We start from the raw sequence: 919,513 nt of genomic DNA, 5'->3' as shown, positions 1-919,513 counted from the left end.
AAACCTATAATAAAAGTGTTTTTTGTCTTGTGACTTCATCTTTTCCAGATATAATGAATCCCCTATTTAAGGATCCAGAGTTCCTTACATCTTTTATTTCAAATATCGAGAGATGAGGAATTTGTGGGAGGTGAAACACCCTCAGTATTATGCTAAGCATGTGAGGAAGTCAACGCTGGAGAGACTTCTGGCCTTTGTCCAGGCGACCATCCCGGAAGCAACAATGGAGACATTGCTCAAGAAAATTGGGGTCTTGAGGAACATGTATAAGAGGGAGCATAAGAAGATCCAGGAATCAAGGAGATCAGGAGCATCAGCAGATGATGTTTATGTACCCAGGCTGTGGTACTACAATCAACTCCGTTTTCTGGATGACCAGAATGAAGCCAGGCCATCACTTTCAACCCTTCCCTCCACCCTTCCCTCCACCCTTCCCTCCACCCCAGCAGAGGCTGATGAGGAGCAAGCTGGGTCTTCCATCCTGGATGAACCAGATATGACCATCTGGAGTCAGGTAAATTATTTTAACAAATATTTACTGTACTAATATTAATGATGTTAACTGGATGTTATAATTGTCTAAAATAATTTGGCACTCAAAATTGGGTATACATATCAATTGACAGTAGTGGCTAAATATGTTTGGCACCTGCTTGAAATAATTAGGGTGTCTGATTAGACTCTTTTATTAAAGAGAAGTATTCACATTGAATTTGCTATTCATGAGAAGCAAACTGTGTGTCATTGATGAACCCCAAAAAATATACTCAAACTATTGTCCTTTTTTTATACACAGGATGAGTCCATCCAGGAGGAATGTGGGGAAAGTGGCAGGCAGGAGGAGACCGGGCCCATGGACAGCCTGGAGGAGGCCGGATTCACCATCATCCTGGAGGAGGCTGGGCCCAGTGTCAGGCAGGAGGTGGCTGCTCCCAGTGAGGTGGCTGCTCCCAGTGAGGTGGCTGGGCCAAGTGAGGTGGCTGGGCCAAGTGAGGTGGCTGGGCCCAGTAGGAGCCTGACCGAATCCCAAGTGCCTCCCCTCCACCTTCCCAAAAAAAGGGCCAGGAAGGGGATGGTCACACAGGACGCATCCCTGCGCCTCATGCAAGAGGCCACCCGTTTTTTAAGGAGCCCCCCCGAAGCGGAAGAATCCTATGGCTGCTACTTAGCCAGCAGGCTTCTTCAGATGAATAGGGAGCAGCGCCTCATTTGTGAGCGCCTATTTGGGGAAACAATCCATAAGGGGCTGCAGGGCACGCTAACACAAAACACCCAACTACATGAGGCAGCCCCCCCTCCTCCTCCTCCTCCTCCTCCTCCTCCTCCTCCTGCCACAACTGAAACACCAGAGCCACAGCCTCAAAAGAAGGCTACAGGGAAGGCTGCAGGGCAGCGTGGAGGAAAGGCTGCAGGGAAGAGAAGAAAATGATGACCTGGGTTCAGTCTGGTCTGACAGAAGACGCAGGCTGTTGTAGGACCACAGTCTGGGGACATCTAGATCATCTGCTGGTGCTGTTGATCTCTGGGATTCTTGGACCAGATTGTGCTCCCTCTTATATGGACTCCTCAAGATCCCAATTTTCTGGTACACCGACTTTTTCCAGCGTTGACTTCCTCTTTATTTTATTTTGACCATGAATAAATGGATATTTTTTGAGTTTAGCAAAAGACTTTATGTGTTTTCTTTGAAATCATTGATTTTACACACAATGTTAAATTAACAAGGGACAACAATCTCATTGAGTTTGAAAAAAAACACACCAAAAATACATTACTAATGTTAATAATGTTCAAGTGGTGAGTCTTGAAAATCAAAAAAATTACGTAACCAAAAACGGTGCTTTGGGTTAACTTTATCTAAAAACTAAAAAATAAACACTATAAAAAAAAAAATAATAATGGGTTCTTTGTGTTAACTTTACAAACCTAAAAAAAAATAAAAAAAAAAAAAAAAAGGGGGAAAAAGTATTATTAGTATGGAAACATTGTTTTAAAAAGGCATACTATATCATTCATGAGATCAAAGAGAAAAAGAATCCAGAAATCAGTTTGGGAGAACTCTGATTATGAACAGCAAAACACCTTCGTTCTTTAGAGCCTTCGTAAAGAAGAAATAAAATGCGCTGCATTGAACGATCACAGATTTTGCAGCGTGATGAATGTGCTACCTACAATACGAACACTAGTTTTACTAGACCGAGTGCTTCCGTTTAGTTTTTGCTTATGAGCATGCGTCGTTTTTTTGTCCGTCGGACTAGCATACAGACGAGCGGACTTCGGGGTCCGTCGTACTTACGACGTAAAGATTTGAAGCATGCTTCAAATCTAAAGTCCGTCGGATTTTAGGCTAAAAAAGTCCGTTGAAAGTCCGGAGAAGCCCACACACGATCGGATTACCAGCCAGCTTTAGTCCGTCAGCGTCCGTTGGACTTTTGTAGACGAAAAGTCCGACCGTGTGTACGCGGCATTATGCAGACTTGTTCTTGTGTGACCAGAAAGACAATAACTTTCTCTTGTATCAGTTTTCAGTTCAGAGAGTGTGCTAAATAACTTGAATAATAAAATCTTTCTTTATATCAGAAATGTTCATGCTTTACTGGCGTTCAGTGAAATTACAGCTTTTTAGCAAATTAATCTATTTATATATAGCAGCAGGATTAAATATTCCCTGGCACATTTTAGTACATGTCTACCTGAGAAATTCATGAAAGCTGAGAAAGCTTCGGTATTAGGTCAGGCTAGGCACAAAGAAGACCTTATTTCCTGTCCAAAACAAATTTCTTCATTTATTTGTAGACATCAAGCCCCAGACTCAAGCCTTTATGCCAAGAACTCCAGCGTAGTATTGAATTCCACGTTAGTGATAAATAAAAGTGAGCTTGCCATGCGGCAGATTGGCTTTTATGTACAGTCAATTACACGTGTAGACAGCAGAGGGCACATGTGCACGCAAGAGAGCCTAGATATGATTTTTCAAACACCGTAGTGCAAAAAAACACGTTTATCTATGTTTTTTGATTAAACAAATCTTCTCTGCATGAAGTTTGCCCCATCCTGTAAAATTGTGGTAGGCCATGCCAGTGCTCTTTCTCTAATTGATTGCTAAGTGGGAGTGTCAGCATTTGCTATAACCAAATGGCAGGTCTTAGTGTTGTAATAAGAAAAGCATACCCTAGAATCCCCTTGCAGGGACATTACTAAAATATGAAAATTCTAATCCAGGGAATGCCTATAATTTGATATCATGCTCTGTACGGGCTTCAGGGGAAAGCAGAGGGACAATCATATAGCCTACAGACTTTATGAGATTTATACTATCTTATTGAGATACATTTTTATACTAGGGACTCACATCTACCATATCACAGACGTTTTATATAAAAGGGCATTTATTGTAAGCATAAGGCAATTTGTTGTCTTTAGTGTATCTTGGCCAAGATTTACATTTTTTTGTCTTGTTTTATATGGTTTATTGACCAATAAAGTGTAGATTTTAATATTGCTAGTACATATATTACCAAAGTACATTATATTACCAAAAGTATTGGAACACCTGCCTTTACACGTACATGAACTTTAATGGCATCCCAGTCTTAGTCTGTAGGGTTCAATATTGAGTTGGCCCATCCTTTGTAGCTAAAACAGTTTCAACTCTTCAACTCTTCTGGGAAGGCTGTCCACAAGGAGTGTGTCTATGGGAATGTTTGACCATTCTTCCAGAAGCGCATTTGTGAGGTCAGGCATTGATGTTGTAGAGAAGGCCTGGCTCACAGTCTCTGCTCTAATTCATCCCAAAGGTGTTCTATCAGGTTGAGGTCAGGACTCTGTGCAGGCCAGTCAAGTGCCTCCACCCCAAACTCGCTCATCCATGTCTTTATGGACCTTGCTTTGTGCACTGGTGTGCAGTCTTGTTGGAACAGAAGGAGGGCAAACCCAAACTGTTCCCACAAAGTTGGGAGCATGAAATTGTTCAAAATGTTTTGGTATGCTGATGCCTCCCTTCACTTGAACTAAAGGGCCAAGCCCAAATTACAAAAAAAAGAAAACCCACACCATAATCCCCCCTTCACCAAATGATTTGGACCAAATCTCAGCCTAAAATGAGAAAGAAATTTGTTTTTTTATATATTTTTTGGGCGTATTTATTATAGCACAAAGTAAAAAATATTTCCTTTTTTTCAAAATTGTTGCTCTTTTTTTATCTGTAGAGGTGATCAAATACCACCAAAAGAAAGCTCTATTTGTGGGAAAAAAAGGACGTCAATTTTGTTTGGGTGCAACGTTACATGACCGCGCAATTGTCAGTTAAAGCGACGCAGTGCTGAATCGTAAAAAGTGCTCTGGTCAGGAAGGGAGTAAATTCTTCTGGGGCTGAAGTGGTTCATGTTCATGTGCGTGTAAAGGCAGGAGCCCAAATACTTTTGGTAGCTGTACGTCTGCTCTTTATGGCGCTTTAGCAGGCGCATGCGTGCCCACAGCGTGTCCCCGGAGCCAATGCATGTGCCCGGCGGGCGTGATGAGCGCCGGGCACCTGCGATCGCTTGTGACAGAAGGAGAACTGGGATCTGTGTGTATAAACACACAGATCCCGGTTCTCTCGGAGGAGACAGATTGTGTGCTCCTACTAAGGAAAGACACCAATCGGTCTCCTCCTCTAGTCAGTTCCATCCCCCCTACAGTTAGAACACACATAGGGAACACAGGTAACCCCTTGATAGCTCCTAGTGTTAACCCCTTCAATGCCAATGACATTTATACAGTAATCAGTGGCTATTTTTAGCTCTGATCGCTGTATAAATGTCACTGGTCCCAAAAAAATGTCAAAAGTGTCCGATCTGTCCGCCGCAATGTGGAAACCATAGAGGAACCCTATTTTTCTTGACTTCCTCCTCCAACAACAGTGCCCCTGCAGAGAGTGACCACCTGTCATAGAGAAAAAAGACTGCACCTGCCTACAAGAAGAGTTGGTTGGGACAGGTCAGTGTTCTGCGCTACTCGTCTCAAAATTATTTTTTAGTCAGTGCCAGGATAGTCACAGGCAGGACAGAAGACAGGGGCCTTCTGAGTGTGGGGCTCTGTGGTGTTTATGGCCTCTGCTAACCCAAACTAAGGCATTGTCAGTGTTACATTTATCCTAAAGTTCCCCAGTAGCCTCTAGGGGTGCTCTTATAACAAGGTGTCAGGACCTGGATCACCTCCTGCTGGCACTGTGGATCCCAGAGCTGAATGGCATAGTTCCAGTGGCAACTAGGGGGTGGGAAAGTGTATAATCCATTCCTTGTCTTTCATCAGTGCTTTGGTGTTTTGCCTGTTAGCCATATACCTGCTTGCTGATTTATCTCGATGCTGATTCCTGCTGTGATCCTGTTCCTGCCCTGTACCTGTACCCTGCTACCTCATATCTGCTGCCCTTGTTCCTGATCCCAGTCCTGGCTCCTCCTGATTGTTCCTTGCATATCTGTTTTACCCTGTTTGTATATATGGTATTAGTTTGCTAGTTTTGTTGTCACTTGGTTACGTTTCACTTATGTTTTCACTTTTGTATACTGTGTGCTGGGTTTGGGTGTGGGTTGGGTTTTGTTTCACTATTAGTAGATCCTACTTTAATCATTCCTAGTCTGGTTCCAGTTTCCTTGGGTATAGCCCCTAATCTCGTTATTCCTTTGTCCCTTGATACCAGCAATCAGCATCACTTACACAAGGACTTCTGACTTTTCTCCAACTTAGCTAATGTACATACTTGTTCCAGGTCAACTACTTGTAATCAATCCCGTAGGTCAGAATAACAGACAGGTTACACTCAGGACAATAGAGTTAAAGTGGTTGGAAAACCCACTTTATAATTTTCAGGCAATCCCCTGCGTTGGCTAATGCAATGTCTCCACTGTATATGATTTATTAAAAAAATGCCTCTGTATACCTTATTTCCGAGTGCAACTCGGCGCTCACGTGACCACCTGCCATCCCCTCACCCGATCTGAACGCTACAGTGGGAGTGGCTGAGAATACCCCGGTGACATCAGTCGGGAGGAGGGAAGGAGAGGAGGATAGCGGCCGGTGGTCATGTGAGCGCCAAGGGGTGCTTGGAAATAAGGTACACAGAGGCATTTTTTAAATAAAGCAAATAGAGTGGAGACATTACATTAGTTAACGCTGGGTATTGCCTGAAAATTGTAAAGTTGTTTCAGCAGCAGGAGTGGAGGGGCGGGCACTGTCACTAGCTGACAGGCAGGGAGGGGAGGGGGGAGAGAAGGACAGAGGGGAGCTGCGGATGACAGAGGCACGTAAATGGACCATGGTATCAGGGCTCAGCAGCCATAATAAACCGTGGTCAGTTTACAGGGGGGAGGGCAGAACCCGGCAGGATCAGCCAGGTATTTCAGGTGATACAGGGGGGCAAATTACACAGCACAAGTACTATGATTTTATTAAAGCGGGGGTCCACCTATCTATCATTTTTTTTTTTTGAGTTCATTCACAAACTTTTCTTCTCAGCATTACATACTCACATATTGTGTGTAATATGTCCGCCTGTGTCAGATTTCATCGAAAAGAATAACATATTATTCCCTGCAGGCGGTTTCCATCTTCATTGTGGGCATTTGAAGCCCACAAGCATTTATTTCCTGGATGTGGTGAATGCTGTGCTCCCAGCATTCACCGCTCATTCCCGCACATGCTCAGTGGCATCCTGGGAAGCCTGAGACTAGCTCCCAGGAGTCTGGGAGAGGCTAGAAACACGCCTACTCCCACGGGAGGAGAACCAGGAAGTGCAAAGAAGAATAGAAAAATAAAAGGTAATTACGGCGATTTAAATTTTTTTAAACGGCATGTCAGTATCTAGGCAAGGAAGAGAATACATACAGATATTGTTCAAAATTTGGGTGGAACCCCGCTTTAATGCTTTAGAGGAACAGGATACATTTTTTATTTATTTTTTAGGGTAACATACACTTTAAGGGACATTTTTATAAATGTATTGGAGTCAATGGAGAAGGCAAATTTAAAGTGGTATATAAAGGTTGACTGGGAGTTAAAGCAGTATTAAACCCAGAAGAAAACATTTATTATATTGCAGCTTACTAATTCTTAGCTGTGATGATTGCATTCATTTTCTTTTTTTTTTTCTTTTTTCTATCTTTCTTCTATTTTCACCTGGTGATCTGGCCAATAAGTCTGTTGTTTTTCAAAAGAACAAGCCAGATGTATCAGTTTACAGGGATTAGACAAATAATTTACCACAGACAGGGGTGCTTACGATGATCAACTTTTATTTGTTCATATAATACCTTTATCCTAAGGGGAAAAAATTAGCTGTAACTGCTTAGAAAGTGTGAGCTGGAGTCTGGCTTGTTTGTTAGTATGGAAAATTGTGTGGTCAAAGTCCAGTATCAAACATTTTAATATGTATGGCACCAACATCCCTTGTATATACGGTATATACAAAAAACAAGGATTTGAGGGATATGGGATTTTATAGGTGCACTGTAATATAGATATTAGCAATATATATATATATATATATATATATATATATATATATATATATATATATATATAAATAAGAAAGTCATAATAATTAATACGTGCTGTATAAACATATGATTGAAATTAAACACATGGGGAGTATCCCCAAATGTTGGTTCGGTAGGAATCAACCATTGATTGATCTATCCTGGACCTGCAGTCGCAAAGCACCGTGGCCTGGCCGACGTTGGGGGGGAGGGGTATGAGGTAAAACTGCAGCTTAGCCAGTCTGCTTTACACTGTCACAGCCTTGTGGTTGTATGGCATATCTTTAAAAATTAAAATTGTCCTGGTTGGCATGGAACCTTCAAAGCAAGTATATGGCAAACTAACTAAGAATCCTTAAAGTGTATTAGAACAGTGCAAGGCCCTGCCACTGTGAAAATGGATAGAAAGAGGACACAGTGTTCGCACATATGCAGAGTGCTGAACTCCAGGATATCAATTTTGAGTTGTGAAAACTAATTTTACAGCTCTCTCTGGGTTTTGGTATTCTCGGATTGGGCTCCAGAGTTTTGAGGTTTCAAAGTGTTTTGGGAGGGAGAAAATCTCCAACCCAGTGTCCAGGTCTCGCTGAAGACCAGAAGGATGTGTGTCCAGGTTCACAATAGGTGCCCCTAAAATGAAAGACTCGGGCATAGCTCAGTGATCCTATTTGGAGACAGGTGTGTTTTAGGAGACAGAGGTGCTCTACTCAAGAGACAGCACTCCATTCTGGAGGAGGGATTCATTGTCCGTTTGAATCTGTAAGTCACAGAGGAGTGAGAGAGCTTGAGGTGTCAGGAGAACCACTATTGAGTGGCCAAAAGTGGGTCCGTACAGCTGGCAGCTGTAACTACAGGCTGAGAGAGCCAGGAAAGCCCAGAGAGCCAGGAAAGCTGTGTGAGATGGTCTGAAGGACCAGTGTAAAAGAGCAGTGGTGCTGCTGAAGAAGGAGCCAGGTGGATTGGCATTTTCTGTTATGTTTTGCAGGTGAAAATCCCTGCGTGGGCAGCTATTTGTGGATTTTACTTTTGCTTTTGTTTAATAAAAGTGGGTTGGCAAGCCTTAAAACCACAGTTTGGACCAGCATAGACTAACTACAAACACTTCTACCACTGAGCTGAATGCCCCAATATCACAGTATCTAAACTTAAGTACAAAGGCTGATAGTATTTTAGCTTACCTTTCCTTAAATGTGGAGGCTGCTCTCATTTTCTTTTTTTACACTTTCTGCTTTCATTTTAACCTGGTAATCCTGCCAATAACACACAGCCTATCCCTAGGGTTAAAACCATATTGAGCAGCATTGTCACCCGAGGATAGGGAGTGTGCTAGGATTACACAATACTGTAATACTTAGGGCTACATAACACCACCCTCTCTACTCCATAACAAGGGAGGAGATTTGTAGTATACAAAGTCCAGAGACAGAAAGCAGAAGTTATCAGCTCACAAAATTTCTGGCTGGATGAATGAAGATTTTTTTTTTTTTTGCACTTGTCAAACAGATATAATCGAACACTTTCCATAGTATATTTAACAGACCAAAATGGAGCAAATAAGAAACATTTAGGCTGAGTTCACACTATTGCAAATTGGATGTGGATTTTCTATGCATCCAATTTGCATGTCAGGAGATTGTGACTGGCTCTCTATGGAGCCGGTTCACACATCTCTGAAGCAGCTCTGGTGTGAATTACACGGGAGTTTTGTGCATCTTTAGGTCCATTTCAGGTCAGAATTCAGCCAAAAATCTGACCCGAAACGGTGAACGAGGACGCACCAGACCCCTGCTCTGAGCCACTCCATGCTTTGGTGTGAACCCAGCCTTTTTGTTAGAGTTTACATACACCTTATTATAGTTATTTTTATAAATGTTCCTACTTGAAGTGTGCCTTCAAAAAAAGTGTAAAAAAAAAATGTTGTTTCCAAAAATTGTTACCGATCACACTGAAACTGAGCTATGGACAACCTTGACATTTGTTTCTTTGCACTATTTGGGTGCATTTTGGAAGCGCTGACATAAGGCATGCATATATCTCTTGTCTTATACAAATATTTATTCTAAAGGGGTAGATAAGCATAGTGTCAGGCTGCCTGGATTTGTATGCAACAGCATGTACACATACTTGTAATTTGCACAGAGGAGATATAGCAGTGTGATCAATGTTTCAAACTCAATACTGATGACGTAGATTTAGACAATTATACCTATTATTAGTATGTACTAAGCGCAGGGCTGGTGCAAGGATTTTTGACACCCTAGGCAAAACCTTATTTCGCCCCCCCTGGCTCCACCCCTGACTCCACCCCCTTTTCCCTGCCCATGTATACCCCACCTTTTTAATGAAGCGCCCATCAAATGCAGCCTCACCAGTACCCATCAAATGCAGCCCACCAGTGCCCATCAATGCAGCCTAATCAGCGCCCATCAATGCAGCCTACCAAGAAGGGAGGGGGGGACAGTGACAATATTTCACTCACCAGGTCTGGGGCTCTGCAGACTGCTCTGTATCCATCCGACAACCTGACCCTGCCAAGTGTGTGTGAGGAGCAATTTTAAACTCTGCCTGCCTCGGTGCCTCCTCCAGGCAGGTTCCACCTGTCATCAAACCTGAAGCTCCGCCGCCAGGCACTGTAGCACTTGAGTGATGCTGCCAGTGTTGTTCAGGATGGGCCAGGAGGGAGAGTGGCCTCTACGACGGGGGGGCGGGGCCAGGGAACACAGGATTAGGAATCACGTATGGGCATAGAGGCAAATCGGCTGGTCACAGACAGCAATCACAGGTCACTGATGACTGGTCAGAGGCGCTCAAAGGCACAGCAGGGGAGGTTTGCTCATTTGGGAGTCGGGACACAGACATAGTCCTCTGTCGTGTGAACAGAGTGGCGGCTGTCTGCTGATGCTGAGTCTTAGTTGCTTGCTGCAGAGAGAGGAGAGTAGGAACACCAGCAGCCGGGCGCCCTGGGCAGCAGTGCACCCTAGGCGGCTGCCTAGTTTGCCTAGTGGTAGAACCAGCCCTGACTAAGTGTCTACACGTTGAGACATACAGCCTGATTACTACCGGGATCAATTGTCTATCTGAGCCTTGACTACACTATGACATGAGGGGGTCTTGGAGAAAGAGGCACAGAGGATGCTGTTACAAAAATGGTAAACTGACAGACCAACCCATAATTATTACATTTAAGACCCCAGGTAAGCGTTTTTTTTTTTTTGGAACATCTGTCAGGATATTAATTCTATTTTGAACCCCACAGAAGGTGCTTTGCGTCACTGGTTCAGAAAAAGAAATCTCTCCTATGGGGACATACATTAGATGTCAATAAAATTACTTATTTCAGTAAAGTGGGGGTGGGGGGGTTATTTTTTGTCCATCTTCCTCTTGGTGAGGTTTATGCCAACTATCTGTGTTTAACCAGGATAGGATGTCATGGAAAATCACCCCAACACAGATACAAAGAGCAATAACACCTGTAAGAGGTTCTAACATGTCTATACTCATGTACACATATGTATGTTGGCATCCTACAAATGTGTCTGTGTATGCAAATTTTTAAATTGCAGCTAATCACAATCACAACAAACTGATCCACAGATACCAGCTGTAAATGTATTTATCATGCAAAAGTTGAAGGTACACCCATACAGGATGCGTAGATCAATATAAGAGAATGTAGTTATATTATAAAAAAATGTAATAAAGTATACAGTAAAATTTCCCATCATCCCAAACTCGGTGTTCACTACAGAGAAATTTCTATTATGTACATTTAATTGCCATATTTTGAATTTTTCACAAATCCACAATAACCATCATGGTATAAATAGCAGAAACATGTATAGGAAGAAACACTAACACAATAGGCAGGGGCAATTAAGGTGTAGCATCTCCTGTGTACGCTAGGTAAATTTAGTTGGGCTCCTGCTCAGTGGCGGCCGGTGCTCCATTTTTTTAGGGGGGCGCAAACAAAATCTCAACCAACCCCCCCCCCCCCATGTCACTCGCCCGTGACGGGGCCGATAGATAGATAGATAGATAGATAGATAGATAGATAGATAGATAGATAGATAGATAGATAGATAGATAGATAGATAGATAGATAGATAGATAGATAGATAGATAGATAGATATGCAGTTGTACAGATAGATAGATAGATAGATATACAGTTATACACAAAGATTGATAGATAGATAGATAGATAGATAGATAGATAGATAGATAGATAGATAGATAGATAGATAGATAGATAGATAGACAGACAGACAGACAGACAGACAGACAGACAGACAGACAGACAGACAGACAGACAGACAGACAGATAGATAGATAGATAGATAGATAGATAGATAGATAGATAGATAGACAGTTAGATAGATAGATAGATAGACAGTTAGATAGATAGATATACAGATAGATAGACACTTAGATAGAGAGATATGCAGTTATACAGATAGAATAGAGAGAGAGAGAGAGAGAGAGATGAGATGAGATGATAGAATGCACAGCATGATTGTAGGACGCAGTGCTGGGAGCCCCGTGATATACACATACAGGAGATGTGTAATTAAGGCTCCAGCAGATTGTCGGGTGAAGGGCTGGACTGGAGGTTGATTCCAGGCAGGGCAGAGGTGAAGCACAGCTCCCTCCACCCTCCGATCACATACTAAGAGTATAACACGGTGGACAGACAAAGGCTGATAGTAACACATAAACTTACCTTGCTTCTCCATTCACACCAGCTGAAACAGGAAGTGACACGCCGCCTGGTGACAGCACCGCCCATGAAGGAGAATGCCCCAATCAGCATCTAGAGGCGCACTGCACAGCGCCACAGGGCAACAAAAAAAACAGCAAATGAAGCATCTTGCCTGCAATCGCGGGATTGCATTGGCATGACGCTTCCATAGTGCACCGTGTCCGGCGCCCGCCCGGAACACAGTGCACTTCTTAAAGAAACTTTTTTTTTTTTAAAGGGACATTTTTTTTTTTTTTTGACTGGCTTTGGGGGGGCGGCGCCCATGCGCCCCCTATGGACGGGCCGCGACTGCTCCTGCTATAGCCAGGGTTTATTTGTTGTTATTTTAGCTGGAGGTGCTCAAAGGGCTGTGCCTCTGTTGCCTCCCCCTGGCTTCTAGATCTTAGGAAAGTTCCGGGACTTAAGGTGGAGGAGCAGAGATGAGGTCTGAATATTTATGGGATCTCTTCTAATCCCTGGGTGAGGATGGCCCAGAAGGTGGAGAGATAGTACTAAAGTATTTTGGAGTCTGGCCTTGTGGGAGCAAAGTCTGGGATCCAGGGGCCTGGAGGTGACCCATGTGCTGGGGGGCTCTGCCTCCAGGCAGAAGGGGCCAAAGAGGAACAGTACTGAGAGAGAGAGAGAGAACAGTGGAGGAAGCCCCACACCCTTCAGTCTCAGCTAGGCTTAGCTGAGTCACCCTGGGAGCCAATGGGACCTGTCCAGCAGAAAGTCACCATATGTGCTACAGGATATTTACAGGGGACTGAGTGAACGGCCTAAAATTTTCCACACCTCAAAGCCTATAAAGGAGAAGCAGCCAGGTGCAATACCTAGCTAGCGATCTGGAAGGGACAGCTCAAAGCTACTTAACCTACTACAGCTACCCTATACCTTTGCTTAGGGATCCTAAATTGAAGCCATGTACATTGGCATTTTGAAGACAGAGTACCTGCAATCAATAGTGAAGTTGATCTTTGCCAGTCAGGCTGTACAACTTGTCCCACGGGAACACAGCCTTAGGATCTTTGCAAGATCCTCAAGTTCTACCTTACCATAGTTCTGGGCATCCCATACCACCCTTTCCCCATCCAAGTTGATTCCCCTAATAAACTAATACCAAAACAAAGCCCTTGGACTGGTTTTCTGACTACAGTGTGCCTGCTGAAAATACATGTTGTCCGGCTGTGGATGCAAAGGGGGACTCAAAAATCAAGCAGCCGCTAAGGGGGTAGCACTACAAAGGTTTAATTTTAGTTTTGTTTAACCAGTTTACACCCATTAAGAGAATTTTATAGTTGAGGAAGACATATGTAATAAAACAAAAAATAAAAAAAAATAATAAATATGTGCATGTGTGTGTGTATACATGTACAATGCTGTGAAAAAGTATTTGCCCCTTTCTGATTTTTTTTTTTTTGCATATTTGTCAAACTAATGCCCTGTACACACGATAGGATTTTCCGACAACAAAACCGTGGATTTTTTTCCGAAGGATGTTGGCTCAAACTTGCATACACACGGTCAAGCAAATGTTGTTGAAATTCCGAACGTCAAGAACGCAGTGACATACAACACGTATGACGAGCCAAGAAAAATGAAGTTCAATAGCCAGTGCGCTCTTCTGCTTGATTCCGAGCATGCGTGGACTTTTGTGCGTCGGACTTATGTACACACGCTTGGAATTTTTGTTGTCGGAATATTTGAGAACCTGCTTTCAAACATTTGTTGGCGGAAATTCCGACAACAAATGTTCTATGGAGCATACACACGGTTGGACTTTCCGACAACAAGCTCACATTTGTTGGCGGAAAATCCTATCATGTGTACAGGGCATTAAATGACTCAGATCATCAAAAAATGTTATTATTACACAAAGATAACCCGAGTAAATGCAAAATGCAGTTTTAAAATGATGGTTTCATTTATTAAGGCAAAAAAGCTGTCCAAACCTGCTTGGCTTTATGTGAAAAAGTAATTGCCCCCTAAACCTAATAACTGGTTGTGCCACCCTTGGCGGCAACAACTGCAATCAAGCGTTTGCGATAACTGGCAATGAGTCTTTCACATTCCTGTGGAGCAATTTTGGCCCACTCTTCTTTGCAGAATTGTTTGCCACATTGGAGGGTTTTCCAGCATGAACGGCCTGTGTAAGGTCATCATACAGCATCTCAATTGGATTTAACTAGGCCACTCGAAAACCTACATTTTGCTTTGTTTGAACCATTTGGAGGTGGACTTGCTGTTGTGTTTCGGATCATTGTTGTTCTGCATAACCCAAGTGCACTTGAGCTTGAGGTCACAAACTGATGGCCGGACATTCTTCTTTAGGATTTTCTGGTAGAGCTCAGAATTCATGGCTCGATCAATTATGGTAAGTCGTCCAGGTCCTGAAGCTGCAAAGCAGCCCCAGACCATCATGCTATCACCACCATGTCTGTCTCTCTTTGTAACGGAACAAATGTTTGTCTAATCAGTCCACATAATATTTCCCTCAAAGTCCTGGGGATAATAAAGATGTTTTTTTGGTAAATGTGAGATGAGCCTTTGTGTTCTTTTTGGTCAGCAGTGGTTTTGGCCTTGGAACTCTCCCATGGATGCTATTTTTGCCCAGTCTCTTTCTTATTGTTGAATCATGAACACTGATCTTACCTGAGGCAAGTTAGGTCTGCAGTTCTTTAGATGTTTTTCTGGATTCTGGATGAGTCGTCATCATGCTCTTGGAGTAATTTTTGTAGGCCGGCCACTCCTGGGATTGTCACCACTGTTCCAAGTTATCTCCATTTGTGCATAATGGCTCTCTTAATGGCTTTTAAAATTTGTTTGATGATCTAAATAATTTAAGTGTGAGAAATATGTAAAAAAAAAAAAAAAAAATCAGGAAGGGGGCAGATACTTTTTCACAGCACTGTATGTATATACAGTATATAGTATACAGTGTATATACATATATTATATATTTTTTTTTTCAGATTGCCAAATATCTTTTTATAACTTGATCTTCTTCTGCTTATTTCTGTAAATGTATTTTGCATAACTTGAACACAGTGATGTTGTGTAAATTACATGTTATACCTATTTCCTTAAAAATATTGCAATTTAAATCACTAGATATCTTAGTCTAAGTACTGTGAACAAAACAAAATTGCAAATATCAAGTAGGATATACCCAGATGATTATAAGGGATACCATGTCTTCCCTCGTCATGCTTCAGTAATGTCCTCATTTCATCTAAGATTGGTACAAAGACTGATCCTTTCATTTTTGATTTACCGTTTCATATTTGTTCACATGCAGGAAGTTATGATGGAGAAATTGTTGTCTGGAATAACAATACAGAAAATGCTTCAAGAAAACTTCATCCTGACCCTGGTAGAGCTATGAGGTCAAAATCAGGTAAATATTTAATAAATATAAACAAACGTATCTATACCATAACTGAAATAACATTTAAAAATGATTGAACATCCCAGTATGTGTTCAAGGAGTATGTTTATAAAATGATATATACATGATATCGTCCCCAAGGACTATAGATTTCTTGAGAAAAAATGACCACGGGAATGAAAACAAGATCATCCTTGGAGAGACTGTAGGTGTTGGTTTCAAACGGTCAGCAACAATTCTTATATTCCCAGCATCAGTTAAACACACACAGCGCTTCCAGCATAAAAAAAAAACTATGCAATGTTTCTGCAGGAATAAAACATCAAAATAAACCCTAGCCTGTCCAGCACTAACTAAGCAATTCAAGTCCCTTTGTAATAGAAATTTGGACTTCATGTCAAAAGCTCTTTACATTTACAATACTGCCAACTCACATTGTCTCTCTTTGCAGGTTTCTTCAATAAGTACTACGAGTACTGTGTTGGCCGTTGCTTTCTCTATAAAAGCCAACCACAGCAGTGGCATAATCAATAACACATAAATACATCTTCTATAACAGCAACAGCATAAAATATCCCTTAGGCCCTTTCACAGGAGCATTCTGATCAGGTCTGCCTCTCAGTTTTTTTGAGGCAGACCTGATCGGAAGGTTCATGAAGCCCTATGGACAGGCAGAAATAAATGCACTTGTATCAGTTTACACCCCGTTACCTACAGGTCCGACCATGTCTGGTAAAAAGAAAACGAAAAAGGACTGTGCATCAGAGGTAGCCTGATGTAAAGGGACAGAGGAGTCAGTTTACACCCCTCTGCCCCTGTGTGCCTGTGTCTGCTCTGCATGCACAGAAAGAGCAAGGCTGTGACATTCGTCCCGCTCTGCTCTGATCAGCAGGAAATAATCCATATACCGTATATACTCGAGTATAAGTCGTTCCGAGTATAAGTCAAGACCCTAATTTACCACAAAAAAATGGGAAAAACTTATTGACCCGAGTATAAGACGAGGGTGAGAAATGCACAGCTACTGTAAGTGGAAAAAGAGGGTCAACAATGCCCATCTGCAGCTGTATACCTCCCTGTGTCCTGTGCATATGTGCCATGTGTCCTGTGCATATGTGTCATGTGTCCTGTGCATATGTGTCATGTGTCATGTGTCCTGTGCATATGTGTCATGTGTATATGTACCTGTGTCATGTACCTGTGTCCTGTGTATCTGTCATGTGTATATGTACCTGTGTGCATGTGTCTGTGTGTCTGTGTGTGTGTGTGCATCCTACCTGTGTCCTGTGCATCCTCCGTGCGCCGCTCTGCACCGATCACCGTGTAGTATTCGGCGGCCATTAACTGTTCAAAAGCCGCGCCGCCTCCTCGTCCAAAAAACTAAATTTCCCAGCAGTCAGCGTTCAGCCAATCACAGACATTCTCTCATCCTCATACCACGGACGAGGATGAGAGAATGTCCGTGATAGGCTGTACACTGACTGCCTATCACAGACAAGGAGGCGCGGCTTTTGAACTGTGAGAGCCGCTGCCGAGTAGATTGTATCACACGCTGGCCGCCGTCTGCCTGCATGACACGCTGATCATGTAGGCAGACGGCGGCGACTCGTGTATAAGTCGAAGGGGGCACTTTCAGCCCCAAAAAAGGGGCTGAAAAATTCGACTTATACACGAGTATATACGGTAAGTTAAAGTGTTTCCCTAGGTAATATCAATTAGTCATCAAACTATCAATAAGTACATAAAAAACATAAATCTATAAATAATGCAACTTCATATTAGAGAAAATGTTTTCATATACTTACCTGAATTTTCCTTTCCTGGATTATCCTCATGGCAGCATACTGCGGGTAAACTCTGCCCTCTTGACTACCCAGGAGCATCTTCTAACTGAAAATAAAACCCCACCAGTGTTCCATATCAAGCGTGACAGGACACCGTGGAGGGAACTATGCTGCCATGAGGATAAACCAGGAAAGGAAAATTACAGTAAGTATATATAAAACCAATTTTCCACATTCCTGGTTCGCCTCATTGCAGCATACTACAGGACCTCACTAGCTAACATATTGGGTTGGAAAAGGAACAATACACCAAGGTGTTGATTTACTTAAACTGGAGAGTTAAAAATCTCATTAAGCTGTGCATGGTAGCCAATCAGCTTCTAACTTCAGCTTGTTCAAATAAACTTTGACAATGGAAGCTGAATGGTTTCGCTGCAGAGCTGCACCAGATTTTGCACTCATCTGTTTTAGTAAATCACCCCCCAAACCAGTGGCGGCTGGTGCTCAAAATTTTTGGGGGGGGCGCAAACAAACTGAAAAAATTTTGAAAAAAACCCATCAATTGCAGCCACTGTGCCATCAAACACAGCCACTGTGCCCATCAAACGCAGCCACTGTGCCATTAAATGCAGCCACTATGCTCATCAAGTGCAGCCACTGTGCCATCAAATGCAGCCATTGTGCCCATCAAAACAGCCACTGTGCCCATCAAACGCAGCCACTGTGCCCATCAAACGCAGCCACTGTGCCATCAATGGCAGCCACTGTGCCGTCAAACGCAGCCACTGTGCCATCAAACGCAGCTACTGTGCCAAACGCTGCCACTGTGCCCATCAAACGCTGCCACTGTACCATCAAATGCAGCCACTGCACCATCAAACGCAGCTACTGTGCCAAACGCTGCCACTGTGCCCATCATATGCTGCCAGTGTGCCCATCAAATGCTGCCAGTGTGCCCAACTGCCCATCATATGCTGCCAGTGTGCCCATCAAAAGCTACCAGTATGCCCATTAAATGCTGCCAGTGTGCCTATTAAATGGTGCCAGTGTACCCCCCACCCGCTCATCATCTGCCCGGCACTTACCCTGTGTCTGTGGGGCAGCGGATGACGGGTCCTTCATGCGTCTCCTGCCTCCTGATAGGTGTCCAATAGTGGTGCCTGTCGTTTCAGCCAATCAGGTGGCAGGTAACAGACCTGATCACCTGATTGGCAGAGAAGCGGTTCAGTGTTAGGAAAGTGAACAGTCATTCGCTTTCCTAACACATCTGAGTGGACTGCGAGCACCAAGCATGGCGCTCGCAGTTCACCTATTTTGCAGCCTTACTTACCAGCTCCGCTCGGGCCGTGCATTCCACGGAGCTTCTGACGTCACTTCTGGTTTCCCTCTGCCACATGGAAACTGGAAGTAACATCTCATCTCGAAGAACAAAGCACCTGCCCATAGTGATAATATGGGCGGAAGTTGTTTGGCGCGATGGAATGCGCCACAAAGCAGGTAAAAATCCTGCAAATGAAGCGCCTCGTCTGCAATCTCACAATTGCATTGACGTGGCGCTTCCCATAGTGCACTGTGTCCGGCACCCAAACACAGTGCCCTTAAAGGAAATTTTTTTCTATTTTTAATTTTTTTAAAGGGCCTTTTATTTATTTATTTATTTAATGCGGGGGGGGCAGTGCCCGTGCGCCCTCTATGGACAGGCCGCCATTGTCCCAAACACTGGTGGGGAGTACTTCCTCTATTTTATTATTATTTCATTAGAAATTGTGGGGGGGTCAAAGGGGCCAAGTGGACCCGTAGTATGCTGCCATGAGGTGAGCCAGGAAAACATAAATAATCACATTTATATAGTGCAGTTCATTAAACCAAATTATTGTAAGTCCATACACTATCAGTGTTCATTTACTATAAACAAATAAGTAGGAAAAGCGCCTAATTCCTCTTACGCAAGCGCTTGTGGATTGGGTGAAAAAACAAATTAAAATAATCCTTATTACAGGTCTCCTATAGCCTAGATAAGGCTCAAGCTGCTACCATAAACCTAAAATAGGTCACACAAAGAGGTAAAAATATATACAAATATTGGCAGCGCTATGTATCCATAGTCTATTGCAGTAAATTATTTGTGAAAATCATCCAAGGTAAGATCAGGTCCTGCTTGCGTGATGATAAGCCGTCACCAACACCACCACTCCTGACAAAGCAGGGGGGCACTCACGTCCCCCTTAGTATTAAACTCTTACCGGATCAAAGATATATATAGGCAGAAATTATATATGTCTTTATGACGAATCTCCCAATTTGAACTGCATTAGAAGGGTGGGAATCACTATGGCAGGCTCATTTCAAACCGCATGGAAAAGAAAAAGATATTCTCCTAAGTGTAAACCAGTAAAAAAATGTATTAATTGAAATCCACAATACACCCCCTTTAGGAATTACACTTACAGAGAATCACATATAAGCATGCATAATATCAACAACAAGCTCCGTTTGCAGACCACAGCATGGATAGCACGGCATCTCCTACAGTCAGATGTCTTTTTCCAGCTGTAGCAGATCGGAGCCGGTGTACTAACAATCCATTGTTAGTACAGCGATCTCCCCTGCTGTTCTATTTAGTTCTGACAGGGGGACGCTGATTGGGAGCTAGTCGTCAGACCTTTTTTGGTCATGAGCCTTTGGTCAGCACAGACCGGCTGCAGTACACATGGGCCGAATGTCGACCAGTTTCTATTGAACCACCCAATTCCGCCTGACATTCAGCCTGTGTTTACAGGGCTTAAAGGGATTGTAAAGTCTCAAGGTTTTTCACCTTAATGCATTCTATGCATTAAGGTGAAAAACCTTCTGTGCTGCAGCTGTCCCCAGAGCCCCCCCTTTTTCTCACCTGAACCTGTTTCTGTCTTGATAGCAATCAAATCCAGTCACATGGGAGTGGGCTCGAGACCTGCTGTCTGTGTCAATGGACGCAGCAGCGGGACTCGTGAGTACGCCCGCGCGGGTGTTCCCATGGAAAGCGGCTCTCCGTGGGGGCACCCGATGTAGAGGAGGGGCCAGGAGCGCCACCTGGGCACCCTTGCACAGAGCAGGTAAGTATAACATGTTTGTTATTTAAAAAGAAAAAAAAAAATCTTTACCTTTATAAAAACCTTTATATTCACTTTAAGTTGACACCGTGTACTCATACATACTAAAGTATTACTAAAGGCAAGACTTTTTTTTTTTTAATTGCTGCCTTTGTCCCTATTAGGGAGATTAAATTTCTCTAATTATCTTCATCACCAGTGTCAAGGGCAATGAAAGTCAGTGTAACCTTGGTTCACACCTATGTGTTTTTTAGTGCATTTTGCACTTTGCAGAAACGCACTGCAGTCCATTTAACATGGTTTCGTATGGTACAAGTTCACATCTATGTGTTTTGCGGCTGGTGCGTTTTTGGAAAGGGTCAGGGACTTTTTTCCAGCGATTTGCGAGTAATAAACTTCAATGGAACCACACCAGAAATGCAAGTTTTGATGTGTTTTGCGTTTTTTATTTTAACACTGTATATAGCTGGTTGCTAAGCAGGGGGCTGGGAAGCCGGCCGCCATGTCCTCAACAACTGATGAGTCATCAGCTGTCAACTGAATGTAAAAAAAAAAAATTGTCTGCAAAAAAAAGGGCGTACCAGACCCTTATCTGAGCATGCTGCCCGGCAGGTCAGGAAAGGGAGGGGAGGAGCGAGCACCCCCCCTCCTGAACCATACCAGGCTGCATGCCCTCAACATAGAGGGGCAGGTGCTTTGGGGGGTCTCTGCCCCCCAAAGCATCTTGCTCCCATTTGATGGGGACAAGGGCCTCTTCCCGACATCCCTGGCCGGTGGTTTGTCAGGGTCTGCGTGCGGGGGGCTTATTGGAATCTGAAAGCCCACTTTAGGAAGGGGGCCCCCAGATCCCAGCCCCCCTATGTGAATGAGTATTGGGTACATCATACCCCTACCCATTCACCTCAAAAAGCAGTGAAATGTAAAAAAAAAAACAACAAACAGTTTTTGACAAGTCCTTTATTAATAAAATAGCTCTGAGCTGTCTTTTTCCTGTACGTCTTCTCCCACTGCTGTCTTCTCTCACCGCTGTCTCTCCAGCCACCATCTCTCCAGGTGCTGTCTTCTGCTGTCTTATTCCTCGCCGCTGGTTTACCGAAAAAAAAAAAAAAAAATACGCTCTTCTTCTGTGGCTGTCTTCCTCCTTTGTGTTGTCATCCGCTGTGTGGGATCTCTTATATAGGCATGGTTCCCTGCTGATGACTCATCAGTTGTTAAGGATGCGGCATCCGGTTTCCCGGCCCCCTCCTTAGCAACCAGCTATATACAGTGTGTTTTCAGTGCGTGAATGCATGAAAACTGCATGCAAAAAACACACGCAGGTTTAATAATGCTAAATTCGCTGCAAAACGTGCCTGAAAAACGCATCAAGTGCAGCTGCATAGATGTGAACCTAGACTAAATCAAAATCGTTATTTGCCACCACAACAGTAATAGATAGGACATGGGGACACTTGTTCCATTGACAACTGTCTAATAAGGTATTTCTCTCACATTGGAAAGATAGGTGTTTACAGGACAGGAAGAAAAGGAAAAACTCCATAATGAGACACAGATGTCCAAAACTGAAAAAATAAAATAAAAAATGTTGTCTTTAGTTAATGTTTCAAAACTGGCATATTTTTAATAGATTGGCTTCATAATGTACCAACAATATTATTAGACTGTTCAAATTGTTATATCTGTCCTTCTAAATTGCTGGCCTGATAAACTAATGTGGATAATATAGTAATTGTCTGCACAGGGGACCAAACAGAAAATCTATGTGTAGCCTACTGCAACCATTAAAGAAGGTGGAGTAATTTACAATCTTAAACCAATCCACAAAAACATAAAACATCTGTTTATAAATGTTTTCACACAAGAATCACACAACTTTCACCCAGGATTTACACCTTTTTTAAACTGAATCCAATTAAAAAACTGTGTGCATACATTTATAAATAGACCCTATAGATAGAATACTATCAGTGGAAAATGCCAAAGTTGACAGATTCACAATCTGGGCTGGCTAATGCTGATGCATTGACACATCCTGCAAGAATATTAAACACCCGGCCTAATTAATCAATAGTGTGAAAAATAACTGTCTCTGCTGTCTAAGATGAATCTGTCATAATGAAATATGCACTGCAAATGTAAGTAGGTTGATTCATGTGGGGCAATACAGGAAGTCCACGGTGCAGACACATTGGCAAATAGGGATTTCTAGTTCATTTTGGACAGTCTGTAAAAAATCTGCATGTTCATTTTTCTTTTTGGACTACTCTGTGTTAGTACAGTTATAACTAAGTTTTAATGCATGGTGATATACACTCACCGGTCACTTTATAAGGTACACCTGTTCAATTGCTTGGTAACACAAATCAGCCAATTACATGGCAGCAACTCAAAGCAGTTAGGCATCTAAACTTTGTGAAGATGACTTGCTGAAGTTCAAACCGAGCATCAGAATGGGGAAGAAGGGGATTTAAGTGACTTGGTTGTTGGTGCCAGACGGGCTTGTCTGAGTATTTCAAAAACTGCTGATCTACTGGGATTCTCACACACAACCATCTCTAGAGTTTATAAAGAAAGGTCAGAAAAAAAGAAAATATCCAGTGAGCCGCAGTTGTGTGGAGGAAAATGCCTTGTTGATGTCAGCGGTCAGAGGAAAATGAGCAGACTGGTTTGAGATGATAGAAAGGCAACAGTAACTCAAATAACCACTCTTTACAACGAATGTATGCAGAATACTACCTTTGAATGCACAACACATCGAACCTTGAAGCAGATGGCCTACAGCAGCAGAAGACCACACCGAATGCCACTCCTGTCAGCTAAGAACAGGAAACTGAGGCTACAATTTGCACAGGCTCACCAGAACTGGACAGTAGAAGATTGGAAAAACATTGCCTGGTCTTATAAATCTCGATTTCAACACCTTGTTGAATCTATGGCACAAAGAATTAAGGCAGTTCTGAAGGCAAAAGGGGACCCAACCCAGTACTAACAAGGTGTACCTAATAAAATGGCCGATGAGTGTATATGGCTATATATGTGCGTCGCTATCCATTTTACATGGTAGCCCAATGCACATATACAGTGAGAGAGAGCGCACCTGCACTAAACCACAGCACACAGATCTGAATGCTCTGTGCATTCCGAAAACATTACAATACATGTATGAGTGCGAATAGGCCATTTAAGTTTTCTGTATTACCTACAATACCCCATTTTGCACTAGGCATCATTGCACTCCACTCTTCTTTAAAATGTATAAAAGTCAACTTTTTTTTGTTTGTTTGACCTTTTTTTGTTATCTATTTAGTCCACCCTAGCCACATTCTTGCCTAGGCAAGAATGACATCTCCTTCTCTAAAGCCTCCTGGTCCTGGGATACGCACATCACAAATCCCAGGAAGCTGTAGAAATGGGGACACATAATGACCAGTGGGTAGAACTGGAATAGGCAGCTGGCCTTTCAGACCCATCAGAGAAGGAGATGGTGGTGCAGGACCCCTTAGAGAGTAAAAAGGGGTTTCTAAAAGAAAAAAAGGTCAGGAGTGAAGTTTCTCTTTAAGTGTCTGTTTCTGAGTGCCTTTGAATGAGCATGTGTGTAACATACATTTACTGTAGTTATACATTGTATAAATGCAACTCACAATTCAAGTCAAAGGTGGATTATGTTGTTCTGATTTCAGTCAGGCACTGAGCTACTCCCTGGTACGTAGTCTGCTTCCTACTTCCACAACCTAATTGAATAAAGGAGCTGATCAAGTACATTATAATTAATATAACAGTACTTCAACCTTAATTACAATGATGCCATAGAAAAAAAATCATTTGCATAGTTCGTCCATATGCAATGTATAGGTTTCTAGAATTAAGTTGATGTAATTAACAATCTCAGAGGCACAGATTATAATGGATGAGATACTTGTATTTTGCTAAAGAATGAAAGATGTAACAATTTTATGACACCAAAACTCATTATGTTATTAAGAAAATAAAATACCTGCTTAAATAATTGACTTCTACCAAGTACATTTTATTAGGTTAACTATAATTTAATATGTTCACTGCCTCAGTTCCCTGCAATTACATCCAGCAGATTGTGTCTATGGAAATATATTTCCTTGCTGTTCCAAAGCATTGTGGGTAATTGCTTGCATACAAACACAGCAGTGAATGATCACCTTACAGAGTCACCTTATGCACAGCTCTTCCATTACCATTGATTTTAACAGCACTGGGTTGAAATAACCATTCAGATACCAACTACGAATAAATTCTTATCGCTAGGGAATTCTAAGAATGTGCCTGCGAGTCATAACATTCTATTACGCTGGATCCCCAGCTTCTATCTTAGATGGTCCATTTACGTCTGTGATGAATAAAGTGAATCTGTGAGGGCATTAATATTGGAGAGGCCATTGCTGACTCATTCTTAAAGGTTCAGGCTCTGAGGTTATCATCCTGATCCTGGTAGAGAAGAGTAACTAGTCTGCAATCTGCTGATATTATATTATATTATACTGTAATTGTGTCCCTTGGAACCCTTAAAAGTCTATTTTCATATCCTTCAGCCTCCCCCCACCCTTACACCATTTCATAGAGCAGGCTTCTCTTCTACCCTCTGGTTAGTGAGTGAATACGGCAGTCAGCAATTTTTCGTTATGATAGTGTGCCACAGGGCATGACTATATTGGTGCCTTAAGGCCATGCACCCTGGTGTCATTGTGATGCAAGGCACCCACGAGAATATGAACTCTGGTTTCAGTATCATGCAGGGAACCTAATAAATCATGCACCTTGGTGTCATTTGTCATTTATCGCACCAATGAAACATTAAACACTGCTGTCATTATGATGCAAAGCACCCATGAGATCTCTGTTGTCGTTATGGTTGCAAGGCACCCAGAAGGCCATGCACTCGGGTGTCATTATGATGCAGTGCCCCTTAAGACCCTGCACCCTTGGTGTTATTATAATTTTGAGTCCACATCAGGCTATACACTGTGGTGGTAATATGACACAGGGCACCCAGAAGGCCATGCACTCTGGTGTCATGGTGTCATTATAGTTTAGGTCATCCATGAGACAGTGCATAATAGTGGTATTATGATGCAGAGCATCCAAAGGTCCTTGCACTCTGGTGTTATTATAATTAACAGCACTAATGAGACTATACACCCTGGTGCTATTAAGATGCAGGGCACCCAGAAGGTCATGCACCCTGGTGTTATTATGATGCAGGGCACCTATTGAACTATGCACTATTTGATTTGATTTGATATGGGATTTGTATTGCGCCGAATGCGCTCCGTTAGGGTATTATATGGGGTATTATGATGCAGAGAGCCCAGAAGGTCATGCACCCAGGTGACATTATAAGGCAGGGCACCCATTAGACCATGCATCTTGGTGGTATTATGATGCAGGGCACTCAGAAGGTTCTGAATCCTGGTGTTGTTATGATGTAGTGCGCCCACAAGGCCAAGCATTGTGCAATAATTTTATAGTAGGCAATCACCTTTTCCTAATGGCCAGACATCAGTGAGGGTGGGCAGGAGATCTCTACTCTGGAAAAGAGCACCATTTAAATTTAGCAACTGCTGCTTGGGACCCCTCATTAGTATGTATTTATTAACCTAGTTCCTATTTGCCATAATAATAGATACTTTTATTATACAATTCTGATCCATTCCACAAATACTGTTAGTCATAGACAATAAATATAATTCTTAAGAAACATGACATTAATCATATGCAATTATTATGTAAAGTAATCCTCTCCAAGGACTTACATAGGACTCAGTTTGAGGTAAATCCAGTGGATTTTGTTGTTTTTAGCACTGTTACAATGATTTCTAGCTAACATTAGCAACTCTTTAACTAGTTTCACTTCTTTGATGACTTTTCATTGGAAATTGCTTTTTACTATAAACAATTCATAGCACACACTACACATATATATCTCCTTGCCCCTGGAAGGGTGGAATTAACTCACTTTTGGGCCTTTGACGCATTTCCCTTCCCTTTTTTATTTTGTCCATTGATTGACTCAGGCAGTCAGTCAGTCTCTCTGTTCCTATTTTCCAGGCAATCGAGGTGTAGTGCTAGCCACTTTCCACTATAGTCAGTGTTCACGATTCCAGGTATCAGCTGATATTTTATAAAGCTGAGTAGGATACATTGTTTTTGCAAGAAGTTCAGAAGAGGAAGGCTCAGCCATGGTGCTAGGTAGTAACTTTTGGACATACCCATGTCTGCTCTTGACCACATAGCAGCGTATGATCCCACGTGATCGTTCCTATTCTGGACTTCTGCACTCTGCCAGCTGACACATTGAGAAAGCCTGAATCTCATTAGCACATCTCATTACTAACTATCTTGTGTACATGCATGTTTTTTGACAATAGGAGTATACAAATGTGTATGGGAAAACCTATGGCTGCTAAGCTCAAGTGCAGTAAATGAAAATTAGGATTCATTTGACAAAAAAATGAGGCAAGTGGACAGATCTCTCACAGAAGAAAAAAGTAAACTAAGGAACATAATCATGCTCATGGAAAATGTGTGGTATTTATATTAATGTAATCATTGAAAGGTGGTATAACCCTTTAAAATGTATACATGTAATCAGTGGTGCGTATTGCTAAGTCTATAAGCAGTAAGGGAGTGTCTTGCTTGATTTTGCAGTATAAAGCATAAATAAACCTTGACAACGTTCATTTATACTAAAAATGGTTTTCATTTCAGACTCTCAGCTACCCAGTGCTGGTAAGAGAAGTCTCTCCTCGTCATCCTCTGGAAGATATACACGCTTGCTGAGCGGCTTCTGCAACACAGACTCTGACAGCAATAACACTGTAACAAGATTGTTTTTCCTCGGGGTTAGAAAACATATCTCAGCAACAGGTGAAAGCTTTCCGCAGATTATATTCTAACACATTCCTATCACTGCGCAGATTGGCTACAGCCAGTTTTTTTCCTGCTGGCAGCCATATTATTTTTCTTAACAATTTCAGCCTGTTACTTCTTAAGGCACATCAGTTAGGTGTGAGGCATGAGAATGAGAGATGATGTCATTAATGAATTAAAGCGGATGGAAACCTTAAAGCTAAACTCTGGGAATGCTATTTATTGCATACATACACAGGGCCAGCTTGGCACAATATAGATATACATATGTGATAATTAATTAGCATCTGAGGAAGCTGTAAATGTTTGCAATTGCCGGAGCTACTACGCTACTACAGTTATAGCAGCAGTCTTCTGGGCGCCGTGCCAAGCAGCTGCCCTTCTGCATAGTAAACACGGGGGGGGGGGGGGGGGGTAAGCTTGGCACAGCTGCTTTTAAGAGAACGCCTTGCATTTTTCTCAATGAATACACAGAGATCTCTAATTGGAATAGGTGGAGCTTGTGATAGCACACTTCTCTTCCCCACCTCGTCCAAGCAGGAAATTATTTGCTTTTAGAAAAATGCAAGGTGTTCTCTAAATGGCAGCCGTGCCAAGCGTGTGACTCCTTGTGGTTATTATACAGAAGGGCAGCCACTTGGCATTGCACCCAGAAGATCATGAACATCACTTTAGTAGCTCAGGCTACTACAATGATTTACAGCTTCCACAAAGGCTGATCAGGTATTACATATGCTTACTTACATTGTGGAAAACTGGCCCAATGTATGTATAAAAATATATCATGATTGACTTTTAGTGTGCCAAAGTAGACTGTGGTTGTGTAACTTAAATGTTAAAAAAGCCACTTGTAGTCTCCTTCAGAAGCTTGTGCAAAGCAGGAGCACATTCGGGGGACAGGGACAAGGCATTGTCACCCTTCAACGGGAAGTGCCTGAACATGGACCTTCTTGGCAGGATAAACAGGTTTTATTTTCATGAAACTTGTAGATTTAAAAAACACTGAAAATGCCTTTTGAAATTACATTAGCAGGTTAAAGAAAAAGTATCTAAGTATTTATGACCAAATATATTTTTTAGGTTTCGGATAGAGTAGGAAAGGATTAAAAATAAAAATGCCTGTCAAGTTTTAAATGCTGACTGTGTTCCCTCTAGGTTGATTGTGGTCTCTATCTGTCCTTTATCTGACCGTTATCAGAAAGAATGAAAGTGAAGGGGAATCCAAATATTTTGATACAGAGAGCTTTTCAATTAACAACTGGATTTTCTCTTACTTCTTGTTGTGTCTTCATGACAAATGAGGGGAAATCTCCCCAGTGGGACACAGACAACAAAAATTAAACTGACAGGGATTTTACCAATCCCTATTCTACCCAAAAATAATAAAAACAAGTTTAGCTATACACACACTTTAAAGCATATGTGAGATTTTAGTGACTGGATTGATATAAATTTTAATAAGGTGTGTTTCTAATTCTAATTTGCATTTGTTTAATAACCAAAACTTATCTTTACTAAGAAAAAAGCAAAACCTCCACAGCCTTGTATTGGCTTATTTAAGAATGCATTGACAAATCATAATAGAAAAGGCCATGACCCATAGCAACCTATCAGAATACTCTTTGCTTCACTGAAATACCCCTTTTGTGTTAATCAGTAAAGAGTTCTGACTAGGGATGGGCGAACGGTTTGACCCGAACATAAGTTCGGGCCGAACTTTCGTTGTTCAGACGTTCGGAGAACAGCCGAACAAACGGGACGTTTGACCGTTTGTTCGCCCCCCCCCCCAACCGTCCAGAATGCATTGTGGCGTGGAACAGTGCATTGCAAGCCCTGATTGGCTGAGGCAGTGAAAGCTTCAGCCAATCAGGGCACAGAGCATGGTCAGAGTCATGATTGGACACTGTCATCATGACTTTATCCAATCATGGTTCATTCCCGCCCCACAGTATAAAAGTATTCTTTCAATGGCAGCCATTTTCAGTGTGATTTTGGTGTGGAGATAGATAGAACAGGGCTCTGTTCAGTGCTATTAGTTAGTGTGCTATACTGTGCTATTTTGCTTCAATTGTCAGTGTAGAATATTAGTTTAGTGTCAGTCTAGGGATAGTGTGAGTGTAGTGAGGAGGACCATCATTCAGTTTTTCATAGTGTGCAGCTAGAGTAGGGACAGCTCAGATAGTTCCAGTGTAGTGTAGTGAGACCGTGTCAGTAATCTTGACATTAGTATATAACTAGAGTAGGGACAGTTCAGATAGCTTCAGTGTAGTGACAGTTGAACACCGTATATTTGATTACGTTACTGCCAGTTTAACGCCATATCGTATTGCGTGCATTACTGACAGTTTAACGCCATATAGTTTTGCGTGCATTACTGCCAGTTTAATGCCATATAGTTTTGCATGTGTTACTGCCAGTTTAACGCCATATAGTTCTGGGTGCGTTACTACAAGTTTAACGCCATATAGTTTTGTGCGTTACTGCCAGTTTAACGCCATATCGTTTTGCGTGCGTTACTGCCAGTTTAACGCCATATAGTTCTGTGCAGTGTGAGTACTCAAATTTAAGGGCACCAAACATTTCTTTACATTGATTAAAGTGCATCTACGTACAGATTTTAACTTCTCCTTTAAATTTGCTTATAAGCACTGCCCCCTCCCTTCCAATAATGTCTGGGAGAACAACAAGGAGAGGCAGACGTTCCCTCGGCACTGTAAGAGTGCCAGCAACAAATGTGTCCACAGGTGGACGTGGTGGTCAGTCCTCAGGCAGGGCATCACTTCCTCTTTTTACTGAGTTTGCCCGTGCTATCCAGCCACAGCATGCAGAGGAGGTGTGGACTGGCTTACTAAACCTTCCTCATCCTCGTCATCCTCTGTCACACAAGCAGAGACAAGTGTACAATCCCCTGCAGTTGCCAGAGTGGATAAACCTGCCTCCTTGTCCACATCTATTCCTGCCATAGCCCTAACATCAGCCATTGGAGGAGTCAGCTGAGTTATTTGACCACAGCGTCAGCCACTTGCTCCTTGATGATGCCCAGCCATTACTGGATTCAGATGTTGGTTCTGAGGTTGAGGATGACAGGAACATGAGCCTAGAGAGAGGGAGGAACACTGGTAGACAAATTAATATTCATGTTCCCCAAGCTTCAGCGTATTGACAAGTTGTCTCCAGTGGTAATGAAGAAGATGAAGGAGATGGAGATGATGATGAGGTCACTGATGCGACTTGGGTGCCAGATAGAGCAGAGGAGGAAACTGAAGGTGAGGCGGCACAACCCCAAGGAGGCCAACATCAAGAAAGAGTAGAGAGCAGCCACCCTATTCCATCACACTCTGCAGCTGTTATCTCCCGGCCCACTCCCCACAGCTCAGCTGTCTGGGCCTTTTTCAGCACATCTGCAGCAGATTGCACTGTTTTTTGCTATCTGCAAACTGTGTCACAGGCACATCAAACGTGGCAAAAACACCAACCATTTGGGTACCACATGCCTAACAAGGCATTTAACATCCTACCACTCAGCCCGTTGGCAAGAGCACCTGAAAGCCACACAGAAGGGGCACAAATCTGTCCCTCCTCCTCCTTACCCACTTCAGTCTGCCCCTGCGATACCGAGTCATTACCTTTCAGCAGCCTCCACTGACAGAGATGATGGTATAGCACAGGGTGTCCAAGGTCCTAGCAGCTCATCTACCAGCAGCACACCACCAGCTGTAGACTGTAGCCGGCAAATTTCTCTGCCCCATCTTCTGCAGCGGAAAAAAAAATACAGTCCCTGCCACCTACATTCTTGCTTTCATCAAGATTATTTCTATAGGGTTACGGTGGGAAGGCGCCACCAACACCCAAAGATCAATTTTAACGCACCCGTTACTTCTATCCAAAGTCAAAGTGACACCAGAATGTATCCAAAAAATCTCTAATCTTGTTCCCAGTGCACTACATTGTGGCCTCATCATACTTCAGCTCCCCAGCTGTTGCTGAGCAATATAAAGGCAGCTTGCAGGAAAAATGTCATTTTTCTGGCTTTATAAATTAAATCATTGCTTCAGCAGATTCTAGACATAGTACATATCTGCCACTTTACACTTAGACTAAGGAGAACCCCCTGGCACTATATTAGAAGGATTTTTTCATTTTTAGGCTTTCACTTTAAAAATAAAAAAAAATCGCTGCTCATTTAAAAATGACGTTTTTCACAAACGTTTTTTTTTATTGACCCATGTCCCCCAGGGCAAGACCCGGACCCCTATAACCATTGTATGCCTAATTACATGCATTTAAGCCTTCAAAATGGGCACTTTTATTATTTAACGTTCGGTCCCATTGACTTTAATGGGGTTCGGTGTTCGGGTCCGAACATTGGCGGTGTTCGGAAGTTCTGGTCCGAACCGAACAGGGGTCCGTTCGGCCCATCCCTAGTTCTGACTCTCATTGACTAATTAATCAGTGATTCAGTGGTCCAAAGTATTAGAGCAAAGATGAGAAACACGAGCTGGCTAAAGATAGCCATTCTAGAGTGACCTAATATCCAACACCAGGCAAGACTTTTTTTTCTTTTTGTTAGAGTTAAGAAGGGTAATAACTGGACCAGATTCACTATATGATAAAATAGGTCTCTGCTTGCAGATGCCAGAGGGAAAGATTCACCTTTTACTCTGTATACTGTAGTCATCAGCTACACATTTCTTTTTTGTAATTAATAAAATCGCAGTCATTACTTATAGTTTTATTTACACATGACAAGTCCTGGGTTTATTTACACATTGTAGCATTATTCTAAATCAGATTAGAATCAATAAAACAATGACAAGGATACAACAAAAAAATAATAATTTGATGATAAAAATGATCATTATTATCATTTTCTGATTACAACTAAGCTAAAACATAAACAAAACACATCACTTTGATAATCTGTTAATCATATTGTGAAATTGGTAACAAAAAATCTCAGTTTAGAGAAATAAATGACCTATATAACTCATACACAACTTGTATACCAAAGCAGCATGCCAAATAACAGTTTTGTGATTCATTTATTTTCTGGAAATATAAAAATCTGACCCATGTTTTTAATTAATTTGCTTTGATATTGTTCACTTTGAAGAGAAAAGCATTCATTAAGTCAGAGGTACTTTCAAGATCTCTTAATTTTATTGATTTGAAATAATGAGGAAAGAATTTTAGTAGCGGCAGACACTGTGACTTTGCAAGGAAAACACAGCGGTGTACAATGACCGCACACACTGTGCATAATCTCATTTGTACAAACCTGGCTGAGCAGCCTTATTTTCAGAAGTGTATAATTGGTAGGTTTGCAGAAACACTGGAGACATACTGTCATAACACAAAAAACATGCACTGAAGAGGAATAAACAAAACTAAAACAACCAAAAAAACAGTCATGAAAATACATTATAAAAAGCTGTTTGGGTCAATTTTCTTAACCGATGAAGTCGATGATGAATGAAGTTTTTCCCTTTTTTTCACATCTTTTTATACAGTTTGTTTGCTTATGCAGCTTTTAGTGTTTCTTTTTGGCAATGAGAAACTCTAATTTAAAGGGTTCTTTTAAACAGTTTGACAATCCAGGACATGTCAATATAGAAAAGTTTGTTTGACATCAAAAACCCAAGACAATACATTTGTACATACGTTCGAATATAGCAGGGATATGCAATTAGCGGACCTCCAGCTGTTGCAGAACTACAAGTCCCATAAGGCATAGCAAAACTCTGACAGCCACAAGCATGACACCCAGAGGCAGAGGCATGATGGGACTTGTAGTTTTGCAACAGCTGGAGGTCCGCTAATTGCATATACCTGGAATATAGATATATGCGTCAACATACCCATCTACAACATGCTAGCTGTGCAATAATATAGTAATACTGTCCCATCCAGATTAAGGCCTCTTTCACACGGGGCAGATCAGTCATGATCCGCCCCGTGAACACACGCTGGCTCAGCGGGGATCGCTCCGCCGATCCCCGCTGAGCAGGAAGATGACAGGTGCATCGCTGCACGCTGTGCAGCGACGGACCTGTCAGAGCGCCGCTCTCCCCTATGGGGGGATCGGATGATGACGGTCCGTAGTGTCCGTCGTCATCCGATCCGATCCGAAAACGGAGGGAAAAGTAGGTTTTTCCTCCGTTACACTTTTCGGATCGGAGCGGGGTCGGATGTCAGCGGACATGTCACCTAAGACAATAACTCATAAGGTCAACTTAATTGAACACACTTTTATGCCCTATTCGGACACACAAACAATCTCTGGCATACAAGTTCCCATGGGCTGAGGTAAGGGGTATCCAAGCATGGTCCCCACAGTTTTTCTAATTTACTTTAGGCCAATATGGCTTTCTAAAAATAATGAATTACCCACAGATGACATCCAAGACTTATGCGTAGAGGATCCAGAGATTTCCTGAGTAATAGGATTAGCCTTTGAGCATGAAAGAGGGCCATTCCAATGGCTATCTAAGGGTGCTCCTTCTCCACAGCCCCCTCAAGTACATTCAAGAGACAGCATTTAAGATCCAGCAGGATATTCACCCTGAATACCACGTTTAATGTGTCTATTACTTGTCTCCAATAAAGATGTCATTTAGGGCAACGTCACAGTAAATGGATTAAATCACCGTGGTCTCTTTTACATCTATGACAGTGTGACTCAATACTGCTACCCATCTTGTAAACCTTCAGGGGGGTATAATGAGAGCGTAAAATAACGTAGAGTTGAGTTTCTGGACCACATTAGGTGAGCCTGTTACCACTGCCTGATATACCCCTTCCCACTGGTCACCCGTTTTCAGCCCCAGATCCCTTTCAGATTGCAATACCGCCTTCCCGGGGTTCCCTTTATGGAATTCAGACAATAACATGTTATAACATTGGGAAATGAATCCCTTAGAGCTATCAGCCATTTGAATTCAATTAAAGAAACATGTAGGAGATAAAAACCACTCGTGCACGTCACCATGCGCTCTAACTGCATGCTTTAATTATATGTAGTAAAAGTGCATATGTGAAGGTAATGAGTACATAGCCTACAAGGAGGCAAAGGGTAACAAGACGCCATCTTTAAAAATCTGCGACATATTATGTATCCCATATGCCTTCCACAAGGCACCATGCTCTAGTTTAGCTATCTCTGTATAGTTATGCCATATTGGGCTATACTTCGTGTACCCGGTAACATAAGTAGATATTTAGTCTTGTTCCATACTTTTTGGATGAGGCCATAGGTCGGTAAGAGTTTGTTTGGTTTATCAAAGCTTAGGGCTTCAAGACCCTCTGAAACTGAGCCTCTCTCAATATGAGCTAGTATGATGCGGGTCACGGGTGGGAGGTGATCCACTGTGGGATGAGTGGTGGCAAACATGGGGCCAATTAAATGCTGCCGATACATAATAGAGCCAGGAGTTGGGGAGGGCATGGCCCCCATAATCCTTAGGCTGTTGCAATTGCCCCAACTTAATTCTTGGTGGACGATTACCCCGCAACAGAGTTTTAAAAATTGAGTTCACCATCCTAAAAGTTTTTAGAGGGACCACAGTAGGCAAATTATGTAACGGGTAAAGGAGTTGTGGTATTAGTATTATTTTGAGGTTCGTCTTATCTGGAACTGACAATGGAAATTTATTCCAGATTTTTATTTTATCTCAAAATCTATTTAACAAAGGGAAAGGGTTAGTTTACCGTTGTAAAAAAAAAAAAAGCATCAAGAATCCCCAGTAGGTGACAAAAACTAAGAAACTTTAAAAAGCTTCATTAAGGTGCCTGTCATACCCGTAAGCCATTTGCACCCCCACTGTAGCCTGTCTAAAAAACTCCCAATATTCTGCATAGCTTCTTTCTCCTGTTGGCAGGGTGAGCCAGCCAATAGACACTAGCTTCCAGCAACACAGTAGCAAGTGCTGCCCTTATTCAGAGCTATGTGAATGCAATGTGCTCTCTGTTCTATTGCAGCCACTGGGCTCAGCCACAACAACACAGAGATGCACTGTGCATGTGCGTGGCCCTGAACAAGGATGGCACTGAATTTTGTGATGCTGAGGGCAAGCATCCAAGAGCTGGCTAGCCCTGCAAACAGGAGACAAAGAAGATATAAAGAATATTGTGAGTTTTCCAGACAGGACCGAACTGAGCTATTTAGAATATTGAGAGCTTTTTAAACAGGCTATGGTGGGGGTGCAAATGGTCCACAGATATGAGAGATATATTAATAAAGATTTCTTAAAGCTGCTTAGTTTATTGTTACCCACTGTGGCTTCTTGATTGCATAGGCAGGAGCCAGGGCTTCAGATGTGCTGTGATACTTAATGGCGGTTCCTGATCATCCAGTAGTGTGATTGGCTGCACAGAGCTGATATCATCGGGAGCTTGTCATACTTGGTCTTTGTCATCCTTGGTCTTTGCTGTAGGCTTTCTGTGACAGCTAGGCAACTGTCCTGGGGGTGCTGATGGAGCACATCCCAGAAAAATATAGTGACGCATATACTTACCTGCTAGACAATAAGGCTCACCCTGCCACCACATACTGTATATGCGAATAGCTGTTGCAAAAGCAGACCTTTTTCCCAGATACTAATGTTTTGTAAAAAGTTTTCTCTGCCTATAAATGTAACTAAAAGTGTCCATATGCTGGGTTTAGCTACTAATTGTCTGCTTCTTCTGTTGATGCATTCAGTTCTGAGAAGTACATATTTGGAAGCTTTTAGTTTTAACTACAAGTAGGGCATAGCAATATCTTGGTTTAAGGCAATTTTAAAAATGAGTACATTGTTTTAAACCAATTTGTTATTCTGATAAATACAGGCAGCAGGAAAAGTAAATATGTACTCTATTCTACTTCAGGCATATCTTGCTTGAGGAACAAATAAATTAGTGATACAGTCATTTTAAGTGTCAGAACAGTAGTCAGGCAACTAACTACAGAGGCTAATCCTACCTGATTTTTAGAGGAAACCTGTACTGAGGAAGTATTAAAGCTGAACTTTCCCTAAAACAGAAAGTTCTGCCCCCCCCCCCCCCCACCACCACCACCACTTTGGGAGGGAATTTGTTTTCCTGGGAGCAGGCATATAATTCTGACAGGTACCAATTCCCAATTCTACTTTTTGCCTAGGTGAGAAGAGCGGAAGTTTGGCCTCACGAATGCGCAGTGGAGGGCCAGCTGTGAAACAGTAGAAAGTCGCAGCTGACTTCCCACTAGCAAGATGGTGGCACCGGGGGCTCCAAAGACCAGCAAAGAACTAGTCTGGGTGATGACAGCGCTGGACTCCTGGATAAGTGTCTGTTTATTAACCGCTTGCCGACCGTCCGCCGCAGTTATACTGAGGCAGAATGGCACAGGCAGGCGAATCGCCGTCATGGTACGTCGGTACCATAGATGGCCACTAGGGGGCGCGTGCGTGCACCCCCTACTCGCCCACCGACCTGATGTGAGTGGCCGGTGGTCTCGATCACCGCCGGGCACCCGCGATCGCTCGGGGCACATGGAGAACTCGGAGCTGTGTGTGTAAACACACAGTTTCCGGTTCTCTGAGGGGAGAACTGACAGATCCTCTGCTCATACAGAGTATGAACAGGGGATCTGTTAGTTTCCCTGCACAGTCCACATCCCCCCTTCAGTTAGAACACTTCTTAGGACACACATTAACCCCTTCACTGCCCCCTAGTGTTAACCCCTTTACTGCCAGTTTCATTTTTACAGTAATCAATGCGTTTTTAATCGCACTTGTGACGAAAATGTAAGTGTAGGATAGTTTTGCCTTAACAAGATGTGGTGTGATCTGTAGAAGTAGTGTAATTGTAGATGTAGTTTAATTCTGGGTTATTAAAAATATAGTATTCAATGTCAGTCATGCACATATGTTCTTTCATTAGCATTTGAAAAGGACAAAGATAGTTTTTTCTAGGATCGAAGTGGCACCTAGATGCCAATAAAAGTTTCCATTAGAGTAAACAGATTGCCACCATCCTGAGGTTTCAAAGAAAACCGCTAGTCATTTTGGCTACATTGATCCGCAGGAGGCATTCGCAAGGCTCCGGATAGTCTTTAAACTTTGATTACTACCAACAGATCTAAGGAACCTATTTTATCTCTCATAAAAGATAAAATATTAGCGTCAGAGAGATGAAAATAATTCCTTTTGATCGTACACCTGATGGGTTATGTGTACATGTAACTCTGTATGTTTACCAGGTGTGGAATCCTAGAGAACCACACAAAACCGTTATATATGATTGCAGGAGGCAGGCAGTGATTGGTACTGTTGCGATCGGACTGATGCGCTGGTATCGGAAATCCTGTCCATGACCCAGCAATCAGCACCGTTCTGGGCCAATTTGACTCTGGTCATTTCAGAACACAAATCGTTCTGTGGGCTGAGACAGGAACACCCCCCAGGGCTGATTGGCCAAGGGCTAAAGTCCAGCCCACATCCATATTTCAATAAATTGGGTAGCCTGAGATATGGACATGGTTCTTCCACGAAGCCAGTTTGAAACTGGGGAGTTCCCACATGTTCCAGTATGCTTCTACTAACGGATAGACTTTGGTAAAGTTTATTTCTGTTTTTATTCCTTTTTATTTTCATAGCAATACAAAATAATCAAAACACTGCCCTTACTCAATTAAATAGCAGCTCACACGACAAACAAGGAGATTTGTAAAAGGTACAGGTGCATATATAGTGTAGCGCTAACTTAAATTACAAAGATTTTTAAATTGAAAAAAATGCATACACAAAAAAATGCATACACAAAAAACGCAAACGACTGCATATATCACAAATATTGATGTGAGATACTCTAATAGGCATCTATAAAAACAAGATTTTGAAAAAGGGTAAAAGTCCCATAGACATGATAGTGTTGTTCACCACATGGATAGCTGGTAAAGAAGTGACACAGGTATAATGGATCCCCCACGTAGAAGCAATGCAGGCTTACCAGAACAGTTGGACTCATACAAACATATGTCTCATGAGTCAGTAAAGCTTGTATTGCCAATAGGCAATGAAGTGGGATCTCCCAACCAAACGATATGGAATCCAAATTGCATCTAGGACTCTGGGCAGAGCTCTTCTACACGTAACTTGGTCTCGGTGTGATGACCTCAGATTCTGACTCCTTTCTGTCTCTGGATGTGCTGCCCTGGCTCCCTTGCTATGCTGTGTACTTCTGTGGATTTGATAGTCTGACTGTTTTTTTGTCTCAGACTTTTCATAGCAAATTGCCAATTTGTGTGTCTTTCTGCATTTTTTTGTATCTTTTTTGGTAAATCCTTTTTCTTTGTATATCTTATATGCACTGCCCACTTTCGGGATATTAAATGATAAAATGAATAAGTGACTTCTGTGTACTAAGCTAGGACTCATATCTCTGGAGAGGTTGTTGTGTTTTAGTGCCTAAGTACTCGGTCTAAGTTACGTGCCAATCAGTATGCAATTGCACTGTGTGTTGGCAGATTGCATGCAGATTGTAAGCTAACAGATCTGCCAGACAGAGATCTGTGTGTGTGGTGGCTCAGCAGACCAGTCTGCGGACAAACTGTTGGGTGGTGGCAGGCTATCGTTTATTGTGTGTCTGGTGTGTGGGTGTGGGGACAGTGGGAAGAGTGATTAACACAGGGGTTCAAGCTTGCAGGATAGCTGGAGGAACCCTAGAAGTGTGTAGTAATTGCTAGACGGCTCCCCAACCCTTAGAATGCACCAGATTGTATGTAAGATTTGTATCTGCCTGTGTGTGGTCAGCTAGCTGGATTGGAGTGGAGTCTCCCTCTAGTGGTGGCCAAAGGTAGTGCAGGCTGTGAAAATACTACAGCCAGTCTTACATGCTCAGTATAAGTTCCCCCTTATTCCCTTAGTTCCTCATATACCCCGGTCACGTAACGCTCGTCGCGGTTAGCTAGTCGCCGTGGGGTGTGGAATTTGTTACAGATTGGCGGCAGCGAGCGGGATTTGCTTAGTACATGGTTTATTAATTTAACCTGTGTACTAAAGGTTGGAAGTTTGTTAGAAGCAACTGACCTACAGAAGCTCACTCAGTGCATAATTTTTGTTTTGTAGAAGACATACTTGGCTATTTGCTCCCCACCCCTCTTGTTTTTCTTTTCTATCTTTTATTTGGGAAAAAAACTTGGAGATGGTAACCCACGAGATGATATGCTGGTACAAGAGGCAATCAGAAGAGACCGCGATTGAGCTCTGTGACCTAAGAGGCATCAGCACAGTTGGCAAGACAAGGACCCAGCTTTTATGTGCGTTGATAGAGGATGACCGAGAACAGCTCACCCTGGCATCTAAACCCAGAGACCATGCCACTCCAGATGACTGTGCAAGACAGCATGACTCTGTTCTCAAACCCTCTCAGCGGAAGAAATCACTACCGCAGATGAAGTAAAGAGAGAGAGAGCACAAACTGAACAGTACACAAATCCAGCATGGAAATGCAACAACACCTCCATCTGCATCAAGAACTACAAGAGCCAGACCTACATCTGTGGAAACCTTGAAGTGTTTTGTCTGTAACCAAGGTGGACATATTCAAACCTTTGTCCAAAGAGGAGGAGGCCTAGCTCACCAGCAAGTGTGAAAAGTGCACCCCCTACTGTGTTGCTTCATGGGGAAAATGTAGGAGACCGAGCGGATAACCTGCAGCCAGTTACCGCAAGTAACAGCGTTAAAGTCGGACTCCAAGGTATGGGATCAGGGGATGTCCTAGCTCTTCCAGGATCGAGGAGCTGTGAGGATGTGATCCCAGGGGAAGCCATGGTCATCACTGGAGGTGGAGGAGCCATCCCTGCCGTGCCTATGGCTTGTGTTTCGTTGAACCTGGACTCTGAAAGCCAAATGAATGAAGTGGGCAGAGCAGATCCCACGTATGTAGGAGGCCATGCGGATAGCCTGCAGCTGGTTACCGCAGGTAAAAGTGTTATGCCCCATACACATGGTCGGATTTTACGACGGAAAATGTGTGATAGGACCTTGTTGTCGGAAATTCCGACCGTGTGTAGGCTCCATCACACATTTTCCATCGGATTTTCCGACACACAAAGTTTGAGAGCAGGATATAAAATTTTCCGACAACAAAATCCGTTGTACAAAGTGCCACGCATGCTCAGAATAAATAAAGAGATGAAAGCTATTGACCACTGCTCCATTTATAGTCCCGACGTACGTGTTTTACGTCACCGCGTTTAGAACGATCGGATTTTCCGACAACTTTGTGTGACCGTGTGTATGCAAGACAAGTTTGAGCCAACATCCGTAGGAAAAAATCCATGGATTTTGTTGTCGGAATGTCCGAACAAAGTCCGACCGTGTGTACGGGGCATTACAGTTGGACTCCAAGCTATGAGTTTAGAGGATGTCCTAGCTCTTCCAAGATTGAGGAGCTGTGAGGATGTGATCCCAGGGGAAGCCATGGTTGTCACAGGAGGTGGAGGATCCATCCCTGCCATGCTTATGGCTTGTATTTTGTTGAACCAGGAATCTGAAAGCCAAGTGAAAGAAGTGGGCAGAGCAGATCCCACAAATGTAGGAGGCCGTGCGGATATCCTGCAGCTGGTTACCGCAGGTAATAATGTTTCAGTCGGACTCCGAGATACGGGATCCACGGATGTCCTAGCTCTTTCAGGATCGAGGAGCCATGAGGATGTGGTCCCAAAGAAAGCCACAGTTATCACAGGGGTTGGAGGAGTTATCCCTGTGTTACCAACAGCTGGTGTTGCTTTGCTCAGAGGATCAAAAAGCAAAGTGAGAGAAGTAGGCATAGCAGATGCCAGTAATGTATTATTGGGTACTGGGTGCAGTTGGCAGCCCGCTATGAGCCAAATTCAGCCCCCCTGGAACCTGCATCTCCACCTGAAGCCCCGAATTCACGTAAAGTACTGTTGGGTGACTCAGTGCACATTGGGAACTCTGGGGAAGGTCAGGGGGCTAGTGACTGTGTGCCAGGCCCTGGCCCTAATGGGTTTCTGGAGCCAAGGCCCAGACAGGAACCTAAAGTCAGAATGAACTCTGAAATTGAAAATGTTTTGTGTGATGTAAAAAGTCATGATCTGTGCCGTGCAGACATTCCCTCTGCTGCAGTGGTGAATCCCGGGGCCCACCGGTCTTCCCCGAACTGGGCATTTCCCACTGCTACAGAGGGACTGTCTGTGAAAGGGCCCAATCCAACTGGGTCGGACCCTTGTGAATTTGGACAAGCAGGCCTGAGGTCCCCTCACACTGTTGTCTCCCTGGCATCTGTGGCAGATCGCTCTGAGTCCCCTGAGGCTGTTAAAATTGACATCAGCCTGGAGGAGTACAGAGGTCTGGCTGACGGACGGTCAGTTGGGGATGGCGGGATGAGGGTGTGCGGGGAACAGGACTGTGACTCTGTAACCATTTGTAAAAAAAAAGGAATATTACAGGGTGACAGGGCAAATCTGGCCCCATCAGGGCCTACCACCTCAGCAGCTGCAGCTGACAACACCGAGTACTTTCTGGCTTATAAGTCTGATGTTGGCCCAGAGAAACTGAGGTGTTGTGCTGGCAGGCCTTCTGCTGAGGAGGACAGAGTAGGAGAGTGTGACACGGGTCAGAGGATGACCCCTTGCAGAATAAAGTGTTTTGTGGCTTTATCCTCTGTCCCTACAGCTATGAGTATCATGACTGAGGATTCGTTGCTGTGCATAACAGGCAAAGAACCACAGGATTATGGGGGAAAACTGACCCCATCTGAATCTGCTCTCTCAGAGGCTGCAGCTGATGGCACTGCGTTCCTACAGGCTGATATGTTTGGTGTCAGTGTAGAGGAATTCAGGGGTTGTGCTGGCAGGCCTTTTGTTGAGGCAGAATGAGAAAAAGTGGAGACAGGCCAAAGAGTGGAGGCCCTGGTACCCAGGTCATGGAACCAGGCCCAGACCACCCAGGGACGGCCTTATGCCAGGCTCAAACATCTGGATGTGGTAGCTAATAGAGTACCACTAGATGGCCAGGTCCAATGGCTGAGAATGCTGACAACACACAATGACAAATTTGCCCGTACCTTTTCAATAGGTAGTCAGTGGCCAGTAGATGAAGTGGATCCGCAGGGCAATCTGCTGGCCAATCCTGATCCAGACCCGTTAGGATCAGTCAGAGAGGGAAGCGGTCGCCCTCTCCTATCTGCAAGGTGACAGGCTAAAATGTCATTGGTGCCAAGCTTCAGTTGGGGGAACCTTCACCCCCAACCTAGGGAACCTTCCATACAGACGCGTTAGCTGACCCGTTTAGGCTGGAAGGGGGAGATGTGACGAAAATGTAAGCGTAGGATAGTTTTGCCTTAACAAGATGTGGTGTGATCTGTAGAAGTAGTGTAATTGTAGATGTAGTTTAATTCTAGGTTATCAAAAATATAATATTCAATGTCAGTCATGCACATATGTTCTTTCATTAGCATTTGAAAAGGACAGAGATAGTTTTTTCTAGGATCGAAGTGACACCTAAATGCCAATAAAAGTTTCCATTAGAGTAAACAGATTGCCACCATCCTGAGGCTTCAAAGAAAACTGCTAGTCATTTTGGCTACATTGATCCGCAGGAGGCATTCGCAAGGCTCTGGACAGTCTTTTAACATTTGATTAATACCAACAGATCTAAGGAACCTATTTTATCTCTCATAAAAGCTAAAATATTAGCGTCAGAGAGATGAAAATAATTCCTTTTGATCGTACACCTGATGGGTTATGTGTACATGTAACTCTGTATGTTTACCAGGTGTGGAATCCTAGAGAACCACACAAAACCGTTATATATGATTGCAGGAGGCAGGCAGTGATTGGTACTGTTGCGATCGGACTGATGCACTGGTATCGGAAATCCTGTCCATGACCCAGCAATCAGCACCGTTCTGGGCCAATTTGACTCTTGTCATTTCAGAACACAAATCGTTCTGTGGGCTGAGACAAGAACACCCCCCAGGGCTGATTGGCCAAGGGCTAAAGTCCAGCCCACATCCATATTTCAATAAATTGGGTAGCCTGAGATATGGACATGGTTCTTCCACGAAGCCAGTTCGAAACTGGGGAGTTCCCACATGTTCCAGTATGCTTCTACTAACGGATAGACTTTGGTAAAGTTTATTTCTGTTTTTATTCCTTTTTATTTTCATAGCAAATTGCCAATTTGTGTGTCTTTCTGCATTTTTTTGTATCTTTTTTGGTAAATCCTTTTTCTTTGTATATCTTATATGCACTGCCCACTTTCGGCATATTAAATGATAAAATGAATTAATGAATTCTGTGTACTAAGCTAGGACTCATATCTCTGGAGAGGTTGTTGTGTTTTAGTGCCTAAGTACTCGGTCTAAGTTACGTGCCAATCAGTATGCAATTGCACTGTGTGTTGGCAGATTGCATGCAGATTGTAAGCTAACAGATCTGCCAGACAGAGATCTGTGTGTGTGGTGGCTCAGCAGACCAGTCTGCGGACAAACTGTTGGGTGGTGGCAGGCTATCGTTTATTGTGTGTCTGGTGTGTGGGTGTGAGGACAGTGGGAAGAGTGATTAACACAGGGGTTCAAGCTTGCAGGATAGCTGGAGGAACCCTAGAAGTGTGTAGTAATTGCTAGACGGCTCCCCAACCCTTAGAGTGCACAAGATTGTATGTAAGATTCGTATCTGCCTGTGTGTGGTCAGCTAGCTGGATTGGAGTGGAGTCTCCCTCTAGTGGTGGCCAAAGGTAGTGCAGGCTGTGAAAATACTACAGCCAGTCTTACATGCTCAGTATAAGTTCCCCCTTATTCCCTTAGTTCCTCATATACCCCGGTCACGAAACGCACGTCGCGGTTAGCTAGTCGCCGTGGGGTGTGGAATTCGTGACAGCACTGATCGCTGTATTAATGCCAATGGTCCCAAAAATGTGTCAAAATTGTCCGACGTGTCCGCCATAATGTCGCAGTCACAATAAAAATCGATGATCGCCGCCATTACTAGTAAAAAAAAATGATTCATAAAAATGCCATAAAACTATCCCCTATTTTGTAGACGCTATAACTTTTGCGCAAACAAATCAATATACGTTTATTGCGATTTTTTTTTTACCAAAAATATGTAGAAGAATACGTATCGGCCTAAACGGAGGAAAAAAATAGTTTTTTTATATATTTTTTGGGGATATTTATTGTAGCAAAAAGTAAAAAATTTGTTTTTTTCAAAATTGTCGCTCTTTTGTTTATAGCGCAATAAATAAAAACTGCAGAGGTGATCAAATACCACCAAGAGAAAGCTCTATTTGTGGGGGGAAAAAGGACGTCGATTTTGTTTAGGAGCCACATCGCACGACCGTGCAATTTTCAGTTAAAGGGACGCAGTGCCGAATCGCAAAAAGTGCTCTGGTCTTCGGCCAGCCAAATGGTCCGGGGCTGAAGAGGTTAAAAGTCAGCAGCTACAATATTTGTAGCTGCCATCTTTTAATATTTTTCCAAAAAAGTGTAGCGCCTCTTTAAGGCTTCCATTGCTGACCTGTCATATTGATACAATGGCTTCAGAAATATATTAGTCACTGATTTGGAACAGGATACAGTATACAGGATCTGACAAGTATACAGCTCTGACCCAACTGACTTTTCTACAAGTTCAGGATCAGTAACTTTGTAAAGATTAATGCCACAGACAGCTGGGAAACTAGTATTTTCAGAATGAGATTAACAATGGAGGCCTCAGTGTTTCTCATAGTACATGTTTTCTTTAGCACAACAGCTCTTTTACTATTCCCATAGCTTACAAAACTGATTTACTATACCATCCAAATTACTGGGACATAAAGCACAACACTAACTAAGAGCACACTTCATTTAAAATCATAAAGGACAAACTTGCAATATAAAATTAGTAACATCGGAGAAGATCTTGACTACCATATAGCCTTGAGAATTAGGGATATCTATCCAAGTATCATTATTATAATGTGCCATCGGCTGGACAACCTTTTTGTACAGAATTGTATTTTGTAGTCGAATTCACATCCTGTTCTTACCTTGCCTCTGGCTCACCACTTCTTGCCAAATTGTTTTCTTCATGTCATCGAAACTTTCCTGCTTCAATGCCAACTTTTCTCCTTTTTGTTTTCCTTTCATGCAAACCATTGATTCCCCAGCTTTCTCGCTTTAATTAATGGCTATGCTGCATAATTTATAGAAAATATTCTGTTACTTAGCTATTTAGCTGTGAGACTTTGGAAACCAACTTGACTATAACTTACAGTACTTGTTACTACCCCACAACTGAAATATATATTTTATATATATATATATATATATATATATATATATATATATATATATATATATATATATATGTTTACATACTCCTTGAAGAATTTGTAAGATGTGGACCATTTTTTAAATGAAACATGGGTGATTAGACAACCGATTAGACAGATTACTTATTAAGCATTACAGATTAGTACAATGATTACGAAACCATAGCAATAAAGGAAATAGTAAAATGGTCCGGTTCAAAAGTTTGCATACCCTTAGTTCTCAATATCCTATATTACCCCCTTGATGGCTTGCAGTAAAGCTGCCGATTTTTCTGGGCAAAAAACCTCCAGGCCCTGTTAAATTTTTGTTGTCTGGCAACTACTATATGTTTGACCACCAAGGTGGTTCATTAATGCAGAGATCAGGAGGTTATGATGGTTACTCCAGAACCTTTACTTTTTTCTATGGCAGCCCCTGAAGGGTCAGCTTGGCCTTATGTGGCGGATCATTGCATAGGTGTGCGCAGCTTATTGCATTAGGGTGTGCACCCCAAAGCTCAAACACATATGCATGTGTGTGTATATATACGGAAGGTGTCAGGAGAGTAGTGAATGGTGTCATAAGGGCAGATACTGGTGGTGTCAGTAGGGCAGTTACAATACTATTTTAATTATTTTTTTGCAATTTTTTAGGAGAAAAAAAAAACTGATTTTTTAATTTATTTATTTGGTAAAATATCAGGGGTCTAAACATTGGAAATATGCACCACACGGGGTGATTAGGGTGTGCCCAGGCACACCTGGCACACCCTGTGCGCACGCCTATGGATCATTGTCATGTTGGAGGGCTTAAGTGCATCTTTTGGGATTATAAATGGAAATTTTATTTCAATATTTTCTGAAAATATTCTGCATTTATCTTGCCATCAATTTTGATAAAATTCCCTATGCCACGCATGCTTCACAGTAGGGATCATGTGCTATTCCAACACCTTGATGACTCCTTTCCAAACATTACAAAGTCTAAATAGAAGCCTCACAGTGATGGACCTATTATTGATGGGTGCTCGATGTACAGTAAATGTCACAGATGGTGCCATGACAGAACCAGATACAAAGATGCAAAGTTACCAGTACGCCAAATGAATGAATTTCATGTGTAGCACTAACTCACGGTGGAGCTGCTGGTTTCAAGTGGGTTGTTACCATCACCTTTGTTACCTCAATTTCACCAGAACCGGGTCTAGGGTCCCATTGAGTTTAATGCCGGATAGTGTAGACACCAGACTTGAGTATCTTTTCCAATGTTTTAATAACGAGTAACTGAAGGAAATAGCAGGAAAGAGGTAGAAAAAGGGTTGCAGGGAAGTTCAAATACCTTTTCTTGATGTAGTATTATGAACTGGAATCTTGTGGATGAATGTACTCTCCTTTTAGAGTTGAATCTTTGCCCGCCCGGATAGGTTTCTCTCACTAACCTAGCAACCGGTACGCAGCACTAACAAAAGTCTCTGCCACAGACTTGAATGGAATAGAAACCCGTATGATCCTCTGCCACAGGATGTAATGGTTTACGATGGATAGCAAACACAGCACTAGAACCTTTAAGCTGACCCGGCAGTACTATGTGGTAGGTTAACTTTAGGATGCGTCCTCCAACTGATTCACCAGGCCCCTCTCCAGACCAGCACTCTGCATGATCCTTCCATGAAGGGTCCTCCCCTGGGATCTTCTCAGTTGTCCAGCTTCTTCCCGTAGGACAGACAGCACAGGACCAATTTCTTCGCCGCTGTGATAGGCCCCGGACAGACTCCTGGGTCCACCCACACGCTGCAGCAGCGTGGTCCCCCCGGCCGGAGGACCATGCGGTAGTACTCCTAACACATACCTGTCGGCCAGGAGGGCCAGCAGGTGGAAAGAAACTAACCCTAAAACATGGCGTCTGTCCCATAAATACCCTCTCCCAGAATGCAACTCGGAGGACCACCTCCACCGAGTTATCTCCGGGACAGAAGAGCATCCATACGCTTCAGCGCATTGCCTTTCCAACACTGACCCATGGCGACAACGACACCCACAGGCACAGTGTGAAACTACATGCAACACAGCCAAACTGGAACAGAGGCTAAATCTGACTATGTATAAACAGATACCCACTAAATTTACCTATAAGCGGTACATACTCCCCCCACTAGAATAGACGTTGTCCTCAACGTCTGTCAAATAACTCCCAAGCCTGAGAGTAGGTATTTGAACTTGGAACTTGGATAAGGAAGAAGAAAAGACAGTATAGAAATATTACAGTTTTATACAACATGTTCACATCTGCAAAAGAAATCACATTAAGTCACAAACCCCCACTATCTATCTAGCTGAAAAGCCTAACAGCTTGATAGGAGATCCAATTGTTCCTGAAAAAAAAAAACAAAGTTAAACACACTCTAGATATGTACAGTATCATCACTAAACAGTTCAGGAGCAAAGCCTCATTCCAGAAGAAGAATGACACTCTCTTCCCACATATTTTCCTTTTAATGGAAACAAACTAAAGTACTGTAACTTGAAAAGGCCATCCCTATCTCTGAGTGGATTACATCCTTTCAATAAAGAAAGTCCAACTAGCGAAGAATCTTTGGGTTTGAAAATGCTGAGGTGAATATTATCTCTTGACCACGGAGATCTCTAGACACTGACACTTTCTAACTACACACCCCAAAGTTCTTTTTCATAATTACCAATAAAACCGAGGATCTGATAATGTCAGTTTCTTTCCTAGTTTATCCACGGTAGTGATAAAGTACACAACATCATCTTTTCCGTGTCTGCAAATGACCACTTTGTCAGCATAGATGTGCCGACCATAGTTCCAATGTAGGAAACATCCATTAAAGCATTCATCCATGGCAACAGAATACCCAGCTCTCCGGAAAGGTTTTGGCACAGACAAATAGTCCCAAACAGCTTCACTGTACCACTGTTCCCGGTTGGCCTCAATTTCCTGCATAATGTAACATAGGGAAATTCCAGACCATATTCTGTAGCAACTCGCTTGGTGAGCACTCTCTGTAAACAGGCAAGTTTAGGCAAAGATCTATTTTTCCCCAAACCAGGAGGCACACAAGAATTTGGTGATTTACTCACCATAGATCCGACGGGTGTCGGAAGCAAACTAGCAACTTTAGACAATGTTTCTTTGGTAGTACTGTGCAGCTCCACACAAGGTGATGTCTTTCCAGAATTCAGGGCTGTCCACTCTGAGAAGATTAAAACAGAAGCAACATCTTCACCCTGGGCCCACAACAGTTCCTGTGACATTGTTTCAAACACATCATCATCACCGGAGAGATCCAACATAGAATCTATCTCCGAGTCTCTCAACTCTTCTACTGGCAAATATTTACAAAGAATCCCAGATATGTTCCCCTTTGAACTCTCACCCGTTCCTGACGTGGACTTCTCCGGATCCATGTATTTCTCCGGCTCTGGTTTGGGTAGTCTCTGGGGTAGCCCCCACATGTAGTACTAACTTACGGTGGAGCTGCTGGTTTAAAGTGGGTTGTTATCGTCACCTTCGTTACCTCAATTTCACCAGAACCGGGTCTAGGGTCCCGTTGAGTTTAATGCCAGACAGTGTAGACACCAGACACTTGAGTATCTTTTCCAATGCTTTAATAACGAGTAACTGAAGGAAGTAGCAGGAAAGAGGTAGAAGAAGAGTTGCAGGGAAGTTCAAATACCTTTTCTTGATGTAGTATTATGAATTGGAATCTTGTGGATGAATGTACTCTCCTTTTAGAGTTGAATCTTTGCCCACCCGGATAGGTTTCTCTCACTAACCTAGCAACCGGTACGCAGCACGAGCAAAAGTCTCTGCCACAGACTTGAATGGAATAGAAACCCGTACAATCCTCTGCCACAGGTTTACGATGGATAGCAAACACAGCACTAGAACCTTTAAGCACACCCGGCAGTACTATGTGGTAAGTTAACTTTAGGATGCGTCCTCCAACTGAGTCACCAGGCCCCTCTCCAGACCAGCACTCTGCATCATCCTTCTATGACGGGTCCTCCCCTGGGATCTTCTCAGTTGTCCAGCTTCTTCCCGTAGGACAGACAGCACAGGACCATTCCCTCACCGCTGTGGTAGGCCCCAGACAGACTCCTGGGTCCACCCACACGCTGCAGCAGCGTGGTCCCCCCGGCCTGCCTTGCTAAAGAAGCTGAGGGTAAAGGTGAGGGACTGGCCAAGCATATCTCCAGACCTAAACCCTATTGAGCATCTGTGGGGCATCCTCAAACAGAAGGTGGTGATGTCGTCATGGAGGAGTGGAAGAGGACTCCAGTGGCAACCTGTGAAGCTCTAGTGAACTCCATGCCCAAGAGGGTTAAGGCAGTGCTGGAAAATAATGATGGCCACACAAAATATTGACACTTTGGGCCAAATTTGGACATGGGGTGTACTCACTTTTGTTACCAGCGGTTTAGACATTAATGACTGTGTGTTGAGTTATTTTGAAGGGACAGCAAATTTACACTTCTATACAAGCTGTACACTTATTACTTTACATTGTAGCAAAGTGTCATTTCTTCAGTGTTGTCACATGAAAAGTTATAATAAAATATTTACAAAAACGTGAGGGGTGTACTCACTTTTGTGAGCTACTGTATATAAATACTTTAGCGTGCATAATATTAGCTCACTTTAACCCCATGTCTACTAAGTCAACTCAAACATCCTGGTATTCAAAGAAAATAGTAGTTAAGGTAGTTAAAGAAAGCTCATGGCTGCTGCATTGGTTGCTAGGACGTAGGTGGCTTGGCCACACAGCATCATTTGTGGATACAGTGCAAGCGGTGGGGCTGCACAGTTTATTTGTTTGCTAAGATGCAGGCAGCCAGGTTGCACAGTGTTGTGGTACAGACGGATGTGGCGTCACAAGCCAATAGCCCCTCCAACACGTTTTGTCTCTATCTTGATGCCCTCAGGGAAGGATGGGTCTGGTGCATCCTCCACCCATTATATATATGCTTTACTCCAAATTAGAAATCCAATCTGCCCACTTCCTTAGTAGTACTTCACAGCTTTATCTAAGTATGCAGTCAAAGGCTCTAAGATCATGACTGGTAGAAGGGGTATTGTACATAGCTACCTGAAAAACTACATAGCAGCAGAGTACTTCTCCCAAGAGACCTCAGATCTGATGCAAGCCATGTGCTGGCTCCTTGGAGGAATTATGCAATTGTCCTATGCCTTGATGAGTAGGTGTCAGTCTGGAGAAGTGGGTGCTTATAGACAGGAGTTGCATGCAGATGATCTACTAGGCAATGCCCATGTGTGATGCTGAGCCTAATTATTGAAAGAACTAAAATCCAATGAATGAAGGGGGGCAGGCAAGGATCTCCAGCCAGGAAATGAGGCGGTTGTATCTGACTTGCTGCAGCTTCTAATGCACACTGTGAGAAACTCGTGGTTTGCAAGGAAATCAAAGTAATTTGAGTACAGAAGAGGAGCCTGAACACCTGCGCAGGTAAGGCTGGAGATTAGCTTTAAGCCTAACATTTTTTTTTTAGCTAGTGAGGAGAAGAGTTATAATTTCCATACGGTTTTTAGGTTGGGTATGTGACCTTAGGCCTAGGTTCACATTGAAGCAATTTGGCATGCAGTTTGACATGTCAAATCACATGCCAAATCGGCAGCTATTGCTGGCAATGGCACCGTCCGAATCGGTGCGACGCTGACTTTGCGGCGCCGCACCAATTCCCAAAAGTAGTTTCTGTACTACTTTTGGTGACTTCAGGGTGCGATTTGTATAGACATCTGTGCAGGAACCCGCATAGATGTCTCTGAAATCTCCCCCGGAGTAGGAACTGACATGCAGGAATGAAATCATCAAAACTTTCTGTTTCTATGACACATATTCAATAAAGGGAGGCAAGGTTGTCACCAGAGAGTGGCAAAAACATTGAATTTTAACCCTTTTTTGCTGAGCTTTTGTGCTTGTCTCCTTCCCCATTTTAAGCATTTCCCATCATTTCTTATCCTGATGACAAGTAATGTAGAAATCACATAACAGATTATAATAAAAACCCTGACAGAGTCTATTACCTTCTTCTGCCTTCTTCTCCTGTCATAAAGCAGTATTGACTGGAGCTAGGCTGTAACAATAAAGTATTGTTTGGAATTTTAGTTTAAATAACACACCATGAAAGTGAAGGGCAATAGTAAAAGACAAGCTCACAAATTAAGTGATGTTCTTTTCATTGTCTGGGCCAGAACAGTATGAAATGGTGAAATTTTTATGACATGCAACCAGCTATAAGTTTTCTGTGCTTTAACCTCTTTCTTAACTCTTTTGTTTCAGGTGGTGCAAACTTGGTGTCTTGTGGAGGATCTGGCTATGTTAGATTCTGGAACATATTTAGAAACCAGTTAATGGCAGAGTTTGTAGCTCATGAAGGAGCTAGTTTCATAGTTATGGCCATGGACAAAACAAACAATTATCTTATTACAGGCGATCTTGATGGGTGGATAAAAGTCTGGAACATCACGGTAAAGTAAAAAAAACAGTTCTGACTTTTTGTTCATATACAACATATAACAGCAACCTAACATATAACTTGCAGGCACTGCAAGGATACCAATAGGCACTTTGCAGGCCCATGTTGAGGATACATTTTGATTCCTTGGCATTGTGTTTGTGGGTGTGTGTGCCTTTCAGTTTGTTAGTCTTGTAAGTACATTGCAAGGAAATATATGTAGATATCCCACATTCAGCATTTTCTATTATGTTTTTCATAGTCCTTCCTGCATATCCTACATGCTGCATTTCCTAGTATTTTTTTAAATTGTACTGTGCCCCCCTACATGCAGAATTTCCTAGTATTTCTTCCATGGTAAAGTTCCTACACTGGTTGATATCTGGTCCCAGCTTTACAGAGACATCAATATTTTGGGGATTGTAAAGGACACTGCTATTAAGAAGAAGACGGGCACACAAGGTTCTAGGGCTTTAACTAAAAAATTGAGTGTTGAGACATAAGCCAATGGGGGTGACGGACAACAATAAAGTCCTAACAGAAGCACAAATCCTTTCCAGCTCCATCCAAAACTCTAATGTAAAAAATGGTATGGCTGCTAATAGCCCATATAATATACATGAGTACTTTGTACCACTATTTATTTTTCTTGGAATGTAACAAACCAGGTAAACGTGTCTGGCTCTAATATCTTCTGCTTTGATGCTTTTTCCATTGTTAAAAAGAAGGTAAACCATGATACATCAAAGATCATTTTAGATTCTGCCCATGGACATTGACATCTTTGATCAATTGTGGAGTGACAGCAAAATGGTTGAAGGGGCGCTTTTTTTTTTCCTTTTTTTTAAGAGCATGTTTTCTTAATCTTGTATCTGCTGTACTCATTTTTGTGATCTATTCTGTACTGTTGTTGTGGCCTGAAAGACTATAAAATACTGGCTACATTGACTGATGTTCTGTTATGTAATGCTGGCTGACCTTGAAAGAGGCATTCTAAAAATGAGCATGTACATTACTTCTTTATTGTTGTTATAAAAAACCTTGAACCAATAAGTAGGATAATGGCTGCTCGGGCATCTTTTCACCCATCTATGCAATTTCATAAATTATTTGGTAGTTTAGTATTTTTTTACATTTATAGTTTTCATGCAACTTCTAAAAACAAACCCGTATCACGTCATATTTGAAATTAATTCCATTTATTTAGGAAATAAGAGTTTCAGATTCTGGAGTACTACAAATATAAAGATTGATTGTGTATGTTTGTGCAAGTTTGTGTATTCATCTGTAGACAGTGTAAATCATGGATCCCTGCGAATAAATGTGATTTTGTTTTAGTTTTATCATAATTGCACTTAATATAGACATTAAGGTGAACATATTTACCTTAGCAACCAGTCCACTATTCTCTATTTCTAATTTCTGTTCTGCTACTGACTGCTAAAATATTTTTTTTTTTTTTATAATTACTATACCCATTTTGACTTGAACATAGGTCATTATTTTATAGTCTATTCACTGTATGTCATCCAATTCTATATGTTACAGGACTACTGCACCGAATACAGCGAACACAAGTGTGATGATCTCCCATCCTTGGTTTCATCATTTCAGCCTCATGACGACTGTGTCACACACATAGAAACTTGTACACACAGCCAGTGTCTCTTGATCATCTCTTCATCTGCAGACTGCAGTATATGTGTCAGTGATGTGTATGGAAATCTACTTGGAGTGCTTGGCCAGGTAAATATTCCTTCTTTTTTTTTTAAGAGTAGTTAAACAATATATATATATATATATATATATATATATATATATATATATATATATATATATATATATATATATAACAGGAGTGATCCATCTAAGTGTAGTCTAAGCGTATATACAGTGGGGACGGAAAGTATTCAGACCCCCTTAAATTTTTCACTCTTTGTTATATTGCAGCCATTTGCTAAAATAATTTAAGTTAATTTTTTTTCCTCTTTAATGTACACACACCACCCCATATTGACAGAAAAACACAGAATTGTTGACATTTTTGCAGATTAATTAAAAAAGAAAAACTGAAATATCACATGGTCCTAAGTATTCAGACCCTTTGCTCAGTATTTAGTAGAAGCACCCTTTTGATCTAATACAGCCATAAGTCTTTTTGGGAAAGATGCAACAAGTTTTTCACACCTGGATTTTAGGATCCTCTGCCATTCCTCCTTGCAGATCCTCTCCAGTTCTGTCAGGTTGGATAGTAAACATAGGTGGACGGCCATTGTTAGGTCTCTCTAGAAATGCTCAATTGGTCAGGGCTCTGGCTGGGCCATTCAAGAACAGTCACAGAGTTGTTGTGAAGCCACTCATTCGTTATTTTAGCTGTGTGATTAGGGTCATTGTCTTGTTGGAAGGTAAACCTTCGGCCCAGTCGGAGGTCCTGAGCACTCTGGAGAAGGTTTTCGTCCAGGATATCCCTGTACTTGGCCGCATTCATCTTTCCCTCAATTGCAATCAGTTGTCCTGTCCCTGCAGCTGAAAAACACCCCCTCAGCATGATGCTGCCACCACCATGCTTCACTGTTGGGACTGTATTGGACAGGTGATGAGCAGTGCCTGGTTTTCTTCACACATACCGCTTAGAATTAAGGCCAAAAAGTTCTATCTTGGTCTCATCAGACCAAAGAATCTTATTTCTCACCATCTTGGAGTCCTTCAGGTGTTTTTTAGAAAACTCCATGCGGGCTTTCATGTGTCTAGCACTGAGTAGAGGCTTCCGTCGGGCCACTCTGCTATACAGCCCCGACTGGTGGAGGGCTGCAGTGATGGTTGACTTTCTACAACTTTCTCCCATCTCCCAACTGCATCTCTGGAGCTCAGCCACAGTGATTTTTGGGTTCTTCTTTACCTCTCTCACCAAGGCTCTTCTCCCCCGATAGCTCAGTTTGGCCGGATGCCCAGCTCTAGGAAGAGTTCTGGTCATCCCAAACGTCTTCATTTAAGGATTATGGAGGCCATTGTGCTCTTAGGAACCTTAAGTGCAGCAGAAATTTTTTGGTAACCTTGGTCAGATCTGTGCCTTGCCACAATTCTGTCTCTGAGCTCTTCAGGCAGTTCCTTTGACCTCATGATTCTCATTTGCTCTGACATGCACTGTGAGCTGTAAGGTCTTATATAGACAGGTGTGTGGCTTTCCTAATCAAGTCCAATCAGTATAATCAAACACAGCTGGACTCAAATGAAGGTGTAGAACCGTCTCAAGGATGATCAGAAGAAATGGACAGCACCTGAGTTAAATATATGAGTGCCACAGCAAAGGGTCTGAATACTGTTATATTGGACCATGTGATATTTCAGTTTTTCTTTTTTAATAAATCTGCAAAAATGTCAACAATTCTGTGTTTTTCTGTCAATATGGGGTGTTGTGTGTACATTAATGAGAAAAAAAATGAACTTAAATGATTTTAGCAAATGGCTGCAAAATAATAAAGAGTGAAAAATTTAAGGGGGTCTGAATACTTTCCGTCTCCACTGTATGTCTCCATAGATGGTTGTTCTAGAAAATGAGGATGATATCAGCAGAGGTGCCCATAATGAAGCATAAAGCTTGAGAATGTTCATCAATGTGACATCAATATGGCCACTTCAATATATATATATATATATATATATATATATATATATATAGATATATATATATATATATATATATATATATATATATATATATATATATATACACACACACACACACACAAAATCCATTGGAGATAACTGCATACTGTTCAGGATGCACTGCAGCAAAGTAACATTTTTACATAAAAGAAAAATGGTAGAGGCACTCGTGCACAGTCATGTTGGAGCAGGAAGGGGCCCCAAACTGTTCCCACAAAGTTGAGAGCATTAAATTGTACAAAATGTCTTGGTATGCTGATGCCTTAAGATTTCCCTTCACTTAAACTAAGGAGCCAAGCCCAACCCCTGAAAAACAACCCCACACCATTATCCCCCTTGATTTGGAACAGTGCATAAAGCAAGGTCCATAAAGACATGGATGAGTGAATTTGAAGCGGAGGAACTTGACTGGCCTACACAGAGACCTGACCTCAACCCAATAGAACATATTTGGGATGAATTAGAGCAGAGACTGCCAGCCAGGCCTTCTTGGTCAACATAAGTGCCTGACCTCACAAATGCGCTTCTGGAAAAATGGTCAAACATTCCCATAGACACACTCCTAAACCTTGTGGGTAACATTCCCAGAAGAGTTGAACCTGTTAAAGCTACAAAGGGTGGGCCAACTCAATCTTTAACCCTACAGACTAAGACTACGATACCATTAAAGTTCATGCGCGTGTAAAGGCAGGCATCCCAATACTTTTGACAATATAGCGTATCTGTCTGAGTAAGCAATTTACATATTTAATCTTTTATCTATCTATGTATTCATGGCTCATCCCTTACTTATCAATTCCTAAGTTTTATGTGGTGTTCCTACACTGGTCCTAAAGAATGGCCATACTGATGCCAACACTATACAATCTACTATATAATATTTTTTTCTGTTGAGTTTTTAACTTTGTGTATATCTGTATATTTTGATCTCTCTCTCTCTCTCTGTTGTTGCTAGGTAGATTAGAATAATGATTCTTCTTTCTAATCTGCCTAGCAACGGACTGTCCATCCTAAAAATCATTACGACTGTAATTTAGAAACACGGAGTAACAGTTTCTCCACGTTTACTGGCTCTCTGTCAGTCCCCTGTTGTATTCAATAGAGCTCATTAGGACAGGCCGAAATACTGACCTGGCCTGCCTATTGAGCTCCCTAATTTGCTCCCTGCACTAGGGGGGTGGAGATCCGGCAGTTCCAGCCCCCAGAATAGGAGTCACTGAGGCCCAGCCTGTGTCACCATCAGCCTGGAGTAGGGGGAGCCCAGCCCCACCAAGTGACAGCAGCACCACTCCTGTCCCGTGATATGCCTATACAGTACACCCAAATTAGGAATACACAGGGTACCCCAATATCCATGACTTGCATTGGATAGGTAGACAGAAAAGCACCTCTAAGTGTAATATTTATTTAGCAAAGGGTAACAGTAATGATAATTAAAAACTCACAGGATGGAGGGAAAAATAAGGCTCATCTGTGGAGATAAGTATCCCGATGGAGTAGATGTAAACCACGCCAGTCCAAGTCTGCGTGACAGGAAGAGATGCCGGCTAGTTCAGTGTCGTTTCGGGTGAAGAGGATGGCAGGCAGCATGGTGCACAGCACCAAGGGTGGCGTGTGACGTCACCAGCATGCTGGATGCTGGTGTTTCCAGCATCCCTGTGACGTCGCATGCCACCCTTGGCGCTGCGCTCCATGCTAATATAGTTCAGTGTGATATAGTACAGTGTTGTCTCCACTTTTATAATACTGTGCCAGCTTCATTACTATTTATAGTGTCAGCTCCTCTCCTATAATATAGTGTATAGTATATAGTGTATATAGTATAGTGTATAGTATATAGTGTAGTGTATATAGTGTATAGTATAGTGTATAATATAGTATAGTGTATATAGTATTACACTGTACTATACTATACACTATACTATACACTATGGGCGGAATACAGGGGATGGAGTGGGTGGAGTATAAAGGGGTAGGGCTTATGAGAAGTGGGAAGGGTCAAAAAGAAAGGACGGGGGGCAATTAGGACATCTTCAGCTCTTTAGGATTTCCCTCACTTTAGAGAGATTTCATCTAATTTTCTTTTGTGTCTACACATATCAAAAACCTGATAGTAGTTTTACAAATGCCTACTCAATTCAAAATGGAAAAACAAGCTTTGGATTTACTTTAACATCTCTAAGGGCCCTTTCACACTGGGACGGTTTGCAAGGCGCTATTGCGCTAATAATAGCGCCTGCAAATCAACCTGAAAGTGCCGCTGCTTTGTCTCATGTGAAAGCCCCGAGGGCTTTCACAATGGAGCGGTGCGCTAGCAGGACGGGAAAAAAAGTTCTGCTAGCAGCATCTTTGGAGCGGTGAAGGAGCGGAGTGTATACCGCTCCTTCACCGCTCCTGCCCATTGAAATCATTGGGGCAGTGCGGCTATACCGACGGCAAAGTGCCTCTGCAGAGGCGCTTTGCGGTGGATTTTAACCCTTTCTCGGCCACTAGCAGGGGGTAAAACTGCTCCGCTATCGGCCGAATACCGACTGTAAAGCGCCGCTTACAATAGCGGCACTTTACCGCCAACGCCGCCCCCGTCCCAGTGTGAAAGGGCCTTAAAGGAAGCATATTTCCTATTGCTATTTTAGTGATAAATGTATTATTTACAGATATCTCAATGATTAATCATTTTTAAATATATCATTTACCTGTAAATTGATATGTCTTTGGTATATCTCTTAGTTTCTTATTAATGTTAATAAACCATTTACATTTTATATGCACTGAGAAATAGCAGTAATATAAGCTTCTGTCATTATATTGTCAATAATATATAGGGGGGATATACAATGATTAAAGACAGCTAACGAAAATTGTCTGCTTCTTGAAACTGAGGCAGGACACTTAAAGTTCAATGACCATGTTATGCAAATGTCCTACTTTGACTTGGATGTTCCCTCTTGAATAGTTATTTATATCCAGTAATTACACAGTACTCACAGTGCTTAACAGGGTACATAGAATAGGTTAGTCCCCCTCGTTAGGGAATTTGTAATGTTCTTATCACATTCATGCAAACACACACATCCACTCTCTTGGCCCTTTTTCACCCAATGGCTGTTCACAAAGAAGTGTGTTTTAGATGGTGAAAATGAACTAACGTTTCAGATATACTCTACTCACAAACATGGGGAAGGCATACAAAATCTGTACAGATAGTGCTATTGGTGAAAATTGAATGGGCAATCCTTGTGTTGCAAGGAAGGAGAGATGGGACCCTCTTTTCCCTATTTGTACAGACATCAAATTAAAGCTGTACAGCATTTCCTGTTTATTATATACATGAAATTTCTGAGAGGTGGTGAACAGTTTTGTAGGGATCATGGCCAATATGGGATTCTAATGAGTTATGAGCTGCTACTCATTCATTGGGCATGATTAAAAGAGTAGGACTTGAGGTTAGAGAATGCAGCATGATTATGTTGACTAATCCATGAAAGAAGGTCTGCACCCTTTTAAAATAACTGCATGTTAGCCTTATCTATAAAAGTCATTTTAAAATAATTACCCTCCTCCTAAATAACTGAAATTTGCTTTTATATTATAACTATTCATTTTTTATAAACTGTTAGCGGCTCATTCTGACTGTGTTGTCCACTGTAATTCTCAATCATTTTTAATTACATCACACTCCTTTGCCTCTTAGGAATCATCCATAACCCTGATGTGCTAGAACGCTGAAAACTCAGTTAGTTGTTGACCCTTCCAGTTGAAGAATTGCTAGTGATTCTTGTTTAAATCTAATCAATACAAACACGGTAAAGGTTTTTTTTTTTTTTATTTAATCTCTCCTTGTATCTTGTTGTCTAGGAGGAACACTGGAGAATTGAAAAATATCCTCCTCTACTTGTAGCAGATAATAAATTAGAAAGTGCAGAGGTAACAGCAGAGGGCTTGGCCTCTCCCAATAATGAAACAGAAGAGGAGCCTGTCTCTCATTTACAACATTTGCTAATTGAAGATAAAGAGGACTTGCCCTTCAAGTATGTACCAAATCATGTTTTTGTTTAAGGTTATTGGTGAGAACAATTAACTTACAGAGTAGTATTGTATATGTCATGAACTTTTTCAGCCATTATTGATTGTTTCCTGCTGTCACCTACAAATAAATGAATGTGATGTCCGTATAAACAATGTTGTCCATAGTTTTCTAAGCACTTTTAAAAGTCTTCAGTTGCTGAATCAATTGTTCCACAAGGGAGGTACCTGGAACATCTAGTAAAGTTTTTTAAAGTTGAAACATAAACAGAAAAGAAATAATACGTTGTGCCAAGCTAAATATTAAAGAGTCACTAAACCCACATTATAAAAATGATCAATAAATGCAGTGTTACATGCATTTCATACTCACTTAGTCACTATGGGATTCGTTTTATGTATTCTGCAAAAAAACCTGGTTGATCCGGCTGTTCTCTATCTCCACCTTCTGGGCAATTTCCCAGCTCAGCTAGGGATTTTGCAGCTGTAGTGACAACTCTGCACATGCTCAGTTTTCAGTGTTTTCCTATTCTGAACATTTCTTCCCTATCACATCTGGGCAGCCCATGTGACTATAGAGTCAAACATGTGGGTGTATACACAGTGGTAAATTACAACTCCTGGCAAAGGTGGGGCAATAACATGGTGTGGGCGAATTTCTGCCAGTTACAGGCTGTGTCATGCCCCTCCAACCTGTGTCTTAGAATAAGAGGGAGGTTAAGCCTCTACATGTAATATCCCTCCCCCTGTGTTTAGCTGGTTAGTGGACATGGAAGAGGAGGGAGGGAGTGGGTTGTACAACCCCTGGCAAAAATTATGGAATCACCAGTCCCTGAGGATGTTCCTTCATTTGTTTATTGTTGTAGAAAAAAAGCAGATCACAGACATGGCCAAAAACTAAAGGAATTTCAAATGGCAAATTTCTGGCTTTAAGAAACACTAAAAGAAATCAAGAAAAATAATTGTGGTGGCCAGTAGACATGTGCACACTGAAATATTTCGTTCTTGAATTTCGTTTTCGTCCGAAAAATAAATTTATTTATTTACTCCCAAAATTTGTTTTTATTTATTTCGTTTTTCGTTAAAAATTGCATTCGTCCGAAAATCCAAACTAAGGTTGAATCTGTCATTGAAGGCTCATGGTGTCTGTCGAATGTTCAAAGAAGATTCAACGGAGCAGCTAAACTGTACAACGCCGTATAGTTTACCTGCTCCGTCAAATCTTCTTAGAACTTTCAACAGACACCATAAGCCAAAGTACGTGTGTACTTAGTTCTAGCTTTTTTACTGCTCCTCCTCTTTGGTTACAATCAGCCAATAACATTCATCATCATCATTATTTTTATATATCTTTTCTCCCCTACGTCAAATCTTTTCTCCCCTACGTCGAATCTTTTCTCTCTATGTAGAATAATCTTGGACTAATAGAGTTAAGGTTAGGCACATTCGACCACAGGTTTGATGGACACAGATTGTTATTGTCATCATCATGTCGAATCTCCTATCTATATCGAAAACGAAAATAAAGCATTTGTTTATGTTGGATCTTTCGTTTTTCAGATTCTGCACTTTCGTTATCGTTTGTTAAAACGATAACGAAATACCTAAAATTCGGACGAAAACGAATGCACATGTCTAGTGGCCAATAACAGTTAGATTTATAGAACAAGCACAGGGAATAAATTATGGAATCACTCAATTCTGAGGAAAAAATTATGGAATCATGAAAAACAAACAAACAAAATAACACTCCAACACATCACTAGTACTTTGTTGCACCACCTCTGGCTTTTATAACTGCTTGCAGTCTCTGAGGCATTGACTTAATGAGTGATAAACAGTACTCTTCATCAATCTGGCTCCAGCCTTCTCTGATTGCTGTTGCCAAATCATCTTTGCAGGTTGGAGCCTTGTCATGGACCATTTTCTTTAACTTCCACCACAGATTGTCAATTGGATTGAGATCCGGACTGTTTGCAGGCCATGACATTGACCTTATGTGTCTTTTTCAAGGAATTTTTTCACAGTTTTTGCTCTATGGCAAGATGCATTATCATCTTGATAAATGATTTCATCATCCCCAAACATCCTTTCAATAGACAGCCATCTCCCCAGTGCCTTTACCTGACATGCAGCCCCATATCATAATTGACTGTGGAAATTTGCATGTTTTCTTCAGACAGTCGTCTGCATAAATCTCATTGGAACGGCACCAAACAAAAATTCCAGCATCATCACCTTGCCCAATGCGGATTCGAGATTCATCACTGAATATGACTTTCATCCAATCATCCACAGTCCACGAGTGCCTTTCCTTAGCCCATTGTAACCTTGTTTTTTTGTGTTTAGGTGTTAGAGATGGCTTTCTTTTAGCTTTTCTGTATGTAAATCCCATTTCCTTTAGGCGGTTTCTTACAGTTTGGTTACAGATGTTGACTCCAGTTTCCTCCCATTTGTTCCTCATTTGTTTTGTTGTACATTTTCTGTTTTCAAGTTTTCTGTCTTGACGCTTTGATGTCTTCCTTGGTCTACCGGTATGCTTGCCTTTAACCACCTTCCCATGTTGTTTGTATTTGGTTCATGTTTTAGACACAGCCGACTGTGAACAACCAACATCTTGTGCAACACTACATGATGATTTACCTTCTTTACCTACATACTAACAAGCAGATTTAATCTGATGCAGGTGTTAATGTTTGTAATGAAAATTTACAGGGTGATTCCATAATTTTTTCCTCAGAATTGAGTGATTCCATAATTTATTCCCTGTGCTTGTTCTATAAATCTAACTGTTACTGTTTTCTTGATTTCTTTTAGTGTTTCTTAAAGCCAGAAAGTTGCCATTTGAAATGCCTTTAGTTTTTGGCCATGTCTGTGATCTGCTTTTTTTCTACAACAATAAACAACTGAAGGAACCTTCCTCAGGGACTGGTGATTCCATAATTTTTGCCAGGGGTTGTACAACCCACTCCCTCCCTCCTCTTCCATGTCCACTAACCAGCTAAACACAGGGGGAGGGATATTACATGTAGAGGCTTAACCTCCCTCTTATTCTAAGACACAGGTTGGAGGGGCGTGACACAGCCTGTAACTGGCAGAAATTCGCCCACACCATGTTATTGCCCCACCTCCCAGGTGGGGGGTACAGAGATGTGCTGGGGGTTGAAGGTGCACAGCGGAGACCAGCCAGGTACAGGGGAACCTTTGGAAGGGGGGCTGATTGTCTGGGGCCTCTGGGAACACTGATGTAAGGGGGGCTCTCTGGGGACCCTAAAGTAAGGGGGGCCTCTGGGGACACTGATGTAAGGGGGGCTCTCTGGGGACCCTAAAGTAAGGGGGCACCTCTGGGGACCCTGATGTAAGGGGGGGCTCTCTGGGGACCCTGATGTAAGGGGGATCTCTGGGGACCCTGATGTAAGGGGGCTCTCTGGGGACCCTGATGTAAAGGATGTTCTCTGGGGACCCTGATGTAAGGGGGGCTCCCTGGGGACCCTGATGTAAGGGGGGATCTCTGGGGACCCTGATGTAAGGGGGGATCTCTGGGGACCCTGATATAAGGAAGGCTCTCTGGGGACCCTAAAGTAAGGGGGGCCCTCTGGGGACTCTAATGTAAGGGGGCTCTCTGGGAAACCTGATGTAAAGAGGGGCTCACTGGGGACCCTGATGTAAGCAAGGCTCTTTGGGGACCCTTATGTAAGGAGGGGCTCTCTGGGGACCCTGATGTAAGGAATGGGCTCTCTGAGGACCCTGATGTAAGGGGGCTCTCTGGGGACCCTGATGTAAGGGGGCTTTCTGGGGACCCTGATGTAAGGGGAGGCTCTCTGGGGACCCTGATGTAAGGGGAGGCTCTCTGGGGACCCTGATGTAAGGGGGGCTCTCTGGGGACCCATATGTAAGAAGGGGGCTCTCTGGGGACCCTGATGTAAGGAGGGGGCTCTCTGGGGAACCTTATGTAAGGAGGGGCTCTCTGGGGACCCTGATGTAAGGAATGGGCTCTCTGAGGACCCTGATGTTAGGAGGGGCACTCTGGGGACCCTGATGTAAGGAAGGAGCTCTCTGGGGACCCTTATGTAAGGAGGGGCTCTCTGGGGACCCTGATGTAAGGGGGGCCCTCTGGGGACCCTGATGTAAAGGGGGCCCTCTGGGGACCATGATGTAAGGGGGGCTGTCTGGGGACCCTGATGTAAGGAAGGGGCTCTCTGAGGACCCTGAAGTAAGGAGGGCTCTCTGGGGACCCTGAAGTAAGGGGGGGCTATCTGGGGACCCTGATGTAAGGAGGGGCTCTCTGGGGACCCTTATGTAAGGAAGGGGCTCTCTGGGGACCCTGATGTAAGGGGGGGCTCTCTGGGGACCCTGATGTAAGGGGGAGCTCTCTGGGGACCCTGATTTAAGGAGGGGCTCTCTGAGGACCCTGAGGTAAGGGGGGGACTCTCTGGGGATCCTGTTGTAAAGAGGGAGGCTCTCTGGAGACCCTGATGTAAGGGCGAATCCGCACTCAGATAAGTAACGATATTTTATATATATATATATATATATATATATATATATATATATATACACACACACACACACACACACACACACACACATATGTATGTATGTATGTATATATATACATATATATATATATGTATATACATGTGTATGCCCACCCGAGCGTATGACTTTCTTTACTTCGCTGCTATGGGCTCTAGCCCGAGATCTTTTGTAGACCTATCAACGCCCCTGGTGGGGGCCCTTCATGGTTTCTTGCACCTGGGCACTGAAGATTCTAGTTACGCCTTTGCCTGACAGGCAGTCATTTGATGTTAGTGCAGCAATTTCCCCCACTGTGCCTTTGTGTTCTGACAGGGGGACTACCCCTGCCAGATTGCCAGAACACACTGATCAGCACTTCCAGCCATTGGCTGAGAGCACTGATCGGATGCTGGTTTTTTAGCATGTCCCTTTCGAAAAAAGCCAGTCATTATACTGGTTTTTGTTGAAAAGATACCTATACACAATGACCAAATGTTGCCCAGTTCCTGCTGAACCGGTTGATATTTGTACCCAGCCTAAGTGTATTACTGGCCTGATCACCAGGTGAAAATAAAGGAAACTATGCCTAAAAACAAAAAATGATTGCAGTCACTTAAGATTGTCAAGTTGCAATATATTACATTTTAGTTTTTTTGGTTCAATACCACTTTAAGGCGATCCCATATATGGGGGTAGCTGCAGGGGATAGAATGGTCCCTGAATACCAGCCTTTAAATAAATAAAAAAAAAAACACTACAAATTAAGAAAAAAAAAAGCAGTAGAACAATTTTAAAGCAAGCTAATTTTCCTGTGCTATGGAAAGATTTCATATCACTCTTGTGTCTCTGGGACACAAAGTGAGGGGAAATCTCCTCAGCTGGTCTCAGATAGTGGTCTTAGTGGTCATATAGACAATCATGATGGTGTGTTTGGCAAAGACCTTTATTATGACCTGTACATGTACCTTGTTGCTTTTTTCTTTAAATTTGATTTTAATATAACACAATCTAGCTGTTTAATACATTGCAGTCAGAAGTATGAACACATTAAATTTAACACAGACTTTTTGTTTATGTAGAAACAGTCCATGGGAAAACACGATCTTGGGTAAAAAATACAGAGAAAATGCATTAAAAGAAAAGTTACATTCAAACTTCATTGGCGATTCAGTCCAACATATTGTTGGTAAGTGCAATGCCGATGACATTTTTATAATGCTTGATCTATATTAAATTTATGACATTTTTACTGTAGTACCGACCGCCATAAATAAAATATTAGCAGTCACAGTGCTTCTTAAAGGCAGCTTTTGATTTGTTCCCATAGAAAATCATTCATTAAACTTGCAAGGAAGCTTGAAATATGATGTAAAATACTGCCTACAGATTTGAACACAGTCCAATGAAAAGTAAGCAGATAATACAACAAACTTTATGAACAGAGATGTAAATTTAACACATTTTCAATTATATATTTTGAAGAGCAGAAAACTCAACCATCTGACAATTAGACATATTCTCTAAATGTTTGTATCTACTGTAGACAAAACCTTTAAAGGCAATCTGTTGTTGCCCCAATAAAATTATACTTATATTTCGGACACCCCCAGTAATATTGTACAATATATTTATTCATCTGTAAAATCCAAGGATTTGTATTTTTTTCAATTGACCGGGTATGTAGGGCAAATGGGGGAATGTCTGTATCCACAATGTTAAGAAGCCCCTGTGTGCTCATTAAAAGTAGAATTATTTTTATATACCATGTAGTAGGAGTGGGTGAGTGGGCAGACTTGGCGGGAGCTTATTATTGGACAGAAACAAAGGCAGTAAAAAGGTAAAGAATTAACACAAGAATTCATTTTCAAAGAAATAAAAGTTATGCTACCTTACATGCCATTTGCTAGATGGCTACAGTTCATCGTTAAAGGGTATCAAAACCCAAACCAAAAATGTAATATAATGCAGCTTACTAATCCTTGCTGTTTTTTGCAATGAGTTTTATCTATATTGCCAAGACCCGACAATTCATTACAGCCGCGATCAGTTTTAAATGACAATATTTCCTTTAGAAATGTCATTTTGCTGTGGTACTGTTCTAAACATGGGAAAAATGCGTCATTTTACAGGCATACTATAGACACCGCCCAGGCACAATATTTAAAGGAATATTTCACTTTTATTGTTTCACTTTAAGCATTAAAACAATCACTGCTCCCGAAAAAAAACGCCGTTTAAAAAAAAAAAATTGCATTGATACATGTCCCCTGGGGCAGGACCCAGGTCCCCAAACACTTTTTATGACAATAACTTGCATACAAGCCTTTAAAATGAGCACTTTTGATTTTTTCATGTTCGTGTCCCATAAACTTTAATGGTGTTCACGTGTTCTGCCGAATTTTTTGCCTGTTCTGGTGCGAACCAAACTGGGGGTGTTCGGCTCATCCCTACCAAAGGGTCCTGAAAGCCCTGATCTTGGAAAACTTCCGGGCTGAGGATATAGACCTGAGAGAGATTATCATCATGGTTCAATACTTCAATGATGAAAATTATTAAACTTAGCACTGTTCCTATGTAACAAATATCAAGCTATTATATAAAGTGCAAAATAAGGTGCAATGCATACAAAATCATATGATAGTAATGTCCATATCCAAAAAGGGAAACAAAGCACACAACAGAAAGTTCATATAAGAATACCTGTGCTGGAAATTCTGGAATGATAGAACACATCTAGGACTGAAAGCGGCAATATATTGCATTTTGCTCTTGGGTTTAGTTATTTTTAGATATTATATTACAGCAGCTATGCCGCCTTTTCCCTCTGTTGCCCATTTACATGTATTTTGTGAATGAGTTCACATAAAACAAAGGCTTATGTTTATGGTTGTAGTGGTGTAAGGTGTGATATACCAATGAAGAGAGAGATATATAGCGTAATATCGCTTGGGTTTATATATTCAATAAACCCAAGCAGTATTACGCTATATATCTCTCTCTTCATTGGTATATACACCTTATACCACTACAATGGAAACCTGACCATTGGAGAAGCAGGAGGGAGATATTCCATCCATTGAAGCAGGACAAAGACCTTTCCTTTTTAAAGCATATTGCTGGTGAGTGGGAACCCAGGAGGGGAGCACAGAGTGGCACTGGAATCCTCACAAGCAGGAATACTACGTTTGACTTTATATGCACAGATGGACTTTCACTTATGATGCACTATTATGAACTTTATGATTGCACTGACACTTTATATAATATAGAAAAACACTACAATCAGTGCAAACCTTATACTTATACTAAATAGAATAAATGAAATATGCCAGCTGAACACCTGGGAAATTCTAATAACACTCAAACAAAATAAGGTGCAGGGCATAGAAAATCATGTGATAGTAATTTCCATATCCAAAAAGGGAAACAGAAGCACACAGCAGAAAGTTCATTATAAGAATCCCAGTGCTGGAAATTCCGGAATGATAGAACACACCAGACTCCTTGTGCGATTGGGCCCACCACTGACACTAATACTGCTTCGCTCACATTAATATGTTGACCTCTATCACCACAGAAAGGTCAAGCACGCGGTTTTCCACTTACAAGGGGAGGAAGAGAAAGTGGATGGTAGCCGGTCTATGGTCTCTCAGATGTTAAAAAACGTCATCCCGGTATTATGCAAATAAGAAAAGAAAAGGAACACCCGGTTCTAGTGTCCGGGTAAGGGGTTACTGTGGCAACAGTGTTTAATTTGTGGTTGTCAAAAAATGCTGACTGTATTACCGAAAAGTATAAATCTATTAAATCATTAAAATACAATTCATCATCTTAGTGCAACAACCTTAGATTAAAACTATAGAATAGAATAGACGATTTAGGTCCGATAGAACCCAATTGCTGAATACATAATTTGATAACAGACTAGACAGAAAAACAAAACAATACAGGAGACAAAAAACAAATAACACACAACGAAGGTCAACGTCCGGGCGCTTAAGGATCTTGCTAATTGTCAACTGGTAATGAAGTACTAGGTATATTGAATATAATTTGTTAGTGGGATATTAATATCCCATGTGATCCGAAAAAACCGTTGGCAGCAAGAAAGATCCTGTAAGGATTGGTGGGGATGGATGGAGGGGAGAGGAGTTAAATGGTACTGCCTACTGCTGGTGAATAAACCCTAATTTTATGGCTAAAGAGAGATTGATAGCTTAATGGATTAAATGGGAACAGTAGGAGTCCACAAAATAGCAACCAGTCCCATAGAGTGATATTAGATGGGTTAAAGTTGTTATATGGCAGGGCACATGCGCGGCGAGATGCGGGACGGACGCGAGTAGCTTGAGCTCCGTCTGACCCGGACAACACAGGCTGATAATCCAGGGCCAGAGCGCTCGTTCCACGGCGGAAACATCACCCATACCTGGGTAACATACCCGTGCATGCCAGCAAGAAGATCCGGGCAATTTCGCTGCCCCCAACACAATCTTACCCACTATCTCCTGGACGCTGCAGGCAGACAGAACAGGAAGATGTCCCAAGATGGCGCCGGCACCAGCTTACATGCGGCCTCAGGGAAACAACTGCAATCTAACCCATCCAATCCCTCTCTCAGCAATGGGAACTGTGAGTACACTTCTCCCCTATCTAAAGCAGATCTTGATGCTAGCCTCACCTCCATTTTTGATAAACTGGTTAACAAAATTGAAAGTGAAGTTCACAAATCTACCACTGCATTATCTCAAGAGATTGCCAGCATAGGTAGTCGCACTGACATTTTGGAAACCAAGCACGACGAACTCTCACTTGCTCATAATGACCTGAGAAAGGATTATGAGACACTAGCTGACAGTTTTGCCTTCATGCAGGCACAAGTTGAGGACTTAGACAACAGAAACAGACGCCATAATATCAGACTGCGTGGTGTCCCAGAGACAGTTACAGATCTTATGCCCACTGTTTCCAAGATATTCCACAACCTTTTACCAGATAAACCACTATCAGCTTTTACATGTGACAGAAGTCACAGAGCCTTACGCCCCAAACCTCCACCTGATAAACCACCCAGAGACATCATCATGTGCATGAAAGATTTTCTGGTGAAAGAAGACATCATGCGTGCATCAAGAAACTCCCCAAATATTGCACTTGATGGCAAAAAGCTGCAAGTTTACCCTGATATTTCACCTGTCACCTTAGACAGAAGACGCAGGATGAAGGAGGTCACTAACATTCTACAAGCAGCAAGAATTAAATATAGATGGGGATTTCCATTTAAACTTACAATCCCACATAATGGCTCAACATACACAGTATACAACATTATTGAAGGGAAAGAACTGCTGGTTAAATTGGGTTTGCTTGAACCAGAGCCCCCAAATCGATTTCCCTCTACCCCAAGACCCTCTCCCATCTGGTCTACTCCATCTTCAAGACGCAATACCATGGAGCAAAGAAGATGACCATTTCAAGATCAAGCCACCTAACATCTACTAGCACCTTTGCCAATACTTACACTAAAAAAGAAAAATTCGATCAAAGTTTTCCATAATCTTTGCCGTATCTTTCTACTGAACTCAAATCAGCATCACATCTACAGTTCTCCCACAGCATCCGAAGGGATTTTTGCTAGTTTAGCAACCTCTCCATGTTTCCACATTAGTCTGAAATATCACCAAAACTTTTCCTGCTCCTGATCATCCGGAAGAGGAGGAGAAGACAGGGGGAAAGGAAGAAAGAAGAAAAGAAAAGAAGAAATGTTTTTTCCCTTTTTTTTTTTGTTTTTTTTTTTGTTTGTCTCCCCCCCCCCTCCTTTCTCTCCCACTCCCTTTTCCCCCCATTCATTTACCCTCCTCCTTCCTCTACTTCAATAACCATACTGTTGCCTATGTTGTTAGTTTCTAATAACAATATATGTACAAGGATCAGATATACTACTTTTAGAAAACAAAGATATTTTCTCTACTTTAATGGAGATAGATATGGTTGCCACTACAAATATTATTTTCATCTTAACTCCTGTTTTTTGGGCCATGTTTGACCTTTTTTTTTCTTTAGGCCCCCCTGGTATATATTGCTCTCACTTCAACAATAAAACAATAATTTGTTTAAGTTGCCTGTTATGTTCGCCGTCGCTGGATTGATCCCCCACCTGCCCATGTGGTCGACCGCGCTATCCCACTGTTGGTGGATTTTGCATTCGACTGTATGTGCAGATTTAGGACATATTTGTCCTCTGATGCTATGTTTATATTTTAGTGACAAGAATTTCCTTGTCCCTTGGTTTATACTATGTTTTTTTTTCTTACATAAAAATTTTGCCTATATGGCCAATGCAAAAAATTCAGAAAATTCTGGAAGTTCATTTGAAACTTTTCAAATAGTCTACTCCAAACAATGTCAATGTTCTCAAGGTTGTAACATTTTGATTGTTTGGTATGATGTACTAGTTATGACACCATTTCACCCCCCAAGGTATTTCCTCCACATACCCTTGAATCTAAAGAGATCCCTCCCTTGGCTCACACAATCAAGCTCTCCATATACACCTCAATTTATTTTATTAAGACAGAGATTTTTACACAAGCATACCCCAACAAAATATGACCAATGGTTTTGAAAATCTTATCCCATAACACTCAGGGTTTTATCTCTCCACATAAAAGGAAAAAAGTCTTTCAACATTACAAAAGATTAGGGGCTGATATTATTATCTTGCAAGAAACACATTTTGCTGACTCCAACCACCCAAATTATTTTGACAAAACTTATAATCAATTTTATTATACTACTTTTCAGAATAAAACACGTGGAGTCGCTATCTTCATCCGCAATACTATTGTCCTAGACATACAAAACTTATATAAAGATCCAGACAGTAGATACATTATCATTAAAGGACTATTAAACAACAAAGCTATTACCATAGCCTCAATCTACGCACCCAATGAATCACAATCCACTTTTTTTTCCAACTTTTTTGAAACACTAAACAGATATAGCTCCCCCCACATCATCCTTGGTGGTGATTTTAATCATACGTCACACCCGTCCTTAGACAGAAGTAAAGTGTCCCCTTCTTCCAAAGCCTTCTCCAAATCCCTAAATAGATCTATAAATAAACTTCAACTCATTGACTCTTGGAGGGCCCATAATATTGGTATCAGATCATATACACATTACTCACATCCACATGATGTATATACTAGACTTGACTACATATTCTGTACACCAATACTTCTTGCCAACTCATCCAAGGCAAATATTCACCCCTGCCCTTGGTCAGATCATGATATCACCTCATTTGAAACTTCTCACATAGGCCTTTCACCCTCTCCTTACAATTGGAGATTAAATGACTCTATCTTAACTGACCCCATAACAACACAGTCGATCACGACACATATTGATAACTACTTTACCGAAAATGTAAACGATGAAACCCCTACAACTACACTTTGGGTCGCCCACAAACGTGGTCACTTAATTAGCCTCACTGCGAATAAAAATAAAGAAAGACTTACTAATATCAAAAGTTTAACAAGAGATTTAAATAACTTATATAACAAAATACAGCACAACCCATCACAAAATCTCACTAAACAGATTCAAGAAAAACGTAATGCCTTAGATCTTATACTGTCAGCTAACACAGAAAAATCCCTTAGAATCTCTAAAGCCAAATTCCTTTTACATAGTAATTCTCCATCAACTATGTTTGCCAAAAAACTAAACCAGGAGTACAAACCCCCACATTCTTATAAACTTAGAGATCACTCCGGTAACATGATCACCCATCCTCATGGAGTTCTTAAAATATTCTCTACCTTTTATAAGGACTTACTTTCCAGCCCACAGCCACCTCTTGATGATAAATCTAAATCCTGGCTAGACGATATCCCCCTACCCCATCTTAGCCAACAACAAATAGAACACCTTAATGCCCCATGTACAGAAACAGAAATATTAAAAATAATTAAATCGCTCAAGACATGCACGGCACCTGGCCCCGATGGCTTCTCTTCATCATATTATAAAAAATTTGCCCCACTTTTAATCCCTCACCTAAAAAATCTCTTCAATCATATTCTTAATGGTGGTCACTTCCTAGACGAAATGCTCCTTGCCAACCTCTCACTTATTCCTAAACCTTTCAAAGACCACTCCCTTCCCCAAAATTACCGCCCTATATCGGTTCTTAATGATGATTTAAAAATTTTCGGTAGACTTCTGTCGGATAGACTGGCTACAGTTATCACAAATTTAATCCACATTGATCAAACTGGCTTTATCCCAAATTGCCAGATTGTGGATAATATCAGATTTGTAACGAACATAATACAAGATGCAAATCTATATTCTAGACAATTATTCCTTCTTAGCTTAGATATCCACAAGGCTTTTGACAGTGTCAGCTGGTCCTATCTTAACTATTTATTACCTAAATATGGGATTTCAGACAAATTCCTACAGGGCTTCAAAGCATTATACCATGCCCCCCACACTAGAATCAAAATTCCTGGTCATAACTCAGAATTTTTCCCCCTTGGCAGAGGAACCAGACAGGGCTGTCCCCTATCACCTCTTTTGTTTGCCCTCGCCATTGAACCTTTAGCCCATAAAATCAGAAACAACATGGATATAAAGGGATACACTAAAGGTAATAATGATTTCAAAATTAGCCTATACGCGGATGACGCTCTTATATTCCTCACAGATCCTCATACATCAATTCCCTCTCTCCTTAAAGAACTTAACTCCTTTCATTCCCTCTCAGGCCTTAAAATAAACACCAATAAATACTCAGCCCTACCAATCAACTATAACCAAAATACTCAAAATCTATTGTCTAACAATTTTCCATTTGTGTGGTGTAACAAATCTTTTAGATATCTTGGTGTCAACATAACCCCTATACATAACCTCCTATATAAATCTAACTACACCCCATTATTCTCTCAAATCACCTCCCTCCTCACTACCTGGTCCTCTTCCCACATATCCTTTCCCGGAAGGATATGTGCCGTTAAAATGACAATTCTCCCTAAACTTCTATATTACTTTCGAGCACTTCCTATTAATGTCCCAAAATCTAAATTATTATATATCCAAAGAATTATAAACAAGTTCATTTGGGCCGGAAAAAACCTAGATGCAGTTATGCTCTTATGCACAGACCTCAAACATCAGGAGGCTTCGGCCTCCCCAATATCTGGCTATATTTTTTAGCAGCCAGATTAACCCAACTTACTCAATGGTTCACCCCTTCCCAGGCAACCCCATATCCTCCCACTACATTTACAAGGAATACTATGGTCTAACATCACATCTTACAAAAGACTTATTAAATACAACATCATAGTTGCTCAATTCTTCCAACTATGGAACAAATACAAAGACACTTTCAAACTCTCCTCTAAAACTCCTCCCTCAGCTTCTTTTTTGGGAGACCCCAGATTCCCCGACGCATATAGTAATAGACCTTCCTTCTCTCTATGGATCAACAAGAACTTAACTACCCTTAGATCCCTCCAATTAAAATGGGAGTTTCCCCCATTTTCATCTTTACAATCCTCACATGGTCTACCTGCCTCTGAGCTTCATAACTACCATCTTATTAAATTCTTTGATGAAAAATTTTTTGCACTCACAACATCTCATATCAACACCACATTTGAACATGTCTGCATCTCTTTATCCAGTGATAGAGGTCTCATTTCAAGACTCTACCATTACCTCAATAATTTTGATGCACCAGACAAATCAACACCAATGCTTAAATGGGAGTCGGACATGGCGACTCCATTCAGTACTGAGGAGTGGTCCTCCATGTCTGAAAATCTTTGTAAATGTAATAAAGCCATTTCTTTCAGAGAAACCCCATTTAAATTATTCTCTAGATGGTATCTAACCCCCTCTAAACTTCATACATATTACCCTTCTGTCTCCCCAAATTGTTTTAGGGGATGTTCAGAACCGGGTACCCTTTTGCACACTTTCTGGGAATGCATATACATCAAACAAATTTTGCTCAAAGCCACTAACTTTATTGAATGCTCTTCCCAACAAATAATTACACCCACCCCCCCAAATATGTCTCTTATACGCAAAAATACCAAATACCCCCACACCATGCATGAGATTATTCCACTCATTGTGCAGTTCCATCCATTGGATGATTGCATATAACTGGAAGACAAAAAATTTGTCATGGCAACAAGTCACCACGAGAATGGAATCAATTCAAATTTCTGAATGGATTTACCACACTCTAAATGATTCAACACACATTCATAAAAAGAAATGGTCTTACTGGAATACGACTTAACTGATTTTATTGCAAAACTACATGTGAAACTGCAAAATGTATGTCTATTGCTATGTATATGTACTTGACTCGTCATCATACCTCTCTTCCACTTGTCACTGTATATTAATGTTTTATATATACACTTTGTAACCTAAATAACCTTTGTATTTTTGTTACTTAAACTTCCAAATAAAACTTTTGTAAACAAAAAAAAGTTGTTATATGGCGAAGTTCAAATTATTGTGACAATATACATAGATAGCTTGGCAAGAGTCACTTACAGTGAAGTAATAAATGTGAAGTAAACACTTTGGTTAATGAAGGTAAGGAACTTTACCATTTGTTGCTCTGCTTCATTGAAGATTGGACCTATGGACTTGGATCAGAGTTGATAGTGCATCATAATATCCACTTCATGAAGAGAGGACTGATTTTGGTGATGAGTACAGCTCCAAGTGCAGCGTCAATGGCTGGAGGGATGGCGGGAGATGGAACAAATCTCCCAGCTTCAAGTGCATCCCGAAAGGGGCATAAATCCACAGCAAGTGGGGGAGAGCGCTCAATCCTCTCGAATGCCGAATCGGGCAGATGGATCGGGCTGGCTCAGATCGCCTGAATGTCTGCAGCTGCCTCCTCGTAGTTCCTCTCATCCAAACTGCGGCGTCCGTGACGAGACGGCGTTGATGACGTCAACGCGTTTCGCTATTGCCTATAGCGTAGCTTCATCTTGAACGGTATTATGCAAACATTAAGAAATAAAATCCAAGTGCTCTCTGTATTAATGCGTGAACACACTTTTATTAAAATGCAACTTACAAGATCCTTTGTCTTGTGTGCAGCCTTTAAATTTACCGCCGGGTGGCTTTCGGTAGAACATGATCCGATCAGATGGCAGCGGGTGACGTCAGCAGAATGTGGCTCCTCCTCCCGTTCGCGTTAAGTCCTACGGGACTTCGTCAGTGGGAGGAGCCACGGTGTCACCCGATGGATATTTAAAGAGTGCTTGTCACTAATGTTTATTACTCTGCAGCTGTGCGGTTTACATAGACTCTGTCAAAACTGACCGGAAGTAGAGATTACTCCGCAGTGATGCTAGAGGTTTATTAAACAAAAAGACTTCTAATAAATATTAATTAGAGAGCAATGTTAGCCCAGCTGTATCACTACTCATACTCCTATAGAGCCAATCAAAATGAAATTTCATTATTAACATCACCCACAGCAATCCGTTACAATATCCCATTAAAAAGAAATGCAAATCAATAATATAATATAAAACCTTAATTACATAAACAAGAAAAGGAGAGAACCCTAAAAAAATAATTAATACTTACTCTACCTATCTGATAGACCAGTTAGTCTAACATCAATAGGGCTGACATTGCTCTCTAATTATTAATTATTAGAAGTTTTATTGTTTAAAGAAACCTCTAGCATCACTGCAGAGTAATCTCTACTTCCTGACAGCTTAGACGGAGTCTATGTAAACCGCGCAGCCGCAGAGGAATAAACATTCCTCTGCAGTTTCTATGATAACGCTCTCTTTTTATCCATCGGGTGACGCCTTGGCTCCTCCCGCTGACGAAGTCCCATAGGACATGATGCGTACAGGAGGAGAAGCCATATTCTGCTGACGTCACTCGCTGCCATCTGATCGGATCGTGTTATACCGAAAGCCACCCGGCGGTAATTTTAGGACGAAGGATCTTGTAAGTTGCATTTTAATAAAAGCATGTCCACACATACAGAGAGCACTTTAGATTTTATTTCTTAATGTTTTCATGATAACGGGATGACGTTTTTTAACATCTGAGAGACCATAGACTGGCTAGCATCCACCTTCTCTTCCTCCCCATGTAAGTGGGAAACCGCGTGTTTGACCTTTCTGTGGTGACAGAGGTCAACATATTGAGGTGAACGAAGCAGTATTAGTGTCGGTGGTGGCCTCACTCACACAAGGAGTCTGGTCTGGTGTGTTCTATCATTCCAAAATTTCCACCACAGGTATTCTTATATGAACTTTCTGCTGTGTGTGTTTCCCTTTTCGGATATGGACATTACTATCACATGATTTTGTATAGGAGCAGCGCTAAGTTTAATAATTTTCATCATTGAAGTATTGAACCATAATGATAATCTCTCTCAGGTCTATATCCTCAGCCAGGAAGTTTTCCAAGATCAGGGCTTTCAGGACCCTTTGGTAGGGATGAGCTGAACACCCCCAGTTCGGTTCGCACCAGACCAGGCAAAAAATTTGGCAGAACATGAACACCGTTAAAGTCTATGCGATACCAACATGAAAAATCAAAAGTGCTAATTTTAAAGGCTTATATGCAAGTTATTGTCACAAAAAGTGTTTGGGGACCTGGGTCCTGCCCCAGGGGACATGTATCAATGCAATTTTTTTTAAAACGACCATTTTTTTGGGAGCAGTTTTTTTTTTAATGCTTAAAGTGAAACAAAAAAAGTAAAATATTCCTTTAAATATCGTGCGTGGGGGGTGTCTATAGTATGCCTGCAAAGTGGCGCATTTTCCCCGTGTTTAGAACAGTACCCCAGCAAAATGACATTTCTAAAGGAAAAATTGTCATTTAAAACTGATCGCGGCTGTAATAAATTGTCGGGTCACGGCAATATAGATAAAACTCATTGCAAAAAAGAACATGGGTTCCCCCCAGTTCATTACCAGGCCCTTTGGGTCTGGTATGAATATTAAGGAGAACCCCGAACCAAAATGTAAAAAAGAAATGCGTGGGGGTCCCCCTAAAATCCATACCAGGCCCTTCAGGTCTGATATGGAAATTAAGGGGAACCCTGCACCAAATTTTAATAAAAAAGGCGTAGGGGTCCCCTCCAAATCCATACCAGACCCTTCAGGTCTGGTGTGGATTTTAAGAAGAACCTGTGCCAAAATTTAAAAAATAATGGCATAGGGGTCCCCCCAAAATCTATACCAGACCCTTATCCAAGCACGCAACCTGGCAGGCCGCAGGAAAAGAGGGGGGGACGAAAGAGCGCCCCCCTCCTGAACAGTACCTGGCCACATGCCCTCAACATGGGGAGGGTGCTTTGGAGTAGCTCCCCAAAGCACCTGGTCCCCAGGTCGCATACCCCCACAACCACTCTTACCCGGTGGTTGTGGGGGTATGCGAGCAGGTGGCTTATCGGAATCTGGAAGCCCCCTTTACCAAGGGGACCCCCAGATCCTGGCCTCCCCCCATATATACTGCATTCTTGTTCTAGGTTTAGTTATACTTTAACTGCCTCTATTCTTTAGTAAATCGACCACAATGATACACAATTGGTAAAGGAATAAAGTGCAAAGTGTTCATTTAATGTAGCCTTATTCATTCAGCTACAGTAATTTCAGTCATCTGTGCAAAATACATAAAAATATTTTCTACCTTTTATATCAATAAAGTGCACTAAAGAATATGCATGTTAGGATTCTAGCTTAACAAATAAAAGAGATGTAGTGCTACCCCTGTAAGAACTGCTGGTATTAACTGGTTCTTCCCCAACAAGTACTGGTATTTATCATTAGAAACCAGCAGTGTATGAAACGTGCTTGCCATAGTCAGAGCCTGCACATCTGCGTATTACCTTTCATGATATCCGTGCATTCTTCATGCAGTTTTGTTCCTACATGAAATGCACATGTAAAATAACAGATCTCACCTTAACCCAGTTTTTTTTTCCTGCCCCACATTGCCCATTCTCTTTTAGATACCCATCACTTAGCTAGTGTACATTTAGATGATGGTGTTTAAAGTCCTAAGCAAAACCATATTTGTTAGTGAATTTTGCCATATGTTTTCCGTGACTGGTACGTGTTTATCTGCATACATTCGCATGTACATTGTAAATACTGTGAGTATTTAAGTATGTTGTTCAGTCTACTCCACCTGCACATTGTTGCAATGGCATACACACATATGGTTATGAAGCACTATCCCCGTAGGGCTTGCTGGATGTTGACTTCATAGGCCTCTCTCTGGTTACCTGCAGCTGGTTGCTAAGGGTTTCTTCTTGTCCCACCCTTACTCCCGCTTGCTCGAAACTCAATGACCAGTACAGGGTATTTGTGTTTTTGTATTTTATTTTCAAACTTGGATGGGAAAAGGGTTTAGTGGGATACTCCAACTTAAAATATTCACAGTGGATAAGAACAACTTGCACTTGGCATCACCGCATTATTTGTGGAAGCAGTCCCACTGCTTTAACCATACTGCCACATGTATGGAGGGATTAAGTCTTCTTGCTCTCACTAGCAGCCGACTTGATGCACTACATAATCTTCAGGATACTTTCTAGTATGCCCTTTACTGACACCCGACCACTGACTCTTCTAGCTAAAGGGGTTGGCCCTCACTTGGCAGGCCTCATAGACACAGATCTGTACTCACAGTAGGCAGAATCAGATCCTTCCTGGTGTCTCCCTTCCAGTCACCTCTGCAGGACCTCTGGGTTCAGCTTTACTCTGACTTTCCTGGGCCCTTGGGTTGACCACTCAAGGCCATACGACCGCCTCCATGGAGGAGAGGACAGCCGCCCCCTCTCTCCTGGACTCTGCTCTCTGACTCAACTAACTCTAAGCACTTGTGTCCTGGGCTTTTATACAGTATCTCAGCATGAAATGCAGCACTTTTCCTCTGCTAATTGCCAGGACTGTAACAAAGTCTGTGCACTCATTTGTCAGGTCCCCTCCCACTGTCCAATATGCCTCCCTATTGGACCAGTGGGGGACAGTCAAACAAGCTGAGCTGCACCTAAGCACAATGAGCAGACCTAACCAATAGATTCTGCTCCCTGGTAGGCAGAGGGCACTCTAAGTTTTACCTGGCCATCTTCCTGGTAAGCAGAAAGACCAAAAAAAACGATACTCTCTTCTAGCACCTACCTCGGAGGATGCTTTAGTTAGTACAGTAGTTCTCAACCGCCAGGCTGTTGCCTCCCTCCTCCTGCACGTACAGATATTTGCAGACCCCCTAACCTCCTATAGCCCCCTAAGAGCCTTCAGTCCCCACAGTGCTTGGCTACCTTCATAGTGCCTCCAGCCCTTCATAATGCCCCCAACAATGCCCCAAAGTGCCCCCCCAACCCCTGCAATGCCCTCCAGCAGGCCCGGACTGGCCATAGGGCAGACCGGGCATTTGCCCGGTGGGCTGGGACCTCCAGCTCCATAGCCTGTTGATGATCAGGCCGCACAGCGGGAGGTAAGCGGCGCCCGCGGCCTGGACAGGGTTAACACAGGCCACGGCCGCCGCTCACCCACCGCTATGCGGCCGTGCCTGTGTCATCTCTGGGCTCCGGCGCAACTACAATAGCAGCTGCTTGGCTGAGCGGCTGAGCTGTGTGTCTCTCTCACACACAGCTCAGCCAACGCTGACAGTTTCACTGCTCCTCCTCTTCCCGCCCCTCTACTCTATCTGCTCCGCCCATACCCCCTGTGTCTGCCCCGCCCACACCCCCTGCGTCTGCCCCGCCCACACTCCCTGCGTCTGCCCCGCCCACACTCCCTGCGTCTGCCCTGCCCACACATCCCTGGTGGTGAATTAAGGAAGATTTAAAAGCTGCAGGCAGCCCGCTCCGGAGCCTCATCCTGGGGTGAGTAAGCTCACCCTCTCTCCTGCCTTCCATTGTGTATATAAAACTAATTTAAGGGGTGTTCTGTGGACTCTGATACAAGAGGGGGACTTTGGTGAGCAGAGACCCCCTTAATCCAGTGTTCCCCTTTACATTAGAGTCCACAGAGCTCCCCCTTACAGTAAGTGGGGGCTCAGTGCGGACTCTGATGTAAGGGGGCTCAGTGCGGAATCTGATGTAAGACACCTCTGTGCAGACTCTGATGTAAGGGGGCTGAGTGCGGAGTCTGATGTAAGACACCTCTGTGCGGACTCTGATGTAAGGGGGCTGAGTGCGGAATCTGATGTAAGACACCTCTGTGCGGACTCTGATGTAAAGGGGCTCAGTGCGGAATCTGATGTAAGGGGGCTCAGTGCGGAATCTGATGTAAGAGGGCTCAGTGCGGACTCTGATGTAAGGGGGCTCAGTGCGGAATCTGATGTAAGGGGGCTCAGTGCGGAATCTGATGTAAGGGGGCTCAGTGCGGAATCTGATGTAAGGGGGCTCAGTGCGGAATCTGATGTAAGACACCTCTGTGCGGACTCTGATGTAAGGGGGCTCAGTGCGGAATCTGATGTAAGACACCTCTGTGCGGACTCTGATGTAAGGGGGCTGAGTGCGGACTCTGATGTAAGAGGGCTTAGTGCGGACTCTGATGTAAGGGGGCTCAGTGCGGAATCTGATGTAAGGGGGCTCAGTGCGGAATCTGATGTAAGACACCTCTGTGCGGACTCTGATGTAAGGGGGCTCAGTGCGGAATCTGATGTAAGACACCTCTGTGCGGACTCTGATGTAAGGGGGCTCAGTGCGGAATCTGATGTAAGACACCTCTGTGCGGACTCTGATGTAAGGGGGCTGAGTGCGGACTCTGATGTAAGAGGGCTTAGTGCGGACTCTGATGTAAGGGGGCTCAGTGTGGAATCTGATGTAAGGGGGCTCAGTGCGGAATCTGATGTAAGACACCTCTGTGCGGACTCTGATGTAAGGGGGCTCAGTGCGGAATCTGATGTAAGACACCTCTGTGTGGACTCTGATGTAAGGGGGCTCAGTGCGGAATCTGATGTAAGGGGGCTCAGTGCGGAATCTGATGTAAGACACCTCTGTGCGGACTCTGTAAGGGGGCTCAGTGCGGACTCTGATGTAAAGGGGCTCAGTGCGGACTCTGATGTAAGGGGGCTCAGTGCGGACTCTGATGTAAGGGGGCTCAGTGCGGACTCTGATGTAAAGGGGCTCAGTGCGGACTCTGATGTAAGGGGGCTCAGTGCGGAATCTGATGTAAGGGGGCTCAGTGCGGACTCTGATGTAAGGGGGCTCAGTGCGGACTCTGATGTAAAGGGGCTCAGTGCGGACTCTGATGTAAGGGGGCTCAGTGCGGAATCTGATGTAAGGGGGCTCAGTGCGGACTCTGATGTAAGGGGGCTCAGTGCGGAATCTGATGTAAGACACCTCTGTGCGGACTCTGATGTAAGGGGGCTGAGTGCGGAATCTGATGTAAGAGGGCTTAGTGCGGACTCTGATGTAAAGGGGCTCAGTGCGGAATCTGATGTAAGACACCTCTGTGCGGACTCTGATGTAAGGGGGCTCAGTGCGGAATCTGATGTAAGACACCTCTGTGCGGACTCTGATGTAAAGGGGCTCAGTGCGGAATCTGATGTAAGACACCTCTGTGCGGACTCTGATGTAAGGGGGCTGAGTGCGGACTCTGATGTAAGAGGGCTTAGTGCGGACTCTGATGTAAGAGGGCTTAGTGCGGACTCTGATGTAAAGGGGCTCAGTGCGGAATCTGATGTAAGGGGGCTCAGTGCGGAATCTGATGTAAGACACCTCTGTGCGGACTCTGATGTAAAGGGGCTCAGTGCGGACTCTGATGTAAGGGGGCTCAGTGCGGAATCTGATGTAAGGGGGCTCAGTGCGGACTCTGATGTAAGGGGGCTCAGTGCAGAATCTGATGTAAAGGGGCTCAGTGCGGAATCTGATGTAAGACACCTCTGTGCGGACTCTGATGTAAGGGGGCTGAGTGCGGACTCTGATGTAAGAGGGCTTAGTGCGGACTCTGATGTAAAGGGGCTCAGTGCGGAATCTGATGTAAGACACCTCTGTGCGGACTCTGATGTAAGGGGGCTCAGTGCGGACTCTGATGTAAGGGGGCTCAGTGCGGAATCTGATGTAAGACACCTCTGTGCGGACTCTGTAAGGGGGCTCAGTGCGGACTCTGATGTAAAGGGGCTCAGTGCGGACTCTGATGTAAGGGGGCTCAGTGCGGACTCTGATGTAAGGGGGCTCAGTGCGGACTCTGATGTAAGGGGGCTCAGTGCGGACTCTGATGTAAAGGGGCTCAGTACGGACTCTGATGTAAGGGGGCTCAGTGCGGAATCTGATGTAAGGGGGCTCAGTGCGGACTCTGATGTAAGGGGGCTCAGTGCGGACTCTGATGTAAGGGGGCTCAGTGCGGACTCTGATGTAAGGGGGCTCAGTGTGGAATCTGATGTAAGGGGGCTCAGTGCGGAATCTGATGTAAGACACCTCTGTGCGGACTCTGATGTAAGGGGGCTCAGTGCGGACTCTGATGTAAAGGGGCTCAGTGCGGACTCTGATGTAAGGGGGGGTCTGTGCAGACTCTGATGTAAGGGACCTCTGTGCAGACTCTGATGTAAGGGGGGTCTGTGTGGACTCTGATGTAAGGGGGGTCTGTGCGGACTCTGATGTAAGGGGGCTCAGTGCGGACTCTGATGTAAGAGGGCTCAGTGCGGACTCTGATGTAAAGGGGCTCAGTGCGGACTCTGATGTAAGGGGGGGTCTGTGCAGACTCTGATGTAAGGGGGGTCTGTGCGGACTCTGATGTAAGGGACCTCTGTGCAGACTCTGATGTAAGGGGGGTCTGTGTGGACTCTGATGTAAGGGACCTCTGTGCGGACTCTGATGTAAGGGGGGTCTGTGTGGACTCTGATGTAAGGGACCTCTGTGTGGACTCTGATGTAAGGGGGGTAATCATTACAGTGCAGTCCCCTTTATATTTATATCAGTGTTCCTGCACATTACAGCGTGGAGGACCGATACACCCCCCCCGGTACATGGAAAAATTGGCTGCTCAGTCTAAAATGCCCGGGCCTATTTTTTGTCCCAGTCCGGGCCTGCCCTCCAGTCTCCCATATTTCCTCTGCAGAACCCCCAGCTTCCTAGAGAGCACTGTAGCCCCCTCTAGAGACTCCATCCACCACAGTTGCCTGCTGCTCTTTTTTCTATAGACCTCATCCCCTACAGGGCCACCAAGTCTACTGCAGACTCTTCTAACCCGCTCTAGAACCTTCATCTCCCAACCGTGACACCCAGCCCCATCCAGAGCCTTCCAGAATTTTGAATACATACAGTATTTTGTATTTCCATGCCTTTTATTGTGTGAGTATAAACTTTTTTTTTTTTTTTTAACTGTTTGGGCATGGAAAGTTTTATGGCTTTATGGGGCTCTGGTCTAAATAAGGTTGAGAACGATTGGTTTGTAAATCAGGACCACTATGTGGGGATTATTTAGATAGCTTTCAAGCTAGCACATTTTTTAATTGTGGAAGGAAACTGGAAAAGCCAGAGCAACCCACACAGGGAAAACTTGCAAATGCAAGTAGGATATTAAACTTGATATTGGTAATGTTTTGATTTACATCAAATGGAGAAAAATCTACACATAAATATTTATTATGTTTTTGAATTACTGCAGGTACCTTCAGCTTGTTGAACATAGATGCTCTGGAGGATACTTTAGAAATTAGTAAACCAGATTTTATTATAAATCCTGACAAATACTTCGGAGAAAAGACAGAAGATAAATGTCCTAAAGTTGTGGAAGCCCCTACATTCTCAGAAAGTAAGTATTAATAAAATTTCTATAGTAATACTGGAGTGTTTTTGGTACAGGAACTTAATTTAAAAATTTTCAAGCTGGACTTGAAACATGTCTGCCTTTATTTATCTCCATTACATGGTAGATTGGTGGGACTAGCAGTGGACAAAGATAGCATTGTTTTTCCCTACTTTTAGGCTCACAGGAAGTGGCAAATATTGAGATTATGGTATAATAAAGATATGTTTTTTGTTCTTTCCTTTAAAGTGGTTGTAAACCCTAAAAAAACAAAAACAAAAAAAAAACCCTGCAAGACAAAGGCATAATGAGCTAGTATGCATATCATACTAGCTCATTATGAATTACATACTTGAGATCGAAGCCATCCTCTTTCACCGCTCCAGTGGCCAACATCGCTCCCAGAGTTACCTCCGGGTATCGCAGACCCCGGCACTGTGATTGGCCGGAGCCGCGATGACTTCACTCCTGCACATGTGTGCAGGAGCCGCCGGTAACGGCACAGTCTAACTGCAGCAACGGCACATATTGCTTCAGTTTTCTTCAGTGCACATGTGCCGATGACCCCGGCACATACAAACACAGGGGATATCTCCTAAACCGTGAAGGTTTAGGAGATATCCAGTGTAGCTACAGGTAAGCCTAATTATAGACTTACCTCTAGCAAAAAAGTGGTTGTAAAGGGTTTACAACCACTTTAAGCTCACGGGAAAAGACAAAAACAAAACATTTCTGGCAAGATCAACAGGACCTTTCTGTATTTGCCAAAAATGTTCTTGGTCTGAAAATTAAAAAGGAATGCAGCCACTACCTAGATAATTGGCAATGCTAGTCTGTATATACAGTATATGTATATATTTATACTGTATATACAATGAAAATCTATAATATTATGACTGCTCACCATAAAATAACCACCCACCTAATACTGAGTAGGTCCCCCTTTTACAGCCAAAACAGCTATAACCGATCGAGGCATGGATTCCACAAGACTTCTGAAGGTATGCTGTGGTATCTGGTACCCAGCCAACAGTAGAAAATCCTTTACCCTGTAAGTTGAAAGGTGGGGCCTCCATGGATTGGTCTTGTTTTTCCAGCACATCCGATTGGATTGAGATCTGGAAAATTTGGAGGTCAAGTCAACACCTTGGGGAAACCATCTTCCAGTGCTCCATGGCCCAGTTCTGATGCTCATGTGTCCGCTGTAAGCACCTTTGGGGTGGACACAGGTCAGCATGGGCACCCTTGTCAGTCTGCGGCCCCATACAAAACAAACTATGATGCACTGTGTATTCTGACACCTCTCTGTTGGAACCAGCATTAACTTTCTCAGCAATCAGAGCTATAGTAGTTCTACTATTTGATTGGACTGAACAGGCCAGCCTTCACTTTCCACGTGAATCAGTGAGGCTTGGCCACTCATGACCCTGTCACTGGTTTTCCAGTTTTACTTCCTTGGACTACTATTGGTATGTCCTAACCACTGCAGGCTGGGAACATCCCACAAGAGTTGCAATTATGGAGTTGCTTTGACATTACAATTTGCTCTTTGTCAGAGTAGCTCAAATACTTAAGCTTGCCCATTTTGTCTGCTTTTTAGCACAGCAACTAAATCACTTGCTGACCGCCGAAAGTATAGTTACGCCATTCCTTTGAGGTTAAATACCATTGTTATGGCAACAGCTAACTGCCATAACCCTGGTATCATTTTTCACTGTGGGCTATTTTCTACAAGATAAAAGTGGTCCTAGTGGCAGATTCAGCACATAATAACTTTTACAGGCAGCAGGAGAGGTGCCCCCCCCCACCGCTTCCTGGTCATCTCCGAGCTTACCAGAACCATTGGTAAGCCTGGAGCTAATCTGATCCCTCTGATGCCTGGGCAGGAAGTCGAGTGAGGGTAAGATAGCCCCCACTCGGCTCTATGCCTTTGGAGAACTGGAGCAACGTCTGGCGTCACTTCCGTCTCTCAGGCTTAAATTTTTTTTTTTTTTTTGCTTTTAAGGGTAAATGAGAAATATGAGGTCAAAAAGAGGACCTGTCATGTTTATTTCTATTACAAGGGATGTTTACATTCCTTGTAATAAAAAACAGTGGGTGGCTATTGTATTATGGGAGAGCTAGCTGCTCCGTCTCTAATAGAATAGATTAATTGGAAAGATATCTCCCATGGGACTTTGTTGCAGCAATAGAAATCACAAAATTAGAACATATAAATAAAAATAAGAAATCTTTATTTAACAATGTTAAAAAATAGCTGGTCTATACAGTTCACTTCCTAATCTGTGAAATGTTCCTGCTAAAACATGCAAGGAGCAGGAATACGTTTCAACTTATGCAAAGTCTTCATCAGGGGATAAAAAAGTGGAAACAATCGTACATACATATAGAAACAAAGAAAAAAGGAAAAAAATACTAAACAAAATTTATTTTACTACATCAAATTAGATAATATTTTATCTCGTACAGTATTTATCAAAAAATATTTTACACTTACAGAATATGGATGTAACCAAATGTCCAGACCAGCAAGAATGGCTAAGTAGTGTGTGTCGCTCAGATATCAGCCTGAAACAGGCTCCAGGTCCCACAGAGGATCAACGGTCATCACAAAGGGACAATAGAGGCATATCACTCTAAATAGCCGAATCAAAAAATAGGGGCATTTCATTACTAAACAGTCATTACTAAACAGGCCAAATCTGCCCACAAGTACCCAGTGGGTAGGCATAAAGAGGGGGGTGCTCATCCCTAAGGACAGACACAACCCCCCATGTCTGTGCTGGGGGGCCTGGAAAACCCCAGGAGCCAACACTGAACAGCAACAACAGCACATAACCCATCCTGGAGTCGCAGCATTGCTGCCAAAATTAAATTGAATATTGCAAAATTACCTTGGAAAATGTGTGCATTAAATTAAGATTCTTCAAACTGAGAAAATAAGTAAATATTGAAAGTAACAATAATAACTACCTGAGCATCAAAAAAAAAAAAGAATTAGGTATATATTCAGTCCTTTTACCGCTGCAACAAAGGTTTAAAGGTGATCGTGTAATTTAGCCCTCGAGGGGAGGTGGCCTTAAATTTGTATATCCATCTCTGTTCCGTCTGTAACAGTATTTTATCCCAAGCCCCTTTTCCTTGCGGTATATGAATACTATCCAACGCTATGACTTTAATTTTTGTAAATTTGCCCTGGACCTTCGTAACGTGCCATTCCAAGTGGTAAATCTGGGTTGCATGTTTGCATGCAGCGAATTTGTCTATATAGATTTTGCCAAAGTTCTTGTTTGGTTTTACCAACATAGAACGATCCGTAATCACAAGTAATAATATACACTACCCCTTGTGTGCGGCAGTTGGCAAAGTGTTTAAATTTAAAGGTTCGCCACTGGGAAGAATTGGTTGACTTTTACCTAGCATATATGTGCAGTAGGAGCATCCACCAAAGAGGAATGTGCCACCTTGTCGACATGGATTGCTTTTCCCGTCACAAAATTCACTACTCACGAATTTGTCCTTCAATGAGGCAGCTCGTCTAAAGGTAATGGCTGGCCTTATATTAATAGTCTGATTACGTTGTCTTCAGCCAGGATAGGCCAGTGTCTATTAAGAATTCCTTTAACATTCCTTGTAATAGGAATAAAAGCGATCCAAATAAATAAAGAGACAGTGTAAAAATAAAAAATAAAAAGCAAAATAAAATAAGAAAAAAAAAAGTAAAGTGCCCCTTTTCTGTATGCTCGCACGCAGAAATAAACGCATACATAAGTCGCGCCCACATATGTAAACAGTGTTCAAACCACACATGTGATGTATTGCCACGATTGTTGGAGTGAGAGTAATAATTCTACCACTAGACCTCCTCTGTACCTCTAAACAGGTAACCTGTAAAAAACTTTAAAGCGTCGCCTATGCAGGTTTTTCAGTACTGTAGTTTGTCGCCATTCCACGAGCGTGCGCAATTTTAAAGCATGACATGTTAGGTATCTATTTACTCTTTGTAAATAGATACTCTCTATTTGAAAGACCGATGCAGAAATACAATGTGACATAAAATATTGCAAAGATTGCCATTTTATTCTCTAGGGTCTCTGCTAAAAAAAAAATTATAATGTTTGGGGGTTCTAAGTAATTTTCTAGCAAAAAATACTAATTTAAACTTGTAAAGAAAAAGTTCCAGAAAAGGCCTGGTAAGCATTAAGGGACAACATATTCACTTTGCTGCCTAATATATCCCACCCTCTTCTATGTGTCTCAGTCAATCAGGAGGGAGAGTCCCGAGTGCCCAATTCACTCGTGGACATCGCTGGATAGAAATGGGGCTCAGGTAAGTATTAGGAGGGCTGAGGGGGGCTGCTGCACACAGAAGGCTTTTTTATCCTAATGCATAGAATGCATTAAGATAAAAAAAAAAACTTTCTGACTTTATAATCACTTTAAAGTGGTATTAAAGTGATTGAAAAGTCTATTTTTTTTCTTCTTTAACAATAACAAACACATCATACTTACTTGCTCTGTGAAATGGATTTGCACAGAGCAGCCCAGATCCTTTTCTTCTCGGGTCCCTCTTCAGGCACTCCTAGCCCCTCCCTCCTATCAAGTGCCCTCACAGCAAGCAGCTTGCTATGGGGGCACCCGAGCCAAGCCACAGCTGTGTGTGTCCATTCAAACAGAGCCGTGGTTCGGCCCAGGCCCTCTCTCTCCTGATTGGCTAACTGTCTTTGACAGCAGTGGAGCCAATAACTGTCTCTCAGCCAATTAGGAGATAGAGTCCCAGACAGCCGAGGCAGTCGTGCATATTGCTGGATAGAGGTGGACCTCGGGTAAGTATTAGGGAGGCTGAGGGCGGCTGCTTCACACAGAAGGTTTTTTCATCTAAATGCATAGAATGCATTAGGATAAAAAAACCTGACTACAACCACTTTAAACCCAAAAGCAAACATTTAATATATTGCAGCTCACCAATTCTTAGATGTGATGGCTGTATTTGTTTCTTTTTTAGGCCTTCTTTCCTTTATTTTCACCTGGTGATTCTGCCATTAAGTCTGTTGTTTTTCAATAGAACAAGCTGTCTTGCAAATGTAGCAGTTGATGAGTGGAACAAACCATTTACCATTGACAGGGTTGCTTAGAACGATCAGCTTGTATTTAATCATGTAAAATCTTTATCCCAAAAGGAACAAAACTGTTGCTGTAACTGAGGCACCATTCACACCTAGGCGTTTTTGGGCGTTTTTCTGCTCTAAGCCTCAGCTCTAAAAATGCCCAAGACAAATCCCATTAATTTCAATGGCCCCATGTTCATATCTGAGCATTCTGTCACCTAAAGCAAAACTCCCGTTGTTCAAAAAAAGTACAGGAGTTCTTTTTTGGCAGATTACAGGCGTTTTAATGCTTTTACATTGGTGACCTTTTAAACTTCAAAACGTCGGTACAAAAACGCTGCAAAAACACTGCAAAAACGTCAGAAAAAACAGCCGAAAAACACCTGTAAAATTACAAAGTCTAGATGTGAACGGAGCCTTATACACACGATCCGAAAATCAGACGACAGATCGTCCGACTTTTTTCGCTTACTAGTCGTAGTAGAAATTGAATAGGTTACTAAAGTCACTGAAATTCTTGTACGACAGAAAAAAAAAAAATCAGAAGTGATGTCATGTGTTGTGGTGTATTTGTATTGTATTTTCAAATGACACTGACTAAACGAAAATCGTATGAGGAAAATGTTCACGCTTGTCCGATCGGATAATATCGGATGAACTGTCATGATCGGCTATCGAAAGCTCTGTACTAATGATCAGATTATTGTACGTTTGCATTGAAAGTGGTATTTTTCGTACAATTTTAGGATTGCAAGATAAGCAGCACAAGGAGTAATTTAGTTGTGCTGCAGTCCAAAAAGCATGCTGATAGGGGGAGAGAGTAGAGTGACAAAGTCTGCTACTTTTCCCTTCATTTTCCAGCTACAGCCTGGGGTCGTGAGAAGAACTGTAAGATTTAGGGCCCATATACACAGAAATTTACAGGAGTTGCGCATTTAGGGCATACATTCCTATATGCATATGGCCTTAAACATGAGTACCACTTGCAGCATTTTTCAGCCTATCATTGATTTTGACAAGCTGCTAACAATAGGCTGTATGCTTCACCTATGTCCTCTTGTGGTCTAAAACATTATATGAGCCAAACCACCCATATGCATTAGGGGTGTTGAATATAATCGTAGCATCAATGCCTCGCAATTTAGCTATCCATGATTCTTCATCGATGCTATGATCGGCCTAATCGATTGGCGGATGACGTCATCCGGACTTGCCCTATCTCTCCTGGGAGAGCGTTCCCAGCATACTCTACTTACACGTGTTAAACTAACTGTGTCTTATTGAATACTGTCTTACAGTACATTAGGTTCCCCACTGTTCATGCTTTTTAAAAAATATGTAGCTATATACTGCATTTCAGAGTGCCCCTCAGAGCTTATGTGACTGACCGGCCCGCCGATCTTCTCCCGTGGGCCGGGCATTCACATGAGCGCTGAGGGGCACTCGAAAATGCTGTATATAGCTACATATTTTTTAAAAAGCATGAATAGTGGGGCACTTAATGTACTGTAAGACAGGATTCAGTAAGACAAAGTTAGTGTACCACGTGTAAGAGTACATATGAGTTTGTACTCTACTTACAACTTGTTCTGGCTCCGTCCTGGGAGTTCTGTTCGGCTTTTCCGTTCGCACCTCTGTGTTAACTCCTAGTGTGCTGGAATGTGCAAACAGGGAACCCGAGCTGAACTCCCAGCACAGAGCCACTACGGTGAACTTCACAGGGATGGTTGGCAGCTGCAGATTCCATCACTCCTGTCCTTCCGACAGCAGTGTGTTTTTCTCTTTCTGAATGCATTGCCTGTACCCTGTAGTGCACCAGATTTTTTTGAGCGAGATTCTCTTTTTATTTAATAATATATGTTTATACGGAAAGCATTATGACATCCCCCACCCTGTACTCCAGGAGAAGACCATCACACCCCAACCCTGCCATGTACACAGCACGGGGGAATCCTCTACCTCTGATATTCTTCACCTGCAGGACTCCATGATGACCATCTTAACATCCTCCTCTTGATTCTTCCATCCTTCAGTCTCTCCCCCCCCCCTCACCACCACCATTTTTATCTCTGAACTCTTCCATCCTTCTGTTCCTATCCATGGATTCCTCCATCTCCATCCCCAGACTCTTCCATCCTTCAGTTCCTATCTCCAGACTCCTCCAGCCTTTCATTCTCTATCCAGGGATTCCTCCACTCCCATGCTTTTCCATCCTCCAGTTCCTACCTCCAGACTCCTCAAGCCTTCCATTCTCTATCCATTGATTCCTCCATCCTCAGACTCTTCCATCCTTCTTTTCTTATTTCTCTTATTCGTGGATTCTTCCATCTTTCATTTCCTACCCCTCCCTCGTATCCTGGACTCTTCCATGTCCTGCTACATGCAGAGTGTCCTTTTTTTTTTTTTTTTAAAGCAGATAAAATTAAAATAATGGAGTTCTTTTAAATGCTTGAATTTTTTTGATAGAAACCATCGGCAGCAATGGTGATGCATCGCGGAATCGAATTGAATCATTGACCAGATAATGCTAATCGAATCTTGAGACCAGTGAAGATGCGCACCTCTAATATGCATAAGCCTTAATAGAAGCACCAATTTCCCCTCCTGGCTGTGCTTTCTGGGAGGTGTATAGGTCACACGTGGCTGGACAGAATTACAAATCTTTGCTAGATAAGACAGATCACATTTGGGTATATTAAAGTGGAACTGTTTCCATAATAACTTCATAAAAAATATGTTCTTTAGCAAGAAACAGGCATTCCATATGAATAATTATGCTACCAAAACGAATGTGTGCTGTAAATTGTCTGCAGCATTATTCCTGTTTCTTCTTGCCAGAGGCTGTCATTCCTGAAGCCCAGAGTTCCTGAGCAGCAGTAAATCTTTAGGCTGTTAGCAGATCATCCTCTAGTGGCTCTGATATTTGGCACAGTACTGAAAAATAGAGAGCAACTGAGCATGTGCAGAGTAGGGTAAGACAGTGTATTACTGGATTTAACAGTATAGGCACTTATTTTCAACCTCTTCCCGAGGGCCGTATGCATATATGTAAAGCCATTACTGTGCTCTCCGATCATGTGACTGCTGTGACTGCCAATCACATCGAGGAAGAAAAAAATCATAAAAACCAGACTGAGCTCAACCTCAATATGCAAAAGTGTGATATATCCCTAATTGGATATATATGTAAGAGACCCAGCAAAATAGCTTGACGCATGTAACAATTAAAGAAAAAAAACACCTATAACATAGAACATACAAAAACCCACTATCTAACTAATCAAATCATAATTGACCTATTATTACAAAACCCAACCATGGCAGCTGCAATGAAATTGTGTGAGTAACCCCCCCCCCAAAAAAAAAAGGAACAAAATTGTGCAATTCAAAATGTTCATAGGTATGTATACCACAGTAGGGAGCACAGTCTATGTGAACAAGGTCACACAATTAAAGCCTCTCCTCCATATTGATGTTCAAGATTAGATAATTATATGTAACTGAATGTTATTCTGAGTTCCTGGAAAGATCCTTTGATAGGATGTGTTCCGGGGACCAACATGTGGCTGGATGTCATTCAAAGGTCACTAAGGAATTCTCCAATGAAATATAGAGTAGGAACAACCCACATATAAACGGTGTTGATGGGCCATACATGTGGCTGAATAGCATTTAAAGCAGTCCTTCAGTCATTTTTCAACTTTCCATCTATTAAATCTTCTGCCCTTGTTGTTTTAACTTTGGATGGTAAAACATTTTTTTTCTGCCAGTAAATACCTTATACAGCCCACTTCCTGTTTCTTGTCTGGTCATAAACCTAGGCTTATGACATCATGCACAGCACTCTCTCTCACTCTCATGAGAATTTGCCAGGAAGGGGGGGGGTAAATCATAAGAGGACCAATGAGAGCTGCAGGGCTGCAGAGCTGGAGGTGTGCCTCTGTGAGTCTTTGTAAATCCAGGAAATGAACAGGCAGCAGCTTCAGTTGCCCATAATTAAAATGGCTGTGGCCAGACTTAGTGGAGGGAGATTTCGGCAGTATATTTGGCAAGTACAGAATCACTATATATATATATATATATATATATATATATATATATATATATATATATATATATATAAAGTGGTTGGAGGGAAGCTTGAGAATGGCAAAGATGTTTTTATTACAAATTATGTAAGCATACAGCAGTTCCTCTTTAAAGTTCGTGAGGGTGTGCATTAATGAAATGTGTTGTAGGACCAACCCCCATATTAGCAGCATGAGTGAATTATGGCACCTATATCAAGCTTTAAGCATAATTGTAAAACTCCCAGGGAGAGGTGACAATATCATCACGTATAGCCTTCATATAACTTGTGGCATGGCACCCTATACCCTCTCTTTGTTAACTAGATCCACTTAGGAAAGTTCATTCAACTGTGTAGTATGTAACTCATAATTACCCAGTGTGGGAGCCATCAGTTTTGATCAGGAAAAGTTTCCAAGCCCTATAACACCCAAATAGATAGAGTAGTACTTAGCCATCTATGTGGGTCTTGGAAAGTCCAAGCTGTTCTTATAGAGAGTGATGGTCTATAAGTCCATATACAGAGGAGCCATGGTCCCTTAAATGGATGGATGAGATAGGGGAGGAGGGATCCCAAAAGCTGCCATCATGGGAGCAAGGCTGGAAGCCAATCACATTGGTCACATCATCGGAAAGCCCACCTCCGCCTCCTGGCATTTAGAACCTCCTAAAGGGCCGGACAGCGGGCAGGGGTTAATGTCTTACATTATTTCTGCCAAAGGGGCCAGCCTCAAGTGATATAGGAGGATTTAATTTTCTGACTAAAGTTCCACTTTAATGCCCCGTACACATGATTGGACTTTCCGACAACAAAACCCTGGATTTTTGTTCGAAGGATGTTGGCTCCAACTTGTCTTGCATACACACGGTCACACAAATGGTGGCCAACAATTACGAACGTAGTGATGTACAAGACGATATCTCTGTTACGAATGCTAGTTATATGTCCGGCTCGTGCTTGATTCCAAGCATGCGTGGACTTTTGTCTGATGGACTTGTGTACACACGATCGGAAAGTCCGACAACAAACATTTGTTGGCGGAAAATTTGAGAACCTGCTAGCCAACATTTGTTGGCGGGAAGTCTGACAACAAATGTTCGATGGAGCATACACACAGTCGGACTTTCCGACAACAAGCTCACATCCAACATTTGTTGTTGGAAAATCCGATCGTGTGTACGGGGCATAAGTGTAATTTAGCTGCTTGCTTGGAGTTCGGCTTTAATACTTTTATGTGTTCTAGATCTACAATTTTCTTTTCAGCTGCTATTGACATTGTCTGCCATCAGCCTCCTCCTGCCTCTATGGAAGAAAGAAGGTTAGTGCTGTTATAATTAGGAGAAGCAGACAGAAATGATTTACCAATTCAAAACTAGTTGTAACACTCACATCACTCACCAAGGGATTTAAATGAAGGACTGTGGTTGTATACGGCATTGATAAAAAGGTGACATGTACACAAATATTTTTAGGGTTTATAAGGCAATGATGAAAAGGCTGCAGTGCCTATTATTCTTAACTGCACAACCTATGCTGCCCATGCACAATGCAGCAATGTGACATATCCAAGTCCTAACTGTGACAGCTGAGCTGAGAAGTTAGTGATCGAACAACAACAAGTGCAACAAAGTGATAAAGATTGGTAGTGTCAGCCAGAGAAACTTTCAGTCTGTTGAAAAATTGGTCAAGTCATTTTTAATGCAGACACTACAAGACAGCAAAAACTAAGTGACAGATTGCTTTTAAAAGTTAATGACAGCGCACCGGCTCTAACAGCTTAGTCTATTGAACAGCACATGATAATGAAGCCTACATGTTTCACTCCCCTCCTCCCCGAACACAAGGTACTCTTGCTTGTTATTGAATTCAGTTTGATATATTTCTACACTGGTAACTGGTTGCAGAAGTAGATTAATTAATATAGTACTTTTCTCCCTGGAGGATCAAAGCGTTTTACCTGCTGTTAGGGCAGATGGTGAGGCAGCCACCTTGGGCACGCTCTGTAGACTATGCTTCTATAGGGAAATTATACACAGGAGCCAATTAACCTACCAGCATGTCTTTGGAGTGTGGGAGGAAACCCCCGCAACCTTATGGAGAACATGCAGACTCCATGCAGATGGAGTCCTGACCAGGACTTAAAGTGGTTGTAAAGGCACAAGGTTTTCTACCTTCATGCATTCTATGTATGAAGGTAAAAAACATTCTGTGTGCAGCAGACTCCCTCAGCCCCCTTAATACTGACCTGAGCCCCATCTTGATCCAGCAATGTCCACGAGAGCCTTGCTCTCCAGGAACTTGCACTCCTGATTGGTTTTTGGCAGCAACGGGAGCCATTGCTGTCAATCACAGCCAGTGAGCCAATCAGGACACAGAGGGGGCAGTACCGAGTCTTGGCTCCGTATGTGAGCCTGCTTGGGTGCCCCCAGAGCAAGTTGCTTGCTCTGGGGGGCACCCGACAGAAGGGAAGAGCCAGGAGCGCCAGCGTGGGACCCGAGGAGAGGAGGGTTCAGGCTGCTATGTGCAAAACCATTACACAGAGTAGGTAAGTATAACATGTTTGTTACTTTTTTTTTTTTTTTTTTTTTTTTTTAAAACAAGGTTTTAAAGTCGCTTTAAACTGAGGAAGAAGTGCTAACTCCTAAGCCACTGTACTGCCCTATGCAATAAAAGTAATACCTTCTGTGAACCCTCTAAATATTCCTCTGAAATACCACAGACAGCAATATCTGGTGGTTTCTTTACTTAACTGCTTCCCGGCTGCCATATTTATATGTACGTCTTTGTTGGGAAACAGTAGTACCAGTATCATTATAGCAGCTGCAGCCATGATCCAGGTATCATTTTTTAGAGCTGGCGATGGACTTTCTTGTAAAAGTGATCTGAGCAGCATGACCATTTCTACAGGGTGTAGCAGGGGGCCCCCATGTCCGCCTGCCGCCATTCCCCAGAACTCGGGTGCAATCAGAAAGCTCATACCACTGCTTTTTTTTGTCTGACTGAGTTCAGAGGAGAAGGAAGTAGATCTGTACCCAACCCACCCCTCCTTTGTGACAAAAAAAAACAAAACAAAAACAACAAGGATTTTGGCTTGGAAAGCAACTGATCAAAACTATCTCAGTTTGATCAGGTGCTTTTGAGAGCAGAGGAGAGATCTGAGGTCTAATAGAGCCCAGATCTCTCTGTAAAGAGTACATGTCACTGCCCATGCTATCACAAGGGATGTTCATTCCTTTTGATAGCAATAAAGTTGAACTTAAAAAAATGTAAAGGGACAGTGAAAATGTTTTAAGTATTATAAATAAATACATTCCAGGCAAATTTTAAAGTGCCCCCCTCCCCCCGTGCTCACACACTAATGCAAACACACATGTAGATTCTGCACGCATACCATATGTACACGGTGAGATTTAGTCGCAAATGTCAGAGTGAGAGCAATAATTCTAGTGCTAGACTTCCTGTGTAACTCATTTTTGTTTGGAAGTAGTTTAAAATACTTTTCTCTAAGGGATAAGATTCCTTCCTACCCCCTTCTCCAGTGGTCTGTGCTGGCAGAGCTGAGTACCAGCCTAACCCATTAGCACCTGTGTCCTCATACAGTATTATAGAGAGGAAGAGGATGTGTTTCCGACCAGGTCTGTATGAATTACTAAGAGTTCTGGTTCCTACTAGGTGCCTGTTAGAGAACCAGTTCATTTTGGACACTGCATGACTGCTGTAGCAAGAATATGGAGGTAATACTATCAAATTGGAGGTTTTTAGTTGTTTTCCTATCGTATTGCATATACAGTATATTTTTGTGAACTCAATTGGGCTAGAAACATTACCCAAGTTCCATTAACTTGTGAACAGTATAGTTTACAAAACTTTTAGAATTCAATTTATTGATAGACATCACTATATCTTAGATGTCAAAATCTATAGCCTTACATGGACCAGTGTTATATGCATCAGCAACTCTCTACTACCCCCAACATTGTTTATGGTTAGACTCTTTAGCTTTTGTATAGTGTGTCTCTGTGGTTGTCTATTAATTGACCATGTTCTAACATTGTCTGATATTTGTCTAGAGGAATAGTACACATGAAAAACGTTCTAGCAAAAATACATTTAAAGTGAAATTCAATTGAAAATGTTACTCATGGTGACTTATACTTATCCATTAGTTGGTTGGTTCCTGGCTGCTGGTGTTCACACTTTCCTTGGGAAATGTATTCTGGTCTTTCCCTGCTTATTGCGGGAACCTCTTTTCTTTCTTTTCTTTTTTTCTTCTCTATAATACACTTCTATTTTTCTTAGAGCCTGACAATAGCCTACTTCTAGCTTTTGGTAAACCACTAGGCTAAGTCTAGTTCTAATAGATTGTCAGTGATAACACCAGTAAGAAAATTGTAGTTTAGCTGGTTTCACTCTGCTAACTTCTACACGGCAGGTTTTGTTCGCCTTTTTACCAGAACCTGCTGCTGCCTAATATGTACACCGTTTCTTGTGATTGTTGTTTTTCTTATTTTTTCTTTCAACTAATCTTTATGACACCTTGAGGGTTAACTATGTAATGCAATGTACCTCTTTATAGGGATTGCCTTGTCATCTGTCTTTTATAAATTTGAACAAGAAAATATTACCCTGATAAGAAATTTCCCTCACTCCAACCCATTAAATCCCAAAGAACATTGTCCAACTAATCCACAGTGTTGCTCCACTCACACAAATGTAGTCTGTGATTTATTTTCTTGGGAGAAGAAAAGAGGTGATCCCTTATGCTACACATCCATGTAGTTCTACGATGGTGATGAGTGACAACATCAGCCTGGACTCCAACCAGGCCATGCCCCAATGCATTTTGCTCCTCCCCCCAGAGCTTAATCATGGGGATGGAAATCTCATGTGTGTGGGGAGTATTTAAACATCATCGGCAATCACTCAATTGTGTAAAGGGCTGGCAAGTGTGTGCAAACACTGGTTCTTGATGTTTGACTGAGAGTGAATAAAGTGAATGTGAAATATAAATAAAAAAAAAAAAAAAAACAAAACATATATATATATATATATATATATATATATATATATATATACACTGGTATATATATATATATATATATATATATATATATATATATATATATATATGATGAAAATGAGGATGAACTGTTAAGAGTGAAAAATAAAAATAAAAAACAATAAATAAAAAAATGAAATTAAAAAGGTAACTTTTTACGGCTGCCAGCACAGGGAAAACTTTTTCATACCAAAAAGAGTTTAGTGACCTGCTAGCCCTAGTTTCACTCCAATTTAAACTAATTGAGGGGAATAAAAATGTAGTGAACGCAAGAGACCCCACCTTTTTTTTTTAATACTAAAAGCGGACCTTCAGTCATTTTTTAAACTTTCCATCTATTAAATCTTCTGCCCTTGTTTTAACTTGGGGTACTAAAACATTTTGTTCTGCCAGTAAATACCTTATACAGCCCGCTTCCTCTTTCTTGTCTGGTAAAAAGCTTATGACATAATGCACAGCTCTCTCTCTCTCACTCTCGTGAGAGTTTGCCAGGAAGAGAGGGTTGGTGAGTCATAAGAGGGCCAATGAGAGCTGCAGGGCTGCAAAGCTGGAGGTGTGCCTCTGTGTAAATCCAGGAAGTAAACAGGCTTCAGATGGAGGGAGATTTCTGAAGCATATTTGGCAAGTACAGAATCACAGTATATGTAAAATAATATGCAAAGTGGTTGGAGGGAAGTGTCAGAATGGCAAAGATGTTTTTATTACAAATTATGTGAGCAGACTGCAGTTCCTCTTTAATGTTGCAATAAAACTTTTAACAAACCCAGCCTATATATACACAATTCAAAACAGGATTCAGAAGAAAGAATTATTGTGGTAAAACTTGCAGTCTCGGTGATCATTAAAAGAACAAAGAGTTCTCTGATTTTTAGATCTAATTGGCAAAAAAAAAACCTTTGTGTAGATGGATTATTGGAAAATCCACCTTGTATGTTTTTGTAAAAGTCATGTAAATGAGGATTCACATCTTTCTTAAAGGATAATCCTGCATATAAGTGTTTATATTACAATACATTCTGAAATATGTATCAGGATCAGTTGACTGAAAGTACACAGTAACTGTAGGTAGTCACTGAAAGGCTTTTCTCATTTGTAAATTGCTCCTGCCCTTGGTCTTATAAGAATGTCACATTGCCTAAGATAACAACGAGAGGGGAAAACAATGTAAAACTGGGTCACTTTAGCAATCGTCAGTGTTAATAAAGACTTTTTGGATACTTGCCAGCCACATGAATAATGTAAATGTGATTCTATCACCATTCTAGCACTGAAAGCTGTGTTTGACGAGGGGAGCCTCTTCCCAAGAGAAATTTTGGAACGTGAACTAAAAGCAAAACAACTAAGTGACAGAATGTTTCCAGAGCCCAGGATAAAGAGAAACAAGAAACCAGCAAGACAGAAAGAGAAATAACAGTCTGACAGGTGCTGAAACACACAGACAAACTGATTTGTGGGCAATTTACTAAAAACTGTAAATAAAATATTTCCATCAAACCAATTAGCTGTGTGTAACTGTAGTGTTTTTTGCTCCATTTTGGTCTGCTAAATATACCATTGAAAGTGTTTTTGTTACAGTATATGTGTTTGATAAATGCAAAAAATACCTGCTGATCCTGCCAGAAATCATGTGCTCTCTGCCTGTGCACAAGGAGGAGTTATGGAGATGAGGAAGGGGAGGAAGATGAGGAGTGGGCTGGTGTAATCCATCAGAAATGAAAGAGGTAGGGCTGACAAGTTGACAACACATGCTTGAAAATGCAGAGCTGTGTTGTCATATCAAAAATGGAGGGTAGAAGCATATGTTTATAATATATAATACATATTCTTGGCCCATCAACACATGCATAAATTATTATTTTGCCAGGTCCAAGCTGGATCAATGTACAGTGGGGAAAATAATTATTTGATCCCCTGCAGGTTTTATAAGTTTGCCCACTTACAAAAAAATTAAGGGTCTATCATTTTTATCATAGGTGTATTTTAACTGCTTCAATACCGGGCCAATTCTGACACTTTGCTCCTACATGTAAAAATCATCATTTTTTTTGCTAGAAAATTACATAGAACCCCCAAACATTATATATGTTTTTTTAGGAAAGACCCTAGAGAATACAATGGCGGTTGTTGCAACTTTTTATCTCACACAGTATTTGCGCAGGAATTTTTCAAACACGTTTTTTTGGGGAAAAAAACATTTTGTGAAAGATGAAGTTACGCCGAGTAAATAGATACCTAACATGTCACGCTTCAAAATTGCACACGCTCGTGGAATGGCGCCACTGTTCGGTGCTTAAAAATCCCCATAGGCGACGCTTGAAATTTTACTGGTTACATGTTTTGAGTTACAGAGGAGGTCTAGGGCCAAAATTATTGCTCTCGCTCCAACGTTCGCGGCGATACCTCACATGTATGGTTTGAACACAGTTTTCATATGTGGGCGGGACTTATGTATGCGTTCGCTTCTGCGTGCGAGCACATGGGGACAGCGGCGCTTTAAAAAATTTTTTTTTTTTTTATTGTTAATTATATATATATATTTTTCTTATTTTGACACTTTTTTTGAAAAAAAAAAAAAAATGATCACTTTTATTCCTATTACAAGGAATGTAAACATCCCTTGTAATAGCAATATAAAATATTTTACAGCGCACACATACAAGAATGACATTTCCTGCAGGGCTAGTTAAAAACACCTGAACACCTGAACATATTCAAAAAATACGGGGGTTTGGTCACACTATATGGTCATATAGTGCTAAGCCCACTTACTGCGACAAAGTACCCCGAATTAGTGGGTCCTACACTAGTAATAGAATGGAAGATCCTCTGTCTCAACCATGGGAGCTGAACTCCTCTATGTGGGAGAACTGAAAGGGATACATCCTAATCACTGGTGGCCACTATATAGGAGGTAATGAGGAGGGGGAGGGGTGCTCCAGCCCAAAAACCTGGTCAGGGCCTATTACAACATACAAGTACATATTTGGGGGGCACACCATATAATGCATTTAAATTCAAGAGGATGTATCCCTTTCAGTTCTCCCACATAGAGGAGTTCAGCTCCCATGGTTGAGACAGAGGATCTTCCATTCTATTACTAGTGTAGGACCCACTAATTCGGGGTACTTTGTCGCAGTAAGTGGGCTTAGCACTATATGACCATATAGTGTGACCAAACCCCCGTATTTTTTGAATATGTTCAGGTGTTCAGGTGTTTTTAACTAGCCCTGCAGGAAATGTCATTCTTGTATGTGTGCGCTGTAAAATATTTTGTACTGTTTATAGGTCTTACAGCAGCACCATCTTGAATTTAAATGCATTGTATGGTGTGCCCCCCAAATATGTACTTGTATGTTGTAATAGGCCCTGACCAGGTTTTTGGGCTGGAGCACCCCTCCCCCTCCTCATTACCTCCTATTTAGTGGCCACCAGTGATTAGGATGTATCCCTTTCAGTTCTCCCACATAGAGGAGTTCAGCTCCCATGGTTGAGACAGAGGATCTTCCATTCTATTACTAGTGTAGGACCCACTAATTCGGGGTACTTTGTCGCAGTAAGTGGGCTTAGCACTATATGACCATATAGTGTGACCAAACCCCCGTATTTTTTGAATATGTTCAGGTGTTCAGGTGTTTTTAACTAGCCCTGCAGGAAATGTCATTCTTGTATGTGTGCGCTGTAAAATATTTTGTACTGTTTATAGGTCTTACAGCAGCACTATCTTGAATTTAAATGCATTGTATGGTGTGCCCCCCAAATATGTACTTGTATGTTGTAATAGCAATATGACATGTCAGGTGCTTTTAATAGTGAGATATGGGGTCAATAAGACCCCATATCTCACCACTAGGCTGGGAAGCCTGAAATAAAAAAAAAAATAAAACGATCGCCGCTTCCCAGCCGAAGCGGCGCCGTTTTTTTGAATGGAGAGGCCGGGCGTGACGTCATAACATCGCGCCCGGCCTCCGACGATCATAGAGACTCCGGGGACCATCTGGTCCGCCGGAAATCTCTATGATCTACATCCGGCGCCGGCGGATCTACTCTCCGCCTCACCGATCGTAACGGTGAGTCGGAGCAAGCACCGGAGGGCGGCGGGAGGGGGGGACGTCCCCTCTCGCCTCCCATAGGAACGATCAAGCAGCGGAACGGCCGCTATGATCATTCCTATGGTGTAGAGATTCACCGGCTGAAACCGGCAATATCTGAATGATGTCTGTAACTACAGGCATCATTCAGATATACCTGCTCAAAGCCCAGGACGTCATATGACGTCCGTGGGATTGAAGTGGTTAAATGATAGAGACAGGATATCAACGAAAAATCCAGAAAAAAACTCATAATACAAATGTTATAAATTCAGTTGCAGTTCAGTGAGTAAAATAAGCATTTGATCCCCAAGCAAAACATGACTTCGTACTTGGTGAAGAAACCCTTGTTGGCAAACACAGAGGTTAGATGTTTCTTGTAGTTAGTTACCAGGTTTGCACACATCTCAGGAGGGATTTTGGTCCACTCTTTTTTTAACAGATCTTCTCTAAATCCTTAAGGTTTCTTGGCTGTCTCTTGGCAACTCGAAGTTTCAGCTCCCTCCATAAATTTTCTATAGGATTAAGGTCTGGAGACTGGCTAGGCTACTCCATGACCTTAATGTGTTTCTTTTTGAACCACTCCTTTGTTGCCTTGGCGGTATGTTTTGGGTCATTGTCATACTGAAAGATCCATCCATGACCCATCTTCTGTGTTCTGGCTGAGGGAATAAGGTTCTCATTCAAAATTTTACAGTACATGGCCCCATCCATTGGCCCCTCAATGCAGCAAAGTTGGTCTGTAGCAGAGAAACAGCCCCAAAGTATAATGTTTCCACTTCCTTGCTTGACTGTAAGGATGGTGTTCTTAGGGTCATAGTCAGCATTTTTCTTCCTCCAAACATGGCGAGTCCCCCTCCTCAAGAAGGCACATGTACAGTCATGCCAATGAACATCTAATTGATTCAGGGAAGGACTGGGAGAAAGTGCTGTGACCAGATGAGACCAAAATTGAGCTCTTTGGCATTAACATGACTCGCCATGTTTGGAGGAAAAAAAATGCTGATTATGACCCTAAGAACACCATCCCTACAGTCAAGCATGGAGGTGGAAACATAATGCTTTGGGGCTATTTCTCTACTAAAGGTACAGGCTTGACTTTGCCCCATTGAGGGGCCAATGGACCCTGTTCTCCCTCACAGCAATTCTGCCACTCATGAAATTCGTTTGAGGGGCAGATATCTTGCCATTCATCTTTCTCACAAAAACATCTGACCATCTATAGCCACTCTTACACTCATACACACTAGTCTTTTTTTTTTCGTTCAACCCAGTTAGCGCTTTCAGCCATTGGCTGAAAACGCTGATTGCAAGCTGATCGGCCTATTTCAGTCATGTCCCTGTGACCAAACGGCCTGCTTCTGTCAGATCGACTCCAGTACACATTGGCCAAATGTCGGCCGGTTTCTATCGAACCGGCTGATGCCGTTTTGACATTCGGCCCGTGTGTACTAGGCTTTACCCTAAAACACAATGTGAGAAAATGTTTGGAATCCTTTAGAAACTTTCCAGATTTCTCCATGGATGACTGCTAAACATAGTCTGATAAACTGTACATTTAAATAAAAATAGATAGACAATGTATATTATATAATGATAGACAAACACAATCAGCTGAACATAATATCACACAAATAATTGTACTCTTTACTGAACACACTGTTTAAACAATCAAAATTTCTAATGGAACAAGTTTGTGGATGCTTGTATTTAATAATCATCCAAAAAGGTAAACACCCAGAAAGGTTAAGTGTGCTTTCACTGTACTGTGTTTTGGGTTTGCAGTGGCCTATAGTCACCCACTTTGTGTAGAAGACACTGTGAACCTCCCCATCACAGGAAAGGTGTGCTCACAATGCACTGGGAGCAATTAGATAATTCATGCATCATTGACCATAGGATTAAAGGAACACTACTGCTTGTGTTTCTTAGTTCCATGGTGTAAAGAAATGTTAGTATAATTCCCAGTTTCTTGCTGTTCCACTTGGACTTCAAGGGTTAGTCCACCCAAAGATGACAACTGTCTCAGGGATTCCAAGTGCCAAAATATTGAGGCTTAAAATTCCAAATTTGCACACTACCTTATCCGAAGATCACTCTTGGACAAATGTAAACATGTTCTTTATATTATTTCTGTTGCACAAAGTGGCTTATCAGCAAAAGAGTGTCTGTTTGTGAACATGCTGAATATGCCAGGATGTATCACTGCAGTGGCAGAAGTCATAAAAGTGCGCATTGGTACAGTGACGGTGAGTACTGAGGCACAGGTTAGTCAGTGTCAGCAAGCATAGAGGATGACGTTGGTGCAGTGGCAAATGCGGGAGAGGTGGCAAGAGCAGAAGGTCAGGTGCTGTGAAGAGGGTGAGACTTGGTGTGCAGGTGTGGCACATGTGAGGTGGAGGATGGGGATCAGCTGTGGTAGTAAGAGCATACGAGATGGGGGGGGGTTGGGTATAGGTGAATGCATAGTGGAGAAAAGGGAAGTGCAGGCACCATGGTGACCAGGAGGGGAGGTGGGGGAGAGAAGATGCTAGTGCAGTAGTGGCGATAGAGGTGGTTGCAGGCTGGTGGTTTATCAGGTAGCAGGAGGGATTAGGGAGAGGGGTTGGTGGTGTAAGCTACCAGACTGGTGAAAACAGGGCTTATGTAAGTCACAGCAGGAGTCAGAGGTTGGGGAGGTGGTATGAGATGATGGGGTCAGAACATAGAAGGCCATGTCCCATTGCAATACAGACTCACCTGCAGAGACTACTTTGGATGTGCTTCCTGTTGAATATTGCTGTTGTATATGGCTTTGACCCACCTTTAAATATCAATGCTAATACGCAAGCATGGTAATATTGCAATGTTATTACCTTCCTGTCACTACTGCGCATGGCATAATTTTGGCTTATCTCATAGACTCTATGCTACCCCGAGTGCAGACCCAGCATTTCGTGGCAGGACCAGCCTTAAGCAATATTTGCAGATAGCGGCAATCAGTTCCCAGCACAGGAAATCTTCCATTACTTATAACTTATATGTAATTCCTACATGTCACATCCACTGAAGAGAGCTGCACATATGTTATTACAATGGTAGCCTTCCTGTTCTGGGAGCTATTTGTTGGTATATGTGGGGATCGCTAAATACTTGGTCTGGGTCCTGCTTCCTAGGCATGTGCAGTAGAACCCCATATCAAGCAAGCAAGCAAGCAGCCTCCATCACTGATTGATTGCATTTCATTTAAAAAATGTGCGCCTGGGAATGGGTGGGTGGTTGATGCAGGGTGTGTGCTAATGAGGTCAGCTGGTCAACTCTTTCTTGTGTCATGACCTAAAGTCTGATCAGGAAGAAAGACATTGCTAATGGAAATGTCTGGAAACGTGGATTAGGACAAGAAAGGTAAGTGTCTGTAGATTTAATGGAAAGCTTTGATATTTTTGCAAAAAAAGTACATGAATGCAATATTGGTGCATAGGGGAGCTGAAATTTAGAAGAAAAAAAAGTACAAAGGTGAACTTACCCTTTAAGCTGAATATACCATAGTGACCAGGTGAAGGTGGCACATTTTGAGACATATTTGAGCATGGTGGAATTTTTTTTTATGAGGATAATTGACCACTTGCCGACCGCCGCACACCGATATACGTCGACAGAATGACACGGGTGCGCAAATGGACGTACCTGTATGCCCCCCCATGCCTGTGGTGGTCTGATTCGTTACAGAACCAATCAGTTCTCAGTAGGGATGAGCTGAACACCCCCCGGTTCGGTTCGCATCCAGAACATGCGAACAGGCAAAAAATTTGTTCGAACACGCGAACACCGTTAAACTCTATGGGACACGAACATGAATAATCAAAAGTGCTCATTTTAAAGGCTTATAAGCATGGTATTGTCATAAAAACTGTTTGGGGACCCGGGTCCTGCCCCAGGGGACATGTATCAGTGCAAAAAAAAGCAGCAGTTTTTTCGGGAGCAGTGATTTTATTAAAGCTTAAAGTAAAACAATAAAAGTGAAATATTCCTTTAAATTTCGTACCTGGGGGGTGTCTATAGTATGCCTGTAAAGTGGCGCTTTTTTCCCGCGTTTAGAATAGTCTGACAGCAAAATGACATTTCTAAAGGGAAAAAAAAAAGTCATGAAGTAATAGCGGTGTCGGCTATAGTGAATTGTCTATGGAAGAAATCAAAAGTGCTAATTTTTAAGGGTAAATATGCAAGTTATTGTCATAAAAAGTGTTTGGAGACCTGGGTCCTGCCCCAGGGGACATGCATCAGTGCAAAAAAAGTTTTAAAAACGGACGTTTTTTCGGGAGCAGTGATTTTAATAATGCTTAAAGTGAAACAATAAAAGTGTAATAATCCTTTAAATTTCGTACCTGGGGTGTGTCTATAGTTTGCCTGTAAAGGGGCGCATGTTTCCCGTATTTAGAACAGTCTGACAACAAAATGTCATTTCTAAAGGGAAAAAAATAATTTAAAATTACTCGCGGCTATAATGAATTGTCGGTCTGACAATACACATAAAAGTTCATTGATAAAAACGGCATGGAATTTCCCCACAGGGGAACCCCTAAACAAAGTTTAAAAAAAAAATGCGTGGGGGTCCCCCTAAATTCCTTGTCAAAAGAAGTTTATTGAGTATACAATGTTATAAAGATACATAAAGTAAGTTTACAAGGATCTATAAAGTAAGCTCATTGTTTTACAGTAGGGTTTATATAGGTAAATATCATGAAATTTCAAATATTAAATATTGGGTTCACGTAAACCTAAATTAAAGATATTTATCATTTCCTTAGTTACTTTTGTAGGTATTTAAATGATTTATACCTACTATACATATTGTTTACAGGTAGAGTGTATATAGGTCAAATAAATTCTGATAATGAGCTTTAATCGTAAGGTGGAGAAAAGGAAAGAGAAAGAAGAAAAAGGGTTGAAAGGTAGAGGTATGGTCCACAAGGTTGTCCCGCTCGTCAGTTTATTATTCTTTTTAGTTCTCTTTGAAGCCTTAGAATGGGTGTCTCTGTAAGTCATTTAATCTGCTACCATGACAACAGGACAGAGTCATTGAAGTTTGACAGGAACTGTTGTTTTATCCAAGGATGCCAAAGTTTTTCAAATTTTGGAATTTGATTTTGATCGATGGCTACCATCTTAGCATGGGACATTGTATTATTCATTCTGTGAATTGTTTCTGCTAGTACCAATGTAGGAGATTTCCATGCCTTGGCCACTGTTTGTTTTGCAGCCGTTATTATTTGGATCATAAGTTTGAATTGAGAGAGTGTTAACCATTCCGGTTTTAGATTAAGTAAAGTTAAATATGGATCTGGTTGTATTATTTTTTTAAATATTTTAGATGCAATCACGAAGACTTCCTTCCAGAAGGTTTGGATTACTGGGCACGTCCACCATATGTGTAAATATGTGCCTATTTCTGGGCATCCTCGAAAACAAAGAGCTGAGGTATTAGGTGAATATTTTGCCACTCTAGCGGGTACAAGGTACCAGCGAGTTAGGACTTTATAATTTGTCTCCAGTGCTAAGATGTTGGGTGAAGATGACTTAGATGTGAGCCATATGTTAGACCAGTCCGTGTCTTCTAAAGTTCGTCCCAGGTCCTCCTCCCACCTCTGAACGTAAGAGGGTCTATTAAGATTTGCTACTCCATATAATTGATTATAAAGTGATGAAATTGTACCTTTAGCAAATGGATCTTTTGTACAGATTGATTCAAAAATGGATAATTGGGATAATGGTGTATCCCCCTTTAGGAATGGTGTATAGAAATTTTTGATTTGGAGATATCTAAATATCTCAGAGTTTGGTAGATCATATTTTTCTCTAAGCGATGGGAATGAAAGGAATGATTTAGATGCTATGAAGTCATTTAGTGTCTGAATGCCTGATGTTGTCCAAGCTTTAAAAGAATTTGGGTAGATCCATGCCGGATAAAAGGCCGGATTTCTGATAAAAGAAAGGAGAGGATTGTGTGGAGATTGTAACTGATATTTGGTTTTTAGTTTATCCCAGAGAGATAAGAAGTGTTTAGTTATGGGATTATGAATTTTAAAGCGGTCTTTAGGATCAAGCCATAATAAATTTGATATTAATAGAGGGTCATTTTCTGAAGCCTCTATAAATACCCATAATGGGATTTCCTGTTTTGCATGGTATTTGGACAGACTGGCCAAATGTGCTGCTCTGTAGTAGTTAGTAAAATTAGGGTATCCCAGGCCTCCTTTATTTTTGGGAAGATGTAGTGTGTGTATAGGTATACGTGGTTTAGAAGAGCCCCATATAAACGAAGTTGCTCTTTTTTGTACTATTCTCAAAAAATAGGAAGGAATTGAAATAGGGAGGACTCTGAATAGATAAAGCAATTTGGGTAGAATAGTCATTTTGATTGCATTAATCTTCCCTATCCAGGATAAAGGAAGTTGCGACCATTGTTTTATTAGATTTGTGATCTGTCTTAATACAGGAGGATAATTGGTTGAGAATAAGTCAGAATGAGATGCTGTTAAATGAATTCCAAGATATGGGATTGATTTTTCTGCCCATGTGAATGGGAGTGCAGCCCTAGCCGGGATCAATTCCATGTTTGTGAGTGAAATATTAAGCACTAGGCATTTCTTAGGATTAATCATAAGGCCGGATAGGGCTGCAAATCCATCAAGAGCTGGTATTAAGTTAGGACCAGAGACCTGTGGTGATGATAGAAAAAGTAATATATCGTCTGCAAATATATATAATTTGTGTGTAATACCTCCTACTTCAATGCCAGTTATAGTTTGGTTTGTTCTGATGTATTGGGCCATGGGTTCGAGTATAAGGGCAAATAATAAGGGAGATAATGGGCAACCCTGTCGGGTACCTCTTTCGATATTAAAGGCTTCAGATTTGTATCCAGCATATTTTATATAGGCTTTGGGTTTATTATATAATGCTTTGATCCATGTTAAAAAGTGGGGTCCAAAACCCCATTTTTGTAATGAATATTGCATATATTGCCAGGATACTGTGTTAAATGCCCTCTTAATATCGAGAGATAGAAAACATAAAGGGATTTTCCGTTTTTTAGCAATATGTGCCAATAACACTGCCCTGCGTATATTATCGCCTGCCTGTCTATTTGGCATGAAGCCTACTTGATCTCTATGTATTAATTTTCCTATAATGCTATTGAGGCGTTTTGCTATTATTTTTGCTAATAATTTAATATCGAGGTTTAACAGAGAGATAGGCCGATAATTCACACAGAAAGTATCATCAGAAAGGGGTTTTGGGATCATACAAACAATTGCCATTAGTGTTTCTTGCCGAAAAGAATGTCCATCTAGAAGTTTGTTAAAAATTTCAGTGAGAATGGGAAAGAGTATTTCTGAGAATGTTTTATAGTATAAAGCCGAGTAGCCGTCTGGGCCTGGTCTTTTGTTAAGTTTTAGGTCTTTTATGGCGTTAGCAACTTCATCTATAGTTATAGGCTCATCCAAACTGCTTTTTTGATTCTGAGATAACTCAGGTAAGGTTATTTTTGAGAAGAAGGACTCAGCCTCTGTAGGATTAAATTCATTGTTTGTCTGGGGTCCCCCTAAATTCCATACCAGGCCCTTCAGGTCTGGTATGGATATTAAGGGGAACCCCACGCCAAAATTTAAAAAAAAAGGCTTGGGGTCCCCCTAAATTTCATACCAGGCCCTTCAGGTCTGGTATGGATTTTAAGGGGAACCCCGTGCCAAAATGAAAAAAAAAATGGCATGGGGTCCCCCTCAAAATCCATACCAGACCCTTCAGGTCTGGTATGGATTTGAAGGAGAACCCCGCACCAAAATTAAAAAAAAATGGACGTGGGGTCCCCCCAAAAATCCATACCAGACCCTTTTCCGAGCATGCAACCGGGCAGGCTGCAGGAAAAGAGGGGGGGACGAGAGAGCACCTACCTGAACTGTACCAGGCAACATGCCCTCAACATTGGGAGGGTGCTTTGGGGTAGCATCCCAAAGCACCTTGTCCCCATGTTGATGGGGAGAAGGACCTCATCCCCACAACACTTGCCCGGTGGTTGTGGGGGTCTGCGGGAGGGGGGCTTATCGGAATCTGGAAGCCCCCTTTAACAAGGGGACCCCCAGATCCTGCCCCCCTGTGTGAATTGATAATGGCGTACAAATGTACCCCTACCATTTCACAAAAAGTATCAAAAAGGTTAAAACACACAAGAGACGGTTTTTTGACATGTCCTTTATTAATTTCTTCTTCTTTCCGCTTCTTCTTCCATCTTCTTTCTTCTGGTCTTTCTTCTGTGTTCATCTTCTTCCTCCATCTTCTTCTCCATCTTCTTCTTCTCCATCCCCCCGAAGTCCCTGTGCATCAGAGGAGGGCGGGGTCACTGGGTGGCCCCACCCTCCGTTATATAAGAAGTGTCAGAAGAACCGAAGCGTCACACGGCGGAAGACTCCCACTGAGGCGGATCATGCGGACGGAGCGGAGAAGAAGCAGGAGGAAGATGAGGGACGAGAAGAGCAGAGGAAGAAGAAGATGGAGAAGAAGAAGATGGAGAAGAAGAAGATAGAGAAGAAGAAGATGGAGAAGACGAAGATGGGGGAAGAAGAAGAACACCAAAGGAAGATCAGAAGAAAGAAGATGAAAGAAGAAGAAATTAATAAAAGACTTGTCAAAAACCGTCTCTTGTGTTTTTTAACCTTTTTGACACTTTTTTGTGAAATGGTAGGGGTACATTTGTACCCCATTACCAATTCACATGGGGGCGGCCGAGATCTGGGGGTCCCCTTGTTAAAGGGGGCTTTCAGATTCCGATAAGCCCCCCGCCCGCAGACCCCCACAACCACTGGGCAAGGGTTGTGGGGATAAGGCCATTCTCCCCATCAACATAGGGACAAGGTGCTTTGGGGGGCTACCCCAAAGCATCCTCCCAATGTTGAAGGCATGTGGCCTGGTACGGTTCAGGAGGGGGGGCGTTCTCTCATCCCCTCCTCTTTTCTTGTGGCCTGCCAGGTTGCGTGCTCGGGTAAGGGTCTGGTATGGATTTTTGGGGGGATCCCACGCCATTTTGTAAAAAATTTTGGCGCGGGGTTCCCCTTAAAAACCATACCAGACTTTTGAGGGGTATCCCCACACCATTTTTTTCTTCAAATTTTGGTATGGGGTTCCCCTTAATATCCATACCTGACCTGAAGGGTCTGGTATGGAATTTAGGGGGACCCCCACGCCATTTCTTTTTTAATTTTGGCGCGGGGTTCCCCTTAATATCCATACCAGACCTGAAGGGCCTGGTATGGAATTTAGGGGGACCCCCACACATTTTTTTTTAAATTTTGGTTCGGGGTTCCCCTGTGGGGAAATCCCATGCCATTTTTATCATTATAGCAGCGAGTAGTTTTAAATGACTTTTTTTCCTTACAAATGTCATTTTGCTGTCAGACTGTTCTAAATACGGGAAACATGCGCCCCTTTACAGGCATACTATAGACTACCCCCAGGTATTTAAAGGAATATTACACTTTTATTGTTTCACTTTAAACATTATTAAACTCACTGCTCCCGAAAAAACGCCTGTTTTAAAAATTTTTTTTTGCATTCATGTCCCCTGGGGCAGCACCCAGGTCCCCAAACACTTTTTATGACAATAACTTGTATATTAACCCTTAAATTTAGCACTTTTGATTTCTCCCATAGACAATTCACTATAGCCGACACCGCTATTACTTCATTGACTTTTTTTTCCCTTTAGAAATGTCATTTTGCTCCCGAAAAAAAAGGCCATTTTTAAAACTTCTTTTTGCATTGATACATGTCCTCTGGGGCAGGACCCAGGTCCCCAAACACTTTTTATGACAATAACCTGCATATTAACCCTTAAAATTAGCACTTTTGATTTCTCCCATAGACAATGCACTATAGCCGACACCGCTATTACTTCATGACTTTTTTTTCCCTTGAAAAATGCCATTTTGCTGTCAGACAATTCTAAACACGGAAAAAAGTGCCACTTTACAGGCATACTATAGACACCCCCCCAGGCACGAAATTTAAAGGAATATTTCACTTTTATTGTTTCACTTTAAGCTTTATTAAAATCACTGCTCCCGAAAAAACGGCCGTTTTAAAACTTTTTTTAGCATTGATACATGTCCCCTGGGACAAGACCCAGGTCCCCAAACACTTTATGACAATACCATGCATATAAGCCTTTAAAATTAGCACTTTTGATTTCTCCCATAGACTTTTAAAGGGTGTTCCGCGGCTTTCGAATTTGCCGCGAACACCCAAAATTGTTTGCTGTTCGGCGAACAGCCAATGTTCGAGTCGAACTCATGTTCGACCCGAACATAAAGCCCATCCCTAGTCCTCGGGTCCAGGCCAATGATTTCTGGCCTGGACCTGCTGATTGTTTCCTGCGAATGAAAATGCTTCCCCTGCCTGTAAGTGTAAACACAGGCAGGGGAAGTGATGTCATCTCCCCCTCTGGAAGGTACACTAGTGAAGAGGTCTACACATTTCTGAGCATGACAGATGAGAGTGAAGAGGAAGTCACCCATCTGTTAGATTCAGGCTCAGTATTCGAACCCGTAGACAGCAGCGGCACCCTGACAGATGGCTCTGATGATGGAGTAGGAGTCCCTGCCAAGGTCAGACGTACCTGACCCCATTCTTCTGCTGTTGTTGAGATGCAAGAACCGCAGGGCTCTTGTATGGAGCAGAGAGCCAGTACTAGTGCCGCTCATCCTTCCAGTGAACTGGCAAGCACCAGCAGCCTAGTATACCCTGGTTGTAGTCAAACCAGTACTGCAGTATCACTTGGTGATGTGGCGAGTCCCATAAGTGCAGTTCAAGCTGGTGAGGTGACTAGTACAAGTAGAGTCCCGCAGCCATCAAGAAGACAAAAACAGGCCCGTCTAACCCATAGTGCCCTTCCTGCTACATTTGCCAATCCTAATTGGGAGCCCACCACTTCTGCGGCAACCGCACTTCCCCCATTCACTGGCCAACCCGGAATTAAGGTGGAAACAGTTGATTTTACGTCACTTGATTTTTATTCGCTGTTTTTCACAGAAAATTTCTATAGATCTATTGTGGACCAAAGCAATTTGTATGCTGATCAATTCATCACCACTAATCCCCATTTGACCCTTGTCAGAGAATGGAAACCTATTACGGTTTCTGAATTTAGGACCTTTCTGGGCCTATCCCTCCCTATGGACATAACTAAAAAGAGTGAGTTGCGGTAATATTGGTCCACTGACCCAATTCATCATATGCCCGTGTTCTCTGCCTCCACGGCTAGGAATAGATACGAGCAGATCTTGTGGTTCATGCATTTTAATGACAATGAACTCTGTCGTCCTCGGGGTGACCCTGAATACTCCACAAAATTCGGCCCCTCGTAAACCACTTCAACCAACAGTTAGGCAGCCTTGTCTACTCCTGATCAAGTTGTCTGCGTTGATGAGTCCCTGATTACGTTTTCTGGCCGCTTGTCTTTCAAACAGTATCTTACGAGCAAACGTGTCAGATATGGGGTCAAGATGCATAAGCTCTGTGACAGGGAGACAGGCTATACATATAATTTTATGGTTTACGAGGGAAAAGATAGTCACATAGAGCCAGAGAACTGCCTGGACTACATAGGGAGTGCTGGTAAGATTGTGTGGGACTTGGTGTCACCCTTATTAGGAAACGTATGTGGACAATTATTACATGAGCGCACCACTTGTTTGATCATGGAATTGGCGCATGTGGCACCATGCGATCTAATCACCGGGGCTTACCCCAGCAGCTTGTAGATTCCCGTCTTAGGCTGGGGGAGGGACGCTGCTTGAGAAGTAACAATTTGCTCGCAGTGAAGTGGAGGGATAATCGGAATGTTTTCGTTCTGTCCTCCCTTCACGCAGACACGATAGTCCAAATTCAAACGGCGACTGGTGTTGTGGAGAAACCCCTCTGTGTCCATGAATACAACCTTAATATGGGAGGGGTGGACCTCAACGACCAGTTGATGCCACCGTACTTAATTGCCTGTAAGGCCAGACGTTGGTATAAAAAAGTGTCTGTGTACTTATTCCAATTGGCTCTGCTGAAAGCTTATGTGTTATACAAAGCATCAGGATGAACTGGATCCTTCCTTAAATTCCAGGAAGAGATCGTCACAGCCCTTCTGTTTCCAGATGGTGCTGTCCCCCAACTTCCCAACGCAAATGCTGTAAGCCGGCTGCATGAGAGGCATTTTCCGTATGTCCTCCCTAGTACCCCTACCCAACGGTCACCCCAAAGAAAATGTTGTGTCTGTAGTAAACGCGGACATAGGCGCAACACCTGCTATTATTGTCCCTCCTGTCCTGACCATCCTGGTCTTTGCATCGGTGAATGTTTTGAATGCTACCACACACTAGTGGAGTATTAGCGTAGTGTACAGCACTGCACAGACTAGGACACACTTTCACAGGGTCTCCAAAGATGCCATCTCATGTTTCGGCATATATTTTTTACTTTTTTTTGGCACAGAGGCACAGATTGTTGTTTTATTAAGTTAATGTTTTATTGTTACCATTGTTTGCTTTTTATGAACACCATTCAGCTGCACCACTGATTTATTTATCTTGACAGCAACAGCGTTTGCTCTCACAATATGTAAATCAGCTGCTCCAGCGCTGTAGAAAGTGATTTCATCACCACAGTTAAAAAAAAAATGGTGCATGTATGCCCATCATTAGAAGTGGGTGGATGCAGGGCGGGATTCTAATGGTGGGCATACCCACCGATTAATATCTTTTTTTCATGCAGCCCTCAGGCTGCTTGAAAAAAAAGAACATTACAATATATGTCCAACAAGGACCAGCAACGTACTGATATGTTGCTAGACTTTGAGTGGTTATACCAAAATGATGCCTGAGGTCGGCTGTCATGTAAAAGCAATCCTAGTGGCCAATTAGCGGCTAGACTGCTTTTACCACCCCCTCCCGTTGTCTTCCTTGGTTTGCTCTGGCTCTCCTGTTCCACCGGGGAACCTGATAATGCAGCCGTTGGTTCCACCAGCTGACCATAGAGCTGATCAAAGATCAGAATGGCTCTAATCATCTCTATGACCTAAGAAACCGGAAGCTACTAGCATTTCATGACTTTGGTTTCGCCAGATATAAACACCGCCATTGGGAAATTGGGAAAGCATCTTATCACACCGATCTTGGTGTTGTCAGATGCTTTGAGGGCAGAGGAGAGATCTAGAGTCTAATAGACCCATTTTTTTTTAAAACGAGTACCTGTCACTACCTATTGCTATCATAGGGGATAGTTACATTCTCTGTGATAACAATAAAAAAAATATGAAAGGAACAGTGTAAAAATAAAATATAAAAGCAAAATAAATAATAAAATATATGTAAACAGCAATTGCACCATGCATGTGAGGTATCACCGCGAACGTCAGATCAAGGGAAGTAATTTTCGCAGCAGACCTCCTCTGTAAATCTAAAGTGTGGTTGTGCGCAATTTTAAAGCATGTGGTATTTAGTATCTATTTACTTGGCATAAGATCATCTTTTATATTATACCAGACATTTGGGCAATATTGTGTGTCTTAGTGCATTTAAATTAAAAAAAGTGTTTGTTTTTTTCCCTGAAAACTTGCGTTTGAAAAATCGCTGCGAAAATATTGTGTGAAAAATTTTTTTTGCAACACCCACCATTTTAACCACTTGACAACTGGGCACTTAAACCCCCTTCCTAACCAGACCAATTTTCAGCTTTTGGTGCTCTCACATTTTGAATGACAATTACTCAGCCATGCAACACTGTATCTATATGAAATTTTTGTCCTTTTTTTCACACAAATGGAGCTTTCTTTTGGTGGTATTTAATCACTGCTGGGTTCTTTATTTTTTGCGCCGTAAAAGAAAAAAGACCGAAAAATCTGTAAAAAAATGCATTTTTCTTCATTTCTGTTATAATATTTTGCAAATTAGTAATTTTTCTTCATATATTTTGGCCAAAATTTATACCGCTACATATCTTTGGTAAAATTAACCCAAATCGGTGGATATTATTTGGTCTTTGTGAAAGTTATAGAGTCCAAAAGCTATGGTGCGAATATCTGAAAATTGATCACACCTGAAGTACTGACGGCCTATCTAATTTCTTGAGACCCTAACATTCCAGAAAAGTACAAATACCCCCCAAATGACCCCTTTTTGGAAAGAAGACATTCCAAGGTATTTAGAAAGATGCATGGTGAGATTTTTGAAGTTGTCATTTTTTCCCACAATTCTTTGCAAAATCAAGGTTTTTTTTTTACTTTTTTTTTTCCCACAAAATTGTCATATTAGCAGGTTATTTCTCACACACCACATATGCATACCACAAATTACACCCCAAAACACATTCTGCTATTACTCCCGAGTACGGCGATACCACATGTGTGAGACTTTTACACAGCGTGGCCACATACAGAGGCCCAACATGCAGGGGAGCACCTTCAGGCGTTCTGTAGCTCCCAGGCCAATTCTGACATTTCTCTCCTACATGTAAAAATCATCATTTATTTGCTAGAAAATTACATAGAACCCCAAAACATTATATATGTTTTTTTAGCAAAGACCCTAGAGAATACAATGGCGGTCGTTGCAACTTTTTATCTCGCACGGTATTTGCGCAGCAATTTTTTTAACGCGTTTTTTTTTGAGAAAAAAACTGTTTTGTGCTTTACAAAAACCAAAACAGTAAAGTTAGCCTAATGTTTTTGCATAATGTGAAAGATGAAGTTATACTGAGTAAATAGATACCCAACATGTCACCTTTCAAAATTGCACGCGCTTGTGGAATGGCGCCAAACTTTGCTACTCAAAAATCCCCATAGGCGACGCTTTAAAATTTTTTACTGGTTACATGTTTTGAGTTACAGAGGAGGTCTAGGGCCAAAATTATTACTCTCGCTCTACCGATCACAGCGATACCTCACATGTGTGGTTTGAACACGGTTTTCATATGTGGGCGGGACTTACGTATGCGTTCGCTTCTGCATGCGAGCATGCAGGGACAGGGGCGCTTTAAAAATTTTTTATTTTTTTTTATTGTTCATTTTACTTTATTTATTTTAGTTTGATGCTTTTTTCCAAAAAAAAAAATTTTTGACCACTTTTATTCCTATTACAAGGAATATAAACATCCTTGTAATAGGAATATGGCATGACAGGTCCTCTTTACAGTGAGATATGGGGTCAATAAGACCCCACATCTCACCTCTAGGCTGGGAAGCCTGAAATAAAAAAAAAAAAAAAAAAAAACGATCCTGGCTTCGATCGTAGCGGTGAGTCGGTAGAAGCGCGGGAGGGGGGGACATCCCCTCTCGCCTCCCGTAAGAACGATCAAGCAGTGGAACAGCTGCTATGATCGTTCTCATGGTGTAGGGAATCGCCGGCTGAAAAAGCCGATATCTGAATGATGCCTGTAGCTGCAACCATCATTCAGATATCTCCGCACAAAGTCAAGGACGTTGTATGATGGCCGGTGGGCGGGAAGTGGTTAAAACGCATTTTTTTTTTAACACAAAGTTGTCCATTTATACAATATTTCTACCACATAACATGTACATACCAAAAATGACACCCCAAAATAGATTCCCCTGCTCCTCCTGAGTACGGCGATACCACATGTGTGAGACTTCCACAGCCTGGCCACATACAGAGGCCGAGTACAGCTGAGCATGGCTCGGTATGGCGGGGTATTGCGGAGTATGGCGGGGTATGGCGGGGTATTGCGGAGTATGGCGGGGTATTGCGGAGTATGGCGGGGTATGGCGGGGTATTGCGGAGTATGGCGGGGTATTGCAGAGCATGGCAGAGTATGGCGGAGTATGGCGGGGTATTGCGGAGTATGGCGGGGTATTGCAGGGTATTGCAGGGTATGGCAGAGTATGGCAGAGTATGGCGGGGTATTGCGGAGTATGGCGGGGTATTGCGGAGTATGGCGGGGTATGGCGGGGCATGGCAGAGTATGGCGGGGGCATGGCAGAGTATGGCGGGGGCATGGCAGAGTATGGCGGGAGCATGGCAGGGTACAGCGGGGGCATTGCAGAGTATGGCGGGGGCATTGCAGAGTATTGCGGGGGAATTGCAGAGTATGGCGGGGGCATTGCAGAGTATTGTGGGGGCATTGCAGAGTATTGCACAGCATTGCAGAGTATTGTGGGGGTATTGCAGAGTATTGTGGGGGTATTGCAGAGTATTGTGGGGGTATTGCAGAGTACTGCACAGCATTGCAGAGCATTGTGGGGGTATTGCAGAGTATTGCACAGCATTGCAGAGTATTGTGGGGGTGTTGCAGAGTATTGCACAGCATTGCAGAGTATTGTGGGGGTATTGCAGAGTATTGCACAGCATTGAAGAGTATTGTGGGGGTATTGCAGAGTATTGTGGGGGTGTTGCAGAGTATTGCACAGCATTGAAGAGTATTGTGGGGGTATTGCAGAGTATTGTGGGGGTGTTGCAGAGTATTGCACAGCATTGCAGAGTATTGTGGGGGTATTGCAGAGTATTGTGGGGGTGTTGCAGAGTATTGCTCAGCATTGCATAGTAGTGGGGATGGCTGAGCATGGATGGATGGATGCCTGGATGTCTCTGTGCAGCGCTGTGGGCACTACACATACAGCCCACAGCGCTGCAGACATCCCTCCACCCCCCTCCCCGCTCACTGTGTACTGATCGGTACACAGGCGGGGAGGAGAGGAACCGGCGTCATCAGATGACGCCGGTCTGTTTACATGTGATCGCGCCGTCATTTGACGGCGCGATCACATGGTAAACGGCCGCGATCAGTGGCCATTTACCGGGATCCGTGATGCGCCGGGTCCTCAGGACCCGGCGGTCACGGATGTGTTCGGGTGCGCACCCCAGGGGGCGCGCGAGAGGGGAATTCTGGGAGGACGTCATAGTACGTCCACCCAGAGTTATCCAACCGCCCTGCAGCCGTCATTCGGCTATGGGCCGGTTGGTAAGTGGTTAATCTGTAGGGCCTTTGCTTTAAAAAAAATATATAATGTTTGGGGTTGAGAGTAATTTTTTAGCAAAAGAAAAATATTTTTTCATGTAAACAAAAAGTGTCAGAAAGTGCTTTGTCTGTGACCCCTTTTTGGAAAGCAGACACCCCAAGCTATTTGCTGATAGGCATGTTGAGTCCATGAAATATTTTAAATTTTGCCACAAGTTTTGGGAAAATGACAATATTTTTTTTTTCCACAAAGTTGTCACTAAATGATATATTGCTCAAACATGCCATGGGCATATGTGAAATTACACCCCAAAATACATTCTGCTGCTTCTCCTGAGTACGGGGATACCACATGTGTGAGACTTTTGGGCAGTCTAGCAGCGTACGGGACCCCGAAATCCAAGTACCGCCTTCAAAATTTCTAAGGGCGTAAATTTTTTTATTTCACTCCTCACTACCTATCACAGTTTCGGAGGCCATGAAATGCCCGGATAGCATGAAACCCACCCAAATGACCCCATTTTGGAAAGTAGACACCCCAAGCTATTTGCTGAGAGGCCATGTTGAGTCCATGGAATATTTTATATTTTGCCACAAGTTTCGGGAATATGACAATATATATTTTTTTTTCACAAAGTTGTCACTAAATGATATATTGCTCAAACATGCCATGGGCATATGTGAAATTACACTCCAAAATACATTCTACTGCTTCTCCTGACTACGGGGATACCCCATGTGTAGGACTTTTTGGGAGCCTAGCTGCGCACAGGACCCCAAAAACCAATCAACACCTTCAGGATTTCTAATGGCGCAAAATGGTGATTTCACTCGTCACTACCTATCACAGTTTCAGAAGGCCCTGAAATGTCAAGATAGCATAACCCCCCCCCCCCCAAAGACACCCCAAGCTATTTACTGAGAGGCATGGTGAGTGTTTTGCAGCTCTCATTTGTTTTGGAAAATGAAGGAAGGAAAGGAAAATGTATTTTATTTAATTTTTTTCAATTTTCAAAACTTTGTGACAAAAAGCGAGATCTGCAAAAATTTACGCCCTTAGAAAGCCTGAAGGCGGTGTTTGGTTTATGGGGTCCTGTACGCGGCTAGACTGTCAAAAAGTCCCACACATGTGGTATCCCCGTACTCTAGAGAAGGAGCAGAATGTATTTTGGGGTGTAATTTCACATATGCCTATAGCATCTTTGAGCAATATATCATTTATTGACTACTTTCTGAAAAAAATAAAATAAACTTTTTGTAATATTTCTGAAACTTGTGGCAAAATATAACATTTTCCATGGACTCAGCATGACTCTCAGCAAATAGCTTGGGGTGTCTACTTTCCAAAATGGGGTCATTTGGGGGTGTTTTGCGCTATCTGGGCATTTCATGGCCTCCGAAACTGTGGTAGGTAGTGAAGAGTGAAATCAGAAATTTACACCCTTAGAAATCCTGAAGGCGGTGATTGGATTTCAGGGTCCTGTACGCACCTAGACTGCCAAAAAGTCCTACACATGTGGTATCCCCGTACTCAGGAGAAGCAACTGAATGTATTTTGGGGTGTAATTCCACATATAACTATGGCAGGTTTGAGCAATAATTCCTTGGGGTGTCTTCTTTCCACAATAGGGTCATTTGGGGGGTTTGTACTGCCCTGCCATTTTAGCACCTCAAGAATTGAGATAGGCAGTCATAAACTAAAAGCTGCGTAAATTCTAGAAAATATACCCTAGTTTGTAGACGCTATAACTTTTGCGCAAACCAATAAATATACACTTATTGAATTTTTTTTTACCTGACACATGTGGCTGAATGTTTTTTGGCCTAAATTTATGACTAAAATTGAGTTTATTGTATTTTTTTATAGCAAAAAGTAGAAAATATAATTTTTTCTCAAAGTTTTGGGTCTTTTTTCATTTATATTGCAAAAAATAAAAATCGCAGAGGTGATCAAATACAACCATAAGAAAGCTCTATTTGTAAGAAAAAAAGGACGCAAATTTTTTTTGGGTACAGCATTGCGTGACTGCGCAATTACCAGTTAAAGCAGCACAGTGCCAAAATTTAAAAAAGTGCTCTGATCAGGAAGGGGGTAAATCATTCCGGGGCTGAAGTGGTTAAGGATATATGGATAAGGCACCATATAATTTTTTATTGAACACCTTGGATAGGATAGGATATATTGGAGATCAAGGAGATTTAAAGTACATAGGAGTAGTCGATAAAGCATGTGAAACATTGAAACACTTATTTTTTGAAAAAAAGTGCTATTAGACCTATACTGAAAAGTATGGTCATATTTACTAGGTGAGAGCACAACCTTATAGGATATAAAGTACGGGAGGAAAATTAATTATGGAAGGAGTTAATGTATGGACTATTGTATTTAAGCCTGGGTTCACACTTGTGCGATGTAGACACTGCATGTGATTTGCACAGGAATTGCACCGTATTCCTGTACATATCACATGAAATGTCTGTGCGGTGCGATTCTGACATACATTTTGTATGGCTGAAATAGCATCCACACCAAAATGGTGCAGGACCCTTTTTCCCCCTGCACCTGAATTGCGTCTTATGGGTGTTCACGATTCTGGCAATCGTAATTTGTTTTGCAATCTGTTTCAGGGTGGTGTTAAGATTAACGTTGACACCCGCAGCAGATCTCATGGACGGCGTATGATTGCAATGCGGTGTGGGAAACGCACAGGATTTGCTGCGTTTCCCGCATGGCATATGTGTGAACCAGGCTTGAAGAACTTTTTGGATTTTTGTGTACTAATATATGCACTCCAAATCTCACAACAGTGCAGCGCAGACAGCATCTTTTTAGTAAGATTTTTAGTACTGTACATTTCTCAGATCTCGGTGGAAGAAGGATGATGAAAAACAGGGCTATGCCAAGGCATAGGCAGGAGAAGCTCCTGCCTGGAACACTATGCTTAGGGGAGGCGCAGTTTCTGCATTGCATTTCTGTTTCTGCATCATGTTGTGCTTCCCCCAACTACAGGCTGGCACACAAGATCTCAGAATGGCAATCATATGAGGCATGCACATAAAACTCAATGAGCTAGCTCTCCCAGAAATAAACTTACACAAATCGCCTGGCAATGCTGAAATTGTCCAAGCTGTAGGAGAAGCCCAGTACCTCAAGCTGTAAATGGGGCTTTTTTCTTAAATTTTTTTTAGTCTTTTCTTAAGCTTCAGTTTTTCTTTTTAGTTTTTTTTTTTTACTTTTCTTTATTTTTGTAGGAAAACTTTTACAATTTGCATTTGTTTGTGTTTATAGCACTACATTTACTTTAATGCCTTTTTAAAAGGGACAGATCACTTAAAAATTTGTACTTTCCTAAATTATTAAGTACTTTAGTTCCCAAATGGAAGAATTATTTTACTTATGATAAAAAATAATTGGTTTTAACATGCTGATTATGAATACATTGCACTGGTTTAATCATGTTGCAACACTTCCCCCAACCTGTTGTCCTTGGACAGAGAGGACATAAACCTAGAAGCATCAATCATCAGTTGTCAGTTCTATTACCCTACACAAGCCCCACCACTTTACATGTGAATGTATAAGCTTCATGAGTCTCAGTTAGAGGACCTTTTAATGGCACTATTGAAAGCAAGGAGAACGGTAAGCATATTCCATAAATTTCCCCACCTAATTTAAAAAAAAAATGTTACGCTACTTTGTGCAAGGGAGAAGGGAGGGCCCACTTACAATGTTGATTTTGCATTTTAGCAGCAAGATAAGCGAGCCTTGACTGCTGGAAGCATGGCTATGCAGTGGGTGTTGACCTAATGGGTGTCTCCATCAGGATTGGCTACAAGAAAGTGAGGTGAAGGGCCACAGTTTGACCTGAGAAAGTTCAGCCTGCAGATCAGTTGCCCACCCACTTGTCCGCCCTCTCTGTGATAATTTGTCACAGCTTTATTGGCGATTGGACCTTGGCAGCGGTTAACATTGCTTTTATGGGTTATGCCTTCAATTCGAATTTTGGACCAGTCTAACGTCTGTCTGGTACTGATGGTAAGGACCGGCCTCTTAGACTGTGTCAAGTTATTGGTTACTGTTGCTCTCACTATTACTGTGACTAGCACTGGTAATTTTTTATGTTTGAAAATTTCAATAAAGTTGTGGCCTTGCCCTTTTCCAACCTAATCAGCCTCTGTGTCATTTTTGGACAAGGTATGGTTTTTAGTTGGTCATGACTAAGGGTACACCAGCCTAGTGCATTACCAGGGGGATTATTTAAAAAAGGGAAAACACAGACAATTGTGCTCACAAAGCTAGTTGAGTGTAAGGCACATAACATGAACTAGAAGGCGACTCCAGTGGTAGCCTCACGTTGTAGCTTTAAAATTACACCAAATGCAGAGTGCTAATTGTCTGTGTTTTACATTTTAATAAATGGTACCGACTGATAATGCACTAGGCTGGTTTACACTACCTCCTTGTTGTTGTCCAGTGTTTGGGATCTCCCTGCCCAATGAGGACTGTACCGCCTGGTGTCATGTACCTGGTCAGAGGCCAGAGTGCTGAAAAGGCTTCCCTTGCAGCTAAGTGCAGTGCACCCCTGAAGGTGATAAAAGAAGATGCTACGCCCAAAGATGCACAGATTGCCAGCTGCGTAGGGATGAAGTGCTGAGGTGATGTTCGCCGGATGATGGCTGGGCGAGCAAGATGGCCAGACGAGCAGTATGCGTTGCAGGGCAGAAGTCCCTCAGAAATACTTGGCAGTAGGGAGAGCCAGGAGCAGGATCAGGAGCCAGGCCAGTAGTCATGCACGGGAGATCAGCCAAGAGCAGAAGCAAGGAGCGGAATCTGGAACAAGCCGGGGTTCATACACATACAGCCAGGGGTCAAAGTCAGGGATGGAGACAAGACAAAGGCAAGCTGGGTCGGTAGCAGGGAATTCAGATTCAGGATACTTTATTGATCCCAAAGGGAAATTAAATAATATCCAGTAATAGCAAAGCAGAAACACAGGAACACATGAGGGGCTGACGATCATCCAGCAACTTGTAGATCAGACTGTCGATTTTAAATAAGCCACTGGGTGCCAGGATTGTGCATCATGCATATTCGCATGGGCAAGTGCTTGAGTGCCCGCAAACATCATCTGCGGCTCTGTGGAGTGTTGGCAGATGCTCCAGTTCTTCTGTGGACCATTCTCTGACAATTTGAGGCTAGCTGGTGACCTATGGAAAATTCAAGCCCACGAGAATACCTATTGAGTTGTGTTCTGCTGCTTGCCACTGTGATTTATTGCACTTGAGGATTGAGGCATTTTCTTAGTATTTACATTGTTTGAGACTGAGCCTATGCTATTCAGTAGTCAAGGAGAAATATATATGGCCTGCTATTGCTGACCTTTCCAGAAACCTCTTGTTGTCTGGAGGTCATGCAATGAATTAAACATGCACATTATAAATCAGAGTTTCCTATAATGATCACAGTGTGAAACTTTTAGTTTTTAGCACCAGTGCTTTGTAGTTCTATATATAAACCTAATCACACAAATCTCATAAATGTTAAAAAATACATTAAAGTAATTTCAAAAGTAATTTTCAATCAATTTAAGTCTGTATGTTTCATTAAAATACCCGGTGATATTTTCATGGTTATAAGATTCCAATACTCTATCCCTGTCTCCCAGTTGTGCTCCAGTATTACCACTGTAGCACTGACCCCCGAAGGAGCTGCTGAATTTTGATTGGACCTGTACTCTGCTCACACACCCCCTATAACTTGGCTCAGTCCCCTTGACACAGCTGTGGTGCAATGTTAGTGTGAAGCTAACAGTAAAGGATAAACCCACAATGTGCAGTATAACAATAATACACCTTTGTTATTACCTGGGTATCCTATGTTCCACCTGCTGGAAAAGGAAGAACACTCCACACCAATTGTACTTAACCAGGAACGTATTTTTACTGGAACTGATATAAAATAGTAATTACAGTATTTGCACTGTCACACAAACGTAATGCAACAGCATAATAGGTATTCACAACAATCTGTACACATAGGGTTTTCCTAGATCACCCCTGGAAGTGCGTTTCCCAGTGGGACTAGTGCTCAGAGCACAAATGCCTTAACTCTGGGCACCTTCCCACTTCCAGCATGCTCTGGTAACCACAAGAAGACAATGTTATTCAATAAAGCACAATACAATTCCTAGGTAGCTCCCCCTACTTTTATAATGCAGTTCCTCTTATCATTAATAGGATGCAAAGCCTTGCAATGAGAGATGCAGTCTTTTCGGTCTTCTGCTAGCTATTTATGTTGTACCAATTGTAATCCGACAGTTGAACAAAAGTCAAAGGAAAACGCATGCTAGAACTATTCTTGTAATGCAGTACACCTGCAACTGCCTCCGGATGCAATTTGGCTTTTAGTAACACAGTGTCAGTAGTACAGTGGAGGATAGGCTTGAGGCCTGTTCAAACTCAGTCCTTTTGCTTAAGATCTTCTCTGTGGTACTACAGGTCCCAGCAACGCTGTGTTTATATTCTAAATGTGAAAAGGTGCGGTACAAACATTCTGGGCATCAGCCCTCTCACCAATCTAGATCCAGACAGATGGATGCCTCCGCTCCACAGTATCTCAGTTCATTCGCTGTGGCCATGCCGTCACGCTGTTCCGTTTTCACAGACAACCGGGAGTCCTCGGTTACCTCCTTCAAGGGTCTTTGGAACGATCACACTGCTGCTCCAGCATGCTGTGATGTAAGGCAGGATCAAAGGGCTGCTCACAGATGACCGGGAGTCCTCAGTTACCTCCTTCAAGGGTCTCCGGAACGATCACACTGCTGCTCTAGCATGTTGTGATGTAAGGCAGGATCAAAGGCTGCTGTTCCGCTCCGCACGAGGTAGGCCGCAACTCTGTGGGACACACACACCCACAGAGCCCTGCTGGCAGGCCATGCATCCCAGGAACAAGAGAAAGAAAATGGCCGCGCAGGGCCTTTTATAACCTACCCAGCATGCAGTTCAGTGCTGAGTGTCCATGGGAGGTCACTTGGCATTGTGGGTAGGTTAATTCTTTGTGAAATATAAACAAACGGTCACTTCCTGTAACACCATGCTCTTGAAACAGAAAATAAATGAAATCCATTCTTAGTTTAGACCACTAGATAGTGCCAAATACCAATCAATGCATTGTCCATACTTTTAACATCACATTAGAAAGACAGGCAAAAATTTGTCAGCGTTACACCACAATATCACATGATTTTCTTAATGGGTATTACAAGTGTGTGGGTGGGGCTTAAGTCACCCTAGTGGGGACATTGTGGAACTGCACTCCACAATGCCTAAACTTTAGGCAGGAGCTGTGGTCACATGAAATCAACATTAAGGCAGAACTCCAAACTTAGAAGTGAGCAATACACTTGCATAGTTAACGCCTTGTAATCTGTGGCCATACTTCTCACACTGGTAACACTCAGCACTTAGGACAAAACTTCTGCTAGAGAACATCTCTCCCACCCAGTGTGCAATATTTCTGAACCAGTACTGCAGAGCATGTACTGGTCACCACCAACTTAGCAGTCTGGTCACCTCACTCGAAGTGACAATGTCCGTAGGTTACTATTGGACAGAGGAAACACACTTCTCTATAATGTCATGTAAGTAAATAAATAACAAGAGGTTATAACAGGGGTCAAGTACCTGTGAAGGGTGAGTGTGTACCTGTGTATTGTAAGTACACGAGTGCTGTGAGTGCACATTGGCTGTATTGAGTATTAGAGTCAGGTGGTACCTGTGTATTGTGAGTACCTGAGTGTTGTCTGAGTAGTGTGTGTGGATCGTTAGTACTTGTGTATTGTTTGTGTGCACGTGGGTCTGCGAGTGCACGTTGGTCTGCAAGTGCACATGGGTCTGCGAGTGCACGTTGGTCTTCAAATGGACATGGGTCTGCAAGCGCACATGGGTCTGTCAGTGCACCTGGGTCTGCGAGTGAACCTGAGTCTGCGAGTGCACGTTGGTCTGTGAGTACCTGTGTATTGTCTTGTTGAGTACCTGTGTATTGTCTTGTTGAGAACCTGTGCGTTGTCTTGTTGAGTACCCGTGTATTGTCTTGTTGAGTATTAGTGTCAAGAAGCTAGTTGTTAGGTAATTTGGACAGGGTATAATCCCCAATCCCCATTAAATTAGTAAGTATGATGCCCGGCGGGTGTGGAGATGTGACTCAGTGTACATCTTGCGGCATGTATGCGTTCCTTGATCATCCAATCGAGGGCGAATACTGCTGTGCAAAATGTAAGCACATTGTTTCCCTGGAAGCCCAGGTTCTGAATCTGGGGAAGCAACTGTCAGCACTGAGAAGACCCTCCATACTAAAGGAGAGCCAGGAACGTACACGGCAGGTGCCGGCTGGGGCCAGCACAGAGGCTGGTGAAGACAAAGAGGTGCAGGCACTAGGACAGAGCGGATGGGTGACAATCAGGAAGGGTAGAGGGGGAAGTGCCAGGGAGGCTGATCCAGGGCTGAAGCATCCCAATAAGTATGCTCCATTGAGTGACATTAGTGAAACCAGTCAGGAACCAGCACTGCTGGAGCTAAGGGACTCTCCTAGCTACCGGGAGAAGAACTCCTCCAGTGAGAGTGGGGGAAAGCGAAAGGAAAGGAAAGACAGATTCTGGTGGTAGGGGATTCAATTCTTAGAAGGACAGAGAGGGCAATCTGTCATAAAGACCTGAAGCGCCGAACTGTATGTTGTCTACCGGCGCTCGGGTTCGGCACATCACAGATCTGGTGGACAGATTACTGGGAGGGGCTGGGGAAGATCCGGCTGTCATGGCGCACGTTGGCACCAATGATAAAGTCAGAGGCAGATGGAGTGTCCTAAAGAATGATTTTAGGGACTTGGGAGCTAAATTGAGGAAAAGGACCTCCAAGGTAGTATTACCTTGAATAGAATACTAACGGTACCTCGAGCCACACCAGAAAGGCAGAGGGAGATTAGGGAAGTAAACAAGTCGCTTAGGAGCTGGTGTAGTAAGGGGGGTTTTGGGTTCCTGGAGGACTGGGCCGACTTCTCAGTCGGTCACCAGTACTATAGAAGAGAGGGACTGCACCTAAATGAGGAGGGTGCAGATCTGCTGGGAGTGAAGATGGCCAAAAAGTTAGAGGGGTTTTTAAACTAGGCGTTGGGGGGGGGGGGGCCCAGAGGTAGAGATAGTCCATGAGGAACATATTCCAGAGGGTAGTATTGGGGGCATTAGTGGTAGGTTTAGTAAAGCACATAAACCCAAATTATGTATAGTAACAAGTCATAGTTGCAATCTCAAAACACCCAATAAGAGGATAGTATGCGACCGGTCTAAACTACGTGGCATGTTTACCAATGCCAGGAGCCTGGCGGACAAGATGGGTGAACTAGAGATACTGTTGTACGAGGAGGATTTGGATTTTGTGGGAATTTCAGAGACCTGGTTCAACAGCTCTCATAATTGGCTGGCAACCATTCAAGGGTATAACCTTTATCGCAGGGATAGAGAGGGTAAAAAAGGGGGAGGGGTATGCCTGTATATCAAGAATAATGTACAAGTGAATGTGAGAGATGACATCACTGAAGGTGGTAGTGAGGAGGTGGAATCCTTATGGGTAGAGCTCCAGACAGATGAAGCTAAGGGGAAAATAATACTGGGAGTATGCTATAGGCCCCCTAACCTGAGGGAGGAGGGGGGGACGGATCTCCTGTCACAAGTTGGATTAGCAGCAGGGATGGGAAGTGTTATCATAATGGGGTGTTTTAATTAACCAGACATAGACTGGGCGGAGGGAACCATGCATTTATCTAAGGCTCACCAGTGCTTAAATGTCTTGCAGGACAATTTCATGATTCAGATGGTAGACACACCAACTAGAAATAAAGCATTACTGGATCTACTGATTACCAACATTACAGACCTGATCACAGGGGTGGAAATACGGGGCAATTTAGAAAACAGCGATCACAGGTCATTTGGCTTCAGCATAAATCACATAGGAAACATAGGAAAGGTAAGGGGAATACAAAGACACTGAATTTTAAAAGAGCCAACTTCCCTAAACTACGAACTTTGCTAGAGAGCATGAATTGGGATAAAATCTTAGGAACAAAGAACACGGAGGAGAGATGGGTTTGCTTTAAGAGCATATTAAATAAGGGCATTAGTCAATGCATCCCATTGGGTAATAAATTTAAAAGAGCGAACAAAAGTCCTGGATGGCTTAACTCCAATGTAAAAATGCATATAAAAGAAAAGGAGAGGGCCTTCAAAAAATACTAGGTTGAGGGATCATCATCAGCATTCAAACTTTATAAAGAATGCAACAATAAATGTAAGGGATATCGAAAGATAAATGGGACTTGCACTTTTTAGGCACAGTCAACAATGATCTAATACAAAAATTCTAATTTTATTTTAATATATACCGCTACTGTACAGAACCAAATATATATCAACAAGGAGACAAAGGGATGGATAGAAGTCATTCCATATGGTATATATGTCCAAGAGTGTGGTTCAAAGACAGATATGCGGTGTGATGATGTTAAGAGTAGTTTGCTCTGCTCTACATGTTGCGCGATTAAAACGCTTCTTCAGGAGCATATACATTAACTATCAAAGAGATGGAGGAAAAAGAACATGTATAAATATAACATTACAATATCATTAAAATATCAATAACATATATATACATGAAAGTGAGCTGTAATATCCGCATCCAAAGCAGCCAGTGACCAAATGTCTCAGATATAGGTAGAAAAGCAACAAACCAAAAAGCTATGGGGGCGTGCATAATATAATAGCATATATGAAAAAAAGTCACGTACAATAGTTGGCGCCCAAGATAAGTAAGTATAGTATGGAAGTTTTTGTAGGGCCCATGAAGGGCACCGACCTCGCAAGTAATTCAAATTTAGTTAATTATTTAAAGAAAAAATAATAATAATTAGAAAATAGAGAACTTACTTAATAATGTGGAGTAATTAAACGCATACAATTTTCAAAACAGCACGGTGTCGCAACTGTGGGGGTGCAGCAAACCATATGATGGAGTATTGGCAAAGCTAGTAAATCCTGACAAGGGGTAAAGGATAGCAAAGATGTATGAATAGACTAAAATAAAGTGTAATAATTGACAAGCATTACTATAAAGAATCCTTATTAGCTTAAAAAATAAACTGAACTAGACAGGTAACACCAGTAATCATGAATCTCACCAGGCTCATACGACGTGGCAAATGTAGATGCTAAGGGCATGGAAAAAGCCAGGGGGAATTGTAGTAGTATGAAGTATCACTATATAATGCAGTGAGTGCCAGGTAAGGTGGTGGACTCAATGTCTGATTGCAGCCCCAGATGCTATTAAAATGCCAGAGAATCTATGCCAGGCACTGATGATTCCTCAAAGAAGGAATCTGGATTTCGCAAAAGCATTTGACACAGTTCCCCATAAACGTTTACTGTACAAAATAAGGGCAGTTAGCATGGACCATAGGGTGAGTACATGGATTGAAAACTGGCTACAAGGGCGAGTTCAGAGGGTGGTGATAAATGGGGAGTACTCGGAATGGCCAGGGTTCTCTGCTGGGACCAATCCTATTTAATTTGTTCATAAACAACCTGGAGGATGGGGTAAACAGTTCAATCTCTGTATTTGCAGACGATACTAAGCTAAGCAGGGCAATAACTTCTCTGCAGGATGTGAAAACCTTGCAAAAAGATCTTAATAAATGAATGGGGTGGGCAACTACATGGCAAATGAGGTTTATTGTAGAAAAATATAAAATAATGCATTTGGGTGGCAAAAATATGAATGCAATTTAAACACTGGGGGGAGAACCTCTGGGGGAATCTAGGATGGAAAAGGACCTGGGGGTCCTAGTAGATGCAATGCCAAGCTGCTGCTAACAAAGCAAACAGAATATTGGCATGCATTAAAAAGGGGATTAATTCCAGAGATGAAATGATAATTCTCCCGCTCTACAAGACTCTGGTCCGGCTGCACCTAGAGTATGCTGTCCAGTTCTGGGCACCAGTCCTCAGGAAGGATGTACTGGAAATGGAGGGAGTACAAAGTAGGGCAACAAAGCTAATAAAGGGTCTGGAGAATATTAGTTATGAGGAAAGGTTGTGAGCACTGAACCTATACTCTCTGGAGAAGAGACGCTTGAGAGGGAATATGATTTCAGTTTACAAATACCATACTGGTGACCCCACAATAGGGATAAAATTTTTTCGCGGAAGGGAGTTTAACAAGACACGTGGCCACTCATTGAAATTAGAAGAAAAGAAGTTTAACCTTAAACTACGTAGCGGGTTCTTTACTGTAAGAGCAGCAAGGATGTGGAATCCTCTTCCACAGGCGGTGGTCTCAGCGAGGAGCATTGATAGTTTAAAAAAACTATTAGATGAGCAACTGAACAACCACAACATACAGGGATATATAATGTAATACTGACATATAATCACACACATAGGTTGGACTTGATGGACTTGTGTCTTTTTTCAACCTCACCTACTATTCAACTATGTAAGTAGTGAATTTTATACACAACTATATAGGTCAGACCAAAATGAGGGGCAAATGACGAGGGAAGAGGGACAGGGGGACTTTGTTCCGAATGAGGGACAGTCTCTCGAAATTAGGGACAGTTGGGAGCTATGATAAATATCCACAGGTTCCAGTCCCCACTGGGCCCCAACGACTAAGGAGGTGGTCCACTCTGACAGAGTAAAAGCTGCCCTTTGGCAGTCTTTCCATTAGCCAAACTCTGGGGCACATATTGAGTCCTTATTTATATGGTATGACCTGCAGGGGGCAGTAACCTTCCTGAAAAGAGTGGAAAACCTGGCCAGCAATGTTAACCCTTCCTTCTCAGACACCGCCAGCTCAGCAAGTCAACCAGCAGACACAGCACAACATTTACTTATTGTAACAATCTGCAACATGGTTGACCTGGTTAACCTGAGGGCAGGAACACACCAAAAGAAAATGTATAACCACTTGGAACCCTTTTGGAAGCAGTTATGCCCATGCACATGTCACCGACATGTTCCAGAGTTGTCACCATTAGGAAACCCACCCTGAGAAATGAAATGCAGTACTATCTGGAGTGCATGTATGAAATGTAAGAAAAGATGTTAGCAGGCCCTTTCGCTGCCAGAGCTGTTTTTGCCTTATTTTGTACACAGGTTAAAAAAAAAAAAATGTAGGCCTGAAAATAAGACTTATTGCTGTAACTTTAGTGCGTGCAGCAATATATAACATGTAGTGCAATCAATGTTTCCAACCTGTGTCACCAATTTTTTCTGAAAAGGAGAACTAACTCTTGAAGTATTCAGATATTTTTTTCTACAGGTTAGTTAGTTAGGAGGGGGCAGAGATATCTACTGTTCCTAGTGATCAGCAATAGCGACCTCTCTCTTCCTCTAGTCAGTACACTCCCCCCACAGTTAGAAACACCTCCCAGGGAACACATTTACCCCTTGATCACCATTTTTTAGTCGCAGTCCCGCTAAAAAACGCTAATCACCGCCATTGCGAGTAAAAAAAATAAAAATAAAATAAAAATGCCATAAATCTATCCCCCATTTTGTAGACACTATAACTTTTGCGCAAACCAATCAATTTCCGCTTATTGCAATTTTTTTTTAACAAAAATATGTAGAAGAATTCATATTGGCCTAAATTGAGGAAGAATTTTTTTTATATATATATATATATATATATATATATATATATATATATATATATATATATATATATTTTTTTTTTTTTATATATTTTTTGGGGGGATATTTATTATAGCAAAAAGTAAAAAGTATTTATTTCAAAATTGTCGCTCTTTGATTATAGCACAAAACATTAAAACCGCAGAGGTGATCAAATACCACCAAAAGAAAGCTCTATTTGTGGGAAAAAAAGGACATAAATTTTGTTTGGGTACGGTGTCGCATGTATCGCAAAAAATGGCCTGGTCATTAAGGGGGTAAATCCTTCCGGTCCTTAAGTGGTTAAAGCACTAAGGCCTGATATCCAAGCACTTGCATATAAAGCAATAGCAGCCTTGGTATTTTTTAGCACGGGGTCCTTTTCAGTTATACTGCTGCGTACCTGTAACTATGCACAAAAAATACAGAATAAAAAGACAAAATAAAAACAAATGTGCCTCTGATGAACTCTCAAATGAGCTGATTATACAACATGACTACACCAGATCATACTGTATAACTGAGAGGAAGCAAATGATATTAAACAAAGTCAGAATATTGGTGGCACAACACAAAAAGCAGCAACAGATATACTAAGTTAAAAATTACTAAATGCCAAACACTAGAGCACTAGAAAAAAAGATTGCAGTATTTCTTTGTACACTTTGGAAGATGCATGTATGAGCTCCACCTAGTGGCTGCACAGGTACCCACATCTAGACATTTACCTGAAAAGAGAAAGTGTAGCATATGCCATACAGTATTCTGTATTTGTTATCCTGTATCTTCCTGACTATGTGTGTTTACTTACATAGTGATACTTGCAGACCCCTGAAAGAATTCTTCTGAAAAGCAATTATTTTACCCAGCTTTCTTATTTTTCCCCTCTTTGAAAAACAGGACCATAATTGTCTTCTGCAGTCCCTGTCTGCATCCTGAACATAGTAACTGGAGTTAAAGCATCTTTGAACGCTTACCAAGTAAGCTGGAACTAGCTTGGGGAAAGGACTAGCCCCTTCTTCATTACATGTGGGTAATGTCCGTTGGTGTCCGAACTTCCGTATGGAGAAGACTGCTTTGGGATAGCAACGTTACTACTTCACCATTCACCAGCCCTTGGTATCCTATCTCCATTGCCAGTGAGCAACCTAAGCCTGTTTGACCCATATAGCGTATGCTAGGTGGGTCCCAACTTTCTGGTAAGCCTCCAGTCATCTCAGGTGGTGGTTTCGCACAAGTGTCTGTCAGCACATGTTGGATTATATTCAGAAATTTTCACGAGTATATGTTTTGGAATTCATCACCACCGCACCTGCATATTCAGTTTTGGACTTTATTGCCATTATTACATCTTGTCATCACTTTTGGTGACCCTAAGGCTTTATAACATGAGTGACTTTTATGTATGAACGTTCACAAAACATACAAAACACCATTTTTTTTTTTTTTTCACAATTTATCTTGCTATTTTATGTGGTATAGCAATATTTTCTTTCTTATTTTTTAGCGCTACACCTGGTTGTATATCATAGTATTGATGAGCCTAGTTAAAGTTGCCGATGTCGACAAAACGACAAACCGATTGGGTACAGCCGGACAGAACAAGTCTGCTATTGTGGCTATATTTTGTAACTTTTCTGATTCTCTTTAAACTCTACCCCCTACCCCTCCCTGCCCTTTGTGACATTACCCCCCTATAGTATCCTCCTGCTACTTTCCGGGTAATATTCTTCTCTGTAATGCTCTGTCCTGAAGTTCCCCTTTGGTGGTGGTGCAGCTATGCAAGAAAGTACAGTAGATTGGGAAGAATTTGTTTCAAGCTGGGAATCCCTGTCCCTTAGTCTACATTGGTCCTAGAGTTTACAAAAAAAAACCCTTGCCCATTAGGGGAGCTGGAAGGTAAGTTGATGTTATTTATTAGTGTGCAGGCAGTGAGGTTGAGCCCATTGTAAGATTCAGCTTGATCATTGTCATTAAGTTACTGCAGATTTGTGGCTACGGGGAAACCTCAGACTCGTAATTGAAGGAGCATCTCTCTTCCAACCTATGAGGTACTTTAAGTTTGTTGCGTGTGCCTTTTTGAATAAGCATTGTGTACACTGACATTTTTTATGTATCCAGGCTTTTTTATCATATATTCAAATGTCTTCATTCCTGACGCCACCATGGCAACACACTAGTGATAGAGCCCCGCTTCTTGACCACTCCCTCAGGACCAGTGAATAGCATAAATTAAAGGCCTAGTTAGGCCCAACCTCATTCTTCTTTTTTTCCTCATACCTCAACGCACCAGTGAAGAGTAAGTAGTACTATGTACCCACCTCTGCCTCAATGCAGTAGCCATCTGGGTTCAGCCTCTCCCAGTGTGAAGTCCCAGTGCTCAGGCTGCTAAAAGTGCTATAGCCTGGGAGCCCCTTCTGTGGGTCTCATTGGGGCCCCTGCAGTGTTTCCTCTTTAGGAACGAAATCTGCTTTTAAAATTGGTAACTGCAGCGCTTGTGGAATATGGGGGGGGGGCAGCTATGCTTTTTCTCTCTCTCGCTTGGCCTCTTCTGCCATACAGGGTCGCCTGTACCTTTTACCTATGTCTCCCTCTTTTCTCTTTCATTACCTTTCCCATTCGTTCTCTCTCTCCTCCAGCACTGCCTAGCGGGGGCTCTGTTCTTTGCTCCCTTTAGGGCAAGCGTGGCAGTCCAGCTCTTTTTTTCTAGGTGAGGGCGCACTCAGTGAGGTCATCGGAGTGAGCCAGTTCGCAAATGCGCTGTAACTGGCCAGACACCATTTTAACTGAGGGCAAATTATATCTGTTTACCATTAGTTAAAAAAAAAATGTCCTGAAGGAGGCTTTGTCCCTCTCCCGGGACAGTTAATGACCTCATTAGGTATTGGTGGCTGGGCTATGGTAGGACCCTTGACCATGGCTCCAGCCAGTATCTCTTTATGTTCCGTACACAGACACACTTCCTCAGGTGCCCCCCCCTGCTGTCCTCTGCAGGTGTGGCATGTGTGTGTGTAGGTATGTGTGTATATGTATGTATATGTCATATGGGTGTGTGTGTGTGTGTGTGTGTGTGTGTGTGTGTGTGTATATATGTATATACACACAAAAAAAATGTATGTGCATGTGTAGGTACAAATATATGTGTATGTATGCATATGTATATGTGTGTGTATGTATATGTATACATATATGTAGATATAGGAGAAAGGATTCCACTTTCCTTTTTATTTATCTACATATAAATATATATATATATATATATATATATATATATATATATATATATATATATATATATATATATATATATATATATATATATATATAGATAAATAAAAAAGAAAGTGGAATCCTTTCTCCTATATCTACTCCTGCTCCTTCTGTCGCTTTTCAGCTATCCTTGCCTCAGCGGGCCGTCCCATTTCTCCACAGATCAAGAGTCAGTTACTGCTCATAAAAAGACCCTCAGCAACTAGGGTGGGGACCACCATATTGGCAAATATAGCAACAGCCCGCTATTTAACAGACAGCTGGACATTGCCTAATCTGTCCACAATTGCCCCTTTCAGGTCATCTAAATAAGCCTTTTTTCATTCCAGCTGGGAATTATCAAGGGAAAGAGGTTACTGCCTGGATCCTAGCAGGCTTGGTTGTGCATATAGGACTAGGGGTCGCGAGCCTCAGTCAGCGGCGGCGGAACACTCTACCAGAGCAGTTGAAGCCTCATAGGCAGCACATTTAAGAGAATCTATGGTGTCCATCTGTAGAGGGGTATCATGGTCGTTCCAACATTCCTACTCAAACTTGATAGAATAGGCCCGGGGGCCTTGTCATCCGGGGACTTTGTAGGACGGACTATTCAGTCCTCTGTGTCATCCTAATTAGAAGATTGGTTTGACAAGTAGATCCCACCCAGCTAGTTATTTATCACTAGTATGCTGCCATGGTGGCGTCAGGAAAATGTAAAATTGTATCAAATACTTACCGTAATTTTCCTTTCCTGACGCCAAACCATGGCAGCATACAGTCCCACCCTTGTACGTTTCGGTATGTAGCTAATTGCATAGAATGGGGTGGGGCCTAACTAGGCCTTTAATTTATGCTATTAACTGGTCCTGAGGGAGCGGTCAAGAGGCGGAGCTCTATCACTAGCATGCTGCCATGGTTTGGCGTCAGGAAAGGAAAATAACGGTAAGTATTTGATACAATTTTCCGTTATCAATGCTACACACATTTGCAATTTTTATTTATTTTTTGTCATTAGCATTATAACTCATAGTCACCATTTTTTCTTTTTAATGCTCTATGAAGCCAAGTTGAAATTCTATTATATAACATTACTACACCTTCCTTTAATTCATTTGAAATATTTAGTCTGGCTGGTCACTCCTTTTTTACAAACTTTAAAGCCATGTAAAAATGTTCACATAGCTTTTTTTTTATTTTTAGAGATCTGATTGTTGAACAATTAGAATGAAGTATGTGTGAATAACATAAGGTCTATAAATATGAGATGATAACTCATCCCGCTAAAGCTTAAAGTGTAAATTCAATAAAGAGTAAATTCAGTCTGTATATGCAGTAAAGCATGCTTGTTATACTCACTGTGGAACCTAAGGGGTTAATCATCTGCATTGTGTAAAAAGGCTGTTTGATCCTGTCTTCTCTGATCCTCCCCTTCTTCCACTGTCCCCAATCCATCTCCTGATAAGAGCATTTGGAGTCACTCTGCACATGCTCCTATGGTGTGTATGGTGTGTATTGCTAGAGATTTTTTTTATTTTTATGGGAGGGTGCATGTGATCAGCACAGGGCCAATAAGCACTGTCCAGACAGAGGGTCAGGGGTTCTGCAGCCTCATTGGACAATCAGAGGAGAATGAAAACTCCTCCTACAAGCTTTAACCAGACACTGATATAAGTCACAGGACTGCTATATACTGCTGATGAGAAAAGGTATTTAGCAGTTTATATTTATATTTACTTTCATTTAATTGTTCTGTGTATTGTGGAAGACCAGATATAATGCAGGGTCCTAGGTTTAGTAACACCCTAAGGGGCATTGCGCCTCAAGTCTCATTATGGTAGAATGTGCAAATCTGGAACTGCCATCTATAAGTTACATCATTCAATTAATTCACAAGTAGCTTGGAACCCCTTGTTCTCACCATCATTATGCTGAATTCGGTGTGTGGATCAGGTGAACCATGGAAAGTTCTGTATAAAAACAAAAAATTGTAACATTGAGGCTTAAAGTGTTACTAAACCCAGTAATATGAAAATAGTTAATCTGACCCCCCCCCCCCCCCCCCCCCGTGCTCACAGCTTATAAATCTTCTTTTTACACTAAAATACTGCCACTATATACCCTTTTGGATGATCTGTATACCACAGTTACATGATAAACTGCACAGTTTCTCCAGTGCTCAGAGTTCAGGAAGGAGGTGATTTCCACTGCAGCCTGTATACACGCCCGCATGTGTGATGTCAATATCATGTGACCTGGCTGTAACTGTTCTCTTCAGCATAAAAGACACATCTGAGCATGTGCAGGTCGACTACTCTGCCTGTGTTAGCTGGCCTTCCCCAGATGGACAGTGCAGGGGGATCTATGCATACAGGATAAAACATCCTTTTTACACAATGCAGAGGATTAACCCCTTAAGTTCCACAGTGAGTATAACAAGCATGCTATGCTGCATATACAGACTGATTTTACTGTTGTGGGTTTAGTAACACTTAAGTTTGTGACTAAACAAAGCATATACGCTCATCTGTGCCCTCTTTGACCCAATGGGACCCATGGTACTTGTGAGAATTGCACTCTTACCCTCACCCTGCACAGAGATTTGAGTGATTGACTCCACAGTTACGCACACAAACAATAGCTGCCACCACATGTTTTAACGGAAACAGACACCCTTCACTGTATCTACTGAAACAATTCTGACTTTTAGGAAGTCTGTGACACTCACTGCCTCACAAACAGGAAGGAGAGAGAGTTTAAAATATGAAGCTCTTCAAAAAGGCAAGTAGAGAATCAGCTTAGCAATTTTTAGATGGTGCAAGAAAAATGGTAATACAAAAACAGACAAGAGAAATAAAAAAAATAAGATTAACAGTAAGAAAGTACTTAACAACAAAAAGTCTGGAAGGAAATAAAACGTGTTATGAAGCATGATGACTTCTCTATATACTCGCCACCTTGGGACAACATTTATTTTTATTTTTTATCTCAAATAAAGTTTTATTACTCAGGTTACACCAGCATTACAAAATCCATAACATATGCAACACATTTAAACATAATGTTCTGGAATCACCAATGCATCTCAATAGTAAAATGACAGAGTATAATAGTCAACCCTCAAAGAACAGAAAAAATAAAAAACAAAGAACAGGTACATAGTAAATCAGATATATATACCCCATTGCCCAAAGATACCATCATACCAGAAACATTATCATCCCCTACCAATTATCAGATGATCCACCAGGCCCAATGTGTCCAACCACGGAGCCCACAACTTATCAAATTTACTGAAGCTACCCCTATGCTGAAAGATGTGTTTTTCTAGCCAAAGGGTATCTCCCATTTGGGCTATCCATTTCATCAGAGTGGGGGGGTCAGTGGAAGTCCAGTGCTGAAGTATTAACAGGCCCGAAACAAAGCCCTAGCTATGGCTTGTTTAGACACATCCTTCACCGGGAGATCGCACAGAAATACCAATAGGCAAGATTTTGGTTCCTCAGGTACATGGACCTGGAACACCTGGTTGATAGACTTGATAACAACCTTCCAATATCGGTGCAGCTTTGGGCAATGCCACATAAGATGAATCAAATCCCCCCAGTCCCTGCTACTTCTAGTACATGTAGAGCTTTCTCTCATGCCCATGTGAATCAGCCTTGCAGGTGTATAGTGCACCCGCAGAAGCAGATACAGCTGCAAGAGGCATTGAGCCACATTCAGGGAGCTTTGTTTAACCGTTAAGAAAGCCTCTTCCCATTGCTCCTACGTCCTTCTTCCACCTAGATATCACATTAATGGGATGATCCCATTGGAAGCTGTTCAATAGCATAGAGTAACATTGTGATATGAATCCTTTATATAAGACCACCTCAAACCTGTAATTAAATATCAGGTAGGGTGATTGTATCCATTGATCAGGCCCTGCCTGTGCTTTTACCGTATGGTGAAGCTGCATATAATAGAATAGCATCGAGTCCAGGAGATGATACTGCTCCTGTAAATCCGGAAAAGAGCACAGCCTCCCATTGGCAAAAATATGACGCAAATGAGTGACCCCAAAGGGTTGCCACCTCGCACCATATTTTAGTTTTACCAGTTCTGGGTAGTACTCATTACTCCAGTTAGGGTTAAACCTTGTAAACTCTGTAGACTGTTGTAGCTGTCTAACCTTGTTCCAGGTTTTTTGCATTAGAGCATAGGTAGGATACAACTTGTTCAATTTGCAGAAAGCTAGCTCCTCTAGGCCACTCTCAATCCTCTCTATCCCCACTGTATGGACAAGTAATCTAGTGGAAGGGTCCCGTCTCTCTCCACCATCCCAGTAGAGGAAGACATGGAGCACACTACTACTACTACTACTATGGGAAGCCAAATAATAAAGCCAAGGGTTGGGCCTCTGAAATTGCTCCAATTTAACCCTGGGACAATGTATATTATGAGGAGTGGGCCATGTTAGAGGGGTCTGACTACTGGCACTCCGTTGGGGTGCAGGTTCTCCATCAACTACTTTCAGGATATACAGGAGGCATAAAAAAATTCCATCTTGATGATTTTTTCAGTACCTCCAAACACCCCATGCACTTACCTTCCTAGCAAGATCAGTAAACCTATCTTTCATTTCGACTCCACTTATTGAAGTTAAAGCCATGGGTAAAAAATGCCTAGTTTCTTCTCTGCTTACGCAACTCCTAGATAAACATTAAGATAATCTACCCCTCTCTGGTAGGAAAGGGTAGGAGGGAGAACAGTCTATTTGCCTTTAGTAAATTAACCACGTGTTGCAGGAAAGAAATTTGCAAGAATCCCTCCTGCCGTGCCATTGTCTTCTACTGGTGGGAGGACGGGGGAATCCATCCCCACCAGGAGAAGACCGTAATTATTGCTAGCGGCTATAGCAGCACATGAACTTGCTATATATTATACAGTTTATTTTTAAATTTGTATTAATACATTTTTTTCCCTATACAGTGCCTTGAAAAAGTATTCATACCCCTTGAAATGTTCCACATTTTGTCATGTTACACCCAAAAACGTAAATGTATTTTATTGGGATTTAATGTGATAGACCAACACAAAGTGGCACATAATTGTGAAGTGGAAGGCAAATGATAAATGTTTTTCACATTTTTTTACAAATAAATATCTGAAAAGTGTAGTGTGCATTTGTATTCAGCCCCCTTTACTCATATACCCCTAACTAAAATCTAGTGGAACCAATTGCCTTCAGAAGTCACATAATTAGTAAATATAGCCCACCTGTGTGTAATTTAATCTCAGTATAAACGCAGCTGTTCTGTGAAGCCCTCAGAGGTTTGTTAGAGAATCTTAGTGAACAAATAGCATCACGAAGGCCAAGGAACACACCAGACAGTTCAGGGATAAAGTTGTGGGGAAGTTTAGAGCAGGGTTAGGTTATAAAAAAAAAAATACTTTATCAAGGCACTGTGTATATATATATATATATATATATATATATATATATTTACTATCTTTTTGCTAGGCACACTCCAAGTTCTTCAGATTGATTTTTCTATATCCCTTGTGTCTTGGGACCCAGTGTTTTTGCTGCATGGCATCCTTGTCTGTCGTGTCTATGGACCTCTAGCATAACGTGAGATGTTTGCATTGTTTTGATCATGTAAGTCGAATAACTCTCCATCAGGATGTGACATGCTAGATTGGTTGTTGTAACTTATGTATGTGTACTTACCTATGTAAGTATTTTAGAGATCTTTCTGATGTGCTAACAACCGCCATCCCCCTGAGGAAGACTTGTTATGTTGACACGCACCGGGGGTCTGGGTTTATGCAATCAGGATCATCACTTCTCGCTTTGTAGTCCATTACCAATTACTGTTCAAATGGCATGTGATATTTTTATGCTATTACTATTATGATGTTTTTTCCATTTTCCCTCCAGAGTGTTTGTCTTGGGGTTATTTTATTGTCTACTTCAATAAATATTTGAATTTATTGGTATTAGTGTCTAACAGTTCTCTGGGTATCACAAAGTCCCTTCCCTATTTCCCACTTTTTCTCTTGTGGATTTTTTTTTTTTATTCTAAATCGGGGCTGATACCAAAAGTAGTTTAAACACAGCTACGCAATTGATGAATTAACAGCTGCTGGCAATAATCGAAGGTAAAACCTGGCATGCTGGTTGGATCGATCAACTTGGTACATTCAGCCTGCCTATACATGGTTCGAATTTCGGTTGGTTGCTGCTGAACCAGCTGAGATTTGAACCATGTATGTCCAGCCTCAGTCTCTAATCAAAGTATTAAATAATAAAAACTGTTGTGTAGCTTTATAGCTGTAGCTGTATAGCTGTATTCGTCTTCTGTTGTTTATTGGATAGTATTTACCCAGATCTGTTTCAGATGTTGTTAGATCACGGCCTTGTCATTATTGGGGGACCTGCATGACCAGGATAAATAATGGCTGCAGTTTGTGCTTATGTGGAGACCAAACTAAATACAACCCATCATTCTTATAGGTTCTTGGTGGTTAAGCCCAGGAATATCCATCCTTGGAAAGTAACAATGGATACATACATTTTTAGCAAATATAAATAAATAGAAGTGAGAGTCCAGTAATGAGCACTATTATAAAGGAAAATAGGATTTCCATCAGAAACTCAACATTGTCCTTAAAAACGGTAGTCTATGTAATGAGTGTTAGCTCCAATAAAGTTAAAACTAACCTCTATAAACTTTCTTTTCATTACAGCAACTGAAATTTGTTCAGGTTTAACAGTGTTTATTACATAATACAAGTACAAAATTTACACTTGCGTTCTAAAGTAAAATTTTAGCTTGGTTTTAAATGTTTCAAGATACCTATGTCAACAAACATACTCTGACATTTTAAAAATTAATCACTGGCCTGACAGATTAAACGGCTGCACTTGTTCCCTCTACATTCAGAGACATTTACTTTTCTTGTCAAGGGAAATGCTGAGCTGTTGTACAAGTGAGTATCCTATAATCCAAAAATATGTAGCCAAACGGATACAGAAAAGATTTCTAAAGTCTCATACTGTGCCTTATATTAAGCAAGATAAATGGGCTTACTCTGTATGGAAAAGTTCAATATACAAAGTAAAATAACCCATAGCGGCCAGCCTGCATTCGGCTTTTTCTGATCTGACGTCACCTAATGGAAGTTTGGTTAGTATCTGTGGGTGCACAGTATTATTGCTCTTTATGTTGCACTACTGAAGAAGATCAAATTTGTTAAATGTAATGTAGTGCCTTTTGACCAGTAAATACATAGAAGTGAATAAGTTTAGGCTAAAGCATGATTGTGAAATAAGGTAAAAACCAATATCTTTGCATTATATGTTTGTTAATATTCTTAAAATTTTTACGAATTTTATGTATGTTATGTATGTTTCATATAGCTATTAATGTATTTCTACTTAGGCATATTTAAAATGTTTTTGATATTGCAGGGTAAGTACACATTTCCGGCATTGTGCTCTATTGTAACCATACTGACAACAAAGTTACAGCTATGTACCTATTTTTTACACGGTGAAGATAGAATACAATGTATTCATGCATTGCAGAGCATAAATCACATCAAAATAATTCTAGATTGGCTATGATGTAGTCTATGGAAACACATAGGGGTGCACACATGAATAAAGCTAGTCATACAGTGCCTTGAAAAAGTATTCATACCCCTTGAAATTTACCACATTTTGTCATGTTACAACCAATAACATAAATATATTTTATTTGATTGGGATTTTATGTGATAAACCATCACAAAGGGGCACATATTTGTGAAGTGGAAGGAAAATAATAATTTTTTTTTTTTTGCAAATAAATATAAAAAACTAAAATCCCAATAAAATACATTTATGTTTTTGGTTGTAACTTGACAAAATGTGAAAAATTTCAACGGGTATGAATACTGTGAATGGGTAGAATTTAGGATGAAAACGCTTAAAAAAAAAAAAAAAAAAAAGAATGTTCTAAGAAAGTTAATTAGTTATTACAATCATTAGTAGGGTCAAATTGATGTTCATTTTCGACTGCAGTGACAAGAAACTTTGAAGGAGCAGCATGGAAAATGTTTCCACACTAAAGCCCCACACATACTATTAGATTTTCTGCAGATTTTTGTCTTCAGTTTTACCAAAACCATATAATATGAGGTCAAACCTTAAGGCCTCGTACACATGGTACGAAAATCAGAAGGGAAAAGTCATAAGACGAGCTATCTGCGGATTTTCAGATTGTTAGTACGGTGCTTTCGACAGCCGGTTTGACTTTTACAGACAAAAGCTGGATGTGCAGGCTATAACATTTTTGTCGGATGTGAACTCAACATTTGATTTTTTGGATGGTCAGTACAGAAATCGTCACACAAAGGTCAAAAGTACAAACACGCATGCTCGGAATCAAGGAACGAGCCAGAAGAGTTCGGTCTTGTAAACTACTGTTCGTAATCTAGAATTAACATTCGTGACGCGGCAGCTGATGAAATGTCAAAATGTAGCGCACATTCTCATCTTCTTTAATGGAATAATAATGAAGCTGCTTTGGTGGTGATACTGATGTAGTTATGCCAAACATATTTTAAAAGGCATTTGTTTTGTATGATCTGAAAATCGCGACTCAACGCTCACCAAAATTCTACTAACTTCTACTAACACAAAATTAGCAGAAGGGACGCAAAGGGTGGCACTTGAGAAATGAACTTCTTCTTTATACTCTTATAGTACGTCACTACGTTTGTGTTTGTCAAACGACAATTTGCGGATAGTTAGTATGCTAGACAAAATCCTGCACACACGCTTTTGACAAAAATCAGGTGCTCGGTCGTCCAACAATCAATCAATCCGTGTGTACGAGGCCTTAGAGTTTCAATTTGTATGCAATCAGGCAGGCCCTTGAACTACATGGTTTTGGTTAATCTGAAGACGAAAATCTGCAGAAAATCTTAAGCCTTGTACACACGATCGGATTTTCCGACGGGAATTGTGTGATGACAGGCTGTTGGCAGAAAATCCGACCGTTTATACTCTCCATCGGACAATTGTTGTCGGATTTTCCGCGGACAAATGTTGGATGGCAGGCTTTAAAATTTTCCGCAGGCAACAGTCTGTTGTAAGATTTTCCGAGTGTGTGTACAGAAGTCCGTCGGACAAAAGTCCAAAGTACAAAACACGCATGTTTGGAAGCAAGGACGAGCCAGCAGTGGTCGGTCTTGTAAACTAGCGTTTGTAATGGAGAATTAACATTCATGACGTGGCAAATTATGAAATCTCGAAATGCAACGCACATTCTCTTCTTCTTTAATGGGATAATAATGAAGCTGCTTTGCTGGTGATACTAATGGAGTTCTGCCAAACATGTTTTAAAAGGCTTTTATTTTCTTGTGATTTCAAGAATAATATTTTTATGCTTGTTTTATTTATTTATGTATTTTTTTGGGCAAGTTACCACAACACCATTATCCTGTAGTTTTTATGGTTCAATTAGTTTTTATTGATTTTAGACAGGTTTATAACAAAAGAAGAAATACAACAAAAATAGAGACCTGACATGAAATCACTTGGGTTACCCAAGTGCACTAATTTATAGAATTCAGACTAGTGCAATCAATTGCCCAGATCTAGATACTTTACATTGTTTCATTCTCTGTAGGTCCTGAGTATGAGACATGAGTCTGTAAGGCATTAAGTACCCTGGTCTAGGAAGCCCCAATGGGGATCTTCTGCTTCCACAGACTCAGGGTATTATGGAAAATAACTAAAATAAAAATGTGCAAACGTGATATCTGCCATAAAGTGCACATACTTGTAAAGTATAAGGAGAGTAAGACAAAAATAAACCTCCACTGATGGAGGAGCGGTTATTAAAATAGATTGCATTTATGTAGGTCTTATGAAATCTGGAAGAAGAAATTAGAAGTAAGAAAAGAAAGGAGAAAGAGGAAAGAACAGATACATTCAGTAGAAGAATAAAGAAAAAGGGGGGGGGATGGGGGGGGGAGACAGCGAGCCCCACTCTGTAGAACAAACCAATCATGGGATTCAACCCACGTTTTACTGGTATACCGTGTGTGACCATTAGGGGGGGTTCGTATTCTTCAATCTCAGTTTAAGTTTGTCTGAAGTGGAGTAATGCCTCCAGACACTCCAGATGTATGAAAATTTAGCTTGTTTGTCCAGGACATTGGCCTGCATTTCCTCCACTAGCATTATATTGTTTATTTCATTGACCCATTCCGCAATAGAGGGGGAGTTGGTAGATTTCCAGTGTCTGGGAATGAGCTGTCTCCCTGCACTCATAAAAAACTTCAAAAGACTGTTTTTCTGTGATTTTACAGCTCCGGGAAAAATAGACAGGAGGGCAATGGTGGGAGAAGGCATAAGGGGTTTATCATAGATCTCTGAATAAATGTGAAAAATCTGCGTCCAAAATGGTAAAAGCCTATCGCATTCCCACCAGATGTGCAAATAAGTACCTCTCTTGGAGTTGCATCTCCAGCACGTATCTGAATTGGCCGGGAACATCATCCTGAGTGTTGTGGGGACCCGGTACCACCCTGAAAGGACTTTATAGTTCTTCTCCTGCATGTAGCTCGAGATCGAGGTCTTGCTTGTGAAAAGAAAGGCCTTCCTCCAGTCCGCCTCAGATATATCAATTCCGATCTCTGCTGACCATTTTGTTGTGTAAGTAGGAAGGACATCGTGTATGTGTTCTAAGATTTGTTTGTGTATAAGTGATAAAGGGTGTCTTGGGGTTTCCGGTAGGATGCATAGTTGTTCAAATCCTGTTAAAGGTCTATGAGTTAAGTTAGAGTTGTGTAATTGTTTGCAGTATTCGCTTAAATGTCTACGGGTGAGCCAGGTCACCCTAGAGGTTGTATCTGGAGGGGCCGATGCAAATGTACCTAAGGTGGGGTCTACAAATTGTCGTGCGGTGGGCCAGTGCTCTCTAGAATAGTTGTCTATGGAGTTTATGGAGTGGCCCTCCGGAAATTTAGGGTTATCAAACAAAGGGGTGAGTGGGCTGGGTTCCGAGGATAGAGCGTAGGTGAGTTTCCTACGATACCAGATAGTCAAAGCGTCTCTTGTAAGGGGGGACAATGCCGCTATCGATTTAAATGAGTGGTCGTATCCCCATAGGAGGGCTCTGAGATCATGTATGGCTAGGTCTTGCTCCACAAATGTGGTAGCTTTGGTCATGGGTCGAGGAAACCACTCCAGGATACGGGAGATTACTGTAGATGTATGATATAGTTCAAAGTCAGGTAAACCCAGCCCACCTTTTGTAATAGGGGAGCTCAGGAGTTTATGCTTCAGCCTCGGGTGTCTGCCCTTCCAAACGAAACGGATAGCCATTGATCTTAGGGAGCGGAAAAAGGCAGAGGGGAGGACTATGGGGAGGGCCTGAAACAAGTATAGGAGTTTGGGAAGGATGTCCATTTTTAGTGTATTGATACGGCCCATCCAAGATACCGCTAATTCCGTTCGTTCTTCCGATAAGCGTCTGAGCTTGAGAAGGAGGGGGCCAAAGTTCAGGGCATAAATATCCGAAAAGTTTTTCGGGATGGCTGTACCTAGATAGGAAATGGAGTTCTGTTTCCATTGAAATGAAAAGTTTGATTGGAGGGTTGAGAGTGTGGGTTGTGATAAAGATATGTTTAGGGCCTCAGTCTTAGAGATGTTTAATTTATAGTTACTAAAGCGACCGAATCTGTCAATCTCTGCTAGTATAGAGGGTATGGATGTGGGGTTTGGTTACGTACAGGAGTAGGTCATCGGCGTAGAGAGAGAGTTTACAGTGAGATGAAGGGGTCTGGATGCCTTGTATGTTGGGGTTCGATCTAATGGCTTGGGCGAGGTGTTCTATGACTAGGGCAAACAGGAGAGGGGAAAGGGGGCAGCCCTGCCTGGTGCCGTTAGTGATCGTAAAGTTTTGTGATTGGGTGCCGTTCACCAGGACAGTAGCTGAGGGTCTAGAGTAAAGGGCCATAATGCGTGCCAACATTTTCGGGCCAAGGCCTATTTGGGAGAGGGTGGACTGAAGAAAGGACCAGCTGACCCTATCAAAGGCCTTTTCCGCGTCGCAAGAGAGAAGGCAGGTTGGTATACGGTGGCGCTGGGCAAAGGTGATTAAGTGTATGGTCTTGGTGGTGTTGTCCCTGGCCTCTCGGCCTGGGACAAAACCAACCTGATCTTTATGTATTAGGTTTGGTAGCAGGGGGGAGAGGCGGTTAGCAAGTATTTTGGCATATAACTTTAAATCAATGTTTAAGAGAGATATCGGTCTGTAGTTGGAACATATGGACGAGTCTTTTCCAGTCTTAGGGATGACCACTATTTGGGCTTGAAGGCTAGATGTGGAGAGAGCAATATTATCCTCTAGAGTGTTAAAAGCTCTCGCTAATAAAGGAGAGAGTTGTGTTGCAAAGAGTTTATAGAAACGAGATGAGAAACCGTCAGGTCCAGGGCTCTTACCATTCTTGAGGTTTTTAATGGCAGAGAGGAATTCCGTATCGGATAAGGACTCTTCTAGGTCTTGTGAATCTGATGTAGGGAGAGTTGGAAGGGCTGTCTCTTGAATATAAGAGGCTAAGTCAGGCGGTGAGGATGAAGATAGCGGAATCTGGGGGGTAAGGTTATACAGTGCTGAGTAGTACTGGCGGAATTCTTCAGCAATGGCCGAGTTCTGCCTGATTTTGCCTTTAGTGGGAGAATTTATGAATGGGATGGGTGTTCTCTTTTGGCGGGGTTGAAGGGTGGATGCGAGATGTCTACCGCACTTATTGGCTTGAGAATAATAAGTGAATCTGCCTTTGTCCCTAGCTATGAGAGATTTCTCTGCATAAATGCGCAGGAGGTCTCTCCTGGCATTGGTGAGGTCAATGAGTGTCGTGTCAATGGGATTTTGTTTGTGTGAGTCTTCTAGGGTGGCAATGGTAGTGAGAAGACGTTTCGTGTCTGCTATGCGCGCGTGTTTAAGTCTGGAGCCGTGCTGCATAAATTTACCCCTGAGCACACATTTAAGAGCCTCCCATTTCGTGAAAGGGTTAGTGGGGTCGCGAGTGTGGTCCGCCACAAAGTGTTTAATAGTCTGTGATATATCTTGAGAGCACACCAGGTCGTTTAAGAGATTGTCGTTAAATCTCCAGGACGAGTTTCGGTTGCGTGTTGGTGTGCGTCCCAAGCTAATGTGGATAGGGGCGTGGTCAGACCACAGAGAGATCCCAATAGATGCTGACGGCGAGAAGTCTAGTAGGGATTGTGAGATAAAGAGATAATCTAGTCTCCCGTAAGTGGCGTGTACGGGTGAGTAAAAGGTGTAATCTTTGGTGGAAGGGTGTAACATACGCCACACATCCACCAAAGATAAGTCAGTTAGGAGGGTTCTGATTTTGGTCAGAGAGGTTGGAGAGATCGAGGACTTACCGGTTGAGGAGTCAAGACGAGGTATCAAGGTGGCATTCAGGTCCCCTCCCAGGATCATGTTGGCTGTGCCAAATTTTTTCAGACGGGCGATGACGGAGGTGAGGAATTGTTGTTGGTTCTGGTTAGGAGAATACACGTTAATAACAGTGTATATAACATTTTTATATGACAATTTGAGAAAAATATATCTGCCTATCGGGTCGATATAAGAGTCAAGCACATCTGGAGAAAAGGATGCGTGAAAGGCTATAGAAACCCCTTTGGATTTTGCTGAGGGATTGGAGCTATGGAACCAAGTAAGATATCTTTTATGAGGAATTTGCGGGATTTTGTCTGACCTAAAATGGGTTTCCTGTAGAAGCAGGATTTGAGTCCGCATTTTGTGGAAATGAAAAAGAATTTGTCGTCTCTTCTCAGGAACATTAAGACCCCTGCAATTTAGTGAAGAAATTTTCAAGGCGGTTTCGGATGCCATAGGAAAATTGTGCTAATGGACAAAAAAAAACAGGTAGTAGGGAGGCTCGCTGTCCACCCAGATAAATAAAAGGGGGTTAGGGGAGGGGAAGGGGGACATCTAGTGGTAAGAAAAAGGAAAGAGTTGAAGTTGAGAGACTTGAAAGAGGAAAAGAAAAAGAGAAAAGAAAAAAGAAGACGAAGAAAAGAGGGCCAATTCGGCTTCACTAATGGTGTTGTCAGCAACGTATCAGCTAATACCCCGAAGGGCGCTGAGTGACCTAAATGGGGGAACAGTGGTCAACACAGGGGGGAGCCCACACACGCCGGGCTATAGAGTTTGCAATAACAAGAGTAACATGAAGGCTCTATATATTAACAAAAACTGGTAACAATGAACGTAACATTTCAAGGCCCTGCATGTCTAGATAGGTTAAAGACTGTACTGCTGACCTCTTAGGAGAGAATATCCCCCAAAGGTTTCAGATTAAATGTATTGCATACAGGGCTTTTACTCCAGCAACAAGGGATGAAGGGGAGGGAGGGGGGGGGTTGGGGGAGAGGGATGAGAGAGGATGGGACAATACATGAGGTTTGAAGGGCAGTGTCCTTGAAACGGAACACCGCACGTCAAAGATAACAGGGAACATAATCTGTAATATTAGTCCTGTAGTGAGGAAGGTAAACATATTGTGTTAGCTATTTAAATGTCCCAATGAAAATGTAACCGGGGACGCCGCCACCGATTAGGAACCTGTGGGAGAAATGGTAAAGAAAAAATGGAATGGTCAAGGAGAGAGTTCATCCTTCGGTCGCCGAAGAGAAGTCAGGCTTGGGTCGTTTGCTCTTCTTCGATCGTTTCTGCCAACCTGGCGCGGCTTTGAAACCTGGAGTGGCGGCATGAAGAGGCCAATCTGGGATGGAAATCTGTGGCAGTTCGAAAGTTCCAAGAAACTTAGGTAGATCACCTAATGTGCGGAAAGTCGCAGATTTTCCTTCATGGGATGCAGACAGGTTGAAGGGGAAACCCCAGCGATATTTAATCTGCTTGGCTTGAAGGGCCCCGGTGAGAGGCTTCAGGGCTCGTCGCATGTCCAGGGTCAATTTAGAAATATCAGGGAGGAGAGACACTGGGGTTTCGTTAAAGTAGATGGCAGCTTGAGCACGTGCAGCTTGCATGATGGCGTCTTTAACTGCATAGAAGTGTACTCTGCAGATCACATCTCTGGGGTGTTCCAGGTTTGGATTTTTGGGGCCTAGGGCTCTGTGGACCCTGTCTAGCTCCAGCGGGTCATCTTTATCCTTCTGAAGAAGGTCATTAAAGATGGCAGTGACAGCCGGCGCAAGGTCCTTGGTTTCAACCGATTCAGGCAGACCGCGTATGCGGATGTTGTTGCGTCTGGCTCTGTTCTCTTGGTCATCTTGATGGTACATCAGTTGCTGTATCTGCAGGGTATGCTCATGTAAAATAATGTCATGCGTTTGTAGAGTGGATGCGGTTTCCTCCATGGTGTGTTCTACCTCCTCAATTCTGTGAGTAATGTCTCTGCGGAGCTCAGACATCTCTTGTTTATATGAGCGCTCTAAGCGTTGCACATAGGCCTCAAAATCATGTCTGGTGGGGAGTGCTTTGATATATGCTTCCATGTCCCATCCTGTGTAAGATCTGTGGGATTCAGGGGAATGGCAGGCTGAGCGGGTGGATCCAGCTTCAGAATCAGGGGGAGATCGAGCCCTTTGCCTGGTTTTCATGTGTGGTGTGGAGCGCTGTGAAGCAGCTCCTTGTGAGGCAGCATGTGAGCCTGAGGTCCGGGCGGGCGCCATCTTGGACGAGGGGGGGCCGGAGCGGTTATGGCCCAAGTGTGTAAAGAACCGGTCTATGTCCCCTTCGGGATGTGGATCGGGGGTTCGGTGCCTGTCTCCCCCACCCTTCCTCCCCATAACAGACCTGGATGGCGGTGCTGGGAAGCGCTAAGAGCCTCGTTTGTGCCGGCGTGTGCGGGAGCTCCTAAGGAGAGCGACTTACTCCTCCATGCGTCAGGCCACGCCCCCATCCTGTAGTTTTTAAGATCAAAGATACAACTATGTTGGTGTCCCTTGTTAATTTTACATTGTATTTATTTTTCATGTAACTACCTTCTCCCAAACTGTCATTTGAAATAAAACACATAGCCAAGTATTATTCTACACATTTTTTTTATTTTGCATTAAAAAAAGAGAACAAATAAAATTAAATATGCTATCTACCAATAGAACTTAACCAAAAAGTGCATTCTATGCATTCAAAAATATAGAAAATATACCAACTCAAATCATTATTCAACCAAAAAATAAAATAAAAGCCTCATGCATGTGTCCTGCTTCTTAATATAGGGGGTCAACAATGCCAAGAGTTGGTGAAAGCAGGGGTCCGAAAATCATCCGGATTGTTCTCCTGGAGCTCCCGCAGCAAAGGGATATGACATATTAGGCCACAGTTAATAAAGCAACCAATTTTTGGTCCAGGAAATCCTCCTCCTCCTGTTCCTGGACTGGACTGGACTTTGGTCAAAGCAATAACTCCAAGGCCAATAATAAATAACACCTTATCTCCTCCGATTCTGCAACATGTCTGGTTGACGAACGGCCATTCAGAAATGAACTGAAGCGCAAAATGAAAAGCGTGAACTGAAAAGCACGAAATGAAAAGCACGAAATGAAAAGCGCAAATCAACACTCACCAAACTTCTACTAACGTGAAATTAGCAGAAGGAGATTTGAACTTCCTTTTTATCGGCTCGTAGTACGTCTAGTACGTCGCTACGTTCGTGTTTGTTGGCCGACAATTGCGTACCGTTTGTATGCAAGACAAAATCCAGACACACGCCCTTCTGACTGAAAAAGTCCGACGCTTTGTCTGCGGAAAATCCGATCGTGTGTACGAGGCTTAATAGTGTGGGAGACTTCTTTCCAGCAAGGTCCGAGAACGTCTGCCTGACCTTCACAGCGCATGCGCAACTGCACAAGTTTAGGAGATATTCATTTTAGCTACAGGTAAGCTTTATTATAGGCTTACCTGTAGGTAAAAATACAAAAATAAAAAAGGGTATACAACCACTTCAAATGAAGACTCAGACCCCATACACACTATACAACTTTTGTTGTCTGATTTCCTTTAGATTTACCAAAACCATGTAGTGCAAGGGCCTGCCTGATTGCATACAAATTGAAACTCTTAAGCTTTGACCTCATATTCTATGGTTTTGGTAAATCTGAAGGTAAAAATCTACAGAAAATTATATACTGTGTATCCAGCTTTAGACCTGTGACATGTATTTAAGGAAAAGCCATTTGTGCTTATGGGTATGTTTTTGTATTTTGTATGTAGATCCAACATTTTATTCTTGTTTATGCTTTATGACAATACAATTGCTTATTGAGCATCTAAGTATTTGGTATCCAACCTGTCTTTATAATTCTGTAGGCATTTCAGTGTTCTACAAGGCAACTATTACTGTAATCTCTAAGCTAATATTGCATGTCATTGTCTGCATCTCAATAAAAATTATTCCTGGTACCAGAAGACAAGCATTTATAACAGATAACTAGCAAGGTGAGGAGGGTAAAGTTCTCTTTTTTAAAGTAAATGTAAGCCCAATCACCCATATTTCACATAAGACATAAAATGCTAATGCAATTTAAAAAAGTCATTTTCAATATTTTTAAATCTGCAACTTTTAATAAAATATATTAAAATGTTATTAATTAATACTTAGGGTAACAATGTTTTATCCCTGTCTACTAGTTGATCCCCTACGTTGCCACCCTATTATTCAGGTTTCTAATGGAGACTCTAAGTGGCTGTTTAAACACAAGGCAGGTATCGTGAACTGTTGTCACCATCAGGAAACCAGCTTGAGAAAATTCATGCAGCTACTTATGGCATGCATATATGTAGACAAGTGGTGGCAGAAAACAGACTGCAGGAGACTAGCAGTAAGATGCAACAAAAGATGAAAAATTGTAAAATCAATGATTTTATTTGCAAAAAAATGCAATTGTTTATGATCCACGGTGCTTTACCAGACCTAATATCATTCCGTTAGAGTTTACATCTACTTTAAACTTGGCAAGTGTTTAGTGACAGAAAAGTAAACTGACAATCCTGAGCTACCTTTGCTTTTTTTTTTAACTGTGCACTTTTATTTTCAGACCCCAGAAGAGTAATAATAAATTGGATTACAATGAAGAGACCCCTTATACTCCTGTTTGCTGTGACTCTGGCTGGAGTTAGTGTAACCAGCGCAGCTCCAAGGCTCTGGGGAGACACTATTACTGAGTTTGCTGTGGATCTGCACCAGGCAATACGTTCAGTTGACACCGAAGAGAACATTATTTTTTCCCCACTTGGTGCTACTTTGATTCTAGGAATGATAAAACTGGGAGCGAGAGGAGCAACATCTGAACAAATAAAGGAAGTTCTAAAACTGCAGGGAAATCAAGAAAGTGAGTCTACATTTTATTAATCCCACATCCATACTTTCTGCATGCTGTTTGTTGGATACAAGAACGCTAATCAATGCTTCTTTATACTGGCAGAAAATAGGGTCAGCCCTCTCTAAAGTCAGGATTATTCACGTATTGGTGGGCTATTTGTGAGCACAGAGCTCAAGAGAGATGAAAAAGATGGGCTTGTAACTGCAACCTATTTGTTTTGCAATCATCTTTGGACAGGATATCAATCATAGGTGAATACATTCAAAAATTGGATTTAGTAATGGTCTTTGTGGGACTGACAGTACTATCTATTTACAGTCTTGTCTGTCTCTGATTACTGGCTGACTTCCTGCATTGAAACAAATAATGTATTTTTTTTACAAATTTGAAACATTGCTACAGGACATAGTACAACCCAACCTAGGTATAGCTGATTGAAATTAAAGAAGAACAGAATTGGAAAAAAACACACAAAAAAAACAAAAAAAAACCAGGAGGGCAAAGTACTAGTCTCCATGTAGCTAATCTTTTCCCTGTTACCTACTTACCATGCCTTGCTCTATGTCTCTGTGGCAGCCATCTTGATGGAGGCAGGGTTTTGCTTCCTCATTCATACCAGAGCCTCCAGCAAGGACAACAGTGAGCAGCACACAAGGGACATCACCACATCTCACTCTAAATCTCCTGACACTGGCAGTCAGAGTCATCAAGGCCTTAGATCTCACTTTGCAGATATACAGCTAAGAGGCTATAAGCACAGAAGTGCCTAGGCACACTCGCATAGCAGGAAGTGTCCTGCTAATTTTCAGAGGAAATTTCAGGCAAAAGGTACATTTCAGGGTACTGGGTACTAAGTAAAGTTAAGAATGCAGTCGCACCTGAGCAGAGTGTGTTCCTGGTGAATTGAAGCTTTTTTGGGGTGTCTTTAACCACTTGACCTCCGGAAAATTTACACCCATTCATGACCAGGCAGTTTTTTGCAACACAGCACTGCGTTACTCTGACAATTGCACAGTTGTGCGACGCTGTACCCAAATAAAATTTATGTTCATTTTTCCCCTACAAATAGAGCTGTCCTTTGGTGGTATGACACGTTTTTTATTTTTTGCATTATAAACAAAAAAACTCTGACAATTTTGAAAAAAAACAAAAAACAATATTTTTTACTTTCTGCTATAAAACATATCCAATAAAAAAATAAGAAGAAATCTAATTTCTTCATAAATTTGGGCCAATATGTATTCTGCTACATATTTTTGGTTGGTTATAGCGTCTACAAACTATGGGATATTTTTATTTATTTATTTTTTACTAGTAATGGTGATGATCAGCGACTTATAGCGGGACTGCGATATTGTGGTGGACATTCTGACACTGACACTTTTTGGGGACCAGTGAAACTAATACAGTGATAAACAAAGATTTGGGGGGCATGTGTGCGCTGTAATATTTTGTTCTACTAATACAGTGATCACTCAGTGCTACAAATATGCACTGACACTGTACTAATGACACTGACTGGGAAGGAGTTAAACATCTAGGGTGATCAAAGGGTTAAATGTGTGCCTAGCCAGTGTTTATGTGTACTGTACGTAGTGCTTTTACTAGGGGAAGTAATTGCAAGTAATTGATTTTATACCCTGCTTTGCAGGGAAACAAAATCTATTACCGTACTTTCCTCTGACAGGACAAGGACTCTGCTTTGTTTACATAGGCAGAGCTCTGTCCTGTGTGTGTCTCGGACAATCAGGGGATGCCAGCTATTGGCCTGCACCCACTGACCGACATCTGCTGTGTAAAATCACAGTAGAGCTGAGCCACCGGTGGCGCACGTGCACCCCTACCTGGAAGTGCCAGATCACGTCCTAACCACCGTATATCTAGATTATATGGTCGGCAAGCATTTAAAGCATTTTACAAGTTTTGTGCATTTGTTTTTTTTTTTTTTGTTTTTTTTTTGTTTTTTTTTTGTGGTGTTCCTCCCTTAAAATCTGTACTAGACCTGAAGGGTCTGACTTCCTGACAACCAACAGCCCTGAGCCTGATTTGTTACATTTGACAGCAGTGGTAATACTGCTTCTAAATGTTTCAGTTCTAGTTTTGTACATTTGGTAATTATTGAGTAACTAGACCACAGGATAATTACTTTTATTTTTGTGAATTGACTTTAATGTAATATCACGTTCAGTCTTCTCTCTAGTTGGAGATCCCCTTAAATCAGTATAATCTCCAAGAAGGAGTGTAACTCTTCCTCCTGGGGGAAACACGGCATAGCTTTGTGTTCCCCAAGACAGGGAAACAAATATCTCTCCTTCTCCCCAGCACGTTGACAACTGTCACTACACCACCATCTTCATCTACTCCCTCTGACTCCACCCCATTATTTATACCCCTGCTAAACTGCTCCCCTAATTGATAAGCTAACAACCAATCCCAAGCTAGGTGGATCCTATTTCTTAAAGGACACTTGCAAAGTAAGGAAAGGGATGGTCGGAACTCAGGATGACATTCAAAATAGTATTTCTTGAATCAAGTAAACATGTACAGAGCTGTAAAACTGCCTCCGCAATTCAGATGTTAGTCCTTAGTCATGGCTAAGGACTAACGTCCGAAACGCATAGGATGTTTTACAGCATTGTACATGTTTACTTAATAAAGAAATACTATTTTGGATGTCATCATGAGTTCCGACCATCCCGTTCCCTTGTACATTGGAGGTGTCAGCAGCCTCAAGGTCTGAGCACCAGGCGGAGCTTTTATGTGGGATGGATGTAGCACCTATACTCCTGTTTTCCTTGCACTTGCAATGATACTGGTATTTTTTTTTATAAGATTAAAGCCTAATGCACATTACTGCATTGATAACAACAGGTAAAGTAGCTCATGTTTAACTGATGATGCTTTTCACTGCTGTGTATAGAGGGGGTGTGCAGACCACTTCTGTCAAGGGGTTTCTGCACTGCTTGGCAACACTGTGAATAGGGTCAATAGAAGACCTTGGCAGTAGATAAAAGAGTCATTTTAAAAGAGGAAAACATCAACAGTTGTGTGAACAAGTCATACAGTTTTGTTAGACTTCTTGAGTGCTGATTCATTCATTACCTTTGAAATATTTTGTTGCAGAGATGAGTCAATAGTAAGCTTTTAAAGATATGGAACTACTTCTATAATAAAAAGTCCCTCCATGCATTCATTTTTAATATTTTAATCAGAAGGACATATTATAGCATATTTGAAATTCTTGACCGTTTTCTTTTCTTCTTTTTACATGTTGCACCTGCCATCTTACATGCAGCTCCTCTGTGGGATGCTTTCCCCACTTCTGCCTGTAAAGCTTCATCCCCAGACATAATAAAGGAAGACATCAGGTTTACCTGTTTATTCAAGCCTGTGGGATTCGTTAAGCATACCATTACAGTAACTTCTCGCATTTACTACATTTTGTAAAATAATTAAAAGAGAAAAGCTCTGTACAAATACTGGTAATAATATGACCACCAGTGAACCTGAAAAGGCCACATAGAGATGTTGGTCTCTCAGTGTTTTAGATGGCATACATATATTCATAGTCTCCTGACAGCCTTACAACCTTTGTCTAGGAAATGTATTAGAGAGAATAGCAAATTCTTCTACAGATGTGACAGATTGCCTGAATAGGTCAATCTATTCATTGATAGGTCACACTATTTAATTTTGTCATTAAATCACAAAATCAATACACTTTTGAATGATTTGAGGGACCTATCATGAGCCATAGATTGACTGGCCATGCTTGGAGCCCCTGTGCCTAATATGGCCTATTAATAAATGTTGTCATATGTTTGGCTTAAAGGAGAACTCCGGGCAAAAGCTATTTTACATGTCCTTGTTGCTGATGCCATCCATTTTGTTCTTAGCTCAGTAGTTGCTCTGTAATAGCTCTGTAAAAGCCTGATAACTTTCAAATAAAACCACTACTGCCCAGCGACTTCCTGTTTCTAAGACCAGTGGCTGCTATTCCTCCTATATCCACAGCCTCCTATTTCCCCAGCGGTCTTGGCACTTCCCATTTGTAGCTCTATTCACAGCAAGCAGGGATGTACTTCCATTCCTGCTTACTGTAGTGGGAGGATGGGACTGACAGACCCCCGTTCTGTACTACCCATTGGAGGTGATGTCCTCCTCCCTCTTCCTCTGCTCCCTGCCAGCACTAGCTCCCCCTCCCAAAGCCATATTCCCTCCCCCCCACCCGCCACCAGCCAGCCGGCCAGCCATCTGTCACTGCTGCCCAAAAATAACTGCATGGGGATCACAGAAAATTTGAGAGGATTGCTGGCCAGAGCACACAGAGAGCCGGACCTCATCAGTGCCCATCAGTGCAGCTTATCAGTGCCCATGAGTGCAGCCTCATCCATTCCCATCAATGCTTATCAATGCAGCAGGGATCACAGGGAGGAATCGGGAGGATTGCTGGCTGGATCACACACAGTCACACACAAACACACAAACATCGGCCATTGTCAAACAAAGTCCTGCCTCCCGGACTGGCTCCTATGATAAACAGCAGACTGGTTCAATGCCGGTCCAGGAGGTGGGACTTTGTTTGACAGCGGCCGGTGTTTCAGCTCCAAGCTGTGTTACAGCAGAAGATCCCCGCTCTGTGTGCGCCATCTGGCAATCCTCCTTATTCCTCCCTGTGATCTCTGCTGCATTGATGGGCACTGATGATGCTGCACTTATGGGCACCAATAAGCTGCACTTATGGGCACTGATGAAGTTGTACTTATGGGCACTGATGCTGCTGCACTGATGGGCACTGATGCTGCTGCACTGATGGGCACTGATGAGGCTGCAATTATGGACACTGATAAACTGCACGCATGGGCACTGATAAAGCTGCACTCATGGCAATGATGAGGCTGCACTGATGGGCACTGATAGGCTGCACTTTTGGGCACTGATATGCTGCACTGATGGGGCTACACTTATGGGCACTGATGGGGCTACACTGATGGGCACTGATAGGCTGCACTTATGGGCACTTGTGAGGCTGCACTGATTGGCATTGATGAGGCTGCACTGATGAGGCGGCACTGATGGCCATTGATGAGGCAGCACTGATAAGCTGCACTGATGAGGCTGCACTGATATGCTGCACTGATAGGGCTGGACTGATGAGGCTGCACCGATGGCCACTGATGAGGCTGACAGTCAGCAGCTCTCCTCTATGGGGGCTCTGTGAGAACAGAGCCATCGGCGGTGTTCGGTGGATTAGTTCTCAGTGCAGAGACGAGGTGGGACAGTTGCAGCATCGGCCTGACACTGCATCCACCTAGGTAAGTATACAGTTGTATGCAAAAGTTTAGGAACCTCTGACAATTTCCATGATTGTCATTTATAAATATTTGGGTGTTTGGATCAGCAATTTCATTTTTATCTATCAAATAACTGAAGGACACAGTAATATTTCAGTAGTGAAATGAGGTTTATTGGATTAACAGAAAATGCACAATATGCATCAAAACGAAATTAGACAGGTGCATAAATTTGGGCACCTTTGTCATTTTGTTGATTTGAATACCTGTAACTGCATAGCACTGATTAATTGGAACATACAATTGGTTTGGTGAGCTCATTAAGCTTTGAACTTCATAGACAGGTGCAATCATGAGAAAAGGTGGCCAATTGCAAGTTGTTCTCTTTGACTCTCCTCTGAAGAGTGGCAACATGGGGGCCTCAAAACAACTCTCAAATGACCTGAAAACAAAGATTGTTCTACATTATGGTTTAGGGGATGGCTACAAAAAGTTATCACAGAGATATAAGCTGTCAGTGTCCACTGTGAGGAACATAGTGAGGAAATGGAAGACCACAGGCACAGTTTTTGTTAAGGCCAGAAGTGGCAGGCCACATAAAATATTGGAGAGGCAAAGGCGAAGGATGGTGAGAACAATCAAAAACAGCCCACGGACCACCTTCAAAGACCTACAACATCAACTTGCTGCAGATGGTGTCACTGTGCATCCTTCAACAATTCAGCGCACTTTGCACAGGGAGAAGGTGTATGGGAAAGTGATGCAAAAGAAGTCTTTTCTGAACACACGCCACAAACGGAGTTGCTTGAGGTATGTAAACGCACATTTGGACAAGCCAGTTTCATTTTGAAATAAGGTGCTGTGGACTGATGAAACAAAGATTGTTATTTGGTCATAATAAGGGGCGTTATGCATGGCGGCAAAAGAACACAGCATTCCAAGAAAAACACTTGCTACCCACAGTAAAATTTGGTGGAGGTTCCATCATGCTGTGGGGCTGTGTGGCCAGTGCCAGTACTGGGAATCTGGTTAAAGTTGAGGGTCGCATGGATTCCACTCAATATCAGCAGATTCTTGAGAATAACGTGAGGAATCAGTCACAAAGTTGAAGTTATGCTGGGGCTGGATATTTCAACAAGACAACAACCCAAAACACTGCTCAAAATCTACTCGGTCATTTATGCAGAGGAACAAGTACAATGTTCTGGAATGGCCATCCTAGTCCCCAGACCTGAATATCATTGAACATCTGTGGGATCATTTGAAGTGGGCTGTCCATGCTTGGCAACCATCAAACCTAACTGAACTGGAGATGTTTTGTAAGGAGGAATGGTCCAAAATACATTCATCCAGACAGACACTCATTACAGGCTATAAGAAGCGTCTAGAGGCTGTTATTTCTGCTAAAGGAGGCTCTACTAAATATTGCTGTGATTTTTCTGTTGGGGTGCCCAAATTTATGCACCTGTCTAATTTCGTTTTGATGCATATTGCATATGTCCTTGAGAGAGAGAGAGAGAGAGAGAGAGAGAGAGAGAGAGAGAGAGAGAGAGAGAGAGAGAGAGAGAGAGAGAGAGAGAGAGAGAGAGAGAGAGAGAGAGAGAGAGAGATGGATGCAATCCCTACTGTAACACCTCCTTCTTTGGCAGAACAAATGCTGTTATCTTTTGAATAGGGATGAGCCGAACACCCCCCTGTTCGGTTCGCACCAGAACATGCGAACAGGAAAAAGGTTCGTTCGAACATGCGAACACCGTTAAAGTCTATGGGACACGAACATGAATAATCAAAAGTGCTAATTTTAAAGGCTTATATGCAAGTTATTGTCATAAAAAGTGTTTGGGGGCCTGGGTCCTGCCCCAGGGGACATGGATCAATGCAAAAAAAATTTTTAAAAAGGGCGGTTTTTTCAGGAGCAGTGATTTTAATAATGCTTAAAGTCAAACAATAAAAGTGTAATATCCCTTTAAATTTCGTACCTGGGGGGTGTCTATAGTATGCCTGTAAAGGGGCGCATGTTTCCTGAGTTTAGAACAGTCTGACAGCAAAATGACATTTTGAAGGAAAAAACTCATTTAAAACTACCCGCGGCTATTGCATTGCCGACAATACACATAGAAGTTCATTGATAAAAACGGCATGGGAATTCCCCAAAGGGGAACCCCGAACCAAAATTAAAAAAAAAATATGACGTGGAAGTCCTCCTAAATTCCATACCAGGCCCTTCAGGTCTGGTATGGATATTAAGGGGAACCCCGGCCAAAATAAAAAAAAAAAAATGACGTGGGGTTCCCCCTAAATTCCATACCAGACCCTTCAGGTCTGGTATGGATTTTAAGGGGAACCCCGCGCCAAAAAAAAAAAAAAAAACGGCGTGGGGTCCCCCCAAAAATCCATACCAGACCCTTATCCGAGCACGCAACCTGGCAGGCCGCAGGAAAAGAGGGGGGGGACGAGAGTGCGGCCCCCCCTCCCTCCTGAACCGTACCAGGCCACATGCCCTCAACATTGGGAGGGTGCTTTGGGGTAGCCCCCCAAAACACCTTGTCCCCATGTTGATGAGGACAAGGGCCTCATCCCCACAACCCTGGCCGGTGGTTGTGGGGGTCTGCGGGCGGGGGGCTTATCGGAATCTGGAAGCCCCCTTTAACAAGGTGACCCCCAGATCCCGGCCCCCCCCCCTGTGTGAAATGGTAAGGGGGTACATAAGTACCCCTACCATTTCACGAAAAAAGTGTCAAAAATGTTAAAAATGACAAGAGACAGTTTTTGACAATTCCTTTATTTAAATGCTTCTTCTTTCTTCTATCTTCTGGTTCTTCTGGCTCTTCTGGTTCTTCCTCCGGCGTTCTCGTCCAGCATCTCCTCCGCGGCGTCTTCTATCTTCTTCTCCTCGGGCCGCTCCGCACCCATGGCATAGGGGGGAGGCTCCCGCTCTTCTCTTCTTCTTTTCTTCTCTTCTGTTCTTCTTCATTTTCTTCTCTGGGCCGCTCCGCAATCCATGCTGGCATGGAGGGAGGCTCCCGCTGTGTGACGGCGCTCCTCGTCTGACAGTTCTTAAATAACCGGGTGGGCGGGGCCACCCGGTGAACCCCGCCCCCCTCTGACGCACGGTGACTTGACGGGACTTCCCTGTGACGTCACGGGGAATGCCACAGGGAAGTCCCGTCAAGTCACCGTGCGTCAGAGGGAGGCGGGGTCACCGGGTGGCCCCGCCCCCGTTATTTAAGAACTGTCAGACGAGGAGCGCCGTCACACAGCGGGAGCCTCCCTCCATGCCAGCATGGATTGCGGAGCGGCCCGGAGAAGAAAATGAAGAAGAACAGAAGAGAAGAAAAGAAGAAGAGAAGAGCGGGAGCCTCCCCCCTATGCCATGGGTGCGGAGCGGCCCGAGGAGAAGAAGATAGAAGACGCCGCGGAGGAGATGCTGGACGAGAACGCCGGAGGAAGAACCAGAAGAGCCAGAAGAACCAGAAGATGTAGGAAGATAGAAGAAAGAAGAAGCATTTAAATAAAGGAATTGTCAAAAACTGTCTCTTGTCATTTTTAACATTTTTGACACTTTTTTCGTGAAATGGTAGGGGTACTTATGTACCCCCTTACCATTTCACACAGGGGGGGGGCCGGGATCTGGGGGTCACCTTGTTAAAGGGGGCTTCCAGATTCCGATAAGCCCCCCGCCCGCAGACCCCCACAACCACCGGCCAGGGTTGTGGGGATGAGGCCCTTGTCCTCATCAACATGGGGACAAGGTGTTTTGGGGGGCTAACCCAAAGCACCCTCCCAATGTTGAGGGCATGTGGCCTGGTACGGTTCAGGAGGGAGGGGGGCCGCACTCTCGTCCCCCCCTCTTTTCCTGCGGCCTGCCAGGTTGCGTGCTCGGATAAGGGTCTGGTATGGATTTTTGGGGGGACCCCACGCCGTTTTTTTTTTTTTTTTTTGGCGCGGGGTTCCCCTTAAAATCCATACCAGACCTGAAGGGTCTGGTATGGAATTTAGGGGGAACCCCACGTCATTTTTTTTTTTTTTATTTTGGCCGGGGTTCCCCTTAATATCCATACCAGACCTGAAGGGCCTGGTATGGAATTTAGAGGGACTCCCACGTCATTTTTTTTTTTTAATTTTGGTTCGGGGTTCCCCTTTGGGGAATTCCCATGCCGTTTTTATCAATGAACTTCTATGTGTATTGTCGGCAATGCAATAGCCGCGGGTAGTTTTAAATGAGTTTTTTCCTTCAAAATGTCATTTTGCTGTCAGACTGTTCTAAACACAGGAAACATGCGCCCCTTTACAGACACACTATAGACACCCCCCAGGTACGAAATTTAAAGGGATATTACACTTTTATTGATTGACTTTAAGCATTATTAAAATCACTGCTCCTGAAAAAACGGCCGTTTTTAAAACTTTTTTTTTGCATTGATCCATGTCCCCTGGGGCAGGACCCAGGTCCCCAAACACTTTTTATGACAATAACTTGCATATTAGCCTTTAAAATTAGCACTTTTGATTTCTCCCATAGACTTTTAAAGGGTGTTCTGCGGCATTCGAATTTGCCGTGAACACCCCAAATTGTTCGCTGTTCGGTGAACTTGCGAACAGCCAATGTTCGAGTCGAACATGAGTTCGACTCGAACTCGAAGCTCATCCCTACTTTTGAATTACAGAGGTGACTTCCTGAAAATTCAGTTAGTCTTTTCTCTTCAATGCTAAGGAATTTCACAAATGTATTACCAGTTTAGAATGGCACTGCCTGCTAAATGTGAACTCTTGAATACATTTTGCTGCACCGCACGATTGCAGCAGTGTGTCCTAACATGGCTGCTGGTAACTTTCAGCTTGGCAGTCAGGGGCCCTCAGTCAGCCACACATGTAATCCAAGCCTTTTATCATATAATTGCCCATAGAATAAGTATATAAATACACAGAATATGGCCACCATAGACGGATCACAATTCAGCCAGTTCAGCAGGAACTAGAAGAATTTTGACCCATCTATGGGTTGGCTGGTTGTACTGAAGTTGACCCATTGATTGAGTTCAATACAACCAGCCTGTCATTTTTTTTCCGCGTGATCACTGGCTATAGCTGCCAGCTGTGGTCATTGTATTCTGATGGCTGGGAAGCCTCCTACTGTCAGAATACAATAACACAGCGTGAGGGATTCAAACTATTTTCTTTTCTTCAACCCGTGGTTGAATTGTGTAGCACCCTTCTTGATAGGTGTTAGGATTAGGTAGATTTAGTGCTGGCTCGTTGTGTTCAGGAGAGCTGTGTTTTTGTTGCTAGGTAAATTTATCTTGTCTCACTGTAACCAGTGTAGCTGTAATTGCTGTGTTAGGTAAATTTAGTTATGATTACTGTAATCAACATAGCTGCATGTGATTAGTTAGGTCTGCTCAGTGCTTCAGCTGCTGCTGGTTTGATTATTTCCTCTGTTTTCCAGAAAGCAGTAAAATCTTCTGGAACATACGTGTGGAGCAATGCAAATAGCAGCATGAATATTTATATAGCCCTGGTCAATCCCAGGGAGGGTGGCCTGAGGGGTGCTGGGAGTCTGTATAAATACTCTGAGACACAGATATTCTGGGTCTTTGCCTGCATAGGGAAAGTCCAGCCTGGAGGGCTGGCTGCCATGTGCTTGTTGTTCGTGAGGCCTCAGGTGAGCAACCTGAATGCTGAAGCTACAGAGAGCTGACTGAGGGACAAATGCAGCCACTTGTGCCCATCATATTCAGACACTTGTGCCCGCCAAATGCAGCCACTTGTGCCCGTCAAATACGACCACTTGTGCCCATCAAATGCAGCCACTTGTGCCAATCAAATGCAGCCACTTGTGCCCATCAAATGCAGCCACTTGTGCCCATCATATTCAGACACTTGTGCCCGCCAAATGCAGCCACTTGTGCCCATCAAATACAGCCACTTGTGCCCATCAAATGCAGCCACTTGTGCCCATCAAATGCAGCCACTTGTGCCCATCAAATGCAGCCACTTGTTCCCATCATATGCAGCCACTTGTGTCCATCAAATGCAGCCACTTGTGTCCATCAAATGCAGCCACTTGTGCCCATCAAATGCAGCCACTTGTGCCCATCAAATGCAGCCACTTGTTCACATCATTTGCAGCCACTTGTGCCCAACAAATACAGCCACATGTGCCCATCAAATGCAGCCACTTGTGCCCATCAAATGCAGCCACTTGTGCCCATCAAATGTAGCCACTTACCCTGCCAATAAACACACACACCCCCACTCTGGGCTTGCATCTGCTGGCACTTGCACCCCCCCTTGGGCTCGCAGCTCTAGACACCCCCGGGGGAGGTCTGGCACTTACCTGAAGATTCGCATCCTTTGTGTCTCCGTGCACTCTCCTTCTCTCCTCCACACTTGGGCAGCAGCAGCGGCGGAGGTGCCTGCTCCTCTCATGCTTCCTCTGCTTGCCAAAGCGTCACTAGGCATCCAATAGGTTGCCTGGTGCTTTGGCCAATTGGGAAACAGGTTTCACCTACCTGCCTCCTGATTGGCGGGGAGGCACTGTAGTGTGAAGATAGCGAAAATTCATTCGCTATGGTCACACAATTGGGTGGGATCAGGGCACACTCAAAAAAAAAACCACCCCCTCCCACCCCTGCCATAGGAATCCATGTGTCCGGCATCCTGAAAGGGGCCGGGCACATGGATAGGGAGGCGGCAGCAGGGAAAGGGGGGGTGGCGGCCGTGCACCCTCAATACACGGGCCGCCACTGGTTGCATGGATGTTGGAAGGAAGCAACCAAAAAGTGTCAAAAGTGTCAGTTAGTGTCCTGACTGTCAATTGCAATATCACAGTCCCGCTATAAGTCGCTGATCTCCGCCAATACTAGTAAAAAACAAATTAAAAAAATAAACAAATAAAAATATCCCATAGTTTGTAGATGCTATACCATTTACACAAACCAATCAATATATGCTTATTGGGATTTTTTTAATCAGAAATATGTAGCAGAACACATATTGGCCTAAATAGATGAAAAAATTAGATATTTTATTGGGTATGTTTTATAGCAGAAAGTTTTATATATATATATACATATACATATACATATACACAGTATGTGTTTTTATTTATTTTTTATTTTTTAATTGTTGGTCTAATTTTGTTTAAAGCGCAAAATAAAAAAAACGCAGAGGTGATCAAATACCACCAAAAGAAAGCTCTATTTATGGGAAAAAAGGGGAACAATTTTATTTCGGTACAGTGTCACACACTGCGCAATTGTCAGTTAAAGTAACGCAGTACCGTATCGCAAAAATGGCCTGGTCATGAAGGGGGTTAAATCTTCCAGAGGTCAAGTGGTTAACTACTTGTTAACTACTTCTACTAATTTGCTTGTGCAAGGAATTCTGCTTCAGCTTTACAGATAGGTGTTCACTGTCCTCAAGCTGTACATAGTTCTCTTTTTGGAGTATCCCACTCAATTCCTTCAACCCTATCGCAGTTATTAAAAAAAAACAACAACAACAAAAAAGAACACCCTAGACCAGCTGTCCCCAACCTTTTTGGCACTGGGGACCGGCTGTGTGCAAGAAAATTGTGCTAAGGCCTGGGGGGGGGGGGGGGGGGGGGGGTAAGCGATTTTTTCGCGGGCAATTTTTCAGGGCAATGGCTGGTGTTAGTGCTTCAATCATCCCGGGACCATGGTTGGTATGGTGTCAGGATGATTGAAACACATTATTTCTATCATTACATTGTAATGATTCAACTCACCATAATGTAGAATCATTGGGAGCCTTAAGTGTGTCACTTGCCACCATCGCTTGTCACTTGCCACCATCGCTTGTCACTTGCCACTATGCCTGCCACCAGATGAGGATGTCACTTGCCACGCTGCCTGCCACCAGATGGGGATGTCACTTGCCACGCTAACTGCCACCAGATAGGGATGTCACTTGCCACGCTGCCTGCTACCAGATGGGGATGTCACTTGCCACGCTGCCTGCTACCAGATGGGGATGTCACTTGCCACGCTAACTTGTCACTTGCCACTATGCCTGCCACCAGATGAGGATGTCACTTGCCACGCTGCCTGCCACCAGATGGGGATGTCACTTGCCACGCTAACAGCCACCAGATAGGGATGTCACTTTCCACGCTGCCTGCTACCAGATGGGGATGTCACTTGCCACGCTGCCTGCTACCAGATGGGGATGTCACTTGCCACGATGCCTGCTACCAGATGGGGATGTCACTTGGCATGCTGCCTGTTACCAGATGGGGATGTCACTTGTCACGCTAACTGCCACCAGATGGGGATGTCACTTGGCATGCTGCCTGCTACCAGATGGGGATGTCACTTGCCACGCTGCCTGCCAGCAGATGGGAATGTCACTTGCCACGCTGCCTGCCGCCAGATGGGAATGTCACTTGCCACGCTGCCTGCCACCAGATAGAGATGTCACTTGCCACGCTGCCTGCTAGCTACATGTAAAATCAATCTCCCCCCAGCATTGCAGAGTACTTGCAGCCAGGTACAACGCTGTCAGCCTCTCCTCAGCGCAGATACAGCTGCAGGTGAAACACAGGCACATGCGAGTGAGACGAGAGTGAGGGCGGTGAGAGATGACGTCATTCTGTGTAGAGCAGCCTTCGCAGCCCTGTAAGTAAGGGCGGAACAGCGGTGCGGGCAATGAGAGATGATGTCATCTCTCTCCCCCGCTGTCAGAGAAATAACAGAAACTTTGTTTGCCAATACCGGAATTTCCCTGTACGCCTGCGGGGCAGAATGGCGAATCGGCGCATGCGGGTACGCGATTCAGCGGACCGCGTAACGGCGCAATGGCACACATAGACGTGCGAGTCAGCGGGCCGCGACACGGCGAAACAGCGTAAGCACGTACGCATCTTAGCCGCACACGTGAGTTCCCCTGGTGGCTCTATAAAAGGCAGCCCAGCTCTCTGGCTTATTGCTGGTTTGTCATTTCAGCTCCTGTGTTCCTGTGCCTTTGTTCTGCTATTGACTCCTGCCTATTGTGACTCGGATTGCCTTGACCACCCTTGAACTTCTCCTGCACCTTGACCTCGGCTTTCTTAACGGATTCCTCTTCAGTCTGCTCCAGTGTTTGACCCCCAGCTTCTCTTTAAAGACTTCGCTACTGCCTGCTCCAGTGTTTGACCCCGGCCTGTCTTGGACTCTCCCATTTGATTGATTCCTGTGTATGACCTTGGCTTGTTTAAACGGACTTCCTTCCTACCGGCTTGCTGTGTTTGACCCCCTGGCTTCTCTACATACTTTGTTCCAGTTGTCTACTTCAGGACCAAGGTTTTGGAGCCCCAGTCTGCTTCCTCTGCCGATCACCGTCCGGGTGTACCCTGCACAGACTTACTACCAGACGGAAGTTCAACACGCAAGCCCCTACTAGTGCCTGGCGACCCGTGCCATTCTGTGCCCGATACCCTCTGTGCCACCTCCAGGGGTATAGCGCACTCAGCTGCAAGGGGAGCCGCTCTCAGCATCTCGGCCCTGGTGAGTACCCTGACAGTACAAACCAGCCATGTCAGAGGCCGACAGAGCTGGTTCTCCCCTTGAGGCACTCTGCCAGCAGGTGACAGCTCTTACTCAGGCTGTCCAAAGATTCCAAGATGGCTACTTTCAAATTGAGGGCCGTCTCCAGCACCTGATGTCTGCTCCAGCTCCTTCGGATACAGCCTCAGCCAGCGGCGTGGCCTCTCCCCAAGATCAAGTCACCCCAGCACCTTCAGTTGTAATGACTCTCCCTGAACCCAGAGTCCCCACTCCGGAACGATTTTCTGGAAACCGGAAGAAATTTAGAGCTTTCAAAAATGCTTGCCTATTATATCTAGCTCTTCAACCCAGGACTTTCCATTCAGAATCTGTAAAAGTGGGATTAGTTATTTCCCTATTATCTGAAGAACCACAATCTTGGGCTCATAATCTTCTTGAACAGAAGAGTTCTTTATTAGACTCAGTTGAAACTTTCTTTACCGCTATGGCTCAGTTATATGGTGACCCGCAACGCACAGCTACTGCTGAATCCATTCTACACACCCTTACCCAAGGAAAAAGACCAGTAGAGGATTACACCGTGGAATTTCGTAAATGGTCTGGAGACACCACCTGGAATGAGGCCGCCCTTAAATACCAGTACCGTCAGGGTCTCTCCGAGACACTTAAAGACGAATTAGCACGAGTGGATACCCCTGACTCTCTGGAAGATCTGATTCAACTCACCACTAAGCTCGACAGGCGCCTGCGGGAGCGCCGTTATGAACGCTTCCAGTCTTCCCGGCCTACCTGGATGTTACCCCGGGTTCCTCCGGTTCCTGTGCCTGTCGCGGGTCCCTCAGCTTCTACTGACAGTGAGCCCATGCAACTGGGACTGGTCCGGTCCTCACTCACTCCTGACGAGAAATTGCGACGTCGTCAAGCCAATCTTTGCCTCTACTACGGAGAAGCTGGCCATTTCCTACGTAACTGCCCTGTGAGACCCAGTAAGTACCGCTTATGGCACTCTACGAACTTTCAAGTTGCTAACTCAACCCAATCTCACCTTATCCTACCGGTCTCATTACAGGTGGCGGAAGAGGAAATTCGGCTGCTGGCTATCGTTGACTCCGGAGCATGCAGCTGTTTCCTGGATGCATCCCTTGCCCAAAGTCTGCACATCCCTCTTCAAGATAAGAAACAGCTCCTTCAGATCTACCTGGCAGACGGGTCTCTACCCAACTCAGGACCTATCACTCAAGAAACCAAGCCCATTCTTGTCTCCACAGACTCTGGTCATCAGGAATTTCTTTGCTTCAACATCATCAACTCACCCATGTTTCCCATTATCTTGGGGTTCCCGTGGCTAATGGCACATGACCCTCAGATCCTTTGGAGTAAAAAAGAAATTCTCTTCTCTTCAGCATACTGCTCCCAGCATTGTTTTGTGCCAACCTCCAATAAGACTGTCCCCTGTTTGTCCATACAACCAGTGCCAGATATGCTTACACATGTCCCTGCAGCATATCACAAATTCCTGGATGTTTTTGACAAAATAAAAGGCAGATAGTTTACCACCTCATCGGCATTATGATTGCCCCATCGATCTGTTGCCCGGCTCCGAGATCCTGTTTGGCTGAATTTTCCCCTTGTCGGAGACCGAGTTGGAAGCTCTCCGGCTCTACATTGATGAAAACCTTCTTCCTACCCAGCCGGGGCTGGTATCTTTTTTGTTGAGAAAAAGGATGGATCTCTCAGGCCATGCATAGACTATAGGGAGGTTAATAAAATCACCATCAAAAATCGATACCCACTTCCCCTCATTCCTGAACTGTTTCAGCGGTGTCGATCTGCCCAAATATTTACCAAATTGGATTTACGAGGGGAATACAATCTTGTTCGGATACGTGCTGGGGACAAATGGAAGACAGCTTTCAGGTCCAAATTCGGTCACTTTGAGTATCTGGTGATGCCTTTTGGGCTCTGTAACGCCCCAGCTACGTTCCAGCATCTAGTCAATGATATTTTCTGGGAATTCCTAGATAACTTTGTCATTGTCTATCTTGATGATATTTTAATTTTCTCTACTACTATAGAATTACATCGAGACCATGTCAAGAAAGTCCTCTCAGTTCTCAGAAAGCACAGCCTGTTCTTAAAGGTAGAAAAGTGTGAATTTGAAAAGACTACCATCCAGTTCCTTGGCTTCATCATCACTACTGAAGGGGTAGCCATGGATCCACAAAAAGTTAAAGCCATCCAGGAGTGGCCGGCCCCCTCAGACAAAAAAGGAGTCCAGCGATTTATTGGCTTTGCCAATTTTTATCGCAGGTTTATCAGGGGGTTCTCCTCAATTATCTCTCCCATCACTCAATTAACCCACCAAGAAGTCAAATTCCAATGGTCCCAGGAAGCTCAAGATGCCTTTGTCAAACTAAAGAATCTGTTCACGTCAGCTCCCATACTTCAGCATCCGGATCCCACTCTACCTTATGTACTTGAAGTTGATGCCTCGGAATCCGCCACAGGAGCCATCTTGTCTCAGAGAAGTGGTATTAAAGCACTTCTCCATCCAGTAGCCTTTCCCTCCCGCAAACTAAGTCCTCCAAAGAAAAATTATAATGTTGGTGATTGGGAATTATTAGCCATAAAGACTGCCCTTGAGGAATGGAGATACTTACTGGAGGGTGCGTCCCAGCCCATCATGATCTTCACGGACCACAAGAACCTGGAATATCTCCGAACAGCCAAATGTCTTAGGCCCCGACAAGCCCAGTGGGCATTATTCTTCTCCAGGTTCAATGTCCATATCTCCTATCGACCTGGTTCAAAAAATGGGAAGGCGGGCGTACTCTCCCGTATGTTTCCAGAGGCCAATGATTCAACAGAACCTGAAACCATCCTATCCTCTCACAATTTTCTTCATCACATTCAACCTAACCTTCAATCTGCTATTGAAGAGGCCTCTAGTCAATGCACGGAATCCGAGATATCCTCCTTAGAAAAAAAGAGATGGTTTTCTGTGGGCCCAGGACAAGGTTTTCGTCCCCTCCTCTGTAAGGCTTAGAATTTTACAGACTTTCCATGACCACAAAATGGCAGGACATTTTGGAGTACGGAAGACTTCTGAATTAGTTCACCGCTCTTTCTGGTGGCCGGGTTGGAGGCAGGACTGTAAAAAGTATGTTCAATCCTGCATTACCTGCCAACGCAGCAAAGGGTCAAACACTAAAGCTTGGGGCCTCCTTAGACCCCTATCTATCCCTGAAAGACCTTGGAGTGAGGTTTTTTTGGACTTTATTGTTGATCTACCTCCCTCTGAAAATTTTTCCACCATTTTGGTAGTGGTTGACCGCCTCTCAAAGATGGCACACTTTCTGCCCATGATTGGTACTCCTTCTGCTTTGGCTACAGCAAATGTCTTTATTAAAGAAATAATAAGACTCCATGGTGTTCCCCACAACATCACCTCTGATAGAGGAATTCAATTTACCTCAAGATTCTGGAAAGACCTTTGTAAATCCCTGGAAATCAAAACCTTTTTTTCTTCAGCATACCATCCCCAAAGCAACGGCCAAACAGAAAGCACGAATCAGACCTTGGAGCAATATCTCCGTTGTTTCTGCTCTAGCTCTCAGGATAATTGGTCAACTCTTCTCCCCTGTGCGGAGTTCGCCTATAATAATGCCACACATTCTGCCACCAATCAGACGCCTTTTTGGGCCAACTATGGGTTCCACCCATCTTTTCTGCCAGACTCCATCCCAGAAGTCTCAACCCCCGCAGTTCAAGATCGAGTAAACCTCATCCAATCTAATTTTTTACAGATCCAAAAGGCCATGAAGGAAGCTCAAGACAGCTATAAGAAATATTACAACAAAGGGAGAAGAAACAATCCGGAATTTAAAGCGGGGGTCCACCTATCTATCGTTTTTTTTTTTTTTTGAGTTCATTCACAAACTTTTCTTCTCAGCATTACATACTCACATATTGTTTGTAATATGTCCGCCTGTGTCAGATTTCGTCGGAAAGAATAACTTATATTATTCACTGCAGGCGGTTTCCATCTTCAATGTGGGCATTTGAAGCCCACAAGCATTTATTTCCTGAATGTGGTGGATGCTGTGCTCCCAGCATTCACCGCTCGTTCCCGCACATGCTCAGTGGCATCCTGGGAAGCCTGAGACTAGCTCCCAGGAGTCTGGGAGAGGCTAGAAACACGCCTACTCCCACGGGAGGAGAACCAGGAAGTGCAAAGAAGAATAGAAAAATAAAAGGTAATTACGGCGAATTAAAATTTTTTTAAACGGCATGTCAGCATCTAGGCAAGGAAGAGAATACATACAGATATTGTTCAAAATTTGGGTGGAACTCCGCTTTAAGATTGGAGATAAGGTTTGGCTATGTGCTGTCAATCTTAGATTACCCTGTCCCTCATGCAAACTTGGCCCAAAATTAATTGGTCCTTTTGAAGTAAAGAGGGTAATTAATCCTGTGGCCTTCGAACTAACCTTACCCAGTACTCTTAGAATCCATCCGGTGTTCCATGCATCCCTACTAAAACCAGTAGTTCCCAATTCTTTCTCAGGGAGGGAGGAAAATCCACCTCCACCAGTGGAGGTAGAGGGTGAAGAAGAATTTGAGGTGGAAGCAATTATGGACTGTAGAAAGAGGGGTAGGCAGACTCAGTATCTGGTGAAATGGAAAGGGTACCCACCGGAAGATAACTCCTGGGAACCTGCCAGTAATATACATGCACCTCGTTTGGTTCAGAATTTCCACAGGCGACACCCAGGGATATTAGCCAGGTTGGGCATCCGGAGGCTGCCCCTCGGGGGGGGGGGCACTGTCAGAGAAATAACAGAAACTTTGTTTGCCAATACCGGCACTTCCCTGTACGCCTGCGTGGCAGAATGGCGAATCGGCACATGCGGGTACGCGATTCAGCGGACCGCGTCACGGCGCAATGGCACACATAGACGTGTGAGTCAGCGGGCCGCGACACGGCGAAACGGTGAAACGACGTAAGCACGTACGCATCTTAGCCGCACATGTGAGTTCCCCTGGTGGCCCTATAAAAGGCAGCCCAGCTCTCTGGCTTATTGCTGGTTTGTCATTTCAGCTCCTGTGTTCCTGTGCCTTTGTTCTGCTATTAACTCCTGTCTATTGTGACCCGGATTGCCTTGACCACCCTTGAACTTCTCCTGCACCTTGACCTCGGCTTGCTTAACGGATTCCTCTTCAGTCTGCTCCAGTGTTTGACCCCCGGCTTCTCTTTAAAGACTTTGCTACTGCCTGCTCCAGTGTTTGACCCCGGCCTGTCTTGGACTCTCATTTGATTGATTCCTGTGTATGACCTTGGCTTGTTTAAATGGACTTCCTTCCTACCGGCTTGCTGTGTTTGACCCCCTGGCTTCTCTACATACTTTGTTCCAGTTGCCTGCTTCAGGACCAAGGTGTTGGAGCCCCAGTCTGCTTCCTCTGCTGATCACCGTCCGGGTGTACCCTGCACAGACTTACTACCAGACGGAAGTTCAACACGCAAGCCCCTACTAGTGCCTGGCGACCCGTGCCTCTCTGTGCCCGATACCCTCTGTGCCACCTCTAGGGGTATAGCGCACTCAGCTGCAAGGGGAGCCGCTCTCAGCATCTCGGCCCTGGTGAGTACCCTGACACCCGCCTCCGCACCGCTGACATTACCTGTCTCCTCTGCAGCCTGGCAGCAGAGGCACCATGGCCCGGTGTTGGGCCACGGCCCACAGGTTGGAGACCTCTGCCCTAGACTGTTTTTTTGAGGCAAAAAGTGACTGAGATTGTGTGCCTGACTGCAGGGCAATCAACCAGGAAAAGAACCTGGGCAATTTCCAGCTGCTCCTGCAGGGGTAGCGCTATACTTGCGTAGAGTGGAAGTAAACTTCCATCACTAAATTTTAGCTAGTAAGGCTTACCTACAGGTAGTGTAAATATCTCCTAAACGGGCACTATTTAGGAGATATTTACTGTATACGCAGCCAGTGACATAATTGGCGCATGGGCTCTTAAGGAACGGCATGAGCCCTGTACCGTGAAAGGCGGGCTCCCGCATGCATGTGATGTCATTGCGGCTCCGGCCTGTCACAGAGCCGGAGTCCGCTAACCCGGAAGCAAGACGGGTGAAAATGAAAGCAGCCTCCAGCGATGACATCACAGTGCTGGAATTCTTAGTTTTCAGGTAAGTTTCACATTATGATATTATCTTGCAAGCAAGAAAAAAAATAAAAATTGTCCAGCAGTTTAACGGCTTTAAGTGTGAACAAGATACAGATAATATTTTTTAACAAAAAAAAAAAAAAGTGCTCATTTTTTTCAAATAAAAAAAAGAAAAACAGCCGCACATTTATTGCTTAGTACATTTCTTTGATTTCTTTGATTTCATTTCATGGCGTTTAAGATAAAGTAGAATCCAAAGGGTAAGCTGCTCACCTACATAGTATGGACAAGGATCAAACATGTAGCTTTCAAACTTCTATGTGTTGCCAGCTCTCTATTACATCTGTACTGCGAGAATTCCTATTAGAAGGGCACCGGAATGGACAGTTTTTCTCACGGATTAATAAATCAACTCTTTCATCCCTTTACAGTTCAGTAACAGAAATGCTTTTCACTGTTCTCAATTGTGGTGCTACTCCCTTAGGAGACAGAGAGAGCTAATTGTATCTCTGCTACAGTAACAAACATTATTTTGTACCACCATATTTCTTACACAGCCAATTACCTTTAACACAAAACAATCCTCAGCTACATTGTCACATTGTGAAAGTAGAGCAGCATTTATAGAGAGTCAGCTATATTGTGTCATGTCAACGTAAGAGGAAGAGGACTCATCCTCATTAATATCCCTTAATTCGGAAAGTTTTCCTGTAAAATGTATATCATTATTTTCATCATTAAAATTTTACTAATACCCAAATCTCTGTCCTTAGGTGAGGAGTTTTCGGAGCTCCGAAAGCTAGTTTCTGTCATTTCAGAAGAAAATAAAGAATTTGCATTTAATCTCGCAAATGCCCTCTACCTTCAAGAAGGCTTCCACGTGAAGGAGCAGTATCTCCATAGCAACAGGGATTTTTTCAAGAGTGAAATAAAGCTGGTGAATTTCCAAGATTTGAAAGCATCTGCCAAAATAATAAGTGCATGGGTAGAAAGACAAACAAATGGTAATCTATACATTCTGTGAAGATAAATAAATAGTAGTTTTTTTGTTCTAGGTAGGCATTTTATTTTATACGAAATAAAATAGACTTGCAAAGCTGCATGAGCTTAAAGCAAAGCAGATTTTAGCATAGTAATACATAGTTGTTTGAGCTTTATACTATGCCTTTAGCATAATGCAAATCAAAGGGAAAAAAAAAAATCAGATACCAACCAATCAAATACTTGTTAACTGTTCCTACCGGATTAGTTGTTACTGTATTAGACCTAACATAGGAGTCTACTGGTTCAAGTGAAAAACTGCATTTTTAATGTTTTTGGATTATAACCTATAGCGACATTCCCTGACATGAATAATAGAGACAGGGCGCGAGATAGTGCAGATTAAAGGCTACATTTACCTTTTCCAGAAAATAGCCTATGCAGATATATAAGCCTAGTAGATATATAAAAAGAACTATTCAACTTTGTAACATGTTCATGAATCTTCTTGCCATACCAGTAGGCTATATTCGCCCTCCTGGAAGCCTGGCTGAAAAACTACGAGATCGCATTCCCAATGTCCTGCCCTGTTGCTAGAATGTGAAAACCATTGGATGCTCAACATTATAGAAGTGAAAAACATTTTTTCATGTCCTAGCAACAAGGTAGGACATGGGTATTGCTAATTGGGAATTTTTCAGCTAGGCCTATAGGTATGGCAATAAAATTTATGAGCAATTAACAAAGGTGCACAGTTTTTTAATTTCTACTGGGGCCTCTTAAAGCAGAACTTCACCCAAAAGGGGAAATTCCACTCTTCCTCCTCCTTCCTCCCTTCACATTTGGCACGTCATTTGGGGGGGGGGGGGTACCTGGCTTTTGACCCCCTCCATCCTCCATACCCTTCTGGAATATGTCACTGGTCCCAGAAAGCTGCGGGACCATTCAGATAGCTCAGAGCGGCTCGCTCATGGGCAGTGAGAAGCTGGCTGCGAAACCGCAAGCAGTCACAGCCGGCTGCCTACAGCTAATATGCCGGAACTGGGGACCAAAGCCCTGTGAAGAAACTGGCCGGGTCAGGATAGCACTGAATCATGGGACAAGTGAGTGTCTGTTTATTAACAGTTAGCAGATGCAGTTTTTGTAGTTGCTGACTTTTAATTTTCCACAGGTCACTGAAGAACTGCTTCACCTGCATAGGCTTTTTTTCTGGGATAGGTACACTTAGCCTTTAAACCACTTTAATAAAAAGAAAAAGTATAAAATTGCACTTACAATTAATTGACTTGATCAAGGCATGTTTCCAAAGTACAACCACTGGACCACCCAGTCACATCTCCAGTTGCTGAATATTCTCTCATTGTGAAGCCGACAATGGGAGAAAGAGTAATGCCCTGTACACATGACCGATTTTTGCCAGCGGAATAAACTCAGAAGGTTTCTCCGACGGAACTCTGACGGAATTCCGTTCAAGCGGTCTTGCCTACACACGGTCAAACCAAAGTCCGACCAAAGTCTGACTGTCCAGAACGCGGTGACGTACAACACATACGACGGGACTAGAAAAAGGACGTTCAATAGCCAGTAGCCAATAGCTTCCGTCTCGTACTTACTTCAGAGCATGCGTTGTTTTTGGTCCGTCGGAACAGCATACAGAGGAGCGGTTTTCCCGATAGGAATTAGTTCCGTCGGAAATATTTAGAACATGTTCTATTTCTAGGTCCGTCAAAATTTTCTAAAAAAAAAAAGTCCGATATGGCATACACACGATTGGAATGTAGGATGAAAAGCTTCCGTCTGACTTTTTTCTGTCGGACATTCCGCTTGTGTGTACGGGCATTAGGCAAGTTGGTTTCACTGAGGTAGATACCGGGAGAGCCAGAAAGAAGATAGATATAAAGATGTCACAAGGTGTCACAAAAGGGACCAAAGTTGTATACTTGGTGAAAATTGTACCTCCACTAAACACTGACATGTTTTTGAGGCCATGCCCTTCACATGCTTTCACCTCACTGACATGTCCTAACATTACTGTACAAAATGTATAGTTTCCAAGTGTCCCTCTTTCTGCAGGACTCAAGTTCCGTAGTGCCCAGCACCAGCCATGTTTTAGCAGGAAAGGGATATGGGCATGAGTTGCCATGGCAGGCGCAATGAAAAGAACCAAGTTACTGTTTTCCTGACACAGGAAAATGTTCTCATATTCCAGGAACAATGGCAACTAAGCATTGTTGCATTTTATACAAATTTAATGAAGTCTTGACTTTTTTCTTCTTTTGCTCTTTGTTTTGGTGGGTCATAATATAGTGCAATTTTATACTGGTGTGGTGTTTGTGAGCTATTCAGCCCCATGTGTGCATAGTATCAATGCTTGAAAATGATCATTTAACAAGAGAGCCCTCTGAATATCAATTTTTGGCACCATAAAGTTCCAGAAGTTGCCAGGCCATTCAAGTGTGTGATATGTGAAGCATACATGAGTATTGCTGTGTGGCAAGGTATGAGTGGTACAATATAAGCGTTAAATTGATGATAGAAGACTCCAAGTCAAGATAACTGATGAGAGGTGAGCAGTGAGGGATAAGTGGTGCAGAAGAAGTGACGAGCAAGAGATGATGAAGGATGATTATTAAGGGATGAGGAGAATGGTAAGTGAGCATGATAAATGATAAGTTAAGAACAAGACTACAGTAGCCGTTTTCTCAAATATATAGAAAAGAGAGCACATTTCCATGTTCTGTTATTCCTGTAAAATCTCTTGCTAAAGGTTGTTTTTGAAACCTATTGAGGTCAAGTGGTTTGTAAGTAATTTGGTCATTTTACAGATAATGGGCATATGAACTTAACAAGATGCTCCTTGTTTAAGGGACCTTTCATAAAAATAAACTATTTTTCCCTTAGCATCACACTCAGCCTTCATCCACTATGTGCAGTAACTCCACAGGTCCCATCTGTTCATTTGTATAACCTTTCACATAAGACCATGGAAAAATATCCTGGTAACCAAGTATTTCTCTCAATGCATCAGTGGTCAGTGAGATAAATCGAGCCCACATGTTCTCTTCTCACAATTACAGCTAGACATTAGTACATGCTGGGAGAGTTTACTTTGCTATTTTCAAAGCTGCTATCTTTCAGAATTCTAGAACTACATTACATGTGATAAAGAAATGGCTTTAATGCTTTCTCTTTATAATGTCTCAGCTACTGCATAGAGGATTGTGCATAAACAAAACTCTATATAAAATCCTATATAAAATATAGAAATAGTGTTTCTGGACAGCTGTGAGCCCTAGTTAAGAAGCAATATATACAGGAAAACCTTGGATTGAGAGTAACTTGGTTTGAGAGCTTTGTGCAAGACAAGCAAAATTTTAAAATAAATTTTGACTTGATATACAAGCAATGTCTTGATATACAAGTAGCGTCATGTCACAACTGAGTATAAAAGAGAAGAGAAGTGCCTCTAAGTGTAGCAATATGGTTACATTTAATGAAGATACAACATTTAGAAACATATTGCTACACTTATGCCGCATACACACGAGCAGATTTCTTGTCGGAAAAAGATATGACGGCTTTTCCGACGGGATTCCGCTCAAGTTTGCCTTGCATATACACGGTCACGCAAAAGTTTGCTGAACTTATGATCGTTAAGAACGTGGTGACGTACAACACTATGACAAGCCGAGAAAATGAAGTTCAATGCTTACGAGCATGCGTCAAATTGTTTCAGAGCATGTGTAGGAATTTTGCCACAGACAATTGCATTTTTCAGGAACTTTTCCTGACCGCTCTCAATCTTTTGCTGGCTGGAATTCAGCCAGCAAAAGTCCAAAGGAGCATACACACGGTCGCATTTTCCGGCGAAAAACTCTCATCGGTATTTTGTGGGCCAAAATTCCGATTGTATGTATGCGGCATTAAAGGTGCCTCTCTACTCTTTCATACACTCTAGCTCCTGCTGGATTTTTCTTCTAATCCCGTGGTGGAGGCTTCCATTTGTGGATGGACATTTTATGGTTAAACAACCTGGTCACATTGCTAAAGTCTTTTTATATGGACTAGAAACTGAAGGACCTATGAATAAATGGTTGTGGAACGAATCATTTGAGTGTTCATGATTTCTTATGGGGAAATTCACTTTGATATACAAGTGCTTTGGATTACAAGCATGTTTCTGGAATGAATTATGCCCGCAATCCAAGGTTTTACTATATTTATAAAGTGGTTGTAAAGCTCTGACGTGAAAAAAATTAACAAAGCCTATCCTTCTATTGAGTACTTGCTTCAGTTAAAAGAACTGTGATTTCTGTCTGCAGTCTTGTTCCTCTGCTATCTGCATGAGTCATTTCTCACTCACTCCAAGGGATTGAGGAGGATGGGGAGGGGAGTTCCAGCACAAAGCCTGTGATTGACAACCTCAGCTCTGCATGTTTCCCTATGCGATTGTGTAGAGGGGGGTGTGTCTCTTCCCTCCACTCAGGTCTCACATTACACTCAGTTTACCTTTCTGTGATGTCAGATCCCTGTCCCCTGCCTCTGGAAGCTCAGGGATGCTTTGTAAATTCTGAACTTTAAACAGATGTAAAGAAGAGATGGCTGCAGATAAAGAGGTACAACATATGTAAGATTTTTTTAATGTCTGTGTGTATCACCTAAGGCTAATCACTTCACTGGGTATGTGTAAGGCTACTTTCACGCTGGATGTTAGCGCTAAAGCGACCCTAGTTTTTGCTGTGCTTTAGCACTGTTTTAGCTGCGCTTTTGCAGCGCTTTTCGGCAGCTAGAGGAGTGCTCATTACCCAAAAAAATGGTAAAAAAGTCCTGTTTTGCCATGCTTTCAAAATGCTTTTAAGGCGCTTTGGAAGCGCTGCCCATTCATTGCAATAAATACAGCACTCCCAACCTGCCCCAAAGATGCTGCTTGCAGGACTTTCCATAATGTCCCGCAAGCGCACTATTCTAGAGATGTGGAAGCTGAACCTTCTTTTTTTTTTTTTTTTAATTTTACATAAAGTATTTGTACATAAACTTCCAAGGTAGTCATAAACTGGTTGAGTTGCTTGTCATTTTTAGTTTTGGCTGTGCTTTGTATGCACGAGAGAGAGGTCTTTAGTTGCCATGAACATGTCTGGATCTCTCATGTGTTGCTATATCTAAAAGTAGCTAAACATGTTCTCAATTATTGTGATTGCTCCATGTGGGCGGGGCAAGTAGGTTGGTACCCAACTTGTAACAATGGCACCCAAAGTCCAGAGAAAAATTGAGCAGTTACTATTTTGTTGAGTCGATGGTAACACAATTAACAAATTGAGCAACAATCGGCAATCACTAGCGCTAGTAATGTGGCTGTAGGAACTGCAGCAGAACACAGTAAGTAACAGTTCCAGACATGGCTGTTGTAGCAAACGTAGTACCACTGACAGTACAAGTGCAGTAATGGTGAAAATGGAAGGCACAGAAAAGCTAGCGGTACATTGGTAGATCTTCAGCTTCAAGGAGTAACACTTGCATAGCCTACATTACCAGAGCATCATCAACAAGAGGGGTGGCTGACACTTGGAAGAGCTGAGCGAGTCCTATGAAGTAGTACCTGAAACCGGAGGATAACAGAGCAGACAATTTTATCCCTAATCTCTCCCTTCCTGAGCAGGAACATTTCCCTAAGGCTATTGCACTGTCCCTAGCAAACATGGTTCCTTTCCCTACTCTAGCCACTGCTAATTATAAGCATTGCCTACACTAAAGAAGGCCACTATGGTCATCCAGTGTGGCAGTGTGCAATCGGACCATTACTCCCCAGGGTGTCACAATGTTCCTCTCATCCTCCACTTCATCTGTTTAGCGGCACAGCTACACAGTGCCACCTACAGAATGGTGACTAAACTGCACCTCTCTACATCTATATATCTCAGTGTTGGTTTCCTCACTAATTTTAATAGGAAATACACTTCACCTAGATGGCATCTTAATGGTAAGTTTCCACATATACCAGCAAACATATGCAACTAAGACCTCTGCTTTATTTACAGTGATCCTGACAGTGTCTTCCAATAAGTTCAATTTTCTGGGCAGTGGGATTGAGTGTTAGAGAATTTTCTTCTATGCACTTTTATAGTACTGCCCTTCCCAAATACACCTCTTCTTGTTAGTTATAGATTGATTGAAGCCTTAGGCGTTTTTTTTTAACGTTTTTGCAATAGAGTTTTTTAGCGTTTATTAGCGGTTTTTAGCGTTTTTCTGCATTAGCGTTTTTTAGCGGGGTTTTTTTTTTCAATATTTTTTTTTTATTTTTTCAATGGATCAAAAACGTTGGTGAGTGACGTTTTGAGCGTTTATCAGCGTTAGAGTGTTTTTACAGCTGAAAAACCTCTCTCAGAACCCACTGGCCCTGGGTTTTTTTTACAGCTTAAAAACGCCTATGCCATTTGCAGCTCAAAATCGCCTAAGTGGGCATGAAGCCATAGACTAACATAGAAAGGCGTTTTTAAGCTGCAAAAAACGCTCAAAAAAGCGGCTGTAAAAACGTCCGTGTGCATGAGGCCTTAAAGTCTATGAATAATTATTATGCCCTTAAATTTGAATAACCCTATTGACAGTTTGAGCAACCATGTTTCCTTTTTTAAATATAGCCAAGTAAAACTGTGTTTTATATAAGCTAGGTTTTGTGGAGTTTTTGCAGTTACTAAGGATTTTGTATGTATTTCTCTTTATTGTTATCAAGTAATTCAATTTCCTAAATGGATGATGGTAAAATCTATTAACAAAAATGAAACGAAAGACTAACATATTCAGAGCATGTCATCTTTTTACCCAAATGAAAGCCACAAGTTTATAAATGATTGCCATGAGCATCATATAAAAACCTTCAACAAAAGGTGCTTTTAGAATAGGGTTTACAGATGGCTCACACATCTATTCTGAATAGAACCAGTTATATTTTTCAATATTTTTTACCTTTTTTTTTGTACAGGAAAAATCAAACATATGTTCTCAAGTGGAGACTTTGAGCCACTCACAAAACTTGTTTTGGTCAACGCTATTTACTTCAGAGGAGAATGGAAATACAAGTTTAGCCCAGATGCCACTCATCCACAAGACTTCAGAGTAAAGAAAGGCAATGTAACCAAGATACCAATGATGCATCTCCAAACAGCAACAAAGATCGGTAATTCAAGTGTTCAAGAAAAAACATGTTCAGTATATAGTACACTTAACAAATTTTAATGTTGCTTTTAACAGATGGGACAGCAATGAAGCAGAAACACCCAAAAGCTATGTTTTCTATTTCATCCAATCTGTTCAAGGACAAAATGTAACTGCCTTAGACTACCCAGCTATTAACTAGAGAATCAATTCACAATCAAGCTCAGCTTTCTGGGTTTTGATATATTTTGCTACTATGTATACAAAAAAATCCATATAAATAGGTTCCTAGTTGGATTTGAGCTCAAACATAACTGAGAAGATCAGAGGACGTCAGGGTAGCCCAAAAATACTGTCAGGCACATCAGCTCCTTTGGTAAAAAAGACTCATCAAACCTGTCTGGGACTGACCCCATACTGTAAACATAATATAGCATTGATCTACTAAAGGGGTAGAGAATATTTACTTAGTTTAGTTCAAAAAGTGAAGTTGTGTTCACTTTGAATGTTCAGCCATAGGCACCGAAATTGTGCTTTGTGCATGACTGCATAACTGAAGTCAATACAGCTTTACTTTTTTCATTAAAGTGATTTTAAAGGAAAGATAAAAAAAAAAAACAAACAAATATGTTACACATCCTGCTCTATGCAATGGTTGTGCACAGAGCAGCCCTGATCCTCTTCCTTTTTGGGCCAACTGCTGGCGGTCCTGGCTCCTCCCCCCTGCCGAGGGCTCCCGATAGCTAGCCTCTTCCATTAACCCACAGAGCACTCTCAGCCTCATTTGCTCACTGTCTGAGATTGACAGCAGCAGGAGTCTATGGCTCCCGCTGCTGTGTGAGCCAATGAGGAGGAAGAGGTCTGAAAGAGCCGCAGCTCTCATACAGATCACTGGATTGAGATGGGGCTCAGGTAAATATAAGGGGGAGCTGTACCCAGAAGGTATTTTTCTTTAATGAATAGAGTGCTTTCAGGTAAAAAATCTTGAGCCTTTAGGAACCACTTTAACCGCTTGCCGACCAGCCGCCTCAGTTGTACTGCAGCAGAATGGCACAGGCAGGCGAATCGCCGTTATGTCACGTCGGTTCCTAAGGCGGCCACTAGGGGCACGCGCCCACTGCTCACCCCAGGAGCCGACGCGAGTTCCCCCATGATTGCTCAGTACACGGCGAGAACCGGAATCTCTCGCAGATCGCCGTCATTACTAGTAAAAAAAAGAAATAATAAAAATGCTATAAATCTATCCCCTATTTTGTAGACCCTATAACTTTTGCGCAAACCAATCAATATACGCTTATTGCGATTTTTTTACCAAAAATATGTAGAAGAATACATATCAGCCTAAACTGAGAAAAAAAATGGGGATATTTATCATAGCAAAAAGTACAAAATATTGTGTTTTTTTCAAAATTGTCGCTCTTTTTATTGTTTATAGCGCAAAAAAATAAAAACCGCAGAGATGATCAAATACCACCAAAAGAAAGCTCTATTTGTGGGAAAAAAAGGACGTCAATTATGTTTGGGTACAGTGTCGCACGACCGTGTAATTGTCAGTGAAAGCCACGCAGTGCTGAATCGCAAAAAGTGCTCTGGTCAGGAAGGGGGTAAAATCTTCCGGGGCTGAAGCAGTTAAACGAAATAAACATTCACTTTGATATGTAAATATTAAATAAATTGGAAAAAAAAACAAATCCATCGATTTACTGGTCTTTGCCAGGTCTAATTTTATATGAGCAAACAATGAAACCTGGCGATTGTGCCACTTTAGTCCTCATGCATATTGGACAATATTTTCCTGCCTCTAATTGCCCTTGAATGTGAGCTTATGTGTCCATGCACACATAGGTGTTTAGAGGAGTTTAGAGACCGGAGCGTTTAGAGGCAGAATAAAAAAAAACACTGCCAGTACTGCCAGGAGCAGTGACATTTTGACAGAGAAAACGCGTTACACATGTAATCGTTTCTAAAGGTGCGTTAGCATTAGGCACATTTAGTGCTTGAGTGTTATTTCATTTCAATGGCCAGAGTAAATTATTATTTTGGCCAATGAAATGAATTAAAACCCAAACACTTGATGCTGCTAAATACACGTAATTCGTTAAACATCTACCATCTACTGATGGTTTTAACCCAGTGCCTCAATTTTTAATTGTTACATATATGTTTTTTTTCCTCCTAAGATCTCCAACAATGGGTGGTCTTCAGTGATGCAAAGAACAGTGCTGAAATTATCAATATATTGTGAGTGCAGGATGATGTGGTAATGCCTCCTTAGGGCAAGTCAATACTCTCTGCACTCACAGCATATTCTCAATCTTCCAGGTTGAATGATGCTATGTATATGAGTGCTAAGAAGTACATTGTACGTTAAAAATCATCACATTTTAGTGCAATAGCATACACCCAGATTGCATTGCAGTGTCCTCTCATCCTAGGGTTTTTTACATTTGTTTCAGGATATTTTTCTGAGAATAATTTGAAATACAAGGTATTGGAACTTCCATACAAAGGAGACAAGGTCAGCTTAGTACTAGCGCTCCCAGAAGAAAATGTGGAAATAGAAGATCTTGAAAAAAAGTTGACAGAACCAGTACTAAGGGGCTGGAACACAAAGATGACAGAGGAAACTGTGGAAATTAGCTTGCCTAGGTGAGTTAACATTAAAATGCTTTTTATACTCTAACTTGAGATATACAGTATCCAGTTCAACTTAAACCTCAAGTTAGATAAAGATAAATGTGCCAATTCTGGTAGCATTTAGATTTTCATGGATTCATTTATGCCTGGTGATCTCTCTTATACCACCCTTTAAAATGGGTTGTGACACTTCATCAGAAATCATATCTCAACTTGTGGCTATTCAGAGTAGAATGTCACCAACATAGTTCAGTGTTACTAATCAGTCCATATCACCGGGGGGAAAGTCTGACCATGTCACAACATTTCATATAACCAGTACAATGTATATGTAGCCATTACAGATGAGTCGAACACCCACCGGTTCGGTTCACACCAAAACATCCGAACATGCAAAAAAGTTTGTTCGAACATGCAAACACCGTTAAAGTCTATGGGACACGAACGTGAAAAATCAAAAGTGCTATCAGCAGATCACACCATTGCTGTTTGCAACCTATGTCTGAAGCGATCAAGCATGGCCAGAACAGCAGCCGCTTGGGCACCACATGCTTGACCAGATATATGATGACCTCCCATGCAGTCTGTTTCCCGTATGCTATATTTGAGATTTAATATCTCTCAGATATGATTTGGGTTAAATGAGAGTTATTTGACCATGAGTGAAAGCTTTAACACAATAACATTTATTAGTGAGTAGTTGAAAGTCTAGCTAATACACAACCATCTATCTATAGTCTACACCAAGGAAGAAAATATTAGGTTAAAATAAGAGAATTACATGAAGGAATACAGAGTATATTCCTTAAAACATTAATCTACAAACATATTTAGTTACAAGTAAAATGCAGACCTTTCCCATAATTACTCTTTGCACCAAGGTTCCATTCTGATGGCTGCTCTCCCATAAAAGTGTGTGTTTCCCTCCTATCTAGTCTGTGTATATCATTACAGGCTGATGCCTCATTGGTTGGCATAGCGTGGCTCTGATTGGCGAGCTTCCCTATTCCTGGTTAAGGACTGGCTACATCTCCAATCCCTATACTTTGCATAAGTCAGCCCCCTTTAATGCAAATCCTTGTGACTATTCTGAGCAGGAGATTAACTTGAAGTTTCCAGGGAAGTTAAGTATTGATTACGGGTTGGCCTCCCTTCATTGCATATCCCAGCATGGGATCCTTTGAAGTGAGTATGTGTAAAACAATGAGGTTTGGATCCCATTGTTTGTAATGAAGGTATAGCAATAGGTGTCCCAAGTACTTGCAACCAATCTACTAGCAGTACACCACCATATGATTTTAGCAGGCAAATTTCCCTACCCCAGTTGCTAAACCATAAAAAGAAATTTGGTCCCAGCCATCCACATGCTCAGCATCTGAATGCTAGCTTGGCCAGATTTCTAGCACTGCAACTGCTGCCTTCAGCTGGTAGACTCTGCCCCCTTTCGTGAATTTGTGAAATGTGCTCTAACTCAGTGGTAGGTTCCAAAATGGCATTTCTTTTCACGGAAGGCCATTCTGGCTCTCTACCAGCATGTGGAAGGCAATGTTTTGGCCTCGTTGGACAGGGCAGTCAGCAGTAAGGTGCATATTACCGCTGACTCATGGTCTAGCAGGCATGGACAGGGATGTTACCTTTCCTTCACGGCGCACTGGATAACTCTGCTGGCAGCTAGGAAGGATGCAGGACAGGGTTCAGTATTGTTGGAGCTTGTTCCGCCACCACGCCTCCAAAATGCTAGTGGTGATTCTGCCACAGTTCTCTCCTCCACCCCCTCCTCCTCTTCTTCCTCTATGGCCTCTTCTGCAGATTTGTCCTCTGAACCAGCGGTGCTCTGTAAGCATTCAAGGGGCTACAGAAGCACTCAGGCAACAAGATGCCATGCGGTGCTTGAGTTGGTCTGCTTAGGGAACGGGAGCCACACTGGGGCAGAGATTCTGTCAGCTCTGCAGAGGCAGGTTTAGAGGTGGGTGACGCCATGCCAGCTTCAGCCAGGAATGGTTGTATGCGACAATGGCACCAACCTTCTCTCCACCCTCCGACAGGGACACTTCACCCATGAATCCTGAATTCGGTGGTGCAGCGGTTCATGAGCAGGTACCCAGGCTTACAAGATCTCTCTTAGGCAGACCAGAAAAGTCTGTGGTCATTTCCGCCGGTCATACAATGCAAGGGCTCGGCTTGCTGACATTCAAAGGGAATGCAACCTGCCCACCAACCGCCTCATTTGTGACATTTCCACCAGGTGGAACTCAACGTTGGCAATGCTGCAGCGGCTGCACACACAGTAGAGGGCCATCAATGAGTACCTGTGTGAGTATGGCACCAGGACAGGGTCAGGGGAGCTTGGCTTCTTTTCGCCACGCCAGTGGCTACTGATCAAGGGTGCATGCACTGTTCTGTCACCATATGAGGAGGCCACGAGGATGGTGAGCAGCGACAATGCATGCATCAGTGATACTGTCCCTCTTGTCTTCCTGTTGGAGCACACGCTTTGTGGAATAATGGACCGGGCACTTGAGGCAGAACAGCGGGAGGAAGAGGAGGACTTCCTTACCTCTCAAGGCCCCCTTTATCCAGACAGTATTCCTGCGGGCCCACCAAACACACAGGAAGAAGAGTAGGAGTAGGATTGTGTCAGCATGGACGTGGAGGATAACACTCAGTAGCAGTCTTAAAGAGATGGTTTTTAGTCCCCAGAAACCCAAGGAGTTGTACGTGGCTGGGAGGAGGTTGTTACGGATCATGTGATCCTTAGTGACCCAGAGGACTCAGAGCTGAATGCCTCTGCAAACTTACGCTGCATGGCCTCCCTGATTCTGCAAAGCCTGCGAAAGGACCCTAGGATTCGTGGTATCAAAGAAAGGGATCATTACTGGCTGGCAACCCTTCTTGATCCACGTTACAAGGGTAAGGTTGCAGAACTCATCCTGCCTTTGCAGAGAGAGCAGAGGATGAAACATCTTTAGGAGGCCTTGAAGAAAAGTTTGTGTAACGCATTTCCAGACCCTGGGAGGTTGCCATTTCCTGGTTGCTGGACAACATGTTTCTGAGGCTTCGTTCGGTCAGAGGAAGAGCGGTGGAGAAGGTGGACAGCTGACCGATGACTTTAAACAATTTTTCAGTCCTCAGCGCCAAGGTCTGATAGATTCCAGCAACCATTGCCAGCGTTTGCATTATATGGTGCATGAATATCTAGGGGCAAGAGCAGACTTGGAGACCTTTCCAACAGAGCATCCACTGGGTTACTGGGTCTTGAGGTTGGACCACTGACCAGAACTTGCTCAATATGCAATTGAGGTACTGGCATGTCCTGCATCCAGCATGCTTTCTGAACGCACATTCAGTGCTGCTGGAGGGTTTGTAATGGATCAAAGAGTGCGCCTGTCCACAGACTCCATTGATAGGATCACATTTATAAAAATGAATCAGTCCTGGATCAGCAGCTATCAAGCACCTGATGCTGATGTAACTGATTGAATTTGCTATAGATCTGAGATCCCTTGAACACTGCCTATGCTGCCTATCCTATACCTCCTCAATCATGATGATGTTCAAACAATATTTTTTATTTAGGGCACCACCACCACCACCCAAGGCCCAATTTTTCGACCCCTGTTTAACAGGGGCATGTAATTCCAATTTTTGAAATAATATTTCACAGCAGGGCCTGTTCCTGCACCCAACAAGAGTATCTGTGAGGGGTTACAGTGTTGCGGTACCACCAAAGGCCCAATTTTTCTGCCCCTGCCCCAGCAGCAGAAAAAAAGGACATGCTTGCCCCTCGGCCACCTGCAGAGGATGCACCATGTCCACGACCAGCACTTTTGACTGTTGACACAGAGCCTGCTTGCCCTCTTTTAGTGGCCTGTAAGAGTTTGTCTCTCCTTGGTATATATATATCAAATACACTGCCTGAAGTAGATTAGAAATAGTACACCACGGAATGCACTGTAGAATGTAGATACAGGCTACACTGACTGGATGCAAAGTATGTATATGTATATATATATATATATATATATATATATATACACACATACACACACTAGACTGACTGTATATATATCAAATACACTACCTGAAGTAGATTAGAATGTAGATATAGACTGGATGCAGAGTATATATATATATATATATATATATATATATATATATATATTAGACTGACTGGACTGTATATATATATATATATATATATATATATATATATATATATATATATATATATATATATATATATATACAGCCCTGAGGAGGAGGAGCAGTATAGAGTGCTGTAATGGGAAAGGAGCTCAGCAGCCGGGCATAGCATCCAGGGTGGAGGGGGTGGTCGAAGGGCTTTGGGGGGAGCGCAACTTAGATCTAGGGGGGGCAAAGCCACGTGACACTAAATCTGGAGCCTGCAGCCCCTCAGGCGGCCCTCAGGAGGTGTTAAGGGATTTGTTTTAGCAATTTCTGAAGGTTTCTCTGTCAGTGTTGGCAAGTGTTAGGGGAAGGTCTTTTCCCCAGTTGTCAGGTAAGCGCCTTTTTCCCAGGTGGGGGGTACAGAGAATCCCAGCTGGTGACTAGGAGACACCGAGTGGTGTCTTACCTCACCAGTGACATCAGTCCCATCGTGGCTACAGCACTCTCCTCCTCTTAACTCACTGAGCTCGGTTACCATTCCATGTTGTCAGCAAAAGCACAGACACCGGGCTGTTCTCACCGCATGCTCCTCTCCATTCAGGAAATGGCTCACAGCTTCTCCCCAGCCAATGAGAATGGAGGGGTGTGGACTGTGGAAGGAAAATTGGAAGCCCAGTGCTGGAACGTGGCTGTGGGGCGCTAGGGCAGATCAGAGCTGGACTTTGTGCAGGATATGATAATATGACAGGGAGGCTGCAGGGGTCCCCTGGAGCTAGGGGCGGGGTTGCGATTGTTACCCCTGCAACCCCTTATGCTATGCCCATGTGTGATGCCACAGAGTTATTAGTTATATTTAATTCTGTCCAAAGAAAAGGACAATTGAAGAAATAAATCAGGTATTTGATTGGTTTCTGCCTACTACTACTACTACTACTACTACTACTATGTGTGCTTTTGCAGTTCTCTTTAAAAAAAAAATTTATTATTATTTATTTACAGGTATGAAACAGAACACAGTAGTATGACATTACAGCACATTCTTGGCAAAAACTATCAGTGGTAACATGTAGACTATGGAAAATACAGAGGGTAGTAGTATCTAGACCATGTGACATACCCAATATCTAAACCGTAACATGCAGTAACAAACAAATCAGATTCAAGCTACTGTTAGGCAAAAACATTGCTAAAAGTTCTTGTGAGCAGTGTGGATAAATGCATAAATACACACCAACAATAAGTTCTGAAAGGCTATATAAGTGTGTCATTTGAATATTCTGTAATTTTTATCATTGCAGATTTAAAATAGAACAGAAGGTTGATTTAAAGCCTGCTCTGCTGAACCTAAAAGTGACCAATGTGTTCGACCAAAATTGCGATCTTTCAGGAATAACAGGTGACTTATACCAATGTTATCGAAAACATTCAGGTGCCTACAAAAATGATTGACCCAGATTCATTTAAAAATCATGTTTTACTCTTTAAATCAAAAGCACTCTTTGCTTCCTGCAGTTACAGGGGATAAAAAATACCATTCTTTACAGTGTTTTAATCCAAGGCCCATTACTTTTATGCACATGCTGAATGTTAAGCAGTCTACTTAAGATTTACTGATTAGGTCAGGTGTGCACTGCAGAGACCCAAGCTGCAGTGCTGAGAAACAACCAGCAGGTAGTGACTACCAAAGGCCGATTGTTACATAAGGATTGGAATTTTTCCAAGCTGTGGGTTTCAAAAGGTTAGAGAAATAACATTTGGTGTTGTTCCTGCACCTTAATTTTTAAATGGATTGTGCCCAAAACAATAAAAGCCCAGCACATCAGGCATACAGGCAGTGGCGGCCTGTAATGTAGGGTGCAGGGGTGCCGCCCCCCCTAATACATGCATCCAGCCCCCTAAGCTACATGCGGGGTGCCAGACGCATGGATTCCAATGGGTTTTTTTTGTTGAAGCACGTGATTAGAGAGCCAGAGGCTCTAATAGGTATTAAAAAAGGGCGGGTTTGGGGTGCAGAACACAGTTCACCCAGTTGTGTGACAATAGCGAATTGTTATTCACTATGGTCTTCCTGATTTTCCTTCTGGCCAATCACCCTATTGACCGAGAGGAAAAGCGATCCTATTGGCCAAGAATGAAGAGGGAAGAGACACAGGGGAAGCTGCTGTGAAGCACCAGAAGGAGGAGACACCGCCCGCCGCCCAGAGGAAGTGCTGACCGCGACCTAGACGGGGTAAGTGTGGGGCTAGTGACCCGAATGACTGACTGGGGGGTTGTGGCGGCGGATGGATTGTTTAACGCCCCCCCAAAAAAATATACCACCAGCCGCCACTGCATACAGGCTGGTATCCCCTTAGCTGGCAGGCCATGCTGTCATGTTGGGCATAACTATGGCTTCTTCAGGACGTGCTGGCAAGTGAGGAACGTCCCCTTTTAACATGGCCTGTATATCATCCAGTCCTGCTTAAAGGGTAACCTCCTCTAATAGTATTATATACTATAACATTCACACACATCATTAAACGATAAAGTTGTACCTTAGGAACTTTTAGCTATATATACAATCTTTGCAAATGGAGTGCTATTAGGGCATTACCGATTACCTTAGCGCTTATACAGCAGTATAATCATGGGAGGCAGGTGCTTAAAAGGTTGAAGATTTATCTGGTTTGATTATACTGTTATATAGGCACTGTGGTAGTAGGTAATGCCCTAATAGTGCTCCATTTGAGTAGATTGTGTATATAATTGCCAGCATGTCCTGATGAAGCTATAGTTACGCCCAGTTGGTGAAACGCATTGTCACTGGTGTGATGTCGGGTACCTTTAAGGCCACAACCACCTACCCTGGAAGCTGGTACAGCAATATGGGGACCTGGGGAGCAGTGGGACGCTCTGAAACTTGACAGGTGACAGTGGATTTGAATGCGAGCGGCCTTGATTACAGTTGGTGGGAGACATGGATGGAGCAGAGCTTTGATGATAACTGGAAGGTGGCAGGAGTGTGGAGTGGCTAGCCGTGTATGAGAGCCACACTGACTACTGTGCAATACATATGCTGTGATACTATACAACAGCTTAGAGAATGGTCTCAGTAACTAAACCAGCTGAGTGACTGTCTGCACTATTGCCTCTATCCTTTGTGCCAGTCTGCTTGCCTATGCCGACTGCTATAAATGCCGCTGCCTTCCTATCTGCTCTCTAGCTTCATAGACAGCCTGCTACCTGCTATATTCTGATATTTAACCTCTGCTTTTCTACAAATTATGATATTTACTTTTGGCATCTGGACATTTATTGCAGCTGATGGACCTAATGGCTACCTAGCACGTTTGAATTTCAGAGGGGAGCTATCGACATTTGAACAGTATAATTCACACATACTGTCAATTAAGCTGCAAAAAACTGATTGCCTGAGGGGTGTACAGTCAAGTTCACTGACATCCACCCCCCAATTGCTTGTCAGTTTGTGGGCTGTTTATGTCTAGTTGAGTCTTTTTATAATTCTGCTCACCAGCTGTGGGCAAAGTAATGCAGTCTTTATCATCATGCACTATATTGTTAACAGATTGATCTGACTATTAACTTTGCATACATTTGGTCTGTGGAAAAGGTCCGGACTGTCGGTCTGTTAACGCAAGACAACATTATCTCTTTTTTAATCGGTCTGTGGTGAAGGATTTGATGTTTTGGGGAGAGAGGGGTATCATTTACGTTATTTTTCACTACTATAATAATAATAAAGCTGTTTTTAATAGTTTTGCAATCCCCCTTCCAAAGTCCCATTTATTAATTTACTATGCTTAAACCACATGGGGAGGGATGAACCGCTGTTATCCCTGAGTCTATTCTCTTCTAGCCTACCTACTTTGATGCTGCGTATACACGATTGGAATTTCGGCCCGCAAAAGACCGATGAGAGTTTTTCGTCGGAAAATGTGACCGTGTGTATGCTCCATCGGACTTTTGCTGCCCGAATTCCAGCCAGCAAAAGATTGAGAGCATGTTCTTAATTTTTCGGTCGGAAAAAGTTCCTATCTGAAAATACGATCGTCTGTGGCAATTCTGATGTGCAAAATTCCTACAAACAATTTGACGCATGCTCGGAAGCATTGAACTTCATTTTCTTGGCTCGTCGTAGTGTTGTACGTCACCGTGTTCTTGACGGTTGTAAGTTCAGCGAACTTTTGCGTGACTGTTTGTATGTAAGGCAAACTTGAGTGGAATCCCGTCAGAAAATCCGTCATATCTTTTTCCGACGAGAAGTCCGATCGTGTGTACGCGGCATAAGTCACTGACTTGGAACAAGGATTATGACTTTGCTCCAGCTTTCCTTGGGGTTGACTTACTAAAACAGAATAGTGCAAAATCTGGTGAAATCAGCTTCCAGGTTTTATTGTCAAAGCTTTATTGAACAAGCGGAAGTTGGAAGCTGACTGGCTGCTATGCACAGCTGCACCAGATTTTTCACTCTCCAGTTTTAGTAAATCAACCCCGTTGCCTACTTTTTCTTTTTACTTAGAAACACAAAGTACTTAAGCCAGTTTGTGAATAGAAAAGCCAGATAATTAGCATTTTTAACAATAGCAGTCCCTACATCCCTACTTACTTTTTTTTTTTCCCCACAAAAGTTTTATTGAAAGTTTTTCATAGATGATACAAATAGTACCATAAAACATATAAGAAAGGTACAAGTGCATGGTTCCAACTAAAGGGAGGCATAGGGTTCAATGTTCATGGAAGCAAGAGCCAAAAGATACTGCCTCTAAGCACCATTAGTAAGAAGGCCGCATAAGGAAACTTATATTAGTAGGGAGAAATCTTTTACAGAAAAAACATTGCAGCGTACTACAGGCCTGTTTGACTCATGTTGGAATGGGAGATTTCAAATGAAGGTACCCAGTATGGCTTTTGGAAGTACTAAAGAACATACAGGAATTAGGAGTAGCATCCGACTACCATGTCGGCACTCGACTCCACATCCTTATTGTGAAATGAAACAGGAATACAAAGAAGAACGGGGAAAAAGAAAAAAAAGGAAGAGAGGAAGAACAGAATGAGGGAGAGGGGGAAGGGGCAATGAGGGAGGCACTGTAGTGGGAGTATGTGAGGAGGGGGTGGCATCACCGCCAGCTACCCTCCCCAGTAAACCCCCAGTGTTGTGAGAGGTATAGCGACCCTTAATGCACCTTTCAAGGGTTATCCCGGGATAAGTCCTGAAAGCACTGCAAGTTTCGGTATTCAAGATCCCTACTTACTGTTATTCTACATCACATTCTTGTTTCAGTATCTAGTAAAATACATATAGAAAAAATGGTTTCCAGTATATCACAAACACACTTAATTCAGCCAAAATTTTTCTTAGAGATGGGCAGATTTCAAAATTTCCCCCTCACTTTGTGTCGCAATTACACTTTTTTGACACCAGGACAAGAAGCGCATAAACTGGGAGTCACCAGGAGAGGAATGTCCATACATCAACAAAAATATAATAGCGGAACTCCAGTCTTATCTCCAGTCTTGCAGAGTTTCTTCCAGTGTGCATTAGAACCTGCAACAAGCCAGATGGAGCTCACCTTATTTCATGGCTGGCGGACGTCAAGCATTATCTATCATGTTCTTCTCATATTCATATTATTCTCCAGCCTTAAGACAGCCATAGAAAGCTTGAAATTAGGCCAGCTCTATGGGCAGGCTGGTTATACTGAAGTTGATCCATTGATTGACTTCAGTACAACCAGCTTTTTATTTGTTTTTTTACCCAATCAATGCCAGAGGCTATAGTCGCTCCCCACGCTCCCCATTGGCATGTAGGCAGGTTGAACTGTGTTTGGTTTTAGTCAGGGCCGTCTTTAATATTGATTGGACCCTGGGCAAACATTTTCTTGGGCCCCCCCATCCAATTTCACTCTCCACCTGCTCTGAGACATACAATAAATAGCAGCTAGACTTAAAATCAGTTTACTGTATCAGATCAAGCAGCAATTGTGATTGGTTGCCAGCGGTTACAGCATATCACTAATGCTTACTGACTGGTTGCTAGAGGTTACAGCACACCTTAGGGCTCACTGATTAGTTGCTAGAGGTTACAGCAAATGATTTATGCTTGTTAATTGGTTGCTAGAGATTATAGAGATTATAGAGATTGTACAGTAATACTGCTCACTGATTGGTTGCTAGAGGTTACAGCACATCATCTCCTCACTGCAGGGGAGCATGATATACATATGAATGCCGCCTTTATTTACCTATCAATGCCGCTAGCCACAGCTATTTACTTAGAAATGCCACTGCTATTTACATATGAATGACGGTTATTTACATGTAAATGCAGGGTCTGCAGGTGAGTCATCTGTACACAACAATAGGGCAGAGCTAGGCAGCATTAGTACCAGCACTTCACACTGAGATATCGAGACACAGCACAGGACTAAAACTTCAAGGGACAAGGGAATTTAAACTGGGATATTTGGCAAGTATGAGGCAACTGATCTGGGCCCCACAACAATGATGGGGCCCAGGGCAGCTGCCCCTTTTGCCCTGCCTTAAAGACGGCCCTGGTTTTAGTGAGTTAGCTGCTGCCCCAGGCCAGGGGAAGGGTTAACTTGTGAAGTTCTGTTCCCAGGCTTTTTGGTCTTTGCCGGCCCACCTGTTATATAAAAAGGGGGAAGGCTATGGTTGAGGTCTGACTCTCATCTTGGCCAGATCTTCTTACCTGGCTGGGTTCTGTCTGTATGTGGAATTGGGGCTGAGGACATCAGGACTTTAAGAGACATCCAAGCCATGGACAAAGCCATAATGGACTCTTGCCTCCCAGAGGTATGCCTGGGCAGCCACACTACAATAGAGTTAGGGGAAAGTCGTTGTTCATATTGAACTGTTATGCCACACTTCTTCAGAAAAGTTATATTAACTGTTCTGAGCCTGGTCTGAAGTTTTTTCAAAGGGGTGCATGTTGGTTCTGGCTTATCAAAACAACCAGGGTCTGTAAAGCACAACGGGGTATGAAGTAAGACCATGACAAAAGGGATAACTCAGCGAGTTAAGGAAGAGGAATGCCATTGCTAAAAGTAACCAAGCACAAGTTCAAGACACAAGCAACTAGTTGTTAGGCATGAAACCTGGTAAGGTGACAGGTCGGTATTCAATAGCAACCGGAATTGAACCCTCGTTACAGAGATCTATGGCCTGAGATTATGGGAAGGGGGGTGTTAGTGAGCATGCATGAGGTCTGCGTTATGTGCTCAGCGGGACCCCATTCAGTTACTGAGAGTGAGGTAACAGAGATACGCTGGACTGGTGGAGAGGGTGCAATCTTGGCATGTCCCTCCTAAAGCAACATCTACTAAAGTTACAGTGTGTAGTGACATTGGATACCATGTTTTCAGAGGAACTCTGTAAGTTTATTACTGGAAACAGTGAAGGATCATTTCTAAGTCGTGGAACTGCCCTAATGTTTGATCATAAACATGACCGCAGTCTCCACCTGGTCCCGGGCATTAATGTGCGTGCTCCGTGAAAAAGGTACTTCCGAATGCAGGTAGGCCCTGCCCACAGGCAGAACACAATAGTGCTGTGAGAGGGATTCCCTCATCAATACTGACTGTGCTGATAGGGGAACCCAGCAATTTTTTCTTTCCTTCAACCTGTGGTTGAAGGCAAGAGCATTACAAAAAGTTCCTGCCTTACTGTCCCTGGCCCAATGCTGTCATCCATTGGATTTCACTTCTTATGAAGGCTCAGCAACACATGTGGGTATTGCTTAGGGGGGTCTGCATGCAAATGCAATCTGCCTAGAAACACCCACTCCTCCAGACTGACACCTGCCCTTTAAGGCATTTTGATATTTGCATAACATCTCTCAAAAACCAGGCCATTGCTTGTATAAGCACTGAGACAGGATGTTGTGATCTTTTCATAGCACCTTGCTTATCCCGCCCACTAGTCATGATCTGCCTGCACTGCATTTAGAAGCACAGAGACCCAGAGATGTTGTCATTGGGTCTAAATTAGGGAAAGTAATGAACATCGAAAGATTTAACTTAAAAATTTCATTAGCATGTTGATGGGGAAGGCAAGGTATAAGCAGATTAAATGTAATTTTTAAGTAGGTTCTAATGTTTTCCCCACTGGTTTAAAAAAAAGGTGTTTTTTTTTTTTTTTTTTTTGCTTTCTCTGCCCCACTGGAGAAATTTCCCTTACATCCTGTTCCAATGATCCCCTTACACCAGACCAGGGAATCTCCTCAATCCTACTATCTAGAACCAAAGAAATGTTTTGGCTAGAGTTGAACTTTAAGAAAATCCATAAGTTATATCCTGTATTGCATGGTGGTTGCTCATTTTTGAATGTAAAGATCCTTTAAAGCCTTTGGAAAAAGGGACAGACTTCCATTCTGGATATATTTTTATAACATTCAGCTAGGTAACCTAATTGAGTATATCACTGAGTGTATTAGGAAAGAAATCAATGCACATATTGCTATGTGAGCAATTGCAGGGATAATTGAGCCCACAATTAGAATATAACTGGATTCTAAATATATAAAGAAGATTGTATGACACATTTCAGTAAATTACTTTCTAGCAGCTAGTTATATTGCTATTTGCAGTTAAGTATTCACTTTCCGACATCATACTTTGTTGACTTTCCAGATACTGTTTGTTGTGCATAATATGTACAGAGAAGGTTGAATATCAAGATTCTATGTAAAGCTTCTGTCGTCTGTCATGTTTTCTATTATTTTATTTTTGTAGATACATCAAACTTACACATTTCAAAAATGGTTCAAAAAGTTTCTATTGAAGTAAATGAAGCTGGGAGTGAAGCAGCCGCATCAACAGGTACAACAAAAAGATGAACATTCTTTATACTATATCCGTGGTTATTATTATTATCTGAGCGCTGCAAAATAACTACTGATATTAAAGTTTAGGTCTGGACAAAGTAATATTAAAAAACAAAAAAACATGTTTAGTACTTCTCGGCAATATATGCTCATTTTCCCTTTTTTTTTTTTAAAGATGCAGGTACAGTAAAATACCCATTGAGCCTGCCAGAAATCCAGTGAGCTACTAATTTCCTGTAGTGAGCAAACAATGCTGCCTCTGCTGCAGTAAAATTCTGCAAAAGTCCAAATTCTCTCCTGCTGGACTAAAAAAATCTCATTCTCTCCATAACATAAGGGGGGTGTTCCTTAATCTAGCAAATCAGAACTCTGCTTAACAGTGCTTAGGATTTCAGGGTAGCATAGGCAGCATTGTCAGCTGTCTATTGGAAGTTTACTTCCTTTCTTGGAGATGCAACAGGAAGTACAAGAAAATCTCTCCAAGGTGAGGGAGTTCCCATCTTAGACAGCTGTCACCAAAACATTTGTCCTCGGTGGAAAATTTCCTCTGGCTGGGTTCACATCTGTGTGGGGGTTCTCGCAGTAGCAACCACCCACACAGAAAAACACGCTATATGAGTGCGGGTGCCATTAATCCTATTGGCATGCTGTACGTACTGAAGATCGCCCCCCTCACTGAGAACTGTACTGAATTTGCAGTTGTGGGGTTGTTGTGGGCTGTGATTCCAAAAATGGTGCAGAAACTTTTTCCCTGCATTTCAGGAGGCATGGCAGCTCATTTAAATGGCTCGCAGAGCCGCATCAATATGAACGTAGCCTTAACCTTTGTTCTCATGAAAACTCAATCTAGTATTTCTATTTACTTTCTGGCTCAGTGACAATGGCCACCAAGTCACGTTCCTCCACCCCAAACTCCCTCATCCATGTCTTTATGGACCTTGCTTTGTGCACTGGTGAAAGTCATTAGGTGGAGGGGGGATTATGGTGTGGGGTTGTTTTTCAGGGGTTGGGCTTGGCCTCTTAGTTCCAGTGAAGGGAACTCTTAAGACGTCAGCATACCAAGACATTTTGGACAATTTCATGCTCCCAACTTTGTGGGAACAGTTTGGGGATGGCCCCTTCCTGTTCCAACATGACTGCGCACCAGTGCACAAAGCAAAGTCCATAAAGACATGGATGAGCGAGTTTGGGGTGGAGGAACTTGACTGGCCTGCACAGAGTCCTGACCTCAACTCGATATAACACCTTTGAGATGAATTAGAGCAGAGACTGCGAGTCAGGCCTTCTCATCCATCATCAGTGCCTGACCTCACAAATGCGCTTCTGGAAGAATGGTCAAACATTCCCATAGACACACTCCTAAACCTTGTGGACAGTCTTCCCAGAAGAGTTGAAGCTGTTATAGCTGCAAAGGCTGAGCCAACTCAATATTGAACCCTACGGACTAAGACTGGGATGCCATTAAAGTTCATGTGTGTGTAAAGGCAGGTGTCCCAATACTTCAAACAATAAAGTGTATATTGCAGCTTACCAATCATTAGATGTGTTGGCTGCATTAGTATTCTCTGTTTTTACCTGGTGATCTGGCCAGTAACATACCTCCTGTATTAGAGTCCCCCCACTCTGAATGAAGGAGCACAGGGGCAACATTTGGACAGGAGCATTGTCCGTCTGAGGGGAGGGGAGTGCTAGTTGGACTATCAGATTTAAATACACTAACAGACTGAAGCCAAACTCCAGCTCATACTTATTAGCAGTTACAGCAACAGTTTATTTTTGGGATAAAGGTTTTACATAAATAAAGCTGACTGTAACTAAACGTTCCACACTCCGCTTGAGTGCTTTCGTCATACACCGCTTACTCCCAGTCTGAATATGGATATCAGATATTCCAACTGCTGACAACAACAAAACAAGGCAATACTCCTTTGGTTGCTGAACGTGAACTGATTTATTTGAGATGAAACACAAATATATACAGCTGGCTGACAATACAAACTGTAACAAGAAACCTAAATAACATGAGCTAGTTATCTAATAATTTACCCAGACTAGGTGACTTAGAGATATGACCTTTCAGGGTAGACTTGCCGTCTCCTCACTCACAACGTACAATACACATAAGTATAAACACATCCCCCAGTTGTTTGCTAGGAGACAAAGGTGTGTTAATGAGCACAATAAACTATTGGGTGAAAGACCCAGGCTTTCCAGATCTCATTAATCAGCATTCCTTTCACATACATCTGTCTACTGAGTCCCAAGCTGGCAGAGACCATCATGGCCTCCTTAATAATGTCCTTTTGCATTACATAACAGAATATCTTCCTAAATGCTCGTAGCTCCCTCAAATCCTGGAGCCCATAGTCAGTAGGCAAGAGGCCAGCATTCAGTCACCTCCAAAAGCCTCTGCCCCGGGTGAGTCTGTCACACTAATCATTGTAAGCACCCCTGTCAGTGGCAAAAGGTTTCTTGCATCCCTGGAACTGATACATCTGCAAGAGAGCTTGTTCTTTTGAAAAACAATAGACTTACTGACCAGATCACAAGGTGAACAAAAGGAAAGAAAGCTTAAAAAGAAAACTAATGCAGCCATCATTTCTAGGAATTGGTAAGCTGCAATATAATAAATGTTTGCTTTTGAGTTTAATACCCTTTTAAGATAAAAGTATTCTTTAGCAAAAGATGATGTAGTCATTTAGCATGTTATTGAGGTCGCTGTCATCTGTGTTATTGTAGTAAACTATTGTATTCAGGGTATGGTATAACACATAGTGGTTCTAAAGCATGGTAGCAGTTTGATAGTGTCCTGATTTTAAAGGGTTATTAGAATGTTATTAGAATTAGAATGTGTCAGCACAATAACTTACACTGCATTCTGATTCAAGTTGACTATTCAGTTTTAGCAGTTATTTATTGCCACAAATGTAGAAAGAAGACGGAGATCTTTGCAGCTAGCTGATCCTGCTTCCGCAGGCACCAAAGGAGGTTTAGAGCAATGTAATTTGAACAACAAGTTCCACACTTTCACTGGGTAGCATATTTTTAATTAGATTGAGATGAAGACAGATGATGTGCCCAAGACATTTTAAACCAGTAAAAGTCTTATGTAACTCTTGCTATCTGATTTTTATTAATTAATGGATTCATTTTTAATTTTTTTTGTCTTTGCCTATAATTGATGTTGACACCTTTGCTCACCAATCTTCCACATTCAGGACCACCTGTGTCCAAACCATTATCCAATTCACTTGTGACAAACTGCCAATAGCCCAAAGCAGTAGTTGTCAACCATTGCTATGTGTACGCTGGGGAATAATTCTGATGGCCTCTGAGGGTGAAATAATAGCAGGATAATATTGTATATGTAGCACTACCCCCCGTAGGAGTTGCTGTAGTCAGGGTTCCCCACTACTGCACAGCCAGTCGCACAGCATTTCCTTCTTGCATCCATACACAGAAATCAGTCTTTTAGCTTGTTTTTGTTGTTTTAGTAGGGGATGATAACTTGGATGGGGTAAGGGTTTATGAGATGCCCAACTTGAAAATGTCCATAAACAGAACTAGGGACAACTTCCTCCCTGTTTATAGATTCCTCTTCTTCCTTCCTTCTGCACAAACCTGAGCTCCAGCCCAAAGTAAAACTCGTCCCTGGCAGGGGTCTCAACAGCCTCTCCTCAGCACTACTTCTCTATCTTCCACCTGACTCCCCTGCTGGCATGACTCACGTCTATTTAAGGGCGCCTTAGTTCCCTGCCAGACCCCCAACCTGGGGATTGCTAAAGGCCCCTAAATATTCAATGCAACCCATCCAAGCTTCCGCTCACTATTTTCTAGAATGTTCTCCAACATTCCAGAAACAGGAGGAGGCACCAGAGAGCTGCCAGGATGAGTCGTCCAACCCTGACGGCTAATAATCCTGACTCAGGTTTATCCCTGGGCCAGACTATAGTTTACCTACTCTCACTTCTAGTAACACTCATTAGAGGGTGCTACATATACATCTAATGAAAGTATGCTTATTAAATAAAGTGCTGGTAAACTTCTGAAATGAAAAATGTACAAAGCATATCCTTCTATAGTGTGTACGTGTCTCAGTTAAAAGCATCTAGTGCGATTCCTGTCTGCTTTCTATTTTCTCTGACATCTGCATGAGTCACTTCTCACAGTCTATGCCAGTGATGGCGAACCTTGGCACCCCAGATGTTTTGGCACTACATTTCCCATGATGCCCATGCACTCTGCAGTGTAGTTGAGCATCATGGGAAATGTAGTTCCAAAACATCTGGGGTGCCAAGGTTCACCATCACTGGTCTATGCCGACACCATACAATCTCAGAAGATCCCCCCCCAGCTCCAGCACACAGCAGGTGATTGACAGGGTCAGCTGTGCATGTTTCCTTATGAGAGTATATATATATATATATATATGTATATATGTATATATATATATGGGGGTGTTCCTTCCCTTCACTCAGCTCTCAGGTTACACTCTCCTCTCTGTGCTGTGCGTGACATCAGATTCCCTCCCCCGGCCTTCTGGAGCTGAGAATTGCTGTGTAAATTCTGTACTTTTATTACTTATGGAGGAGGGGGGGCTGCAGATAAAAAGATACAACTTACGTAGGAGGGATAGTTTTATCTCTGTGTATCACCTGAGACCAGTCACTTCACTGGGTGTATGGAAGGGTTTATGATCACTACATTCAATGCATTACTGCTGCATTCACACCTGAGCAGAGCGATTTTCAAGTGTATTTTTTCAATTGTTTTCAAATTTTTTGGTGCAAGTATGCAAGTGTTTTCTATGAGAAATGTAGACGTTTTACATGTATATTCAGGCTTCAGCCATTTTAGTTTTAGCCAATGGAAAGCACTAGTGGAGGATTCTAGTTTTTATAGGCTAAAAAACAGCTGACAAAGCATGTGAAAAAGCTGATTTCCCATTTAAGTCTATGGGGCCCAAAATGCCAAACTCTGCCTCAAAAATAGCTTATGTAGCTTTTGAAACATCAGGTGTCAAACCAAAGGCACCTGTGCGCTCACACGTGAACAGCTACTATTGAAATACATGCGATTTTGGAGCTTTGAGCAACAAAACAGTCAGATGTGAATAGGGCCTTAAAAGCATAACATTTTGCTGGTAAAACATTTGCACATATATAGTGGGTGCTGATAATATTAAGGGATACAACACTGACTTTTAAGAGTTATGAGCTTCAATAAAGTTAAGAATCTCTAGCCTAGAGAACTGAATAGAAAAGCTAATATGTTAATACTGCATTCTCCAGGAATACAGGTAGCTGCAATGAGCATTACCAATCACAGATTTGTGGCTGATCGTCCTTTCCTGTTTTTTATTCGGCACAATACATCAGGTGAGTTGACCTTAAAAAATACTAAATCGTTTTAATACTGTGTTCTTTATAAATCCATGTTCTAATCAGGTTAGTCCGTATACTATAAAACATTTATCGCATTAACAATGGCAAAGGCTGTTGCTTAACTTCATTTGCTATGCGCTATTGTGACATCTGATCTAGTTAATGGCTCAACAGATGACAACGGCAAATAAAATGATTTACTTTAAGGCTGACAGTGCATAGTATTCATTTGTCACTCAAAATCACACATCAGATTTTATTATTGGCCAAGACGCAGTAAACTGTGCATGAATAACAAAAATGCATGTATTTGTCTCCGCGCCATTTGAGCAGAATATCTAGTCTGTTTACTTAGATTAAATTAAGTATATCAGAAGAGTCTTGCATGCTAAGCTAATTTCAAACACAGATTTAAAGCTGATTTCCATAAATTCAGACACTTTGTAAAAAGTGAAGGCTCACTATAGCTGGACATAGATGGTTTGAATCTTGGCTGGTTCAGGAGCTTCGAACCATGTATGGGCAGGATGATTGTACCCAAGTCAATCAATAGATTGACATGAGTACAACCAGCATGTGCATTTCACATGCAATTATTGCCAGCGCCTATAGCAACTAGCAATAATTACTGTGCTCTCCTGGCAGGGGAATATTATTGCTATGCAGAAGGGATTCCCCTTTAGCACTGACTGTGTTGATGGGGGAATCGAATGATTTTCTTTCCTGCAACCCATAGTTACTGTAAAGAAAATCGCATCGTCTATGTCCTGCCATTAAGTCCAAGGAGCTGCATGACATCTCCTGGGCTTATTTCTGTTATTTACATTTAACAAGTTTATTGTCCTGCTGGAGAGACACTCCGGGGATCTGAGAAGAGAGAAAAAAAACAGAGCTGCTATGCCTTCCCCTCCCCTCTGCTGCCCATTCACAGAAGCCTTGGTATTTTGTGAATGTATTTGCATAATACCAAGGCTTCTGTGATTGGGGCCTTCCCCTCCCCTCTGCTGCCCATTCGCAGAAGCCTTGGTATTTTGTGAATGTATTTGCATAATACCAAGGCTTCTGTGATTGGGCAGGAGAAGGGGAGAAGCATGCATAGCAGCTGCAGCTACTCTCCTGTTCAAGATGTAGAGCTCTTTAAGAAGTACTAGAAAGCTGTCACGTATAATTAATAGAGCTAAGCCCAGGAGGTGTCATGCACCGTGCTGGACTTAACTCATAATGTACCTTCATTTTGTACAAAGGACTAAAATTTCTGGAATTCAGCTTTAAAAGGTAACTTTAGTCTCTTATAATATTGCTAAAGCCTAACTGGGCAGATCCTAAATACACCGAGAGAACTGCCATAAAATGACATGGCATCACTCTCTCTGCAGCATTCGCCTGTAAGCTCAGGGCTGAGAGGATGAAACCTTGGGCTCACAAAAAGTGTGTTAAATTAGTTGGGTATCCTTCAGCTCAGAAGAATAGTGGTAACATATTACTGGATTTATTAGTGTGCAGGGGACAGCACTGTAGATTGGGTGAGTATAACAGCTGGAGCTGCTTTTTGTTTCTTTAAATTAGCTGGTGGGGGCTGAAAATGTGTATTCTTTGTTTAAGCTGGTTTGGGGCTTTAAGTGAGCAGGATGTCAATGAAGATACCTAGTGGTTTCTTTTTATGCTTTTAGCCCTCTCCCTAGATGCTATGACATTCAGGATAGTATATAATGTAAATGTTGACTTCTGCTAGGAAGTCAAAGATGCGAAGGATCGGTGCTTTGCTCCACCTCTCCTGTCTTCTATATCATACTCTCCCATCACTGTCGTTATTAACTTTACTTGTGAAGAGAAATAAGTTTATTCACAGCAGATAACATTGCCATTATTTCAAGCATAAGCCTCATCCTTATGCACGAATATTTCTATTATTTTTGCAATGAGTGGGGAAGTGTTAAATTCCTGTATTGCTGTCTGGGGAGATGTGTCCTTTCTATATTTTATAGTGACCATTGTCACTGGAAAAAAAAGTTATGGGAAATGCAAACTTTCACAGTTGTCATCTTATAGAGAAGGAATCTTCTAGTGCAGATACATGTCTCCATTTTCCCTCACTTTGGAGAGATTCTCTCTCATTTCTAGTTGTGTTTCCAAGACTGGAAATAAGGGGAAATCTACTAGACATGTGCAATTCGCTTAAGTCTGATTCTAATTTCGGACAAATTTTGGGTAATTTGGAGATTCTGAGGTATCTGCCCCCCCCCCCCATGCACCTTGTCCCCATGTTGATGAGGAGAAGGGCCTCTTCCCCACAACCTTTGCTGGTGGTTGTGGGGGTCTGCGGATGGGGGGTTTATCAGAATCTGGAAGCCCACTTTAAAAAGGGTGCCCCCAGATCCCGTCTCCCCATGTGAATGCGTATGGGGTACATTGTATCTGTACTCATTCACCCAAAAAAGTGCCAAAAATAAATAAAAACACTGTCCCCCAAAGTAAATCCAACATAAATCATGATGAACGCCTCTGCCGCCCGAGAATAAAAAAAAAGGGGTCTGCATATGACGAAGGTTCCTGCCGTTCTTAAATATGACATCACGCGTGACTCTGCCCCCTTGTGACATCATCGACCCAGCATGCCCCTGGTCCATGACCATGTGGCTTGGTATGGTTCGGGGGGGGGCGCCCGCTCCCCCCCTTTCCTAACCTGCCGGCTCCATGCTTGGATAAAGGTCTGTTATGGATTTTGGAGGGGAGCCCAATAATTTTTTTTAAATTTTGGCATGGGGTTCCCCTTAACCTATTCCCGACCTGTGGCAGGTTGGCCCCCCTAAGCGAGCCATCGTAGCTGTACGTCGTCTGTTCAAGGCGCTTTAGCAGGCGTGCCCGTGCCTGCAGCATGTCCCTGGAGCCAATGTGCGTGCCTGGTGGGCACAATGACCGCTGGCCAGCATCCGCGATCGCTCGCAAGAACCAGGATCTGTGTGTGTAAACACAAAAATCCCGTTTTTCTCAGGGGAGAGGAGACAGATCGTGTGCTCCTACCGATCGGTCTCCTCCCCTAGTCAGTCCCACCCCCACCCCCCCCACAGTTAGAACACACCTAGGGAACACAGTTAAGCCCCTGATCGCCCCCTAGTGTTAACCCCGTCTCTGCCAATGACATTTATACAGTAATTAGGATTGCCACCTTTTCTTCAAGTCAAACCTGAACACTTTAGCGGTGCACAGCATTTTTTTTTTTTTTTTTATAGCATAAACTATACATACATTTTGCAATTAAATAACATTTATAATCATATGAAGTTAATCACAAGAGTCCCCCTTTTACATCTGAATCCACAGAGTTCTCCTTTTACATAGGAATCCGCAGAGATCCCCTTTTACATCTGAATCTGCAAAGTTCCCTTACACTGTAAGGCGGGACTCTGCAGACTCTGATTTAAGGAAGAACTCTGGAGACTCTAACAAAAGGGATGCTCTGGGAACTCTGATTTAAGGGGGAGTACTCTGATGCACGGTGAGGACTCTGATGTAGGGGGAACAATGTGGCTTCTTGTGTAAAGGGGAACTGTGATATAAGGGGTGCTCTGAGAACCCTGATTTACCTTAGTGTACTCTCTCAGAGGCAGGAGAGAGAGGGGGGAGACTTCAGTCACAGACAGGGATGCATGGTGAGCTCACTCACCCCTTGGCAGTCAGCACCTCTCATCTAGATGTATCTGAGGCTGCTGGACTTCAAATTTCCGGCCCCCCACTTCCCTTTTCTGAGGTACAGCGCTGGGGATTGGAGTGTGGGCAGACACAGAGGGGAATGGGGCAGGAGGAAGGGGAGCAGATCGAGCCCTCTCTCCTCTCCGATCTGTAGGTGGGGGGGAACTGTTAGTGCTGGCTTTGGGCAGTGTGAAAGAGAGTGTAACAGACACTCTCAGCTTAGACAACTGCAGCCAGCAACCCTATTGGGAGGCCATAGTCCAGTCTGAATAATGTGTCCAGGTTTTAGGCAGTTTGAAACCCGGACACATGATTCTAAACCCAAACTGTCTGGGTGAATCCCAGACAGGTGGCAACCCTAACGGTAATCAGTGGCTATTTTTAGCTCTGATCGCTGTATAAATGTCACTGGTCCCAAAAAAGTGTCAAAAGTGACCAATCTGACCGCCGCAATGTTGCAGTCACGATAAAAATCACCGATCATCGCCATTACTAGTAAAAAAAAAAATAAAAATAATAAAAATGCCATAAATATATCCCCTATTTTATAGACACTATAACTTTTGTGCAAACCAAACAATATAAAGCGATTTTTTTACCAAAAATATGTAGAAGAATACATATCGGCCTAAACTGATGAAGAAATTTGTTTGTTTTTATGGATATTTATTATAGCAAAAAGTACAAAATTTTGTGTTTTTTTTTCAAAATTATCGCCCTTTCTTTGTTTATAGCGAAAAAAATAAAAACCACAGAGGTGATCTAATACAAAAGAAAGCTCTATTTGTGGGGGAAAAAGTACATCAATTTTGTTTGGGTACAATGTCAGTTAAAGCGACGCAGTGCCGTATCACAAAAAATGGCCTAGTCAGGAAGGGGGCAAATCCTTCCGGGGCTGAAGTGGTTAAAATCCATACCACACACAAAGGGTCTGGTATGGATGGGGGGGACACCACGCTATTTTTTTTTTTTACTTTATTTTTCTTTTGTTGACATTCAGTTTTGGTGGGGAAACCGGCTGACAGCCAATGGGTCAGCTAATGGATAGGTCGATAAATTTTTGACCGCTTCAAATTGCTCTGAAAATTTGGAATTTGTTAAAAAATGAATAAACAAAATGCAACTAAACAAAACTAAAATAAACAAATTCCGAAACGAATCCATGAAACGGAATTAGTAACATAATGAATTTATCTGAAACTAAACAAAACAAAATATTTCCGCATGTTTATTCTTATTGGAATCTTGGTGGGTTTTGTGTTTTAAGTCCAGTCACTTCCGCTCTCTCCTTGTGCAAGGTGCCTGGTCTTGTATCTACCCCCCTCCTGTAGTTTTCTGTAGGCAACCTGTAGGCAACCGGCAGACCTGTTAGGTCTCTCAAACAGCTCTTCTCTCTGCACAAGCTAGGTGTAGAACAGTGATGATGTCACCTCTACTTATACAATCTAATAACTAGGTTTGCAAAGGCATTTGGTGCACACAAAGTGGATTTGTATCCTTTATTGAGGAATATATTCAAACAAAAGTTTTTGCATGCAAAGTTCAACTTTATATTAACCATTATATTATATTGAGGAATATATTCAAACAAAAGTTTTTGCATGCAAAGTTCAACTTTATATTAACCACTTGAGGTCTGGGCCATAGCTGAATGACGGCCACAGCGCAGATCTTAATTTCCGGGAGGCCGTCATAGGACGTCCTCCCCTGTGCACACGCCCCACACGCACCCTGCAGGGCATGCGGTGTGATCATCGAGTCACGGAGACTCAGGTGTTAACAGATCCGAGTAAGGGCCTGATCCCGGCTCCTTACCATGCGATCAGCTGTCAGCCAATGACAGCTGATCACATGATGTAAACAAAAGCTCGGTAATCGTCTTTTTTTCTCCTCACGCTGACAGTGTGAGGAGGAAAAAAAAGCCGATCACCGGCTTATGTTAAAGGGACATCGGTCCTGAAGAGGAAGGAGGCACATCTGCCTCATCTATGCCTGCCAGTGCCACCTGCCATTGCCCACGAGTGCCACCTATCAATGCCCACCAGTGGTGCTAATCAGTGCCACCTAGCAGTGCTGCCATCAGTGTAAGCAATCAGTGCCCATTATTGCCACCCATCAGTGCCCATCACTGCCACCCATCAGTGCCCATCACTGCCACCTATCTGTGCCTATCAGTGCCGCCTCATCAGCGTAAATCAATGAAGGAGAAAAATTACCTGTTTGCAAAATTTTATAACAAAATATAACAAAAATATAAAATTTAAAAAAAAAAATTCGGTCTTTTTCAATTTTTTTAACAAAAAATAAAAACCGCCGAGGTGATCAAATACCACCAAAAGAAAGCTCTATTTGTGGGAAAAAAATGATAAAAATGTCATTTGTAGTTCAGTGTTGTATGACTGCGTAATTGTCATTCAAAGTGCGTCAGTGCTAAAAGCTGAAAATTGGTCTGGATAGGAGGGGGGTTTAAGTGCCCAGTAAGCAAGTGGTTAAAGGCCCATTCCCTTTTAAAGATTGTGTTAGACACAAGTTGAGTCCTTTTTTTGTACAGTAGGTTTTTTAGTTTATGTTATATTCCATTAATTTTTATATTTTAAAATAAATATTAGTGTTATAGTTGCTTCTGTGCACAATTATAGCATGTAATGAATTGCCTACTACAGCAGCATGCTCATGAATTCCTCAATTGAGAAAAATTTATGATGTATGACAATGTCACCTGCAACTTTCATTGCCAAAATAGACCACAGAAGCTGATTTATTGTCTGTAAAAGGTAATGGCCATCATAACTGAGAGTGATATCTCATGGTTTCTTCTGCATTCAAGCTGGAAAGTGTGACGGGAGGAGGATCAGGTTAATGTATTATTTCATGGAAAAGCCAGTGTTGTGTGACCTCTTAAATATGTGAAATTAATTTAAGATCTATATCTTTCTTGCACATGCAAGAAATTTCATGGAACTGAAAATGACATAAGTTTCAGTGTCTCTGAAAAATGAACCCCCAACTCTAATGAACCCCCATTCATGATGGGAGACACAACAATTAATTATAGTAATCTCCACAAACATATTTCAATGGAACGATTATCTATAATTTGGAACAAACACAGTTGTTTATTGATTGCCATTGTTTCATGATCATCCTGTCAAATATCATTGCTTTCTAATGTATGGTTTTCTCCTCTAGGATCAATTCTGTTTATGGGAAAGGTGACAAATCCAGATCTGAGTGATGTAAGAGGTCGAGATGTAGAATCGTTATAAATAGAATAAACAGTCACATTTTTGGAGCAGCTCTCAGTGTCCAGCCAATGAAAATCAAAATATGTCAGCTATTTTCTTGACATTACATGTGACATATCGTATATTCACTGCCTTGAATGGTGAAGGGTTTGTAACATGACATATTAGTAATCATAAAAATAACCAAAAAAAATACATGTGCAGATGCCTCATTAGAAATGAAAGGTTAATGAGACATCGCTCCATCCTTGAACATGTTGTGTGTCTCGTTACTCTGCAATGTTCTTTTCACCATCCATGGCCAATATATGTTAGATTTGTACATGTGGTAAAAAGCTATGATTGGTAACTTTTCTCCATTAATAAAAGCATGATCAACTATAATTAACAGATTTTCCAGTCTATGATAATAGCTGATGATTGAGAGTAGGGATGAGCCGAACACCCCCCGGTTCGATTCACACCAGAACCTGCGAACGGACCGAAAATTTGCACGAACGTTAGAACCCCATTGACATCTATGGAACTCGAACGTTCGAAATCAAAAGTGCTCATTTTAAAGGCTAATTTGCATTGTATTGTCCTAAAAAGGGTTTAGGGACCCGGGTCTTGCCCCAGGGGACATGTATCAATGCAAAAAAAACTTTTAAAAACGGACGTTTTTTCGGGAGCAGTGATTTTATTGATGCTTAAAGTTTAAAAAAAAAAAGTGAAATATTCCTCTAAGTATCGTACCTGGGGGGTGTCTATAGTATGCCTGTAAAGTGGCACATGTTTCCCGTGCTTAGAACAGTCCCTGCACAAAATGTCATTTTTAAAGTCATTTAAAACTGCTTGCGGCTTTAATGTAATGTCGGGTCCTGGCAATATGGATGAAAATCAGTAAGACAAACAGCATGGGTACCCCCCAGTCCATTACCAGGCCCTTTGGGTCTTGTATGGATATTAAGGGGAACCCCGCACCTAAATTAAAAAAAGGAAAGGCGTGGGGCCACCAGGCCCTATATACTCTGAACAGCAGTATACAGGCAGTGCAAACAAGACAGGGACTGTAAGTTTGTTGCTAAGTAGAATCTGTTTGTAATTTTGAACTGGTACATTTTTAATGTGTTTAGCTCCAGCCAAAAAATCTATTTTAAGCTTTTTGGAAAACATAGGGAAGGGTTATCACCCCTGTGACATTTGTTTTGCTGTCTGTGCTCCTCTTCAGAAGATTTCACCTCACTTTTTGTCCCAATGACAAATGTTTTTTGAAAATTTGGGGTTTTTTGTGAAACAAGGATTGGTGATAAAGCATCAGTTGAAAGGAGACACGTTTTTCCCATATTAACTCTTACAGGAGAGAATTTCCCTTCCTAGGGGTAGATTTCATCTCACTTCCTGTTGTCTCCTTCCGTTTGCAAGTAGGAGTCGTTTGTAAGTTGGATGTTTGAAAGTAGGGGCCTGCCCTATATACTCAGCAGAAATTTGGGCCTTAGGTGTTGTTGTGGCCACAACACTGTAAGCCCTCACAGGGCCCTGCTGTGAAATATTAGATCAAGAATTGTAATTACATGCCCCTGTTGAACAGGGGCAGAAAAATTGGGTCTTTGGTGGTGGTGTTAGTGCCACAACACTGTAAGTCCTCATTCGCTCTTGGTGGGCGCAGAAATAGGCCCTGCTGTGAAATATTAGATCAAGAATTGTAATTACATGCCCCTGTTGAACAGGGGCTGAAAAATTGGGCCTTAGGCACTGGTGCTGGTGCCACAACACTGCAACCCCTCACAGATACTCTAGTTGGAACGCAGAAACGAGCCCTGCTGCAAAGTATTGCATCAAAAATTGTAATTACACGCCCCTGTTAAACAGGGGCTGAAAAATTGGGCCTTAGGCACTGGTGCTGGTGCCACAACACTGCAACCCCTCACAGATACTCTAGTTGGAACGCAGAAATGAGCCCTGCTGCAAAGTATTACATCAAAAATTGTAATTACACGCCCCTGTTAAACAGGGGCTGAAAAATTAGGCCTTAGGCACTAGTGCTGGTGCCACAACACTGCAACCCCTCACAGATACTCTAGTTGGAATGCAGGAACGAGCCCTGCTGCAAAGTATTGCATCAAAAATTGTAATTACACGCCCCTGTTAAACAGGGGCTGAAAAATTGGGCCTTAGGCACTGGTGGTGGCGCCCAGAACCAAAATGTTCTTACAAGCTATCAGCATGATCATTGAGGAGGAAGAGGATAATTACTCAGGATAGTCACTCAGCATCAGCATAGGCAGTCTTTGAAGGGATCTGAGATTTCAAAAAAAATTATTCGGTTACATCAGCATCAGGTGCTTGGTAGCTGGTGGTGATCCAAGACTGATTCATTTTTATGAAGGTCAGTCGATCGACCGAGTCGGTGGACAGATGCACCCTGTGATCGGTTACAAAGCCTCCAGCAGCACTGAATGTGCGTTCCGAAAGAACGCTGGATGCAGGACAGGCCAGTAGCTCAATTGCATACTGTGCAAGCTCTGGCCAGTGATCCATCCTCAAGACCCAGTAACCCAGAGGATTTTCGTTGGGAAAGGTGTCCAAGTCAGATCTTGCCCCTAGGTATTCCTGCACCATGTAAAACAGATGCTGGCGATGGTTGCTGGAACCTATCATACCTTGGGGCTGCGGACCAAAAAATTGTCTGAACGCATTGGTCAGATGGCCACCTTCTCCACCGCTCCTTCTTTGACTGACCAAAGCCTCAGCAACACGTTGTCCAGAAACAGGAGTTTGTAACCTCCCAGTCTCTGGGAACGCGTTGCACAGACATTTCTGCAAGGCCTCCCAAAGATGTTTCATCCTCTGCTCCCTCTGCGATGGCAAGATAAGGTCCGCAACCTTACCCTTGTAATGTGGATCAAGGAGGGTTGCCAGCCAGTATTGGTCCTTCTCCTTGATACCACGAATATGAGGATCCTTACGCAGGCTTTGCAGGATCAGGGAGGCCATGCAGCGTAGGTTTGCTGAGGCATTCGGTCCGGAGTCCTCTGGGTCACTAAGGACGACATGGTCCACAGCCACCTCCTCTCAGCCACGTACAAGTCCATGTGTTTCCTAGGACTGATCCCTTAAAGACTGCTGCTGATGCTTAGTGCCAGGCTCCACCTCCATACTGACACAATCCTCCTCCTCCTCCTCCTCGTCCTCTTCCTGTGTGATCAGCGGGCACGCAGGAACACTGTCTGGATAAAGGGGGCCTTGAGAGCTAAGGAAGTCCTCCTCTTCCTGCCTCTGTTCTGCCTCAAGTGCCCTGTCCATTATTCCACGCAGCGTGTGCTCCAACAGGTGGACAAGGGGCACAGTGTCCCTGATGCATGCACTGTCACTGCTCACCATCCTCGTGGCCTCCTCAAATGGTGACAGGACAGTGCATGCATCCCTGATCATGGCCCACTGGCTTGGGGAAAAAAAAACAAGCTCCCCTGACCCTGTCCTGGTGCCATAGTCCCACAGGTACTCATTGATGGCCCTCTGCTGCAGGTGCAGTCGCTGCAGCATGGCCAACGTTGAGTTCCACCTGGTGGGCATGTCACAGATTCTTGGGCAGGTTAAACTCCTTTTGGAGGTCTGCCAGCCGAGCACTGGCATAATATGACCGGCGGAAATGCACACAGACTTTCCTGGCCTGTCTCAGGACATCCTGTAAGCCCGGGTACCTGCCCAAGAACCGCTACCCAAACAGGGCACATGGATCATTTGTCCCTGTCGGAGGACAGAGAGGAGGTTGGTGCCATTGTCTCAAACCACCATTCCTGCCTTAAGTTGGCGTGGCATCAACCACTTCTGAACCTGCCCCTGCAGAGCTGACAGAACCTCTGCCCCAGTGTGGCTCCTGTCCCCCAAGCACACCAGCTCAAGCACCGCATGGCATCTTTTGGCCTGCATACTTGCGTAGCCCCTTGAACGGCTATGGAGCACCGCTGGTTCTGAGGACAAAGTACAGGAAGAGGCCATGGAGGAAGAAGAAGAGGAGGGGGTGGAGGAGAGAGGTGTGTCACAATCATTAGTAGTGGCATTTTGGAGGCGTGGTGGCGGAACAACCTCCAACATTACTGCACCTTGTCCTGCATCCTTCCCAGCTGCCAGCAGAGTCCCCCCAATGCGATATGAAACTTAGGTAACGTCCCTGTCCATGCCTGCTGGACCATGAGTCAGCGGTAATATGCACCTTACCGCTGACCGCCCTGTCCAGCGAGGCCAAGACATTGCCTTCCACATGCCAGTAGAGAGCCGGAATCGCCTTCCGTGAGAAAAAGTGGCATTTGGGTACCTGCCACTGAGGAACCGCACATTCCACAAACTCACGGAAGGGGGCAGAGTCTACCAACTGAAAAGGCAGCAGTTGAAGTGCTAGCAAATTTGCCAAGCTAGCATTCAGCCGCTGGGCATGTGGATGGCTGGGAGCAAACTTCTTTCGGCGGTGCAGCAGCTGGGGCAGGGAAATTTGCCTGGTACAATCTGACATCGGTGTACCGAAAGCAGATTGCCCACAAGTACTTGGCTGTGACACACCTAATTCTACACCTTCATTCCTCTCAGTGCAGGTCTCAGAGAGGACTGAAGGTATAGTGGGGTTGGAGATCTCAGCTGATGAGGAGCAAGGAGAGGTCCTCTTTGTTCTTTGGTGTGGGTCTTTTAGATACGCTTGCCAACGAACTGCATGGCAGGTCAACATATGTCTGGTCAAGCATGTGGTGCCCAAGCGAGAGATGTTTTGGCCACGCGAGATACGCTTGAGAGACATATGTTGCAAATAGCAGCGGTGCGATCCGATGCACTCGTCTCAAAAAAGGCCCACACCAAAGAACTTTTGGAATAATGCACAGAGACAGCAGCGCCCTGCACATGCGGAGCTTTGGGGTGTGATGCAGTCAGTGTGCTGCCCTTAGGCTGGCCCCTGGAGGGCATCCTGCCTCGTGGTGATGTGCCTCCTCCTCCTCCTCCCCTCTCCTATCAGGCACCCACGTTGAGTCAGTGACCTCCTCATCCCCTCCCTCCTCATCACTGGAGCAAACCTGGCAGTATGCTGCAGCATGGGGAGCATGACTGCCAGATTGCTGTCCTTCTTGGGCACCCCCTCTGTCCGTGCTCACGTTACTGCCTTCATCTAGCTCAGTATCATCATCAGAGCCTTCTAAACGCTGGGCATCCTCCTGGAGCATGTACCCAACACTGTGGTCAAACAGTTCGAGGAACTCCTCAGGAGAACATGGTGGGGCTAGGGAAGGAGTCACTGATGCCATTGAGCCGAGGGAAGAGGCCGCGTTGGCAGCTGCTTTGCCAGACAAATTACCCCGAGCATGGGTGAGAGAGGATGAGGAGGATGAGGACGGCTTGGTCATCCACTTGACCAACTGTTCCGCATGTTGCGGCTCAACGCGGCCAGCTGCCGAAAAAAAGGCCAAGCGTGTCCCACGGCCACGTGCTGATGAGGATGCACCGTCTCCACAACCAGCACTGTTGCCTCTAGACACAGAGCCTGCTTGCCCTCTTTTATTGGCCTGTGACTGTCTGCCTCTCCTTGTTGGCCTTTCAGACATACTAATGGCCTGTAGCTGCACTAAGCTGGGATATATATATATATATATATATATATATATATATATATATATATACTGATACTGCAGCTAGCAAAATCAACTGCCTGACTGTAGTATGAGAACACCACCAACCTTCGACAGGTAGCTTTAGGTGAACACTGTGCAGAGCTCGCAAAAAACTAACTTGTAGCTTATTTAGCTGCCTGCGGTAGTGATAGGATCAGGAAAACACCAGCAACCTTCTACAGGTAGCTTTAGGTGAACACTGTGCAGAGCTCGCAAAAAACTAACTTGTAGCTTATTTAGCTGCCTGCGGTAGTGATAGGATCAGGAAAACACCACCAACCTTCTACAGGTAGCTTTAGGTTAACACTGTACAGAGCTCGCAAAAAACTAACTTGTAGCTTATTTAGCTGCCTGTGGTAGTGATAGGATCAGGAAAACACCACCAAACTTCGACAGGTAGCTTTAGCTGAACACTGTGCAGAGCTCGCGCTACACTAACTTGTAGCTTTAGCTGAACATTGTTCAGAGGATGCACTACACTAACTTCTAGCATTAGCTGAACACTGTGCAGAGGTCGCACTACACTAACTTGTAGTTTTAGCTGAACACTGTTCAGAGGACGCACTACACTAACTTGTAGCTTTAGCTGAACACTGTGCAGAGGTCGCACTACACTAATTTGTAGTTTTAGCTGAACATTGTGAGGAGGACGCACTACACCAACTTGTAGCTTTAGCTGAACACTGTGAGGAGGACGCACTACCCTAACTTGTAGCTTTAGCTGAACACTGTGCAGAGGTCACACTAAACTAACTTGTAGATTTAAATGAACACTGTGAGGAGGACACACTACACTAACTCTAAATAGTCTAGCTGCCTGACTGTGGTACTAATAGGATCAAAAGAACACTAGCAATTTTATATATATATATATATATATATATATATATATATATATATATATATATTTATACACACACATATACAACACCTGGGATGCATATATATACACAATACACTGTAAGTGCAGCTAACTCACTGACTGTCCTGCCTAATCTAGCTAACTCAAATGAAATGACACTGTCTCTCTGTCTATCTAAGCATGCTGGAACACACTACACAGGGCCACCGTGCAGGCGGCCTTATATAGTGTGGGGCGTGTTCTAAACCCCCTGAGCCATAATTGGCCAAAGTCACCCTGGCTTTGGCCAATTACAGCTCTCTCTACTGACGGCGCTGTGATTGGCCAAGCATGCGGGTCATAGTGCATGCTTGGCCAATCATCAGCCAGCAATGCACTGCGATGCCGCAGTAAATTATGGGCCGTGATGCGCCACCCGAATTTGGCGCGAACGGCCCATAACGTTCGCAATTCGGCGAACGATCGAACAGCCGATGTTCGAGTCGAACATGGGTTCGACTCGAACGCGAAGCTCATCCCTAATTGAGAGCATTATGTTACTTATTCACATCCATGGATTTTGGTGCGCTATAATGCCAGTGTATATTTTACTTACTGTAGGGTATATGCATATAGGGGTGCCATTGAATAGCAGTGGATTAAAATGCACATATACTGTACTTGTGTGTTAACATATAGTAATGTGTATATGAGAATGGGCCCTGAAAGTGTAAAGCTGGGTAAACATGTACCGAAAGTCGAACAGTCATGGTGGAAAAACAGAAGAGCTAATAGCTGCATCTCTGATCAGCAGGGCCGGACTTACTATTGGGCTTGACTGGGCTCAAGCCCTTGGGTCCCGGTCCAATAGGGGCCCCGCGGCGCCCGCGCTATATCCGAAAGACGGCTACAGCGCGGACGCCAACTGCCGGGAGGGTGTCCCTGGACGTCCTCCTGTTTACTTCCCCTCTGCGCGCTGCCGCGGGTGTGCATCAGGGAAGTTCTGTGTTGGCCGTGTCCCTTGGACACAGCCAATCATAGATCGTGCTAAATGGCCAATCACAGCAGCCATTTAGCACTCGATCGGAGTGTCCAATGAGAGGTGATCTCATATGTAAACATATAAGATCATCTCTCATCGCTGGCTCTCCCTCCTTGCCATCTGTGCCCAGTGCCATCTGTCCCCAGTGCCACCTATCAGTGCCACCTGCCTCCAGTGCCACCTGCCCCCAGTGTCACCTGTCAGTGTCACGTGTCAGTGCCATCTGTCATCAGTTCCACCTGTCAGTGTCACGTGCCATCTGTTATCAGTGTCATGTGTCATCAGTGCCACATATTAGTGTCATCTGTCATCAGTATCACGTGTCATCAGTGCCACGTATTAGTGCCATCTGTCATCAGTGCCACGTATTAGTGCCATCTGTCATCAGTGTCACGTTTTTCAATCTTCAATCAGTGGTCATATAAATAAACGTTTTTTTTTTATATGTAACACTGTCTACGGTACCAGTCAACTTTTTGTTCTATTTAAAATAATGTATAGAAGGTAGGGCCCGAAAGTGACTCAAGCCCAGGGACCCCCACCACCCTAAGTCCTGCCCTGCTGATCAGTGTATTTTGGTGGTGGGGGGGGGGCTTTGGGAGCTACTACTGGCAGAATACAATAACCCAGTGGGAGAGATCCCTGGAAGCCACTGTGATGCAGAAGAGGAGGAGAGGACACAGGAGCCACTGCACACTGCCCGTAGGAGCGCTGCCTGCCCGCAACCCAGATGGGGTAAGTGCCGGGCTGGATGACCGACCAACCGACTGGGGAGGGGGGGTGGTTGTTTGCCTCCCCCCAAAAAAACAGAAAAACAACCAGCCGCCACTGCCTGCTTTAGTTCATCTTTTCTGAAAAAAAATGAAAACGATAGCCTACACCCTTCATCTCCCTCCCCTCGAGCCCTACAGTACTTACCTACTCACCCCCTGTGGGTGATGAGCCGTCAGTGCCCATGCAGCCAGTGTAGCAGTCTGGGGATTTTAAATCCCCACTCTTTTTCCCCTTCTTTCTCTAGGGCTTCCAAAATAGATTAGATTGACTCTGATTGTAAGTGCCAGTGGTGGTCCGTCCATTTTTTTTTTTTTTTTTTTTTAGAAGCACATGATTAGAGCTAAAGGCTCTAATTGACTTAAAAAATGGGTGGGCTCAGGGCACTGCGCCCTGAGCCCACCCAGTTGTGTGACAATAGCGAATAATGATATTCGCTAGTGTCTTCCTGATTCTCCTCCTGGCCAATCAGGAAGCAGGTGAGACTTGATTGGCTGAGAGGAGAAGCGATCGTATTGGCCACCACGCTGAGGGAAGAAGGAGGGAAGCCACCGAGGAGGAAGCCGTCGTGAAGTCCAAGACACGGAGTAGGAAGAAGCTGAAGGGTGGGCGGTGTAAGTGTGGGGCCGGCCAGCCGCCACTGCTCAGTGCTAATTGTCTGATTGGCACCGCTTTTGATCAGATTCACTCTAATCCATCCCAAAAGCCCTACAGAAAGGTGAAAAAGGGCAGCGATTCCAAATCCCTGGGCCATTACACCGATTGTGTGGGCAGCGGCATGGAGGTAAGTAGAGCGGGGGTGGTTACTTTTTTTTCTGAGAAAGTGGACTAATCCTATAAAGTGTTAGATGCTGATATTCTAAAGCAGGCATGTCAAACACAGGTGAAACAGCAGACCAAATTGAGAGGACATTTTCAAGGGAATTATACAGTACCCACTGTGGTTCACATTATGTCTACTGAGAGTCCCACCTACCTATAGGTGGACTTAAGTTTTTCATCATGCACTGCATGGAGCATGCTGGCATGCCAAGAATAGAGCAGAAGATGATTTAAATGCTATGCCCATCCACGCAAGTTATGTAATCAGTGGCTGTCCAATGGCTGAATAGGAATGCCATTGGAATTAGTGCCATTTGGAGCCTTCGCTGATGAAGGGCACACTGACAAAACTTTGTTTTACAATAATTGCATCTTAACAAAAAACCTGTAACAGTATTTAAGTCTCAGAAAAAGGAGCCACAAAACATTTCTGGAAGTATTTAGCTGTAAAAGTATGCAGGGATGTGTAATATCAACTGAAGAACAGCTGCATTTTCTATTTATCCTGTTATCCAGAGGTGGCCAACTTTGTGAATATAGGGAGCTTCAAAAGTGCCCCCCCCCCCCCCACCCCAACAAGTACAAAGGGCCACACAATTGCTTAGTATTTAAAAAAAAGGCAGAAGGTTTTTTTATCTTGAGCCGCGGCTCTGTGTCTGAATGGACACACAGAGAAGTGTCTCGGCTCGGGTGCCCCCATAGCAAGCTGCTTGTTGTGGGGGCACACGGCAGGAGCGAGCCCCGTACAAAACCACTTCACAGAGCAGGTAAGTATGACATGTTTGTTATTTTTAAACAAACAAAAAAAAAAAAACAAGACTTTACTATCACTTTCATGTCATATGGACCTTTACTAGAAAAATATTTTTCTCCTCTTTCATCCCCCCTTTTACCTGAACTAAGGCTGTAAGCTATTGATTATAAAAAATTCTTAGGAGTCCAAAGTCTTTATTGTTCAACTAGTTACAACAAGCAGGGCCAAGAACAGCCAACATGTTTCAGGGGTCACACAATCCCCCTTCATAAGGACTGGAGGAAAAGTTCCAAAGAATACACATAAACATGATGGTACAGAAGAATTGATACTAAAACTACACATGTATAAAATAAAAATAAACAAATTATGATAAAGGAAAAAAAACACATATCCTCAAAACCAGAGTGTAATACAACTTAACTATATAAAAAAAAAAGGAATAAAGGGATGCCACACTTTGCAGTAAAAACCACAGATGAACCTGTATGTATACACAGGTGATGGTCATTCAAAGGTACTGCTAGCTTCCTTGAGAGACATGAACAGTCATGAAGATCACAGTGTAACAAGAAGTAAGCAAAGATGTCTCTGGTGTGTGGCTGGATGAAATCTGGCGAAAAGGATACAAATGTTTCCACTGCTAGAAATGCATATGGTTACAGTGAGACAAACACAGACTCATAAAATTTGCTATTACTAAAAAATGGGGTTTACATAAAAGTAACCTTGTTCAATGAAACGAATACACTGTTTAGCATAACATTATGACCATCCACCATTACCCATTGAGGCACTCCACTAGACTTCTGCTGTAGTATCTGCAACCAAGCCTTTAGTAGAAGATCATTTAAAGGGGTTGTAAAGTCAGAAGTTTTATTTATCTTATCGCATTCTATGCATTAAGATAAAGAACCTTCTGTGTGCAGCAGCCCCCCAATATGTACCTGAGCCCCATTTTTGTCCAGCGATGTCCACGCGTGCCTTGGCCGACCAGGACTCTTCCTCCTGATTCGCTGAGACACTGCAGTGGTGCCATTGGCTCCCGCTGCTGTCAGTCAAAGTCAGTTAGTCAACAGGAAAGAGGGGGCAGGGCTGAACTGCGGCTCTGTGTCTGAATGAACACAGAGCAGTGTCTCGGCTCGGGTGCCCCCATAGCAATGAGGGAGGGGCCAGGAGAGCCTGTTAGGGACCCGAGAAGAGGAGGATCTGAGCTGCCCTGTGCAAAACTACTACACAGGGCAGGTAAGTTTAACATGTTTGTTATTTTTAAAGAAAAAAAAAAAACTTTAGTTTTACTTTAAGTGATGTAAGTTGCGAGGTGGGGCCTCCATTTATCAGACTTGTTTTTTTCAGTACATCCCACAGATGCTTGATTGTACTGAGATCTGGAGATTTTGGAGGCCAAGACAACACTTCAAACTAGATCTTGTGTTCCCCAAACCATTATTGAATTCATCAGACCAGGTCACCTTCTTCCATTGCACTATGGTCCAGTTCTGATGCTCACTTGCCATTGTGGGCACTTTTGCCTGTGGACATGGGTCAGCATGGGCACCCTGATCAGTCTGGAGCTACACAGCCCCATACACAACAAACTACAATGCACTGCATGTTCTGATACCTTTCTGTCTAAACCAGCATTAACTTGTTCAGCAATTTGAACTACAGTAGCTGTTCTATTGGATCAGACTACACAGGGCAAGCCATCGCTCCCCATGTGCATCAGTAAACCTTGGCCTCCCATGACACTGTCACTGGTTTTCCTTCCTTGGGACACTATTGGTAGGTCGACCACTCCAGACTGGGAACATCCCACAAGAGCTGCAGATTGGGAGTTGCTCTGATCCAATCATCTAGCCATAACAATTTGGCCCTTGTTAACCACTTGCTTACTGAGCACTTAAACTCCCCTCCTGCCCAGACCAATTTTCAGCTTTCAACGCTGACGCACTTTGAATAACAATTGCGCGGTCATACAACACTGTACTCAAATTACATTTTTATCATTTTTTTTCACACAAATAGATCTTTCTTTTGGTGGCATTTAATCACAGCTGGGATTTTTATTTGTTTCTAAACAAACAAAAAAAATTGGAAAATTTTGAAAAAAAAAAAAATTACCGTATTTATCGGCATATAACACGCACAGGCGTATAACACACACATTCATTTTAAGAGGGAAGTTTCAGGAAAAGAAACTTAAAATTTTAAATAAGGAACTTTGAAGCAAAATAAGGGTCAGTGCCCATCTGCAGCCTCACCATTGCCATCAATGCAGCCTGATTAATGCCCATCTGCAGCCTCACAAGTGCCATCAATGCAGCCTCACCATTGCCATCAATGCAGCAGCCTCGCCATTGCCATCAATGCAGCAGCCTCGCCATTGCCATCAATGCAGCAGCCTCGCCATTGCCATCTATTGACTTCCTATTACAGAGGCCGCCAAGTAAACAGGAGATTCTCGCTGTATGTAATCTGATGGCACTCGACCCCGTCCCCCATCCCCCCTGCCTCCGAGGCAGCTGAAATGGAAGTATTGGCGTATAACACGCACACGCTATTTGCACCCAATTTTCATGGTGAAAAAGTGAGTGTTATACGCCAATAAATACAGTATGTTTCATAGTTTGTTATAAAATTTTGCAAACAGGTAATTTTTCTCCTTCATTGATATGCGCTGATGAGGTAGCACTGGTGGGCACTGATAGGCTGCACTGGTGGGCACTGATAAGCACAGATAAGGCGGCACTGATGGGGACAGATAAGGTGGTACTGATGACCATTGATAAGATGGCATTGATGGGTGGCACTCATAGGTACCACTGATAGGTGGCACTGATGGACACTGGTAGGTGACACTAATGGGCACTGGTAGGTGACACTAATGGGCACTGGTAGGTGACACTAATTGGCAGCACTGTTGATGAGGCACTGATTGGTGACACTGATAGGTGGTACTGTGGGCACTGGTAGGTGGAACTGGCAGGTGGGCACAGATGAGCTGGCGGGAGCTCTTGTTGATCGGGACCGATGTCCCTCTAAGAGCCGCCGGTGATCGGCTTTGTTTTTTTTCTCACCTCACACTATCAGCGTGAGGAGAAAAAATAGCCGATTACCAGCTCTGTTTACATCACATGATCAGATGTCATTGGCTGACAGCTGATCACTTGGTAAGGGGTCGGGATCGACCCCTTATAGACTTGCTGATCACAGAGTGCGCCACGCTGCTCGGACGGGGGGGGGGGGCGTCTATTGACGTATTCCCGGCGAAGTAGGTCCATGCTGTAGCCGTCATTCGGCTATAGCGCGGATCTGAAGAAGTTAAAGTTGCTCAGATCCTTATGCTTGCCCATTTTTTCTGCTTTCAACTTCAGGGACAACATGTTCACTTGCTGCCTGTGTAATGAGATAATTAACGCCATTCACTTTACTTGTCAGTGGTCATAATGTTATACCCTTCCCTGTCTTAGTGATGAGTTGCCACATACAGGCCAATCAGGCTCCAGTAATGATTTGTCCACATTTGGATGACCCGTGAAGATGTGTGTCCATGCATTTCTAAGCAGGGTATACCAAGACACATGTACGCTGTGACCAGAGCCTTCAATGATTCATGGTTCACAAGTTACATAGCTCATTGCAGCTGCTGTGAAGACTCCCCTAGCAGGTGTAGGTAAACTCCCCTCCCTAACTGTTGTGGAACTACAAGTCCCATGAGGCATTACAAGACTAACACCCAAAGGCATGATGGGATTTGTAGTTTCACCACACTTGGAGTGCTGAGGTTGCCGATCGCTTCCCTACAATATACAACACAACGTCCTCGGATGTTTTATACTCGGAGCTAAACTCCAATAAAGAGAATTCCTTAGAAACGACAAGCAGCCATATCATGCCTCCAGTGCTAGCCATATACCCCATTCCCCTTCTTTCTGTATCGGTCACACACTGGCTGGCGGGAGCTGCTTCTGCAGGGGACGTGGATCTCTAACGTCAAGTAAGCAGGTGAGTTCCTGCCGACTGGGATAAATACAGCGTGCACCATGCTGTCCGCATTCACCAATCAAGAAACAGCCGAGGGGCGGGACCTCGGTGGTTCCTGTAGATGCGTGGTTGGTTGCCTAGCAACAAGAAACACAAGTTTGTCCGTGATGTAAACCGATTGTCCTTCGTGTGATCTAAAGCGCAGTGTTGAGTTTATTAGGTGGATTCCCCGATTGTGCCGGTGAGTGTCCCGAACACGTGTGTGGGGGAGATGGAGGGTGGTGGGTGTTCTGTGTACTCTATGGAGGGGATAGTTGTGTGCAGGATCATCTCATTTATTGATGATAAAGTCAGTGTCAGGGTGAGCTCAGCCAAGCTCTCACTATGTATCCCCTCACCGTGTATGGCCAGATCCTACACCACGGTACTGTCACATTGGGGAGATTTCCCTTCACTTCCTGTCCCTGAAATTTCACAGGAAGTGAGGGTCATGCAGGGGCGGAACACAAATAACACAATAAGACCGCATTTACTGACAATGAGCAGGTGTGGATGGATATACATTGTGGTCTACAGACATTCTACACAGGGGAGTCGTCAGTGTCTCACACTTGGCTGTCCATGGGAATAAAAAATACATAGGGCCTGTGGTCAGCAGGAGGAAGAATAGTGCCCCATCATTGGAGTCAGTGGGGAGGAAGAATAGTGCCCCATCATTGGAGTCGGTGGGGAGGAATAGTGCCCCATCATTGGAGTCGGTGGGGAGGAATAGTGCCCCATCATTGGAGTCGGTGGGGAGGAATAGTGCCCCATCATTGGAGTCGGTGGGGAGGAATAGTGCCCCATCATTGGAGTCGGTGGGGAGGAATAGTGCCCCATCATTGGAGTCGGTGGGGAGGAATAGTGCCCCATCATTGGAGTCGGTGGGGAGGAATTGTGCCCCATCATTGGAGTCGGTGGGGAGGAATAGTGCCCCATCATTGGAGTCGGTGGGGAGGAATAGTGCCCCATCATTGGAGTCGGTGGGGAGGAATAGTGCCCCATCATTGGTGTCGGTGGGGAGGAATAGTGCCCCATCATTGGTGTCGGTGCGGAGGAATAGTGCCCCATCATTGGTGTCGGTGCGGAGGAATAGTGCCCCATCATTGGTGTCAGTGGGAGGAATAGTGCCCCATCATTGGTGTCAGTGGGAGGAATAGTGCCCCATCATTGGTGTCAGTGGGAGGAATAGTGCCCCATCATTGGTGTCAGTGGGAGGAATAGTGCCCCATCATTGGTGTCAGTGGGAGGAATAGTGCCCCATCATTGGTGGCAGTGGGAGGAATAGTGCCCCATCATTGGTGGCAGTGAGAGGAATAGTACCTGGTATCAGTAAGAGGAAGAAATGGCCAGATAAAGGCAAACAGTTTGGAGACCACTGATATAGGCAGACGCTTGTCCTACTACATCTGGCCACCTATAGGGATTACATGACTCTGTATTTCCTCACATGATGGAGACAGACATGGGTAGGACATATGTGACATATGTATCTGTTGTGATCCAACCAAGAATAGAATGAGTCCCGGACCCCCTACTGAGATGGAGTGGTGGGTCCCTTTGAGAAAGGGACCTAAAGCTGCACTCTGTCCTAAGAGACAGCAAGTCATACTCGGGATTCTTTCAGCTGTACTCAGGTTGTGTTAGATGGTCTGACTTGCTTCTGACTACTTGTTATTCTCAGCTGAGTTTCTTTGTGGTTTTGCACTCACAGCGATTTGACTGGGGAAGCAATGCAGCTCAGACAGAAATTACCACAAAAACTCTTTCATTCCATAACGTGATTAATAATGATTGAAAGTACTTCACAAACATCCACTTTTAACATTGGATTTTGGAGCGAATGGACTTTCTAAAACAAAAAGCACATTCATTGTTAGAAATGTATTCAAGAAATATTTTAATCCTGCTCCTTTTTATTTTTCACATCACTGTGTTTGAAAAGTGGGAGCAGTTCCCCTCCCCATCCACCCCTGGGGACGGGGACCCCTTCTCCCCTGGGGACGGGGACCCCTTCTCCCCTGGGGACATGGACCCCTTCTCCCCTGGGGACATGGACCCCTTCTCCCCTGGGGACATGGACCCCTTCTCTCCTGGGGACATGGACCCCTTCTCTCCTGGGGACATGGACCCCTTCTCCCCTGGGGACATGGACCCCTTCTCTCCTGGGGACATGGACCCCTTCTCCCCTGGGGACGGGGACCCCTTCTCCCCTGGGGACGGGGACCCCTTCTCCCCTGGGGACATGGACCCCTTCTCCCCTGGGGACATGGACCCCTTCTCCCCTGGGGACATGGACCCCTTCTCCCCTGGGGACATGGACCCCTTCTCCCCTGGGGACATGGACCCCTTCTCCCCTGGGGACATGGACCCCTTCTCTCCTGGGGACATGGACCCCTTCTCCCCTGGGGACATGGACCCCTTCTCCCCTGGGGACATGGACCCCTTCTCCCCTGGGGACATGGACCCCTTCTCCCCTGGGGACATGGACCCCTTCTCTCCTGGGGACATGGACCCCTTCTCCCCTGGGGACATGGACCCCTTCTCCCCTGGGGACATGGACCCCTTCTCCCCTGGGGACATGGACCCCTTCTCCCCTGGGGACATGGACCCCTTCTCTCCTGGGGACATGGACCCCTTCTCCCCTGGGGACATGGACCCCTTCTCCCCTGGGGACATGGACCCCTTCTCCCCTGGGGACATGGACCCCTTCTCCCCTGGGGACATGGACCCCTTCTCCCCTGGGGACATGGACCCCTTCTCCCCTGGGGACATGGACCCCTTCTCCCCTGGGGACATGGACCCCTTCTCCCCTGGGGACATGGACCCCTTCTCTCCTGGGGACATGGACCCCTTCTCTCCTGGGGACATGGACCCCTTCTCTCCTGGGGACATGGACCCCTTCTCTCCTGGGGACATGGACCCCTTCTCTCCTGGGGGCGGGGACCCCTTCTCCCCTGGGGACATGGACCCCTTCTCTCCTGGGGGCGGGGACCCCTTCTCCCCTGGGGACATGGACCCCTTCTCCCCTGGGGACATGGACCCCTTCTCCCCTGGGGACATGGACCCCTTCTCCTCTAAGGGCAGGAATCCCATTTTCCCTGGGGCCAGGGACCCTATCACTAGACCATGCTGGCTGACAGGACTGGCGTCAGTCACCCTTGGGTGCCAAGATGGGGGAGGGGGCTGTAAAATCCAAATCCCCAGCCACATGCTCCCTCAGGGTGAACTGTCTTTGTATTAGTGAAGCACCTTAAAGTGAGGTAATCCAGTACTGCTGTTATTACTGTGTTAGGATTATTATTATCTTCATTTATTAGCAGGTGAATGCGGCCCTTAATTGGAAAAAGGTTTCTGACCCCTGCCCTACAACTTCCCTACCTTCACGTGTCCCTGCTGTACTTACCTCTGTGGGTGTCAGTGCCCATGCAGCTGATGTGGTGGTCCAGGGATTTGAAAGCCGCTTTTCATTCCCTTCTTTCTGTAGGACTTCCGAGATGAATCTGTGAGTGATGAGTGATTGTGATTGGTCAGAGCTGGCATGTGACCGCAATGACCAATCAAAATCAAATGGGTGGGGAGGGTATTAGTTTATTTTTTCATGTTTTATGAAAAGGTGAACCTACACTTTAAAGTGGAACTTTAGTCAGACAATACCATCCTGCTGGATCACTTCATGCTGGCCCCTTTTGCAGGTATAGCTATGTTAAACAAACGTAAACAAAAAGTGTCAATACTGCTTACCACTTATGGACTGCCCGCTGTCGTTATATGTCGGCAGTTTAAAGAGGAATATCATTGTTATGGCAGCAGATAGCTGCCATAACCCCGGTATCCTCTTCTTCAGCGGCTGGTTCACTTTCAGATAAAAGTGGCCTCAGTGGTAGATTCGCCGCAAGATCACTTTTATCGGGGGCAGGAGAGGACCCCCTCCTGCCACGCTCAGGTCATCTCCGCCACTTACCGGAGCCGTCGGTAGCAGCGAAGACGATCGCATCAGCTCTCCCCTGAGCCTGGATGCAGAATGAGGGGAAGATGGCCCCTGCTCGGCTCCATAGCATTGGAGGGCAGAAGCGACGTCAAATGTCACTTCCGCCCAATGCTCTTAAAGGGGAATTTTATTTTTTCAAATGACAATTTTTAATTGCATTTTAGTGTAAATATAACCCCAGATCTCATATTTAAGAGGTCCTGTCATGTTGTTTTTTTTTTTTATTATTACTCCAAAGACATGCTGGTAGGTTAATTGGCCTCTGTCTAAATTGGCCCTAGTATATGAATGTGAGTTAGGAACCTTAGATTGTAAGCTCCTTGAGGGTAGGGACCGATGTGAATGTACAATGTATATGTAAAGCGCTGCGTAAATTGATGGCTTTTTTATTTATTTATTTTTTAAGAAGAGTGTATAAATAAAAAATAAAAGGTAATATAAATAAGATTTTTTTTTTTCTATTACAAGGCATGTTTACATTCCTTGTAAAAGGAATAAAAGTGACCAAATTTTTTATTTTTTGTTAAAAGGACAGTGTCAAAATATAAAGTTAAATAAATAAGGAAAAAAAAAATAAAGCGCCCCGTCCCGCCGAGCTTGCACGCAGAAGCGAACACATACGTAAGTCGCGCCCACATATGAAAACGGTGTTCAAAGCACACATGTGAGGTATCGCCGCAAGTGTTATGCCCTGTACACACGGTCGGACTTTGTTCGGACATTCCGACAACAAAATCCTAGGATTTTTTCCGAAGGATGTTGGCTCAAACTTGTCTTGCATACACACGGTCACACAAAGTTGTCGGAAAATCCGATCATTCTGAACGCGGTGACGTAAAATACGTACGTCGGGACTATAAACGGGGCAGTGGCCAATAGCTTTCATCTCTTAATTGATTCTGAGCATGCGTGGCACTTTGTCCATCGGATTTGTGTACACACGATCGGAATTTCCGACAACGGATTTTGTTGTCGGAAAATTTTATATCCTGCTCTCAAACTTTGTGTGTCGGAAAATCCGATGGAAAATGTGTGATGGAGCCTACACACAGTCGGAATTTCCGACAACAAGGTCCTATCACACATTTTCTGTCGGAAAATCCGACCGTGTGTACGGGGCATTAGAGTGAGAGCAATATTTCTAGCCCTAGACCCCCTCTGTAACTCAAAATTGGTAACCTGTAGAAATGTTTAAACTTCGTCCTATGGAGATGTTTAAGGGTAAAACTTTGTTGCTATTCCATGAGCGGGCGCAATTTTGAAGCATGACATGTTGGGTATCAATTTAATCAATTTACTCGACATAACATTATCTTTCACAATATAAAAAAAAAATAATTGGGCTATTTTTACTGTTGTGTTATTTTTTTAATTTAAATGTTTTTTTTTTTTTCAAATAAAGTGCGCTTGTAAGGCCGCTGCGCAAATGCACTGTGACAGAATATTGCAACGACCACCATCTTATTCACTAGGGTATCTGAACAAAAATAATTAAAGTTTGGGGGTTCTAATTAATTTTCTAGCAAAAAAAAAAAATATTTTAACTTGTAAAAACACAGAGTCTGAAAAATACTCTGAAACACAGTGAAGACAGTCATCAAGTGGAGAAAATATAGCACAACAGTGACATTACCAAGAACTGGACATCCCACCAAAATAAGAAAACTGGTCACGGAGGTTGCCAAGAGGCCTACAGCAACATTAAATTAAAGGAGCTGCAGAAATATCTGGCAAGTACTGGCTGTGTGGTACACGTGACAACAATTTCCCATATTCTTCATATGTCTGGTCTATGGGGTAGAGTGGCAAGACGGGAAGCCTTTTCTTACCAAGAAAAACATCCAAGTCCAGCTAAATTTAGCAAAAACACATCTGAAGTCTCCCAAAAGCATGTGGGAAAATGTGTTATGGTCTGATGAAACCAAGGTTGAACTTTTTGGCCATAATTCCAAAAGATATATGTTTGGCACAAAAACAATGCACATCACCAAAAGAACACCATACCCACAGTGAAGCATGGTGGTGACAGCATCATGCTCTGGGTCTATTTTTAGTCGCTGGAACACGGGCCTTAGACAAGGTAGAGGGAATTATGAACAGTTCCAAATACCGGTCAATATTGGCACACAACCTCCAGACTTCTTATAAAAAGCTGAACATGAAGAGGAACTTCATCTTTCAGCATGATAACGACCCAAAGAATACATCCAAATCAACAAAGGAAATAGTTTTACCTGAAGAAGAATAAAGTTTTGGAATTGCCCAGACCTGGGGATATTTATGATCCCCAAAATATAAAAGGCTCACCATAGCATAAAATCCTTAATCCTAATCATAGCCCTTACATCAAAGAAAACGTATAATTCCCACTGACACCAACAATTAGTCATTATTCCTTTCACTGGCACCAACAGTGGTGCACTTTTCCTTCTACTGACATTAACGATAAGGAATTATTCTTTTTACTGAACTGACAGGGAATTATTCCTTCCACTGACACCAAAGATGAGGCACTATTCCTTTCATGATACCAGTGATGGGGCATTAACTTGCATGTCTAATGCCCCGTACACACGGTCGGACATTGATCGGACATTCCGACAACAAAATCCATGGATTTTTTCCGACGGATGTTGGCTCAAACTTGTCTTGCATACACACGGTCACACAAAGTTGTCGGAAAATCCGATCGTTCTGAACGCGGTGACGTAAAACATGTACGTCGGGACTATGAACGGTGCAGTAGCCAATAGCTTTTGTTTCCTAATTTATTCTGAGCATGCGTGGCACTTTGTGCGTCGGATTTGTGTACACACGATCGGAATTTCCGACAACGGATTTTGTTGTTGGAAAATTTTATAGCAAGCTCTCAAACTTTGTGTGTCGGAAATTCCTATGGAAAATGTGTGATGGAGCCCACACACGGTCGGAATTTCTGACAACAAGGTCCTATCACACATTTTCCATTGGAAAATCCTATCGTGTGTACAGGGCATAAGAGAACCCTTGGATGTTGCAAAGGCCCTGGCTGGGTATAAGCCGCAAGTGTCACTGACCCGTCATAGGAGGTTTGTGCAAGCTGGTAAGTGAGCACTTTTTCTATGGTGGTGGCGATAGTTGAAGGATCACACACTGTAAAGTGGTGGATTGTGTGGACACTGATGAGTATTTTTCTATCACTTTTGGACCTTACCAAATCACCTGTGTTTGGCATATTGAGTTGAATCTTATCAGTGCAACTTCGTATAAGAATACATGATATGGGACTGTATTATATCTCACAGTAGAGTTACTGCTTTAATGTTTTGTATGCATTTTAGGCTTTTAGCGCAGTATTTATGCTGTTTGAAATATGTTGACTTATAACTGGTGCAAACAGGGTAAATATTAACAACAAAAAAATGGAAGGTCTTCATGTGCACACTACTCATATAACCCCAACAGTGGGCAGGGTGTAAGCATTTATCTCCGAAAAACAAGCGCGCAACCATTAATTAATCAGTGAAGGTGATTAAACACAACCATACAAACTCATATAAAGATATATAGTATTGTGCAAAAGTGATACAATGCCTCCATTCCCAGTTGATGCCTTCTATGGAGAAACGCGTTGGGTGAAGCAGCTGATTCTGGTGTTATCACGTTTTATCCAGCTATTTGGTTTTGATCCTGAGCTGTTGCTTCATTAGTTTTTCAACTGTTTCTGTTTTCGTTTTTATGATTGCTAGCTTGCTGTGAACATTTGCTGGGAAGTTTTACTGAAGCTTTTTAAATTGCTGTGAGCTGCTGCGAAGTTTTTTTTTTTTTTTTTTTTTTTTTTTTGGAATAAAAACCCCTTTATCTGCACTATGGAGCTTTTGTTATATCTCCCTTGAGTATTAACCGCTGAGAGAATCCATGAGAAGAGATCTGAATCAAGGGTGATTATAACTGTTCCTGTGTGTGGATTCCAAAAAGAGAGAGGAGTTAGCTTCGGTCGTTGAGGGTGATTGTAATCACGATCCCTGGATTGAAAGACAGGTGGAGGATTTCGATGTCGGCAGGCTGATGCAACAGGCTCCCATGATCTCTATAATTTGAGGTCCAACTGATCTGGTAAGCGGCAATAATATCACAAGTTTTTGGGCTGCAAGAACATCTCATTCCCATCTCTCCTGATTACTGAGTTTCTCCATACTCACATTGTCATTTTTATGGACTTTGCTTATATATTTTTGATCACTTAGATACACTCACTTTAATGGATTTTGTATATATCAGAGTACTTTTGCTTTAGGTCCTTGTAACAGGTTGATGGTGCGCACCACCACATGGGTGTTTTTTGGTAGCATTTTTTGGTAGCATTTTTTTACTTTATTGTATCACTTTTGCACAATACTATATATATCTTTTATATGAGTTTGTATGGTTGTGTTTAATCATCTTCACTGATTAATTAATAGTTGCGCGCTTGTTTTTCGGAGATATGTTTTTGAGCTTTTTTGAATTTAGGCTTACACAAGCAGCTGCACTTTTTTCACTTAGCGCAGAAATTTCTTTTATAGCTAGGGTGTAAGCATTCCTTAAAAACGGCTACCCCTGGAAGTGGCTATAAAATACTGGTGCCTAATTATCAATGTTAGCCGGCTTACTTTGGGGCCCTTCTGTAAGGTGGTGCATAGAAGCTGTCCCTTAAAGCGTGTGAAATAAATGGCCAATAGGCTGCAAACTGTGTGTAGCGGAATTTGCAGATTTGAATATAGGCACTGCTCCATTAGGGATAGTTTGGGATGCCCTGAAGGCTTTTCTCCGGGGGATCCTAATTCAAAAAAATATCCTATACTAAGAAAAAATCACAGATAGAAGAACTAAAAGTCAAGGAGAGGGTTAGAAGGGCAGAAGAACGGTATGTTGAGGCACCGACCCCATCCAGATATGAGGCGTGGGAAGAGAGGCAAAATGAGTATAGTAGAACGGTTATGGAAAAGATGGGGTGGAAAAAGCTATTTCAAAAATGGAGGTTTGCCTGTGAGGGGGAGTGTGTGGGGAAGACTTTGGCCCTGATTATCAGGGCCAATGGCCTTCCAAAGTACATACCAGCAATTGAAGGAAGAGAGGGAATAATAAAAAACACTAATCCAGAAATATTAGAAGAGTTTAGAGAATATTTTAAAAATCTATATAGTTCGGCACAGGAAGACGTGACGGGAGAAATGAAGGCTTTTTTTGGACAGCTAAAGTTAACCCCGCTTGCGAAAGAGGATCGGGAAATGTTGGAGGCCCCTCTGACACTAGTAGAGTTACAAAGGGTTGTGGCAGATATGGCTAACCAGAAAGCCCCTGGCCCCGATGGTTTACCCATAGAAATTTTCAAAAAGTATGGGGAGATTTTGCTCCCCATGCTTTTGGAAGTACTAAACGGCACTAAGAAGGACGGTAATCTACCTGCGTCTATGACAGAAGCCATCATAATAATGTTGCTGAAGGAGGGGAAAAACCCGTTAGAAGTGGCATCATACAGACCGATATCATTATTATGTTCGGACGTGAAGATTCTGGCAAAGGCCTTGGCAACAAGGCTAAAGAAAATAATTTCAAAATTAATTCATATAGATCAAACCGGGTTTATCCCGGACAGAGCTACAAGTACGAACATAAGACGAGTATATTTAAATGTGCAGATTCCCACAGTAAACAGTGGTAAGAGAGCGCTCCTCTTGTTAGATGCAACCAAGGCATTTGATTGCCTGGAATGGCATTATATTTGGAAGGTGCTAGCGGAATTCCAATTTGGCCCAAGCTTTGCTCATTGGCTGAGTCTTTTATATGACAAGCCAAAAGCAAAGATCAGAGTCAATGGAGAATGTGCAGATTGGTTCCAATTAAGAATGGGCACCAGGCAGGGGTGTCCTTTGTCACCCCTCCTGTTTGCCCTGGCAATGGAGCTGCTGGCTGCGGCTGTAAGAGCGTCTCAGGAGGTTCAGGGGTTTAAAAGAAGGAGGGGAGAGGAGAAAATAGCAATGTACGCGAACGATATTTTGTTGTTCCTGGGATACACACAGGATTCATTAAGGACGGCCATGGGGATAATTGAGGATTTTGGCCAATTCTCCGGGTTAAAAATTAATTGGGAAAAGTCAGCAATATTACCCATAGACCCTCTGACGGAGCCCCTTCCGTACCAAATTCCACAAATTAAGGTAGTGAATCAGTTAAAATATCTGGGGATTAATATCTCAAGGGATCCGGAACAATATATCGCAGAAAACTTAGTCCCATTTAATGAAAAAAACTTAAACAGAAATGTCGGGTGTGGGGATGATTGCCTCTTTTGGTCGCCGGGTGCTGTAATCTGATAAAAATGGTTTGGATGCCGCAAATTCTATATATTTTACACAACTCACCTGTTTGGATCACTAAACGTTGGTTTAACAAAATGGATAGCCTATTTAGAGAGCTGATCTGGAAGGGTGGGGTAGCAAGAATCGGCTTGCAGACGCTCCGGCGACCGGGAGAGAAGGGCGGATTGGGAATGCCGGATCCGGGATGCTACTTCTTGGCATCTCAGGTCCAGCATATAGGAGGGTGTAACAGGCCCGGGAAATGGGTAGCGGGGAATAGTGTACTATTAAACGACACTAACTATGATACTATAGTAGAAGCGCTGGAGGCGGACTCCTTTGACACTTGATGTCCCACCACCCGGTTGATGTTCAAGAGTTGGACTAAGGTTAAAAAAATATTGGGATATGTGGATTTCTCTGAGTTTTCCCCATTGTGGGAAAATAGCAAGCTTAATGAGTTAAAAATAATGGGGAAGATTGAGGAATGGGATCGGCAGGGCATCCATTTTCTATCACAGCTTTACAAAGCTGGGAGATTAAAAACATTCCAGGAGCTAGTGGTTGAATTTGCGATCCCCAATCGATCATTCTACAGATACTTGCAATTAAGGCACGCCCTAGACGCACAATTTAACGGCAAGGAGCCACTATGGAGCGATATGATCTCTCTAAGAAAGCTGGTCGATGCAGATTCCACGAAAGGCTTAATTTCAGATATGTACAGTAGTTTGAGAGTTTCGGTCCAGGGGGTTAGGGCGGCAGACAAAAATAGGAAGAAATGGGAGGAGGAGGTTGGGTCAATGTCGGACAGTCAATGGGAGTATGTTTTATCATCTGGACCTAGGGTCTCCCTCTCTCCATCGCAGGCAGTGTCTCATTTATATCTGATATATAGGGTGTATTTTACGCCCCTAAAGATGTTTAGGATGGGGAAGAGGGTAGACGCTGGGTGCCAGAGGTGTGGAGGTGAGAGGGGAGATCTGTTTCATATGTTCTGGCGTTGCCCCAAATTGTACAGATATTGGAAACGTATAGTGGATAGGATTAATGCCATTTTCAAGACATCACTGAGCATGGGTGCCAGAACCTGTCTTCTGGGCCTGATGGAGGATCAACAGCCCGCGAGGGATATACAAACCGCAATAGTTAGGTGCCTGTTTCAAGGGAAAAAGCTTATAGCTAAGAACTGGCAGAGTAAAGAACCCCCGACGTTCGAGGAATGGGTGAAGGAAGTAAAGGAGGAAGTTAGTAGAGAGAAATATATATGAAAAGTAGTAATTATAAAAAAATTTGAGAAAATATGGAGGCATTGGGTGATGTGGGAGGAGCATAGAATGAATGGCGGTGTGGGAGAATGAGGTATAGGAGGGTTGGGGGAAGGGAGGGGGTTGTGTAGGGGGGTGGAAAGGGGGAAAAAGGGAAAAACTTTCGAATATCTCTCTGATAAAGGAGGGCATTCTATGGACGATCATTTTCTTTGCTTTCTACGTGGATTACTGTACAAATGTGATAAATTTAAGGACTGCGTAGATGCTGGATATGTCAGTCCCGGTTCATGTTTTGATCTGTTGTTTTTAATGTGAATTTTTTCGAAAAAAAAAAGGATTTAAGTAAAAAAAACTGTGTGTAGCAAGGAATTTAAAAGTTGCATTTATGCTCACCGCTCCTGGTAGTTGACAGGTCTGGTCCCATATGCTTGTTGGTCAGCTGTTCCAGAAGTCCCATTTCTCACAATCGGTTCCAAACTGACTCTCCCTGACTGTAGGTACACACAGCAATGGGTCCCTCTAGCTTTGGGTTCTGGTACACAGATACCCACAGCTCGCTCTGTCTCACATGGCCGGTAGTGCAGTGGTGGGAGAGCAAGCTGGTGGAACACAGAGGCGGCTGCACCCAGCTACATTAGTGTGCAGGATTACAGTTTGTTTGCATATTAGCCCTTGAAAAAGAGTGCTTTATGTTTCTGAATCTCACTAGACAGAAAACCATATGTGGCTAGATCTAGTTAATGTTGACCCCCCTCCCGCCCCCTCGGTTCTTTTCTACTCAGTACACACTTCTTAAATATGCAGAACCTGTATAATGATATTAAATTACCGTGAAAAAAAAAAACTAACAATCGCCTTTATTACTATAATGATTTAATGACAAATACAGCTTAATTAAGATAATACCTTTTTTACCAGGCCAAAATGTTCTGAAAAGGTATCACAATCTACTGAGCTGGCTTTTCTCCAGTAACAATATGTCTGCCGGCTTTTTTAACTGCCTCTTAGAGACTAACATAAATTGTAGTGCAATAAACCTTCCAGTGAAACTGGGCCTGAAGTTATGTATTGGTCTTAAGCTGTATTTTGCCATGATTGCTCTGCAATCTCTGAGGGGAATTCATTAAAATGTTATTCTTATTTGGTTGCACGGATAAAATTAATCCACTCTTGCACCTGACTTTACCAGATGAAAGTAATAGGATATTTGCATTGATCTGTCAGCTTATATTGTCATAGCTCGAGAACAGTACTTTGATGCCTTCCATCCCATAGATGAGACCTAGCAGGATCATTTCTCAAAGATATGGCACTGTCTCTCCCAGTAAAAGGAAAAAAAAAAATTAAGATTAATGTAAATGTATTAAAATCATCCGTTCTTTTCACTGTGACAAATGCAAATATGAACCTAGATCTGCTTTTTTTAGGAATATTTGCACAAATGTGCTTTTTTTTTTTTTTCTTCGTGGATTGAACGACTGATCGATTTTTGTCCCACATGAAAATACCCATTTTTCGAAGTAATTAGTAAGCCAGTGCTAAATGCTGTCACTATAAGCACAGTCGAGGTAATTGAAATCTGTTTGCGGGTTTTTATATGTTGCAGGTCATCATTCTCACTCTTTGCACTGCCTAATTAAAGGAATGTAAACAACAAAAATAATAATAAAATAACATTTTCATATTAACATTTTCCTTGGATCAAAATTCAGTCGCTTCAGCAGGGAATTTGTAAGGCCACTCTGTGTGTGGTGTGCTATAGCCGGCAACCCTAATCATCAATATTTTTTACTTTCTGCTATAAAACCTATCCAATAATTTTTGGTAAATTAAATCCCAATAAATTGGGATTTTTATTGGGAAAAGTTATATAATATTTATGGCTTTTTTTTTTTTTTTTCTTGTAATGGCGATGATCAGCAATTTTCAGTGGGACTGCGACCATTGCAGCGGACAGATCGGACACCTAACTAACACTTTTTTGAAACTTTTTTGGGAACCAGTGATCAGAGCTGCACTGACACCGTATAAAGGACACTGGCAGGGAAGGGAGTTAACATCAGGGGCGATCAAAGGGTTAAGTGTGTTCCCTGTTTGTGCTTTCTTACTGTGGGGGGGGGGGGGGCCTCACTGCATGGACACTGTGATCTGTGCTCCTGATTAGCAGGAACATAAGATCAGTATTCATGCCTGACAGCATGGCGGTCTGCCTTGTTTAAATCAGCAGGCCGCTCTGCTATCTCTGTGGGGAGTAATCTGTGGCCAACAGACATCGCCTCTACAGGGCCTGCTGAGTGGCTTCCCCTGTGTCCAATCAGGACGTGATCGCGGCTCTGGTGGCGTGCGCACACCCCCTGGTTGCGATTGAACAATAGAACTGACCTGCCACAGTATATATAAGGTAGGCAGTTGGAAACTGTTTACACAAAAATCATTAGAGGTGCACCGAAATTTCGCCCGCCAAAAATTATCGTCCGAAAACGGTGCATTTTCATTCGGCCAATGGAAAAAAACAGCCGATACCGAAAGGGGGCGTGGTCCACCACAGATGCCGCCCATTGCAGGAGTGTCACCCTGGTGCGCCCCAGTCCTCCACTCCCTCCTCCTCCTTGCTGCGATCTCCGCATGTCATGGAACTGAATTGTCCAGGCCGTAGTAACAACAATGTCTCACCTCCTGTGATAGGCGGGACATTGAATCAGTGTGACGTGATCACAGGAGGCGGGACATTGTTACTGTGGCCCGGGCAATTCAAACCCTGCTCCGTGACACACAGAGATAGTCACTCTGATCCGGGCACAGGCAGGTTGCATTTGATGGACACTGGTGAGGCTGCTGGGCATAGGCAGGCTGCATATGACAGGCATTGGTGAGGCTGCTGGGCACAGGCAGGCTGCATATGATGGACACTGGTGAGGCTGCTGGGCACAAGCAGGCTGCATTTGACGGGCACTGGTGAGGCTGCATTGATCTCCTGTATCATGTCTGCATTCTCTGACCATCTCCTGTATCATATCTACTAGAGGTGCGTCAAATGTACATTTTACTAATGCTAGCAGTGTGTTTAAGTTTAAGTAAAAGATTGCAGACATGATACAAGAGATGGTTAGAGACTGCAGACTGCATTTTTCTTGACCTTTCTTGCAGTAAAGGTGCCAATAATGGCAAACAATAAATTCATATTAATTTAGATTGATGATATTAATTGAACATAATCCAATTTTATATATAAAAATAATATACATTTTTCGGCCTAGTGCATCCTTCATTTTCGGTATGGCACCAAAATTTCCATTCAGTGCACCCCTAAAAATCATATGATCTGGTATCGTACGAGAAGCCTTTTCATGCTTGTCCCATCTTATAATATTGGCTGAACTGTTGTGATCGCCTCACGAAAGCTGTGTATTAACAATCAGAATATCATACAGTTGCTCAAAAGCGGCATTTTTTTTTTTGTAAGATTTTCTGATCATGTGTGCGGGCCAAAAAAAGCTGAACTTTTTCTTTATCAACATATCCCTTTCCAGCTGTCATATTTTGTTTCACTTGCACCTCCCCGTTTAGATTGTAAGCTTTCATGAGCAGGGCCCTCCTAACTCTCTTGTCTTGAATTGTACTTTAACTGTGCTGTCTCTCTGTCATGGTTATGCAATAGTTTTGTCTGTCACCTTACCTGTCTCCTTGTGTTCATCTCTAAAGACCAGCTGACTCTCACCTGACTGCTTTTATAAACTCTCCTCTAGCATGGCTCCACCCCAGCTCCTATCAGAGAACTCTATATTAACCTCTGCACTGCAGGCCAGCCCTGCTGATCAACCTTTGTGTGTTTTGGCTTCCTGTTCCTGCCTGCCGTGTGCCTTTGTTTCTGTTACCAACCTTGGCGTGTTCTCAACTATTCCTGTCTGCTCTTGACCCTGACCTTTGGCGTGTCCCCGACTATCCCTGTTTGCCTGTGACCCTGAACCTTGGCGTGTACTCTGTTGTCCTTGTCTACTTGTGGCCCTGACCTTGGCTTATTCCCTTACTATCCCTATCCTCCTGTTGCCTACTGTGGGTGTGAGCTGGGGGTCGCGACCTTGAGCCAGTTGCAGCCCAGTCCATCCTCACCACTAGAGGCTCTGGTGAACACCTGCTGGCTCTTAGACTCCGCGCCCCAGGGAATCTAACGCTCTAACCCTGGTGGGTTCTGTGCTGGTGTTCCAGCAGCCCTGCCTTCCTTACCACCCTGACTCCCATCCGCAGCAGTCAGCCATAGGGTTCACTACCTTGTGGTGCACTCCTGATCACAATGGTGTGCATCTGTCACCTAGCCTCAAGGTGACCTGACACTTTATTTTGTAGAGTGCAGCACAAACAGTTGCCGCTATATAAATCTTGTAGAATAATAACAATATTTGCTTCTATAATGCTTAATGTAGCCCATTCTTTAGAGAACTCTTTGGGTGATGGTTATAATTTCTGTCACACGGCAATGTTAAATAGTAGTAAGGAGAGACATTGTGTAACTAATATGCTACAAGATTAAGTTTAATGCATACATTCTTCCTTCTGCTGCTCTAAAGAGGCACTGCAACGGAATTAAACCTGACTCTGACCTCTTCTTGATTATGTGTCTGACATTTTATCACATCATGATTGGTAACTTTTTTTTTATTTTATTTTTTTTTTAGAACTACGCAAATGTGTTGCAAATGACCAGGATTACAGGAGCAGGGGTTGCAAACAAACAGTATAAGGCTGGGTCCACAACTATGTGAATTGGATGTGGGTTTCCCTGCATCCAATTCGCATGACAGGAGATTGTGACTGACTGTTTCACATTTCTCTGTTATGACTGCGGAGTGGTTGTGCGTCTTTGGCCCTGAAACTGAGAACAGGGATGCATGGGACCCCTGCTGCGAGCCACATCCGTCGGAGGTGTGAACCCAGCCTAACTGTTGCATAAACTTTGCTAAATTAGAGGAAGCCTGATTTGCATTTAATTATGCTCCTACTTTTCTTGATAAATGTCCCCCACTGAGTCATCAGAGCAGTGACTTATCCCTTATCGGAGGGCTCAGTAGGGGTTTTACACAGACTAAGGGAGATGCGAAGAAATAAAACAGTTTAAAAACATAAAACCCTAAAAAGGCAATTAAAATAAAATTGTCTAAAAGCAATTATAGGTTCCCATTAAAAAAACACATTTCAAACATTAGCAATGCAAACTGAGCATATGACAATAAAAATGCGTAATGAGAGCTTGACAAATAGATTAGTAGATTCACAGCTATCTGAGCTTCTATAAAAACCCACATTTTTTTCCTAGAAATTCACCTTTTTATTTTGGTCCTTCTGCCTCCCAAGCCTCCATTTTGGTCAGTGAGGCCCCACATCATTTTAAAGGGCCAAGACAGAGGAGGGAGTCAGGGCTAAGTTCAACTTATGCAGAAAAAGTTCAGCTGTCTAGCTCTGGATCTACTGATCATCTCTATTCATTTTCATTCCATATGCATATTCTTGTCATATGCTAAGTAGGAACCGGTCAGGTTTTTGATGAGTTTGATAAATGAGATTTGAAGCAATATAAGGCTAATAAAAAATTCCAAAGATGCAAATAGTTGGCGCCTGGTTTGTAGTCCAAAAAAAAAAAAACGCTCAATGATTTAAGGTGACAATAGCCTTCGCAAATTATGGCAGTATACATTAAACATGGATAGACTTCATTGCCAAAGAAGTGGTGGTCACAAGTCATAGCTCATCTACCAACAGACACTTACTTAATAGGATAGTTGATATATACCACAAAATTACAGCCTCCAAAATGACCACAGAATTGAATCAGAGCTTCTGGTACCCAGTTGCAACAAAAAAATATATTTTGGGCTTCGTAAAATTGAAATTTATGACAAGGTTGCCCTTCAGTAACCTCTTTTGTATCAAAGAGCAACACAGGAAACCACATAACTTGAGGTAGTAAGGCCCAAGTCTGCGTAGTTCATTGAGTAATATGAAACTATAACCAATAAAATAAACACAAAAAAAACAAAGCATAAAGAAAGAGAAGCAATTTCAACGGAAAATCAGGAAGAAAATAAAGACTTACTAATTATCATATTTATGTTGAAAATAAGCTTATAAACAGTTTGTAGATGAAATTGATAATGAGAAAGAAGAAAGAACTTGTGGAGAAAACGAGAGATCAACAATGACGTTTGGCTCTGTGGGTTGCACGGCAATACAATTGCTTGCATATGCATGGCTTGTTTACTCACTTTTTTATTTTATTTTTTAGTTTCCTCATTCAACAGTTCAATGCCAGAGCCTCAGAAATTGGCAGAGGCTTTCAAATTGGACTGTTAAACTGTGGGAATGCAGTGTGATTCACGGTCAAGTGGAAATTGAGGTCCTGTGTAAAGTGTACACCTGACTTGCTGTAGAAACATAGAAAGAGAGGTTAGATTGATGGCAGAAAAAAAAAAACCATGGCATGGAGCCCTCTTACTTTTTTTTTTTTTTTTGTCGTAGATGTGTTTAAATTCACTTAATGTTGACTGACTCACTACCTCTGCTGAAAGCCTCTTCCAAGCATCAACTTTTAGTAAAATAATACTTCCTAAGGTTAATTTTGACTGTCTTCCTAGTTTGGGGTCATGTCCCCATGTTCCTGATTTTAGCATCATATTAAAATTACTGCTCTCCTACGCCTTATTCACACTACTAATTTATTTAAAGTTTTCAATCTTGTCCCCCTTCTCTTCTTTCCTCAAGACTACCAATATTAAGTTTATGCAGTTTCTCTTGATATGTTTTATCTCTCGTATATATTCACCATATCTTGTTCTATCAGTATCTTTCTGTATGTTCTCCTGAACTGGACAGTTTTCTAAATAAGATCTAACTTAAAGGGTAACACCACTTTCGTGGTCCAAAAAAAATGGTAAATAAAGAAAAAATATAGCACATATAATTGTGACACTAATCATATTGTAATTAAATGTTATTAAAAATTACCTTTCCTTTTCAATCTGCAGCCACTGTAATTTTCTGAGAATATATTGCAGTATGGCTACATGGAGTTGTTCTGTACACAGAATGTGTACTGACCACCCCCCAGAAACATAATTTCCTGCTTGTGTGATTGGCTCACCAATGTTCCCAGAAGTCTGCCTAAGATACAAGTCAGATTTCAGGCATCCCCTGCAACCAAAATGTTTTTTTTTTTTTTTTTGGAGAGATCCTTTCAATAGGAACCCATCTAAAGGGATGCAGGTCCAGCAGATTTCCTCATTATTGCCCTGTAGCTGCACACCTGACAGTTAATTATGAAACCACTCCCATTAGACCCACTCAGTACAGAGGCACAGACAAACACACATGGATTTCTTCAGAATAACAAAAGGTAGGAATCTGCAACAAAGGTTGTTATAATCCTTGCAATGTACATAGATCGCCCAGAGGGGAATGTTTTTTTTTCTCAACAAAAGTGGAGTTACGCTTTAAGATCTATATAGCAGCTGCTGCGGTCCAAATGACATGAATGGGACAGCCTGCATGTGGATGCACAGGAACACCTGTGTACCCTATGCAGTCACACAGGGCCCTTACATGAATGTATGCTAATGTATGCCAGTGTAATTGAGGACTAAAGCTGGCCATACATTACTTTTCTTTCTTTCTTGCATTCAAGGTGGATGGGGAAATCCACCCGTCTGTGTCCTTGTATTCTGACAGCAGGATTCCCCCTCTGTCAGAATACACTGATCAGCACTGGAGCCCATTGGCTGCATGCATTGATTGATTGAGCAGAGATTTTCCAAGATTTCTTTTCAATCTTAGTTTATCTCAGAAAAAAAGATAAACATAATACAAATGGAAATATAACAGAGAGAAAAAGTTTGTTACATTGAATTCTTACATCACGTGAATACATGAATTGTGCATAAAAGAAGAAAATAATGGTACACAACTATACCATATATTAGCATCTGTATATAGTTTGACATAAAGTCTCTGGTTAAACAACGAAATATTCCATTGTAAACAAAGGTCTTTAGACACATGGGCAGTGTGTTATATGCGTGGGATCCAATATATGGTTACTCATGTGGTTTTGCATATTGGTAATATCGGAGGGATCTCCCCCTACATGATAAGCTGTCGGGACCTTTTTTGCTCACTTATCTAAGGTAATTTTGTCGTTAAACTAATCTAGGTATATGGCCTTTGTTCATATACTAGGAAAACCTAGTTCAAAACAGAGAGAGAAATATATTAAAGAAGGGACGAGAGAATCACTGCGAGAAAAGGTAAAGGATGATGAAAAAAAAGTGGGGAGCACCCCAGCATGGCTAGCCAGTAGATGATAATGGGGCATCTCTGACCCATACAGAAAAGTCGTCGGAATAACGAAACATTGCCCACGCGGTCCAGGTGATGGAAAATTGTTCCTCCTTCCCCATTTCCTGCGCCAACAGACGTTCCGGATCTCTAATCTGATCCATCTCCACAGCCCAGTTGCCCAAAGAGGGTACCACTGTTGTTCTCCAGTGACGGGGAATCACTGTCCTGACTGCGGCTAAAAAGTGGCGCAATATATCTTTTTTAATCGTTTTGAGGGGGCCTGGGAGCAGAGATAGTAGGGCTATCTCTGGAGTAGGTTCAATTGAGGTCGCCATCAGCCTGCCGTATAGATCAAAGACATTTTGCCAAAACTTCCTGATTGGAGGACATTCCCACCAGATGTGGAGCATTGTCCCTCTAGAGGACATGCACCGCCAGCAGGTATCTGACTTTCCAAGATTTCTGTTCATGAAAAATGTATTGATAGATCAACTTCTCATGAACGGGAATGGCCATACATGATACATACAGTGGAACCTCTGATTGTGAGTAACGCGGTTAACGAGCATTTCGCAATAGGAGCACTGTATTTTTAAAAATCGTAACTCGGTTTGTGAGTGTTGTCTCGCAAAACGAGCACGATTCAGGCCAAAGCGGTGTGCAGTACCGCGATTGGCCTGAGGTGGGGGGGGGGCACCGGAGCCGAGCAGAGCCGAACGTGACGTTCGGAAATGCACGGAAAGGCCCGAGTACAGCACAGCTGACCTTGGCAAATCTCGGGTAGGAAGTCTTTCCGAGGTTTGCCGAGGTCAGCCAAAGTGTCCTTGGGCCTTTTTGGCCGTTTCCGAGGCTCTCCGGCGCCCCCCTCTGGCCGTATGCGGTATTGCATCCCATTGAAGTCAATGTGGAACAAATTATTTTCGTTTCCATTGACTTCAATGGGAAAACTCGCTTTGATATGCGAGTACTTTGAATTACGAGCATTCTCCTGGAACGGATTATGCTCATAATCCGAGGTTCCACTATACATTGAAATTCAGCCAGTGCCTGTTGATCCGGGTGTATTTCAATCCTAGTATGGCTAGCTTATGACTAAGGTCTTAAAGATCAAATTGCAAAGCTCTCCATTGTGTATGGCAGTAAAAAGTGGCAGTGTTAAAGTACCAGATATAAAGGGGTACATATTTGTTCACCAAAACGCATCAAGTTAAAGTGGTGGTAAAGGCTGAGGTGTGGTGTGTGTGTGTGTTTTTTTTTTTTTTTTTTTGAGTGGTTGTAAAAACCCTTCAGTGTGCATCTCCCACTCAGCCCCCCCCCCCCCCCTCCCAATACTTACCTAAGCCCGATCCCGTTCCAGTGCATGAGACCTGAGGCTCTCTCGGGTCTCTCCCTCCCTCCCTATTGGCTGAGCCATTGGCTCCCGCTGCTGTCAATCACAGCCAGTGAGGTGGGAGTGGGGTGCCAAGCTGAGCCACTCTCTTTGTGTCTTATGGATGCAGAGAGCCAGTTCGGGAGCGAGCGTGCATGAGTGCCCCCACAGCATGCAGCTTGCACTCGGCAAGGGTGAGTGGGCCCAGTGGGGGACCCAAGAAAAGGAGGATCTAGGCTGCTCTGTGCAAAACCGTTCACAGAGCAGGTAAGTATGACGTGTTTGTTGTGTGTGTGTTTTTTTTTTTTTTTTTTTTTTTTAAATAAAACATTTATTTTATAATCGCTTTAAAGTGTACCTAACCCGCAGTTATTTTGTTGTGGATTGAAAGGGAACAGTTAGAACCTCCTTAAGGTTTTTTCTTGTATCTGTTTGCCAGTAGGGAGATTCATTCCATTTGCCCTGGTGATCATTGTCACTAGGGCTGAAAGTGAAGGAAATAGATTGGATATCTTCTATTGTGCACACTGATTCTGATGACAGCTGTCTGAGGGGAGTTTTCCATCACTTTGGTTACTAAGTCGCTAAATTGGCTTTCGCTCCTCAAAAGGTTGGGCACCCCTGCACTAAGTAGTTACAATGATATGTACAGTTTTACTAACACAGGTCAAAAATGCAAAATTGGGCTTGGGCATTAAGGTTTGTTTTGACCCTGGTAATGAAGGGGTTAAAATGACAGACCTATGAAAATTCACAGACTTGTGCAAACTTTGTTCCCTCCCCAACTTGTACTTTAATCTTTGGTTATTGGAAGTATAATATAATATAGTGTGGTGACTGTGAAAAGCGACTGTTTGCCTTTCTCTAGAGCTTATTAGTACAGGATAAAAAATCAGCTGTGTCATTTAAATTGTTACAGAAGCTGACTTGCTGGAACATTGAGAAAAGGCTAAAGAGAGTTGAAAGTAATTTCCTAAAGACAGATAGGCAAATAAACCATACCATTTCAAGATCAGAAACTTCTGGAAAAAGTCATTTACATGGCATACTACGAGTCATTGATTTATTTTTTTTTTTTTTTACTATACCTAGGGATTTTCTGCTTTTTTTTTTTTTTTTTTTTTTTTTTCTCATTGATTTGATAATTTTATTTGTTAAGAACTCATTTGATGATTTTGCCTATATTATTTATGACGTGAAATAGGAAGCGTGCGTTATTGCTGTGCATTCCCAGAGTCAGCATTAAAACCTGTCATCAGAAATTAAACAGTCCATTGATACAGCAGAACATGATTGTGATATTTTTTTTTCCACGTAGTTAGAGCTTATTTTTTCTGTACTTCTATGAAGTTTCCCTCATATGTATTTTCATGCAGGGCAGACACAACTTTTTCTTCTTGTTCAAAAGTTTTATTTAATCGTTTGTTAAATCTGAGCAAAAATCTAAAAAATGCCAAAAGTATTTGAGCGGAGCAAAGGGTACATGAAACATGTTGGATCCAGGAGTAAAGTAATCATCTCGTGGAGGTCCACATAACACCATCATACATCTTTTTGAGGTTGCCCATTTGGTGGAGTAGAGGACCCCCTAGTGGTGGATATCGGCACAACAGGATCACTTCTTATGTATGGGCTTAGATTGACACTTCGGGTGGTCGTGCATACAGTATCCGCTCACATAGGAGCAGGGCAGCAGATCTAAAGCAAAGTAGTAGGGGATGTCCAAGAAGTTATGGGCACCAAGTGCGTGGAGAGAGAAAAAAAAAATTAAGGTGGGGGGGGGGGGGTAGGAGATTCCCAGGGGGTGGAATGTTGTGGTCTCCATGTAGTCAGGAGTCAGAGATGGCAAAACTGCCATTAGGGAAGTACTAGGGATTCATCAAAATATGAGGGAAGGAAGTGGGCGACCCAAGGCTGCCTTATGCCCTGTACACATGGTCGGACATTGATCGGACATTCCGACAACAAAATCCATCGGATTTTTTTCTGACGGATTTTGGGCCAAACTTGTCTTGCATACACACGGTCGCACAAAGTTGTCTGAAAATCCGATCGTTCTGAACGCGGTGACATAAAACACATACGTCGGGACTATAAACAGGGCAGTAGCCAATAGCTTTCGTCTCTTAATTTATTCTGAGCATGCGTGGCACTTTGTGCGTCGGATTTGTGTTCACACGATCGGAATTTAAATGATCGGATTTTGTTGTCGGAAAATTTTATATCCTGCTCTAAAACTTTGTGTGTCAAATTCCGACGGAAAAAGTCCGATGGAGCCCACACACGATCGGAATTTCCGACAGCACAATCCGACCGTGTGTACAGGGCATTAGTGTTTCGTATTTGTGAACGTTGTCTAAAAATATAGTTTTGATTTTGGCGTGGATCATGGCCTGGGTGATTCTATTTTTAGCCTCCCTTTATACTGAGAAAAGGGTATTTCCAAGCCTTCACCACAGTTTGTTTAGCTGCAGTAGTTACGTGTAGTAGTAATTTGAATTGCTTGGAAGTCAATTCCGGGGGTTTGGGTGTTAGGGAGGGCTGTGAGCAGGTCAGGGGAGACTGTAACTGAAAACAGCCTAGTCCGTAGGACTTATTTCCAGAGCTGCAATGTTCTGAGCTGAGGATTTTGTGGTACTCCAGATGTCATTCCAGGACTCCATTCCCAAGGAAGTCCTAAGGTCTGCTTTCCAATGAGTTTTATAGGTAGGGGTATTGGAGTCAGGCTTAGTAAGCAATTGCATGTAGAGGAGGAAGATCAGGCCAGGGGTGTGTGGGTCACATTTACAGATGCTTTCAAACTGTCATTTAGTTCAAAGGTGTCCTGGATCAGATATAAGGAACAATGTGCCTAAGTTGCAAGTAGCAAACAATTTGGGAGCAGGTCATAGGTGTGCGCAGCCTATTGCATTAGGGTGTGCACCCCAAAGCTCCAACCCACATGTGAGTATGAGGCAAGGAGTGCCTATAAACAGCACTTCTGTGATTACGTGTGATCGGCTGTGATTGTACACAGCCGATCACATGGGTAAAGAGCCGCGCTATTGGCTCTTTATCGAGATTAAAACAAGATGTGATCCCGCGCTACAGCTAAACCACAAAATAAATAATATCACTATACGTAATACATAAACCTGCAGTGTCTAAAATAGAGAACCAAAAGTGTTTCTCTTATAATGTGAAAAAAGTAATAAACAAATCAATTCAAGGGCATGAAAAGTAATATTAGTCTCTTAATAATATCTTCAAAAAAATTATATATATATATATATATATATATATATATATATATATATATATATATATATATATATATATATATATATATATATATATATATATATATTATAATATGTGTATATATGTGCGTTAATCACAAGTGTCTGTGCAGAGAGATCACGCAAAAATAGTTCCAGTAAAGGCAGTGGGCAAGGAGAGGTATAAATCCAAAAAGTGAGCTCACAGAGCCCTCACCTTCATAGCTTGAAAAATCAGCATGTAATGGACAGGAATCAGTTGTGTTGTTAACACTTCAACCACCAGGGGGTCCTCCGTTCCACTGTATGCACGACCACCCGAAGTGTCAATCTAAGCCCATACATAAGAAGTGATCCTGTGTATGCAAGACAAGTTTGGCCCAAAATCCGTCAGAAAAAATCCGATGGATTTTGTTGTCGGAATGTCCGATCAATGTCCGACCGTGTGTACAGGGCATAAGGCAGCCTTGGGTCGCCCACTTCCTTCCCTCATATTTTGATGAATCCCTGGTACTTCCCTTCTTGCCATCTCTGACTCCTGACTACATGGAGACCACAACATTCCACCCCCTGGGAATCTCCTACCCCCCCCCACCTTAATTTTTTTTTCTCTCTCCACGCACTTAGTGCCCATAACTTCTTGGACATCCCCTACTACTTTGCTTTAGATCTGCTGCCCCGCTCCTATGTGAGCGGATACTGTATGCACGACCACCCGAAGTGTCAATCTAAGCCCATACATAAGAAGTGATCCTGTTGTGCCAATATCCACCACTAGGGGGTCCTCTACTCCACCAAATGGGCGACCTCAAAAAGATATCCCATCCAAATCCTCATCCGACCTCGTCACCTCTGCTTGAGGGGGGGGGGGGGGAGGAGAATGAGGGTAAAGGGCAAAAGGTAGGAGAGAGAAGAAGCTCCAATAGTGTAGTATGTTATAATATAAATGTTATAATATAAAAAGGTTTAATTCAATAAAACAGTTGGACTCCTGATGAAGTCACGTGATGACGTAACGCGTAGGGAGTGGCCGTAGGTTGAAAGTGCACCGGAAGTGACGTGAGAGTGGCGTTCGGACGCCTTATTTGCTGATTCATGCTTGTTTTTAACGTTTTTATTTTAAGAATCCAACTGTTTTATTGAATTAAACCTTTTTATCTTATAACATACTACACTATTGGAGCTTCTTCTCTCTCCTACCTTTTGCCCTTCACCCTCATCCCCCCCTCGAGCGGAGGTGACGGATGAGGATTTGGATGGGATATCTTTTTGAGGTCGCCCATTTGGTGGAGTAGAGGACCCCCTAGTGGTGGATATCGGCACAACAGGATCACTTCTTATGTATGGGCTTAGATTGACACTTCGGGTGGTCGTGCATACAGTGGAACAGAGGACCCCCTGGTGGTTGAAGTGTTAACAACACAACTGATTCCTGTCCAAGCTATGAAGGTGAGGGCTCTGTGAGCTCACTTTTTGGATTCATACCTCTCCTTGCCCACTGCCTTTACTGGAACAATTTTTGCGTGATCTCTCTGCACAGACACTTGTGGTTAACACACTTTTATTTATATATATATATATATATATATATATATATATATATATATATATATATATATATATAATATAATATAATATAATTTTTTTGAAGATCTTATTAAGAGACTAATATTACTTTTCATGCCCTTGAATTGATTTGTTTATTACTTTTTTCACATTATAAGAGAAACACTTTTGGTTCTCTATTTTAGACACTGCAGGTTTATGTATTACGTATAGTGATATTATTTATTTTGTGGTTTTGCTGTAGCGCGGGATCACATCTTGTTTTAATTTTACTGTGAGTAGATTGTGATACACTTTAGGTTCTGCTGCAGACAGCTATTATTTATTCAGTAGACTGCACCTTTATGCACTGTATACACCTTATTGGTGATTCACTTTTGATGTCTATTTTATATTAGTTTTTATATAGCACATTTAGTAGCGCGAAGGCTTTTCACATCTTTATTCTTTACCGAGATTGTGGTCGCACCGTGTCCCAGGGACACGGCGCGCCTGTAATTGCCGTGTGCGCGCGAGAGTGGTGATACTGGGGCAACGTCATATGACGTCCTCCCGGGACCAATAGGGGATCCTGCCGTCATTTTACTATATGGCAGTCGGGAGGAGGTTAACCACTTCTGGACCGCCGCACGCCGATATACGTCCTAACTTTGAAGAGGGATATGGCAGCAGCTAGCTTTAACACTCTTTAACAAGCAGATAATGGGGGTCTAAGGGCTCTTTTGTCCCTCAATGCTAATAAAGCACTAGCTGATGATATCTGTGGGCGGTATTGTCCAAATTTGGATTTAGGGCCCGATTTTATAGGCTGGGTTAGATTGCTGTATGAATCACAAGCAACCATAAGAATGTCTGATAGGATGTCACATGCTTGTCCCCTGTCTCCCCTGCTCTTTGCTATTGCAATAGAGCCTCTGGCGGCTTTGGTACGTGATTTCCCACAGATCAACGGGTTCAAATATGGTGACCTACATGAGAAGATCATGTTACACGCTGATGACATGATGCTTTTCTAGGGGAACGCCTCTGCTTCTTTGAGTCATGTCCATAATTTCAGACTTTGGGCACTTCTTGGGCCTTACCATAAAATGGTCCAAGTCAGCATTGATGGTGGTGGATGTTGAGCATGGGTTGACACTGCCTATATCATGTCCCATTCCAGTGCTCTCTTCTTTTTCGATACTTGGCTGTCCAAATATCTCCCAGGATTGCCAATTATTGCCAACTCCATGTATATCCCTTATTTTTGAATTGAATAGGCAATCTGTTAGTTTCCCTGTACAGTCCACATCCCCCTTCGGTTATAACACTTCCTAGGACACACCTTAACCCCTTCACTGCCCCCTAGTGTTAACCCCTTCACTGCCAGTGACGTTTTTACAGTAACCAATGCATTTTTAATCGCACTGATCGCTGTATTAATGCCAATGGTCCCACAAATGTGTCAAAATTGTCCGGCGTGTCCGCCATAATGTCGCAGTCAAGATAAAAACCGCTGATCGCCGCCATTACTAGTAAAAAAAAAAAATTATTAATAAAAATGCCATAAAACTATCTTCTATTTTGTAGACACTATAACTTTTGCGCAAACAAATCAATATACACTTATTGCGATATTATTTTTATTTTTTAAAATTTTTTTTTTACCAAAAATATGTAGAACAATACATATCGGCCTAAACTGAGGGGGAAAAAAAGCATTTTTTTTTTTTAAATATATTTTTTGGGGATATTTATTATAGCAAAAAGTAAAAAATATTGCTCCCTCCTTCTTTTTTTTTTCTCAAAATTATCGCTCTTTTTTTGTTTATAGCGCAAAAAATAAAAACCGCAGAGGTGATCAAATACCACCAAAAGAAAGCTCTATTTGTGGGGAAAAAAGGACGTTGATTTTGTTTGGGAACCACATCGCACGACTGCGCAATTGTCAGTTAAAGCGACGCAGTGCCGAATCGCAAAAAGTGCTCTGGTCTCTGACCAGCCAAATGTTCCGGGGTTGAAGCGGTTAACCACATAAAGACTAAGGCTTAATGTACACAGGACGTTTTACAACCTCTCCTGAACGATTTAACTTGACAGATAGTAACCCGTTTTGCCACGTTTACATGCCGCATTTTTTATTTATTTAGTCAAAAATGAAAAACACCTGTAAACGAAAGTGGCTGAACGCGAGTTATCACGTTTACAGGCTGTTACAGGTGTTTGGTGTTTCAAATGCCTCTGAACACTTGTCCTGAACGCTTTTTTTTTTTTTTTTTTTTTTTTTAATTTTGCTTCTAAACTCAGCTGCCTAGAACAACTCTAAACGACCCTGTGTACATGTACCGATAAGATGACATAGTGGAGAGTTCAGGGGCAGCTGAAAAAAACACCCAACTGCTCTTAAAATGTCAGTTTACCAGCAGCAGTGTACATGAGGCCTAAGACCCCTTTCACACTAGGGCCGTCCGTGCGTTAGTGGTAAAGCGCTGCTCATTTTAGCGGCACTTTACCGCTGTTTAAGGGCCGCTTTTCGTCTGCTAGCGGGGCGCTTTTAGCGGCATGGGAGGCAGTTTTCAGACGCTTTACAGGCACTATTTCTAGAGCTAAAATGCCTGAAAACTGCCTCAGTGTGAAAAGGGTCTAAGCCTTTTTTTAACACTTGTTGCTTACAAGTTAATCTGTATTTTTTTGCTATAAAATTGCTTAGAACCCCCAAACATTGTATATATTTTTTAGCAGAGACCCTAGAGAATAAAATGGCGGTCGTTGCAATATTTTATGCCACACTGTATTTGCGCAGCTGTCTTTCAAACGCAATTTTTTTTGGGAAAAAGTACAATGATCTTTATTCTAAGCAAAAAAATCATGAGTCTCGTTTTATCCAGAATCGTGCAGCTCTATACTAATGGTTGTTACGTGTTCCCAACTGTGCTTCCTCCTATCCAATCTAGTATAATTTGCTGTATTCAGTCAGTATATTTAGTAAAGTGTGTGTGTGTGTGTGTGTGTGGGGGGGGAGGGGGGGTATATTCTTGAGATGTCTTCACGTGAAAGGCATAGAATTGAGCAGTTTAAACCTAGAAGACAGATGATCTGCCATATCTCAGAACAATCAAAACGATTTGTGATAAGCTAATTCATTTTGACTTTGTGCTTACTTAGACATAATTCCCTTGTTCGCTTTCCAGGATAGGGTTTAAAAACCTAAAGTCTACGTGATCTAAATTCTGACTTTTAAGCAACTTCTTAAGACCAGTGACCTTCAGAAATCGGTTGGTGCCAAGATCATCAAAAACTGATTATATTTGACATTCATGCATTATGTATACTTCCTTTAGCAACAAATACACTGGCATTTAAAATCTATTTTGAACAACAGATTACAAGATGCATTGTTACTAGCTAGGCTGTTCATCACAGTTCAAAGGATGTTGCTACGTATTTGAAGTATGCAGGGGATTTAAAGGAAACTAGACTGTGTATTCAATGAACACACATTTTGTATATGTCCATCTGAGGCTAGATGGTACTTCAGTCTGGTGTTGCTTATGGAAATGTTCCGAAATGCTAAATAACAGCTGTCTGTCAAATATGACTCTTCTGCAGCTTAGTTTGGCTGCATTATCATGGTAACAAGCAAACAGTATGGAAGCACCCAGGACCAGAATAGGACCATGTGAAAGACTTTTTGCTGAAATGATCTTCCAGACATAATATTCACATCCACAAACTGGAACCAGCATGTTGGGAATAATACAATCTGTACCTATTATTAGGATGCTATCCTGGAGCCTTTGGCACTCTAGCCAATAAAGGGTCTCAAGATGAATTTTCCTGTAATCTGTATGAGAAAAGTAATGTCCACACACAGGTTTCTACAGGGACCACCAAAACCACACGTATGGTTTGCACATTACTCTCAGGTCTGCAGGTGGATTATAACCTGTAATCCTATAGTAGAAAGAAATGTTCACATGCAGATTCTACAGGGACCGCCAAAACCATATTGCTAGGAGCCCATTAAATAGAATCTGTTTGTAGATGTATAGATGCATTTTTAGAAAGATCGTTTGTAGAGCTTGTTTTTAAAAGATACAGTATATCTATGTTTTTAATGTTTAAAATCAAAAACGTGTAGCGATGTCAAACCATGCCCTTAATGATTAAAGTGCAAAAAAAATCTAATAAACGCAATAAAGATGAAAACGTGAAAAAATGAAAAATTGTTAATAGTCCAAGTGTCCCAATTCCACATTCATAAAGTGAACTCAAAACGTGCTGATCCAATACTCAATTTGCGAAGACACCTGGTGCTCCTCACAGAATAGACAGGGTAAGTTTATCTGCTTACCAGATTTTTAGACCCTCCAGGGTCTATATGCGGATTAGTGAGCTTTCACCCCTCACTATGGGCTCAACCGCATCCACTACCCAGTCTGCTTAATTGGATTCCACAGATGTATACCCCACAGTTATCAGTCAAGGAAACTTTACTTTGCTTGCTAAGACCTTACATGATGCCCATGTTGTCTACAATTGAAGTGAGTGCTAGCGATCGATCACATCACTAGCCTAACTCACTGGCAGTGAATTCAATCACATCACTAGCCTAACTCACTGCCAGTAAGTTAGGCTAGTGATGTGATCGATGGCTAGTACTCGCTTCAATTGTAGACACATGGGCATCATGTGAGAGGTCTTACCATCAGTCAAGGAAACTTTACCTTGCTTGCTAACTGTAGGGTATACATCTGAGGAATCCAATTAATCAGGCTGGAAATCTGATGTGGTTGAGCCCATAGTGAGGGGTGAAAGCTCACTAATGCGCATATAGACCCTGGAGGGTCTAAAAATCTAGTAAGCAGATACTTACCCTAATCTATCCTGTGGGGAACACCAGGTGTCTTCACAAATTGAGCACTGGATCAGCACATGTTTTGCGTTCACTTTATGGATGTGGAATTGGGATACTTGGACTATTAACAACAATTTTTCATTTTTTCACGTTTTCATCTTTATTGCATTCATTAGATTTTTTTTTGCACTTTAATCATTAGGGGCATGGTTTGACAGCGGTACACATTTTTGATTTTCATTTTTTTGTTATGAAGTGTACATTGTTGTGAGAGCTGCTGTCAGTCATGGATCATCTGTGTCGTTTATATAATTTTATTTACTTTTTATGCACTTAGCGCAGTATCTTCTAAAGAAGGAAGTAAACTCTGCACTCCTTATTCCAATTTTCATTTCATGTGATATGAAGACGAATTTGCAATCCTTGCATAGTATAATGCATACATATTCGCTGTTTACTTACTGTTTTTTAGTAGTTTGTAAAGAAAAAAAATTTCTTCAGGGATTCAGCAGTGCCATCTTGAGTACTGTTTCTAACTGATCTTTGGACATCATTTCCAGCCCTTTCTTGATTCCTCTGCTATAATCTCACGCATGCGCGATCGCTTATTATCCAAGCCTCTTTCTCAAGATGATTGCCGCTATAGGAGTCAGTTTACCAGGGCGGTTTACTCCCCCTGTGACATCAAACAGTCACAAGGGGAAAAATCAGGAAGATTAATGCCCAGTCTCGCGAGTCTGCAAAGCTGTGCCACAGACAGCGGAACACTCGTTAGCGTTATGCTGTGGATGGGGAAACGGCACACAGTGTGTGCCATGAATCGCAGGAAGTAAAGCGCATGCGCCGGTGACGTAATGAAACTTTATGGGACAGATTGTAAGCAAATGCAACAAGAATTTCACAGGCAGCAATCAATAGGTTTATTTATGAGGCGTACAATGTGCTAAAGTTGCTTTGGAGAGTTTACAACTACTTTAAACTGTTCTCCAAAAAAAAAAAGTTTGCTAAGTAGTTTGCTGCATATAGATATATAATTTTTCTTTGTTTTTTTATTTTATACTGTATTTGAACTTCAGTGGTAACTCTGCAATGTAGATAATTTACAATAGTGGTTTCTAGAGTTTTGCTGCGTTGGGCTCCAGATGTAGGTTTTTTTTTTCCTTATAATTTTACATGGAGTTTTCAATCAATTTTTATTATAAGTACATGAACAAAATATATGTAGTATAAATCCCAGGTTACAGTGTGGGAAAGTAAGTGTCTAGTTGTCACAGTTTAGTGTCACTTTAAGTGTATTTGTTTTTAAACTTATGATTTATATCTTTGTTTTACTGTATAACTATAAACTATTTAAGTTTTATAAAACGGATAATGAATACAAGACAAAGAATTCCCGGAGCACTATGTGCTTTCTACCTAGATATGGTTACCTGCACCTATCTTGTTAGCATTGGCCACCTTAAAGCGGAGTTCCACTGGTTTCTGAGTTTATTAAAAGTCAGCAGCTACAAAAAGTGTAGCTGCTGACTTTTAGTAAACAGCCACTCACCTGTCCCATGGTCCAGCGATGCAGTCTCCCCAAGCCTCCGTTCTCTCCCCCTCCTCTCTGGGGCACCGACATAAGTGTGGGCGCCCGGCTGTGACAGATTGCGGCTTCACAGCCGGGCACGCCATGCACATGCGCGAGCCACGCTGCGCTCAGTCAACGGCCAGGCAATGTTCTGGGACCTGTGATGTGTCCCAGAACATTGTCGGGAGGGAGGGGCCTCCTAGGGGGGAGAGGAGGAATCGCCTAGGCGGCCAGAAGGAGGAAGTCGGACAGGAAGTCCCACTCCAAATCAGGTACCCAGCCCCCCCCCCCACAAAAAAAATGACATGTCAATTGTGGCATGTCAGGGGGCGAGGAGTACTTAAAGGGGAAGTTCCACTTTTGGGTGGAACTCCGCTTTAATCTGCTGCTGGATTCTTAACAAAACCACACATTGCTAGTAGGGATGCACCGAAATTTCGGCTACTGAAACATATCGGCCGAAAATGGCCCTTTCGGCAAAAAAGCCGAAAGAGAATTTTTGCCGATACCGAACGGGGCGGGGCACTGGATGCACTACTGGGGACACTGGCTGCACTACCGGGGACACAGGCTGGCTGCATCTGACAGGCACTGGTGAGGCTGCAATGATCTCTTGTATCATGTCTGCAGTCTCTGACCATCTCCTGTATTATGTCTGCAGTCTCTGATCATCTCCTGTACCATGTCTGCAGTCTCTGACCATCTCCTGTACCATGTCTGTAGTCTCTGACCATCTCCTGTACCATGTCTGCAGTCTCTGACCATCTCCTGTACCATGTCTGCAGTCTCTGACCATCTCCTGTACCATGTCTGCAGTCTCTGACCATCTCCTGTACCATGTCTGCAGTCTCTGACCATCTCCTGTACCGTGTCTGCAGTCTCTGACCATCTCCTGTACTGTGTCTGCAGTCTCTGACCATCTCCTGTACCGTGTCTGCAGTCTGACCATCTCCTGTACCATGTCTGCAGTCTGACCATCTCCTGTAACATGTCCCCAGTCTCTGACCATCTCATGTACCATCTCTGCAGTCTCTGATCATCTCCTGTACCATCTCTGCAGTCTCTGACCATCTCCTGTATAAAAATATTTTTAAAAACAGTCACTTTCGATATCGGTGTTTCGATATCGGTTTCGGTTTTCAGGATCAAGGAAGATTTATTTTTGGTATCGGTTTCGGCACCAAAAAACCCATTCGGTGCATCCCTAATTGCTAGGTATAGGACAGAAGTGCACAATCCATTGGTGTCCTACAATGTAGTGCCTTAGTGACCTATAGCCAAGCTTGAGTTATGTCATGTTGTGCTGTTAACTTTATGCAAATGTCAGCCTTCATGAATTTAGGGGACCCCACATGCAATTCGTCACTAAAGGGGCTCTGCTGTACATTGTACATGGTTGGGTATTTAAAGTGGTAGTAAACTCCGTTTAGACACTTGTACCTACAGGTAAGCTTATAGTAAAGCTTACCTGTAGGTACAAGGAATATCTCCTAAACGTTCACTGAGTGGCATCATCACGGCTCTGGCCACTTATACAGCTGAAGCCCCTGAACCCGGAAAGAAAACCAGGTGAAGATGGAAGCCCTGATATTAGATCAATTTAGCCCCCAGAGTATCTATTATGCTTTATAACGAACGGTGGTTTGTACCTAAGATGCATGGGAGATTTATATAGGCTTGGATAATAGTATAACAGCAATTGAAAACTGCTTTACTTGTAACATCTGACTTTAGTGAACAGGAGGGAGAATGATTCCTTCTAGTAATATCAATCCCTATCATCCTCCTATCTGCTGTGAATCTGAGCAATGCCTGGTTAGAGTTTTAGGATAAGTTGTAAGTTATACTGGGTTATGCATTTTTTTGTGATACGGCACTGTGTCGCTTTAACTGACAATTGCATGGCCCTGCGATGTTGTACCCAAACAAAATGTATGTCCTTTTTTCACGACAAATAAAGCTTTCTTTTGGTGGTATTTGATCACCTCTGCGGTTTATTTTTTTGCGCTATAAACAAAAAAGAGCGAAAATTTTGAATAAAAACACAATATTTTGTATTTTTTTCTATAATAAATATAAAAAAAAAAACAACACATTTCTTCATCAGTTTAGGCCAATATGTATTCGTCTACATATTTTTTAAAAAAAATCGCAATAAGTGTATATTGATTGGTTTGCGCAAAAGTTATAGCGTCTACAAAATAGGGGATAGATTTATGGCATTTTTATATAATTTTTTTTTTTTTATCGGGACTGTGGCATTGTGACACTTTTCTGGGACCAGTGACATTTATACAGCGATCAGAGCTAAAAATAGCCACTGATTACTGTATAAATGTCATTGGCAGGGAAGGAGTTAACACTAGGGGGCGATCAAGGGGTTAACTGTGTTACCTATGTGTGTTTCTAATTGGTGGGGGGTGGGAGTGACTAGAGGAGGAGAGAGATCATTGTTCCTACTTGGTAGGAACAACGATCTCTCTCCTCTCCCCTGACAGAACCGGGATTTGTGTGTTTACACACACAGATCCCGGTTCTCGCTCTGTCACGAACTCTAAGTGAACGCGGGAGCCGCAGTACCACCTGCCAAATGCGACATGCTGTTTAATTTTTGCCACTGATTGAGCCACATTTTTACCCTAAATTTATGTAACATGTTCCCAAAGGTGAACTTATCCTTTAAGTTGTCCATCCCCCTTCCTCATGTACTCACAGTTCACCCCTTAATCTCAGTGCAGCGCCCACCAGCAATGAAGATGGTTTCTCCTTCTTCCCTTCTCCAGTCATGGGATATGTTGCAAGACAAGAGGAGACTGTGAGGCATTCTGCCCTTGCTCCTCAGCAGTACCGCATTGAGACTGAGATGTGTTCTTAGTCTCAGCACCAGTTTTCTTCCACCCACAGCAGGTTTGAAGGACAGAGCAGAATTCTCCCTCCTGTAGATATCGGCCTCTTCATACAGCGCACACCCTCCAACACTGCACCCGGGGAAGGTGCCCCTTCTGCACTCCTTTTGACATACACACACACACACGCACATTCCTCCAATGCCAGAACATATTTGATTGTCTGTTCCTTGGCAGTACCTACATTGCATAAGTCAGAATTGCAAGTAATGCAGAATGAGTATTAATTAAAGAAACATGAACAGATGTAAGACTGATGTTTTAGCGACCCATGAGTCCCTTTTTATTAAGATAGCACTGTACATTTTATCTTATTAAAAGGAAACAGTGTGCTAGCACACCTTTTTAATTTCAGTGCAGAAAGCATTTTTAGGAAGTATAATGTACAGATTTGAGAGTGATGATTTGAGAACTCATGTGTCCCGTTTACCAGTTATAACATGGTTCATATTGCCTTGATAAAAGGGAACTCTGTGTCCCCAAAACATTAGTATCATATAATTTCTTAAATCTTGCTTGAGTTAAAGCTCTTTTGAAATTAGATTTACAGTGTGATGGCTATTTTCTACCATGGCCCCATTACAAAAACTCTCAGACAAGATCTTGAAAAGTGTAGGGGAGGCATAATGGAAGATGTGTTACATAATGTTGAACAATTCCCACAGTATGTTATGTCCAACTGGGTCTGCCTATTGATCTATATAGAGTTTATATATAAAGGGCCAAACAATACATTTGCCCCAGACATGCTAGGATAGGGGTCCTCTCAAGAGTTCTAAATGAAAAATTGATAGGATTTCTGTAGTGCTTTAGGAAGTCAAGAAATTTGGCATGATCAAGGAGTATTTCATCTTTCACTTAATGAGTTTGGCGTGATCCTAAATATAATTTGTTTTGAGTGTAAAAAAAAAATATTTTTTAACAGAGTTAAAGGAGAAGTATAGCCAAAGCTTATTTGGCTGTATTTCTCCTATAGGTCACAGGAGTGCAATTCCCCAAAGCCTACTGTCAGCTGACGTCACTGAGCTGGTCCAGGCTTTAAAAAGATCCCGAACATATGGTCGGGATCCACCCAGAAGCCTGGACTGGCACCTGGCTCAGCCTCTCAGCGATCCTACCCCCTCCACAGTCCAGAGCTCCAGTGAGTGCTGGAGGGGAGTGCAGAGAGCTGCTGACTGACAGTCACCAGCTCTCTGCTCAAAGCAGAGGGGGAGAACTGAGCGATCAGTGGTGTTTGATTGCTCAGTTCTCACTACAGAACAAGCAGTGGACAGATGCAGAATCAGATTGATGCTGCATCCACCTAGGTGAGTATAATGACTCTTTATAGCCATACGTCCCTTTTAAGACTAACATTCTAAACTCTTTTATTAACCCCTTCACACTGACGTATCGCAAATATACAGGCCTTCGGCTTGAAGGGGTTGTACCAGGGTAATGCATGCAGCTGCATGCACCCACACCCCCTCCAGGTACCGCTGTTTAGAGCCGATGGTCGGCTTTCTTGTGATAACAACCGATGCAGCTAAGCAGCCGCTCGGCTGTTATCCCAAGCAGCGGTGTTCTCCCCTCTCCTGCAGCTCACCCGGGCTCTCCCATCCTGAGCGACCAGCTGGCATGTCCGCTGGCTGGCTGGAGACCCAGACGAAGCTGGAATCGGCTTCGATGGGGTCTCGGATCTAGTAACCCAGAAGTGACTTCATGACATCATCACTTCCGGTTTACTGAAGACTTAAAAGGGCCAAATTTAAAAAAATACAGCATTCAAAACAGCCAAACTTGGCATTTGGAATGCTTTTACGTGCAAAGAAGGGATTTGGGGTCTTATAGACCCCAGATCTCTCTATAAAGAGTACCTGTCACTGCTTATTACTGTCACAAGGGATGTTTACATCCTTTGTGACAGCAATAAAAGTGATCAGAATTTAAAAAAAAAATGTATCCTATTTCTTTTTACAGTCAATAAACAAACATATAACCAACAAACCTTAAACTATCTCATATTCATCCCTCAATACAGTCGCTTATTCATAGAAGAAAAAAAATAGGAGGGGGGGGGGGGGTGGTTTAGTGTCCCTTCTCTTCATGGGGAATGAAACTGTACTGTTCACTGTACTAAAATTAACCCATGGTTCCCCTTTAGCTTGGAACTCTTCCAGTCTATTACTTTTGGTACACAGCCATTTCTCATCTTCCATAATTTTGTTGACCTGTTTCACCCAATGTTCTATTGTAGGTACTTGTGGCTTTTTTCTAATAGACCGGAGTTCGCTCTTTAGCTGCATCCACAAATGTGGAACTATAAATTGTATTTGAGAGACAGCTGTGCAAATACAGTGTGACATAAAATATTGCAACAATTGCTATTTTATTCTCTAGGGTCTCTGCCAAAAAATATATATAATGTTTGGGGGTTCTAAGTAATTATAAATTTTCTAGCAAAAACTATGGATTTTAACTTGTAAGCAACAAGTGTCAGAAAAAGGCTTAGGCATGAAGGGGGGCTAAATTAGCCTTATTTTCTTAAAAATCTAAAATGTGTGTTTTAGGAGCCCACTTGCATTAACTTTGCCCTGGGCTCACTTAAGTATTACAGCAGCCCAGATTTAAATAGACACTGTGCAGACTTAGGGCTCATACACTTGTGCGGCCAGGGCACAGCAAAAGCAGGTGATTGAGCTGTAGTTTTACTGCTCCTCCAACTGCCCACCTGAAAAAGTAGATGCAGCCACTCAGGGCTGCTTATGCCAAGACAATGAGGCTTTGCTTTGTGGCTGCAGCAAAAATCAAACATGATGTTGCATTCTGCCATGCTGCAACTGTGTGCATTGCAGGCAGTTGGGATGCTGTGGTGCTGCATTTTCAGGGTTAAAACAGGCGGTGAAGAGGTGACGTATCCCCTCCTCCCCGCCTCTCAAACACCTCTAAAAAGCATTCCTCTGCAAACTGCTTTTCAGGACTGCAAGGGCTAGCGCATGTACTATATGAGTGAACCATTCATTTATGAATGAAGAGTATGGTACATCCATTTGGTGGGGTGTGGGTTGCAGGGTATCCACCTTGTTTCGCAGGTCCATAGTTACAGTGCCTTGAAAAAGTATTCCTTCCCCATTGAAATTCTCCACGCTTTATCATGTTACAACCAAAAACGTAAATGTATTTTATTGGGATTTTATGTGCTAAACCAACACAAAGCTGCACATAATTGTGAAGTGGAAGGAAAATGATAAATGGCTTTCAACATTTTTTACAAATGAATATCTGAAAAGTGTGATGTGCATTAGTATTCAGCCCCCTTTACTCCGATACCCCTAACTAAAATCTAGTGAAACCAATTGCCTTCAGACGTCACCTAATTAGTAAATAGAGTCCACTTGTGTGTAATTTAATCTCATTGTAAATACATTTGTTCTGTGAAGCCCTCCAAGGTTTTTTAGAGAACCTTAGTAAACAAACCGCATCATGAAGGCCAAGGAACACACCAGGCAGGTCAGGGGTAAAGTTGTGGAGAATTTTAAAGCAGGGTTAGGTTATAAAATAATATCTCAAGCTTTGAACATCTCATGGAGCACTCTTCAATCCATCACCTGAAAATGGAAAGACTATGGCAAAACTGCAAACCTACCAAGACATGGCTGTCCACCTAAACTGACAGGCCGGGCAAGAAGAGCATTAATCAGAGAACCAGCCAAGAGGCCCAAGGTAATTCTAGAGGAGCTGCAGAGGTAAACAGCTCAGGTGGGGGAATCTGTCCACCGGACAACAATTAGTTGCGCTCTCCACAAATATGGCCTTTATGGAAGAGTGGCAAGAAGAAAGCCATTGTTGAAAGAAAGCTATAAGAATTCCCATTTTCAGTTTGCGAGAACCCATGTGGGGGACACAGCAAACGTTGAAGGTGCTCTGGTCAGATGAGACCAAAATGGGACTTTTTGGCCTACAAGCAAAACTCTGTGTGGTGGAAAACTAACACTGCACATCACCCTGAACACACAATCCCCACTGTGAAACATGGCATCATGTTGTGAGGATGCTTTTCTTCAGCAGGGAAGCTGGTCAGAGTTCATGGGAAGATGGATGGAGCCAAATACAGGGCAATCCTTTGAAGAAAAGCTGTTAGTCTGCAAAAGACTTGAGACTGGGGAGGAGGTTCACCTTCCAGCAAGGCAACAATTTTAAACATACAGCTTGAGAATGATTTAGATCAGGGGTTCTCAAACGTTTTAAACAGGGGGGCCAGTTCACTGTCCCTCAGACTGTTGGGGAGGTCGGACTCCTTGCCATTACAGAGCCCCTCCATCAGACTCCCCCCCCCCCCCCCCCCCCCCATCACAGGCTTCTCTCCATCAGAGCCCCCCCATGTCAGAGCCCCCTCTCTCGCAGAGCCATCCATCAGAGCCCCCCCTCTCATAGAGAATACCCCTCTTACAGAGCCCTCCCTCTCACAGAGCCACTGTATCACAGAGAATACCCCTCACAGAGCCCCCCTCACAGAGAATACCCTTCTCACAGAGCCCCCCCCCCTCTCACAGGGCCCCCGTATCAGAACCCTCCATCACAGAGCCCCCCCTCGATGTTACACACTTCCATAAGATTGCAGCACTTGCACTCCCCCTCCCCTTCCCCTCTGCTACCTTATTCACGCAAGACAGGAAACCTGACAGGTCCGGACAAAGGGCGGGACTTTTTATGTTAAAGGCAGGTAGTATGAGGACCCCTGGTTTAGATCAAAGCATATTCATGTGTTGGAGTGGCCCAGTCAAAGTCCAGACCTAAAGCCAATTGAGAATCTGTAGAAGGACCTGAAAATTACTGTTTACAGACAATCTCCATCCAATCTGACAGAGCTTGAGCTATTTTGCTAACAATGGGCAAAAAATGTCACTCTCTAGATGTGAAAAGCTGGTAGAGATATCCCCAAAAAGACTTGCAGCTGTAATTGAAGCGAAAGGTGGTTCCACAAAGTATTAACTCAGGGGAGCTGAATACAAATGCACACCACACTTTTCACATAATTATTTGTAAAAAAATGTTGAAAACCATTTATCATTTTCCTTACATGGACCTTATGGTGGTATAAATATATATGTATAATATACTGTGCATTTGTGTGCAAAAATAGTCATGCCACCATATATTTTTTGAGCTGCTACTTTATGATAAAATGGCTTTGTAACTTGTGTCACACTATTTTCAGAGTTTTTATATTGTAGAAGAACATACGCATTGGAAACGAACTATTTTAAACCAGTATTTTTAATGCAAGACAATTGTCATTTTCCACATCGTACTTGGGGGTTTCATATACACCACCGTGCAAGCTATTTTGAGCTCACCTTTTAAGCAAGGACAAGGAAGCTTTGAGATTTTTATGCATACATGATTTACTAGGATTTTTTTTTTTTCGCTTTGCTTGAAAAATACAATAAATTAAATCAGCTGCTAGCGCTTCTTCATTATTTTAAAGGTTCATTTAGTGGTTAACACTACATTATCACAGCTTAGCTGACATTAGCAAGGGCACTTTTTGGTTTCTCAGGTTGCTGATTACTGTGCCAGAACAATGCATACATGATGAGAACTAAGTTCCTGCACCTTTCATTTTCTGTATGAGTCTTTTTTTTTTTTTTTTTTTTTTTTTTACAATATTTCACGAATTAATTAACTGCTTTCTAGTAAGTGGTTACATGAATTATTACTGATGCAGTGTGCAAATAAGTTCAAATAAAGAAAGATAATAAAAATGGTAAATGATTAACAAATGCAAATTTTGAGCAATAACATGGAAACTTTATAGCTGGGCTCCGCAGTCAGGTATTTTAAATGGCGTGCTTGGTTCATTCTGATAACACATGCCATGTGCTTCTTGACATTGGGGACAGAAAGAATTTACTGAACTGAGAGGCACAACACACAAGAGCAGACAGTGAAGCCTTCACTTTGCTGTTTGTTGCTCCGGGCTGAACTAAACCAAGGCTGTAGCATCTGTCTGCATTGACACAGCTGCACTTGTTCTCTTGGGTACTTCCCATGAGCAGCCCCTCTCCCCACTGAAGTGCAGCAGTCGTCAGTATTTATTTATGAAGTCTTGTATGCAGGAACAAAAATGAGCAAAAGACTTGGTAAAAAAACTGTCAAGAGAGAAATTTGTAGTTTGCCATTGTTGATTCTTTGAAAATGCTAGTTGTCTAGCTGCCATGCTGATGCCTTGCTTTTAGTAGTTTGAGTCACCCAGAACAAGTATAGCAATATTCCCTATCAATCCTTGGGTGATGCAGCAATGCCATTAGAAACCTGTATGACATATACAAGCACCTGCTGAAGGAATAGCCACCGATAAAACACAGGTCTCTAATTTCAGCATTGTTGTGCACGTTGAACTTGGAGAAAGGAATCTACAGTGAGTACAAAAAAACCTTCATTGGCTGAGAATTTTTATACTTCCATTAAAATGATTTTGTCCAAGTTTATTGAGGGCATAATGTTCTAGTTAGACCAGTGTTTCTCCTGGCGATAGCGAGAGAGAGAGTCTACTAGTGAGAGGGGTCTTGCCCTGCAGAGTGTTGTAGTAGGCTCGTCTATCTCAACTCTGTTCATCTCCAAAGGACAATAAACACCTACAGTTTTTTTTTTTTCCTTCCGATATTCTAGACCTTTATCACTGTAGGCCAGGGGTGCTAAACCCCAGATTGCGTGTGGCCCCTGGAGCCCTCTGATGTGGCCCATGACCTCAAACCAGGGAAGCTCATGCTCTGGGATGGCAAGCCCAGATTGTGATCAGCGGATAGCCAAACTGCCACCCCAGAGTATCCGAGTGCATGGAGCTAGCGCTAGCAGCAGAGGAAGCAGGAGCTGCATAAGCCGACAGGAGCCCCAGCTCCTGTCCCAAGCGTGATACCAAGTGCACTTCACCTGGGACATTTCTAGCAGCCTGGAGAGCGATGCCAGCAGAAGCTGGAAGAGGAAAAGGTCAGTCTATTAAACATCTGCACTTTTGCAATGGGCATATTAGCACATAATGAATGAATGAATGATTTGTAAAGCGCAGCAAATGCGAACTGAATCGCCTCAAGGCGCTGAGGTACATTCTCTGTTGTCAGCTTGTTAGAAGAGGAAGGTCTTTAGTTTTTTCCTGAAGGCCTGGTGGTTTTCTTCCATGCAGATGTTGGTAGGAAGAGCATTCCATAGTCGGGGTCCTTGGACTGCGAATCTTCGTTCTCCCTTTGCTTTGTAGCGGTATTTGGGAATGATAAGGAGGTTTTGGTTGGCTGATCGAAGACTGCGATTCGGTGTGTAGTGTTTTATTCTCTCCCGGAGATATAGCGGAGCATTTCCTTGTATACATTTGTGGTTGAGGCAGAGGGTCTTGAAAGTGATCCGATTCTTCACGGTTAGCCAGTGTAGGCTCTTTAGGGATGAGGAGATGGATTCCCAGGGTTTTTTTCCTGTTAACAGTCTTGCCGCCGTGTTTTGGATGAGTTGTAAGCGCGCAAGCTAATATTGGGGTAGTCCTACGTAGAGCGAATTTGCGTAGTCGAGTCGGGAATTGATGATTGTTCCCACAACTGCCGCTTTGTCCTCTTCTGGGATGAAGGGGATTAGTCTGCGTAGCTGGCGGAGGAGATGGTGGGATCCGCTCACCACTGATCCTATTTGTGCATCCATTGTCATTCCTGAGACAAAAATGACTCCGAGGCTCTTGGCTTTGGTGCTTGGAGAGATGGTCTGTCCGAGGATGGTGGGTGGTGTCCATGGAGTCTTTGTTGTGGAATTTTTGTTAGCTTGTAGGAGAAGAAGTTCTGTTTTTGAACCGTTGAGTTTGAGGGAGCTACTTTCATCCATTCATCTATTAAAGTGAGACATTTCTGTAATTGCTGATGAAGATCTTTTTGTCCGTTGATGCGAAGGTAGAGCTGGGTGTCGTCAGCATATGAGTGGAAGCAGAGATCGGTTTTCCTGATGATATTGAGAAGTGGGCGGATGTAGATGTTGAATAGTATTGGTGACAAGGGTGAGCCTTGAGGGACTCCACAGGAGACTGCCCGGGTTTCCGAGGTGAATGTTCCTAGTTTCACTGTCTGGGAGCGATTCTCTAAAAAGGATGTAAACCATTTTAGAGCAGAATCTGTAGCTCCTGCAACTTCAGTGAGGCGGACAAGTAAAGTATTGTGGTCCACTGTATCGAATGCTGCGCTGAGGTCTAACAGTACCAGGAGACTCGGTTCTCCGTCGTCTGCTGCTTCAAGGGCGTCGTCCCATATCTTCAGAAGTGCTGTTTCTGTGCCATGACGTGGGCGAAAGCCTGATTGCAGAGGGTCCAGGAGTTGGTGTGAATCCAGGTGGTGTTGTAGCTGCTGTACTACTGCTTTCTCTATAATCTTGGAGATGGTGTTGAGGCTGGTTATTGGTCTGCGGCAGTTAGGGTCCTTGGGGTCGAGATTGGGTTTCTTTAGCAGGGGTTTGACGATGCCTTGCTTGAGGGAGGTTGGCACAATCCCTTCTTTGAATGATTGATTTATGAGATGTGTTAGGGTAGGGGCCAAGATATCGGCACATTCTTTAAACAGTTTTGTGGGGATGATGTCGTTCGGTGATGTGCTGTCTCGAAGGCTTCTGATGATGTTTTTAGTCATGTCCGTGGTGATTGGGGACAAAAAGAAATTTGGCGGTTGAGTGAAGTTCGTAACGCTATCCTCTTTTTGCTTTGGTTAAGTGAGGTTGGTTGTTATTTTTTGATGGATTGATTTTCGAATGAAGTCGATTTTGTCGATGAAGAAGTCTGATAACTCATTGCAGAATTCTTGAGTATCGTTTGATGGGGGCTCTAAGCAGGACGGGTTCATTGACTGACTGAGCAACTATTTTGAAGAGTTCACGTGGGCGGTTTAAGGCGGATTAGATGGTGTCTGAGAAATGTTCTTTTTTGGCTTTGAAGATTGCCTTGTGGTAATTCACAGTGCGTGTTTTGTAGTTAGCATGGTTTTCCTTGGTGGGATTTCTTCCCCATGCTCTCTCAGCTCTTCTACGTTCTTGCTTGAGTAGGGTAAGAGTACCATTAAACCAACTGGAGTTTTTTTTGCGGATAAGTGTTCTGCGTTTTGGCGCCGCGGAGTCTGCTGTTTGTAGTAATGTATTGTTTAGGAAGTTGAGTGTTTGTTCGGTTGAGAGGTTTGAGTTTAGCAAAAGAATTTTGCTTGATAATATAGTTTTGAAGAGATCAGAGTGAAGTTTCTTCTGAGATCTATTCCAGTGAGTTGTTGTTGCGTGTTTCTGTTTTCGGAGGATGCCATTAGTGGTGATTATAAATTTAATAGCATGGTGGTCCGTCCATGGTAGTGGAGTGTTGTCAAGTACTTTGATGTCCATATTCTGTTTGAAGATGAGATCTAAAGTGTGTCCTGACCCATGGGTGGGAGAATTTATCAGTTGTTGAAGGCCGAGTTCTTCCCTTTGGTTGACGCAGGCGGTTGCGGTGGCGTCTTGGGCAGAATTTGCCCACAGGTTAAAATCCCCAAGTACCAGAAGGTTTTTGGTTTTCAAGGTGTGTATTGAGAAGAATTCAGTGAGCGGCGTAAGGAGATTGGTCTTTGGTCCTGGTGGTCTGTAGCATAGTAGTATTTGAATGGTGTCCTGAGGTGTTGTTTGAAGATGCAGTGAGAGTGTTTCCATGAAAGGCACTGGGTTCTGTAAGTTTGGTTTGGTGAACCCAAGATGTGATTTGAAAATCACTGCTAGGCCTCCTCCTTTTTTTCCGATTCTATGCTCGGTTAGGATACTGTAGTTCTTGGGCACCAGTTCAGTTAGGATGGTGTTGCAGTCAGGTGTTAGCAGCTTTCTCTAATGAAGAGGCAATCAATGTTATTTTCGATGACGAAGTCGTAGATTTCCAGCCTGTGCTTGACTGCAGATCTGGTGTTGATCAGGGCGCATGCTAGTTGTTGCGGTTGGATCGGTGTCTCCCTGCATTTCCTGGTTGATTGAGGGTTGGTCCTTAGTAATTGTTCTTTTTTTTTTTTTTAATCTTTTTTGAGTGGAGGTCGGTAAAGTTACGGCAGTGTTTCTCAGCCTGTGGAGGGTGTCTGCTGTGTATTTGAAGTTACACATGATGAGGAAGACGGCGTTGCTTGTAGGAAGGGTGTTCTGATGGTGGTACTGATGTGGTGGTGATGCACTTGCATGCGGATGGAGGGGTCCAATGACTACCCACTGCTACTGGAGCGGTGTGGTGACGGGCTGGAGTTGGTGCGGAGGTGCTTGAGGAGGTGCGGCTACCTACCCCCCTGTCGTTGATCCAGAGGAAGGCGAAAAACCCCTAGCATATAATAAAGAGTTATTGGGCTACTTTTCACACTGATCCGCAGGTGCAGCACGGTGCACCTGCGGCTTTGCTGCACTTAGCCGTAGACTTCTATTATATCCTGCAGGTTTGGTGCATTTTAACTATTTCAGCCCCAGAAGATTTGGCTGCTCAATGACGGGCCATTTTTGCGATACGGCACTGCCTTGCTTTAACTGACAATTGCGCGGTCGTGCGACGTTGTAACCAAACAAAATTAATGTCTTTTTTTTTCCCCACAAATAGAGCTATCTTTTGGTGGTATTTGATCATCTCTGCATTTTTTTTTTTTTTTTTGCGTTATAAACAAAAAAAGAGTGACAATTTTGAAAAAAACAAACAATTTTGTACTTTTTGCTATAATAAATACCCCCCAATTTTTTTTTTTGAAAAGCACATATTTTTTTTTTTTTTTTTTCAGTTTATGACGATATGTATTCTTCTACATATTTTTGGTAATAAAAATAGCAAAAAGAGTATATTGATTGGTTTGCGCAAAAGTTATAGCGTCACTGTGTTCCCTAGTGTGTGTTCTAACTGTGGGGGAAGGGGACTGACTATAGGAGATGACAGATTGTGGTTCCCAGCTATTAGGAACTCACGATCTGCCTCTCCTCTCCTCACAGAACAAGTGTGTGTGTGTGTGTATGTGTATGGTGCGCGCGCCTGCTATCCTGCGTAAAGGAGCCGATGGATCGTGCCAACCTGCCGCAGTATAATGACGGTTGGCAAGTGGTTAAGAGTGCACCACACCCTCAAGGTGTAATAGAAGTCTATGGCAAATCACAGCTAACCTGCAGGGGCATTGTGCTGCACCCGCGGTCCGGATAAAAAAGCAGCCCATGGTTCATTGTGGCCTGCGACCAGTTACAAAATCACTTAATTGACCCTCGCTCTTTAACCACTTAAAGACCGGCTCACGCCAATATACGTTGGCAGAATGGCACGGCTGGGCAAAGTAACGTACCTGTACGTTACTTTGAATTTCCTGCCGCGAGCTCCGTGACCGTGGACTCTATGTCCGCTGGGTCTCCGCGATCGTGTCACGGAGCTGAAGAACGGGGAGATGCCAGTGTAAACACAGCATCTCCCCGTTCTGCCTAGTGACAGGACACTGATCGTCTGCTCCCTCTCATCGGAAGCAGCGATCAGTGTTGTGTCACTGCTAGCCCATCCCCCAGACAGTTAGACTCACTCCCTAGGACACACTTAACCCCTTCCCAGTCCCCTAGTGGTTAACCCCTTCACTGCCAGTGACATTTTTACAGTAATCAATGCAATTTTATAGCATTGATCGCTGTATTAATGCCAATGGTCCCAAAAATGTGTCAAAATTGGCCGATGTGTCCGCCATAATGTTGCAGTCACAATAAAAATCGCTGATTGCCGCCATTACTAGTAAACAAAATAAATTATTAATAAATATGCCATTAAAACTATCCCCTATTCTGTAGACACTATGACATTTGCGCAAAGGTTAATCAAATGCTTATTGCGATGTTTTTGGTAAAGAAAAAAAAAGTAGAAGAATACATATTGGCCTAAACTGAGGAAAAATTATTTTTTTTTTTTAATATGTTTTGGGGGATATTTATTATAGCAAAAAGTTAAAAATATTGCTTTTTTTTTTTTTTTTTCCAAAATTGTCGCTCTATTTTTGTTTATAGCACAAAAAATAAAAACCGCAGAGGTGATCAAATACCACTAAAAGAAAGCTCTATTTGTGGGAAAAAAAAGGACGTCAGTTTTGTTTGGGAGCCACGTCGCACGACCGCGCAATTGTCAGTTAAAGCGACGTAGTGCCGAATTGCAAAAAGTGGCTTGGTCATTTGGCAGCCAAAATGGTCCGGGGCTGAAGTGTTTAAAAGGTTGAGCACCCCTGCTGTATGATTTTAAGATTCTCCACTAAAAAATCTTAAAAAATTTCTCTGTGAAATTGTGTTTCATGCCCTGCTATTTCAGAACGCCATTATTCAGCTGTGGAGAATTTTTTTAGCATCTTCATATCATCACCTCCGTTATGTTACAGGAAGATGGTCGGTGCTGAGGTGAGTTTGCTAGCAAAAATGAGTAATGCTTATTTGGCCAAGTCTGGCCAAATCCCACAAAGTGCCCCGGACATCTTGGTCAAAACCCTAGTGTCTATTGGAGTGTGCAGTAGTTAGGCTCACTGATCAACTGCTACAACTGGAAAGTGGTGGTAAAACCATGAAATCATAGGTTGTTGGTGCAATATGTGTGTGAGTGTTTAACTTTTTCTGTGACTTTAGTTGGGCTTCAAATTTTTGGTTACAATCTAATCTTTGTTCTTTAATATTAATGGACCTCTGATGAAATCCATTTTTTTTGTATCCATCATCCCCATTAGATCAAAATTCAATGAAGTCAATCTGAAGCCTTTGGATAATTACCATACTTCTACTATTTATTAGATTATCCTGGGAAACGCATTTTTACTGGGTTTTCAAGATAATGTCAAAACTAGTCATTTCAAAATGGCACACCGATACTTGGACTCTAGTCTTAAAAAATGATTCAGCATCTCTGATCCAAAACGTTAGATTGCATGGTTAGTTTCTCTATTCACAGTATAACGGAACACCACTTGCAGTAGCTGGTGCCCTCCGTTTTTTTTTTTTTTTGTGATCCATCTGTACTTTGCTGATTGGTGGGTTGGATAAGTGGCTGACTAAATGTGATCGGTGCCCAAGCTGTACCAATTTAATCATCCTTTATCCCAAGCAAGAAGCAGCCAAGTAAAAGGAATACAGAAATAAACTCTGATGTTTAAAACAATGGCTTGAGTCTGCATTTTGCTATATCAATGTTCTACACAGCAGGAGTGACAGCAGAGAGAGGTTTCATTTGCTTGTCTTCTCTTTAACTACAAATCATGCATCGGCAAATATATTGGAATACCGTTTTTTATGAGTAACCCACAGTGCTACAATCATTATTCTGCTATGTCTTTTGTCAGGCTCCTTGTGAAAGAAGTGACTTCTGCTGAAACCATGAGCAGCAATTTTGTTATACTCCCTCCTGCAAAGAGTGGGAACTCTGTCAGATTAAAAACAAAGTAAGTGCAATGCTTCATATATTATACTACTAACTGCTTATCCAGATTTTCATAGGAGGAAAAATTTGTAACCTTAATTGAGAAATTTTAAGTCATGGTATTTTTTTTTTTTTTTTCTAAGATGTGTTGTATTCTCTGTCAATGTAATGATTGCTATTTTGTTTCAATTTAATTGCTGTAATTATTAATTCTTGCCTTACCTGCACAATAGAGGCAGCCATTTTGTTTGCTGAGCGAATTATTTTTTAGAACACAAGTAGCTAATGACCTATCAAGACCTCTGTATGCTAAGCAACTATTACAGTACATTTTCTTTTGTCCAACAGTTCATGTGACCATTGGGTCTAAAAGGATGTTCGGGTTGGATTTGGCTTTGTAAGTGTGCTTTCTAAAGCCTAGTACACACGGGCTAAATATCGGACGGCATCAGGCCGTTCAATTGAAACCAGCCGACATTTGGCCCGAGTGCACAGCAGCCGGTCTGACATAAGCCATTCGTTCAGGCAGCTTCTGTCGAAGGGGCATGGCTGAAAAAGGTTTGCCGATTGGCTCTCGATCAGCACTCTCAGGCAATGCCTGAGAGCGCTGACCGAAATGTGTTCTTGCAGGGGGCCGTCCCCCTGTCAGAGCACAATAAAACAGCAGGGGAGATCGCTGCACTAACATTGCATAGTTAGTACACCGGCTCCGACCTGAGCTGTCAGTTTTTCTTTTTTTTTGCTCAGTCAGCTGGGTTGAACAAAATAAAACGAGTAGTGTGTACGAGGCTTAAGACACTGACAAATCTACATGTGTCACAGAGGTCTAGATTCTATATTGCCGTTAGGGTTGGATCTGGATCAGGTGTACAATCTTGTAACCTAAAGATGAGTTTCACCCTGCCCCCATTATTCATTCTTCTTTACCCCTGCTTACCTAATGCTGAGATGGCCGCAGTTGAGATACTCACACAGAGGACCCAACTTTGTCCTGCTGGGATCCTCTTCTCTGCAGTTGCCACTAGGTCCCACACTGCCATGTTCCTTTGTGATGTCCTTGGAAGACTCTGCCAGTTCTTCCAGGTTCTGGTGCAGGCTACCGATGATGTGATGCTAGGCCTGCCCCCCTCCTCAGTTGGTGTATGGGGCGACGTTCAAGGCTGTTGGTGCCTCCTGGGATATAAACTTCACACTCCTGGAGGTGCCGGGGCAGTAATATAATTCACCTAGGTGCATGACGGAAGATATTGAGGGGGGGTGGGGGTAGATGGCTGTATATATGACTGTTGTGGTGGGGTAGGGAACTGTATATAGAGCTGCTTTGGTAGAAGAAAACGATATAAACCTTCTTTAGAAAGAATTAGAGCTGATTATATCTGTGTTGTCGTGAGGAGGGGCAGATGAGAATTATGTATATAGTCAGTGGGGGTACACACTGTATACCAGGGATTTCCAAACTACGGCCCTCCAGCTGTTTCGGAACTACACATCCCATGAGGCATTGCAAAGCTCTGACATTCACAGATGTGACTGAGGCATGATGGGAATTGTAGTTCCTGAACAACTGGAGGGCCGTAGTTGGAGGACCCCTGCTGTATACAGTATATGGCTAATGTGGGGAGTGGTGAGATCTGTAAATATGGCCACTGTGGGAGGTGAGTACTGCATAAATGACTGATTTGTAGGGAGAGTCTATACATCAGATCAGAGCCACCTTGTTGCTGGCCACTAGGTTAAATTAACAAACCGGACTGCCTGAGAGTCAGACTTCACTTTTTTTTTTTTTTTTTTGCCTCCTCAGTGGGCAATGAAGCCCTGCAGAACTAATGTTCTTCAGGTCATTAGGATTTGAAATATAACTAAAGGCAAAACGTTTTTTTTTTAAAGTTTTGGATAGAGTACAGAGGGACTTAGAATGTATGTCATTTGTTGCTGTCTTTGCCCCCGTTAAGGAGATATACCCTCTCTATTTGTCCTGTTTAATATTATCGTTGAAAGTAAAAAAAAATCCCACCTTTTGGGTTGTCCCTAGAAAAGTACACAGATGGCAAAAAAAATCTGACAGGGGATATAACCTTCCCTTGCTCTATACAAAATGGAAAAAAAAAAGTTTTGCCTATAGTTCTACTTTAACAGCTACCCTGTGAAGGGACCTGTGAAAAGTAAGACATAGGAACCACCATTGCTAGTTTGTTTATGAAAGTGCAGGATCCGTGTCTATCATTTTGATTTTTGCATTACTGCTTAAGCCTCAATTCACACTAGGCCATGTGTCCTGCGTTTGCTCGGGCATGGCAGCCCATTCATTTGAATGGGCTGCTGTGCCATGTAAAGCACACAAAAAAAAGGTGCATGCACCTTTTTAAAAATGCGGCCACAGGGAAAATGCCTGGTCTTTTTGACCATGTGGTTCCTTCACCTGCGATCACACTGCAGGCTGAGATGCGTGGGGGTGGCATTCAGAATGAATGGCAGCCCCACGCATCACAAGAGCAGTGCGATCCGGCTGTGGGTGGTTGCTGGTGTGGGAATCGATTGCTGCAACCCAAACACACAGCCCGCACTAGTGTGAACCAAGCCTTATGGGGTTGATTTACTAAAACTGGAGAGTGCAAAATCTGGTGCATCTGTGCAAAGAAGCCAATCCGCTTCCATTTTTTTTTTTTTTTTTTTGTCAAAACTTAATTGAACAAACTGAAGTAATAGGGTACCACGCAGAGCTGCACCAGATTTTGCACTCTCCAGTTTTAGTAAATGAACCCCATGAGTTGCTGATGTGGAACCTACATGACTGAGGTGACTATATAAGAATGACAGTCCTGAAGCCTCCATCTTTGATGGCAGGAGTGGCAGATATCCATCTTTAAAGTGTTACTAAACCCAGGACCCTGAATTCACCATATCTGGTCTCCCACAGTACACAGAACATGGAAATACAATTACATACCTCCCAATTTTTGAGATGGGAATGAGGGACACCTATCAGAAAAAGTATGCAGGCATAGGACACACCCCTTGTCACGCCCTCTTAAAGGAGAATTGTACAAAAAAAAACAAGATTGGTTAAACCCACAAGTCCTTTTTTTTTTTTTTTTTTTTTTTACCACTACTATTTCTTTATATTGGCTTTTGGAATTTACAAATGTAGCAATTTAGAAATCAGATGAAAGGTTTAGCACTGGAAAACACTTTTTGATAGATAGAAAGTGAATTTTATATACAACTATATAGATCAGACCAAAATGAGGAGGAATGAGGGATAGAGGGATATTGCCCGAAATCAGGGACAGTTGGGAGCTATGCAATTATTTTAGTAAATAAGAAAAGTTATTTAGCAGTTTCTATCAGCAGTATATAGCAGTCTTATGACTTCTATCAGTGTGTGGGTGAGCACTGGTTAAAGCTTGTAGGAGTTTTCATTCTCCTCTGACTGTCCAATGAGGCTGCATGACCCCTGACCCTCTGTTCACATGCACCCATCCAAGAAAAAAAAAACTCGCAAACTAGCAATACACACCAAACTGAGCATGTGCAGAGTGACTCCAAAGGCTCTGTCTTATCAGGAAATGGATTGGGGACTGTAAGAAGGGGAGGATCAGAGAAGACAGGACCAAACAGCCTTTTTACACAATGTGCAGGAATACTGTTTCACAGTGAGTACAACAAGCATGCTTTACTGCATATACAGACTGATTTTACTGTTGTGGGTTTAGTAACACTTTAAAGGTCCAGTTTCTTGTGGCTGCTTAGGCAATATGGCACTAGTTGTTTCCTTGCATGCAGAATGTCTGTCTGAACAGGACAAAGGCAGTACACATTCTTTAAATGGCTGTGTAATGTTTATTCTTTGTTGTCTGTTTAGGAATATTAGAGAACTTCGTATGGAAACCGTACATCTTGAGATGCAGAATGAGGAAATGGAGCAGAAGCTGATCCAGTTGCGCCAGAGCATGAGCAGAGAGAAAGAGGAGCGGGAGTATGTGACTAATAACCTACAGCTTTTCCATTACTATCTACACACAGATACGTGCTGGAAATTACCAGTTGCTGTTGTACTTTGTTGCACAGACACATTGTTCTCACTCCAGTGTAAATAGAAACAATCGTTTTCTTTCAGCAGAAGGATTACTCCAGCAAGCAGTTGCTGTGGTAATCATCCCGCAGTTCATGTTTCACTGACTTGCTGTGCTATGAAAAAGATTTTCAGCCGGTTTTTTACTTGCAGATTTTGCTGAATATCTAATACTGCTTCTTGTCGTCTCTGCAATGATTCTTCCAGAGGATTTAGGATACAGCAGAGGATGGGAAAATGATTTACAGCAGGACTTCTCTCGATATCTTCTGACGGATATAAAGTATTTTTCATTACACGGCTAGCTCCAGAAGTGTGTATGCAGGGATGTAACTATAAATGACCAGGCTTAAAGAGGGTGATGGCTGTTGACCCTTCCGGATCTTATTAAATGCCACCAGTGTCAATCTAAAGAGATGCTGTAAAACCTCTTATGCCCTGTACACACGGTCGGACATTGATCGGACATTCCGACAACAAAATCCTAGGATTTTTTCCAAAGGATGTTGGCTCAAATTTGCCTTGCACACACGGTCAAACAAAGTTGTCGGAAAATCTGATCGTTCTGAACGCGGTGACGTAAAACATGTACGTCGGGACTATAAACGGGGCAGTAGCCAATAGCTTTCATCTCTTTATTTATTCTGAGCATGTGTGGCACTTTGTGCGTCGGATTTGTGTACACACGATCGGAATTTCCGACAACGGATTTTGTTGTCGGAAAATTTTATAGCCTGCTCTCAAACTTTGTGTGTCGGAAAATCCGATGGAAAATGTGTGATGGAGCCCACAGACGGTCGGAATTTCTGACAACAAGGTCTTATCACACATTTTCTATCGGAAAATCCGACCGTGTGTACGGGGCATTACAGTTTTCTACAACATATAATACATAGCATATATCATACATCTACATATATAGATATGAATATTTAAGCTGAGACTATGGTCTCATTTAGACTTGCGATTGGGAGGGGGCAGCAAAAATGGCAACTGTCCCCCTTTAAGACCCCTTTCACAGTGGGGCCACCCGTGTGTTAGCAGTAAAGCACTGCTCGTTTTAGCGGCGCTTTACCGCTGTTTAAGCTGTGCTTTTCGGCCGTTAGCAGGGCGCTTTTAACGCCTGTGTTGCGGTGCTTCTGAATCGCTTTTCAGGCAATTCAAAAGCGTTGCCCATTCATTGCAAAGATGCTGCTTGCAGGACTTTTTCGAACTTCCCGCAAGCACACCACCCCAGTGTAAAAGCACTCAGGCTTTCACACTTGGGCTTTCACACTCGGGTGGCATAGGGGGCAGTTTTCAGGCGCTTTACAGGCACTATTTCTAGTGCTAAAATGCCTGAAAACTGCCTCAGTGTGAAAGGGGTCTAAGCTGCAATAGGCAGTGAACAGGGATGTTTACATGCTGCGACCGTGATGCTTTGCTTCCGTCAATGGCAAAGTTAACCAGACCTGTAGCGCTCGGTTGGGCGTGTTGCCCGCTGAATACTGCACGTTTAAGTAAATGAGGAAATGCCACAAACGCCATGTAACCAGGTGCAATGCATATGGTTGCCGCATGTTTGCCAGCAAAAATGGGGTTAAAACAGGTGGTGAGTAGGCGTCACATCACTTCCTCGCCACCTGTCAGTAGTCTCTGGACAGTGATCCGAACACGGATTGGGCTTCAGAAGCAAGGGAGATTTAGATGCATGTCTAGCAGTCGCCCTACCTCTGCCATATGTGAACATCTGCATGTAGACACCTACATACAGTTTACACTCAGGCCCGGATTTACTCCCTTTGCCGCCCCAAGGCCGGGTCCTTCAATGCCGCCCCCCCCACACACACACACACACACACACACACACACACACACACACACACACACACCACCATTCTTGTCCTTTATCGATGACTGCTACAATAGATCAATTAAAAACATATCTCCACACACGAGAACACTGAAAATAACTGCCTTTAATTGTACAGACTAAAAATACTTCAGGGTAAGTGCGCGAGGGGTAAGGATTTAGGTGGTTGTTATGGTGTCAGGATGATTGAAACACATTACTTCTATCATTACATTGTAATGTAAAATGAAATGGCTCAACTCACCATAATGCAGAATCATTGGGAGCCCTGAGCATGTCACTTGCCACTATGCCTGCCACCAGATGGAGATGTCATTTGCCACTATGTCTGCCACCAGATGGGGATGTCACTTGCCACGCTGCCTGCCACCAGATGGGGATGTCACTTGCCACGCTGCCTGCCACCAGATGGAGATGTCACTTGCCACGCTGCCTGCCACCAGATGGGGATGTCACTTGCCACGCTGCCACCAGATGGGGATGTCACTTGCCACGCTGCCACCAGATGGGGATGTCACTTGCCACGCTGCCACCAGATGGAGATGTCACTTGCCACACTGCCACCAGATGGAGATGTCACTTGCCACGCTGCCTGCCACCAGATGGAGATGTCACTTGCCACGCTGCCTGCCACCAGATGGAGATGTCACTTGCCACGCTGCCTGCCACCAGATGGAGATGTCACTTGCCACGCTGCCTGCCACCAGATGGAGATGTCACTTGCCACACTGCCTGGCTGCCACCAGATGGGGATGTCACTTGCCACGCCTGCCACCAGATGGAGATGTCACTTGCCACGCCTGCCACCAGATGGAGATGTCACTTGCCACGCCTGCCACCAGATGGAGATGTCACTTGCCACGCCTGCCACCAGATGGAGATGTCACTTGCCACGCCTGCCACCAGATGGGGATGTCACTTGCCATGCTGCCTGCCACCAGATGGAGATGTCACTTGCCACGCTGCCTGCCACCAGATGGAGATGTCACTTGCCACGCTGCCTGCCACCAGATGGGGATGTCACTTGCCACGCTGCCTGCCACCAGATGGGGATGTCACTTGCCACGCTGCCACCAGATGGGGATGTCACTTGCCACGCTGCCACCAGATGGAGATGTCACTTGCCATGCTGCCACCAGATGGAGATGTCACTTGCCACGCTGCCTGCCACCAGATGGAGATGTCACTTGCCACGCTGCCTGCCACCAGATGGAGATGTCACATGCCACGCTGCCACCAGATGGAGATGTCACTTGCCACACTACCTGGCTGCCACCAGATGGGGATGTCACTTGCCACGCCTGCCACCAGATGGAGATGTCACTTGCCACGCCTGCCACCAGATGGAGATGTCACTTGCCACGCCTGCCACCAGATGGAGATGTCACTTGCCACGCCTGCCACCAGATGGAGATGTCACTTGCCACGCCTGCCACCAGATGGGGATGTCACTTGCCATGCTGCCTGCCACCAGATGGAGATGTCACTTGCCACGCTGCCTGCCACCAGATGGAGATGTCACTTGCCACGCTGCCTGCCACCAGATGGGGATGTCACTTGCCACGCTGCCTGCCACCAGATGGGGATGTCACTTGCCACGCTGCCTGCCACCAGATGGGGATGTCACTTGCCACGCTGCCACCAGATGGAGATGTCACTTGCCATGCTGCCACCAGATGGAGATGTCACTTGCCACGCTGCCTGCCACCAGATGGAGATGTCACTTGCCACGCTGCCTGCCACCAGATGGAGATGTCACATGCCACGCTGCCACCAGATGGAGATGTCACTTGCCACGCCTGCCACCAGATGGAGATGTCACTTGCCACGCCTGCCACCAGATGGAGATGTCGCCTGCCACCAGATGGAGATGTCACTTGCCACGCCTGCCTGCCACCAGATGGAGATGTCACTTGCCACGCTGCCTGCCAACAGATGGAGATGTCACTTGCCACGCTGCCTGCCACCAGATGGAGATGTCACTTGCCACGCTGCCTGCCACCAGATGGAGATGTCACTTGCCACGCTGCCTGCCACCAGATGGGGATGTCACTTGCCACGCTGCCTGCCACCAGATGGAGATGTCACTTGCCACGCTGCCTGCCACCAGATGGAGATGTCACTTGCCACGCTGCCTGCCACCAGATGGAGATGTCGCTTGCCACACTGCCTGGCTGCCACCAGATGGAGATGTCGCTTGCCACGCTGCCACCAGATGGAGATGTCGCTTGCCACGCTGCCACCAGATGGAGATGTCGCTTGCCACGCTGCCACCAGATGGAGATGTCGCTTGCCACGCTGCCACCAGATGGAGATGTCACTTGCCACGCTGCCACCAGATGGAGATTGATTAGTAACACAAATTGCTAATTGGCCAATCACATGGCAGCAACTCAATGCATTTAGGCATCTATATGTGGTGAAGATGACTTGCTGAAGTTCAAACCAAGCATCAGAAATGGGAATTTAAGTGACTTTAAACGTGGCATTGATGTTGGTGCCAGATGGGCTGGTCAGAGTATTTCAAAAACTTGGCTGATCTAATGGGATTTTCACACACAACCATCTCTAGAGTTTACAGAGAATGGTCCAAAAAAGAGAAAATAACCTGTAAGCGCCAGTTGTGTGGACGAAAATGCCTTGTTGATGTTGGAGGTCAGAGGAGAGTGGGCAGACTGGTTTGAGGTGATAGAAAGGCAACAGTAACTCAAATAACCAGTTTTTACAACCAAGGTATGCAGAATACATCTCTGAATGTGCAACACATCGGAGCTTAAAGCAGATGGGCTACAGCAGCAGAAGTCCACACTGGGTGCCACTCCTGTCAGCTAAAAACAGAAAACTGAGGCTACAATTTGCACAATTGGAAAATAGAAGATTGTAAAAAGTTGCCTGGTCTGATGAGTCTTGATTTTCAGCTGCGACATTCAAAAGGTAGGATCAGAATTTGGCGTAAACAACATGAAAGCATGGATCCATCCTGCATTGTGTCAACGGTTGAGGCTGGTGGTGTAATGGTGTGGGGGATATTTTCTTGGCACACTTTGGGCCCCTTAGTACCAATTAAGCATCTTTTAAACACCACAGCCTACCTGAATATTGTTGCGGACCATGTCCATCCCTTTATGACTACAGTGTGCTCATCTTCTGATGGCTCCTTCCAGCTGGATAATGCACCATGTCACAAAGCTCAAATCATGTCAAACTGGTTTCTTGAACATGACAATGAGTTCACTGTACTCCAGTGGCCTCTACAGTCACCAGATTTCAATCCAATAGAGCACCTTTGGGATGTGGTGGAACAGGAGAATCGCATCATGGATGTGCAGTTGACAAATCTGCAGCAACTGCGTGATGCTATCATGTCAATATGGACCAAAATCTCTGAGGAATGTTTCCAACACCTTGTTGAATCTATGCCATGAAGAATTAAGAGAGTTCTGAAGGCAAAAGGGGGTCCAACCCGGTACTACCTAATAAAGTGGCCGGTGAGTGTATATACGTTCTTGTGTAAATAGGGGCTGCCATGGCTCACCATCTTCTGAAATGCAGGTTGCCTTACCTACTTGCTCCAGTTCTTTCCATTTCACTAACCCAACACAAGCAGATTGGTGAGGGGTTAGAGCCATTGTCAGATTTTTATTTCTGTTTGTGTCCCTGCCGGGTAGATTCACTCTCTCGAACTGTCTTGATCACCAATGCCATTGGAAATTGAAAAAAAGGGAAATATAAAATTTTGAGTTACCACATAAACAGGAATAGAGGAGAAGTCTTACAGTGGAGACAAATGTCTCAATAGGGATATCTCTCACATTGGAAAGATAACCTCTTACCAATTATCATCTTATCCTCCAATTCGAGTAAATAGATACCAAACATGTAGCACACCCCCTACGGAGCTGCAAGCAGACCGGTATCCCCCCACCCTGTACAGCCAGGCACATCACATTTTCGCAGGCAATCCAGAGTCAGAACAGTCCGTGGCTTTATTTTTGTTATTTATTGAGGGTAATAACTTGGATAGGCATGGGATGTTCTGGGATGCCCGCTTGACTTTAGCAACAACTTCAGGGACAACTCTTCCTACATACAGTCTCCCTATATAATGCTCAACGTCTTCCTCCAACACTCACAGCAGGATCACTGAATATATGACAGTCACTTGGTCAGAATAAAGCAACGCCCCTTTACAGGCAGGAACCCGTTGTGTAGCAGAATTTCAGTGTCCAGCTTGCATTACACCTGTGGCTACTGATCTCAGCACCACCGCCTCAGGCACTGCCAACCCACCTGGCTGCAGCTGCCCCTTTCACTAGCCCTCCGGGCTAACTTTTCCGCACAGTCCTCCAGACTGACACTCACCAGCCCACCCGGCTAACTCTCGGGACATTTCCCAGACATGCTGACCTGTTCCTTCTATCGTCTCTCCTTGCTCCTGTGCCTCTAGGAAGTTCTTCCTCCATGTGTTTTGGTAGGATCCTTCCAGCACCTGAGCCCCTGCTTAAAATCACCCCCCTCCAGACTAGGGGGCACCCTCAAGGGCCACCGACAGCCTCCTCAGCACTCCATCTCCCACCGACTCCCCTTCCTGGCATGACTCATGCCTATTTATGCCTGCCCCCAGCCAGCCCTTATCTGGGGATTGCCTGAGGCCCTCATAAATATTCCAAGCAGCTCCTCCTAACCTCCACCCACTATGTTTGGATCATTCTCCAATTTCCCAGAAAACGGGGAGGCACCGGAGAAGCTGTTAGGATGAGTCACCCAACTCTGAGTCACTAAACCCTGACCCAGATTCATAGCTCAGGCTTAGCCCTGAGCCAAACTTAAATTTTCCTGCACTAATGCCGCGTACACACGACCGGACTTTCCGGCAGAAAAGGTCCGACGGAATCATTCCATCGGATATTCCGATCATGTGTGCGCTTCATCTGACTTTTTCTTTCGAAAATGCTGACGGACCTAGAAATAGAACATGTTTTAAATCTTTCAGACGGAATCAATTCCTATCGGGAAAACCGTTCGTCTGTATGCTATTCCGACGGACCAAAAACGACGCAAGGGCAGCTATTGGCTACTGGCTATTGAACTTCCTTTTTCTAGTCCCGTCGTATGTCATCGTGTTCTAAACGATCGGACTTTGGTGTGATCGTGTGTAGGCAAGTCCGTTTCAGCGGAACTCAGTCGGAAAAACCGTCAGATTATTCTGACAGAAAAAACAGTCATGTGTACGCGGCATTACAACCTAGCAATACTAGAAGGTGCATGTGAAAGTCAAAAAACGATGTACCAAAAATTTTCCAGGGGCCGACGCTTTGACAACCTTAACAGCTCATTAGTTATGAGTCAACAGTGAATGATGGCTCTAGAATTATTACGTGCGCAGCAATAGTTAATATGTGTGGATAGTTGTCATTTTATTGCGCATGCTCATCTGACACCCATGGTTGCATGTGTATGTGGTAGCTGAATAAGGGATCAAATCACACTCTTAAGAGCATAGTGTAAAGAAGTGCTGATCAACTTTCTTGATATAGAGCATCTCAAGTGCAGCCTCCAACATCTCAAGGAGTTGTGCATTCTATTTCGTGAATGTCATGCTACAGAAAGCTGTCAGATTGTGGATATGCAACAGGAGATGGTCAGCGATGGCAGACATGGTATAGGAGTTGTTGGGGATATGGAACATGCTTCAGGAGGCAGTCATAGACTGGATATACATTATATGAGACTGCTAGAAATCACTGCTATTAGCGCCCCTTTACAAATCGGTGCTTCCACATTTGTGCTCTCTACAGCCCCCTTAAAATTATGGGGGTTATTTACGAAAGGCAAATCCGCTTTGCACTACAAGTGCACTTCCAAGTGCAGTCGCTGTAAAACTGAGGGGTAGATTTGAAATGAGGGGAAGCTCTACTGATTTTATCATCCAATCATGTGCAAGCTAAAATGCTGTTCTTTATTTTCCTTGCATGTCCCCCTCGGATCTACAGCGACTGCACTTCCAAGTGCACTTGCAGTGCACAGTGGATTTGCCTTTCGTAAATAACCCCCTATGTGTACCACATTTGCTATTACTCACAAGATCCATTATAAAGGAAACAAGAAAAAACTAAACAGAGGGAAAAGTATGTACATCACAGCAGAAAGTCCAGTCCTTTAGAATCCAGTCTAAAGGATATTTTTTTTTAATCACTGCCATGAGTCAGAACCTAGCTAAGGCAAACAAATAGTTCAAAGAAAGGAACACCGCTCCAGGTAAGCAATCACTGCAATCCGGATGCGCTGGGCGCAAGCCGCGGCTCGCCACCGATGATCAATGAAAAAGAAAGGAAGACACAATGACACAGGACCCAGGAGGTGATGCGTTTTACACTGTCAACAGTCCTTCTTGGGTCTTGTGTCACTGACTTGGTGGCTGTCATTTGACTTTTTTTTTTTTAAATAAACTACGTTGGGTCGTTCCTTTTGTGCAGCCTTTCTTTTTCAAGAGTAACAAATGTTACCGTCTGTAGGGTCACTGAGAGCAACACAATAAGTGCCAAAGGTACGCATTCCTCTGAGCTACAGGATGGACACCAGGGGTGTAAAGGATTCTAGAAAACGTGTAGCCAGTGAACTCTGGAGTGCCACCTGTTGGTTGAACCTGTTCAAAGTGAAGTGCTTGTTTTGCAAATATACAGTATTTGCCTGAATAAAAAGAAATAAAAACATATTTTTTTTTTAAGTTTAAAGTTCAGAAATGACTAATTTGACATTTAACTGAAGAAATGTAAGCAGTTGCATTAAAGCAGAATCAAACCGATGAAACACAGGAAAAAAAAAAAACCTATTGGGGCCCCTAAAAGCTTTTTTGCAGTAATGTAAAAGTTAAATGCAGCAAGTTTGCACATTATGGTAGACTTGCCTAGCAAAGCAGCCTTTCTCCAGCACTGTGATACCTGCGCTCCCCTCCATTGCAGGTGTTTCAGTCTACTCCCAGGCATCTTTTTTACTGCAGTTTTTTTTGCCGCGACTTTAACCTCCCTGACAGTATTCCCGAGTGTGGCTTGGGGTTAAATTGCAGCACCATTAGCGATGCGATGTCCCCCCGCTGTGTCTGCGGGCTCTGTCCTCTGCCCGAAGCCTCTCTGTCGCGACGCACGGGAGCGGAGCCTGACGGCAAATTCAAATAAATATGTAAAAATCATAACACATACAGTACTGTAATCTTACAGATTACAGTACTGTATAAAATCATTTCACTTCCCTTTTGTCCCCAGTGCTTTGGTCCATGCCCTGCATGCAGTTTTATATTCTATATACTGTTCTTTCTGCCTGGAAACTTGAGATTGTCCATAGCAACCTAAAAGTGACCCTTTACATCAAAAGTGGCTTTAGACCAGCTAGAAAACAGCGATAGTAAATTAGAACACTTGCAGAATTGAGCGATAGGGAATCGTGGGGAAATTTTATTTTATTATTATATTATTATTTTTTTAAAATTATTTATATTTATTACATTATAAGTAATGATTTTGTGTTTCAAACGTCATCATACCCGGGATATCTACTGGACTCCTGGTGGACAGATATAAGTGTATTATTGCTAAGAATTACAGGCCTACAATATAAAACGCCAAATTTCTATGCAAAATAATTGTACCGCTTTGAGACGCAAAACTCTGAAATATTCATGCCGCCAGGGAGGTTAAGCAATGCCTGTGTAAACATGAGGTCTATGGACAGAAGTGAGAAATATGGTCTGGGAAGTGAGTGACTATACACATTAGATGAACAATATACACCCACCGATTCACTTTGTTTTAGTGGCTTTTGCTGACTTATAGTGACTTGTTATATGTGCTGACATATGGACAAGTGCTACTGGAGCCGTTTGTCTCCTTTATTTCCCATATAATTACAAACTCATGCATTTCTAAGGATATATTGATTTTGTAATGTAATGTAAATATTATATGCAGGTAATGGTCTATTGATTTGATCACCTCCTTCATGGATAAACCAAGACACAGCATTTTAGTCTTGCTCTAATGTGATGTGTAATGATGGTGATGGAGATAAGTCAAAAAGAAAAAGAAGAGTTTGGTACATGGGGTGATGTTGTACTGAGGAATTTAAGCAAGGAGAATCCACAGATCCAATAAAGTGTTTTTTACCAGTATGTGGATCCTAAAGCAGGAATTAGTGGCTCAGACTTTGATATGTGTAATGCCGCGTACACACGGCCGGACTTCCCGACAGAAAAAGTCTGATGAGAGCTTTTGTTTGGACATTCCGACCGTGTTTATGCGCCATCTGACTTTTTCTGTCTGCATTTCCGACAGACTTAGATATAGAACATATTCTAAATCTTTCTGTCGGAAATGCCGACGGAGTTTAGCCCGTTGGCAAGTCTGCTCGTGTGTGAGCGGCATTAGAAATAGCATTCCATATACACACTTGACTGATTGCAATGAAAACCAACAGTGGAGGATAAAACAGATTAGCAGAGACATGGCAGGGAATCGGTAAGACTGGAGCAGTCACAATCAGAGGCAGATGTGCATGGCAACCAATCAACTTCTACCTTTTAATTTTTAAAGCTTATTTGAACAAGCCGAAGTTAGAAGCTGATTGATTACTAAGCACGGCTGCTCCAGATTCTGTTTGCTCCAGTTTTAGTAAACTGCCCCCACTCAATAGAGAACCGCATTAAAGCAGAGATATTGGGTTGAATATTGTATTGTACTGTAAATGTTTCTTGTTCCTGAAAATATGAAATAATGGGATGCAAGTTGCCCACTTCTTGGTGTCCTTCATTGTCATCATTATTTCATAGCCCTTGACCCTATAAAGGCCATGGTGAACGTTTGCTGAACAGTTCTAGTCAACACTTCCTACTGCCTGGACACAGTGTTTTTCTAACTATACCAGGATGTTCTTCGCACAGAAGGAAGGTCTAATGCTTCCAGCATTGTTTGCCATGGAACCTCTTCCCAATAAATTGTGCTAGGAACAGCTCCATCGGTTGCACCCATGTGGAATCTATGTAGGATGATCAAATCATATGAATTTTCTCTTCTCAGTTTAATTGTGCACTCAATTTTACATGAATGATGTCCCTGAAATAAAATGACATTTTATGCATTTATCTTTCTCTTTTACAGACGATCAAATGGATATCATTGGAAATCTGGACAAATTGGAAATCAAACTCAAAACCACAAAAAGGAAAATGTTGCCAAGGTACGGACCTGTTACAATATATGTTAAACAGTAAATATAGCAGAAAATGTAAATGTATGATGAGTGGAAATACTGTTTATCTGCTTTGGGATTGATTTACTAAAGGCAGACTGTGCACTTTGCAAAGTGCAGTTGCTCCAAAGCTTAGAAGTCAGCAGAGCTTCTGCTCATTTACTATCATCCAATCATGTGCAAGCAAACATGCTTTTATTTTTTATTTTCCTTTGCATGTGTTTGGGTATTCTTTGCAAAGTGAATCTTTATCTCATTTACTAAGCTCTGGAGCAACTGCCCTTTCAGAGTGTTACTACACTTTGCAAAGTGCACAGTCCATTTGCCTTTAGTAAATCAACCCCTTTGTAGAATCTCTGTATTCTCCCATAGCAACCATTATGAATAAAAAATGTAATTCTCCAATTGTCATTTTTTTTGTGTGCATCTGAATTGGAATCACCACCGTTAGGCAAAACAGTCAGTTTATATGAAAGAAAAGTTGAGCAATGAAACCCACTGTGTTTGTGACAGCTGTCACTCATACTCTTTCTTGCTTCATTGATCTTGTTTTTCATTATTCACTTTATTTTGTTTATTTTAGGCTTCTTCAGGGAAAGTGAAGCTAAAAGTTCTCAAAAATCCAATTCCAGGTAAAAATGCTACATACTTACACAACAACCTCGGGCAAGAAGTAAATGTAGTCAATCGACTCTTATTTATAATTAAGGATACAATATGGCAGTGCTAGATTAAGAAAAAAAAATCATACTTAATTTGGGTTTTCTTAATAAAAATCCATTGCAACTAGATGTAGCAGCCCTCTTACAGTGCTTCTGGGTGGCACCGCAGTCCACAGGTTGGCATGTGAATTAGTTTACATTTTTAATTTGTGTATGTATTGTACCTTTCTGTGTTGCCTGTGCTTTTGTAGGAGACTATAAGGAGGATTTCTATAAGCATAATGAGCTACAAAGTGTCTATGATCCAAAAGAAAAAAAAACACCTGTGGTGTTCTCCAGAGTTCTCCAGTATAACAAGGTCCAGAAAGAACATGGGTCACCTGAACATTCATCAGTCCACCTACATGTTCCATTACAAGGACCTATATATTTTTTTCTCTTTGAAATTTAACACTGGCCAAGGAGCCGTTACAGAAAATATACATACAAGTATGTGGCCAATATGTAGCCCCACCTTTTATGCCAATAGACATTTTCTATTCAAAAACTTTTGAATCCTAAGTTGATTGTAGAAAACATTTTTAAAGTTTGCATCTTTCCAGTTCAGATTAGTAAACAAAAGGCGGCGCGTGGTTACAATGACCAACAAAGGTTTGCTTTTTCTAAAAGCGAAACTACACTGCATCTGAGCACCACAAACCAAATTTTTTAAAAAAAAAATCTGTTTTAATATTCAAAGTAAACTCACCTATCCATCCATGTCTCCATGCTTTGTTTTGCTGGGACATCACTTTGAAAAGCATCCCTTAGCATTTCTGTCTGTGGCTGTCTTGACTAAGGACAAATGATTCCTGTAACATTCATTTATTTGCTGGAATCCATCTGCCCTTAGCTCAGGCATGTAGGCAAGAGGGTGTGCTTAGCTAAGAAGACCCCTCCTAGCTATCTGAAGACTCCTGAGATGTATGACATCATTTGCCTATACATAGAATACAGGAAGTAGCTGAAGAAATGTAAAAACAAGTTTAAAGCCAGTGAATTTAATATACCTTTTTATCTATTTACTAATGCTAGCAGCATAAGGATTAAAGATAGCCAATGTTGATTGAGAGGGTGAAGTTCCACTTTAACCACTTCAGCTCTGGAAGGTTTTACCCCCTTCCTGGCCAGGCCATTTTTTTGCGATACGGCACTGCGTTGCTTTAACCACTACAGGCACTTACACCCCCTTCCTGCCCTGGCCATTTTTCAGCGTTCGGCGCTGTTGCACTTTGAATGACAATTGCGCGGTCATGCTACATTGTACCCAAATGAAATTTTTATCATCTTCTTCACACAAATTAGAGTTTTCTTTTGTTGGTATTTAATCACTGCTGGATTTTTTTATTTATTACTAAAAAAAAAAAAAAACAAACAAACAAACATTTTGAAAAAAAAATATTTTTACTTTAGTTTCTGTCAAATTTTGTTAATAAGTAATTTTTCTCTTTCACTGATGTGTACTGATGAGGCGGAACTGATGGGCACTGATAGGCTGAACTGGTGGGCACTGATGAGGTGGCACTTATGGGCACTGATTAGGTGGCACTGATGAGGCACTAATATGCCATACTTATGGGCACTGATAGGCGGCACTGGTGGGCATTGATGGGTGAAACTGGGCATTGATGGACAGTAGTAATGGGCAGCACTGACTGGCATTACTAATGGGCACTAATTGGTGGCACTGGTGGGCACTGATAGGCGGCACTGATAGTCAGCACTGATTGGTGACACTGTTGGCGCTATAATGTTGTTCCCTGCAAGGAGATGCCACTGATCGGCTCTCCTCGCCACACACTCTGTCGGTGTGAGGCAAATAGCGCCAATTAACGGCATCTCCGTGTTTATATGTGACAGGCTGTGATTGGACACAGCCGATCATATGGTTAAAGAGCCGCGGACGCAGGTCTTTACAGAGATCTAGCAACATGGTGCTGTCATTCTGGGACGCCGTCATATGACAGCGTCCCAGAATGAGAGCCGCGCCGCTCCACCGTCATTTGACGGTGGGCGGGCGGCAACTGGTTAACTGCGACGCTGTACTGAAATAAAATTGCTGTCCCCTTTTTTTTTTGTTTTCTTTCCGCCCCCCACAAATAGAGTTTTTTTTGGTGATATTTGATCGCCTCTGCGTTTATTTTTTGCGCTATAAACAAAAAAAGACTGACAATTTTGAAGAAAAAAAATATTTTTTTAACTTTCTGCTATAAAAGATTCTAAATAAAAAAAAAAAAAAAAATCGAATTTGTTCATCAATTTAGGCTAATTTGTATTCTGCTACATATTTTTGGTAAAAAAAAAAAAAAACATCCCAAAAAGCGTATATTGGTTTGCGCAAAAGTTGTAGCGTCTTCAAACTCTGGGATAGATTTATGGACTTTTAATTTTTTTTTTTTTTACTTTTTTATTTATTTATTTATTTTTTTATGTTTTTACTAGTAATGGCGGTGATCAGCTTTTTTTTTTTTTTTTGGCTGGACTGCGACATTGCAGCGGACAAATCTGACATTTAGTGAAACTTTTTGGGCACCAGTGACACAAATAGTGATCAGTGCTAAAAAAAAATGCACTGTATAAATGACACTGTCAGGGAAGGGGTTAACATCAGGGGCAATCAAAGGGTTAACTGTGTTCCCTATGAGTATTTTATTACTGTGTAGGGGACAGATGCACTCAAGGAAGAAAGACATCTGTATTCCTGATTAGCAGTAATCACCGATGTCTCTCTTCCTGTCTAACAGAACGACAGTCTGCCTTGTTTACATAGGCAGCCAATCGTTCTGTCTCTCCAGCGAGCAATCGCGGGTGGCCGGCAGCCATCGTGGCCGCCAGACTCGATGATTGGTTCCCGCTGTGTCCAATCACAACGGGAGCGCAGCACGCGGACCCCAGAGCCATCCGCCAGAATCTCGTACAGGTACGTGATTTTCTGCTTAAGGGCTGCCTTGCCACAGTAAATGTACGTGGGGTGGTCCCACTATAGAGGGATATGCTTTGTTCATATTTCATGTCTGAGGTTTACAACCAGTTTAAGTCCAATAATTCTTACTGTTGCATCTCTTGTTGGGTAGCCATTGCTTTCTTACGAAGGCTGTCATGATTATTAAACATTCCACGTAAGCAGTGCACAACTCCCTATGGAGCACAACCTCAGAATGTGAAGCCACTGGCAGTACGAATGCTACACTGCTGATGCCTCAAAGGGCAACTTGTGGTAGGTATGGTGGTGATAGTTTTTGTCAGAAAAGCTTTATTAGTTTTGTACAAACTTACAGGTTCCAGAACCAGTCAGATATCCAAATACATTTGTTACGTATAGTTACAATAACACAGAACAAACTATCAAAACTCAATACCAGTCAAGGATGTATGAAGTTGCTACCAACCGAGCTAAGCCATACAGCTCCCCCCAAAGTTTGAATCTACCAACTACAAAAAAATGCCATATAGAATTCCAGTAACATGGTTTAACCAGGCATTGCGATATATAAAGTACAGAAAAGAGCAGCACATTACCCCAGCAATCTATCCATGACTAATTTTATTGGAGCCAGACCAGGAATATCCAGCCACCCACCCCACACTTTCTCAAATTTGCCCGTATGATTTACCCATTCCCTAAGGGTGGGAGGGGAGGCACTTTTCCAGTGAAGCAAGATGACTGTGCGCCTAAAAACAAGGCCCTGGAGACAGCTTCCTTAGCAAAAGCATCTGGTACTACTTCATCTAGAATACCCAATAGACAACACTTAGGATATAGTGCACTGAAATGCTTGATTAATAGTACGAAGTATGGATTCCTAGTATCTGTAGTTTTGGACAGTGCCATAACACATGGATAAGATCTCCATGATCCCTACTACATTTAGGACAGGAAGGGTCAGGGACAAGTCCCATCTTAAGCAATTTGAGAAGGGTATAATGCACTCTGAACAAAATGTACAATTGCGAAAGGCGCTGGGATGTATTTAAAGAACCAGCATGTATTGCCTCTAGTGTCATCTCCCATTGCTCACTGGTTAATTCCCCCATATCGGGCTGCCACTGTTCCATAACCTTGCAGAGATGCACTTCCATGGTGGTAATAGTTGACCAACGAATAAACAGGCCAATGGGCAGAAGTGTAATCAGACAGGTAGGAGATCAAGGCAGGCAGCAAACAGAAGCAAGGTCTAACAAACAAGGAGTTTTTTTTTTTTTTTGGCAATAACAAATGCTCAGACAATGGTGTTTCCACCCTGACATGCATTTAATTGCTGCATTATATGGTAAAATCCCCTCTTTACCCTGTATATTGCCACATGAGTTATACAGTATTTTTCTGTCGCTATGTATCAATGCTTCTAGTGTTTTGTTTTTAGTGGTACCTGTTCTTTTCCAAGCCTGTCCTCCTTAATTAAAGAAAAGAGATATGCCACCTTTAATTGCGAAACAATTAGTGAACGTATGCAGTCATATTGCTGTCATTTGTCAGCCTCATTGGAGGTTTTATCTAATTTTGTCCTCTTAGTAAATTGGCCCCATATTTCACTTGCAGTTATGACTTCCTGCTTCCATTACTCAGATGCCCTGTGATTTATTCAATTTCCATGTGCTGGCCTCTTGTCAATAACCATACCTGTTAAATTAAACTAATGCATTGCTGCATATGTTAACTAGTGGCTTGTGAAGGAACAATATTGAATACTCAAGCTTCTGTTAATCGCAGACTGCACATTGAAGAATAATTTGTGACTGTGGATTGCCAGTAAGTGACGTGTTTCTGCCAGAGCACAGGACACCTAATATATTACAGGTGATTGAATGCTTTTCTCAGTCGTCCATGCTATTCTTTGTGCATGACTTGAACTGTATTATGTTTTCTCAAGAGCCCGAGAAACTGAAGACATCAGGGCCTGCAGATATGCCAACCACTGAGAAACCCAGATTAAAGGGGAAAGCTTGTGGACAGTGTGAAAATAAAAGAGCAATACTGGTATGTATAAAGAGTTTGAAGGCTTACTAAGTTACAACAGAGTGCAGTATCCACTACCAACCAATCATGTTCAATATTGATTGTTATGCGTGTCTACACATCGCTGCTATTAGGTTTACTAAGGTACAACAAAATGCAGTATCCACTTCCAACCAATCATTTTCAGTATTGATTGCTATGAGTTTCTGCACATCACTGCTATTTACTCTTTCTTAATAAATAACCCCAAACATCTGTCTTTCTATGGAGAACCTTTCTAAAGTACTTGACAGTAGAAGATACCATGGCGGGAACTTTACAGAATGCTTTAATAGGAAGATTGATTTTTTTTTTTCTATAACATACTAAGTAAGGTCATGGAGGAGAATTCATTTTAATGCAATTGCGTCCTTTTTACAGCTATCACAGCTTTCATTCCTGGGTATCCTGGTTGTACATCTTTGATTTGGACTAATATTCCCATGGTGTGGCTTCTTAAACGCCAGAGTAGCACCTAAATTGCAGCTGTTTATGCAAATAAAATGATTGCAAATCAGACGCAAATCATATAAGTGGTAAAGATCAGGTTTTAAATTAGCTCAAAATCTAAAAAAAAAAATAATAATTTATCATTTTTCATCAGTAAATGATTAAAGTGGTTCTAAAGGCAGAAGGTTGTTTACCTTAATGCATTCTCTGCATTAAAGTGTGCAGCTCCCCCTTATACTCACCTGAGTCCCAGCTCAGTCCAGTGCTGTGCCCCAGAGCAGCAGCTCTCTTCGCTCTCTCCATCTTTACAGGGCATATTGATAGCAGCCGGAGCCATTGGCTTCTGCTACTGTCAATCAAATCCTGTGACACAGGCAGCACGGCTTGGGATTTAACCTGCAGGTGTGCCACTATAGGAAGCCACTTTCTATGGTGGCACACCGAGAAGAAGAGGAGCTAGGAGCGCTGGCAGAGGACCTGAGAGGAGAAGTATCAGGGCTGCTCTGTGCAAAGCCACTGCACAGAGCAGGTAAGTAAAACATATTTATTATTTAAAAAAATGTACCCTTTACAATCACTTAAATGATATATATATATAGATTTACAGTATTATGTGCTTAGTATTTGCTATTATTATTTAAAAAAATAATATATATATATATATATATATATATATATATATATATATATATATATATATATATATATACACACACACACACAGTATCTCACAAAAATGAGACCCATCACATCTTTTTAAATATGTTAATATATATTTTCATGTGACAACACTGAAGAATTTACGCTTTGCTACAATGTAAAGTAGTGAGTGTACAGCTTGTATAACAGGGTAAATTTGCTGTCCCCTTAAAATAACTCAACACACAGCCATTATTGTCTAGACCGCTGGCAACAAAAGTGAGTGCACCCCTGAGTGAAAATGTGCAAATTGGGCACAAAGTGTTAATATTTTGTGTGGTCACCATTATTTTCCAGTACTGATTTAACCCTCTTGGGCATAGAGTTCACCAGAGCTTCACAGGTTGCCACTGGAGTCCTCTTCCACTCCTCCATGATGACATCACGGAGCTGGTGGATGTTGGAGACCTTGTGCTCCTCCACCTTCCATTTGAGGATGCCCCATAGATGCTTAATAGGGTTTAGGTCTGGAGACATGCTGGGCCAGTCCATCACCTTTACCCTTAGCTTTTTTAGCAAGGCAGTGGTCGTCTTGTAGGTGTGTTTGGGGTTGTTTTCATGTTGGAATACTGCCCTATGGCCCAGTCTCCGAAGGGAGAGGGGATCATGCTCTGCTTCAGTATGTCACAGTACATGTTGGCATTCATGGTTCCCTCAATGAACTGTAGCTCCCCAGTGCCGGCAGCACTCATGCTGCCCCAGACCACGACACTCCCACCACCATGCTTGACTTTAGGCAAGACACACTTGTCTTGTCTTTGTACTCCTCACCTGGTTGCCGCCACACACGCTTGCCACCATCTTGACACCATCTGAACCAAATACGTTTATCTTGGTCTCATCTGACCACAGGACATGGTTCCAGTAATCCATGTCCTTAGTCTAATTGTCTTCTGCAAACTGTTTGTGGGCTTTCTTGTGCATCATCTTTGGAAGAGACTTCCTTCTGGGACAACAGCCATGCAGACCAATTTGATGAAGTGTGCGGCGTATGGTCTGAGCACTGACAGGCTGACCCCTCCACCCCTTCAATCTCTGCAGCAATGCTGGCAGCACTCATACGTCTATTTCCCAAAGACAACCTCTGGATACAACGCTGAGCACATGCACTGAACTTCTTTGGTCGACCATGGCGAGGCCTGTTCTGAGTGGAACCTGTCCTGTTAAAACACTGTATGGTCTTGGCCACTGTGCTGCAGCTCAGTTTCAGGGTCTTAGCAATCTTCTTATATAGAGTGAGTGCGATAACACCAAAGTTAACACACCTGCTCCCGAGTCACATGATCATGATACTGGGGAGGGAAAATGGCTAATTGGGCATATATATATATAGTGCCTTTAAAAAAAAATTTCCACATTTTGTCTTGTTACAAGCAAAAACATAAATGTATTTTATTGGGATTTTATGTGATAGACCAACACAAAGTAGCACATAATTGTGAAGTGGAAGGAAAATAATAAATGGTTTTCCACATTTTTTACAAATAAATATCTGAAAAGTGTGGTGTGCATTTGTATTCAGCCCCCCTGAGTCAATACTTTTGTAGAACCACCTTTTGTTGCAATTACAGCTGCAAGTATTTTTGGGGATGTCTACCAGCTTTGCACATCTAGAGATTAAAATGTTTGCCCATTCTTCTTTGCAAAATACAGTAGCTGAAGCTCTGTCAGATTGGATTGACAGCGTCTGTGAACAGCAATTTTTAAGTCTGGCCATAGATTCTCAATTGGATTTAGATCTGGACTTTGACTTGGCCATTCAAACACATGAATATACTTTGATCTAAACCATTCCATTGTAGTTCTGGCTGTATGTTTAGGTCCATTGTCCTGCTGGAAGGTGAACCTCCTCCCCAGTCTCAAGTCTTTTGCAGACTCTAGGTTTTTTTTTCTAAGATTGCTCTGTATTTGGCTTCATCCATCCAGTATACAGAGCTGCTGCAGGGCTTTTTAGGTGGTGATCCTAAAGGGGTCCTGGACATTGTCAAGAAATGCTCTGATTACAATCTGTATGATGAATCCCCAATCTTCTCCTGAGGTGTTCTCATATTCATTACATCTGTGCTAAAATAGAAAGACATGTCTCAAGTGTGTTATACCCAGGAGGCGCCACTTGGGCCCCTGCTGGATCTTGGCTAGCTCAGTGTATGTGTTGTTTCCCCATAGTGGGCTATATACCGTGTACCCCTTCACATTCTGAAGCTGTTTAGCTTTGTTCCACACCTTCTAAAGGAGTGAGTATGTGGGTATTCTCTTGTTGGTTTTTTGAAACTGCTGGGCCTCTAGTCCCTCGGGGACCGACTCGGCTCCCGAGCCAAGCAACATGAGCCTGGCCGATTGGGCTCACAGGCAAGGGTGTCATGGCTCCTATCAGGTGCTGTAACTGTGCAGCCAGATAGTATATCCAAGGGTTGGGTAGGGCAAGCCCACCCCCTCTCAGGTATTGCAGCTGTTCCAGTTTGATCCTGGGGGGTTTGGTGTGCCATAATAGCCTGAAAAGAGAGTTGACCACTCTGAATATTTTCAGGGTAAGAACTACTGGTGTGTTGTGAAGCAAATATAACAGTTGTGGCATTAGAATCATCTTGATAAGGTTTGTTTTGCCTGCCAGGGACATTTTAAGTTTGTTCCAAATGTGTATTTTATCTCTTAAACCAGGTCAAGAGGGGATATATGTTCAGTTTGCAGAAGTCAGTCGCTATGGGGGACATATTAATACCCAGGTACTTGAAGGAGTGCACTACGGGAACCGGGCACGAGGGCCCTACATCAGGCCCAGGGGTCTCATCCAGAAACATTATAGCTGATTTGGACCAATTGATACTAAGGCCTGAAAAACGTCCAAACTTCGTAATAAGGGACATAACCTGAATCAAAGAGTCATCTACGTCTGCCAGAAAAAGGAGCATGTCATCAGCGTAGAGCATGATCTTCTTATGCAGCTCGCCATAACGGAAGCCCTTAACCTCTGGGCAATTCCGTACCTGAGCTGCAAGGGGCTCAATGACCATAGCAAAGTGCAGGGGGGACAGGGGACATCCCTGCCTGGTCCCCCTACCCAGTGCAAAGGCATGCGACATCCTATCCGACATGCGTATGGCCGCCTGCGGTGTGTCATACAGCAATCTCACCCACTTAAGAAACCTGGGCCCAAACCCAAACTTGGTCAGCACAGCCCACAGATACCGCCAGCCAATATTGTCAAATGCCATGTTGACAAGTTCTTTTTTAAAAGGCTGACTCCATTCAAATCTTGCAGCCTTGTGTTGTATTTTTCGGATCCGCTCACTTGCTGGCTTATCTCTAAAGAACACTAGTGGTAAGATTTCCCACCAGAATTCCTTGTTCAACTCCAGTGCTTGCAGCTATTACAAAGCCAAATGATCATATTACATTTCCAAATAGATTCCTTATAAAGGAGAATAAAACATTGGGCGGGGGGGGGGGGGGGGGTAGGGTACAAAAGGTTTATCATCATCATCATGGCCTTAACTGCTGTAGTTTCACCATTGAAACTGCCATTAACTATTATAACAGCAGATGCTTTTTTTTAACCCACCAATGCATATGCAGAACCAAATATTAATTTTGGGTTGAGCTAGCCGTTAAAATATAAAAATAAGAGTCTTGCCGTCCAAACTATAGGAATACAAACCTAATGCGAAGTGGTTGGTCTGGTATGCTATTAAGCGAGTACGTAAGGCTAAATTACTGCATCAGGTTGATTGAGCATTACTTACTGAGTTCTGGATGTGGATACACATGAGATAATCAGATCTTCTAACTTGATGTAAAAATTTCTATTCCCATATTAGTATACACTGTAAGTATATTTTTTATTATAATTGTGTCCTCACAAAGCACTTGTTTGAAATATTTACTCATTTTCCAAAGTATTTGTACTGATAACACTTGTGCTTTCAGGCGATTATCTGTGAGCTTGCTGTATAATTTAACACATGTATGGAATTCCTGGAACCTCTGGTCAATACAGTAATTTGTTTTTGTTCTATTCGATGCTTTTCACTGAAGATGTGTTTGGAGTGCGGCGAGCATTACTGTGCCGAATGCTTTGCAAAAATTCACCAGAAGGGGGCATTGAAGGTACACAGAACTACGCCCATTCAGGTACTTCCATTTTCCCATTTAGAGAGGACCATCTTTCTGCACTGCATTTTTTTTCTAGTTAAAAGTCTTATTTTTAGTAGTGTTAGTATCATTTTTGTTATTACCATTGTTTATTTTTGTTAGAATGCATTGCTCAAATGCTGATTTATCGTTTTCTGTTTAGTAATCGCACTAAAAACATTAGTCATTTTTAACGACATTCATTTTACTTTAACATTTGAAATTCTTGTGGCATTTACTCATGCATACATTTCTTAAAAAAAAAAAAAATAATAATAATCATGATCTACCACATGTATTAAGCTAGCCATGTGTAATAAATCATTATGGCTGTTGTAAAAATCACCTAAGGAACTTGGAGTCGATGTAGGAGTCAGTGATTTTAGTAATCTAATTAAACATTTCTGTTTGTTTATGAATAAACAATCAGGTATCATACAGGCTGTCACCTTAAAAAATCTAGATGCACCACAAGTGCCTTTTTTTTTTCTTTCCTGTACAACATTATTATAAGCAATGCCAATCATTCGCATACTGTATTGTTTATATTGGAATTAAAATTATTAATCACAGGAAACTGGGTTAACTTCAGCATCTCTGCTGGGACCTGCTACATTGCAGCTGCTCCTGACAGTCAAAGGGATATTACATCATTATGCATTGGTAGCGCATGACTAACGGTGAATTATTACTGGAGTCCATAATTATAATGTGTAGCAAGTACAGCTTGCCCTTCTTCTGTGTTGTCTTTGCATCAGTAATATCTGTGCAAACTATGATTTTTGCCAGGAATATTGTAAGCGCAGTTGCATTCATTTAAAGTTACACCACAGTCAGACATAAAAATGGTTGCATTTAAAGGGGACCTGTCTTTAAATTTTCCACTTCAATATATTATGTGTCTGCTTGATCAAATCAAATCTTAGCAGTGTTGCCAACCCTCAGTATTTTTACTGGCAGCCAGTAAAAAAACGGGCACTTTTCTCCTGCCAGTAAGAGGAAAAGGTTGCCAGTAAAAAAAAAAGTTCAGAACGGCGTATACGCAGAACAGGTCCGGAGCCGGCCGAGACCATCCAGGTGCCTTCTACAGTGTGTTTGGGTGGTACCGGGGGGGGGGCGCGTCTGGCGGAGGTGGTGCCTGAGCGTGTTGTGTGATCTCATGGTGCACGGGAGACAAGCGGAGCGGCCAGAGCCTCATGTGCAGGTCTGCGGGATAGGAGCAAGGCAAGCCGGGAGTGGGACTGTCAGTGCTGTTTGGACTGGAGTGGACTGAAGAGACCACCTGGCATGGAGAGAGACTGTCACTGTGACTCAGGAGGGGACATGTTGGTGATCTGTGCTGCTGCACACTGCTCAGTTTCATGTGTGTGTGCCTGTCCGTTCTAATTTCCTGCCTATGAGCCACTTACTATATTGAAAATAAAATAAGAAATATGCTTTTTTCTTTAATATGTACCTTAAATCACATTGCTAATTGCATATTGCACTTATTTGTAGCCCAAATAACTTTTTAAAATGCCAGTAAAAACGTGGCTGTGCCAGTAAATTTTGGGTGTTGTGTCAGTAAATTTCAATCTGGTAGGTTGGCAACACTGGTCCTTAGGCCTAGGCAAACTAGATCACATTATTTGTAGCTACTAGGAGCATGGATATTGTTTTCAAACTGACAAACCCTTAGCAGAGACTCCACATTAACCGATTTGGCATTGTTCAGTGTACATATAATATCTGTTTGGAAACAGTTTGTTTAAAGCACAAACCAATGCTTATAATGTTATTACATTTTGCAAATCTTCAGCCCAGGGCTCCCCCCCGAACAACTCTCACCCTCTCTATCCAATTGTTGCAACAATTTAACTGCTTGCTGATCAACACGCAGTAGATGTACTGCGAGCGGGAGGCACAGCGACATACCAGTACATCATGGTGTACTTCTCGGTTTTGCGGCACGCTTGCGCGCACCCCCTGCTAGTCCATGCTATGATAGGACACTGCACGAGTTTGCCAGCAGATTTCCGCCAATGATTTTAGCTGAAACCTGCTAATCAGCTGTGTCCAATCACAGCACAGAGTTTTGTCTTTACAAACATACAGAACCCTGTGTACAGTGGAACCTCAGTTTGCGAGTAACACGGTTAACGAGCGTTTCGCAAACCGTACACTGTATTTCTAAAATTCCTAACTCGGTTTGCGAGTGTTGTCTCGCAAAACAAGCAGGATTCAGGCTAAAAGTGGTGTGCAGTAACACTTTTGGCCTGAGGTGGGGGGCGCCAGAGCCGAAAGTTGCCGTTCGGAAATGCATGGAAAGGCCTGAGGACAGTTCGGCTGACCTCGACAAACCTCGAAAAGGCTCATGAACGGAGTCTTTCCGAGGTTTGCCGAGGTCCGCCAAAGTGTCCCTCGGGCCTTTTAGGCCGTTTCTGAGGCTTTCCGGCGCCCCCTCTGGCCGCATGCGGTATTGCATCCCATTGAAGTCAATGCGGAACAAATTATTTTCATTTCCATTGACTTCACTGGGAAAACTCGCTTTGATATGCGAGTACATTGGATTACGAGCATTCTCCTGGAACGGACTATGCTCGTAATCCGAGGTTCCACTGTACAGAGAACGGCTATCTGGCTGTTTCTTCTACTTGAAAAGCAAGGAGAAAAAACTGACAGATCAGTAAGTAAAAGCAGCACCCATCACACTTGTTAGGCATACAGTTAACCCATTCATTGCTCCTTGATATTAACCCCTTCCCAGCCAGTGTCATTAGTACAATGTACAGTTTTATCACTGATCACTGTATTAGTATCACTAGCGACATCAATCTCAGTTAGTGACCCTCCCAGCCAGTGTCTGTTAGCAGCAGATTTCCCGCCCATCCTATCACAGTCACACTAAGTCACTGATCACCGCCATTACCAGTATAGTGTCTATAGCCACGTAAATTCCAGTGTGTCTATATATACCATAGTTTGTAGAAGCTATAACTTTCACACAAACCAATTAATATACACTTATTGGTATTTGTTTTTAGCAGAATACATTCTGGCCTAAATTTGTGAAGATATTAGATTTTTTTTTTTTTTGGATATGTTTTATAACAAAGTAGAAAAAATTATTTTTCAAAATTTTCAATCTTTTTTTTTTTTTTTTGTTCATATAAAAACCGCAGAGGTGATCAAATACCACCAAAAGAAAGCTCCATTTGTGTGGAAAAAATGATTAAAAATGATATATTTAATTTGTGTACAGAGTTGTATGACCTCACAATTGGCAGTTAAAGTGGTTGTAAAACCTTACAGATCACTTTTTGCTACAGGTAAACCTATAATAAGGCTTACCTGTAGCTACCCAGGATATCCCCTAAACCTGCACGGTTTCGGAGATACAGTATCCCCTGTATTTGCATGTGCCGACATCATCTGCACATGCATGCTTAAGCAAACTGAAGCAATGGCACGTACGTGCCGTTTGCTTCAGTGAGTGCGCCGTTACCAGTGGCTCCTGCGCGCATTCGATACCTGGAAGTAACCCCCGGGAGTGATGTCGCCGGCCAGTGCTGTGTACGGGAACCGCGGCGAGGGCTTCGATCTCAGGTGAGTATTACATAATGAGCTAGTATGCATATGCATTATGCCTTTGTCTTGCAGGTGTTTACAACCACTTTAACCACTTCAGCCCCAGAAGGATTTACCCCCTTCCTGACCAGAACACTTTTTGCGATTCGGCACTACGTCGCTTTAACTGACAGTTGCGCAGTCGTGTGGCGTTGCACCCAAACAAAATTGACGTCCCTTTTTCCCCACAAATTTGGTGGTATTTGATCACCTCTGCGGTTTTTGTTTTTTGCGCTATAAACAAAAAAGAGCGACAATTTTGAAAAAAAGCAATATTTTTTTTCTTTTTGCTATAATAAATATACCCCAAAAATATATAAAAAAACAATCTTTTTCCTCAGTTTAGGCCAATATGTATTCTTCTACATATTTTTGGTAAAAACATCACAATAAACATATATTGATTGGTTTGTGCAAAAGTTATAGTGTCTACAAAATAGGGGATAATTTTATGGCATTTTTTTTTTTTTATTAGTAATGGTGGCGATCTGCGATTTTTTTTTTTTTTTTTTTTTTTTTTTTTTATCGTGACTGCAACATTATGGCGGACACATCATACACTTTTGACACTATTTTTGGACCATTGTCATTTGTACAGCGATCAGTACTATAAAAATGCACTGATTACTTTGTAAATGACACTGGCAGGGAAGGGTTTAAACACTAGGGGGCGATCAAGGGGTTAAGTGTGTCCTAAGGAGTGATTCTAACTGTGGGGGGGATGGGCTACTACTCGCATGACAGCGATCACTGCTCCCGATGACAGGGAACAGTGATCTCTGTCATGCCACAAAGGCATCTCCCCATTCTTCCACTCCATGACACGATCACTGACATCGAGTCCGCGGGACCCGTGGTCACGGAGCATGCGGCGGGCGATTGCCCACAATGCAGCATCTTAAAGGGGACGTACCTGTACACCCTTTTGCCCACCCGTGCCATTCTGCCGACGTATATTGGTGTGCAGCAGTCGGGAAGGGGTTAAAGTAGCACAGTGCTGAATAGCAAATAATGGCCTGGTCATGAAGGGGGGTAAAACCTGTAAGTTGTCAAGTGGTTAAGAAAATCCCAAACTAAATATTCCAAATACTCACCTAAATCTTGATTATGTGATGCGCTTCATGTGTCCATGCTATTGTTGGGTGAAATAGCTACTTGATATTGGCTGTCCAATGGGGGGTTCCTCATAGGTTTTGGAAACTTCAGTTGCAGTGTAGTGATTTTTTTTTAGAGATCTGCTTTAAAGTGGTTGAAACCTCTTACATATACCCATGTAGCGCTACCTCGTAAGGGCTGCTGATAGAATCTATACCCCACTGGTTGCCCCGACTCTGCAAATCCTCCTTCACCTCTAACACCCTGGGTTCAGCCATTTTTACCAACTGTCACCAATAATAAGAAACTTACACAATACCAGTGAAACAGTTCAAGTTTGTTTAATGTGGTAAAAGGGACACATAAAAGTGTAAAACATAACACTGTAAATCACAAAGTTATTTTTATCTGAACAATATAGCACTGTTTATAAACACTATTTGCAATTGGTAACCTTTTGGTTATAAAGAGAAATGCAAAGCATACAAAATGACCCAAATTGTGCCAGACCCTGTTTCTGTCACTGTGAACAGGTCAGCAGAAGGGAAGGGAATTGACACTTAATTTGCTATGTCAGGTTCACTCTCTTATGTTTCCTCAACTCACAAGTCATTAACATAAGTACAACATGACAAACATTATGCAAACTATTGTGGTTAAATTGTCTGGCTTCTTTAACCACTTGCCGCCCGCCATATAGCAATATGATGTCGGCAAAGTGGTTGCCATATCCTGACTGGACATCATATGACGTTGCCAGGATATCAAGCTGCTGCGTGCCCCCAGGTGCGCGCATTGCGGCGATAGTTGTTGCGGTGTGTCAGTCTGACACACTGCAACTGCGATCTAGGTAAAGAGTCTCTGACAGAGATTCTTTACCACGTTATCAGCCGTGTCCAATCACGGCTGGTCATGATGTAAACAGGAAGAGCCATTGATCGCCTTTTCCTCACTCGTGTCTGTCAGACGCAAGTAGAGGAGAGCCGATCGGCTGCTCCTCTGACAGGGGGGAGTCTGTGCTGATTATCAGTGCAACCCCCCCCCCCCCCCCCCGAGGATGCCCACACTGGACCACCAGGGATGCCAATCAGTGCCCACAATGGGCATCACTGATTGGCAGGCATTATTGTTTGGCGGTGATTTACATCCATAAGTACCATCCATTAATGTACATCAGCACCTATGTGCACCCATCAGTGCCACCTCATTGGTGCCCAACAGTGCCGCCTTATCAGTGCAGGTCAGTGCAGCCCCATCAGTGAAGGAGAAAACTTACTTATTTACAAAGTTTTGTAACAAACAAAAAGTTATTTTTTCAAAATTTTCGGTCTTTTTTTATTTAGCAGAAAATAAAAAAAATACCACCAAAAGAAAGCTCTATTTGTGGGAACAAAATGATAAAAATTCAGTTTGGGTACAGTGTAGCACGACCACGCAATTTTCATTCAAAAATGCAACAGCGCTGAAAGCTGAAAATTAGTCTGGGCAGGGAGGTGTATAAGTGCCCTGTATTGAAGTGGTTAAATAGAGTTCCAGAAAATGTGAGAGCAGACCCTTTGTGCTAAAAACCACTTTAGACACTTTAGCGAATAAAGAGAGGATAAAAGGGTTAAAGTGTTACTCCTTGGAATCTGGCAATTCTTCAGCTAGCCTTGATGTATTTAGAACAGGGTGATACTTGATGATGGGGTATAGCAAATTTGACTGATCTGTGGTGTATCTTTATTTTACCTCACACTTTTTTTCTTTGTGGCTGGAATATTATTGTATCCAATGAGATTGCTGATGATAAAGATGCGAACAGGATATAGATGTCTGCATACAGTGTTCGTTAGAGTATGTGAGCTAACTTCCAGTGGCACCAAGTACCAGAAAGCTGGGTTGAATAAGGGATGTCTATGTGCAGTGTCTAATCAGAATCTAAATGGGCAACTACCTGCTCACCACACTGGTTACAGAAGCTGCTGGCAGCGATGCAGGTGATGATGAAGGCTCTTTCAGGAACTTCCTCTGAATCCTGGCTCTGGAAATGGTGTCTGACCTCGTCACACCACGCCACGGCTTACCCGGATGTGCAATGCAGGCGTCGTTGGAGGATCTGGAACAGTCTCCTTTCCGCTGCATGTGAAAAGTAATGCTGTCTGCAGAGGTACCTCTGGATGCATCTGTACGATTCCCCGCTGTGTAGGCCACAACTCTGCAGCAGCTCACACTGACACAGAGCTCCTGCTGGCAGATCCAAGCTGGCGTCCTAAGAGAGCAATGTAGACCTAAACCAGCCCTTTTATGTCCTCTCCCAGCAGTCTGTTCTTCTTTCCTCAGCATTCTGGTAGTGGTAGTCCAAGCCAGTACCGCTGGAATTAAAACTTCAGCATTCTGAACTACACATCCCATGATGCTTTGCTCTGTTCTAGGTTTTGTCTGAAAGGAAATGAGAGTCCAAGCCAACACTAGAGGGAGACAACCCGACATTAATAATGCTGTACACTGTCCCTGAATTGCAGGCATAATAGCCAGCTCCTGGCTACACCCAATTAAATGACTATCGTCAGGTGATACACAGAAATGAAACAAATCCTTGTGTATATATATGTTGTGTCCATTTATCTGCAACCCTCTCTTATCTACAGGTGTTAAAAGTTCAGAATTTACACAGCTTGCCTGAGCTTTTAGAAAGCAGGGGGCAGGGAGCTGACGTTACACTCTGTAGAGCTCAGTGAGGAGAGCTGATTGGAGATAAGGACACCCCCCTTCACACAGGAACAGAGCTGAGGCTGTCAACCACAGGCTGTGTGCTAGAGCTCCCCCCGTCACCTTTACCTATTGGTGTCAGGAAAACTTGTCAGAAGTAACTCTGCAGAAAACAGCAAAATTAGGCAGGCAGATAGACACTTCGTGCTGTGGATTGAGACAAGTACGCACTATAGAGGGATATGCTTTTGTTCATATATCATGTCAGAGGTTTACAACAACTTTAAGTATAGCTTTACTTAACTGCCAATTTGTGTATCAGTCATTTTACCATTTGACTACCAGAGCCTCAGTGGAAAACCTAGTACTTCTAAGTATAATAAAACCTGTGACATTGCCTTCTGCCTTCCACAGCTCAGAGTTTGGTGCCCGGGTGGCCAATTATCAGGCTCAAGCATAAGGGCAAGGGAGAATGTGCTTAGAATGTACAGAAATTGCAGGTTCCTCCAGCAGAAAATGGTAATGTCAGAGCAGGCAATTTAGATTGTCTGTCTGTTATACAGCCCATCTCAGAGTACACATTCTGCTTGCCCAGTGGCTTTAATTTATTTTCATGCGGCACTTATCTTTTTACGTGGTTCCCCAGCTCACTACATCCCTGTGGTGGCCAGTGTCCTTATTATCTGGATGGCTCTGAATCTGAGCCAATAAAAATGTAGTCCAGTATGTTTCATGAGCAGAGACCTCTGTATTTATCAGAAAAGTAAACTACCAAGCACACAGCCATATGACAAGTGGTTTTAGTCTTACACAAAAGCAGTTTGAAACAAGTCTCAGTACTATGTCATAGATGCTATATTACAAATGATGGGTGATTTCTTCCTGATTTGTGGTGACTGAGTGGTAAGAGAATTGGTGGTGTTCCTGGTCGCTTCTGTTTCACTGGCAACACATAGCTTAATGTTAGTACTGTATGCTTGTACTAGAGCCAAACATTAGCTATAAGGAAAAAAAAATATATAGTGTGCTAGTATTGGGACACAACATGTGCTCCCTTAACAGTGCTAGTAAATTGCTACTGACTGTAAAACAGTAAGGTATGTGAATTGGTACTGCCATCTGTAGCAGTGGAATGCAGCAGGCATGTCAATTGGATTTGTGGACTGATGAGCGAATCTAATCCCTTAGGGCTCATTCACACTGAGTTTGAAAAAAAAAAAAAAAAGAGAATTTGCTGATTGCTTTCTCATCAGTTAAAAGCCAAATACGATTCTACAGCAAGCTCACCTGGATTCTGTATTATATGGGTGAATGCAAGTGCTTGCAAAGATGTTCTAATATGGCATTTGGTTTGCAAGTCAATAAGAATGCTAATCAAATGCTATTCAAATGCTCACCAAAGCATTTAGTAAGCAGTTAATAGACAGTCAAATAGCCTTATTGAAGGTCTTTAGTTACATGAAATGGCTCAGAAGTTTTGTGTCCGATTAATGGAAATTACTTTTTTCTTTTTAAAAATGTAATCGACTTTATTATCAGATGTAATAAACAAATCATAAACAACAAGATGCTTCATATAGTGTATGATCAAACTCGGTGCAATGGGTTTGATTTACTTAAACTGGAGAGTGCAAAATCTGGTGCAGCTATGCATAGTAGCCAATCAGCTTCTATCTAAAGCTTGTGCAATTAAGCTTTGACAATAAAATCTGGAAGCTGGTTGGTTTCTATGCAGAGCTGCACCAGATTTTGCATGCTCTAGTTTTAGTAAATCATCCCCAATATTACTCTCCAAATGACTATTCAGCAAAGCTTACTGACAAATGTTTGGTCTACATCTGCAATGACCTGGCATGTTCTTATATAACGCTAGATACCTTTAAGAAAAAGAGCTTTAAAGGAGCCAACAGTCTGTGGATTGTACATTTCCATTGTTTAAAGAGTAAAGTACATAAGTTCCTGGTGGGTATAAACAGTACGGAGGGGAGGTAAAGGAACACTGGGCTGGAACAAAGGGGAATAGGAATGACAGATTGGGTACAATGCATTGAAAAAGAAGAGAATTAGAAAAAGATTGCATGTGAAAGAAAAGAGTAAAGTATGGAGTGGGAAGAGAAAAGGAAGAAAGGGAAGAAGAGAGTTTCTGTCCATGTAATATTAACATTTATCATTGATGTTGCCATTATCACTGTATTGTTTATACAAATATTAGTCTCATTGTCATTTATTGTTAAATTCCTGACCATCAACTGGTGAAATAAAATATCAGCCTCACAGAGAGCTTGCCATTTTCAGTGCCACCTTACTGGTAAACTTGCATTGTGAGAAGTGGTAAGACTCAAATATTCTGCCCTACGAGGCTAAAAACAAAGTCTGGGTATTTTAGAAAGCAGATAAGGCATATAGATTTATAAACAAGATGTTTTTTTCTTTTAAAAATTGATACCCATTGTGATAGGAGTACTGGTTATCACAGTAACTGGTAGTTTAGGCGAGGAATCCAATTAAGAAGGGGTGATTTTGTAACAGGAAGTTTAGTTTTCTTGTGTGAAACCTGAGGTACTGGGGCAGTGATTGAAGTGGCTGAGGCAGAGTTACAAGTGTGACTAGCATAAGGCTTGATTTACACCTATGTGGCTCTACTAGCCACATTTTGTCAGGGCGCAGAAGCCCATTCATTTGAAAAACATGGAAAATGTCCCTGCAGCATTTTTGAAATTGCAATCTGCACAGGAACTGCAAGTGCAGTGCGGTTCGCGCTTTGGGTTCAATTTCCACTGCGTGTGGTTTGCCATTAAGATTTATGGCATCCGTAAGCATCCAGTGCGTTTTTTTTTTCTCTGCAGGTGGTTACAGCTGCAAGTATAGGGGTGGACCCGCAGTGGGAACCACCCGCACAGATGTGAACCTAGCCTAACACAGGTGTATTGTTACAAGAATACCCATGGCTCTGCTCCAGACTTGCTGCTTACATCCCATGTGGACAACCCAGGTGCTTTCTGCCATAGCCCGTCTCCACTCTGTCAAAGGTATGAAAAATAAAAGCTGCACTCCAGAACTTAGCTCTTCTTTCTGTGTTTCATTTGTCAAAAACAAAGATTGCATACATCGATGTGTCCACCTGAAACCAACTTTCCTTGGCGTATTTTATCACTATTGGCTTGCTCACAAGCAAATTTAACACAAAAAGAAGAGCCAAGTTCTGGAGTGTGGCTGATATATTCCATATATTTGACAGGTGTATTGTTGAGGTGCATGAGGGTGCCATTCAAAATCAATCCACAATGTACCAACGGTGCAGTGCCATGCTTAGCCGTAATGTTGTTTTTTTTTTTACCACCAATTATTGCATATAGTAGCCTTGCCTAGAAGAATTCATAACTTGGCCTTTTATATGCTTTGTGATGATCTGCACACAGCTGGGTACCTCGCACTGTCTGGACAATTCACCCCTGCACTTACACCCACATATTGTGTCAAGCATCATGGTGGATGCTGGCACAACAGCAGTACACTACAGGATGGAGAGATGTCTTCTGCTTTTCATTCACAAATGGGCATCTGTGGCTAATATAAGTAACTGTGGATCTTGCAGTGCTTCATTGGAATTGGAACCATATAGCATTAGAATAATTCCATATGCACTGCTGCAATTAACACTTCATAAATTTATAGATACTTCCAATCCAGTTAATTAAAACGATGAGATCAGGACAGCTGTAGTATAAAGCAAGTGAGCTATATACAGTGAAAGTGTTTCTTATTCTAATGAATGGATTAACAAAAATAAATTTAGAGTCAATTGCATTCTTTTAAAATTGTTCTAATTAAACTAAGAAAAGTTAATCCAAAGTGAGTCTTAAAGAAGCTTTGCAGTTAATATGCTGGCTTAATTCTTAGATTTAGCTAAATCCTAAACTGATTCTAGCTTGATGGTAATATACTCTTGCAGTGTTTCATTTGTGTTTGTTTTTGCATGACTGTGACCCAGTTGAAAAAGATTGTCTCTAATAATACATAGGAAACGTTATTTTTATATAAGTTAAGAGACTGATTGCTGGTTACAACATGCATACACTTATTTCTTGCTAAAATCGACATGTAGTAGGACAGTTCATCTAAAAATGGTGTTTATATTTGCAGACTTTTAATTCTAATGCTATATAAAAATTAGTATTTCATCAATAAAGGATATCATCTTAAATACTGCTATCCAACCTGCCTTGCTTCTTTCTGAGCAGTCGACATTCACATTCTGTACTTGGTATGAATAACATGCAAAATGCCTTCTCTAGAGGAGTGTGTAATAGAGTTCTGAGGATCAGCAAGTGCACTGCATTGTAAGCAGAGTCCATCTCGCAAAGCCAGAGGTCCCTACTGCAAGGCAGTAAGATGAAAATAACCAGTATAGCTTTGGAAAAAAGTATATTTTATAGTAACAAAGTGCAATCTTCATTGTTATATACAGATATGCACACATACAGGTATTTGAAACATAAATAGTATGAATATGTTTCAAACATTACTAATATAGAGATGTAGATATTTTAAAAAGGCTGTAATCATATTTGCCATTTTATGGTAGAGTTTGCAGGAAAAAAAAATTGTTAGTATAAAAGCATGTTGAAAAATCTGTAAAATAATTACTTCTGTTATGTTCGGTTTAAGGTGATATAGCTTATTTTTTTCTACTTCTGATGAATTGCCTTACATGGTATACTGCTCCCTAATCTCATCAAGCTTATCTTTCTATCCCTATCAGATTCCCCCCCCCCCCCTCCTAGAGCTGGCTGTAATATCTGTACTTGGGGTGGCTCCTTTCCCTTGGAGGGTCCTATTGAGCCACACTTGCACACACTTCCCAGCTTCCACCTACAGATGCTGCATGCATCCACAGATAACAGGGTGGCAAGCCATCCCGCTGCTCCCCCTTCTCCCTGTTCATCAGAACAGTAAATGTCATATACTCCTGGCCCACGCTCCTAGTTGGACTTTGGGGAAACACGCCTTGAGATCTAGAGCCAGCAGCGGTATATAGTTAGCTTGGTAAGTGTTTATACACATATACTGAGCTTATTGTAAACCGGGCAATGTTTAATAGAGTGTCATTAATACATTGATTAAGTAGTAATAAATTCAAGTAGAATATTCTTCACAGTGTTAAAATAGAGGCCATGCCATGAGACAAGATAACTCACTCAGAAACTGTTCCAAAAGCCCAAGTATGAAAGTATACTAAAAAATACTTGCATTTTTTAGTAACTAGAATGATTTTCATTATAAAAGTCTTTCAAAAATCAACCAACCTATTTTAGATATAACATCATATTAAAGATGGGCCCACTTTTCCCCTACTGCCTTGCCATCTCCCTCATGCCATCATCAGCAAGCGACCTCAACCAAGGGCAAATGTCAATTAGGCAGCTCATTTATTCTTTCTAGTAAGCATGCAGGTTGGGGAAGGTGTGTAATTAGACTCAATAGTAATAAAATAATCTTTGCCTGTAACTGAGAAACAATAGTATGTTAAAGTTGACGTGTAAGATCAAAAGCATGCATTTAAAAGATATCCAGTTAGCCACATGAAAGGTATTACCTGTATGTCTACTTTCCTACTATTTATGGTAACAAGGTACAAAACCTTACCACTAGCCATGGTTTCAGGTATAATGCAGAGATAAAGAAAGTGAAAACGGCTTGGGCTGTGAAGCAAGGATGTAGAAGGTGGATAGAGATTTGATTGCTTGAGTTATGAGGCAGGTATAAAGAAGGTGGAAGAGCTTACAGTCTCCTGGGCTATTACATAAGGATGTAGAAGGTTGAAGCGCTTATAATGTTTTTATTATTAAAGCAGGGATAAAAAAGGTTAAATAGGTTATAGCCTCTTGGGATATAAGATAGGGGTATAGAAGGTGGTGCAAATTATGGACAAGAAAAGATTACTCCTGCGCTTGTGAAGGTCTGTTTGGGTTTGAGAAAAGTAGTATTGTGAACTGTAGTAAAGCTAAAAGATGGTGTTGCATGTCCCGCTGCTCAGAAACTGACCTCGGGGTGGTCAGGTAAGACTATATGGAGAGTGATGGATGAAGGGTGCGTGATCAATTGCTCACATCAAAAAGTAAAAAATGTATTCATATAAAAACAAATAAGAGCAAATGAATAATACCAATACTACGTATCATGCAAACAGGTAACAAAATATAGAAAACATGGAAATTAAAAATGGGTTAAAAGTAACATAAGCCCATGTTGAGGCGGGTGTTTAGAGTCGGCTGACGCGTTTCGAGGATAACCTCTTCATCAGAGCCTTTGAGAACCAGGGCGCAGTCTCTATGGGCCAGTAGGCCAACATATGTACATAGACATGATGGCTAGTTGGAAAGTGTGGCCTGAAATGGGAGAGAGGAGATCTCTCCCATTTCAGGCCACACTTTCCAACTAGCCATTATGTCTATGTACATATGTTGGCCTACTGGCCCATAGAGACTGCGCCCTGGTTCTCAAAGGCTCTGATGAAGAGGTTATCCTCGAAACGCGTCAGCCGACTCTAAACACCCGCCTCAACATGGGCTTATGTTACTTTTAACCCATTTTTAATTTCCATGTTTTCTATATTTTGTTACCTGTTTGCATGATACGTAGTATTGGTATTATTCATTTGCTCTTATTTGTTTTTATTTTCATATGAATAAATGTTTTACTTTTTAATGTGAGCAATTGATCACGCGCCCTTCATCCATCACTCTCCGTATAGAAGGTGGTATAGTTGGCAATCTCTTGAGCTAAAAGGCAGGGCTGTAGAAGGTGGAGAAGCTTACAATTTCTTTGGTTATAAGAAAGGGATAAAGAAAGGAAAATGGCTTATAATCTTTGATGCTGGCTAAATGATTAGCAATAACTATTTATTGCTAATCATAACCTGTTGATCATAGATTTAAAAAGTTCTCAATCCAGAATTATTGTTTGATATAACAAAGCATTTGTTTTCTGAAATTTTTTTCCATACTTCTTTTGATAAACATAATTTGTTCTTTACCCATATTGTTGCAGCGACTTCCATTCAGAGCGTCTCACCCCTCGTGATAGGTCATGGCATGTCAGAATGGCACTTTCCTTTTGACTGGCTGTAAACAATCCAACAGCGATCCTCTGTCCTTTAGTGGTGCCTTCTCCCCCATAATGCCACTGCCAATCAAAGTGGGTTCTTCCTACAGCCTTGACTATTTCAGTTTGGTGCAGCTCTTGGCTCACTGTCTGAGCAATGCTATTATTAGCTAGCTGCTGTGCCCCCTTCTATCCAGTCTTCATTCTTGTCCACTGATTCCTTTATACTAACCTCTGTCTTGTTTCCAGATAATCTGTGTCTGCTGCCTGCCCTGATCTCTGGCAAGTTCTGGTAATTCATATGTGCTGCCTGCTCTAAACTTTGGACTGTTCCTGGCATCCTCCATCTTGTGGTCAGTGGTGCCTAAAGCAGCGTAGACCTGGGATCAGCAAACTGCAAAGCCTGACACTCCTGTGAGAGAATCCCTGGTGAAAACTCTGCTTGCATCTCCTGCCCTCATCTGGACTCATCCCATCCGTGTACTTCATTGAGTCCTGATCCAATGCCCTGGCTATAACTTTTCCTATGTGTTCCAGATCCAGTTTCTTCGACCTCCCTCTTCCAACACGGTTCCCCTTTTGTTGTCTTAACTCACAGGTCTAATCTATTTTGTGTTGCTCTGCTTTACCTTGTAGAGTTGGCTCCCAGTATACACTTCTCAGGTGAGCCTTCCACCTCCTATTGGCCATTACTTATCCTGTATCTACAGGATTCACTTCTGCTTAGCTGCCATCCTGACACTAATTACTACCTGTAGGCCAGCCCTCACAAAATTCCACTGGTCTGCTCACATTTTGGAAGTGGAATTTGAGAGCTGGAAAGGAAGGGCTGCCTGGGAGCAGGGGGGAGGGTGAGCACCGCTGGCAGCCTGGGTTGAATAGGAGTCCTTCTCCCAGCAATCATAGAGGGGAAGAGAGAGGAGAGCTGCCCAGATGATCAGAGCACGGGGAACACAGCGATAACTGCTTTAATTTCAGTTGCTATGTTCCTCGCCGCCACATACATCCCCTCCTTCTAGTCCCAGGGCTTTGATAGACAGCTCACCCGTCCAATCCTGAGATGGGTGATTTTTCTATCAAAGTTCCCCAGCCAGGAGGAGGGGTTGTATGTGACGGCAAGCGGCGGGGAACACTAATTGAAATGAAAGCTGTTACTGCTGTGTTCCCCATGCTCTGATCATCTGGGCGGCAGTCCTGTTCTTCTCCTCTCTTCCCCTGCACAGGCAGGCTGCATGGTGGGCACAGGCTGCATGGTGGGCACAGGCTGTATTGATGGACACAGGCTGCATTGATGGACACAGGCAGGCTGCATTGTTGGGCACGGATGAAGAAGTTGTTAATATTTATTTTTATAACTTATGAGATCATAAAATAATGAGATCATTTATGAGGGCATGTTTAGGGGTGGGGTTGGGTGGGGCAATTTGTGGCCAGTAACCCTTGAGGCCTGGCTAGTAGCTCAGGACTTGAAATTCTGAGCCCTGCTCTGGGCTATAAGAGGAGGTTCTCTTTAGCTGTCAGTGGAACGTGTGTCCTTATTAAAAGATTCCCATCACCCCGGTGACAGCTATAACAAACATATGAGTTTCTTAAAGCGGGGTTCCACCCAAATTTTGAACATTATCTCTATGCATTCTCTTCCTTGCCTAGATGCTGACATGCTGTGTAAAAAAATTTAAATCGCCGTAATTACCTTTTTTTTCTAATCTTCTTAGCACTTCCTGGTTTTCCTCCCATGGGAGTAGGCGTGTTTCTAGCCTCTCCCAGACCTCCCACAGTCCCCTGGGAGCTAGTCTCAGGCTTCCCAGCATGCATTGTGCAACAGCGTCATCACAACATCTCGGTGAATGCTGGGAGCACAGCATTCACCGCATCCAGGAAATACATGCTTGTGGGCTTCAAATGCCCAAAATGAAGATGGAAACCACCTTCAGTGAATTTTATAAGTTATTCTTTACAACGAAATCGGACACAGGCGGACTTATTACACAGAACATGTGAGTAGATAATCATGAGAAGAAAAGTTTGTGAATGAACTCCAAAAAAAAAAAACGATAGATAGGTGGACCCCCGCTTTAAACTTTTTGCCTGGCAGCGATGATCAAAAGGACAAATAAAGAGGGGGTATCTCCCCAGTGAGACACCACAACAAAAAGGTTAGAGTGTACAGTAGATACACATTAGGTTCTGCAGTAAGTGACATAGTGCTTTACTATCTTTTAAGTTGCCTGAATTTCAGCTTTCATTTTTCCTGAGCAGGTTAAACAATGAAAGCTTAAATCTGATACTGTTATTGATATCTCCTTTTTTTCCTTTCCTCCAGTTTAAATCACTTTAGTCTCAGTATATTTTTTCTTCAAAGAAGTTGTTTTTCTTCCTTTCTCTTGCAAATGGCATCACTATGATCCAAATCTATTGATGAATTATCATTTGTACATGATCAAGGATGAGAATATTCTTTTTCCATTAATGGGTCACAGTCCAGTAAGTTATATCAAAAACAACTTTTACAGTAAAGGAGTATTTTTTAATTTTTTTTTTTCTAGTAAAGGAGTATTTTATGCACATTTTTCACTTTTTCTGTGACTTGTCACACTTGAATGCAATGCTTTTTTTCACTACACATCACGTTGTTAAACTAGACATATTCCAGTATATCACTTTCATAATAAGAATGATGTTATGCAATGATAGCTCTTTTTTGCCTGTCTGTCTCACCAATAAAATTGATTCTTCGCATGTCTATGGCTGATCAGCTGCTCACTGTAAATCTGTTGAAGCAGAACAAAGTCTCATGCTGCCCCACTGAAGCTGCTCTGAATAAGCTGGTTAGGAAAATAGAACATGACGAGATTTTTAAATTTTCTGGTCTGTTTAACACTGCATCAACAGTAGCAAAACATGGCTAAAGTTTCATGGATTTTGCAACTGTTGTCAAAGAACAGACATAACAAGACCTTAATCTTGGTTCAAATTATGTAAACTCTCATGGTAGATAGGATTTGGTGTACACTTTGAAATTCTCTAGTATTTGGTCCCTGTTGAATGTGAAGAATGCAAACACAAAGTATGTTTATTAATTGCACTTTAAAAGCTACAGGATTTTTCCTTATTTTTTATTTATTTTTTTCTCAATTGAGAAAACAAGATTAAGTAGAATCCTGCTTTTAAGTTTGTATAAATAATGATACATGAACAAGGTAAACAAATTTTGAAATAAAAAAGCCCAGCACCAACTAGAACCTTCCTTCTTCTTTTTTTTTTTTTTTTTTATTAGCCTCGGTAGGAGTCAATACTTTTGCATCAAACATTAATAAAATGTGACTTTTGGGAGTCACTACTTTTTGGGAATTAACCACTTCAGCCCCGGAGGATTTTACCCCCTTCCTGACCAGAGCACCTTTTGCGATTCGGCACTGCGTTGCTTTAACTGACAATTGCGCGGTCATGCAAAGTTGTACCCAAACAAAATTGACGTCCTTTTTATTTCCCCACAAATAGAGCTTTCTTTTGGTGGTATTTGATCACCTCTGCTGTGTTTTTTGCGCTATAAACAAAAAAGAGCGACAATTTTGAAAGTGCAATATTTTTTACTTTTTGCTATATTAAATATCCCCCAAAAATATATAAACATTTTTTTGACTCAGTTTAGGCCAATATGTATTCTACATATTTTTGGTAAAATAAATCTCAATACGCGTATATTGATTGGTTTATAGCGTCTACAAAATAGGGGGATAATTTTATGGCATTCTTATTCTTTATTTTTTATTACTAATGGCGGCGATCTGTGATTTTTATCGGGACTGCGTCATTATGGCGGACACATCGGACATTTTTTACACTATTTTGGGACCGTTGTCATTTATACAGCGATCGATGCTATAAAAATGCATTGATTACTGTGTAAATGACACTGGCAGGGAAGGGGTTAACCACTAGGGGGCAGTGAAGGGGTTAAGTGTGTCCTAGGGAGTGATTCTAACTGTTATGGGGCTGGGCTTTAACGCACAAGACAGTGATCACTGCTCTTGATGACAGAAAGCTGTGATCTCTGTCCCGTCACTAGGCAGAACAGGGAAATGCTTTGTTTACAAAAGCATCTCTCCGTTCTTCCTCTCCGTGACACGATCGCGGACATCGAGTTCACGGAGATGGCGGCGCACCCACGCCTGCGACATTGCTTCTTAAAGGGGACGTACCTGTACGCCCTTTTGCCTACCAATGCCATTCTGCCAACGTACATCGGCATGCTCTGGTCGGCAAGCGGTTTAAGAGGAGATCCACCCAAAAGGGGAATTCCGCTTTAAGCACCCCCCCTCCTATGCCACATTTGGCATGTCATTTTTTTGGGGGGGGAGCATGTACCTAATTTTAACAGGGACCCGCTCCCATTTCCTCTCGGATTGTCCAGAAGTTCTCCTCTCAAAAACGGCAAATGCTAGCGCTTAGGAAACCGGCATGATGGCTCACAATCAATTAGATTCAGTGAAGGTAAATAAATAAAAAGGGGGCTGGAAGTGGATATAAAATCCAATTTTATAAAAACAATTATAAAAAGTCCACGGATAACAAGCAAGCACTAAGGGCAGCTCTTCTCAAGAGTGAAGCCAACTCAGGATATCGACATGAATAAAAGCACAGAAAAGCGCCTCTGAGTGCAATGTTTAATACAAAGTACAATAAAAGTATCCAACACTTACATGTGATTAAGTACAGGTGTGCTTGTTGGAGATTAGTATCTCACAATGGTATTGCTGGCATCAGGAGCGTGTCCAGAGGAGTACCAAGTCCGGGTTGTAAAAGCCTCAAGGAGCCAGAGAGGAAGCTGGCTGTTTCCTACTGAGGAGATGGTGACAGTCTGATTGTGGAACAGAGTGTGACGTCAGGGGGATCAGGGGAAACAAACGTGTTTCAGAGCATGCGCGAGGCCCGTATGGAGCATGCACGCTCCTTTCTCAACACTTGGGAAAGGAGCGTGCATGCTCTGAAATGCATTGTTTCCCCTGATCCCGCTGACGTCACACGCTGTTCCACGAGCAGACTGTCACCATCTCCTCTATAAGAAACAGCCGGCTTCCTCTCTGGCTCCTTGAGGCTTTCACGGCTCGGACTTGGTACTCCTCTGGACACGCTCCTGACACCAGCCATACCATTGTGAGATACTAATCTCCAACGAGCACACCTGTACTTACTCACATGTAAGTGTTGGATACTTTTAGGCTACTATCACACCGGGGTGGTGGGCATCGGCGATAAAGTGCCGCTATTTTTAGCGGCGCTTTACCGTCGTTTTAGCGGCGCTATATGGCCGATAGCGGGGCGCTTTTAACCCCGCTAGCGGCCGAAAAAGGGTTAATATCCGCCGGCAAAGCGCCACTACAGTGGCGCTTTGCCGGCGGTTCGGTGGCACTGCCCATTGATTTCAATGGGCAGGGGCCCTTTAGGAGCAGTGTGTCTACCACTCCTACAGCGCTGCAAAGATGCTGCTTGCAGGACCTTTTTTACCGTCCTGCAAGTGCACCGCTCCAGTGTGAAAGCACTTGGGCTTTCACACTAGAGTGAGAGGAGAATTTACAGGCGCTATGCAGGCGCTATTTTAAGCACTAGCGCCTGTAAAGCGCCTCCAGTGTGAAAGCAGCCTTATTGTACTTTGTATTAAACATTGTACTCAGAGGCGCTTTTCTGTGCTTTATTTCAGAAGTTCTCCTCTCCCCCTCCCTCCCTGCAATCTTCTGGGACACATCACCGGTCCCAAAAGATTGCCCGACCATTCGGGAGGCGCAGCGCGACTCGCACATGTGCAGTGCGCATCCGACTGTGAAGCCGCAAGCTGTCACAGCCGGGTTCCCACAGTTGTAATGCTGGCGAGAGGAGAGGGAGAGAATCGAGGGTTGTACATGATCCACATCGTTGGATCCTGGGACAGGTGAGTATGTGTTTATTGAAATTCAGCAGCTACACTTTTTATATCTGCTGACTTTCAATAAACACAACAACGAATGGAGTTCTGCCTTTAATAACCTTAATATACCTTTTATTCAAAATAAAATCTCAACTATCAGCTAGCTTCTACACATAAAAGCATCCATTTAATTTTATACATGTTAAAATTAATTAAAATGTAACAATATCCATAGATGAAACCAAACTATGGCAACCGTCCTTCCCTATCTTTTCCTTAACAGCGTCACTTTGAACATATTATTTATAGTGTGCCAGACCATTTATTTCAGTACATTATTAATATAGGTGGCAATCTTATACATTAGCTTTGCACATTCAAGCTTTAGTCCGGTCTCCACCAGTATGAAGTGGCTCATGATTTAAAAGGCAACTCCACTCTTGTGAAAAAAATGGCAAATAAAAAAAAAATATAGCATATGCAATCGTGACACAAGGCATATTGTAATTGAATGTTATTAAAAATTACCTTTCCTTTTTAAAACTGCAGCTCCGTAATTTTCTGTAAAATGCAATGCAATATGGCTACCTGGAGGTGGTCCGTATACAGAATGTGTACAGAACGCCCCCCAGAAACATTTCCTGCTTGTGTGATTGGCTCAATGATTTTCTCAGAAGTCTGCACTAAGATACACGTCAGATATTAGGCATCCTCTGCAACAAAAAATACCCTGCAGGTACAGCAGCTGATTGATAATGATGAAACCACTCCCATTAGATTCTCTTTCCACATGGACACAGGCAAACGTACAGCGATTTCTTCAGAATAACAAAAGGTAGGAATCTGCAACAAAGTTTATTAAACTCCTTGCAATGTACATCACTCAGAGGGGAATGTTTTAACTCTTTAATATCCTCTCGCTGTAAGATGGCACTTCGTGTATTAGTAGGAGTGTCTATAGGTTTCCATCGATCCCCAATCAGGGACCATCTGTAGTACAGCCAGGTTGGTTCCACATATCGGTAGGTTAAGTCCTTTCCTGAGACAAGCCCTTTAGGCTGGCCATACATGGTCAAATTTCAAAAGAATTTTCTTTTGAAAATTTAATTTTTGTGCGTTTTGTGATCCAATGGCGCCACCGTTGATTTCGAAATTCGATGAACCAAGCTATCAATTTCACCTCCTGTTGATGCAGAAAAGCAACAGGAGGCGCTTGTCCCGCTTCCCTCCCTGTCCCCCCCCCCGAGGCAGCAGTAATCTGAGGTGAGGTTGCAGATGGGCATTGATCAGGCTACATTCATGACAATGGTGAGGCTGCATATGGGCATTGATCAAGCTGCATTGATGGACAATTTAAGGCTGCAGATGGGCATTGATCAAGCTGCATTGATGGGCAATTTAAGGCTGCAGATGGCGATGGCATTTATCAGGCTGCAGATGGCATTGATCAGGCTGCGGATGGGCAATGGTGAGCCTGCATTGATGGGCACTGACTCTTATTTTGCTTCAAAGTTCTTTATAAAAGGTTATGTTTTTTACTGAAACTTCCCTCCTAAAATGAAGGTGCGTGTTTTACGCCTGTGCGTGTTATATGCCAATAAATACGGTATGTGACAGACTCACCCGGGATAGAGGCTTTTGGAGGGGGCTGAATGTGAGCCTCTTGCCTACAGATTATGGGCCTTGGCATTTGGAGTACCCTTGAGGTGTTGTTACTTTGGCTTCGGGTCCTTGTCCCCCAGGACACACAGACTCTGGGGACCCTGTATTTGCCATAGTAGCAATAGTGACTGAGTCGTACTGTTGGGACTCATACTGTGAGAAGATGCTAATGTCATCAACTCCACTCACCTGTCTGATGTCAGCTATAATGTGTTTAATGTAAATGAGTTTAGTCTGGCTTACCACAGGTTCTAAGGGTATTCAACTCATTGTTGTTCTAATTAACCCTGTGTTGATGTTTATGGTAATGTGTGTTGAATAGTCAATGAGCTAAGAGACGTAGTCACCTAGGCTGTATAAAGAATTAGATAATTAGCTCATGTTAATTAGATTACAGTTGTATTGTTACAGGAGGTTCCAACGGCATATAAAGTTTTGTCATTTTGATTCTAAATAAAACAGTTCATGTTAGCATCTAAGCAAGTGTCGCCTTGTTTTGTGCTTGGAAGCATTTGGAATATATGATATCTCTATCCAGACTACAAGGAAGTGGTATACTGACGGAAGCACTCAAGTGGAGTGAGGGACGTTCCGTGACACGGTAATTGCCAGATCATTGTTCCTAATTTTTACTGACAGTCTACTGACTGGAATGGTACCAGCTGATTGGAGAAAAGCCAATGTAGCACCAATATTTAAAAAGGGGAATTACAGACCAGTTAGCCTAACATCAATAGTATGCAAGCTCTTGGAGGGGATAAGGGACTATATACATTTGATTTTAGTAATGAGAACGGTATCATTAGTAAGAATTAGCATGGATTCATGAAGAATCGTTCTTGCCAAACCAATCTATTAACCTTCTATGAGGAGGTGAGTTGCCATCTAGATAAAGGAAGGCCCGTAGATGTGGTGTATCCGGATTTTGCAAAAGCATTTGACACGGTTCCCCATAAATGTTTACAGTACAAAATAAGGTCCCTTGGCATGGACCATAGGGTGAGTAAATGTATTGAAAACTGGCTACAAGGGCGAGTTCAGAGGGTGGTGATAAATGGAGAATACTCTGAATGGTCAGGGGTGGGTAGTGGGGTCCCACAGGGTTCTCTGCTGGGACAATCCTATTTAATTTGTTCATAAACAACCTGGAGGATGGGGTAAACAGTTCAATATCTGTATTTGCGGATGATACTAAGCTGAACAGGGTAATAACTTCTCTGCAGGATGTTGAAACCTTGCAGGAAGATCTGAACAAATTAATGGGGTGGGCCACTACATGGCAAATGAGGTTTAATGTAGAAAAATTTAAAATTAATTGCATTTGAGTGGCAAAAATATGAATGCAATCTATACACTAGGGGGAGAACCTAGTGTGGGAATCTAGGATGGAAAAGGGCTTTCAACAATGGAGGGGGGAGGAAGCAAACAAGTGGAGCTTCCCCTTTTGGATTGAGCTCCTCTTTAACTACAGTGGAACCTCGGATTGCGAGTAACACGGTCAGCGAGCGTTTCGCAATACGAGCACTACTTTTAAAATCGTAACTCGGTTTGCGAGTGTTGTCTTGCAAAATGAGCACGATTCAGGCCAAAGCATGTGCAGTACTGCGTTTGGCCTGAGATGGGGGGGGGGTGCCGGAGCCGAGCAGCGCTGTTCGGAAATGCACGGAAAGGCCCGAGGACAGCTCGGTTGACCTCAGCAAACCTCAGGAACGGAGTCTTTCCGAGGTTTGCCGAGGTCAGCCAAGGTGTCCTCAGGCCTTTCCGGCCGTTTCCGAGGCTCTCCAGCGCCCCCCACCTCTGGCCGCATGCGGTATTGCATGCCATTGAAGTCAATGTGGAACAAATTGTTTTTGTTTCCATTGACTTCAATGGGGAAACTCGCTTTGATATGCGGGTACTTTGGATTACAACCATTCTCCTGAAACGGATTATGCTCGTAATCCGAGGTTCCAGGTTCCGTCAGCCAGTAATCGGGATACTGGCTGATGACAGGATGTAAAAAACTATCATCAGCCAGTATCCCTGATCACTGCCACACCAGTCATATGATGACGCTGTACTGCACTGGTGACAGTATGTAAAGTAAAAAAAAAAAAAAAAGTTATTTTCTTAATTTTCCAAAAAATTGTCATAAAAAATTACAACTTCAAAAAACCCACCATGCCTTTTACTAAATGACTCAAACTGTCTACTTTCCAAAAAGGGGTAATTTGGGTGGTAATTGTGCTGTCCTGGCATTTTAGGGCCCCAAGAAATTAGATAGGCCATCAGTACATCAGGGTATATATATATATATATATATATATATATATATATATATATATATATATATATATATATATATATGTGTGTGTATGTGTATATATATATATAATATGAGAGAGATTAAAATGTCAGGTTTGTGTGATATAAAAAAATTAGACAAAGATAATTAATTTCAGAACTTTTTCAACCTTTTTAATGTGACCTGTAAACTGTACAACTCAATTGAACAACAAACTGAAATCTTGTTGGTGGAGGGAAGTAAAAAAAAAAACTAAAATAATATGGATGCATAATGCCCTGTACACACGGTCGGACATTGTTCGGACATTCCGACAAAATCCATGGATTTTTTTTCAACAGATGTTGGCTCAAACTTGTCTTGCATACACACGGTCACACAAAGTTGTCGGAAAATCCGATCGTTCTAAACGTGGTGACATAAAACACGTACGTCGGGACTATAAATGGGGCAGTAGCCAATAGCTTTCGTCTCTTAATTTATTCCGAGCATGCGTGGCACTTTGTGTGTAGGATTTGTGTACACACGGTCGGAATTTCCGACAACTGATTTTGTTTTTGGAAAATTTTATAGCATGCTCTCAAACTTTGTGTGTCGGAAATTCCGATGGAAAATGTGTGATTGAGCCCACACACGGTCGGAATTTCCGACAACAAGGTCCTATCACACATTTTCCGTCGGAAAATCCTACCGTGTGTACAGGGCATAAGTGTGCACACCTTTTAAACTAATACTTTTTGTTGAAGCAACTTTTGATTTTATTACAGCACTCAGTCTTCATGGGTACGAGTCTTTCAGCATGGCACATCTTGACTTGGCAATATTTGCCCACTCTTTGCAAAAACACTCCAAATCTGGCAGATTGCAAGGGTATCTCCTGTGCACAGACAGCCCCTTTCAGATCACCCCACAAATTTTCAATCGAATTCAGGTCTGGGCTCTGGCTGGGCCATTCCAAAACTTTATTCTTCTTCTGGTGAAGCCATTCCTTTGTTTATTTGGATGTATGATTTGGGTCATTGTCATGCTGAAAGACGAAGTTCGTATTCATGTTCAGCTTTCTAGCAGAAGCCTGAAGGTTTTGTGCCAATATTGACTGGTATTTGGAACGGTTCATAATTCCATCTACCTTGACTAAGGCCCCTGTTCCAGCTGAAGAAAAACAGCTCCAAAGCATGATGCTACCACCACCATGCTTCACTGTGGGTATGGTGTTCTTTTGGCGATGTGCAGTGTTTTTGTGCCAAACATATCTTTTGGAATTATGGCCAAAAAGTTCAACCTTGGTTTCATCAAACCACAACCTATTTTCGCAAATGCTTTTATGAGACTTCAGTCTGTGTTTTTGCAAAATTTAGTCAGGCTTGGATGTTTTTCTTAAGAAAATGCTTCCGTCTTACCCCATAACCCAGACATATGAAGAATACGGGAGATTGTGGTCACATGTACAACACAGCCAGTACTTGCCAGATATTCCTGCAGCTCCTTTAATGTTGCTGTAGGCCTCCTGGCACCCTCCCTGACCAGTTTTCTTCTCTTCTTTTCATCAATTTTGGAGGGACGTCCAGTTCTTGGTAATGTCACGGTTGTGCCATATTTTCTCGACTTGATGATGACTGTCTCCACTGTGTTCCATGATATATCTAATGCCTTGGAAATTCTTTTGTACCCTTCTCCTGACTGATACCTTTTAACAATGAGATCCCTCTGATGCTTTGGAAGCTCTCTGTGGACCATGGCTTTTGCTGTAGGATGCGACTAAGAAAATGTCAGGAAAGACCTACTAGAACAGCTGAACTTTATTTGGGGTTAATCAAAGGCACTTTAAATGACAGGTGTGTACTGACTCCTATTTAATATGAATTTGAATATGATTGCTTAATTCTGAACATGGCTACATCCGAAGTTATAAGAGGTCCCACAGCTGCAGTCTTACCTGTTGTGCCACAGAGGAGCTATGGAGTTATTGCAATGTTCTCCCAGCTTGATGCATTGCCTTGGACTCACTAGCTCCACCTGCTGCCAGCTGCGGACAATGTACAACGAAGAAGCCCATAAATAGCAGCATTTCCTGTTACTCAGTACCTGTTTGTTTGGACTAGCTGCCTGGGTGTATTGATAACTCTGTTTCGACTACGGTGTATTGAACCTCTGCCTGAATTCTTGACCATTCTCCAGCCTGCTGATTTGGTACTTCACCGCCAGCCCATGTATGACCTCCGCCTGTCTTACCTTTCTTTGGATTTTGATTTTGTACCGCTTTGCCTGATCTGTTGCCGACTTGACCTGCCTGGCTACGTTTTTGTCTGAATCCTCAGCATACAAGCTCCACTTCGGACACACCGGTACTTTACTTTACAAACGGCCACAATGGACCCTGCTGAGATTGTTAAGGTGATTTCGTGTCAGGGACAATTGATTGGAGCTCGTGAACCGCATCTCTCTTCTCTGGATGCCAAGTTAGATAAACTTTGTGCTATGCTTAAATCTTGCTTGCCTGGTCTCTCTGCATTGGTCCAGACTCTGGCTCCTACTCTTGCTTCAATCCAACCCGCCTCTTCTGTACCACCCAAACTTCCCTTGCTTGAAAAATTTGGTGGTGATACTGAGGACTGCAGAGCTTTTTTAAATGTTTGCCGTTTGCATTTCCGCAACAACCCTGGGACTTTTAGCACTTTGTCTGCCAAAGTGACTTGTAATTTCCTTGTTAAAGGAGAAGGCCCTGACCTGGGTCTCTCCTTACCTGGAATGCAATGATCCTGTGCTGCAAGACGCTGACACATTTCTGGCTTCTCTCCAGACTGTATTTGACAAGCCAGATAGAGCTTCTGCAGCTGAGTACTCCCTTTTGGACATACAGCAATGTACTAGGTCTGTGGCACAGTATGCTACTGAGTTCCGTACCCTGGCTGCTGAGACTAATTGGGTCTCAAGGGTGTTACGTGCAGCCTTCTGAAAAGGTATTACAGATTGCATCAAGGATGAATTAGTTTATAAGGATTCCTCAGAAGACCTTGAAAAATCCGTAGAGCTGTGTGTTTGTCTGGATGTCCGGGATCATGAAAGGTGCCAATAGAGACTTAGAACTCACAAGCTTCCTAGGCCAGTTTACCATTTGGCCCCTAATTTCCAAGCACCACATCAGCCAGAACCTGAAATTTCAGTTGAACCCCAGGCACCTGTGGAACCCATGGAAGTCCGCTGTCTCCACCTAACACAGTCAGAGAAACAAAGGAAACAAAGGAGGCGTGCATTGGACCTACGCCTGTACTGTGGACTTAAAGGACATTTGTTATCTGTCTGCGCTTCCCGTCAGGTAAAAGGCAGGGTCTAACCAGTGTTGGAGCTGGGTTAGACCTTACAGGTATATCCTCCAAGACCAAGATTACCATTCCCACAATTATCCATTTAGCCTCTAAACTTGTCTTCTGTGAGGCTTTTGTTAATTCTGGGGCCGCTGGCATATTCCTGGACTACATATTTGCTAAGCAGAATAACATCCCATTTGTACCCCTGAGCATCACCACCCTGAATGGACAACCATTGGGAGATGTCCTTGTAAAGTTTGAGACTACGACAATCACCCTTCAGGTAGGCGCACTCCACAAAGAGGAAATTGTCTTGTCTCTTATTGATTCTTCTCTTCTGCCCGTTATCCTTGGTACAACAACACAACCCTTCTTTTGATTGGGAAAATGGAGAACTAACCTCTTGGGAGGGCTGTCCTGTTTTCTAAACTGTCTCAATCCAAAAGACTTTCTGGTTGTCTGTTGGCTTCCATGGCCATCCCACCTACCTTGCCTTGTGAATACCATGAGTTTGCAGATGTATTTTGCAAGAAAAAGGCAGAGGTTTTACCTCCACATGTTTTTTGACTGTGCGATTTAATTGAATTCCTGGAGCACCTCTTCCCAAAGGATAGACCTATCCCCTGTCATTGCCCGAACAAAAAACCATGGAGGAATACGTGAAAGACAACTTTGAAAGAGGTTTTATCCAACCCTCTTCTTCAGTAGGGGCATGTTGTTTTTTTTTTTTTTTTTTTTGAGAAAAAAGATGGGGGTCTTCCACCATGCATAGACTATCAAGGGTTAAATCAAATCACCGTAAAAGACTCCTACCCTTTGCATCTCATTCTAGAACTGTTTAACTAATTAAGGGAGCCGTCTTTAAGCAGTCTCTGAGCTGGACCTCCGAGGGGCATATAATCTGATTCGAATTAGAGAGGGGGACAAGTGGAAGATAGCATTCATCATCCGCAATGGACCATTTGAGTATCTTGTTATGCCATTTGGACTGTGTAATGCCCCTGCTGTCTTCAAACGTTTCATGAATGACATTTTTCATGATTTCAGCAACGGTTTTGTGATCATCTACTTGGATGACATTATAATCTTTTCCAAGACTCCTCTAGACCACATGTCACATGTAAAGCCAGTATTTTACAACGACTGAGAAAACCACCTTTACGCGAAGATTGAGAAATGCAGTTTCCATCAAAGCTGCTGATTTCCAAATGGACCCTCAAAAACTTTCTGCTGTCTTGCAATGGCCCCAACCTATCACTTTAAGAGGGCTACAAAGCTTTGTAGGGTTCGCAAATTACTACAGACGCTTCATCAAAGGTTTTGCCTCCATTGCCACAAATTGCAAGGTGTGACCCTCAGAAGCGGAATCAGCTTTCCAGCAATTAAAAGACATGTTCAGCAAGGCTCCAGTTCTTCAGCATCCAAATCCTGATCTCCGGTACATTGTTGAGGTTGATGCCTCCGAGGTAGGAGCAGGTGCCGTGCTGTCCCAGAGACAGCCTAATGCCCCATACACACGGTCGGACTTTGTTCGGACATTCCGACAACAAAATCCTAGGATTTTTTCCGACGGATGTTGGCTCAAACTTGTTTTGCCTACACACGGTCGCACAAAGTTGTCGGAATTTCCGATCGCCAAGAACGCGGTGACGTACACCACGTACGACGAGACTAGAAAAGGCCGGTTCAGAACCAAGCGCGGCACCCTTTGGGCTCCTTTTGCTAATCTCGTGTTAGTAAAAGTTTGGTGAGAGACGATTCGCGCTTTTTCAGACTCGTGGCTTTCAGATCGTTTTCTGCCGTTCAGTTTGTGCTTGTGGGTTTGTATCTGCTCTTCAGTGCGTGCAGTCAGTTCGTATCGGAGTTTTCTGTGTGATCTTGCCTGCTCGTTGCTGTTTTTCAGGTCGCTCTTCACAGGCCTTGCTGTTCTTCAGTGCGTTCTGTTACTTCGTTCTGAGCAGCCGACCGTTTTCTAGCCATGTTTCGTATGCGTACTCCTCGTAGAGTTCGTGCTGTGCGGGGGCTTGGTGTTGGGGTCCTGACCTTGACACAAGTCCAGTCCATGAACAGGGTGGGGAGGAGTTCATGGACCAAGAATTGGTTGCTTCAGCGTGACCAGTTCTGTCATATGCCTTTGCTCCGTGAGATCCGTGAGAATAATCCTGATGATTTCAGGAACTTTCTCAGGATGACGGACCCCGTGTTTCACCGTTTGTTGGCTTCGCTGACCCCCTATATCAGCAGGCAGGATACCTGCATGAGGCAAGCCATCACTCCGGAGCAGAGGTTGGTCGCTACCCTGCGGTATTTGGCCACAGGGAGAAGTCTGCAGGACTTGAAGTTCTCGACAGGCATCTCCCCCCAGGCTCTGGGGATCATTATCCCAGAGACCTGTTCTGCCATCATTCAGGTCCTGCAGAAGGAGTATATGAAGGTAAGATTTTTATCCTTTTATATCCCATTTTATTGTATTTAATGTTTGATAATATATTGTATTTCTTCCCTCATTCCCTAATTACCATGATTGTAATATGCTGTGAATGTCCCCTTTTTGTTCTCATGCATGCTGGATTTTTAGGTAATTATTATTTTATGTCCTTCATACATATTTGCCCTTCAATAACCTCCCCAGCATGGTGTCTCCTGGCCTATATTCACCTCATGTAGTCACTTAACAATGTATTTTATCAGCTCCATATTAGTGCTTTACCCCAAACACCCCCTAAAATGTTTGGAAATGTTATTTTTGATTTAAATTCAGGCAAAGTGCCAGAGGCTTTTTTTTGTGGTGTCCCCAAATTTTTTTTAACCCTCCCCCCCCCCAACTGCTAAGTCAGCTGATCCCAATTCTCTATCTATCCTCAATCATCTATCTGCTGACTTTGCCAAACCCATACACACTATACCCACCTCTTTACTGGTCAGATTTAGGGATGAATTCCCCAAAGCATGTAGTGCAAGGGCCTGCCTGTATACTTTCCAATGGTACTGTTTAAAGTTTTTGTATCCTATTATTATCTTGATAGGTAATAGCAGAATGTTCAAATGTCCTCCAATGTGTACAGTGTGTATTTATATCTTTGTATTCAGACACTTCTTACCTGTCCAGTGGTCTGCCAATAGTGTAACTAAGGAGCGGCTGTTCCAAGTAATACCGTGTATTTAGGCATTCATCTCTCAATGAAGTGAAGAGGGTTACCTGTCCAAGAGTTCCCCCCCTATAATGTTAGAAATGGCCCATGAGAGGGGGGGAGGGGGAATATGATAGGTGTACCTTTATACTTTGGCCTTGTTAAATTCCCCTTAGAAAATGCTATCTGGAGGTTGCCCCATAATGTTTGTGTCTAATCTGCTTGCCATGTTTCTGTGAAAAAATAGTAAGGTTTATTTTTTTTTCCTCAACAGTTTCCTTCAACGCCACAGGAATGGCAGACTGTGGCCTCCCACTTTGCCGAGCGGTGGGACTTTCCTAACTGCGGAGGGGCAATTGATGGGAAACACGTCCACATCGTCCCACCACCCAACTCGGGGTCGTACTATTATAATTACAAGGGGTTTAATAGTATAGTGATGTTGGCGGTGGTGTCGGCTAATTACGAGTTCTTGTATGTGGACGTGAGGAAGAATGGCCGGATGTCCGATGTTGGAGTGATCGCCCAGACGGAGTTCTACAGGCGTCTCCAGAATGGCAGCTTGGACTTGCCACCTCCAGAGGACAATGTTGAAGGTCTCCCATTTGTGTTTGTTGCTGAGGAAGCATTTGCGCTGGGGGACCACCTGATGCGGCCATTCCCGATGAGGACCCTCACCCCGGAACAGAGGGTTTTTAATTACCGGCTGGCCAGAGCCCGAAGAGTGGTGGAGAACACATTTGGAATCCTGGCCAGCCGGTTCCGATTATTTCTGACACCCATCCATATGGCGGAGTATAAACTGAACCATATAATACTTGCCTGCTGTGTTCTCCATAATTTTTTAAGAAAACATTCAGCCAACTATGCTGGCTCAGTTGGGCCTGAGGCCGGAATCCCTAATCCATCAACACTGACGGCGCTTGAAAGTGGCCGTCCTGGCTTGCCCTCCCTGAATGCCCGTGATGTCCGGTTACGCTACCTGGAGTTCTTTGCGGGTAGGGGGCTATCAATATGCCAGACAATCTGTGACACCTTTTTCAAATAAAAAACAACCAAAAGAAATTCTTGGTGGACATTTACTGCTTGTGTTTGTTTTAGCTGACCCTGACAGAAATGTGTTGAGTGCAGAAAATGTCGTGATTGGGTAACCTTATAAAAAACAGTGTTGGCTGGTACTTCCTAAATGCAAAAACACATTTCACTACAAGTGCACTTGCAACTGCACTGAACCTGCACTTGTAGTGCAAAGAGGATTTGCCCTTAGGAAATAACCCCCATTTTGGCATAAAACAGCAATTACATCACCCCAAAAGTGTTGTAGTGTTGAGACAATAATCCACACATTCTTGAGTAAGGCACTTTTTTATACGTGCACAATCACATGTGCATTTCCCAAAGGTTTTTAAAACAAACCAACATGTTTGTTGTATAACAATGTTTGCAGTAGCATTATGAAAAATCAAAATATCCATTTCAGATAAAACAGGCCTGTGTAAAACCAACAAGAAAGCCAAAAAACTTGAACTTACAAAGTTCACATTAGGTAAAACCTGAAGGCTATATCAGACATCAGTATTTAGGAACTGGGTTTGATATAGCGTTCAGATGGGGGGAAATCACCCCTGGAAAAGCCAAATTTGGAAGATGCACACCAATTTACGAATGTCAACATGTGCTATCTGCCATCAGGGGGGATCAAGGGACGTGTTTGGGGGGAGCAAGCCCTTCCTCAACGCTACTTTATAATTGAGGAAGGGGTTGCACCCCCAAAACGCGTCCATTGATATCCCGTAATGGCAGATAGCACATGTTGGCACACTGTGTGCCTCCTCCAAATTTGGCTTTTCTAAACATTTAAAAAATTTTGGTACGATAAAACAGGTGATTTTGTGGGGTTTAAATTCGCCCCAAAACATCAATGATGTTATTATTTTTTTTTAATAACATCACTGATTTGTTGCTGGATGTTTTGCAATTGGAGATTACACCCCATGATCTCCCCGATCAGTATCTGGGCACTTTCAGATGTAAAGCGTTCTGGATCACGATCACCTAAAAAGAGATAAAGAACAAAAAAAAAGGTCTCAAAAATCTGCCACCAGCCATCTCTTTTACCTGAGTCTGTGGTCGCAGACACTCACCTGTTGTGGTGCCAATCTCCACCACATCTTCTTCTTCCTCCTGCTCAGCTTCTTGGGTTGGGGGTATTTCCCCTTCTTCCAGAGGGGGGGGGTCTCTGGTCTCCTGGGATGAGGGTTGTCCTCCGAGTCTTTTATCCCCTATGTAAAACAAAAATGGTATACTTAGCACACAGATATTTGATGGCAGAACTATGGAAATAGGAAACATTGCTCGGAAGTGGGGTACAATTGTCTATTTTAGCAGAGTTCCAAGATGTATATTTTTTATTGCCCTTTGTCAAGCTGCAATACTTTACCTGTTTGGTACAAGCTTCACAGATGTAACCCCCCCTATAGTATACACTGGAGCACCTGTGTGGCCCCCCTAAAAAAATGGTGTTCTTGTGTCCCACACTAGTGCTCCAGTGTCCAGATGTGAAAACAGCTGCTCAGTGTCCTCTCCTTACACACAATCTAGTTTGCATTTCATTCTAGTTACAAACCCATCTCCACAAACAAATATTTGGCATCCAAGTAGGCCCCCAAAAATGTGTGAAAATGCATATGGCCTAAACAATGGTGTTCTAGAGGCCGAAAGAAAAATGTTTGATACGAACGAATAATGTGCCCATGAACATTAAAGTTGACCTTTTGAAACGTTACAACTAATAAAAGCATATGGAGCAGAACGAACGTAATAAAGACAGAGAATAGGAACACGGCACAACTACTTACTTTTTTGCAGCACTCTCCGGATCTTTCGGTACTGCTCTGGCTCTCTCAACTTCAGGTCCGACCACCGCTTCCTGAGCTGATCTTTAGACCTTCGTACCCCGAAATTCCGCTCTAGACTCCTGACCACTTTCGCCATGATCTTGGCCTTTCGGATGTTCGGGTTGGGGTAAGGCCCATATTTTCCGTCATAGTCGGACTTCCTCATGATGTCGACCATCTCCAACATCTCCCCAAACGACATATTTGTGGCCTTAAAACGTCTCCTTCTGGATCGGGACGTGCCTGGATCCGCCCTTTCCTCCTCCTCCTCCTCCTCGTTGCTACAATTAGCCCGCACCTGCTGTATGTCTGCCATCATGCTCTTCCCCCACTGCGCCGAACGAAAAGGGGTGGGGAATACACTAGAAAGAACGTCAGGGGCGGGCGGAGTTACACGCATGCGCAGTGTATATAAAGCATAACACGCGTGCGTATTACGTTTGATCTGTGAGCGGAGGAAGGAGCATTGGACGCGGCGATCGTAAGAACGAAGGTAAGAGACAAACTTGGGCCTATACTGCTTCTAGATTGAGGTCTATATTGTAACAAGATTAGGAGAGTTTTGTGTGACATTAGGCTTTGTCTTGTGTTGTGTCTTGCAGTGAACATGGATATGGTACTGAAAGATAAGGACTTCATTTCAGTCTTCATAGAGATGCTAAGGGAGCTGCCCTGTCTGTGGGAGATTAAACACCCCCATTACAAGAACCAAGCAAAGAGGAAGGCAGCACTGGAGCAATTGTGTGAAATTGTGAAGCAGGTGATCCCCACGGCAGACATCACTTTTTTAAAGATTTTCATTGGTGGCCTGAGGAGCACATATCTGAGGGAGCGCAATAAAGTCCTGGATTCACAGAGATCCGGAGCAGCAGGTGACATCTATGTCCCCAGGATGTTGTACTACGACAGCTTGCACTTTCTGGCAGGCCAGACTGAACCCAGGCCATCCCTCTCCAGTCTTCCTTCCACGCTTCCTTCCCCCCCGGCTGAGGCTTCTGACGCCCAACCTGGGCCTTCCAGGCCACATGTGGAGGAGCCCAGATTGAGCCAGGTATAGCATTCCTCTAAATATTTCTGCTTGTCCAATCAATGATGTGAACTATATGTTAGTTGGGAGTACTAATTAAGGATTGTGATTGATGATGCAAAACATTACAACTATGTCCCTTTTTCATACACAGGGAAGTCTCAGCCAGGAGGTGGCCGGGCCGAGCCGGCTGGCTGATCTGCAGGTCCCTCCATCCCCCCTGGAAACAGAAAGTGGCAGTAGGAGGAGTGGCCTAGAGGAGGCGGCTATCAGATTCTTTTGTAGGGCTACAGAGGTCCTGGGAGCACCACACACCAGGCAGGAGAACATTGCTGCATTCATAGCATATAAAATGCAGAGGATGGAGGAGGGCCAAAAAGCCATGTTTGAGGCCCTCATATCTGTGGCTCTGGCGAAAGGTATGAGGGGCCAAATTACACCTCAAACACAGCTTTGGGATGGTCCTCCTCCTCCTCCTGCAGGTCCTACTCCTACTCCTCCTCCTCCTCCTGCCACATCTCCAACTGCACAGCCACAGCCCGGAAGGAAGTGTGAAAGGAAGACCAGAGAGTGATTGCCCTGGATCCAGTCTGGTCGGCCAAAAGATGCAGCCTCTTGTGGTACCACAGCCTGCGGACACAGATGTCATCTGCTGCTATCCGAGTCTCTGTGAATCCCGGACCAGACTGCCCTCCCTTACATATGGACTCCTCAGGCCACCAATTTTGATGTTTAAGAATTGATGTCTGCTGTGGGGGTCCCAGGCTTCACTAATTTCTGCTGTTGATCCAGTGTTGCCTTCCTCTTTGTTTGGTTCTGATCCCTTAATAAAGGATTTTTGTTTTGAATTATACTCTCCTATGTGTTTTACTTCAAAAATGACAGTTGGTTTGTGAGGATTCAGGTACATTTCTAATATACAATGTGAAATGAACAAGGGTCACCAACAACAAACAATCTCCTTGAGATTAAATAATAAAAGATATCAATGGTGTTGGGGTAACTTGACACACAAAACACACACAAAAATATTCTGGAGTAAAAATAAAAATAACATTGAACAAAGATCAGCCTTGGAAAAAATCCAAACATTAAAGAAAAAAGAAGGCTTAAAATCAAAAAAAAAAAACATAAAAAATATAAAACTGTCAGATGTGACAACTAATAACAATATATTCAGGGAATCCCACTAAAAAAACACAAATAAAACTTTGTGAGAAGTGTGTGTGAATATGAGCAGCAAAACTACTTCATTCTTGTCACATTATGAAGAAGAAGAGAGTGCGCTGTATTAAATCATTTTTTACATTGCAGCGTGACGAAAGTGCTGTATCCATTGCGAACGCTAAGTTTACCAGAACGAGCTGTCCCGTGTCGGAATTTCTTCTGAGCATGCGTGGCACTTTGTGCGTCGGAACAGGCCACACACGGTCGGAATTGACGCGATCGGATTTTGTTGTTGGAAAATTTTATCTCCTGCTGTCCAACTTTGTGTGTCGGAAAATCCGATGGAAAATGTCCGATGGCGCCCACACACGGTCGGAATTTCCGACAACACGCTCCGATCGGACATTGTCCATCGGAAAATCCGACCGTGTGTACGGGGCATAAGTCCTGTACAATCCATCCAGTGGCATTTTTTTTTTTTTTTAAGAAAGTTTTCTCCAGTGGAGATGAAATATGATGTTGGGAATCGAGAACTACTGGCCATGAAATTGGCATTGTCTGAATGGTGACATCTTCTGGAAGGGGCTCCCAAGCCTTTTTCTATCCTGACCATATAAACCTGCCATATCTTCAGACTGCTAAACGTTTGAATTCATGTCAGACTCGATGGGCTCTGTTTTTTTTTTTTCTCCCATTTTAATTTTGTTCTTTCTTATGTCCCTGGGCATAAAAACAAAAAAGCTGATGTTCTTTCCAGACAGTGCGCTACTTCTGAAGAAGATCGACCTATTGAGCAGTATACAATCCCACCTCACAAAATTGTCGCACAGATCTCTACGGCTTGTTCCCAACAATCACAAGAAACCCAGAATCATGTTCCCCAAGGCTTGAAGATACCATCAAGTCACCTGTTTGTAGCCCCTAGCCTCAGGAAACCTGTACTCCTCTGGGCACATGATGGTGTGTTATCCGTTCATCTTGGTGTCACCATCACTCTTAAGACCTTGCAGCATCATGTCTGGTGGCCTCATATGAAAAAAGATGTTACTGACTGTGGCTGCCTGTCCAACTTGTGCTGCTAATAAAGTACCCCGCACATTGCCTACTGGACTGTTAAAATCACTTCCTGCACCTTGCCAGCATTGGACCCATTTGACTATGGACTTCATTACGGACTTACCCAAGTCCGGGGGTATTGACTGCTACAGTGCCATGCAAAAGTATTCACCCTCCTTGGCATTTGTCTTGTTTTGTTGCCTCACAACCTGGAATTATTATGGATTGTTTGAGGATTTGCATCATTTAATTTACAGAACATGCCCACAACTTTGAAGTTTTTTTTTATTGTGAACCAAACAACAAATAGGACAAAATAACAGAAAAAGTCAATGTGCATAACTATTCGCCCCCCTAAAGTCAATACTTTGTAGAGCCCCCTTTTGTGGCTATCACAGCTTCAAGTCGCTTTGGATAAGTCTCTATGAGCTTGCCACATTTTACTACTGGGATTTTTGCCCATCCTCCTTGCAAATCTGCTCCAGGTCCTTCAAGTTGGATGGTTTGCGCTTGTAAACAGCAATCTTTAAGTCTGACCACAGATTTTCTATTGGATTGAGGTCTGGGCTTTGACTAGGCCATTCCAACACATTTACATGTTTCCCCTTAAACCACTCAAGTGTTGCTTTAGCAGTGTGTTTGGGGTCATTGTCCTGCTGGAAGGTGAACCTCCACCCTAGCCTCAAATCACACATAGAGCGGTACAGGTTTTGCTCAAGAATATCCCTGTATTTAGCACCATCCCTCTTTCCCTCAACCCTGACCAGTTTCCCAGTCCCGACTGCTGAAAAACATCCCCACAGCATGATGCTGCCACCACTACCATGTTTCACTGGATCGTGTTCTTTGGGTGATGTGATGTGTTGGGTTTGCTGCAGACATAGCGTTCTCCTTGATGGCCAAAAAGTTCAATTTTAGTCTCATCAGACCAGAGCACCTTCCTCCATACATTTTGGGAGTCTCCCACATGTCTTTTCACAAACTCAATGTGCCATTTTGTTTTTTGCTGAAAGTAATGGCTTTCTTCTGGCCAGTCTGCCATAAAGCCCAACTCTATGGTGCGTACAGCTCATTGTTGTCCTATATACAGATACTCCAGTCTCTGCTGTGGAACTCTGCAGCTCCTCCAGGGTTACATTAGGTCTCTGTGCTGCCTCTCTGATTAATGCCCTCCTTGCCCGGTCCGTGAGTTTTGGTGTGCGGCCGTCTCTAGGCAGGTTTGCTGTTGCATGTTCTTTCCATTTGGTTATGTATGTTCTTTCCATTTGGTTATGATAGATTTGATGGTGCTTCTAGGGATCATCAAAGATTTGGATATTTTTTTTATAACCTAACCCTGACTTGTACTTCTCAACAACATTGTCCCTTACTCGTTTGGAGAGTTCCTTGGTCTTTATGGCAGTGTTTGCTTAGTGGTGCCTCTTGCTTTAGGTGTTGCTGCCTCTGGGGCCTTTCAAAAAGGTTACATAGTTACATAGTAGGTGATGTTGAAAAAAGACACAAGTCCATCAAGTCCAACCTATGTGTGTGATTATGTGTCAGTATTACATTATATATCCCTGTATGTTGCAGTCATTCAGGTGATTATCTAATAGTTTCTTGAAGCTATCGATGCTCCCCGCTGAGACCACTGCCTGTGGAAGGGAATTCCACATCCTTGCTGCTCTTACAGTAAAGAACCCTCTACGTAGTTTAAGGTTAAACTTCTTTTCTTCTAATTTTAATGAGTGGCCGCGAGTCTTGTTAAACTCTCTTCTGCAAAAAAGTTTTATTTCTATTGTAGGGTCACCAGTATGGTATTTGTATATCGAAATCCTATCCCCTCTCAAGCGTCTCTTCTCCAGAGAGAATAAGTTCAGTGCTCGCAACCTTTCCTTATAACTAAGATCCTCCAGACCCTTTATTAGCTTTGTTGCCCTTCTTTGTGCTCGCTCCATTTCCAGTACATCCTTCCTGAGGACTGGTGCCCAGAACTGGACAGCATACTCCAGGTGCGGCCGGACCAGAGTCTTGTAGAGTGGGAGAATTATCGTTTTATCTCTGGAGTTGATCCCCTTTTTAATGCATGCCAATATTCTGTTTGCTTTGTTAGCAGCAGCTTGGCATTGCATGCCATTGCTGAGCCTATCATCTACTAGGACCCCCAGGTTCTTTTCCATCCTAGATTCCCCCAGAGGTTCTCCCCCCAGTGTATAGATTGCATTCATATTTTTGCCACCCAAATGCATTATTTTACATTTTTCTACATTGAACCTCATTTGCCATGTAGTTGCCCACCCCATTAATTTGTTCAGATCTTTTTGCAAGGTTTCCACATCCTGCTGAGAAGTTATTGCCCTGCTTAGCTTAGTATCGTCTGCAAATACAGAGATTGAACTGTTTATCCCCTCCTCCAGGTCGTTTATGAACAAATTAAATAGGATTGGTCCCAGCACAGAACCCTGGGGAGCCCCACTATCCACCCCTGACCATTCCGAGTATTCCCCATTTATCACCACCCTCTGAACTCGCCCTTGTAGCCAGTTTTCAAGCCATGTACTCACCCTATGGTCCATGCCAATGGACCTTATTTTGTACAGTAAACGTTTATGGGGAACTGTGTCAAATGCTTTTGCAAAATCCAGATACACCACGTCTACGGGCCTTCCTTTATCTAGATGGCAACTCACCTCCTCATAGAAGGTTAGTAGATTGGTTTGGCAAGAACGATTCTTCGTGAATCCATGCTGATTACTGCTAATGATACCGTTCTTATGACTAAAATCTTGTATATAGTCCCTTATCATCCCCTCCAAGAGTTTACATACTATTGATGTTAGGCTAACTGGTCTGTAATTCCCACGGATGTATTTTGGGCCCTTTTTAAATATTGGTGCTACATTGGCTTTTCTCCAATCAGTTGGTACCAATCCAGTCAGTAGACTGTCTGTAAAAATTAGCAACAACGGTCTGGCAATCACTTGACTGAGTTCCCGAAGTACCCTCGGATGCAAGTCATCTGGTCTTGGTGATTTATTGATGTTAAGTTTCTTAAGTCTAATTTTAATTCTGTCCTCTGTTAACCATGGAGGTGCTTCCTGTGTTGTGTCATGAGGATAAACACTGCAATTTTGGTTACTGAAACCCCCCAATTCACTCGTGAAGACTGAGGAGAAGAAAAAATTTAATACCTTTGCTATCTCCCCATCCTTTGTAACCAGATGTCCTTCCTCATTCTTTATGGGGCCAATATGGTCCGTCCTCCCTTTTTTACTGTTTACATACTTAAAGAATTTCTTTGGATTTTTTTTTGCTCTCCTCCGCTATGTGTCTTTCATGTTTTATCTTAGCCGTCCTTATTGCACCCTTACATTTCTTGTTGCATTCTTTATAAAGTCTGAATGCTGATGATGATCCCTCAACCTTGTATTTTTTGAAGGCCTTCTCCTTTGCTTTTATATGCATTTTTACATTGGAGTTAAGCCATCCAGGGCTTTTGTTCGCTCTTTTAAATTTATTACCCAATGGGATACATTGGCTAATGCCCTTACTTAATATGCTCTTAAAGCAAACCCATCTCTCCTCCGTATTCTTTGTTCCTAATATTTTATCCCAATTTATGCCTTTTAGCAAGGTTTGTAGTTTAGGGAAGTTGCCTCTTTTGAAATTCAGTGTCTTTGTATTCCCTTTATGTTTCCTATTTGTGTGATTTATACTGAAACTAATTGACCTGTGATCGCTGTTACCTAAATTGCCCTGTATTTCCACATCCGTGATCAGGTCTGTATTGTTGGTAATCAGTAGATCCAGTAATGTTTTATTTCTAGTTGGTGCGTCTACCATCTGACCCATAAAATTGTCCTGCAAGACATTAACCACTTCAGCCCCAGACCATTATGCTGCCTAAGGACCAGAGGACTTTTTCCAATTTGGCATTGCATCGCTTTAACTGCTAATTGCGCGGTCATGCAATGCTGTACCCAAACGAAATTTGCGTCCTTTTCTTCCCACAAATAGAGCTTTCTTTTGATGGTATTTGATCACCTCTGTCGTTTTTATTTTTTGCGATATTAACGGAAAAAGACCGAAAATTTTGAAAAAAAATGATATTTTCTACTGTTTGTTATAAAAAAAAAATCCAATAAACTCAATTTTAGTCATACATTTAGGCCAAAATGTATTCGGCCACATGTCTTTGGTAAAAAAAATGTCAATAAGCGTATATTTATTGGTTTGCGCAGAAGTTATAGCGTCTACAAACTAAGGTACATTTTCTGGAATTTACACAGCTTTTAGTTTGACTGCCTATGTCATTTCTTGAGGTGCTAAAATGGCAGGGCAGTACAACCCCCCCCCCCCCCAATGACCCGATTTTGGAAAGTAGACACCCCAAGGAAATTGCTGAGAGGCATGTTAAACCCATTGAATATTTTTTTTTTTTTTTGTCCCAAGTGATTGAATAATGACAAAAAAAAAAAAATTTACAAAAAGTTGTCACTAAATGATATATTGCTCACACAGGCCATGGGCCTATGTGGAATTGCACCCCAAAATACATTCAGCTGCTTCTCCTGAGTACAGGGATACCACATGTGTGGGACTTTTTGGGAGCCTAGTCGCGTACTGGGCCCCGAAAACCAATCGCCGCCTTCAGGATTTCTAAGGGCGTAAATTTTTGATTTCACTCCTCACTACCTATCACAGTTTTGAAGGCCATAAAATGCCCAGATGGCACTAAACCCCCCCCAAATGACCCCATTTTGGAAAGTAGACACCCCAAGCTATTTGCTGAGAGGCATGGTGAGTATTTTGCAGCTCTCATTTGTTTTTGAAAATGAAGAAAGTCAAGAAAAAACATTTTTTTTTTTTCTTTTTTCAATTTTCAAAACTTTGTGACAAAAAGTGAGGTCTGCAAACTACTCACTATACCTCTCAGCAAATAGCTCTACTTTCCAAAATGGGGTCATTTGGGGGGGGGGGGGGGTTTGTGCCACCTGGGCATTCCATGGCCTCCGAAACTGTGATAGGCAGTGAAGAGTGAAATCAAAAATTTACGCCCTTAGAAAGCCTGAAGGCGGTGCTTGCTTTTCAGGGTCCCGTACGCGGCTAGGCTCCCAAAAAGTCTCACACATGTGGTATTCCCGTACTCAGGAGAAGCAACAGAATGTATTTTGGGGTGTAATTTCACATATTCCCATGGCATGTTTGAGCAATATATCATTTAGTGACAACTTTGTGCAAAAAAAAAAAAAAAAAAAATTAGTCTCTTTCCCGCAACTTGTGTCACAATATAAAATATTCCATGGACTTGACATGACTCTCAACAAATAGCTTGGGGTGTCTACTTTCCAAAATGGGGTCATTTGGGGGGGGGGTTTGAAATGTCCTGGCATTTTATGCACAACATTTAGAAGCTTATGTCACACATCACCCACTCTTCTAACCACTTGAAGACAAAGCCCTTTCTGACACTTTTTGTTTACATGAAAAAAATATTTTTTTTTTTGCAAGAAAATTACTTTGAACCCCCAAACATTATATATTTTTTTTTAAAGCAAATGCCCTACAGATTAAAATGGTGTGTGTTTTTAATTTTTTTTTTTCACACAGTATTTGTGCAGCGATTTTTCAAACGCATTTTTTTGGGGAAAAAACACACTTTTTTAAATTTTAATGCACTAAAACACACTATATTGCCCAAATGTTTGATGAAATAAAAAAGATGATCTTAGGCCGAGTACATGGATACCAAACATGACATGCTTTAAAATTGCGCACAAACGTGCAGTGGCGACAAACTAAATACATTTTTAAAAGCCTTTAAAAGCCTTTACAGGTTACCACTTTAGATTTACAGAAGAGGTCTACTGCTAAAATTACTGCCCTCGATCTGACGTTCGCGGTGACACCTCACATGCATGGTGCAATTGCTGTTTACATTTGACGCCAGACTGACGCTTGCGTTCGCCTTTGCGTGAGAGCAGGGGGGGGACAGGGGTGCTTTTTTTTTTTTTTTTTTTTTTTTCTATATTTTTTTTGCTTTTTTATCTTATTTTTAAACTGTTCCTTTCATTTTTTTTTTTTTTTTAATCATTTTTATTGTTATCTCAGGGAATGTAAATATCCCCTATGATAGCAATAGGTAGTGACAGGTACTCTTTTTTTGAAAAAATTGGGGTCTATTAGACCCTAGATCTCTCCTCTGCCCTCAAAGCATCTGACCACACCAAGATCGGTGTGATAAAATGCTTTCTCAATTTCCCAATGGCGCTGTTTACATCCGGCGAAATCTAAGTCATGAAATGCTCGTAGCTTCCGGTTTCTTAGGCCATAGAGATGTTTGGAGCCACTCTGATCTCTGATCAGCTCTATGGTCAGCTGGCTGAATCCCCGGCTGCATTCTTAGGTTCCCTGTTGAGACAGGAGAGCCAGAGAAAAACACGGAAGACTGTGGGGGGTGGGGGGCATTCCCTCCCACTGCTTGTAAAAGCAGTCTAGAGGCTAATTAGCTGCTAGGATTGCTTTTACATGAAAGCTGACTGCTAGCTGAAAAGAATGATACCAAGATGATACCTAAACCTGAAGGCATCATTCTGGTATAACCACTCAAAGTCGTGAATGGCGTACCTGAAGACAAAAAAAATGGTTAACAATAAAACACAGTAAACGGTAAAGTATAAAAAATTGCATACCTGAAAAGCAAACATGATAAAACATAATAACAATAAAACATTGCAGAATAGAATACAGTAAAAAAGAGCAGAACAATAGAGAGAGAATAGAGAGAGAGAGAACAATAAAACGACAACTTTTTTTAAATTTTATATATAATATATATATATATATATATATATATATATATATATATATATATATATATATATATATATTTTTTTTTTTTTACACTTTTTTTTGTAACTAACTTTTATAACTGTAACCGGTTCCAGGTTCGGGTCTCTCAAAATGCGATGGCATCTTGGGAGACCCTGTGAAAGTGTGCCTAGTCTGTGCAATGCTGTACCCTACGCTAATACTCAACTAGTGTATGGTAGCGTTCAAAACATTCACCAATGCAAAGACCAGGATTGTCCGGACAGGAGGGACAATAATAGCGGGTGTCACGCCTATATATCCACGCTTGCTGCAGACACGACATCTTTTTTGGGGGGGTTCGTTGGGTAGGGGTACTCGGGAGGACATAAAGAAAATGCCTCTCATGCAGCCGACTGCATTTGGTTGGGGATGTGAATGGGGGAAGTACGGGTGCTGCAGAAGTGGTGGGTTCCCAATTAGGATTGGCGAATGCAGCAGGAAGGGCATGATGGCACGACGGGCCTGTTTGTCTTCTTCTTGGTGGCAGCGGGACACTACTTGTGCTTGCCACCTCACCAGCTTGAACTGCACTTATGGGACTCGCCACGTCACCAAGTGTTACTGCAGTGCTGGTTTGACTACGACCGGGGTGTACTAGGCCGCTGGTGCTTGCCAGTTCACCAAAACGCTACCAAAAAAACTGTTCGCAGAGTCAGGCCTGATCCCTGCAATCGCTAACGCTGCAGTTATGCGTTTAGTGTTTTGTAAGTGACCGTGATCGATCAATACTGCACTTGGGTGGGCTGGGCCGGGTGGAGGGGCAAAACGCAGGTGCTAGCAGGTATCTGGGCTGATCCCGCTAACGCTGCGTTTTCGGGAACCCTAAACTGCTGGGGACGCTAGTATAGATCTGATCGGATCAGATATTGATCCGTTCAGATACTATACCACTAAGGGAGGCGTATTCTGCGTGCGTGGGTGTTAGCGGTACTGGCGCTAATCTGAGGCTGCCTGGGGCGACGCATATCAACGCCGGGCGATCAGGGGGCTAAACCTTTATTCGGTAATAAACGGCGGGTGCCCTGACACTATAAAAAATGAACTAACCAGTGTCACCCGTAACGGTTATACGGTGATCAGTGGTGAAAGGGTTAACTAGGGGGCAATCAAGGGGTTAAAACATTTATTAGATAGTATATGGGGGTCCCTGACGCTATAAAACACTGACGGTGAACCTAAATATTTACCTCCCTAACTAGCGTCACCAGCGACACTAATACAGCGATCAGAAAAATGATCGCTTAGTGACACTGGCGACGGGGTGATCAAGGGGTTAAAACTTTGTTAGGGTTAGCCCCCTTTAGGTCTAGGGTACCCCCCTAACTGCTCTAACACACTAACTGTCACAAACTGACACCATGCAGTAATAAAAAAAAACAAACAAAAAAACTGCTTGGTGTCAGTGTGACGGGGGGGGGGAGGGGTGATCAGGGGGTAAAGGGGGTGTAACGTGTGCCTGGCATGTTCTACTGTGTGTGTGTGTGTGTGTGTTTGGTGCACTCACATTACAGTCTTCTCTCCTCGGCCCCGGAACGGAAACTGCCGAGCCGAGGAGAGGTGACATCACTTCCTCCGCTTCTGTTTACATTACAGAAGCCGAGGAAGTCTGTCATTGGCCAGGAGCGATCGCGAGGGGGGAGCCACGAATGAGTGGCCTCCCCCTCACCTTTGATCGCCCCTGACCTGAATCCGACCGCCGCTGGCACCGGGGGGGGTCTGATCGGACCCCCCACCCGCGGGAAGGCAAGGACGTACATGTAAGCCCTTTTGCCTGCCCGTGCCACTCTGCTGACGTACATCGTCGTGCGGCGGTCGTCAAGTGGTTAAGGAACTGGCGAGCCTTAAATGAATGCGCCGTTCCCTCCACCCAGTCTATGTCTGGATAATTAAAATCCCCCATTATGATAACACTTCCCATCCTTGCTGCTAATCCAAATTGTGATAGGAGATCTGTCTCCACTTCCTCCCTCAGGTTAGGGGGCCTATAGCATACTCCCAGTATTATTTTCCCCTTAGCTTCATCCCTTTGGAGCTCTACCCATAAGGATTCCACCTCCTCCCTAGCTCCCTCAGTGATGTCATCTCTCACATTCACTTGTACATTATTCTTGATATATAGGCATACCCCTCCCCCATTTTTGTCCTCTCTATCCTTGCGGTAAAGGGTATACCCTTGAATGCTTGCCAGCCAATCATGAGAGCTGTTGAACCAGGTCTCTGAAATTCCCACAAAATCCAAATCCTCCTCGTACAACAGTATCTCTAGTTCACCCATCTTGTCCGCCATGCTCCTGGCATTGGTGAACATGCCACATAGTTTAGACCGGTCGCATATTGTCCTTGTATTGGGTGTTTTCGAGATTGCATCTAGGACTTGCTACTATACTTACCTTGTGTTTTTGTGCTTAGGTTAACCTACCACTAATGCCCCCAATACTACCCTCTGGAATATCTTCCGCGCTGACTATCTCTACCTCTGGACCCTCCCCCCCCATCGCCTAGTTTAAAAACCCCTCTAACTTTTTGGCCATCTCCATTCCCAGCAGATCTGCACCCTCCTCATTTAGGTGCAGTCCGTCCCTTCTATAGTACTGGTTATCGACTGAGAAGTCGGCCCAGTCCTCCAGGAACCCAAACCTCTCCTTACTACACAAGCTCTTCAGCCACTTGTTTACTTCTCTAATCTCCCTCTGCCTTTCCGGTGTGGCTCGATGTACCGGTAGTATTCCTGAGAATACTACCTTGGAGGTCCTTTTCCTCAATTTAGCTCCTAAGTCCCTAAAATCGTTCTTTAGGACACTCCATCTGCCTCTGACTTTGTCATTGGTGCCAACGTGCACCATGACAGCTGGGTCTTCCCCAGCCCCTCCTAGTAATCTGTCCACAAGACCTGTGATGTGCCAAACCCGAGCGCCCGGTAGACAACATACTATTCGGCGCATCAGGTCTTGGTTACAGATTGCCCTCTCTGTCCTTCTAAGAATTGAGTCCCCTACCACCAGAATCTGTCTTTCCTTTCCCTTCACTGCCCCCCCACTCTCACTGGAGGAGTTCTTCCCCTGGCAGCTAGAGTCCCTCAGCACCAGCAGTGCTGGTCCCTGACTGGTTTCACCAATGTTACTCAATGGAGCGTACTTATTGGGATGCTCCAGTCCTGGATCAGCCTCCCTGGCACTTCCCCCTCTACCCTTCCTGACTGTCACCCATCTACTCTTTGCTAGTGCCTGCACCTCTTTGTCTCCACCTGCCTCTGTGCTGGCCCCTGCCGGCCCCTGGCCCCTGCCGGCACCTGCCGTGTACGTTCCGGGCTCAACTTTAGTATGGAGGGACTTCTCAGTGCTGACAGTTGCTTCCCCAGATTCAGAACCTGGGCTTCCAGGGAAATGATGTGCTTACATTTTGCACAGCAGTATTCGCCCTCGATCGGATGATCAAGGAACGCATACATGCAGCAAGATGTACAAAGAGTCGCCTCTCCACACCCGCCGGGCATCGTACCTATTGACTTTAGTGAGGATTGGGGATTATACCCTGTCCAAATTACCTAACAGCTAGCTTCCTGGCACTAATACTCAAGACAATACACAGGTACACAAGACAATACACAGGTACACAACAAGACAATACACAGGTACTCACAGACCTACGTGCACTCGCAATACACAAGTGTACAGTACACAATACACAAGTACTAACGATCCACACACACTACTCAGACAACACTCATGTACTCACACTACACAGGTACTATGACCCCTGTTATAAACTCCTGTTTTAAACTCTGGTTTTAACTCACCAGGTTTGTATATGTAATGACAGATCATGTGACACTTAGATTGCACACAGGTGGACATAATTTTTACTAATTATTTGACTTCTGAAAGTAATTGGTTGCACCGGAGCTTTTTATGGGCTTCATAACAAAGGTGGTGAATACATACGTACATGCCAATTATCAGTTTTTTATTTCTGAAAAATAGTTTTATATTTGTATATATTGTATATATTTTTTTCTAATTGTACTTCACCAACTTAGACTATTGTGTTCTGATCCATCACATACTGTATAATTCAGATTAAAAAAAAACATTGAACCAAAGGCTGTAATGTAACAAAATGGGTAAAAAAGCCAAGGGGGTGAATACTTTTGCAAGGCCCTATATATGGGTCATAGTGGATCGCTTTTCCGAAATGTCTCATTTTGTACCGCTCCCTGGATTACCTGCAGCGGAAGCACTGTCTACCCTCTTCCTGCCCCATATTGTGAAACATCATGGCATACCTACCAATCTCGTCTCAGACTGCGGATCCCAGTTTGTTTTCCCGATTCTGGAGAGCGTTCTGCAGGAAACTGGGAGTAACGCTCTCACTCTCTACCTCACATCACCCTCAGATGGTCAAACTGAACGCATGAACCAGACCCTGGAAACCTATCTTCGGCATTATGTCAATGCATTAGTCAAAATGGTCTGAGTATTTGCCTTTTTCTGAATTTGGCATCAACTCCCATTGGCACAGTGCTCTTCATACCACACCATTCTGTGCAGCCCTAGTCTATCACCCTCAGACTTTTCCCCTACTTCAGCCTTCTTCTGGTGTACCAGCAGCAGATCAGTGGGTGAAAAATATTATTCAAGACCTCCATGCCTCCTTTCCCGCTAAGCCCCGTTAGGCCCCCTGAGGGGTCCACTGGGGAGGGGGCTCTGTAATGTACCTGGATTTCTTTGAACCAGGATGTTCCTGGTCCCACAGCTGCAGTCTTACCTGTTGTGCCACAGAGGAGCTCTGGAGTTATTGCAATGTTCTCCCAGCTTGATGCATTGCCTTGGACTCACTAGCTCCACCTGCTGCCAGCTGCTGACAGTGTACAATCATGCAGCCCATAAATAGCTGCACTTCCTGTTACTCAGTGCCCGTTTGTTTGGACTAGCTCCCTGGGTGTATTAATAACTCTGTGATTTGGACTACAGTTTATTGAACCTCTGTCTGAATTCTTGACCATTCTCCTTCTTGCTGATCTGGTACTTCACCACCAGCCCATGTATGACCTCCGCCTGTCTGACCATTATTTTGGATTTTGATTTTGTACCGCTTTGCCTGATCTGTTGCCGACTTGACCTGCCTGACTAAGTTTTCGTCTGAATCCTCAGCATACAAGCTCTACTTCCGACACTACCTACCACAGGTACCTTACTGTTATGCAACCACATTATTTAATTTTTTTTTATTTTTACTTAATTACCCTAAAAAAAATAGTTTGTTTTTTAATTGAGTTGTACAGTTTATAGGTCACATTAAAGGTGGAAAAAGTTCTGAAATTATTTATCTTTGTCTCATATATTTTTTTACATCACAGAAACCTGACATTTTAACAGGAGTGTGTAGACTTTTTATATCCAGTGTGTGTATGTCTCTTATCTATCTATCTATCTATCTATCTATCTATCTATCTATCTATCTATCTATCTATCTATCTATCTATCTATCACCTCTCATAGTTTGTAGTCGCTAACTTTCACACAAACCAATTTAATATACACTTATTGGGATTTTTCGGTACCAAAGACGTGCGGCAGGATAAATTTTGGCCTAGATTTATAAGGAAATTTTACTTTATTGGATATGTTTTATAACAAAGTATAAAATCATTGTTTACAAATTTAAAGTGGCGCTATGCTTCAAAACTAAAAGAATGATAAGATTACATAAAGAATTGCAAACAGTAATATTACATGTGTCTGATCTCTAGGTACTGTAGATATTGAATAACTTTAATAATTATTCACGTTTCTCAAGTGTTGCATGACCGCGCAATTGCCAGTTACAGTAGTGCAGTGCTGAATAGCAAAAAATAGCCTGGTCATAAGAGCGATTAAAACCTTCTGGAGCTCAAGTGGTTAATGTATGGAATGTAAAAAAAAAAAAAAACTTCTGGCCTTAGAATCACTTTAAGAAACTCAACCCCAGTTTATTCACAAGCAGGATTATATAGACGCTTGAATGGTCTTTGACTAATGGTATATTTCAGCCCTAAGTAACATTTGTTAAAGGGTTGTATGACCCATTCTTTACTTCTCTAACAATAATAAAATTCAAGTGAAATTCATTGATGTTAGAGACTTGAACTACACATTTCCATCCTCTGAACCATGAACAAACCACAGAGGTTACCCATCTTGCTTCAGTTTCATCTTATCAAAGGCTGGCAGTATAAAAACCATCAATTGGACTTTACGTTGACTTTATTTCTTGGACTACCATAAATTGGACTACCTTTCATAAATTGAGGCAGTTGCCAACAAGAAGTTAAATAATTCAGCAGCATGGGAATAGATCACCTTTGTAGTCTAAAACATCTTTTTAGCTGATAGAAGGCTAAAGTCCACTGCCGGCTGATATCACTCAGCTGATCCAGGCTCTGGATCGATCCCGACTTTACAGTCAGGATCATCCCAGATGCCTAGATTGGCAGCTGGCTCAGCCCCCTAGTGCACCGCTGGCTCAGCCTCTCAGTGCACCACTGAGAGACTGAGGCAACTGTTCATGCCCCTTCCACAGCCCGGTGATCCAGCACTAGAGGGGCAAAACAGAGAACCAGTGACTGACAGTCACCAGCTCGCTGCTTAGTGAAGAGCGAGGACTGAGCTGTCTATACAGGTGACTACTCATTTGCCCCATGCTTGCCTTTTTTGTGGACACAGCTTTCACAGTTCAGTTCAGTTCATTTTTAATCTTGTGTTTCTTTGCAACAAACTGAAATCAGTGCGTTGTCAATGAGACAGATGCCAACAAGAAGGTAAATCAGCAGCATGGGAATACATCATCTTTGTAGTCTAAATCATAATCATTGTCTCTTTGCTACAATTTTTAGCATTTGTAAGAATATCAGGTCAGAGAAGGTAATGTCAATGATTTTATGTTGCCCCCTATCATCTGAAGTCTGAGCCAGTAAGTCCCCCTGGCACCAGGACATTTCTGTGATTTCTTCCTTGGCAACTATTAAGCAGCTACAACCTCTAAACTCTTTTATTCTGTCGGTGTGTGACTTCAGTGAATGTTTTTTCATTTAATAAATTCTAGCTCACATTTTTTACTGTTTTTCTTCTCCTCTTGCATTATAGTTAGTTTGATATTAAGCAGAGATGTGTCTTGTTTAGTATGGAAATGAACGTCTTAAATGTGCAGTCTTACATAAGTAACTGCCTCTTAAGATACACCTGCAGACCATATAAAAGAGCATTTTAAATGAAGCAGCGAGGGCTTTACTTTTTAATTTAATTGAACTACAACTGCCAACACATGCAAAGCTTAATGCCATAAAAATAAAATATGTCAAATCTGACAATGCCCTGCATTGCATTCCAATTTCAGCATAACCTGGACTTAACAGTGCCTTTTTATTCTTCGGTTTGAAAAGATAAATGTACTCAGAGCTGCAGAAGAGAATATTGCCGAAGAAACAATTCTGTTCATCTTTAGTAGTTTCCTTAAGTACACTTCTTCTGTGCCAATTTGCATATTTTTTAAATAATGAGCTAAGTGCAGACAATTCGACAAGAAATTTAGCTCGTACAGAAAGTACTGCAAAAGTGAAATGTCCACTGGAAATATCTGCACAACATACTGGGAGCCGGTGGGTTGCTAATTTAATGCATTTATGTCAGCAGTGAAATTGTTTAGTAATTCAGTTTACTTCTAATATTTCATATTGCAGGGGAAATCTCAAGATGGCAAATTAGATGCTTTGCATGCATTCAAAAAAGAACTGAATCTTGATGAGTCCAGTGGAAGACTTGAAAAAGACAAGCTTTTTACTGAGCGGACAATCTCAGCTGAATTTACTTCCTTTGAGGGGAAAGGAGCAGCTGGTAACGAGGTAAGTGTTCTGTATATATTGTTAAAGAGGAATCAATTCACATACACGCATTGATTAGGACAAAAAGTAGAGGAAAGGAAAGTATAAGGTTAAAACTGGTAAAATGTTAGCTTTTTTTTCTGGGCAGAACAAAAATAAAACACTGAATCTGATTGGTTGCTATGTGACTTTACTTATCAGATTTCATACATCAGTTCCATCGTGTATTGTACTGTCTGTACAAATACTAAAGACTGCCTGTACAAATATTAAAGGACAGCTAAACTTTAAATCTTCCATTTTTACATCTGGAAAAAGAGTTAAAATACTTGTTCAGCCGTCTCATGTTATGTTAGTGACTAGCAGCTCTAAAAAAAGTGGCATTAAGAGATTCCTTCTTCTACAGACAGCTGAGAACTCTTCCCTTAGTTTTAGAACACAGGACTTTGTCATTCATTTGTCCATGGCAGGTCCCCTGTGCTCTGGTATGCTGGTCGAATCTGACTTTATGTGGTACCAATACCAGTTTCTGCTTATGAGCGCATGTTGTATACAGTGGGGATGGAAAGTATTCAGACCCCCTTAACTTTTTCACTCTTTGTTATATTGCACCCATTTGCTAAAATCATTTAAGTTCATTTTTTCCTCATTAATGTACGCATAGCACCCCATATTGACAGAAAAGCACAGAATTGTTGACATTTTTGCAGATTTATTAAAAAAGAAAAACTGAAATATCACATGGTCCTAAGTATTCAGACCCTTTGCTCAGTATTTAGTAGAAGCCCCTTTTGATCTAATACAGCCATGAGTCTTTTTGGGAAAGATGCAACAAGTTTTTCACACCTGCATTTGGGGATCCTCTGCCATTCCTCCTTGCAGATCCTCTCCAGTTCTGTCAGGTTGGATGGTAAAGGTTGGTGGACAGCCATTTTTAGGTCTCTCCAGAGATGCTCAATTTGGTTTAAGTCAGGGCTGTGGCTGGGCCATTCAAGAACAGTCACGGAGTTGTTATGAAGCCACTCCTTCGTTATTTTAGTTGTGTGCTTAGGGTCATTGTCCTGTTGGAAGGTAAACCTTTGGCTTAGTCTGAGGTCCTGAGCACTCTGGAGAAGGTTTTCATCCAGGATATCCCTGTACTTTGCCGCATTCATCTTTTCCTCAATTGCAACCATTCGTCCTGTCCCTGCAGTGCCTGGTTTTCTCCACACATACCGCTTAGAACTAAGGCCAAAAAGTTCTCTCTTGTTCTCATCAGACCAGAGAATCTTATTTCTCACTATCTTGGAGTCCTTCAGGTGTTTTTTAGCAAACTCCATGCAGGCTTTCATGTGTCTTGCACTGAGGAGAGGCTTCCGTCGGGCCACTCTGCCATAAAGCCCCGACTGGTGGTGGGCTGCAGTGATGGTTGACTTTCTACAACTTTCTCCCATCTCCCAACTGCATCTCTGGAGCTCAGCCACAGTGATCTTTGGGTTCTACTTTACCTCTCTCACCAAGGCTCTTCTCCCCCGATAGCTCAGTTTGGCCGGACGGCCAGCTCTAGGAAGGGTTCTGGTTGTTCCAAACGTCTTCCATTTAAGGATTATGGAGGCCACTGTGCTCTTAGGAACCTTAAGTGCAGCAGAAATTTTTTTGTAACCTTGGCCAGATCTGTGCCTTGCCACAATTCTGTCTCTGAGCTCTTCAGGCAGTTCCTTTGACCTCATGATTCTCATTTGCTCTGACATCACTGTGAGCTATAAGGTCTTATATAGACAGGTGCGTGGCTTTCCTAATCAAGTCCAGTCAGTATAATCAAACACAGCTGGACTCAAATGATGGTGTAGAACCATCTCAAAGATGATCAGAAAAAAATGGACAGCACCTGAGTTAAATATGAGTGGCACAGCAAAGGGTGTGAATACTTAGGACCATGTGACATTTCAGTTTTTCTTTTTTAATAATTCTGCAAAAATGTCAATTCTGTGTTTTTCTGTCAATATGGGGTGCTATGTGTACATTAAGCTTAGCAAATGGCTGCAATATAACAAAGAGTGAAAAATTTAAGGGGGTCTGAATACTTTCCATCCCCACTGTATATGAATGACATTTATTGTGCATAATGAGATTGGTTCATTGGTGCTAATTTTAGAGGAGGTGTTGTCAGAGGTGCTGGTGATTTTATTGATGGGACAGTTGAAGTAAATTGTCCATTAAATGATGGCACTTGGCAAGAAAGGGAGACAAACGAGGTCTAAATGTTTGCAGACATAACATTTTGTTATTGACAAACTGGTCGGGTGGCACCATGATGATTAGTGAGGGATGGTAACAGGATACATGTAGACCTCAGGTTGGAGGCTTAATTCCCCCCCCCCCCCCAAAGCTTTACAAAGCCTCTGGACTCCAGGACCCACACTAGAACTTAATAAGCTTTGAGGAATATCCTGTTTTCTCTGTAGATGACGCAAACCCTGTCGATCCTAACCTAAGCTACTCCAATATTGTCCACACCTCTGTCAACCAATGTCACACCTGGTGCTGTGCCCATACTGCCTCTTCTTACAGTGACAGAGCACTGGCCTTTCACTATATATATATATATATATATATATATATATATATATATAATCAAGTCCTGTTCCATTTACTCAGACGTATACATCTACAGTATATACTCTGTATGTATGTACTTTTTAGCACATACTGCATTTACACGTATGTACATGTACATATGTAGTTTGTATATTTGCCATAAATACTTTTTCCATTTCCTATTAAAACATGATCAGTTTCACAAAAAAAAACCCCTCTAACATTTACTGGTTGACTGTGTACAAATATTTACAAAGCAGTGCTAATTTGTACAAAATATTCTCAAGCTCGATTTCAAACTTCTCCAGGGTTTTAGCTCAGAAGCGAGAAAATTGTATTTTCCGAACACTTCTGGGTCTTTGCTGCATGGAAGCTTTAATGAAGAGGAATCTGCAAAATATTTTAATGAAGCTTTATTGGAATGGAGAAATCAAACTCATTCCAAATCACAACCTCTCAATAACACTGAAAATGGCACAGGTAAGCCTTATTTACACAGAAGAATGTTTCTGGTATATCCTTATAGATATGCAAATTTGCTTTCTGTGTATTTCCATGTTTTACTCTTTAAACAGTGACATTTGTATTGAATTTATATATTTTTTTCATTGCTTGTGAGGTAGCAATACATTAAAGATCCCCTTTTATGTATAATATAATAGCCAATTTGTCAAATGCTTAAAGAGACCGTCATAAAAAAAATACATATAAAAATTGCTACAGGTATGTCACGGAACGTCCCTCACTCCACTTGAGTGCTTCCGTCAGTTAACCACTTCCTTGTAGTCTGGATAGAGATATCAGATATTCCAAATGCTTCCAAGCACAAAACAAGGCGACACTTGCTTAGATGCTAACATGAACTGTTTTATTTAGAATCAAAATTACAAGACTTTATATGCCGTTGGAACCTCCTCTAACAATACAACTGTAATCTAATTAACATGAGCTAATTATCTAATTCTTTATACAGCCTAGGTGACTACGTCTCCTAACTCATTGACTATTCAACACACATTACCATAAACATCAACACAGGGTTAATTAGAACAAACAACAATGAGTTGAATACCCTTAGAACCTGTGGTAAGCCAGACTAAACTCATTTACATTAAACACATTATAGCTGACATCAGACAGGTGAGTGGAGTTGATGACATTAGCATCTTCTCACAGTATGAGTCCCAACAGTATGACTCAGTCACTATTGCTACTATGGAAAATACAGGGTCCCCAGAGTCTGTGTATCCTGGGGGACAAGGACCCGAAGCCAAAGTAACAACACCTTAAGGGTACCCCAAATGCCAAGGCCCATAATCTGTAGGCAAGAGGCTCACATTCAGTCCCCTCCAAAAGCCTCTATCCCGGGTGAGTCTGTCACAAGGTATAAAGTACAAGCACCTAGACATGCCTGTATACATTATACCTACCACAATTTTTGATAACCTGCCATTATTGCTGATTCCTGGGGTACTCAGACTTGCAGGCAGTGTTGGAGCCTGCTGTTACCTCCTACTCTTTACACATTCATATTGTCCCAGGATAGTAGGAATATACAGGAGGCTTAAAGCCTAAGTTTAGACAAAATATAAAAAAAAAAAAAAAAAAAAATAGCACAAGAGACCATACTTACAATCAATGCAAAGTGTCCCTTGTACTGCTGGCTAAGGATTTCTTTGGTCCTCTGATCCCCCCCCCATACCCAAGCAGTAGTAATCTTCCAGTGCAGCAGCGTTTATATGAGCTGAGGGACCTGTCACAGACACTTATCAAGAGTGACAAGTATTCCTGCTCTTTTATCCACCTCCTCCATTCATAGAAGCTGTACTATAGCTTCTGTGCATGAAAAGTGATCTGTGAAAAGAGGAGGCAGACTGCACAGTCAGAAGACTGAAGATTTCAACTAAATGTGCAGCCAGCACCACAAGGGATGATTTGCATTGATCGTAACTTGTGTCTCTTGTGCTGATTTTTTTTTTTTTTTTTTCATGTTAAGACTAAACAGGCTTTAAATGATTAGGCTGGAAGTTTTAATTTATAACTAGCTTTTTAAAGTAAGGTACACATGGAAGGAGCTTTTCATGTTCACCTTACTTAACCACCTCAATACAGTGCACTTACATCCCCTTCCTGCCCAGACCAATTTTCAGCTTTCAGCGCTCTCACATTTTGAATGACAATTACTCAGTCATGCAACATTGTACCCATATGAAATTTGCGTCCTTTTTTTCACAAAAATAGAGCTTTCTTTTGGTGGTATTTAATCACTAGTGGGTTTTTTATTTTTTGTGCTATAAATAAAAAAGTCCGTAAATTTTGTGAAAAAATGCCTTTTCTTTGTTTCTGTCATAAAATTTTGCAAATTTAGTCATTTTTGTTCATAAATTTTGGCCAAAATTTATACTGCTACATATCTTCGGTAAAAATAACCCTAATAAGTGTAAATTATTTGGTCTTTGTGAAAGTTATAGAGTCTACAAACTATGGTGCCAATCACTGAAAATTGATCACATCTGATCACACCTGATGTACTGAAGGCCTATCTCATTTTTTGAGATACTAACAAGTCAGGAAAATACAAATACCCCCCAAATGACCCCTTTTTTTAGAAAGTAGACATTCCAAGGCATTAAGTAAGTAGCATGGTGAGTTTTTTAAGTTGTAATTTTTTCCCACAATTCTTTGCAAAATTAAGATTTTTTTTTTTTTTTACAAAATTGTCATATTTAACAGGTTATTTCTTTCACAGAGCATATGCATACAACAAATTACACCCCAAAATATATTCTGCTACTCTTCCCGAGTATGGCGATACCACATGTGTGAGACTTTTACACAGCCTGGCCACATACAAAGGCCCCATATTGAAGTAGCATCTTCAGGCGTTCTACAAGCATAAATGACACATCTCATTTCTCAACCACCTATTACACTTTTGAAGGCCCTGGAGCACCAGGACAAGGAAATTGCCCCCAAAATGACCCCATTTTGGAAAGCAAACACCCCAATGTATAATGGATGAGGCATAATGAGTCTTTTGAACGGTTCATTTTTTCCCAGAAGTTTTTGGAAAATGTGGAAAAAAAATGAAAACGCATTTTTTTTTTACACAAAGTTGTCCATTTATCCATCCAACACATAGCATGTACATAGCAAAGATGACAAAATACATTCTGCTACTCCTCCTGAGTATGGCGATACCACATGTGTGAGCCTTTTACACAGCCTGGCCACATACAGAGGCCCAACATCCAAGTAGCAACATCAGGCATTCTAGGAGCATAAATGACATATATAATTTCCTGGCAACCTATCATTTTTGAAGGCCCTTCATATTTCTAACACATAGCATGTACATACCAAGAATTACATTCCAAAATAAATGATATTGCGGAAAGGGTAAAAAAAAAAAGCATTACCTGTGCTTTTAGTAGTATCTGCAGAGGAGAGCATTGGTCCAGGCAGCAGGGGAAGGGATGTGCTTAGCCACAGCAATAGTAATTATCCAGGCAGCAGGCAGGAATATTGTCTATAGTCAGCACAAGAATATTGTCAGCACAGCACAGTCCATAGAAATTGTCCAGGCAGAGACAGCCAGCACAGCCATAATATTGGTCCTGGTACACTGTTACCTGCAGACACTCATTGTACCGCTCTCCAGCCCTTCATAAACAAACATACTGCCTCTTGCTACAGCTAATTATTTGCATAGTCCAGGTAGCGGTGTGGTCCGTTCATGCGGCAGGCAGAGGCATGATGGCAGTAAGTCAGCAACAGGCTGAGGGCCACAATCAGGTAAGACCTGTGCACAGGGGTAGAGGCTTCGACGCACCCAAATCTCCGGACTCCAGACCCTAATCCAGAAATTCCGAAACCCAGAGAAAACAAAAAAAAATTGTTTTCTCCATCCGGAAAAACAATTCTGGAGCCCCTCACATATGTGAGACCCCTGTGTACTACAGTAGCAGGGTAACAGATCAGTCCAAGCGGTAGGCAAAAGCATAGTCCATAAAACAGGCCAGGGTCAGTTCACGTGCAAGCAGTCCAAATGGTAGGCATTAGCGTAGTTGATAAAACAGCCCAGGGTCAGTTCACATGGAGGCAGTCCAAACAGTAGGCAGAGGCATAGTCACAAAACAGGCCAGGGTCAGTTCACGTGGCAGCAGTCCAAACGGTAGGCAGAGGCATAGTCAAAAAACAGGCCAGGGTCAGTTCACGTGGAAGCAGTCCAAATGGTAGGCAGAGGCATAGTCAAAAAACAGGCCAGGGTCAGTTAACATGGAAGGCAGTGGCATGGTTATTTGGGGAAGCATGGAAAATGGTCAGCACAGATGATGAAAATGGGGAAATGGTTAAAAATATGGGCTAATATTTTAGGGATGTATGATAAAGTTGGAAGCATTCACCAATACAAAGGCCAGGTTGGGAGGGACACTGGTAGATGGTATCTTTTTGAAATCCGCTTTTGGTGCACACCTGACATTTTTTTTGCCGTCTTCGGCCTGCTTCAGATGGTGGAATGTTGAAGGGGAAGTGGCGCTCATGAAGTCGGCAAACAGCCTCAGAACGAAGGTCTTCAGGGGGGGTCTTTGGTGATAGATGATGGACGTAACAACTTCTTCTATGCATTAGAATTATAAACGGCCAAATGTATGAGATAAATTGCTACCTTCTTGTACCAGAATCAGGACCTCCTTATCGACAAATAGGGCTGAATCATTAGATCATTGAAATCCACCCCCCCATGTAGAGATTATAATCTTGGACACATACTGGCTTTTCAATGGGACCTCTTCTTCTTTGAACCTCAATTGTAGTGTCGTCATGGATGGTGGACATCATGTGCACGTCCTTTTTATCCTTCCACCTCAAGGCCAGCACTTTGTTGCATCTCAATGCTGCTCTTTCCCCCCTTCGCAGCTTTTTGTTTGCTAGAGATTGTGGGAAGCCCTTCCTATTTTTTCTGGAGGTTCCGCAGGCCAGGGTTTTTGAAATGTATAGGTGTTTGAAAAGGGGCAGGCCAGTGTATAAATTGTCGAGGTATATGTGATATCCTTTGCTCAGAAGCAGGTATGCCAAGTCCCATACAATCTTTCCAGTTGTGCCCGTGTAGGCCGGGTACTCAGGGGGCTGGAGCTGGGAATCTATTCCTTCGTATATGCGGAACGCATACAAATATCCTGTGGCTCTCTCACGAAGCTTGTATAATTTTACTCCGTATCTGGCCCTTTTGCTAGGAATATATTGCTTTATTCCTAGCCGGCCTGAAAAGGGTACCAGGGACTCATCGACACATATATTCTGATCAGGGACATAGAGTTCTGCAAATTGTTGGGAAAAGAAATTTATCAGTGGGCGAAGTTTATATAATTTGTCGTAATTTGGATGATTGCGGGGAGGGCACTGGGTGTTGTCGCTAAAATGAAGAAAACGCATTATCATTTCATATCGGGACCTGGCCATTACGGCAGAATAAATGGGCATGTTGTGGATGGGGTTGGTGGACCAGTAGGCATGTCCTTTATTTTTTTTTGTAAGCCCCATGTTTAGGGTGAGGCCCATAAACAATTTGAACTCCTCTAAATTCAGATCTCTCCACTCAAATGGACAGGCATAGGATGATTGGGGGTTGTTGGCAATATATTGCTGGGCATATAAATTTGTCTGGTCCACAATGAATTGCAGCAAAGTGTCGGGCAAAAACAGATAAAAAAAAATCAATCGTTGTGAAATTTTGGGTGTTGGCCTGCACACCTGGCTGTGCTGTGAATGGGGGAATAATTGGTGATCCCGAGTCGGATGGCAGCCATGTTGGGTTGGCAAGACCATCTGGCATATATGTAGAGGCCCTGGCTCTTGGGGGACGTGACACTCCAGTAGTTGGGGAATTGAATTTCCTGTGCTGGTACTCAGGCGTGATGTGGCAGCACTGGTACTGGGTCTGGGCATTTGTTCCTGGGGCCTATTGCTGGCGGCAGCGCTGGTACTGGGCATTTGTTCCCTGGGCCTATCGCTGGCGGCAGCGCTTGTACTGGGCCTGGGAATTTGTTCTTGGGGCCTATTGCTGGTGGCAGCGCTGGTACTGGGCCTTGGAATATAATCCTGGTTTCCAGAGGGCCATGCCCTTTTAGGAGGGACCCATTCTTCCCCTGAATCATTTGCCGATTCACTATTGGGTTCAAATGCCGAATTTGATTCGGAATAAGAATTGGAATCTGATGAGAACTCCCCGTTGCTCTCATCAGTCATGGAGAGGATCTGGAACGCCTCCTCACTGGTGTATAATTTTTTGGACATGATGCTGATGGCTGTGTGACAGGTGGCAGGTGACGGTCACTGATGGGCTGTGAGATGGGAGGCAGGTGACGTTCACTGATAGGTGATGACAGTGTGACAGGCGATGGTCACTGATGGGTGATGGTCACTGACGGGTGATGGTCACAAACGGGTGACAGGCCACGGTCACTGATGGATGATGGGTGCACCGCTGACGGTCAGTGATGGGTGACGGGTAATGGCTGACGGTCACTGATGGGTGATGGGTAATGGCTGACGGTCACTGATGGGTGACGGGTAATGGCTGACGGTCACTGATGGGTAATGGCTGACGGGTAATGGCTGAAGTCACTGATGGGTGACGGGTAATGGCTGACCTCACTGATGGGTGACGGGTAATGGCTGACGTCACTGATGGGGGATGGGTAATGGCTGACGTCACTGATGGGTGATGGCTGATGGGTGACGGGTGGTGGCTGATGGTCACTGATGGGTAACGCGTAATGGCTGATGATCAGTGATGGGTGACGGGTAATGGCTGACATCACTGAGTGACGAGTGATGGGTGATGGCTGACAGGTGACGGCTGATGGTCACTGATGGCAGTCTTATGTGACAGGTGCACTTTATGGGGTGACTGTTGGGTGACAGATGACAATTGGGGGGGGGGGGCGATGGGACAAGTGTTGTGCTTGTGCAGTACAATGCAGACACAGATTGGTAACTCACTGCTCCTAGCTCATCTCTCCTCACACTGGAAACAGTGTGTGAGGAGGGAAGAGCTGGTAACAGGTAGTTACCGTTCTGTGTTTACATTTAGTGATCGGCTGTGAAAGGATCACAGCCGATCACATGGTAAACAGTCGCCGGCCAATGGCTGTTTACCATCGTCGGTGACGAGCAGTGTTCCCGGGAACACGCCGCCACCGACGTGCACGCGCTTGCGCGCTCCCGATCGCGCGCATGTGCTGTGCACAATGGGGCGGTACCAGCTGTCATTGGCCGTGACTTCATCACGGCCGATCACGTGGTAAACAGCAATGCCCAATGGCTGTTTACCCCCCTTGGTGGCGAGCGGTGTCTCCGTGACACGCCGCCACCGAGGGTACAGGGATGCGCGCGCACGATCGCGCGCATTCCCTGTTTGAAAGGCAGGGCGTCATATATTGCCCTCCCAGAACAAGAGCCACGCCGCCTCGCCGCCATATGACAGACAGCGGGCGGCAAGCGGTTAAGGAACCTACTAAAAAAATCAATTAAAGCAGTTGCCATTTATGTTTTACTTGCAGGATTTGTTGCAGGAACACGCTGGAGGTCTTCGACTGCTGTTGTGCTGTGCATGGATTCTGGTGTGCCCTTGCACCCATAAAGTGGAAGTTCAATTAAAATCTAACTAAGGCTAAACCTACTTCCACCCCCATTCTAAGATTATTATATCGACCCTGTGAAAGAAAAGATGCTTATAATATCCTATTCTAAATCCGTTATGGTCTGGTCACATGATCAGATCTCAGCACTGGCCTTAGTGTAGAGGAGGGGCAGCCGACAACAGATGCCCCATAGTAAGCATATGGATGGATGTCACCACACAAGCATTTGCAGCTGTTATTTGTGATCCCTCCTCTACACTGAAGTTGCTGCTAGGGAGAGCATGTGACTGGACTGCAGCAGCTTCATTTTCTTTCACAGGATAGATAGATTAGTCCTAGAATAAGGGTGGGTGTGGGGGAGTGTAGGATTAGTCTTAGTTAGATTTTGATCTTCCACTTTAAGGAGGAATGGGTTACCGTGAGGCATTTCTCCCCTGCTTTTCATATCTATGTGCAGTATCTCACAAAAGTGAGTCCACCCCTCATATTTTTGTAAATATTTTATTATATCTTTTCATGTGACAACACTGAAGAAATTACACTTTGCTACAATGTAAAGTAGTGAGGAGTACAGCTTGTATAATAGTGTAAATTTGCTGTCTCCTCAAAATAACTCAACACACACCCATTAATGTCTAAACCACTGGCAACAAAAGTGAGTACAACCCTAAGTAAAAATGTCCAAATTGGGCCCAAAGTGTCAATATTTTGTGTGGCCACCATTATTTTCTAGCACTGCCTTAACCCTCTTCGGCATGGAGTTCACCAGAGCTTCACAGGTTGCCACTGGAGTCCTCTTCCACTCCTTCATGATGACATCACAACGCTGGTGGATGTTAGAGACCTTGCGCTCCTCCACCTTCTGTTTGAAGATGCCCCACAGATTCTCAATAGGGTTTAGGTCTGAATATATGTTTGACCAGTCCATTACCTTAAATCTCAGCTTCTTTAGCAAGGCAGTGGTCATCTTGGAGGTGTGTTTGGGGTTGTTTTCATGTTGGAATACTGCCCTGTGGGTCCAGTCTCCGAAGGGAGGGGATCATGCTCTGCTTCAGTATGTCACAGTACATGTTGACATTCGTGGTTCCCTCAATGAACTGTAGCTCCCCAGTGTCGGCAGCACTTATGTAGCCCCAGACCAGTACACTCCCACCATAATGCTTGACTGTAGGCAAGACACGCTTGTCTTTGTACTGATCACCTGGTTGCCACCACACACGCTTGCCACCATCTAAACCAAATACATTTATCATGGTCTCAGCAGAACACAGGACATGGTTCCAGTAATCCATTTTCTTAGTCTGCTTCTCTTCAGCAAACTGTTTGTGGGCTGTCTTGTGCATCATCTTTAGAAGAGGCTTCCTTCTGGGACAACAGCCATGCAGACCAATTTGATGCAGTGTGGGGTGTATAGTCTGAGCACTGACGGGATGACCCCCCACCCCTTCAGCCTCTGCAGCAATGCTGGCAGCACTCATACGTCTATTTCCCAAGACAACCCCTGGATATGACGCTGAGCACGTGCACTCAACTTTGGTTGACCATGGCAAGGCCTGTTCTGAGTGCAGCGTGTCCTGTTAAACCGCTGTATGGTCTCGGCCACTGTGCTGCAGCTCAGTTTCAGGGTCTTGGCAATTTCTTCAGTGTTGTCACATGAAAAGATATAATAAAATATTTACAAAAATGTGAGGGGTGTACTCACTTTTGTGAGATACTGTATGTTCCAAGATGGAAGCTCTCTTAGATTAGAGCTATGGACCACACTACACGGAGGGCCTTTGAGGCAGTATGGCTGGCTTTCACTTATATTTGCAAGTGTTGTGCAACTAAAACCTCTGTTTATAACACAAATTGTTGAAACAATGTTAATTATGCTGGCTAGCTGGTAAACTTGCTGTTTTATTTTAAGTCTAGAAGCTTTAACTGTTAGAATGGCCAGGCATTTGGTCACAACAGCAAAGTGTTGGAGGCTGCTGGCATGGCACCATCACCTGCATCTAAATATATTACTTAAATCATGTAAAATTATGGCATGAAAATTACCTGTCAAATGCTCTTCCTTTTTCTATGGTATATCGAGAAGCTGAAGTGCTTGTGTGGTTGTAAGACCTAAATACAGTGAGGCACAGACTGTTAGCAAAGTGACTATTCACTTTGCAAGGGTAGGTTCACTGAGCTTAGTTAATAAGTAAAAAATATTTTCACTTTAAAAACCTAGTTATGTGCAAGGTAAATAAAGCAATATTTTTTTTCTGTTGTGTTTGTTTGGATAATTGAAGTAAACACATCTTCACCTTAATTACTAAGATAAATGAACATTCACTTTGCAAAGCAAACACTTTCTAATACTTTAGTTGACCCTATAGTGTTATCTGACTGTGTTCAACTTTTGGGGGGCATCCTAATGCCGCGTACACACGAGAGGACTTTTCAACTGGACTGATCCGACAGACCGAATCCGTTGGACAATCCGACAGTGTGTGGGCTTCATCGGACTTCCAAAGGACCTTTTTGGTTGAAAATCAGATGGACTATAGATTTGAACTCTGCCGGACCCAGTTCCTATCGGGAAGCACATCTGTATGCTGGTCCGACGGACCAAATACGACGCAAGGGCAGCTACAGTACCTGCTCGCGAGAATGTTTCCAGCGTGACCCTATCGCGCTGGTTCTCGGCGACAGGGTACTATACATCTCGCGCTCGCTGCAATAGGAAAAACACATTTTCCTATTGCAGCGAGCGCGAGAGGGAGGCGACAATGTCCCTTAGGTCTGGTATGAATTTTTTAAGGGGGACCCCTATGCCGAAAAAACGGCATGGGGGTCCCCCAAGAATCCATACCAGACCCTTATCCGAGCACGCAGCCTGGCCAGTCAGGAAAGGGGGTGGGGATGAGCGAGCGTCCCCCCTCCTGAACAGTACCAGGCCGCATGCCCTCAACATGGGGGGGTGGGTGCTTTTAGGGAAAGGGGGCAACCTGCGGCCCCCACCCTAAAGCTCCTTGTCCCCATATTGATGAGGACAAGGGCCTCTTCCCGACAACCCTGGCCGTCGGTTATCGGGGTCTGTGGGCAGGGGGCTTATTGGAATCCGGGAGCCCCCTTTAATAAGGGGGCCCCCAGGTCCCAGCCCCCCACCCTATGTAAATGAGTATGGGGTACATCATACCCCTACCCATTCACCTGGGGAAAAAAGTGTCAATAAAAAACACACTAGACAGGTTTTTAAAGTAGATTAAAATTGAGAGCAAATGGTGGGACTTTATATGAAGCACACAGCAGCACAAAAGGAAGTCAAGTGACTGGGAAACACTGTTTATTCATGTTGTATAATCTAACATACAACTTGATGGGTATATAACCTCCAAAAGCATTTGATCATTTACAACATAAGTTACATAGTAGTCCACAATCATTGAAACAGCATTAGAACAAACAATGGATATGTCTTATGAACATAGGCAAGTTAAAAGCAATACTGAATATAACGAAAAATTAAGAGAGGAGGGGGAAAAAAAAAAATTATAATAAACATAATTCATATACTGAATAATTATAAACATGAATAAAACCGTAGAGAATATAAGTTGGTCATTGATGGAATGGTAGTAAAGAGTAAAGCTTGACGCGTTTCGCGACCTTATAGCCGCTCATCAGAAGCATAAACCATGCAAAATAGCTAAAAACAAAAAATGTTAGTTCTAAATGGTCAAAAAGGATAAGGTAGGGGTAGGAAAACATAAAAAAAGGGGAGATTGCATATGAAGGTTTGTTACCAGGTTGCATATTAAACTTACATCTGCATCTGCGCAGTGGCATCAAAGTCGCCAAAAAATTGCAGGGTCTCATCTTCGGGCACCGTGGTCACCAAGGGGGCGATACCAACCAACACAGACAAATCGTGGGCCATGTGTGTGAGTGGACAACCCTTGTGAAGGGTAAAAGCAGTGAGACTAGATGGGAAACCTAAGATGCAAAATAAATGCATAAGAAAGAAAGGTGACTAATGTTGAATGTAAATAGGTTGTAAAGGTGAAGATAATGAGTGAGGTGAACGGTAAGTGGTGAGGGGTGTAAAGGAAGAAGAAAAAAAAAATTAAAAATACATAAAAGGTAGAAAATTAGAGCAGAAACACAGGGGGTAATAGTGAATAATTACCTATGAGTTGCAGATGAGAGGAATGATCAATGTAAGTGGAAGTGATCCAGGATGTGTGGAGTGAGAAATGTGCCTGTGAACTGACCCACAAAGGTGCCTAAGTAGCTGCATCTACCGCAGCCCTGCCCCAAGTGTCAATCGGACAGACACCATTCGAGAGAGGAACGCTTTCACCTGGGCGGCTCAGCTGTCGGGCGATTAGCACCTGTGCACCTCTCCCGTGTGTCCGCCAGTGGGAGACATTAAGACGGGGGTGGTGTGCCACTGTGTGCAGCGCGCCCAAACCGTGCAGCGCAATGCCAACATGTGGAGATGGTACGTCCTCCCATCCCACCTCCCAATGGGGTGGTGAGGGGGAGGGGAAGGACGTGCTGCACATCACAGCGTTCGTATCAGAGACCAAGACAAACAAATCGGTAACGCCAATGGTACACACACAGATGCATCGACGCAGACATGAGACATGCCAGCATGGATATACCAAATTAAGAAGGGTTTGTGGGAATACGTGATTCTCTCTAATATTGAGGAAAAGAATTTTAAACAAAAAACAAAAATGTTTTTTGACTAGAAAATGACAGGGCCATGGAAGTCCACGGCCGTGCATAAGTTTAAGGCTTTGTATAGACTGCTGCCATGTGCTTCCATCCCTAATTAGTTTATAATGAGAAAAGAAATGGAATTTTGGGACTTTAAATGAGGCAGGAACCAAAGGGGTAACTGCCTCCATCGCTAACATTGATTAAAATTGAGAGCAAATGATGGGTATATAACCACCTAAAGCATTTGATCATTTACAACATAAGTTACATAGTAGTCCACAATCATTGAAACATACAATGGATACGTCTTATGAAGGCAAGTTAAAAGCAATACTGAATATAACGAAAAATTAAGAGAGGAGGGGGAAAAAAAAATTATAATAAACATAATTCATATACTGAATGATTATAAACATGAATAAAACTGTAGAGAATATAAGTTGGTCCATGGTGGAATGGTAGTAAAGTGTAAGGCTTGACGCGTTTCGCGACCTTATAGCCGCTCATCAGAAGCATAAACCATGCAAAATAGCTAAAAACAAAAAATATTAGTTCTAAATGGTCAAAAAGGATAAGGTAGGAGTAGCAAAACATAAAAAACAAGGGGAGATTGTATATTAAGGTTTGTTACCAGGTTGCATATTAAACTTACATCTGCATCTGTGCAGCGGCAGTGCGGCATCAAAAGTTGCCAAAAAATTGCAGGGTCTCATCTCCGGGCACTGCCGGTCGCCAAGGGGGCGATAACAACCAACACAGACAAATCGTGGGCCATGTGTGAGTGGACAACCCTTGTGAAGGGTAAAAGCAGTGTGCCTAGATGGGAAACCTAAGATGCAAAATAAATGCATAAGAAAGAAAGATGACTAATGTTGAATTAAAGTAGTTTATTAGGCAGCTCCGGGGGTTTTCTTCCGACTTCGAGGGTCTCTTCCGATTTCTCTGGCCTCTTCTCCCAGTGTCCGGTTCTTCTCCCGCTCTCTGCTCTTTTGCCACTCTCTTGCTAGTGGAGGCCCGGTCTTCTCTGCCGTCTTCTTCCCTCTTCTCTTCTTCCGTTGTTTACACAACGCTCTCTCCCGCTGTAATGCTGTGTTCACGGTGCGCAACGACTTATATAGGCATGGGGCGTGGTCACTGGGTGATGCCACCCGGTGACCCCGCCCCTTATGATGTCACAGTCCCGGGGCATGCTGGGACTGTGCCATCATAAGGGGCGGGGTCACCACCCGGTGACTACCCCCCAAGCTTATATAAGTCATTGCGCACCGTGAACACAGCATTACAGTGGGAGAGAGTGTTGTGTCAACATCAGAAGAAAAGAGGGAAGTAGATGGCGGAGAAGACCGGGCCACTGCTAGCAAGAGAGTGGCAAAAGAGCAGAAGATAGCGGAGGAGAGCGGGGGAAGAACCGGACACCGGGAGAAGAGGCCGGAGAGATCGGAGAAGTCGGAAAAGACCCCTGAAGGCGGAAGACCCCTGGAGCTGCCTAATAAACTACTTTAAAAACCTGTCTAGTGTGTTTTTTATTGACAATTTTTTCCCCAGGTGAATGGGTAGGGGTACGATGTACCCCATACTCATTCATATAGGGGAGGGGGCTGGGATCTGGGGGCCCCCTTATTAAAGGGGGCTCCCGATAAGCCCCCCGCCCGCAGACCCCGACAACCAACGGCCAGGGTTGTCAGGAAGAGGCCCTTGTCCTCATCAACATGGGGACAAGGTGATTCGGGGTGGGGGGCCACAGGGCACCCCCTTCCCCAAAGCACCCACCCCCCCATGTTGAGGGCACGCGGCCTGGTACGTTTCAGGAGGGGGGGCGCTCACTCATCCCCACCCCCTTTCCTGACCGGCTGGACTGCGTGCTCAGATAAGGGTCTGGTATGGATTTTTGGGGGACCCCCAAGCCGTTTTTTCGGCGTAGGGGGTTCTCCTTAAAATCCATGCCAGATCTGAGGGCCTGGTATGCTCTGCGACGGGGCTCACAAGGTGTTAATCTCACCGATAAATGTGGCGAGATTGACCTCCTTTTCTAGTCCCGTCGTACCTCATCACGTTCAAAATGAACGGACTTTAGTCCATGTGTGGGCAAGTCCGTTCATTCGGAAGTCCGGCGTAACTCCGTTGAAAGTCCGTCGGGAAGACCGTCGGACCTATTCTGCCGGAAAGTCGGGTCTTGTGTGCGCGAGTCCGTTTGTTTGATAAGTCCGGTCGTGTGTACAGGGCATAAGAGAAATGGCAGTAGGATAGGTGGACAACAGACTTTAGTCTTATAGAAAATTTAGCTCAAAAGGGTAAATAGGTGGCCTGTTGTTCCACCTATAATACTCCAATGCCCTAATTTTTGTCAAGTTTGCTGATACAGCTTTAAACCTCTGACTCCTGGACCACAAACTAGTCCTAGCATGGGCACGCCATTTGCCATAAAACAAACAGACTCAGGTTTACATCTCCAATATGTGAACAACCATGAAGGATTGACCAATACTGTATTACATTTGAGGCTGCTTTAGAAGCTGGCATTTATATCAATAATCATTTAGCTACAGACAAATGGGTGCACAGTTTGACTACAGGCAATATTGTTTGCCTGGCTGGTTATATAATGCTATTATTATATCTTAGTCGAACTGTACAGGACACAGAGTATTCATAGACCATGGGTTATAGGCTGGTACTTTGAGATGATCGGCCACTAGCAAGCTTTTGAGGACATGACCCCCTGGACATCCCCCTTATGACCCTAGTCCACTCTGTGAGTCCTCCGTTTTTTGCTAGCACTCTAAGATGATGGACCTCTTCTCCCTTACCAGGGAATCACTCTTAGCTTAATTAGTTTTTTATTTTCTCTTTAGAGTTATCAATCAACTATTCAATAAAATATTCACTGCCTTCTAAAAAAAAAGGAGTAGTGCATCTGAAAAGGTTCAGTCTTGGTAAAAACTTTGGGAACCGCACCTGGACCCTGCATTGTGTAATGTTGCTTTGAGCACTGGATCTTGCTTGATTGTTCACTTCGGCACTTTGTGCAATGCATGTAGTTAACCACAAGGCATTATAGAGGTGCAAGGTCTTAGTCCATCACTACGGAACCCAGACCCTAAAGACCCTCCAAGGGTATGCCCACCATGACAGGCGATGCCAAGAACCCTATACAGGGACCAGCTATGTGAAGTTCTGACTGTTACTATAAAAACAAGGACCAAGAATGTTTTGAATCTATTAACTTAGCACTGTGAATTTTCAAACTTGGCACTAAAATTAAACCACTGAAAGCTTAGTGCCAGGTGGCTGTCCAGTCGTTACATTGCACACACACGTTACCTCCACTTATGCCTAGCGCCCTTTATAAGATACGCAGGCGTTTCCTCCTGCTCTTTCATCACAAGGACGTTTCTACAGGGTGGTATGCACTTAAGTGTTCTTTCTTGGACACGCTTACCTTATTTCCCATTGGTACTTCATAGGGGAATACCCTTATCTGTAGCAATGATGAAAACCAGGGGAAAGGTAGCCATTGCAAAAGCTCAGCCAAACATTAGCTCTGCTGAAGCCCCGAACGGAAAACAAACTCATAGTGACAAGGCTTCCCTTGCACTGGAGCAGGACTTGATTTTAACACGGGTTTCTGCATCCGATTCTAGTTCTATCTCAGGCATGCAACAAGTGACAAACCTGACAAAGGCAGTGTTTCCTGTAATCTTGTCACAATTCTTTGGACTAACAGCTTTAACACAGACATGAGTGTTAAGGGCTCAAACGCCAGGCTCCTGGAATCCCAGTACGCCCAGCCTAGAAGAAGCAGACATAGAAAGGAATGAAGAGGACCCGGTACAAAGAGACCTTTCCCATTCTTGAACAAATAAAATTCACCCCTTAGAAAATAATTGCTCTATCCAGTTGAAAAAGAGTTCACTAAAATGCAGTCTGTTCCAGTAGTAGATCCTGCTGTCTGAGTCTTAAGCAAACATTTCACTGTACCTATTGAATATGTTCATTTATTCAAAGATTCTACAGATAGGAAATTTGAGATTCTCATAAAGGCTCTCTTTACACTTGCAAAAATTAAAAGGATCTGTTACCAGACCACTAATATCATAGAGTTTCGTTTGACCAGTGGTCTATGTAGCAAAGAGGGCTATCTCTTCCTCAGAGTAAACAAACATATTCCACAATGTCCAGATTTTGGAGTATCGTTCACGTTTATGTTGTGCTGTAAGCACCAGATCTTCCATTTTGTTTGTCTTCCACCCTGTTAAACCAAAGGCCAACTGTCGGGGGTTATGGGTTTTTCCAAGTGAGAGGAATACAAGACTTGGCAGCATTAAGAAAGTTATTTCTAATAGATCGTTTGTAAATTTTAGCTGGGATATTGGATACATGTAGAAGAAAAAAGGCTGGGTCTACCGATACCTCGTAATCCATAAATAGTCTACCATCTGGGTCTACCGGATTTCTTTCCAAAATTGATCGAGTTTGGGGCAGGACCAGAAGATATGTAGCATCCTTGCCCGTTCCCCCTGGCATCGCCAGCAACAATCAGTAGTGTGTGGGAAGAATTTATGTAGAAGGGTTGGTGTATAGTACCATCTTGTCAGTATTTTGAAATTGGTTTCCTGTATCTTAGTACAGATTGAAGAAGTGCAAATCTGATAATATTGGTTTGCTGATCTGGAGTGAGCGTACAGATTAATTCCACCTCCATTTTAATTTACAGGGCAGCCAGTAGTCTTCCACTGTTGTGCTCTTTTATGTGGATGCCCTAGAACAAGTAATGATAGAAATTTCCAGAATGGCTCTGACTTCCATTCACATGCACAGAATCTTGTGGCTCAAAGCCTGGTCAGCTGAAGCTGCCTGTAAAACATGCCCCACACATACAGCATGACCTTTGAAGCAAGACATCTCTTTGGTCAGGCACTTGACTAATTCATTAACCCCTTCCCACCCACACTATAGCCGAATGACGGCTACAGTGTTGTCTTACTTAGCCGGGAGGGCATTTATTGATGTTCTCCATAATTGCGCCCCCTGTAATCGACGAGTCCTTCAGGCTCAGCTGATTACACATCGGGATAAAGGGCCAATCACAGCAGCCCTTTACCACGTGATCAGCTGTGTCCCATGACTAATCACGGATGTCAACACAAGCCGGTTATCAGCTTTTCATTCCTCACGCTGACAGTGTGAGGAGAGAAGGAGAAAGCCTATAAACGGCTTTTGTTAAAGGGAAATCCACACTGATAATCAGGGCACTGATTATCAGTGTCCTGATTATCAGTGCTGCCAGTTAGTGCCCACCAGTGCTGACAATCAGTGCCCATCCGCGCCTACTACAAGTGCCTATTAGTGTCTATCAGTGCAGCCTCATCAGTGCCTCCTCATCAGTGCAGCCTCATCAGCGCACATCAGTGAAGGAGAAAAATTATCGGTTTGCAAAATGTTAAACTATGAAAAATGTTTGTTTTTTTTTTCAGTCTTTTTTTGTTTATTTAGCAAAAAATTAAAATCCCAGTGGTGATTAAATGCCACCAAAAGAAAGCTCTATTGTGTGAAAAAAATGATAAAAATTTAATTTGGGTATAGTGTTGCATGGCCACGCAATTGTAATGGAAGGTGCGACAGCCCTGAAAGCTGAAAATTTGCCTGGGCAGGAAGGGGGTGAAAGTTCCCAGTAGGCAAGTGGTTAAAGATGTCACAGGAAGAAATAAAGAGCACCTCAGCACCATGTCTAGGCTTGCCCTAAGTTCAGCCCTTCCTTTCAGTTCAAAATTTGGCCCACAAATCTCTCCAAATAATCCTCAAAGCCTTTTTCCAAATGAAAGGGCACCCTCATTTCTAGAGTGAGAGGACATCTGTTAGTTTGTTTCTTTCTGGGTCACAGATGTCTCAGACTTGTAGGTTCAATCAGTGGTTTCAAAGGAGTACAAAATAGAGTTCAAAACTCCACCCCCTCATTGCTTTCTTCTCTTATATCAACCAAAATTTGCCAGTAAGTACAGTCAAATTTGCAGAATGCCCTGAACCATCACTTTTCAAACACTACACCACATAGTGTGTGTTTTCCTAGGGGGTAGTTGTGCCGGTACATCTACAGGACAGGTTCAAAGGCTTAAAACCTTCTCACAGAACGAAAAACCCATCGGGCATTTGTACTATCCTGAATCTAAAATCCCTAAACAAATACAGTAATTCCAAATTCCAAAAGTTTGCATTGGAATCCACAAGGTCCGTTATTACCTCTCTAACACACGGAGAATACTTAGCATCCATAGACAGACATCCAAGGTGCCTATCTACATATTCCCATTGATCTATCTCATCAGTGTTCTTCCATCCCTATATGATTCAGGGATGGAGACACATGAACTCTATAGCAGTCGTCTCATAAAGTCCCAACATTTTTTTTTTTAATAAACCCTTCCAGTTTGTCGCAGTGACGTTTGACCTATCCTCTGTCCCCAGAGTATTCACATAGGTTCTTGCATCTCTTCTTGCCCTTCTAAGAACTCAGGGTATCCAGGGTACAGGCTATCTAGATGACTTTCCTCTGAAGGATTCATCTCCCTTACAGCTATCAGCAGCTGTCCAAAGGACAATTCAGATGATTCAGGCTTTCAGTTGGGTGATCAGCTTCCAAAAACTTGTATTCTTACCTTCTCTTTACCTGGAATACTTGGGTTTGATTTGAGACACATCCTAAGCAAAAGTCTTTCTTTCTTTCAGAGAAGAAACTGCTCTGTCAGAATTCACCTTCGGGCTAGAGGTCAAAGAGATGCCCCTGTTAGATTCTCCATGAGAGTTCTGGATCTCATGGTGGCCTCCGTTGAGGCTATTCCATTTGCCCAATTTTATTTGAGACCTCTCCAACACAACACCTTGTTGGCATGGAACAAGCAGACTCCTTCTTGGCTTAATCATACTTCTGTCTAGCCAAGCAAGGAATTCACTAGCTTGGAAGATCTCCAATCCAGCCTTAACAATGGGGAAGCTGTTTCTTCCATATCACTGGAACGTGATTATGACAGATACCAGTCTTTCAGGCTGGGGAGGAGTTTTCCAGTCCCTCACAGTTCAAGGATCATGGTCTTTGGTGGAATCCAAGCTCCCAATCAACATCCTGGAGCCTAGAGTAATAAGTATTGCTGTGCAACACTGAACCCCCTTCTGCAAGGACACCCAATTAGTGCAGTTAAACAGTGCTATGGCTGTGGCTTACATCAACCACTGAGGGGAATATGGAGTTATGCAGCCTTGAAGGAAACAAGCCAGATCATATAAAGGATGGAGAAACACTGTGCAGCAAACTCTACTGTTCACATCCCAGGACACCCCCAACATCTTCAACCTGATATGTCAGAGATGAAGGACACTGGATGTGGATATCCTGACCTAAAGATTCAACAACATATTTCCTCTGGTTTTGGTCAGAACCAATGATCCCATAGCAGTGGCTGTGGATTCCTTGATAATTCCCTGATCTCCGTTCAGGCTTATCTGTGCCTTCCCTCCAGTGCAAATTCTGCCTCACCTGCCCTGCATAATTGAGCAAAAGAAAAAAATGGTAATTCTCATTGCACCAAATTGGCCCATAAGGTGTATAAACTCAGACTATTAGGAGACAACCCCTGGCTTGAGTATGTCATTCCTACTTTGTTAAAAGCAGGAAAAGCCACTTCCAGAAAGATTTACTAGTGTACCTGGAAATACTTATTTGCCTGGTGTGAAAACATGCACTTCAGTCCCAATGCTTACTCTCTGCCTCACATTCTGTCCTTCCTACCATCAGAACCTGAAAAGAACTTGGTCTTAAAGGACAGGCTTCATCTTTTTCCATTTTCAAAAACTTCTGGCCTCACTCTTGTCATAACCTTTATTCAAAGTGTATATTGGACCAGGCCTCCCTTACAGCGCCCCATGCTTTCTTGGGGCCTATATCTGGTTCTCTCTTCTTTGTAGAAACCACCCTTTGAACCCTTCTGGAAAATGCCTTTAGATGATCACTCCTGAATTAGTGGCTCTATCGCCCAAAGAGCCAATCTTTATGCTTCACTAAGAAAAGGTAGTTTTGCACCCAAAACCTTATTTTCTTCCTAAGGTGGTATTATTCTTCCAACTTATGAAGACACAATCCCGTCATCTTTGCACCCTGTTTCAAAGCACCCAAAAGGAAATTTCTCTTCACTTCATGAATGTAGTCTTAGCCAGGGTCAGTCTACCTCAAAGCAACAGCTTCTATCTGGAAGACAGACTCCCTATTTGTCCTACCTTCAGGACTTCAGAAAGAAAATCCTGCTGCCATGTCTACTATTGCTAAATGAATAAGACAACTCATCACCAGAGCTTACACTCTAAAGGACAAAACTCCACCGTTGCTTTTATGCTCTCACTCCACCAGGTCAGCTGATGTTTCCTGGGCATTCTGTCACAAAGCCTCAGTTGCCCAGCTCGATGGGGCCAACAGCTGGTTCTCTGTTCATTCCTTTTCAAAGTTCTACTGGTGGATGCAGCTTTTGGCCACAAGGTTTCTACAGGGGCACTCTGAAGTTGGGTCGGTTGACCTTTGTTGCTGGGCCTGTTGGCACAGTTCTGTTTTGCCTAGTTGTTTCCCACCCTTCTCATTCATTGCTTAGGGACATCCTAGGGTCCCTAAATACTCAGCCAGTGTCCTATACTGTATGATTAAGATAAAGCGAATTTTGACTTACCTGTAAATCCCCTGTCTTGGAGTACAGTACAGGACACAGGTCATCCTCTTTTATTCCTGGGATATTCTGCATTGCCTGCTCCAAAACGTATGAAGGGGGGAGTAAGTGTGTGTGTGGAGGGGGGTTCACGCTTTGCCAGTGTCCAATCACCTAAAGATACCAGGCTATAACTCAGTCTATGAATACTCCCTATGCCCTGTACTGTATGTCAAGATAGGGATGAGCCCGATGGGGTGTTCGGGTGTTCGCCGCACAGCGAACCATATGCGGTGTTCGCATCAAATTCGAAAGCTGGCGGAACACTGTTCGTCTATGGGACACTAACATGAAAAATCAAAAGTGCTAATTTTAAAGGCTTGTATGCAAGTTATTGTCATAAAAAGTGTTTGGGGACCTCAGTCCTGCTCCAGGGGACATGTATCAGTGCAAATTTTTTCTTGAAAACGGACGTTTTTTCCGGGAGCAGTGATTTTTTTTTTTAATGCTTAAAGTGAAACAATAAAAATTAAATATTCCTTTAAATATCGTACCTGGGGGTGTCTATAGTATGCCTGTAAATTGGCACATTTTTAGAACAGTACCACAGCATACATTTCTAAAGGGAAAATTGTCATTTAAAACTGATCGCGACTGTAATGAATTGTCGGGTCTCGGCAATATAGATACAGATAATTGAAAAAAAGAGCATGGGGACCCCCCGTCCATTACCAGCCCCTTCGGGTCTGGTATGAATATTAAGGGGAACCCCAAATCAAAATTATTTTAAAAAATGCATGGGGGTCCCCCTAAAATCCATACCAGGCCCTTTGGGTCTGATATGGAAATTAAGGGGAACCCCACGTCAAATAAAAAAAAGGGGTAGGGGAACCCTGCGCCAAAATTAAAAAAAAATGGCGTAGGGGTCCCCCCAAAAATCCATACCAGACCCTTATCCGAGCACGCAACCTGGCAGGCTGCAGGAAAAGAGGGGGGATGAGAGAGTGCCCCCCCTCCTGAATCGTACCAGGCCACATGCCCTCAACATGGGGAGGGTGCTTTGGGGTAGCCCCCCAAAGCACCTTGTCCCCATGTTGATGGGGACAAGGGCCTCATCCCCACAACCCTTGCCCAGTGGTTATGGGGGTCTGCGGGGGGCTTATCGGAATCTGGAAGCCCCCTTTAACAAGGGGACCCCTACCATTTCAGAAAAAAGTGTCGAAATGGTAAAAAAGATAAGACACAGCTTGGGACAAGTCCTTTATTAAAAAATAAAAAAGTCCCACAAAGCAATTTCACGCCGCCCGACAGACCGAAAAAGAGAAAAAAAACAGCCGTGACCGTCCCGCCTCCATGGGAGGCTCCCGCCATCTGACGCGCCTTCGCATTGACAGCTCTTATATAACTGAGGGCAGGGCCACCCAGTAACTACCGGGTGACCCCGCCCCCTCTGATGCCACGGGGACTTCCCCATGGCTTCCCCGTGGCATCAGAGGGGGCGTTGTCACCCGTTTACATCTGACACCATGTCTCTTGCTCCCCCAGTGCAGTGTAGTGGAGGGGTCCATTCCAATGAAGGTGTCTCCTTTAATCTCTTGCTTGGGCTAAGGAACCTACTGGCTTATTCCTGCTTCCTGACTACCTGTTCCGGGGGATATCTCATATTCTTGAAGCTCAGGAGTCTGATCAGTTCAGATTGATGATATTCCTGCAATAACTGGCTACATACTTTTATGAGCTCCAGGCTTCCCATAATCCTCTGGTATCACAGCCTTTTCTGCAGCAGGCTCTTGCTCCTACACCTACCTATCCCCAATGAGCCCCGGCCCCACATAGATATTGACTTTTTCACTGACCTTTCATACATCTCTGCTATTTGCTCTGTTCGTCATGACAACTGGGCCTCTCTCCCTCCATTGGCTAAATTCTCCCACAAAAATCATATCAGTTCCAGCTCTTGCAAAACCCTCTACTTTATGATCTGTAGGAGACATCCACAACTTTTCCCATTCCTTGCTCTCCTGATATTCGTGCTTTAGTTGTTACTTTAAGCTCTTTTAGTTCAATTTTGTCTGAAGTTGAAAACTTTGCAGACCTCCACAGATTCAAACCGCCACCTCTCTAGCCAGGGGAATGAGTCTAGCTCTCCATCAAGAATCTAGGACTCAATTTGCCATCTCTAAAATGTAATTCATTGGCCCTTATATGATCACCTCCAAGATAAATCATGTTTGCTTCAAACTTCAAATTTCTGAGAACCTCAAAATTTACAAGTCTTTTCATTTCTGTTTCTTAAACTCCTCAACACGTTTCCTCTGCCTGCTCCTGCTATTACTCCCATCTACAAAGACAACCAGGAAAATTAGTTAAATCTTGGACTCAGTCATCCAGAGGTACGCTCCAGTGCCTCATTGATTGGAAAGAAAGGATATGGCTCTGAGCAGTCTTGGATATCCACATTGGATGTCTTACCTCATGTTGTAAGAAATTACCTTTTTAAAGCTGGTTTCAGACATGTAGGGAGGCCTCCTAAGAGGGGGTTCTGTTAGCCTACTTACCCCCTACATTCTAGCATCATATCCACCCTTATAACACTTCCTGGTCTTTCTGTAATGCCTCTGCCAATCAGTGCAGCTTCCAACAACAGCCAACCAGTGTAGCTTCCTCCTTCCAGCCACAAGCAATCAGTGTGGCTTTCTGCTCCTGACCTACCTATTTAAACTTGTTGCAACCCATTTGCTCTCTGCATAAGCTACGCTTTACAAGCTTGCTACCACGCCCCTTTCTAGTGAGTTCCTTCTTGCCTGTATCCTGTACTTGTGTGACTTCTGTGTACTGACCCTAGCTTTTCTTCTGTTTATCTATGTCTGCAGCTTGCCCTAACCTGGTTATCTGTGTCCGCTGCCTGCCCTGACCTTTGGTTTGTATCCTGGTTATCCAAGTCTGTTGCATTTCCTGACCTCCCTATTGTATCATGATTATCTGTGTCTGCCTGCTCTGCTATCTTGTGTTTATCTGTTCATAGTTGCTCGATGCTTAGATCAAATTGGACCCAGGGGTCACAATCAGGGGTCAGCATGCAATGGAGTCCTTGTAAAATGTTCATGGCTCTTGGACTCTGCGCCTTAGGAGATCCACATTTCCTGCTTTTCCATGGGACCGTTCTGTACACCTTGAAAGACAGAGGTCCACTGAGGGTCTTTGCCTGAAGTTCTGTCCATCGGTCTCTCTCTGTTCCAGTGTGCTCCACTCTCCCAGGAACCTGCTGTCTGCCTATACCTCTAATATTTTATGTCTACTACTTGACACCCTATACAGTTTAGTTAGAGTGTCTATATTGGCTAAGGAGCCACCTTGACAGTCTAATGCCCCGTACACATGGTCGGACTTTGTTCGGACATTCCGACAACAAAATCCTAGGATTTTTTCCGACGGATGTTGGCTCAAACTTGTCTTGCATACACACGGTCACACAAAGTTGTCGGAAAATCCGATCGTTCTAAACGCGGTGACGTAAAACACGTACGTCGGGACTATAAACGGGGCAGTGGCCAATAGCTTTCATCTCTTTATTTATTCTGAGCATGCGTGGCACTTTGTCCGTCGGATTTGTGTACACACGATCGGAATTTCCGACAATGGATTTTGTTGTCGGAAAATTTTATCTCCTGCTCTCTAACTTTGTGTGTTGGAAAATCCGATGGAAAATGTCCGATGGAGCCCACACACGGTCGGAATTTCCGACAACACGCTCCGATCGGACATTTTCCATCGGAAAATCCGACCGTGTGTACGGGGCATATGACTGTAATATCCAGATGTGAGAACTTTCAGACTTTACTAGCTTTATGAAGGGCACTGTGAGTGTGCTGTTTAAATTAAACCAAGTACAATACTGGTGCATTAATATGAGAGAGTATTGTATAGGAGCAGACCAGGAAATGACATTACAGCTGAAAGATGCAACTGACACATTGCATCAGAAAATGCATTTTAACTTTGGGTACATTAAAGTGGATGTAAACCCAATGTCATCCTTTCTAAACTACTGCCATAGTGGTTATCTATAAGGATATACATGCCTCTTACATGTATCTTTACCTGTCAAATGTCTCCCCTCTGTCTGTTATGAGACCCGAAAAACTGCATATTCTGTGGGTGGGTCTGTTGTCTGGAGCTCGGTGGGTGGAGTTGAAATGTCAGTAGACTCCCCGCCCACCTCTACACTCCCCTTGTCAATATGCATTTTCTGCTGTGTATTTCTTACACTGAACTTCTGCTGTGATCTCTAACATCCAGTGAAAAGACAGGAAGGTAATAACATGACTTCAGCATGCCAAATCATACTGAGGTGTGGAACAGCCAATCCTTGCAGAGCTGCTGAAGAAAGGAGTGGGGGAGGGAATTAAAAAATAATGCCTGTGTCTTAGGCTAGTGCACGAGATGTAAATCACCTGTCACTCACAGCAAGGGGGAGGATTTGACAAAGTTTTTCTCAGTTTGTCAAGATTTTTCTCACTGAACAATAAAAGAGGATTGCTCAGAGATGGATTAACTCTGTGTGGCAAAACTGGGCTCAAATGATAGGAAATCTTATACTCTACAGTATGATATATATAAAAAAAAAATTTCAGGTTTACATCCACTTTAAGCCAGTATAAACACAGGAAATTTGAAAATGAAATAGAATGCAATATATAGCTTAAGTGTATATATGTTTATATTTAGCAGTGCTAGTAAGTAAGTCTATATTTATGTGCATTGACCCCATTACTGTACATTTTTTTTATTATGTCAGAAAAACTAAAATCGTTACACCATTTTCATTAAATGGTGTCCTTATGCTTCTACATGCCATATGAAGAAAAATAACTAAATGTTCCTCTGTATGCTCTTCCTCGGCATGTCATAGCTAAGGAGATGTGAGACAAGAAGTAAAAAGCTGGGTTGATATGATGCATTGGTACTTTTCCCTGCTTTTCTCTTGCATGAACTATACTGTCAGTCAACATGATGTAGTGGAAGGGATGAGCTTTATTTACATAGCTGTAAGGGTGACCGGGCCTAGAAAGCTGCTATTTCAATGTTAGCTGTTCTGGCGTCAGCTGGTTATATTGTTAGTGATTTAAAATATTTATCTTAATTGTACAGTACAGGACACAGGAATTGATTAATAGACCATGGGTTATTCAGGTTATTGGACACTGAGAAAAGCTTTGCTGGGACTACACTGGGACTCCCAGTGTATCCATATAATTCCGCCCACTCCATGAGGCTCCAGTTTTTTTGTTAGTGTTCTTGGGTGATGGACCCCTTCTGTTGAAATTTTTTTTATAATTTTTCATCAGTTTTTTTTTTTTTTTTGCTGCTTCGACTAATGCTTCTATCAAGATCTGCTTATTGCGTTATGGTTCACTAGCAGTTTCTGGATCAGTGACTTGGTGTATACCTTGGGAACTATACCTGGACCCAACTGCAGTCGAGTCAGTCTGTAATGTTTGCTTTGGTACTGTATCCTGCGTTTGCCACTCACCTTTGTATGTGATGCTATAAATGTAGTTAGCTGCAGGATGCTATAATGGTCCACTCATATGGCACCCAGACCTAGAAGGCCTCTGGGAGGTATGCTGGGCAAAGCCTGGACCCTGAACAGGACCAGTGATTTGGACAAGGTAAGACAGGGTTTCCCTGTTCCTTTGCATACCAGTTGCTGGCTATACATGTCTTTTTGGATCGTTCTCTGGAACTGTAATATGCACCACAGTGCTAAGCACATAAATGGATTTGAAAGCACAGGTTATGAGGTACTACACTTTTAGTATTTTTCCTTTAGCTTTTATTGTCTCACTTTATTCATCCCCATAGGTAACATTATTATAGCGTTTACCTATTTCAATTAGTCACTCTTGTGTTTCACCTCACTCCCGAAAGTTCCTCTTGCTAGTGATGTAGTGCTTATAAGATGCCAAACTGTGCACTTCTGACTACCATCTTCCGCTGAGGATGCAAACTCATCATTTGCTGTCTCACCTGTTGCCTGATACCTCAGAGACACGGGCACACTATCTTGGTTAGCATCTGGGTTATTGCGGTTCCCTCATATCAGATATGCCGAAGCCCTCAGTCGGCATCCATTCCATGATTCCCTGTCAGGGAAAGATCCTCTCTCAGCAATGGCGGAGTATAGGCATCTTGGGAGCAGAAGCACATGGGACAAATTGTAAAAATGTTGCTACAGACGTTGTGAAAATTCCAAGTTCCTCTCAGGTTGCTCCTTTGTTATGGAGCAAGGGCTTACACTGACACAGCTCCAGCCCACTGTACTTGAAGATATGGAATTCACAGGTATGTCAAAATTTCTATTGTTTGTTTTTTTTTTTTTTTGTTTTTTTTTATTAAGAATTGTGTTCATTATTAACAATGACTGTGTTTGGTTAATTCATGCCATCATATTTTCCAAAATTGCTAATAGTCGCCTTAGTTCAGGGCACCTGATGGAACTCACCCAAATCCCCAAATGGTCCTTTTTTCATCCTTCATTCTTGTATATTACAGTTGCATTTAAAAGATTTCTGCCACTTTCTTTCTTAAATCACTCTTAAGAGACTTGACTTATTATTCTTTAGCCCACTGAGAAAATGCGAGCACATCTTTATTCTGTTTAATCCATATACCATACAACATCTAACATTTCTTTGCAATTCAGATGATTCTTCATCATCAAAGGTTTGCACATTAGCATTTTGCATTTATTTTCTCACTAATTACATATTTTGCATCTGAACACTCACTTGCCAGCAAACAAACTCTGTTGATGCCTTCTGCTTTAACTATATTGGGATGTTAAAGCTCCAAAGTGATGAGTTCTCATTTGCAATATACTTGCAGTATCTGTCATATACTTTGTTTTACAAGACAAGAGTGCAGTCTTCTTACTCCAGATGCTGCTAAACTAAAAATGAAACCACCATTGCCTCTATTCTAGCTGGTTATATTTTGTACAAAAGCATTTGATCATTTATGTTTACTGAAAAACCATACCATAAAAAAGGACAATGACATAGTTTTGGTTCTTGTGGCAAGAACAAAGGAAAATTATAAAGAGGTTGGATTTAAAGAATATAATAGCTAAATGTCACCTTTACAGAGAGCACAATAGTTTGAGAAACCTGGATTATCTCTGGGTCACACTGATATGAATATGTGGATATTCACAACGTCATGCCATTTTTAGTTTCTGGTGATGTTTGTTGACCCATGCTTCCTTGCATGGCCTGCCATTTTAACCTATGTCTACCCGCAAGTCAGTAGTTAGTCTCCCAGGCAGACTGGTCAAGTAAGTTATTTATTAGTTGGCTGCAAAATACCAACCATTTTTTTCACAATCTTAAAAGACCCATGTCACTGTAAACTGTCAAACACAGTAAAGCGCATGTCACGGAACATCCCACACTCCACTTGAGTGCTTCCGTCAGTATACCACTTCCTCCCAGTCTGGATACAGATATCAGATATTCCAACTGCTCCCAAGCACAAAACAAGGCGACACTTGTTTCACTGCTAACATGGATTAACTTTTTATTTTATGTTATCTCACACAAATATATACAGCAGGATGACTAAAAGCTAACCTAATTAACATGAGCTAATTATCTAATCCTTTATCCAGCCTAGGTGACTAAGAGACATGACCTTTTAGAACAGACTTCTGGTCACCGAGCTTCACACAGTACATTATACATTATCATAAGTACAACCACAGAACATTTTCTCACAATAGCAGGAGCTAATTACAATTAACAATACAAACAGTGATCTCACCCCCTCCTCAGCCTAGTCATCAACAAACTATAGTAGGAGTAGACGGTTTGTCTCCTAGCCATTGACTATTCTATACACATTACCATAAACATCAACACAGGGTTAATTAGAACAAACAATGTGTGGAATACCCTTACAACCTGTGGTGAGCCAGACTAGACTCATTTACATTAAGCATGTTATAGCAGACATCAGACAGGTGAGTGGAGTTGATATTAGCATCTCCTCACAGTATGTGTCCCAACAGTATGACTCAGTCACTATTGCTAATATGGCAAATACAGGGTCCCCAGAGTCTGTGTGTCCTGGGGGACAAGGACCTGAAGCCAAAGTAAAAACACCTCAAGGGTACCCCAAATGCCAGGGCCCATAATCTGTAGGCAAGAGGCTCACATTCAGTCCCCTCCAACAGCCTCTGTCCTGGGTGAGTCTGCCACAGCGCATAATCCTTGCATCCAAGTATTTTATAAACTCACAAAGTTGAGAGAAGTTCTTGGCAGCAGTATAGCTACACTCCAGTACACTTAACATCTGTAATAATCCTTCCTCATGCCAGGAGCTTTATTTATACATACAGTATGTGGCACTACCTCTACAAGGGCCGCAGAGTTGTGTCCCAGGTTCTTCTCCCACTAGTGCAGTGGCAGCCAGGCAAACAGCAACATTCACTCCTCTGGCTCAAAAAACAGTCTAGGGGTTGCCTTTTTCCTTTTTATTGCAGATTAACTTGAATGGGGCTTAGGGAAGCTGTGGAATATCCAGAACACTGAACAAGAATGTGAGGACACTCTTCCCTTGCAGCTACTTCTTAATACAGTCCTTTGAGCAGTGGGACATAAAGTTGACAGCACTGAGACACTATTGGCAATGTTTCAGGCCAGACAAGCCTTCATTTAGTGCACCGGGGGTTAACAGCAGCAACAGTCACTAGGATCCCTCTCTCTAAGGTTTGTACTTGTAGTCCCCAGGACTTGAATGTTCCCCATGACTACGCTCAGGGGGGCAGAGTGAAATGTGTTGGGGCATGGCCTGGTTGGAGTCCAGGCTGGGGTTGCTACTCCACCTCTTCAAGACATCTTAGATGTGCGATTTCCAGGGGCTACCCCTTTTTTTCTTGATGGCTCACTTAGACTCAGGCAAACTGACTTCTCTGTGAAGCTTCCCAACTGGACTCTTGGTAAAACCCCTCTTCCAGCTCTCACAGGATTAGCAGCAGAACAGGCTTCCCAGCTATGCACAGCTGGAACCTCGATGAAACAGGAAGGACCTTCAGCTGGACTGCCATGAAGGGGGGCAGCCCTTCCTGCTAGGAGATTATCCTCCTGTGGAAGAACCCTACTCTCCCAGACCCTAAACTATTTATGCACTCTCCCAGCCACCATCTGGGCACTTTCCCATAGGGATTGGCAGGAGCTGCAGAAATATTTAAGGTGCGCATTTGATTCTCCCATTGACTATATTCTGGAAGCTTCTAGAAGACAGGAGGAAGCAATAAAACTTTGATAGCCCATAGCAGAACAATTAATGCCTAATTAACCCTAGAAGCCTGTCTGGAAGGGTGCTACTATTTTCATTTCTATGTCAGCTTGGCATAAATGTCATTCTGGAACTTTCAGTTCTAGGTGTCCTTGTCAGACATGCTTAGCCCTATTATTTCATCAATTATGATTTATACACTGAAATTCTCTCAAGTGATTAATGAAGATTACAAACTGTTAGAAGGTTGCAGATCCTTTTGCTTCAGTGTAGACAACACATGTTGGCAGACCAGGGATGAGAACAAGATAGGCATCAGGTTTTTTTTTTGTTTTTGTTTTTTCTTTTAGACTTTTTTCCTTTTTCACCTGTTGATCCTGCCAGTATTTATTTTTCAACAGACCAAGCTGTCCAGCAGAAGTGTTAGAGCTTGTTCACATGTGTGGCAGCCCTAGTTGGCCCTCTGAAAAGTGATCTACAGAGCATAGCTTTTTAGCGGCATTTGACAGTTGATATGCATTTGATATGTTGCCTCCTCAAAGTTTGATTTAACTCTGTATATGCCACACCTCTGCACCGTAATCATTCATATTGCAAAAGTTTGCAGAGGCTTGCTATGGGGAAACCCAATAAGGCGCTTTCCCTGTGTGTCCATTCACACACAGAGCCATGGATCAGCCCCGCCCCCTCTGTCTCCTGATTGGCTCACTGGCCAATGGCTCTCGCTGCTGCCAAAAGCCAATCAGAAGTGTGAGGCCCCAGCGAGCTAAGGCTCTCGTGGACATCGCTGAGGGGGCTTAGAGGGGGGTTAGGTAATTATTAACCACTTCTGGACTGCCCGCCGTCATTATACGGGGGTACTTTGAAGAGGAGTATCATTGTTATGGCAGCAGCTAGCTGCCATAACCCCAGTATCCTCTTCTTCAGCGGGCGGTCCGCTTTCAGATAAATGTGGTCTCTGTGGTGAACTCTCCGCAAGATCACTTTTATCGGCAGTGGGAGAGGGGCCCCCTGCCACTTACCGGAGCCGCCAGCGGAGGCGATCAGGTCCCATTCAGTGTTGGGTATGGAGCTGAGTGAGGGGAAGATGGCCCCCACCCCGCTCCATACCACTGCAGAGCCAAAGTGATGTCAAAACGTCACTTCCACCCATAGCTCTTAAAGCAACATTTTATTTTTTTATTTTTTTTTTTCCCAAACAACATTTTTTATTTTAATTTTTTTATTGCATTTTTGTGTTAATATGAGATCTGAGGTCTTTTTGACCCCAGATCTCCTATTTAAGAGGTCCTGTCATGCTTTTTTCTATTACAAGGGATGTTTACATTCCTTGTAATAGGAATAAAAGTGACATTTTTTTTTTTTCTTTAAAAGAACAGTGTAAAAATAAAAATAAAAGGTAAAATAAATAAGAAAAAATAAGCGAACGCATACGTGAGTAGCGCCCGCATATGAAAATGGTGTTCAAACCACACATGTGAGGTATCATCACGATCGTTACAGTGAGAGCAATAATTCTAGCCCTGACCTCTGCTGTAGCTCAAAACATGCAACCTGTAGAATTTTTTTAAACGTCGCATATGGAGATTTTTAAAAGTAAAAGTTTGTCGCCATTCCACAAGCGGGCGCAACTTTGAAACGTGACATGTTAGGTAACAATTTACTTGCTGTAACATCATCTTTCACAATATAAAAAAAATTGGGCTAACTTTACTGTTATTCAAAAAAGTATATTTTTTCCAAAAACGGTGCGCTTGTAAGACCGCTGCACAAATACGGTGTGACAGAAAGTATTGCAACAACCACCATTTTATTCTCTAGGGTGTTAGAAAAAAATATATAATGTTTGGGGGTTCTAAGTAATTTTCTAGCAAAAAAAAAATTTAACTTGTAAACAACAAGTTTTAAAAATGGCCCAGTCCTAAAGTGGTTAATAGAATAGAATGCATGAAGGTAAAAAACCTTGTGCCTTTACAACCACTTTAAGCAGGCCATAGGCGGTTTATCTCGACCAGTTCCTTTGATCGAACCATGTATGGGCACACTGAATGTACCCAACTCAACCCAAATCTACTCAACTCAGCTTGGGTACAACCTGCTAGATTTTACATGTGATTATTGCTATTGGCTGTCATAGCAGCTACCAATAAGCACTGTCTTCTCCCAGTGAGGGTGGCTTTCCCCGCAAGGAAAAGACAGTGGCTCAGCGGGAAGGATTCCCGTCAACGCTATCTGTGTTGATGGAGGAATCGAGCGAATTGTGATTGTAGGAAAGATATTCAAACTGTCTATGGCCTGCCTTACTGTTGCTGATTGATTTATTTTTATTTTTTAAATGGTATATGTCTTACAATATTCTTTGTCTGTGCACTGCCCTCAAAATGACCATACATTGCACTTTTTCTAAACAAAGTGATAAATCATACAGCCTATGATATGTATGCATGTTAGTACTATTACTGGGCACACACACAGATACAACAGTTAGTATCTCATAAAGATTATTCAGATATAACAACTTTGAATTTTTCTTCAATTTCTTTACACAATACAAAACATTTTCCTGGATTAGTAAGCTTCTTGCATTAGGTAATTGGATGAGATTAGGCAGCTTTACATTAACAGGGTGATGTTATCATGATTTAAAACATAACCGCAGCCAATGTTTTTTGTAAAAGTTTTTTTTAAGAGAGTAGGGAAAGGTTAGAAATTCTGTCTCTTAAGTTGGCCGCTATAGATGGTTTGAATCCTCACAGGTTCAGCAGGGACCAGCTGAGATTCAATCCATCTATAGGCAGGCTGTTTGCAAGACTTTGGTACAACCAGCATGCCTGATTTCTAGCATGCAATTATTGCCAGTGGCTATAGCCGCTAGCAATAATCATTGTGTACTTCTGGCAGGGATGGCTCCACCACCAGGAGAACATAATAGCTCCGTGGGTGGGACTCCTCCATCAACACTGACTGTGTTGATTGGGGAATTGAGCGATTTTTCTATGCAAATATCACATAATCTATGCCCTGCTTTATTGTTTGTGATCCTCTTGGAGAGATTTCAATGCACTTTTTGCCATGGTGACATTTGCCCAAGAAATCAATGGAATCAGGGTTTCCGGGACTGAAGGACACAAACGGCTATTAAAATCCAACACAGTTTTTAACCCTTCTCCGGTCTTCCTAAAAAATGTTTTTTTTCCGGTCTCTGCCATTGGAGACTTCCTGTAACTGGGAGAGGAAGTGGGGTAAATATTTCCATTAGAGACAAAGACAGCAATAAAACCCTAGACAATGTTCCAACGCTTTCCAAAACTAAGGGCTCGTTTAAAACCTGTTAGTTGAGCTGCACTGTTCTGCATTCAAGTATGGTGTATGATTTTGCCATTAGTTCTTATTTAAGATTAATAATGTTCAATCAGTTCAGTTAAAAGGAACCTTTATACATAGCCAATTTATGTTTTTGGGAGGAAGAGGACCAGAATTTCCTCTATTCACAAATATAAATTTCTATGCATGAAATTGGAAATTGGCTTTAAGAATGAATACTGCACGATCTTAATTTATAAATCATTTGCTCATGTGATATGGCATTGGTGTTCTGTTTTCAAATATTAATTTTTTTCCCTAGATTCTACTTGCAATTTAGCAGTTCAGACTGTTGTGCCTGGCTTAGGAAAACCATTCCAAATTGAATTTAAAGACAGTGGCTTAAGCTACCTAGAGAAACTGACGCTGAAGAAACACAGAAGGTATGGTGTGTTTAATTTCTACCTAAACGACTTTAGTAAGCTTACCAGTGTCTTTCATTCTAAATAAAGTAATCATTATTATAATACATTATTATTTAACTCTAAATCACAAAGGCTGCTTGTTACCAATTGGTTTCAACACAAAAGGTGGTTGCAGCACCACACACAAAGCAAAACAAATTAAAACAGTGAAGTAATGTGACCAAAAGGAGTCAGAAATAAAATGTATCCAAATATAATAAAAAATAATGATAAAATGAGAGTAGAAGCAGTGGTGGTCCATAGAACTAAACAATAAGGAACGAAATGTTACTATGAAGAAATGCTGCAGTCCCATACAATTACAATCTAATTGTCAACCATGGCCAACACAGGCCTCATGCACAATGGGCCTTTGCATGTCTCTTTTGGGCCAGTTCACACTATGGGGTGTCGTTAGGTTAACACTGAAACCTGCTTCAGATTTCAAGTGCAATGCGTTTTGAAAGCGGTGCAAGAAATGTGCACAGAATGCTCTATTCCTGTGACTCCTCTACACTGTGCAATCCAGGGTAGGCATTATCCGCCAGGGGAAGAACACCGGCTACCCGCCCGCTGTTTGTATTAAAGATCCTTCTGCAGCGGGCGGGAGTCGGGAGATGAAAGAGAGCTGAAGTCGGCTCTAGTACTACGTAAGTAATATGTACGCTATGTACCATACAGTACACAGCTAATGGGGACACTTTGATTGGACACTGATGGGACACTCTGATTGGACATTGATGGGACACTCTGATTGGATACTGATGGTGACACTCTTATCAGATATATAATATTTTAAAAACATTTAACCTACTGATGCCTCAATTAATGTACGGTAATTTTATTGGTATCTATTTCTATTTTTGAAATTTACCGTACCAGTAGCTGCTGCATTTCCCACCCTAGGCTTATACTCGAGTCAATACGTTTTCCCAGGTTTTTTTTGGTAAACTTAGGTGCCTCGGCTTATATTCGGGTCGGCTTATACTTGAATATATATATATATATATTAGTAGCGCTGGTAGATTTGCGATCTACCATCTGATAGGTAAATTTAGTAAATTGCTCGTTAGGGGAAGTTAGATTTGCCTCTGTTCCAGCTTGGCTGACGTTGCATGTGTTTCCATACTGGACCGGTGAGTGTCGTTGTTACTATTGGCTAGTATTGGAAAGGCAACGTGTCAAAGCACATGGATGCTCCTCTGTCCCGGAGACAACTCGGTGGAGGTGGTCCTCCGAGTGGGATTCTGGGATATTCTGGGTATTTATGGGACAGACGCCATGTTTTAGGGTCGTTTTACAGCCACCTGCTGGCCCTCCTGGCCGACAGGTATGCGTTAGAGTGCTACCTCGTGGTCCTCCGTTCCGGAGGCCCGCATCGCTGCAGCACATGGGTGGGCCCAGAAGCTTGTCTGGGGCCTACCACAGCAGCCGAGGAATGGTCCTGAGCTGTCTATCCAGAGTGAAGAAGCTGGACAACCGAGGAGATCCCAGGGGAGGACCCGTCATGGAAGGATCACGCAGAGTGCTGGTCTGGAGAGGGGCCTGGTGACTCGGTTGGAGGACGTATCCTAAAGTAACTTTACAGCATAGTGTTGCCGGGTTTGGCTTAAAGGTTCAAGCACTGTGACTGACATTCACCGCAAAACCAATACATCCTGTGGCAGAGGATCGTACGGGTTCATCCCAAGCAAGTCTGTGGCAGAGACTTTTGTTCATGCTACATACTGGCTGCTAGGCAAGTGAGAGAGGCCTATCCAGGCGAGCAAAGAGTGTGTCCCACGAGGGGAGCGCATTCTACTGTAATATTCAACTCTAAAGGACATTTGTCAAGAATCCTACAGAAAGGTATTTGAGCTTTCCCTGCAGTTGCCCTTCTGCCTCTTTCCTGTTACTTCCTTCGTTAATTGTTCAATAAAGCATTGAAAACGTACTCAAGTGTTGGTGCTTGTATCGTCCGGAGGTAAACTCAGCGGAACCCTAGACCCGGTGCCAGTGAAACAGAGGGAAGGAAAGTGAAGGTAACAAGCCCGCTTTAAACCAGCAGCTCCGCCGAGAGTGATTGCTACATGTGGGGGCGTCGTCCGGGATTTGTTGACCGTCAATTCTCGCAACCCAGAGAAGTGTTTCACCGGGAGTTTACGGTGAGAGCTGGACTTTGTCAAAATTTTGCAGGAAGAGAAGGGGTTAAAGCTGCAGGACTTTATTTCTGAGTGCGTAGGCGGCGGGCGCCAGTGAAAGCCCGGGAGCTACGTGATCAGAGGAACAAGTGGGAGGAGCCTACCCTACTTGATACTGCGTGGGACGCATGTATGTGTTTGGCGCCAGAGGAAAAGAGAAGCTTCGCGATCATGCTGAGAAGATCAGAGTGTGGCTATGTCTTTTCCGGCGATGCAGCCAATTGTGGGACTGAGAATGTTCCCTGCAAACACCATGTTGAATACTGTGCTGACCGGAACCCTGCTTACGGATACTGGAGTTCGTTTGAAGCCGCAGGGGAGGTTTGTTCTGTATACATCAGGAGATATTGAGGGACTGGGCATGATCTGCCATCGATTTGAAGGACTGGCCGTGCATCTTCGTCCGTTTGGCTGATGTCCGCAATGTGGAGAGTACTTGTTTGTGGTGGAGCAACCTACCATGTCGCCCCGTGCTTATTGGATGGATTGGGCAACAGGTATCGCCACAGTAGAAGCTGCTACTACTACAGAGAGAGAACAGCAGGCCACCACTTTGCCTGTTGTTACTGACAATGTTCCGGAGAGAGACACTGCTGTTGCCGTCTCATCAGGGGACATTACTGTGATTTCTGCGTCCACTACACCTACTCCTGTTGTACCTGTTCAGAGGAAGGTGGGATATGTGAAGGCTTCCCGCGGCCGTCGAGGCCTACCTCAGAGGTTACCTGAACCGGAGCTACCAAAGTCCACCTCAGGAACGGGTAAGCCACTGATGGGGAATGTATCTGGGACTGTAAATAAGTATCTGCCAGCGGAAGAGTTGGGAGATTCGGAAATAGAATCCATGTCGGATCTTTCTGGTGATGACTTATTTGAGACTATGTCACAAGAGCTGTTGTGGTCACAAGGCGAAGACGTCGCCTCTGCTATGACTTTCCCTGAATGGACAGCCCTGAGTTCTGGGAAGACGTCACCCTGTGTGGAGCTGCACAGTACTGTTACTGAGACTTTACCGAAAGTTGTTAGTTCACTACAGACACCGGCTGGGTCTATGGTGAGCAAATCACTGGATTTCTGTGTGCCTCCTGGTATAGGGAAAGACAGATCTTTGCCCAATTTTGCATGTTTGCAGAGAATGTTAAACAAGCGTGTGGCTGCAGAGTATGGTTTGGAATTCCCCTATGTGCCCCAGGATATAATGCAAGTGATTGAACTTAACCGAGAACTTTGGTACAGTGAAGCTGTTTGGGACTATTTGGCTGTGCCTAAGCCTTTCCGAAAGACTGGATGTTCTGTTAAAATGGATGAATGTTTTAGTGGATTTTTTATGCACTGGAACTTCGGTCGGCACATCTTTGCTGACAAAGTGGTCATCTGCAGGCCCGGAAAAGATGACGTTGTCTATTTCATTACTACAGTGGATAAAACGGGAAAGACACTAACCTTGCCAGATCCCCGGTTTTATTGGTGATTATGGACAAAAGAACTTTGAAGTTAGATAGTTAGTGTCAGTATAAAGAGATCTTCGTGTTCAAGATCTACATATTCTGCTCAGTGTTTCAAATCCAAGGACTTCTTTTTTGCTAGCCGGATTTCCTTCATTTAAAGAAATTATTATACAGGGATGGACTCCTTAAGATTATTTTGATATAGGTAAAAAGGAAGAGAGGCTCATTTAAAAAAAAAAAAAAATGAGGCTTTGCTCCTGATATTGTACGGTATATGTGTGTGTTTAATATGTTTTCCTTTTCAGGAACTATTGGATATCCTATCAAGCTGGGAGGCTTTTCAGCTAGATAGTGAGGTTATGTACAGTCATAGGATGGTTTTGTTTACGGACGTGAACATAATGTTTTGTAGATGTAAGTCTTATAATGTCTTTCCACTGTCTTTCTTTCTTCTCTGACTATCCAAGTTATTTAAAAGCTCAAATACCTACTCCCAGGCTTGGGAGTTACTGTCATTGTTTTTGGACAGACGTTGGGGACAACGTCTACTGTAGTGGGGGGAGTAAGTAGCGCTGGTAGATTTGCGATCTACCATCTGATAGGTAAATTTAGTAAATTGCTCATTAGGGGAAGTTAGATTTGCCTCTGTTCCAGCTTGGCTGACGTTGCATGTGTTTCCATACTGGGCCGGTGGGTATCGTTACTAATGGCTAGTATTGGAAAGGCAACGTGTCAAAGCGCATGGATGCTCCTCTGTCCCGGAGACAACTCGGTGGAGGTGGTCCTCAGAGTGGGATTCTGGGTATTTATGGGACAGACGCCATGTTTTAGGGTTGTTTTACAGCCACCTGCTGGCCCTCCTGGCCGACAGGTATGCGTTAGAGTGCTACCTCGTGGTTCTCCATTCCGGAGGCCCGCATCGCTGCGGCGCATTGGTGGGCCCAGAAGCTTGTCTGGGGCCTACCACAGCAGCCGAGGAATGGTCCTGAGCTATCTATCCAGAGTGAAGAAGCTGGACAACCGAGGAGATCCCAGGGGAGGACCCGTCATGGAAGGATCACGCAGAGTGCTAGTCTGGAGAGGGGCCTGGTGACTCGGTTGGAGGACGTATCCTAAAGTAACTTTACAGCATAGTGTTGCCGGGTTTGGCTTAAAGGTTCAAGCACTGTGACTGACATTCACCGCAAAACCAATACATCCTGTGGCAGAGGATCGTACGGGTTCATCCCAAGCAAGTCTGTGGCAGAGACTTTTGTTCATGCTACATACTGGCTGCTAGGCAAGTGAGAGAGGCCTATCCAGGCGAGCAAAGAGTGTGTCCCACGAGGGGAGCGCATTCTACTGTAATATTCAACTCTAAAGGACATTTGTCAAGAATCCTACAGAAAGGTATTTGAGCTTTCCCTGCAGTTGCCCTTCTGCCTCTTTCCTGTTACTTCCTTCGTTAATTGTTCAATAAAGCATTGAAAACGTACTCAAGTGTTGGTGCTTGTATCGTCCGGAGGTAAACTCAGCGGAACCCTAGACCCGGTGCCGGTGAAACAGAGGGAAGGAAAGTGAAGGTAACAAGCCCGCTTTAAACCAGCAGCTCCGCCGAGAGTGATTGCTACATGTGGGGGCGTCGTCCGGGATTTGTTGACCGTCAATTCTCGCAACCCAGAGAAGTGTTTCACCGGGAGTGCCGGTGAAACAGAGGGAAGGAGTGTGAAGGTAACAAGCCCGCTTTAAACCAGCAGCTCCGCCGAGAGTAATTGCTACATATATATATATATATATATATATATGTATATGTATATGTGTATATATATATATATATATATATATATATATATATATATATATATATATATATATATATTGTGTATATATAATATATATGTTACATAGTAGGTGAGGTTGAAAAAAGACACAAGTCCATCAAGTCCAACCTATGTGTGTGATTATGTGTCAGAATTACATTACATATCCCTGTATATTGCGGTCATTCAGGTGATTATCTAATAGTTTCTTGAAGCTATCAATGTTCCCCGCTGAGACCACCGCCTGTGGAAGGGAATTCCACATCCTTGCCGCTCTTACAGTAAAGAACCCTCTACGTAGTTTAAGGTTAAACCTCTTTTCTTCTAATTGTAATGAGTGGCCACGAGTCTTATTAAACTCTCTTCTGCGAAAAAGTTTTATCCCTATTGTGGGGTCACCAGTACAGTATTTGTAAATTGAAATCATATCCCCTCTCAAGCGTCTCTTCTCCAGAGAGAATAAGTTCAGTGCTCGCAACCTTTCCTTATAACTAAGATCCTCCAGACCCTTTATTAGCTTTGTTGCCCTTCTTTGTACTTGCTCCATTTCCAGTACGTCCCTCCTGAGGACTGGTGCCCAGAACTGGACAGCATACTCCAAGTGCGGCCGGACCAGAGTCTTGTAGAGCGGGAGAATTATCGTTTTATCTCTGCAGTTGATCCCCCTTTTAATGCATGCCAATATTCTGTTTGCTTTATTAGCAGCAGCTTGGCATTGCATGCCATTGCTGAGCCTATCATCCACTAGGACCCCCAGGTCCTTTTCCATCCTAGATTCCCCCAGAGGTTCTCCCCCCAGTGTATAGATTGCATTCATATTTTTGCCACCCAAATGCATTATTTTACATTTTTCTACATTGAACCTCATTTGCCATGTAGTCGCCCACCCCATTAATTTGTTCAGGTCTTTTTGCAAGATTTCCACATCCTGCGGAGAAGTTATTGCCCTGCTTAGCTTAGTATCGTCTGCAAATACAGAGATTGAACTGTTTATCCCATCCTCCAGGTCGTTTATGAACAAATTAAATAGGATTGGTCCCAGCACAGAACCCTGGGGAACCCCACTACCCACCCCTGACCATTCTGAGTACTCCCCATTTATCACCACCCTCTGAACACGCCCTTGTAGCCAGTTTTCAATCCATGTACTCACCCTATGGTCCATGCCAATGCACCTTATTTTGTACAGTAAACGTTTATGGGGAACTGTGTCAAATGCTTTCGCAAAATCCAGATACACCACGTCTACGGGCCTTCCTTTATCTAGATGGCAACTCACCTCCTCATAGAAGGTTAATAGATTGGTTTGGCAAGAACGATTCTTCATGAATCCATGCTGATTACTGCTAATGATATCATTCTTATTACTAAAATCTTGTATATAGTCCCTTATCATCCCCTCCAAGAGTTTACATACTATCGATGTTAGGCTAACTGGTCTGTAATTCCCAGGGATGTTTTTTGGGCCCTTTTTAAATATTGGTGCTACATTGGCTTTTCTCCATTCAGCTGGTACCATTCCAGTCAATAGACTGTCTGTAAAAATTAGGAACAACGGTCTGGCAATCACCTGACTGAGTTCCCTAAGTACCCTCGGATGCAAGCCATCTGGTCCCGGTGATTTATTAATGTTAAGTTTCTCAAGTCTAATTTTAATTCCGTCCTCTGTTAACCATGTAGGTGCTTCCTGTGTTGTGTGTGTGTGTGTGTGTGTGTGTGTATATGTATGTATGTATGTATATATGTGTGTGTATATATATATATATATATATATATATATATATATATATATATATATATATATATAATATATATAATTATAATTTTCACCTAAAACAAACTACATAATCCAAATATAGGTGAACAGTAGCGCTCTATAAATAACATAATAATAATGAACAAATTAGTGCACAACAGAAATGATAAAATACACCCAAGTGAAAGAAGAAAAGAGAAAAATTGTGTAAAATTTAGACCATACAGTAGTCTAGATCTAAATAAATTTATCATAATACACAACAAAATGTACTCCTTGGAGATGGTGATCTTCACACCATTGTGCTCCTTATACCTCTCCCCATAAGTAATGCACTCACCAGAACATCATGCCTCACACTCTCGTGTTTTGACAGACAAGCAGTGTAACCCAACTGGGTAATGGATCCAACAGAGCGGTCACAGCCTCCGTGATGTTAAACAGATGAATTCGTGAGAGGAGAAAAGGCGAGCTCCACTAGTGAAGTATGTCTCAAACATTGCAAAGTTTATTAAAAATCTTCAATCATTGCGGTTACATCAAGTAAAAACAAACCAAGCATTTGATAAAATCCTACAAACGACCAGCGATATGTCAAAGATCAGTAGGCAACGTCTCACTGTAGTGCCGTATAGCCACGTCCCATCGCTGGTCGTTCGTAGGATGATTGAAGATTTTTAATAAACTTTGCACCGTTTGAGACATACTTCACTAGTGGAGCTCTCCTTTTCTCCTCACAAATTCATCTGTTTCCCATCACGGAGGCTGTGGCCGCTCTGTTGGATCCATTACCCAGCTGGGTTACATTGCTTGTCTGCCAAAACACGAGAGTATGAGGCATGATGTTCTGGTGAGTACATTACTTATGGGGAGAGGTAAAAGGAGCACGTACGGAGTGGTGTGAAGATCACTATCTCCATAGAGGACTTTTTTGTGTATTATACATTTATTTAGAAAAGGACTACCATATAGACTGAGGTCTAAATTGTACACAATTTCTCTTTCCCTTTTTCACTTGGGTGTATTTTTTTATCATTTTTGTTGTGTACTCATTTATTCATTATTAATATTATGTTATTTAGAGAGCGCTACTATTCACCTATATTTGGATTATGTAGTTTGTTTTAGGTGAATTTTTAATTTTTATATAAATAAATAATAATTATTTATATATACTATAGTGTCAAAAGTATTGTGACACTTGCCATTACACGCACAAGATCTTTAATGGCACCACAGTCTTATGCCCTGTACACACGGTCGGATTTTCCGACGGAAAAAGTGCGATCGGATTGTGTTGTTGGAAATTCCGATCGTGTGTGGGCTCCATCGGACTTTTTCCTTCGGAATTTGTGACACACAAAGTTTGAAAGCAGGATATAAAATTTTCCGACAACAAAATCTGATCGGTTAAATTCCAGTCGTGTGTACACAAATCCGATGCACAAAGTGCCACGCATGCTCAGAATAAATTGAGACGAAAGCTATTGGCTACTGCCCCGTTTATAGTCGCGACTAGGGATGAGCTTTGTATTCGAATCGAACGCATGTTCAACTCGAACATTGCCTGTTCGGTTGTTCGCCGAATTCCGAACAATATGGGCCGTTCGCACCAAATTCGAGTGGCGCGTCGCGGCCCATAATTCACTGCGGCATTGCAGTGCATTGCTGGCTGATGATTGGCCAAGCATGCACTATGACCCGCATGCTTAGCTAATCACAGCGCCGTCTATACAGAGAGCCATAATTGGCCATAGCCAGGGTGGCTTTGGCCAATTATGGCTCAGGGGGTTTAGTACACGCCCCACACTATATAAGGCCGCCTGCACGGCGGCCCTGTGTAGTGTGTTCCGGCGTTGAGAGATAGACAGAGAGACAGTGTCATTTGATTTAAGTTAGAGTAGGCAGGTGAGTCAGTTAGCTGCACTTACAGTGTATTGTGTGAATATATATATATATATATATATATATATATATATATATATATATATACACATCCTAGGTGTTGTATGTGTATATACACTGTATTCAGTTTAGCTAGATCCGTTCCTGTTATTCTCTTCCTACTACTGACAGGCAGGCAGGTGTTTTTACAGTATTTACAACTACCTGAAGAAAACTGCTGGTGTTCTTCTGATCCTATTAGCTACAGTATTTACAGTTAGTGTAGTGTGTCCTCTGCACAGTGTGCACCTAAGGCTACCTGAAGAAAATTAGTGGTGTTCTTCTGATCCTATTAGTACAGTACCACAGGCAGCTGTAGTATTTACAAGTTAGGGTCCTTTCACACTGGGGCGGTTTGCAGGCGCTATTGCGCTAATAATAGCGCCTGCAAACCGACCCAAAAGCACGAGGGCTGTCACACTGGAGCGGTGCGCTAGCAGGACGGTAAAAAAAGTCCTGCTAGCAGCATCTTCGGAGCGGTGAAGGAGCGGAGTGTATACCACTCTTTCACCGCTCCTGCCCATTGAAATCAATGGGACAGCACGGCTATACCGCCGGCAAAGCGCCTCTGCAGAGGCGCTTTGCGGTGGTCTTTAACCATTTCTCGGCCGCTATCGGGGGGCAAAACCGCCCCGCTAGCGGCCGCATAACGACGGTAAAGCACCGCTTATAATAGCGGTGCTTTACCGCCGCCCGCCCCAGTGTGAAAGGGCCCTTAGTGTAGTGCGTCCTCTGCACAGTGTGCACCTAAAGCTACCTGAAGAAAATTAGTGGTGTTCTTCTGATCCTATTAGTACAGTACCGCAGGCAGCTGCAGTATTTACAATTTAGTGTAGTGCGTCCCCTGCACAGTGTGCACCTAAAGCTACCTGAAGAAAATTAATGGTGTTCTTCTGATTCTATTAATACCACAGGCAGGCAGCTACAGTATTTACTGTTAGTGCAGTGCGTCCTCTGCACAGTGTGCACCTAAAGCTACCTGGAGGCAATTGCTGTTGTTCTGCTCCTATTAATACCGCAGGCAGCTACAATATTTACAGTTATTGTACTGTGTCCTCTGCACAGTGTGCACCTAAAGCTACCTGAAGAAAATTATTGATCTTCTTCTGATCCTATTAATACCACAGGCAGGCAGCTACAGTATTTACAGTTAGTGTAGTGTGTCCTCTGCACAGTGTGCACCTAAAGCTACCTGGTGACAATTGCTGTTGCTCTGCTCCTATTAATACCACAGGTAGCTACAGTATTTACAGTTAGTGCACCGAGTCCTCTGCACAGTGTGCACTTAAAGCTACCTGAAGAAAATTTAGTGGTGTTCTTCTGTTCCTATTAATACCACAGGCAGGCAGCTACAGTATTTACAGTTAGTGTAGTGCGTCCTCTGCACAGTGTGCACCTAAAGCTACCTGGAGACAATTGCTGTTGTTCTGCTCCTATTAATACCACAGTCAGGAAGCTACAGTATTTAGTTAGTGTACTGTGTCCTCTGCACAGCGTGAACCTAAAGCTACCTGAAGAGAATTAGTGGTGTTCTTCTGATCCTATTAGTACAGTACCGCAGGCAGCTGCAGTATTTACAATTTAGTGTAGTGCGTCCTCTGCACAGTGTGCACCTAAAGCTACCTGGAGACAATTGCTGTTGTTCTTATACTAATAATACTACAGGCAGGCAGTTGATTCTGCTAGCTGCAGTATCAGTATATATGTACATCCCAGCTTTGTGCAGCTACATCTCACTGCAGGCCATTAGTATGTCTGGAAGGCCAACAAGAAGAGGCAGACAGTCACAAGCCAATAAAAGAGGGCAAGCAGGCTCTGTGTCTAGAAGCAACAGTGCTGGTCGTGGAGACGGTGCATCCTCATCAGCACGTGGCCGTGGGACACGCTTGTCCTTTTTTTCGGCAGCTGGCCGCGTTGAGCCGCAACATGCGGAAGACTTGGTAGAGTGGATAACCAAGCTATCCTTATCCTCCTCATCCTCTCTCACCCAGGCTCAGGGTATTTTGTCTGGCAAAGCAGCTGCCAACGCGGCCTCTTCTCTCGGCTCAATGGCATCACTCACTCCTTCTAGGGCCCCACCCTGTCATCCTGAGGAGTCCCCCGAACTGTTTGACCACAGTGTTGGGTACATGCTCCAGGAGGATGCCCAGCAATTTGAAGGCTCCGATGTTCGTACCCAGCTAGAGGAAGGCAGTAACGTGAGCCCAGAGAGAGGGGGTGCCCAAGAAGGACAGCAATCTGGCAGTCATGTTCCCCCAGCTGCAGCATACTGCCAGCTTTGCTCCAGTGATGAGGGAGGGGATGATGAGGTCACTGACTCCACGTGGGTGCCTGATAGGAGAGAGGAGGAGGAGGCACATCACTAACGAGGCAGGATGCCCTCCAGGGGCCAACTTAAGGGCAGCACACTGACTGCATCACACCGCAGAGCTTCGCATGTGCAGGGCGCTGCTGTCTCTGCGCGTTATTTCAAAAGTTCTTTGGTGTGGGCCTTTTTTGAGACGAGTGCATCAGATCCCACTGCTGCTATTTGCAACATATGTCTCAAGCATATCTCTCGTGGACAAAACCTCTCCCGCTTGGGCACCACATACTTGACTAGACATATGTTGACCTGCCATGCAGTTCGTTGGCAAGCGTACCTAAAAGACCCACACCAAAGAACAAAAAAGACCTCTCCTTGCTCCTCATCAGCTGGGATCTCCAACCCCACTATACCTTCACTCCTCTCTGAGACCTGCACTGAGAGGATTGAAGGTGTAGAATTAGGTGTGTCACAGCCAAGTACTTGGAGGCATTCTGCTATCGGTACACCAACGTCAGATTGTACCAGTCAAATTTCCCTGCCCGAGCTGCTGCACCGCCGAAAGAAGTTTGCTCCCAGCCATCCACATGCCCAGCGGTTGATTGCTAGCTTGGCAAAATTGCTAGCACTTCAACTGCTGCCTTTTCAGTTGGTAGACTCTTCCCCCTTCCGTGAGTTTGTGGAATGTGCGGTTCCTCAGTGGCAGGTTCCGAAACGCCACTTTTTCTCACGGAAGGCGATTCCTGCTCTCTACCGGCATGTGGAAGGCAATGTCTTGGCCTCGCTGGACAGGGTGGTCAGCGGTAAGGTGCATATTACTGCTGACTCATGTCCAGCAGGCATGGACAGGGACGTTGCCTATCTTTCACCGCGCACTGGGTGACTCTTCTGTCAGCTGGGTAGGATGCAGGACAAGGTGCAGTAGTGTTGGAGGTTGTTCTGCCACCACGCCTCCAAAATACTACTAGTGGTGATTCTGCCACACCTTTCTCCTCCACCCCCTCCTCTTCTTCTTCCTCCATGGCCTCTTCCTGTGCTGATTTGACTTCCGAACCAGCGGTGCTCCGTAGGCGTTCAAGGGGCTATGCAAGCACGCAGGCCAAAAGATGCCATTCGGTGCTTGAGCTGGTGTGCTTGGGGGACAGGAGCCACACTGGGGCAGAGATTCTGTCAGCTCTGCTGGGGCAGGTTCAGAGGTGGTTGACGCCACGCCAGCTTAAGGCAGGTATGGTGGTTTGCGACAATGGCACCAACCTCCTCTCCGCCTTCCGACAGGGACAACTGACCCATGTGCCCTGTTTGGCTCACGTCCTTAACTTGGTGGTGCAGCGGTTCTTGGGCAGGTACCTGGGCTTACAGGATGTCCTGAGACAGGCCAGGAAAGTCTGTGTGCATTTCCGCAGGTCATATAATGCCAGTGCTCGGCTGGCTGACCTCCAAAAGGAATCTGTGACATGCCCTCCAGGTGGAACTCAACGTTGGCCATGCTGCAGCAGCTGCACACGCAGCAGAGGGCCATCAATGACTACCTGTGCAACTATGGCACCAGGACAGGGTCAGGGGAGCTTGTTTTTTTTTTCCCCACGCCAGTGGACCATGTTCAGGGATGCATGCACTGTCCTGTCACCATTTGAGGAGGCCACGAGGATGGTGAGCAGTGACAGTGCATGCATCAGTGACACTGTCCCTCTTGTCCACCTGTTGGAGCACACGCTGCGTGGAATAATGGACAGGGTACTTGAGGCAGAACAGAGGCAGGAAGAGGAGGACTTCCTTAGCTCTCAAGGCCCCCTTTATCCAGACAATGTTCCTGCGTGCCCGCCGATCACACAGGAAGAGGAGAAGGAAGAGGAGGATTGTATCAGCATGGAGGTGGAGCCTGGCACTCAGCATCAGCAGCAGTCTTTAAGGGATCATTTACAGTCCCAAGAAACCCGTGGACTTGTACGTGGCTGGGAGGAGGTGGCTGCGGATCATGTCCTCCTTAGTGACCCAGAGGACTCCGGACCGAATGCCTCAGCAAACCTACGCTGCATGGCTTCCCTGATCCTGCAAAGCCTGCAGAAGGATCCTCGTATTCGTGGTATCAAGGAGGGGGATCAATACTGGCTGGCAACCCTCCTTGATCCACGTTACAAGGGTAAGGTTGCGGACCTTATCTTCCTGTCACAGAGGGAGCAGAGGATGAAACATCTTCGGGAGGCTTTGCAGAAAGGTCTGTGCAATGCGTTCCCAGAGACTGGGAACGCAGCCCCAAGTTATGATCGGTTCCAGCAACCATCGCCAGTGTCTGTTTTACATGGTGCAGGAATACCTAGGGGCAAGATCTGACTTGGACACCTTTCCCACCGAAAATCCTCTGGGTTACTGGGTCTTGAGGATGGATCGCTGGCCAGAGCTTGCATAGTATGCAATTGAGCTACTGGCCTGTCCTGCATCCAGCACTCTTTCGTGAACGCACATTCAGTGCTGCTGGAGGTTTTGTAACCGATCACAGGGTGCGCTTGTCCACCGACTCAGTCGATCGACTGACCTTCATAAAAATGAATCAGTCTTGTATCACCACCAGCTACCAAGCACCTGATGCTGATGTAACCGAATAATTTTTTTTGAAATGTCAGATCCCTTCAAGACTGCCTACTCTAAGACTGATGCTGAGTGACTATCATGTTATGCTGAGTGACTATCCTCTTCCTCATCAATGATCATGCTGATAGCTTGTAAGAATATTTTTGGTTCTGGGTGCCGCTACCAGTGGCTAAGGCCCAATTTTTTAGCCCCTGTTTAACAGGGGCGTGTAATTACAATTTTTGATGCAATATTTTGCAAGGAGGGTTTGTTGCTGCGCTCCAACTAGAGTATCTGTGAGGGGTTGCAGTGTTGTGGCACCAGTGCCTAAGGCCCAATTTTTCTGCCCCTGTTCAACAGGGACATGTAATTACAATTCTTGATCTAATATTTCACAGCAGGGCCCGTTCCAGCAACCACCAAGAGTAACTGTGAGGACTTAGTGTTGTGGCACCAGCACCACCACCACCAAAGGCCCAATTTTTCTGACCCTGTTCAACAGGGGCATGTAATTACAATTCTTGATCTAATATTTCACAGCAGAGCCTGTTCCTACTCCCACCAAGAGTAACTGTGAGGGCTAACAGTGTTGTGGCAACACCAACACCTAAGGCCCCAATTTCTGCAGAGTATATAGGGCAGGCCCCTGTTTTCAAACATCCAACTTACAAACGACTCCTACTTGCATATGGAAGGAGACAACAGAAAGTGAGATGAAATCTACCCCTAGGAAGGGAAATTCTCTCCTGTAAGAGTTAATATGGGAAAAACGTGTCTCCTTTCCACTGATGCTTTATCACCAATCCTTGTTTCACTGAAAACCTCAAATTGTCAAAAAACATTTGTCATTGGGACAGAAAGTGAGGTAAAATCTTCTGAAGAGGTGCACAGACAGCAAAACAAATGTCACAGGGGTGATAACCCTTCCCTTTGTTTTCCAAAAAGCTTAAAAATAGATTTTTTGGCTGGAGCTACACTTTAAAAATGTACCAGTTCAAAATTACAAACAGATTCTACTTAACAACAATACTACAGTCCCTGTCTTGTTTGCACCGCCTGTATACTGCTATTCAGAGGGCCTGGGGCCCCACGCCTTTCCTTTTTTTAATTTGGGTGCGGGGTTCCCCTTAATATCCATACACGACCCAAAGTGCCTGGTAATGGACTGGGGGGGGGGTACCCATGCCGTTTGTCTCACTAATTTTCATCCATATTACCGGGACCGGACATTACATTAATGGGAAACACACGCCACTTTACAGGCATACTATAGACACCCCCCAGGTACGATATTTAAAGGAATATTTCACTTTTTTTTGGTTCACTTTAAGCATCATTAAAATCACTGCTCCCGAAAAAACGGCTGTTTTTAAAACTTTTTTTGCATTGATACATGTCCCCTAGGCCAGACCCGGGTCCCCAAACCCTTTTTAGGACAATACCATGCAAATTAGCCTTTAAAATTAGCACTTTTGATTTTGAACATTCGAGTCCCATAGACTTCAATGGGGTTCTAACGTTCGTGCAAATTTTTGGTCCATTCGCATGTTCTGGTCCGAACCGGGGGGTGTTCGGCTCATCCCTGGGCCCGGCGTACATGTTTTACGTCACCGCGTTCAGAACAATCGGATTTTCCGACAACGTTGTGCGACCGTGTGTATGCAAGACAAGTTTGAGCCAACATCCGTCGGAAAAAATCCATGGATTTTGTTGTCGGAATGTCCGATCAATGTCCGATCGTGTGTACAGGGCATTATTCTGTAGGGGTTAAATAGCTATATTACCAAAAGTATTGGGACGCCTGCCTTTACACGCACATGAGCTTTAATGGCATCCCTGTCTTAGTCCGTAGGGTTCAATATTGAGTTGGCCCACCCTTTGTAGCAATAACAGCTTCGACTCTTCTGGGAAGAATGTCCACAAGGTTTAGGAGTGTCTATGGGAATGTTTGATTATTCTTCCAGAAGCGCATTTGTGAGGTCAGGCACTGATGTTGGAAGAGAACCTTTGTAGCTATTTGACTAGCAAAACTGCTGATATATTTGTTTTGTGTGAATGGGGGAAAATTGAATGTTCTCATTCTATTACTTCCTACAGGTCGAATTTTATTCATTCGAAAGAACAAAAGTGGTTCGGGAAAATACTGCTCCATCTTGTGGTCCTTATGTATTCATTTTACAGACCACTAATATCTGACCTATAAAGGGAATAGAAGGAGAACATTTCACACAGCTCTATTCACACAGAATGAATGTAGCAGCAGTTTCTTTGGATGAAAAGCTATTTTTTTAAATAAATGCACAGATACTTTTATAAATGAGCCCCAAAGCATTTAGATTTGCACTAATGACTTTATAATTAATATTGCTGGCAACAGTTCAAATGTTTTCACATGCTTTTGCTCAGTTCTGTTTATGTAAATAATACCATAGAACTAAGTTCATTCTTTATTTTGCGAACTGCGTTTTATTTAGTGATTGAACAAGGTCTTGCATTTAATTAGTACATAAATTGAACTGTTTGCTTATAACAGCTAGCTACAAATGATGATTTTGGCAGCATTGTGAAAGATGCCTCATGAAAAAGACATTGCAGGAAATCTTTAATGCTAAACATGTAAAGAATAGTCTGATTCGTGTAGGAATCCTCACATATGCACCAGTTATTTTTACACAAGTCTTGCTTGTTTTAATTTCTGCCTGTCCTGGCACAATGCCCACTCAAGCCCCTGTTTTTATATTCACATATGGATTATAGTGATAGTAAAAACCAACCAGGCACATAATAAGTCAAGCACCAAGCATGAAATCCAGGTTCCAAACAATACTGTATGTAATGCAAAGATGGCAGATAAAGGGATTTGCTCATGTAGGCAGAAACATACATGTTAGGTTATTAGTGTACTTCAAATTGCAAACACGTGGGATTCACTTTATGACCACAAGACATATAAAATTGAGTAGTATGGTGAGAGCACACACACCCACAGACACACACTTGAGGACCTTCATTAAACTTATTGTTTTGTTTGCCGTTGCCCTACTTTCATTTATAACGCAAGGCAAGAACATATTTGTTTTCTTGCACAATCTGCATATTAAATTAGCTGCTATGAAAGTGAACTTATCTGCGTGTGTTTAAAAAGTGCTCCTTGGCACTTCTAATTTCTGCAACAGTGCTCAGGTTAAATCTCATCACTAAATAAGTGCTCACAGTTGTGGCACAACAGAGAAAATCAGTGTACAGTCGTCATTTGGTTGCACCATCATACAAAACTAAAACTGTCACTTTGGTCACAAAGCAGACTCAAAGAATAATGCTAACAGTTGGGCAAGCACATTAATTGATACACAAGTTCTTTAACCACTTGCCGACCTGCTCACGCAGATATACTGTGGCAGGACGGCTCTCCTGCGCAAACTGACGTAGGTGTACGTCAGTCCGTAAAGGCAGGATAGCAGGCGGGAGCATGCCCGCGGGTCCCGCGGTTTTCATGTCCACTGGCAGGCAGGAGAGGCAAAACGGGGAACTGCCTATGTAAACAAAGCATTTCCCCGTTCTGCCTAGTATAATAACAGGGACAGGGATCTACTGTCCCCAGTGATCGGGAACAGTAATCTCTGTCATGTTTCAGTAAGCCCATCCCCCTACAGTTAGAACACACCGAGGGAACACAGTTAACCCCTTGATCGCCCCTAGTGTTAAAGCCTTCCCTGCCAGTGTAATTTTTACATAGATCAGTGCATTTTTATAGCACTGATCAATGTAATAATGTCACTGGTCCCCAAAAAAGTGTAATTTGGGGTCAGATTTGCCCGCTGTAATGTCGCAGTCCCGCTAAAAAATTGCAGATCGCTGCCATTACCAGTAAAAACTAAAGTCCCTAAATCTTTCCCATAGTTTGTAGATGCGATTAACTTTTGCGCAAACTAATCAATTATACTATTGCGATTTTTTTTTTTTTTTTTTTTTTTTTTTTTCTTTTTCACCAAAAATATGTAGAAGAATATAAATCGGCCTAAACTGATGAATAAATTTGTTTTTTCATATATTTTTTTGGACATGCATTATAGCAGAATGTAAAAAAAAAAAAAGAGTTTATTTTCAAAATTGTCTGTGTTTTTTTGTTTATAGTGCAGAAAATAAAAACCGTAGTGGTGATCAAATACCACCAAAAGAAAGCTCTATTTGTGGGAAAAAAAGATGTCAATTTTGTTTAGGTACAGCGTCGCACGACAGCGCAATTGTCAGTAAAAGCGACGCAGTGCCGTATCGCAAAAAATGCTCTGGTCATTTAAGGGGGCAAATCCGTCCAGGCTGAAGTGGTTAAGAAATGTCCTCTTCTATATTTTTCCTTGGCTTTGCATATTTTTCCTAAGTATTCCTAAAAAGCATATTAGTATTAATACAATTTTTCTGCAGATGTAGCATCCTGTCTGTCCCTGGAAACGGTCTTAAATTTAGGCACTGTGTTTTTGATACTTACATAAATCTGTGCGTGTCTGTTTGGGTGCTGATAGTTTTGGCACACAGTACTGCTCAGTAGTTTAACGGCCTCTTGCCTGACTGATCATTGTACAGGGCCAGCCCCGCTACCATGCGATCACTGTGACAAATCACAGCAATCACATGACATAGCTTTCATTCAAAGCCATTCATTGTGTTCTATTGAATTGATCTCTGTGATTAGTCAGTCTACCTGCCTGCAGGATCCCCCCTCCCATCCTAAAGTCCCTTGGTTAAACTGGGCTTTGCTCTCCCCCCACGGATTGGTGGGAGTCCCAGGGCAGGCAGCAGAGACCCGAGGAGATCTCCCCTGCCATTCCCCTTCTGGGTGGTGTGTACAGTGTGAGGTAGTGTGCAGTTTGGGGGTCCCAGTGCAGAGGGCACAGCATTGTCCCCTTAAATGTTCACCCTGCCTGTTGGAGTACAGTATCCTTTTTGGAAGGGGGTCCCCTTGCAGAGAGTGCAGCAATGTCGAAGGCACAGAGAGGATCCTGGCAGCATGCTTCAGAATGTCAAACAGCCGGCGGCCATGTTTGGGTGGTCCGATGACATTACGGCAGCCATTTTTCCTTGGTCTGGCTGGTCTCCGGCCGACGGCCATGTTTGTGTAGCCGATAATGTCACGGCACCCATTTTTCGTTAGTCTAGTGAGACGCTAGAGATGGCCGAAACCTCATGGAGAGGCCAGAGCTCCTCCTCTTCCTCCCCTATGCTTCTCTTCCTGTCCCGGGATATATGAAATGGACGCCGACATTGGCGTTGTTGGGTCCAAATTGCAGAGCTCTTCCGTTTGGTAGGGTGAGTCTTTGGGGGTTCTTGTGTATCTCCCTCTCTGCTGATAGGTACCCTGGCCATTGGGGTGTCCCTTAGTGGTGCCAAAGTTCCTTTGTACTACAGGGCCTTCTTCCCTATGGAGCCTCAGGGTCAAATCTCACTCATTGATCCCCTCATGGAGGTAGCAGGTCCCTCGGAACCTTAGCTACCCATGGATGCGCTGACGGCAGTCCTTGAATCATTAGTATTCCGGGTGGAAGTAGCGTGTGGGCAAAGACCCAGGAGGAAGCGCCCCCCACCTTCCCCCTGCTCAGTCTCTCATCTGATCCTGAGCCTGATGCCGCCGGGGACATGGCCCATCCAGGGGGGGTTTAATATCTCCCCCTTTCCTTGTACGATAGTGAGGAGGAGTCCTCTGCGGTCTCAGCAGCGAGTGAAAAAGCTCGGGTGGACGCACTTGTTACTGTGGTGCAGGAGACTCTAAAGATGGAGGATGCGGCTGACAGGCCACAGGTGTGGTTGTGTCCTTTGGTATGCATAAGTCACCTTGCACACCAAGGGTGTTTCCTTATCTGCCTTATTTTGATAGGTTTATCTATAAGGAATGGGAACAACCAAAGTCACCCTTTGTGGTCCCCAAACGTTTCTCAGTACGCTACACCTTTTGAAGAATCACTTTTCAAAAAGTGGACTACCCCACCAGTGGTGGACCCTCCTGTTTCCAGGTTGAATAAAGCAACCATGATCCCAGTAGAGGAACCCCTGTCCTATAAGGACCCACTGACAGAAAAGCAGAGGCTGTGGCACTCAATATGTTTACTATGGCTGGGTGAGCATTGCGTCCAGGCTTGGCCTTGGCCCGGTGTTGCAGACCCTAACTGAATGGGCCAAGCTTTTGCGCCAGGGTCTGGGTAGTGAACAGGTTCCCACTGCTTATGTTGATTTAGGGGACCAGTTGGTCCATGGGCTGCAGTATATTTGTAATGCAGCCTTGGATGCAGCTCCTGTGCTGTCCAAGCTCTGTTTCAGTGGTGGTGATTAGACTTGTGCTATGGCTTAAGAATTGGTCAGACCAAGCCTCTAAAAAATCTCTCATTGATCTGCCCTTTCCAGGCGACCGCCTGTTTGGGGCTACCCTGGATAACATCATTAGGGGGAGCAGGGGGAAAGAGTACCTTCCTGCCTCAATCTAGGAAAGGAGCCTTGTCGTAGACAGGGGCCTTCCTTCTCAGCCCATAAGAAATTCTTCTGGGCTTCCGGGACTGCAGATAAAGGAAACAGATCTCTCAAGTCTTCCCCGGGAAGTTCCAAGCAATCTTGGTCTGGTAAGCCTAGAGCAGGCTTCTCTGGATCCACTGACAAGACTCCATCAGCATGAAGGTCTGCCCTCACCCATTGCTGGGGTAGGGGGACATCTTCGCTGGTTTCCAGATTCATGTACCTCCTTCGTGAGCATCAAGGGGTTCCACCAATTTACCCTTTTGGGGGTACCAAAGAAGGGGGACAGAATTTGTCCACTTCAGGGGGCCTTGTGTCTCCTTGTGTTGGTATAATTCCTGTAAAGGTTCGGATGACGTCCAAACTACCCAAGGTCCCCTCTAGCCCTGTCCAGGAAATTGGGCTACCTGGGTCTGACTCTGGAGTGAATGCTGACCAGGTTAGTAGTTTTTCTTCTCAAACGTCGGCCCCTTCAACAGGTTTAGTTCAATGGGAAGTAACTGAGACTCATGGCAATCTCGTGAGTTCCTCTGGTAGATGCCGCAGTTATCCTAGTGCCACTGCGGGGCCAACACCTTCCTCTTCTGCAGTGCCTGCAAAGGACCGAGGGTGAAAGTCTTTTGGTGGCCATAAACGTCTCTTGGAAGCTACCTCTCAAAGAGGACCAGTTGTACCGAGGGCTGAGCTTCCATCCTGCTTTACAGTAACCGGTTTTAATGGCCTAGCCATTGAAATTTAGGTACTGACAGATAGAGGTCTGTCGGGATTGGTGATCCCTACTATGGTGAAGGCGAGGAATTTGGCTTCTAGTAAGATATACCATTGTGCGTGGAAAGCGTACATTTCTTGGTGTGAGTTGATTAGCTTTCATCCTCGATCCTCTTCTGTGGCTCGGATCTTAGCTTTTCTTAAACAGGGCATTGAGCAGAAGTTGGCTTTGAGCACCATCAAGGGCCAGGTGTCTGCCTTAGCAGTCTTCTTTCAGCGACCCCCTAGACACTCCCTTTTTAGTTCGTACCTTCATTCAAGGAGTCCGGCATGTGGCTCCGTCTGTATGTTCTCTTTTGCCGCCATGGGATTTACACTTAGTGCTATTGGTTCTCCAGAAACCTCCATTCGAGAATATTCGTGAGATTCCCTTACCTACATTGTCCCAGAAGGTGGCATTCTTGGTGGCTATTACCTTGGCCCTCAGGGTTTCGGAGTTGGCGGCATTATCCTGTCGTAGTCTCTATTTAGTACTCCATAGGGGGAAAGTGGTTATTCGTCCCTGTCCATTTCTGCCTAAGGTTGCCTCTGACTTCCATTTAAATGAGGACATTGTGTTGCCGCCCTTGTGTCCCAAGCCGCCTCATTCCAAGGAATTTGCTTTGCATATCTTGGATGTGGTTCGTGCGATTCGGGTATATCTGGCGGCAGCCACTGAGTCCTTCCGGAGGTCAGACTCTCTTTTTTTGGTTACACAGGGACCAAGGAAAAAGCTGGCCGCTTCTTCGTCTACCCTTTCCAGATGGATCAGACAGACTGTGACTGAGGCCTATTCTATTAAGGATCGTGTTCCTCCTTTCCCTGTCACGGCACATTCTTCTTGGGTGCTTAGTACTTCTTGGGCCTTCCGTCATCAAGCGTCAAAGTCACAGGTTTGCAAGGAGGCCATGTGGTTGTCAGTGCATACCTTCACTAAATTCTGTAAAGTAGATGTTTTGGCATCTGGGGGTGCTTCTTTTGGGCGCAAGGTTTTGCAGGCTGCTGTTTAAGAGGGGGGTTCCCTCATGAGGGGTGTTTTTTTTATTTTTTTATTTCAGATGGGGCTCCTGTGACCCGGTTAAGGCTCCTGTGTCCTGGTTAGGGCCCTTGTGGTTAGCCTTGGGTTATTTTGCCCACCCCTCATTTTTCTTTGGCACTGCTTTTGGATGTCCCAATGGTCAAGATTGAGGCGCTGTCCGTTGAACGAAAGAGAAAATGGGATTTTTGTACTCACCATAAAATCCATTTTTGAGTTCATCGACGGACACAGCACCCACTCCTCTATGGAGTTAGTGATACTTCTATTACTGCTTGCTACTCAACTGAATATCTAGAGCAGGGAGGGGGTTATACTGACTGAGGACAGCCCTTGGGCGTGGCCAGGTTTTTTTTTGCTCTGCCTAGTCCTACTCCTGCGGAGGCGATATAACCCAATGACCAAGATTAAGGATGTGCTGTGTCCGTTAAACTCAGAAAAATGGATTTTATGGTGAGTACAAAAATCAATTTTTTTTTTATTTTTCATTTTTATATACAAAAAAAAAAAAAAAACTACGGTGATTAAACACAACCACACGGAAGCTCTATCTGTCTCAAAAAATTATAACAATTTCATTTGGGTACAATGTTGCATGACTGAGTAATTGGTATACAAAGTGGGACGGTGCTAAAAGCTGGCCTTGGTAGGAAGGGGTGAAAGTGTCCGATATTGAAGTGAAACCACTGGGAAGAAGGATAAGGTAGATTAAAGTGTATAGAATTGAAAAGAGGTAAGGGGTTAGAACATTTATCAACAACTTAGCAGCACAGTTAGACAAAATTCAGACTGTCTGTCAGTTAGCAACATTTCCGTGACAGGTTTACGGCGTAATTGTGACCCCTGCGCCTTTTATCCTGGCAACAAAATAGTACAGATCTGCAAAGTTCTGTGATTTATTTCTGAAGATGAGACAGATTTTTATTCTAAACAGATGCATAATTAAGAAATGGTTGTAGTCAGGTTTTATTTGGTCACAGCGCTACTTTAGGGTCCATGCACACTTCTCTCTTGTGCGTTGCATTAATGCACAGGTGTTTTATTAAGGCAGCCCATTCATTTTAAATTGACTGACAACCTGCAGTAATGGACCACAAAATTTTAATGCAGCTTTTTTTTCAGGGGCAATGGCATTAAACCACTAGTGCATTATTATACATTGTGGTGCACTGCAGCACATTCACATAAAAACTGCATTGCCTTAGTGCGACAGGGTGCCATTTGAAAAATGACTGACTCTACAACATGCTAACATGCATTGCTGTGACATGCTCTAGATTCGGAATGCTCATCACTTCCAAGATTAGGTCATCAGAAGGTTGACTTAATTCCCTGCACTACAGAGTCCAGAAGAAACTTAAAGTGTTTGTTACCCTAAAAAAAAAAAAAAAAAACAAAAAAAAAAAAAACGCCCACCGTCATATGACGGCGGGACTGTGCAGCTGTATGACGGCGGCCCTTCCAGGTCCCCCAGGGGGTGCACGCGCGCCCGCCATGTCACTCGGGTCCCAGTGCGTGTGCCCGGCGGCCACGATGTCCGCCGGGAACCCGTGATTGCCCGGTAACTGAGCAGGACCGTGGATCTGTGTGTGTAAACACACAGATCCATGTCCTGTCAGATAGGAGACCGATGGTGTGTTCCTTGTACAGAGGAACACCGATCGGTCTCCTCCCCTTGTGAGTCCCCTCCCCCCACAGTTAGAATCACTCCCTAGCAACATGATTAATCCTACAGCGCCCCCTCCTGGTTACCCCCTTCCTTGCCAGTCACATTTATACAGTAATCAATGCATTTTTATAGCACGGATCGCTGTATAAATATGAATGGTCCCAAAAATGTGTCAAAAGTGTCCGATATGTCCGCTGCAATATCGCAATCATGATAAAAAATGCAGATCGCCGCCATTACTAGTAAAAAAAAAAAATAATAATAAAAATGCTATAAATCTATCCCCTTATTTTGTAGACGCTATAACTTTTGCGCAAACCAATAAATATACTCTTATTGTGATATTTTTTTACCAAAAATATGTAGAAGAATATGTATCAGCCTAAACTGAGGAAAAAATTTGTTTAAAAAAAAAAAATTGGATATTTATTATAGCAAAAAGTAAAAAATATTGTTTTTTTTTTTCAAACTTGTCACTCTTGTTTTGTTTATAGCGCAAGAAATAAAAACTGCAGAGGTGATCAAATACCACCAAAAGAAAGCTCTATTAGTGGGGAAAAAATGATAAAAATTTCATATGTGTACAGTGTTGTATCACCGCGCAATTGTTATTCAAAGTGCAACAGCGCTGAAAGCTGAAAATTGGCTTGGGCAGGAAGGGGGTGAAAATGCCCTGTATGGAAGTGGTTAAAACATGGTATACACCACAGTACTTGTGCTGTGTAATTTGGCCCCCTACTATATCACCTGAAATAACTGGCTGATCCTGCCTGGTTCTGCCCTCCCTCCTGAAAACAGACCATGGTTTATCATGGCAGCTGAGCCCTGACACTGGTCAGTTTATGTGTCTCCATCATCCGAAGCTCTCCTCTGTCCTCCTCTACCCTGCTTGCTCGGATAAGGGTCTGGTATGCATTTTGGGGGTGACACCACGTGACTGGCCGCCTCCTCTCCTTCCAACTGATGTCAGCAGGGGATTTTTGTCCCCTCCCACACTAGCTGTCAGATCGAGAGAGGGGAGAGGCGGCTGGTCACGTGAGCGCCAAGAGGCGCTCTGAAATCAGGTATTGACGGCATTTTTTTTTTTTTTTTATAAAACAGAGACGGGCATACAGGATTAGGAAACAGAGATGATTATATAAAGATATGACAGTGGCTTAACAACCACTTTAAGTATATTGTTTAACCCCCCATCCCCCTCAGTTTATGCTGCTCTTCAGTAAAGCTATGTTCACACTAGTCCACATAGTAAAACGCAGGGTTTTTGTACCTGTCAGTGTGAGGTCTGTCAGGGAGGAGTGCATTGCAACGCATGTTTCAAAGCATCGCTCTGCTTACTTTTTTTAATTATTACATAGTGACACTGCATTCATGCCTTTGCACAGCAATGAGGTGACATGCAGTGCTATCCATTGTGTTGGTGGTATTGCTGCACCACACATCACACCAGCTTTGTGTTGTGAACAGGGCACATAGTGGTGACCTTATGTTCTAAAGAAACTGAAAAAGGACCTAAGAAAAGCTACAACTTTTTATTTATTTTTAAATTTTTATTTATTTATTGAAACATTTTCTTTGCTTTAATTCCAAGTAACCCTAATATAAAAGTATTAATTACAAATGTTAAAAGCATTTACAGTTTGTTATTTCTTTATATTTGAAAGATACATCCTTTTTGCTATGTCATAGTGGGGCTGATTTTCCAAAACCGGAGAGTGCAAAATCTGTTGTCAATTGAGCTTTGCAAAGAAAAACCACCACCTCCATCTTTTCCATTTTTTTTTTTTTGTCATCAAAATCATTTTTTCAAGTTTTCACCATTTTTCTTCTCATTTCTTCATAAAAAAATTATATCAAAGAAAGTACCACATGTCCCCAAAAAAAAATATCAAGACTTGCTCGGTTGATTGCAAACGATTTATCATATAGGCATAGTTTCCTTGGGAGCAGCTACTGATGTGGCTGGTTCAGTGTAACTTGAAAGACTCTGTAGAAAACTGTCACTGAATAAATTGATAATGTTAATGAAGTTTCATCACTGCAAACTTAAATTTCACCTGGCTAAATCAAATGTTAGCGTTTCTGTAGTTGGTGATAGTTTGTCACTAAATGTAACCTGTTAACAGATTCATCTCTTTTTTGAAGCTGGCTCTTTTTTGAAGCTGGTGGGCTGCCAATACACAAATAAGTAGAATAAATATAAGCCATGCCGTGTTTGTTCTTGCCAGCTCCATGTCTTTACTGATACCTGACACACATGAAGGCATGCTGCTATTGGTTTGTGGTAACAGTGGGGTTTATTTACTAAAGCTGGAGAGTGCAAAATCAGGCTCACTTCTGCATAGAAACCAGTTGGCTTCCAGGTTTTATTGCCAAAGCTTGATTAACCGCTTGCCGCCCACCCACCGTCAAATGACGGAGGGGTGTTGCGGCTCTCGTTCTGGGACAACGTCATATGTCGTCCCAGATTGGCCGCTCTAGCGTGCCCCTGGGGTTGCGGAGCGTGGTAATTGTGGCCGTGCTGTGTTGCTAGGACACGGCGCGACCCCAATCTCTCTAAAGAGTCGTGGCCGCGCTCCTTTAACCATGTGATTGGCTGTGTCCAATCACAGCCGGTTTCATGTAAACACACGGAAATGATGGTAATCGGCTCTCATCACCTCACACTGTGGCGAGGAGAACCAATCAGGGGCATCTCCTCGCAGGGGACATCCAGACATGTAATCAGGGCACTGATCTTCAGTGCCCTGATTATAATACAGTGCCACCAGTGCCAGCAATCAGTGTCTACAAGTGCCACCAATCAGTGCCCATTAGTGATGCCAGTCAGTGCTGGCTATCAGTGCTGCCCATCAATGCCCATCATTGGTACCCATCAGTGCCGCCTATCAGTGCCCATAAGTGCGACATATTGGTGTCTCCTCAGTGCCACCTAATCAGTGCCCATAATTGCCACCTCACCAGTGCAGCCTATCAGTGCCGCCTCATCAGCGCACATCAGTGAAGGAGAACAATTACCGTACTTATTTACAAAATTTACTGACGGTAACTAAGAAACCTTTTTTTTTTTTCAAAATTTTTGGTATTTTTCTTTTTTTTTTTTTCTTTTAAGGAAAAAAAAAAAACAGCAGTGATTAAATACCACCAAAAGAAATCTCTATTTGTGTGAAGAAAATTATAATAATTTCACATGGTTACAGTGTAGCATGACCGTGCAATTGTCATTCAAAGTACGACAACGCTGAAAACTGAAAAATGGCCTGGGCAAGAAGGGGGTGAAAGTGCCCTGTAGGTAAGTGGGTAAACAAGCTGAGGTTAGAAGCTGATTGGTTTGTGTGCAGAAGTGAGCTAGATTTTGCACTCTCCAGCTTCAGTAAATAAACTCCAGTGTTTTTTTCTTGATTCAGATCTCACCTCTTAGGACAGGGGTGCCCAACTTGATTTGGCTCTGTGCATTCTGCTCTGGGATGGCAGACTAGCAAGCCCGGTTTGTGAGTTGCCTACCCGCCATGCCAGAGCATCATTGTTGTGGATTAATCTGGCAGTAGAGGAAGCAAATGGCTGTGGAGGGAGCAGAGCCACATAAGCAGATGCTTCCTCCATAGTGCCAGCTCCTGTCTCAGGCGGAGTGATACCAAATGCACTCTGCCTGGGACAGAAACTTTTTTCTATAGCCGGAGTTTCCTGCAAAAAATGGCGATTCCTGTAGATGCAGGATGTGAAGGAAGTTCAGTTTATTAAAATCAGTTTGGGCATCACAGCAATGAGCATAATATCAGAGTTTTGCAGAGTTTGGGCATATATGAGCAATAGTTTTGCAATGGTTATTAGGCTGCTTTCACACCGTAGTGCACTTGTAGCTTTCCTGCAGGTTAACTGCACTGAGCCATATATTTCTATTATATCCTGTTGGTTTGGTGCATTTTCTGAATGCAGGAGTTTTGGTGTGCTTTCAGAAAGTCACCACACCTGCAAGATATAATAGAAGTCTATGGCAAACCGCAGCTAACCCGCAGGAGCACTGCTCTGTACCTGTGGTGTGGGTAAATCGCAGTGCATCAGTGTGACAGCAGCCTTAGGCCCCTTTCACATGATCCGTTTAATCGGGTCCGCATGTACATTTTCTTTCTTCTTGTGATTGTGATTAAACAGTAGGTAAACATCCAGGGGTGATTGGTCCCACGGGAAATGATGATCCTGATTGTTGTGTAAAATCTTCATTGTGCTATTCAAAATAAAAAATTTGAAATTCAGAACCATTTCACTTTATTGCTATCCGCGACCGGTTACCAAATCTCTTAAATGGCCCTTGCTCTTCAAAAGGATGAGCACCCCAGTCTTAGGAGGACTAACAACAAACAGGTCCTCAGTTTTTATGGTCTAATTCATACACATATCTGTTAAGCCTCGTACACACGATTGGATTTTCCGACGGGAATTGTGTGATGACAAGCTGTTGACGGAAAATCCGGCCGTGTGTATGCTCCATCGGACAATTGTCGGATTTTATGCGAACAAATGTTGGATGGCAGGCTTTAAAATTTTCTGCGGACAAATGTCTGTTGTCGGATTTTCCGAGCATGTGTACAAAAGTCCCAAGTACAAACACGCATGCTCGGAAGCAAGGAAGTGGTCGGTCTTGTAAACTAGCGTTCGTAGGGGAGAATTAACATTCGTGATGCGGCAAATTATGAAATCTGGAAATGCAGCGCACATTCTCTTCTTCTTTAATGGGATAATAATGAAGCTGCTTTGCTGGTGATACTGATGGAGTTATTGCAAACAAATTTTCAAAGGCTTTTTTGTATTTTTAAAAATTTAACTGCCTACTCCCAAACTGTCATTTGAATTAAAACACAAAGCCAAGTATTATTCTCCACAATTTTTTTTATTGTGCAATAAAAAAAGAAAACAAATAAAATTAGCTATTAGCTATCTGCCAATAGAACTTAACCATAAAGTGCATTCTATGCATCCAAAAATATAGAAGATCTACCAAATCAAATCATTATTCAACCAAAAAATAAAATAAACACCTCATGCATGTGTCCTGCTTCTTAATATAGGGGGTCAACAATGCCAAGAGTAAGTGAAAGCAGGGGTCCGTCATCCAGGAGTTAATTCTGAAAATCATCTGGATTATTCTCCTGGAGCCCCGCAGCAAAGGCATATGACATAATTGGTCACGATTAATAAAGCAACCAATTTTTGGTCCAAGAAATCCTCCTCCTCCTGTTCCTGGACTGGACTTGGGTCAAAGCAATAATTCCAAGGCCAAACATAAATAACACGTTATCTCCTCCGATTCCGCAACATGGCTGATAGACGAACGGCCGTTCAGAAATGAAATGAAAAGCGCAAAATTAAAAGCGCGAATCGACACTCCCCAAACTTATACTAACTCGAAATTATCAGAAGGAGCCCAAAAGGTGGCGCTAAAGAGCTGAAAAACTACATAGTATGTCACTACATTTGTGTAGGTTGGCCAATATTTGTGTACCGTTTGTATGCAAGACAATTTTGAGGCCAACGCCCTTCAGACAAAAGTCCGAGGTTTTGTCTGCGGAAAATCCGATCGTGTGAGGCTTTAGAGGTATTAGGACCCAATATACAAAAAAACACTAAAACATTTTGCTTGGCTTTCTGCAATTACATTGGTGCTGCATGGGGATTTAAATACAAATTGTGCTTTGCCTTAGCACAGTCTTTTTTTGTTTTGACTGACTTTGGTGGCTTTATTTGATTTATGCTAAGTTGAGTTCTGGGAGAGGTAATTTTGTGAATTGGATTGTCCAGGCCAAACAGCCATTATTGAATATGAGGAAGAGCTGCCTTAGCAGTTCTTAGCCTTTCAATGCTTATAGAACCTTTAAAGAAATTAATTTTGCTGGTTTTCATTGCACAGCCCTGGAATTTACGGATTTATGGTTTAAGGTTTTTAATCTTTTTGCCCAGAGAATTTAGCTTAGTGGAAACTTATAGGAAATTGTCAAATAATTTTCTTCATAATTATCTTCTTTTCAGAACTCCAGTTAATCAGTTCCCAAGTAAACAGATGGATAAAATGATATATTCGTCCACAGTATCTGAGAATGAACTGGATGTGTGCAATGATTTGACAGGTTAGTATGCCCCTGCTGCATCATTATTGACTTCACTTAAGTGACTGAATGAAACGTTAATGCCATTGACTTTGCACTAATTCTTACCTGGCTGTTACTCTTTCAAGCTGAAGAAATGGAAGCTCGTGAAAATTATGTGGCTTTGTTCAGAGCAGAAGAACATGTCAGGAACGACATGATGCATGAACCTGCTTTAAAGATTGTAGAGCTGGATAAGGTATAGTGGGACCATTTAAACTTTGATTAAAGGGTGACAGAAGTAGATTGCTACTTGCAGTGTTTTGAGAAAGGATTTGGCCATTTCACCAATTTATAAAGGAAAAAACTTTATCACTTCATCTCTCACCTTTAATTCTGATGGAATAAAGTACAAATGGACCATTTCAGCACTTATCCCTTGATGTGTTGTGTCATAACTGTGTTCTCTATGTGGATATATTCACGTCTGTATTCTGACTGCAGTCCCAGAACAATAATGCAGCTATAGTTATTTATTGCAGTGATAGAGAAATACATCAGAAGCAGTTATACCACTGGTTTAGAGGGTGCCATAGCTAGTTGGGATCCTGAATTATAACCACTAAAAGAGATATGGAAGCCTTTACATATTGACCATTAAAAATAGCCTTTTCTTTACACACAATTCACATAATCATTGAAGCAATGTGGAGTATATATCATAAAGAAGAGTACATAGAGTGATGGAGTGTGACATATAGTATAATCCACAGCACATTGTACAGGGTAAAGGGTTATTGGAAACTGTTTTGCTGATGCTTTGCATAGCCATAGTGAATTTGTGAAATTTATTTAACCAAGAACTAAAAAGGATGCAATGCTTAGCTGTTTTTTTCATATGAGAAAGCAATGGCAAATTATAATATTTCAGTAATAACTATATTCCAAAGTTTAATGGCCTTTCAAAGCTATCTATGGGGGTGAAATGCTGCCCTCTACTTACTGATAACCTGCAGCTGATTTATTCTCTCTCTATATTCTCTATTCTGCTTTCCATAGTGCCATTATTAATTACTTTTTCTTGCTCGTTCATTGAGGGACACAATAATTCAGAGACTGTGGGACTATACTGCTGTCTACAGGAGGATTTGGACACTGGCAAACAAAACAAACCATGGCCAATTCAGTATAATAACTCCCATTCCCTATTAACTCCTAGTGTCCTAGGAGCAGGGATACCTTTTCACTGCCCTGCTTAGAAAAATTTTACCTTTTTTGGTCCCTATAGACAGCTATCTGGATTGGGAGCATCTCAGCATTAGCTTTTAAGGTTGCACCCAGACTCTACTGGGTGATTGCCGAGCTAGCCTGGAATATGATATTTTGGCACTGGGCTCTGCATTATGATGCTTTCCAGACTTGATTGTACTATGTTAGTTAGCTGCTATTTGTTTTCTGAGTTTGGAGACCCAGCAAAGCCCCAGTTTATCCTGTCCCTATAGACTCATTTTGTTAGTAGGTCATGTAGGCTGAGCATTTGCAGCTACTTTGTTACTAGGAATGTAGGAATGCTGGGCACTGTTTGGAATCCCTGCTGTCAGTGCCAGGACAAGGCCATCTGGTGCCCAGGGTGAAGATGGCAAACTGCGCTCCCCCCGGGTATAAAAAGAGTCCGTGTCCTTTCAAAACAAGAACACACTTACAACAATACAACACTACAATACTGTATATGTACTGCAGCGGGTCGGCAAATGGTTAAAGCGTAAGGTGAACTTACACTGGAACCCCTCCCCACCCCCCCTCCCCCAGTCCCGCTAACCTGGAGTCCGGTGATCCCCACACTGACAGCTCGTATCGCCGCTGTACCGATTTGGGGATTTGAAATCCCCGCGGCTTTCTCTCCTCTTTGCCCATAGTGACAGGACCGCCTACGCGGGTTCTGATTGGTCAGCGCCGCCCATGTGGTGGCGCCACCCAATTAGAATGCTCCTAAATGTGCCTGCTGACGAGGTACATTTTGGAGATTAGGCTGCAGGTATTGAAGGGGGGTGAGGAGGCCGTCCTGTGCAACTTCACCTTACAGATTTTTCTGTAAAGGTGAACTTGCCCTTTAATTGCCAATGGTATTTGGGTATTTTTAACATGTAGCATGAGGGTGTTCATGTATTGCCACTGGTCACTAATGCATTAATGACCAGTGTCAGTTAATTAACCCCTATGTGCTGCATTAGTGGCAGTGGTATCAGTGTTATGCTGCAGCATGAAGGGGTTAATGAACACTGATTCTGGTGCCACTAATGCAGCACAAACGGGTTAATTTACTGACACTGGTCATTAATGCATTAGTGATCAGTGGCAATACATGAACCCCCTCATGCTGCATATTACAAATACCATTGGAAAATTTTTAATCTCACCCCCCCCACCACCAGAGTTGGCCGGTTCATTGGTAGATGCCCATCTGCTTACTTTTTTATTGACTGTCTGGTTGGTTCCTCCTCTTGCACTCACTGCTCTGTCCACCATGCCCAGCAGCTCTCTATGGTCCTCTCTCCTCCCGGCCAGCCTTTCGGTGATGTCACGCCTCATTGAGACTCAGAATCGCCTGTCAGGCGGAGATTACTCAGCGGCTCCGCCTGACAGGGAAGGGAAAACTGGGTCCTTTGCTTGTGCCAGGTACAGGAGCGCACTTGGCACATCTTTGCAAGCAAGTGCAGCTCTGCAGTGTTGTAGGGGCGGCCGGCGATAGTCAGTCACTTATTGCCCAGAAAGATTAACAGCATACTGACCGCACTGTACCCCCCCTTCCTACAATAAATTGCTCCGCCCAGTGCATCCTTTTCTTTCTGCCCCCCCCCTTGTACTGGCCCCGCCTGCTGTCCATCAGTTTACTGCAGAAGGGGTTAGGCTGAGAAACTAAGCACTGACATCATTTACTGAGCGGGGTGTCATTTGTTCTGCATGTACTTTTTCCCACAATTCAGCATAGAGCAAGGGCTGCCTTGGCTGTGGATTCTGGAGTAGTATGCGGTCTTAACAAAGCCTTAACCATCTTTGTGGAGGATGGCAAACTCTGGCAGATTTGGCTAAGGCCATGAAAAAAGAAACAAAGGAAATTCCCCTAGTGGACTTTAAAGGCACATTTAAGAAAACATTTAGAAAAGTATATGAAGTAAATAACAGTTTATTTATTACAAAAAATCATCGAGTGAATATCACACAATCACGTAATTAAAAACAAGGAATGCAGTTCCATAGATACAAAACTAGTGATACCAATACATTTGTACCCGACGCGTTTCGGAGTTACTTATGCCTCCTTCTTCAGGGGTGATTGTAGGATTTGCAACAGAATTATCTATATGGGAAATGGTATATATAACATAAACATAGTAAGTACACAATGGAAATCATGAACAGGGAACCTATGATTGCATAAATCTGTATATATATATTTCTGTTTATACTTACATTGGTATCTATAGATATTGGTTTATGCATTCCAAAAAGGGTTTAAAAGAACATAGATGTATTGACACATACTGCCCATCAGACGCATTCCCTGGTCATAGTGTGTAGAACTTTAGTAGAGTATAACAAGAATATTCATATAGCCACTGTCGAGGTGGGAATGGATAGGTATGAATATATGAGGTAATTTATTCTTCCTTCCAATGGAAAGAGAAGCCCATTAGTCGAGGGCGTATAAAAGTTTAGATCTGAGATCACACTGGGGCCAAATGTGTATCCTGTAAGTCATGAAAATATATATATAAATGTGCATGCATATGAACAGCCAGAGTAGTACATGGAAAGTCCAAAAAAGTGTATCCTACCTGGTCCGCCTATAGTATGGAGGACAGTAGCTGATGGTGGGTGTGGATCAGGTAAGGCCCAGATCACTGGAGAGTCAACATGGAAATAGAAAGTATATCAATACCCTGATTGATAAAGAAAGAGGGGGAGAGGGGAGGGGGGGGGGGAAGAAAGGAGACAGAGACAAGAGGAAAGGAGGGGCAAGGGAAGGGGGGGAAAAAAGGGGGGGGGGAAAGGGGGGAGGATGAGAAGGGGAGGGAAAGAAAGAGGGGGGGGGAAGGGGACAAGGGACGGGGTAGGGGGGAAAAAAAGGGAGGGAAATGGGAAGTAGGGGGGGGGAGGGGAAGAAGGAAAAGGGGAGGGGGGGGGGGGAGAAAACCAGAAAGGGAAGGGAAATGGGGGGAAAGGGAGGAAAGGAAAAAGGAAGGGGAGAGGAATAAAGAAAGAAAAACAAAGGGAGAGAGATAGTAAATGAAGAAACAGAAAACAGGAGAAAAGTATAGGGCATCCAAGTAGCAGAAATGGCTTGTAGTTTCAGTAGAGAAAAGACTGGATCGTTAGGTGTATTGTAAGGGAAGAAAGAACCATAGAGCATAGCAGGTGACGGATGAAGTAAATAAAGCATGACAGGTAACAGATAGGGTTAATGGCTGGTAATATCAATAAAGAGATCTATGTCAATAAGTATGTAGTAAGTTACTAACCGTGTATCACAGCAGCTCACACCAATAGCGTCCTGTCTGCAGCAGATGACGCTTGGTGTGAGCTAAGACTGGATATATAAAGCCCTCCCCACCCATCAGCTGTTGATGGAAAGAGGCAACAGCTGATTGTGGTGAGGGAGGGACGGACACACTCTAGCTGGCCCCCCGGGTGGAGTGCGCGCCGCCAGGCTCCCACAGCGCGTGCGTGCGCAGACGTCATGAGGCGTGGCCACGCCCACTGCACCCGCCGGCACGTCTAGCTTCCCCAACGGACTGCGCATGTCCGTTGGGGTCGCAAGATGGAGGACAGTAAATACTGTACCTCACACAGCGCCGCCATGAGCCCAAACTCGCTCAGGCGGCTCTTTTCGTGCCGGGCGGATGGCAGATCGTAATATAGGACCAATGGAGAATGAGTTAAAGCACATATTATGTGCATCTAATAAAAAAAGATAAAAGTGATAATATGCTGAATTTTGTTGCTATAGCAGGGAAGCAGAACTGGTGGGCAGTATGATACGGGTTGGGAAGGTAACCTAATGGAGGGACATATAACAAAAACGGTAATCACATACAGATATAGGGGATGTGCAGCTGGAAGGCACGTTACATGGATAAGAGTCATAAATAACACCAGGTATACATACATATGGTCTAGACATTAATAACCTCAAGTGTCATATAATACAATATACAGAATAGATAACAACAGTTTTATTCATGACCCAGAATGGCACAATGTATAGTATATCGACTGTATGTCCTGTAGTACAATAGAGGTTTCCTTTCTAAGAAGGCTAAGGGGGGGCCAGTGTATAGTGGTCAAGCTCGACTGCTGCATAGGATGTTAAGTTTAGAGCCTTTCCTTACCTATAAATGGGTGTAGATAGCAAATGGGCGGGGGTTCACCAAACGTGTAGACGGCCATATGGCCAATGGTGGTGTCCCCTATATAAAGGGTAGTAATGGATGGAATAGGGATAGCCGACTAGTCTCTAGTCCATCCCTAGACGTGTGGTTGTCTATGGGGTGGTCTTCCCTACTGCTCTCTACCACCGGATGAAAAGCCTTCGAGGAAGGGTTTAAACCAAATGGTTTCGTTTAGGCCTGGGGGTTCGGTGGCTCTTAGATTGTATATCCACCGGGACTCTAATTGCAGCAGTGTCTTGTTCCAGTCCCCTCCCCTCGACTCTGGATGTACCCGATCCAAGATGAGAAATTTGATTTTTGGGCATATGCCATTATGTACTGTTAGGGTGTGTCTCCCCAGTGGGAGGTCCGGGTCACCAGTTTCCATGCTTACTAGATGTCTATATGCCCTCTTCCAAAATTCTGTCTTGGTTTTTCCTATATAGAAGCATGTACATTCACATAGAAGTAGGTAAATCACCCCGTAGGTCCTGCAATTGGCAAAATGTTTGGGGTGGAAGGATTGACCATTTGGAAGGATCGGGTTTTTAGTTGTAAGCATATATTTACAGTATCTACATTTGCCACACATAAATGTCCCCTTATACTTACAATGTGTCTTATTATTCCCTACCTTGAACTCACTAGCTGTAATTTTATCTCCCAGGGAGGTAGTTCTTTTGAATGTAAAAAGAGGTCTCTGTGGGACCAATGGTCCTAATGCTGGATCGCACTGTAGCATGTGCCAGTATTTTGTCACAATGTTCCTCACCTGTCTATGTTGATTGTTGAATTTAGTAATAATTCTAAGAGTATCGATATCATTCTTATCAGATTTATTTGCTTTTTTAGAGTATAGTAGCTCCTCTCTTGACTGCCTGAGGGCTTTTTTAAAAGAGCGTTTCAGAGATGCATGGGAGTACCCCCTTAGTAGTAGCCTATCACGTAGCTTATTTGCCTCTAATTTAAAGGTGTTAATGTCGGAGCAGTTTCGTTTTGCTCTCAAATACTGACTATATGGAATAGAGTTGAGGAGGGGTTTGGGGTGGAAGCTACTTGCATGTAATATGGCATTACTTGCGGTTGATTTTCTATATAGTTTGCTAGTGATATTGCCTTCCTCACCTCTGCAGACCTCTACATCGAGAAACGTAACGCACTGTTTGTCGAATGACATAGTGAAATTGAGGTTGAAGTCGTTGCGGTTCATCCTCAGTAGACACTCCCTAAGGAGGTCGATCGATCCGTCCCACACGATGAAGAGGTCGTCGATGTACCGGTACCAACACAATATGTGGTCCGTGTACATCGACAAGCCCTCATCATTGAGGAACATGGCCTCCCACTCCCCCAGGTACAGGTTGGCATACGATGGGGCACAACATGTCCCCATCGCAACCCCCTGCACCTGGAGGTAGTGGGAGCCGTTAAAAGCAAAAACATTGTGGTTAAGAATGTGTTCCAAAAGTGAGGTGATGAATTCACTGTATGTAGGGTCCAGATCTTGTGCTGTGCGAAGGACATGTTTTATGGCTGCTACGCCCTTCTCATGGGGGATAGAGCTGTAGAGAGATTCGACATCAATCGTAACGAACAAAGCATGTTCGGGGATTGTTTGTTGGTCGATAATTTGTAGAAAATGTACTGTGTCTTTTACAAAAGAGGGGAGGGCGTGGACAAATGGTTTTAGTACTTCGTCTATCAGCTTACTCGCATTTTCACTGATGGCCCCTATACCGGAGATAATCGGTCTACCGGGGGGATTTTTGATGTCTTTATGGACTTTGGGCAATGCATAGAAGACCGGTATACGTGGAAAGTCATTTCTGATAAATTGCCATAGGGATTTAGTGATAGTAGAGTTGGAATATGCCGTATCTATCAGTGTATAAAAATCCCTATTATATTTACTGACCAGACTCGCCGGTATAGGGCGGTACCACTCTCGGTTGTCCAATAGTCTATTGCACATCTTAATATAATCTTTATTGTCAAATACTACAATGTTCCCACCCTTATCTGCATTTTTAATCGTAATACTGTCATTTTTTGACAATAATTTGAGTGCTACCTTCTCATTTTTAGTAAGGTTTTCAGGGGATTTATTATAAATTCTTAATTTATCTAATTCTTTGCCAACTAACCTTAAAAAGGCTGCTGCGTTCGGATGGATACTTGGCGCAGGGCAGAAATCAGACTTCTTTTTAAGTGTGGAGGTATTTCCCTTCGGGGGTTCATTAGGTCTTTCGATGGAATCTAGTATTTGGGATAGATTAATTTCATCTATGAGATCAGTTGGATCGTTCTCGTCAAGAAGGGATACCAGTTGCTCTAATGCTTGGTGTTCCTGTGGCGTCAAATTAGTGGGTCTTTCCTGCTTATGGTATAGTTTTTTCAGAATAAGCTTACGTATAAACAGTTGGAGATCCTTATAGATCTCAAACTTGTCCAAATTTTGATTAGGGCAAAAGTTTAGGCCTTTTTGCAGGACATTGGTTTCGTCATGGGAGAGTTTATACGATGAAAGATTGATAATATTGAGACTATTGGGTTTCGATTCTTGATCAGTGTCAGGGACAGTTAAAGTGCTATTTGAGTGTAGGTATTGGGGTTGGATTGTGTGGGTTGTACACCCATCAGGATTTTCTCTAAAAAAGATGGGTCATTGGAAATTGTGTCCAATGTTGTGACTGTCGAGGGGTTTGATTGGGAATTCATATCCCTTATCGGGGTGTGTGTATTGCTCTGTGCATTAAGTGTTTTAGGAATTGGTTCCTGTGTAACTGTGGGGGAATAGGTTTTTTTAGGAATGTCAAGGGTTAGTTTCTTTGCTTGTTGCCCCTCATTGGGGTCACCCCGAAATGTGCGTTTAGTACTGTGTCCCGTGTTGGGTTTCTGGAGTGTTTGGGTGTGGGTTTGAGGTGGATTAGGGGTGGATTGTGAGGGGTTGATTTGGTGTCCCTGATATTGATGGTTTCTATTCTGATTAGTCCTATTTTGGGTCCATCTATAAGCCCTTCCATCTTTAAACGCATTCCTGTCACGGATGAGTTTCTGTCTTTTTTTGATGAGTACATCCTTGTTGAATGTTTCTAAGTGTGTTTTCAGTCTATCTTCTTTGTTGGTAAGTGGTCTCTGCATTTTTAATTGCTGTAGCTTGTTACAGAGAATTACAATGTCTGAGTCTAGGGTGTTGGATCTCTTTTTATATTCCTCGATCAGGATTTCCATCAGGCTTTGTGAACATGCCCGTAGTGCCCGTTCCCATTTGCTTTTGAATTCCGAGTCCAGGCCCTCCAGTGTCGGGAAGATCTGGACTCGCAATCCTGCAGGGTTAATGTCTTCTTTAATGTAGTCCTGGAATGATTTGACATGCCAGTAAAATAATGATTTTTTCTCCAGAGTTTTAGAGAGTCTGGAGAAAAGAGAAGATATCTCGGAGTCAACAGATTCCTTATCTCCAAAATCTTTTAGGTAGCCCTCCATCAGTGTTTCCCATCCATCACCCGTAAAGTTAGTCATTTTTGTCTATTAACAAATAGAAAAGTACTTAAGGAAAAGTGTGTAGTATTCTTAAAACTAAGAGGAATAAAAAATGGAAAGGTAGATTTTTGGCGGTCCAGAATACTCAACCAGAGTTCTGGACGGCCATGCACAGATAATTGTCGGTCTAGTGCGGGGAGCGGTATCTACTACCAATTAAATTAAGAACAAAAGATTTGATCGACCAATTATCTGCTAATTGTGCCACATCCTAAATTCAAATTTGAAACAAAGGAAATTCCCCTAGTGGACTTTAAAGGCACATTTAAGAAAACATTTAGAAAAGTATATGAAGTAAATAACAGTTTATTTATTACAAAAAATCATCGAGTGAATATCACACAATCACGTAATTAAAAACAAGGAATGCAGTTCCATAGATACAAAACTAGTGATACCAATACATTTGTACCCGACGCGTTTCGGAGTTACTTATGCCTCCTTCTTCAGGGGTGATTGTAGGATTTGCAACAGAATTATTTTTATGGGAAATGGTATATATAACATAAACATAGTAAGTACACAATGGAAATCATGAACAGGGAACCTATGATTGCATAAATCTGTATATATATATTTCTGTTTATACTTACATTGGTATCTATAGATATTGGTTTATGCATTCCAAAAAGGGTTTAAAAGAACATAGATGTATTGACACATACTGCCCATCAGACGCATTCCCTGGTCATAGTGTGTAGAACTTTAGTAGAGTATAACAAGAATATTCATATAGCCACTGTCGAGGTGGGAATGGATAGGTATGAATATATGAGGTAATTTATTCTTCCTTCCAATGGAAAGAGAAGCCCATTAGTCGAGGGCGTATAAAAGTTTAGATCTGAGATCACACTGGGGCCAAATGTGTATCCTGTAAGTCATGAAAATATATATATAAATGTGCATGCATATGAACAGCCAGAGTAGTACATGGAAAGTCCAAAAAAGTGTATCCTACCTGGTCCGCCTATAGTATGGAGGACAGTAGCTGATGGTGGGTGTGGATCAGGTAAGGCCCAGATCACTGGAGAGTCAACATGGAAATAGAAAGTATATCAATACCCTGATTGATAAAGAAAGAGGGGGAGAGGGGAGGGGGGGGGGAAAGAAAGGAGACAGAGACAAGAGGAAAGGAGGGGCAAGGGAAGGGGGGAAAAAGGGGGGGGGGAGGGGGGAGGATGAGAAGGGGAGGGAAAGAAAGAGGGGGGGGGAAGGGGACAAGGGACGGGGTAGGGGGGAAAAAAAGGGAGGGAAATGGGAAGTAGGGGGGGGGGGGGAAGAAGGAAAAGGGGAGGGGGGGGGGAGAAAACCAGAAAGGGAAGGGAAATGGGGGGAAAGGGAGGAAAGGAAAAAGGAAGGGGAGAGGAATAAAGAAAGAAAAACAAAGGGAGAGAGATAGTAAATGAAGAAACAGAAAACAGGAGAAAAGTATAGGGCATCCAAGTAGCAGAAATGGCTTGTAGTTTCAGTAGAGAAAAGACTGGATCGTTAGGTGTATTGTAAGGGAAGAAAGAACCATAGAGCATAGCAGGCCATGAAAAAAGATCCAAATACTATTTAAGCTGGTCTTTTACTTGTGAAATCTTTTTGTAGCTTAGGTCTGCAGCCTTGAACTATTCCACGGCTTGAGTTGCTTGAGATCACTTGTCTTATTTCCTGTATACGTCTCCAGTCAGTGAACATAAGAAGGACTCTTTGGCTCAAGTGTTGGACTGCACAAGCAGCAAGCAAAAAGTGCCTGCTTCGCCCCTATAAGGGACAGAGTCTCTTCTGAGCTTCCTGGAAACCCTTATTAAGGATGTCACCCAGGGGCAACTCTTCTTCCAGGGAGTACTGACCTTCCCTAACAAAAGAATCCTAAGGCTCAGCCTAGGAAAGTTTGTCCTTTGAAGGCCAAGAAGAGTTCCTTTCATTACTTCCAGGTGTCAACCTCCAAAGACAAGCCCAATCCTGGCACTCAATTTGCCCACAAATCCTAAACTTCCAAGTCCTCCCAGCTCTCACCATAGGTCTTCTTAAAGTGACAGTAAACTCTGGTTTAAAAATAAAAAATTCTATTCAAGTATGTATTCTTAACAGGATTGCGCAGCAATCGCGGCAAACCACACTTTTAAAAATCACGTGAAGCTTGTCACTGAAAAAGGAGCAGGAGCTTCTTTTCAGGTGACAAACACGCATAGGGCAGCCCATGAAGTGAATGGGCTCCCCTATGTGTGATACATGAAATTGAATGCAAATCACTCAACCAAAGTCATACGTGAGAACCCTTGTTCCCTCTGTGTTTTGTTTTTAGGGTTGTTATCCTTAACGTACATTGGAAACGCACATGTGATCCAAGTGCCTTGTATTTATCAATATGTGTTTTTGTGTTTTTTTTTTTTTTTTAATCTTAAAAAAAAACTACAGTGTGCTTGGGTGTGATAATTTAATTCTTTTTAGAAGTGAGTTGGTGGTATAGTGGTGGCTGGCAACCCTCAATGGAATTTCTTCCCCATTCGTGTCTTAGTAAGAACAGAGCCTGGAGTCAATGTCTGCTGCTGGGCATGATATAGCTATCTGCTGCATGTTGCATAGTTACATAGTAGGTGAGGTTGAAAAAAGACACAAGTCCATCAAGTCCAACCTATGTGTGTGATTATATGTCAGTATTACATTGTATATCCCTGTATGTTGCGGTCGTTCAGATGCTTATCTAATTGTTTTTTGAAACTATCGATGCCCCCCCTGCTGAAACCACCGTGAAAGGGAATACCACATCCTTGCCACTCTTACAGTAAAGAACCCTCTATGCAGTTTAAGGTTAAACCTTTTTTCTTCAAATTTTAATGAATAGCCACGTGTCTTATTAAACTCCCTTCCGCGAAGAAGTTTTATCCCTATTGTGGGGTCACCAGTATGGTATTTGTAAATTAAAATCATATCCACTCTCAAGCATCTCTTCTCCGGAGAGAATAAGTTCAGTGCTCGCAACCTTTCTTCATAACTAATATCCTCCAGACCCTTTATTAGCTTTGTTGCCCTTCTTTGTACTCGCTCCATTAGCCCTCAGGAAGGGCGAGTCTTGTAGAGAGCAAGTCTTGTAGAGTGGGAGAATTATCGCTATATCCCTGGAGTTAATCCCCTTTGTTAGCAGCAGCTTGGCATTGCATGTCATTGCTGAGCCTATCATCTACTAGGACCCTCAGGTAATTTTCCATCCTAGATTCCCCCCAGAGGTTCACCCCCTAGTGAGTAAAGGGCATTCATATTTTTGCCACCCAAATGCATTATTTTAAATGTTTCTTCATTAAACCTCATTTGCCATGTAGTTGCCCACCCCATTAATTTGTTCAGATCTTCTTGCAAGGTTTCCACATCCTGCGGAGAAGTTATTGCCTTTCTTTGTTTAGTGTTGTCCGCAAATACAGAGATTAAACCATTTACCCCATCCTCCCAGGTCATTTATGAACAAATTAAACAGGATTGGTCCCAGCACAGAAACCTGGGGGACCCCACTTCTCACCCCTGACCATTCCAAGTATTCCCCATTTATCCCCACCCTCTGAAATCGCCCTTGTTGCCAGTTTTCAATCCTTGTACTCACCCTATGATCCATGCCAACGGACCTTATTTTGTACAGTAAACATTTATGGGGAACTGTGTCAAATGCATTTGCAAAATCCAGATACACCACGTCTACGGGCCTTCCTTTATCTAGATGGCAGCTCACCTCCTCATAGAAGGTTAATAGATTGGTTTGGCAAGAATGATTCTTCATGAATTCATGCTGATTACTGCTAATGGTAGTTTTCCTTACTAAAATCTTGTGTATATATAGTGTGTATAGTCCCTTATTATGGACTCCAAGAGCTTGTATACTATTGATGTTAGGCTAATTGGTCTGTAATTTCCAGGGATGTATTTTGGCCCTTTTTTAAATATTGGTGCTACATTTGGCTTTTCTCCAATCAGCGGGTACCATTCCAGTCAGTAGACTGGCAATTACTTGACTGAGTTCCCTAAGTACCCTCGGGTGCAAGCCATCTGGTCCCGGTGATTTATTAATGTTAAGTTTCCCAAGTCTATTTCTAATTCTGTCCTCTGTTAGCCATGTGGGTGCTTCCTGTGATGTGTCATAAGGACAAACACTGCAGTTTTGGCTACTGAAACCCCCCAATTCCCTTGTGAAGACTGAGGAGAAGAATAAATTTAATACCTTTGCCATCTCCCCATCCTTTGTAACCAGATGTCCTTCCTCGCTCTTTATGGGGCCAATATGGTCTGTCCTCCCTTTTTTACTGTTTATATATATATATATATTTAAAGAATTTCTTGGGATTTTTTTTGCTCTCCTCCGCTATGTCTTTTGTGTTCTATCTTAGCCGCCCTAATTGCACCCTTACATATCTTGTTGCATTCTTTGTAAAGTCCGAATGCTGATCATGATCCCTCAGCCTTGTATTTTTTGAAGGTCTTCTCCTTTGCTTTTATATGCATTTTTACATTGGAGTTAAGCCATCCAGAACTTTTGTTTTTAAATTTAAATTATTTCCCAATGGGATGCACTGGCTAATGCCCTTATTTAATATGCTCTTAAAGCAAACCCACCTCTCCTCCGTGTTCTTTGTTTCTAAGATTTTATCTCAATTTATATCTTCTAGCATGGTTCGTAGTTTAGGGAAGTTGGCTCTTTTGAAATTCAGTGTCTTTGTGTTCCCCTTGTGTTTCCTATTTGTGTGATTTATACTGAAGCCAATTGACCTGTGATCGCTGTTTCCTAAATTGCCCCGTATAAGGTCTGTATTGTTGGTAATCAGATCTAGTAACGCCTTGTTTCTAGATGGTGCGTCTACCATCTGACCCATGAAATTATCCTGCAAGACATTTAGGAACTGGCGAGCCTTAGATGAATGCGTGGTTCCCTCCGCCCAGTCTATGTCTGGATAATTAAAATCCCCATTATGATAACACTTCCCATCCTTGCTGCTAATCCAAATTGTGATAGGAGGTCTGTCTCCCCCTCCTCCCTCGGGTTAGGGGCCCTATAGCATACTCCAAGCATTATTTTCCCCTTAGCTTCATCCCTTTGGAGCTCTACCCATAAGGATTCCATCTCCTCCTTAGCACCCTTATTGATGTCATCTCTCACATTCACTTGTACATTATTCTTGATATATAGGCATACCCCTCCCCCTTTTTTACCCTCTCTATCCCTGCGATGTTCAGACCTTTGATCACAGTGCCTTGCAGAGTCTTTGAGCAATGACTTTCTGTGCAATTCTGAGATGTTATGTGATTGAATGCATAGTTTTATAAAAGAAGTCAATGATGATCGGGGGGTGGAGTGGAGGATAGTGTTGGGTGAGCTGGAGCATGGAGATTAGTTTTAAGATGGCACCCACCTTGAACGTTGCAATTTCCTTAGTCCACAGGAAATTGTCCTTATTATGAAGGGGCCAGTTGGTTATGCGTGCCTCCCAGGCCAAATGATCCCAGTCCTCCCTTTCATGTGGGCAAGGTGTATGATACAAATCCTTAAATCTACTTTGGCATTTATGATCCTCCTTTCAGTGCATTACTGTCCAATCCACCTATTACCCACCCTGTTAGCTGCAGTGTTAGAACAATACTGTTTAGCTGTGAAAAAATAAAATAAAATACACCAATCGGCCATCACATAGTGACCCACCTAATATTGATTAGACCCCCTTTTGCCCCCAAAACAGCCCTGACCCTTCTCGGTATGGACACCACTAGATCTATGAAGGTATGCTGTGGGATCTGGCACCAAGCCATTAGTAGCAGAACCTATAAGTTGCCAGGTGGTGCCTTCATGGATTGGACATGGTTTTCCAGAACATCCCATAGATGCCCCATTGGATTGAGATCTTGGGAAATTAGAGGCCAGTTCAACACTTCAGACTCATTGTTATGTTCCTCAAACCATTCCTGAACTATTTTTTCCGTGCGGCAGGGTGCATTATCCTGTTTAAGGAGGTCACTGCCATCAGGAAATATCAATTTCCATGAAGTGGTGTACTTGGTCAGCAACAATGTTTTTTGTATGTATGTAATATATATATATCTCGTACCTTGTGATGACTGGAATGTTGTGCAGACCTCTCTTTCACCTCCTGCCCAACACTATTGAAGGTGGCGACAGAGTGTAAGGGTAAGGAGTGGCATGAGTGCCTGAGTAGTTGGCTGGCGAGGTCCACCCTGTAAATATATAGAGCTTGTAGTCGCAGGCCTCAACACAAGATGCAGGAGCAGCTTGGCACCAGAGCAAAAGACAGAAGAAGGACCAGAAAATTGGCAGTGGTCAGCAACAAGTCCAGGAGGTAGGAAGTTTAGTAACATTTAGGCGAAGCAGTACAGAATCAGCAGACGAAGACAAGTCCAGTAAAAAGGTAAAGAGTCGAGACAGGAGCAGAAGTGGAGTCCAAGGGCAAGCTAGGTCACACACACCTAAGCAAATACAGAGGATCAGGTCTCAGGAACACGGGAACAAGCTGAAGACCATTCAGCAACTGATAATAGTGATAGCCCAGTTTAAATAGGCCACAGGGCGTCAAGTGCTAATTGGTATGCATACGCACTTGTGAATGAATATACGATTGATGAACTGGCACAGTATATCTAACATTGCCCATTCACTCAGAAAAATGAGCATGTGTGCAATGTGCACGTGCATGAGTCTGCACTGGCTTTCTGGGGCTAGGAATCCAGTTTACCTTACAGATACACGTCAAAGTAACATGAATGGCAATACCAAAGTTTCCCAGCAAAACATTGCTCAAAGCATCACACTGCCTTTGCCAGCTTGCCTTCTGCCAATAGTGCATCCTGGTGTCAGGTCTTCCCCGGTATATGATGCACATGCACCCAGCCATCCAAATTAAGTAAAAGAAAATATGATTCATCAGACCAGGCTACCTTCTTCCATTGCTCCATGGTCCAGTTCTGATGCTTATTTGCTCATTTTAGGTGCTTTTGGCTGTGGGCACGGGTCAGCATGGGCACTCTGACTGGTCTGCGGCTACGTGTTTATTTGCTGCTGTCCTGCCAACTTTCAGATGCCATTGTAACAAGATAATCAGTGTTATTCACTTTGCCTGTCTGTGTTCTTAAAGTTATGGCTGATTGGTGTATACTGTATGTTTGTTTGTCAAAAAAAAGCTGAATGGATGTTGCATTTGGAAGCAAATCCATCATGACATTTGTAGTTTCCAGGCACAAGACAGATACTTTAGGTCAAAGAGCTGAGCAGAAGGAACTGTCTTAAGGAACTTCATGTGAGAGAAGTTTGAAAATGTGAATAGTAAATGATAAACTTGTAAATGGTGATGACCCATAAGACCATTGCAACTGAGCTTAGTATGAAACTTCCTTACTGTTCAAGGTGTTGCATTTCAGGCTGGTTACCACAAATGGAGAAGGCAGGTGCAGTGGGCACATTAAGGGTGTTCAAGAGTGTTAGATTATCAGTCCAAGGTTTGGGGGTACTAATGCTTCCTTATGGGACTGGAGTTTTGAATTTTGGGAATATCTGCCTGGGGCAGATATTGGGCTTTCACTAGTCAGGGGTTGACAGGGGACATTTTATCTGGAAGCAGTGTACATGAATTTGGCTGCAGTGGTAGCTACTAGGGATGAGCCAAACACCCCCCCCCCCCCCTAGTTCGGTTCGCAGCAGAACATGCGAACAGGCAAAGAATTTGTTTGAACATGCGAACACCATTAAAGTCTATGGGACACAAACGTGAAAAATCAAAAGTGCTCATTTTAAAGGCTTCTCATTTTAAAGGCTTATATGCAAGTTATTGCCATAAAGTGTTTGGGGACTCGGGTCCTCCCCCAGGGGACATGCATGGATGCAAAAATAAGTTTTAAAAACTGACATTTTTTCAGGAGCAGTGATTTTAATCATGCTTAAAGTGAAACAATAAATATTAAATATTCCTTTAAATATTGTGCCTGGGGGGTGTCCTTAGCATGCCTGTAAATTAGCGCATCTTTCCCATGTTTATAACAGTGCCACAGTAAAATGACATTTCTTAAGGAAAAAATGCCATTTAAAACTGCTTGCGGATGTAATGTATTGTCGGATCCTGGCAATATAGATCAAAATACCAAAAAAAATGGCGTGGACGTCACCCCCAAAATCCATACCAGGCCCTTCAGGTCTGGTATGAATATTAAGGGGAACCCCGCACCCAGTTTTTTTAAAAACTGCGTAATCTGAACAGCAGTATATATACTATACGGCCTGCCCTATATACTCTGCAGAAAATTGGGCCTTAGGTGTTGGTGGTAACAGAACACTGTAAGCCCTCACAGTTACTCTTGTTGGGTGCAGGAACGGGCTCTGCTGTGAAATATTATATCCAAAAATTGTAATTACATGCCCCTGTTAAACAGTTGCAGAAAAATTGGGAGGCGGTGGTGGTACCGCAACACTAACCCCTCACAGATACTCTTGTTGGGTGCAGGAACGTGCCCTGCTGTGAAATATTATATGAAGAATTGTAATTACATGCCCCTGTTAAACAGGGGCTGAGAGATTGGGCCTTGGGCGGTGGTGGTGCCACAACACTGTAACCTCTCACAGATACTCTTGTTGGGGCGCAGGAACAGGCCTTGCTGTGAAATATTATATCAAAAATTGTAATTACATGCCAATGTTTAACAGGGGCAGAAAAATTGGGCCTTGGGTGGTGGTCCCCTAAACCAAAAATATTGTGGGAAGCTAGCATCATCAAGATTGAAGAGGAATAGGATAGTCAGCATGGGCAGTCTTCAAGGGATCCCACATCCATAGCAAATTCAATCAGTTACATCAGCATCAGGTGCTACTGATCCAAGACTGATTCATTTTTATGAATGTGAGCCTATCAATGTATTCTGTGGACAGGTGCACTCTTTGATCCATTACAAACCTTCCAGCAGCACCGAATGTACGTTCAGAAAGCATGCTGGATGCAGGACAGGCCAGTAGCTCAATTGCATATTGAGCAAGTTCTGGCCAGTGGTCCATCCTCAAGACCCAGTAACCCAGTGGATGCTCTGTTGGAAAGATCTCCAAGTCTGCTCTTGCCCCTGGATATTCCTGCACCATGTAATGCAGACCAGGAAATTGTAACCTCCCAGGGTGTCTGGAAATGCGCTGCACAAACCTTTCTTCAAGGCCTCCTGAAGATGTTTCATCCTCTGCTCCCTCTGCGAAGGCAGGATGAGTTCTACAACCTTACCCTTGGATCAAAAAGGGTTGCCAGCCAGTAATGATCCTTCTCCTTGATACCACGAATCCTAGGGTCCTTTCGCAGGCTTTGCAGAATCAGGGAGGCCATGCAGCATAAGTTTGCAGAGGCATTCGATTCTGAGTCCTCTGGGTCACTAAGGATCACATGATCCATAACTGCCTCCTCCCAGCCACGTACAACTCCTTGGGTTTCTGGGGACTGAAAACCATCCTTTGAAGTGTTATCCTCTAGATCCATGCTGACACAATCCTCCTCCTCCTCCTCTTCCTGTGTGTTTGGTGGGCCCGCAGGAATGCTATCTGGATGAAGGGGGCCTTGAGAGGTAAGGAAGTCCTCCTCTTCTTCCCGCTGTTCTGCCTCAAGTACCCTGTCCATGATTCCACAAAGCGTGTGCTCCAACAGGAGGACTAGAGGGATCTCTTAGCCTGATTGCTTGTGTAGCCCATTGAACGCTTACGGAGCACCGCTGGTTCAGAGGACAAATCTGCAGAAGAGGCCATAGAGGAAGAAGAAGAGGAGGGGGTGGAGGAGAGAGCTGTGGCAGAATCACCACTAGCATTTTGGATGTGTGGTGGCAGAACAAGCTCCAACAACACTGAACCCTGTCCAGCATCCTTCCCAGCTACCCAGTGCACTGCAAAAAAAGGGTAACATCCCTGACCATGCCTGCTGGACCATGAGTCAGCGGTAATATGAACCTTACTGCTGACTGCCCTGTCCAACCAGGCCAAAACATTGCCTACCACCAGCCGGTAGAGAGCCAGAATGGCCTTCCATGAAAAGAAATGGCTTTTTGAAACCTGCAACTGAGATACAGCACATTCCACAAATTCACTAAAGGGGGCAGAGTCTACCAGCTGAAAAGGCAACGCTAGAAATTTGGACAAGCTAGCATTTTGATGTTGAGCACGTGGATGGCTGGGGCCGAATTTCTTTTTACAGTTCAGCAACTGGGTAGGGATATTTGCCTGCTAAAATCAGATGGTGGTGTACTGCTAGCAGATTGCCTGCAAGTACTTGGGACACCTATTACTATACAGTCATTCCTCTCAGTGCAGGTTTTTGAGAGGACTGGAGGTATAGTAGGGTTGGAGATACCAGATGAGGAGCAAGGAGAAGTCGGCCTTTTTCTTTGATGTGGGTCTTTCAAGTGCTGTTGCCAGTGGACTGCATAGCAGGTCATCCTATGTCTGGTCAAGCATGTGGTGCCCAAGCGGATGCTGTTCTGGCCACGCGTGATCCGCTTCAGACATAGGTTGCAAACAGCAACAATGCAATCTGCTGCACACGAAAATGGCCCACACCAAGGAATTTTTAAAAGTCTGCAGGGAGTCAGCAGCGCCCTGCACCTGCAGAGCTCTGCGGTGTGATGCAAATGGGATGGCTGCCCTTAAGCTGCCCCCTAGAGGACATCCTGCCTCATTGCAGGTGTGCCTCCTCCTCCTCCTTTCTTCGCTCAGGCACCAAGTACAGTCGGTAACCTCATCATCCCCTCCCTCCTTGTCATTGGAGCAAACTTGGCAGTATGCTGTAGCTGGGGGAACATGACTGCCAGTTTCTTGTCCTTCTTGAGCGCCCCCTCTCTTTAGGCTCATGTTACTCCCTTCCTCAACCTGGGAACAAACATCGGAGCCTTTCAAATGCCTTCCCTATCTATATACATTGACAATAGGCTTTTTCATACCAGCAATAAACATTGCTTTTTAAAATGTCCTTTTAAACCTGTAAAACTTTCTTGTCAATAGTTTGACACAGTGATTTATTTAAAAATTCATTTCAGACACAGTTGAAGAATTAGCATCTAGTTAATGTGAAAGTGATTTCCTTGCTCTCATTTTCTATAATGTAATTTGTTCATTTACTATGTATTCATCAATCATTGTATGTTGAAAACAAAGTTATAATGTCAATTTCACATGCCAGTTAAAAATGTGAGTAGCGTTTGGGACCTTAGATGGAATCCCTTTTATTGTGTATAGAGATGGTCTATTTACTTCAAATTTTCTCATTAAACAATTAGTATTAAGGTAAGGAAAGAGTTGCTGTTTGAAATGTGTCATATGCCCTGTACACACGGTCGGATTTTCCAACGGAAAATATGTGATAGGACCTTGTTGTTGGAAATTCCGATCGTGTGTGGGCTCCATCACACATTTTCCATCGGAATTTCCGACACACAAAGTTTAGGAGCTTGCTATAAAATTTTCTGACAACAAAATCCGTTGTATGTACACAAATCCGACGACCAAAGTGCCACGCATGCTAAGAATAAATTAAGAGATGAAAGCTATTGGCTACTGCCCCGTTTATAGTCCTGACGTACGCGTTTTACATCACCGCGTTTAGAACGATCGGATTTTCCGACAACTTTGTGTGACCGTGTGTATGCAAGACTAGTTTGAGCCAACATCCGTCAGAAAAAATCCATGGATTTTGTTGTCGGAATGTCCGATCAATGTCCAATCGTGTGTACAGGGCATAACAGTATCTCCACATTGCAGGGGACCAGGGCCTATTTGAATGTACACTACACATGATACTTTAGGGCATCTTGGGACCCTCCAGCTGTTGTGGAACTACATTTCCCATGATGCATTGCAAGGCTGGCAGTAACAATTACTCTCAGAGACATGATGGGACTTGTAGTTCTGCAACAGCTGGAGGGTCCCAGCTTGCCTACCCTTGCTTTACGGGCTTTCATATGTGTGGCATCTACTTGCCTTGTTTGCGCATGCTGCATTTGAATGGGCTGCTGTGCCTGCAGGAAAAAGTTCCCTGCACCCTTTTAAAATTGCAGCTGCAGGGAAATGGCATGGTGCTTTTCCAGGATATGTTAGAGTATACACCAGTGTTGGTATATCCATATGGGGCACAGGGGTGCTGCCCACCCTATCCATGCGTCTGGCCCCTAATCTACATGCGGGGCACTGGACACATGGATTCCAATGGGGGTTTTTTGTTTTGTTTATTAAGCATGTGATTAGAGCCAGAGGCTCTAATAGGCGTCAAAAAAGGATGGGCACACCCACTTGTGTGACAATAGCGAATTAATATTCGCTATTTCACACTGATTCTCCTCCTGGCCAATCAGGAAGCGAGGCATGAGACCCGTCACCCGATTGGCCTGAAAGGAGAGGCGATCTGAATGGCTGCCTAGGAGGGGGAAGCAGGACATGCACGGCGCAGAGGAGAGAGGAGATGCACGGATGTGATGCAGGGGAAGTTGGCGTGACCTAGATGGGGTAAGTGCGTGCCAGTGACCCGACCGACCGGGGGAAAAAAATATACCACCAGCTGCCACTGGTGTACAAATAATTAATTTAGGGGCTTCCATATTAGGCTAGGTTCACATATGTACATTTTTTTGCCACGTTTGTGTGGGCACAGCAGTCCATTCATTTGAATGGGCTACTGTACCTACAGGAAATGCAGGAAAAAGGTTTATGCACCTTTTTCAAATTGCATATGCATGTATTTCTCGCACCTAAAAATGTGCTGCATTTTCATATTTGTGCGGGAGGCCATCATGAATGCATGGCACCCCCATGGGTCTGCTATATACCAGCGCGTTTTGATGTTACCACACATGAGGGATTGTAGCTGCTCAAACAGTCATCTGCCTATATATGTGTATTATTTCAAGGTGGGATTTAAGTTTGCCCTGGAGAGGGAATAGTGATTGGAACCAGTGGGGATGTGAAAGGTGTGCCTTGTAGTGAGCTTTAATTGACCTTTCTCTGTGATTAAGGTCCATCCTGTGAAGTGAGAGTGGGGTCACGGTTGAACATTGAACACAATGAGGACACTGAAGGAGTGTGTGTCTGCATATTTGATTTAAGAGGAACTGAATTTAATAGAAGCAACAAGATTGATATTGCAAGCACCATTTTGTGGCGGAATAGGAGCATAAAAGAAAGCACATGGACACTTTGTAATATTGTGCATGCACAGAGCAAAACAGCAATATTGTTTTATGTTTATGAAATTGATATTTATTTATTATGATTTAATTTATAGCACAAATACACTTTATAAAATATATTATTCTATGTATAAAAAGCACAAGGACACTTTAAGATTCATTCTGTGGTATTTAATTATGCAATGGCCTAATTAAAGATGAACTGCAGTCTGCTCACATAATTTGTAATAAAAACATCTTTGCCATTCTGAATTTTCCCTCCAACCGCTTTGCATATTATTTTATATATACTGTGATTCTGTACTTGCCAAATATGCTGCAGAAATCTCCCTCCACTGAGTCTGGCTGCAGCCATTTTAACTGTGGGCAGCTGAAGCTGCTGCCTGTTCACTTCCTGGATTTACACAGAGGCACAGAGACACCCCTCCAGCTCTACAGCTCTCATAGGCCCTCTTATGACTCATCCCCCCTCCCTTCCTGGCAAACTCTCGTGAGTGAGCTGTGCATGATGTCATAAGTCTAGGTTAATGACCAGACAAGAAACAGGAAGTGGGCTGTATAAGGTATTTGCTGGCAGAAAAAGAATGTTTTACTATCCAAAGTTAAAAGACCAAGGGCAGAAGATTTAATAGATGGAAAGATGAAAAAAAAATACTGAAGGTCCGCTTTAAGCATATTGGTTGGTAATTCATGAGATAATTGATTATTTTTTATTGGTTATTATGTTTTTTTGTGTAATGTGGTGGAAGCGCTGCACTGTTATTTCTAAATGTATTAGTTGCAAATAAGCAGTTCTTTAAAAGGTAATTTATGGCTCCTGATTGGTCTCTTAGTTTATATGTATGTCATTATGCACTTCATGCATATTCCTACTCAATCTTTAAAGTGGAACTACATTGCATGTGAGCACTACAAGCCAAAAATGATTTTTAATCAATTTTTATTATTCAAAACAAACACCCCCATCCAATTCTCCATTGTATATTTTGCTGAGAAATCATTCTGAAAAACACCCCCTAGCATTTCTGGCTGTGGCCATCTTAAGTAAGGACAAATGATTCATGTAGCATTTACTTCCTGGAATCCATCTGCCCTTAGCTCAGGCAAAAAGACAGGAGGTTTTGCTTAGCTGAGAAAAACCCTCCTTCCCTCCTAAAGGCTCCTGAGATGTATGACATCATTTGTCTAGGCATGGAAACTTAGAAGTAACTGAAGAAATGTGAAAAAAAAGATTAAAAAAAGTAAATATAGTATACTTTCCTATTTATTTACTAATGCTAGCTAATGCATAAGGGCTTAAATAGTCAATGGTGATTGAGAGAGTGAAGTTCTACTTTAATTTCTGTTAAAGCAGTACATGATATTATCTTATCTAGTGAAGCAGGCTATGGCGTTTCTTCATTCTCTGCTGTCTCTATCACTAAGCTTTTGCAAGGACAGTTACAAGTGGGGAAGCCATTGATAACATAAGTAGGATGTATTTACTAAAGGCAACTAGGCTATTCACTTGCATAAGAAGTTGCACATTGCAAGGGAATTTGCCCCAGAGCTTAGTGAATGAGGTGAAGTTCAGTTCAACATCCGATCATGTGCAAGCAAAAATTCTGTTTTTTTTTTTCCTGGCATGTGATTGGGTAGTCTTTGAAAAGTAAAACTTCTCCACGTTCGCTGAGCTTTGGGACAAATTCCCATGCACAGTGAAACTTTACTTGCAAACTGAGTTGCCTATTTACCTTTAGTAAATCAACCGCCTTGCATTAGTACCTTTCCATGTATATTATAACTGTATTTTGCACTGGTAAAACAGCATTGGCAATAATTTAGCTGTGCGTAAAAATAACATGATTTGAAATTATGAAAGATCTACCTGTTTTATAATATAGCTTTACCTGTTAGACTTCAACTTAAAGGAATGGTCAGAGCATACACTTTAATTCTATAACATTAGCATTTTAATAGCAATAGTTATTATTGGCAATCCAATATAAGCTTACTTGAAAAATCTTCTTTCATGTTGTGAGTCCTGCCTGTCTGCTGGCCATTTTTTCCACTACTTCCTAGATTCCCTTCATGTTTTGCAGCGTCTCTTCTGCTGTTTACCTTTATTGTATAAGGACTACATATCCCATGGTACCTTGCTGCCTGCAAGCAGTGATTCCTGTGCTGACTCTACCTTTTGAAATTCCTCCTCTTACCACTTCTGTAGTTTAGAATTCAGGCTCTGTTAATTCTGTGACACAGCAGTGCATAGTAAACACGTGTCACATAGTTCCATAAAATAAATGTGTGCGAATCTTCACAAAGAAAGTTTAAAAATCTAAAGATGGTTCAGAGAAATAGGAGATGGCTGGACATAATTCAAATACTATGTGAAAATGAATATATGATTTTACATTTTGACCATAGATACACTTTAAGGAATTTGTGCAGGCAAACCAACTGTGTATAACTATTCATTCATCATTCATAAAGTTGTATAGTCCTTTACAGGTTTTGCAGGAATATGCAAAACCATGACTAAGCTAACATTAAAATGTGTGACATTTATTATGATTCCTTGCTAATTTAGTTAAAATGTGCCTGCATTACTTTGTATTACATGAGTAAAATTTAACTTTAAATGGGTCAGAGACTAGGAGAATAAATGCATGATCAAGCAAGTATAATTCCTGAATGTACTATCTGGAAACTGCTGCAGTTGCTAGGCTGCATTTGATGTATTAGTTTTAAAATGGAAAATGTTCTCCCTCTCCTGTGTGCCCCTTCTCCCAGTTACATCATATTAGCTTTTGTTCATATCTTAAATGAACTGTTTTTCTCCTGGACACTTCATTTCATGGATAATGAGTAATTATGAAAAATAAGTAATTTTATCCAGCTGAAATTGGCACCCAACCTTTTGACGCAAGAATGCTAAAATGCACGTGATTAATTCACAATTTTTTATATTCGGTGTTGAATCTTCATAATATTTTGTTTTCTACAATGAATGCTGATTAAGGCTTGATTTACTCTAATATGTTTTTTGATGCTTTTTGCACTTTGCAGAAATGCAGGGAATTTTTTTAACATGGGTTCCTATGGAACACGTTCACATCAATGCATTTTTGTGCCTCTGTGTTTTTGAAAAGAGTCGGGGATTTTTTCCCACAAAATGCAGAGTTTTTCATGTTATAGACTTCAATGGACCTGCATCCAAAACACAAGTACTGTGTTTTTACAGCGTTTTTGCAGCGATTTGCGTTTTTTGTGTCTTTTTCTTTTTTTTACATTCACTGTAAAAAAAATCATGAAAAAGACGATGTGGGGTCCCCCCAAATTCCATACCAGACCCTTTATGGGGCAGGGGGGCTGCTTTGGGGCAGTGGGGGCTCTGCAGGGGGGTGGGTGGGTGCTTTGGGGTGGGGGGGCTCTGCCCCCCCACCCCAAAGCACCTTGCCCCCATGTTGATGGGGACAAGGGCCTCTTCCTATCAACGATGGCCAGTGGTTGTCGGGGGTCTGCGGGCAGGGAGCTTATCGGAATCTCGAAGCCCCCTTTAACAAGGGGGCCCCCAGATCTCGCCCCTCCCCTATGTGAATGGGTATGGGTACCCATACTCATTCACCAAAAAAAGCAGTGAAATGTAAAAAAAAAGAGCCGGTTTTTGACAAGTCCTTTATTAAAAAATAGCTCTGTCTTCTATCCGAGGCGTCTTCTCGTGCCAAAGTGTATGAACCAACCAAAAATTATTTCACATTAAAGCTAAAACCAAACAAAGCAAGTGAGTCCTGGTGCAAAAAAATCCGTATATCCGTTAAAGCGGAGTTCCACACAAAAATGGAACTTCCGCTTTTCGGAACCCTCCCCCCCTCCGGTGTCACATTTGGCACCTTTCAGGGGGGAGGGGGGTGCAGATACCTGTCTAAGACAGGTATTTGCACCCACTTCCGGCATAGACTCCCATGGGAGTCTATGCCTCTTCCCGTCCCGACCGAGCTGTCTGCTGGGAACACACAGCTCCCAGGAGAGAGCGGGGACCACTAGGGACGCGCAGCGCGATTCGCGCATGCGCAGTAGGGAACCGGGAAGTGAAGCCGCAACGCTTCACTTCCTGATTCCCTCACCTAGGATGGCGGCGGCAGCTGCCGAGAACCGAGCGGGTTCTCGGCGTCCCCTGCCGACATCGCTGGACCCTGGGACAGGTAAGTGGCCATGTATTAAAAGTCAGCAGCTGCAGTATTTGTAGCTGCTGGCTTTTAATATTTTTTTTTTTGGCGGTGTGGGTGAACCCCCGCTTTAAGGATAAATTACTAAACAAAATTGTGAGACTTGCTGAACCAATCTAAAGTGCAATTGCAAATGATATGCTTACATAAAACTTTCCAAAGTACTAATTATTAAAACCACCCAACCAAGCAGATTTCCTAGGTCTGCATTTCTATAGTGTCCCTTATCCATGTAACAAGTGAAAAAAACATAAAAAAAACAAGACTGCTGGATGATGAAAAAATGAAAATGAATAAATGAAAATAAAAAATGAAAATAAAAAAGTAATGAAATAAAAATAAAAATATAGAAATAAAAATAATGATGATAATATTGGATTATAAAGTGCTCTTGTGCCCGTGAAGAAAATCCTCTTTCTAGTCAGATGGACTTTTCAGTGAGTGAACACACCGTGCATATCTTAATTCGTGTTCCTATTGCAGCTGCACTCACCAGATTCTTCTCTCCCTCCTGGGGTTAAAATCATCAACAGTATGTGCCACTGTGTAGCAATAGTGAAAGAAGACCGTCCTTAGTGCTGGCATATGCATTCCTCCATATACTCCTCTCCAGTGCAAGGATCTCCCGTTGGCTCAGACTCTACAAATGCTCAGTTTAGAGCCCCGCTTGGGCCTTATTCAGCTCTATTCGTACCTCCACATCACACATCATAACCAGGGACATCAGCAGCAGATAATGGCAGACATGGAAGAGCGGGCAAGGTCAAGGAGACCGGGGAACAAGCTGGGACGTTGCAGCAGTCGCAGGCTTTTACGATCGCGGTCGAGATTCAGGGATCTGATACGTCTCCTCGCCGTTCCAGCAAGCACAGACCTCTTAGCTCTGGGCACCTTCAGCTCCAGCGCAACCACTAACACAGGTACAGGCACAAACACTGCCCATCCATCCAGCTCCCAAAGAGTCTCCAACTCCAACCCTTCATTAACATTTAGTCCATTGCGTAGAGATTTTTCTCTATTTCTGTCTTCTCGTGCAGTCTTCTCCCAGAGCTCTCTTCTCCCACGCTACTGTCTTCTTCCTCGCCGCTGCTGTCTTCTTCCTCGCCATCGGTTACCCGCTAAAAATAAAGTCCACTCTTGTCCTGATGCTGTTTTACTCCATTGTAACGTCCCATGCTGTCTGACATCTCTTATGTAGCCATGGGGCGTGGTCATCCAATGACGTCACCCAGAGAGCCCGCCCCTTGTGATGTAACAAGGGAATAGGCTCTCCAGGTGGCGTCATCGGGTGATGGCTCAGAGAAGACAGAGCTATTTTTTTTTAAAAAAGGACTTGTCAAAAACCGGCTTTAGGGTTTTTTTTTTTTTTTTTTAACATTTCACTGCTTTTTTGGTGAATGGTGTACAGGAAATATTAAGCTTCTCCTTATAAGCAAATCATTTAAACAAGATTCTGCTTGCAGGACTTTTTTCCCGTCATGCAAGGGCACCGCCCCAGTGTGAAAGCACTTGGGGTGGCTTGAGAGGCGCTTTACAGTCGCTATTTTTTGCGCTAGAACGCCTGAAAAGCATCTCAGTGGGAAAGGGGTCTAAATGTGCTACTAATATAGGCTGGGGATGAAATTGTGTTGTATAAAAGGCCAGCAGAGGGCACCAAAAGAGATAGCGTGAATGAGTGTAATGTGTGGAACTGCATAGGAAAGGGAAAGGATTGATGGGAGCCGGTGCCTCTCAGCCAATACAGCTTGCTAATAGACAAACAGGCAGAGCTCCAAGGAAAGCGGAAGTTCAGGTGGGTAAACATTCTTCCCTCACATTTTAGTTATGTTTTTGTTTGTGGATAGTTTTTGTCACTGAAAACATGCAGCTAACAAAAACTGTGACGAAAATATTTTCATCAACAAAATTAACACTGTGAAAGAATTTTATTGATTGCTTCTGATCGATCAAGCAAATATCTGCAGGTGTGTCAGAGAACCACTCCTAAATCAGATCAATTTCACCACTTGTTGGCCAACATACGTAAATAAACTTCCTTTCAGCAAGTAGTTAATACCAGGATCATGGCTGCAGCCATGATCTTGATCACTTTTTTTCAGCCGCCACTGGCTTTCTTGTAGAAAAAAAAATCACCTTTTCAATGCTCAGAAGGTCCCCCCTTTTGCTGCTACCCCAGTAGTTCCTGCGCTCTCCCATGTCTTCGGGGAGCCCAGGACCACAGTAAGCAGCTAGGAAAGTGGCCTACAGAGGCAATAGAGCAGGGATATGCAATTAGCGGACCTCCAGCTGTTGCAAAACTACAAGTTCCATCATGCCTCTGCCTCTGGGTGTCATGCTTGTGGCTGTCAGAGTCTTGCTATGCCTCATGGGACTTGCAGTTCTGCAACAGCTGGAGGTCCGCTAATTGCATATCCCTGCGATAGAGGAACATCCATTCCCCAATATTCTCTGTGATGAATGATCCTGGAAGCGGCAAGGATTTCATCACTTCCAGTTTTAGAGCTGTCATTTCCTGGCTGTTACAGCCAGGGAAGCATCTAACCAAGTATGATCTGTGCTTGGGTAATTGCTTTGTTGGGCAGAGAAGACCATCAGAGGTCTAACAGATCCCTGATGTCTCTACGAAAAGTACCTGTCACCTTCCTCTTACAAAGTGGCTTGTTAACAAGTGGTTAAATTATATTTTTTAATGAATCATTTTCATTAATAATTGAGGTTATATTTGTGATTGATATTTTCAGTCAGTGTCAAAAGTGCAGGCCGGTACCTTATGGGTTTCACTGTGTGATAGTTTAAGCAATGTTGTATTGCTTGTTCATGATTGCTCATACCTAAATGAATTACAAATCACTTTGTGTGTATATTGTTTAGGGAATAGGAGTTTGACCTTTAACATCTGTTTTATTTAACCTAGACAAAGAAAGATTATTCTGTGTAATTGTTCCTTTATCCAGATTACATTTATCTTTCACTGACTGCTATAGATTCCATTACAGAACATAGATCTCATGTTGGGACTGATTTATAAAAAGAAAAAAGTTTGTGTGTGTTTGCATTTCTTTTAGCAGTTAGTCATTGTACATTTTTCATTTTGACAGAGCAGATTAAATTTGATTAGGTGGTATTGGCAGGACAGACATGTTCCTCTAATTTATAGAAACTGGGATAATTTTCAATTTGTGGGATCAGTTGCCCTAAGAATGCCATTACTTCATTACTTTTTGTAACCCAAGTGTTTTCTATGTTTATATAGGAACCAGAAGGACGTCTTGAAGAGACCAGACATTTCTTGGTGACATATGTAGAAACCAGTGAAAGGTATATATAGTGTATTGTTTTTTGTTTGTTTTTTTTTCAATTTCCTTATTGATTTTCTTTATATCTAAATATTTCATAAATTGAGATACAATTCTCGCCATTACCATCACATATTACAGAGATAAATTTCCTCCCCCCTCCTTTCCATCCCTCCCCCTCCTCTCTGACCTTTCTTTTCTGACCTCTAGCTGCCTGACATCTCCCGTATCTCCGAACTGCTCCCCTTCTTATACTCCCATCAATTCAGCAAATCTAATTGTCTGCTTAAACTTTATCCAAACTCTCCACTTCTCTTTGAAACCTTCCATTCCGTCCTCACCACTGAACCTTAGATATTCCATATTATAGGTTTTGTTTATTTTACTGCACCAACTCCTTGTTGTGGGACTTTCTAGCTGCGTTTTAATAACTGGGGGACTAATGTTCTCGTATATTGTTTGATTGGCATTCTAACCCCATGGAACAAATACCCCCATGGATCCTCTGGTATTTCTATACTGGTTATTTCCTTTGTAGGAATAGTGTATAGTATAGTGTATTGTTAAGCTGACATCCAGGTAGGTATAAAAGACAACTGAATTCAGCTCTGTATTCTTTAATACATCTTTAAATGTATTTTCTTCTAAATGCAAGCAGTGTAAGTACATACATTTCACTTAGTTTCGGCCTCTTGCAATCCCCTGTACACAGCATGAAAATGACCTCCAAACCAACCAATTAATGTAAACGGAGCCCCTAATAGAATAAAGCTGTCATTCACAATCTCCATTTCAAAGAAACTGCTAATAAGAGGCTATCAGGGATATTCAGTAATATTGTATTAAAAAACAATTAAAGAAAAACAACCAATTGTTTTATACAACCCATTTATTGAGACATCATACTAAAAACACACACTAATAGTAATATAAAATGTATGTGCATCTCTCTAGGTGCCAAAAGCAAACCAAAACTCCATCAAATATCTACACAATACTAGCTGTTGGCTAAAACCAAGGAGTCTGTATGGCATGGTAAAGGAAAAAGAAAAACAGCAAGCACACATAGGGGGTTATTTACAAAAGGCAAATCCACTTTGCACTACAAGTGCACTGCAATTGCTCTTGAAAGTGCACTGCAAGTGCACTTGGGAGTGCAATTGTTCTAAATTTAAAGGGTAGATCTGAAATGAGTGGAAGCTCTGCTGATTTTATCATCCAATCATGTGCAAACTAAAATGCTGTTTTTTTTATTTTCCTTGCATGTCCCCCTCGGATCTACAGCGACTTTATTTCCAAATGCACTTTCAGTGCACTTTCAAGTGCACCTGCAGTGCAAAGTGGATTTGACTTTAGTAAAGAACCCACATAGACTGATCGTGTACAGCCATGTACGTCTGGTACAGTTAACAGAGCATAGATACAATATTCCAGACCAACCATTGGACTAAGTCTAGTAATGACGATGAAAAATAGGGGCTGAGCTGGGTGCTGGTCCAGGCTGCTGGGTGGATCCCGACCATATGGCTGGGATCTTTTCAAAGCCTAAACCGACTCAGTGATGTCAGCCAATAGTAGACTTAAAGAGGGAGTCCCGCAAAAATGTTTTTTTCAAAAGTCAGCAGCTACAAATACTGCAGCTGCTGACTTTTAAAATATGGAAACTTACCTGTCACAGGGTCCAGCGATGTCGGCACCCGAGGCTGAACCGTCCCTCGGTCCTCGGATGCTGCCGCCGCCATCTTCGGTATGGGAATCAGGAAATGAAGCCTTGCGGCTTCACTTCCCGGTTCCCTACTGCGCATGCGCGAGTCATGCAGCGCAATCTGAATTGTCCGTGCTGTCTCTGGGACCCGCGTGTGTCCCAGCAGACAGTGTGGCGGGACAGGAAGAGGCATAGACTCCCGTGGGAGTCTATGCCCGGAAGTGGGTGCAAATACCTGTCTTAGACAGGTATCTGCACCCCCCCTCCCCCCAAAAGGTGCCAAATGTGGGGGGGGGGGTTCCGAAAAGTGGAGGTTCAATTTTTGTGTGAACCTCCGCTTTAAGCCCGCTATCAGCTGAGAATGGGTCACAGGAGTGCAGAAGGAAGTACACCCCTGTGATCCATAGAAGTTTAGCCAAAAAAGGTTTGGATATACTTCTTTAATATGAAGGAAGGGAACATCCCATCATAATAAGAATGTGCACATAAGCCTTATCAAATTTTAAGGGAAAATCAGTTAGGAAATATTATGGGATGTTCCTTTATACACTGCTTATTGAAGCCGGGCCTCCTAAAATTGATATAATTTCAAGGATGATATAACAATTCACTGTAACATCATTTCATTTCATTCATTAAGGCTTTGTTATAAGCAGAATCATTCCTACTCATAATATAAATGAGTGAAGGACGACCATATTTCCTGAGCAAACTTATTCCAAGACTATAGGCAATCCAAACTTTGCTGGTGCCTTCATCCCACAAGAAAAGTTATTTTTGATATTTACTGGGGACCACCAGGTGCTTTATAGTAAAATTTATAACAAAAAATAAAATAAAAAATACTGCGCTACCTATGTAGAAATTAGTGAAATACATTCATGTGGATTTAAAAAAACCCACTGCAACCTCTTGTGAAACACACACAATAATATACAATTCAAAAAGTTTTAGGTTGCGCTGATTAATAATTCTCTATGTGAAAATGCCATTTGAGTTAAATAAAAACAAAAAAAATGAACAATTGTGATACAATATGATGCATTTGGTTAAGAAAATCGCTATTGATTCCTTGATGGGAAAAAAGAGCCAAACAAGTTCATATGCTGAAAATGGTGCGTCAATAAATTCCTCCACGGTGGTACACAAGCATGACACCACAAGAAAAGTGCACTATAGGAAATAGGATAGTGCCTCCACCTCTGTACACACTGCCGCTTACCAGCTATTTGTGATCTCCTATTGCGGGAGATCAAATGCGCCTGTGGCTTATTCCCCTGCCTCGGGTCTCTATACAGTGGGCCAATGCTCCCAGTGTCCTCACCAAATGAAAAGCCTCATGTACAGATACATTCCATAGGTCCCCATGAAAAGACAGTGAAGGCTAACATAGTGTAAATCCTAATTTTATTATATTAAAAGAAGGGCAAGATTGCACTTACATTTCGGTTGTTTAAAAACAGCTTTTAAGAATGGAGCCGGCCGGCTCTCGATAGCAGCCCATTGCTTCCGGGATCTGCGTACACGTGGTGAGGTCAGCATGTCGCTCCTCCCTTTTTTTTAACGTACGTTTCGTCACACACCTGACGTTGTCCTGGGGCACGGGTGGCGTACTAAATCACCACCTTTTATACTTGTCACAATAACCACTTCCGCACTGTTACGAACTCCCAGTGTAATTAGTTCGTAACGAACGTAACGTAAACTACTAAGGTCACTTTTCTGCATGGGCCAGTTTCTGTAAAAGGTGAACCTAGCCTTTAAGATAAAAATGCAAAATTGAAAAAAAAAGCCTTTATTTCATTTGTAAATAACTTTGCAATCCTTGCACCAGAACCATAATATTAGTGTCCTTTAAATAGAACAAATTATTGAAAAAATTTATATTTTTATCTACAGTAACACTATTACATGTAAGACGTAAACAATAGATTTTTTTTGTTTCATGACATTTTTGTCTATAGATCTCATGGAGAAAAAAAATCATTTTTGCAAGACAATATTGGCAAAAAAAAGCCATTATTCTTAAATAATATGTGTATTACTATAATCTTAAAGTGACATTAAAGTCTTTTTATTTTTTTTTTTTTTGCTTAAAAATAACAAACATGCCATACTTAAATGCTCTGTGCAGTGGTTTTGTACAGAGCAGCCCTGATCCTCCTCTTCTTGGGTCCCTTTTTGGCTCTCCTGGCCCTCCTTCTTGACAAGTGCCTCCACAGCAAGCAGCTTTCTATGGGGGCACCCGAGCTGAGCTGCAGCCCTGTGTGTCCATTCTGGCACAGAGCTGTGACTAGGCCCTGCCCCCTCTCTCCTCTCATTGGCTTGCTGACTTTGACAGCAGCGGGAGCCAATGGTGCTCCGCTGCTGTCTCAGCCAGTGAGGAGGGAGAGTCCCGGGCAGCCGAGTCTCTCCTGCAACATTGCTGGATAGAGATGGGCTCAGGTAAGTATTAGGGGGCTGAGGGGGGCTGCTGCACACTTGAAGGTGTTTTATCTTACTGCATAGAATGCAGTAAGATAAAAAAAACCTTCTGCCTTTACAATCACTTTAATTTATGAAAAAAATGATTGCTGAATCAGTAGACCCATAGCAGAATTGTAAAAATTGCTCTGTGAGAGTGGAGTACAGGTTTACTTTACAGTTGACAGCAGAGAGGAAAACAGGATAACATATTTGTTAAAAAAAATGACTTTTCTCACTTTTACCTTTTTAGTCCTGTACAATTATGAGAGTGATATTGTACATAATACATATTACATCCTGAAAACGGCTGAAGCAATTGTTACCATTTTAGGTCTGTTCTGACATTAGCTTTTTCATACCTTTTATAATGTATGGTAGACAAAAACACACTGGAAACAGATAATGTATATTCAGAAAAAGTAAGTACTTCTAATGCAGGCTTTTAGGTTGCAAATACATTTTTAATTTGAAAACCGTCATATTTAATGACTGTGTACCTCATTTTAGAGGACCCAGGATTCTCCCCTGTTTGGAATTTTATTATTTTCTGCTGTATGGATTGTCTGTCAAACTAATTGGAATGCATTAGATGAGTTGAGTTCCCGTCTAAGGTCATACAGAATGAAGCCTATCATTCCCATCGCGCCAGCAGCATAATTTAAATATGCAAAATTCTCTACCAGCAAAACAAATACATTACTGTAATGTTAACATTATGTCTTCAGGTTGTTTAAACCTTTGGCAGCTTCAAGCATGTTACAATGACTAAGCTCACCTCATGTGATCTTAGCAGCGAACTTTTTTAACACTGTCTTTGGTATTTAGCTCTTAAGTTTCTCTTTGCACTCAAGCAAATCAGAGAATGTGTTTTCTCAGTCAAAAACACATAAATAGTACGGTAATTTCACTTCTATGAAAAATATGCTGACACGTTTCTGTTTCTTTATTTCAATGCCCCTTTTGTCACCTCAGTATATGCCAAAGTTCACTTTTTTTGACATTTGGAACTGTACCTGTAAAACAGTAGTTCCTGATCGCTAAAAGCTTGTGAGCCACATTCCAATCATTCTTAGTATAAGATGTCCAAAAAAATTGCTGTTAATTTAAGAATTTAATTTAGCCAGTTTCTGCTTAATTTCTTGCTTGTAGGAACTATTTGAACTCATTTATTTCATTAGGACCTCCAACAGTCTCTTGGTAAATGCTAGCTGTATCCCTGTCCTGATCTTTACATCATCACTGGACTACTGTCTGCATTCTTATGCCCCGTACACACGGTCGGACTTTGTTCGGACATTCCAACAACAAAATCCTAGGATTTTTTCAGACGGATGTTGGCTCAAACGTGTCTTGCATACACACGGTCACACAAAGTTGTCGAAAAAGTTTTAAACGCGGTGACGTAAAACATGTACGTCGGGACTATAAACGGGGCAGTGGCCAATAGCTTTCATCTCTTTATTTATTCTGAGCATGCGTGGCACTTTGTCCGTCGGATTTGTGTACACACGATCGGAATTTCCGACAACGGATTTTGTTGTCGGAAAATTTTATCTCCTGCTCTCCAACTTTGTGTGTTGGAAAATCCGATGGAAAATGTCCGATGGAGCCCACACACGGTCGGAATTTCCGACAACACGCTCCAATCGGACATTTTCCATCGGAAAATCCGACCGTGTGTACGGGGCATTAGGCTCCATGCACACTGGGCTTAAAAAAAACTTCAGTGCCCTTGGCAAAAAAAAAAAAAAAATGCTCATATAGAGTGTTTTTATACAGAGTTTAGGCGAGTTTACAAGAGTTTAGCATTTTTCTGCCAGAAAGCCATCAAAAACACAAACCCGAAGGGTTTTTTTTTCTGCCTCTAAACTATGGTTGCCGCCTCATACCTTTAAACCCGAACACATTACACAGGTTCTGTGGCTGATTAAGGTGGTAATTAAACTCGGTGCCTTATCTGCATTTAATAAGCCTCAGAACCTGTGTATTTATCTTCTTTTCAATCTTAGTTTATTCCAAAATAAAGGTATAACAGAAAGATAAAGTACTTTACAGTATAGTATTACATAAATTATACACAGAACAATAAGGAGAACCTTTACTATATACCTACAGGAATATATACTTTGGCATATAACTTCTGGTGAAATACTAAAGTATCACATTGTATATAAAGGACTATAATGTACTAGAAGAATAACATGCGTGTGGGGACCAACATATATCCACCTTTGTGATTTTGCGTGTTGGTGTTATCATGAGGTTCCCCCTAATCAGGTTGGAATGCTGTAGGGATCATTTAATCACTTATTATAAATATTCATGTTAATGAGCAATTCTGGATATATGATCTTTGTTTATATGTTTGAGTGATTTGTTCAGTACTTAAAGAAAGGGAGACAGAGAGAAAGATAAGAATGATAGCATGTAGAAAGATACGGGATGACAACAAAGGTGAGAAGCACTCCAGCATGGCTAATCGGTGGGTAAAGATGGGGCATCCCTGACCCATATGGGGAAGTCATTAGAGTAACGAAACATCAACCATGAGGACCAGGTGGTGGAGAACTGTTTCTCCATCCCTGCTTCCTGCGCCAACAGGCACTCCAGATCTCTTATCCGATCCACTTCGACAGCCCCGTCACCCAAGGAAGGCACATCTACTGTTCTCCAGTGTCGGGGGATCACTGACCTAACTGCGGCCAGAAAGTGGCGCAGTATGTCTTTTTTAATCAGCTTGAATGGGCCCGGAAGCATAGATAGTAGGGCTATCTCTGGTGTGGGCTTAATTGAGGTCGCCATCAGCCTGCTGTATAGATCAAAGACCTTTTGCCAAAGTTTCCGAATTGGAGGGCAGGCCCACCAGATGTGGAGCATTGTCCCACTAGGGGACATGCATCTCTAACAAGTACCTGATAGAGAAGGGTTAAACCGTTGGATAGTCACCGGGCATCTGTACCACCTTGTTAATAGCTTAAACCCTTTTTCTTGAGTCTTAGTTGCCAAAGAGATCCTATGCGTTAAGATAAAGCTTTTTTGCCAATCAGCAGGGGAGATGGAATGTTGTAGATCTGTTTCCCAGTTCTGCGTGTAGGTTGGCAGGTCAGGGGTAGATACCTTTAGTAGAAGGGAATATAACAGTGATACTACATGTGTTGGCGGGTCTGGTTGCAAGAGCAGCTCATCAAAGTCTGATGGGTCATCCAGTATTTCTGAAATGGGGGAGAAAGTATGTATGTATGACATTAATTGACTCCTTTGTAACCACATGATTGGGGGCCCAGGGCCCATCTGGGGGGATATGTCTGGTCTCAAAGATGGGTCAGCGCATAAAACCTGTGCTAAACGTCTATGATTATCCCTATTCCAGGGTCCAAATCTCTCCTCACCTTCAGCCGGAGGGAAAGCCGGAGTCCCAAAGAGAGGAGTCATTGGGCCCCGAGGTTTAGATAATTTACTCGTTAATAGCAATTGGTCCCATATCTGAAGAGTCTGACGAGTGAGAGCAGTAGAGAGGGTACTATCCCTACGCCGAGCCGTAGGTATCCACGGCAGGGCACAAAGATCAGCCTCGTTGAGATGTCTCTCCAATTGAACACAGAGCTTGGAGGAAGGGTGGTGAAACCAATCCACAATACGTGTGAGTACCCCTGCCTTATGGTATGAAGAGGCATCCGGGACCCCCCGCTCCCCCCCAGGCCTTCAGAAGAATCATTGTATCGTACTTTATCCTGGGGCGGTTTCCTTGCCATATGAATTTAGAAAAGATCTGACAAAGCCTTTTGAAGAACGAGGTGGGAATGTGAATAGGAATGGTCTGAAAAAGATAGAGGAATCGAGGGAGAACATCCATCTTCAAAACATTCACCCTGCCCAACCAAGAGAGCTGTTTAGATGTGTACGTGGTCAGATCCGCTTGTGTTCTAAGAAGTAGCGGGGTAAAGTTGCTGGGGAATAGTTGGGAAGCGTCTGTTGGGATATGAATTCCTAGATAATGAATAGATGTGGAGTTTGTCTTAAAAGGGACGGAAGACGCGAGCTGTTGTAGAGCTGCTTCTGTGAGTAAAATGTTGAAGATTTCTGACTTATTATGATTAACTTTAAAGTTACTAACATCTCCATATCTCTGATACTCCTGCATAATGGAGGGCAAGGAGACTTGCAGTTGGGTCACAAATATGAGCAAGACATCTGCGAATAGGGCAAGTTTAGTATGTATGGGGCCTATACTAATACCATGGATAGCCGGGTTGTTTCTAAGGGCGATGGCTAGGTGTTCCATAACAAGAACATATAGAATGGGGGACAAGGGGCACCCCTGTCGCGTTCCATTATGAATAGTGAATTTTGGAGCCAGAGAACCGTTTAGTCTAATCTTAGCGGAGGGAGAGGTATAGAGGGACATTATTCTGGAGAGCATGTTTTGACCTAGACCCAGTTGTTGCAGTGATAGGCGAAGAAATTGCCAGTCAACGCGGTCGAAGGCCTTCTCCGCGTCGACCGTGAGAAGGCACAATGGGACATTGTGGGTCCGAGCATAATCCGCAATGAGAAGTGTTTTGAGGGTGTTATCTTGTGCTTCTCGTCCACTCACAAAGCCAACTTGATCTAGGTGTATTAAGCGGAGTAACAATGGTTGTTAGGTCGCATACACCTTCAGATCTACCCCTATCAGCGAAATGGGTTGGTAGTTAGCACATATAGTTAGGTCTTTGTCTGGTTTTGGGATGAGGGTGATATGTGCCTCTAGCGTTTGCGGCGGGAATACTGATCGCTCAGAGATGGAGTTAAATACTTTTGTTAAGAAGGGAGTGAGAAGGGGAGCAAATTGTTTATAAAATTTCAGAGTGAAGCCATCAGGGCCTGGACTTTTACCAGATGGGGTGAATGCAATGGCGCGGGCAACCTCATCTTCCGACATCGGAGCTTCAAGGTCCTCTATCCTTTCGTCATCTAGAGTAGGTAATGCATTTTGTGCGATATATGAGGCTTGTGTGTCCGCTCTAGTAAAGAGGGGCTCAGTGGGGCTTGTTGTAGGTATGTTATAGAGGGATTGATAAAAGTCCCGGAAAACTTGTCCCAGCTCAGAAGGTGACGAGACGGTTTTCCCAGAATTGTCCCGTATGTGAGGTATAAAGGTGTTAGGTTGTTTGGTATGCAGGGTGCGAGCTAGTGATCTACCACATTTATCCCGGAATTTGTATTGGTGAAAGGCTAGTTTGTTTGCGAATGTACGAGCTGATGCCTCATATAATTCCCTAAGCTGAGAGCGAGCAGAAGAAACCTCCGCAAGCACTTCCACAGTCGGGGAACGTTTATGGGTAGTCTCTAGTGTCCTGAGTTTGTGTACCACCGTAGCTATCGCAGCAGAGCGTTCTTTTTTCACGTGGGCACCCATTTGGATAAAACTACCCCGTAATACCGCCTTTAATGCCTCCCATTTAATGGGTGGTGAGGTGTCATCAGAGGCGTGGTCTGTAAAAAAGTTTGAAATAGTCTCCGCTATCCGAGTATCAAACCCTGGCTCAGTCAGAAGTGAGTCATTTAACCTCCATGTCCATTCTTTTATTGGGGTAGAGGGTACTGCAAGTGTCAGGAATATAGGAGAGTGGTCAGACCAAACCATAGGATCTATTTCACAATTTGGGGACCAATCTAAGCAGCCGTGATCGACTAAGAAATAATCTAAACGACTGTATGATCGATGAATGTTGGAAAAGTGTGTGTAGTTTCGTGATTCTGGGTACAGTATCCGCCATACGTCTACAAGATGCATATTGTAAATGGCACGTTTCAGGCCCCATATTTTAGGAAAGGATATAGAGGAACGGGATGTCGATGAATCCAAGAGTGGATCCATGGGGGTATTGAAGTCCCCCCCGAGTATGAGCTTACCCTCTGCAAAACCCGCTAGGATCTTTAAATACTGCAAGGCCGATGGGACTTGGTGTGTGTTAGGCAAGTATAGATTAGCTATTGTAAATTTAGTCCCCCATAAAGAGATTTTCACAAAAATGTACCTGCCCTGGGGGTCTGTCATATGATCGAGCAGTTCAATAGGGAGTGTTTTATGAAACACAATAGATACTCCCTTAGATTTTTGTGTCGGATTGGTGCTGTGGATCCATCTATTAAAGTACCTACTGGAGCAGGAAGGGGTGGAGTCAGATTGAAAGTGGGTCTCCTGCAGCAAAAGCACGTTGACTCGTCTTTTGTGCATCTGATACAGTATTTGCCCACGTTTCGAGGCGTTTACATTGTATGAACAAAATTTCAATTGGGGGCGTGAGGTCACCGTGTGAGCCATGCCGGAGTGCTAGAGGCTGTATAGGAGAGAAAGCAATAAGATATAGAGGAAAAGTATGTAGAACAGTTCGGGGTAGGATGGAGAAGAGAGGTGAAATACGGAAGTGGAAGGAAAAGAAGAGAAAAGAAAAAGAAAGAAAAGAGAGAGAAGAGAAGAGTGTGAGGATAATGGAAGAAGTAAGGTGTAAATGAAAGGACACCTAAAAAATGTGTCCGGAAAACTAATGTATTCGCTAACGCAAAACACTGCGTGAAATATCACGCTTTAGGCACACACAGTGCCTGTCCTACTGTGGGGGGAAGGTCGAAATGAGTGGACCTGAGCCGTGATCCCGACAGCAAATCAGGCATGTATACAGTGTATGTGGCACACTGAACATTTAAAACGTATGTGAGGCATAAGGCATCTTAACGATAACAGATAAGAACAGTCAACTAAGTATAAGCAGTGAGTTTAAGTAGTTAACCTGGAATTACATAGAAAATAATTACAATTACATTGGCTCCCACTTGTAGAAAAATAATTTAGCGAAAACTATAGGATGCGCATCGGGGGAATAGGAGGAGCGGGGGATCTACTCAAGGAGGCACCCAATCGCTCCATACGTGGCGCCTTGTAAATTGCATCTCCTGAGGCAGAGATTGATTAAGACCGGAGGCCAAATCTCCCCCCGGAGTAGCATCCCCCACTCCCGCCACACCCCCCCATCGCACGCCACAGAGGGAGGGGGTGAGAAGGAACAATCTGAAACAAAGCAGAGCATTTTGTAAAAAAAAAAAAAGTTGGTGTATAGTAGCATTACCTGACGCCCTTCATAGTGAGAGTCCCAAGGTGACCATAAGCTATGTTCTCTCCCGAACCCCAGCCAAATAGTACATTGGCAAAGAGCAGGGAAAGAGCCAATAGGTCCGAACCCTGCTTTCACTACATCTTTTACCAAGTGTACTGGAAGTCCCGGGCTTTAGGGTAGAAAAGCACAGTTAAGGGATCAAAAGAAAAAACAAAACGTAACATGCCGCTCAAAAATGCGGCAAAGCTGTTGGGATCCCTCAAGAATGGAGGTAACTTTGTAAAACAAAACAAGCCGTCCGTCTCCAACCAGCTTCTTAAGTTAATCTTCTGGAGAGGTAGGTCGTCTCATCCCTGGGCCAGAAGAGACTGATCTAAACCTAGGTCGTCTGTGGCGCTGCGGGAGTGGACCAAGTCCCAACTGTCTCTATCTATCATCTGGAGGGTCCAGTCAGTTCAAGACGTCTACCGGTTCTTGTTCAATAAATAGGAAAAAGTCAGGTAGTTGGTCCGAATCGGAGAGCGTGAACCTGCTGTCTCCCCGTGTCACCTTGATGCTGAAGGGGTGATCCCGTGTATGGGAGGCTCCGGCTTGCCGTATAAGGTCAAGTAGAGGGCGCACCACTCGACGCATGTATAGCGTATTGTGAGACAAGTCAGTGTATAGGTGGATAGAGGCTCCAAAGAAGTCCACTGAGCCCATGCTCCATGCTTTTCGCATGATCTCCTCTTTTAAGGTGTAATAGTGGACCCGACATAGGACATCGTGGGGGGGGGCCCATCTCGGGCCCCCCCCGGCCCGCCTACCCTGTGAACATGATCCAATTCAATTGGGGATGCTGCCTCTCTTCCCAGCACTTTATTGAGGATAGATATGATAGTGGGTTTCAGTTCTGCTCCAGATGTTGCCTCAGGTAGGCCTTGCAGTCTGATATTATTTCTGCGACTGCGATTTTCGCTGTCTTCTATGCGGAGCTGCTGATGGCGTAGGCGACGGAGATGTGTCGCAGATGCAGATTCAAGAGCTGTTATACGTGCCTCATGGTCATCCTGAGCAGTAGTTAAGACTGATACCGCTTCCTCATTAGCTGTGACTTTTTGTCTCAGAGCGTTTAGCTCTACCTGTAGGGAATCCTCCATCTTGCTTGCCCATGATTCGAAATCAGTTCTGAAGGCAGAGAGGAGGGCTGCCGCTTCCGTTCTAATGGGTACTCCCGACAAGGAATGTGAGGCTGTCTGGGATTCCCCAGTGTCCGTGTCTTGCGATGTGACTGACCTTGTAGAGGAGGCTGATGTCTCTCCTCTGGAATCCTGGAGTTTCTCATTGTTGTCTTCTGTCACGCAGGCTGCTGCGGGAGTGGCGGTGGGTGGCTTGGTCTTCCCTGGGTTGCGGCCGGGCGCCGTCTTGTCTTTAGGGGTCCGGGGATCAGTCGGTGCTGTTCTAAGTAGATACCTCTGTATGGTGCCTTGTTGAGGGTCAGCAAGCTCCGTGGAGTGTGAGCTAGCTGCCGCCATGTAGGATAGCCTGTAGCTGTCGGGATGGCACGGGACTCAGGAGTGTGCGGCTTCAGCCATCCATGGTTGATCGCTCTCTATCAAAACCTCAGCCTCCACTAGAATGAGGGGGACTGTGGGGGGGGGGGGGGGGACAGGCCTGAGAGAGCAGTAGTGTCTCCCTGTCAGTGCAGGTGTAGATCCTGGGCACTGTATGCGCAGAGGTACAGGGAGGAGAGCACAGTCTAATTAGGGCTTATTACCTTAGAGTGTGGGCCCGTCTTGACTGTTAGGCCGCAAGATGGCGGCTGGTGCTGGATGTCCCCAAAATAACCTGCACCTGAGTCTCTGAAGTCAGTGAAGGGGTGCCCACTGTGTATGAGGATGGGCTGGGTGTCCCCTGTACCGCCGATCGCGATACTAGAGTCCGGTGGTGCTGGAGGCCTCACAGGCCTCGGATCTGCTGTAGGCTGCGGGTGTCCAGGGCCTATTTCCTTGGATGTTGCTGCAGGCTCCCGGGTCCCCTCTCAGTCCGGTCAGCTCCAGGGTCAGCGCTATTGGCTACAGGCCGGCCGATTGCCCTCCGCACCGCTAATCGCGGCACGCGAGTCCGGGGATGCTGGTCGGCCTGTAGGCCGCAAGATGGCGGCCGGCGCCTAGTGCAGGGCCGGCCGTGGCCTAAGGTTATCTCAATCTGCCGGCTACACTGTGCAATTGACCACGGGCGCGGTGCAGCCAGTACCCGGCAATCGTGGGGTAGATTTTGAAACAAATTTCAGGCTGTAGGTGCTCCAGATGACAATGGATTGCAGAGGGCTCTGCGGAGCTCCTCTGCAGCACGTCCAACCACCTCGACGTCCGGACACGCCCCCCCAGAACCTGTGTAATTCAAAAGTGTTCGGGTTTAAATGGATGAGGTGGCAACTCTACTCTAAATACTGAGCTCAAAATATGCCTCTAATCCTCCTAATGTGCATGGACACATAGGATAACATTAAGCTGCTTCTACAGGCAAAAGACAAAACTCCTAGAAGCAGCGATTTTTATGCCTGTGTGAATGGAGCCTTACAGATGCCAAAGATAAGCCAGGGTGTGTACTAAACTGTGCACAAAGGTACTAATTTAAAAACTGCCAAGAGAGGTGTGTTTTTTTTTTTTTTTAGGTAGAAGAGACATGAAAAGTTAAAATGTAAGTGGGGGTATTTATTGCAACAAAATTTTCTGTGTATTTACAATGCCTATGCCTGTAATTCTGGGCAGCCAACTGCAACAGATTTGCAAAGTTCTGCGATAGATTTATCGATTTAGATTAAACAAATATTCACTCTAAAGAGATGCACAGTTAAGAAGTGGTCAAGGTCAAGTTTCATTCTGTTGCAGTGCTAATTTAGAGTAGCTGAGGGAAGAATTAACAAGCTAAGCTGTTCACTTGTAGTAAATCTGTCTGAGAATGGCTGCTCCTGTTTAGTGTTTTCTTGCCTAGCACCAGAATTGATAAAAGTCCTCCAAGGTGTGTAAAGTCTTATAGTTCTTTTGATTTAGAAAGCAGCTACAGCCTTAGTAGCAAAGTCTATCACCTGCCTGCATGCTGAGAAGGACTCTTGCTCTCTGTGTGGAAGCAGTGATTACACAGCTAAGGTTCAACACACCCCCCTTAGGGAGTTAGGCGGTGAGTGTAAGCTTTGCTGATTGCTGAGCAAAAGGTTTAACTTAGCAGGGAGCCTGTCAGACCTTTTCAGAGAGACCTCTGTCCATACAGAGAGCAAAAGTCTTTCACTACTACATGCAGACAAAATGAAGTTATAGTAGATTTTTTAAAACTGTAAGAATATGAACAACTTTGGATGCATCTGGAATATATTAAAGTTATTGTAAATGATCGCCTTGTAAAAACAGCCATTTAGTGTAGGGCATCATGCACACTAGGTGTTTTTACAGCTGCTGTTTTGGGTGTCAGACTTTTTTTTTTTTTAAACTGCCTCTAAACTCCCCTGCATGTTATCCTATGTGTTCATGCAAACATAGGCTTTTAGCAGCCTTTTGTGGCAGAAGAAAAACCATCTGCCAGCAAGTTCTGTAGAACTCTCCAAAACTGCTGGGCACCGGCGTTTAGCAGAGTTTTTTTTTTCCTGCTGACAGCTGAATGTAAAACCATTGCCAGTAATAAAAAATTGTGAAAAAACGGTGTGGGGTGGGGCCCAATCCATACCAGGCCCTTTGGGTCTGGTGTGGATTTTGAGGGGAATCCCACACCAAAAAAAATAAATTTTTTTAAAAATGGCCTGACCTCCACCCCCAAATCCATACCAGACCTAAGTTTGGTATGCAATTTGAGGGGAACCCCCAGGCCAGAATTAAAAAAAAAAAAATGCCATGAGTCCCCCCCCCCCCAAACCCATACCATACCCTTATCTGAGCATGCAGCCTGGCAGGTCAAGAAAGGGGGAGGTGAGTGAAAGCCCCCCACAAACTATACCAGGCCACACACCCTCAACATGGCAGGGTGCTTTGGGGCAGGGGTGCCTCCCTTTAAAGCACCTTGTCCCCGTGGTTGTGGGGATCTGCAGGCAGGGGGCTTATCGGAATCTGGAAGCCCTCTTTCACAAGGGGGCCCCCAGATCCCAGCTCCCCCTATGGAGGAGAGGCATCATTACACTGAACATCCCAGTGAAAGGCTGTGCAGGGGGGACATGTCATGACAAGTCTGATCATTGGAGGAGAGCATATTAGGTTCCCAGCATAGATAGAGAACTGACCACTGTGTGCTCTCCTGCTTAGTGTGGTCAGTTTTTAATAGGAAAGTAGAGTGGCTGGCACCAGGAATTTCACACAAAGGATGCAATACAAAGAGAACAGGATACTTTTTCATACAAGTACATGGTACAGCAGGCACATATCAGGAATATTAAATGTAGGGTTTACATACTCTTTAAGCTAATTTAAGCAGAAAGTTCAAGTGACTTTAAAGTGTATGGCAAACAAATTTTTTTTCTTGTTTTCCCTAGTTTTGGATGGAGTGGGATAGACACCCTGTCATGTTTTACTGCTATCTGAAGCTAAATTACAGAGATGTACCTTCTATTCCTGTGGTGCTGACAACTTTTACCAGACTTCAGAGGAGAACTCTGAAATAGCAACACTGAAAAAAAGTAGAGAAAAGTCAGAACCCCTGTCAGATTTTGTCTGTGTCTCTATTAGGGATGAGCCAAACACCCCCGGTTTGGTTCACACCAGAACTTGCAAACAGGCAAAAAATTCGTACAAACACCGTTTAAAGTCTGAGACACGAACATGAAAAATCAAGTGCTGATTTTAAAGGCTTATATGCAAGTTATTGTCATAAAAGGTGTTTGGGGACCCGGGTACTGCCCCAGGGGACATGTATCAATGCAAAAAAATTTTTTAAAAACGGCCATTTTTTTATGCTTAAAGTGAAACAATAAAAATGAAATATTCCTTTAAATTTGGTGCCTGGTAGGTGTTTATAGTATGCCTATAAAATGGCACAGTTTTTCCGTGTTTAGAACAGTACCACAGCAAAATGAAATTTCTAAAGAAAAAATTGTCATCTAAAACTGATCGCGGCTGTAATGAATTGTCAGGTCTCAGCAATATAGATAAAACTCATTGAAAAAAAATGGCATGCACCCCCCTCTCCCCCCAGTCCATTACCAGGCCCTTTGGGTCTGGTATGAATATTAAGGGGAACCCCAAACCCAAATTTTTTTAAAAAATTGTGTGGGGGTCCCTCCAAAATCCATACCCGGCCCTTCCGGTCTGGCATGGCTATTAGGGGAACCCTGTGCCAAATAAAAAAAAAAAAATGGCGTAGGGGTCCCCCCCAAAATCCATACCAGACCCTTCAGGTCTGGTATGGATTTTAAGGGGAACCCTGCGCCAAAATTAAAAAAAAAAGACGTAGGGGTTCCCCCAAAATCCATACCAGACCCTTATCTGAGCACACAACCTGGCAGGCCGCAGGAAAATAGGGGGGTGAGAGAGAGCCCCTCCCGAACCGTACCAGGCCACATGCCCTCAACATGTTTTTAACAAGGGGGCCCCCAGATCCCAGCCTCCCCCCTATGTGAATTGGTAACGGGTACATTGTATACATTGTACCCCTACCACCACAATAAAGAGTGTCAAAAATAGTAAAAAAGACAGGAGACACTTTGGGAACAAATTCCCGAAGGGACAAACTCCAACATTTTTTTCTTGTACAGGAACAAAACAAACAATTTTGGTTTAATGTGTCTCATTTTTGTACGATTTTCATACAAGAAAAAATCAGAAAAGAGACTGCGCATGATCAGAAACAATGAACGACAACAAAAAAAGGCTCGTATGAGAATTTTCATACAAATTTTCGATCATCGGTTCCGATTTGCTGTGAAACAACGAGAAAAACTGAACGATTGTTTGCCTGATTTTCTTATAGTGTGCACCCACTTTAGGGTAGCTGCATATATACACCCGTAGGGAATGGTTTACTGTGCTAAAAAAAACACTCACTGCACTCTCCCAACACGTTAACTGGGAAATGTCATGGGAAACTCTTGATGCATACTTGCAAGTAGGAGTTTCTGATCATTTTACTGCTGTGATAGCCAATCACAACAGTCACATGGATGAATGCCCGCCTCCCGGCATTTAAATTCTCTTAAAATGCCGGGGGGGGGGGGTGGCAGGGGGATAGGGGTTAATCTAGCTACATTATGGTAGCACTACATCACAATTCAGTGACATAGTTTACCTGTACCTTTTGTGGCAGCACTGCCACCTTTATTATATGTGGCGGGCTAAACCATGTATAGTCTTGGTGTGCGACACTCCTCGATCTGCATCCACATGGACTGGGCTGTCACTCCTGCCCTCACACTGCAGCTGTCATCCCCCTCTTCCTGGCCACAAGTGAAGTGTATGGAGCAGCTTTACAGCCAGAGAGAGCGAAAGAAATGGATGCAGGCACTGTGACAGGGCTGCATTTGCAACCATAGCCACTGGAGGCCAGCCTGCCCACTCTCCGGGATACGAAGGACACTGTGATTGACTGCAGTGCAGCCTGGGGAAGATTGGTCGCACCTCCTTTGCCTAAGAACTGCTGACAGGAGCAAAGACTTGTAGGGATGGTAGTCCCCAGAGAGACTGGACTCAGGGTTGTAGATCTGTGTGGGACTACAAAGCCCAGAAGCTGTGAGGAGGAAAGGTAAGCAGAAGGCAGGCGCTCAGTGCAATCTCAGGGGAAAAGTAAAAGGTGACCATCAAAACTACCTGCTGGAGTGTTCACCTCAATGTTGGAGACAGGGGACATGTATCAATGCAAAAAAAAGTTTTAAAAACTGGCGGTTTTTCGGGAGCAGTGATTTTAATAATGCTTAAAGTGAAACAATAAAAGTGAAATATTCCTTTAAATATCGTGCCTGGGGAGTGACTATAGTATGCCTGTAAAGTGGCGCATTTTTCCTGTGTTTAGAACAGTCCCTGCACAAAAAGACATTTCTAAAGGAATAAAAGTCATTTAAAACTACTTGCGGCTGTAATGTAATGTCCCCCCCCCCCCCCCTTACCAGGCCCTTTGGGTCTGGTATGGATATTAAGGGGAACCCCACACCCAAAGTAAAAAAAAAAAGGCGTGGGGCCCCCATACTGGCGTGGGACCCTATATACTCTGAACAGCAGCAGTATACAGGTGGTCCCCAGGTTACAAACAAGACAGGGACTGTAGGTTTGTTCTTAAGTTGAATGGTATTTTGTAATTTGGAACAGGTACATTTTGTAAGTGTAACTCCAGCCAAAAAATCTATTTTTAAGCTTTTTGGATAACATAGGGAAGGGAGATAGATAGATAGATAGATAGATAGATAGATAGATAGATAGATAGATAGATAGATAGATAGACTTTATTGTCATGTTATACATACAACAACATTTTTCCGAGTACTCTTTACAGCAGCAATAAAACATTTCTCAACAAAACCACACATACATACTCCTAGCACATGCCCACATATCTATTTAAATATATCAAAATATAAAATGTTTTTGAAAAATAAATAAATAAAAGAATATTAGAATTCTACATAAAATTCCTAAAACACTGTACCTGATGGGATTATGGACAATACGGCCCTAGGGAAAAAAACTATGCTTTAAGCGATTAGTGTGCGTTTTACGTATTCTATATCTTTTCCCTGATGGCAATGGGACAAACACACTGTAACCTGGGTGGGTTGGATCAATACTAATAGCTTTTGCCCACTTTTTTAATCCGCTGGCATATGCTGTGTCCAAATTCGGTAGCTCTGTTCCTATGATCCGCTGGGCTGTTTTCACCACACGAGACAGGCACTTCTTATCCTCCGCCCTGCAGCTGACATACCACACTACAGCGCAGTGGAGAAGAATACTCTCAATGGTACAATGATAGAAATTGACCAAAAGCCTTAAGGGCAATCCAGCCTGCTTTAGACTCCAAAGGAAAAACAGTCCCTGCTGCGCTTTTTCACTAGAAAAAAAGTATTTTGAGACCATGACAACTCCCTTGTAATATGCACTCCCAAAAATGTAATAGTGTCCACCCTTTCCACCTCCTCACCACCTATATGAACCAGGCAATGATTGATCTTTCTTGATCTCCTATAATCCACTATTATTTCTTTAGTTTTTGCCGTATGGGGTATTACATCATTTTCTCTACACCACTCAACCAAATGTTGAATTTCCTGCCTATAAGCGGTCTCATCATTATCTTGTATGAGTCCCACTAAAGTGGTGTCATCAGCAAACTTCACTATAGTGTGTTAGACGCATGTATGGGAGCACAGTCGTGCGTGAACAATGTAAACAAGGCCGGACTTAACACACATCTCTGTGGTACCCCTGTATTCAAAATAATAGTGTTAGACATCTGATCTCCTATTCTCACCATTTGTGGACTGTCTGTTAGAAAATCCATAATCCATGAGTGCAGCAATGGACATAGGCCCAAGGCTTTTAACTTTTCCACTAATTTTTCAAGAACTACTGTGTTAAATGCAGAGCTAAAATCAGTGAATAACATCCTAACATATGTGTTTGGGTGCTCAAGATGTGTCAAGGCAGCATGCAATGCAATAGCAATGCATCATCTGTGCATCTATTTGCACGATAGGCAAACTGATACTTATCCGGATCAACAGGAATGCCTGCCTTAAGATGTGATAATATGAGCCTCTCAAAACATTTTATGATGATAGGAGTTAGGGTAACTAGGCGATAATCATTTAAGCATGATACAGCTGATTTTTTTAGGTATTGGGACAACAGTAGTAGATTTAAAACAAGAAGGTACTGCAGCCTGCTTCGATGACAAATTAAAAATATCAGTAAAAACACCTGCTAACTGGTCTGCACATCCCCTCAGTATACGGCCTGACACCCCGTCTGGCCCTGCTGCCTTTCTGATGTTAATCTTCCTCAAATTTGACCTGAGCTCATGTATTTTTTAATACCAATAAATGGTCGTCCTCCACTAGTTCTTTACTATGGGTTTCACATCTCATATTTTGACCCTCAAAGCGAGCAAAAAATTGGTTTAAGGTGTCAGGGAGCACTTTACAAACTGTGTATTCCTAGATTTAAAATCTACCATTGTTTTAATCGCTTCCACATGCTACAAGAATTTTGATTTTCAAAATAAGATTCCATGCGCTGTTTATATCTACGCTTAGCCTCCTTAATGCCTTTCTTTAACCACTTGACGACCGCCTCACGCCGATTTACGTCGGCAAGGTGGCACGGACAGGTAAAATCACGTACATATACGTGATTTGCCTTCCGCGGGTGGGGGGTCCGATCGGACCCCCCCCCGGTGCCCAAGGCGGTCGTCTTTTGTCCCACGGCGATCGGAGATGAGGGGGAGGCCATCCGTTCGTGGCCCCCCCCTCGCGATCGCCGCCGGCCAATCACATCATTCCTTTGCTGCTGTATGCTAAACAGCAGCAAAGGAAATGATGTCATCTCTCCTCGGCTCGGTAATTTCCGTTCCGGCCCGAGGAGAGAAGACAGGTATGTGAGTGCACCAACACTACACAACACAGTAGAACATGCCAGGCACACTAAACACCCCGATCCCCTCTCCCCCCGATCCCCCCCCAATCACCCCCCCCCCCCCCCCGTCACAAACTGACACCAGCAGTTTTTTTGTTTTTTTTTTTGTTTTTTTTCTGATTACTGCATTGGTGTCAGTTTGTGACAGTTACAGTGTTGGGACAGTGAATATTAGCCCCCTGTAGGTCTAGGATACCCCCCTAACCCCCCCTAATAAAGTTTTAACCCCTTGATCACCCCCCGTCACCAGTGTCGCTAAGCGATCATTTTTCTGATCGCTGTATTAGTGTCGCTGGTGACGCTAGTTAGGGACCTAAATATTTAGGTTCGCCGTCAGCGTTTTATAGCGACAGGGACCCCCATATACTACCTAATAAATGTTTTAACCCCTTGATGGCCCCCTAGTTAACCCTTTCACCACTCATCACCGTATAACTGTTACGGGTGACGCTGGTTAGTTTGTTTATTTTTTATAGTGTCAGGGCACCCGCCGTTTATTACCGAATAAAGGTTTAGCCCCCTGATCGCCCGGCGGTGATATGCGTCGCCCCAGGCAGCGTCAGATTAGCGCCAGTACCGCTAACACCCACGCACGCAGCATACGCCTCCCTTAGTGGTATAGTATCTGATCGGATCAATATCTGATCCGATCAGATCTATACTAGCCTCCCCAGCAGTTTAGGGTTCCCAAAAACACAGTGTTAGCGGGATCAGCCCAGATACCTGCTAGCACCTGCGTTTTGCCCCTCCGCCCGGCCCAGCCCAAGTGCAGTATCGATCGATCACTGTCACTTACAAAACACTAAACGCATAACTGCAGCGTTCGCAGAGTCAGGCCTGATCCCTGCGATCGCTAACAGTTTTTTTGGTAGCATTTTGGTGAACTGGCAAGCACCAGCCCCAGGCAGCGTCAGGTTAGCGCCAGTAGCGCTAACACCCACGCACGCACCGTACAGCTCCCTTAGTGGTATAGTATCTGATCGGATCAATATCTGATCAGATCAGATCTATACTAGCGTCCCCAGCAGTTTAGGGTTCCCAAAAACGCAGTGTTAGCGGGATCAGCCCAGATACCTGCTAGCACCTGCGTTTTGCCCCTCCGCCCGGCCCAGCCCAGCCCACCCAAGTGCAGTATCGATCGATCACTGTCACTTACAAAACACTTAACGCATAACTGCAGCATTCGCAGATTCAGGCCTGATCCCTGCGATCGCTAACAGTTTTTTTGGTAGCTTTTTATTGAACTGGCAAGCGCCAGCGGCCTAGTACACCCCGGTCGTAGTCAAACCAGCACTGCAGTAACACTTGGTGACGTGGCGAGTCCCATAAGTGCAGTTCAAGCTGGTGAGGTGGCAAGCACAAGTAGTGTCCCGCTGCCACCAAGAAGACAAACACAGGCCCGTCGTGCCCATAGTGCCCTTCCTGCTGCATTCGTCAATCCTAATTGGGAACCCACCGCTTCTGCAGCGCCCGTACTTCCCCCATTCACATCCCCAACCAAATGCAGTCGGCTGCATGAGAGGCATTTTTATGTCCTCCCGAGTACCCCTACCCAACGAACCCCCAAAAAAGATGTCGTGTCTGCAGCAAGCGCGAATATAGGCGTGACACCCTCTATTATTGTCCCTCCTGACAATCCTGGTCTTTGCATTGGTGAATGTTTTGAACGCTACCATTCATTAGTTGAGTATTAGCGTAGGGTACAGCATTGCACAGACTAGGCACACTTTCACAGGGTCTCCCAAGATGCCATCGCATTTTGAGAGACCCGAACCTGGAACCGGTTACCGTTATAAAAGTTAGTTACAAAAAAAGTGTAAAAAAAAAAAAAAAAATATATAAAATAAAAAAAAATAGTTGTCGTTTTATTGTTCTCTCTCTCTCTCTCTATTCTCTCTCTCTTGTTCTGCTCTTTTTTACTGTATTCTATTCTGCAATGTTTTATTGTTATTATGTTTTATCATGTTTGCTTTTCAGGTATGCAATTTTTTATACTTTACCGTTTACTGTGCTTTATTGTTAACCATTTTTTTTGTCTTCAGGTACGCCATTCACGACTTTGAATGGTTATACCAGAATGATGCCTGCAGGTTTAGGTATCATCTTGGTATAATTCTTTTCAGCCAGCGGTCGGCTTTCATGTAAAAGCAATCCTAGTGGCTAATTAGCCTCTAGACTGCTTTTACAAGCCGTGGGAGGGAATGCCCCCCCCCCCACCGTCTTCCATGTTTTTCTCTGGCTCTCCTGTCTCAACAGGGAACCTGAGAATGCAGCCGGTGATTCAGCCAGCTGACCATAGAGCTGATCAGAGACCAGAGTGGCTCCAAACATCTCTATGGCCTAAGAAACCAGAAGCTACGAGCATTTTATGACTTAGATTTCGCCGGATGTAAATAGCGCCATTGGGAAATTGGGGAAGCATTTTATCACACCGATCTTGGTGTCGTCAGATGCTTTGAGGGCAGAGGAGAGATCTAGGGTCTAATAGACCCCCATTTTTTCAAAAAAGAGTACCTGTCACTACCTATTGCTATCATAGGGGATATGTACATTCCCCGAGATAACAATAAAAATGATTAAAAAAAAAAATGAAAGGAACAGTTTAAAAATAAGATAAAAAAGCAAAAAAATAAAGAAAAAAAAAAAAAAAAAAAAGCACCCCTGTCGCCCCCTGCTATTGCGCTAAGGCGAACGCAAGCGGCGGTCTGTCGTCAAACGTAAACAGCAATTGTACCATGCATGTGAGGTATCGCCGCGAAGGTCAGATCGAGTGCAGTAATTTTTGCAGTAGACCTCCTCTGTAAATCTAAAGTGGTAACCTGTAAAGGCTTTTAAAGGCTTTTAAAAATGTATTTATTTTGTTGCCACTGCACGTTTGTGCGCAATTTTAAAGCATGTCATGTTTGGTATCCATGTACTCGGCCTAAGATCATCTTTTTTATTACATCAAACATTTGGGCAATATAGTGTGTATTAGTGCATTAAAATTTAAAAAAGTGTGTTTTTTCTCCAAAAAATGCGTTTGAAAAATCGCTGCGCAAATACTGTGTGAAAAAAAAAAAATGAAACACCTACCATTTTAATCTGTAGGGCATTTGCTTTAAAAAAATATATAATGTTTGGGGGTTCAAAGTAATTTTTTTGCAAAAAAAAAAAACTTTTTCATGTAAACAATGAGTGTCAGAAAGGGCTTTGTCTTCAAGTGGTTAGAAGAGTTGGTGATGTGTGACATAAGCTTCTAAATGTTGTGCATAAAATGCGAGGACAGTTCAAAACCCCCCAAATGACCCCATTTTGGAAAGTAGACACCCCAAGCTATTTGCTGAGAGGCATGTCGAGTCCATGGAATATTTTATATTGCGACACAAGTTGCGGGAAAGAGACAAATTTCTGCAAAATTTAGTGCAAAATACTCACTATACCTCTCACCCAAAGCTATTTGCTGAGAGGTATAGTGAGTATTTTGCAGACCTCACTTTTTGTCACAAAGTTTTGAAAATTGAAAAAAGAAAAAAAAAAAGTTTTTTCTTGTCTTTCTTCATTTTCAAAAACAAATGAGAGCTGCAAAATACTCACCATGCCTCTCAGCAAATAGCTTGGGGTGTCTACTTTCCAAAATGGGGTCATTTGGGGGGGGTTTGTGCCACCTGGGCATTCCATGGCCTCCGAAACTGTGATAGGCAGTGAAGAGTGAAATCAAAAATTTTCACCCTTAGAAATCCTGAAGGCGGTGCTTGGTTTTCGGGGCCCTGTACGCGGCTAGGCTCCCAAAAAGTCCCACACATGTGGTATCCCCATACTCAGGAGAAGCAGCTAAATGTATTTTGGGGTGCAATTCCACATATGCCCATGGCCTGTGTGAGCAATATATCATTTAGTGACAACTTTGTGCAAAAAAAAAAAAAAGTGTCACTTTCCCGCAACTTGTGTCAAAATATAAAATATTCCATGGACTCAATATGCCTCTCAGCAAATAGCTTGGGGTGTCTACTTTCCAAAATGGGGTCATTTGGGGGGGGTTTGTGCCACCTGGGCATTCCATGGCCTCCGAAACTGTGATAGGCAGTGAAGAGTGAAATCAAAAATTTACACCCTTAGAAATCCTGAAGGCGGTGCTTGGTTTTCGGGGCCCCGTACGCGGCTAAGCTCCCAAAAAGTCCCACACATGTGGTATCCCCATACTCAGGAGAAGCAGCTGAATGTATTTTGGGGTGCAATTCCACATAGGCCCATGGCCTGTGTGAGCAATATATCATTTAGTGACAACTTTTTGTAAATATTTTTTTTTTTTTTTGTCATTATTCAATCACTTGGGACAAAAAAAATAAATATTCAATGGGTTCAACATGCCTCTCAGCAATTTCCTTGGGGTGTCTACTTTCCAAAATGGGGTCATTTGGGGGGGTTTTGTACTGCCCTGCCATTTTAGCACCTCAAGAAATGACATAGGCAGTCATAAACTAAAAGCTGTGTAAATTACAGAAAATGTACCCTAGTTTGTAGACGCTATAACTTTTGCGCAAACCAATAAATATATGCTTATTGACATTTTTTTTACCAAAGACATGTGGCCGAATACATTTTGGCCTAAATGTATGACTAAAATTTAGTTTATTGGATTTTTTTTATAACAAAAAGTAACAAAAAATACCATCAAAAGAAAGCTCTATTTGTGGGAAGAAAAGGACGCAAATTTTGTTTGGGTACAGCATTGCATGACCGCGCAATTAGCAGTTAAAGCGACGCAGTGCCAAATTGGAAAAAGACCTCTGGTCCTTAGGCAGCATAATGGTCCGGGGCTCAAGTGGTTAATTCATTCCGATTCATACATTCTTTCCTATAGGCCATAGGGTCGCCCGATCTAAAGGCCACATCCCTTGCTCTAAGCTGAGCCCTTACTTTACCATCCAAAAAAGGCTTTTGGTTTGGGAATACCTTAATAGTTTTTGTAACTAGGAACATCTTCATACAAAAGAGAATATAAGCTAGAACAGATGAAGCATATTCCTCTAAGTCTGCATCCTGTGCAAATACATTCCAATCAGCTGATTCAAAGCACTCTTGCAGGAGTGAATTTGACTCCTCGCTCCAAACCTGTAAAGTTTTAATATCTGGTTTTGTTCCGCAAACAAGAGGCTTATAACATGGGATTATCATTAAAGAGGTATGATCTGATAGAAGATGTGGCAACAAAGTAGCTTTATATGCACTGGAAACATTTGTATATACTTGATCTAAAATATTGTTCTCCCTTGTTGGAGAGTGCACATTCTTATAAAATTTAGGAAAAACCGTTTCTAGCTCCACATGGTTGAAATCGCCAGCCACAATCACAACCCCCTCTGGATGTGCATTCAGCTGAATGTTAATAGCATCGTATAATTCCTCCAGAGCCAGCTTAGACTTAAAGCGGAAGTAAACCCATCCATAAAACAGTTTAATTTCCGGCACGTGCCGGAAATGTAACACTCCCATTGGTTCTGCTCTCAACCAAACTGTCAAACCATCCAATGGATGGTGTCATAACTGATCACATGTGCAGCATCATGGTAGTTGTATATTAAACAGAGGCAGAGATGGCAGCTTCCTTGGCTGAAAATGATAGGGGGGTTTACTTACACTTTAACCTGTGGTATGTACACAGCCACAATTATAACATTAGTAAATTCTCTTGGTATAAAAAAAGGGTCTACATTTTAGCATAAGATATTCCAAATCAGGTGAACAGTATGCCCCGACAATATTGATAGTTGTACTCCATTTATTGTTAACATATACACACAGACCACCAATCTATTTTTAACCACTTTCCGACCGGCTCCTGTACATATACGTCGGCACTTTGAAGAGGGATATCTCGGTAACGGCAGCAGCTGCTGCCACAAACGAGGTATCCATCTTTACAGGAGCCGGTCGTGTTTCCGATAATGGTGGTCTCCGCAGCGGATTTGCATCACTGTTGCAAGATCACTGTTATCGGCGGCGGGAGAGGTGCCACACGCCGCTCTCCCGCGCCCTCCGCCGCTTACCGGAGCCGTCGGAGATCGGGACCTGTCACTTCCTTGGTCTGGAGATGAGTGAGGCTAAGATGGCTTCCACCCGTCTCCATACCATAGGACGGCAGAAGCGACGTCATAACATCAGCTCCGCCCATATGTCTTAAAGGCATTTTTTTTTGTCTTTTTTTTGCATTTTAGTGTAAATATGAGATCTGAGGACTTGTGAACTTTTTCCAAAAAAGTCCGCTTAGAAGACCGCTGCGCAAATACGGTGTGAAAAAAAGTATTGCAATGACCGCCATTTTATTCTCTAGGGTGTTAGAAAAAAAACAATATATAATGTTTGAGGGTTCTAAGTTATTTTCTAGCAAAAAAACCTGTTTTAAACATGAAAATCCAAAACGAGGCTAGTCCTTAAGTGGTTAAGCTTTTTGGATAACATAGGGAAGGGTTATCATCACCCCTGTAACATTTGTTTTGCTGTCTGGGCCCCTGTTCAGAAGATTTCACCTCACTTTCTGTCCCAATGACAATTGGATTTAGAAAATTTTGGGTCATTAGGGAAACAAGGACTGGTAATAAAGCATCAGTGGAGACACCTTTTTCACATATTAACTCTTACAGGAGAGAATTTCCCTTCCTAGGGGTAGATTTCCTCTCACTTCCTGTTGTCTCCCTCCGTTTCTAAGTAGGAGTCATTTGTAAGTCGGATGTTTGAAAATAGTGGACCGCCTGTATATACTATACGGCCTGCCCTATACACTCTGTGGAAAATTGGGCCTTAGGTGTTGGTGGTACCAGAACTCTGTAAGCCCTCACAGTTACTCTTGGTGGGCGCTGGAACGGGCCCTGCTGTGAAATATTATATCAAGAATTGTAATTACGCACCCCTGTTAAACAGTGGCATAAAAATTGGGCCTTAGGCGGTGGTGGTGGTGGTAGTGGCACAACACTGTAAAGCCTCACAGATACTTTTGTTGAGTGCAGGAACAGGCCCTACTGTGAAATATTAGATCAAAAATTATAATTACATGCCCCTGTTAAACAGGGGCAGCAAAATTGGGCCTTAGGCAGTGGTGGTGGTGCCCTGAACTGAAAATATTCCTAGAAGATATCATCATAAAGATTGAGGAGGAATAGGATAGTCACTCAGCATATGCAGTCTTCAAGGGATCCCACATCCATAGAAAAATCAATCGGTTACATCAGCACCAGGTGCTTGGTAAAAACTATCAGAGGAATCCACGCTTAGGATGTTTAAAACTGCTGCCCCCCTATAAAAAGGTACAACCTAGGTGAAACCCAAACAAACTATAAAAACAAAAAATAGGGAATGGCGCTGTTCTATGTGAAAACAATTAGTCTAAATGTGTATAAATCATAGAGGTATATGTATATATGTACATATACACACACATTATATATATATATATATATATATGAAGATATAAAGTGACAAGTGCTAAGAATAAATATGTGCAAAAAATTATATATATACCTCAATATGCAAGTGAAAAAACAATCAATGAGTGTGCTACTCCACTGGTGTTACAATTTTTAGTAATGAGGTTTTTATGTGCAGTGATAATCAGTGAGTTCCCTGTTTAGAACTCTATTTTCCCACTATCCTCAATACACACAGTGAGTCCCTATATAGAACCATAATATAGTATTCTATTTTTATATCTCCAAGTGTATATATATATATATATATATATTTTTTTTTTTTTCAAACTACCCCTGAGAGTATCGGATTAGAGATTTATTTTTTAGAAAAGACACACCCTCTTCTTTTTTTATTTCTTGATTATTAATTATTATTTATTTTTATTGTTATTTCATTTATTTGTTATAGTATACTTTTATTAATGTATCCCTTTTGTATTTTTGTATTATTTAATTATATATGTCATGCCTGTTTTATGTAATTTATGAGTATTGGTGGGTTTAAGAATTAACATTGTTCTTGGGTATTTATTTTTATTTTTACCATATAATATCTGGATTGTACCGGGCTGTTTTTGTCACTGCTACTCTGTGTGAGCATTTTTTCCCTTTCTTTCCATGCCACCAGGTGGCGCCTAAGGAGGGTTTAAACTAGACCTATATATGTGGGGGGATTTCTCCTTTACCACTCTAGGTGGCGCCAGATGAGTATTGTTATTGGAGATTGGATCTCTCTGGTGGCGAATATGGGAAATTTTAGTTCGGTCTGCTTACTGCTTGTTAGCGGTACACAGCAGGTGATTGGCTGCAGTGACCACTACACCCGAGATATAGGGTGTAAGGTGTATCAAGATGGCAGCGCCTCAGATGATGTCCATGTAACGAAACGCGTAAGGCGGGACTAGCTTGATACGCATTACGTCATATCCAGGAGCTGTGGTTTCGGATACACGGTCGGTGGAACGCAAGCTCCGCTCCAGGATAGCGTTGCTTCCCCTCGATGTTTGGAGAGTCTGCGAGCTCCATCTCCCTTTTAACTATTATTCTTTTGATTCGTCTGCATTTAATTTTTAATAAAAGAAGTTGGACGGAGTTTCTTCTTCTTTTTTATAAACATACACATGTGGATACCTGGTCGAGAACTACGTTGCAGAAAGGAGACAGTGGAGTCCCCTCCCCCCTTTTTTCCGCCTGTGGACGGTCGGTTGCCCTGAAGCTAGGAACTAGAGGGATATTGTTACCCCGTGAACGGAATTAATACTTCACACCTGTACCCCTGCAGGGGTAAGGCGCTCTGGTGAGTGGAAACACATAAGGGGAACACAGTCACCAATGCCAGAACTTTCTGTTTATATTTTAAGAAGATTTTTCACTAAGTGGATGGAGCACTATGTCACCTTTTTATGGACACTTATTTACGAATTTTATTATTTTTTATTTTTATTTTTGATTAGATAATACCAACAGTATCTTTATACATGTTTATATATGCATTGCACAGCTTGTTAATGATGACCGACGAGCACCAGTAACACCAGTGGAGTAGCACATATATTGATTGTTTTTTCACTTGCATATTGAAGTGTATATATATAATTTTTGACACATATTTATTCTTAGCATTTGTCACTTTATATCTTCATATAATAGGAAGGATTGGCTCTTGTTGGCTATACACGTTTTTCACGATATATATGTGTATATGTACATATACCTCTATGGTTTATACAAATTTAGACTAATTGTTTTCACATAGAACAGCGCCATTCCCTGTTTTTTGCTTTTATACCAGGTGCTTGGTAGCTGGTGATCCAAGACTGATTCATTTTTATGAATGTGAGCCGATCAACAGAGTCTGCAAGCTCTGGCCAGTGGTCCATCCTCAAGACCCAGTAACCCAGTGGATGCTATGGTGGAAAGGTCTCCAAGTCTGATCTTGCCCCTAGATATTCCTGCACCATGTAATTCCGACGCTGGCGATGTTTGCTGGAATCGATCAGACCTGGGCACTGAGGGCTAAAGAATTATCTGAAGGCATCGGTCAGCCGGCCACTTTCTCCACCGCTCTTTCTGTGACTGAACGAAGCCTCAGCAACACATTGTCCAGCACCAGGAAATTGTAACCTCCCAGGCTCTGGAAACGCGTTGCACAAACCTTTTTGCAAGGCCTCCCAAAGATGTTTCATCCTCTGCTCCCTCTGTGAAGGCTGGATAAGTTCTGCAACCTTACCCTTGTAATGTGATCCTCAACCATCTCCTCCCAGCCACGTACAACTCCATGGGTTTCTGGGGACTGCAAGCGATCCCTTGAAGACTGCTGCTGATGCTGAGTGTTATCCTTCACCTCCATGCTGACACAATCTTCTTCTTCTTTCTTCTTTCTTCTTCCTCCTTCTCCTTTTTTCAGCCAGCCGAGCACTGGCATTATATGACCAGTGGAAATGACCACAGACTTTCCTGGCCTGCCTTAGGAGATCCTGTAAGCCAGGGTACCTACTCAAGAACTGCTGCACCACCAAATTCAGGACGTGAGCCAAACAGGGAACATGGGTCAAGTGTCCCTGTCAGAGGGCGGAGAGGAGGTTGGTGCCATTGTCAGATACAACCATTCCTGGCTGAAGCTGGCATGGTGTCAACCACCTCTGAACCTGCCCCTGCAGAGCTGACAGAATCTCTGCCCCAGTGTGGCTCCTGTCCCCTAAGCGGACCGACTCAAGCACCGCATGCCATCTTTTTGCCTGAGTGTTTGCGTAGAGGAGGGGGTGGAGGAGAGAGCTGTGGCAGAATTACCACTAGCATTTTGGAGGCATGGTGGCAGAACAAGCTCCAACAATACTGAACCCTGTTCTTCATCCTTCCCAGCTGCCAGCAGAGTTACCCAGTGCACCGTGAAAGAAAGGTAACGTTCCTGTCCATGCCTGCTGGACCATGAGTCAGCAGTAATATGCACCTTACTGCTGACTGCCCTGTCCAATGAGGCCAAGACATTGCCTTCCACATGCTGGTAAAGAGCCGGAATGGCCTTCTGTGAAAAGAACGTTTGGGAACCTGCCACTGAGGTACCGCACATTCCACAAATTCACGAAAGGGGGCAGAGTCTACCAGCTGAAAAGGCAGCAGTTGCAGTGCTAGCAATTTGGCCAAGCTAGCATTCAGACACTGAGCATGTGAATAGCTGGGACCGAATTTCTTTTGACGGTTTAGCAACTGGGGTAGGGAAATTTGCCTGCTAAAATCCGATGTTGGTGTACCGCTAGCAGATTGGCTGCAAGTTCTTGGGACACCTATTTCTATACCTTCATTCCTCTCAGTGCAGGTTTTTTGAGAGGACTGGAGGTATAGTGGGGTTGGAGATCCCAGCTGAGTAGCAAGGAGAGGTCCACCTTGTTCTTTGATGTGGGTCTTTTAAGTGCTGTTGCCAACGGACTGCATGAGAGGTCGTCATATGTCTGGTCAAGCATGTGGTGCCCAAGCAGCTGCTGTTTTGGCCATGCTTGATACGCTTCAGACATATGTTGCAAACGGCAGTGGTGCGATCTACTGCATACGTGTCAAAAAAGGCCCACACCAAAGAACTTTTCAAAATATGTGAGGAGTCAGCTGCGCCCTGCACCTGCTTAGCTCTGCGGTGTGATGCAATAGGGTGGCTGCCCTTAAGCTGTCCCCTGGAGGGCATCCTGCCTCATTGGAGATGTACCTCCTCCTCCTCTCTTCTATCAGGCACCCAAGTAGTCAGTGACCTCATCATCCCCTCCCTCCTCGTCACTGGAGCAAACTTGGCAGTATGCTGCAGCTCGGGGAACATGACTGCCAGTTTCTTGACCTTTTTGGGCACCCCCTCTCTCTAGGCTCAAGTTACTCCCTTCTCATCCTGGGTACCATCATCAGAGCCTTCAAATCGCTGTGCATCCTGTGAGCTCTGCCTCTCCTTCCAGGCATGCCGTAAATTTTGTTTAGCAAAACCGCACTACACCGTATTGTGTACTGTGTACACCACCAGAAAAGTAGTAGCAAGTGCACTATGGTTGCACAGTACTGAGTACACCAACAGTAGTGTAATAACTATGAGTGTACTGTGTACACCACCAGAAAAGTAGTTGCAACTGCATTATGGGTGCACAGTACTGTGTACTGTGTACACCGCCTGAAGTATATTATAAAAAATACGCCAGAAACGGACTGCAGTCAGATATAGCTAAACTGGATACAGTGGATGTAAATAGTTTATTATATCTTTTCATGTGACAACACTGAAGAAATGAAACTTTGCTACAATGTAAAGTAGTGAGTGTACAGCTTGTATAACAGTGTAAATTTGCTGTCCCCTCAAAATAACTCAAAAAACACAGCCTAAACTGCTGGCAAGAAAAGTGAGTACACCCCTAAGGGAAAATGTCCAAATTGGGCCCAAAGTGGCAATATTTTGTGTGGCCACCATTATTTTCCAGCACTGCCTTAACCTTCTTGGGCATGGAGTTCACCAGAGCTTCACGGGTTGCCACTGGAGTCCTCTTCCACTCCTTCATGACGACATCACAGAGCTGGTGGATGTTAAAGACCTTGCGCTCCTCCACCTTCCCTTTGAGGATGCCTCACAGATGCTCAGTAGGGTTTAGGTCTAGAAACATGTTTGGCCAGTCCATCACCTTTACCCTCAGCTTCTTTAGCAAGGCAGTGGTTAGAGGAAGAGGCTTCCTATGAGGCCACACCCATAAAATGAGGGGCTAAGCACCAGCAGGGAACTGCAGAAGAGGAGGTTCAGGCTGCTCTGTGCAAAAACATTGCAAAAAGCAGGTACATACAGTATTTGTTATTTTAATAAAAAATAAAACAAACACTTTAATAGTCAGACTTGTGTACAGTATGTAGGGATGTACAAATGTACTAAACCTGCTAGTAGTGGAGGGTTCCAGAAGTAAAGGAGGATGACCATGGATACGGTGAGAAAAGATGCTAGGTTATGGGGTTGATTTACTAAAACTGGAGGGTGCAAAATCTGGTGCAGCTCTGCATAAAAACCAATCTGCTTCCAGGGTTTATTGTCAAAGCTTAAAGGATATGTAAAGGTTTTGTGGATTTAAAAAAACAAACATGTCATACTTACCTCCTCTGTGTAGTAGGTTTTGCACAGAGTAGCCCCAATCTTCCTCTTCTGTGGTCCCTCAGTGGCGCTCCTGGCTCCTCTTCTCGAGTGCCCCATTGGAGAAGCACTCTCCCTTGGTGCACTTGTGTGGGCGCAATCCTGTGTCCTGCTGCTGCATCTATTGACACAGACACCTGGACTCGGCTCTGCCCCCAGCTCCCACATTATTGGATTTGATTGACAGCAGTGGAAGCCAATGGCTGTGCTGCTAGCAATCTATCCAATCAGAACCCGAGACAACGGCTGGAGCTGGTGTGTTCATCCCCATCGTGGGAAAGACCGGGTTCAGGTAAATAAAAGAGGGGTCCTGGGGCAGCTGCATTACAGGAAAAAGGGGAATGGGAATTGTGGGACTTTAACCCTTTCATGACTAAGCCTATTTTTGAAATTTGGAGTTTACAAGTTAAAATCCGTATTTTTTGCTAGAAAATTACTTAGAGTTCCCAAACATTATATATATATATTTTTTAGCAGAGAATCTAGAGCAGTGTTTCTCAACTCCAGTCCTCAAGGCGCACCAACAGGTCATGTTTTCAGGATTTCCACTATTTTGCACAGGTGATTTGATCAGTTTTCACTGCCTTAGTAATTACCACAGCCATTTCATCTGAGGGAAATACTGAAAACATGACCTGTTGGTGCGCCTTGAGGACTGGAGTTGAGAAACACTGATCTAGAGAATAAAATGGCGATTGTTGCAATATTTTTTATCACATGGTATTTGTGCAGCGGTGTTTTAAACGCAAATTTTTGGAAAAGGGACACTTTCATGAATTTAAAAAAATCCAAACAGTAAAGTTACCCCAATTTTTTTGTATAATGTGAAAGATGATGTTACGCCGAGTAAATAGATACCAAACATGTCACCCTTTATAATTGCACGCACTCGTGGAATGGTGACAAACTACGGTACCTATGAATTTCCATAGGCGACGCTTTAAAATTTTTTTACGGTTACCAGGTTTGAGTTACAGAGGAGGTCTAGGGCTAGAATTATTGCTCTCGCTCTGACGATCGTGGCGATACCTCACATGTGTGGTTTGAACACCGTTTACATATGCGGGCGCGACTTCCGTATGCATTTTCTTCACTGCACGAGCTCGCGGGGACAGGGGCACTTTAAAAATTTTTTTTTTTTTATTTATTTTATTTATTTTGTTTATTTTTTTACTTTATAAATTGTGTTTTAAAAAAAAAATTTTTTTTTTACTTTTATTGCTGTCACAAGGAATGTAAACATCCCTTGTGACAGTAATAGGTGGTGACAGGTACTCTTTATGGAGGGATGGGGGGTCTAAAAGACCCCCCATCCCTCCTTTACACTTCAAAGTATTCAGATCGCCGAAAACGGCGATTCTGAATACTGTGTACTTTTTTAAATTCGGCGCCATTGGCAGCCGAGTAAACGGGAAGTGACGTCATGACGTCGCTTCCGTGTTTACAACGAGAAGGCTGGAACGAAGCCACCCACAGCTTCGTTCCAGCCCGCCCCCAGCCGCCGAAGGTACCCGATTGGACACCGGGCCTCCCGATCGCACGGGAGGCCCGGTAACAGCGGCGGGAGGCGGCGGGGGGGGATGTCCCCTCCCGCTCCTCCGGTATAACAACCGAGCGGCTTTTAGCCACATCGGTTGTTATACATGGGTAGCCGATCGCCCGCTGTAAACAACGGTACCGGGATGATGCCTGCAGCTGCGGGCATCATCCCGGTATAACCCCGGAAAGCCGAGTACGCATATCTGCGTACGGTCGGCGGGAAGGGGTTAAATGAGGTCCATGTACAACGTAGAGGTAGATGGAATAAAAGTGCATATTTATTTGTCATAAAACTGCATCAGACATATCAATAAAATAACCACATAAGAAAAAACATTGTAATAAATGTCATTCCATAAATATTCATACACACATATGTATGTGCACATGCAATAAGGCATCCAGAATACATCAAATATGTTAGCTAGATGTCATATAGTGGTCTCAACTGATAGCTTAATACATACAATGAATACATATATATACACACAGAACAGCAGCACTTGGAGATGAAAAATATAAATAGTATAAAACAGTGGAATCATAATTGATTAACAGAAGATGTTCTCAGTTGATAGTATGATGTGAGCATGTATCTGTGTGAACAATTGTCCGACGCGTTTCGTGTAAACCACTCATCAGGGGCAAGGTGCTCAAGGAAATCTATAAGATGTGATAGAGTAAAAATGTATCTGTTTGTAACTAATTGTAACTGGGAGAGGTAAATGTGCCCTCCCCTTGGGGTACTTGCATGGAATCAATGCAGAGAGGTGTAGTAATTATCATCCTAAAAGTGTAGTAATTAGCATCCTAAAGGAACAATCGAGTGCTGTGGTGGAATATAACGTCAAAAGTTTAAGGCACCCAGACTGTGTGAGGAGAGGCCATATATACCCACCCCAACCACGTGCACGCTGGCTCCCACCAGCGTCATGCAAGCACGGCAAGTGCGGGGAGGGGCTCTAGCCAGGATAATGAACACCACCCATGGGAGACGCCCACATGACCCAGCTGACCGGCTACGATGGAGAACCTCGTGTCCCACGTGATGACGCCGGGTATGATGTCACACATGCGGCAGGGTGCGTGGCGCCGATGTGCTGTGGGCACCCGCCCATCCCCCGGCATGATTACACTCCCCCTCGCCCTGGATGGGGCGGAGGGGAGGAGGAAGGGATACGCAGAGCGCATCGCAGCTCCCGGAAGTCAGACAACAGGCCGGCCCTAGTGCTCCAGAAGCCGCATCTCAGTCCCAAAGTACTGATTTATCATGGCTGTGCTACATGATCTCATGGACACAAATTGATTGCGTCCATTAAATTTGCAAGACCCGGATATGGTACACTGCCATCCAGGGCTTGAAAACCTCTTACATGGGTGGCAGGGGAACACTGCCAACCCTGTACATGGACCTCCATCCATAATGCAGAAAGAGAGGGGGGAATTTGGGACTTTAAATGAGGCACATGTGTGGTGTGCCTCCATCCCTGGTTCAGAAAAAAGGGAATGGGAATTGTGGTACTTTAAATGAGGTCCATGTACAACGTAGAGGTTTTTCACCTTAATGCATGTACTGCATTAAGGTGAAAAACCTCAAGGGTTTATAACCCCTTTAATTGAACAAGCTGAAATTAGAAGTTGATTGGTTACCTTGTACAGCTGCACCAGCTTTTGCACTCTCCAATTTTAGTAAATCAACCCCTATGTTTTTAGTGGAGGAGAAGCAAACATAAAATCCAGATAATATAATGTAGATAAGGAATTTCTTCTTGGGAAGAAACAGAAGTATTCTAAATTCTGGAAACATAAAAAATAAATTGATCCTAGATTTGACCTCTTCCATAAAATGAGCAAAATGTTATACAGTACCTTTTTAGCATACGTAAAATAGAGGGGTCATTATGAAAAGCATCCAATTCTGGGTTCTTTAACATATTAAAATTACCACAGCATGCATTAGTGGATACTGATCTGAAAATCATCACATTTGCTGCAGGGGTTTACAAAGAGAGGGTATAATACATAGAGTACATTCCTGCTGCTATAAAACTGGACTGACCCTCTGGGTCAAATTAAGTTTTATATATTTCCCATGGAAATTAAAATACCCCATGGAAATACATATAAGTGATTTGCATTTCAAGTAGAAACTGCGCTGGAGTAGGATGTTTGCCATGAATGGCATGACTATTGAATTAGTAATTTCTACAAGGCCTACCATTTAGTTTGCTAAAGATATACAGCTAAATGACAGATTGTGACTGGTTTTAATCTTTGGAGAAAATAAATACTGAGTTTTATCTACAAGGCTTCTGACATTACATGTCATAAAGATGCGAGGAATATTATGTACTTTACCTCGTGGAATTGTTGCTAAATGGATGCCAGTATAAAATAAACATCTCCTTGCTGTCTTTTTTAAACACAATAACTGTACTCTATACTTGTAACATGCCACATTTTTAACCTCTTCCCCTGGCATAAGTCTGTCTAAAGATAGCATGGAAACCCTTTAACACTTGTGCCCTTCATATGCAGCCACTGTGCCCACCGACCCCCCCCCTCCCCCCCCGGGCTCTGGCAGCACCCGACCACCACCCCGCACGCCCCCTGTGGCAACACACCATCCTCCCCGTGAGTGCGGCTCTGCAGCACCGAACCCCCCCCGCGCGTGGCTCTGGCTGCGCACAACGCCCCTCCCCCACGAACGCGGCTCTGGCAGCACCGAACCCCCTCTGGCAGAGGGGACTTACCACAGCAGCTCCTCCAGCGTGTCTTCTCTGCTCCTCTTTCTAAGCGCCAGGCATCCGATAGGATGGCCTGGCACTTTGGCCAATCAGGAAACCGGTCTGCTGCCCTGCCTCCTGATTGGCGGGGAGGAAGGTTAGTGTGAAAATAGCGAAAATTAATTTGCTATCGTCACACAATTGGGTGGGATCAGGGCGCACTCTCTGCGCTCCGAGCCCACCCTATTTTGAAGACTATTACAGTCTCTGGCTCTAATCAGGTGCTTCAAAAAGTACCACCCCCACCCCCCCGCCATAGGAAGTAATGCGTCCGGCGTTATGAAGGGGGCTGGGCGCATGGATGGGGGGCGGCACCAAAAACACGACCTAGTTATACACTGAGTAGTGCGTATACATATGCTGTGGTGAGCTATATGAGTGATATACACTTTCTCCTGCTGAACATATGTACTTTTTCTAAAAAAAAAAAAAAAAAAAAAAAAATTTGACCTACTTTTTATTAACTTTCAAACTGAAGAAACAGAATTGTGAATAAAGGAGCAGTGATATCTTTGCTCCAAAGCAGGGGTCTCCAAACTTTCTATGCAAAGGGCTAGTTTATTGTTGTTCGGACTTAAGGGGGAAAAATGGGGGGGGGGGGGTTCGGGGGACCGTGGCCAGCGGGAGTGGAGATTTTCCTGGCATCAGTGGGAGAGAACATTACCACATTTGGTATAAGGTGGAAGACAAGTGTCCTATTATTGGGAGGAATAGTGCCTCATTGTTTAAACATATTTCGGGAAAAAAAAACTTTGTGGGACTTTTTCACAGCAACCAATATAATCAAGAAGCATATTTTATATAAAAAAATATAATTTTTTATTCTTCAAAAGTTTTAAAAATAAACCTTCATGAGGCTCATACCTTTCCATAAAAAACATCAAAAACAGAGCTGAGCTTAAATGGTGTACTCTGTGGTGATACCCAGTACCATAAGTGACTGTATATTCCCAATGGTTCAATAACAGTTTTATGTGTAGAGGGAAAACCCACGCTGAATATTTGTGGATATATTCATCAGGGATTTTTAACACCACCCTGTAATGTAAAGAAAGCTGACAGTAATTTGCTTTCTACATTCACCGTAATACATAATTTCCAATCTGTACTTTCATACATTGAAAGTTTTACTTCCATATATTAAACATCTGCCAATCTCCATACCATGCTAAGAAGCATGGTTTGGAGTGCAAGTGCAGCTGCCTCGCTTGGAGGAGGGCTTCTCAGCATAGTTAATGTTTAAAAACATAAAAGAAAAGGCAGAATGCACTGGCTCCTTGTGCAGTACAGTTTTATTGAATGACTAAACAAAGATTAAAAACAGGTTGCACTCACAAGGGTTGTGTAAAACAGAGCATTCATTTGGATAGTCACGGCCAGCATATAGGATGTAATCCTCCGGACGGTCGGAGAGCAAAGGCTGAGGAGAGAAGGAATCCAGTCTGCAACAGCAGACAGGCTGCGTGTGAGCCACTCCTTCTGGCCAGGGAGTCTGAATCCTCGGTGAGGCTGGTCCCACCTGGACTCAGAGCTGTGCTAGCTGCCAGGGAACGCTCTGAGGTTGCTATGATAATGTATTTCAGAGGGCGTGGCCTCCTTCTTCAGGTCTGCCCATTGCTCTCCCAGAGGTCCTTTTATCTGATATGGTTGGCGCCGGGATTATTACTCTAGCGGCGCCAACCGATGGACTGTCATTGGACAAATCGATCAATGAGGCTTGTTGTTCCACTTGCACCCAAAGTTTGGTCTGTGGGGTGGTGCAACATGACACCACTCTAGACAGATGTAAAGCTGGATAGTATGAGCTAGTATGAGATCAAGTCAGGCAGACCAATATGTTTACATACTTAAAGAATTTCTTGGGATATTTTTGCTCTCCTCCGCTATGTGTCTTTTGTGTTCTATCTTAGCCGTCCTAATTGCAGCCTTACATTTCTTGTTGCATTCTTTGTAAATTCTGAATGCTGATGATGATCCCTAAACCTTGTATTTTTTTGAGGGCCTTCTCCTTTGCTTTTATATGCATTTTAGATTAGATAGATATACTTTATTATCATTGTATACATACAACAAAATTTTTCCGGGTACTCTTTACAGCCGCAATAAAACATTTCTCAACAAAACCACACATACATACTCCTAGCACATGCCCACATATCTATTTGAATATATCAAAATATAAAATATTATTTAAAAATAAATAAATACAAGAATATTAGAATTCTACATAAAATTCCTAAAACACTGTACCTGATGGGATTATGGACAATACGGCCCTAGGGAAAAAACTATGCTTTAAGCGATTAGTGTGCGTTTTAAGTGTTTTATATCTTTTCCCTGATGGCAATGGGACAAACACACTGTAACCTGGGTGAGTTGGATCAATACTAATAGCTTTTGCCCGCTTTTTTAATCGTCTGGCATATGCTGTGTCCAAATTCGGTAGCTCTGGTCCTATGATCCGCTGTGCTGTTTTCACCACACGAGACAGGCACTTCTTATCCTCCGCCCTGCAGCTGACATACCACACTACAGCACAGTGGAGAAAAATACTCTCAATGGTACAATGATAGAAATAGACCAGAAGCCTTCAGGGCAATCCAGACTTTTACGTTTAAGTTAAGCCATCCAGGAGTTTTGTTTGCTCTTTTAACCCCTTCAGTCCCGGAAGGATTTACCCCCTTCCTGACCAGAGCACTTTTTACAATTTGGCACTGTATCGCTTTAACTGCTAATTGCGTGGTCATGCAATGCTGTACCCAAACTAAATTTGCGTCCTTTTCTTCCCACAAATAGAGCTTTCTTTTGATGGTATTTGCTCACCTCTGCAGTTTTTATTTTTTGCGCTATAAACGGAAAAAGACCGAAAATTTTGAAAAAAAAATGATATTTTCTACTTTTTGTTATAAAAAAAAATCCAATAAACTCAATTTTAGTCTTACATTTAAGCCAAAATGTATTCGGCCACATATCTTTGGTAAAAAAAATGTCAATAAGCGTATATTTATTGGTTTGCGCAAAAGTTATAGCGTCTACAAACTATAGTACATTTTCTGGAATTTACACAGCTTTTAGTTTGACTGCCTATGTCATTTCTTGAGGTGCTAAAATGGCAGGGCAGTACAAACCCCCCCCCAAATGACCCCATTTTGGAAAGTAGACACCCCAAGGAAATTGCTGAGAAGCATGTTGAGCCCATTGAATATTAATTTTTTTGTCCAAAGTGATTGAATAATGACAAAAAAAAAAAAAATTACAAAAAGTTGTCACTAAATGATATATTGCTCACACAGGCCATGGGCATATGTGGAATTGCACCCCAAAATACATTCAGCTGCTTCTCCTGAGTACGGGGATACCACATGTGTGGGACTTTTTGGGAGCCTAGCCGCGTACGGGGCCCCGAAAACCAATCACCGCCTTCAGGATTTCTAAGGGTGTAAATATTTGATTTAACTCCTGACTACCTATCACAGTTTTGAAGGCCATAAAATGCCCAGATGGCACAAAACCCACCCAAATGACCCCATTTTGGAAAGTAGATACCCCAAGCTATTTGCTGAGAGGCATGTCGTGTCCATGGAATATTTTATATTTTGACACAAGTTGCGGGAAAGTGACAAATTTTTTTTTTTTTTTGCACAAAGTTGTCACTAAATGATATATTGCTCACACAGGCCATGGGCATATGTGGAATTGCACCCCAAAATACATTTAGCTGCTTCTAAGTTTGAGGACTTTTTGGGAGCCTAGCCGCATATGGGGCCCCGAAAACCAATCGCCGCCTTCAGGATTTCTAAGGGTGTAAATTTTTGATTTCACTCTTCACTGCCTACCACAGTTTTGGAGGCCATGGAATGCCCAGGTGGCACACCCCCCCCCCCAATGACCCCATTTTGGAAAGTAGACACCCCAAGCTATTTGCTGAGAGGCATGGTGAGTATTTTGCAGCTCTCATTTGTTTTTGAAAATGAAGAATGACAAGAAAAAATTTTTTTTTTCTTTTTTCAATTTTCAAAACTTTGTGACAAAAAGTGAGGTCTGCAAAATACTCACTATACCTCTCAGCAAATAGCTTGGGGTGTCTACTTTCCAAAATAGAGTCATTTGGGGGGGTTTTGTGCCACCTGGGCATTCCATGGCCTCCGAAACTGTGATAGGCAGTGAAGAGTGAAATCAAAAATTTACGCCCTTAGAAAGCCTGAAGGCGGTGCTTGGTTTTCGGGGTCCCGTACGCGGCTAGGCTCCCAAAAAGTCTCACACATGTGGTATCCCCGTACTCAGGAGAAGCAACAGAATGTATTTTGGGGTGTAATTTCACATGGCATGTTTGAGCAATATATCATTTAGTGACAACTTTGTGCAAAAAAAAAAAAAAAAAATTGTCTCTTTCCCGCAACTTGTGTCACAATATAAAATATTCCATGGACTCGACATGCCTCTCAACAAATAGATTGGGGTGTCTACTTTCCAAAATGGGGTCATTTCGGGGGGGGGGGGGGGGTTGAACTGTCCTGGCATTTTATGCACAACATTTAGAAGCTTATGTCACACATCACCCACTCTTCTAACCACTTGAAGACAAAGCCCTTTCTGACACTTTTTGTTTACATGAAAAAATTTATTTTTTTTTGCAAGAAAATTACTTTGAACCCCCAAACATTATATATATATATTTTTTAAAGCAAATGCCCTACAGATTAAAATGGTGGGTGTTTCATTTTTTTTTCACACAGTATTTGCACAGCGATTTTTCAAATGCATTTTTTGGGGAAAAAACAAACTTTTTTTTTTTTTTTTTGCTGTTTACATTTGACGCCAGACCGACGCTTGTGTTCGCCTTAGCACGAGAGCGGGGGGGACAGGGGTGCTTTTTTTTTTTTTTCTTATTGTTTTGCTTTTTTATCTTATTTTAAAACTGTTCCTTTCATTTTTTTTTTTTTTTAAATCATTTTTATTGTTATCTCAGGGAATGTAAATATCCCCTATGATAGCAATAGGTAGTGACAGGTACTCTTTTTTGAAAAAATTGGGGTCTATTAGACCCTAGATCTCTCCTCTGCCCTCAAAGCATCTGACCACACCAAGATCGGTGTGATAAAATGCTTTCCCAATTTCCCAGTTTTCCCCCAATTTTCACTGTTTACATCCGGCAAAATCTAAGTCATAAATTGCTCGTAGCTTCTGGTTTCTTAGGCCATAGAGATGTTTAGAGCCACTCTGGTCTCTGATCAGCTCTATGGTCAGCTGGCTGAATCACCGGCTGCATTCTCAGGTTCCCTGTTGGGACAGGAGAGCCAGAGAAAAACACGGAAGACGGTGGGGGGGCGCATTCCCTCCCACTGCTTGTAAAAGCAGTCTAGAGGCTAATTAGCTGCTAGGATTGCTTTTACATGAAAGCCAACCGCTGGCTGAAAAGAATGATACCAAGATGATACCTAAACCTGTAGGCATCATTCTGGTATAACCACTCAAAGTCGTGAATGGCGTACCTGAAGACAAAAAAATGGTTAACAATAAAACACAGTAAACAGTAAAGTATAAAAAATTGTATACCTGAAAAGCAAGCATGATAAAACATAATAACAATAAAACATTGCCGAATGGAATGCAGTAAAAAAGAGCAGAACAACAGAGAGAGAATAGAGAGAGAGAGAGAACAATAAAACGACAACTATTTTTTTTTATTTTATATATTTTTTTTTTTTTTTTTTTACACTTTTTTTTTGTAACTAACTTTTATAACTGTAACCGGTTCCAGGTTCGGGTCTCTCAAAATGCGATGGCATCTTGGGAGATCCTGTGAAAGTGTGCCTAGTCTGTGCAATGCTGTACCCTACGCTAATACTCAACTAGTGTATGGTAGCGTTCAAAACATTTACCAATGCAAAGACCAGGATTGTCAGGACAGGAGGGACAATAATAGCGGGTGTCACGCCTATATCCGCGCTTGCTGCAGACACAACATCTTTTTTGGGGGGGTTCGTTGGGTAGGGGTACTCATGAGGACATAAAGAAAATGCCTCTCATGCAGCCGACTGCATTTGGTTGGGGATGTGAATGGGGGAAGTACAGGTGCTGCAGAAGCTGTGGGTTCCCAATTAGGATTGGCAAATGCAGCAGGAAGGGCACTATGGACACGATGGGCCTGTTTGTCTTCTTCTTGGTGACAGCGGGACACTACTTGTGCTTGCCACCTCACCAGCTTGAACTGCACTTATGGGACTCGCCACGTCACCAAGTGTTACTGCACTGTTAGCGATCGCAGGGATCACGCCTGACTCTGTGAACGCTGCAGTTATGTGTTTAGTGTTTTGTAAGTGACAGTGATCGATCGATACTGCACTTGGGTGGGGTGGGCTGGGCTGGGCCGGGCGGAGGGGCAAAATGCAGGTGCTAGCAGGTATCTGGGCTGATCCTGCTAACACTGCATTTTTGGGAACCCTAAACTACTGGGGACACTAGTATAGATCTGATCGGATCAGATATTGATCCGTTCAGATACTATACCACTAAGGGAGGTGTACGGTGCGTGGGTGTTATCGCTACTGGCGCTAACCTGACGCTTCCTGGGGCTGGTGCTTGCCAGTTCACCAAAACGCTACCAAAAAAACTGTTAGCGATCGCAGGGATCAGGCCTGACTCTGTGAACACTGCAGTTATGCGTTTAGTGTTTTGTAAGTGACAGTGATCGATCGATACTGCACTTGGGTGGGCTGGGCCTGGCAGAGGGGCAAAACGCAGGTGCTAGCAGGTATCTGGGCTGATCCTGCTAACACTGCGTTTTTGGGAACCCTAAACTGCTGGGGACGCTAGTATAGATCTGATCGGATCAGATATTGATCCGTTCAGATACTATACCACTAAGGGAGGTGTACGGTACGTGCGTGGGTGTTAGCGGTACTGGTGCTAACCTGACGCTGCTTGGGGCGACGCATATCACCGCCAGGCGATTAGGGGGTTAAACCTTTATTAGGTAATAAACGGCGGGTGCCCTGACTCTATAAAAAAATAAACTAACTAACCAGCGTCACCCGTAACACTTATACGGTGATCACTGGTGAAAGGGTTAACTAGGGGGCAATCAAGGGGTTAAAACCTTTATTAGGTAGTATATGGGAGTCCCTGACACTATAAAACGCTGACGGCAAACCTAAATATTTAGCTCCCTAACTAGCGTCACCAGTGACACTAATACAGCGATCAGAAAAATGATCGCTTAGTGACACTGGTGACGGGGGGTGATCAAGGGGTTAAAACTTTATTAGGGGGGGTTAGGGGGGTACCCTAGACCTGAAGGGGGCTAACACTAACTGCCCTACCACACTAACTGTCACAAACTGACACCAATGCAGTAATCAGAGAAAAAAAAAACTGCTTGGTGTCAGTGTGACGGGGGGAGGGGTGATTGGGGGGGATCGGGGGGTGATCGGGGGTGTATTGTTTGCCTAGCATGTTATATTGTATGTGTGTGTGCACTCACATCGATGTCTTCTCTCCTCGGCGCTGGAACGGAAAATACCGAGCAGAGAAGAGATGACATCATTTCCTCTGCTGCTGTTTACCATACAGCAGCAGAGGAATGATCCCATTGGCTGGGAGCGATCGGGAGGGGGGACCACGAACGGATGGCCTCCCCCTCACCTCCGATCAACCGGGGGACAAACGCCGACCGCCTTGGGCACTGGGGAGGGGGGGTCCGACCGGACCCCCCACCCACGGGAGGAAGATCACGTACAGGTATGTGATTCTGCCTGCCCGTGCCATTCTGCTGCAGTACATCTGCGTGAGGCGGTCGGCAAGTGGTTAAATTTATTACCCAATGGGATGCACTGGATAATGTCCTTATTTAATATGCTCTTAAAGCGAACCCATCTCTCCTCCGTGTTCTTTGTTCCTAAGATTTTATCCAATTTATATCTTCAAGCAAGGTTCGTAGTTTAGGGAAGTTGGCTCTTTTGAAATTCAGTGTCCTTGTATTCCCCTTAGGTTTCCTATTTGTGATTTATACTGAAGCCAGTTGACCTGTGATCGCTGTCTCCTAAATTGCCCCGTATTTCCACATCTGTGATCAGGTCTGTAGTGTTGGTAATCAGTAGATCTAGTAAGGCTTTATTTCTAGTTGGTGCATCTACCATCTGACCCGTGAAATTGTCCTGCAAGACATTTAGAAACTGGCGAACCTCAGACGAATGGGTGGTTCCCTCCGCCCAGTCTATGTCTAGATAATTAAAATCCCCCATTATGATGACACTTCCCATCCTTGCTGCTATTCTGATACCCCTAATTAAAATCTAGTGGAATTGCCTTCAGATGTCAACTAATTTGTACATAGTCCACCCGCGTGTAATTTAACCTCATTATAAGTACAGCTGTTCTGTGGAGCCCTCAGAGGTTTGTTAGAGAACCTTAGTGAACAGGCAGGTCAGGGATGAAGTTGTGGAGAAGTTTAAACACGGTTAGGTTATAGAAAAAAATATTCCAAGCTTTGAACATCTCACGGAGCACTGTTCAATCCATTAATGGAAAATGGAGTATGGCACAACTGCAAACCTACCAAGATATGGCCGTCCACCTAAACTGACAGGCCGGGCCAGGAGAGCATTAGCCAGAGAAGCAGCCAAATGGGCCATGGTAATGCTGGAGGAGCTGCAGAGATCCCCAGCTCAGGCGGGAGAATCTGTCCACAGGACAACTATTAGTCGTGCACTCCACAAATCTGGCCTTTATGGAAGAGTGGCAAGAAGAAAGCCATTGTTGAAGGAAAGCCATAAAAAGTCTGTTTGCAGTTCACGAGAAGCCATGTGGGGGACACAGCAAACATGTTGAAGAAGGTGCTCTGGTCAGATGAGAACAAAATTGAACTTTGACCTAAAAGCAAAACGCTATGTGTGACGGAAAACTAACACTGCACATCACCCTGAACATACTATCCCCACCGTGAAACATGGTGGTGGCAGCATCATGTTGTGGGGATGCTTTTCTTCAGCAGGGTCAGGGAAGCTGGTCAGAGTTGATAGGAAGATGGATGGAGCCAAATACAGGGCAATCCTAGAAGAAAACCTGTTAGAGTCTGCAAAAGACTTGAAACTGGGGTGGAGGTTCACCTTCCAGCAGGACAATGATCCTAAACATACATCCAGAGTTACAATGGAATGGTTTAGATCAAAGCATATTTATGTGTTAGCATGGCCCAGTCAAAGTCCAGACCTAAATCCAATTGAGAATCTGTGGCAAGACTTGAAAATTGCTGTTCACAGACGCTTTCCATCCAGTCTGACAGAGCTTGAGCTATTTTGCAAATCAGAATGGGCAAAAAAGTCACTCTGTAGATGTGCAAAGCTGGTAGAGACATCCCCAAAAAAGACTTGCAGCTGTATTTGCAGCAAAGGGTGGTTCTATAAGGTATTGATTCAGCGGGGCTGAATACAAATGCAAGCCACACTTTTCAGATATTTATTTGTAAAACATGTTGAAAACCATTTATCTTTTTCCTTCCACTTCACAATTATTTGCCACTTTGTATTGGTCTATCACATAAAATCCCAATAAAATACATTCATGTTGTAACATGACAAAATGTGGAAAATTTCAAGGGGTATGAATACTTTTTCAAGGCACTGTAGATACATATAGATATAAGACAGGCACTTTTTTGAGAGCCATTTAGAGCATGCTTGTTCTGGGTCTGTGATTCAAAAGTACTTACATCAGACACAGGTAGGCAACTAACATTTACTTTAGAAGGACAGCAATGGCAGCTCCATTCTTCCCTATTGACAGGTAGAAAAAAGGTATAGCAGCCATGGGTTTGTTTACATGCCGGTGCTGTGCTGACATAATAGTAAGGTTGGAGGCAGAAAAAGGATTAAACCCCTTACAAGGTTTTTTTTATTTAGTCCCATTGCTCTTTAACTTTCTTTCTCAAAAAACAACAGAAAGTGAGTGAAAATGTCTCCAATGTAAGACAAAATCCCTCTTATGCCGTGTACACATGGGCGGACTTTTCGATGGACTTGGTCCGGTGGACTTTTCAACGGACTTTACGACGGACTTTCGAATGAACGGACTTGCCTAAACACGATCAACCAAAGTCCGATGGATTCGTACGTGATGACGTACGACCGGACTAAAATAAAGAGGTAGACAGCCAGTAGCCAATAGCTGCCCTAGCGTCATTTTTTGTCCGTCAGACTAGCATACAGACGAGCGGACTTTTCGACCGGACTCGAGTCCGTCGGAAAGATTTGAAACATGATTCATTTCTAGGTCCGTCGAACTTTTGAGGAAAAAAAGTCAGCTGGAGCCCACACACGATCCAATTATCCGACGGAGTCCGGTCCGCTGGACCAAGTCTGCCGTAAAGTCCGCTCGTGTGTACACGGCATTAGACTGTTGTCATTGGAATAGTTCCCACTATTCCTGTTCCAGTGATAACTCAAACCTTTGGATCTTCCCTCCCTTTCAGTGTTGGCCACCATGGTCACTCAGACAGATAGAGGAGGTACATTTCTTTGAAGACATGGACAGCAATTGAAACCTGAGAGAAGTTCTAACCTTTTCCTACTGAAAATGGCTTAGATAAACTTTAAATGTTCTTTTCTTTTTAAGTGTGGATAAAATCAATTGTAAGCTCCTCAGCGGGCATCATATATTTTTGCCTGCCTCCCTTTCTGCTCTGATATTTGGACATCTATGGTGTGACAGGACAAAACGCTGTCACTGTGAAATTGGTGATTTAAAGGACACAGAGTGTGCACATTGGCTCAGTGCAGGACTACAGAGTGTAGCTGTGGAGTGGAGAAAACTGCTTTTGCAGCTTTCTCCAGATTTTGGTATACCTGAATGGGGCTCTGTAGTTGGGAGTTTCCATAGTGTCTTGGGTGGGACAGAATCTTCAACCCTGTTTCCAGGTTTTGTAGATGACCAGTATGGTGTGTGCTCAGCTGAGCACACTCCTTATAATAAAAGGTATGGGAATACCTCATGGCTCCCAGTTGGAGACATCTCCACCCAAGAGAGACAGGAGGTCTCGAGGAATAAGAGGCTGCAGGTGGCAGCCAGAGCATGTGTGTGTCTGCAAGAGGCAGTAAACGGCCTGAGGACTAAGGCCAGAGCGGAGCTGTGGGCGCTAGAGTAAAGCCGTCCACACTAAAGAATCCTGTGATCTGTGTGACCAGCATATAGAGCAGAGGTATTGCTAAAGCGAGAGCCAGGTGGGCTCTCTCTTTAGCAATGCTCACCTGTGTGTTGTCCCTCCTTGGGCCTGGCCCTAACAAACCCTGAGAAAGAAAGAACTGATGGTATTGGTAATGATAGAAATGGTGATTTATTACTGACTGTTAACCACTTGCCTACCAGGCCAATTCTGACATTTCTCTTCTACATGTAAAAATCATAATTTTTTGGCTAGAAAATTACATAGAACCCCCAAACATTATTTATGTTTTTTAGAAAAGACCCTAGAGAATACAATGGCAGTCATTGCAACTTTTTATCTAGCACGGTATTTGCGCTGCAATTTTTCAAATGCGTTTTTTTGGCAAAAAAAACAGTTTTGCACTTTAAAAAAAAAAACAAAACAGTAAAGTTAGCCCAATGTTTTTGCATAATGTGAAAGATGAAGTTACGCCGAGTAAATAGATACCCAACATGTCTTCAAAATTGCACACGCTCATGGAATGGCGCCAAACTTCGCTACTTTAAAATCCCCTTAGGCGACGCTTTAAAAATGTTTACTGGTTACATGTTTTGAATTACAGAGGAGGTCTAGGACCAAAATTATTGCTCTCGCTCTAACGTTCACGGCGATACCTCACATGTGTGGTTTGAACACCGTTTTCATATGTGGGTGGGACTTACGTATGCATTTGCTTCTGCGTGCGAGCTCACAGGGACGCTTTAATTTTTTTTTTTTATAGTTAATTTTACTTTATTTATTTTAGCTTGATACTGTTTTTCCCCCAAACATTTTTTTGATCACTTTTATTTCTATTACAAGGAATGTAAATATCCCTTGTAATAGGAATAAGCATGACAGGTGCTCTTTACAGTGAGATGTGGGGTCAGTAAGACCCCACATCTCACCTCTAGGCTTAGAAGCCTGAAATAATTTAAAAAAAAAAAAAAAAAAGATCACCGCTTCCCAGCCGAAGTGGCGCCGTTTTTTTGAATACAGAGGCCGGGCGTGACGTCATAACATCACGCCCGGCCTCCGAACGATCATAGAGACTTCGGCGACCATCCGGTCCGCCGGAAATCTCTATGCTAAACATCCGGGGCTGGCAGATCCTGTGTCCTACTCACCGATCGTAGTGGTGAGTCGGTACAAGCACCGGAGGGCTGCGGGAGGGGGGAGGACGTCCCCTCACGCCTCCCTTAAGAATGATCGAGCAGCGGAACAGCCGATATGATCGTTCTAATGGTGCGCAGATTCGCCGGCTCTAATAGACGATATCTGGATGATGTTTGTAGCTACAGGCATCACTCAGATATCCCCACTCAAAGCCGAGGACGTCATTTGGCGTACGGCGGGCGGGAAGCCGTTAATGTACATAATGGCCTTGATATGAAAATTAATAATTTCTTGGTAAATGAGCGTGATAAACAGATGTTGAGCTCTGGGGATTTGGTGGTCAAGGGTAACGGCAAAGGAGTTTTTAAGCCTAAGAGACCTACTGTGATGGGGAAAACGGGTACCAGTGAAGGAACAAGTGGCTCCTCATCAGGCATAGTGTCAGGAGCCGGTTCCCTACAGAACACAAAAAGTGTGTTGAAAAGCAAGGGACCACCAGAAAAGAAATGGGAGCTCAGGAACCCCGAGGACAGAGGGAGAAGGCTGTGGATACAAAATTGTAGGACCCCGTTGAGGTTCTGGCTAGGGTGTGCCTGGAAACACCCCCCCCCCCAAAAAAAATATTGGGCCTACGCAGTTGATAGCTGCCGCAGAGGTGCCCCAATCATGAATTCAGGCTGGTGTGTTCCGCCCCCTACTGGGTCAAAACAAGGGGGGAGGATATGTGACAGGATGAGATGCTGTCACTGTGAAATTAGTGATTTAAAGGACACAGAGTGTGCATGGGTAAAAGGTGGTAGTCTGGAGTTCAGTCCTGGTCATCCTCTCATGCAAGTTGTACATTTTGGCTTAACAGTCAAGCAACCACTTTAACCTCTTCCGTAATCCTTAAAGAGGAACTGCAGTCTGCTCACATAATTTGTAATAAAAATATATTTTCCATAAAGCTCTGAAGCTTTTCTCCAACCACTTTGCATATTTTATATATACTGTGATTCTGTACTTGCCAAATATGCTACAGAAATCTCCCTCCACTAAGTCTGGCTGCAGCCATTTTAACTGTGGGCAGCTGAAGCTGCTGCCTTTTCACTTCCTGGATTTACACAGAAACAGAGGCACACCTCCAGCTCTGCAGCTTTCATTGGCCCTCTTATGACTCACCCCCCCCTCCCTTCCTGGCAAACTCTCACGAGAGTGTGAGAGAGAGAGAGCTGCACATGATGTCATAAGCCTAGGCTAATGACCAGACAAGAAACAGGACATGGGCTGTATAAGATATTTACTGCCACAAAAAAAAAAATGTTTTACTATCCAAAGTTAAAACAACAAGGGCAGAAGATTTAATAGATGGAAAGTTGAAAAAATGACTGAAGGTATGCTTTAACCACCTCAATACCAGACACTTTCACCCATTCCTGCCCAGTTTTCACTGCAGTCACACTTTGAATGACAATTACTCAGTCCTTGCAACCCTGTACCCAAATGAAAGTTAGATCTTTTTTTGGAGACAGACAGAGCTTTCTTTTGGTGGTGGTTAATCAGTACTGGGTTTTTTTAAGTTAATTTTTTGCTACATAAACAAAAAAATTCAGACAATTATGAAAAACAAAACAAATTTTTCTTAGTTTCTGTTATAAAATTTTGCAAATAAATAATATTTCTTCATATATTTATCCATTTAACACTAGTAGGAGTGCTTACAATGAGCTTATTTATGTAAAACCTTTTTTCCAAATGGAAAAATCTGTTTGCTGTAACTGCTTAAAAAAAGTGAGCTGGAGTTTGACTTTGATTTGTTAGTGTATTTTAAATCTGCTAGTACTTCAGCTGACTGTGTCCATGCTCTGACATCAGTCCTTAGCTACAGCTAACTGCTCTGTGTGCAGCTACTTGTGAACAGCAGTATGACCTGGTCATTCAATGTGTCAATGTGATTGAAAAACCTGGTCATTCAATGTGTGGCATGTGTCCGGTTGGCTTTTTGTTTCTCCACTTGTTGTGCCATATTACAAACAATAGAAAGGCACATGAGAATGCCCAAACATTTGTAATTACAACAATTTCCTAGGTGTAGTAGTGCATTATCTGACAGAAATGTAGGGGTACAATATGTTTGGCCCTGACTGTATATACAGTGCCTTGAAAAAGTATTCATACCCCTTAATTTTCCACATTTTGTCATGTTAGAACCAAAAACGTAAATGTATTTTATTGGGATTTTATGTGATAGACCAACACAAAGTGGCACATAATTGTGAAGTGGAAGGGAAACGATAAATGGTTTTCAATATTTTTTACAAATAAATATGTGAAAAGTGTGGCATGCATTTATATTCAGCCCCCTTTTACTCTGATACCCCTAGCTAAAATCTAGTGGAACTAATTGCCTTCAGAAGTCACCTAATTTGTACATAGAGCCCACCTGTGTGTAATTTAATCTTAGTATAAGTACAGCTGTTCTGTGAAGCCCTCAGAGGTTTGTTAGAGAACCTTAGTGAACAAACAGCATCGTGAAGGCCAAGAATCACACCAGGCAGGTCAGGGATAAAGTTGTGGAGAAGTTTAAAGCAGGGTTAGATTATAAAAAAAAATATCCCAAGCTTTGAACATCTCATGGAGCATTGTTCAATCCATCATCGGAAAATGGAAAGAATATGGCACAACTGCAAACCTACCAAGACATGGCCGTCCACCTAAACTGATTGGCCAGGCAAGGAGAGCATTAATCAGAGAAGCAGCCAAAAGGCCCATTGTAACTCTGGAGGAGCTGCGGAGCTCCACAGCTCAGGTGGGAGAATCTGTCCACAGGACAACTATTAGTCGTGCACTCCACAAATCTGGCCTTTATGGAAGAGTGACAAGAAGAAAGCCATTGTTGAAAGAAATCAATAAAAAGTCCCATTTTGCAGTTCACGAGAAGAAATGTGGAAGAAGGTGCTCTGGTCAGATGAGACCAAAATTGAACTCTTTGGCCTAAAAGCAAAACCCTATGTGTGACGGAAAAGTAACACTGCGCATCACCCTGAACACACCATCCCCACCGTGAAACATGGTGGTGGCAGCATCATGTTGTGGGGATGCTTTTCTTTAGCAGGGTCAGGGAAGCTGGTCAGAGTTGATGGGAAGATGGACGGAGCCAAAAACAGGACAATCTCTAAAACTTGTTAGTCTGCAAAAGACAAGACTGGGGCGGAGGTTCACCTTCCAGCAGGACAATGATCCTAAACATACAGCCAGAGCTGCAATGGAATGGTTTAGATCAAAGCATATTTATGTGTTAGAATGGCCCAGTCAAAGTCCAGACCTAATTTCAATTGAGAAACTGTGGCAAGACTTGAAAATTGCTGTTTAGACGCTCTCTATCCAATATGACAGAGCTTGAGCTATTTTGCAAATAAGAATGGGCAAAAATGTCACTCTAGATGTGTAAAGCTGGTAGAGACATCCCCAAAAAAGACTTGCAGCTGTAATTGCACGCCAAATGCACGCCACACTTTTCAGATATTTATTTGTAAAAAAAATGTTGAAAACCATTTATCATTTTCCTTCCACTTCACAATTTATGTGCCACTTTGTGTTGGTCTATCACATAAAATCCCAATAAAATACATTTACGTTTTTGGTTCTAACATGGCAAAATGTGGAGGGGTATGAATACTTTTTCAAGGCACTGTATATATTTAAATACTGTCATCAGAGTAGTGCAATGTCACTGACACTGTTCTACTCTGGGAAGGTGATCAGGATTATTTTTATCTACACTGTGATTGCATGTTACAGTGATGATCACTGTAACAGCAATCATTTTAACTGCCGTGAATGGCTTTCATTCAGGACTTTTGTTTTACACTTTTTTATTATCGTGATGCTGTGATTGGCTACAGCTATCACATGGTAGATGGCTGCTATGATTGGTCCTGTAAACCAAGTGATCACTGTGACCATTCAGAGATCACAATAGTAAATAATGAAGCATAAATGGCTGCCATTCATGACAATTGCTGACTTGGTGAACATGTGATCGCTGTGATTGGGACACAGGGGGTACCAATCACTCAGTTCTGCTGTGTCTGGCAGACACCGTGGTTTGCAAATCGCTCCGCTTCTTGGGGCAGGAGCTACTGGGAGGAAGTCATATGGTGTTCATATGGGATAAAGGATAAAGGAACATCTGCCTGCCCTCATTTTAAAATAGGCTGGGCGGGAAGTGGTTAAAGCGGTATTAAACCCAAAAGCAAACATTTATTATATTGCAGCTTACCATTTCCTACATGTGATGGCTGCATACATTCTTTTTTTAAGCTTCCTTTCTTCTATTTTCATCTGGTGACCCAACCAGTAAGTATGTTGTTTTTTTAAAAGAACAAGCTACTTAGCAGAATTTATCAGACAGACCATTTAAAACTAGTATTGGTGCTTACAATGATAAGCTTTTACTTATTTGTGCAAAACCTTTATCCCAAGAGGAAAAATCTGTGGGTCCTGTAACAGTAAATCTGCTAATACTTCTAATGGGGCGTACACACGGTCGGACTTTTCGACCGGACTGGTCTGATGGATGCCGACGGACCAAATCCGGCGAACAATCCGATCGTGTGTGGGCTTCAGCGATCTTTCCAGTCGCAAATCTGACTGACTTTAGATTTGGAACATGCTTCAAATCTTTACGTCGTAACTCCGCCGGACCTAGAAATCCGCTCTTCTGTATGCTAGTCCGACGGACAAAAACCAACGTTAGGGCAGCTATTGGCTACCATCTCCCTTATTTTAGTTCGGTGTACGTCATCACGTACGAATCCGTCGGACTTTGGTGTGATCGTGTGTAGGCAAGTCCAGTCGTTAGAAAGTCTGTCGAAAGTCTGCCGAAAGTCTGTCAGACAGGCTGTCGGACTTTTGTAGCTGAAAAGTCCGACTGTGTGTACACGGCACAACACTCCTTTCCCTCCAAACTGACAATGCTGCTGTCCAAAGCTGCCCCTGTGCTCATTCATTCAGAGTGGTGTTTGTATAATACAGGAGATGTGTTACTTGCCAGAACACCAGGTGAAAACGGAGAGAAAAAAGGCTAAGAAAGGAAAACTGATGCAGCCACCACATTTGTTTTGTTTAGGGGTTAACCCCACTTCCTGTGTTGCAGCTGCCTCCAAAAGCCCCCCCTTTAACTTGCCTGAACCCGGTCTTTTCAATGACGGGGAAGAGAACACCAGCTCCAGCCGGTGTCTTGGGTTCTCATTTAATAGATAGCAGTAGGGGCCATTGGCTCCCGCTGCTGTCAATCAAATCCAATGACACGGGAGCCAAGGGGAGGCCTAGGTCCTGCTGTCTGTTTCAATGGACGCAGAAGCAGGACTCGGGAGCACGCTCATACGAGTGCCCCATGGAAAGCGCTTCTTCGTCGCACTCGAGAAGAGGAGGAGCCAGGAGCTGCGGAGGGACCCCAGAAGAGGAGGATTAGGGCCACTCTGTGCAAAACCCTTGCACAGAGGAGGTAAGTATGACATGTTTGTTATTTTTAAAAAAAGAGAGACTTTACAAGCCCTTTAACAATGTGGTTATGGCAGCCAGAACTTATACACTTGTATAATGGTTCATCTACCTAGTCCATGTAGGCTGGTTGATAGGTCATATTTGTGAGGTGCTGCTGGTGATGGGAGTGCATATACCTTCTTGAAATTCTGATCAAGTTCATCACAAATTCTCTGTGGCCCTTGTGTTCCAAATGACATTTATTCTATACCTGCTTTGTTATGGCAGGACGAGCTGGATACAAATGCTCCAAAAAGTTTGTGGCAGGGTAAGGTTTCAGAATACAAGCAGAAACAAGAACTTTGCCCTTGCATACATTGTAGTGTACTTGTGTGAACTTTTTTATAGGCTTTTGAGTTAAATTAAAAGTTACAAGGACACTTGAGTGAACAGACCAATATGAATCTATGCAGCTGTACACTCAAGTAGGTTAAACACAAGGTTAGAAAACATATAGATAAGGGATGCATCTCCTATCTGTTGGATGAACAGCATGGAATGTGGTATATAGCAATGTAAGACACCATGGAAAAGCAGTGTTATGATGTTCAGGTAAAGAAAGGATTTAGGCATCCCAGCAAGTCACATAATTCTTAGTTGAACTTTGTGACTTTGAATTTCATTGTGCAGGCTGTATATTTTATAATTCAATTTTACATTTTCTTGTGTATGATCACTCTTGCCGCTCAATTATAAACAAAATAGTTGACAAAGATTTTGTTGCTGTATCTGAAATTTTGACAGTAATTGAATAAGAGAACCAGCATACCTGTTGGCCAGTGTTAGTATTTGGCAGTTATGTTTAGCGGTCAGACTGATAGGCAATAGCATTTTTATTCATTTTATTTTTCAAATAACACATTTGCTTTAGGTTTGCTGCCAAAACCCTACATGTATTCATTCATATGTGTTAATTTGGCCTCAGGACTATTGTTCGTTTCTGAATAAATACATTTCTTAGACAGTTGGTTGAGGATATTTTCTAATAAGTCGTGCATACTGAAAGCGCTGTTAAAACCTTGAACAAGTCAATTTATTTATCTGTTGTCAGTTCAGACATTTTGATTTATGGTCTGAATTCTGATTCTTTTACAACACAGAAGTCAATGTGATTTGTTATTAACTGAACATCTGTCTATCAGGTGTCATACAGTGACAGACACGGGGCAATCATCTGCCAGATTAGGTCTAATTGGCAGCGAATCAGCATGTACCTAGAATGTATTCTATTTCTCTGCCCTGTTCTAATGTAAAAGTATGTGTATTTGTATGACGGTTCTACAAACATTAAACTGCAGACTGCTTTGAATGCATGCATTTCCTTTATGGTGTACATATACAGCATATTGGTGCTATATAAATTAGTAACCCAAAAAAATAAAAATTCACATAAGTATTATTTAAAGCCCAACTCAACCCCCATTTTTTTTTTTTATACCTGCTATGCAGTCAGGGAGCATATACAGGAATAAACATACTACTTTTTACCTATTTTTTTTTTTTATCAGCAAAGTGCTGAAGCAAAGGTTAAAAAACCCTGTTCTGCCAGCACATAGGGGGGTTAGACCATGGCACTCACACACCAGCTCTCCTGTAGTAAGACATGCTCCACTGAACTGCTTTGGAGTAGAAAATGACTTATGCCCCGTACACACGGTCGGACTTTGTTCGGACATTCCGACAACAAAATCCTAGGATTTTTTCTGACGGATGTTGGCTCAAACTTGTTTTTGCCTACACACGGTCGCACAAAGTTGTCGGAATTTCCGATCGCCAACAACGCGGTGACGTACACCACGTACGACGAGACTAGAAGAGGCCGGTTCAGAACCAAGCGCGGCACCCTTTGGGCTCCTTTATCTAATCTCGTGTTAGTAAAAGTTTGGTGAGAGACGATTCGCGCTTTTTCAGACTCGTGGCTTTCAGATCGTTTTCTGCCGTTCAGTTTGTGCTTGTGGGTTTGTATCTGCTCTTCAGTGCGTGCAGTCAGTTCGTATCTGAGTTTTCTGTGCGATCTTGCCCGCTCGTTGCTGTTTTTCAGGTCGCTCTTTACAGGCCTTGCTGTTCTTCAGTGCGTTCTGTTACTTCGTTCTGAGCAGCCGAACGTTTTATAGCCATGTTTCGTATGCTTACTCCTCGTAGAGTTCGTGCTGTGCGGGGGCTTGGTGTTGGGGTCCTGACCTTGACACAAGTCCAGTCCATAAACAGGGTGAGGAGGAGTTCATGGACCAAGAATTGGTTGCTTCAGCGTGACCAGTTCTCTCATATGCCTTTGCTCCGTGAGATCCGTGAGAATAATCCTGATGATTTCAGGAACTTTCTCAGGATGACGGACCCCGTATTTCACCGTTTGTTGGCTTCGCTGACCCCCTATATCAGCAGGCAGGATACCTGCATGAGGCAAGCCATCACTGCGGACCAGAGGTTGGTCGCTACCCTGCGGTATTTGGCCACAGGGAGAAGCCTGCAGGACCTCAAGTTCTCGACAGGCATCTCCCCCCAGGCTCTTCTTTGTGGACATTTACTGCTTGTGTTTGTTTTAGCTGACCCTGACAGAAATGTGTGGAGTCCAGAAAATGTCGTGATTGTGTAACCTTATACAAAGCACTGTTGGCTGTTATTTACTAAATGCAAAGACACTTTTCACTACAAGTGCACTTGCAACTGCACTGAAACTGCACTTGTAGTGCAAAGAGGATTTGCCCTTAGGAAATTACCCCCATTTTCTCATAAAACAACAAATACATCACCCCAAAAGTGTTGTAGCGTTGAGACAATAATCCACACATTCTTGATGAGCAATCTTTTTAATACCTGCACAATCACATGTGCATTTACCAAAGGTTTTTCTGACAAACCGACATGTTTGTTGTAGAACAATTTTTGTGGTGTCATTATCCAAAATCAAAATGTGCATTTTATAGAAAACAGGCCTGTGTAAAACCCACAAAGACACAAATCTTGATCTTACAAAGTTCACATTTGGTAGAACTTGAAGGCAATATCAGACATGAGTATTTAGGAACTGTGTTTGATATTGCGTTCAGATGGGGGGAATCACCCCAGGAAAAGCCAAATTTGGAAGATGCACACAAATTTCACAATGTCAACATGTGCTATCTGCCATCACGGGGGATCAAGGGACGTGTTTTGGGGGAGAAAGCCCTTCCTCACCGCTACTTTATTATTGAGGAAGGGGTTGCACCCCCAAAACGCGTCCATTGATCTCCCGTGATGGCAGATAGCACATGTTGACACACTGTGTGCATCCTCCAAATTTGGCTTTGGGAAAAATCTCAAAAACATTTTGCACATTGTAGCACACAAAAGAAGAAAGTGATTTGGAGGGGCTTTAAACTCGCCCCAAAACATCAATGATGTTTTTATATTTTGGAATAACATCATTGATGTTTTGCTTGATGATTTCCAATTGTAAATTATACCCCATGATCTCCCCGATCACGATCTGGGCACTTTCTGATGTGAAAGGATCTTCATCCACAACCTCACGATCACCTAAAAAGAGAGGAAACCCAAAATAAATTAGGTCTAAAAAAAATGCCGCCATCCATCTCTTATCGAAGCCTGTGGTTGCAGACACTCACCTGTTGTGGTGACTAGTTCCACCACGTCTTCTTCCTCCTGCTCTTCTTGTGTTGGGTGGATTTCCCCTTCTTCCAGAGGGGGGGGGGCTCTGGTCTCCTCGGATGAGGGGTGTCCTCCGAGTCTTTTCTCCCCTATGTAAAACAAAAATGGTATAATTAGCACACAGATATTTGATGGCAGAACTATAAAGATGAAACATTGCTTGGAAGTGGGGTACAATTATCTATTTTAGCCGAGTTCCAAGATGTAGCTTTTTTAGTGTCCTTTGTCAACCTGCAATACTTTACCTGTTTGGTACAAGCTTCACCGATGTATCCCCCCCTATAGTATACACTGGAGCACCTGTGTGGCCCCCCTAATAAAAAGGGTGTTCTGGGGTCCCACACTAGTGCTCCAGTGTCCAGATGTGAAAACAGCTGCTGAGTGTCCTCTCCTTACACACAATCTAGTTTGCATTTCATTCTAGTAACAAAGCCATCTACACAACCCAGTTCTTTGAAGACAAGTATAGGGCGTCAAAATGGTGGCCAAATGCATATGGCCTAAACAATGGTATTTTATCGTCCGAAATAAAAATGTGTGATCCGAACGAATAATGTGCCCATGAACATGAAAGTTGTCATTTTAAATTGTACAACAGTTCCTAAAAGCACATGGAGCAGCACGAACGTAATAAACACGAGAATAGGAACACAGCACAACTACTTACTTTTTTGCAGCACTCTCCGGATCTTTCTGTACTGCTCATGTTCTCGTAATTTCAGGTCTGACCACCGCTTCCTGAGCTGATCTTTCGATCGTCGTACCCCGAATTTCCGGTGCAGACTCCTGACCACTTTCGCCATGATCTTGGCCTTTCGGACATTGTGGTTGGGGTAAGGCCCATACTTTCCATCATAGTCGGCCTTCTTCAGGATGTCCACCATCTCCAACATCTCCCCAAAGGACATATTTGAGTCCTTTAATCTCCTTCTGGATTGGGACGTTTCAGGCTCCGGCCTTTCCTCCTCCTCCTCCTCCTCGTTGCTGTAATTAGCACGATCCTGCTGTCTATCCGCCATGTGCTCTTCCTCCACTGCGCCGAACGAAAAGGGGCGGGGAATAGAATAGAAAGAACGTCAGGGGCGGGCGGAGTTATACGCATGCGCAGTGTGTATAAATCGTAAGGCGCGCATCTTACGTACGATCTGTGAGCGGAGGAAGGAGCATCGGAGACGCCGATCGTGCTAACGAAGGTAGGATCTAAACTTGGGCCTATACTGCTTCGAAATTGAAGCCTATATTGTAACAAGATTAGGGGAGTTTGGCCTGACATTAGGGTTTGTCTTGTGTTGTGTCTTGCAGAGAAAATGGATGGGTTCAACGACCACAATTTCCTGCCCCTGTTCATTGACAAGTACAGGGAGCTGCCCTGTCTGTGGCAAGTGAGACACCCCCACTATAATCACAAACAGAAAAGGCAGGCAGCACTGGAGAAACTGCTGGAGTTGGTGAAGCCGGTGGTCCCCACAGCAACCATCCCCTATTTAAAAGCTAAAATTGGTGGCCTGAGGAGCACATATCTGAGGGAGCGCAAGAAGGTCACGGATTCCCAGAGGTCCGGAGCTGCAGCAGATGACGTTTATGTCCCCAGGCTGTGGTACTATGAGAGACTGCGATTTCTGTCAGACCACACTGAAGTCAGGGAATCCCTCTCCACTCTTCCTTCCACGCTTCCTTCCACCCCAGCTGAGGCTTCCGATGTCCAACCTGGGCCTTCCAGCCAGGAAGAAGTGGAGGAGCCCAGCTGGAGTCAGGTATAGCATTCTTCTACAGATTTCTGGGCAATAAATAAATGATGTTTACTAGATGTTATTATTGATCATTAATTGCTGATTAAAAAAAGTGTTTTACATATCAATAGACAGTAGTGGACACCCAAAATTGGGACAAGAATGCAAAATGCTGGGCTCAGAAGGATAGTCTGTTATATTTGTTAACATTGAATTTGCAGCAGTCAGGAGGTGAAAATTGTGTGTGATTGATGTAAAAAAAACTAAAACTATGTCCCTTTTTCATACACAGGAAGACCTCAGCCAGGAGGAGGCTGTGGAATGTGGCAGTCAGGAGGAGGCGGGGATTAGTGTCAGCCAGGAGGAGGCGGGGATTAGTGGCAGCCAGGAGGAGGCGGGGATTAGTGTCAGCCAAGAGAAGCCTGGGACAAGTCGCAGCCTGACTGAGTCTCAGGTTCCTCCCCTCCACCTGCCATACAAAAGGGCCAGGAAGGCCACTCCCAGTCCTGTGCAGGATTCAGCATACAGGCTGATCCAGGAGGCTTCTGCGTCCCTCAGAGCCTTCCCCAGTCCTGAAGAGGCCTTTGCCTGCATGGCTGCCACCAAATTGCAGGGCATGCAGGAGGGCCAACGCAAGATCTCTGAGGACCTGATTTATAAAGTCCTACGTAAGGGGTTGAGTGGGGAACTGACACCTAAGACGGATGTCATTGAGATCGACGATCCTCCTCCTCCTCCTGCTGCCACAACTCCACCACCACAGCCAAAGGCTGGAAGGAGGTGTGGAAGGAAGACCAAAGAGTGATGACCCTGGGTTCAGTCTGGTCTGACAGAAGATGCAGTCTCTCGTATGACCACAGCCTGGGAACACAGATATCATCTGCTGCTTTCCGGATCTCTGGGACTTCTGGACCACACTGCCCTCCCTTAGATATGGACTCTTCAGGCCACCAATTTTGCTTTTAAATAATTGATGTGTGCCCTGGGGGTCCAAGGCTTCGCCCACTTCTGCAGTTTCTACAGCGTTGCCTCCCTCTTTGTTTATAGTTGTAACCCCTTAATAAAATATTTTTAGGTAAATTCTACTCTCCTGTGTGTGTTTTCATCCAAAAAGGACAGTTTGTTGGTGAGGATTCAGGTACATTTCTAAAAACATAAAATGTGAAATTAACAAGGGACAACAACACCAAACAATCTCCTACAGATTAAATAGAACAACATATCAATGGTGTTGTGGGAACTTGTCACAAAAAACACACAAACATTTTCGGGAGTACAAATCAAAATCACCAAAAAAAAAAATTAAAAAAGAGAAACACAAAAAAAGATTCTACATTAAAGTAAAAAAAAAAAAAAAATATATGTTGTCAGATGTGAGAAATCAAAATATATTGAGGGAATCCCGATAAATAGTAACAAAAGAAGTTTGAGAAGTGTGTGTGAATATGAGCAGCAAAACGACTTAATTCTTGTCACATTATAAAGAAGAAGAGAGTGCGCTGTATTAAACCATTTTGAACATTGCAGCGTGACGAAAGTGCTGTATCCATTACGAACGCTAAGTTTACCAGAACGAGCTGTCCCGTGTCGGAATTTCTTCTGAGCATGCGTGGCACTTTGTGCGTCGGAACAGGCCACACACGGTCGGAATTGACGCGATCGGATTTTGTTGTCGGAAAATTTTATCTCCTGCTGTCCAACTTTGTATGTCGGAAAATCCGATGGAAAATGTCCGATGGAGCCCACACACGGTCGGAATTTCCGACAAAACGCTCCGATCGGACAATGTCCATCGGAAAATCCGACCGTGTGTACGGGGCATTAACCCTCCACCTACCATGGTCATTTTTTCATTTTGCGAGCACAAGCTACACATTTTTACCATCAAAACGCACTTGAAACACCAAAACATTATACATTTTCTGAATTCAGAGATCCTGTAGAATAAAACTGTGACTGTTGAATTTTTTATGTCACACAAACACAATATAATATCCAATTTTTTAGTCTCTAATCAATATCACTCGTGTTCACTGAGCACTGCTATGCATTTGAGCACCATTTGGGAGGGGAGCTGGATTGCTCCTTGTGTGCAACTGTCCAAATATCCTAGTGATGCCGCCACAGGGTTTTTCTAAACCTTGCTGCAGCACTTAGCAGATTAAAAAAAAATGTAAAAAAGAGGTGTGTTCATTAGGCCGGGTTCACATATATGTGGCTGCGGTTCACAGCATGGGGTCCAGTGCGTCCCTGTTCACCAGTTCAGGTATGATTCAGGTCCAAATTTTTGCCTTAATTCACACCTGAACTAAACCCAAAGACGCACAGAACCCATCTGCAACCTGGAATGCGACCTCCCTAGATCTGTGTGAACAGGCTCCATTGAGAGCCAGTCACACTCGCCTGTCATGCAAATTGGATGCCGGGAAACCCGCATCCAATTCACATATATGTAAGCCCAACCTTAGTGTTTTAGCATCACTGAATTGCAGTGATACATTTAGGAGGGTTTAATTGGGCTTTAATAATGTACGTAACAAGAAATAATAATTTATACGTCTCCTTAAGTTCACCATTGGTGACCTTCTTTTTTGCAATACTACTTGCCTGGCTGTCTTTTGCTATTTATTTCTCAAATGGCATGTTTCTTTTTAACTGACTTTTGCAAAATTAGCCTCTGGTATGGAGAGTAGACATGTGAAACACTTTATGCAGCTGCACATAATTATATTTTCCATAAAATCAGAGCAAGACTCTTTGAAGAACTGTGGGTGCATATTCTCATAAAGATATCTGTTTTCAAGCTGTGGTTTCCAGGAACTGGGGATAAACTCTGATCATGCCACTGGCATGCAAGTGACTATAATCATGTAATCGTGTCCATTGCCCTTACCTCCTTGTCTGCTATCCAGGTAATGTAATAGATCTTTCCCTGACAAATGGCTGCTGCAGAGAGTAGGGCAGGAAGTGGAAATGTGCCACAGGTGTTCTTGCTCTCCTCCCTGCAGCTCTTATACAATTATTTTACACTTCTTTGGAAGCATGAAGTGGTGTTGCAGCCTTTTACACTAGCCAGGGCACAATAATAAAAAGATTGAAGATTATTCATATCAAGATTAGGCTGATTCATATTAGTGGGACCCCCACATATATATAAAATGTGACTTGAGTATGCATCAGAATTATTTTTTGTTAAGGCTTAAAATGAATATGTGACCATTTAAGTATTTGCAGTTAAAAGTAAACAGGCTTCAAAACAAGTGCTCACTGACCTTTGCAGCTGCAGTAACTATGGAGAAATTCATCCTCAAAGTTTACAGCAGAAGGAAGCACTGTTATTCAAGATGTTTGCAGCTTCTGTCACTCTACTCCCTCCTCCCAAAGCTCCTGTTGTGTGCTTACATTAGAGATTAGAAGGCTGCGATGACTGCTGGAGTGGGGGAGAGCAGGACAAGCGGAGTTGCTAAAGAAGGGACTTGTGTAGCACTACCCCCCAGAGGAAACACTAAATTGTTTTGTGAATTCTCTGCACACCTGAAGATAACACACCTTGCTCATCCAGCATTTACCGACACACCTTGAGATAATTTATTAGGCCAAGCATAGCCTAAAAAGGAGGTTTCGCAAGTGTGCGTATATTAATAATCAATAAGACAGAGATATGAATAAACACCTGTAGTTTTTTGACAGTAATTAACAGAACTGAATTGTATTTACCTAGAAACAGTATAAAAAAACACAATCCTAACTTGCTATAACAGTCTCAGTTGTATCCCACTGGCCAGTAACTGATGGAAAAAAATGTTTGGCAAAGTGGGGACCCTTGAAGAAAAAAACAAAAATGCCCAGCGGACAACAGATTAACTTGTATGATGTTAGTCTCTTACCAGTCCTTTGGCACACTCTTGGGTTTACAGACACATGCTCTGATTCAGTAAAAGTCCAGTTCAAGTTAGAAAGGTATAGATGTTGCTGATCTTTCTCATTCAGTCCTGTTGAGAAAGTCCCTCTTTTCCTTCCTTACAAGTGGGGGGAGTGCTCTCTAGTATAGTCTGGTTTCACCAGGAATCCTAATCGCACCCTCCCAGGGAGAAGGATCTCAGTCACTTTGCTTCTCTGAGTTCTCACAAGATTGGTCAGCTATGGCAGGGATCTGTTCATCCATTGGCAGCAGCTGTCTTTCTTACACAACTGCTTGCTTCCAGGACCATCCCCTCACATGTGGCGATGCACAGAGTATGATGGCCACAGCAGTCTCAGATCAGCCCTCTTCTGGGCAGCACAGCATCAGATAGCTCTAGCAAACTCTGGCCACACCCCACTGTTTCCCCTATCAGTGTAGACTTGTGCTACTCTCTCCCAGATGCTCAGCACAGTAAAATAGTTGCAGCAGGACATGGTCCCCACAGTGGATTTCTCACTGCATTCTGCAGACTGGTGACGCAACTGAGCTCCCTTTCTCCACCAGCCCAGTTCAATCTCCTTGCTCTGTTGCATCAACCAATCACTGTCCTGTAGACCCATTTAAGATGGCTGCCCGCTCCACTAAGATAGGAGGTCCTTTGGGTAGGAATACCATGTTTTTTTATTTTATGGTTGGAGAGCTGCAGATTTTTTCTGTGTTAGTGCAATAAGCTCAGTGGCAAAAATAAACAGTGCTAAACTTCAGGCACCAGGAACAAATGTGCCATGTAAAGCACAGCACTAATTTTAATTGTGATTCTGAGGGGAGAACTAGAACATGGTGCTTGTGGTCCTCATTAACTCATTTGAAAAACAATTCTCAGGAACAATTTAATGAAAGTACATAACACAACACGTTTTAGTTCTGTATCTGGCCTGTCGAAGCTTTAATGTACACCTTTGTGCATTAAAAAAGCCTACTTTAGTTTTTTTTCATAAATAAGTTTGATGTATCTCTATAGAGTAAAACTTTACAGATTAAATGTATGTCCTGTTTTCCGGCTCATCTACATTTATTAAGAGTAAAGGAGTCAAAATGAATATGAGTTAGAGAAATGGCACACTAGTGTCAACTGCCTGTAAAAAGTGCCTGAGAGTTTGACTGAAAACTATTTGAAGTAGTAAGTAGGTGTTACATCAGATAAAAAAGAAATTGAGGAATGTGCACTGTTATAAGTTTAACACCACCATTGACATTCTGCACATTGTGAAATAAGCCTGTTTGAATTTTATATCTTGCATTTAGATTTTATGTTTGGTCACAAAATAGGTTTATCATCTTATCTCCAACTGATCCTGATAACAGTGCTTAATATTTGTCTTGTGATCATAAAAGATGTAAATAGCTTTTCCTGGGATTCTGCTTGGTTTATCACTTTCAAACATTTTATGCATTGGGGATACTTGGATAAAATGTCAAATAGCTTTATTTTTTTGTTGATTGCAGTTTTCCTTATTTGGTGATAATATTTATGACTAAAAATATAAAATAGGTAATGCAGTCCTACATTTTTGTGTTAATCTAGCCATGACAAGCATATTTGTAATTAGTATGGTGAGCATAAGAAAAGACACGAGTGCATCACTCAAGGGGACAAGGGGAACAGTCAGCTCTCTCTTGCACAAAGATTTTTGTGCTCCACATATGGTACATTGTTGTCACAGGTGAGGTTGCATGTAGCCACCCAAACATATATATTTAGTGAACTTGGTTATGTTGTGATAAACATTTAGAGGCTGCAGTGGTCATGTCACCTACAGTTAAATACTATCCCTCCACTTCTTAAATATAGCCTTTCATTGCTAATCATAGTTGCCATATTTACCTACTTTCTCTCTTGCCAGCTTGCCCATACTATTTTAAACTGGCCATGCCCTCTAGGTAAGCTTGTGTGCGAAACATGTAAGGGCGAGTGCTATCTGCATGAAGATCTCCAGCTTCCTCCCTCTTTTCTTAGCCACATGGTACTTTCTGTGAGCCAGTGACTTGATGGACACAGTAGAAGCCTGCACTGTGTTTTGGGTGAGATCCCGTGTTCACACATGTCTTTGCATAGATGGGCTTATAGCATTATTAGGGGGCACTGTATTTTGTGACTGGAGCATCATTCAGTATGTACTTACATAGATAGCCACCTTAAAGTTCAAGTTTACCTTTTGCATAAACTGGCCCATACAGACAAGAGGCACCAGTGGGTAAAAATACACTGTTTTTGTAAAAATATTTTTTGATGCAAATTCCATACATGTAGGCCTTTTCTGTTGCCCGTGAAGCCTGGCTAAGATACTCCCCATGTCAAAAAAGGGAATGGTCCCCCGTGTGGGGTTTTTTAGCAGCAAAGGGCTAGAAAAAATACTACATATGATTTGGAATTACTGAATTTTTTAATTGGTGACATAATATCAAAAAATTGACACTGATGGTTAGAATATGAGCTGTGATACAGGAGATATAAAGGCAACAACACAGAGACTGAACACAATTTACATAATTTTCTAGCGCTAAAAAAGTTGATAATGAATAGCGAAAGTTGGTGCGTTTCGACCCCGCCGGGTCATCATCAAAGGATTAATACGCTGTAAAAATATTTATACATATATCGAAATTCATAAGCATACTCACAGAATAAAAATGCCATAGTAATGAACATTTGTCAATCACACTGTATTATGCAATGTCTCCTGAAACGGAGGTCCTCTAAACACCCTCCTCCTCCACTCGATCCCACTGGAAAACCCTGGCAGGCCAGAACAACATCGATGAGGGCCTACCATTCGTGTGTGGCTTACGAGGAATCACAATAAAGGATAATCCCAAATGCCAGGGAGGGGCGTGGAGGCGAAAACGCAGCACCTGTGGTCAAAGCATCAAATGGCAATGCTATAAATACATTTATGTTTAATACAGATAAAAATGTTTCATAATTTCAATACGAATTTCTATGGCATTTTTATTCTGTGAGTATGCTTATGAATTTCAATATATGTGTAAATATTTTTACAGTGTATTAATCCTCTGATGATGACCCGGTGGGGTCGAAACGCGTCAGCATTCGCTCTTCATTATCAACCTTTTTAGCGCTTGAAAATTATGTAAATTGTGTTCAGTCTCTGTGTTGTTGCCTTTATATCTCCTGTAACACAGCTCATATTCTAACCATCAGTGTCAATTTTTGATATTATGTCACCAATTAAAAAATTCAGTAATTCCAAATCATATGTAGTATTTTTTCTACCCCTTTGCAGCTAAAAAACCCCACAAGGGGGACCATTCCCTTTTTTGAAATTTATCGGGGTGTGCGTCACCCTTCTTCTCTCATATAGTGTCTTCATTTTCGTATATACTCCCCATGTTTACTTTACTACTTTCTGGCTTGTTTCCAGGACATAGATTAAATCAAAATGGCTGATGATCCTTTTTCTTTGAGGACAACTAAAGTGATAATCTATTTAGTTGTCCTCAAAGAAATAGGCTCAGTACCCATTACGAGCATCCACTATGCTTATTGTTCCATGCTTATTTACTTACATTCAGTTTATCTACATCATGAGAGGCTCATCTGTGCAGCAGTGATCCATGTATATTGTGTAACCTAAGTGATGGACCTGTAAATGCTGTATACCACCCTGGTTATGTGCTAGAGGCTACTTCAGCCAAATACATACTTTCAAGGATTTTTCTATACGGTGACAGATATCAACAAGTTGTCCTTAGCAATGGATTTATTTATGCTATCCAAAAATTGCATGTTGTGTCTACATGAATTTTACCACACGCCACAATACAAGCTTCTGCAATATAAGAATTTTTTCCAGGATTCTCACTAGGATTGGGATGGATATTTTTTAAAGATCATACATGCGTCCCTTTGGTCAGATTGATGAGTTACTTGTATTGCACAGTACTACAGATCTCACCCAATGTCTCACTATCATTTGCGAAGTAGCATTGTGAATTTGTCTCCCAGCATATGGTTAATGTGACAGACCTAGCCGGGAGAGAGACTTTTGGAGGGGACTGTATGCTAGCCTCTTGCCGATCGATCGTGGGCCCTGGCATTTGGGGGAACGGTGTTCTTTGTGATCTGTATGCCTGGGGACCCTTGAGGTGGTATTACTGTGGATTCGGGTCCTGGTCCCCCAGGACACACAGACTCTGGGGACCCTGGATTTGCCATATTGGAATAGTGACTGATTCATACCGTTGGGACTCCTACTGTTAAATGCTAATGTCATCAATTCCAGCTACCTGTCTGTTGTCTGCTAAAATGTGTATTGTAAATAAGTCTCTTGTTCTGAGCTATCACAACTGGGTTAGAACGGCACATAGCTGTAGTTCTAATCCCAGAGCATTGGATGACCGAGTAATCAGATGTTGCGATCTGCAGTCTGATTCTATAGCAGCAGAGGAGTGTCGGGAGAGTGGAACCGAGCGAACAAGGGGCTTGTTACAGTTAATATGCATGCTTTGGTATACTTGTATAATCAACAATTTTACACTTGCAATGATCTCTCTTTGAGACATAATGATTGTATTTATATACACGTTTCAAGGTGATATATTATTCTGCAGTGATTCTTCTAGATGTATACCATGAGAAATACATTTAAAGTGTTTGTTAACCCAGTTCTACTAAATGCTGCTCTCCTCTCTGTACCATTCTAAGAGGTTTGCCTGTGTTCTGTAAAAAAATCTGCCCGATTGTACCTGTATGAGCTCTGCTCTGGGCACTCAGCTGATTTCTCTCCTGCCCTGTTTCTCCAGTTCGCAGCTGCAGTGGGCAGGGCCGAGCCCTCCCGCTGACGTCAGCTGGTGAGGAGGGGGAGAGATCGAGCGCCGCGAGTCAGCTGAGCGGCAGGAGTGGAGCTCATAAAGGTACAATCGGGCAGATTTTTTACAGAACGCAGACACAAGGAAACTTCTTATAATGTTAGAGAGGATGGCAGCATTTAGTAGCAGATTTGTCATCAGCGTGGGGGGGGGGTTGGGATTAGGACACAGGAGACACAGACAAGATACAGACACAAGAGAGCTGCTGCTGACGGAATCACCCAAACTGACCACGATGTCAGGGCTCAGCAGCCATGATTATTGTGGTCTGTTTGCAGAGGGGAGGGCATAGCCAGGCAGGATCAGCCAGGTTTTTTAGGGTATACAGGGGGCCAAATGACACAGCACAGGCACTGTGCTGTATAACATGCTTTAAGGGAACAGGATCCTTTTTCTTTTGGGTTAACAAATGCTTTAATCAACTCAGTCCTGAACCCACACATGATCGCATATTAGGATTTATTTACTAAAGGCAAATAGACTGTCCACCTGTCAAAACCAGGTTTTGGATCACCACCAGAAGTCCTTTACACCCCCCCCTTCCTGCCCCAGCCCTCTGGGACATGTCACAAGTCCCAGAAGGCTGCTTAATCATTCACAATGCGGAGTCGGCAGCTGGCTGTGAAGCCGCAAGGAATCGCAGCAAGTTGCCCACAATGCACATGCTGGTGCCAAGAACCCAAAGACTGGCAAAGAACTGGTTTAGATGAGCACAGCGCTGGACCCCTGGACAGGTGAGTGTCCTTTTATTAAAATTCGGCCGTTACAGTATTTGTAGCTGCTGACTTTTATTTTTTTATTTTTTATTACTACAGGGCAAAGATCCACTCTAATTAGGCCAGAGAAGCCTCAGTTTGGCAACATTTTAGTTTTTTTGTACAATTGAAATGCTTTAAACTACTTTATTAAGGATTCCATTTTATTCAATTAATAGTAACCGTTCTGTGTCCCCAAATCTTTTTCTGATTATATATTTTGCTATACTTTAAACTATTCCTTTTATGAAATGTATGCTTTTTTTGGATTGTTGCTCTTCATCACAGCCCAAGTAAAGGTTTATTTTAATATAAAGGATATGTAGATCATGATTTTGCACCACACTGACTAGGCTGTGCATTGAGGAATCTCTGTATATAAAAGTAATTTTTATTCAAGGCTGGGAAACCATGCTTCTTTCCAGAGAGAAAGATGTCAAAATGACCTAGCAAAGGTTTCAATACCACAATACATATTCACTTTGCTGCATAATGGACTGCAGGACCAGAATTGATGATTCTCTGGTGCAGCAAACCTGGACTAGTTATTGGACTAGGTAGACTATTCACTACCTCATTTTGCCAACAATGTAACGATGTATCGTAGAGGGTAAACATACTTGAAAGTGTCAATCCATTAAATTATTACACTATTAGTGATTGTATATTAGTAGGTCTAATTATAAAAGATTCAATATGACATTCAGCCAACATTCCCACAAAATCGGGCAAAATGTACCGTTCAACATTAAGCACAGTTCCATGTATATTCACTCAACATTTGTCCAAAAAATAAAGCATTCACTGATCTGGGAACATTTGTTCTTGCATTAGAAAGTCACTTTCTCTAACATTCTTCCAACTTTTTAATGGGTAAACATTTATGTAGCTCTTACCCCTAGAGAGGCCACTGGAAATAGGCAGGTTCTCCCACAGTAAGTACAGAGGCTGCTAGATCCAGAGACCGTTCCAAAAAAAACAGCTAACGCAGGCTTAGTCAAGGGGATGTCTTTTTATGGATTAATTGCAGAAAACCTGAACTGGAGAGGTGTACAGGTGCAGGATACTCCAAAATGTCAGTAAAAATTAGCAGGAGCACAGACTTATGGCAAAACCCTCTTGTAACAGTCTTTGCTAGGGGTAGGAGGGAATAGTCAGCTAATCTGGAACTCTATGCAAGCTTTCCCAGTCCTTACATCCCCAAGCAGATGCACACTCCAAAGTCCAAGGACAGCTGTGTGCCACACAGCTTCCATGCAACACCCTCAAGTGAGGAAAAAAATGTTCCTTTTTCAGACTTGTCTCCACAGGTGATACTCTCCATCAAATGTCTCTGTCAGATCTCCTTCAGCCTTTCAGCCAAGTACATACTGAGGCCCAAAAATCAACTCCAATACACAGGCTGCATCCCGGAGGTAGCAGCCCCCGGACAAAAACACTCTGAGCAAGCCTCCAAAACATTTATCTTCTCCCTCAGCCACCTTCTGGGTGCCCCTCCCAGGGATAGGATGAGAGCAGATCATTATTTGCAACTTCAGTGGCTGACCCTCCTACTGTATTCTCTGGAAGCTTCTTCCAGAGGCAGACAGGAACAATCAACCACTGAGCTTAGGAAAACCCAACCAGACCAAAAAAAAAAAAAACAGGTCACCACTCCACTGAGTACAGTAAAGCCAAAAAGCAAATTTAGCCTGACTAGGATGCTACATCAACTTGACATTTACTGAACACATTTAAATACAATTCACTAGATATATTGCCAAATACATGCATTTTAAATGTAACAATTGCCTTTGAACTGTTGAACCTGTGCTTTTAACACAGGCTCAACACTTATAGGGTTTTTATTTAACTAAAGTGGAATGAAAAAAGAAATCAAGCATATCCCTCTACATCTCTCGAAAGAACCAGTCTGGTACACCAGACGTACTGGCTGAGCATCCCCATGGCAAGGAGCAGTGTTCTGCCCCCTGGAATGTTCATACAAGTCTGCTGGCTCTTCACTATTGGGGAGGCTGTTAGAGATGTTCCCCAAAAATAGGGGTATCCTTCTCAAAGCACCAGTGCCTGCAAGGGGTGGCTTATTGCCAGCTACCTGCACTATAGGGGACAAGTTTGTCACCCCTCATTGGTGAACTGGAATACAAATAAATAAAAATACTAATCAAGGTAATGTTTCATGTTTACCAGTATGTACAAATATGGGCACTACATTCCTCATATTGGGACTAAAACCAAATATGGGCTGCTGTGTAAGCGGTTATTTACTGTATGTTCGTACCTGCATATAGAATGAGGAAGGGAGCGGCTTAATGCAGCCCCCCCCAATCCCACTATAAGAACTGTTTCTTTGGGAAGGTTTCTCCTATTTTTGTGGAACCTGCCTCAAAGTACCTACCCAATGCTTTAGGACATTCTGGTTGGTATCATTATCGCAGAGGGCTGCACAATCACTGTAAGTGCAGGCTGATTCTTTCTCATGAATGATGGGTATCCATTTTTTTCTTTTCTAACTTTGTTATTAACGCACTTGGTCTTGAAGCTGTAAAACAGTTTCAGCACCACGGAGAGCTCCAGATGATAAATTTGCTTGCCAGATTAAAAGGCGTTTTGACAGTTCACTGCAACATTTGCCGGATGTCTACATTTGCTTGGTGCACATTCACTCAATTATAAATAATCTGGGTATGAAATGCCAGGCAGTGTGCTTGAATTGGTATAAAATATTCACTGTCAAATCCCAGTAGAAACCTGTATAAGTAGACTCAAGGTTTGACACTAGATTGTTTGTTTATTTTCTGATTAAAATGTGTTATACTTCATTTTATATTATTATATTTGTTTTACTACTTTAGGCTTCCAGAGTCTGCAAATCAGAAACAGCCATTTGCTTCTGCCAGATTGTCTTCCAAGTCACCTGTTTGTTCTGTAGTGAAACAGAGAAGTGCACCTTTTCGATCAACTTTCTCTGTTGAAAACGAAGAACCTGTAAAGTTTTTCCAGGATAAAACTAGTGTACAAGGTAGTATATTGCTATAATATACATGGAATATTTTGTTTAAAAAAAAAAGTGCAGTTTGATTAAAAAAAAAAAAAAAAATCAAACATTTTCCTATGTATCTCATAAAAAATAGAGCGCTTCGGGCAGCCGTTGGGTATCTATGGTAACCCACAGCCCATTTGGCATCCTCTTGACTACCTTGATTCCAATGCAGTATAATTGCAGTTTGTTGAATGAATGAGAACAGTGGCAGAGATGTATGCCAGAAGATGGAAATCTGTTTGTTGAGAGCAAAATAATAGGAAAAGCAACACAGGTGGAGGAAGAAAAGTAGCAAGAGTGCAGAACACGAAGTGTGAAAATAAGCAACAGAGGATTGTGTCTTCAAAAGAGAAAGCCATACACCATAAAAAGTCTGTCAGAATTTATGAAAAGGAAACTGAGCAGTGAATCATTCCTACGCAAAGGCAGACTGTATTTTTGAAGTCATGATGATGATTTATTTTATTTTTTTTTAGCCTTTTATACCCCCCCGTGTCCACCCTAAAGCAATGATTAGTGAGAAGAGCATATACTTCCTTTATAAATTAGCAAAATTCAAAAGATTTAGCACATGTACAATACATCCAAATATTATCTTTTATCCATAGCTAATTTGGCAGTTCAGACTTTGCAAAAAGTTTAGCATAAAGTACTCTAAGGGCTCATTCACACGTGTTGATTATGAAGAATGAAGAAATTCTCAATAATGGTCCTATAGCATTTATGATGGGTTTTCGTTGCGTTTATGAAGCAATAAAAAAGCTTCATGAATGCTTGATAAATGCCCATTAAAGTGTTGCTTTTCTAGTGGGAAGGGCTTAAAGGGGAAGCCCTTCCCACTAGAAAATGGTCTGCTTTGAGGCATGTTTAGGTTGTGGTGTGATAGTAGACATTTTTTTTTAATTCTCTGTAAGATAGCTTTGTACAGTTTGATCTCTTTGACACTTGCCTTGGTCCAGCTCAATTTTTCTGACAAAAAAAGCTTTACCACTGAGAATAATGCTCACCTGGCACTGTCAGTATTGCTGGCTGGGTTGTAGCTTTTGCCTGCACACAGAAACAAATGGTGTTACCACCCAGCTGCTCTGTAAAACCAGGATGTGACTGGATCTGCTCTGTCCTAGTTTCCGGTCATTTCCCAGTGCATTCTGGGGTATAGGAACCTTCACTGCCTCTCCCCAAGTGCCCAGTTAACACTTTATCAATTTTTCACTAGCACACCATAGCCCTAGGTGCTGCTAAGGTGCAATTATAAAGCATAATAGTTGAAATCAAATGGAGGTGGCTGATAAGCATTGATACCATATGAAAGCAGAATGCTGTCTAATGTTTAACACAACACAATGCTACTGCTCCTATGTGAACAGCACTGTGTGGTGCCCATTGTAATATTTATGTCAGGCGTAGAAGGGCAGTTATAAGGCTTTAAAAACGCTGAACTTGTGCTGCATAAACACAGGGTATTGACACATGTGTTAATATATTTTTTGGCTAACACAAGTTTTTTATAGAAAATACAAGCATTAAATACAGCTTAGGTTTGTTTGTCAGGCATTATACAATACTGAGTTCAGTAAATGTAGCTGATTAATGCTTATCCAAAAAATAACTTTCAATTGTTAAAATGAGGGAAAAAAAGCACACAGTAAGGCCCCTTTCACACTGAGGCGCTTCTAAACTGCCAGTAAAACACTGAGCACTTTTGAAGAGCTTTTTAGGTGCTTTTGAAGAGTTTTTCAGTCACTTTTGAAGAGTTTTCAATTCATTTCAATGGAGAGGGGCGTTTTTTCACCGCCCTAGCGCACTGGTCCAGTGTGAAAGCATTCATTGATTTTAATGGAAATAGGTTTTTGTGAGCTTTGCAGGCGCTTTTTTTAGCGTGAAAGCTCCTGAAAAGCGCCTCACTGTGAAAGGGGTCTTATGATGCTACCAGGTGTTGTGCTTTAGTAAACTGAGCCTTTTGCAGGGTAAAATTGCTCATTCCGACAGTTACTTTCATACCAGATATCAAAATAGGGAAAGCAGTAAAAAATAATGTGAATACAATCACTGTATAACTGCATATGACTAAGCATAATGAGGATACATGGGAGGAAAATAATAACATTTTTTACTTCTCTAGTTTGTTTCTGGCAGCAGTTTTAAAAGCCCCTTCAGTTTGTAGTGATAACTATAACAAAGTCTATGCACCTGACCAAAGCTAGTGTACATTAGATAGGCATTATAGTGGTATAAGATAGGCAATATAATAAACCAGGAATGATTTATGTAGGTTTTAATGTTCCTCATATTACCTCTCAGAACAAGATAAAAGATTTTCTCACATAGGAGTAATTGAAATGTAATTGAAATGCTGTACTCTTCAAAATTCTACTTGTGTTTAAAAACTCCTGGGAGCACAATGCATAACTCCTCTGAAGCTTACATAGTATGTTACTCAAAGGAGCCATATTCTTGTCCTAAATAAACAGGCAATGTCCATAAACAACAATAACTAAGGCTCTGGGGAGTCATGCTGAAATGACATGTAATGAACAAACAATAGGGCAATCTTACCACTTCTAGAAAATGGAAATATTCTGCAGATATTAAAGGAAAAATATGAACCCGTTGTGCAAATCATATTCATAAAAGGTGAGCTACCTTGTCCCCACACAGACTTTTTCCTTGATGCTTCTGAACTCAGCCTTTATCTTATCTGTTATCAGTTTATTGCTGCCATTCAACATCATCCTGTGGGATACAATGCAATTCAATGGCCTCTCCATGCATGTTTGGCAAAAACAGCGGTAATAGCAGAATTTAAGGCTGGGTTCACACTATTGCAAATTGGAATGCGGTTTCCCTGCATCTAATTTGCAATAGCAGGAGATTGTGACCAGCTCTCTATGGAGCCAGTTCACATATCTCCACAGCGGCTCTGGTGAGATTTGCACAGGAATGCTGTGCGTCTTTTGGTCCATTTCGGGTCCAAATTTGGGCTGAAATCGGACCTGAAACCGTGAACGAGGACGCACCGGACTCCTGCTGTGAGCCGCTGCATGCTCATATGTGAATCCAGCCTCACAGTGGCCATTTGATAGTCAGTGGAACTTCTTGTCCTGGGAATCCAGTGGTGCTTTATAAAAATAAATGCATGCACAAGCAACATGCCTGCACCATTTGAGAGTATAGAGTTAACATAGTGTCCATTTTGTTTGCAGGATATATCACTGTACATCTACAGCCAACTAATTTTACACTGCAGAACATTAGAAAGATGTAATAATGCTTTGATCTTCTCCAAATCCAAGAATATCTGTTAAAAGGATAAGTTTTTACCTTTTCGGTCAGAATTTCAGTTTTCATAATAGAAGCTTTTTCTAATGCCATATCTGGCCCAGCCATCCCGATGTTCTTTTCTCTCACTTACCTCATCCACAGGATGTTTAGAATCTTGTCAGTTTTTTTTTTTATTTTTGAAAGAATTTTCAGATTCCAACAATTTTTCAGCTTTTACTTCCTGTTAAGCCATCTCGCAGAAGTCTTCACTTCCTTGTTGCATCACAGAAGAAGGTATGATAGGGTGTTTTGTTCACCACTCAGGACCATACCTCTCTCATTATAATACTACCTTGCACCCACTTCCTACACAATCTGATTGCACAATCTCCTTTAGATCTCTCATTCGCACTGTAGTACACTCTGAGAGCTGCGGTTTTATACACATGATGACTGTATGCTGTTACTAATTGTATCACTGACCTATTGACTGGATGACTACATTTACCCTGCCTTTGGAGTTCGTGATTATGTTGGCTTCATGGGAGCAGTGTCCATTACAAGTTGCGTTCTATGATTGGATTATTTTTAATTCACCATCAGTGTTTGCAGAGTGATGCTGTGATATGTTGTGATTAACACATGACTATTTATCATCACTTTCTGATAAGCAGATTGGATGCAAATTGGGTGTGGTGTGCCTTTCCATACACACTGAAGCTGGTTCCTTCATATATATCCCTTCTTTATTTATTATTGTTTGCCGATCAACAAACTGTGCTGGCTGCTTTTGTAGAATTTGTTTCTGTATAGTTAGCGCGGATGCACACCTTCTTTTTCTTATATCTGTAGGACAAGGGCCTAAACAAATTACAAATTGAATGGATTGGTCAGGTGTGTCCCCCTATTACCACCTCAATACAGGGCACTTGTACCCCCTGCCTGGCCAGACCAATTTTCAGCTTTCAGTGCTCTCACACTTTGAATGCCAATTACTCAGTCATGCAACACTGTACCCATATGAAATTTGCGTCCTTTTTATCATTTTTTTCACACAAATAGAGCTTTCTTTTGGTGGTATTTTAATCGCCATTGGTTTTTTTTATTTTTTGCGAAATAAGTGAAAGAGGGAAAATTTTGAAAAAGAAACACTTTTTTAGTTTCTATGATAAAATTGAGCAAATAAGTAATTTTTTTCATAAATTTGGGCCAAAATTTATACTGCTACATATCTTTGGTAAAAATAACCCAAATAAGTGTATATTTGGTCTGTGTGAAAGTTAGTCTACAACAGAGGTCTCAAATTGGCGGCCCTCCAGCTGTTGCAAAACTACAAGTCCCATCATGCCTCTGCCTGTGGGATTCATGCTTGTAACTTTTAGCCTTGCGAAACCACATGGGACTTGTAGTTTTGCAACAGCTGGAGGGCCACCAGTTTGAGACCCCTGGTCTACAAGCTATGGTGCCAATCATTGAAAATTGATCACACCTGATGTACTGATGGCTTATCTCATTTCTTGAGGCCCTGAAATGTCAGGAAAGTACAAATACCACCCAAATTACCCCAGTTGGAAAAGTAGACAATCAAAGGTATTTAGTAAGAGACATGGTGAGTTTTTGGAAGTTGTAATTTTTTTCCACAATTCTTGGGAAAATTAAGAAATTATTAGTCGATTAGTCCTGGGTCAGTTCACGTGAAAAGTAGAAACATGGCAGATAAACAATGCAGACGGCAGGCAGAGGCATAGTCGATAAACAGACCAGGGTCAGTTCACATGGAAGGCAGTGATATGGTTGGTTGAGGCACCAGGGAAATAATCAGCACAGAAATTGAAAACGGGGAAATGGCAGTTTAGTAGAAATTCGGGCTAATAGTTTACAAGAGTGTGATAGCGCCTGAAGCATTCTCTGATGCATAGGCCAGGTTGGGAGGGACATTGGGGACAATGGAAACTGGTGTCTTTCCTAACCCGACATTTTTTTTGGCATCTTCTTCCGGTTGCTGATGGTGGAATATTGTCAGGAAAATGGTGCTCATGCAGTCTGCTGACACAATCGGAGCGTATGCTTTCTGGGGGAGACCCTTGCTGATAGATCAGGGCAGTGACAATATCTTCAATAAATTTGATGAAGGGGTTGGATCTTTCCGTTGATTTTTGATAGGTGATGTATGCATTATAAATGGCCAAATGGAAGAAGTATATTTTATACCAGAAGAGGGACTTTCGTGTTTATAGATAGGGCTGCAGCATTTGATTGTTTAAATCCACCCCCCCCCATGAACTTATTGTATTTGTGGATACAGCAAGGCTTTTGAACAGGAATGCGTCTTCTGCAAAGTTCCACCGAGCTGTCATCGTGGATGGTGGACATGTAAAACATCTTTCCTATCCCTCCACTTCACGGCCAACACTTCCTCATTCCTCAGGCTTGCCGATTCCCCCCCCCCCTTTGTAGCCTTGTGGTGACTAGACGCTGTGGGAAGCCTTTCCTGTTTTTTCTTGCTGTACTGCAGGCCACAAGTTTTCTTCAGGTATAGGTGGCGAAAAAGGGGCAAACTGGTATAGTAATTGTCCATGTAAATGTGATACCCTTTTGGAGGAGTGGGAATGCCAACTCCCAGACAATTCTCCAGCGTATTCCCATGCACGTTGGACACTCAGGGGGCTGGAGCTGGGAGTCTTTGCCTTCGTACACATGAAAAGGCATGTACATATCTGGAGGAGCTTTCACAGAGCTTGTTGAGCTTCAATCCATGCCTCGACCCCTTACTGGGGATATAGTGCTTGAATCCCAGCCAGCCTGTGAAATGGACCAAGGATTTGTCCACAGAGATGTCTGGTCAGGGATGTAAAGTTCAGCAACCTCTTATTAAAAAAAATCAATTAGGGGGTGAATTTTATACAGTTTTCAAATTCCAGATGATTTTGGTGGGGCACTGCGAGTTATCACTGAAATGCAGGAACCGCATGATCATGTCATAGCGAGACCTGGACATCACAGCTGAAAAATTTGGCATGTGGTGTTTGTAAGCCCCATGTTGACCATAAGGCCTAAAAACAATCTAAGCTCCTCCACTGTTAGGGCTCTCCATTCAAAAGGTTGGGCATAGCATGAGTTGGGGTTGTTTTCTATATATTGATCGGCAAAAAGATTTGTTTGGTCCAGGATGCTTTGAAGTAACTCATCAGGGAAAAATAAATCGATTTCAGAGAAACCTTCAGTGTTGGCCTGCATACCTGGCTGTACTTTGAAAGGGGGGATTGTGGCTGACCTTGTGCTAGAAGGCAGCCACAATGGGTTTGCCAAGGCTTGTTCTGGACCTTTCCTCCTGGGGTCTAGCAGCGCTTGTACTGGGCCTCTCCTCCTGGGGTCTAGCAGCACTTGTACTGGGCCTTTCCTCCTGAGGTCTAGCAGTGCTTGTACTGGGCCTTTCCTCCTGGGGTCTAGCAGTGCTTGTACTGGGCCTCCCCTCCTGGGGTCTAGCGCCGTTGGAATTTGCTTATTGGCCATTGGGGTGTCTGGCGCTGCTGGTAGCTGCCTGGTGTTCAGACCGTCTACTTTTAGAACGGACTACTTCCTCCTCCGATTCAGATGTGCTGCCTTCGGCGGGCTCGTATTGCGAACCAGGATCTGAACTGGAATCAGAACTGTACTGGGGTAGTGAGAGCTCCCTGCTGCTTTCATCGGTCAGGCTTAGAATTTCGATATGCCTCTTCTGGAGTGTATACTTTTGTAACACTGATGGGCTGGATGACAGGGACTAATGGGCTGCATGTTAGGTAGAAATTGGCTGAGGAACAGGTACTCTGATGGGGTAACAGGCACTCCTGATGGGGTGACAGGTACTCCTGATGGGGTGATGACAGGTCCTCTTCGAGGGGGGTCAATCTGGGCACAGTAGTAATACACAGTAACACTGTAACTTGCTGTTCCACTTTCTCCTCCTCACACTGGATCGGTGTGTGAGTAGGGAAACCCGGTAAAAGCCGTTATTCCTGGTATGTTTACACTTGTGACCAGCTGTGATTGGTCATGAGGTAAAGAGCTAATTTTATTGGCTCTTTACCCTGATCAGGGATGGGCTGTCTCCTGCAGATTGTGTAAGTTTTCCCACTTACAAAGAAATGAAGGGTCTATAATTGCTATTATGGGTGTATTTTAAATGATAGAGACACAATATCAACCAAAAATCCTGAAAAAACACATGATACAAATGGTATAAATTGTGTTGGAGTTCAGTGAGTAATATAAGTATTTGACCAAAGAGCTGTCAAAGAATGTCAGGGACAAGATTTTAGACCTGCACAAGGCTGGAATGGGCTACAAGACCATCAGCAGGAAGCTTGGTGAGAAGGAGACAACTGTTGGTGTGATTATTCACAAATAGAAGAAATACAAAATAGCCATCAATCACACTTGGTCTGGAGCTCCATGCAAGATTTTGCCTCATGGGGTAAGAACGATCATGAGAAAAGTGAGGGATCGAGGGATCGGCCCAGAACTACACGGGAGGAGCTTGTGAAGGATTGAAATCCTGCAGCACTTGCAAGGTCCCCCTCCTCAAGAAGGCACCCGTACAGGCCCGTCTGAAGTTTGCCAATGAACACATAAATGAGACCAAAATTGAGCTCTTTGGCATTAAAGGGGTTGTAAACCCTCGCTGTTTTTCACCTTGATGCATTCTATGCATTAAGGTTAAAAGCATTTTTTTTAATGCAGCAGCGCTCCCAAACCTCCCTTATACTTACCTGAGCCCCGAAACTCGCGTACACACGGTCGGACTTTCCGGCGGACTTGGTCCGGCGGACCAGAGTGTGCCGGACAATCCGCCCGTGTGTAGGCGCCAGCGGACTTTTCCGGCGGACTTTTTCCCCAAAGTCCGCCGGACCTAGATTTGAAACAAGTTTTAAATCTTCCCGTCGGACCCAGTTTTGGGCGGAAAGTCCACTCGTCTGTGTGCTGGTCCGACGGAAAGCCCGCTCATGTGTATGCTGGTCTGACGGACCAGATACAACACAAGGGCAGGGTATTGCATCTCGCGCTCGCTGCAATAGGAAAAACAAATTTTCCTATTGCGGCGAGCGCGGGGCATACCAGGCCCTTAGGTCTGGTAAGGATTTTAAAGGAAAGCCCCTACGCCGAAAAGCCGGCGTGGGGTCCCCCCTAAAATCCATACCAGGCCCCGATCCGAGCACGCAGCCTGGCCGGTCAGGAAAGGGGGTGGGGATGAGCGAGCGCCCCCCCCCTCCTGAACCGTACCAGGCCGCATGCCCTCAACATGGGGGGTGGGTGCTTTGGGGGAGGGGGGCGCCCTGCGGGGCCCCCCACCCCAAAGCACCTTGTCCCCATGTTGATGAGGACAAGGGCCTCTTCCCGACAACCCTGGCCGTTGGTTGTCGGGGTCTGCGGGCGGGGGCTTATCGGAATCCGGGAGCCCCCTTTAATAAGAGGGCCCCCAGATCCCGCGCCCCCACCCTATGTGAATGAGTATGGGGTACATGGTACCCCTACCCATTCACCTAGGGAAAAAGTGTCAATAATAAAACACACTACACAGGTTTTTAAAATAATTTATTAAACAGCTCCGGGGGTCTTCCTCCGGCTTCGGGGGTTCCTCCGGTTCCTCTTCTCCCGGCGTCCGGTTGGTTCTTCTCCGCTCTCTTCTCCCGGTGTTCCAGTTCTTCGGCCGGCTCCTCTGCTGTCTTCAGGTAGCTCTCTTGCCAGCAGAGGTCCGGGCTTCTGGGCTTCTTCCCTCTTCTCTTCTCCAGATGTTGACACGACGCTCTCTCCGGCTGGACTGCTCCCTGAGGGCTCCGTTGTGACTTATATAGGCGGAGACACCGCCCCCTAATGATGTCACAGTCCCTGGGCATGCTGGGACTGTGACGTTTTAGGGGGCGTGGTCAACCAACCGGACGCCGGGAGAAGAGGAACCGGAGGAACCCCCGAAGCCGGAGGAAGACCCCCGGAGCTGTTTAATAAATTATTTTAAAAACCTGTGTAGTGTGTTTTATTATTGACACTTTTTCCCTAGGTGAATGGGTAGGGGTACCATGTACCCCATACTCATTCACATAGGGTGGGGGCGCGGGATCTGGGGGCCCTCTTATTAAAGGGGGCTCCCGGATTCCGATAAGCCCCCGCCCGCAGACCCCGACAACCAACGGCCAGGGTTGTCGGGAAGAGGCCCTTGTCCTCATCAACATGGGGACAAGGTGCTTTGGGGTGGGGGGCCCCGCAGGGCGCCCCCCTCCCCCAAAGCACCCAGCCCCCATGTTGAGGGCATGCGGCCTGGTACGGTTCAGGAGGGGGGGGGGCGCTCGCTCGTCCCCACCCCCTTTCCTGACCGGCCAGGCTGCGTGCTCGGATCGGGGTCTGGTATGGATTTTGGGGGGACCCCCACGCCGGTTTTTCGGCGTAGGGGGTTCCCCTTAAAGTTCCATACCAGACTTAAGGGCCTGCGACGGGGCTTGCAAGGTTTCAATCTCGCCAAAAAAAGCGGCGAGATTGAATTCCTTTTCTAGTCCCGTCGTACCCGAGTCACGTTCAAAATGAACGGACTTGTCCGTGTGTGGGCAAGTCCGTTCATTCTGAAAGTCCGCCGTAACTCCAGCGAAAGTCCGTCGGAAAGACGGGCGGACCTAGCCCGCCGGAAAAGTCCGGTCGTGTGTGGGCAAGTCCGTCCGTTTTAAAGTCCGGCGCACCTGGCGGACAAAGTCCGTCAGAAAGTGTGCCGGACCAAGTCCGCCGGAAAGTCCGACCGTGTGTACGCGGCATAAGAACACCATCCATACAGTCAAGCACGGAGGTGGAAACATTTTACTTTGGGACTGTTTCTCTGCCAAAGGTACAGGCTGATTTTGCCGCAATGAGCAGCCATTGGACAGGGCCATGTATTGTAAAATCTTGGATAAGAACCTGCTTCCCTCAGCCAGAACACTTCCAGGATGACAATGACCCAAAACATACCGCCAAGACAACAAAGGAGTGGCTCAAGAAAAAGCACATTAAGGTCATGGAGTGGCCTAGCCCGTCTCCAGGCCCTAATCCTATAGAAAATTTTATTGAGGGAGCTGAAACTTTGAGTTACCAAGCGACAACCAAGAAACCTTATGGATTTATAGTATAGAAGATCTGTGAAGAAGAGTGGACCAAAATCCCTCCTGATAACTGGTAACCAATTACAAGAAACGTCTTAGCTCTGTGCTGGCCAACAAGGGTTTCTCCAACAAGTACTAAGTCATGTTTTGCTTGGGGATCAGGTATGGACTGGCTATCGGGACTACCGGGAGATTCCCGGTGGGCTCATGGCTCAGTGGGCCAGTTTCAGAGACGGGAGGAGAGAGAGATACACAGCTCCAAATGTAGCATTAAAACAACTTTTATTCCACTTAAAGAACGTTACTGACAAAGTTAGTAGGGTGAAAGGCACTGAAACACTGTGCAAGAGTCCAGGCTTGTCATCAATTTGAATTAGGAGCCACCATCGGGAACCGATCGGGCCAGTAGATGCAGAGTGCATCGGTGTGTACTACTACTTCCTGGAGGCGGAGGAATGATGGCCTGAAGGATGCTTCACCTCCCACATCTTGCATCATTTCCGTATGATGACATCACGTCCACCCCATCATGCGTTCCACCGCTACCAGGAAGTAGTAGTACACACCAATGCTCTTCATCTACTGGCCCGATTGGTTCCCAGCCTTTCACCCTACTAACTTTGTCAGTAACGTTCTTTAAGTGGAATACAAGTTGTTTTAATGCTACATTTGGCGCTGTGTATCTCTCTCTCCTCCCCTGTCACATTGTGTGTTGGGGGGGTACAGAGCTTGGTTGGAGGTGCTCATCAAGTACTGTAGTAGCACTGCATCTGGTGACAAGTGACTTGGCAGGTGACAGGCGACGTGGCAAGTGATATGCTGCATCTGGTGGCAGGTGATGGTGGCAATTGACATGCAGCATCTAGTGGCAGGCGACGTGGCAAGTGACAAGCTGCATCTGGTGGCAGGCGATGGTGGCAAGTGACATGCGGCATCTGGTGGCAGGCGACGTGGCAAGTGACACACTGCATCTGGTGGCAGGCGATGGTGGCAAGTGACATGCAGCATCTGGTGGCAGGCAACATGGCAAGTGACATGCAGCATCTGGTGGCAGGCAACGTGGCAAGTGACAAGCTGCCTCTGCTGACAAGTGACGTGGCAAGTGATGTTTTGCATCTGGTGGCAGGTAACGTGGCAAGTGACATGCGGCATCTGGTGGCAGGCGATGTGGCAAGTGACACGCTGCATCTGGTGGCAGGCGATGTGGCAAGTGACATGCGGCATCTGGTGGCAGGCGACGTAGCAAGTGACAAGCTGCCTCTGCTGACAAGTGCTGTGGCAAGTGACAAGCTGCCTCTGCTGACAAGTGCCGTGGCAAGTGACACACTGCATCTGGTGGCAGGCGATGTGGCAAGTGATGTGGCAGGTGACACACTCAGGGCTCCCAGTGATTCTGCATTATGGTGAGTTGAACTATTTCATGTTATATTACAATGCAATAATAGAAATAATGCGCTTCAATCACCCTGACACCATATCAACCATGGTGCCGAGAAGATTGAAGCGCCAACACCAGGTGTTTGGAGTAAAGTGGGCCGGTCTGGATGAAGTCCAGGGCCAAATTTTTGTCCCAGTCCAGCCCTGTTGGGGATCAAATACTTATTTTACTCACTGCAACTCAATTTATAACATTTGTATCATGTGTTTTTTTTCTGGATATTTGGTTGATATTCTGTCTCTATCATTTAAAATACATCTATGATAAAAATCTTAGACTCTTCGTTTCTTTGTAAGTGGGCAAACTAACAAAATCTGCAGGGGATCAAATAATTTTCCCCACTGTACTTTTCTATCTATTTACTAATGCTAGCAGTATACGGATTAAAGATAGTCAATGTTGACTGAGAGTGTGAATTACTGCTTTCAGTGTCATGTTGCAGAGGTTGCTTGATGCAACAAATCTTTAGTTTTTAACCAAAAATGTTGAAACTGTTTAATTAGCCTGTTGTGCTTACTTACTAAGTAAGTGGTTCTCAACTCCCGTCTTCAGGGCCCACTAACAGGCCAGATTTTAAGTATTACCTTGGGGAGATGCAGACTAGAATACTGCAATCACTGAGCAGCAAATGATATCACCTGTGATGTATTTCAGTTATCTTGCAAACCTGGCCTGTTGGTGGGTCCTGAGGACCGGAGTTGAGAACCACTGTACTAAGTGGTTTCCAGGGGGAATTTTTGCACTTTCCACCCATCAATCTGGCACAACATCACCTCGCCTGTCTTCCCCATTGCTATTAGCCTCTCAATCATGGTGGTTTACACCCATACATGGTGCAATTGCTTCAGGATATAAACTCTCCCCATGGTCACTGGCACCCATACCAATACCCTTAGTCATGACTAAGCTCCGGGGGTGGAGTGAAACGTGTTGGGCATGTGGCCTGGTCGGAGTCGAGGCTGAGGTTGCTACTCCATTCATTGTAGCAGGATAGATGTGCGTCACCATAGATGTGCGATAGGGGTCACCCTTTCCTTCCTTGATATTCATAGACCCTGGGTTTTAGGCTGGTACCTTTTTAGGTGACTGGACACTGGCAAAGTTAATGAATATATGTGCCCTGGGCATCACCATATCCTCCATTTTTGCTAGTGTCCTAAGATGATGGACCTCCTCTCACTTATGGAGAAATCCCTCTTCTCTTAGCTAGTTTATTGTTTTACTTCAGATCCTTCAATCAACTCTTCCATCATCACTTCACTGTCTTCTAATACATCAATAAAATCAGTGTATCTGGTTCGGTGCAACCTTGGTGTAAAACTAGAGGTCGACCGATATATGGCCGATATTTGGCTTTTTTTACTTAATCGGCATCGGCCGATTGTGCTGATAAAAAAAGCCGATTATAACTTCAGCGGGACTTGCAAATGACTTCTGTAACAGAAGTCAATGCAAGTTTCCTGAAGTTATCTGTGGAGAGGATTCTCTCCTCCCTGGGCAGCCTGCCAAGTATGATAAGAAGAAACATTGTATCTCTTCAGATTCTTTTATCAATGAGCTGAACTCAGTGTGGAGGGGTTCTCAGTTTAACCATTTAAAGACTAAATCTTTTCTGACACTTGTTGCTTACAAGTAAAAATCCTGTATTTTCTGCTAGAAAATCACTTAGAACCCCCAAACATTATATATATATATATATATATATATATATATATATATATATATATATATATATATATATATATATTTTTAGCAGAGACCCTAGGGAATAAAATAGCGGTTGTTGCAATATTTTATGTCACACGGTAATTGCGCAGCGGTCTTTCAAACGCAATTTAAAAAAAAAAAAATACACTAATGAAATAAAAAAAAAATAAGCAGTAAAGTTAGCCCACTTTTTTTGTCCAAAAGTTTTGATTACCTGTTTTTGTGTATTTAATATTTAAGATATAGTTTTTTTTTTTTTAAATCTAAATTATACATACAAGTGAACTGATTGGAGGTTTGTTTTGTTTAATAAATGTTTAAATGTAAAAAAATTTCTGTATCACTTATTACTTAAGGTTGCTTTCACACTGCAGCGGACAGGCGTTGACGGTAAAACGCTCTCAGTTTCAGCAGCGCTTTACCGTCATTTTAGCGGCGCTATTCTGCTGCTAGCGGGGCGCTTATAACCCAGCTAGCGGCCGAGGAAGGGGTTAAATGCGCCCATGAAGCGCTGCTGCCGAAGCGCTTTGCAGGTGCTTCGGCAGCGGTGCGCATTCATTTCAATGGGCAGGAGTGGTGGAGAGGTATACACCACTCCAAAGATGCTGCTTGCAGGACTTTTTTTTTAACATCCTGCCATCGCATCACCTCAGTGTGAAAGCACTCGGGCTTTCACACTGAGACTGCAGGGGAGCCGTTTTACAGGCACTTTACAGGCGCTATTTTTAGCCCAAAAGCGCCTGAAAAACGCCCCAGTGTGAAAGGGGTCTAACTGTTAGATTTTATGAGATGAAGGGGGAAAAAAAAAAAAATCGGCCTAATATATCGGCCCAAAAAAATCGGCATCATATATCGGCCACCGGCCACCGTGATTTCTAAATATCGGCATCGGCATCAGCCAGAGAAAAACCCAAATCGGTCGACCTCTATGTAAAACCTTGGGAGCTGTACCTGGATCCCATCATGTGGATGGCCTGTAATGGTATTTCAGGTACTTGGTCCTGCTTGGGTGCTTACCTGAGCACTTGCTGCAATGCGTGTAGTTAGCCGCAGGGTGCTATTCGGGTCGAGGGCAGTGGTCTGTTCCTATGGAACCTAGACCCTAAAGAATAGGATGAATAACCCCATTGGGATTTGGTACCGAGAACAGGTTTAAATTTATTTGAACCTGTTTTGTCCAGGTACAGACACACCTACTCCCTGGGACAATAGATGTTGCAGGCCATTTTTGCAAATATGACTGTCCTTGAACAGCCTTTGGTTTATTTGAAAGAAGAAAGAAGTGAGGGGGTAGAATTTTGAACTGTATTTTGTACCCACTTGAAATCTCTGATTAAAGCCACATGTCTGAAATGTCTGTGACCCAGAGAGAGGCAAAATGTAACAGATGTCCCCCAGCTCTTAGGAGTGAAGACATCCCTTCAACGGGAAGAGTATTTTGGGAAATGTTTGCTGAGTTTTGTTACACAAGTCTTGTGCCAAAAGGAAGAGATAAACTTAAGTTTGGAAACAAAAGCCTGGGTAGGGCAATTAGGTGCTCTGTTTTGCAGAAGTGGAGGCTCCTGTGGAGGTTGGTTTTGGGATCTTCCACTGTGGAAGTAAAACCATTACTCCTGTGACAGCTTTTAGGATATGGTCAAGTGCCTCTTCTGGAAAAGGTATAAACTGAATGTGAGTAAATAAGCATGGAATAATACGTAAAGTGGATGCTCAAAATAGGCACCAAGCCTCCTTCTTTGAGGAAAACTAAAGAAATGATCACTTTAGTTGTCATCAAAGAAAAAAGATCAGCAGCCATTTTGTTTTAATCCATATCCTGGAAAAAAGCCAGGCAGTAGGAGAGTAAACATGGGGAATATTTTAAATGCATTGTAACATAACAATTTGTTAATGTGCTGTAACATGAAACAGTGCCCAATTGTCAAATCCAGCCCTGGTGGTTTTGTCTGGGCAGTGCAAGAATGTTGGAGCAGGAAGTCTAGGACATGGAGGATATTTCCAATGTCTAGAAGCAGTAGTAGAGCAGGCATAGGGCCCCTAGAAGCCTTGAGCTCTGGGCAGCCATGTGAATTGCCCCAATAGGAATGAGTTTCACATCATAAAAGGTAATTGCCCCATGCCACCAGTGTGCTGTAGTAAACCAGAGGGAGGGCACCATCAATTGAATTCAAACATAGACCACACATGTCCACAAGCTCACCTTTGGAAGGAAACATTCCTTATTATTCAGACATCAATGAGAAGGATTTTACCAGCCAATATTTCAGGACTGTGCAGGAAGGCAACACAGAAAGGGACCCGGCTCAATCCTGAAATGTTGCTTGGTAAAATAATTCTCACTGATGTGAGAGGCAAGACTTACTACTAAAATTATATACTTGGAAAATAATTTATGATCACCCAAATAGGGGATGGTCACTGACTCAATCCACAGTAGATAGATAAAGCGAGGCTGGCCAAATTTCTCTATCAATAAAATACTTATGCTCCATCATTGTTACATTTCTGTGTGATGGCTGCAGGCCCATGAAAGCAATTGAAATTGCAGCTGGAACCTTTCCTACACTCTTTAGTGCCACTGATATTGAATAAATATTTATGCATTTGACAATTGGTCAGAATAAGCATGTCTGAAAAAATCATTGAGAAACAAGATATGTGCTTGTTAAATGGTTTTATTAAATTTTCTAATCTTTTTTTCATTTTTAAACCAGCTACTTCCTTTAGAAGCACACGGTAACAATTGTTGTGTCAAAGAAGTCCATTTCCTTTTTTTTACTTTCGTGTAGTCAAATGAACCACAGGTAATAAACATTATATTTGAGAAAGTGAGCCAACGTAACTGTTACAAACACATTCTTTTTAATACACTAATTAGGGGAATTAGTTGTGCAGTGATGCAAACTGCTCTCTCTGTCTTTTTTTGTGTTTGACAGTAAGTACGGCAGAGCATCATTAATGTTCTGAACCAAAAAATAGAAGTTGCCAAATTTGTATTTGAAGTGTGAAAGTTTGTACATATTAATTGTTTTACCAATCTGCAAAATCCATTATTTTCATCCAGCACATTGCTCATGATAGACTGTGCTGTTGTCTGGGGAAAACACAAGTGTGGCAGGACAATTAAGCAGTTGACAGCTATGTATACTCTTTTAATGCATTCAATACAGATCATCTTCTTACAGCATCACATTCAGAAGACAGCAAATCAATGAAGTACAAAAGCTTTAAGGACAGCCAGAGCTCGGATGCAGCTTTAATGGTGAACGTGCCCCAGGTAAAATTACATAACATCTTTTCACTCTGTTTCTTCTCATATTTGTTGTAAATATGATGCTTGTAACAAAAATGTTTTGTGGAGGAATTGGAGATGCTGGTATTTTGTATTGTTTGATCGTTCTGCAGTGCACAGCTTGTTACAGGAACAATTCAAGTGGAACTAAGCACAGACATAGACTTATGCATTAAAATGAAAGTGATAAATGGGTATTATGTGCTGATTCCTTGTCCATTCATTGCACTTTCAAACTTTACTGGCAGGGTGCTGCCTTAATTATATACACCAGATAGGGCAATTCTATGTGCATATATTAGCAGCTAAACATATTTTTCCCTAATGTAAGCTTTTAACATATTTTTTATTGAATGATACAAGATAATACAAGTATATATAAATATAAATAATACAAGAATGCATAAAGATATACTCTAGTTTTACATTGCTTCTAACAGGATGGTGAGCTTTTTGTGAGACTTTTTGTTCTTTTCATACACAGTAGTGTACCATAGATTATATCTGCTCATAAACCTATTACTGTCCAATTCTGTCCAAGCCCTATACTCCATGTCCAGCTTTACATATCAGAGACTATTTCTAAGGCTCTGTTCACAACTAGGCATTTTTGGGTGTTTTTCTGCTGTAAGCCTCAGCTCTGAAAATGCCCAACAAGACAAATCCCATTCATTTCAATAGATGCCTGAAGCAAAACGCCTGTCACTCAAAAAAGTAAAGGAGCTTCTTTTTTGGCAGATTACAGGCTTTTCTGCTTTTTATATTGGTGACCGTTTGACTGTACAAAATCGTGGCAAAAATCGTGCGACTTTCTGCCTGAAAACAGTACGCTCAGGTTTGAATGTAGCCTAAGGGTGCAACTTGATACTTAGCAGCTTTAAAAATAAGTAAAATTGTCATAAACAATATTTCTCACTAAGAAAAAAAATGATAAGGACAATTTCTATACAAATTTTTACTACATTTTAGGGTGTAAAATAAGCTTGTAAAAAGTATTTATAGATGGATGATAACCATAGGTTATAAATCCATTACCTTTTTTTATATTAAAACATTTCCTGATAATTTTTCACTACTCCAAACAAAGCATTATCTTATTTAGTGGAGAAACAGAAGTGAATTTTTTCATTAACATGTCTATCTTTTTCCATTATCGAGCTGCTAACTGTTCACAGATATTGTAGTTGTTTGGCATCTTTACTCAAGCGATTGTGGCTAGTTTGTTTTAGGAAGCTTGTTGAGCTACTCATTTTGAACAAGCAGGAATATGAAAGTGTCCAAAAATTCAGTGCTAGACTATAGTGTTAAATTGCATTCAAATTAGACATTAGTTTTGTATGAATCGAAAATTCGTACATTCGGAAGCATCCAAAATACAAATTACTATGCTTGCGAATTTTATACGAAATTTTGTTGACGAATTTCGGATCCAAATTCTGTTACAACGGACACCCTTTAAAAGTCTATGGGAGAAATCAAAAGTGCTAATTTTAAAAGTTAATATGCAAGTTATTGTCATAAAAATGGATGGATATTAGGGGGAACTCCATGCCAAAATTTAAAAAAAAAATGGCACGGGGTTCCCCCCAAAAATCGGGATTTTAAGGGGAACTCCGTGCCAAAATTTAAAAAAAAAATGGCGTGGGGTTCCCCCAAAAATCCACACCAGACCCTTATCCGAGCACGCAACCTGGCAGGCCGCAGGAAAAGAGGTGGGGACGAGAGAGTGCCCCCCCTCCTGAACCGTACCAGGCCACATGCCCTCAACATGGGGAGGATGTCCCCATGTTGATGGGGACAAGGGCCTCATCCCCACAACCCTTGCCCGGTGGTTGTGGGGGTCTGGGGCGGGGGGATTATCGGAATCTGGAAGCCCCCTTTAACAAAGGGGACACCCAGATCCCGGCCCCCCCTATGTGAATTGGTAAGGGGTACATTGTACCCCTACCATTTCACAAAAAGTGTCAAAATGTAAAAAAAAACACAGGAGACAGCTTGGGAAAAGTCCTTTATTAAAAATAAAAAATAAAAGAGGAATCCTGCATTGCATCAGAGGGAGGTGGGGTCAACCGTACATGTCACTGGGAAACCCCGGCGCTTTCCCTTGTCAGAGGTCGGGGTCATGTGATGGGTGGCCTGCCCTCAGCTACATAAGAGCTGTCATTGGCTGGGTGCCTCCGGGGGAGGCAGGATCCTGTGCGTATTCTTCACTGGAGTCGCTGGAGATCATCCATCGCTGGAGATCGAGAATTGGATTACATCGCTGGAGTAGGAGCATGGATTTATTGGATTACATCTCTGGAATCTTTTTTATTTTTTATTTTTTTACTTTTAATTAAGGACTTGTCCCAAGCCGTCTCCTGTGGTTTTTTAACATTCTGAAACTTTCTTTTTGTGAAATGGTAGGGGTACAATGTACCCCTTACCAATTCACATAGGGGGGGCGGGAATTGGGTGTCCCCTTTGTTAAAGGGGGCTTCCAGATTCCGATAAGCCCCCCACCCGCAGACCCCCACAACCACCAGGCAAGGGTTTTGGGGATGAGGCCCTTGTCCCCATCAACATGGGGACATCTTCTCCATGTTGAGGGCATGTGGCCTGGTACGGTTCAGGAGGGGGAGGGGCGCTCTCTTGTCCCCCCTCTTTTCCTGCGGCCTGCCAGGTTGCATGCTCGGATAAGGGTGTGGTGTGGATTTATGGGGGAAACCTTTTTTTAAAAAATTTTGGCACGGAGTTCCCCTTAAAATCCATACCAGACCTCAATGGTCTGGTATGGATTTTTGGGGGGAACCCCACGCCATTTTTTTTACATTTTGGCACAGAGTTCCCCTTAATATCCATACCAGACCTTAAGGGCCTTGTAATGGAATTTTGGGGGACCCCCACGCATTTTTAATTTTTTTTATTTTTTAATGACTTTTATGTGTATTGTCGGGACCGACAATTCATTAACCACTTAAGGACCGCCTCACGCCGATGTACGTCGGCAAGGCGGCACGGGCAGGCAAAATCACGTACATGTACGTGATTTGCCTCCCGCGGGTGGGGGGTCCGATCGGACCCCCCCCCGCCGCCCAAGGCGGTCCCGTTTGGTCCCCCGGTGATCGGAGATGAGGGGGAGGCCATCCGTTCGTGGCCCCCCCCTCGCGATCGCCGCCGGCCAATCAGATCACTTCCTTTGCTGCTGTATGCTAAACAGCAGCAAAGGAAATGATGTCATCTCTCCTCGGCTCGGTATTCCGTTGCAGCGCCGAGGAGAGAAGACATCAATGTGAGTGCACCAACACTACACAACACAGTAGAACATGCCAGGCATACAAAACACCCCGATTCCCCCCCCCCGATCGCCCCCCCGATCCCCCCCCCAATCACCCCCCCCCCTCCCTGTCACAAACTGACACCAGCAGTTTTTTGTTTTTTTTTTCTGATTACTGCATTGGTGTCAGTTTGTGACAGTTACAGTGTTGGAACAGTGAGTATTACCCCCCTTTAGGTCTAGGATACCCCCCTAACCCCCCCTAATAAAGTTTTAACCCCTTGATCACCCCCTGTCACCAGTGTTGCTAAGCGATCATTTTTCTGATCGCTGTATTAGTGTCGCTGGTGACGCTAGTTAGTGAGGTAAATATTTAGGTTCGCCGTCAGCGTTTTATAGCGACAGGGACCCCCATATACTATCTAATAAATGTTTTAACCCCTTGATTGCCCCCTAGTTAACCCTTTCACCACTGATCACCGTATAACCGTTACGGGTGACGCTGGTTAGTTCGTTTATTTTTTATAGTGTCAGGGAACCCGCCGTTTATTACCGAATAAAGGTTTAGCCCCCCGATCGCCCGGCGGTGATATGCGTCACCCCAGGCAGCGTCAGATTAGCGCCAGTACCGCTAACACCCACGCACGCAGCATGCGCCTCCCTTAGTGGTATAGTATCTGACTGGATCAATATCTGATCCGATCAGATCTATACTAGCGTCCCCAGCAGTTTAGGGTTCCCAAAAACGCAGTGTTAGCGGGATCAGCCCAGATACCTGCTAGCACCTGCGTTTTGCCCCTCCGCCCAGCCCACCCAAGTGCAGTATCGATCGATCACTGTCACTTACAAGGCACTAAACGCATAACTGCAGCGTTCGCAGAGTCAGGCCTGATCCCTGCGATCGCTAACAGTTTTTTTGGTAGCGTTTTGGTGAACTAGCAAGCACCAGCCCCAGGCAGCGTCAGGTTAGCGCCAGTACCGCTAACACCCACGCACACACCATACACCTCCCTTAGTGGTATAGTATCTGATCGGATCAATATCTGATCCGATCAGATCTATACTAGCGTCTCCAGCAGTTTAGGGTTCCCAAAAACGCAGTGTTAGCGGGATCAGCCCAGATACCTGCTAGCACCTGCGTTTTGCCCCTCCGCCCAGCCCAGCCCAGCCCACCCAAGTGCAGTATCGATCGATCACTGTCACTTACAAAACACTAAACGCATAACTGCAGCGTTCGCAGAGTCAGGCCTGATCCCTGCGATCGCTAACAGTTTTTTTGTAGCGTTTTGGTGAACTGGCAAGCACCAGTGGCCTAGTACACCCCGGTCGTAGTCAAACCAGCACTGCAGTAACACTTGGTGACGTGGCGAGTCCCATAAGTGCAGTTCAAGCTGGTGAGGTGGCAAGCACAAGTAGTGTCCCGCTGCCACCAAGAAGACAAACACAGGCCCGTCGTGCCCATAGTGCCCTTCCTGCTGCATTCGCCAATCCTAATTGGGAACCCACCACTTCTGCAGCGCCCGTACTTCCCCCATTCACATCCCCAACCAAATGCAGTCGGCTGCATGAGAGGCATTTTCTTTATGTCCTCCCGAGTACCCCTACCCAACGAACCCCCCCAAAAAAGATGTCGTGTCTGCAGCAAGCGCGGATATAGGCGTGACACCCGCTATCATTGTCCCTCCTGTCCTGACAATCCTGTTCTTTGCTACCATTCACTAGTTGAGTATTAGCGTAGGGTACAGCATTGCACAGACTAGGCACACTTTCACAGGGTCTCCCAAGATGCCATCGCATTTTGAGAGACCCGAACCTGGAACCGGTTACCGTTATAAAAGTTAGTTACAAAAAAAGTGTAAAAAAAAAAATATATATAAAATAAAAAAAAAATTGTTGTCGTTTTATTGTTCTCTCTCTCTATTCTCTCTCTCTATTGTTCTGCTCTTTTTTACTGTATTCTATTCTGCAATGTTTTATTGTTATTATGTTTTATCATGTTTGTTTTTCAGGTATGTAATTATTTATACTACCGTTTACTGTGCTTTATTGTTAACCATTTTTTTGTCTTCAGGTACGCCATTCACGACTTTGAGTGGTTATACCAGAATGATGCCTGCAGGTTTAGGTATCATCTTGGTATCATTCTTTTCAGCCAGCGGTCGGCTTTCATGTAAAAGCAATCCTAGCGGCTAATTACCCTCTAGACTGCCTTTACAAGCCGTGGGAGGGAATGCCCCCCCCCCCCCACCGTCTTCCGTGTTTTTCTCTGGCTCTCCTGTCTCAACAGGGAACCTGAGAATGCAGCCGGTGATTCAGCCAGCTGACCATAGAGCTGATCAGAGACCAGAGTGGCTCCAAACATCTCTATGGCCTAAGAAACTGGAAGCTACGAGCATTTTATCACTTAGATTTCGCCGGATGTAAATAGCGCCATTGGGAAATTGGGGAAGCATTTTATCACACCGATCTTGGTGTGGTCAGATGCTTTGAGGGCAGAGGAGAGATCTAGGGTCTAATAGACCCCAATTTTTTCAAAAAAGAGTACCTGTCACTACCTATTGCTATCATAGGGGATATTTACATTCCCCGAGATAACAATAAAAATGATAAAAAAAAAAAAAAAATGAAAGGAACAGTTTAAAAATAAGATAAAAAAGCAAAAAAATAATAAAGAAAAAAAAAAAAAAAAAAAAAAAGCACCCCTGTCGCCCCCTGCTCTTGCGCTAAGGCGAACGCAAGCGGCGGTCTGTCGTCAAACGTAAACAGCAATTGCACCATGCATGTGAGGTATCACCGCGAAGGTCAGATCGAGGGCAGTAATTTTAGCAGTAGACCTCCTCTGTAAATCTAAAGTGGTAACCTGTAAAGGCTTTTAAAGGCTTTTAAAAATGTATTTATTTTGTTGCCACTGCACGTTTGTGCGCAATTGTAAAGCATGTCATGTTTGGTATCCATGTACTCGGCCTAAGATCATCTTTTTTATTTCATGAAACATTTGGGCAATATAGTGTGTTTTAGTGCATTAAAATTTAAAAAAGTGAGTTTTTTCCCCAAAAAATGCGTTTGAAAAATCGCTGCGCAAATACTGTGCGAAAAAAAAAAATGAAACACCCACCATTTTAATCTGTAGGGCATTTGCTTTAAAAAAATATATAATGTTTGGGGGTTCAAAGTTATTTTCTTGCAAAAAAAAATAACTTTTTCATGTAAACAATAAGTGTCAGAAAGGGCTTTGTCTTCAAGTGGTTAGAAGAGTGGGTGATGTGTGCCATACGCTTCTAAATGTTGTGCATAAAATGCCAGGACAGTTCAAAACCCCCCCAAATGACCCCATTTTGGAAAGTAGACACCCCAAGCTATTTGCTGAGAGGCATGTCGAGTCCATGGAATATTTTATATTGCGACACAAGTTGCGGGAAAGAGACAAATTTTTTTTTTTTTTTTTGCACAAAGTTGTCACTAAATGATATATTGCTCAAACATGCCATGGGAATATGTGAAATTACACCCCAAAATACATTCTGCTGCTTCTCCTGAGTACGGGGATACCACATGTGTGAGACTTTTTGGGAGCCTAGCCGCGTACGGGACCCCGAAAACCAAGCACCGCCTTCAGGCTTTCTAAGGGCGTGAATTTTTGATTTCACTCTTCACTGCCTATCACAGTTTCGGAGGCCATGGAAAGCCCAGGTGGCACAAAACCCCCCCAAATGACCCCATTTTGGAAAGTAGACACCCAAAGCTATTTGCTGAGAGGTATAGTGAGTATTTTGCAGACCTCACTTTTTGTCACAAAGTTTTGAAATTTGAAAAAAGAAAAAAAAAAAATGTTTTTTCTTGTCTTTCTTCATTTTCAAAAACAAATGAGAGCTGCAAAATACTCACCATGCCTCTCAGCAAATAGCTTGGGGTGTCTACTTTCCAAAATGGGGTCATTTGGGGGGGTTTTGTGCCACCTGGGCATTCCATGGCCTCCGAAACGGTGATAGGCAGTGAAGAGTAAAATCAAAAATTCACGCCCTTAGAAATCCTGAAGGCGGTGATTGGTTTTCGGGGGCCCCGTACGCGGCTAGGCTCCCAAAAAGTCCCACACATGTGGTATCCCCATACTCAGGAGAAGCAGCTAAATGTATTTTGGGGTGCAATTCCACATATGCCCATGGCCTGTGTGAGCAATATATCATTTAGTGACAACTTTGTGCAAAAAAAAAAAAAAAAAAAGTGTCACATTCCCGCAACTTGTGTCAAAATATAAAATATTCCATGGACTCAATATGCCTCTCAGCAAATAGCTTGGGGTGTCTACTTTCCAAAATGGGGTCATTTGGGGGGGGTTTGTGCCACCTGGGCATTTTATGGCCTCCGAAACTGTGATAGGCAGTGAAGAGTGAAATCAAAAATTTACACCCTTAGAAATCCTGAAGGCGGTGATTGGTTTTCGGGGTCCCGTACGCGCCTAGGCTCCCAAAAAGTCCCACACATGTGGTATCCCCGTACTCAGGAGAAGCAGCTGAATGTATTTTGGGGTGCAATTCCACATAGGCCCATGGCCTGTGTGAGCAATATATCATTTAGTGACAACTTTTTGTAAATATTTTTTTTTTTTTTTTTGTCATTATTCAATCACTTGGGACAAAAAAAATAAATATTCAATGGGTTCAACATGCCTATCAGCAATTTCCTTGGGGTGTCTACTTTCCAAAATGGGGTCATTTGTGGGGGTTTTGTACTGCCCTGCCATTTTAGAACCTCAAGAAATGACATAGGCAGTCATAAACTAAAAGCTGTGTAAATTCCAGAAAATGTACCCTAGTTTGTAGACGCTATAACTTTTGCGCAAACCAATAAATATACGCTTATTGACATTTTTTTTACCAAAGACATGTGGCCGAATACATTTTGGCCTAAATGTATGACTAAAATTGAGTTTATTGGATTTTTTTTATAACAAAAAGTAGAAAATATCATTTTTTTTCAAAATTTTCGGTCTTTTTCCGTTTGTAGCGCAAAAAATAAAAACTGCAGAGGTGATCAAATACCATCAAAAGAAAGCTCTATTTGTGGGAAGAAAAGGACGCAAATTTCGTTTGGGTACAGCATTGCATGATCGCGCAATTAAAAGTTAAAGCGACGCAGTGCCAAATTGGAAAAAGACCTCTGGTCCTTAGGCAGCATAATGGTCCGGGGCTCAAGTGGTTAATAACCGGCACTAGCGCTAGCACTTTTAAATTACATTTTTTCCTTTAGAAATGTCATTTTGCTCTCGGACTGTTATAAACACAGGAAACATGGGCTACTTTACAGGCATACTATAGACACCCCCCAGGTACGAAATTTAAAGGAATATTTCACTTTTATTGTTTCACTTTAAGAATTATTAAAATCACTGCTCCCGAAAAAACGGACGTTTTTAAAACTTTTGTTTGCATTCATACATGTCCCCTGGGGCAGGACCCGAGTCCCCAAACACTTTTTATGACAATAGCTTGCGTATTAACCTTTAAAATTAGCACTTTTGATTTCTCCCATAGACTTTTAAAGGGTGTTCCGCGGCTTTCGAATTTGGTATTTTTTGCTTTTTAAATTCATTATAACGAACATTCGTAATTGTTACGAAAAGTTAACGAACCTAACGAAAATTCGTATTTCATACGAATACAAATTGAATTTTGGACACAAATTACTAATTAATTCTAATACGAAATGGAATGAAATGAATTTATTGATATCGCACATGTCTAATTCAGATTACATATAATGGCCATAAAAGTCCATAAAACGAAGATGAAAGCCCCACACCAGCTTCAGTGTGATAGAAATTGCACACAACACCACAGTGTTTCCAGCAAGTCTCTTTACCAGAAGAGTTGGACCCTCAAATTATAGAATGGTCAAATGAGCATGTGAGATACAGTAGATGGATTCCACGACTCGGCACCGAGCATCAAGCAGAGTGGCTTACATCAGACATCAATGGGCTGTACATGTAGATTCAAACAGGCAGCTCCACGAAGATAAGAGTGTGCCAACCTCCTAATGATTTAGGGCTCATGGGTTAAGGATGAGTGTAAAGAAAAGCTCCCCTCCTTGAATGTTTTTATCAAGTTCAGTTGGCCCGCCAGGATTCTCTTTATAGAATATAGTATGAGTGAATAAACCACATGTTTGTCGAGGAAGAACCTCATTAAACATTCATTATCCAGTAGCTCAACCACAAGGAAAGAAAAGAACCATCCTTTTCTTTACACTCATCCTCAACCCATGAGCCCTAAGTACCTTCATGGAGCTGCCTGTTTGAATCTACATGTACAGCCCATCCATGTCTGATGTAAGCCGCTCTGCTTGATGCTTGGTGCTGAGTCATGGAATCCATTTATTTCACATGCTCATTTGACCACTCTATAATTTAAGGGTCCAACTTTTCTGGTAAGGAGACTTGCTGGAAACCGTGTGGTGTTTATTGCCATTATATGTAATCTGAATGCAATTTAACGCTATAGACTAGCGCTGCATTTCTGGAATTTTATATTTTCTTAATGTGGTTGTAAACCCTTACATACCACTTCACCTACAGGTAAGCCTATAATAAAGCTTACCTGTAGGTACTGGAAATATCTCCTAAACCTGCATGGTTTAAGAGATATTTGCCATATACGCCTGTGATGACGTCATCGGCGCATGCACACTAAAGAGAGAGCACGATTGCGCCGTTTCTACAGGGCCCATGCCGTGACTGTTGGCTTCCGGGCGTATGCGCGGGAGTGACGTTGCGCGACTCCGGCAAGTCACAGAGGGGAGGGGGAGATGGACACGGCCACCTGCGGGGACATTGGCGACATTGCTGGCTTCGTTTGAAGGTAAGTGGCACATAATAGGCTAGTAGGTAATGTGAGTGAGGTCCAGACAAGCTAAAATTGTTTTTAAAGAGAGAATAGTGCCCTAGGGCAAATATGTCAGAAAAGCACAGTGAGGTTTGATCCAAAAATTTGGGTCTTAAGACCAGGTGTAAGAGGAGGAACAAAAAGCTATACCTGAAGCACAATATGTAGCAGAGTTAAGGAGAGGTAGAGTATTTTCTGACTCGGGGAACTGGCCAAAGATGCAGGAAGACAAGTAAGACATTGAGCACAAAAAGCAAAGGCTGGTTAAGGATTGTATTAATAGAAAACACAATAGGAATAGGACAGGCAGAATACAACAGCAGGAACTCAGAACTATGTGCACCATTAGTATCTCTAACTGCATGCTACAGTGGTGAGCCAGAGTATTGAATGAGCTGCATTTAAAAAAAAACTGAGCTAATTAGAACATACTGTATGCTGTTGCACGTTGACATGCCCAGTGTTCCTGAGGGTATAAATGGATCTCTGGTGCACGTGCTGAAATACAGGAAGATGGCCTTGAGTGTGGGAGCTCGCAACTGAGGCCACAACAGGAGAAACAGCAGGAGTTGGAGCAACTTATGAGCAGCAAAGCCCAGAGAAGGCAGTAGAAGTAGTGAAAGCAGTAAAGGTCCCAGCAACACTAGAGGATGCAGCAGAGTAGAATGTGCCAACAGAAAATGCTTGGATAATGAGCAGCCAACAGTGTGATTAAAACCAATGGATGATCACTGAACAGACAAGTGGCTAAGAGGTAGCCAATTATTAGAGGATCACCAGGAAGGATGTTCCAAAATGTCACAGCTACCATAATTCTTAAACAAGAATCCAATAAATCCAAACAATTCCAGGAGCTTTAGGATATGTATTTGAAGTAACAAGTGGAACTACATTTCTGTTGGGAAATGTTCAGTCTGTTTTGCTGTGAGATTAAAGTGATTTTAAACCTCTGACATGAAATATGAACAAAACATATCCCTCTATGGTGTGCACATGTCTCAATCCAGAACACTAATGCACTGTACACACGATCGGGCATTCCGACAACAAAATCCATGGATTTTTTCCGACAGATGTTGGCTTAAACTTGTCTTGCATACACACGGTCACACAAATCTTGTCGGAGATTTCGAACGTCAAGAACGCGGTGACGTACGATGAGCCGAGAAACATTAAGTTCAATAGCCAGTGTGGCTCTTCTGCTTGATTCCGAGCATGCGTGGAACTTTGTGCGTTGGAACTGTGTACACACGATCGGAATTTACGATTTTGTTGTCGGAAAATTTGAGATCCAGATCTCAAATTTTGTGTGACGGAAAATCCGATGAAAAATGTCGGATGGAGCCTACACACGGTCGGAATTTCCGACAACAAGCTCCCATTGAACATTTTCCATCGGAAAATCCGGCCGTGTGCACGGGGCATAAGTGTCCTTTCTGTCTGTTGTTCCTCTGCTATCTGCATGAATCACTTCTGATATGTTGTCCTGACATCAAGAGCTAAAAAAGTGGCAGGGGAGGAAGCTCCAGCACACAGCCTGTAATTGACAACCTCAGCTCTGTTCCTGTGTGCTGGGTGAAGGGGACTGTGCCCCTTCCCTTGAATCAGCTCTCAGAGCTCCCCTCACTGAGCTCTGCCGAATGTAACTCCACACCCCCTGCTTTCTAAAAGCTCAGACAAGCTGTATTTCTGCACTTTGGACAGATTAAGAGAACAAAGAGCTGCAGACAAACAGGTACAACTTATGTAGGAGGATTTGTTTTATCTCTGTGTATCACCTGAGGCCAGTCACTTCACTGGGTATATGTAAGGGTTTACAACCACTTTACAACCGCTTTAATGCACATTCACATGAATCTCTAACATACTTTTAAGGAATGAGTTTATTTTACCTTGGTAATAAGGACTGCCTTGAAAATCCTGACATCCAACTTAACATACCTAAAATAACCATGTCAGAGAATGAATTGGGAAGGAGATTTGCCCAGACGAGGAAGTAAAGAAAGTATGGAAATATATATTGATCACCTTAACATTATGACCACCCACCTAATTATGAGTAGATTCCATTTATGCCACCAAAACAGCCCTGACCTATTCAGGCATGGACTCCACCAGACCTCTGAAAGTATGCTGTGGTATCTGGCACCAAGCCATTAGTAGTGTTTTATTAGGTTAGGGAGTCTCCAAACAAGACTTTCTAGATGAGATAGTGAGTCCAAATTGATGAAAGAAAAGGTGCATTAATTCACTGCAGTGGAGAAGATGCAATACGCAGAGACTCAGTTCATGTGAGCTGAGTGAATGAGGAAGCATCTTCTGCCTTACAAGCTCTAGGCTAAACAGTTTATAATCATGAATATGCACAAGATCTAGGCTTGATCATATAGTTGTAGTCCATATCTTCTTAAAAGCAAGCTAATAGTTAAATGGGTGTTTAACATCATGTGACTGACAGAAAAAGGGAACCCAGTAGTAGTCCGTCATGACAGTGGTTGGTTCAAACTGGTTCTGAACATAAGTCTATTCTTTGATCAAACAGGAAGGTAGATGGTCTGTTTTATCAGGCGGTGAATGTTGTCACGGGCTTAAACTTTGTTTCCTATAGAATAGAGAAATGCAAGTGCATATAAGCTCATATAAAATGACGATATATATATATATATATATATATATATATATATATATACACAGTATCTCACAAAAGTGAGTACACCCCTCACATTTTTGTAAATATTTTGTTATATCTTTTCATGTGACAACACAGAAGAAATGACACTTTGCTACAATGTAAAGTAGTGAGTGTACAACTTGTATAACAGTGTAAATTTGCTGCCCTCTCAAAATAACTCAACACACATCCATTAATGTCTAAACCGCTGGCAACAAAAGTGAGTACACACTTAAGTCAAAATGTCCAAATTGGTCCCAAAGTGTCAATATTTTGTGTGGCCACCATTATTTTCCATCACTGCCTTAACCCTCTTGGGCATGGCATTTACCAGAGCTTCACAGGTTGCCGCTGGAGTCCTCTACCACTCCTCCATGATGACATCATGGAGCTGGTGGATGTTAGAGACCTTGCACTCCTCCACCTTCTGTTTGAGGATGCTCCGCAGATGCTCAATAGGGTTTAGGTCTGGATACATGCCTGGCCAGTCCATCATCTTTACCCTCAGCTTCTTTAGCAAGGCAGTGGTTGTCTTGGAGGTGTGTTTGGGGTTGTTATCATGTTGGAATACTGCCCTGTGGCCCAGTCTCTGAAGGGAGGGGATCATGCTCTGCTTCAGTATGTTGACATTCATGGTTCCCTCAATGAACTGTAGCTCCCCAGTGCCGGCAGCACCATGACACTCCCACCACCATGCTTGTCTGTAGGCAAGAGACACTTGTCTTTGTACTCCTCACCTGGTTGCCACCACATACGCTTGACACCATCTGAACCAAATAAATTTATTTTGGTCTCATCAGGCCACAGGACATGGTTCCAGTAATCCATGTCCTTAGTCCACTTGTCTTCAGCAAACTGCAGGTTTTCTTGTGCATCATCTTTAGAAGAGGCTTCCTTCTGGGATGACAGCCATGCAGACCAATTTGATGCAGTGTGCGACATATGGCCTAAGCACTGACAGGCTGACCCCCCCACCCCTTCAACCTCTGCAGCAATGGTGGCAGCACTCATACGTCTATTTCCCAAAGTCAACCTCTGGATATGACGCTGATCACGTATACTCAACTTCTTTGGTTGACCTGTGAGGACTGTTCTGAGTGAAACCTGCCCTGTTAAACCACTGTGTATGGTCTTGGCCACCGTGCTGCAGCTCAGTTTCAGGGTCTTGGCAATCTTCTTATAGCCTAGGCCTTCTTTATGTAGAGCAAAAATTATTTTTTTCAGAGTTCTTTGCCATGAGGTGCCATGTTAAACTTCCAGTGATCAGTATTAGAGAGTGAGAGCGATAACACCAAATTTAACACACCTGCTCCCCATTTACACCTGAGACCTTGTAACACTAATGAGGCACATGACATTGGGGAGGGAAAATGGCTAATTGGGCCCAATTTGGACATTTTGACTTAGGGGTGTACTCACTTTTGTTGCCAGCAGTTTAGACATTAATGGCTGTGTGTTGAGTTATTTTGAGGGGGCAGCAAATGTACACTGTTATACAAGCTGTTCACTCACTACTTTACATTGTAGCAAAGTGTAATTTCTTCAGTGTTGTCACATGAAAAAATATAAGTAATTTTTACATAAATGTGAGGAGTGTACTCACTTTTGTGAGATACTGTGTGTGTATGTGTATATATATATATATATATATATATATATATATAAACATTTTTTAATTTTTTGCTCTATAAACAAAATAAGAGCGACAATTTTGAAAAAAATGCATTATTTTTTACTTTTTTTACTTTTTGCTATAATATCCCCAAAAAATATATAAAAAACATTTTTTTTCCTCAGTTTAGGCTGATCGCATTCTTCTACTTATTTTTGGTAAAAAAAATCGCAATAAGCGTTTATTGATTGGTTTGCACAAAAGTTATAGCGTTTACAAAATAGGGGATAGTTTTGTGGCATTTTTATTAATATATTTTTTTTTTTTACTAGTAATGGCGGCGATCAGCGATTTTTATTGTGACTGCGACATTATGGCGGACACGTCGGAAATTTTTGACACATTTTTGGGACCATTGTCATTTATACAGCAATCCGTGCTATAAAAATGCATTCCTGTGTAAATGACACTGGCAGTGAAGGGGTTAACCACTAGGGGGCGGGGAGGGGTTAAGTATGTCCTAGGGGAGTGATTACTAACTGTAGGGGGATGGGCTAGCAGTGTCATTACACTGATCACTGCTCCCGATGACAGGGAGCTGTGATCAGTGACACTTGTCACTAGGCAGAATGGGGAGATGCTGTTTACATCAGCATCTCCCCGTTCGTCCTCTCCATGAGGCGATCGCGGGTATCCCCGCGGCGATCGAGTCCGCGGGACCCGCGACCCGACTCACGGAGCACCCGGCCAGCGCGCACACGCAATGGCATGGCTGGAAATTCAAATGGACGTACCTGTAAGTCCATTTGCCCAGCCGTGCCATTCTGCTGACGTACATCGGCATGCGCCGGTCGGGAAGGGGTTAATAAGCCTTGGCTACCCATGATCCTGTCGCTGATTCACCGTTTTTCCTTCCTTGGACCACTTTTGGTAGGTCCCGACAATTGCAGACTGGGAGCATCCCAAAAGGTCTGCAGTTTTGGAGTTGCTCTAACCAGTTCTCTAGCCACTATAAATTGGCTCTTGTCAAATTTGCTCAAATCATTACACTTGCCCATTTTTTATGCTTTCAACACATCAACTTCAGGGACAACATGTTCACTTACTGCTTATTATATCCCACCCACTTTCAGATGCCATTGTAACACAATAATCAATGATATCTCCTTTACCTGTTGGTGGTCTTAATATTATGGCTGATCAGTAACATAACATTGGTGTTTTTTTTTATGTTTTAATGTGCTTCCTCCAAAGATATGTGGAAACAATCAACCAAGCATTTCCAGTCCTTCCAACTTTCATGTTCCTTTGAAATTATCTCCAGATAATTTTCACAAATACTGCCAATAGCAAGAATTACCCTACGAGAAGCCTTGATTGCCCTGTTTATTAATTTTGCGATACAGGACACTTTTCTGAGGCTGTCTGCAGTGTAATAGGATTGCTGTACAGTAAGGCAGCCCATAGATCAGGGGGCAGCAACCAGTAGATCGCTGACAGGTAACTGGTGGATCATGGTCTGGGCTTGCTGAGCTGCCATCCCAGAGCATCAAACAGAGTGCAATGCAGATGGACTACTTGTAACAGGGACGTCCAGTCAGGGGAGGGAGGTAAGCCATGAACATTTAAAAAAAAAAAAAACTGAGCTTCAAGGGTAGTAGCTCGGTGACCTGGAGTCAGAGACAAATTTGGGGGGTATGTAGCCTAAGTCCTACCTCACCACTGGTAAAAAATTTGGGGCTCCTACGACCTATGGTTCCAAAGATATGGGGCTCCTTGCACAGTCTGTCAGAAGCTACATACAGATCAGCCACTTTAAATACAAGCTGACACACTCTGTTTGCAGCAGACTGAGAGGTTGAGCTCACAGTGACTCTCACTTCTTGTCAGAGGCACTGAGCTCAATGAACAGCTTGGAGTCTTGGACCATGTGACCGTGACAATACGCGTTGGGACAGACAGGCACTAGAAGTGACGTCAGCGTGCGAGCTTTCCGCTCGTGGTGCATAGATTTTAACCTGTTTTTGAGATGTGAGTACCTTAGCTGCTTTTTAACCACTTCAGCCCCGAGCCTATTTTTCAAACTTGTTTACAAGTTAAAATCATTTATTTTATTTTTTTTGCTAGAAAATTACTTGGATCCCCAAACATATCTTTTATTTATATATATATATATATATATATATATATATATATATATATATATATGTATATATATATATGTGTGTGTAATAATTTTTTTTTCTAACACCCTAGAGAATAAAATGGCGATCGTTGCAATATTTTCTGTCACACCGTATTTGCGCAGTGCTTTTTCAAGTGTACTTTTTTTGGAAAAAATACACTTTTTTGAATTAAATTTTCTTTTTAAAATATATTTTGAAAGATGATGTTACGCTGAGTAAATTGATACCCAACATGTCACGCTTCAAAGTTGCGCCTGCTCGTGGAATGGTGACAAACTTTTACCCTTAATCCCCATATGCGACGTTTAAAAAAATTCTACAGGTTGCATGTTTTGAGGTCTAGGGCTAGAATTATTGTGTGGTTTGAACACCGTTTTCATATGTGGGTGCTACTCACGTATGCGTTCGCTTCTGCACGCGAGCTCAGCAGGAAGGGGCGTGTTTAAAACATTTTTTTTTGTTATTTTACCTTTTTTTTATTTTTTATTTTTACTCTGTTCTTTAAAAAAACAAAAAATTGTGTCACTTTTATTCCTATTACAAGAAATGTAAACATCTCTTGTAATTAAAATAAAGCATGACAGGACCTCTTAAATATGAGATCTGGGGTCAAAAAGACCTCAGATCTCATATTTACACTAAAATGCAATAAAAAAAAAAAAGAAAATGTTGCTTTAAGAGCTATGGGCGGAAGTGATGTTTTGACGCCCTGCATTGGTATGGAGCCGGGTGGGGGCCATCGTCCCCTCACTCAGCTTCATACCTAACACGGAAGAGGACCCAATCACCTCCGGTAAGCGGCGGGGGCCCCCTCTCCTGCTGCCGATAAAACCGAATCCACCGCAGAGACCACCTTTATCTGAAAGCGGACCGCCCGCTGGTGAAAAGGATACTGGGGTTATGGCAGCTAGCTGCTGCCATAACAACAATATCCCTCTTTAAAGTACCGACATATAACGACGGCGGGTGGTCCGGAAATTGTATATACTACACTGTCCGGAATCCCCCCTTTTTCTTTCATACACACTGTACATATATTAACCGGGAGATGGACGCCATTGCCGTTACTGGCTCCAAGTGAGCGGATATACATCGCCATACTGAGAGCGTCTCAACAGGATAAAGATGGTTCCCTAGATGTTTACTTTACAAGAAGCTATTATTGTGAATACTCACGATCCGTAAGGTAAGAGGCCATCTTACACCGAAGTGTGTTGCACAGAAGAGGACAAGTCATTTTGCACATTGTATTTATTTGCACAAATTTCTTGCACAGAAGAGGACAAGTCACTTTATATATTATATTTGCACTAATTTGTAGAGGGAATCCAGCGCCTGGCTTCATTGCCCCTCCCTCCTACACCTTCAAGACTGTTTACTTATTATTTACTTATCTATGTGCATTGTATCATGTGCACACTGCTACATCTAGCACTTAGCACTTTATGGATGGTTTATTTTCACTGTGATTGCTTCCAGTCCAAATATATTTGTTATGTAGCAAATAGTCACATTTGTTCTTAGTAATCTGTTTTGGTTATTTATTTCAGATAACAGCGCAGCACCGTCTATTGTATGATCATTTATTTTTCGGTTATCGACTGACCTTTTCGATGCTCGCAGCAATTAGTTATTTTGTTTAGTAGCACGGGAATACGTATTTATCTTTAATATATGATTATTTGTATATTACCCCCTTGCCACCCAGGCCAGTTTCCTCCTACATGTAAAAATCATATTTTTTTTGCTAGAAAATTACTCAGAACCCCCAAACATATATATATGTGTGTGTTTTATTGTTTTAGCAGATACCCTAGGGAATAAAATGGGGGTCATTGCAACTTTTTATGTCACACGGTATTTGCACAGCAATTTTTTAAATGCCAATTGTTTGGGGAGAAAAACTGTTTCATGAATAAAAAAAAAAAACACTAACGTTAGCCTGATTTGTTTTTGTTTTTTTTGTATAATGTGAAGGATGATGTTACGCCGAGTAAATAGACACCTAACATGTCATGCTTTAAAATTACGCACACTTGTGGAATGGCGCCAAACTTCAGCACTCTCCATAGGTGATGCTTTACATTTTTTTAGAGGTTACATGTTTAGAGTTACGGAGGAGGTCTAGTGCTAGAATTATTGCTCTTGTTCTAACGATCACGGTGTATGTAACCTGTGTGTATCTGGCTCTGATACTGGTCAGTGCCTCACCAGCCACTCACCTCACCGCACGTTCCTGACTTGTAAAGTTGGAACTGTAGTAGGGAGTAAGAGCCGGATAAGCCGATGCCTCCTCTGTAGTGCTGGCTCCTGACACCAACTGCACTCCACCTCTTATCCCGGCTAGTGGTCTCCAGAGTGGTGCCAGCAGCAGGTAAAAAGATCTTCAGGTCAGTGTGAAGCAATACACTGGGCATAATAGTATAGGGCTGCTTTCCTACTAATGTGCTGCGGATTACCCATATATCTGCAGCTTTCCTGTGAGTTTGCTGCGCTTAGCCATAGTTATATCCAGCAGGTGTGGTGCACTTTCTGAATGCAGGAGTTTTGGTGACCTTTTAGAAAGTGCGCTACACCTGCAGGATATAATAGAAGTCTATGGCAAAGTGCAGCTTACCCAGAAAAGTTGCAGATGCACTGTGCTGCACCCGCAGTGCAGGTAAACTGCACTAAGGGTTAATTTTCATCTGCAGTTTGGGGGTGGTAAAACCCCTTAGTTAATATGTGTTTTTATCAACCCCGCCCCAACCGCACCCCCTTTAGCTGCATTGGCCAGGGGTGTACAAATGTCACATCCGCAGCAAGAGTTATACACCCTGTCATGGTTGGTGGGTGTAGCACCTGTCAAGCATGACCCATTCAAGTGCATGAGGCCGCTCTGCAAGTGCCCTGCAACCTTGTGCAGGACAGTAAACAAGGGGTTAAAGCTGGCAGTGTTGTGTTGCTTTCTTGGACCCCGCAGAAGCATGCAGTTGCGGGGCACTTGCAGAGTGGCCCCATGTACTTGAATAAGTAACGATTGGCAGGCAGTAGCATCCATCAAAAGCAACAGGGAGCTTAAATTCTAAAGGATGTAGGGATTGGGGAACGGTAAAACCGCGACTCATCGGCAGGGTTTTACCACCACTCCAACTTTACGTGTGAACAAGGCCTAAGGGTGCTGCTGCCAAATGCAACTAAGGGCTCATTCACAAGTGCAACAGGCACTGCTACCACCCTTAAAAGTAATCCAGCAGGTTGAATGAAAAAAAAAGACCCAATCAGCACCGCTGGCTATAGCCAGCGGCGCTGATTGAGCAGTGGAGATCCGACAGGGCGGTTGTACAGAAATCAATTAGTAGACTGACAGCCCCTGCTGAACCAGCCGAATTTCGAGATTTCCAGAGGTAAACTCAACGGAACCCTAGACCCAGTGCCGGTGAAACAGGGGTGCAAAGAGTGAAGGTAACAAGCCCGCTTAAACCAGCAGCTCCACCGAGAGTTAGTGCTACATGTGGGGGCTCATCGGGATTTGTTGACCATCGATTCTCCCAACCTAGAGAGGTGTTTCACCGGGAGTTTACGGTGAGAGCTGGACTTTGTCAAATTTTTCAGGAAGAGAAGAGGTTAAAAGTTGCAGGACTTTATTTCTGGATGCGTAGGCGGCGGACGCCAGTGAAAGCCCGGGAGCTACGTGATCAGAAGAACAAGTGGGAGGCGCCTACCCTACTTGATACCACGTGGGACGCGTGTATGTGTTTGCCGCCAGAGAAGAAGAGAGGCCTCGTGATCGTGCTAAGAAGATCAGAGTGTGGCCATGTCTTTTTCGGTGATGCAGCCAATTATGGGACCAAGAATGTTCCCTGCAAGCACCGCGTTGAATACTGTGCTGACCGGAACCCTGCTTACAAATACTGGTGTTCGTCTGAAGCCGCAGGGGAGGTTTGTTCTGTATACCTCAGGAGATATTGAGGGACTGGGCATGATTTGCCATAGATGTGAAGGACTGGCCGTACATCTCCATCCACTTGGTCGATGTCCGCAATGTGGAGAGTATTTGTGGTGAAGCAACCTACCATGTCGCCCCATGCTTATCGGATGGATTGGGCAACAGGTATCGTCACAGTAGAAGCTGCTATTCACTTTGCCTGTTGTTGCCGAAAATGTTCCGGAGAGAGACACTGCTGTTGCCGTCTCATCAGCGGACATTGTTTTGAATTCTGAGTCCACCACGCCTGCTCTGTTGTGCCTGTACAGAGGAAGGTGGGATATGTGAAGGCTTCCCGCAGCCGTGCTCGCGGCCTACCCCCGAGGCTACCCGAACCGGATCCAGCAAAATCCACGACAGGAACGGGTAAGCAGCTGGTGGGGAATGTATCTGGGACTGTAAATAAGTATCTGCCAGCAGAAGAGTTGGGAGATTCGGAAATAGAATCCTTGTTGGATCTTTCCGGTGATGATGACCTATTTGAGACTATGTCAAAAGTACTGTTATGGTCACAAGGTGAGGATGTTGCCTCTGCTATGACTTTCCCTGAATGGACAGCCCTGAGTTCTGGGAAGACGTCACCCTGTGTGGAGCCACACAGCACTGTAAATGAGACTTTGTCAAAAGTTGTTAGTTCACTGCAGACAACGGCTGGGTCTATGGTGATCAAATCCTTGGATTCCTGTGTGCCTCCTGGCATGGGAAAGAACAGATCCTTGCCCAAACTTGCATGTTTGCAGAGAATGTTAAACAAGCGTGTAGCTATGGAGTATGGCTTGGGGTTCCCCTATGTCCCTCAGGACGTAATGCAAGTGATTGAAGTTAACCGGGAACTTTGGTACAGTGAAGCTGTTTGGGACTATTTGTCTGTGCCTAAGCCTTTCCGAAAGACTGGATGTTCTGTTAAAATGGATGAACGTTTTAGTGGATGTTTTATGCACTGGAACTTCGGTCAGCACATCTATGCTGACAAAGTGGTCATCTACAGGCCCGGAAAAGATGACGCTGTATGTTTCATTACCACAGTGGATAAACTGGGAAAGACACTGACCTTGCCAGATCCTCGGTTTTATTGGTAACTATGGACAAAAGAAATTTGAAGTTAGTTAGTGTCAGTATAAAGAGATCTTCGTGGTCAAGGTCTGGATATTCATTTAAGTGTTTTAAATCCAAGGACTTCTTTTTGCTAGCTGGATTTCTTTCATGTGAAAAAAAGAATTTATACAGGGATGGACGCCTAAAGATTATTTTTGATAATAGATTATGGGAAGAGAGTCTCATTTCTAAATGAAGCTTTGCTCCTGAAGTTGTACAGGATATATGTGTGTTTAATATGTTTTCTTTTTCAGGAACCATTTGATCTCCTATCAAGCTGTGAGGCTTTTCAGCTAGATAGATAGTGAGGTTGTGTACAGTCATAGGATGGTTTTGTTTACGGACGTGAATATATTGTTTTATAGATGTTAATCTCATAATGTCTTTCCACTGTCTTTCCTTCTTCTCTATCTATCCAAGTTTTAAGCTCAAATACCTACTCCCAGGCTTGGGAGCTATTATCATTATTTTTGGACAGACGTTGGGGACAACGTCTATTGTAGTAGGGGGAGTATGTAGCGCTGGTAGATTTATGATCTACCATCTGATAGGTAAATTTAGTGAATTGCTCGTTAGGGGAGTTAGATTTGCCTCTGTTCTAGCTTGGCTGACGTTGCGTGTGGTTCCACACTGTGCCGGTGGGTGTCGCTGTTACCATTGGCTGGTGTTGGAAGGGCAACGCGTCGAAGCGTATGGGTGCTCCTCTGTCCCGGAGACAACTCGGTGGAGGTGGTCCTCCGAGTTGCATTCTGGGAGAGGGTATTTATGGGACAGACGCCTCCTGGCCGACAGGTATGCCTTAGAGTGCTACCTCGTGGTCCTCCATTCCGGAGGCCCACGCCGCTGCGGCGCGTGGGTGGGCCCAGAAGCATGTCTGGGGCCTACCACAGCAGCCGAGGAATGGTCCTGAGCTGTCTATCCAGAGTGAAGAAGCTGGACAACCGAGAAGATCCTAGGGGAGTACCCGTCATGGAAGGAGCAGAGTGCTGGTCTGGAGAGGGGCCTGGTGACTCGGTTGGAGGACGTATCTTAAAGTAGTTCTACAGCATAGTACTGCCGGGTTGGCTTAGAGGTCCAAGTGCTGTGTCTGACATTCACCGCAAAATTTAATCCATCCTGTGGCAGAGGATCGTACGGGTTTATTTCAAGCAAGTCTGTGGCAGAGACTTTTTTTCGTGCTACGTACTGGCTGCTAGGCAAGTGAGAGAGGCCTATCCAGGCGAGCAAAGATTGTGTCCCACAAGGGGATTGCATCTGATTACAATATTCAACTTTAAAGGACATTCTCAAGAATCCTAAAGAAAGGTATTTGAGCTTCCCTGCAGCTTCCCTCCTGCCTCTTTCCTGCTACTTCTTTTACTTACTTGGTTCAATAAAGCATTGAAAACGTACTCAAGTGTTGGTGCTTTTATCGTCCAGAGGTAAACACAACGGAACCCTAGACCCGGTGTCGGTGAAACAGGGGTGTCAAGAGTGAAGGTAACAAGCCCGCTTAAACCAGCAGCTCCACCGAGAGTTAGTGCTACATATGCATGTGAGGTTAAGATTTGTTGGCTCTAAAATTTCAAAGCAGTATATTCTGTGCCTAGTTGTATTACTTTGTGAATGTGATATAACGCAACATAACTTCAAATAGACATGTTTTCATATTTTGAATGGTTGAGGCTTTTTATGTTTAGCAACTCCGTCTTTATCATCTCTTTAAACATTGACATGAGTATATATGGCAGTCTGTGACAAGGATATCAGCTGCAGCACTATAGATAGTCTGTGTGTGACAAATTACATTCATATTCAAATAGTTTCACTCTAAATATTGCTGGATTCTTACATCCTCTTATATACTTATTGGAGCGGAGGAATGGTAATGCTGTGCCCATGCAGCAAATAAAATAGTGACCTTAATTTCTCTGAGCCCGAGTGCTTCATTGTTCATTATATCTCACGTAGGAGATTCCATGTAGACATCGAGTGCCGCTATCATATAAGTGTTTTGTCAAAGAGCGTCAAGTCTTACTCTGTGTGACCTCTGTTATGTACAATTTCTGCACCAGGAGACCCACTGGTTTGGATAGTGTGGAGAAACATTACATACTTAGTTGGTTCAATGCTGCAGGGAATTGTAAGAATGTGTTATCAAGAATATCATGTCAAAAAAGTATATCTACTGCTGCTATATAAAAACTTATTTAAGATGAATGTGATATGTGTATTAAAGCTGAGTCCAGGCAAACAGCTAAATGCATGGGTGTAATACATACTACATACGTGAACAGTCAAAAACATCTTCTGACACTGGAAGTCCTGACAACAGCATATCCAGGCAAAAAAAAAACCGAATCCCGTCTTTCTAATTAGGCAGGAAAAGAGTATAACCACAGTGAAAACCCATCACTGCCCACTCTGTTCTTAACTAGCTCCTGGTGGTAAAATGCAATGATAGCAGGGAAATAATACACACTTTAGATGCATATTATTATTATCATTATTATTATTCAGGATTTATATAGCACCAACAGTTTGCGGAATACTTTACAATGTAGAGGGGGGCAGTACAATTACAATACTGTACAGTTCAATACAGAAGGGATGGGAGCTCGTGGAGCTTACAATCTAAGGGAAGGGGGAGTCTAAAAGTAGGGGGAGATACTGTATATACTGTACTTTTTTTACCAAATAACTAGTTTAAATTCTTCTTATGACATATATAAGGCTATTCCTTATTCTTACGGCACTAAATCACAAAAAAAAAAAAAAAAAAATGGGTATAAAGAAATATACAAATAAAAAATACTGAAATACTACCCACACCAAATGAATGGATGCCAGCACATACAAATCTACTAGACAACCCTCAGTGCATTAATCTAATCTACACCCAATTATAGGATAAAATATTATAATATCTTGTACATAAACCTGACATAAATGAAAAATTAATTCAAAGGATATTATTAAACATCCCAGAAGGGCCATTAAAGTGTTACTAAACCCAGGACCCCGCATTCACTATAGCTGATCTCCCTCAGTACACTGAACATGGACATGCAATTATTTGAGTAAATATTAATTGTTAAATACCTTTTCTCATCAGTAATACATAGCAGTCTTGTAACTTCTATCAGTGCCAGCTTAAATCTTGTAGGAGGAAGTTTCATACTGCACTGAGCTGTCCTATCAGGATCAAGGACCCCTGACCCTCTGTCTGGACAGTGCTGATTGGCCCTGTGCTCATCACATGCACTCTTCCAAGAAAAAAAATCTCTCTAGCAATACACACCAAACTGAGCATGTGCAGACTGACTCCAGTAGCTCTGTCTTATCCAGACATGTTTTGGAGTCAGTGGAAGAAGAGGAGGATCTATGCATATAGATTCACACAGCTTTTTTACACAGTGCAGAGAATTAACCCCTTAGGTTCCACAGTGAGTATAACAAGCATGCTTTACTGCATATACAGACTGATTTTACTGTTGTGGGTTTAGTCACACTTTAAGTGTGAAAATACACAAAATATACTAAGTAGCTTTCCTATTGTAACTAATATATTACAAAGTGTCAATTTTGCCAAACACAACCCACAGTCCCAGTCCATCTTCATACTGTGTTTTATTTTCTACTGTGACTTGATCCAAACAGTGCAGCAGGCCACCAGGTAAGACTTGTACATAAAGAGTTAAATATTCTATTGATTGTGTTTGGCTAAATGAAGTCTTTGTAATATATTAATTATACTGGGAAAGTTACTTAGTATATTTTTTGTATTTTCACACTGAATTTCTTTTGGGATGTTTTAACCACTTGAGCTCCGGGAGATTTTACCCCTTCATGACCAGGCCATTTTTTGTTATCTGGCACTGCTATACTTTAATTGGAAGAGCGCACAGGCTCTAGTGCAAAAACCTTTTATTGAATAAAAAATGTGTAAAAATGTATAAATGCACTCAAAGGCATAGATGTGTAAAAACATGTCATCCACAACAACAACCTGCCTGAAGCATGGCAGCAGCTGCACACGTACTTGCCTGATCCGGTCTCCCATCCATCCACCTTGAGCTCCACTGGGGAGGCATCCGATATACAGAGCTGTGGACTATATGGTTGTTGTGGGTGACCTGCTTTTACACATCTACGCTTGTGAGTGCATATATCATTTTTACATATTTTTATTTAGTAAAAAGGTTTTACACCAGAGCCTTCTGCGCTCTTCTTTTTATTTACAGTGCATTGCAAAAGTATTCACCCCCCTTGGCATTTTACCTATTCTGTTACATTACAGCCTTTAGTTCAATGTTTTTTTAACCTGAATTATATGTGATGGATCAGAACACAATAGTCTAAGTTGGTGAAGTAAAATTAGAAAAAATATATACATAAAACTATTTTTCAGAAATAAAGAAATGATAATTGGCATGTGCGTATGTATTCACCTCCTTTGTTATGAACCCCATAAAAAGCTCCGGTGCAACCAATTACCTTCAGAAGTCACATAATTAGTGAAATGATGTCCACCTGTGTGCAATCTAAGTGTCACATGATCTGTCATTACATATACACACCTTTTTGAAAGGCCCCAGAGGCTGCAACACCTAAGCAAGAGGCACCACAACCAAACACTGCCATGAAGACCAAGGAACTCTCCAAACAAGTAAGAGACAAAGTCAGGGTTAGGTTATAAAAAAATATCCAAATCTTTGATGATCCCTAGGAGCACCATCAAATCTATTATAACCAAATGGAAAGAACATGGCACAACAGCAAACATGCCAAGAGATGGCCGCACACCAAAACTCACGGACCGGGCAAGAAGCCCATTAATCAGAGAGGCAGCACAGAGACCTAAGGTAACCCTGGAGGAGCTGCAGAGTTCTACAGCAGAGAATGGAGTATCTGTACATAGGACGACAATAAGCCGTACGCTCCATAGAGTTGGGCTTTATGGCAGAGTGACCAGAAGAAAGTCATTAGTTTCAGCAAAAAACAAACTGGCACGATTTGAGTTTGTGAAAAGGCATGTGGGAGACTCCCAAAATGTATGGAGGAAGGTGCTCTTGTCTGATGAGACTATAATTGAACTTTTTGGCCATCAAAGAAAACGCTATGTCTGGCGCAAACCGAACACATCACATCAACCAAAGAACACCATCCCCACAGTCAAACATGGTGGTGGCAGCATCATGCTGTGGGGATGTCTTTCAGCAGTCAGGACTGGGAAACTGGTCAGAGTTGAGGATGGTGCTAAATACAGGGATATTCTTGAGCAAAACCTGTACCGCTCTGTGTGTGATTTGAGGCTAGGACGGAGGTTCACCTTCCAGCAGGACAATGACCCCAAACACACTGCTAAAGCAACACTTGAGTGGTTTAAGGGGAAACGTAAATGTGTTGGAATGGCCTAGCCAAAGCCCAGACCTCAATCCAATAGAAAATCTATGGTCAGACTTAAAGATTGCTGTTCACAAGCGCAAACCATCCAACTTGAAGGAGCTGGAGCAGTTTTGCAAGGAGGAATGGGCAAAAATTACAGTGGTAAGATGTGACAAGCTCATAGAGACTTATCCAAAGCAACTTGGAGCTGCGATAGCCGCAAAAGGTGGCTCTGAAAAGTATTGACTTTAGGGGGGTGAATAGTTCTGCACATTGACTTTTTCTGTTATTTTGTCCTATTTGTTGTTTGCCTCACAATAAAAAAAAAAAAACATCTTCAAAGTTGTGGGCATGTTCTGTAAATTAAATGATGCACATCCTCAAACAATCCATGTTAATTCCAGGTTGTTAGGCAACAAAGCACGAAAAATGCCAAGGGGGTGAACACTTTTGCAAGGCACTGTTTGTTTTACAGTTCCCAGTGCCCGCTGACATGGAGAGCTGCAAGGTGGTTCTTCTTGAATAGCATTAACTCTTTCTAAAAAGAACAATAATTTGTGACTTCTTTATATTGGACATTCTTGGCAAGTACTGACTATTGTGTGTATCTACTTTAATTGGTAATTACGCAGGCAAGCAACACTGTGTACATAACAAAATTTTTATCATTTTTTTGCACAAATGGAGCTTTCTTTTGGTGGTATTTGATCACCACTGGGTTTTTTATTTTTTGCGAAAAAGACATTTTGAAAATAAAAAAAACAATTTTTCCTTTTTTTATTTTTTACCTTGGTCAAAATGTTTTTTGTTACATGTTTTTGATTAAAAAAAAAATTCAAATAAGTGTATATTAATTGATTTGCACGAAAGGTATAGCACCTAAAAACTATGGTATAAATACTGAAATTTTTATTTTTGAATTTTATTTTATACTACTAATGGAAGCGATCAGCGACTTATAATGGGACTGCGATAGTGTGGCGGGTAATCTTACAATAACTGACTAGTTGCCACTGATATCACCAGTGATAAAACTATACACTGTCACTGTACTAATGTCACTGGCTGGGAAGGGGTTAACATCTAGGGCGATTAACGGGTTAAATGTGTTCCTAACTATGTGTAATGTGTGTAAAGTGTGCTGCTTTTACTAACATATCTCACATTTTCTCATCCCTGACAGATGGCTCCCCCTGTACAGAGCTCTGTTTTGTTTACCAACACAGAGCTCTGGGCTGTGATTGCACACAGCCAATCAACATATCCCAGGCATGAATCATTGGCTGGGACTTGCTGACATGTTCCCGTTGAGTACAATTACAGCAAGTGCCGGGCGGAGGGCTTGCATGCCCTAAACCCGAAAGTAGGCAGCGGAGTATCAGCACATCACTTTGCCTACAGTGGCCCGCAGTACATTGAGGGTGGGCAGTCCCCAAGTGGTTAATGTAGTGATATTCATTTTAATTTGTATGTTTCTTTAAATACTTTTATATTTTTATTTAAGTGATTTAATGCTGTAACCATAAAGGATAGCCTTATATATGTTATCTGTTGAGGGGTTGTCTTTATGGCAGCTTTCACGCTATACATAATATTTGGCTTGAATGGGGGGGGTTTGTATGATAAATTCTACTTATGCCTGACTTTCAGCTTTCCTCCAGCTGAGGACCCCCTCACTTAGAGCACTCCCCTACTTATAAATATGAGTTTCCATACTTTTTTTTAATTGGGTCTTGGAGAGGACTTTCTGTAGGGGTCTGCACCCTATAGGAGATGAGTATTGCAGTGAGAACTGCTTTTTATATTTTCTAACTTGCAAAGTCATTTTTATTTTTTTTCATAAAAACTAGAGTTCTTCTTGTATCATAGGAATTTCATAAAGTTGTCCTTAGAGAAAAAAATCAAGCATCAGAATACCAAGGTCTGAATGGATTTTTCACTCTGGAAACTGACCATAAAGAAGTGAAAGATAACTTCCATTCTCAACAAGTCTCTGAACACACAACTCATGAGTTTGACGTGGATGAGAAAAGCATGTGTACAGGTAAGAACAGATAGGCATGTAAATAACTAGTATGTATATAAATATGATGTTTCAACTGACATTCTTGTAATCATCCATCTCCCATAAATATTTGCCTGCTACAAAAATGTAGACTAGATCAGTGTTTCTCAACTCCAGTCCTCAAGGCGCCCCAACAGGTCATGTTTTCAGGATTTCCCTCAGATGAAATGGCTGTGGTAATTACTAAGGCAGTGAAACTGCTCAAATCACCTGTGCAAAATAATGGAAAGCCTGAAAACATGACCTGTTGGGGCGCCTTGAGGACTGGAGTTGAGAAACACTGGACTAGATAGAGGAATTCCAGGTATGCACATTTTATACATGGTTACTTCAGTCCAGCTTGAATGAATGTAAATATACACACATACAGGGCTTTTTTTCTGCCGGAACGTGGCGGAACGCCGTTCCGGCACCTATGGCAGGCCTCTCTGCTCTGACATGTCATATAACACAATAGCCAGTAGAGGAAGTTTTCTGCACAACTTACTTCCTCTACCGGGTTCTCTGTGCTAGCCCATGTGAGTCCTGCCCTCAATCGGGTCAGGTCACAGCACTGCAGCTGCTTGTGGCCATCCAAGAGGCAGCTTACATCCCTGCCTGCCGCCGCCGCTACTCTGACAGTTCAAATGGGCGGAGCTCTCCGATCATCACTTTACTGTGACGAATTTGAAAGAAAAGAGCCCACGCATACCATACAGCAGTGGCTGCTTTCCAGAGGAGGAGGTAAGGGGCTGTGAAAGGGGGGAGGGGAAGAGCTTTTGGGAGAGTGAACATGGACAGAGAGAACAGTGAAAGTGGGGTTTTGGGGAATTTGTACAGAGGAGAACTGGGGGGAGGGGGATTGATCGGTGCAATGAAGAGGGGATTTATGCAGATAGGGGAGCTGGGGGCAAATTTAGCAGAGAGGTGCAGGATGGGGGAGATTTGTGCAGAGAGGAGAGCAGGATGGGGGAGTTTTGTGCAGAGAGGAGAGCAGGATGGGGGATATTTGTGCAGAGAGAACTGGGAAAGGGGGAGATTTGTGCAGAGAAGAGAACTGGGAAAGGGGGAGATTTGTGCAGAGAGGAGAACTAGGGAAAGGGGGAGATTTGTGCAAAGAGGAGAACTGCGAGAGGGGGATTTCTACTTATTGCCATTATTTAGTGCCGCTGTACTTCTCTACCCTAAACAAGGCGTGGTTGGGGGCGGATTTGGGTGTGGTTGGGGGCGGGAAGTTGGCCAGGGCGGGAGAGTTCCTGCACCTTTTCTCTGAGAGAAAAAAAGCCATGTGTGTATATGTATGTGTATATATATATATATATATATATATATATATATATATATATATATATATATATATATATATATATATATATGTGTGTGTGTGTATGTGTGTATATATATATATTTATACTGTGATGTTTGGGGGCTGTTTAGCTTAGTGTAGCACTCACCAGTGAGTAGAGTCCACGCCATATGTGCCATTTAAGGGCTTGTATGCCCACTTTTATTAAAGAGAAAGAAAATGTCCAATAGCACAAACCTTTGCCCATGCAGGGGTTACCGGCAACAACACAAAACAAAGTAAGTTAGAGTTAGCCTCCTGGCCGTGTAACACAGCATTCCTGTGTACCTGTATGAATGCTGTACCTCTGTCAGCTCTTTTCCTCACAGCTTGCCTGCTGCTCTGGTCCTCAGGTTTGGGCCCTCTGTCTGTTCCTGTGCAGACATGCACACTTGTGGCTGCTCCCTTGCACCCACATGGACTCCTTGGGAGGGTGGAGCCCATAACCTTGGCCCTGACTTTGCAAAAAAGAACTGTACACACCTGCATAATCAGTGTGCTGGCTGTTTCCAAAACTTAAACCCAGGACTGGAGATTTCATCCCACCCCGATCACTACAAAATCTCCAGGCTCCAGGTCCCAAACCAGATATTACCAACCACAGAGGAAAGTGAAAAAAACTGTTTCTTCCAAATCAAAGAAGCATCCTGGATTCCCTCAACCTGCCTTGAGAATCCTGAGCAACATACACCATGAGATAGAGAACTGTACTGTCACAATACCATAAATCGGGATATGCAATTAGCGGACCTCTAGCTGTTGCAAAACTACAAGTCCCATCATGCCTCTGCCTCTGGCTGTCAGTCTTGCTATGTCTCATGGGACTTGTAGTTCTGCAACAGCTGGAGGTCCACTAATTGCATATCCCTGCCATAAATGGTTGATGCCCTGGAAGCAGGGAATAACTGAAGAAGACACTGCAACTCCTGTCATCTCCACTTACATCTGGGTCCCATGCTGAGCAGCTGAGCAGCCAGCGTGATACATTATGAACACAGGTGTAGAACTGCTTGGTAGATTGGTTTCTCTGTTCTTCTGTATCAACTCTGTTAGCAACCTTGGCCCATCTGACACACCATGTTAAGCAAATGGATACTGCAATACTATTGGGAGCACAGTTCAGAATCAGAAAGCAAACACCAAGCTGCTTAGTGCTAAAGGAAACCAATATATTGTCACGGTTGAAGTAAATGGCTGTATGTACATAAATGAGCAGGTAATGAATTGGGTCAATTACTGTTCACTAGGAAATATGATCACTAGAATGGAATGGAGTTCTATGCAGCTTAGAGTAAACCTGGTAACCCAAAAAATCAGCAATAAGCAATGGCATTTGGTAATCGGCAACGATAATCAATACCACGATAACTCCTCTGTAAACAGTGGGCTGTAACCACTATAAGCCTAGTACGGACTATTCGTTTTTTCTCATTCAACCCAGTGGGCTGAATGAAAAAACACTAAAGATCTCAGGAGGAGGCGCTGTAATAACTATGCGATGTTAGTACAGCAATCTCCACCGCTGAGCTCTTGTGTTTCCCAACCGCCCCCCCCCCCCCCCCCCAGAACACACTGGTCAGCACTCGTTGGCTGAGATAGCTGATCGGCAGACCTTTCTCGCTCATGCCCCTTCGACAGGAGACAGCTTCTTTTGGACTTGGGCCAAATGTCGCCGGTTTCATTTGAACCAGCCAATGTCACACTATTTTCGACCCATGTCTATGGCCCTTTAGCATGCACTCTATACAGTATATGAATGATTACAGTAAAATATAAGGCTCCCTAGCAAGGTACCTCTTACTATGTACAATAGGCGCGGCTCAAGAAATGGTACAAGAATGGTTTGAGGAACACAATGCTTCAAGGTGTTGACTTGTCCATCATGTTTTCCACATCTTAATTGATCAAGCATCCATGGGATGTGCTAGAAAAACAGGTCCATGAAAGCCCCAGTTCACAATTTACAGGACTTAAAAGATCTGCTACTGATGGCTTGGTGTCAGATACCACAGCATACCTTAAGAGGTCTTGTGGGGTCCATGCCCCATATACAGTATATATACATATATATAAAATATATATATTTTTTGCCAAAAATATAATAAACATGTAAGATCAAACCTTATACAGATTGATACCAGGAATATCATTGGGATACCAGATCAGAACAGAACAAACAAGGCTTGGGCAAGTCGGCACTGGGAAATAGCATGGCTGGGTAAAGGATCACAGGAGGAACAGGATGCTAAGATAGACAAAGGTAAATAGAATGCTAATCCCCAGCACTAATCCTAATCCTTAAAACTCAAATCCAACCAAAGCGTCATACTATGTTTTGGATCTAGCAGAGAACGCTAATGGGGCGTACACACGGTCGGACTTTTTGGCTACAAAAGTCCGACAGCCTGTCCAACAGACTTTCGACAGACTTTTGGCGGACTTTAAACGGACTTTTTAATGACCGTACTTGCCTACGCACGATCACACCAAAGTCCGATGGATTCGTACATGATGACGTACACCGGACTAAAGTAAGGAAGTTGATAGCCAGTAGCCAATAGCTGTCCTAGCTTCGGTTTTTGTCCGTCGGAATAGCATACAGACGAGCGGATTTCTGGGTCTGGCGGAGTTACGACGTAAAGATTTGAAGCAAGTTCCAAATCTAAAGTCCGTCAGATTTGCGACTGGAAAAGTCAGCTGAAAGTCCGGGGAAGCCCACACACGATCTGATTGTCCGCCGGATTTGGTCCGTCGGCGTCCGTCTGACTTTTGTAGCCGAAAAGTCCGACCGTGTGTACGCCCCATTACAGCCAGCGAGGCACCAGACAAAACACAAGTTCATTTTAATAGAGTAGAGAAGGATTAGAACTTCTGAAAATGATTTCTCAACTGTTTGTGCATTCCTGACATGGTGACAATCACATCCCACCATTTCTTTTTCTGGTTCCACAGGGATAAGAAATAAGATGAAATCTTCCCTGTTGGGTCACAAACAGTGTTATGCCGCGTACACACGGTCAGACTTTTCGACTGGACTTGGCCGACGGACCATCCGATCGTGTGTGGGCTTCACCGGACTTTTCCAGTCGCAAATCTGACAGACTTTAGATTTGGAACATGCTTCAAATCTTTACGTAGTAACTCCGCCGGACCCAGAAATCCGCTCGTCTGTATGCTAGTCCCATGGACAAAAACCGACGCTAGGGCAGCTATTGGCTACTGGCTATCAACTTCCTTATTTTAGTCCGGTGTACGTCATCACGTACGAATCCGTCGGACTTTGGTGTGATTGTGTGTAGGCAAGTCCGGTCTTTAAAAAGTCTGTTGAAAGTCCGCCCAAAGTCCGTCGGATGGGCTGTCGGCCTGTAGCTGAAAAGTCTGACCGTGTGTACGCGGCATTAGGCTTCATATACACTTGGCTGCCATTTACAGTGGCCATGGGAAAATGCAAAACGCGGCATAACTGCGCCACGATTTTGTCATGTTTTCCGGTTTCTCGCAGGCGGCGGTCAATATGTTCCTTTTCTGAACTCGAGTCAGGAGAGGCAGGTTGAACCTCACCTATATGCAGCAGCTCCTAAACTCTACTAAAAGCCTATGTGTACAATAACACATAGGCTTTTATGGAGTTGAGTTTAGGAGCTTTGGCAAAAAAAAAGCCAAAAGCTCTTAAACTCAAGTTTTAGAGCTGCTAGTGTACATGAAGCCTAAAAAGCCTGACCATATGTTTTTCCTACCCACTCTACTTCCCAAATAAACTGACTAGAGTAAGGCTCTAAATTGGATACTCAAAGTGATGATTTGTGTTCTCATAGGGATCATCCATCTAGAAAGGTTAGTTGTGGGAAAGCAATACCCTGAAAAATCTACCTTTTTGCTCTGAATTCCTCTTGAGAAGTAGCAGTGCATTTCCTCACATGATTGGCCTTATAACTTCACATCCCTGGCGTTCATCCAAAGCAAATCCTGTCCACCCTGTGATGACCGCTATTTTTATGAAATGAGAGTGAGATTTAGAGATGTCACTCCTGCGCTGCTCATTGTTCTGTTGACCTGTGGCACAAGCATTTTCTTGTTTCTGTTTCCTTTGTTCCACAGATCAGTGTTTTTTCTCTCCTTCTCCTACCCTCCTCCACAAAGAAACACTGTGCAAAACAAGGCATTCGTTAGTCAGTCCTGGTAAAATTATCAGCTGTATGGAGCCTACAGGCAATAACTGAGGCTGGTCTTTTGCCTGCCAATTGTCTTTTTGGGCACCACTGTTGATCCAGCAGTGTCACATCCTAATTAAACATTGACAATTCCTATAAAGGAGGCACTATTATTTAAGGAACCCAAAGATAAACTTTATTTCAGAAACGACATTCTTTCAAAACCTTGTATCCTAATCGTACAGTACAGGCGCTTGCCAGAATGTTTGCTTCTGGCACTGGATCAGCTGCTCACCCTGACCAGGTTGTTGCAACAAGGATAGTTAGCTGCAGGGTGCTATAAACGTGCAAGCAACATGCATATGGTTATATGGGTTAGACCAGTTCTGGACTATGGACAATCCACGGTAGTAATCTCCATTGTACATGTCTCTAATGCTTTTAGCAACACAAGTAATGTTACTTAGGTTCAATTGTGAAAAAAAATCCAAAATTAAATTTATCTTCCAGATGGTGACGCATTTGCAACATGCCTTATGGCTGACACACTCTCGTCAATCATATCTACTAAAAACATTGACAGTGCATTTAATGAGCTTCCTGCTACTATCTGCTACAGAGATACAGCAGCGGAATGCGGTCAATAGTAATAGGTGCTTTTATACATGCCTTTTGAATAGTGAATGTTTCAGGAATCCATTGATAAATTCAACAAACTGCTAAAAAAACTGGAGTCTTATAGAGTGGGCAGGGTTATATGAGCCCTATCAATATTTTGGTTTCTAGTGTCCAACCACCTGAATGTAGCCTGCATATAATCCATGGTCTGTGAATACAAGTCTCCAGGATCGAGAATTTACAGGCAAGTTAAAATTCCCCTTTTCCTTTGGAAGGCCCTTCATTGCAACTTGCCATGGTTTTGATGTTAGTCTGTCAAACATTAGGGGAATTAATTAAACTAATAAAAAGTGATCCAATTTCCATCACATAGGGGCTGCCCTACATCACTGTCTTATTTCCAAAATAAGTCTCCTTTCAGTGAACATGTAAAGAACTCTTTGGCTGAAATGTTGATCTGTGGAGCAGGCTTGCAAAAAGTGTCTTCTGAGCATGCCCTTTGTGGGTCAATATCCCTTTGCAGCCACATTGAATACACTCTCATCAAGGATGTCACTGGGGGTACTCATCTACCCCAACAGAAGAAGCTTAGGCCTCCTGCCTCTTTTCTTACCCCTTCCATGCTTTACCCTCTAAAACCACCCTCTTGCCAGGAGCCCAGTTCAACTGCAAATCCTGAACCTCTGCAGAACGTATGTCCCCACTTTGCATAGTGGGTGGATGTCTGTTGGCTGTTGTGGACCTCTGGACAGACAGCATCTTAAATGCCTGGTTACGAGAGGTCGTTTCCTCAGACTGCAATCTAGAATTCTGCTCTTAACCCTTTCCCCTGCTTCATGTCTTCCAAACTCCCTCTGCCACCATGCAGGTTAGCATACCGCTGGCAGCCTATTACAGGTCCTATGGATCAAGAGGTTATTGCCCCAGTTCTTGTTGTGAAAAGGTTTCAGGATTTTTATTAACTTTATTGCAGTATTCAAACTAGAAGAGGACATTTGTCTTGGATATCAAGGTTCTAAATGTCTTCATTGTAACCTATAAATTTTGTGTGGAATCTACCAGGTTTGCCATAGCCTCTCCACCAGGCAGACTTTCAAGGACATGTACTTGCACATCTTTTTTTCCAGCACACTTTCAGTGGTTTCTTTACTTTTGTGGGTCCTCTGCACCTTCAGTTTAAGATATTACCATTTGACCTCTCTATTGTACCACATGTGTTCACCAAGCTTCTAGCCCCTGTGCTTGCCTTGTTATGCTTTCAAGGCACCCCCTTTGTGGAATATCTGGACAACCTCCTGTTGAGGGCACAAGTCTTGACCGACAATGTCATGCAGGCTGTTTGAACTTTTAAAGGTCAGTGTTGGATCCAACTCCCACTTGGAGTATATGGGCATTATCCTTGACACTGTTTAGCTAAATATTTTCTGTACCAGGGAAACTTTAATCTTTGAGGCAGTAAAGCGTACCCAAAAACATGGCATGGCTCCAAACCTCCTCCAAGTGTTGTGCACGGACTATTTGGGTGCTAGCTCTTGCAGCCTATCTCGGCTCCAACATGAAAATGCAAACAACAATACCAAGATACCACACTCCCTGTACGTATTTCACCCGTAATGGTCTTGCCATTCTGTCTCGTTAAGGGTAAAATCTGTATATAGAGTGTGGTATGTTGGGTGGAGACAGTATGCATGCAGCTATTTCATGATTCAAACAATAAGAAGAATTTATGATGGAGTGTGACTCCTATGCCCTGTACACACGATCGGATTTTCCGACGGAAAACGTGCGATCGGATTGCGTTGTTGGAAATTCCGATCGTGTGTGGGTTCCATCTGACTTTTTCCATCGGAATTTCCGACACACAGTTTGAGAGCAGGATATAAAATTTTCCAAAAACAAAATCCGATCGTTTAAATTTCCGATCGTGTCTACACAAATCCGACGCACAAAGTGCCACGCATGCTCAGAATAAATTAAGAGACAAAAGCTATTGGCTACTGCCCCGTTTATAGTCCCAACATTCGCGTTTTACGTCACCGCGTTCAGAATGATCGGTTTCTCCAACAACTTTGTGCGACCATGTGTATGCAAGACTAGGTTGAGCCAACATCCGTCGGAAAAAATCTGATGGATTTTGTTGTCGGAATGTCCGATCAATGTCCGATCGTGTGTACAGGGCATTATCTTGTTTACTCCTTCAAGGCAGTGTCATTTGCCCAGTTCCATTCCACACCCCTACAACTCAACATCCTGTCATTGTGGGACAAACTGGTTCAGTTTAGTGACTTAGAAACCCAGCTTTGGATTTGAGAAAATCCTTCCTTTTGTTCTCCTGGAAGATCCCCGCAACAGATGTCATCCTGTCTGGCTGGGGAAGAGTCCTAAACACCTTATTGATGCAGGGGACTTGGGCCTTAGGCGAATCACATCTCCCAATCAATATTCTAAAGCTCCGGGATATTTGGTTGTTCCTAAAACACTGGACACCCCGGCTGGTGGGTCATCCAATCAGGATCCAGATGGACAACACTGCTGCAGCGGTGTACCTCAACATTCAGAAAGGAAAAAGAATTGCTACTATGGCAAGAGGGATAGGTAGAAAGGATTCTTTCCTGGATCTTGGGCAGAACGTCACCCTCCAGCTTTGTCCACCATTTACATTCCAGGTGTGGACATTTGGCAGGCAGACTTTCTCAGCCTGCAGCGGTTGGATCCAGAGGAATAGGCCCTACACCAGGAGGTGTTCCAGGATCTGTGTCATTGGACAGTTTGTCTTCAGATACAGAGATCGTCTTGTGGAAGCAATAGAAGCTCTGGTGGCTGTGTGGGATCACTAGAGCTTGATCAACACCTTTCTTCCCCTGAAAATCCTTCCTTATGTGCTCTGCAAAATCAAGTTGGAGAGGATCCCAGTGATCCTCGGTATTGGACTGTCCCAGGAGGATGAGGTACTCCAACCTCCTGGCAGATGCCTTTACAAATTGTCAGGATCTTCAATTTCATGGAACAGCAGCCCAAGTCTTGAGGCATAGAGGCCTCTTTGAATCAGAAATGACTACAAGCTAGGAAGTTCACATCCTGAAAGGATCTATAATTGCACATGATTTTGCTTGAAACTTTCATCCAAGGAAATATTCTGTGGATGTATCCTGACCTTTTTACAATCAGGTCTTGACCAGCATTTGGCCCATTAAGGGTCATTTGATCTTGTTCCAGAGACTGCTAGCGTGCTATTCCTTGAAAGACTTTTGTACAGGGTGTGTAGCTGCCTTGTACATTCACCCCTCACTCCATGGAATTTGACTTTGCTTTTTTGGTATATCAAAAACTGCCCTGTAAACCTAAAATAGATATTGCTCTTTCTATGCTTACTCACAAGGTTGCCTGCCTTGTTACTGTCATCTCTGCGAGGGGTGTGCCTCACAGCCTTGTCTTGTAAATAACCCTTTCTGCTCTTAAATAGAGACAAGGTAGCATTGGGGCATATAGCCTCTTTCCTTCTTAGGATGTTTTCAGCCTTTCACCTCAACCAGGACATTGTACCAACATCCCCCTGTCAGGCTCCAGTATATCAGAAGGAAATAACTCCTAATTGTCTGGATTTAAGTCTACTCACAATCACTACTTCAATTAGGAAGACAGATTGACTTTTTGTGATCTCAGATGGTTCCCACAAAGGGGAACCAGCTTCTCACTCAATATTTCTTGGTGGCTTAGACCGATAATTGTTCAAGCCTATGGTCTTAAGGATCGTGTTCCATCCTTTCCTGTCAATGCACACTCTATTAATTCTGTGAGTGCTTTTTAGTGGGCTAGTTAGCATTTTGTTTGCTGTGTTGCCCGCTCCTCAGTCAGAATGCCTTTCAACATCCCAAATCTCTCTGCACCCTGTGTCCGTGAATAAATGAAGAATAAAATAAGATTTTATTGCTCACCGTAAAACACTTTTCCTGGAGTTTGTTGAGGGACACAGGCCTTACCCCTCTGTTTTTTATAATCTTGCTGTTATAATTGCTTTGTTATAAAACTGAGGCATGGTGGGAGTGGGAAGGGTTATACCAGGCAGGTCACTGTTTATTTTTGCCAGTGTCCAGTCCTCCTGGAGGTGGCAGTGTACTCCAAATGTCTCTAAATCTTGTGTCCCTCAATGAACTGCAGGAATTTTTCAGTGAGTACAAAAATTACATTATTGTGAGTTAGAAGCAATTTTATTGAGCATTTGTTTCAACATCATTTTCGAAAATACATGCTGAGCACAAACAAAGCAAAACCTCAACAAATTAGCCCAAATGTATCTAGCCGGTGGAAAGCCCAGGATTTAACAAAAAGTCTTTATTTTTATTTGCTTATCTTTTTACTACATAAAAAAGTGTTTACCAGAAAAGCTTAGCCTGTACATTTATTCCCATTACAAGAAAAGGAAAAAGAGATTATATTATTGGATATTCTTTGTTTTTATGCTTTTCATCTTGTGTACTTTGTTTAAAGAGTATCTTCAGACAACAAGTAATATTTACTTAGTCAGCTGCCAGTTTTTGTCCAAAAAGGCATTTTCTGTATGCTTAACAAAGGATGTAGTATCTGCATGCCTTTATGTAAAAACAAAAAATCTCCCATGATATGTGGTCACCAGATTAAGCAGGGCTTAGACATTGTCCCATGGTTAGACTGCTTCTTGTTAGTCATCTAGTGCTGTGTAACCTTTCTCCTTCAGAACTACTTCTCCAGCAGACTGCAGTGGGGCAGATAAAACCATGGTGTGAATAATTTATGTCTGAATGATGAAAAGTTTGCATAGTTAAGATGGGTATGCATACTAAGATCATGCTTATTAAGATCTATGCTGCCTGTGTGCTTCAGTGTAACTCCTAATAGTGCATATGAGACTACCTGGCCTGCTTAACTCTTGGTCTGAGAACAGGGAGTCCCAGGTAACACCAGGTTATTAACCATTATAGTATTTTGCAAGATGCTCCTGCTGTTTATATGAAGATCAACAGCACTGGAAAGGTTGGATACACCTGTATGTTTTCATGCTACGTTTTATTGTTTAACTAGAGTATAGGCTTAAGTCGGTTTTCATCCCTGCTCTTTTCTAAGAATGTTGCAAGATATGATAAATCATTCCTATTTGTGGACACGACAGAAATAACTGTGAACAAAAGCAAAACATGGGAAAGGGGGGCATGCTATATCCAAACTAAAGCAATAATAAAATAACAGCAATCACAGAAATGAGTGATTTTTTTTCCCCTGTTTTCTTCTTTTGGCTAAAATGTGTGGTAATTAGGTCTCAAACAAGCAGCATGGGATATTGCTCCTTCAAAGTAACAAACACAAAACCTTTCATTTCTGCAAGAAAAAATAAATAAAGAATCCCAGGAAGTCTGCTTTCTGATACAGTAAAAATATTATAATGAGTGCTTTATGGGCACTGCTGTACCAATTACCCAGCTTGTTCTTGTGTTCTTTGAATGCCAGATTTTTAGTTCACTTATTATCTAAGCATAAAACCGAAATCGCTACTTCATACAATTTTAATTGTAAAGTCACTTTTAGTTTATTAATCTTAATGTGGAGTTGCCTTCCAATTTCCAGGTTAAGCTGTATTTTTACATGTTGTGCCCACAATTTTTTATTGACTAGATTGCCTATATTAATGCCCTTAGAGCACATCCAGTCTTTAAACGGCTGGCGTGATTGTGGATGAAAAATGAGCATGTGCATTTAAAGGAACCCACCAAGACAGATGTATGGACTTGTTTCTATAGGTTTAAGCTTCTGGGCTGTTATCTTTATGCTTCCTTGCCTAATTGGAGATTCACTGAACACGCATGTCGGTACCAGGAACTGGAACACCTGATATACACATGCATGTTCCAGGTCTGAAAAATGAAAAATGAGCATGTGCATTTAAAGGAACCCACCAAGACAGATGTATGGACTTGTTTCTATAGGTTTAAGCTCCTGGGGTGTTATCTTTATGCTTCCTTGCCTAATTGGAGATTCACTGAACACGCATGTAGGTACCAGGAACTAGAACACCTGATATACACATGCATGTTCCAGGTCTGTGACTCACAAAAGCTTTGATCCAGGTATGAATATAATGGCCCTGAAGCATGCAATTAGTAACACATTCGGGGAATTCATAAAGGGAGTCACAGTACCACAATTCAGTGTTGCCAACCTACCAGATTGAAATCTACTGTCACCACACCCAGAATTTACTGGCACAGCTAAGTTTTTACTGGCATTTCCAAAAGTTACAAAATTACAGTTTTAAATGCAAGTTTCGATATTTAGGCGACAAACAAGTACAATATGCATATAGCAATGTTATTTAAGGTGGATATTAAGGCAAAAAACATATTTCTTATTTTATTTTCAATATAGTATGCAACACATTGTAGCAGGCACTGGGATGGTCTCAACTGGCTCTAGACCGAGCGTTACAGCCATATTTTTTACTGGCAACCTTTTCCTGTCACTGCCATTTACTGGTTGACAGTAAAAATTACTGACAGTTGGTAACACTGCCACAAGCGTAGGTGTTTGTGCCCAATTCATGTACTTGTCACAGACAGGTAGATTAATTTGTCTGTGTTTTCACTGAGGAAGGAGTAATCACACTGGACACTCTGTCTCACTCCTGCTCTCTCTCCCCGGCTTCTGCACCTGTCACACTGACAGGCACTTGGCTGAGGAATTTTATACTAGAGGTGTTTGGAACCTGATGGGGGAACTGAGAGACTAGTTCATCATTATGTCCGCTCCATTTTTGATTGACAGTGCATGGTAGTGGGTGGATCCATAGCCGCTATTCAGTCCAATAGCAGTGTAACGAGCCCCTGCTCGCTCAGTTCCACTCTCCCGACACTCCTCTGTGGCTATTGAATCAGATTGCAACGTCTGATGGTTCGGTCATCCGATGCTCCGGGAATCGAACTACAGCTATGTGCCGTTCAAATCCAGTTGTGATAGCTCAGAACAAACACCAGGCAGGCTGTATGTAAGTTCAAACAGGAATCTCACTTTTATTGGATGCACACAACACAATTTTATACACAGCAGTTTGAACACCCTGCCCCCAACAACCACTTTCCTATTGGTCAATTGTAAAGTACACTTTAGTCTTCAATTAAGGTCCTCTTGGCCATGCAAATGAGGACTTGAAACCAGGTCAGCAGGGATTGGTCCGATAGCTTGAATAGGAGGACTCATATGTGTAATGACACAGAGAAGCCCCAGGGGGTAATTAAAGTACATAAACAAACAGTCAAACACAGAACAATGCCTTCCTTCCAGACCATGGAGCCGTCTGGAGGGGGTTAGCCTTAAAACAGGGCAGCAGATCCCCCCCCACTGTGTAATAGATTTAAAGGGAAATACTTCAGTATTCCAAGCTTCATGACAAGCGGCTTTTGAATCTGTCCACTGCTGAGCACTGTCATTCAAATTGATTGAAAACGAGTCTCTCAGTTTTCCATAAGACTCCGCCCACCCAGTGCCCATATTTGGGTAATGGCACCAGCTCTATCCTCTGGCTTTTGTTTTCATTTAGCTTTTGGCCGGTGAATTATCCCAGCTGACCGCTAAATGAGGCAGAGCTTCCATGACAGCTTCCCATCAAAGACATGCTTCTGTATGCCAGATCACAGTTCCTCTTAATTACCACCAGTTTTCTAAACAGAGAACTGGCGGTAATTCTTTAAGAATTAGTTGCTGCCACAGCAATAGTAGTTAGAACTACCTGAATTTGCCACACGTGTCAGTAATCCCAGATAGCAAGGATAACTTACCGCAAATTTGTGGCAGTGTTGAATTGTAAGCCTGTTAACAAGCTACATATTTTGAATGGCAAGTTGTACACTTGCAGAGCATTGAAGCACAATTCTAGTTGACACTTTTTTGCAAGAGCAAAGTTGCAGTGGTGAGTCTACAGAGCTCTTGCTCTGCAAGTCTACAGCATGAAAATTCAGCCACAGTGACCCCTGTGGTGGGATGACTGAACATCCCATAACTGAACCAGAACTTGCAGAATGTATGCAAAGAAAGTTGATCTGGAGTCATGCAATGTGGACTTGGTGCAACACACTTGTGAAGCCTGGCAAGTCTAGGAATAGCTTAGCAGGTCATTTTCAAACTTGCTGCACAATTGCTTGCTATCTGGGATTTTACTTGCTATCTGGGATGTCTGACACTGGCACAAATGCTTGCCTGAATTAGACTCAAGTAGTTCTTAACCACTTAACAACCAGCCCATAGCCAAATAATGATTACAGGGCGGTTTAATAACTCTGGGAGGGTGTACTATGATGTCCTCCCAGAATCGCGCTCCCGCGCGCCCCCTGGGGTGCGCACACGGGAGCATCCGTGACCGCTGGGTCCGGCATCACGGATCACAGTAAATGGCCCCTGACAGCAGCCTTTTACCACTTGATCACATGTAAACAAACCGGCGTGATATCCGTTTCCACTCTCCCCTCTCCATCCAGTGTGAGCGGAGAGGTGAGAGATCGGATGCAGCAGTGTTGTAGGCTGGATGTGTAGTGCCCACAGCGCTGCTCAGTGACAAATTCAGCCATCTATCCATCCCTCTGTATTAGCCATCCACACTCATCCATCCCGCCATCCACGCTCATCCATCCCACCATGCACACTCGGCCATCCCGCCATCCACGCTCATCCATCCACGCTCATCCATCCCGCCATCCACACTCCGCCATCCCGCCATCCACGCTTAGCCATCCCGCCATCCACGCTCAGCCATCCCACCATCCACGCTCAGCCATCCCGCCATCCACGCTCAGCCATCCCGCCATCCACGCTCAGCCATCCCGCCATCCACGCTCAGCCATCCTGCCATTCATACTCATCCATTCAGCTCAGCCATCCCTGTCATACTTATCCACCCATCCATGCTCAGCCATCCATACTCAGCAATACTCATCCATCCATTCATCCATGCTCAGCCATCCCATCCACCCCCAGCCATACCCAGCGGTACCCAGCCATGCTCAGCCATGCTCAGCCATACTGGGCCGTACCCAGCCATACTCGGCCGTACCGAGCTGTACCCAGCCATGCTCAGCCATACTCGGAGATACCCAGATGTACTCAGCCATACCGAGCTGTACTCAGCCATACTCAGTGATACCCAGCCATACTCAGTGATACCCAGCCATACTCAGCGATACCCAGCCATACTCAGTGATACTCAGCCATACTCAGCGATACCCAGCCATGCTCAGCCGTAGCCAGCCATACCCAGCCGTGCTCGGCCTCTGTATGTGGCCAGGCTATGGAAGTCGCCCACATGTGGTATCGCCGTACTCAGGAGGAGTAGGAGAATCTATTTTGGGGTGTCATTTTTGGTATGTACATGCTATGTGTTAGAAATATTGTATAAATGGGCAACTTTTGTTAAAAAAAAAAATATGTTTTCATTTTCTTTCCACATTTTCCAAATATGTGTAGAAAAAAATGACATGTTCAAAAGACTCATTATACCTCATAGATTATACGTTGTGGGTGTTTACTTTCCAAAATGGGGTCATTTTTGGGGCGTTTCCATTGTCCTGGTGCTCCAGGGCCTTCAAAAGTGTAAGAGGTAGTCAGGAAATTAGATGTGTAATTTATGCTCCAGAACACCTGATGGCACTCCCTGCATGTTGGGCCTCTGTATGTGGCCACGCTGTGTAAAAGTCTCACACATGTGGTATCGCCATACTCGGGAGGAATAGTAGAATGTGTTTTGGGGTGTAATTTGTGGTATGCACATGCTGTGTGTGAGAAATAACCTGCTAATATGACAATTTTGTGAAAAAGAAAAAAAAAACTTCATTTTGCAAAGAATTGTGGGAAAAAATTACAACTTCAAAAAACTCACCATGCCCCTTTCTAAATACCTTGGAATGTCTGCTTTCCAAAAATGGGTCATTTGGGGGGTATTTGTACTTTCCTGGCATGTCAGGCTCGGTTCACACAGGGGCAACACGATTTCAGTGCGACTTTGTACGGCGACTTCAACGCGGCTTCAACGCGACTTCAGCGCGACTTCAGCGCGACTTTAAGCAAATTACAACGCGACTTCAAGTCGCCTCCAGGACAGGCGACTTTGGCTGAGGCCAGTCACAGGATAATCAGCTCTCTGGGAGGGAGGGGTTTGCCTGGGCAAACTAAATTTTTTTCCCTGCAAAGTCGCTTGACTGTAGAGAGAGATCTGACTTGGAGGCGACTTCCATTGATTTCTATGGTACAGGTCGCCTACCAAGTCGGATCCAAGTAGTACAGGGAGTACGCTCTGAAGTCGGAGCGACTTCAGTAGTGTCTATTAAGACGCTCCCATTCACTGTAATGTGAATCTCTTTCTGGGGTGACTTGGGGCGACTTGAGGGCTTACAAGTCGGATCCCAAGTCGTCCCAGTGTGAACCGAGCCTTAGGGTCTGAAGAATTTAGGCTGTCAGGTGTGATCAATTTTCAGAGATTGGCACCATAGCTTGTGGACTCTATAACTTTCACAAAGACCAAATAATATACACCAATTTGGATTATTTTTACCAAAGATATGTAGCAGTATAAATTTTGGCCAAAATTTATGAAGAAAAATTACTAATTTGCAAATTTTTTTTACCGAAACGAAGAAAAATGCATTTTTTTACAGAATTTTCAGTCTTTTTTTCTTTTATAGCGCAAAAAATAAAAAACCCAGCGGTGATTAAATACCACCAAAAGAAAGCTCTATTTGTGGGAAAAAAGGACAAAAATTTCATATGGGTACAGTGTTGCATGACTGAGTAATTGTCATTCAAATTGTGAGAGCACCGAAAGCTGAAAATTGGTCTGGTTAGGAAGGGGGTTTAAGTGGCCAGTGGGTAAGTGGTTAAAGTGGTATTAAACCCAAAAGCAAACATTTGTTTTATTGGAGCTTACCGATTCTTAGATGTGATGGCTGCATTTGTTTTCTGTTTTAAGCTTGCTTTCTTCTATTTTCATGCGGTGATCCAGCCAGTAAGTCTGTTTTTTTCAAAATAACAAGCTCTCTTGCAGATGTATCAGTTACAGCAATGAGACAAACTATTCAAAACTGGAGGGTACTTACAAAGATCAGCTTTTATTTCTTTATGTAAAACCTTTATCCCAAAGCTGTAACTGCTTATAGTATTAGCTAGAGTTTGGCTTCAGTTTGTTATTGTATGAAAATCTGCTAGTACATCTAACACAACCACCCCCCCCGACTGACAATGGGCAGTTTAATACAGGAGGTGTGCTACTGGCCAGATCACCAGGTGAAAACAGAGGGGTAAAAAAGCCTAAAAAAAAAAATGTATGCAGCAACCACATCTATTGACTGGTAAGCTGCAATATATTACAATTAATTATTTTTGCAAACAATTATTTTTGGTTTGGGGTTTACTACCGCTTTAGGGAAACTATTGCCAGAAAACTGTCATTAAATCTGAACTTCAGAGAAAGATAAAACACAAAAATGCAGTTCTTTATACCTTAAAGTAGATTAATTCCTCTGCCTTTTTAAATAATGAATTGGAAGCCCTGTGATAAACTTACCCCAGCACATACTTTACTGTGAGGACAAAAACTTGTTTATTTGCAATGCACCGCCGTCCGCCCTAGGTCACGCAGCACAACTTTCCATTAACTTTCTGATTGGGAAGTATGAGGTAATTGAGGGACAGTGCAGGTTCCAGCAGCTCTCCTTCAATCAGCTTGGAGGAGGGAGCAGAAAGTGTAGAGGGGCTGTGTGTTTTCATTAACCTACACACCCTCCAGGAGTGGAAACGCTGGGTGGGCCCGACCATCAGATTCCACTGAAAACAAAAACCTGCAAAAGTACTGTATTTCAGAAGCATTTTTGTTATACAAAACAATCCTTTAGGCTGGGTTCACACACGTCCGGCTGCGGTTTGCAGTTTCTGTACACCAGTTCAATTGTGAATTTATGCCTGAATTCGCACCTAACCCGGACCCAAAAATGCACAGGACCCTTTTCAAAACCTCACTGCGGCCGCCTCCTCCATTGAGAGCCGGTCACATTCACATGTTATGCAAATTGGATTGGGTTAAAAAATGTACCCAATTCACATATACAGTATGTGAACCTAGCCTCAAAGTTACTTTAATACATTATTATGTAGCAAACAGATAATTCCGCTTTTGGTCGTTCTCCTCGTATCAGATTATTACTTTAATCTCTTCTACCCCAAAAGCTGTTGCTAATTATTTTTTTCGGGCCTACAGTTACCTTGCTTCCAGTGTCCATTCTAGGGGTACTCATCACTCGTTCAATTGAAACACTGGCTCCAACACTTAGTCCTTTTTTTTTCTCTTTCCAAGTTTTATTCAGTAACATCACACGCAATAGAAAGACAGAGGGTGAAAAAGGGATTCAGGTACCTTGGACGTTGCGGTCGGAGATAATTTCTACATCCAGCAAATAACACTTCCAAAGCTGGATTCAGCAATCACCGGATAGGCCCCTCTCACTGAACTAGCAGCCGATGCAATGCTCGAAGACGGTCTCTGCCACAGACCTTACGATTCTAGGTGAACAAATTGTGGATGATCTAAATGGCCTCTGCCACAGACCGTACAGTATTGAAAGAACTGACTGTGGTACTAATCCAAGATGCGTCTCTGACTGAGTTCCCAGGCTCTTCAGATACCAGCCTTATGCTTGGTCCTCTCCCGAAGAGTCTTCCCCTGGTCACTGCACTCCCTTGCTTCTTCCCGCAGGCCTGACAGCAAAGAGACCATCATGCCGACCCATAGGCCACTAAGATTCTGATCCTTCCTTTAGCAGCTAGGCCTTAGATCTGCCAAACTCAAGGCAGAACTTTAAGGATTCGTAGTCTCCAAGGCCAGGAGGGCCACGAGCCCAGGGAGTCAGGAAGCGCGGACCAACCAATAGCCAAAGAACCACGAAAGATGGCGTCTGTGCCTTAAATACCCCTACCCAGAAATGTCCGGTGTGTGAACCACTTCCACCGAAAAGCCTCTGAGCAACGAGTAGTCAGTGTGTCTGACCAGACTATATTTCCCAATCCACCAATGATGACAGCACCACCCATGGTTAGATGGAAATCTGCACAGTCCAGCCAATCTGGCACAGAAACCATTACATTTAGGCAATAATAAGTTGAGCCAAAACTGCAGCTACAACTAATGTAAATTTCAAAAGAATAGCGTCTGCTCTTCAGGAGCAGGGAGCTACAATTACATGCTTTTTGTACATGCAAGTAGTTTAGGTACCCTAAATTCACTTGGTATCAGCCTGTTGCAATTCTTGTAAAGCAGAGCTAAGTGGGAGAGGAAGAAGAAGCACAAGGAGTCAGTCAGTTCATGTACTGACATGAAGTATGCTGATAGGATAAAGCAGAGGGATGAGTTTATCACTGTGCTGCTTCTACTGACCATCTACAACAGCCTGTGGCTCAGGGTTGCAAACTGTCTATATTTGCACAGACAGTTTGTGAAGAAAAATCCTGATTTCTCCCCTCAGTGGACAAAACTATCCATGAAAATATGGTGGCTTGCTGTCAGTTCAGGCTGTCTGTGACCCTGTCTTCCCAGCATCATTCACCCCTGCATGAAAAGGAAAGAGGCTGGATCTGCTCCGCCTCCTACCCCATCCCATGTGTCCTTCCACTCGACATGCAGGGCTGTGCCTATAAAAGGGGCTATGTGGGTGTCAGATTGGAAATGGAGCACCAGCTCTAGATCCTGACTTGCTTCTTGCTGCTGCTGCAATTATCGGTGATATTGAGAACTGTGTTACCATAATCTGATTTTATTGAATATATGCCTCTCTATAGCCCTGTCTCTAGTGGGGAACCCCAGGTTGTGAAGACAAACAGAACAGTATACTTTGACTAATGCTGCATACACACGGTTGGAATTGCCATCAAAAAAAGTGTGATGGGAGCTTTTGGTCGGATATTCCGACCGTGTGTATGCTCCATCCAACTTTTTCTGTCTGAATTTCTGCCAGCAAAAGATTGAGAGCTGGTTCTGTATGTTCCCGACGGAAAAAGTTCTTGACGGAAATTCTGTTCGTCTGTATGCAATTCCGACGCGCAAAAAAACACGCATGCTCGGAAACAATTTGACGCATGCTCGGAAGCATTGAACTTCATTTTTTAGGCTCTTCGTAGTGTTGTACGTCACCGCGTTCTTGACGGTCGAAAGCTCAGAGAACTTTTGTGTGACTGTGTGTATGCAAGCCAAGCTTGAGCGGAATTCCATTGGAAAAACCATCCAAGATTTTTCCAATGGAAATTCCGCTCGTGTTTACGAGGCATAAGTGCCTGCTGTTTGCTAAAAGGTTACCCAAGGACCCTTTTCTTGACCGATTTACTCATCCACACATTTGCCTATGGGAGTCCGAAACCTGGGCAGGAACTTAGTTTGTGTCCATCTGGAAGTCTGTTTAATCCCTAAACTGGTTAGACACCCTGTGGATTTCTATCGTATTCAACAAAGCCAGCATACCACTCTATGGGCCATGTATATGTGAGTGGTTCTGAATGATGCAGCTGCTTTATGAATAGACAACATTGCCTTTTTTAACTCTTTAGCAAAGGTGGTGGTGGTGGGAATTTTACCCAGTTTTTTTGTATTACCATTTGAAATTTTGTATTAAAGGTCCCTTATTTAAGCTGCATGGTCCTTTTTTAAGCTGCTCTAACATCTACCTGATAAGACCAGGTAGCAGCCTTACAAATCTGATCCACAGATACCTGATGGCGAAAAGCCCAGGTTTCTACACCCCTGGTAGAATGATCTCTCACCTTAAAGGGAGGAGCCTTAAATTTCAGACCATAGACCTGAATGACCAACTGGCAGACCCAATTGGCTTTGGAAGCTGCCTGCCTCTTCTTGGGTCCTTTTGGTAAAACAAAAAAGGAGTCTGATACTTGGATCTCTGCAGATCTAGACAAACTCTGACTGCCCAGACAACATCCAAGGAATGCAGTCCTCTATCTTCCGCCGAACGAGGCTGAGAGAAAAAAGAAGGCAAAACAATGTCCTGATTTAAATGAAAGGCCGACACCACTTTTGGCAAGAAGGATGGAATAGGATGCAACACCACCTTGTCATGGTGAAGGATTAGGTATGGTTCCCTACATGAAAGGGTTGCCAATTCCGACACCCTTCTAGCCAAGATGATGCCATCAGGAAGGCTAGCTTGCGTGACAGCAAGACTAATGGAATTTCCTTGATAGGCTCAAATGGTCGTTTCTGTAACACAGACACCACAAAATTTAAGTCCCAAGGATACATCGGTGACCTAATGGGGGGAAGCAAATGAGTTTCCCTCTGCATAAAGGTTCGGACCAGCGAATGGGAGGCTAAAGGCCTTTGGAAGAATACAGACAGGGACGAAATCTGACCTCTGATTGTACTCAAAGCCAATCTGATTTCCACAGCCGACTGTAGAAAAGAGAGAATTCTCCCAATCACGTATTTCCGAGGATGCCATTTTCTGGCTTCACACCAAGCAATATAAGTCTTCCAGACCTTATGATAGATCTTCCTAGTGACCGCTTTCCTAGCATTCACTAGGGTAGACACCACTGGTCCTGAGATGCCACGATCCTTCAGCACCCTGGCTTCAATAGCCATGCTGTCAAATTTGGAGACTGTAAATTGGGGTGGAATAGAGGACCTTGATACAGTATCTCGGCGGGGTCGCAGAAACGTCCATGGCCCGTCTATTGCCAGTCTCACAATCTCCGGGGAACCAGGGTCTTCTGGGCCAGGCTGGTGCCGCCAGAATGACTGGAACCCCCTCTCTTCGAATCCTACGCAACAAATGTGGAAGGAGAGGGATCGGGGAGAAAGCATAAACCAAGGAATACTGGTTCCATGGAACTACCAGTTTGTTGTTGAACCTGGATACCAATAGATTGACATCGGGCCATCCCCAACGCTTGCAAATTTCATTGAACACCCTCGGGTGTAGGGACCATTCCTCCGGGCAGATCTACTGGCGGCTGAGATAATCTGCCTTCCAGTTCTCTACCCCCGGGATATGAACCACCGTTAAAACCGGCACATGTCCCTCTGCCCAGGCTAGTATGTTTACTTATTTCTGAGCTGAACGACTACTGGTACCGCCCTGGTCCTTTATATAGGCCACTGCAGTGGCATTGTCAGACTGAACCTTGCTAGGGCAGTCCTGAAGATCTACCGTCCAGGACCGTAGGGCCAGACGTACTTCCCACAACTCCAGGATGTTGATAAGCAGGCTTTGTCCTGCCCTTGACCATCTCCCCTGAACTGTGAGCCCCTCTAGGGTCACTTCCCAGCCCGAGAGACTGGCTTCTGTGGGTAGTACTCTCCAAGACACCGGGAGGAAGGATCTTCCCTTTCGCAGGTTCTGATCCTGCAACCACCAGCTTAGGCTTAAGCACACCCGAGGAGATAAGAACATGGGGTAATCCAGGGCTTGCTCTCTCCTGTTCCAAGCTGACAAGATGTCTTGTTGTATAGGCCTGGATTGGAACTGGGCATAGGGCACTGCCTTGAAGGAGGACACCATCCTACCTAGAAGACTCATACAGATCCTTACGGGTGGTAAAAATACCCTTGCCTGGACCGTACCTAAGATCAAACCTAAATACTTCAGACTTTAAGCTGGTCTCAAGGCTGACTTTGGTATTTTATGACCCAGCCCAGGCTTTCTAAATACCGCACTGTGCAGGCTATGCTCTGTTCTAGAGCCTGTAGTGATTGATCTCTGAGCAGGTTGTCCAGGTATCCGAGCACCAAGATTCCCTGGGCCCTTAAAAGACCCAGTACTGGTGCTAGGAACTTGTAAACACCCATGGTGCAGTGGCAAGCCCACAGAGCCACAAACTGGAAAGGACATTCCTCTACTGCAAATCGCAGGAACCTCTGATGAGGTTGAAAATAGGTAAGTGTTAATACGTGTCCTTGATATTGATGGGTGCTAAGAAGCCTCTCATCTGGAGCGAGGCTACTACTAAGCGGACAGACTCCATCTGAAAGGACTGGATTAATAGATGCTGGTTCAGAGATCTTAGATCCAAAATGGGCCTTGTGTCCCTGTTTGGTTTTTGAACCGTGAACAGGTTCGAATAAAACCCCACGCCCCTTTCGGATACAGGAACCTGTGTAATCACTTCTTGATGCACAATATAATCTAGTCCCTGAAACAATAAGTTTCTCTCTTTGGAGGAGCCAAGGGTACGCTGGATCTTAGAAACCTCTGAGGGGGAACCCCCATAAATCCAGCTTGTAATCGTAAGATATTGTCGAGGTGACCCACTCGTCCTGAACCACTGTTCTCCAAATGTCTGCAAAGTGCAGCAGCTTTTCCCCCACCTAATAGAGTGGGGGCGTTCCCTCAAAAGGAGGGCTTGGTGCCGGGTTTAGAAGACTTTTGGATCCAGGGTTTCTTCTGGCCCTGGCCCTGCGGCTTGCCCCTGGCTCTAGCGCCCTGTTGGCGGCAGAACTGCCTTGGTGCTGAGACACCTGAGGAAGTGGTCCCTGTGGTTTTAAATGAGGGGCGTCTGGTCCTTCTCTTCACAGGAAGTAGAGAGCTCTTCCCTCCGGAAATGTTTTGGATATATTTGTCCAAATCATCACCAAACAAACGTTTCCCATGAAAGGGGTACCCTGCCAATAACCTCTTACAAGGAAGCTCAGCTGACCAGTTCTCAAGCAATAAAAGTCTGCACATGTGTACAGACAGGAAAGCCAGAAACCTGCTGTATTGAATCCTTCAAGGCATCAACAGCAAAATGCAGCACTCGAGATATATCTGCTCTGTTTTCAGGATCATCCTCTTGGTTAGGCCTGTCAGGCCATCTGACCTGATCCTTTAAGGACTGGCAGACTCATATTGCTGCGACAGCTGGCTGAATAGCTGAACTGGCCAAAGAAAAGGAAGCCCTTAATAGTGACTCCAGTTTCTTGTCAACAGGGTCCTTCAAGACCTGTGCGTTATCCACCGGACAAGTTAAGTTCTTATTTAAAGAAGAGACTGCCGCATCTATGGCTGATATGCTCCACTTCTTAATAAACTTTTCCTCCATGGGATATAAAAGGGAAAACCTCCTAGGAGGAACGAAAATCCTGTCAGGATGTTCCCAATCAGCATACACCACCTGTTCCAACAGTGGGTGCAAGGGGAAAGCCTGAGGAGGCCTCACGGACCCCAAAGAAGAACAGGGGGGCTCAAAAACCTCAGCAGGAGGTAACCTAAAGGCAGAACGAACCATCCCAGGGATATCCATCCCTGGATATCTTCCGGCCCAGGCTCAGAAGCAGACTCAACTGCCAGGCCCTCCACAGAATCTGTGGCATTTAGCTCTTCCCCATCCTCTACCCATTCCTGCTCCAAGATAGGTGGCTCAGGGGAGGGGGATTGTCGCGCTTCTTACCACCCTGCGAGATAGAGGCAATCGTGCCAGCAATCCTGTCCTCTAACCCGGCTAGGGCTAAGGACAGATCAACCCTGGGGATAAAGGCTGAAGCAGCAGCGTTGACCACAGGCACAATCTCAGACAGGCGCAGCGGCTCAGATTGCTTGGAAGCCTCTGTTTTTTCAGGGGATACAACATTGGGTTTCGACTAGGCTCCTCAGGAGCTACTGACGACATAAATGTGCCCTTCCCTGTAGTGTTAGCCCAGCTCCTCTTTTTTGAAGACATTGCAAGCCACAAAAAGGATGTACCTGGGTTTAGTATTTACATACCCCAGAAGGGAGACCTTTTTAATAGGGCTTACCAAGACCCTATGCAACAATCCTGCTAAGCACCTTAGCCAGCCAAGCAACACCTGGTGACTCACAATACCTGGGTAAGGAGAAATGAACCACTGAAAATGACTGGTTAAGAGCCTGCTCTGTGTCCCACAGCTGTCTCCTGGAAGCACCACATGTCTGACATACTCGGCTTAAATAAGCTGGCTGTACGCTGGGACATTCCGCGCATACATGCGCATGCACATGTTGTGGCCCAGCGAATGGGCGCAGCTGTATTTGCATATGATGCAAATCTTTGCGTGACAAGATTAGGCTACAGTGCATGCACGGCTCCTGCGCACAACATCTGTGGTGAAACCGCATGCGCCATGGCTGCCAAATAGCCGCAAACACTCGTGCACTTTGGCGAACCAAGATGCGCAATGGCGCACCGTCGTGCGCGGACCATTCATAAGAAAAAACAGCCAAGACAACAGGAAACAAGGTACTCTTTGTAAACACCCACAGCTAGCCCAAACTCCCCCCTGTGGTTACCGCACACAGGTGCCCAGCCTCTAGCTAGCTTGACTGATTGTTAAAATCACTGGGCACCCCACAATAAGAAAATAAGGAGGTTTCACTTACCTGTCCAGGCGCAAGGCGACCTTAGAAACTAAGAGCCCAATCTTCACCCATCACAGCGGGTTCCATCACTTGGGGACCTTCAAGGACTGGGTATCCTTTCATGTTTTAGGATCCACTCCCTTGGACCTGTACAACACCCTGCAGGTATGCCTTAGCTCTGTGGTTTCCAGGATTGCACTACGCAGGGTCCAGCGCCCGATGGTTGCGTTACAGGCAAAACCTTGCAGGATCCTTGTGTCTTCTTTGCGAGGCTCGGGTACCATTTATTTAAGCATAAAAGCTTTTCTTCAAATGGATCCGATCGGTCAATACCTTGATTCATTTAAGGACCGTTTTTGGAACTAAAGACCTGGAGCTCAGAGAGCTCAACAAACACGCCCATCCACCTTTCAGACACTGGTTAAAAAACTGAAGTACTTCCTGTATGGGAGGGGTTATATAGGGGCGGACTTCCTGTCTAAGACTTTACACCTAGAGATGGCATATAACCCAGTAGGTAATGAATATTAGCCTAACTCTGTGTCCTGTGATGTATGATAAAGAAATGTAATGCAATATGGCTGCCTGGAGGCTTTCTGTATACAGAGGTGTACAGAACACCTCCCAGATATGTCATTCCCTGCTTGTGTGATTTTGTGCATCCCCTGCAACAAAAATGGCATTTTTGGAGAGATACTCCCAGAGGGAAATCATGTCTAAAGGAATGCAGACCTTTCCACTTTCCTCATTAGAAACCTGCAAGTGCAGCAGCTGATTGATAATTACACAAACACACAGGGATTTATTTTGAATAACAAAAGGTAGGAATCTGCAACAAAGTTTGTTAAAAATCTTTGCAATGTACATCGATCACCCAGAGGGAAATATTTTTTTTCTCAAAGTGGATATACCCTTTAAATACTACTTAATACTTTCTTTTCGTGCGGATGTGTTGCATTTTGAGCTATTCAAAATGAATGGGCTCAACTCACACCAAACAGAATCTCATATGATTTGCACAGGAATGCGGTAATATTCCAGTGTGAATAGGGGCTAAGGATCTTGTAATCACCATATACAGTAAGTGTTACATGTGCCTGGCATAAAGGACATTAGTTAAGATCAAGCGGCGTGACTGATGGGAATTAACTGATAAAATGTATTTTTAATCATCTGTTAACATGGCACATACTTGCAGAAGTCATGTGTAAGAGTAACCTCTAAATTATATATCTGTTGCTTTTACATCAGAGAGAATAAAATATGCGAGCTCTGCTCTTAATATACTTTATATTTTATGCATAGTTTTGTACAAAATGCTATAGACATAAATCATGTTTACATATATAACCTAATTATGTTTGCTTATTTTATTGTCTTGTTTTGTTGGCCCTGCTGTCATTGAACATTCCCGTTTTTGTGTTCGTATTCAGAGCAAATGTCAATATCCGAGTGACATCAGAAGGCTGTACTGCACCGTAGAAAGTACTAAGTGGCAATTATTTGAATTTCATGGTTGACATTTTAACATTAATAGAATTGAACAAATCTGCTGGAGGGTGCTCATGAACAGATTCACTAAAGCCATACAATCCGCTCTTTGCTAAATTATAAGAGAGTGTGTTCACAAAGAGAATTGAACACTTGTATATGCTTATAGCTGCAAAAATAATTGTATACTGTTCTGTTCTTCTAGTGCTGCCACAATGAGGGATGTGTAATTGTTTTTTGATATGGCATTCATTTGGAAAACATAATGAAAAGGAAAGCAGTTAAAAGAGAGATATAAAATGTAACCCTTTCACAGTAACACAAACATGGTGATTCATGTATGATTCAGCCCTCTGACTTGTAGCGTGACATATAAAACACGCAATGATTTGTAATAAAGAGACACCATTACTGTGCCTTCCTCTTATTGGGATTTCTGCTTTTAGCAAACCCGAAATTTGCTTCTACTTCCAAAAATGATATTCTCTTTGGACACATAGGGGGTTATTTACGAAAGGCAAATCCACTTTGCACCAGAAGTGCAAACTACAAGTGCAAAGTGCACTTGAAATTGCACAGAAAGTGCACTTGGAAGTGCAGTCACTGTAGATCCGTGGGGGACAAGCAAGGAAAATAAAAAACAGCATTTTAGCTTGCACATGATTGGATGGTAAAATCAGCAGTGCTTCCCCTCGTTTCAGATCTTCCCCTCAGATCTACAGCAACTGCACTTTCAGTGCAATTTCAAGTGCACTTTGCACTTCTGGTTTACACTTGTAGTGTAGAGTGGATTTGCCTTTCGTAAATAATCCCCAAAGAGTCTATTTACTTCACTACAACAACCTTATTTGCAATAAAAACCATTATGTTTCTCATTGAAGGCCTGTATGAAATTAAAATAATGGCTAAAAATAATGATCATTATGGTAAGTAAAACATGCGTCATATTGTAGTTCATTGAGCCTGCAGACACGACTACCCACACATCTCCATACAGCAGAGGTGCCATTACAAGCAATATGGCCCTGATGTAATATCTGATTGTGTCATATTTATGTACCTACCACAAAAGCATTCAGTCAGACCTAGACTAGCAGTGTGACAATAATGACATTTGATGAACGGGTGAGTGGATTACCTTAAAGGGGTTGTAAAGTCTCATGGTTTTTCACCTTAATGCATTCTATGCATTTAGATGAAAAAACTTCTGTGCTTCAGCTGCCCCCCAGACCCCCCCATTTTCTTACCTGAGCCCGATCATTCCAGCAACAAGCTCCAGCCGCTGCCTCGGATCCTCAGATAGATTGATAGCAGCAGGAGCCATTGGCTCCCACTGCTGTCAGTCAGATCAGGGACACGGAAGTCAGGCGGACGAGTCCTCCTGTCTGTGTCAATGAAAGCAGCAGCAGGAGGACTCAGGAGCGCGCCCGCCTGGGTGCCCCCATGGAAAGAAGCTCTCCGTGGGGGGCACCCGATGAAGAGGAGGAGCACCACCGGGGCACCCCAGAAAGGGGGGATCAAGGCTGCTCTGTGCAAAACCCTGGCACAGAGCAGGTAAGTGTGACATGTTTGTTATTTATATAAAAAAAAAACCTTTACAATCAAAATAAACCGATTCCCTCATTCACACATTTGATATGGATGGTGGAATGCTCCATGCTGTGCAATTGTGCTCTGACAGCAGGAATACTGAAGGATCTTTACTGTACCGTCCTGAAAAACAGGTGGCAAAAGTAAGAACTGCATTGTGGTTAAGTGGTTAATACTCATGCCTTGCAGTGTTTAGGTCCTTGAATGTATTCCTTCTGCATTTTGTTTGCACATTTTCCCAATGTTTGCGCAAGTCTCCTCTTTTAATCATAGAAAAAAAAAAGTTCTGGCAGTGTAAAAAAATGTAAACTCCTCTAATACATATAACTTTCTACAGAGAAAGAGCTAACACATTTTCTTTTGCACTCTGCCCATATAGTGAGTTTGACTGTGGTAGGGACATTAGATTGTTGGCTTTCTCAGAGCAAGGACTGTTCTTTGTGCTCTGTAATGTACTGTGAAAAAGTGTCAGTGTTCTAAAAATGTATTAAGGTGTTCTATCGGGTTGAGGTCAGGACTCTGTGCAGGGCAGTCACATTCCTCCACCCCAAACTCACCTATCCATGTCTTTATGGACCCTGCTTTGTGCACTGGTCCAAATAATTTGGTGGAGGGGGAAATATGGTGTGGGGTTGTTTTTTCAGGGGTTGGGCTTGGCCCCTTAGTTCCAGTGAAGGGAACTCTTAAGGCATCAGCATACAAGACATTTTGGACAATTTCATGCTCCCAACTTTGTGGGAAAAGTTTGGGGATGGCCCATCCCTGTTCCAGCATGACTACACACCACAAAGCAAGGTCCATAAAGACATGGATGAGCGAGTTTGGGGTGGAGGAACTTCACTGGCCTGCACAGAGTCCCGACCTCAACCTGATTTAACACCTTTGGGATGAGTTAGAGCAGAGACTGCGAGCTGGGCCTTCTTGTCCATATCAGTGCCTGAACTCATAAATGCGTACCTGGAAGAATGGTCAAACATTCCCACAGAGACATTCCTAAACCTAGGACAATGACAGTGTTTCCTGAAGCTGGGTTCACACACTATTGCGAATTGGATGCAGGATCCCCTCATCCAATTTGCAATAGCAGGAGATTGTGAATGGCTCTCAATGGAGCCGGTTCACATCTCCAAGGCGGCTCTGGTGCGAATTTGCACAGGAGCCCTGTGTGTTTTTTGGCCCGTTTCAGGTCTGAATTCAGCCCAAAATTTGGGACATGCATTACCTTCATGCAGTAAGATACTAAATTATACACAGCAGTTAAATCTGAAAAATGTTATATACACGCCGAGCTGCCCATAGCAAAAAAGGATTAAAAGCAAATGGGGCCCCAAGAAAGGCAGCAATTTTGGCTCATAAACCAACTGAGGCCTCAGAATGGAGCACCTTTCACCGTTCTTGTGTCCATATACTTTGCATATACATTATATCCTTAGATGTTTAGATCATGCAGCCATAATGCTTACTCTCTGTTCTCTGCTGTCATTGCTTTGGTAATTCCTGGACAGGTGATAACTAAAGCTGTCAGAGGAAAAAGAGAAAACCCCACTGCGCTGCTCGTTGGCTGATTTGAGGTGTGCTGGTATGGGGTGAGGAGGAGGCGCTGCTGATAGATGCTCTTTGATAGTGAAAGCCCAGGAGTAAGGATGGTCTCAGGCGTGTTTGCAACTCCACATGCTCGCACCCGCCAGGAAGCTGACACTCCGCAGCGCTAATCACAGGTAGTGAGACATTTTCTAATCTGTGAGCACATCCTTACCCAGGAGCAATGTCTTTTTCACTCTTCTTTTATCTGACCCTTTTGATGTCAGAGTTTGCCATCATATAGTGTAGAGATACCAGAGACTGACCGTATCCATCTCATCCATACCAGAAACTGGCAATTCACATTGAGCTGATATCACAGATTGACAATCAACATTCTGCAGATACCTGGGACTGTGAGTTCACTCCCAGATAATGCTAAGGACTCACAATACACACCTTATAGCAGCCTTTCTCAACCTTTTCAACACAGAGGAACCCTTGAAATAACTTTCTGGGCTCAAGGAACCCCTGCTACAATTACTATATCCACAAGTCATGATACATTAGTGTGATGGTCAGTGGGAAGAATGCTCCTTACACTTATGGTCATTCGGAAGAATTCCCTCCTTACAGATAGCTAAAAAGACCAATGGTGTCAGTGGGAACTTCTCAGAGAGACAGAAATTGCTCATTGCTTAAGGAACCCCTAGAAACTTCTGGAGGAACCCCATGGTTCCATGGAACCCTGGTTGAGAAATCCTGCCTTATAGATTCCAGTGATAGAAAATATGCTGTACTGATACCCGAGATTGACAGCACACACCCTACTGATACCAGAGCATGAAAAAAACAGACTTCATTGTGGCCAGGAACCGAAAATAGGCAATTAGAAATCGTATCTTGCACACCTTCCCAAAGTAATATAAAAATAATGGATAACAAGCACAGGGGTGCTTGCCAGAATTTATAGGGGCCGTTCCACCACCCCTATGACACATGAATAAATGTTTCAAAATAGAATATCAGCACACAAACATGTAATAAAAAAAAAAAGTTTGTCCCAAAAAAGTAATGATATGATACAATGGATATAGGACATGCAGCAAATGTATATATTATAATATGCATACAATGAAAAAAAAATGTCCAATCCAAGTGAAAAAGACAACATATAATGCATAAATAGCATACCAAGCTGTAAAGTAAGGGACACAGAGGTCAGGCAGACTAATGAGGTCCTAAAACTAACATTTTGGGGTAGAGAAAACTCTTTTCTCAGGGAGGGAATGAAGATTAGGGATGGGCCGAACACCCCCTGGTTTGGTTCGCACCAGAACATACCGAACAGGCAAAAAAATCAGCAGAACACACGAACACCGATAAAGTATATGGGACACGAACATGAAAAATCAAAAGGGCTAATTTTAAAGGCTTATATGCAAGTTATTGTCATAAAAAGTGTTTGGGGACCTGAGTCCTGCCCCAGGGGACATGTATCAATGCTATTTTTTTTTTTTTTAAATGGCCGTTTTTTCAGGAGCAGTGATTTTTTTTTTACTGCTTAAAGTGAAACAATAAAAATGAAATATTCCTTTAAATATCGTGCCTGGGGGGTGTCTATAGTATGCCTGTAAAGTGGCGAATTTTTCCCGTGTTTAGAACAGTAGCACAGCAAAATGACATTTCTAAAGGAAAATTTGTCATTTAAAACTGATCGCGGCTGTAATGAATTGTCGGTTCTTGGCAATATAGATAAAACTCATCGAAAAAAAGAGTATGGGATCCCCCCCAGTCCATTACCAGGCCCTTTGGGTCTGGTATGAATATTAAGGGGAACCCAAACCAAAATGTAAAAAAAATTGCGTGGGGGTCCCCCTAAAATCCATACCAGGCCCTTCAGGTCTGGTATGGATTTTAAGGGGAACCCTGCGCTAAATGTTTTTAAAAAATGGCGTAGGGGTCCCCCCAAGATCCATACCAGACCCTTATCCGAGAACGCAACCTGGCAGGCCGCAGGAAAAGAGGGGGGGATGAGAGATCGCCCCCCCTCCTGAACCGTACCAGGCCACATGCCCTCAACATGGGGAGGGTGCTTTAGGGTAGCCCCCCAAAGCACCTTGTCCCCACAACCCTTGCCCGGTGGTTGTGGGGGTCTGCGGGCGGGGGGCTTATCGGAATCTGGAAGCCCCCTTTAACAAGGGCACCCCCAGATCCCGGCCTCCCCCCGTGTGAAATGGTAACGGGGTACATGTACCCCTGCCATTTCCCCCAAAAAAGTGTCAAAATGTTTAAAACTACAAGACACAGCTTGGGGACAAGTCCTTTATTAAAAAATAAAAAAATAAAAATGTCCCATGATGTCCATTCATCTTCTTTTTCACGCTGCGACGGACCGAAAAAGAAAAAAAGAAAAAAAAAAACGATCCTCCTCTATAGGAGGCTCCCGCCATGTGACGCTTTATTGCCTTTGACAGTTCTTATATAACTACCCGAGGTCACCCGTTTACGTAACCAGGTGGCCCGCCCCCTCTGACGTCATGGGGAAGTCCCCGTGCGTCAGAGGGGGACGGGTCACCCGGGTACATCACCGGGTGGCCCCGCACTCAGTTATATAAGAACTGTCAAAGGCGATGAAGCATCACACGGTGGGAGCCTCCCATAGAGGAGGATCGTTTTTTGTTTTTTTTTATTTTTCGGTCTGTTGCGGCGTGAAGAAGAAGATGAATGGACATCGTGGGACATTTTTAAAAAAAAGGGCTGTATCTTGTCATTTTTATTTAACATATTGACACTTTTTTTTGTGAAATGGTAGGGGTACTTGTACCCCGTTACCATTTCACATGGGGGGAGGCCGGGATCTGGGGGTCCCCTTGTTAAAGGGGGCTTCCAGATTCCCATAAGCCCCCCACCCGCAGACCCCCACAACCACCGGGCAAGGGTTGTGGGGATGAGCCCTTGTCCCCATCAACATGGGGACAAGGTGCTTTGGGGGGGCTAGGAGGGGGGGTGCTCTCTTGTCCCCCCTCTTTTCCTGCGGCATGCCAGGTTGCGTGCTCGGATAAGGGTCTAGTATGGATTTTAAGGGGGACCCTACGCCATTTTTTTTAAAATTTTGGCGCAGGGTTCCCCTTAAAATCCATACCAGACCTGAAGAGTCTGGTATTGATTTGGGGGGGGCCCCTACGCCATTTAAAAAAAAAAAAATTGGCGCAGGGTTCCCCATAATTTCCATATCAGACCCGAAGGGCCTGGTATGGATTTTAGGGGGACCCCCACACAATTTTTTTTTAAATTTTGGTTTGGGGTTCCTCTTAATATTCATACCAGACCCAAAGAGCCTGGTAATGGACTGGGGGGGGGGTCCCATGCTCTTTTTTTCAGTGAGTTTTATTTATATTGCCGAGATCCGACAATTCATTACAGCCGTGATCAGTTTTAAATGACCGTTTTCCCTTTAGAAATGTCATTTTGTTGTGGTACTGTTCTAAACACAGGAAAAATGCACCACTTTACAGGCATACTATAGACAACCCCCCAGGCACAATATTTAAAGGAATATTTCATTTTTATTGTTTCACTTTAAGCATTAAAAAAATCACTGCTCCCGAAAAAACAGACGTTTTTTTTTTTTAATTTTGCATTGATACATGTCCCCTGGGGCAGGACCCGGGTCCCCAAACACTTTTTATGACAATAACTTGCATATAAGCCTTTAAAATGAGCACTTTTGATTTTCCATGTTAGTGTCCCTTAGACTTTAACGGTGTTCCGGCGGCTTTCGAATTTGCCCCGAACACCACATATTGTTCGGTGTTCGCAGATACCACAGACATCTAGGGACTAATAATACACATCTGACTGATACCGGACACTAAACATATGCAATCCACTGATACCAAAGACTGACATTACACATTCCACCAATACCAGGGGCTAATGATACATACATACCTGATACAAGGGACTCATAATACACACCCTGCTGATACCAGAAACTGGGAAATATACACCAGACTGATACCAGGAGCTGGCAACACACATTCAGCCCATACCAGAGACTGATAATACACACTCCACTGATACCTGGCATTTGCAATAGACACAATCTCTATACTAAGGCCTGCTAATACCAGGGACTGAATACACACTCGCTGATTACGGACATTCACAACACTGGAGTTGAAAAAGCTAAGTTGTTTCACCTGAGTATCTGAAGCTGAAATTAAAGGGTATGTCAAGTCAACTTTAATTATGGATAGAGTGGGCAAAGATTATAACTCCTGTCTGGTTACTACTGCTATCCAGGGTTTTGTTAGAGATTTCCTTTATCTTCCTGTCTTGCAGACCACGGTTTCACCAGATATGAAGCAAGAGAGACAGCTGAAGTTTATGTGTGTGTGTTTTTTTTTAATAGTTGTAAATATGCATATCTCATACCTGACTCAACCCTGTGTAAGCTGCACATCATTCTAGTAATTGGCAGAACTACACTGAAAGCAGTCTTCCTGGTCCAGTATCTTCAGGCTGAAAAATCTACATAGTAATCATAGGGGTTCACTTTTTCTGCAGTGCCATCATTCAGAGAAAGCCTTGTATTTTTTTCAATACATGTTCTCTCATTGGATTATTTTAAGAAGCAGGGCGGTCATGTTAAAATCTTCACCTTGTCCAATCAGAGAATGCTCCTCTTTTCACCTCTGTATTAGCTTCCAGGGCAGCTTCAGCAGGTTGACTGATAAAAACTTTCTCTCCCCACCTACCCATCCCACGTGACACAGTATGTAGTAACCTGTGTGACAAATAACAGAGGTTGTGTCAGAAGTTATCTGATGTCAGGACTGGGCTCAGCCCTTCCTTCTCAATGCTGGCCACTCAGCTGTTGGCTAATTGCTAGCTCCTTTCTGTCCACAGTGACTCACCTGTTGATGATATCCTGCTCATCAGTCCTGCCTACTTAAGCCGTCCAGCCCAGATGATCACTGCCTTCTTGGCCACATCTCTAGAGACACTCTCCTGTGTTCCTGTTAAAGACTTGCTTGGCTGACATTCCTTCTGGCTCCAAATCCTTCTTGCTGTTCTACTAAGCTCATCTCTGGCTCCCTGATGTTTTGGCTTGTCTGACTATCCTTTCTGGTTCCTGAACTCTGGCTATGTTTTGAATATGTTTACTCTGTTTACATTTTTATTATTATTATTAAACAAGTGTGATTTAACTGTACTACTATCGCAGTCTGATTCATGGTTTCTGACACCTGAATAGCTCTATCCACTGATCTCACACTGCAGTGTGAAGCGTGTTCTATAGAGTCATATGACTTTGATATCAAAACCCTTAAAAAAGGTATTTTGCAATATGGTATATTCATAATTTAAGATCTTTAGACTGTTAGTTGAATTATTATATGTGCTTATGATGCATAGGAAAATGTTGCTGTGGGTTTAATGGCGCTTTACATAACATAGCTTGATATGTGGCTCATTTTGTAGTAGCAAAACAAGTTTGCTTCAATAAAAATGTTTAATCAGCTGGATTACCATATTATTTTAACACATTTTCTTTGTAGCTGAATACATAATCTCAATGCTTGTCTTGTGAAAAATGTGAAGACATCCATTTCCACCTTTTCTCATCCTTCTTATACTATTTTCATGTTTGAAAGCGAGAAAATACGAGATGTTAAAGTTTTGTCAGTTTGTTTTATTATTATCCTGCATGAGCTAAATGTTTCACGTTTTTAATGCTAATTAAACCTAGACTGGCTCAGTATATTTATACCAAAGATAGAATAAAAAAAGAAAAATATGAATTTTCTGATTTACTTCTTTTGCAGTTATGAAGCTGGTACATAAGGTATAACAACTTTGATCAAATCTGAATTTGATACACACTTTTTAATAGATTTTTTTTATTTATAAACAGTAGTTTATTTTCAAATAATTAATAAAATGCGACTCCTAACATGCTGGTGTTTTTAACAAGAGAGCCAAGCACTGCATGGTTTTTGACATCCTGTGTGTAACTGACTAAGCCTGTTGGTCCTCTCTCTGATAGTTGGAAAATACATTTGCAAAAGATGTGAAGAATCACAAAAAGTGCTTAAAGCTTCTCACTATGACCAAGCAGGTTGTTTGCTGCCAATCTATATAGCCAGTATGCCTCTATCTGGATTAATGTCTTCTTAGAGTTCCCTGGTAATTAAACCTCCTTCAATACTAAATGCTGAACTCTTCATAAATTGTGTTTCTACTCAAAATAATGCTTTCAAAATGGAGTCTCTTGAATCTGTGGCTGGGCTATGATCATTCACTTATTTTTACATATTCTTAACAAGCCGTAAATGAGTTTCAAAACAATCCCTCACTGACTTTTGTTTCTGTAGGTACTGTGGAGCAATACATCATCAAAATTTAAAACAGAAGCACTGAAGTCATACAAATCCTTCTCTCAGACAGTTCATGTCACCCTGCTCCCCCTCATAGCAGTGGCCTTGCAGGCTTCCACCTTTCCACCCTTCTAATTTCTAATATTAACACAAAGCTGGTGGTCGGGGAGGAAGGAGCAGGGTGAGCAGAGCTGTTGAGTAATAAAGATGTTAGTGCTTCTGCTATAATCTTTGTGTATGAATTATTCTTTGGTGTCTTCAGCTACAGAGGTTATTAAGGACAAATTTTAAGGCTATTTTATTGATGGTTAATATATAATTATATTAAACTTGAATATCAATATCCTGGCCACACATTAATTAAAACCTCTGAAAAACATGTAATCCATCCATTTTACCTCTTCAACTAAGAAATTTAGAGCTCCTCTAATCACAACTCCCCCACCCACAAAAAAAAAAGAAGCAAAACATTAGCAAAAACCAAAGGAGTAGAGCATGTTCATTCTACATTGAATTATTACTTAATGACAGAGATAAAGCTAGGGAAAAATTCACGTGCAAGGAAATTAAAAAAAAATGGGATTTATGCTCACACATGATTGGATAATTGAAGTCAGCATAACTTCACCCCATTCAGTAAGCTAAGTGAAAATCCACGTTGAAGACTGAACAACAAGCTCCATGATCTTAGTAAATCAGCCCAATATTGTTGACATTCCAAAGTAAAGCTAAATAAAAAGGTAACCTTTTATGTGGAACCTTTACAAAAGTCAGCAGAGCTTATATCCCACCATTCTAACAAAAATAAACATCTATATAGCAGCAATAACCAGATATCAAATTACAGTGGTGTGAACTGTTAAACATAAGTACATTTTCAAAATCTGACATAAAGATATTAGCCAAACTATGCACTTATGACGCGTCTATCATATCCCCTCAGGTTTGTTAAAAAAAAGATGGTCAGGTCAAAAAACCTAAAAATATTGTCAAGCAGAGATTTATCAAAGATAAAAAGAATTTATGGAGAAGAAATTCTGGCGAAGTGGAGGTGAAACTAGGAGTACGCGCTCCTGTAAGCGTCCGCTATTGATCATGAAATGTGCTGGGCAAGAGTTCCAGGTGATGTCATATCCACTCTTTGGAGCACACACTGGGTACAGACAGAGCAGTGCTTCCTGATTACAGGCGGTCCCCGGGTTACAAACAAGATAGGGTCTGTAGGGCTGTTCTTAATTGAATCTGTTTGTAAGTCGGAACAAGTACATTTTTTAAGTGTAGCTTCAGACAAAAAAAATAATGTTTAGCTTTTTGGATAGCATAGGGAGGGGTTGACACCCCTGCAACGTTTGTTTTGCTGTCTGTGCCCCTGTTCAGAAGATTTCACCTCACTTTCTGTCCTAATGGCAATTGAATTTTGAAAATTTTGGGGGGTTGTGGAAACCAGACTTGGTGATAAAGCATCAGTGGAGGTACCTTTTTCCCATAATAGCTCTTACAAGAGTGAATTTCCCTTCCTAGGGGTAGATTTTCTCTTACTTCCTGTTATCTCCCTCTGTAAGTAGGAGTCGTTTGTAAGTCGGATGTTTGTAACTAGGGGACCACCTGTACAGGCAATTTATGTAGATCATTATGTGAGTGCATTTTTATTTTTATACTTTTACACATAATAAATAATTTCACTATAGAAAGTTTTTTTACTTTTTTTTTTTTTTACACCTCTGTAACATCATTCTCTGCATGCAATATGAGCAACTGAAGCTGTTTATGGAACAAAGGTGAAATTGAGTTTGAGTACCGAGAGTTTCTATCCCTGGGGGCCATTAAATGCTTTTTTGACTCGCTTACTAGTGCAAGAGGTCAAATAGTTTTGGTGAATACAGGAGAAGTTAGGGGTCACAAAGAGTGTGCATGAAGCATGTATGTGGATTTCATCACTAGAAATTTGGTGAATTTTACATGTTACACTATATGGAATTGTTTTGGAGCAGCATGCAGCACTGAGCACTTTGTGTTGGACTATACCACTACATTGTGTTGGACTTTATCACATTATCACTGTTATTTATGATATTAGTATATACTGTACATTGCTCATAGCAAATTATTACTAATCAATAGTGTTGTTCATAATGTATATCGAATAGCGATGTACCCAAAGGAGTTTTGTTTGTTTATGTAGCAGAAGAGCCTGCCAGATCTGATACTATTCGAAAGATCTGTTTAGGTTTGCCCTCCTATTACATAGTTTTGTTAAATCTGGAGGACATTGTACATTCATATTGTATAGTGCATGGTCAGCTTTAGAGAGCTCAATAGAATTAATATATCTTAAAAATTGGTTCCTAATACAGCATGGATTCTCTGAGACCGAGGATTGTAATCAATATCAATGTTCACTTCCAAAGGTTCTAGCCATGCATTAATTCCAAGAACATAACCAGTGTTTTAGGATAATCACGTATGATGGTTTTACATGAATTATATGATATTATTCTCAATAGAACAACAAACTTTTTCTTTCATCTGCCTAAAACATCATTATTTGCTATCCCTAGTCTGGCTTTGTATATCTTAAGTCTTTAAATCCAAGTAAAATCCAAATTAGGTGATGCATATTAGTGGTGCCAGTACAAGGTCCCAAAATCAGTTCTACATACTGTATGGTCATAAAAAAGTAGAATTTATTAAAAAGTATTTATATAGTGATGGCATTTTTTTACCCAACACTTTACATATTGTACACTCACATTAATCTCTGCCTTTTACAGAGCTTACAATCTATGGTCCCTATCTCACATGCATACATAAACACACAAGGTGCCAATTTAGACCATAGCCAATTAACCTACCAGTATGTCTTTGGATTGTGGGAGGAAACCCTCTGAAGCAGAGGGTGAACATGCAAACGCTATACAGGTAGTGTCCTAGTAGGTGTTCAAATTAAGGACCTCGTGCTGCAAGGCTGAAGTGCTAACCACTAAGCCACTGTGCTGCCCATATAAGAACAACATGAAACAAATTCAATGGACAATGGATTGATGCATAGATACAATGGAGCATATTACTAAAAAAGTTTGCTAACCCATTAGTTTAAAGTAATATAGTTTTGTCTGAATAACTGCCTATGAATTCAGACCTTGCATCAAAACACAAAGTACAACTATTAGTTAGCCACTGCCCCCCACTTCCCCATTTCCATTGAAAAATCTCACAGGAGAGATATTTATAGGGTATACTTGCCTTACCCTTTGCCTGCAGTACGTAGGAGGGGGCAGGTTATCTGGAGAGATCCTGGGAACTTTGAGGATCCCAATTTCTGCAAGAAGACAATCTATTGCTGTTTATTAGTATTAAATTAGGTATAAAGTAAGAACGTCAATGCTGACCAAGACCTGCATCTATGCTTTACATATTCAATCAAATAAATAGATAGGACGAGGTTTCTGCAATCTATCATATACATAAGGAATGTATTACTTATTGGCAAGTTATCAAATTGCTGAATATACATGAAATGAGACCTAATAACACATGTTTCTGGGGAATAGGTGCAAAATAATAAGGCAAAGCCCATATAATTTGATTATAAATGGTTGAGAAATTATGAAAAACTAAGCCAAAAGTGTTGTATATTCTGCAATGTTTAAAGTGGTGTTCCCGGCCGAAATTATACTTTTTAAATTAAAATACCCCTATAATACACAAGCTTAATGTATTCTAGTAACGTTAGTCTGTAAACTAAGGTCTGTTTTGTTAGTTTATAGCAGTAGTTTGTTATTTTATAAACTTACAGCAGGCCGTGGCTATCTTAAGTGTGGGCATCTGAAGCCAGACTGTATTTCTTCCTGGATCTCATCCTTGCAGATCTCGCACATGCTCAGTGCAGCACAAGCAGTGTAATAGGTTTCAGGTCCGGTTTCCATAGCAACGGCAGTGTCAGAGGAAGTTGCCGCCCCTTCCCAGAAGGCATTGCAAACAGGAAATGATGCGATGGGCCGCAGCCAGGGAGGAGGAAGTGAAAAATGAATACAGCAGATATACAGTAGGTGCTGAGAAAAAAAAAAATATCCAATTCATTTACAGTGCACAGTTTAGTGAGGGATGCTGAAGAGTTATAAAAGTGGGTGGAACTCCACTTTAATGAGTAGTGTGCTAACTTTACCATATTATTACCATATTACCATATCATAGTTTGCTCTGTGGAATGCTATATTAAATAATTATTTAGGAGTGTACATAGATCTTCCATGTATATATTACGTAGATGGTTCTCTATGAATCACTAATACATAAAATAGTTTCCTATTTGCCTTCCATTTAGGTAATGACTACTGGAGACCAGAAAGCAGCTTAAGCAGCTTTGCAGATGAAACTGTTGTTGAAGATATTGTACTTAAGGCTCAGGCTGAGTACAGCAATCGTATTGTAGACCGCTGTGCTACTCCAAGATATGGTAGCCAAAGAGTAACTGGTGGGTACACTTAAACTACTTTGCTTTATTAATAAATATGTGTACTTTATAGGTTAAAGAAATGCAAAAAAATCAGTTACTTAATTCTTCAAATATTATAGTTTTGAAAATGATGAATAATATTCATCGCTAGCATACAGCAAATAGTTTTGTTTTTTTCAGGATCAGTTACAGTACTTTGTCTCCCTGTTACAATTAATCCTAAGTAAATGCTAAAGTGCAATATATAGTTACTGTCAAGCATTCTTTTTATGAAAAATGTAGGCTGTAAAATCCCCCTACCTACTTTATACATGAAATGGCATAGTACTATATACATTCATTTGTGATATGGATAGAGAACAATTACTCTGGACTACAAGTCTATTCAGTGCCAATTTGCAACAGGTTGACATTCATACCAAGCAGTTTCAATAGCCCAAGGTACTTGCATAACTAAAATAAGCATTGCCTTTTATAAATGCTCTGGAATTGAATATTTACTTTTGCTTAGATACATTTGCTTAGATGATATCAGCTTCATGCAGACTGAGGGAAATAAAAGGAATATATAAGAAAACACCCTTCTTCTATACTCTTTAATACACTTTTTTTAATCATATGCTGTGGCTTTTGTGTCTCAAAATGTATTCAGTGGATAGTAACAGCTAACGCTTAACTTCAGGCAAGCAGCTAAATACACACATGAAGTATGTACATGGGAGCTGTTTACCTACCGAAGGATTTGTATTTCTGTTTATCCCGTTCTGATATTTACACAGCTCTGCCACAGAGCACAACCCAGTCTGGCAGACCTGGAGACCCTATTTTCTCTGCTGTAGTTCAGTAACACTTCTCCCTACCCTCAGCCTATGGTTCGACAGTGAAAAGAGAAGAAGTAGACCCTTGAGCTCATCTCTCTGTAACTTTGCTCTCTTCTCCAATCATCATGTTCCTCGCTCACACTGCAGTACAAGCGATTGGCTCCTTGAGTTGCTTCTTCCTCCACCACTCTGAGCTTTGCTGTGCAGGAACTGCATGAAGCCTGTACCAAGTAAAATACATTTACTTACTCTGCTTGCTTGCAAAAATATTTTAAGGTTGTATCAATGGCGTCTTTTTTTTTTTTCCCCGGAAAGCCCAGGTGCTGCATACAGGCATTCAAAAATTGATAAAAAATCTTCTAGGTCCAGGTCTGCTCAATACCTGCTTACATAATATGAATGAGTCATCAGTATATATCTAAAATACCACAAAACAAAACTAAAAAGCAGACTTTGACTCTAAGCTCCACCAAAAACACATGCCAGTGGGGAAAAAAAACTCCAGAAACGGATAGATCTCTTAAACAGAAATATCTTATATTACAAAATGTATTCATATCAACATACAAAGTGAAAACACACATTTAAAATGCTTGACCAAGTATAAGAAGCTAAAAGAAACAAACCAGCACCCTCATGTAAATTATCACAATTATACCACCCATTGTCCTGGTGTGTAGATCATCAGAAATTGTATTATATTAAATTGGATGTAACCCCCTGCCATTTCAGACATAGGCTTCGAGGGGCTTCGAGTTGCACAGTGTTCCATAAGCTCCCATCAAATGAAAAAGTAATGATATATATGGACTACATGTAACTCAACAAGTTGCACAATGTTCCATAAAGGTTAGATCCCATCCGTTGGAATAGTAAATAATATATTTGCACCTGGACTGCGTATCACTTTACTCGGTGTCCGACAGTTATATTTCATATATAGCTCTTCAGAGTGCATTAAAAGAATCCATGCAAGTGATATACAACTCCCATAAATGAACTGTGCTGTAAAGCCAAGTCTTCAACAGGTTATAGAAGATAAATCATTCACATGCGAATAAAGCTATACAGATACATGGCATGCACATTCATGGATCCATTAGCCCCAGAGAAGATACAAATCCAGCACTTTGCAGTCACCAAATGCTGTACACCCTTACATGCTTCCCACAGACATATCCATCAACTTGTGGGAGGTCAAAATTTGATGTGGGATAAATTAATCCACAGTAAGCATAAGTACAAGGTAATGGGGCTATATACAATGCGCCTCAGGATCAACTTGATATATAAACTCACCGGACACTTTATTAGGTAGACCTGTTCAATTGCTTGGTAACACAAATTGCTAATCAGTCAATCGTATGGCAGCAACTCAATGCATTTACAGTGCCTTTCAAAAGTATTCACCCCCTTTGCATTTTTCGTGTTTTGTTGCCTCACAACCTGGAATTAACATGGATTGTTTGAGGATTTGCATCATTTAATTTACAGAACATGCCCACAACTTTGAAGATGTTTTTTTTTTAATTGTGAAGCAAACAACAAATAGGACAAAATAACAGAAAAAGTCAATGTGCATAACTATTCACCCCCCCCTAAAGTCAATACTTTGTAGAGCCACCTTTTGCGGCTATATCAGCTCCAAGTCACTTTGAATAAGTCTCTATGAGATTGCCACATCTTAATACTGGGATTTTTGCCCAGTCCTCCTTGCAAAATTGCTCCAGATCCTTCAAGTTGGATGGTTTGCGCTTGTGAACAGCGATCTTTAAGCCTGACCACAGATTTTCTATTGGATTGAGGTCTGGGCTTTGACTAGACAATTCCAACACATTTACATGTTTCCCCTTAAACCACTCAAGTGTTGCTTTAGCAGTGTGTTTGGGGTCATTGTCCTGCTGGAAGGTGAACCTCCGTCCTAGCCTCAAATCACACTCAGAGTGGTATAGGTTTTGCTCAAGAATATCCTTGTATTTAGCACCATCCATCTTTCCCTCAACTCTGACCAGTTTCCCAGTCCTGACTGCTGAAAAACATCCCCACAGCATGATGCTGCCACCACCATGTTTCACTGTGAGGACGGTGTTCTTTGGGTGATGTGTTGGTTTTGCACCAGACATAGCATTTTCTTTGATGGCCAAAAAGTTCAATTTTAGTCTCATCAGACCAGAGCACCTTCCTCCATACATTTTGGGAGTCTCCTACCTGTCTTTTTCGCAAACTAAAAACGTGCCATTTTGTTTTTTGCTGAAAGTAATGGCTTTCTTCTGGCCACTCTGCCATAAAGCCCAACTCTATGGAGCGTACGGCTTATTGTCGTCCTATCTACAGATACTCCAGTCTCTGCTGTGGAACTCTGCAGCTCCTCCAGGGTTACCTTAGGTTCCTGTGCTGCCTCTCTGATTAATGCCCTTCTTGCCCGGTCCATGAGTTTTGGTGTGCGGCCGTCTCTTGGCAGGTTTGCTGTTGTGCCATGTTCTTTCCATTTGGTTATGATAGATTTGATGGCGCTCCTAGGGATCATCAAAGATTTGGATATTTGTTTATAACCTAACCCTGACTTGTACTTCTCAACAACATTGTCCCTTACTTGTTTGGAGAGTTCCTTTGTCATCATGGCAGTGTTTGGTTAGTTTTGCCTCTTGCTTAGGTGTTGCAGCCTCTGGTGCCTTTCAAAAAGGTGTGTGTATATGTAATGACAGATCATGTGACACTTAGATTGCACACAGGTGGACATCATTTCACAAATTATGTGACTTCTGAAGGTAATTGGTTGCACCAGAGCTTTTTATGGGCTTCATAACACAAAGGGCGTGAATACATACGCACATGCCAATTATAAGTTTTTTATTTTTGAAAAATAGTTTTATGCATACATTTTTCTAATTTTACTTAGGCTATTGTGTTCTGATCCATCACATATAATTCAGATTAAAAAAAACATTGAACTAAAGGCTGTAATGTAACAAAATAGGTAAAAAAAACAAGGGGGGTGAATACTTTTGCAAGGCACTGTAGGCTTCTAGACGTGGTGAAGATGACTTGCTGAAGTTCAAACTGAGCATCAGAATGGGAAAGAAAGGGGATTTGAGTGACTTTAAACATGGCAGGGTTGTTGGTGCCAGATGGGCTAGTCTGAGTATTTCAAAAACATCTAATCTACTGGGATTTTCTTGCACAACCATCTCTAGGGTTTACAGAGAATGGTCCGAAAAAGATGCGTGGATTAAAATGCCTTGTTGATGTCAGAGGAGAATGGACAGACTAGTTTGAGATGATAGAAAGGCAACAGTAACTCTAATAACCATTTGTTACAACCAAGGTATGCAGAATACCATCTCTGAACGCACAACACATCGAACCTTGAAGCAGATGGGCTACAGCAGCAGAAGACCACACCAGGTGCCACTCCTGTCAGCAAAGAACAGGAAACTGAGGCTACAATTCGCACAGGCTCACCAAACCTGGACAATAGAAGATTGAAAAACATTGCCTGGTCTGTTGATCCTCAATTTCAGCTGCAACTTTCAGATGGTAGGGTCAGAATTTGGAGTAAACAACATGAAAGCATGGATCCATCCTGCATTGTATCAACAGTCCAGGCTGGTGGTGGTGTAATGGTGTGGGGGATATTTTCTTGGCACACTATGGGCCCCTTAGAACCAACTACGCATCGTTTATACACCACGGCCTACCTGAGTATTGTTGCTGACCATGTCCATCCCTTTATGAATGCACTGTACCCATCTTCTGATGGCTACTTCCAGCAGGATAATGCACCCTGTCACAAAGCTCAAATCATCCCACGACTTGTTTCTTGAACATGTCAATGAGTTCTCTGTACTCAAAGGGCCTCCATAGTCACCAGATCTCAAACCAATAGAGCACCTTTGAGATGTGGTGGGAGATTCGCATCATGGATATGCAGCCAACAGATCTTTAACAACTGCAGCAACAATGTGAAGTTATCATGTCAATATGGACCAAAATCTCTGAGGAATGTTTCCAACACCTTGTTGAATCTATGCTACGAAGAATTAAGGCATTTTTATAAGCAAAAGGGAGTCCAACCGGTACTAGCAAGATGTACCTATTAAATTGATCGGTGAGTGTATATACAAGTGTTTTGTGATTCTTATTAATCCCAAGGTCTAAAACTTTAAATTTCAATACAATATTTTGTTCACCCTAGCATGAATTTTCGGTGTAGTTTATATTCATAGTCAGGTTTTTAGTTTTGCTTTGCTGCGTGTAGTCACCATTAGACATGAATGACTGTGCATGGCTGTGCTTATATATATATGGCTGTGCTATTGTACACTTGAGTATGGAGTACAAGTGTATGCAAAAATAGATAATTTTCTATTTCGTATATGTCAATATGTGAGCACCATACCCAAGCTGTTCATGTCTATGGGCCAGTGTATATAGCACCTGGGCTTTCCAGGAGGGGAAATATGCTGGCATTTACATGCTCTATCCTATCTATCTATCTATCTATCTATCTATCTATCTATCTATCTATCTATCTATCTATCTATCTATCTATCTATCTATCTATCTATCTATCTATCTATCTATCATCCATTTCTAGTCCATATATCTCTTTCTATTTAGCATGTGTGTTTATTTGTTTTTGCATCCCTGTCCAAACGTTCTTTTTTGCTTTGTTTTGTTTTTTTTGTTATATGGCATTCCCTGCTATTGTAATCTATTCATTTGGTTTCCAGCAAGCATACAAAATGTTTTCTTTGTAAAATGCTTGTTTTGTTATATACCTATGGTGCTATTGCAGAACTAATTACATTCCATATTCCCATAAAAGTTGCCAGTTTAGCATGAATATTTATAAGAAACGATGATGAGTTTTCACACGGTCCTGAGTATAGTTTATAGTCTCCATAAGTTCCATTTCAAGGGTGACCTTTGAAAATATTTGAAAGTATGATCACTTTAATATGTTTCTTCGCAATATACAAAGAATGTTAGCAGAACTGGTTCATGCGTATTTAGACCTTCAGCAGCAGCTAATCATTTTTATGCATTCATTTTGATGTTGGGAAACACCAAGACCTTAGGCTAGAGAGGAAAACACACATCCGCTCCCTTACTTTATTTTACTATAAAAACATGTCTCAAAGGTTCATTACTGTATTTAAGGAAGTCTCGTGGCTTGCTTCCAGCATGGATGACAATTAAAGTCGGCCAAGATAGCAAATATATTTCCTGCTGAATTTATTCACAAAGGTTGCAGGCCTTCATCAATTCTTTCTAGAGAACAGCAGCTACTGCGTTTTATGTTCAGCAGGCTGTGCTCAGCGAGGACCTTTTTATATTTAGAACCTTCATATCTCTTCTGGTCTCTTTCTGTTCTTTGTTTGTATACTTAATGTGACACCAAGCCAAGAAAATTAGTGCTTTCACTGTTATCTTCCCTCAAGAGTCAGAGTTTCACCGGAATATAACATAGCTTTGATAGAAGTACTGTTGGTCAAGTGCCATGTGTGACAGCATATTATAATGCCTGGGAGTTTGTATGATGTGTTTCCTGCTAGAGAAAGAAAGAATTCCTGGATTTTCTTATTCTTAGCCATTGTACTTGTCTGTAGTGATAAGTATTGTGATTTTGAGGTACTTGACCTTTCTGTAGTGATCTCTCAAACTAATTATAGTGCTCATTTTACAAGGACTTGTATGTGACTTTCAGAACCATAAATAAACAGTAATAATAATGTCAGAAAGAAAGGACACGGGAAAATCACAGAGGTTACCGTCATTAGTAACAAAAATGTGTACGTGTCAACATAATCTTGCAAACAATGAGTTTTTATAAAATGTGTTCAGTTTATAGAGGAATCCTGGAATGGGAAGTTTATGCAATCTGAACATTATAAATGTATTAATAATAAAAACAAGTCAAAGCTGAACTCCAAACAGAAAAAAATATAACATTGGTTAATTCAGTTTTGTTGAAATAAATAATGCATTTGAAATGCAACTTTTGTAAGTGTTTTAATCTTGCTTAATATCTGCCTCTTGTCACCCACTGTACGTCCGTCAGCACTAGGAGACGGAGAGGCAGCACTAAGAGCCAAACAAATGAGCAACATGCACATGTTCACACAAGGAGCATGCTGACAGGAGGAGACCAGAGATGAACTTATCTGTCTGCTGCTCCTTCTTCATTGTTCAATCACAACCTGTGGGGAAGGGAGGCGACCAAGGTTTATTGCTTTTTTGTAATAGAAAAAAATAAGGAAAAAGTTTGGAAAGAGTCTGGAATTGCCATTGTATTTGTTACAGGTCAAAAAGTTCAGTTAGATAAACCCATGTGATATCAGGGGCCTGACCTTTGTACATTAAATTGCACAATTGCTACACAATTGCAGACTCAACTGTGCAGGATCAACATGATTGATTAGGTGTGAATGCCACACTGATTTGTTGATGAATCTCCCCACATATATATACCTATTGGGGTTATCCATTTGCTACCCTTACTTTAAAATGGTGACACCTGGCATTATTTACAGTGGGGGTGCATGTGTTAGTATCATAGCATAGACCGGTCATTACCTTAAAGAAGAAGGCCAGCCTGGGTGAAAAAAATTAAAAGTCAGCAGCTACAAATACTGTAGCTGCTGACTTTTAATATTAGGGCACTTACCTGTCCAGGGAGCCCACAATGTCGACACCCCAGCCGATCTTCGGATCGACTCCGGGTGCTGCTGCCACCATTCCTGGTAACGGAACCCAGCAGTGTAGCCTTTTGGGGTCACTTCTGGTTCCCTACTGCGCATGTGCGAAGCGTTCTGTGCTTTCTAATTGGCCTGGCGGCGGGGGAAATAGGAGGGGAGCCGAACTTCCAGGAGATTGGGCCACGGCCTGTCTACTGGAAGAGGGGAAGGAGACCTGTCGGAAATGGGTCCCCCCCTCGAAAGGTGAAAAATGTGACAACGGAGGAGGGGGGGAAACTTATGGGTGGAACTCCGCTTTAAAGTGATGTTAAAGAATATATTTGATCTCCATAAAAAATCCATTCACATCCACTACTTAATGGCCCTGTAATCTGTTTTTCAAGACATTGTTTCTTACTTGGTTTTTCTGTCTCCTGGTGACATCATCTGTTAGTTTCTGAACATGTCCTTTTCACCCTCATTTTTGTTTGCTTGGAATGAGCAATGCATGTTAGTTGCGGTCATGTGCACTGCATGTAGTCCCTAATTCATCTTGGGAGTAAGCAAGACAGGGTAGCTACATTCCTACCTACAGTAGGGCTATGGAGCATGAATGCAGCCACCCTCTAACAGGAAGTCAGATAAGAAATTAGGATGTGGAGGAGGCTGAGAGCAAATAGAGGGTACTTTTTTGAGTTAAGAATACATATTTGAATATATATTTTTTTTAACTAGAGTTTAGCATCACATTAAAGGTGGTATGCTGTAATAGTAAGGAAAAAAATATAGACATATTACCCATATCAACCATTTTTCTAATCTATAGCAGGCATAACATGATTATAAACCTATAACAAACGTATTATACTTACTTGCTCTGTTCAATGGTTTTGCACAGAGCAGCCCAATCCTCCTCGTCTAGAGTTCCCTGCTGGTACTCTGTGTGCCACCATTGGAAGCTGCTTCCTATTGTGGCAACCCGTGGGCTCATTCCTGAGATGTGCGGTCTGTGTCTGTCTTCACTGACAGTGTGGCTCAGCCCCGTTCCCTTGTCACAAGATTTGATTGACAGCAGCACAAGCCAATGGCTCCTGCTGCTATCAATCTGCCCAGAGAGGAGAGAGCTACTGCTCTCAGGCACAGCGCTAGGGGTCGAGATGGGGCTCAGGTACGTATAAGTGTGTGTGTGTGGGGGGAGGGCTGAAGGGAAGCTGCACACCGAAGATCTTTTACCTTAATGCATAGAATGCCTTAAAGTAAAAAAAAAAAAACTTTTACCTTTTCAATCACTTTAGTAGTGCACTGAAGCTTTGTTGCTATGAGTTTCTTATTTTACCTTCTTTCATTATTATAGATTTGCATTCAGCATCTATACCATTACATGGAGTCTCACGATAGGTAATGGGGTGAATTGTATATTTAACAATTTGGGGATCACAACGCACTGTCTATGATGCCAACTGGTTTGCACCCACACTTGCACACCTCTTTTCTAACTGATGCCATCTTTTGTTAATTATTTAAGGAAGATAATGTATTAAAATATTAGTAGCGCAGTTACATGGTATTATGTCTTTTTGTAGCAAATCTTCATTTCTATACTGTCCTAAACAAGGCTCAAACTGTTCTTTCATAATAACTTTTTCACCACCTTATCCAGAGAGACTTCAACTTTGACAATTTTACCGCTCTGCTTCATTACTGCTGTTTTACTTACCATCCATCACTTCCTACACATGTTAATATGAAGTTAATATAAATCTGATGTATTTTTTTATTCCCTGTATCAGTCACTGATTTCCTGTCCTCAGTGTATTAGGCTGCTCTCAATTCCTCTCCTCCTCCCAGACATTTCAAATTATATGAACCTTCTCCCCCATGTCTAATGTTTTATATTTCTCCTGCCTACAGCATACAGAATAATGCACAGTCTTCCGCCCCCTTTGGTAATGACCCCAGAAGCCATGAAAGTTGTTTTAAAGAACCAACAGTAACAATATACTGCATAAATTATTGCAATGTAGTAAATATTAAAGTCATCTGTGTTTATACCAATGTTCTAATTGTACCAAGTATTACAACACAGTAAGGGTGAGCAAAGTGGAATTTAACCAAAGTACAAACTCTCAGTTTTGCTCACTAGTGCTTAGAAGAAATTAGCATAGAAAAAAATAGAGGGTGCTTCTTTTTGGGGGCAGGGAGATATGTGGGATGATTTAGTTGTATGTTTTGTAATTGTTATCCTTTTTTTTGTGTAGTTTAATTTATATTTGTGCATTGTCATTTTACTTTTTTTTGGATGTCTGTTTTTTATTTTAAATAATAAAAAAAAGTCACAAAATAATTAGGCTAATAAGGGGCTGTTTTTATGACACAAGAACAGTTCTAGTGTAATTGGAAATAACTTCTGCACCATTTTTGGTACTTTGGTACAAATGCGATACTTGCGCATCCTGCATTGAACATTGAATCTTTTATGCAAGTCATTTTCAAAATGGAGCCTATAGTCTGTTGTTTCTTTTTCAGTTACTTACTGTAGGGACAATTTTAGATGAAATTAACTAATCTCCAAACCTTTTTACTGCTGGAGAAAATAAAAATACAGAACCAAATAGTTACAGTGCAGGGCATATCATGAAATCAGTGGGCCCATGTGCAACATCAAAAGTGCCCCTAGGCATAGAGAAAAAAATAATGGTGGGTGTGATTTAAATTGCACTAAATATTGGGGCGTGGTTAAATAGTGTCTGAGATTACTTACATACTACAGTATGTCGTAATGTTAAATAGGTAATGTACAGTGCGCAGTGTATGGTGGTGGGTAGTATGTGCAGGAGAGGAGTATAGAGCCTATGGTGGTGGGTAGTATGTGCAGGGAAAGGAGTGCGGTTTGTATGGTGGCTAATAGTATATACAGGAGAGGAGTGCGGAGTGTAAGGCGGCAGGTAGAATATACAGGAGAGGACTATGGAGTATATGGCGGCGGGTAGTATATACAGGAGAGGAGTGTGGAGTGTTTGGCGGTGGGTAGTATGTGCAGGGAGAGGAGTGCAGAGTGCATGGCGGTGGGTAGTATGTGCAGGGAGAGGAGTGCTGAGTGTATGGCAGTGGGTAGTATGTGCAGGGAGAGGAGTTGCAGATGGTAGGAAAGTATATGGTCCTAAGTCATTGCTCCAGCACTACAGAGGCCACTGGGCAGTGGCATGCATGGGGCAACTTACGCTGACTACAGGCACACAGCAGCAGTACTGGCCTCCCACCATTCTGCAGACACTGCTCTCACCCTCTCCCTGCCTCTACCCCCTACAGTAGACATCTTTTTGTGGGCAGCACTGGAGCACACTAAGTGAGAGTGCTGGGAGAAGTGGAGGGAGGAAAATCCAGGCTTAGTGGCGCTGTATGTACTTGGTGACAGGCGCAGCTGTAGTGCCTCACACATGTCTCATCTATGGGTCCAGTGCATACGTTGCACCCAGGGATGATACTCCACTGGTTTAGAGGTTGATAACACATAGGCCAGTATACAACATTCCCAGTACAGACTCTCCCCCTAAATTACCCCCAATACAGACTTTTCTCCACTTCTGGCTCTCTCTAGTCTGAAGAGATGGTATAGGAGGACATGCTCTCTGTGACTTGGTTCTTAGAGCCCACTGTCTGGTAGAAACCTTCTGTTCTGAGTTGTTTTTTCAGCCTGCTACATGGATGTAAAAGGGTGGTCAAGTCAAAGAGGAGCCAGCAGGGAGCTATGGATCAAATACGTTCGCCGAGCGCCCCCCCCCCCCCCATTCCCAGGCTGCTGACCAGTTGTCTGTGCAAAGTTCTGGGCAGCCTGCACACGGACATTCTCTCCTTATCTCCACACACTCCATTCAGCAGCGTTGCTGATAAACTAAATGGCTCACTGCCTCCAGCACATACCTGTAATCCCTGGACACAGCAAAGTCAGTGTTCCTTTCACAGACTGGTTTGCAGCTGATGGATGCAGGTCACAAAGAATCGAACCTCAATTAAAGCCTGTGAAGTAAGACATCTTTTTTTGTGTTCAGTCATCACCCGGAGCAGGGAGCACTCACACTACTGGCTAGCTGTGAGCATACAGCACCACCAACGAAGCCCTGCCCCCTGGAGTCTCTGAGCTCTCAGAACTATAATGCAAGCATCGTAAAATGCGGCTCACTGAGTATCACCGGGAGGCTAGGGCACCAGAGGAGCAATGGCTTCGGAGAGAGTGTGAGTGTGTAGCTGCTCTGGGTCCTGTGCAAATGCAACTGTTGTCACCTCTGGCAACATTGGCAAGAAGTTTGTGTGGCCTGTAAGGGGTACCAGTGAGCACAAGAAATGCAGAGCTGCCCGATCCAGCATCGGGCAACACTCTGGGGGAGCACCAGGCTATGATAACAGCTATCTCCAGTGAGGTGAAGGTCCTTTTGAATGTATGGACCTCTCAAACATCAGTGAATGTTGCATTGCTAATCCCCCATCTCTCACACATCACCCATCTTGATATTAATTTACTTTTGTTAACATGACCCCTCTCTATCCAGAATGGACATTGTTATTAATTAAAATAGACAATTTTAATCAGTAGGAATAATAAAACTATTTGCAATGCAAGTCAAATTGTATGGATTAATGTCTACTTTACAATACACATTTACAGTATGAAAAATATCCCCATAATAAAGGTCATCTTCCTTAACATAAAAGACTTACCATGTGGTTGCTGACATGAAAAAGTTGAGAACCATTATAATAAAGGTAGGCAGCAGGAAATACAACATCAGATAAGTAATGCAAGGGTCATGCTGGACTGTACTGTAATGCAAAGCAATACTTATGGACTACAGTATTTCTGCACTGTACATTGCTGCCAACTAATCACTGAAATTCGCTTGCAGAGCTCTCATATTTATTGCTAAGTTATACTTCAGTAGAATTTCGGTCCAAATAAGTGTATATAAGTCATCTATGTCAACAAAACTTAATTTATTTTCAATGAGATGCAAACCATACCCCTGGAAAATTCAGTCTACTCATTTTGGCACTTTTCAGACAGCGTTAACCATGTTGCTTCTTCTGTGTAATTAATGCGGATGTCAACTATCGCTCCAACATCATTCCCCAGCACTACTGTATATTTATAATGGATACTTTTATGTAGAAGACAAATATTTTTGCATGTAATTATTGTTATAGGCAAAACTTCTAAATATGTGCATAAAGTTGATATAAATATGGTAATAAAGGACACCTAGCAAGATTTTTATTACATCTACACTGTCTTTGTATGTACATTATTTGTTAGAACAAGTATACATTTACTGTTACCTTAAAACAAGTTGTACTTATGATATATATCTGTATCTCCTTTAGAATTGCATGATTACTATTTTCACCTTCATGGAGAATTTGACATCTCCTTCTAGTGTCCTTCAGATATGCTGACTTAGTTTTGTATAGCCAACATGTCTACCCTACAGTGACATGTAATCCAGAACTAATATAGCTATTCTATAATCTCATTCACTGAAGCTGACATTCAGCATTTACTATTATGGGCACTGGGAATAATGTGCAAAGAAGACAACTAATTCCCCAGGCTTTTTGATATGTTTTGCACCAAAGACCCAGAGTCTGTGTGTTGTGTTAATGTACCCTATCTATCCTTATTAAGAGCTCAAAACTATCCTGTGTACATTTTTGTATATCAACCTCATTATGGCTTATGTGTTAACATGAAAATATAGGCAGACTGTCATGTGAAAAAACAGGGAGGATGCCATTGCAGACTTCTTATTCCCTGCTGCTATGCTGACCCCTTTGTTTCAATACTCAAAATTACTGACCTAGAAACATGTACATAAAAAATTCACACTTTAATATTGTTTTCCTGAACTACATACTAATTCCAGGTCAGTAGCTCAGAAAATGTCATTCCCCATATTTTTTAATATCATTAATTATTTAAGTGGAAATTTCTCTTGAAGTATAGTAACTAATTTTATATCTTTTTATCATGTTTTTTTTTAAGAGGAAAGACTTTGTACGATTGCCTGGGCAGCCCAGACTCATATAAAGCCTCAAATAATTTTCTCCCACTTCTAAGAGCTCAAACTACTGAGCTTAGTGGTCCTTTGCAGGAAAACAATTGCATCTGGGCGCTATACACTAGGGGTGCTTATATATTTTAAACAAAGGGCCAGTTCGGTGTCCTTTAGAATGTTGGGAGGTTTAGAATGTGACCAGCGGTAAGTTGAGTAAAAAGAAATGCCCTGGCATTGATGGTCAGTGGAAACCAAATATGCCCCAGGGTCATTGATCCCTGAGAATAAAAAAAACCCTGCATTTAAGCAAATGGAACCTGCTGCCGCTCTACATATACTAAGAAACAGCAAACAGAAGGCTGTATCTGGCCTAATAAATAGTTTGAGGACCACTCTGTACAGTCCAGTGGAATGTATGTAGAATGTATTTCCTAACTTAATGGAAATGGCAGAGAATCTCACATACCAGTCTTGGCACTTTTAGAATCTCACGTTGCCAGGTGATCGCAGTATTCCTTTGGCCTCATCAACATTAAGTACCATTTGACCTCCACCTAACTTGTCTATTAGTTGTCCAGGGGGCTTCCTGGGTACACTTCTGGTCCCAGAATGTTACAGCCATTCCTGCAGGTTAAATTTATGCATAGCTATACATCCATTTCTCTCACATTCCAGCCCCTTATGCCAGTTAATGACCAGAATGTAACTCTTTCTGCCTGGAAAACTGTCTCAAAGGCCTTTTGGTGTATTCCAGGTATCTCCTATTTTATAAAATCAGTATGTGCAAAAAGAAGGTACCAGCATAATATATTTAGATGTATAGTGTTTTATGTGGAGTTGACAAAAACTGAGGGAAGAAACAGGTAATGATTTCTACCTAATATTATTATAACCATTTCAGGAATTCACACTGGAAGAGCTTTTTCTGCCAACTCACTGCACAGAATATCTGGACCTTTGAACCATTCAAGGCCTAGCACTGCAAGAGAAAGACCAATGTCCAGGGCTGCCTCAGAGATCCTAGAGATCGAGTTTATTGACTCGGCAGACAGACATGACCATCTGTTTGAAGATGAAAATGAAAGAGAGACTTTAGCTGTCCTGGAAAAAGAGCTAAATGCTTTAAAATCAAGTATGTAAATCCTTTCTGGTCTTTTACTTTCTATGTCTGTAGTTTCATATCTATTTGCAAGTTTATTACTATTCGTTTGGTATTACTGTTAAATAAAACTCAAAAAGCCACATCTGCTACAAACAGAGGGGTATGCAATAAGAACATCACCTGGCTCTAGTGTAAGCACTGAAGTCTGATACCCTCATATAAATAAACATTTGTAGATTCTGTTCAGCTGTTTCATTAATCAAATAGTAATTAAAGAATTTGTTACCCCAACATTTCATATTCCTGATACAGTATGTGTCTCTTGTACCATGTACTTATGTTAAAAAGTATCCTTTTCTGTGTGTTGCTTCCTTTTTGTGAAATATCTGTCCCCCTGCTTTCCTATTTCAAACTGACCATGCCAAACATGAGAGCACATTCATCGCAGTTTGGTCAGTTTTTGGCTGTGCTGGGAGAACAGTTTGCCTGTCCTCCAATGGCCAAGACATGTGCTGACATGCCTCCCTGTACAGCCATTCTCTGAGAAGATCAGTGCATTGCTGTTTCACCACCCCCATCTCTCCAAGCCACTTAGCTAGCAGCTGAGGACAGAGATTATGTAATGTATACAGTATCTCACAAAAGTAAGTACACACCTCACATTTTTGTAAATATTTTATTATATCTTTTCATGTGACAGCACTGAAGAAATGACACTTTGCTACAATGTAGTGAATGTACAGCTTGTATAACAGTAAATTTGCTGTCCCCTCAAAATAACTCAACACACAGCTATTAATGTCTAAACCGCCGGCAACAAAAGTGAGTACACCTCTAAGTGAAAATGTTCAAATTGGGCCCAAAGTGTCAATATTTTGTGTGGCCATCATTATTTTCCAGCACTGCCTTAACCCTCTTGGGCATGGAGTTCACCAGCGCTTCACAGGTTGCCATTGGAGTCCTCTTTTACTCCTCCATGACGACATCACGGAGCTGGTGGATGTTAGAGACCTTGCACACCTCCACCTTCTGTTTGAGGATGCCCCACAGATGCTCAATTATGTTTAGGTCCAGAGACATGCTTGGCCAGTCCATCACCTTTACCCTCAGCTTCTTTATCAAGGCAGTGGTCATCTTGGAGGTGTGTTTGGGGTCTTTGCTGCACAAGGGGATTTAGGAGTAATTTGGATACAGAGCACTGTCACTGAGGAACTTCTGGCTGGTCACTCTGCATCACATCTTTCAAAGTCTTGGCCATCTGACCTAGGCCATAGTCTGAAGTATAAGAAATGATGGGTAAGTATCCGACTTTAGTGCCATTTTTTGAAAGAGCCTTGTAAGGATGGTGGGTGTTCCCTTTAGTATTGCCAGCAATTGCTGACAGTTTAAGTGATTTGTATTTGTATTTCTAAACTGGGGAGTAGGGGTGTAGATTGTAACCTTGAGGAACCCTACTTTGTGGCATCCTTTGGCCACAATACAAGATATATGTGGTATTATGTTAGCTTACTATACCTGTTGTTGGGTTATCCATATGATATATTGTTTCAGACATTTCCACATTATGATCACATAGGAGCTTGGCTCTCCCATATGTTGTGTGTGGACTATCCTATCCACTCAGAAGGTGGTAGCGGCTGACTGTATGAAGAGTATATATGACTCTTGCTTTGATTTTTTTGTTTTTGCATAAACCTTAAGGTATGCGGTAACAGATTATTGAGCCACTGTACTGAGTGACAAAGTGTGACTAACTGATATATACCGTATTTTTCGCACCATAAGACGCACCTAGGTTTTAGAGGAGGAAAACAAGAGAAAAAAATATTCTGAAACAAATGGTGTACTAAAATATTTAATAAAATATAACAAAACAATATTTCAACCATGTAAAGTGAACAGCAGTCAACAATGGCATTAAGAACCATCATCACTGTCATTAACAAATGAGGAGAGACTTTAAGGTTCGAGTACTCTTCTAGTTTTCTGGGAACCCCAAGAACTCATCACTAGTGTCAGACTTTTATAAAGCTCAGTTGCTCACAATCACTGACATCACTTTCTTCACTATCTTCAAATACAATACAATCTTCAGTTCCATCTAAGGCATTGCTAATGCCACATTTTTTTAATGACTGTACATCGATTTCCTCCTCCACTGAGTGCCATGATGTTTTCACCCATCCACAAACTTGAGTGACAGTGGGACTCTTCATTCATCCAGTAGGTGTCAGATCATGATTACCAGCAGCCATCCATTTGTTCCACTGTTCTCGCATAAAGACTTTAAATGGTTTGTTGATGGAAATATCGAGAGGTTGCAACTGGTTGGTAAGACCCCAGGAATTACAGCTAAATGAGTCTTCACTTCGTTAGTACTTTTTTGTAGTTTCGCTAATATGTGCTCTAAACTGGTCAATCACTAATAAGGAAGGTTTTTTCAGAAGCCCACTAGGACGTTTGGACCACACTTTTTCAACCCATACTCTCATTCAATTTTCATCCATCCATCCTTTCTCATGAACATGTACAACTCCTTGTGGAATCACTTCTTTCAGAAAGGTTTTCCTTTTGAAAATTACCATGGGCGGCAATTTGGTGCCAACTGCTCAGCTGGACAACACAACTGTGTAATGTGTTTTCCCATGTCCTGAGGTTTTCACGGTTATGGTTTTGACACCTTTTAGATCAACAGTCCTATTAGATGGCTCATCAAAAGTTAGCAGGACTTCATCCATATTCCCAATCTGGCCAATTTCAAAACCATTTTTCTTCCTAGCATCAATTACAAATTTATGAAAAGACAGAATCTTAGATTCATATTCTTTTGGCATTTTTTGCGCAATTCTAGTTTTGGTGCGCATAACAAGGTCACAACACCTCATAAATCTGTAGCACCTTGATGATGATCCAGTAAAATCCTGTATGCCTTTCTCTACAGCAAAGCGTTTGGCTTCATATATTATAATTTTTGGAGAGCCTGAGAATCCATTATTCCGGTGACGTGTGATCCATTCTTTCATGTCCACGTCTAACTGTGGCCACTTTGCAGCATGCCCACGAAAAGTGTGCTTACTTTTATTTGCTTTTTGCAGCTGATCCTCCTGTTTCCTCTACTCTGTTACCATTTTTTCAGTTGGAGGTGACCCAAAATGTCTCTCCGCTGCTCTGTTTCCATGTTCCCTTAGCATAATTTACTACCTCCAGTTTAAAAGGAATTTTATATGCTAGTCTTTTCTGCTTTATGATTCTTTCTGCTTTAGCACCTGGTCCCTGGCCCTGCACTGGGTGGCTGAGCTGGCACCTGGTCCCTGCAGTGGGTGGCTGGGCTGGCACCTGGTCCTGGTAGTGGGTGGCTGGGCTGGCACCTCGTCCTGGCAGTGGGTGGCTGGGCTGGCATCTGGTCCCGGCAGTGGGTGGCTGGGCCGGCACCTGGTCCCGGCAGTGGGTGGCTGGGCCGGCACCTGGTCCCGGCAGTGGGTGGCTGGGCCGGCACCTGGTCCCGGCAGTGGGTGGCTGGGCTGGCACCTGGTCCCGGCAGTGGGTGGCTGGGCTGGCACCTGGTCCCTGCAGTGGGTGGCTGAGCACCTGGTCCCTGTGGTGGGTGGCTGAGCACCTGGTCCCTGCGGTGTGTGACTGAGCACCTGGTCCCTGCAGTGGGGGAGGCTGAGCACCTTGTAAGTGTTAATTACAGTATTCACAGTATTCAGTAATCACAGTAATTGGGGGGTTGGCCTGGTCAGTATTCGCTCCATAAGACGCACCCCCCATTTTGCTCCCTTTTTTTGGGGAAAAAAGTGCGTCTTATGGTGCAAAAAATTAGGTTTATTGTTAATTTCAGTGTATGACTGCATGATACTTTCCTGAAGAAGCAGGCTATGTCCCGTGAAATGCAATCTGCATCAAAACCACAGCGAGTCTCTCATCCCCCACTGCAGTGGGGTTGGTGAGAATCAACACTAAGAAGAACATATATCCGTGCTTTCTTTCGTGTCTTGTTTGTAGTACATGTGTACATTTTGTTCATGCTTGTCCAACAATTTTACTCTGTATAATAAACAATTTTGATACTTTTTTACCCAGTGGTACCGTTACAGTCCTTCAAGCTTAGTAGTTAGGGTTTTTTGTTCTCTACATTGGGATGGCCTAGGCTTTAAGAAGATTACCAAGACCCTGAAACTGAGCTGCAGCACGGTGGCCAAGACCATACAGCGGTTTAACAGGCCACTGTTCCACTCAGAACAGGCCTCGCCATGGTCCATCAAAGAAGTTGAGTGCACCTGCTTAGCATTTCCAGAGGTTGTGTTTGGGAAATAGACATATGAGTGCTTCCAGCATTGCTGCAGAAGTTGAAAGGGGTGGGGGGTCAGCCTGTCAGTGCTCAGACCATACGCCGCACACTGACTCAAATTGGTCTGCATGGCTGTCATCCCAGAAGGAAGCTTCTTCTAAAGATGATGCCCAAGAAAACCTGCAGTTTGCTGAAGACAAGCAGATGAAGGACTACTGGAACTATGTCCTGTGGTGGCTGCCGACACTGGGAAGCTGCAGTTCATTGAGAGAACCATGAATGCCAACTTGTACTGTGACATACTAAAACAGAGCATGATCCCCTCCCTTCAGAGACTGGGCTGCACGGCAGTATTCCAACATAACATAACTTATTTAGCTGCCTGCACCTCCAAGATGACCACTGCCTTGCTAAAGAAGCTGAGGGTAAAGGGGATGGACTGGCCAAGCATGTCTCCAGTAGGGATGAGCTTCGTGTTCGAGTCGAACCCATGTTCGACTCGGACATTGTCTGTTCGCCCGGTCGCCGAATTGCGAACGATATGGGCCGTGCATTGCTGGCTGATGATTGGCCAAGCATGCACTATGACTCGCATGCTTGGCCAATCACAGCGCCGTCTGAACAGAGAGCCGTAATTGGCCAAAGCCAAGGAAGCTTTGGCCAATTATGGCTCAGGGGATTTAGTACACGCCCCCCACTATATAAGGCCGCCTGCACGGCGGCCCTGTGTAGTGTGTGTTCCGGCGTTGAAAGAGATAGACAGAGAGACAGTGTCATTTGATTTAAGTTAGATAGATTAGGCAGGACAGTCAGTGAGTTAGCTGCACTTACAGTGTATTGTGTGTATATATATATATATATATATATGCATCCCAGGTGTTTGTGTGTGTGTGTGTGTATATGTATATGTGTGTATATATATATATATATATATATATATATATATATATATATATATATATATATATACACACTGTATTCAGTTTAGCTAGATCCGTTCCTGTTATCTTCCTACTGACAGGAAGGCTTGTCTTGTTACAGTATTTACAGCTACCTGAAGAAAATTGCTGGTGTTCTTTTGATCCTATTAGTACCACAGTCAGGCAGCTAGACTATTTACAGTTAGTGTAGTGCATCCTCCTCACAGTGTTCAGTTAAAGCTACAAGTTAGTTTAGTGTGACCTCTGCACAGTGTTCAGCTAAAACTACAAGTTAGTGTAGTGCGTACTCCTCACAGTGTTCAGTTAAAGCTACAAGTTAGTTTAGTGTGACCTCTGCACAGTGTTCAGCTAAAGCTACAAGTTAGGGTAGTGCATCCTCCTCACAGTGTTCAGCTAAAACTACAAGTTAGTGTAGTGCGACCGCTGCACAGTGTTCAGCTAAAGCTACCTGTAGAAGGTTGGTAGTGTTTTCCTGATCCTATCACTACCGCAGGCAGCTAAATAAGCTACAAGTTAGTTTTTTGCGAGCTCTGCACAGTGTTCAGGTAAAACTACAAGTTAGTGTAGTGCACAGTGTTCAGCTAAAGCTACAAGTTAGGGTAGTGCGTCCTCCTCACAGTGTTCAGCTAAAGCTACAAGTTAGTGTAGTGCGTCCTCCTCACAGTGTTCAGCTAAAACTACAAGTTAATGTAGTGCGACCTCTGCACAGTGTTCAGCTAAAGCTACAAGTTAGTGTAATGCGTCATCTGAACAGTGTTCACCTAAAGCTACCTGTAGAAGGTTGGTGGTGTTTTCCTGATCCTATCACTACCGCAGGCAGCTAAATAAGCTACAAGTTAGTGTAGTGCGTCCTCCTCACAGTGTTCAGCTAAAACTACAAGTTAGTGTAGTGCACAGTGTTCAGCTAAAGCTACAAGTTAGGGTAGTGCGTCCTCCTCACAGTGTTCAGCTAAAGCTACAAGTTAGTGTAGTGCATCCTCCTCACAGTGTTCAGCTAAAACTACAAGTTAGTGTAGTGCGACCTCTGCACAGTGTTCAGCTAAAGCTACAAGTTAGTGTAGTGCGTCCTCTGAACAGTGTTCAGCTAAAACTACAAGTTAGTGTAGTGCGACCTCTGCACAGTGTTCAGCGAAAGCTACCTGTCGAAGGTTGTTGGTGTTTTCCTGATCCTATCACTACCGCAGGCAGCTAAATAAGCTACAAGTTATTTTTTTGCGAGCTCTGCACAGTGTTCACTTAAAGCTACCTGTAGAAGGTTGGTGGTGTTTTCCTGATCCTATCACTACTGCAAGCAGCTAAATAAGCTACAAGTTAGTTTTTTGCAAGCTCTGCACAGTGTTCAGCTAAAGCTACCTGTAGAAGGTTGGTGGTGTTCTCATACTACAGGCAGGCAGTTGATTTTGCTAGCTGCAGTATCAGATTTGGTCGACCAAGCTGTCCTCATCCTCCTCATCCTCTCTCACCCAAGCTCAGGGTACTTTGTCTGGCAAAGCAGCTGCCAACGTGGCCTCTTCCCTCGGCTCAATGGCATCAGTGACTCCTTCCCTAGCCCCACCATGTCCTCCTGAGGAGTCCCTCAAACTGTTTGACCACAGTGTTGGGTACATGCTCCAGGAGGACGCCCAGCGTTTAGAAGGCTCTGTTGATGATACTGAGCTAGATGAAGGCAGTAACGTGAGCACGGACAGAGGGGGTGCCCAAGAAGGACAGCAGTCTGGCAGTCATGCTCCCCCTGCTGCAGCATACTGCCAGGTTTGCTCCAGTGAAGAGGAGGGAGGTGATGATGAGGTCACTGACTCAACGTGGGTGCCTGATAGGAGAGAGGAGGAGGAGGCACATCACCAACGAGGCAGGATGCCCTCCAGGGGCCAGCCTAAGGGCAGCACACTGACTGCATCACACCCCAAAGCGCCGCATGTGCAGGACGCTGCTGTCTCTGCGCGTTATTCCAAAAGTTCTTTGGTGTGGGCCTTTTTTGAGATGAGTGCATCAGATCGCACCGCTGCTATTTGCAACATATGTCTCAAGCGTATCTCGCATGGCCAAAACATCTCACGCTTGGGCACCACATGCTTGACCAGACATATGTTGACCTGCCATGCAGTTCGTTGGCAAGCGTAGCTAAAAGACCTACACCAAAGAACAAAGAGGACCTCTCCTTGCTCCTCATCAGCTGAGATCTCCAACCCCACCTTACCTTCAGTCCTCTGAGACCTGCACTGAGAGGAATGAAGGTGTAGAATTAGGTGTGTCACAGCCAAGTACTTGTGGGCAGTCTGCTTTCGGTACACGGATGTCAGATTGTACCAGGCAAATTTCCCTGCCCCAGCTGCTGCACCACCGAAAGAAGTTCGCTCCCAGCCATCCACATGCCCAGCGGTTGAATGCTAGCTTGGCAAAATTGCTAGCACTTCAACTGCTGCCTTTTCAGTTGGTAAACTCTGCCCCCTTCTGTGAGTTTGTGGAATGTGCAGTTCCTCAGTAGCAGGTACCCAAATGCCACTTTTTCTCACGGAAGGCGATTCCAGCTCTCTACCGGCATGTGGAAGGCAATGTCAATGCCTCACTGGACAGGACGGTCAGCGGTAAGGTGCATATTACCGCTGACTCATTGTCCAGCAGGCATGGACAGGGACGTTACCTAAGTTTTTTAGGGTCAGATAAGGTCTGCGTCGCCCCAGGCAGCGTCAGGTTAGTGCCAGTACCGCTAACACCCACGCACGCAGCATACACCTCCCTTAGTGCTATAGTATCTGAATGGATCAATATCTGATCCGATCAGATCTATACTAGCATCCCCAGCAGTTTAGGGTTCCCATAAACACAGTGTTAGCGGGATCAGCCCAGATACCTGCTAGCACCTGCATTTTGCCCCTCGGCCCAGCCCTGCCCAGTCCACCCAAGTGCAGTATCGATTGATCACTGACACTTACAAAACACTAAGCACACATAACTGCAGCGTTCGCAGAGTCAGGCCTTATCCCTGCGATCGCTAACAGTTTTTTGGTAGCGTTTTGATACAGTCGCTGACAGTCAGAAGCTTTTTTGCCTGTGAGTCTCACTAGTGTACCCCTAAATTTAGAGCCTAAAATGGCAAATCGAAGGTACACTAGTGAAGAGGCCTACACGTTTCTGAGCATGACAGATAGTGAAGAGGAAGTCACTGATCTGTCAGATTCAGGCTCAGAATACAATCCTGTAGAGGACAGCGGCTCCATGACAGATAGCTCTGACGACGGAGTTGTGGTCCCTGCTAAGGTCAGGCGTACCAGACCCCAATCTTCTTTTTCTGTCCTTGAAGTGCAAGAATCGCAGGTCCCTCTTATGGATCAGAGAAGTACTAGCGCCGCTATTCCTTCTGGTGAACTGGCAAGCACCAGCGGCCTAGTACACCCTGGTCGTACATCCAGCACTGCAGTATCACGTGGTGACGTGGCGAGTCCCATAAGTGCAGTTCAAGCTGGCGAGGTGGCAAGCACTAGTAGTGTCCCACTGCCACCAAGAAGATGAACACAGGCCCGTCGTGCCCATAGTGCCCTTCCTGCTGCATTCGCCAATCCGAATTGGGAACCCACCACTTCTGCAGCACCCGTACTTCCCCCATTCACTGGCCAACCCGGAATTCAGGTGGAAACAGATGATTTTACGCCACTGGATTTTTATTTGCTGTTTTTCACCGAAGATCTCTATAGATCTATTGTGGACCAAAGCAATTTATACGCTGGTCAACACGTCGCCGCTAATCCCCAGTCCTCCCTTGCCAGAGATTGGAGACCAATTACGGTCTTCGAATTTAAGATCTTTCTGGGCCTTTCCCTCAACATGGGCATAAATAAAAAGAGTTGCGGTTATATTGGTCCACTGACCCAATTTACCATATGCCCGTTTTCTCTGCTTCCATGGCCAGGGGACGATATGAGCATTTTTTGTGGTTCATGCACTTCAATGACAATGAACTCTGTCGTCCTCATGGAGACTCTGGATACGATCGGCTCTACAAAATTCGGCCCCTCGTAAACCACTTCAACCAGCGTTTTGCAGACTTGTTTACTCCCCATCTAGTTGTCTGCATTGATGAGTCCCTCATTACGTTTTCTGGCCGCTTGTCATTCAAACAGTACCTTCCCAGCAAGCGTGCCAGATACGGGGTCAAGATGTATAAGCTCTGTGACAGGGCCACAGGCTATATATGTAGATTTATGGTTTACAAGGGCAAAGATAGTCACGTAGAGCTGACAAACTGCCCTGACTACATAGGAAGCGCTGGCAAGATAGTGTGGGACTTGGTGTCACCCTTATTTGGAAAGGGGTACCACTTGTACGTGGACAATTATTACACAAGCGTGCCACTTTTTAGTCACCTTTTTGATCAACAGATTGGAGCATGTGGCACCGTGCGACCTAATCACCGGGGCTTTCCCCAGCGGCTTGTAGATTCCCGTCTTAGGCTGGGGGAGAGAGCCTGCTTGCAGTGTAATAATTTGCTCGCTATGAAGTGGAGGGACAATAAGAATGTTTTCGTTCTTACCTCCCTTCATGCACACACGACGGTCCAAATTACTATGGCGACTGGTGTTGTGGAGAAACCCCTCTGTGTCCACGAATTTAACCAAAATATGGGAGGGGTGGACCTCAACGACCAGTTGTTGGCGCCTTACCTAGATGCCCGTAAGGCCAGACGCTGGTACAAAAAAGTGTCTGTTTATTTATTTCAGTTGGCTTTGCTGAACGCTCATGTGCTATACAGAGCTTCAGGACGGACTGGATCCTTCCTTAAATTCCAGGAAGAGATCGTCAGAGCCCTTCTGTTTCCAGAGGGTGCTCCACCTCACCTTCCCCAACCAAATGCAGTAAGCTGGCTGCATGAGAGGCATTTTCCTTATGTCCTCTCGAGTACCCCTACCCAACGAGCCCCCCAAAGAAGATGTCGTGTCTGTAGCAAGTGCGGATTTAGGCGTGACACCCGGTATTATTGTCCCTCCTGTCCTGACAATCCTGGTCTATGCATTGGTGAATGTTTTGCACGCTACCATACACTAGTTGAGTATTAGCGTAGGGTACAGCATTGCACAGACTAGGACACACTTTCACAGGGTCTCCCAAGATGCCATCGCATTTTGAGAGACCCAAACCTGGTACCAGTTACAAAAGTTAAAGTTACTAAAAAAAGTGTAAAAAAAAAATAAAATAAATAAAAACACAAAAAAATATAAAATAAAAAAACACAAAAATAGTTGTCGTTTTATTGTTCTCTCTCTCTATTCTCTCTCTATTGTTCTGCTCTTTTTTACTGTATTCTATTCTGCAATGTTTTATTGTTATTATGTTTTACCATGTTTGCTTTTCAGATATGTGTTTTGTTGGTAACCATTTTTTTGTTTTCAGGTACGCCATTCAGCTGCAGAGCGGATTTACTTATCTTGACAGCAACAGCGTTTGCTCCCACGATACATAAAGCCGTGACTCCAGCGCTGTCGGAGGTGATTTCACCACCACAGTTACATACTTCAGCATATATGCAGAAGCGTGGGGGCAGCAGTGGGTGGAGGAGCGATTTGCTCCTGCCTTTTGTGGGAGGATGCCCCCATGCTTCGGCATATTTATATTTTAGGCACAGGTTGCGTTAAATGTTTTATTTTTTACTATGTTTTTTTTGTATTTGCTTTGCAGGTATGGTAAGTCTTACTGTTATACTGTAATGTTACTTTGTTTTATTGTTAACCATCATTTGCTTAGCAGTTACGCCATTCAGTTGCAGCGCGGATTTATCTTGACAGCAACAGCGTTTGCTCCCACGATATATAAAGCCGTGACTCCAGCGCTGTCGGAGGTGATTTCACCACCACAGTTACATACTTAAGCATATATGCGGAAGCGTGGGGGCAGCAGTGGGTTGAGGACCGATTTGCTCCTGCCTTTTGTGGGAGGATGCCCCCATGCTTCGGCATATATATATTTTAGGCACAGGTTGCGTTAAATGTTTTATTTTTTACTATGTTTTTTTTGTATTTGCTTTGCAGGTATGGTAAGTCTTACTGTTATACTGTAACGTTACTTTGTTTTATTGTTAACCACCATTTGCTTAGCAGGTACGCCATTCAGTTGCAGCGCAGATTTATTTATCTTGACAGCAACAGCGTTTGCTCCCACGATACATAAAGCCATGACTCCAGCGCTGTCGAAGGTGATTCCACCACCACAGTTACATACTTCAGCATATATGCCGAAGCGTGGGGGCAGCAGAGGGCGGAGGAGCGATTTGCTCCTAACTTTTGCGGGAGGATGCCCCCATGCTTCAGCATATATATACGGTGCATGTATGCCCATCATTAGAAGTGGGTGGATGAAGGGAGGTATTCTAATGGTGGGCATACCCACCGATCAATCCTCTTTTTTTCGTTCAGCCCACAGGCTGCATGAAAAAAAAGTTTACAATATATGCCCAACAAGGACCAGCAACGTACTGGTATGTTGCTGGACTTTGAGTGGTTATACCAGAATGATGCTTGCAGGTTTAGGTATCATCTTGGTATCATTCTTTTCAGCCAGCGGTCGGCTTTCATGTAAAAGCAATCCTAGTGGCTAATAAGCCTCTAGACTGCTTTTACAAGCAGTGGGAGGGACCGTCTTCCATGTTTTTCTCTGGCTCTCCTGTCCCAACAGGGAACCTGAGAATGCAGCCGGTGATTCAGCCAGCTGACCATAGAGGTGATCAGAGACCAGAGTGGCTCCAAACATCTCTATGGCCTAAGAAACCGGAAGCTACGAGCATTTCATGACTTCGCCGGATTTCGCCAGATGTAAACAGCGCCATCGGGAAATTGGGAAAGCATTTTATCACACTGATCTTGGTGTGGTCAGATGCTTTGAGGGCAGAGGAGAGATCTAGGGTCTAACAGACCCCAGTTTTTTCAAAAAAGAGTACCTGTCACTACCTATTGCTATCATAGGGGATATTTACATTCCCTGAGATAACAATAAAAATGAAAGGAACAGTTTTAAAATAAGATAAAAAAGCAAAAAAATAATAAAGGAAAAAAAAAAAAAAAGCACCCCTGTCCCCCCCTGCTCTCGCGCAAAGGCGAACGCAAGCGTCGGTCTGGCGTCAAATGTAAACAGCAATTGCACCATGCATGTGAGGTATCACCACGAAGGTCAGATCAAGGGCAGTAATTTTAGCAGTAGACCTCCTCTGTAAATCTAAAGTGATAACCTGTAAAGGCTTTTAAAGGCTTTTAATAATGTATTTAGTTTGTCGCCTCTGCACGTTTGTGCGCAATTTTAAAGCATGTCATGTTTGGTATCCATGTACTCGGCCTAAGATCATCTTTTTTATTTCATCAAACATTTGGGCAATATAGTGTGTTTTAGTGCGTTAAAATTTTAAAAAGTGTGTTTTTTCCCAAAAAAATGCGTTTGAAAAATCGCTGCGCAAATACTGTGTGAAAAAACAAAAAAATTAAACACCCACCATTTTAATCTGTAGGGCATTTGCTTTAAAAAAATATATAATGTGTGGGGTTCAAAGTAATTTTCTTGCAAAAAAAATTATTTTTTCATGTAAACAAAAAGTGTCAGAAAGGGCTTTGTCTTCAAGTGGTTAGAAGAGTGGGTGATGTGTGACATAAGCTTCTAAAGGTTGTGCATAAAATGCCAGGACAGTTAACCCCCCCCCCCCCAAATGACCCCATTTTGGAAAGTAGATACCCCAAGCTATTTGCTGAGAGGCATGTAGAGTCCATGGAATATTTTATATTGTGACACAAGTTGCAGGAAAAAGACAATTTTTTTTTTTTTTTTTTTGCACAAAGTTGTCACTAAATGATATATTGCTCAAACATGCCATGGGAATATGTGAAATTACACCCCAAAATACATTCTGTTGCTTCTCCTGAGTACGGGGATACCACATGTGTGAGACTTTTTGGGAGCCTAGCCGCGTACGGGACCCCGAAAACCAAGCACCGCCTTCAGGCTTTCTAAGGGAGTACATTTTTTATTTCACTCTTCACTGCCTATCACAGTTTCGGAGGCCATGGAATGCCCAGGTGGCACAACCCCCCCCCCCCCATGACCCTATTTTGGAAAGTAGACACCCCAAGCTATTTGCTGAGAGGTATAGTGAGCATTTTGCAGACCTCGCTTTTTGTCACCAAGTTTTGAAAATTGAAAAAAGAAATAAACTTTTTTTTTTCTTGTCTTTCTTCATTTTCAAAAACAAATGAGAGCTGCAAAATACTCACCATGCCTCTCAGCAAATAGCTTGGGGTGTCTACTTTCTAAAACTGGGTCATTTGGGGGGGTTTTGTGCTATCTTGGCATTTTATGGCCTTCGAAACTGTGATAGGTAGTGAGGAGTGAAATCAAAACTTTACGCCCTTAGAAATCCTGAAGGCGGTGCTTTGTTTTCGGGGCCCCGTGCGCGGCTAGGCTCCCAAAAAGTCCCACACATGTGGTATGCCTGTACTCAGGAAAAGCAACAGAATGTATTTTGGGGTGTAATTCCACATATGCCCATGGCATGTTTGAGCAATATATCATTTAGTGACAACTTTGTGCAAAAAAAAAAAACAATTGTCACTTTCCTGCAACTTGTGTCAAAATATAAAATATTCCATGGACTCAACATGCCTCTCAGCAAATAGCTTGGGATGTCTACTTTCCAAAATGGGGTCATTTAGGGGGGGGGGGGGTTGTGTCATCTGGGCATTTTATGGCCTTCAAAACTGTGATAGGTAGTGAGGAGTGAAATCAAAACTTTACGCCCTTAGAAATCCTGAAGGCGGTGCTTGGTTTCGGGGCCCCGTATGCAGCTAGGCTCCCAAAAAGTCCCACACATGTGGTATCCCCGTACTCAGGAGAAGCAGCAGAATGTATTTTGGGGTGTAATTCCACATATGCCCATTGCATGTTTGAGCAATATATCATTTAGTGACAACTTTGTACAAAAAAAAAAAATTGTCACTTTCCTGCAACTTGTATCAAAATATAAAATATTCCATGGACTCAACATGCCTCTCAGCAAATAGCTTGGGGTGTCTACTTTCCAAAATGGGGTCATTTGGGGGGTTTTGTGCCATCTTGGCATTTTATGGCCTTCAAAACTGTGATAGGTAGTGAGGAGTGAAATCAAAAATTTACGCCCTTAGAAATCCTGAAGGCGGTGCTTGGTTTTCGGGGCCCCGTACGCGGCTAGGCTCCCAAAAATTCCCACACATGTGGTATCCCCATACTCAGGAGAAGCAGCTAAATGTATTTTGGGGTGCAATTCCACTTATGCCCATGGGCTGTGTGAGCAATATATCATTTAGTAACAACTTTTTGTAATTTTTTTTTTTGTCATTATTCAATCACTTGGGACAAAAAAAAATTAATATTCAATGGGCTCAACATGCCTCTCAGCAATTTCCTTGGGGTGTCTACTTTCCAAAATGGGGTCATTTGGGGGGGTATTGTACTGCCCTGCCATTTTAGCACCTCAAGAAATGACATAGGCAGTCATAAACTAAAAGCTGTGTAAATTCCAGAAAATGTACCGTAGTTTGTAGACACTATAACTTTTGTGCAAACCAATAAATATATGCTTATTGACATTTTTTTTACAAAAGACATGTGGCCGAATACATTTTGGCCTAAATGTATGACTAAAATTGAGATTATTGGATTTTTTTTTATAACAAAAAGTAGAAAATATAATTTTTTTTCAAAATTTTCGGTCTTTTTCCGTTTATAGCACAAAAAATAAAAACGGCAGAGGTGATCAAATACCATCAAAAGAAAGCTCTATTTGTGGGAAGAAAAGGATGCAAATTTCGTTTGGGTACAGCATTGCATGTCCGCGCAATTAGCAGTTAAAGCGACGCATTTTCGCTTAGGGCTGTTTTCACTTTTTTGCCAGTGGTTTAGACATTAATGGCTGTGTGGTGAAATTATATTGAGGGGACAGCAAATTTACACTGTTATACAAGCTGTATACTCACTACTTTAGGTTCTAGTAAAGTGTCATTTCTTCAGTGTTGTCACATGAAAAGATATAAAATATTTACAAAAATGTGAGGGGTGTATTCACTTTGAGATCCTGTATATACACACTATATTGTCAAAAGTATTTGGACGCCTGCCTTTATACACACATGAGCTTTAATGGCATACCAGTGTTAGTCCGTAGGGTTCAATATTGTGTCGGTCCACCCTTCGCAGCTATAACAGCTTCAACTCTTCTAGGAATGCTGTCCACAAGGTTTAGTAGTGTGTCTATAGGAATGTTTTACCATTCTTGCAGTAGCTCATTTGTGAGCTCAGACACTGATGTTGGACGAGAAGGCCTGGCTCGCAGTCTCCGCTCTAAATTATCCCAAAGGTGCCCTATAGGGTTGAGGTAAGGATTCTGTGCAGGCCAGTCAAGTTCCTCCACCCCAAACTCGCTCATCCATGTTAAAGACCTTGTTTGTGCACTGGTGTGCAGTCATGTTGGAACAGGAAGGGGGCCATCCTCAAACTGTTCCCACAAAGTTGGGAGCATGAAATTGTCCAAAATGTCTTGGTGTGCTCCCATCTCAGGAGTTTCCTTCTCTGGAACTAAGGGGCCAAGCCTAACCCCTGAAAAACAACCCCACAGCATAATCCCCTCTCCACCAAATGATTTGGACCAATGCACAAAGCCAATGCGGCGTGAGAGTCCTCGGAGAGCAAAGGCTCTTGTGCACATTGCTGGATTGAGATGGGGCTCAGGTAAGTATTAGTGGGAGCTGCTGCACACAAAAGGTTTTTTTACCTTCATGCATAGAATGCATGAAGAAACCTTGAAGTTAAAGTGATTGTAAAGACAGAAGGTTTTTATCTTAATGCATTCTATGCATTAAGATAAAAAGCCTTTTGTGTGCAGCAGCCCCCCTAATACTTATCTGAGCCCCATCTCGATCCAGTGATGTTGCACAAGAGACTGGGCTGCCCAGGACTCTCCTTCCTCATTGGCTGAGACAGCAGCGAAGCGCCATTGGCTCCCACCATTCAATCAAAGTCAGTGAGCCAACCAGGAGAGAGGGGGGGTGGGGCTGGGCCACGGCTCCGTGTCTGAATGGACACAGGGAGCTGCAGGTCAGCTCGGGTGCCCCCATAGCAAGCTGCTGTGTGGGCACTCAGCAGAAGGGACGGGCCAGGCTCTCCAAAGAGGGACCCAAGAAGAGGAGGACCTGGGCTGCTCTGTACAAAATCAATACACAGTGCAGATAAGTATGAAATATTTGTTATTTAAAAAAAAAATTAGACTTTAGTATCACTTTAAGAAGGACAAAAAGAAGGATAACAAATACCCAGTGTTGTCAGGTAAAGAGGAATACCCCCCCCCCCCATTTGATGTTGCTTGATGAGTTGCTCATCACTGTCACATAAGGACAGGAAAAGAGCCCTCATCCCTGTGTAAGCTCTAACAAGAACATCTCATAGCCTTTCCTTGCTCCCAGTGACAGAATGGAGACAATGCAGTGAAGAAAATGTTAGTATATTCTGCTGTGTGGGAAAATCACAGGTTGCCTTTAAGATGTGAACTTGTTAAGTGAAACCAGGCAAAAAAAAGATTTATTTGTTGGGCTGACATTTTCCCTGAGTGAAAGCTCAGTGTCCTATATTTAGTAATTGCTTCGCAGCCACATCATTGGACATTACCTACTCTTTTAGCCCACCTAAGGAACTTGTGAGGAGATATATATATATATATATATATATATATATATATATATATATATATAATTAATCAGAGCTACTATTAAAGACTTGTTTGTACAAGGCTCAGGACTGTCCTGCTTGTCCTTTATCAGTTAAATAGTGCAGGTAACTAGAGGTGCCTCCCACTTTCCAATCATGAAGTCTGTCTCTATCGCCATTAGGAATGTGTAGGTGGATGGAAGTGGTAAAGCTTTGCCCATAAAAACAGTACATTACTGTAATCTATATTCCCCCTCGGAACAGTGACTTCCTGGTATTAGTTATGTATAAAACTTAACTTTAATTGAATAACAGTACTATTTTTTTAATGTATGCAAATGAGTAGTTTTCAAAAAATGAATGTGGGTGGAAGTGCAAAATATAAAAATTAGATGCAGTTTAAGCATGGCATCCTATTTCTGTTCACTGTTAAAACTATGTGTGAAAATCCAGCCCACTGATTCCAGCACTACTACAACCCATGCATTGTATCAAATCATACATTTTACACATTTAAGACTGCCTATACTGATGAGCTCCTACTTGAAATGAGTTAATGCCCATAATGTATGCTGCTATTTGACACTTTTACAAGAACACTGTCTGTACTTAATGAAGCATTAATATATATGAAAGAGTGTGTGTCAGTTTACTGAAAATTACAACAGATCTGTTTATACAATGGTGCATGCTGTTAAAATGGGATCTGGCAGGGTTTTGTAGAATTTATATTTTAGCTTGTTTTCTGTGCATTTAAAACACCGCCATGCTCCTTCAGTTCTGGACACGTGTTTAACTTATCAGTACAAGTTAATATATACATGCTGAATATTATATTTTTGTTTCTAAAGATGTTTAAAGTGAAGCTGTCACAACAGATATAACAACATATATAACAGTGCCCAGTAGGAGTTGAGAAGGCAAGGGTTGAGTTTTTTTTTTTTTTTTACTATAAAGTAGTGGTGGTGGGGGATAATTGAATATTTCAAATAAATTCAGGTGTATGTACAGCCAAAAAGTTTTTTTTTTTAAATTTCTGATAGAGTAGGGAAAGGTTAAACCCCCTATCAGGATTTGTTTTGTTGTCTGTGTCCCACTGGGGAGATTTCTCTTCACGTCTTGTCTGGAAAACACAACAGGAAAAGAAAGGAAATCTCCTTAACATTAGGGAGATTCTTGTTTTAGTTGTCCCCAGAACATGTGTCCCTATTGGAAGATTTCCCCTTACTCCTTGCTGTCATAACAGCTCTAGAAGGTAGGATTTTGGTATCGGTTTACCAGACTTCAAAGTTTATCATGCTGCAGCCATGTTCTTTAGATTGCTGGAATGGTTCCTCGTCCGTTAACTAAACCCGCCACGATGGTGGAACAGGATATGGCGCTAGTTGACCTTCGTGCCCTGTTGTGGCGGGTACAGCTCTAAAATTTTGCACCTTGACGAGGATCGCCCCTTTAACTTTAGCAACGTTGTGTCTTTGGTATCCTTGTCGGGAGCGATATGCTCTGTCCACGGACCCCAGTCCATTAGCTTTCTTTTTTTTTTTTTTTTTTAATTTTTTATTTAGTGGTATGCGACATACAATGAAACGATAACTTCACAGAATATGTAGTGTAAACAAAGTAGCCTACATATGGACATCCGGTAGTATTATCTGAACAAAAGATAAGTAAACTCAAGATTACATAACAGAAACAGTTCAGTAAGCATGCAAAATACTCGGATACCCTGGGGGTATAGGACTAGGGCTTCGCCTTGACGGTGGAACTGAACAATTATGATGCTCTATGGATTCTCCCTAGTAGCCAAGGAGAAGTTGAGTATCTGTACATAGGGGAAGGGTGCTGCTAGGTGACCGACTGAGGTCGAATCATACCAAGTTTTTTGGGATTAAAATAAAGGAAAAGAATAAAGGAGAATAAAGAGAAGAAGAGAGAGTGAGAAAGGGGAATGAAGAAGAGGGAAAGAAGGAGGGTGGTATAGTAGAAGAGTGGGGGGGGGGTCAGAAGTCCACCTAGAGAGCAAGGACCGCCCTCAACTCCCCAGGCCAACTAGCGGCCATGAATAGGAGCAAGAGCCTCTGGTATTCAATGCGGCCTGGCTATGTCTCGCGGAGGTATTCCTCTGAGAAGCGGAACTGGGTCCAATAAAACCACCTGGTCTTATGTTCCTCGGATTTGTCCCGGATCGTAGCAGTGAGGTCCTCCATTCGTTCGATATCATTGACCCTTGCGAACCATTGGGCCACAGTCAGAGCAGACTGTTGCTTCCATTGACTTGGGATGCAAGCTCTAGCAGTGCTGAGTAGGTGTTTAAGAAGAGATTTACGATATCACTTTCCTGACATGGGAGTGAGGTTGAGGAGCACAGCAGCAGGGTCATTGTTTAAGGAAATATCTGTGAATTTGTGAATGTAGCGGAGGACCGGTTGCCAGAAAGTTTGTAGTTTGGGGCACTCCCAGAAGATGTGTAGGATAGTGCCAGTTTGTTGCTCACATCGCCAGCAGCGATCAGATTGGTTGGGAAATATTTTGGCCAATACGGCCGGCGTGCGGTACCAGCATGTGGTCAACTTATAGGAGATTTCTTGATATTTGCTGCAAAGTGACGATTTATGAGCGAAGAAGAGTATGCGTTCCTTCTGCGGAGTAGTAAATGTGATTTGTAAGTCCCTTTCCCACTTAGCTAGGAAGGGGGGTATATGGTAGCATGCATGTCCAACAAAGATTTGTAAGATCTAGAAAGGGAACCCCGAATTGGGCCATCACCCAGGCATATTTCCTCAAAGGAATGAAGTTGTCTAGAAAAAAACCTATATCTGGGTAGCGAGCTGAGAAAGTGGGAAAGTTGCCCCGCTCTCCAACTATCCAATGTGATGGGTGCCTGACCTGATGTCACGGACCCTGTAGGGATCCAACCCGTGGGTCCCAGGAATTGAGACGCACGCAGGAGCCCTTTCGGGGCTTGTCCAGTAAAGGCTGGGTCTGACATGCCTGGGGGGAATTTGGGATGTCCTATGATTGGGGTCATGGGAGACGGCGAAATTAGGCAAGGAAGAAAGACGAAAAAATCTATCCATTTCCACCAGAGAAGGGCCAATCAGCGGGTGAATGGTTATGTGGGGGTCAAGATGTTTACCCGCCCAAGGTAGACCAGCCAACGGGGCCCGTGCCATCTCCTGTTCTAACGTTACCCAGAGTTTCCCTTCCCTATGACGGCACCAGTCAATTACTTGGGTCATGTGTGTTGCAGTATAATAGAGAGCAGGGTCTGGGAATCCAATGCCTCCCTTCAGCTTCGGCCTAAGCAGCAACGCCCTACCCATTCGTGGGTGTCTACCCCGTCATAGAAACTTAATAAACCTTGAGCGAACTTCGTGAAAGAAAGTTTGCGGTAATTTGACAGGTAAGGTTTGTAGCAAATATAGGAGCCGAGGCATTGCGTTCATCTTCAGTACATTACACCGGCCAAACCAAGATAGAGCAAGGGGATCCCATTTCGTAAGGTCTGTTCTAAGCGTCGATAGGAAGGGACGAAAATGCACGGCAAAGATGTCTTTTGGATTTGCAGGGATTCTGGTACCCAAGTATTGAATAGAATGGGTGGCCCACATTAGCTTTCTTTTTTGATAATCCAGCACTCCCTGACAGCATTAGAATCGCGGCGTACAGTACTTATGATAGGGACTCATGGCCCACAGCTCGAACAATTGTGCACTCTGCATCAGGCTCTTTTAGACCATGTATGGGGGGTCCCTCCCATCCTACTGACTGGCTGACAAACCTAGGCTTTGCAAAGTATTGTAAATCCCTATATCTGTCTAGACAGATTCATAGATCTCTTACAGCTTTTGAGGGATTGTGTAGTCTCTCTCAGATTCCTTGTCACACCTTATCTTTGATTAATAGAGAGATCCTTTCCCATACCCATAGTGAATTGCCCACCTATAGAAGGCTATGGTCCAGAGATCAGGGGACAGAGATTCCATTAGGTGACTGGCACACCTCTTTTACCTTTACGCACAAATCTTCAATCCCTAGCTACGCGCAGGAGAATAATTACAAATTACTCTCTCTGTGGTATAGGGACCCAGTTGCTATCAACAGAATTTTTTAGAGCACCCCTGATACGTGCTGGCACTGTCATAGAATGAGAGGAACATATTTGCATGGATGGTCAGAATGTGACCATATCTGCCCCTTTAAAATGAGATCTATGAGAAAACTCTCACTTCCTCCCCTAAAATTGCCTTTCTATCTATCCTCCCCGGGCTCCGTCAAATCCCAAAAACCAAATCTCCTAAGATTCTTCCTTTCGGCTGCACGTCAGCTTATCGCTAAATTTTGGAAGATAAATGTTACTCCCCCTCTCCATATGTGGGTTGATATATCTAATGACACCATGCTCATGAAGGAGATGCAGGCTAGAGAAATGGATATGTGGGAAAAGCATAACAACTTATGGTATGTGTTGCTGCATCCCCCGAAGGGAGACCCCATGAGAGAGGGCGAACCAAGCCAGAAGGCCTTTGTCCACCCCCTCCCAAGACTTTCAGAGTAGGCCCGAGGACCCACACCCTACTCATCAGACAGTGACAAACGTGTATACACACACCAAACAAAAAAATACAAAAAAGTGACAAACACGGGGATGAATAAAAAGCTTCTCGGCCTTTTGGCTAAGATCAAGTGTAGAATCTGCTCTTATCAGTTTCCAGGAGGTGGCGCTTGCTTCCGTCCCTGATCTACGGCAAAGTGGTATCAGGGATGGTGGTTGCTATGCAAAACCTGCTGGAGTAAAGGTGACCTGGAGCGGTTCGTAGTCGAAAGGGAAGCCTTCTGATGGGGATGGAGAACCACAAGGTCTGACCCAGAGGGTCTGGTCCATGGCCTTTTGGCCTAGATTGGGGTAGCTCTAGATCCAGTCAGTTTTTTGGGAGAGAACACTTACTCCTCCTTCGGGGGGATTGGTTAGTATTTCCCGAATGTAATTAGGCAGGACCGATGGTGGGGCCTGATGGTAAAGGGCTCTCACCAAGCTTCCTGAACGCCATGCCTTCCTGGCTGGGGTGGGGGCTGCTGTGGTCTGGGCTGGGGGTCAGGGTTGCACGAAAAGCCAGTGGTGAATGTGCCCCTGAAGTGGCAGTTCAGGAGTGCCGTACAGTCACAGTGTTTCGGCACTTGATTTATGGCACCATGGTCACTTCACCACAACACATGTTTTTCGCACCTGCCTCTAGGGCCGAGCCTTTTGGCTAGGACCAGGGGAAATTTTTATTCCTGGCCGGAGGGCCGGCCATTGTATTACACAATGATCACTTTTCACTCTCCCACCTTCCTTCTCCCCACTTTCTTTTTATATATCCCCGTGTTTGTCACTTTTTTGTATTTTTTTGTTTGATGTGTATACACGTTTGTCACTGTGTGATGAGTAGGGTGTGGGTCCTCGGGCCTACTCTGAAAGTCTTGGGAGGGGGTGGATAATAGGCCTTCTGGCCTGGTTCGCCCTCTCTCATGGTGGTCTCCCTTCGGGGGAGTCCCACCTAGTACTTGGGTGGGTCTGTTTCGGCAGACCTTCCAGAGAACGGGGGTCCGTCTGGTTTCAGCTAGATGGACCCAAGTGAAGTACCTCAGTCCCTGTCTGGAGCCTAATGCCCCGGGGGATCAGGGTAAGGTCCTTCCCTAGTGGAGGATCAGTGTAAACACCCATTGTACGTTTTTGTGTTTCACTCTTTATGTGTGTGCACTTTTTTTGGCACCGGGTGGAAGTTTTTGGGTGTGTTTTGCACTCCACTGGCTTTTCAAAATAAAAAAAGTGTGGCTGCATTATTCTACCTCTGATAAACTCTGGAAGAGACTTCTTACATGACCTGGATATGCCCCACTATGATGCTGTACAGGATTTTTTAACCCCATTTCGGTCTAGCACCCAGTGGAGGTACCTCAGTTTGGATTATCATCATGGAGACAATATGACCTATATATAATCTGTAGAAATGTAATTAGGAATGCTGTATTTTCCATTCTATCCCTCTTCTTTTTTCCCTTCTACCTTTTTTTTTTTTTTTTTCCTCTATACTCTGTTATTTTTTTCTCCACCTGATCTATCCCTCCAGTCATCATATTGAATAGTTTTATTGTCAATTATGGCACTCGTGTTGTCATTTTATGTAACTTTGATATATGTTCAACATTTTTTCCCCTTCCCCTTTTTTTATCTTATGTACCCCTTATTGCCTTGTTTTTTGTTTGTTCTTTCTCTTTGATTCTGATAAATTTGTGAATAAAGATATATTCAACCTAAAAGGTAGGATTTCCCATCATTTCTGCCTCGCCGACAGGCAGAAACTCTTCAGTAGGGACACAGACAGCAGTTAAGATTTGGTAACAGACTTCCAGCAGAGATAGAGAGTCAATCAATAGTAAGTGAATTTAAACAAGCTTGGAATACAGTATGTCAAAACAAAAATGTTTTTTTAAAAGGCAGATTCAAAGGACTACTTATTTCTCTTCTGTGTTTCTGTTTTAGATGACATGAAAGTTCTCCTGCTGGGGTCTAGTGATGAACAATTTCAGCTTTCTAGACACAGAAGATTTAAAACTTCAGAAGATGGCACTCCTATGAAGAGGTCAGTGTATAGGATAAGTATCATTAAATTTATTTCCAGCTATAGCTATTATTCCTACATTTAAAAAAGCAAAATACATTCCGTTTGTCGTCCCTCGGCTAGAAGGAAAGCATTAGGAACATTTAAAGGTTTGCATTTTCCAGTTTTCTGGCAAGCCTAAAACAGAAGGTTGTAAATAGTTAATTGATACAGTCTCCTCTAATCAGTTTTTTCTTTGAAATGCCCAATGGCTTGGCTGCTTGTATGGATAAACGCCAAAGCACTGAATCAAAGGCAAAGCTGTTGCTCATAGCATTCAACTCAGAAGGGGACTGGTAATTTGCTGTGGAGAAGGATGCAGAGGATGCATTCTTGTTGGGCCTTCTTATTTTTTTATGCTGGAGGAGGTGGATATGCATTGTAATTCTCTCCTAAAGTAAAATCCTTAACTTTTTTCCACTTTCATTTTTTCATTAAAGTATCAAGAATATAACAAATGCTTTGATACATTAACAATTAGATGCAAGGAGAGAAACACAAAAGAACAGAATAATCAGACATTAAGAATAACAATCAGATCAATAAGTGAGTATGTTATTAACATAAGTTCTCAAGACAGGAAAAATAGAATCCTATTGACCCCAATGGAACCATACTGTCAAAAGGAATTGTTCTTTATCCTATATCCTACAAGGGGGGATAGGAACCAGAAGATAGAATTATGGAAGTTATTTTAAATTTTAACATGCAGGAAGAGTATGTTCAATGCTTGATAAAATCCTTCAGAAATGTTGAGGCTCTGGGATGTATCAACCAGGCTTGCCAGGTCTTTTTAAATTTTTTGGTGGTGAAGTTCTTTGTGAGCTAGTATCAGTTCATAATGAGCTTGAGTATTTTTTTTCCCACTTGTCAGACCTTAAGAATAACAATCACATAAACCCTTAACTTTAACCTTCTTTTCAACACTTATCCTAACTCTTACCATTGAAACCTGACCCTAACATTTAATCCACACTCACACTTAATAATACCTAAGGTAAGCCCTTAAAGTGATAATAAACCCTCCGTTATATAAGCAGTTTTTGCAGTTGATTTGATCAATTACTGAGTGTGGAGCTTCCTTATCTTTTTATTCTTGCCTATGTTCCTGTTTAAGCTGGTACTATAGTCACTGCCCCAAGTATTCTGTTTCAGGATTGCTCCTTTCTTTTAATTCATCTATCCATTGATAAATCCATCCTATACAGCCACTGTTGAATGCAGGGACTAGAGCTGTGTCTTCCTACACTGTGTGCATCAACAGAAACACAAAGCCCTATAGCCTAGAATGGCAAGGAACTCCCTTGCTCTTCAATTAACTCCTCCCCCCCCCCCAGCCAAGCAAACAGTGACTCAAGGCTTCACTGTCCGCTGTTAAATCTTTCCTGTGAAGACTGGTAGTTCAAAGAAAGCAGCAGTGAGAGAGCAGGAGCCAGCAGAGTTGAAATTTGTAAACTGCATGTGCTGGAGTAGGAATTTTAACAAATGGTTAACTGGGGAATGTTTATTGTATTGTACTTAATGTGTTGAGATAAAATGCTGAGGGGTTAAAGGATAACTAAAGACAACTTTTTTTTTAGTTTTGGATAGAGGGGATACAGTGTGGGCCGGCTGCACAGAATTACGTATATAGACGTGATTCCACTCTTCCAGGTAGGGGGCGTGCATGCACCCCCCAGCCTGGCTGTGATCCATCACAGCACATGCCAATAACCAGGTGACGGCCAATGATTGACCCCCAGCACACGATCATTGGCTCCAATCTTCCCTGAACACAGCTCTGTGAGTGTAAACAACACAGCTGTGTTCAATGACAGGGGATCTCGTGGCTTTTTCCCTTCTATTAGCTGTTATTTCCCCCCAGCATCAGTTAGTGTCAGATTGGCTGCTGCACTTTTGCAGTCCCGTTATAAGTAGCTGATCACCGCCATTACTATAAAATAAATAAATAAAAGTTCCAGTATATATCACATTGTTTGTAGACACTAAAACTTTCATACAAACCAATTAATATACACTTATTGGGATTTTTTTTTAACCAAAGACATGTAGCAGAATACATTTTGGCCAAAATGTATTAAGAGATTAGATTTTTTTTTTTCTTTTATGGGATATGTTTTTTTTTTTTTTTATAATTGTCTGTTTTTTTAGTTTATATCACCCAGAGGTAATCAAATACCATCAAAAGAAGGCTCTGTTTGTGTGAAACAAATTATATAAATTGGGTACAGCCTTTTATGACCGTGCAATTGTCAGTAAAAGTAGTGCAGTGCTGAATAAAACCTTCTGGAGCTTAAGTGGTTAACCCACTCTATTTACAGTTTACCATTATCATTGAAGGTGAATGTAAAGGAAAATCCCAAGTCTTGGGTTGTTCCCAGAAAAGTAATAGATGGGAAATGTTTAAATGGGGACACTAGGTCTGGTGACCTGGGGGTCCCCAAGAGATTTCCTTAATTTGCAGGGATTTCCTCTCAATTTCTGTTTGGCTATGGGACAGGAAGTGAAGGTAAATGAGACAAAGATGGTAAAAATAAACCTTACAGGGCTTATAACCCTCCCTTATTCTATCCAAAATGGAAATAATAAAGTTTTGGCTGTAGTTCTACTTATATATTACTTTAACTATTGCTCTCAACCCAAAAATCCTTAATCTTAATACTAACCTAAACGTATCCCTAAACCAACTCCTAACACTGAACTAACCCCTTTCTGCAGCATATTTTGCCTATCTTGTGCTGGAAACAGTGGTACCAGAACCTCACAGCGCCTATGCTGAAAAGTAGCAGCACCAAGATGCTGACACTTAACTGGATGAAGATGACTTTAGGTGCCCTGAGGAGTATAACTTCAATATTGTGGCCCTTGTATTATCTGCTGTGCACTTTATTCATGTCTGGGCCATTTTTAGTTTGTTTCTGTATCCTACACCAACACTCCAGATACAATTCTTACTCTGTAATAACCATAGCCAAAATAATTGTATATACACCAGTTCTTAGGCTCCTTCCTGCAGTCTGTGAGGCTATTTTATGAAAATATGATCAAAAGCTTAGCCATTGCCCAGAGAAATAAATAAGTTAGTATATTTCATTGTCCAAGAAAATGAAAAAAATCTGATTGTTTGCTATGGGCAAGAGTTCCAATTTTGCTTTAGTTTTCACAAATCAATCCTTGTGTGTTTGGTTTATGAAAAGAGCTTGGTTAAAGTAGGAAAACAAATGTCCTCCACAGCCAGCAAGAAGTATGCTGATAACATGACTAGTGCTTGAGGGCTTGCAAATCGATTACCTAATTACTGTCTGCATGCTTACAATAGAGAAAATTCAGAAACTAAAATGACTAACTTCTGGTTCTTTGATAACAAAATAACAGTATTTTTTATGTAATGGAAGGTCAAGTCAGTTTTTGACATTGGCACATGGGAGATCAAATTCCCAGTGAACATATCCACAGATATAAGGCTACAATTTTATGTACAGCTTTATGTATAGCCATCAAATGTTTGATAGGTTGGTCACTTTTTAACCACAGTCACATTTAAGAGAACGGCATGGCTTCTATTATTTGAGATGGTGCTTTATTTGATCTATTTTGACTGCTTCTTGTCAGATCACCAGTGCATACCCTGGAAAGATGTGCAGGAGAAAGTGAATCAGATGATGAAGAGACCCTGCAGGACAAGCTTAATGTACTGTCACTTCAATAGACCTCAAGACAACAATAAAAGAAAAAAATGACATATGCTGTCCATTTTAGATACTACATAATGGTGTATGACCACTGCAGAACATGCTGCTTTTTTCGAACAAAGCTTTTTTTTTTTCTTCTTAAGTGTCAGTTTGTTGTTTTAGGCATGGTATATATGAATTGTAGATACTAAACGTTTATTTTTTTTTTGGGCAGAATATATGTGTTCTGTAACTGGATGTGTTTATTTTCCAAGATTTTTGATGGATTATCAACCATAACAATAAAATGTATGTGTGTGTGTGTATATATATATATATATATATATATATATATATATAAAATTATATATATATAATATTTTTTTTCCTAATTTGAAGCAAAGATGCTTTTTCTAATATATTAGCAAACTGGTGATCTATTGTATGTGTTTATTACCTAAACTACTACAAAAACAAAGCCTGACGTTTTGTGTGTTTGAAAGAAGTATAGACCAATAACTGTCCTGGTTCAATTTCTTTTATTTTGTAGAAAATAAAATTGCCCAACTTCCATGAACTGTCAAAAGTTGACAGAATTCGCAGTAGTCAGGAGAACGGCAAGGAGGAATCGCTCCTTTTCCTGACTACCACAGCTTCTGTCAAACTTTGGCAGTTGATGCTAAATGGTTTACATCATTTTTAGATTGTAGTACAATTTCTCAGGCTTGCCCATGTCAGGCTCAGTCGTGCTGCTTTGGAGTTCTTCCATACTTCCCTGCACCTTCCTGCTCTTTTCCACAGTCAGTTAAAGAAAGTTTGTGTCATAAACCCCATTCATTTAAAGGATTTGAAGAACATGATCACTAATTTATGGGTGCATATATTGCTGAACACAATGCAGTGCTGCTCACAGCCTTCACTACTAGTCACATTGTCATGAATGTTTACTGTGTGTATTTGGCTTTCAGAGACAGTACAGTATATTTTGTGGCAATTTGTACTCATACAATAAGTTTTAGACCAGGGGTGCTCAACCTTTTTTTGAAGAGCGAGGGCCACTTAAGTGGTTTGGTAACCAGTCACGGGCCAGAATGAACTATGGGGTTTTACTGCCCCCCCCCTCCAACAACAAATTTAAATGAGCCCTTACTGTCCTGAGCCCCCTATAAGACTACTTTCACACAGATCCGCTGCGGTTTATCCATGCTTTTATGCCTTGCAGGTGTGGTGCACCAAAACCGCAAGATATAATAGAAGTCTATGGCTCAGTGCAGCTAACCCTCAGGAAAGGCGCAGGTGCACTGTGCTGCCTAATAGTTGTTAATTTTTATGATTAGGTGCTAATATGCCCATTGCAAAAGCACAATGTATGTGATATTTAACACACCAATCTTTTCCTCTTCCAGCTTCTGCTGGCATTGCTCTCCAGGCTGCTAAAGAGGTCCCAGGCAACGTGCACTTGGTATCAAGTTCCTTTTTTTTGTACGCTCTTTTCCATTCACCCTTCCCCTCACTACATACTTCCCCCCCACCCCCATTCTCTCTACCTCCGTTCCCCCTACCTTCTCACACACTAAAATTTGCCATATCTACAGTCACTTGTCCTGAAAAGAGTTGTTGATACCCAATTTTCTATGGTTTTGTTTGTGACTGCAGGGACATAATCCCTTTATCTACACCCAACCCACATTAGACTTGTGCACTCTGAGTATAAGGCTGGTCAAAGATGGTTCAAATGTCAGCCAGTTCAGCAGGAACCAGCTGAGATGCGAACCATGTGTGGCCAGGCTGACTATACCAATTTGATTGATTGATCAACCAGCCTACCGCATTCACTTGCGATTATCACTAGTGGCTGCTATTGCCGCTAGCAATAATCACTCTTCTGGTGCGGGTGGCTTTCCCTACTCCCCCCCCCCCCCCCCACCTGGAGGACACAATGTCTAGGCAGGAAGATTTCCCTGCCAGCGCTGTCTTTGTTGATGGGAGAATTGTGCAAATTTCTTTCCTGCAAAAAATTTGCACTGTCTATGACCTGCCTTGTCTGTTTTTCATATGGTTATGTATCACCTGCTTTTTGTTTCCAGTTTTGTTTTCTTCTGTAAGGAATGTGCATTTATTGTTTCATTTTTTTTTTTTCTCTTTTCAGAGTTTTCTTTACATGATTTAGTGTACTGTGTTGTGTAAGTCTGCATTTTTGTTAAAATACCATTAAATAAAGAATTTATAAAAAAAAAAAAAAAAAAACAACTTTTGTTGGGTTTTTACTGCTACCTTTAAAGTAAAGATAGTTTTCCTGGACATTCCGTGAGGAAAACAGGGACATAAACAGCAATATAAAGCTCCTAGGAGTTCTTATTTTCTCCTACTCTAATGGGAGAAAACAATTTTCCTGTATGTATCTCTGTTGGACATTTACCTATACTTTGTCTAGTTGATGGTTTAACTCTCCAGTGTCTACCAAAAACGGAAATATTGAACTATAGAATGACCCTTTATTGCAAATCTTCTCTTATTCCTTATCTTTCTGCAAATACCTTGTTGCCTGGCTGTCATGCCAACTTCAATGTTACAAGTCACTAGCCCAGAAAAAAAAACATTCAGATAAGAACTTTATTCTGTCTTTCCTATTCAACATGCTTGTTCTGGTTCAGAGAATCAGAGAGTCTTGAAGCCAAAGGGATATCAAACCTGCCAAGCATATAGAAATATTAGAAAGAGGTCAGCAATGGCAGCCGCTATATTTCTCTTAAAGTAGACATGTGCAGGACTAAAAAATTAGCTTTGTTTCATTTTGATTACATAGTTAAACAAATTTGTTTAGTTAAATTTGTTACATTTGTTTCATTCGTTTTCAGAATTCTTTTCATTAGTTTTGTATTTGAATTTGAAAAATTCAACCAAATTCAAAAAAACCTGACTGTATTCGAAAAAAATTATTGAATTGATATTCAAATTTGAAAACGTATTCAAATTAAATTTTTTTTTTCCATTAAAATGCAGCTGTTGTATTAGGCTATTGATACTGACTAGAACCCTCCCACACAACCATTGAGATTTACAACCAACTTCCACACCAAATTCAAAAAATATGGAACGAATCTTCCAAAAACATTGGTCCATTTTACAAGACCCACACCTCAAATCTACTATCACAGCATGACCCCTTATCTCATATAGACGTGCCAGGAACCTAAAAACCAGAATTGCCCCCAGCAAAATAAAATAAAATCCACCCACTAGTGCTCCATTTAAGTTTTTCAATATCCAAGGCATGTACCAATGCCGTAAGCCCCTATGCCTGACTTGCTCACATGTAACCCACAGACAAAAAGAATTCCACTCAAAAGGAAAAACATATTCCCTATCTGATTTTTACACATGCTCATCCGAGTTTGTGATATATTTCCTGTCCTGTCCATGCGGCCTATTATATGTAGGCCGAATGATCCGTACACTATGAAAACGATTTGGGGAACACAGACGTCTAGTGGACGCAGGGTCAGACAAACATTTCCTAATTCATCATAAACATTCCTCTCATGATCTTAAATTTTGGGTAATCAAAGCCATACCCAATACTTTTCCAGCAGCAGAACGCTACAAACGCCCGTGTGCACGGGAATCCTACTGGATTTACAGACTAGATGTCCTTACACCGGGAGGGTTGAATGAGGAGCCTTTACTCTAAATTCTTGTTCAGCAAGCATTCTTCCTTCCCTCTCAAAAAGACAAGTCACATTTAGATATATATTATATATTTTTTTTATTCTCTCTCTTTTTTGAAATCCAGTTTTGTTCATTGCCTAACATATGTTCTGTTTTGTCAGTAACCATTTTAGGTCCATGACCCTTACGGTCTTTCCCCTCTTAGACATCCTTCAATAAAGAATAGGCTTCCCATCAATTTGGGCAGAAGCCAAATTAATCTGTCTTTGGCTTGTGGGAGAAAACCAGAGTACCCGGAAGAAACCCACATAGGCACAGGGAGAACATGCAAACTCCATGCAGGTAGTGTCTTGGTTGGGATTTGAACCAGCGATCCCCTTTTACTGCTAGGCGAGAGTGCTACCCACTACGCCAATGTGCCGCCCTATACTACCCTATACTGTGCCACCCTATACTACCCCCCACCCCCTTCTTTTCTACCCCTGCTTTATCTCCATTGCCATGTAAAAAAAGCTCATCTTTGGTCACATGAGCTTGATCAGTCCAATCCAGCCTGACACACCAGTGCCCATTCTGTAATCAGAAGCCCCTCCTATGAGTGATTGCCATGGCACCATATCAACATCCCCTGGCTGAATGGACTATAAAAACCTCTCCAAACATGGTCACAACTACTGCCTGATGAGGGAGCATGCATGCTCAGAATGCGCGCTCCTCCCCACTCTCTCACCATCCAGAAGTGATGTGTCCAGCCACCCCTGAGCCGAATCTGAGAACCAGGAAGCGTTGGGGTAATCTCTACAATATTGTGAGTTTAAAATTGTCTGTCCTATATTAAAATGTTTTTATCACTCTGCACTTAGATGGCGCTTTGTTTTTTACTATCTACAGAGCCCCTTCTAGCTTGTTATGAGCCGGCAGCCATCCAGAGTCAGCCCATCTGTGACCATCTACACACCTCTTGCTGCATTTGAACTCTCATGCATGGACTCCCCACTATAGAGAGTAGATTAATCACCCATTTCTCTCTTTGAGCCGACAGAGCACACATAAACATTTGTATACAATATTTCAATAATTACTTGCTGAATCCTCTTAGCAATAGTAGATTTTGATGCTGCCTGTCCTTTTCTAGGACCTTCAGGCAACACAAACAAAACATCCATTTTCCGAACCTGAGCAGTATCCCCCAAATAGATTTTGAACGTTCTCACTACATCCAGAGAATGTAGTGACTTTTCTTCCGTAAAACAGGGTTCCGGAAAAAATGAAGGTAGAACAATATCCTGGTTTAGATGAAAACCTGAAACCACCTTCGGTAGAAAGCTAGGATGAGGACGCAATACTACACTATCCTTGTGAATGATTAAATATGGCTTTTTACAAGAAAGAGCCGCCAATTCTGATACCCTTCTTGCAGAGGAAATGGCTACCAGAAAAACTATCTTCCTTGTCAAAAGGACCAAGGGAATATGTTTTATTGGCTCAAAAGGCTGTTTCTGTAATGCCGACAGAACTAAATTCAAGTCCCAAGGATTCAGGGGTGCTCTAACTGGTGGGTTAAGCCACGTTACCCCCTGTATAAAGCTTCGGACCAAGGAATATGAAGCAAGCGGACAATGAAACAATACCAATAAGGCCGGGACCTGGCCCTTGATAGTACTCAAGGCCAGCTTCATCTCTAACCCCATTTGCAGAAAAGGATTCTACCTATGACATTCTTTCTGGGATGCCAACCCCTGCATTCACACCAGGAAACATATGCCTTCCAGACTTTATAATAAATGACTCTGGAAGCTGATTTTCTTGCATTAATCAAGGTAGATATCACTGAATCTGAAAGCCCGTGGTTCTTCAGAATGTGGGTTTCAATAGCTAAACCGTTAAATTTAGCATTTGTAAGGTAGGATGGAACACTGGTCCCTGCGATAGCAGGTCTGGACGTGGTGGTAGGGTCCATGCGGGCCCTACCACCATCTTTACGATTTCTACATACCAAGATCTTCTGGGCCACTCTGGGGCCATCAGAAGCACCAACTTATTTTCCTGCTTGATCCTGCGAAGAAGTCGTAGCAGCAGAATAGGAGGAAATGCATAAATCAGTGAGAACTGATCCCATGGGGGTCACCAACGCATCTGTCCCGCATGCAAGTGGATTTCTTGTTCTTGACACAAAGTTGTCGATCTTGTTGTTGAACCTGGATGCAAACAGATCTGTGTCCGGGATCCCCCTTCTTTGGCATATAGCCAGGAAGATGTCAGGGTGAAGAGACCATTCCCCAGGGAACAACTGCTGGTGACTTAAGTAGTCCGCCTGCCAGTTCTCTACCCCTGGAATGAAGATTGCCGATATGCACAGCACATGCTTTTCTGCCCAGGTTAGGATCTGGTTTACCTCTCCTTGGGCTGCACGACTTCTGGTGCCCCCTTGGTGATTGATATAAGCTATAATCAAAGGGGTGAACAGCGCTGATCAGCAGACATAAATAGGACCCTCAGAGGCAAAGTAAAAACTTTTAATTATTGTTAAAAAACAATAAAATGTTCACCAAGGCATACAGCAGACAATTGATGGTCATGCAGAGATTTGGATTAAAAGACTGACAGTACACTGTAGCCTATAAAAATCAAAAAGTCACGCTAAAAGCTAAAGGTGACAACAGGCAAATGCCTAGAAAACCTCATAGGAATATGAGGGTGAATAATAATCACTGAGTGAATAAGTTTTGTAGGAGTGCTGAGCAATGTACATACACACTGTAAAAATAAATAGAGCTAAAAATACTGTTAAATAAATGGGACACAGATATTATTAACTATGTCCGTGTGGAAAAATCAATATTGCATGACCCAATCAATGACAGGTGAGTATCTCAAATATCTATAGGAATAATATTGTGACAAATCTGTGATTATGAAAACTAAACCATAATTGATATAGGAAAATAGTAAAGAAATAAAAGAAAATAAACCCAAAAAAAGTCCATAGCTCAACAAAAACAGTATTGATTAAAGTCCATCCGTGTTAAGTTAACATGCATGAAAAATGGCTTGTCTCCAAGTGCTCTGTGAAATATTGTAACAAAATCTTGCTGTGGTGAAAAATAGAGTGCGTAGACAGACCTCCACCTCTTGGAAAAATTGCTGCCTCTTACCAGATAGAAATGGTCTCTTAATTACAGGAGACCCAAGGGGCGGATGGCTGCAACCCCAGCCAGGGATCTTTAAAGCAGGCACTCAGCGTCCAAATCCAGGGACTCTCTCCAACCAGCCTCAGCAAATATGGAAATGTCACCATGCAAAAAACAAAGTGCTCCACATAGCATAAAATCCAGCGTTTTATTGAATAAAAGATAAAGGTTGCACTTACAGAAACATTGTAGTTTAAAACGTATGAGAAAAAGCCGGCCGGCTCCAAGGTAACCCGTGTCTTCCGGGTGTGTGAATCGCGGTGTCGTCGGGACGTAGCTCCTCCTCCCTACGACGTTTCGTCACAACAGGACGTGGTCACGGGATGTACACTGTAGCCGCATGGATGACACAGGGGCTTAGGGAAACCCAGCACAAAGCCATTGTACAAAGAACACAGGAGCACCGCTGATGGGGGGCCCATCCAGGACCGTAAGGCCAGGGGTCTGATGAAGGGGGAACCAAACTGCAGACACAGGAACTGTTGGGGCCAGTATATAGCGGCCTCTCGCACTGTGTTCGAAGCGCGGAAGTGATGTCACAGCCTGGCGGAAGTCAGCCAAAGGAATATGAAGAGTATGGGCAAACCCTGCTGCTGGAGCCAATTAGGAACTGCCGATGTCAAGGGAGCAAAGAGAGTCACACATCGCCGACTGGAGACACTACATGTTTGGGGGACATGCCCCTTCTTCAGGTTATCTGATTAGTCGGGGCATGTTATTTAATTAGGTGCGACTGCCTGGAGGCTGATGCCCCTGGCACTGGAGAAAGAGCCCGAATAAAAAGGGGTCATTTACTCCTTTCCTTAACTGGCAAAAGGGTACTTTTCCCACTTGAAATCTGTTGGATATAATCGTCCAAATCATCCCCAAACAGCCTTACACCGTGACAAACGCATTGGAAAATCTAGCGCCTGGACTTTCTTGTTCCAGGCAGACAGGATACTGTTTTGCAGCAGTCTCGAATGAAACTGAGCATAGGGAACCACTTCGAATGACACCACCATCTTTCCCAACAACCTCATACAAGGGCGAATAGAAGGACCCTTCTTCGCCCTGACTACCTGAACCAGCTCCTTTATGGCACTGATTTTTGCCTGGGGTAAAAACACCCTCTTCTAGGTTGTATCTATAACCTGACCCAAGTACTCTAGTCTTCTTACTGGTTTTAAAGAAGACTTCTCTAGGTTGAGGCCCAAACTTAGGTATTCCTAGGTGACCAAGCTTTGGTCTAAGCGGGCTACTGACTGGTCTATTAAGAGCAGGTTGTCTAGGTAAGCTATAATCGTTATACCCTGGGCCCTTAATCTGGCTAGAGGAGGGACCAGGACCTTTGTAAACACCCGAGGTACAGTAGCAAGACCGAAAGGTAGAGCTACAAACTGAAAATGAAGTTTTTCCACTTCGAAACGCAGATATTTCTGATGAGAAAAAAAAAAGGTACATGCAGGTATGCATTCTTGATGTCTGTTGATGCCAGAAGTTCTCCTTGTAGGATGGAGACTACTGATCGGATTGATTCCATGCGAAAAAGATTGAATTACTAGGAACTTTGAGATCTAGAATGGGTCTGACATCTCCATTTGGTTTTGGAACCATGAAAAGGTTTGAATAAAACCCCAACCCCTGCTCTTCCATGGGAACCACCATGATTACTTTTTGTGACAAAAGTCGGTCCAACGCTTGAAGGAAAGACTTCTTTTTCTCTGGGTCTTTGGGAACATTTGATCTGAGGAAACGAGGAGATGGGAATTGTAGCAGTCTTCTCCCCACTCGAACGAGCGGGGGCGCCCCTTCATAAAGAGGCTTTAGCGTTCTGTCTTGTAGGTTTCCTCCCCCAGGAATTCTTTTGTCCCTGGGGTTGACTCTGAGTTTTACCTCTTGAACCTGACGGTGGAGGCCGTCGCGACTGCCTGGAGGCTGATGCCCCCAGCACTGGAGAAAGAGCCAGTTTAAATGAGGGACGTTTACTCCTTTTCTTAACTGGCAAAAGGGTACTTTTCCCACTTGAAATCTTTTGGATGTAATTGTCCAAATCATTCCCAAACAGCCTTACACCGCGGAAGGGAAAACCAGACAGCAGCTTTTTGCATGGCGCTTCGGCTGACCAATTTTTCAACCATAAGATTCTACGCATATGCACCAACCCAAGCGTAAGGGGAGAGGTCTGAAGGATAGAATCTCTAATTGTGTCAATTGCAAAACACAAAGCCGCTGGCAGCTCGGCTAGCTCCTGCTGTTCAGGGAAAACCTTGAGCACCTGTTTCAAGTGGTCTCTCAAGGACTGACATACTCCAATTGCCGCCACTGCAGGTTGAGCTACTGAACCTGCCAAGGAAAAAATGTTTTTTTAACAGAAATTGGATTTCTGTTGGATCCCTAAGCATTTGAGCATTGTCAACAGGACATGTCAAACTTTTATTTACAGAGGATATAGCAGCGTCAATTGCTGGTATACCCCACATCTTTGTAAATTTTCCTCCATTGGATAAAGTGTTGAAAACTTTTTAGGAGGGAAAAAATGTTTATCTGGGTGATCCCACTCAGAATATATAAGCTTTCCCAGCAATGAATAGATAGGGAAAAGTACGCACAACTTGAGGAGGCTTCAGTGAACCCAAACAAGAAGTGGGCTTTTTACCCGACTCAGTTACGGGTAACTTAAATGTAGAGCGGACCATTTCAGCAAGAGAATGCACCAGCAATTTTTCAGCCTGCGAATCTGAAGAGGGTCCTTCCCCACTTGATTCCTCAGAAGAAGAGTCCTCAGTCTCTTCCCGGTCCGTGAGGGGGATTTGTCTCCCCTTTCCCAGAGTTCCTCTGTTTGGGAGTCCTGGGTGGTAGGAGACCTAACACGTTTTCTTCCACTTTGTGAAGATGCGATTAAGGCCGTTAATCTTTCCTCCAATCCACTCATGGCTGAGGAAAAAACCTCCTGAGTAATATATACAAGGGCTGAAATGCCAGAAGCAGTTGCAGCCCCTAACCACAATGGCTCACCCTGACCAGCCTCCCTAGGTCTTTCAGGGGGAGATGGCGTTGCAGAGGGGGGGTCCTCAGAGCCTGAGGGAGATCCCTTTGAGCCCCAATTTTTCGGGGTATTTTTACCTCCCCTTCTGCCCATAGTGCTAAGCACAAATGCAGAGGTACTACCAGAAATGCACCTACTGCAAAATAGTTCAGCAACTGCCGCTGCTATCAAGGCTCGGTCTGATGCTAAGTAAATGTGCCTGGGAATGCCTGTGTCACCCACACTCACATGCCATCCATCTGCTCTGTATCCCTCCTTTAGCTGTGTGCACCTGCAAAAAGTGCACCTTTATAGCTATGCATAGCCCGCATTGTGGGTGTTTGAACCACGCTGACGCGGCACTGATACTCCGCCCCCCTCCTTCTACCACCCCTTCCGCCCCCCCTCATCTTAAATAAAAAAAGACAGTTTTTCCGCATGAGCGGGGGCTCCGATCCGACCGGATCGCACGTGGAGGGGGGGCTGGGGCAGAGGAGAGAGGAGGGCAGGTGGATGGAGAGCCGCCGTAATAGCGGTGGCAGAGGGAGCAGTACGGCATAACGCCGAGTGACCCATGGCCTCTAGCTGGAAAGAAAATGTGGGGGGGACATTTCTGAAAAGAGAAAACCCCCCTTCCCATATCCTACCTGGAGCTTGGGCTCGGAGGAAGCGTGCAGCTTGTGACACAGAGCAAGACTGACAAGCATGGAACAGGTATGTGCTCTTCACAGCCCCCTACACCTCCTTTCTGTGTTGCATAATCTCATCCAGGACTATATGGAACTAAAGGAGATCTAGTGCTCTCTGTATCTGGTTTAATATCAAATAAAAAGGTAGCACACTCACATAAAAGGCACTGAACCATGCCGGCGTGTCAGACAGATGGCATATTCCCACTAGTTTGAAGATCACAGCATTTTTCTTGTCCTTGTTTTTGTTTCTTGTGTTATCTAATTTTTAGCACATGAATTGCTGAGATATCACTTGTTTGTTTTGTTTAGACTTAAATTCACTTTTAATTCATTCTGTGTGTGGCTATTTTTTGCTCCTTAGGATTTAATGATACATTGTTGTATATTTATACACATTCAGTTTAGTATTTGTTCATTTGAATGCAGTTGCTCTGCAGTATACACGCGTTTCTATTTTAATGAAGTGAGTGAGAACACTTTTTGTGAATTTCTTATTTATTACTTGTGGGTTTTTTTTTTTTTACGCTGATCAAGGTTATTGATACTGATTTTTGCCCATTCCTCCTTGCAAAACTCCTCTAGCTCCTTTAAGTTGGATGGTTTGCGCTTGTGAACAGCAATCTTTAAGTCTGACCACAGATTTTCTATTGGATTGAGGTCTGGGCATTGACTAGGCCAGTCCAACACATTTACATGTTTCCCCTTAAACCACTCGAGTGTTGCTTTAGCAGTGTGTTTGGGGTCATTGTCCTGCTGGAAAGTGAACCTCCATCCTAGCCTCAAATCACACACACAGAGTGGTACAGGCTTTGCTCAAGAATATCCCTGTATTTAGCACCATCCATCAATCTGACCAGTTTCCCAGCCCCGACTGCTGAAAAACATTCCCACAGCATGATGCTGCCACCACCATGTTTCACTGTGGGGATGGTGTTCTTTGGGTGATGTGATGTGTTGGGTTTGCGCTAGACAAAGCGTTTTCTTTGGCCAGAAAGTTCAATTTTAGTCTCATCAGACCAGAGCACCTTCCTTCATACATTTTGGAAGTCTCCCACATGCCTTTTCACAAACTCAAAACATGTTTTTTTATAAAAGTAATGGCTTTCTTCTGGCCACTCTGCCATAAAGCCCAACTATATGGAGCGTACGGCTTATTGTCGTCCTATGTACAGATACTCCAGTCTCTGCTGTGGAACTCTGCAGCTCCTCCAGGGTTACCTTAGGTCTCTGTGCTGCCTCTCTGATTAATGCCCTCCTTGCCCGGTCCGTGGGTGTGCAGCCGTCTCTTGGCAGGTTTGCTGTTGTGCCATGCTCTTTCCATTTGGTTATGATAGATTTGATGGTGCTCCTAGGGATCATCAAAGATTTGGATATTGTTTTTATAACCTAACCCTGACTTGTACTTCTCAACAACATTGTCCCTTACTTGTTTGGAGAGTTCCTTGGTCTTCATGGCAATGATTGGTTAGTGATGCCTCTTGCTTAGGTGTTGCAGCCTCAGGGGCCTTTCAAAAAGGTGTGTATATGTAATGACAGATCATGTGACACTTAGATTGCATACAGGAGGACATCAATTCACTAATTATGTGATTTCTGAAGGTAATTGGTTGCACCGGAGCTTTTTATGGGCTTCATAACAAAGGGGGCGAATACATACGCACATGCCAATTATTATCTATTTCTGAATAATATATTTATGTATATATTTTTCTAATTTTACTTCATCCATCACATGTAATTCAGATTAAAAAACATTGAATTAAAGGCTGTAATGTAACAAAATAGGCAAAAATCAAAGGGGGGGGGGGATACTTTTGCAAGGCACTGTTTATAAGCAGTAGAGAGCAGGCAAGCTTCTATACTTCTCAGAAGTGTCCTAGCTTTGTCTATTTAGAACAGCTTGCCTGTAACAGAATTGAGTAAAACCACCTAGAGGTGCCTGAACTTTATACTTGCCTGCACATGCCTGTTTCAGAAATATGTTCATAAATGAGAAAGAAAGGTGGATGACTAATGGGTGACCACACTTTTTTGAATCTTATGCTAAAGCAGCAAAATTGTGGATTGTCCTAACGCTTCAGAAAGGGAAGCTTTGAAGGGAAGCGTGAACCTTATATTCCTTTGCTAGTTTTCTTGTTTTGTTTAAATGTCACTGTCAGTGTCCAGGGTTTATACCATAATGTACAAGTATGCACAGCATATGTGTACAATATGGTAGACTTACACTATCTGCCAAAGTGCCTCCCCCAGTGCTAGTCCCTTGTTGCTCTGTCATCGCTGCTGAAGTCTTTGACAGGGCTTCTTCTGGTTTTGGTGTCTTCCGCCATCTTGAAAGGCTGGCTCAAGATGACTTAACTCCTGTGCATGCGCACAGGAGTAAATTAATTTCATAACTGGTTATAACAGTATTGTACACTAAGCTGACCTTTTTTTAAATTGGACTTCCACTTTAATACAAAATCCTACGAAGAAATTGTATTTGTTTTTTTTCATTGCAAAGCAATGGAACCATTTTTTTGTAAAACATTGTTTTATGTTAGGAAATAATACAAAAAAAATAGAAACGCACTGTTTGCAAGTATTCTCAATCCTTGCACACCTATGTTTTGGAGAGTCGCCCATCTATTGCAGCAATGACAGCTTTAAATCCTGCAGGGTAAGTGCGTACCAGATTATCAAAATGTTTAGGACTCAGGAATCATGCTGGTCCATTACCCCCAGGCAGATTTTCTCAGGTTGTTCAGACTAACTGCTCAATGCTTATACACTGTTTTAATATGTACAGCTATCTCTGTGCTCAGGTGGATGCAGACACATGGCAGTTTAGAAAAGTGCAGACAAACATTTGCAGTTATAAGGTCTCAAAAGATAATCAAGTACATTTACATCATCCTATAATGACTGCATTTATTTCCTGCTAAACAAATAGACTCTATTTCTGGGGTTTAATTGAAAGTTGGAAACATGCAATTTCATAATGAGTAATAAGAAATCTCTGTAATCTCTCTGATTGCAATCCTCTCATATGCATATTTAAGAACAGTAGAATCCTGGCATTCACGGAGAAAGGCTAGTTACATACTTGGCCTATTTTTTTAAACATATTTCATTAGTGCTTTGTGCATGGATAATTAGAGACTGGATAATTTCTTAAAATAATCTATATTATTTGAAAACTTTTGAATCTAGATACGATGTAAAGGGAAAGAAGGAATCTTGTGGAAAATTTCAGCTGTTTGCACAGACACTTAAATCTGACAGATTTTCCCTAAAATCTGATGTCTTATAATAGATTTAGTGAAATGACTTGCTGCACACATTTTCATTGGCATATTTACCCTTTATCTCCAGGTTACATTTTTACGATCATTATCAGCTAGTGGCTGAAAGTGATTACCATATCATACTTTTTCTGAGAATTGTTCCCTTTGTCATTCTTCACCTACCAGTAAGGACAAAATCTCCATAGCTGACACTATGGTGCAGCTCAAACAAATCTTCCACATCGATTGCACTTTTTAATCGGCTCTTCATCCAACCTATATCCAGAGAATGCCTTTTCAGGGCTACCATCCTCACAATATGAAGACTCCAGTATATGTTATACCCACATACACATAAAGATGAGCCTTGGATTTTCTGCTCTTAGAGGCCAAGGTGGCTGGTGCTTTCATGTTGTGTTGGGACCCTATGTGGATGACATTCTTTCCATACTTGCATGTTTATCATTATGTCGTAAGCACAAATGTATGTTTTTATTCATTTTTATGAAGCAGTATTACATTTTTCTATTGTATTTTATGCTTACATCCTTCCTACATTGGCAGAATTTATGGAGATGAAGTTAGTATGATGGAAAAGAGATCTTTTATGAAATAATTGGGTATTTACTATAGAAGATCTGGAGATAATGGTGAAAATGTGCATCTGACCTTTATAATTTTAGTTCCTTCTCATCTGGTGAGTCATAACACATATCTAATATTATGGTGACAGTGTACATGTTGAGATTCTGAATATTTGGGCTGACAGCTTCTACCTAACATGTGCAAGATTAGGTTTGCCATGCTAACAATAAATAAAATGTAATGTGACAACATATGAGACCATATATGACATCATATGGGAATTGCTCCATCATATCATGCATAGAAAATGAATCAAATATATTTCCATAGTGTGAAACGGTCCCGGAATCTGATCCAACCACCTCTGTGCCCCCAGTTGAGGTCAATTGTGAGGAAATGCATAGAGAGGAGTTCACCCTTGTGACATCACCACGCACATTGAAACAACAAGGTGTTTGGATCAGATTCCGGGATGCACTTGTTGGATGCATTAAAAGCATTGGAACCTTCACAATTGGAACATTCATGTTGTGTTATAACAGACTGTTTTATCACATGGGACTCACCTTTTGACACATTTGTTTTTTTTTAATATATTTTCATATGTTGTCGCATTACATTTTATTGATTGTTTGCATGGCATACCTTATCTTGCACTTTACTTACAATTCAAATCTGGTTTTTTTTTTGCCAGCGTGGAAGAAGCAGTGCACTGATGAACTCCTCTCTTTCAATCTAATATCTCCTCATATCAGCATGATCTTTGCACTGCAACATACCTGTCTGCCTCCTTGTGATGCTTTTTGCTTCTTTTTTGTGAGCTCTGCTGTTCAGACTGTTCAGGAGACTGCAAGAGGCTGCCAGTCAAATTCAGGTACTTACACAGATTTTATTTATAAAATAAATGTATTATTGTATTAACGATTGCAAAGCTGCATTCTTTTATTCATTTTATATCTGCACTGATCTCATTTTTAATTTTAGTATTAAAAGAAAAGAGACACCTAATTGGTTGCAATAACTAAGATTTTGTGGTTGTTTTCTTCTCTCCATGTATCTTCCCCTATGTAATAAAGTAGAAATGTTTTGTAGAATGTGTATATATGTACAACACAAAAATTCAGCCACTTACGAATAAAATGCATGCCTTTTTAATAACAGAAAGTGTAAGTATATTGTGCCTGTTTTTAATTGTATTCACTGCCTGTGCCTGCTCTCTCTGTTAGCACACTTGGCATGCTGTTTCTTTGTTTCTGCTCCAGTCTGTCCATCAAACCTATGTCTTTATCATGTTCCTGTCTCCAACTTAGACTTTGTATTTTGGTTCTGTGCCTGTGATTTTATTTGGGACTATCTGTACCTATCAGTTTCTCTTCTTATGACCAGCACCACGGGTGCACAAAACCTGTATCTAGCCTAGCAGACTGAAAGAAATAGGACAGAAACAAGATAAAGGGGACTTGCTGGTGTCTACTTATGTTGATAAGGAACAAATCTATTTAATCTACTAGGTAAGAACACTAGACAAAATATAATTTTTTTTTTTATAATTTTCCATGCTAATGACCATCTGATAGGATCCACCAAGTTTACAGCAATTCTTATGCTCAGTTCACCAGTTCACACAAAACATTTTGCAGTGGTTGAGTCAATCTGATGAACCATTTTTTTATGCAACAAAAATTACAGAGAAGACCGCACAATTATAAGTGGAAGAGAAGATTTTTCTGTAGCATCCACCTAGGTAGGTGCTAGGATTTGTGTATTATAGTTATTATCTGCTTAACAGAGAGTGGTAATTGGTTGGTGTAGGCTGCCCAGTGTGCTCTGGTGTGGCTTATGCTGTCTGAGTGTCCCTATGCCCAAGCAACCTAGGAAGGTTCTGGGCTGTAGGTGGAGACTAGGCAGATGAGCAGCATGAATATGCATACAACCCTGGCCAATTGTAAGGGGAGGTGCCCCTAGGCATGCTGGGGGCTGGTGTTTATGTTTGAGGAGCACATGGGCAGAGGATAGCTTCAGGCTGGGGGAGAGGCACTGCCATGTGGCCTCAGGTGGCCGACCTGAGGGCCTGAATTGCTGACATGTGGCCTCAGGTGACAGATCTGAGGGCCTGAACTCTGTGTGGCTATCCATGGTCCTACCATAGCTGACCCAAGGGGAGTCCACAGTGCATCTAGTCAGGTATCATGTAGAGAGAAGGCTGCTGGTGGTGCTTCAGGTTCCCTAGACAGTTAACCCCCCCTTGTACTCTAAGTCAGCTGAGGGTACACACAAAGAAAACACTGGCTAGTGTTCTTAGAACTTTGTCCAGGACTGTCCACTACTTTACTAAGGGACATTGCTCAGTTCTGCAATCAGTTTGCTGCTGCTGTGGAGAAGTCTGTATCTGCCTTCTGCAAGGACTTCAGCCAAGTTTCACTAGAAAGGGAAGTTAGAGTCCTCGTGTAAATAGTTTGATTTTCTGTATCCTATTATATCCCCCTCTCTCTCTCTCTCTCTCTCTCTCTCTCTCTCTCTCTCTCTCTCTCTCTCTATATATATATACACAGTATGTATATATTTTTTTTGATAAAATATTTTTTCACATATTATTATTAGTATTATACAGGATTTATATAGCGCCAACAGTTTGCGCAGCGCTTTACAACATGAGGGCAGACATTACACTTACAATACAAATAAATATAGGGTGGATCAGAGGGCCCTGCTCATTAGAGCTTACAATCTAGAAGGGAGGGTCAAGTGGAACAAAAGGTAATAACTGTGGGGGGTGAGCTGATGGAAAAAATGAAAATACAGTTTTTAGGTGTGGGTAGGGTAGGCTTCTCTGAAGAGAAGGGTTTCCAGTGATCGTCTAAAAATTAATAGAGTAGGAGATAAGCAGACAGATTGGGGTAAGGCATTCCAAAGGATTGGAGAGGCTTTGGAAAAGTTCCAAAGGTGAGCATGGGAGGAGGTGACGAGGGAGCTAGAGAGCAGAAGGTCTTGAGAGGAACGGAGGGAATGAGTAGGTTGGTATTTAGAGACTAGGCTAGTGATGTAGCTGGGGGCTAAATTGTGGATGGCTTTGTAAGTAGTTGTTAGTATTTTGAATTTAATTTGTTGGGTGAGCGGAAGCCAGTGGAGGGATTGACAGAGAGGGGTAGCAGACTCAGAGCTATTGGTAAGGTGGGTGAGTCTGGCAGCAGCATTTATGATGGATTGAGGTGATAGACTATGTAGAGGTAAGCCAATGAGAAGGAAGTTGCAGTAGTCGAGGCGAGAGATGACCAGCCAGTGAATTAGGAGCTTTGTTGTGTCATTGGTTAGAAAGGGGCGTATTTTGGAGATGTTGCGGAGGTTGAGGCAGCAAGACTTGGACAGTGATTGGACGTGGTGCTTAAAGGAGAGTTTAGAGTCCAGGACTACACCTAAAACCTTGGCATGCGGGGATGGGCTTATAGTTTTGCCATCGAATTTGACAGAGAGATTAGGGGAAGGGAAAGGGGCATATGGGGGAGGAAAAATTATAAGTTCGGTTTTGGATAGATTGAGTTTGAGGAAATGGTGTGACATCCAGACTGATATATCTGATAGTAAATTAGTGATACGTGAGGAGACAGAGGGGGTGAGGTGAGGGGTAGAGAAATAGATTTGGGTGTCGTCAGCGTAGAGGTGGTATTGGAAGCCATGGGAGGCTATCAGCTGACCCAGGGAGAAGATGTAGATTGAAAATAGGAGAGGTCTAAGAACAGAACCTTGGGGGACCCTAACAGAGAAAGGAAGAGGAGAGGAGACAGAGTTGTGAGAAATGCTAAAGGTGCGGTTGGATAAGTAGGAAGAGAACCAGCGAAGAGTACAGTTGCGGAGACCAAAGGCGTGGAGCTTTTTGAGGAGGAGAGGGTGGTCAACCGTATCAAAGGCAGCAGAGAGGTCCAGGAGTAGGAATACAGAAAAGTGTCAATTGGTTTTGGCCGTTAGTAGATAGTTTGTTAGTTTTAGGAGAGCAGTTTCTGTGGAGTGTCGAAGACAAAATCCAGACTGAAGGAGATCAAGAAGGCTATTATAAGCAAGGTGGACGGTCAGTCAGTTGTAGATCATACGTTCAAGGAGTTTGAAAAGAAGGGGAGCAGGGACATGGGGCGTAGGTTGTTAAGATTGGATGGGTCCAGTGAGGGCTTTTTAAGTATGGGTCTGACAAGTGCATGTTTTAGAGAGTTGGAGAAGTTGCCAGAAGAGAGGGAGAGATTGAAGATGTGGGTTAGAGAGTGTAGCATAGAGCCAGAGGGTGAATGTAGCATTTGTGAGGGAATAGGATCCAGAAGGCAGGTGGTAAGGTGGACGTTAGCAAGTAGTTTAGCAACCTCGTCTATAGTGGTGGGGTTGAAAGAGGGAAGTAATGATTGTACCTGTGGGCATGAAGTGTAAAGCGTGGAGGGTATCTGAACAGTAGAGATCTCCTCGCGAATTGTATCAATTTCTGTTTGAAGTGATTGGTGATCTCCTGGGCAGTGAGTGAGTTGGCGGGTGGAGGCAGTGGAAGATGAAGTAGAGAGTTGAAGGTAGAGAAGAATTGACGGGATGATAAGTTGCTAATGAGAGTGATAAAATAGGTCTGCTTGGCAGTGAAGAGGCTGGAATTGTATTTTTGGAGGGCGGATTTATATTGGTTGAAATCTTTCTGAGACTTATGCCCCATACACACGGTCGGACTTTGTTCGGACATTCCGACAACAAAATCCTAGGTTTTTTTCCGATGGATGTTGGCCCAAACTTGCTTTGCCTACACATGGTCGCACAAAGTTGTCGGAATTTCCGATCGCCAACAACGCGGTGACGTCAAGCACGTACAACGAGACTAGAAAAGGCCAGTTCAGAACCAAGCACCCTTTGGGCTCCTTTTGCTAATCTAGTGTTAGTAAAAGTTTGGTGAGAGACGATTCGCGCTTTTTCAGACTCGTGGTTTTCAGATCGTTTTCTGCCGTTCAGTTTGTGCTTGTGGGTTTGTATCTGCTCTTCAGTGCGTGCAAGCAAGTTCCGCGTGACTTAGTCATTGTGTTCTTGTCCGTTCGCTACTGTTTTTCAGGTCGCTCTTCACAGGCCTTGCTGTTCTTCAGTGCGTTCTGTTACTTCGTTCTGAGCAGCCGACCGTTTTCTAGCCATGTTGCGTATGCGTACTCCTCGTAGAGTTCGTGCTGTGCGGGGGCTTGGTGTTGGGGTCCTGACCTTGACACAAGTCCAGTCCATGAATAGGGTGGGGAGGAGTTAATGAATTGGTTGCTTCAGCGTGACCAGTTCTCTCATATGCCTTTGCTCCGTGAGATCCGTGAGAATAATCCTGATGATTTCAGGAACTTTCTCAGGATGACGGACCCCGTATTTCACCGTCTGTTGGCTTCGCTGACCCCTTATATTAGCAGGCAGGATACCTGCATGAGGCAAGCCATCACTCCGGAGCAGAGGCTCGTCGCTACCCTGCGGTATTTGGCGACAGGGAGAAGTCTGCAGGACTTGAAGTTCTCGACAGGCATCTCCCCCCAGGCTCTGGGGATCATTATCCCAGAGACCTGTTCTGCCATCATACAGGTCCTGCAGAAGGAGTATATGAAGGTAAGATTTTTATCCTTTAATGTCACATTTTATTGTATTTAATGTTTGATAATGTATTGTATTTCTTTCCTCATTCCCTAATTACCATGATTGGAATATGCTGTGAATGTCCCCTTTGTTCTCATGCATGCTGGATTTTTCTGTAATTAATTTTTTAGGTCCTTCATACAGATTTTCCTTCACTAACCTCCCCAGCATGCTCTACGGGCCCTATATTCACCTAATGTAGTCACTTAAAACAATGTATTTTATCAGCTCCATAGTAGTGCTTTACCCCAAACACCCCGTAAAATGTTTTGAAATGTTATTTTCTTTTTAAATTCAGGCAGAGTGGCAGAGGCTTTTTTTTTGTGGTGTCCCCAAATCATTTTTAGCAACCCTCCCTCCCCCAACTGCTAAGTCAGCTGATCCCAATTCTCTATCTATCCTCAATCATCTATCTGCTGACTTTGCCAAACCCATACACACTATACCCATCTCTTTTGTGGTCAGATTTATGGATGAATTCCCCAAAGCATGTAGTGCAAGGGCCTGCCTGTATACTTTCCAATGGTAGTGTTTAAACTTTTTAGATCCTGTTATTATCTTGATAGGTAATAGCAGAATGTCCAAATGTGTACAGTGTGTATTTATATCTTTGTATTATGACACTTCTTACCTGTCCAGTGGGCTGCCAATAGTGTAACTAAGGAGGGGCTGTTCCAAGTAATACCCTGTATTTAGGCATTCATCTCTCAATGAAGTGAAGAGGGTTACCTGTCCACAATTCCCCCCCCCCCTATAATGTTAGAAATGGCCCATGAGAGGGGGGGGGGGGGGAATATGATAGGTGTACCTTATACTTTATAATCTATAAAAAACACAATGCGCTGTGATGATTAATAACCAATAAATATACACATAAAAAGTGAGGCTGCTATCAAAAAAGAAGTGTTCACAATCACTAAAAAATAAATGAATAAAATTGTGTTTGAAGCGCTTCACAATGTGATAAAATAAATGAATAAATGTATAAATGTTAAATTACTGATGGCCATAACTTGAAACTATCCAGCAATAGTGTAAAAATGCAGTATAAAAGTAGTGGTACCATGTGCATAAATAAATAAATATATATATGCAAATAAATCCTAATGTGTTCAATAATAAATCACTCTAATGATAATTCTCCACAAACGTGAATAAATAAATAAATCAGACAGCCAAGTTCACATAGAGATTAACTCTAGTCCCAAAAAGTTCATCAATAGCACTATAATTGCTTAATTGGGGTGCTTATTTAGCGGTTTTGGACAGCAATGTTCTTATGCTTCAGCCACATCAGATGTAACGATCACCGTCAGACATCATATGTAAAGCAGATGGGAGAGAAATATCATTGCGCAATGCTCTTAATGCCAAGTACACAAGCAAACATGTATTAGATCCACTCACGTGCGCCCAATAGTAAAAAGCATATGCAGGTGAATAAAGCAGTCAGCCGCCACGGACGAGAGCAGGGTCGCTGCAGTACACAGCCAGATACTGCCAGTCTGCACAGTGCGTCCTCGGCTCCTCCCACGCGTTGCGTCACGGTCACGTGACTTTTTCAAGGATACACACAAGACATCACGGTCTCAAATTTATAGCATGATGGCATAGCGGTTGCCATAGCTACAGCGTGATCAGATCATCATCCTGCTTTCTGCATATCCTTAGTTACTGATTAAAATTTAATCCTGAGGTGGGGGGTCTCTGGTCTCCTCGGATGAGGGGTGTCCTCCGAGTCTTTTCTCCCCTATGTAAAACAAAAATGGTAGAATTAGCACACAGTGATTTGATGGCAGAACTATAAATAGGAAACATTGCTTGGAAGTGGGGTACAATTGTCAATTTTAGCAGAGTTCCAAGATGTCGCTTTTTTATTGTCCTTTGTCAACCTGCAATACTTACCTGTTTAGTACAAGCTTCACAGATGGAGACCCCCCTATAGTATACACTGGAGCACCTGTGTGCCCCCCCTAATAAAAATGGTGTTCTTGTGTCCCACACTAGTGCTCCAGTGTCCAGATGTGAAAACAGCTGCTCAGTGTCCTCTCCTTACACAGAATCTAGTTTGCATTTCATTCTAGTAACAAACCCATCTACACAACCAAATATTTTGCATCCAAGTAGGCCCTAAAAAATGTTGGCAAATGCATATGGCCTAAACAATGGTGTTTTAGAGGGCGAAAAAAAAATGTTTGATACGAATGAATAATGGGCCCATGAACATTAAAATTGACATTTTAAACTGTACAATTAAGAAAAGCATATGGAGCAGCACGAACGTAATAAACACAAAAAGAATAGGAACACAGCACAACTACTTTTTTGCAGCACTCTCCGGATCTTTCGGTACTGCTTGGGCTCTCTTAATTTGAGGTCTGACCACCGCTTCCTGAGCTGATCTTTCGATCGTCGTACCCCGAAATTCCTGTGCAGACTTTTTACCACTTTCACCATGATCTTGGCCTTTCTGATATTGGGGTTGGGGTAAGGCCCATACTTCCCGTCATTGTTGGCCTTCTTCAGGATGTCCACCATCTCCAACATCTCCCCAAAGGACATATTTGTGGCCTTAAATCGTCTCCTTCTGGATTGGGACGTGTCCGGATCCGGGCTTTCCTCCTCCTCCTCCTCGTTGCAATAATTAGCACGCACCTGCTCTAACTCCGCCATGTGCTCTTCACCCACTGCGCCAAACGAAAAGGGGCGGGGAATAGACTAGAAAGAACGTCAGGGGCGGGCGGAGTTACACACATGCGCAGTGTGTATAAAGCTTTACACGCGTGTGTAGTACGTACGATCTGTGAGCGGACGAAGGAGCATTGGACGCGCCGATCGTAAGAACGAAGGTAAGAGCCAAACTTGTGCCTATACTGCTTCTACATTGAGGCCTATATTGTAACAAGATTAGGAGAGTTTTGTCTGACATTAGGCTTTGTCTTGTGTTGTGTCTTGCAGTGAACATGGATATCTTATTAAAAGATAATGACTTCATGTCACTATTCATTGATATGTTAAGGGAGCTCTGCCATGTCTGTGGGAGATCAACAACCCACATTACAAGAACCAAACAAAGAGGAAGGCAGCACTGGATATATTGTTGGAAATTGTGAAGCAGGTGATCCCCACGGCAGACAGCACATTTTTGAAGATCTTAATTGGTGGCCTGAGGAGCACTTATGTAAGGGAGCGCCAGAAAGTCCAGGATTCGCAGAGATCCGGAGCAGCAGATGACATCTATCTCCCCAGGATGTGGTACTATGACAGGCTGCATTTTCTGGCAGGCCAGACTGAACCCAGGCCATCCCTCTCCAGTCTTCCTTCCACGCTTCCTTCCCCCCCAGCTGAGGCTTCTGACGCCCAACCTGGGCCTTCCAGGCAACAACATGTGGAGGAGCCCAGATTGAGCCAGGTACAGCATTCCTCTAAATAGTTCAGGTTGTCCAATCAATGCTGTTAACTAGATGTTAGTTTGGAGTACTAATTTATGATTGTGATTGATGATGCAAAAACTAAAACCATGTCCCTTTTTCATACACAGGGAAGTCGCAGCCAGGAGGTGGCCGGGCCGAGCCGGCTGCCTGATATGCCGGTCCCTCCCCTACACCTGGAAAGAAAAAGTGGCAGGAGGAGGAGTGCCCTAGAGGAGGCTGCCATAGGCCTCTTTTGGAGGGCTACAGAGGCCCTGGGAGCACCACACACCGTGGAGGAGGACATTGCTGCCATCATTGCCTCAAAAATGCAGAGAATGGAGGAGGGACAACAACTCATGTGTGAGTCGCTCATATTGGAGGCTCTTAATAAAGGTATGAGGGGCCAAATTACATCTCAGACACACCCTTGCGAACTCACAGATGGTCCTCCTCCTCCTCCTGCAGGTCCTCCTCCTCCTCCTTCTCCTCCAGGTCCTCCCAGTCCTCCTCCTCCTCCAGGTCCTACTCCTCCTCTTGCCACATCTCCAACAGCACAGCCACAGCCCGGAATGAAGCATGGAAGGAAGACCAGAAAGTGATGACCCTGGATCCAGTCTGGTCGGCCAAAAGATGCAGCCTCTTGTGGTACCACAGCCTGGGGACACAGATGTCATCTGCTGCTTTCCGGATCTCTGCGACTTCTGGACCAGACTGCCCTCCCTTACATATGGACTCCTCAGGCCACCAATTTTGATGTTCAAGAATTGATGTCTGCCCTGGGGGTCCCAGGCTTCCCTAATTTCTCCTGCTGATCCAGTGTTGCCTCCCTCTTTGTTTGGTTCTGAGCACTTAATAAAGGATTTTTGTTTGGAATTATACTTGCCTATGTGTGTTTGACTTGAAAAAGGACAGTTGGTTTGTGAGGATTCAGGTACATATCAAAAATACAATGTGAAATTAACAAGGGACACCAACAACAAACAATCTCTTTGAGATTAAATAATAAAAGATATCAATGGTGTTGTGGTAACTTGACACACAAAACACACACAAAAATAGTCTGGAGTAAAAATAAAAATAAGATTAAACAAAGATCAGCCTTGGAAAAAATACAAACATAAAATCTAAACCAAAAATGGCTTTAAAGCCAAAAAAAAAACATTCTGTCAGATGTGACAAATAACAATATATTAAGGGAATCCCAAGAAAAAAACAAAAAAAGAAGTTTGTGAGAAGTGTGTGTGAATATGAGCAGCAAAACTACTTAATTCTTGTCACATTATAAAGAAGAAGAGAGTGCGCTGTATTAAACCATTTTTAACATTGCACCGTGACGAAAGTGCTGTATCCATTGCGAACGCTAATTTTACCAGACCGAGCTTTTCCGTGCCGAAATTTCTTCTGAGCATGCGTGGCACTTTGTGCGTCGGAACAGGCCACACACGGTCGGAATTGACGCAATCGGATTTTGTTGTCGGAAAATTTTATCTCCTGCTCTCAAACTTTGTGTGTCGGAAAATCCGATGGAAAATGTCCGATGGAGCCCACACACGGTCGGAATTTCCGACAACACGCTCCGATCGGACATTTTCCATCGGAAAATCCGACCGTGTGTACGGGGCATTAGTCTTACACCACAGGCGCTCATGAGCATGACTATGTTTTTTCAGACTCTAGTATCATCTGTTTGCCAAGGTTGAAGGGGTCGGGGCCTGATTCTGTGTGTAGTGAGGGGGGCCAGTGAGTCCAGTGAGGAAATGAAGAAATGAAGCGTTGTAGACAGAAGTGGCTAGGTTGGTGCAGTATAGGGGTGAGATTTTGTCGTAGAGGTTGTTGGTAGCAGAGCAGAGAATGGTTGAGATGACGTAGGTTACTGTGGGTAACTTTTAGGCGGTTGGAGGGAGAGAGTGAAACTAATAAGGTAGTGATCAGAGAGAGGGAATGGATAGGTAGAGAGGTTGCATGGAGTGCAAAGGTGAGAGAAAATGAGGTCAAGGGTATTGCCTTCAGAGTAAGTAGAAGCGTGTATCCACTGCTTCAGGTCAAAGGAGGAGGTTAGGCTGAGAAGTCTGGAAGTGGCAGGAGTGTTAGTATTAATAGGGATCTTTGAAGTCGCCCAGAATTATTGTGGGGATTTCAGAAGAAAAAAAGTAGGGTAGCCAGGCAGAGAAGTCATCAAGAAACGTTGATACTGGTCCAGGGGGCCTGTAGATCACAGCTATCCTTAGAAAAACTGGAGTGAAAAGACGAATGCAGTGTGCTTCGAAAGAGAAGAGTGACAGAGAGGGAGGTGGTTGAAGTACCTGAAAGGTGCTATGTGGGGCTAGAAGAACACCTCCTCCCTTTCGTCCACTGGATCTAGGGGAGTGAGTCCAGAGAAGACCACCATAGGATAGGGCAGCAGAAGATGCAATGGCGAGTGGATTAAATGAGTTAGCGATAAAGAGGTCATGGAGAGAGGTGAGTTTGTTGCAGACAGAGCGGGAATTCCAAAGGGCACAAGAGAAAGGGAGTCTGGTCTTGGGAAGAATAGAAATGGGAACTAAATTGTGTTGATTGCGGCTGTTGCCAAAGGGTGATGGGTGCATGGGGTACAGTTAAATGATGGAGGCTCAGAGTTTGGGAATATATCTCTATAGGTTAGGAGAAGCAGGAGGGTGAAGGAGGTAATATAGGAGTGGGATTTATATGAAGGGACATGCCCCAGGGTCCTGGAGATTTTTTGTGTGTGTGGATTTGGAATTAGAAGGAGTTGAGTGCAGTAATAAGGAGAGGACAGAAGTGAGGGTGATATATATATGCTGTGGGGGGGAGAAGAGTGGTGAAGGAGAGATAGTTTAAGGATAGAGGACAGAGCTGTCAAAAGGAGTGGTAGAGAGTGCATGTTACAAGGAGAAAGAGCTGAAGGAGTAAACAAGGTCACCTGATGTCTGTGTGGTGTTTTTCAAAGAATTTTCTTGCGTTCATTTGCTTTGTGTATTCACTGAAGTGCAGAGTCAGAAGTGCTCCCACTTATAAAAATAGCCCCACGATGAGAAAGAGCCCCAGTTGCAAATGTACCCCCTGCAAATGCTTCCCCCAAAAGATGCTTTTATACTGATAGGGATGGGGAGATGGGTGCATTTCAATTATCAATCAGGAGGTTATAAAGGTTGGCTGATTAACAGGCCAAAATCCTTACTTCAGAAACAGACTAGCAAGAGGGCACTAAAGTTAACGGGTCATAATTTTTGGTAAGACAAGGGAGATAATAAAGAATTGTAATATGGACAGGAAACAGAACAAGGGTGCACACACCGCTTCAGGCAAAAAATGGACACACATCCAAGGTGCTAATCCCTGCTCATCACCGTAGGCAATATCAAGAAGAGAAGAAAAGATTGATCGCACACTTGAATTCAAAAGATGCTATAGAAATTTCTTTATTGTCATGAGACAGACAAAATTGCAGTGATGATCAGTTGACGCGTTTCACACGAAAAGAACCGTGCTTGTTCACAACAATTGAAATGCTCACAGTACAAGCTATTTAAAGGCGTATATCAAATCAAACACTCAACACAAAAAACCTGTAGTTAAAGAGCAATCAACACAAAACTTCTGATCACAAAATAATCAAAACAAAAAATAGACAATGTGAACATTGAAATGTATTAAAAACAAAAATAGAAAAATGAGCAAAAAAACATGTATATATACCAATATAAATCACATATATCACTGTATAACAAATTAAGTCTAATTGTGTGATTTACTACTTATTATTAAAGACTTCTTAAAAACTGTTCAAGGATAAAAGGAAACAAAAAACATATACATGATGGAAAGAATGCACATACACATGAAAATCAACCATGTCCACATATATATATAAATCACGTGGAGGCAAAAATATTGTGTATATAAATGCATGTACATCACAAATATTCCACACAGAACCACCCTAGAAAGCAACCAAAATAAAGATAAATAAATAATAAAAAAAATTGAATAAAATAAATGAAAAGCAACCAAAGTCGTTCGCTTTTCAAAAGGGAAAAAATTAATAATAATGAAAAGCAACCAAAATCGCTCACTTTTTAAAAGGGAAGAAAAAAATTAAATAAACAAAAATAACATACCAGCATTATTAAATAGATATAAGCAAAAGCAGATAGCAGTGTTTCAGTCTGTGGGTGGAGATGTTTCAGCAACATGTACCAGCATTGTTAAATAGACATAAGCAAAAGCAGATAGCAGTGTTTCAGTCTGTGGGTGGAGATGTTTCAGTAACATGTACCAGCATTGTTAAATAGACATAAGCAAAAGCAGATAGCAGTGTTTCAGTTTTTGGGTGGAGATGTTTCAATAACACGTACCAGCATTATTAAATAGACATAAGCAAAAGTGGATAGCAGTGTTTCAGTTTTTGGGTGGAGATGTTTCAGCAACACGTACCAGTATTATTAAATTATTATTATTTAAGGTACTTATATAGTGCCGTCAATTTACACAGTGCTTTACATATACATTCACATCGGTCCCTACCCTCAAGGAGCTTACAAACTAAGGTCCCTAACTCACATTCATATACTAGGGCCAATTTAGACAGAAGCCAATTAACCTACCAGCATGTCTTTGGAGTGTGGGAGGAAAACCGGAGTACCCGGAGGAAACCCACGCAAGCACAGGGAGAACATGCAAACTCCAGGCAGGTAGTGTCGTGGTGGGATTCAAACCAGTGACCCTTTTTACTGCTAGGCGAGAGTGCTACCCACTTCACCACTGTGCCGCCCATAGACATAAGCAAAAGCAGATAGCAGTGTATCCGTTTTTGGGTGGAGATGTTTCAGCAACACGTACCTATGGAATGATAGAAGACATTTTCAGATGATGAGTGCAGAGTCCGAAGTGCTCCCACTTATAGATACTTTTTCACTTTTATATTTATTTTAAGATTTTTTTTCTTCACTTGTTATTATTATAATCACATTCACATCACTACCTTGGTTAGCACAAGATATTTAAATTATAAATCCATGTCCTTAGTCTGCACGTCTTCAGCAAACTGTTTGCGGGCTTTCTTGTGTATCACCTTTAAAAGAGGCTTCCTTCTGGGACGACAGCCATGCAGACCAATTTGATGCAGTGTATGGCGTATGGTGTGAGCACTGACAGGCTGACCGCCCCCCCACCCCTTCAACCTCTGCAGTAATTCATACTTCTATTTCCCAAAGACAACCTCTGGATGTGACGCTGAGCACGTGCTTTCAGCTTCTTCGGTCGACCATGGCGAGGCCTGTTCTGAGTAGAACCTGTCCTGTTAAACCACTGTATGGTCTTGGCCACTGTGCTGCAACTTAGTTTTAGGGTCTTGGCAATCTTCTTATAGCCTAGGCATCTTTATGTAGAGCAACAATTCTTTTTTTTAGATCCTCAGAAAGTTCTTTGCCATGAGGTGGGTGCCATATTGAACTTCCAGGTTACCACCTGCTCCCCATTCACACGTGAGACCTTGTAACACTAACTAGTCACATGACATCGGGGAGGGAAAATGGCTAATTGGGCCCAATTTGGACATTTTCACTTAGGGGTGTACTCACTTTTGTTGCCAGCGGGTTAGACATTAATGGCTATGTGTTGAGTTATTTTGAGGGGACAATTTACACTGTTATACAAGCTGTACACTCACTACTTTACATTGTAGCAAAGTGTCATTTCTTCAGTGTTGTCACATGAAAAGATATAATAAAATATTTACAAAAAGGGGTGTACTCACTTTTGTGAGATACTGTATGTTCAAAAATCGACTATCGTATAGCCAGCTTAATAACACATTGGCATTTTTAGAGGCTGCTGGGTTTGTCTTTAACATGTTTGAGCTTTTATTGCCAGCTTAGTTCCTAAAGGTACAAACTGTGGGTCTGTTGTTTTTTACCCATGCTTCACTACTTATTGAGTCACTGTTCCAGTAAAAGCAGATAGTGAAGTCAGGACTCCAGCTTTACCTGTTTACTTCAAGAAAATGTAGTAAAACAGAAAGGACAGCTCTTTGCAAGTTGTCAGTGGTACCTCTGCTTTCATTTTAAAGCAGACCTTTATGTTTTTTTTACCTTTAAACCATTGCATTCCTCCCGCCTCCATATTAAAAAAACACTAGTATTTTAGAGAATTCTTGCTAAATACTGTACTGTACTTAAAGCGGGGGTTCACCCACACCGCCAAAAAAAAAAAAATATTAAAAGCCAGCAGCTACAAATACTGCAGCTGCTGACTTTTAATACATGGCCACTTACCTGTCCCAGGGTCCAGCGATGTCGGCAGGGGACGCCGAGAACCCGCTCGGTTCTCGGCAGCTGCCGCCGCCATCCTAGGTGAGGGAATCAGGAAGTGAAGCGTTGCGGCTTCACTTCCAAGTTCCCTACTGCGCATGCGCGAATCGCGCTGCGCGTCCCTAGTGGTCCCCGCTCTCTCCTGGGAGCTGTGTGTTCCCAGCAGACAGCGCGGTCGGGACAGGAAGAGGCATAGACTCCCATGGGAGTCTATGCCGGAAGTGGGTGCAAATACCTGTCTTAGACAGGTATCTGCACCCCCCTCCCCCCTGAAAGGTGCCAAATGTGACACCGGAGGGGGGAAGGGTTCCGAAAAGCGGAAGTTCCATTTTTGTGTGGAACTCCGCTTTAACCACCTCAATACAGGGCACTTAAACCCCCTTCCTGCCCAGACCAATTTTCAGCTTTCGGTGCTCTCACACTTTGAATGACAATTACTCAGTCATGCAACACTGTACCCAAATGAAATTTGTGTCCTTTTTTTCACACAAATAGAGCTTTCTTTTGGTGGTATTTAATCACTAATGGGTTTTTTATTTTTTGTGCTATAAATAAAAAAAGACCGTAAATTTTGTGAAAAATTGCCTTTTTCTTTGTTTTGGAAAGCAAACACCCCAACATATAATCTATGAGGCATAATGTGTCTTTTGAACGGTTATTTTTTTTTCCAGATGTTTTTGGAAAATGTGGAAAAAAAATGAAAACGCATTTTTTTTACACAAAGTTGTCCATTTATAAGATATTTCCAACACATAGCAAATACATAGCAAAAATGACACCCCAAAATACATTCTGCTACTCCTCCTGAGTATGGCGATACCACATTGTGGGACTTTTACACAGCCTCGCCACATACAAAGGCCCAACATTGAAGTAGCACCATCAGGCGATCTACGAGCATAAATTGCACATCTCATTTCTCAACCACCTATTACACTTTTGAAGGCCCTGGAGCACCAGGACAAAGGAACTGCCCACAAAATGACCCCATTTTGGAAAGCAAACACCCCAACGTATAATCTATGAGACATAATGAGTCTTTTGAATGGTTATTTTTTTCCAGATGTTTTTGGAAAATGTGGAAAAAAAATGAAAACGCATTTTTTTTACACAAAGTTGTCCATTTATAAGATATTTCCAACATATAGCAAATACATAGCAAAAACGACACCCCAAAATACATTCTGCTACTCCTCCTGAGTATGGGGATACCATATGTGTGAGACTTTTACACAGCTTGGCCACATACAGAGGCCCAACATCCAAGTAGCACCATCAGGCATTCTAGGAGCATACATTACATAGATCATTTCCTGGCAACCTATTATTTTTGAAGGCCCTTCATATTTCTAACACATAGCATGTACATACCAAGAATTACAATCCAAAATAAATTCTATTGCGGAAAGGGTAAAAAAAAGTATTACCTGTGCTTTTAGTAGTGTCCACAGAAGAGAGCACTGGTCCAGGCAGCAGTCAGGGATGTGCTTAGCGACAGCAATAGTAATTATCCAGGCAGTAGGCAGGAAAATTGTCTATAGTCAGCACAAGGATATTGTCAGAACAGCCAAAGCATTTGTCCATAGAAATTGTCCAGGCAGAGACAGCCAGCACAGCCATAATATTGGTCCTGGTACACTGTTACCTGCAGACACTCATTATTGTACCGCTCTCCAGCCCTTCATAAACATACTGCCTCTTGCTACAGCTAATTATTTGCATAGTCCAGGTAGCAGGCAGAGGTGTGGTCCGTTCATGCGGCAGGCAAAGGCATGATGGCAGTAAGTCAGCAGCAGGCTGAGGGCCGCAATCGGGTAAGACCTGTGCACAGGGGCACAGGGGTAGAGGCTTCGACCCACCCAAATCTCTATGAAGCCTCCGGACTCCAGACCCTAATCCGGAATTTACAAAACCAGGAGAATACAAAAAAAATTGTTTTCTCCATCCGGAAAAACTATTCTGGAGCCCCTCACATATGTAAGACCCCTGTGTACTATAGTAGCAGGGCTACAGATCAGTCCAAGCGGTAGGCAAAAGCATAGTCCATAAAACAGGCCAGGGTCAGTTAACGTGCAAGCAGTCCAAGCGGTAGGCAGAAGCATAGTCACAAAACAGGCCAGGGTCAGTTCACGAGCAAGCAGTCCAAACGGTGGGCAGAGGCATAGTCAAAACAGGCCAGGGTCAGTTCGTGTGGAAGCAGTCCAAACGGTAGGCAGAGGAATTGTCAAAAAGCAGGCCAGGGTCAGTTCACGTTGAAGGCAGTGGCATGGTTATTTGGGGAAGGATGGAAAATGATCAGCGAAAATGGGGAAAATATGGGCTAATAATTTAGGGATGTATGATACAGTTCGAAGCATTCACCAATGCAAAGGCCAGGTTGGGAGGGACACTGGGGACAATGGAAGCTGGTATCTTTTCGAAAACCTCTTCTGCTGCACACGCAACATCTTTTTTGCCGTCTTCGGCCTGCTTCCGATGGTGGAATGTTGTACGGGAAGTGGCGTTCATGAAGTCGGCTAACAGCATCAGAACGAAGGTCTTCTGGGGGGGTCTTTGTTGATAGATGAGGGACGTGACTACTACTTCTATGAATTTTAGGAAGGGGGCGGGGCTTTCTGTGGATTTTGTGTAGACTATGTAGGAATTGTAAATGGCCAAATGGATTAGATAAATTGCTACCTTCTTGTACCAGAATCGGGACCTCCTTATTGACAAATAGGGCTGAATCATTTGGTCATTGAAATACACCCCCCCATGTAGAGATTATAGTCTTGGACACATGTCGGTTTTTCAATGGGACCTCGTCTTCACTGAACCACAACCGTAGTGTCATCATGAATGGTGGACAGCATGTGCACGTTCCTGTTATCCTTCCACCTCAAGACCAGCACTTCATTGCATCTCAGTGTTGCTCTTTCCCTCCTTTGCAGCTTTTTGTTCACTATGGATTGTGGGAAGCCCTTCCTATTTTTTCTTGAGGTTCCTCAGGCCAGGGTTTTTTCGATATATAGGTGTCTGAAAAGGGGCAGGCTGGTATAAAAGTTGTCCAGGTATATGTGATATCCTTTTTTCAGAAGTGGGTAAGCCAGGTCCCATACGATTTTTCCAGTTGTGCCCATGTAGGCCGGGCACTCAGGGGGCTGGAGCTGGGAATCTCTTTCTTCATATATGCGGAACGCATATAGATATCCCGTGGCTCTCTCACACAGCTTGTAAAATTTGACTCCGTATTTGGCCTTTTTGCTAGGAATATATTGTTTTATTCCTAGCCGGCCTGAAAATGGTACCAGGGACTCATCCACACATATATTCTTCTCGGGGACATAGAGTTCTGCAAACCGTTGGGAAAATAAATTTATCAGTGGGCGAATCTTGTGTAGCTTATCGGAATTTGGATGATTGCAGGGAGGGCACTGGGTGTTGTCATTAAAATGAAAGAATCTCATAATCATCTCATATCGGGACCTGGACATTGCGGCAGAATACATGGGCATATGGTGGATGGGGTTGGTGGACCAATAGGTATGTCCTTCATTTTTTTTTGTTAGCCCCATATTTAGGGTGAGGCCCAAAAACAATTTGAACTCCTCCAAATTCAAATCTCTCCACTCAAACGGACGGGCATAAGATGATTGGGGGTTGCTGACAATATACTGCTGGGCATACAAATTTGTCTGGTCCACAATGAACTGCAGCAAAGTGTCGGGCAAAAACAAGTGAAAAAAATTGATCTCTGTGAAATTTTGGGTGTTGGCCTGCACACCTGGCTGTGCTTTGAAAGGGGGAATAATTGGTGATCCCGAGTTGGAAGGCAGCCATGTTGGGTTGGCAAGACCATCTGGCATGTATGTAGTGGCCCTGGCTCTTGGGGGACGTGACACTCCAGTAGTTGGGGGAGTTGAATTTCCTGTGCTGGTACTCAGGTGTGATGTGGCAGCACTGGTACTGGGCCTGGGCATTTGTGCGTGGGGCCTATCTCTGGCGGCAGCACTGATACTGGGCCTTTGATCCTGGGGCCTATTGCTGGCGGCAGCACTGGTACTGGGCCTTTCGTCCTGGGGCCTATTTCTGTCGGCAGAGCTGGTACTGGGCCTGGGAATATAATCCTGGTTGCTGGCGGCTTCCTGGTTTCCAGAGTGTCGTACCCTTTTAGGAGGGACCCATTCTTCATCCGAATCATTGCTACTCTCGATCGGTTCAAATGCCGAATTTGATTCGGAATCAGAATTGGACTCTGATGAGAACTCCCTGGTGCTCTCATCAGTCATAGAGAGGATCTGGAACGCCTCCTCACTAGTATATCCTCTTTTGGACATGGCTGTGTGGCGGGTAGCTGTGCGACGGGTGACAGATGGGTGGCAGGTGACGGTCACTAATGGGCTGTGCGATGGGTGGCAGGTGACGTTCACTGAGAGGTGATGGTGTGATGGTCACTGATGGGTGACAGGCAATGGTCACTGATGGGTGACAGGCCACGGACGGTGACGGGTAATGGTCACAGATAGTTGACAGGCGGCGGCCACTGATGGGTGACAGGTGCACCGCTGATGGTCACTGATGGGTGACAGGGCACAGTCACTGATGGGTGACGGGTGACAGGGCACGGTCACTGATGGGTGACGGGTGAGAGGGCACAAGCACTGATGGGTGACAGGCCACGAACGGTGACAGGTGATAGTCACAGATTGTTGACAGGCGATGGTCACTGACAGGCGACGGTCACTGATGGGTGACGGGTGCACCGCTGATGGTCACTGATGGGTGACAGGGCACGGTAACTGATGGGTGACGGGTGACAGGGCACGGTCACTGGTGGGTGACAGGTGACAGGGCAGGTCACTGATGGGTGACGGGTGACAGGGCACGGTCACTGGTGGGTGACGGGTGACAGGGCAGGTCACTGATGGGTGACGGTTGCACCGCTGATGGTCACTGATGGCAGTCTCTTATGTGACAGGTGCACTTTTATGGGGTGACTGTTGGGTGACAGATGACAATGGGGGGGATGATGGGACAGGTGTGGTGTTGGTGCAGGCACTACTAACATAGATCTGTAACTCACTGCTCCTGGCTCTTCTCTCCTCACACTGGAAACGGTGTGTGAGGAGAGAAGGGCTAGTAACAGCTAGTGACAGCTCTTTGTTTACAGTTAGTGATCGGCTGTGAATGGATCACAGCCGATCACATGGTACACAGCCCTGGCCAATGGCTGTGTACTATCGTCGGTGACGAGCAGTGTTCCCGGGAACACGCCGTCACCAACGTGCACGCGCAGCGTGCTCACGATCGCGCGCGTGCGCCGTGCAATGCGGGGATGTACCGTTCGTGATCGGCCGTGACTTCATCACAGCCGATCACGTGGTAAACAGCCATGCCCAGTGGCTGTTCACCCCTGTCGGTGACGAGCGGTGTCTCGGTGACACGCCGCCACCGACAGTACAGGGCTGCGTGCTCCCGATTGCACGCATGCCCTGTTTAAACAGGCTCACGTCATATGACGTCTGCCCAGAACAAGAAGCTTACCGTCCCGCCGTCATATGACGGCGGGGCGGTAGGCTAGTGGTTAAGCTCTTACAATGTCTTCAATTGTCTCCTATGCAAGAATGACATCCTGTGCAACCCACAGCCTCCTGAGATATCCACATCATATATCCCAGAAATCTGCAGGCATCAACTTGAGCTATCTCAAGATTTACCAGTTGTCACTATAGCTTGAGAGCTTGTTGGCATAGCATCATAATGCAACCATCCACGGATGTTCATACAAGAAAGCCTGCACACTAATGATGTCAATCCTAAAAATAAAATCTTCAGAACATGTACATATGATTGGATGATGGAAGTAAGCAGAGCTTCACCTCATTCTCAATCCCCTTGCAAAGGGAACATTTCTTTGCAAAGCTAACAGCCTATTTGCATTTAGTAAATCAACCCCAAGGGTGTGAGCAGTGGAGGATTAAGGTGGTCATGGGTCCCTAGGCTACTTTTTGTGTGGCCCCCTCCTAAGCATGCTTAACCAGAAAATAAATTATTTAGTGCCATGTGTAAAAGGGTATATTACACGCCTCAAGTGCAACTCTCATGTCTACAGCCCAAACACATTCAGACACGAGCCTACTTTAAACAGCAATGCCACAGAAAAAAAGCATTCAAAATACACCTGCAAGCTGGTAACAGATTTTACCTTTCTAAACCAACGGTTAGGCCAAAAACGTCTGCAGCAGCTCCTGTTTAACTGAGGCAAAATCACAACATCCTGACAGAGACCAATCGAAACGCTGTGTAATATTCCAATAAAATAAAAGCCATACAAATACCATAAACAGCAGCAGCAGCACATAAAAGCAAGCAATAATCAACAGCAGAACAATCATATGTTCCAACGGCAGGAAGTGCCAGCATCCATCGGCGCACCCTGTCCATCGGACACCACTGCAATCCAGGAAACGGACCAGACTCACTCCCAGGATATCCGGCAGCTTTTACCAACATGCTTGTTCACTATGTACCTTTGTGAGTACCTTTCTACAGTTTTATTAAACTCCATGTATTTTACTGCACTTATGCCTTATACACACGGTCGGACTTTTCTACCGGACTTGTCTGACGGACGCCGATGGACCAAATCCGGCAAACAATTCGATCGTGTGTGGGCTTCACCAGACCTTCAGCGGACTTTTCCAGTCGCAAATCTGACGGACTATAGATTTGGAATATGCTTCAAATTTTTACGTCATAACTCCGCCGGACCCAGAAATCTGCTCGTCAGTATGCTAGTCCGACGGACAAAAACGGACGCTAGGGCAGCTATTGGCTACTGGCTATCAACTTCCTTATTTTAGTCCGGTGTACGTCATCACGTACGAATCTGTCGGAATTTGGTGTGATCGTGTGTAGGCAAATCCGGTCGTTAGAAAGTCCGTTGAAAGTCCGTCGAAAGTCTGTCGAAAGTCTGTCGGACGGGCTGTCAGACTTTTGTAGCTGAAAAGTCCGACCGTGCGTACGCGGCTTTAGAGTGGCGCCTTTGTTTCATTTTCAGAGTGCGTATAACACGCACCCTAACATTAAGAGGGAAGCTTCAGGAAACAAAACTTCTCATAGCCCCCTGCACAGTACACAGCCCCCTGCACAGTACACAGCCCCCTTTCCCTGCACAGTACACAGACTCCCTGCACATAACGCAGCCCCCTTTCCCTGCACAGTACACAGACCCCTTTCCCTGCACAGTAAACAGACATCTGCATAGTACACAGACCCCTTTGCCTGCATATCACACAGGCCTCTTTCATCATAAAGCCCCCCTGCACTCCCAGGAGACCCCCAGTCTCCTGGGAAAGAATACTCTAAAGTTGAGAAAACATCACTGCCAGCCCTTTCTCATACACCGCTCCTCCTGTGTCACTCATTTTATACATAAATATATATACATTAATAAAAATATCATGGCCAATCGGGGGCCCTTGTACACGTGGGGCCCTAGGCTGCAGCCTAGACCAGCCATTAATCTGCCCCTGGGTGTGAGGTGCAAAACTGGAAACGTGTGATAAAATCTGAGTCCATATGGTAGAGAAGTAGTGGATGACATCTCCTGAAAACTTACCAGTTTTGAGTGTGCTTCAAAATACTAAGAGCTGGCTTGCTAAATTTACCAATGAAAGAAATGAAGAGGAAGGATCTACGGATGAGTGTTATGGCAGATGAACAGCTGTGTTGCTTTGGATTTTTTATTAGGAATGTTTTCTTTATCCAGTGACAAATAGAGAACTGAGTCCCCTCTTTAACTGCTTTTTCATGAGCTGACGATAAATTAACGTTGGTTCCACCATCGCTAGCAGCACTGTATAAGATTGATAACTTCATGTGTGTAGTATTATCCTTTGATTCCCTACCAGGAACAGCCTGAATTTGTTAAGGATGGATTATACCTGACAGTTTGTGAGCAATTTTGCATATACCTTAATGTCTTCTTTGAGTAATGATATTGGCCTATATCTAAGGCAGAGCAATTGATCCTTACTCTATTTAGGCAGAACTGTGATATGCCTCCAGCAGCTGTGCTGGAAATGATATATTTGAATTTTATTGAATATTTGTTGTGCTATGGAAGTTAACGAAATCTGCAAAAACATTACCTTGCTGTCAGGTCTGTTGTGTGGCTTTCAATAATTCTTCCTGGGGGGAAAATATTTTCAAGTAGAGAATCAAGGCAGCCCTACAACTATCAGATAATCATACATACCTTCTATTACCTAGAGAAATGTAGTTCTGATTTACAGGTTTTATAAATCTATATACAGTATTGTTATTTAAAGGGCTTTGCATATCAGATCAGATTACTGTTAAAGTCTTCCATTACTATTTTTAGATGGTGGTAGAAATTACTTTTCTATGAGGGTAATGATGTTATTAGTTAGTTAGATTTATGTAAGGAGGTCAGGCAAGGGTTATTCCCCTGCTTCTGTTCAGGAATATTCTATAAAAATCTGAAAAAAAAATATTAAAGGGGTTAGAGGAAGGCTGCACTGCAGCTTAAGGTCGGACCTAGACAGATCAAAATTTAGCCCGTTTAGCAGGAACCAGCTGAATTGTGATCTGTCTATGGGCAGGCTGGCTGTACTGAAGTCAATCCTATTTTTTTCATGTGATCGCTGCTGGCAGCTATAGCTGCCTGCAGTGATAATTGTATTCTCCCGCCTGGGAGTCCCCCCATCAGCGCTGAATGTGTTGATAGAGAAATTGTACAATTTTCTTTCCTTCAACCACAGGTTGTAGAAATTTTTATAATGTATGGCTTGCATACATTTTGATCCACCAATCTGGGCTAGAGAGTAAAGAAAGCCTGGTTTACCGCCTATTGTGAGAACACAAAGAAGAATACAAGATTTGCATTAAATAAAGCACAACTGCTCTCTCTCTCTCTTTCTCTCACTGCCTCTTTGATACCCTGCATATGTGTTGAAGGAGAAGGAGAAGCACATCCCTGAGCAAGCTTGTGATGTCATTCTAAGGCATTGTGCATATGGGATTCAGCTTGTATAAGAATGGTGATTACAGCAAGCTTTTTTAAAACATTTGCAAAGATTTCAGCTATCTGTAAGCAACTTTTTCAAAGCCTTTAAATCAACAGTTTAGTTGCCAAAACAAAATGTATCATCCTAATTTACTTACCTTTCCTGTGGCCCACATCTCCTACCTTCATTCTGTAGAGTCCTCACATACAGCTTCCATCAGACCCTCCAGCAATTTACACTCCCAAGAGTGTCAGATGGCTGTGTTGTGTAGTCAGCCTGGTTGACATGCCTCACTACCCTGGAAGCTGGAGTATTAAAGCGAAGCTTGGAAACACAGGAGTCCTTCCAGTGGTAGTATGGGGTCTGGTCACAATGTTCAACAGCAGCTGGGCAAACAGGTGCAGGGTAAGGATCAAGTCCAGAAAAGGCAGGAGCTGGTAATGAGCTGACAGCAAGGTACCAATTCAGGAAGCATGGTCAAAATTCCAAGCCGAGGACAAGTAACACAAGTGGACAGCAGAAATAACAGGCAGAGGTGATCCAAGAGAGATGTAACAGGTCAGGAACAAGGTAAGCAGACTTTGAAGAATCAGGAATACAGAAACCAGAGCTGAAGACAATCCCGAATTAAATAGACTGCTGAGCGCCATAATCCATTGATGCGCCAATGCACATTCTTGTCCTTGCACTTCTAGTTGGGCTTCTATGCCCACAATCCTGTGCATGCTCATGAGAATGAGCACTTGGTGCATGGAAATGAGCACTTGCTGCACAAGATCCCTGACAGATGTTAGTTTACTGTGGTGGTTATCGATCATGGACACTGGCCTATTCCCCTGGTATGGTGACACTGTTCTGGTGTGGCTAGTGATCAGGGACACTGGCTGCACCAGTATGGTGACACTGCACTGGGGTGGCTAATAATCAGGGACACTGGATGGTGATGGTGACACTGGGCCATTTAAAAGAATAACTGCTGCTAATCACATTTAGGAAACACTCTGTATTCTCTAACAGACAATTTGAGTGAGAGGAAACAAAGCACCTGCTGCAACATGCATGTTGATTGCTGTATGATTACTGTATGATTGCTGGCCCTGTGCCCTGCTTTGTGACTTGCTGTGTCCAATGGACACTGCAATCACAGGGCATGCTGCCACACGTGCTAAATGGTATAGCAGTGCAAGGGGGAAGCTGATTTAAAATGGCCTCCAGTCTGCATACGACAGTCACCTGGTCACTTATTTACAATGGTCAGATGGCAAGTGGTTGAAGTGTTAATAAACCCAGATCAACTCTATGATCACATACGTGGCAAGAATTACTTACAACATGGTGTGATCTTTCATATTCCTGCCACTGTCATCTGCTCTTCCAGGGAATAATATGTTGTATCCAAGCTGACTTCCAACTATTTTGCAGTAAAGCAAGGGAAAAAAATCATGTAGTATGTAAATGAGCTTTTACTAAACATAAATGTAGCACATACAAAACTACTTACTTTTATAAGAAAACATTACAGGACAGACACCAGTACCACAAACATGCATACACACACTAAAGTACACTAAAAGTCACTTAGCTTCTGTCATAGCTGGTCCAAAATGTCCTACTTGATTAGGACTTCAGGCATTAAGAAAGAAAAAAGTATCTTGATCTTGTTCTACTGTTAACAGAGGCCTTAAACCAAAAAAATCAGCAGTTCACCCCACATGAAGATAGCCGTATCCCTACTTGGGTCATGCATCATTTTCTATGAAGCTTGCATACTCTAGATAGCAGCATGGTACCATGAGTACCAACAGATAGCTAGTTCAAAAGGTCAAACTATTGCTTGGGGCTTAATTACACAGCTGTTCGGTTTCTCATGAGAAACTTTAGCTTATTGTCCTTGAAATAAACAGGTGTGGGTCTGAAAAAGTGTGTGTGTGTGTGTATGTGTGTGTGTGTGTGTATATATATATATATATATATATATATATATATATATATATATATATATATATATAATATGTTTGCTCCCCACTGGAAATAAGGGGGAAGTGCTGTACCACCAGCCGGAGCAGTGGAAAGTTCATTAAGATAAATCCATCTATTGCAAAAAGAGTTGATTAAAGGTATTTCAGTTTTTGAGTATATTAACATTCCAATTGAGAGCTTTGTTTTATAAAAAATGTTTTTTTTTTTTACTACTTTAAGAATGACACATATGAATGGTAAAAGTATGAGGATTTGTTCAATAAGATTTTCTAAAGCCGGCCATATAGCTGACAGCTGGTTATCCCTGAGAATAATAACTAATGTCCATCAATGCCAGCATTTCGGGTCTTGTCACTCTCTAGCTTTACTGACAGATATTTACTTCATACTTAATGGTTCTTTCTTATTTCACTATGCAAAATGTTAACAATTTTACCATGTCAGAATATCTTCATGTCTGAAAATCTCTATGCACAATAATAATCACCTTTGGTGGTTAGAAGCACTCATTATACCCCTAGAGATGCCCTAAACCCAGGCTACCCAATAAGTCACCAGTGACTACCAGTGGATTTCCAAAGGCTGCCTGATTGATCTTGTGTTTGCAGAATTTTAAATTGCAGAAAAAAATGGAAAAAATGGTAGCTGGAAAAAAAAAAACTGAAAAAAAAAAACTGCTACCTGCTTTTATTAATTGTAATTACTTTGAGAGAAACACTGCAATGGTACTTCAAAACATAAAAATATACTTTACCGCCACCCCAGATGAGCATCCCTCTTTCTATTTTTCGTACTCTCAACTCCCCGGGACTAAGGATTGCCTAAAGACAGACAGGGTGGGAGCTAACCAGATGTATTGCGATAAGGGGTTCCATAGGTTGGGAGAGCTCCTGAAGGCGTGGCATGGGAAATGATGAGTAAGCTAGAGGGCAAGATGTCTTGGGAGTTGCGAAGTGGACCATTTGGGCAATATCGAGGGATGAGGTTAGTGATGTAGCTGGGGGCAGTGTTATGGTTTTGTATGTTGGGGTTTGCTATTCTGAATTTTATATGCTGAGCTGGTGGAATCCAGTGAAGGGATTGTCAGAGAGGGGCAGCAGCTGCAGAACAGTTAGTAAGGTGTATACGTCTACCAGCAGCATTCATGATAGACTGAAGGGGGAATAGCCTGTGTAGAGGTAGGGATTTGAAGTAGTCAAGGCAGGAGATAACCAGGGAGTGAATAAATTGTTTTGTGGTAGTTAAGAAGGGGTGGATTCTGAAAATGTTATGGAAGTTAAGGTGGTAAGATTTAGCCAGTGATTGGATGGTGGGGCTCGATGGAGAGGTCAGCATTTAGGATTACTCCTAGCGTGTGTGGAGGGACCAATAATGCCTTGTTTCCACCGAGTGGATCGGGACCACAAGGGGCCATACAGGGTTTAGAAAAAAGGCCTCAGCATAGCACAGCAGAGGGTTTTCTGTCAGCCAATCAGTGGAATGTATCGTAGCACCACCCTAACCGAACCGGTCCATTTTCTATGGCCCCACATCTGAAGCAGGACCCTGAATGAAATGGTTCGGTTCGGTTGTATGGGCCGCTTTTATAATGGAAACACCCAAAATAGCGTACCGTATCGAACCAAACCGATCCGCTCAGTGGAAACAAGGCATAATTGTGTTACTGATCTCAATGGTAAAGTCACAAAGGGGGTGATCGGGAAGGAGGAAATATTACAACCTCAGTTTTAGGCAGATTGAGTTTGAGGAAATGGTGTGACATCCATACTGATACCTGAGGCAATTAAGGAGGTGAGCTAGGGAGAGGAGAGATAGGTGTCTGGGTGTCATTGGCATTGAGGTGGTACTGTAAGCCATGGGAGGTTATCAGCTGGCCCAGGGAAGAGGTATAGAGTGAATAGGAGAAGACCAAGGAACAGAGCCTTGGGGTACCCCAACTGAAAGAGGAAGAGTAGCGGAGAGGATAGAGTTGTAGGTGCACTCTGTATCTGACCTCCAGCTACTGGCCCATGTCTGGTCAATGGCTAATGTGCCAAGCCTATTCAATTGGACAGTGTCTGCCTAAAGCAAAAAAAGAGCGCCAAATTTCAACACAGGATGGGTCTGTGGAAATTTAATATGTAGGGCAGTGCCACGTCCTAAATCTAGATATAATTTAACAAAAAAGGGTAAGTGGAAAAAATGGGCCTATAAAGTCCATTTTTTCCACTTCCCCTTTTTTGTTAAACAGTGTCTGCCTAGGAATATTAAAAGGTAATTAATAGCTGTAATCATTTTTGTGGGTTAATAGTTCTTACAAAGGTTTACTTTCAATTAGAAAATGGGAAGCAAGTATCGGTCAACTTTTTTCATCAAAACATAGGCCTCAAAAACCCATTGGTTATCAGGGCATGGCATTGAAACCCATTTTATTTCCTAGTATGGCTCGGCCGGCTTCTGTCGGACATACATGCTGGAAAACGAGCATCCGGCCAACTCCAGATCAGCACTCTGAGCCACTGGCAGGAGGGGCGTCCCTCTGTCAGAACACAACAGCTCAGTGGGGGAGATCACTGAACTAACACCACATGGTTAGTGCAGCGGCTCCGACTGGGGCTGTCGTTTTTTTTTCATGCAACCTGCGGGGTTGCATGAAAAGAAACTTATAGTGTGTACCCGGCTTCAAATGAGTTTATCCAGATACATGTTTTATATCATCTATATGTAAGAACATTGTCATCATACAGTATTTACACTGTGCATATAGGTAAACGTCTAATCATTTGAATGATTGAAAAGGCTGATGATGATGACAGTACTAATTGAAAATACGTATGCTTGCTTCCTACGGCACCATGAAATGGCACAGCTTCTGATTCAAAAGCTATATGCATATAAATATATTCAGAAACCAGACTGAAATTCAAATTCTATATTAGTAACATATAAATCTGTTCATCTGTATGACCTTCATAGCCAGCTGCAGGGCAATGATAAATTACTGTCTTGAGGATTCCAAACTTTTGTCATTTCACGAACAGTCAGTTAATGGTAATTTTTATTTCCTAAGATTTACAATGGCAATCACAAAGTTTGGTAAACCAGAAACTTTTGTATTTGCAGAAAGAAAAATGGAAATGGGGATTTGATGCATTGTCAGATGAAATGTGCTCTGGATTAAATTCCTTTGAATATCCATCTGAGGTGTCTTGATGCAGAGAAGATGATTCTGCTTCTGTATAACCCAAATTGCTGGATTTCTCCAGTGCTGCAGAATTAGAACAGATAATAAGGTTCACACCATGCTTTCTCATGAATCTGAACCTCCCCAGCAGTCACATATTATCCCACAACTTTATCTTCATAAAACAGTAAACTCTAATAATTACAGCCTGGGTGGATTAAGCCTGTCTCAATTTCTATGTTATGTATATGATGTGAAGGTATAATCGAGTGACTGAAATTAATGACTTAACTGAAGTATCATTATTAAAGGCTTATTTAATTTAACAGTTTTAATATTACTGACAAATTATATGTAGCTCTTTTTTGAGTACATATGCCATTCAAACCATTACCTCAACCAAGAGAAGTTTATACTCAGAGGGAACAAGAGAACATAACAAATTATTCCAGTCTGTTCATGGTCCCCTCAGTGTTTACTATCCTTATTGGTTGTCTATGACCACATACTCTGAGCCTAAAGTTGTTCTATGCCTGCATCCTGACACATACCTGAACTCTGTTGGTTGCCTAAATACCGTCTAATCACCAGTACCCAGGGCTTTTTTTCAGCAGGAACACAGGGGAATGCAGTTCCGGCACCTCCAGCACTGACTATTTGTAATGGCAAGGGGTGCTGGGGTGTGCTGGAGGGTCTATTGATGCTGTCTGCTGGGGGATCTATTTTTGCATGGCGGAAGTGTAATATTGTTGCTGGTGGGGAATATTTTGATGCCGGGGCGGCTTATGTTGCTGGTGGGGTCAGTTTTTGCTGGAAGTGGTCTACTGTTGAGTGAGGGGTGTAATGTTGCTGGCTGTTGGGGGATATATTGTTGCTGGAGGGCATCTATTTTTGTGTGGCAGTCTACTGTTGCTGGTGGGAGAACTATTTTTGTTGGAAGGGATTTGTCAATTGTTGCTGGAAGGGATCTACTGTAAAGGGAGTGGTCTATTGTTGCTGGCTCCTGGAGAGTCTATTGACCCTGGGCTGATGCTGGGAAATCTGTTGTTGTGTCTGGTGTCTATTTATCAGGTCACCTGAGTCCAGGTGACAGATGCCCCCCGTTGGGGTCTGGAGTGCACCGCAAGGTAGTGGACCCTACGGTTGACTGCTGCAGATGGAGCTCTAGGTAATACAGGAGAGAGGGCACTCTGTAGTGTCAACACGGATGACACTGGGAACTAGAGCATGAGATTTCCCAGGGTGCAGAATCTAAGAGCCAGCGGGTGTTCACCAGAGGCCCCTAGTGGTGGGGATACATTTAGCTGCAGTCTGACTCCAGGTCACGACCCCTGGGGCCTCCCAGCTCATTCTCACGGTAGACTACAGGGAGGTAGAGAGGAAGCAGCAGACTGCGACAACAAAGCATAGTCAGGAGATAGCCAAAGGTCGGGGCAACATGCAGGTAAGGATAGTCAAGAACAAGCCAAGATCGGTAACTGAAATCAGACGTAGAACACACAGCAAGTAGCACACAGAAGCCAAACTCACAAGCCAAGATCGGTAACTGGAATCAGACGTAGAACACACAGCAAGTAGCACACAGAAGCCAAACATACAATATTGATCACACAGCAAGTAGCACACAGAAACCAAACACACAATATTGATGAGCAGGGCTGGCTTGCAGTGCACAGGTTAATATAGAGTTCCCTGATAGGGGCTGGGGTGGAGCCATGCTTTGAGGAGAGATTACTTAAGCAGCCAGGTAAGAGTGGCTGGCCTCTTAAGCCTTGTACACACGATCAGATTTTCAGCAGAAAAAAACCTAGGACTTTTGTCTGAAGGGCATTGGCCCAAAACTTGCCTTGCATACAAACATCAAGCAATTGCTGGCCAACAAACATGAACGTAGTGACGTACTATGAGCCGATAAAGAGGAAGTTCAATTGTCATGCGCCACCCTTTGGGCTCCTTCTGCTAATTTCGTGTTAGTAGAAGTTTGGTGAGTGTTGATTTGCACTTTTCAGTTTGTGCTTTTCAGTTTGCGCTTTTCATTTCGTGCTTTTCATTTTGCGCTTTTCATTTCGTGCTTTTCTGAACGCCCGTTCATCAACCAGCCATGTTGCGGAATCAGAGGAGATAGCGCGTTATTTTTTTATTGGCCTTGGAGTTATTGCTTTGACCCAAGTCCAGTCCAGGAACAGGAGGAGGAGGATTTCTTGGACCAAAAATTGGTTGCTTTATTAATCGTGACCAATTATGTGATATGCCATTGCTGCGGGAGCTCCAGGAGAATAATCCGGATGATTTTCGGAATTATCTCCGGATGACGGACCCCTGCTTTCACCAAGTCTTGGCATTGTTGACCTCCTATATTAAGAAGCAGGACACATGCATGAGGCTTTTATTTTATTTTTTTGGTTGAATAATAATGATTTGATTTGTTATATTTTCTATATTTTTGGATGCATAGAATGCACGTTTTGGTTAAGTTCTATTGGCAGATAATATGTCTAATTTTATTTGTTTTCTTTTTTAATGCACAATAAAAAAAATGTGGAGAATAATAATTGGCTATGTGTTAAACTTCAAATGACAGTTTGAGAGTAGGCAGTGACATTAAAAAAAAATACAATGACAAATTAACAAGGAACACCAACATTACAGTTGTATCTTTAATCTTAAAAAACTAGGGGATAATGGTGTTGTGGTAACTTGCACCAAAAAAACAAAACAAAAAAAAAAAAAGAAAATAAGCATAATAATATTATTCTTGATATCACTAGAAAATTATTTGTTTGCAATAATAATCAGTATCACCAGCAAAGCAGCTTCATTATTATCCCACTAAAGAAGTAGAGAATGTGTCCTGCATTTCGAGATTTCATAATTTGCTATGTCACGAATGTTAATTCTCAATTACGAACGCTAGTTTAAAAGACCGACCGATTCTGGCTTCCGAACATGTGTGTTTGTACTTTGGACTTTAGTCTAACGGACTTGTGTACACATGCTCGGAAAATCAGAAGGGTATATTGCTGCTGGCTGCAGGGGGTCTTCTTGACTGCTTTTCTTGTTATTATTAACAAATTCTATATAAATTACTTGCCACAAAATTATATTGGTTCTGTATTCTCTAAAAGGGGCGATAATGGGAATTATGTAGGGGGTGGAACTAAGGGATGTTGCTCAGAGGTGGGTAGGGGGTGGAGACAAGAAGTGACTCAGAAGGGGGGAGTTTCTGCACATATCCTCAGAGAAAAAAAGCCCTACCAGTACCTAAAACCATCAATGTGAAAGATTACAAATTTAAATTTGTTCCATTCATGCCTGCGGTCTGTCAATTAGGTAGCACCTTCCACTGTATGGTTCGTCTGAAATTACAGCTGGTATGGACAGAACAAAAATGAATAACAGAAGACTGCATGAGAGTGTTTATTATTAATTTTTTTGTTAAAATATTTTTCATAAAGGGTACTGTGCAATAAAACATGTTAAAGAGCAACGGGACATCATACAATGAGGTATAACACCATACTGTCCATACACTTCATCTGCAGTGAGTGGTAGGTAAGACTTCTCATTAAAAGCATTGATTATAGTATAGGCTAGGTGGCATGTAAAATGGGGATGCAGGTTTACTTATAACAATTAGACGTTGTATAGAAAAATACATAGGGACCTTGTTACAGAGAATAGTATTATGTGCAGCCTTTGCCGTGTACTGGTTCCAACTTTGTTTGAAGTGTCTGCATTTCCATAAGCTCATAGGGGTTTATTTACTAAAAGCAAATATGAGGTAAAGCTTCACTTTGCAAAGAATACTCAATCACATGCAAGGAAAATAATAAAACACATTTTTGTTTGTCAGGGCCATCTTTAATATTAATTGGACTCTGGGCAAACATTTTCTAGCCCCCCCCCCCCTCCCCCATGCAATTTCGCTTTCCACCTGCTCTGAGACATACAATAAATAGCAGCTAGACTCAAAATCAGTTTGCTGAATCGGATCAGGCAGTGATTGCGATTGGTTGCCAGAGGTTACAGTGTATCATTACCGCTTACTGACTGGTTGCTAGAGGTTACAGCACACATTACGGCTCACTGGTTAGTTGCTAGAAGTTACAGCACATGATTTCTGCTTGTTTTTTTGATTGCTACAGATTACTGTACATTAATCCTGCTCACTGATTGGTTGCTAGAGGCTACTGCACATCATTACTGCTCACTGATTGGTTGCTAGAGGTTACAGCTCATCATCTCCTCACTGCCTGCACACCATGGACTGGGGTGGTGAGGGGATCCATCAATAGACAGAAAACTCCTAGGGATCCTAGAACTCTTGGGATCAGTGACAGTGCTGGGGAGAGAGGAGGGTGTGATCAATGGCAATGCTGATTTTTTTACTGACTACCTAAATAAAGATGAGTTTCAACACTGACCATCAATGTAATAGGGGTTTACACTGACCACCAATGTAATAGAAGCATTCACAGTAACCACCAATGTAAGGAGGGATTTACACTGACCACCAATGTAAGTGGGACCTTCACACTGGCCACTAGTGTGAATGAAATGATTGTACACCAAGCCCCAATGTAATGAGGAGATTTACACTGAACACCATTGTGACTGAGACATTTAGCCTGCGTTCACATTTGTGTGTGTCGGGAACGCATGCAAAATCGTTTTACTGACACCACAGAAATGTGCTGCCCTTTAGCAGATACACAGCACTGGTAATTAAAAGAAACAGGTGCACTAATCTATAAGAATATTCACAGTGCAAAAATACACATGGCAAAATTTAAGGGCATAAAGTCCACTCTTACAAAAACAAGTGTATAAAAATATATTAAAAAATTGGATGAAATGACTCCTAAAGGGAAAAATATACGATTCAGTTCATAAAAGGTGCAAACAAAATGTGCATGAAAAATGTCCAACTGACAAACCCTTATACAAAAGGGAACTGAGTGAACCAAATATGTGAGAAATGCTGTGCTCTTCAAAGGAATTGGGTGAACCTAATATAAGTGAACTTCAGTGCTCTTCAAAACACAAAGACTTTAATATTCCATCACCACATAGATTCACTTCTTACCAGATAGCAGTAGTTTCAAGCATTGCATAAGAATCCCTTCATGTTCCAACAGACTGGGCTGTAAAAAGAACCAACTTTCAGATAACAGTGGTATCAGACACTGGACAATGATCCCATCAGGCTCCAACACCTTAAGCTGTAAAAGTGGACCCGGTTTTTCAATGGATGCAGGAATCACTGTATCTTTGGAAAAGCTGGTATCCAATCTGGCAGCTCTAGGATAAGTCCCAGAGTGAAAAGGAAGAAGAGGATAGCCTTGTAGTGCAATATGTTTCAAGAAAAGGGTTTATTAAAACAGCACAATAAAAGCTTACATCAAGGCAACCAAACATCAGCAAAAATAAATGCACATAAAAAACAGAGCGGTGGTTTACACCAACCAGCTCAAACGGTTAGACGTCTCACAATGGGCTCCACCCGACTATTTTGTCCATAATAGGCTTCAGAAAAGAAGTCTCCTTTCCCAGCTGAAGCCTATTACGGAGAAACTATATATTTTCATTTATTTATGTGTTTGATTTCTCCATTTCAATAGTCACAATTCCCTTCACCAGAAGTGTAGGATAAGCGCAGGATTTTAACCCGTTTTTGAGATACACAGCACTCCCCTTAATTGTTAACCACTTCAGCCCCGGACCATTTGCCTGCCAAATGACCAGGCCACTTTTTGCGATTCGGCACTGCGTCGCTTTAACTGATAATTGCGCGGTCGTGCGACGTGGCTCCCAAACAAAATTCATGTCCTTTTTTTTCCCACAAATAGAGCTTTTTTTTGGTGGTATTTGATCACCTCTGCGGTTTTTATTTTTTTTTGCTATAAACAAAAATAGAGCAACAATTTTGAAAAAAGCATTATTTTTTACTTTTTGCTATAATAAATATCCCCAAAAAATATATAAAAAAAACATTTTTCTCCTCAGTTTAGGCCGATACGTATTCTTCTACATATTTTTGGTAAAAAAAAATCACAATAAGCGTTTATTGATTGGTTTGCGCAAAAGTTATAGCGTCTACAAAATAGGGGATAGTTTTATGGCATTTTTATTAATAATTTTTTTTCTACTAGTAATGGCGGTGATCAGCGATTTTTATCATGACTGCGACATTATGGCAGACACATCGGACAATTTTGACACATTTTTGGGACCATTGGCATTAATACAGCGATCAATGCTATAAAATTGCATTGATTACTGTAAAAATGTCACTGGCAGTGAAGGGGTTAACCACTAGGGGGCAGGGAAGGGGTTAAGTGTGTCCTAGGGAGTGATTCTAACTGCCTGGGGGATGGGCTAACAGTGACACGACACTGATCGCTGCTCCCGATGAGAGGGAGCAGACAATCAGTGTCCTGTCCCTAGGCAGAACAGGGAGATGCTGTGTTTACACTGGCATCTCCCTGTTCTTCAGCTCCGTGACCTGATCGCAGGCACCCGGCGGACATAGAGTCCGCGGGTCCCGCGGGCACAGTCACGGAGCTCGCAACAGGTACGTTACTTTGCCCAGCCGTGCCATTCTGCCGACGTATATCTACAGGAGGCGGTCAGCAAGCGGTTAATGACACCCTCACGCATCTGCTGACATGTGCTGTGGAATTGTGTGATTTTGAAAAAGCATTAGGGACTTTCTTCCACATTTCTAGCACATAGAGCAGCGCATTGAAATGAATGGGCAGCCAGACACGCTACCTACATCTTTATACACCCTGTCAGTACACCTTTAAATCCTAAAACCCCTGCTAACCTCTGCACCCCAAACCTCCCCCTTCCTCTCCACTCCAACCCTCCACCCCTTTAACTCTACCTGCCTCCTCTGTTCATATTTGCACCCACCTTCCTTATCTCTATACATCCCCTCCTTGCTCACCTGTTCACCTAAACAGTAATTCCTTCTCTGAACACCCCACCTCACAATAAAAACAATAATGATGGGGCCCAGGGCAGCTGCCCCTTTTGCCCTGTCTTAAAGACGGCCCTGTTGTTTTTACATGATTGGATGATAGAAACTAACAGAGCTTCCCCTCATTTCAGAACTTCCCCTCAGATCTAGAGCAATTGCACTTAAAGTGCATTTACAGTGCACAGTATATTTGCCTTTAGTAAATCAACCTCCCTGTGCTTGTCTATTGTTGTGACTTAAAGGATCAGTTTGCATTTTTATGGCAAATGACTGCAGAAAACCAGTTAATTACAATGGGTTCACATCCTTTTTCTTGCAACTGTATATTGAACATATGTGCTGCCCTTTGGTGATGTCTGGGGCCGCATTTGAGGCCACCTTTAGCCTATAAGTGCTGCTCTAGAGTCGTTGTGATCTTTGTGGGTTCTTTGGAAGGAATTACTTCACAGTACAAGCAGCTTGAGAAGCCAGTGTTGGCTGTTTTACTGCTTGTAAAGAATTTGTAAATTTAATTCAATCTTATTTTATTGAGAAAGGAAAAATGTACAGTATACAGTTATGTCATACAAAAACACATAAAAATAGAAATAGACATCATTGCGATACTGGTAACATATCATCTTATGTTTTAAGCAATTTGTGAGCTTTTATTGATTTGGTTTGATATTTAAGCCTGCGTAGCTATACCGTCTAAGCTGATTAAAGTGCAGGTGAGCACCACTATCCACTCAACGAGTGGCGTCCACCTATTGCAAACAAGCTAGGGCTATTGTTGCTGTGTTAAATGTATTTTCTCTGATGGGGAAGCTCAGTGTGTGTCACATTATTTGTCTGATGAGATTAGAGAGAATGATTTAGGTGATCGTATAGCGCTGTAACATATAAGGGGAGAAAGAGAAAAAGAGGAGTAGGAATAGAGGGGACAAGGGAGTAAGGAATACAGATATTAAGAGAAAGACATTCCACTCTGGTCACACAGTTGCATTAGTGGAGTCCTCTGTAGCCCATGGAATAAATTCAGCGGAATAGCGGAAGATAGACCACGAGGTCCAGGTCTTGGAAAATTGTTCCTCCTTACCCGTTTCCTGCGACAACATTCGTTCCAGTCTATTAATTTGGTCCACTTCAATTGCCCAATCCCCCAGGGAAGGCATGCTTGTCGACTTCCAATGTCTGGGCAGAACCGTTCTAGCTGCCGCCAAAAAGTGACGCAGAACGTCTTTTTTGACCAATTTAAGCGGGCCAGGGAGCATAGATAGCAGGGCTACCTCAGGAGAGGATGCAACCGAGGTCGCCATGAGTCTGCAGTACAGATCGAGGATCTTTTGCCAGAACCTCCGCACAGGGGGGCACTCCCACCAAATGTGGAGTAAGGTTCCCTTTGATGACAAACAACGCCAGCAGGTATCCGGTAGTGCCGGGTTTATCCATCGTAATGTCGAGGGGCATCTATACCAACGGGTCAGTAATTTGAATCCCTTTTCTTGCGATTTGGAGGCTAAGGATATTTTATGAGTCAGAATAAAACACTTTTGCCAATCTACAGGTGAGATGGGGTGACCCAAATCTTCCCTCCAGGCCTGTGTGTATGGGGGGAGGTCAGGATTATAGACCATATGTATGAGAGAGTATAGTTGGGAGACCACATGCATAGGAGGGTCAATCTGGAGCAGCATGTTCTCCAAGTCTGTTGTGTCAGTAAGTACATCAGGTAAGGATGGGAAGGTTCGAATAAAAGATAGCACCTGTTGCCTCTGCAGCCAGTGCGTTGAAGTATGGGAAGGTGGGCCGGAGGGAGCGTCTTGAATCAGAGAAGAATCTGAACGCAGGACTTTGGCAAGTCGTCTGTGGTCCTTCTTGCACCACGGGCCAAAACTCTCTACTTGTAGGGCCGGTGGAAAAGCCAGAGTTCCAAACAGTGGAGTCATGGGTCCTTTCAGAGGAGATAGGGTCTTGGAGGAATTCATTCGGGTCCAAATTTGTATAGTTTGTCGGGTGAGGTCGCTCAGGGGTAATCCCCCTTTTAGGAATTCAGTAGGCGTCCACGGTAGTGCGCGGAGATCTGTTGAATTGAGATGGCTCTCTATTTGTACCCATAATTTGGTGGGGTAATGATGGAACCAGTTAACTATACGTGTTAGTACTGCTGCTCTATAGTATATAGAGGCATCCGGAGCTCCAGCTCCACCACGAATCTTGGGGAGCGATAGCGTCTCATAGCTTATCCGAGGACGAGCCCCCCCCAGATAAAGGAGGAGAACAGTTGGCGGAGTTTCTTAAAGAACCAGGAGGGTATTGAAATGGGAATTGTCTGGAACAAATAAAGAAACCGAGGGAGGACGTCCATTTTTAGAGCATTCACCCTGCCTAGCCACGATAGGCGTTTTTTCGTGTAGTTTGATAGATCAGTCTTGGTTCTAAGCAGAAGGGGAGCATAGTTCAGAGAGAACAATTGGGACCTTTCTGTGGGTATTTGGATTCCGAGGTAACGGATGGAAGTGGAGCCTGTTTTAAAGGGAAACTTAATGGAGACTTGGCGGAGGGCCTCCTGTGATAAAGAAATGTTCAGTATTTCTGACTTAGTATGATTCACTTTGAAATTGCTCAGCTTCCCAAACCTCGTGAATTCCTGCATAATATGTGTTAAAGATAGATGGGGTTGGGTTACAAACATTAGTAGGTCATCCGCAAAGAGAGCCAGTTTGGAATGAATAGGGCCTATCGATACAGATGTTAGGGTTATTGCGCAAGGCAATTGCCAGGTGTTCCATAACAAGGACATAAAGAAGGGGAGATAAAGGACAGCCTTGTCGTGTCCCGTTATGGATGGAAAATGAAGGTGATAATGAGCCGTTCACCCGTATTCTAGCAGAAGGAGAGGAGTAAAGGGACATAATTCGGGATAGCATTTTGGGGCCCAGACCTATCTGTTTTAAAGACATCTGGAGGAATTGCCAGTCAACCCGGTCAAATGCCTTTTCCGCATCGACTGTCAAAAGACATAGAGGGACATCATGGGTGCATGCATAGTTGGTAAGAAGCAGAGATTTCAGGGTGTTATCTCTTGCCTCGCGACCACTTACAAAGCCCACCTGGTCCAGGTGTATGAGGCGGGGGAGAAGCGGCTTCAATCTAGTGGCTAAAATTTTGGCGTATATTTTCAAGTCCACTCCAATTAACGATATGGGCCTATAATTAGCGCACAAAGTAGGGTCCTTATCTGGTTTTGGGATAATGGTAATGTGGGCTTCAAGCGTTTGTGGAGGAAATGCCAAGCCTTCCGATATGGAGTTGAATACTCTAGCCAAGAAGGGGGTCAATAGGGGAGCAAATGTCTTGTAAAATTTAGGGGTGAAGCCGTCGGGCCCCGGGCTTTTACCAGACGGGGTGGCCGCTATCGCCCCCAAGACCTCATCCGCTGTAATTACCTGTTCTAGCTCTTCTGCAGTATCGCCGTCCAATGTAGGGAGCTCTGTCTCCTCAATATAAGACTGTCTATCGGTGTCAGGTGTAAGGGTGGGGCTAGAAGAGACGCCGGGTGAAAGATTGTATAGTGTTTGGTAGAAATCTCGGAATGTTTGTGATATCTTGGAGGGCTCACTGAGCATTTCTCCAGAGGGGGCCCGAATCTGGGGTATAAATGTGGAAGACGTGTTTGGGTGAAGGGTGCGAGCTAACGGTCTACCGCATTTATCTTGGAATCGGTACTGATGTAATGCAAGTCTGTCTGCATAGGTGCGAGCCGAAGCTTTTTCAAGCAGGTCCCCATCTGAATAAAGATTCCTCGCAGGACAGCTTTAAGTGCCTCCCATTGTATGGGTAGCGAGGTAGTGTCTGATGCATGATCTATTAAAAAATTAGAAATGGTTTCTGAGACCTTTTGGGAACAGTCAGAGTTTGTGAGAATGGAGTCATTCAGCCTCCACGTCCACTCCCTCACCGGTGTGGAGGGAATCATTAGTGTCAGATATATAGGCGAGTGGTCGGACCAAACCATTGAGTCTATCTCACATTCAGGTGACCAATCCAAACAGCTGTGGTCAAGAAGAAAATAGTCTATACGACTATAGGAGTGATGGACCTGTGAGAAGTGGGTATAGTTGCGATTTTTGGGGAACAGAACCCGCCAAATGTCGATTAGACGTAAATCGTATATAGCCCCTTTAAATGCCCTTAACTTAGTAAAGGAGATGGATGAGCGAGATGTTGATGAGTCTAAGAGTGGATCCAGGGGGGCGTTAAAATCCCCGCCTATGATTATTTTACCCTCTGCAAATTCCGACAAGATCCTCATGTACCGCAGAGCAGACGATATTTGATTAGTATTTGGTAGGTAGAGGTTGGCAATAGTGAATTTCGTGCCCCATAAGGAGAACTTTACGAACACATACCTTCCCTGGGGGTCCGAGATCTGGTCTATCAGGTCAATCGGAAGCGTTTTGTAGAAGGCAACAGAAACGCCTTTGGTTTTCTGAGAAGGGTTTGTACTGTGAAACCATCTGTTAAAGTGCCTGTTGGAGCAGGAAGGGGTGGAGTTTGTGTAGAAATGAGTTTCCTGTAACAGTAACACATTGACCTGTTGTTTATGCATTTGGTAGAGGATTTGCCCTCTCTTGGATGCTATATTGAGGCCATTTACATTGTAGGAGCAAAATTTCAGGCGAGGATGGGATAGTACTGTGTGGGCCATAGTGGAATGAGAAGAAGAGAGTCAGCTTAGAGACAACAGAGGGAGAAAGAGGGATGGGGGGGGGATTATAAGGTGGCAAAAATATACCAGGACAGAACTAGGTAGGGGGGACACCTAAATAAGGAGCCTAACAAATCTAAGGGGTCCACGAAAGTGGGACACCACGTGAAAAATCACGTATAAAGGCACTATCCGTGCCCGGCCTATTGAGGGTGGGAGGTCGAAGTGGAGAGTCTGAGCCGTGAGCCCAGTAGCATGACAGGCATATGTAGCTTACTTGAGGCACATCAGTGTAACAAACATTTAAACAGCAGAACACACATCAGATCGTCTGTGAAGGAGGGTGGCGGTCCGCGTGGGCAAATGACTCCGCACAAGCCCACCCTCCCTCCCTCACAGAGGAGACATCAATCTGCAAAATAACATCTTGGGAAGGGGGAAGTGAACATTTTCAACATATGCTATCCATAGACCCCAACAGGGGCCCCGGAAACAATTCTGTGTAATAATACTGAAGTCAGTAACAATGTGTAATAACATTTTAAGGTGAGACTAAGCAGTGTATGAGAAACCGTATACGGAGAGCTAGAGGTGTCCATGTGGATAATGGCAAGAGACCGTGGACCCATCCAGACCATCTATCGGCCCCTCTACCTGTATCCAGGTGGAACATTTCCCCTAAATACCTAAATATAAGGCCAATGTGGTAGAATATGTTAGAAACTCAATAATAGCATAATCAAATCAAACATCAGAAATTTGCAGTCCTTTAGCCTCTCCCGAACCCCAGCCAGGTACAATACACTAGCGAAGGGCAGGGAGAAGGCCTGCCTATGTATTGCTCCCTCTATCCTGAGACATTGGGGTACGGAGCAGGTCATCTTGTCTCCTAGCGTAACATATCTTGCTGAAATCCGGTGGAACAAAGGAGGAAAAATGTAAAAAGGGAAAAACAAACAACAAAAAAAACCTCCAAAAATTCTGTAGAGGGGTAGTGGGGATTCCAAACCTCAACCTGATCAGGAGACAAGAGAGGAGCAGCGCACTGAGAGGGTGCTAGTCATGTGGGGAACGTTGAAATGGCTTCATGTAACGTCTTAAAAGTACCTTAAGCTTCTGGGGAGGTAGGCTGACGTATTCTGGGGCCTATAGAATGTGATCTGGACCTCGGCTGCCTGCGTCGTTGTGGGAGAGGGTCCCGTATTTGCACTCTAATGCGGTCATCCGGCGGGTCCAGCCAGTTCGGTACCTCAATTGGGTCTTGTTCCAGAAAGCTGAAAAAGGCTGGGAGTTGATCCGGGTCGGAGAGGATAAATTTGTGCTCAGCTCTGGTCACCTTAATACTGAAGGGGTGTCCCCACGTATAAGTTGCTCCGGCTTGGCGTATCAGATCTAGTAGTGGGCGGACCATTCGGCACATGTGGAGAGTGTTGCGAGAGAGGTCTGGGTATAAGTTGATAGCAGAACCATCAAAGTCCACGGGACCCAAACGCCATGCCTTGCGCATAAGTTCTTCTTTAAGGGTGTAATAATGAACCCTGCAGAGGACATCGCGTGGACGGTCACTTTGTTCTCTCCTCGGCCCCCCCACTCTGTGCACCGGTTTAGTTCAATGGGAGATGAAACCTCTCTGCCCAGGACTATGTTGAGGATGGCAATGACGGAAGGTTTTAAGTCTGTACCCGCTGTGGCCTCTGGTATGCCCTGTAACCGTATATTATTCCTGCGGCTCCTATTTTCTCCGTCTTCTATGCGCAATTGATGTTGTTGTATACGGTGCAAGTGCTCCCTGGAGGCCTGCTCAAGGGACGTGATGCGGGCTGCATGATCAGATTGAATGTCAGTTAGGGCAGACACTGCGGTCTTATTAGTCGAGACCTGCTGTTGGAGGGCCTGGAGGTCTTTGTGGAGTGAGGTCTCCATTTTGATCGTCCAGGACTCAAACTCCGCTCTGAAGGCTGCCAGAAGGGTCGAGGCCTCGGATCTATTCGCTCCTCCTGAAGCTTGAGGGGCCACATCTCTAGGACCCGTGTCCGAAAGAGGGGCAGCAGGGGTCTCAGACCTGGACGCCAAATCTGATAGGTCTGAGTGCAGGACGGAAGGGCCATCCGAATCCTCGCTGCTGTCTGTCGCCGGCTGGGTGGGAGGAGGAGGCTTGCTTTTCCCCGGGTTTCGAGTGGACGCCATCTTGTCTTTGGGAGTGCGGGAATCAGACTGGGATGTGCGGAGCAGGTATCGTTGGATTGTGCCCTGTTGTAGGTCCTTGGACTCAGTAGATCGAGCACTGTGTGTGGACATGCTTTTCAAAGATGTGCGACGACTGAAGAATAGCCTGTCAGCTACGGGCAGTTACGGAGCTCAGCAGCTCATTGCTTAGCCATACATGGTCTGTCCTGCTTCTCTGCAAAGTTGTATGGATGGGGACCACTGGTGGGCGCCGACCCTGTTGGGCTTCTCTTGTGGCTGTGTAGAGAGCGATCCAGGCTCAGAGGGGTAAGAATATCAGGAGCCTATGTAGATACCGCAGCTTGGGTGGAGCAAGATGGCCGCCAATCGTGTTCAGGGCCGTGGTGACAGTTCATGTACTTATGGGGGTAGATGCTTGCTAGTGCCCCCGTCTAGGGCCACAGTCTGTCAGATCAGGGTGCCCCCAGGGGGTGGGTGAGGCTAAGATTAGGCCCAGAGGAGACAGGGGGCTTCAAGGGTGTAGCAAGATGGCCGCCACATTCAGTCTCTGGAGCTAGGGCAGCACCATAAGTACATGCTGGGGTGAATGTTCACTAAATATCCCCGTCGGGGGTCTCAATTGGCCAGGCCAAGGTATTCCTGTGGGTGGCGGGGGTTCAGATTGGGCCCAAGAGAGATAGATAGGCCGCCGGGTGTAGCAATATGGCCGCCGTCACCAGGTCCCTCTGGCAGGCCTCCTAGAGCGGTACGGAGGGGATCACAGGACCCCAGTAGCAGGCTGAATGTCCCCAATGATTGTGTAGGAGGTAGGGCACGTGTAGCGGCCGGAGACAGGGCCGGCACGGCCTCTGGGTGCAGCAAGATGGCCACCATTCCCCGTGAGTAGGCCGGAGCCGCGGCCTTTCCTAACAGTCGGCCCGGAGCTCTGCGATCATCGCGAACGCCGCGATCTCGGTCTCAAACAGCTCCCTCCTTGTCTGTATCACTGTCTGAGGCACAAGCAGGGTCAGCGCTGGTCCGTGGGTGAGTATATCTCCAGGTGTGCTCTATGCCTGGAGGAGCTCACCCCAGGCACGTCTGCTCAGATCTCCTTTCGGCCACGCCCCCCCAGAATTTGTAAATTTAAGCAGATATAAAAGACACAAATGCAGCTCTGTAGTCATTAATACGTCATTAAATGACCAGGCCTAGTTTTGGCACTTCTTGCTTACAAGTTAAAATCAGTATTTTTTGCTAGAAAATTACTTAGAACCCCCAACTATTATATATATAGATGTATCTATATATAGATATATCTATATCTATACATACATTTTAGCAGAGACCGTAGAGAAAAAAATGGCGGCCATTGCAATATTTTATGTCACACTGTATTGGCGCAGTGATCTTTCAAACGCAATTTTTTGGGAAAAAATATTCTTCAATAAATTAAAAAAACGAAACAGTAAAGTTAGCCCAATTGTTTTGTATAATGTGAAAGATGTTACACCAAGTAAATAAATACCCAACATATCACACTTTAAAATTGGGTACACTCGTCGAATGGCAATGAATTACAGTACCTAAAAATCTCCATAGGTGACGGTTTAAAATTTTTAATGGTTACCTGTTTAGTGTTACAGAGGAAGTCTAGAATTATTGCTCTCGCACGAACAGTCGTGGCGACACCTCACATTTGTGGTTTGAACACTGTTTACATTTGCAAGCATGACTTACTTATGCGTTGGCTTTGGCACGCAGGCACAGTGGGATGGGGTGCTATAAAAAAAATTTTTTTTTCTTATTTATTTATTTATTTTTTTTATTTTTTTTTACCCTGTCCCTTTAAAAAAAATTCTGATCACATTTATTGCTGTCCCAAGGAATGTAAACATCCCTTGTGACAGTAACAGACAGTGACAGGTACTCTTTATGGAGGGCTCTGGGGTCTGAAAGACCCCAAACCCCTTCTCTGCACTTAAAAGTATTCAAAATGCCAAGTCCAGCGTTTTTGAATACTGTGGATTTTTTAAAACTGGGGCCGTAGGCTGCCGAGTAAACCGGAAGTTACGCTGCTTCTGGGTTACTAGATCGGAGACCTGATCAAAGCAGATTCCAGCGATGTTCGGGGGATGGGATGGGACAGGAGAGCCTGGTTGAACCATGGAAGGGGGCGGGATGTTCCCTCCTGCTGCTTGTATTAACAGCCACTTAGCCACATCGGTTGTTATTACAAGAAAGCCGACCGTCGACTCTAGAAAAACGGTACCGGGGTCATGCCTGCAGTTGCAGGCATCACCCCATACAACCACTTGAGCAAAATGACTTACAGGTACGTGATTTTATATAAGAGAGTTGCAGGTTTAGCGGAAGGAACAGTACAATGCCAACCACTTGTGTGCTGTTAAGAAGCAAGGCAATCTGTGGAAAAAGCAGAGTATCTGAGAGGTGAGCTCATGACTGTACTACTTCTCTTTTTACCGTCCAGTCACAGGCTGAAGTAGATTCAGGATGACTTGGGCTCAGAAGTTATCATTGAATGATGCTGGCCATTGAACAAGATATATCTGAAAAAATTACTGGAGGGGAAATCTGTGTATCAAAGCTGAATAATGCATCTAAAGCTGTTTTTCTTATTTATTTATTTTTGGGGGGAGGAGCAATTCTTTTTTATCATGTTATTCTTGGCTGGAGTTCTGCTTTAATGTCCATAGTCTGGGCACAGGTGCACTTTAAAGAAAAAATCGTTGATGAGTTGGTGTAAAGCCCTCCATACTTTTAGGTACGTTAGAAGAAGAAGTTTTTTTTATATTTTAGGCAAAGAGACACAGTGCCAGAAAAGAAGATCCCATAAGAGGATATTGGCGTCAGGGCTGGGCTCAGACCTTCCTTCTCTATGCTGGCTGCTCAGCTGTCGGCTAATTTCCAGCTCCCATCTCTCTCCACAGTTACTCAGCTATTGATGATCCTGCTCGTCAGTCCTGCCTACTTAAGCCGTCCAGTCCAGAGGAGCTCTGCCTTCCCCTTGGTCATTTCACAAGAAACTATCTCCTGCGTTCCTGCAGACTGGCTGTGCTAACATCTCTTCTGGCTCCAGATCCTGCTTGCTGTTCCACTACTTGGATCCCTGACTTCTGGCTTGGTTGACTATCCGTTCCGGTTACTGTACTTTGGCTGCTACATTTGTTCTGTTTACTTTTATTATTAAAAAAGTGTGATTTAACTGTACTTCTGCCTCAGTCTGATTTCATGGTTTCTAACAATTGGACTCTTTACTGATATTTCCTTTAAAACCTAAGTTCGCCTTCCAGAACATGTTGCATGTTACACCCATATTTAGAATGCAACATGTAATGCCGTGTACACACGAGCGGACTTTCGACGGACTGAACTCCGAAAGACTTTTTGACGGACTTTCGATGGAGTTTCGACGCAACAGACTTGCCTACACATGATCACACCAAAGTCCGACTGATTCAAACGCGATGACGTACGACTGGACTAGAATAAGGAAGTTCATAGCCAGTAGCCAATACCTGCCCTTGCGTCGTTGTTAGCCCGTCGGACTAGCATACCGTCGAATGGATTTTTCGACCGGACTCAAGTCCGTCGGAAAGATTTGAAACATGTTCTATTTCTAAAGTCTGTCTGATTTTTCGACAGCAAAGGTCCGATGAAGCCCACACGCTATCGAATTGTCCGGCGGATTTGTTCCGTCGGACCTTTGCTGTCGAAAAGTCCGGTTGTGTATACACAGCATTACACTACAAATCCCGTCTGCCCTGGGCTGAGGATGGGCGTGTGAGGATATCTTCTATCTGAGCTCCTGAGTCTCCAGTCTTTTCATGTAGCGGCTGCTGCACTATGCAGGGAGCCCCTGACACTGATTGCTCAGCTGATTCCCCAGCGGATTAGCTGATGGCCCGGCATTGATCTTTCTGATTCAGGCTGCCTGGAAGTCTAGATGTGGTATTCCTACTGTCTGTGTTCCTGGAGGTAGTACTTGCTGCCATTAGTGGGGCTTACCTGATGTGGGTTGGAGTCTGGAGCTGCTTAGGTAGCGAGCACCTCTTGCTAAAAAAAGACATACCGTACCGCTGCCTAGGCTCACTCAAATCTGCTTGGAGCTGCATTATCACTAATAATGTTAATTATGTCGGTTTTGGAATCTCCCAGATATGATCGGGATTGAATGGTCTCCCACAAAGGTGCTTTTTTTTATGTTTACCCTGTCAGCTGGGTTTGCTGAAATTGCTCCAAATTTATCCTGACACTATCCAGAGAATGCCTGGAGCCGTAAACAGTGAGTCTGCCTAATAGGTTGTTAAAGTGCTATAAAATAAACCAAAAAAAACAAAACAAACATGATTTACTATCTGTTATCCTGAATGAAGCTGCTTGGCTGCCTCTGAAGCTGCAGTCCCCCCTACCCCCTCTGTCCAGAGAACGCCTGGAGCCATGAGTCTGCATAATAAAGGTTGCTAAAACGCTGTAAGGGGTGAAGCAAGAAAAAGAAAAAAAACTATCCCGAGTGAGTCTGTTTGGCTGCTTCTGAAGCTGCAGCTCCCTCTACCCCCTTTCTCTAATTTGCCAGCCATTCATTTGACCTGTTTTGGCTATCTACTAATCTTTGAACTGTTTCACAGCTCTGTTTTCCAGCTTTACAAAAGCTATTCCTTTGCAAATACAGTAGTTGGGGAGTGGGGACCTGTTATGGGATGGGTGGGTTGTAGTTTAAAACTGGATGCACCGTGCTATTCCATGGTTTACACTAAAGTGACTATTGCTAGCTTACTAAATCTGCTAAACCAGCTAAATTTCCATCAGAGTTAGCATTTTGTATATCCAGAAACTACATTCAGCTATAGTATCCATTGTTTTGAATATCTGAGACGTCTCCTCTTCTTTTTTTTTTTTATGGATTTTTCAAACTATTCATACTATTGATATAAACAAAGGGACAAAGTTGAAATGTGGCTACCTTTGGCTGACTTTCCCTGCAGCAGTGGATAGGCTTGATGGTCTTACTGTCTGTTTCTATAGCTTTTATCCCCTGTCTTCATAGCTCTTGATTAAATACACCATTGGTGGCTTTAATCCTTGGTACGGACCAGTACAATTGTTATAATTGTCGTAAACTATTGGTTTGAACTGCCATAATTGGTGCTAGCTGGGATTAAATAACTTGGGGCATCAAGATGAGCAAAAGTAGCAAGAGGAAACCTCAAAAACAACTATGCCAGAACTATCCAATGAAAGGGCAGATGTAGAGTCCTACTTTCACAGTACCCGAGAACATACCACGTCACATAGATCCTCCAATATGGAGCCCGCTAGAAGCACTTGAAGTGGTTATGGGGCACAACAGCAACAACAACATTTCAAAAACTCCAACCGTAGCCCCAATAATGCCTCCCAGGTACAAGACAAAGCGGGCAGTGAAAATGAACAGTACCCCACAGACGATCGTCTAGAGAAATACCTAAGTTTATTGCCTACCAACCAAGAGAGATTTGGAATCTGTTTCATCGAATGGAGGACAGCCATAAAAGAAACATGGCTGAGCTACAGAAAAGACTTCATAGCTTTCATGATCAAGTGAAGGCTGTGGAACAAACTATTCCATCAGTGATTACAGGTCTTTCAGAAGTACAAACAGCCTTGATTGATCATCATTCTCAATTACAGGCACTTTGGACACATATAGATGATATGGAAGATCATCATAGGCGCAATAATATACGTCTTAGAGGTATCCCTGAAGAGATAAGTCAAGAAGAGCTTATTCCATTGGTTAAATAGATCTTTAATACTCTCCAAGGTAAACCAGCTATGGAACACATTGAACTTGATCGTATCCACCGTTTACCAGGATATGCCAATGCTGCTACTGTTCATCCTAGAGACATGCTCTACAGAGTGCATTTTTATAAATGCAGAGCGGAGATATTGCACAAAGCACGTGATCATAGTCCGGTGGATGCTAAGGGAACCTAAATTACGCTATACTCTGATCTTTCACGTCAAACTCTCGCCAAGCGGCGATCGTTACAACCATTAACTAAGGCCCTTGTAGAGGCTGGTATTACCTATAATTGGAGATATCCTTTTCATTCATGGGCTATTAAAAGTGGGCAAACCTATATAACGGATCACCAACGGACCTTTCAGTGTTCACGAAAAACCTAGACATTCCACAAATGGAACTTGAACCCTGGTCTGACCCTTCTATGACATATCTATCTGAGCTTCCACAATGGGAACCATGGATTCCAGTAAAAAGGAAGGAAAGAGGGAAACAATATTTCATTTTTATTTTTATTTTTTATTTTTTGTCACCATAGGCCGATTGAACTGGGATTAATTTTCTAAAATCTTGTAGGACACAATAACATAGACTTAGTCTAGCTTGTCATTACAGATTACAGTTGCTAATTTTGGTTTTCAATGTAAAGAGGGGCTTAAGGGTCAGGTGGTGGGATGAGGGAGGAATAAGTGTAGTAACACACACACCCCTCCCCCTTTTTTTTTTATCGCTCTCTTTCCTGTGTGTATAATTTTTGATGTGTGCGAATTATTGGTATAATTAGCTTTATAAAGATGAAGGAATCTAGATAGGCTGTCCACTCTTTTTTTATTCTTTCCTTTCTTTTCCTTCTGTTACTATTGGGTGCACCCCAACACAGCAGTGGAGGGTGCGTGGTATTCAGGTATATTCCTGTTTCTTCAATTTTTTTTTAACTATCTTTTTACCTTCCTTCCCTGCTTCTCCCCTTTTTCAAATCCCAATAGATTTGTTTCTATATTGCAGAGATGCAGACCTTCCTGGATAAACTCTGATGCATTAGTCTTGAGTGATATCCATTGTGTCTCGGCTTCTTATGGGAGGGCAATGTTTATTCTTTGTCTATCCATTGTTTATGAGTTTGAGTCTATCTGGGGAGCTGTCTCTCTGATCAGAGAGGGTTTATTGAGGTTTATGTTTCAGCCGCCATGAAGACTATTAAATTTGGATCCCTGAATGTCAGAGGTCTAAATACACCACAAAAGAGATATAAGTAAATAATATAAGATATGCATAAGCAAAAGGTATATATTCTTTTTCTACAGGAAACTAATTTCAAATCTACGTCACTTCCTCGAATGCCCACAAGGTACTATTCCTCCTGGTTTATGAGTAATAATCTCAAGAGTAAATGTAAGAAAAGTTGTGCTACATTAAATATTTCTTATGTAAGAAATAGTGTGAACCACTACCATGCAGAAAACCAGGACACACCCGAATCAGGAGTGCATCCTGAGCATCCTAAACTCCTTCAGGTGATGTATACATAAATTCATTGTGAAATAAACAAAATAGCGACAGTTGAGATAAATCATGTGCACATCAATCAATAAATGAAAAAACAATGTCCATATGACCATTGGTGTCCATATAAAGATAAAATAAAATGAGCAGCGTTTTCTTTAGATGTAATAAAAAAGTAAAAAATACGTGAGTTATAATCCACAGCAGGTATCAAGGTCCAGATATTCAGCCTTAAAATGTCCACAAATGAAAGACAGCTCGATGTAAACTCTGTATGTGATAACCCTTACCGGAACCGGTGGACCCCCTCAAGAGCGGGGTCATACAAGCAGACAGATACAGCCCTCTGCAGGGACACTTGAATCCTCTGGTTTCTCGAGTCCTTTGGTTGCCTTGAGCGGTCCGCAAGGATTTCTCCAAATAGCAGTAAATGCTTAGCAGCTGGATATCCCCAGTCTGAAAAGAGAAGCACACTCGGGCTCCCAGCCACAAGTGAGCAGACAGAAAGGGACTCCAGTCGTGTAGTAAGTTAAAATTCAAAATCTTTAATGTTAACTAGATAAGCAAAAGCTCATAAGACAACATGTACAGAGGTAATGTACGAGGATATTGCACAGAAATATTGTATAAAGGTGCATGAATAGATAAAAAGCCGGCTAGCTAAAACAAACAATAAAAAACACCCGTGTACCGGGTCACATGTGGCGTGATTGCATCAGCACAACGCACCGCCCTACATGTTTCCCAATACCTTGCGTTTTCCTGGGGCACGGGCGACATGCTGACACATCACTCAAATAGCATGCACTTAGTACCAAGCCTCACTTTCACTCCAAGTTCGTATTGGCTGTGACGAAGACCAAGTCTCGTTATCGCTCAGGAACCAGGCCTCGCTTTCACTCCAAAAGCCCATTGACTAAAACGGAGATCAAGCCTCATTATCGCACAGACGACATATTGGAGCCCAGAGATCACATGGACCACAAAAATGGTACCAAGCCTCAATCTGGGACTCCAACCTAACAGGGCGAAACCTCAATATGAAATTCATAAAGAACACATAATCGTGTCTCTATATTAAACAGAGTTAAATTGCATTTGATAGTATACTGCCCAACCTTAAATAAACACACATATAGTGCCAAAACAAAAAATAAAAAATAAAAAGGGGAGTATTTTAAACAAAGGGTTGTCTGCAGAAAAGTTCCATGAAATCAAATCCTCATATATAAACGCACAGCCGTGCCATCAAAGAGTGGTAGGCCATGCAGTTGAACCATGATCGAATATTCTTACGAGTTATCAATAAACGCATTAATTTCTATATCTGTATTCAAACCATAAGGTTTGAGACATCCCATTTTGTATATCCAGCTCATTTCCAGCTTTGAAATGGCACGCCTCTTTTCCCCCTCCATGGGAGTTTAAGCCTATCCAACGCCTATCCAACCCTATCATGGAGGTACCCCTAGGGTTTTGCTGGTGAACCTCCAGATAGTGTCTAGAAAGAGGATGGCCCTTAAAGCCTCTTTTAATATTCCCAATGTGCTCATTCAACCTGACCTGCAGGGGTCGTACAGTACGGCCAACATACTGAAGCCCGCAAGGGCGGGTCAGGAGATAGACCTCACAGGGGGTGGAGCAGGTAATAAAGGATTTGATAGGGAAAACCTGATTTTTAGCACTAAACGAAAATTGTACAGTTCTCCTAGCCTTGATAGCATTGATGGAACAAACAGCACACCTATTGCATCTGTAAAACCCGACCAAGTTCTGAAAGAACATTGATTTGTAAATAGGTGGATCACAGACGCTGGGGGTGGGGGCTACCATTTGTTTGATTGGGGGAACCCCTCTGAAAACCACTTTTGGCTTATCAGGAAGTACTGAGCTTAACACATGGTAATTTTTGATTATATGCCAGTGCTTGTATATAAGTGTTTTTATAGAAAAATGCTGCTGGGAATAACATGTGATAAAAGGACAAGAAAAGTTGTTAGAATCACGATCTGAAACCGCAGGTTTATCTGCCAGTAAAAGATCGCGGTCCAACGTTCGAACTTCATCCATTTTGTCATTAAGTGCAGCGATGTCATAACCCTTATCTTCAAGTCTATCTCTCAGTATTTTACTGTGAGAGTCAAAGTCGTCAATTTTGGTGCAATTTCTTCTCATATGAATAAATTGACTTTTAGGGACTGAATCTAGCCAAGAGCTGTGGTGACAGCTGTCTCGAGGTATAAACGAGTTACGATCTGTCGTTTTAAAAAACGTGGAGGTAACCAGACTATCACCTTCATTACAAATAGTTAGGTCTAAAAAATTGATAGTATGTTGGCTTGCTTCATATTTGAATTCTATACCTCTTCCATTGTTGTTAAGATGAGTCATAAATATCTGTAAGGATTCTAGCGTACCATCCCATAGGAGGAGGACGCCATCTATATAGCTGGTCCATAGGAACAGCTTAGGTCTCATATCGGCATAGATGACGTCCTCCTCCCATTTACCCATGAAGAGGTTGGCCAGGCTGGGGCCGAATTTTGCCCCCATGGCCACACCTCTGGCCCCCAGCCTGGCCAATCTATTCATGGGTAAATGGGAGGAGGACGTCATCTATGCTGATAGGCCAATACGAACTTGGAGTGAAAGTGAGGCTTGGTACTAAGTGGATGCTATTTGAATGATGTGTCAGCACGTCGCCCGTGCCCCAGGAAGACGCAAAGTATTGCAAAACATGTGCTGACGCAATCACGCCATATGTGACCCAGTACACGGGTGTTTTTTATTGTTTGTTTTAGCTAGCCGGCTTTTTATCTATTCCTGCACTTTTATACAATATTTCTGTGCAATATCCCTGTACATTACCTCCGTACATGTTGTCTTATGAGCTTTTGCTTATCTTGTTAACATTAAAGATTTTGAATTTTAACTTACTACACGATTGGAGTCCCTTTCTGTCTGCTCACTTGTGGCTGGGAGCCCGAGTGTGCTTCTCTTTTCAGACTGGGGATATCCAGCTGCTAAGCACTTACTGCTATTTGGCGAAATCCTCGCGGACCGCTCAAGGCAACCAAAGGACTCGAGATACCAGAGGATTCAAGTGTCCCCGCAGAGAGCTGTATCTGTCTGCTCGCATGACCCCGCTCTTGAGGGGGTCCACCAGTTCCGGTAAGGGTTATCACATACTGAGTTTACATCGAGCTGTCTTTCATTTGTGGACATTTTAAGGCTGAATATCTGGACCTTGATACCTGCTGTGGATTATAACTCACATATTTTTTACTTTTTTATTACATCTAAAGAAAACGCTGCTCATTTTATTTCATCTTTATATGGACATCAATGGTCATATGGACATTGTTTTTTTTTATTTATTGATTGATGTGCACATGATTTATTTCAACTGTCGCTATTTTGTTTATTTCACAATGAATTTATGTATACATCACCTGAAGGAGTTTAGGATGCTCAGGATGCACTCCTGATTCGGGTGTGTCCTGGTTTTCTGCATGGTAGTGGTTCACACTATTTCTTACATAAGAAATATTTAACGTAGCGCAACTTTTCTTACATTGACATTTGTAATAGGAGGGATTGGGGAGGAAATGGCAAGGACTACTCCAAAACAAGCCCTGCCTCACCCTAAAGAAAATTTGTGGACTATTGCGGTACCTTATAACAACATACAATGTAGATAAAATTTCAGTTTATTCAATTATAAACACTAAAAAATCTATATGAACAATACAGATTGATAACAGTACAATTTGGGAACTGTTACAGAACAATAATCATTCTTAAGGAGCAATGTATAAAGCCCACATGGATAGATGAAGGCATGCTGATATACTTAAGGACGTGAGCCTCAACAGTTTTGAGGCAAAGCCACTTCCTCAGGAGGCGTCCAAGTAAAGTATCTACAAAGTAAGACAATCAGAATTACATATAAATATTGATAACAGGTAGTACAGAGTATATAACATAATTTTGGAGTGATTAATCAAGTTTTATAAGCACTCACCAACCACTGCCCCTTTGGGCTTAGACGGCACTTGTGAGACGCCCACTTGGGGCGTTCCCCCTGGGGCGAGCATGGGGGATTTTGTGGCGAGATAAGCTAGTGTAAAAAAATATAAGGTATAATAAGTGTTGGTGTGGGGTATAGACTATATATATAATTGAAGTGACTGTCACCACAGTGAAGGGGGGAGCAGGAAAGGAAAGGAGGGGGGGAGGGTAGGGGAGGAAAGGGAGGGGGAGAGAGGGGTAGGGAGGGAAGAGGGAGGGGGAAAGGGGGGAAGGAAAGAGAGGGGAAGGGCCTAGAGGGAGGAAAAGGCGAGAGGAGAGGGAAAAAGGGGGGGAGGGGAGGAAAAGGAGGAGAGGGAAAAGAAAGAGGGGGGAATGGGGGAAGAAAGGGAAGGTTGTTATTCAAACAACTATTGATGAGTTTAGAAAACTTGTGGTTGAGGCTTTCTGGGAGGGCCTCATCGACGAGGATACTCTTAAATTCCTTAATACCCAGAAGCCACGAACACCAACGTTCTATGCGTTACCAAAAACCCACAAAAACCTTGCATCACCACCCGGCCGACCCATTGTGTCCGGCAAGGGATCCCTAACAGAAAACGCCAGTAAACTGCTAGATACGTTTTTGATGCCACATGTGCTAAGTTTACCCTCCTATATTCGTGACACTACCGATTTATTGAGACACATCGAGGGAGTCCAGATCCCTCCGGACGCCCTCCTCGTGGCCATAGATGTCGAGGCTCTCTACTCGAACACCCCCCACGAGCAGGACGTCCGGACGGCTGGCTCCTTCTTCATGGAACAAGACCATAACACCTGGCCAGTCAATAATTTCATTTTGAAACTCTTGGAGTTTATCCTCATTAAGAACTATTTTGTTTTTATGGATCAACTCTACCTACAAACTCAAGGTGTTGCAATGGGCACGTCCTGTGCCCCCTCCTATGCCAACTTATACCTTGGAGGCTGGGAGCGGACCATCTTTGGTGATGAATCGCTAGAACCATTTCTTAATCACATCCTCTGTTGGCACAGGTTCATAGATGACCTACTGGTCATCTGGACAGGTACTGAGCAGGTACTGAGCAACTCCTAATGGCCTTTGTAGAACGACTAAACACCAATTCATTTAACCTTCATTTCACTTTTACCTATGATGTCCAGAGCATTTCTTTTTTAGATGTCCAAATCATCAAGAATTTGACATCTGGTAAATTGACCACGGATTTATTTTGCAAGCCTACAGCGGGCAACACGCTTCTGCATGCGTCCAGCTCCCATCGGACAGGGACTTTCGCCTGCAGGCTAACGCCTTACGCACACGCCTGCTGGCCGGGGGTTACAGCCGTACCAACTTAAGAAAGGCCTTCAACAGAGCCTTTGCCCAGGACTGACAAATGCTTCTGTATGGCCCACCCCGCACTAAGCAATCCTCTAATGTTAAAATTATTACCAAATATTCAATCCACCATAACCAGTTGCGTAATTTGCTATCCCGGCATTGGCATATACTGACTGATCATCACACTGTAAAGAAATACATTAGACCTACCCCAGAATTGGTGTTCAGAGGAGCCACTTCCCTGAGAGACAAGTTTACCCACAGCCATTATAGAATCCCTGTATCCCTTCCAAGAGATCCTCAAGGCACGTTTAAATGTGGGAATTGTCCACATTGCCCCTGGATCCATGAAGGACATCAATTTGTCCTCCCTAATGGAGAGCTATTCTCTTCTAGACAATTTGCCAATTGCGGCACGAGAGGGGTCATCTACCTGATGGTCTGTGCCTGCAAGGCCTTCTATGTAGGCAAGACCATCAGGGAATTATGGCAAAGATTTCGGGATCACCTGTATGCCTCCACCAATGGCAAGCTCACCACGGTGGGCCGCCATATTGGGATCCACCATAGATTTGACCATAATTACATCAAATTTTTCGTACTGGACATTATCCCAGAAGATCCCAGAGGAGGCGACTGGGATCGTCAAATCCTTAAATGGGAATCGTTTTGGATTGAACAACTGAATGCCCTCACCCCTCCCGGCCTCAACGAGGCACATACATATAAACATTTTCTTTAGGGGGTTGGTGGACCTTCAGGTTAACTGTTTTGGTTTTTTTGTTGTCTGTTTTTTGTTCCTTGCCTTTTTTTCTGGTTCTTTTCTCTTTTTTTTTTCCTTTTTGATTTCAACAGTCATTTGAAGTCAAAAGTCATATATTTTATTCCATTCACAATCAATTTTTTCCCCCTCCCCCTTTGTCCCCCTTCCCTTCCCTCTGGATTTCAACCATAGGCCCCATCAATACTGTGATAGGTATGTTAGGTCCCCTTGATGTGTAAAGAGAAAAAAATCTTTTCTTTTTTTCTTTTTAATTGAAGTATACATTTCTGTTCCTTTGTTGGCCCTTCAAATTACTTTGTTATGGTGTCCATTATTGCATTGATGATGTAATGATTGCTTATATTGTATTTCCATGGTCAGGATGCAAGCATCCGTGTTGGTGGATTGGATCCTCCTCTTCTCCCAGCCAGTTGTATTGCTCCCCTGACATTTACCTTCATTGCATTCTGTATTTACTGTAATCTCCTACCACTGTTACGGCGTGAGGAGTTCATTCTCCCCCTAGTGGCGGGCATGCGGCTTTTCAGAGGTGGGTTGGCTTCCCTAGCTGGGCGGCCTCTTCCCCTGCTGCCCTGGAGGTGACGCACTCAGCATCACCATTGTTGGGACTATGTGCATGCGCCGTCATTTTCCGCGCATGCGCCTTAGTGGAGAGCCAGACCCGGTGACGACAGCGCATGACATGCAGAGCGCCGTACATCTTCCAGGTTGGGGATATATAAGGCAGCCATCACGGCTGCCTATCTGTGGACGGCAGGCACCCGGGCTATTTGAACGACTAGCGAACTACAGTAAGTGTTAACGGCATAGCTAGCCAATCTGGCGGTCTCTGTGTTTTTCTACCCTTACCCCTCTGGATGGATTATGCAGCAATCAGAGCTGAGTTCCCCCTTGGAGGGCTCTGCGGCTGCATCATCCCCCAGATAGAGACCTCTACTAATAATATACTTTTTATCCCTAGGGCTTTTTATTACTCTTCCATGCAGCAGTGCTCCCCCAGTGGTCGCTGGGAATTAACACCTACTCCCGGGTGCCAGTATCAATTATTTTGACTTTTTTACTCAAATTGTTGGTGGGTTATACTCCAGTAATATATTACCCCCTGAGTGCTTCACTATTGTGGAAGGGAATTTCTTTTCATCCTATCATCCCTCCTTGTCACCACTCCTCTCCCTCTTCCCTTCCCCATCTTCTCCCCTAGCCCCCCCTTCATTCCCTTCCCCTCTCCCATTCCCCCTCTTCCCCTTCCCTTTCTTCCCCCACTCCCCCCTTTCTTTTCTCTCTCCTCCCTTCCTATCCTCCTTTTCCTCCCCTCCCTTTCCCCCCTCCCCCCCTTTTTCCCTCTCCTCTCCCCTTTTCCTCCCTCTCGGCCCTTCCCCTCTCTTTCGTTCCCCCCTCCCTCTTCCCTCCCCTCCCCTCTCTCCCCCTCCCTCCCCTCTCTCCCCCTCCCTTCCCTCCCCAACCCTCCCCCCTCCTTTCCTTCTCTCCCCTCCCCCTCTCGTCCCTTCTTGCTATTTCCTTCCCCCCTTCACTGTGGTGACAGTCACTTCATTTATATATATAGCCTATACCCCACACCAACACTTATTATACCTTATATTTTTTTACACTAGCTTATCTCGTCACAAAATCCCCCGTGCTCGCCCCAGGGGGAACGCCCCAAGTGGGCATCTCACAAGTGCTGTCTAAGCCAGAAGGGGCAGTGGTTGGTGAGTGCTTATAAAACTTGATTAATCACTCCAAAATTATGTTATATACTCTGTACTACCTGTTATCAATATTTATATGTAATTCTGATTGTTTTACTTTGTAGATACTTTACTTGGACGTCTCCTGAGGAAGCGACTTTGCCGCAAAACTGTTGAGGCTCACGTCCTTAAGTATATCAGCATGCCTTCATCTATCCATGTGGGCTTTATACATTGCTCCTTAAGAATGATTATTGTTCTATAACAGTTCTCAAATTGTACTGTTATCAATCTGTATTGTTCATATAGATTTTTTAGTGTTTATAATTGAATAAACTGAAATGTTATCTACATTGTATGTTGTTATAAGGTACCGCAATAGTCCACGAATTTTCTTTAGGGTGAGGCAGGGCTTGTTTTGGAGTAGTCCTTGCCATTTCCTCCCCAATCCCTCCTATTACAAATGTCAATGTAAGAAAAGTTGCGCTACGTTAAATATTTCTTATGTAAGAAATAGTGTGAACCACTACCATGCAGAAAACCAGGACACACCCGAATCAGGAGTGCATCCTGAGCATCCTAAACTCCTTCAGGTGATGTATACATAAATTCATTGTGAAATAAACAAAATAGCAACAGTTGAAATAAATCATGTGCACATCAATCAATAAATGAAAAAAACAATGTCCATATGACCATTGGTGTCCATATAAAGATAAAATAAAATGAGCAGCGTTTTCTTTAGATGTAATAAAAAAGTAAAACATATGTGAGTTATAATCCACAGCAGGTATCAAGGTCCAGATATTCAGTCTTAAAATGTCCACAAATGAAAGACAGCTCGATGTAAACTCTGTATGTGATAACCCTTACCGGAACTGTCAGACCCCCTCAAGAGCGGGGGAAATTTTATCTACATTGTATGTTGTTATAAGGTACCGCAATAGTCCACAAATTTTCTTTAGGGTGGGGCAGGGCTTGTTTTGGAGTAGTCCTTGCCATTTCCTCCCCAATCCCTCCTATTACAAATCACTTATGGATGATGGTACCTGCTAATTGAATAACCCTCCGTTCTAACCTTGTGGCATTATTCTGTAATTTTACATTGACATTTATTAGCACAATTAGATGGTTTATTGTTGCTGCTTTTTTGCTGATTTTGCTTTTGTCTTAGCGTGGTATTTACACCTTATTTAACTAATCCCAAGAGTAAGTCAAAAGGAGTAGCGATTGGTATACACTCTTCAATCCCAATCTCTGATGTTCAGGAGCTTATTGACCCTGAGGGTAGGTACATTTTTGTAAAATGTAAAATCTTTCACCAGTTATTCACGTTGGCAAATATCTATGTGCCAAATCAAGGACAAGCGATTATTTTAACTTCTATAATAAAGAAGCATAGAGAATTTCAAGAGGGCTCAATGATCCTAGAGGGGTGACTTGAACATAACCTTGGATCCCTTAATGGATAATTCAAAAGGAAAATCACAAATTTCTTACTTACATTTGAATAGGATGAAGCATTAGTTTCATTCACTCCAATTAGTGTTTGGCACATTCTACATTCCTTGGATAAAGACTACACATGCTATTCAGCTTCTTATAATACAGCAGGATAGACTACTTTCTAATCTCTCATTGTATGTTAGATTGGGAACCAAGGTCTGTGATAGGTGTACAAATGTGGTCAGATCACTCCTCATTATATTTCTCAGTGAAACTTAAAAATATATGTAAATCCAAACCTGGAGGCTAAACGAGAATTTATTAAAGGATTCAAACACAAAACAAGCAATAGTATTTCAGTCTCAGCTTTTTTGTTAGACCATAAGGATGATAAAACAGGATCTACGATAAAGTGGGAGGCATTGAAGTGTGTACTGAGGGGAGTATTGATCTCCCACGGTGCTAGATTGAAGAGAGAAAGGGCCTCTATAATAACTGATTTATTCATGGAAATTCATGAATTAGAACTAAAACATAAATTAAATATAGATGCTTCCACTTTTCAACTTCTTTAACAAAAGCGGGTTGAACTACACTCCCTTCTTGATCAAGCTTTTTTTAAATATAGGGGATGCGCACAACAAGTTCTTTATGAATATGGTAACAAATCCAATAAAGCTCTAGCACGCTCCATTTCTAAAAAACAATCTGGGTACTATATTTCAAAGATTCGCTGTCCATATCGAGGTCTCGTACATGCTTCGGAACAAATAGCTTCTACTTTTTATGACTATTATTGTTCACTCTATAACTTAAGGGACACAAATATACAATATCTCACAGAAGTGAGTACACCCCTCACATTTTTGTAAATATTTTCTTCTATCTTTTCATGTGACAGTACTGAAGAAATGACACACTGCTACAATGTAAAGTAGTGAGTGTACAGCAGTATAACAGTGTAAATTTGATGTCCCCTCAAAATAACTCAACACAAAGGACCAGCCTCGTTTTGGATTTTAGGTGTTCACATGTTTAAAACAGTTTTTTTTGCTAGAAAATTACTTAGAACCCCCAAACATTATATATGGTTTTTCTTCTAACACCCTAGAGAATAAAATGGCGGTCATTGCAATACTTAAAATGGCGGTCATTGCAATACTTTTTTTTGCACCGTATTTGCGCAGCAGTCTTAAAATCGCACTTTTTTTTGGAAAAAATTCACTTTTTTGAATAAAAGAATAAGACAACAGTAAAGTTAGCCCAATTTTTTTTTTATATTATGAAATATAATGTTACGCCAAGTAAATTGATATCCAACATGTCACGCTTGAAAATTGCGCCCGCTCGTGGAATGGCGTCAAACTTTTACCCTCAAAAATCTCCATAGGCAACATGTAAAAAATTCTACAGGTTGCATATTTTGTGGTACAGAGGAGGTCTAGGGCTAGAATTATTGCTCTTGCTCTGCTGGTCATGGCGATACCTCACATGTGTGGTTTGACCACCGTTTTCATATACGAGTGCTACTCGAGTATGCGTTCGCTTCTGTGCGCGAGCTCGTCGGGACGGGGGGGTTTTTAAATGGTTTTTTTTAATTTTTATTTATTTTACAATATTTTATTTATTTTTACACTGTTAGAAATAAAAGTGACACCATTTTTTTTTTAATTACAAGGAATGTAAACATCCCTTGTAATAGAAAAAAGCATGACAGGACCTCTTAAATATGAGATCTGGGGTCAAAAAGACCTCAGATCTCATATTTACACTAAAATGCAATAAAAAAAAAAAAAAAAGTCATTTAAAAAAATGACATTTGAAAAAATGTGCTTTTAAGAGGCGTGGACGGAAGTGACGTTTTGACGTCGCTTCGCTTCCACCCAGCAGTGTTATGGAGACGAGTGGGCGCCATCTTAGCTTCACTCGTCTCCAGACACAGGACGGAGACAGATGCGATCACCTCCGCCGCTACCGATGGCTCCGATAAGCGGCGGACGGCACCGTATCACGGCGGGAGGGGGGCCCTCTCCCGTCACAGATAAAAGTGTTTTCGCGGCGACCGCCGACCGCCACACAAAAACGGGGATACCGGGGTTTTGGCAGCCAACAATATCCCCGTTCAAAGTTTGGACGTACATCGTCGTGCGGCGGTCGGTAAGTGGTTAATGTCTAAACCGCTGGCAACAAAAGTGAGTACACCCCTAAGTGAAAATGTCCAAATTGGGCCCAAAGTGTCAATATTTTGTGTGGCCACCATTATTTTCCAGCGCTTCCTTAACCCTCTTGGGCATGGAGTTCACCAGAGCTTCACAGGTTGCCACTGGAGTCCTCTTCCACTCCTCCATGACGACATCACAGAGCTGGTGGATGTTAGAGACCTTGCGCTCTTCCACCTTCCGTTTGAGGATGCCCCACAAGATGCACAATAGAGTTTAGATCTGGAGACATGCTTGGCCAGTCCATCACCTTTGCCTTCAGCTTCTTTAGTAAGGCAGTGGTCATCTTGGAAATGTGTTTGGGGTCGTTATCATGTTGGAATACTGCTCTGCGGCCCAGTCTCTGAAGGGAGGGGATCATGCTCTGCTTCAGTATGTTACAATACATGTTGGCATTCATGGTTCCCTCAATGGACTGTAGCTTCCCAATGCTGGCAGCACTCTTGCAGCACCAGACTATGACACTCCCACCACCTTGTCTTTGTACTCCTCACCTGGTTGCCACCACACACGCTTGACATCATCTGAACCAAATAAGTTTATCTTGGTCTCATCAGACCACAGGACATGGTTCCAGTAATCCATGTCCTTAGTCTGCTTGTCTTCAGCAAACTGTTTGTGCGCTTTCTTGTGCATCATCTTTAGAAGAAGCTTCCTTCTGGGACAACAGCCATGCAGACCAATTTGATGCAGTATGTGGCGTATGGTCTGAGTACTGACAGGCTGACCCCCACCCATTCAACCTCTGCAGCAATGCTGGCAGCACTCATATGTTTATTTCCCAAAGAAAACCTCTGGATATGATGCTGAGCATGTGCACTCAACTTCATGGTCGATTATGACGAGGCCTGTTCTGAGTGGAACCTGTCCTGTTAAACCGCTGTATGGTCTTGGCCACTGTGCTGCAGCTCAGTTTCAGGGTCTTGGCAATCTTCTTATAGCCTAGGTCATCTTTATGTAGAGCAACAATTCTTTTTTTCAGATTCTCAGAGTTCTTTGCCATGAGGTGCCATGTTGAACTTCCAGTGACCAGTATGAGAGAGTGAGAGCAATAACACCAAATTTAACACACCTGCTCCCCATTCACACCTGAGACCCTGCAACATTAACTAATCACATGACACCGGGGAGGGAAAATGGCTAATTGGGCCCAATTTGGACATTTTCACTTAGGAGTGTACTTACTTTTGTTGCCAGCGGTTTAGACATTAATGGCTATGTGTTGAGTTATTTTTGAGGGGACAGCAAATTTACACTGTTATATAAGCTGTACACTCACTACTTTACATTGTAGCAAAGTGTCATTTGTTCAGTGTTGTCACGTGAAAAAATAGAATAAAATATTTACAAAAATGTGAGGGGTGTACTCACTTTTGTGAGATACTGTAGCTAACTCAGACAGTTTTAATTACTCTCAACTTTCTGATTATATTAAGCATACAGCTTTACCATGTATAACAGAGGAAGAGGCGAAAAGCCTTTTGACCCCTTTTTCATCAGAAGAAATTAATCAGGCAATAAAATCTTTAAAATAGGGTAAAAGTCCAGGACCAGATGGGTTCTCAGGGGCCTTCTATAAGCAGTATTGTGACGCTTTTTGTCCTCTTCTTTGTGGCCTTTATAATGAAATTAACTCTTTTACTAAATTTACTAAGCAAACACAGGAGGCACAAATCACACTTATTCTAAAACAGAAAAAGATCCTACTCAATGTTCTAGCTGCAGGCCCATTTCATTTATAAATGTGGACATGAAAATTTTTGCAAAGATTTTAGCTATGCGCTACAAATCGAGATTCCTTCCTTAATAGTTTTAGATCAGGTATGGTTTGTTCCAAATGGACAAGCCCGGGACAATATCTTAGACAAGTTTTTTTGATACAATATGCCCAGAAAACCAAGATACCACTTTGCCTCCTCTCATTAGATGTGGAGAAGGCCTTCGATCGTTTGGATTGGAGGTTCATGGTAGCATCTCTGAAACAAGTAGGTCTCCCGGTGGAATTTATACAAAAAATAATGGCCTTATATACCGCTCCTTCAGTGAGGATAAGGGTTAACGGAATATTGTCCCGCCTCCTTAATATTTATAACGGGACACACCAGGGCTGCCCATTATCACCATACCTATACATCTTGGCAATGGAACATCTGGCAATGGCTTTACGGTCTAATCCCTCCATTCACGGAGTTCAGGTTGGCAATAGCTCTTATAAATTAAGCATTTTTTGCGGATGATCTACCAAGAATAGCTTTTCTAAGCATTTTGCCATTAACTAGAGTAATTTGGACTTTACAGTAACTTTAAAGTAAATGTTACAAAATCTAGGTGCCTTAATATTACACTACCGTTAACCGAGAAAGAAATATTGAAAACGAATTTCCCATTTCAGTGGGAACTTTATTCTCCTAAATACCTAGGCGTTAATATCACGTCTACAGAAGAAAAAAATATATGAATTGAACTATCTGCCTATGCTGAACTCCATGATTGATCAACTTCAACTCAGGATTAGGGGGAAACACTCCTGGTTAGGGAGAATGGCGATATATAAAATAGATATTTAACCTCATTTTTTATATCTATATCAAACACTACCTATAAGACTCCCGATGGCGTTCTAGTTTATTAAGGTATCTATGGCCAAATTCCACAGCTAGGCTTTGCCACAACATTTTAGTAAAGCAGAAAACAGGGGGAACAGGGTTACCGCATATGGAACTATACCATTTAGCATATGTTCTAACCAGAATAGTGGATTGGTTTTACCACGGCAAAACTAAACAGTGGGCAACTATCGAGCAACAAATAACACCTATCCCTTTGACCGCCCTTCCGTGGATTATGCCTGAATCACGCCCCTCTAGACAAGCACTTTCACCTTTGACATTATCATTATTAAAAGTTTGGGATTCCACTATCCGAAAGTTTGGTATCTCTTCAACCACTGGCCCATTTACTCCAATAATGGGTAACCCTGAATTTTTCCGCCGGGACTATCTTCGACAAGGTTTCTACAATGGACTACTTTGACCCCCTCACCAATTAAACAAGCGCTTGCATAGGGATTTAACTCCATTTGAATCCCTCTGTAATGGGCTCCCAGAGTGTTCTCACACTTCTCTAAAAAATGTATCATATCTTGTTATCTCATGCATTCCCTAATCAGCCATATTACATCAGAGATTGGGAGAGGGAATTGGGTCATAGTATTACCACAGAAGATTGGAAAAAGTCATTTTTTCTAATCTTTAAATTTAGTTTTTCAACATATATACAAGAAAAGAATTATAAAATATTAACCAGGTGGTATAGATGCCCTGTGAATCTTCATAGAATATCACCTAACTTTCCCGAAAAGTGTTGGCGCTACTGGGGGGATAAATCACAATGATCCACATATGGTGGACATGTCCCTGGATTATAACATTTTGGGAGACTGTCTTTAAAATTTGTTCTTATGTCACAGGCATGCAATATAATAAAACTCCAGAAATGGCCTCATTGTCTATATATCCGGGCTCTAAGGGAGAGCCCAAAAAGGGGCTGCTTGGCTTTCTCCTTTCCGCAGCGAGAATAATCATACCTAGACACTGGAACACTGATGTGGCTCCTACAAGGATAATTGAGCTGAATCAAGTAAGGCGAATGGAGGAACTAACGGAAAATATGAATGATACATGAATGATATACGAAGTACATGGCTGTATGGTCCCCCTGGGCTGATTTTTTGGGCTCTGGTGCTCTGGGATCTTTTTAATAAATAGTTTTTTCTTAAAATCATTTTTTTTTACTTTATGATGCGGCTCTGGTTTAGGGAGGCAGTTCCCCAGATGAATTGTTGGAGAAATGGACAGACTTGGTTATTAATTTTTCCCCTCCCTTTTTTTTCCTTGTTTTGTTTTGTTTTTTCTAATGTTTGGTTTGTTGTGCTTTGGGGTAGATTTCTGCCCAAGAGAAGTAATAGTCACCTAAGTATAAATGTTTTGTCTGAATAGGTGGCAAGACATAACTATAATGATCTACAAAACATTGGAAAGGAATGTTTCTCTCAACCTTTGTTACTGTTTTGATATAGGGGATCTAGATGATCCAGATTATGTGCTTTTGTATGTAAATTTACAATTACCTCAATAAAAATGTATATTTAAAAAACAAATCCCGTCTGCCATTGTGCCATCATTCTCAATTAATTATATGTGTGCTGATCAGCACGCTCATAGTAGATTTACCCTTCCACCAGCTGTCTACCAGAAAGCCTGTACAAGCAGAGCTACAAGCAGAAAGCTGGAGTGAGTGTGTGCAGGAGCCTGGCATTGCACCCATGATCCACTGATTGCAGGTGAAATTCTTTGCAGGCTCCTGTGGGGAAAAATAATAAATGCAAGTTTTTTCCTGCAAAAAAAAAAAATAGCATTTTTTTTCCCTTAAAGGTGAACTTAGCCTCTAAGAAATAGGAATCACCCTTTCATATCTGCAAATTGAGACACAATTTTTGTTTTGCCAATAATGCAGTTTGCATTGATGGTAGTAGAGAATCTGTAGTTGATCAGTCCGTAGACATAATTGCCTTATTTTACCTTTTTCCTATTACCATGTTTGCATGGTTCTTGCACTATAGAAAAACTGGTCTTTGATATATTTAGGGTATAAGATATTCAACTATTTTCATAATATTACCAATGAATAATAAGTCCAGATTAACCTCTGTTTCTGCAACTACTTTGGAGAAATTCATCCTCACCTCCCCCTGCCAACAGTAAACTGGCACCCTGCAAGCCATCTAATCTTTAAAGCAGAGCAGGTACACAGGATGAGGAAAGAAAGCAAAATGATGGGACCTCTCTTGAATAACTTCACTGCTTCTGTTGTGAAATTTGAGAATGAATTGCATTACAGTAGCTGCAACTTCATAGGGCAGTGAAGGCTTATTTTATTGGTTCCTCGCATCCAATTTGCATGAAAGGAGATTGTGACTGGCTCTCTATGGAGCCGGTTCGCATATCTCCATGACAGCTGTGGAGCAGCTTGCACAGGAGTCCTGTGCGTCTTTCGAACCATTTCAGGGCTGAATTCAGCCAAAAATTCAGCCCTGATTCATCCTTGAAGCAAAGAACAGGAATGCACCGGACCCCTGCTGCAAGCCGCATCTAGACCCATTGTGACAAGCCTTCTGTCTTGGGTTAAAACTTAATTCAAATCTTCCTTTTGCACCACATAAACAGCACATTGCAAAAACCTGTCGCTCCAAAAACCAAAACTTGAATTCTTAGATTAATCATTTGAACTGTTTCAACAGCTTAATAACTATTTTTTTCATTACCCACACTAAATAGTATTTAATTCATCCTAATACTCTCAGGTAGTTTCCAATCCGTAGCCTGGTGTATGCAGAAAACATCCACACTGGGTATAGGCTCTCAGAAGTTAACATAGTCCAGATTATATTTCGTTTTTTGGTTTTCTGTTGCTATGGCCATAGGAACAACATTGAATGATGTTGCTATCTAAACATAAAATATCCTTAAAGAGATGTACCAGGTTTCTCAAAGCCAAAGTCCAATTTATTTATTTTTAATTTCCAGTATGATAGCCCTTATTTGTGCATGATGGAAATTTTGAGTTCCTTGGTGAATTACCTACAGTGTGATCCAACCTCTTCCTGTGAGCTCAGGCAGTTATAGAGACAAGCCTTTGTCCTTAGGACTACAGGCAGTGAGGTTTTGATGTGTCCTGTGTTCACTAAGGCTGCATTAGGAAATGTAAAATGTTACATTAGATTGGTGGTTTAAGTCACAAAGTTTTAAAGTGTAAGACCTCATTCACATGGACATCCTAAAGGCATCCTTAAGGCATACATCTGTGTGAAGGGCTGTAACCACCCACACAGAATGCATGCAAGTGTTCTGTGCATCCGAATGCAGGTGGTCCCATTCATATCTTTTGGAATGCATCGGTTGCATGGACACAGCCACTTCTCCTAATTTGACATGTATGTAGGACTGCCTGTATGTAGTTGCATGGAAAATTTGTGAATCCCATATGGGCAAACACAGCACTTCCCACGGCTGTACGCCTAAGTATAAATGAGGTAAAAGTGTTGTTGAAATTCACCCACAGGCACTAGTAAGAAGAAAAAGTGGCACGTGACCATAGTTCCTTAATGTAGGGTATTTAAACTTGTTTGAGGCTCCGTTCACACCATGGCATCCCGGATCCTGGGCAGAATTACCAAAAAGAAGTTCCGGAACTTCTTTTGGGCGACAGGCATCCCGCGATTCTGTTTGCCTAATTTTACCAGGATTCATCGGGTGACAATCATGGCTAAATAGAGCTGCGATTTAGGTGCAATTGAAAGTAACAGGGATCGCAAGTGTATCTCGCGTTTTGTGGCAATTCAGAATAACAGTCAGAATTGTGGCGATTCCGCCCGCAATCTGGAACACCATGGTGTGAACGGAGCCTTCAAGTTTGAAAAATTAGGAACATGTGTAGGGGAGGAGGGTCTTTTCTTTGTTCACTAAGCTTGGCTCTAAAATCCCATGACATTATAAGGTTGATTTACTAAAACTAGAGTGCAAAATCTGGTGCAACTCTGCATGGTAGCCAAAAAGCTTCTAACTTCAGCTTGTTCAATTAAGCTTTGACACAAAACCTGGAAGCTGATTGGTTTCTATGCAGATCTGCACCAGATTTTGCACTCTCCAGTTTTAATAAATCAACAAAACTTTAAATTATAAAAGTGCATCCAGTCTTGGCAATTTTGTTTTTGATGGTCGGATACCTAGTGGATGTTGTCCTGAAAAACTTATCTGTGGCTCTTATGCCGCGTACACACGGTCGGACTTTCCGGCATACTTGGTCCGGCGGACCAGAGTGTGCCGGACAATCCGCCCGTGTGTAGGCACCGGCGGACTTTTCCGGCGGACTTTTTCCCAAAAGCCCGCCGGACCTAGATTTGAAGAAAGTTCTAAATCTTTCCGCCGGACTCAGTTTCGGGCGGAAAGTCCGCTCGTGTGTGTGCTGGTCCGACGGAAAGCCCGCTCGTGTGTAGGCTGGTCCGACGGACCAGATACAACACGAGGGCAGGGTATTGCATCTCACGCTCGCTGCAATAGGAAAAACACATTTTCCTATTGCGGCGAGCGCGGGGCATACCAGGCCCTTAGGTCTGGTATGGATTATAAAGGGAAGCCCCTACGCCGAAAAAAACGGCGTGGGGTCCCCCCTAAAATCCATACCAGACCCCGATCCGAGCACGCAGCCTGGCCGGTCAGGAAAGGGGGTGGGGACGAGCGAGCGCCCCCCCCCCTCCTGAACCGTACCAGGCCGCATGCCCTCAACATGGGGGGTGGGTGCTTTGGGGGAGGGGGGCGCCCTGCGCCCCCCCCCAAAGCACCTTGTCCCCATGTTGATGAGGACAAGGGCCTCTTCCCGACAACCCTGGCCGTTGGTTGTCGGGGTCTGCGGGCGGGGGCTTATCGGAATCTGGGAGCCCCCTTTAATAAGGGGGCCCCCAGATCCCGGCCCCCCACCCTATGTAAATGAGTATGGGGTACATGGTACCCCTACCCATTTACCTAGGAAAAAAGTGTAAGTAATAAAACACACTACACAGGTTTTTAAAATATTTTATTAAACAGCTCCGGGGGGGGGGATCTTCCTCCGGCTTCGGGGGTCTTCTTCCGGCTTCGGGGGTCCCTCCGCTTCATCTTCTCCCGGCGTCCGGTTGGTTCTTCTCCGCTCTCCGGCCTCTTCTCCCGGTGTCGCAGGTCTTCGGCCGGCCCCTCCGCTCTCTTCATGTAGCTCTATTGCGAGCGGAGGTCCGGACTTCTGGGCTTCTTGGCTTCTTGGCTTCTTGGCTTCTCTTCTCTTCTCTTCCCCCAGATGTTGACACGACGCTCTCTCCGGCTGGACTGGTCTCTGAGGGCTGCGTTGTGACTTATATAGGCGGAGACCCCGCCCCCATATGATGTCACAGTCCCTGGGCATGCTGGGACTGTGACGTTTTAGGGGGCGTGGTCGACCACGCCCCCTAAAACGTCACAGTCCCAGCATGCCCAAGGACTGTGACATCATATGGGGGCGGGGTCTCCGCCTATATAAGTCACAACGCAGCCCTCAGAGACCAGTCCAGCCGGAGAGAGCGTCGTGTCAACATCTGGGGGAAGAGAAGAGAAGAGAAGCCAAGAAGCCAAGAAGCCAAGAAGCCCAGAAGTCCGGACCTCCGCTCGCAATAGAGCTACATGAAGAGAGCGGAGGGGCCGGCCGAAGACCTGCGACACCGGGAGAAGAGGCCGGAGAGCGGAGAAGAACCAACCGGACGCCGGGAGAAGATGAAGCGGAGGGACCCCCGAAGCCAGAAGAAGACCCCCGAAGCCGGAGGAAGATCCCCCCCCCGGAGCTGTTTAATAAAATATTTTAAAAACCTGTGTAGTGTGTTTTATTACTTACACTTTTTTCCTAGGTAAATGGGTAGGGGTACCATGTACCCCATACTCATTTACATAGGGTGGGGGGCCGGGATCTGGGGGCCCCCTTATTAAAGGGGGCTCCCAGATTCCGATAAGCCCCCGCCCGCAGACCCCGACAACCAACGGCCAGGGTTGTCGGGAAGAGGCCCTTGTCCTCATCAACATGGGGACAAGGTGCTTTGGGGGGGGGGCGCAGGGCGCCCCCCTCCCCCAAAGCACCCACCCCCCATGTTGAGGGCATGCGGCCTGGTACGGTTCAGGAGGGGGGGCGCTCGCTCGTCCCCACCCCCTTTCCTGACCGGCCAGGCTGCGTGCTCGGATCGGGGTCTGGTATGGATTTTAGGGGGACCCCACGCCGTTTTTTCGGCGTAGCGGGGTTCCCCTTTATAATCCATACCAGACCTAAGGGCCTGGTATGCCCCGCGACGGGGCTAGCAAGGTGTCAATCTCGCCGATAAAAGCGGCAAGATTGACATCCTTTTCTAGTCCCGTCGCACCTGAGTCACGTTCAAAATGAACGGACTTGTCCGTGTGTGGGCAAGTCCGTTCATTCTGAAAGTCCGCCGGAACTCCGGCGAAAGTCCGTCGGAAAGACGGGCGGACTTAGCCCGCCGGAAAGTCCCGGCGTGTGTGGGCAAGTCCGTCCGTTTTAAAGTCCGGCGCACCTGGCGGACAAAGTCCGTCGGAAAGTGTGCCGGACCAAGTAGGATAGAAAGTCCGCTCGTGTGTACGCGGCATTACACTCCCTGAAGATACTGAAATAATAAAGAGTTGTTGAAGTTTTCATTTCTTTGGTAAAACTATTATTAGGTAGTACTGTATATACATTTCCTTGTATATTAGAACATTCCTATGACTATGCAGTGTTTTTATATCTGCAAATTAGTTGCCATTAAGCTGGTGGCAAATCAAAACAATCATTTAAATTCCATGGGTCACACTTCTGGAAAAATAAAAATGTGGAAAGACAAACTCTGCACATCTTCACTGAATAGATCAGTGAATGTATGGATTAGCCTGAGACTTCTAGTGCCAATTACAGTACAGCTGGAGAATTTAAACTGCTTGGGATAAAAAGCCAAGGAAAGTGCAAGACTAAGTATTTGAGGATAACTTGACAGACTGCATAGGCTTTAAATAATCAAGTGTTACATTGCTTTTACAGCTGTAACATCATTCGCTCACACATAGTGATTTGTGATATTGCAGTGACCTAAAAAGCTCTTTAGAGTTCTACATTCCAAAACGCTCCAAAATTGTAAGCCCCTGTTAAATAATTATCAGTGCAGCACTATTTCTCATAATCTCATTGTTACACACGCTTCTCTGTGCAGATCTCTGTCCCTGAAATGTGTCTTTAAGCTGCAAATGAACTCAAAATATAGGCCATATTGTTACAGTCATTCACCTATTCTCTTGTTTCATGAACTTGTAAAAGTGCTAATGAAAGCCAATTAAAATCAGCTCCTCTATATCTGATACCAGTCTACATTCACATTTCTATACAATAAATAAATGCTCCATCAAGGGTCAACATCAAATGTCACCTTCGTGAAGGAGTTCTGCTACCTCAACAGAATACTATTCAAGAGCGCAGTATTATATTGAACCCCCTGGCTGCCTGTTGGCAGATATATTTTTTCAGTGTCAAAGTCACTTTAATAATAATGATCTTGAATATGCACATGGGAGAGACCTTATCTTTATTTTAAATGACCAGAGCTTTGGTAAATCCTTTCTTCAAAGAAAATTCATATTCACTGTATTTCTTCTCATACAGGAGACAACATTACATATACCCACCCCATTTTTCTGAATTTCCCATTTATCCCCTGTAATTCTATTTAGCTTTTCTTTTGATTTTTACACCCTTGTCCCATTGCACTGCAAACATAACTATTTTTCAGTAGTGTTTTACCTAAAGTGTATGTTCACCTTTTCCAAAAAAAAGAAAGTCTGCATTTTACAGTAGCTGTTCTCCTGGACTTTTGCTTTAAAGGGTTTGTTCACCTTTTCAAAAGGTGAACAAACACTGAACACCCTTCCCACTCCCTCGGTCCCTGCTGTACTTACCTCTGTGGGTGATGAGCTGTCAGGCTGTCAGTGCCCATGCAGCCGGTGCAGCGGTCCAGGGATTTGAAATCTCGCTCTTCTCTGTCTTCTCTCTGCAGGGCTTCTGTGACAGAAAACAGTGATTCTGATTGGTCAGCACCAGCACAGGGCCTTGCTCTGATCCTTCCTAGAAGCACTGCAGAAAGAAGAGGGAGAAGAGCAGGGACTTAAAATCCCTGAACTTCTGCACTGGCTGTGTAAGCACTGACAGCTCATCACCCAAGGAGGTAAGTACAGCAGGGATTGGGGGTGGGGGCGAGGGTATTTAGTGTTAGTCCATTGTTTAATTTTTTCAGAAAGGGTGAACTAACCCTTTAAGGCGAAATTCCAGGAAAACAGCTACTATAAATAGACAGAATAAAAAAAAAAAAACATATGGATGCTATAATTCATTTCAAAGGATTTCTGTCCATCAAGTTCTAAGATTTACGCTGCTCAGTTCAGGAGACCATATGCATCCTAGCAACCAATGATGCTCTGTGGAGTGGCTGCCTGCATCCTAGCAACTGATTACATCATTTACTGGCAGTCGTATAGTCATTGGTGCACCATAACAACCGATGACACTGTGCAAAAAAAATAAAGACAAGAGGTTTCCCCCAAAATCTACACCAGATCCTTACCTTAGATAGGAGTCTAGTATGGATTTGCGGAGGGTGATGCCACACAAAAAAACAAACAAAAAAATACCTGAGGTTGGGCATGGCCTGGCTGCAGTAAGAAATGGCTGCCTAGTCTGTGTGCTCTGCTTCTCCACAGGCTTTTACAGCAACCCTCAGCACCAATCACCTGCACAATAGTCCTCTTGGCTAGAGGATTATCCTCAAGGCTGTCACTGGTCTATATCCTGAAAGTGGTCTAAGCCCCTGGGATTGCAAGGATTGATGAACTTCTACATGCGGCCTGCACAGCATACCACACAATATGGTTCTGAGTGGCAGAGCCAAGAGCAGACACCACTGCTTACGCAGCCTGTACCCGACCAGAACTCCCTTTCTGACGTGGAGTTGGCTGCCTCCAATGCAACTCCAACACCAGAGGTAAGAGAGCTGCAAACTCTCCAGCACATTCCCCTTCTAAACCTCCTTATATGAAGTAACAACATGGTGCTGAGGACTATAGTCCTGCACCTGAAGCACTGCCTGCCCTTTCACTCTCTGGCAGCATCCCCAGCAACAGACAGCCCTGCCACTGAACACTCTCTCAAAACCATGTTGGTATCATTGCAAGTTGACTTATAAGGGGAGCTCAGAACCTTCTTTAACAACATATATGATAAAGTAGAGCAGTTGGAGGATCATACTGCCCATATTGAACGCATGAGTGATATCACTAAAGTGCATAATGCCGTGATAGACATGAAAGGGGCCTTATAGCAACTGGGCCTGAATGTAGCTGACCTGGAAGACTGCTCCAGGTGCAACAATATAAAGTTTTGCATTGTCCTGGAATCAGTCACCTCAGCGGAGTGGGTGCCCTATATTCAAAAGATTTTTCGTAAGTTAATCCCCTCACTATCGGTCCAGGATATTCTTATTGATAGGGCCCATAGGACCCAAATATCAAAACACCAGCCATCCTCTGTATCTAGAGACATTCTGGCAGGCGTGCATTTTTTTCACCTCAAAGGACAACTTATGCAGGAGATCTCTAGGCTCACTACCAAATCCTTTCGTCAAAATCTCTCTATATAGCGACATTTATGCAACGACTTCACAAGCATGCAAAGTTATCGCACCAGTGACGGAAGTCCTCAGTGAACACAGAATATTCTATACATGAGGTTATCCCATGAACTGGTTACCTACGAAAACCCAACTCATTCCTAACTTGACACACTGTAGCTAAAAAAACCTGCTTTTTACAGGTGTTTGAGCTTTTATTTCTGTCTATAAAGGCTTGAAGAAGCTTGTTATTTTTTTGTGCTCTTTCTCTCATTTTTAGTGAGCTCTTTCAAGCTTTTTTGATCATAAGCATTTTTAATAAAACCCCTCCTAGTATTTTCTTAACCACTGTATAAACAAAACAAAAACCTGGGACAAAGGTTTTCACATGTTTTCATGCGTTTGTGAGCTTTTTTGAGCTCTTTTGAGCTTTTTGGGGCACTGGTTCCTCTCAAAAACGCGAGTTTGGTGGGGTTTTTTTTTTTTTTGCCTGTAGGAGCATATGCCTGAAAATGCCTGAAAAAGCCATAAGCCACTATAGCCATAGTGCGCATGACTAACATTGGCATTGGCTAACATGGAGGGGAGTCTCTAGGCATAAAAAATGAAGAGCTCAAAAGCCTGTAGGAGCCGCTTCTTTGAGCTCCTTTGAGCTGCAGTGTGCATATAGGCCTTAAAAATGGACTCAAGTAGCTTCATCCCTGGGGTATTAACCCCCCACCCCGCCTAGCACTCCCAGGCCTAAACCATCCTCCAAAATTGTGGATCCCTGGGAAACAGTTGATGCAACCTAATTTGCTGTCCACTCAGCTCAGCTGCAAGTTTTTTTTTCACATCCTCTAAAGGTGATTGATTGCTGGCTATCCTGTTCTTTAAAATATGTAGGGGCAGAAGCCCCACTGTTCTACTCCCACGTCCTATTGTTATAGTGTGCAATGCACATGTTTACCTATCTTAAGACTTATTTTACCATGTTTGCCTTAACGTTATTGGTTTTCGTTACTGTCTGTTCTGCATTGTCTTGGATATGGACAAACAACTTGTTCTTGTATTGTTTGAGATCTCTGGATATTGCTTTATGTAATCTCTTATAAACTCATATAAGCGGGGTCCTCCTCTGGATTATGCTGACATGTGTTATACCCACACTGCTATGACACTCAAAATTACCTAAATAAACACCAAGAGCCTCAACAGCCTATATAAACAATCTCTTTTATTGCGTGAAGCAATATTGCAGCGTTCCAATATCCTGTGTGTTCAAAAAAACACATTTCTCCAAGCTTAAAGCCCCTCTCTGCTCTCATAAACTTTAATCCCATTGCTTTTTTTGCTCATACAGACAAAAAAGCGAGAGGAGTAATGATAGCGGTGAGTTCCATTGTCTCCTCCCACATGTTAAACAGGACCCTTCAGGCAGGTTCGTTATTTTATCGGCATCCTTTAACAACCACCCTCTAGTCACTGAACTCACCTCAAAAATCCTTCTATAAACCTATCTTAAACAAAATTCAGTACTATCCTAAAGATGGTATTATCATTTGCGTTGACTATAACTGCTTGCTACTCGCCCACTGTCAATCATAGCGGTGTCCAATCATAGCCGGTCACATGTAAACATGGATATCGGCTCTCATTAGCTCACACTGACAGAGCGTGTGGTGAGGAGAGCCGATCAGCGGCATCTCCTCACAGGGGACATCGAGACAAGCGCTACCAGAGCCAGCAATCAGTGCCCACAAGTGCCACCAGTCAGTGCCCATTATTGATGCCAGTCAGTGCTGGCTATGAGTGCTGTCCATCAATGCCCATCATTGCTGCCCATCAATACCCATTAGTGCCACCCATCAGTGCAGCCTATTTGTGCCACCTATCAGTGCCCACCAGTTCCACCTTTCAGTGCTCATCAGTGCCCACCAGTGGCGCCTATCAGTGCTCATCAGTGCCACATATCAGTGCCACCTATCAATGCCCATAAGTGCGGCATATTAGTGCCTCCTCATCAGTGCCACCTCATCAGGGCCCATAAGCGCCACCTCATCAGTGCCCATCAGTGCAGCCTATCAGTGTACATTAGTGCTGCCTCATCAGCGCATATCAGTGAATGAGAAAAAATACTTATTTACAAAATTTATTGACAGAAACTATGAAAAACTTTTTTTTTCAAAATTTTTGGTCTTTTTTTTTTTAGTAAAAAATAAAAAACCCAGCAGTGATTAAATACCACCAAAAGAAGGCTCTATTTGTGTGAAGAAATTTATAAAAATTTCATATGGTTACAGTGTAGCATGACCAGGCAATTGTCATTCAAAGTGCGACAGCGATGAAAGCTAAAAAATGGCCTTGGCAGGAAGGGGGTGAAAGTGCCCTGTGGGCAAGTAGTTAAAGGAGTCATTGACCTTTCCCTAGACTCTTCCAACACCCTCCCCTAGACTATTCCAGGCTTGATATCCCTGGAGGTGTCTGTAACATGGGACATGATTTTGCATTGCTGGAAGATTGGTTAAAGCAGTGGAAACTGAAGTTCAATGTTTCTAAATGTAAAATAATGCACTTAGGGAAAAAGAATCCCATGAGAGAGTACAACATTGGGGGTACAGAGTTGGCCAGCACTACAAAGGAAAAAGATATGGGAATACTTATTTCAGATGATTGCAAATTGAGCAGTGTACCCAGGCAGTGGGAAAAGCGAACAGTATTCTAGGATGCATCACTAGAGGGGTCACCAGCAGGGGGGGGATGTTTTGATCCCCTTATATAGATGTTTAGTGAGACCTCACTCACAGAAAGATATTAATAAAATAGTCTAGGGTAACAAAAATGGTGAAAGGTTTGGGGGATAAAACATATCAAGAGCGACTTCGGGAACTTAAAATATGTACAGTCTGGAGGAAAGAAGGGAAAGGGGAGACATGATTGAAACCTTTAAATAGATCAAGGGGGTGAATAAGGTTCAGGAGGGCAGTCTTTTCAATATGAAATCAAAATCAAGAACATGGGGACATGACCTTAAACTTAGTGGAGGAAAGTAAAACTAATCTTAGAAAGTATTATTTTACTGAAAGGGTAGTTGATGTTTGGAATAAAACTACAAGCAGAGGTAGTGAGACAGTCAACAGTAAATGGATTCAAACATAGATCTATACTCACAAAAAAGTTAATCAAACAAACCCCTAAAAAATGGGTAGACTTGATGGACTACTCTGTCTTTTTCTGCCATCACTTTTCTATGTTTCTAGGTTAATAGGAGTTGCTCCATTACCCTCTCATCTCTCCTCGAAAGATCTTTATGACCCCTGGAGATGCCATCATAGTACTGAGAAGGACTACACCATTTACTCTTACACACAAAAATCCTACTCCAGGATTGACTTGTGCCTGACTTCTAAATTCCTATTGCAGGGAATTTCCTCAACCACCATAAGAGTGATTACATGGTCTGACCACACACCCTGTCTCTATCACTATTCTTTCTACTCATACCCCCAGGAAACCAATGGCACATATATACCTCGATTCTCAGTCACACAGAGTATCAGAAACAGGTCAAGTCTAAAATCACTGCATTCTTTACTTCTAACTCTGGTTCTGTCTCTAACGATACAATACTGAGGAATTCTCATAAGTCTGTCATTAGAGGGGTATTCCTGAAACTTGGTGCTCACAAGAGGCGTAAACGCATCACCACCATAGCTCACTACATAGATCAAATTCGGTCCTTAGAATCTGACCCAATGGACAGTAATTCAGCTGAACTACGTAAATTAGGCTCCGACTTTAGCTCGAACCTCCAGGCATGTTTTGAATACTACATTAAAAGGCTCAGACACACCTGGTTCGCTCAAGGCAATAAGTCGGCCAAGTCCTGGCAAACCAATACACAATACAAGTGTGAGGTAGCACAATCTGAAAATTCATGTCTAATAGACGCTAGCCTCACAAACCCATGTGATATTGCTAATTGCTTTGGGTCCTTCTATTCGCGTCTGTACAACCTCCACACCACCACTCTAGGCCTGAAACCCACTGATCAACCTATTCAGGCTTTTCTCTCTTCACTTCAGCTTCCGTCAGTAACACCTGAGGAATTTAAAACTCTCTTAGCTGTTCATTGAGAATGAACTACATACAACTGGCTATTAAATCCCTCTCTCTCCATATGCACCAGGATTAGTCCCACTTGTGCAATTCTGTTAATAGATTTATGAGAACAGGTGATATCCCGTCTGAATCCCTGGAAGCAGTGATGGTAACTATTCACAAACCTGGAAAATCTTATGAGGACCCTGCAAACTATTGTCCTATTTCTCTCCTCAACACAGACTTAAAACTATATGCTAAGCTGCTTGCCTTCAGCCTAGCTAAGCTTATGCCGCAACTTATCCATCCAGATCAAGTTGGGTTTATTACTAACCCGCAGGCCTCGGATGGCACTAAGTGGTACAATTAAATTTCATTTAGTGGGCAGAGAACCATAAAGCACATTCTCTGCTCATATCTCTTGACACAGAGAAGGTGTTTGATAACACTGGAGGTACCTTGAAGCAGTTTTAGTGAAATTTGACATCACAGGGAGCTTTTTTCAAGCTATTTTAGGCCTCTACTCCTCCCCCAGTGCCAAAGTATAGGCATCAGGCCTCCTCTCTGACCCATTACCGATCACTAATGGCACACGTCAAGGAGGCTCCTTACCCCTCTAATTTTTGCTCTTCTAATTGAGCCAAAGCTATATGATCTAATCATCATTATATCAGGCATGCACATGGCCCAGGTCTCCCACAAAATTGGCCTCCATGCTGATGACAATATCATCTCACTGTCTGATCCTGTCCAATCATTACCCCCTCTTTGTCAATTATTATAAGACTTTGGAACAATATCCCTGTATAAATTAAACCATTCTAAGTCACCTATGTTAGGCAATTCCCTCCCGCACAACCTCCCTTCTCGTGGGCACCAAATTCCTCAATGGCTTATCTAGGGATCCAACTGGTTTCTTTATCTAACAATATATTATAAGTTAATTCAGCTTACTTAATGAAAATGATATTAGCACTGCTATGAACTGTTGTAGAATCTCATATTAGCCAATGTATTTCATATTATATATATTGATTTGCATATATTTTATTGATAATTATTATTATTATTATTATTATTATTATTCATATTATTATATAGTAGTGGTTTTATCAATATTATTATTCAATAAGTAAAGCAACAATTATTAATCTTTAATAATGTATACTGTGTTTTCCATAGATTTAGAAAGTCTTCATTTTTAAATGCTGAACTTTGGATGACCTCTCTGCTTCTTTCTTATACTTTATAGTTTACTGGGTGAAAGTTCATTAGAATAGATTCAAGTAATATAGAATTGTCTCAGACAGATAAGAAAACAGGTGGTTAAAATAATTAGGTGGAATATAGGAAAGTTATGTACAGAACATTAATTAAGTTTGACAGGGTCAAACAAAGGTCTTTTGAGCCCTCATTAAAACTGTTAAAATACATTGAATAAGGAAATACATGTGTGTATGTATTTGTATATATATATATGTATGTAATAATTAGACAATATTGAATTAGTAATTGGCTATGTGTGTGTATGTGTATATATATATATATATATATATATATATATATATATATATATATATATATATATATATATATATATATATATATATATATATATATATGTGTGTATGTGTATATATGTATATATTTGATACAGTACTTTTGCATATAGGATTATATAGTAACACATATAGACACATCTGGTGGGGTTATTGAAAGTTCATTTTCCCAAATGTCATAAATCTGTCATTCTTGAACTTAGTTAAATCTTATCAAGATAAGGAGAATTTGATAACACAGCTGGGTGCCAGACTGTCTCTACACAGGGGTTTTTAATTGGACAAAACCAGTTATAAATCACTTTAATGAACATATAGGAATTTTGGGAATAATTAAGTTTATCTGGTTGTAGAACAAGTGTCAGATTTATGGTTAGTTACTTTGACGTAGATCTTAGTGACCAATCATATGTAAGAGAGATAGTTGAGATAAGACTTGTAAAATGGTATATAAATGCAAGCTCTGCAATTGTTAGACAGACAAGTCAGATAGGAGCTCATAAGGCTGAACTCTGTGTATGCTGCCCTATTGCACGGGTCATAGAGGTCAGAACCAATGGGCAAGTATCTGTCCATAACTTGTCTCCTCGTACGAGTCAGAGAAGACTTCTTAACTTGTTCCAGAATGTGGTCTCAGGTGAATTTCCCTCATTTCCTAAGAATTGGCAGAAAAGACACATTCTGGTTCAAGGTGAGAACAATTCACAATTGTTTTAATTTGGTTAGAGGATAAGAATACCTATATCTAATATGCATGCATTGTAAGAAACTGTATAAATTAGACCTGTATATTGTAATATTTTGAACATAAACCTGTATGTTATCAGCTGTTAATAAACCTGCATTGCTGAAGTTCTGCCTGGTTCGATACTTTACTATTCTACTTCAGAACACAGTTAAAACATTCTGGGCAGGATGGGTTGTGCTCTCAAAGATGTTTCTACTACCACACCATCTTTACTTCTTCAGAATGATGCCAATTCCTATCCTACCTCGCTAGATCTCAAAATTAAGGAGGATAGTGAACTCTTTCATCTGGGCCTCTGGCAGACCTCACCTGAAACATTCCTTACACTGTCTTCCTAAAAGCTGTGCAGGATTGGGAGCCCCCAACATTAAATTCTACTACAAAGCAGCTCTACTCACTCATACCAAATACTGGTGGTCCTCTAACATGTCTCTCCCATGGCTACAAATTGAATCCACCGCTCAAGTTACACCTCAGTGCCCTTTGGCTTCAGTATCATCCGTCGCAGTCCTTCTTGGCCACGATAAATGTCACACTGTCTATTTGGTGACCCAATGTCCAAGCTCCTCAAGGCCTACACCGTCAAATACTTCAACACTACCGGCTTGACACCTTATTTCTCCTAACACCAGACTTACCAATCCAACGCAGGCCTTCGATATGTTGGAGACCTCATCTCCCATCAGGGCTCTCTCTCCTTCTATTAGCTCTCTCCAACCTATGCCATTGTCAACAAAGATTTCTACCTATAGCTGTGCATACGCCATTTACTCTCCACAATATCTTTCTCTTCCACAACTATATTCAGACACTTGATTTCATTCTACAATACCCCAAATGCCAAGGCATTTCCTTTATATATAATCTTCTATAGCCGATCGAACTGTAAATCCACCGCTATGGAATATTGGGAAAAAACTCTTCACTTCACTGTACATGCTTCTTGTTGGAGAAACTGCAGCCAAGTAGGAATTCTTCCTCATAACTGGTGGGATTGCCCATCTCTACATAATTTCTCGAGGAACATCTCAGCCCTTATACAACAGATCTCTGGTCTTAGAGTAATTGTAAATGACCACCTTGTAAAACGACCTATTCAGTTTAAAATAGAAATGAAAGGCAAATAATTTGTGTATAGGTAAAACAAATATTATATATACCTTTTCTCCCTTTTTTTTATAAGTGATCACATTCCGTCTGTTCTCAGCTGCATAAGAGCTGGGGGAGGAGGAGCAGCAGCACACTGAGCTTGCCAGTGAATGGCTATGCAGGGGGGGAGCAGGACAAGTCTGATCATTGGAGAAGAGTACATTAAGTTCCCAGCATAGTTAGAGAACTGATCACAGTGTGCTCTCCTGCTTAGTGTGGTCAGTTTTTAATAAGAAAGCAAGGAGACTGGCTGGAACACCAGGGATTTAACATAAAGGAAGCAATAGCAAGGGAACAGGATACTTTCTCATACATGGTACAGCAGGCATATATCAGGAATATGAAGCGTTGGGGTAACAAACACTTTAATATCACTTTGACTCCACAGATGACACTTTTAGGCCTGGGGTTATTCCTTTGGCCTTGCTCACTACACCCTATAGTCACCCACAACTGCCTAATGGAATTCTTATTCACTAAAGCTCAGTTATTAACATCAAAATTTTATAAACACTGGTGCCCTTGGCTGAGAGACCCCCAGATGTATTCCACTCACTCAGCCTCATACTACTTAAAGCGTTTGTTACCCCAGTATTTCATATTCCTGATATGTGCCTGTTGTACCATGTAAAAACTGACAACACTAAGCAGGACAGCAAACCATGGTCAGTTCTCTAGCTGTGCTGGGAACTCAGCCTGCTCTCCTCCAATAATCAGCCATGTCCTGACACACCGCTCCTGCACAGCCTGTCACTGAGAAGCTCAGTGCGCTGCTGCTTCTCCTCCCCCCAGCTCTTATGCAGTTGAGAACACAGGGAATGTGATCACTTATATAAAAAAGGGAAAAAGGGTACTTATAATTCTTTTTATTTTATCTATACAAAAATGTTTTGCCTTTCATTTCTACATTTTTCATTACAATCACTTTAACTCAACTAATCTATTACCACCTTCCTCATTGAAGTTGAATGGCCCCCATGTCTGCAAGAGCCATCGGTTACCTCCCAAAAAGGTACAGTGCATTGAAAAAGTATTTATACCCATTGAAATTTTCCACATTTTGTCATGTTACAACCAAAAATGTAAAGATATTCTATTGGGATTTTATGTGATAGACCAATACAAAGCGGTACGTAATTGTGAAGTGGAAGGAAAATAATAAATGATTCTTCCAAATTTTTTACAAATAAATTAGTGAAAAGTGTGTCATGCATTTATATTCAGCCCCTTTTAGTCAATACTTTGTAGCACCACCTTTCGCTGCAATTACAGCTGCACGTCTTTTTGGGTATGTCTCTATTTTAGCTTTGCACATCTAGAGAGTGAAATTTTTGCTCATTCTTCTTTGCAAAATAGCTCAAGCTGTCAGATTGGATGGAGAGCGTCTGTGAACAGCACTTTTCAATTCTTGCCACATATTCCCAATTGGATTTAGGCCTGGACTTTGACTGGGCCATTCTAATGCCCTGTACACATGGTCGGACATTGATCGGACATTCCGACAACAAAATCCATGGATTTTTTCCGACGGATGTTGGCTCAAACTTGTCTTGCATACACACGGTCACACAAAGTTGTCGGAAAATCCGATCGCGCTGAACGCGGTGACGTAAAACACGTACGCCGGGACTATAAACGGGGCAGTAGCCAATAGCTTTTGTCTCTTAATTTATTCTGAGCATGCGTGGCACTTTGTGCGTCAGATTTGTGTACACACGATCGGAATTTCCGACAACGGATTTTGTGTCGGAAAATTTTATAGCAAGCTCTCAAACTTTGTGTGTCAGAAATTCCGATGGAAAATGTGTGATGGAGCCCACACATGGTCGAATTTCCAACAACAAGGTCCTATCACACATTTTCTGTCAGAAAATCCGACCGTGTGTACAGGGCATAACACGTGAATATGCTTTGATCTACACCATTCTATTGTAGCTCTGGCTGTATGTTTAAGGTTGTTGTCCTGCTGAAAGGTGAACCTCCTCCCCAGCTTCAAGTCTTTTGCAGCCTCTAATGCCATGTACACACGGGCAGACTTTTCGTCATCAAAGGTCAGACAGTCTTTAAGACGGACTTTCGACGGACTTTTAGCAGACTTCCGATGGACTTTCGAATGAACAGACTTGCCTACACACGATCACACCAAAGTCCGACGGATTCGTACGTGATGACGTATGACCGGACTAAAATAAGTAGGTTGATAGCCAGTAGCCAATAGCTGCCCTAGTGTCAGTTTTCGTCCGTCGGACTAGCATACAGACGAGTGGATTTTTCGTCCGGACTCAAGTCCGTCAGAAAGATTTGAAACATGTTCCAAATCTAAAGTCCGTCTGATTTTTGACTGAAAAAGTCCGCATGCAGGTCCGATGAAGCACACACATGGTTGGATTGTCCGACAGATTCGTCCCGTCGGACCAGTCCGGTCGAAAAGTCCGCCCGTGTGTACACGGCATTACAGGTTTTCTTCTAATATTGCCCTGTATTTGGCTACATCCATATTTCCATCAGCTCTGACCAGGTTCCCTGTCCCTGCTGAAGAAGAGCATCCCCACAACATGATGCTGCCACAACCATGTTTCACGGTGGGGATGGTGTTTTCAGGGTGATATGCAGTGTTCGTTTTCCCTCACACATAGCGTTTTGCCTTTAGGCCAAAAAGTTACATTTTGGTCTCATCTGACCAGAGCACCTTCTTCCACATGTTTGCTGTGTCCCCCACATGGCTTCTCGCAACCTGCAAACAGGACTTCTTATGGCTTTCTTTCAACAATGGCTTTCTTCTTGCCACTCTTCCGTAAAGACCAGATTTGTGGAGTAAATGACTGATAGTTGTCCTGTGAACAGATTCTTCCACTTGAGCTGTGGATCTCTGCAGAGTTACCATGGACTTCTTGGCTGCTTCTTTGATTATTGCTCTCCTTGCCCGGCCTGTCAGTTTAGATGGACGGCCATGTCTTGGAAGGTTTGCAGTTGTGCCATACTCTTTCCATTTTCAGATGATGGATTGAACAGTGCTCCGTGATATGTTCAAAGCTTGGGATTTTTTAAAACCTAACCCTGCTTTAAACTTCTCCACAACTTTATCCCTGACATGTCTGGTGTGTTCCTTGGCCTTCATGATGCGATTTGTTCACTGAGGTTCTCTAACAAACCTCTGAGCGCTCCACAGAACAGCTGTATTTATATTAATATTAAATTACACACCAGTGAACTCTATTTACTAGTTTCATAACTTCTGAAGGCAATTGGTGCCACTGGATTAACCCGCTGTCTTTGCCCCACGATGCTGCAGTTCATTTTCAGGGGTGTACTCACTTTTGTGAGATACTGTGTACATATATATATATATATATATATATATATATATATATATATATATATATAGTGTCTTGCAAAAGTATTCACCCCCTTGGCATTTTTCGTGTTTTGTTGCCACACAACCTGGAATTAACATGGATTGTTTGAGGATTTGCATCATTTAATTTACAGAACATGCCCACAACTTTGAAGATGTTTATTTTTTTTTATTGTGAAGCAAACAACAAATAGAACATAATAACAGAAAAAGTCAATGTGCATAACTATTCACCCCCTAAAGTCAATACTTTGTAGAGCCACCTTTAGCGGCTATCACAGCTCCAAGTCACTTTGGATAAGTCTCTATGAGCTTGCCACATCTTACCACTGGGATTTTTGCCCATTCTTCCTTGCAAAACTGCTCCAGCTCCTTCAAGTTGGATGGTTTGCATTTGTGAACAGCAATCTTTAAGCCTGAACACAGATTTTCTCTTGGATTGAGGTCTGGACTTTGACTAGGCCATTCCAACACATTTACATGTTTCTCCTTAAACCACTCAAGTGTTGCTTTAGCAGTGTGTTTGGGGTCATTGTCATGCTGAAAGGTGAACCTCCGTCCTAGCCTCAAATCACACACAGAGCGGTACAGGTTTTGTTCAAGAATATCCCTGTATTTAGCACCATCCATCTTTCCCTCAACTCTGACCAATTTCCCAGTCCCGACTGCTGAAAAACATCCCCACAGCATGATGCTGCCACTACCATGTTTCACTGTGGGGATGGTGTTCTTTGGGTTATGTGATGTGTTGGGTTTGCGCCAGACATAGCGTTTTCTTTGATGGCCAAAAAGTACAATTTTAGTCTCATCAGACCAAAGCACCTTCCTCCATACATTTTGGGAGTCTCCCACATCCCTTTTCATAAACTCAAAACGTGCCATTTTGTTTTTTGTTGAAAGTAATGGCTTTCTTCTGGCCACTCTGTCATAAAGCCCAACTCTATGGAGCGTACGGCTTATTGTCGTCCTAAGTACAGATACTCCAGTCTCTGCTGTGGAACTCTGCAGCTCCTCCAGGGTTACCTTAGGTCTCTGTGCTGCCTCTCTGATTAATGCCCTCCTTGTCCGGTCCGTGAGTTTTGGTGTGCAGTCATCTCTTGGCAGGTTTGCTGTTGTGCCATGTTCTTTCCATTTGGTTATGATAGATTTGAAATTTTTTTATAACCTAACCCTGACTTGTACTTCTCAACAACATTGTCCCTTAATTGTTTGGAGAGTTCCTTGGTTTTCATGGCAGTGTTTGGTTAGTGGTGCCTCTTGCTTAGGTGTTGCAGCCTCTGGGGCCTTTCAAAAAGATGTGTATATGTAATGACAGATCATGTGACACTTATATTGCACACAGGTGGACATCATTTCACAAATTATGTGACTTCTGAAGGTAATTGGTTGCACCAGAGCTTTTTATGGGCTTCATAACAAAGAGGGTGAATACATACACACATGACAATTATCAGTTTTTTATTTCTGAAAAATAGTTGTATGTATATATTTTTCTAATTTTACTTCACCAACTTAGACTATTGTGCTCTGATCCATCACATATAATTCAGATTAAAAAAACATTGAACTAAAGGCTGTAATGTAACAAAACAGGTAAAAAGCCAAGGAGGTGAATACTTTTGCAAGGCACTGTATATATATATATATATATATATATATATATATATATATATATATATATATATATATATATATATATGTGTGTGTGTGTGCAGTGTATTAATAAATATATACAGTCTAATATATATATATATATATATATATATATATATATATATTTATTTATTTATATACTCTGCTCTCAGTGTAGCCTTTATCTACAGTGCATTCCATGGTGTACTGTTTCTAATACACTTCAGGCAGTGTACACAGTATCTAATACCGGGTGTACAGTTTCTACTACACTTCTGGTGGTCTACACAGTATACAATACAGTGCAGCCGTTGTACACTTTCTAATACACTTCAGGCGGTGTACACAGTATCTAATACAGTGTAGTGTGGTGTTGCAAAACAAAAAATACATCATGTCCGGAAGGCCACCAAGGAGAGGCAGACACTCACAGGCCACTAAAAGAGGGCAAGCAGCCTCTGTGTCTACAGTCAACAGTGGTGGTCCTGGACATGGTGCATCCTCTGCAAGTGGCCCTGGTGTATGCTTGTCCTTTTTTGCTGTTGCTGGCCGTGTTAATGAGCCACAACATGCAGAAGAGTTGGTGGAGTGGATAACAAAGCTGGCCTCATCTTCCTCATCCTCTGTCACCCAGGCTACCCAGGCTCAGAGTAGTTTGCCTTCCAATGCAGCTACCAAAGTGGCCTATTCCACTGGCTCCTTGTCCACAGTCACTCCTTCCGTAGCCCCACCATCATGCATGGAGGAGTTCCCAGAATTATTCGACCACAGTGTTGGTTATATGCTGCTGGAGGATGCGCAGCAATTTGAAGGCTCCAATATTGGTTCCCAGGTTGAAGAAGGGATTAACGTGAGCCTAGAGAGAGTGGGTGCCACAGAAGGACAAGAAACTGACAGTCATGTTTCACAGCAGGGCCATGTAATTACAACTTTTGTGGTACCACCAACACCTAAGGCCCAATTTTCTGTAGAGTATATAGGGAAGGCTGTATAGTATATATACTGCTGTTCAGAGTATATAGTGCCTGGGGGACCCCCACGCCATTAAAAAAAAAAATTGGGTACGTGGTTCCCAATCTGTGGTTTTTAAAACTTTTTTGGCATTGATACATGTGCCCTGGGGCAGGACCCGGGTCCCCAAGCCCTTTTTATGGTAATAACTTGCATATAAGCCTTTAAAATGAGCACTTTTGATTTTTCACATTCGTGTCCCATAGACTTTAACAGTGTTCGCGTATTCAAACAAATTTTTTGCCTGTTCACATGTTCTACTGCGAACCGAACCGGGGGTGTTCAGTTCATCCCTAATCTTTATTAGGACCAATTTATACTTGTTAGAAGGAAATAACTAACTGTAGTTACAGCTTTGTAAAACAAAAGCAGACTAGGACAGAATTGAAGCTCGCAGCAGTCAATCAGATTGTTTCAACATTATTTCAACGGTTGTCATAAATCAGTCTTATTAGGTCTTGTGTATTAACACTTGTTAATGAATAATTGCTTGTATTGGTCCACAGAAACTATTAAGGTTCTATTATTCACGTGTCATTTTGAATTTGATTGGAGACTATGAAGCAATCAAGACAGATCTTATTTTGGACACACATTGCTAAACAATGCCCAGTGTTGTCACTGATCTGAAAATTCCTTGCACAAATACAACACTGATATACTTTAACATTCCAATCAATGTTAATACTGTAATACTGTAACCACTGCTTAACCTAACCTCCTCTTTTAACCTAACACAATAGACACAAACCACCACTCTTTCCAACGGCAATAATCTCGACTTCGTATTCTCCCATCGCTGCACTCCCTGCAACCTGTCTAACACCCCCTTTCCTCTCTCTGATCACAACCTTATCCGTTTCACACTCTCCTTGTCTCCTACCTCCCATGCTGCCAACCCACAAACCACTACCCGCAGAAACCTTCGAAACCTCAACCCTTCCCTTCTTCATTCTGCTACTGATGGCCTTTACGACAAAATCGCATCCCTGTCCTGCCCAGAACTAACCACTTCCATCTACAACAAGGCGCTGTCATCCTCCCTAGACGTCCTTGCTCCTCTTTCTACACGCAGAACCAGGCCTCATCTGCCACAACCCTGGCAAACAGACGACACCAGAAGTCTCAAGAGACGCACTCATGCTCTTGAGTGAGCATGGCGTAAATCTAAGTCCCTGCAAGACTTTACCCTCTACAAATCTGCCCTTCTCAAATACAACTCCTGCCTCCACACTGCTAAACAAACCTACTACAACACTCTCATCAAAACCCTCTCATTCAAACCTTGTCAACTCTTTTCTACCCTTAATTCCTTACTTCACCCCCCACTGCACCCACCCATCAACTTGCTTACCGCTCAACAGATTACCAACCATTTTTAAAGCAAAATCGACACAATTCGCAAGGAGATATCCAGCATTCAACTTCCTCCCCTACCCAACACATCAGGTCCAACACCACACTCAATACTCTCCTCCTTCTGCCCAGTTACCACTGATGAAGTTGATAAACTCCTCTCCATGGCCCACCTCACCACCTGTCCCCTGGACCCTGTCTCCTCACAATTACTGCGACCACCTTCCCACTCTATCCTAAACTCCCTAACCCACATCTTCAACCTCTCCCTCTCCTCCGGCACCTTTCCTTCCCTGCTCAAACATGCACTGGTTATCCCCATACTTAAAAAACCCTCACTAGACCCCACCTGTTTGAATAACTTAAGACCCATCTCCCTGCTCCCATTTGCTTTCAAGCTCATCGAGTGCCTTGTCCATGACTGAATGACTCGCTACCTCACGGACAACAACCTTCTCGACCCCCTACAGTCCGACTTCCATCCACAACATTCCACTGAAACTGCCCTACTAAAACTCGCCAATGACCTACTAACTGCTAAAACCAATGGCCATTACTCCATACTCATACTCTTAGACCTCTCTGCTGCCTTCAACACAGTTGACCACCTGCTCTTCCTCAGCAAACTACACTCCCTTGGCCTCTGTGATTCTGCTTTATCCTGGTTCTCCTCCTACCTATCTCAGCGCACTTTCAGTGTCACAACTCCATCTCCTCTGCTCCTCTTCCTCTCTCTGTTGGGGTACCCCAAGGCTCTGTCCTTGGGACCCTCCTATTCTCGCTCTATACCTCTTCCCTGGGCCAGTTGATAACCTCCCATGGCTTCCAATACCTCTACGCCAATGACACCCAGATCTATCTCTCTACTCCTCAACCTCTCTAACCCCCTCAATCTCTTTACGGATCTGAAAATTACTGAATGACATATCGGTATGGATGTCACACCACTTTCTCAAACTCAATCTTTCTAAAACTGAGCTTGTAATATTTCCTCCTTCCCGGTCCCCCCCAATGACTTTAACATTAAGATCAACAGCACAACCATTGGTCCCTCCACACATGCCAGGGTGCTGGGTGTAATCCTTGACTATGACCTCTCCTTCAGCCCCCACATCCAATCACTGGCTAAATCCTGCCGCCTTAACCTCCACAACATGTTCAGAATTCGACCCTTCCTGACTAATGACACCACAAAGCAACTTATTCACTCCTTGATTATTTCCCGCATTGACTACTGCAACTCTCTTCTTAATGGCCTACCCTTATGCAGGCTATCCCCCCTTCAGTCTTTTATGAATGCTGCTACTAGACTAATACACCTCACTAATCAATCCATGACTGCTGCCCCCCTCTGCCAATCCCTTCACTGGCTCCCTCTACCACACCGTATAAAATTCAAAATACAGATATTGTCCAAATCGTCCCCTCCGCTCCTCCCAGGACCTCCTGCTCTCTAGCTCCCTTGTTACCTCCTCTCATGCTTGCCTTCAGGACTTCTCCCCTCCTCTGGAATTCCCTACCCTGGTATATCCAATCAGCCCCTAACCTGTCCACCTTTAGGAGATCCCTGAAAACTCACTTATTCAGGTAAGCCTATCCCACGCCCACCTAACAACTGTCCCCGATCCACCCCCCCATCAAATCATTCCTTGCATCTATTAACTTTTGTACCACACCCCCTCCGTTTAGAGTGTAAGCTCTACGAGCAGGGCCCTCCTGTCCCTGCTGTATTGAACTGTACTGTAATTGTGCTGCCCCCCTCTACATTGTAAAGCACTGCGTAAACTGTTGGTGTTATATAAATCGTGTATAATAATAATAATAATAATATATATACCTTTGTTAAAATTTTGTTCTGAATTTCAGTGGCTCTGCTATCCCAGAAATATTGAGACTGATATATAAACAGGGCATTTAACAGAAAGCAAGGCTAAAATCTTAGTAATAATAATAATTATTAATAGCACTTGTTTAACCTCCTCATATAGTAAAAACAATCAGCTCTAATGTTTTCATGCATGGAACAATTTATATTTATGAAGAGAAAACTCAAGTTTTGTGGCATTTTCAGTAGTTAATCATATACAATTCTTCTGCTACACATCACTATTCATTTTATAAACAGTAATGACCAACGGGAGAGTGATTATCTCCAGTGTGAGCTCTTCAGAAGTGTGACGCACATATTAGATCACATTAAGCTGTCACAATACATATCCTGGCATCAATTTGATAACCATGAAGCTGTCTGATTGATAAAAGTTCCTGTGATGTGCTTTCATTCTAAAACCAGCCAGGTAGGGATGTTAGTGGAAAATCCAATGGCTTATAAGGGTAATCCTCATATAACAAGATGAACAGGTTCATCGAAACCAAGCTATTACTATACTGATCAACAGTTATAATACTGATCAACAGTCATATTAAAGTAATCATTCGTTTGTGTCATTATTCTAAATGTTTTGAAGCTATTTTTTTTTCCTCTAGCTGTATAATGTACAGTATATAATCTAGATTTGTGATAGGTAAGAGTAGTGTGCAGCTTGTAAAAAATGGTTAGTTCCCTTTTGTTGTAATGCTCAACTTGCAGGTGTGGTAACACTTCCCTCTTAGCTTTTTAGGGTATGGGAGGGGCTTAGTTACAGTGGAGAGAACTCAGGTGGGTGCTTCTGCCCTATAAATGGGAAAAGGACAGAGAAAACCCTGGGAAAGGTATTTGTGAATCTGTGAATACCAAAATGTTTTCGGGGAATGGGCTAAACAGCCCAGCCCCTGAGTAGCCCTGCTTACAGTCAAGACATAGTCGCCGGGCTTAACTGTTGAGAGGAAGGAGGTGGGCCTTGAGCTGAAGTTACTCTGTGTTTGGATGCTAGGAGGAGGGTGGAGCTTTTCAGGTAAAGAAGAAAAACAGTATGAGCATGTGGAGACAATCCTGTGGTAGACATTATGGAAGGAGCACATGGTTATATCCACATGGACCTGCTGAGTGGAAATGTCTCCATCCTGGATACAGACTTGTGCTTGCAACTAATAGAGTGCTTGGCCCTTTGTCACAAAGGGCACCATGACTTTCCTTTAACCCTTTGTGGGATCTGCTTTATTCCTTAAGGTCAGTCCTTGGGTGTGGTGCCAATCATGTGGAAAATTTGTATTTGAACTGTTGCTGGGACAGAAAGCTGCCAGAGATGTGTCCCTATCTGGGCAAAGCCAGGAAGCTAACAGCTATGGGCTTCTAACAGAGCCTGAGGTGGTGAAAGTAGAAATCAGGCACCCAGGCAGTCCTTTCATGGACCTCCAGTCGCTGTCACTACAACCATCAGCAATGATAGGTACAAGTAAATTGGACTTGGACACTTCCTCCAAAAAGCCAGGGATCCAGATGGCCTGGTAGAACTGGCATTGCTGAAGGAGCCCGACACTGCTTGGGCTGCATCCCTTTGATGACCCTGGAGACACTTCAGGATATTTCTGAGACATCTATGTACTGTATGTACCCCATACAGGGAAGGGACTACTTTTGCACAGGACACATGGTCTAGTAACCCTAAAGCTTCAGAATCAGAGTCCTGTCAGGCTTCCAAAGTTTCTGGCAGAGATGGTCCGAACACCCCCCTGTTTGGTTTGCACCAGAACTCCCATTCTGACCTGAACGGTGAACCCTATTAAAGTCTATGGGACCGAACTTGAAAAATCAAAAGTCCCCATTTCGAAGGCTTATATGCAAGTAATTATCAATAAAAACGGTATGGGGGTCCAGGTAATGCCCTGGGGGACATGTATCAATGGAAATTTTTATTTTTAAAAAGATCATTTTTACAGGAGCAGTGATTTTAATGATTAAAGTTCAACAATAAAAATGAAAAAATCCTTTAAATATAGTGCCTGGGGAGTCCCCTTAATATGCCTGTAAAGTGGTGCATCTGTAGCATGTATAGAACATGCTGCAGCAAAAATGATATATCTAGAGAAAAAAATGCATGAAATGACATTTAAATTGCTGGCAATAAAATACCATTTCCAGCAATAGCAAAATATTAAAAAAAACGGTGTGGGGCCCCCCCCAAAAACCATAACAGACCCTTATCTGAGCACACAGCCTGGCAGGAAAGGAGGGGGGACAGGTAAGCTCCCCCCCCTTCTGAACCATACCAGGTCACATGCCCTCAACATGGGGGGGTGGGTGATTTGGGGCAGGGGGGCTCTGCCCCCCACAAAGCACCTTGTTATGTTGATGGGGCCAAGGGTCTCTTCCCCACAACCCTGGGCTGTGGTTGTGAGGGTCTGTGGGCAGGGGCTTATCGGAATCTGGAAGCCCCTTTAAGAAGGGGCCACCAGATCCTGCCCTCCCATTTGATTGAGTGTGGGGTACATAATACCACTACCCATTCACCAAAAACGCTAAGACAGTTTTTGACAATTCCTTTATTTAAAATTTAAAAAACAGCCCATTGACAGCTGATGACTCATCGGTTGTTAAGGACACCATTGCCGGCTTCTTAGCCCACTCCTTATCAACCAGCTATTCACTGCACCCTTTATTGTTATTAGCCTAGCAATACAAGGTATTGCCAGGACGATGTGTGATCATTGCAAGACTCTAGACTTTAGTAAGAGTGACAAACTACAACAAATCACACTTTTTGTCAAGTTTCTCATTTTAGAAGTCAAATGTTTAAATTCCTAAAAAATAAAATAAAATAACAAGAGAAAATAACTCTGGTATGGAATGGTTTTGCTTGATTGAATCTATAACAATGTTTTGCCCAAAGGCTTTTAAGCATTGTTCTTGCTGGTAAAATGCAAATCACTTAAGAGAAGTGAAAAGAATTATAGCTGTGAAATACTTTCTGTCAGTCATAACATGGTCTAACTTCTCAAATACTATGTAATTTAAACTGGTGCAGCTAAAAGAGTTACAAATGATAATTTCGACTGCAGGCACTGAGATTTACAAAGACATTATTAGGCAAAGAATATTGCATACAGGTAGAAAAACAAAGATCCTTTGTCTACATACAATAACAGATTAATGTGAAAGAGCTGTAATAGCTTGTAGTCATTAGTTATAAAGGAATGAGTGAAATTGCAGCTGTAGAGGCCATGTAGGCAAGAGTACCAATCAGCATGATATTTCTAATAAGCTAGGAAACTAGCAGTGACCTATTGACAGTATTATACCTAAACAAGTTAGTGGTTTAAGAGAATGTTATGGTCCCTCTTATGCTTGGACATAGTGCAGCCATGATAGAGAGTCTTCTCTGGCACAGAAAAATATTCTGATTGTGAAACATCAGTTGGCAAGCATGATGGTGAATCAATTTAGCTGACGGCTAGGAAATGAAGAGATTATGCATGTGCTGTGCACTAAAGAATGGTGTAAAAGATGGGTAGTGGTACACAAAAGCTGGGTATACAGTTACACTAGTAGAATTTTGTTTGACATTTTTCATTAAAAGAACATCCATTTGTTTTTCTACTCATTAGTGAAGTCAAATTGATTTTTATTTTTGAATGCAGTGACGAGAAAAATCAAAGGAGCAGGATGGAAAGTTTTTCTTGAATGTACCACTTTATAAAAGTATGTGGTTTTTGTTTGGTACAATTTATTCATTCCAAAATCGGTGTATTGTAAATGCAAACAAAATCTTTCAAACAACATCCGAATGTTCTAAGAATTTTTGTACAAATTTTTTTTATAAAAATTCTACTAGTGTATACCCTGCTTAAGTCTTGGAGGGTCCCTCAAGGGCAGACTGAAGAAGCAGAAGTCAATGTGCATTATTACGTTACAGTACTCCAGTTCAGTTTTGTTTTGGACAGACAAATTCCATCTATTCGAAGAGAAATTCTCTCCACATTATATTGGTGCATATTTAGGGTTAAAGTATAACTAAAGGCAAAAAAAAACCTTTTTTTTTTTTTTTGATAGAGTAGGGAGGGATTAGAACACCTATTAGGTTTTTTTTATGCTACCTTTGCCATGGCTAAGGAGATTCAACCTCTCTGTTTGTCCTGTTTACCATTATCATTAAACGAGGAAGAAAAAGAAAATCCCAAATTTTAGGTTGTCTCCAGAAAAGTATTAGAGGGGACATTTTTCAATAGGGACATCACTAGAAAATGCAGGAATTTCAGTCATCTGCTTTCTATGTGTCGCTTCCTCACTGGCTTCAGCAAACAGGTGTCACACTGCCCAAAAGGGCAGCGTGACACCTGCCCAAAAGGCTTCAGAATGTAAGTTGACTGTGAGAGAGTGATGCCTTGCTCATCCTACCAGTTAGAGAAGGACACATGCAAGTAGGTGAGTATTTCACCTCCCTACTATGTCCTCCACAGCAATCCTACCTCTGGCAAGAACTAACCCAAAGGATTAGATGCTTGTCACTCAGCAATGTGAACAGAGCACTAGCTTAGACCTTAAAACAATCCATAACTTTAATACTGAATGCCTTTTGCTACCCTGTCACTTGGATCTAAAAAAAAAGATCTGGTACTTCCATGTATAACTTGAGACTTACTTCATTAACTGAGCTTGTGTTTGGTGGCTGGCCAAGCTCTGGAGTCAGAAGAGGGGAAGAGGATTCTGTCATTCATTCCCCCCCTTCCTTACTCATACATGTGGTCTTTTGCCAGGGGAGGTGATGGGAGTAGGGAGTGGGCTGCTGTTGTGAGCTTCTGAAATGCATTGTAATGTTGAGCCCAAATCTATTAACTCCCGGGCATCACAGGGCAGAAGATTTCTTCAGGAACCATCAACCTGTAGGACATGGGACATACTTCATTACAGAAACGTTATGTGACAGGAGTAAATAAAAAAATGGACTAAGTTTCAGCTTTAAACACAGCCCTTTCATACTCTGCTGCATCAAAGTATTGGATTTATTTACAGGTACTGTATATTGTAATTAAGGTATTGGTCATGGGTTTCCAGCTCTGTATCAAGCCATAGCTTTCACAAATAAATACCACTCTGTTACTTTCTCAGATATTTTAAAGCTCAATGATTTATCATTACAAAAGTTATTCATGATTCCAAAATTTAATTTAGGACTTAGTGTGCCTCCAGTCATTTCATACAGTGTTGCAACCGGTCAAATTCTATTCACTCCTGAAGCTATATGCAAAGTACCATTGGATCAGTCTATACTGAGATAATTTGAGTAGACTCATTTACCTGCAGGTGATGGATAACAAGAAGATTTAGGTGACATTGGTGATTAAAAATTAGTTTCTGGCGTTGTTGTTTGTATTATCATGTGCATTTTTTAAATTTTTTTTCCCAAAATGACATTTTTCAAATCAGAAGACATACTTTAAGGTTAGACCAGAGGTTCTGCATTCAATTATAAAAGGAAAGCTCTAAAGAAGATTTTAATTATTTATTGCTGTTTCTTAATTATAGAAATGATAAAATATTAAGTATGACCTTTAGTTTCTGCTTACAAAATTAATTTTGCATCTCAGCAATTAAATACAAACAGTCAATATTTCATATGTGATTTTAGGCATGTTTTTTTCAAATGAAACTTCTCATTTTGCTTTAATACCTCATATTTTTAACGGTGTTTATGTATTAAAAGATGCACAAAATACTTGTTGACATCTCTCTGGTTTCTCTTTCTCTTTTTCTCACTCAATTGGCTTGATTTACTAAAGTAATAGAGGCTGTTCAGCTAGAAAAGTTAAGGTAAATAAGGCAAACCTACACTATAATGCCCAAAGCATTGGGATACCTGCCTTTACACGCACATGAACTTCAATGGCATCCCATGTCTGACCTCACAAATGTGCTTCTGGAAGAATGGTCAAACATTCCCATAGACACACTCTTTATCCTTGTGGATAGCCTTCCCAGAAGAGTTGAAGCTGTTATAGCTACAAAGGGTGGGCCGACTCAATATTTTGAACCCTAAGACTGGGATGCCATGTGCGTGTAAAGGCAGGCATTCCAATACTTTTGATATTATAGTGTATATTTATCAGGTGCTTGCACTTGGTTGAATTATAGAAATCAACACAGTTTCACCTCATTCACTAAATGAAGTGAACATACACCTGGCTTCTACACCTGGCTGTTGTAGTAACATTTATTATCTAGTGCAGCGTTTCTCGACTCCAGTCCTCAAGGCACCCCAACAGATCATGTTTTCAGGATTTCCCTCAGATGAAATGGCTTTAGTAATTATTAAGGTAGTGAAACTGATCAATTCACCTGTGCAAAATAATTGAAAGCCTAAAAACATGACCTGTTGGGGAACCTTGAGGACTGGAGTTGAGAAATACTGATCTAATGCATTATGGTGCATTACTATAACTCCTTCATTTTGATTAGCTGCCAATGCACCAGAAAAGACCTTCTTTGCTGAGGGAGTGCACCACAATGTATTGTAGTGGATTACTATGTGCTGTTTTGGGCTGCAATGCATGTGCATTGTAGATACAACATTTAGTTGTTTAGCACCTTAGGGTGCCAGTCCAAAAGAGTGCCACATTAAATCATGCACATTATCTCAATGCATAGGTGCGAAGCTGGCCTTAGTAAAACAATCTCCTTGAATACCCAAACATGTATGAGGGAAATAAAAAGAATTGATTTTTGCTAGTACATGATTGCGTATTTAAGATAAACATGGCTTTGCATTATTTACTAACATTCACTTTCCAAATCGTACATTTATTTAGTTGTGTGAACATCACTTTTTTATGTGAACAGGCAAGCCTCTGTTTTTCGTATCTTACCTCTTTGGGGTTGATTTACTAAAGGCAAATAGTTTGTAAACAAATTTTTCCTTAATTTAGTGAATGTTTTAAAAGTTAACTTTGCAAAGAACACCCAATGCGAGGAAAGTTAAAAAAAAGTTTTTTGCTTGCACATGATTTAACCACTTGCCGCCCGCCCACATTACATTTACTGCGGGCAGGCGGCACGGGCAGGATGGATCATATACATGCACATCATCCAGCCTGTTCTGGGTTAGGGTTTTTTTTAAATTTTCCTTGCATGTGATGGGGTATTCTTTGCAAAGTGAAGGTTTATCTCATTTACTAAGCTCTGGAGCAACTTCACTTGCAGAATGCAACTGCACATTGTGAAGTACACAGTCTATTTGCCTTTAGTAAATCAACCCCTATGTGTCTCCTGCTCATATGCATGTGTGTATGTTTATATAAGACCAGCCCGCAGATTATTTTTTTTTTAGTTCAACCAGCGGGTTAAATTAAAAAAAAAAAAATGACTTGATTCCCCCATTTCCATATTCAATGTGGATGAGGGAATCCTCCCTGCTGAGCTATTGATTTCTGACAGCTAGGAGACATCCCCACCATCAGAATACACTGGCTATTGCTGGCAGTGCTAGTTGACCAGGGAAAAACCAACAGGGCAGTTGTACAGGAATCATTTGCTAGATCGACTAGACTAGATGCAGAAGTGATGTCATTGTGGCCCAGCCATTCAAGCTCCTGAAACACAGAACTTGGAAGGAAGAACGGTCATAAATGGGATCAATCAAACCGTAACATTGGAGGGCTTCTTTGGCAGGTAAGCCTGCCTTAATGTGCCAATATGCTGTGTATACCAGCACATTATAGCATAAAACATAGATTGATGCGCTCTGATACAAAGTTCAATCAATGTAAGAAAATAATTTTTGTGCTAAAAAACCAATGTGAAAAAAATTGCTACTAAATTGCTAAAAAATCGCATATATATAAAATCGCAAATATATGAAAAAATCGCAAATATTTAAAAACTGTGTTCCTCCAGTTATACAAATCCACTGGAAGTGGTGCGATATCTCCAAAGTAAACTAAGCAACAATTGTGTATAAATATACTAAAAATGCGTTTACAAATAGTAATCAATCCAAATTAGTGCCAATAAATAAATAAATGAGATATTTTCCCTGTGATAAGTGTTGAATCCTCCGTAATAAAAAATAAATAAATGATAAACTTATAAAGGTGCAATATATATACAATTGATGAGTATAAATAGATAAATAGTGCCAATAGAACCTGATTAAATATAGATGATTAAATTCATGAGATAGGATAAGTAACAGGCGGCAGTTCAATCCTCGGTAATCTGGGATATCTGGATTTCTGCAGTACTTATTTGTTCACCCTCTGAGCTATTTCTTCCACAGCCACAATGAATGGTCATTTTCTCAGTATCAAGTGGTTTTATGTAAAATAAACAAAGAGAGAAAACATTGCGCAACATTGTTACAATAAAAGTTCACAGGAAAAACAGCACAGTGATACACTCACGTGTGCCTGACTTGTTTTAGGCATGCAGATAGGCAGATCTCAGCTGGCTTGTAAGGACAAGGCTTGCTACGCAAGCTGCTGCTGCTTGATACAATGTATTCAGCAGATTGTGTCCTAGGCTCCTCCCACGTGTTACATCACTGACACGTGACTTTCTCAAGGCTTTGAGAAAGTCACATGTCAGTGATGTAACGCGTGGGAGGAGCCTAGGACACAGTCTGCTGAATACATTGTATCAAGCAGCAGCTTGCGTAGCAAGCCTTGTCCTTACAAGCCAGCTGAGATCTGCCTATCTGCTTATCTGCAGATAGGGAAAAACCAACAGGGCAGTTGGTGAAAAACCTAAAAAGATCATCAACATTCTCCGTGAGATCCGAATGGAGGACTTCAGCTGCTGAGACAAAATATAAGCAAGTGAGTAACACACTCCCAAACCAAATCCCATAGGGAGAGAGTCCAACATCCCCCTTAGAGGCTTGATAAAATATAAGAAAACATTCAGGCAAAAGTTTTCTAGTTTCTTACTTTACTTTGTCCGCTACATTGTAGACAGTAGGGGGTGTAAAAATAAAACCTAAAAACTTTTAGTAAGGACTCTCCAATAAAAATGATTTCCTCTGTTACTCTCTGTACTTTCTGCACTCTATATTTACAAACTACTTCTGATAACACTTTTTACTGTGGCCTTTGCAGTAGCATTTGCCACTGGACATCCAAAAAACATGTCCATACAGACAAAATGCATACTCGTAAGATCCTGACTTGGGCATCTGGATATATCTTTTTTGTAATCTCTGGAAGGGATGTTCAGCTTTTGGTAACACCTTTGGTAACAGGTAAAACAAGAAGTGGTATGTTAGTAAAACAACTGTGGTGAACCCTGGCTCTATCCCATGCTCATTTACTAAGGCAGCCATAACTGCTTGTGACTGATGACACGGTCCATGTGTCAAGCTGGAGGGAAAAGAGTGGCTGGCAGACATAAATGATCACCTTTTCCAAAGTCCTGTTTCATAAGAAGTTGCCCCCTGTGGACCACTTTTTCTTCTCGTTCTGGGGTCCTTAAAGTTGAATTATTAATCCCAGCTATACTGGGCCAGAACTAGGGTGGAATCTGTGAGTTGCACAGACCCATCAAGTGTCCGGGGCTGTTATGCAGCATCCTTAGTCACCTGGTCTGCTTCAATGTGTGAAAGTTAATATGGCTACCTCAGCAAGAAGCTGGAAGGCTGAAAACAGCCAATCAAATTAACTTGGCATGCTTTATTGGTTTACCTGCTGAAGTAAAAACAAACTTCTGGCCCTTCAAATGGAACCAAAAGCTCTCTATATCTCGACTATCTATATAAATATACACTCTTTTTGTAGCTCACAGGCTTTGCTAAAACATGGAGCTCTGCTTTTTGAGCTGGGGAAAAAGGATCCAGTGACTTTGAATACAGAGTATCCTTCTGGGTGATAAACTGCATACTCAAATCTACAAAAAATGTAATATCTGGGTCTTCAGGGAGTGTGTCCCGCACTGGGCTCACAGCAGCTGATTCCTACACCATCAATTTAACACATGTGTCTTTTCCTTTCTTTTGAATAAATGTACGCATTTTTCATTGCTAGATTTGTACATAAACAAACTCATATTTTAAACCTTTCATTAGACAAACATTTAGTTAGCTGTATATTTGCTGCACAGAATGTCGGACCATTAAAAATTAAATGTTTGACCAAAACAATATCTAACTTTGTCTAATAGCACCTTTGCATAAAAGCTGCAGCTCTGATATATCGGGATGAACCCTTCATTACTAGGTCCAGCTTCCATAAATATATTACAATGGCTTGTTTTCTATCACACTGTTTGTGTAAGAACTCCAGTCTCATGTTTCAAAAGACAACTTTTTCCTGGCAATATTATAATAAATGATAACAAGACCCTGCGATCATGCAGAGATGCTCATAAATCCAAAATATTCTTCTGCTTATAGCACTGTACTTACAAGAAAAAGGGGCACATCATTTCACAATCCACACATTCTGCTTTGGATTTCAAAAATAAAAATAAATAAAAACAAAAGGATCAACAATCTGTATGATGGACCAGAAAGCATCAAAAACTATAAAACAACTGGCTGCATGTAGAGTCTATCCTAACAGGGTGTGTGGACTTGATGTGATGGGTCTGTCACATCCAAATTCCACTTATTATTACTCTCACATCATGGACCGCACATCAAGTTATTATCAAAAACCTTAAAATTTCATTTTTGTAGAAAAACTTCATATGTATCCCATCCATCTTGGCTTTGTTAAATATTATGGCAGCGTTATTCAAAATAACAACCTCATCTTAATATTTTTTTCTCTCAATAAGGGCTTATTGTATAAATGTAAAATTACAAAATTGTTATCTTAATCTAAACTAATCCCATTTTTTAAATGCACTGTTTCCACTATCAAAGGATATTCAATTTGTGTAATACACGGTTAAATGTAACCTTCATTTTACCATGTCTGGAAAACAGATTCAAAATAATTGTGATCACATTGTTTACCATTAGATTCGTTAACCCGGCACATTTTGTTATAAATGTTTTGTCTAAAAAACAGAAATTGGCATGGTGTCCTTCCAGCTTATCACTAACCTCTCATCCCAGCCACATTTCTTTCATGAGAGCGCAAAGGAGTGGGTCACATCTGCGTACATGACACACACAAGCAATAGAACTAAAGGTCCCAGCATTCGCACACACATACACCAATATCTCTCTAAAATCGCTTACGTTTTTCCCATTTGTACACAACACATGCATATCATTCTCTCACTTTCTTTTAACTCTAATATTTCCCTGCCTTAAATTCTGCATTCCTTATTTTGTTCAGATATCTTTTATATCTAGCTTCTATGATTCTATGATCAGACGGGGAGCCACAGTGCTCATCCCATCTTCCCTCTCTGACAACATATAAAGTATTCTGTTTTAACTCTCATTTCTCTGTTTCTGACTCTAATAGTTGTAGTGCCTGACCCCAAATTCATCCCACAACTTAACATGAAAATGTCCCTTTCTGTCTAGTGTTAATGTCACCCTTCATCCATCCTGCTCACATAGATAGCTGTTTCTCTAGCTGTTTACTTTGCATGATTCTTAGTCCCTGTGGACCTTGGTAACCCAGTTACCCATTGTGGATCCCTGTACACTTTAACCATTAATCTAGGGGCTCAGTATAGGTGGAACCGCACCTTCGGTTCATATATAGAGCTCCTCTTGCGCTGGGCATTTTTGAGGGTCTCTTACCTTTCATTCCCTTACTTAATTTAATGCCCATAATGACTGGCCAGTCTTCTCTACATATGCCTATACCCTTTTGCCTCTAAACTACTTTATCTAGCAGATGTACTACATATACCTTTGAACAGTACTATTCTTCCCTTTCTTATCTATAACACTCCGATGGACAATAGACAGTGACAACATAACATATAACCACCAATTAATACAGTTCGATTAAGGAGAGTAAAATAGGTACCCTTTGTCCCGAAAATGCCTTACCGATCAAGGAAGTCTGATAACTCAAATGTAAGCAAAAGGCTTACCTCAGCCGGCTGATTATCAGAAATTCCCGGATCGTCTCAAGCTCCTCGCTTCGGATACTCAGGGTCACCTGGAATCCCCTCCTGGCTGGCTCGCCATGCTGACTTGGTTAAATTAATGATAGGCAACTCCTATCCTCATATTGATTAGTGGTTCCAAATTAATAATAACTACTGCAGTAGGGAACAGACACAAAAGATACGCTCAGCATCTTTCCAAATAACTGTTCTGCTTTATTATGACGCAATTGAAGGTTTTTATGCACATGATTACGTAGGTATCACATTAATATTACAATTGTACATTTTATGTAACAAGGGGCGTTACATAGGCAGGCTAATTCTAATCAGGACTCGAAAGAATGTAAACATTTACTGAAAACATTATTAGTGCTGTGTGCACAGTGAGGGCAGTGTGCAATACATACAAAATACAATACAATTATATACAGAACTTACAAATTTCCATTACAACATAAAGGACAGTATGGCAAACAGAAAATAGCCAAAGTATCATATATTTAGAGTACAATCGTGTAAAGATGATAAGATGCAGCTCATACTACAACCAAAAACATATTATACTGGAGGTTCACAGAGACATGGGGCAGTGCTGTACAGAATGTGTAAACATGTGTCCAAAGCACAGGGGATCTACAAGGATCAGCCTATATAATGAAAAACATCCTATTTAAAGACAAAACAAACAACTGTACAAAACATGTGAGAAATAAACACACAGGTTCAATTATAGCTTATATAAAATCAGGTCCATAAATATCTGAATGTCTGGATTGATAAGTCCCATCAGGGAGAGTCTTTTTCCAAATAGTGAGCCAGACCTCTCTGCACAAAAAGGAGAGGGAAGGGAAAAACCCAGAAAAGGACCCATAGAGGGCTGAAAGAAAAATTATAAAATACGGTTTCAAAACCGTGTGAAAGATATAAAATAGTCATTCAACAGAGTAAGGAATCAATCCCAAAGAGTCTGTTTTTACCAGTAATAAACCAGGATCTATCTAAATAGGGTGGAAAAGCTCTAATATTAAACTATCAAGGGAGAGCCCTTCAGCTGCCTCCACCAGGAACAACAATGAAGGAGCCCTGGGTCATTTTCAGTTAAATAGGGAATGTAACAAGGTCATGTGTAAAAATCACCAGGGTGCAACTAAGCACCAGGTGTGAATATGTGAAAGATTAATTGGCCGATCATTGAAAACAGATGTCTCCAATTGAACCCCCACTGTCAACTCCATGGAGCCAGCCCTGTCACAGATGATGTAATTTCCTGTGCGCCATGGCACATGACATGACGTAATTTCTGGGACTGGCAAGGTCGCAAGCCACCACTATGGAAAAGGGCAGCCATAGGAGAAAGAACAGCGCTGACAAGCAGCTCAGTGGGAGAGTGGAGGAGACCAGCCCCTCTTGTGGGGAAAATTAATACAACCATACACCAGCATTCTGCCAAGAATACATGAGAGGTTTAGGAAGACTTATGCCCCGTACACACGGTCGGATTTTCCGATGGAAAATGTCCGATCGGAGAGTGTTGTCGGAAATTCCGACCGTGTGTGGGCTCCATCGGACATTTTCCATCGGATTTTCCGACACACAAAGTTGGAGAGCAGGAGATAAAATTTTCCGACAACAAAATCCGATCGCGTCAATTCCGACCGTGTGTGGCCTGTTCCGACGCACAAAGTGCCACGCATGCTCAGAAGAAATTCCGTCACGGAACAGCTCGTTCTGGTAAACTTAGCATTTGCAATGGATACAGCACTTTCGTCATGCTGCAATGTCAAAAATGGTTTAATACAGCGCACTCTCTTCTTCTTTATAATGTGACAAGAATTAAGTAGTTTTGCTACTCATATTCACACACACTTCTTACAAAGTTTTATTTTTGTTTTTTTATTGGGATTCCCTGAATATATTGTTATTAGTTGTCACATCTGACAGAATGTTTTTTTTTTATTTAATTTTTTTGGGGATTTTAAGCCTTTTTTTTTTTTTAGATTTAATGTTTGTATTTTTTCCAAGGCTGATCTTTGTTCAATGTTATTTTTATTTTTACTCCAGAATATTTTTGTGTGTGTTTTGTGTGTCAAGTTACCACAACACCATTGATATCTTTTATTATTTAATCTCAAGGAGATTGTTTGTTGTTGGTGTCCCTTGTTAATTTCACATTGTATATTTGAAATGTACCTGAATCCTCACAAAAAAACTGTCCTTTTTGAAGTAAAACACATAGGAGAGTATAATTCAAAACAAAAATCCTTTATTAAGGGATCAGAACCAAACAAAGAGGAAGGCAACACTGGATCAACAGGAGAAATTAGCGAAGCCTGGGACCCCCACGGCAGACATCAATTCTTGAACATCAAAATTGGTGGCCTGAGGAGTCCATATGTAAGGGAGGGCAGTCTGGTCCAGAAGTCGCAGAGATCTGGAAAGCAGCAGATGACATCTGTGTCCCCAGGCTGTGGTACCACAAGAGGCTGCATCTTTTGGCCGACCAGACTGAGCCCAGGGCCATCACTCTCTGGTCTTCCTTTCATGCTTCCTTCCACGCTGTGGCTGTTCTGTTGGAGATGTGGCAGGAGGAGGAGTAGGACCTGGAGGAGGAGGAGGACTGGGAGGACCTGGAGGAGAAGGAGGAGGAGGAGGAGGACCTGCAGGAGGAGGAGGACCATCGCAAAGGTGTGTCTGAGCTGTAATTTGGCCCCTCATACCTTTGTTAAGAGCCTCCAATATGAGCGACTCACACATGGCTTGTTGGCCCTCCTCCATCCTCTGCATTTTATAGGCAATGGTGGCAGCAATGTCCTCCTCCACGGTGTGTGGTGCTCCCAGGACCTCTGTAGCCCTCCAAAAGAGTCCTCTGGCAGCCTCCTCTAGGGCACTCCTCCTCCTGCCACTTTCTCTTTCCGGGGGGGTGGAGACTGCAGATCAGCCAGCCGGCTCGGCCCGGCCACCTCCTGGCTGAGACTTCCCTGTGTATGAAAAAGGGACATGGTTTTAGTTTTTGCATCATCAATCACAATCATAAATTAGTACTCCTAACTAACATCTAGTTAACATCATTGATTGGACAAGCAGAAATATTTAGAGGAATGCTATACCTGGCTCAATCTGGGCTCCTCCACATGTTGCCTGGAAGGCCCAGGTTGGGCGTCAGAAGCCTCAGCCGGGGGGGAAGGAAGCATGGAAGGAAGACTGGAGAGGGATGGCCTGGGTTCAGTCTGGCCTGCCAGAAAATGCAGCCTGTCATAGTACCACATCCTGGGGACATAGATGTCATCTGCTGCTCCGGATCTCTGTGAATCCAGGACTTTCTTGCGCTCCCTTACATATGTGCTCCTCAGGCCACCAATTAAGATCTTCAAAAATGTGATGTCTGCCGTGAGGATCACCTGCTTCACAATTTCACACAATTGCTCCAGTGCTGCCTTCCTCTTTGCTTGGTTCTTGTAATGGGGGTGTTTAATCTCCCACAGACATGGCAGCTCCCTTAACATATCTATGAATACTGACATGAAGTCATTGTCTTTCACTAGCATATCCATGTTCACTGCAAGACACAACACAAGCCAAACCCTAATGTCAGACAAAACTCTCCTAATCTTGTTACAATATAGGCCTCAATGTAGAAGCAGTATAGGAACAGGTAAGTTTGTCTCTTACCTTCGTTCTTATGATCGGCGCGTCCAATGCTCCTTCCTCCGCTCACAGATCGTACGTAATACGCACGTGTGTTACGCTTTAGATACACTGCGCATGCGTGTAACTCCGCCCGCCCCTGACGTTCTTACTATTCTATTCCCCGCCCCTTTTCGTTCGGCGCAGTGGGGGAAGAGCACATGGCGGAGTCACAGCAGGTGCGTGATAATTACAGGAACGAGGAGTAGGAGGAGGAAAGCCCGGATCCGGACACGTCCCGATCCAGAAGGAGACGTTTTAAGGCCACAAATATGTCCTTTGGGGAGATGTTGGAGATGGTGGACATCCTGAAGAGGGCCGACTATGACGGAAAGTATGGGCCTTACCCCAACCCCAATATCAGAAAGGCCAAGATCATGGCGAAAGTGGTCAAAAGTCTTCACATGAATTTCGGGGTACGTCGATCGAAAGATCAGCTCAGGAAGCAGTGGTCGGACCTGAAATTAAGAGAGCCAGAGCAGTATAGAAAGATCCGGAGAGTGCTGCAAAAAAGTAAGTAGTTGTGCTGTGTTCCTATTCTTTTTGTCTTTATTACGTTCGTGCTGCTCCATATGCTTTTCTTAATTGTACAGTTTAAATGGGCAACTTTAATGTTCATGGGCCCATTATTCGTTCGTATCAAACATTTTTCTTTCGGCCTCTAAAACACCATTGTTTAGGCCATATGCATTTTCCCATATTTTTTAGGGCCTACTTGGATACCAAATATTTGTTTGTGTAGATGGGTTTGTTACTAGAATGAAATGCAAAATAGATTCTGTGTAAGGAGAGGACACTGAGCAGCTGTTTTCACATCTGGACACTGGAGCACTAGTGTGGGACACAAGAACACCATTTTTATTAGGGGGGCCACACAGGTGCTCCAGTGTATACTATAGGGGGGTCTCCATCTGTGAAGCTTGTACTAAACAGGTAAAGTATTGCAGCTTGACAAAGGGCTATAAAAAAAATACATCTCGGCTAAAATAGACAATTGTACCCCACTTCCAAGCAATGTTTCCTATTTATAGTTCTGCCATCAAATATCTGTGTGCTAATTATACCATTTTTGTTTTACATAGGGGAGAAAAGACTCGGAGGACACCCCTCATCCGAGGAGACCACAGACCCCCCACCTATGGAAGAAGGTGAAATACCCCCAACCCAAGAAGAGCAGGAGGAGAAAGAAGATGTGGTGGAAATTGGCACCACAACAGGTGAGTGTCTGCAAACACAGGCTCAGGTAAGAAATGGATGCTGGCAGATTTTTGATACCTATTTTTGTTTGGTTTCTCTCTTTCTAGGTGATCGTGATGTGAGGGATCGAGATCCTTTCACATCTGAAAGTGCCCAGATCCTGATCGGGGAGATCATGGGGTGTAATGTCGAATTGCAAAACATCCAGTAAAAAATAAATGATGTGATTCAAAAAAATAATAACATCATTGATGTTTTGGGGCGAATTTAAAACCCCACAAAATCACTTTTTGGATTGTGGTCCAATCTTTTAAATATTTTTGCAATGTTTTGAAAAGCCAAATTTGGAGGATGCACACAGTGTGCCAACATGTGCTATCTGCCATCACGGGAGATCAATGGACGCGTTTTGGAGGTGCAACCCCTTCCTCAATTATAAAGTAGCGGTGAGGAAGGGCTTGCTCCCCCAAAACACGTCCCTTGATCCCCCGTGATGGCAGCTAGCACATGTTGACATTCGTAAATTGGTGTGCATCTTCCAAATTTGTCTTTTCCAGGGGTGATTTCCCCCCATCTGAATGCAATATCAAACACAGTTCCTAAATACTGATGTCTGATATTGCCTTCAGGTTTTACCTAATGTGAACTTTGTAAGTTCAAGTTTTTTGTCTTTCTTGTTGGTTTTACACAGGCCTGTTTTATCATAAATGGACATTTCTATTTTTGATAATGCCACCCCAAAAATTGTTATACAACAAACATGTTGGTTTGTTTTAAAAACCTTTCGTAAATGCACATGTGATTGTGCAGGTATAAAAAAGTTGGTCAATCAAGAACGTGTGGATTATTGTCTCAACACTACAACACTTTTGGGGTGATGTAATTGCTGTTTTCAGCGAAAATGGGGGTTATTTCCTAAGGGCAAATCCACTTTGCACTACAAGTGCAGGTTCAGTGCAGTTGCAAGTGCACTTGTAGTGAAATGTGTTTTTGCATTTAGTAAATAACAGCCAACAGTGCTTTGTATAAGGTTACACAATCACGCCATTTTCTGCACTCAACACATTTCTGTCAGGGTCAGCTAAAACAAACACAAGCAGTAAATGTCCACAAAGAATTTCTTTTTGTTTTTTATTATAAAAAGGCTTCACATATTTGCTGGCATATTGATGGCCCCCCTACCCGCAAAGAACTCCAGGTATCGTAACCGGACATCACGGGCAAGGAGGGCAAGCCAGGACGGCCGCTTTCAAGCGCCGTCAGTGTGGTTTCATGTATCATTCCGGCCTCAGGCCCAACTGAGCCAGCATAGTTGGCCGAATGTTTCCTTAAAAAGTTATGGAGAATACAGCACGCCAGTATAATATGGTTCAGTTTATACTCCGCCATATGGATGGGTGTCATAAATAGGCAGAACCGGCTGGCCAGGATTCCAAATGTGTTCTCCACCACTCTTTGGGCTCTGGCCAGCCGGTAATTAAAAACCCTCTGTTCCGGGGTGAGGGTCCTCATCGGGAATGGCCGCATCAGGTGGTCCCCCAGCGCAAATGCTTCATCAGCAACGAACACGAATGGGAGTCCTTCCACATTGTCCTCTGGAGCTGGCAAGTCCAAGCTGCCATTCTGGAGACGCCTGTAGAACTCCGTCTGGGTGATGACTCCACCATCGGACATCCGGCCATTCTTCCCCACGTCCACATACAAGAAGTCGTAATTAGCCGACACCACCGCCAACATCACTATACTATTGAACCCCTTATAGTTGAAATAGTACGACCCCGAGTTGGGTGGTGGGATGATGTGGACGTGTTTCCCATCAATTGCCCATCCGCAGTTAGGAAAGTCCCACCGCTGGGCAAAGTGGGAGGCCACAGTCTGCCATTCCTGTGGCGTGGAAGGAAACTGTTGAGGGAAAAAATAAAACATTACTATTTTTTGCTCAGAAACATGGCAAGCAGATTAGGCACAAACATTATGGGTCAACCTCCAGATAGCATTTATTAAGGGGAATTTAACAACGCCAAAGTATAAGGTACACCTATCATATTCCCCCTCCCCCCCCTCTCATGGGCCATTTCTAACATTATGGGGTGTGTGGAAATCTTGGACAGGTAACCCTCTTCACTTCATTGAGAGATGAATGCCTAAATAATGGGTATTACTTGGAACAGCCCCTCCTTAGTTACACTATTGGCAGCCCACTGGACAGGTAAGAAGTGTCATAATACCAAGATATAATTACACATTGTACACATTTGAGGACATTTGGACATTCTGCTATTACCTATCAAGATAATAATAGAATACAAAAACTTTAAACAGTACCATTTGAAAGTATACAGGCAGGCCCTTGCACTACATGCTTTGGGGAATTCATCCATAAATCTGAGCACAAAAGAGATGCGTATAGTGTGTATTATGGGCTACTAAAAATTATTTGGGGACACCACGAAAAAAAAAGCCTCTGGCACTCTGCCTGAATTTAAAGAAAAAATAACTTTTTAAAACATTTTAGGGGGTGTTTGGGGTAAAGCACTGATGCTGATAAAATGCATTGTTAAGTGACTACATGAGGTGAATATAGGGCAGGAGACACCATGCTGGGGAGGTTATTGAAGGGCAAATATGTATGATATGTAAAATAATAATTACATAAAAATCCAGCATGAATGAGGAGAAAGGGGACATTCACAGCATATTACATCCATGGTAATTAGGGAATGAGGAAAGAAATACAATATATTAGCAAACATTCAATACAATAAAATGTGATATAAAAGGATAAAAATCTTACCTTCATATACTCCTTCTGTAGGACCTGGATGATGGCAGAACAGGTCTCTGGGATAATGATCCCCAGAGCCTGGGGGGGAGATGCCTGTCGAGAACTTCAAGTCCTGCAGGCTTCTCCCTGTCGCCAAGTACCGCAGGGTAGCGACGAGCCTCTGCTCCGGAATGATGGCTTGCCTCATGCAGGTATCCTGCCTGCTAATATAAGGGGTCAGCGAAGCCAACAGACAGTGAAACACGGGGTCCGTCATCCTGAGAAAGTTCCTGAAATCATCAGGATTATTCTCACGGATCTCACAGAGCAAAGGCATATGAGAGAACTGGTCACGCTAAAGCAACCAATTCTTGGTCCATGAACTCCTCCCCACCCTGTTCATGGACTGGACTTGTGTCAAGGTCAGGACCCCAACACCAAGCCCCCGCACAGCACAAGCTCTACGAGGAGTACACATACGCAACATGGCTAGAAAACGGTCGGCTGCTCAGAACGAAGTAACAGAACGCACTGAAGAACAGCAAGGCCTGTGAAGAGCGACCTGAAAAACAGTAACGAATGAACAAGAATACAATGACTAATTAAAGTCACGCGGAACTTGCTGCACGCACTGAAGAGCAGATACAAACCCACAAGCACAAACTGAACGGCAGAAAACGATCTGAAAGCCATGAGTCTGAAAAAGCACGAATCGTCTCTCACCAAACTTTTACTAACACGAGATTAGCAAAAGGAGCCCAAAGGGTGCCGCGCTTGGTTCTGAATCGGCCTTTTCTAGTCTCGTCGTACGTGGTGTACGTGACCGCGTGGTTGGCGATTGGAAATTCCGACAACTTTGTGCGACCGTGTGTACGCAAAACAAGTTTGAGCCAACATCCGTCGGAAAAAATCCTAGGATTTTGTTGTCGGAATGTCCGAACAAAGTCCGACCGTGTGTACGGGGCATTACACTTTTAATCATTCTAAAAGCACATGTTCCTTCTTTCAGGCAAAGGTAAACAGTATGGTGAACATTAACTCACCCACTTGTCTCATAAACATTATAAGGAAAAGAAAGCTACGCATTATCCCAATTTGACTTCAAAGTGAAAACATACTTTAATGTTATCTGTTATAAAAGTGATAACTAGTGTCACTGAAAATTACAGTTTAGAAGAGGTGGTTCTGTGATACTAATGATTTCAGTACATCTTTATAGATCTGGGACTATTGACCTTTGGGTGTTTTTACTGTCATAAGAGGTCCATAAGGTGGGAGAGGTTTGGCCAATTAGTTGATATAATATAATTACTATTCACTTTACTGGAGCACCTTGGAGCTCTTTGCTATTTTAAGTAATCAATTACCACTTTCCATTATTATTGAGTCTATTGGTGCTCCCCCTGTTCTGGTGGTTAGTCCCAAATACCATATTTTCTCCTTTAATAAAACAGCCCAGTTGACAGATATGATTTGTTCTGTTGCTTAATGTATAGGATTGCGCTATGGTATATTAAAGTGCATTGTAATAATAGAAGCCTTTTTTTTATTATTTGAAAGCATACACAAAAACATTTTCATTCAAGTACACACATGCTTCAGTTTCATTTTTAGGTTAAAAAAATGTTTTATTCCAATTTTTTTTTTTGTTAGAAAACAGAGCAGAATATGGCTGGTTATTATGAAGCTAAGTACAAAATGGATGAATACTTTTTGATACATTTTATGAACCAAAGTCTACATTATTAGGAGAAAATGAGAGGAGTGGTGTAGCTGGAATTCTACAGACAACAAATTATAGTCAGGTGCCAAAGTAATCATTAAAATATTGCATCTTTGAACGCGTTACAAGGTATACTTACATATATTTATCAGCTAAAGCTTCTCAATTAGCCATAATCAATAAAAAAGCAATATCCAGGATTATGGGGTTGATTTACTAAAGACAAATAGGCTGTGCACTTTGCAAAGAGCAGTTGCGCCAGAGCTTAGTAAATGAGCAGAAGCTCTGCTGACTTCCACTATCCAATCATGTGCAAGCAAAAATGCTGTTTATTTATTTCCCCTGATTGTGATTGGGTACTCTTTGCAAAGTGAAGCTTTATCTCATTTACTAAGCTCTGGCGCAACTGTTCTTGCAGAGTGCAACTGCACTTTGCAAAGTGCACTGTCTATTTGCTTTTAGTAAATCCACCCCCATGTGTTAACAAGTGTCTGGCCCTTCATATCTGAAGGAGTTCCACTGCCCACTGTGACAGTGCTGGGCCCTGTCATTGTGTAAAAAGAGGTAAATGGCATGCAGGTTATCAAAAAGAGGTAAATGGCATGCAGGTTAAACACCTAGGGTTGATGGTCCCTCTGAATTCTTTAAAACAAATATGGACATAATTCCCCCTGTTTTTATAATATGCTACAAACACCTTTGAATACTAATTGCCTTCTGGCTTCGATGTCTGAGGCCATTATAAAGGTTGTGCCCAGGCCTGTCAAGACTCCAGAAATTTGCGCTTCACACAGAATTCCGGGGTGAATTCCAGGGTGAACTAGAATTCCATCGGTCAAACAGGTCAGTTAGGGGTCAGACATTAATTGAGGGTGGAATGGGAATAGATGATGGAGGGTTATGGCAGGTGACAAGAAAGTTCCCATGTTGCAAACGAACACAACAAACCAAGTTTAGCGCTGTCCCCACTATACCTATTCCAACAGTGAACAGTCTGTATGTATATTCCTCGCTTAAGGTGTTGCAGCTCTCTCAAAAGTCCACTGGGTGGTAGACATGATTCTGAAAATATATAAAGACAAGAGAGAGCGCAAACCAGCCCTAGTGTGTTATCGTTTAATAGATGAAGATAAGTGTATAAAAAGCGAGGGTTGCACTCACAAGCATCCAGCATTAAATGGCATAAACAGCTCCATAATAGCCTCCTCTCCTGGTCTGTAGGGATCAGTTTGCTCACAGCAACTAGCAGCGTGGTAAAGTATTACAGTAAGCACAGACAGCCTGCTTCCTTGTAACACACACCACCCAAAGCACTCGCACGGACCAGCCGGTGCTGCCTGACGTCACTTATGGCTGGGGAGGGGATGCACAGTGCTGCAGCTGACTCCTCTCGTAAGCTTCATGCAATTGCTAGGACAACATGTTTCGGAGGCGTGGCCTCCTTCTTCAGGTAACGCCTTCATCTCCACTAGTGATAATATATGCTCAAACCCCCCGCCCCTCCTATCTATGAACCAATGGCATCATAACAGACCAGGAGCACGGAGTACACAGCAAGAGGTATCTACAAGACGGAGGGGGTTATATAGCAACAGCACCCTAAAAAGGTGTTTAGTACAAATAAACATAGAGAATTAGCACTATCTTTAATGTAAATCTAAATAAAAAGAATTCTTGTCATATGTAATTAAAACGTATTTAAAAAGTACTTATGTGAACAGTACTATAACATATACTATAAAATATACACTATATATTAGTTAATATCACCAACAACAGAAAATCACGCTGCAAGGGCATAATCATACATATCAAAATACACAAATAAACGATATATAATATATACATAATACAACATCATATCGATAAAGATGCAAGACGTCATGGCATATCCAATGTAGAAATTAACTGTATTATATTATATGGTTTTTAGGTGGTGAAGAAATAAAGTTATATTAAGCTATAAAGTATATGGTGGGGTCCCATACTAAAATGGACCCCTATCTGATAACATTATAATCTGATTCATACAAAACGAAAGCATGGTGGTGTAGTGGGTAGCACTCTTAACCGGCAGCAAAAAGGGTCGCCGGTTTTATTCCCATCCACAACACCACCCGAATGAAAGGCCAAACAATGTCAAATAGAATATCTTATACATTGGGTAATTTCATATGAGAGTACCTATTTCAAGTGCTTTGTTTAACCCTTCTGGTGCCATGCTGTTTAGAGTGAAAATCCAATAGGATTCACGTTTGCATAAACAAGCAAAACGTTCATCTTCCCATGTTGCAAACAACCATTGGAAATGATAGTGCCATTTGTACTACTAAAAAAGATATGCAAAACACCAGAGCAAAATGTAATAATGCATTAAAGTGTTTGTTCACCAATGCTAGAATCTGCCAAGCAAAATAGGTGATTTGGAAGCTCTTGTGCATGAGGAGAGCTATGATGTGATCGGTATTGCTGAAACTTGGCTTCATTCCTCACATGACTGGGCTATTAATATTCCTGGCTATGCACTCTTTCGGAGAGACTGGGTAAAAAGGAGAGGTGGCAGGGTCTGTCTCTATGTGAGAAGGGATCTTAAAGCGAGGGTGAATGAAGACCTAATTGATGGAGAGTTTGATGTGGCTGAAGCATTGTGGGTGGAACTGCATATAGATGTGAGTAGTTCAAAGTTAATCATTGGAGTTTGTTATAGACCACCCAATGAGGAGGTGGAGACTGAGCTCCTTGCACAGATGGAAAGGGCTGCAAGGGCTGGGACAGTGATAATAATGGGGGAATTTAACTACCCGGAAATTGACTGGAGTAATGGCACTGCTGGAACAGTTAAAGGGCAAACATGTATAAACCTATTACAGGACAATTGAGGCCCCAACTAGGAATGATGCTCTGTTGGACCTGGTAATCTCAAACCATGCAGAGCTTATTACTAATGTTCATATAAAGGAACATCTGGGTAGCAGTGACCATACCATGATTTCATTTGATGTTAGCTGTAAGCAAAAACACATACGGGAAAGATAAAAACACTTAACTTTAAGAGAGCAAATTTTCCAAGGATGAGGGCTGCTCTCCAGGTCTTATGCCCCGTACACACGGTCGGACTTTGTTCGGACATTCCGACAACAAAATCCTAGGATTTTTTCTGACGGATGTTGGCTCAAACTTGTTTTGCGTACACATGGTCACACAAAGTTGTTGGAATTTCCGATCGCCAACAATGCGGTGACGTCAACCACGTACGACGAGACTAGAAAAGGCCAGTTCAGAACCAAGCGCGGCACCCTTTGGGCTCCTTTTGCTAATCTCGTGTTAGTAAAAGTTTGGTGAGAGACGAATCGTGCTTTTTCAGACTCGTGGCTTTCAGATCATTTTCTGCCGTTCAGTTTGTGCTTGTGGGTTTGTATCTGCTCTTCAGTGCGTGCAAGCAAGCTACGCGTGACTTGGATTAGTCATTGTGTTCTTGTTCGTTCGTTACTGTTTTTCAGGTCGCTCTTCACAGGCCTTGCTGTTCTTCAGTGTGTTCTGTTACTTCGTTCTGAGCAGCCGACCGTTTTCTAGCCATGTTGCGTATGCGTACTCCTCATAGAGTTCGTGCTGTGCGGGGGCTTGGTGTTGGGGTCCTGACCTTGACACAAGTCCAGTCCATGAACAGGGTGGGGAGGAGTTCATGGACCAAGAATTGGTTGCTTCAGCGTGACCAGTTCTCTCATATGCCTTTGCTCCGTGAGATCCGTGAGAATAATCCTGATGATTTCAGGAACTTTCTCAGGATGACGGACCCCGTATTTCACCGTTTGTTGGCTTCGCTGACCCCCTATATCAGCAGGCAGGATACCTGCATGAGGCAAGCCATCACTGCGGAGCAGAGGCTGGTCGCTACCCTGCGGTACTTGGCGACAGGGAGAAGCCTGCAGGACCTCAAGTTCTCGACAGGCATCTCCCCCCAGGCTTTGGGTATCATTATCCCAGAGACCTGTTCTGCCATCATCCAGGTCCTACAGAAGGAGTATATGAAGGTAAGATTTTTATCCTTTAATATCACATTTTATTGTATTTAATGTTTGATAATATATTGTATTTCTTTCCTCATTCCCTAATTACCATGATTGGAATATGCTGTGAATGTCCCCTTTGTCCTCATGCATGCTGGATTTTTATTTAATTAATTTTTTCGGTCCTTCATACATATTTGCCTTCACTTACCTCCCCAGCATGCTCTACGGGCCCTATATTCACATCATGTAGTCACTTAACAATGTATTTTATCAGCTCCATAGTAGTGCTTTACCCCAAACACCCCCTAAAATGTTTTGAAATGTTATTTGTGCTTTAAATTCAGGCAGAGTGCCAGAGGCTTTTTTTTTTGTGGTGTCCCCAAATCATTTTTGTAACCCTCCCTCCCCCCAACTGCTAAGTCAGCTGATCCCAATTCTCTATCTATCCTCAATCCTCTATCTGCTGACTTTGCCAAACCCATACACACTATACCCATCTCTTTTGTGGTCAGATTTATGGATGAATTCCCCAAAGCATGTAGTGCAAGGGCCTGCCTATATACTTTCCAATGGTAGTGTTTAAACTTTTTAGATCCTATTATTATCTTGATAGGTAATAGCAGAATGTCCAGATGTGCTCAAATGTGTCCAGTGTGTATTTATATCTTTGTATTATGACACTTCTTTCCTGTCCAGTGGGCTGCCAATAGTGTAACTAAGGAGGGGCTGTTCCAAGTAATACCCTATATTTAGCCATTCATCTCTCAATGAAGTGAAGAGGGTTACCTGTCCAAGATTTCTCCACCCCCCATAATGTTAGAAATGGCCCATGAGAGGGGGAGGGGGAATATGATAGGTGTACCTTATACTTTGGTGTTGTTAAATTCCCCTTAATAAATGCTATCCGGAGGTTGCCCCAGAATGTTTGTGCCTAATCTGCTTGCCATGTTTCTGAGCAAAAATATTAATATTTATTTTTTTTCCTCAACAGTTTCCTTCCACGCCACAGGAATGGCAGACTGTGGCCTCCCACTTTGCCCAGCGGTGGGACTTTCCTAACTGCGGAGGGGCAATTGATGGGAAACACGTCCACATCATCCCACCACCCAACTCGGGGTCATACTATTTCAACTATAAGGGGTTCAATAGTATTGTGATGTTGGCGGTGGTGTCGGCTAATTACGACTTCTTGTATGTGGACGTGGGGAAGAATGGCCGGATGTCCGATGGTGGAGTCATCGCCCAGATGGAGTTCTACAGGCGTCTCCAGAATGGCAGCTTGGACTTGCCAGCTCCAGAGGACAATGTGGAAGGACTCCCATTCGTGTTCGTTGCTGATGAAGCGTTTGCACTGGGGGACCATCTTATGCGGCCATTCCCGATGAGGACCCTCACCCCGCAACAGAGGGTTTTTAATTACTGGCTGGCCAGAGCCCGAAGTGTGGTGGAGAACACATTTGGAATCCTGGCCAGCCGGTTCCGCCTATTTTGTGACACCTATCCATATGGCGGAGTATAAACGTAATCATATAATCCTGGCGTGCTGTATTCTCCATAACTTTTTACGGAAACATTCGGCCAACTATGCTGGCTCAGTTGGGCCTGAGGCCGGAGTGATCCCTGAAACAACACTGACGGCGCTTGAAAGTGGCCGTCCTGGCTTGCCCTCCCTGAGTGCCCGTGATGTCCGGTTACGATACCTGGAGTTCTTTGCGGGTAGGGGGGCCATCAATATGCCAGCAAATTTGTGAAGCCTTTATCAAATAAAAAAGCAAAAAAAAGAAAATGTTTGTGGACATTTACTGCTTGTGTTTGTTTTAGCTGACCGTGACAGAAATGTGTTGAGTCCAGAAAATGGCGTGATTGTGTAACCTTATACAAAGCACTGTTGGGTGTTATTTACTAAAGGCAAAGACACTTTGCACTACAAGTGCACTGAAACTGCACTTGTAGTACAAAGAGGATTTGCCCTTAGGAAATAACTCCCATTTTCACAGAAAACAGCAATGACATCACCAAGTGTTTTAGCGTTGACACAATAATCCACACATTCTTGCTTAACAATCTCTTTAATACCTGCACAATCACATGTGCATTTAGAAAAGTTTTTTCTAACAAAACAACATGTTTGTGGTATAACAATTTTTGTGGTGGCATTATCAAACAGATAAATGTCCATTTAAGCTAAAACAGGCATGTGTAAAACCAACAAGAAAGCCACAAAATCTTGAACTTACAAAGTTCACATTTGGTAGAACTTGAAGGCAATCTCAGACATGAGTATTTAGGAACTGTGTTTGATATTGCGTTCAGATGGGGTGAAGTCACCCCAGGAAAAGCCAAATTTGGAAGATGCACACAAATTTCCCAATGTCAACATGTGCTAGCTGCCATCACGGGGGATCAAGGGACGTGTTTTGGGGGAGCAACCCCTTCCTCTCAGCTACTTTATTATTGAGGAAGGGGTTGCACCCCCAAAACGCGTCCATTGATCTCCCGTGATGGCAGATAGCACATGTTGGCACACTGTGGGCATCCTCCAAATTTGGCTTTTCGACAAATCTTTCAAACATTTTGAACATTGGAGCACACTAAAAAACAAAGGGATTGGGAGGGGTTTTAAATTCGCCCAAAAACATCAATGATGTTTTTATTTTTTTGAATAACATCATTGATGTTTTTATTGAGTTTTTCCAATTCTAAATTGCACCCCATGATCTCCCCGATCAGGATCTGGGCACTTTCTGATGTGAAAGGATCTGGAGCCACAACATCACGATCACCTAAAAAGAGAGAAACCAAAAAAAAGGTATAAAAAATCTACCGTCATACATCTCTTACCTGAGCCTGTGGTCGCAGACACTCACCTGTTGTGGTGACAATTTCCACCACATCTTCTTCCTCCTCCTGCACTTCTTGGGTTGGTGGGATTTCACCTTCTTCCAGAGGTGGGGGGTCTGTGTTCTCCTCGGATGAGGGGTGTGCTCCGAGTCTTTTATCCCCTATGTCCAAAAAAATTGCTATACTTAGCACACAGTGATTTGATGGCAGAACTATATTTAGAAAACATTGCTTGGAAGTGGGGTACAATTGTCTATTTTGGCAGAGTTCCAAAATGTGGCATTTTCAGTGTCCTTTGTTAAGCTTCAATACTTTACCTGTTTGTTACAAGCTTCACAGATGTAGCCCCCCCCATAGTATACACTGGAGCACCTGTGTGGCCCCCTAATAAAAATGGTGTTCTTGTGTCCCACACTAGTGCTCCAGTGCCCAGATGTGAAAACAGCTGCTGAGTGTCCTCTCCTTACACAGAATCTATTTTGCATTTAATTCTAGTAACAAGCCATCTACACAACCAAAATAGTTTATGACAAGTAGGGCGTAAAAATTGTGGCCAAATGCATATGGCCTAAACAATGGTGTTTTATAGTCCGAAAGAAAAATGTTTGATACGAATGAATAATGTACCCATGAACATGAAATTTGCCATGTAAAAATGTAGACTTGTAAGAAAAGCACATGGAGCAGCACGAACGTAATAAACATAAAGAATAATAGGAACACAGGACAACTACTTACTTTTTTGCAGCACTCTCCGAATCTTTCTGTACTGCTCATGTTCTCGTAATTTGAGGTCCGACCACCGTTTCCTGAGCTGATCTTTCGATCGTCGTACCCCGAATTTCCGGTGCAGACTCTTGACCACTTTCGCTATGATCTTGGCCTTTCTGACATTGTGGTTGGGGTAAGGCCCATACTTCCCCTCATAGTCGGCCCTCTTCAGGATGTCCACCATCTCCAACATCTCCCCAAAGGACATATTTGAGGCCTTAAATCTCCTTCTGGATCCAGACATTTCAGGCTCCGGGCTTTCCTCCCCCTCCTCCTCGTTGTTATAATTAGCACGCACCTGCTGTGTCTCCGCCATGTGCTTTTCCCCCACTGCGCTGAACGAAAAGGGGCGGGGAATAGACTAGAAAGAACGTCAGGGGCAGGCAGAGTTACATGCATGCGCAGTGTGTATAAAGCGTAACACGCGTGCGTATTACGTACGATCTGTGAGCGGAGGAAGGAGCATCGAAAGCGCCGATCGTGATAACGAAGGTAAGATCTAAACTTGGGCCTATACTGCTTCGAAATTGAAGCCTATATTGTAACAAGATTAGGAGAGTTTGGCCTGACCTTAGGGTTTGTCTTGTGTTGTGTCTTGCAGAGAAAATGGATGGCTTCAATGACCACAATTTCCTCCCCCTGTTCATAGGCAAATACAGGGAGCTGCCCTGTCTGTGGCAGGTGAGACACCCCCATTATAATAATAAACAAAAGAGGCAGGCAGCGCTGGAGACACTGCTGGAGTTGGTGAAGCCGGTGGTCCCCACAGCAACCATCCCCTATTTAAAAACCAAAATTGGTGGCCTGAGGAGCACTTATCTTAGGGAGCGCAAGAAGGTCACGGATTCCTAGAGGTCCGGAGCTGCAGCAGATGACATTTATGTCCCCAGGCTGTGGTACTATGAGAGACTGCGATTTCTGTCAGACCACACTGAAGTCAGGGAATCCCTCTCCACTCTTCCTTCCACTCTTCCTTCCACCCCAGCTAAGGCTTCCGATGTCCAACCTGGCCCTTCCAGCCAGGAAGAAGTGGAGGAGCCCAGCTGGAGCAAGGTATAGCATTCTTCTACAGATTTCTGGTCAATAAAGAAATTATCTTTACTAGATGTTATTATTGATCACTAATTGCTGATTGAAAAAAGTGTTTGACATATCAATAGACAGTAGTGGGCACCCAAAAAGAAAACTGCTGGGCTCAGAATGATAGTCTGTTATATTTGTTAACATTCAATTTGCAACAGTCAGGAGGTGACAATTGTGTGTGATTGATGAATAAAAAAACTAAAACTATGTCCCTTTTTCATACACAGGAAGACCTCAGCCAGGAGGAGGTTGTGGAATGTGGCAGTCAGGAGGAGGCGGGGGTTAGTGGCAGCCAGGAGGAGGCGGGGCTAAGTGTCAGCCAAGAGAAGCCTGGGACCAGTCGCAGCCTGACTGAATCGCAGGTTCCTCCCCTCCGCCTTCCATCTAAAAGAGCGAGGAAGACGACTCCCATGCAGGATTCTGCGCTCAGGCTCATTCAGGAGGCTTCTGCGTCCCTCCGAGCCTCACCCACTCCTGAAGAGGCCTTTGCCTGCATGGCTGCCACAAAACTGCAGTGCATGCAGGAGGGTCAACGCAAGCTGTGTGAGGACCTTCTTTATAAAGTCCTAAGTAAGGGGGTGAGTGGGGAACTAACACCCAAGACCGACGTGATTGAGTTGGACCATCCTCCTCCTCCTCCTGCTGCCACAACTCCACCACCAGAGCCACCGCGTGGAAGGAAGCGTGGAAGGAAGACCAGAGAGTGATGGCCCTGGGTTCAGTCTGGTCTGACAGAAGCTGCAGTCTCTTGTATGACCACAGCCTGGGGACACAGATGTCATCTGCTGCTTTCAGGATCTCTGGGACTTCTGGACCAGACTGCACTCCCTTAGATATGGACTCCTCAGGCCACCAATTTTGCTTGAAAATAGTTGATGTGTGCCCTGGGGGTCCAAGGCTTCACCAATTTCTGCAGTTTCTCCAGCGTTGCCTCCCTCTTTGTTTAGTTGTGAGCCCTTAATAAAAGTAATTTTTTGGAAAATTATCCTCTCCTATGTGTGTTTTCATCCAAAAAGGACAGTTTGTTGGTGACGATTCAGGTACATTTCTAACATAAAATGTGAAATTAACAAGGGACAACAACACCAAACAATCTTCTACAGATTAAATAGAACAACATATCAATGGTGTTGTGGTAACTTGACACAAAAAACACACACAAAAATTTTCCTGAGTACAAATAAAAATCACAAAAACAAAAAATAAGCCTTGATAAAAATACAAACCAAAAAATAAATAATCGGACTTAAAAACCAACAAAAAAAATTAAAAAAAAATGTTGTCAGATGTGACAAATCAAAATATATTGAGGGAATCCCGAAAAATAGTAAAGAAAGAAGTTTGTGAGAAGTCTGTGTGAATATGAGCAGCAAAACGACTTAATTCTTGTCACATTATAAAGAAGAAGAGAGTGCGCTGTATTAAACCATTTTTAACATTGCAGCGTGACGAAAGTGCTGTATCCATTGCGAACGCTAATTTTACCAGACTGAGCTGTTCCGTGTCGAAATTTCTTCTGAGCATGCGTGGCACTTTGTGCTTCGGAACAGGCCACACACGGTCGGAATTGACGCGATCGGATTTTGTTGTCGGAAAATTTTATCTCCTGCTCTCCAACTTTGTGTGTCAGAAAATCCGATGGAAAATGTCCGATGGAGCCCACACATGGTCGGAATGTCCGACAACATGCTCCGATCGGACATTTTCCATCGGAAAATCCGACCGTGTGTACGGGGCATTAGACTGGGAGGGAATATTGGCATCAATGGACACAGAACAGAAATGGGAATTCTTTAAAAAAGACTGTTTGTGAACTCACTGCAAAGTAAATTCCCATGGGCAATAAGTTTAAAAGGCTAAAAATAAAACCTGTGGCTCACGGCCAAAGTTAAAAAAAGCTATAAACAATAAGTAAAGAGCTTTTAAAAATATAAAAATGAAGGAACACTATAGTCATTTAAATGTTACAAAGAATTTAACAGAATATGTAAAAAGGAAATCAAGGACACAAAAATTCAAAACGAACGACAGATTGCAAAAGATACTTGGACAAACCCCCAAAAATTCTTCAAATATTATTATTATTATACAGGATTTATATAGCGCCAACAGTTTACGTAGCGCTTTACAACTTGAGGATAGACAGTACAAATACAATACACTTTAATACAGTAGGAATCAGAGGGCCCTGCTCCTTAGAGCTTACAATCTAAGAGGGAAGGTCAAGAGATACAAAAGGTAATAACTGTGTGTGATGTGCTGATTGAGAAGATAAATGTACAGTTGTTAGGTGGGGGACAGATAGGTTTCTCTGAAGAGATGAGTTTTCAGGGATCGTCTGAAAGTGGATAAAGTAAAAAATCGGACAGATTGGGGTAGAGCATTCCAGAGGATGGGAGAGGCTCTGGAGAAGTCCTGAAGGCGAGCATGGGATGAGGTGACAAGGGCGTTTGAGAGCAGGAGGTCTTGGGAGGAGCGAAGAGAATGATTAGGTTGGTATTTTGAGACTAGGTTAGTGATGTAGCTGGGGGCCAGGTTGTGGATGGCTTTGTAAGTTATAGTTAGTATATTGAATTTAATTCGGTGGCTGAGTGGCAGCCAATGGAGGGATTGGCAGAGGGGTATAGCAGACGCTGAGCGGTTTGTGAGGTGGATGAGCCTGGCAGCAGCGTTCATGATGGACTGAAGTGGGGATAGCCTATTTAGAGGTAAGCAAATGAGGAGGGAGTTGCAGTAGTCGAGGCAGGAGATGACCAGGGAGTGGATTAGAAGCTTTGTGGTGACATTGGTTAGGAAGGGGCGTATCTTGGAGCTGTTGCGGAAGTTGAGGTGGCAAATTTTGGATAGCGATAGGATGTGGGGCCGAAAGGTTAGTTCAGAGTCCAGGATTACACCTAGGACCTTGACGTGGGGGGACAAGTTGATAGTTGAGCTGTTGATATTGACAGAGAAATCAGGGGAAGTGGCACCCGAGGGAGGAAATATCATGAGCTCGGTTTTGGATAGGTTGAGTTTGAGGAAGTGATGTGACATTCAGGCTGATATGTCTGCTAGTAAGTTGGTAATGCATGAGGAGACAGATGGAGAGAGCTAGGGGGTGGAAGGATAGACTTGGGTGTCATCAGCGTAGAGATGATATTTAAAGCCTCGGGAGGCAATCAACTGACCCAGGGAGGTGGTGTAGATTGAGAAAAGGAGAGGTCCAAGAACAGAACCTTGGGGGACCCCAGCGGAGAAAGGAAGAGGAGAGGAGGAAGTAGATTTGTAAGTGACACTGAAGGAACGGTGGGATAGGTAGGATGAGAACCAGCAAAGAGTACAGTCACGGAGACCAAAGGATTGGAGTTTATTGAGGAGGAGGGGTGGTCCACTGTGTCAAAGGCAGCAGAGAGATCCAGGAGAAGTAGTACAGAATAGTGTCATTTGAGAGTTTAAGAAGACCAGTTTCCGTGGAGTGCTGAGGGCAAAATCTGGACTGAAGGGGATCAAGAAGTTTATTCATGGTCAGATGGTCACTTAGTCGGTTGTAGATAAGTCTTTCAAGAAGTTTGGAGGAGAAGGCGAGTAAGGAGATGGGACATAGGTTGTTAAGATTGGTGGGGTCCAGTGAGGGCTTTTTAAGTATGGGGGTGACTAGCGCATGTTTTAGAGAGTTTGGGAAAATGCCACAAGAGAGGGTAGAATTGAGTCAAAGGGTGAGCGTAGCATTTTCGAGGGAGCAGGATCCAGTGGCAGGTGGTTAGATAAAAGTTTAGCAACCTCAGTAATAGTAGCAGGGTTGAATGAGGGAAGTAATGATTGTATCTGTGGACATGGGGTGTTGCATGGGGGAGATTTTTGTGCATTGGAGATCTCCTCATGAATTGCATCCATCTTAGTTTTGAAGTGATTGGCGATCTTCTTGGCAGTGAGTGAGTTAGAGGATGGAGGCAGTGGAGGACAGAGTAGAGTGTTGAAGGTAGAGAAGAGTTGACGTGGACTGGATGAGAAGGTGTTAATGATTGTGATAAAGTAGGTCTATTTGGCAGTGTGGAAGCAGGAATAGTATTTTAGGAGGGCAGGTTTATATTGTGTGAAGTCTTCCTGGAACCTAGTCTTATGCCACAGACGCTCAAGAGCGCGGCTACGTTTTCTGAGACTTCTGGTGTCGTCTGTTTGCCAGTAAAAAGGTCAGGTCTGAGCGTGTAGGCCCTTTACAAAATAATCTAGAGTGGGTGACTGGGGACAAAGAGAAGGCAAATTTATAAAATACATTCTTTAGTTCTGTGTATACAAAGGAGCATGGGGGAGCTCATGTCCATAATGGGGGTGGTAGTGACACAGCCCCAAATGATTCACAATGGCTCAAAAGTGATAAGGTCCAGAATTATTTAGACAGAATAAAGGTGGATAAAGCACCTGGACCAGATGGCATCCACCTATGGATCCTAAAAGAATTGAGCTCTGTCATTTCAAAGCTATTGTATCTAATTTTTAGGGACTCATTAATGACAGGAATAGTAAGTACCACTGGATTGGCGTAGGGCCAATGTGGTGCCTATATTTAAAAAGGGAACAAAGTCTTTACCAAGTAACTATAGACCTGTTAGTTTAACTTCTATAGTCGGGAAGTTACTGGAGAGTTTAATAAAAGACCACATAGATGAGTTCTTGCTGGGAAAAAAAGAATATTTTAAGCAACAGACAGCATGGATTCATGAAAAACAGAAGTTGTTAAACAAATCTGATTTCTTTTTATGAGGAGGTAAGTAAACCTTGGACAGAGGGGTGGCTGTGGATGTGGTATACTTGGATTTTGCAAAATAAAATTCCCCACACATGGCTAATGTGTAAGGTAAAGTCTACAGGCTTGGAAATATTAGTCTGTAAATGGATAGAAAACTGGCTAAAAGACCGAATTCGGAGAGTAGTGGTTAATGATTCTTACTCTAAATGGTCTTAGGTTATCAGTGGTGCACCCTAAGGTTCAGTGCTGGGACCCTTACTTTTTAATATCTTTATAAATGATATAATGTCTGGGATTAAAAGTACAATTTCTGTCTTTGCAGATGACACTAAGCTATGCAGTGGAATAACGTCCTTACAAGATGTCTCCAATTTACAAGCCAACCTCAATGCACTAATTGGGCGACTATGTGGCAGATGAGGTTTAATGTTGATAAATGTAAAGTTATGCACTTGGGGGCTAAGAATATGCATGCATCATACATACTAGGGGGAGTACAACTGGGGGAATCTATAGTAGAGAAGGACCTGGGGGTTTTGGTAGATCATAAAGTCAATAATAACATGCAATGCTAAGCTGCGGTTTCTTGTATTAAGAGAGGTATGGACTCCAGAGAGAGAGATATATTTTTGCCCCTGTACAAATCATTAGTAAGAACTCATCTGGAATATGCAGTTCAGTGTTGGGCACCAGTTCTCAAAAAGGATATCGGGGAACTGGAGAAAGTGCAGAGAAGGGCAACCAAACTGATAAAAGGCATGGATGAACTCAGCTATGAGGAAAGATTAGAGGAACTGAATTTATTCTCTCTTGAGAAGAGGAGATTAAGAGGGGATATAATCAACATGTACAAATATATAAGGGGTCCATATGAACTTGGTATTGAGTTATTCACTTTACGGTCAACACAGAGGACAAGGGGGAATGCTTTACACCTAGCGGAAAAGAGATTTAATCTCCAAATACGGAAAGGTTTCTTCACAGTAAGACCTGTGAAAATGTGGAATAGGCTCCCTCCAGAGGTGGTTCTGGCCAGCTCAGTAGATTGCTTTAAGAAAGGCCTGGATTCTTTCCTAAATGTACATAATATAACTGGGTACTAACATTTATAGGTAAATTTGATCCAGGGAAAATTCGATTGCCTCTCTGGGATCAAGAAGGAATTTTTTCCCCTGCTGTAGCAAATTGGATCAGGCTTTGCTGGGGTTTTTCGCCTTCCTCTGGATCAACTGTGGGTATAGGATTGTGTAAATGGAATTGTATGATACTATTTTTTATTTATTTATTTATTTTTATGGTTGAACTGCATGGACTTTTTTCAACCTGATTAACTATGTAGCTATGTAAATAACTATGTAACAAACTTTTAGCTACCCATCTGAACTGTGTTATCCTGTCTCTGATCCATGAACACCAGTCTGGTTTAACAGTATAGTCAGTGTTTATCTGGCACTCCAGATGAAGTAATCCTTAGGGGTATAGTCTGTGGCTGTAATAGCTGGATGGTGATGTATCCATAGAAAGGGGTATTAAGGGTTAAATAGGAAGGGAGCCATCCTTCAGAGTGTGTCCAGAACTCTGCAAGACATATAAGGAAAAAACAGGGAGGGGGAGGCGCTGACCTGAGTGTAGCATTAAAATGATGACTTTAATAGGATAATATTAAAAACACTTACAAGATGATAGAAGATGCATGCTCATCAAAGTAAAGTGCAGTCCTGGCATTCCACATGGCTCTGTAGGTCCCATCGCTGTTTCGGATAGCTGGAAAGGATTGAGCAGCTGGCTGGAATGGATCACAGTGTTTCTCCAGGAGCAAAGGAACCAAGAAGCTCCACATTGACTAGCATGGACCGTGGAACAGGAAGTGATTTCACCGACGTCTGATTGGACCTAGGCAGGGCTGCAATCTTGTCAATCAGGGCTGCAGTGGTGAAAGGCTGGTTTAATGCCAGGCAAGGGCACAGCTATCATTCTGTGTAGGTTATATATGAACATAAAGCACTCATGGAGACCCATGGGGGTAGTGGCATGTCTAGATGTGGAGACGACCTTTGACTCCATTGAATAGGAACACCTGTGGTTGGTCCTGTGAAAGTTTGGCTTTGACCCTAATTTTATATCCTGGGAAAGATTACTAAATGTTGCTCCCACTGCTAGAGTCAGGACTAACTGAATTCTGTCCTTGTCAGAAACCATGAACCAGACTGAGACAGAAGTACAGTTAAATCACACTTGTTTATTAATAAAAAGAAAAAGGTAAATAGAGTAAGCGTAGTCAAAGCATAGCCAGAGTCCAGTATCCAGATCGGGTAGTCAGCCAAGCCAGAGTTCAGTAACCAGATCGGGTAATCAGCCAGGCCAGAAGTCAAGGATCCAAGTGGGGGAACAGCAAGCAGGATAAGGAGCCAAAAGGGATGTCAGCAAGCCAGTCCTTAAACAGGAACGCAGGAGATGGTTTCTTGTGATGTGACCAAGGCGAAGGCAGGAAAGAAGTGAGCTTGACGTCTTTAAGTAGGCGGGACTGATGAACAGATCCACAAGGGCTGGTTAACTGTGGAGAGAGAAGAGAGCTGGCAATTAGCCGACAGCTGAGCGGCCAGCTCAGAGAAGGAAGGGCTGAGCCAGCCCTGACAGTACCCCCTCCTCAACGACCCCTCCCCCTCAGAGGACCACCGGGCTTGAGGGCGAAACGTCTATGGAAATCATGGAGGAGGGCAGGAGCATGTACGTCTGAGGATGAGACCCAGGAGCGTTCCTCCGGACCGTACCCCTTCCAATGCACCAGGTACTGTATGCGCCCACGGAACCTACGGAAGTCAACAATGGATTGTACCTCATACTCCTCATGGTTCTCAAATTGTATAGGGTAAAGACATGGCACCGAGGCGGTAAAGCAGTTGCAGACCAACGGTTTTAATAAGGAGACATGAAACACATTTGAGATGCGCATACTAGGAGGAAGGTCCAACACGTAAGCCACTGGGTTAATCCTGCTAAGGATACGGAAAGGCCCAATAAACCGAGGTCCGAACTTCAGTGAAGGAACACAAAGTCGGAGGTTGCGATATGACAGCCAGACCCTGTCCCCAACCTGGTAGGAAGGCGCAGGCAGGCGTCTGCGGTCAGCATGGAGTCTGTAGCTATCATTAGCATGATGCAAAGCCTCCTGGACTTGTGCTCCTTAATCCTCATGAGATTGTAAGCTCCTCTCAGAGCAAGCTTAGTGAAGACCGTTGCTCCCTTGAGGTGGTCAAGTAACTCTGTAATCAATGGGATCGGGTAGGCATTCTTAATCGTGAAATGATTGAGACCCCTATAATCAATGCAAGGTCTCAGTTCATTGTTCTTCTTCCTCACAAAAAAGAAACCAGCACCAGCAGGAGACAAGGATTTGCGGATGAAACCTTGAGAAAGTTTGTCTGCAACATACTCTTCCGTGGCTTTATCCTCCAAGACCGACAAAGGGTAAACCCGACCACGAGGGGGAGTGGCACCAGATTGAAGGTCAATTGCACAATCATACGGCCGGTGTGGAGGCAAACTACCGGCTTGACCTTTGTCAAAGACATCGCTAAAATCACGGTACTCCTCTGGCAGGGAGGAGAGTGAAGAGGTACACAGGACCTTGGCTACCTCCTGGAAGCATGTTTCACTGCATTGTGGTGACCAGGAGAGAACCTCAGCATGGAGCAAATCAAAAGAGGGGTTTTGCCTCTGTAACCCTCGATAACCAATAACCAGCGGAAACTTAGGAGAGGAAATCACTTGGAATTGGATTATCTCATGGTGAAGAGCCTCTACGGCCATGGACAACGGAACCATCTCATGAGTCACATGGGCAGGCTGTAGAGGTCTCCCGTCAAGAGCCTCAATGGCAAGTGGAGTGTCACGCAGCTGCAGTGGAATCAAGTGCTTTGATACAGAGGCAGCATCAATGAACAGGCCTGCAGCCCCAGAGTCGATTAGAGCCTGTATCTTGATAGACGACTTAGCCCAAGAAAGGGTGACCGAAACCAGGGGCTTATCCTTCTGGATAACTGGGGACGACACAACACTACCTAAGGTCTGGCCATGACAGGACCTCAAGGTTCGGGTGTTCCCAGGACGGGTGGGACAAGACTTCAAAAAGTGACCTGCCTGGCCACAATAAAGGCTCAATCTCTCCCTCCTCCTAAAGGCTCTCTCACCTGCAGAGAGACGCGTGAAGCCCAAGTGCATGGGTTCATCTTCACTGACCGACTCGGTCCAGGAGGCATGGGAGGTGAGGGAGGCACGGGTGGGACTGCAAAGCTCGGAGGCAAACGTACAGGGGGCTTCTGCAAGCGTTCCTTAAAAGAAAGTCTTTCTCTGAGTCTGGAGTCAATGAGGACGAAATCAAGCTCTCCAGCTCAGTGGGTATATCTAGGACTGCTATCTCATCCTTGATAGAATCCGAGAGACCATGACAAAAGGCAGCCAACTCAATGGCGTAGTCTGCAACAGTTCTTGTACTCTGTTTGATGGACATGAGGCACTTGGCAGCAGAAGTGGAGCATGCGGGGACATCAAATACCCTTTTAAAGGAGGCCACAAACTCAGGGTAACTCAAGAAAACAGGTTTTTGCGGTGTTAGCCTAGGCCAAGGCTCTCTCAGAAAGCAAAGATATCACGAACCCTACTTTGCTTCTGTCTGTGGGAAATGCCTGGGGCAGCATCTCAAAATATATCTCAACTTGGTTGAGAAACCCTCTGCATTGAACTGGATCGCCCCCAAATCGCTGGGGAAGCAGAGCGGAACCAGACATACCTCTTATAGAGGTAATACTCAAGGCGGGTGCCTGCACAGAGACTGGCGCAGCAGCAGGGGCGGCCTGCAACTCAGGTTGTACCAGAGCAGCCACAGTGGGGGATTCCAGGTGAGCCGTGCGACTCAGGAGCGTTTGTAACGCAATGACAAACTGATCCATGCGGTGATCTTGCTCATCCAATCTGGAAAAAATATTACCAACAAGCGGATTGACTGTATCTTCTGAATTCATGGCCTTCGCCTACTGTCAGAAACCATGAACCAGACCGAGACAGAAGTACAGTTAAATCACACTTGTTTATTAATAAAAATAAAAAGGTAAATAGAGTAAACGTAGTCAAAGCATAGCCAGAGTCCAGTAACCGGATCGGGTAGTCAGCCAAGCCAGAGTTCAGTAACCAGATCAGGTAATCAGCCAGGCCAGAAGTCAGGGATCCAAGGGGAGGAACAGCAAGCAGGATAAGGAGCCAAAAGGGATGTCAGCAAGCCAGTCTTTAAACAGGAACGCAAGAGATGGTTTCTTGTGATGTGACCAAGGCGAAGGCAGGAAAGAAGTGAGCTGGACGTCTTTAAGTTGGCGGGACTGACCAGCAGATCCACAACAGCTGGTTAACTGTGGAGAGAGAAGAGAGCTGGCAATTAGCCGACAGCTGAGTGGCCAGCTCAGAGAAGGAGGGGTTGAGCCAGCCCTGACAGTCCTTCTCTTTCCCACTTCTCACAGGGGCTTCATGCTCTTGCTATAGATCTGCTAGCTATTCTGCTACACTTTTTTGACATGGTACAGGGTATACCGGTGGGACCTTTGGTGGAGAAGTTACAGATGAAACTGTATTACTGTATTTATTGGATGTCTCTACTTCTCTGACTACAGTGCTCAGGGGTATTTATGAATTTGGTGGTTTGATGTATTTAGTCCGCTGTCAACGAGAGAGCAGGGGAGGGGGTATGGGGAAATATGTGTGTGATGTAATGTTACTAAAGGTGAACTTATCTTTTAATTGTTGGTAAAAAGAGTCATATAAAAACAACCAGCGCATTTCTGGTGCAACATTACTCCCTATTCTTTAGGGCTCAACACAGGATAAAACTTGGATGGACTTGGACTTGGATGGACAAAACAATGACTTGACAGATCTATATTAGAACCAAAACTGTCCCCATGGAGTAACAACTTGACAGCGGTTGCTAAACAGCAGTAGAGGAGGCATCTGAAAAAAAAAAATCTATTTTCTAGCAAAGAACTTTGCAGTCCAATATGCTTTTTAATGGTCCATAAATAGAGGGATTGAGGCCATAAAAGGCTGATTTTTCTCCCCATACGGCTGAAGTGTACATTATAGAATGGTACATTTTCCTCTTTGTAAGTGTTGCACTTTTCCCCACATTTTCAGTATTCACTGTTTAAAACAAAACAATTCAGCACAAATTATTTCCAGTGTATAAAAGATTTTAGCAGGTTTCTGTGTTTGTAACATCTTAACAACACGTTATCAATTTTATATTGTTAAATTAGGATTAAAGTCGTTACCCCAAACAAAACCACATTGCAAAAAGTACAATGAGGAGGTATGACATTGGCAACTTAAAATTTAAATGAAAATGTGACTTTACTCTTTTCACTTTTAATATTCATTGTGCTTCAACTGTTACAATGAAAGAACAATTGTTTTCTTCTCTGCTTTGTTAAGATTAATATATCAGTCATCTAAGGTGGAGGAGAAACACACTTTTCGTGATTGAATCTACATTTTCCTAAACGTTGTTCAAGGCACATTTTAAAATATGCAAATTGAATAGAGGCAGCGAACATTTTCTTTATTAGTGACAGTGAAATAACATCACATCTAGTGGGAAATTAAGTCGAACAGGACACTTATTTTCAAGCAGAGATCAGGCAAGCTAATTAGCAGACAGTGTCTCACCGTAAATTGTCTTCTATTTAGATAATTTTGTTTTGCTTGAAAATCACTAATACATATGTAACATTGTTGACAGTGACTTATACTCTCTAAAATATTCAGTAATTATAGAATATTAGGCAAATGGCATAAGGAAATTGACATGACCAATTATGTGGGACTTTTCAAATCTTGACCCCTAAAATTACAATAACAAAAAAGTTCCTCCAGATAATTGTCTGGATAAATGCCATTTTAGATAATTATTGAAAACTCCTTGGAAGAGAAACGCAAGCAAAAAAGTTTTTAGCATCTTTAAGGTAGACTCAATTACAAATACATTTTTCTAACATTAAGGGGACGTTTATGCATGCATGCTTTCAATCCCAAGTGTTAATGTATAACTTTAATATTATTAGAAAGATCATTTTTGCATTGAGCTGAAAAATCTTGTCTCCGGTGGTGTTTGCCTCAATTTCACAGGATAATCAAACCCCTGAGAAAAATGTAATATATTGCAGTTTACCAGTTCTTGGATGTGGTAGCTGCATTCGTTTTTCTTTTTCATGTTAATATCATTTTCATCAATGCCTAAAAATACCTGTTGGTCTTGCAAATAATGCAATGTCCTTGTCGCTTCCCATGAGATGCATTTACTGTTTATAAAAAATAATCTACCTATAAATTACTAATATCTTTATCCCCCATATAAAGAAAAAAAAAGCAGACATATTAAAGGTTGGGCCTGGAGGGTAGCCATTGCTCCCTCCATAGATACATAGCGACATGTAGTGCGCTGTTTTCAGGATTACCAGGTAAAAATAAAGGCAAAAAAGTCTGTTATAAAGAAAATGAATGTATTCCCCTCATATCGCTGATAAACAGCAACTTTCACTTGTCAGCATACAAACCAACAGTTGAGGGTTAATAACAGCAACTCTGGGTTAAACATTAGCATGATCACCAGTGCAATGAACCCGAGTACCATGCTTGCTGACACATTTGTATCTCTTTGAGCCTTTGCTTATATGGGATTCTCTTTACTACTCAGTTATAATTAACATTTGTTTAGCCTCTTACTAATAATTTGGATGCATATAGTCTCCCAACATTGGACTACACCACAAATCAGCTGGGTTCTGTTCCATGAGGTTCCACTAAGCATCTACTACCCAAAAGTGCTTCAGTAGCATTGTACTATTTTGGATGGTGATTTTTCCTACCAGAAAGAGATCTATTGGAATAATTAAGATTTTATGCGATCATCTATTTAATTGATTCTTTATTCAACCCAGTTCTCTAGTTCAGTGTTTCTCAACCTCTAAAATTATAATCAATCTCAAGGCACCCTTTAAAATTATGGTACCTCATTCTAAAATGTAAAAAAACTATTCTAATAGCTTTACATAATGCAGCAACATTGAAACATAGGACACCCAACGTTAGAGGTCATTTATTCTTACAAAGCAATTACACCATTGCACACTGGTACTGACTAGTATTCCAATGTTTCTCTTTTCCCCTAATTTCTCTCCATCAGTCAGTTAATGTCACCCCAGTGCTGAGGGAGAGGGGCACAGGAGGGTCAAACAATGATGCTGTGGATGTAAGACATCCTCCTTATTAACAGATGACATAATTTCTTGTTAGGATGCCATTGCCTAGAAAGTGGTAATGGTGCATAATGAAAACCCATGGCTTTGTGTAACTAAACGCAGGCTTAATCCGCCTGCTGGCTTGTATTTAATTTTTAATCAATTTTTAGGCATTTTGCCAAGACACCCCTAAAGAAACCTCAAGGCACCCTGGTTGAAAAAGGTTGCTCTGGTGTATATGATGATTCCTTGATATGTTTAATACCAGTCTGGGTTTTTACAGTGCCAACCATGCTCTTATTAGTCAACAGAGAGTGAATAAAAACCTCAAACTGAATTAACGCCTGTGTCAATGGGCTTAGATGGGCAAATGTCAGAGTGTTTTTGACATTCATTTGAGACACTTACTAAATCATAGATTTTTTTACAGGTGCAGTTAATCTGACATGCTTTACCTGCTTTTGCAGACATCTTTGGGGAGAAAAGCAGTTTTGAAACGAACAAAAGCCTGTAGGCACTGACACAGACTTTTGTTGCTTTCACACTCTTGGTTTCTAAAGAGATTGCTGCTTACCTATTAAATGTGCAAAAATGAAGCCATAGTTACATAATAGGTGAGGTTAAAAAAAGACACAAGTCCATCAGGTCCAACCCATGTGTGTGATTTTATGTCAGTATTACATTGTATAACCCTGTATGTAGTGGTCGTTCAGGTACTCATTTAATAGTTTTTTGAAACCATTGATGCTCCCCGTTGAAACCACCACCTATGGAAGGGAATTCCACATCCTTGTCGCTCTTACAGTAAAGAACCCTCTACGAAGTTTAAGGTTAAACCTCTTTTCTTCTCATTGTAATGAGTGGCTATGCGTCGTATTAAACTCCCTTCTGCGGAAAAAATTTATCCCTATTGTGGGGTCACCAGTATGGTATTTGTAAATTGAAATCATATCCCCTCTCAAGCGTCTGTTCTCCAGAGAGAATAAGTCCAGTGCTCGTAACCTTTCCTCATAACTAAGATCCTCCAGTCCCTTTATTAGTTTTGTTGCCCTTCTCTGTACTCGCTCCATTTCCAGCACATTCTTCCTGAGGACTGGTGCCCAGAACTGGACAGCATACTCCAGGTGAGGTTGGACCAGAGTCTTGTAGAGTGGGAGAATTATCGCTTTATCTCTTGAGTTAATACCCTTTTTAATGCATGCCAATATACTGTTTGCTTTCTTAGCAGCAGCTTGGCATTGCATGGCATTGCTGAACCTATTATCTAGAAGGACCCCCCAGGTCATTTTCCATCCTTGATTCCCCAGAGGTTCTCCCCCCAGTGAGTAGATTGCATTAATATTTTTGCCACCAAAATGCATTATTTTACATTTTTCAGCTGGTACCATTCCAGTCAGTAGACTGTCAGTAAAAATTAGGAACAATGGTCTGGCAATTACTTGACTGAGTTCCCTAAGGACCCTCGGGTGCAAGCCATCTGGTCCCAGTGACTTATTAACGTTAAGTTTTTCAAGTCTATTCCTAATTCTGTCCTCTGTTAGCCATGAGGGTGCTTCCTGTGATGTGTCATGACGGAAAAACAGTGCAGTTTTGAGTACTGAAGCCCCCCGATTCCCTTGTGAAGACTAAGGAGAAGAATAAATTCAATACCTTCGCCATCTCCCCATCCTTTGTAACCAGATTCCCTTGCTCATTCTCTATGGGGACAATATGGTCTGTTCTCCCTCTTTTACTGTTTATATACTTAAAGAGTTTCTTGGGATTTTTTTTGCTCTCCTCCGCTAAGTGTCTTAGCCGCCCTAATTGCACCCTCACATTTTTTGTTGCATTCTTTGTAAAATTTGAATGCTGATGATGATCCCTCAGTCTTGTATTTTTTGAAGGCCTTCTCCTTTGCTTTTATTTGCATGTTTACATTGGAGTTAAACCACCCTGGACTTTTGTTTGCTCTTTTAAATTTATTACCCAATGGGTTGCACTGGCTAATGCCCTTATTTAATATGCTCTTAAAGCAAACCCATCTCTCCTCCGTGTTCTTTGTTCCTAAGATTTTATCCCAATTAATATTTTCTAGCAAGGTTCGTAGTTTAGGGAAGTTGGCTCTTTTGAAATTCAGTGTCTTTGCATTCCCCTTATGTTTCCTATTTGTGTGATTGATACTGAAGCCAATTTACCTGTGATCGCTGTTTTCTAAGTAGCCCTGTATTTCCACATCCTTGATCAGGTCTGTATTGTTGGTAATAAGTAGGTCTAGTAACAATTTGTTTCTAGTTAGCACGTCTACCATCTGACCCATGAAATTGTCATTTAGGAACTGGCGAGCCTTAGATGACTGCGCGGTTCCCTCCACCCAGCCTATGTCTGGATAATTAAAATCCCCCATTATGATGACACTTCCCATCCTTGCCACTAATCCAAATTGTGATAGGAGGTCTGTCTCCCCCTTCTCCCCCAGGTTAGGGGCCTATAGCATACTCCCAGTATTACTTTTTACTTAGTTTCCTCCCTCTGGAGCTCTACCCATAGGGATTCAACCTCCTCCCTTGCTCCCTTACTGATGTCATCTCTCACATTCGCTTGTACATTCTTCTTGCTATACATGCATACTCCTCCCCCTTTTTTTACCCTCTCTATCCCTGTAATAAAGGGAATACCCTTGAATGGTTGCCAGTCAATCATGAGAGCTGTTGAACCAAGTCTCTGAAATTCCCACAAAATCTAAATTCTCCTCATACAACAGTATCTCTAGTCCTCCCATCTTGTCCGCCAGGCTCCTGGCATTGGTGAACATGCCATGTAGTTTAGACCGGTCGCATACTGTCTTCTTAATGGATGTTTCGCGGTTGCAAATAGGACTTGTTACTATACTTACCTCTGGTTTATGTGCTTTAGTCAACCTACCACTAATGCCCCCAATACTACCCTCTGGAATATGTTCCGCGCTGACTATCTCTGGACCCTCCCCCATCTCCTAGTTTAAAAGCCCCTCTAACTTTTTGACCATCTTCACTCCCAGCAGATCTGCGCCCTCCTCATTTAGGTGCAGTCCATTCCTTCTATAGAACTTGTGACCGACTGAGAAGTCGGCCCAGTTCTCCAGGAACCCAAACCCCTACTTTCTACACCAGCTCCTCAGCCACTTGTTTACTTCCCTAATCTCCCTTTGCCTTTCTGATGTGGCTCGAGGTACTGGTAGTATTTCTGAGAATACTACCTTGGAGGTCCTTTTCCTCAATTTAGTCCCTAAAATCGTTGTTTAGGACACTCCATCTTTCTTTGACTCTGTCATTTGTGCCAACATGCACCATGACAGCCGGGTCTTCCTCAGCCCCTCCCAGTAATCTGTCCACCAGATCTGTGATGTGCCTAACCCGAGCGCCCGGTAGACAGCATACAGTTCAGCGCTTCAGGTCTTTTTCACAGATTGTCCTCTCTGTCCTTCTAATGCCCCGTACACACGGTCAGACTTTGTTCGGACACTCCGACAACAAAATCCTAGGATTTTTTCTGACGGATGTTGGCTCAAACTTGTCTTGCATACACATGGTCACACAAAGTTGTCGGAAAATCCGATCGTTCTAAACGCGGTGACGTAAAACACGTACGTCGGGACTATAAATGGGGCAGTGGCCAATAGCATTCATCTCTTTATTTATTCTGAGCATGCGTGGCACTTTGTCCGTCGGATTTGTGTACACACGGTCGGAATTTCCGACAAAGGATTTTGTTGTCGGAAAATTTTATATCCTGCTCTCAAACTTTGTGTGTCGGAAAATCCGATGGAAAATGTGTGATGGAGCCTACACACGGTCGGAATTTCCGACAACAAGGTCCTATCACACATTTTCCATCGGAAAATCCGTCCGTGTGTACGGGGCATAAGAATTGAGTCCCCTACCACCAGAATCTGTCTTTCCTTTCCCTTCGCTTCCCCTCCCACTCTCACTGGAGGAGTTCTTCCCCTGGCAGTCCCTCAGCTCCAGCAGTACTGGTCCCTGACTGGTTTCACCAATGTCACTCAACAGGGTGTACTTATTGGGATGTTCCAGCCCAGGATCGACCTCCCTGGCACTTTCCCCTCTACCCTTCCTGACTGTCACCCATCTACTCTTTTCTAGTGCCTGCACCTCTTTGCCTTCACCTGCCTCTATGCTGGTCCCTGCCAGCACCTTCCGGGTTAATTCCCAACTCTCCTTTAGTATGGAGGGTCTTCTCAGTGCTGACAGTTGCTTCCCTAGATTCAGAACCTGGGCTTCCAGGGAAACAATGTGCTTACATTTTGCACAGCAGTATTCGCCCTTGATCCGATGATCAAGGAAGGCATACATGCTGCAAGATGTACACCAATCTCCACACCTGCCGAGCATCGTACCTACTATTTTAACTGCTTGCTGCCCGTCCACCATCAAATGACAGAGGGGCGGTGAAGCTCTCGTTCTGGGACGACGTCATATGATTACGTCCCAGAACGGCCATCCTCACGCACCAGCGGGGGCGCGCAGCACGGCATTCGCAGCCACGCTGTGTTGCTAGGACACGCCGGGACCCTGATCTCTGTAAAGAGCCGCATCCGCGGCTCTTTAACCATGTGATCAGCTGTGTCCAATCACAGCCGGTCACATGTAAACAAGGAGATGCCGGTAATCACCTCTCCTCACCTCACACTGACAGAGTGTGACGAGAGGAGAGCAAATCAGCGGCATCTCCTCACAGGGGGACATCTAGGGATGTAATCAGGACACTGATCATCAGTGCCCTGATTAAAATATATAAATACAGTGTCACAAAACAGTGCCCACCATTGCCCACCAATGCCAGCATATAGTGCCCACCAGTGGCAGCAATCAGTGCCCACCACTGCCCACAAGTGCCACCAATCAGTGCCCATTAGCGATGCCAGTCAGTGCTGGCAATCAATGCCGCCTATCAGTGCAGACCATCAATGCCCATCACTGCTGTCGATCAATGCCCATCAGTGTCGCCCATCAGTACCACCCATCAATGCCCATCAGTGCCCATCTGTACCTCTTATCCGTGCCCACCAGTGCTGCCTATCAGTGCCCACCAGTGCCACCTATCAGTGCCCACCACTGATGCCTATTAGTGCCCATCAGTGCCACCTAACAGTGCCCATCAGTGCCGCCTATCAGTGCTCATCAGTGCCACATATCAGTGCCACCTATTAGTGCCCATAAGTGCGGCATATTAGTGCCTCCTCATCAGTGCCACCTCATCAGTGCCCATAAGTGCTGTCTCATCAGTGCCCATAAGTGCCACCTCATCATTGCCCACCAGTTCAGCCTATCAGTGCCGCCTCATCAGCACACATCAGTGAAGGCGAAAAATTACCTAGTTACAAAATTTACTGACAGAAAAAAGTAAGAAACATTATTTTTTTTTAATTTTTGGTCTTTTTTTTTTTTTTTGGAAGAAATAAAAAACCCAGCAGTGATTAAATACCATCAAAAGAAAGCTCTATTTGTGTGAAGAAAATGATAAAAAATGTGTTTGGGTACAGTGTAGCATGACCGCACAATTGTCATTCAAAGTGCGACAGCGCTGAAAGCTGAAAAATGGCTTAGGCGGGAAGGAGGTGTAAGTGCCTGGTAGGCAAGTGGTTAATGAGGATTGGGGATTATACCCTGTCCAAATTAACTAACAACTAGCTTCCTGACACTAATACTCAACAATAAACAGGTACTCAACAATACAATACACAGGTGCTCACAGTCCAAGTACACACACAGCACACATGCACTCGCAGCCCAAGTGCACTCGTGGGCAACGCATACTCGCAGCCCACGTGTACTCACAGCCCACGTGTACTCACAGTCCACGTGCACTCACACCCCGCGTGTACTCACTGCCCATGTGCGCTCACAATACACAGGTACTCACAATACACAGGTACACACAATACTCAGGTACTAACAACACACAAACACTACTAAGATACACACAACACTCAGATACTCACAACACACACTCAGGTACTCACAATACACAGGTACTTACAATACTCAGGTACTCACAATACTCAGGTACTCCCAACACTCAGGTACTCACAATACTCAGGTACTCACTATACACAGGTACTCACTATACACACACAAAACTCAGGTACTCACAATACACACACAATCCTCGTGTATTCACAATACACACAATATGCAGGTACTCCCAATACACACAATATTCAGGTACTCACAATACTTAGGTTACTCACAATACTCAGTTACTCACAATACCCAGGTACTCACAACACACAGGTACTCAGTTACTCCACAATACATTGGTACTCACAATACTCAGTTATTCCACAATACTCAGGTACTCCCAATACTCAGGTACTCCACAATACTCAGGTACTCCACAATACACATGCCCCCACTAGATACCGTCAGTCAGTTTTCTTTTTTGATTGTTTATGACCGTTCAGCTCCTGCTCAAAGGCCCTTGCAATCTGACACTTGCAGGGCTTGTCAGTGTCTATTTTCTCCCCTGGTCAGTCAGCCTGTTGCTGCTCCCACCACTCCCCTGGCTGCCTGTCACCCCCTCTGGTCTGCGGCTCACTTACCTGCTGCTTCTCTTGGTCAGATCTGTCCCTCACACTCCCCTCTGTCTCTCTCCTGGTCCCATCAATGGGGGTGGCACTGGCGCTGTCCTCCACCCCCCCCCCCGGGTCACCTTCCTCACTTCTCCCGGTCTCAAGGGGGTTGATCCGGTCCGCAGCTCCCTCACTCCCTCGCATACACACACTCCTTCCAGACACCACACTGCTCTGTATATTCACGCTAAACACGTAGCAGCACCACAGCACCACCTAGCTCCATGGATAATTGTTAATTTTAAAGAAAAAAAAGATTGTGTGTTCTCATACCAGTATAACAGAGTTAAATTAGTACTAAGCACTCCCCTATTTTTTTTTAACAAATACATTCTCTTTAACCAGGGATAAATTCCAAAATACATTACTTAGTTCACACCGGTGCTGAACGGATCCCTCAGTGCAGTCTCACTGCACTTTCTTTTGGGGAGCATGCTCACTAAGTACCAGGTCGTAGGGGACAGTGCAGTCTCCAGCAGCTGTCCTTCTATTAGCTTTTCTGAGGGAGGAGATGGGAGCTGGGGGAGGTTTGCTGTCCTGGCCTGTGTGTTCATGTTAGCGAATACGGCATAGAACATTGGAGTCATGGCCAGGAGCATGCACACAAGGGTCTAGGGGTAAAGACTCACACTAGAACTCAAAGCGGGGCTCCCCCTCAGGAGACCAGCTGAATCAGGAAAGAACAACTTTTCTACATGAAGAGGTAACAAATATTGTAAGTCTTTACATGGAAGAAAAACTGAGAAAAAAGTAAGGCTTTAACATCACTTTAAAGTAAGAAGAAATATCAAAATGAGAGCTGGAATTTTTTCTGTGGGATTAATTCATATGAATTGCACTGTTGTTGGAAGATAATGCTCCCTGCTGTGTCACCATTATTATAATTCTGATAATCTACTCCAACCATACCATATGTTACTATGAATGTTATTAAAAACTTTTATACACAAAACATTTCAAGAATATTACATGAGGCACATTTTTTATTACCCTTGCTTCTTTGAAAACTTTTTATATCTCTATTTGAAAAAGTTTCTTTATATAATATTGAAGATGTGTAAGACTTGTGCTCTATAGATTTAGTTTTCATTAACGAAAGATTGTGATTGAACTAGCAAAATGAGATATCAATTTTAACTATAATTTGATGTGCTAAGTGAATTAACAAGGGGAGGCTGTTATTTCTGATCATATGTATCATACAGTAAACCCCGTTTGCATAATCTGAAGCAAGGACAGCATTTTTATCACCAGGTCTGGTACATTTTGCAAAATATAAAGTGTTGGTAATAACATTCCTTGGTGGTTATTGCCCTTTTACTCTGAGCAGATACATAAAAAAGCTATCATCACATTTTAAAATGAAAGGGATCACAGTGTGATCATCATTATAACTGGCGCAGATGCTGTCAGTCCTTTTCCTACTCTTGGCATTTCAGACTTGGCATTTAAATTCAAAACCATACAAAAGAGTTGGCTTTGATCCTGCAAAAATGTTGTATCAATAATGAAAGACAATAAAGTTCTATTATTAGACTGAGTTATGAAAACACAATCAGAAATTCAAAAGTTCTGGTTGGCTGCCTGTGAAGAAATCTAACTTTAACTCAAGCAAACACAAAATAAGGGACAAAAGTTCTAACATTAAACAGTGCAGAGTTTAGAAGTTCAAAGGATCCTTAACTGAAGAGGACAACCATTTTAACTATTTCAGGACATTAGTATATAATTGCATTTTTAATGCTGAAATGGAGCACAAAATAAAACTAACAGAAAATAGAAAATACTAAATAGGAAATAAAATTATACAAAAGAAAAAAGGATGGGACTTTCAAGGTGCCCCACACTTCTGGGGAAAGAAATCAGAAATGTAAATGTAGCACCCTGGAGTTAAGGCAGGGTTGCTCCTAAATTTACCTGCCAGGTAAAGCGACCTTGGCCATTTGTTGAGGATCAATTGATCTCACTCTAATGCCCCGTACACACGGTCGGATTTTCCGATGGAAAATGTCCGATCGGAGCGTGTTGCCGGAAATTCCGACCGTGTGTGGGCTCCATCGGACATTTTCCATCGGATTTACCGACACACAAAGTTGGAGAGCAGGAGATAAAATTTTCCGACAACAAAATCCGTTGTCGGAAATTCCGATCGTGTGTACACAAATCCGACGGACAAAGTGCCACGCATGCTCAGAATAAAGAAATGAAAGCTATTGGCCACTGCCCCGTTTATAGTCCCGACGTACGTGTTTTACGTCACCGCGTTTAGAACGATCGGATTTTCCGACAACTTTGTGTGACCGTGTGTATGCAAGACAAGTTTGAGCCAACATCCATCGGAAAAAATCCTAGGATTTTGTTGTCGGAATGTCCGAACAAAGTCCGACCGTGTGTACGCCCTATAAGTCTGTAATTGCTGCACTTCTCTCTTTTGCCGCCAGGTGGCTGGGTACCTGGTGGCATTAGATATAAGAAGGGCACTGCAAGGTCAGACTATGGGTATATGGGTTATCCCAGCCAATGGGAAGGGTTTATCCTAAATCCCTTAGCCTGCTGGGAGAATCTATATATTTGGGTGGAGCCAGGTGATTAGTGTTCTGTGCCACCTGGACGGATGTCTAGGTGGACATGTGTTGTATTGCCTGGTCTTTTAGGCCGGAGATTGTGCCTATCCTGGGCACATCTGGCTGCTAGGCTGTCTGAGGGCCTATCCAGAAGCCAGAGAGCAGCGCAGGGTTGGGATTGCAGCTTGCAGTCCAACCAGAAGTGCCGGTTCTGCCGGCCGGAGAACCTGTCGTGGTCGGAGGTAGAGGGGAAGCTGTCACCACTAAAGGACCAACCACCTTATTACCAGGGACCACAGTGAGTAGCTGAAGCAAGTACCGGAGCAGTATTGTCACCAACCTGGGACGGTGAAGAATAGGGAAACTTCAGTGTATCAAGCCAGTGGATGTGATGCTTGCAGCGCAGCCTTATGTGTCAAGCTAGGGTCCAAGCGGGCTAGTGGGGTGAAGCTTGAGGAGTATCTTGAGTGGCAAGCTAAGGACTAGGGATGAGCTTCGTGTTCGAGTCGAACCCATGTTCGACTCGAACATCGGCTGTTCGATCGTTCGCCGAATTGCGAACGTTATGGGCCGTTCGCGCTAAATTCGTGTGGCGCGTCACGGCCCATAATTCACTGCGGCATCGCAGTGCATTGCTGGCTGATGATTGGCCAAGCATGCACTATGACCCGCATGCTTGGCCAATCACAGCGCCGTCAGTAGAGAGAGCTGTAATTGGCCAAAGCCAGGGTGGCTTTGGCCAATTATGGCTCAGGGGATTTAGTACACACCCCACACTATATAAGGCCGCCTGCACGGCGGCCCTGTGTAGTGTGTGTTCCGGTGTGCTGAGAGATAGAGAGAGAGAGAGACAGTGTCATTTGATTTGAGTTAGATAGATTAGGCAGAACAGTCAGTCAGTTAGCTGCACTTACAGTGTATTGTGTATATATATGCATCCCAGGTGTTGCATATATATATATACACTGTATTCAGTTTAGCTAGATCCGTTCCTGTTATCTTCTATCTAGACTATTTACATTTAATGCAGTGCATCCTGCTCACAGTGTTCAGCTAGATCCGTTCCTGCTATTTACATTTAGTGCAGTGCGTCCTGCTCACAGTGTTCAGCTAGATCCGTTCCTGTTATCTTCTAGACTATTTACATTTAGTGCAGTGCGTCCTGCTCACAGTGTTCAGCTAGATCCGTTCCTGCAATTTACATTTAGTGCAGTGTGTCCTGCTCACAGTGTTCAGCTAGATCCGTTCCTGCTATTTACATTTAGTGCAGTGCGTCCTGCTCACAGTGTTCAGCTAGATCCGTTCCTGCTATTTACATTTAGTGCAGTGCGTCCTGCTCACAGTGTTCAGCTAGATCCGTTCCTGCTATTTACATTTAGTGCAGTGCGTCCTGCTCACAGTGTTCAGCTAGATCCGTTCCTGCTATTTACATTTAGTGCAGTGCGTCCTGCGCACAGTGTTCAGCTAGATCCGTTCCTGCTATTTACATTTAGTGCAGTGCGTCCTGCTCACAGTGTTCAGCTAGATCCGTTCCTGCTATTTACATTTAGTGCAGTGCGTCCTGCTCACAGTGTTCAGCTAGATCCGTTCCTGCTATTTACATTTAGTGCAGTGCGTCCTGCGCACAGTGTTCAGCTAGAGCCGTTCCTGCTATTTACATTTAGTGCAGTGCGTCCTGCTCACAGTGTTCAGCTAGATCCGTTCCTGTTATCTTCTAGACTATTTACATTTAGTGCAGTGCGTCCTGCTCACAGTGTTCAGCTAGATCCGTTCCTGCTATTTACATTTAGTGCAGTGCGTCCTGCTCACAGTGTTCAGCTAGATCCGTTCCTGTTAAATTCCTATTGACAGGCAGGCTTGTCTGGTTACAGTATATAAAGCTACCTGAAGAAAATTACAGGTGTTCTATTTGATCCTATTAGTACCACGGTCAGGCAGCTAGACTATTTACATTTAGTACAGTGCGTCCTGCTCACAGTGTTCAGCTAGATCCGTTCCTGTTATCTTCCTACTGACAGGCAGGCTTGTCTGGTTACAGTATATAAAGCTACCTGAAGAAAATTACAGGTGTTCTATTTGATCCTATTAGTACCACGGTCAGGCAGCTAGACTATTTACATTTAGTACAGTGCGTCCTGCTCACAGTGTTCAGCTAGATCCGTTCCTGTTATCTTCCTACTGACAGGCAGGCTTGTCTGGTTACAGTATATAAAGCTACTTGAAGAAAATTACAGGTGTTCTATCCCAGCTTAGTGCAGCTACAGGCCATTAGTATGTCTGGAAGGCCAAGAAGGAGAGGCAGACAGTCACAAGCCAATAAGAGAGGGCAAGCAGGCTCTGTGTCTAGTGCTGGTCGTGGAGACGGTGCATCCTCATCAGCACGTGGCCATGGGACACGCTTGGCCTTTTTTTCGGCAGCTGGCCGTGTTGAGCCGCAACATGCGGAAGACTTGGTCGAGTGGATGACCAAGCCGTCCTCATCCTCCTCATCCTCTCTCACCCATGCCCAGGGTGCTTTGTCTGGCAAAGCAGCGGCCTCTTCCCTCAGCTCAATGTCATCAGTGACTCCTTCCCTAGCTCCACCATGTCCTCATGAGGATTCCCTCGAACTGTTTGACCACAGTGTTGGGTACATGCTCCAGGAGGATGCTCAGCGTTTGGAAGGCTCTGATGACGATACTGAGCTCGATGAAGGCAGTAACATGAGCGCGGACAGAGGGGGTGCCCAAGAAGGACAGCAATCTGGCAGTCATGCTCCCCCTGCTGCAGCATACTGCCAGGTTTGCTCCAGTGATGAGGAGGGAGGGGATGATGAGGTCACTGACTCAACGTGGGTGCCTGATAGGAGAGAGGAGGAGGAGGAGGAGGAGGAGGAGGAGGAGGCGGCAGCACATCACCAACGAGGCAGGATGCCCTCCAGGGGCCAGCCTAAGGGCAGCACATTGACTGCATCACACCCCAAAGCTCCACATGTGCAGGGCGCTGCAGTCTCTGCGCGTTATTCAAAAAGTTCTTTGGTGTGGGCCTTTTTTGAGACGAGTGCATCAGATCGCACCGCTGCTATTTGCAACATATGTCTCAAGCGTATCTCGCGTGGCCAAAACATCTCCCGCTTGGGTACCACATGCTTGACCAGACATATGTTGACCTGCCATGCAGTTCGTTGGCAAGCGTATCTAAAAGACCCACACCAAAGAACAAAGAGGATCTCTCCTTGCTCCTCATCAGCTGAGATTTCCAACCCCACTAGACCTTCAGTCCTCTCTGAGACCTGCAGTGAGAGGAATGAAGGTGTAGAATTAGGTGTGTCACAGCCAAGTACTTGTGGGCAATCTGCTTTTGGTACACCGACGTCAGATTGTACCAGGCAAATTTCCCTGCCCCAGCTGCTGCACCGCCGAAAGAAGTTTGCTCCCAGCCATCCACATGCCCAGCGGTTGAATGCTAGCTTGGCAAAATTGCTAGCACTTCAACTGCTGCCTTTTCAGTTGGTAGACTCTGCCCCCTTCCGTGAGTTTGTGGAATGTGCGGTTCCTCAGTGGCAGGTACCCAAACGCCACTTTTTCTCACGGAAGGCGATTCCGGCTCTCTACCGGCATGTGGAAGGCAATGTCCATGCCTCGCTGGACAGGGCGGTCAGCGGTAAGGTGCATATTACCGCTGACTCATGGTCCAGCAGGCATTGACAGGGACGTTACCTAAGTTTCACGGCGCATTGGGTGACTCTGCTGGCAGCTGGGAAGGATGCAGGACAAGGTGCAGTAGTGTTGGAGGTTGTTCCGCCACCACGCCTCCAAAATGCTGATTGTGACACACCTCTCTCCTCCACCCCCTCCTCTTCTTCTTCCTCCATGGCCTCTTCCTCGGAACCAGCGGTGCTCCGTAGGCGTTCAAGGGGCTACGCAAGTACGCAGGCCAAAAGATGCCATGCGGTGCTTGAGCTGGTGTGCTTGGGGGACAGGAGCCACACTGGGGCAGAGGTTCTGTCAGCTCTGCAGGGGCAGGTTCAGAGGTGGTTGACGCCACGCCAACTTAAGGCAGGAATGGTGGTTTGCGACAATGGCACCAACCTCCTCTCTGCCCTCCGACAGGGACAAATGACCCATGTGCCCTGTTTGGCTCACGTCCTTAACTTGGTGGTGCAGCGGTTCTTGGGCAGGTACCCGGGCTTACAGGATGTCCTGAGGCAGGCCAGGAAAGTCTGTGTGCATTTCCGCCGGTCATATAATGCCAGTGCTCGGCTGACGGACCTCCAAAAGGAGTTTAACCTGCCCAAGAACCGCCTAATCTGTGACATGCCCACCAGGTGGAACTCAACGTTGGCCATGCTGCAGCGGCTGCACACGCAGCAGAGGGCCATCAATGAGTACCTGTGCGACTATGGCACCAGGACAGGGTCAGGGGAGCTTGGTTTTTTTTCCCCACGCCAGTGGGCCATGATCAGGGATGCATGCACTGTCCTGTCACCATTCAAGGAGGCCACGAGGATGGTGAGCAGTGACAGTGCATGCATCAGTGACACTGTCCCCCTTGTCCACCTGTTGGAGCACACGCTGCGTGGAATAATGGACAGGGCACTTGAGGCAGAACAGAGGCAGGAAGAGGAGGACTTCCTTAGCTCTCAAGGCCCCCTTTATCCAGACAGTGTTCCTGCGTGCCCGCCGATCACACAGGAAGAGGACGAGGAGGAAGAGGAGGAGGAGGAAGATTGTGTCAGTATGGAGGTGGAGCCTGGCACTCAGCATCAGCAGCAGTCTTTAAGGGATCAGTCCCAAGAAACACATGGACTTGTACGTGGCTGGGAGGAGGTGGCTGCGGACCATGTCGTTCTTAGTGACCCAGAGGACTCCGGACCGAATGCCTCAGCAAACCTACGCTGCATGGCCTCCCTGATCCTGCAAAGCCTGCGTAAGGATCCTCGTATTCGTGGTATCAAGGAGAAGGACCAATACTGGCTGGCAACCCTCCTTGATCCACGTTACAAGGGTAAGGTTGCGGACCTTATCTTGCCATCGCAGAGGGAGCAGAGGATGAAACATCTTCGGGAGGCCTTGCAGAAAGGTCTGTGCAACGCGTTCCCAGAGACTGGGAGGTTACAAACTCCTGTTTCTGGACAACGTGTTGCTGAGGCTTCGGTCAGTCAAAGAAGGAGCGGTGGAGAAGGTGGCCGTCTGACCGATGCGTTCAGACAATTTTTTGGTCCGCAGCCCCAAGGTATGATCGGTTCCAGCAACCATCGCCAGCGTCTGTTTTACATGGTGCAGGAATACCTAGGGGCAAGATCAGACTTGGACACCTTTCCCACCGAAAATCCTCTGGGTTACTGGGTCTTGAGGATGGATCACTGGCCAGAGCTTGCACAGTATGCAATTGAGCTACTGGCCTGTCCTGCATCCAGCGTTCTTTCGGAACGCACATTCAGTGCTGCTGGAGGCGTGGTAACCGATCACAGGGTGCGTCTGTCCACCGACTCGGTCGATCGGCTGACCTTCATAAAAATGAATGAGTCTTGGATCACCACCAGCTACCAAGCACCTGATGCTGATGTAACCGAATAATTTTTTTTGAAATCTCAGATCCCTTCAAAGACTGCCTATGCTGATGCTGAGTGACTATCCCTGAGTAATTATCCTCTTCCTCCTCAATCATCACGCTGATAGCTTGTAAGAACATTTTTGGTTCTGGGCGCCACCACCAGTGCCTAAGGCACAATTTTTCAGCCCCTGTTTAACAGGGGCGTGTAATTACAATTTTTGATGTAATACTTTGCAGCAGGGCTCGTTCCTGCATTCCAACTAGAGTGTCTGTGAGGGGTTGCAGTGTTGTGGCACCAGCACCAGTGCCTAGGGCCCAATTTTTCTGCCCCTGTCTAACAGGGGCGTGTAATTACAATTTTTGATGCAATACTTTGCAGCAGGGCTCGTTCCTGCGTTCCAACTAGAGTGTCTGTGAGGGGTTGCAGTGTTGTGGCACCAGCACCAGTGCCTAAGGCCCAATTTTTCTGCCCCTGTCTAACAGGGGCGTGTAATTACAATTTTTGATGCAATACTTTGCAGCAGGGCTCGTTCCTGCGTTCCAACTAGAGTGTCTGTGAGGGGTTGCAGTGTTGTGGCACCAGCACCAGTGCCTAAGGCCCAATTTTTCTGCCCCTGTCTAACAGGGGCGTGTAATTACAATTTTTGATGCAATACTTTGCAGCAGGGCTCGTTCCTGCGTTCCAACTAGAGTGTCTGTGAGGGGTTGCAGTGTTGTGGCACCAGCACCAGTGCCTAAGGCCCAATTTTTCTGCCCCTGTCTAACAGGGGCGTGTAATTACAATTTTTGAAGCAATAATTTGCAGCAGGGCTCGTTCCTGCGTTCCAACTAGAGTGTCTGTGAGGGGTTGCAGTGTTGTGGCACCAGCACCAGTGCCTAAGGCCTAATTTTTCAGCTCCTGTTCAACAGGGGCATGTAATTACAATTCTTGATCTAATATTTCACAGCAGGGCCCTGTGAGGGCTTACAGTGTTGTGGCCACAGCAACACCTAAGGCCCAAATTTCTGCTGAGTATATAGGGCAGGACCCTACTTTCAAACATCTAACTTACAAACGACTCCTACTTGCAAACGGAAGGAGACAACAGGAAGTGAGATGAAATCTACCCCTAGGAAGGGAAATTCTCTCCTGTAAGAGTTAATATGGGAAAACAATTTCTCCTTTCCACTGATGCTTTCCAATCCTTGTTCCACAAAAAAACCCAAATTTTCAAAAAACATTTTTCATTGGGACAAAAAAGTGAGGTGAAATCTTCTGAAGAGGAGGAAAGACAGCAAAACAAATGTCACAGGGGTGATAACCCTTCCCTATGTTTTCCAAAAAGCTTAGAAAAGATTTTTTGGCTGGAGCTAAACACGTTAAAAATGTTCAAAATTACAAACAGATTCTACTTAACAACAAACCTACAGTCCCTGTCTTGTTTGCACTGCCTGTATACTGCTGTTCAGAGTATATAGGGCCTGGTGGCCCCACACCTTTCCTTATTTTAATTTGGGTGCGGGGTTCCCCTTAATATCCATACAAGACCCAAAGGGCCTGGTAATGGACTGGGGGGTACCCATGCCGTTTGTCTCACTGATTTTCATCCATATTGCCATGACCCGACATGACATTAAACCCGCAAGCAGTTTTAAATGAGATTTTTTCCTTTAAAAATGACATTTGGTGCAGGGACTGTTCTAAACATGGGAAACACGCGTCACTTTACAGGCATACTATAGACACCCCCCAGGTACGATATTTAAAGGAATATTTCACTTTTTTTTTTTTACTTTAAGCATCATTAAAATCACTGCTCCCGAAAAAACGGCCGTTTTTAAAAGTTTTTTTTGCATTGATACATGTCCCCTGGGGTAGGACCCGGGTCCCCAAACCCTTTTTAGGACAATACCATGCAAATTAGCCTTTAAAATGAGCACTTTTGATTTCGAACGTTCGAGTCCCATAGACGTCAATGGGGTTCTAACGTTCGTGCGAAATTTCGGTCCGTTCGCGGGTTCTGGTGCGAACCGAACCGGGGGGTGTTCGGCTCATCCCTACTAAGGACCCAGCAGAGAAGTGGGGGGGGGTGACGCTTGAGGAAGATACTACGGTGATTTGAAGAGCTCAAGGTATTCAGTGACAGAGAATCATCTAGTCTAGTGAGAGAGACTGGGAGCTCAGTGATCTGAAGAACCACAACAAGTGATTGTAATGGAAGTAAAGGAACTGTTACTACTTGTGTTAGGAACTGTTAAAGACTGTTGCCATAAGAGACAGCATTCCTATACACGCAGAAGTGGTGTCTTGCCGGATGCCTTTCCCTGCATGGCTGTCCTCCTGTTGGAAGTCTCGGAGTCTGCCAATTAATCTTGCAACTACCTAAGGTTGTCCTGGCCCTAACCCTCTCTCCCAAAGTTCTATTAAGAGAAATAAAAATCTCTTTTCCATTCAAGAAGTGTCTGGCGCTCAATGACTTATCTAATTTGCACCCACTATGCCTCACAACCCACCATATACAGAAGGATGTCAGCTATCTCTGGCCTTGGAGGTTCTCATTAGACTGAAGGAGGCATGGAACTTTGTATAAAGTATAAAATTGCTACTTTTATGGTGCAATGTATAAAAGAAAATATACAAATTTCCACAGATGCAACGGAATACCTTGCATAACCTCATAACATCCAATTGATATAAGTGATACATTTAATTCAGTGAAGACATAATAACATAATATAACATAATAACATAAATAATAACATAATAACATAATAATGATGGTGCATTATGTTGGGAGGGGTCTTTTGCCAGGATTGGTTTTCTTGTCCATCCTAGAGTCCATTTACCCCTTGATGTGAGAAGTCCTGGGTCCAATCCGTCCTCTAAGATCCTCTCCTGCCTGGGGATTGTGTTTGGGCCTCACTCTTTTTGGTCCACCTGGATTCCCCTCTTTTTCCATATTTTTCCATATTCCTTTGAGGCGGGGGGAGGGGGGTCTTTTCTACAGTGCTCAGCGCTATTCTATACTCATGTGTAACAGTTTCCTGGGGGCGTGGCTGGCTGACGTTGTAGATGGCTATTTGAGAACCCTACTAACAACCAACTGGTACTTAATACAACATTGAAGGACATGCTAGTCTCCCTAAGAAACACAATTCACTCAGACACCATGACACTTGCACAACAATTCAAGTCAGACATTACAGAAGTGGGAGTGACTAATATTAAAGACAAAATGGGGGAATTTGCTACCACGTTCAATGACCTAATAGATGCCCATCTCACAAGACCTTTATCAAAGACGTACTGATGAAACTAATTTCTGTAGCGAGGAGGCACAGGACACAGCAGCTTAATGACATTCTGACAACTATTAGAAATTTACAGCAATCTCACAAATAGAATCCAACGTAAAGTCCTCTAAATAGAAGCGATTAAACCAGGTTAGACTCAATCTTAGGATGCCTTTATTGACCCAACACCATAACCGGGTGAAATCCATGCAACCTAAATATTACCATCATGGTAACAAGGGAGGTAAACTACTAGGCCAACAACTTAAAGACAAATCTGCTAAACAGAAATAATCTCACCTTTTTCACCCCTAAACTGGAGAGAAATTATTAACCACTTAAGGGCCGGAAGGATTTGCCCCCTTAACGACCAGGCCATTTTTTGCGATACAGGACTGAGTCGCTTTAACTGACAATTGCGCAGTCATGTGACTCTGTACCCAAACAAAATTGATGTCCTTTTTTTCCCACAAATAGAGCTTTCTTTTGCTGGTATTTGATCACCTCTGCATTTTTTTAATTTTTGCGCTATAAACAAAGAACGTCAATTTTGAAATTGTTCAAAAAAAAATTATTATTCATCAGTTTGCTGATATATAGGCTGATATATATTCTTCTACATACTTTTGGTAAAAAAAATCGCAATAGGCGTATGTTGATTTGTTTGCGCAAAAGTTATTGCATCTACAAACTATGGGATAGATTTAGGGACTTTTATTTTTTTATTGTTTTTACTGGTAATGGCGGCGATCTGCGATTTTTAGCGGGACTGTGACATTGCGGTGGAAAAATCTGACCCCAAATGACACTTTATGAGGACCAGTGACATTACATTGATCAGTGCTATAAAAATGCACTGATTAATGTAAAAATTGCACTGGCGGGAAGGGATTAACACTAGGGGTGATCAAGGGGTTAACTGTATTTCCTAGGTGTGTTCTAACTGTAGGGGGGATGGGCTGCCTGGGACATGACAGAGATCATTGTTCCCGATGACTGGGAACAGCAGATCTCTGTCATCTGTCAGAATGGGAATCTGCCTTGTTTACAAAGGCAGATCCCCATTCTGCCTTTGTATTAGGCGATCGCAGGTTGCCGGCAGACATTGCGTCCGGCCGACCCACGGGCGCAAAAGCGTGCCAGCGATGGCACGCGCCCGCAACTGCACCTGCGCAAGCCAACGTACAATGACGGTGGTTGGCCCAGGAGAGCCAACCTGCTACAGTACAACTGCGGTGGCTGGTCTCTAAGGGGTTAAACCTTCAAGATATGGCAGACACTTTTAATGTCTACTATAGTTCATTATACAATCTACAACAGCACTCTGGCACTCCACAGCCTACTCCTGAACTTAGGAATTTCTAAATTCAGTTTCTCTACCTACTGTATCTCCAGATGACCTGTCTACTCTCGACCAGCCCTTTACACATAAAGAAATTATGAAGGCAACTCCAGCACTCCCACACAGCATATCACCAGGACCAGAAGAATGTACTTCAAGATATTATCAACTACTTCATTCAATCTTACCTTCCCATTTGGAGGTTGCGTTCGATGATGCTGTGTCCGGAGCATCCTTTCTCCCTGAAGTGTTGACTGCCAATATCATTACTTTATGCAAATTGGGAAAAGAGCCAGCATATGTGCAAAATTTCAGACCCATTTGTCTACTAAACATAGATTTAAAATTGTATGCAAAGCTCATAGCTAACAGACAGCTTTCCCCCTACTTTAGTAAATTCAGACAAGGTGGATTTTGCGCCAGGACGCCAGGCTCCAGACCAGTGGCAGCTGGTGCTCAACATTTTGGGGGGGTGCAAAAAAATGTGAAAAAAAATCATCAATTGCAGCCACTGTGCCATCAAACGCTGCCACTGTGGCTATCAAACGCTGCCACTGTGCTCATTAAACGCTGCCACTATGCCTTCAAATGCTGCCACTGTGCCATCAATTGCTGCCACTGTCCCCATTAAACGCTGTCACTGTGCCATCAAATGTTGCCACTGTGCCATCAATTACAGCCACTGTGCCAAACGCTGCCACTGTGCCCATTAAACGCTGCCACTGTGCCATCAAATGCTGCCACTGTGCCCATCAAACGCAGCCACTGTGCCATCAAACGCTGACACTGTGCCCTCAAATGCTGCCACTGTGCCATCAATTTCAGCCACTGTGCCAAATACTGCCACTGTGCCCATTAAATGCTGCCACTATGCCAAATGCTGCCACTGTGCCCATCAAATGCAGCCACTGTGCCAAACGCTGCCACTGTGCCCATCAAACGCTGCCACTGTGCCAAAAGTTGTCAGGGTGCCCATCAAATGCTGCCAGTGTGCCCATTAAATTCTGCCAGTGTGCCCTTGAATACCCCCAGTGTGACCCCCGCCCGCTCGCCATCTGCCCGTCACTTACCCTGTCTTGGTGGGGCAGCAGGTGATGGCGATGAGCGGGGTCCTCCATGCATCTCCTGCCGTCCTCATCTCCCGTCCTCTCCTCCTGATAGGCATCCAATAGCGGCGCCTGTCATTTCAGCCAATCAGCTGACAGGTAACAGACCCAAGCACCTGATTGGTGGAGAGGTGGTTTAGTGTTAGGAAAGCGAATAGTCATTCACTTTTCTAACACAGCTGAGTGACCTGCAAGCGCCCAGCATGGCGCTCGCAAGTCACTTTTTTTGGAGCCTATTAGAGCCTATGGCTCTAATCAGGTGCTTCAAAAACACCACCGCCACTGTAATTCAGGCACCCTGTGCACGAAAAGGGGCCAGGCGCCTGAGTAGGGGGTGGCAACGGCAGCCATAGATAGATTCATGCAATGCAGGGGTGGCAGGAGAGAGGGGATGGTCCCTTAATGCACGGGCTGCCACTGCTCCAGACACCACAAGGCGTGTCAAATCTCATGCACCATGCAGAGAGTACATGGAGACCTTCATTGCTGCTTACCCTAGACGCAGAGAAGGCCTTTGACAGGGTCCACTGGGGCTATCTATCTCAAGTTTTGAAAAAATCAGGATCCAAGTCGAAATGTTCTCTGCAACATCTGATCTGTACACAGTTCGATCTGCTTACATTTATTCTGAAGGCCTATTTTCTAAATATTTTTTGATTTAAAATGGAATGAGACAAGGCTGTCTCCTTTCCCTGCTCATATTTGCTCTTGTCATGGAGCCACTAGCAGAGAAAATAAGAGCTCATGCTTACATTAAGGGTATATCCAATAAAGGAGAACCACATGTTATCACCCGGATGATATCATTTTGACCCTGGCTGACCCAACACAATCCCTTCCAGCTGTTCATCAGGCTCTTAATACATTTAACTTGGTTTCATATTATAAAGTGGACGAGTCAAAGTCTAAAATCTTAGGAATAAGCGTTGATGATGTCAGAAAGCTTACCTTACAATCAGAATCTTCACAGACTCTCTGCCATTCCTAGGAATATCATTGATGTCCCCACTTTCCAACTTATATAAGGCTAATTACATTCCTTTAATTGCTAACACTCAAGATCTTAATAAACGGAGTAAGTTTCATTTATCCTGGGCTGGTAGGTTAACAGCATTTAAATGGAAATATTCTCCCTAAGATCTTATATGTATTTAGAGTATCACCAATACCGATGCCATCAACCTTTTTTAAAACCATGCATCAGATACTTGCAGCATTTCTCTAGGCCAACGGTAAAGCTAGATGTGATCATGACATATTATGGAAACCTAGAAGGGAGAAGGGGATGGGTGTTCCTGATTAGGGATGAGCTTCGTGTTCGAGTCGAACCCATGTTCGACTCGAACATCGGCTGTTCGATCGTTCGCCGAATTGCGAACGTTATGGGCCGTTCGCGCTAAATTCGTGTGGCGCGTCACGGCCCATAATTCACTGCGGCATCGCAGTGCATTGCTGGCTGATGATTGGCCAAGCATGCACTATGACCCGCATGCTTGGCCAATCACAGCGCTGTCAGTAGAGAGAGCTGTAATTGGCCAAAGCCAGGGTGGCTTTGGCCAATTACGGCTCAGGGCATTTAGTACACACCCCACACTATATAAGGCCGCCTGCACGGCGGCCCTGTGTAGTGTGTGTTCCGGTGTGCTGAGAGATAGAGAGAGAGAGAGACAGTGTCATTTGATTTGAGTTAGATAGATTAGGCAGAACAGTCAGTCAGTTAGCTGCACTTACAGTGTATTGTGTATATATATGCATCCCAGGTGTTGCATATATATATATATACACTGTATTCAGTTTAGCTAGATCCGTTCCTGTTATCTTCTATCTAGACTATTTACATTTAATGCAGTGCGTCCTGCTCACAGTGTTCAGCTAGATCCGTTCCTGTTATCTTCTAGACTATTTACATTTAGTGCAGTGCGTCCTGCTCACAGTGTTCAGCTAGATCCGTTCCTGCTATTTACATTTAGTGCAGTGCGTCCTGCTCACAGTGTTCAGCTAGATCCGTTCCTGTTAAATTCCTACTGACCGGCAGGCTTGTCTGGTTACAGTATATAAAGCTACCTGAAGAAAATTACAGGTGTTCTATTTGATCCTATTAGTACCACGGTCAGGCAGCTAGACTATTTACATTTAGTACAGTGTGTCCTGCTCACAGTGTTCAGCTAGATCCGTTCCTGTTATCTTCCTACTGACAGGCAGGCTTGTCTGGTTACAGTATATAAAGCTACCTGAAGAAAATTACAGGTGTTCTATTTGATCCTATTAGTACCACGGTCAGGCAGCTAGACTATTTACATTTAGTACAGTGCGTCCTGCTCACAGTGTACAGCTAGATCCGTTCCTGTTATCTTCCTACTGACAGGCAGGCTTGTCTGGTTACAGTATATAAAGCTACCTGAAGAAAATTACAGGTGTTCTATTTGATCCTATTAGTACCACGGTCAGGCAGCTAGACTATTTACATTTAGTACAGTGCGTCCTGCTCACAGTGTTCAGCTAGATCCGTTCCTGTTATCTTCCTACTGACAGGCAGGCTTGTCTGGTTACAGTATATAAAGCTACTTGAAGAAAATTACAGGTGTTCTATCCCAGCTTAGTGCAGCTACAGGCCATTAGTATGTCTGGAAGGCCAAGAAGGAGAGGCAGACAGTCACAAGCCAATAAGAGAGGGCAAGCAGGCTCTGTGTCTAGTGCTGGTCGTGGAGACGGTGCATCCTCATCAGCACGTGGCCATGGGACACGCTTGGCCTTTTTTTCGGCAGCTGGCCATGTTGAGCCGCAACATGCGGAAGACTTGGTCGAGTGGATGACCAAGCCGTCCTCATCCTCCTCATCCTCTCTCACCCATGCCCAGGGTGCTTTGTCTGGCAAAGCAGCGGCCTCTTCCCTCAGCTCAATGTCATCAGTGACTCCTTCCCTAGCTCCACCATGTCCTCATGAGGATTCCCTCGAACTGTTTGACCACAGTGTTGGGTACATGCTCCAGGAGGATGCCCAGCGTTTGGAAGGCTCTGATGACGATACTGAGCTTGATGAAGGCAGTAACATGAGCGCGGACAGAGGGGGTGCCCAAGAAGGACAGCAATCTGGCAGTCATGCTCCCCCTGCTGCAGCATACTGCCAGGTTTGCTCCAGTGATGAGGAGGGAGGGGATGATGAGGTCACTGACTCAACGTGGGTGCCTGATAGGAGAGAGGAGGAGGAGGAGGAGGAGGAGGAGGAGGAGGAGGAGGAGGAGGCGGCAGCACATCACCAACGAGGCAGGATGCCCTCCAGGGGCCAGCCTAAGGGCAGCACATTGACTGCATCACACCCCAAAGCTCCACATGTGCAGGGCGCTGCAGTCTCTGCGCGTTATTCAAAAAGTTCTTTGGTGTGGGCCTTTTTTGAGACGAGTGCATCAGATCGCACCGCTGCTATTTGCAACATATGTCTCAAGCGTATCTCGCGTGGCCAAAATATCTCCCGCTTGGGTACCACATGCTTGACCAGACATATGTTGACCTGCCATGCAGTTCGTTGGCAAGCGTATCTAAAAGACCCACACCAAAGAACAAAGAGGATCTCTCCTTGCTCCTCATCAGCTGAGATTTCCAACCCCACTAGACCTTCAGTCCTCTCTGAGACCTGCAGTGAGAGGAATGAAGGTGTAGAATTAGGTGTGTCACAGCCAAGTACTTGTGGGCAATCTGCTTTTGGTACACCGACGTCAGATTGTACCAGGCAAATTTCCCTGCCCCAGCTGCTGCACCGCCGAAAGAAGTTTGCTCCCAGCCATCCACATGCCCAGCGGTTGAATGCTAGCTTGGCAAAATTGCTAGCACTTCAACTGCTGCCTTTTCAGTTGGTAGACTCTGCCCCCTTCCGTGAGTTTGTGGAATGTGCGGTTCCTCAGTGGCAGGTACCCAAACGCCACTTTTTCTCACGGAAGGCGATTCCGGCTCTCTACCGGCATGTGGAAGGCAATGTCCATGCCTCGCTGGACAGGGCGGTCAGCGGTAAGGTGCATATTACCGCTGACTCATGGTCCAGCAGGCATGGACAGGGACGTTACCTAAGTTTCACGGCGCATTGGGTGACTCTGCTGGCAGCTGGGAAGGATGCAGGACAAGGTGCAGTAGTGTTGGAGGTTGTTCCGCCACCACGCCTCCAAAATGCTGATTGTGACACACCTCTCTCCTCCACCCCCTCCTCTTCTTCTTCCTCCATGGCCTCTTCCTCGGAACCAGCGGTGCTCCGTAGGCGTTCAAGGGGCTACGCAAGTACGCAGGCCAAAAGATGCCATGCGGTGCTTGAGCTGGTGTGCTTGGGGGACAGGAGCCACACTGGGGCAGAGGTTCTGTCAGCTCTGCAGGGGCAGGTTCAGAGGTGGTTGACGCCACGCCAACTTAAGGCAGGAATGGTGGTTTGCGACAATGGCACCAACCTCCTCTCTGCCCTCCGACAGGGACAAATGACCCATGTGCCCTGTTTGGCTCACGTCCTTAACTTGGTGGTGCAGCGGTTCTTGGGCAGGTACCCGGGCTTACAGGATGTCCTGAGGCAGGCCAGGAAAGTCTGTGTGCATTTCCGCCGGTCATATAATGCCAGTGCTCGGCTGACGGACCTCCAAAAGGAGTTTAACCTGCCCAAGAACCGCCTAATCTGTGACATGCCCACCAGGTGGAACTCAACGTTGGCCATGCTGCAGCGGCTGCACACGCAGCAGAGGGCCATCAATGAGTACCTGTGCGACTATGGCACCAGGACAGGGTCAGGGGAGCTTGGTTTTTTTTCCCCACGCCAGTGGGCCATGATCAGGGATGCATGCACTGTCCTGTCACCATTCGAGGAGGCCACGAGGATGGTGAGCAGTGACAGTGCATGCATCAGTGACACTGTCCCCCTTGTCCACCTGTTGGAGCACACGCTGCGTGGAATAATGGACAGGGCACTTGAGGCAGAACAGAGGCAGGAAGAGGAGGACTTCCTTAGCTCTCAAGGCCCCCTTTATCCAGACAGTGTTCCTGCGTGCCCGCCGATCACACAGGAAGAGGACGAGGAGGAAGAGGAGGAGGAGGAAGATTGTGTCAGTATGGAGGTGGAGCCTGGCACTCAGCATCAGCAGCAGTCTTTAAGGGATCAGTCCCAAGAAACACATGGACTTGTACGTGGCTGGGAGGAGGTGGCTGCGGACCATGTCGTTCTTAGTGACCCAGAGGACTCCGGACCGAATGCCTCAGCAAACCTACGCTGCATGGCCTCCCTGATCCTGCAAAGCCTGCGTAAGGATCCTCGTATTCGTGGTATCAAGGAGAAGGACCAATACTGGCTGGCAACCCTCCTTGATCCACGTTACAAGGGTAAGGTTGCGGACCTTATCTTGCCATCGCAGAGGGAGCAGAGGATGAAACATCTTCGGGAGGCCTTGCAGAAAGGTCTGTGCAACGCGTTCCCAGAGACTGGGAGGTTACAAACTCCTGTTTCTGGACAACGTGTTGCTGAGGCTTCGGTCAGTCAAAGAAGGAGCGGTGGAGAAGGTGGCCGTCTGACCGATGCGTTCAGACAATTTTTTGGTCCGCAGCCCCAAGGTATGATCGGTTCCAGCAACCATCGCCAGCGTCTGTTTTACATGGTGCAGGAATACCTAGGGGCAAGATCAGACTTGGACACCTTTCCCACCGAAAATCCTCTGGGTTACTGGGTCTTGAGGATGGATCACTGGCCAGAGCTTGCACAGTATGCAATTGAGCTACTGGCCTGTCCTGCATCCAGCGTTCTTTCGGAACGCACATTCAGTGCTGCTGGAGGCGTGGTAACCGATCACAGGGTGCGTCTGTCCACCGACTCGGTCGATCGGCTGACCTTCATAAAAATGAATGAGTCTTGGATCACCACCAGCTACAAAGCACCTGATGCTGATGTAACCGAATAATTTTTTTTGAAATCTCAGATCCCTTCAAAGACTGCCTATGCTGATGCTGAGTGACTATCCCTGAGTAATTATCCTCTTCCTCCTCAATCATCACGCTGATAGCTTGTAAGAACATTTTTGGTTCTGGGCGCCACCACCAGTGCCTAAGGCACAATTTTTCAGCCCCTGTTTAACAGGGGCGTGTAATTACAATTTTTGATGTAATACTTTGCAGCAGGGCTCGTTCCTGCATTCCAACTAGAGTGTCTGTGAGGGGTTGCAGTGTTGTGGCACCAGCACCAGTGCCTAGGGCCCAATTTTTCTGCCCCTGTCTAACAGGGGCGTGTAATTACAATTTTTGATGCAATACTTTGCAGCAGGGCTCGTTCCTGCGTTCCAACTAGAGTGTCTGTGAGGGGTTGCAGTGTTGTGGCACCAGCACCAGTGCCTAAGGCCCAATTTTTCTGCCCCTGTCTAACAGGGGCGTGTAATTACAATTTTTGATGCAATACTTTGCAGCAGGGCTCGTTCCTGCGTTCCAACTAGAGTGTCTGTGAGGGGTTGCAGTGTTGTGGCACCAGCACCAGTGCCTAAGGCCCAATTTTTCTGCCCCTGTCTAACAGGGGCGTGTAATTACAATTTTTGAAGCAATAATTTGCAGCAGGGCTCGTTCCTGCGTTCCAACTAGAGTGTCTGTGAGGGGTTGCAGTGTTGTGGCACCAGCACCAGTGCCTAAGGCCTAATTTTTCAGCTCCTGTTCAACAGGGGCATGTAATTACAATTCTTGATCTAATATTTCACAGCAGGGCCCTGTGAGGGCTTACAGTGTTGTGGCCACAGCAACACCTAAGGCCCAAATTTCTGCTGAGTATATAGGGCAGGACCCTACTTTCAAACATCTAACTTACAAACGACTCCTACTTGCAAACGGAAGGAGACAACAGGAAGTGAGATGAAATCTACCCCTAGGAAGGGAAATTCTCTCCTGTAAGAGTTAATATGGGAAAACAAGTTCTCCTTTCCACTGATGCTTTCCAATCCTTGTTCCACAAAAAAACCCAAATTTTCAAAAAACATTTTTCATTGGGACAAAAAAGTGAGGTGAAATCTTCTGAAGAGGAGGAAAGACAGCAAAACAAATGTCACAGGGGTGATAACCCTTCCCTATGTTTTCCAAAAAGCTTAGAAAAGATTTTTTGGCTGGAGCTAAACACGTTAAAAATGTTCAAAATTACAAACAGATTCTACTTAACAACAAACCTACAGTCCCTGTCTTGTTTGCACCGCCTGTATACTGCTGTTCAGAGTATATAGGGCCTGGTGGCCCCACACCTTTCCTTATTTTAATTTGGGTGCGGGGTTCCCCTTAATATCCATACAAGACCCAAAGGGACTGGTAATGGACTGGGGGGTACCCATGCCGTTTGTCTCACTGATTTTCATCCATATTGCCATGACCCGACATGACATTAAACCCGCAAGCAGTTTTAAATGAGATTTTTTCCTTTAAAAATGACATTTGGTGCAGGGACTGTTCTAAACATGGGAAACACGCGTCACTTTACAGGCATACTATAGACACCCCCCAGGTACGATATTTAAAGGAATATTTCACTTTTTTTTTTTTACTTTAAGCATCATTAAAATCACTGCTCCCGAAAAAACGGCCGTTTTTAAAAGTTTTTTTTGCATTGATACATGTCCCCTGGGGTAGGACCCGGGTCCCCAAACCCTTTTTAGGACAATACCATGCAAATTAGCCTTTAAAATGAGCACTTTTGATTTCGAACGTTCGAGTCCCATAGACGTCAATGGGGTTCTAACGTTCGTGCGAACTTTCGGTCCGTTCGCGGGTTCTGGTGCGAACCGAACCGGGGGGTGTTCGGCTCATCCCTATTCCTGATCTAAACAACTAATGTATGGCAACCTTACTAGACCAAATAAGGTTTTGGATCCATCAGTCCAATATTAAACCATGGAGTACCCTAGAACAAGAAGCAATTTCATTGGGCAGTCTACGCTCACTCATGCTAGCAAATGCCTTCTCTCAAAACCTTAATAGAGGCCATGACCACCCCACAATCTCTGCAACTTTAACCTCATCCTGCCCAGCCTATAGTAGAATGACGGCTGGGGGGGATCAGTTATCCTGACTGGGCATCATATGAAGTCCAGCAGAATAAGCAGCTTGCACGGGCTGATTGGCGATTGGTGGTGTGGTGTGTCACTCCTTCACACCGCATCTCTGATCTCGGTAAAGCCTATAACGTAGGCAATTTACCACCTAATCAGCTGTGACCAATCAAAGTCGATCACAGTGGTAACCGACTTTCCTCAGTTTGCGCTGACAAGGCGTGAGTAGAGGAGAGCTGATCAGCGGCTCTCCTGACGTGGGGGGGGGGGGTGTCTGCGCTAATTATCAGTGCATTGATTATCAGCAAAGCCCCACATCAGAGGTGCCCACCACAGATGCCAATCGGGCGGCAGAGTGGTGTAGTGGGTAGAACTCTCGCCTAGCAGTAAAAGGGTCACTGGTTTGAATCCCAACCACGACACTACCTACCTGGAGTTTGCATGTTCTCCCTGTGCTTGTGTGGGTTTCCTCCGGGTACTCCAGTTTCCTCCCACACTCCAAAGACATGCTGGTAGGTTAAATGGCTTCTGTCCAAAATTGGCCCTAGTATATAAATGTGAGTTGGGGGCCTTGGATTGTGGGATCCTTGAGGGTAGGGACTGATGTGAGTATGCGATGTGCGTGTGGAGTGCTGCATAAATTGGCGGCGCTATATGGGTACCTTTAATAAATAATATATAATAGAGAAGCATCTTAATGAGACACAATGTACAGGGATAGGGACAATTGTAGACATGCACCCACACTCACTCAGGTTGAACTGGATGGACTGGTGTCTTTATTCAACCTTACTAACTATGTAACTATGTAACCTTCAGTGCCCATCAGAGATACCAATCAGTGCCTATCACACATGCAACTCAATGCCCATAACAAATGCCAATCAGTGCTGCCTATCAGTGCCCATCATTGAAATGACAGAAACAAAGAAAATCTTTTTTTTTTTAATTAAAAATGTGGGTCTTTTTTAATTTGTTTAGTAAAAAATAAAAAACGCAATGGTGACATAAATACCACCAAAAGAAATCTCTATTTGTGGGGAAAAAAATGATAAAAATTTCATTTGGGTACAGTGTTGCATGACTGCGCAATTGTCATTCAAATTGTGGCAGCGCTGAAAGCTGAAAATTGGACTGGGCAGGAAGGGGGTAAAAGTGCCCTGTATTGAAGTGGTTAACAGCATGGAAATAGTTTCTAAAATTTGGAAATACTACTGACCAATCAGTGCATGTCTTAATACCCCTAGAAATGTCCTACACGACATTGCCCTCAAAAGCTGGGAAAATAAAGTAATCAACAAAGTGTCAAACATTTTTAGGAACAACAGACCCACTCCTTTCGATAAATTGTCCTTCAAGTATGGCCTACCAGGAGGGAAGTTCTTGACCTACACCCGGTTGACCTCCTTTCTGCTACAAGTCCCTATTTCAGACTTACGACTTCCTCCTTCGGTTTGGTTCTCACCGAATACCACACGGAAGGGTATCTACCTTTTTTACAACTGCCTACACGATAAACTTTCCTTTACTGTATCTAAACCATTATTAAAATGTTTTGCTGAACTGGAACATCCCATTGCTGACCAGCAATGGCATAAAACTGTTAAGAATAATCTAGCCGCCTCTATTTGCTCAACTTACTCAGAAATGGCACAAAAGTTCCATCTTCGTTGGTATTATACACCTTACGTACTGGCCAGATGTAAGTCCTAAAGCTCTAACCTCTACTGGAGAGGGTGTGGACAAGTGGGTACCTTGCTTCATATGCTATGGTTTTGCCCACACATCCGCAGCTATTGGAATTCTATCTTCTGTCTAATAGCAAAACTGACAGGTATCATCTCCACTGCTATTTTTGAACAGGCTTTACTAAGTGTTGATAGCTTCCCACCAGACCTCATACCTATGATATTGCATGTCTTTTTTTGCAACACGCCTGGTTTTAATGTGAAAGTAGACATCAAATCTAGCTCTGAATGTGGGTGAGGTGATTAGTCATTTATCCAAAACATATGACTTGGAACAAATAATGGCTTATAAAGATGGCTGTCTATCAACATTTTACAAACACTGGTCCCCCTGGAGTGACCTGAGGAAGGGTGTATGAGCCTCCTTTAGTTTAGTCTAGTGTACTATGAGTCCCGAGCTAGAGAATTTTGTGCTTTAACTGTTTGTTTATTGACGTACAGTGATGGAAATTAGTGTACACCTGCCCTGGACCTCTACATTATATGTTAGATGTCAGATGTTATATTCCATTGCTATCATCCTTGATGATATTTTGTATAAACTTGTTAAAATGCAATAAAAAGTTATTGAAATAAGTTTCCTAATCTCCTGATGAGGCCCTTCCTTGTGAAACGCATTGAAAGATTGTGATGTCTTTAATGACACTTTTGAATCCTGGATACAGTACTATTATGTCTTTACTATATTTAATGTATCATTTATATTTTTTGGGTGTTATGAGGTTATGCAGAGTATTCTGTTATTAACATATGCATCTGTGGAACTTTGTATAGTTTCTTTTATATGTTGCGCTTTTTGGTGCGTTTTAATTGTGTCTCAATGAATGTAGCAATCTTATACTATTTATATCTGGTTTCCTTCCCCTGAAACGTGTCACATCTTTTTTTTCTTTTCTATACTCTTGGTTATTTTGGGATGTGGTGCAATTTTTATTCACTCACATCACTTAACACATACTAAGTAGAAGTACCTGTTTTTTAAATAATGATTGGTTCCCTTGTTTCAATATGTGCAGCAGCAATGTAGGTGTGTTATTGCAACTGTCGTGTTGGTACCTACTTGTCATGTGACAGTTCCTTACATGCATTACACAAGTGCCAGGTTGAGGACAGCAATGTTAGTATAGGTCCGGGATATGCAATTAGCGGACCTCCAGCTGTTGCAAAACTACAATTCCCATCATGCCTCTGCCTCTGGGTGTCATGCTTGTGGCTGTCAGAGTCTTGCTATGCCTCATGGGATTTGTAGTTCTGCAACAGCTGGAGGTCCGCTAATTGCATATCCCTGGTATAGGTTGTTAATCTGGTGTTGATATAGCCAAGAATTTGCCATAGTATGTGCTTTTTTTATACATTAAAAAATTGAACATTTCAGCACATTAAGCTATTAAAATTCAAAACCATTTGGCATACCTTGTGGTTGTTAGTTATGCAGTGGGCACATAAGTAATAATTGCTCTTCAAGGTTTTATTTGCAATAAGATAATCTTTGTTCAGTCATTGGAAAAAAGTCAAGCTATCTAAACACATTATGCTATGATGGCTAGACACCAATTTCCTAATAATGTCAAGCACTTTTATCAATTTTTTTGATTGCAAAAATGATCAAACAAATCAGGAATACCTTCCCCTACAAATTTTCATATCTAGATTGTTATGCATGTTAGTAGGTGGCTGTCCATTAAAATCCATTTGCTATTTTTTGTGACTGAAAGCTACCTGGAATTTGTTGAAATATCTGTAAAATTGATGTGTGGCCAGGCTATCAGGCTGTATGGGAACAATACAAGAGGGTGACATGCTTTCAATTACTTAGGGTGGCAACCCATATTGAAATCTGATTGTACAATCAAATTGATATAGATTTAATTACTAAGTAGCGCAAGGTACTAGTACTACAGGATTTGGTATAAATTACATTAGTTGTTTAATTAGGCAATTGTATTACAGAGTTATTTCTTTTTTTTTTTTTTGGAAAAAATGATCTTTATTGAATTTAGGCAGAAATATATACAGCGCATTTGAGGTCTATGTATAGAAACATAAAATATAGTCACATGTGGTACGTTTACATACATTAGCGTCTTGCGAGGCTGGCATTGCATAGCAAAGGTATACCAATTGTTAGTGATTCGGTGAGGTTCTGACAGACTGAATTGGGTTACCTATTATATGGTTGTATGTTTTAGTTGCTAGGTATTGATAAACTTGTTTTCACGCATTACTATACACATGTCTCCCCGTCTCCCAGCCATCCGTCCCAAATCCTTGAGTATTTGTGGCTGTTTCCCCTGTGTTTGTAAATCAGCTGCTTGTATGGGAGGGAATTGTTAACATCTCTCTTCCAGCTTGTTATGGTGGGGGTTACGTTCTGCATCCAAGACTTAGCAATTACTTTTCTGGCCAAAAACAGGACTTCAGATATAAATATGGCTTGGTATTTATCAATGTCCACGTCTGGAAGAAGACCCAGTATACAAAGTTTTGGATCTAATACTACAGGGGAACCCATTTGGTCGTGTAAGAACTTAATCACTTGACTCCAGTATGTTTGAAGGATAGTGCATTCCCAGATTAAGTGAAAGAAGCTACCCATCTCTGCCTGACAGTGAGGACACAATAAAATACGTGTAGGTTGAAACTTCCTTATTATGTTAGGTGTCAGGTACGCTTGATGAATGATGTATATCTGTGTTAACCTATCAGACAGTTTTGGAGATGTTACTTTAACATTTTCTAGAATTTCCTCCCAATCTGAGTCACTAACGGCTCCTACATCTCTTTCCCATCTTGTTTTGGCTTTTTGTATCACTTCTCTGATTCTGGGTAACCTTATGGAGTAATAGAGATTAGATATCAATTTTTGCGATTCGGCTCCCATTATTATGTCCAAGATTTGGGGATATTCCAGGGTGCAACTTTCGTTCCTGAATTGAGAACGCAAGGCATGTCTGAGTTGTATGTATTGAACAATAATTGTTGCGGAATAGAGTATTCTTCCTTAAGAGTTTGAAATGCTTTAGGCCTAGCATTCGCCATTACCTGGTGCAGGTATATAATTCCATATCTGGCCCATAGAGTAGGGTCTGGTATTTTTTTAAGCTCCGCTAGCTGGTTGTTAGCCCATAAAGGAGTGTGAGAGTGAATGTACCCTATTTTAAGTTTTTTCTGGGCTAATCCCCATATTTGTTGGTGATGATTGAGTATCCCGTCTTTAAATTGTGGACCTTTCCTATTCAACTGACCCCCTCGTAGTATAATTTGAAGTGGGATAGATAAGGGACTGTCTGGGCTACTAGATACTAGTGTACTATACCGCTGTCTTTCATTATTATGGTAGTGATGCATGTGTGACAGCTGTGCCGCTATGTAATATTCCTGCAGATCTGGCAGAGATGTTCCCCCCATATCTGTAGGGTTTTTAAGGACATGCCAAGCTACCTTATGTCTTTGATGTCCCCACACAAAGGTGTTCAAAATGGATTCCATTTTTTTGAAAATCCCGATAGGTATATATAGTGGGGCGTGCCATACCATGTATAGGATCTTGGGTAAGATAATCATTTTTATGATATTTATCCTCCCCATTACTCCCAGTGGTAGCTTGGACCAGGCTTGCGTTTTGGTTTTTATCATGGCAAACAATGGTTCTATGTTGTTGGTTGTGTATTCGCGTAGGTCTCTTGTAACCAGTACCCCTAAATATTTAATAGTGTTTACCCTGACTAATGGTAGTTCTGGATGTATATTGGTTGGGGGAAACTGGTCTATGGGGAGTATCTGTGATTTTTCTCAATTTATCCGTAGGCCTGAGAATTTTCCCATTTTATCTATAGTGTCCAAAGCTGCTTGTAGTGATGGGCCCTGATCGGCTAGATAGAGTATCGTGTCGTCTGCGTATAGTCCGATCTTCTCTATGTAGTTGCCTATTTTAAGTCCCACTATGTCCATGTCAGCTCTTGTAGCTATGGCCAATGGCTCGGCTGCCAGGGCATATAGCAGTGGGGAAAGGGGACATCCCTGGCGTGTGCCTCTTTCTAGAGGAAATTGCCCCGACATACACCCATTAACGAAGACCCGTGCTTTTGGTGACTGATAGAGTATTTGTACCCACTGTATGAAGTTGGGACCAAATCCATATTCTCGTAGACACTCCCATAGAAAAGACCATTCCACTGAATCAAAAGCCTTTGCTGTGTCCAGGGCCACCACTACTCTGGTACCCTGATTGTCGTGCTGTGCTTGAATATTTAAAAAAAGTCTTCTTATATTCATGGCCGTATTTTTTCCGGGCATAAAGCCGGTCTGGTCTGGGTGAATTAATGAAAGAATGACTTTATTTAGGCGGGATGCTAGGATTTTGGTCAGTATCTTAATATCTACTTGAAGTAGTGAGATTGGACGATAGGACTCGGGATATCTAGGGTCTTTTCCTGGTTTAGGTAAAACTATTATCTGTGCTTCTTGCATTGATGGAGGGAGTGTTTTATGTTTAAATATTTGTTGATATAATTTTTGCAATTTCGGGACTAGTATATCAGGGAATGCAGTGTAGAATTCTAGTGGCAGGCCGTCTAGTCCGGGGGCCTTAGATTTAGCTAGCTGGGACAGTGCTTCAGATATATCCTCTTGGCTAATGGGGGCGTCCAATAGCTTAACCTGTTCTAATGTGAGTCTAGGGAACTGAATTCTGTGTAAGTGATTTTTAATTTCTTGTGTGGAGTATGTTGTCTGAGTTTTGTATAAATTCCTATAGAAGTTTAGGAAAATGTTTGCAACTTGGTGTGGGTCGGTCACCTCGTCTCCCTGTGGGGTAGCTAGGGTCACCACTACTGGAGGTTTTTCATTTAAATGAGCTAAATATGCCAGTAATTTACCTGCTTGCTCTCCGTGTTCAAAGATTCTTTGTTTTTTGAAAAAAACCTGTTGTTTGGCTTTCCCTATATGCATTTGGGTTACTGCTCTGGATTGCATTTGTACTTTATGGAGATTGTCAGTACTGGGTTCTTGTGCGTATACCTGTTCCAATTCCTGTAGTTTGTCAGTGGTCATCTGTAATAGCAGTTTAGAGGAATTTTTAAATCTGTTTATTCTTAATGAAAGTAGTCTACTAGCTTGATTTTTAAAGGTGTCCCAGACTGCAGTATCTGAATCTGTAATTCTTAAGTTGTTTAGGATATATTGTAGTTCTTGCCCTATGCTCTCGAGATCAGGCAGGACCGACAACCAGAATGGATTCAGCCTCCAATTAGAAGAGGGCATTGCTTTTAATAGAGATGCTGTTATCCAACAGGGTGAGTGGTCCGATAGAGCTCGTGGAGCCATACCCGACCCTGTAATTTTGGGCAGCAATGCATTTGAGACCAGTATAAAATCAATCCTGGACATCGTGTCACAGCCTACCGAGTGACATGTGTATGCTTTTTTAGTCGGGTTTTGCCATCTCCATACGTCTGTTAGAGCAAATTCTGTGAATAGTCTGCAGAGTCTGGTTTGGTGAGGCACAGTCCTGGATGCATCTCCCAGGCCTGGTCTGTCCAAATTTGGATTCATGGTTTGGTTAAAGTCACCCATCCAAATAGCTGGAACTGATGGGTTCTGTGCCATGAATGCCAATCCTTTCAACACTACCTCAATCGAAAAAGGGGGTGGGGACATAACACGCCAGAATCAATAGGGAGTTGCCTCCTATGTTGGCATGCAGTAAGATATATCTTCCTAATCTATCTGATTCTAGTGCGATTAGTTCAAAGGGCACTCTTTTGGCGACTAATATCGATACCCCCCTTGATTGATTGGTATGCGTGCTGTGGTATAACCATCCTATCCACGTTTTTTTTAAGGCTACCTGCATCTGGCCTGTGATATGTGTTTCTGTTAAAGCTATGATATCTGCTTTTTGTGATTTTAGAAATGTTAGTGCTGCGGTTCGCTTTACCTTATTCCGCATACCGCGTACGTTCCACGTCAAAAACTTTACACTGGCCATGTTAGTCTCTGAATATAATTAGTGTAGCTGCCATCTAGTAAGATCACAAGATAGTGAAACCCCCTCAGTCTGCCTTTTCCACTGTGCCAGTCTGCTAATACATATCTTATTGTTGACTGCATATTGCCTATCTAGCCGTATTAAGGTCACATCAATACTTATATTCCCAAAATAAAGCACAAAACTTATCCTTTTAACTGTTCCCCTCCCTCCCAGCTGCACATCTCCCCAACCTGATGTGAGCATATATACCCAAACTATCAGCATATAACATATCATCCAGCGGTTACACTCCCCTGGAGGCACAATTCTTAATAGCAATAGATGTGTTTTTCTTTTATGCTGAACCAACTTTGCTAAGGGGGCGACTGTTCCCCTGTCAATCGTGGAGCGATTATAATCAGGACTACCACACATTGCAGTCAATGAGTTCCTTTTGCACTTTTCCTCCTTGCATCTGGTCAAATTATGTCCCATATTCCAGGATATTGTGGTACAGTTTATCCCTGTCATTTAGGAGTCTTGCAAAGCAGATCACTGTAGTCTGTCCCCACTCTTCTCAAAATGTAAAGGCGCAACCGGTAACCTGCGCAACTTTATTTTATGATCCCGCATGTTCCATATCAAAGTTATACAGGAGCTAGCTCTCTTATCCATATCCACTTCACTTGTACACAAGCTGTGTATGCCCCCATTCTTTATATCCCTAAACTGGATTCTGGTTCCCCACTGAGAGGTCACTGTGACATTTGTATTGTAGGATTTTGTTCAAAGTCAGAAAGTACTCACTGTGGTTGTGTGAACATAGGCAATTCTGTCTCTGCGATCCAGCCATGCTGTCGCTGCCGCCGGGTCATCAAAGAACTGTACTCTTCCATCTTCTTCCACCCGCAGCCTGGCGGGAAATAACATCGCATACTTGAGATGGAGGGTCCTCAGTCGGCGCTTCACTTCCTGATATTGTGCTCTTCTCCTTTGCACCTCACTGGAAAAATCCGGGAATACTGCAATCTGGCTGTTCTCGATCTGTATATTTCCTCTCTCCCGGGTGAGTTTAAGGATTTTGTCTCAGTCCCAAAAATTTAGGAATTTGGCGATGAATGTGCGGGGAGGCGCTCCGGGTGGTGGTGGCCGCGCAGGGATGCGGTGCGCTCTCTCCACCGCAAACATTACTGAAAAGGCTTCCCGGCCGTATGTTTTGAGAAGGAGCGTTTCTAGGTAGGTTGCTGGGTCTGCGCCTTCCTCTTTCTCTGGCAGTCCTATGAAGCGGAGGTTACAGCGTCTGAGGCGGTTCTCCATGTCATCTTGATGGGCATGGAGTTGCTGTATCTGTCTCTGCATCTCCTCTGTAGTATGTCTCATGGGGTGCAGGGCATCCTCCGCGTTGCTGATTCTGGTTTCTGCCTCTGTGACCCTGTCTTTCAGCTTTGAGAAGTCCTGTCTTATCAGGGATATATCGATTTTCACTTCGTCTATCTTTGCAGTCAGGGTACCTTGTAGGGCGGCTATAGCGTCCAGCACTTTGGTGGTGTCTGACGTCCGAGGAGCGGGGCCCGTACACGTGTCGGCGCCATCTTCCTTCTGCATGTCTTTCTCCTGGTGGCGATATTGAGCGAGCTTATCTGCCGTCCCAGTGTTCCGTTTTGGCGGAGACATAGTCCGCTACGATCCCGGGATAAAATGGAAGCCCGTGGGATGAATTACACCGGTGTATCTTTCCGAAGGATCTCTTTCAGGAGTTTGTGTGCAGGGAGCTCTCTCTTTCTATGTCTCACTCCATTACTTGCCAGGCCACGCCCCAGGTGCTGCACTTTTAGAGGAGATCCGGAGGCCCAGGCACGTGAAGATCAGTCTTTTGGGGAGCCAGGCAGGCCAGGAGGACTAATAGGGCCGTTGCTGGGTGTAGCAAGATGGCCGCCGCTCCGAGGACCAGGCCGGAGCCGCGGGCCATCCCACAAGCTGGTGCAGGGTGCAGAGGCTCAGCGCTGGGGGCCACAGGCAATCCGGGGGCCGAGGCAGGCAAAGATCCGTCTCGGGGGAGCCTGGTGTGTCCGGGAGATGAATAGGAGCCGCCGCCGGGTGGAGCAAAATGGCCGCCGCTCCAAGCACTAGGCCGAAGCCGGGGACTATCCTACAGGCAAGCCCCAGGGCGGAACGATCTGGTCCTCGCGTCCTCGGGCAGCGCTCCAGGCGGCTAGGCAGCACCAAGGGCCATGCAGGTGTCGGGATAAGCCTGTTGGGGTGTAGTTTTCTGGCAGGATTGGTAGGATTAGGGCAGGATGGTTATTATAGGAGTTTGGGCAAGCGGAGCTCTCACTACAAGCATCCTACTCCATAGCTCCTCAGGCCACGCCCCCTTACAGAGTTATTTCTAAATGTTACATAAATTGTACTGTTACATGTGTAGCTAATTGAGCTATAAGTGTGTGTGTGTGAAGCAATGTTATGCACCAAGCCACAGAACAAATTGGATATGTCAGCAAGGCTTTTTTACTAAAGTGGCAAATCTGAAATTTGCTAGTAATGGTACATGATAACTGATGTTCCAAAATAAATCACATTTCAACTTCCTGGTGATTCTAGAAAATACCTGATCCCTTATTTTGTCTCTTTAGCTAACCCACTCTGCATTGAAATCCTTTGTCATGCAATTAATTGTTTATTTATTCAAGAAAAAAACAATACAGCCTAAACATCAATACACAGCACTCCTAAAATAAATAAATTAATAAATAAAGTGCATTATAATTATTATCAAAACAATGTAAACATCCATTTAAGTGCAACAATATGAGTGTCCATTAAAGTGCAACATTCCAATATCCTCTTTCATGTGATATATTTCTTCAATATATAAAGTGCTCCGTGCAGATTGTGCAAAGCAACAATAAATATTGCACCATAACAATTCTTGCACTATAGTTATTGTTTAGCGCTTCGCTCCACCACTGTGTACTACCACTACTACTCTGGAGAACTTACCAGACAACCATTTCCCCCTGCAATAGAGTAGGGCTTTATACGCTTTTATCCCCCAGGCGATTGAACATCCAGGGCTGTCCCGCTTCTTTTTCACAGTGTCAATTAGAGCAGAGAAAGGCTCCAATAGTGTAAAACCATTTTATCAAAACAACTAATTCATTCCAACAATAAATAAACCACTAGATAATACATTCACATTTATCTGTGCATTCTGCCATGCACCTGGGTTTAACAGCTTTAAAATGTTACAAGCTGGCTCCACTATAGCTAGTGCAAGTTTGGTTCGCATCCCTGATCATTGTGGGTATCTCACCACTTCCAGGTGTCTCCAGTGGAACAACATCACTTCCTGTAGCTCTGCCTCCACTTAAATTTTGTTAAACTTAAAAAATAACTAAAATGAAACTGTTGTAAATTCCCTTTAATTTTCTATGTTTCTGCCAGAGGAAGGGCTGGTTTCATTGGCCTGAAACTGTTGCAATTTTGCTGAAATATTTTTATATTTCCGTATTAAAATTTAATGGTGTGCTGCAACCTATTGATTTTTTCACAATTTTGCACAATTCAATGAATCCCATGGAGAACCAATTTTATCCCTTGTAGGTGGAGTCAGCAGTCTGAAAAGCAGATTAGAGTTGGCCAGAAAATGTTGATTAAAAAAAGTGCAGCTATAAAAATGACCTGCAGCTGTGTGTTTTTTTTGTTTTTTTTTAAGGATTGTGAAATTCCTTGTATGTCCTTAAAGCAGAGTCCCACCTAAAAATGGAACTTCCACTTTTCTGGTTCCTCCCCCCTTCCGGTGTCACATTTGGCATCTTTCAGGGGGGAGTAGTTATCTGTCTAATACAGGTATTTGCCCCCACTTCAGGCGATAGATCGCTGCATATTCCCTGGTGATCTACGGCATATCCAGCCCCTCCTCTGTTTCCCCACTGTCTTCTGGGAGATACACAGGTCCTAGAAAACAACAGGGACCAGTGAGAATGTGCAGCGCAACATGCGCAGTAGGGAATCAGGCTGTGATGCCATAAGGCTTCACTTCCTGATTCCCTTACCGAAGATGCTGGCACCTGCACCCGGGAGCCAAAGGAACAGATCGGCTTCAGGTGAGGACATTGCGGGCGCCCTGGACAGGTAAGTGTCCCAATATTGCATTCTATGCATTAAGGTGAAAAAACTTCTGACAATACCGCCGCCCCCAGCCCCCCCGTTTTACTTACCTGACGCCTCGAAAGTCAGCTTCGCGTTCCCGACATCTATTCCTCCGCTCACCATGGCCGCTGATTGGCTACAGTGGATGGATTGGAAGCAGCACAGCCATTGGCTCGCGCTGCTGTCAATCACATCCAATGACGCGGCGCGCTGGGGGGCGGGGCTGAGTGATACATTGAGCGGCTATAGCCGCCGGCTGTATCACGGGAGCGCACCCGCAAGCACTAACCACCATGCGAGGGAGCTCACATTAAGGTGGTTAATGCTTGTGGGGAGGAGCTGAAACAGCCGCCGAGGGACCCCAGAAGACCAGGTTCGCGGCCACTCTGTGCAGAACGAGCTGCACAGTGAAGGTAAGTATAACATGTTTGTTATTTTTAAGAAAAAAAAAATTTACCTTTACAACCCCTTTAAGTAAATGCTACATAGACAGGAAAGAGAAGAAACCTATTGTTCATAAGTGCGGTTGGCCACTAGAAGTTGATGTGCTTCCATTATCAGTTTTATTGAGATAATTAAATTAAGATGCAATACAAATGCTGTCTACGCAGCATTTTACGCAGGGGGATCTATGAAGCAATTTGTGACATGTAACATTTCTAATGTTAGTTATTACTATGTCTGAACATTGGCTTAAAGACTAACCTAATATTTTATTAACCTTGCACTTCAATGGAGTACGACAAAAATACATGAGCCTTATGCAGCGTACACACGGTCGGACTTTTCGACTGGACTGGTCCGACGGACCGAGTCCAGCGGACAATCCGGTCGTGTGTGGGCTTCATCGGACCTTCAGCGGACTTGTCCAGTTGAAAATCTGACGGACTTTAGATTTGGAACATGCTTCAAATCTGTCGGACCCAGAAATCCGCTCGTCTGTATGCTAGTCCGATGGACAAAAACCGACGCTAGGGTAGCTATTGGCTACTGGCTATCAACTTCCTTATTTCAGTCCGGTGTACATCATCACATACGAATCTGTCGGACTTTGGTGTGATCGTGTGTAGGCAAGTCCGTTCATTAAAAAGTCAGTCGGAAGTCCGACAAAAGTCCGTTGAAAGTCCATCGGAAAGTCCGTTGGACCAGTCCGGTCGAAGAGTCCGCTCGTGTGTACGCGGCTTTACATCACACAGTGTGAACTCAGTTTGCCTTTGACTTAAAGTGAACCCGTCACAGACTAAAAAGTGTCTAACATATCATGTTTCCAAGTACCTGTATTAGTGTGCAAACATTTCCTGTATCCATTTGGAACTCTTTGGGTCCAAAACTCTAGACTGTACAAAGGGCCCTGGCCTCTCTCTAACTCAAAAATAACTCCTGCCCCATCCTGCCACTAAACCCTACCTTGACATTTACCTGTCAAATGGCGGATCATATGTGCAAGAACCTTGGCTTCTGACAGTTTAGGAATGGAATTTATTACTGTAGGAGTGGGGTGTAATCTTAACTGAAAAAAGTCAAGACTCAATGTATAGTCCTAGGACCCAAGGAGCTCTTGGTGGCAGCTTAGTGTCAAATGTGTTAGTAGTCAAGGCACTGTGTACAATCTACAATCCAAGGGGTTCCACAGAGACAAAGGAATCAATTTGAAAGCTAAAACAGGTACTTGGAGGCATCACAATACTATTTTTATTCAGGGAACTTTTTACGGATATTACAGTTATGAGAAATAATAACCAAAGACCTGATGTACACACACAGTGAATTGTGAATCAGAACACTTCTTTACTTCTGCACTGACAACAGAGAAAACCCCGGACTCTTAAATACTGTCAGCCTGAACTTTAGTTACTGGTACCTGAACCATGGCAATCTTATAGTATCTAACATGATATCCAATGGATTATTGTCATCCAACCTTGGCATATTCATAGGTACTAAATACATGCAGTATATTACTTTATATTCACCAATACATTTTAGTTAACTGAAACCAGATTCATGAAACATAATTATTACTAGCTTCTCTGGATTGCTCCAAATACCTCATTATTTTAATAAATAAGCATGTTGAATAATCTAGCTCTAGTAATCCCTGAAGGTAGCCCCTGAAGTAAACTGTATGATAGCCTGAGGCACTTTTTATAGTTATTGTACCAGAACTAGGTGACAGATTTCATAGTTTAGGAACACTATGCTGAATGTCAGCAGCTTTATAATATTACACCTATTTTGATTTACAGAAGCTTTAACTCAATTTCTTATAAGGCCTAGGTATTCATCTCTTTGAAAATGGCTATATTTCACTGTTCGACATCTTTCAAACATAATACTCTTTTGATTCACAGTATACATGCAGAAGGTTGAGAGCAAAAATCCTTTTAGTATACTTTTCCCTTGCTGTAAAACACCAATCGAGCACATTGGGTTGCTCTGCTGTATACAATTGATTGATAAGTATCATGTAATGAAGATATTTTTTCAGTTAAGAATCTGTACCAGTATTCCCCTGCCTGGTTGTGCAATATTACTACATTTATTATTTACAAAAAAGGAAATAACATGCTTCCTAAAATGTAACTGAAATATTTTTGTGATTATGATTATAACATGCCATTTAAATATTTAGTATTGGCTTTCGTAACTGAGATTATTGGCATCTTAAAGAGGTATTCAATCCAAAAGCAAACATTGATTATATTGCAGTCTTAGATATGGTGGCTGTATTAGGCTTAGATATGATGGCTGTATTAGTTTTCTTTTTTAGCCACTTCTCGCCCAGCTTATAGTCAATTGATGGCTGGGCGGGACATTCATCAATCCAAGTGGACGTCATATGACGTCCTCCCGGTTCGCACCTTACGTGCGGCCTGGATCGTGTGCTGCCAGTGTGCTCTGTCACTGGCTGTGTCCATCCGACTCAGCTGTGATTGATCAGTGTACCGGTTCGCTGCCAGTACCATGTGATCGCTGTGACCAATCACAGATCACATGACAATTGTGTCGCTTGCTGTGATTGGTCACACTGATCACATGGTGTAGACAGGGCCAGCTCCAGCCCATCTGTACTATGTGATTAGATGTGACCAATCACAGATAATCACAACAAAACACACTGGATGAATCAGTTTCATTCAGTAAAAATGGTTGCTTATACCTGTGAAATTCACTGACATAAAAAATCATAATGTGTAAAAAAAATAAAATAAACAAAAACCTGATCATTTCCCCAGAATAGTACAGTGTTACTATGGCACAGTGTGTAAAAAAAATATTACTTTTTCTATTTACTGGCACTAGTCTGTGTCCCTGATCACCGCCACACCTGTTGTATGATAACGCTGTACTGCACTGGTGACAGTTTGTAAAAAAAAAAAATTGTAATAATTTTTTTTTTTTTAATTTCAAATGTCAAAACACTTGGCATGTCTTACTTTCTACTTTGCAAAAGGGGATCATTTGGGGGATATTTGTACTGTTCTGATGTTTTCAGGCCTCTAGAAATGAGATGGGCCACTACATCAGGTTTGACCTATTTTCAGATATATATCATCGTTTGTGGACTCTATAACTTTCCTATAGACTAAAAAATGTACACTGATTTGGGTTATTTACACCAAAAAAATTTTGCAGAATACATATTAGCCTAAATTTATGAAGAAAGATAATTTATTTGCAAACTTTTACAAAAAAAACCAGAACAGAAACAAAGAAAAACTTGTTTTTTTTTCAAAACATTTCTGTCTTTTTTAGTTTATTTAGCAAAAAACAAAAACCCAGTGGTGATTAAATACCACCAAAAGAAAGCTCTATTTGTGTGAAAACGAAAAAAAAATTATAAAAATGTCATATGGTTACAGTGTTGCGCGACCATGCAATTGTCATTCGCTTGTCTGTATGCTAGTTCGACGGACAAAAAAACGACGCATGCTCAGAAGCAAATACGAAACAGAAGCGCTCGGTCTTGTAAAACTAGTGTTCGTATTGTAGGTAGCACATTCCTCATGTTGCAAATTCTGTGATCATTGAATACAGCGCATTAATTGTCTTCTTTATAATGCTTGAAGAACGAAGTTGTTTTGCTGTTCCTATTCACACAGAGTTCTCACAAACTGATTTCTGGATTATTTCTCTTGATCTCATGATCTCATGAATGATATTTTATTTGTTAAAAGACATATCTCTATACTAATGTTTACACAATTGTTTTTTGGAGTCATGTTTTATTATTTTTTATTTCATCAAGTTTTTTTTTAGGATTGTTTCCAAATTATTTTCTCTTTATCTCCATATATTTTATTTTTTTGGTTTGTAAAGTTACCACAAAGAACCATTGATTTTTATTTGTTTCTATATTTGTTTTTGGTGTAAATGTACCACAAATAACCATTTTATTTTATTGATAATTTTTTTTTTATGTTGTAAATTTACCACAAAGAACCATTTATTTTTATTGATAATTTTTTTTTGTTATGTTGTAAATTTACCACAAAGAACCATTTCTTTTGATTTCTTATTTTTTTTATTTTTTTGTTGTAAATTTACCACAAAGAACCATTTTTTATTTGTTATTTTTTTGTAAAGTTACCACAAAGAACCATTTCTTTTGTACATTTTTCATTTTGGTTTTGTTAGAAAGTTACTACAAAGAACCTTTTTTTGTTATATTTATTTTGTTTTTTTATTTTTTTTGTAAAGTTAACACAAGAACGTTATATTTTTTTTGTTTTTGAAACCTCAAGGAGGTTGTTGTCCCTTGTTAATTTGACATTGTTTATAAAAAAAATGATGTTAATAAAAACACATAAAGTCTTTTAATTAAATAAAATATCCATTTATTTATGGTAAACAAAAATAAAGATGAAGTCAACGCTGGAGAAAATTTTTGAATTAGTGAAGAATTTTGGCCCCAGGGCACACATTAAGTCTGTGGAAAAGAAAATTTTGATCTTCAGGAGTCCATATAATAGGGAGCACAATCTGGTCCAGGAATCCCAGAGATCAAGAGCAGCAGCAGATGACATATATGCCCCCAGGCTGTGGTACTACACCAGCCTGCATCTTCTGTCAGACCAGACTGAAGCCAGGTCATCACTTTCTTCTCTTCGTTCCAGCCTACCCTCCACGCTGGCCTGCACCCTTCCCTGCAGCCTTCCTTGTAGGCTGGGGCTCTGGTGGTTGACTTGTGGCAGGAGAAGGAGGAGGAGGGGCTTGCTTGTTGATTTGTGTGTTAACAGTTAACTCTCCCTTCAGCCCCTTGTGAAGGACATCAGAAAAAAGTTTTTCACACAGGAGGTGTTGTCCCTTCTCCATTTCCAGCAACCTGCTGGCTATATAGGAGCCATAGGCCTCTTCAGCTTTGGGGGGGCTCTTGAGGAAATTAGTTGCTTCCCTCATGAGGCGCAGTGATGCCTCCTCTGTCACCGTCACCTTTCTGGGCCTTTTTGTATGAAGGCGAAGGGGAGGAACCTGAGATTGTGTGAGGCTCCTACTGGGCCCGGCTACCTCCTGGCTGACACTAACCCCTGCCTCCTCCTGGATGACACTGGGCCCGCTCCTCCTCGATGACACTGGGCCCGGCCTCCTCCTCAATGACACTGGGCCCGGCCTCCTCCTGGATGTCACTTTCCACCCCTTCCTCCTGGCTGATCTCATCCTGTGTATAAAAAAGGGACATAGTTTGAGTTTTTGTTTCATCACTGACACACAATTTTCAGCTCATGACTTGCAAATTCAATGTTACATATAAAAGAGTATCAATCTGACAACAGCATTTATTAAAGTTTTTGACAAACATTTTTGGCCACTACTGTCAATTGATATGTAGACATCATTTTTACGATAAAATCCTGAATAATAGTTAATCAATTATAACATCTAGTTAACTTCATTAATATTAGGACGCTAAATATGTATAAAACTAATTTACCTGACTCCAGATGGTCACATCCGGTTCTTCCTGGATGGAAGACCCAGCTTGGTCCTCATCAGCCTCTGCTGGGGTGGAGGGAAGGGTGGAGGGAAGGGTTGAAAGTGATGCCCTGACTTCAGTCTGGTCATCAAGAAAACATAGTTTATCGTAGTACCACAGCCTGGGTACATATACATCATCTGCTGATGCTCCTGATCTCAGGGAATATTGGATCTTGTTATACTCCCTCCTATACATATTTCACAAGATCCCAATTTTCTTTTCCAAAATCTCCACAGTTGCTTCTGGGATGAACGTCTGCACAAATGTGAGAAGTCTCTCCAGCGTTGACTTCCTTACTGGTTTAATGTAATATTGAGGGTGTTTGACTTCCCACAGATTCCTCAAAAATTCTGGGTCCTTAAATTTGGCATTCATGTTTTCTGTAAAGCATAATACATTAGACAAAAACACTAATGTTTCAGTTAAACGCTCATCATCTTATCCCAACATAGGCCTCATCAATCTTTAAGCAATATAGGCTGCTACAAAGTTACAAAAATTTACCTTCGTTTCGGATGTTCACAACTTCAGTTCCTCTATCCTCCACGCACAGAACGTACGTATGACACATGCGTAGTATCTTTATATACACTGCGCATGCGTGAAACTCCGCCTGCATCGCCCGCCCCTGATGTTCTTTTTAATGAATATTCTCCACCCCCTTGTCTCTACGCACAGAATGTACGTATGACACATGCGTAGTATCTTTATATACACTGCGCATGCGTGAAAACTCTGCCTGCGTCGCCCGCCCCTGATGTTCTTTTTTAACGAATATTCTCCACCCCTTCTCTCTACGGTGCGCAGTAGGAGCAACAATGGCAGAGACACAGCAGGTGTTTATTACCTCAGGTAGCGAGGAAAGCCCGGAGCCCGGAACGTCTCGATCCGAGAAGCGGAGATTTAAGGCCTCCAATATGACCTTTGAAGAGATGGTGGAGATGGTGGCAATTTTAAGAAGAAAAGATTATGATGGGAAGCATGGACCTTACGCACGGCCTAATTTCCGAAAGGCACAAATAATGGCAAAAGTGGTGAAGACCTTGCATCTTCGTTTTGGGGTACGGTGCTCTAAAGATCAGCTGAGGAATTGGTCCGACCTCAAACTCCGGGAGCTGGATCAGTATAGACGAATCCATTAAGTGCTTATAAAAAGTAAGTACTTGTCCTGTGTTCATATTCTGTTTATTACCTTGCATACTGCTCCATGTGCTTTTCTTTAACGTACGAGTTTAGAACGTTAAACAATCGTAGTAAACATCATTCGTAGTAAACACTACTGTATATGTATATACACACATATATATATATATATATATATATATATATATATATATATATATATACACACACACACACACTTGTTGGGGTGTCTCTATCTGGGAAACGTGGCCAAAAAAGGTAAAGTATTCCAGTTTGTTTCAAAGGGAATTTTAATTATGTCTTCAACTAGGAACTCTGCCCAAACAGATAATTTGTACACCACTTCACTACAATGTTTCATATTACTATTCCTGGACTCAAATATCTGTGTGCTAAGTATAGCTTTTGTTTCATTCACATAGGGGAGCAAAGACTCAAACAAGTGGAACCCAGTGACCCCCGACCGCAACACCTGGATTGGAAAATCAGCCCAAGCCCCACAGAGGATGTTGAGGAAGGAGAGGTGGGCAACATGGGCACCCCACCAGGTGAGTGTCTGACACACCAGCTTACGGTAATCTATGTATGGCTGCATATTTTAAAATACATTTTTAATCATTCATTTTAGGTGATCTGGTTGTGGAAAAGGAAGAAACAAGCACCAGTGCCACCCCCAAGGATGTGTTTGAAGGAGAGTTGGAGGAAGTAGGCGACATGTGCACCCCACCAGGTGAATGTGTGACACACCAGTTTACGGTAATCTATGTACGGCTACATATTTTTAAATACTTTTTTTGTCATCTATTTTAGGTGATCTGGTTGTGGAAGGGGAAGAAGCAAGCACCAGTGCCACCCCCAAGGATGTGTTTGAAGGAGATTTGGAGGAAGTAGGTGACATGGACACCCCACCAGGTGAGTGTGTGACACACCAGCTTACGGTAATCTATATATGGCTGCATATTTCTAAAAACATAATTTTTTCCTTTAATTTTAGGTGATGTGGAACCTTTTAGCACAGACAGTGCCCAACGCTTAATTGGACAGATCATGGCCTGGAATTGGGGATATTGATGCTATGCTTAGACCGAATGCAAAATCGTCTGGACAATATTCAGCAGGAAATGAAGAACATGATCGATGTTATGGGGAGAATCTAAATCCCTTTTTCATCCAAAAAAAAACATCGATCATGTTCTTCATTTCCTTGTTTGCTGACCCCATTCTGGGCCTTTGATTTTTTTTTATAAAAGTTTAGGCCTGTTTCTAAAAAATATTTTATAAAACTTTAAAAAAAATGAGGCCTGTTTTAAAAAAAAAAAAAATTCAAAAAATGATATATATAAATATATCTATATCTATATAGATCTATATAGGTATAGATCTATATATATATATATATATATATATATATATATATATATATGTATCTATATCTATCTAGATAGATAGATAGATAGATAGATAGATATAGATTTATAGATATATATATCTATAGATATATCTATAGATATATATATCTATAGATATATCTATAGATATATATAGAGGCCTGTTTTTGTATAAAAAATAAATAGATAAAAAAACAAAAAAAAATATATATAGAGGCCTGTTTTTAAAAAAAAAAAAAAAAACTTTATATAGAGGCCTATTTGTTTGTGTATAAAATTTGACTAAACACACATGTGAATGTGCACAGATTAATAAAAATTGTTATTAATCAACAAGATGTGTGGCTTCTTCTTTCAATGCTCAATACAAGTTTTGGAAGTTATTTGTTGTTTACAATGGCAATGGTGCTTATTTACTAAATCAAAATACACTTGGCACTACAAGTGCTCTAGGATAACCTAGGAGAAAGTCAAAAAGAAAGGCAAGCAATAAATATAATTAGAAATGTTATCTGATCAATATTTTTTATTTAAAAAAATGATAGATTCTGTGGCATTGCAATGGCCCCCCTACCCATAAAAAATTCAACATATTGATCCCGAACTTGACGGGCACTTTGGGGGGCCAAGCCAGTACAGCCAGTATCCAGGCCTGTCAGAGGATTTTCTATAAGTCCGGCCTCAGGCCCAAGTGATACCATATAATTGGTCGAATGTTTTTGTAAATAATTGTGCAGTATGCAGCACGCTAGGACAATGTGATTTATTTTGTATTCCGCCATGTGGATAGCTGTCTGAAACAGGCGGAAGGGGCTGGCAATAATCCCAAAAGCATTCTCCACAACTCTTCTTGCTCTGGCCAGCCAGAAGTTAAATACCCTCCTCTCCGGGGTGAGGGTGCTTTGGGGGAATGGCCTCATGAGGTACTTGCTCAGACCGAAGATCTGCTATGAAGACAAAGGGGAGTCCTTCCACGTTATCAGCATCAGGTTGCGATCCCAGGCCACCACTCTGGAGACGCTGGTAGAACTCCGTCTGGGCGAAGACTTCTCCATCCGACATCCGGCCATTCTTCCCCATGTCCACATACAGAAATTCATATTGTGCCGACACCACCGCCATTAAGACAATACTATGGAACCCCTTATAATTAAAATAGTATGACCTCGAATGGGGTGGTGGCATGATGTGGACGTGTTTCCCATCTATAGCCCCTCCACAGTTGGGAAAGTCCCAACGGGTGGCAAAATGGGATGCCATTCCTGTGGAGTTGAAGGAAACTGGGGAGTCAAACAAGAAAAACCAAAAATCAGTTATTTTGAACATAACATTGCAAGCACATTACACAAAAAACATTAGTGCCCAGCATCAGTATAACATTAATTGTAATATTATTTAAAGACTAAAATATAAAGGCCCACTTATCAGATTCCTCACCCCCTCTGATGGCACATTGATAAATTTTAGGGGGGGGGGGTGGAAATTTTTAATCAAGTTAAGGACACACAGGGGTTGATTTACTAAAGGCAAAAAGAGAGTGTGAAATTTGAAAAGTGCAGTTATTTCAGGGGGGATTCTAAATCAAGTTAAGGACACACAGACCATTCTGATACATTTTAGGGGGAGATTCTAAATCAAGTTAAGGACACACAGACCATTTGGATACATTTTAAGGGGGGGGATTATAAATCAAGTTAAGGACACACAGACCATTCTGATACATTTTAGGGGGGGAGGGGATTCTAAATCAAGTTAAAGACACACAGACCATTTGTATAAATTTTATGGGGGGAGGGGATTCTAAAACAAGTTAAGGACACACAGACCATTTGGATAAATTTTAAGGGGGGAGGGGATTCTAAATCAAGTTAAGGACACACAGACCATTTGGATAAATTTTAAGGGGGGGGATTCTAAATCAAGTTAAGGACATACAGACCATTTGGATAAATTTTAAGGGGGGGGATTCTAAATCAAGTTAAGGACACACAGACCATTTGGATAAATTTTAAGGGGGGAGGGGATTCTAAATCAAGTTAAGGACACACAGTCCATTCTGATACATTTTAGGGGGGGGGGATTCTAAATCAAGTTAAGGACACACAGACCATTTGGATAAATTTTAAGGTAAAGTACTACAATGGAGTTGACGAAATACATTAAAGTGAATAGACTAGGTGGATATGGGCCCAGCATTGCATGCTGGGGAGTTAGTGAAGGCAAACATGCATGCAGGACAAAAAAGAGCATTCAAAAATTACAGCATGCATGAGCACAAAGGGGACATTCACATATATTGCAATTATGGAAATTAGTGTTTGAATAAAGAAATACATTACATTAGCAAACATTAAATACAATAAAATGTGATGTTAAAGGATAAATCTTACCTTAATATAGTCCTTCTGCAGGACCTGAATTATGGCAGAACAGGTCTCTGGGATAATGATCCAAAGAGCCTCGGGGGAGATGCCTGTCGAGAACTTAAGGTCCTGCAGGCTTCTCCCTATCGCCAAGTAATGCAACGTGGCGACTAGCCTCTGCTCCGCAGTGATGGCTTGCCTCATGCAGGTATCCTGCCTGCTGATATAAGGGGTCAGCAATGCCAACAAAAGGTCAAAAACGGGGTCCGTCATCCGGAGAAAGTTCCTGAAATCCTTAGGATTATTCTCACGGATCTCACGGAGCAATGGCATGTGAGAGAATTGGTCACGCTGGAGCAACCAATTCTTCGTCCATGAACTCCTCCTCGTCCTGTTGATGGACTGAGCTTGGGCTGATGAATGAACTACAGCACCAAGCACATACAAAGCATGAACTCTACCATGAGTAGGTACACGCAACAACAAAACAAAACAAATGTATCCACCACATCTAATGATTGATAAGCTGCAATATATTACATTGTTGATTTTGGGCTTAATACAGCTTTAATTACAGTATGGGATCATTGCTGATCTGCTTATAAGAGCAGTACCCAACAGTGACTCCCCCCCATTCACACCTGTGCATTTAGTAGTGTGCTTCCCTACACCTGACTACAGTCAACATGCAGAATCCTGTTGTTTGTAATTGTGCCTGTTCACATATCAGTGCTTAGCCACTTGTACACTCAAAGCCCTATGCTTAAAAAAGGACATATGCTATTTTTTTTAACATAATCAGGCTTTTTTGGCACACTTGACTTTAGTGGGAGTGCATGTAAATGCATGAAATGTGCATTTTATTGCATGAAACACTACTCTTCTCTTTTGAAAATGTTTTCATCTGCATGCCTAGCCCAGGAAACAAATGTGCCCACAAATTCTTTAAAACCACCAGGAATATGCTTACATGTAAATACAGGCTTACTTAGTTTGGCCTTGTAGCTCTTGCAGCTCCTCCCAGGGCAGTATCTGAAACTGTATGTCCTCCTTGGGTTTCTCTTGGGGTTCTGTTTTTTCCTGAATTCAACGATGTATCTCTTGTCTTCTTTCCAAAACTGGCCCTAGTGTATCCATAACAGGAGTGCTAGGAATATTAGATCAAAACTTTTATTAGGGACAGGCATTTGATTAGAATGGTTAAATGTTTATTGTAATGCACACCACAATATGTTTGTTGGCAGGTGCAGTTAGCTTTCCTGCTACTAGATGGCTGTGTTCCAATTATAGCATGGTAAGATGAAAGTTGTAACTAGGTGTTAGCCCCCCTTTTACAAAAAATTCCTCCTCTAGTAAGGTTATGGTTGTAGCCAATGCTCATATAAATGCTAGTATGAGAGAAATCCAGTGTAGATGGGGAATGGAAGCCCAACACCCCGAGCTGCTAAGATGTAGTGTCCTGCAGAGCTGACCAAAGGGTCCTTGGAGACCTGGACAGAGTCCTTTGATGTGACTAATGGTGAAGCCTGGGAATGTGCCATCTTGGAGCATGCCCAGCTAGGCAGAGCTATGTAAGGCACACTGGGAAGAGAATGGTATACTAAAGTAAGCACCATAATTGCCCCTGACGCTCAGCTGTGGGTACTGTGTCGAGGTGATAGAAGCTTAATGCTGTGGACTTAGTATACATGGGGAAGTGGTCCCAACTCTGTGGTGCTTCCAAGGAGACAAATGGAGGTGTAGAGAGAAGATGGCTGAAAGATGTGCACTTGCATTCTGTGCTGAAATGTCTAACAAAATGTTTAACCTTACATGTGGAGTTCCACGCCGAAGATTCTGCTAGTATGTCATTGTGATATGTCAAAGAAAAGTTACATTAAAGTGCTTTAAACTGTGGATATTCCTTTATTCTAAAAATATCTAGGTCTTAAGCTGGGGATGGATGTCTTGAGCTAGCCTATGGCCAGGAGTATGGCACAATATGGCGGAGGGTTCCTAACAACAGGTGGGTGGCTGTCCTATCTAAGAAGTGGGGCAGAGACTTGCACAGTTTGGCGCCAACACGTGTCTAATCCTAGTCCCCCTTACATGTTGGCACCACATAACTAAATAACAAAGATAAACATAGGTTCTTAACTTAGTATAAAGAATGTACACTTTTTAGAGCTGGGTCCTCCTTTTCCTTTTGTCTCAATCGGTCTTTGTATTTGTCTCTAAACAAATTAAGAAATTGCATGTAAAGTGCTCACAGTTTAAAGATAAATCATAATAAAAATAATTTGAAAATAAATGAACAAATCCATCACCATTCTGATATCAAATTATTAAAGTCTCTTAGCGCACAGAGATTATATTTGGAATGATAAATCTGTGTTTATCATGGTATTATTACTACAAGTGTCAAAGTGGCCCATTAATAAACTACAGATACTGTTCAAGTAGTTGTAAGGCAGCTTTGTGTCCCTGGACTGTACGGTGTATTAGTCTTTGTGTGAGATCTTTGTCATTGTGAAAATGTTAGATGAGCAATGCTATGTGATGCTAACTGCAGGCAGTGTAAACATGACATTTGCTGTACAATTTAGAAGAGTTTATTAGAACAACACCTGCTAGAGAGGAAGAAAACTGTCGTCCCCTTGAGAACGCATATTCACTTCTTAAAGGGTAACTGCATTCTGCAACAAGCACACTGTGTAGTCAATACATATTAAGACAATATTTCTGCCACCTGCTAGCTATTACTATCCGGGAAACACATGGGGTGTCTCTTGGTTCATGTGGTCACAGTAGGGTGACTGATCACTGAGAGCAAAAGCATAAAGAACTTTTGTGAAATAAACTTGTTACTTGGAAAAGAATGTGCACATACACTAGATGATTTTTAAACTTATTAAGCAGTTTTATTTATATTCCAAACTAGGAAAGTCATAATTGTAATCTTACTGGTTGCTTTTTTGTTATTATTTTAACCTTTTTAGACTAAAAGCATCTGGGCCCAGCATATCTATGTGTATGTGTTGCACATGTCTATTTCATAAACAAAAATCAAAATGGTTTCCTTTTCACTTTATTACCAAATAAGGCAGATTTTTAAATTTTTTTTCATTTCATTAAGTCTTTATTGAGAAATTTTAACAAATATACAGTAGTATCAGGTAATGCACTGTAATCAGTGAAGGGAACTTCCCTTATCCAGTACATATACAGAAGACAAAAGAATTAAATAAGCACAGGGAATTTTCTTAGTTTTCCCGTGGCCGCCCATCTCAGATTGGTGCTGTTGCGGTCACATAGTTTCATTAGAAAAAAAATATTTTACATTGGTGGAAACAATTATATAACTAACCCTTCAAGCCATTCATACCTAAAATAACACCTGTAATACAATTAGGTAAATAATATTATTTTGAGCGGTGGAGGCGGAGTATGTTCTGATGGACAGTCTAAGTCATTACATGGGAAGCATAGGAGGGAAGAAGGAGAGAATACCACTCAAGCAACTGAAGTCTCCCCACATGACTCTTTTCTTCACTGATGGGCTGGCTCCAGCTGCTTAAGTGATAGGTGCACCCTCTTTTGTCCTTTTTTCCCCATGTGATGACTGGGTCTGTCTGTCAGAACAAACTCCACCTCCACATATATACATATACATGTGCATATATGGTGTGACATCCTACTAATAGTTGGATGATTTAAGTTGCCATTGTGTCCAAGGGAGCCATCGTAGTTGGGCTTTGGCCAGTTTGCCTGTGCATGAGGCCATTATCAGTTCAAAGAAACAGTGTAAGTGAACCAAGTCTATTACATCTAGGATTGCTGGGGTACAATAGGATTTCCAGCAACTGGTAATGCTAAGTCTAGCCGCCAGTAAGATATGTGTGGTAGCAGTGGCGGCTGGTGTTTTTTTTTGAGGGGGCGGCAAACAACCACCAACCCCCAGAGCACCCGCCTGAGTGTCACCCCCCGAGCGGCACCCACCCCCTCGCTGTTTGCCGGTCGGTCTGGCACTTACCCCATCGGCGGGTGGCAGGCAGCAGGCAGCGTGGTGCAGTGGCTCCATGTCCTCTCCTCCATGATGGCTTCCTGCTCCTCCCCTCCTTCTCCTAGGCATCCAATAGGATCGCCTGTCCTTTCAGCCAATCGGGTGACCGGTGTCAAAACTGGCTTCTTGACCGGCTGGGAGGAGGATCAGTGTTACAACTTCGAATGTTCATTCGCTGTTGTAACACACCTGGGTAGGATCAGAGCGCATTCTCTGCGACCTGAGCCCACCCTATATTGAAGCCTATTAGAGCCTCTGGCTCTAATCAGTGCTTCAAAAACACAGCCCCTCTGCATTGGAATCTATGCGCCACTGTCCTGAAAGGGGTCGGACGCATGGATGGGGGGGTGGCGCCCGTGCACCCTTAATGGACGGGCCACCCCTGTGTGATGGTATGTCTAATATAAGGAGGTAGCCTCTCAGTGTCTAGATTAAGAGGTGCTAGTCCAGGAGATGGTGAAATGAAGGTGTGGGATACATTGGATATGAGTTGGAAAATTGAGGTCCAGAATGGGTGTATCCTGTTAAAATTCCATAAAATATGGAAGATCTCCCCACTAGATCCACAGTTTCTCCAACACATAGGAGAGACATAAACTCCAAATTTTGAGACTCTAACTGGGGTTAAATACCAGCGTGGGGAGATTTATTTATTTATTTTTTTAACATTAGCAGAACATCTGAATATCAAATTTACCAAGTAATTAGGAGGTCTAACTATACACGTAATTAAAAAAAAGTCCTTAGTCCATATAGACAAAGTTCCAATACTCAAAGCAGCGCTCCAATCTAATATATGAAATATGACCAGCATTCACACGTAAAAACATTTGAGAAATCAATAGTATGTTGATAAGTGATGAGACCATTCAATTGATAGGTGAAGGATTCTGCTTAATCATTGATAGTCATATACCATCCACTAGAGTCCACACCATGTGAAACACACTCCCCTAGGGTTTTACACTCACTAAAGGGATGTAATTCAAAAGCCTTGAACACACCAGGTGTCTCCCGTTTGGTCCGGTTATCTCAAACAGCTCATCGTTCAGGGTGGTTTAATCATGTAATAAAAAGGCTCCACATAGCATGATACCATTTTAAAAGTTTATTCAAGATGACCACCCCCTTAAAAAACACACTTACACAACATAAATTGTAATAGACATTTTGCTGAAAAAAAACAGTATGGAATGTTGTCTGCCATCCACCGCATCCATTGCGTTGACAGTATCTGGCTGTTCCTTCCTGGTAATGGCACGCACATGTCACTTCCGGTCGCTGTAAGGTCACAACTGATGCATTTTGTCATCACGACTTCAACAACAGAGGGCATGACCAAATGGCATGACGTCCCGACATTTATAGAATAAACCAGCATTATGGTTAATTAGGAGGTCTAGTGGTGAAAAGGGGTATTTATTTCTGTATTTTTTTCTTCACTTACTCTATTAATAATTTATTAATTTGCATCTCTACCAACATTGGCTTACTGTACATTGCTCAATTACATCCAATTTATTAGCTGGCAGCTCTTTCAGTACACTACTACAGTAGATTTTGTCCACCTGTGCCATATGTTATTGAAGACTATGGAGCATATTTATAAAAAAGAAAATCACATAACCATTTGTCCTGGGAATTGCCATATATACAGAGCTATTAAGGCAATAACAAATGTTTTTTAGGTTATTTTCCCTCCTGAACAAATGTTCTTTCATTATTTGCAGCAGTATGATACCTCATTACAGCCACTAGATGGAGCTGAGGGAGCATAGGAAATAGATATGTTTTTGTATTAGGGTACACAATTAATGAAATAATATTTTAACTGGTGGAGGTGGAGTTTGTTCTGACAGACAGACCCAGTCATCATGTGGGGCAAAAAAGATAAAGGAGGGTGCACATATCACTTAAGCAGCTGGAGCCAGCCCATCAGTGAAGAAAAGAGTCACGTGGGGAGACTCCATTTGCTTGAGTGGTATTCGCTCCCTGTTTCCTCCTATCCCATGCAATGACTGGGGCTGTCCATCAGAACATACTTCGCCTCCACCGGTCAAAATATTATTATTTACCTAATTGTATTACAGGTGTTATTTTAGGTATGAATGGCTTGAAGGGTTGGTTACATATTATTTTTTCCACCAATGTAGAATATTTTTTTTTCTAATGAAACAATTTGATCGCAAAAGCACCAATCTGAGCTGGGTGGCCACGGGAAAGCTAAGAAAATTCCCTGTGCTCATTCACTGCTTGCTCCATCCACTGATTGTGCATTGTGGTGTGGAGCAAGTTAAAAAAGGTCACATGATCAACATATATAGAGAACTAAATAAAGTATATGGAAATGTTTTTTTTTAATCAGTGCAATTACATTTGCTTATACTGCTGTATTAAAGTGGTTCTAAAGCTTAATTATTTTCTACCTTAATGCATTCCTTGCATTAGGGTAAAAAATGTTAAAGCATTGATTTTGGCCCCTCCCTCGTCTCCTTATATGTACCCTCATCCAGCGCTGTGTATTTCTGCAGCTCTTCTCTCACCTCACATTCGTGCCTCACTGGATTTGCTGGGGCACTGGGAGCCATTGGCTTCCAGTGCTTTCAATCAAAGCCAGTGACGAGGGAGCAGGGGGCAGGGCCAAATCCCTCTGTCTGTGTCAATGGATGTTGCAGTGGGGCTTGGGAAAGAGCACGCATGTGTGCCCCCATGGAAAGCAGCTTCCCGTGAGGGCACTGAACAGAGAGGAGGAGCCAGGAGCATTAGTGGGGGACCCATGAAGAAGTTCAGGGGCCCCCCTGTGCAATTCTTTTGCCCAGCACAGGGAAGTATAGATATGTTGTTGTTGTTTTTAAAATATACAGTGGGTATAGAAACAAATCCACCCCCCCCCCCCCCAATTAAAATAATCACATTTTGTTGCTTTGTATTCTGAAATGAAGACAGAAACCATTTTTTTTATCCAGTTGTATTTACACAGTGCAACTTACAACATTCAAGTGAAAGATATAACACCAACATATAACACCAGGAAAAAATAAAAAAAACATTCAAAAACAGAATCACTGAGTTGAAAAAAGGATCATCCTCCTTCTAAAAATGACTTGTACACTCAATCATGTGTAGCTAATAACCTTCCCAATGGCAAACAAAGCCATTTGACTTTCAACTGTGATCAGCTGTGGTGATTTTAATTAGCTCAGCACCAAAATAGTTTTCCTGGAGCATTTCAGTCCCTGGTAGTTCAAGTGAAGCAAACAATCAACTATGGGTGGCAAGGCACTGTCAAAAGATCTCCAGGATAAAGTTGTGTACAGGCACAAGTCAGGAGATGGATACAAAATAAATCAAAAGCTTTATCAATACCTAGAAGCACGGTGAAGTATATTATTAGGAAGTGGAAGGTATTTGGTACAACACAGACCCACAAACAAAATTCAATTTAAAAATCAGCTCAACCAGATGGGTAATTAGTGGTTGAACAATGACTGCATCCTATTTGATACATTCACAGATCAACAGCACAATTGTATTCAGGCAGCTGCAGATGCCACGGCTGCCTGAAAACAATAGCTGGTAGTGGAGCGTCCTCCGTCCACATTGTTATCATTAATGAGGGAATCGATTGGTTTTGTCTTGTTCAGCCCGCAGCCTTAACAAGAGAAAAATTAGATATATTTAGATACCTTAAACAACCATAATTCCTGCATTTACCAAGCTTTCTAGAAATTTCTTTAAAGCAAAGTTGCCCAATGCTGATCACGCATAGTCACAGATTAAAAGGCAGCAGCAGAGGGGTGAGCTATGTGATGCATGAGAAAACAAAGCCAAGTACATGAAGGCTTCTAAAAAGGCTTTGGGAATCATGGTTTTGTCATCCATGGGCTGACATCTTATTCTCAGAAACAGATGCAGATTCAGGATGTAGCTCACATAAAGATGGCACCAGTTTTCTTGAGAGAAGGAATTATGAAAGTATTTTTTTTTGCTGAATACTATAATATTTTTGATGGGTGAATATCTGTGACATTGCATGCAAACACTTACTGTGAAAAAAATGTATATTATGCTAGGTCTGCTTCAAGCAACATAGAACAAGCAGTTAGCAAGGCACCATATTTTATTCCTATAACATCAGCTTTATGAGACTGAAAAAGATCATTTCTCATTGTGGGCTTTCAAATTAAATAAAACATTTAAGATCATGCATTGCTTTTTCAAGATGTGTAAAAAATATTCCATTGCTTGAATGGCAAAGCATATAAATCCATAACAAATTGTGTTAAGGGCACATTCCAAGCATCTGATTTTACTGCTCATCTCTAAATTTATGGCTGTAGATGCTGCAGTATATTTGTTGATGTTGTGGTATCTCTGATATTATCTAGTTATTTCTCAAGAGTTCTGAGCTGCTTGTTTAAAAAAAAAAGAAAAAGAGTGTACTCACATCTGTAAAGACAGCCTGTGCATTTAACATCTATAATGCATTCATGACAATTTAATTAGGTGTTAGATTTTTCTCAAGAAATTGGCTGACTAATCAAAGAATTTTTTTTTTTTTTTTTGCTGAACCAAATAAGAAGGATAGCCATCAATATTACGGTGGAGCTCCAGACAAAACTTTTGGATAGAGTTTCCGATGATTCCTCCATTGAGGAGGTTGCCCCTGACATACTTGTCATGGACAAGGTTACAGAGGGTGCAGGGAAGAGGGAGACTGGAAGATGTGAAAGGTATCACCATTTGTCGCACATCATCGGATATCACGACAACGAATAATCACAAGAGCGCAAAGTTCCCCAATCTGGACACAGTTACTATAACAACTGAAAGCACAGCATGTAAACATTACCATACAGCAGTATCTTTAGAGTTGGGGATAATTATTTGCTTAGTACAGAAGGCTGACTTATTCATTTTTATGTTTACTATCCAAAGGTGGGTAGTGCACAGAAAAATGTACAAAAATAATAATTACAATGGACAAGAAAAAAATTGACATACAGAAATATTGGATATTAGTTCTAGAAAAAAAAGGTAGAACACATAAAATGGAGGACATTTAATCAGTTGATGCCCGCATAAATATAATTTTTTTAATTATATAGATTTGTTTATCAGGCCTCATGCACACGGGCATATTCAAATATTCCTATCTATACTGGATCTTTCTGCCAGGAGATGGAAGAAAAATCAAGCATAAAAAATTACTTGTTTTTTGCACATTTACAGGCTTATGGAGTTGAGCATAAACTCGATCTATTGGTCAGAATATTAATCTATTCTGGCCACTAGAATAAATGTATACGTTTATGCACATTCAGATGTGTTTATGCACGTTTACACACATACGCTGTGTGTAAACGTGCATAAATGACATGCAAAAAACATGCATAATGTAAATTATGCTCATATGCTCCTCTCTGAACTCAACTTTGGTGCATTTTTTATGTTTTTAAATGCTCTTTAAAATGCCTAAATGCCTGATCTAAATGCCTGGATTATTTGTATGTTAACCCCTATGAACCAAGAAAGTGGGGAAGGGAAAAGTTTTGGACAGGTTTGGTCATACATAGAAATTTGTATGATGTCAAAATTCAGAGCCTAGGAAAATCTGGACAGGGCAAGGTGCAAGAAAATTGGGTCAAAAGTGATGACAGCAACTGACAGATATGGCCAATGCATGACTTGAAATTTCCTTTCCCAGTATTTGGCATCCAAGTGGATAATGGTTTGGGTGGAGTTGTTCTTGGATTATTAGTTTTAAAAAATATATATACGAGGAACCACTGGGTGGTAATGTGGACACCTGTTAACCCCACTAATACAGTCGTGCCACGTCCTAAACTATTATATAGTATTCAGCCCCCTTGGCTTTTTACCTATTTTGTTACATTACAGCCTTTAGTTCAATGTTTTTATTTAATCTGAATTATATGTGATGGATCAGAACACAATAGTCTAAGTTGGTGAAGTAAAATTAGAAATATATACATAAAACTATTTTTCAGAAATAAAAAACTGATAATTGGCATGCACGTATGTATTCACCCCCTTTACTATGAAGCCCATAAAAAGCTCTGGTGCAATCAATTAGCTTCAGAAGTCACACAATTAGTGAAATGATGTCCACCTGTGTGCAATCTAATGCCCCATACACACGGTCGGATTTTCCGACGGAAAATGTGCGATCGCAGCATGTTGTCGGACATTCCGACCGTGTGTGGGCTCCATCGGACTTTTTCCATCGGATTTTCCGACACACAAGTTTGAGAGCAGGCTAAAAAATTTTCCGACAACAAAATCTGATCGCGTCAATTCCGACCATGTGTGGCCAATTCCGACGGACAAAGTGCCACGCATGCTTAGAAGAAATTCTGACACGGAAAAGCTCGGTCTGGTAAAATTAGCGTTCGGAATGTATACAGCACTTTCGTCACATTGCAATGTTTTAAATTATTTAATACAGCGCACTCTCTTCTTCTTTATAATGTGAGAAGAATGAAGTAGTTTTGCTGTTCATATTCACACAGACTTCTCACAAACGTATTTCTTTATTATTTATCGGGATTCCCTCAATATATTTTGATTTGTCACATCTGACCAAATTTCTTTTTGGTTGTTTTTAAATTTTTTTTTTTTCAAGGCTGTTTTTTAATTTTTTTATTTTGTGTTTTACTCCATAATATTTTTGTGTGTGTTTTGTGTGTCAAGTTACCACAACACCATTGATATCTTGTATTATTTAATCTCAAGGAGATTGCTTGGTGTTGGTGTCTCTTGTTAATTTCACATAGTATTTTTGAAATGTACCTGCCTCCTCACAAACAAACTGTCTTTTTTTTTTCCTTTTTGAAGGAAAACACACATAGGCGAGTATAATTGAAAAAAAAAATCTTTTATTAAGGGCTCAGAACCAAACAAAGAGGGAGGCAACGCTGGAGAAAAAGCAGAAATTGGCGAAGCCTTTGACCCCCAGGGCAGACATCAATTCTTTTCCAGCAAAATTGATGGCCTGAGGAGTCCTTATCTAAGGGAGTGCAGTCTGGTCCAGAAGTCCCAGAGATCCGGAAAGCAGCAGATAACATCTGTGTCCCCAGGCTGTGGTACTACAAGAGCCTGCATATTTTGCCAGACCAGACTGAACCCAGGGCCAGGCATGTACTGGCCATTGGGACTACAGGGAGTTTCCCGGTGGGCCGACGGCTCAGTGGGCCGATTTCAGTGACAGTGGACCGCTGCCTCCCTCCAGTCCTCTGTCCCCCCCCCCCGCAGTCCTCTCCCTGGCTAGTTATGCAGCGCGCCTGAATACAGACATGATGCTCAGGAGTCAACACTTAGAAGCTCATCATACGATCTGGAAGGAGGGCGGCCTCACTTTCCTGCCTAATCTTGTTCCATTGGGGGGGGGGCGCCAAACTGATTCTTTGCCCCAGGTGAAATAATGTCTAGCTTCCCCACTGATACTGCCTATAAGAGAAATAGTGTAGAACGGCTAATAGCTAGTGGGGGGGGGGGCTTGGGTGGCAAGCCGGCATGGGAGAGACCTGTCAAAGTGGGCCAGTCTGGGTGAAGTCCAGGGCCAAATTTTTGTCCCAGTCCAGCCCTGCCCAGGGCCATCACTCTCTGGTCTTCTTTCCACGCTTCCTTCCCGGCTGTGGCTCTGGTGTTGGAGATGTGGCAGGAGGAGGAGTAGGACCGCTAGGAGGAGGAGGAGGAGGAGGAGGAGTAGGACCTGGAAGAGGAGGAGGAGGACTATGTGTGAGGTCACAAATGTGGGTAGCACATGTTATTTGGCCCCTCAACCCCTTATTGAGAGCTTCCAAAATTAGGAACTCACACAGGAGTCGTTGGCCCTCCTCCATCTGCATCATTTTGCAGGCAGTTATGCCAGCAAAGTCCTCCTCCACAGTGTAGGGGGTTCTCAGGGCCTCTGTAGCCTTCCTATGGCAGCCTCCTTCAGGGGGACCTGGATATCAGGCAGCATGCTTGGCCCGGCCACCTCTTGGCTGAGACTTCCCTGTGTATGAAAAAGGGACATGGTTTTAGTTTGGGCTTCATCAATCACAATCAGAATTTAGTACTCCAATCTAACCTCTAGTTAACATCATTGATTGGACAACCAGAAATATTTAGAGGAATGCTATACCTGGCTCAAGCTGGGCTCCTCCACATGTTGCTGCCTTGAAGGCCCAGGTTGGACATCAGAAGCCTCAGCTGGGGGGGAAGAAAGCGTGGAAGGAAGAGTGGAGAGTGGTGGCCTGGGTTCAGTCTCACCTGCCAGAAAATGCGGCCTGTCATAGTACCACAGCCTGGGGACATAAATGTCATCTGCAGCTCCTGATCTCTGGGAATCCTGGATCTTCTTGCGCTCCCTTAGATAAGTGCTCCTCAGGCCACCAATTAGAACCTTCAAATAGATGATGTCTGCTGTGGGGATCACCGACTACACAAATTGCAGCAAATTATCCAGCGCTGCCTTCCTCTTTGTTTGGTTCTTATATTCAGGGTGGTTTATCTGCCACAGACAGGGCAGCTCCCTGAACATATCAATGAAGATTGGCATAAAGTCCTTACCTTTAAGATATCCATTTTCACTACAAGACACAACACAAGACAAACCCTAATGTCAGCCTAAAATCTACTAAACTTGTGCAAATACAGGCCCCAATCTAGAAGCAGTATAGGCCCAATGTTAAATCTTACCTTCGCTATCACGATCGGCGCCTCCGTTACTCCTTCCTCCGCTCACAGATCGTACGTACTACGCACGCGTGTTACGCTTTATAGACACTGCGCATGCGTGAAACTCCGCCCGCCCCTGACGTTCTTTCTAGTCTATTCCCCGCCCCTTCTCGTTCGTCGCAGTGGGGGAAGAGCACATGGCGGAGACACAGCAGGTGTCTGATAATTACACCAACGAGGAGGAGGAGGAGGAAAGCCCGGAGCCAGAAACGTCTGGATCCAGAAGGAGACAATTTAAGGGCCTCAAATATGTCCTTTGGGGAGATGTTGGAGATGGTCGACATAATGAAAAGGGCCGACTATGACAGGAAGTATGGACCTTACCCCAACCCCAATGTTCGAAAGGCCAAGATCATGGCGAAAGTGGTCAAGAGTCTGCACCGGAATTTCGGGGTACATCGATTGAAAGATCAGCTCAGGAAGCGGTGGTCGGACCTAAACTTAAGAGAGCACGAGCAGTACAGAAAGATCCGGAGAGTGCTGCAAAAAAGTAAGTAGTTGTCCTGTGTTCCTATTCTTTTTATGTTTATTACGTTCGTGCTGCTCCATGTGCTTTTCTTAACTGTTGTCCAGTTTAAAATGGCAACTTTAATGTTCATGGGCACATTATTCGTTCGTATCAAACATTGGTCGTTCGGCCTAGAAAACACCATGGTTTTGGCCATGTGCATTTGGCCACATTTTTTAGGGCCTACTTGTCTGAAACTAATTTGGTTGGGTAGATGGGTTTGTAACTAGAATGAAATACAAACTAGATTCTGTGTAAGGAGAGGACACTCAGTAGCAGTTTTCACATCTGGACGCTGGAGCACTAGTGTGGGACACAAGAACACCCTTTTTATTAGGGGGCCCACACAGGTGCTCCAGTGTATACTATAGGGGTGTCTCCGTCTGTGAAGCTTGTACAAGACAGGTAAAGTATTCAAGCTTGACAAAGGACAAGAAAAATGCTACATCTTGGAACTCTGGCCACAAAAAAAATTGTACCCTATTTCCAAACAATGTTTCATATTTATAGTTCTGCCATCAAATATCTGTGTGCTAAGTATACCAATTTTTTTTTACATAGGGGAGAAAAGACTCGGAGGACACCCCTCATCCGAGGAGACCAGTGACCCCCCACCTCTGGAAGAAGGGGAAATCCACCCAAGACAAACAAAGCAGGAGGAGGAAGACGTGGTGGAAATTGGCACCACAACAGGTGAGTGTCTGCAACCACAGGCTCAGGTAAGAGATGGATGCCGGCATATTTATAATACATGTTTTTTTTTTGTTTCTATCTTTTTAAGTGATCGTGATGTTGTGGATCCAGATCCTTTCACTTCGGAAAGTGCACAGATCCTGATCGGGGAGATCATGGGGTGTAATAGGGACTTGGAAAACATCAAGAAAAACATCAATGATGTTCTTCAAAAAAAATAAGAACATCATTGATGTTTTAGGGAGAGTTTAAAACCCCTCCAAATCCCTTTGTTTTTTGGTGTGCTACAATTTTTTTACATTTTTTGTCAAATTGTAGAAAAGCCAAATTTTGAAGAGGCACACAGTGTGTCAACATGTGCTCTCTGCCATCACGGGAGATCAATGGATGCGTTTTGGGGGTGCAACCCCTTCCTCAATAATAATAAAGTAGCTGAGAGGAAGGGGTTGCACCCCCAAAACACGTCCCTTGATCCCCTATGATGGCAGGTAGCACATGTTGACATTCAGCAAATTTGTGTGCATCTTCAAAATTTGGCTTTTCCTGGGGTGACTTCACCCCATCTGAACGCAATATCAAACACAGTTTGTAAATACTCATGTCTGATATTGCCTTCAAGTTCTACCAAATGTGAACTTTGTAAGTTCAAGATTTGTGTCTTTCTTGTTGGTTTTAAACATACCTGTTTTATCTTAAATGGACATTTCTACTTTTTCTAATGTGACCCCAAAAATTGTTATACAACAAACATGTTGGTTTATTTTAAAAACCTTTTCTAAATGCACATGTGATTGTGCAGGTATTAAAAAGATTGTTAATCAAGAATGTGTGGATTAATGTCTCAACGCTACAACACTTTTGTGGTGCTCTAGATGCTGTTTTCTGTGACAATGGGTGTTATTTCCTAAGAGCAAATCCACTTTGCACTACAAGTGCAGTTTCAAGTGCACTTGTAGTGCAAAGTGTCTTTGCCTTTAGTAAATAACACCCAACAGTGCTTTGTAATGTTACACAATCACGCCATTTTCAGGACTCATCACATTTCTCTCAGGGTCAGCTAAAACAAACACAAGCAGTAAATGTCACCAAAGATTTGATTATTTTTTTTTATTATTTGAAAAAGGTTTTAGACATTGTCTGGCATATTGATAGCCCCCCTACCCGCAAAGAATTCAAGGTATCTTAGCCGGACATCACGGGCACTCAGGGGGGGCAAGCCAGGACGGCCACTTTCAAGCGCCGTCAGGGTTGGTTCATTTTGAATTCCAGCCTCAGGCCCAACTGAGCCAGCATAGTTGGCAGAATGTTGTCGTAAAAAGTTGTGTAGAACACAGCACGCCAGGATAATGTGATTCAGTTTGTACTCCGCCATATGTATGGGTGCAAGAAATAGGCGGAACCGGCTGGCTATGATTCCAAACGTGTTCTCCACCACTCTTCTGGCTCTGGCCAGCCGGTAATTAAAAACCCTCTGGTCCGGGGTGAGGGTCCTCATCGGGAATGGCAGCATAAGATGGTCCCCCAGCGCAAATGCTTCATCTGCAACGAAGACAAATGGGAGTCCTTCCACATTGTCTCCTGGAGGTGGCAAGTCCAAGCTGCCATTCTGGAGACGCCTGTAGAACTCCGTCTGGGTGATGACTCCACCATCGGACATCCAACCATTCTTCCCCACATCCACATACAGGAACTCATAAGTAGCCGACACCACCGCCAACATCACAATACTATTGAACCCCTTGTAGTTGTAATAGTACGACCCCGAGTTGGGTGGTGGGACGATGTGGACGTGTTTCCCATCAATTGCCCCTCCGCAGTTAGGAAAGTCCCACCGCTGGGCAAAGTGGGAGGCCACAGTATGCCATTCCTGTGGCGTGGAAGGAAACTGCGGAGTCAAAACAAAAAAAAAATAGTCATTTTGCACATAAAAAGGGAAAGCAGATTACACACAAACATTCTTGGCCAACATCAAGATAACATTTTTTGGAGGGAGTTTTTAAAGACCAAAGTATAAGATACACCTATCATATTCCCCCTCCCCCCCACCCTCTCATGGGCCATTTCTAACATTATAGAGGGGGGGAGCTCTTGGACAGGTAACCCTCTCCACTTCATTGAGAGATGAATTCCTAAATCATGGGTATTACTTTGGCCAGCCCCTCCTTAGTTACACTATTGACAGCCCACTGGACAGGTAAGAAGTGTCATAATACAAAGATATAAATACACACTGTACACATTTGAGCACATTTGGAAATTCTGCTATTACCTATCAAGATAATAATAGTATACAAAAACTTTAAACAGTACCATTTGAAAGTATACAGGTAGGCCCTTGCACTACATGCTTTGGGGAATTCATCCATAAATCTGACCACAAAAGAGATGGGTATAGTGTGTATGGGCTTGGCAAAGTCAGCAGATAGATGATTGAGGATAGATAGAGAATTGTTATCAGCTGACTTAGCAGTTGGGGGGAGGGAGGGTTCCAAATGATTTGGGGAACCCCCAAAAAAAGCCTCTGGCACTCTGCCTGAATTTAAAACACAAATCACATTTAACCCCCCTGGCGGTATTCCCGAGTCTGGCTCGGGGTGGATTTTCAATACCAAAAGCGGTATCCCCGAGCCAGACTCAGGATCGCATCACAGGATCCAGGAAGAGTTTACTTACCTTGTCCCCTGGATCCTGCGATGTCTCCCCGCTGTGATCGGCGAGCCGCCATGTCTCGCTCGATTCACAGTGCCGAGCTCCGTTCCCTGCGAGTGTTGCGACGCACGGGGACGGAGTTCGGCGGCAAATTCAAAAAGTAAAACACACAGTACAGATACAGTATACTGTAATCTTACGGATTACAGTGCTGTATCAAATAATTACACATCCCCTTTGTCCCTAGTGGTCTGCCCAGTGTCCTGCATGCAATTTTATATTATAAAAACTGTTCTTTCTGCCTGGAAACTGGAGATTGTCCATAGCAACCAAAACTGTCCCTTTACATCAAAAGTGGCTTTAGACCAGCTAGAAAACAAGATAATAAATTAGAATCACTCGCAGAATTGAGCGATAATGATTTGTGGGGAAATCCGTCATCAAACACTAAAAGTAACGAAAGCGACAATTCTGCAACTGAGCAAATTTCAGTGTTTTTGATTTGATTACATTATTGAACAATTTTTATTATTATTATTATATTATAATTTGTTATAATTATTTATAGTTATTTATTATATTATAATTTTTTATTTAGTTTTTCAAACTTTATCATACCCGGGATGTCTACTAGGCTCAGGTTTGGACAGATTTAAGTGAATTATTCCTAAGAATTACAGGCCTATAATATAAAACGCCAAATTTCTGTGCAAAATAATGGTACCGCTTTCAGCACCTAAAATCTGAAATAATCATACCGCCAGGGAGGTTAAAAACATTTTAGGGGGTGTTTGGGGTAAAACACTACTATGGAGCTGATAAAATACATTGTTAAGTGACTACATAAGGTGAATATAGGGCCAGGAGAGCATGCTGAGGAGGTAAGTGAAGGCAAATATGCATGAAGGACAAAAAAAAAAAATTAGATAAAAATTCAGCATGGATGAGGACAAAGGGGACATTCACAGCATAGTACAATCATGGTAATTAGGGAATGAGGAAAGAAATACAATATATTATCAAACATTATATACAATAAAATGTGATGTTAAAGGATAAAAATCTTACCTTAATATACTCCTTCTGCAGGACCTGGATGATGGCAGAACAGGTCTCTGGGATAATGATCCCCAGAGCCTGGGGGGAGATGCCTGTCGAGAACTTCAAGTCCTGCAGGCTTCTCCCCGTCGCCAAGTACCGCAGGGTGGCGACTAACCTCTGCTCCGGAGTGATGGCTTGCCTCATGCAGGTATCCTGCCTGCTGATATAGGGGGTCAGCAAAGCCAACAAACGGTGAAATACGGGGTCCATCATCCGGAGAAAGTGAGAAAGTTCCCAAAATCATCAGGATTATTCTCACGGATCTCACGGAGCAAAGGCATATGACAGAACTAGTCACGCTGGAGCAACCAATTCTTTTTTTTTTTAAATCAGAAAGGTGTTTATTGAACAAATTTACATATAGCTTCCATTGTACAAGCATCATACATTAATACACATTCATGTGAACGGTACATTTCAATCATCATTTATTACCAGAATCTCTTATAACATTCCAATGCTCTACAACCCTGTGGTCAGTAATCTTTAAGGAGCCGCACGGGCCCCCCCCCAGGACACTGTAGTAGTCTGGACATTACCAGTTCCCTGGGACTCAGTCCAGGGGTATCCAACCATGGTGCCCAAATTCTCTCAAATCTATTAGAGCTACCCCTATGTTGGCATATGCATTTTTCCATAGTCAGGGTGTTGCCCATATGCGTTATCCAAGATTTCACTGAGGGTGGTGAAACCGACTTCCAGCCAACAGTATAAGTTTGCGTGCCTGGAACAGTGCCCTGGTGAGTGCTATTCTAGTCATCTCTTCTGGGACAATGTCCTCTAGGACTCCTAATATACAATGAATTGGATCTAGAGGAATGTTGGTCTGGAACACTTGGTTAAGTGTCCCCAGTACCTCACTCCAGTACCTATGGAGTTTTGGGCATCTCCAAAGTAGATGAATGAGATCACCTTGATGTCGCTCACATCTACTACATAAAGGGTCTGGCCTTCTACCCATATTGTATAGTTTAAGTGGGGTGTAGTGCACTCTAAGTACTATATATAGTTAGGATGCCTTTTGGGCCACATTGAGAGAACATATATTAATAGATTGCAGAACTTCCTCCCATTGATCTCCCGTAATTGGACCTATATCATTCTCCCATAGGGATGGTGCCTTAGTTGGGTGCGCTTTTAAAAGTTGCATTAGTAACATTTGATAACAATATGAGATAAATCCTTTAGTTTCTGTGCTGGACTGTAGCAAATGAAAAATAGGGGTGGCTGAGTCCAGGGAGTAGCTTTTCCCTGTGTGTCCACTGCATGTTTAAGCTGGATATAGGAGTAGTACATAGTATTTGGTAAATTGTACTTGGCTTGTAACTCTGAGAACGTCATCAGCCTGCCACTCCGAAATATATGGGATAACAGAATAATGCCAAAAGAGCGCCATTTGGGACCCTGTTGCAGTTTTGCTAGTTCAACGTAAGAAAGATTCCCCCATATTGGGCTATATTCCGTGAATCCTGTCACCTCTTGCAGCTGCCTTCCCTTGTTCCAAATTTCCTGTACAAAAGTGAGAGTGGGTGTCTGTTTGTTGGACTTGTGAAACATCTGGGCCTCAAGACCCATCGGGATTGTTTCCGCTCCTGTCCCAATCAGCATTAACTGCGCCGATGAGCCGGTCGGATCCCGGGCCATGGAGCCAACCAGATGCTGCAACTGAGCTGCTATATAGTACAGCCAGGGGTTGGGCACTGCCAGCCCCCCACTGTCCTTAGGGTTTTGTAATTGTTCCAGCTTAATTCTAGGAGTGCCCGTATTCCACAGTAGCCTTCTAAAAATAGTGTTAACCACCCTAAAAATTTTTAAGTGTATCACTACTGGGGAGTTGTGTAGGAAATAGAGTAGCTGCGGCATTAGTATCATTTTTGTTAAATTTTCCTTACCTGCCAGTGAGAGTTTAAGCCTGTTCCATGTGTTAATTTTGTCTCTGAATCTGGACAGCAAGGGGTGTATGTTTAAAGGACAGTATTCCGCTAGTTTAGGTGAAATTTGTATGCCTAAGTATTTAAATGTTGACGTTACCGGGACCGAGCAGGAATCTGGCAAATTCACCACTCCCTCCTCGTCCAATAACATCAGAGCCAATTTAGACCAGTTAATTGTCAGGCCAGAAAAATGGCCGAATCCTGAGATGATTTTTGTCACCTCCACCAAAGATATTGTGGTATCCCCCAGGAAAAGCATCATGTCGTCAGCGTACAGCATAATCTTTTCGTGGAGGTCCCTATATTTAAATCCTGTGATTCCCTGACTGGCCCTTACTACAGCCGCCAATGGCTCAATGGCAATGGCAAAGAGCAGGGGGGACAGGGGACATCCCTGCCTTGTGCCCCTGCTCAGAGCAAACGCATGAGACATCCTACCTGACATCCTGATGGTCGCCTTCGGGGAGGCATACAGCAGTTTGACCCAAGCTATGAAGCGATCCCCAAACCCAAACTTGGACAGTACCGCCCAGAGATATCTCCAGCCCACACTGTCAAACGCCTTGTTGGCGTCTAGGGATAACAAAGCCCTGTTTCCCTTATTGTCCGACTGTAACTGCATATATAGAAATAGGCGTCTGAGGTTGGTGGCCGTGGATTTTTGCGGCATAAAACCGGCCTGATCAGGATGTATTATGGAATCAATGATCCGGTTGACCCTAAGTGCCAGGACCTTAGCCAGGATTTTAACATCACTTTGAAGTAGAGATATGGGCCTATATGAGCCCGGGTCAACCGGATACTTCCCAGGTTTCAATAACAAAATTATGTTAGCTCTAGTCCTGGAGGTCGGCAGACTACCTTCCTTAAGAGAATCATTGAACACTTCTAGCAAGTGTGGCATTATCCATTCGCCATACTGGGCAAAGACTTCCATGGGGATGCCATCCTCTCCTGGAGCCTTGCACGTAGGAAAGGAGCATGCCGCATGTTGTAACTCTTCCAATGTCAGGGGAGCTTCCAGAGATTGTCTATCCTCCTCAGACAGAGAAGGCAGATCAATCTCCGAAAGATATGTCTCTAACTCGTTGTCTGTGTAGTCATCCCTCGCACTATAGAGATCCTTGTAGAAGGATGCTAGCTCTGCCATAATATGATCCGGGTCATTAACCACTTTACCACTAGCCGTGCGAATCGCTCCAACTGCCGGGGACAGTTGTTGCGACCTGGCTATTTTTGCCAACAGGCGTCCCGTTTTTTCCCCTTCTTCATAGAATGCCTGCTTACTAAAAAACCTTTTGCGTTCTGCGGCGGAGGATCTCAAGCGGGCCAGTGAGTCCTGGGCCGAAATCCGCGCCTCCCTCGCAGAATCTGTAGGGTCAGTAACATAAGTTAGTTCCAGATGACGCACCTGATCCCCAACCTGTTCCAATAGTACCGAATAATTTCTTTTGACTGTAGCTATCTCAGCAATAAACACCCCTCTAAGGTAGGCCTTAAAGGCTTCCCAATTTTGAATTTTATCTGTTAGATGTTTATGGGAGTGGAAGAATCGTTCTATTTGGGTTGAAATTTGTTCTGGGTAGTTAAACAGTTTCAGCCAGAAAGCATTAAGCTTCCATGGCGCCCTAGGTAATGAGGTAGGAGGTTGGGTAATCAGCCACACAGCCACTGGCGAGTGGTCAGACACTCCACGCGGAAAGTACTCTATCTTAGATATGCACTCCAGTAAATTAGGAGTGCCTATACTAAGATCGATACGGGACAGGGAACCGTGAGTTTTGGAGAAGCATGAAAACTGCTTAACATCAGGATTACGTATGCGCCATAGGTCGATCCAGACCTGCTCCACAATTAGGCGGCTGAGTGCTGTACCCCTACCACCTCTGGGGGAAGAGACTGGGGGATGCCTATCCAATTTGGGATCTAAGTAGCAGTTGAAATCTCCCATGATCAGCAGTGGGACATCAGGTTTGTTTGCCAGGTACATCAGCAACAACTGCAACACCTCCCGTGAAAACGGGGGTGGGATATATATAAAGGCTATCAGCAATGTTAAGGTATACAGTTTACAGTAAATAAATACAAATCTACCAGCAGCATCCACCAGCGAGGCCAGTTCTTGATATGACAATACTTTGTGTATCAGTACACTCACCCCACGGGAATATGCAGTGTGAGTGGAATGATACGACTTGCCCACCCAAGCATATTGCAAACATTACACATTGTCTCCCAGGAGATGTGTCTCCTGGAGGCCAATAATGGCTGGATGGAATTTGCGCAAACCAGAGGAGATCATGGTCCTTTTTAAAGGATCATTCACTCCGCGCACGTTCCATAATACTATGGGTGTGGATACCATTGCAAACAGTAAAAATATATTGAAAGGGAACTCCTCTAGAGGTCATACCAGTTCGGGCTGCATGATTGTCCAGGTGCATTGAATTATGTTGCACTGAGGAACACTCTTTTGGTAAAGGGTTTGCACAACGGAAGCTCAGAGTTCAAGAAGGATGGATATTCTCGCGCAACTGCGCGGCAAAACAGTAGAAAACAAAACGAAAATAAAAATAGACTGTGTTGATAGCCCTGGATCCAGCCATGCTGTAACGCACACAACCAGAACTGTCCAGGGGCTGTAGGATATGTGATCTGTTCTGAATATTAACGCCAACAGGGATTTGAAACAGTAGCCATGCAACCCATGACTTCACATAACTGACAAACACCCAGCACGGTATCATCACCCGTGAGGGTCTGTGCTTCAAGTGAAGATAACAGGTGTTGAAGAAGTAACGATATTTCTGCAGTAATCACTCGCTGTGTAAGCAACTAGTATAGTTCCTCTTCAGAGTGATAAACATGAAAGGGGAATAAATGCCCTGTCTTCCCTTGCATCTCTTCTGCCACATCTGGTTTATCCAGCTCCTTCATCACGGCCCTGGCGGCGCAGAGCTTGCTCGTTTTGATCCAGCCATATTGCAGCATCTTGTGCGTTTTCAAAAAATTGGTTCTGTCCATTGGCCGTCACTCTTAGCTTGGCTGGGAACAGCATTGCATAGGATAATTGTAGCCTCTGTAGCCTTTTCTTGATATCTGCAAATTTCGATTGTCTGCGTTGTACTTCGGCGGAGAAATCTGGGTAGAATGAGATTTTGGTGCTGTTATGCTTGATATTGCCCTTTTCTCTGGTCAGTCTCAGTATCACCTCCCTGTCCTTGTAGTTCAGGAGCCTGGCCAACACTGAACACGGGGGGTTCCCAGAAGGAATTGGACGTGGGGGCACCCTGTGTGCCCTTTCCACAGTGTAAATGGGAGAGAAAGCTTCTTTACAAAAGACTTCCTGTAGCCATCCTTCAATAAAAGTTGTGGGGTCACGGCCTTCCACTTTTTCAGGAAGTCCCACTATATGCACATTATTGCGTCGTAGATGGTTCTCAATTTCATCAGTTTTACTAAGGGCTTGAAAGGCATTTTGAGAGGCCATCCTGACATCTCTGTGAAGGGGGGGCAAGTGATCCTCCACGTCGCTCACCCTACCCTCCACTGCTGTGGTTCTCTCCCTGATCTTTTGGAGATCCTGATGCATAAGGGACACTGTTTCTTTCAGCCCTCCAAATTTCTCCTTCAGATCATCTACAGAGGCAGTACATTTGTGCACAGCATGCAGGATTTCACTCAGAGAAGGCTGAGTATTGTCCTCTGTGGGGGAGTCAGATGGATCAGACATAAGATCCTGCTGTGTGCCCAATGGCACTGTGTCATCTAGCATGCTTGTATCTTCCCTGTTATTCAGCTCAGAGGTGTATAAGGGCTGAAGGGAGCCACGCAGGGGGGAATGAGAACGCCCAGCCAGCTTTTGGGCATAGTAAAACATGTCCCTAGATTGCTCCTTGTTTTTAGGGAGTTTGCTGGACTTACCCCCCTGCTCGGATTTCCTCTCCAGGCCGTGCTGTGCTTTAGGAGGCTGAGACTGGCCGGCGCCATCTTGGTCAGCTTGGGACTCCCAAGCCTTGGCCCCCGGGTCATCATCAGCTCAAGACGGTCAGCCAATGGTGCCGGGCGTCTCCAGGAGGTAACAGGCAGCTTTCTGGGGCAAAAACGGATGAAATTGGTGGTGAGGAGAGGATATTATACAGGATCATCAGCGGGAGCTCTGTGCAGCAGGTCTGCTCACATGCCTCGTCAGGCCATGCCCCCTCAACCAATTCTTGGTCCATGAACTCCTCCCCACCCTCATGGACTAGACTTGTGTCAAGGTCAGGACCCCAACACCAAGCCCCCGCACAGCACGAACTCTACGAGAAGTACGTATACGCAACATGGCTAGAAAACGGTCGGCTGCTCAGAACGAAGTAACAGAATGCACTGAAGAACAGCAAGGCCTGTGAAGAGCGACCTGAAAAACAGTAATGAGCAGACAAGATCGCACTGAATAGTACAATACGAGATGACTGCACGCACTGAAGAGCAGATACAAACCCACAAGCACAAACTGAACAGCAGAAAACGATCTGAAAACCACGAGTCTGAAAAAGCGCGAATCGTCTCTCACCAAACTTTTACTAACACGAGATTAGCAAAAGGAGCCCAAAGGGTGCCGCGCTTGGTTCTGAACCAACCTTTTCTAGTCTCGTCGTACATGCTTTACGTCACCGCGTTCTTGGCGATTGGAAATTCCGACAACTTTGTGCGACCGTGTGTACGCAAAACAAGTTTGAGCCAACATCCGTCGGAAAAGATCCATGGATTTTGTTGTCGGAATGTCCGATCAATGTCCGATCGTGTGTACGGGGCATAAGTGTGACATGATCTGTCATTACATATACAAGCCTTTTTGAAAGGCCCCAGAGGCTGCAACACCTAAGCAAGAGGCACCATTAAACCAAACACTGCCATGAAGACCAAGGAACTCTCCAAACAAGTAAGAGACAATGTTGTTGAGAAATACAAGTCAGGGTTAGGTTCTAAAAAAATATCCAAATCTTTGATGATCCCTAGGAGCATCAAATCTATCTAACCAAATGGAAGGAACATGGCACAACAGCAAACCTGCCAAGAGACAGCTGCACACCAAAACTCATGGACTGGGCAAGAAGGGCATTAATCAGAAAGGCAGCACAGAGACCTAAGGTAACCCTGGAGGAGCTGCAGAGTTCCACAGCAGAGACTGGAGTATCTGTACATAGGACGACAATAAGCCGTACGCTCCATAGAATTTGGCTTTATGGCAGAGTGGCCAGAAGAAAGCCATTACTTTCAGCAAACAACAAAATGGCATGTTTTGAGTTTGCGAAAAGGCATGTGGGAGGCTCCCAAAATGTATGGCGGCAGGTGCTCTGGTCTGATGAGACTAAAATTGTACTTTTTGGCCATCAAAGAAAACGCTATGTCTGGCGCAAACCCAACACATCACATCACCCAAAGAACACCATCTGATGTTTTTCAGCAGTCGGTACTGGAAAACTGGTCAGAGTTGAGGGAAAGATGGATGGTGCTAAGTACAGGGATATTCTTGAGCAAAACCTGTACCACTCTGTGTGTGATTTGAGGCTAGGACCGGGGTTCACCTTCCAGCAGGACAATGACCTCAAACACACTGTTAAAGCAACACATGAGTGGTTTAAGGGGAAACATGTAAATGTGTTGGAATGGCCTAGTCAAAGCCAAGACCTCGATCCAATAGAAAATCTGTGGTCAGACTTAAAGATTGCTGTTCACAAGCGCAAACCATCCAACTTGAAGGAGCTGGAGCAGTTTTGCAAGGAGGAATGGGCAAAAATCCCAGTGGTAAGATGTGGCAAGCTCATAGAGACTTATCCAAAGCGACTTGGAGCTGCGATAGCCGCAAAAGGTGGTTCTACAAAGTATTTACTTTACGGGGGTGAATAGTTACGCACATTGACTTTTTTCTGTTATTTTGTCCTATTTGTTGTTTGCTTCACAATAAAAAAATCTTCAACGTTGTGGGCATGTTCTGTAAATTAAATGATGCAAATCCTCAAACAATCCATATTAATTCCAGGCTGTGAGACAACAAATCATGAAAAATGTCAAGGGGGGTGAATACTTACTGTATGTAAGAGGGCAAAAGGGGATGATTGACCGTGGTTCATGGACTTTATAGGCACAACTAAACAAAGTACAGTTAAAAAAAAAAAACTTTAATGATGCACAAAAGAGGCCTAAAAACATTTAACCACTTGCCCTCCAGAATATTTACCCCCCTTCCCGACGAGGCCATTTGTTGCGATACGGCACTGCGTTATTTTAACAGAAAATTGCATGGTCATGCGATGCTGTATCCAAATAAAATGTATGCCTTTTTTCCCACAAATAGAGCTTTCTTTTGGTGCTATTTGATCACCTCTGCGGTTTTTATTTTTTGCGCTATGAAAAAAAAGAAAATTTTGAAAAAAAAAACCCAATATTTTTTACTTTCTGCTACAAAAGCAGATAAAAATGTAAAAAATCTAATTTCTCCATCAATTTAGGCCAATATGTATTTTGCTACATATTTTTAGTAAAAAAAATTCCAATAAGCATATATTGATTGGTTTGCGTAAAAGTTAAAGCGTCTAGAAACGCTTTGCGGATATAGTTATGGAATTTTTTATTTATTTTTTACTAGTAATGGAGGCGATCAGCAGCTGCAGCGGACAAATCAGACACCTGACACTTTTGTCACTTTTTTGGGAACCAGTGACGCCAATACAGTGATCAGTACTAAAAATATGCACTGTCACTATACTAATGACACTGGCTGAGAAGGAGTTAAGGGCGATCAAAGGGTTAAATGTGTGCCACTGGCTGAGAAGGGGTTAAGGGCGATCAAAGGTTAAATGTGTGCCTAACCAGTGTTCTACTAATGTGGGGGAGGTGCTTGTTCTAGTGGAAGGCAAAGATCTGTGTCCTGATTTGCAGGAACACAGGATCAATGCCTTCCATACAGACAGAACGCAATCTGCCTTGTTTACATAGGCAGACTGCTGTTCTGCCTGTGTAACGAATGATCTCAGGGCGGCGGCGGACATCTGGCCCACTGGGCCCGCTGATCGGCTCCCCTGCCCAAGCACAGCCGAAGCGAGCAACGGGCGGTGCAGATGCATGCCTGATACCCAGAAATGTAGGATCACGTATATATAGGTGATCCTGCGCAGTGCGGCCGCCCGGCAAGTGATTAAAAACACAGTAGCATTCCGCACCTTAAAATGCTAAGGGTACCGGCCCAATTCTAATCGCCAACGTGCAAAAATCACATGTTGGACATCCAATTGGAATAAATAGTAAAGGGTTCAACCACTCCTTCACCAGAGGCTCAACATGTTTCACATGTTACACTTCCTCAGGATAGAAGGTTCTGGTGTATAAATGCTACAAATAGTGTAGACCGAAAGCAATGTCCCAGGTAAGATATACCATGCAAGGAACTGCAGACACAGAACTAATTTTTATGAAATAAACATCAGCTGAGTATGTACTTATATCTTCCTCAGTCCACACCCCTCAACGTAACGCATATAGGGGGTGGAGACTGGAGCACGACATAATCCCATGGCCATTTTGGATAGTGGCTGCAAGCCGATACATGCGTTTTCAGCTGGCACTGCTTAAGTGCTTTTTATTGTTTGGTTTGTTCATTTCCCCATTTCTGCATGCACATCTTTGAGTTCTGAGGCTGGCATGTTGATATGGGAGACATGGAAGAGTGGGAACGCTACACCTAATTTCTTATTTCCCATAAAGGGAACAACATCTTGTTATGACCTTACTGGTGATGCAGGGGTCATAACTGTAAGGTGGGTGGCTAGTGAGCACTGGTGTTGGGCAGCACTGGCACTTTTGATTTTTCAACACAGTGGTGGATTGCATTTTTAGACTTTTTCATGGTGTTGATCAACAAGAAGCTGGACATTATTTAAATGGACACTTTATGCACTTAATTATTGATTGTTTTCCTTTAAGCATATTTATGATATTATTTGGCGGTATAGCTTTGGTAGTAACAATTTTATTTTAGTTGCACTACACTGTATTTATGATTGATATGTTATACTTACCTGCTCTGTGCAATGGTTTTGCACAGAGCAGCTTCAATCCTTCTCTTTTTGGGTCCCCCACCGACTCTCCTGGCCCCTCTCTCCTGCCAAATGCCCCCAGAGCAAACAGCTTGCTATAGGGGCACACAAGCAGAGCCACTGCTCAGCGTGGCCGTTGCTCGCCCCCGCCCCCTAACTCTTCTCATTGGCTGTGATTGTCTCAGCCAATAAGGAAAGAGAGTCCACAGAGAACCGAAGCTGTCATGCACATCGCTGGATCACGATGGGGTTCAAGGTAAGTAATGAGGGGGCTGGAGTTCAGCTGCACATGGAAGTTTTTTTTAACCTTATACATTCTATGCATGAAGGTAAAAAACCTTGAGACTTTACAACCACTTTAGGTGCACAAATCTACATATGTTCTTCTCCCAGTGGACTCAATGGGGGACCCCGTACTTGGTGAAGAATGTATATAGATTCATGCAATTAAAGGATGAGTTCAACTTTCATAACATATAGACTCATAATGTGTAGCATGTCACGAACCGACTGACCCCCATATCTCCCCAATTCCTTGATTTGACAGCTAGTGGGGTAGCGGGGATTCCCCCCACATCCCCGCTAGCTGGCAGATCTGCTGGAGACCTGCATGGCACCAGTGATCTGCTGATCGCTGGTGCAATGTTTTACAGGCTGCAAAAAAATGCACATTTTTTTACCTGCAAAAAAATGTGCATTTATTATTTTTTTCTAAAAAGTGAACTTTTCCTTTAAGCCTTACCTTTGGTTTGATGAGCAGTTTGATATACTTGACATGTGTTTCCATATGGCTGAAATTCATATCTCCTGGTCCTCTATGATATCAGCAGTTGACATCAGAAGTTGAAACTGGCTACAGGGGCAAGTTCAGAGAGTAGTGATAAATGGGGAGTACTCAGAATGGTCCTGGGTGGAAAGTGGGGTCCCCCAGGGTTCTGTGCTGGGACCAATCATATTTAATTTATTCATTAACGACCTGGAGGATGGGATAAACAGCTCAATCTCTGTATTTGCGGATTATATTACAGTTTTTCTCCATTGTTTTGGCTCATTTCTTGAAACAGAAATGACATTCTCAAAACAACATGGACAAATCTCCAAACCACTTGGCAATTGTTCACAACAGAATTGAATTTCTCATTCATTTCATCAAATTGCAAATGTCTCAGTACATGTCTCAATGTCTCAGTATATCTTTCAAATGATTAAGTACAAGTAGCCTACATTTAGCACAGTTTCCAAGTGAATAGATCTTGTTGATCTAAACTGATTGTCAATTCTCAGTCTAATGGTTGTTCTCTCCAAAACGCCTCAGCGTCATTTCATTGTTTAAGTCATCACATGCACAATAGTCTGTTCAATTGTCAAAATTATTCAGGAACATAATACCATGAATACCATATATGAATCTCTTGGAAAATTTGATAAAATAATTACAGCAATTGACAGTCAGGTGCAACTAGAACTTGACTAATGAAGAAGGAGTTGGAGTTGGTCTTAGACGACCAAACAGTATGTTTAGTTACCTGACAGGTGCTGTCCATGATTGTGAATACTGCCAAACATGTATATATAGAGCTTGACCATGCAGGACCAGTACAATTTCTGAACATGGAGGCACCTGGCCAAGTAAATGAACAAGGCAACTGCCTGCTCGAGGAAGAGGAAGAAGAAGAGGAGGAGGAGTAAGGGTGCATGGTGGTGGAATAGGGGGAAGAGGCCGAGAAGTACAAAGACACCATGCTGTCCCTGATGAAATTCTGGCCACAATTATAGACCATGTCATCAACCATGGCCTCACAATGGCGGAGGCAGGTCGCCAAGTGCAGCCTAATGTGCCTCGCTCTACAGTCTCTTCTATCATCCAAACCTTTCGCAAGGAAACCAGGTATGTAGTCAGTCAATGATGGAATTATATAATGTATAGGACAGGACACTGTGCATAGAGCAACAAATATGTTTATTTACTCATTTACATATTCATTTAGTGTGTGTATGTGTGTGTTTGTGTGTGTGTGTGATAGGTCTACAGTATTACAGTATCTTACCTCAGTGGGATGTTACGTATGATACTAACAATGACAAGAAAAATATTGTAGAAAATAAACTATGAAATAGTATTGAATAGTTTATTTTCTACAATATTGATGATACAGTTTACAGTAGTATTCCAGTCACTGTGCAGTGATGCATTAGAATTGTGGTAAAGTTACTGTAAGTAAAAAAACAATATGATTACATTGGTAACTCATTCTGTACAGAATACATAAGGTATAAATTACGAATGGAGTGTTGTCTTTTGAATTCTATGTCTAGGATTGGATGACAACCTGGCACGGGTTGCTGAGTAAAACTTCTCAATGAACAACAAGAACAAGAGATCTGTAACATGGTGTTTGCAAATAATGCCATCACATTGAGACAGATCCACACTGCAATCCTACAAGACAATGCCATATTCCAAAATGTCAACTCTATAAGCATCTCCACAATAGCCTGCATATTGAAGAAGCATCAGATGACAATGAAGCAAATTTACAGGGTACCATTTGAGAGGAATTGTGACAGAGTGAAAGAGCTGCGGTACCAGTATGTACATGTAAGTCAGTCACTGGTTGTCCATCAAGATAACCTTTTTACAATTACCGTAAGCAGTGGTTCCCAAAATGTATTGGTTTCAGTACCCACTTTACCTGATTTCTGAATCCAGGTAATCCAGGTATGAAAGTATTTGATTTACGTGTCTCATTTATAAACATTTTGCCTAAAAACGGCAGCTTACTGTATGATGCAATTATCATTATAATCTTTATTTTGAAGAATATAACATACAATACAGTAAGAAAAGGGGGCAAAGAGCTGCAATTACAGTAGTGCTCCCCATGTAAATCTATCTAATACTGTGGGTTTTACTGTAACATTTCAGTAAGTCTACTCATTGGTAATTTTTCCCCTCCCCTTTCTGTCAAATACCCCCTGTAGTACCTCTGCATAGGGTACATGTACCCCAGGTTAGGAACCACTGGAATACTGACCAGTAGTATATTGAACTTGTGTAGATCATAGAACATTCCTATGTAACTGTCTGTAACTGTAGTGTATGACTCTTCTGTATAACTGATTTGATGTTTTTCTTTTTTTTCTATTGTAGAGAATAATGGCATTGGAAGGAAACAAGACCTCTCACATACTTGTGTATGTGGATGAGGCTGGCTTCAACCTGGCCAAGGGCCGAAGACGTGGATGTCCCAGGCCAGCGAGGGGGCAATATAACTATGTGTGCTGCCATTTCTGAGAATGGTGTGGCCACTCACATCCCCAGTCTTGGCCCATGCAATACACAGAAGCTCCTCATCTTCTTGGACCACCTTCATTTGGATTTGATCCCTGAAAATGAGAGAGGTCTCATAGGCCCTCACCTACCACAATATATAATTGTATGGGACAATGTGAATTTCCACCTTGGCCCACTTATCAGGGCCTGGTTCACTGCTCATCCAAGGATGGATATGGTGTTCCTACCACCTTACTCTCCTTTCCTCAATCCTATTGAGGAGTTTTTCTCCGCTTGGAGGTGGAGAGTGTATGAGCATCGGGCTCAAGATCAGAGGTCCGTGCTCCATGCAATGGACGCTGCCTGTGAGGATATTACAGGAGATCAGTGTAGGGGATGGTGGCGACATGCACGCCGTTTCTTCCCTCATTGCATCGCAAGGGATATACACTGCAATGTTAACGAGAATCTGTGGCCAGACAGACAGCAGCGTGTGGATGGGCAGGAGGGTGAGGACGGTGGCCAGTGAAGAGATGTTACAGTAGTTGTGAAACTCCAGCTTTATTTACAGCATTGTAGGCTAAATGTAATTTTCCTTGTTTTTTGTTTCTGTGTTTATATTTCCGTATATTATGCTGTAAACATTTTCTTTTTACTCTGATGTATGGAAGTTACTTTGTGTGTGAATGATAATGGTTACAATACTGTAAAGTAATTTTTCCTTGGCAGTATGAGTGCAATGTGTGATGTCAAACCTTGGAGGCTACTCTTACCCTAAAATCTTTTCTTTTTTTTCAGTTTTATACACAATTGTATTCAGTTAGCTAGACAAAAACTGTACAGTAACCATTGTCAATGAAGGACTGGGCTAAGACTGAAAGGTGGACATGAGGGATATTTCAATGGTCCTCTGACATAGAGACAAAACATCTAAACATTTTGACTTGCAGTGCTTACACAGTGCCAAAGGGACAAAGCATTTTGGGGCACTGACTATTTGAATGAGAAAGAAATGTATTTTTTACACATGAGTGAACCGTTTTGGGAAAGATATGAGCTTTTGAAGGTGAACCAAGGTGTTGTGTCGAACCATCCAGGTTATTTTGGCAAAAGCACCAAGAGAGTTGAGAACGAAAGCAAAAAACACAAGGTGAGTATAGTAGCAAGTCCTAGTTGCAATCTTGAAACACCCAATACGAGGACAATATGCGTCCGGTCTAAACTATGTGGCATGTTCACCAATGCCAGGAGCATGGCGGACAAGATGGGTGAACTAGAGATACTGTTGTACAAGGAGGATTTGGATTTTGTGGGAATTTCAGAGACCTGGTTCAACAGTTCTCATGATTGGCTGGCAAACATTCAAGGGTATACCCTATACCGCAAGGATAGAGAGGGTAAAAAAGGGGGAGGGGTATGCCTATATATCAAGAATAATGTACAAGCGAATGTGAGAGATGACATCACTGAGGGAGCTAGAGAGGAGGTGGAATCCTTATGGGTAGAGCTCCAAAGGGATGAAGCTAAGGGGGAAATAATACTGGGAGTATGCTATAGCCCCCCTAACCTGAGGGAGGAAGTGGAGACGGATCTCCTATCACAAATTGGATTAGCAGCAAGGATGGGAAGTGTTATCATAATGGGGGATTTTAATTATCCAGACATAGACTGGGCAGAGGGAACCGCGCATTCATTTAAGGCTCGCCAGTTCCTTAATGTCTTGCAGGACAATTTTATGGGTCAGATGGTAGACGCACCAACTAGAAATAAAACATTACTGGATCTACTGATTACCAACAATACAGACCTGATCACAGATGTGGAAATATGGGGCAATTTAGGTAACAGCGATCACAGGTCAATTAGTTTCAGTATAAATCACACAAATAGGTAACATGAAGGGAACACAAAGACACTGAATTTCAAAAGAGCCAACTTCCCTAAACTACAAACCTTGCTAAAAGGCATAAATTGGGATAAAATATTAGGAACAAAGAATACGGAGGAGAGATGGGTTTGCTTTAAGAGCATATTAAATAAGGGCATTAGCCAAGTATCCCATTGGGTAATAAATTTAAAAGAGCGAACAAAAATCCTGGATGGCTTAACTCCAATGTAAAAATGCATATAAAAGCAAAGGAGAAGGCCTTCAAAAAATACAAGGTTGAGGGATCATCCTCAGCATTCAGACTTTATAAAGAATGCAACAAGAAATGTAAGGGTGCAATTAGGACGGCTAAGATAGAACATGAAAGACACATAGCGGAGGAGAGCAAAAAAAATCCCAAGAAATTCTTTAAGTATGTAAACAGTAAAAAAGGGAGGACAGACCATATTGGCCCCATAAAGAATGAGGAAGGACATCTGGTTACAAAGGATGGGGAGATGGCGAAGGTATTGAATTTATTCTTCTCCTCAGTCTTCACGAGTGAATCGGGGAGCTTCGGTAACCAAAACTGCAGTGTTTATCCTCATGACACAACACAGGAAGCACCTCCATGGTTAACAGAGGACATAATTAAAATTAGACTTGAGAAACTTAACATTAATAAATCACCGGGAACAGATGGCTTGCATCCGAGGGTACTTAGGGAACTCAGTCAAGTGATTGCCAGACCGTTGTTCCTAATTTTTACAGACAGTCTATTGACTGGAATGGTACCAGCTGATTGGAGAAAAGCCAATGTAGCACCAATATTTAAAAAGGGCCCAAAATACATCCCTGGGAATTACAGACCAGTTAGCCTAACATCAATAGTATGTAAACTCTTGGAGGGGATGATAAGGGACTATATACAAGATTTTAGTAATAAGAACGATATCATTAGCAGTAATCAGCATGGATTCATGAAGAATCGTTCTTGCCAAACCAATCTATTAGCCTTCTATGAGGAGGTGAGTTGCCATCTAGATAAAGGAAGGCCCGTAGACGTGGTGTATCTGGATTTTACAAAAGCATTTGACACAGTTCCCCATAAACGTTTACTGTACAAAATAAGGTCCGTTGGCATGGACCATAGGGTGAGTACATGGATTGAAAACTGGCTACAAGGGCGAGTTCAGAGGGTGGTGATAAATGGGGAGTACTCAGAATGGTCAGGGGTGGGTAGTGGGGTTCCTCAGGGTTCTGTGCTGGGACCAATCCTATTTAATTTGTTTATAAACGACCTGGAGGATGGGATAAACAGTTCATTCTCTGTATTTGCAGATGATACTAAGCTAAGCAGGGCAATAACTTCTCCGCAGGATGTGGAAACCTTGCAAAAAGACCTGAACAAATTAATGGGGTGGGCGACTACATGGCAAATGAGGTTCAATGTAGAAAAATTTAAAATAATGCATTTGGGTGGCAAAAATATGAATGCAATCTATACACTGGGGGGAGAACCTCTGGGGGAATCTAGGATGGAAAAGGACCTGGGGGTCCTAGTAGATGATAGGCTCAGCAATGGCATGCAATGCCAAGCTGCTGCTAATAAAGCAAACAGAAAATTGGCATGCATTAAAAGGGGGATCAATGCAAGAGATAAAACGATAATTTTCCCACTCTACAAGGCTCTGGTCCGGCCGCACCTGGAGTATGCTGTCCAGTTCTGGGCACCAGTCCTCAGGAAGGATGTACTGGAAATGGAGCGAGTACAAAGAAGGGCAACAAAGCTAATAAAGGGTCTGGAGGATATTAGTTATGAGGAAAGGTTGCAAGCACTGAACGTATTCTCTCTGGAGAAGAGACGCTTGAGAGGGGATATGATTTCAATTTACAAATACTGTATTGGTGACCCCACAATAGGGATAAAACTTTTTCGCAGAAGAGAGTTTAATAAGACTCGTGGCCACTCATTACAATTAGAAGAAAAGAGGTTTAACCTTAAACTACGTAGAGGGTTCTTTACTGTAGGAGCGGCAAGGATGTGGAATTCCCTTCCACAGGCAGTGGTCTCAGCGGGGAGCATTGATAGCTTCAAGAAACTATTAGATAATCACCTGAATGACTGCAACATACAGGGATATATAATGTAATACTGACACATAATCACACACATAGGTTGGACTTGATGGACTTGTGTCTTTTTTCAACCTCACCTACTATGTAATTATGTAACGTCTGGTCTGTTTCAAGAAATGAGCCAAAGCAATTGAGAAGAATCTTTGCCATTTTGGGGGCACTGACTCTTTATATGGGAAAGGAATATGGTTTTGAAGCATGAGTGAACAGTTTTGGGAGAGATATGAGCTTTTGCACCAGAGTTATAGTGTTGTGCTGAACTGTAAAACTGTTTTGCCAAATGATCTTAAAGTTTTGAAAATGTAATTTCTGTTTTAAGAAATGAGCCAAAACAATGGAGAAAAACTGTAAGCTAAGCATGGCAATAACTTCTCCGCAGAATGTGGAAACTTTGCAAGTATATCTGAACAAATTAATGGGGTGGGCAACTACATGGCAAATGGGGTGGGCAACTACATGGCAAATGAGGTTTAATGTAGAAAAATGTAAAATAATGCATTTGGGTGGCAAAAATATCTACTTACTAGGGAGAAAACCTCTGGTGGAATCTAGGATGGAAAAGGACCTGGGGGTCCTAGTAGATGACAGGCTCAGCAATGGCTTGCAATGCCAAGCTGCTGCAAGCAAAGCAAACAGAATATTGGCATGCATTAAAAAGGGGATTAACTCAGAGATAAAACAATAATTCTCCCACTCTACAAGACTCTGGTCTAGCCCCACCTGGAGTATGCTGTCCAGTTCTGGGCTCCAGTCCTCAGGAAGGATGTGCTAGAATTGGAGAGAGTCCAGAGAAGGACAACAAAATTAATAAATGAACTGGAGGATATTAGTTATAAGGAAAGCACTGAACTTATTCTCTGTGGAGAAGAGACGCTTGAGAGGGGATATGATTTCAATTTACAAATACCGTACTGGTGACACCACAATAGGGATAAAACTTTTTAGCTGAAGAAAATTTAATAAGACATGTGTCCATTCACTAAAATTAGAAGAAAAGCAGTTTAACCTTAAACTGCGAAGAGGGTTCTTTATTGTAAGAGCGGTTAGGACGTGTAATTCTCTTCCAAAGGTTTCAGCGGGGAACATCGATAATTTAAAAAAACTATTAGATAAGCACCTGAACGACCACAACATACAGGGATATACAATGTAATACTGACATATAATCACACACATAGGTTGGACTTGATGGACTTGTTTCTTTTTCTTAAACCTCGCCTACTATGTAACTAAGTTTAACATATATGTGAACCCTTACCTTGTAAAACAACCCATTCAGTTTAAAATTGAAATTAAAGGCTAGATAATTGTGTATAGATGTAAAAAAAAAATATATCTATATATATATCTATATATATAGATATATATATAGATATATATCTATATATATATATATACCTGTTTTTTCTGTTTTATAAGTGATAACATAATCTCTATGCTCAGCTGCTTAAGGATATTAGAGAGGTGGGGGTGGAGACTGCAGGAGGCGTGTCAGCAGGAAGTAAAGAAAGAAGCAAAGAAAGAGTAATACACCAATCTTCCCAGTGAAGAGCTATGCAGGGGTGCATGTCAGCACAAGTCCAAATATTGGAAGACCGGAAGGCTGTGCTCCCAGCACAGCCAGAAAACTGACCACACTGGGATGGATATGCTTCTATGCTTACTATGGTCAGTTTGAAATATGAAAGCAGGGGGACTTGTAGGGTCACCAGGTATACCACACAAAGGAAACAATACAAAGAGAACAGGATACTTTTTAAACACAAGTACATTCTATAACAGATATATATCAGGAATATGAAATGCTGGGGATAACAAACACTTTAACAGGGTTGATAAACAAATGTTGCTGCATTTAGTTATAACAGGCAACAAAGAAAAAAATGTCTTAAGCTTCTTGACAGCTTAACACTTAATTACGTTGTTATGTGATATTTAATGCACATTTTGAAACATGTCTTTATTAAAACTTCTAAACAAAGAATGTTCACTTTTATTTTAACACAAGAATGTTGACAGGCTTATAGTTGCATTACTTATGTATATGCTGTAAAATTGCTATTTTATTTTTTATGTTAACATCCTATAACTTGTTCCTGGATTTGCCTTAAAGCAAGCATTAAAAAAAATGTAATCCCACATTAATCTTAATTGAAAACAGAAAGTCTAAAAAAAAAAATTAAAACGTTAGGAAGGAAATGACAAATATATGACCCTCATGATAGTGACCAACTATAATATGGTATCAAAAAGAGCAAGGGGTAAATAGTGGCTCACTTTTGTAGCTTGACCTTTAAATCTTACTTTAAAACAACTGATCAAATAAATCTACCTTTATTAAAGCATTGCAGTTTATACTTTTCTCCTAAAATTTGTGGTGAATCTGAAAAAGTGGCCCAATGGTATAGGTCAGAATTATAAATATGCAAATATCTCTGTGTGGTAAAGCTGTACTACACTATTATTAACTGTTTTAGATGACATGAGTTTGAAGAAAGTGGTTTAAAAGTATAGATACAAAATTCAAGATGGATAATTTAGCCTATTTCACTGATCAGGATATCAGTTTAATTTTAATACATTCCAAATTAAAACTAAAAGCAACTAAATAGGACAGTCAGAATGTTAGATCCATAGACAGACAAACAGACAGACAGATAGCTAGATAGATAGCAGCGTATAAAGGTAGAAAAAATAAACATAGAAACAGTATGTAGTACCCCCTTGACGCCCAGAGGCTATTGGGACCCCCAAGGATAGGGTGCAGTCCTTAGCAATAGTGAAGCAATGTATACAGATGACAAACTATGTAGTGCAGCACTACCCTCACTAAACTCTGTTCACTGATAAAGCTTTCACTAATCAAGTGATATAAAAATAATTGTGAAAAAACTGTAAATATTACTAACAAAACAACACTATGTGAAAACTAAGGCCCCTTTTCACATGGGGCGGATCTGTTGGATGGACGCCTGCTAGCTCAGTGGGGGATCGCTCTGTTGATCCCCGCTGAGCAGGCGGATGACAGGTCCATCTCTACTGTGCAGAGACGGACCTGTCAGAGCCCCACTGTTCTCTATGGGGAGATCGGATAAAAACGGACAGCATGTCTACTTTCATCCGATCCCATCCGATCCGCTGGATGGATGGCAAACGTATCGCCATCCGTCTGTTTTGAGTGGATCTTGTTGGATCGGATGGCAAGTGGGTGTCAGCGGGTGGGTGTCAGCGCACACATATCCGCTGATATCCGCCTGCCCATAGAAGTCAACAGGTGGCCCACTCGGATCCGCCTGAAAAATGGACAGGAGGATCCGAGAGGTCTGATCGAGTGAAAGGGGCCTAAGGCAAAATCATGATAAATCCAACAAGTAAAACACATCTCAAAATTCACATGTGAAGTGTTAGACTACCAAAATACTGTGAACAATCCAGAAATTTACAGTATGTGCACAACAAAATAATAAAGTCCCAATCCAGGCGTGAATACTCCTTTAAATTGCACACTTTAACATGCAGCCTGATTACCAGTGTCACTCCAACCTGCTGATCTTTATACAGTAACATGACCTCTACACGGTAATGATGTCTATCATGCTTGTAACCCCTCAGGGATGAAATACTGCTCAGTCAACTAGATCAAGAATTTTTTTTTTTTTTTACATCTTCCAGAACAAAGATTCCTCTGCATAATAATCACCACATAATAAGGATTAAAAATAACTCACAAGCAAAGTAGTAAAAATACATGGTAAACCAATCCAATATATGTTAACCAAATGGATGGCACCATTTGGACAGCTCACCACCATGAACAAAAGAACAGAAAGGTAGATAGATGGAATACAAGGATTCATACATACACAGAACATTGACATTAAAGAACAAAAAACAAAAAAAACACACATATATACATACACTATATTGTCAAAAATATTGGGACACCTGCTTTTACACGCACATTAACTTTATGCCTGTGGGGTTTAAGACTGGGATGCAAATAAAGTTATTGTGCGTGTAAAGGCAGGCGTCCCAATACTTTTGACAATTATATACACACAAACTTAAAATAAATCACATCACCTTATCCTAACTAGATACAATAGATAGATAGACAGACAGACAGACAGACAGGCAGACAGACAGACAGGCAGACAGGCAGACAGGCAGACAGGCAGACAGGCAGACAGGCAGACAGATAGACAGATAGACAGATAGACAGATAGACAGATAGACAGATAGACAGATAGACAGATAGACAGATAGACAGATAGATAGATAGATAGATAGATAGATAGATAGATAGATAGATAGATAGATAGATAGATAGATAGATAGATAGATAGATAGATAGATAATATTATATAAATTAATACATTCATATTTTCTTTATAAATATACAGAAAACACATACAGTAATATTAAAGATGTTATATTTCATGCATTGGGTCTTTTATTTTGGCCGAGGGCTGACAATTATATTTGTGGTACACAATAATACTTCTTGACACATTTTTTCAGTAAGTCAGAGTTACAGTATAAAAAATGACCCAGGACTGTGTATTTCTGTAAGTAGAATAAAGCAAAAACATAAAAGAATCACTTCTAGAAAGAAGGCCCAATAAAATTTTTTTGCTTTTGTGAAAAGTTATTGATGTGACATTTTTAGATTTCTACCAAGGATCTATGTGCTGGAAGTATGTGACAGAAGATCAGAGGGTGGCAAAGGCAATAGGAGCATATTAAGAATGAATAGTTTGCCTCAATATAGAACTTATCTTTGAAGACTGAGGTCTACTTTGATTGTAAACCTTTTTTGTACAGGGTTGATTTTAAGCAGTTCATGGCAGTTATAATGAACAATCTGTTTCTGTTGCTGAGAACAAGGACAAAAATATTGCACGGTTAATTTACAGAGGAATCTTTTGCAACAGAACTAGTGTTTAGTACAAGTCAGGTAATTAAAGGCGTACTGTTAGTAATTCTAAAAAAGAAATATGCATATTTCTTCTTGCACTTAGAGAGTGAAACTTTCTTTTTATAGTCAGTCAATTCAGCATGACAATATAAGCCAAAGGTATAGGCAGTGACTTACAAAGGAGCTCAACTTTATGTCAAACCTGAAACCGCATTACATTCAAAGAACCAATAGGATTTAGAGTTAAAATTGCACCTGCTCTGATGGATCGGTCACTCTATTATGAAAGGATTAAAGTTACCCTGCAGCTCTGAGCAAAGGTTTAAAGTGATGGTAAGCACTATGAATAGTTTAAAATAATTTACTTTGGCTTTCAGTGTACTACAACAGTTCTTGTTTGCTAGGTAAATTAAAGCTTTAAAGTGTATGTAAACCTTAAAAAAACCTAAAGCAGATGTAAAGCATAACATTAACAAACTGACCAATGTCAGTCATTGCTTTGTTTGTAGGTTGCAGTGTGTAAATAAGACAAAGCTCTATATTAGTACCTTTTTTAAAATAGTTCCCCTATGGTCATGTAACCACAATTCTTCATTCATAGTAATATAGTGCAGCTGGTGGGCGTGTAATTTAGCAGCTCAGGCATCACTGTTGGAAGTGATGTATGCCCGTGGGAAATTGTGTTTCCATGCCACTTGAACACTGGTCCTTTGAGCTGGTGGCAAAATTACAGCACTCTCTCTTCCCAGCAGGCTAGGAGGATGGGAGGTAGAAATGTTTACAGAAGGAGCATAAAATGCATGCTCTGAAACACGTCACCACCCTCTTTGCTGAAGGAACTCTCAGTCCATGTGTTCTACATGCAAGGCGTGCGTTCCATCATGGTCCTGGAAGAGCAACAGCAGTCTTGATCAGGCTAACCTATCCTATTTGAGCTGCTAGATGGCACTGGGACTTGGAACGATAGCAGCAGGAGCCCCGCCGGGAACACACCGATAGCAGCAGGAGCCTCATCAGAAACACAACGATAGCAGCATGAGCCCTGTGGGAAACAAACTGATAGCAGCAGGAGCCCTGCCGGGAACACACCAATAGCAGCAGAAGCCCTGCCGGGAACACACACCTATAGTAGCAGGAGCCCCGCCGGCAACACACCGATAGCAGCAGAAGCCCCGCCAGGAACACGCCAATAGCAGCAGGAGCCCTGCTGAGAATACACACCTATAGCAGCAGGAGGCCCATGGGGAACACACCGATAGCAGCAGGAGCCCCGCCGGGAACACACCGGTATTGATGAGCCTATGTTAGACCACCTTCTTGTAAGTGTTTTTAAATTGTGTGGAACAATAAATCACTGGCATACTGCACTTAGAGGCACCTTCTCTGTCCTTTCTAGAAGGATGGGAGGAGTTGTTCTGAGAGAGGTGTGCATATGCACTACCAGAACTCTCCTATGAATGAGTACTCTTGTGCATCCTCATTAATGAGAAAGCATCCAATGTGCATGTGTATTGTGCGTCGGAAAGGAGATGTGGCAGGCTAACACTACAAGATTTTAGCAATTACTAGCAGTAACAAAGCATTGTCAGCCCAAAAATAGAAATACACAAGAGATGTGTGAACTGACAGGATAACCAGGTACTTTAAAACTAATAGAGAATGAAATAAAAATAATATATAATACAAAAGGTAATTAACTAGTACATACAAAGAAATGGATGATTTAGTTTTACTTGAAAGTGTTTCTAAAGGCTATTTTTTAAATAACAAACATGTTACACATACTTGCTCTGTGGTTTTGCACAGAGCAGCCCAGATCCTTCTCTTCTGGGATTGCCAACCAGAGCTCCTGCCCCCCCCCCCCCCGCCAATTCCTCCACAGCAAACTGCTTGCTCTGGGAAACTTGTGCATGCTAGCTTTTGAGCCGGCTCTGTGTGTCACCCCAGCTCTTTCTCCTTTACAGCCTATTATTGACAGCAGAGCCTTTCACTTCTGCCTTTCTGCCCAATGAGGAGAGAGAGCCAAGAGAGCTGCTACTCTCATGCACATCACTGGATCAAGTTCAGACTCAGGTAAGTATTTGGGGGGCTGGGGGAGGAGCTGCATGGAAAAGTATACCTTGTACCTTTAGTACCACTCACTCAATTTTAAAGTGCATTTGTTCTTGATAATGAATGCTTTTAAATGTAATTTCCATGCTAGTGAACTAAAAATACTTATGATTCTATCAGTTATTTGTGAGACTCTCTGGTCTTTTGTGAGTGAAGAAGGCTACGTCCCCTCCCCTCAAAATCTTTGTATTCTGCTCTGATGATCAAGTGACATCAAGTGACTACTCAAAAACAGATATTTAGACATCTTTTTGTTACAGTGTCGTGGAAAACATAGTATTGAGTCTTCTGTTGGTCAAGAGAGGAGCGTCGGAGAAGGCGTCTGCCTAAGTGAGGCATTTCGGAATTTTTTTAGTCCTCGCCGCCCAGGGCTGTCAGCTTCCACATCCCATCGGCAGCATCTGCATCACATGGTGGATGAATACCTCAGGGCCAAAACAGATATGGAGAGCCTTCCAGCTGACGATCCACTGACTTACAGGGTTATGAGAATAGACCACTGGCCAGAACTTGCCCAGTATGCTATTGAGTTGATGGGCTGCCCTGCATCCAGTGTGCTTTCAGAATGGGCATCTAGTTCTGCAGGAGGTTTCATTACTGATCATAGAACATGTCTGTCCACAGACTCCGTGGACCATTTGACTTTTATAAAAATGAATCAGTCCTGGATTGCCAGCTATGAAGCCCCTGATGCCGATTTCACTGATTAAGTCTTTTTGAGATGTGGAATCTCTGCAGGACTTTGAGGCTGCCTAGCTTTGAGGGTGTTCAATCATGTCATCTGGGAGAATGTTTTTGGTTCAGGTTTCATGGGTACAATTAACACCCAAAGACGTTGCAATTGCAATTTTTTTTGCCTTCATCAAGAGCACCTCTATAGGGTTACAGTGGGAAGGCGCTCCCGACACCCAAAGAGTAATTTTTCTGCACCTGTTTGACAGATGCATATCATTGCAATTTTTTACAGCAAGGCCAATTCTTGCTTTCATCAAGAGTACCTCTATAGGGTTACGGTGAGAAGGCACCACCGACACCCAAAGACCAATTTTTATGCACCCGTTACTTCTATCCAAAGTCAAAGTGACTCCAGAATGTATCCAAAAAATCTCTAATCTTGTTCCCGGTGTACTACATTGTGGCCTCATCATACACACTGGCTCCCCAGCTGTTGCTGAGCAAAATAAAGGCAGCTTGCAGGGAAAATGTCATTTTTTTGTCTTTATAAATGCAATTATTGCTGTAGCAGATTATAGACATGGTACAGATCTGCCACTTTACAGGTAGACTAAGGGGACCCCCCCAGGCACTATATTGGAAGGATTTTTTTCATTTTTATCAATGAAAAAAAACACTGCTCATTTAAAAAAACGTTTTTCACAAACTTTTTTTTATTGATACATGTTCCCCAGGGCAGGACCCGGACCCCTATAACCATTGTATGCCTAATTACTTGCATATAAGCCTTCAAAATGAGCACTTTTGATTTTTGCCATTCGGGTCCCATTTACTTTAATGGGGTTAGATATTCGGGTCTAAACTTTTGCGGTGTTCGAAAGTTCTGGTGCGAACAGAACAGGGATCCGTTCAGAGGATCATAGCCATAATCAATTCATAAATGATCTTTCAATAAATAATGTGAGCATGTATAAGTTCATAGTGGTCTACAAATGATGTGATTAAAGTCCACACAAATACCTTCAAAAAGTACAAAGGACAAGGAAAACAGGTAAGTGCTTCTCCACACGTTTCCTCCACCACAAATCACACAGGAGTTGATTTACTAAAACTAGAGAGTGCAAAATCTGGTGCAGCTCTGCATAGAAACCAATCAGCTTCCAGGTTTTTTTTTCTCAAAGTCTAATTGAAGAAGCTGAAGTTAGAAGCGGATTGGTTACCATGCCCAGCTGCACCAGATTTGCATTCCTCAGTTTTAGTAAATCAACCCCATAGTCTTTTACCAAATAATGTTGATCTGCTATTATAATAGAGATTAATAAGCACTCAGTGTGAATAAGCCCCCTAGGAGACCGCCTGCTTTAGTCAGCAATGACCACCAGACCTCCGATCAGCATACACCAAGGGTTAACAAGGGTTAACAATGCGCCACACCAGATTAGCTCATCCACCAAAAAAATCAAAGGCAGCCAACATAGTGTAATACCACCAAAGTATATTGCTTTATTGCACAGCAAAAGAGGTACTTAAACAGTGTACACAGAGATACACATACAGAGAACACTGCACTTGTGGGAGTCAGCAGGTGTGATGACTTCCCTGGCCAAGCCCCACCCATAGTTACATAGTTAGTCAGGTTGAAAAAAGACCTCTAGTTCAACCAAGAAAAAAATCATACAATCCCATAGACACAATACTTCAACCACAGTTGATTCAGAGGAAGGCAAAAAACCCAAGCAAAGCATGCTCCAATTTGCTACAGCAGGGAAAAAATACCTTCCTGATCCCCTGAGAGGCAAGTGGATTTCCCCTTGATCAACTTTACCTATAAATGTTAGTAGCCAGTTATATTATGTACATTTAGGAAAGAATCCAGGCCTTTTTTAAAGCAATCTACTGAGCATGCCAGAACCACCTCTGGAGGGAGTCTTTTCCACATTTTCACAGCTCTTACTGTAAAGAAACCTTTCCATATTTGGAGATGAAATCTTTTTTTCTCTAGACGTAAAGAGTGCCCCCTTGTCCTCTGTGATGAACTTTAATCTAATAATTTAACATCGGGTTCACTATATGGACCCCTTATGTATTTGTACACGTTGATCATATCCCCCCTTGATCTCCTCTTCTCAAGAGAGAATACATTCAGTTCCTCTAATCTTTTCTCATAGCTGAGCTCCTCCATTCGTCTTATCAGTTTGGTTGCCCTTCTCTGCACTTTCTCCAGTTCCCCGATATCCTTTTTTGAGAACTGGTGCCCAAAACTGAACCGCATATTTTAGATGAGGTCTTACTAACGATTTGTACATGGGCATAATGATATCTCTCTCTCTGGAGTCCATACATCTCTTAATACAAGAAAGAACTTTGCTTGCTTTGGAAATGGCAGCTTGGCATTGCATGCTATTATTGAGCTTATAATCTACCAAAACCCCAAGATCCTTCTCTAGTATAGATTCCCCCAGTTGTACTCCCACTAGTATGTATTAGCATTCATATTCTTAGCTCCCAAGTGCATAACTTTACATTAATCAACATTAAACCTCATTTGTCACTTAGTTGCCCAATTAGACAGTGCATTGAATGTTGGCTTGTAAATTGGAGACATCCTGTAATGTAATTCTACTGCATAGCTTGGTGTCATCTGCAAAGACAGAAATGGTACTTTTAATCCCAGATCCTATATCATTTACAAAGATATTAAAAAGTCAGGGTTTCCAAGCACTGAACCTTGGGGTAAACCACTGATTACCTTTGACCAATCATAAAATACTTTGAGCCACTACGAATTGGGCTGATTATTCTGATGTGCTTTTCATCTATTGCACTCACACAAACTGGGAAATTGCACCGCTCCCAAAAAACTTTGGCAATTTTAGCCCAGTCTTCCCTAGTCGGCTTCTTCATCACCAAATCCTTTAAAACTAGCCAGATAGCTGCACAGGTTTTAGGCACAATAGAACTCACGGTCGATTTGCCTAGCTTGAATTCGTAATGTAAACTGGCGAAAGAATTGCCGGTAGCCAGGTACCTGAAAGGAAGTAGAAGGATAATTAATTGTGTGCTTACTTTTTTGTTTTTTGCTCTAAGTTAAGTAAAGATGAGGTGGCATAGTCTACGCAACACCTACATCAAATACGTGAGGCCAAGAGTGGATCAGCTGCCACGACAAAAAAAGCATATGCATTTGCTGGATATCTGGCTTTTTATTAAATATGTTACCTTAAGGTAACAAGTAATCACTCCACACTATTTCGGAAAGTGGTGTTCTGATGCTCCACATTGCTGTAGATCAGTCGAAGCAATTAATTGAAACTGAAAATTAAATAAATTCTGAGAAGAGGTAAGATTACATAGATAAGGGAAGAGGTATCAGATAAGGAAGTGGGGTGAAAGGGGGGAAAATTAGGATAAGGGGGAGAAGTAAGTGGGGAGAGGGAGGGAGGTTGGATACAGAGCAGAGGGATGTATTGGGTTATGGAGGGTGAGGGATAGAGGGGGTAGGGATGGAGGGGGTAAGGAAAAGTGGGGGTGAGGGATAGATGGGTGAGGTATAGTGGGGGGAGGGATAAGGGATATTGGGGTGGGAGGGATGTTTGGATTATGGTTAGGGTTAAGGTTAGGGATGGAGGGGGGAGTGATGTAGGGTGAGGGATGGAGGGGGGTGTAGGGTAAGGCAGGTATGGAGGAATGGGGAGAAAAAGTACAACTTTTACATAATTGCTTACCTGTCAACTGACATACGAGTGTAGTTGAAAAATTTTTCATTATGTTGAGGTAGATCGTTTTAGCACTGGCTAGTTTTAGATCATCTTGAACTGTCCTCTCTCCTCCCTATTTGCAATTACAGGGTGTACCCAGTATCTTCTAGTTGACAACATCATCATCATCCTCCTCCTCAGTCTGGCTTCCTTCTTTTTTTTATGACTGCAGCAGTAGCAGTAACTACTGCTGCCATAACCAAAGCCAATGAATGGTACATTCTGACATACTATCAGTATTCGCAACAAACACGTAATGAATTCTCAAAGAAGATTCGCAACGTAATCGGGTCAAAGTCGCGCTAAATTCGCAACGCATCAGTGTGAACCGGGCCCTAAAATTAAAAATTCCTCGACAAAACGGTACAATTTTTGTGTGTTTTAGATTCTGCCTAAACCATCAATGATGTTCTTTAGGCATGTGCATTTCGTTTCGTTCCGAATCGAAATTCGGACGAATTTTTCATTATTCGGAAATTCGGATGCATCCGAATTTCCGAATGACAAAAGTAAAGAATTTAAACGAATCCGAAAAAAAAACGAACGAATTCGAATCGAATTCGAAAACATATTCGAATCGAATTCGAAAACATATTCGAATCGAATTCGAAAACATTCGAAAACATATTCGAATCGAATTCGAAAACATGATGCTATTCTTTTATACTTTCTATTCTATCCTAATCTTTTCTATTGGAATTCGATTTCATTCTATACGAATTTCAAATTTCGCAAAATGGTTATATATAGTTTACTTTTTCAAATTCAGTTATTGTTTTTTTCGAATTTGATAGTTTTTTTCGAATGTGGTAGAAATTTTTCGAATTTGACAGTTTTTTTCGAATGTGGTAGAATTTTTTCGAATTTGACAGTTTTTTTCGAATGTGGTAGAATTTTTTCGAAATTGATAGTTTTTTCAAATGTAGTAAGAATTTTTTCGAATTTGACAGTTTTTTTCGAATGTGGTAGAATTTTTTTGAATTTGATAGTGTTTTCAAATGTAGTAAGAATTTTTTCGAATTTGATAGTTTTTTTCGAATGTGGTAGAAATTTTTCGAATTTGACAGTTTTTTTCGAATGTGGTAGAATTTTTTCGAATTTGATAGTTTTTTCAAATGTAGTAAGAATTTTTTCGAATTTGATAGTTTTTTTCGAATATGGTAGAAATTTTTCGAATTTGACAGTTTTTTTCGAATGTGGTAGAATTTTTTCGAATTTGATAGTTTTTTCAAATGTAGTAAGAATTTTTTCGAATTTGACAGTTTTTTTCGAATGTGGTAGAATTTTTTCGAATTTGATAGTTTTTTCAAATGTAGTAAGAATTTTTTCGAATTTGATAGTTTTTTTCGAATGTGGTAGAAATTTTTCGAATTTGACAGTTTTTTTCGAATGTGGTAGAATTTTTTCGAATTTGATAGTTTTTTCAAATGTAGTAAGAATTTTTTCGAATTTGATAGTTTTTTTCGAATGTGGTAGAAATTTTTCGAATTTGACAGTTTTTTTCGAATGTGGTAGAATTTTTTCGAATTTGATAGTTTTTTCAAATGTAGTAAGAATTTTTTCGAATTTGACAGTTTTTTTCGAATGTGGTAGAATTTTTTCGAATTTGATAGTTTTTTCAAATGTAGTAAGAATTTTTTCGAATTTGATAGTTTTTTTCGAATGTGGTAGAAATTTTTCGAATTTGACAGTTTTTTTAGAATGTGGTAGAATTTTTTCGAATTTGATAGTTTTTTTCGAATGTGGTGGAATTTTTTCGAATTTGATAGTTTTTTCCGAATGTGGTAGAATTTTTTCGAATTTGATAGTTTTTTTCGAATGTGGTGGAATTTTTTCGAATTTGACAGTTTTTTTCGAATGTGTTAGAATTTTTTCGAATTTGATATTTTTTTTCGAATACGGTCGAATTTTTTCGAATGCGGTCGAATTTTTTCGAATGCGGTCGAATTTTTTCGAATTCGAATACGAAACGAAACGAATTCCGAAAACGAATGTAATGAATGCAACGAATTTAACTAAACGAATTAAGTTAAATAACGAATCGAAACGAAACTAAACTAAACGAATTTTTTCATCCTGCACATGTCTAAGTTCTTCATTTTTTGTTGAACATCATTGATGTTTTCCTTTATCTTTTCTAAATCACGATTGCACACCATGATCTCCCCGATGAGGACGTGTGCACTTGCACTGGTGAAATTAGTTTCTTCTTCCACAACATCCACATCACCTAAAAAAAATAAAACACATCATGTATTATAGTGAATAATATTTAAACCTCTAACCAAAATGAGATAAAAATAGTGGTGCTGAAATTAATAATAAAGTGAAAGCAAATATAAATTGCTGAACATGCAACAATGAATATTCACCACCCTGTGACAAGTGTGAAAATAAGAGATCAAATAATCTATAATAAAACATCCAAAATCAGCCATTATTAAAGCTTAATGTGATGTCTTCTCAAATCCTCCACTACACCACTATGTGACAGTGATTCCGCTCCCTTCAGATAGTGCACTCACCAGCTTCCAATGCCTTACACTTCCGTGCTTGGCTATAGCGCTTTCAACCACACACAAAAGAGGTTAAGTGAATTCCAGAATCCAGCCGTGAACACCAAGCAGGAACTCTCCACATGAAAATAATAAAGTGCTCCAGATAGTGTAATAACGTAAAACCAGTTTAATTAAAACGCTAAAACATCTTCACTCATTAAACTCACATCAAAAAATTTTCTTAAAAAGACAAAAATGAAAACACAGCATTCCTTCAAGCAAGTGATAACAGCGGTATGTGGTGGTCACGGCGGACCCGAGGTGTGCAGACAACAGATTCACTCTCACTCTCAGGCTCGAAACAGTTGTCCACTTCATAATTCAGTGTGCAGCGTCAAATGTTACATGTGATTGCCGTACAGCCACGCCCCTAACACTGAATTAGGAAGTGGAGAACTGTTTGATTTTTAAGCAATTAATACATTTTATAGTTTACATCATTAATATTTACATAATCCAAAATTCACAAAAAAGTACACCTGGCTGAAGCTGGGCGCATCCACTTCATCAAGGATAAAAGGGCCCGGTTCTTCCTGGGACGCCTCAGCTGGGGTGGAGGGAAGGCTGGAGGGAAGGATCGAAAGCGATTGCCTTGCTTCTGTCTGGTCATCCAGAAATCTCAGTTTTGGGTAGTACCACAGCTTGGGGACATAAACCTTGTCTGCTGCTGCTCCTGATTTGAGGGAATCCTGGATCTTCTTGTGTTCCCGCCTGTACATATTACACAAGATCCCAATTTTATTTTCCACTAACTTAATGTCTGCCTGGCGGACTCGAGTCTTTACAAACTCCAGAAGTCTCCCCAGTGTTGCCTTTCTTGACCTCCCACAGGTTTCTGTTCTCTTGATAGAGATCAATCAAATGAGACAAAAATTCCTCCTCCTTAAAGGGATTCATTTTTTTTGAAAGACAAGACACAAGATGAAAACTGTAATGTCAGTCCAAACTCCCAATATTATTTTTATCAGAATATAGGGTACACACACACACACACACACACACCAAACACTTACACAAAATACACACCCACGTTTAAATCTTACCTTCGTTTATGACCCTCGCTACTTCCGTTCGGACATACGTAGGCCAGCGTAATAGCTTTATATACACTGCGCATGTGTCATGCTACGCCTGCGTCGCCTGCCCCTGACGTTCTTTAGGACAATTTTTCCACCTTTTTCCAGAACAGGTCTCTGGGATTATGATCCCTAGAGCCTGGGGGGAGATGCCTGTTGAGAACTTCAGGTCCTGAAGGCTTCTCCCATTCGCCAAGTAGCATAATGTGGCAACTAGCCTCTGCTCCACAGTGATGGCTTGCCTCTTGCAGGTATCCTGCCTGCTGATATAAGGGGTCAGCATAGCCAACAGATGTTGAAAAACGGGGTCCATCATCCTGAGATAATTCCTGAAATCCTCAGGATTATTCTCACGGATCTCACGGAGCAAAGGCATGTGCGAGAATTGGTCACGCTGGCGCAGCCAATTCTTCATCCATGAACTCCTCCTCGTCCTGTTTATGGACTGGACTCAGGTCAAAGTATTAACCCCAACACCAAGCCCCCACGCAGAGTGGCCTACTGGTAAGGAACTGACCAATACGCACTGAAAACCAGATACAAACCTCACAAGCACAAACTGAACTGTAGAAAATGATTGAAATAAGCTGAAGTCTGAAAAGCGTGAATCGTCTCTAACCAAACTTCTACTAACAAGAGATAAACATGAGATTAGCAGAAGGAGCCCAAAGGGTGGCGTAATGAGGCTTGAACTTCCTTTTTCTAGTCCCGTCGTACGTTCTGTACGTCACTGCGTCCAAAACCATCGGACTTTTGGAGTGATTGTGTGTGTCCAAGTCCGTCTGTTTGTAAGTCTGGCGCACCTATGCTACAAAGTCCATCGGAAAGATTGTCGGACCAAGTCTGCCGTAAAGTCCGCTCGTGTGTACGCGGCATAAGGCATTAGAAGCTGAGATCCTGATTGATATTCACGGCTGGATTCTGGAATTCACTTAACCCCTTTTGTGTGTGGTTGAAAACAAGTGTAAGACATTGGAAGCTGGTGAGTGCGCTATCTGAAGGGAGCGGAATCACTGTCACATAGTGGTGTGGTGGAAGATTTGAGAAGACGTCACATAAAGCTTTAATACTGGAAGATTTTGGACGTTTTATTATAGATTATTTGTTCTCTTATTTTCACACTTGTCACAGGGTGGTTAATATTCATTGTTGCATGTTCAGCAATTTATATTTGCTTTCACTTTATTATTAATTTCAGCACCACTATTTGTATCTCATTTTGGTTACAGGTTTAAATATTATTCACCTTATTGCATTATTTAAAGTGGCAGCTACGCTGTATAGGTTAATTTTTCTCACATAGGCGCAGTGGTGGTGCTTCAAGTATAGGCCTAGGATACTTGCTGATCAACACCATGTATTATAAATATGCAGGCATACATTTATTACCTGAAGCTGTGGTCTCAGACACTCACCTGTTGTGGTCACAATTTCAACCACGTCATGAACCTCTCCTCCCTCCACAACCTCAGGTTGTGGTGTGGTGACTTCTCTTTCTTTAGGAGGCTGGGGGTCCCTGGTGTCCTCAGATGTCCCGAGTCTTTTCTCCCCTATGTGAATACAAAAAAGGTATACTTAGCACACAGATATTTGAGGCAAGAAATATGAATATGAAACATTGCTTGGAAGTGTCGTACAACTGTCTGTTTTGGCAGAGTTTCAAGCTGAAGACATGCTTTTTTACCTTTCTTAAAGCTGGAATACCTACCTTTTTTGGTAAAGTATCACACATGGAGACACCCCTAGTATCCTCTGGAGTATCTGTGTGGGACACCCTAAAAAGGGTGTTCTGGTGTCCCACACTAGTGCTCCTGCATTCAGATGTGTAAACAGCTGCTGAGTGTCCTCTCCTTACACTGAATCAAGTTTACATTTCATTCTAGTTACAAACCCATCGAGACAATAAATTTCTTTTAATACAAATAAGCATGAACAAATGTAGTTAGTCTGCCAAAAACATTGTATTAGTGAGCAAACGAACGATGTATACTACGAATGATTACTGTGCCCACGAACCTGAAACTTGCCATTTTAAACGCCATCTTAAGCTGTACAACAGTAAAGAAAAGCACATGGAGCAGCATGAAAGTAATAATAATAATAGGAACACATGACAAAATACTTTTTTGCAGCATTCTCTTGATTCTTCTGTACTGATCATGCTCCCTCAATTTGAGGTCTGACCATCGTTTCCTCAGTCGATCCTTGGATCGCCGTACCCCAAAATTCTTCTGCAGACTTTTCACAACTTTACTCATGATTTTGGCCTTTCTCATATTTGGGTTTCTGTACGGTCCATATTTCCTGTCATAGTCGGCCCTCTTCAAAATGTCCACCATCTCCACGTTTGTGGCTCTGGGCTTTCCTCGTTGATGCTGCTCTCCTCTGCATGCACCTGCTCTGTCTCCGCCATGTGCTCTCCCACTGCGCCGAAATAGAAGGGGCGGGGAATATACTAGAAAGAAGGTCAGTGGCGGGCAGAGTTTCACGCATACGCAGTGTATATAAAGAGTAACACACATGCGTCGTATGTACGATCTTTGAGCAGAGGACAGAGTAGCGTAAGCATCGATCGAGCTAACAGAGGTACAATTTTAACTTGGGGCATCAGTGGTCTATACTGCTTATAGATTGAGGCCTATATTGGGACAAGATTAGGAGAGTTTAGCCTGAAATTAGGGTTTGTCTTGTGTTGTGTCTTGCAGATAAAATGGATAGATTCAATGATCATGACTTCCTCCTCAACTTCATTGATAAATACAGAGAGCTGCCCTGTCTGTGGCAGGTGAAACACCCTTTTTATAATAACAAAAAATAAAGAGGAAGGCAGCGCTGGATCAACTGTTGGAATTGGTGAAGCTGGTGATTCCCACGGCAACCATCCCCTATTTGAAGTGAAAAATTGGTGGCCTGAGGAGCACATATAATAGGGAGCGCAAAAAAGTCCAGGATTCCCTGAGATCAGGAGCAGCGGCAGATGACATTTATGTCCCCAGGCTTTGGTACTACGACAGACTGCGTTTTTTGTCAGACCAGACTGAAATCAGGCCATCACTCTCAACCCTTCCTTCCACTCTTCCTTCCACCTCAGATGAGGCTTCAGAAGTCTAACCTGGGCCTTCCACACAGGAAGATGTGGAGGAGCCCAGCTTGAGTCAGGTATAGAATTGTTCAACATATTTCTTGTCACAAAATTAATGATGTTAACTAGATGTTATTATTGATCACTAATTTCTGATTTGGACAAAGTGGTTTACATATCCATCGACAGTAGTAGCCAAAAATGATTGGGACAAGAATGAAAAATGCTGGGGTTAGAATGATAGTTTTTTCTATTTGTTAACATTCAATTTGCAACAGTCATGAGCTCAAAATTGTGTGTGATTGATGACCAAAAAACTAAAACTATGTCCCCTTTTCATACACAGGAAAGTCTCAGCCAGGAGGAAGCCATGGAAAGTCTCAGCCAGGATTCATAAATCATAAATTCATAGCCAAGTATTCATAAATATGTGTTTTATGCTATGTGTTTTACTTCAAAAAGGACAGTTTGTTTGTGAGTAGGCAGGTACATTTCAAAAATACAATGTCAAATTAACAAGGGACACCGACACCAACCAATCACATTGAGGTTAAAAAATATAAGATAATAATGGTGTTGTGGTAGCTTGACACACAAAACAACAAAAAATATTATGGAGATCACTAGAAAAAAAAAGCATTAAAAAAAAAAAAAATCAGGAGATCTTGATAAAAAAAAAAAGGGAGATCACTATAAAAAAAAAATTTGAAACATTATTCTGGAGATCTGGCGAAAAAAAAAATAAAGATTATTCAAGAGATCACGAGAAATAATAAAGAAATCAGTTTGTCAGAATATCAGCAGCAAAACTTCATTATTCTAGCATTATAAAGAAGAAGAGAATGTGCTGCATTAAAAGAATAATAATTTTGCAGCATGACGAATGTGCTATCTCCATTACGAACGGTAGTTTTACCATACCGAACACTTCCGTCTCACACTTGATTCAGAGCATGCGTGGAATTTTGTTCGTCAGAATTGTCTACACACGCTTGGAAGTTACAACAATGGATTTTGTTGTCGGAAAAATTAAGATCCAGCTCTCAAACATCTGTTGTTGGAAATTCTGACACAAAATGTCCGATGGAGCCTACACACGGTCGGAACTTCCGACAACAAGCTCACATTGCACATTTGTTGTCGGAAATTCCGATCGTCTGTACGCGGCATAACAGTTATAGCTTACCAGGCCACATGGAGTTGTGAGATCTTGACAGGAGCAATGGAGTTAAAAGTTGAGGGGCTCACTACCACAGAAATCTGAGAGGAGCTGTCTTAATGGGTGATATTTTACAAGTTCCTCTTTCAAGTTTGTGTTAGATGGAAGAGCAGTACAGAAATACACAAGGTGGCAGTCTGACTATACAGCTAGGTTTGTAGTTGGAGCAATTGTTTTGACACCCCAATGGAAAACAAGATCAAGTGTATGACATTCTGTATGACCTTTTGTATTCTGTCATAGTAAGAAGGAGTTTCTGTGCAAATTGGGACTGCTTCTCATCAACACAGGCATTGCATTCTCCAAGGATAAGCAATCTAGGGTGGTATATGGCCAGCACAGCCATAATACTATTTATTTCTGAAGAAAGGCTTTTCTATCACCAGAGGGTAATGTGATATGTGAGTGAAATGTTAAAGTAAATTTTTCCAGATAGTTGCACATCTATAAATTTAAATAAGTTAATTGGGCCAATGGAGAGGGGGCTAAGGTACAGTTTGGATTTAAAGAAGATTGCAACTCCCACACACTTGTAAACTTGTCTTGGGTAGTAAAATACTGGGTAGTTGCTTGTAACTGCTGCTTCTAGGGTGGGTCCTGCATTTTCATCTAGCCATGTTTCTGTGGTGCATACGGGGTAACAGAAGTCAACAAAATCAGCTACGACAGCTGTCTTTTTTTTCGGCATTTGAAAAAGTAGTCATGATGGAGTAGATACCTGGATTTAGATTTTCCTGATTTTGTGATTCTTTTCAGTGGGGAGGAACCACAAAGTAGTTTGTGTTTCATCCCTCCTTGTTCTGGACCCTGATCTGATCAGGGTTTATAATTGATTACTCAGTTGAGGTAGACAGGTTGTAGGTGAGGTGACTGATATACTGTATATTCAGTGTAGGTAAGTTTCTGTTTGTCTATTCTCCTCTGCACCCCCTATTGGTCTTTTTTAAAATTCCAAGAGACATCGGGATGGGAATTAGGGATGGTTTTATGTGTGTTTTAGATTTACCTGATCAAAGGGTCAAAAAATAGGAGAATATAAATAAATTATATTATACACTATATTGTCAAAAGTATTGGGACACCTGCCTTTACACGCACAAGAATTTTAATGCCATCCCAGTCTTAGTCTATAGGGTTAAATATTGAGTTGGCCCACCCTTTGCAGCTATAACAGCTTAAACTCTTCTGGGAAGTCTGTCCACAAGGTTTAGGAGTGTGTCTATGGGAATGTTTGACCATACTTCCAAAAGCGCATTTGTGAGGTCAGGCACTGATTTTGGAGGAGAAGGCCTGGCTCGCAGTCTCCACTCTAATTCATCCCAAAGGTGTTCTATCAGGTTGAGGTCTGGACTCTGCGCAGGCCAGTCAAGTTCCTCCACCCCAAACTTGCTCATCCATGTCTATATGGACCTTGCTTTGTGAACGGGTCCAAATCATTTGGTAGAGAGGGGATTATGGTGTAGGTTGGTTTTTCAGGGGTTGGACTTGGCCCCTTAGTTCCAGTGAAGGAAACTCTTAAGGCGTCAGCATACCAAGACATTTTGGACAATTTCATGCTCCCAACTCTGTGGGAACAGTTTGGGGATGGCCTCTTCTTGTTCCAACATGACTACTCACCAGTGCACAAAGCAAGGTCATGAAAGACATGGATGAGTGAGTTTGGGGTGGAGGAAGTTGACTGGCTTGCACAGAGTCCTGACCTCAACCTGATAAAACACCTTTGGGATGAATTAGAGCAGAGATTGCAAGCCAGGCCTTCTGGTCCAACATCAGTGCTTGACAATGTGCTTATGGAAGAATGGTTAAATATTCCCATAGACACACTCCTAAACCTTGCAGGCAGCCTTCCCAGAAGAGTTGAAGCTGTTATAGCTGCAAAGGGTAGGCCAACTCAATATTGAACTCTACGGACTAAGACTGGGATGCCATTAAAGTTCATGTAAAGGCATGCATCCCAATACTTTTGACAATATAGTGTATATCAGCTGAGTAAATTAGTTTTGCTGGGAACATCAATAAAGTTTGCTCTACTTGGATAAGCATATATATTAGAAACAAATTGTTACCCCAACTCCACTGCCAATATAAAAGTCCACGAACTGTGATCTGGTGCTCTAGCCAAGACATTCAGGCCCCACAGATACGATACTTAAATCAGGAAGGCTGGCAACTGGATTCTCTTGTATAAAAGTACTTTATTAGTTACATGGGTACACAGGTACATGCTATAAGCTGACACGTTTCGGCTAAGAAGCCTTCATCAAAGCATACATGTTTGATTTAAAAACTGATATTTATAACAAGTATAAGTAAGCCCTCCAAACGCTTTTGAATTACTGTACATTCTTGCAGAAGATCCTCCTCTGTAGAACAGTTCCTCCTGGTCCTGATGAATTCACCAGTGGGCAAAGATTTAATTGTGTGACTTGGGTGACAGCTATTAGCCAATAAAAGGGAATTCCCTGCACAGGGCTTTCTAAAAGTTCTAGAAGTCAATGTGTTGCTATCTGAATTCCCTATCAGAGTCAAATCCAAATAGTCTGTATAGTGCCATTAAGGGGGGTTGTAATTTCTCTAGTAGAAAGGCCCCCAGTCTAGGTAATACGCTGTCACCTAGTTTGTTTTGCTCTCAGAAGCCAAACAAACCAAAAACTTGGCTTTCCACTATAGGATCCTACATGTGTGGCCATAATACCTGCAGGCAGTGCCATATACATAAAAAAGTACCTCAGTTTTTTCCTTTTCTACTAAGAAAACATATGCCATCACACAGTATATTAATTGTAATTCTAGATCGGTGGTTTATGTAATTCAATGTAGCGCCTGCAACCTGCAATATGTTGGGTGTAGTATACGCCTGTCGAGAGTTAGAATCTCGGAACATGTGAATGACACTACAAATACTAATGCTAAAAATATTTCCTTGTCAAAAGAAGTTTATTGAGTATACAATGTTATAAAGATACATAAAGTAAGTTTACAAGGATCTATAAAGTAAGCTCATTGTTTTACAGTAGGGTTTATATAGGTAAATATCATGAAATTTCAAATATTAAACATTGGGTTCACGTAAACCTAAATTAAAGATATATATATAATTTCCTTAGTTACTTTTGTAGGTATTTAAATGATTTATACCTACTATACATATTGTTTACAAGTAGAGTGTATATAGTTCAAATAAATTCTGATAATGAGCTTTAATCGTAAGGTGGAGAAAAGGAAAGAGAAAGAAGAAAAAGGGTTGAAAGGTAGAGGTATGGTCCACAAGTGTCCCGCTCGTCAGTTTATTATTCTTTTTAGTTCTCTTTGAAGCCTTAGAATGAGTGTCTCTGTAAGTCATTTAATCTGTTACCATGGCAACAGGACAGAGTCATTGAAGTTTGACAGGAACTGTTGTTTTATCCAAGGATGCCAAAGTTTTTCAAATTTTGGAATTTGATTTTGATCGATGGCTACCATCTTAGCATGGGACATTGTATTATTCATTCTGTGAATTGTTTCTGCTAGTACCAATGTAGGAGATTTCCATGCTTTGGCCACTGTTTGTTTTGCAGCCGTTATTAGTTGGATCATAAGTTTGAATTGAGAGAGTGTTAACCATTCCGGTTTTAGATTAAGTAAAGTTAAATATGAATCTGGTTGTATTATTTTTTAAAATATTTTAGATGCAATCACGAAGACTTCCTTCCAGAAGGTTTGGATTACTGGGCACGTCCACCATATGTGTAAATATGTGCCTATTTCTGGGCATCCTCGAAAACAAAGAGCTGAGGTATTAGGTGAATATTTTGCCACTCTAGCGGGTACAAGGTACCAGCGAGTTAGGACTTTATAATTTGTCTCCAGTGCTAAGATGTTGGGTGAAGATGACTTAGATGTGAGCCATATATTAGACCAGTCCGTGTCTTCTAAAGTTCGTCCCAGGACCTCCTCCCACCTCTGAACGTAAGAGGGTCTATTAAGATTTGCTACTCCATATAATTGATTATAAAGTGATGAAATTGTACCTTTAGCAAATGGATCTTTTGTACAGATTGACTCAAAAATGGATAATTGGGATAATGGTGTATCCCCCTTTAGGAATGGTGTATAGAAATTTTTGATTTGGAGATATCTAAATATCTCAGAGTTTGGTAGATCATATTTTTCTCTAAGCGATGGGAATGAAAGGAATGATTTAGATGCTATGAAGTCATTTAGTGTCTGAATGCCTGATGTTGTCCAAGCTTTAAAAGAATTTGGGTAGATCCATGCCAGATAAAAGGCCGGATTTCTGATAAAAGAAAGGAGAGGATTGTGTGGAGATTGTAACTGATATTTGGTTTTTAGTTTATCCCAGAGAGATAAGAAGTGTTTAGTTATGGGATTATGAATTTTAAAGCGGTCTTTAGGATCAAGCCATAATAAATTTGATATTAATAGAGGGTCATTTTCTGAAGCCTCTATAAATACCCATAATGGGATTTCCTGTTTTGCATGGTATTTGGACAGACTGGCCAAATGTGCTGCTCTGTAGTAGTTTAAGTAAAATTAGGGTATCCCAGGCCTCCTTTATTTTTGGGAAGATGTAGTGTGTGTATAGGTATACGTGGTTTAGAAGAGCCCCATATAAACGAAGTTGCTCTTTTTTGTACTATTCTCAAAAAATAGGAAGGAATTGGAATAGGGAGGACTCTGAATAGATAAAGCAATTTGGGTAGAATAGTCATTTTGATAAATAAGTGCCTTCGTCACACTCCCACATAATATGGTTGGGAGAATGAGGAGGGCTAATGGGGGTACACGGATCTTCCGCTTACAGGAGAGAAGTGGTATGTCAAAAGACATCAAAATGATGTTTCATTAATTGGAGTGCAGAATATAGTTTTTGTTGAAATTATTTATTCCAGGGTGGTTGTATATGGTTAGTCTTGCCCTAGGCTAAATAATTCAGTTAGAAAGGTACTGTTAATAACTTGGGTATTGATGAAGATAGTTTGAATTATTTTGGGATTTTAACCCTTTTAGAGTAAACAATTACATATTTTATTCATATGTAACTGTTTAGATATGTTAACTCATAAAATTGAGGTTGTATTGCTTCAGATTAGAATAAACAAAAACATAATTCTAGGAACTAGTTAGGTAATAATATATTTGTTTTAAGAAAAGAAAGAAAAAGCTTCCATTACTTCTGGATTATTGAACATATTTGTCCTAAAAAGTAATAAATCTATTGTTATTACCTGATAATATATAACTGAACAAGAATTTCCTTATTTCACTTGTATATTCTAAGGCTATATGAATCAGAAGTAATAAGAAATATAACTGGAATGTAACATGATCCCACACAGTGTGTGACTATCAGAATGCAGTTACATTCAGTTATAAATACAGGTTTTTTATAGAGAACCATCTCTTAGTATAATAAATGAAGAGATATCAGGAATTAGGATGTCAGTCCATTGAATCTTCTTGGTCCATGAATGATGTGGCATAACGGCCTCTTTTGTGAGAATGATGATTCCCATTGCTAAAAATATTTCAAATGTGTCAAAACATTTCTGAGAAGCACACCATGGCAATCTTGACACCTTTTCTTTTTTTGGCGCTGAACAGGTTAAAAAAACTACCAAGAGGAGGTGACACTCATCTTATTCTGCTTAAACGTGAAGTGCGGTGGATCCATACCCTCAATACTAGAAAACCATATGGCTTGAATGATAGGATGGACATAACTCTTTTCTTAACATAACTACATTGTTTTGATATATTTGTTAGAATACTGGCAGAACATATTTTATTTGTTCATGATATGTCCTTCATATCCCTGCTGTGTCTCTAACTTTTTTCTCCATGTGTTTTTAATTGATTTGATTATTTCTGATCAGGATGCACCCGCCCCATTTGGAGGGTTTACTTTGTTATAAATATCAGTTTTTAAATCAAACATGTATGCTTTGATGTCAGCTTCTTAGCTTCAGCATATAGCCTGTACCCGTGCATCCATGTAACGAATAAGTACTTTTATTCAAGAGAATCTGAGTTGCCAGCCTTCCTGATTTAAGAAGCATTTATATTGCTGAAGATGAGAATTAGCAAATGTGCATACTAACACAGTAGAAGACTAATTAGAGGTCATAGATGGATCAAAATTCAGCCAGTTTAGCAGGGACTGGCGGAATTTCAAAGAGTATGAGGATGTTCCAGTTCGACAGAAGTTGATCATTAGATTGACTTTATTTTGAACAGACAAGTTGGAAAACTTTTGCTGATCAGAGGCTGCAGCCACAGATCAATGTGTTCTATTCTGGTGGTGGGGAGTCCTGCTTAAGAATACAATGTCCCAATGATGGAGGGGATTTCTCTATCCACCTAATTTGTGTGGATGGAGGAGCTGGCTAAATGACCAAAAAAAAGAACAATTTATAGGCAGCTTAAGTGGTTTGATGGCTGTTTTATTATTGCCCACATAACTTTAGTTCCTTTGCTTGATGACATCTATATTAGTCTAGCAATAAGGTCTTAAAATTTTGGATTCTTGGAGTCTGTGATTTTCAATCCAGTTTGTATATATATGTAGGATGGCAATCCAACTGTTCTTGGAGGCTTCCTGCATAGCGTAGGTTTTGTTAGACTACAAATCCCCTTATATTTGTTGTATATATTGTTGGACGAATGTCCTTAGGGAAAGGTCAGGAGCACATAAGGAATGAGGCAGCCATCTTGGACATGCTCTGTAGAGTACAGTATTACAGGGCCATACCATGATATTAAAAGTCATATACAAGTTTAATCAAATGTAATCAGGTGATAACTGTACAAACAGCCAACATGTTTCAGGGGCCAAAGCCTGCCTCCTTTATCAGGGCTTGAAAGGTTGAAAGTGTTACATGTGAATATAGTAGCAAAGTCTAGTTAGTATTTGGACTAATGTTTTAGATAGGAATACATTTGTTAGTACCTGTTTTTTGCAGCACTGTTAGTTATGATCTGCGTTTTCATCTGGCCCTAACCTACAGTAATCCACTGAGCAGCGAGTAAGAAAATGAGAACAGCTTTGGACATACTGTGATCTGGAGAAAAATCCTAATAGAAATGTTGTTATTGCAGTTTTATAACTTCCATCGGCTTAGAGTTAATATTCAAAGCATATCTATATTTACCTCTATCTTACTATGACACTTTGGGCATCTAGGATCACAGAGCTAGTTTGTAATTAATAAGACACTCATTGCCCTGAGTCAGTACTTTTGAGTAGAACTTCCCTTTGAATAGTTGCTTATGTTTTACAAAGACTTGCCTATTAATTCACTATATTAAAAAAGAGAAGTTGGTTTTCATTAAACTATAAATAGCAATTCTTCAATTCTTTATGAAATGCCTATTTTTAGGCTAAACATTTGTTAATCTTTAGTTGTAGATGTCAAACAATGGAGGTACTTTGACATGTCAGCTTTGTGCAGCCCCATTTTCATTTTTAGAACTAATGAAACAACAATTTCTTTTCAAACCTTTCATGTGTGAGTTTCACATGCTTTGACCCTTCTTTCCTTCTTTCTGTGGTCCACATTTCATATAATTTGGAGCTGTCAGGAACATACATTTTTTAAGTTTACTGAAACAAAGCAAAGTACTGAGTCTGTTATCTAAATTTCTTCAAATGACAATGGGGAGCAGTAAGCACATAGAAGCATAACAGCTGCTAATGAAATTTGTAGAGCTGCAGGTCTTAGTGGCATTGTTGTACACACCTATACTAGCATTCTAAGTGTATTTCTAAAATTGCATTTTAAGAAAAGCTGAAATTGTACTTTCAGATGTAAAACGATTTACCTTATTTTTGCATCTGTGTTTGTTTTTATTTTGTTTTCACTGAGGATGGGATTCGGGTTTGCAGTTACCATGGGGTTTGGCCCAAACTTCACACCCACTGCTGAATAAGGAAACAAGATTTTTAGTATGATCTGTAATTTACAAAGAATGTAGAAAGGGAAAGACAGCTGATATACAAGTAAAACCAATGTAGGAAGATTTGTTTCATCTCTGTGTATCATCTGAGGCTATTCACTTCACTGGGTATAGGAGAGGTTTACAACCACTTTAACCACTAGCCGACCAACTCACGAAGATATACTTCGGCCGGTCGGCTCTCCTGCACGAATCACCATACCTGTACGGCAGCTCGTGCAGGCGCAGTTACGGGCCGGCATGCTGCTGTTGGCACGCTCTTGCTCCTGCACACTGCAGGAGCGTGCCCGCTGGTTGGGCAGACTCAATGTCTGCCGGCGACCCGCGATCTCCTAGTAGAAAGGCAGAATAGGGATCTGACTGTGTAACAAGGTGGATCCCCGTTCTGACAGGGCTCAAGTCAGAGATCTACTATTCCCAGTGATTGAGAACACTGATTTCTGTCATGTCACAGTGAACCCATCCCCCCTATAGTTAGAACACACCTAGGGAACACACTTAACCCCTTGATCATCCCCTAGTGTTAACCCCTTCCTTGCCAGTGTCATTTTTACATTGATCAATGCTTTTTTATAGAACTGATCAATGTAATAATGTCACTGGCCCCCAAAAAGTGTCATATGGGGTCAGATTTGTCCGCCACAATGTCGCAGTTCCGCTAAAAATCACAGATCGCCACCATAACTAGTAAAAACAATAAAAAAAATAAAAGTCCCTAAATCTATCCCATAGTTTGTAGACGTGATAACTTGCCCAAACCAATCAATATACGTCTATTGTGATTTTTTTTTACCAAAAATATGTAGAAGAATATATATATTGGCCTAAACTGATGCATAAACTTGTTTTTTTATATATTTTTTGGACATGTATTATAGCAAAAAGTAAAAAAAATTTTTTTTTTTTTTTTCAAAATTGTTGCTCTTTGTTTGTTTATAGAGCAAAAAATAAAATCCGCAGAGGTGATCAAATACCACTGAAAGAAAACTCTATTTGGGCAAAAAATGTTGTGGTCATTAAGGGGGGCAAATCTGTCAGGGGCTGAAGTGGTTAAAGCTACCCAGATGGTTTTTCACTGTTAGGGTGGTAAGAATGTGGAACTCTCTTCCACAATCAGTGGTGTCGGCAGGGAGTATTGATAGTTTTAAAATACTCTTGGACATACATCTTAGTGAAGAACACAATATACAGAAATATGGTAAATGATCAGCATGAACACACATACACAAATTACACAGATTGGACTAGTGCCTTTATTTAACCTTACCAACTATAAAACTATGAAACTATGAAACTGTGCACTTTGCAAAGTGCAGTTGCTCCAGAGCTTAGTAAATGAGGTAAAGCTTCACTTTGCAAAGAATATCCAATCACATGCAAGAAAGAAAAACAGCATTTTTGCTTGCACATAATTGGGTGATAGAAGTCAGCAGAGCTTCTGATAATTTACTAATTTCTGGAGCAACTGCAAAGTGCACAGTCTATTTGCCTTTAGTAAATCAACCCCAATGTCTTCCACAAATTGCCCATGATCTTAAAGGTCTATTGGGAACCACCCACTGTACATGTACTGCAGCAGGGCGGCCGCTCTGTGCCAGATCACATATCTAATAGATATTGGCCTAATTTTATAAAGAAATTAGATTTTTTCAATTCTTGTTTATTGGATATGTTTTATAGCAGAAAGCAAAAAATGTTGTTTTTTTCAAAATTGTCTGCTTTTTTGATTTATAGTGCAAAAAATTAAAAAAAGCAGAAGTGATCAAATACCACCAAAAGAAAGCTCTATTTGTGGGGAAAAAAAGGACATACGTTTTAGTTGGGTACAGAATCGTAAGACTGCGCAATTGTCAGGTAAAATAATGCAGTGCTGCATTGCAAAAAATGGTCATGAAGGGGGTTATATCTTCTGGAGGGCAAGTTGATAAACATAAGATTTCATTTTAGGTGGAGTCCAGTGATATTAGTAATTCTGTTTCCAATGTCAGGGGTTACTACTTCACCTTTTGCATCCCACATAATATAAACAAAAGAAAAAGTCCACCATCTTCTACCAAAAACTGAAATATACATTTTGATTATTAACATTACAAACATCTCTATTTGTCTCAGTGACAGTGCAGTTCTTGTTCTTCCACTTTAGTGCTATATTATGACATAGATCCATACTTAACACACCCTTCCTCACAAGCATCCTCACACTTGTAATAATCAGAAATTTAGGGGACATTTCAGATTAGGCCTGATAGATTATGGAGGGCGGTAGGTCAAACGTAGACCAAACTCTGGTGCCTATTGGACTGCACAGACATGCTATCACTCACTGTGCAACATCTGTAGCAGGAAAATAGAGGTAGGGTGGAGGATGTAGATGTACAATATTTATATGACCGTTGTGCTTTAAAAAAAGCAATTAGGTTCTATTCAAAGGTATACACATGTCTGTCATTGTAGACTGTAGAAAAGGTTTTTTGATAGCTACACTTCATTAACAATATAAAAGAAAAGGGTACATTGTGATGTGTCTATTTCTGTATTATGTCACTTGAGCACAGGTAGCAATTTTTAAACGTTTTTCCTATATTATTTCCTGGAACCACTGGTAATGTGCTGAACTCTCCATCCAATTAAAAAAAAAATGATAAGAAAAAAATGGCCATCAATACAGAAATTGTTTCACTGTGATTTATACACACAGGGGCTATTGAACAACTCTTTTCTTTCTTATTGCTAAATAATTTTATAAATAGATCTAGCAGAATGTGTATATAATATAATTGCAGGTGCCCAGAACAGATAGCCAATGTTATAGAAAATGAAGAATTAAAATCCATTTCTTCACAGTAAGGTAGAAAAAAATAATATAAAACATGTAACGTTGACTATTTAATGTATATATTTTTAAAGCCTGTTAGAAAGCAAATGGCTGCGGAATCATGCAATTTACCTTCAGGAACTTTTCTTGGACTATGGATAGCAACAAAGTAAATGATGAAAGACGTTATTGTGCAGAATTCATAATATGGTCAAATTTAGTTCATTACAAAGTTAAAATATAAGTGGAGAAGGATGACTATCTCTGAGCATAATACATTAAACACTGTGAGAAAGGACTCTGTCTACCCTTATCTTTCTTTTGCAATGCACATTCAATTTTCCTTAGAACGGTTTTATACATCAAGTTTAATGAAGTTTCTAAATGAAAGCTTGCTATTCTTGGCAAACTGCAAGTGATTTTATATCCCATCAGTTCAAGAGCTATTTTGTGACTACTGTACTCTTCTCTCTTCACGTTCTGTCATTTTAATTGAAGAAATAGGTAGGTTTCCTATGCCTTTGTTTGTTTTCTGGGTATTTATTGGGATAGTTGTTTTTCACTTTCAAATTTAGTACCATGTCCTGTTCTGTTCATCCTTGGCAGTTGTAGCCTAGGGCCAGATTCATTCATCTTTCAAAATGAAGACTCTTTATCCTGTAATAGGCATATGCCTCTTAGGGAATGTAACTGATCATCCTGCCATCCATTACCCTCTCTGGAAGGTTAAATTACATTAAAATATTGTTGTATCATGAAATGTCTTGGCTGCTTTGATATCGAGAGCACATCTCTCTGAAAAGCGTCAGTGTCACCATAAAAGCATTGTGCTGCTCAAATTAAGTTTAGCTTTCCTGATATTCGCATCTTCTGAGATGATGTCGTCAGAGTATTCTGCCTAGAAGCCATCCATGTGTCAGTTCAGTGAAACAATCTATTGATTTTCAATCGGTTCAAACCAATTTTCCCAAGTATGGGGGAGAAATGCATCTAATTCCCTCTCTATTTTGAATCTTATTAAAGGCCTTAGGCTGTCTTTTCTGCCATCTCCACCATCCATCACACTGCGAATATTACCGGTATTTACAAATTGCAATCTTGATGTCAGGAGAGCTAGCTAAAAATATATTTTAAGATCTCGAGTGTTGCGGCTGTACTTAAAAGCAGTAAATATAGCAATACTAAAAGGACTCTTTTTAATGGGATTCATTGTAAGAACATGAGGATGAGATGTCTGAAATGTTAGATACCAGTAATTTGATGGCCACTGAAAGGACTATATATATATATATATATATATATATATATATATATATATATATATATACACAGTCAAAGTGCATGTGATGTTGATCACTGTTAAACATGCTGCGTGTCCTTCATGGTCTCCACTTCATTCAATGTTTATATACAGTACAATTCACTAAACAACCCTTTTGGTTATTCAAAATTACACAGTTTATTCCAGTTATCACAGTACATAGGAACATACTACATGAATACAATTTTGGTGTCCCAACCCTTCATCAGGTTTGAGGCAAAGTAATGTGAAACCCACTGAATAAAATGCCCCTCAAGGGGAAACATGTCATTGGAATAAAATGCCAGTAAGTACCAGCCACATAACAACATCAATGAATAAATGAAACATTCTGAAATAACAAAGTTATATTAAAGCAATACAGGTGTAACTAAAGGGCTACAGTACACCGCTCAGCACCAAAAATATTAGATACTGTTCCCAAAGTACCAAAATGGTAACCCAGAAACTCACTATTAAGAACAAAGAACCCAGTTATTTTATCAAATAAAAAGGGGTTAAATCCTATCTCAGCAGCTGTTTAAAAACAATACAAAATTTAAAAATATTATATAAAAACACATAGACAATCCAAAAACGGACTGTGTGAGTCAGATACTATAAACAGTACTATTGTTGAGCAATAAAGGCTTGTGGCCAACTTCACAGAAAAGTCTTTAAGAACAGTGATGAGTGTGAAATAGTTCAGATAATATTCATAGGTGATCCTTAAAGCATCTCTCAGTGTGCACCTTCCACCGATTCACTCAGATTCCACCACATGAGAACACACTCCCCTCAGGGGGTTACACTCACCAGGGCACTCTAATAAAACAGCCTCTAAGAGAAGTAATCCTCTGTACCATATACTGCAGTCACCACCGTTCCAGGAGATCAATAGGTGATAAGCACTCCAATAAAAGCCATAAAACAGAAAAAAGCACACATAGCGTAATCCCATTTATTGGTAACAAAAAGAGCCCCTCACACCGGAAATATCCCCTCATAAATATCTATGTCCTCAAGGGTGTGACCCACACAACACCGGAAGTGACATGTGCGTTCCACCACTGCTGGATCCATAACAAGGAAGTGTTGTCTTCTCCTTGTGTATACAGACGGAGAGACCGGATGGCTCAGATGGTGAAATGCACGTATGATTGCACTTTCAGCGCTTCATTTGACTGACATGTTTGTATGTGGATATTTATGAGGGGATATTTGGTGTGAGGGGCTCTTTTTGTTACCAATGTACATAGACTTCCTTCTGTAGAACTGTAAGCCCTTGTAAAAGCGGCCAGTTAACTTGGCTTTGTAACCGTAGTTAAAGGCACAAAAATGTCCTCTTTTGAGCAATTTGAGTCCCTTCACAAAGAGCCAAATGGACTGAGCTCTTCAGAACACCGGCTGATGTCCCTTTTTTTTCTCCACACACCCAACTGACTCTCTAGCATTGTACTCACAAATCTCCTTGTAAAGTTGGTTGCCTCCTTCCAACATGTTAGGACTGAGTTCACCTGCTGTTGGCACTGTGGTGCTCTGGGTGGAAAGCTGCAGTTTTAGTGTCCACTAGGTGTCTCCTAGCCTGATTCAGGGATCAGCTCCACCTGGCCACACCTGCTTGGAGAGTACTTAAGTTCCCCCTTTGCTACTGTGCCTTGCCTCAGTGTTTTGGCTGCTCCTGCTTGCTCCTTGTTTGTTGTGCTGCTGCCTGACTCTGAAGCCATTTTCTCTAGATCTTGCTCTTGCCCTTGCCCAGCATCCAGTATCCTGCTGCCTTGTTTCCATCCCAGTTTTGTTTCCCTCCTTCCCATCTACCAGCTCTCCCCTGCCTTTACGTGTTTCCCATTTGTACATTTGTATGTATATAGTTTGTTTGTTAGGTTGCTGGTTAGGAATTTTGTCTATTTGGTTTTGAATTTCATACATTCTCATGTGTATTGCTGTTGGTATGTGATTATTGTTCACTGTAAATAACAGTCTGGTCCCAGTTTTCTTGGTGTAGCTACATTTATATGGTTATCCCTGTGCTGATTCCTGTCACAACATCTATGCGACACCTTCTGCCTGTGATACCATGCTAGACCCTCAGCCACTGTCCCTCTATCAGCTTTCTGCAGCTTCCAGGAAATAAATCCTTCAGGTTGCCCACCTGAGACCTCGGCACCCTGCAGGCACATGGCAGGATGGCCTAAGTGAGCAAGCAGCCTCCCTTAGGCCGTGA

At 42.8% G+C, this 919,513-nt stretch overlaps 3 protein-coding genes and 1 pseudogene across 7 annotated transcripts in view; all 4 read left to right on the top strand.

The window, feature by feature from the left end:
- The window catches only part of WDR49 (WD repeat domain 49), a 204,440-nt gene extending 104,513 nt beyond the window's left edge, over window positions 1-99,927 (top strand). For 2 of the 4 annotated variants that reach the window (XM_073626146.1, XM_073626143.1), the window contains 8 exons: window positions 15,549-15,647; window positions 27,253-27,411; window positions 52,019-52,206; window positions 53,742-53,939; window positions 59,715-59,887; window positions 65,480-65,586; window positions 84,053-84,199; window positions 99,695-99,927. In XM_073626146.1, the coding sequence (XP_073482247.1) occupies window positions 15,549-15,647; window positions 27,253-27,411; window positions 52,019-52,206; window positions 53,742-53,939; window positions 59,715-59,887; window positions 65,480-65,586; window positions 84,053-84,199; window positions 99,695-99,840 (1,217 nt within the window). In that variant the 3' untranslated portion in view covers window positions 99,841-99,927. Of the gene's footprint in view, window positions 1-15,548; window positions 15,648-27,252; window positions 27,412-52,018; window positions 52,207-53,741; window positions 53,940-59,714; window positions 59,888-65,479; window positions 65,587-84,052; window positions 84,200-94,633; window positions 94,689-97,042; window positions 97,105-99,694 lie in introns of all 4 variants that reach the window. The other 2 variants (XM_073626144.1, XM_073626145.1) reach the window with 2 other exon arrangements.
- Window positions 99,928-154,557: 54,630 nt separating this feature from the next.
- SERPINI2 (serpin family I member 2) lies at window positions 154,558-212,335 on the top strand. Its single transcript, XM_073629091.1, has 8 exons — window positions 154,558-154,849; window positions 176,582-176,812; window positions 183,766-183,960; window positions 186,395-186,587; window positions 192,002-192,099; window positions 199,457-199,543; window positions 204,840-204,926; window positions 211,812-212,335. The coding sequence occupies exons 1-8, from the start codon at window positions 154,588-154,590 to the stop codon at window positions 211,886-211,888; spliced, it is 1,230 nt and encodes a 409-aa protein (XP_073485192.1). The 5' UTR covers window positions 154,558-154,587; the 3' UTR covers window positions 211,889-212,335.
- A 13,458-nt stretch (window positions 212,336-225,793) lies between these two features.
- On the top strand, window positions 225,794-653,118 carry ZBBX (zinc finger B-box domain containing). Of its 2 annotated transcripts, XM_073626141.1 has the most exons (20): window positions 225,796-225,958; window positions 274,482-274,580; window positions 278,421-278,534; window positions 289,632-289,710; window positions 290,306-290,354; window positions 295,295-295,401; window positions 300,601-300,696; window positions 352,196-352,357; window positions 355,222-355,393; window positions 388,864-388,984; window positions 418,980-419,077; window positions 419,185-419,294; window positions 448,633-448,697; window positions 522,038-522,204; window positions 538,920-539,011; window positions 567,931-568,105; window positions 608,890-609,039; window positions 623,471-623,701; window positions 647,133-647,232; window positions 650,863-653,116. In XM_073626141.1, the coding sequence occupies exons 2-20, from the start codon at window positions 274,516-274,518 to the stop codon at window positions 650,957-650,959; spliced, it is 2,250 nt and encodes a 749-aa protein (XP_073482242.1). In that variant the 5' UTR covers window positions 225,796-225,958; window positions 274,482-274,515; the 3' UTR covers window positions 650,960-653,116. The 2 variants fall into 2 exon arrangements, with proteins under 2 accessions (XP_073482243.1, XP_073482242.1); XM_073626142.1 differs by lacking the exon at window positions 608,890-609,039 and having other exon boundaries at window positions 225,794-225,958; window positions 650,863-653,118.
- Window positions 645,263-645,396, top strand: LOC141141949 (U2 spliceosomal RNA; annotated as a pseudogene).
- Window positions 653,119-919,513: the final 266,395 nt, after the last annotated feature.

The sequence above is a fragment of the Aquarana catesbeiana genome, linkage group LG04 (genome assembly GCF_042186555.1).
Source record: "Aquarana catesbeiana isolate 2022-GZ linkage group LG04, ASM4218655v1, whole genome shotgun sequence".
NCBI classification, from domain to species: Eukaryota; Metazoa; Chordata; class Amphibia; order Anura; family Ranidae; genus Aquarana; species Aquarana catesbeiana.
Note: the sequence above shows the minus strand (reverse complement) of the source record. Positions and strands in the feature narration are given on the sequence as shown.

Bases quoted from the DNA above. Each gene is read 5' to 3' on its own strand.
- ZBBX (XM_073626141.1), top strand. From the start codon at position 274,516: ATGAGCAGCAATTTTGTTATACTCCCTCCTGCAAAGAGTGGGAACTCT. The intron at 278,535-289,631 runs GTATGTGACTAA...TCTCTTTTACAG, and splicing joins AGAGAGAAAGAGGAGCGGGA to ACGATCAAATGGATATCATT. The intron at 623,702-647,132 runs GTATGTAAATCC...TTTCTGTTTTAG, and splicing joins GCTAAATGCTTTAAAATCAA to ATGACATGAAAGTTCTCCTG.
- SERPINI2 (XM_073629091.1), top strand. From the start codon at position 154,588: ATGAAGAGACCCCTTATACTCCTGTTTGCTGTGACTCTGGCTGGAGTT. The intron at 176,813-183,765 runs GTAATCTATACA...TTTTTTGTACAG, and splicing joins GGTAGAAAGACAAACAAATG to GAAAAATCAAACATATGTTC. The intron at 192,100-199,456 runs GTGACTTATACC...TTATTTTTGTAG, and splicing joins CGATCTTTCAGGAATAACAG to ATACATCAAACTTACACATT.